The sequence below is a fragment of the Pelodiscus sinensis genome, chromosome 8, assembly GCF_049634645.1.
Source record: "Pelodiscus sinensis isolate JC-2024 chromosome 8, ASM4963464v1, whole genome shotgun sequence".
Lineage (NCBI taxonomy): Eukaryota > Metazoa > Chordata > Testudines > Trionychidae > Pelodiscus > Pelodiscus sinensis.
Window position 1 is genome coordinate 56,482,019 of NC_134718.1, and position 962,254 is coordinate 57,444,272.

The 962,254-nt window shown below is 42.0% G+C and overlaps 5 protein-coding genes and 3 long non-coding RNA genes across 35 annotated transcripts; 5 read left to right on the forward strand and 3 right to left on the reverse strand.

Moving 5' to 3' along the window:
* Positions 1-24,394: 24,394 nt before the first annotated feature.
* Positions 24,395-73,143, reverse strand: BTBD16 (BTB domain containing 16). Of its 2 annotated transcripts, none has more exons than XM_075935336.1 (17): positions 72,787-73,143; positions 72,122-72,188; positions 69,691-69,850; positions 65,658-65,778; positions 65,477-65,553; positions 65,199-65,342; positions 63,531-63,656; positions 58,696-58,810; positions 54,733-54,802; positions 53,280-53,410; positions 49,465-49,584; positions 34,597-34,688; positions 33,278-33,360; positions 31,889-31,966; positions 30,382-30,480; positions 26,760-26,943; positions 24,395-24,637 (listed from the first exon to the last, which is right to left on the reverse strand). In XM_075935336.1, the coding sequence occupies exons 1-17, from the start codon at positions 72,897-72,899 to the stop codon at positions 24,561-24,563; spliced, it is 1,857 nt and encodes a 618-aa protein (XP_075791451.1). In that variant the 5' UTR covers positions 72,900-73,143; the 3' UTR covers positions 24,395-24,560. The 2 variants fall into 2 exon arrangements, with proteins under 2 accessions (XP_075791451.1, XP_006111503.2); XM_006111441.3 differs by having other exon boundaries at positions 26,755-26,943; positions 72,787-73,106.
* A 7,757-nt stretch (positions 73,144-80,900) lies between these two features.
* On the reverse strand, positions 80,901-291,793 carry TACC2 (transforming acidic coiled-coil containing protein 2). 11 transcript variants are annotated; one of them, XM_075935331.1, is made up of 26 exons: positions 291,673-291,793; positions 265,838-265,923; positions 264,401-264,460; positions 251,976-252,151; positions 245,156-245,293; positions 238,200-244,079; positions 237,118-237,228; positions 206,844-206,969; positions 194,993-195,133; positions 143,521-143,699; positions 132,495-133,815; positions 128,140-128,175; positions 124,005-124,065; positions 122,303-122,510; positions 118,339-118,400; positions 117,023-117,138; positions 116,085-116,256; positions 112,161-112,301; positions 111,239-111,328; positions 99,790-99,933; positions 98,704-98,780; positions 94,859-94,902; positions 86,556-86,716; positions 85,873-85,979; positions 83,288-83,408; positions 80,901-81,456 (listed from the first exon to the last, which is right to left on the reverse strand). In XM_075935331.1, exons 2-26 carry the CDS (start codon positions 265,871-265,873, stop codon positions 81,391-81,393), a joined length of 9,774 nt encoding a protein of 3,257 aa, XP_075791446.1. In that variant the 5' UTR covers positions 265,874-265,923; positions 291,673-291,793; the 3' UTR covers positions 80,901-81,390. The 11 variants fall into 11 exon arrangements, with proteins under 11 accessions (XP_075791446.1, XP_075791448.1, XP_075791449.1 ...); XM_075935333.1 differs by lacking the exon at positions 264,401-264,460; XM_075935334.1 differs by lacking the exons at positions 264,401-264,460; positions 291,673-291,793 and adding an exon at positions 271,145-271,521.
* On the forward strand, positions 144,829-220,969 carry LOC112545821 (uncharacterized). Its single transcript, XR_003089360.2, has 4 exons — positions 144,829-144,960; positions 146,209-146,527; positions 149,749-149,810; positions 220,834-220,969. It is a non-coding gene; the product is annotated as an uncharacterized LOC112545821 (long non-coding RNA).
* Positions 291,794-310,895: 19,102 nt separating the features above from the next.
* On the forward strand, positions 310,896-335,377 carry NSMCE4A (NSE4A component of SMC5/6 complex). 2 transcript variants are annotated; one of them, XM_014573657.2, is made up of 11 exons: positions 310,897-311,348; positions 315,512-315,592; positions 316,233-316,363; positions 320,130-320,281; positions 323,755-323,854; positions 325,100-325,190; positions 328,259-328,353; positions 330,406-330,454; positions 333,003-333,094; positions 333,860-333,929; positions 335,137-335,377. In XM_014573657.2, exons 1-11 carry the CDS (start codon positions 311,036-311,038, stop codon positions 335,139-335,141), a joined length of 1,179 nt encoding a protein of 392 aa, XP_014429143.2. In that variant the 5' UTR covers positions 310,897-311,035; the 3' UTR covers positions 335,142-335,377. The 2 variants fall into 2 exon arrangements, with proteins under 2 accessions (XP_075791454.1, XP_014429143.2); XM_075935339.1 differs by lacking the exons at positions 330,406-330,454; positions 333,003-333,094; positions 333,860-333,929; positions 335,137-335,377 and adding an exon at positions 329,295-330,394 and having other exon boundaries at positions 310,896-311,348.
* Positions 335,378-338,074: 2,697 nt separating this feature from the next.
* Positions 338,075-508,516, forward strand: ATE1 (arginyltransferase 1). Of its 7 annotated transcripts, none has more exons than XM_006111405.4 (13): positions 338,075-338,668; positions 342,629-342,692; positions 345,129-345,191; positions 346,029-346,132; positions 348,124-348,405; positions 359,635-359,864; positions 365,845-365,973; positions 367,346-367,474; positions 387,775-387,807; positions 397,934-398,115; positions 405,018-405,117; positions 472,370-472,490; positions 507,726-508,516. In XM_006111405.4, the coding sequence occupies exons 1-13, from the start codon at positions 338,581-338,583 to the stop codon at positions 507,902-507,904; spliced, it is 1,704 nt and encodes a 567-aa protein (XP_006111467.2). In that variant the 5' UTR covers positions 338,075-338,580; the 3' UTR covers positions 507,905-508,516. The 7 variants fall into 7 exon arrangements, with proteins under 7 accessions (XP_006111467.2, XP_006111472.2, XP_006111471.2 ...); XM_006111404.4 differs by lacking the exon at positions 338,075-338,668 and adding an exon at positions 339,009-339,242; XM_006111410.4 differs by lacking the exon at positions 365,845-365,973 and having other exon boundaries at positions 338,077-338,668.
* Positions 508,517-557,523: 49,007 nt separating this feature from the next.
* LOC142830442 (uncharacterized) lies at positions 557,524-571,843 on the forward strand. Its single transcript, XR_012905680.1, has 3 exons — positions 557,524-562,857; positions 567,543-567,732; positions 569,051-571,843. It is a non-coding gene; the product is annotated as an uncharacterized LOC142830442 (long non-coding RNA).
* A 21,648-nt stretch (positions 571,844-593,491) lies between these two features.
* On the forward strand, positions 593,492-724,852 carry FGFR2 (fibroblast growth factor receptor 2). Of its 10 annotated transcripts, none has more exons than XM_075935341.1 (18): positions 593,492-593,614; positions 619,232-619,489; positions 644,443-644,709; positions 646,209-646,283; positions 652,789-652,958; positions 661,550-661,673; positions 678,704-678,894; positions 682,929-683,073; positions 685,283-685,485; positions 701,479-701,630; positions 704,873-704,994; positions 705,616-705,726; positions 707,754-707,944; positions 712,907-713,029; positions 715,272-715,342; positions 718,121-718,258; positions 718,671-718,776; positions 723,102-724,852. In XM_075935341.1, the coding sequence occupies exons 2-18, from the start codon at positions 619,315-619,317 to the stop codon at positions 723,264-723,266; spliced, it is 2,529 nt and encodes an 842-aa protein (XP_075791456.1). In that variant the 5' UTR covers positions 593,492-593,614; positions 619,232-619,314; the 3' UTR covers positions 723,267-724,852. The 10 variants fall into 10 exon arrangements, with proteins under 10 accessions (XP_075791456.1, XP_075791457.1, XP_014429085.1 ...); XM_075935342.1 differs by lacking the exons at positions 593,492-593,614; positions 682,929-683,073 and adding exons at positions 614,106-614,599; positions 679,733-679,871; XM_014573599.3 differs by lacking the exon at positions 593,492-593,614 and adding an exon at positions 614,106-614,599.
* An 8,132-nt stretch (positions 724,853-732,984) lies between these two features.
* On the reverse strand, positions 732,985-804,808 carry LOC102443611 (uncharacterized). The gene is made up of 3 exons (XR_331227.4): positions 804,526-804,808; positions 738,629-739,150; positions 732,985-734,150 (listed from the first exon to the last, which is right to left on the reverse strand). It is a non-coding gene; the product is annotated as an uncharacterized LOC102443611 (long non-coding RNA).
* Between the last annotated feature and the right edge of the window lie 157,446 nt (positions 804,809-962,254).

Below are 962,254 nucleotides of genomic sequence, written 5' to 3' on the forward strand. Positions count from 1 at the left end.
GCAGTAAATCTTATTGACCTAATTTTCTAGATGGGGAACTGAAGCAGAGAATTTTCAGGAGCCAGGGTCAGAGAAACGATCAAAGATTCACTTCAGGTCTGATCTAAAGGACATTTCAGTCAATGAAAAGATTGCCATTGACTGACCACACCAGTTGCCAGTAACAATTTCCAATAATGATATTAACTAGTTTTAATGATAATCTGCTTCCACTCTAAACACAACCATTTCTACTGAAATATTTAATGTGGTCCAAAGTAGTAATAAAGAAAAGCTTTTCCTAGCTTAGAGCAGTGTCATCTCTAAAAATGGAATGCGTTTAAACTCAATCCTTGCATGTAAATACCTCTTTGTTCCAGGCTGGCATTTAATAACTGTACTTTATAGTGAAACAAAAGCTGTAATCAGAGTTACAACAATGAAAGCTGAAGTCACTTCTCTGAACAAAGTGTTACAATTCCCATGGCAACTTTTTCCTACTAAGTCCTTGATAGGTCACAAAATTTGCAGCTGTGTGGGCCAGACGACTTTCAAAATGAACTCCATTCACAATTATTCATACATTTTAATGATTTGTAGTTACCACTGTTTTACTGAAGTTAACATAAGGCATCAGCATTAAAGTAGCAGAAAAAAACAGCCCCCAATTTGGCATTACTTGTGCACCCAAAACTGCCTGAGGAATATTGGTCCAGGATGTGGCTCACAGTTATACTGTGTGCAGAATGAGGCAGAGATCTAGTGGAAAAAACAGCATGTGACCATGTAACAAAACATTGTTTCATTATGTTTAGATGCAAAAAGACAGAATTAAAATTGCACAAAATCTAAATTCTGGCATCTCTTAACTTTCAAGTTCTTGACTTTGTGTCCTAAGTAACATTATTTCAGAATAGCTCCTTTGTATATTTTTTAAAGTAAAAAACAAATTCCGAGATGTGAAACTTTAACAATCCCCTCCTTGTGAATCACCAGTAGAGTCTAAACCAGTGGTGTCTCCAACCTTTTAAACCACAAGATCACTTTTTCAATTTAAGTGCAATGTAAGATCTACCTCAAATCTAAATACCCTTGCCCCGCTTCCTTCCTGCCCCTTCTCTGAGGCCTTGCCCTTGCTCCATCCTTTCTCTGAGGCCTCACCCTACCTGCTCCATCCCCCTTCTTTCCCCAATCTCATTCACTTTCACGAAGCTGGGATAGGGAGTTGGGGTGCAGGCTCTAGTTTTGGACCAAGTTCAGAGTGTGGGAGAGGTTCCGAGCTTAGTCCAGGGTGGGGAATTGGGGTCAAGGAGTGGGTTTAGGGTGCAAGCTCTAGGAAGGAGTTTGGGTGCAGGGGAACTCATATCTGGGGCAGGAGGGAGTTCAGGACTGGGACAGGGATTCAGGATGCATGTTCTGGCTGGGCACCACTTCACTGAGACGACTTGGCCCTGTACCCCTCCTGAAAGCAGCTGGTGTATACAGCAGTGGCGCCATGGCACTATGTGCTGCCCCTCATCTACAGGCACTGAGCCAACAGCTCCTACTGGCCACAGTTCCCTGTTATTGATCATTGGGAGCTGCAGGAGTGGTGTCTGCAGGCAAGGACAGCATGTCGAGACCCCTTGCTCTGGCTGCAGGGACATGCCAGCCACTTCCAAGAGCAGCACACGACAGGTTAGGCATTTTAGAACTCACTACTCAAAGAATTAAATTTAAGTATTAGAGAAATTAACATTATGAAATGCACAGACCAGTCAAAAACCAAAACCAACCCATTTTACAAGCAGTAAAAGTAGTTGTAACGACCCACGCATGTGTTGGGTCAGATGAGAGTGAAGGACAATTGATGTTTGTGAGAATGACAGTCACACACAGTGTGTGAGAGTGACAGAGATTTGCATTGCCTAGCACCCTCCATCCCCTTCTCTCTGTGTGGAGACAGGGTACAGTAGTGGGGGGAGGAGGGACACCCTGACATCAGCAGCCCCCTTCTTCCTTCCACACTCTGCACAGCAAGCAGAAGGCTACCAGTGGGGCAGCTCCAAGGCAGAGGGCAGGAGCAGCATGACAGTGGGCGGAGGGGCAACTGAAGTGCCAGCGTTTGATAGCTTCCTGCCAAACCAGTCAGGATCACCTGTAGGGGCTCCAAGATCTACTGGTAGATCCCAATCTACTGGTTGGTGACCACTGGTCTAAACCCTGAGCCTTCAGCACTATAGCAAATGGAGCTGATATTAACTGGCAGAAGGAAAAGGCTGTTAATCTCTGAGATGGATGAGAACAGGTTGAGATGGGAAAATGAACTAAAGTACTAGGACTCATGGAAGGAGCTCCTTCCACACATAAGGCCCTCAGAGAAGGCACCATGAAAGTGAGAGTAGGGACTGGTTTCCCCACTAACCAGCCCAAGAGTAAACAAACACACACACACATCCTCATGCTTAACCCTTATCTTCTTACATAATAAGCTTTTGGAAACAGAGGCTATTGGTCATATAATTAGCTGGTATAAAGCAGTATAGCACCAGTCAATAAAATCAGTTTACACCAGCTGAAAATCTGGTACTATACTTTAGGTATGTTTGTGTAGTGCCTAGCACAGTGGGGTCCCAATTCTGACTGAAGTTTTTGTACCTTTATGCAATATGAATAAGAACTGAGAATTCCTGGGAGCTGACACAATTCTTGTTGACATTCGGCTCACTCTTCCTTATAAGATAATGAAGTCAGAATTTTCAAAAGTGTATGTCAATTTGGGGAATCTCAATTTTTGGGTGCCCAAGTTGCAACACAGGGTCCTAGTTTTCAGAACTGCTTTATTGTCCACAATTTGGATTGATGTCACTTGAAACTTAGATGCTTTTCATCTCTGAAAATCAGGTCCAAGGTGTGTCAAGTTGGGCACATAAAAATAGAAGCCTTTTTTTTAAAATGTGGGCCTGAGTGAAACCCATGAAAATAGAATCCTTAAAGGATTGGATCAGAAATGTGAATTACTGTATAGCTAACTAGCGGGAGTTACCCGGCATTGCTCAGGAAAGTGGAGGAACAAAATTGAGAAAAACAGTAGTCCATTACTAAATGGACTACTAAATGACTTAGCCACCTGCATTCTGCTACAAAGACCTTTTACATCTGCACTTGAAAGGGAATCCTCTGAACTGTCATTCATGTTAAAATTCGACACTTATCAACAAGGACTTAACAAGTCTTTGAACTTTCTCACCCATTACCAAGACAGTTTCCCCAATTATCACCTGTAATACCATTAACTCACAAACATCCCACTCTCCCTACCTTTAATATCAGCAATTCACAGACACTTACCTTCCTTCCTCCCCCTTCCCACCCCCCCGCATCCCCCTTCTGTTCTGCAATGTGATTTGTCCTTTTCATATTTGTTCATTTTTTTTAAATTGTATCCTTTGGTATATATGGTTGTGACTACTTTCTTCCACTATTTGATCTGAGGAAGTGGGTCTGGCCCACGAAAGCTCATCATCTAATAAACCATCTTGTTAGTCTTTAAAGTGCTACGTTGTCCTGCATTTTGCTTCAACTACCCCAGACTAACACGGCTACATTTCTATCAGTAGTCCATTATTGTTTTTTGAATGCTAGAAAAGTTGCACTGAGTTCTATAGGGATTAAAATATATTTAAAAAGTATAAAACAACCAATTTTACATGCTATCAAAAACTTTATTGTAAACTATATTTTGTTTCATTATTCTTAACAAATATGTACAAATATTTTCCACTTCCAACTCTTGAACATGCAACATAGAGTTGTCCATGTGAAAAGTAAGATGTCTCCAAATCAATTCCAGCTACTTTAAGTGACTATCCTTGCGCTTTGTCAGTATACATTGTTGAGATATAAGTTGACAGTTGGTATAACTGAGGTGATGAGCCTGAGGGGAGGGAGGGGGAAGGGAGCCACATGTCTGCCACTGGCGCCCGAGCCCGCCTTCCGCTTTCTTGTCCCTCCGCCGGCCTTAGTGAGTGACTGGCCCCGCCGCTTCCCCCGGGAAGCCGCTTCTCCCCGCACTATCAAGCTCCGTGCAGCCCCAGGGAGAGGCATCGGTCTCTCATCTCTTCCCTCCCATAGTCCCTTAAAATCTTCTCCTGGATAAAACGTTATCCCATGCAAAGTTTGGGCGCGGTAGCTCTTATAGTGTCCAAGTTATTAGCACACAAACATACAAACATTCTCCTTTATATATTAGATTATTCTGATTTGGAATTTTGCCCATTGAGTGCAGAAACACGAAGTATTCCCGCAACATCTGATCCTCTGAGACTCCTAAAACACACTGAATTTAAAAGGAGTTGTGAGGTACGGAGCCTAGGCTCACAGTATTTAATAATTCCTTTTAACTTCACTCTCTTTTCTCCCCTAAAGCTTATGAGGGATAAGAAGAGATCTAGAGGAACAAAGGCAAGATTTTCTTCCCTCACACATTATACATAGTGCAAGTGGGCACAACAGGGGCTCTGCACACTGAGCCATTAATGTTATCAATCTTTGTATAGAAACATAGTCATCTCCTCTAACCCTTTATTTAATGCAAGTGTTCCTTTCAGTAACAAAATGTGTATAGAAACAGTCATCTCCTCTAACCCTTTATTTAATGCAAGTGTTCCTTTCAGTAACAAACTGTTAAGTGTTCCAGTTTTCCAGTTTTGTACTGTAGGCTACTGGTTCACAGATTATTATTACTGGCTCAGCTGAACTTGTTGAAATCTTTTTTTATTAGATTGATTAGAGGCCAACATTTTCATCATTCTTTCCTAGAAAGTGTGTAAGTTAGTTAGACAAAATATATATTAGTGTCACAGCAAACAGGTAGGGTCATTTTTTTATTTTGAAAGTTTATCTTGTACATGGATGCTTGTCCATGTTTTTGCTCCACCAAATGTACATGCCAAGATTCCTTATTTAGGAAGGTTGGAAACTTTTTTATTCTGCTAAGTATCTATCATTTTCCCACTCTCTATCTCCCAGAATTTTTCCGAGACAAATTCTGCATTGGTATATAACATTGACTTCAGTACAGAATTTAGCTCAGATCCCTGTGTTTTCCAGTGGAATAATAAATCTGGCCCTTATTTTTCTCTACTGATGTTGCTATTTATAGCTTTCAAAAACTGGTAGGTATTCCCAGACTAGCCCTTGAGTTCATAGTAAATTGATGACAGACCCCTTTTGTAGTCATTCTTTATGCAGAAATTGTTAATGAGTCTCGTCATTGCAATGCGAAAGGGAGCTTTTACACATAATCTTATCAAGGTTTCTATTTCCAAAAATAAAATTTGTACTCATTAACAATCATGCTTGCACAGTGATTGTCAAGCCAACATTCATCTGCAGATGACAGCAAGTTGCATGACTGAGATATAGCTGGATGTGATTGAAATATGAACATCATAACTGCCCTTATTTAGGTTTTTCATGTTTTGACTTCTTTGGAGATGTTCTTTGAACCCTTTTATAATTTTTCATTGATACTTTTCTATCTTTCAGATCATTAGGATGTTCTATTAGTCTTTAAGGTGCCACAATGATGGATACATAGCAATTCAATACACATGTATAATTGTGATCAGGTTAGCATAGTTGTTTGTTTGGCTTGGGTGGAGGGTTGCCATGTAATAGCAAGTAAAGGTTTGCCCATTCTATTCTTTGAAACAATTACGTGTCCCTAAGTCATTTCATCTTACATATGTCAATGTATTTGTGCTTAAAAGCATTCATTTTACATAGAACAAGTCCTCGTAGACAAAGAATGTTGTTGTTGTAATTCCGGGTTGCCAGGTGTCGAATAGTCTACCGGTTTTTGGGCCTCTGTCCAGTAAAAAAATCCAGAAAATACCGGACACGTGCAGTGTCTGGTATTTCCTGGATTTCTGGCTGGATGCCGGACGGAAGCCTGGCGGGAGCTGGGGGAGTGGCTGGGAGGTGGGGCACGATTGGCGCTGGGAGCCCTGGCTGCGTCTGACATCTTGGGGAGGAGGAGAAGCACTGTCTCTGCTCCTGAGCGCATGGTGCAGCCGCAGCCGGACTCACACATGGTTCTCCGGACTGTGCACGGGACTGACAGCACCCCAGGATCTGCTTGTGCCTGGGTGAGTCCCCCACCTGCTTCCCCCGACCCTTTCTGACCAGCCCCGCTGCCTCCGACCTCCTCCCGGCCTCCTGTGCTTCCTGCCAGTCGGTTCTCCTCCTCCCGATCTCCCCAGGCCAGCTGCACTGCCTTTGATCCCTCCCCCATCTCCCCAGGCCAAGCCATGCTGCCCCCAACCCCTCCCCCATGTCCCCGGGCCAGCCACGCTGCCCTGACCCACCCTCCCCCCATCTCCTCCGGCCAGGCGAGCTGCCCCCGAACCCTCGCCCACCAGCCCCGCCCCCCGGCCCTCCCCATCTCCCGTGGCCAGCTGTGCTGCCCCCGTTCTCCCTCCCAGCCGGTCTCCCCACCACGTGTGTCCGGTATTTTTTCTAAACCTACCTGGTAACCCTAATCCCAGCTCTGTTAACAAAGGAGATCAAAGTGCCTCAAAGGACCATATTCTGGTGGTTAGTAGTTATGGTCAAGTGCTAGACTTGGGAGATGCTGTTCAAGTCAGGTATATGTCATTTTCTTGGTATTTTAAGTAGGAAGATATGCTTACCTTTGTGCTTACCACCATTTCATGAGAAAGAAAAAGCCTGAAATTTGGGCCTGGTATACGGTCTAAGACCTGAACCAAAGTAAGCAAGAGTTATATTATATGAGTAACAAACAGGTCTTGTTAAAAGTAGATGTTTGCCTATAAGTCAGTGTTTCTCCATACTGGAATTTAGCACTGCTAAAAGCACATGAAATATGTAAATACATTCCACCAGGCCAGTACAAGAATATCCCAATTTAGCACATGATAAAATAGTTTTAATAGCAATATTTTGTCTTACACATCTAAGCCAAGTGCCAAACTCAGGTAATGATCCCTTATACAACCCAAGAAAAGACAATGAGGGGCCATTAAAGTTAATGGAAAGACAGAGAGAGAATTGGGAATTTCCCACTTTGAGTATCTTTAGTGACTGAATAAAACAAAAGAACTACAAACATTTTTTTTTAAATGGTAGGAAGAAGTGAAAGGCATCCAGAAATTGAGGGACAGCATCTAGAGGCAGGAAGCTGTCTGTAACAATGGTAGTACATTGGAGGAAATGGCAAAGACAATCGGCAACTTGTGTTAGGATAAGGGGTTTATCTAATAAATAGGTGTAAAGCCTGAGTTTGCATCTTTCTGTTTATTTTCCGTGTAACTTGTACACATTTGCTCTCTCTTACTATTTATTGCATCTTTGATTCTGTGGGGAGGGAGGACTTGTAAATAAACCTCTTGTTTATTTTTACCCTAAGCAGATCTCTGTTGTGCCAATTGTGTGGAGTGGGACTGGTTTCACATGTTTGGGAGTGATGAAATAGAGTGGGAAAATGCAAAGTGTCTGGTAGTTAAGAATCAGGAGGGAAGGATTTGGGCAGACTTGGGCCTAGAAGATCTATTGGTGTCACCTTCTGTAACCCACACACTTAGGCTACGTCTAAACTGCAGTGTTGTTCCGCAAAAGCTTATGCAAATGAAGCGCGGAGTAGAATATCGCGGCGTTTCATTTGCATAATTAATTAGCAGCCGTTTTTGCGCAAGAGGCTTTTGTGCAAAAGGGAGCTGTGTAGATGTCTCCTTTTTGTGCAGAAACCCCCTTTTGCACAAGAGCTGTTCTGCCTGAAAAAATGAGGAAGAATGGCTCTTGTACAAGAGGGTTTTTTTGTGCAAAAAGGAGCCGTCTATGCAGCTCCTTTTTGCACAAAAACTTCTTGCGCAAAAACAGCCCCTAATTAATTATGCAAATTAAGCACTGTGATATTCTACTCCGTGCTTCATTTGTATAAGCTTTTGCAGAAGAAGGGTGCTATACAGACATAGCCTAAGTGGTTACGTTATGTACTGTGCTAACTCCGGTCCTCTTTGCCCAGGAAGCCAACTGACAACAATGCATGCAGTTGGCTCACGGAATCAGGATCAGTCTCTAGATCAGTTTTCCTAGATTGTTTTCCTTACTGTTACAATTTTTCAGAACAGTCTTCACAAAAACCTGCTTGCCTTAAAAATTCCCAATCTATTTTACACAATTACTTTAAACTTTCAATTCAGATATACTGAAACCTACCTCAAAAATTGCTTGTTCCGACCCCTTCATATACTGTATATAATTACATCTCCTTGGAAATGCATCCAGCTGCAGTATTTGTAGAAAAGTGATCGTTACTAAGTTACTAATTGTTTTTATTGTGTTTAGTTTTGTATTCAATCCTGCGCCCATTGATTCTAGTAGAATTTCTAGCCAGTGATTTCAATGGGAGTAGGTAGGAACCTGAGGCATTATAAGTGCGTGTGCATTTGCTTTTGCTGTTAGAAAAAGCATAAGGATCATTCTCAAACTGATAGTTAATGGCACTCTTCCATGGGTTCAAAAGAGGAGGTGTACTTTAAAGCAATAGAACCAGCTTTCTAGTCTGTGCTTTGCAGATGTGTGTGGTTTGAGAAGAGATGGCATCTCCATATTTGCAACTAAGGTTTCATTATGAAACTCATTTTGAGCCCCTTTACAACACTCTGAAGAAAAAAATCTTCATTATTTGTACATTTTTAGCCACTGTCAGTAGAATGTTTTCACAGCGTATTTTAATTGCTGTTTCTTATGACAGCGTATTTTAATTGCTGTATTCTTAGCTTAATAGGAAAAGTGAATAATGGTAGCAATTTATAAACTTTTTGTAAGGCAGAAATCTGACTCTGTTAGGGCCTGAATACCCATTGAAGTTAACAGAACATTTCAACTGCCTTCAGAGGGCTTTGTATCAATCTTTCATTTTCTTGATATCTAGGTCATAACAGTCTCTACAGTTACAGTAGAATTGACTGTACAATTTTACTGTGGTAAGAGTCTTTTCAGATTCTCATTGTGATTCTGTGGTTGCAGTTGCTCACTGGTGTGTGTAGTCTGAATGTCTCAATAACCCACAAATGTTTTTCACAAATCCAATAACAATAACCCTTTTCGGGATCTGGCTTATTGACATAAAGTTGAAAAGAAACACATGTGAGTCTTCCACCACAGCTTCAAGTTGGCCACCTCACTGTGCCCTGTCTTCCAGGGTACATCTACACTAGCCCCCTAGTTCGAACTAGGGAGGCTAATGAGGGTGACCGAAATTGCTAATGAAGCACGGGATTTAAATATCCTGTGCTTGATTAGCATATTCCTGGCCGGTCGCCATTTTGGAATCTGACTAGCCCGAAGTAACTGCCCACGTCTACATGCAGCAGAGAAGCGGGATTCCGAGATAAACCCCTTAGTTCAAATTAACTGTTAAATCTCATTCCACGAGGAGTAACAGTAAATTCGAACTAAGAGGTTTATCTTGGAATCCCGCTTCTCTGCTGCGTGGAGACGTGGGCTGTTACTTCGGGCTAGTCAGTTTGAACTAGGGGGCTAGTGTAGACGTACCCACAGTTTCTAAGTTGGACAGAGTTTTTCAGCCCTTCCCAAATTTGGTGCAGCCTTTTTCCTTAGCCCATCCTAGGATCCTGTAGGTCATTCCTCTCTTCTGCACAGCCACTCACACACTTTCCTAGCTGGAGACTTTCACAGGCCTGTGCCTGCCTTGAGATCTCCTCTCAAACCAGCCCCCTACTGCTACTGCTGGCCTTCCTTCCTCCATTAACCAAGTTTTCCCTGGTATATCAGGATGGGGCTAATAGAACAGGGCTGACTAGCATAAGCCTCTGGGCATTAAAGTTCCATGTCATCCCATTACAATTATGCTACCTAATTCACTAGTCTGGCTTCAAAAAAGGAGTATGAAACTTAAGAATCATCCCAGACTACTAATAAGGGACTGATCATACAGTCATTCGAATAAAGGAATTTTGCTAGTTTAGGGACTGCAAGACTGAATCTGTCATAGTATATAAAATTAAATGCTGTCTTAAACAGAAAGTGTTTATTCAATAAAACTATAAACTCAGACACAATCAGACTTCCCACGCTACTTGAGTTCCGGCTTTGTCTCCCTTGTCTATAGAGGATTACATCCTCAATGCAGCATGCAGAGAGAGTGTCTGAATAACGTATCAGTAGGGTCTTATGAGAGATTCTGTGCACTTGGAGGCTGCAGCTTTAATCATGGAGGCAGGGTTTCTGGCACTTGGATAGGAGCATACTACTGGGGGAAGAGGGAGAAATGTGACAGATCCTAGAGTCCAAAGATCTTTTGGCAATGTCTACACTTGCAATTGGTCAACAAAACTTTTGTCATTCATGGGTACTTAACTCCCCTCCCCCGGAATGACAATAAGTTTTGCAGTGGCAAGTGCAAGTGCAAGCGTGAGCACTTTCCTGCCAGCAAAGCAAAAGCTGCTTATGAGAGGGTAGAAATATTTTGTTGGCAAAAGTGCAGACAAACAGCATTCACACACACTGACTTTTAGCAACAGTGCTAAAAGCTGCATAGGGTATTGTAGCTATACCGTTGGCAACTGAAACACTAGTACTTGCATCAGCCATGGAATGTATGCCTGGTTTGTTACCATGGTATGCTGAAGTCTCAATGGAACCATGAAACCAATGATATACCTGGAATATAGCAACAATATTTTCATCCTCTGATAAGACAAGATAAACTCTCTCACAGATTTCCACCAACACTTCAACCACCACTGTCGATGCATTAAGTACTCTCTAGAGCCGTGTTTCTGAACCTTTTTTTTATAAAGTAACCCTTTAAAAAATTATAAGTACCCTCAGTATCTACAGCTTTCAGACATACAACATTTTTTTCTACCATTGCAACACATTTGTTTAAACAACTTAATTGTAGCTGGGTGGGCAATGAAATTTTGGGGTGTAAAAAGTACAAATATAATAAAGCACTGTAAAACTTAAAACAAAAATTCAGTTTTCTCCAAACTTCAGTTGTGTTGATGTACTCCCCGAGACTTCTCTCAAATACCCTTGAGGGTACTCGTACCACTGGTTGAGAAACACTGTTCTAGAGCACTCTCATAGCAGCAGCAATTTCTTGGACACCATTAACCCAGTCAATAATGGAATCCTGTAGACAGCCGTATACAAAAAAACCCTGATCACTACACTTACATTTACAGATCCAGTAACCAGTCCTACATGCCAAGAACTCTATTATCTAGACCCAGGCCCTCAGACATCACAGAATATGCTCTGAAGTGACAGTCATAGAATCATAGAGCTAGAAGAGACCTCAGAAGGTCATCAAGTCCAGCCCTCTGCCCAAGGTAGAACCAATCCCAACTAAATCAACCCAGCCAGGGCTTTGTCAAGCCAAGACTTAAACACCTCTAGGGATGGAGATTCCACCACCTCCCTAGGTAACCCATTGCAGTGCTTCACCACCCTACTAGTGAAATAGTTTTTCCTAATATCCAACCTAGACCTCTCCCACTGTAACTTGAGACCATTGCTCCTTGTTCTGCCATCTGTCAATACTGAGAACAGCCTCTCTCCATCCTCTTTGGAACCTCCCTTCAGGAAGTTGAAGGCTGCTCTCAAATCCCCCCTCACTTTTCTCATCTGCAGACTAAACAAAACCAAATCCTTCAGTGTCTCCTCACAGGTCATGCGCTCCATCCCCCTAATCATTTTGATCGCCCTCTGCTGGACTCTCTCCAATGCGTCCACTCCTTTCTATAGTGGGGGGCCCAGAACTGGACACAATATTCCAGATGTGGCCTCACCAGGGCTGAATAAAGGGGAATAATCACTTCTCTGGATCTGCTGGCAATGCTCCTCCTAATGCAACCTAATATGCCATTAGCCTTTTTGGCTACAAGGGCACACTGTTGACTCATATACAGCTTCTCATCCACTGTAATCCCCAGGTCCTTTTCTGCAGAACTGTTACTTAGCCAGTCAGCCCCCAGCCTGTAACAATGCTTGGGATTCTTCCATCCTTAGTACAGGACTCTACACTTGTCTTTGTTGAACCTCATCAGATTTCTTTTTGCCCAATCCTCTAATCTATCCAGGTCACTCTGGACCCTATCCCTGCCCTCCAGCCTATCTACCTCTCTCCCTATCTTAGTGTCATCTGCAAACTTGCTGATGGTGCAATCCATCCCCTCATGTAGGTCATTAATAAAGATGTTGAACAAAACCAGTCCAAGAACAGATCCTTGGGGCACTCCGCTAGAATCCGACTGCCAACCTGATATCAAGCCATTGATCGCTACCCATTGGGCACAACAGTCTAGCCAGCTCTCTATCCATCTTACAGTCCATTTATCCAATCCATACTCCTTTAACTTGCTGGCAAGAATATTGTGGGAGACCATATCAAAAGCTTTGCTAAAGTCAAGGTATATTTCATCCACTGACTTACCCATATCCACAGAGCCAGTTACTTCATCGTATAAGCTAATCAGATTGGTCAGGCATGACTTGTCCTTCGTGAATCCATGTTGACTATTCTGGATCACTTTCCCCTCTTCCAAGTGCTTCAAAATGGATTCCTTGAGGATCCCCTCCATGATTTTTCCGGGGACTAAGGTAAGTCTGACTGGTCTGTAGTTCCCTGGATTGTCCTTCTTCCCTTTTTTAAAGATAGGCACTACATTTGCCTTTTTCCAGTCATCTGGGATCTCTCCCGATCTCCACAAGTTTTCGAGGATAATGGCCAAAGGCTCCGCAATGACATTTGCCAACTCCCTCAGTACCCTTGGATGCATTAAGTCTGGCCCCATGGATTTGTGTATGTTTAGCTTTTCTAAATAGTTCCTAACTTGTTCTTTCCCCACCAAGGGCTGTCTACCTCCTTCCCATGCTCTGTGGCCTAGTGCATTTGTCTGGGAGCTGACCTTGTCCGTGAAGGCAGAGGCAAAGAAAGCATTGAGTACTTCAGCTTTTCCCACATCATCTGTCACTAGGTTACCCCCCTCATCCAGTAAGGGCCCCACATCCTCTTATTGCTAACATGCCTGTAGAAACCTTTCCTGTTACCCTTCACATCCCTTGCCAGCTGCAATTCCAATTGCGCTTTCACCTTCCTGATAACTCCCCTGCATTCTCGAGCAATATATTTATACTCCTCCCTAGTCATCTGTCCAAGTTTCCACTTCTTGTAAGCTTCCTTTTTGTGTTTAAGCTCACCATGGATGTCCTCAGTAAGCCAATTTGGTCACCTACCATATGTGCTTTTCTTGCTGTGCATTGGGATGGTTTCTTCCTGTGCCTTTAATAAGGCCTCTTTAAAACACTGCCAGCTCTCCTGGACTCCTTTCACATTCATGTTAGCATCCCAGGGGATTCTGCCCATCAGTTCTCTGAGGGAGTCAAAGTCTGCTCTTCTGTATCAGTCCTGGATACATGCCTTAACACACTTAAACTCACCTTCACCAAACAAGGACATTCCACCACAGATTGAGTCATGGAATGGGCCACCAAAATACCCCCAAAAGAACCTTATACCAGAAAAAAAAATCCCTCTAACCACACCCCCCAAGTTGACACATCCCACACCACACTGGCACCCATCTGGGGTACCATTAAACAATTATAACCTATACTTGATGGGAACCACATCCTGAAATGGGTATTTCCTGAATCTCTCTTCTGGCCTTCAAAAAATCCTCCAACCTTGCCACACTCATTATCCAAAGCAAACTCCCCACAAACTAGGATACACCAACTCAAAGCAGCATCGGACCCTTCCAGAATAAATGTAAAATATGCAGACATATCTCCACTGTAAAGATAATCAATAGCCCCCTCCACACGGTTCTCAAGATCCAAGTGTCCCACACATGCCTATCACAACATGTGGTGTATTTCATTCAGTCCACTAAATGTAACAGTAACAGTTATTCAAGTGAAACCAGATAATTATTACACTTGAATGAACTCACACAGAAAAATTATAAGAAACCAAAAAACTGGAGGCAAAATAAAAGATCAGTGATAAAAGACAATGATAAATGACAAAAATCACCTATGGACAAACTCTTTTCACTAAGCAATCACTCCATATGTGGCCACTTTGTCCTTGTTCCTAAAGGAAACCTGCAGAACACCTTCAAAAGATGAGACTAGGAGTTTAAATTTATAATGTTGCTAACCACTAAAAATCATGGACATAATAATGACAGTAAATATACGGCTTATTACAATAATCTATCCCACTGACCACCAGTGTTCCCTGTAAGCTGAGCGCTTGGGCAGTCACCCAGGAGAGATTCAAATGCCGCCTAGCTTATTAGCAGGGGCACCCACAGTCTGCACAGAAGACAGCATGTGTTTCCCCTAGTGGTACATATCTGCACATCTCAGTGCACACAACAAATTTTATTCCATACATGAAAGGAAAAAATTGGAGGGAACGTTGCTGACCATGCTTTTTAGCTTTCTCACTGCCAGATGCTGAGACCAGATGGCAAGAGAAGGCGCACATGATAATTGCCCTGTATTGGTCATTCCCTCTGAAACATCTGACATTGGCTAATGTCAGAAGACAAGATACTGGGTTAGATGGACCTCTTGTCCGACACTTTATGCCCATTCCTATACTCTTAGATGTTAACAGGATACCTCGTCTTGAATGGTCTCTTACAATGTGTGTTAACTATTTAATTTGTTGCACCTACTACTTAAGACAGTAGTCTCTAACCTTTTAAACCACAAGATCACTTTTTCAATTTAAGTGCAATGTAAGATCTACCTCAAACCTAAATACCCTGGCCCTGCTTCCTTCCTGCCCCTTCTCTGAGGCCCCACCCCTGCTCCATCCCTTCTCTGAGGCCTCACCATGCCTGCTCCATCCCCCTTCCTCTCCCAACCTCATTCACTTTCACAAAGCTGGGATAGGGAGTTGGGGTGCAGGCTTTGGTCTTAGGCCAAGGAGTTTGGAGTGTGGGAGAGGGCGGGGAATTGGGGTCTAGAAGTGGGTTTAGGGTGCAAGCTCTAGGAAGGAGTTTGGGTGCAGGGGAACTCATGTCTGGGGTAGGAGGGAGTTCAGGACTGGGACAGGGATTCAGGATGCATGCTCTGGCTGGGCACCACTTAATTGAGACGACTTGGCCCTGTACCCCTCCTGAAAGCAGCTGGCGTATACAGCAGTGGCTCCATGGCACTATGTGCTGCCCCTCATCTACAGGCACTGAGCCAACAGCTCCTACTGGCCACAGTTCCCTGTTATTGATCATTGGGAGCTGCAGGAGTGGTGTCTGCAGGCAAGGACAGCATGTCGAGACCCCTTGCTCTGGCTGCAGGTACATGCCAGCCACTTCCAAGAGCAGCACACGACAGGTTAGGCATTTTAGAACTCACTACTCAAAGAATTAAATTTAAGTATTAGAGAAATTAACATTATGAAATGCACAGACCAGTCAAAAACCAAAACCAACCCATTTTACAAGCAGTAAAAGTAGTTGTAACGACCCACGCGTGTGTTGGGTCAGATGAGAGTGAAGGACAATTGATGTTTGTGAGAATGACAGTCACACACAGTGTGTGAGAGTGACAGAGATTTGCATTGCCTAGCACCCTCCATCCCCTTCTCTCTGTGTGGAGACAGGGTACAGTAGTAGGGGGAGGAGGGACACCCTGACATCAGCAGCCCCCTTCTTCCTTCCACACTCTGCACAGCAAGCAGGAGGCTACCAGTGGGGCAGCTCCAAGGCAGAGGGCGGGAGCAGCATGGCAGTAGGCGGAGGGGCAACTGAAGTGCCAGCGCTTGATAGCTTCCTGCCAAACCAGTCAGGATCGCCTGTCAGAGGCTCCAAGATCTACTGGCAGATCTGATCTACTGGTTGGTGACCACTGACTTAAGCTGTGACACTCAGTACTTTCCCCAGCTTTGAAGAAGAGCTCTGTGTAAGCCTGAAAGCTTGTATCTTTCACTAACAAAAGCTGATCCAAAAAAAGATATTACCTCATCCACCTGATCTCATTATGCCAGACGAGCCATGGCCTAAAATGGAACGAAGAAGTTAATGCCACACTACAAAGACTTCTTATGAATAATTTATAATTATTTCTTTCATGCCATAAAATAAAGAGAATGGTTCTTGCCATCAAAAGCTTCCAATCTGCAGGTAACTCAAATCGCAGCATGACTTAGAGTATGTCTGTACTGCAATTCAAAATCCATAGCTGGCTGTTGCCAGCTGACTTGGGGTCACAGGCAATGCTTAATTTGTAACAAAGTAGATGTCTGGGCTCAAGAAATTAGGTGCTGGGACTCAAATACTTTTAAAAAATATATTTAACGGATACAGCAAGCCTAGATGTGACAGGGCTCAGCCTTGGCAAAGCCTGGCACAAATTAAGCCCCGATCACTGGGCTTGGACTGAGGAACAGTTTATCTGTGGTATAAATGTTTGAACTTGAACTGCAGCCCAAGCTCAAGGACTCTTCCACCTCACAGGATCATAGAGCCCAGACTCCAGCTCAGGCTTGACCATCTACACCACAATTAAACAGGTTCTTAGTCTCAGCCCCTTAGCTTGAGTTAGCTGACATGGGCCAGCCACAGGTTTTTAACTGCAGTGTAGACATACCCTAATGGTGGCAGAATCAGACCCTAGGACAATAAGGCATTACTGTGTCTGGGGAATTGCTAAGGTCAATAGGAAAGGAATAACAGGAAAGATACTGAAATAAAACGTTGAACTTCGGAGTCTGGCACGCTCTGGTCCAGCATGTGGCCAAGTTTCCTGCAGTCCCATAAAGTTCGTTTACAGCCTCTCACAGTCTTCTGTGATGCCATTTATCTCCAGTTTACCCCTAGATGTCTTCCCAGAGCCCAACAAACAGTGGAAATGTTGGTAATGCTGCTAGACAATATTGACCTCCTGTGGTTTGGCAAATTTTCTCTAGTCAGGACCCAAGGGTGCTGGACTAGACAGGTTCAACCTGTAGTGACAACGGTCATGAACATCATAAATACACAAATGACTTTTGAGTGTTAGGGAGATTAAGGATGGCTGAAGGGAATAAAAAAACTGACCAGGTGAATGCGAAGCAGATGGAGGAAGAGATGGGAGTAGCTGAGCAGACAGATGTAGGAAAGATGAAAAAAGAGCAGGGTGGGTGAGAAGGAGTATCCAAAAATATAAGAAAAAAAGAAAATGAGTAGAAAACTATTTTGGAAGAACATAATGGTGCTGAAATTGTACCTTTGCAAATATATATGACAGATTTTTTTCTTTAAATGATTAATGAACACATTATGTCATCCCTGTTTCCCAGACACTCAAAAACTCTTCCCTCCAGGTCTACGAAAGTATCAAGAAAACAGAACTTATTTCTGCTGTGTGATTTAAGTTTATTTTCCTTAAATAAAGGAAACTTAAATTTAAGTTTATGACTGATATTTTTCCACTTGACTTTGCAGAGACTGGGTTTGGGTGTTCAACTGTTTGTTTACAAATACAAAAATATCTCTGACATCTGTCTGCATTCTCTCAGTAACTACATCATATTTCCTGCAGTTTCCCACAATCACATGTTGGGCCTTGCCATAAACTTAATATAGTTGGCTGAAGCATCCTTATTTTACTTTTATCACAACTAATGTAAACCAGTGTTTGGAGATTGCAAATTTTAAGGGACAAATGTTAAGGGACAAAGATGGATGGATTGTGTAAGTCAGCTGGGCTGATAGTGGGTGATGAAAGATTCTGAATGTGGAAGATGGCTGGATCCATAAATTATAGACAAATCATCAGCTAATCAGGGTGCAGCTGTGGAGACATGAGGAAGCCCTTTTGAATTGTACCTCTCCGAGTCATAGGCTACTAGGGCAAAACCAGTGGCTTATGGATTCTGTAGGGACTGCTCCACTGGCTGGGGATTGGTGAACACATTACACATTGGCTCTGCTCTATCTGGCATTTGAAATTGCCTCCTAACAACTCTCCATACTTGTCTCCTGTGCCATAAGAGGGGCTGAACCCTTGAGGTATGTCTACACTATGGTGCAAAGTTGAATTAAGATACGCAACTTCAGCTATGTTAATTGTGTAGCTGAAGTTGAAGTAGCTTAACTCAACTTTTGGCGCTGTCTACACTGCAGGAAGTCGAAGGAAGAACACGCTTCCTCCAACTTCCCTTACTCCTTGTGAGAGCAGGGTTACTGGTATTGACTGGAGTGCCCCCCTCACTTCAAATTAGCTGTTTTAAATAGCCCACTAATTCAAACCCTGGAAGATCTATAGTGGCAGCTTCGATCTTCCTTTGCAGTGTAGACGTACCCCAATTGGTGACCTATTAGGGCAACTTTCTAGTTAATTTTTGCTACTTCAGTAGCACAAAGTGAATTTGGAGGGCAGAGACTCTGGCCTTGGAAGTTTTTAAAAACTAAGAATGGATTTATTTTTGTAAAGAAATTATAGTTTTGTCAGGGGTGCTAGTTGGACTCTTTGGTATGCACATTCAACCTTAACTCATCTTTAATGGAGTATGTGGAATATGATCAGTGTGTGTGCTCCCAAATCGCTGTACTTTTGCTGCAGACCCTTTTTCCAAAAATAAATGCGTTTTGATTTTTATTTTAGCTCAGCAGGCCATTCTTTAGAATAAAGGGGAACATAAAGGAACTATAATGGATAAAATACTGGCTCACATTGGAAGAAAATACTTGAGTAACAAGATAATGCATTAAAATAAGGCAATGTTTATATTTCACTATTTGATAATGAAACAAGGATTTATTGTAGAGTTCTCAGAGAAAGTTTCGAATGAAAGACTTAGCCTTCCGAAGACTGCGTTTCCTTTTACAGAAAGGACTGCAAAAGTATGAGACAACTGAAATATGTATGTAACTTTTTTAAATTTACTGTAGAGACAAAATACACATGGAACTGCCTGGTTGTTGTATTAACCAACATAAAATGAATCTCATACTGTAGGATTGCATAGATGGTCTTAGAAAGAATGTTTTTCTGCCCCCATAATTGCAAGAAAATTGCATTTTCTGTAGTGAAAAATCAAGAGAGTAAATGTATTTACAGGAATGCAAGACTGACCGGAATTACAGATGAAGGGGCTTAATCAGAAATACAAAGTGGCCTATTCATAGCTGTTTCGAGATGCCAAGAACTTCTGCAGATGCCACTGGGTCACATTTTATAAAGAGGCAGATTATAATGGGGAGTGTGTGTGAGAATCAAACAAAACTCCTCCTTAGAAATGAATTTTCTGACAAATAAGTAACATTATTCTCCAATGGCATGATTTCATAATAGTACTCTCTTATTTTTCATACAGACATAGGCTAGTTGTCTGATCTCAAGGATGAGGCACAAGGAATTCCTGGGGTGAAATTCTGTGCTGCACTTCTGAGAGGCACAATACAGAACTTTCATTTTAGGGGGAGGGGAATAAGGTGTCTTTAAGCCATGCTTAGCACCTTCGTGATCCAGGGCATCTCAAAGTGCTGTAGAAGCCCCCAGTGTAATTTAGCTCTAGTGCCCTATATAAATGTCAGCCTTAGGGATAGCAATACCATCTGGCTTTTCCACAACCTTACAGCTTTTATAGTTTCTGTGATAGGGGACTTTTTAGCTAAAGAGACTAGAGCAGCAGCGAGGTTCTTATCCATAGTTTTGAATCCCACTTCTGCCTAACTATTTCTGTGGGGTTAAGCACATTACTTTTTTTTCCTGTGAAATGTGTACAAGAATACTGAAGCCTGTTTCTGCTACTGGTTCAGTTTCATCAGTGGGGCCCAGAGATGGGACTGCTAGTATAGAATAGCCATCCATGTTTTAAGTGCCTTGTCATCTTACCCTTCCCAGGTTTGTATAGCACTGTACTCAAATGCCAACAGATCTTGGTACCTTGTCTACACTAAAGCTCCCATTATTGTATCATCGGTGGAGCTGAACCAAAGGTTGCTACACTAGGAAAGGTAAGAAAAGCTTTGTGGTGTAAACAGTGGTTGAATGAGTAAGTGACGGAGCCAGTATGAATGCCTGAGAGTTGATAGGTTGAATATGGAACAACTCCACTGAAATCCATGAGAGCAGAATTGCCCTACGGTCTTCAAGTCCCATGCCTTGTTCATGAGACTACAGCAACTTTTATTTTACAGTACATAAATAACCTGAATATCAAGTCACTACTGCTACATAAAACATTTTGAATACAGGCAGTCCCCGGGTTACGTACAAGATAGGGACTATAGGTTTGTTCTTAAGTTGAATTTGTATGCAAGTCGGATCTGCCCCCAGCTTCCTGGAATCAGCCACTGATCAGTTTCAACAGCGGCTGAATCTTGAGCCTGGGACAGAACAGCTGGGCTGCCAGGTAGGTCCCTGCAGGACCAACCCGGCAGCACCCCAGCTGCTCTACCCCGGGGTCTACAACAAAAGCCTGGTCTGCTGGAGGGGGGGGGCACCGGGAGCAAAGCTGCGGCTTTGCTCCCGGTGCCTCTGGTCTGCTGGGGACCATCTCCAGCAGACCAGGGACACCGGGAGCAAATCCGCAGCGGCGGCGGAGTCCCGCGCCTCCTCGGCTTTGCCAGAGCAAAGCCTCAGAGGCACGGGACCCCTCCACCTCCCCGGCTTTGCTCCAGGTGTCCCTGGTCTGCTGGAGATGGTCCCCAGCAGACCAGGGGCACCCGGAGCAGCTTTTCTCGCCCCGGAGGTTGAGGTGGCGGGACCGCTGCGCTCTGGGCGGTCCCGCTGCCTGTGAGCTCCGGGGCGAGAAAGCCCCGTTCGTAAGTGCAGATCCGATGTAAGTTGGATCCGCGTAAGTCAGGGACTGCCTGTATAGATTCTCATCAAGAGATATGTTAAAGCAGAATCTTGTGGGAGAGGAGAAATATTCTCATTATAGTGGACAGTGCTGGAAACATCCTGTCAAAACATGTAGTTGAGACTCAATTTGTGGATTTAACAAGTGTAACCCTTCTAACAGGTAGAGCCAGCAGCAACTTGGGGTAGGTTCAGTATTTATGGGTTCCTCTCCATCTATCCATCCATCCAACACAGAACTGGCTCAAGCCTCCACCCAGTAACTTGGAAAATTCATACACCAACTCTGGGCAGTGCTTTTTTTGTATTAAAAAAAAAAGGTGCTGGTACTGGGGTTGCCAGATGATTAAAAAAAATGGGGAACATTTGTCAAGCCAAAAAAAAAAAAAAACAGAGAATAACCAGAGAGACCTGGGAAGTAGGGGCCGAATTTCTGAGTGTCCCAAGCAGGCTTCCATCCAGCGCAGCACGAGCGTTCCTAGGGCTGGCTGGGGGCTGTGCCAGGGGAATGTGGCGAGTGCTCCCCAAAAAAGTTGAAGGTATGCCATATTGGTGCGTACTGTCACAAAAAAAGCACTGCCTCTGGGTGCCTCTAACAGGCACTGCTTCCCCATTTGCAAAAACAGAACCTGAGTGTAGATAAAAGAAACTTTTAATAAAAGGGGAGGGAAGTAATATGGCAGTAATTTGGGAAAACACCACAAACAGAGTTCATAAACAAAAACCATGAGTAATGGTCCCACCCCAATTAGGTAGGTTAAGGTCATTTTCCTCTCAGGTTCTTAAGTCCAGCAATGAAAATGTCCCTTTCACATGCCCAACCCTTCTCTGCACCCCACTCACAGTTGCTGCCCTTCGTCAGGGCAGACTCAGAGTTCATAGGTGGGTCCACAGATTCACCTCCCATCCTGAGTGGGGGGAGGTAAAGAAACATCTTACTCACTCTGCTGGTCACTCGCCATCCACCTGCTCTCTGCTCTCCGCTGCCGCTCTGCTGTGACCACTCTGCTGGCTGCTTACCACATCTCTCTGCTACCGACCTGTTGGCTCTCAGTCACCATCCACTGCCATTCATTGGGCTGGGACTTCTGCTCATCAGTCTCAAATGTTTTTAGCTCCCAATGATTCCACTCTTAGCAAGGAGGGTAGAAAAAACCTCACAACTTCAACACAATTAACATAAGAATGATGCCTATGTAACTCTGTTCTTTTAACTGTGTGTGTATGTTGGGAGGGCAGGAGAACAGGACAAACAGGTCCAAGCTGGTGAAGCCATATAGCCTCCAGACCAGAATAACCTTCCCTCACCCCTTACCTCTATAGAGTGCTGGAAAGTCCAGCTTCTGCATTAGCAAGCTTATTTCTGCTAACTGAGCTCTTTCATTTGGAACAATGTAGCACAGTCCTATTTTTCTGTCTTCCCACAAAATTACAAACATTGGTAACAATATTTTAGCTATCCCTGCATTGTATACAAATATAGCTGGTGATGAGTCACAAATTAAGCTGATTACATTGAGCAAAATGCCATTCCATCTGCTGAATATCTAACACCTCTGTGCAAAGCAGGAGCAAACTGTATTTACGTAGACACACCCACGGTTTCTCTCCCATTCTAGCTAGCTGTAATGGAAGCATTCGTTCAGACTCTGCTTACAAGGTTAGATGAGATTAATTACGTTTGATCATAACTGACTACCAAATTTGAGATTTTGGGTTGCACCTTGAGATGCAGCATGGGATTCACTGCCAGGAGGATGGGGTTGGTAAGCTTTAAATCATCTTTGTACCCTCCTGATTCAGGCTGATTCTGGTGGCTGAAATACTCACAACAAATCTAGACCAGTGTTTCTCAACCTTTTTTTTTTTTTAAATAAAGTACCACTTTAAAAAAAATACCTCCAGTACCTACAGTTTTCAGACACACAAATTTTTTTTCTACCATTGCAACACATTTGTTTAAACAGCTTAATCGTAGCCGGGTGGGCGATGAAATTTTTGGGTGTAAAAAGTACAAAAATAATAAAGCACTGTAAAACTTAAAACAAAAATTCAGTTTTCTCCAAACTTCAGTTGTGTTGACGTACCCCCCAGACCTCTCTCGAGTACCCCCGAGGGTACTCATTCCACTGGTTGAGAAACACTGATCTAGACTACTCTGGACCTTTCTGATTCTGGAAGCAGTTCCAAGCAGCTGCTCTACGGGCCAGTCAGGGTTACCAGGAAGTTCTTGGAATGTTGCCTTCCAGCTGTCTTCCACAATACCTGTGCTGGGAGAATTCTTTCCTATGTGGATACAGGGGTTTTACTATGCTCTAGCCAACCCTTTTACAAGGCATAAGGGTGCCAGAGTGAGGGTTGGAGGATGGTAAAATCCTGGCACTATTGAAGTCACTGACAAAATTCCCATTGACTTAAATAAAACCAGATTTTCAACTGTAGTTTGTCAATTATCAATGCAGTTGGTAAAAGGATTGGGTAGCCACCAAAGAGATCTTATTTCCAGCTCACAAAAGCTAATGAAAACTGTGCACTAAAATGCAAGAACAATATTGTTGCATTCAGGGCTGTGACTAAGGATTAGGGATGATATAGAGCAGGGGTCTCCAAACTACGGCCCGCGGGCCGAATGCGGCCCGCGAGGCCCTCTCATCTGGCCCGTGGAGACCTTTTTGTCTACAAAACTTTTGCATCAAGGTACCTTTCAGTCTTTGGAACAACATACCTGTGTGAACAAACATTTTCAAGAATGAAATACATGAAGAAAAATTTGAGAACAAACTTGTCCGATGATAATCTCAGGTCACTGTTGATGTTAGGGACAACAAATCTAAAGCCAGAAATGTCTGCTATTTTGGCATCCAGGAAACAATTTCACCATTCACACTAATACAGGTGTTCATGTGCAGTGTATCAATGTGTTATTAAATAATAACATAATATTAAATAAATTGAATAAAATAATATTAAATAAATAATTAAAAACAACATCCATGTTTTGATTGTTTTTTATTTGGACCTCAAGTGTGTAGTCGGCCCCCGAACTGCTGTTTGATAGTTAATGCGGCCCTCGGGCTGAAAAGTTTGGAGACCCCTGATATAGAGCATAGAAGTGGTACACAGACATTACAGAGATTAGAGATTAATTGGTACTAGTGACCTATGGTAGTCTCATTCATAGTTTGCACAAGCAACAGCTTCTTTCAACTTTTCACAGCCAACTTGGAAAGTATTATTCAATACAGTATACTGTATTTCAGCTACATTATGGATTAAACAGGCTTTGAAATCTAACCACCATTTATAACATTGTTTCTATGGGAAAATGCATGCCAAATTCCAAACAACCAACTTAAAAATGAACTTTTGGAACACCACCCATTTGTAAGTTGGGGACTTCCTATAATGGGAAACTAGAAATAATCCATGGAGCGGTGGGAAAACCCTGATCTGAACACCCCCAAACTTTCTATTTGAAATCTAGATCCAGTTTTTGTAATTTGAGTCTATGTCTAATGAAACAAAAATTGCCAATTTGCAATTATAATTTATGGGTGACAGAAACAGGCAGAAATGAGCATGACACAAAGAAAGGTTTCAGTTTATTTTCACACTATGACAAATGTGGTTAGTTGGCTAAGAAGATTTTATCCTTAAAATATGCCATTTTACCCTGCTGATAATATCAAGTGCTGAAATCAGTTCTTCAGGTGAGAGAGAGCTCTTGTGCTTATTTTCTTTTAACAAATCAAGATGATGGAAAAAGAAGAGCATATGTCACATAGACTGGAATTGATGGTATCCGTGCTTTCAAGACCTACACCCAAAACCAAACCAAAATGAACATTAAAGTATTTATCTAACACTGAAATTAGTTAACTACAAAATGACTCATATTTAGCACTTAGTTCAGCAGAAAAATTGCAAAGCTGTTTCTTTGAACTTCTACTGAAGAGGCAGTTTCCCTTTAAATGAGTAAGGGGTAAATCTGGTCACTGTGCTTGCCTGCGAGGGGGCAAAGGATGTATTATCTGTACCTGGAATCTGGGTTTTGCAAGCAGAGTGAAGAGTCACTTTTGTCTTCTGAATAAGAAGCCAAAAGTCATCAAATAGAAGCCTGTACATGAACCACAGATGTTTCTTAAAGGACCTTTTTGCTAAAGGAAGCTCTAGAATCCAAAACATAGAACAACCTATTCCCACATTTTCACAGGAACATGATATTTTACAAGTGGAATATAATCTTTACTAATACCACTATAAATATATGTGTCCACTTTCTCTAGTGGTTAGTTCTCAGGACTAGAAGTCAGAACACTCAGGTTCTATTTCCTTCTGTCACTAACCACATCTGTTACCTCAAGCATGTCACTTAAACTGGCTATGCTTCAATCTATAAAATGGGATATTCACCTGTGAGGCTGTGGATTCATTAATGTTTTCAAAGCATGCTGAGATCCTCAAAGAAGAGGTATTATATAAACAAAAACTATTCATGTAACTTCAGATTTCTGTTACCTCCACAACCTGGTTGTTCATGTGAAACAACTAAATTAGGTCAATTTCATTTTGTGAATGGTTTTGGTTTAATGTTAACTCACACTTGCAGGAGGGACGTGAACAACTAGTTGACAGGCTAGTCGACTAGTCACTTCCCTCCCCCCTTGCTCCCTCTATCAGAAAGAGGCAGCAAGGGGGGAAGAGAGGAGGAGTGCTTTAAAGAGGCAGCGCTGTGTGGAGCCTGTGGTCACACCCCAGGCTCCACATGGTGTTCCACTTTGAAACACCAGTGGAGCCTGGGATCAGCTAGGGTCAGGCTTCCTGCAGCATTTCAAGGCGGCAGCGCCAGATGGAGCCCGGGATCAGCGGGGAGTCCCCAGCTGACTCCAGGCGGCACTGCCACTTTGAAACGCCATGTGCAGCTTGATGCCAGATTCCCTGTGGTGTTTCAAAGTGGCAGCACTGCACAGAGCTCAGAATCAAGGGGAATTCTCTAGCTGACCCTAGGAGCCACGGCACTGCTGCTTTGAAATGCCGTGCAGAGCACAGGGCCAGCGGGGAACTGTCCCCCCTGCTGGCCCCATGCTCTCTGCAGCACTTTCATCTGACGATCAATCCTCTGACGATCAATCCTCTGGGGTTTGATTTAGTGGGTCTAGTAAAGTCCCATTACATCAAACGCTGAGGCCACCCCCTCAGCACCGATACTCCTCACTGTCACAAGGAGTAAGGGAAGTCGATGGGAGCATTTCTCCCATCAACCTCCCACAGTGGGGCTGCCCCAGAAAATCAGTGAAAGGTACATCCACTCTAGCTATGCAATTCACGGAGCTGGAGCTGTGTATCTTGCATGCAGGAGCCTGCTCCACCCTTGGGGCCGCCTGTGTTGACTGTCCAGCCACTCCCAGGGTGGGCAGGACTTGAACCTACCATCCTATGCTCCCCAGGCTAGTGCTGTATTCACTCCAGAACCCACCACACCCTTCTACCTTCAGAGGGTCCCTTATCCTGCTTTCCTAATGACCTTCCTTAAGAGATACTTGAAGATAGAATCTTGCATGTTCCTATCAATGGCAAAGTGTTCCACTTTAAGCACATACACTATTACACTGGTCATCAGTATTTAGTCATGTAAAATCAGAACAGGAGGTTTTCCATTGATTGCCAATGACTTTGAATCAAGTCCAGTGCTTATAAGCATTTCATATTTTGGAATTCACACACATTTTTACTATTTTTTCCAGTCTTGTGTATCACTCTGAAAGAGTATCATATCAATATCTGAGCTTTTGGATTCTGAGGAATATTTATTTCACACAGATGTCATATCAACTTTTAAACAATGTAATACTATGCATGGTTGAGTTTATACACACACACACACACACACACACACACACACACACACACACACACACACATTTAAATACATACTTTACTTTTGCAGGATGGTTTTGTAATGCCAAACTTTTGGGTAAGTTGATCAGTACTGAATTCCCTCCACTTCCCATTGATCAGGCACTGTGCTTTTATTTCATATTTAACTTCTCGCTCTTGCCTAAGGCTTACAGGACTATGTTCAGCAGTAAAAGAAGATAAAGCTGGGTTGGTGTATTTGACTCTCTGAAAAGACATTGTATTCAGTTTAAAAATCTGTAATACACAATATTATGGTTATGACATTTGTTGTTAGAAAAACAATACCACATGGTATTTGAGATTTACATCCTCAGGATCACAGCAAGGACACATCTAAGCAGGACCTGACCAGATCATTAGCTGGATGGAAGATCTCCAAGAAAATCTGTTTCTAGGTACTGAATGGAATTGGTGAATCAATAGGTGATATTTTTTCCTGATTGTGTATTGAACAAATGGCCCACTAGAGATGCTGTCTTTTTAATTAGATGCAACAACTAAGCCTTGGCTAATAATGTTGCTAAGGCACTTTCAGTAGGAGTGTGAATATTTATCTCATGAGCCAAATTTTTGGTAATTATCCCTGCCTGCCCAAAACTGCTTTAGGAATTTCAAATGGACAAGATATTCTTCAGTTCTTGACCTGAGGGCCTCCACAGTGTCAGATCCTTATGCGCTATTAAACAATTGACATGTTTCAGTGATGAGTGAAATAATTCCTCTTTGCATAGGACACAGCACTGCAGTCTTTCCTGTGTCCAAAGTTCTTGTGAAATCAGTGGAAATTGGTCTGGAGTAAGGACTGTTGGTTTGGAGCTATAGTTTCTAAAGTGGTTTGTAATTCTGGATGAAAGGCACAATGGTCCAAGAGCTGTGTAAATGAATGAGACTTGACTGATGTCCGTGATGTTTCATTTGATGGCATAGATCACATTAGTGGATGTGCAGTTAAATGAGCCTCTGATATGGTGGCTGATGTGGTTGGGTCCAGTGATGAAACTGTTAGTGTAGATGTGTGGGCAGAGTTGGCACCGGGGCTGATTGCAGGCGTGAGTTCCAGGATGATTATGATGAAGGTGTTTTGCGTGGTTACTGGAAAAAAACTCTCACATATCCAAAAAGTGATGTTTCAGTTACTTATGCCAGGTCTGAGTTTGGTCCTATACAGGCAGTCCCTGAGTTACGCGGATCCGACTTACGTCGGATCTGCAGTTACGAACGGGGCCCTCCCTCTCCCTGGTCTGCTGGAGACCAGGGAGAGGAAGCAAAGCGGCGGAACACGCAGGCAGCGGACAGCCCAGACGCGTCTGGGCTGTCCACTGCCCGTGTGTTCCGCCGCTTTGCTCCCCGTCCCCCTGGTCTGCAGACCAGGGGGACGGGGACCAAAGCAGAGCAAAGCTACGGAGCCCGAGGGCAGCAGGACAGCCACGGCGCGTCTGGGCTGTCCCGCTACCCCCGTGCTCCGCGACTTTGCTCCGGACGCCTGTGGTACAGCAGCTGGGGCGCTGCCGGTTGGTCCTGTAGCGCCGCTCTGGGCGCTACTGGACCAACCCAGCAGCACCCCAGCTGCTCTGCCCCAGGCGTCCCCAAGTCAGCCGCTGCTGAAACTGACCAGTGGCTGACTACAGGAAGCTCCTGCCCCAGGCTTCCTGGAATCAGCCGCTGATCAGTTTCAGCAACAGCTGACTTGGGGATGCCTGGGGTTCTTAAGTTGAATCTATGTGTAAGTCAGAACTGGCGTCCAGATTCAGCCGCTGTCGAAACTGATCAGTTTCAGCAGCGGCTGAATCTGGACGCCAGTTCCGACTTACATACAGATTCAACTTAAAAACAAACCTACAGTCCCTATCTTGTACGTAACCCGGGGACTGCCTGTAAATGTAAGTCATTACATTTCCATACAAAAAGGAAAATAAATGAATTCCATACTATATTTTGGCCCCTTTGTGCTGGTTTAGTGGCAAAAAGGGACTGGACAACTACTGGATCTTCCCAGCTCAAGCAAGTCCCCACCTAGTATAAGGCAAGTGTAGCCATCGCTTATATCCACTTGTTTTAGCAGCTCCCAGTGTCTAGCTAGCTCAGGAATGAGAGAGTGTGTGACCAGACTGTTACTACGTTCATTCATCAGTGCACCCTTTTTATTTCTAATCGCAAGCCTGACCCTGAATGAAGAGAACTCCTGCTTACTTTGGTGGGAATTTAGTAGGATCATGCCCTTTATTTACTGGAAGCAATGGGAAGACTTGCAGGATTAGATCCTCTGTACTGCACCCGCACTATTTACAAACATCAAACTTAGCAATATGCTGTAGGACTTATTTGAACAGGAAATTGCTACTGGCCACATTAATTTTGCTAAATAAATGAAGTCACTGCATTGCTGATTCAAATCTGCAAGACACCACAAAACACAAAGGGAACTGAGTACTTTAAAATGGTTAAGATCGAAGTTCTCACTTTGGCATTTAACTGACATTTAAAACCAGACTCTTACAGGGAAGGAAAAATTAAAATGGTAACAGGTATGCTATGAAACACTTTCCAGTAAGCATCTCATTATGCAATTTACTACCAGTATTAGCATTTTCCAAAAGGCTATGCTGAGCTTTACCCTCCCTTTAGGAGAAAAAAAGTATTAGAATCTATATCGTGTACCTAATTATGTCCATTTTACTATGCCCATAAGAAAGAACATGTGACATGACGTTATATTAGGCAGGAGGCACTGCTGATATTTCATGTTACCTGTCAGCTACAGGTTGAACCTCCTGGTCTGGTCTGGCACTGGCACCCTCGGGACCTGCGTGGTCCCAAAACAGGTAGTTTGCCAGGCCAGGGGAGGTCAATGCTGCTGGACCACTCCCAGGCTCCTTTCTAGGCTGTGGGTCTCCCCAGGCTGTGGCTCCCCATCCTGCCACTGGCCCTGGTACCATTGGCCCAGCTGGGGCTTTCTGGAACCTGGGCTCCCTGCTCTGTTGCCATGCCCCTGGAGCCAGGGCTCTCTGGCTGCTTCCAGCCCTGCTCCGACGGCAGTTTGGTTTCCAGACTGGGCCAGGGCTGTCCTGCAGCTGCCAGGTCTCACCAGACTGCCAGCCCCATTGCCATGGGGGTTCTCGGCTGAGACTCCACAGCTCCCATGGGATTCCTGGCTGGTTCTCACTCCTGCCCTCTGGGGCAATTTGTTCCTGACAGACCATGGATGTTGTGGACCAGAGAGTCCCAGATTTGGGAGGTTCAACCTGTACTACTGTTCAAAACTGTGCTAGGAAAATCACATGAGAACGAGGTGTTCATGGATTTTCCAGTATTTCCTGATTGACACTTTAAAACACAGAGTGAATATTTTTATTTGTGGTATTTAAGTATTTTCATTTCTGATTCAAGTTAAAATGGTCATGTGCCAAGACAAGTGAATAGTCACTTTGCAGTCAGAAGGAAGGAAACTCATTAAGCTGTTTGTACTATACCACACCCTCATGATACATTTGTTTGCCTTTATTCTCAATCTCATATTATTACCTTAGACTTCGGACAGAATTTACATTATGCAAAAGAATAAATAGATAATAAATAATAAACATAATAATCAGATAAATAATAAACAGAATTTATGTAAGGCAAGTGGTGCTTTTATCTTACTTGAATGTAAAAGCTGTATGCTGAAGCTTCATGTCTGATTGCTCTTATCTCAAAGAAGAATCCATAAATGGAAATTATTTCTTCATGATATCGTGGCTCCTAAAAGATAATAAAAAAAATAACCTCTATCTAGAGTAATCTCAGAAATATGGGGGCAGAAGTCACAAATAATCCATTAGGAAAAATTTGTCTCATTTTGCTTGCCATGTAAAAGAAATACCGCAGTTACTGTGAAATTATATTTAAACTCTGCAATGAAAATCAAAGACATACATGAAAAATGATAATACTCTAGGTCCACAAAATGTTGCAAGGTGGAGTTTTAGATAGGAGGAAACTTTTAGGGTCAGGGAGATGTGTCTTGGAAGCTTGTTGTCTGTATCTTATTGTTCTTTGCTTCTATATGCTCATCAAATTCAAAGGTGTCTCCAATATGTATGTATAGTAACAGGGATGAAGGAGGATTAGGAATTTAGCCTGAAGGGAGGGCAGAGCAGAAAGGAAGGTATTCAGTTGTGTCTGATTGCATGTAGTAAGTTGTCTATTCATCCAGGGTGGCATTCCCTACCATGGAGAGGGCTAGTACAAGGCAAATACAGTACTTAAGCCTTATCTAGCCCTCAGAATGATATCTGAGGCCTAATCTACACTTAACAGCACTCCCCCACCTCTATTGATCTAACCTATGCAACTGTAGCTATGCTGTTTGCATAACTAAAGTCAAAGTACTTACCGCAGTGTCAGCCATGTGGTATGATTGACTGGGGCTGCTCTCCCATCAACTCTGGCTACTCTTCTCATCCTGGCAGAGTACAGGAGTTGACGGGAGAGCACGCATAGATCAATTTATCACATCTAAGCAGATGTGATAAATTGATCACCAGTGAATCAATTGCTGTAACATCGGTCCACTGTCTAGTGCAGACAAGCCCCAAGTCAAACATTCAGCCCTACAATACAGATTCAGGTACATGACAGGGTGTGCCAGTGCACACTTCTTCTTTCATGTGTCTCAGTCTGAAAGTGGTATTCAAGTCCATTCAGTCTCTGGCTCCATCAGAGAAAATTATGACAGTGAATTTTGTCTTGTAGATACTAGCCTATTTGGATTTAGACTGTAACAGATAACAGTCAGTTTACATAGGGCTTGAGTCAATGCCTACTGATGTCAATTCATTCCCAGCTCACTCTGAGCCCTTTTCGGGATCTACAGATACACTGAAAAATAAGACTTGGAAATAATACACATAGTCTAGCATTTCTACTTTGTCTTATTTATTTAAAATATTTGTTCTTTGTCCTTACAATGAAACTAAATGGACCAAGAAATGTAGCTCATCTTACTTGCTTTGTTTCAACATTTAAAATAGTTTACAGATCTGAGACCTTAGAAAACAGCTGCCACTTTTACAATAAAAAGTATTGATCAAAAATACTGGTATCCATTGAGAAACATACCAAAGTCTAGAAACACTCACCATGCAGCTTTGATTTCTTTGATACATACCTGTTTAAGCAGCAGCCCAAATCTCACAGCTTGCATGGAAAAATCTCCCTTCAATGTCATGTCACCACCATTCTCTAGCTGAAAGAAAAGGAAAATATGCCCCATTTTATTCACTATATTATTGAATAAATAATTCAATATATTATTTAAAAGAAGCACAAAGCTAGGTACAAGGAACGTATGACTGTTTCTGCAGCTTTCTCAGTGAGGCAATTTTCACAGAAATGAATGTTCTATATATACATTGACAATGTATGGTAGATTGCACAGTTTTTCTTCCTCCTGGTTCCCCCCTCTCTCTTCTCCCCTATTTAGTTTGGGTCTGCACATCCTAAAATCAAAACTCCAGTCATCTGAAGAAGTGAGCTGTGCTCAAGAAAGCTCATGATACCATCTACATGTTTTGTTAGTCTATAAAGTGCTACCAGGCCATTTGTTGTTTTTTAAGTTTATCCTGTACAGACTAACTCGGCTACCCCCTGAAGTGTCTAAACAATTAGTGTCATGGGATCCAATTCTTCGGTTCTGCATCTTGTGTAGTCATTTGCACTTGTGCTAAGTGACTGTAAAGTGAGTGTTAAATTGTACCAAATCGGAGTATTAGCATTTTACACCTGCCACACCATTATAAAAAAAAGCACACAAGTTGCAAGGAAATAGAGAATCAGGGCCATAATATAAAAAAGATCTTTTAAATGAAGCAGAGTATATTTATGTTGTGGAAAGATATGCTGCAATGTTCTGATTCAAGTTTCTATTTCATTATTATTTCAGTATTTTCTGTTAAAAGTAGCATTAACTCCCCTACACATTTTTCCCTCTTGAGATACGCAGCGGTTGAACTAGGCAGCCAATTGCAACAAAGCTCCCAAATGGAGAGGAAATCAGTGCAAACTAGTAGGAAGAAGCAAGTTCTGCACAGCTATGCACTGTCTTTCTCTTCCCAATTTGCAAGGTCTTTGATTTCAATGGGAAACATACCTGTTTATCCCATGTATGAATTTGTCCCCATCTGCTTATGTGACCCTCCCACCCCAATACAGAGTAATAGAAGTGTCTAAGAAGACTCTCAGAAAGTATAGCTGGGTGTTTCTGTAAAACAGCATAAAAATATCAGATTACCCATTACAATACTTAAAACTGAGACAAAAATTGCCAAATCAAAGCTATTTTGTATAGGAAAAAAAATAGACTACCAGCTTCTTTAGGCCAGAGAATAATCTGTTATTCTGTTTGTACATTACCTGACACAATGAGACACATATCCCAATCAGGGCTTTGAGGTACTACGTCACAACAAAATATAGGATAAGGTTTGTGCTCCAATGAATCTTTCTCTAGATATTCAAACTCTTAGTTTTTAAACAATGTAGAAGCAGACCAACTTACTGCATGGTAATGGTTGGACAGAATCTGCGTCAGCCATGGCAGCGGGAGAATGTTAATCTGCCGTAAATCCTTCAGATGCTTACCTTCACGGTTTGGGGGGGAAAGTTTGGTAAATAACATTGTATTATTACAAGGAATTAAAGCAGAGATATTGCAGAGAACGGTGATATTGCAGGAAAAAAATGAAATGTCCTTTAACTGCACTGTGGCCACACACACAATGAACCATCTGTGAGTACCAAATGTGGGATTCTAACACCAAAATCAGAAGCCCCAATACCACTTCAGCTGAAGAAGTAACGTGTTGCTATATTTTCAGGCCAACACTCCAGATGGAGAACCAATCCAATGTATTCTGAGTTATGGCAATAGGGGAGGATCCAAACACAGAAGTCCACTAAAAATTTATCACCCAGCCTCACTTCAGCCATGTAAGCCATGGAAGGGTTGTTGCGCACATCATCCACAAAAGGCTCTAGGGAGGGGCATTCTGAGTGGTCAGCATCATGATGCACATGTTCATGTGCAGACTGCTGCTTGCATATTAATAATTCCTGCTTGCATCCAATTGAGCAATTTTTCATATCCCTGTCCTGGAAGAATTAGTCCACATTGGGGATTTGGGAACATCTGAAGATAAGATCCAATAAAATGCTAAAGAAACAAAAATATTGGACTAGATTTGTGTAAACGATATACCTCACAGATAGGTTTTTACATTGATTTGGAAGTTACTGGGTTCTGCAGAACCCCTTAGTCACTTGTCCTTCACCTGTAGGCAGGGAAGCTTGACAGGATTGCTGGGCCTTGGGAAACATGTGTGTGTATGCGTGTGGGGGGGGGGTGCTGTTTCCTGCTCCTGGAAAGGGTGGGGTCTCAGACACAAGGAGTGGGGCTGGGCAGCCAGCCCCCTAGAGCTATCTGGACAGCATGGGCCTCTCCCCACTACTGGCTTTCAGAGCTGGTCACAGTGCATGGTGTGGGTTCTGGAGCACTGGCTGGCCTGCCTGTGGAGAGTACATTTTAAAGGCCAATATTTTTCATATATTTCAGGGAAGTCCAACTTTAAACATTGAAATATTGATAACTATTTTCCTACAAGTGAGCCAAGTTTTCACTTTTTAGTCTGCATGCATGAAAAAGAAGTATGTAACTATGTAAGTTAAGCAGACAGTTGCCTAATTAGTTGATGTGGCCATGCTCATTGGGTGCCTAAACTGAGCTTTTGCACATACTCCGTTTTTGTGAATGTAATTTCAAATGTCAGTTTGAAAGTGTGGGCTAATGTTTCTTAGGTCACAAACATAGTATAAACTTACTTGAAGAAATTCCATGTAAACGAAGGGATTGGAAAACAGTTACATATCTCTGTCCTACTTCCCTTTCCAGAAAGGAACATCTCTCGTGTAAGCTAAACACAAAACAAAGTACCAGAAAAATTAACCCAAAATTATTTAATATACAGACTCTAAATTCAGCTGTTTAGGTTTTGTTTTGTGCGTGTATCTCTCAACATACTAGCTTTCAATTGGACGGTATTTGACCCATTCATAAGAAAACTTTATAGCATAAGATTAAAACCTCCTCTCACTGGTTTTTAAAAGTAAAATTGACTTCTTGGAAGTTGTGCTTGTGCACTGATGCTAGGATTTGCATACACATGGTCACCAAATTCCACACATATAAGTAACAAAAACAAAAACAATCCACATAGTGAGTCTGCTTTTAAAAGTGCAAATGACTATTGCCTCTCAAAAGGAAATGAAAACATTATTGCACACGTTTCTCAGAATTCTTTAGGAAACAGGCTGTCGCTTACTCAAGGTAGATCAAGGCAGGGACCAGCTCAAGACACACAGATTATTTTTCCATTACTCAAAAATTGCCCTCAAAACAAAAGTTTCCCTGCCCATACCAAGCCCATATTGTTGCATTAAACTCTTTCCATCACAGTCACTGCTGCCAGTCTCCTCACTACAGAAAATTACAACAAGTGGTTTGGACAATTTTTAAAGTCTGATTCGATCTCTCTCTGTCTCTGTCTCTCTTTCCCTTCCTCTCCCTCCTTTTTTATTTCTCATTTCTGAATCCAGGTGCTCTTAATATCATGAGTTTAGCTGAACAGAGATTGGAAGGTGAGGAAAATTATAATTCCTATGTAAAACGTCTCTAAAATGATCTAAAATAGCTAACGTGAGCATGTGACCATCACAGATGTGATGAACTGGGGAAGTGGGGGCACAACTTTCTATGACTAGGTGCAACTCAGTTTTCCTGTTCAGTAGCGTACTGTTGCCTGCCTAAATACAGAGTTTAATTAAAGGAAGCCATACAGGAACTGTTGAGAGGCCAAGCAGGAAAGGTACATCAATGACACAGATAAGTCACCACCATGTGCACAGTTTCAAAGGAGATAACAATAGCAGGGCCATCAGCTGAGAGAAGTTACATAACTGGCTTTGTCCAGACTAGGATGTTTTACTCTTCCCAAGGCTTAGCCTGGGATCGAAGGAGATTCAAAAGAAACCTGGCAGGGTGGAAATGGTCAGAGACAGGCCAGCCAATGGGAACAAGGCAGGGGGCTTCCAAGAGCACAGAGGCAGCTGCCTCAAATTTTGCTCCAGGGTCTGGTGAGACTATTGGCTTCCCTGGTGAGAGATGCTGCTCAGGGTGTATTAGTGAAAAAGTTGCCAGGCTGGGAGAACTCCCTGAGGGTATGTCTACACTGCACATGAAGTCTGGGCTGCTACTCAGGTTTGAACCCAACCCCCATTCCTGTCCTCACACAGATCAGTCTGCTAGATCAGGAAGCACTTAGGACCTGAACAGAAAGTGGTGTGACATTTTGCACTAACTCAGAATCTCTCAGCTCTGGCCTTCCTTCATTTGCACATTAGATTTCAAAGGTGGCAGTGCATGCTCTTCAGCCATGACACCAGGGTGGAAAAATCACCCCTGAATACCATGCTCTCAAACTCTCCATTAACCTGACCCTACCTGCCACCAGAGAGGCATAAATTCACAGGACTGAGGGAAATTTCACTGCACAAAGTGTAGTATGACCCCATCAGCTGCAGTCACTCTGCCTGGCAGAATGGTCCTCTGCAAACTCTCCTCAGTTAACAAATGCACACATTATTTTTCAATCTTTGAATATAAGCACGAGGGACAAATATGTTGTTGTGGAAAATGTGAGTACAGAGCACACTCCGCAGGCACCGACTTTCTTCTGTCTGGGTGGGTGCTCTACCCTTGCTCTGGCCTGAGAACCCGCCCTAGCCCAGCCTCTGCTTTGCCTCCTTCCTGAGGCCCTGCCCTGATGATTCCCACCCCCATTCCACCTCTCTTCTAAGCATGCCCAACCATCACTCCATCTCTTCCTGCCCCTGCTCCATTTCTTCCCCCAGTACTTCCCGCCCATCAACAAACAGCTGATCAGCAGGGATCAGAGGTGGGTGGGTGTTGGCCAGCTGATCAGCAGGGTTTTTTTTTTCCTTTGGGTTTTCCAGCCCTGGATCACCCACGGAGTCAGCACCTATGGAACGCTCACTCTTTCTTGCATGCACTCTTTGACATCACTGCTGACAGAGAAGGATTAAAATAGGTATTTCTGGCCTTCCATATCTGACATTTTTCATGCACTTCTGTACATGGGCCTGCCACGTCAAACACTGAAACTTTTATTCTTTCAGTATTAGTAATTGGGTGGCTAGAGTTCTCTTTTCTTCAGTCAGGAACAATGCATTTAAATTAAGCTTGCATCAAAAAGATTTCCAGCTAATTTGCTATAGTGAAGTTCACTAACTCTTCCTGAATCCAGTAACATTGAAACTCTAGTGGATTCCACCAGAACCCATGTTAGGGATTATGGAGGAAGATGACATTTTACTGTGAAAATCTATGTCCTGCCTCCAGTGTTAGATTTCATTAGTACGTAGGCTCTGGAAAACCTTTTCGGCATTTAAGCTTTTCGGAAGCTTAAATAATACCTGCTGAATTGAACCCATTAACATCTTCAAAACGGAATAATGCATTTATTTAAGCATGTTGCTCTTCACATTTACCAATATTTAGTGATATCCAAAATACTAATTATAAATGTAAACAAAAATGTTAAATGCACTGGTCACAGTTATAGTTTAACCTCCAAAAATCAGTGACGCGCTTCACTTGGCTTTGCATTTGGTTTTAGTCAAAGGAATTGGGGAAAATCCTACACCATTAGTCCATTGTAGCCTCCCTGAGCTCCCTGAGGCATTATGGAGTGTAAGTCATGACAGAATGTGGTTTATGGTCATTTCCATTCATTCAGTAACTTGTTTTCTTTCTGCCTTTGACATTAACAAACAGACTTCATTACAGGCAGAATTAGAATGCGCTGCCAATGCCTAGAGGCAAATTGCATGGCAAATTATTTTTAAAAAGCAACAACAGGAGGCAAAATTTGTTAATTGTTTTACTGTGTTACTGCATGATATTTCTCATCCAAATATTCCCAATTTTGACTGCGATCTGACAGTCATGCAGAGTTTTATTATGCGAAGGGTGCCTTAAAAGTTGTTTGCTTTAATAACCTGTATATAATGGTTAGGCACTTGTGTGTTATGTATTGATTAATAAGAAATAGACTCTTCAAGATAAAATCCTTGCCACACTTGAAGGATACAGTCCCAGGCAGACTGTATCCTAAACAAAGCTGTTCACTTATCTACCCACATCACTTAGATGGTATTTGATAAGACAAAATGTCTTTCACCCTATATTTCCCAGGTAGGTATTAGCGAAGCAAATCTATCAAGGCTCTTGCTTTGTTTCTTATGTAATTCATAGGTGTTTTCATGCAGTTTTCTATAGATAGTTCACCACAGATGTATCAGATAGGAGTATAACCTTCACTACTGCAAAGAATACAACTGCAGGTCTGAAGGACACTGTTTGCAACTGCAACAACTCATAAAAGGAAGCTTTAAAAGGAAATCACAGAATCATATGAAGAGAAGAAACCTCGGGACGTCATCAAGTCCAACCTCCTGCCCAAAGCAGGACCAACCCCAACTAAATCATTCCAGCCAGGTCTTTGTCAAGCTGGGACTTAAAAACCTCTAGAGATGGAGATTCTACCTCCCCGCCAGGTAACCCATTCCAGTGCTTTACCGCCCTCTTAGTAAAATAGTTTTTCCTAATATCCAACGTGGACCTCTCTCACTGCAACTTGAGGCCATTGCTCCACATTCTGTCAGCTGGCACCACTGAGAACAGCCACTTTCCATCCTCTTTATGTAGTTAAAGGCTGCTATCAAATCCCTCCTATTCTTTTCTTTGGTAGACTAAATAAGCCCAAATCCCTCAGCCTCTCTTTGTAAGTTATGCACTCCAGACCCCTAATCATTTTCTTTGTCCTCTGGACTTTTTCCAATGCTTTCACCTACTTTCTGTAATGGGGGGAGGGAGGGCAGAATTGGATGCAATACTCCAGATGTGGCCTCACCAGTGCTGAATAAAGGGGAATAATCACTTCTCTAGATATAATGTATCCTAACATGTTGTTAGCCTTCTTGGCTACAAAGGCACACTGTTGACTCATATCCAGCGTCTAATCCCCAGGCCTTTTTCTGCTGAACTTCTGCCTAGCCAGTCAGTCTGCAACCTCTAACAGTTCTTGGGATTCTTCTATCCCAAGTCCAGGACTCTAAACATCTCCTTGTTGAACCTCATCAGATTTCTTTTGGCCCAGTCCTCCAATTTGTTTAAGTTACTCTGAACCCTATCCTCCAATGTATCTACCTCTCCCCCTAGCTTAGTTTCATCTGTGAATTTGATGAGGGTGCAAACCATCCCCTCATCTAGGTCATTAATAAAGATATTAAACAAAACCAGCCCCAGACTAATATTGGTGGTCTGATTCTCAGAGTTGCTTAGCACCCATAGCTCCCACGTATTTTCAACTGCTGAGTACTATGTTTTTTAAAGAGATCATTACAGACCAGAAATGAGTTGTAATTCTTCCCATTCATGTTTGTGGCAGTAAAAGTACCTGCCCATTATTGAAAAGGTCAGTGCTGACTAGGCCTCCATTATTACTGTTTCTCATCTCAGAAAGTGCTGAAGGAACTTAAAAGGGGTTTCCCCCACTTCTATTTGTTTTGAAGGAGAAATGACTGCATATGAGTAGAATTTACTCACGTAAGAAAGAGATTAACACACAGCAAATTCATGTAACCATTAGAAGAAATTATCTTTGTTGCAAATGCTTGTTTTTAGGGTAAGAAAGAATTGATGTTTCATAACACTGTCAGATACAGTAGGCAACAGCCGTGCCTGGTTTCTCTGTACAGTCTGCTACCCCAAACTGAATAAGGCTAATGGGGTAGGCCCTGAAAGGCTTGCCGCCTTGGAGATTCTCCGTAAAGTTCAGGATATGGTTTAATAAAAATAATAAATGGGCTAAGTCTTGAACTCAGTCAGAATGACCATTGAAATCTATTAATCTAACAAATGGGGCAACTGAAGCACAAAAATGAATGTATATGCCTAAGAGCATGCAGTGAGTCAGTGTTAAATGCCAGACTCTCACCTACGGGAAGGATTTCCCTTTCTACCTAAGCTCCTTAACTGCTGTGGCAGGGGAAAGGGACTTGAAAAAAACATGGGTTCCACTTGGGAAGAGTGACTGTAGGTTGTTTTACTAGGCCCTCTGCACACTCCTCAGAACCAAATGCTGCTACCGTGACTGGCCAGCCCTGCTGCTCTCTGGGCTGCCTAAACTACTATGGAGACTAAAGGGGTCAAGCTTAAGGAAAACAAGCAGAAACATCTGCCCATTAGAGCACACTCCTTTCCAGCACCTGGAATGGAACCCAAGAGTCCAGAGGCTCCCTCACTAACAAAGTGTCCCATTCTGCTCTAGTTCTAGTTCATATGTTGATAAATGCAAATTAATGTACATTGGAAAAAATAATCCCAACTATACATACAATATGATGGGGACTAATTTAGCTATAACCATTCATGGAAAGAGGAATAACAGTTAATTCCAACTAAGGACTTAGTTTGAATTAATGTTTCACTGCCACGTGTAGCCGCGCGGCAGTGAGTTCGGGCTAGTGAAATTTCAAAATGGCGACCAGATGGGAACACGCAAATAAAGCCCGGGATATTTAAATCCCGGGCTTCATTTGCAACTCCGGTCACCTCATTTGCCTACCTAGCTCAAATTAACGAGCTAGTGTAGACATACCCTTGGAGTCATTGTGGATAGTTCTCTGAAAACATCCACTCAATGTGCAGCAGCAGTCAAAAAAGCAAACAATGTTAGGAATCATTAAAAAAGGGATAGAGAATAAGACAGAGAATATCTTATTGCCTCTCTATAAAACCAGGGAATGCCCACATCTTGAATAGTGTCTACAGATGTGGTCGCCTCATCTCAAAAAAGATATATTGCTTTTGGAAAAGGTTCAGAAAAGGGCAACACAAATGATTAGAGATTTGGAACAGGTTCCATATGAAGAGAGATTAAAAAGACTGGGACTTTTCATCCTAGAAAAGAGGAGAGTAAGGGGGGATATGATAGAAGTATATAAAATCATGACAGTTATAGAGAAAGTGAATAAGGAAAAGTTATTTACTTGTTCCCATAACATAAGAACTAGGGGTCATCAAATGAAATTAATAGGTAGCTGGTTTAAAACAAACAAAAGAAAGTTTTTCTTCACGCAGTGCAGTCGACCTGTGGAACTCCTTGCCAGAGGATGTTCTGAAGATCAGGAATTTAACAGGGTTAAAAAAAGAACTAAATAAATTTATGGCAGTTAGGTCCATCAATGGCTATTAGCCAGGATGGGTAGGAATGATATCCCTAGCTTCTGTTTGTCAGAGGCTGGAAATGGATGACAGGAGAGGGATCATGTGATGATTACCTGTTCTGTTCACTCCCTCTGGGGCATCTGGCATTGGACACTGTTGGAAGACAGGATACTGGGCTAGATGGACCTTTGCTCTGACCCACGATGGCCCTTCTTATGTTCTTATGAGTAGCTGAGCTGGGTGAAATATCTGATGCAAAATGTAAAAGATGCAAGTTGATTTTGCTTTTGATTTAATGAAGCTGCCTTTACCAGGTAGAGCAGTTCCTCAGAGCAGCTGAGTTCTGCTCAGCAAAGCAAGGAGGGCTGGCGAGCAAACATCATTTAAAGCTACCCGTGCAATCTCCCATTTGTGGGAAAGCAATCTCAGGACTGGTTCTAACTTACGCTGGGTGGTAATCACACCTAAACATCTGGTGCTGTGCGGATCACCCCTGACATATCCTCTTTACAGGAGGGTGGGGGAATTCCTGGCTGTGATATATGGACACCAAAATACTGAAATTGGGCACAAAATATTTTGCATATCTGGTTATTAGCAAAATATATGCAATAAAATTAAAATGAAAGTATTGAACTGGAATTATACATATGGCTGAAGTCACAAGGTATTCTTTCTATTTTCTGATTAGCTGAGTCATCCATGTGCTGAGAAACCCAGTTTGATTTTTCTCGGCAGGAGGGACTACGATGTGAGCATTTTTTACATGCTAGTGAGAAAAAATGAGAACATCTTCCATAAGCCTTAACAGGGGAGGTTACAAGGTCTTGTGGAGCATTGCAATGTTCCAAAGCTTCTTCTGTTGGCTCTGGTAGTATAGGGAGAAGCTCTGTGTTGTTTTCTGTTGTAACCTTAGGTGGCAGACCACTTGTTTCCTCCCCACCAAAGATTTTTATGGAGTGAGGGGCAGCAGACCTAAGATACAAAAGAGACCCTACTATCTACTAAAATCACCAGAGATGGAAGAAGATAAGAAGGCAACATAAAGTAAGGAAACAGAAGCTGTGTTGTGAAAAGATGGGGGAAGGATGCTAAAATGTTGGCATGTGGTAACAATTAGTAAATGTTGACTTTTTAATGGTGACCAATGTGCATATGTGTAAATATTCACTGAAACAGCTTCAGGGAGGAAATGTAGGGAGAGAAAAAAAGTAAGACTATAGGTGTAAAATTTTTCTTTCTTGCCAACAATGTACATGCATTTTTAAAAAATATTTTACCTGTCTAGGTTTCAAAAATGTGAAGTGTTGGTGTATCGGGTTTTTCATATTCTCATATTTCAAAAGGAAAAAAAAAGCTACTACAAAGACTAAAAAATAAACCAAAAAGTGATGAAAATTTTCACTAAACAAACAAAAAGAAACCCCATGACTTCAGCAGTCTTATTCAGTCATAAATTCCTCTCATAGAGATAAAACTTATTCTTCACAGGTGCTCTGATACTATTGTGGTGATTACCCAAGAAATATTTTAGATAGATGAATATGATATTTGTTACTGCCTTTAATAGCATCCAAATTGTGCCCTGAATTAAGGCTTGATTCTCCACTACATTGTACCATAAATAGGCAGTTGTGTACATGCCCAGTTGGTGCAAAGTGGACATTAAAACTTTCCCCTACTGATATGAATTAGTCCTTAACCTCTAAGGAGAGTCCCATTGTTCAAAGTACACAGAGTCCTACTTGCTGAATGTCAAAGTACAAGCTCCAAAAAAGACATGGCTGACCTAAACCAGGGTATTATTAGATACAGTTCTTATACTAGTTGCACCTACTATATTGCAGACTCCAACCATCAAAAAATCATGAGTAGTCCCCCAAAATCAGGAGATTGACTTAAAAATCATGATTGTTAAAAATGATTTGGGGGTTCTTTTTATTTACCTTCTATTTTCTGAGCCTTGGGGTATACTCGGTTTCAAGTTTTCAGGCTTTCCTTGGTAATCACAAGATCTAAAAATCTTAACTTTCATTAAAAAAAAGATTCTCCGATTACTTGCTTTCTGGAGCTAGGGCTTTAAGACAATATCAGATATTGTGAGACGTACAATAAAATTGTGAGATCTACCAACAACAGATTTATATTCCTAAGTCCTGCCCTCTACCCTTCTCTTGAACACAAAGACTGAAATTACCAGCATGGCCTCGGTCTGAATCAGAAATTCCAACAGTAATAAAAAAAAATCCTTCAAACCCAGTTTGTGGTAAGAAGCATTACTGAATCTTTTGAACTTATAGGATAGCTGGAATAAAAACATTGTTCAAATTTCCCTTCCCTTAAGAGGAAACTTTTTTTCATTTTTTAATGACTATTTTAGTTCTTTCTTTCATACCCTGCATCACTGTTGCATTTAATTCTGGGAAATTGACTCTCTTCTCCCACCTCCCAAGGTGACAGCTGCCACGAGAGAGACTTTTATGGGCTCAGATGTGTCATACATCCTGCAGTAATTAATACCTGGCTTTTTGCTAAACATGTGGCAAGGAGTCACTGCACAGTTTAAGGGCTGTCTACACTCAATCTAGCTCAAAATTAATAAATCTGAAGGATTTTGAAATCTCTCCATCATTACCCAATAAAAACAAATTGGCTAAAGTGCTAAGAGCGAGTTCTAGCCAAACACAGTTGGCATCAACATCTGTTTCATAATAGAATAAAATGTCAAAATCTAATTTTAGAAAGTGGCTTTCAAGTGATTCAGGCAACACATTTAAGACTGGATTGTGAGTTCACTTTCACTGGTGTAAAGAAAAGATATATGATTCATTGATTATATGGAGTTACCAGTGATTTATATGAAAGTAAATGAGATTGATAAAGACCTTTTATCCACTATGTTGTTTCCCCTGCTGTGTCTGTTGAAGTGCTCACTGATTTCATAGGTGTAAATTGGTGTAATTGTAGCACATAAATCAATGGAGGTTTGCTGAGTTACACTGCATTAAGTGCTAGCTCTTGGAGCCAAAGATAATATATGGAGACAGGAATTTTCAATATGATGTTTAAACTTTGTTTTTATAATGGTCACAGGGTTCTTCATCAGCTGCCCTGTGATCAGCACTGCCTAGCCTGTTTTTGTGGTCTGTCACACAAACCCACCCATCTATTTCTTTGCCACTACATGCACCTTTAATCCTCTGGTTCCCAAAAGGACAGGATGTAGCATGGGAAACTAGCAGGAAGAGTCTTCTACATGTCCTCTCTCCTCCTCCCAGGCTAACCCTCCGAGTTTCTCCTTATTTCTTATTCCTCCCAAATACATCAGGCTAGAAAATCAGTTTAACAGCTCTGGTGTCTGAATGCTTTCCCCTCAACTTAATTAATCCACCTCAACAAGAGACAGAAGCAATGTCAATGGGAGAGTACCTCCCATGGACACAGTGTGGTGTAGACATCATTTTAAAACATATATAACTTAAGTAGCGTAATTTATGCTGATTTACAGCATCAGGGTAGGCAAAACCATATGCTCCCCTCTTCTGAGCTAATTGTCTCATTAGCCCAGCAGCTACCACTAAGTGTTAGTAATTCTCACTAAAAAACAATTAGGTGGCATCAATTAAGTGTGCAGCCTTCTCTGTGCTGCTGCATCTTGAGAGCCCACAATAATACACAACAAACATGGGCCGGATTTTAAAACCTCCATTTCATTTTCTACTTGTATCTAATTAATGGTAGGAATTCATGGATGCAATTAATTGCAGAAATAAATTGTCCTTGGATAAGTACCTCCTGATCCAAATACATCTCAGGGCCCATCTAAGGGACATAATCTTTTCTTGCAATCAGCTCTGTTCATGATTCTGCAATGGGCACAAATTAGGGGTAGATGGGTTAGTGTTAAATATAGGATACCACCCTAATCTGGGCTGCCCTGAAAGGAACGTGGAGAACAGGTATGGAAACTCTAACCCTGATCCCACAAAGAGATGCACATCATAACCTCACAGAGTCCCACTGACTTCAGTGGAAGTTTAGATAGGTCCCAGTTCCTCACACAGGATGTGCAGAATTGGGACTTATATAAATATATATGCAACAGTGTCTGGAATACCAGTATCTACAACTATCAATGGAAAGTACAATAAACCAGCTTCCAATTACTATCATAAATACTACCTTAAAAACACTGTTCATGTGAAGGTGTTTATATGTTGCTCTCTCTTCTGTTATTTGGGGGAGAGGGGCTGTGCATTTTTCTCACTGTCTTGTGTAAGTCTTCCCTTATTGCTTGTGAGTTTTTGGCTCCTATTGTTGCATTAGGGTTTGATTGCAAAACCTGGCTATATCTGATCTTCCTGAAATCTAGAATTCTTTAATTATATGTATTATTATTGCTACTACTACTACCTAACTGCCCTTAGTGCCCAGTACAATTGTATGTGCATTATTTGATGTTAAAGCTACAACAAATACATCATGTTCCCTCTTCAAATGTTATAAATATCAATATGTTGTATCAGATCATAGCATAAACTTACAATGCATAAAGAATAATATGAGACAGTGATTTAACTGAAAAACATACATTTAAATACACACAGCTACAACACGAGGATGAAATTAATGAAGTAAATAGGCCCAATAAAATGTAAAATCCATGTGAAAAATAATATACATATCTGCATATATTTATGCATGTGACATAACAAAGAAACCTTCTTAGCATATTAAAAACTTCATATTTCACAGTCTGAGCTATTTTTGTCATGTATTACCTACTAAACATTTTTACGCAGACATATCTCAGGCCAAAATAGTAAATAAAGAAATCGTCCACAATCTAAGCTCATTTCCTACTGCTCACTGCAAAAATGTTGATTCTAGGCATGGGAGTACAGTTCTGAGCCAAAGAGTAATTTCTTTATGGTGTTCATGACTCACAGGAAAGAATGTCTCATGAGGATCTTCTTAAAAAATCTCTAAGTACACTGGCTTTAAACAAGGGAAAAGGGTCAGGTTTTGCCCTGTGCTTGACCACTGTATACTGCCCTTGTGGCCCCCACAGAATCCTCCTTTCCTAAGGTGGGTACATCGCCCAGCACTGAATTGACATAATGGCTCTATTCCTGAATCCAGTGCAATTTCTGATGCAAGAAAGTGTAGCAAATTGGCCCAGGAGATAGTGTAGGAAGGAGCAAATGGCTGGAGCACATTGTACTTCCGCTAATGGCCCCTTGAGGGATAAAATAAGACAGTCCAACCAGGAGAAGCCCAGTTCAGAATTCAGGAGGCACAAAGGTGGCTTAAAGCTCCTCAATACTACCCATGTAGAAAAGGAACAGTGGTGAATCTGGCCTATATTTTATTCTGACAAGGAACTGGATGTGGATTATGACACATGATTCAGCATATTTCTTTCTGCTTCCTCAGCTATAAATTAAACCTGCTTGCTTTAAGCATGTGACTCACAGCCAACTTGCCCTCCCTGCAGAGACTGGGCATGACATCGCAGGCTTTCCTTTCTTCAGCTCCCCCAGATGACAGCTGTGCCTGCCCCAGGGTGATCTGCCTCTTCTTGCAACTCAGCCCTCTGGGCAGATCACATAGGCTATGTCTACACAACAACATGAAATAACATAATCTGTGTCTACACAGCCAGCAGTTATTTCGACATAATGCTGAAATACTGTCAAGCTGGAGGGCTTCTTACTCTGACTCCTTGTGACGAGTCGGAGCTGCCCCATTCAGCTGGGGCCGATCCGCCCCGCACTACTCCCACGGTGGTGCATGTACTCCTTGTGGTGAGCCAGGCAACACGGGCCCCTTGCACATGCTGCTCGGCGGCCACAGCCCAGCTGACAGGCGTGGGGCCGGACGTGGGGGGGAACCCCACGCTCCGGGCTACGTCGGAGGCGTCAGGATGTTCCCGGGGTCAGCAGGTGACATCAGGGAGAACGACTCCGGGAGACGATGAAAAGGAGGGCCAGGGAGAACCTGAGGAGACAGGAAGGAGGAGAACCTGGAGAGGCTGGGGAGTGAGAGGAGAGTTTGGAGTGGAGGAGGAGGAGGACAAGGGAAGGGGAACGCCGTCGCAGCTAGCGGGGTAGGAAGCAGCCTGGGGCAGGGCATTTGAGGAATTGCTGGTGGGCTGGTGAGTTTCAGGTATTAACCCCACCAGCCGGACAGGGATGCTACTAGAGCCTGTCCTTAGGGCCCTGGGCTGGGGCCCGTAAGAGAGGGAGGGTCCGGGCCCCCCAACCCTGCACCCCACAGTCCGGAGGCCAAGAGGGGTGGTAAGCCCGAATTTAGACACACGTGCTGGACGAGACTGGAACTTGCTTATTCGGGACATACAGCTGAAATGAAGGACGTATAAAGGGTGGGGGGGGGGGGGCGAAGGGCACTCCTGTAACCCTCACTTTATGAGGAGTATTGGAAGTCGGAGGAAGAGTGTAGACAGCACCAAAACTTGAAATAAGCTATTTTGAAATAAGCTATGCAACTGATGTAGCTCAATTTGCGTAGCTTATTTCCAGTTAAGCCCGGCTGTGTAGACGTGCCCAGAGTCCTCCCCCTTCCAGGGTAAACCAGTAGTTCAACAACTAATAGCTTTTTAACTTCACATTGGACTCTTGGTCGAAATTTGGACTTTTTGCAGTGGGGGAGCACGTGCTAGGTTTTCATTCTACTTCTTTGGGCTGCTGTGGGAACTCCAGCCCTCCCTCTCCACTGCATTCTGGTCCCAAGATCCTTGAATAAGCAATCAAGGCCTAACCACACAAACCCCTTCACTGCCTCCCCCAACCGCTCCCTACACCTTGCCCTGTCTTGAGCTCTTTGCTTTGGTCCTTTCCCCCAGTCTATCACTCTTTTCTCGCTACTCCTCTTCCATCAGCCCACCTCTGGGATTCTTTTTTACTATTCCGCTGGCTCTGCTGCAAGAGAGTTTTCTCTCACACGCTGCCTGACTCAGCAGGAATCCTCCTGCCCCTTGTAGTCCTTTCCATCACCGGCAAAGTCCTAGTCAGGCTCACCTATTCCTAGTTTTCTTCCCAACTGCCTTAAACTCCCTGTTTCAGGACTGTCTTTTTTCAGGGAGCCTCTATCTGCCAGTAGTTCACCTTAGCTCTATGACTCTGTTCAGGCTTCTCTCACTGAGTGAGAGCCAGGCACCTGCTCTCCTCCCTGGTAAAAGCCCAGATGAACCAGGCTTAGCCTTCTTAATGCCTCCCTCCAAACTTGACCCCTATGCAGATATAAGAGTGCAGGGCTGATTGCACCCTCAACCTCTTCAGGCCCAGTGTGGGGTTGGTACACACCATCAAAACCTCCTTGAGAGAACTCCCAATAGAAAGGTAAGGCAGAGAGATCTACTGGATAGGGCAATCAGGAGATAAGTACAGCTCTGTCTCTGTCCATGACTTGTGTGACCCCAGGCAGATCTCCCTCTGTGTCACTGTTTCCCCATTTCTAAAATGGGAACAATTCTACCTATCCTCTTCCAAAGTGCTTTGAGATCTCTACATGGAAAATAACAGTACATGTGCCTGCTCTTCCCTGAAAGTCAATTTTCCTTGAAGCACAGCTGTCCCAGCTAGCCCCTAACACCAGCAGTAGTCAATCTAGATCATTCTATTCATTAAAAATACCAATTCAGCAAACCACAGATGGTGAAAATAAACAGAGGTCTAAATGAACCTCTAGCAGCAGTACCACTGACATCTATCTCCTCCATTTCTTCTTCCAGCATGCCATTGGCAGATTGATTTCAACAGGCTTAATTATGAAGGTTTACAATGACCTAGTATAACATCAGGGCTTATTACAGTTGATTCTGATGACAAAGAAAATAAAAACCTGGGTATGCGGAACTAAATGTTCACATGTAGCAAGTTTATTCTTGAACAGTCACTCCAGACTATCATATTTCATTATGAGTACGATGTGTTTTAAGAACATTTAGAGCATCAATTAAATTCAAATGCATGTTCATAATTATACTGCTTGTCTTCTAACTATGAATACAGATTATTACTATTGTAGTATTTATTACCTTTATAATATCCCAAATATGATTTAAGGTACATTGGAATTAATTTTAGATCTTGAGATAAATTGCCTGTATAGTACTATGCCATGTTTGGGACACTGTGCCAAGTAAACTGCAGATATATACTAGAATTACCAAGTGAGAAACAAAGTTCTATCATTTTTTACCTCAATGTTCAAAGATTAATTCAAAGCATGCATTCTGCAATGGATTCTTATTTAAGATCTAATTCCGGGAGGCACAGGAAGTCACACTGCAAAGTAATGTTTGTGTTCCATCATACTGTTGATAGAAAGGTTTTTTATTAGCTCATTCACACTGTTACCTGCTAAAGTACTTTAGGATTGTTTCATGAGATGGTATTATCTGAACTCTTGGGTTTAGCTGTAGATAGGTCCAACAAAGTGTTGTTTTCAGGAGGTGGAATTCACTGAATGTAAACAACCTGCCAAGAAGAAATGATATATTAATCTCAGGTTGCTGTGGATTGCTTGAATTGTCATCTAGGGAAAAGAATAAATGCCAGAGATTACTTAAAATTACAATTGAAGAGCATCAGGAATGGAATTGCAGATTAGGCTTCTAAAGATATTTGGAAAATAACTAACTATACTTCACATTTAGACTGAACTCTGCAGCTTAAGAAATACTGTAGATCAGTGTAATGACCTATCTGCACCTAGTAGGCCAAAATACCTGAGTTCCAGCTCAATGAACAGCTCAGTCAGTCCTGCCTATTAAAATCAAATTTTTAATATGTATCACATTTCGCTATTTACAGCAGTATCTTTCCAGTTATTGGGAAATTGTTACTTTCCTGAATTATTAAACTACACTTTTCCTCCATGAAAGCAATTTGTTTCTATTGTATGTGTAAAGTGCCTGAGCACCAGGGAAGGGCAGGGTGTGGTCACAGGTGATTCCAGCATGAGAAAGAAAAAAGAAATAGCTGGCTTTGTGAGGAGTCATAGCATGAGATCCACCCAGAAATTTGCCTATTGGGCATAAGAATATCAGATCTGATATGGAGGACTGACAACTTGGAAGAGAGTGTAGGGAATGAGCTGTAGTTGTGCGTGTTAGCACCTGAAAAGGAGGGAAATATAGAAGAGAGGTCTGGAAGATAAAATGAGACAGCTAAGTCTGTAGGAGGAGGCTATGTATTCTGTATTCCATACACAGTACTAACACACAACTGGAATCCAAGCAGATGAAATGCATGGCTGAAAAGATATTACAGAAAGCAGAGTTTTACAGGTAAAGTAGAATCTTTCATTCATCATGCCATTTTTTAACATGAACGATAACAACTAATGCAGTGATATCTTCTCATTTTGCATACATAGAGCACCAAATGATCATTATGTAGCCTGCAGCCAGATACATCTCGAGGAATACCTCTTAAGCTCTTTATCACATACCGGTAAACCCAAGCTAGCTTCGCCCCTACGATGAGGTATTATTTGCTTATTTTTAACTAAGATACTTACATTTGATTTCTCACATCTCTTAATAGTAGCAATTACCAAGTGGGATTTTGGTCCAGAGAAACAACATTTAGCACAGGGGAAACACGCCCGTCCCATCTATACAATACAGATGAGTATTTAGCAGTAAAGAAAGTTAGCTTTGTTGATATGCTGAACTTTTTTGCAAATCCACAAATTGTTTTGAAATGAAACCAATATTAACCTCACCAGAAGTTTTCTGGCCATTAGAATTTTTCTCTGACAAACACCACAATAGGGCAAATATTCTATGCAACAACGCCGTAACTCCAAGCCTGTACAAATGTTTTGATATCTGACGGGAAAGTCTTAAGGGTATGTCTACACTACAAAGTTAATTCGAACTAACAGCCGTTAGTTCGAATTAACTTTCATAGGCGCTACACAAACAAACCGCTAGTTCAAACTTAATTCGAACTAGGTAAACCTCATTCTACGATGACTAATGCCTAGTTCGAATTAAGTAGTTCGAATTAAGGGCTGTGTGGCCACTTACTTCGAACTAGTGGGAGGCTAGCCCTCCCCAGCTTGCTCTGGTGGCCACTCTGGGCCAAACCAAGGAAACTCTTCTGCCCCCCTCTCGGACCCGGAGCCCTTAAAGGGGCACAGTCTGGCTACGGTGCTTGTGCTTGTGCCAGGTGCAAGCCTGCCAGCACCCAGCCAGCAGACCCTGCACCTGGCACGGCATGAGCCAGCTACCCACTGCCACCCAGCCCTCCGCCTCTTCCTGGGACTAGGCTGGTGGCTACCAGAAGCCTGCCCGGGGCCGCAAGAGGCGGGCGCCCGCCTGGTCTAGTGAGGAGATCGTGGACCTCATCCAGGTTTGGGGGGAGGCCTCCAACGTCCACGACCTCTGCACTAGGCACAGGAAAGTGGTCGTCTAGGGCAGGATAGCTGCCAGCCTGGCCACCAAAGGCCACGTGTGAACCCAGGAGCAGGTTTTCATGAAAATCAAGGTGGTCCAGTGAGACCCCCGACCCTGCGCCCTGAGCTTAGAACATAAGAACGGACGTACTGGGTCAGACCAAAGGTCCATCTAGCCCAGTAGCCTGTCTGCCAACAGCAGCCAACACCAGCTACCCTGGAGGGGATGGACTGAAGACAATGACCAAGCCATTTGTCTCGTGCCATCCATCTCCAGCCTTCCACAAACAGAAGCCAGGGACACCATTCCTACCCCCTGGCTAATATCACTCCATTGACCCAACCTCCATGACTTTATCTAACTTCTCTTTAAACTCTGTTATAGTTCTAGCCTTCACAACCTCCTGTGGCAAGGAGTTCCACAGGTTGACTATTTGCTTTGTGAAGAAGAACTTTATTTTATTAGTTTGAAGCCTGCTACCCATTCATTTCATTTGGTGTCCTCTAGTCCTTCTATTATGGGAACTAATGAAGAACTTTTCTTTATGCACCCTCTCCATACCACTCATGATTTTATAGACCGCTATCATATCCCCCCCTCATTCTCCTCTTTTCTAAGCTGAAAAGTCCCAGTCTTTTTAGCCTTTCTTCATATAGGACATGTTCCAAACCTCTAATCATTGTAGTTGCCCTTTTCTGAACCCTTTCCAAGGCCAAAACATCTCTTTTGAGGTGAGGAGACCACATCTGTACACAGTACTGAAGATATGGCGTACCATAGTTTTATACTTCCCCTCCTCCTTCTTCCCCTGGCTTCCCCCTTCCAGCTCCCTCCTCCCAGGTTTCTCCCTCCCCTCTCCCACCCTCTCTCTTCCCCTCCTGCACCTCCTTTTCCCAGTCTCCCCAGAGGTTAATTCTCCTCCCCCTCCCCCCCAGTTTTGTTAAATAAAGAGAGTTTCTATTTTTGAACACACATGTCCTTTATTTTTTACATCAGGAAGGGGGGCTTGGGAGGGGTAAGTGGAAGGAGGTGAGGCAGGAATGGGGCACGAGCCCCCGATGGCGAGGACTGAGGTGGCTCTGCGGGCTCCTTGGGGTAGAAGCTCTCCTGCAGGGTCTCCTAGACCCTGACAGCCCCCCGATTGACCCCCCTGGATGGCAAGTGCAGCTGGGCTGATGACCAAGTGTTATGATGTGCCCAGTGCGGGCACTCAGGGCACTCCAAGACAAGACTGCTTTGCTGTCCCTCATCGAGGTAGACAAGCAAGCGGGGAACCCTGAGAACTGTCTGTCCGGGATGGGGGTCAGATCCCTTTAAGCACAGCACTCGCCTATCCTGAGGCAGCAGTTCCACGCTAGTCTAAGTCCTAACCTGATGCCCTTCCGGCACCTGTTCCGGCCAGCCTTAACTTTGGTTCAGGGTCCACTCAATGTGGACATGCTAGTTCGAATTAGCAAAACACTAATTCGAATTAGTTTTTAGGTCTAGATGCACTAGTTCGAATTACCTTAGTTCCAATTAACTAATTTGAATTAAGTTAGTTCAAATTAGTGCTGTAGTGTAGACATGCCCTTAGTTATTATCTTGAACTGCTTGCTTAATAGGTCGTTTCCTTTAGGGGCACAAGTAATATTTATTGGAAATGTTCACTGAATACTTGATCAGGACAGTATCGGGGTGTGTGCACAGGGAGATTGGGATGGGGGTGCACAGGGAGCAAAGAATATTTGCATGTTCAGAAAGCAATGAACTGTACATCACTCTGACCTGGTAGATCTAAGTACTTTCTGCAACAGTTCTTGTGGTAGTTTCCGTAGATGGATCTGAGAGCTCAACTGAGGAACAAGGTTCACTTCTAGCCACCTTTCACAGTCTGTCACCAGGGTTTCCTGTTTGTACTGATTAAGAAACAGCAAAGTAGAGAATAATAAAGTATGTGCAGATAAATCTATAAACCCTGGGTCCCCTCTTGTGGTCAAAACTGGAAGTAGTATACCAGTTCATATACAGAACCAACCAAAGTGGGTTGAGAGAAAATGCAATTATTCATCGAAATGGTTAAAACATCAACGATATGCATGTGCTATCACCATGAATTCAATTGCTATTTTACACTTTTATTTATTGTTACCATAATGCTCACAATTATTAGGATCTGGCCTGTTCCAAATTGAAATGGAAATTGCAAAAAAAATTCCATAACCCAGATCATGTTGGTTTTTAGAATATTAAAATGTTAAGTAGTTGGTGAAATACTCAACATTTACATTTAGGTCCAACAACCTAAACTAGGTGTTATAGTTCATACTAGAAGATTTACCTGGTGCTGCTCAGGCCCTTAACTCAATTTTTGTTGTTTGGAAAATAAAATAAAAAAGCACATGCTTCATTTAAATCATTGCTCTGGGGTGGAGATGAGGGGTTCATGCAGGCTGCCCTGGGGAGAGAGGATTACCCCAGCCCCATCTCACTGCAGCAGCTTGGGGCCAGCTGAGAAGTGCCTCTCCATGGCCATTGCAGCTCCAGTGGGGAAAACTTGGCGAGGGGTGCATGTCCCCTGGCTGAGGCAGGTCCAGGTTTGTCTGCCCTCTGTGCTCCCCAGACAGAGTGAGGAATGAAGCAAACTGAGCACTATCGCCTCAATCCCTGAGGAAGGGAAACAGCCAACAATGTCCCCATATGAAATGGGGGGAGGAGAGGAAGGATTTCAGCCCCCCCACCCTCCCTAAAGGATGCCTAGGGGGTGAAAGGCTTGGGGATGGAGCAGTTCTGGATGGGGAGTGCCCCCCAGCCAACTCCTTGCACCTGCCGGGTGATTCTGTCTCTTTTCTGTTTGCGTTTATGAGAAGCAATCCCATTCCAGGAATGTCCCATTTTCCTGTCACAACCAAACACTTATCTTGCTTTAAGTTATGAAATGAGGAAGCTATATACCAAATTTGGCAAGCCTACATCTTACTGTTTAGGAGTTTTTGAACAAACAAACAGACAGACAGACAAACTCTCTCAAATATATAGTAGATTGTAATCCCCACAGAGTGTTCATAGCAGTGTAATAGAAATGCCCAGTATGATGTTACAAATAACCTGAAAGAATGTATTAATAGGACTCTAGCGCATTTAAGACAGTTTGACCTATCTATGGAGGGGTGAGATATAGCTTGAAGCAACACTACTCAAGAGATTTTTTAAAAAATCTTTGGTAACATTCCTACCTCACCTTGCAAGCAGCACAATAATAGCTACAGATATTGGATGAGCAAATTCCGCTCTTCATAATAGAAACACACCTAGCACAAAGAAATAACCAGTTTTAAAAGCAAAATATAAAATATTGCAGCATTATAAAAAACAGGAAAATGTGGTTTATTGGTTAAAGCACTGACCAGGCAAAAAAACACTCCAGTTACTCCTAAGTTGTATAAAGTACTTACGTAGCCTATCTGTGCCTCAGTTTACTCATTATCCATCAGTTTATCATACTTTCCTATCATCCTTAACAGTAATAATTTATATGGTAAATTTAAACAATCTTTACAAAACAAGTCAGAACTCCTAAGGTACGACAGACAGGAAGTTGCACACAAGACACGATATGGGCAACTGTTCAGGGAAAGGAGAGATAGCATAAGTCTCTTTGTAAAATGAAGGAAGAAAGGATTCTTTACAAAATTGGCTTAGGGAACTGCAGCGAGAGGCTGTTCCAAGCATGACAAGAAGGCATGACAAGTCCAAGAATTCACTTGCATTTTGAATAGACCGAAGTGATGAGAGGGTAGACAAGAAAGGAGAAGGTTACCCTGGTGAAGACTAGAGGTGACCAAAGCCCTGATAAAGGCTTTAATATTGGAGACAGAAAGGAGAGGAGAGTTTGGTGTAACTGAGAGAGAAGACATGATGAGACTGAGCAAGGAACTGCACGTGACAAAAGGGAAGAGTCAAAGGCTGTGCTAGAGTTGCAGAGCCTAAGCTACAGTAATGATAATAGAGTCATCAGTTGTTACAGAGAAGGACACAGAGCAGTGGGTTCAGGAGGAAAAAGGGAGAAGTTATTTTGGAATGATTGTTTTGGAGATATAGTACACGGAATATCTGTACATTGCTTTAGTAAGTATCCCTTTTACAAAGCACTTTTACAAGCATAAGTCAGAGCCAAATGAAATCACTCCGAACGCTGAAATTAGTAGACTTGAGGATGCTCAACAATTCAAAAAATTGGTCACCAACTGAATGACTTTGATGCTTCATTTTAAGTATTAGTATCCATCATCTCCTTTTTGTTTTACTTTTAGAATTCTGCTTCTAGCCCAGACACCTCAGGGCAAATGTGAGTGAGCACATAGTTGTAGAAGAGAGGTATGACTTATGTCCTTTTTGTCTGTGAGAAATAAGTTATCCTATTCATAGCTACTGAGGTCAAGTGTCCTTTGCCAAGAGCTACTCATTTGGCCAACTCAAGGGAAAAAATCATTTGTAAAAACATTTTCCAGTAAAATTACAAACCAATGGATGATTCATTTCAGGGCTTCTGGCAGATCAAGGGTGTAGTTCTGTGCTTCCGTTGGGTGACAACCATGTATGTTTCCATCCTCTCACCCTAAGGATGCACAAGCAGGGTCCAAGTGCCAAGAGACTAAAAATATACTAATTGAGAAGCAAAATAAACTGTCTGTAGAATGTGGGCTACAGGCAGCGCAAAACACCCTTATGCCAGCAGGCTCACCAGCAGCAATAAATATAGTCTACTATACAGAAATGCTAGTGAAATTCAACTAGCATTATAAGCTGAGTTTTAAGTAAAAGCCATGAGGGAAAGTAATAACAACAAATATACATGCACGATAACTAACTTTGGCCCTGTCTATTCTATGCTAGCTACAGCCATGTGTAAACGCTGAGATGAAGTAGCATGGGTAACCTCAACTCTACGAACAAGTATAAGAACATTAATTCAACTGTGCTACATTCTTAGGTAGCCTAGAAATACAATTTTACAAAGTGGCTCACACCATTTCTCGCACACGCACACGCACACGCACACATACACACAGAAGACAAACAAACATGGTTAAGTTCTTAATATAACTATTATTGGTTGCAAAAAATAGAATTGCAATGAACTGAAAATCTGAAGATTTATCTAAGTCATCGGTTACATGATTTAGGGCATGACCAGAGTTTATTGAAGTCAATAAGTCTTTCCGCTGATGTCACTGGGCTTTGGATCTGATCCTTAAAGAACATTTTCCTTTTCGTGGATAGATACAACTAGCTGGAAAGACTGAGGAGATGCAGGGGACTTTCATTTGTTATTCAAGACATATTCACACTGGTCAAGAAGTTACTAATTTTTGGATATCCCATTCCATTGTCACCCTGTCAATTGTCATAATCAGTGGAGCTCTTTATTTGGGACTATTGGTAGGGAACAGTTCCAGCACAAAGTATTTCAAGGGTTCTGAACAAGTAGTTATGAATGACTCATACAACTGTTGTAACCCACAAACCTAGTCTGGCTGGTTGATAGGTATAAATTGGTTTTTGCTGGTATAAATGGCCTGCTGTGTTGCTCTTTGTATGCTGCTTCCTCTGTTATAAACAAGATGATTTTACCTTTCTGGGAGTTTTAATTTGTTGTTTTTCATACTTCTATTTCAAAAGCAATTCATGTACAGAGCGACACAGCCCAGTGCATATCCATCAGTCTCTGCTAATCAGAATAGTTATCCTAATCTAACTAGCACATTCCTGATTCTTCTGACATGTGCCAATTCCAGATAGAGCAAGAGGATTTAGTTGCTGTATTTTATTGTTAAGCCACTATATAACTAAAGCTCTTCCTAGGAACTAGGTCATTCCAATAGAGCTGGTGTGGTGTGGTTGAAATCAGTTTTCATTTGGTCCTTTTCTGCAGCATTGATAATCATCTGTTGCAGTTGCAACCTCAACATTAAGTCATTAATTGTTATGGTTTGCAACATAGCACATTATTAATTAATTGTGATGCTTTCTTTCTGATGTACTCTGTCCTGCCGTATAAAAAAGACTATGTCCACTTCATTTTGCCCTTTAAATTGGTTAACCATGTTTGATGCATTAGAGAAATTTAGTTTTCCAAGTGATACCAACTACATTTTTACTGCCATCTTTTCATGCAGGTTACAGGGGAGACTCAGAAGTGGGCCATTAAACCTTCCATTTCCTTAACTAGGCCTTTGTCAAATAAGATAAGAGGGTACTAGCAGATCAAGTAACCCATTCAGCAAGCATTATATATAATGCTTAAGTCCTTATATAGCCAGAAGAATGTTTGGACTTGACTAGGGATGTAAAATCCCATTAAATTGATTAACCAGTTAAATGTGATGTTTAACTGGTTAACCAATTAAAGGGGGTGCAGGTGGGAGGACCCCATTTGCAGTGGGCCCCCTGTGGGGCTGCAGCAGCCCCTTACTTGCAGCTCCAGCATCCATTGGTTAACTGGTAAGCATCACCTGTTAAGGTGATAATTACTGATTAGCCAGTTAACCCTGCACATCCCTAGACTTGATTCTTTAAGGAGCAGAGAGTTATAGTATAAACAACTCACACAAGTTTTTAAATGCAAGGTATACAGGCACAAGTGAATGACTGGTTATGGGGGAACTAAAGCAATCTGGAGGAATAGGAGCACTAAACAGATTTTCTGAGTGTGATTAACTCCCTCAGTTCTGATGCTTCTTTGGATTTTAGAAGGAGGATACAGAGAATAACGTGATATCTAATGAGATGCTATGATCTACCTGCCCTGACAAAATGCTGCCCTTGTACAGAAGGGTTCTCAACAGCTTCAGAATCAGTTGTTCTACACTTACTATATCACAGCTATCTATGTACTAACTCAGTCATGTCAGAAACAAGTGACCTAAATTATCAATATGTAGGATTAACCTGGCATTCATCTTCTGCTCTCAAGATTCAGCCACTTTCTGATGTACATGTGTGTGCACTTGTATATGTTAACAGTCTGATAGAAAGGCTGCTGGGAAGAGCAGGTGATGTGTTGTAAAGAATCCTTGTACTACAGGCAGTGGATGCAGTGATTGTAACAGTCACAGTCATCTAGGGCAACTAGTCCTAGAATCCAAAAGCACAGGCCTCTATCACTTGATATAAAGAAAACACACATACAATGTATACTTACTTCTGGAAGAGAGTAGGAAACTGCAGCACTGATGCAGCTGCCAGGACTCCCACAACATCCCCCTCTTCCACTTCTGGCTCAGTATTATATAAATTCTTGAGTGCTATAGCAAAGGCTTCACAATGCAACATACAAACACAAAAACAAAAAATAAAACTGTTCAGCATTAGGTTGTGCTTTCCTTTAAAATGAGGGTGGCTGCTGCCCAAAACATATGGACTGTGTCTAGACTGGCCAGTTTTTCCAGAAAATCAGACGATTTTCCGGAAAAACTTGCCAGCTGTCTACACAGGCTGCTTGAATTTCCGCAAAAGCACTGACTTCCTACTGTAAGAAATCAGTGCTTCTTGCGGAAATACTATGTTGCTCCCATTCAGGCAAAAGTCCTTTTGCGCAAAACTTTTGTGCAAAAGGGCCAGTGTAGACAGCTGAGATTTGTTTTCCGCAAAAAAGCCCCGATCACGAAAAAGGTGATCGGGGCTTTTTTGAGGAAAGCGCGTCTAGATTGGCACGGACGCTTTTCCACAAAAAGTGCTTTTGCAGAAAAGCATCCGTGCCAATCTAGACGCTCTTTTCCGAAAATGCTTTTAACGGAAAACTTTTCCATTAAAAGCATTTCCGGAAAATCATGCCAGTGTAGACACAGCCATGGAGTGTCTCCTGTTCCGGGTTAACAGTAAATTATTAGCTGAAGTCACATGGTAGGGAAAAGTCCTAGTGCAGCCTAAGTGTTACTATTAGCTCAGTTTCAGTTCAGTTAATGCTGAGAAACTCACCTTGGAGTTACCACTACACCCCAAGAATCTGGCAGCGCCCAGAAGACACCCTCTGAAAAGCATTCCCTATAAGCTGTGCGCTTGTGCGTCCACTCAGGAGAGATTCAAATGCCACCCAGCTGATTAGCAGAGTGCCCACAGCTAGGATTTTGTTTCTACTGATGGTTCAAATTCACACATGCCTCAGTGCATGTGAAAATGTATTCCGCACATAGACGGAAAAAATCCACACACGGATGGAAAAGATTAATTGGAACATCGCTTCTGAATGGTGAGAAGTCCCCAAAACACCAGATACTGAAAATTTGAATTTTTCAGCAAATAAATGTCCTAATCCAGCTGCCTTTCATGAGAGGCTACACAATAAGCATAGGCTACACTCTATGATCAAATTTACTCTTGTACATGGAGCTAGTACAGACCTATGCACTGCTCCTGCGTAAGTGGCACTGAAGTGGTAGATTGTCCTTATACTGGCTGTGACGGGGAGGTCCGTCCCCGCACTCTCAGCCCCGAGGCGGAGGGCCCACGGGGTCGGAGGCGAGCGGAGAAGGCGGGGCACGCCGGCCTCACGGCGGCCCGGGGACAGGACGAACCCGCAGCCCAGCGGGGGAGCAGGACAGAGGACACGCCCTATAGGGCAGGCTCTAGGACTGCGGAAGCCACGGGCGGCGGCGGCGGTGTGGCCGGAAGCGGCGCGCCGGGCGCGCCAGTTCAGAAGAGTGCCGGAGAGCCAGGAGAAAGGGGAGAAGTGGGGGTGAGGGCTGACGGAGTTCTCCCTCTCCCCACAGGCAGCTCCAGGCGAGCAGCGGCCGGGGGACGTGACCCTGAACTGGGGAGGACGGCAGGCCTACTCTGACGGCGGCAGAACCAGAACGGCAGAGCGGGCCCAGCGGACAGGAGTGAGGCTGGCCGGACTGGACGCCCAAGGGCCGGGAAGGGCCGAGCTCGGGTGAGGGCATTCCGAGCCCGGCGGCCAGGATACTCAGGCGGAGCGCAGGGGGGCCCAGAGACTAAAGGACCGGAGGAGGGAGCTACCCTCCCCCGGTGGACTTTACAGGACTGAGACTGGGGCGGGCAAGAGGCGAGAGGCGGGCTGGGGGAGCCCCTCTCGCCACACTGGCCCTCTGCAGAGGGGCGGGTCTGACTGCTAGCATATAAAATGCTGCCTTCCACTCAATGACTCAACAGGAAGGATGTTTGCTCTGACGAGCCCTGGGGTCCTAAAAGGAGGGGGAGAAGGGGCCTCTCCAGTTTCCCCTCAACCACACACAGACACCAGAATGCACACAGACATTGTGCTGGAGCTAGAAATGGGGCAAGGAAGGCATAGAGATTTCTCCATCTCTCCCAGTCACATATTGGCTAGATCATGGGTTCCCAAACTGGGGGGCATGCTCCCCAGGCGGTGTGTGAAGAAATTCCAGGGAGGGCGTGAGGCAACCAAGGTCCCCCTCCCTCCCCACCGGTCAATGGCTCTCCAAAGTTTTGTTGCTATTTTTGTTTTTTGGTCAGTTCCTTTTCTTTTTTTCATGCAACAAGTTTTGCTGCTATTTTTGGGGGCGGGGGAGCGTGAGGCTCTCTCAAAAATCAACAAGGGGGCATGATGCCAAAAAGTTTGGGAACCACTGGGTTAGACGGAGGGTAGGAAAGGAAAACTGATTGTCGCTCCTCACCTATACTTCATTTGCTCTGTATGAAGTCCACAGTGCATTTAGCAGCAAGTTTGCTGTGGTTGCTGCCCCATTCTCTCTGCCCTCCCACAGAGGTGTACTTCGAACTACATTTCCAAGATGCAGTCTGACTGATCATCAGGTTAATAGAGTGTGTGATGGGGCTACTGCCCTGCACTGGCCCTTTAAGGTTAAAAACCAGCCCTGGGAGAGAGATGGAGCAGTGGAGCTGTGAGGCTAGCAGCTGTGGCAGGTCTTAGCCAATTAGGGCCCAGCTGAGAGCAATAAATAAAAGGCTCCTGGAGAGAAGGAAACAGTCAGACCCAGGCTTGCTGGGGAGCAGGAGGGACCTGACTGCTAGGGAGCAAGAGGCTTCCTGACGCAGAGCAGAGCAGGAGAAAGGCAGGAAGGGCTGGGGAAGCTCTGGCCAGGCAAGTTCCCAGGTTGCAGGGCCTAAAGCAAGGCCTGAGAGTACTAGGGCTGCAAGGGTTCAACCAGGGTAGACAAAGGCAGCAAGTTCACACCCCTGGCCAATGATGAGTGGCCATTTCAGACTGCAGTTGCCCCTGAGGCAGGGGCTAGATGAAGACTGACAGTGGGTCACTGAGGCAAGGTGGGCATAGGAGGTTGGGATTCCCTAGTGTGAGAGCACAACAGCAGGGCAGTACCCAGAGGGAGGATGCCATGGTCTGGGAGGAATGTGAGTCCTAACACAGAAGTGAGGAAAACTATGTAACGGCAGGAGTGACACCAGCCAAAAGAAGATGCTCCAGAGCAGATGAAAAGCTAATTCCCAGAGGCTGTGTCTACATTGGCATGATCTTGCGCCAAAGCGGCCGCTTTTGCGCAAAAACATGCTGCTCGTCTACACTGGCGGGGAGTTCTTGCGCAAGAACACTGACGTTCTAATGTATAAAATCAGGGCTTCTTGTGCAAGAACTATGATGCTCCCACTCAGGAATAAGCCCTCTTGCGCAACTGTTCTTGCACAAGAGGCCAGTGTAGACAGGCAACAGGAATTTCTTACGCAAGAAAACCCGATGGCTAAAATGGCCAGTAGAGATTTCTTGCGCAAGAGAGCGTCTACACTGGCACAGATGCTCTTGCACAAAAGCACATCTCTTGCACAAAGGCACATGCCAGTGTAGACGCGCTCTTGTGCAAATACCTTAACGCAAGAACTCTTGCGTTAAAGAGTATTTGCGCAAGATCATGCCAATGTAGATGTAGCCAGAGTGTCCAGCAGGAGGCACCCGTGGTAGTGAATTCTGCTGTTACAAGGAGTAAGGACTAGCATAGAATCATAAAATCATAGAATCCTAGGGCTGAAAGAGACCTCAGGAGGTCATCAAGTCCAGCTCCTTGCCTAAATCAGGACCAACCGCAATTAAATCATCCCAGCCAGGGCTTTGTCAAGTGGAGACTTAAAAATCTCTAGGGATGGAAATTTCCCCCAACCTTCCTAGGTAACCCAATTCCAGTGCTAAGAAACAGTTTTTCCTAATATCCAACCTAGACCTCCCCCACTGTAACTTGAGATCATTGTTCCTTGTTCTGCCATCTGCCACTACTGTGAACAGACTCTCTCCATCCTCTTTGGAACCTCCCTTCAGGAAGTTGAAGGCTGCTATCAATTCCCCCCTCGCTCTTCTCTTCTGCAGACTAAATAAGCCCAAAAAGCATGTAAGAGTGTGTATGTATAAGTGGAATAAGTAATTTTGTTGCAACTTGTGGCCAGTACACAGTGCAAATAAGAGGCTCAAGGGGGCCAGTTCCCAAGGAAAAGAGGCATGAGAGAGCCAGGATGTGAGTTGGTGAAGACTATGAGCCTCAAGGCAGAATGAGAGACCTTAAGTCTTGTTAGAGTGAAGTCTCTTCATGTACATCTTCATTCCCCCTCATTGGGGAGGAGGGAGGAAGAAAAGGGATTCTGAGGTGAACACAAGCCTAGCAGTTAGTTTGAAGGGAACCAACTTTGAATTTTGGTTAATTGAAATTAGGCCATTTAACCCTGTCCTGGAACCAAATAACTGCCTGGGATTTTGGAGGTGGGGAGTGGAGAGGAGTTAGCCCATTACCTTCTACTCCAAAGTTTTGAGAAAGTAGTGGCCTGCCACTTTAAATTGTGTCCCTGTGTCTGTGCTCCATTCTCAAAAGTTCCCTGGTCAATAGGCCAAATCTCAGCATCAGAAATCTCCCTAAAAACAAGTGTTATAAGAAAGTAACAAATGCTTCTGTATAGTGACATATTAGAAGCACCTTAATAAGAAATCAATCTAGGTTTTTCAGCCATACAGCACAAAGACTTAATATGATGTCGGAATGTTGTAGATGCAGTGAAATATCTGGTTTACATTTATGGTGATAGTTGCTATCTCTGCATTACCACTTCTAGTGACATCTGGGTCCTGAACATCCAATGAAATGGTGATCCTTTTCATTTTTGACTTCTCTTTGTTGAGTGCCTTTGATTTCTGAGCAGAAGAGTTGCACTGTTTATTGTGTTTGCTTTCTGTAAAGAAACAAGTTTGGATATACAATAAGAGCTGTTTACCTGGCACTTCACCAACCAGAAAGCTCTATAAATGGGCATTTCTGATCTTGGAAAGTCCAGTATATAAACCAAATTACATAGAGCCAGCAGGCTCCCTACATGGCTTTGCATGGTAGAGGAACACCACAGAGTCTCTGTGCAAAACCCCTGCACCGCATGCTGGTTGTGCAGCTCCCATTGGCTGAGAACTGCAGCCAATGAGAACTGCAGGACTGGCACCTGTGAGCAGAGGCAGCACATAGAGCAATCTAGCCACACCTATGTCTAGGTGCAGAGTAACATGCCCACCACTTGCAGGAAGCCACCCAAAGTGAGTGCAGCCCAGATCTGGCACCCTGAAAACCCTCCCATACCACTAGTTCCCTCCTGCTCACCAAACCTCTCATCCCTGGCTCCATGCCACAGCCTGCATCCCTAGCCAGAGCTCTTACTCTCTCCCACACTAATTATTGTTAACTCAGAGTTAACCGGAATATTTGACTGACACCCCATACTCCCATAGCCTGCTGGATAACAAAGCTTTTACTGTACATTAATATTTCCTATGGGACTTTTGGTATTGTAATCACAGTGGCTGCGTCTAGACTGGCAAGTTTTTCTGCAAAAGCAGCTGCTTTTGCAGAAAAACTTGCCCGCTGTCTACACTGGCCGCTTGAATTTCCGCAAGAACACTGATGATCTCATGTAAGATTGTCAGTGCTCTTGCGGAAATGCTATGCTGCTCCCGTTTGAGCAAAAGCCCTCTTGCGCAAATGCTTTTGCACAAGAGGGCCAGTGTAGACAACGCCGTATTGTTTTGCGCAAAAAAGCCCCGATCGCGAAAATGGCAATCGGGACTTTCTTGCACAAAACTGTGTCTAGATTGGCACAGACGCTTTTCTGCAAAAAGTGCTTTTGCGGAAAAGCGTCTGTGCCAATCTAGATGCTCTTTTCCGCAAATGCTTTTAACGAGAAAACTTTTCCGTTCAAAGCATTTGCGGAAAATCATGCCAGTCTAGACGTAGCCAGTATGTGTTCCAGGATATTTTGCTATGCAACTCACTTTTGGCAGCTAATAAATAATTCATGCTTAAAGAAAGGTGTAATACATGAATAAGACCTTTTACCACTAGCTGAACTGGCATCTTCTTTAGCAATCTCAACAGAGAAGCCAAAGGTCATGGAAACTGAACTTTCTTCCTGGCAGTGGGCCTTCCAAAATCAGTTGGGAAAGGGATTGGCCATAAGCTGTTAATGTTTCTATGGACTTCAGTGGGCTATGGGTTAAGTCCTGTGTTATTGTTCTGCAGAACAGACTAGGGAAAGCTTAACCCAGAATTCCAAGCCTTTCAGGAGAACCCTTAAATCAGAACAGACCCATGTGATTAGCGTTGTCTACAAAAGAACCAAAAACTTAAGCTATAGGAGATTAATACTAAGTTGATTTCTTATTAATCTTCTCCTTTCCAAGAAAATACCACAAGACTGGTGAATTTTTTCATTAGGCACTACTAAGAATACCTTTTTTGCTTTTGTGCTGGCTTTCCAAACCATTTAAGTTCATCGAATCTACTGCAGAAATTAAAAGCTGTGACAATGTCTTGGATTTAAATAAATAGATATGATGGAGCTCCCATAAGAGGCCCAGGCACTCCAAGGCAACATCTAGAGAGAGAGAAGAGTTGGGTAGTTGTAACACTTGGTTAAATCTCAGATTTTGATCTCAGTTACACCATGAAGAATGTAGAGTAATTCCCTCAGCTCATTATTTCTGCAGAGGTATTCATCTGAGAACTCACCTGGTTCCATACCTTCTGTCATCTTCTGTGTGTGTGAAAAGATTACTTCATTTGGACAGGCCTGACTGGAGTATAACCTCAAACAAGAGAAGGTGAGGCAAAACCAGTGTTAAATACATTTATTCTTATTTCTCCTCATTTTTTTAGGCTAGACTAAAAAGATGTAAGAAACCTTTGTTACCTCTCCAGTTCATTACCCTTCTGAGAATAAGATGATAAACGTGACCAACGGACTGGTGTTTCAGATTCAAGATTCGATATCTGAACTGTTGGTTCTGTATACAGGTAGACAGGTGTGTCAGCTGAAGAATTAAGAAAAACACATTTCCTTATTATTGACTGAATGTTTGTTGGTTAGGAAAATCCCAAGCACTTTTGGCATGTCTAGACTATGTGTTAATTTTGAAAGAGGATATGCAAATTCTGCATGAATTTGCATATCTTCTTCCGATGATATTTTCAAAAGAGGATCTTTCAAAAATGAAAGTAGTCTGGATGAGTTTTTTTCAGAAAAAAAACCCTTTTTTGAAAAAAACCACTCTTCCCAAAAAAAAACAAAACGGTTTATGTGGTTTTTCGAAAAAGGGGTGTTTTTCCTGAAAAAAACACATCCAGACTACTTTCACTTTTGAAAGATCCTCTTTCGAAAATGCCATCGGAAGAAGATATACAAATTCCTGTGGAATTTGCATATCCTCTTGAAATTAAAACATAGTCTAGAAGTGCCATAGCAGTTTAACAATACAATGTTTTTTCCACTCAGGAAGAATAGTTGGAATGATCATGTTGTCACCTAAGGATTCGAAGGGTTGAATTCTTGATTCACTATTACAGGCTCTTAAAAGTCTCAGAGGGTTAGCCATGTTAATCTGTAACTGGAAAAAAAACTTAAAAAACAATGAATAGTTCTGCATCTAGACGAGTCTCTAAGGTGCAGCAGAACTACAGTCTCTTTACAGTTTTCACACTGGAGATTTTCACAGAGGAAAATGCTACTTTAATCTCTTGTCAGAATTCAAAATATAGGATGATTAGCGCTCCTACATGCTGTGGTAACACAAATAAAGAGCACCTATCTGCAATAAAACAAGAAAAAGAACTCTCAGTGGGAATTCTTGGAGGGTGAGGATGGGTAAGGCACAAGTATGGGAGCTGAATTCAACTTCTGTTTCTGCTATAATGCTTCCTTGGGTCCTGATTCAGCAAAACATTTAAACCAACTTAATTTTAAGCCCAGAATAAAGCTTATTGACTTCAATGGAACATGTGTTAGAGTTAAGGATATGCAAAAGTGCATTATTAAATAGGACTTTGTGTTGCCTCAGAGCTTTGCCAATCTGAAGTGCAAATCTATTTTTGCCTCAGTTTCCTGATAATTAATTGGGGGAAAATATTCTAATTAACTGGTCATAAGGTACAGCTGTAAAACTGAAAAAAAAATCATGAAAAAGCCATCAAAAGTCTTGTGTAATTTCATGAGAAGTTCAAGCTTTTTGAAATTTTCCAATGAGCTCTAGTAAGTATACAAGTGCCTTCTATTGGATAGACTCAGAACTGCGAACAACCCTAACGCCTATCAGAGTTTCTCTTCTCAGATGCCTGGTGCTTGTGAGTAGGGGGTAGAAGAATTTGAGTTCTATTCCTGTTGCCAGTGTCACAGTGTATTTCCAGGTAGTGACAATGTGAAGGAGAGTGATAACTGTGACATTTTAGGCAACTGCAGCTTCACTACCATTCTTGCCCCATCTCAAAGGTGTATTGTGTGCCTAAGTTAATTCTTATGTAGGGTTGCCAGGTGTCCGGTATTGACCCGGACAGTCCAGTATTTTCATCTCCTGTCCGGTTAAATTCAGAAAATACCGGGCACCTAACATGTCCGGTATTTTCTTATTTTTTTTCCCCAGCCAGGAGGCAAAAATCCCGTGTGCTTAGCTGGTATTGCAAGAGAGCTGTCTGGCCCAGAGCAGGAAGAGAAGATGGCGGACAGCCGCCAACATACTGTTACGGACGAAAAACCTCAAAAGCATTTCTTAAAGGGGCCATGCTGGTTTTTTTTTTAAAAATTTTTTGCTTAATAACTTTTGGGGTCCCTTTTTTTTGGTTTCCCCTTTTTTTCCCCCCCTCAACAGAATTTTTTTTGGTTAAACCATCTGGCAACACTATTCTTATGGAAAGGACTATACATTGAGCAGTATTATTTACCACTGTATTTCTAGACAACTAAATCCTCTCTGCATTGAATGACTCATAGTTCGAAACCCATGTCTGTGATGTGAATGGTACCTGTAGTTTTAGTTTTTCAGGAATTAGGCCTTTTTGTGTTTTGAATCAATGGGTTAATAATGTCTTCCCCTAACTGCACAGATAATCTTTTAGATAAGGACCCTTAAAAGATTTGTTCAAACATATGGCAATGTGATGAGACTGCTGTAACTAAGACTGGTATAAAACAGTGGCTCAGATACCAACATGGAGCTGCAGCCTCACCAAAAAATCTTTCACCCAGATCTGGAACCTCTTTTGAGGTTCTGAGGTGCTCAACCAAGTTGATTTCCACTTAAAGCTACTTCTTCATGGTGGGAGGGAGACCACCCCCTCATTCTGCAGCAGCAACACCAGAAATGAATTGCTGGGCTTTTTTGTTGCTGCCAATTCTGTAAGTATTACAGAAGGCTGTTTGATCTGTCCACCTTGTCTTTGCTCCTAAATGCTCACAGACATTCACCTTCCTCCCTCCCCTCCCCCCCCTGCATCCCCCTTCTGTTCTGAAATGTGATTTGTCCTTTTCATATGTGTTCACTTTTTTTTAATTGTATCCTTTGGTATATATGGTTGTGACTATTTTCTTCCACTATTTGATCTGAGAAAGTGGGTCTGGCCCACGAAAGCTCATCATCTAATAAACCATCTTGTTAGTCTTTAAAGTGCTACATAGTCCTGTATTTTGTTTCAGCTACACCAGACTAACACGGCTACATTTCTATCACTCTCCTAAATAGTGTAATGTTTAAAAGGACAGCAGCAACATTTCTGGGACTTGTTGTCAATTCAATTAAAAAATCAAGTCAGTTCCAAAAATTAGACTGGCTTTTTTTTTTAAAAGAAAGATTTTTTAAAAATCTTTTTTCTTTGATTTAGGTTTTTTGAGATTTTACAGTACACCAGGTCACATTTTCAAGCTCTTCCTTGCAACCAGAAGGATTAGAAACTTATTTTACCCTTTTATCTAACAAAAGTTGAAATTCTCATGTACTTGGTTATTTGCAGAAACATGTTTTAGGTCACATGCCAAATATGAAAAACTCACAATAACATTGTGAGAACTGGCAACTCCACATTGCTGTAGAATGAGAGGATAAGCAAAGTCATTTGCCTCCAGAAGAACAGCCTGAGGCTATGTCTAGACTGCAGGCTTCTTTCGGAAGAAGCTTTTCTGGAAGAGATCTTCTGAAAAAACTTCTTCCGAAAGAAAGCATCTACACAGCAAAAGCACATTGAAAAAGCAATCTGCTTTTCTGGAAGATAGTGTCCACGCTGAATGGACGCTATCTCACATTTAAGCTGTGATTACTATGGACGGAGTGGCCATCAGGGCACCTGTGCTTTTTCCTCTTTCCTCTTCTTTAGAAAGAACTCCCTCTTCCCCATCCACACGTGCCTTTTTCTGAAAGAGCTCTTTCAGAAAAAGGCTTTTTCCTTGTAGAAAGAGGCTTACCAATGTCGGAAAACTCCTTCTGTTTTTTTTTTTTTTCCAAAAGAACACGACTGAAGTGTGGACGTAAATGAAATTTTTTTGGAACAGCTGTTTTCCCAAAAAATTCTGCAGTGTAGACATACCCAGATGATGGAAAGGGAAATGGACACCAGCTAGTATGTCAAAGACATCATGCCTATAAGCTCAGCTCTAGCAGCAAGTTTACTGGCCAGTCCTGAACCTCCAAAGAAAGAGAAGGGATTAGTGGCTGGTTCAAACATGTAGCAGCAGAAGTACCATCCCTGAAGGTGGTAGTTGGTTACAAGGATTTTTCCCAATTAGCAGGGAGCCTGGGTTTTCCCTCAGTAGCCCTGGGTTTTAGACAGGAGCAAGAAGGACTCTACGATTAAATCCAAACTTACCCAAAGTTCAGCCGTTTGGAGTGGAGATTTTCCTGTGGCCACATTTCTAGTTAAAATGCATGAGCAAAAGCAAATCATGCTTTCTTCTGTTTCCCTACCTGTCATAAGCCTCTTCAGGGTCTCGTTGAGGCAGACTCTGAAAGCCTTATTAGCTTGTGCAATTCCTAACAGATCACAGCTTTGGCTGTAAGGAAACTGCCAGCGATTGGTGAAGCCAGCCTGTATGCGGAAGTAACGTTGTCTCAAGGGCAATGGAGCCTTAAAAAAAAGACAGAGCGATACATCTTTGTAATATGTTGCAGCAAGAAGGTGTGGTCTCATGCCATGACAGATGGGGAGGGAGGTGCAACTGCCCTCTGGGGAACAGAACCAGGATATCTTTAGCCACCCCACTGGAAGCAAGAATAGGAAATGGTGCTGTAAAAGGCCATCCATCTAGCTCAACTGGGGAAGAGAGCAGGCCATCTCTTCCCTGTTACTCCTGGAGCCTGAACCTGATGGGGACTGCTCCAGTGTGCCAGACCTGGAGAGACTGGCAGAGCTGTCCGACCCCAAGGAGCCATTGGGACTGTCACGTGCCATCTCGCCGAGTGAGGATGACAACAACCCGGAGCCCAGGTACATCTGAACAAGGAGGGTAAGAAGGAGCCCAGGAATGCCAAATAGGTTTGGCTCTGTGACTGTGGGCAAGCCAGCCAGTGTGTTGCAGTTGGATTTCCCTGCTGATCCAGTGGCAGACGACTCAGCCACTGTTTGGGCCCTGGGCTGGGATGCAGTGAAGTGGGAGGGCCTGTGTCCCACCAACCACCCATCACTGTCAGTGGTGGCCACCTCCCCATCTGGTTGGTAGGAGGCCTGCAAGGGTTGAGCACCAACCTAAATTAGGTTCTGACTGTAGGCAATGCACTGGGGGTGCGAGAGATCACAAGCCCCAAACGCCATGAGCAGGAGGGGCTGGCCAGCAGACACAGACTAGCAGTGGAGAGGGATCTGGTGCCTGCAGCAGGGGTCTGTCCCTCCCTTCCTCTCTTCCCACCATAGTCACCAGCAGCGGCAGGGCAAGTGGAGCAGTGGCCCCAGCCTGCTGTGCTCCTCCAGCTGCATGGCTCAGGGGAGGGGGCTGAATAGTTTGCAGGGGAGAGGAGTTCATGTGACTGTGGTCTCCTGGAGCTCTTCACTGGTTGCCTCTGGTTCTGACTGTGGGTCAGAGCTCCTACTTGGTTGCTGCTCCACCCTGACTGAGGACTCTGGGCAAAGACTCATTTTTGCACTGACTGACTAACTCAGGGTTTCCCAACCTATGGGTCAGGACCCAACTATGGGTCGCCATTACATTTCAAAAGAGTCACCAAGTGTCTCCCCAGGTGGCTCTGTCCTCCCTTCTCCCCCCATTTTTGAATTGCTTTGGGTCACCAAGTCTTCCTGAATTGTCAAAATGGGTCCCCATCTGGAAAAGGTTGGGAACCACTGGCTAACTGGAGGCCAGAGCCTCTACATGCTCACTGCCCCACACACTGACTGAGGGCTCCAGGCAAACAGACTCACTACCCTTGCTCCGCCTGACTGCATTCTGGGTTGGTTAACACTGAGCTTGTTTCCCCTGAACCCAGGTTACCCCAGAAGTGTTGTAGCAAGGGGGCATGGTCTCCCACCATGACACATGGGGAAGGAGTCACAACCACCTTATATGGGTATTTCTCAAGGGCTGGGGTTCTACACCAAGATTTGTGTTCTTGGAGCACAGAAGCAAGTGTTCTATCAAGTCAAATCTACAGTGTGTTCGCTAGTCGTCCTCTCTTAGAATGGAGGTGGGGCAAACCCAGAATTACGTAGCAACTCCTCCTCCCTGGCCTACAGCTTTGGGAGATCTGATCAGTTAGGACCCTCATCTAACCATACTAGTCACGGTTTTTCTAAGCCAGCACCCATCTGACAAAGTTATGCAAAATACAAAGCCCACCTGACTTTGAATCTCTGATGTCTAAACTCAGTACTCAATAAGCCAGGCAAAATTCCACTAAAAGAACAGACTTTCACTGGACTTATCATGAAAAAAAAGAGCATTTAATATAGGTATTGCATGAAGCATTACATTGGCCATGGGTCACTGCCCTTAGTGCAAACATGTATATGTTCATAGGGAAATTGTGCCATCATGAACTTCACAATCCCACCTAATTACAAGAGAATTTATTATTTCTTTGTCATCTAATTACAAGGGATTTGCCCTTAAGAAATGAATTAAAATTACTACAGTTCTGAGGTGTCTTCTAGTTGTTTTCAGGAGCCTGCCTTTACAATTAGCGTGCAGTAGATACCCATGTGTAATTCCCATTAGTCTCATTTACAGTTATACTCCCATACACTATATGCGATCAATCAGATAATAGATATTAGTCTTCAGTGCTTATAGCTACTAAAATCAGTAATTGTCATATGTTTGGGAGAGGCAGTTTAGAGATACTTATGCTATTTAGAAGTTTTAGCTTTAATAAGGCATTGGTATCAATCGGAAGATATTACACCTACCTTGGGTATTTTCTTTTCACTTGGGGAAAGTCCTCCCATGGCTGCAAAAGGAGCTGAGAGCAAATAGCTGAGAGGTAAAGGAACACAGTAAAGCATGAGACCAAAACTACGTTTTACAAATTCATTAAGTTCCTCCCATTCTCTCAACTAGAGAGAGATCAAATCCTATCCTTCGGGTGCTCAGTGAAGTTAATGGGAAATGCACGGTCAGTTCTGAAGACAGAATTTGACCAGTTTGCAGATTAAATCTATAGAACTTGGGGTTTTCAGCACCTTTGAAAGTCAGATTATAGAGGTCTCAAACTGAGGCACAACAAATTAGTGAGCCCATTTAAAAATTCAGCCTGATCTTTGGCCTTGGTGTCCACACCAATACAATGGGGATATTATATTTCCCCCTCATTGGGGTTTTTTTTTAGGCTAAATTCTGCAATGGCTGCAGAGACTTTGGACAGAAGGAGAACAGCACAGTATGTGAAGCATTAGAAGGAAGTTTTCCTACAGTGTGCATGAATCAGTTTCATAGTGTTACAGGAATCATTTGAAAACAAAAGTCAGTTTTGCAAGAGAGGAAGTGGACTCCATGATTAGACAGGGGATCATCATTCAGCAGGAAATCTCACTGCGCCTTTCAAATATATATGTAAACATTAATTCATACTTACCAGTCTGCTGGTTTAATATCTGATGAAGGAACCTGGGGGACAAAAGCAGTCAGCTGTGCTAACTCTAATGATTTCCGACTGGCCACTAAATTAGTAGTGTTTATGGTCGCCATGATGAATGCTGTTAATAATGGTAAACTTTTTTATGCATTGCTGGTCTTAAACACAGCTGAGAAGTGTTGGAAACTAGCTGCCAAAAGGCTCCCAAGCTCCCTTCTCCTGTCACCCACTGCCTTGGATTTCTCCTAGACAGATTGATGCATCACGTTTCCATGGACTACAGAAGACAGTCTGTGTTGGAACACAAGGGACCATTCTGGTGGTCATCTGATTCAGACAATTTGTTATTATGACATGTACTTTCTATTATGACATCATGAAATCCTTGCAGAAGTGATGTAGAAAGCACCCTGCGGCTACCCTGTAGTAGAAACACCCCCATTTGATTATTCCCTATAGGCAAGATGTCATTTAGCCTTTCTTAATCCATTTAATGACTGTTTTTATATTATATAGACTTAACTTTTAAAATCAAAATGCCTTTATTCAAATTGTAATCTCCAGGAATGCAATCAGGTTTGATAAGACTGTTTCCCATAAAATTATGTTGAGTAACATTCATTGTATTCCTACACTTTGTTTATTAATTGAACCATTTCTCAGATTTTCCATTGTTTTGTCTGGGACAGAGGTTGGCCTGTTACATCCATGTGTAAATGCTATTACAGCTAACATAGCTCTAGCATGGTTACTGGGAAAAGTGTGGACAGAAATAAGAATAATAGTAGCCCAGCTGTGCTGCACGCTTATCCTCCCAAGGTAGTTTTACAAAGTGGCCCATACATTAGTATTATGGATTGCAACCGGGAAGCAGCATGTCTATGTAATGGGACGTCTTGCTGGGTTGTCAGCTGCAGGGACTGAATCCAGAACCCTGTGGATTGAAAAGTATAAATCTCTACTGCCTGAACAATATGACTAAGTTCTTAGCTTAAAGGCAGCGTGATGAGGTGTGCATACCCCACACGAAAGCAGGTGGAGTTAAAACTCTGTGGGCAGAAGTCCCGCCTCTCCAAATGCTGGGACAGCATAAAAGGCAAGAGCGCAGCTCAGTCTGGGCTGGCCTTGGAAGGTGAAGGATCTCCAGGGCCCCACCAGCCAGCGACCCTGACAGTGGGAACCAGAGTCCCAGAAAACTGCTGTACACAGCCCCAGAGGAGCCCTAGGGAGAAGCGGCTGCTGGGGAACCAGAGGACCCAGCGACCACATAGGATGCCAACCCACCGGCACTGGTAGGAAGTGACCCAGGGAGGGTGCAGGAGCGGCCTCTCCCGCCCAGGTAAACTTGGTGTGTTTCGGCCGGATTCCCTGCTGAGGGAGTGGTAGGCTACTCTGCAGCTCACAGAACCCTGGCTAAGGACCTGGTGGAGTAGGGTGGGCCTGGGTCCCCCTATCCTCCAAATCCAATTGACTCTAGCGGATAGTTCTTATCCCAGGGCCGTACAGCCTAACTATTGACTCTGGCTGTTGGGCTGTACTGCCCTGCAACAAAGGCTGACCACTATGGACTTCAGGTATCAAGTTGTGCTGCCCCTGAGTTAAAGGGCCTACTCTATTGACTTTGGCCCCCAGGCCGTCTCACCTGGAGTTAAAGGGCCAGCCACTACTGGCTTTGGCTACCAAGCTGTGCTGACCTGAGTTAAAGGGCTAATAACCCCTACTGACTTTGGCTACTAGGCCGGGCTGCCCTGAGTTAGTGGGCTGCTCCTCACTGACTCTAGCCATTAGGCAGTACAACCCTGGACCAAGGGTTGGTGCTCCTAGACCGAGAGATTGCCAACAATTCAACAGCTGACTAGGCCACGCCCACACTCCTGTATACTTTTCCCTAAGAGTGTGCATATGCCGCGACAGGCAGTAATACAGTCTGAAGCCTCTATGCCAGTGGTGGGCAACCTGTCTTGCAGGCCTCAAGACATTTTGCTGAATTTGGCCATCCATAGGCATCACACCCCCATGGTGTGATCACATCTCCATACGTAGGCTGTGGGGAAAGTGTCTGCAGTGGTCACAGGGGTATGCGGACGGCCACTTCCCACAGCTCCCAGAAATCCAATGCTAGAGTATGGTCTCCTTTCAGAGGGAGGTTGACATCACTTGCCCACCTACTCTTCACTAGATCATCCAATTGATCACAAAGTCTCATCATCTACAAAGAGACTGGGAGAATGAGGAATCTGTGTCTCTGTTTCTAGTGACCACACGAGATTTGGGGTATGTCCACATTGCAAAAATCAAAACCCGCAGCATCAAGACTCACATAAAACTGACTTGGGTCAATTCTAAAAATAGCTGGGTAGATATCTGGGCTCTGGCTGGAGCCCATGGTCTGAAATCTGGTGAGGAGGGTAGATCTGAGAGCCCAGGTTCCAGCTCAAAGCTGAATGTCTACACACTGGCCCATAGTATGAGCCCTGCAAGATGAAGTCTGATGACCTGAGCTGTGAAACTCACTGCTCTGGGTCTTTTTTCAGTGTAAATGTGCTCTCAGTTCCATTTTGGCCTTCTACCATAACAAATAGGGACAAATAATTGTGAGTCCACATGAACACACTTAGCTACTCCCATCTCCCAAGAAGGAGCCATAGATACTTTTCTAAGCTCATGAAGGTTAGAGGGTAGGATTAAAAACAAACCAAAGTATTGCTTATTTCCTGGAAAGGAAAAACTGATTCCTATAACCAGCCTCCATGCCATTCATCGTTATGGCCTTTCAACATTTTGGGAGGAAGAATTAGCATCCTCAACAGCCAGAAACAGGTAGTCAAACTTGATTCTAGAGGAGGAAAAAACAGAATGAAGTCCCTTATATTTTACTTTCCATAGGGCCCCAAAAATTGTCTAAAACAAGTCCTGCACATCTCCCTGACCACCCTCCCTCCCCAAATTATTTTCTCTGGGTGGCAAATACTGACATCTAGCGCCCGGAGATTAATTTTAGATGAATTTTGGGACTTTTCTCCCCACCTCAGTCAATGTCTCTATCTAAAACCTTTAAAAAATTCTCTTAAATGCTCACTCCACAGACATCATCTATCATTTATTTATTTATATAGATATACAGGTTTAACGTGTATATTTAATTTCCAGTATTACAAAATATGTTACATGTATGTAAAGGAAAATATGGCCCTTTAATGCTGAATGGCAGCATCTAAAATACAAGGATGAAGTACATCCAATTTGGCTAAAGGGACTTCACCAAATGCTAAACAATAAATATTTAGCAGAATATAACAGTTTTAAGGAGCCAGATCAAAGTAATACAAGCTAAGAATAAAATGAAAAAATGCTGATTTGTTATTAGCTTAGGTTTGTGTGAGTCTTTTTAGTAAATACTCTCAACTGAGTTCCTTTGTGTTGCCGAAATCTTATTATTATTTAACATTCTACTAGCATAGCTCTTAGGAATCGTAGCCATGGACTCAGAATCCATTGTGCTAGGCACTATGAAAACACAGAACACTGTCTCTGCCCCTACAGAGCTTACAATCTAAGTAGAAGACAACAAGCAACAGATGATAAGAGACAGAGGGAAGAGTACAAGGAAACCGTTAAATAACATGGTCGGCAATACTTTCAAAGCAGATCAGTTACATTGTACCTTGAAGGTAAAGCTGTTTCAACAATTTGATGTAAAGCAGCAATAAAATCACATGTATTTTATAGTCATCCTAAGTGAAACTAAAGTAGTTTTATGGATGCCTGCAGATTCCTAAGAAAGTTATTTTTTTGCAATGATTTTCAGTAAATTACTGCAGAAACAAAACTGAAAATTTAGTGAATCTTTAATTTTATTGTGACTGCAGTTGCATTTGTCTATACAATTCCATAAACACAGAGGCCAATTTTTAAAATGATTTTGTAAAATTAGATCTCTAAATTCATATTATAACTATGCTCTAATTTAACTATTGGATTTGAAGCAGGAGCTCAGCAAAGTTCTATGATTTGGGTTATACAGAAGGTCAGACCAGAAGATTACAATAGTCTTTTCTGGCCTATAATAGCTATGAGTATCAAGCACTTACATAAGTAGGTTGCTATTAAGAGGTGCTGTGCATCTGTTACGTGTATATAAATTAATGGCAGCTCAGTACCTTTTGAAAGTCAAGTCACTAATATTAGGATCCCACGTTTACAATTTTTGGTCCATATGTATAATTGATATGATCAGAAATACCACCAGGGCCTGATCATTTTCCACAGCAGACAATGGTAACAAGTGTGGACTGCTATTGCTCCATCTCAGCTTTGAGAGAAATGACACTGTTGTACTATGCGATGACAATATTTTAAGCATTAATAGGGAAACATGAAATATTATAAAATATTTTAATGTAAAATGTACATGCTGGATTGATTTAATTTTGAAGTTACTATGGAGCACACAATGATTGAACGGCTATCAATGCCTGCTGTTTTTATAGTGCCTTTCATTCAGATGGATCCCAAAGTGCTTTATGCTTTACTGCACAAGCAAACTAAAAAACAAATGATTATAGTCAATGAGAGGGGGATCAAGGACTATATACAGGGATCACCCCACACAATATTAAAATACAGACATTTACAATAGGAAGCAAAGAATTAGCTATTACTATATCCAGTTGAAACTGCGGAGGGTATTCAAATCAGAATGTCATTACTCTACTTATAATTTGGTTAGGACATTCCACTCCATAAGTCTACTGGTAGAGATAGAGTTAAGTTGATCTTTTGGAAGGAAGCCCACAAGTTGCAAATTATTTTGCAGATTAATGTTGTTTTGCTGTTTCGTAGGTTCTCTGATTGTAATATTGGCCTATAGAGAACATCCAGAATGTAGAATCTTTTCAAACATTGTTTTCCCCCCTCATGACCATGTTGTGAATGATTAATGTTGGGGATGATAACGAACATTATTTGAAGGATTATTAGATACATTATGGTCCATTAGATTTTTCAATTACTACTTTTGAACATTTCCGTTTGTTTTTCAATTTACATATGCCAACAATTCAAAAGCATTTTGAACATGTAAAAACTTCTTCACCACGCTACAAGGCTGCTACTTGCAGCTAAGTCTTCTTTTTTCTAGGTATAATATTACATTCATGTATACAAATTCTGTAATAATGTATATGCTCCAGTATAACATTAAATATTATCACCAGAAGCTCCTTGGGGTAAAGAGGAGGCAGAAGAGGAAGTTTGCCAACACTGTTAAGTCACAATATAATCTTTATCTGCTGTTGTAAATTTCCTCTGAGCCTCCATCTTTTCATGACAGAATTGTACCCTTTTCAAGTATCTCTAACCTGCACTAATTGTTGTATTTATATTTGAGTAACATTCTTAGGAATGGTTAGTCATTGTTTCTAAAAAGGCAGCCTTGTAGCGTTGGTTTACTGGTGTTTGATTTTGTTTTTTACTTCAAGTTAAACAGCAGATGCCACAACACTGTAGAGACCAGGAGAGATATGTAGCTGATAGAGATGGTGTTTCTTGAGCCCAGGCTTTTAGCGTTACAGTTGTTTGAATAACAACAATGAACGCTCACTCCAGGTGCTTTGGATCCATCCCTTCTTGCCCGTTCACAGAATGATTTGAATGAACAGGACTTCATAAGACCACCTACAACAGAGCCACATTTAATCCAAAACATAAGAGGTTCAGGTTTGCTTGCTTGTTTTGCTGTCTTATAAACAGGAATCTAAACATCCAGTGATCAAACATAATGAAGAGACAAGCATAATAACAATCATTCTGCTGTTATGGAATTTTTATGAGTATGAGTTTATAAACATTAATTAATTCCAAAGTTTGCTATTTTATCTCATCTCCAATAATGTACATCTACATGGTGTGCTATAGTGCATTAATAAGAAGAATTTAATATCTACCTATATTTTTATTGTCATATTTCTGCTAATCCATATATAATAAGAGTTAAGATTTGTTAACAGTACTTAAATAGAGAGAGAACATATTTTCTCATCATCTGAGTAGCTTCTTCTAGCCAACTGGTAATTTAATTCTCACAGGTATCTCATAACAGAAAGTAATAAATATGATGCTTTTTGGTCACAATTTTGTATCTACTTACTTGCTTGTCCTCTTATGACTGCACATGCATCTGAGAGCCCTGGGCATTGCTGAGTTCCTTGTCTGTTACATTCTTCATCACTAGAACCTACACAAGTATAACATTGCAGTGCTTCACCTGTCATTAAGAAAAATTACTTTAAATAGGTATTGCTCCTGAGCTTGTCAAGGTGTTTTAGAAGGTAACTGTTCAATTTCCTCATTTAACTTCTGTCTGGAGCAAACACTGAAAATAGCTAATTAGTTATGCTGGATTTTTAAGTTGCAACATGCCCAAGGATTTTTCAAAATCCAATCAAATTTTATTTCTCAGATTTGGATCTCGATTGCTTATAAAGACATACGATCTGTACACTGCTTTGGTTTTGATGGGGGGGGGGGGTTTACACATAATGAGACATCTTAAACACATTTAATTGTACTGAAATAGGCTTTACTCCTTTTTGTAGCAATGAGGAAATGAATTCCACTAAAACAAACAGGAAGTATAACATTCATTTTTGTCTTCTTCAGTTTACAGTATTGTAAACAGAATACACACCTCAGATCTGTGAACATCTATTTGTCATCGGGGCTAATTTTCCCCTGACATATCCAATTCATTTGAAATATTATGACAATGACACATTAAAAAGTACAAAATACTGTTTCCTGCAATGCTCTTAGCTAAAACTTTACAGTGACAATTTTATTCATTCTCATTCCTCCCAGTGCTGACCCACAGTATAAACTGTATAGTAGTTTTAAACATAGGCATACATTTGAATGGAATTAAAACTTGCAAAAACAAAAAGGAGCTCTTGCTGTCCACTGGAAAGCAGGCATTACAATTAACATGTTAGATAAAATTCTGCTCTGTTAGCCACAATAATAAAATAATTTCATAGCACACAAAATAATGGAAAGATAAGACAGGCAAAGATTAATAACAAAGATGCTGAACTCTCTGCATGTGTCTGAAGGCAGAGTACAAAACCTGAATTGACAGAAATTACTTACTTTTGATTACAAAAAGCAAGCTAAGAAGAACCAGGCTGAAGGTTGTCTTCATCATGGATATCCAAGAGATGTACCCATTAGACAAAGAAAGCAGTTTGACTGTCATTAAAGCCCTAATGCTTGTCTTACATACCTAATCCTCTATAGAGGATGACTTAGAGGATGAAGAGGTGTGCAGAATGCTACTTATATAGCTTATTCTGGTTATACTTCTAACCAGATGTACTTGTCCATTTCTATAGGGCAAATTGTTAAAATAAAATCAGGAAGTAAAATGCAGTCACTCCTTACCTTAAATATACTCAGTAGTATATATTGTACTATTTTATATTATACTTTTATAAAAAATTATCCTACAACGTGTTACTCATAAGAGTAGTCCCATTACACACCTGTGAGGGTGCTTTGCTGAGTCAGGATCAGAATTCTCAGTGCCATTTAGGATTAAGACCATGTAGACATGCCTACAAGGCCCAAATACAGGTTGATCCTCTCTAGTCCAGCACTCTCAGGACTTTACCAGTGCTGAACAACGGGAGGTCAATACTGTCCAACATCATTACCAACACTTCCGCTGCTTACTGGGCTCTGAGAAGACATCTGGGGTCAATTAGAGATAAATAGCTGCACTGAATACACACTTCTGAGCCAGGACTAGTGACTGTAAACACATTTCATAGGACCACATGAAACTTGGTTACATCCATGATAAGTGAACATCTGGCTAACTAAAATCATGCCGGACTATGGATATTGCTGGAGCCAGAGAGTGTTGGATTAGAGAGGTTCAAACTGTACTTAAGTACCTGAGCAAATTTACTCTTGTAAACAGTCCCATTAATGACAATGCTCATGTGAGAAAAGATACCCGTGTGTAAGTTATGTGAGCAGAATTGGCATTTCCTTTTACCATGTTTCTGGCATTACATGTAGAAAAAAAGCACCAAGTCAATGAAATAAAATCATGCTTATTTTTAAGTTTCAACGAAAAAATTTATTTACAATAGAATTTTATTTGAGAGACATGCTTTTTTTCCCACTTTTTATTTTATTTTACAAATCAACAAATGCAGATCAAGTTTACACTCCTTAAGGCAAGAGTCCCCATGCAAGTAATACATGTTTATATTAAATCCAAAAGACATCCAACATGGGAACTCATGTACAAAGGGAAGGCTAGGATCAGCAATTTGTAATTTATTAGAGAACTTGACCATCTCCCTGATACAGGAACTTTGAGATCAACTTGCTATGAAATATATGAAAATGCAAACGATAGCAAGAAATTCTGATAGTCATCTTAGTACTGCATACAATTAAATCAACTTTATTTAGAAAGAAAATACAGTAGTGCATACGAAAAAGTGAAAATATAACCTGTCCACATCAACGTATGGACATCAGTGTGCCAATGGTCATATTGCACTCAATGTTGAAGTCCACAAATTTGGTTAAAAGTTAGCTTTTCCCCATTTTGGCAATCAGTTCATCACAAATCTTTGTTAATTCTTCTATCTCTTTATTCTAAAAAAAGAATGAACAAGCAAACAAATTAATAGTGCAAAATGTCTTTTAAAAAGATACATTGAAAAGGAAACATTTGAGCATCTTTTGCTTTTATTATTATGTGATCTTAGGAGAAACATCTTTTTCATCACTAATAACAAAAAAGATAGAAATGCACTAATAAATCTCAAATACAGAAGATTGCTATATATGAAAGAGCAACACATTCAAAGTGTGTGCTTTTTTATTTTTATTTGGATTTTTTCTACTTTAATAAGTTCAATTTATCATCAAGGAATGCTGAGTCACAGTGATAACGTCTTGTACATTAAGATAAAAATATGAGCTGAAAAAGATTAAATGTTGGATTATTCTTGTCTGGATTTTTCTTTATTTCCTTTTCTAAGGAATCCTAATTACATTGAAAGTGAACTATTACTGGTTTAGAGAATAAGATAGGTTTCTTCTAAACACTGATGCCTTAAATTCCCTGTATTTGTAGCTGATTGTTCTGTGTCTGTACTAGAGATGTGAAGGACTAGTCAACTCTTTGATAAGCAAATACGTATCGGATAGTCGACAGGATAGTCGTCTAGGCACTTCCCCCCATCCCTTGCTCTCTCTATCAGATAGAGGCAGCAAGGGAGGAGAGGGAGGAAGCAGTCCGGGCACTTCAAAGTGGCGGTGCCGCTTGAAGCCTGGGGCCAGTCCTTGGGCTCCATGCGGTGCTGCCGCTTTGAAATGCCGCCTGCACCTGAGGACCAGCTGACCCCAGCAGTAACCAACTGACCCCTGGCTCCACGTGGCACTTTTGCCTTTGAAGTGTAGCAACAGCCCTCGGGCTGCCATTTTACCTGGGTGAGAGGAAGTGAGGAGGCACCTCCTGCTGTGCCTCCTCCTAGCGCCACCTCAGCCCCAGTGCTGCCACCACAGCCCAGCAACCAGTGGTTTGAGGACCAGCACCAGACCATCGACCAGTGATCGGGAACCGCTGATCTAGGTGTACTTGATCCTGCCTCAATGTAAGATCCTGTCTTACATTTCTATGGTTCTGTGATGTGTGAGTGCACTATAGAGAAGAAGGTACATGGAACCTCTCCCCATTCCACTGTCTTGCCTCATCCAGAGGGTACCAGACAGGAACTTCTACCTAAAATTAAAGGGCATACTAGTGGGAAGTCCAATTGCTACAAATGCTAATGCTACACATCTTCAAAGGGTCATGGTTAGATTGTGAATATGAGCAGGCTTAGGCCCAGAGATTAAATAGCACATATATGCTAATTTAAAAAACAACAAGGGGCACCTCCAATTATATGTTATCCCATGCCTGACTCAGTTTCCACCACCTCTCCACCCCATGTGGCCTGACAACACTGTTCACAACATGCTTCTTCTCTGAAAAGTAGCCAGGGATCCTACCAGAAACTGCTAATAATTGTGAGACTGTTAGTTATGTAAATGCGAATACATATGCATGACTTAAAAAAAAAAGAAAAGGACAAAAATTGGTGCAAGTACATGATTTTAAAACAAAGCGAACCACAAATTAACCACAAATCCTGTGTACTAAAAAAATCTTTCAGTGAAAAGAAAACAGATGTAGCTTCATAAATGTAACAAGAAAATACACAATTTCTAGCTCAGTATATAACACATAATGCATTTTATAAAGAAGCACGTATGATACACACAATTTTCTTTCTTTAGCCTGCAAATTATTGTCGGAAAGTCATTCTGTGACTCTAGATTTTTTCAGACAGATTAACTGCCCTACTTAGAGCAATTGGTGCTAGCAAACTGCACCACAGCAACTGAGTTTAGTGTTAGAATAGAAATGCTTAGTTACCTTTTGTTCCAGTGTTCTTTCCAATGCATCCACTTTCAGCTGCTCTTTACGGAGACTGGCCTGATACGCTGCTTGTTCTTGCTGAGCCTTGCCTCGGACTTGTGCAATTTCAGCATTGGCTCTATAGAAATACAGATTGCTCTGGTGAATGTTAATTCTTGCAAATTCTTACGGCTAACAGCTAAAACAGATGAAGCAGATGAATGTGGATGGGCAGTTGCTGGGCACCATTTTGAATGTGCCCTTCAAGCTTTAGCCTGACAGCCACCATCCAGTAAGATAAGAAGATATTTCTGTTGCGTTGCTTCTGGTCTCCCTTGAATAAAGACTGTGAAGCTGTGTGATTGGGCAACAAAATGGCAAATGAAATTTAATGTGGATAAGTGTAAAGTAATGCACATCGGGAAAAATAACCCCAACTATACGTACAGTATGATGGGGGCTAATTTGACTACGACAAATCAGGAAAGAGATCTTGGAGTTATCATGGACAGTTCTCTGAAAACTTCCACACAGTGTTCAGCAGTGGTCAAAAAGGCAAATAGGATGCTAGGAATTATTAAGAAAGGGATAGAAAATAAGACCCAGAATATCTTACTGTCCCTGTATAAAACTATGGTACACCCACATCTTGAATACTGTGTACAGATGTAGTCTCCTCACCTCAAAAAAGATATTTTGGCCTTGGAAAGGGTTCAGAAAAGGGCAACTAAAATGATTAGGGGTTTGGAACGGGTCCCATATGAGGAGAGGTTAAAGCGACTGGGACTTTTCAGTTTAGAAAAGAGGAGACTGAGGGGGGATATGATAGAGGTCTATAAAATCATGAGTGGTGTGGAGAGGGCCGATAAAGAAAAGTTATTTATTAGTTCCCTAAATAGCAGAACTAGAGGACACCAAATGAAATTAACGGGTAGGAGGTTTAAAACGAATAAAAGAAAGTTCTTCTTCACACAGCGTGTAGTCAACCTGTGGAACTCCTTGCCAGAGGAGGCTGTGAAGGCTAGGACTATAATAGAGTTTAAAGAGAAGCTAGATAATTTCATGGAGGTTAGGTCCATAAAAGGCTGTTAGCCAGGGGATAAAACGGTGTCCTTGGCCTCTGTTTGTCAGAGGCTGGAGAGGGATGGCAGGAGACAAATCACTTGATCATTGTCTTCGGTCCACCCTCTCTGGGGCACCTGGTGCTGGCCACTGTCGGTAGACAGGATACTGGGCTAGATGGATCTTTGGTCTGACCCAGTACGGCCATTCTTATGTTCTAATGTTAAGCTGTTTGTATCAACTGTGCTAACTGTTCTAGTGCCACAAAACTAATTTCACTTGAAGCTCTTTATAAGCCTTTGATCAGGAACCCCTCTGGTCTCCATAGACTAGACTGACACGGGGAGAGCACTGGAGAAGTGAAACCAAATGTCACTTCATTTTCGACATAGGACAATGCCTCGTGTGTGTCTTCATTCAGGCAGTGATCAGAGTGAAGTATAAGCGGGCACTAGGAACACTCACTATATCTTACCACGCAAGCAAATAAACCCTCTGAAGCGGTCTTAGAAGGAAGGATACTGCACAGAGCACCATTATAATTTACCCTGTTCTCTGTAAATGGTGAGGCTAGTACAAGTGTCTCTCTCTATTCTGGCACTCTCTGAACCTGACTAGTGCTGAAGCAGAGAATTTACTTAATCACTGGAGGACAGTATTGTCTAGCATTACCAACACCTCTGTTGCTTACTGGGCTCTTGAAAGACATTGGCTGTGTCTACACTGGGCCACTTATTCTGGAAAAGCAGCCGTTTTTCTGGAATAAGCTGCGAGCTGTCTACACTGGCCGCTTGCTTTTCCAGAAAAACAATGACGATCTACTGTAAAATTGTCAGTGTTTTTCCAGAAAAACAATGCTGCTCCCGTTCGGGCAAAAGTCCTTTTCCGGTAAAACTGTTCCGGAAAAGGGCCAGTGTAGACAGCACAGTAGTCTTTTCCGCAAAAAAGCCCCGATCGCGAAAATGACGATCGGAGCTTTTTTCCGGAAAAGCGCATCTACATTGGCCACGGACGCTTTTCCAGAAAAGCATGCTGCCAATGTAGACGCGCTTTTTCCGGAAATACTTATAACGGAAAACTGTTCCGTTTTAAGCATTTCCGGAAAAGGGTGCCAGTGTAGTCGTAGACATTTAGTGGTATATTAGAGCTAAATATTAGCATAGGACTGATGGCTGTAAACAAACTTTATGGGACCGCAGGAACTTGACCACACCCATGGTAAGTGGACATCTGGCTAACAAAAATCATGCTGGACTACGGATGTGGCTGGACTAGAGTGTGCTGGACTAGAGAGATTCAAACTGTATTTGGTAGTTAGTGCTCACTTAAGGCCATGGATATCCACCCCCGAAGAAAAAAAAATAAAGAAAGAAAAACTACTGATGATTTAGAAGCCTAAGCTCTCCCCAACACAGATGAACATGCAGTCTGTAAGGTAAAATATAGGCACACAGTGCTGCAAGTCAAAAAATATTAGGCCTATTTATTGAGCATGTTTGTGTAATCTAAACATCTGAAAAGGGAAACACTTCAGCAATTACCTGTCCAGTTTTTCTTCTGCATGAACTTTGAGTGCCTGATACCTCTGCTCCTCTTTCTTTACTCGTGATAAATACTCCTGTGCACATTTCTTTAACACTTCTTCATTCTTAAATGAGCAGATTAAAACATCAATGACATATCAATAAACAAGGTGACAGTGATGAAATTATATGACAAACTTCTGTAGCAATACAATGCTACACATACAGGTCATCTTAGGCAAATTGCGCTTTGTAGGTTGTACTGGAGTGAAGTTATTTTTTGTACAGGATTGGGTAACCCCATTCTATGCCCTGTGCAAACTTATAAGACGATATGGTTCTCCATCAGAAGAATTTACAGACTGAATTCCAACAATGCTAGTTAGGCGTGAGCCATCTCTTATCAAATGGATAATTCAAATCATCATTAACACAACATATACTAAAGTTGAAAGGAGGATATATGCCAGAAAGTTGTTCTTCTGTAACACTATACATCTTGAGCTGTTGCCTCCTAACCAAGCATACACACATACATACCCACACATCCTATACACAATTACACTCTAATTTGTAACTTGGACAAATGATCAAAATAATGAAAATACCTAAAGGTAAGCAATATTTATATATATATTACAAGAGAGTTTCTTTGGAATTTTGGAATGAGGAGAATTTAAACTGAACAATATTTTACTTACTTTCCGAAATCCCTCCAAAACCTCTTTCATTTTTTCGTATCTCCTAAATAAATCTGCCAGAGATTTCTCCACTGAGTTCAGGTCTGCCAAAGCTTGTTCCTTCTCTACTATCAGCTGCTGAACAGTATGATGGGAGACTGATTTCTCTCTCTGTTCATCCTCTGTAAAAAAAGAAATGTGTAGAATGGGTTATTTTAAGGACACCGAATGACTATCACCTGAAGTCTTTAGGATACTATGCTGTGTGGCTTGTATTGCTATTTAAGTGTCTGAACTGAAGCCAGAAAAAGCATTATAAAGAAGCATAGTCCTATGCTCAGGGTAATTTCTCTAGTTGTAGTATTTGATGTACAAAACAAATGTGATTATAACTTGAAACTTCTTATTTATATAAAACATTATTTGTAATGCTCAATCTTAATGCCTTCTGGCATAATGAATAATCCAATGCAAAATGCTGGCTTCACTTAATTCTACACAAGTACTACTGTTGAGAAATTAGACATACGATTTTACTGGGCATTGTAGGCCAAAGCAAGTCAGGAAATCTGGCACCAGATTTACATTTTCTGAATGCATGGTAAACATAGGAGTCAAATCCAACACCATCTTTTTTGATCCTCATCTCTGCAACTTCAGAACTAGGAATGAAGTCAGAGAAGAGCCTGATTCTCTATGAAATATTCTACCGTTCTTTTCTTCAAATGATGACTCAAAAGATAAACTGGGACCTCTTCATAACTATAGAAAGGAAGCTCCAATAGTCAGTTTATTAAAAGGCTTCATTTTTCATACCACAACTACAATTCCAATCTCCCATATTTCAAAGTGCATTCTGAATAGTTACACAGAGATGAGGTCATTAGTTCTTTTGCACAAATAATAGTACATTTTAAAAACTGCAACTTTCCAAACCTCTTTTTCACACAAACCATTTAGCCCGACTGTGTTCTGACATATGGCACACAGCTTGATTTTTAAGGTGAATTGAGGTTGTAGTTAAATAAACTTTTTGAAATGCAGTTGAACTCAGAAATGTGGCAACATAAAAGTGGCACTCTCATACCCAGACCATCTGTTCCTTCTGGATTTTCTACTGCATATTTTGTTAGCCTCACTGAGCCAATGCAGTTAAGAAAAAGTGAACTGGTTTTCCATCTTGTCCATCAACTGAAAATGGTTTTTAAAGGTCCAGTGAATAAGTTTGTGCAAACTCACTGACAGCACTGGCATTACGCAAGTGTGACTGAGGGCATAATTTGGCTTGCAGAATTGTTATGGGAGATGTATGATGCAAAACCAGAGAGGTTCTCATGACGAATTAGCTGGCATGAGAATTAGAATAACATTCTTTCACTTCTAAACCGTACACACTGGCAAAGGAGAAATCACTAAGAAGCATTGAACTCCACAATACCATATCAGTTTTCAGAGTTTCCCTATAATAATATTTCAGAAAACACTGTTAAGAAATTCTAAGTACGTGTTTCAACTGTGCTCTTTAAAATATATGCTGTAAATATCTACAGTCACAAGCAAATAAAGGTGTAACGGGGCAGCCCTCACCTCCTGCAAGCACCCACCTCTCCCCAGGAGAATGCATGTGCCTACACTCCCTTTTGTTTAAAAGCCTCTTCAGCAACTTAGCCCTCCAGCTGAGTCACACATCCTGTGTGTGAAGTACACAACCCCCTTTTAGAGTACACATCTACCAGGGGACCATCTCAGTGCCCTCTCTAGTGTTCCCTCAGTCTGTTCCTCACTCTGGCATAGAGAGTGGTGCCCTAAGAGCTTCTCCTCCTGGAGGCAGTACATCCCCACCCTTTCCTTAGGGCTTATCTCAGAGTCCCATCATTGTCCAGTCTTCACTAAGCTCTCCAAACAGAGCTATCTGCAGGGCTGCTGTTCTCTCAGCCAGCCAGTCACCCGGTATATACACCTTGAGGTCTCCAGAGGCACTGACTCTGGTCCTGCAGCTCCTTTTATAGGGCCTTCCTGGCCCCTGATTGGCCACTTCTCCTGCAGCTACTCTAGTCCATTTAGAGGACTTTTCTATTGCCTCTCTGAGGCAGGTATGACAGGACCACATGGCCTCCGGCAGAGGGCCTCAGAGCCTGATCCACCCCAAAAAGGAGAACCATTTTCATTTTTCATCCCTCATTTATTTTCAGTCTTCTTAGGGGTCTTCTGCTGAAGTCCTGTCATAATGTTAGTTTTCATTTCTGTTTTTTTTTTTAATGGAACATGGGCTACTTGAAGACCTGACCCTGAAATATATCTGCAGCTACAGGCTAATTCTCCTGCACAAAATCTCACCTCCTTTTGATTCCATGCCATGGAATCTTATGCAGGATCAACATAAGAAAACAAAATTTTGCCTTTTTCACTGTCAGCATTTACACTAATCCCTATGCTATTTCAGTGACTTCTTTTCGCTTCTGTCTCTAGGGCAGTTCCTTTTCCTCCATCTTCTTGAATCTTGGCAACCTTCCCTACATCAAAAAGGGTTGGACCAGCTCCCACTAAAGCAGATTACCATCATCATGCTCTTCAGATGGCTGGTGACAATTAGAAGAGAGTGATATTTGTGTTCAGTTCATCTCCCTCATGTCTTGCATGCTGTCCCTGTCATGCCTACATCTGGTCAGGTCCCAGACATAAATCCCAAAGAAGAGGAGGAATTATTTAGATGATACAAAGCAGTATTGGAGAAAATGAAAATTAAGAACATCAGGAAACTTAAGAACAGTGTTCTAAGGGAAAGGTTGAAAGCCCCACTGCTTGAGACATTTTAAACAGGGTAGGACAAAGTGTGACTATATAGTATGGAAACTAATCCAGTATTGGCTGGGATGAGGCTGGAAGACCTAATAGATATTTTTTTATGCCTTAACCTCAGTGACTCCTGTATTCAATAGTACTGTGCAGCTAATAAACTGTCAGCAAAATCCTTGTTAGAGTACTGTTTACAATTCACAAATAAGAAACTCCTCTTTCGTACTTAGTATCTCTTTCATACAAATATTTCTATCAAACAGATACTATCAAAAGTAAGATATTACCCAATATCTTTCAAACATGTTTTTCAGTCTCAGTTAATATCTGCATTATTTCATGGGGATGCAACAAATACAAAGAATAAAAGCAAATAAAAAAGCAATATGTCAAAAGTTGGTGAAAAGCGTTACTTACCAGGTTTGCCTGTTTATTTGTTTTGCAAGCAAATAGCAAGAAGCAACAAAAATGGAAGCAAAATAGAAAATCAGGGAATTTGTTAGGAAAGCAGAAATAAATTAATGCTCAACAACCTATAATGCAGAAAGCATAAAATTCTTTTGTTTTCAAGATTTTTTTAACTTTGAAATGTATAAATATTCGGAGAGAAAATTGAAAATACATTTCAATGCAAGGATGAGAAGTAAACATAAAATCGAACAGTAGGGAAAAATTATAGATGATTATGATGCTCATGAAAGTGAAGGAACATTATGAAATGCATCTTTCTACAATGGGCCAGGACAAATTCTATATATCACTTACGTACTGCAGAGTGGTAGATTTTATAAATGAGAGTTGACAAACCCAGTGCAGAAAAAACAAGGGCACTGAAAGCCCTCTCACACAGTTCAGCTGATCTACTCCATTCCTGAGCTGCAACACGATTACTAATCCATGCTATGAGCCTTTCGTGACCACAGCATGCCAAGGGGGGGAGGGTATGTATGTGTCTCTGTGTGTGTACAAACGTGTAACAAATGCTAAGGTAAACTGGAATTGATTTAATGAAAAAGGAAGCAAAGGCATACAACCTTTCCCCGAGTTATGAATGAGTTATGGACCAAACACTTGGCTGTAACTCGATCTGTTCGTAATTCGGACCCCATTGAGTTATAGTGACCGTGATGTTCGTAAGCGCAGGTCACGTTCATAACTCAGGGACCACCTTTACGACCGCTCCATGGGAGCTTTGATCGTAAATGTGAACGGTCGTAACTCGACCATTCGCAACTCGGGGACCGGCTGTATGCAAAAAAGCACTAATTGGGTATAGAGCTATGTACTGAAAGCTACAGTGTTCATGCCCACACAGTACAGATCATTGAATGGAATTACTTGGATGAGTTAAAATAGAGCAAAATTTGTCTCTATGGGTATGTCTACACAGCAAAGTTATTTCGGGATACCAGAGGTATCATGAAATAGCTACCACGTGTCTTTTGAATGCATCCACTATTTTGAAATATAGCGGATATGCTATTTCCCCATCCCTGTAAACCACATTGTACGAGGAGTAAGGGATGGCTCGAAATAGCATTGTATTTCAAAATTTGGCACTACGTAGATAGCACCAAATGACGAAATAAGCTATTTTGAAATAGACTCTTTTAGAAATAAGTTATTTTGAAATAGTGTAGCGCAAATTGCTTATTTTATTTCGAGTTTAGGGTGCTGTGTAGATGCAACCCTATACTGTAGGGCTACGTCTAAACTGGCATGATTTTCCGGAAATGCTTTTAACGGACAAGTTTTCCGTTAAAAGCATTTTCGGAAAAGAGCGTCTAGATTGGCAGGACGCTTTTCTGCAAAAGCACTTTTTGCGGAAAAGCGTCTGTGGCCAATCTAGATGCGCTTTTCCGCAAAAAAGCCCCGATCGCCATTTTCGCGATCGGGGCTTTTTTGCGGAAAACAGTACTGTGCTGTCTACACTGGCCCTTTTGCGTAAAAGTCTTTCGGAAAAAGACTTTTGCCCGAACGGGAGCAGCATGGTATTTCTGGAAAAGCACTGACAATCTTACATGAGATCGTCAGTGCTTTTCTGGAAATTCAAGCGGCCAGTGTAGACAGCTGGCAAGTTTTTCCGGAAAAGCGGTTGATTTTCCGGAAAAACTTGCCAGTCTAGACACAGCCTAGGTATAAACTCGCAAATTTAGACTCTGCCCCTGCTCACATTGAGGTCATTAAAGAGTTATATATAGAGAGAAGACATTCTAGAAAAGCTCTATTGACCTAACTGAATATTCCTTCAAAGGGATTAGTGAAATAGCTTCAGTTGTGATTAAGTCGACTTCTATTAGATGGCTTTATAAAGCGATCAGAAGGATTCAGTCATAAATAGAAACAATTCAGACGAGTGGACTCATGTTGAAGAACACAATTTTCCTTAGTTTGTTTTACCATTAAGGCTGCATTGCTTGCAAAAACAATAGATTCCTAGCTTTTCGTAAGTATAGGTAAAGTATATTGCCAACCAGCTTTTTCTACGTCATCTGACTATTCCTTATTCAGTTAAGTGAGCTCATCTTAATCCAAAATTAATGACATAATTTAGAGCTATACCTTTGCAAAACTCTGCTACAGATCCTATTTTGACACAATCTGACACAGTTCAAGCATCATCAACAACTTGTATGAATTCAAAGTATAAGGACCTTGCTGTTTGCTCAGTGATCAGAGACCAGGAATTTTAATTATTCTTCATTTGTTGGGAATATTGACGAAGAAAACAGCTGCAGTCCTGGGAATGTAATGTTTCACAGTGACACTACTTCACTGACAGCAATTTCCATTAATCAAACATTGCATGATGTAACACTTAATCCAATGTATCAGAAAAAGGAGTACAGACATCCCAGTCATAGGTGCCTTAACAGGCTAATTATAAAACAAACAGGAATAACTTTGACTGAGATATGTACTTATTAATTTATATTTTATTTATACATTTCAAACACTGACTGCTCACTGTCAGACAAAGGCTAATGGTGTTAACACCACAGTAAACTGCAATCTGAAAAACTGGGTGTGCAGTTTTAAGTAAGCCATCTATAATGGAAACTCATTTGCCACTACCTACAGTGTCCCCTTTTTCGTGTGCTGTACATTTTGTTGTACCATGATTATTTTTTAGTAGTAGTAGTGCTATGCTGTCTAGTCATGGACCAAAATCCCTTTGTATAGATCCGAGCCCTAACTCAATAAAAATGGTTACACTGAAATCACTGTGTAAATATAAATATGGTAGAAAAATAAATTGCCCTAAGTAGCTGAAAAGCAGAACTTGAAACAGTCATAACTGAAAAAGAATATTTTGGTAGCTAACTACTCAAACTGGGTTGGGAGAAAATGACAGATGTAGGATCTGACCAAAGTACAAGCCAGGTAAGACTGAAGAACTTTCAATGTTTCTGGTGTGGAAGTTCATTCCAGTGTTGATGCAGAATGTATCAAAACATGAAAAATGAACATATATCCTCAGCCTCCCTGACTATGTGCTACAAAACCCTAAAAGGAAGGCCTATCTGGAGTGCTGGATGAATCTGACACAGGAAAAGCCAGATCGCTCCCGGGATAGATGAATCTTGGACATGAAACACAAGAAGTAATATCAGATTGTATGAGATCACCAAAATCACATTTGGAAGACTGATTCTCCATAGTACTGAGCCAGTTTTATGCCGTTGCATCTCTAACAACTTCACTGGAGACATCTCAGCATAAATCTAGTGTAAAATAGTGGAGAATTCAGCCTGATGTGTATTCTGATCATGTGATTACAGCCTATGCATTACCAATGGTTGGGCACCAGCCAAAGGCAATCCAAAGTAAAGCTCTAAAATTCAAAAGGGCAGAAGAAGTTAGGTCAACATTCCTTGAAGAGGAATTTAAGGCCTTATTCTGGAGTCACTTCTGCAGTTCTTAGTTAAATTTTTCACACTGATGGCAAGAGAGAGCTCAGCGCTGCAGTGAATGATATTAGTGACCTCCCTAAGCCTCTTCAATGTAGATGAAAAGAAGCTGAGTTCTGCCAGTGCAAAAATAGACAAATTATTTTATTTTGATACTATTCTTCTTATTCTTTTGCCTTGGGAAAAACCAAACAAATCCTATTATATACACCTGTGTATATGAAACATGTTTACCTCATACTCTAAGTCTCTTACTCCTTTAACAAAATCCAGCCCATAGTACATGCAGGGAAGTGCTAACATTATGAAAATATTACCTTACTGTTAATTATATTAATGTATAGGAAATGATAAAAATAACCAAAGTATTGGGGGTCATGCAGTATGATGCACAAACAATGGAAAGTATCAGCGTAACACAATGCATTTATAAATGTCAATGATTATTATGTAAGTAGATGTAATGAAAACATTTCTCATTACCAGTCTATCTGTAAGGCAGAGGCACCTACAAATTCCATGTCACACATCATACAGCATTTTACCATGACCATTCTCTGCTATAAATGCCATATTCAAAAGAACATTAGAAATACACTGAGTATATTACAATACAACCACTTTCCTCTCTCTTTGATGAAGTCATTAGCCTGAGCTGATCTCTCTTCTGAAGCTCATATTTCAAAAGAAAGAGATATAAATTCATTTCTGATTGGACTGCTTTTCCTGGCCCAAATGAAGTGTCCCGCTGGATATAACACTAGCTACCCCCTCCACCATGTGCTGAAAATCTATAAAAAGAAAAACTTAAAAAACAACAAATAGTCTGGTAGCACTTTAAAGACTAATAAAATAAGTGCTACCAAACTATTTGTTGTTTTTTAAGTTTTTCCTGTTACAGACTAATTCAGCTATCCCTCTGAAGCTATAAAAAGAAAGCCAGAATCGGAAGATAAGGGTATTATAATAGTGCCTTTTGAGCTAGGTCTAAAGTGCCAGAATAGTCTGGAAATCTTATAATTTCTGCTTTTGAGAAACTTTGTAAGTAATCTTTTATTTGAAAGACATTTTGTGAAGAGATATTTTTCAGCTCTTCTTGGGGTAGATCTTGTCATGATTTATATTCCAAACTCCCTTATAAGTCACTCAGGATTTGGCCCCTACTGATCTCATATATAGGAATGGAGTAAATTCACGTGTTTTGGGGGATAAATGTTCCTAACAAACATGGCCTCTGTTGGTGTGAAGAACCAACTTTTGTTACTAGAAGTTAAGAAAAAAGATGTGTGTCTAGTACAAATAATTCAAATTACACAAATGTCTTTCTGCAAGAGATATTCATGAATCTCACCCAAAACAGTTGTGCATTCTGGACATATTTTCTATAAATAGGTTACTTGAGTGTAGAAGAGAGACCGGGGACAATCTTGAATGCTTCAGGTTGTAGTATCTGCATTTTTTTCCCCAGCTTAAACTAGTGGCACACAATTCCTCCCTTTAATGTATATACAGTTCTCATTTATATCAACAGTTCAACAAGTGTATCCCAGTCAATAAACATATTTCTGTATTCTCCTCAGAGTCCAGAGTAGCATGTTCCACAGTGGTAACACCTACCTATCATCTGAGCAATCGTCTTCTCATATTCTGAAACTATTTTCCTATAAGAAAAATGAAAAGAAAAGCCATATGTGCAAATGTTATAGTTGCTAATTATTTACTTGAATAACATGGCTATTAAATAACTATATTTCTATACCATAGCAAAATGCAATACAGATCCAATTCAGACACTCTTAGAAGCTGTATAAATTCTTGTACTTTTTTGTTTGCAGCTGTTAAACTATTAAATATATGAAACAAATGTAACTGAGCAATGAATTCAATGCAACCAAGCATCTGAAATGTTGATTTAATTTTTTCAATTTGTCATTTGAATATAAAAGGAAGAGAGGTATTCACAATAACCTTAAAGTACTTCATTAACTGTGAATTATATCAAGGGTTATATTTTCATTCAGGATCTAGAGCCATGGACAGTTTGGTTCATGTCTATGTGTGGGGGGGAAGGAGAGGGTAATACAATTTTCTTCCTGTTTTACTATCTTTTGATTGACATGTGTTTATTCTGACTTAAACTTTACCAGAAAGTTAGACTGGAAAGGAAAAAGATAAGAGGCCTTCATTTAAAGATAGCTCCCCAATTCTACATACATCAGATACAAAGTAAGGACATTAATTTAGTTCTTAAGACTGAAAAAAAATCACACAAAATATTCAATCATGCAGCACAATCGCCCTAATTTTATGCAATTTCTATAAAACAAGCTGCAAAATTATAATTGTGTGGTTTTGTTGGTATTTTAAATACCAGTCACATCCTGCTTTGAATTTTCTTCTTGAAAAGAGGTTAACCAAAATAAGCAGATTAAATGTGATTTGAAAAGCTGATCCGTTCCTTCCCAGAGTCAAATCAAGCTAATGACATGAGACTAGACTTAACAGATCTTTGAATGATGAGCTACATATGATTGTCTACCAAAACAAATAACTATGTGCTTAGTTCACCTGAAGTGCACATTCAAAATATTGCTTTTACATTTTTTAGCTTGCATTCTTTAAAGTTAATTTTATTTGTTGCATTTTGGAAAAGTGTATTGCAAATAGGTTGTGTTAGTGGAATGGGAGAAAAACATCAGGTCCAAAAGTCGGTAACTAATAGGGACGTGATGGGATAACTGCCCAACATACAAACGAGTTATTTATAACTTCTCCATCTAAACAAAAACAAAGTGAAACATGAATTCAAAGTGACTCTGGCAACTAATGTAAAGTTCACCCTTAATGAAAACTTTACTTAGTCTCACTGGCTTAATGCTGCCCATATTAGCCCCAGTCCTGCCAATGGGTCAGAAAAGCATGACCCCTGCTCATCTGGGAAGTCACGTTGACCTATATGAGATTCCATACTCAGGTAATGATCCATGTTTGTAGAGCTCTTTGCAGGACTGGAATCAGGAAATGCAAGGTCACATGCTGTGCCATTTGTGGAAAAGTAGGGCAGAGCTTTGGCATGAACCACACAGCTCTCTAGTCATCCACTGGGGATTTGCTCAGAGGCTGCTGTAAAAGGATTAATTTTGCTGTAAAAAAGGCAATTAAAATTAAAAAACAAGCTCAGTTGCAGGGATTTTCCCTTGAAAGGAAGGGCTCTATTAGCATCCACAGAAGAATCCAACAGCTGCAGTAGGAAGCATTAAAAATTTTAGAGATACATCATGGCTGCATCTAGACTGGCAAGTTTTTCCGCAAAAGTAGTTGCTTTTGCGGAAAAACTTGCCAGCTGTCTACACTGGCCGCTTGAATTTCCTCAAGAACACTGACGATCCATGTAAGATTGTCAGCGTTCTTGCGGAAATGCTATGTTGCTCCCATACGGGCAAAAGCTCTCTTGCACAAATGCTTTAGAGCAAGAGGGCCAGTGTAGACAATGCAGTATTGTTTTGCGCAAAAAAGCCCCAATCGCAAAAATGGCGATCGGGGCTTTCTTGCTCAAAACCGCGTCTGGATTGGAATGGACGCTTTTCCGCAAAAAGTGCTTTTGCAGAAAAGCGTCCATGCCAATCTAGACACTCTTTTCCTCAAATGCTTTTAACGGAAAAAGTTTTCTGTTAAAAGCATTGGCAGAAAATCGTGCCAGTCTAGACGTAGTCCATGTCTTTGACAGCTCTGTATACTCCAGGAAGTTACACGGTGTTAGAATAGGATCCTGCAAAGTTAGGGCATCAAATTTTTTACAAAAAACCATGTGCTAGCACAATGTAATTTCCCAGTCTAGACTAGCCCATAACCACTGGAAACAGACAGAAGACCATCCAGTCCACGTCTTTGCTACTGTTTGCTAAAGAAAATGTTCTTGTATTTTGCCTTGTCTAGAATTAGAAGTTCAAGGTGAACCTTGTAAGACTATTCAATGGCCTCAAAGATCTAAGGTAAAAAATACATTTCCTAACATGGAGCCCACATTTTCTGTTTCCTAAGTTTCATCCCAGTGTTTGTAACTATATCTCCATGTATCATACTAATCCATTTCCCCTCTTTCTTGGAGTTCGTCTTTCACATATTATCTTACTCTTCCTTTGTCATCTCTTAGCCAAAATTAGTTAGCTCTATTATTCTTTCCTTGTCAATCAGTTCCGTCAATCAATTATCATTCTGGTTGCTCTTCTCTGACTTTCCTCTGAACAATCTATCATTAGTTTTTCTAGCAGCAAAGTGCACAAAGCTGAATGCAGTCCTCCATGGATAGTCACACTAGAGCTATGTAGAAAAGTCCATGTTGTAATGCCTTTATGTATGCAACCCCAAATCATGTTCATGTTGCCTTTTTTAACACTGCAAAGACACCCCCCCCCCCCCCCCCCCCGCTTTCAGCAATTCATTTTCCAAGATTTCTTCTTGAATGAGTTGTGTGTATTTTGGATTATTTTTCTCCAGATGCTTTAGCTGGAACTTTTCAAATTAAATCTCACTATGATATTTTCTACCCAATTTTCTAACTTTTGTCTCGCTGTTTTGGGGTTTGCTTTTTTTGCAGCTCCTCCCAATTTCCTAGATTTACATTACTCTTTCTCCCACATTTATTCAAGAAAATGTTAAAGAAGACTACCCCTAACAGCAATCCATGCAGAATATCATTGGGCATCAACTCCAATACACTGTTTTGACACTATTATGTTATTACCCTTGATCCATGCATACAACCCTCCTTGATAGCAGCAGGAGTTGTACCTACAGATCAGCATTTAAAATGACCCTTAGATTTTTGTGTTTAAATGCTCATTTAAGCAATGTCTTTGCAAGAAAGATTTTGAAGACTCTTGTCCCTCCCTTCTTCTCCCTTCTCCCCACCCATAAAGCTTTAAAGCCTCAGATGTGGTTGTGACAGTTTGCTCCTTCAAAGAGTGACCAAAAAAAGGCCTGAAACAGATCTCCTATTTACAAGATAAAAAATTAAATTCTACTGGCACAAATGTTATTACATTTACCAATAAGAATATTCTTACCAAAAAGGGCAGGTGCTTTCATTCAGCTAGGGAACAAAAACAATACCATATTCTCTGATTGACCAACGAACACTAAACAACACAGCTTGACTAGAGGAAAGTTTACCACTGTGCAGAAAACCAGCCAAAGATGAATCCACCACTCCTCTTAACTCTCACAACTTTGAGAATTTTATGTGGTTAAAGTGATTATTTGGCTTTATGATGTTTATCTGAACAGTGGTGAATTTCACCAGCTGTGAATAACACAATTAGCAGAAAATTATTTAGGATCATTCCAAAGAGTGTAGTCAAAAAAGTGCTGAAGAATTTCAAATAACTAATACATTTCTGCAAACCCCAGTTTGCTTGGGAATATTCATAAGCCGAAAAATTCTACTGGACTGAAAACCTCACCTCATCTCCATCACCTCCCTTCGGCTTTCTTCATATTTGTCTTTCCATTCAGATACTTCTCTTTCTTTTGCCACAGTCTATACAGAGGAAGAGGAAACAGGTTGTATGAAAATTAGATAAATCCAAATAATTCATTAAGACAGCTAATTAACCAGATACTAGAACTAAATTGTATTTTAATGTGTTACACAATCACTTTTTCAGTTTAATATTCAAACTGTTTCTCAAACTTTTGCTAGAGAAAAGCCGGAGCTACAGATTTTGTATCTAGATTTAGATTCAAATCTATATATAAAATCCAAGGAATTGTCCATTTCCAACCAAAGGCCTGCATTCAGAAGCGTGTCTATAGAAACCAATTCAGACTTTCACCAGCTCTTTTGAAAAGTGGCCAGTCTTGCGTTAAAATTTATGCTCATCCCTAATTACCCTTAGATAATTTTCACAGTGCTATTCTATTCCTCTGTAGATGGAGTGCTCTTATATCTGATTTCACAAGGGATCAAATTTCCAAACTCTTATGTAGGTGTTGAGTGATGCCTTCAGGATCTGCCTGAAGGAAGGTTCTACTTTTCTGCATGTATGTCTGAATTGAGTAATCACAGAATCATAATATTCATAACTTATGTTTCTCCTTGTCCCTCCCTATCCTGGTATATGTTATAGCCACACAGTTTCTATTTTTCCAACATTTCATTGCATCATCTTATCAGGCAGGGGCCAGGCTTTCTTGTTTTCTCTAGAGCACCATGTAGGCACTATAAAAGAATAAAAAAGCAGAACCTCATAACATTTGTTCTAAAAATAACATTCCATTGTTCAAGTTGCACAGATTGCAGGTAAGTGCATAGTGCTATGTAAAATAAATAATACAAGTTTCCATATACTGGGTCTGATCTCATATACATCAAGCAAATAATACTCCCATTTTAAGTGCCTTTTGCACTGCCAGGGCAGTAAATGAGAATCAGGACCACAGTTTTCAGTTCAGACTATGTCAAGTTCAGGGGAATGGGTTTCGAGAAAACTAGAAAGAAGTAAGCTGCCAACAGAAGATACTTATTTCGAGAACCTAAAAATAGTTACCTCCTCTCTGGCAATTCGTAGTGCAGAATCCAAATCTTGTTGTTGGTAGAGAAGACCTGAGGTACTTTCTGCCTCAGAAGTACTGATTCGTGAATACAGAGTACTTTTCGAGATGGAAACGTCTGCTGGGATAGCAGGCTCTTTCTGTATTTTTTTAATAAAAAAAATTGAGCATCATTATTTATGGGTTTACTAATAGTTCAGCTGGCTTTTTAGTGGGACAAATGAAACAATGAGGAAATGTAACCTTAACAATGAATGGAAAACAAAGGGTCAATATGTTAACATTCATCATTTTGTTTTAATATAGAAAGCAATAAAGATAATGCTGGGAAATCTAACATTTTGAAGCCATGATCAGAACTTCTCAAAACTATTCTACACCTAGGGGCAGGGGGAAGAGAGGGGGAGAAATATCCAGCAATAAGAGCATCCGAGGAAAGAACACAAGAAAAAAACTGAAGTAGTCATCCTTGAAATTTCAGTCACACAGTATTTAAAATTACAGGAAAAGATATGCTAAAAGACACTGTACCTCACCCCAGTTCTGACCAAAGTATCATATTCTATAGATAGTAGTAGGGTACTTCAATACTGGTGATGCTATTTCTCTACCTATATTTAACATTCAAGTATTCTATGAAAGATTAATAAGTTAAATCCAGTTTTATTTCTAAAAGGCCAGTTTTACTCATCCTAGTCACATGAATAGTTCAGATCAGGTCAAAAGGACTACTTGACTGAGGAAGACAAACACAGTCCGGCTCAAAGGTACAAATAAAATGAGAAATGGGAAAAATGGGACGAGAGCTAAAAAAACTACTGTGCAAAAGTTATATGCATTATCTTACAAATAATACAGTAAACCTAACCAATGCAGGATACCTTACATTCAGGGCTAGCCACAGCAAAGTTATAAAGATTATAAGAAAGAATTAGGAGGATGCTAAAAATAAATAATCACTGTTTTAAAGAAATACATGTGAAGGGTGAAAATTGCATAAGAATTGTTTCATATATGGAAGAAGAGGGTAGTGAAAGAGATGGTCCAATATAGGAAATTTATTGTTGGAAATAACAGCATTTTTATGCAATGCTGTACAGTATTTCAAAAATTTTTGGTGTATGCTCAGAGTGCCTTAGGGAAGTAATAACATCTTGACTTTATAGATGGGGAAATGAGGCACTAGAGACTGATGAGCAGGCTTGATATTCGTGCAAAGTCAGTAGAAACAACCACTCAGATCAGAGAGCATTTCATGTCCACTATGTACTAATGTACATGACTACATAAAGTCCATGGAAATGAAAAATCAGGCCCTACATGACTTGTGCAATGTCACAAGGGAAGTCCAAAGTAATGTTTAAGACTGAACCCAAGTGTTCTCATTCCCAGTCCAATGTTTTAACTAAAATGTAATATCCTTGTTTAAGATGGTAATATCCTTGTTTAGAAAGGTCTAGGGATTAAAGACCTATACATTCTAACAAGTCTCAAATATGCATAAGAAAAATGGTTTCGCCTTGTTCAAATCTAGTTTAATGGGTTAGTCAGTTTAAATTACCATCACACACTATTAAAAATAAACAAAAGCAAACCAAAAACATCATTTCCACATGCACACTCTTTTAGTCAGTAGATGAGACTTTGCAGTAAAGGGGACTTTAGTAAGATACAAAATTCTTAAGAAAAAAGAACTGATGCTCAAGAATCTTTTTGAGCTGTGACATATAATACTAGGAAAAATGGGACAAACTTCTGTTAAAGAAAGGTCAGGTATCAGGGAGCTTTAGTTTAACTATTTATTCAGAACTGCTAATGTGTTAACTAAAATATTAAAAGGTAAAAATGGACACAACTTGCTTTATCTAATAAGTAGCCATGTAGACCAAAGTTTCATGGATAGGACTGAAGATGCTGACATAACTTGTGACATTCAATTAATAGTGTATCTACAAAAACACTGCATGTGACAGCTATGGGATCCATGCCTTGAATTTGGCTTCCTTAGGATTTGCCTTTATTGCTACTACTTTGTTTGGGGTATTCATAGTGCTTTTGGGGTTGTTAGTACAGATTGAACCTCTGTGGTCCAGGACTCTCTGGTGTGGCAATATCCATGGTCAGGCACAACCACGGCTGTTGCTAGTGGCTGGGAACTCAGCTAGTCTGGCAGCAGGCAGCCTGCAGGGACAGTGTCCTGGGAGCAGAGAGCCAACCCAGCAGGCTGGTGGCTGCGGCAGGGGTAAGCGGGGAGCCCCACCAACCAGGAGGTGAGCACCACTGGCCAGGACCATGGAGGCGCTGCTGGCCAGGACCGTGAAGCCTCAGCAGCCAGGAGTAGAGCTCTGCCCACCAGGGACAGCAACCCCTGGCAGCCAGAATGTGAACCCCTATGGCCAGAGGCGTAGAACTACCACTGCCAGCTGGGGGCAGGGAGGCCTGGCGATCGGAAGAGAAGCTCTGCCAGCCAGCGGTATGGAGCCCCTGTGACCAGGGGCAAGGAGCGGCTGCTGGGTGGGGGCAGGGAACCCCGATAGCCAGAGGGGAGATGCGGCCCAGAGTGGAGTCCCGTCTGTGGGATGGGGGCAGGGCACTGGCTGAGCCAGTGGCCAGAAGGGGAGGCCCAGGAGAACCCAAGGCCTAAACACCCCGATCTGGCAAACTCCCTCCTTCGGGACCACTCAGGTCCTGAGGATGCTAGACCAGGGAGGTCCAACCTGTACTGCGTTGTTTATATCCAAGTTGTATTTGATCCTGTATGTTCAAAGCAAAATTCAAATAAATGTACAAAGTGCAGATGAATTTAAGATTCTACTTACTTTATTCAATAAGTTAAAATGGCTCCCTAAAGTATTTGGCCTATTAACTAACCCTCAAAACATCCCTGGCAAACAGGTATTACTCTCATTTTTACCAACTCGGAAACAGAGAAAGTGAAATGACTTTCCCAAAAACACATAGTCCACAGTATAATTATGCATTCATCCATAAATCCATGGAGCTGCTTCCTTTCCTTACAAGTGTATATTGAACCATTCAAGAATAGTTTGTTCCTAAGTATACCTCACTCTGCAATATGGTTGTCTCATTTTTAATATTATAGCATATGGCTATTTTATTTCTATAATTTCTATGGTGCTTGTTACAGTTGTTTTCCATTTGTTAGGGTCAAGTGAAAAATTTATAGCAAATACAGTTCAATATTTTTCTTATATTACTGTTCCAGAATGATCCCAAAGCGGAATGCAATGTTCTCTTATAAATTATTTGCTGTTATGACCACTAATAATACCAGCTCTGTACCTCATTTGTTGCATTAGATTATATTTGACACAAGTGATATGGCATGTCCCTGTTCTGACGGAATAAGTGTACTCTTACTATTATGCTTCCACTCTGAATATATACTTTTCTGAATTTCAAGTTTGTTTTCTAGGATTATACAATATTTGCCCAGATTCATTCTCCCAGCAAACATTCCCAGCAGTTAATTTGCTTGCTAGAATATTCATAGAAAGCAAAATCAAATGTGGACACAGATACACTAACAAGATCATTGAAGAATCTGAATGAACATTTGAACAATCTTTTCCCCAGCTCTGCTATTCACAGAGGTATCATGTATTATGGTCATCAAGACTAACAGCATACACTTTATAATGAAAGCCAATGGAAATGGGGAGAATTTACAGCAAACTGATCAGTTATGTTTATGACCAGCCTACAAGTGCCATGGGGGTGGGGGAGAGTCATATTAACAAATCTAAAAGTTACTATTAAAATGGAACAAGGAGTTTCAGCACCAATTTTTTGACAATCAAACACTAATTTCTTTGTTGAAAAACAGTATTTCATATGGTTGAAAAACAGTATTTCATATGGTAGTGTCCACCTTTGCTTTACAAGTTCCTGATGCACTTGACAGCTTTGTCAAAAGAAAGAAACAATACTGAACTGCAGAAACTCAGACTTCGGATCAACATTTTCCCCAGATGCTCAGCTAGGGCACATCTACAATAAAGGGGAAGGTCGACTTAAGATATGCAACTCCAGCTATGTTAATTACGTAGCTGGAGCTGACGTTTCTTAAATCACCATCCACGCAGCAGGAGATCGACAGGAGCTAACACTCCCATCGGCTTCCCTTACTCCTCGTGCAGAGCAGAATTACTGGTGCTGATGGGGGGGGCCCTTTGAGTTTGAATTAGCGGTTCTTCACTAGACCAGCTAAATTGAACCCACAAGATTGACTGCGGCAGCATCGATCTTTAGTGTAGTGTAGACATGGCCCTACGGTCTTGGATATCTGCAAAATTCATGAAGGATTGTCCTGTTTCACAGAAACTCAATGTTATGCAATGGAATAACAAGTAGAACAGGTGCAACACTAAAGAACCAGGGCTGTACCTGATCTGCAGCAAAATAACGTATCCCAAACCACCACAATGATATCACAATTACAGAGAATGCAATGATGGGGATGTAACTTATTTCTCAAAAAGTTCATTTATGCTTGGAAACAAGCACATAGATAACAAAATAATTTTTTTCAATATTCTCTTAAACCAGAGCAATCCAGATAAAAAAAGAACTCCCTATATCATTTGTACTAACTATGGCATGATCAATGAGATTGTGCTTTACAAAAACCTTGCAGCACTCCACAGAGTTCCTCTTCACAGAGGTCATCAGCCTCATCCGTCATACACAATATTTCAAATTCTGATAAATCATCATCTGACATCAACTCATATCTGTTGCTAAAACTTATAAAACCAGTCCTTCCGTGTAAACACAAATGCCACAATGCACAAGCATTTGGGTAACAGAATACGTAGCCATTAATAATTATTCCTTTTCAATGAACCATCCGTTACTTTCCTTTCTGATCCATATTTCAAACCTCCATTTAACATTATGTACTACGTTTTCATGGCTTTCCTGCTGAATGATATTTCACAGTTCAGATCATTCCCATGACACACTCTCTCTCTTGCTCACGCCCCATATACAATAATCAACTGTGGATCCACTACAAATCCCCAAATTGCATGTACTCATGTTTTAAATCGGAACTCACTCAGACTATTGTAGATATAAATCTGTTTTCACAGCAAACTACTCTTTCCTCCTTTCAGACTAGTGCTTTCAGACTACTGCTATAGTGCAGCATCCTGCCCTGTGATTTAAAGCTCAACTTTGTATTCATGCCAGTATTACAGTAGTGGAATGTCACACATTCATTAGGACAGAAAACTAGTGTAAGGACCAGATTCTATTTCTAGTGTGATGCAAAGCAGCCAAAGCCCAAGACTAGAATCTGGTTCATGATTCTTATTTTTGGAAGTTTCACTTTAATTAATACTGATGAGATATTCATATGCACACAGAGGTTCACATGTAATTTTCCTAAAAGAGATTATTTAAAAAAAAGAGGTGGATTTTTTTTTCTAACATTACTTGTTACCTTAGGTATTGATGGAATTTTGACCCTGTCCTTCACTTCTGTCTACACTGAAATTCAGGACAAACCAGTCTGTGAAACACCTACCTTTAAAGTTCACCCATATGCTTTATATGTAAAATTTAATAATTTAGCCCTTTGGACATTAGTCTTGATTCACAATTATTGCAACAGCAGCAGTAGTTCTGTAGAGCCTTGAAACCACAAAGCAGGCTGTACTATGGATGTTAAATTTAGTTTAATCAACTAATCGACTAGCTGATAAGCGGGGGAGCGCAGCAGCTCTTAATACATTTCAAAGGCTAAAGTGCAGCAGGACGGACCCAGTGTAAGCTGGGACAGCTGATTCCTGGCTCGTGCCAGGTGCTCCCCGGTGTGTACCAGCCTTTTAACTGTATTAAGAGCTGACTCTTAAGGCTGGTGTGCAGCAGGAGGTACCTGGTGCGACCTGGGAATCATCTGTCCCAGCTTGCGTGGGGTCCCTTTACTGTGCTTCTGATTTTTAAATCAGAAGCCGGCTTTTAAACCAGGCTCCCTCCAGCACAGGCTCCTGCTCCCCACTCTTGCTTCCTCATGGGGGAGGGAGGAAGCGACTAGTCAAGGGACTGGTCGACCATCTGATAAAATTTGCTTATCGGATAGTCGACTAGTTACTTACATCCCTATGCTACACTATACCACTTGCAGCCAAAATGTGAAGGGCAAGTATGTGATGCTTAAATTCTAGTGCTTTGAGGCCAATTTTACACTCATTGTAACTTTTGGGGTCAGGGGTGTGAATCTCCTCCCCCTCGAGCGCAGCGAGGTACAGAGCTGTAAAGCACCAGTGTGAACCAGGCTCCAGTGCTGGGAGCTGCACTCCCAGCCCTGTTAACTGCTCCCCTCACAGAGGTGATTTACACAGAGCTATGGGAGCACGCTCTCCCAGCTCTTCCAGTTTAAAGGGCTGCCATGGCTGAGTAAAAAAAAAAAAAAAAAATCTCTACATGCCTTATGGTTTGAGTAAGATATGAGCTTGCTTTTGTATAGACAGACACAGACAAAGGGGATTTGCCAAATAATCATTCTATAGCATTATGATTAGTGAAGAGGTATCTTTTCGTCCTTCTCAATTCATCTTCTCGCATATCACTGTCCTATAAAAACAGAGTAGGGATGTGAAAGGTGAATCAGTTCCACTGAACCCTAAAATTGTCCGGCCTACTGGAATTATCCAATTCAATTTATATAGGCGAGACCATTACCAGTACTTGGAATATTATCTTGCAAGCCAATTTCATACAGCATCTCACGTGTTGCAAAATAGAGTAACAGATACCTTTTCAGATTTAAATTTTCCTTTTTTTAAAGGCTCAGAAAATGACAATTTGACAAATAAAACTACAGTATTCACGTTAAAATGGTTCTATCTGTACTATGAATTCAGCACCTAACAACAGTACCAGCAGCGCTAATAATGTAAACATTTAATTAAGGTAATTACAAAGTACAGGGATTTATAAATCACTGACCCTCACACAGAAGGATTACATTCTGCAGGGGAATTAATCTTACATATGGGTCACTGAAATTTTAGTGTAAGTAAATGGAAAGCATATACATTTCCTTTGTCCAGCATCTCTTCTAGAATTCAGATATTTAATTAGGAATGTGACCCAATACACCTCAATTTACCAACTACACTAATACTGTCACACAAAAGAATTAAAAGTAAACAAAGATATGCATGGGCACTGAAATGAAATGGAAGAAGTTTACTGTAATGTTCGCATAGAAGTATCCATTTATCTGGGCTGAGACCTGGCTTTGCTTTCACAACAATATTTGTGCACTCACAAATGTACTTTGGGGCAAAAAGTAGAATCATCACATCTTTTAACTACATGATGTGTGCTTCCACTCAGATTAAACTGTGCACCCAAAAATGTGGCCCTAGATTTTGCAAGCACAATTGTGCCAGAAAAAAGGAAAGTTCTTGTCCAAAAACTTACCCCTTAACATTTTGCTACCTCTGTCCAGTAAAACAATTATGTATATTTTGTCTCTTCCTGCCATCACCCTTTTGCCACTGGTTTCTTTAATTTACATTTGAGACGTGCTTATTTCAACATCATAGCTTTACATGTTATCTCAGCGCTTTGAGTGGATGACAAGGACTCTTCCTCAGACCTGTCCTGTTGACACAAAAAATGGGTATTGGATACCTATATCTGTTCAACAGTCATTGTTTTTTTTTGTCCAAGCAGCAGCCAGCCATCTTAGCACTGGCAAGCTAGAGCCATGTTTGCTAGTATTAGTTCTTTTTCTTCTAGGCTATGTTTACACTGTGCCTGTTTTGCGCAAGAAATATGCAAATGAGGTGAAGCATGGAATATCGCTGTTTCTCACTTTCATAATTAATGAGGCTCCATTTTTGCGCAAGAGGCTTTTGCGCAAAAAGGAGCTGTCTACCCGCCTCCTTTTTGAGCAGCTCCCCACCCCCATCTTATGCAAGAGCCGTTCTTCCTGAAAAAAATGCGGAAGAATGGCTCTTGTGCAACAGGGGGGTTTTGTGCAAAAACGGAGCCTCGTTAATTATGCAAATTAGGCATGGTGATATTCCATGCTTCACCTCATTTGCATATTTCTTGCGCAAAACGGGTGCAGTGTAGACATAGCCCTGCTGTTTTCACTCTTAAGTTTTAGTTGTATCTGAGAAGACTTTGTCTGCATTGTTTACATCTTTGGAAGAATAAGTCTCCTGTTGCTGAAGTCAACAACAAAACTCCCACTCATTTCAGAGGGCAAGGTTCAGACCCAATGTCTCCTGCTGTCACAAAAGCCCCTCTTCATCCAAATAAAAAGGACTAATTCCTACTGCCCCACAATGTTATGACTCAAGTGTTATCATTTTTAGATTAGCAATTAGTGCTTGAGTTTTTTATTTAGATGTAACTTAATCACTATAAAAGGCAGTTTTATTTTTATTAAAAAAGTATTGCAAGTTTTTACTCCTGTATGCACAACAGTTACAAATATATTTATACCATATTGAGAAAATAACTAGTGACTTTCAGAAAGTGTTCATGCCAGACAGTATCCTATGTCTATCCTCTGTATCTTCTGGCTTTAAGTTACTGCAGTCATCTGGTGTATCCTATTATACTTAATCCACATTGAGTCCATCAGCCACTATAAGATGAGTGTTAGTCACAAGGGTTATCATCATGGGCTAATTTGATTTTAGCAACATCCACTTAAAGACTAAAGTTAACCAAGGACAAAAGTCCTTCCCAACCTAACATGACATCTGTATCATGCAGTGTATCATTACATTACTATAGATGGATATAAGAACACAAATTGATCAGAATCGCAGAGTGCTAAGACTAATTGCAAGTATTTTACTCCAACTGAGAAAATGCCATTTTCTATTTATTCCTTCTTTTTCTAATGAGAAAGTTAGGCCCAAGCGTACTATCATGCAAGGCAACAGCAAAGTTTCCCACTGCCTTCACTCAAAACAGGAGTCTACTTACTTAGACACCATCATATTTCCAAAAGGAAGGAATTACTTCCTCTCATTTTATACCATTCATTATACTACATCAATGTGCTACCTGGGCAGTGGCAGCCAAGCCCCTGACTCCAGCCGCAAGGGGAGTGGGGCTGGTGGGCTGCCCACCCTAGACCCCCCACCATGTGGGGCCACTGCCCAGCTGCCCACCACATGGCTGCCCTGGACTCAGGCTGTGCAGCACCAGCCACTTACCCCAGACCCCAACCATATAGCAACCCCGGATACCCACACGTGGTTACCCCAGATCCCTGCCATGTGGGGCCAGGCAGGAGTCCTGGAGCTTGCCAGGCTGGGCAGCAGCTTAGGACCTAGCAACTTTGACCCCAAGGGGCTGGTCAGGAGCCTCCGGCCCACCTGAAGCTGACCAAGAACTCCAAATCCCTCACCCCACAGGACCAGCCAGGAGTACCAGCCCCAATAGCAGCCACAGAACCCAGAGTCCAGAGCTTTGCAGTAGCCCTGGATCCCCAACTCTATGGGCTAGTTGGGCATCCCGAACTTGTGGGGTGGGCTAACAGTCCCAGACCCACGACTCTGAGGGGCTGGCCAGCCATCCTGCAGCAGGGCAGCCCAGATGCCAATGTGTGGGCCAGCAAGGAACATGTACCCCATCGGACAAGGCAACCGGGGAACCAGACCCTGCTATGCAGACTGGCCTTCAGCATGCAGCTGAGATGGGCTGCAACTGTGTGTGCTAACTGGGGTGGAGGTTTAGAGCTCTGCACTAAATGAAATAGCCATTACTCTTTAAGAGTTGCATCAAAGGCCACTATTTACCAACATTCGCTAAATTACTCACACTTATTCTAAGTGGCCACCAGTTTATCCATAAAAGCACAATATACTCTCAAAAGAGACCTACCTTTATGAACCAACTAGTTTATTATGACTGGTTAAAACACAGATCAAGCCTAATCTCTGAGCCAATCAAACTGCAGTGATGGTGCTGTGCACAGCTGCCATGCACAGCTGCCACATATATTAAAGGAATTATTTGGGACTCTCCCACTGCCGTATTTATTCATCATTTAGTGTAAGAAAAGAAAAGCCACTGGAGAATGACAAGGCAGATTAACATTCTCCTGTTATGGAAATAAATGTCTCATGTTAGCAGGACACTGTTGTCGATTCAGTTGATACTATAGTTGAAGCATACCATTGAGGTACAACTCCTGCGGTTGTTGTAAGCTCTTTATTAAAAGCACCATAAAGGGCTTCCTCGACTGGCACACTATGGCTACGTCTAGACTACAGGCTTTTTGTGCAAGAAGCTTTTGTCAGAAGAGATCTTCTGCAAAAACTTCTTACGCAAGAGAGCATCCACACTGCAAAAGTGCATCGAAAAAGCGACACACTATTGCAAAAGAGAACATCCATATTGCATGGACGCTCTCTTGAAAGAAAGCACTGATTGGTATGCACAGAATGGCCAGCAGGGCACCTGTGCTTTTTCCTCTTTCTGTGCAAAAAATCCATGTTCCCCATCCACACATGCCTTTTTGCAAAAGAACTCTTTAGCAAAAAGGCGTTCTTCCTCATAGAAAGAAGAATACCAATTTCTCAAAAACCACTCTGTTCTTTCGATTGTCTTGCACAAAAATGCGCTTGAGGTGTGGACACTCGGCGAGTTTTTGCAGAAAAACAGCCATTTTTCCGCGAAAACTCTGTAGTGTAGACATAGCCTCTTTGTACTAAACATCAAAGACACTACAACAGAGCTAACACTTCAGGCTAGTTTCAAATACAAGAGAAACCACATGCATCACTGGAGCAGTGTTACTCTGATGATGCATCACACTGACATGGCACTAGCCAGCATGCTGTAGGAGTATCAATACAGAAAATCTTTAGATCTTAATGAACAAAGAGGATTTATGTTGGGGAGGCTCTTTCCCTTGAGAGCCCCTGAGGTCATTCATAACCGTTTGAATCCCATTATTCAGAAGCCTGAAGTGAGAGTAGATTGAACTTTTTAAGTTTTAGGGTCAAGTCATTAGATTTCAGACTTAAAGGAGCAATAAAAGGCAAATTGCACCATGAGCCAGAATTTGTAATTCTCTATTCACAAAAGTATCAACTTATTTATTTTGCCAACAAATACTTGAAACCAAATCTGGATCTCAAATACAAACACATGATCATCTAAAAGGCAGAATTTGGCTACCCCATGTTTTATTTAACTGCCTTTTGCCTCCAGGCCATCAGTTAACTTTGAAGGTAGAACTGTTCTGCAAATGGAGCGGGTGACAGCATTTTTGTGTAGAGTAAGGCTATCAGCATGCTCTTTGGTGTCATATGCGGAGGTGCACACAGCTTCAAACGTCACTCAGAGACGCTTAGTTACCTTGATGTTAAAGAAAAAGCAGCACTCTGGTTCTTAATCTGTGCACACACACACATATTGCAGGCATAAAACAGATACCTCGGAATCTAAGGAGGAGAAAGAAGACAGGGTAATCTGTCTGGCTAGCGTCAGAGCTTCTATCCTCATTGCAGCAAACTCTAACTCCTCCTGTCAGATGGTTTTACGTAATCCACAGGAAAAAAAATGTATTAAAGAACATGATGTAAATGTTTCACACACTCAGAGAATGAATGTTTAATGCATCATGATAATTTTTGGATAACACACATTCAGTGTTCCTTTCATGATGAAAACATCAGCAGAACACAAAGGCAAGTTTTCAGATAGTTGTGAGACAGTTATATCTAGAAACTTTTTCAGAAGAAAATAATTGTTAATTTTTTGGGTGGGATATCAGTTTTCAGATATTTGTTTGATACATTAATTGTTTTTCCATTTCATTATTGACTGTATGTTGATTTATGATTGCCATCATTTTTGATTCAGCATTACTCCACAAGGGAAGTGAGATCAAATTACAGCTTAGACACAATTAGAAAAACAGTAGGTAACTCTCATTTTCACTTGGTTTGGTACCAATGTAACTCCACCGACATTCATGGGATGACTCCAGATTTACCCTGGTGGAACTGAGAGAAGAATTGGGCCCTACATCTCTGAAACTATTTCTGTGCTTACTGGTCTACCAAAGTAAAGCATATTCAGTCAAGTTAACTCTCTATATTTAATATGTGCACATAGTTAATGAGATCATCCACATGAGACTGTTAGGCAGTATTCAAACACTAAGAAACTAACTTATTTGTTATAAGAGTTAAATTCAAATCTCACTATTTCTGAAAGGTTTCTCAAAGGCAAAAGGAACTTTGAAGAGGGCCCAATTTTTTTTAACTTTTTTTAAGAGCGGGAAATGTGTTTTCTACTGGTGTTTAGACAAACTGAAGAAAGGAACACTGGTATTTACATTTCTGCTACAAACCTGAAGTTTCTGAGCAAATACTGGGGGGTTCTTTTCTGCTAAGTCAGGTTCTAGATATTCAAGTTGACCACATATGGATGTCTGATGAGATATCCTATTGAGAAGAGCCTCAGCAGAGATAAAGGAGTCCACAGGAGTTGTCTGAAGGGTAAGGAGGATATAGAACAAATAAAAGAAGCTGCCAAAAGTGGCTCAGGCTGAAAATCATGTATCTGCTTCAAACATTTGTTTACTGCCTTCAGTAATATTTTCTTTCTGACACGCATACATACCCAATCAGAAATAAATGTAATGAGAGTCAGTTATAAATTAAAAAATTGAGAATGAAGAGTGAAATAAATGGTGTTAAAGCCCCTAAAGCAATGGTTCTCAAACTGTGGCCCAGGGTACTTTTAGGTACTTCTATGATAATTGTCAGTCAGGGTATGTCTACACTACAGAGTTTTGTCAGAAAAACGGCCATTTTTCTGACAAAACTTGAGGAATGTCCACATTGCAATTGCGTTCTTCCACAAGAAAAATGTAAGAACAGTGGGCAAAAAGGTGTGTGTAGATGGGGAAGAAGGAGTTTTTTTGGAAGAGGAGGAAAGAGGAAAAAGCACAGGTGCCCTGGTAGCCACTGCATCCATAGCAATCACAGCTTACACTCAGTCTGGACTCTCTCTTTCGAAAAAGCAGATCACTTTTTCAATGCACTTTTGCAGTGTGGATGCTCTTTCGGAAGATGTTTTTTTGGAAGATCTCTTCCGAAAAAAGCTTCTTCCGAAAGAAGTCTATAGTCTAGACATAGCCTCACTCTTCTGTCATACAGTCGCCATGTAAATTGTAGCTTTGTCCAGGATTCTCATAGAAGATTCAGAGGTTTCGTTGATCAACTAAATGAAAATGAATGCAGAACAACTTTTTGCACTGACTACAAAGTGTCTATTTGGTCCTCTGGTGTAAATTCAACTATGATCAATTTTTCAAGTGCCATCCAAATCAGTGAAGTATCAAACCCACAGGAGGTCAGAATCACAGTGTTCACCTGTTGAGATTCGCGCAACGGAAGCTCTCCTCAGTGAGCAGAGTCTTCAGGCTAATAAATGTGAATTGCTTTGCCAAGGATAGGAACTCAATGTACCGAGATGTAACTAACCAACTATGCCTGTTGAATTTGTAAAATGAGAGGATTTTAACTTTGTCTCTAACACTAGCGACGAGGAGTCCTGTGGCACCCTATAGACCAACTGAAGTGTAGGAGCATAAGCTTTCGTGGGCAAAGACCCACTTCATCAGATGCATGTACTGTCACTTTTCCTCTAGTGACCAAGTGCTGCAGAGTAGGGACGTAATAGTATAGTCCCACGTTTCTCAAACTGTGGGTTCTGACCCTCCAGGGGGTCACGAGCAACTTCGAGGGGGATCGCGGTATCAAAGTTTGAGAACTCCTGGTATAGTCGATTAACCGATAAACAAAAGCTTATAGGTTAATGCTATAGACTACTCACATTTCCCTTCCTCCCAGCCAGTACATTTTTTAGCAGGCTGGCCAGCAGCCTGGCTCACTGCTGACTTGTGATGGGGCTGGGACCTACCTCACTGCAGCTCTGCATTTAAAGTGTATTAGGCGCTGGGCAGACAGGCAGCTTGACTCAATCCTGGCTCGCACCAGGTCCGGGACCTACTCCTGGGTTAGCTCTACATTTGAAGTGTATTAGGAGTCACGTGGGCAGGCAGCCACGCTCATTTTCAGCTCATGCTGGGTCCGGGAGCTCAGACATCCCCCAGACAGGGGCTACTGCCACCCCATGCTGCTGCCTCTTTATCAGAGGCAGCAGCACTGGGTGACAGGCAGCCAGTCCACAAGGGGAGCTTGGCTCCTCAGGAGTGAGGCTGGAGCACACTGGCTGCCAGCCCCGCCCACAGGGACTATAGAATAGTTGACTAACCAATAAGAATTGAAGAGGTTACTCGACTATTCAATTAACCGATATTTAACGTCCCTGCTGCAGAGCTGTTATAAAATCAAGGTTTGCTTAGGAATGCCAGGGGTCCTTGAGAGAATCTATCCAAAATATTCAGAAGTTTGAGAACCAGTGCTCTAAAGTCTAAAAGCAGCTACAGTTTGGAAGTAAGAATAAACTCTTCACGCTAAGTCCATTGAGAACAGGATTGGGTTCAAAAGTAAAAGTTTCTAACAAAGTCCCTTCACTATATAATATCAAAACAGTTGGCAAATTATCACAGAATGAGAAATCTCTGTTCATCATCCATTAATGCTGAAGAACTTCACAATATGTATGCTACTTTCACAAAGCAATTCTTCTTTATATATTCATACAACTGCTCCCTCCCCTGAGAAAATGTGGGCACAGCCTATATATCTATGTATCTACATGTGTCAGGTTAAAACATAACAAACCACTTCATAACAAGTAAGCTAATGAGAGTGTCTGCCTGTGGAATTGATCACAAAAAAACATTTGAGCCAAGATAAGAACTAGGAACGTAACATCCTGTTTAACCAGTTAACTGGTTAAACATTATGTTTAACTAGTAGTTAACTGCTTAAATGGAGCCAGGCGGGAGGCCAGCCAGGCTGAAGCAGCCCCTCCAATGCAAGCAGGGGCTTCTCTGCCCTGGCTGGAATGTCCCCCCACCCTTCCGGCCAGTCTGGGCACAAGTTAACTGATTAACATGTCTAATAAGATGATTAACCAGTTAACCATTAACATCTCTAATAAGAACTAGGGGTGTAAAATTTAGATTAACTGGCTAATCGAACAGTCAGTGCAATTTGCATTGACTATTTGATTAGTCAATATGGGCGCCTCCACCTTTGAAGTGTATCAACAACCCTAGGGCTGTTGCTACACTTCAAAGATGAAAGCGCTGCGGGGAGCACGGGACCAGTGGGGGAATCAAGCAGTCCCCCGCTGGCCCAGTGGTTCCCGCGGCATTTCAAAGTGGCAGCACCTCATGAAGCCCAGGGTTAGCCCTGGCCTCCATGCGGCACTACCACCTTGAAATTCAGCATCAGGCTCCATGTGGCGTTTCAAAGTGGCAGTGCTGCACGGAGCCCACGGACAGTGGGAGAGTCACCAACTGATCCCAGGCTGCACACAGAACTGTCTTTTTGAAACACTGCAGGTAGCCCAGGGTATTTCAAAGTGGCAGACCCCGGGCTCCACGGCGCTCTGGGCTGCACATGGCATTTCAAAGTGGCAGCACCGTGTGGAGCCCAGGGTCTGGCCCCGGGCTCCATGCGGAGCTGCCACCTTGAAGCACTCCTTCCTCTTTCCCCCCCACTTTGCTGCCTCTTTCTGATAGTTGACTAGTGTGTAGACTATCCAATAAGCGTTTGCTTATCGGATAGTCGACTAGTCGTTCACATCCCTAATAAGAACCAGGACAAACTTTCTCAATTTTAACAGTATTCTGTTAGACCAAAATGGGGATCAATTTCCCTCATTTGTGCTCTATCAAATTCTGTTATTTCTAATGGAAATGAGGCACGTTTTTCAACAAAAGACTAAAATCCACAGAATTATTTTTGGCTCCCTGTGTTTGAGCACACATTCTGCACTGAAACCTTCCTGATTAGTTTCATGCTCTGAAAGAGCAAATGCCCATTTTGCAAGCACAACATTGGAGGCACTTCTTAAAAGTGACCTTTCATTCATACGATTAATTGAAAAAGCACAAAGCCAAACAAACTAAATTTGTCAGCAAGTGACCTTGCTTTTTAGTTTGTTCTGTTTAAGTAGTTTCCAAGAATTCAGGGTTCACTTCATTCAGGGTTTTCATATTCTCACTCCAGAAATTTTAATTTAGTTCTAAACATGGTATAATTGCATACTCTGTATCTTCTCCTCTCTCACCACAGGGGAAGATGGCTTTTTTGGGAGAATATTTCCATCACACTTCTTATACATTACTTACTATTTCAGTGGCATCTGAAACTGTTCCTAAGCTCATGGGCTCGAGTTCTTTCTGTTTTGATTTGTCTGGTGTCTGTATGCGTGTCTCTTGGCTGGCAGTTAGAATTCGGGAAGCTGGGTGCTGCGTTTTCATTCCAGAGGATAGCTGGGCTTCAGTTTCCTCAAAACTTGATCTGTGAGAAGACAGATAGCATACAGATTTTCAGGATAGGCTAGGAGCCAAGTCTCTGCTAAAACCACAGCAAATGATCTTCAGTTAAACCATCACATTCTCATCTTTACAGGAGCTTGATACATAAGGATAATTGGCATAAGGCTGAATTATAGCAATGCATCTTGTAAAATTTTGAGAAATGTTTTCAGAGTAGTATCCAAAAGAAAACTGGGTAAACCCAGTACTACTGGAGATCAGTGAGTGCATGCACAACCTCCAAATTTCTTTTCCCTCATTTCTCACTTCTACATGAATCTATCAAATGACAATTTTGTTAAATAGCAACAAATGTTACTATATCATTTAAATTGAATTAATTGTTTAGGAAACTAAGTTTAGGGTTTTCAGGACATTTTCTATGTACTGAAATGAAACTGCTCTTTCTATTTAAGAAAAAACAAGAAGTAGTCAATCATAATCTAGAGTGAAGACAGCCTACTCTTCATTGCAGATTTCAAAGTAATTGGTAAGACTGAAACAGAAATATATGTCCTGATTTTCCACTCCATTACACCATTGACTGGTGTAATAAGAGACAGCTGGACTTTACATGTTTAATTGATATAGAGCTCTGTTTCAGAAGAAAACAGACAAAAATTAAAGCACACAGCAAAATCACTGCCTAACTGGAAATAACTTTAGTGTTATCCTTTTCCTAAAAATCGTTTCATTATTAAATGGGTTTTGTTTGTTTCATTTTTGTTTTTCTTTTTGCAGTGATGTACCCTGAACATGGAGTTGTAGAATCAGATAGTCTGACTGGAGGAGATTTGACTGGACTTCCCTGCTGTGCATCAAATACAAGGTACAAAGATTGTTTCTTCGGGATGCTATCATCTTGCTGTCAAAAGAAAAGGAAATAATTATCAACCAACTTTCCATTCTCCATTATGGTTAATTCATTACCTCAAGTGACCCATTGACAGAAATTCCACTTCTTTTTTTTGGAGCTGATAACATACACTGTACATGATTTGCAGCAAAACACTTCCTATGGTGCTGAAACCTAGTGGAACTATCATCAAAAGAACAGCCTATTTTAGAAAAGCCACTGTCCACAACACCAACTGTATAACTTCCAATTTTTATTAGTTCCTCCACTATCATTTGGGATTAATTAGAATTCAGGTAAATCTAAAATCTGTACTTGCTCTTTCTGAATGGGTTATATGGCATTCACTTACAAAGTGTTGCCAAAAGTTAATTGGGACCTTCTTTATCATATCAGATAAAGATGTGATAAGAATCTCACATCAAGAATCTCCACAGTGACAAATTGTTTGGTTCTTAGAAGCATCTTAAGGAATTCAGACATTTGAAGCTTATTAATACAATCTAATTTATCAAGTGAATGCAAGTAAAGCCAAAATAAAAATGTTGAAGTTGAGTTCTCATATTTTATAGTAAGTGTGTTGAAGAGAAATGCTCCTCATTTCTTTTCACAAAAGCTTTAGGCCAAGTCTACACTAAAAGGGAAGGTCCAATCAAGATACGCAAATCCAGCTACATTAATTATATAGCTGTAGTTGACTTTTCTTGTTTTGAGTTTCACTAAACAGCAGGAGGTGTCAGCCTCTCTTACTCCTCGCAGAAACAGAAGTACCAGCTGCCAACAGGGTACCCTCTGAGTTCATTTTAGCAAATGTTACCTAGACTCGTTAAGTCGATCTCCAGAAGATCAAGTGTGGCAGTGTCAATCTTCCATTTAGTGAAGACATGGCCTTGGAGAGTTAAAGATTTCCTGCCATTGGTTGGTTACCTAAAATACAGTGCTCTGTCCTAACTGTGGCTTGAAACACTGAATACCTTTACTCTCCAGAAAATTAAACTAAATCTTAACATTAAAAAGATGAAATAATCTATGTAACGATAGGGACAATAAAGCATGTACAATTTATCTGACTACACTGACTAAAAATACCTGTGTTTACAATCTACTGTAGATGTGCAGTTAATTCATGGTGTAGCAGAAAACTGTCCATACAGCATAATTATAGCACTACATAACGACTGGTGTAAATAGATGGAAATGGAAATTTACCTGCAAGGAGGAGCCTATTTTCTCCATATATTCTATTTCATATGAGTTGCCATATTCCAGCTCTGTAAGGGAAACAGAGAAATGTCCCCATACATAGGAGGAAAATACAATTTTTGCATGTGTAAATAAAATCTTGGAAGCTTGTTGCTAAGTGACACCAGGCCCTGCAGCTTTATTATTGTTGCTTTTTCTAACAGGCCCTACAAACAAAATACATAGAGACAAATGTGCAATAATTTTCTGCTGTCAATCAACTGCAGCGTCATAGCACATCCGAGGGCAGAATATGGTGTGATTCATTATGAATTAATTTTTCTGTAAAACTCTAAGCTAATCTGTTTCCTTTGTTCAGGATTCTGTTACAGATTCCAGTAGCTTTACCAAAAACAGCAGAGTCTGGTTGACACTTCCATACATGATATCTGAAATGATGTGTCACATTACAAATCTCTGAAAATATACTAATGTAGTCTTGATAGCTATTTCCTCCGTTGAAAGAAGAAAGATTTTGTAAGATGACAAGTAATCAAATGATTATACTCATAGTAAAAAAACATGCAAATTTTAATCAGGATCTATTATCATTTTGTTATATGAGATTTTAAAAAAATGGATAACGCATCCAATATGCACATTTGGTGACAGATAGGACAGCAGCATATATACACTTATTTTCACATTTTAGTTATAAGGGACAGTTCAATGTATGAGTATCTACAGAGAAACCCTGCCCTAACCTTTAACAAAAATTTCTGTTGCCCTACAATTTCCCTTAATTATTCCATAAGAATTAACACGCGCTTCTTGCAAACCCTGGTCACTCGACATTGAACAGATATAACAAATACACAAAGAAACTGCTGACAGAATAGAAGATAAATGCAACATTTATAGGGTTTAAAGCCTGATCATGCAAATAACATGGAGTCCTTACATGAGCAGACTCATTTAAGGCAATAGGACAAAGCACTATTAAAAAAAAAAAAAAAAAAAAAAAAAAAAAAGAATGATAGGCACAACCTATGTATCTCAGATTTTGTATCTAAATCCAGTCACCTAACACAAGGGTGAATTTTTTTCCTGAAGATAAAAATTAAGGATTCCTGTTAAATAATATTCTTTTCAAAACTGTTTATTTTTATTCTGTTTTGTATTTTGCTACGTTTGTTTTATAAATCTTTCCTATAGGCCTAATTCACTGAATCACACGCTTATTTCCATTTCTGTATAAAAACAACTTGTGACTGGAATTTAAGCATGTGTTTAAATACACTTTCTGAACTGGGATGACATCCTGAATATGGGCCTATGTCAGGGAGATGTCTTAATCGTTTTGTAAAGTGAAAATCTCTGTGAAAACAACATTGGAGTATATATGTGCAGGTCTCTCTGGGTTTAAATAGCAAGTTTATGAAAATTCATGGATTTCACAGGCCGCCCGTTTAAGAAAAATGGCTGCAAAATAGCACTAGGTGAAGTTTAGGATATTGTATCCATTAATCTTATTGCTGAAGGGAATCCTGCTATAGCAATGTTAGTACATTGGGACATTTAGTATCCCATGGTTTGTTTTTAATGGTAGCAGAAAATCAAACAGAAGGAAAAGCCTTCCATATGAAATATATGCTTTTTTCTAGCTATCAAAAATCCACACAAATAATGACATTTAAAGTAAAATGAAATATATATATATATAAATAATTTAAAGATGACATTTAGGAGGAACTATTAACTACAAAGCAAAACAACATCAAATGCTTTGAAATATTTATCTCCATTTGCTAAATTTTATATATTACAGTGAAGTCTTACAAGTTAGTTCTTAAACTCTAGTAAACAATCTGTTACAAATGCTCTTTACAGCCAGGAAACACACTGTTAGCGTCCTCTGCTGCCACTGATAACAACTCTGCAGCTGCTTAATCCGCACTCTGGTAGTAATAATCCATAGAGCTTGATGTAGGGATGTAAAGGACTAGTCGACTCTCCAATAAGCAAATACTTATTGGATAGTTGACATGCTAGTCGACCAGTTGCTTCCCTCCTCCCCCTTGCTGCTTCTAACAGAAAGAGGCAGTAACGAGGGGGCGGGGAGTGAAGGGGGAGGGACAGGAGGAGAGGGGGAAAGGGGAAGTGGAGGAGGTACTTCAAAGTGGCAGCACAGCTTGAAGCTTGGGGTCAGATCCTGGGCTCCACACAGTGCTGCCACTTTGAAACACTATGTTCAGCCTGGGGCCAGGTGGAGTGTCTCCAAGCTGCATGCGGTATTTCAAAGTGGCAGCGCCGCGTGGATCCCAGGATCAGCTGGAGTTGCCAGCTGATCCTGGATTCCAGGCAGCACTTTCACCTTTGAAGTGTAGCAATAGGGCTGTTGCTACACTTCAAAGGCAGAATCGCCCTATCGACTAATCGATGCAAAAATGCATCGACTATTCGATTACTCCTTAGTTTGCTGTTTAGGTTGATGGACATTTCACCCGATTTGACATAAAAAGGCAGTTTGTGGCGTGAGGTATACCAATGAGAAAAGTAACAAATAATGTGGCTCATTAAAGATAATTCTTTTGTCTCACTGCTCTCCATGGTTTCAAACACATAATTATAGTGGATGGCAAGATAGAGGGCAACTCCAGGGTATTAACAAAGTGGTATGAATGAATTTGAATATGTATGCACAAAGATAGCTCTTGGTTACAGGAGGACAGTCACAATACTATGAAGAGAAGTAAGAAACATCTCTTGAATTACTCAGATTTCCCATAGCAGCAGGAACAGAACTGACAGTGGAAATCATGATTATTTTAAAAGGAGGAAGCACTGTTGGTTGTAATTAACATGTAATCTGAAACACTGAGCATACCACCCGGCACACTTCTGAAGCAGGAGGATTAGTTCACTTTCTGTTACCAGCCTGAGAGCTGAAATGATTGTTTTAGTTCATCCATACATTATGTTGTTAGTAAATCATTTTAGCTCACTTTTTCTTTAAAATCATACAATGCAGGCATAAATAGATGCACTTTTGTTATAATTTAACAACCACCAAAATGAGCGGATTATTCAGACTGAGCCAAACAGCCAACATAACCCATAAAAGCCCCAGTTCCTGGATATGCCTACATAGGTGCTTTTAGGTGTTCATGTGAACAGTCCCATTAAAGTCAGCAGAGTTACCCACATGCATCCAGCTAAACATATCTATAAACTGTTTGGAGGACTGAGCCTAAAAGCCCATTTGTGCAGTCTGTAATTTTACAAAACTCCTCAGATTTTGCCTTAAATTGTTTAATGATATTTTAACAGTACATTGAACAGGTGGGCAGAAATGACCAGACTATGATGATGGAAATACAAGATCAACAAGGATCATAAGATTTTGAAGTAGTAAGTCACCCAATCATAAACATGAAGTTGGAAATGGGTTAGTATTCATTTATGCATTCATTTATGAGATGTACCCTTAGGTAACAACCTGTAAACACTTATTCCTTTATATAGTCCCAGGGAAAGCAACATGACTACACATGTGAGAAATACTTAAGTGGGATATCTAGAGCCCAATTAAGTGCTATGTTAAGGAGGATCTTTATGTAACCAATAGACCGAAGGCTAGATCTGAAGCTGGGACCTTCAATACAGAAGTACAAATCTCTGTAACTTGAGTTAAAGAGCTAGAGGCCCAGCAAAATTAAAGGAAACCCTTCCACTGATTTCGGTAGATTTTGGGTTGGGTCCTAAATCCATTAGCTGGAAGGAAGAGCAGGCCACAGGCATAGCAGGGAACGTGTAACACAATTTGAACAATGGGTTATACTTACAATTAAGTGCAGCGAAAAAGAAAAAATAGTGATGTGTTGCTCTGGAGTGCTGCCCTATCCATCCTTTTGCAGTTTCCTCTTTTCTTTTTGTCTTATCTTTATAAAGAAAAAACTGACTGGAGCTGAATGGTCATTTATAAGCTTACCCTCTGTAGGGGAGTTGAACTTGGTCTCGTTTACAAATGTAGATAGATCGGATGGCTGTGGGTAATCCTGTTTATCTGAATCCAGAGCCACAGTCATGCAAGTCCATTTTTGACTGGTTACTGAAGAAGCCAGTTTTTCCTCATCTGTCGCATGAACTACAGTGGATATAACTGGGGGTGTTTCTGGAGTAGGCAGCGGAGTGGAGTCCTGCAGAAAATAAATGTTAACATATTAACTGAATCTACTACCTTTCAGCAGTAAGAAACATTTGTCTTAATTGTTTTGTTCATCTTTCTTTTGTTGTTTTAATGCCATGCTACCTACTACAGCTCCATATAAAATACTTGAGAAAACAGACCCAGCTCTTATATGTGGCATTTGGAATTACACTAGGAATAACATTTTTCTCAATAATTACATGCTCTTTATCTGTACAATGAAACCCTTTTATAATTATCATGATTATTGCAAAGCTGTGTAGAATTAAAATCCCGAGTGAAGTGTATTGAATTGTGCTAACTGCGATCCAGTTCTGTTGGCGGGTTGGGGGAGGGAAAGGGAGGGAGAGAGGGAAGACTTCTGCACTCAGGGGATCCACAGGAAACTTTCTTTGATGTCTTTATTGAATACTGTTTTCATTCTACCTTTTCCTTGACATGATTTACGGTGCATGTGTAAGTTTCTAGATTCTGTTGATGCTGGTAAAAAAAGATGAGATGTTATTTGGAGCAGATGGTCATGCAGGTGAGTTCAGAAATTTTTAGGAGTTATGGCAGAAATACTTGCAGGTAGAGATCATGGCATACATGGCACACAAAATGCAGTCTCCTAGGAATATGAGTGTGATAGTCAGGCCAACTGACTTTTAGGGCTTCTCTGCATGGCGAGTTAGTATACCGGAAGCTAGGGCAGTTTGTAGTGCAGTAGCTTCCATACTAAATATTTTGCGATGTGCTTTGAAGTACTGCTAGTTGAAACACTACACTCACAATGTAGATTAGCCCTGACCCTTCCCTTACGGTAATGATCTCACATAAAGGCCATGAATCCTTTCCCATTCACTACAAAGTCAGCCAGTTTAAAGAGAAAGTTAGGATACAGAATGTGGGAGGTGGGCTATGGTTTGAAAAGAAACACCCCATATTAAAGCAGTGAGCATAAACCCATTATCTCATATGTGGCATGGGCTTTATTATCTCTTCCCCCAAGAAAAGCCACCCACTAGTGTTTTAAGATGACAAATAAAAAATACTGTGTCTGTTCACATACTCTCTGCAGACTAAAACACTTGCATTATTTGTTCTTTTCTTTCATCATATCATTTTATCTGTGTACTTTATATTTTTCTGGGCTAATAGGTTAGCTGAATTCTTCTGAATACCAATATCCTAAATGTTCATTACTATACTTATATTTAGCTTAGAATTTCCCAAAGATTATTTTTGAACAGCCTAACTGGAATTCATAGGATAAATACAAGGGTTGATGTTATCTGAATACAATATGACCATATAGATCATTGTTGCACAAGTTACACCAGCTCTAACTGGCACTGTACAAATTAATTTTAAGATTGGAGGACAAAAATTAATAAACTTTACCAATGCTTATAGCTATTCAAATGTAACAATGTTACATCAAATATACTTTCCTTCTATAAAGAAAACTAAAAATATATGTCAAAACAACATAGTACTTTACCTGAGAGGGTGCATCTGAGAGGGGAGATCTTTTTGGTGACTTTTTCACCCTAAATGTATCACTAAAAATAAAGTTAAAACTGTAAATATGGCATGCCAAAAAGAATCGTCATCATATAACACTTAGCAATACAGAGCTACAGAAAATATGACCTCTGCAAGCCCACCTGCTTTAAGACCCCCTCCATTACAAAGCAACACCACTGAAAAACATGCAAGTATTGCTTTATCATCATGCACTTTGGTACAGGACTTGATTCCCCAAACCAGTAAGATAAACTAAATAAGGGAGTTGTACAGCAGGATTGCCATATGTCTAAATCCATTCAAAAAGTCTACTGAAGCTGAATATTGATAGGGAATGAGGATTATCCAAGGATTAGGGCACTAGGATAGGACTTGTTTCAAAAGCCTCATCCCCATGTCAGAGTTTCCTCTGTGACCTTGAGAAAGTCACCAAGCCTTTTTGTGTCTCAGTTCCCCTTCTGTAAAATGGGGATAATATAGTACTTTCCTACATCACAGGGTTCTTGTAAGGATAAAAACATGAAGACTGTGAGGCATTCAGATACTAAATAAAATAGGTAAGAGATAAATTTCCTTGCCACATGGCAACAAGTTTTTGATGAATGGTATATGAAGGTTTGTGGCAGTATATATATTTTCATGGTATGTCAAGATTAATATATTTACTGACATAGCAATTCTGCTTCAGGCTCTTCTAAATCCCAGCACACGAACTGTCAATACAACAGTTTTGACCCTTCAAAGCATGGTGTATTCCAAGCAAACACATGGAAAAGAGAATGCCCACACATTTTCATATACAGACATGTAATGTACGCTGCCTGTATGTATGCATGTATGCATTTACCATTTACAAAAAGCAAAAAGTTCCCTAAAGACAACATTCCCAACAGAAGCGTGATCTATCAGTGCTCCAGATGCAAGCTGCCAGACCTGACCTAACTGGGTTTTGATATTAGGTGAAAAAGGCAGGGATAAAGTCTGCACAGTTTCAACTGAGTTACTCAAGAAAGTCTTAGTGGTTGCGTTTTTATGCAGTGGTAAAAATTACAGCTCAGCTGTGAACAATGAGCAACAAAAGGAGATTATATCAAAGCATTTCAACTGATAGAGAAAAAGTCAAAACTACACCTATATGCAAACATGACTAAAAAATACCAAACAGCTATTTGCTGGAAAAAAATATTCTCAATAGGGTGCTAATTACTAAGTGCAATAACACATAATAATTTAGGGCTATAAAGTGATTAAAAATTAATAATGATTAATGGCATTGTTAAATAATAATAATATAATACAATGTATTTAAATATTTTGGAAGTTTTCTACATTTTCAAATATATAGATTTAGATTATAAGACAGAATACAAATTGTACAGTGCTTCCTTTATATTTATTTTGGATTACAAATATTTATACTCTAAAAATAAAACCGTGTTTTTCAATTCCCCTAATACAAGTACTGTGGTGCAATCTCTTAATCTGAATCTAAACTTACAAATGTAGAATTATGTGCATAAAAATAACTGTATTCAAAACCAAAAAACAACATAAAACTTTAGAGCCTACCAAGTCCAGTCAGTCCTACTTCCTGTTCAGCCAACTGCTCAGACAAGTAAGTTTATTTACATTTGCAGGAGATAATGCTGCCTGCTTCTCTTTACAATGTCACCTGAAAGTGAGAACAGGCATTCACATGGCACTGTTGTAGCCGATGAAACAAGTTATTTACATGACAGATTTGCTAAGGATCTGTATGTCCCTTCATGTTTCAACCACACTTCCTGAGGACATGCATCCATGCTCACAATAGGTTCTGCTCAAAAATTGTCCAAAGCAGTGCGGACCAACACATATTCGTTTTCATCATCTGAGTCAGCGCCACCAGCAGAAGGTTGATTTTCTTTTCTGGTGGTTTAAGGTTCTGTAGCTTTCACATCACAATGTTGCTCTTTTAAGGCTTCTGAAAGAATGCTCTGCAACACCTCCAATATTACGTAAGGTATGTCAGATTCTTAAAATTTGGGTCAAGTGCTGTAGCTATCTTTAGAAATCTCACCTTCTTTGTGTTTTGTCAAAGCAGCAGTGAAAATGTCCTTAAAACTGAACATGTGCTGGCTCATCATCGAAAACTACTAAACCATGAAATGTATGGCAGAATTCAGGTAAAATAGAGCAGGAGACATAAAATTTTCCCCCAGGGAGTTCAGTTGCAAATTGAATTAACAATTTTTAATAAGTATCACCAGCATTGAAGTATATTCTTTGGAATAATGGCAGAAGCATGAAAGGGCATACAAATATTTATCTTATCCGGCATATACATTTTTTATTATACCAGCTACAAAAGTGTCATGTGAACACCTGTTTCACTTTCAGGTGACATTGTAAATAAGAAACTGGCAGCATTATTGCCTGCAAATGTAAACAAACTTTGTTCCTTAAGTGATTTCCTGAACAAGAAGTAGAACTGAGTGGGCTTGTAAGCTCTAAAGATCTACATTATTTTATATTTGAGTGCAGTTATGTAACCAAAAAAATTTCTAAATTTGTACACTGCAATTTCACTATAAACAGACTGTATTACAGTACTTGTATGAGATGAATGGAAAAATACTATTTCTTGTATTTTTTTTTATAGTACAAGTGTTTGTAATAAAATATAAAGTGATCATCATATAGTTTGTATTCTGGGCTGTAATTTAAATCCATATATTTGAAAATGTAGACAAATGTCTAAAATATGTAATACATTTCAATTGATATACTATTTTAACTGTGTGATCAAACCCGCAATAAATCATAATTAAACTTAATAAAAAATTTTTAGTCAGTCACATGAGTTAACTGATGTTAGCTATCGTGTAACTGAATAGTTGTGTAACTGCATCAACATTTTAGCAGCTACATGACTATTCGATAGTCCCTGGGGGTGAAGTGGCAGCCGGTGCATTTCTGGTCACACTCTTGGGAGCTCCCTGCCACCCTGCACTGCTGACTCTCTATCAGAGGCAGCAGCACAGGGTGACAGGTGGGAGCCAATCTACAAGGGGAGCCACTTTAAAAACCAGCTTCCCGTGCAGACCAGCTCCTGCCTGCCACCTCATGCTGCTACCTCTGATACAGCGGCAGCAGTACGGGGTGGCAGCAGCCCGTGTGCGTGGGGTGCCTTAGCTCCCAACGAACAGAAGCTGCTCCATGAGATGCAGACCACCCTCCACAGAGCAGCTTCTATCTGAAGCAGGCCAAGGCTCACTGCGAACAGAGGCTACTCCGTGAGATGCCTGATAGAAGCAGCAGTTCTGGGGAGGTTGGGGGGAGGGGGGCGAGGCAGGTCCGTGGGTCCCCCCAAGCCCCGGCTCCTGACTGCCCCCCTGCCTCTGTGGGAGGCAGCAAGGGGGGGCAGGTGGGCCCGCATGTATTGGCTCCCACCTGCCTCCCTCACCCTCTGCGCTACTGCCTCTCTATCAGAGGCAGCAGTGCAGGGGTGAGGCGAAGCAGGTGAATCCAGTGCTCATGGGGAGCTGGCTTAAAAGCTGGGGCCCCACAGGACACCGTCTCCTGCCTCCCACTCCTTTGCTGCCTCTGATACAGAAGCAGCAAGCGACGGAGAGGGGAATGAATGTAGTTGACAGGATTAACCGATTAGCAGCCGAGAAGTTTAGGCTTATCAGTTATTTATGTAGTCGTCTACATGTTGACATCCCTATAATCAACAGCCCTACAATATTTTTTTTCCTTTAAAAAGCACTTACAAACATTAGATAGCATTTAAGAAAGAATGGCTGTACAGTGTTGTATAGTGCAATATTCTGTTAATCAAGATACGAAGAAAGTCTTAATGCTTTAACTGAGGGCATCATATATATAATTTAAAAAGCAGTCCTTCTACATAAGCAAACCTGATACTGACATAATAGCTCATTCACGGCCACGCAATTCACTTACAAAATAACTTTTACATAAGCCAGTAAAATAAATATGTAAAGCTTCATGCCCAGTAATTCTTGATCATGCCGCAAAATAAAAATGTTTAAAAAGCCCACAAACCATTAACAAAGTATGAGGCACTTTCACCATAATAAGCACATTAGATTAAATTTACTTACAACAGAGAACATACAGACATCACATCTTCTACCATCCTAAGACAAATAAAACAAAGAAAAGAGAGACAGACAGAAGGAACTGACAAAAAGGATAAATCTGCAGACACTCTGTTAATGTGTTAGAGCAAAATCATCATTCACTTTTGATACCCTAGAAAGTTTGCACAACCTTAAAACATTTTAATGGGAAGTGTCGGTAGGGAGGTGATAATTCCTAAATCAGTTTCTGTTTTTAAATTCAATGTAATAATTTTCAAACACGTTTTCACCTTATAAAATCCATTTTCAAAGCAGACACCTGCCAGTTTAATTGTTGTCAGTGCTTTACTCACTCTTGCCATTTCGAGGTAGCCATTTGCTTTCTTTTCAAGATAGAGCACTTGTTAATATACAGTATGTAAAAACGTTCCCAAGAAAATTAGTCATTAGCAATTAGGTTTAAAGAAACGGGAACACTGGACGCTTTTATGACTATTGATCTATCAGTAAAAGGCAACAGAGAAAGCTCCTGGTTCGGGTATTTTCAATTACTATTGATAGATTAGATAGATTAGATAGATAGATAGATAGATAGATAGATAGATAGATAGATAGATAGATAGATAGATAGATAGAATTTCTTTAAGTTCTCATATTTTTGGCTCTTAAATGAAATCACAGTATGAGTACTGGCAGTTCAAAGTGAATGCTCTGGTAACCAGGATAGTGCTATTTGAATACCCAGGGGTAAAAAAAGGTCTTAATTCACTTCCATGCTTGTCATCTTTAATGGCATATTTTAAAGCAGAATGATCTTGAAAGCTGGCACCTTCCATATCTAAACAATATCTCTTGAAACACTCTGGGTACTTCCCAACCATCGGTAGAGGGGAGAGCTGAAGTTTAACTTTAAACAGGTCACCTATTCTTTAATCATAGCTAAGCAAGCATTGAGGGAACACCTGCTTCTCTTTGTTCAGTATCATCTCAGCAAAATGATGGTCTCTGAACTGCAGTTAAATATTTAGACACATGACTGGAATGCAATCTGAGTGGAGCTGAAATCCATTCCAAAGTCTGTTCTTTTAACAGAGTGGTGAGTGAGTGTTTAGCATGTTTACTCTTTTACTCAAGGATGGCAACTCATTATTTGCAGTGCTACCTGTGTGCACTTTAAAATCAAAAGCACTGTAGTGTCAGTGATGCTTAAGCTAGTGGCTTACTCCTTGGTATTCTATAGCTCTAGCCTGGAAATAACCATGCTCCCCTCTACTCGAAAACACAACAAGAATACATTTTCAAAACGGTTTGTAGGGATTCTCCATGCAACTCTCAATGTTAACAAAGAGTCTTGGCTTTGAAAAACTATCCCTTAAAATACTAGTTTTTAAAAATAAATAAATAAAATCTTAGGATATTACAGTATCAGTTTAAACTGAAGTCAAGTGATTCCTGAAATGAAGATCTGCAAGCTAAGTCACTATTTAAGGTACTTCACTTTAAAAGCTTCTTGTCTTCTTCCAGGAACCCTGGAAACCCTGGAAGTATTTGTCATTGTGCTTCCTAAACAGTGGTTCTCCAGCAGTGGATCCCATTGAGTAAGCTCATGCTACGTATTCAATAAATTGCTGGACTGAGACCTTGGACATTAAAATCCCCTTTACAATGATATTTAAATATTATACTTAGAGATGCATCTTGGGCGTAACTTTTTAGTTTGGCTATTTTTGTTTAAACTTGATAGATAAATTGTTGGGGAATCCTTTGGGTTTTAGGAATATTGAGGTACATATCATGGCTCAGTAGACTTTCTTAAAATTTCTCTGTCCCCAACTCTGTACTCCAGGCATTTCCTAAAGTTTAAAACACATCATCAGAAAATCTGGCATCTCCCTCAAAAAACTGACGGCATTCTGCCCAACAATATAATACCCTGTAACATTGACTCAGATATTTCCTCCCTCTCACCCTAAAAAAGCAAAACACTCCCAAACATATACAAACCTAAATATGGCAAATGGTTAGAGCTAGAAACCCAACTGGTGGTCGGAAATAAAAAGCACAATTGGATATTCTCTGTTCTTCATTTCATAGCATTGTGGAGTTTTACTTGCCTGTTTTACAATGTTTGCCTTATCTTTAGCTCTTTGATCTTTTGTTAGTTTTAGTCACAAATTTAAATCCTAAAGTGTAGTATGTTATCTTTAATTAGCAGATCCACTGTTAAGCTATAAAGGGACTTGCAGAGAGATCTTATTAGATATGGTCTCTGTTTACCTGAAATCTAAAATCTTGTGACTAAAATCTGTGGTAACTAATTGAAAGATAATTATGTCTGAGGGGATGAGACAGCATAAAGTGCACATCAGCAAGTTAACCACATGGGAATCAGTACAGCCCAACATGAAGTTTTATTAAACAACCAACCAACCCAGATATCCAACATGGCAGCTAGAACCATTTCTCCCACAATTTGGCCTATGGTGTAGAAATAGGAGATAAGGCTAGGGGGTTTTGATCATCTATGAATCCTTAAACTACTTTTATAGGAAGCAATGTTTTCCAAGGTTTCAGCCTCACATTAAAAAATATTAAAAAACAGGAATTCAAATGATAGGTTGGACCTCCCTGGTAAGGATGTTAAGAGGCGGGTAACTGACTAATCGTGTAGTCAATACAATTTGTATCAACTACATAATTAGTTGATAAGGGAAGATGCTCTGTTCCAGCTCGGGTTCAGTCCAGGAGCTACCCCTGCTGCAGTTGTGCAGTTTAAATATAGTAGGAGCCAGGTGGGCAGGCAGCCCGGCTCCTACTATATTTAAACTGAAGAGCTGCAGAAGGGGGTTAGTCCCATATCTGTGCAAGCTAGGACAGAGCTGGGACCCCTGCGGCTCTGCATTTTAAATGTAGGAAGAGACGGGTTGCTCTTCCTACATTTAAAATGCAGAGCCACAGCAGTCCCAGATCAGCGCAAACCAGAACTGCTCAATCCTAGCTCCGAGCTACCCCAACTGCAGCTCTGCATTTTAAATGTATTAAAAGCCCAGCAGCTCTTACTACATTTAAAATGGAGAGGCACAGCGGCCCTGGACTGGCAAGAGCTGGGACCGCTTGGTTCCAGCTCATGCTGGGTACAGCAGCCCTTATTCGTGGCAGGCCAGGCTGGCCATGGGCAGAGGCTGCTCTGGCAGTAGCCCCTGCCTGCAGCCAGCCCGGGCTGCTGTGGACAGGGGCCCGCTTGATAGAGGCAGCAGTGGGGGCAGGTGGCACCAGGGAGATGGTGCTGGGGAGAACTGGCTTTTAAACACCAGCTCCTATGGGGGGAAGGGGAAGCGAGTAGTTGAGTACTTGCTTAAGCTTAAGCTTGACTTAAGTCAAGCTTAAGCTTATCGGGTAGTCGAGTACTTGACTACTCGCTTACGTCCCTACTCCTTAGTCTGGCTCCCCTGGGACTTGACTAGTCCCAGATGAGGGATTTTGCCACACCAGGGGAGGTTATTTTTGGCCTCCTATTGCCAGACTTACCCCCTACTCTGTCCTCTACTCTGTGGACTTCCCTGCTCCCTCCCACAGCTCAGCTGAGCCATGGGCCAGCTCCTGGACCCCCTGCATCATGATGGGCTTCCGGCCCATCCACCCACCGCACTGCAAGAAATCTGATCCTGGAACATCCATGGTCCTGCCGGACCAGAGAGTTCTGGTGTGTAGAGGTGGAAGCAGTAGTAAAACTAAGACAGTTTTTGACTTCTCAAACACATACATAAAAAAAATACATAATGAAAAAATGGCCCCGCTGAAGCCAATGGGCACTGAAGTCAATGTGAGTTTTGCCACTTATTTCAGTGGGACCCGAATTTCATTCTCTACATCCTAATTCCACAAACACTAACTCACAGGAGTACTCTTCACTTATGTGAGCAGTCCCATTAGTTTCAATAGGTTTGTATGTGTAAGGCCTACTTGTGGAAGGAAGGGTTCACAGGATCAGCCTTGTATTAGCAACAAGGCCAAAGAATTATTTTTTCCCATTGCTGAACTCACTGCACATCAATGAGTAACATAACAGAAAATCTGGCACAAATATTGGGATACAGAATCCAGTTATTAATCCAGTGACCTAGTCTGGGTTAGTTTCTATGGATTTTCACTACAAGTTATTTGGTGCTGGGTGCTTCATGACATTGATGATGAAGAGAAAAGCCTACGCTTACCAAGGTAAGCTATAAACATCAATCCACTTGGCCAGTAATACATTTATCAGCACAAAGTTTCCAACCTTACTGAAACCCATGAATCATAAAACAACAGTAATCAGAGTAGAGTGCAAGGAGGAACACTTCCCAATCCAGAAGCAACTCTACCCTTTAACTTACGTTTTCAGTGGTGTCTTCTTTTTTTTTGCAGGTTTATTTAGGTTGTCTCCTTCAGTTCCATTTGTTTCATTGCCATTGGCTGGTATCTCAAAGGAGGCTGGAGATTTGGAAGGTGAGCTGGTGATCTTTGAAGACGGCCTGAAAGAATCAATTGAATCCTCGCAGGTGTCTGGATCAAAACTGTAAGCTTCTTGTGGCAATTTGGGAGATTCTTGCATTTTTGTAGTGGAAGAGAATGGGTTAAAGTTGGGATCATCCCACTTGTCAATATCAAAAGTATAAGAACCTTTTGAAATCGGGATATCACTGGGCTCAGTGAGTGACTTGGTTGGTGTGGTAGGAGCATTATCAAGCTTTTCCACTGTCTTTTTAGTCTTTGGCCTCCTTAGTGGCATTTTGGCACCAGATTTTTTACCTGTCTTTTTGGGCGGGGCAGTGCTTTCTTGCAGGTCTTCTCTGCTGCCCCTTTCCTCAGAATAATCAAACTCTAGTCTCACAGCTAGACCTTTGACTGGAGGATCCTCTTGTCCTCCAGTGTCAGATGGAGTCACCTTCACAGCCTCTGGTGCCGTTGTAAGAGGTTGGGTTTTTTTACTGGCAGGGGGAGAATTTTGCACTTTGCTGCCTCCAGTACTAAATGTACTATTCCCTTCAAAGTTCTCTTGCTCAAAGGGATAGGAAGTTTCAGGCTCAGCGGGGACCTCCTGTTTCTCTGCAGAGATTTGGGAAGGTTCAGTACATTCAGATTTAATTGATTCAACTTTTACTTCAGACACCAGTTTTTCTTCACTCGGGACAAAAGCTTGTTGGGTAATGTCAGATGGTTCTTGTTGTGTTTCTTTCACTGGTGGAGAGTCTGCAGATTTTTTTGCAGATTGCTTCTTCTTTAAGGAAGGTGGCCTGGGTTTCTTTGTTCGCTTAAGGGTACTAGAAGCACTACTTGACCCAGTATTGAACACATCTGCCGTTGGAACTACAGTCTCATTATTGCCAAGATAAGAAACTCCATCAAAATCACTAGCTTGCAAACTAAGGGACCGAGACAAAGTAGTTCTGGAAATTGGGACCGAATCTGTGGATTTCCTTCTAACATTCACTTTAGGGTCACAATTCGTAGCTTCTGGAGTGCTAGGTTCTAAGTTACGGAAAGAATCTACCAATTCAATGTTATCAAAGTCTAAGTTGTAAGTCCCACTGCTGGCTATAGGCTTATCCTCATCAAAGACAGTAGAAAATGAATGGGAGGGAGGACGGAAAGGGCTTTCTTCAATTGATTCAACGTGCGATGCATCAATTATGGACACAGTATCGGAACAGGATCCTACGGGAACAAGGAGAAAAGTCAGTAAATGAAACACATCATTTCATGTGCCCCAGATACTTTTCTGTTTAAACTTTTAAGTATTTTTATTATATTTTATTTAGAAAATATACCAAAAATGCAACAAAACAAAATGCAAGTGATACAATTGGACTAAATCCTAAATGAAAGGACATGCGTACCTCAGGAGTATATTTAACTCATGACATAAATGCAGAAGGATGTTTGGACACTTCTTTTTTTCTTTTGTAGTCTGGTGACACTACATTATAATATACATTTGTGAAAGTTTACATGGAGTATTTTTAGTGGCTATTTCACAGCTTGCTAGACAGATGGAACCCGAGTTAGCAGAATATGCTAAAATACCCTGCATACTGGGTAATCTTACTGCCAAATACTTGCTTACCCACAATTCCCATTAGGATAATGGTTTCATACCTTTCATTTACAGAAGTGTGTCAAAACATATTCTTTTACAGTAACTGGTATTGTAGTCCTCAAATTTGACTGAAACTTCAGTGATTTGCATATTTTTCTCAGTTTAATGTCCCCACATTCTAGCTTGCCCATCCTTGTATAACAAGAAAAGCCTGGAGGTGGGTTTTTTTCCCCCTCAAGGCTTATCAATACTACTTTTGTTTTAGCCAGGTTAGGGGGGAGAAGGAGGAGAAGAGTCAAAATTCAAAATTGATAACTCCATTTTCATATGTCTATACATATGAGTTATTGATAACCTCAAATTTAAAAGAAATCAAAATAAAATCAAGAAAGTTGTTAACAAAAAAGTTGACTATACAAACTTTTCTGGAATTTCACTTTTCTGTTTGAAACTGTCTCACTTTACTAAATTTGTTATTAATAGTGGAGAAAAACCCCATTTGGGACATTTAAAACTAAGCAGTTAAAGCAGAAACAATCATATTTTAGGACACAGACAGAAAAGGAAATGGATTAACTGACCTGGTGACAGAGATGGCAGTCTCCTGCCATTAGATTTGTTACCAGGGTCGGGAGTACAGATGTTAGTAAGTAGTCGTTTATATGATTAACCAATAAGCCTGAGCTTATTGGTTAACTGTAATGATTTCATGTACCACCCCATTCCGCTGACTCTGTATCAGAGCCAGCAAGAGAGGGGCAGGCGGGAGCTGATGTTCGGGGGAGCCAGCTTGAAAGCCGGCTCGCCACAAGCACCGGCTACTGCAAAGCCACTTCTCTCCACCCCACACTGTTGCCTCCGATAGAGAGGCAGCATCATGGGGGGAGACAGGCGGGAGACAGCACACATGAGAAGCCATTTTGCCACTTGTATCAATTCCCACAAAGCTGTTTGCCCCGCCCCTCGTGCTGCTGCCTCCCACTGCCCCTCCCCCTGTGCTGCTGCCTCTAATTGAGTGACAGCAGCATTGGGGGAGGAGGGTCAGGAGGGTGCTGGTATACGCAGGAAGCAGCTTTCAAGCCAGATCCCTGTGTGTATCAGCTCCTGCAGAGCCTCTTGCCTCCTGTGCTGAAGCCTCTCTATCACCTTATACACAATATACACACCACCCTACTGGATTGTGATGTTTGGATCCGTCAAATTTTAACCATTTTTTAACCAGAAAAAGCAGATTTCAGCAGGTCGATATTTACAAATTTGTCCACGCCTATTGAGCAAATAGATGCCCATTTGCCATTTTGTTGAAAGGCATTTTATGTAAAGTTTAATTTTTGCCTAGTTATAATTTTTCTGCATCTATTCTGGTCTCAATCAATAAAAGTTAGAAAATTAAAACACCTGAATTTGTGAAGAGGATAAGAAATAGTGATGTTCTTATTTTATCTTGGTTTATAAATTGCCTACAGAGTCCAAAAATGGGTATTTTTCCAGAGCTGGATCATTAGTGGGATACGTGAGAAATTTAGTTTCAAATGAACATTTGAAATCAAGGTTGCATATCACACAGTATAGTTATGTAATAGTATTAAACATACAAAATAGTGTATTATAAGGTTTTCACTGTGTTCTTAGTAACTTTTCACATGATTTGTATTTCTGTATACTGTATACTAATTTTTAGGTCTTGGTTTGACAAAGCCCTGGATGGGATGATTTAGCAGGAGGTTGAACTTAATCTCCTGAGGTTTCTTCCAACCCTATGATTCTATGAATACATTGTAACAGTTACATGGAATAGACTGTGTACTCTTCATCAATACTGACTTAACTCTTCCACAGATACTTTAAGGTTGCATACCATTCTTTAGAATCATTAATGAGTAACAAATGCATTTCCATTTTCTCTGTATGGATAGCAGCAAATTTGTAAGGTTCTTGATACAAAATTTGTATCCACAACCACATATGTAGCTGCAAAAATGAGCTGCAGATATAAAGCAGATACCCATGGATATAAAGTGGATATCTGCAGATTTGCAAGGCTGTACTTGCTATCTTCCAACTATCCTACTCTGCTTATGTTCAGAAAAGTGCTACCCACTGGCAGTGACCACAGGGAATTCACACTTGCTTTACATACAAGAGCAAGTCATGTGGTCATCTGATTAAAACTATTGGTTTAGGGGAAAAAAACATTCCTTAAAAACCATACAGTTTATTTACAAGTGTGTTTTAAATTATGCTGCTACAAAGACTAATGGAAGGTTACAAAATAAACTCTCAAGATCTGAATAGATATTTGCTGGTTGCCATCTTCTCACTAATATCAGAATAAAATGCATTTATCAATGAACAGTAACCAATCAAATCAGATGTTTTGGGATTTCATTCAAAGAAAGCACTGCAATCTTTCAGGTTAAAAGGATTAAGGAATCATAGAATAGTACAGAATCTGGTGACAGTCATATTTCCTTTAAGATTGCTTAAGTACTCGTACATCCTCCATCACCATAAGAAATTTGAGCAGTGTGATACACAATGAATCAGATATTACGATGTCTGACTAGCTGTTCATTTGTTTCAATCATTAAAAATGACAGAATGTTAAAAACAGTTTGTTACTCATACTACACAAGTAATTTCAAAAGTATAGCTACTATATATATATATATATATATTATACTTGTCACTGTCATTTAATTGCGATAAAGACTCATTAACAGAGCTAACTGGAAAATGGTAGAACTGTTTTCTATTGGGAAAAGCTGTTGCATAAAAATCAGACCAGAACCAAAATTTTGGAAATTGCATTTCTTTTTTCCTGCACAGTTCTGTCCATTAATACTTTGTGTTAAGGTAGCATGGATGAAAGAGAAATACAATCTATAATTATTACTATTGTTTAAATCCTTACAACTATATTTTACTACTAGATCCTGTGGATAGAAAGTATTTCCTCTTTGTTCAGGGGCAGTTATGTATCTGGGTAAGGAATTTTGCAAAATAGCAGATACTAATGCTAATCAGGTGACACTATTTTAAGAATGTGTCTTTTTTTCTTCTTACTCTAAAAGGGTTGTGTTAGGATTCCTTCTTACTGACTGTTTTTTAATTAGAGTTGCTGTTGCCAGCTGAGCTGGTGTTCCCTTTGACACTGATCAGTGTATTGCTAAGGAGACACCAGAAGTGTCACAAAACTCCAGTAGTAGACTAATCTCTACACATAACAGTGGAAGATAGCTAAATGCAATTAATAATAAATTACTGAATAGCTCCAATATGCTTGCATAGTCCAAATGTAGGTCAGTGGATTACAACAAGGAGTCTTCAGAAAACTATGTTAATAATCTGCTATATATTTGAGAGCATTTGTGTATCTGTTTGTTCAAGAATTCCTCCTAAAAGGTAAGAGCAAGGACTATCAAAATCAGTATGCAGTTCCCCCTTATAACAACTTAAAAACCAAGCTAAGGGTTTGGTTGTGCCAGGAAAAATGGGATGTGCCCAGAATGAATCATTGAATCATAGGGTTGGAAGTAAGGATGTTATATAGTGACTAATTGACAAATTGAATAGTCAATGCATTTTGCATCGACTATTTCATTAGTCGATAGGGTGATTTCGCCTATGAAGTGTAGCAACAGCCCTAGGTGAACGCTCCTGTGGAGCCTGGGTCAGCTGGGGACTCCAGCTGATCCTGGACTCCATATGGCGCTGCTGCTTTGAAACTCTGCAAAGAGTCCAAGGCCGGGGTCCCTGTGGGGTTTCAAATCAGCAGCGCCACATGGAGCCTGGACTGAGTGGGAGAGTCCTCAACTGATCCTGGGTTCCACATAGTGCTGCCACTTTGAAATGCCGCAGGGAGCCTGTCGTCAGGTTCTCTGTGGCATTTCAAAGTGGCAGAGCCACATGGAGCCCAGGGCCTGGTCCCAGGCTTCAAGTGGCGCTGCCGCATTGAAGCGCTCCCTCTTCTCCTTCTCCTCCCCCCCCCACTTGCTGCCTCTTTCTGATAGGTCTGGGGTCCTCTCTCTGCAGGGTAGCCTCCCATCCCCAGCCCCATCTGAGCCTCCAAGGTGCCCTTCAGGAAAGGTAGAATAGGGGGAAGGCTGAACCTCCCCTGCCCTGATTCGTAAGGAGACATTGCTGACCAGAGCAAAACCAGGTAAATCTTTTAGGAATAAATACAACAACATAATTAACAAGTAGGGATTTCATTTTGCCAGGCATCAAAAGGACTGAGGCCTCATTGTGCTGGGTATTGTACAAACATATACGAACAGTTGATTTCTGCCCTAGAGGCTTACAATCTAAAAGACAGAAACAAATGATTGGTTGGGGATGGGGATATATAACAAAGCAAATTAAGACTGTGACTAGGGAGGAATGAGCTTTTAGTAGTTACATTTTTCCTTGTGATGGAGGTTCATTTCTTTAAGGATTAAATATTCTCCTGCAGACATGTATAGGTAACAGAGAACAACCCATTTAAGAAAGTTGCAATGCTTTCCAACAGTTTGAAATAAAATGATGTTGAAATTCCACTGACAGCTCCACATACAGGAATATCTGATTCCTTCCTCTTCCATGGCTTTCTCCCCATCCCCACCTCACCATGCCTTTACTTATCCATGTAGTCTTGTGCTCTGCAGTGCACATTTGGGATTAGCACTGTCAATTTTTGTTATTGTTAGTTTGTGAATATATCTAAAACATGGGTTTTTGGTAGCAATTAATTATTACATTGCTGTAGGACTACATTATAGCAAAATGCGCTCAGTCTCTTCCAATGACAGAACCACAGCAGATGGAGACGTGAATTGTACTTTCTGTTGTGAGACAATACCGCTTTATTACTACAGAGCATTTTAAGACTCTGATCTTTTGACATGAGCAGTGTATCAAAAGCGCAATGAATTTTGCCCTTTCACATCAAAATGATCTAAACAAAAGAGTACTACTGCTTGCAACATTTTATCACAAAGGCTGCAGTTTATTCATTGAAGAATACATTATGTAATGTACACATGATGCAGTTGTTAGAAGGCGAAATTTGTCCCTGTGCCGAGGGCCAACACAAGGTTTAATGTACTGCTTAAATCTCACTTTTGGCCCTATTTTGAGGACTTATGTGGTTAATAGATTTTGCGCTGGCCTGCTGCACAGGGGTGAAATTCACCTGCACACCAGTGGATGGACATGAGATACTAGGCTGTACTGAGTGGATAACTGATTACATGAAGCACAAAAGTGCAACTCAAGTGGGTTATGACGACTAGAGACAGAGTCCAAGAAGGCAATTCCAGTCTTTTATTCACTATGGGTACATCTACACTGCACGGCTATTTCGGGATACCAGAGGTATGCCAGAATATCTACCCTGTGTCTACATTAGCCGCAAGTTATTTCAAAATATTTTTCAAAATAACGGGTGCACTGTTTCACCATCCTGGTACACCTCATTGCACAAGGGAAATGGGATGGCTTGAAATAGCATGGTATTTCGAAATATGGTGCTGTGTCAATGCGCCAAATTTAAAAATAAGCTATTTCAAAATAGATTTGAAATAAGTTATGCAATTTGCATAGTGCAAATTGTGTATCTTATTTCGAGTTTAGGTTCCTGTGTAGACACACCCTATGGTATAGGGCCCAGCCTTCCATTCCTTATGCAAGAAAAGATCTTGGACCTGAATGAGAGTTTTGCCTGGGTAAGGCATGAACAGTCAGATCCACTATGTCAAACTCACATCTACAGACATATCAAAAGTATGAAGAATTTATGCTGATGTAAACCAAAGAAGAGCATCAAGTAATGGCTTAGAGCATCAGTTCTCAATCAAGGGTCCATAACTCATGGGGAAGGAGGGGTAGCGTGTGAGCCAGTTTCTGGAGAGGTCTATGAAGCATGGCCAGTGTTACATTGGCTGGGGCCCAGGACAGAAACTTCTGAGACCCAAGCCCTACTGCCCATCAACAGAAGCCATATACCCCACCACCTTGCAGGGCAGATGCAACAAATCCTCCTGGCTTGGTGCTGAAGGCAGGAGCCTCCCCCCACTCCCTACAGTTGAAGCCTAGTACACCCACCCAGCCACCATGCTGGGACCTAGAGTTTTTATGGGGTGGCCTCAAAAAGAAACAGTTTAGAAACCCTAGATGACAGAGACAGAAATTCTGGCTTTTTGGAAATCACGCAATGGCCCACGGGCAAGGTACTGAACCGGGCCTTCAGGAGCATTTGGTTCTAGTCTCTACTTTCCCACAGGCTTCATTTGCACTCTCAAGCAAGTCCATTTGCCTCTCCGTGCCTCAGTTTCCCCTCCCTCCTTTTGTCTGCTTAAATCATAAGCTCTTTGGAGCAACAGGGACTGTTTCTGCTACATGTCTGTCGAGCCTAGCACAATGGGGAGCTGATCTCAGTTGAAGATTCTAGGCACCTTACCATTTTTCCCTTCCACATCCCTGCTTCCTTCCTTTTTCTTTCCATTTATATGGTTTCCCCCTCCCCCCCAAAAAATATTAAACCCAGGCCCTTGAAAAAACATGGAACTAACATGACATTTGTTGTGATCACTTTGCTGTTTGTGAGTTACATGCTTTCCCTCACCTCTTTGGGGCAGGATGGCGGTACAACTGTGTTTGCACAATGCTTAGTACAATGAAGCCCTGTTCTTGGCTTGCTCTTTACGCACGGCCACATTAAACAACAATAATAAATCTCCGGTTGTTCCAAAATACTGTAAATCTCATAAAGCCAGACAGTCTCATGGGGGTTATATGCCACTGTGGGCAGAAGTCTCACAAGAACAATTAATCTTTAATCCAAACCAGGTTTCTGAGCAGAGAGGCAACACGGCTGTGGAAACGCTGGCTAAATGGTGCCTTCTACAATGCTCTCACTGCTGGAATTGCCACAAGGCTAGGGGGACATGGTGGGAAATTTTCCCCAAAGTTTAGTTCAAACAAACCCTCCGAGTGAGAGCACCCACTAGTCCGACAACCACAGCAGCTACTCTAGCAATCTCCTCTCTTGGGCATCTCCCAGCTCAACTGCATGTGAATGGGGGATATACCACATGGCTCACTCTGCTAGCTGCTATAGCAGCACATTAGGGGGTAAGGAGAATAAGAGACGAGCCAAGCTAGCTGCTGCTGGTCTGAGTCGGAGTCCAGCAGCCGGCCCAGACTCAATCCGGCATCTGAAGAGCTGGTAGTGGGAAGGATCCTGGAACCCTGTTTCCCCACCCACGAGTTAGAGGAGACCCAATCTCCCACCCAACTCACATGCATATAGGGGAGACCTCCTTCACTCACAGAACTGTGTACCTAAAGGACTGATATCTAACCTTAAGCTTTAACTCAGGGTGGACAATAATTTGTGAAGGGGGGGGCCACCTGGAAGGGGCGGAGCTTCAGGCAGAAGGGGCGGGCCAGGAGACTTCCCATGCTCCCCTGCCCACAAACCCTGATTGGCTTGGGGGTGGGAGAGCACATGAAGTCTCTGCCCCCGCCCACACCCTGAAGGGGCATATGGCGCCTAAAGAGAACCACCTTTTTAAACAGCTGGTGGTTCCCTCTAGTTCTGTGCGCCCCTTGTGGGGCGAGGCAACTTTGTGTGCTCCCCCATTCCCAGGTCTCCATTGGCCTGGGGATGGGGGAGTGGCAGGGTTAGATTAAATGACTTGACAGGCTGGATCCGCGCCACAGGGGCAGTCTTGACCACCCGTGCTTTAACTACATTTTACTTTCATAACCTTTATTAAATTTGCTCTGGAGTTCAATAAATTAAAAATTCTCACCATGGCAGAAATGCACCCAAGAGAGTCTTTTCTTGTTTCACAGATCATATAACAGAAACAAAAGACAGAACTATGTAGCACTTTAAAGACTAACAAGATGGTTTATTAGGTGATGAGCTTTCGTGGGCCAGACCCACTTCCTCAGATCAATATGTGGAAGAAAATCGGCACAACCATATATACGAAAGCGATACAATCAAAAAAAAGTGAACGCATGTGAAATTGACAAATCAAATTTTAGAACAGAGTGGGGGTGAGGGGGAAAGGTAAATTTATGTGAGGTAGTGACATAGGGGTGATAATAGGGGAAGTTTTATTACCTCACAGAAATAATGAAATTACCTCATCACCTAATAAACCATCTTGTTAGGCTTTAAAGTGCTACATAGCTCTGTCTTTTGTTTCAGCTACACCAGAGTAACACGGCTGCATCTCTATCACTATTCTAAATCATATAACAGGCCTGATCCATCACTACTTTCTTCATAACACAATGGAGAATCAGGCCATATTTTTTAAAAACAAAGATGATGGTGCCAAAACATTAGTAAAGTTTTATCAGGAGACTGATGTGTTGATACTATTTTTAAAAAGTCTATGCTGATCACAGTGTTTAATAAGTACAGGCAGTCCCCGGGTTACATGGATCCGACTTACACTGGATCCCTACTTACGAACGGGGTGAGGCAACCTCGCACTAGCTGCTTCTCCCCAGCAGACCAGGGAGACGTGAAGCTAGCGCCCCCTCCCCCCCAGCAGATCAGGGAGATGCAGAGCGTCTTCTCAGCAGACACCTCAGCTTGAGAATAAAGGACTGAGGGAAGTGAGGTGTGGGAGAATAAAACTGAGCTCTGGAGAAATGTTTGGCTAGAGTTTCCCCTACAATATGTACCACTTCCGACTTACATACAAATTCAACTTAAGAACAAACCTACAGTCCCTATCTTGTACGTAACCCGGGGACTGCCTGTAATTGTCATTACTAAACTAGGGCACGTATGCTATTTTTTTCCTTCGCGAGAGGGAGCAGCATATAACAACTAATCTTCCCGACATCCTTTTATTAGTACCCTTTCTTTATGGGAGATTAACACCGATGTCCCATTGCAGCAATGGTGACCAACCTGCGGCTCTTCAGGGTAGTAGGGGTGGCCTGAGAGAAAATTATGTTTACCGTTACCCATGGACAGAGTTGCCAGATTCTGCTGGTTTCCGTCGTCCTAGTTTTTTTCCTACTGATTTTTCTAAAGTGACACACATGTAAAGCAAGGGCATGTGATGTGAAGTGTGTGCTAACTGCGCTCCCTCTGCATACAACCAAAGCACTGCTATGGGTTCGATTGGCACCCAACCCCTCAATTCTAGGTGTGCAAGTGCTGGTAGCAAAACTACTTTACCCCAGGAGACTATTATAACACTCTTGGAGCCCATTGAGATGAAGAAGGGCCACTCATGCGGCCCACTCATTAGCCTTACAGCCACGTCTTTCTGAGTGATCCAGCCCGCTCGCTATATATTCGTTACCTGTGTCTTCCAAGGGAAGCTGTGTCCTTACTTCCTGTTCAGCTGAGTCTGCTGCTGCTGCTGCTGCTGCTGCTGCTTCTACCACCACTGCTTCCAGTGGTATCTGAGATGGTGCAGGTGGAGCCTTTACAGGAGTTGTGGATTCTGGTGTCTCGAACGCTTCTTCAGAGTCTGAACTCCTGGGGTAAATACAAAACAAGTGTTTCTTTAACAACCTGGGCCAGTGAGCACACTGAGCATTCATGTGTGGAAGGGGCAAGTTGTACTTCGCAATGCAGGGTTTTGCCTTTGCATTTCTCAAAGGCAAGCCATGATGGATTAATTTCACACATGATTTCTAGAGCAAGAATAGCCTGCCTGCAGGTTTTCTCTGAAGAAATCTTTTTTGCGACATACGGTTTCTTTGTCACAAAGTGAACATGCACTAACAATGTAAAAGCTTCCCAAGAAGCCTGCTGCATGGTGTAAAGGAAACTCCAGTATGAAAGCCCAAAACAACGGAACCTTTTTTGAATTTCTGGAAACTTTCTTGTCACAAGCACAGACAAACGAACACAGAAAGACAAAAAGTCTTTCAGGAGAGTTTCATAGCTGTTTATTAAAGGCTACGTCTCTAAAATAATCAAGCCTCATACTGCTGTGTGTGTTCTGACAAGCTAGAGGACACACACTAAGGTAAATGATGGATAAGTCTCAACAGCAAGCCTCTGGCCAGCCCAACTCCTCAGAAATGTTATATTTCATCACGGCTGTATTTTTACATAGCATTTTCGGCAATGATGAGTGACAAGGCTGAAAAATACATTGACTCCTATGTGTTTTCAGTGATATATTTCCACCACTGCATTGTCACATACACATACCAAAATAAAAAAATAAAAAATAGAAGGATCGCAATGGGTGCAAGCATATCAAGAAGACAACAATATGCACAAGGGAGACAACCAAATGCAATGCAAGCTTGAAAAGAAACAATTATACAAAAGGATGCACTGTTAGCCTAAAAATCAAATGAAGATGTTGCTCTACAGGGAATACCACTTTAGGAAACTGTCCTCCTAGATCTGAAAGCTATTCACTTGATTTACTTTGAAACAGAAAAGCAAACTATATTTTAACATTTTAAAAGCCATTTTTGTCTGCCAAGAATGAACTAACAATATTGTCTTGTTAATTACTTAGTAACTGTTTCCACTAATCAGATGCAGTTTTTTTTCTCACTGGATCTGTAATATAATGAATTGAATGGTGTGACAGTTTCCTGAAAAACAAGTCTGACTTGCCTATTTCCAGTGACTCTCTGCATGGCTAGGAGACTGTAGTCTCCACTGCTTCTCACAGCTGTCCACATCCAGCGCGCCCACTGCATTGGGGACAAAATGTGCCATGAAGTGAAAGCCATTTCATCCGTGGAAGCACTCTACAAGTCGTCCAGAAACAGTATGTAGAATTGAGGATTTCTCAGACTTCATAAAAGTTAAAAGAAAACACTGTACTGCCAAGTCATAAATTCTGTTTGGGTTCCCAAGGCTTTTAGATTATCTGAAGCAGCTCCGCGTCAGCTGAAGTACAAGTGGTGGATTTGCATTATGTGACATTTGCTTAAATCTCTCAGCATGAAGCTTGTGCGGGCTATAGCAGAAAAGATCCTGTTGTTCCTGACAGATCAAGTGATTAGACAGACCAGATTCTCTCCAGTTATCTGTGAAGAATTCCAATGAGAATTCAGTCTTCCTAGTTACATTGTTATAGCACAAGCATGTACTTGGACCCTACCATTAGCTTTGGAACTATCTGGTTACACTACATCACTGCAAAGCAGAAAGATTTCTGCTCAGAGTTACTCTGTTTGTTTTTTTTCCTGGTCAGGTCTATTGTACATAAGTGCCTGGGGAACTTCACAAAGATTAAAGTGTCTATCAGTAACGACTACTGCATCAACTTCCCCAAATGAATTCTTGGCTTCAGAGCTCAAACCATATTTATTCAGCATCCTATAGAGTTCAGCATGCTCAGGGGAAGAGGTGGATTGTAGTTTTTAAAATTATATTATTTCAATATTTTAAGATCAAGATTCATTACAAACAAGGAACTTCTGTAAATAAAAAGAAAGCCTTACTTATGAGCATCTAGCTGAACAAATACAGTCCTTTCCCTTTTCCTGACAATTTCAGGGAACCTTTAATTTCACTTATGTCTTTGAAACTATCTGGGAGAAAGCAATTTGGTTACTCTTTGATGTTTTTCTAACAGAGAAAATGTATTTTAACTAAAAAAATAAATAAATAAATAAAATAATTACCATGTATATGAAAAGGACTGAAAACTAACACAAATCCATCATCATTTTACATAATTCCATCATGTTTTCTGCATAAAAGAAAGAATACATCTCCTTTCCTCCTTTTAAATATATAAATGTAGCGTGATATCATATTGATGCAAATATAGTGTAGTCCTAAAACTGTAATAGCTTAATATATGTGTAAAAAAGTGTTATAAATATATACAATATGCAGCATGAGTATTAATTGGGTATATACATATACTGTATGACTTATTTTATGAGAAAATATTTACTTTCACACCTATTCATAACTGTAATTTACATATAAAAACTGACTTAATGACACTTTCCAACTTCCATCGTGATCCTACCATGAGACAGCTGTTTGTTTTTCTTTGCAGATTAATTTATTCTGTTTCTTCCTTGGTGACGGGCACAACCTGAAAGGGCCAGCTGCTGGAAGTAGTCAGAGGAAACTCCCTGAGTTCAAATCAAGTCTACTGGATAAGAAAGAAGGGGGCCTTATAGCCTTCACTACTGGCTGGATTGATGGAGAAGTGACAGATCCAGCAGGACTCGATTTATTGTGTCTATTATAGATGCACTAAATCGACAGCTGATCACCCTCCTGCTGACTCCAGTACTCCACCAGAATGAGAAAAATAGGAGGAGTCGCTAGGAGAGTTTTTTCTGCCAACACAGCGTGATGTGAACCCCAAGGTAAGTAGATTTGAATTATGGCACTAATGTAACTCAAATTGAGTAGCTTAGATCCACCCGTCTCTGTAGTGTTGATCTGTCCTGTTTCTACTTTTTCTGTCAACAAAGATATCCTTACGTATATGAATTAGTGTTCTGCTGCCATCCTGAATCTGCAGACAGGAGGTGCTAGTGCCCATGCTGCAGCTCATAACTTTCCTAAGCAGTGGCAAACTAAAAATGAGAAAACAGATGCTGGGCTCTTAAATAGCTACTTCCTTCCAATAGCCAAAAGATCAAGGGGTCTTTATATTCTGATATAACTGATGGAGTCCAAGATAAGGTCCCCCAAATGACCCTTTGATAGAAATCCCAGCCCCCTTCCCAGGAATGGATTTCGAAGAAAGGATGCCATTAGGGGGTGCGCTCCTGGAATCGACAGGTTGGGTCCCCCTAATTTTTTCCTAATGACCTCTAGGTAATAAATGTAGTCCTCTGGCCTCTAGTTGCCTGGTAATTTTTCCAACTAGCATTTCTTCCTCCAACACCTTTATGCTTTTGAATAAGTAACAGTTCAGTACAGGCCGTCCCCGAGTTACGCGGATCTGACTTACGGCGGATCCGCAGTTACGAACGGGGTTTGCTGCCCGTCTCCCTGGTCTCCTGGAGACCAGCAGACCAGGGAGACGGGGAGCAAAGCCTCTGAGGACGCCGGCAGCGGGACAGCCGCGGCGCATCTGGGCTGTCCGCTGCCCGCGTGCTCCGCAGCTTTGCTCCACGTCTCCCCAGAGCAGGGAGACGGGGAGCAAAGCCGGGGAGCACGCGGGCAGCGGACAGCCCAGACGCGCCGCAGCTGTCCTGCTGCCGGCATGTTCCACGGCTTTGCTCCCTGTCTCACTGGTCTGCTGGTCTCCAGCAGACCAGCAAGATGCGGAGCAAAGCCGTGGAGGACCCGGGCGGCGGGACCGCGGTGCATCTCGGTCCCCCGCCCACGTCTCCCTGGTCTGCTGCGGGGGGGGGGGGGGGGGGGGAGGCGCAGCTAGTACGCCCCCCCAGCAGTCCAGGCTTTTCTCCGGAAGCCTGTGGTAGAGCAGCTGGGGCACTGCCGGTTGGTCCCGCAGCGCCGCTCTGGGCGCTACTGGACCAACCCGGCAGCACCCCAGCTGCTCTGCCCCAGGCGTCCTGATTCAGCCGCTGCTGGTCAGTTTCAGCAGCGGCTGAATCAGGACGCCTGGGGCAGAGCAGCTGGGGTGTTGGTGGATTGGTCCAGTAGCGCCGAGGAACGGCGCTACTGGAGCAACCCAGCAGCACCCCAGCTGCTCTGCCCCAGGCGTCCCCAAGTCAGCCGCTGCTGAAACTGACCAGCGCTGACTACAGGAAGCCCGAGGCAGAGTTGCTCTGCCCCGGGCTTCCTGGAATCAGCCGCTGATCAGTTTCAGCAGCAGCTGACTTGGGGATACCTGGGGTTCTTATGCTGAATCTGTATGTAAGTTGGAACTGGCATCCAGATTCAGCCTGCTGAAACTGATCAGTGGCTGATTCCAGGAAGCCTGGGGCAGAGCAACTCTGCCTCGGGCTTCCTGTAGTCAGCCGCTGGTCAGTTTCAGCAGCGGCTGAATCTGGATGCCAGTTCCGACTTACATACAGATTCAACTTAAGAACAAACCTACAGTCCCTATCTTGTACGTAACCCGGGGACCGCCTGTATTCATGAATGTCTTTGTTGTCCTAAAAACAGGAAAAACATAGAGAAGCACTGATCTCGTGATTTGCTAACGGTGGGTCAGGAACCCAAAATAGGTCAGGATCACCAGGGCTGGCCTAGACTTGCTGGGGCCCAGGGCTGAAACCTGAGCCTCACTGCCCTAGGCTGAAGCTGTCTGGGCTCAGTTTATAGGGCCCCTGCTGAGGTTGAAGCCACTGGACTTCAGCTTTGGCCTCCCCACTCGCAGCAGTGGGGCTTGCAGGCTCAAGCTTCAGACCCCACTCATGAGGTCATGTTGTAATTCTTGTCATCAGAAGAGGTCACAGTGCAGTGAAGTCTGAGATCCCTTGAACTTCATAAGGCTGCTGCTGTATTTGAGATTTAAATGATGGGACTGGGAAGTTTTTAAGGCTCATCAGTGTCACGCAGCTATGTCAGCAGTTCCTAGTCCCTAGTCCTTTGGAAGTATTAATCCAGAAATGCTAACTGCTTTTCTCCTGATACGGCAAACAGCCAACATTTGAAGAGATCATAGAATCATAGAATCATAGGACTGGAAGGGACCTCGAGAGGTCATCGAGTCCAGCCCCCCGCCCTCAAGGCAGGATCAAGCTCCGTCTACACCATCCCTGACAGATGTCTATCTAACCTGTTCTTAAATATCTCCAGAGAGGGAAATTCCACCACCTCCCTTGGCAATTTATTCCAATATTTGACCACCCTGACAGTTAGGAATTTTTTCCTAATGTCCAATCTAAACCTCCCCTGCTGCACTTTAAGCCCATTACTCCTTGTCCTGTCCTCAGAAACCAAGAGGAACAAAGATATGATACAAAGGCAGTTTCCTCTTGAAACTCAGGGTAAATAACACCACTTTGTCGATATTATCTGTTGTAAATGGAATTAGGATGCTTGGAATATAATAATATCACACTGGAATCCCTTATGAGTCATGAAACTTAAGTCTTTCACACATGAACAGGCACCTGTACATTAAACTTCTGTTTTTTAAGCCAGGAGCAGGTTCTTACACAACCAAAATCCTCTGTTTAAAAAATATGAGCATATGTATAGTAGAGATTACATAATCACTTTCTTTTCTTTGGGTATGTCTACACTGCAATGCTGTTTCGGGATACCAGAGTATTCAGAAATAGCTATCCTGCGTTTTCACAGCAAGCCCATTATTTCAGGCTCACTAGTCCAATGTCCCTGTGAACCTCATTCTACAAAGAGTAAGGGACGTTTCAGAATAGCACTTTAGCTCAAAATCTGGCACTGTGTAAACAGCGCCAAATGACGAAATAAGCTATTTCAAAATAGCATTGAAATAAGATACGCAATTTGCATAGCTCAAATTGTATATCCTATTTCGAGTTATGGTGCTGTGTAGACGTGCCCTTTGTGAGCAGTTTGGTTTATAAAGAGTATAAGGAAAAACTAGTCAAGTTTTTGTATATAGGATTACAGAGAATAATCTATGCGTCAACCATTTCCTCTACAATTTGTATGCCAAACATATGGTTACCATTTTCAGAGAAAAGAAGAAAATGCATTCCTCCCCCATGCTCCTTTGAAGCTGACACTATGAAATATGAGGTAGGATTATAAAGAATAATGCATTTAAACTTGTTCTTTTGATTGATTTACTGAATGTTTCCTAGATGTGGCAAGCAGGGACTCACTGTCACTGTGGACCCCAGGACAAGGTGTGTGTGTGGGGGGGGGGGGGAGAAGGGTCGGTTCCAGGTCAGGGGCGGGGTTAAGGGCAGAAGGGGCAGGATGAAGTGCAGTCAGCCCTTAGCACTGCCCAGATTGTGCCAAGTTCGGGGGCAATTATCTCCTTTCTTCTTTCCCCGTTCCCCTCCCCTTCCCATCCGTTGGCAGGCCTGGTACAAGGAAGGTAACAAGTGTTTATCAAAGGTTTCCGGAAATCTTCCGGAACAGAACCACACCATTATGAACAGCATCGGAGTATGTTTGTAACTCGCAATACAGGCAGTCCCCGGGTTAAGTACAAGATAGGGACTGTAGGTTTCTTTTTAAGTTGAATTTGTATGTAAGTCGGAACTGGTACATATTGTAGGGGAAACTCTAGCCAAACATTTCTCCAGAGCTCAGTTTTATTCTCCCACACCTCACTTCCCTCAGTCCTTTATTCTCAAGCTGAGGTGTCTACTGAGAAAAGCCGCTCCGCGTCTCCCTGGTCTGCTGGGGGGGACGCTAGCTTCGCATCTCCCTGGTCTGCTGGGGGGAAGCAGCTAGTGCGGGGTTGCCTCACCCCGTTTGTAAGTAGGGATCCAATGTAAGTCGGATCCATGTAACCCGGGGACTGCCTGTATTAGTAAACTCCGAACAAAACATTATGGTTGTTCTTTCAACAGTGTACCACTGGAGCTTAACTTAATACAGCTTTGAAACGTCACTATGAATAAGAAAAATGCTGCCATCTTAATTTAAGCAAAACAAGCACAGGGACAGTTTTCTTACCTTGTCCAAATATTTTTTTAAACTCCCCCCCCCCTTTTTTTGTGGTTTATATTTAACAGAGTACCATACTATATTTGCTTTGGGGGGAGGGGGTGGTGGCAGGGCCTCTCCTGCTGCTGGATTGTGTACTTCCAGGTCCAAATAAAGTGTGTGGCTGACCAGTAAGTTTGTCACTCAGCGGTTCTATTGTACTTTATGTACACTGATCCCTGGTTGAAGGGAGTTTAAAAAAATGCCCTGTGACCAACACTTGTAAACTAGTCTGTAGATACAATTGTTCACCTTCTTTGATTAATATGCTTAACATGAAAGGGGGGAAATTATTTCTGAAAAGTAATCAAATTAAGAAAACAATTAAAAGATACAAAAGTAGATCTTTCCCTCTCTAGTTTCTGTGATTGTGTATTCCTGCACATATCCTGACAACCAACAGAAGATAAAAATCAACTGAGTTAGGAAGCGAATACAGGAAAAAAAGAAAATACAGATGGCAGACGCTTGAATTGGACTAGAGAATGATTAGCTGTGTACAGATTACTCCAGAATTCAGAGAGGGTCTTATTGGCAGCAGGGTGTAATGAATGTGATTAGAAAGGAGGAGATGAAAGAATCTTTGTCCAAAGTTACTGTATAAACAGTAAAAGCAGTATACATATAACATTTTTGGACTACAGGGATAGGCAGGAAATGCAAGAATAATGCTGGATCAACACAATACTGGAACATTTGTGAGAATTCAATGTTCCCACTCCAACTGGGAAACCTTGGGATTTTGCCCAGCTGTTAAAATCTCAGGAGGAAATAATAAAGGAAATGAGTTGGGATGACTTTTCTTCCTCAGCTTTGTCCTTACAGAACCTTATTGGATACCTTTTCTCCATTCACTACTGCAACTGAAGGGTACACATTAAAACAAGTTCTTGTTTACTGTACTTCAATCTGGAGAATAAATTCCCTGACACCACAGCTGAACAGAATTCATTAAGTGTGAATAGGGACTAGAGGTCCCATAACACAAGAACTAGGGATCACCACATGAAATTAATAGGTAGCAGGTTTAAACAAACAAAAGGAAGTTCTTCAAACAACACACAATCAACCTGTGGAACTCCTTGCCAGAGGATGTTGTGAAGTCCAACATTATAACAGAGTTCAAAAAAGTGCAAGATAAATTCGTGGAGGATAGGTCTATCAATGGCTATTAGCCAGGAAGGGCAGGAATGGTATCCCACCCCCTGTCAAAAGTGGGGAATAGGTGATGGGAGGGATCACCTGTTCTGTTCATTCCCTCTGAGGCACCTGGCATTGGCCACTGTCGGCAGACAGGATACTGGGCTCGTTGGATCTTTGGTCTAACCCAGTATGGCCGCTCTCATATTCTAACTCTCTGTTTTGATCTCTTCCCCCTTCCTCACTCTTCCCCTCCCCCTTAAAAGTGCTGCAATCACTAAAGTGATATGATCCCAGTCATCTCAATATAAAACCTGAAAGAAGGCTGACAGGATTTCCTCATCTTTACTGAGAGACCTATATTTATTTCATGCTCCTGTTGTATTTGTTACCAGGCAATACAAAAATGGTGCAACTGTGCATGCAGGTTTCATCTAACAAGAAAAAAAAAGGATGCCTTTTACTGAACCTAGGCAAAAGACCAGGGAGTTCAAGCACAAGCTTGTAACACATGGTTTTAAAAAAGTACATCATCCCAATGTCGAACACAATGGTCCAGATTTGGAAGCAACGTGAATACAGCTTTATTAACCTGTGGAGGCTTCCTCCAATTTCATCAACTTTATATTTGTTTCATTTTTTAGCATACAAAAGTAAACTCCTCCCCAGCTACTCCAACTCCATGTAGCATTCTGATGTGCTAGCTACTGTGGCACATAATCATGATGTTTTTGAGAGAGAGTTCTGAAACCATACCAGCAGCCAGGGATCACTGGAGAGAAGTGCCCTAGCCATGCCCTTTCCTTTGGGAATGCTCCCTGCCCTGGGGTCTGGGAGTGGAGCTACAGGGAACCCCCAAGTAGCCAGGTAAACCTACTTTTTAGGCTGCTTTTGCAGCTAGAACTATAGAGAGCTTCTGGAACAAGAATCAGCATCTGTCCCTCTATATTTAAGTTTGAATGTTTACTCCCTGACTTCATAGTTCACTGTTAAGGCAAGATTAGGCACATTTGCTAAAGATTGAAAGCTGTCGCAAACTAATGGAATCTTTGTTTTCTAAAGGATATCCAGAATTTGTGAATCTAACTTGAAGTATTACGTTATGTCAACACCCCTCAGAAAACACATAAAAGATCCTTTTTTTAGAATTCAAGCAAACTGTTTTCTATTTTTTTTCTTTATTTGTTAGAACTCAAGCAACATTTATTTTATCTTTATGTAGCAGCCTTGTTTTAGTGATACCAGGACGAAGAGACCTGTATTTGATAGATTAATATCCTGCAAGAAAAAAAACCTTGTACACCTCACTGGGACCTACTGGCATTTCTTTCTTCATCCTCCTGTACCCTCAGGTGCATAGGGCATCTACCATTTTCTTCCATTTTACTCTTGTGCTCATCTGTTCAGGCTTCTGAGTGTCATATTTATGGATCAGGCTTTTTTCGTTATTGTTCTGTATAATATTTTGTTTGCCCTTTCATTGCCTTCTTCCCAGGTGGTATCTATGGCTACGTCTACACTGCAGTTCTTTTTCGGAAAAAGATACGCAAATTGCAAACTGCAATTTACGTACCTCTTTTAGATTTTTTCAGAAGAGGCTTTTCCAACATTTGGCCCATCTACATCGGATCAAATGTGGGAAAAACCTCCTCTTTTGCAAGAGTCCTTATTCTTCATAAAATGAGGAATACAGGGCTTCTAAAAGAATGCACCTGCTTTTTCGGAAACTGATCCAAAAAAGCGGACGTGTTCCCTGGATGCAGCAGAGTTTTTCTGGGATACTGGAGGTATCCTGGAAATATTCTGTAGTGTAGTCATAACCCATGTTATCACTTGACATGAAATCATATTGATGACTATCCTTAAAGTAGGTCTTAAGTATATCTATCATCTTCTTGCCATGTTTGATGCTTTGGATTGGCTAACTCTGCTTAGAATGTCTGAAGTTGCAAAAAGCTCTTTCCAATAGACTCTGAAGATCTGCTACAGGCATTTACTTTGGAATAAATTGCACTTAAAGATAATGCAAAGTATTAAAGTTAGGAAGGAAAAATAAAATGCACACTTAAAATATGGGAAATAGCTGGATTGGTGATAGAATTGCTGAAAAGGAACTGGTGGTTATAGTTAATCATAGGAATGTAAAATCCTGTTTAATTAGATAGCTAACTGGTTAACCAATTAAAGGAGGGCAGGCAAGGTGGGGGGAGCCCCAGCCCCCTCATGGTCAGGGAGGAGTTCTTCTCTACCTGTGGTGGGTGAGGGGCTGCATTAGCCCCCACGGATTAACTGTAACCAGTAAGCATTACCCCATTAAGGGTGATGCTTACCAGCTAACCAGTTAACATCTTTAGCTTATCACAAATTACGTTTGTGTGAACATTGTGATGCTGTTGCCAAAATGGATAATATTCTGGCATTCATTAAAGAGAGGCATATGTAAAATGCTGGAGGCAAGTGCCCCACTCTATTTGGCACTGATGAGGCCTCATCTGGAGTACTGTGTCCAGTTCTGGCTGCCACACAATAGGAAAGAAGGGAGAAACTGGAGAGAGCCCAGAGGAGAGCAACAAAAATGATAACAATTTAGAAAACGTGATCAATCGGGAAAGATTTTTTAAAAATGGACATGTTTAGTCTTGAGAAAAGCTGACTGAAAGTGGAATCTGATAACCGTCTCCAAGTATGTTAAAAACTGTAATAAAGAGAACAATGACCAATTGTTCTCTGTGTCCACTTAAAAAGTACTGGTCTTAATGTGCAGCAAGGGAGATTTAAAAAGTTTTCCTAATATCCAGCCTAACTATAAAACTAGTTAAGTTCTGGAATAGCTTCAAAGGGGGATTATGAAATCCTCATCATTGGAGGTTTTTAAGAAGAGGCTTGACAAACACCTGTCTGGAATAGATTAGGTTTACTGGGTTGTGCCTCAAAGCAGGGGGTGAACTTGATGACCTTTCAAGGTCCCGTCCCAACATTTCTCTGATTTTACAATTCTTATATGCATTAGTTAAAGATTTCTATGACTCTGTTCCACAAAGGCACAACTGAAACACAAATAATGAACTGTGATGAAAAACATAAATAGTGGCTATGAGATTTTTCCGTGTTACAATTTATAATCTACATCCAGTAAATTCTTTTATAGTGTTATTCTACATTTAGTATGTACAATATTGCAGTTCCAGAACTGTAATCTGCATAAGGGCAGTGTATTTATTTATAATCTAGCCATATGAACTCAGTCCTCAGTTTCATGTTTCAGAATTACCAAAGATGACCTAAACTAATATTGATTGGAGCATTAAGTTAACTGTTTTGGGTAGCTGTTATTTTCTGACCATCATGTATGTTCCATAAAATGTTCCATACTGAATGAGGGTTATTTCATAATTATGGCTGAAGATGATTTATTATTTCTCGCATCACACCTTGGAAACATTTTTCAATATAAAATAATTGCTAAATCACATTCAGTTTTCTTATTGTATAATATTTGACTACTTAGTGAATTCCAATTAAACAAGCTATTGTGGGACTGGCTACAAATTAAATTTGCCACTTTAATACTGTGAATGTTAGAAGTATTGGTGTAATTTTATATAATTTGTAATATCCGTCATCATGTTTAAAATATATTGTAATATATTTCTAGAGACACACATAGGAAACAGTGCCCACCTTTTGGTAAACCAATCTCATTATCTAAGGCCAATGATACACCTTTAGATGTTATGGTGATGAGTAGCATAGAAATCTACATAAGTATGGCTGTTGTATGATTCATTATCTGCGATTGTTTCCCCTACCTTTACCCCATGTATTCTGCATGCAAACAAAATGGCAAAATCTTTTCACACAGTGAAGCAGTCCAACCAACATAGTGAACCTTTTCCCATTGATGGTGAAGAACAGGAACAGTGACCTTAGTCTGACCTATCAAAGCTGGGTCAGCAACTTATCAGGTGTCATTTAAAACCATCTGCCCTGCTCATTTCTGTTTCTTCCCATGAGGGAGCATTTTCAGTACAGGACTTTGCAGTTATCCTCAGTCAGAAGGTGGGGGAGGTGCATACATGTCACTTATGTGTCACTGGAATCCATTTACAAGATTGCTCCTTAGAGGCACATTTTTGACTATTAACTATTAATGGACTGCTATCACACAGTTGTAAGGATTTTCAGTGACAAGATCGTGTATTGTATGATTTAATAAACCCATGTTGAATCTATACTAGGAGGAGGCAAACTGCAAAGTCCGTCACAATATCTAGACAATGGTTGTAACAAAGGAGCTCTGAAGAGGGAATAGCTGAACTGAAGGCAAAATTACAGACCTGGTTCCAATCTCACTGACACTGCTGTAACTCCTTTGTCTTGAGTAGAACAGGTTTGGCTGTTTTTATACAAAAAGTCACCATTTTTAATACTAACTAGATTGCCAGAAGACCGTGTGTGTGCATATGGGGGTGGGGTGGAGTTGGATTTAGCAATATATCATTCTGTGAAGAATTCTGGAGAGTCTACGAGATACAGAATGCCTTCAGTTTCTACTGAAGCCAATGCAGAAATAAAGTCCTCAGTGTCTTCAGGATTTGGCCCTTGGTAATTTTCAGAGAAAATAATGTAGTCTGTTTAGGGATACCAACCATGAGAGAAGTATTTAAAAGCCAAAGCATGCCTGACATCTCTCTGAACAATGGGGTATATAAGGTTTCTTTCTTACCCAATTTAATACCAAAAAGCAACAGAGGTTTATCTTGTCACAGAACAATTTCATTGTAAATTATCTGCTTAGTGGGTTTCCTTGAATCCTCACTGTGTAACACTCATTTAATAGCCCCCTATAGAGCATTTCATGCTGGAACCACCTGAGAATGGGACTACATTCTGTTCATCTAAAAGGCAGCCTATTTCAGTGGATTGCAATTATACAAGCACCAGTATTGGCATTAATGTGTTCAGCAAGAAGGGTAGGAACTGGTCTCTAGAGAAGGATTTCAAGATTATTTCAGCAAAACATACCTCTAGGATTCAGGAAAAATATGGCTTCCCAGATAATGATCAATATTATATTGGAACTGATGCTTTCCAGCCCATAAATGATGGCTCATGACAAGCACAAGGTTTAACTCAAGGACATAAAGGAGAAAGATAATTCTGCATAATGTGCACTAGAAGCAGGGATTGTTTTCCTATTTTGGACAACTATCCACTTCCCCTCACCATCACTACCACCAAAAAAAACCCACTCTCTGAACTTGATTCTGCCCTAAGCTATACCAGTGTAAATCAGATATAATTCTATTGGAATATTAATGGGAATTATACGAGTATAGATTCTCTGTAGTGGGTAAATCTGCCCAGTGACACACTTGTACCAATGCAACACTAATTAGGTAGTTTACATGCTATTGGAAGACCCCTGAATTTTCAGTTTGCAATTTCTGGACAGTAAAGCAACTAGTACATGATAGCAGATTTTTTAACTGATAACTGATTCTCAGATGCTGAGAACTATATTTATAAAATAGCATTTGAGCTTTTAGATGTAGATGGTCCTTAATGGGAGTTATATCTAAAACATTATGCACATCACTTCGAAAATGTCTTTTTAAACTGATTAGAAAGGGAAACTCAAAAACCCCCATGCACTCATGAAAAAAAGTCTGATTTTTTTCATGGGCTGACGATTTTGAGAGTCTAGTTGCTAATTTGGTAATGCAACTGGGTAGAATAAAGGGGTAACAAATTTTTCAAAAACAATCATTTCTGATTTCCCCCTCTTTTTACCTTGTGTTGTTAAAAGAAAACTCATTACTCCAATTAAATAAGATTAGATAAAAGTGAAATTATTTTTCTACTTGACTTTGTGAATTTGACTGAGAGTTGTGTTTAAGTCTGATTCACTCTTTCCTCAATAAAGGTCAATTCCCACCTATGTGCAGCTTTTACATGCACAGCAACAAAGAAGAAATAATGTAATTAATACAGAAAACTGTATGTGAAAAATCACAAAGCTCTGGCAAGGAGATGCAGGTGCAGAAGTACCCCAAACTACTTTTGACTCAGTTTTGAAACTGACTAGAGCTCAAGTTCCCTGTACTGTTTCAATTCAAAAGACTCCAAACACTCCTTAAAAACCTCCTTTTAAATTTTATCTATTTCCCGAGAGTTAACAGCTCTAACAGGGTTTGCTTTTCAGCACTAGCAATATAAATGAATGATGAAATTAATCCCATCTCTCTCTTTCTGTCATAAGCCTGTTTGTCCTCTTTCTTTATCCAAGGTTTATGCTGAATGATTATACATTTGCTACAGAGACAAGACTTAAATAACAGACCGTGTCTGTACAACTTTCCATTCTTAGGCCCAATTTTTTCAATGGAAATCACTTCATCAACAGACAATCATCTTGACAGCATCATAACAAGAACTTCATCTGTGTACCACTAACTAACCAGGTCACTGTTCTAAATATGTCTCTGTTGTTTCCTCCCATCTCTTAAGACAGGGATGGGGAACGTAAAGCCCGGAGCCCAGATGCGGCCCCCAGCTTGTCTGGATCTGGCCCCCTAAAGCTCGGGACTCCCCCCAAGTATTGGGGAGTCCTTTGCCCACCCACCGTCTCACCGTTGAGTGGGAGCACACAAAATCTACTAGCCTTGGTCCTCCTAGGCCAGGGGTCTGCAACCTTTCCGAAGTGTTGTGCCAAGATTTAATCCTCCTGTCCATGGCTGTGCCACTCTCCTGGGACGGGGCAGTCTCCACCATTCCACCTTAGACCACCTGGGTCAATGCAAACCTTTCTGAAGACTACCAGTTGCTAAAGGAAACTCACCATTAATTACATAATCAGGGCTCGACAAACCGCAGTGAAATCCACTCGCCAGCCCCACACCATGCATGCGTCAGACCTGCACTGCGCATGTGCGTGCCGCCAGTGAACGGGGCAATTGGCTGAAATCTACTTGCCACGGGTGAGTAGATACACGGATTTGTCAAGCCCTGTACATAATTACGCCCAAGCCATTTTGATAGTGCTGCACCTGGAGAGAAAAGTTTAATTTAAATTATTAAACAGATTAAGCATTTAAACTTTCTCTTCTTAGTTTATCAAGTTCCTAGCATTTCTTCCCCAAGCCAGATTCTTTCTGGCTTTTCTTCTGCAACTGCTCTTAAGGCCAGGTTGACACTAAAAAGAAAGGTGAAATCAAGATACGCGTATCCAGCTAACTAATCATGTACCTGAAGTCAACATATCTGATTTCAAATTTCCCAGTCATTCCCACAGCAGGAGGTTAATGGGAGCAAATGCTTCCATCAGCTTCCCTTACTCCTTGCGGAAACAAGGAGTACCAGCTGCGGATGGGGGTACTCTCAGAACTTGATTTAGCAAGTCTTAACTAGAACTCTGGAAGATTGATCGTGGCAGCGTTGATCTTCCATTTAGTGAAGACATGGTCTTAGACACTGAATGCACAGGAATTAGAGCAGAGCAGAGCATAGCTCTTCCCTGAAGAGATTTCCACTAATCTTTATTCCTCCACGTGTAGAAGACTGAACAAAAGAGAACACAGCCAGTGAGCACAGGGGAGCAAAGAAGAGACACAGCCTCATCATCTAAAAAGAGAGCCACTATACCTGCTAATTATGTCAGAGAATAGTTGCTCCCTTAGTTATTTTCCTTCTTGAAACAGAGGCTAGACTGAATATGTCAGGTGAAATCCTGGCTGACTGCAATCAATGGAATTAGGCTTTCACTCTTCATATTACAGACCATATGCTACTCCAATTCTTTCAGTACAATGAAACAGCATCTCAATAAGCTCTGAGAGAAAGCCCTGCCACATTAGGTGCCTTATCAGCACAATGGTGTGCTGGTAATAGCAGTAGTTGATTTAGGATGACACTTAATTGACTTGCATCATATCTCTATCTCCGAAGAACATGGAGAGGTAAGATATACATTTTCTGCTTCTTCTCTAGTCCCATCAGTATTCTGAAGTGATGGTCCTAACTCTGGAAGTTAAAATATGAGGTTCTCAGATTCCTTCCCTGAAAGATTAAAAAAAGATCTTTTTCTAACACACCACTGAAGTTTCTTCAATTAAAGCAAGAAACAGAGAGCAGGGTCAATAAATGTAACTTTATACACTTCAGCTGATCAAACTCAGAAGCAGAGGTTTCCTTTGAACCTGATTATTTCTGCATTTCAAATAAAAGCTGATCTATATTTAACACAAGGAATAATGTCACAATGTGCAGGGGAAAAAAATCCCACAATCAGAGAAGTCTGCAAGACTGAATATTTATTTTAATTTCAGAATCCTTCTGCTTTTGAGACACATGAACATTAAATGAAAAAAGGCCCTGGATTTTTTTCAAATTTGATTTTTCATACCAAGGATACTAAAGCCCTGAGTCTGCAGCTTGCAAAGCTCAGAGGGGTGACCAACCTCCCCTCCTCTTGTTTGCTAGTTAGAGTAGCTGTGCGACACACTTGAGATTTATAAAACTGTAGTGCTAAAATCATCTATAAAAAGGGTGATGCTGAGTTATTTTGCCAATAAAAGCAAGTTCTCTCACTCTAAACACACATACATCCATTAAGTGGGACATAATACCTTCCCCTCCCCCACACTCATTTTTCACACTAGATTTGCACTTAATGCTTCTTCAGGCACGTAAAAGACCCCAAGAATGCCCAAGAGAAAATATAAATACAGCCCGTAGAGGCATTCTGACACTGATAGTGGCAGTTTGCATAAGATTTAGTGATATCGTTTCCATGTTTTTATTAAACCAAATTGTGGCGTCAATTAAGCCCAGTACAACCCCAGTTGAAGAATTTGCCCCATTGACTTTGTTGAAAGATACATTAGATAGCTAATTCTTTGGCATTCTTTTGCAACAAAATAAATTAAACTAGGTTCGACGGGGACAGGTAATCAAAGCCCACAGGTAAGTGGAGAATATGGAGACCTGGAAGATGGGAGCGTGGGCTATAATGGCAGAGAGAACAGAGGGTTAGGGCAAAACCGGGAGGCAAGGTCAAATCAGTATCTTAGATGCCTATATACAAATGCGAGAACTATGGGAAATAAGCAGGAAGAACTGGAAGTGCTAATAAATAAGTACAATTATGACATTGTTGGCATCACAGAAACATAGTGGCATAATACACGATTGGAATGTTTGTATGGAAGGGTACAGCTTGCTCAGGAAGGATAAACAGGGAAAAAAGGGAGGAGGTGTTGCCTTGTATATTAAAAATGAACATACTTGGAGTGAGGTGGAGATGGACATAGGAGATGAAAGTGTTGAGAGTCTCTGGGTTAGGCTAAAAGGGGTTAAAAACAAGGGTGATGTCATGCTAGGAGTCTACTACAGGCCACCTACCCAGGTGGAAGAAGTGGATGAGGCTTTTTTTAAAACAACTAACAAAATCATCCAAAGTTGGTGATGATGGGGGACTTCAACTATTCAGATATATGTTGGGAAAATAACACTGCAGGGCACAGACTATTCAATAAGTCCTTGGACTGCATTGGAGATGGCTTTTTATTTCAGAAGGTTGAAAAAGCTACTGGGGGGAAGCTGTCCTAGATTTGATCTAACAAATAGGGAGGAACTGGTTGAGAATTTGAAAGTGGAAGGCAGCTTGGGTGAAAGTGATGATGAAATCACAGAGTTCACAATTCTAAGGAAGGGTAGAAGGGAGAACAGCAAAATAGAGACAATGGATTTCGGGAAGATGGATTTTGGTAAGCTCAGAGAGCTGATAGGTAAGGTCCCATGGGAATCAAGACTGAGGGGAAAAACAACTGAGGAGAGTTGGCAGTTTTTCAAAGGGACATTGTTAAGGGCCCAAAAGCAACCTATTCCGCTGCATCGGAAAGATAGAAAATATGGTAAAAGACCGCCTTGGCTTGACCATGAGATCTTGCATGATCTAAAAATAAAAAAGGAGTCATATAAGAAATGGGAAGTAGGACAAATTACAAAGAATGAATATAGGCAAACAACACAAGAATGCAGGGGCAAGATTAGAAAGGCAAAGGCACAAAATGAGCTCAGACTAACTACAGGAAAAAAGGGAAACAAGAAGACTTTTTATAAATACATTAGAAGCAAAAGGAAGACAAAGGACAGGGTAGGCCCAGGAGGGAGAAGCAGTAACAGGAAATTTGGAAATGGCAGAGATACTTAATGACTTCTTTGTTTCGGTCTTCACCAAGAAGTCTGAAGGAATGTCTAACATAGTGAATGCTAGTCGGAAGGTTTAGAAGATAAAATAATAAAAAAAAAAACAAGTTAAAAATCACCTAGAAAAGTTAGATGGCTGCAAGTCGCCAGAGCCTGATGAAATGCATCCTAGAATACTCAAGGAGCTGATAGAGGAGGTATCTGAGCCTCTAGCTATCATCTCTGGAAAATCATGGGAGACAGGAGAGATTCCAGAAGACTGGAAAAGGGCAAATATAGTGCCCATTTATAAAAAGGGAAATAAGAACAACCCAGGAAACTACAGACCAGTTAGTTTAACTTCTATGCCAGGGAAAACAATAGAGCAAGTAATTAAGGAAATCATCTGTAAACACTTGGAAGGTAGCAAGGTGATAGGGAACAGCCAGCATGGATTTGTAAAGAACAATTCATGTCAAAACAATCTGATAGGTTTCTTTGTTAGGATAACGAGTTTTTAGGATAAGGGAAAAGCGGTGGATGTGGTATACCTAGACTTTAGTAAGGGATTTGATACGGTCTCGCATGATATTCTTATCAGTAAACTAAGCAAATACAATTTAGATGGGGCTACTATAAGGTGGGTGCATAACTGGCTGGATAACCATACTCAGAGAGTAGTTATTAATAGTTCACAATCCTGATGGAAAGGTATAACAAGTGGAGTTCCGCAGGGGTCTGTTTTGGGACCGGCTCTGTTCAATATCTTCATCAATGATTTAGATATTGGTATAGAAAGTACGCTTATTAAGTTTGCAGATGATACCAAGCTGGGAGGAGTTGCGACTAATCTGGAGGATAGGGTCATAATTCAAAATGATCTGGACAAATTGGAGAAATGGTCCGAGGTAAACCAGATGAAGTTTAATAAAGACAAATGTAAAGTGCTCCACTAAGGAAGGAACAATCAGTTTCACACATACAGACTAGGAAGCGACTGTCTAGGAAGGAGTACGGCAGAAAGAGATCTAGGGGTTATAGTGGACCACCAGCTGAATATGAGTCAGCAGTGTGATGCTGTGGCAAAAAAAGCAAACATGATGCTGGGATACATTAACAGGTGTATTGTGAGAAATACACGAGAAGTCATTCTTCTGCTCTACTCTTCACTGGTTAGGCCTCAGTTGGAGTATTGTGTCCAGTTCTGGGCACCGCATTTCAAGAAAGATGTGAAGAAATTGGAGAGGGTCCAGAGAAGAGCAACAAGAATGATTAAAGGTCTAGAGAACATGACCTATGAAGGAAGGCTGAAAAAATTGGGTTTGTTTAGTTTAGAAAAGAGAAGACTGAGGGGGGACTTGATAGCCGTTTTCAGGTATCTAAAATGGTGTCATAAGGAGGAGGGAGAAAACTTGTTCATCTTGGCCTCTGGAGATAGAACAAGAAGCAATGGGCTTAAACTGCAGCAAGGGAGATTTAGGTTGGACATTAGGAAAAAGTTCCTAACTGTCAGCATAGTCAAACACTGGAATAAATTGCCCAGGGAGGCTGTGGAATCTCCGCCTCTGGAGATATTTAAGAGTAGGTTAGATAAATGTCTATCAGGGATGGTCTAGACAGTAGTTAGCCCGGCCGTGAGGGCAGGGGACTGGACTCGATGACCTCTCGAGGTCCCTTCCAGTCCTGGTATTCTATGGTCTTTGCCCAGGGAGGTTGTGGAATCCCCATTTCTGGAGATATTTAAGAGTAGGTTAGATAAATGTCTGTCAGGGATGGTCTAGACAGTATATGGTCCTGCCATGGGAGGCAGGGGACTGGATTCGATGACCTATTGAGGTTCTTTCCAGTCCTAGTATTCTATGAAATAAATAAGGGAATGCTATATAGTTAATTAGTAAGTGCAAAAACTCTATACTGAGATAATTTGCATGCATCATGCAAGTATTGTAAAAATAAAAGTATTCTTAGGCATTCATATTTTAAGACATCGCTTGAAAACATGATATACATTTGACAAGCAAATTAGTTTGATAAATTTAAAAACAACAACACTTTTAAATGGATGAACTATTTAACTTTAAATAGTGATTACACTGTATGCACAGAAATGCCTTTTTATACAGATATTTATTGCCAATACCAGTACAGGCAGTCCCCGACTTACGTCGGATCCGCACTTACGAACGGGGCTCTCTCGCCCCAGAGGTCGAGGTAGCGGATTGCTACCTGCGAGCTCTGGGGCGAGAAAGCCCCGTTCGTAAGCTGCTCTGGTGCCCCCTGGTCTGCTGGAGAGCAAAGCCTCAGAAGCGCGGGGAACCGCCGCTGCTGCCGCTTCAGTCCCTGTGCCTGTGGTGTGCTGGGGACCGTCCCCAGCAGACCACAGGCACCGGGACTGAAGCCGCAGCTGCGGGGGGTCCCGCGCCTCTGAGACTTTGCCAGAGCAAAGCCTCAGAGGCGCGGCACCCCGCTGCCGCTGCGGCTCTGCTCCCGGTGTCCCTGGTCTGCTGGGGGGGTGGGGGGAGCGCGGCTAGTGTGCCCCCCCCCCCAGCAGACCAGGCTTTTGTTTTGGACCCTGGAGCAGAGCAGCTGGGGCGCTGCCGATTGGTCCTGCAGCGCCGCTCTGGGCACTACTGGACCAACCCGGCAGCACCCCAGCTGCTCTGCCCCAGACGTCCTGATTCAGCCGCTGCTGGTCAGTTTCAGCAGTGGCTGAATCAGGACGCCTGGGGCAGAGCAGCTGGGGTGCTGCTGGGTTGGTCCAGTAGCGCCGAGCAGCGGTGCTACTGGAGCAACCCAGCAGCACCCCAGCTGCTCTGCCCCAGGCGTCCCCAAGTCAGCCGCTGCTGAAACTGACCAGCGCTGACTACAGGAAGCCCCAGGCAGAGTTGCTCTGCCCCAGGCTTCCTGGAATCAGCGCTGATCAGTTTCAGCAGCAGCTGACTTGGGGAAGCTTGGGGTTCTTAAGTTGAATCTGTATGTAAGTCAGAACTGGCGGTCAGTTTCAGCAGCGGCTGAATCTGGACGCCAGTTCCGACTTACATACAGATTCAACTTAAGAACAAACCTACAGTCCCTATCTTGTACGTAACCCGGGGACTGCCTGTATACATTTTACAGATTGACTATATGAAGAGTTACAAAACAGGCATGATGGTTCCAAAACAGTGCTTAAAATTGTTCCTAACCCTGAACACCCCTAAAAATTATTTTGCTAGCTTCTTTTTTGTTTTGAGTCTCTGCACATTTGACCAGACTGCTATTAGTGATGTATAGGGGCTTGATACAATGCCCTCTTAAATCAATAACACTTCCACTGGACATCAAAGGACACTGGATCAGGTCATAAAGAGTTCAGATCAGGGTTGCTATGATAGAAGATGGGAAGGTTGATGGCAGAAGTCACATGACATTTCTCCTCTTTCCTTGACAAGATAAACCAGTCTCATTAATGCATGCAGGAAACCCCAATTGAGTAGAGTGACCTCTTGGACTGAATATATTACCCTGCAGAATAGACAGAATGGTCAACCAATGCTGCAGGAGACCTTACTACAACCGTGCAGTATGGACAACCTATCAATGAGATTCCCTAGCAATTCTGGTTAAATAATAGAAAAAAAAGCCCTTTAACACCATTAGCATAAACAAGTTTTATATAAAAATTCTTGCACTTTTGCCAGAATCAGTTCATATTACAATTAGTTTCCTAGAATAAATCAATTAGCTAGAGTAATTCCTTTTCTTTAAACCTGAGAGAAAGCAAAGCTACATTTAAATTGAATATCTTTAATGAATAAAATAAGGAAATGAAATGATCAATGATTCCTGTATATATATATATATATATATATATATATATATATATATATATATATATATATATACACACACACACACACATACACATACACATACACATACAAACATAAAACTCCCCAATTAGCCACCCACAGCTCTTACCACAAATCTGACAGGTACTTAGGTTTGAGCCTTTCTAGTAAACCAAGACAAAAGACAAAAAACACTACTCTGAACACAATAGAACTGGAATACTGAATAACAATCTGCAGGAGCACCAACACTGACCTACCACCAACAAACTAGCATAATTCCTTTTATTGGGTTTGTGATCCAGCTGCCACTGAAGTCAACTGGAGTTTCCTTACTGATTTCAGTCATTTCTATCTTGATCATTTTATCCTTGGATTTGGCAGGGAGTGAAAATATCATAGAGGCAGCATGTAGAACTCTTGATGTTATTTCCTGCCATCATCAGCTCTTTGGCTAACCAAGGAATGGGCTGATGGGCTCTGAATTAAGCTTAAACAGTCTCCTCTGGCTACAAGGATGGTGTCTATAATTTGCCTCAAAGCAGGATGTGCAGGGGAAAATTTTGTAATTTGATAAGAAGCTGAGGATCAATCGGATGAAAAAATGGAAAATATTCACTACCAGATCTACTCCTCTAATATTATGATAGAAATGTAGCTGTGTTAGTCTGGGGTAGCTAAAACAAAATACAGGACTATGTAGCACTTTAAAGACTAACAAGATGGTTTATTAGATGATGAGCTTTCGTGGGCCAGACCCACTTCCTCAGATCAAATAGTGGAAGAAAATAGTCACAACCATATATACCAAAGGACACAATTTTAAAAAAATGAACACATATGAAAAGGACAAATCACATTTCAGAACAGGAGGGGGATGCGGGGGGGAGGGGGGGGGAGGAAGGAAGGTAATGGCCATTACCAAGATAGCTTCCCCAATTATCACCTCTAATACCATTAACTCACAAACATCCCACTCTCCCCACCTCTAATATCATCAATTCACAGACACTTACCTTCCTTCCTCCCCCCCCCCCCCCCGCATCCCCCTCCTGTTCTGAAATGTGATTTGTCTTTTTCATATGTGTTCATTTTTTTTAATTGTATCCTTTGGTATATATGGTTGTGACTATTTTCTTCCACTATTTGATCTGAGGAAGTGGGTCTGGCCCACGAAAGCTCATCATCTAATAAACCATCTTGTTAGTCTTTAAAGTGCTACATTGTCCTGCATTTTGCTTCTAATATTATGAAGAGTATAAAAACACTGAAGTATTATTAAGAAAGGTTAGACTGGAAAAATAATTTGCCAGTGTGTGTGTACAAGTATTTACACACCCAAATATGGCATAGAAATATTAACCACTCATTTCCTCTTACATCAATCAAGTCCATACCTACTATCATGACTGAAACAAGCACTTGATTTGCTATCCATGTGACCACCAGGGTGCATACTACAGCTTGTACAGCACATGGCAGAGTTTATAATGTCAATAACCAGGTCTCAATTACAAACTTTTAATTGAAGTTAGTTTTTACTATTATGCACTTCCCTTGGACTCTTTCCCTTTATCTTATTCAGAACTATGACTTTTTTATTAAAAGGAAACTGTTTACTGCTAATGACTGTTACTAATAATCCCTGGCTAAAGCAAATAAATCTGATCAAAATTAAGGGCAGAAGTATTATTTTTTTAATTAAAGATTAATTTTATTAAACCTTCAGGAGCCAAATTAACAGAGGTTCACATAAACCAGTGAGTAAAATATGTAGGAAGACAATTTTTAAAAAATCCTAATATCCCTTCTTACGAGTGAAAGTTGTGCCTTCAATTAATTGTACATGCATGTAATGCATTAAAACCTGTCCAAAACATATCCTTGTTAAGCAATTAGCCCTTAAGAGATTTTTCCAAAGTATCCCAGAACCTATTTCTCCTCTTACACTTATTTTTTTAAATCAGTGTAGCACCCCTGACTTCAGTAGTGACTCCTGGCTTACACTGTTGTACTCCAAAGGAGAATCAAATGCAGAAAGTATACTTCTCTACCTTTAATAAAAGGTCAACTCCATTAAGAAACAATCCTTTTGGATCACAGAAGGGTTGCTTAAGGTGCTTTCCACCTGATTTACCCATATCAGATATCTAGCTATCCAAACAGCTAGTACTGGTACCCACAATTTGTTTGTAGGTGCAGTTATATGGGTGCAATTTTGCGGGAGCAAAATGCACCCACAAAAAGGGAGCCTTATCACAAGTCTAGGTGAAAAAGCAATTCAGGCACAGATATGCTCAACTTCATGCCAGAGCAAGACAAAACAAATAGATGCTTTTGTTAGTGCAGGCCCACACATATTAATAGAGAAAGAGAGGAGTCTTTATGCTTTTATAGCTTATTTTTCACAACATGCAGTTTTGGTTTTGTAATAAATACAGTATTTTCTTAATTCAATATTCTTTATTATTCATGTGCTACAAGACGGTCATTATTTTTCACTAACCATTCCCAAATACACAATTGGTGATGTACTGGCTTATGAATGGAAGGTTCCCATAATACATTGGTCATACTAGGCCCAAAAAGGTTACAATGAAACTCCATAGCAATTCTAATAAAGGTAAAAGATCTAGAATATTATTTCTGTATAGAAACATTATTGAAAGATGTGACAGTGCATTTGACTTTCACTGTTCATAAGACTAGAGCGAGTACTGTGTGCAATGAATTCCTGAAAGACTGTGAAAATTATAGATGAAACAATGCTCCATCTAAAGCTTTCTTATTGTGTGATAATGTGAGTGAATGTTAAAAAGTAGGTATAGTGCTATGTGTATGAAATCATAAATTTAAACAGGTTTTAAAGGTAATGAAACAACAGTTCGTTCCAATTTTGCATTAAAACAGATGCTAATGGGAAATATTAGAATTACATAAAATAGGACTATATGGAAAACATCTTCACTGCTGTAGTGATGCTAAGAACAAAGGCTGCAGAAATCCATTTAGGCCAGTATCTTATGAATATAATAATACGATACCAAGCAGACCTTTCTGCAGGGTACCCTGGAATCTTACAATAGGAGCTGTATGGCTTTATTATCAGGGCAAAAGCCAGGTACTGTATTTTCACTCTCCATTGATTCTGAAGACATTCTTATAAGAAACATGCACAAAATGTCTAAGCATTCTGAGAATGTGAGATTTATATTAGGAAAAGACTATTACATTTAAAAAATAAGTCAATAAAAATGAACTAAATTAGGTCAGGTTTAGACACCTGCCTTTGTAATGAAATCCATTAAAGTAACAAAACATATGTATCTTCTTGATGCTAAGTTCATTTCTGAACACGTCAATTAAATAAGGTCAAAAGACATGGCACATTTAATAAAAATCCATTGGAGGGTATACTTCCTAATACATTAGCTTAATGGTTTACAGAAAAAAACAAAAAAACACACACACAGATTGCTGGCTAAGTGAACTGAAAAATCCACAAACAATAGATGAGAAATTCCAGTTTACAAATGGTAAATGAGTTTGTTATTAGTGTATTTGATATACTCTTCCAAAAACAAAATGGAACAGTATTCTAAATGAGCAGTAATTGTTCACTTTTCTCTTCTGCAAACAATTCTACCATTCATGATTGCCCTTCAATCAGAAGAGATCTAAGGACACCTTGTTCTTATGATTCATCACAGGAAATAACATTAAGAAGATATAGACTGGTATGGATAAAAGGGTGATGTGAACTGAAAAAAAACCCCCTAAAAACAAAAAAAGCTGTACAGAAAGGAAAGAACAGTGAAATGTAGGTACACGCTGTGCATTTAAAACAGAAACACAGAGGTGGTTTTCACTGGAAATTGTCATTGTGTTTGATTGATTACACATCCACACCATATAAAGAACAAACATATGGTATACAGCAGCTGCCTGACATAAATGAATGGAGATAGTGATCAACACAGAATGCCTCTGTGATATAAACGTATTAAAGAAATAGCAATTGTCAAAACATAGCAAAGATCAATTAGCACTAACAAAGGCCTCCTGTACCATGTATGTAAAGTGCAGAAAGGTGGAAGGCCTGACAATACAGAAAAGAAGGGAGTAAAGGTATTCTACACTTACATTGCCTCTGAAGGTTCCCGATTCAGGCTACTTATCTGTGCCTGCTGCAGAGACTGCGACCCTCCCATCCTCAGCGTGCCTTGAACTGAAGCTAGCTACAAGCAAGGCCAGCTTCCTTGTTAATTCCCGCAGCAAAAAGCTCTGAGAGGTCTGACTGTAGTGGCTGCAACACTGCAGTGCAGATGGAAACAGCTGCTTGCATCAGTGGCAGCAATAGCAGAGACACTTCAGCAGCAGCTTCTCTTCTCTGAACTGTTGCCAGGTTGTTTTTATTATTATTTTTTTCTGTTCAGATGAATATTATTTAAAAAAAAAAAATCCCGGCCACTGTGGCAGGCACTGATGTTACCAAACATAAATGGTTCTATCAGCTACACTGAAGCACCTCTATAAACAGAACCATTGGCTATTGAGCCGGACTTAAAAAAAAAAAAAAAAAAGAAGACCCTCCCCTTAAGCACACATTGTCAGCTACTGTGGCTCCCCAGGGACCTACCGACAGGACCATTATATTGTGTTGACTCAGCTGATTTGAAATGCAAATTGATTTTGTCCGAGTCCAGTGCATGCATTTCCTTTTAATAGAAAGCACATTGTATATTTCACAGTGATTACAACAGAGAGAATTAATGTATATTTTCATTATTATTCTTTCAACAAAAGAGCACATCCCTCTGGCAAAAAAAAAATGGAATCTTCCATCAGGGAACTAGGGAGAATGCCATGAAAAGCCAAGGTAAACAGGGCAATGCGTGAGCATACCGGGGAGCAGTTTCATCCAAAGATATTTGTTACAGTTAACCATTTTGCTTCTGTGTGTGTATCCTCTTGCCAAATGGCAAGCTGGGGAACTTTAAGAAGGGATGCTGCACATAGGTTGTGGGAACCAGTGACATTTAAAATAAAAATAGCATTTTGAAATCAACAGAGAAGTTTGTCTTTGTGTTACTGCAAAGATTCAGCAATATCCAGTGTTTCAGCAATATCTTGTTTTGTAGCTGCTGGAAGGCCTAGGCACCACTACTCTCTCCACACTACCATATTTGGCAAACACATGGAGAGTCCATAAACAAATTGCACTTCATATATCTCAGAGAGCAAAATGTCAGCAGCAGTACTGTCTACATTCAGAATCACTCTACTACCTCCTGTGATTCTCATGCTTCAAAACAACATTGTTAACTCCAGTTTATTGGGGGGCAAATCCAGAGATCAGACATTAAATAAAAATATTAAAGCATTCTAGCTAACGTGTGTAGCAGGGTATTTCCTTCAGATTTCAATAAAGACACCCCGATCACTCCATGTACACATAGTTTCAACAGCAATTGTGTTATTTTTTCTGCTTTCAAAAAGTAGACTCCTTTAGGGCTTGCCTACCCTACAAAAATAACCCCGGACAGACAAGTGCTGAATGTAGTTTTGGCACAAGCATAACCAAGGATAAAGCATATTCCAAACCATTTCATTAACTGTGGTTAAAACTAATCCTGACTGGAGACCTTAGACACTACCACAGTAAGAATAATTAATAACATTTGGCAAGTATGTATTATAGCACTTTTCATCTTCACAACTCTGGCAGCAAAACATATGTGTGATTCACCTCATTTTTCAGAAGGGAAAAAAAATGGGACCCTAAAGTATGTCTCCAAATGGTCAAAGTGACCTCTAATTTGCCTCTATTTTTGGGTGGAAGAAGACCCCAGAAATTAAAAAGCCACTTTTCAAAATCTGACCCTAATAACTGTCCCAAAGTTTTTTAGGGATCCCAGGTTTCCTGTCCAATGCCCAGACCACTGTACCATTTACGATGCCATAAACCACAAGTAGTCAAACTTATGGTCCCACTGAACTGCATACAATAATTTTCAGAAGTTCGAAAGCCACAAGATATGCACAACTTGTCCCACATGGGGTACAAGGCTCCTGTCCCAGTGCCCATTTCTAGGGCAAAGCCTAAGGGCCCATCTCTCTAGAGTCTAAAAAACCCTAGTCCCACCACCCTGCTGCAGAGCAGATTCCTGGAGCTCCTCCCTGCTCAGTCTGTCGGCAGAGAATGGGACTATGTGGCGGCTGCTGGAGTCACACATCACAGTCTGGCAACACCTGCCATAAACACAATTCGGTAAACCAGACAAGAAAACTGGAAATTGTTACTATTTTGTTGTTTTACACTTTTGCATGCTCAGCATATTAGACACAAAAATTGAGTTATTCATGCCTGGTATAACTGCACTAGCCTCAATGGATGTATAACAGGATAAGTGCAGACTATAGTGTTTATATAAGCTGAAAGAGTGTATGAAAATCCTTGTGAAAGTCAATGCAGTCTAATAAAAACATAACTTAACTGTACTAATATTTAATAGCAATGTCTAATATACAGCTATCAAATCAGGAATGTTACCAACAATATAAAATGTGGAGTTTCAAAAGAGCACTGAAAATTACTTTAGCAATAAATGTGAAAATATTTAATGGCTCCAGTGTTTATCTAACACAGGAAACAGCAACAGTCAGGAAATGAGAATTGTGTTGCTGTTTGGGGAAAATTCCTTTATGTTAATGCTGCCATTTAATGTCAGTTTTATGTGCTATTTTAATACTGAATTTCAGGTTCACGCTTATTTCAATGTCATACAAACTTCCCACAGTGTTTATTTTTTTATAGACAAGAGGAAGGCAGACAAGAGTTTATCGTATTTACTTTTAGAAAAATCCATCTGGGGAAAAAAGCAACAGGGATATCAGTTATGCTCTGTGAAGCAGAAAGGATAATAAGAAGTATGTGTTCTATTAATAGTAATACTAACAGCGCTTGCTAATGAACAACAGAAAATGAGTGAAATAGGCATTTAAAGTGTGTTTTCTGGTTGTATCAAGTTTCAGGTGCATTATGATATAGTTAGTATTTTTCCACTTTTTTTTTTTCCAAATGTTACAAAACCACTACAAAAAATACTAAATGTGTAGGGTCAAATACTACATCATGCAACCCAGGACAAGAAAAGATTGCAGGGTCAACAAAACAGAAAATTTATCCCACCCCAAACGTTCTTATATAACAGCAGGACAGAATTCCCTATTAGCACTTAAGAGAGCTGACTAACATATCACAGAGGCCCAGGAGCTGCAAACTTTGAAGTACAGGCAGTCCCCGAGTTAGGCGGATCCGACTTATGTCGGATCCGTACTTACGAACAGGGCTTTTCTCGCCCCAGAGGATGCGGGCGGTGGGACCGCCCAGATGCGCTGCGGTCCCACTGCCTGCGTCCTCCGGGGCAAAAAAAGCGTCTCCGCGTCTCCCTGGTCTGCTGGGGAAACATGGAGCAGGGAAACATGGAGCAAAGCCGTGGAGGACGCAGGCAGCAGGACCGCGGCGCGTCTGGCCAGTCCCGCCGCCCGTGTCTCCCTGGTCTGCTGGGGGGAGGGGCGCAGCTAGTGCGCCCCCTCTCCCCCCGCCAGCAGACCAGGCTTTTCTCGCGGACGCCTGTGGTAGAGCAGCTGGGGCGCTGCCGGGTTGGTCCCGCAGCGCCGCTCCTCGGTGCTACTGGACCAACCCGGCAGCACCCCAGCTGCTCTGCCCCAGACGTCCTGATTCAGCCACTGCTGGTCAGTTTCAGCAGCAGCTGAATCAGGACGCCTGGGGCAGAGCAGCTAGGGTGCTGCCGGGTTGGTCCAGTAGCACTGCTCCTCGGCGCTACTGGACCAACCCGGCAGCACCCCAGCTGCTCTGCCCCAGGCGTCCCCAAGTCAGCCGCTGCTGAAACTGACCAGCGGCTGACTACAGGAAGCCGGAGGCAGAGTTGCTCTGCCCCGGGCTTCCTGGAATCAGCCACTGATCAGTTTCAGCAGCAGCTGACTTGGGGACACTCGGGGTAGAGCAGCTAGGGTGCTGCCGGGTTGGTCCCCACAGTGCCGAGGTGCGACACTGCGGGGACCTACCCGGCAGCGCCCCAGCTGCTCTGTTCCAGGAGTCCAGATTCAGCAGCTGTTGAAACTGATCAGCGGCTGATTCCAGGAAGCCCAGGGCAGAGAAACTCTGCCTTGGGCTTCCTGTAGTCAGCCGCTGGTCAGTTTCAGCAGCGGCTGAATCTGGACACCAGTTCCGACTTACGAACAAATTCAACTTAAGAACAAACCTACAGTCCCTATCTTGTACGTAACCCGGGGACTGCCTGTACTGTCAGACTTTGTACATATGCTAAGGTTAGCACAAAACTCTAGAGGGTTTGCAATCTGCTTCCTTCAAGAACAGCTGTAAGGCGCATTGCAGAACACAACCCACCCCAGGCCTCTGTCTTTGCACCAACAGCATGGCTGTGAGACCCACCATAAAGACAGTTCCTGACCACGGTTCCTACTTATAGTCATTTCATGATTTTTCCCTTAACACACAGAAATATTTTTTCTAAGCAATTTGAACACCTTTGTAAAAATGGGAATACACCATTGAAGTAGGGAAGAGATATTACCTCTGTATATGACACTGGTGAGTGCACTACTTGAATGCTATGGCCAGTTTGTATGTCCACACTTTAAAAAGGAAGTTGAAAAAAAACTGTGAGTCTTTAGAGAATAGATACAAGAATGATTTCAAGTCCAGAAAACAAGCTTTACAATGTGAGTTAAACAGCACAAGCTATGCACTTGTTAAAGGTTAAAATGTGATTTGATCATGGTCTTTTAGGCACTTAAGCAAGGGGAATTGATCTAATAAATGAAATCATGACAAGATTCAGTGGTGGTAAATAAAAATCAGAAATAAATACAAGCTCTTCTTCTTTGGGTGGTGAACACTATGCTCATGAAAGATTGATAAACCTGGAAATCTAAGTCCTGTGTGCACAAATTAGATACACTACAAGCAGCAACAATGCAAAGTTTGTTCTTACAGCCTCCTCACTGATCTACCTGGAACATATCCACGTGACAATTTGGAGCTCAGTCTCCCTGCCTGTTTCTTCCCTAACCTCATCCCATGTGAACCTCATCCTCATGCCAATAGAAGTGTTGGGTTTTTATGATCCAAGGACTAGACTGAGACCTTGGATTGTAGACAGGACTGTAAGCTAAGATATACAAACATGCCTCATGATGCCCTTTATAAAACATGATCATATGGAAGTGATGGCTTCCAGGCTCGTAGCGGCACCAATCTTTGCCCGCCTACTTCAAAGTCATTCAAAGACTCTAAGGTCACAAGGGACCATCATGACCATCTAGTCTGACCTCCTGCAGGTCACAGAACCTGCCCTACCTTCTCCGATAATAGACCCATAATCTCTGGCTGAGTTACTGAAGTCATCAAATCATGGTTTAAAGACTTCAATTTACACAGAATCAACCATTTACGCTAGTTTAAACCTGAAGTAGCCAGGCCCCACGCCGCAGAGGAAGATGAAAAAAAAATCAGGGTCTTTGCCCATCTGCCTAGTTAGAAAATTCCTTCCTGATCCCAAATATAGCAATCAGTTGGACCCTGAGCATGTGGGCAAGACCCACTGAACAGACATTTGTGAAATAATTATTTGTAGTAACTCAAAGCCCTCCCCACCTGGTGTTCTATCACTGGCCATTGGAGGTATTTGCTACTAGCAGTCACGGATCAGCTATATGTCATTGGAGGCAGTCCCAGGGTATCATCCGTTCCATAAACTAATTAAGTTCAGTCTTGAAGCCAGTTAAGATTTTTTTGCCCCCCACTACTCCCTTGGTAAGCTGTTCCAAAACTTCATTTCTCTGGTGGTTAGAACCCTTCATCTAAATTCAATCCTAATCTTGAAAGGCCATTTAATATTCATTTGTTATTGTGACCACAATGGCTTTTAATTTACATAACTCCTCTCTTCCTGGTATTTATCCCTCTGATGTTTTTATAAGGAGCAATCACATCTCCCCTTAGCCTTCTTTTGGCTACACTTGCTAAACAAGCCAAGTTCTTTAAGTCTTCTCTCATAAAACAGGTTTTTCATTCTTCTGATCATCCTAGTAGCCCTTCTGTGCACCTGTTTCAGTTTCAATCAGTTTCATCTTTCTTAAATATGAGACCTGAACTGCCACAATATTCCAGAAGAGGTCAAAGCAGCGTCTTGTGAAAGGGTGCTAAAATTTCTCTGTCTCCTGGAAATACCTCACCTGATGCATCCTCGGACTGCATTACCCTTTTTGCACAGCCACCTCGTGTTGGCAGCTCACAGTCATCCTGTGATCAACCAATATACCCAGGTCTTTTTCTCCTCCATCTCTTCCACCTGATAAATTCCCAGCTTATAGCTAAAATTCTTGTGATTAGTCCCTTAACGCATGACCCTGCACTTTGCATTATTAAATTTCATCCCATTTATATTACTCTAGTTTTCAAGGTTGTCCAGATCTTGTATAATCATAGAATCATAGAATAATAGGACTGGAAGGGACCTCAATAGGTCATCGAGTCCAGCCCCCCGCCCTCAAGGCAGGACCAAGCTCCACCTACACCATCCCTGACAGATGTCTATCTAACCTGTTCTTAAATATCTCCAGAGAGGGAGATTCCACCACCTCCCTTGGCAATTTATTCCAATATTTGACCACCCTGACAGTTAGGAATTTTTTCCTAATGTCCAATCTAAACCTCCCCTGCTGCACTTTAAGCCCATTACTCCTTGTCCTGTCCTCAGAAACCAAGAGGAACAAATTTTCTCCTTCCTCCTTGTGACACCCTTTTAGATATTTGAAAACCGCTATCATGTCCCCCCTTAATCTTCTTTTTTCCAAACTAAACAAGCCCAGTTCATGAAGCCTGGCTTCATAGGTCATGTTCTCTAGACCTTTAATCATTCTTGTCGCTCTTCTCTGTACCCTTTCCAATTTCTCCACATCTTTCTTGAAATGTGGCGCCCAGAACTGGACACAGTACTCCAGCTGAGGCCTAACTAGTGCAGAGTAGAGCGGCAGAATGACTTCACGAGTTTTGCTTACAACACACCTGTTGATACAACCTAGAATCATATTTGCTTTTTTGGCAACAGCATCACACTGTTGACTCATATTCAACTTGTGGTCCACTATGACCCCTAGATCCCTTTCTGCCATGCTCCTTCCTAGACAGTCGCTTCCCATCTTGTTATGTATGGAACTGATTGTTCCTTCCTAAGTGGAGCACTTTGCATTTCTCTTTATTAAACCTCATCCTGTTTACCTCTGACCATTTCTCTAACTTGCTAAGGTCATTTTGAATTATGTCCCTATCCTCCAAAGAAGTCGCAACCCCACCCAGTTTGGTATCATCCGCAAACTTAATAAGCGTACTCTCTATCCCAATATCTACATCATTGATGAAGATATTGAACAGTACAGGTCCCAAAACAGACCCTTGAGGAACTCCACTTGTTATCCCTTTCCAGCAGGATTTAGAACCGTTAACAACAACTCTCTGACTACGGTTATCCAGCCAATTATGCACCCACCTTATCGTGGCCCTATCTAAATTATATTTGCCTGGTTTATCAATAAGAATATCATGCGAGACCGTATCAAATGCCTTACTAAAGTCTAGGTATATGACATCCACCGCTTCTCCCTTATCCACAAGGCTCGTTATCTTATCAAAGAAAGCTATCGGATTAGTTTGGCATGACTTGTTCTTCACAAACCCATGCTGGCTATTCCCTATCACTTTATTACCTTCCAAGTGTTTGCATAGGATTTCCTTAATTACCTGCTCCATTATCTTCCCTGGGACGGTCTGTAGTTTCCTGGGTTGTTCTTATTCCCCTTTTTATAGATGGGCACAATATTTGCCCTTTTCCAGTCTTCTGGAATCTCCCCTGTCTGCCATGATTTTTCAAAGATCATAGCTAAAGGCTCAGATACCTCCTCTATCAGCTCCTTGAGTATCCTGGGATGCATTTCATCAGGACCTGGTGACTTGCTGACATCTAACTTTCCTAAGTGACTTTTAACTTGTTCTTTGTGAATCCTATCTTCTAAACCTACCCTCTCTCTGCTTGTATTCACTACGTTTGGCACACCTCCAGACTTCTCGGTGAAGACCGAAACAAAGAAGTCATTGAGCATCTCCGCCATTTCCAAGTTTCCTGTTACTACTTCTCCCTCCTCACTAAGCAGTGGGCCTACCCTGTCCTTGGTCTTCCTCTTGCTTTTAATGTATTTATAAAAAGTCTTCTTGTTTCCCTTTATGCCTGTAGCTAGTTTGATCTCATTTTGTGCCTTTGCCTTTCTAATCTTGCCCCTGCATTCCCGTTTGTGGTCCTTATCTATTTTGGCAATTCTTCCCAATTTTGTGTCATCCACATATTTTATTAGCAATCCCCCTCCCACTTTTTGTGCCAACATCATAAAAAATGTCAAATAAATCTGGCCCCAGGACTAATCCCTGAGAAACGCCATTAGTAACCTCACTCCAGCCCAACCGACTCTAGTCCCTTCTTTAACCTGTTCCTCATCCACGTTTCAATTCTCTCACTATCCTCATCTTCTCCGATCTAATTAATAATGCCCCATGTGGAACTGTAACAAATGTCTTACTAAAATCCACGTAAATTAGACCTACTGACTTTCCTTTTGTCTAAAAAAATCAATTATCTTCTCAAAGATAACTGATTGGTCTGGCATGATCCACCTTTCTACAAAACCATGTTGTATTTTATTGCAATTACCATTAACCTCTATGCCCTTAACTACTCTTTTTTTTAAAGTGTGATCCAAGTCCTTGCATGCAGTTGAGGACAAAAGCAACAGGCCTGTATATTCTTGGAACACATTTTTATCTTTTTGTAAAAAGAGGAAATATATTAGCAATTTTCCCATCAAAGGGTCCAATGCCTGAATTTAGAGATTCATCAAAAATCCTTGCTATTGGGTTTGCAATTTCATGTGCCTGTTCCTCTAACACTCTTGGGGTATATCTACACTACCCCGCTGGTTCGAACTAGCGGTGTAATGTAGGCATACCGCACTTGCAAATGAAGCCCGGGATTTGAATTTCCCGGGCTTCATTTGCATAAGCTGGGCGCCGCCATTTTTAAATCCTGGCTAGTTCGAACCCCGTGGCGCGCGGCTACACGCGGCACCGAGTAGCTAGTTCGGATTGGGCTTCCTAATCCGAACTACCTGTACTCCTCATTCCATGAGGAGTACAACTAGTTCGGATTAGGAAGCCTAATCCGAACTAGCTACTCTGTGCCGCATGTAGCCGCGCGGCACGGGGTTCGAACTAGCCGGGATTTAAAAATGGCGGCGCCCGGTTTATGCAAATGAAGCCCGGGAAATTCAAATCCCGGGCTTCATTTGCAAGTGCGGTATGCCTACATTACCCTCCTAGTTCAAATTAGGAGGGTAGTGTAGACATACCCTTGGATAGGGATGTGGAGGTTTAACATGTTAACTGATGGGGTAAGAGCAGTTCCCCACCTGCGGCAGGCGTGGGTTGCTCCAGTCCCGCGGGGGAGGGGGCAGCGCCACAGGCAGGGGCTGCTCCAGTGGCCCAGCTGCTGCAGACCCTGCCTTCGATGAAAACTATTGGGATACCCCAGTGTAGTCCCACTAAGTACTTTGACTTTGATTTCCACCTCAGAGGTCATAATATCTCAAGCCATAGCTTCATTCCCATTAGCCACCCTGCCACTACTCCAGTAGCTCTTCATAGTTTTTGTTTTATAAACTGAGGCAAAGTATTTATTCTCCCTGAGTAAATGCATTTTAACATCCCTAGTGAAAACTATGGGACCCTGTATAAGCAGGAGCAACCCCAGACGAAGCCAGTGCAGCGGCACCTGTCATGCAAGTGGTGAATTTGATCTGATTATGTGGCAATGAATAGAAAGTAAAGTGTCTGTGGCTCAATGGACCAGGCCAGATTATTTGATTATTAAACAAAGCTTGGTTGCTTGAAAGCACTTGAGGACAAACTATTTCCTATTTACAGCCAAGCTACAGAATTGGAAAGGGTCCACCAACACAGCAAAATTGCAGGGTTGGAACCTTAGATTGTGAACTCTTTATGTGGGGTTGTACAATAGGGCTCTAATCCTATTTGGAACGTGTATGCATGACTAATACAAATGACAAATACTACCATCCAATGACACAGGATTGTCCTGCGAATGGTCAAAATTACCAGCTTTTATTACATGATTATGCTATGTATCATTCTTTTAGAATAATGCAATACGCGTAGTCTGATCATTTGTATTGGTGCTCACTTAATTCATTAAAAACAGAATATATCAGGATTTTTAATTGAATAGGCTTAACATGTTCAACATATTTTCTCCAGGTCATTTCAAAGAAAAAAGATTTAAGTGCATAAAAAGGATACAAGGAGAATGGCCATTGCAACTCACCAGGAAGTCTGACTCATTAAAATACATCTTTGAAAATGCAGCTATTGATCACTATTTGCCAAGCTCAGCCAGGCTCTGCTGAATCTTAAATTGAATGCTGAATCTTAAATTGAATCAACAACATTAAAAATTATGAAAGAATGAGTATACCAATAGAGTCTTTGAAACTTCCTGTGTCTGGAACCCACTGTAAAGCTAACAAAAAGGCATGCAAATGAGGTATTCTGGGACTTTTGCTCTAGCTGGTGTATTTTAGATGAGTTGGCAGTTAATTATGACTGATAAAATGCCAGATGAACATGTTAAAGGATTTGATGCAAAGCAATATGTTAGGGAAGAAATAAAGTAAATCTGTAAGGTGGTAAAACAACAGAGGCCAGATCACCCTCCTACAGGGAGCTCCTCAGGATGGGAACTTTCCAATTCCCTGTTCAGAATCCTGCAGTGTGGGAAGGCTGATGATTCCTTCCATCAAAGGCACAAGGGATATGACTCTCCAGGCATGTGGCTATATGGGGGAACTCTAAGGATTCATGCTATCATTGGTTCCCCACCTGCTTCTTTGTCTTCTTCCCTGATGGGAGAAAAGGTGCTGAGTACAAGCTAGTGTTGCAATGATCATGCAGTGCAGCTGGAATTTCTTTTAAATCATGTAGGTCACCAACTTTGAGCAGAGGTGCTGGAAGAATGTGTCTAGTAAATCAAATTGTAAACCCTTTGTATGATGGAAACCACTTACAGCCAGAAGGGTGCAGCAGCAGCCCCCAATCACACTGTGATTTTAATCCGACAATGCATCTAATACATAATTCAAAATATACATTTTAATTTTGTTCCTCTTTATATAATCAAATGTCTTTAAGGTCCAGAAAAAGGTTCACAAAAATCAGGCAAAGTTTTCCTTACAAAGACTGAGAATCTAAAACTGCATTAATACTGGCGAAACAGATCCCTTTTAAAAGGGTTCAAATCTAAAATGCAGAAAAGCCTTGGATATTTGATAGCTAACCCTGCATTAAACCAAGCTAGATGAAATGGTGGCCAAAGCTTGAGTTTTACTTTCACTAGATCTTCCATTGTTGCAGGTGGAGCTGCACCAGTAGTAAATTGCACAGTGCAAATAAAGACTGAAATTCTGTTTATAAAGACACTGATTTCAGTGGCAGAGCCTGTGGGTAGGGCAGAATGACAGATACATGGGGAGAATTTTGCACTGAGGTTCAAGCATCCTTCAATAATTCTATCACTCTAGAGCAGGTCTGGGCAAAATAGGGCTGGCAGGCTGGATCTGGCCCACCAAGCAACCAGATTCAGCCGGCAGATGAAGCAGGAGGCTTCAGAAAAATTCCCTGCTGGCCCTGGCTCCCGCATGCCACCCAGAAAAGTAGCTGCCAGGCTTATGTATTTCTCAGCTGTGAGGAGCAGGTAAAGGCTGCCTGCGCCCCCAGCACCAGTGGAGGATATAGGGAAGGGCGGCCGCCCTGGGCCCCGTGCTTCAAGAAGCCTGGCGCATGCGCCGTGTCAAAGGGCGGGAAGGACCCTGCGAAACTGTGCTGCCCTGGGCCCCGCAAAATCTTCATCTGCCCCTGCCCAGCACAATCCCATTGGTTGCTCTTTGGCCAATGGGAGCCGCCTGTTGGAAGAAGAGGAAGCATGGGAAGCACCCCTCTCCCCTACCTCACAGAGGCACATGGACCCTGCAGCCTGTGCAGGGGTAGGGCAGGCAGGGAAGCAGCCTGATAAACATGCTGTTCTGCTGCCCAGGAATCACCCAGGTAAGTCTCCCAGCCAAAGTCTTCCTCTGGCACCCCAGCCCCTCTCTCCCCACAACCATCTCTCTCCACACTCCCAGCCGCCTACCCCACATAAATCAAACCCTCTGCCCCACTCCTGAGCCCATACCTCCTCCCAGATCCGGCACCCCAATCCCCTGCCTCAGATCACAATCCTCTCCTGCCCTATATCTCAACTCAAACCCCTACACTGCAACCCCCTGCCGTAGGTCACAACCCAAATCCCTACATACCAGTCCTCTGCCCCAGGTCACAACTGCCTTCTTCACCCAAACTCTCTCCCAGACCCTCCTGCACCCCAATCCTTTACCCCAAGTTCCCTTCTGCACTCGGCCTCCATCCCAGACCCTGCACCTCCTCCATTAAGATCATGGAAGAGTGAAACCCTTGACCACTTTCCAAAATCTTGTGCATTCCCCATCAAAAATTATTGCCCATCCCTGCTCTGGAGTAACCGATCTAGCACATCTAGTGACTACCTAGCACATCACAGGCCAAATCTGTAACTGAGCAAAATCCACATCACAAATAACATATCCCAGGTGAAAGTTTACCTCCATAAAGGCTGCGCAAAAACTCAGGATTTCAGACAGTGGAAGTTTTACATATGCAAAACCAAAGCAGGGATGTGGGAATTTGGCCACCCAGATTTTTGCTATAATACACAGCATGGTCTCTTACAAATTCACAGTCCTACTGGGGATATAACAAATCCTTTTGCTCCAAAATCACAAGTGTGTCTTGCTAAAGGAGAATATGGATCGGTTATTTCTGATTCCATCTGACTGAGGACACTGGGGGGGGGGGGTGTCTAGACTATAAACTTTTGTCAACAAAACTATACCTGAGTCTACATTATTGCTGTGTTCTGTCGACAGTAAGTTGACAGAACACGGCAGTTTTGTCGACAGCAGTAAACCTCATTTTATGAGGAATAACGCCTTTTTTCAAAAGTACTCTTGAAAAAAGGCGCTATTGTATGCAAACTCTGCTTTTTCAAAAGAGAGGGTCTAGACTCTCTTTCGAAAAAGCGGCTTCCTTTGTCAACAATACTGATCGTAGTTTAGATGCTCTTTTTCGACAGAGGCTTTGTCGACAGTATCTGTCCGTACGCTCATGGACAGTGAGGAGAACAGCCCTAGTCACTAAAAAGCTTTCACGCTATGGTATTGATTTCGCTGCCTTGACTGAAACCAGGCTTGCTGAAGAAGGATTTCTGGAAAGGGAAAGCGCAGAATGAGGATAGAATCCATGGAGTCGGCCTAGCTGTCAAGACTAGTCTGATGAAAAAACTTTCGGAACTGCCTGTCAATATTAACGAGAAGCTCATAAAGCTACGCCTACCCCTTAGTCACAAGTGGTATGCAACAGTCATCAGTGCATACACTCCCACCATGAAGAGCACAGAGGAGACAACTCATCAGTTCTACATTGACCTCAGTTCCGTTCTGTGCTCAGAGCTGACCAACAACAAGTTGATATTGTTGGGAGACTTCAATGCCCGAGTCAGCTGCAACCACAGTCGATGGGAGGGAGTGTTAGGCAAACATGGCATTAGCAAGATGAACAGCAACAACCTATTGCTTCTGAGCAAATGTGCAGAACATGACCTCCTCATCACAAACACAGTGTTCAGGATGGCAAACAAATACAAGACTACCTGGATACACCCTAGATCGAAACAATGGCACATGATAGATTATGTCATTGTTTGTCAGCGTGATACTCAGGATCTTCTTATCACCAGAGCATGCGAGGAGCAGAGTGCTGGACTGACCATAGGCTTGTCTGCACCATTTTCAAAATACGCATCGCTCAGCATCACCCAAAGCACCCAAAACGCATCCGAACAGCCTTTAACATCGCCAGACTCCAGCAGCCTTCTCATCTGCGCAAGTTCCAGTCAAGCCTTGATGAAAAGCTGACTGCCAACTGACCACTGATTGGAGGTCCAACTCAGAAGTGGAGCCAGTTTAGAGAAATGGTGATGGAGACAGCAAAGTCAGTGATTGGCCCCAAGAAATGCAATCATCAAGACTGGTTTGATGAAAACAACAGTGTTATTGAGGACCTGCTTGCCAAGAAGAACAAGGCATTTATGGAGTGGCAGAATGACCCAGGCTCTGTCTCTAAAAAAAGACAGGTCTAAGTTCCTCCAGGCTCAGGCTCAGAGAGAAATCCACAAAAACCATGACCAATGGTGGGAGAAGAAAGCTGAAGAGGTGCAACACTATGGTGAGTTAAACAATCAAAGGGAGTTCTTCAGCTCCATCAAGTCAGTCGTTGGTCTTTCCAAGTCTGGCTCTGCCCCTCTTGCTGTCTGCAGACAGAGCCATGTTGATCAGGGATAAGGCTGGCATCAATAACCGACGGAAAGAGTATTTCAGTCAGCTTCTGAATCGTCCATCATCAGTCGATCAGTCAGCACTGGAACAGATCCTTCAGAAGCCAACCCTTGAAGACTTGGGAAATCCTCGATTTATTGACGAAGTTAGAAAGGCTATCAGGCAGATGAGTTGCGGCCAGGCATCCGGCAAAGATGGAATTCCCACAGAACGGTACAAGGCATTTAATGAGGAGTCACTTAACGTTTTTCATAATGTCCTGATCAGTATTTGGGAAGAGCAAGAAATGCCATCTGACCTCCGTGATGCTGTGATAATTGCTTTGTATAAGAATAAGGGTGCAAGAGCCGACTGCAGGAACTACAGAGGAATCTCGCTGCTTTCCGTTGCCGGGAAAATCTTCGCCCGCATCATCTTGAACAGGCTGATTTCGACAGTTTCAGAAGTGAGTCTCCGAGTCACAATGTGGTTTCCGCCCTAATCGCAATACTGTCGATATGATCTTCATAATGAGACAGGTGCAAGAAAAGTGCCTTGAACAGAATATGAACCTCCACTCTGTCTTCATTGATCTGATGAAGGCATTTGACACAGTCAACAGAGATGCATTATGGATCATCCTCAGGAAGCTGGGTTGCCCACCGAACTCCATTTCACTCATCAAGCTGTTTCACGATGACATGACAGGAGAGGTACCCTCAGATGGCGTGCCATCTGAGAAATTTAAAATCTCCAATGGCGTGAAGCAGGGCTGCATACTCGTCCTGGTGCTTTTTAACTTGTTCCTCACTCAAGTCCTCATGCATGCTGTCAAAGACCTAGTTCTTGGTATTTACATCAGATACCGTTTGGATGGTTCACTGTTTGATTTGAGATGCCTTACTGCAAAGACCAAGACACTGGAAAGGCTTATCACCAAAGCGCTGTTTGCCAATGACTGCGCCCTTATGGTACACCAAGAGAATCACCTGCAGACCACCACTGACAGGTTCTCTGAAGCATCCAAACTGTTCAGTCTCGCAATTAGCCTCAGAAAGACAGACGTCCTCCTCCAGCCCGCACCAAACAGTGCTCCTCCATAGCAATACATCACTATTAATGGCACACAACTGAAGGTAGTGGACAGCTTTAAGTACCTGGGCAGCACAATATCAAGTGATGGATCCCTTGACAAAGAGATTACAGCGAGGATCCAGAAAGCCAGTCAGGCACTTGGGACATTGTGTATTAAAGTTCTCCAGCACAAAGATATTCGCCTTTCAAATAAACTTAAGGTATAGAATGCTGTGGTCCTCACCTCTCTCCTGTATGGCAGTGAAACATGGACCTTGTACCGTAGGTGGATGGAACAGTTTCACATGCACTCCCTATGATCAATCATGCGAGTATGCTGGCAGGACCAAATTACTCTGCTTGGTAGAGCTAGTTTCACAAGCATTGAAGCTAAGATCCTCCAGATTCAGCTTCAATGGTCTGGCCACGTTCTCCGCATGGACAAAAGCAGGATCCCGAGGTAGCTGTTCTACAGGGAGCCGGTATGTGGTAGTCAAAAAGAGGGATGCCAGAGGAAGAGGTATAAGGACAACCTGAAGACCAACTTGCAGTGGACAAGCCTTCAACCTCGACAACTTGAATTAGCTGCTGCAGAGAGAACTAACTGGCGTTCCCTTACGAGGAAAGCAGTGACAAAGTTTGAGGACGACCGCAGCCAATGCCTCACAGCTGCACGTGAAAGACAACATTGAACTCCGTTCCCTCCTGTCCTGACAACCAGCGTCCCAAGACCTATCTGTAATCACATGTGTGCTTCGACCTTTGGGCTCCAGAGCCACATGCGTTTCCACAAATGAAATACACATGTTTTCCTCGACTCCCGAGAGATAACAACAACAACAACAACAATCTGTTTTGTAATTTCCAGCTTATTTGCTCTGTGCAGTTCTCAATCTGAAAAGAATGATCCATCTCTTCTAAAATGGTCAAACTCATTCATGGGGAGGGTCTTTATTTTGATTTCTTTAAGACATTGCAGTCCGACTCAGAGAAGAATGAAAAGTAATCTTTGATTCTAGAATTATTTTTGCTGGTGATTCTAAAATGGGAAACGCATTCAATGTAAAAAGGACACAAACCATTCTTCTGAAAAGTGTCATCCAACAAGGCCAGAGAAATGCAGGAAACTGGCTTTTACTGTAGCACCACCTAAACATAACCTGCTTCTGCAATTTCCATGTCAAGTCCTGCATGTAGCTCCAATGAAGTATCCTTACCACCTCACAAGAAAGCTTTATGAAAATTGCTTTTCAAAGCCAATAGTGAGTGAGGACATATATATTGTAAAAGTAACCATGTTCTCTCACCTGAGGTTCATGGCTACCATCAACATATGTTTGGTAAATACCCAAGGAGCCATGGCTATGCCAAATGAGAGAATTGCAAACTGGAAGTGGTTTGTCTCCACCATACACCGCAGGAAGCATCTGTGCCTCTCATATATCGTAATATGATAACAGGGAAAAACAGAGTCCAACTTGGAAACGCACAGCGGCTCACACTGAGATGAACAGATTCCAAGTACCATAACTGGCGACAAGAAGGAACTGAGGGTGGAGTGGGCCGGAAGTGCCCTATATAGCATGACATGTGCGCACTACTCCAGGAGGCAGCTGAGTCAGCTCCTCTATTGGTACCGCTAAGGGAAAATCTTTCAGCAAGCAACATATCTATATTGAATGGAAATGAGCAATCACTTGAAGAACTAGACGGTTTGGAAAGAGAGACCATTCCAGTTATATACTCAATATATTCCTGACCATGTAGCCAAATCCTGAGTTTACTAAAATCAGTGACAACTCTCTACTGTCTTCAGCAGGCATAGCATTGGGTTTCACAGTGGGACTACTTTCCTCCACTGCTCACTGGCCCCTCCCTACTGGTTTCCCCTTCTGTCATCTTTAAGGGGAAAAAGTCATTCAAAGTAACAAACTAAGATCAATAACATGTGCGTCCTGGATGAGTGTATTTTGCATATGGAACCATCATCACAGTTCTCAGGATCTACATTTGGTTAGTGTACCCAAAGATAATATTGCATTGTGCATGCAAATCTCTCTCTGATTTTAACAGGAGATTTGCCTCCACAGGAAGAATGGAATCAGGCAATCACAGGGTCAGATTAGGAAAGGGGCTTTAGGGACTGCAGCCTATGGTCCCTAAAGCCCCTGTATGCTACATTCCTGGCCAGCTCTGCCTGGTGGGAGTGGGCCGTCTCTGTGCACTGCCATTCCCCCCAGAAGTCCCCTCCGCACACTAAACCCCTAATTTTTGGCACTACCCCGCAGCCTAGAGGGGCCCCACAAAATCTGCTATCCACATGCTTCAAGAAGAGTTAATCTGTCCCAGTGCATAACATTATGCTGATGGTGTGATTCATGGGACTAAAATTAAGCACATGCTTGAACATTTGTTTTCTATACTAAAAATCAATTTGGTTGTAGTAGAAAAAGTAGGCTTTACTTTACCCACTTTGCTCTGGTGGGAGGACAGGGATAGGCTGACTTAATGCCTAGAATAGGAAGACACTTACATTCCAGTCATTGTGGACCAGCAGAACAATGCCAGGTTACTCATGGGAAAAGTCAAAGCAGATATGAAACTGCTCTAAATTGGATAAGACACCAAACATCCCCAGCTGCTTCCAATACAACATGGTGGGTAGAAGACAACCAGGAACAGAAACCGTCCTATATTCCTGCCCTATTCAGATACACTGCAGACAACTCTGGCCCACCTGAGAATCTGATCCTATTGCTGATGTGATTTAAAACATTTTGGAACTGAGATGACTGCATGGGTTGGTTAGGGTTTCCTGTAACGCACAAGATATGAAGTGACTCTTGTATAAGCAGGAGAGCCAACAGTCTCACGGGCCCCTGGGCAAGGTGGGCGGAGGAGCCAGCTTTGCACTTGTATAAGGGATGGGGACTTGGGCAGAAGGGGTGGGGCAGCCAGCCCTCGCCGTCCAGACCACAGGGCTCCCTCCCCAAACTCTCAGAGCTGCCTGGAGCTGCTGCGGGTTGCTCCAATGGCGAGTTAAAGAGCCCAGGGCTCCAGGCGCCACTGTTGCAGCAGCAGTGATGGCTGTAGCTGGGAGCCCCAGGCCCTTCTGAATTGCTGGGCCCTAGAGCAGTTGCCCCCGTTGTCCCCCTTTTCCCCTCTGTTGGCAGACCTGTGGACATGTTATTGATGCTATACATTCAGCTGCTGCCTGAACGTTGACAGAATGTTCTGAATGACAAATTACTCTTGATAGCGTTGTCCCAGCTCTTGGATTAAGTTAGGAGGTATGTGTGACACAGCAAATAATATTACTATCGTAACCGACGAGGCTGAAATGCCATAAGGATCCATCTTGCAGAATTTATTGGAATGGCAGAGGCTTACAGGTTATCACCTGGGTCCAGCCACCAGCCAGAAATGTGTCAAAATGAAAGATGACCTAATTTTTATATACTTTACATGGTTGATTTGACAGACCTTAACACACATGCATTACCTTACCTTTTTCTGTGAATCATGGAATATTTACATCAGGGGCTTGATTACAATGGCAAATAGTAATTAGACAGTAAGATATTTGCTTTGCATGAGGTTGTAAGAATTTCATTTTATTTCTTTCTGGAGAACAGCCACATGGCAAAACTTCCATTAACATTAGTGGAAATTCCACTCTCGTACTCCAGTGAGAATACATACCTACCTTTGTTTTAAATCAGAGATGTTAAGATTATTTTCTTAGGGTCAAATGTAATATTTGGCAGGAAATATTTATGAGATGCCACTCTGCTGGCTAGACCTACATTCTGTTATACACAATTCTACTAATATAAAGTAGTAAGCTGATTTTATGTAATGGAATATAAATGCATACAATGGTTATCAAAATGCATATTTTATATTATGAATGGGATAGTTATTTGAGGGGCTATCAGCATGGAAGGAAAGATAATTTGCTCTATTTTTAGAATTCTTGTTTTGTGCAACACTCACTTTGCCTTGTGTCCTGAGTATCCCTTTAAGTTGAGAGCTGTGATGAACTAAAAAATGTACAGTGAAGCTTCAGTATTTTGCCTGATATAATGTGACTTGGGCAGTGTCGGAGTCATGCAGAGTGAATAGCAGACTGATATGGTTGTTGAAGAATATCAACAATAATGCGGAGGCAGTGGTGAGAATGTGCAGAGAGTTGGGAAGTTGTTTTAGAATGAGTAAAGGTACGAGACGAGGAGATCCGATATCGACGAGTATCTTCATCGCACACCTAGAGAAAGCGATGGACAAGATCAAGGAAGAGGCAGAAGGGATATCGGTGCATGGGATGAGAATTAACAACTTGAGGTTCACGGATGTTATAGTTATCATTGAGGAAGATGAAGAGAAGCTAGTGAGAACAGTGCAGGTGCTAAATGAGGAAGGGAAGCAGTATGGACTGATTATGAATATTGATAAAACAAAGACAATGGTATTAGGAGATAAGGAAATAGGAAGGAAGATCAGTGTAGATGGGAGCGAACTAGAAATGTAGAGAAGTTCATGTATTTGGGGAGCATCACGATGTATGATCTAGACTATAAGAAGGAAATAGTGACTAGAATAGCAAAAGCAAGAGTTAGTTTGAAGGCCATGGATTAGATCTGGAAAAGTAAAGCAATTAGCTTAGGAACAAAGCTGAGCGTCTTGAAAACGTGTGTATTTAGCAGCATGTTGTATGGATGTGAGACATGGGTGATAACAAAAGATTCGAAGAGAAGGATATTGGCATTAGAGAGGAGCTGTTATAGAAAGATCCTGAGAATAGGATGGATGCAGAAGGTCACCAATGAGAAAATATATAGGAAGATACAGCCAAAAGAGAACCTACTGCAGAAAGTTATACAACGAAAGTTACAGATATTCAGACATATCTGCAGAATGAATGACGAATGAAAAGTTAAGACCCTGATATTCGACATAATGGGTGGCCCAAATAGGAGAGACAGACCCCACAGAGAATGGGTAGATGATCTAGTAGACTGGTACGGAGCTAGTCTACAGAAACTAAGCCACTCCGCGCTGGACAGAGAAAGATGGAAGGAAATAGTGAGGGAGGCATTGGACACCAACCGGCTTAAGTCCACGGTTGTTGATGATGATGATCTGATTTGTGCGTGGCAAGTTACTATGCTCCAAACCAGGGGTGTAGAACCTTTATTCTATCAGGGGCCATTGATCCATAAATAAAGATCAATTTGGGGGGCACATACATCCCTGTGGGGGGGAGGAGTTGAGGCTCTGGCTTCTACTAGGTTCTGAGGTTGCACCAAAAATGACTAGTTTAGGGTTCAGGATGGGATTCTGGGCTGGGGCAGAGGCTTGAAGTACAACAGGAGGTGAGGGCTATAGGTTCTGGAGTGGGGCTTGGGATGAGGGATTTGGATTTCACAAAGGGGGTTCAGATGTGGGAGGGAGTGTGGGCTCTGAGGAAGGGCTGGGGATGGGACTGAGGTTTGGGGTGAAGGAAGAAGTTCAGAGTACAGGCTCCAGGAGGGTGTTTGGATGTGGGAGAGGTTTCAGGGTTGCAGTGTGGGTGGGATTGCAGGGGCTGGGAGGGAGCGAAGAGAGCAGGAAAAGGTGCTAAGCTGGGACAGGTGGTTTGGGTGCAGGCTCAGGCTGGGCAGCACTTACCTCAGATAGCTCCTAGTAAGCCGTGCAGTGGGGCTAAGACAGACTCCCTGCCTACCCTGGCTCAATGCAACTCCCAGAAGCAGCTGCCATGTCCGGCCACTATACAGAGGGGCCAGGAGGCTCTGGAAAAAACAGCCCACGTGTCGGATTTGTAATTAAACCCCAAGCTAGGTGAGTTTTGCTCAATTTAACGCTCCACTGAAAATGTCATTCAGTTCCTCATGATCTTTCTGGAATCTAGGGCTGCACAAAAAATAGTTTAAACTATTCTGTTATGCTGGCTCCCTGAGACAGCACAAAATACAGGTATTTTTCTCCTGTGGAAAGTCAAATAGGCTGCGTCTAAACTAACATGATTTTGCCGAAATACTTTTTAACAGAAAAGTTTTTCCGTTAAAAGTATTTCTGCAAAAGAGCATCTAGATTGGCAAGGATCCTTTTGCGCAAAAAGTGCTTTTGCGCAAAAGCATCTGGGCCAATCTAGACGCACTTTTGCGCAAGAAAGCTCCGATGGCCATTTTAGCCATCGGGCTTTCTTGCGCAAAAAATTAAGGTGCCTGTCTACACTGGCCCCCTTGCGCAAGTATTCTTGCGCAAGAGGGCTTATCTCTGAGCAGGAGCATGAAAGTATTTGCGCAAGAAGCACTGATTTTGTACATTACAAAGTCAGTGCTCTTGCGCAAATTCAAGCGGCCAGTGTAGACAGCTGGAAAGTTTTTGCCAGTCTAGACGCACCCATACAGTACAAAGTTATTATTAACTCCAGGTAAAGCCATGTTTTTCTCTCTCTAAAGGAATAATGGATCTTACTACTCCTCAGATTGCTCCAGGAGAGGGCTTGAGAATTCAGGGGAAATTGTTTTAAGGAAATGCAGCTCTAGGGTGGAGGGTCACTTGATCTGTAGTAACCCAAGGCTGGTGAAGACCTGAGTGTGAGTTTGGTGTAACTAGCAGGCTGAGTTGAAGTCGGGGTTGCTGAATACGAAGTCACTCAGTGGATGCTTGTATCCTTCATGGGAATATCCAGATAGAGAGCATTTTAGCTGCAGAGCATTTTAAGGCTTTCTAAGTTACAGGAAAAGCAGTGACATAACTCACTGAACTGCACCCCAGACCCTGACAGGGATTTCTTACTCGTTCATGCCGGATGATGCTGAGCACAACCATTATCCTGTCCTGGACCTGAACATACACAGTTCATCTGAAAAACAATTCTTGAGCCCAGCTTCGAAAATGCAAACTCTCTGACTTAGTCCCACAATTCACTTACACTAGATATAAAAGCATATGGAACATCAGAACCACCACCACGGATGCAATCCAAGCTCCCTCTCCTGGCTTCTGTGAATAGTGCACATCAGCAACGGAAAATTAGACACCACTCTCTACAGAAAACCCACTGACTCATACAGTTACCTACATGCTTCCAGCTCCCATCCAGAACACACCATACGATCCATCATCTATAGCCAAGCCCTTCGATACAACTGCATCTGCTCTAATCCCACTGACAGAGACCAGAAACTTCAGGATCTCTACCAAGCATTTATAAACCTCAACTACCCACTCGGAGAAATAAAAAAGCAAATGGAAAGAGCCAGACGAATACCTACAAATCATCTACTTCAAGACAGACCCAAGAAAACCAACAGAACACCACTTGTCACCACCTACAACCCCCAACTTAAACCTGTCCAACACATTATCAATAAACTACAGCCTATACTGGAACAGGACACTAAACTCCAAGAAGCTCTGGGAGACAGACCCAGAGTCTCCTAGACAACCACCTAACCTCAAAATGATTCTTACCAACAACCACAGGACATACCACACTAATACCAACCCTGGTACCTTCCCTTGCAACAAACCCCGTTGCCAGCTTTGTCCACATATTCACTCTGCTGATACCATTATTGGACCTAACCAAGTGAGTTATAAGATCATGAACACATATTCCTGCGCCTCCAGAAATATAATCTATGCTATCATGTGCCGAAAGTGTCCGTCTGCTATGGACAAACGTCATTGGACAAACGTCTCAGACACTTCGCCAAAGGATCAATGCCCACAAAACAGATATCAGACAGGATCACAAAGAAAAGCCAGTTTCTTGCCATTTCAACCAGAAAGGACACTGTCTCGATGACCTACTCACCTGCATCCTACTACAAAGACCTTTTAAATCTACACTTGAAAGGGAATCCTCTGAACTGTCATTCATGCTAAAATTCGACACTTCCCCTCCCCATCCCCCTTCAGTACTGAAATTTGATTTGTCCTTTTCATATGTGTTCATTTTTTTTTAATTGTATCCTTTGGTATATATGGTTGTGACTATTTTCTTCCACTATTTGATCTGAGGAAGTGGGTCTGGCCCACGAAAGCTCATCATCTAATAAACCATCTTGTTAGTCTTTAAAGTGCTACATAGTCCTGTATTTTATCTGTGCTTTTGTGACTAGTGCATCTCTACGCCAAGCGAGGTAGTCTAATACCTCTTTCCAAAGCAGGCCCATACGCAGGAGAGGTGAAAAGAGTGCACCATGGTCTGTCAAGTAATTGTGAGGGACCAGATTCCCCTTCCCACCCCCAGTCTCTAGCTGAACCATCTCCCAGCCTGCAACCTCCCAAGCCCAATGCACCCCAGCAGGGAAGGGCTGCCTGCCGTATTGGAGCCCGGGATTCAGAGTTCGAACTCCTGGACTGAATAAGTGGGCCGTGGGGTTTGGGCACTGCCTTTGCAGGGAGGGGAGGTGGGGAAGGAGGCTGGGTTGGGCTTTCTAGGAAGCACTTACACTTTCCCTGGCGCAGGTAGTGCAACATTCGCTGCCCCCGCCTGTGCTCCCCCAGCAGCTGCCTCTGCAGCACCTGCAGCTTGAGCCCAGGGGTCTGCATAGGATATGCTGGGACAGCAGCCCCTGCTGAGGCTCCCCACTCTGGTTCTCCATCCCTCAGCTCTGAGCGTGGGACTTCACCATGGTGGTGCGGCCACTGCTGTGGGCTGTGATCATGGGCTCCGGCAAGGGTACGGTCTACTCCCGCATTATCAAGAACTTTGCGCTGAAGCACCTGTCCAGCTGTACTCTGTCTCCATAACCTAGACCTGAACTTGAATCCCTTCAGGGACCATATAGGCCCCTTGCCCCTCTGAGATGGGTAAATCAAATTAGCCTGTGGTTTTGGGACACTGTCCTTCTATAGCCCTTCTCATTCATTATCACATAACATTCCCATGGCAACTACAGTCACACTTCACAGGGAAAAGTAACAGTATTATTATTAGCAGCATTTGTAGCTGTCCTTCAATTCCGTTTCCTACCTGGCATCATGTAATCAGTTAGTTATCCACAGGACACCTTCCTGCCTTCCCTGTACTCCATGGACCACAGTTAAATGACATGTGGTTTAATCACTTGATTGCAATTTGGTAGGTAACAAAGTACAGTCCTTACACAAATATTAGTAGCTATAAAGAAGAAGGCTTTCATCAGGAATCAGTAGAAAAGGGGTTAATATTAGTTATGCAGGCCTGTATGCAGGAGTGGGTGTCTGTGCATGTAAAGGGTGCAGCTCACATTTACAAAAAAAAGCACACACCCCCCCGAAAATTCCTGTGGATGAGCCAGCAAAAGCTACCAACCAGACACTCATCCCTGGACAAACATATCAAAATGATTTCATATATTCTAAAGCAGGGGACCCCCTCAAGACAGAAGTTGGATAAAAGGCATTATTACACAATACCTCTTTACTTCCTTTGTCAATCTAGTACCATCTTGAGCAAGCGATTCTACATCATTAGCTGGTGTAGGAGCCAAAGATGCATCCTCAGGAACAGATGTAAAAGGGTTCTCCACTTCTTTGTAGCTACCAGGCTGAGAAGTGCTGCAAATCAATTCAATTGTTATAAATAACCTCTGCAAAATGTAATCAATGCCAAGAAGTTTTCAACAACATTTGCAAATTACCCTTGAGACACTGGCTTACTGTCAGACTGATTTGTTACAAGTCTGCCATTTTCTGTTTTCCCCCATATATCCCAGAATAAATAAATAGCTAATATCTAGTAACTAGCAACTTGGCAGCTTTGCTGCGTAGTGTGCAAGGATCTCAAAGCACTTTGCAAATTATAATTAAGCCCCTCAACATACCCAAGAGGTTGAGAGCTTAGCAATTTGTTATTTCCACTGCTAAAAAACAATAGTAAAGTTGTCTTACTTAAAACTTTTAATACGCTGCTAAACTAAATCAATTATCACTATAAAAACATTGAAGTTAGAAATCTGGAGTATTGTTTCAATACCAAGCAACTGTCACCACATTGCTAAGTCTCACAGAGACAGTTGAAATTACATATGAAATTTCAGTTCACAAATTTCAGAACTGGTAAATACATTTTTTTTTAAAGGCAACAGGGGTGTTCCAAGGATGATGATGTTGACAAGAAAGTCAATTTGGTACGAGAGTGCCCTCTCGTGGCTGGATCAGGAAAAATACTGGTCAGAAGTTACTGGTGGGGGTGGGTGAGTGTGTGTGTGTGTGTGTACACACTTCAAATTGTGAGCAGGATAACATACAGTGAAAATGACAAAGAACATGCAAAAACAGCAGAGACTGGCATAACTCCAGAGACAAAACATCACTGTTGTTTTCATTTCAAGCAATCAGAAGAGGAATGTGGTGTTAAAATTTGAGTGAACAACTTTGAATATAAGCACTGTGATAATGGAGCTCAACTTTGTCCAGCTGTATATTTTTCACTAGTTCCCAAACAATAGGGTGACCATTCGAGGTGACGCAGCAGGGCCCGGCGAGTTCCCTTGAGAAGCCAGGAGGGAGCACCACAGAGTCCCATCCCTGAACCTGCCCCCTCCCTCAGCTGAAGTTCTGGCCCAACCTCAGCACTCCCCTAGCTGTGGCCCCAGCCTCAGTTCCCTTACCCATGTCTGCATCCCCCACCCATGCAGAATCACAGCCTCACTCCCAGCCCTGGTTCCCACGGGGGTTTGGAGTGCAGAAGAAGTGACACTTTCCATGGGACCTTTTCAAATACTCGGATCAATATGCTGTGGCTACTAAAACAGATTTTCACATCCTCCCCCCCCCCCGCCCCGTCCCGCACACAATCAACACATGCATTTGCATCCACAAAAACATGCATCGGTAACTGGGACACTAATAATTGGAGCCCTGCATGGATACAAAATTTGTATCTGCATCTGACCCACAGACACAGGGATTCACAGATATAAAGATGTTCTCAGATTTGCAGGGCTCTACTGACTGATGGACGCTGCTCCACCTAACTCCACCTGCCAACAGATGTCTCAATTTTGCAACTTACAAAACTCAGGGAAGAACAAGCAGAGGCACAGCATTCCATTAGCAAGTGAGAAGATCAGGATTTCACATACAAAGGAGTCTGCAGCTTCATAAAAAGAAAACCATTAACAAGACACTAACATGAAAAAGAAAGCTGGCAGCCTTTATAACATGAACAGCAACACAACCTGCCAGAACATGCCGCTGTACCATAAATAAAAATCCTCTGCCCTCTTTGCTCATAGGCTTCCTCTCTGTGCTACCCTAATCCATCCTGTGTCTCCAGAAATTTCCATTCCCTTTCATCTGTTAATAATATTAGCCCTTTAGTAATGACGCTCTTTCTGCCTTTGTCTGCACAGGATTATTTGAATGATGGAAAAACTAAACTCCAAAAGACTTTTTTAGAATAATTATTGTTCCTGTCAGAAAATACTCACTGTAAGAGAACCAATACTGATACAGATCAGACCAGACCAGGTTATGGTTAAGTGACAGAAAAAAGATAAAAAGTCGCAGTCAATGACACAGATCATTTCACACTTGTCTCTTTAGTTAAGCAGAGCATGCTTTTGTGGCTTAAAGGGCTCTCTAGTCTCCTGATAGGAGCGCATGTGTGTGCATGTATTAAAGTGGGAAAACTAAGTAAATAAGTGAGCTTTGTATTTGATCTGAGGAATGGTGAGATCCGTGTCATTTTATTCTCTACCGGGAGTAAGTTTCACCATCTTGGGCAACTGGTGTCTGCAGGGGAGGAGGTGCAGGGAGGGCCACCAAGAAGCATAGGAAGGGAGTATGAGGGGGCACCTCTTTTAGCAATTAAGATTTTACAGGAGCAGAGAGAGATGGTGCACCTCCCCATTGTGCTACCATGTTGGGAAAGCCAGGTCTCCTGCACTAAGGAGTCTCCATCTCCCAGGGGACAGATTCAGTGTAAAGCAGGCATGTCAAACAGGCCTCTGGTGGGCCCGCCACTGCATTTTTATAAAAGAATAAAGTGCAGCCCGCTGGCCGCTCGGAGCACGTGTCCGAGTGCAGATCACTGCCGGCTGGCTGGCCACTCTGCACGTGGTACCGCAACGACTACTCACGGCTGTCGGGGCCACTCTGCGCTGGGTGCTCCAGCACGTTCTCATGGCCGACCGGGCTGCTCAGCACTCTAGTGACTGTTCACGGCTGGCCGGGCCACTCTGCGCTCCAGCACATGCTTACAGCTGGCCGGCCGTTCTGCACAGGCATCAAGCGCCTGCTCACTGTTCGCCACTGTGATCATGCCGCCCCAGCGCTTGAGGAAGAAATGTGTAGCAGCGGCAGCAGCTCTGGGACCCAGGCATTAGGTTAGGGGGGCTGGGAGTGCCTGGTTCTGGGGGAGAGGGAAGGCATTAGGTTAGGAGGATCTGGGGGGGTGCCTGGCTCTGGGGGAGGGAAGAGGCATTAGGTTGGGGGGCCTGGCTCTGGGAGAGGAGAGAGCCATTGGATTACAGGGGTGTGTACCTGGCTCTGGGGGACAGATGAGGCATTGGATTAGAGAGGGCGGGTTCTGGGGAGCGGATGGGGATTGGGTTAGAAACAGGGGTATGGGAGTGCCTGGCTCTGGGGGACAGGAGGAGGATATTTTGTTAACATTTTGTTTTTTATTTATTTATTCCCAAATAAAATTACAAAATGTACATTAATTGTATATCAATAAATATGTCAATTTTTTGCAGTTGCATGAATATTATACATTTATGTAAAATCTCAAACTTACAAAGTATCTGAAATTTTCACAGAAGCCCGTTCTATTTGATTAACCATGGTCTATACCTGTTTTTATTTCAACAAAACAAGTTATGTCTCATCTAAAAAATGTAAAAAGTACCTTAAATTTATATTTAAATTAAAAAATATTTTATATGGACAAATAATTTTACATATAAAATTATTGTATTACATTAAAACAAGCTCTGAAAATTATCAAATATACCTAAACCATAATCTATAATAATAAATAATTATGACTTTCTGATAGAAGTACATTTTCTTTGGTGGCCTGAAAGCTATCAATTTTCATTTGTGCAGCCCTCAGTAGTCTTCGAGTTTGACATGCCTGGTGTAAAGGAACACTGCTGCTGTGGGGAGGAGGGGGGTTCACAATTGTACAAAGGGACTACCTCACAAATCACAGTGATTGGCTTTGGTTTCAATTCTTTAACAATAGAGTTGGTATCAGTGAAGATTTATGGGAGGTATCCTAAGCATTCCATCAGATCAGAGTTAAAGTTTCTTTTGGGTTTCCAGCAGCCACCACAGATAGGAGTTTAGCTATTCCCCTTAAATGGTTCTTTTTTCTCAGCTACTGAGGAACACTGGAATTATTCTGACTGGGTTCAGGAACAAATGCTTCTTTTCCTTCTGGCTAGATATGGAAATCCAGGGCTTTGAAAACTAACTTCACATCACCAAGTTTAGCTACAGTGCGTGGGAGCATAAGAGCTCTTATTCCCTGAAGTATTCTCCCCTTTCCTTGCTAAAACTTTGAGAGTTATTTCTAAAATAAGTCTGGTTTAATTACCTAATGTTACTATATAAATAACTTTAGTTACAGACTAACACAACTACCCCTCTGTAACTTTTAATGTAACTACAGTTCTCTGACCATACACAAAGTGCAAACATTATGTTAATCATCTTCTATGAAATTCTCTGTGCTTCTGAAATGACCTACAGAACAGTAGGCATCCCAAAATTTTCAGACCCGTCACATTTTGAAATGAACAAGCCATTTCCTTTTTCATATACTATTTTTCCTTAGCTAAAAATCGCCTTTGTCCTTATATAGTAGTAATGTAAAATATATACAGCATTCAGTATGACTATATAGGGTCACACTAAAACTAGAGGAAAATGCTAAAAGCCAAGAGTAAACTGCCAAAAATAAGTGGCCCTCAAACATGGTAGGAGTGTAAACAGAGCATCACAAAAGGAAACAAATGTACAAGAAGGCAAGTGAAGACAGGAATACATCAAATACACATAGGATTTATGAAGTGTTTTTAATAATCCTCCAAAATACTGCAAGGATATTCTGACATAAAGACACACCAGTGAGCTATTTACAGTGTTACCCTCCCTCTCTCACACACACACTTTTTGATTCACTCCCACCAACACTCCTTCAAGTCTGCACATAAAACGGAAACATTTGTAATGGAAACATATTTTGTCCGCTATCATTTCTAATGTATGTAGCAAAATGAAACTAGCCACCAAAACTGATTTTATCATAGGGATGATTTACTTTGTATAGACTATGACATGGTCAATAGTGATTAAAAACCCTTCACATTTTGAAAAACGTGAAGTGCTCCCTAAATGTGATGTCAAACAGGACTAAATTCCCATAATGACCCTGTGGGGCTGGTAATTATATTGGGCTCAGTTCAATGGCTGTGTAAATGGTGCCAGAGTGATTTAGATGCAGACCAAATAATCAGTAAGGGCATGGAAGTGGGATGAAGGGCTACTGGCATGGGCAGGCAATTAATTGTTGACCCTCCGATAGTTGGATTCGGGCCAGAGGAAATGTGGTCTGTGCAAAGTGAGACATGTCTGATATTCCCAGCAGTTGCACTTATGAACCTGTAACGTCAGGGTATCCGAACTCAGGATATGTCTACATTGCATCTGGGAGTGAGTCTCCCAGCTGGGGTATATAGACCTGTGCTACCTCTACTCAAACTACCAACCTAAACACAACAGGTTGGACATTGTGGCATGGGTGGACTTAGGACTCTCTGGTTAGACTTGGGAGTTTGGATCCAGGAAGTCGAGAAGCCTTTGATCCTCATATGGCTGGCCTGAGCTGGAATAGCCACACTGCTGTATTTAGCAAGCTAACCAGAGTGCAGCTAGTATGAGGCCTTGTCTTCACTCTGCAGAAGATCAATGCTGCTGCAATCAATCTTTCAGAGTTCCATTTAGCAAGTCTACTTAAGACTTGCTAAATTGAACTCATAGGGCGCCTCCACCAGCATCCAGTAATCCTGCTCTTGGGAGGAGTAAAGGAAGCCAACAGGCATGGTTGCTCCCATCTGCCTCCCACTGTGAGGATGCTGCCAAGATCAGCTTAAGGTAACCTGACTCCAGCTATATATTCTACATATCTAGAGCTGCATACCTTGAGCTTAGCTCCCGGGTCTAGTGTAGACCTGGGATTTAAGCAACTAATTGACTAGTTGACTATCTGATAAACATAAGCTTATTGGATAGTTGACTAGTTCCTCAACTAGTCACCCCCCCCCCCGCCCCCATCTGAGGCAGCAAGGGGGGGAGCAGGAGCTGGGGGGAGATGGCTTAAAAGCCAGTTTCCTGCAGCAGCATCTCCGTGGGGGGCAGTGGAGGGTAGTGGGGACTGGGCACGAGCTGGGAATCAGTGGATTCCCAGCTCGTGCCCAGTCCCAGGACACTGCACTTCTGCTTTGTAAATGTATTAAGAGCTAACCCCGCTGTGGCTCCCCCACTTATCGACTGGTTGATGGAAATGCCATTGACTAGTCGATTAGTTGATATTACATGATTAAACTAAATTTAATATCCCTATGTAGATCTGGCCTGAATCTGGCTCACTCCTAGGGTACGTCTAGACTACATGCTTCTGTCGCCAGGAGGCATGCCTCATTCCAGGAGGCATACCTGGGTGGTCGACAAATGCCTTTGATGTCGACCACTCACCCAGACTACCGCGCTGAGCCGACAAACAGCTGATCGGCTCAGCGCGGCAGCCATGTAAATTTAAATGAAGCGGCGATTATTCATTTTCCTATGCCTGGTAGCCTAATCTACATGCCTCTGGTGACAGAGGCATGTAGTCTAGACGTACCCCTAGTTGCGGTACAGACATACTTTCAGCATCTAAAGCCAAGCAGGTTTCCCCGAACCTGCCATTTTGACCATGGTGCATCTCTGACTTTCAGGCAGCTTCTGCACCAGTTCACATCCCCAAATTTGTGCTGCCTACATTAGAACTCGACAGTCATAACTCAAACATGATTTAGTATAAAACGCTCTTACTCTCAAAGCACATTGGCAGCATGCCCAGTAGGCCTAGCTAAGACACCACTAGAGACATCAGCTGTCTAGTGGAACTCCCAGAGCTTTTATAAACTTCTTCCTGCACCGTTGTTAACACAGTGACCTGAGCTTGTCAACAAACAAACCTTTTCCAAACTCTTTGAGGTTCCTGTTTTTTTAAATTTTTAAAACATTCATTTTGAACAAAACTTCCTGACCACCTGGATGGCTAGATTCCCCTGTTCCCGCCTGGCCTGCAGTGAGCTACAATCCCCAAGAGGCCTATGCTATGTGGGCATATTATGCAGTTAGGCCACATCCACTGCCTATATAACAATGATGCCCTTAGTACATTTTTACTATCCCCATGACAGAGGATCATCACTTACATTTCATGCTCTCGCGGTTCCCTGATTCCCATGCAGAGTCACACCAGGAGCTACATCCCTGACTAACATCCCTGTTTTGCAGATGAGAAAACTAAAAGAGAGAGATTAATTATTTTTTTCTGAGGCCTCTCAGCGAGTCACAGTCTGGCCTAGAGCAACTGATGTCCTACATCCCTGAGCTGAGCTCCATCCACTCTCTCTCATATTTTTGAATACTTACCGTGGATTTTGTGATCATTCTTCTTCCCTTGCTTGGCTTAAGCAATTGGGCAGGGTGCTGGAATACACCTAATGGAAAACAACTATTTTCCTCAGGCAGAGGAGCAATATTATGGTGCAGGTCTGCAGCTGCTACACCAGTTTAATGCCTTGGGCAGAATCTCTCTTTAGTCAGAAAAGACAAGAGGATCTTCATAGCATCAAATCACTTGCCCAGTCTCTCTTGGCTCTGTACCATATAGGGAGTGTCCACAGCTTCTCCAAATTCTTTCCTTCCCTATGCACAGTGGCACTGCTGCTGCAAAGACCTTTGCTCCTTCACAGTGCGGGAAGATTCGCCTGTGGATTAGTAAAATACAGCCCCAACATATTTTCTAGTGGACTGGGAGGTGGGGGGGAAAGGGCTGTTTTATGTCCAAAAGGAAAATGGCTTGGCAGAACAATTAGTGAACTCATTACCTATTTAGAGTGAAGACACTACTCTATGGATCTGGTAAATAAAACCCACTTACATAGACCAGACCATGTGGTGCTCCTCTGAACAGTATGTTATCACTGGAGGGGAGGGGGAGAAAGAAAGCTGCCTTCAAGGACCACAACAAAGATACAGTTTCTTGACTGGACAGATGGAGGGACAGCATCTGATCTCATATTACACACTGCCATCTGGAAGACATTAAGCACAAACTGACCCCTACCTTATACGCTTCATTATTTTTCCTGTCAAAGTGCACTCTATCTGAATTACAAGACATCCCGTAGGGATAAACATTCACATGGAGGCAAAAGCAACTATACATAAGTAACTAAATATGTTCCAAAAAGGTGCTTTGTCATTTGATTTTATTGCTGCTCAAGTGGAATAGCACTGAGCCATCTGTCTTGCAGTGCACTAAATTCTAAACAGAATAACCAGGGACAGGAAGCAGAGACACCGTGCATATGTGCACTGAAAAAACTTTTCAAAGTAATATCAAAAAGCAACTGTGGAATAATTCTTCACCAACTGCTGTAAAAGGAGTAGCAGTAACGTGGTTGTATGAGGCTAAATAAACAAGCATTACCGAGGGCATTAAACACTTTGCGTAACTGATTTAAACATCCTCCTTGGATCAGGAGCACCCAATTCTGATCTTATTTACACCAATTTTAAATCCAGCATAGGGGTGTAAGCGACTAGCTGACTACCCAATAAGCTTAGGCTTACCAGGTAGTCGACTCACTACTCGACTAGTCGCTTCCCCATCCCTCGCTGTATCAGAGGCACCAAGGGCTGGAGGAGGGGAAGCAGAAGCCAGTGCTGGGGGGAGGCGGGAGCTATCTTAAAAGCCAGTTCCCCCCAGCACTGTCCCCACAGAAGAGCAGGGGAGGCAGAGGCACAGTGCGGGAAACGACACAAGCAGGTACTGAAGCAGTCCCCACTTGCACAGGTTCCCTGCTCCACTTCTTCCTTTGAAATGTACAAGGGAGAGGGGCAGCAGTTGGGATCCCATGCAAGCGAGTGCCCCCGTTATCAACTAATTAAGTACTGATTAGCTGATTAATCGAAATGTAACATCCCTATCCACGTTATACCATTAAATTTAGCGGGATTGTTTGTTTTATACTAGTATGAGATTTTTACTCCTGGTAGATCTGCCTTGCTATTGTCTGTTTGGAATGGGAGCTTCAACAGGGGGATCTAATAATACTGAGCTTGGGCGCTCTTCTTCCAGTAGGAGCATGGGTGACATTCACAGAAGTTATAGCCGATTATCACCATGACACTGCCATGTGCCCAAGCAAGGCAAATATACGGTTAGCAAATAGCAGGAATTTGCCAGTAACAGGCAATCCAGTTCAAAGAAGATGAATCGGCTTTGATCCAACAGTGAAAGTAACCTAAAATTTCTTACAGATACTGTCCTATTGCAACCCAGATCCTTGCCAGCTCTTTAAATAGCTCCCCACTGGCTTTTGCAGCAGCTCAGCCAGTTCTTGCCAGAGCGGCACATCAGGGTGCACCCACTTACTTTCACCTCTGCATAGATCTCTAAACTCACCATTGGTCTTATTTTCTCTTCTTACCAATCATTCTCCACAAGAGCCCACTTGTGCAGTGATGTTTTTAAGAACTAAAAATAGTGAGTTTATTTAAGTTCCCTGGTTTACTCTAACACTGATTGTTCAGTGTATTACTCACCTGCCTTTTAATTCACTTTGACAAGTGAATCGGATTTTTAGTTTCACGCTAAATACCTCTATCCCAAATTGCCTTTTCATTGCCTCCTGCAACAACATGGAGTCAGTCACTGGTATCGGTCACTGCACTTACCACAGTGACAGTCAAATCTAGTCCTGACCCTTGCACACTGTACTCCTCAGCAAAAAAACCTTACACAGCTACCGACCACAGATTGGGATAATCACAAATAGTTATAGTACTAAACAATAATGCTTGTATTAAGTTACGTTAAACAATTCTGGCAGTAAGCTCTGGGAAGAAATGAGAAAATCAATATAACACCAAAAAATGGTAACCTCTCCATGTCAAAATCTTTTAAAACCAATACTCCTATTTGATACAGCTAACCTTAAATTTAGCATCCATGGCAGGGAGGACAGACATACCTCTGACTTGGGGGAGTTCATGAGGTTTTCAGAAAGCTAATAATGAAGATAACAAAGGAGATCGCCTTTCCTGAACGCTTTCTAAAATAGCAGCTAGCTGGCACTGTAGAGCTGTATGATTGTATCTATAGGAGCACAGGTAAACCTCGACCCAAAGGAAGCAGCACAGTCTTTTGTGTTATTTTGTAATTTAGTTTGTGTTTAAAAGACTAGCTGTAGAGGCTACTGAAACTGTTGATTTAATCCTTTGTTATTCCCCTGGGGCCAGAAAGAAGCTTATAGCTTCAACTCATTAACAGTTCATTGTCTTTCTCACATGTGCATCATGAGTAGAGATTCAGAATCATAACCAAGTTTGGATCAGCATAAACAGCAAGCAAGTACATTTATAAAGGAGCCATCAATGAAATCTGCATATTAATTAAAACCTTCCCGTGACAACAGGAAGCAATCACTCACTTCTTGTCCTTATCACCCTAAAAATGGTCTGCTCATCACCCTAGGAAGGGTTTTGTTCAACTTTGTTTCTTTTCAACCTCAGTTCTCCCTACAGTGAATTAAATATAGTATCGGAAATAGAAGGGAGGACGGGGCACAGTTGAATTTTCAAAAGTGTTTAAGTGATTTAGAAGTCCAAGACCTGCTCTGGACTGAAGGCAAGGCAGCTTATGTCAACTAAACTAGGTAAGGCCAGCTCTACACTAGACCTGGAAGGTCAGCTTAAGGTCCACAATTCCAGCTACATAGAATATATAGCTGGAGTCGGCTTACCTTGGCCAAGATTGGCGCCGTCCCTACCGCGGGAAACCAAGGAGAGCAAATGCTCCCATCGGCTTCCCTTACTCCTCATGACTGCAAGGAGTACAGACACTGGTGGGAGCTGTCCTCAGCATCTGATTTAGGGGTCTTTACTAGACCCACTAAATCCAATGCCAGAACATCGATCTCCAGCGCAGTGAGTGAAGACGTGCCCTAAGCATCTACACTAAAATTTCACTTCTGCCGATGTAACTCACCCTTAACTCCACCTCCACAAAGTGTAAATCAATGTAGTTAGATAAATGCAGTGTCAGTGCCAACACTGCACTGCTTACATCAACTATTGCTGGCTTTCAGAAGCTGTCTCACAATGCCCCACTCTGGCATTCCCATCAGTCAAGCAGTCCTGGTGACGATGTGCACCGTTGACACAAGAAGCAAAGGGAGGACATGCACAAGTGTTGTAATTATTGCAGTGACTGTGTGGTGACATGAGTCAGATTGACTTCAGTTTTAAGTGCAGGCATGCCCTTAATACAATTTTTAAAATGATTAGGCTGGTTAGGGCCTAAAATGCATTGTCTCTAGGGGTACATCTATACTCCAGTATCTCAGAATAGCTATTCCATGTCTTGACAGTGCACCCGTTGTTTTGAAATGTCATTCAAAATAATGGGTGTGCTATTCCAATGTCCCTGTAAACCTCGTTCCACAAGGATTAAAGGACAATTCAGATTAGTGGTTTATTTTGAAATTTGGCGCTATGTTGACAGCACCAAATTATGAAATAAGCTATTTCAAAATCCACTTGAAATAGGATACAATCCAATCCTCTCTAGATAACTAATTTTGCTGATATCAGAATCATTCCAGCAAAGACGCTGACAAATATAAATATTAGGAGAAACGGTCTAAACATGAAGGACCCACTCCCCTTGCATTGATAAAAAGGTTTAAGTCAATAAACTGGCACCTGCCTGTGCCCTAGAAGAATTCACTCTTTCCCCACCCCAGTAACTTTTCCTTGCAGATTCTGAGTGCAGCTTTAAATTCTGCCATAGATTCTACAGGAGGTTCAGGGACAGCTGCCCAACAAAGACCCTGAATCGGTATTTTTGGCTGCAATAGACAAACCCCTATCTCAAAACCAGTGCCACTCACTTCCTAGCTAATACACTCTATGACACAAGGTAGTTTGCAGTTGCTTTCTATCACTACGACTGTAAGTGAGTTCCTTACTATACCTTGCTGCAGTCAGCTCAGCTTCAACCAGAGCAGCAACATTTTCACAAGGCAGAGAACCCGCTAACGGTTGCTGGGAAGAATCAGTGGAAGAAGCCAATTTTATGACATCACCTGGCACAGGAGAACTGTATAAAAGAAAAGATATGGAAAAAACAGTACAGTTAAAGGTCTTTGTAGAATTACAATTGCTTTTAATCCCTACATCTGTACACATTGTTTCGCATAGGTAGTCTATAGCAACCTTACGTATATGTTTCCATGTGTATTACCTAATGCACGGGAAAGGCTTTTTAAAATCACCTAGGTACATGGCCCAACTATCTAGCCTGTGTGTGCACGTGACTCTTCGAAGTCAACAGGATTTCGGTTTGCATTAAAAAAAATCAGCCTTACAAGAGAGAGACAATGTCAGTTTTGCTTGCAGTGTTAAGAATGGGAAAATAAACTAGTGTTTGAAATGACAAGATTTCCTTTAGTTGAAAGTCATAAGAATGTATTTTCAAACTAGCAAGGCAGAGATGCAAAGCAAGGGTGGGTAGGGGCTGGCTGGAGTGGGAATTGGAGGGGAAACTGAGTCAGCCAACATTCCTCCTGGACCTCCCAGGGAGTGAACACTGTAGCAGTAGTTCCAGACATCCTTGCAATAGGAGCAAAATCCCCTGTCTCCCCACACTGCTATCAGCACCATTAACTGCTGGAGAGAGAGCAGCTCTGGTTAGGGATGTTAACTATTGAGTAATTAACTAATCGAATAGCTGATGCATTTTGCATCAACTATTTAATTAGTTGATAGGGCACCTCCGTCTCTGAAGTGTAGCAACAGCTCTTCAAAGGCAAAAGTGCTGCGTGGAGCCTGGAGTCAGCTGGGAACTCCCCCACTGACTCCGGGCAGCGCTGCTGCACTGAAATGCTGCGAGGAGCCCAGCATCAAGCTCCTCGTGACGTTTCAAAGTGTTGGAGCCCAGGACTCCCCAGCTCACTCCTGGGCTCCACATGGTACTGCTGCTTTGCAACGCCACAGCTGACCCCAAGCTCCATGTGGCATTTCAAAGCAGCAGCGCAGCATGGAGTCCGGGGTCTGGCCCCAGGCTCCATTCGGTCCTGCTGCTTTCAAATACCTTCTCCTTCTCCATTCCCCTTGTTGCCTCTTTCTGATAGAGGCAACAAGGGGAGAGGCAGGAGCGACTAGTCGATTAGCCTGTCAACTATCCGATAAGCATTTGCTTATTGGATAGTCAACTAGTCGTTCACAGACAGAACTGGATGCTGAAAAGATGACCACGTGGACAGATATAATTCCAAATATTAATTCTTCACACCAAAAACAAACTTGAAAAATGTTTTCACACTATGTTCCTTTCTTAGATATGGTGCTAAATGTGATACTGTACAGAAGTACAGATTAGCTTAAAAGGACACAACAAGGAGTTAATCTGCACTATAAAGAGGCAATATTTTATTGGAAATGTCCAAACGTTACTATATGAACACATAACTATTTTCATATATTTTAACCAAAATGTAAAGTAACATGTTCTTAAAAGAAAAATAATTTGTAAAACTTTTTTAAAATGCATGATGTCCTTACACTTACTGAGCTAATGTTTTCTTCTGCTTGTCATTTCCTATTGCACTTATGGCCACATTCTGAACCCATTCACGTGGAAATAAACTTCAGTGGCGTCTTCCTTAATTTAACCAGCTCCAGTGAGAGCAGACCTGACCCATTGTGCTGAACTAAATTTCAAAATGTCAACCTACCACATTTAGTTGTTTCTGAAAGATGCAAAAACTATTATATACAACTATTGGTAGGAAGCTAGATGAACAAACGTCCTCATTATCCCATTTTAACATCATCTCGGGAATCAGGTCTTGGAAGAAAATATTTTGCCAAGATGTGTGTTGGTTCCAAATTTTTCTTGTTTGCTTGGTAGAAAGGAATCTCTTTGCCTTTATTGAAAAAGGGGGCATATCTTTTGATCAATAAAATGGATATTGAACTTGAGTGTTATCTCTGCTGTTGGTCATTGACCATGCTTTAAATATGCATTTTTACAATTTTTTTAAAACTGAGCCCTACCCAGAAAAGTGAAACCAACTGCATCTCTGCTACAAGCCTGCTAAGTACTGGGCTATTAAAGGACTAACCATCTTAATTTATCTCTATGGTCCCTAGTTAATTCTATGGGTTCCACACTTACAGGTACTTTGGAAAATGCTAGTGCAGATTTTCTTAATATGATGATACTTCCTCTCCTCTCTTATATGCTTTGATATGCAGTAGTATACTTAACATCATTGACATTTAAAGCATCATCAGAATCCATGTTAGGACATACATGAAATACATGTCATCAGACCCCAGAACTACTATTTTAGGCTCTTGTCCCCCTTCATTCATTATACTTGACTTACACTGTAAAAGTTTGCTTCTGTGACTGTAACTGGTTTTTTTTTTAAATGAAAGTTGAACCTTTAGAGAACAGCTAAGATGTCTGTATGTGGTCCCCATCCAACCCCACCACTTTATCCTTCGCATCATCCCAACATGGAGTATCTGCCCTTTTGGTGGATTTTTAAATATTCACAGGATGTGCAAGTTTGACTAATTAGCTCAGCACTGTACACTGCTTTGTGATATAAAGACCTATACAAGCACTGAGTATTTTAATTATTGACAACACAATCACTGACAGTCTTCTGTAGACACACACAGCATAGGTCGTAGCTTGGAAAGCTTCCTAACATTGCCATAATCATGTACATAATATGAAGATTAACTCTTGGTCCTGCCGTGAGGGGAGGGGACTGGACTTGATGATCTCCCTTCTAGTTCTAGTATTCTATGATTCTGTGAAGGAACCAACTAAGGGGTAAAAAGCAGATTACATTTCCATTCTCATTCAGTCTTTGCAGCTCTTTGAATCTGCCAACTAGGTATGTGAACAGGTAACGGTTAACCGGTCACCCAGGGAGTAGCCCCCTACGACTGGGGGAGCAGAGCCAGCCTCAGTGCAGGGGCTGAGAGCCAAAAGATCCTGCCCTGCGGGTTGGGGGGGCTGAAGCAGTGAGATCCTACTAGTTGGTTAACATAACATTTAACTGATTAACTGATTAACCAGGATTTTACCTCCTTACTGCCAACAACAGATATCAGTTTCCAAAAGAACAGGAGACAAACTCTTTTCACACAGGTCACAAACTGTACAACCTGAACCCCATTTTGAAACAGAAAAGATGGTAGTGAAGCTTCACTCTACACACCAATCTAATAATAAAGAGAATCCCAAAAAACTGTTCATCTAGTTCCACAAATTCTTTTCAGCCTGATATTAGCCTAATAAACCCCTTTCAGACTTCCACCACAAATCCCCCACAGTACTTAGAGATTTTTCAGAACAACTTTATTTCAGCATAAACTCTGTATAGGCTGATAAGGCCTCTTTCGCTTCCACTGACTTGGGCTCTGGATTGACTGGAAGAGCTACTAAAAATTACTTCCAAATTCTCCTTATAGCTAGCATGACTGAAATATTTTTCAAAGGAAAAATACTTCACAGTTTAACAACCAGCTGCTTTATAACAGCTGCAGCTAGCACACTATAAATTCAGACAAAAGACCAAAGGGCTCAGTTTGCTATTAGTATGTCATCTGGTTAAGACTTATATCAACAAATGTCCTTGGTCTCTAGTGTTTCATGGTTTTTTGATCTTAAGGTATCTGCTTGGCTTTGAGGAGAGGCATTTTCAAACCACTGAAAGCACATAAAGTCACTAATTAGTCTCTCAGATGAAGTTTGCCTCAAATTCTTGATGTGCATTAAATATAATTGAATAGTGAATAATGGCATGTTCCTGCGATATTTCTTCTATTTGTGAGATTACAGTCCTAAAGCAGCTGATTTTGACACAAGTAAAATTTTATTTTTTTAAATAGTTAAAAGCCAGGTTTAAGCAGTTTGTGAACACATGACAAGTGCTAGCAGGGTTGAGCTGACATTAAATATAGCTTTACTTACAAAATTAGAGCTAAACATTGTCTTGGATCCATGTACAGCCTCCATTTGTTATTCACTATATCTGTACCCTACACTGGGTACACAACTTATAGCCTGTGGACCACCAGATTTGGTAAGGTCTGTGGTCCATTTCAACAAAATATACTAATGGCCAATTCATTAGCATTTTGTCATCATGTTCACGTTTTAGCTTACCTGAGTGTGTAAACAGACAATACTGAACACAGAAACAACCTGCCTACATACATATGAAACAAGCTGAACTTAAAATATATGTCAGTATAGGTGACTTTAAATCCTATTAATATACGTAGACTTTGTTTGGCGTATAAGGTTGTGCTCTGGTTTTATGTGGCCTTCCTATGTCATAATATTGAGCATCACTGCCCTAACCAATCATTTTACACTGAAGTTTTTCAAAGTCTTGAAGCTGCGAAGTCATAGGAAAGAGAGGAAACAATCTTTCAGGCTGATCAATATTTTCTCCTTTGTTCCTTTCCCTTTATGTTCTCTCCGTTGGCAAAGCCTGTCTTTGCAGCATATCAATAACAGGCTCAGGTTTGCGCTGACAAAGCCAATAAGCAAGCCTGTTATCCTCCAGTTAATTATTTCCTAATTAACTAAAATGAAGCATAACCCCTTCCTGCCCTTAATATCATGCACCCTTAGTAGCTGCCTGTTTTTTCCACATATGGTAGATCCACCTTTGTTTGAAGTGATTGAGGACAATGCTGGAGAGTAATGCTAAATACAGGCAGTCCCCGGGTTACATGGATCCGACTTACATCGGATCCCTACTTACAAACAGGGAGAGGCAACCCCGCACTAGCTGCTTCCCCCCAGCAGACCAGGGAGACGCGAAGCTAGCGTCGTCGTCCCCCCCCCACCCGCCCCCAGCAGACCAGGGAGATGCGGAGCGGCTTTTCTCAGCAGACACCTCAGCTTGAGAATAAAGGACTGAGGGAAGTGAGGTGTGAGAGAATAAAACTGAGCTCTGGAGAAATGTTTGGCTAGAGTTTCCCCTACAATATGTACCAGTTCCAACTTACATACAAATTCAACTTAAGAACAAACCTACAGTCCCTATCTTGTACGTAACCCGGGGACTGCCTGTACAAAGGGAAGACTGATCAGTGTTTGTGTTGTTGGCCCAGTATATTTTTAAGAGAAGAAGTACAGGAAGGAAATGTTGTCTCATGGTTAGAACAGGAGCTGGACTACAAGATTTCCTGAGCTAACAGTAATACTATATATATAAAACCAGCCTTGCATGTAGAATAGTGATAGAAATGTAGCCGTGTTAGTCGGGTGTAGCTGAAACAAAATACAGGACTATGTAGCACTTTAAAGACTAACAAGATGGTTTATTAGATGATGAGCTTTCGTGGGCCAGACCCACTTCCACTATTTGATCTGAGGAAGTGGGTCTGGCCCACGAAAGCTCATCATCTAATAAACCATCTTGTTAGTCTTTAAAGTGCTACATAGTCCTGTATTTTGTTTCATATATAAAACCAGGAATTATATTATGCCAGTCAAACTCTCTGAGCCTCATCTTACCAGTGTATAAAATATGTGCCACCGCATTCACCAATGCACAAGGCTGTTGTGAAAATCTCTAAGGCTACGTCTATACTGCAGGCTTCTTGCACAAGAAATGTTTTGCTCAAGAGTTCTTGTGCAAAAGGTCTTCCACAAGAGTACGTCCACACTGACATATGTTTTTGCGCAAGAGATGTGCTTTTGCGCAAGAGTGTCCATGGCAGTGTGGACGCTCTCTTGCGCAAGAAAGCTCTGATGGCCATTTTAGCTATAGTAGTTTCTTGCGCAAGAAAATCATGTTGCCTGCCTACACTGCCTTCTTGTGGAAGAGCTCTTGCACAAAAGGGCTTATTCCTCATGAGGAGATGAATAACTCTTCTGGAAGAAGCCCTGTTTTCCTACGCTTTATTGTAAATGTACTTGCACAAGAACGTGCATGCAATGTGGACACCCGGCAAGTTTTTGCTCAAGAACAATTGACATTTAGGAGAGGTCTTTTAAGTGTTAGAGCAGAAGGATAGCAGTTACTGAAGTTTGTTCTCCTTATTCCAAGTCTGGTTTTGGTAACAAAGGTCAAAATTTAGAGCACAGCTTATACTTCCTAAATAACTAAAAATGAAGCCTCAGTAACAAATACATAGCCATTTAGAATATCTAATAAATATTTACTAGTTCTTCAACTATAACAGAAAAATCTCCCATCAGATCCTGCATTTATCTCCCTTCAGATAGTGCCAGATAGTGCCTAAAACTCTCAACCACTTTGGGTCCCATTTTACTAGGTCCTGTAAAAACAGGTAAGACATGACAGATGAATGGGACAAATAAGAGAGCCAGGGAGGGACATGCAGATGGGGTACTGGAATTATTAATATTTGAAAATATTAATATTAATGTAGAAAATTGCAAAACACCAATTTAGCCATATTTTTATTACATTCAAAGGCCAAATGCTATGTTATGCATTGCTTTAAACAAGTCTAAATTGCTTACTATTTAGACTTTTTATTACACTCAAACAGTAACAAAACATTTATAAGCATCTTTTAAAGATAGTTACAAACAGTCTAAAACCCAAGGGTGCTTAGACTCATATTGGTTGGCTCCAACGTGGTCAGGCAGATATTTGCGATGAATATCTAGGGAATATTTAGGGATGCAAATACCCATTAAAAAAGTTAAACGTTTTGTTTAACTGATTAACCAGGGAGGGCTGGGATCCTGAGGGTGGCTTCTTAGACAGGGCCTAGCCCTCTGGTTAACCTGTAAGCATGCTGGTAACATCACTTGTTTGTTAAAGGATAATAAACCTAGTAACTGGTTAACTACTTATCCTTTTATATCTCTAATCCCTTTTAAGAATTTACTTTTTGTATATCCTTTATCAAACAAAGTGATGTCATTGCCAATTATTGACTTCAACTAAAACCAATTTGAGACAATTCATCCTTACTTCTTGTCTTAATTCAGACAGGATTTCCAACCTCTTATCTTTCAAAGCCTTTCCTCTCCTCGCCTCCCTTCCCCTCCCCACTCCCCCACCCCCTGATCTTTCTTGCTGTCCAATCATTTTCCCATTGCACTTCGGTTCACACAGGCTTTAACGCTAGTTAAAGTGTGGGTTGGTGGAGGGCTGTGAGGCTTATTTTAAGACAATTTTCTTTGATTGATTTAACCATCTATGGTCTCCTCCATCTATCAAAGGCCTTCTTTTAGAAACTTTTCCTTATCTCACTAGTTATTCTTTGAACCAAACATTCTCCATACTTTACTCCTTTTGGCCCTTTAACATTATTTTTAAGGCCTTCCCTGTACAGTGCTTACTAGTCAAAGCCTTCCTTTACAGCACATATATATTTCCATAAACAAACTTAAGCTAGTTTTAATTCTTTAATTTTATATTTATCATACCTAGATAAATATAATATGCTGCTCGAGCAATTTTAATAATTTTCTGGACACTCCTTGCAGAAGTTCAGATATATTAGTTCAAACTGAATTCTCCAGGCACTAACAAACAAACAAAGGGTTTTTGGTTAAATAGCCTAGTTTTAAACAGGCTCAGGGCTTTTGTTCTGATCCAGAAAACTGACTCCTTAGGCCGGGAAAGGTTTGAAGGATAGACTTTGGCCAGAGTTTGTGTGGAGATGGGTGTGTGAGAAAAACCTCTGGTAGACTTAGTAGACTGCACATAAGTTCTTTCATGTTTTTTAATGTTATTTTCTGTAGTGTTTTTACCTTATGAATACAATACACTTGCTTAGAAGAACAGTGTGATAACACAGCTCTAGCAACTACACCATGTCAGATCTCTGAGGAGAGAAGTGAAGCGGGCCTGCTTAGTTTTTTGCTGGGAGTAATACAGTGAAAGCAGGGAACAATGCAGCCTGGAAATATCTCAGTCCAAAAGGTCTCCACCAATGAAAGGCAACAGCTCTAGGTGTAGGTGTTGAACCTTTAAGTAGTAGTTATGTGCAGTTTCCCTAAATTGTGCTAGCTGTCCATAACATTCCTTCTATAACTATTGTTATCACTGCCATTTACCAGAAGCATAATTCTTGCCAGGATCTAATACTGGCTCCTGTGGAAAAAAAAAATGTGAATGGCACAAAGTTATGAAGCCTTCATATGAGGAATAAGTAGGCAGAGCAGAGGAATTCTTCACAAAGATCCTCAACCCGAATGTGCCTTAAGAACCCCATATGAAGATGCAGAAGATGGCTGCATAGGTAGAAAGGGCCCTCTAGCAAGCCCTTACCACTCTGGGCAGTGGCAGGGCACAATTGCCATCTGCGCAAGAGCACAATTAGTATTGCCTGCAACACTAGCTATCCCAAAAAGAAGTCAGGCAGGAGGGATAAGCAGCGAAGGTGGCCTGGCTCAAAAGGCTGCACAAGCTGCAACTTCCAAAAGGTTACATAGTAGCTGGACTCATCAGAAGCTCTTTAAGAAAGCCTGCCGGAAGCACCATGCTTCCTGAGATCCCTCCTGGAAGGCAGCTCCACAGTGCTCCCACCATAGGGCTGTGGCTTCAAGGCACAAGGGAATCCTCTTTGTGTGCAAAAAAAATGGAAGGACATAAATGCAGCAGTTGTATTGAATAGAAGCTGAATTGTTTCTAAAAAAAAAATCTTTTCAAATGATTTCCTCAAGGGAGATACCCATCTTCTGAGAGACAACCCCAATTCAACTGATGTTACATTTTGCGGTCCCTGCCAGTAATCACAAAATACCACATACTAACTGGAAAACAATAGCATCACAGTCTTGGCCAGAGTATCCAATAGCAAAGAGTAATTTTCTGAAGTGTTACTTTTCTGGCAGTATTTGTGGAAATCTTGACATGATAACAAAGTTCCCGCAGCAGGTGGTGATGTTAAGTCATAAATTACTTTAGGGCTTGGAATCCCTCTTAACTTTTCCTTCCATACATATATCATTTTGGCGATCCCTTAAATTTTCCCTACCTGCATAATCAGTTTTCCCTATCAGTGTGAAAAAACTACAAACAGTCATTAAGACAGAAGAGAAAGTCTAAGTGTATGGAATGATTATAATACTGTATGATTAAAGTTAAGGTGGCATACTATAGTCAGTATGTACTTATTGTTTTAAAAAGTCTATAAAGTAAATGTTCTGAAATAGCATTATAGATTAAAATAGTTTTTGCTATGCAATCTTTAACAGTAAGAAGCTGTATGAAATGTTACAAATAATTGCACAAGATTAAAAAGCATAATTCATTTGCTACATTACAGACAGAATATCCATGATTACAAAGTCATATGTATTTCAGCTTTTTTTAGGCATAAGAATACTTTTGGTCATGTTGTGATGTAATTTTTATAGACTTGAAATTTCCAATTTATGGCTAGTAATCTTGAGCCAGAAATTTTAATGTGCAAATATAACTTACCCGTCGTCTCTACTGAACTGCTAAACACACACTGATACTAGAGCCTAAAAGAAATTCAGCCACATTCTATGGTAATATTCACAAAACCCCAGTCTTTTCAGCTACTTCATGATAGTTAATCCCAATCTAATTAAAGATTCTTTAAAAACTCAGTATAAAGTTATATGAAAAGACAACATTCCATTCAATATGAATGCCGTAGATATGTAACTCTTCAAAGATAACTGAAGAACAACGTGGAAGCAGCAAAAAAGAAAAATATGACATCTTTTATAAAAAGCAATAAAGAGTTTACATGGCAGGACAGAAACAAACTACTTTTCATTTTTAGTCCCCGATGTTTTTTTAACGTTACTTTATAAACCAACCCATAAATAAATTTAGTTGCATAATCCTCTCTCAAACAATTCACACTTACCAGTGTCAAGAAATAATAACCAGCTCTGCCATTCCAAATCATCCTCAGCTAAAATACAAAACAAAGTAAAACCACGCCCACCAATTTAGCACAGATTCCTTTATGAGAGTAACTTCTAAACTTCCATCTTTTCAGTCCAAACTTCAAAGTCAGACAGCAACGGGACAATTAACTATATCCATTGCTGAATCCACTGAAAGTAAAAACTTATCCCAGTCAGCCAAAGAAATATTCCAGAAATCTGAGTTTGGTGCTGCATTTCCAAAGTGCTTCTCTTCTGAATGAAAGACTGTTTGAAAGTTGAAACACACAAAAGGCCAATGACTATAAAACTGGAGCCGTCTGTCAGAGGCTCCTCCCATGAGGCTCCCCAAGGAAAGGCCAGTATCTAACAAACATGCAATTGCTCCAAAGGCATCTGATCCTGCCTGGGGTCAGAAGAATGTAGAGCTGCGTTATTGTGGCACGCCTCTGCATTTCTGAACATTTACACCATGTTTGTAAAAGAAAGCCCCTAATCGATCATTAAGCAAACTGCTCCTGAATTTGTAGGTATTTTGAGCTCTCTCTCTGTCTCTCTCATACACACACACACACACCCAGTAAAAGCCAGTGAGTCTGACACGTGGTTTTCATTCTTTTCTCTCTGTTACAAAGTTTCTTCCAGGACTTTTTGAGTCATGACAAGCTGATAGCTGTTTTGAGTTTTCACAACGCTTTCCACTATGTATGACAGTAAAGACTTGTACAAATTAAATGATTACAAACTAAACAACAATCCGTGCAGCCAAGCCACACGACTTGATATTTAATTTTTAAAGACACTTCGCGGAACTCTGATTGTTGATGTTGGCAGAGTGCTTGGCCCAACTTGAAAGGCGACCTTTCCAAACTTCCAAGATGCAGGCAAAGTTCTGCCTAGTTTTATTAGCTATTATTGAAGCCTTACTTGTTTAGAGTTGTAAACTTAAATCAGGTCCCTTTAAGCCTGGTGTTAAATTCCAACTCCTAGAAACATATGCTATCACCCTGTAGCACAATGGAGCTGAAAAAGTTAAATACATCCTTAATTAACCCCTTCCATTCTCTATGGTTGTATGCCACTGACTACAGAATAAACGTGGCTCTGTGGTTATGGAATTTTAACCTTATTTTCTATTGCTGTTTACTACTCTGTGATTCTGGGTGTATTTACAATTTCCAACCAACCAGCCAAGGGATTAATCACCACACTATTTTATACTTAAGTCAGTTTCATGTATAGAAGTCACTTATATACTTAAGTCAGTTTCATGAAATAGAAGATTTAATGCATTCACTTCTCACCAAAGGTCGAGTCCAGGCATTTGATACAAATGTTTGCTTAACTATAGAGGCTCAATTCAGCAGAAGTTTAGAGTCTGCATGGTTCTGACTGTAGAAGCCTGCCGACTCCCACAGCTCAATTCTGATGCATGCTTGCTAATCCTCCTTCACATGACAAAACTGGCTTATTTCCTTAGCTTCAAAACTTGATCTCTCAGAACTTTGTCCAGCTCTTGGTTTTACACAGAACGTAACAGTACTGTTTGCCTCCTGCTTATGCTCGTATGTATCTAGTATGGCTTACAGTAATGATGTGAGCTGGACCTCTCTGACATGAAGTAAGCAGAGCTGAGCACTTACAAAAGTCACTAATATTTTCATGAATTCTGAATTGCTTTATGGACCAGCCATGATCATATCTCCCCTTGTTCCACTCTCCCCTAAAGGATTTGTTAATTAGCAGTTAATTAAGAAAAAGCAAAATAGTGACTAAAAAAGGGTTAAACTTGATAGCTATGAATAGCTTCCTCAGCTCCAGTAAGGAGAATCAGCATCCATGCTGACAAAAACTGAGACTGGAGGTAATAAAGCAGCTGCCAGAAAGGATGATTCTTTCTCCCCAGCCCCAAACCTGAGCCACATGAAAGCAGGAATGGAAAAAGAAGAGTTAATGGGATTTCTTGGTGCAGGTCTGGGCATCCAGCTATCCTCTCATGCATAAGGAGAGAGGGAGGAGGGTCCAGGAAGAAAACAACTCCACTTTCACCTGGAATCCATTTTTAAAACAGTGGTTGCAGCAGGTACAAAAGGACAAAAGGGAAAAAAGTGGAGACTGAGGCTATGTCTACACACACACACCCCTCCCAGCACAGCAAGTTACAGTACTATAAAGAGCCAGTATAAATCAGGCTACAGTGGTCGGAGCCATGCTATCAGTACAGTTAGCTACTCCCCTGTGGAAGTGGTTTACCTGGAGCAGAGTTTCGCAACTTTTTTTTTTATGAAGTACTCCTTTTTCAAAAAAAAATTATAAGTACCTCCAGTACCTACAGTTTTCAGACACACACTTTTTTTCTACCATTGTGTCACATTTGTTTAAACAACTTCATTGTAGCCAGGCGGGTGATGAAATTTGTGGGTGTAAAAAGTACAAAAATTATAAAGCACTGTAAAACTTAAAACAAAAATTCCGTTTTCTCCAAATTTCAGTTGTGTTGATGTACCTCCCCTCCCCCCCCCGACTCCTCTCGAGTATCCCTGCGGACACTTGTACCACTGGTTGAAAGACACTGACATAGAACCCTGGGAGATCTCTCTCCCAGCGCTCCTGCCATCACCACAATGCTGCGTTAAAGTACTACTGCAGCAGTGCTACCACAGCTGCACCTAGAAGTTTCCAGAGTAGACAACTAACTCCTCCTCTCTCCCAATGACCCTTGAGATTGGCAAACATCCACAGCCAAAGTTTAGCTGAGTTCTTGCTGGTAGGGCCAGTTTTAGCATTTTTACCTGGACAGAAACTTATGTTGCCATCAACTCCCTGTCACTGAAAATATTTACTGACTCAAGCCCTATCTTTCCACCACTCAAAAGACTAAATAAGGGTATGTCTACACTACAGAGTTTTGTCAGAAAAATGGCCGTTTTTCTGACAAAACCTAAGTTACATCCACACTGCAGTCACAGTCTTCCAAAAGTAAAAAGAAAGAACAGGGGGGTTTTTCCGTCATTGGTAATCCTCTTTCTATGAAGAATAAGCTTTTTTCCAAAAGAGCTCTTTCAGAAAAAGGCATCTGTGGATGTGGAAGAGGGAGTTCTTTCAAAAGAAGAAGAAAGAGGAAAAAGCACAGGTGCCCTGGTGGCCATTCCATCCATAGCAATCACAGTTTAAATGCGAGATAGCGTCCATTCAGTGTAGATGCTATCTTTGGAAAAAGCAGATCGTTTTTTCAATGAGCTTGTGTGTGTGGAAGCTCTCTTTTGGAAGAAGTTTTTTTGGAAGAGCTCTTCCAAAAAAAGGTTCTTCTGAAAGAAGCCTGCAATCTAGACATAGCCTAACTGACTGACTCTTGAACAGAATGCTCACACAAAAGTCTGCACTGAATGAACAACTGGGTAACTGTGCAGAGGAGGGGTCATGAGATGACTCTCTGGCTCAATTACCAGTGTTTACTCACTCATCTCTAATCCCAACTCCTTCATTCATCCAGTGCCATTAAACTGATCAACCAGTTCTCCAGAAATTCATTCAGTTTCTTCCCTCAATGCTCCTTCTGGTAGACATGGAGCGGCTACATAAAACTGATAATGTTATGGCTAATGTATGTGACCTGGACAGTAAAATGAAGTTATTGTTCGCTGTGTTATTGGGCATCTCTGCAAGAACATATAATCTATCTTAATAGGGGACTAATGGAAAATAACCAGGGAATGATATGCAACATTGCGAGGCAAATACAAGACAGCAGCCTGCTCCTGAGCTCAAACCAGAATTTACACAGCTGTTATGGTAGAAGTCTAGAGATCAGAGGGAGAAAAAACAGTTAAAAGGGATCTCTGGAGAGGGAGCATGCTGAGCGCGTTCTTCCTGGTTAGAGGAACTGATCTGGAGGACAGAAACACAGGTCCTACCAGCATATCTGAAAGCAGTTGGAGCCTTCCCCGGGCTTCCAGAGAATGGTACGACTTGGGGCGGGCCAGCAAGCATATAGTGTGTTTATTGTTTTAAAATAGTTTTTCTCTTAAAATGCTTTGGTTCTGAATAATGTAATACTTTGTTTTAACAGTATGTCACTATGATCCTCTGGGCAAAGCTCCTGGAGAGAAGAGAACTACAGACAGAGCTGAATTTAAGGGAGGCTTGCTGAGGTGATCACAGTTAGTACCCTTGGAGGTGCAGCCAAACGCCCAGTCTGAGAATGGGAAAATCATGTGATTCCATCCCAACAGAAGTGATGGCTCCAGGTCCAGGACTTGAGTGAGAGTGCTCTTCAAGAGTCAGAGCTGGAGTCAGCCCTTAGGCACAAGAGGCATCCTCCACTGCACATCACTTCTCACCAAAAAAGGTGAGAACTCCGACAAGAAATTAGTGAAGTGCAAGTTCATTGATACGTACTGGGGGAAACCCCAAAAAGAGATTGTATGTTTTGATCCCATCTCTGCAGCCTTCATTTATTAAATGGCTTTGATTTGGCTTTCTTCTGGCTAGAGACCGTGTCTTACATTTGGACAGCACGTACTATTTTGTGTGTACTACTATAATAAATTACCATTATTGTCACAATAGTTCACATATGTGTGTGTGTGTTGGGAGGGTGGAGTGTAGCCTTAAAGCGCGCCTTAGCTCCCAGCTGCAAAAACAGACCCCAGCTGCTGGAGAATTGGGAGGAAGATTGTTTTATGTGGATTCTGATAAGATTTAGCACTTCTGTCCCTATCCTGCAATCAACAGTCTGCATTTGGGCTCCATGGAGGCACAGCACATGTGGTACATTACAGGCCTGGGGCCTAATTAAACCCATTATAAACTTTCTCCTTTGGAAGTCAGGTAAGTTTATCATTAGTCCTTATTAAAAGATGAGACTCCTTGTAGCCTGGGTGACACACTGAACTCAGGAACTCCCCCACCCTCACCCACTAGACTTTGGTTGCTTCAGAAACCCACACCCCCATTCTGGGTCTGAGTTATTCACTTTTCAAGGGGGGGGGGTGACTTACTTTGTTAGTTTGCCCTGGGTCACACATCTCTGGGTCCCTCTAAAAGCCCAGCTCAGCTCTTCATCCCAGTTCAGGAGACATGTCTCTCTTCCTAGAGTTGGAATTCTGCTTCAGAATCTCTCTCTCTCAAAACAGGAGATTCACAGCTCTCCTCCCTAGAGCCAGGTCCTGAGTTAACCAGTCCCCCGTGTCTCTTTGAATCAGAATCCCTCATTCTACTCCAGGAACATTCACTCTCTCTCTTTTTAGCCAGTAGCCCCAACCATCCTTCCGGAGCTGGGTAACTCCAGCAATTCTCTCTCCACAGACAAAAGTCCTCAGCTTTCCTCCATGGAGCTGGGCTATAATGTAGGGCCTAAGCCAGTTTCACCCTTAACTGGCCCATTTTCTCTTAATTAATCCTTCAGCTAGGAAGATCCATCAGGCAGCATTTTGTTGTGGGTTGTGTCTACGCTGTGGGAGGAGGCCATTGGGTCCTGTACTCCCAGCTCATCCTCAGCTTGGCTTACTGGTTAACGTTCATGGCTAAACACAGGTTCCCACCCCACACACTGAGGAGGCAGCAGTGAGGAGCCGGCTGAGGGTGTGTGCAACCGTGTAACAGCTGAGTTGTTCAGGGGCTACATGTTTACACAATTATCCACAATTTAACCTCCCTACTTCCTTCCTCCCTCGCAAAATATTGGACCTTTCAAATCTTAAAGGACCAAATCAGGTGAAGTGTGGCCTGAGTATTAGCCAGTGTTCCCTCTACTTCTCTGTAAGCTGAGTGCTTAGGTGGCCACCCACGGGAGATTCAAATATTGCCCAGCTGTTATCAGAGTGCCAAGAGCTCCCACAGCTAGCAGCATTTATTTTTACTGGTAGTGCACATCCAAATCTGCTTGGTGCACATAAGCATTATTCCACACATGAATGGAAAAATTAGAGGGAACACTGTTTGCCACCAGTACCCTTAAGAAGCCAGACTACCTCATCATAGTCCTCTTTCACAAATATGGAAACTGAGGCACAAAGAACTTAAAGCCAACAGTTTCATCTTGGATGTATGAAGTCTTTAATTCTGGATTAAAATACCAAATTTTAGGTGCCCAAATCTGAAAATGCTGTGTTATGTGACATGACAAAATCCACAGAGGGACTGAGTATCATAGCAGTTTAAGCTGTGAGACTCCACTACTGAAGCTGCCCCTCCATGTGACTAGAGGAGCTGCCTCAATGTCAGCACACATCTGACTGGGAGCTAAGGATGGCCCTAGCACCATTAGGGGTAGCCAGGCCAGCACTGCCCTCTTTAGCTGTGAACTTGCTCTGAAGTTATTCAACATACTATGGCAGTATTACCAGCTTCCTGTTTTCAAAAAACCTCATGAGTCAGACCTCAAAATGTTGCCCTCCGAGAAATAAAAAAAGTTGTCTATGCCTCTCTGTACTGGATATATAATACAAAAACCCACAAACCTTTTCTGCATTATTAAACTTTATATAACACTGTTTCCCGTATATGAATATGTCCTCATGAGAACTGTGTGTGGTGGCTAAGCATCAGAGCTGTGCAAATCTCAGCAGTTTTGTTTCTTAAGGCTTTGAGAGAAACTCTCTTTGAAGTTACATTTTGCACGGGGGTTTGAACCCCCAGCATTATCACTGAGTTTCAGGTTTGAACAAACCAAATTCAGCGGGAACTACCACATTTTTCATGGTCTAGGAACAAAATGATGGGAAACCATAGACTTTCGCATAGTTTCCAGTTGAAAACAAACATTGGCCCAAGCTGTCTTGAAAATCAGTCCAAGTTTGCTGAAAGTTTTCTAAAGTTCAGTGATCACTCTTTGGCAACTTCAGCTGTTATTTGTGAAAACAAGCAAACAAGACAGCAAACAAACAACTAGAGGGACTTTGTGGAGAGGAACCCTCCCACAGAAATTTCACGCATTACTGTAGCATTTTAAAAAAATATAACCAAATAGTTACACAATTATTGCAGAGTGCCACAATGTCCATCATTGCTGAGTTTAATTTTTTGTATGAATGAGGGGAGGAATGAAGCTATCAACGGGTACATCTACACAGCCGTGTTATTTCAGAATAACTAACATTACATTAGTGCACATCTACACTACAAGTTTTTATTTCAAAATAATCTGAGCTGGAGGACTTCTTACTCTGACTCCCGTAACCCTCAGGGTACGTCTACACTAGCCCCCTACGCGATTCCAAATTAAACCCCTTAGTTCGAATTAACAGTTAAACCTCATGGAATGACTGTTGGAATGAGGTTTAACTGTTAATTCGAACTAAAGGGTTTATCTCGGAATTGCGCTTCTCTGCCGTGTGTAGACGCAGGCAGTTACTTCAGGCTAGTCAGTTTCCAAAATGGCGACTGGCCAGGAATATGCTAATCAAGCTCAAGATATTTAAATCCCGTGCTTCATTAGCAATTTCGGTCACCCTCATTAGCCTCCTCGTTCAAACTAGGAGGATAGTGTAGACGTACCCTCATTTCATAAGGAGTAATGCAAGCTGGAGGAAGAGTGTTCTTCCTTCAACTTTGTGCTCTGTAGACAGCGAATTAAGCTATTTCTATTTAAGCTACATAATCGGAAGCGGCCCAAGGCTGGCTGCGGCAGCTGGTGCCCCAGGCGGAAGGCTTGATCGGTGCCCCCGCCTGCACGGCTGTCAACGGCCATGACGTCATCATCGGGCGCTCCGGGCCGGCGGCACCCTAGGCGACCGCTGAGTCTGCCTATGCTCATGGGCCGTCCCTGTACACAACTGACATAGCTGAAGTTGTGTAGCTTAATTTGACTTTAGCCCTACTGTGTAGACATACCCAACATGAGTTAACACCAATCTATTTTGAAAAAGACAAATTAGATTGTCTTTTAACCTAATTATGCCCTAATTATTAGAAAACAACCAGGTGTATGCACACTTAGGAAGACAGGGCTAGAGGTGATTGAGTCCTGCCTCCTGCTATGGCAGGTGACCCTGTATATAATCAGTTTTGCCCTCCCTTTGAAAAACAAATCCAGTTTTCACTGAGTGCTGGAGGTAGTCTTAACTCTGATGCTTCTATCAGCAAGAAGTGCATAACAATGTTATCAAAATAACAAATTCCAAAGACTTCACATAAGCTCATGAGTGCCATAAAATCAAAAAGTTTTACTGATTACATTGTTTTATCTTTCATAAGCCAAGTTAGCAGTGAAAAACAATGGGGCTTAAAGGAATAAAAGCACTTCGGTGAAAATTTCAATGCCTACAAAAAGGAGCACAAAAGTAAGTGTGTTAGCCTTCCCTGAGCTTTGCATGAGCTCAGTAAGTATAGAGAACATCATCTTCAAAACAGGAGCCTATCCTTTCTAGGAACACTGGTCACAGATTTATCTCCCCATAGCATCAGCAGAAACGAGTACATGCGTGGATAAAAAACAGTGGCTAGTTATAGGACCGGAGTGACAACTAGCTTAGGTCCTGTCCAGTTTACAGATGTCCTATCTTTTTTGCTTGCTAAGGTGGTAGCCAGGCCTACACTACTCGAGACATTTGATTTAAGATACGCAACTCCAGCTACAAGAATAGCATAGCTGGAGTTGACCTACCTTAAACTGAATTTCTCTGGTGGCCCCACAGCAGGGAGTTGACGGAAGGCCTGCCTTAGGTTTGCTGTGCCGCCATCCATTTCCCAACCTTCTGTCCCAGCCCGAGTCCCCCCAAACCAGGATCCCCCATTCTCACCCCAAATTCCTCATCTCGGCCCCATTCCAGAGTCTGCACCCCCACTTGGAGCCCTCATCCTCTTGCACCCCAACTCTCTGACCCAACCCAGTGTCCCATCCTATACCCTGAACCACTCATCCCTAGCTTCATTCCAGAGCCTGAACCCCAGTTGGAGCCCTCAGACCCCCATTTAAAAAGTGATCTTGGGTTTAAAAAGGTTGGAGACCACTGGCTTAAGGGGAAGGAGCTGAACTAGGATGATTGGTTTTGTGCCGTGACCATGCCCCAGGTCTTTTATTGCAGAATAAGCATGCCTTTAGAAGTCAAGTGCCACATTTTCTGTTGGTATCACTGACTTGGAGCAGAGAACCTGGCCTAATGTTTGTTGACTGTCAGGCTATGCTGAAGAACTGTCTGTTTTTCCAGGTTCTCTCCACTAGGGCTTCTCAGGTGGAGGTGAAAGGAAATGAAAGAATTTAAAGTGGAACCATTCTAGAGACCAGAGTCTCATTGAACCCTATGGTTCTTTATTAAAAGAAGATCAGGACTGAAGGGGATCTGATGGGAAGAATCTTATGAGTGGCCTTCAAAGAAAGGGAGGAGGTAAGATCAAGCTTCTGAAAGAAAATAATCTCTGATATGGTTGAAACAGTCAGCGATTAGCCCTTCACTAAATTAGCTCCTGATCTTGGAGGGCACTCAGTGTCTTCCTGGATTGTACTCTTAAGTTCACAGCAAAGACACCTGCAACTGTAGTGGCTAAAGTCTCCGCTATATACTCAGCTCCCTAAGTACTGTGGGGGGTTTTCAACGCTGAACTACAAAAATAATCCTGTATGTTACTGGTCAAAGCAACTGTAAATATACTGACTGAAAACAAATGTGTACAATGGAGGATGGTCCAGTGGTTAAACCTAAATGAGCCTGTTTAGAAAGAGTTGTGTGGTAATGTGTAACCGCTGGCAATAGCCTGCTCACAGCAACACACTGGCCTCATGGGGATAACAGTGTAAGGCAGAGAGCTGTGCAGCTTCAACACCCGTGGTCAGGAGGGACAGGCAGAAGGACATTTGCCTAGAGACATCTGCTGGAGATCTAAGACCTGACTAGCCATTCCTGGAGTGGGCGATGGAGGGGCAATACTAGTGCAGAAACCGTGACAATAAATATGTATTACACACTGATCGAGATTTTTTTATGCAGGTATACAGGACCAGCAGCAAGCTCTATATGAATGCTAACCTTAGCTAATTCTGCTAAGTCCCAGATGCTATTAATTAGGTATAACCACCAACAGGCAGATTTGAACCTGGGACCTCTGAAGCAGAGCATAGCAGCCTTTACCCTCCGAGTTAAAAGCCAGCTGGCTACCAGCCCATGCTGTAGAAGTCTCTTGATCTTAACTGTTGCTGTGGTCTATGTACCACTTCCATTGCTCAGTAACCACACTACGGGTGTGTCTAGACTACAGAGTTTTGTCGACAAAATTGGACTTTTGTCGACAAAACTATACCTGCATCTACACTACCACTGAGTTCTGTCGACATAACATCGACAGAACTCAGCAGTTTTGTCGATGCTGATAAACCTCATTTTACGAGGCATAACGCCTTCTATCGACAGAGTTTCTGTCGACAGAAGGTGTTATTGCATGTAAACTGTCCTTTGCGTCTACACTACCATGTCGACAAAGCAGCTTGCTTTGTCGATAGAACTGAATGTAGTGTAGACGCTTTTTGTCGACAGAAGTTTTGTCGACAGTATCTGTCGACAAAACTTCTGTCGACAAAAGCCTGTAGTCTAGACGTACCCTAGGTGTGTGGGTTACATATGCACACTTTGGCTTCCACATACCTAGGATAGGGAGCCCAGGAGCTTGCCGTGCTGCTTGCAATGTTGGTGGGGGGTGATTCCACACTCCCGAAAGGGGCATGGTTTCAGGCGGAACGGGGGGAGAACTGGGAGAGCCAGCCCCAGCACCACCCAGAAGGCATGCTCCCTCCCCCCCATCCCTCCAAGCCAACCAGAGTGCACGGCCCAGGGCTCCCACAGCAATTCTGAGTCAGTCAGCAATTCCGCCACTGCTGCCGTTAGAATCACCTGGCCCCAGGACATTGCCCTCTTCTCCCCTCCCGCACTGGCGGGCCTGACCTCGGCAGGACAATACATCATTTGTAAACAGAAAGCCTATCATTATATCAGTATGCAGGTTACATGTCATGCTAACCGAAAATACTCTGATGTCACATTCAAATTACCATGATTATGGTGCTCAGATCAAAGCACCAGGTGAGAATGATTACGTACTGCTTGCACAGGATTTGCTACTCCAAGTACCATACAGCCTGTGGAGCATAGCTGCATGCATGATAAGGTAGGCTGACACAGAAAGGGAAACATAGATTTGAATCAACTCTAAATCTTCCCTTGCCCTTGAAATTACAAATGTTCAGCCAATTGTAGTCACTGATATTTAAATATGGGCATTGAGCCATTTGCCTGGCCAAATCGATACGTCCGACTCAATTGAATCTCACTCTGAACAAAACAATACACATGCTTGACCTTCTTCATACAAAACAGTCCCCCGCCCACAGTAATTGTCAAGAAAAATAGAACATATGACTTTGGTTCAGAGTCAGAAACAGAGAAAGGAAAGCAGGAGGGGGTAGTTGCACAGTACAGTTACAGTGAAAATGGGAAGCAAAGGAAAAGGTAACCACTGGGAATTCTGGATTTTAGAACATCTCTGAATAGGAGCTCCTGTTGGGAGGCATTAGCAAGATGCAAGTGGGCCAAGATGCAGAAAAACTGTAAGGAAGCCACAACCCAAAGTCACAGAGAAAATGATTGTGGCTATAACTGTTGTTTTTTGAATTGCCCACCACAGGCTTCAGGGCTGGGACTTTACATATTTCATTAGTAACAGGGAAAAATAGACCTAATTGCAATGTGTCTAAATTTGCAAAGAGAGGAGTAAGAGCTAACGCGAGGAGAATACAAGGTTGATTGAAACATGGATCTAGAAAGACGTAACAAGAATATAAAATACTAAGAAGTGTTTTAGATAAATGAGAGAGAAAGAAAAGAAGAAGGAAATTAAGAAGTCACGGTGAATTGACTACTCATATGCTGCAAATATCACAAAGCAATCACTGGATTTCATAAAAAGAATCCTTATATTTAATCAGAAATAAATTTTCTCTAGAGGCATTAAGGGGCCTTTCAACTCAAAAGGCATATGCAATATCCAGGTCAGCTTCAGTGCCTATGTTATAAGCATGTTCCTCACAAATACAGTTGAGTGCAACTGCAAAATAACAAGATCCACCTGCAGCTGGCAGGAGATGGATTAGTAAATGAGTATTAAATGCTTTGCTTTCATGCACTTATCTTTTTCAGTTCAAAAACAGATTAACTGATCTAAAATGTTTAACCATAATGATGATGATGGATCTGGTTCTCCATTACTTTGCACATTAGGTAGCCAATGAAGTGATATAATATTTTAGTAAGGACAACAGGACCAGCTCCTTTGTGATTAGAAAGGTAACATTTTACTAATGGCTATTACTATGAAGGAAAACAAGACTGATGGACTGTAAAATAGAGAAAGAATATGGATGCTAGAGTGTCAGGAAGAAAGGCAAATAGACACACAAAGAAACCCACACAAAAAAAGCCTGATGAAATCAGGTACCCTTCATATTATGTGAGAACCAGCCTCAGCTATTTTGTGTTCTCTGTGTTGTAAACCTGAGATATGTGCAATATCTGAAGAACGTAAAAAAGTGAATTCTGAAGTGTGGAATGGTGGAAAGGTACAAGACGAAGCTACCTAATCACTATTTAGATTCAAAATTAATTTTAACTTAATTATTTTGTTTTCAAACACCACAGGACTCAAATGGACGTAAAGTATCAGCAATCAGAACTTCCTTGAGTGCACAATCAGAGAGGCTATGTCTACACAGCAGTGTTATTTTGGAATAACATCAGTTATTTTGGAATAACATCAGTGCGCGTCTACACAGCAAGCTCGTTATTTCAAAATAAATTCAAAATAACGGGCTTCTTACTCTGACTTCTGTAATCCTCATTGTATGAGGAGTAAGGGAAGTCGGGGGAAAGAGTGCTCTATTTCAAAATAACTGCTGTGTAGACAGTGCCAAAAGTCGAAATAAGCTATTTCGACTTAAGCTACGCAATTAGCAAAGCTCAAGTTGTGTAGCTTATTTCGAGTTTAGCCCTGCTGTGTAGACATACCCAGGAAAAGCTATGCCTTACATACCTTAGAAAAATGGTTAGAATATTTAATACTGTATTTACAATGCAGAGAAAAAAAAGAGAATGAGTATTTACTAAGGAGTCAACATTCTTTTCAGACAGCTTACTAATCTTGCCAATTTCCAGCTGCAAGAATAGTGCATGGAAGATAATTAAAAAAACATGTCTAGGTCAATTTTACTTATAGGATTACTGTCTGACCCATGTAAATAGAATAAAGAGGGTTTTTCAACTTACCCTTCTCTCACATGTAGTGTTATGATTTATTTGGCATGTAATAATATTGTTTAATACAGGTATAAAAGAGAGTGGAAACCAATGTATATATTGGAGGGAACAGGGATTCTGCACCATTATGACATGAACTTCAATAGACATCAGATATCATTTTCAGAAGCACCTACGAGATTTAGAGTAGGGCCAGCCAGAACACGAGGATTTTATTTTGCAAAAAATTTTGAGATTTTAATGTGTCTTTTCATTCTAATGTAGAACAAAAACAAGAATGAAGAAAGAGACACACACTCCAGAATAACCAACAGCCCTGGTATGTCGGAGTCCCTTGCTCTGGTTCTTTCTAGGGATGTGAATGGTTAATGGGTGAGGCTAACCAGGAGTGCTGTGGACAGGGGCATTCCAGCCCAGCCACCCCCGTTTAATCAGTATGGAAACTTAACGTTTAAATGGGTAGCTAATTAAATGGGATTTTATATCCCTATATCCTTCCTTCCCTCTCTCCCCGCACAAGAAATTCCTTCTTGTACCAGAGAAATTTTCCTGACAAAAGTTTCAATTTGAACAAAGCAGTGTGTTCAGTCAAAAAGTTAATGAAATATTTTGTCAAAAAATTCCCAACCAGCTCTATTTAGGAGTACAAATACCATTGCATAATGCCTTCCAGAACTCCCAAGGTACTCAAAGGCCACAATCCTGTTGCTAATACCAATTAAAGAAATGCAACACATTCTATCACTCACCACGTCAGCTGGGCTGCCTGATTCAGAGGGGGGACCACACATTCACCTTTGGGGTAACTGGACTCAGAAGTGATTGTGCAATCATAGCTGCAGTTCTAGCCAGCTTTGTGTCTCTCTAAACAGCAGTGGGCAAAAGAGCTTCCAAGGGCTGGATCTAACCCGCCGAGGGGGCTGATGCGGCCTGTGGAGGCCTGCTGCTCCCCCGCCCGCAGGCCCTGATTAGCCAGGGGTGGGGGAGCATGCGAAGCTTCCTCCCGCCCTGCCAAGAGCGCGCAGCAATTCTAAGCGCCACGCGTGCTTTGCAGGCCGGGAGTAGGGTAGAGGAAACTTCACACACTCCTCCCACCCCCAAGCCAGTTAAGGCCTGGGAGTGGAGGAAGTGCACTAAGTGTCCTCCTCCGCCCTGCCAGCAGCACACAGTGCTCAAAGCGCCATGCACTCGTGCCGGGCAGGAGGAGGCTTCGCTTGCTCCCCCATCCCCAGGCTCTGATTGGCTTGGGGGTGGGGGAGCATGGGAAGTCTCCATCCACCGCCAGGGGCATGGGTGCTTAGAGGGAAGGAGAGCAAAGGGGCTGCCCCACTCCCAAACCAAACATGGTCTGTGGGTGGGGAAGCCAGGAAGCATTTTGGCCCCGCCCCTTCCAGTGCAGCCCAGGGCCACTTCAAAAAATTATTGCCCAGCCCTGCTCTAAATCCTTCCCCCCCTTGCATACCTACACAATCTAACCCTAGTTTACTAAACTGAACATCTCCAAACCTCTGAGTTGACTGAAAGTCCACTAATAGATTGGATATTTGCCAAATCAACTAATCTATTCCTAGCACCTAAACGTGGAACATCTGGGAATGACATCACCACATTTAATCATCCAAGCTCCAGGGTACTTTTCCAAGATTAGATATTTGTTCTGGTGTTCCAGCCAAATTTTAGCATAGTTACAGAAATGTACATTAAAAAGTCCCCATGCCACTTTTGGGTGGATACAGAATTCTTCTTTACATCTTGTTCTAAATGGTTGTGGGACACTGCTCAATAACCGCCATACTATTCTGCAGAGGTGAAGGTACTTCAGCGGTGGGTGCAATGATTCCTAACTATGTATATAGGACCTGTGTGAGTTAGTTGTCCTTCTGCAGTAAGTTCCTCAGTTTAAGGAACTTCTTCCCTCAGCATATCTATGCAGCAACAAGAGCTCAGGCTGTCATTCTGATACTCTCTTGAGCAAAAAGAGCCCCATTTAATGAAAGTGCCATCTCTGCACAGCTCTGAGTATTTGTTGGGGCACATTCAGGCCTATTCTACACATACCTCCTTTTCTCTCCCTAATATTAAACACATGGGCTGTGTCTACACTGGGCCACTTATTCCGGAAAAGCAGCCGCTTTTCCAGAATAACTTGCCAGCTGTCTACACTGGCCGCTTGCTTTTCTGGAAAAGCAATGACAATCTATTGTAAAATTGTCAGTGTTTTTCCGGAAAAACTATGCTGCTCCCGTTCAGGCAAAAGTCCTTTTCTGGAAAAACTGTTCCAGAAAGGGCCAGTGTAGACAGCACAGTAGTCTTTTCCGCAAAAAAGCCCCAATCGTGAAAATGATGATTGGGGCTTTTTTTCCGGAAAAGCGCGTCTACATTGGCCACAGACGCTTTTCCGGAAAAAGTGCTTTTCCAGAAAAGCATCCTGCCAATGTAGACGCACTTTTTCCGGAAATACTGATAACGGAAAACTGTTCCGTTTTAAGCATTTCCGGAAAAGGGTGCCAATGTGTACACGTAGCCCTGCAGGATGAAAGGAGTAGGTAATGGAGTAGCTAGCTGCAAAGTACCACATGACTTGCACAGTACTATCAAGCCCATGCTTTCCAGACTCAGGATCCAGACCCTTCAAAATCATGGTATTAGCTTGGGATTTTGAAAATAATAAAATTTGGGTTATTTTTGTTTGGCTCCCGGTTTTGGTAGCCTTTGGAGACATACTAATGACCTCTGCAGCTATATGGGCAGGAATTTTGTCCCATTTAATCATAATGAGACTCCAGGAGTTGGGGTTTTAAAATTGCTCCCTTAGTCACCAACAGTTTGGCCTGCACCAGAGAACTGCCATCACAACCTTCCTGTTTCTACTAGTAACACTTTGCTTCAATTTCCCCCAGATGCACAAGAATTTCTGGCAGAACTCACTCTCCCCAAAATAATCCCCACCCTATGCAGGACATTAGAGAGGAAGGCACTGGTGCTGGAAAATCCCCTTTACTGAAGTCTTCCTGGTTGTTGAAAAGGCACTGTTTGGCTCTCTTGCCCACTGTTTGGATGTGTTTGTCCACCACAGAAACACCTTTCTAGCCCCTATGCCAACCGGAAAGTAAAGAAAAGGCCTGGAAAGTAAGAGATCCATTTTCTAAGAAGGTAAGCCAGGGATCAGCAACCTTTTCGAACCAAAGAGCCAAACTACGTCAAAATTCAGAACAAGTGGTCAACAAAGAGCTGTATAAAAATGCCCATGTGCATGACTGAAAATATACAACTTAATATTATTGATAACTGACATGATTAATAAAAGCATAAATGAAATAGTGTACTCACAGACTTTATTTAATGGAACTTCTGCTGCTGCATCTTTTCACACATTTCTTTGAAGTTTACATCATAACTGAGCAAATCCAGCTTCATGCACGCATTCAGGATATCTTCTGTCAATCTTATAGTGGGGCTGGGGATGTGGAGGTGCAGGAGTTTGGGTTGGGGTGTGTCAGGGGCTTTGGGCAGGGGAGTTGGATGTACGACAGACTCAGGACACAAGGCTGGGTGTGTGGTATAGGAATGTTATGGCAGGGGACTAGAGATGTGGGGGTACAGTAGCTTGGGGATGTGGAGATGTTCAGGGCAGGGGGTTCAGGTGTATGATGGGCTGAGGGTGGGGTGGGAGGAGAATGCAGGTTTCCACATTGCCTTTATTTATGGCAGGGGTGAGGAACCTTTTTTGGGACAGGGGCCACTGACCTACAGAAAAATCAGTTGGAGGCCACACAGGCGAGAAGCAAAAAAAACACAATTCCCCCCCCAAAAAAACCCTCCAACCCTCACTGATGTTCCCCCAACTGAGACACCTCACTCCCCTGGCACTCCAGCCCCAAGGGGCAGGGAGGGTAGGTAGGACTGAACTTCAAGGCCTCAGGCCAGATTAACTCTTTTGGGATTCCAGGGTTAGTGGATTTTTGCCCCCCCCCCCCCGGCTCTGGGGTGAGGCTAAAAATGAGGGGTCCAGTGGGCAGTGAGTGGATTAGGGATGGGGGGTTCAGAATCTGAGTGGGAGGTAGGGTGCAGTAGCAAGCTGGGGGTAGGTGTCTGGCCAGGAGACAGAAGAAGGATGCTGGTGGATATTGGGGCAGGAACAGGGTGCTGGTGGGTCTTGGGACAGAAGCAGCTTGGCCAGAATGTGTTGTTCCTTTAGAAAATCCAGCCACTCTTCATCCCCAAAGTCTGGTTCCTCTGCCACCATTTTAGCTGCCTCCCACATCACCAGCACATCTGGCACAGCTGCATGAGCTCTCTTTGGTGACCACCAAGCAGGCGGAGGCCATGCAGCCCCCGCTTCCTTCCTCCCCGGAGCACGGGGGAAAGCAGGGTGAATAAAGGAAGCATGCACATCGCTGTGGGGAGGAAAGAAATAGTGCACTTGCGCTTCCCCTCAAGCCAGATCCTGCGCAGAGCCTCGGGGCTTCCCTGCACCTCATGGGAAGACAGCGCTGGCTCCAATAAGGGATGCAAGACTGGATTGCCAGCATGGGCTCCCCGTTGCGGAGGGGAGGGACAGTGAGGTGAGACTGAGCTCAAGCTGCAAGCCACATTTGGCTCCTAAGTTAGCCAAATATTGCTCGTGAGGCATGGATTGCCAACCCCTGATTTAGGCTGTGGGTGGTTTGTGACCTTTTGGCTCAAGGAGGCTAGCCTCCCTTCCATGGCTTTTCTGCCTGAGGCCCTGCCCCTTCCAAGCACTAGGAACCCAGAGCTCCCCCACCTCAGCTGCCAGTGTAATGCCAACAGATTAAACCAAACTTCGGACGTCTGGGGCTTCATGCATGAGCGTGTACCACTGTAGAGGAAACTCAATCTTTCTCTCTGTAAGGGTGCATCTACACTACACCCGTAGCTTGAAATAAGCTACGTAATTTGAGCTACGCAAATTGCATAACTTAATTTGAGTGCATTTTGAAATTTGAAATTTGGCGCTGTCTACACAGTGCCAAATTTCGAAATAGAGCGCTATTCCAAAACGTCCCTTAATACTCATGGAACAAGGTTTACAGGGATATCGGAATAGCGAGCCCATTATATTTCGAAATGACGCACTTGTTCAAAAGATGCGGCATAACTATTCTGGGATACCGGAAGTATCCTGAAAATGCGCTGCAGTGTAGATGTACCCCAAGTGGTCTAAGGTGCCGCTACACGGGACAGTGACATACCCAGCAGGTATATGGGTTACACAATTCCCCTACCTGAGGAAGGGTGTCCAAGCTTCAGGGACCCAGCTGAAAACCCTGATAAGCCTCCACTTATAATGCCATCAGATTGAAATGAACTTGGGACCTCTGGAGCTTCATGCAGGAGTCTCTACTGCTTGAGCTAGCCACCCAGCTGGCACTCAGCTAAGGCTGTAGACAAAACTCATTCTCTCTCTGTAAGTGGTCTCAGTGCCACTACATGGGGCAGTATACCGCACCCAGTAACTATGTGGATTACACCAGTCCCCACCCCAGACTGGCTAATGCCTGCAGCCAGCTTCCAGCTCCAGAGTGCCAGGAGGGAGAGCACACAGCAGTGCAACTGTAGCCCCCAGACTCAGGAAAGCGGGAAGTGTCGTCCCAGCCTCAAAAACCCAGCAGTGCTGCTGAAGCAGAGCCCTGGGGGCAGAATATGGGCGAGGCCAAGCCTGACTGGGGGGGCTCAGCCTCTCCCTGTCTCCCCCATCCACGATTTAGGCCCCATCTACCTGACACAAGTGGAGTTACACTATAAGTTATCTTGCTATGTCTGGAACAAATGGGGATTGAAACTACCCCTTATGTAATACAAGCCTCACCAATTTCCATTTCCTAATAAAACACCTATTTGCACTCAAATACTCTGGCTTATGATTTCCTCTGACCCTACTGCAGATAAACATTCATATGCCTTTTTCTCATGTCTGAAAATTTTATCCCTGGACATTTACTGTTGCAAAGGGACACATGGATACCATTTTTTAAGACACAAGACCCTGGGACCAGTTTGTGTAGGACAGAACAAAAACACTTTAGGCTGCATATCAGGAAATATTTGGTAATAATGAAACCCACTGCCAAGAAATGTGGAGGAATCCCATTCCTGAGTTATGTAAAAATGGATGGGTCAACAGACTGAAACAATAGGGAATAAACTAGCTGGCTCAATAGATGTGTTCTAGCTCTTATATATATATATATATATATATATATACACACATTTATATTTTTACAAGAAACAAGACTAAACAAAGGCATAGTCTCCTCTCTTTACCTTTGGAAGTCCTTGTTGCCTGAAATCTACACACAGAGAATTCAAATTGCTCTGTACACAGCATAGCATATGCACACTTACAGATATAAAAGTTACAGTTGAGCTTATAGAAGAAGTAGCAGCTGCTTGTTGGTACAAAATGCTCAGACTGGAAAAACAGGTGACAATGAATTCAAGCATATGCAAGTATTAAGCAAATAACTTATGAATTGCCAACAGCTGTTCCAAAGACCTCACCCTGTTTGCCACAGGTATTAATTTAAAGAATGATACCCACCCTAATTTAAACATGTACACACACTCACTCTAGGCTCTCAGTTATTTTAAATCAGGCAGACAATTGGTATGGTAAATCTGAAAACAATTACACCGTAAATCCTCCATCCTTTTCAAAAACAGACATGCATATAAAGGAAAACAAGCTCAAGAGACAGGTTGTGAAACTTGGGATCTAATTTCATCCTATACCTTTATAAAAGGAGTTCTAATGAGACATGAAAAAATAGAAAGTTTGTCATTAACCTTTATCACAGTTTGATGGCTTTTTAATGTATATTTTGTTCAGAAAACTATGCTGTACTGAGCCTTTATCTCAGAATTACATAGAAAGGAAGTAAAACTCTTATTGTTTCCCATAGTGGGTAATATTAAAGGGTAGAGGACAGAGATCTTAATTTTCCCCTCATATCACTGTTTTATCATCCCAACTTTAAAGAAGGTGGCATTGAAAAACATTATTTTTCCTTTTTTTTTCATATCTATAATACCAAGAAAGAATGCATCTAAATAGAACATTATTGTCTCTAAAATATTTAAGCTTTTCACGGTACCTTTCTACTCTGATGTCATCTCTTGCCTCATCTGATGTGGCCTTAGTTGTTACAGTTATAGCATCCTTTTCAGGTACAGGAAGGACAGAATGACAGGGTTCAGGGAAGTTGCTGAGGTTATGGGAAAAACAGTGATATGATTAGTTAGTGGTAAAGTGGTTCTTGGTTTTGATAGTCTTTTGAAATATCATATATGCTCATACTAGAAATTATAAATAGTGATGCAAAAATGCACAGAAAAGAACAATTTCACTTACTGTTTTTAAAATAAAAACTATGTTTGAGACAGTCTTGAGCTCCTAACAAAATGTATTGAACATACACAAACCCTGATTAAGAAAGCTACACATATGAACTCCTAGCTTAGTACACGTAGTATACAAATGCAACTTTAGTCAACTGAATATTTTTGGGAACACTGAATATTATCAAACAATCAAGGGCATTGTTAACATAATTAGCATGTGCATGTCCTCTCTCTCTGTATTCATCTTTTGTATGTCTTATAATTAGATTATAAACTCTTTGGGGGCAGGAACCATCTTTTTGTCCTGGATTTGTACAGTGCCTTACATACAGAGGCACTGTCCCATGATGAAATATATCAGCTGATGGGACTGTTTTGAATATCAGTGGATCTTGGCTAACTGAAGTTAAGAGTTTACAAGGTTGTAAGGGAGCTGAGTTTTTTATTTAACATTCAGTTTACAGTCTACAATGAAAATACCGTAGGCCCAATTTTTCAACTAAAAATAAATACCAACACACCTATTTAAGGCTTCTAAGTGTAATTTACTCCCCTAACTTTAGGCAATGCATTGTGAAAATTGGGGTCATCACAGAATCACTGCAGAGGAGCTTAAGAACTAGAAAGGTCTATGGAGCTGTTGAAGGTCAAGCTTTCTACAAGCCCCAAAATGTCTTCCATTTAGACTAAATTTTGGTTAAAAGGCAATAGGAGCCATGCCCAACTCAAAACAACAAATTATTCTGTGTAAAATGTAAACCTCTGCAACCCTAGTACAATGACAGCTCCATCTAAACAAATTAATTAGTAAGTAAGTAAAGTAAAAAGTAAGTACCTTTTTGTAGGAAATCCTTCAGTAGGCATGTCCAGAAATTCATTCGTGTGATGTTTCTTAGACTCAGCGAATAAAGAGATTGGTGCCTTTCCTTCCGAATCCAGTGGTGAGCTGTCATGTTCTGAATGCATCTTGCTCCATTGATTTGCAGAAGCAACATTAAAATCTGTACTTATAAAAACCTCTTCTGGTTCCAGCCTGGTAATAGTTTCTGAGTAATGCTTTTTTTTATTTGTCCTTTGATCTTGAATGCTTGCTTGCAAAGCTGTGTCACCTTCACCAATTAACACTGTCTTTGTAATACCTGTTTTAGGGGTGTCGCCAAGTTGTTCATTGCCACATACAGATGCCTCTGCTTCTGCTGTGCCGAACATGGTGTCACTTTCTTTCTTTACCTCTCCCTTAGTGACACAGCTGACTTTAAACATGAAGTCAGCTTGGGAATGATCATCATGGCTTAGGTCATTTTTTAAGTCAACTAATAACCCACATATTGTTGCTTCTTTTCCCTGCTGTGGGTCTTGAACGTTTCCTAATATTTCCACATTTTTTCTGCTTCCCAAAGCATCCAGCGTCATACACGTGTCATCCCAAGACTTAATTTCATGCACCAGATTATTGAGAGAGGATTTCTCTTGGTTTTCAACAGGCAACATATGAAGATCATCTCTTTTTACTTCAGCTTTGAAGTTATCTCCTTGGACAATTGCTGATGCTGACATGTTGCAGGTGCTATTGACAGGGCTTGGGTTACAGTCTTTGCTTTTCTTCTGCTCATTTGGCATAATGTCCTGGCATTGCTTTCCATAAGATATTAGATCTTCTGATTCTGCATGACATTGTAACATTACATTACATTCTTCTGCCTCTGGGATGGCAGCACTTTGTAAATCACCCTTCAGAACAATGCCTGTATTTTCTAAAGTGGGTTGGTCCTTCTTATCATAAGATGCAGTTAAGTTCACAGTTTCAACCCCATCGGATGAAGCAGATTCCAGCTTTCCTATCTCTTGGTCAACAGGAGCTTTAGCATTCACCCTGCTAGTATGTGTATCTGCCTCTCCTTCCAGCTGACTGCTTTTTGGGCTCTCAGTTTTGCTGTCCTGCTTTCTTAAATTCACAAGAGACAGTTCAACAGATTTAGAACCATCCAATAAGGACACTTTCTCTTCTGAAAAGGTACCTGGCTGTTTATGTTCCGCATTTTCTGGAAGCTTTAGTTCTCTGATCATGTCTTCTAGCTGAGCTGTCTTCTCTTTCAGCACTTCACTAAAAATCTCAGAATCCAAAGGCAGCTCTTGTCTCTCTATTTTCAAGTCACTTTCTTCTCCTACATTACTCATGCTTGCATCAATTCCTTCAGCTACTGTGTTAGGCTCTGAAAAGTTCTTAGAGCTTTGCAGAAATGGTGTACTTTTATCTACTAGACTCTGCCCCCTTCCAGCATGTATTTCAGATGAAAGTTGGGGTAATTCAGCATTTAAAGTATTGCGCACAGTTTTCTCAAATATTTTGCTTATATGGTCCCTGAAATCAGGAAAACTGGAACCAGTACCAAAGGTCCTGGAAATTGAAATATCATTTGCCCTTTCACTGTTTTCTGCAGACTGTTTGGAAATATTTATTTTTGTCTTGGTTATGATAGTATCCTCTTTCAAAACATTTTCACTTCCAGAGTTTTCTGAGATCTTCCTGAACTTGTCATCTTTGCAGATATTTGTTGCAATTTCCTCGTTACCTCTTTCTTGTTTACCAGCAGATGAAAGAATCAGCAGTCTCTCTTCTAGGCTAGGAAGACTGAACAGAGGCTCAGTTGAACTGTCACTTTTCTGTGCTTTGAAGTTTAGATCACTTTTTGTTCCTTTAGTTTTAATTGTAGAAATCTCCTTCAGCTTCTCAAAATTAAATTGTGATAAATTTCCTGCAAATTGCCCTGCATCAGCATGATCCGATATGGATGAAATTCTCTCTCCTTCACACAGGAAAGTCTGGCCAGGAATACTCGTTTCTTTCACTGAAGTATTTTCTAAATTTTCCACTTCCGTGATGTTTTCATCAGCTGTGTTTATTATCCCAGGTGAAATGTCTTTTAAATGCACAGGTACGGTAGCATCAGCTGTACTCTGCAATTCAGAAGTAGCTTCTAAGACATTTAGGCATGTTTTAACTACCAGCTTATTATTTAGTAACTCATCCACAATGCTGTCATTTTTACAGGTTTCAGGTTGCTGGCTAGCTTCACTATGATAATCCAATGCAAAGGTCGACGTCAAAAGATTTGGGAGTTCTTCTGTTGCAGACCTAGCAGGCAGATACTCATTCTTGGCTTTTTTAATGCAGTTTAATGTATATGAAGCATTGCTGGGAGCCACTTCCCTGTGTTCCTGTAATGCAGAAGGATATTCCTTTGCATCAGCATTCTGATTGCTCGTCTCTGTGACAGATGAGTCCCTTTCAAAATTTATTTTTATATTTTCAATTTCTGGGATGATTTCGCTGTCTGAAGGCAGATCCTTTTTTGTCTCTAGAACTGAGCCTTCTGCCAACGATTGTGTTTTTTCCTGGTTTTCTGAACTAGGTATTTGAGCAGCGTTCTTGTTTTTTTCATATATATTTTCCTCGAAGTCATCATTAGAACATATTATTTCAATATCAGTTAGTGAAGTCTGTGGTGCATCAGTGACATTTATTGAATTCTGTGCCCCTGGAATACAGTCAATAGCACCAGCACTGCTTACATTAATATTGTCTACTGCCTTACATATGCTGTTTGGCTGTTCATTTATGTCAGATTCTTTTGAAAGTGCATCATCTTGACATGCTTCTTCACAATTACTGACTGAGATCAAAGAATAGCTCTCCTGCTTGGGCTTGCTAGAGATCTGCCTACTGAAGCTATTTTCTTCTGCCTCAAGGTCGGTTTTATTTTGCTGAGTGCAGTCTTGCAAAGTAGATACCTGGAGTTCAGAACTATTCTGCAGATGCTCAGTGTCACACATATTCCCTTCCATAGAAGCAATACTTTTATCTGAGTCCTCCTCTGGTACTGCATCAGGATTATATTTGAATGTTTCTGGCTCTAACAAAGGAGGTGATGTTTGAGGGCTGCTTGTAATGTCTAGAGACAAATCTGATTTACTTCCGCATATATCCTGACAGTCACTGTGATAACTTAACTCCAATAAATCCTTATTTTTTGGAGCCATGTCTTTATGTTCCTTTTCATCGGTGCTGGTGACTGTTTTCAGATTGCTTGAGTCTCTGTGTTTTTCAGATCCTACATTTGAAACATGCTGTTGACTACTTTTGGCAGCAGTGTGTGGAAGGATTATTGAAACATCTTCCATTTCTTGCTTTTCTATAATATAGCTTTTTAGGTTCTCTGGAGAGCCATCTTTGTCACTCTCAGATAGCTCTTTATTTTCAGCTATGCTGCTATCATGTGATTCTTCTAAATTTCCCTGCTTTTGCTGGGGGCCTAACTCCAGAGTATTTGCTGATGCTTGAGAGATTGCAGAATGAGCCACTTGCATTCTTTTGTCACTTTTCGCTGCCATTTGTTCCTGCTGAATTTGCTTCGGTATGTCAGATGTGCATTCCGTTTTCAGTGCCAAATCTTTATCGTTGACATAGCTTTTCACTTCGGCTCTGCATGCCTCCTGCTTAATTCCATTATTTTCTGTAACGTCTACCGCACTGTTTTGTTCAACAACCACAGTTACAGGTACACACTCTGGATTGCTATTAGGCACTTCCATGATTTCTCTGTTCTGTTCTTTGCTTTCACAAATATGTGAGGCCTCCTGAATGTTTGCTCTATGTAGTACACCACAGTCAGTAGTTCCTACCCATTCACTTAAGCCCTGATCTTCACGTTCTGATTTGAGAGTTTGTATATTTTCTTCAGACCCTTCATTTCTCTGAAACAATTCTTGATGCTTAGTTTTGCACTCTGACTCCAATGTAGCTTTTCTAGCAAAAGAGTGTACCCAGGATTCATCTTGCTTAGTCTGCATAATATCACTGTTTGGAGACTGCAGAAGTGGTGAACCATGTGCATTAACTGAAGAAACCTTTTCAGTCACTTTATAGCCTAGCATGGCTAAAGTTTTGTCTTCACTGTCAGTATTAAAATGATCAAAACTCAAAGGGCCTTCTTCTCTGGCTAACTGTGGAATTTCTACAAGAGGAAAGCTGCACTCTGGGGACAAGTCCTGAGCGGCAATTGTTTTCCCTTTGCTCACTTGTTGTTCAGATTCACACTGGAAATAGAGTGAATTAACTTCCGCTGGTTTCAAATTATGTTCTGAATTCAAATGCTCTTCCACAGATTTTTCACTTGTATCACTTTTTAAAGTCTTGTCTGAAAAACTAATTTCTCTGAAACCATCCCCCCAGTGGGCATCCTTCCTGTCGTGCTTGTTGCTATGATCCAAGTTAAATAGCATCCCTTCTGCCTCATTTAACCCTTCAGGTGATGCACTGGTTGCTATATCTTGTGCTTTCTCTTTTCTGTCCTTTCCCGGAGAATCTTCAGGTTTTTCTGCAGGCACTTTGCTGTCATTTTCTTTTATATTCAGCTCTGTGGGTTTACTCCCACAAGTTAAATCTAACACACATTTTTCCAATGCCAATCTTTCATGTACGATAGAATCTTCCTTGGTAGAATTCATAGCATTTTGTACATCAGAAAGAAGGGTGTTTTCTACAGACACTATATGAGACACTATTATTGATTCATTAATGCTGTCTTGATCTTTTGTGTTTTCGGTTGTGAGATCTGTTTTCTGCTTTCCCTCAAGCCACAGAGGTACACTGAAAGGTCCAGTGCTAGCAAACAAATTCACCTTCTGAGGCTCTCTTTCAAAACCAGGATCTGATGCTTCAGAAGTTGGAGTTTGTGCTTTACGTCTAACTGAATCATGATGTTCATTTGCAGACTCAGATTCCCCTGAAGGCTCATCGGCCTTTGGTACCAAGAACAGATCGGAAGGGTTAAAAGCCAAACTTGGTTTTAAAGTGCAAGCTGCTGATTGCTTTCCATTATTTTCAGAGAGATCCAGGCTTGGATTGTTCACTTTAGTTGCGGGCACATCTCTTCTGCATAAACTGGTGTCATCACTGAACACGAGGTTATCCACCAAACACTGACTATTCACAACTGCTCCATGTTTTTCACTGTCTGAGCCTCCTGTTGTGGGATAATTTAGGATTAAAGTTTCCTTTTTCATTAACAGACACTCTGTGCCATCTGTTTTCTGTCCACCTCGCTGTACAACAGTCTGCTCCTTATGATCCACTTCCAAAAATCCTGGCCCCTGCGTGGCCTCTAGAGGGGTAAAATAATCTCCTGCTTCTTTACCCTGGGGCAATGAGGCAACATGCGAGTCCCCCTTGCCATCCAGCTGTTCACTTTGCCATAATGGTTCTAAGTCACATGAATCTGTTTGTGTAACGCCTTGTGTCAGAGTAGCTTCTGCAGAAGGGTTGGCTTCTAAGCTTGTATTTTCTGGATCATTCTCACTCCTTTTGATAGAAAACGCAGTAATACTGTCTCTTTCTGGGCCAGCATCCACAGATATAGCATCTGCTGTTCCTATTTCTTTGTCAGTCACGGTGCGAGGGTTTGGGGTTGGTAAATCATCCCTGCTGTCCGTGAGACTGGCTGTGACATATTCTTTGGCACATTCTGCTAAAGGCATTGAGATAGGTAGGCTTCTCTCCTTTGCTTCTGCAGCCTGTATTAATAAGTCAGACCCAGTTTGTCTTCCATGTTCTTGCCGAGTATTACGTGGTGCTGTCACGTCTGCAGACACTGCACATGAATTTGGATCAGATAAACCTTCAGCAGTGTGGCTATCGATGCCTTCATTACTGATGCTGCCAACAATTGAAATGTTTATTCATTTTGTATCAGCAAAGAAAGTGGAGCAAAACATAAAACAGTTCATGCTACTGAGGTTTCAAAGGCATGCAGTACATGCATTGAAAAGTTACTTTCCAGAGGCAAGAGATCAGAGGCACACTTTATAGTGATTCAAACTCCCTGTTACACTGAAATAGTCTTCCTTAGCCTTGTCTACTATCCATCACATTTGTTTTATGCATTTTTTTTCACTTCTCCACAGATTTGGTATTAATTATTTAATTTCCATACTAGCATGTTTTCCCTACAAAATGCTGACAGAAAACCATGAAAAAGAAATTATAAAATAGATAACTGGACAAAAACAAAACAAAAAACCTTAGTTCCTTCTAGCATAGGCCTACCAGCAGAGCTAAAAATGTTTGTTTGGAGTTCAAGGGCCTGATGTTCCTGCTCATCATCATTATTTTGCTGAGCTTTTCTTGATCTTATTGAATTAAGCAATAAGGGCCCCATCTGTTAAATGCTTACTTCTGCTGAGTGTGGTACTTACTTATGTGAGTACAACAGTCCCATTAATTTAACTGAGATTAGTGCTAGTAATAAGCGCTTGCATCTGGTAAGGTTTTGTAAAATCTGGCCCCAAGACATCACTGTATTACTGCATGCAACTACATTTAAGTACAGTTCAGGCTAGTCATAAGGCCAAAAGTTTCCACACACAAAGCTGTACAATAATACACCCTTTCTCTGGCCTTTTTGATATATTGCTTGTTTTAAATACATTTAAGAGATAACTGCTTGCACTAGCTATTTCCCCACTCAGAGAAAGCTTGAGAAAGAAGAAATGAAGAGAAAGATTGAGAGTGTATGAATAGGGAGAACAGGATATTTTCTATGATTCATCTCCATATTCATTACACTTTTAAAACACTAGCAATGTGTTTGTAATCCTTAGCTTCTTCAATGAACTTAATGTTTGAAAGCCCACACACAAGAACAGCTGATATTAATGTAAGGTATCTCACACATGCACAGACACACGTCAGCTAGCAAAGTTCTGTTAATTTTACACAAAGCATTTCTATACCTGCTTATATCTGGGATCTGAGAACTTGCATCTTCACTAATATCCAGACCAGCAAAAAGAAGATTACTGGGCCCAACTCCTTGCTGGGGTTCCCCTTCCTTGAAATCAGACACTAATGACCAGCTCTCTCTGCCAGAACTGGAGCAGGAAAAAAGAGAAACACTCACTACATGGGTTTTAAGAAATATATTTCCTGTTATTTATCTCAAGATAACAAGAGTCTACCAACTTTTTAAAGAAGATTTTCAAAATGTGATCACATTCCTTCTGATAATTTTTAAAATGTAGCACAAATTCAGGTTGTACCTCCTGCTCCCTGAACCAGCACCCTCAGGACCTGAATCAGGGAATCTGCCGGACCAGGAGAGATCAGTGCTGGCCCCTCTGCTGCTGCCGGTTGTGGGCCTCCGCTCTGGTAGCAGCAGAGGGGCCAGTATTGACCAAGGAAGGACTGGGAGGCAGGGAAGAGGCAAGGGGACTGTGGAGTCCTGTGGAAGTGCACCAAGCCCTGCAGACGCAGGGCTCCACAGCCATCCTGCCTCTTCCCCCGAAACATTCTCCCAGCCCCACTTCTCTCTCTCCCTCCCTCCCTCCCTGAGTTTGAGCACCACAAATGAGCTATTTGAGGGGCTCCAAAAACTCTGGGAGGGCAAGGAAGGAGCTGTTAAGCATGGGACCTGGCTTCTCCTGTGAGTGCTCCAGTCTGGGAGCACCCATGGGGATGCTCAGTCACAGATGTTGCCGGACTATAGAAGTCCGGACTATAGAAGACCTGTACATCGACAGGGTCAAATTCTTTTCTCGTTATCAGCCAAGCAACTCCTTCTAAAATCAATGCAATAAACCAAGACAGCATTTGACTCATATACTTTATACCAAGTGAATGGGATTTCTGGATATTCATGAGAAACCTCACCAAAATGATGGTAGGCAAGACCATTTGCTAACCCATAAAAAGCCACAGGAAGGTCACAGTCAAGCAAAAAATGTCATAGCCTTGTTTCCTACATATTGTCTCCTCCTGTGAATAGGGTCTGGCCAGCAACAAAAGGACAAAACGCCACCCCTAAGATGTCCTGAGATCTGGGAGTCTCTAAAAAACCCCATAAGGGACAGACTAGATGCTGGGAGAAACTTCTAGGTCTTCTCTGTCTCAGTGTAGTGGCCAAGACCTATCTGAAGACTGGCAGCCATGGCTTAATGCTCTGGGGAAGTTTGAGTGGAAACTTGCAAGGATGGCATTCCTCTCCAGGTTTGCTCTGGGGTGTGTGGGCCGGGGCATGGGGTGGAGATAGTCTCACAATATTTCTGCACACCAGCTTAGTCTGCATGGACCAATTAATGCACAACACAAAAGCGAACTTTAGAAATCACACACATGCACTCCATCCTAGAGTACATTGACAAGCCTTGAGCAGAGACTAGAACACAGATTTCTCTGTTCCATGATTCAATTACAATACCATCTTTCCACTAACCTTATAATATTGTTATGTATTTGGGTTGAAAGGTCCCACACATAGGAACTGTATTGGGGTTTTGTATGTGCTTTTCTTAACAGTTTATAAATGCTGAAGCTAAACATAAAAGATTCTTTTTGATAACTGGAAAGAGAAAATACATTTCAAAATAATTCTTTGGAGCTAGGCATGAAGCAGCTGAGGCTATGTCTAGATTGCAGGCTTATTTTGAAAGAAGCTTTTCCCACAGAGATCTTCAGAAAAACATTATTCCGAAAGAGAGCATCCACACTACCAAAGCGCATCGAAAAAGCATTCTGCTTTTTCGAAATATAGCATCCACATTGATTGGACGCTATCTTGCATTTAAGCTGTGATTACTATGGACAGAGTAGCCACTAAGGCACCTGTGCTTTTTCCTCTTTCCTCTTCTTTTGAAAGAACTCTCTCTTCCCCGTCCACACACGCCTTTTTCCGAAAGAGTTCTTTCAAAAAAACGCTTCTTCCTCTTAGAAAGAGGTTTACCAATGTCAGAAAAACTCCTCTGTCCTTTCGATTTTTTTCGAAAGAATGCCATTACAGTGTGGACGTAACTGGAGTTTTTTCGGAAAAATGGCCGGTTTTCCAAAAAAACTCTGTAGTGTAGACATAGCCCAAGAGAGCAAGATGGAACTGCCGCATGCAAAAGATCTTGGAAGTTATGATGTTATAGATATGAGTACAAACTGTTCTCCTCAACTCTAATGAGCACCACTAATAAAAAGGCTGTAAGATGTAAGTTTCAAATATATACCTCTCACTTCACCAGTTTATAATGTCAGTAGGCTGTAAAAATGTGCTATTTACCAGGCCAGTAACTACTAATCCCCATCTCACACAATTTCTTTCCCTCTCTTGCTTCATTTATCCTAAAATACACTGAGCTTTAGCAACAGGAAATTAAAGACTCAAGGCTGGGCTTGCCCATATTAATGTATCAATAGTAACATGTTTCTAGTAACTTAAAAGAAATTGAAATTTTCATTAGTAATCTCAATCAAGTGAACTCTATAATGATTAAACAATCATGAACTGACTAAGATGCTGTATTTTTCCCTAGCGGGAGAGAAACTGCATAACTGCATGTGGTATGTGTGAACCACAATAATAAACAGAGAGGAAAAACGTGTCTTTGAAATTCTCCTCCTCCTAAAGTTTTCATCAGCAACTTAAGTTAATGTTGTCAAACTTGAGTACATGACATATCTGAGGCCTCCCTGATTTTGGAGATACATATAGACATTTTGTGTGATATTAGGAACTCATCCAAGAAATAACATGTTTTCATGTACAGACCTGGTCAACGATATTAAAGTGTTTCCACATGGGACAGACACATTCACGCATCATTATAAAGTGCAACACTTCATCAACTGAATTTTGTTTCCAAGAACAAAACTGGGAATTTGTCCACAGTAACTATGTCTATTTATTTATTCAACTAATTTTCGATGGAAACTTTCTTATTAAAACCAGTTTTGACTGTTGATGCCTTTTCATGCTGCTTGCCAGTTTTGCTATTTCAATGATACTCTAGGGGCAGATATAGAATATGTTGAAGAGTTTTGTCACAGACGCTTTCAGACTTAACTCTCTTACATGTTTCGAATAACTTGTATAGATATGGTTATCAAAAATAAGAGATATTATTCTTTGTCTTTATAATGTTGTGTGCACTGAATCATGATAATCAATGGAATTTTAAGCCTGTCCAAGAAAACAGCAAGCACAAAGACAGACGCCAAACAAATTTAAAAACCGGTCTCCCCTGTGTAAACCTTTTTCCTATAAAGTTAGTTCCCTTGGCTACCGTCTTTGGAAGTTGTCAGTGATGTCCTTAATGCCTGTGCTTGTGGGAGTTTAAATCCAGACAGCTGTATGACAATAGTGGTTTGTTTTGTGCTCACTCTCAATTTACATCATCACTTAAAGAAGAAGAAAGATGACCTAAATATCTTGGATAGTTTGGGACAGTATTGTTATTACAGTGCTTTACAGTGCTATTTTATTTGGCTCTTGCTGAGTCAGGAATCAGTTTTGAGAAATTTGTGTTTCTAAGGGGTTTCCTGTTGAAACATATTTGCTACCACCTGACTTTTGTATTCTAAATGTAATTCACAGTCAACTTACTAATGTAATTAGTTATACAGTTATGAGATATACTGATTACATTAAGAGTAATTTTTGCTAGTTTTTTTTATTGCTGTCTGACTTTTAAAATTAAATCGAATCATTTGCCTTGGTATTATAATAAATAACACAAAGGGCCAAGTTCTGAGAGGCTCTGAAAACAGACATAATGCCTCCCAGAATGTGTATAGTTAAACACTAAAAAAGCACCATATTCTGGATAATATAAACTGATGTGCAGTTCCCTCACATACACTGATTCTGCTATGGTTTGTCTGCGTTCACCTGTTCTCTCTTAGCTTGTAAGCTCTTTTTTGGTCTGTGTTTGTATGGTATTTAGTACAATGGAGTCTTGGTCCATGACTGGAGGGGCTCCTAGGGCCTACAAGAATACAAATAAATAGTAATAATAAAAAAAATTATAATAATTGTAATAGCCAGGGAGCTGTGAGCAGGGCATGAGGGCTCCATAGGACTATGGGCATAGCCACAGAAATAAACTGACAGGTTTCAGAGAGATAGCCATGTTAATCTGTTTCAGCAAAAACAATGAGTCCGGTGGCATTTTAAAGACTAACACATTTATTAAGATATTAGAGCATAAGTTTTTGTGAGCTACAACTCACTTCCGCAGATGAGCAAGGAAGGAAAGAAGGAAGACCATCCACAATGTATGTTGCAGAGGATCTGCAGAGCTGCCTCTCTCCAAGGCTGTGTCTATACTGCACTCTTCTTGCGCAAAAGCCTATGCAAGAAGGCTCTTGCGCAAGAGCTATTCTTTCTGAAAAAAAGAACAACTCTTGCACAAGAGGGGCTTTTTGCACAAAAAGGAGCAGTCTACACAGCTCCTTTTTGTGCAAAAGCCTCTTGAGCAAAAACGTCCCCTAATTAATCATGCAAATGAAGCATGACAATGTGCTAATCTGTGCTTCATTTGCATAGGCTTTTGCGCAAGAAAAGTGCAGTATAGACGTAGCTTAAATCTTTCACAATTCAGGCCAACTTTTGTTCTGTCAAAAAACAGGATGCATGCTGGTAGAGGCTGGAATTGGGTACAGGCAGTCCCTGGGTTACGTACAAGATAGGGACTGTAGGTTTGTACTTAAGTTGAATCTGTATGTAAGTCGGAACTGGCGTCAGCCACTGCTGAAACTGATCAGTTTCAACCGCGGCTGAATCTGGACGCCAGTTCTGACTTACATACAGATTCAACTTAAGAAACCCAGGCGTCCCCAAGTCAGCTGCTGCTGAAACTGATCAGCGGCTGATTCCAGGAAGCCTGGGACAGAGCAACTCTGCCTCAGGCTTCCTGTAGTCAGCCGCTGGTCAGTTTCAGCAGCGGCTGACTTGGGGACGCCTGGGGCAGAGCAGCTGGGGTACTGCTGGGTTGCTCCAGTAGCGTGGCTCCTCGGCGCTACTGGAGCAACCCAGCACCACCCCAGCTGCTCTGCCCCAGGCGTCCTGATTCAGCCACTGCTGAAACTGACCAGCAGCGGCTGAATCAGGACGCCTGGGGCAGAGAAGCTGGGGTGCTGCCGAGTTGGTCCGGAGCGGCGCTGCGGGACCAACCCGGCAGCCCCCAGCTGCTCTACCCCAGGGGTAGGCAAGAAAACCCTGGTTTGTTGGGGGGGGGGCACTAACTGCACCCCCCCCCCCAGCAGACCAGGGAGACGGGGGTGGCGGGACCGCCCAAGTCCTCCACGGCTTTGCTCCGTCTCCCTGGTCTGCTGACCTGGGAGACGCGGAGCAAAGCCACAGAGCACACAGGCAGCGGGACAGTCCAGGCGCGCCGCGGCTGTCCCACTGCTGGCATGCTCCGAGGCTTTGCTCCCCATCTCCCTTGTCTGCTGGTCGGGAGACGGGGAGCAAAGCCGCGGAGCACGCCCGCAGGGGGACAGCTCAAGCGCGCCCGGACTGTCCCGCTGCGGGCGTGCTCCAAGGCTTTGCTCCCCGTCTCCCTGCAGACCAGAGAGACGGGGAGCAGCTTTTCTCACCCCGGAGGATGGGGGTGGCGGACCGCGGCGCATCTGGGCGTCCCGCCGCTCCCGTCCTCCGGGGTGAGAAAAGCCCCGTTCGTAACTGCGGATCCGACATAAGTCGGATCCGCTTAACTCAGGGACTGCCTGTACATTTATAAGACTATATAACTGCAAAAAGAATGTACCAAAGTATGAAAATAATTACTTTTATCTCTAATTTTTAATCATAATAATTGTTTCCAGTGTTTTGCCTATCTCACCTGCTGTCTTTTTAAACCTAGTTTTGGTTAAAACATTAAAAATGTAAAAAGCTGCTGAGACACAGAGAAGGAAGCGATTTGGGGTGGAGAAAGAAGAACATTTATGTGCATACTGCAGGATTTAAATAATCCCTGCTCAAAAAGAATGCACCCAAATGGTGACTACTTTATCTAATTGTAAATACATTGTAAAAATCCTACCCACACACCACTAAATCCCTGCCACCCGTGTGAACAATAGATATCATTTGCACCCTGAGTCATGCTTATTTTTTGGAAAGAATACAACCTTGCTGATATCATGGAAGTATTAAGCAGTCTCTGCATTGTAACAGCTGAACACATTACTAACGTCAGAAAGTAGAATTATTAATATCAATATCTCAGGGGAAAGCACTCTTCCTGTGTTATTTAATGAAGTCCAGAATCTCTTACCCTCTGTCATCCTTAATCACACCACATAGTACTTAATTCCTTGAGTAGTCCACTGTGATTATTTAGAAAGTAAGGTACTACTCAGTGTGAGTAAGAGTGGCAGAATCTAGCCTGAAATTATTAAACACAGAAAATTATGGCCTTTCTAAAATCTTTATATAAATATATTAGCAACTGCATATAGCCATATTTTATCCCCTAAACAAAACTTCTCAGTATTTTTGTGCCCCCGGGGAAGGTTTATTAGCATAAGCATAGGAGATGAACAGTTATTATGGAAGCTAGAGAGTACTAATTTAAAATTATATATTTCATAAATAAAGATAATTTTATTTAATATTAATATCCTTTGCTTTTTTTTCTTAAGTGCTATTTTGCACAGCATCTCATTGCCCATGAGTAAAACAGATTTTAAAAACTGATAGTCCACTAAGAAAGTCAGGCAAAAACATACACACAATCTCTCAAATAACATTCTCAATATTGACCATATAAAGAAAGAAAGTCCATTTCCTACCTGGTAGCCTTTGTAATTAAGACATTATCGGGTGAAGCAGTAGTTGTAGATAAAAGATTCAAGACGTCTTGACCACCAGATCCTTCTCCACTCTTCTTTTGCTGCTTTTTCTTTTTTATATCTTGCCCATTACCAGGAGGTTGGCCTGGTTCTGGAGCCGGGGCTGAGGAAACATTCTGCAACAGTAAGGAAAAAAGCTCCAATAAATAGCTCATAATATATATAGTTTAGAGTTAGCGTGCAGATGATTTTGTAGACTATTATTGTGTTCAATACACTCACAAACTTTCAAGCAGGTACCTATGATGGAATTCAGAGATTCCATCTTTAAGCCATTTTCTTTTCCTAGCTATACATTAAACAGAGGGAAATAGTTGAGTCAAAAATAAACATAAGAAACAGAACAGGGATGGAAGAATGTAACAACTGTTCTCAAGCCTGAAGCTGCTCAGAGCATTTACTGGCCCAAAGAGAGTATCGTCTTCTCTTTCTCAAGCCCAGCAATGCTTTCTCTTGCTAAGTACATTTACAAGGACCAGAAGGATGGATGAAAACAAGCTATACATTATTTATTCATAAAAGTGACAAACAATTTGCAAAATAATAAAATAAATCAGAATTAATCAGCATAATAACCAAGGCAAAATATTCAGAGCCAGATTTCAAATTCTTCTCCATATTACAAGTGTGCTCAAATCCAATAAGTCACACCTGCACAAAAGGGGTCTGAAATGTTGTCATTCTGACTTTGTCAAGGCTGTTCCCCACTCTGGCACTTTGAGTGCAAAAGGTGGGGGCTCATAAAAGACCTTTAAAATACTTTGCCTCTGTGGGCTTCTGCTTAACCCTAAGGTTACAGATTCCCTGACCTTTGAAGGTATGCTGCCACCACCCAAGTGAAAAAAACCAACCCTTTCTTCTTGAACCTCAGAAGAAATCGTTTGGGAACTTCTTGCAGGGGGTTCCCCGAGCTCTTTTACCACAAGAGTTCTTGAAAAAAGAAAACAAACTAATATCTGATAACTGACCTCTTGGTCTTAGGCATGCGTACACAGACCTCCTATTACCTTCCAGGGCACAAGAATCAGATCATTAGGGTTGCCAGGTGTCGGGTTTTGAACCTGACAGTCCAGTATTTGAGCTTTCTGTTTGAGAAACAAATTGAGAAAATATAAATAAGAAAATATAAATGTCCGGTATTTTCTAAATTAGATGTAATGTAGATTGTGATGTAATGTCAAGTGTGTCCGGTATTTTTGTTGAAACCATCTGGCAACCCTACAGATCATAGACTTAAAAATTGAGATATTATTAACAAAACAAAATATATACTTGGTAAAGCACACTTGGTAAAGCACACCAGGCCAATCAGGGACGGGGGAGCCGCACGAAACTTCCGTCGCCCTGCCCCCGGCCCTGTGAGGCACACTCAGCACTTCAAAGTGCTACATGCTCCTCGCAGGCCGGGAAGAGGCTTCGCGCGCTCCCCTGGCCCCAGGCCCTGATTGGCCTGAGGGAGCGTGCAAAGCCTCTTCCCGCCCTGCCAGGGGCATAGGTGCCTAGTGGGAAGGGGGAGCAAAGAGGCTCCCCGCACTTCCAGACCAAGCATGGTCTGTGGGTGTGGAAGCCCAAAAGCATCCTGGACCCGCCCCTTCTGGGGCAGCCCGGGGCCATTCAAAAAAAGTTTGAAGAGGCCTCCGGACAAAAATTATTGCTCACCTCTGTCCTAAGTGTTACTTTGGCATGGCAGCTGCTACTTTCCCAGTCACACTACTGATGTTCTAAGAGTACGTCTACATAGCGTTGCCAGATGGTTTAAGCAAAAATAGTAGAAACACCAGACATTATATCACAATCTACATTACCTCTTATTTAGAGAATACCAGACATTGTATTTTCTAATTTATATTTTCTCAATTTGTTTCCTGAACAGAAAGCTCAAGTACTGGACTGTCTGGTTCAAAACCGGACACCTATATCTACACTGCATCTAGGAGCAAGTCTCCCAGCTCAGGTAGATGGACTTGTGGTAGCAGGGCTTGGGCGAACATGCTACAAACAGCCTTGTAAACACTGCAACTCAGGCAGAAGCTCAAGCTCTCAAGCTTGGGATTAACAACGAGTTGCATCCTCAAAAGTCATGCAGAGGCAAGTGCACATCCTTTAAGCACCAGGATGCTCTGGGATGAACTCTGCCTTGAACTCTTGATGACAAAATGCTTCTTGTTGCTCCCCCTGGAGTGGTACAGTCCAAAGGACCCAATCCTGAATTACTAACTGAATTATAAATATGAAGCCCTGCGTTTGCATAAGCATCAGGGGTAAGACCAGACTGATTTCTAGTTCTGGGGTTTTGTATTTGTATTTTCTTCATTTACAAATGAAATTGTTAAAATTGTAATTACAGAAAGACTTTGCATAAGAAGCAGCATTCCTTTCCTCATTAACACGCCGTGCTGTCACACAAACATAGAAATTTCATAGTCACAGCTGAAAGCCAGAGACACCCAGTGGACAAAAAAACAAAACAAAACATTATGCATGTAAGAAGCAACTGAAAAGATGTGAGCATTCAGGACATACTAAAAACATAACAAAAGAAAGAAGAGTCAACATCCTTCAGGCTCAGTGCAAAAAACCAATAAGCTCTAACATCATCTTCCTATCTCTGGACAGAAAGTACACGGTTGGGATGAGCTGATAGCTCTGGAGCTGTTTATCATCTGTGTGGACATCCAGCTTGTGTGGGCTTTTCAGTCTGTCTGAGTATGTTTATGGCTCCTGTCACTACAATATCTAAGTAGCTCCCAACAGTTAAAAAGAAAATCTCCTTCTACCAACAGAGATAATGTATGAGGTTTGTGTACAAAACAGATAAACGCTGTGGTGTATGTATATCCACGTCTGCATGTAGAATTCAGTGAGAGAAAGGAATATGGAAGATACAATGTTTTGAATTTAATTCTGGAAGCTGTAACCTCTAACTTCATCACATCTCTGGCAGGAGCAAGCCTGCGTCAAGGGCAGGCAAAATACAGCCAGCAGACTATATCTGGCTTGCCAAACCACCAGATTCAGCCCACTGCCACCATCCTGTGGCGCAGCAAGAGCCTCAGGCAGGCTCCCACCCAAAGTGGCCAGCTGTTGGAGGTATGTACTCTACATGCTGCAAGCCCCTGGCAAGCTTGCAACTCTCCTTGGACAGAATTGGACAATGGGAGCTGTCTGGGCCATGCTTGCAGCGTAGACAGTACACGATGCCTCTCCACCCAGGAACTCACAGCACTCAAGAAGCACATGGCCCCTGGAGCTGGCCACTTTCAGTGGCATGCAGGTGTGTGAGTCAGGGAGTCTCCCTAAGGGTCCTGCTGGGCTGCTGGCTAGGTGATATGGCTTCATTTCTACATATGATGAGTTGCAATAATCAAAGCCTAACCACAAATATGAGTATCACAGTAGACAGCTCTCTGTCCAATAGGATGGAGCGTAATCTGGCTGTCAGTATTTTCTGCCACCACAACAATTAGTGCTCCCAGTAACAGAGAAAAACACAAAAGAACCCCAAGGGAACAGACTAGTTTAACAGTTCTGTGCAGATGCTTTTCAGCAGTTTAGGGATGTTACATAGGAAGTTAGTTCTTTAAGTACTTTCCCCTACTTATGACATCACCTTAATTTTTCTTGGGTTCAATTTTAGACAGCTGCTTTATCAAGGTGCTAATGTCAGCTAAGAAAGCTAGGAGACGGAATGCTCTATTAAGTAAACAGAAGTGGCTATTGTCTGCCGGCACTATTGTCCGCTGGACTGTGTAATCTCCCCAGGCTCCCTATGCCTTATATAAATGTTGAGCAGGACGGGAGAGAGGAGTGAGATTATTGCTATTCCACAATAGTGGGTACTGGATGTGGAGAAAGCTGCTCACAGTGACAGTCCAGGTTATATTGAAGATCTGAGGGAGTTGTATCTCACAAAAATGTATCCCCTAATAAACTTGTTAGTCTTTAAATTGCCACCGGACTCCTTGCTGTTTTTGCTGAAACAGACTAATATGCCAACCCCTTTGAAACAGGAAACTGTTTTTAGATTGTACTAGCTCTTTGGGCAGGGACACAGTGTCCCTGTGGATTGTATAGCACCTTACACAATGGGGCCCTGTTTCTGACTGAGTGTTTTGGCTCACTTGACAAACGATGAATAGCAACAGTCTGTGCCGGTGAACCACCTGTAGCTTTCAGCACCACATTTTCTGTTAGGATGTCCCACTTTCAGAGTCAGGCAGGTTGAGAGGAATGCAATGATGAAATAAAGCATAGACTCACTATTGTCCTGTTATCGATACTAGGGATATTAACGTGTGTTTCTTTAGGTAAATGTGTAACTGCTGAAATTTTTCAGTGGTTGCACATTTACACGCAGGGGGGCAGGTGGCTCCTCAAGAGCAGCCTGTTTCCCACCACCACCACCATGCTGCTGCCTCTGTACCAGAGGCAGTGGGGGTGGGAAACAGGCGGGAGCTAGTGGTTGTGGGGAGCCAGTTTTTAAGCGGCTCCCCAAGCCACCTGCACCCCCCCCCCCCACCACGCTGATGACTGTATCAGAGGGAGCAGTGCAGGGGAGTAGGGGAGGCAACTCCTTGGGAACTGGTGCTTGTGGTGAGCCAGCTTAAAAGCTAGTTTTCTGTGAGCACTGGCTCCCACCTACCCCTCCCCCACACACTGCTGCCTCTGTATCAGAGAGGCAGCAGCACGGAGGGGGGCAGGTGGCTCCCTGCAAGCACCAGCTCCCGCCTGTCCCACCCCTGCCTCCCTGAGATACTCCCTCTGATACAGGGGCAGCAGTGCAGGGTGGTGGTGCATGTAATCGTGAGGTTTAACCGATGAGCTCAGCCTCATCGGTTATCCATGTTCACGTTTACACTTTTACATCCCTAATCGATACCTGATCCTAATTAATCTCTCTTTAGATCAGACCTTTAACTAAAAAATCTCTTTCAGGTTAAAAATTTTCTTGTCCTACTGACCTGCAGCCATCTCACTTTCAGTCCCACAGAGTAATGGGGAATGTCTCCTACACACAAAGCCATTTATCAAAACTGTTTCCTATAGAGACAACGTATGTTCTTTAAATTTACACCCAAAGCTAAGGAATCCTGACAGCAGCATGATTAATGTGACGTTAATAATACAGGTGGATCTGATTATGTTATTGAAAAAAATCCTTGCTCATCAGCATATGAGATAGCAAAATTAGCAGCTTTTCCCTTGGGTGCGGGGGGGGAGGGGCTTCAGCCCAGGAAAAGGGGCATGGCTTTGACTCAGGGCTGGCCAGGGTGAGGGCCGCGCTGCCAGCCAGTGGCTGCTCCCTGGGGCTGAGACGCTTGCAATCCCTCCTGTGGTATAACTGTCCCACATCTTGCCCTTTCAATTTGATGGGGGGGGAGGGGGAATCACATTCCACACACATCCCATTGTCCTGGCACAACCAAATCCTGACTTTGCTTTAAGTTACGATAAGAGGAAGCTGCAAACCAAATTGTGTGGTTCTAGCTCCTACCGTTTAGGAGGAACTCTTGAACAAACACACTGACTGACGGATGGATACACAGACACACAAACTTTGTAAAATATATAGCAGAAATTATCCCCCCTCCTGTAAATAAGTAGGAGCAAATCTTCTGAGACCAATTCAATTCAGAATAGAATACTTATTTTTTCTAAATATCTTTCTGCTGTCAGTGATTTAGCATTTAAGACATTATGGCCCATAATCAGCCTTCAGCTATACCTGTACAACTCTAATCGGCTGAGGGTAGAACTTGGCCATGTTATGTATTTTCTGAATATAGCTGTTCTACAAGCATACTGTACTTAGAGATGTATTTATTGGTTCAATGGTACTGAATTGTTTGAATGCTAAACTCATTCTTGCCCTCAAATTCTAAGCCTATGCTACAACAGAGAAACAATATTCAACTGTTTTGTCAATCTGTTCAGAATTCAATCACAAAGATATGCAAACGAATTGCTGTACTAGATTTTCCCCAAAATACATTCTCGTCGAAGTAGAAAGTTACAGGCTTGGATTCCACCACAATTTTTGTCATGTGGTGAAAAAACAATGAACAGAATTCATTACAGAAAACGTAGTTAGAGAGCTGACATTAAAAGAAAGCATGCATATGAAATTAAAAGATTACAACTTGTTTGACCCTCTTACAGTCTCTGAAGTGATTTGCATGACATTTCCTTTGTTTTTATTCAGTGATCATTGATGAGGAAATTTTAAAAAGTTTTTACCCATTAAAATAGGAAAAAGTTACTAAATTGAGAGAGAATTTAAAAATAGAAATTGCTGAAAATCTTGTATATTAGAAATCAGATTTTTTTTAAATTAAGATTGATTTAAAAAATAAAAGTGTGCATTAAAATAATGCAAGAGTGACTGACATTGAGGACAGACAAATATGTCAGAAGAAACAGCAAATAGTTCAACGCTGCATTTTTCTTTAAGCCCATATTTTACCTAAGGGAATAAAATTATTTCTTCTGGAAAAGGAATATAACAGGGTTTTATTGCCAATCCTTGCAAAAGGACAGATACCTTATGAAAACACGAAGGCAAATCCACAAAGATTAGCTTTCAGTATCCCAAACATTGTTTTCTTCTGGTGCAATCTGTTTGATCAGGGACTATAGAGACCAATGACTTACAAGAATAGTCTGTTATTAAATGATTTTAGAATATGAGAGTTTTAAATGATCCAGTAAAATCCACTGTTATAATATGGCAAACATTATTGAATCAGAAAGTTGCTTTAATACATTCTATTCACCGTACAGTTCCATGAGCACTCATTGAATCTCCCAGTCTGATTTAAAGCCCTAGCAACAGCATTAGCTGCTGCCATGGTATTGTATTACAAAATTCCAAGAGGTCTGACAATTTCCCCAACAGATCAGTAGGCTCTTGATAAGGCACCACAGAAATGATTGTTTTAAAAGTAGAAATTTGTACTTGAACACAAGGAATGAGTGGACTTCTTTTTCCCCTGAATGAACAAAGTTGCCTCCTTTTAAATCTTCCTCTATGGCACATTCCTACATTAAACACACATCCTATTACGGCAGTTGTTGGAACATGCCATAGTTCTGACTAGTTTCTGTAGTTGAAAGTAATCTTTGAAGAGTTACACTACGTTTCCATTCCTAGTAACTCCTTGTGATTATTGGGAAGGGAAGAACAGATGGAACAAAGGTTTGTCAGTTTTAATCAATAAACCAGATCTTACCTTTTATTTTCTCCACATCTTCCATTGCTCTTTTCTAATGTGAACTACAAATTATTTTTTAAATTCATTTAAATTTTGTCTGCTAGAATCATCAGTTCATTCACTCCCAAGTCAACAGCCTCCTCTGTAAGAAGCTTATGGTGAACAATCTGACTGCAGGTGAATGCTGGGAAGTGGACCAAAGGTCATCCCCATGGTGTCAGGAATCAGATTTCAGAAACAACTGCCAAGCTGACCAAGTAGGGAGGGTAACACATGTTAACTGTTAAAGACAGCAGGCCACACATCTTTTCAGCCAAATGGTTTGCACATGTGTGACTTACAGGCTATTATCAAGTGAAAAAAAATGTGTACATGATACCCTGGAAAAAGATTCATCTCTAATATTTTGCGGCCAGGACAATGCTCATTTTACTTCCTTGAAATGATTGCAGGAAAGAGTAGTGGAAAGTTTGTCCATCCAAAACTTGGAACAGTCGAGCATTCCTCATGAATCTTATTATACTTACAAATTAAACCAATTTCTTAAAACTGCAGCTGAACCTTTGTGAGAAGAGCTGCCTGCTATTCACAGTTTGTCCAGATGCACGAAGTGGGATACTGACACTTGCCTGAAACTCCAATCTACTCCTCTGATGGCAGTTACACAGGGGCTCTGTGTGTGTGTGTATGTGTGTGCTATTACACAGGACTGCTTGTGTGTGTGTGTCTGCACACTAATACACAGGGGTGTGTGTGAGTGTGCATGTGTTCCGTCCACACTATAGAACTATCCAGAAAAAAAGTTTACAAGAAGGAGTCTTGAAAAAGATATATGGTAACATAATTGTGTCGATCGTGTAGATGGGAAATCACTTTGTGAAAATGGTTGCACAGAACTGTTTGAGCAGAACACCTTGCAAGGTCAAGTCCATCATTTGCACTTTTGTCCCACTCTCGATGGTGAGGTCATTTTGTTTTGCTGCAGTCTCCTCTGTCAGATAAATTATATTTTTAGTACTGAGGTCGTTGATGTTCTCAGTGGCTCAGAAGAGATTTTATTGTGCAATGCAATATTGCAAAACCAGTGACTCCTGTTTTGATGGGTGGATTCCTCTTCTGCTGCTGCTGCAGCCACCTCCTCCCTCTGCAGCAGCATCCTTCACCACAGCACCATAACCTTAATCCTGGCCCTGCATGCAGACAGAGGAAAGTCCAGGAATGCACCTTGCATGGGCAGCTCCTGTCCCATCACATACGTTCCAGATCCCTTCTCAGGGCACTGCTGTCCTGAGACCAAATCAAACCTGAGAAGCACTGCAACTCCATGCCTCAGTTTGCAAAATCCAGAGCAGTGAGTCAAGCCTAAGGTTCCCTCTCAGCTGCAAGACAGCAAAGCCCTGCAGCTGCTTAATCAGCCCTGCCCAGCCAGGCAGCTCTGTGCCTGAGTCCTGAGCCCCTGATTGGGTGGGGCTGATTAAGCAGCTGCAGCACAGGTCAGAGGAAATCTAGGTCAGGCCCATCCCACATATGGGATGATTGCAGGATGGGCAACACACATGTAAGCCTCCCACCTACACAGAGGAGCTAATAGGGTTGCTGGGCCACTGAGCAATGGGGGTGGGGGGTAAGCTCTGTGTTCTGGGTAGGGGCAGGGCCACAGGCCAAAGGGACAAGGCTGGGACAGCCTTCTCCCAGCACCACCCAGACGGCCTGGCATTCCTCCCTTGTCCCGGGGCTCAGAGCTGGCTAGAGAGCACATAGTGCTCCCACAGCAATTCTAAAAGGCCTCGGGCTTCAGCCAGTGTCACAGTAGTGGTAGTGGCAGCGCCGAACCCCAGACCCTTTAGAATTGCCAGGACCCTTCCCATCAGCAGGCCTGCTTCCACCCCTGTCCAAGTGTAGGATTGCGGGGCGGAGGTGGAGAGTGCTGCTGCAAGTCAGTGCCTGCAGGTCATGACTCCTGGAGCAAGGAAAGCACGCTGAGAAACTTAGTGCACCTCAGCAGGGTCCCCACAACCAGTTAGTGCCCACTAGAAAACCACCTCCCACTGATGTGCACTAATGCATCATGTAAACAAGCCTCTGTCAAATACAGAAGTTGCTGCTTGACAGATTTCTAACAAAAAGAGTCCTCTACCAATGCTGCAAACGTAGTGGCAGCTTTCTGGGGACGGGGACCATCTCTTTGTTCTGTTTGAACCCCAAGCACAATGGCCTTGGTCCTTGACTAATGTTCATAGTCACTAAAGTCATACAAATACAACAACAACAACTAACTTAAGCTTCACATCATTGTGTCTTAAGAGTAACCTTTCAGGAACTACTTCTGTGGAAAAAATAATTCAGCTTTCATGACATCTGGGCTCGGTATTTAGCCTCTCTGCTAAAGGTGCAGGTGTCGTTTAGGTTTTCCCATGAAGTCATGTTATTATTGACACTAGCAGGACAAAGTTTAGGCAACTGTGATAACAAGAAAGCAAAAGCCATTTCAAAATTCTGCTCACAGACTTTTATTTTATGACCCTACAGCAGCATGTTATTATCCTCCTTTTCAGTAATAATTATAGAGCATGTAAAATATTTTTTAAATGTTGTGCTCCCCACTTAGCCACTGTCTTACTCTCACTGTCACACACCATATTTCTTTGTCCTTTCAGAAAAGGTAATGGCTGTCTGAACCCAGAGGCCAGTGCATGCCTTGCGCTGGTGGTGTTTATGACCTTTCTGTACTATTAAGCAGCCTGAACTGTTTATCCTCAGAACAGGTGCAGCACACTCAACGTAGGCGTCTTCACAACAACCCACCCATGTGCTTCAGCTCTGACCTTCTTGAATGTATATCATAGACACTTAAGAGTACTTTGGGACAAATGTGTTACAGCTATAGAACTGCTTTCGCATTTCTTGTAATTACTTTGTGTTTTTCACCTGCCCCTGTGACCTCCATCACTTGTCTTTTACCCCTTGGAAATTCTGGAAACTGCTGAGCTTCCTTTTGTTAAATAAGACAAAAGAAAAAAGTGAGTTTAGTTTCAAGCAGAAACCATAGGAAGACCACCTCCATTTTTAATGGAAAATACACTGACAGACACAGAAAATAATTAAGTTCATTCGCAGAAACAGCTTGTAAATATTGAGGATGTGGAGAGAGAACAGAACAGATACAGACATCTCTTTACCTGGTATGGGAGAAGAGAAGGTAAGAAGTTTATGTTACTTCCTTTTTTATGAGGAAGGTAAGTGTCAGGGCTGCCAGGATGTAGTTTTTGACCGGAATGCCCAGTTGAAAAGGGACCTTAGTAGCTCTGGTCACACTGCTCACTGAGGGTATGTCTACGCTACAGCGTTATTTCGAAATAAGCTATTTCGAAATAACACGTCTACACACAAAATGCATTTCAAAATAGCGTTTTTCTATTTTGAAATAGCACGTCCATACTGAATGGATGTTGAATCTCATTTTAGGCTGGTTGGAATCAGTTCCGGCATGGCATCAGGTCAGAAGTTGCCTTGTGGCCAGAGCGGCCAGCAGGGCACCCTGTGAAGGGCTGGAGGCTCCCTATTTCGAAATAAGTGTCTACACTGCGCTTATTTCGAACTAGAAATTTCAAAATTGGCACTATTCCTCGTGGAATGACATTTACCAACTTCGAAATAAGCCCTCCGCTATTTCGAATTAATTTTGAAATAACGCAATGGCTGTGTAGATGCTAGGAAAGTTATTTCAAAATAACTGCTGTTATTCTTAAATAACTTTGCTATGTAGACATACCCTGAGCCACTAAAAATCTGATTGGTGGCATAATGGGGCTAAGGCAGGCTGTCTGCCCTGGATTCATGCCACTACCAGAATTGTTGCCCCTAAGTGCAGGTGCAGGCTATGATGCTAGGTATATTTTGCACCTGAGGCAAAATATTAATGATGCGCCCCCTCTCCTTAGGTAAACACATGTCACACTTTACTTTTGCAGCCTACTATTTTTACTTATTGCGTTTTTGCGCCCCTGATTGTGATGCACTCGCAGTGAGCGCCCCGCTTGCTTCGCCCATGTTACCTCACTGCTCCAAACCCCTCTGGGCTCCAGCCTCAAGTTGCACTCTAACCCCCACGTCCCCAGCCCCAAACCAGAGCCAGTACCCACAGCTGGAGTCCTCACCCCGTCCCACACCTGGAGTCCCCTGCTGCAGCTTAGAGTCCTATTCTGCACTCCACACCCCTAGGCCCCAGCATGGAGCACGCTCCTGCACTCCAAAACCCCTATCTCTGACCCCACACCACAGTCCCCAGATGGAGCCCACATCCCCCCATAGTGAGCTCCTCAGCCCCAGCACTGAGCCCACTCCTGCACCCCAAACTCTTCAGTTCCAGCCTATCCCAGAGACTGCACTCCCACCATAGCCGTCACCCTCTCCTAATCTCCTGCCCCAACTTGTAGCCCCATCCTGCACTCCGAACCCGTGGGCCACAGGCTGGAGCCCTTGCCTACATCCTAAACCCCTCATTCCCAACCCCACCCCATAGCCCTCACCCCCCCTCCCACACTCTAGCCTTCTTTTCTAGCCTGAAGTCCTCTTCCAAATCCTGAACCCCTCATTTCTGGCCCCGCTCTGGAGCCTGTGAAGTTCAATTTTTGAGCTCCTTTGCATAGTCTTGAGTGCTCAAAATTACAAAACAGACCCTTTTAACTTTTAAGTCAGTGCTAAATTTAGCATATAGTTGCCCATCTCTGATTCCATGCTTGTACATTTTGTTCATGAAACAGCTCAGTGCTGGAATTTTGGGATCTTGCTACCTGATAAATATATAAAAACCACATGTGAATTGCTATTGGCTTCATCAACAAAATTCATTTCTCCATCTTAATTCATAATGAACAGGAAGGAAAGCTGGCATGCAATAACATATTAGTATTGAACATTTCTCTAATAGCGCAGAATGTTACTGAAAAACTAAACACATTTAAAAGAAAACAGATTTTGATTTTTTTTTTTTTTTTGGACAACTTGCTGAAAACATATACATGGCTGCTGATTACATTTGCAGTCAGCCTCAAGAAAAGAAAAGCCAAGAGCTGATGCATGTCAAACAACAGCCAAGACTTATGCTAAAATGTTGAAACACAAAGCATGCAAATAATTTTCATTGTCTAATACCTGCTGTGTTCCTTCATTGGGTGGTATTAGGATGACTTTATTTGTGCCAGCAACTTCTGACTAGAAACAAATATAGTTAAACATTTGTTAACTGAAACATGGCAGTTTGGATCACTTCTTAAGCAAAATGTAACAAATCTTTTCAATGGATGCTTTGCAGATTTTGGTGATTCCTTTAATTCTAATTACTTGACATTTTCTCTTGTTATTTTTGTTATTTTTTCTGCTAACAGTAACCCAGAAAATAATTTGGGCTTGTGTCCTTTCCCCCCCTCCCTCCACATTTCTTTTTAGTGTGTAATGAAGACCTGGGTGTATTTTGTTTGTTTTTGGTTTGTACGTGAAGGTTGTTTTAAATTAGAAATTCAGGTATTGTCTGCTCTTGAAGATGCAATAGTGACTTGGAAACTAGTTTAAATTACATTACAAAAGTTAGAAAAATTGAATCATTAAGAAAAGAAGGTGGTTTATTACCCCAATCACAATGTTTTGAATTCTTCGGGCCAAATCTGGCATTTGTCCTGCCTGCTCAGGACCACTCTAAGCTGCACAGGTGGAAGCTCATTTCACCAGTCAGTGGATGATACCCCAGAGATGTCCAGCAATAAAAGACCTGTGGTACAGATGTGGCTGACCTGGATCATGTAAAGGCATGCGGGGCTTGGGCTGCAGGGCTATAAAACTGCAGTAAAGGGCTGGAGCTGCGAACTGGACTTTGTGACCTCCCAGATTGCAGGGTCTCAGAGCCCAGGCTCCCGCTCAAACTTAAATGTTTTATAGCCTGAGACCTGCGAGCCTAAGTCAGCTATCCCAGATAGCTGCCAGTCTTTTATTGATCAAACCTATGCAATTCAACTCCCAACCCCAGTACAAAGGAGAAATGTGGCTTGGCCAGAGAGCTGTTGTGTTCCTGTGATCACTAGCTCCTGGAACAAAGAGCCAATCACAATTTTTACTCGTATGTAATCAATAGGCCAAGTCCTGAGAAGTGTTGAAGCATCTGCAACTCAATATTAGGAGCCCTTGGAGTTAGATCTAGTGTAACTAGCCATATATCTAGCAAAGGGAAAGCTTGCGGGCACTTTTCACTGTCTTGATTTTAAAACATTAAATGTTTGAAGGATAAACACATTTGTAAATAATCCAAGATTACCTTCCACCAAATTATAAACTGGAGGATCCTTGTGCTGAGCAAGGTATAAATGCCTGGATTAACACAGGCATACTAGATAGCTATCATGAAAGAAGTGAAAACATAACCTTATACTGATAAAAAGCCAGATTCTGCCCTCAGTTGTATTTATTAACCCCCTTTGATTTGTGTGGCTGTTACAGAGCAGAATATAACATGCCATGAAAATGAGCACTTTGTATGAAAACACTTGCTGAACAATAGGCAGTAAGGACAAGGAGGAAGGAAAATTTCATCACACTCACCTGATTTTCTCTGCTGCTGCTGTTTTCATTCCCCATTGTGATGCAAGAGCTCCAGTATCACACAATGATTAGGGTAAGCCAGATAGCTGGAAGAAAGGAAAATCTGTAAACTGCCCTTGTATAACCAAGTGCTCTGAAACATTGCACTGCCTCCTCATTCTTTTTTCTCCTAAAGTTAAGGCTCATAAAAATCTTCATCTTAAACACATCATGGAAAAATAGCTTTCTATGGGTTGCTTCTGTGAAGTTCCTCTCTGACCTCTTCTCCAACACTGTTTTTACTGAAGCTGGCAAACTCTCCTCTAAATACAATTTTGTTGCTATGTTCCTCAGTTACCACAAGCACTGTGCATACCATCTAAGGGGCAATGGATTTTCTTTGCCAAAATTAGTTCTGATGGAACTCACAGCTCATTTGAAACTTTTTGGTTTTAAATGTATTCAAATCATTTAAAAAATTATTATACTAGCCTGAATTCATCCAGAGTTTGGAATTGTAATGTTAAATCTGTCCACCTACTACATTAGAAAAACTTTGTATTTTTCTTTCAAATAAAAGCATATACAGGCAGTCCCCGGGTTACGTACAAGATAGGGACTGTAGGTTTGTTCTTAAGTTGAATCTGTATGCTCTGCCCCGGGCTTCCTGGAATCAGCCTCTGATCAGTTTCAACAGGCTGAATCTGGATGCCAGTTCCCACTTACATACAGATTCAACTTAAGAACCCCAGGCGTCCCCAAGTAAGCTGCTGCTGAAACTGATCAGCAGCTGATTCCAGGAAGCCCAGGGCAGAGTAACTCTGCCTTGGGCTTCCTGTAGCCAGCGCTGGTCAGTTTCAGCAACAGCTGACTTGGGAACGCCTGGGTCAGAGCAGCTGGGGTGCTGCTGGGTTGCTCCAGTAGCGCTGCTCCTCGGCGCTACTGGACCAATCCACCAGCACCCCAGCTGCTCTGCCCCAGGTGTCCTGATTCAGCCACTGCTGAACTGACCAGCAGCGGCTGAATCAGGACGCCTGGGGCAGAGCAGCTGGGGTGCTGCCAGGTTGGTCCAGAGCGGTGCTACCACAGGCACACCAGCACCCCAGCTGCTCTACCACAGGCGTCCGGAGAAAAGCCTGGACTGCTGGGGGGGGGCATACTAGCTGCGCCCCCTCCCCAGCAGACCAGGGAGACGCGGGCAGGGGACCGAGACGCACCGTGGTCCTGCCGCCTGGGTCCTCCGCGCCTTTGCTCCGCATCTCCCTGGTCTGCTGGTTTCCAGCAGACCAGGGAGACAGGGAGCAAAGCCTCTGAGGACACCGGCAACAGGACAGCCGCGGCGCATCTGGGCTGTCCGCTGCCTACGTGCTCCGCAGCTTTGCTCCCCGTCTCCCTGGTCTGCTGGAGACCAGCAGACCAGGGAGACGGGGAGCAAAGCCTCTGAGGACGCCGGCAGCGGGACAGCCGCGGCGCGTCTGGGCTGTCCACTGCCCGGGTGCTCCCCGGCTTTGCTCCCCATCTCCCTGGTCTGGGGAGACATGGAGCAAAGCCGCGGAGCACACGGGCAGCGGACAGCCCAGATGCGCCAAGGCTGTCCCACTGCCGGCGTCCTCAGAGGCTTTGCTTCCCATCTCCCTGGTCTGCTGGTCTCCAGCAGATCAGGGAGACGGGCAGCAAACCCCGTTCGTAACTGCGGATCCGACATAAGTCGGATCCGCGTAACTCGGGGACTGCCTGTACTTTTTTCACCCTTAACACTAAACGGAGTCTTCTTCTGCTGTTCTCACTTAGGCAAAACTCCACGTACAGGCAGTGGGCCTGTCTCTGATTTCATACAAACAGGGCCTGATCTTCATTTCCACCCATTTTGTACCATTGTAATACCATTGATTTTAATGGAATTAATCCTGATTTCCAGAATTTAAGCCCAATGGGTTATTTCCCTGCATAATCAGTGCAGAACTAGGTCTTTGTTCATCCAATCTATACAGGGAGATAAAACAAAATAAATAAAAAGGGTGGAATTGTTCTTAATTTAGGGGTTACTACCCACTCATTTTCCTAATTTATCATCTCGCTATCATGATTGACTGATGATACTCAGAACTAATGGTCAGGCTATGTTCAGACTTTGTTTCCAGGAGTTTAAAATGCAAGTGTTAATATTCTCTAAGAAATTCTACACCAGAATATTACAAATACGCATTACTTTCGCTTTATGATGAAATTCCAGATTGTTGGCCTAATTCTGTTCTCATGCTCTGGAAGAAAGCAAAAATAGCTAACTAACGTCGATGACACTAAATGGGTGGAAGAAAATAATTGGTTCTACTAGTCCATAAAATGACATTAGGTTCTAGGGGATTTTATTATCATGAAAGAGTATTGTTTTTTTAAATGGGAGGGGTTTTTAAAGTTATTTGGTTCTATGTTTATGAATAATGCCTGAACCTACTCCCATGGGCACAAGGATTAATGCCTTAGGGCGGGAGTGGGCAATAACCAGCCCATGGGCCAGACATGGTTTGCCAGGATTAGCTCCTGGCGGGCCACCAGATGCTTCATTTACCTGTGCATCCACAAGTATGGCCGCTCACAGCTCCCATAGGCCATGGTTCCCGATTCCTAGCCAATGGGAGCTGCAGGGAGCAGTGGTCCAGCCCACAGCGCTTCCCACAGCTCCCCCTTGGCCAAAAACACCATCGTGGGTCAGCCATATTTTTTTTCCTTGGTGTATAGTGTAGACACATTCTTACAGAGTCCTAGCTTCTTTCCTGTGGAAGCTACAGTCAAAACTCACATTGGTTTCAAATTTCAGGATGGGTTCTTCCGAGAAATTGTCTCATCGTAGAGTGTGAAATACTCTCAACTCCTATTAAAATCAACATGAGTTAAGGATGTCCGATCTCATAATTTTGCCATTAGAAATGGAAACCCTACAACATGACCAAAAATATCTGTGGATTAACCCTTTTCACATGCAGTCACTCTATATCTGACCTTATCCTCCAAGAAAACCTGCACAGCTTCAAAAGACGAGCCTGGGATTTTAAATTCATAATTTAGGTAGACTGTAAATATCATTAACTGCCTAGAGACATTGGATTTATGGTTTATTACAATAATTTATAACCAACTATTCAACTCTCCTCTCTCCTGCCCACAGGATAGATAGGTGTTAATGGGCTCCCTCACCTTTAATGATCCCTTGAAATGTATGTTAATTTATGCTAAATAAAGTGTTCCCTCTTTATTTAGTTGTGGCATGCTGAGTATATTTCCTATATCTGAAGAGCGCTGTATAAACTTGAAAGCTCATCCATCTCACCAACAGAAATTGGTCCAATAGAAGACACTACCTCACCCACCTTGCCCCTCCAGTCTCTCAGGATGCATCTCTGAAATAAGGTCTTACTGAGCCTTTTCAGGCTAACAGGGAAATATTATAATATATTCTGAAATGTATATGTAACCTGCCACTAGGTGGATTTGAACCTGAGACTTCTGAAGAGGAATAGAGGAGCTTCTACGCTCTGAGCTAAAAGCCAGCCGTTTCCCAGCCCATGCTGTGGAGGTCTGTTGATCTTAGCTGTTGCTGTGGTCTAAGTGCTACTTGAATTGCTCAGTAACCACACTAGGGCTGTGTCTACATTGGCAAGATTTTGCACAAAAGCGGTTGCTTTTGCGCAAAATCTTGCTGCCTGTCTACACTGGCCACGAGTATTTGTGCAAGAACACTGACTTTGTAATGTACAAAATCAGTGGTTCTTGTGCAAATACTCTGACGCTCCCACTCAGGGATAAGCCCTCTTGCACAAATATTCTTGCGCAAGAGGGCCAGTGTAGACAGCAAGGTTAATTTCTTGTGCAAGAAAGCCAGATGGCTAAAATGGCCATCGGAGCTTTCTTGAGCAAGAGAGCATCTACACTGGCACAGATGCTTTGCGCAAAAAAAAATCTTTTGCGCAAAGGCACATGCCAGTATAGACACTTCTCTTGCGCAAATACTTTTAGCTGAAAAACTTTTCAGTTAAAAGTATTTGCACCAAATCATGCCAGTGTAGATGCAGCCTAGGTGTGTGGGTTACATATACATGTAGCAGTTTCTTTAAAACAACTAGCCCAATACACTATGGACATCTTCATTCTTTCCCCAAGGGGAGACTTTTGTTGACTTTTCCATGCTGGTGAGGTGACCAAATACTTTTTTCAGTTCCCACAGTTAGTTTTTTGTCAGGAAAACAGCTGCCCCAATCTTCAGATAATTGTGACACTAAATAACAATCCCAGGAAGATGGAAATCAAGGCTCAAATTCTGCCTTCTGATGGATTTGCACAACAATAGCATCTCTAGGAGAACTGCACACCTGAGACCAGATTTAATCCATTGGTCTTAACTGAGACAGTCATTTCTCCCCTCCCCCCTTCAGCATTGTGAATCATTATCAAAGAAAGGGTTTTGGGCTCAGTTCTTCCCTTGCTTTAGTCCTCTTGTGTCACGTTAGCATTGTTTAAAATTTCTTTTCAGTGAAATTCATTCTGTTTCCAAATACTTTACAAGGCTTGTTACACCACTTCAGTACTGCTAAGCAGAGCAACTACTAAAAGAGAGTAAAACTGTCAGGTACCAATACAACCAAAAAACACAGTATTGCTTACTGAGTCCTATTAGAATTTACAGCAGTTAAAGCACATAAAATACTGCAGACATAGAAATACTAAAAACTCTTGCCACTAATCCCCAATAAAATATATTTTTTCTTTCCTTGCAATAAGAAGCTGTCTGCGCTCCTCTGCTCAGATACCATCCCTCATCGAGTAGTTAAAATAAATCTGCCAGAAATTAGGAGTAAAAGTAAAGTCTCCACAGGCTGTACATTAATAAAATAAATGTATATTGCTGAGTTAAGACATTTTTGCAAATTAAAATATAATTCCAGTGAGTTTAGTTTATCCAAGTCCACACACAGTTCTAAAATATTTCCACAAAGCAAGTCAAACTCTGGTCTTACCCTGTGTGTTCTTTATAAACATTGTCGTATTTATTTTATTTCAAGTGAATATTAAAAACTTGCTAATAAAACAAATCTCAGTTCATAAATTAAATATTAGTTCAGTTAAAATATAGTGTATCCTTTCTATACTCCTTAATACTATGGAGCAACTGTAAATACATAATGATACTAATGAAATGCAATTTAACACTTCACATTTCAAAAAGTAGCTGCTAATACAAAGCTGGCCTGGTAAATCTTTTGAGCCCTTTTCTGGAATACAATAAAACCATTTATCCCCTTAAATAAAGAGAATACTTTGTTTTGCACTTACATTCCAAGATTAAGTCTGGCTGCTCTGGAACTATTGACATTTCAGACTGTCTTTAAACCATTCTTTTCAACTGCACCTCATAAACCTCCACCTCTTTTTCTGCCTCCTCCTCTCAAAGTCACATGAAGTGTAGGCTTTATGTCAGTAACACACCCACCTTAATTTACACATAACCAGTTGAACAAACAACTCTGCCTCTGCCACAGGCACAAAAGAGAACCAGTGAGTTTCTCTGCTCTCTCTGTCTCTCTCTGTACTGTTCAAGTGAGAGAGCATTAAGGATTTGCAATTTCATAAAAAAGCTACCGTATTACACAAAAACCATTTCAGACAATTTTTTATCTTCAAGCACAACCTGTAGTGTTTCTCCATCTATAATATTAACATCGCTCCTTATATTGAAGATTTACTCAAGGTGAAACTGTATCAACGTTAGTTATGTGGGGATTTATTTTCACAGACAAAAAATCAGCATTATCACCTTTTTTGCTTATTTATATTTTGTAAGTTTCTTTCATTCTCTGCCACTGCAGTAAAAAATCTCCTAGAAGTGTTTACTGCTGAAAGTAGGTGTTCCGGCACTAACTATATAGTGAAGTAATTTTCCAATGAATCACCTTTAAAGGTGGAGGCCTATAATAAAAACTCTGAAATATGATGGTACAAGAAAGACCAGTTTATAGTGTGAGCTGATTTGCTGTTTGCTGTTATTACTGCTTGCTGTCAGCTCCAGGAAGTGTCACAAAAAGGGTGTCCACAAAGGCAGATGACAGCAACGGCCAATGAATTTCTCATGCGATAGAACTGCAAGTGATTTAAATGCTTCCACTCTGAGCATTGGTTCTTCTGGTGCCACATGGCATCTGACACACTATCATTTATCACATGTTGAGGGACTGCACTACTAATTCTTGCACTATTAAATGCATGGTATCTAAAAGAGAATATGTGGCAGGACTTTCATTGGCTAGCTGTCAGAAAATACAGGCAGTCCCCGGGTTACGTACAAGACAGGGACTATAGGTTTGTTCTTAAGTTGAATTTGTATGTAAGTTGGAACTGGCTCCAGATTCAGCCGCTGCTGCTGAAACTGACCAGGGGCTGACTACAGGAAGCTGGAGGCAGAATTGCTCTGCCCCCAGCTTCCTAGAATCAACCACTGATCAGTTTCAACAGCGGCTGAATCTCGAGCCTGGGACAGAACAGCTGGGCTGGCAGGTAGGTCCCTGCAGAACCAACCCAGCAGCACCCCAGCTGCTCTACCCCAGGGTCCACAACAAAAGCCTGGTCTGCTGGGGGGGGGGCGCACTAGTTGCACTCCCCCCCCCAGCAGACCAGGAACACGGGGAGCAAAGCCGCAGCGGCGGCGGGGTCCTGCGCCTCTGAGGCTTTGCTCTGGCAAAGCCTCAGAGGTGCGGGACCCTGCCGCCGCTGCGGCTTTGCTCCCGGTGCCTCTGGTCTGCTGGGGACCGTCTCCAGCAGACCAGGGACACCGGGAGCAAAGCCGCAGCAGCGGCGGAGTCCTGCGCCTCTGAGGCTTTGCCAGAGCAAAGCCTCAGAGGCGCGGGACCCCTCCGCATTCCCGGCTTTGCTCCAGGTGTCCCTGGTCTGCTGGAGACGGTCCCCAGCAGACCAGGGGCACCCGGAGCAGCTTTTCTCGCCCCGGAGGTGGCGGGACTGCTGCGCTCTGGGTGGTCCCGCTGCCTGCGAGCTCCGGGGCGAGAAAGCCCCGTTCGTAAGTGCGGATCCGACGTAAGTAGGATCCGCGTAACTCGGGGACTGCCTGTATAGCCAATAGCCACTAACAACTGAATTCATCTGGGAGGATTTTGTGAAAGCCTCAGGTTATTGACATATACAATTTAACAACTTTATGCAGTAATCTGACTTGAACAAAATATTTTCAGGCTCAAGACCTAAATGAATTCCATTGCTTCTGACCCATTTTTGTGAGCTATATACTGGAGTGATTCTGCCTCCAACTCTAACCCCTATATGCTGTGCACAGCAACTGATTGGAGAATTCCCTGGTGCAGGCAGAAGTGACTATGTTCCCTACTCTCTTTTGCAACCTCTGGCATAGGGACATGCTCAGGGTGGAGTTAGTGATGGTTCTGTTCTGTAGCAATTAGTGCCATGGGAACTCCAGCTCACAGGGAGCTCAGAATAGGCTGTCATAAATGAGAACAATAAACAGCTGGTCTGACTCTGCACAGGTGCCTACAAACTGGAGGGAAGAAAATTGCTTAAAACCTTCCTTTTCCCTGGACTCTACCTCCTGGCTTAGGTTCTGCAAAACTTATTCAAGGTGAACATTGGGTTTTTCACTATATCTGACAATGACAATACTGCTTTTATTTATTTATTTTTAGTTGGGCCATCATAATGTTCCTTGTTGGTACATAGTAAAATTATCTAAAATGTATGTGTGAGCACTTTCTTTTGACCTGTAAAACCAAAGGCCTCTTCCTAGAGTACAGAAAAACACCTTTAGTTAGCACTAGTAGTAGACAGGTGCCATATCCTCTCTCTTTGCCAGTCACAAAAAGGAAGCTTCATTCATAGATCCATGCACACACACTCCAAGCTAGCACATAGTACTGTTCCACCTACCATATCCATGTGGGAAAACCCAACTAAATGAAATGGAAGATAACTTGAGGAAGATAACTTGTTCAGCACAAATTGTGAGGGAGAGGGGGATAGGAAATCAACCGTGTGTGGTTGTTCATGATTCAGACCCTCTGTCTATTTGCTGTCAGTATCTGAACATATGCAAAGGAGCATTCCTTTGGCTGGCCAAACTGCAAATATTTTCACAGCCTGTACGCAGTAGTTTACTATGCCAGAAGCATGAGTAATTGGAAAGGAGAAGGGAGTGGTATGTGGCTCAGGTGACTCTGTGCTAAAACACATCAACCACATCCCATAATCCTTGGAGGGACTCCAAAACAGCCCTCAATATACTTGAGGACATCGAGAAAGTAAACCACATAGTTTTGGGGACCAAACAGGCACAAAAGCTACATATCATTTAGCTGATTCCGCATATTTATAAGAGGTGACCTGGAATTTGATCCTAGTACATACATTCTTTGTAGACGTAAAGGTTCATAAGCTAAACATGTCTTGTGAGTTTTAGAAGAGCAGAATATTCCCTGGCTAAAGTCAATATGAGAAAGGATTAGTTTAGGATAAATTTTCTTTAGAATCCAAATACCATCAAAGGAAGACAGGATATATTTTCCCTTAATGTTACACTGACTGGTCCGGTGAGATAAGTGGATTACATTGTAGAGGTCTAAGGAAATACTGAGTATACTGCTACACTCAGAGGTACGATCAGAAGAGATGTAATTCCAGCATTGTATAATCTTAATGTAACCACTGCAGAATCAGTGTGTTTGCTTTCTGTATCGTAATCTCTTGAAGGCCTACAAAGAGCATCACCCTAAAGTTGTTTTCAATCCTAATTTCCTGTCACTCAACAACTAGTAACAACCTGGCTAAGACGGAGGAGAAATCCCAAACAGCACTCTTCCTAATAATAGATAATACTGGGTTATTCCAAAAGCGCACACATGGATGACAATTGATATTGCTTAGCAACTTTGCCAGTTGGATTTACTATGAAAACTGCAGACTTATATTGTTGCTTAGCAACCACAACCAGACTTGGCCTTTAAAGGGAAGCCTATGAAAACATTTCTTGCTACCCTCCCCCAAATGGATTTGTTAACAAGTATTTCTCCAGAATAACTGCACCACAGGGATTGAAGATTTGGGGCAGTATTTGTGAGATGATAACTTTGGGATACCTCCCACATTTCATAGAATCATAGACTACTGGAACTGGGGCCAGGTCTACACTAGCCCCGAAAGGTGGGCTTAAGGTACGCAACTCCAGCTACACAGAATCCATAGCTGGAGTCAGTTTACCTTAAGCCAAGTTTGGCACTATCCCTACTGGGGGAGGCCGATGGGAGCAAATACTCCTGTCAACTTCCCCTACTCCTCGCAACTGCAAGGAGTACAGATGCTGGTGAGAGCTGCCTTCAGTATTTGATTTACGGGTTTATACACAAAATCGAATGCCAGAATGTCGATCTCCAGAATGGTGAGTGAAGATGTGCCCTGGAAGTCATCAAGTCCAGTTCCCTGAAGTCAGGGAATGTCCAACCTAATGTCCAACCTAAACCTCCCTTTCTGCAACTTGTCTGGTGCATTCTACTTCAAAAGTTATTTTGCAGACCTGCTGCTATAGGACTAATGACATCATCATTGCTTTTACTTTTAAAAGAAGAAACCTAAAATTCTCCTTTATATTTCCAGGTCCTCAAAACCTAGGTCCCCATTTCTGTCAACTTCAGGGGACCCATTGTCTGGCTTTGACCACAGAGACAGAAAACCTATTATATGGTCATGCCATCCAGGGAAGGGCAATACCTTATTAAGAATTATATTGTACTTTAATTATATAAATAATACCACATCCAGCAGTGTGGATTGAATTATTATTGTAAGATACTCTAGTGTATAAAGCTATTGTTGTCCTTCAGGTATTCTCAGATAATAACTCTGTTGATATGAATCAATCATGTCATCTTCCTTCAGGACCAATCAGGGCCACGTCAGTGATGCCATGTCAGTGAGCTTTTTTTGTTTGTTTGTTTTGTTTTTTGCTGCTTCTCATTTGTGTGCAGCCTGCAACTGATTTTTCTGAGAGTCTGCAGTCCCTGACCCAAAAAAGGTTCCCCACCTCTGCACTAAAAGGAATATAGGTATAGCTCTTCTAATCTGTAACATAAGCGAACATATTCTTCAAGTACTGTGCTGTAGCTAAGAGATCCAGTGAAAGTCTGGGATGCATAACTACAGGGAAGGGATAGCTCAGTGGTTTGAGCATTTACCTGCTAAACCCAGGGTTGTAAATTCAATCCTTGAGGGGGGCCAGGGCCGGATGGAGGCATGGGCGAGCCGGGCAGCTGCCCAGGGTGCCAACTGATGGGGGGCAGCTGTAAGGGGATACAGCATCCTTTACAGTTGCCATCAGGAGCTACCCACCTGGCTCCCGTGGTGTGGGTGTGCCCGCAGCACTGGCCAACAGCACCCTTCTCCCCTTCCCCCCCCCCCCCCAGCTGCAGGGCCCTGCACGGCCTGGTGTGCATGTCAGCAGCACTGGCTAGGCTGGGCAGTGCATGTGCTGAGTGCCCTGGGGGTGGGCCTGCAGTCCTGGGGGGTGGGCCTGTGCCCCATGGGTGGGCCTGTGCATGGGGCTCTGGCTGGCCCTGAGGAGGCCATTTGGGCTACATCTAGACTACTTTTTCAAAAAAGAGCATCTAGACTACAATTGGTGCTTTTTCGAAAAAGAGCGCCCAGGCAGTCTGGATGCGCTCTTTTGAAAAAGCACAGTTTGCATTACATAGCACCTTTTTTCAAAAGAGTACTTTTGAAAAAAGGCGTTATTCCTTGTAAAACGAGGTTTTCCACAGTTGAAAAAACTGCCACATTCTTTCAATTTACTTTTGAAAGACCGCTGCAGCAGTCCAGACGCAAGGGATGTTTTTTCTAAAAATGGCCACTTTTTTAAAAAACCCTGTAGTCTGGACACACCCCTAGGGATCTGGGGCAAATCTGTCAGGGATGGTACTCGGTCCTGTTTTGAGGGCAGGGAACTGGATTTGATGACCTCTCAAGGTCCTTTCCAGCTCTATGAGATATATTCTCCATATATTCTATGAGAAGGAGCAAAATTGGATAAAAAAGGTGTTGTTACCTCTGTATATGGTATTAGATTATTGCTGGAATACATTATCTGGTCACAACTCAAAATGGGTGTTGAAAAAAATTGAAAGAATTCAGGAAAGAGCTGCAAAAATTATTCTAGGTCTGGCAAACATGCTTTATAGCAACAGACTTAAGAAGCTCAATCTGTTTAGTTTCTCCAAGAGAAGGTTACAAATTAAGGAGGTGTTTTGATGACAGTCTACAAATACCTACATGGGGAAGAGATTTCTGGTAGGCTTTGTTCTATCAGAAAAGAGCAAAATGAGATGCTGGAAATGGAAGCTGGACAAATTCTGACTCACAATAAAATATGCATTTTTAAATAATAATGGTAATTAATCACTGGAGCAGCTTTCTGCTGGGTTCTCCATTGTCTGAAGTCTTTAAAGCGACTAGATCTCTTTTTAATGATATGCCATATCCCAAATAGAATAGAAGTTATAATCAGAAACTTCTGTGTGATGTTCTTTGGCATGTTTTATAGGATAAGACTACATGGCATACTATTATTTGATGTTAAAATCTATGGATGACATTTCACTGATGCACGTATACACGTTTATACATTTGCCTTCTTTGCTGTGAAGTTATTTTTTTTTCCCAAGAATATTGTGACTCCATAACTTAAGTTTGATTCCAGCTTGTTTGCTGAATGTCCAGAGTGCTTGCTAAGCTTAAGGAACCCTCTAATTATGATTGTGCTCCTGGGTGTTTTGATTTCAAAATGTGGACTGTGAATATGCTATTGTGATTTACCAAGATCACGTCTGCCAACTGGGCCCGAAGTTCCAAGGTTGGGTCCCAGCATCTGCTGACGGGCCATACTGAAGGGGCATTTTTCTCCCCCAAACTACAGCAATAGGGAAAGTGGGACAAAATCCACAGACAGCTGAAGATGGTCTCAGTTATCTGCTGGCAGAAGGAGAAGGATGAGCTGCTGCTATTTGGCTCACCACATCTCAAATGCCACATACAGCGTGAGGAGACCACCCTTAGTCAAAGCCACACATGGAGTAGTGCCAGGAATCTTTCACCTCCTGCCTAGTTTCAGCTTCTTCCACCTCCTTACAAGTCCCCTACAGGCCCGCATGCAGGGCAGGTGTGAATGGTGCGAACAACCCCTCCCATGGTTCCCCAAGCCAGTGTGAGGGGGCTCCGCATCTGCCTTCCAGGTGATACATGGCTGGAGCTCAGCTCTCCTCCTTCTCCCCGCAGCAAGGAGCCCACACTGCCATGCGGCTCATCCTCCTCCTTTCCCCAGTGCTCTGGGGCTGGATATGCTGGGCCAGGCCAGGCAGCACACCATCCTCTGGGGCTGGAAATGCTGGGCTGTGCCGTATGGTGTGCCCTCCTCCCTCCCTCCAGCTCTGGGGCTGGAGAGGCCAGTGGCATGCCCTCCTCCCCTCCCCATTGTTGGAAAGGGGGATCATGCACTTGGCACACCACCCTGCCTCCCCATGAGTGGGGGTGGGGGTGGGAAAGGGGCAGGGTCTCAGCAGAAGGGGCAGGGCTGAAGGTGGGGCTGGAGGCTTGCCTCCCCCAGCCCTGCCTTCACCAACTGCCCATGCAGGAGGCAGTACCTGGGACCGGCAGGGGGCACAAAGACAAATACGTGCTCTCACCCCCCAGACTCCTCCCCCACACGCCAAGACCCCACAACCCCAATCTGCTCCTGCCCTCTTCTCCCTGGCCAGACAGCTACCCCCACCCTGCACCTGCCTCCTCCCCCCTGGCCAGACATTTACCCACATCCTGCTCCTGCCCCCTCTCCCCTGGCCAGACACCTGCCCCCAGCCTGTTCCTGACCTCCTCCCTCCTGACTACACACTCCCTGCTGTTGCATCCTCCTCCCTGGACAGACACCCAACCCTGAGACCTACACCTCTGCACCCACCCTTTCTCCTGCTTCTTCCTACCTGGCCACACACTGCACCTTCTCTTGCTCTTGCTTCCTCCCTCCTGGCCAGACACCCTACTCCCAATTGAACCCCTTCCCCCTATCTTTGTCCAAACCCCAGAGCCTAGAGAATCCACAAAATCCACTAACCCTGGAAATGCATAAGAGTATGGGCCTATGGGAAATCCTGAACCTCAGTCCTCCCTGTTGCCCCAGAGGAGTAAAGTGTCTCATTAGGGGCCACATCAGTGAGGGTTTTTTGGAGGGCTGGTTTTTTGTTGTTGTTTTGTTTTCCTCAAAAAAAAAATCAACTGAATCAAAGAAAACATGGGAACCTTTTGTGTTGGACATAAATTAATATTTTACTTTATTTAAAATGAAGTTTGAAAACTAAGAGAAAGTTAAAGTGCTTAGTCTGTTTAATAAGTTACCTTTATACTTCCTTTCTTATTGGTTAAATTAAACCATTCTCCCTAGCTGCAGCACTAGCAAAATGGCTCAGGCATAATTATGTAATTAATGGCAAGCTTCCATTAACAACTGGTGGGCCATGGAAAGGTTTATATTGAGCTAGGTGGGCCACAGGCCAAAAAGTTTGAAAGCCACTGTTAGGCAATGGGGGAACACTGTGTTCTGGGGGAACAGGTGGGTGGGGCTGGTGGCAGCATGGCAGGACTGGGGCAATAGTGCCCCCACCTCCGAGGTGCAGCCTGGGCCCAATCCTGCTGGCTGGAAGACCTGCCTGCACTCACCCGGTGTTGGCCTAGCTTAGCAGGTAAAGCAGCAGCAGGCAGAGGTGGCCATGGGGGCGGGAGAAGGGGGCGGGGCCATGGCACTCATGCTGCCCACCATGATCCTAGAAAGTAATTTCTTTATTACTGTATAAATTTTTAGTACGTCATAACAAAATCATTTTACCAATCACTGTTTCCACTCAAATTTTTCCTTACCTCTCTTATTATGCACATGCATTGCATGACTATTTTGAACTCCTTTATATTTAAAAAAAATTGTGGACCACACTTACAAAAAAAGCACCTCCCTCCACACACAGAAATTCCTGCGTATGGGCCTGCCTGGCAGTAGCAGCTGGAAAATTCACCTCCTCCCTCTGCCCAGTGGTACTGCCGTTCCCTTTCTGCTTCCTCCTTCTTCTCAGAGGTATAAACAGACAGGAGAGAAAAGCAAAGCTCCAGAGGCTGCCAGGAAGTTGAATCGGGTGATATTGTGACAGCTGTGGAGAAGGTCAGACAGGAGAAAGGCAACAAGTATACTTGGATAATAAATTATTCCTTCCGTCTCCCCCTGAAGCTGTGGCTTTCTGGGCCGCAAGACTGCTCCCAGTCTCTCCTTTGCCCTTTCCTATCACTCCCATGCCAGAGCCACAGAATCAGAGGAGATAGTTTATTGGCCCCTACAGAAGGCCCCTTGCACATTATGGTTCTTTTGTGTTGGTCACAAATCCAATGAAGGTAGAAATTCCCTTGACACTCCACATCCCATTCAGCAGCCTCAAAAGAAGACAAATTAACCTGAACCTTCCTTGCAATGGGAAGGGAGGAACTCAAATCAGCCACCAAAGGAACAACACTTGTACTAACTGTTGAAAGCCACCTTGTGAGATCAGAGTTATGGAAGAGAATGACAAGGGAGTGACTCAATCAATGGACGAACAAAAACATTTTGAAAAAACACCACAACCTACCGACCATTCAACAGAGTAACAATATTCTCCCTCCTGAAAGTGCACTGGTTCTCTTACTACCGGAGGGCTTAGGGCAGAGCACCAAAACAGATCTCTCTCTCCCCAACAGGATAGGTGCTTCAAACTCAGATGGTAACATTCAGACGAGGATTTTGGTGCAGTGTCTGATCCAAGTGCAAACAACAGCTCAACAGAATGACCACCTGTCATAAATCAGGAGTGCTGATCAGCACCCGCTGGCCTATTTGAAATCATGGGATGATCAGCACCCGCTGGCTAAGGGGTTAACTAATGTCTCCTGTACCTAGCCAGGTATCAGGTGGTCAGCCAATAACAATGCAGGTAGGAATTTCAAACTGGAAAAGAGGGGTTTTCTCTCTGTTTTTTTGTTTGAGAGGCAGAGCAATTTCTTCCAAGTACTGAGGGAGATGGGAGACACTTCTCTCTCCAAGAAAGGACTTCTTACAAGGTGTAAGTAGGGAAAAGTTTAGCTAGTCCATTAGGATTTATTGTTTTCCTTGTTTGGGGATGTGGAAATAATGTCTGAACTTGTTAAGTGGTTTCCCCCCCTGTTTTGTAACTAAGTTTTAGCTCAGGGACTTTCTCTGAGTATCTATCAATTGGTGGCTCTTCCCATCTAGCCACTTTACTATGCTTGCAACTGTAGTTTTGTTTTGATAGGAGAGGATTGTTTCTTTTCTAACTAACTGGATTGGTTCATTGTTGTGTCCTTAGGACTCAGAGCCTAGTTACAAAGGCAGAGTCCATTGTTGTCTGTGAATCCCCTCTGCTTTTCCCAATTCCAAGCAAAATGGAGGTTGGGTCAGGGGGAGAGTTTTACTTTAGGGAGGAGATTTTCCAAGTGATCTCTTCCCTGGTTTTCTCGGAATTACTTGGGTGATGGCAGAGGATTCCCCAAAATCTGTGAATTAGGATTGGGGAACGGGGGTAGTTTTGTACCAGAGCTTGTAGAGTCAAGGTTTTGGAGTGCTCTTGTGGGCCCCCAGTTCTGCATTGGTCGCGCCAGAGTGAGGAACAGCCTTGACACCACCTGCTCTGTCAGTTGAACCAGTGGGATAGTCATGCTGATGTTCATTCTAAGCTGATTCTAAAGAATCATCTTTCATGATGATGCTAAAGTCATCTATTCTAGGAACTGAAGTTTGGCAGTTATCCGCAACAGAATTTTTTTAACTTCCCCATTATCAAAAAGGGTATTTTTGCAAAAAAATATGCTTAGCACTAATAATAACACCTATCACGCAAGGTTCTTCAGTGAATTATGAAGATAGATAATAAAGCTGACCAATAGAAGGGGAAACTGATTCACAGAGAGAGGAAGTGAGTTGTCCAAGGTTACACAGCACATGAGGGTAAGTCAGGAAACCAGGGCTAACTCCCTGTCCCCTGAGTGTAATTGCTGACTGAAAACTGCTACTGACTCCATCCAAGGTCGAGAGAGCCGACCACGTGCTGCAGGGAACAAGAAGTCCTGCAGCAGTTCTCTTCCTAAAGTGGCCATATTGTATCAGTTCTGCACAGAGAGTCCTCTTCACAATTTTAAGGCGGCAGGAGCTAACTAGCTGCTTGGGATGTCTCTTAAAACAAGCCAAGAAAAGCCTGACCGCAACAACATCACACAGAGGCCTTTAGGCAGTACAGAGAAAGAAGGAGAGAGAGAAGCAGCTGGCATAAAGCCACTTTTAATTATTTTATTCCAAATGGAAAACAATTGACTAATTTTGCTGGAGTCTCCTCAGTATAAATATTGTTACATAACATTAGTGTGTTAGACTACAGTATTGTGTAAATGAAGCACTTGGATTTTGTCTTGATTGTTAGGGTAAAACTAAACAAAAGCAAGCAGGTATTAAGCCAATTCAAAATATCAAGAAAATGAAAGTCACTTATATAGAGAACCTAAAGTAATTGTTATGACCTAGTGAACAAGACTGGTTGCTAAATACATTATCACTTCCTAAAATGAAGCACTGCCTCATGTTTGGTCATGCAGTGCTAGCTTTTTTAAAAAGGTGACCTAACCACATGGTAATAGATAGTGGCCCCAGATCCCACAGTAGTTGTTGAAGATAAAGTAACTAAGCCAGGCACTGTTGTCACAGATGGCACAAGTCTTCATCCTTTAGACAGGCATAAGACCTAATCAGCTTCTCCGGATGACAGATTTAAACTCATAACACATTACCTTGCTCCCTGGGTCTGGCACTATTTATATTTATGTTATCATTTTCCGGTAATATAAACAAACTGCTGGGCAGTGAGAAAGTATCCAGTGTTTGAAGCTCACCCTTCTTTAAAGTTGTATTTTTCCACAAAGATTTCACTATGGTTAGGGCATACACTGAGCCTGAGTTTAGCCATGCTGTAACTCAAACTTGTGTTTGTTTCGGGGAGAATGTCCCAGAGTCTGGAAACATTATTCAGCAAAAGTTTGGGGGCAAAGTTTAGTGGTATATAGTGGAATTAATTTTTTAAGACGGAACAGTAAAGCTGAGTGAAAGGTTGGAAAGAAAATCTTCAACATGTGAAGAATAAACAGCTGTAATATTTTTCTTGCATCTGCAAACAGATTGAAACAATTGCTTTAGAGGGGTGGACTTCCCCACCACCATTAATCTCAATAGGACATTGACTCTAAAATCTAATGAAGTTGCTTTAAAATTAAGGGTGAAAGTAAAATTAATTTCTTCCTGGGATGGGGAAGGGATGGCAGGAGAAGTACATGTGATTTAAGGGGGGGCCATGTGACCTCCCCACATGTCCTGCTATGTGACTCCATTCCCTCCCTAGCCTGGGCACCCACCCATGCTTTTCCTCTCCTCTCTACTCCCCCATCCCATGATACCTGGAGGGAGGAACCGTCCAGCCGTTCTGATGCTTTCCGCACTTTGCCCCTGCCAGTGGGGAAAAGGAGAAGAACCCTCTGTCCCTCCATATAGGTGCTTTGCCTCTGATTCTGTGTGTACAGCAGCAGCCCTACTTATGCTATGGTATCTTTCCAATACATGTTACCAGCTATAAATATAAATAGATGGTACAGTGTGCCAGACCTTGCTGGCCCCTTTCTTGCTGGCACAGTGTACCAGGCTGTACTGTCTTATCACAGGAGGTCATCCAGTCTAACCACCTGCTGAAAAAGCTGGGATCAACCGCAACTAAATCATCCCAGCCAGGGCTTTGCCAAGATTTGCCTTACAAACTTCTAAAGATGGGGACTCCACAACCTTTCTGGGTCACCTATTCCAGTGCTTCACTACCCTCCTAGTGAAATAGGTTTTTTTTCTTCTAATATCCAACGTAGATCTATCCCACTGCAACTTGAGACCAATGCTCCTTGTTCTGTCATCTGCCACCATTGAGAATAGCCAGGCTCCATCCTCTTTGGAACAACCCTTCAGGTAACAGAAGGCTGCTATCAAATCCCCCCTCATTCTTCTCTTCTGCAGAGTAAATAAGCCCAAATCCCTTAGCCTTTCCTCATAAGTCATGTGCCCCAGTCCCATAATAATTTTTGTTACCCTCTGCTGACTTACTTGCACCTCTGTTTAAAATGCTATATTAACTATTTAATTGCTGGCTACTTTAGCAGACAAAATGGGAAAGGGGATCACAGAAGCCTGTGGGAGGTGGAATTAGTGCCGGAAAGACAAAGAAAGGAAAAAAAAGATGGGAGGGGCAAAAAGAAAAAGGAGAGAAACCTAGAAGGAAGATGGCATAGGAACAGAAACAGAGGGCAAATATAAAATTAGTGTTAAGTGAGAGGTGAATTAGTACTACCGGGCATCCCCACTATAGGTTGCCCCAGTATATATGCATTCTGCACTAAAGTCATTGACACTTGTCGGTACTGATTCATTTTAAGTACTCCCACTCCCCGCTCTTAAGTTGTGTGGAAAAAAAACCCCAACAGTTTGCGCTAATGGAAGTCAGCTGTGGGAAAAAAATTCCCTGCTTTAAGTTTGTTTCGCTATAAGTCCAAATTTTTTTTTTTTTTTTTTTTTTTTTTTTTTAATATATCTTGGACTTACAGAGATGGCAGCCTGTAACTCTATCAGGACTGATTATTTTCTGCATGAGTAAACTCTAAAGTTTCATTAGTGAAATCTAATAAATATAAAAAGGAATAATATTGCTCTGGGAAATATCTAGGTGCTCTATGGATGGGATGAAATCTTTTAATCTAAAATATGAGACTATAATATGCCAAATATAGAGGGACTGACGGGTACATTGAAGAAATCTCATGCTATGCTTTATTGCAAGGCTTAGAACCACTTTCTGAAACTACTGCCCTCTTTTCTTTATTAATAAAAATGTCTAATGTCACTGTGGTTTGAATATTGGCTTTGGACTGGTAATTCTACTTGTGAAGGGTATATTACAGACTACAATTAAATGTATTTTGAAGCTAGTTTGACTAGAATGTAAAGTTTTGTCACTCACTAGTGAAAATGTCCTGATGCCTACCTTCCTTGACTCTGACAGTGTTGCCTTGTAAATGGCAGCATGGATCAAGCTCCTGCAAAAGCAACTAAAATAAAATGTTTTAGGCCAACTATGAATTTAAAAAACCACAACATGGTGAGTTTTTCTTCTGGATCCAGTAAAACCGTGTAATACTCCAGACTTGTGGTTAACAGCAGCTCTTTTTCATAAAGAAGGTGGTTATGTGCAAACTTCAGTTTTCAGCTAGGGATCTCATGGAAACTATGAGTAATAGACAGTCTGGATGTTTCACAGACAACTTATTTCAATAGCAAATAAAGAAAACTGCTATCATTTATAGTTTCTCAAATATTTTATATAATGGAAACACAAGCTATTTCACTCTAAGATATATTAACCAGATGCCACTTTAAAAAAATGATGACAAGAGTGGGCTAACATGCCAATTATGTTTTCCCCACTCTCCCTTCTTTTTCTGTTATAAATTCTGAGGGTCCCCCTTTTTCTCTCCACTTTGTTCATCTGAGGAAGTGGGTTTTGCCCATGAAAGTTCATGAAACTATGTAATAAATATAAACATAATCAGGGCTTGCCGAGCGGCGAGTAGATTACACTATTGGTCGAGCCCTGAATATAATAATACTTATGATATATACATATATTTGTTAGTCTCTAAGGTGCTACGGAACTACTCATTGTTATTAATTTGGGGTAATGCTGCAGAAAATGTTGTGCAACAGATAAATACTCCTAAAATTATGCAGATTCCACAGTATACCAAACTATCCTGAAAGTAAAATTACATGAATTTATTAAAAGATAGATAAAATGCACTGTGATAGCTATGGCAATTTTCTACAATTATCTTTGGGAGATCTTACTGTATTAAATATTTTTGTCACTATGCCGGCGACAACAATTGTATGTCATTCCATGGCAGAGGCTGACCTCAATCCTCTAGGAACTAAAACAGTTGGGGATGATTAGGAAAAATTCACTCACATTGTAGAAACTGCAGAGAGGTACCACCACTTGGAGAGACTCACATATACTGGTTCAAACTGGATTCTCCAGAGACCAAATAAAGGAATGCTTTCTGGATAAATAGCCTGAATATATATAGACCCTACACCTTCTTTCGGATCCAGCTTACTACCAAGAATTTCTGTCTAAGGCTATGTCTACATTACGAATTTTCTCAGCAAAAAATATGCTAATGAGACTCATTTGCATGAGTCAATCTCATTTGCATATTTTCTGCCGATCTGTTTTTGTGCTAGGGGATTTTGTTCAAAAATAAGCAGTGTAGACATTTTCTTTTTCTGCAAGCTAGGTATACCACCATTTCTGGGGCATAAGGAACTTGTGGGAAAAGGGGGTTTTGCGCAAAAAGGAAACATCCACACTGTTTCCTAGCACAAAAACAGATCGGCAGAAAATATGTAAATGAGATCACAACTAATGCAAATGAGTCCCTCATTAGCATATTTTCTGCAGCAAAGACTGGCAGTGTAGACGTAACCTAAGAGGGGCCCCAGGCCTTCTTGAGGATTGGAATGACTTTGACCTACTGAGGCCCCAAAAGACTGATGGAGTGACCTTTGGTAAGCTCTTAGCATGCAGAGAGGAACTTCCATTGCTTTCACCTTAAGAATAAATGTGCTTGTTTAGAAAATGCTGTGTGGCATCTTATAACTGTGGGCAATTACTGTTTATACCCTCTAGAGAGAGAGCAAAGCACAGATGCTGCTCTTTGGTTTTGTCCGGCTTGGTGGATATAACAGTACAGATAAGAAATTGTGAAACTTGATTAGGCGATACCTGGGGGGGGAGGGGGGGGGGAATGAAGGATCACATGCCCCCAAACACCATGAGGGCCAGGCGGCCAGCAGCCAGAGACTAGTGGGGAGCTGGTGTCAACAATAGGGGTCGGGCCCATCCCTGAACTCACCAGCAGCAGCAGGAAGTGGAGATCTGTCATGTCTTTCTTGACAGAAATCTGTGGATGGAAACTAAGATCCCAGTCTACAATGCAATAGTCATTCCTGCTCTTCTTTATAGGTGCAAGACATTGGAGACATATTGAAACTAATGATAGCAGCAGGCATAGTACCACCAGTGCTACCCTAGGAAGATTCCCTGTACCATGGGAAGATTGTTGCACTATTGCCAATATTCTCTCTGTAGCGAACACCACAAGAGTTGAGGTGAAGATTATGAAACATCAATTTTGTTGGGCTGGTCATTGTGTGTGAATGGCTGATCCATGGCATCTAAGGCAAATCCTATTTTCCCTAGTTAATGATGGTAAGAGGAGGCCTGGGGGAAAAGTGGAAATGCTACAAGCATACCCAGCATTGACTCCATGAATTGGGAAGAGTTAGCTGGCAATAGACTGCAATATCATCACATCATACATCATGTCTCAGTCATTTCTATCACTATTCCATTTGGAAGAGAATTGTCTTGCTCAAGAGACTGAGAAACAGCAGAGGAGGAAGAAAATGGGACAGCGTAGCAGACAGTGGTTGTGCTTTCTCCAAGCAACTGCCTGTCACATATGTGGAAAAGCCTGTAGAGAGCATGAATTGGACTCCTCAACCATCTTACGACCCATCAGTGATCTTTCCCTTTGGCAGATATCATCCTAGAGAAATAGCTGACAACATCTCATGGTGCTGCGCTTCTACTTGCTATTACACTGACCACATGCCCTTCCACAAAATCTCTGTGGCAACAACAACTGCTTACCTGGAAAAGTAAAAACAAGAAATAATTTAATGCATTTTAGCTATCTTGTAATGTGATTTATCAGCTAGAATTAAGACAGAGGGCACCATGTATCCAGAGAGCCCTCCATACCTTGCAGAGCACAGTTTGAGATGTTATTCCTGATTTAGAAATATTCAGAGCAGGAAGACTTCAGAGAGAGTGAAATCATCCTTTCCAGATTCCTTTCCATTAATTAGGCAGAGTATTTCTTTACATAATTGGTCAAATGTGTTGAACAATGACTTCTGGAAATGTTTTGTGATCTTCAACCATTTTCTTAATACTGTCTTTCGAGCATTTCTAATAATATATAGTATATGAGTTTTTTTTAAAAGCCTATGTTCTGTCATGCAATACTTAGAAACTGATACTTAAAACTAATGTCAAAATAACACAAAAATCATCTGTGGGACAGATTCATTCTGATCTCACAATTGCTTTACGCCAGTGTAAATCAGCAGTAAATCTGATAAGCAGAAAAAGTGAGAGCAGAACCAGTCCCTATTATTAAATTCTGAAATTTATAGCACTTGGTCAAGGTGAAATCAGTACATCAAAGGGTAACTTTCATAAGATTAACCACTTGTTTGTGAGCACAACTATGCAGAGCTGGGGAGCTTATGTAAATACAATCTTACCTGCAATAATAACTGCAGAACAAAAACTGACCTGTACGCCTGCCAGAATAATATAGACACTACCAAAGACAGAAAATAAAGCACTTTTCCAGAAAATAGGCAGCACAGCTTAGGAAAGGTCTTTTTGCATAGACCAAAAGTCAAACACTTTTCCCCATAGGCAGAGGAAGTAAATGTTGACAAAGCATCTTTAGGATTTATGGGGCCCTACACAGTACTATTAAAGTATGCACCAAGCACAATGGCAGCAGGGGGGATGCGAAGGGGCAGGAGAACAATTTTTTAGACATGCAATTTGATAATCTTTGGTGACACACTAATGAAATATTTTTAAAGCAAATTTTAAACTAAGGTCCTGTAGACTAACACAATAAAGGGTTGGCAAATGCCTGTTAAATGGCTTAATTACCACTTGAATGGCTCTTTCACATGTTCAGTGTTCTGCTAATAGGTATGGCAGACTTTTTTCACTGTTAAGTTAACTAGCTCCTCTCTAGAGGAGGAAGAGCCACAGAACAGGGACAGGAAGAGTAGGGTGGACATTAAGACCCATTGGTGCCCCAAACTGTCAGGTGTCCTACGCCAGTGTTTCTCAATCTTTTTTTTACATTACCCTTTTAAAAAAAAATTATAAGTACCGCTTTAAAAAAAAAAAAAAAGGGACCCCCAGTTTTCAGACACATTTTTTCTACCATTGGAACACATTTGTTTAAACAACTTAATTGTAACTGGGCGGGCGATGAAATTTTTGGGTGTAAAAAGTACAAAAATAATAAAGTACTGTAAACCTTAAAACAAAAATTCAGTTTTCTCCAAATTTCATTTGTGGTGACGTACCCCTCAGACTTTTCTCAAATACCCCTAACAGTACTCGTACCACTGGTTGAGAAACACTGTCCTACACAGCTGCATACTTCACCCCTGGGAAAGGTGCTCAGGAGAGATTCAAATCTTGTCCAGCTGATTAGCTGAGCGCCCACAGCTAGCTATTGTATCTTTTGGTGCATATTCACACGTGCCTTGGTGCGTATCAAAAAATTATTCTGCACATTGATGAAAAATCTGCAAATGGAGGGAAAAGTGAACATTGCTAAGGACAACCCGAATGCTGAGCTGAAGCTATTCTGAAGCTGTAGAGAGTCAGTTCTCTGCAGTCTCCAGTTTTTGTTATTGACTCAAAGCATCTGAAACTCTGTGTAGTGCATAAGGACTTTGGAAAAGACCCAGCTCATAGGCACTTCTCCATTCTACACTCCTCAGAAGCTTCTGCATCTCTCCTCTTGCCAAGGTGAATAAAACTTGAAGTGGATTTAGATAACTTCCTGTTATAGTTTAGAATAGGTTCCACTGCCTTACTTTTCACAGGGAAATTCATATCCTGTTTGTTCCTAAGAGATCTCCAAACTATTGCTGCTTTGTACACAGTCTTCTCTTGTGTTCTCTGTCTCCTACTCACCAGTGTAACAGGCTCCACAATCTGCTAACACAGAGTCTGTGATGGAAGTTAGCTTTTTGCATAAGTGAGACCCATTGAGTGAGAGAGTTTGAGGGGAAGAGACTGAATTCTGAGCATTTAGGTTATTTATTTTATCTGCAATAGAGTTGTTTACTAGCTGTGGTTGCCCTTTCCAACCTGCTCTACAAGACAGTGCTCACACTACAGTCCAAGCTCATCCATTCCCTGGGGGCTGCCTTTGGTCTATTTTTTTTCTCAGATTAAGCCATCAAAAATGGCTTTTTAGATTATTTTTTCCAGAAAATGTTAATCAATATTATGGAAGTTTTGCATTGTGCTTCATTTTTTATCAAAATAGCCACTGAAATTTTTCATTTACTGAAAAATGGGGTTTTAGTAAACAAAATATTAATAATAATTTCCTAAGTCATTGAAAGTCACTAAATAAACAATGGGCACTGGCATGTGCTTTGGCGCAAGAGCATCCATCGCAGTTTGGATGCTCTCTTGTGCAAGAAAGCTCTGATGGCTATTTTAACCATAGGGGCTTCTTATGCAAGAAATTCATGTTGCCTGTCTACACTGCCCTCTTGTGGAAGAGCTCTTGCACAAGAGGACTTATTCCTCATGGGGAGAGGAATAACTCTTCCGGAAGAAGCCCTGTTTTACAACACTATACAGTAAATTTACTTGCACAAGAACACGCGTGCAGTGTAGACAGCAGGCAAGTTTTTGCGCAAGAACAACTGTTCTTGCACAAGAAGCTGCCAATGTAGACATAGTCATACCATATAGTCATACCATCAACATAATCCTGATAGACTCTGTCTATAGAAGGATCAGAAACATTGTCAATTTATGTCTGTCAATGCTATGCTTCATTCCTCTGTCTAAGACAAATCATGAGACTACCAATTTTAGGATAGATTTACTGTAAATCAATTCCGTGGCAGTTTAAAGTTTATTCTAAAATGCCATATTTGTAACCCTCAATGATTTACATCTGGAAATTATACCACTGTTCAAAACAGCAATACATTAGAATTAAATTTTGTATCTCAGATTAGTGCAAGACTGTATTACAATGATCAGTGCTCTAAAATTAAACGCCAGAATCCAACTGATTAGGGATATATTAAAAGATTTATCTCATCAAGAGTCACAGTTTCACATTGATTTGTCTGGAGTTTATGTCTGAAAGTCGATGGGAGTCTCATTTATGCATGAAAGGGAACCATTTTATAACTTTATCATTAAGAATATGGATTGACAATTTGCATAATATCCATTTTAAATGAATAGGCCGCTAATGTAATCACTGAAATACTTCACAGGAAACATATTTTTATCATTAGAGCATTGCAATTTTAAGTCAACAAGCAGCACTTTCTTAAATAAATCCTAGAGCTACTTCTGGCGTCTGAAAGAAATAAGAGCACTGGTGGAAGACAGACACAATAAAACTCCAATATTTGTAAGTTGCTATTTCTGTCAAATGTTTTCAAGGACCTGGTTTTGGACACAGCTTGTGACTACGTCTTCTAATAGTAGAAAAACTGCATCAAGAAGCTTTCTGCCTCCATTGTGCACATGTGTGTGCATGCACACCACTTCGTAGGTTGTATGGATTGTAAAACAAGTTAGGCAAGGTTATGAAATCATGTAACCTTTAAATGAGCCTTTAGTTTTGCTTGTAAGCAAAAAACTTTCCTGCAGGACTTATTGTAATGCCTAAAATTCCAATTAGCAGTTTCTAATCTGTACAATATTAAAATGAATGAAAAATATGATTTGTGATTTACTTACCCAGCTTCCTCCAAGAAGAATAAAAAGAAAGTAAAACCAACAATGACCCACTCTGTCCCTGATTTTATAACCCTCTGTACTGCTTTCCTTCCTGTTGGTGTATGGATCCCCTTTCCCTTGGGATCACATGAAAGTGTTCTATTAATGTGAATTGGCTTGTGTTTGAGAACACTATGTTGGATGGCAACAAAGTGTAAGGAATCTGATCCTAGGAGCTCTCTGGCTATGACATATCAGTTCTCAGTTGATGGATGAACAACTTGAGAGGCAAGCAGCCCCCAACTACTGCAAACTGAGTGCAGTCTGTTTTCTCTTTACCTATTTAAAAGAGCGGTCAAGTTCTCATACAAGTTTAATTCCATACGAGTTTCACCCACTACCTTTCTGGCCTATGGCTTTACTTGGTGGCTTTAAAATATTTTCCTCACTTAATGAACATATTTTGGTGAAACATGATATAAGCAACAGGAGTTCTCTGGGTTAGGACTTCAGGATTGGGTCCTAATAAAAGAGCACACATCATACCACTATTTTTAGGACTGGACTGCAAATCCAAGTGTGTGGGGGTTGTGGGGAGATTGAGATTCATACCAAGGTTGTAGAGATTGTGTCTCCACTGGAATTAGAGACCATTCCCTAATATCACAAATAACTTTTAAAGGTGTGTTGTAGTGGCTTTGTTTAAGCACCTTCTGAAATGGTTTATTGCTGAAATGAAATAAAACATTTACCAAGACAGAGGCATTTAACTGCCTCATCAGATACACAGACAAAAGTCAGCACAAAACATTAAAACATTATCTATTTCACAGGAGTGTTAAGGCTTAACCAATTGGTTGATGATACCATAAATGAGTCACAATAAAGACAAATACATGAATACAAACTATCTTACCATAAACTTATTGTTAGCATGTCAAAGTTCAACGCATAGGTATCAGAATAATTGCCATACTATTTACCAAAAATTGCAACTCAGGAAAAGCACTAGCTGGATCCTAAAATAACATCCTGGCATTGCTGCTGCTTCTTAATTCTCTTTAAAACATGAGTACAGAGTGTGGAATATCTAGCCAGTTATTAGGTGGTTATTCTCTGCACCTTTATGAATTATTCATGTACTGTATCTACATGAGAGAAGGAAGAAGAAAAGTGGGTTTGTACCTTTCTAAGATGTGGATTCCAGGGAAATAGATGAAGGCTTTGAGTATTCCGGTCTCTGCCAGGATGATCACTTTATGTTATCTTAACAACCTTGTTGTTAACAACCTTTATTCAGTTCATTATTTTTTTCCTTTTGAAAAAGAAATTCCTGGGGCCCATTTGAAGGGTTTATCCTTCAAGGTGCTGAGTGCTCTTCCCTGAATTTCCAGCGCCTCACAAGATTGGGCCCTAAGTTTGCTTGAGTTCCATCAATAACTGGTGATCCTCATCCTCAAAAAATACCTATTGAGATTGACTATGTATATGATGATTTGATGGGCTATAACCTAACCCACTACATGGAAACAATATCTGGAGGCAGAGTTTCACCCTTCACTGATGTGAACTGCAAATGAGGAAAGGGAAGAATCAAGTTATATGACTCTATACTGGAACAAAGCTAGAAGTGTTTTTAAAAAAGATTTCGGTGCCAGTTAAACAGCCTCATTCCATTCTCACTTGCAAAGCTGTTCTTTGAGGGGCAATCCTTGAACTTGGCCTAAACACCCAATAAAGGACAGGAGTAATCTGTAAATCAGAAAAATGTTTTAATAGACTTCTCCAGTTTATAGTACTTAAAGAGAAGTGTGACATTTATTCAGTACCAGGTACATTTCTTATTTTCTCTTCTTTCTGAATATGCATTTTTGGGGGCACACACAAGAGAAATGTGAAAAAAAGCTTTAAAACCCTACGTAACTTCTGACTAGGCAATGAGGTAAGAGAGTCTGTTGTTTAAAATCTGTTTTTAAAAACTCCCTGGCTATGTCTACACTCGTGACTTCCTGCGCAAGTACAGCCGTTCTTGCGCAAGAACCCGCAGAGCGTCCACATTGCCCGCCCGCTCTTGCGCAGGGAAATTTACAGTACGGCATGGTAAGGGAGGGGTTCTTGCGCAAGAACTACACTCTTTTCTTAACAGGTGTAAGCTCTCTTGTGCAGGATCTCTTTCACAAGAGGGCAGTGTGGACGCTCAGCAGGGATTTATTGCACAAGAAAGCCCTATGGCTAAAATGCCCATCAGAGCTTTCTTGCACAAGAGAGCGTCCACACTGCCATGGGCGCTCTTGATCAAAAGCACAGCTCCCACGTGGCATTGTGGATGTTTTCTTGTGCAAGACCTCTGTGGGAACAGGGTTTATAAAGACAGGAATTTAGACCAGAGAGAAATGGCTGCAGTTACCTGTGGGAGAAGGAATATGTCTTTGGTGGCTACAGTATGTGGGAAGCATCCAGTTATTGCTTTTACCATGAGCTTTTTCTTTACCTTTTAACTCCTTTTCCCCTTCTCTGGTTAGACAGCCTCACAACTCCCCCAATGGAATGAGGAAGGAGCCAGAAAGTAAGGAAAGGCCTCAGGGAAAAGGTGTTAAGGAACAAACCTTAGTTATTGAATTGATAGTCCTTGAGTTGGAACTCAGGCCCCGTCTACACGGGGCTTTTTACCGACAAAACCTCTTCTGCAAAAAAAATTGGAAGAAGATATGCAAGAGAGTGTGATTTTCATATCCTCTTCTGCAAAAAAAAGGCAGTGTAGCTGTAGCCCCAGAGCAGATGTCAGGCCAGGGTTCTTCTTCCAGCCACTCAGGAAGAAGTACTATGGGACTAGTATGACAACTCTCAAACTGGGGTCTGGTACTCCAGAGCATCTGTAGGCTATGTCCAGACTACAGAGTTTTTCTGGGATACCTCCGGTATCCCAGAAAAGCTCTGCCACATCCAGGGAATATGTCCACTTTCTCGGAACAATTTCTGAAAAAGCAGGTATGTTCTTTTGGCATCCCTGTATTCCTCTCAGTGAGAGGAATAAGGGATGTTTTGAAAGATTTTTTTTTCCACAATTTGCCCCTTTGTAGATGGGACAAATCTCAGAAAAGCCTCTTCAGAGAAAAAAAGCAGAAAAAAAATACGTAAATTCATAGAATCATAGAATAATCGGACTGGAAGGGACCTCGAGAGGTCATCGAGTCCAGCCCCCCGCCCTCAAGGCAGGACCAAGCTCCGTCTGCACCATCCCTGACAGATGTCTATCTAACCTGTTCTTAAATATCTCTAGAGAGGGAGATTCCACCACCTCCCTTGGCAATTTATTCCAATATTTGACCACCCTGACAGTTAGAAATTTTTTCCTAATGTCCAATCTAAACCTCCCCTGCTGCACTTTAAGCCCATTACTCCTTGTCCTGTCCTCAGAAACCAAAAGGAACAAATTTTCTCCTTCCTCCTTGTGACACCCTTTTAGATATTTGAAAACCGCTATCATGTCCCCCCTTAATCTTCTTTTTTCCAAACTAAACAAGCCCAGTTCATGAAGCCTGGCTTCATAGGTTATGTTCTCTAAACCTTTAATCATTCTTGTCGCTCTTCTCTGTACCCTTTCCAATTTCTCCACATCTTTCTTGAAATGTGGTGCCCAGAACTGGACACAGTACTCCAGCTGAGGCCTAACTAGTGCAGAGTAGAGTGGCAGAATGACTTCACGAGTTTTGCTTACAACACACCTGTTGATACAACCTAGAATCATATTTGCTTTTTTTGCAACAGCGTCACACTGTTGACTCATATTCAACTTGTGGTCCACTATGACCCCTAGATCCCTTTCCGCCATGCTCCTTCCTAGACAGTCGCTTCCCATCTTGTATGTATGGAACTGATTGTTCCTTCCTAAGTGGAGCACTTTGCATTTCTCTTTATTAAACCTCATCCTGTTTACCTCTGACCATTTCTCTAACTTGCTAAGGTCATTTTGAATTATGTCTCTATACTCCAAAGAAGTCGCAACCCCACCCAGTTTGTTATCATCTGCAAACTTAATAAGCGTACTTTCTATCCCAATATCTACATCATTGATGAAGATATTGAACAGTACGGGTCCCAAAACAGACCCTTGAGGAACTCCACTTTTTATCCCTTTCCAGCAGGATTTAGAACCGTTAACAACAACTCTCTGACTACGGTTATCCAGCCAATTATGCACCCACCTTATCGTGGCCCTATCTAAGTTATATTTGCCTAGTTTATCAATAAGAATATCATGCGAGATCGTATCAAATGCCTTACTAAAGTCTAGGTATATGACATCCACCGCTTCTCCCTTATCCACAAGGCTCGTTATCTTATCAAAGAAAGCTATCAGATTAGTTTGGCATGACTTGTTCTTCACAAACCCATGCTGGCTATTCCCTATCACTTTATTACCTTCCAAGTGTTTGCATATGATTTCCTTAATTACCTGCTCCATTATCTTCCCTGGGACAGACGTTAAACTGACCGGTCTGTAGTTTCCTGGGTTGTTCTTATTCCCCTTTTTATAGATAGGCACAATATTTGCCCTTTTCCAGTCTTCTGGAATCTCCCCTGTCTGCCATGATTTTTCAAAGATCATAGCTAAAGGCTCAGATACCTCCTCTATCAGCTCCTTGAGTATCCTGGGATGCATTTCATCAGGACCTGGTGACTTGCTGACATCTATCTAACTTTCCTAAGTGATTTTTAACTTGTTCTTTGTGTATCCTATCTTCTAAACTTACCCTCTCTCTGCTTGTATTCACTACGTTAGGCACACCTCCAGACTTCTCGGTGAAGACCGAAACAAAGAAGTCATTGAGCATCTCCGCCATTTCCAAGTTTCCTGTTACTGCTTCTCCCTCCTCACTAAGCAGTGGGCCTACCCTGTCCTTGGTCTTCCTCTTGCTTTTAATGTATTTATAAAAGGTCTTCTTGTTTCCCTTTATGCCTGTAGCTAGTTGGATCTCAGTTTGTGCCTTTGCCTTTCTAATCTTGCCCCTGCATTCCCGTGTTGCTTGCCTATATTCATCCTTTGTTATTTGTCCTAGTTTCCATTTTTTATATGACTCCTTTTTTATTTTGAGATCATGCAAGATCTCCTTGTTAAGCCAAGCTGGTCTTTTGCCATATTTTCTGTCTTTCCTACACAGCGGAATTGTTTGCTTTTGGGCCCTTAACAACGTCCCTTTGAAATACTTACAACTCTCCCTAACCCTAGGGAACTGCAATTTGCATATCTTTTCCCAGTAAAACTCTGCAGTCTAGATGTAGCCTAATTCTGATGATCAATTCCTTACCCTTCCTCCAAATGTCTCCTGCACATAGCAGCAGAACAGCTGTTAAGTGGTATGTATGCAGGAAATGCTGGGAGAGGGAGGGAGAAGGAAGAGTGGAGATGGGAAAGAAAGAGGAGAGACAGGAGTGGAGTTGGGGTTGAGTTCTGCCAGCACAAATTAGAAGCTGGCTTGGGGGTCTGTGATATTGGTTAGTGGATTTCTATACCAGTAAGTCTCTCATGGTGTGAGAGGTGGTTTGTGTCTTACTGGTGTATTTAGATGGCCTAAGCATGTGCCAGCAAATGAAGATAAAGTTGGGACTGATTTCAGGTCATCCAAATAGCAGCATCACTATTAGCACTAGGAACAAGTCACGTGGCTGTCCTGTAAAACAAATCTGTTTCTTTGTATGACATATCAATGGAGACTGCCGGATCCTGCACTTCAACCAAGAACAATGTAATTACTTACTGTTCCATTATATTGTTGTATGAAACAATCTGAACTTAAATACAGATTGAGGTATTGTGCCAGTGGCTAGAAACATGGTGTATGTATTACATGTCTACCAATTTGCCTGATGACAGAAGTTAGACTTACTGGCCTTTAATTACCAGGAGCCATTTTTTATATATATATATATATACACACACACACACACACCAGTGTTACATTAACTACCCTCCACATCTGGTACAGAGGATTTAAGTGATAGGTTACATAGCACAATTAGTAGTTATGTAATTTCATATTTGAATTCCTTCAGTACTCTTGGGCAAATACCATCTTGGTTTGGTGACTTATTACTGTTTAATCAATTTGTTCCAAAATGACCTCTATTGACTCTCGGTCTGGGACTTGACAACCTAAAAGAATGGCTTGGGTTTGGGGATCTCCCCCCACATCCTTTGTGGTGAAGACCAAAGCAAAGAATTAATTTAGCTTTCCTACAATAGCCTTATCTTCCTTGGTTGCTCCTCAACTGAGCTCCAGAATCACCCAGTGGCTCCATTATCTGTTTCGCAGGTTTCCTGCTTTTGATGTATTTAATTGTCATGCTATTTGTGTATGTGAGGCATGCAATGCATGCCCAAGGACCAGCTATGTCCATAAGACAATTCCATCCAGCATGAACGTGCATGGAGAATACCATTTTGCATGCAAATACAGAACTGCATGCCTGCCTAAATATCATTGCACGCCACTGTTATTATTGTTAGTTTGTGTCGTCAGTTAGGGTACGTCTACACTACAACGTTAATTCGAACTAACTTAGTTCGAATTAGTTAATTCGAACTAAGATAATTCAAACTAAAGGATCCAGACTAAAAAACTAGTTTGAATTAGCGTTTTGCTAATTCGAACTAGCATGTCCACATTAAGTGGACCCTGAACCAGGCTTAAGGATGGCCGGAAGCAGTGCCGGCAGGGCATCAGAGGAGGACTTAGAGCATGAAGATGCTGTCTCAGGCTAGCCGAGGGCTGTGCTTAAAGGGTCCCCACCCCCACCCCGGACAGACAGTTCTCAGGGGTGCCCCGCTTGCAAAGCAGTCCTGGCTTGGATTGCCCGGACTACCCACATTGGGCACATCACAGCACTTGGCCATCAGACCGGCTGCACTTGCCGAAGGCTGCCATCTGGGGAGAGGGAGCAATTGGGGGGCTGCAGGAGAGCTTCCACCCCCAGAAGCCCGCAGAGCCAGCCCAGTCCTCCCTATCGGGGGGCGCGTACCCCATTCCTCCCTCGCCTCCTTCCACTTACTCTTCCCTAGCGCCTTTTCTTGATGTACAAAATAAAGGACAATTGTGTTCAAAAATGGAATCTGTCTTTATTGAACAAAACTGGGGGAGACTGGGAAAAGGAGGTGGGAGAGGGGAAGAGAGAGGGTGGGAGAGGGGAGGGCAACTACAATGATGAGGGGTTGGGAACAGGTCCCATATGAAGAGATGCTAAAGAGACTGGGACTTTTCAGATTAGAAAGGAGGAGATGGAGGGGGGACAGGATAGAGGTCTCTAAAAGCAGGAGTTGGGTGGAGAGGGTGCATACAGAAAAGTTCTTCATTAGTTCCCATAAAGAAGGACTAGAGGACACCAAAGGAAAGGAATGGGTAGCAGGCTTCAAACTAGTAACAGAAAGTTGTTCTTCACAAAGCAAAGAGTCAACCTGTGGAACTCCTTGCTGCAGGAAGCTGTGAAGGCTAGAAGTAGAACAGAGTTTAAAGGGACGTGAGATCAAGTGATGGAGGTTGGGTCCATGGAGTGCTATTAGCCAGGGGGTAGGAGTGGTGTCCCTGCCCAAGGTTTGTGGAAGGCTGGAGAGGGATGGCACGAGACAAATGGCTTGGTCACTGTCTTCGGTCCATCCCCTCCAGGGTCCCTAGGGTTGGCCGCTGTCAGCAGACAGGCTACTGGGCTAGATGGACCTTTGGTCTGACCCAGTACGGCCATTGTAAGCTCAGGGCTCAGGGTCGGGGGTCTCAGTGGACCACCTGGATTTTCATGCACACCTGCTCCTAGGTGGCTAGGCTGGCAGCTCTCCTGCCCTAGCCGGCCACTTTCCTGTGCCTAGTGCGGAGGTCGTGGACGAGGTCCACGATGTCCGCACTAGCCCAGGCGGGTGCCCGCCTCTTGCGGTCCCGGGCAAGCTCCCGGGAGCCGCCAGCCTAGTCCCGGGAAGAGGTGGAGGGCTGGGAAGCATCGGGTGGGTGGCTCGAGCCGTGCCAGGTGCAGGGTCTGCTGGCTGGGTGCTGGCAGGCTTGCACCTGGCATGGGCACCGTAGCCAGCCTGAGCCCCTTTAAGGGGTCCGGGGCCGGGAGGGGGGCAATAGAGTTTCCCTGGTGTTGGTCAGAGTGGCCACCAGGGAAACCTGGGGAGGGCTAGCCTCCCACTAGTTTGAATTAAGCGGCTACACAGCCCTTAATTCAAACTAGTAAGTTCGAACTAGGCTTAATCCTCGTGGAATGAGGATTACCTAGTTCGAACTAAGCACTCCGTTAGTTCGAATTAAATTCGAACTAACGGAGCGCTAGTGTAGCGCCTATGAAAGTTAGTTCGAACTAACTTTGTAGTGTAGACATACCCTTAGTTACTCTTCAAGTTCTTTCTTGCCTTCAGTAAACCTGTTTGTGAATAATCTTTTTAAAAAGATGGTAGGAATTCTTGTGAATCAAACTGTACCTTTGCATTTTAGGAACTACATCAACTATTTATTTTAGTAAATTTTTGATAGTGATATTGGAATTCTGAAATGAAATTATGCAAACTTGTCAAAAAGACATTGGATTAAATGTTTGTTTTGCCTTATAACAATGTACCAAGCCAAATTCATTCCTGTTGTAATTCAACTCAAGTCATACATGATTTTTTTTAATTATTATTTTTGCCGCTGTTGCTCTGTGAGGTAAAAATACTACTCAAACTTAAGATTTTTAATGGAATTTACTAACCTGCATTTCTGCTGGCATTCATTGGGTATTTAGATCTTGATTCAGTCTTCACAAGCTTGTTTCTTTTCCAGCTGAACTTGAAATGGAGCACTCCTCTTCTCTGATGTTACAGGACTAGATAATAAATCAACAAATGTAGAAGAAAATGCTGTCTGAGTAATACATGGAGTAAAAATAAGTTTATAATTTGGGACTTTCCGATTGCATGTTGCTTCTTTTCTATCCTATGTATTCAGAAAGTGCTATCTGTAAATAAATATCTATGAAAGAATTAACTTGTTGTACTATAAAATAGCTACTATTTGAATCACAGAATACTCCAGCTTGAATTAATATAAATCATAAATGTCTTCTCGGCAACAAGTATAAATGATTTGTTATTGTTCTCAATGCTTGGAAAGGCTCCCAAATATGATAACCTCTATTGTAATTCTTTTAGCTGCAAATCATTCTTCTGCTTCTATTAAATTATATAAATAGGCATTAATGTTAAAAGATAGATCAGAGATCCCAGTCCTACAGATGCAAGTTCTATCTGAAAAAATTGGTTCAAAACTAGTACAAAAAGTAAACAGGTTTTAAATAACAAAGTTTTTAATTTTTAGTTCTCCGTGTTGATTGAGGATGAGATTACAGTACTTAGCACAACGTAATCCTGACCTAGTTAAATCCTCAAGAAACTATTGCTACTTCTATGTAAAATAGAGTAAGCAATGTTTTAAATTGTATTCTTTCTTGTACTCCCTTTTTTGGGATGGTTATTGACTCCTGTACACTAGTGATGGATAGGCTATTGAGTCAGAAGGCACAGCAAGTTGTAATTTTAGCTGTAACTTTACACTGTCACAATTTAAAGATCTATTTTGAAAAAAGATAGTTATTTTTCACTTTAAAATGGGTTCTTTACCTATAAGCCCATTCTGAGCAATAGAAGAGGATATTAAAGCTTTGAGATTTCATTATTCAGACTGTAAGCTTATTTAGGGAGGGTGGGGAGGACTGTCTTTGTGTTGTACCGTGGCTAGCACTACTGAAGATGTAGGCACTAGTTACGGAGGCACAAATCATTATTCCATAATTAAGACCAACTCTATTTCATTCTTTAATAAAGCAGGAATTAAACTTGATTCTTATTAATGTTTTGAAAATGTAAAGCAGTTATTCAGGTTACAGAATAAATTTGCTGAGAAATCACAACTAAAATTTGCTGTTACATTTAAAAGTGGTTTCCTTAAGAAATTCAGCTTCTGGGACAGTCTTTTCTTTGTCCAAAACTATAGTAAAGTATGCCTAGAACACAGACTCTTCCAACTTTCAAAACATTTGCATTAATCAGAATCTTGTGCACTGGCTGTATTTGGGGAAGTTATGTTATAGCTATGTTACTAAATATTCACTTATATAGTTATTATATATACTACACACAAGCTCAAGTCACTCTTAAGTAGGGGCATCTTAACAGATGTGACTTTCTTCCTCTCAATTAATTTGCATCCAACAGTTCTATTGGTTGTAATGAGGCCATGGAATGGGGCATACTGGACAATGACAAGCATTCTTATTAGAATGTTAGTTGGGGGGTAATTTTAACACTCAATTAATTCCAAGACCTTGTGTCAGGCCTGTGATTTCAGTTATCCTTATGCCTTCTTCTGAAGGTTTCCAATGAGGCTTATTCCCTTAGGTCAGAGGGGATTCATGCTATATTCCTTGGCTGTGTCTAGACTGGCTTTTGCGGAAAAACTTGACAGCTGTCTACACTGGCCACTTGAATTTCCGCAAGAACACTTACGATCTCATGTAAGAAATCAGTGCTTTTTGCGGAAATACTATGTTGCTCCTGTTCGAGCAAAAGTCCTTTTGTGCAAAAGCTTTTGCGCAAAAGGGCCAGTGTAGACAGCTCAGATTTGTTTTGCGCAAAAAAGCCCCGATGGCGAAAATGGCTTTTTTTGTGCAAAAGCGCGTCTAGGTTGGCACAAAGTGCTTTTGTGGAAAAGTGTCCGTGCCAATCTAGACGCTCTTTTCCACAAATGCCTTTAATGGAAAACTTTTCCGTTAAAAGCATTTGTGGAAAATCATGCCAGTCTCGACGTAGCCCTTGTGTCTGGTAAGGAACCCAGGAACAGGGGTTTCCAAACCAGGAACCTTAAGATAAGTAGTTTCCATTGGCCACTTTCCCACTACCTCCCTGGACTCCTTCCTACCATTAGCTTTTTCCCTCAGACTTTTCCTTAGTCCTTTTGTAATGAGCAATAGCTCCAAGGACTTCTCAGAGGTTTAGCTCTTGTCCCTATGTTAGCCACAGGCAGGGGCAGATATAGGGCACTGCGAGCGGGGCGGCCGTCCCGGGCCCCACGCTTCCAAAAGCCCTGCGCATGCGCCGTGGCAAAGGGGGGCCCTGCAAGATTATGCTGCTCTGGGCCCCGCAAAATGGTCATCTGCCCCTGGCCACAGGAGTTTATACCCAGTATTCTCAGACTTCCTCCTTCTAGTGGTCTCTCTGTTCTAGTCTTTCAACTGCTGTGTTGTACCAATAAAAGCAAGCAGGATCTTATGAGGGGGATAAGGCAAAAAGCCACATTTATTGTAAAGATAATAATAAAAAAGAAGAAAAGATAGAAGCAAACAACATTGTTTAACTACTTAACCCTTATACATATAAACATTCATTCATCCATTCATTCAGGTTCTGTGTATTTGTTATAGTTACCAGCCTGGAAGTTGCTTGTGACAGAATACTGGCCAGGTACTCTGTACACAAGTGATGGTAGTGGGGAGCAAAGTCCTGATCAGATGCGCATCTGAAGCTCCTGGTAGGCTAGCAGCAGAACCTTGGACTCTGATTCCATAGTTTTTTAGTCCAGTTCTTATAGGAATTTCTTCCTATGCCAGTCTATGGAAATTGCTGCATCATGCTGATGTCTCCAGGGTGCTGCCAGATGCTCGTCAGTGATCTCATCGGGTGGACCTCCAGTACTTGGTTTTCTCCACTTGACACCTTTTGGTTGCACTGGCACCTGATGCCTTCTTCAGCCCTTTGTTGCTGTATTCTCAGGCTGGCACCTCTCAGAACCATTCATTCATGTCCAAGCACTCTCTCTCTCTTACATACATTCCCTAATTAATGTTTCCCATACAGTATTTTGTATAATAATAAAAGTTGTAGTTACAAAAGTTTCTGGGTGGTATTGCTTAAAACATTCTCTGAGTGCTGAGTAAAGTTACAATGTTTTAAAGAGAACTGCCTCAATTATGTAACAATGCCCTTAGTCAATTACAGGGCTTGGCTCCCATAGCAGAGTTAGTGGCTTGACAATGCATTGTTACAATGTATCTCTGCAATGTCAATTTCAAGCAGCCCCTTGCACAAGCTTGAGCATGCCCTGGGACACAAAGGGGGGGCTGTTTCTGGCTACATAGGATTATATTCTTAACAGTTCTAAGTCACATGACCTAATACATTATATTCTAAAGGGGCAATAATAATAGTAAATCTAAACATTTAACTATCTTAACAAATAATAATAATAATAATAATAATAAATCTAAACACTTTAAGTTGTGGGGAACAAATTATGGGGAGTCACTTCCATTTGGGGGAATCACATTTTTAATACATTTATATGTTATCCCTACAACTGAACACTTGTTAATCTCCCAACTACTTCTTTCTGTGGCAGACATCCTTTCTCTAACACCACCTAATGTTATCTTTATTCATGCCTGACCCCTCTTTCAGGTGCAACCAGGTAGGGAGAATTGGCTTTTCATGTATATATTAACCCTGTCACAGGCTCCTTGGTGATACTGCAATTAAATAATTTCCTATAGCCAGATGTAGATTGTGGATATACATTGTAATAGATAACTTAACAAACAATAGTCTGGAGGAGTTTAGCCAGACAGCTACAGCATTATAAATGTCATTAGTGTGAGAACTTCAATGGGTGCATGAGAACCACTTAATGTTTGGGAATGCCTTTTGAATCATCAACATTGTGAATAGCGTAACACCCAGAATCACAAACATCATAGCACAGCAAACAAGATACAGCCAGTACAAAATGCCCAGCACTTGCATGAGTCATACTGTCCCTTGCAGGGAAATCCCAACTATCCTCCTTATCACCATCCTGTTGTTTCCTACAGAACACAGGCTGGACAATTTTTATTGTAAGCTGTTACACTGATGCCCCCTATCTCCAATACATATTTATGAGCATTCCAGTCCCTTTTTCCCTAATTGAACTTCTACACATCACTTGTGCTGAGATCCCCTACTTCATGTAAGTTAATTAACCATTTATATCAAATTAATTAGCATTTATGTAAATTGGTTGCCATAGTAGTACAACAGTTAAACCTTGTGAATTTCATTCATATATATATTGCCTAAATGTATTCTAAACTTCAGTACTCTGTGTTTTTCTTAATTCAATTGCTTGCCTGTCATCTAGTCACATCAAGCCTGGGCCTTAGTTATGGTAAGTCATCGTTACCTTATAGACCTTAGGCCTGTTGGTTCTCTACTTGCATTATAACATTAATCAGTACATTTTTTAAATTATAGACAAGAATAGATTCCACATTTTATTATCTGAATTTCTTATAACAATATTATTGAATTTGAATTTCCTGAGTTTCTAATGCTTGATTTAGGGATAAATACAATGTTTCTGTAACATTCTCTTTCCCAGTCTTAGCTCCATTCAAGTATTTTGTCTTTAACTAAATAACACAATTGTAGTCTGCGGTCAGCTGATGAGTTGGTGTCCTTGTGTATCTCTGTACCAAGTACATGCTTGTTAATTTACTTATTTTGACATACAGCTTATTTAGAGATTAATGTGGATATTTACATAACTGAAATGTTTATGTTAATTTTCACATCATCTAAAAATAAAGATTCAATTACACTATTGAACTGTACCTCCAATGTTACATAACTCTGTACTCTTACAATAATAGCCAATAGCCCATCATAAGACAGGATTTCTGGGTCTCTCCTCCATGTCCTATTCCCTTTCTATCTCGCTTTTCTCTCCTGAGCCTCCAGTCTCTTGCTCTGTCTTTCTCTCTCTCTCTCTCTCACCCTCCTACTGCCTCCCCACCCTCAACTCTCCTCTGCCTCCTGCCTCTCTCTCCATCTCTCTCTCTCTTCTCCCCGTCCTGCCTCTCACTTTCTCTCCACTCTCCTCTGCCTCCTCTCTGTCTCCTCCACTCTCCTCTGTCTCTGTCAGGGATGCATGCTCATCCAGGCCCTGCCCCCTGGCCATGTACATCACCGCCCCGTCCCCCATGCCCTCCCGCCATGGCACTCGGCTGACTTCTTCACCGCTCAGCTGGGCTGCCGTGGGGGACCAAGTGGTGCATGTGGCCGTTTGGGCCCCGCACTCTCCATGCAGCACGGGCCGCTCAGAGGGAACAGCCAGCATTTCAGCAACAGCGTCGCCCAGAGGGAACAGCCAGAATTTCAGCGTTACAGACTCTCAGACGTTGGGCTACTATATACATGACTAGCCAATTAGCCCCACGCGTGGGGAGCGCGGACCCCAAAGGGCTGCTTGCCGCTGCTTGCTCCCCAGCTGGGAGCACCGCAGCGCACCAGGCAGGGAGGAGAAGGGGGCGGGGCTGTCCGGAAGGGGGGTGGAAAGCAGAGCTGTGGGGCTGGAGGGAAGGATGGGGGGGCAGAGGAAGGGGGGAGGTAAGTAGCACTGGTAGGGGGGATGTCCAGGGGGGCCGGCCAAACTGCCAAGGATGGAGGGGAAGGGGGGCGGGAAGCAGAGCTGGGGGGGGGATCGGGGGCTGTAGGGAAGGATGGGGGGCCCGGAGGAAGGGGGGAGGGAAGCAGCGCTGGCGGGGGGTGTCTGGGGGACCATGGGGCTGGCCAGCAGGAAGAGGGGGGTGGAAAGCAGAGCTGGGGGGGGGGGATCAGGGGCCGTAGGGCTGGACGGGAGGAGCGGGGGATCAGGGGCCGTAAGGCTGGACGGGAGGAGGGGGGCGGGAAGCAGACCTGGTGGGGGGTGATGGTGCAGCCACTGGCCGCAGCCGGACCCCAAAGGGCCACTTGCTGCCACTTGCTACCCCGATGGGGCCCAGCGGGAGCGCTGCTCAACTGGGAGTGCCGCAGTGCACCAGGCAGGGAGGGGAAGGGGGCGGAGCTGGCCGGAAGTGGGGTGGAAAGCAGAGCTGGGGAGGATTGGGGGCTGTGGGGCTGGAGGGAGGATGGGGTGCTCGGAGGAAGGGGGGAGGGAAGCAGCGCTGGTGGAGGGGCATGTCCAGGAGGCCGTGGGGCTGGCCGAATTGCCACGGAGGAAGGGGAAGGGGGGCAGGGCACTGACATACACTGCCAGGGGGCATGGCCATGTATGTCAGCGTTACAGATGCACAGACAATGGGCTACGATTAATATAATTAACAGCAATTAATTAATAGTGATAATTAAGCTTAATCACAGTGGCAGAATCTCTTGAAATCATGTTTAGTATGATATTAATTTCTGTTCCTTAATAGGGTGAAAGTCTTTTGTTATCTTTGAGTGGTTTTGCTTCATTTGGCCTTTTTGTTAATAGCAAAACAAAACACTAACTATACATTTTATGTTTCTAAGCCAAGATGTAAAGAACCACTGCTATCTCTTCCCTGCAGAGACAATTTTGCCCTTCCAGTTCTATTTATTTTATTCCATTTTTAATTACTGGAAATATTTTAATTGAACCAGGATCTTTGTTTTAAAAGTTGTAGTGCATATGAGTATTTCTACATCTCTGCCCTCTACAGATAGATCAGATCCTATTTCATCCGTGCCAAAGGAAGGATTTCTGGTATCTAGTTTTCATGTTTTGGAATCTATTTTAGGGAAATTCTGGTTACCTTTTATGAGGTGAAATGATTCAAAAAGTAAAAATGTGAGGAAAAAATTCCTGTGAATCCCCAGTCTTACAGAAATGAGACAACCATACCTAAAAGATTGTTAGGACCGACTTATTTCTTTTGTGATCACTTTTCAGTGTAAAAAAAAGAATTAATTAAAAGCTTCATTTAAAAAAAAAGCTTTTTACAAACATTTACTTGATGTTTTAGTAATCTTAACCAGAAACCAGATACTAAAGTCATAAGCCCTCCATTGGTTTAATGTTAACAGGTAGAACTGAACCTGGGACCTTTGCAGCATAGTACATGAGCTAAAAAGAAGTTGGCTCTCCACTAAGGCTATTTCAAATTAACTTAATTTGAAATAGTTAATTTGAACTAAGCTAATTTGAAATAATGCATCTATACACAAAAGCTATTTCGAAATAGCGCGTCCACACTGTGTGGACCCTGAACCAAAGTTAAGGCTGGCTGGAACCAGTGCCGGCAAGGCATCAGGTTAGGACGTAGTGTGTGGGGCTGCTGCCTGAGGCTAACTGAGCTCTGTACTTAAAGGGACCCTACCCGTACCCTAGACAGACAGTTCTCAGGGTTCCCTGCTTGCTTGTCTGCCTCGATGAGGGACAGTAAAGCCGTCCTGTCCTGGAGTGCCCTGAGTGCCTGTACTCGGGACACAACAGCACTCGGCCACATGGAGCCAGAGCTGCCCCTGGGTATGCCGATGTGTCTTGTGGGGTTGTTGCCATCAGCCTGGCTGCACTTGCTGCAGGGTGCCATCCAGGGGGTCCATCGGGGGGCTGTCAGCATCCGGGAGGCCCTGCGGGAGAGCGTCCACCCCTCAGAGCCCTCAGAGCCACCCTGGTCCTCCCCACCGGGGGCTCGTGCCCAATTTCTCCCTCATGTCCTTCCACTTACCTCTCCCTAGCCCCCCTTCCTAATGTCAAACAAAAGGCATGTATGTTCAAAAATAGAAACTGGGTTTATTGAACAAACCTGGGGTGGGGGATGAAACTCTGGGGAGACTGGGAAAAGGAGGTGGGAGAGGGGAAAAGAGAGGGTGGGAGAAACCTGGGAGGAGAGAGCTAGAAAGGGGAAGAAGGGGGAGGGGAAGTTCAGGGCCCAGGGTTGGGGGGGTCTCACCTGACCAACTTGATTTTCATGCAAACCTGCTCCTGGGTTCGCATGTGGCCTTTGGTGGCCAGGCTGGCAGCTATCCTGCCATAGACGGCCGCATTCCTCTGTCTAGTGCAGAGATCATGGACATTAGGGGCATTCCCCCCAAACCTGAATAAGGTCCATGATCTCCACCCAGGACCAGGAAGGCACCCACCTTCTCCAGCCCCTGTCAGGCTCCTGGGAGATGGCAGACTGCTCCTGGGCAGTGGTGGAGGGCTGGCTGCCAGTGGCTTGCTAGCTCATGTGTTGCTGGCAACTGCTGGCTCTGGACTGGTAGGCTTGGAGCTGGCACAGACACTGTGGCCAGGGTCTACCCCTTTAATGGCTCCGGGGCTGGGGGAGAGGAGAGTAAGTGTTCCTGGTTGTGCTCAGAGTGGCCACCAGGTCTCCCTGGGAAGGGCTAGAGGCCCCCTATTTCGAATTAAGTTTCTACACAGCACTTAATTCTAAATAGCTATTTCAAATTTGGCGTTACTCCTCATAGAATGAGGTTTATCAAATTCAAATTAAGCGCTCCGCTATTTCAAATTAATTTTGAAATGGTGGTTTGCACGTATAGACGCTATTAAAGTTAATTTGAAATAGTGGCTGTTATTTCGAATTAACTTTGCAGTGTAGACATATCCTCTGGGTGAGTCTACACTGCAGGGCTTAACTCGAAATAAGCTACGCACATTGAGCTACGTCAATTGTGTACCTTATTTCAAAATAGCTTATTTCGAAATAGGGAGCATCTACACAGCACATATTTCAAAATAAAGCACTCTTCCTCCAACTTCCCTTATTCCTTGTACAATGAGGGTTACAGGAGCCAGAGTAAGAAGTCCTCCAGCTTGATAGTATTTTGACACTATTTCAAAATAACTGTCTGCTGTGTAGATGCGGACTAAGTTATTTTGGAATAGCGCTAGTTATTTCAAAATAGTGTTGCAGTGTAAACGTATCGTCTGTGAATGGTCTAAGTGCCACTATGTTGGACAGTGAACCACACCCAGTAGGTGTGCAGGTTACACTGGCACAGATAATAAGGATTTTCTTTATGTAGAATAGCTGATTATTAAGGAACCAGTGATAATTGTGCAGGTTTTGCTGGTCATACATTCATTATATTTGTCATCAGCATATTGGATTTGAATTCTTGTGGTTGCCTGGAGATGAATTTTGTGGAAGGGGGATGTGGAAATAGAGTATATGCAGTTAATCATATAGTTGAATAATTATACACATGGCTTCAAAACTGAGTTATGGACATTTATTTTCACTTCATTAACGGCTACTTCTCTGTGAGGGAGAGTGCTCAGTAACTTGTGAAAAACATATTCAAAATAATTAAGATATGAGTAAATCATATGTAGGTTAGTTTTCATATATAATACAGGTTGAACCTCTGTAAACCCAGACTCTGGTCTGGCAACATCCAGACCACAGATGTGCCAAGACCAGACAGTCCTGGTGGAGGGCTGGCTGCTGGGTTGCCCAGTTCCCTGCAGTTGGGCTGCCTGGTGGGACTGGGAGCCCGGTGTGTGGCAGTGGGCATGCCAGGAGCTGGGCTGCCCTGCTTATCGGGGGCACCAACAAGCCAGCCGAGAGCCGGGGAGCCAGTAGCAGAGGGGTCAAATATGACCTCCCCATGTCAAAATCCCTCATCCAGAACCAATCAGGCCCCAAGATGCTGGACCAGGAAGGTCCAATCTGTAGGAAAAGATCCTTCTAATTTTAGGGTTCACAGATGTCTGCTGTGTTACATCACAGTGTGTTGCTGGTGCGCTATAGATAGTTGGATTGCTATTTTTTGAGCAGCTGATGGAGTGCTGCTGTTTAAAGACCAGTTCTATACCACAGTGTCCAATTCTGAAATAAGAATGTCCTCTTAAAAAACCCGATAAGGCTCTGTCTGATGGGGCGCCGAAACCGCAGCCGAATAGGCTTTCTCGCTGTTGACTACTACTCCACAATCCATCCGTGGGCTCTTTACAGCTGGAGAGTAAGCTCCCGCAGGCGGAGACCATCTCTCTGTAGAGGTCCTAGCGGTACAGGCTATGGGTCCAGGAGAGCTGTGCCATGAACACACGCCGGGTGTGCGCGCCGCACAGCGCTCTGACTTCGGCCGACGAGTGCACGCACCAGCTGTGCGCGGAACGCGTGAGCAGAGTTGGGAGTCCGCCCCGTTGAGCAGAAACACGCTCTACCGCTCCCGGCTGAGTGCTTAGTGCCTCCTCTACGCCAGGGGGCGCTGCGGATACTGAGCGGCAGTAGGGGACGCCGCCGGCTCTACGCACACACACAACGGCTTCCTCTTTGCTCTCACTTCCTTCCCCCCCCCTCGGTTTTGCTCTTTGGCCCCTAACGGCTGCCGTCGTGACAACGCAGGAGGGTCACGGCGCCAGGGGTCAGCCGAGGCGAAGGCGGGGTTTCCCGGGCCCGGCGGAGGGGGAGGGGCTGAGGTGTTTGTCCCTGAAGGTGGAGGGGGCAAGGCCCGAACCCGAAGGAGGTCGGGGGAGCGGGGAACGGCTCCGTGGTCGGGGGCGCCAGCGGGCACCGGGCTCTGGGCAGGGCCGCCCGCGCCTCACGCTCTCCAAGGGGCGGCCCCGAGGCGGCGATGTCGGAAGCGGCTGGGGGCGGCGACTCCCCGCACGACGGGGGCCTGGACTCGGGGCGCCGCCAGCCTTTCCCGTCCACCTCTCGCAACGGGGCCGTGCCCGAGCACCAGCAGCGGAGGCTGGCGGGTGGCCGCGGCCGTCAGCGCGCCGCGGGGGCTGCCAATGAAGGGGTGGATGGGGAGGAAGAGGAGTCGGACGAGGAGCCCTCGCAGGACAGCGAGAGATCGGCGGGGGGCTCCGAGCCCGACGGGGAGAACACGGACAGGAGGATGCTCCGGCACCAGTATCGGCAGCTCATCAACCGAGTGCAGCGTAAGCCCGGGGACAGGGAAGTTGAGCTGTGTTTGTGCAGTGACTGGTGCACCTAGGCGCTGGGGTAATACAAAGAGTATCCACAGCCGTAGCCTTGGGGTCTTCCTGCAGCAGCCAGAGATCCAGCCCTGCCAGAGGTGGAAGTATCTCTCATGCTTGCTGAAGGAGAGTGCCCCGCTCCCAGCCAGAGGCACATACAGATAAGTTGTGGTGTTTTAGATGCTGCTTGTAAGTATTAGAACTGGGAGCACTGGCTGTTGGGAATCTGGAAGCACAGGAAACAGGAAGGAGGGGGGAGGAGATGGGCCAGGGCTGAGTGAGAGCTACAGAGGGGAGCAGCAGCAGCTTTGTAAAGAGGTTTATTTGTTAAATAAACACCCGTTGAAGTTTGTTAGAACCTTGCTTGCATGATACAACATAAGTCTGAAGCTGCTGGGGAGCTTGGGATGATGGAGTCTCAACTACACAGCAGAAGTTTCCCTCTGCAGATCGAAAACATTTTACACATCCTTTAAAGGATTGGGTCTCCTCCTGAACTGAAAGAGAGAATTGCTAGTTGGGCATTAGGGGGACAGGATTGAAAAAAAAAAGTGGCATTAAATAAATGGCTTGACTTTCATAGATGCTGGATAGCCACTAGTCCGTTGAGGGTGTTGGACCAGTCTGATACTTAGACATCTAATTTAGGTACCTAAATCTTTATTTAATCATTTCACTTTAGGCTTTCACATCTGAAAATGTAACTTTAGATTTATTGCATCTTTATTCTGCCAAGACCCAAGTGAGAGATGTAGTATAAATTTAACAGTTTAAGGCGATGTGCTGTTTAATGGGCTCTTGTCTTTGAATTATTTCTTTTTATTATTTTTAATGTTTAAAATATAGACTAGTTGGTCTATGAAATGAAACACATTTAGTAATCACTATGAATGGTCACTGTAATTCCATATACAATTGTGTTAAGGCAATGTCAAAGATTGTGATTTATGGTGGCTGGGATGAGATATGAAAACTGGTTAGCAGAGTACAGGAGCATAGCGCACAGCTGTAGATACTGTATTTTTACCTGAAATTACAGAAGACTCATAGCCAGAATACACCTATATTTGAACATTATCCTACAACTTGCAAAAGAAGTCCAGGGGGTTTTCAGTGAACACCAGGGGTTTTACATCTCTCCCACGTGTACAGTCAGCAGTGCTGTCCCATTGTTGCTATTCTTCTGAGTGCAAGAATGCTCACTTTTCAAGGCATCAATAACAATTCAAGCAGCAACTTGAGTTTGTATATTTTTGTTTCTGCCTCCAGAAATCTTTTATCTTAGTCTAGTTCTTGGTTAATTTGCATGATTTTTGAAGATACTATTACAACACAGTTTTAGAATAACTTAACCTGTGTGTGTGTGTGTGTGTAATAAAACACTATTAAAGAAAAGTGTATCAAGAGGTAGATGCTTCTGCTCAAACCATTTGAACACTATGATGTAGTGAGCAGTCATATGGAATTAAGCTGTCAGATACTCCCATTGTCACTGTTTATTCACCTAAGTAACTGTAAATGTTTGTTTTTAACCTAGTGATGGCCAGTAATGAAACTACCATTATTATTATTTATTATTTGTATTACCATATAGTGTTTAGGAGCCTTAGTCATAGAGCCATAGCCATTGTGTAATACAGCCTTGCATGTTTTTGTAGAGAACCTTAATTTGTGATGTTTAAATGGGTAAGACAAATAACTCTCATGAGCTCTTGTAACTATTTTGATATAAAACAGGACATTGGAATTATTAGCAAAATGTATAGAAGATATACTACTTAACTTTAGAGCTTTTTAAAATGTCCACTCTCAGAAATATTCTGTAGTTGGTTTGTAATCACTTTAGAGCTTGCAGGGGAATCCTAGCCTTTGCATTTCTCTAAAACTCATTCTATGAACAGGAACTCTTCTTTGAAACATTCATTGTACAGGCAGTCCCCAAGTTACGCGGATCCGACTTATGTCGGATCCACAGTTACAAAGGGGGCTTTTCTCGCCCCGGAGGACAGGAGCGGCGGGACGCCCAGATGCGCTGTGGTCCACCGCCCCCGTCCTCCGCGGCGAGAAAAGCTGCTCCCCATCTCCCTGGTCTGCAGGGAGGCGGGGAGCAAAGCCTTGGAGCACGCCCGCAGCGGGACAGCCCAGGCGCGCTTGAGTTGTCCCCCTGCAGGCGTGCTCCGCGGCTTTGCTCCCCGTCTCCCGACCAGCAGACCAGGGAGATGGGGAGCAAAGCCTCGGAGCACGCCCGCAGTGGGACAGCTGCGGCGCGCTTGGGCTGTTCCGCTGCGGGCATGCTCCACGGCTTTGCTCCCTGTCTCCCTGGTCTGACCAGCAGACCAGGGAGACGGGGAGCAAAGCCTCGGAGCACGCCAGCAGTGGGACAGCCGCGGCGCGCCTGGACTGTCCCGCTGCCCGCATGCTCTGCGGCTTTGCTCCGCGTCTTCTAGGTCAGCAGACCAGGGAGACGGAGCAAAGCCATGGAGGACTTGGGCGGTCCCGCCACCCCCGTCTCCCTGGTCTGCTGGGGGGGGGGGGGGGTGCAGCTAGTGCCCCCTCCCCCAGCAGACCAGGCTTTTCTTGCCTACCCCTGGGGTAGAGCAGCTGGGGGCTGCCAGGTTGGTCCTGCAGCGCCTCTCCGGACCAACCCAGCAGCACCCCAGCTGCTCTGCCCCAGGCGTCCTGATTCAGCCGCTGCTGGTCAGTTTCAGCAGCGGCTGAATCAGAACGCCTGGGGCAGAGCAGCTGGGGTGCTGCTGGGTTGCTCCAGTAGCGCCGAGGAGCCGCGCTACTGGAGCAACCCAGCAGCACCCCAGCTGCTCTGCCCCAGGCGTCCCCAAGTCAGCCGCTGCTGAAACTGACCAGCGGCTGACTACAGGAAGCCCGAGGCAGAGTTGCTCTCCCCCAGGCTTCCTGGAATCAGCCACTGATCAGTTTCAGCAGCAGCTGACTTGGGGACGCCTGGGTTTCTTAAGTTGAATCTGTATGTAAGTCAGAACTGGCGTCCAGATTCAGCCGCGGTTGAAACTGATCAGTTTCAGCAGCGGCTGACGCCAGTTCCGACTTACATACAGATTCAACTGAAGAACAAACCTACAGTCCCTATCTTGTACATAACCCGGGGACTGCCTGTACTGTACTGAAATATTACTGCATACAGCTGAACGAAGTGCTACTTTTTTATCTGCAAATACGTATATGCTTTCAATGGGATTACCCACATGTTTAAAGTTAAGTATGTGCATAAATGTTTCTAGCATTGGGGCCTGTTATCATATTTGCCTGTAATTCCGGGGTATACTCCTTTATTACGGTTACTCTCCTTTCTGCCAGCTCTCTCCTGAGAGTTCATCCCACCCTAAAATCAGATGAACATGCCTGTTACCAGAGGGTGGGGGTGTGCATAGGCAAGGACTGCGCCAGCTGGGCAAGACCAGCCCCTGTTGCTGATGGTGGGCTGTTCCAGCCTGCCTAGGAGGGCTGTTCCAGCCCATCTAGGTTGGAGCGACCTCTTCTTCCCCCCCCCCCCATGAGTTAACCAATTAAATGGGATTTTACATCCCTAATACCATAGAAGATTTATTACTAAAATTGATCTGATAATTACTGATTGGGGTATGGGCAGGTTTGGGTTTATTAGCATCTGGAACAGAGATTTTCCACCAGGCAGTGCTTTCCTTCTTTGTGTCCCAGAGCTCAGTGCCATTCTTGCTTTGGAATCTCTCTGCTGCATTCTTTATGTTAATGGAGATGTCTTTCTGTCCCATCTTTGAAGCAGATCAGGCTAGGATAGTTTCCTTAATCATATCACCCTTGTCAAAAGGGGGTTAGGTGTGTTTTTCCCTGCTTTGATTGCTTTTTGTAATGGCTTTGGTTCAAGCAGAGGTGGGGTGGGTGGTCTCATCTTCCATAAGTACTATGACCTTATTCCCCAAGAACACAGAGTTGGTAGGTAATAGGCCTATGCAAATGCTGACTGTAAAAAGCTACTGCAAACAGATTTGGAGTATTTTGAATTTGGTGATGTTTACTGCCAAGCACTGTTAGCTACTTATGATTAAGTTGTTTATTTTTCAATGCATGCATTTTAAATTTAAGATTTCACTTATGTTTTCTCTTTTCCCCAGAGAATCGAGAGGATATGCTCAGTTCAAAAAGCAATAGTTTGACAGAGGCACTACAAGAAGCCAATAAATTGTTCAGTGGAGGTAAGGGTAATCTTACAGACTATTTCAGAAATTTTTGCTTTGAACCTCAAAGCTATTGAGGTGATGCCCAGAATTTTAAAAAAATATGTATTATGGAAACAAACTGAGGTCCAACTGCTCTGTGAAAACACTAAAACATGGCAGTACAGTTATTTAATAAATTAGAATGAAGATGGAACTGCTCGAAGAAGATGTATTGAAAATTTCATCTAGTTATTTTGGTCCCTTACTACACTTAAGGCGACAAACAAATACATTAAGTTTTGTAGTTAAAATGTAATACTTTATTTTTGCTTCTGTATCTCGGCTCTTGCAGTGCAACAGAAGTGAAACAATGTAAAAGCTAATGTTATAAAAGTAAGTAGATTCAGTAACTATATTTGGAGAGGGCAAGTGTATTGAGAAAGACAATGTAACTTTATTTTTAAGGATGGCTTAACAGTGTTTCATGCTTTCTATTGGCAATGATTGCTATTTGCAGAACTAGAAAACATGTTTTTAGCACAGTCAGCTATCTCAGAGAAAAAAAGGAATTGGCTTACAAAGTACACTAGTTATGATTTTACAGTTAATACAGTGTATACTTTGTCAAATTTAGACAACTGTTTATTGCTAACATACAATTCTTCTTCCATAACAGTTTCCCAGGCAAGAGAGGCTGCTCTGGATGCCCAGTTCCTTGTTTTGGCATCAAATCTAGGAAAGGAGAAAGCAAATGAGTTGCACTCTGAAATGACAGTATTTGACTCGCCAGCTTTTGCTGAAGATTTAGTAAGTGAAAAACTGTTAACTCGTCAATGTTGAGATTCCTGTTTCTTTTCCACCTCTGTTACATCTAGAGTAGTTTGAAGATTTCAGACAAAATGTGGCTGTTGCATTAAAACTTAAGCATAATTTATATGAAGTTCTTTAACTTTGCAAACAGTATAGAAGTTTATCTGAACTTTCTGATGAATCGACAGTACAGTAATTGTTTTAAAACCTACATTTAGAACCTCCATTTTAATAAAAGAGATGTAGCTATATAAATTTAAGCTCCAGGCTGGCAAAATCATCTGCTTTTGCAGAAATACTTGCTAGCTGTCTACACTGGCTGCTTGAATTTCTGGAAAAGCACTGATGCTGTCATGTAAGATCATCAGTGCTTTTCCAGAAATACTATGCTGCTCCCGTTAGGGCAAAAGTCTTTTTCCGAAAGACTTTTGTGCAAAAGGGCCAGTGTAGACAGCACAGTAGTGTTTTCCGCAAAAAAAAAAGCCCCGATCGCGAAAATGGTGATCAGGCCTTTTTTTGTGGAAAACCGCGTCTAGATTGGCCACGGACGCTTTTCCGCAAAAAGTGCTTTTACGGAAAAGCATCCTGCCAATCTAGACGTGCTTTTCCGAAAATGCTTTTAACGGAAAAGTTTTCCGTTAAAAGCATTTTTGGAAAATCATGCCAGTCTAGACATAGCCCAGATGTTACAGGATCAGGGTCTTCCTGCACCAAATGATATTTCACAGCAGTTAATTAAATGAGGTTTTTTTTACAATAGTATATTTAGACAAGAAAATAAATCTGCTGTGTTGGATTTGAAAAGCTATACCTCTAATTTCACATCAACCATGTTTGCTGTTCTTTTTTTCTATTACATGCACCTATTTTCTGTTTTAATCAAAGCTATGCTTTTCAAAAAGTTTGAGATATTGAAGTCTCTTTGATATTTTTGAAGATCTCATGGTTTATTTCTTGATCCTCTGGCTGAAAAATGCTAGTTCACATCAACATAAGAGCAAAAAGCCAATTTTATTTTATTATAAGCTGTTACATTAGTCTAATGTGGAGTTGTAACTTTTTTGTCAAAGGTGTAGCTGTGTTGTACAAGAAAATTAGGTTTCATTGCTTATTATTAGGACTGAATCAACTTTATGGTCCATTTTTGATCAATGTTACTGTCCATAAGATTTTAAAAATAGTACATTTCATGATTTCATCAATGTATTTCAATCTGAAATTTCAGAGTTGTAATTTTAGGAGTTGTGACCCAAAAAGGAGTTGTGGGAAGGGATTGCTACCCTTACTTTTGTGCTGTTGCTAGTGGGGGAACTGCCTTCAGTGCTTAGCAGCTGGAGAGTGGTAGCTGCTGTCCACGAGCCCTGCTCCGAAGGCAGAACCACTGCCAGCAACAGTGCAGCAGTAAGGAATGTCATGGTATGATATTGCCACTGTAGCTTCTGTGCTGCTCTCTGCAATTTTGGCCCTCTGTCAGAAGCCACCACTCTGATGGCCCTACTCTGAAGGGAGTAGTGCAGAAGTGAGGGTGGCATGGTATGATATTGCCACCCTTACTTCTGCCTTCAGAACTGGGTGCCCAGCTCACATCTGCCACTGTCCAGCTATCCTGATCTGAAGGCAATGTAGAAATAGGGGTGGCAACATTGTGGTGGCCTTCTGTACTATGTGCCCACCTCATTACCTTTTGAGTCAGGACCACCAATTTGAGAAATACTAACTCCCCCCCCATCCACCAAAATCTGGATAGTATAGGAAAAAGTACACATTAGACCAAATTTCATGGTTGGCAACACAATTTTTCATGGCCATGAATTTGTAAGGGTCATACTTACTTTGTCAAATGGGGGAAGACATGTGATGGTGATGCAGTGCCTGAAATATGTTAGATTGACATTCAGAAACTGTGTGTTGAAGAAGTCCTTCTAAATATTAAGAGCCGGGACCTCTCAATTTGATATGCATCTTCCCCTTATCATAACTCAGAACACGGTCAGGGTTTGTCTGTTCCAGGAAAATGGGACGTTCCTGGAATGGGATTGTTTTCCATAACATGGAAAGGGAGGGGGCTGCTAGGAGGGACAGTTATACTGCAGAGTGACCAGAGAGGGGTGGCCGCACCAGGAAGAAAGTGGCCAGCTGGGGCCAGGGCTCTCCATGTGGCTGCAGATAAATGGTCCCCCCTGCTCCAAATCACTGCGTCTCAGCCACAGCACCAGATTTTTTTGCGGGGAGGGGAAAATCTCTGCTGTCCAGCAGCTGTGCAGTCCCTCTCCCCACGGAACACCAGCCTCCCTTCCCTTCCTCCCCCTCTTTCCCCCCGGAACAGCTTCAATCACAGGATACTGTAACCTCAGGTCTTCGGTTACTCCCCCAGAGGCGCCTCCCTCAAGAGGAGTGAGGAGGGGTTGTAGTTGCAGTGTTGTCCTCTCTGCCATGGGTGGACACAGTGAGCCTCCCATCTTCTGTCCTGATTCCTGCATCTCCAGCCCATGCCCTGAGTCCTAATACCTCCCACCCCCAGTCGTCACTCCTGTCCTGAGCCCTCTTCACACCCAATCATCTGCCCAACTCCTGTACTCCCAGCTACTTACCCTGAGCCCCCCAATTGCTGCCATTACTCCTGTACCCCTATACTATCAGCCTCCTGCCCATAAGGCCCTGAGCAGTGCTGAGTAAGTCTTCTAGTTGCATTATATAATTAAAAAACAGTGTTGCCAGCAAGTGATGAAGTTATGGAGGTATGGATTTATAGGAAGGTAGAGGCTAAACCAGAGACAGGCAAAATACAGCCCACAGGCCAGATCTAGTCCATCAACGCTTCCAATCCAGCCTGCCACGATCCTCTGGGATGCCAATGTTCTGCAGCCCAGCGGGAGCCTTGGGCATGTTTCCTGCTTGCCGCACACCATTCAAAGTGTCCAGACACTGGGGTCACGTGTGTCTCTGCAGCACAGGCCCTTGGGTGGGGATGGGGGAGGAGGCTCCACACACTGTCTCTGCCTGAAGTACAATCTCACCGTGCTTTCATTCTTAGCTATAGCTACAAAAAGACAAGTTTAACACTTACTGTGAAAGATGGCTTGCAAATGAATAGAGGACTTGTGTTTCCATTCTAGTACCATTCATAAGCATTCATTTCCATAGATATTTACTTTACGAGTAAACATGTAGGAGTCTGAAGTTATAACTGGCAACTGAACTGCTAGAGGGCATATGATAAATAAGAGCACAGCATCCCTCTTTGTTGCCAAGCAGAGGACACTTCTGTACCTGTCCTCTGAAATGCAGGAAAGCTGTCATGTTGAAGACATGGGCAGTGTCTCTTTACATAGCCTCTTGTTGGCAAGTCTAAAAGAGAGAATTGCTAACTGCCTTTGATCCCCAATTTCAGAGGAAATACTCACAAACTGGTGTATAACTTTATGCTTAAATCTTAGCAGAATCATGACCAAGCATGTCCCTGTTCTTCAATAAGCTCTTGAGGCAGATCTTTCCACCCATGTATATGTCTGACTTCAGTGGGGCTCACATAGGGCTATCTCTGTAGAACTTATTGTAGGATTGAGGCCTAAAATTATACAGTAGACAAATGATGAATTGTAGTTAAGGGAAACCATGTAACTCTTTTAGTTGAATTGGAAGTAAGAGATTCTTGCGGTATTCAAATAGGTATACATTATAGTACAGTATCTTAAAAATAAGCATTCATTGACTTTGCTGTAAGTGAAATTTAGGTGCATTGTCTTTTTTCTCCCTTCAATAGCTAACATTTATGGGCCTCAATCGTCTAGAAGAAGAAGAAAATAATAGTGATGATGAGGGCATTACTGGTGGATTTTTACCTACTAATGCCTGGCATAAATTGGGAGCAGAAGCAGAAAGATATTTTAGAAGATCCCCTTCTTTTCACTACATGTAAGTATATTAAAGGAAAATGATCGTGTATGCTGAAGCACAACATGGCCTAATTTAAATTCGTTTACGAAAGGACTGACCCTTAGACTATCAGTTGTTAGGTAGTGCACTGTATTTGAGAGAGGAGATAAACATGGTAATCCAGCTGCAGTCTATAGCAGATCTCTCTCCTGGCATGGCACCTACACTTGTGCTCTTTTCCCACATATATGAACTCGTGTACCTAGGCATTTCAAAGAACATTCTCCTTTTTGGGGTCTGGTTCACGAAGCAGTAACTTACATAAATAGTTTTTTCAGTCTTCTGAGGCACAAAGAGTTCTTCCACTAGAGAGTAAGAGCTCATAATTTCCTTTACCTAGTCTTTTCTGCCTCATAGTGCTATCCTCTGCAAACATTACTTCTGCTTCTGTTGTAATATTTTCCATTTTCCTCATCTGGGAGGGATAGGCATACGAGAGCTCTCCTTTCCTCCTTAGGCCTTCCCCAGGCATTGTGAAGGACTTTGTGGGCTTTGCGCCCAGACCGCCCACCTGATTGTGTCTGAATCCTGATCTGTGTCCCTGAACACCACGTAATCATCTCCAGGATTCTGTAGCATGAGAATATCCCAGTGCTTCCTGCTTTCCCTGTTTCCCAGGAAGGGAGCTATCTGACTCCGGGCAGTTACTCTCGCACTCCTATCCTGGCTGTATTGCAGGAGAGTCTTCCAGTTCCCTGCAAGTACTCTTCTGTGTAAATAGGCACAGTTACGAGGTGCTGCATTATCAAATGAACCTTGAAAAATGAGTAGTCTTGTGGCACCTTACAGACTAACAAAACGTATATAGAGAATCATGAACTTTTGTGGGTAAAACCTACTTCATCTGATGAGTTGGAGTCGAAATTATAGAACCCAAAATATATATATAACAAAAAGCATTTAGTTGTCAGTTTTAGGATCTGTGTTAATGGAACAAATTGGGCTGGATGTGTCTCATTCATAGCTTTGGATGTGGAAATATGAATGTTAAAGGCTGGTGTAGTGTAGTAACCAGTTAATATCTGTATTCAAGCCCAGGGTAACAGTGTCAAATTTGCAAATGAATTCCAGCTCTGCAGTCTCTCTCGGTAATTGAGTAGTGAAATTCCTTTGTTGCAGAATGGCTACTTTTAAATCCATGATTGAGTTACGTTCTCCTACAGTTTATGTATTTTACCATTTCTGATGTCTCATTTGTGTCCATTTATCCTTTGTCGCACAGACTGTCCGGTTTGGCCCATATACGTGGCAGAGGGGGACTGCTGTCACTTGATGGCATAGATCGCATTAAAGGATATGCAGTTGTATGAGGTCCTGATGCTGTGGTTTACATGGTTAGGTCCTGTGATGGTGTCGCTTGTATAGATATATGGACAGAGTTGGCAATGGGGTTTGTTTCAGGGGTAGGTTCCTAGGTGAGTGTATTTGATGTGTGGCTGCTGGAAAGTATTTGCTTCAGGTTGGGAGGGATTGTTTGTATGCAAGGATTGGCCTGTCTCGCAAGGTCTGAGAGAGAGTTTCATTTTCCAAGATAGGTTGTAGATTGTCAATTATGTGTTTGAGCGGTTTAAGCTGGGTGCTAGGGATGTTAGATAGTATGTAATTGAACAGTTGTGTAACCACATCAGATTTTAGTGGTTACACGACTCTTCGATAGTCCCAGGCAAGATCGCCTTTAAGTTGCATAGCAGTACAGCCCTGCAGCTGCTTAATGAATCCTGCCCAGTCAAGAGCTCAAGGCTCCACACAAGGAACTGGCTGATTGGCCCCACAGTTGCTTAATCAGCCCCACTCATACGACTGCGTAGTTTAGAGGAACCTTGGTCCCTGTGGGGAGGGCTGGCATATTATCATAACTTAAAGCAAGGTAAGGGTTTGGTTGTGCCAGGAAAATGGTATATGCCTGGAATGGGATTGCTTCTCATAAAACCATACAGGCAGGTGCAAGGGGCTGGTTTGGGGCGCGCCTCCTCCCGCACTCAGGGACTGCCCCAGCCCAAGCCTACCTCCCCCCAGGCACCCTTTAGGGAGGATTAGAGGGGAATGAAGGCCCCCTGCTTCACCCATTCATATGCGAATATTGCTGGCTCTTCTCCATCAGGACGTGAGCGGAAAGTGCACAGTTTGCTGCATTCCTTACTCTGGCTGAGGAGCACGGGGGCAGATGAACCTGGATCTGCCCCATTTGGGGGGACATCCTGTTATGCTTAAATGAAGCACACAAGATCTTGTATAGGAGAAAAGGCAGTATGCCACATTTATTGAGAATACAACAGTTGCATATGCTTTTCAATCGTTCACACACAAACACGATACGCTCACGCAGTCTCGCCAGATGATGTTATAGTTACCAGTCCAGAGTCTGGATCAATCTAGTGGCCAGCCAGATTAATCACAGAGGGGGAGCAGGGTCTTTGTCGGTTGATCGATCCGATGCTCCTCTGGAGTTGGTGGCAAGACGAACCCAAAGTTTCATAGCAAAGCACCCTGCTTTTATAATCCTTCGTTGAAATCAATAGATTCCGCTTTGTCAGCCTGTGACTGGAATATTATCTTGTTGATGTCAGTCATTCCCAAACATCTCTTGAAGGCTCAATCATCTTTTGGGGTTGCCAGCTTCAATTCAAGGATAGTCAATCAGCCAGTAGTCCAATCACTCCTTGTTATGGGTATGCATCTTTGATGCCGAGTAGTCTGGTCTACGCCCACACTCAACCTCCTTCTTCGGCCATCTGGTTCTGAATAATAACTTTTGCACCTTATCTCGACACATTCATACCCTTTTCTCTCACACAAGCAATGTTACAAGGGCTGTCAAGATTATGTGGCACAACATCAACATCTGCATTGGCAAAGCAAAGAGGCATTGTAAATCAAGCAATTAAGGCCTCAGCCTTCAACATCCCTTTAGTCTCATTAACACAGACACAATACCAAAACTATCTTTTTACTTGGGCCCATTTACTAAACTCACTACACTTTAGGACAAAGAAAGACATTTAACTAAAAGGGCTTAATTTAATATTACATTATTAAACTACATTACTATATTACTAAATCTAAAATACAAATATAATAATAAGAAAACTTTCATTTCCAACAATCCCTTCCCTGACTGTGTCCGCTAGAGCTGCAGCAGCCATGGAGAGGCATGTTTCACCTGGCCATAAGCTGCTGTGGTAAGAGAGGACTGGGGTAGTCCTCTCTCCCTGGAGCAGCCTGCATACTGAACCCCTCATCACCACCCCCACCACAAAGCAATGATTTAAAAAAAGAAAAACCCAAGTAATGCCAGGTAAATCTTCTGGTAGTATATTTTAGAAGCTTTGTACTCAATTTTTTAGAATTATTTTTCATTTTCTCCCAGCAAACTAACTTCAATGTATTCTCTAGTCTTATGCATACTGTAAAGTAGTTTTCATACATTAATGCCACTTATCTATTTGGATTAGGTTGGGCTCTTTCAAGTCCGATCCTCCTGTACCAAGACAACGGATTGAGAGACAGAAAAAGAAAGGAGGGACAGAAGAAAAAAGGGCAATGCCTGCCCAGGTTTGTAAAGTAATATTTTTAATCCTTTTTGATAGCATATGTCTTAAATCACATACAGGCAGTCCCCGACTTACGCGGATCCGACTTACGTCAGATCCGCTCTTAAAAACGGGGCTTTTCTCGCCCCGGAGCTCACGGGCGGCGGGTCGCCACCCGTGTCCTCCGGGGCGAGAAAAGCTTCTCCCGGTCTCCCTGGTCTGCTGGGGGGGTCCAGCAAAGCCGCTGGACCCCCCCAGAAGACCAGGGACACCCGAGCAAAGCCGCTGCCTGGGCGGCTTTACTCGTTTGCCCGGGAGCAAGCCGCCCAGGCAGCGGGACCCCCGCCACCTGGGCGGCTTTGCTCCTGTCCCCCTGGTCTGCTGGGGGGGGACGGGGCGCAGCTAGTGCGCCCCCCCCCCTTCCCCAGCAGACCAGGCTTCTGTTGCGGGACGCCTCGGGCAGAGCAGCTGGCGTGCTGCCGGGTTGGTCCTGTGGGAACCTACCCGGCAGTGCCCCAGCTGTTCTGTCCCAGGCTCCAGATTCAGCAGCTGTTGAAACTGATCAGGCTGATTCCAGGAAGCTGGGGGCAGAGCAACTCTGCCTCCTGCTTCCTGTAGTCAACCCCTGGTCAGTTTCAGTGGCAGCAGCTGAATCTGGAGCCAGTTCCGACTTGCATACAAATTCAACTTAAGAACAAACTTATAGTCCCTATCTTGTACGTAACCTGGGGACTGCCTGTATTAGTTTGTGAATTATCTGTTTTCTCTGCAGCTATGGCTTCACTGAAAGCACTGCAGTGGTACAGCTGCAGTGGTGAAGGGTTTGCCCATTGCTGTAGTTAATCTATCTTCCAGAAGGGTGGTAGGTAGGTTCATGAAAGAATCTTTCTGATCTTGTGCTGCCTACAATATTGGTTAGGTCATCTTAACTTTGTTTCTAAAGGTGTGGATTTTTCACAACCATGGGAGATTTATGTATGCTGGTGGACCAATCCTAAATTTCAGTGCAGAATACAAGAATTATCTCTCAGAACTGGTATACACTGAAAACTTACATTAGTGGAGCTTCATCTCTCAGGTGTGAAAATTCTCCCTCTCATCCCTAGGAAAACATAGGTATGTCAACCTAATCCCCAGTGTAGACCGCATGACCTCTTGTGAAGGTTGATTACTTACAGCAACGGGAGAATCCTTCCAATTACTGTTGTGTAGTCTACATATGGCTGGAAAAAAATAGAGGGAACATTGGTTGTAATATTTTTTTCAGTTGAAGAAAATGGAGGAATCTCACCAGGAAGCTACAGAAAAAGAAGTTGAGAGGATCTTGGGATTGTTGCAGACTTATTTTACAGACGATCGTAAGTATGCCTCCCAATTTAGCTAAGGGAATGCTACATTTAAGCAGGGAATGCAAAATGTATTGCACTTCTGAAGCTAGAGAATGATACTCTGCAGCTACATTAGTAACTAATCAGGTCTATCATCCAAGGTCCTAGTGTGTCCTGCTTTGCCAGGGAGGAGTTAAGAACTGTAGACTTGAATTCTGGCCACATTTTAAGTTCTGTCTCTGAGCAGCCTCTGCAGTGATTGCACTGTATTTATTAGGGATGTGAGCGAGTAGTCGATTAGTCAACAACCAGATAAGCTTAGGATCATTGGATAGTCAACTTCTCAAATTCTCTTCTCCCCATCCCCTTCCCCCACCGTTGCTGCCTCTATAGAGAGGTAGCAAGGGGACGGGGAAGCAGGAGCCAGTATTGCGGGGAGCCGTCTTAAAATCTGGTTTTCCCCCCAGCACTGTCTCTGTGGTGCTGCTTGCCACCTCCTCCCTGCTGTGCTGCTGCCTCTATTAGATCTCAATTAGGATCTCCTCTATTGGGATCTGCTTTTCTTGTCTGGGGGGGAACTCCTGCTGGGACCCCCCACAGACAAGGGCTGCTGCTGGAGCAGCCTCCCCTAGCCCCCTTGCACTGCTGCTTTGGATAGAAGCAGCGGTGTGAGGGAAGGGAATGGACAAGAGCACTGGGTCCAGGAGAAACCCCTACTGCGGTTCTGCAGTTTAAATTTAGTAGGAACTGGGCTGACTGTGCGACCAGCTCTTTCTATGGTATCGAGTACATGATTACCCGGTTACTGTCAGCCGACGGTCAGGGCAGTGTGTGTGTGTATGTTTCCGAGAAAAGGTTTAACGTCCGTGCCTTTACTGCTAGGACCGGGGTCCCATCGCAGAGGGTGGCCAGCAGGCCAACAGACGCCCCGTTATATAGGAAGAGCTTATTACACCTTAGATTTTAGCTGCTAGAACACAGGGGGTTCCTTCGCAGAGGGCAGCCTTGGGGAAAGGCTGAAAGGTGCCCCAGTGGATTGTGCCACCTGGGTGTGACACAAATCCAAACGCCCAAGCTCTCCCTATATCTGTCCCTTTATGACCGGCTGAAGTTCTTTTAAATTGTGCTTGGTTCTGTTACAGCAACTGAAGGAGTCAGGTTAAAGCTTAAACAGTTACAGGTTTATTGAGGAAGCTTATAAATCATATGGTTGCAATGGCTATTCTATTTCTTAACTATTAGCAAAATATAGGTCTTAAAAATGGTTACAAAGAAGATAAAGATAGAAAAATAGAAATAATGGTACCAAGTAACAGCTTACTCTTTCTATGTGTACACTTAAGACAGAGGACCACATCCAGGTACCATTTTTACCCCCTTCTGTGCCTCTCGACTCCAGCATGTCAGGCCAGGGCCGGTCCCTCAATTCCTAGGAAAGACGAAAATACGAGGTGGGCGTCCCCATAGAACCTCGGGAGGTCAAACACCTAACCTGACCAGCAGGTAGAGGGTAGAATGACACTCAAAGTGAGTGTGTGCTGGGCCCATCTTATATACCCATTGGGTCACGTATTTTCTCTTTCTTATCTGTAATGCCAATTGATGCTGGTCTGTCTGCTGTAAGACCAGTTCTTACAAGGAAGTTGTGAACTTAATTTACACTTGTAAGAGAGAATTGAGATGATTAAATTTTGAAGTACTGGACATTGTTTTCTCAGTGGGAAATTCCTCTTCCTGGGACTGTGTGTGTTCGAATCAACATAGGTGCCAGCCGCAGCCTCGAGGCCAGCTTATTGACTTAGCTGCTCTCTATCCACATATCTGTGTTTCAGCTTCTCAGGATCAGATGAGCCAGCATAGACTATGCTGATATTATTGCTCCTTCTCTGCCCTGTGCTTCAGAGAGGCAAATAAGATGGATGATATGGGATTAGTCTGTCTGGCCACAGTTACCCACCCCTTAACATCCTTAGTATTTATAGCTTTCTATATATTTGCCACATTAAGCCTGTGGAGCTATTGTTTCTTTTTGCAAACTCAGACAGAAACGGTTTCTTTCCTAAACTGAATACAGGTTGAACCTTTTTGGTCCAGCACCCATGGGACCTGACTGGTCCCAAACCAAGGAATTTGCCAGACCAGGGGAGATGAGTGCCATTCACTTGCTCTCTTGGCCCACGAGGCCTCTGCTCCCCCAGTCCATACCAGGCCTTTACTGCTGGCCCGAAGGGCACTTAGGTGCTACTCTTCTGGTCTGAGTCTGCTTGTTTTTCCCTGTGAATGCTTTAGCCCTTGAGCCCCTACATCAGCATTTCTTAAAGTGTGTTCTGTGGCACACTGGTGTGCTGCGAGGCGGTTGGAGGTGTGACACAGAGAACAGAGTTCAAAAATGGCCACCCTTAAAAGGGCAATGCCTGCTCTCCTGATAAAAGGGCAAACTGGTTTTTTTGCTTAACAATTTTTTCCACATCCTTTTTTGTTTTTGCTCAACTTTTCCCTGGGGACTCTTGTCAACTTTAAAAAAAAAAAAAAAAAAAAAAAACTTTCCCCTTGGGAATGGCTGCCCTTAAAGGGGCAAGCCTCCTTTTTTCCCCCTCAACAACAAAAAATCCTTGGTGTTCCCCATTTAAAAAAAAAAAATGTGTTCCTCAGTCTTAAGAAACACTGCCCTACATTCACCGACAATGCCAGACTTGGGAAATCAAGATTACAGAGGTTTCATAGTGAAAGAATACAAAGCATTCCCTCTTCTTAGAAGAATCCTATACTCTCTTCAGCTGAAAGGATGATCAGTGTTGAACTGTGATCTCCAAAAACAGCAACAAAAAATAATTAATGAGACAATGACAATTTTAATTCCAGTGAATGTGGGGAGGTGGGAGGGTAGCAGGCGGAAAGGAGTAATATGGTGTTTAAAAAAGTACACTTTTAAGAAAATTGAAAATCTGATAAAATGGCTTCACACAAGGATAGTTAAATATGTAACAATTTGCTTAAGACCTACACATACAGTGCATCTCCTAAATTAGCATATTTACATCTCTGCTAACTTTAATATAAATTACATACATATAACTACTGTTTTCTTATGTCTATAGCCAATACACCTATCTCCTTCTTTGATTTTGTGATTGATCCAAATTCTTTTGCACGCACCGTGGAAAACATCTTTCATGTGTCTTTCATTATAAGGGTAAGGAGTAATTTAGTTTTAAAATCTTACTTGTAAACTGGGATAATACAAGAAAACCAGACCATCTGCTTGTTTATTGAAATTGCAGCTGCTGTTTCCACAGTTTTAGTTAAGAGGTATATTTTTGTTTCTGGGACTGAATGGTATAGAAGTACAGGCTAAAATTTCATACCCTGATTTGCCTTTGTAAAAATGTTATTGGCAAAAAGTTTGAGATTCCATTATTTTCATTAGTCTGAGAAGTTTTAGTATCTTTCTGATAAGACAACACTGTCATCAGAATTGTAAAATAAAAGTTTAGGTGGATTGATTTGAATAAAGCTATTTAAATCATCAATTAGGAAACCTTGATTTAAATCAAGAATTTTAATCTTGCTTGCATTTGTTCTTTAGTTATTATCTTGATGGTTGATTCTCATTGGCAGGGCTCGCCAAACCGCGGCAAGCCCCGCTTGTCAGCCACGCTGTCCAGCGATCTGCGTATGCGCAGATAGCCCAAACCCGACTCTTCCAGGTTGTAATCTACTCGCCATGTGCGAGTAGATTGCATTATTTGTCGAGCCCTGCTCATTGGTCAGTACTTGTTTCTAACAGTAGCACGTTATAACAAATATACACAATTACTTAATTTAAAGATAGTTTAACAAACATTTAACATTAATTTTTATATTTGTATTAAGTAATGCTAAACAACACAATTTTTACTTACTAGATTTTCATGCAATATTTTGATGGAAATCTGTTTAGCTGCCTTTTTAAAAATAAATAATATATTTAGCACTTAGGAATACAAAAAACTAAAGAAAAATCAATCTTGCATTTGTAAGTATAGTTTAATGCATTGATGCTGGAACTTGTACCCAGAAACTCCTGAGATCTAATCCTTGCTCTGACATGGACAAGTCCATCCAATGAGTCAGTGTTGTTTCTTGTCTTCATAGATGGAGCCGAACGTAAAATCTGCTATCTACCACCTGCAGAGGTGTTCCAAGGGTTATTTTTTAGTGTGTTTTTTTTGTAAAGCATTTTAAAGAACTAAAACTAATGTATAAATAACATCTTACACAATTCGGGTTTTTTTTTGTAAATTAATCCTCAATCAATTTGTGATAGTTCTTTGCTCCTTTTGCCTGATTTCAGACATGAAGTACAGAGCGCCAAACTTTATTCTTTACCCAAGTGACATGATCCAGTAAAAATAGAAATAAAGCAAATGTGGTGGTCGTTTTTCTTTTGAAGCTGCTGTGCTGTGGTAAATATATCAAGATACCACAGTCACAGAACTGAGAAATATATTGAAACAGTACTTGATTTTTAAAAAACTTAGTTTTAAGTGCAAAAACCTGTAATTGCTTAACCAAGCCATGTTTTCCTGCCCATATGTTTTAATGGATTTAATTCTGTAGTTTAAAGTTCACACATTTTTAATATAAAAATGGGGGATTTTAAATGCTTATAACTTCACTTGAAAATTTTTTGCTTTGGATTAGAATATCATAAGTTTATTCTCTTGCAAAGTTATAATTATATGCTAAAGTTTTCAGTTGTTGAAAAGTAACCAATCTAGTTCTCAAATCTTTTCACAGACGACTATATGCTTAGATAACTTACTCTACACACATGCCAAATGAAGTTATAATCCGTTAAATGTTTTCTTCTCTGTACTTGAAAGGAAATTTGAAATTAAATGAAAATATATTAGTAGTTTGATTACAATGAATATGGTGTAATGAACATGCAAGTGTGCCCATATTGTATTAATGATATGATTGAGATTTTACAGATATATCTTAGGAAGTTCATTGTTTCCCTTAGCAACTGTAAATTTGCACTTGTGAATATGCAGAAAGTATGAACTGTATTTGTAAGAGGGTTAGTTATTGTTGCTCTGGGAACATAACTGAGATTTTTGATATAAGACTGTACATTTCCATTGATATATCATTGAAAGTGAATCCTATAAATAAATGAAAAAAATTGTCATTGTCTGTTTTATATCATCTGGACAGTTGTAGTTTCTGTAATTATAAATCAAGTCATATTGCATTCTAGGATGGCTTTGCAAGAATAAAACTGGATCAGGACAAGCTGCCAGTAATAGGTAAAATACATTAAACTTTTTTAAAAGAAAAATAAATTATTCAAGCACCAAGAGAGTTTTTATATGTAGAAGGTGGCTAGCCAATAGATGTAGGACTTATACCTCAAGACCTGACAATGACCCATTTCATTTCATGGGCATTGCTTCTGTCCCTAAGTAGTGTCTGCTGTTTAGGCTAGAGATGTAAAATCCTGTGTAACTGGTTAATCAGTTAAACGTGAAGTTTAACCCCTTAACCACTTCAGGGACCCCACTGGCCAGCAGGTGGGGATCTATCTGCTCCAGTCCTCACCAGTTAACTGGAACCAGTAAGCATCACCTATTAATTTTTCATATCCCTAGTTTAGGCCTGATCATATAACTCGCTTATTTGAGTAACTATGATTGGGCCATGCATGTTTTAAAGTATTGAAAACAAACAGAAGCACTCTGTAGCTTGCATTTACAAAATGTAGAATTCTTTAAAGATTGTTAGTTTAAAGCCAGTACTATTAAAATGCTTGACCTCTTCCACTCTACTCTTTCCCTTTTCCCTTCTCTCCCTCCTGTACTCCTCTTCTTCCCCCCCCCCCCCCGCCCACTCAAAAAAAAAAAAGGCAAGCCCCAGGAGTTCATGGGCTCCAGCGTACAGGCCACTTAAGTTGCTAAAAAAGATTGCTTTTTACTTCATTAGGCTTCTGATCAGGCCCAGGAGTTAAAGAAGTATCTGTCCAAAAAAAAAAAAAATGGAAGTACATTCCCTTGGATTGTAATAGAAAAGTATAAATTATGGCAGGTAAAAACTAAGATAAACATTAGGAGAGCAAAGAGAATTTGAAGATAAAATTGTCTGCACATAACATTCTTAAACATAATATCCAAAGCTGCAAAAGATTTGGTGTGAAAATGGAATGTCAGGGAAAAGAGGGCAATTAAGTAGGATGACTAAAAATAGAATAGTTTAGATTTTCACCATAGAGGGCATTGGGGTATATCTGCCTCAGCCCATGTGTGCACTAGGAAACTATTTCAAAACAACTAAATTTGACTTAGCTCCTAATTTTACAAAATTGAAATAGCGTGTCCCCCACATGGGGATTCTCAAAATTAGTTCAGGGCAGGCTCCGTTAGTGTGGATGCATTACCTTGACTTAGAGCCCCGGGAAGCACTGGGGAGTAATTACTCTGAATTTCTCTGGGAAATAGTTATTTTGAAATAGTGGCACCAGAGCGTTCACACGAATGCTAATTTAGAAATTAGTGTTATACCCCAAGAAAAGCAGATTTCAAAATAAGCTGCCCATTATTTTGAAATAATGGTCTTGGTAGTCTGGACATTCAACTTATAAATTCAACCTAAGGGGGATTATTGCGAAATAAAGCCCTAGTAAACCAGGGCTCAAACCTGATAAAGTATTAGTCCTGAAACAAATTGCTAAAGAGCAATATGTCACCTAGACCAGATAGTACTCATCCAAGAGTACTAAAAGAATAAGGTTGACAGTGGCAATGAAAAAATGCAATGTCATTAGTCAGCTGCAATACTAGAGAAGTACTGGAGAGCAGATGTCCTACAAAAAACAGTGGGAGCCATCTTGGGAATTACTTTAATACCAGGAAAATTGTTTAAAACTAGAATTAAAAACAGAATTATGAACACCTAGATTGTAATATGGTAGGGACAAACAAGCATATCACTTAAAAAAAGATAATTTTGTCTAACCTAGAATTTCCTGAGCATGGCATCAGTTATGAATGCAGAATAACTGGTTGACATTATTTGTCAAAATTCTTGGTAAGAAGATATGAGGAAAACATGAAGTATGAGGTTAAATACTGTAATGGATTAAAAATTGAAATGTGGTAATAAAAGATACATTTTGACTGAACAATTGGCAGATTTAACACAAATTGACTACCAACTACTGAAGTTAGGAGAGTACTGTATCTACAATAGGTTTTTTGTAGCTTCTGGTACTGGCCCATAAGAAGCATAATACTGGACTAGGGATGTGACCAGGTAAGGGTAATGCTTACCAGTAACTGGCTAAAGCAGTGTTTCTCAACTTTTTTTTAAATTAAATAAAATACCCCCCTTTAAATAAATAAATAAATAAAAGTACCCCAGTACCTACAGTTTCCAGAGAATTTTTTTTCTACTATTGCAACACATTTGTTTAAACAACTTAATTGTAGCCATGCAGGCAATGAAATTCTTTGGTGTAAAAAGTAGAAAAATAATAAAGCACTGTAAAACTTAAAACAAAAATTCATTTTTCTCCAAATTTCTGTTGTATTGAAGTACCCTCCCAGATTTCTCTTGAGTACCCCAAGGGTACTCATACCACTGGTTGAGAAACACAGGGCTAGAGCAGCCCCCTGCCTGCCGTGGGTGAGGGGCTGCTCCAGCCTGCTAAGGGACTGGTTAAGCAGTTAACTGGGACTTTACGTCCCTATCAGTAGTACATCTAGTTCAGTATAAGACAATTCTGATGTTCCTGAAAAGTATTGTAACACTTCATGTGCCTTTCTAACTGTGTGGATCCTGAAAATGTGCTATTTTAAACAGAACCTTCAGGTGAAGAGGAAGGTAGAGAAAATGACCAGAGTGCCCAAGTACGGAACCAAGTAGTCATTTCTTTGAGCCATCAAGACTGGAAGGTATAATAGATTACACTTCCTTTGCATCAGTTTAAGTTTAGAGTCTCAAAGAGTTGTGCTATTTTATGGCGTGAAGACACAGAATAGTGCCTCATATGACAAGTTGTGTACACATCTTGGTAGCAATACATATTGATCATTATGGACCCTGGAAAACTAGTAGGTATAATAAAATAGTTTTCTATAGTGAGAGATGGGATGGATACTTCATCCAACTCCACAGGTGCTTTGTTAAATTTATACTGCTTACAATCTAAGGTTGTGCTACTACAAAAAACTTGCTGTATTATATAAAAGCCAAGTAGATATTAGAATTCAGCCCAAATTGCTATCCGTTTTTCCCTTGCCACAAAGCATTAGTCATGGGGCAAATGTGATGTGTCTGCTGTCCATCAGATTCATGATGATATTTAAAAGAATGTGCTAAAGTGCTCAAGACTAGGCTTATCTAAATTCCTGAAAGTAGTGAGAAATAGTGTTAGTGCTCCATATGGTGAAGTGCTAATTGTAAAAGAAAGCTATCACTTTTCACAGGGTGGGTTTGTAGAACTTGGTAAACAGAAGTTTTATTTGACTAATAGACCTCAATGTGATTTGATTTTTGGCACAAGGAACTCCCATCCCTCCTTCTCCCCTGGTTGGCCTAATCATTCTAGCAAGTGTTATAATGTGAGAGTCCTGTATTTCTAATGCAACTAATTTTTTTTGTTTCAGTTGTTACATTACTGTAATAAACTTTTTAAAAATATTACTTTCTTTGACCAGGACATTGTAGAAACTTTTGAAATCACAGAACCTATGATTCCCCCTCCTGGTATCAGCCAAGAAAATGAAAGTAAGTGTTTATTTAAGTTGGTTTTTCAGAAAACTTCATAGTTCAATTCATACGTTTTGTATGTATTTGAGAACATTAGAGAAAATACCTGTAATGCTTATGTAACACTTAAGATTTAATACGTTTAATTTAAATATTTGAAATTGCATATTTGTTTAGGGTTTTCCCTATTAATTATACTTAAACAAAATTAATTATGGTGAACTATTCTAGATTAGGAATGTAAGTGAGTAGACGACTAACGGATAAGCCTAGGAGTATTGGTTAATCTAGTCAGCTACTTGCATTTCCCCACCCTCTTGCTGCCTCTGTATCAGAGGCAGCAAGGGAGGCAGGAGCTGGTGCTGGGGGGAGCTGGCTTAAAAGCACTCTCTCTGTGGTGCCACCTGACCTCTCCTTCCCTCCCCCCCCCCCCCCCCCCCCCGGCTCTGCTGCCTCTATCAGGGCAGGGGAGAGGGGAGGCAGGACTGTGAAGCAGCCTCTGCCTGCAATGAATCCCTGTGTGGGGGGCGAGGAGGAAGGGTCCCAGCTTCCCTCTGGGGCAACCCCCCCCCCCCCCCCCCCCCGTGGACAGGGGCTGCTGGACCTGGCATGAGCTGGGACTGGGCAAGCCTGGCTCAGTCCTGGCTTGTACTGGGTCCAGGAGCTATTCACACTGTACATTTAAACTGCAGAGCCACGGCATGGGAAGCTCCCGGACGTGGCACGAGCCAGAACTGAGCACCTTCCCTTATCAACTAATTGTGTAGTCAATAAAAACTCAATTGAGTACATGATTAGTGAATTATCGGGTTCTTAACATCCCTATTCTGGACATTACAAAGCATTTAATTACAATGATGATTGCTGTAGAACTCTCTAAGTGTGTCTGTAGTCTTTGGACCAAAAGTCTTTACATATTAATCTTCTAAACAAAGAACTGAAATATGTATACTTGAAACCTTAATGGTTAGCTAATTGTTTGATTTTCAGAATTTCACACTGATTTTTTAAATGTACTGCTGTGAATGATCACGGTTTAGTTTTTATAATTTTTTTAAAAATGACAGTTGATAAGTGATTAAAATATTCTAAGGACATCTTGAAGGACATATACAGAAATTGTTTAGGAATAGAATACACAAGCAAGAATAAATGCAATGTAATAAGATTTTAGGTGATCTTGAGTTCTCTTTTTTTAAAGTGTTTTTTTTATTTCTTTTTCTAGGTTAGGTGCCATGAAGGGAAAAAGTTTTAAAATAATTTACTTCAAAGAAGTTTTATATGTATATACTGTATGATACAAATTATTTTTGATGAGAATACTAGTTTAAATTTGACTTTTTATATAAGAAGCTTATTGTATCTTTTTATTTATACATGCTATTTACAATAGTAAAGGTTGTCATGATACACAGGGCATTTTCATCATAACATAATTTTCTTTATTAAAATATTTTTGTAATGTTGTAATGCTTTCCCAATTTTTATACAATAAATATAGACCAAACAGGGGCATAGCAATAAGTGGGTCTGTTAGCATTAGCATTCAGACCCAGTCCTGGCTCTTTTGCATCCCCAGGACTTGCCCCACTCTGCCTGCTAGTGAATGGGATCAGGGCAAGTCTCCGCTCCCCAGGTGGAACACTGGGTGGCTGGGAGTGGGGCAAGCTGCTGTGCCTGGACCCCACCTGGAAGGATTTGAGACTAGGATCAGGTTTGGTTAACTGTGACAGAACTGAGAAAAATTGCTCTCTATGATCATGATGCCTATTAGCCTACTTTCCCTTTTTTGAAGTACAAGACATTTTTTTGGCAGGTTTAGTGAAGACCAATTTATGTTTAAGGCTTTAAGAGGAAGGGGTCTCATCAAAATTGGCTTTTGCTTTAGAAGGGAGTGTCAGGGAGAGACATGCGGAAGTGCCAGGTGTGAAAATCAATGTGGTGCTTTACATTTGTATATGGCAGTTGTGAATCTTCTATAAAGACAGGAAAATCCCTTTCTTTTCCCATTATAGGAATTTTCCTTAGATTGCCAGGGCCCAGAGAACAGACAGGAGGAGTGAGACAGGGCTGAGAATGGTAAAAGGTGATGTCACAAGCATTCCATGTTAGAGGGAGTGAACTGAAAATGGTCAAGCTCAGTGCTGGCCCTTGAGGAGGATGAGGAAAGCTAATAGCGGGGCCTCTGCTTGCAGCAGGCCCATGGCTCTCTGTGGGGAGAAGACTACTTCCACAGTTAAAGGGTGAAAAAATGGAGAAATTCATTTCACACAAACTTGAATGTGGAATTAGTTGTCTTTCACGATATGTGTTTTAATTCCCAAAACTTCAGATAGAAAAGGTGGGATATGTAAATTACAGTCCTTTCCACAGGAGAGCATTACAAGTTAAAACCCAACCAACATGTTTGAAACATGCAGAGTTTGGAGTGGGAGGATGTCACCTTAACTCTTAGTCATCTTTAAGAACAGCAAAGGACATTTTAGGCCAGGATTGGCAATAATTTCTAAAAGGGGGCCACATCACCAATTTCTGAAGTGGCTGTGGACCACCCAAAAAGGGTTAGGGCCTCAGGTGGGGCTGAGGGGAGTGCATGAAGTCTTTTCCCACCCCCTGAACCTAGAGAGAATTGCCAGCTGTTTTAAAGGAGCTGGTGGTTCTCTGTAGGCACTGCAGTGGGAGGAGACCTTGTGTGCTTTCCCTACCCCCAGGCCAATCAGGACCTGGGGGCAGGAGGAGGGAGCACACAATCACTTTTTTCCTCCTCCCTGCCTTGCTAGGGGCACATGGTGACTAAAGAGAATCACGAAGTGTAAAACAGTGGCCAGTTGTCTCTGATGCAGCACACTTCTGGCAGGGGGAGGAGATTTGGCATGCTCCCCTGCCCCCAGGTCTCAATTGGCCTGGGAGTGGAAGGACAGCCAAGGACTGGATTCAACCTGTGCAGGCCCCTTTTCCCACCTGTTTTAGGTATATACTGATTGGCTGTGTCTACACTGCACCCCTTTTCCGGAAAAGAGATGCAGATGAGACAAGTCGGAATTGCAAATACAGTGGGGATTTGCATTTTCCCCGCTGCATTTGCATGATGAACATGGCTGCCGCTTTTTTCCGGCTCGGGGCTTTGCCGGAAAAAAGCGCCAGCCTAGATAGGGATCTTTCGGAAAATAAAGCCTTTTCCGAAAGGTCCCTTATTCCTGATTTTAAGAGGAATAAGGGACCTTTCGGAAAAGGCTTTATTTTCCAAAAGATCCCTATCTAGGCTGGCGCTTTTTTCCGGCAAAGCCCCGAGCCGGAAAAAAGCGGCAGCCATGTTCATCATGCAAATGCAGCGGGGAAAATGCAAATCCCCACTGTATTTGCAATTCCGACTTGTCTCATCTGCATCTCTTTTCCGGAAAAGGGGTGCAGTGTAGACACAGCCATTATGTTTCTGTCCCTTTACAGACCATGACTTGCTCAAAAATAGCTTTAGTAACTGAGAAAAGCCTTTCATAATCATGGCAGAGTTCATGCCTTTAACTTTCCATGACATTTTTTCTGGTTTTTGTTACAAAAGCATTTAGTCTTAAAACTATATCTGATGTTCTTAAAAGTGTATGTCTCAATAAATATTTGTCAAACATTATTGATTGTTTTGGTCTTCTTGCCTTAACTCCTGCATTTATTTTACTATTTATTTTACTATTCATTTTATTTAGTCACCAAGTCATAGTCTCAGTATTAAGGAGTTGATGGGTGTGGTAATTAAGGATGTTAAATTGCAGTTACCCAGCTAACTGTATATTCATTACAATTTGCATGGACAATATGATTAGTCAATAGGACTGCTCTGCAGAGCTGTAGCTGGGTAGCCCTGGAAGCCGCCTGGGCTGTGGCTTTGCATTTTAAATGTAGTAAGAGCTAGTGCTGAGTCCAGCAGCTCCTGTTCACAGGACTCTTGCTGCATTTCAAAGGCTGAAGTGCCAGTGGGAACGAGTGTGAGTGGGGACTGCTTCAGTCCCCACTGTGCCTCTGCTCCCCTACAGAGAAGGTGCTGGGGGAACCAGTTTTCACCAAACACTAGCTCCTGAGCTCCTGCTCCCCTCCCCCCGACTTGCTGCCTCGGATGGGCGGGAGGGGGGCGGGCAGGAAGCGTGACTAGTCAAGTTACTGCTCCATGTCACTTATATCCCTACTGGTAATGGGTTTTATGAAAAATACCGGGTGGTTTGGTTAATGCCACTGGAGGTGCAAATGTACAATACCTTTTTGGGGGGCGTTATTTGGTTAAAAAAACTGAACTAATAGTTGGCCAGAGTCCCAGCTGCTCCCATTTTATAGCTTTCTAAACCCCCTACACCTGTCACCTTTCCGACCCTCTCTGAGGCTTCCCGTCGCTGGATGAATTCAGTCCTCGGAACAAGTTGCTGAGGCCGAGCAAGTGCCTGTGAATTGACCACAAGTGAAGGAGCCCCGCGAACTGCTCTACTCTCCCCCCAGCTACTGAGCTGTAATGTCATAGGATCCGGCGTGACACTTGCTAACTTCCTAATCGCGCCATGAGGGTAAACCGGCCGCGTCCTGGTTCAAAGCTGGCAAAGCGGGGCCGCTGGTAGAGCAGCTGCGATCTTGTTCCCGGTCAGGTGACGCTTCAGGGCGCAGCCAGGAGCGAAGCAGGCTGGGCACGATGCCCTGCAGCATAGTGGAGTACAGCGGCTGCAAGGAGGGCTACCCGTGTGGCTACTGCGCCTCTGCCCAGGGGAAAGCCTCCACTGGTAAGTCAGGAAAGGGCTGGGCTAGAAAAAAGCCTTGCAACACCGGCGCTCGGAAACGCCGACCAAGCCGTCCCGGTCTTCCCGTGTCATCTGTCCGGTAGCGAGGCGCCGCCCTATCTCCGCCAGCGCAAGGGCAGTGCTACCGCTTGTCTTGTCCGACGGGCCGAACACCGGTGGGGACTCGTAGCAGATTTTGCCCTTGATAAAGATGGCGGATATTGCGTCCGCCTTAGGGACGCTCCCATGCCCTCAGGAAAGATGATGGACCTGCCCGCCTCCCACAGTGTTTCCGCTGGAAACCGCCGTTAGTAAAGATGGCGGAGTTCATAACCGAGTCCCCCCGTAGTGACGCAAACCTAGACAGGCTTGCCCACAACCAAAATGGCGGCAAGAGCTGCTTCCGGTCGGCCTGGTGTTGCTGGTAAGGTTCCAGGCCCGGCGCTGCCCTGAGCTAGTAGGTCGGTGCGGAAGATGGCGGCGGCCGAACGCTCCTCGAGCATCGTTGAGTACTTCGGAGGAGAGGCTGGCTACCGCTGCGGCTACTGCAAGAACGTGACTGGCAACCTCTCCCATGGTGCGGGCCGGGCGGGTAGGGCAGGGGGCGGGGGCTGAGGGGCACTTGGGAGGGAGGGCGGACGGGCGGAGCAAGAGGGGGCAGTTAGGCAGGGTGGGAGCGGCTGGCTGGGGCAGCCAGTGATGGGGAAGTGGAGCTGAGGAGAGGGAATTGGTTTGATCCAGGCGCTCGGGTGCCAGTGTGAAGGGTGCTGGTGGGAGAATAGGAGACGCGGGGGCTCTCGGAGCGTGAGCGTGGAGCTTCTGGTTTATTTTGGGCTGAGGCAGCTGCTGTTCCTTTTCCACTTAAGCCTTTCTCTGAGCCTTGGGTTTTTTCCCTCCCCCATGTCCGTCAAGCCTGTACACCTGTAGAGTCATTTAAAAAGTCTTCCTTAAATTAGACTTTGGCACTTCTGGGTGTGAGAGTGCACCTTCCTGGGCTGAGGGAAGTCAACGTTCAGACAGGCAACCAGGAGAGGCCTGGGGTCTCTGACCTTGCTGCTGACTTGCGACACCACATTGGCAAGTCATTTAAAGCCAGATTTTCAAAACTGGTCTCTAATGTGGGTGCTTCTGTTTTGGGGTTCCTGGCTTCAAAGAATCTAGGTCCCCACTTTCGTAGGTGCTTGGAACCACAGCTCTTAATCAAACTCGGTGGGAACTGCAGTCACTCAGCACCACCAAAATGTTAGATTCATAGGTTTGGAGGTGACTTTTTTGAAAATGTCTCCTAACCTGTGTGGGCCTACAATTTCCTTATTCTCAATACAGGAATAATACCTATTTCATAAACATGTATTAATATCTGTAAAGACTTTCAGCTCTAAAAGGAAGCATTTTAATACTATTTTTACACTATTAAAAATGGATATTTCACTGTGATAATGTTAATGATTTGTGCAGGCATGCTTTTTGCAAGTTTAAGTAGCTAGTGCTGTGCAGTGTGAAACTGACAGGCATGCTGTCAGTTTCACTCAGCTTCTGCCAGGTCTTCTAAAGTTTGACATGGGGTGTGGAGGGCCTGTCCCAACATGTGGGCCTGAGACTCTGACCTGGAACGTCCACATAGCTATTTCACCATGATGGTTTGAGGGTGAAGTACCCTGAGAGTCCTGGCTTGAGCTCGTTCTTAGCTCTGGGTTCCCTGCAGTCCACACAGTGGGGCTTTTGCAGAACCACTGATACTAAAAGCCTTACACTCTCTGAGCTTGAGGCAGCTCACACAGTAGGGCTGCCCTGGCACAGTAAGCCCTAGAAGCTTAGGCGCCTCAGTAGCACAACAGGAAAATAGATAGGCCTCTGTTGAAGTTTGTCAAACTGGAGATGTGTTCAACCTGAAATATTTCATGGAAACATTTACATTTTCCTTTGAAACTGTTTGGAAAGTTACTGACCACCTGTAATGCTTCAGAACAAGAATTCCAATGCTCAGTCCGTTCTCAAGAACACAGCATTACACATATCCTAGTTCTAGTGTTTTCAGCTAGACTGCTCTTGTGAATAAGGGCTTGTCTACACAGGACAGTTAGAGTAAGCTAAGATGTGAAATTAAACTGATATGCATGTGTGGACATTCTTATTCTGGAATAAGTAACTTTTTGGTTTACTTCATACTGCTTTGGAGTAGACATGTTAAGAAGCGATTTGCGTTACCATGTAGCTGCTGAAAATCTTACCGTTATACACTGTAGGCTCTTCAGTATAAAGCTTATACTGCAGAGATCACAGTGCAGCCAGTTACCTGGGAGTGGGGCTAGCAGCCAGTGTGCACCAGGAGCCGGCTACTGGCCCCACTTAATACTGCACAGCCCTCAGCACGGGGAGGCAGCACGTTCCCAGTGTACTCTGACTCCAGTCTGCTCCAGAGCTGACTGCTGCCCTAAATGCTGCTTCTGACAGAAAGGCAGCAGTGCCAGATGACAGCTCACTGGGAGTCAGTGAAAACTAGGTAGCTGGCTACCACCTTGCACTGTGGGCTCTGATATAAAGCCAGCATAGCAGCCGGTTCCCTGGGAGCTGGTGTAGAACTGTTTAACGCTAACTAATAAGCTCATGCTTATCAGTTAACTATTTAAATTATTTTATTGTACTCCCTACTTTTGAGGGGCTTTTATGCTTTAAAAAAAAAAAGGAAAGAAACTCTTATTCTAGAATCATAGTAGTATAATTGGAAACACTTTCCTGTGTAGACATACTTTAAGGATCTGCAAGGTTAGGCCCTATACTGACTTACAACATGACATTGGCAATTTTAATGTTTTATACTGGTAGCTGTCGTCACCTTTGACCTATTCGGGTTTGTCTTGTTTCTCTTTTGAGGAGTGCTCTGTTTCTTGTGTTTAGAATCCCATTGTCAGGTTATATGGTATTCATTCTAATCTATTGTTTTTATATTGGAAGCTGGGAATCTTGTATTAAAGTCTTTATCGGAACCACCAAGTAAATACTGCAGTAATTGATAGTATAATAGGCCCAGGAAATGGCATGAAAAATTTGCATTAGGGGCTAATATCCTCTAATGTGTGATATATGCCGTCAAGTCCCAGCAATGCCCCTCTGCCATGTATATTGGCCCAATCAGACAGTCTCTGCAACAGAGGATAAATAGACACAAATCATCCGGAATGGTAACATACACTATAAGGGAACATTTTAATCTCCCTGGACATTAAATTATGGATTTAAAAGTAGCCATTCTTCTACAAAGGAATTTTATCACCCAATTACAAAGGGAGACGGTTGAACTGCTTTTGCTGTTTTATGTACTCTGGATTCTGTAATTTCCACTCCAGCTCATCTGATGAAGTGAGATTTACCCATGAAAGTTCATGATCTATACATTTCTTAGTCTCCAAGGTGCCAAAGGGCTGCTCATTGTTTTTGAAGTTAGAGAGTAGCATGTCCACCCCTCTCATTACTGTGTGCCCTTCCTTCTGTGTTTTGTCTTGCCATTTATTCTGACAAAGCTTAAGCTCCTAGTTTAAGTTTGTATCTCATGGCCTTCCAAGTATATCCTGAACTACATGTATTTAAAAATTGAAGTATTTTCTTCTAACCTTGAATGGCATCTCCTTTACATTGGGGAATTATTTATGATGGGTCAGTGGGGAAAAACGCAGTAACTTTTTTACTATAAATTACTTGGATGATTGATTTTTTAAAGTTGTACTTTGAATTCTGTTTTGCATTGCCTTCTTTAATGGGAAATTGGCTAAGAGACTGTTTTTTGTCTTTACTGACTGAAGTGCTTAATATGAAGTTTATAAATACAAGTAATTGTTTCCCCTCCAAAATTTGTAAGAGAAATCCCAAATTAATGTTTTAAATGTACAGTAAGCTTTCAGTAGAAATTGCTTACATTTTAATGTTTTAAAGTGAACTGGGACAGTCATCTGTTGTTTGTTACAGGCATGTGGGCGCATTCAATGACTGTTCAAGATTACCAGGATCTTATAGACAGAGGATGGAGAAGGTAAATTAAGAAAAACAATCTTCAAAGAGATGCTGACATCTTAAACCTGGTCTAAAATGTTGTTTTAAGAAAGAAAAGCATTCATAATATCTAAGACCAACAGAATATGTCACTAATTATATAGAAAAGTAAAAACAGTGTCACACACACACACACACACATATATATTGCAGGACTGAGGAACTGAAAATGAAAATAATTTTCCATCTCCTAGCTGATTGATAGAGAGGCAGTGTGCAAAAAAAAGTATAAATAATGGCAGGTGAACTGGATTTTTGAAACTTTCACCAGTACTAGTGAATATGTATTTGTTTATAACATTGTTTTTAAACTGTGTACTTTTGAATTATCCTTTAATTGGAAATACTTTAAATATTTAACACAAGATCTACCTTTTTCTTTAGAAATTCATGACACTAGGTGACTTCCCTCTTTTGGCTAAAGTCAAGCTCCTAATTCTGTATTTTGTCATTCAGATCAATGACTGGGTTTTTATATGTTCTGAGTACACAGCAGCAGCTGTTGACTTCACTGGGAGCTGGTACACACTCAGTACTTCTGAACAAACTATGGGATTAGATGACCAAATATGGGTTTAGGAGCCTAATGTTAGGCAATTTTTAAATTATGTTGTGGCATTTATGTTCTGGAACAATACTGAAATACTATATACTGTACATCTTGAATGTGTTACTGTAGTCCAGAGAACCCAACTCTTGCATTTACAGATTAACTTGGACAAAGTTCTTTACACAATTTTTTCTCTTCACCCTCAAAGTTGGAAGATACAGATGTGGTAACTAACTCTAGCATCCCCCTCCAGTGGAGAAATTAATGCCTACTTTGGGGCAGGAATGTACAGTAGTTGAAGGTTGTCATAGCCTTTAAAAAAGGAAATATTTTAAAATGTATCTAACATTCTTGTTTTGAATACAATGTAGTAACTTTGTACAGAGAATGGGGGGGGGGGGGAGGGGGGAAAGAACTTTCCTTTCCTTTGAAGAAAATGCAAGTTTTCAAGAACTTCTTGTTAGTAAATAAGAGAAGTGCCATATGAATGTTTCTTATTCAATGTGTAAGCTCTCAAAACTTTTACCGGATAACTACTAGCCAGAGGCTGATACGCAAAATAAGCTATGGGAAGTGAACTGCAATTCTCAAGATGTCAGAAGAGTGATGTGTTCTAGGATTCTTAGCTAGGTACTGTCCTGGGTATTTTTGTAGATGCTATCTTTTGTATCAAACTCTGACTAGTGTGGGCAAGGTAATAAATTAGAAGCTGAATTTCTGTATTTGAGTAAGACATTGTTCTTTCACATCCATCTGTCCCCTAACCCAGAATCTCATGGTTGCTGCAAAGAAGATTGCTACTTTACATTTTCCCTAGCTTTATTTATTTATTTATTTATTGGTTTTCCTACTCTGTAGATACAAATACTTGTCTCCATACTTGCTCATAGTTTTCCCAAGGAGTACAGAATTATGGAATTGACGTGATCCTGAATCTTGTCAGTTTCATTGTTGTTCAGATCTGTACAACATTTGTGAAATTTATCAGAGTCTAACTTTACTAAGTTGTGGTCTGCAAAAGCTTGTGAGCAAGCAGATGATACTTGGAGGTATATGTCTGGAGGCTAAGAAACAGTTCTGTCAAGAAGAATATTTTTGCAATTATAAGGGCTGCACAGTAACTTTAAAAAACATGGAATTTCACATTAAGGCCTAGGCTAACAATTTCCACCCAAACTGTCTAGGATAAACTTCCCTGGTAATAGACAAGTAGATTTTTAAGCTCTATTCTGCTTCTAATTATGAAGAATTGGAGATCACTATAAAAAGTATCTTAGGTATAATATAAATTAACAATCAGATGGAAAGTTGAAAAGTTTGATAGGAGAAGGAGCTGCATAACCACAGAAGACCCAATAGTTGTGTTTCCATTCTTATGTTGGTAGTACTTGATAACATTTGAATGTGGAAGTGCACCATTGTAGCAGATTGGCAAAAGTGCTAAAGAATTTGCTATTTTGGCTTTGTTACTCTGTTTCAAGGAATTCTCAAATTTCATTGTGCCACAGCCCCTTCTCACAACCAAAGTTACTATAGGATGCTATGAGGGGGGGCAAAGCCTGAGCCTGCCCAAAGCCCCCATGCCCAGGCTGAAACCTTTTGGCTTAGGCCTTGGACGACGAGGCTTGGGCTTTGGCCATAGGTCTCAGCAAGTCTAAGCTAGTCCTGGTGACCCCATTAAAATGGGATGACAACCTACTTTGGGGTCCTGACCCACCATTTGAGAACCACTGATCTATTCAGGTCATATATTATTCAACATGTTTTTTCATGTTTTTAGAGCAATTTAAAATTTTCTATGAATTAATTTTGTATTGTAATTCTATAACAAACATTGAGCTTAATAAACTATTTTATTATTTTTAGAAGTGGGAAGTATGTCTACAAACCCATTATGAATCAAACATGTTGTCCTCAGTATACAATAAGGTAAGAACAAATGCATGTGACTAGTGCCTTTAAAGCTGTGTTGCAGAGAAGAGGAATGATTTAAAACTTAGTGAGAAAAGTCATACTATCCAAGGCCACACATTTAAAAGTAACTTGGCTTGTTCATTTCCAATTGAGGCCTTGGTTATCCAGGGTGTGTTAAAATAATCAGTTGGATGGTAAGTCTACTTTTTAATGGTATTGTGTTCTTTGAATGCTATAAGTAAAGCATAAGTGGGTTCATGCAGATTATGACAAGTTTCATAATCTATTTCTATATTTCTGCACCATCTATTTTCCTGCATTAGTCAGGAATGTATTCTGGCTTATCACATCTAGATTGCATACGTAAAATGAGTTGGTTGTTGCAGGCTGGATCTTAATGGATGTCTGCATCCTACACATACTCTTTTTAGTATCCTGAACGGGAAGGCTATGGATTGAATAGTCATGGAGAATTAACTGGTTTTTTTTTTTTTTCATATAATGGTGGCAGGTAGTATTAAAGAAGCTTGCATTGCCACCACTAGTGGTATAGCTGAATGACTCGTATTAAGTTCTTTTCGCAAGCAATAAAACTTGCTGTATATTTTTAGTGAGATTGTACTCCTTCATCCATATACATTTGTAAGGGTAGATAAAGGTGCATGTTATATAGTACAAAGGCACACATGTAACACAAGGTTAGAAACTTGAACTAATGATTACAAGGGAATTTAAATAGACAAGAAATTAAAGAAGAATAGTTGCATCAGATATTTTTTATATTTTCCAGTTTAGATCAAAGAACACAAAACTGGTTTTAATTTTTTTTTTTTTTTACATTTCCTCTTTTAGATGTCGACCTTTACATTTCCAACTTTCCAAATCTCACAAGAAAGTTCTGAAGAAAATGTCAAAATTTCTTACTAACGGGGATACTTCCAAGGTGGCTGGTGATGGTAAGAAATTCTTCATAATTGAAAAAGTGTGAGGATTATTCCCACAGAAGAGCTACTGTACCCTAATATGGTTTTAGGAATAGTTCAGGGCCTGAAGAGGCTTTTATAGTTTTTAATGGAGGGTGAGAGGGTGGGTAAGTACTCTAATTTGAAAAACAAAACAAAACAAAAAAAACCCTAAGATTAAAATACCCAAGATGGAATCTAACCTCAGTGTGGGTTGGTTGGATTCTAAATACTGTATCTTTACAACTTGCCCTGAAAAGAGGCCACCATGTGGCTATAGTGCCCCAGGAGTAAACTAGGAATAAGTTATGACATTCCTCATGGGCTTCTTCCTTTTCTGTGGAGGAGTAAATGTAACTTTTTTCACCTCATAAAGCAGCTTGTTTCTCTCCACTGTGCAACTGGCCACTTAGTAGCAAGAGGAAGAAGGGAGTACCAGGCAAGCAGCCTTGTCTCACCCATGCAATTGAAGCCACAACTTGAACAGGATTAAGGGAGAGCTGTTTGAGGGGCCCTTATTCCTCTATGCCATTACAACGCCCCCTATTCAATACAGTTTTGAGAAATTTAAAGAAAAACAAAACTGGTTAGTTTTTTGTGAGCCTGGAAGTTATTTTGTGCTGCTTCTGTTGGTTCTGCCACAGCAGGTTATTAGATCATAACTTGAGTATTTTTTTTTGTTTGAAGTGAGAATAGTTAAAATTGTTACCATGGCTGCGTGGCACAAAAGACATTTTCAGGCTTCTAAGAGGGTATTATAAACAAACAATAACAGCATATCCTTTTTATGATGGAAATACACTTGTAAAATTGGAAAAGTGCAACACTGTTTTAGATGTTACTATGAGCAAAGTGTGAGCTGTAATTTATATAATTCACTCACACAAAGTTGTCCATGCCACGTAAGCCTGTTGTGGGCTGGATAGATGGAAATTGTAGTGATGATGTGGTCATGCAGTGCTGTGCATGTTGAAGTCTTTATGACAGCACTGCACCAGGTATTGTAATGGGGGTAGTGCTGATGTTTGCCAATGTACAGGAAGCACAAGTACATGAATCCAGTTATTACAACACACCTTTCATGAGTTAGTGCAGCCTTTATTCCCATTCATAATATAGAATAGTATCCAGAATTAAGTGGTCTCAGGCCTAAATTTGCTCCTGATTCTGTTTCTCTTGATGCTATATGCATAAGCTCCTGCCCCTTTGGAAGCTGACTGATTGTATTGTATGGGGAGGAGAAAAAGGACTGTAAAACTGATCTTAAAAAGTAGAAAAATAGACTTTTTTTGAATGTATCATAATTTTACTTGTTACTCCTAGCTAAGAGCCTACTTAATTTGTGATATTGAGGAAATGGTGAAGTTTCATTATTAGGCTTCAACTGCAATTTGATAGCAGGAGCCCTGTCATGTGTGAGACTGGCAGTGGGAGCCCAGGTGGCCCCGAGCTGAGAGCAGGAGACTCCTCTTTTAACCTTGGGCCACCACCATCAGCTCTAAGCAGATGACTGTAGAAAAATCACACAGTAATAATGGACTCTCTCACTGCAAATGAGGTCCATTCATTACCTTTCTGCAATTTTTCATGGCTTGTCTGTAAATCACATGAAATTGTTTCTTTCTTTCTTTTTGACAGTCATCCCACAATTCAAATAGGGCCTTATTTGCAGCATTAACATGTGAAAAAAACATTTGTAAGTGATTTTTAAGTTGACTATTTGTTTAAAGGTTGATTAAACATGTCCAGTGATATGTTTATACAATCCAAGGACTACTGCACCCACCTCTCGCATCCTGCAGTCCCCTATTTACATGTCACTATTTCCTATCTTGATACTCTAAAATTGATTGTGGCAAGGCCAAAACTGTCTGTGGTCTTGCTAGCTGTTGTAGTTTGTAAATTTGGTTCACATGGATGTTAATATAATCTTGGTGTGAATGTGCATTATCTGTCTTATATTGACAGTTTGTCACTTGTCTTAGTTACAGAAGAACCTATGGATTCCCACAGAGAGGATGCTATTGTTTGCAGTTTTGTGTTAAAAAATGAATCTGACATCAATCTATCTGAACTGAAACCCCTGAGTGTGGACGAGATGCAGAGGGTGGAGACTGAAGATAATAATGAAGAGGAGGAAATGAAAAAAGAAGTAAATGTGAAAAAAGTAGCATCAGAATCTTTCCAGACATGTGCAGATCAAGACAATGCAAGTTCTAGTACACCATCACATTCAGCTAAACTTATTCATACAACACCGAAACCAGGTAGCCAAACTTACTTTAGAAATATCAGTTCAATAATTTGGAAGGCCATATTAACTCCTCACCCCTCCTTTTTCCCTTCAGATTAGTTTAGTTAGAGCTCTTATACTTTGGCTGTTAAATCTAGAGCTGTTCCTCTTTATTTCTTATGCCCTCAAACAGGGGACTACAGTCTGTAAATCAAGATATAGTGCAAATTTCTTGATTGATTAATTCTTCTAATATTTTGCCCAGTTCTTTGGAGCCATCCAGCAAGTATCTGTCCGTGACTGCCAGGTCATGGAAGCTTTGAGAATCATCTAAGCTCTCTAGCCAAGTGGGCTATTGATAAGTCTTACCTCATGAGCAATAATTGAAAACCAAATTGGTGTTTAAAAAGGTGGACTTAGCTAACTAGTTTGCATCAAGGGAAATAACTAAGGCCACGTATAAACTAAAGAGACGACTGAGGCTGTGGCAGTTGATTTTCTGGCTTTTAATGTACCAGGTCTTTAGGTCTTGAACAATGGGGGAACCCCCATCAATGCCAGAATTCCTACTCTTCATGAGAACTAAGGGAAGTCAATGGGATTATTTCTCCCATTGACCTCCCACTGCAAGGACAGAGCTGAAGCTCGGCTTATGGTACATAGACTCCAGCTACATTTAAGCCGACTTTCAGCTGTAATGTAGACTTGGCATAAAGATTGTCTTGCTTTAGTTAGTACATCTAGTTATTCTGTAAATTATTTTTCCTGTTACAGTTGCTTGTCTTATTTATGTTCTCAAATTATTTTCTTCTTCTTAGGGACTATGTTTCTTACGCACACAAAAACATCATTTGTTTATGTCCAGTGGATTAGGATGGCACCTGTCATTTTTTGCTCCAGGACTAGTTGGATGATTCTTTGCTGTAGAAGCAGAATGGTAGTGTTTTTGCACCTCAGGGGTACTTAAAGGTTTTAAAAAAATCCACCCTACTTGATAGCAAAATATGAGATCACGAAACTTGTATTTTTTATTGCATGTGAAGTATTGGCATTCCTATTGTTTTATACAGAAAAAATAGACTAGATATTGTGTAGTTCATTTCGTGTTCAGAGATTCATGCATTTGTAAAATGCTGGGGGTATTGTGTATCAAATACTACACTGGAATTTTGCTAACAGAGTTCTGCTTAATTCTAAAGAAAAATAGTGGAGAAATCTATTAATATTTTTTGTAATTTAGTGATTATTTTACATTATTACAGAATTTACAGTTCAGCTGCCTTCAAATCTGTTATTTTCCAAAATATTCATTATTCAAAGCAGAGACTGAGAGGTTTCTTCCTTAACAAAACAAAAAGGAAATGGAGCATTCTAAGGGAAAAACGTGAACAAAGTTCTTCCATTCTAAACTCTTCTGTTTATGGGAGCTGTGATATTGCTTACTGTGGGAGAGGAGCCAGGCAATTTATAGTTCATGGGCTAGGTTTTCAGAAATGATCAATCCCCACAAAGGATTGTCTTCATTAGAAAAGAGAGCATATTCTTACCTTGTGTAAGTGAGCACATGCTAACTGTAATGGGTGAAATCCCAGTGAAGAAAGACACGACAGTTTGTAGTTTTCACACATGTTGTCAGGTCAGCGTACAGCCTTGGGAGCAGCATAGAGGTTAGGTTTACCTGCCAACATGTGAAAATTACAAACTGCCTTATCTTCATGAGTTATTTCTCATGTTAGTTAGTGTCTGGCTGAAGTGAGGTAAATTAAGAATACCCCTTTTTCTTAGCAAAACTCACCTAGGAGTGCCAGATTTTCAACACAACTCCTCCCGTGTAAGCAACTTACTTTCTGTAAAAGTAAGTGCTCAGCAAGAGCATTAGGAAAGGGCCTTGTTGAGCACTGATATAAATCTGGTTCCAGATTTTTAAGGCTTCTTAAAATATGGTGATTACGTTTTTAAAAAAGTGAAATACTTTTCTACCCCCTGATGTGGACACTTTACAACAAACAAAACAGAATAAAGTATTAAGAAGACAAAGCTTTGCTGTTAACTAAGTAAAATGGTTTTACTAGACTTCTAATGCATACTAAATGGAAATTGACAGCAGATGGCAGCCATGAGTAAAGATTAGTATAAATTGCCCTTTCTTAAAGTTGAGATAGTCTTCAATTTGTGTGAAGAATAACTGACACAATTTCAACTATATAGATGCAGATAAAGGAAGTTTGAAATGTAATGTTTATAGTAATTATTTTCAAAATTTAGTGCATATTTTGGAAAAAAAAATCCAGTGCTGTCCTTTTCCTTTTTGGCAGGATTTAAACGAAATGTATAAGTGAGTTACAAATGCACCAAAATCTTAGTCAATGTACCCATAATTTTTTAAATATAGTTAGTGTTAAAGGTTACCTCTAGTTTAAAACTTTCCAGATTGAGAGATGTTTAGCTTTTGCCTTGGAAAACTTGACATTTTCCATGATAAAATGTGTTTATGTAGAAATAAATGCCTCATTAAATAAACAGGTCATTGTCCTACGGAACAAGTGGTCTGTTTCTGCACATATTTGTAAGGGAAAAAAATGTGTATTATATAAAAAAGTTAAACCAATGAATTTGTTCCTTTGCTAATATATTGTTTGTGTAATTTATGGCAGATATGTGAAATTAAACAGATGCTGAGTACAGGTTGGGTGATCAGAAAATGCTCCAAGAAAATCCTGAATATTTTAAACTCTTCTGCTGCCAAATGGGGATGATGATGCTTGCTTATCTTTGTTGAGTGCTTTGAGATATTTAGATGGAAAAATATTATTCTCCTAAACAAAAATGTTAGGGCTTGTCTAGACTACATCCCTCTTTTGAAAGAGGGATGTAATTAAGCCCCCTATCGAAAGTGCAAATGAAGCGCGGATTTAAATATCCTGTGCTTCATTTGCATATTCGCGTCTGAGCGCTGTTTCAAAAAAGGGTATTTCGAAAGTGAAAACACAGTTTAGATGTGGTTCTTTCAGGGGAAAAAAACCCTTTTTCAAAAGAGCCTGTACTCCCAGTATGGGAACTTTCAAAAAAGGGTTTGGTTTTTTTTCCCGAAAGAACCGCTTCTAGACTGTGGTTTCATTTTCGAAATATTCTTTTTTGAAACAGCGCTCAGATGCAAATATGCAAATGAAGCGCGGGATATTTAAATCCGTGTTTCATTTGCACTTTAAATCGGGCTCATTTACATCCCTCTTTTAAAAGAGGGATGTAGTCTAGAGGAGCCCTTAGCTAGCTGAACAATAAGGATGATCACTTAATTTATTTTCTTTGTTAGCAGGAATTGCAGGGGACAAGAGCAAAAGTGGTGTTAAGGTGTGGCAGTTACAACCTATCAATTATTCACTTGCCATGCCTTCTTCCCAAGGTCCTTGGGGGGAGGACAGTTTCCCCCTTCCCCCAACTGTAATGTATATTGCTGAAGACTTCTCACTAGAGTCCTGGTGAATTATGACAGGCTTGCCAGCAGAAGATGGAACCTCAGGAATGCAATATCATACCTCAGTTCCTGAGGCATTTCCCCCTCTGCCAAGCTTTTCATGATTCACCAGAGGATAGTCCAGGTTTGATGGTGAAAAGATTAAACTTAGGTGTTGGGGAAAACATGGATGGATCTTCACCTGTTTCTCTCTAGTTTGCCACCTATCTCTTCCCTTTTCTCCATCTGGCATATGTTCTCCTTCTGGGCCTTCTCTCTTTTCCTCAAGTGCTTCCTTGTATGCTAGTAGAGCTGAAGCAGCGTCAGCACAGATGTATTAGTATCAACCAGAGCTGAGGCAGTGTCAGCACAGATTTATTAGTATATTTAAAAGTCAGAAGGGACTATTAGATCATCTAGTCCAGTGGGTCCCAAACTTTTTGGCATCATGCCCCCTTTTCGATTTTTGAGAAACCCTCATGCCCTCCTTCCCAATAGCAGCAAAACTTGTTGAGGGGGGGAAAAAAAAAAAAAAAGGAACCGACTGGGGCCAAAAAACAAAAATGGCAAAACCTATGAGGGGGAATTGACTGGGGGAGGGAGGGTGGGTGGGTATATGACTGGGTCACCTCACCCCCCCCCCCCCGGAATTTCTTCACGTCCCCCCCCCAGTTTGAGAACCCATGATCTAGTCTTTGCTCTTGAATAGCACAGTCAATACATTTTTACCCAGTTAGCCCTGTATTTGAGCTCCCCCTGGAGAGCCCTCATTGTGCTGGAGCCTCTGCACCAGCTATCACAGTTTGAAAAGCAAAGCCTGTGTGTGCCAACACATTAGCACGCCCATATCTGGCTCCCCACAGTGTTGGGCATGGGATACCCGATGTTGGACACATGTAATTTGATTACAGGTTATACTTCCCAGAACTGGAAGTTCTGGTCCAGCAATATCCTCCTTGATCAGAGAACTCTGGTAGCCTAATGGCAGGAGGGCAATCCAGGAGGGGCTGGGTTGAAGAGGCTGAATGGGGCAGGAACTGGCAGCAGCCCCCAACAGTCAGTGGCTCCGGGACTGGCCCGGGGAAGCCACCAGCAGTGCAGGATCAGGCCAGAGAGACAGCCCATGGCAGTGCTGGGCCAGAGCCCTGGGCAGCCCATGAATGCTGGACCAATGCTGGGGCTGATGGTGGCTCCCAGCAGCGTGGGGTTGGAGCCCTGGGCAGCCCATTGGAAGCAGGGACAGAGCCTGTGGGCTACCACGGGGCAAGAGCCACCCAGGCTTGTGACAGAGGGACCAGTCCAGGGCTGGAAAAAGCACCAGCAGCCCATGGTAGCATGGGGCCAGAACCTCGACAGCCTGCGGAAACAGGGCCAGAGCCCGCAGGGTTGGTGCCGAGCTGACCCCCTGGCAACCCAGCCAGAGACAGATCCCGGCAGCTGAGGTAGTGTGTGGCTGTAGCGTATGGCAGTGCGGGCTGCTGGAGCCCAGCATGTAGTTAGGCTGGAGCAGCAGCAGTGGGGTCAGTGATCCAGCAGGCAGCCCAGCAGGGATTGGAGGGAGTCCCTCTCTCCACCCCCACCCAGCTGGCAGAGTCAGCAGCTGAGGGCTGTGGCAGGGAACCATCTCTAAATCCGGCTAATTCTCTGGTTCAGGAGCAGTGGTCCCAAGGGTGCTGGATCAGAGATGTCCAACTTGTACTTTAAGTAACATTAGACTAGTGTGCTTATTTCCTTAAAGGTAATGAAAGTGGCTGAAGAAGACTATCTGGGTTCTTTATTTTTTGTCTGTGTGGTTCCATATTGAAAGTGCTTATTTTACATACAGACTTTTTTTCCCCCCCCCTGACAGCAGTTTTTCCATGCCAATGTGTGGTATTTATGGCTTGCATGTTTTCACTTGTAGTAGTCTGCATGTGCAATTAGCTAACAAAAACATGTTAATGTGCATTCTAGGAAAGACTCTAGTTTATTCTGCCATAGCACTAAACCATCAAGAAAGCTAACAGGAATACAAAATTATTTTGTCATTAAGGAAAGCAGGTTCTATTTCTAGTGTTACATTTTTGATTGATAATCACAATTTATGAAATCTACTTGCCAGTGACAAATGGGACACTTTCTGGGTGAGCCAAGCCATCAGTTTTTTGCACAATATATTTTTAAAAGATAGTTTCCAACTGTGAGGGTACCTCTCCCACTGAGCCAGTGCAGTGTCTTGCAGACATCTAGCTTGAGTGTTTTTAGTGCAGCTCAAATTTTCCCAAGCAGTGGCACTGGTATGAGGAACCCACCCCTATTCATAAGGGAAGAGAACCTAAAAATCCAACAGGCTCCAGAGGCAAGGAGGTTATAGTTCAGTGGAATCGATTTGCATCATTTAGAAAACAGGGAAGACCTCTCGTCTGTTTAATAATTGGTTAAAAAAATTAAGCTCTCATTACACATGAACAAAAAAGCCTTTGGTTGTCTTTCACTGTGAATAAAGAGGTGAGTTACCCACAGCTAGATTATCCTCTTGGTTAGATTATCCTTTCTTAGTTGTTTTTTTTAATGCTTCTTTATGTGACCATAGTTGAAATATATAATAACTTTGACATTTCTCATGAAGGCACTTGATTGTCCAGGATACTTTAAAAATGAAAGATAAATCTCTTTCAGAATTAGTCGTGCGTATGTTGTAAATGTACTGGTTCCAGGACAAGGCTACTGGCATGCAAATGTTTCTTCAGCATTTTGTCATAAAGTATTTACTCGGGCTATCTTTTTCTAAACTGCAAAAAATAAATGTCCCTCACCATTTTTCCCCATGTGGGAATAGTCAGTCTGTGCAGTGCCCCCTTGGTCCCTGACAACCCTTTAGCACTAATGATTTTTATAGCCACTAATCCTCCTAGTCCAAGTAGTTTTAAAGCATGGAAATGGAACATGAACCAAGTAATGCTGACTCTGTCATTAGCTACAGTAATTTGCCATGAGCTATGGAAGAATACAATGTAGCACACTACAACCTGTTCCTTTCTGATCTTGGCCTGTGCATAGTGCCTGCAGAAGGACAGTACTGTACTGTTGCAGAACTGGCAGTCTTTCTACTTTTCTCTGTCCTACAGTCTCTTAAAAACAGAGGGGACTGTGGGATTCAGTAGTTTGTGGTACTTAATAGGTAACACTGGCTCATTGGAAAGAGACACAAAACAATGAAAAACAATGAGAAAAGGTCTCTAAACGGCACTACCTGACACATTGGGGAAAAATCCCTTCACACTGTCTTCAGTGACATATAAGCATTGTAATTTATAGATTTACATTTGGCATAAACAGTTAAAATTAGTGTTTCATCACAGGCAAGCTGCTGCTGGTAATTAATATTTAATTTATTTAAGGATTTTTTTAAGCCTTTTGTTTGTGTTCTTGTGAGGAAAGCACAGGAAAGAGCTATCTTGTTGGATATAGTTGGATATTAATTTTCACCTATTGATATCACCTGTATCTTGTGTTCTGACATGAATAGCTTTTGCCTCATTGTCAAGGTCATATTTAAAAAGTGAATGATAAAATGGAAGATTAAAGTTCTCTAAATTCTGAGTTCACTTTGTTGTGTAAAAGAGAAGGGAAATCAGACTGTGATCGAGAATTTCCCCACTAAAATAGTCTGGATTTTACTGCATTTAACTCTTGGACAGAGGCCAAAATATTATTGCTGACGTGAGGGATAGGTCACTTTTGAAATGTTCAGTATCTTAGCCGGTGAAGCTAAGTAAAGAAAATCACTAATTTAGAAAAGGGGAATATTTCTCCAATTATCTTTTTTCTACGTTTGATATTTTCTCCAGTAAACATAAATGGACATAATCAAAACACCACAACTACTACCACCATTCACAGGCCCCTCCTTTCCCCCCAAAAAAACCCCAAAACAATTTAATGGAAAATTTTGGCAGCCCTTTCAGAGGTATGTTCTTAACCCTTGTTTATCATTGTACCATATTGATTCGCCCTTGGGTAGAGACTAGTGAGTTAATTCTTAAACTACTAGGTTATGGAAGTATCCAGAACCCATTTTTTAATAAAAGTGAAAATTATAATTTATATTGCGTTCATTTATGTACATTCAACATGTGTTAGTGCAGGACTGTTTACTTGTCAACAGCAAAATTCTAATAAAGGGTCAGGACTCAATTTTTCTGCCCCCCCCCCCTTCTGCTCCCCCTTCTTTCCAGCAGGACCATTTCTCCAAAAGGAGACTTCCTCTTCATTTTTTTCTGCATTATTCCATAGAAATGTTTTTACCTAATGTATTGGTAGAATGCCTCTTTATACCTCTGTATCAGAGGGGAATACATAAATTTAAATGATTGTTTCATATTAGAAATGGAAATATGTCAGTTATAGTTTATTTTAACTCAGACATATGGTTCATTTTCATGAGAGATAGAAAAGTAACATGAATTTTTAGAAAAGGTCATTGGGGAAAAAGAGGCTGAATTTGAAGGTGAACAGGAATTCAGTGAGTCTGTATGGGAAAGTGTCTGAGTCTATATCAAATTTGCTTTAAACAGTGATTAATATTGTAGATATTAATTTTGAAGTGTAATGAAATATGTTGACACATTCAGGGTCTGTCTAAACTACATCCCTTTTTCGAGAAAGGTATGTAAATTAGGCATGTTGATATTGCAAATGAAGCCGGGATTCGAATTTCCCGCGCTTCATTTGCATAATGGCGGCCGCTGCTTTTTTCGAAACCGGGCTTTTTGGGGGAAAAAAAGGCAGTCCTGTACTCAGTTTACAGAATCTTTTGGTTTACAGGATCTTTCGAAAAAGGGTTTTATTTTCAGAAGATTCCCAGCTAAACTGCTGTTTTTTCTGATAAAGCTCCGTTTTCAAAAAAAGCGGCGGCCACTATTATGCAAATGAAGCATGGGAAATTCAAATCCTGGCTTCATTTGCAATATCGACGTGCCTAATTTACCTCCCTTTCTTGAAAAAGGGATGTAGTCTAGACAGCCACAGTGAAAAGCAGGAGAAGAATTGAATTACCACTACTCTATAAGTATCAGGAAAGCTTTAATTACTGTACGCAAGGAGTTGGTGTGTTTCATGCAGTATAACAACTCGAGTGAAATGTAAGTGTACATACACCCTTTAAATTAATAACTAATTTGTGTGAATGTGTACTGTTCTGCACTCGGTCAAAGGTCTAAAAATGAGTATGCTTTCTTAAAGCCATAAATAGATGTAGGATCTTTCCATGTTAAGAATTTGACGTTGCTACTCCAATACGAATCTTACTTCAAGGGTTTTTACAGGTACAAAGTTTATGTATAGTTGGAAAGAGCTTTAAAAAACTTTTTAAAAAGAAAAGCTCACTGCTTCTAAAGCATATAGTATTACATGTTTCTTGTGTAGGTAAAAAAAATCTGAGTTTATTTTTATATATCCTATTTAAACTGAGTGAGATTTTTACCAAAAAGCTAAGAAAATTGTAACTTTTTTTGTAGCAGTATAAAATATGTTACAGCTGATGTACAATTTTCCTTTGCCAAAGAAGAAAATAAGTTTAATAAAATACAAGGAAGAGTGGTTAGGTTTTTTTTTCCAGACCTTGTAAAATACGTATGTTCTACAATACCAAAATGCTGTATTTTCCAGAGAGACCAGTTGTAAAATCTTGTACCGGTTGTCGTCTGTATATTATATTGTTTCCATGAGACTCAACTAAAATAATATTTTGAAAATTAATTTGCATATAAAACAAATGGAATGCTACAAATGGAGATATTAGAAAATAGTCACACTATTGTCAAGTTTTTGTTTGTAGTTTAGAGTTGTAGGAATATATTCAGAGTAAAATAAAAAAAAATTGAAGTCTAATTTTTAAAACTAATGAGGGTGCTTAATAGAATTTTAAGTCTTATTAAAAGTCATTTTTAAAAAGTCAGTTACTTCGCAAAATGAGAATTGAACTTTGAAGTAGTTATGCACTTCTGAAAATTCTATCCAGGTTTAGTGCTCAGTTGATAGTAGTAAAGCACAGTATGATCTTTTCATTCACATTATATGTCTGGCCTGATAGTCTTTAAGCTTTTATTAATGACTTTCCCATATAGATTTCCTCTTATGCATTTTCCTTCTTTTTTTTTAAATGTAGTATTTTGCAACCAGATTCAAGAAATAATCAATAAGAGCTGACATAGCAATATGCATATTCAGAATACTGATGATTGAGTGGCAATATAGTTATTGAACCTTTTTTTAAAAGTGGGCAAATTACACACTTAGCTGGTCTTTAATTCTTCTGTGCTCTGCATATTAAAGGTATTGGTGATGATTGTATGTTGCAAAGGGTTTCCAGGTGGTGTGAAATATATCCGTTCTACTTTGTCTTCTGTGCATGATTTTGTCAGGATGCCCTCTGCTTTGCTGATTCAATATATTCACAGTTGGTGACAGGTCTTTCCTGTGCCTCAAGGCGATACTTTTAGTTGCTTGGAGAATATACTGTTGCTTTACATAATGCATCTAAGTACGAACTAGCCTTTGTGAATGAGTGGTAGTGACTGAAGCACAGATTGTCTCAGGAATTGGGAAGTCTTGATTTGTATCCTTAAAAAGCTAAGGGGTCAAGACCTTTAACCATATACTTTTAATTGGGAATGATATTTGCATCACTGTATTGTCATGGCCTTGTTACTTTTGTACTTCTGCTACCAGAGAATCTATCATTCACAGTATAACTTCGCTATAGAATTTAAGTTTTCATTTAAAATAAATTGGGTACAGTTTGGATCTCCCTGGTACTCTGGGGACCTAGCTGCTTCTAGATGAGGGGTTTTGTCAGACCAGAGGAGGTCATTTCTGGTTTCCCTGCTACCAGTCCCCTCCAACAATGGCCTGGCTACCGGCGAGAGCTTGATGCCAGCCCTGCTGGCCACACTGGGCTCCCAGACCCACAGGCAGCTCGCTGCTGGCAGCCTGCTGCCCTGCCGGCCCATAGAACTCCCAGCCACTAGCCCTCCACCTGGACACACTGGTCCTGGAACAGCCATGATCCTGCTGGACCACTGATGTTGCCGGACCAAGGAGTCCCCGTTTAGAGAAGTTCAACCTGTATTTTAGTTGTTTTGGTTGTGAATATAAGTATGAAAATGTGAATGAGTATTATTCTTTCCTCCTGAATAAGCAGAAAGCATGAAACAGTAGCTCAGCCCATTTGTCTCAGTGTAGCATTATTTTTTGAAACTAGCCATTTTATCTGCTGAGAATTTTAGCTGAAATACCCACCTACTGTGTTTATCTCTGATTTCAAACTGATTTTCATGCCAACAAATGCCAAAAAAATCACATTACCTATATAGCAGCTAAAATCTATATGCTGCAGCTATGCATTTAAACAAATATATTGAAAATGAATATTAGGGTACAGTGTAAAATGGAATGGAATATCCAAATGAACAAAGGCTACTGTAGTCATTGTATTTTTGTTTAATTAATTGAAAATCCTCAAATTTTAAATTTAAATGAAGCTACCATAGGATTTCTGGTTTGCCATCTGAGGCCATGAAAGGAATGATCTTGCAGCAATTTAGGTCTGACTTGCCTTAACGGATGTGGGACTACAGCTAATGGCTGCAAAATATTTTGAACATGGAAAAGAATGCTGTATAAATAATACCATGCTATTAAAAAATTACATCTTTTATACAAGTATAGTTTGTAATCAGCTCTGTCCTACCTTTCATATAATAGCTGTTTTTCTTGTTCTATAATGTTGTTGTTTAATTCTTTTCCTTTGGTTTTTTGTCCTTGTAGGAAAAGGGGCTGATTTGAGCAAGCCACCCTGTCGGAAAGCTAAGGACATTCGAAAGGAAAGAAAATTGCAGAAGCTTCTTCAGAACCAAACTCACACACTTGAAGGTCCTCCAAAGCAAGTGGAGCCTCAAGTTTTACTCTCTCAAATCTCTAAATCTAAAGGGAATCAACCTAAGTCCCTTGAAGACTTAATTTTTGTCTCCTTACCTGATGCCAGACATCAGTTAGAGGTACTGGCAATTACATTATTATTGATTTTTTTTCCTGTGTGCGCAATAACATAAGATAATTTCTATCATTAGAAGCAGCTTTCAAAGAAAGATTAGTGAAAATATTTGAAATGGAAAAAGCTCACTTTTAAAGTGAAAGCATTGGAGCCTTGATAAATACTATCTACATTTCTAGCACATAATTTGTTAGCTTTTGAAAATATATTTTGCTATAAAATATACACTATTACAGAGATGTTCAAAAGCACCTATATTATCTAAGAACTGTTTGCTCATACACTGCCTACCCAGTTTTCTTTTAAAATTTCCCCTTGAAATCTTCTGAATGAGAAAACAAAGGTGAGTCTTGCTGAGCCTCTAGAGGGTGCTCTCACTCTTAGAATCAAGGGCTATTATTAGATGAACATTTAACAGAATTCTTCACAAATGAAAGACTTTAAAATTAGATGAGTGTGAGAGAAAAATACAATGTAAAGTTCTAAAGCTGATAAATATTTAACTATCTATGATGATCAGCTCAATAGGAAAATAGTAGCTGTTCTTATAACTGAATTGAAAAGACATAGTACAAAATTCTTTTCTATAAATGTATGCCTGATCTGCTTAGAGGTCTTCAGCAGGTCATCAAAGTTGGCATCTATATTTTTTTCCTTAATGGCTATCATACATTTAGTTATCTGTCAAAAGAGTTACAAAAATAATTAGTAATATACTGTTTGCCATTTGGCAAATCTTAGTTTGGAGAACTTTCTAAGCATTTTATTTGGTTTTAAATTGAACAAACATTATTCCTAGACTATGAGAGAGAAAATAGCTTATAGAAAAGGCTAGTCTTCTATAAACTAGAGCCTGATGGTTGTTGATGACCACCATGAGGAGTAGAATTCATTATAGTGACTAAAGTTGAGAAATATAGTTGTTTGTGCTAAGAGTTTGAAGAGATCACCAGTGGTGGAAAATTAATGGCTTGATTTTCCTCAATTGAAAAAAACAAAATGCACATGTGTGGCTTATTCTTCCAGGTTTTCTGATACAGTTAAGTTATTGAAGAGTAGGAGAGAATGGATGTATTAAGAAGGAAGGAGGGATCACTGAAAGGCATAAATCAGGCCTGTAGAAGAGGGACCAAGAGTTCAGGAGGGAACCAACACAACTCTAGAATAGGGATGTCAATGTGTAGATGACTACACAATTAACCGATAAACTTAGGTTTATCGGTTAATCTTGTCAACTATATGCATTTTCCCCCTCCTTGCTGTCTCTGTATCAGAGGCAGCAAGTCGGGGGCGGGGCGGGGGCGGGAACTGGTGCTAAACTCCCCACAAGCACCAGCTCTGCCTGCCACTTCCACCCCTTTGCTGCCTCTGATGGAGGATGAGAGGAGCAGGCAGAGCCAATAGGCACAGTGAGTAGCAGTGCGGGGTGGGGCAGGGGCAGTGTGAAACAGCTTCTGACTGTGGTGGGCCTGGGCTTGCTGCGCACAGACCCTTGGCAGCAGCCTCTGTCTATGGGGAGCTCGGACTCTCCACCCCTGGATGGGGCTGCTACCACCCCATGCTGCTGCCTCTGTATCAGTGGAGAGTGGCAGATGCGATCCAGTCTGCGTGGGGAGCTTGTTTTTAAACCAGCTCCTTTCACAGTTCAGCTTCCACCTGCCACCCTACACTTTTGCCTCTGATACAGAGGCAGTAGTGTGGGGTGGCAGGTGGCTATCTGGGAGTGGGGCTGGGAGTGCACTGGCTGCCAGCTGCGCCCTTAGGGACTATCACATAGTCATGTAACCACTTAAGTTTTAATGTGGTTACATGACTATTCAATTACGCACTAACTAACATCCCTATTGTAGAATGGTAATTTTCAAGAGTTTTTTTGGGTCCTGGTGGATCTTATGGTCAACACCAGATCCTACTCAGAACTAGAAATGATATTTTTGTCCATGCTGTTCTGGTAATTGAACACAGCCTTAAACATGTTTGAAGATACAGGATGAAGATGAGTGTGTATATTTCCCCTCACTTCTTTAGTATAGGAAACAACCGTTTTCACTATAAACTAGTTTCCAATTATTACAGTGGTCATGTGGACATACTCCACAGATTAAAAAGAGAACAGAGACCTATTGTAACTAACTAACAGTTGCCTTAGGAATTGTAAATTAACAAGTAGGAAATGGGAGTAGAACATGAGAAATGATTACCTAGGAAAGAGTATTGGGGTATGTCTACATTACAGTGTTATTTCAAAATAGTTATTTTGAAATAACGCGTCTACACACACCATGCATTTTGAAATAGCATTTTGCTAGTTCGAAATAGCACGTCCACACTGAGTGGCTCTGAATTGCATTTAAGGCTGGCTGGAACCAGTTCTAGCAGGGCACCAAGTCAGGACTTACTGTGTGGGGCTGCTGCCTAAGGCTGAGGTCTGTGCTTAAAAGGACCCCCCTGGACAGCCAGTTCTCAGGTTTCCCTGCTTGCTTGCCTACCTTGATGAGGGACAGCAAAGCATTTTGTCTCTGTGTGCTCTGATTGCCCTCACTCGGGACACCAAAAGCATTCAGCAACATGGAGCCGGAGCTGCCCCGGACACTCTGATGCTTCTCTTGGATGTGTTGCTGCGAGCCTGGCTGCACTTCCTGCAGGCTGCCATCTGGGATGTCCATTGGGGGGTTGTCAGTATCCAGGAGGCTCTGTAGGAGAGCTTCCACCCTGAGGAGCACTAAGAGCCTCCCAGGTCTGCCCCATTGGGGGCTTGTGCCTCATTGCTTCCTCACGTCCTTCCACTTACCCTTCCCTAGCCCCCTTTTCTGATGTAAAATAAAATACATGTATTTTCATGAATACAAACTCTTTATTTAACAAAACTGGGGGGGGAGGGAATGAAACTCTGGGGAGACTGGGGAAAGGAGGTGGGAGAGGGGGAGACCTGGGAGAGGAGAGCTGGAAGGGGAAGCAAGGGGAAGAAGGGGGAGGGAAAGCTCAGGGTTGGGGGGTCTTGCCAGACCAACTTGATTGTTATGCAAACCTGCTCCTGGTTCGCATGTGGCCTTTGGTGGCCAGGCTGGCAGCTATCCTGCCATAGATGGCTGCATTCCTCTGTCTAGTGCGGAGATCATGGACGTTGGGGGCATCCCCCCCAAACCTGAATAAGATCCATGATCTCCACCCTGGACCAGGAAGGCGCCTGCCTTCTCTGGGCCCTGGCAGGCTCCTGCGAGCTGGCAGATTGCTCCTGGGGAGCGGTGGTGGGCTGGCTGCCAGTGGCTTGCTGGCTTATATTTTGGGGCCACTGGGTCAGGGGCAATGACTGCTGGCTCTGGGCTGGTAAGCTTGGAGCGGGCACAGGCACTGTGGCCAGAGTCTACCCCTCTAAGGGCTCCCGGGAGTCGGGGAGAAGAGGAGTGTTCTTGGTTGAGGCCAGAGTGGCCACCAGGGCACCCTGGGAAGGCTGGAAGCCCCTTATTTCAAAATAAGTGTCTACACAGCACTTATTTCGAAATAGCTTTCAAATTTGGCGTTTTTCCTCATAGAATGAGGTTTACCAAATTCAAAAATAAGTGCTCCGCTATTTCAAATTTATTTCGAAATAGCAGTTTGGCTGTGTAGACGCTAGGAAAGTTATTTCAAAATAAGGGCTGTTATTTCAAAATAACTTTGCTGTGTAGACATACCCTTGCAGAAAAGGATCTAGGGTTATAGTTGGGACCACAAACTAAATGAGTCAACAACGTAATACTGTTGCTGAAAAAGTGAACATCATTCTGGAATGTACTTGCAGGCATGTTTGTAAATAAGGCTCAAGTAGTAATTCTTCCATTTGGCAGTAATAAGGCCTCAGCTAGAGTACTATGTCCAGTTCTGGGCATCACAATTTGGGAAAGATGTGGACAAATTGGAGCAAGTCAGAGAAGAGCAACAAAATAAGGACACAAGAAGTAATGGGTTTAAATTGCAGATTTAGGTTAGACCTTATGAAAACTTGGTAACTTTCAGGATTGTTAGGTACAGGAACAAATTACTTATGGAAGCTGTGGAATTTCCATCATTGGAGGCTTTTAAGAAAAGGTTAGACTAATACTGTCAGGTGGTCTAGATCAGCAGTTGTCAACCAGGTGTCTGCGGGCCTCTGGAGAACTGCTGGTAGGCTTCCTGAGCGCTGCCAAGTAGGCCTCTAGTGTCAGATTAATTAGGGCGCACAGTAGAAAGCTGAAGCTCAGGACCCTGAGTCCTGCCACCCAGGCTGAAGCCAGAGCCTAAGCAGTTGCTCTGCTTCCTTCTCTGTAACATCAGCCCTGACTTTTATGTGCAGAAAAACAATTGTTATGGCACAGCTAGGCTGTGAAGTTTTTATAGTATGTTGCAGAGAGGATTGGGGGATAAGAGGGCGGGAGGAGCTCAAAAAAGAGAGAGGCTAAGAATCTGTGGTCTAAATAATATTTAGTCCTGTATCAGTGTAGAAGACAAGAATGGATGACCTATTCAGGAGAGATCTCTTTCAGTCCTACATTTCTATGATGGTATGATTAGTTTCTTCTTTTCCTTTTAAGTAGGAGATCTAACTGTTTTACTCTCATCACCATAGTAGTAGAATGGTCTCCCTCCAAAACTCTAGCGTCCATATTTCCAAGGCTTGTGTACATCTCGCATTTTTCATATGATGTGAGATTATAGTAAAAGCACTTTTTTTTTTTATATTGTGGAGATCAGTTAGCATCTTTCAAAAGACTTAACTGGCTTATTAGCTGTTGACCAATTGTGGCAGTATATGCACATCCCATCACAGGAGTTGAGGGTGTTCAGGGGTGCGTATGCCGCCTGGTTGGCTGCAGGGTTGTTGGCGGTTGCTATAGTCCATAAAGACCCACCTGCAGTCTAGGGTAGTGGAGCTTAGTGGCTCAAGTCAATAATGCTGTCCCTTCTCTCAGGGCAGTACAGTCTACTGGTCAGAGTCCATGGGTAGCCCTTACTCCAGGGCAGTATGGCCTAAGGGCAAAATTCAGTAGGTACTCCTTGTCTCAGAGCAATATAGCCTAACAGCCAGAGTCAGCAGGTAGCCCCTTGTCCTAGGGCAGTATAGAATAAGTAGCCCTTACTCCAGGGTAGTATGGCCTAATGGTCAGTCCTTGTCTAAGAGCCTTTGTCTCAGGGCAGCATAGCCTAGTGGGAAGCCCTTGTCTCAGGGCAGTATGGTCTAGTGGCCAGAGTCAGTAGGCGTGGGGGCCAGTCCTGACCCAGGGCCCTGTGAGTGGCAGATCAGTCTACCACTACCTCAGCTGGAAATCCAGCCAAAACACACTGAGTGTACCTGGGCAGGCAAGGCTGCTCCTGTACCCTCCCTGTGTCACTTCCTGCCGGTGCTGGTGGGACGGGATCCCACATAGCAGCTAGGTCTCCCAGTTCCCTAGCAGTGCCTTCTCATTAGGTCTCTGCTGGGACTGTGTAGCGGCAGTCTCCTGGTCCTTCGGTTCTTGCTGCCTGGGTCACTGGCTGCTGCAGCTCAGAAGCTCGGGGAGGCCCTTCTCCTTTGCTGGCCAGCCCAGTCTGAGCTGCTTCTCCTTTTATGCTGCCCCAGCACTTGGAGCATACCTGGTCTGGTTGAAGCGGCAGGACTTCTCTGCCCACAGGGTTTTTACTCCTGCTCTAGTGCAGGGTATGCACACCCCATCACACCAATATTTGCATATTTCTGATATTAAGGCTTAATTACCTTTAAAATTAATTATTTAAAAAAACTCAAGTTTCATGCACTGAGAATAAAAGAAAATCTTTATTTATCTGATACATGATGGAATTTTTTTAGTTAGTTAATACCTGAAAAAAATTGAAAGGTTGACACCTCATTTATTTATTGGACTTTTAACTGGGATCTGTTTTGCAGAAAGTCAGAAATACTCTGCTTGTGATATCTTTCACCAACTTTTATGTATAGATGTAATTATGTGATATTGGAATAATGAATCTGTCTTTAACTTTTTCTGAAGGTGAGGGTAGTGAGATCATCTCCACCAAGTTGCCAGTTCAAAGCCACATTTCAGGAGTCTTACCAGGTTTATAAACGTTACCAGATGGCTATTCACAAGGACCCACCTGATAAACCAACCATAAGTCAGGTCAGAAGGCCAAGTATAATTTTATGTAAAACCTCAGCTTCCCCTCCATTTCATGTGTCTTGGATGGATTCTGTGAGAAACAAGTGTGGGCTTTATGTCTATTATATACATATAACTGAAATGGAAGCAAGTAAAATCAAGGGAATGGTGAATTAAACCAACCAACATCCTGGAAGTGCAAGTTGTTTTTCATATCTTACTGTAGGTGCCACAAATATGTTAACTTTATTGCAGACAGAAAAATAAGGAAATCATGGGCATGGTTCAGAAATTTGGAAGAACTATACAATAAAGCCACAGGGGAGCAGGAGAGGCGACCACTGGAAACACTCAGGGTATGTCTAGACTACATGGCTCCGTCGACGGAGTCATGTAGATGAGTTTACTAGACATAGGAAAATGAAGTGGCGATTTAAATAATTCACGAGGTTTACCGGAGCAGTCGACAAAGGCTTCCCTTGTGGACTGCAGCACGTTCAGATTGCCCCGCTGTGCCGCCAAATAGCTGATCGGCACAGCATGGCGGCCATTTTGATGTAAATGAAGCAGTGATTATTTAAATCGCCACTTTATTTTCCTATGTCTAGTAAACTCATCTACATGGCTCCGTTGACGGAGCCATTTAGTCTAGACATGCCTTCAGATACTTACATGATGACCAAATACATAGTCATCTCTTCACCAGGATAAATCGGGAACAGGATTGACTTAAATGATTGACTTAAATGTGAGTCTTTACATGAGGAAGGCAAGCATGATATGGACCAAAACGTGTGTGCAATAATTATCACATGCAAAAAATTGCCTGTTCAGAGTTTACTGGAGTTTGTATAAAGCTCTTTGCTACTTACAATTTGAAACAGTTTGAAATAAAACAATACATTCTAGCTAAATTACATGTTGCCACTATTTCACATAATGAACAGACTTAATGCAATAGTTAAACTTGCCAGATACATTATCTCTGTGAAGTTAAACAAAAATGGGGAAGGAGGGGAATGGGATGGTGGGAGAAGCTTAAGTAGCAAGTATTAGGGATATGCTTCTAAAAAGAAGCCTTTCAATCACTCTGTGAACTTTTCAGTTAAAATAAAATGGCTTATTTTGTACTACTGAAGGATAAGAGGGCAGAATAAATTAGTGCCTGGAGTATGACATGCTATAAATTCTAATTTAAAATATCTATCATAATTTAATATCATAATCCTTTAATTTTATGGGGTATACTTGCTTTACCCCATGTAAGATATGGTGTCAATGGCTGAGGCTTTGAAATGGTTATGAGGAGATCTTCCACTAGCCTTACCTTCAGGAGCATATAATCTGATTAGATGCAGTTACATATTTTGCTTGTATTTTCCTTGCTATGAAGGTGAGGTTAGTACCTGTCTCCTCTGAAGACCCACAGTTCAAATCATCCTTCAGCCAGTCAGCTACTTTATTTGCCAAGTATCAGATGGCTATACACAAGGATACACCCTCTGAATGTGGCGAGTATGAGGTACAGTTCACTGCATGCACCTTTACCACTGTTTTTTTTATATATATTGTTCAAAAATACCTTTGAACACTGAAGACTACACCGCTGTTACAATTTGGGAAGGTAAAATAAAGTATTGTTGCATTAAGTATCTGTGCCAGGTTTTACCTCAGAGGAAAATTTCTCAGCAGGAGAGAAACTGAATGTGTTACTGCAATCATAACAAAAAAAAAATACTGACACCCGCAAGTAAATAGACCAGTTGTACTTGGTTTTATTAAGGAAATTTGAGACTGACATTTACAGTGGGGGGAAAAAATGAGTAAGAAATATGACGACTGACTAAATAGTCTTTATATGTGATAGAAAATATGTTAGCTTCAGGACACAGTTCGGTAGCTGTGACAATGTTATGTTTTGGATGCCATCCTTCACTGTACTTTGATGTTACTTCTTTTTACAGCTATTTTTTTAAACATCTCCATTTGTTTTGTTTTCAGTACATTGCTTATGACAGCATGTATAGTCTGTTTTTTCCACTGAGACAGCCACATTAGTATTAAGAATATTCTACAAAACTGGTGTTTGCACACTTATCAAGAATACACAGACTGGGAAGAAGTTCGCTTTTTAAGCCGGAAAAAGAAGTTTATAGAATTTTTTTAAATAGAACGTATGTGATTTTCTGAGAGGTAACCCTGAACTTTAGCTAGAAAACTTTACAGAATTCATATTTTGTAATCTAATTCTTCCCCCAAGTTAATGTGTATCCTTTATCTAGTCAGAAACTTTTTCCAAAGTTATACTTAGCTAGACCATTATATTCTTAGAAATAAAATTTATACCAGCAGAAGTGGTATCAGGTAACATATGGTTGCTTTCCACTATGCATAATATATACAATAACTGTTGTTTGTTTGCATTACAAAAGTTTCAATGAGATTTAGGGGAAGTCAGAGTGGAGTTACTGAAGGGTATCTAAAATGATTATTTCCATCTTCAATGTCTTGAGTTTTAGTCTGACACAACATTCCCTATCTTTTTTTGGTCCAAAAGTTTTGTAGATGCGCAAAGAGGCAGAGATGAAGATCTGCTACTTTTGATTTCTCCTTGTTCTTCACATTAAAAAAAAAAGAAGCCAGAAAGTACAAAATCAAAATAGCTCTTTAATTAACACTTCATCTTTGAATTAGGGATCAGGACTTAGGAGTGAGATGAGATTTGGCAGCTCTTTGGAGCAATGTGAGAGGTTTGGTGTAGACTTTGATGTCTGTGGACTCCATAGGTTTGTTTTAAGACTTGAAAAATGACTTGTAAAGATAGGTTGGTAGGAATCCTAGCTTTCCCTATCTCAAGGTACAAAATGTGCCATTTATTTGAATTTCAGAGGTGAATTTCCAAGAGCTTCGTAGCATTTCTTCTTCCTCTTTATCCTTTTGTAGAAATGCAGTTAACATGCTTCATTTGAATGATTTTACTACTCTTTATTGACAGCTTGAGTATCTAGGGTAGTGTATTTTCCTGCTGCGAAGAAAGACCTAGTGCCACTGAAGTGAGTGGAAATATTCCTCCTGATTGCAAATAGCTTGGGTCAGGTCCCTTGAAAGCACTGATACGTTTCTTTTGGTAGAAGTTATTTTGGGAATTGTTTGGGCACTTTGCATTTTAGTGGTGGATCAAAAAATCCTGAGAGGCTGCGCAGGGTGACCACAACCTCTTATGTCTGCCCTGACTTAGAAGGAAGTTGCTCCTACTATATAATGACTAAGCTGTGTGGCAGCACAGCTTCACAGGTGATTAATCAACCCTGCTCAGTCAGTAAGCTCTGTGCATGGAGCCCTGAGCCTCTGACTGGGTGGGGCTGATTAACCACCTGTGAAGCTGTGCTCCTGCACAGCTTAGAGGGAACACTGGGTAGGAGCCAACAAATGATGACTGGAACCAGTGCTTGAACACTGGGCAGAGGAGGGGTTAGTTTTGGTTCCTCAAGGAAATAGTCCTCTGAGTTGATTCTGCATACTGTTTAATATATATTAGAAGCCTCTAATCTTTCAGACTGTGGAATAAGGAAGTTGTCCTCAAGCTCTTGATCTGAGTCACTTGTAGGAAAGATGGAAATGACTGCATACGAGATTTTAGGAGCTCTTAAAAACACATTTCCTCTTCGTTTCAGTCTATTTGTTTAATACTTTGTTTAATTCTTTTCAGTCTATTTTGTTTCAGACATTTAAAAAACCACTTTCTAGAGCTACGGTTGTCCTTCAGTGAACATAGAATTAATTCTTCTCTGCGCAAGGCCTTTTATCAAGATAGCTGCAAGAATGGGTTGAGTTTAAACTAATAAGATAGGGTTAATGCTGAATGAAGACCCCCTACTTCAAACAGTTATGTCTTATCAAGGCAATGTAGCATATGTGGGTGTGGTGGATAATGTTTCTGTTATGAAGAGAATACAGGTTGTACCTCTTTGTCCTGGAACACTCTGGTCTGGCAACATCCATGGTCTTGCTGGACCCACAGATATTGCCAGACCAGAGAGCCCCAGCAGGAGCAGCCCTAGACGAGCTGTCGGCAACTGGCGCCCTAGGCGAAGTGCACGATCGGCACCCCTGCCTCTAAACCCCTCAACGTCCGTTTAACTTGGCACCCTAGGCGACCGCCTTAGTTCATGCCTATGGATGGGCCGCCACTGAGCCCCAGCCACAGAGGTTGGGAGTGGGAGTTGGTTTACAGCCACCAGACATGGCTGTCAGTGTTCTGTGCTGTTCTTTACCTCTAACTTACACCTTTGTGTCTTCTAAGAGCCCAGTGAGCAGTGGACATGTTGGTAATGCTGCTAGACATTATTGACTAACTGTCGTCCAGCAAAGTCTGTGGTTTGTCATTGGTCAGGTCCAGAGGATGCCAGATTAGAGAGGTTCGACCTATATTACTTATGCTGGTGAAATTTATGTTACATAAAAGGATGTTTTTCCCCCTCATGTCTGAGCAATAAAAGTTTTTCTGACATAAGTGCTAGTGTAGACATAGCCTTAGTCAACTCTTCTGGACAACTTCAAGTATCTGGTCCAGTATATATAGTTGTAATAATTTGAAATAATAAATCATATCTGTCTCTGGTAGACATTGAATGGAGCTTGTTCCCAATGCTTGACTTGGGGACAGTAGGTGAGTGGAACTTGCATTGTGGCCAATAGAATATAATCCTTATTTTTCTGCTTCTTTGATAAGATTGCAAAAATGACAAAAGCCAGATATTAAAAATCTCTTATATACCATGAGTTCCTTTTATCATGAAATATAAAGGCTTCTTTCCAGGCTTCTTCTAGGCTTTTTTTTTTAAAAAAAAAAAATTCTAACTGGATTAAAAAAAAGCATCAGGAGCTAGTTGGGATGGTGGTGGTGATGTTTTTTAACCTTGGTTAATTTGTGATGTCTTTCCAAAGCTACAGATGTTTGGTGTGATACGTTTGCTTTTGTCAGTGTTCACAACTCTGCCTGTGCATGTGCATAAGAGAGAATAAATGACAATATTCTGAACAGGAAGTTAGTGTGGTTTATTAAATCTTCTCTTTTCTTTTAAATTTAAAAAGGCAAAGATTTGCCTTCCTAGTAAACAATTTCTTTAGTGGCCCATAAACAGCTGCTCTACTTTCTTGCTCTATGCAACAATAATGGAACCACAAGACTAACACAATTCCTTTAATTAGAATACCAGTTTGTTCAGTTGAGTTCAATGACTAGTTACTGTTCAAAACTGAAAAAATGAACAAAAAAGAGCTGAGAGTTGCTGTTGTCTGCTTCATCTGGCAGTCATGTTTTTTCCCATTATAAATTGTTTACATTCTACAGGTACAAAACAGTCTCTTTTTGGACCATGCTTCTTTTGGACCAAAATGGACAGAAAAATCTTTGCTGACTCACTTGCCAGTTGGGTTCTCAGCTGGCTCTGTCCCCTCCTCCCCCAGCTATGTATCTTTCATACCAAATACATTCTTTTGTTCTCTTAAACCCCAATCCTGCAAACACTTACAGACATTTAACTATACTTCTTTCAGCAATCTCATTGAAATCAAAGCAACAACTCTCAATAGTAGAGTTAATGCACAAGTGTTTGCAAGATCTGGGCCTTAGAATTTAACCGTGTTTGGACAGGGGCTCTTTTACTTTTCTAAGATCCTGTATTAATGACCCTGAAGGGCATTGAGCGTGTTTCAATCTCAACTTTCCCTCCGCCCTCTCGCAGTATCTTTTAATTCTTTCCCATGCAAAAATCTTGCTTCTTTGCCACTTTGGAATTTTGGTTTCCATTTACTTGCATTTTGTGTACCCTTATTCATATTCTTTCCTTGCCTTCCTTCCTTCCTTCCTTCCAGTAGTATATTGAATACACTAAAAATTTGTAATGTTTTTTTCTTCAGCCTCTTATTCATATATACTCCCAATAGAGTGCTCACTCATGAAAATGTTTTCACTATATAATTGAAATTTTAGAATAGTTAATGTACAGATATTGAAATAGCAATATACTGGAGGTTAGAGTCCCTAGGGGAAGTAAACCCTCTATAGAACCCCGCGTGGCTATAAAAATGTGGTTCCACATTCAATCCACATGCGCAGGAAACAACGCACATCTGATCCACAGTCCTCTCTCTGCCTTTTATTTTTATCTGCATCCACATCTCAGCAGCAACAAGCAGTCTAATAATGCCTTCTTCTAAGGAGGAGTGTCTGTGTTTCCTAAGGATGCATGTCACTCTCTGCTCCACCAGATGCATGAGTGCTTGTTTTGCTTCCTGCTAGAGACACCTGGTGGAGTGAAGTGGGACAAGCACCCTGCTCTGACAATGCTCTTCTGCAGAGCACCCTGACCCTGTTTCATAGTAAGTGCCGGGCAGGCCGGAATGGGACAAGCACCCATGTACAAAGGCATTCTTATAATGCATACAGGTTAGACCTCCTGGAACCCTTGGGACCTGACCCATCCTGGATCAGGACTGCTAGATCAGGGAAGGTCTGGGACGCAGAGGCACTACCCTCTCCACTGGACTCCTCGTCTAAGCTTTCAGGCACCACTGTCCTGTGGCTTTGGCATCCCCACAGGCTCCTGCAACTCCCACAGCTCTGCAGGCTCTGCTACCCCATGAGCCCTGCTGCTTCACTGGTCCCGACAGCCATTTCTGCTCCCAGCCACTGGCAACTTCTGTACTGGGGCTCTCTAATCCAGCAACATCCATGGTCTGGTGGGACTACCAGACCAGAGAGTCCCAGACCACAGAGGTTCAACTTGTATGCACAATATCTGCAAAAATGAATTATGGGTATCCACATCCGTGAATATGGAATGGATATCTGTGGATTTTTCAAGGCTTTATTAATCTAGTTCCAAGCACCACAGATTGTGTCAACATATTTTAAAAGTTATGTTGTGATGGGTTCTGTAATTGAAGATGTTCCCTTCTCTATGATATCATCTTCAAAATCTTCAGAACTGTTCTGAATGGTGACAGAATTGTTGCTTTGGAGTGTGCTTGCCCTTTGCAAGCATTGCTATATAGTAATACTTTTAAGATCCAGTTGCTTCTAGAATCCCAGGTAGCTTTAATTGCCAATCACAATATTTTTTTCATTGCACTCTTATCTTGACTTGAAAACTATACATATTTTGCATGTAGCTCTTGCATTTACAGGTTGAACCTCCCTGGTCAGAACTCTGGTCTGGTAGGACCACGGATGTCACAGGACCAGAGAGTGCCAGCCTCGGAGGTTGCCCACAACTGGCAGCCTGCAGGGCCAGTGGCCTAGGGGCAGAGCTGGGGGCTGGGAGCTGTGCCGGCTCAGGCATGGCCCAGAGAAAAGCTCTCCCAGTCAGCGTGAGGCTGTTCTGCAGAGGAGCTCTGTTTGCCATGGGCGTGGAGGCCTGCTGCAGCTGGTCTGAGGCCAGCCGGGGAGAGTGCTACCCGCAATACAGAGCCCCGCTGGCCAGAGCTGGGCCATGGGCTGAAGAGGAGCCTGGCCAGGGGCAAAGAGAGTCCTGCTGGCCAGAGTGGGGCTGCCGGCCCATAGAGAAGCCCCACCAGGAGCAGCAGATCCCAGCAGTCATGCTGGTGGTAGTGCAGTGGCCGGAGCTGCAGTCGGGAGAACACTAGGAGAGCCTGAGGCCTGACTTCCCCAGTCTGGCAAGTTCCCTAGTTTGGGACCACTCAGGTCCCAAGGGTGGTGGACCAGGGAGGTCCAACCTGTATTAACTATTCCCTTTGTCTAGATTTTTTTGTATAAATTATGCTATCCTTGAAAGACCAATTTAAAGCTACAGAAAACAGTGACTACTTGCTTAGAGATGTTAGCCATGTGTAGAACATGCCATTCCATTGCTTCAACAATTGACTTCTGATGCAGTTTTGAGTGCTGATGTTACTGTGTGAAGTCCTAACTAGACAGGGCCAACCCTCCCTCTGGCTCATTCTAATTGAGTAAACGAAGGCCAGCTCCTTTTTTTTTTGGGGGGGGGGGGGGGGGGGGAAGAAGACAGAGATTATGTGACTGAGAACTGTCAGTGAAAACATAAGTAAAGATCTGTGTGAACTGAGATTTTTTTTTTTTTTTTTGGCGCTTTGGCTGTTGATCACAAATTTGAATTTTCTTCTGGAAAAAAATGAAATTTTTGAAACATTCTAGAAGTTAAATGCATCTCAGGTTGATGAAGACATTTTGTTTTGACAAGAATCTGGAAATTATTAATCTTACAAAATGCTTTTCTTTCATTTTTAGTTTCTAAATGAATTTTTGTTAAAAGGCAATGCACTGCTTCAAGATACCATACTTTAGATGAATTAATGTTTTTCAATGGAAAAATGTTCTTTAGGAAAATTTCTGACCAGCTCTATACACAGAGAGGAAAAATTAATATTTCTGGGTGTCTTAAGTCTTATTCCTGACTTTTGGGTGCTTGAATCTTTTTTTCTCTTAATGTTTTTGTTTGTTTATAATTTCCTGGGTTATTTTCAAAAGAAGAAAATAAATTGTATTATGTGAATGCTCAGGAACAAACAAGCTTCACAGAGCAGAATACAGATAGAAAATGGTGATGTTTGACAGTTCATAACACAATTAAATCTAAAAGATTTTAAGGGGGATACAAAAGTCTTCTTTCTGACTCCAGGACCTTCATCACACCACATTTTGAGTTCTTGCTGCAAACTATGGTGGTGATAGAGCTCTTAAAAATAGTGAAAAAATGTTAGGCAACATGAATATAGCATTTGCCTCCGCTCATGTTAAAAATTTGCTACTGCATCAGGCTTGAACTTGGCTTTTTCTTGCTTAAGCAGCAGAAAATTATATTTGTACCTTGCAGAAAGATGCTAATGAAATCAGTGCTGCATGGGTTTATTTACAGACTTAACAAAATTATTTGCTTATTTGTACTTTACTTGGGTGGTGGTTATGTGGGTTTGGTAAGCCAAAGGAAATGATTCAAACCATACAGTGAGAGAAGTAATTTCTAAGGGTAGGAAAAAGTAAGTATAGATGTGACTTCTGTAATGAATAGCAATTTAACATGATGATCTGATCACCGACCAAAAGTATATTGCAATGTATATTTTGGAGAACTTTGGCATGAATAGTGAACTGTAATGGATTTAGTGCAACATTCTGTTAAATAAGTTTTAGAAAAGTTTTGATATTTTTGATCAGATGAATACAATATCATATAAAACAGGAAATTCTACAAGTTATCAGTTGATCAAGGATAGTATTCAGCTGTTCAGATAAACTAGTAAATGGTATTTTGTTAGCTGTGCGTTGAAATGTTTTTAGATTTACACGTTGGTATTTGTCTTCGATGCTGAATGATTAGGAAGAAGTGATTTATGAATCTGTGCTATTAGGAGATGTAATATTAATATTGGAAAAGTCATGTGTTGTACCTAACATGAAAAATTGGAATTGATTTTTTTTTTAGGGGTATTACTCTTAATTTTCTGCAGTAAACTACTATAAAACTTGCATACACAGAGATTAATATAAAAATATCAGCTTTTTTTTAACCATAAAAAATTGTATACAGGCAGTCCCTGAGTTACGCGGATCTGACTAGTCTGCAGGGAGACGGGGAGCAAAGCCGCGGAGCACGCCTGCAGCGGGACAGCCCGGGTGCGCCTGGGCTGTCCCGCTGCAGGCGTGCTCCGCGGCTTTGCTTCCCGTCTCCCTGGTCAGCAGACCAAGGAGACGGAGCAAAGCCATGGAGGACGCGGGTCGCCACCCGCGTCTCCCTGGTCTGCTGGGGGGGTGCAGTTAATGCCCCCCCCCCCAGCAGACCAGGCTTTTCATGCCTACGCCTGGGGTAGAGCAGCTGGTGCGCTGCCGGGTTGGTCCCGCAGCGCCGCTCGTCGGCGCTACTGTACTAACCGGGCAGCACCCCAGCTGCTCTGCCCCAGGCGTCCTGATTCAGCCGCTGCTGGTCAGTTTCAGCAGCGGCTGACTTGGGGACGCCTGGGGCAGAGCAGCTGGGGTGCTGCTGGGTTGCTCCAGTAGCGCTGAGGAGCGGCGCTACTGGAGCAACCCAGCAGCACCCCAGCTGCTCTGCCCCAGGCGTCCCCAAGTCAGCCACTGCTGAAACTGACCAGGGGCTGACTACAGGAAGCCCGAGGCAGAGTTGCTCTGCCCCGGGCTTCCTGGAATCAGCCGCTGATCAGTTCCAGCAGCAGCTGACTTGGGGACGCCTGGGTTTCTTAAGTTGAATCTGTATGTAAGTCAGAACTGGCGTCCAGATTCAGCCTGTTGAAACTGATCAGAGGCTGATTCCAGGAAGCCCGGGGCAGAGCAACTCTGCCTCGGGCTTCCTGTAGTCAGCCGCTGGTCAGTTTCAGCAGCGGCTGAATCTGGACGCCAGTTCCGACTTACATACAGATTCAACTTAAGAACAAACCTACAGTTCCTATCTTGTACGTAACCCGGGGACTGCCTGTATTTAGAAATCAACTTGAGGTCAAACTCAGATGAACCATTCACTGAAAAGTACATTTAAACTATGATATTGTCACCTCATTATTATTCATTTCAGAAGGACATTCTGTGGCTGAGTAATGAATTTAAGATCCTAGATTCAATTTTTGAAAGTGTTGTGCAGGATTCCTTTGAGGATTAGGACTGATAAATCACACATAGATGCATCGCTTTGTGAAAGTGTTCACCCACAATATGATGTGGTATTTTTGTTTATCACTTTCCTACAAGTTCATTCAAGTGCATGGTGGTTGGGTTATGGGATAATCTGGTGGATATTCATAAGTTTTTTGAAATGTAATTTGTTACACCAAATGGGTTACTACATTATGATTGTAGTGTAGGCAGAAGAGCAAATGATATATAATCTAGTATTAAATGATTGAATTGCTTTGAGTAAAAGACTTACTGTAGATGTAAACCTTTCATTTTATGCCACACAATAGGTTAGCAGCTAGTGTTAAAAGTAAATAATTGAAAAGATTGTAAGTTTGAGTGAATAAACAGTCCTTTGTGTGTTGGCTGCAGATCCATTGATTACAATGGATTTTCCCTATTTACATCATCAGAGAATTTGACCCTTTATATTTGAGCATGTTGATAATCGAATTATGACATCTGTTGCTACAGGAGCTGTGCCATTTTTGTCACTATATTCTTTGGGCAGTATCTCAAACTTCTAAGTTTATGCTCAAACTATCAGGTGGCATGAGATATTAAATACTATATCAGCAATTTGAGTGATTAATAAAAACACTGAGGAATCTGTCCCTGTCAATCCTTCAATATCATTCCCAACGTGAATGTGGGGAGTGTAAACATTTGTAAACCACCATATACCAAAGTGAATACCAAAGTGAATTCTGAGTAACACTCAAATGATAGCTTTGTTAAAGAATATTCAACACCCAGAGTGGACTATGATTAGTATTCTTATAACTAGGATTGGTATGCTACCATTGACAATTTATAAGGTTTTTTTGATGTAACAGAAAGTACTGTGCACTGGCTAGAGATGTGAACATTTTCAAAAGAATCTTTATAAGTGCTCCAAACTTTATATGGCCAATAACTAATGTCTTTCCAGTTTTTTTTCTTCTTCTGCATTGACTGAAAAGTTAGGGTTAGAAGCACTCTTTAACAAAGAGAGAGACAATGAATTCAATTGTCTATTTTACACAAGAAACAGCAGTATGAGGACAACTAAATTGAGTGCCTGGAAGCAAAATAATCTTTTAAATCTTACTTATGTTACCTTAAACATATTCTCTATCCATTGTTTTGCTTGAACTGAATTAGAATACTAGGGTGACCATGTCTTAATCATCAAGTACTCTCTATATATTAACAGTGCACAATTCTGAAAAACAATATAGGAATGCTGACTCTTCTCCAGGGTATGGGAAAATTTCATGCAAGGGAAGGTTGGAAGGAGAAGGAACTGCTCCATTTTCTCTCTTTCAGAGACCATTGATATTTCTGTATATTACCTTTTCCTCTTGTTTGCCAGCAAAAGAATAACCTGTGAATTCTTGCGGATAAGGATTCAGGAACGATTCACAGAGCTTAAGTTACCTACAGGTTGAATCTCTCTTAACCAGGACTCTCTAGTCCAGCAACATCCTTGATCTGGCATCCAGATGACCCTGGACCAGAGAGTCCTGGTGGAGGCGTAGCGGCTGAGTGCCCTGCAATGGAATTAGAGCCTAGAAGCAGGGCTGCCCTGTGGCAGTGAAGTGGGACTGCTGCCCGGTGGCGACACTGCAGGGGGTCGGAATGAGAGGGTGGGAGGCAGCACTAATTTGAAGGCAGGTCTGGAATCTGCTTGCCAGTCACCTACATTAGAATGAACATGTCCAGTCACTCGAGGAGGAGGAAATACCAACCTTTCCATAAGTGTAGTTCTTTCAGATGTTCTCTGTGTCCATTCCTTGATCCATCTCCCTTCCTCTCTGTCAGAGTCTATCTGATAAGAAAGAACTGAGGAGAGTTGAAGTGACTCTGCTCTTTATTTCTGCATGCAGTGGTATGACACACAAGAAGGCACTAGAATGGCCCAAATGAGTACCTCTGAGGAGAAATAGTTCTCCAATAGCTGTGCATGAGGTGCATGCATACCAGCAATGGAATGGACATGTGCAACATATCTTTAAGAACAAAACTTAAAATGACTTACAATGCCCCCCCCCCCCAAAAAAAAACAGTATAGGAATCTTTCAGGCAAATTAGGGGTATAGGCTTATTCTTTTGACTTTACCTATCACCTTTGAAGGTGCACATCCACATAAACACAATAAGGAGATACCAAGAGCACAGGTGATACCCAATAAGAGAAGTTACATAATAAAAGATTCTACAACAACATGGCCATTCCAATTGATGTCTGATGAGGTACACAATTCTCTCCTCGAGGAAAAGATTTGTACTTCCTCTAATTCAAATGGAAGTTATCAGGAGCAAAGTTAATAGAATGACAGTATCAGAGAACTGCATTTATCACAGTAGAGTTGAGGATCGAGATTATTGAGAGTCTCTTTGCTAAATCTTCCTGAAATGTTATCAGTCTTACACAAAACCAGGCCAGAGATAGTTAACAGTATACAGGATAGGAACTATAGACTAGGATGCAAGAGACAGCGATTGAATATTTCCCATTTTAGACACAGATTGCCTGGGTGATCTTGATCAAGTTACTTAATATATTCTGTGCTTGGGTCCCTTATTATAAAACAGAAATTGCATTTCCCTCCCTTAGAGGGACATTAATAAAACTCATTAATGACTGTGAGGCAGTCACTTTACTACATGGAAATGGGCCATGTAAATAACTAGTGAATAGTTGGTACACCAACAAAGGAAATACTTTTCAATAAAGTTAATTGAAAAACTAACGTGGAAATATATAGGCAATAGGAATCTTCTAAGGAAACAATCAAACACAAAGTAGCATGGAAGAGCAGTTGTTGATAGCTATCACCAAATGCAGTAATACACAAACTACAGGCAGTCCCCGGGTTACGTACAAGATAGGGACTGTAGGTTTGTTCTTAAGTTGAATCTGTATGTAAGTCGGAACTGGCCTCCAGATTCAGACGCTGCTGAAACTGATCAGCGGCTGATTCCAGGAAGCCCCAGGGCAGGGGCTTCCTGTAGTCAGCCACTGGTCAGTTTCAGCAGCGGCTGACTTGGGGACGCCTGGGGCAGAGCAGCTGGGGTGCTGCTGGGTTGGTCCAGTAGGGCCAAGGAGCGGTGCTGCGGGACCAACCGGCAGCGCCCCACCTGCTCTACCACAGGCCCGGGGCTTTGCTCCACGTCTCCCCGGTCTGCTGGGGGGGGGTGGGGGCACTAGCTGCCCCCCCCCCAGAAGACCAGAGACACGGGGAGGCAAAGCGCAGCGGCGGCAGAGTCCCGCGCCTCTGCCTCTCCGGCTTTGCTCCGGGTGTCCCTGGTCTGCTGGAGACGGTCCCCAGCAGACCAGAGGCACCGGGAGCAAAGCGGCAGCCACGGCGGGGTGCCGTGCCTCCCCGGCTTTGCTCCAGGTGTCCCTGGTCTGCTGGAGACGGTCCCCAGCAGACTAGGGGCACCCGGAGCAGCTTTTCTCACCCCGGAGGTCGAGGTGGCGGGACCGCTGCGCTCTGGGCGGTCCTGCTGCCTGCGAGCTCCGGGTCGAGAGAGCCCCGTTCGTAAGTGCGGATCCGACATAAGTCGGATCCGTGTAACTCGGGGAATGCCTGTACATGAAGAATAGTGTGAGGTACAAGTATAGATGTATGAGATGCATCCCTCAATAGCCTTGATTTTTTTTTTAACGCTTAAAAATTATAGGCTTTTAGGCTACACTCTCAGTGGACACTCAAGACACCAAAGCAGAGAACCAGTGCATTGGGTATGTTTGAAAGACTAAGTATATCAACTTCCAAATTGTTTTCTTAAACAGATATATTGTTTCTAAAGATCTGAATTAGTAGTCCTTCAATTGTACAGTGGGTTTATGACTTCATTTTCTTAATTGGTTCAACTGTCTTGTGGGGAGGTAATGAAAAATAAGGAAAAAAACTATTTGACCACTTTTAAATATTTTTGCACTTTTTCAGACAGTGAATCTTTTGTATGCTATTAAATTATTTTCTTGTAAGACAGGTATTTAACGACACCCAGCATAAGGATACAGACCAGCTACCTAGCAGTGGAAACTGAGGGGCATACTATTTTTCCTCTCTGAACTTTTCATTATAAAACATCCTAAATAAGTTAAATAAGAATTCTTGCTACTGTGGGTCTAAAAGGCAATAAAATTGATCATTCTGGCATTTTCTGAAAATTGCTTCAGAAATTTCATGATCATGCATGGAATAGTTTTTAAACTTGTATAAACGCCACTTTTTTGTTTTTGTTGTTCCGCCACATAACATTTTTCTTAGTTTTAAAATTTAGATGTCCCATTAACAGACTGTCCTTATAGAAATAGCAACTAATTAAACCCTAGCCAGAAATTTATTTACCTGGTTTTGAGATGGTACAAATGATAAATAATGGTGCCTAAATAACAAAACCTAAATGTCAATGTTTTATAACATAAAGTATTTGTTGATCTTTTCATTTACATTAAAAGATAAATTAATAGAACAATGGACTCGTACCCTGAAATTATACTCATTTTGGGGGGGGGGGGGGAGTTGCTTTATAAGTTTAATGACCTGTACTACTATCAAATGCAATCTGTTGGTCTTCTCCTATTTGCATTATTGCAGTAACAATACAGTGTTACTGCAATACTTCTGTTGAAATTTCTAGTGTCTAAGAGGAGAAAATACTCCATAAATAGTGAAATATTTCAGCTTGAGGTCTACACTAATCTATATATGAGTACCATGCAAATGATACTGAGGCTTTATTTTACATTCCTTTTAATTTTTACGTTTATTAGCAATACAGCCAAAGTTAGCCATGTCAGCATTGTTAGAGAGCATAATTTTGTTTTAATACATCGCCAAAAGCACCAAGAAAAGCTACCTGTTTCTTACAGATTTTAACATTATAACAGCAATCATTCAGTATCTATTCAACAGATAAATCTACTGTATATATGGATGTGTACTTAAGACACACGTATACGTAGTGTTTATAGCTGTAGTAATTAAAAATTAACATCATTCTGGAACAAGGATCATTATCTTTAATCAAATAAGCAGTTGCTCAAAAAGATAGCTGGTAAAATCAATTTCTACAACAAACAATTCACATTCATGCTAAGTTATCAGAATTTAACAGTGTTCATTTGTCAACTGTCATAAAATGGATTCATCCTTAGGCTTCCTGGAAAAAAATAAATAGGCATGTAATACAAGTGTTAAAGACATCTGATCTGTTCATAGAAAAATTACTTTTTTAGTAAAATACCGTTTCACACTTGTTAATGTTGATTTAACTTACTGAAGGTTAAGTTTTTAGCTTATCGCACCAGAAATTAAACACAAGTCCCATCCTATTATTGTGAAGGGACTGTATGAAGCATTTTTGATAATTTGTATTCATTTTTAATCACATTATATATATCATCTTCAAAACTCGTTTACCCTTACTTATTTTGTTCCTTTCCTTTTGACAGTCACAATAAATACAGTTTGCACTTCCTTTCAAATATGAATTATTTCATTTTAACCACCATGTAAAATGGGAAAGTATTATTTACCAGAGGACATAGACCCACAAAGATTTATCAGATGCTGAGGACTCAAAACTTCAACAGATTTCACTGGGGACTGAGGGTGCTGAGCACCTCAAGAGTCAGATTCTAAGTGATCATACATGTGACACTGGCTAGCTTTGTTGCTTCTCTCTAAAACTTCTCAATTCATCCGTGTCTAATAGCCAGGTGTATATACACACAGCAAGGCCATGAGAAGGAACCTTGACTGCTGCAGTTCGTATGCTGATAGCTTGCCCAAGGCCGTTTGTGTGAACTGCAGATCAAATCAATGTCACTTCAGCCAAAGAGTATGGTGACTGGTACAAATTACTCTAAGTGACTGCTGGTGGCCATAAGGAAGAGGAAAAAAAGCCAACTCAGCAAGCTACTACTGAATCTTCCCCTGATGGAGGTATAGGGGGAAAAAGAAGCCATAGTCCTAGGGTGGCTGGATCACACAGGTCAAAGATAAGGGGACAGAGCAGAATGAGATGGTAAGTGGGGCGGGAAAAAGCCCTCAACTAACCTAAAAGTAGATAATGGTACACAAAGTGGAAAGCTTGGCTGCTGAAGGCAAGAAAACTAGAATATCTGTGGATTTCTTTAAAGACAGGAGAAAAGTGTAAATAAGATTTAATAAAAAGTTTAAATAAGTTTACTTCAAGAACTGGATGGAACAACCCACTATTCTGTCCACAGCAGTGAAAGTCCACATCAACTCTCACCTATGTTTCTGTATCTGTTGTTGTCTCACCTGGCACACTGTGGAATTGGAAGCTAGTGAAATGATATTGTGTCACAAGCTCAGAGAGCAAATTCTGATCAACAGATGAGGGAAGCAATTTTTAGGTTTTTATAAAATATATGGGGCGAAAGTTGGGTTTTTTCCTTAAAATCTAGTTAATTATGGTAAAAATGTTTTGGAGAAGGGATGTCTTCATTCAGTATTCACTGTTCTGCTACTTCAAATAAAATTAGGGCTCATGTTAAACATCTAAGATGAGTTCTGATGAATCTCCCAGGAAAAACAGGGAAGACCCTCCAAACATCTTTTAGGCCTTTTGAACACTATAGATAAAATAAGAGATGTCAGCTGTTCTTAAAACTCTGCTCTAGTCACTTCTAAGGAGAGATTTTTAGTGGTTTTTTTTTCTAGACTCTGAGGGGGTTTTTTCAGTCTGTTCCTGAACTATTTCTCTTCATGGACTCAGGCTGCTCGCTTTCTATAGCTGAAGTGTACTTAACAGTTTTTCCTTCTATAGTGTTCCTGTACCACGAATTTGTTTTCTTTAAAGGCCTGACCAGTTTATATCAGCACATTTGAAGTCTTTACTGTCTGTGGGATGTTAGTCTGTTTCTTACTTGCAGCTGGTAACATTTTAAATTGGGGGAATACCCAGTTCTAAAGTCCAGCCCCGTAATTCTCATCCTGCAACAACTACACCAGATCTGGAGGGAGATAGATAAATAAAAGAATAAAAAGTTCTGCTTGGAAAGACCAACTCACAAAGAGAATCCCAAGGAACCTCTTCTTGACTTGTATGGAGTCACCTTCTTTCTCCCTGTATGTTTGTAGTGCCTGAAGAATGTCATCTGCAGGGACTGGCAAATAGTTTGAAGGAAGGAAAGAGGATGGATCTTCTGTTTGTAAAATTCAAGGAACTCTGCAGAAAAGCTGTTCCTTCCAGAAGCCCAATGCACCAATTCCTGAAAAAACCTGTAGTTCAATGTGCAACCTCAGCAGCCCCCCACCTCAGGGAGGATTATAATATAGACAATGGATAACATAGGAGAAGAGGGGAATGGGCTTGCTCCAGAACTCTTGAAAATTGTCTGGAGCTGCCAGATAAGTGGATACTACTTCTCTCGTGGGTGAAGATAGATCACTTTACTTTCCAGGTTCAGTGAATTTGGTATTTCTGTATAAAATATTAAAACTCTGTTCAAAGATTATGTTCACAGATAACCCCTTTTCTCTCAAGGGTAAATGGCAGATACTAATTTGCCTTTCTTTGAAAATTAATTGCAAAGATAAGCAAATAACTAGCGCGCACAGAATATATTTTGCCTTTGTTGTGACTTCCATCTGAAGAACTCAAATCATTATACAATCCTGATGAAGCAGCTCTTAGAGCTAATTGTTTCCCTCGTACATGCTATATACATTGGGTTTTACTGTTTTGCTTTTAAAGACCATATTCTTAGATGTAGATCCTATTTCCCCGTAACATCTGATGCAGGTCATCATTTCCCACTAAAAAGTCAGAAATCTGTCCCCCCCGCCCAAAAAAAATGATGTATTTGTTTTCTCTATTGGGGTCTTTTGGGTAAAAAACAAAACAATCTTTTTTTGCATTCTTTCCATACTTTTTATAGTGTTCCTTTCTTGCTGTGTCTTTTTGGTAGTATATTAATCTGTTCTTGTATTTTCAATTGCATTTTGTTTTAAATTAATTCTCCAAAAGTTTTTTGGTGGTGGTGGCAATGTATTATAACAATAATTATTATTATTGTTGTTATTAACAGCATAGTACTGATTTTATAATTGTGTGTTTACTGTATAAAAGATTTAAAGCTATTGGTTAAGATTTAAAAATTGCATTTGTGCAAGTATGTCCTGTAATATTTGCAAATAAATGTTTTTTGCGGAATAAGGGCAGATGGTGTGGTGGCTCTCCACCTGCATTTAGGAACCTCCTTTTAGAAATGTAAAAATGAACTTGAACTATGCATTTATGGCTAACTTTAGGCTTTCTTTTCAAACTGGGTGATTCTGGCCCTCTTCTCTCTCCCCCCCCCCCCCAACCAAAAAAAAAACCCCTTTGGTTTGCTGATTAGATTGCATTTTCTATCAACACGAATAGCAGATGTTGATTTATGTCGAAATCAAACTAACTTTCACCGGTTCTGCTGCTGTGCAAAAGCACTTCATTGTTGAATCATTTATTTATAGTTAACATTAGAAAACATGGCATTGCTAATTTTAAGAGTATTCTTATGTAAAATATGTTGGAGAATGTATTGATTGTTTGAATTATTTGTTAATACTGGTCCGTATCTTCATTATCAGTCTTTTTAGATTAATTTTGAAATCCTGATCTGGTGAAATCTACTTCTTAACTGCAATTATTGTATAGTTTGCTGTTAATTGAAAATTATGTGGAACTGAAAGGTAAACAGAAGTCATCTGAAATGTTTCTTAAATTTACTTAGTCGATTATGCTCCTGGAATATATTGCACAGTTTGTGTTGGTGGTCTGACTGGATAAATATGGAGTACATTACATTTTAGTACTGCAGGTACCTATGGAACAATCACTTAATTTCTTCTTTAAAAGATTTCACTTTTTTAGGTAAAGTGTCAGGAAAGTGAAATCAGTGGATTTAATTTAATATGAATAATTGTAATATGAAAGCTTTAGCAGATATGAATTGATAAATAATGTTCAATAATTAGATAAGAGATCAAGTGGATGACTTTGAGTAGTTTAATTCCCAGAAGACTGTGAAGTAATTTTTGTTTTATAATATTTTCTTGGAACCAGACTATCTGTAATGATATGAGGTAGCAGTGGTAGTAAGAGTGCATTTCTGAGAAAAAGTATATAGATAACTGTAGCAACATATATTGTCTGGCAAATGGCAGTTTTGGCTGTGGAAACTAAGTCTTAGATGAAGATAAAAAAAAGTTTCTAAAATCAAATGAATTGCACTGCAAGGCCGTAATTGATAAAACTGTTTGAAAAGTGTCTTTGGTTCAACATACTGACCCATTGGGTATAACTTGCACCATAAAGCTAGAGTTACAGATTAAGAGCTATTGGGGGTCTTCTGACATCAAAATTAATAACATATGGTTTATTTTTGTCTGCTGCCAGAACCTTCTAAAATTATTGGCTATAATGATTGATATCAAGGTCATGGAAAACAGACAAGCAATGTAAGAATTTATAAATCTCTGCTTTCTTTTTAGCCAGTGTGATTCAAATTTGAATGGTTCTTTGGAAAACACAAAACGTGCTTTTTTTCAGAATCCAGAAGTAGAATTAGAATATTACAACCATACATTTCCCCATGTCTCTGCAGTAAAATTCAGAATTACTCAGTGTTGAATCCTTTCCTTGTGAGCATATTTGAAAGGGCTAATTATAGACGGCACGCAGTTCTCTTGTCCTTAGCAGCTGTTTATAGACATTCCTGTTTCGTCCTTAAAGCACATGTCTAAATATTAACCTACAAATGAATGGTAAACTTGATATTATTATGTGTTTGGGAGAAAATGTAAACAACATTAGTGCCTTAGGAAAAAATCTTAAATTTTTTTTCTGTTGAGCTCTTGATTAATTTACTGTAGAAAGTCTTTTATCATATACCATAATATACATTAGTTATGACTGACTACTTAGTTTGTACTTCATTGATTCTCCAATTAATGTATTGCAGATTTATGCAGCTTCAGGGGACTGGAGTCAATTTTAAGTGATATATTTACAGTAGTTTGGCTCTACAAACACTCACTTTCATAAGTAAGAGTTTATTTTGGATATGTATAGTACTTACGCTTAAGGGCAACATTGCCAGTGTCATTTACATGTTGACAGCATTGGCAGTTTTTTGCTGACTCCCTTATTCTGTTGTTTGTTTTGGAAAGTCTGTTTATCAAAGGTACCATACATATACTACTATCGAGAGAGAATTCATCTTTTGCCTATATAGAACAAAGTAAGATCATTAGGGGAAAAGTGAATCAAACTGGGCAACATAACACTAGCTGTTAAATAAACTGGTTATATTTTAAAAATCATTGTGGGATAAACTGATACTAGTATTTTTAAAATATTGAGAAATACACAAAATAAGTAAAAAAGATGTGGCTTTATTTAGTAGAGTCTTTTTAAAAAATATTGAACATGATCAAAATCTTTGAGTTTCTACTGTTCATGTAAAACTGTTTGTGGCACCTCATTACACGTTCAAGATAAACTCTAGTTTTAATAACACTTGCACTTTCAGGAAGTTGTCTTTCATAGAACTGTGCAGGCACTATGATTTTCTGCCTGTAAATGTTAAGATTTAATCAATTTCTACCACCAGACAGGAAGGCCAAACAAAGGTATTTTAGTGATAAGGATGGTAGGAAAAGCCACTGTACTGGTGAGGAGGATGAAGAGGTATGGGGGTAGGAAGAGGAATTCTGAGCTTGTGTAGGGAATGGATTTAGAATAAAATAAAACAAAGCAAAATTTGTATATGTAACTATATTTTATGTACTTTCCTCAGTGCCTTCTGCAAGTTTGTGTTTTCCTCTGAGTTGTGTATTTGACAGAAGATGTCAAATGTAAATGTAAAGCTAGTTTAAGTTTTATCTTTAAGTACTGGTAGATAAGAGATACAGTGACATGTTTTTGGAAGGTTCATTTTAGTTTCTGGAATCTGTGACTTTTACTTAACGATTTGTTTTGGAAAACAAAGTATTCTTACAGATTGCATAGACGTCACTTTTTTAAAATTAATAATGATAATTTAATTTCAGTGCTAACGTTCTCTTTTTTCTGTGTTGTGTATTCTGTTTCTTCTGCCCATGCTCTGGGGACCATGCTTCTGGTAAATCCCTCCAATGCAGTTCACAAGATTCCTGTGCGATTCTCCACTTGAGGTATGAATTTAATCTTAATTCTAAAATCTGAAATTGTTTAATGCCAGTGTATCTTTGTTTCTTCTGCGTTTTATAATCTGTACTTCTTCCAGATCATTATATAGGTCAGTGTTTCCCAAATGGTTTTCTATGGAACCCCGGGGTTATGTGAAGTAAAAATAAGGTTCAGCAAGAAAATTCTGTTACAATAACATTTTATGATATAAAAAATAGTAATTAACGTTTAAGCATGTAAACAATTTTCATTTGTGTTTGCTATGATAAGTGTCCCTGTGTAATGCCAGTTTAGCCAAAGAGTGGGGATGATGTTGTCACTACTCAGTGCTGCACACGCAGTCAGTCAATGGTAAGATTGCCTGTTATATACCATATATAAGACTGTCATTAGGGGTTTAGCAAAATTCTTTTGTGTTTAAAAGGGTTCCATGACCAAATAAAATTGGGAAACATGGATCTAGGTATTACACTATTAGGACTATCTATGAACCGCATAGAGTGAAATTTTCAAAGGAGTCTATGGGAGATGGGCACATTCTTCCTTTGAATTTCTGTGGGAGTTGATTGCCATAGATCTCTTGTTAAAACCAGCCATTGATCTTAATGCATACACCACCTATATTTTAGTATTGGGGATTGCATAAATTGAGGCAAAAATCCCGTAGCCCTTAGTCAAGCAAAGCTCTTCAGGATTGTAGAATCAGGTCATGATGGGATAATAAGATTTATAATTATCTGATTAATTTAAGTTAATATTAAGCAAAAATCCAACCAAGATTTTTGCTTTTTTAAATAATGGCCAAGCAAAGACTTGAATGTTATAGCTATCTTAGGATACCATGCTATCTTTTCCCTCTTCTCTTTCGTAGTAGCCAGTAATGCAGAGAATTAGCTATGTTACTTTGTTTCAGCGAAAACCTCAAGCAGTCCAGTGGCCTCTTTAAAGACCAACACATTTATTAGGGCGTAAGCTTTTGTGAATTGCTGCTCTCTCTATTAAATGCACGAAGTGAAAGAATCAGATGGCAAGGATATATACCATTACAAGTGTTAATAATTGCGGAACATGCTTGTTGATTTCTGTTCTTCAATTAACTTTCTCAGCCATAAACAAAATCTTTTTTCTGCCTTTCTTAAGAGTCCATCTACAATGCATAGTCCTAAGCCACTTTTGAGGACCTACCAGGGTAGTAAGGTTGCTGTTGCTCACTATGTCTGTGAAAGAGATCATTTGTAAAAATTAAGATATTCATGTTTTTACTTAAAAAGGGGTGCAAATGGTAAGTTGGTTATTGCATCAGTTGGCATTGTAGAAGTTGGGCTAGCAAACCTTTTTTGGTTATCTCTATCCCTTGTTAACACACCATGCAATAGCATTTAACCTTTTGAAGATACCCTCTTTTAATAATGAGGTCTGCTTGCCAAACCAAGATGCCTGTTAGCAGGAAAAAATCTATGTGTAAGTGAAAATTTTCACAAGATGTTGAAAGCACAATAGTTTACAGGGCTTAAAGAGCTCTAAGATCTTTACTGTGCTCATATGTTTATGATTATATGTGATCACCAATTTTTCTTTGCTAGCATAAGTTTTCTGGAATAAGGTGTTTTTTTTTAGCTCAGCATAAAGTTAGTCCCCTAGCTGGGTACCTAAAAGCATGCTTGTCATTGGTTTAAAATAAATTGACTAACAGGTTTTTGGAAAACGACTAAACTGTCAGTCTTAGTTTATGTTTTGTATCCTTTTTTCATATAAGAAAAAATATATGGAAGACTACTTACATCGAAAGAAAGCTAGAATTGATCAAAAAGCAAGTTGAATATTTTAAAAAAACATTTTCAGAAACATTGTCCACATCTTTGGCAGTTTGTAAAAACTAGTTGTTGTGAAGTAAAAGAAAATTGAGTGAACACATCCTTTTTTAATGTTTGCTTTTGTTTTAAAGACAATTCTAGAACTAGTGACTAAAGAGAGAGGAGTTCAGTTTGGAATGATATTTGAGATAACTTCCTTTACAGCGCAAATACTAAGAGAAAAATGTGGCACTATCTTTGCTGTATGTCTTGAAGAGTTAACAACCGCATGATGGTAATGAAATTGTCAGGTTATAGTAATTACACCAGTAATTTGATATGTTGCAGTTTGAATGAAGCCATGTGTGGAGTGTTTGTTACTTTTCTCTGCTGAGTCGACCCCCTTTACATTCCTGCAAACTGAAGACTAATAGAGCTCATTAGACTTTATAGGAAAATGGCTTTTATCACCTCGTCAAGTCAGGCAGCAGATTTCCATTATATTTCTAATTTTGTACGGCTACATAAATGCTGATGTACACTTCCCTGCTAGTTTTATACTAGTATTTCTTTCTTACAGACATTTTTTATTGACATTTTGAAGCTTGAATTAAATTTTGTGTGGCACCACTTACAGATGTCTTCAATTAGGTGAAGTTAAATAAAAGGGGTTGTATATCTGAGGCCAAAGGATTCTTGAAATTCTCTATTCTGAAATGATTTCCACAAGCCAATCCAGTGGGTCCAGCTTCTTCCATTTTGGGGTTAAAAAATACAAACCTTATGTGAATTTGAATTTGTTTTGAATTTTTAATCTGCATTAGCTGCAGCAAGTACCTATATTCAAAGAGCTTTCCCACTTATTTTATACTTCCTTTATTCTTAATTCATTGTTGAGGTACTGCCATCAATTCCTCAACATGAATAAAAAACATTATTTCCTTTAAGATTGGTATGTGGCAGGGAGAGAATAGACAACTCTATAGCAAAAAATACAACTCTGTTAAGAGAGCCGTTCTATTTTTCACACTAAGACTATATAAAAGCATTCAGCTCTTTATTACAGGCAGTTCCCGGGCTACGTGCAAGTTAGGGACTGTAGGTTTGTTCTTAAATTGAATCTGTATGTAAGTTGGAACTGGCATCCAGATTCAGCAGCTGCTGAAACTGACCGCCAGTTCTGACTTACATACAGAATCAACTTAAGAACCCTAGGCGTCCCCAAGTCAGCTGCTGCTGAATCTGATCAGCAGCTGATTCCAGGAAGCCCGGGGCAGAGTAACTCTGCCTCGGGCTTCCTGTAGTCAGCGCCGGTCAGTTTCAGCAGAAGCTGACTTGGGGACGCCTGGGGCAGAGCAGCTGGGGTGCTGCTAGGTTGCTCCAGTAGCGCGGCTCCTCGGTGCTACTGGACCAACCCAGCAGCACCCCAACTGCTCTGTCCCAGGCGTCCTGATTCAGCCGCTGCAACCCGCTTCTCTGGCAACCCACCGTGGCTGTGGCTTTGCTCGCGGTGTCCCTGGTCTGCTGGAAACGGTCCCCAGCAGACCAGGGGCACCGCGAGCAAAGCCGCAACCGGGGCGGGGTCCCACGCTTCTGAGGCTTTGCCAGAGCAAAGCCTCAGAAGCGCAGGAATCCGCCGCGGCTGCAGCTTTGTTGCCCGTGCCCCTGGTCTGCTGGGGACCATCTCCAGCAGACCCGGGACACCGTGAGCAAAGCCACAGCAGCGGCGGGTCCTGCGCCAGAGCAAAGCCTCAGAGGCGCGGCATCCCGCCACTGCGGCTTTGCTCCCCGTGTCTCTGGTCTGCTGGGGGGGCACTACTGGACCAACCCGGCAGCACCCCAGCTGCTCTGCCCCAGGCATCCTGATTCAGCCGCTGCTGGTCAGTTTCAGCAGCGGCTGAATCAGGACGCCTGGGGCAGAGCAGATGGGGTGTTGCTGGGTTGGGCCAGTAGTGCTGAGGAGCGTCCCCAGGTCAGCCGCTGCTGAAACTGACCAGCGCTGACTACAGGAAGCCCGAGGCACAGTTGCTCTGCCCCGGGTTTCCTGGAATCAGCCGCTGATCAGTTTCAGCAGCGGCTGAATCTGGACGCCAGTTCCGACTTACATACAGATTCAACTTAAGAACAAACCTACAGTCCCTATCTTGTACGTAACCCGGGGACTGCCTGTATATGAATCTTCAGTTATAACTTGTACTGCTTTCTGTGAGTCAGTGTCTGTTACTAAGGTCACAGTGCTCTGTGGGAGGGGGTGTGCATCCACAAGGTTTGGGGTAGTACAAAATACCAGCAGCAGAGCTAGGAGTCCCAACAATTTGTACTGTGTTCTACTAATCTATGGTTGAATCAAGCCCACTGCTTTTAAGATACCATAATAAAAATAACACGTTTGTTAGAATAAAAGATAGCATCAAGGTCATTTGCCTCAGACATGAGAGGGCCTGATGTTTTAATAATATTCTATAGCCCTTAGTTACAGCATACCTAGTTGTGTTGTGATTCTCACAGCTTGAGGTTTAGCTTTTTATTCTGTAGTGTTTTTCCTTTTAATGTAATTTATTAAATGAGAACAAAACACTATTAACTTTTAACTTTCCCATTTTTAAAATGTAGACCATGCTGTCTTTAGACATCCTTCTTTTAAAACCCTGAAGGCATACATTTATAAATTACATTTATTATTTTTAATGTTATTCTGTTTCCAAAGTGGTTTTGACATTTGATTTCTTGGCTTCTTAACCCTAGAAACTGTGGCACTTTTTCTATTAATTGGAATAACTCAAGTTTTGTAGAACAAGAGTTAGAATGCAGTGTTTCTGATAGATGAACCCTTACCTGTATATCTTAAGCACCTGATGTCAATTACGGTTTTGCAAAGAGGAACCCTGTGGCACTTTAAAGACTAACAGATTTATTTTGGCATAAGCTTTGGTGGGCAAAGACAAACTGAGTGCGTTGTGCCAAAATAAAAGTGTTAGTCTTTAAGGTGTCACAGGACTTCTTTCTGTTTTTGTGAATACAGACTAACACTGGTACCCCTCTGATAATGATGGTGTAATTAACACAGCCAGTGCCTAATATTATTCCAGAAGGACAATTTAATAGTACAAAGTGCTATGAGCCCGTTTGAGGAACAAATCAATATTTCACATTGACTTGGTATTCTGTCTGTTCCATCTAGTGGGTTTTGATATAGAACTTAATTCAGTAAGACCTCAAATTCAATGGAGTTGAGCATTCACTAAGATATTGAGAGAATTTATCTGTATGTATTATAAAAGATAACTTTGTATGAAATGAAGAAATGTGTATAATAAAGTTTTGTTGATGTTTTGTTTAATACAGCATAGATTCCAGAACTCTTTGCCTGGAATCTGTAATACGTTCATTGTAAAATATAATTTGTTCATAATATTTTATTGTAATTGAATTGGCGTAATAGTGGGAATCCTTGAGGTATAAACAGTAAATATTGTACCTGACACTTGTACTTCATTAGCAGAGTTTCATTGACTCACTTTGTTAGAAATGACATTATAGATCTCTTCTCATTCTACTTCCCACAGTTTGCATACACCCAGGCATTCTTTTACTTCACAGAATAACTGCATGTCAGCTGAAACTTCTTGTTGTTCTGTATACTATTTAAGTTGAGACTTTCTTTGCATGTGGATAAAAGCTTACTCTTCCAACTAAACTGATTCACAGAGATTGTCTTTTTAACATTTGAAGAAGTTAGAAGCAGGTAAATTTACAAGAAACAAGTACTTCTTTCTGAAACCATGTCATGCAAAAACATAGTACAGGTTGGATCTCCCTGGTCCAGCACCCTCAGCACTTGAGAGGTCCTGAACAAGGGAGTTTACTGGACCAAGGGAGGTCTATGTTGCCCTCCTGGCTGTCAGCCCTGCTCCTGGGCTTCCCTCCTGGCTGTTGACTCTGCTTCTGGCCCTTGCTGGTACTCCTGGCTGCCAGCCCCACTGCCACTGGCCTGGACTGACTCTGCTCATGATCCTGGCAGGCCCCCCACTCCCAGCTGCCAGGAACTCTGGTCCAGAAAGTCCCAGATTTCAGAGATTCAGCCTGTACAGCATTTTTGCTAAATTTAAGGTCCTGGTGTGTGATTTGTTAAATAGACACAACCTTGTCTTTCCACATCTCTTGGGTGAATGAGACAAAGATAGGAAAAACTTCTGACTTTGTTTCAGTGTGTCTCGCTGAGGGCCTGATGAGCATCTCTTGCCCAGGTGATGTGCATTCTAAATGTGTGAAGGGGCCAAGAGCAATGCTGGACTAGTGCAACACAGTAGCAAGCACAAATTAGAGCAGTTTGTGATGTTCTAATTTGCAATAATTGCTAAACTGACACCTGACTGCTTGCAGAAAATGCCACGAGCTCTGTTGCACCTCAGGATCCAATCCTTAAAGTAGTGTGGCTTTCGCTTGAAACATAATTTTAAAAATAATGGGTTAGTGTAGAAGAAATGTGCAATTCTGTATCCTTTGGTAGGTGTGGAGTGCTTGTGGAATCATGAGCACTGAATGTTTTACGTATGTTGTTGCCTTTCTGATATTTAAGTATGTCTTTATACTCTTGCCCTGTCCTTCATTGTGGCTCTTCAAAACAATGCAAAAAAGACTAGCTTCCATAATTTATAGTGGTACTATTGTAGAATCTACACCCACTCAAGTACTATTTCAAGGTATTTCAATGATCACTGGTTTAAAGGATAGTGATTTTAAATGTAGCATATTTACATTACAACGTGGACTGCTTACCCTCTTCAGAAGATAAATAATTATTTTGTTATGAGCATGGAACAGGTTTGATCTATACTGTGTTGTTTCTATCTCCTCACACCTATCTTACAATAACCATATTCTGAAAGTAATATATTAAATGAGGTGGCATGGATAAAATCTTGTCCTGGGTTGCTGTTAGTCATGGGTCTGTACTTAAAACATGCTTACCCTAAACTATATCCTCAGAAATCCTGACCATTTAAAGCAACAAGTGTTACTAGAATTTAAGTATTATACTGTGGTATTACAAATGAGAGCTAATTTCCCAAATTGTCTTCCTGTTTGTTTTGAACCCTATATAATAGAATACAGGCAGTCCCCGACTTCCGCGGATCTGTACTCGCGGCTGTCCCGCTGCCGGCATCCTAAGAGGCTTTGCTCCCCGTCTCCCTGGTCTGCTGGTCTCCAGCAGACCAGGGAAACGGGGAGCAAAGCCGCGGAGGACCCAGGCGGCGGGACCGCGGTGCGTCTCGGTCTGCTGCCTGTGTCTTCCTGGTCTGCTGGGGTGGGGGTCGGGGGTGCAGCTAGTATGCCCCCCCCTCCAGCAGACTAGGCTTTTCTCCGGATGCCTGTGGCAGAGCAGCTGGGGTGCTGCCGGTTGGTCCCACAGCGCCGCTCTGGGCGCTACTGGTCCAACCCAGCAGCACCCCAGCTGCTCTGGTCCTGATTCAGCCGCTGCTGGTCAGTTTCAGCAGCGGCTGAATCAGGACGCCTGGGGCAGAGCAGATGGGGTGTTGCTGGGTTGGTCCAGTAGTGCCGAGGAGCGGCGCTACTGGAGCAACCCAGCAGCACCCCAGCTGCTCTGCCCCAGGCATCCTGATTTAGCCGCTGCTGAAACTGACCAGCGCTGACTACAGGAAGCCCGAGGCAGAGTTGCTGTGCCCCGGGCTTCCTGGAATCAGCTGCTGATCAGTTTCAGCAGCAGCTGACTTGGGGACGCTTGGGGTTCTTAAGTTGATTCTGTATGTAAGTCAGAACTGGCGGTCAGTTTCAGCAGCGGCTGAATCTGGACGCCAGTTCCGACTTACATACAGATTCAACTTAAGATCAAACCTACAGTCCCTATCTTGTACGTAACCCGGGGACTGCCTGTATTTATCTTCAAAATCTTTGCTTCATTGATAGGAACTTGCCACTTTTCTTTTAAAACAATTTTAAAATTGAAGCCCAGGGTAGTGTACAGTGAGCATAGCTTTTTAAAATGCAAATACATTTCTGATCAGTGTAGCATTCTTATTAGCACTATAGTATACACAGCTGTTAGTAGCATATATATATATAGTGTAACACCAAAGTTATATAATAAACAAAAAAGGCAGAGAGCACAAGTTAATAATTAAGGTTCTCATAGTGGGAGTAATCCACATTGCATAATATATTCATGTATTCATTTAACAACCTAGCTAGCAACACTTTGGTAGATGCATCAGTCAGTGATGGACTTTCATCTAACCTTACTCTACAAGAAAGATGTACGTTTTTGCCAAGATGTGGGAATGTGAGGTTATGTCTACACTGCCCTGCTCTTCTTACACAATTGCATTAACACAAACAAGGTACGTTTTAGTTCTGCCCACAGAGTCCACATGAGGGAGATACAGAGCAGCCCTTTGGGGTACACTGCTATTTATTTCCCTGTAGTCTGAACAATGGGGCACTTATAAACAAACCCAGAGAGGAGCTCTTCAGAGTCTTACTTCTGAACATTTTTGACGTGTCCAAAATGAGAGAAGCAAAAAAATAAGTCCTCAAATTAGTTTTAATAATAATAACCCCCAAAAAACTCCCAAACAGACAGCATTATATGAATAATACTATCTGTGCCATGCTACATGATTACACTAGTGAAGCAAGTGGGTATCACTGAAATTGGTAATCAAGACTAGCAACTGATCAGAAGAAATCTGTTTTTTAAATATTTGAACGAGACTACAGATGAGGTTCTTATAACAATGGGTTTGGCCCAATAATCATAAAGTAGGCATGGAGGAGTAAATCTAATAATTAAGTCTAGATCTGTTACATTTAATTATTCTTGTGTAACATATATTCAGATTATTCATAGCTATTTGTTTTATTTAACAATGCGAGGTGTTAGGATTGCACTTTCTTTAAAGAGAAGAGAGTCAAAACAGATTTTTCCTGCTTTATTTCTTGCTCACCATTGCTAATAAACTAAGAACATTGCTTGCAGTTCTAAGTGCTTAGTTCAATAAGAATTAGCTGCTGTTTTCTGTTACAGTATACTAGACTACAACGCTTAAATTTGGTACTTTAAGGATAGCAATCTTACATACAAATTTAAAAAAATAAATTAACAAATCACCAAGAGGATATTAATGACAGAAGAAAAAATATAAAACATTTTATAAACTCCATTTAAATGTTTAATACATATATTAAATGACATATATCTTTGGTGGCATGACCCTTCTAAAGGTAGAAGTAGGAAAAGACTTCTTCCTGCTTATCAGGAAAAAGCACTGTTTGAATTACATATATAACAATCTGGGGGGAAAAAGAATTTTGAATTCTCATAATTTGATCAGAATCACTTCTCTGATGTAATTGGTTCACAAAGTTTAGACAAATCATCATGCCTATGTCTACACTGTAGGCTACTTGTGCAAGAATGTCCTTTCTTATGAAAAAACTTGTGGAGCATCCACACTACAAGCCCGTTCTTGCGCAAGAATGTTTACAATAGGTCGTCAGAAGAGGTCTTTTTGCGCAAGAGTTATTTCTCTTCCCACGAGGAATAAGCCTTTTTGCGCAAGAGCTCTTGTGCAAAAAGGTTAATGTGGACGGGAACTGGGGTTTCTTGCACAAAAAAAAACCCTATGGCTAAAATGGCCATCAGAGCTTTCTTGCACAAAAGTGTGTACACTCTGCCATGGATGCTCTTACGCAAAAGCACATGGCAATGTGGACGCACTTTTGCACAAGAACTCTTGCGCAAAAAGTTCTTGCGCAAGAAGCCTGCAGAGTAGACAGCCCAAGACTATAGAGAGTTGCATGCATTTACACCATTCTGCAAGCTGTAAAGCTAACTCTGTGAAATGTATGTTGCTTTTTCAAAACAAGAATTGATTGTCCATCTTGCTTTACATCAATGTTTCAAGGTTTTAGGAAAAGTTGAGGAGTTCTGTGATAACTTAAAGCCTAGCAGATTTATTTGAGCAAAAGTTTTTGTGGGTAAAAAACACTTTGCATGGAGTCTGAAGTAGTTTTTACCCATGAAAGCTTATGCCCAAATAAGTCTGTTAGTCTTTAAACTGCCACAGGACTCCTCGTTTTTGCAGATACAGACAGATTAACACAGCTACTCATCAAGGTTTTAGGTATTTCCATTGCATTATTCTTTAATAGTGATAAAGTATGTAATATGGAAGTGGATGTTCTTCAAATTGTTTCTCCATCCTTTGAATGTGGAATAAGATCTCAATGTCTGTATTGTTCTCTGTTATCCTTTTTCAGTATTGCTTATACAGAAAACTTGTTTATTCACTAATTATCCCCTTTTTGCTTCCCTTAGGCAGAGAATCCTCCCAATGGTCCTGATTGTGGTTATGGTTCTTTTCACCAGCAATACTGGCTAGATGGGAAGATAATTGCAGTGGGTGTAATTGACATTCTTCCATACTGTGTGTCTTCTGTGTATCTGTACTATGATCCTGACTATACTTTCCTATCATTGGGAGTCTACTCTGCATTAAGGTAAGAAGAGAACATTTTTGTCTTCAGTTAGTAGTCATTGAGATGAGCTCTTAGATTTGAACTTGGGACCTGTCTGGTCCCGAACAAGGGGATTTGCCGGACCAGGGGAGCTCCCTCCTCTCCTGACCCAGGTTGCCACTGGGTTAAGGTGTCAGCCTGTCCCTGCTGAGGCACCAGGCCCCTTCCCCGGGGATCTCTAGATGCCACCGGCTGCGCTGCTGCTGGGGTCAGAGCACCATAGCCAGAGCTCTGCAGCCGAAACAGAGCTCCATAGCTGCCTTGCTTTGTGGCTGTGGCCAAGCTCTGCAGCTGGGGCAGAACTCCACGGCCACCTGGCTCTGTGGCTGGGGGCAAGAGCTCCGCAGTCTCAACTGAGCTCTGCAGCTGCCTGGCTTTGTAGCTTGGGCTGGAGCTCCCTGGCCACCCATTTCTCCCGACACAAACATACACTGTGGCTCCCAGCTGAGTCGCCGGTGCCACCTACAGTGCTCCTGCCCTGCTGCCAGATCTCCCTGTTCTTGGGCTCTGTAGTCCAGGAATAACTGTGGTACCGGACCATGGATGTGTTGCTGGAGCAGGGAGCCCCGGTTATGGGAGTACAACCTGTAAATATTTCATTGAGGCATTCCATTAAGATGAGGAGACAAGACAAGATGTTTATTTAAATGAGCAGTGAAACTTTTATTGATTACCTCCATTTATATAATGTAGTTAATTGTGGTACTAACACCAAGGCCCCTATCTTGTAGTTCTAAACATGAGCATTTCAACATGAGTCATTTAGTTGAGTTCCCTTATGAATTTCAGCATTAGTCTTATACTTAACTTTAAGAAAATGTGTACATCTAGTAGGAACAGGGTGAAAATCTCTTAGCAGAAGATTTAAAATGTTAGTTAAAATGTTTAATTGGACACTATCAACATGAATGGTGTCTGCTCAACTTTGAGTGCCCACTCCTAACCAGATGTAGCATTATAGCTCCTTGCTGAGTTAGCAGTCCCCTGTCAACCATCACTCCAGTGCTGTGGCAGCTTCTCAGCCAGAGGGTCGAGTCATTGGAGCAATCACTAGGCAATGGCACAATCTTTGGTCCACCCCTTTTGGGATCATAGTTATCCAAACTAAAAATCCACAAAACATCTTAATACAAAGCTGAACATTCAGCATTTTCCCTGTTAGATCAGAGTTTCTTCCAGACCTACCTGCCTGGAAAGCTTTTTCCCAGCTGACTCAGAAGTGTCCTGCAAAAGCCTTCTTGCTCTTTGAATGCTTTACAGCTGCTGTTGCATTTTCCTGGGCTTTGTTCTTTTCACTGCTATGTCCTGCTTTGCCTTTGTAGGAACCTCCCTCCCACTTTTTATCACTTTTTAAGCCTGGCTCCTTTTATATAGGAATCCCCTGATTCCTCTAAGGTGGGGCTTATCCTGGTGTTAGAGTTGGCTTAGTCCCAGGCTCTCCCGCCCTTGGAATAAGCCTCTGTCTTACAAATTCCCACTCCAACTATCATTGGAGGCCAGACAGGCCATCTCCTTTCTGTCTCTACACTGTAACTCTAAGGCTACGTCTACGCTGGCGGCTTCTTGCGCAAAAACTTGCTGGGAGTCTACACTGCATGTCCATTCTTGAGCAAGTAAATTTACAGTACAGCGTCGGAAAACAGGGCTTCTTCCGGAAGAGTTATTCCTCTCCCCATGAGGAATAAGCCGTCTTGCGCAAGAGGGCAGTGTAGACAGGCAATGTGAATGTCTTGCACAAGAAATCCCTCTGGCTAAAATGACCATCAGAGCTTTCTCGTGCAAGAGAGTGTCCACATTGCTTTAGACATTCTTGTGCAAAAGCACATATCTTGCGCAAAAGCACATGCCAATGTAGACATGCTCTGTGGAAGACTTTGCTCAAGAACTCTTCCGCAAAACAGTTCTTGCGCAAGAAGCTGGCAGTGTAGACGTGGCTAAGGATACATCTACACTGCAACACTATTTCGAAATAACTAACATTATTCCAAAATAACTTAGTCTGTGTCTACACAGCAGGCAGTTATTTTGAAATAGTATCAAAATACTGTTAAGTTGGAGTACTTTTTACTCTGGCTCCTGTAACCCTCATTATACAAGGAGTGAGGGAAGTCAGAGGAAGAGTGCTCTGTTTCAAAATAAGTGCTGTGTAGACGCTCCCTATTTTGAAATGACCTATTTCGAAATAAGGTATGCAATTCATGTAGCTCAATTTCTGTAGCTTATTTTGAGGTAAGCCCTTCAATGTAGACACGCTGTAAGTGATCAAATTCAAAATATGGTTTTAACTATTATCTATTTGTTGCCTCTATCTATTCAAACTAAAATCTATTTTTTCGGATATCTGCTTGCAAATGTGCAGCTCAACCAGGAAAATCCTTCAGCAACTGTAAAGAGAATCCTTCAGTGTTACAGCTTGGTGCACCAAGTTTGGTGCGCTATCTCAAATGAGTTAGGGAGAAATGCCCCTTTGCCTGAAGCCCCACCCCATCAGTGGCACAAACTGTAACATACATATGACATTTGGCATCACTATCCAAAATGCCCCAGTTACTCTAGCACACCTTCCTCTCGGGTACTCTGGTTTATAGTTTAACACTTCATTGGTATGTGACTTTTCAGAGGATTTTCTAAACCAATCACACTTCACTCATAATGAAAGCACAAGAGATGCACAGATCTAGGTACAGATGGAGCTGTACACAGTTCCCTTCTACTGATTCTTCGTAACGCTTGACCATTTGGGGGGCTTTGGTAAGCACCTTAGGGGGTTCTAGATTCTCTCTCCTGTGCTGCTCAGTGAACGTGATTTTTAACAGCAGTTTCTAATGCCTTTTTCTCTGTTTTCCCCCCTCCCGCCGCTGGGAATTTTCCTTTGTTCAAGCTCACCTCCCCAAGCCCTGCAGACAGCATGGTGAGAACTGATTCCCCCTAGATTGCAGCCATCTCATTCTGTTAGGGTGCCTCCATCTCAATAGAAGACCAATCAGGTTGACAACATATAATTGTTTCTGTTGCACCTCCTTTGACATAGTCTGGGCGGTCCATGACACAGACCCAGTTAACAAATGGCTGCTACAGAATACACTGATGCATTCAGTGATCCACCAGTTTTGTAAACTTCAACCGGAAATTGTAAGTTTTACATAAAGAATTTTCCCAAACTGTCACAACATAATTTAAGCAGAAACCATTACTAGAATCACTGACTATTTCATCATCCCGAGGTATATTGCATAATGTTAAACACCTAAATAAAAGGTGCCTGATTTTTTCAAAGGAGCTGAACACATGAAAGCAGTATTTTAAGAATGTTTTTTATATCTTGTGGTATGTATTGCATTGCATGGATAACAATAGATTGACATAGACCTTGCATGTGAATATTTGGAATTATGTACATTTCCTATATAATAAATTCTAAACCTTATGTAGGCACAACATGCTTTCATGGTGCAATAAGTTAAGAGGCCAGCTTGTAAATCGTTCTGCATTTAAGGCAGTAAAGCTGAAATCCCAGTAATATTAGAAGGGGCCAATCTAATGTTACTCTTCTTACACACACACACATCCCATTAGAAAGAATTTAGGAAACAGCAAAGGAACACGATTTTATAAAATCTTTTATCAATTTTACTCTGAGGAGACGAACTACATTAGTTTTGTCACTTTCACTGTATGCTATTGAGAACTTATGTTGCTGATTATGTAGAAAGGAAGAGATTTTAGGTTGATTAAGAGGTGTGGAAACACGAGTAAAGAGCAAGGGGAGGAGTAAAAAGCTTCTAGTAAGTTATCAGCATGAATGATTTTCACAATATGATATAAACTGACAAAAAATACACTGAGGGGGGTTTTGGCCACGAAAGCTCTTGATACTATATATATTTTTGTTAGTCCTGTGGCACCTCAGAGACTACTTATTTTTGAGAATTATACTGTTGTTATTCCCAGAATGAAATTCAGCCTCTTTTGAATACTACTTGATGTCATGAAAATTAACACTTCATAGTACTTCAAATTTTTTGACAGGAAAAAAAATGTATTTCAGGTCTAGTTGAGCTATTTTATGTAGCATCGAACCCCTGACTTATGTTCTTGGCCCACATTTACAATGGTGCACAGTGTCTATTATAAATGTGGGTTCGAGTTATGATGCTCCCAACTTGCGACGCTTCCCCAGGAACTGATCGCTTTGCAAGTCAGGGGCTGCCTGTATAGTGTTCCCTCTAAGCTGTGTGGCAGCACTGCTTCACAGGTGATTAATCAGCCACACTCAGTCAGAGGCTCAGGTCTCCCTGAATGGAGGTAATTGACTGGGCAGGGCCAATTAATCACCTGTGAAGCTGTGTTGCTGAGCAGCTTAGAGGAAATACTAGTTGTGTATGAGATGCAAATTAAAGACAGAGTGGCAGCCTTAACTAAGAATGTTCTTGCTTTCATGTTATTGAATCAATGTTCTACGCAGTTCCCCGTGAAAATAAGAAAATTCTAATTTAAAATATTTTAAAATATAAAGAGCATTTAAAATGAAAACCACTAATTTTTGTTTGGTTGGGACCAAATTAATCTGAATGGAAATATGAACATTGTCACATTGTAATTCATTTAAAAAGATTTTATTTTGCCTATAGTCGTAGAATCATAGAACGCTAGACCCTCGAGAAGGGACTTCGAGAGGTCATCAAGCCCAGTCCCTTGCCCTCACGGCAGGACCTAGTACCATCTAGACCATCCCTGATAGCTGTCTATCTACCCTGCTCTTAAATATCTCCAGAGATGGAGATTCCACAACCTCCCTAGGCAATTTATTCCAGTGTTTAACCACCCTGACAGTTAGGAAGTTTTTCTTAATGTCCAACCTAAACCTCCCTTGCTGCAGTTTAAGCCCATTGCTTCTTGATCTATTCTCAGAGGCCAAGGAGAAGAATTTTTCTCCCCCCCTCCTTGTGACACCCTTTTAGATGACCTGAAAACCCCCATCATGTCCCCTCTCAGCCTTCTCCTTTCCAAACTACACAAGCCCAGTTCTTTCAGTCTTCCTTCATAGGTCATGTTCTCTAGACCTTTAAGCATTCTTTATTGCTCTTCTCTGGACCTTCTCCAATTTCTCCATATCTTTCTTGAAATGTGGTGCCCACAGCTGGTGGCAGTACTCCAATTGAGGCCTAATCAGCACAGAATAGAGTGGAAGAATAACTAGTATTCTCTTTTTAATATAATTTTATTTGGCTGCATTTTAAACACATGGGCTACGTCTAGACTGGCCCCTTCTTTGGAAGAGGCATGCTAATTTCTAACTTTGGAATAGGGAAATCCGCGGGGGATTTAAATATCCCCCGCGGGATTTAAATAAACATGGCCGCCCCTTTTTTTCCGGCTTGAGGAAAAGCCGGAAAAGAGCATTCAGACTGGCGCGATCATCCAGAATAAAGCCCTTTTCCGGAGGATCTCTTATTCCTACTTCAGGAATCAGAATTCCTACTTCCCAGTATCACCTACTGTTGGCCTTGTGTTTCATTGTAGCCACCCCCTAACTTAATATCTTACTTCAAGATGGGTAGTCTTAGCTCTCTTCTCTCTAGTTAGTATCTTAACCCTCCAACCAGGTTACAAAACAAGAAACTAAAGAATCCCAGCAAACAAAAAGGTTCTTCTGCTCTTCCCTTTTTCCAGCGCCTCTGGACTGCTCTTGTATCCTTCTCTGTTCTGGGCTATAGAGCTTGCCCCAGAGCCATTTCCCCTGGAGTTAGGCTTTCCATTCAAGGTTTTGCCTCCAGAGCTTACATGAGAATCTACTCTCTACCTGTGGTTCGAAGTGCCTACTTAAACATTTTATAAAGTCCAAGTGTCTTAAGCTAATTAGCTGCTATCTAACCACTTAAATAATTAACTACTTGTGGGTGGGGATGGGTTAGCTTGTTCTCCTCCACGGAGTCTATCATCGCTATATGGCGCTCAGACTCATCTGAAAGGACCAGTCCTCTGCAACAGTTTCCAACAGATTCCTATTTGAATTGAATATATGTGTAGGTTTAGAGTACATTTAACAAACCCTTGAAACATGTAGTTTCCTATATATGTGAGCATCATGTAATTTTTTTAAACATTAAATATATTAGGATCTCCATATCTTGCAGTATCTTCATTAGTACCCAAAGCAATAAAAACAATAAGCAATTAAAAACAAATGTTGCTTATCCTCTTTGCTCTTCAAACACATCCAGGTTTCAGACAGATTCAAATGTAAGCTGCCAAGTTATAAATGCCTTAAAAATAAGCATTATAGCGGAAACACTGACAAAACACTTACTATAGCAGCAGTGTCGAGTGTCAGTATAATAAAGAAAAATATTTACTGTGCAATACTGTGGCACTTTTCTCTCTCAAATTAGATGAGGCAGTCATGCAAACAAGCAATATGTATGTGAAAAATAGTGTTTGCTGCATGAAGATGGAGAGTTTTGCATATAAATCCCTAGAATGCACACAGTAGAATAAACAAAACTTCTTGAAACTTGTTGATTTAAAAATGCTCTCATGTTTGCCCATACTGTGTATAGACTTTCTCTATACAATGAGAGAGCCAGATTTCTATACAACTCCAATAAGTATGAATATTAATAAGAAACCTGTTATATGGGTGCCTTTAATCTTTTGCCATTTGAATTGGCAGGACAGAAATGAGGCTCTTCTACTTGAATTGGTGTTTTGAATTTGTGGTTTTGAAATAATACTGCTTTTGAGTTTACAGTTTTTGTTTTATCTTGACTAGAGTTTTATCTTAATCCAAGATTTAGGTGACTAATGCATTTATTTTATAAAAATGATACATGTATCTATGAAGGCTAGAATTCAAAATTATTCCATTTTCTTCACTTTCACAGAGAAATTGCTTTCACTAGGCAACTCCATGAAAAAGCTGATGAACTGTGCTATTACTATATGGGTTTCTACATTCATTCATGTCCTAAAATGAGATACAAGGTAAAAGTGTATTTTATTACTCTGTTAGCATATTTGATGCTGTTTGAAATGTCTGACAGTGTTATTTTATAATTGTCATACTGGATTTTAACATGGATTGTTAGGGGTTATAGTTGAATGTTGGCTACTGCTAACTTGGCTTAAGAGTTAATTTTTTTGTGCATTTATTTGTATACAGTATTTATTAAAGTTGGCTTAAAATCTTTCACTAGAAGTTTCAAAGATGTCAGCAGTATGTCATACCCTGGAAGCCAATGATATCTCAGATTTGCCATATTTCATACTCTTGACTTTTTTAAAAATCATATTTGACTGTGGAAATGTTCTGCAACAACATGTCGTCTTGGGTGTACTTGTGACTCTCCCATTTAATGCTTTTTTAATAGGAACACAGGAAGTAGTGAACTGGAACAAATCACTGGGCACTCAGTTGAGTATTGTGTCTCAGACAGTTGGCAGTAGTCAGACATGTCGACGGGGGTGGGTAAGAGGGTGGAAGTACCGTAGGGCCTGGGTGATTAAAAGGGGCTTGGGGCTTCTGACTGCTGCTACTGTGGCAACGAGAGTGTTCAGAGCCCCAACCCCTTGAAATTGCCGTCAGAGTTCTGCATGACATACTATAGAGCTCCAAGCAATGCACTCCAGATAACGAGGGGTTAGATGGGGTTGCAGTCTGGGTGGTGCAGATGGCTGGCTCCCCTGACCCCGCCCTTTCTGCCTGAGGTCCTGCTCCCTTCCAAGAGTGCAGAGTGCCCCCCCAGCCTTGCCTGGCGGCCCAGCGAGTCTGTCAGGTTGCATAACCACAGCAGAATCCTCAGAAGAAGGTATAAGAATCCCATAGTGGAGAGTTTGGAATAACTGTCACATAAGAAATTTCTTCTTATCCCATGTGAATTTAGATTTGCTTGTGTCCTGAATCATGAAGGTTTACGTCCCTTCTGGTTTTTAAAAAAGCTAATGTGAATCTGGGTACGCTCATGATCCCTATGAATGTAAACTCTTTTTTGAATCCTACAAAACTCTTGATCTCAATTTTTTTCCCAAAAAATCAACAGAACAATGAAACATAGCAAAATAAATGTCATATTAATACAGTTCTTTTGTTAGCTGAAACATCTTTTTTCTAGAAACAGAAAGAAATACGGCTGAAGGTAAAAGGTTCGTGGTCACTTTTTAATGGATATCTGTTAAAAACAATGAATGAAAAGTTCGTTTGCAGAGTTGCATTTATTTTGAGCACTAATTGGTAGAAAGGATGCTAATAGATCTGATGAGGTTACAGTTGCTGAAACCAGGGCTGTTTAATATCTAATGTTTCTAAGCTGTCTAATGGAAAGTGAGGCAAGAGCCATCTCAATTTTGTTGTAACCTATGTTCAGCATATGCTCATGATTACTCATTCCTCCCTAGCTGACAAAACAAGCCTGATTTTCTATAAATAAAATCATCCCCTGTTCCTTTGCCAGAGACAGTTTATCATCTGTATACGCCAGCCAAACCAAAGGAACAGTTAAATTGGATGTAGACAAGTCAGTGAATAGCAAAATACCACCTACAACTTCTTGTCTCCTTATAAAGTATCACATCAGTAGCTGAAGCTATGTGTTTTAATTACTTGCCATGATTTTTGGCGTACATTAGAAGTTTGGGATGACTCATGACCATTAAGGCATCAGAGTTTAACATCATTATTCTATCATGCAATGTAAATTTGTTGAAAAATGTATTCAACTTAATAAAGTGTTCAAATAATAGGAGAGACTTATTTATAACTGATAAGACAAACACTGTCTCAGCTCTTTATGATATCATTATTAAACATCACTTCTCTTAGCCATCAGCAGTAACTTCAGTGAACAAGATGAACTTTGCATCCCAGGTTGGAAGAAAGCTCATGCACAAGCCAATGTACTAAAATAGCCAAAAGCTATCAAGCTGTACAGACTAAATGCTGCAAACGTATGCTGTACCCCCACAACCTTTTTGCAGTTATATGATTAACCACAATGGAGCCTGACCTCTAGAGAGGCGAATTGTGCTGCTTTATGTTGTGAATTTAAATGGAGTCCAGTGAAAATTTCACCTTTTATAGGTGCTTCCTGTTTGCATACTTATTAAATTCTTACCATGGAAGTAGGGCTGATGATACTCTATCCCCTCTTTAGTTACTTGGAACCCCCAAATTCTGACCTCAGTTACACCTGAGCGATTTTGTTGACATCAGTGAGGACATAGTCTCTTATTAAACCTATTCAGTGTTCTTAAACAACTGTAAATGTCCCAATTTGAAAGTCTACATTTACAGTACCAGAAAGACTCCAGAAACGGGGACAGCCATATATACGCAGAACATGTGCAATAGCAGGAGAGGATGAAGAGTGAAGGTTTATGGAAAAGCTTTCAGGTTTTTCTGTTTAACAGTCACCACATATGATGTCATTGGAAACCAAGTTGACATTAATTCTATAATGCTCTTCTTATTACTCTTCTGAATAACACTATGGAAACCAATCTTAAAGCATTTAAATGTCTCCTATGAAGTGAGGAGTAGTTTTATATATGAATACTGGTAGTTTTATGGATTAAATAATTACACAAAAGTTAAGTTTGACACATTGGTGTTAAATTGAATACCCTGCTTAGTCCCAGTTTTAACAATTCCCTTCTTCCAATGATGCGCCACTGAAAAATATGAAGAGAAGCTATACATTGATATCATGGTGAGCACAGTCAAATGATGGAGGAGAGAAGATGGGGTGTTGGAGATGGTGGTGTACTGAGAGAACAAATCATTTTATAATCTGCTCTGCAGTGTTAAATACTGAGAGCATTTAGAAACTGAAAATAGTGCACCATATGCCTGTTCACTGTTAAATAGTGACTTTAGAAGGAAATATACATGTTACAAATTGGAATGTAATGATTAACCAATTAACTGGTTAGCCAACAGCTTGACCTGGCCAGAGCAGCCCCCACCCATGGGAGGAGGCTGGGTCCGCTGTGCCATGCCAGGGGTGGGGAGCGGGCCAGCCTGGCCAAGCTGTTGGATAACTGGTTAACCACACCATCTCTCATTGAAGCGGTTAACTGGTTAAACATTATGTTCACTGAGGAAACAGGATTTTACATTTCTCATTACAACTGACTGCCAATTTGATACCATCTGGAGTTGAAGATGTTATTGTTCTTAACCAATAAAATAAGGAAAGGTTGGGATAGATTTTAATGGGTAACCTCCCTTCTTTCCATGCTATGCTGTTGATATTTGGAAACTTCTGAGTAGGGATTACCCTCCCCACCCCTTGGATTAAAAGAAAGTTGCTGCTAGTATACCATTTGGGATTCAGACTTTCCCTGAATCATCTACTAGTTTTTCAAATCTTTTAATATCATAAATGGTTTGCTAAGACTATGTTTTTCTGTTGGTTGTCAGGAAAGGGGGTGGATGATTGATCTAGGATGTATCAGAGTGGTGATTTTAGGATTAATTGTTGAACTTGTGGTAGTATTGCACTTCAGGTGAATATAATATTGAAGTCCTTTATTCTGTGTTATGAATCATGAAGGCAGACTGCTGTTGAAATAACTGGGGCACTGCATGCATGCAGCAATTTCATGATTCAGGATCGGGGCTTTAATTGGTTGCATTTAATATAAGATCTTTTTAATCTGTGCCTCCAGTGAGCATTTTAAAATCTTTAATAAAAATGTGGCTGAAAGCTGAGAGTGTCAATTCATAAGCAACAGAATTCTATTCTAACTGGACATTTTTATGAATGCTGATCGCTGACTGTATTCCTTTTGGACACTGTTTCTATTGCTGAGACTGTGTAATATTCCAATTTAAAATTTTGGAACAGAATAGTAGTGTAGTCAATATATAATGGCTTCCTTTTTCCTTTGTAAATAAAATGCTGGATAGCATTCTGTGCTATATGAAGAGCAGATGGGTGATTGTCACATCTGTAGTTTTTATACTTATCACCTTAGATCTAGGCATCTGAAGTGAATTTTGCTGAAGAAAAAAAGAGGCCTATGTATTTTATATCTTATAGTTAATGTAAATCCTCATACAAGCATATCTTTGGGCAACCTTCTTCAAGTATGGCCTGGGCTTAACACCAATTACTCAGTGCAATTGCAGATGTTTTAGCAATGTTGAGCAAGTCAATACTGCACTGACAAATTACACTTTCATGGTAAAAGTGGGCCCTTCTCATTCAAAAGATGCTGTTTCTATAAATGCTCGTATGACTCTTGGCACACAGCGATAAATAGTGCGTAATGCTGGTTGACGATTAGAGGCTAGAACATAGGGAAATAGAATCCTCTGAACCTAAGTCCCATGGCACTATAACAACACTTAACCATTCTCACTTTCCAGGCAAAGGGTTGTATGACTAAGGATCATTTTTCAGCCCCAGGAATCACACATGTAGTTGATTGTGTGTAGCTACAATAGTTTTGAAAAGGAGTTACATTTGACACCGCCATCTTTCACATTTCTCGTTTGACTTGAAATGTGTCTTAAAACAGCAGTTATAGCACCTATTAAATTATTGCTAAACTGGAAATGACGAACAGGAAAATTTAAAAATCCCATGATATGAGCTTTTTATGTTTCCTCACCCTCCAGATTTGCTTCCATAATGGGTTAATATTAATTAATTAGTTAAATAACCCCCCCCCCCCAATAAAACAGATGTCAGGATTTCTGTAGTCCAATTAACCAATATATTAGTGTGTGGAAAAAATATAGGCAATAAACATTAAGCAGTGGTGATATTGCATTTATTTTAGGGCAGTATTAAAACTTGTTTTATACAACTTCTCTGTTAAAGACTTACTCTGTTAAATATGATGGGTTTTATGTTGGAAAAAGTGGTCCACTAGAAAGTTCAAGTATTTCCACATTCAAAAAAAGCTCTCCAAGATTCATAATGCATGGTGCCTTTTTTTCTTAGGCCTTTAAGGATTTGTAACGGGTTCCATCTGAGGAGAGATTAAAGAGACTAGAAATTTTCAGTTTGGAAAAGGAGATTAAGGGGGGATATGATAGAGGTCTATAAAATCACGAGTGGTGTGGAGAAAGTGAATAAGAAAAAGTTATTTACTTGTTCCCATAATATCAGAGCTAGAGGCCACCAATGAAATTAATGAGCAGGAGGTTTAAAACAAATAAAAGGAAGTTTTCTTCACACAGCACATAGTCATCCGGTGGAACTCCTTGCCTGAGGAGGTTGTGAAGGCTACGACTATAACAGGGTTTAAAAGAGAATTAGATAAATTAATGGAGGCAAGTCCATTAATGGCTATTAGCCTGGATGGGTAAGGAATGGTGTCCCTAGCCTCTGTATGTCAGAGGGTGGAGATGGATGGCAGGAGAGAGATCACTTGATCATTACCTGTTCGATTCACTCCCTTTGGGGCACTTGGCATTGGCCACTGTCGGCAGGCAGGGTACTGGGCTGGTTGGACCTTTGGTCTGACACAGTATGGCCATTCTTATGTTCTTACGAGTTGGTGACAAAACTTCAAGCACAAGAGAGCATTTTATTTTCTAGTGATGTTGATTTCTGACTCTTTCTATGCATTTTAATAGCTAACGTTTTTCAATCAAAGGTCTGTGCTTACCAATACAATGATTAAATCAAATAACCAAATTCAGCTAATAGTAACTCCAGAGAGATCCCAGGGAAAGATCGTTTTCCTGTTGAGCCTCCATCTGCTGCTTCATTCTTCCTAATCAGATTGGGGAACTTTGACTGATCAGTGTCTACACATACTTAACCAACCCCATTCTCCCAGTCTTCTCTAAGTCTACAAAGACCCCCAACCATGCATTTTGTTTCCCTTACACATTCTGTGACTGTTACAACCCTCGTGGTTGGCATCAAACTGCTTTTGTTTCTGCTGTTCTGATTTCAAGAATGAGTATGTAGTCTGCTGCGTTGTTTTTTTAGCATATATTCTCCATTGACCATAAATCACATTTCCTTGTAAGCAGTCATGTCTGGCAAAGAGTTTTGCTTTGTTTAGTGTTGTTTGAGCCTGAGCTTGCATGGCTTCTGAGTTTTCCCAGGCTCCTTCAACTTTAATATTTGCATGCAAATTAATTTTCAGTTTTAGTTCACATTGTTGATTACTTTGGCCAGGGATCTGGCTTTAGGATAAATTGTGTGCTTAAGTGTTTGTAAATAAAAACTGAAGTACTTTAAAGTGTGAAACAGAGCTAATAGCTTCTTGCTATACTATCTCTGTGTACTCTTTTAAGGACATTCTGTGATATGAAGAGGTGTTTTGACTAAACTCTTTATCCAGACTTGTATTCAGGCCAAAGTAAATGGAATAATTTCAAACAGTCTACTTCAGTATCATGACGTGGCCAGACATCAGATAGATGGAACACTAGAAAGGGCTCTGAAATGTCAGAAAAGAAACAAAAGGCCAATTCATCTGTGATTAATCATTTTTAAACTAAATACCTCAGATGGACTGTGGTCATAAGCAGTGCCCATGGAATTTGACTGAACTTTAGAGTCAGTTTCCGTGGCTGATTTTTAGGGGATTCAGCATCACTGCTGCAGCAGAGAAAATATGTACAGTAGTAGGCTGCAGTTACACATCCGCAAAATCCAGAGTTGGCTGTCTAATTCCCTGGAGTTCTGGCTTTTTCACAGTTCCCTGACCACGGAATTTAGTTAACCTTTTAGTAATTTGGATTTGCTGCATAGGCAGAAATAAAATAACCACGACAGGGTATGATCTAACAGAATGTTGCCTACAGCTCTATGCTGTTGTGACTCTGGCACTGAAGCACTGAAAAGATTGCCAAGTCCTTGACCAGCTCCCCACAAAATACAGCTGACGTTTGTACCCTAGTGATGGATTCTTTATTCAAAATGTAATCAGATATCAATCAGCCATTTTTTGTCATGTTGAAATGTAGACTGACAATGGGAAAAAAATCAATATGAGAGACTGTTTGAGGGGAAATAGTAGGATTGAGAGTAACCTTGCTTAAATTAATTAAATTATTAGTAAATTTTCATGGTTGAAAGTTTTGTTGGGTTATTTGTACCAGTAAATGTATATCAAAACATATACAAATTTACATGTTGTGATACCAGAAACATGTTGCAAAAGATATTTACATTATATTATAGAATAATGAGCTCAAATCACAGGCATCTCTTATTTTTTCTTAATTGAGGATCATCGTTTATAGAGTGAAAAACTGGTTTCTTCGCATATAGTAATGGTCTCTCTCTCAGTGGAAAAAGAAGCAAACTCCAGCCTACAATTTAATTCTCAGGGGATTAGTAGAAGACAAACTAAAATTGATAGGTGCTGTAGCAGCAGAATAAACATACTCCTGGTTTGTCCTTCAATGGCAAATTATCTCTTCCAGACTGACTGACTGTCTTCTATTAGTAGCTTCCATTATAATGAATGCAGACAATGTGTAGCTGCTCTGATCTAAACCTTTGTTAAAGCTGCCACCCCACTAGAAATCTGTAATATCAAGTTGAGAGCAAATAAATGTCAGCCTCAACTTGTGGAATAATTAACTAGAACTTTACACCATAAAATCACTCTCTAAACTTTAGCTAATTCCTCCAGTGTGGTGAAGTATATCAAGTTTACAGATGAAGTATTGAGCACAGAGATTGTGTTTTGCAGTCATGCAGTGAGTCAGTGGCAGAGCTGGGATTAGACTCCAGAAGGCTTGACTCCTGGTCACCTGACTAAAGACTAGACCACTCTCCCTCTGGTATCTGACAACAACAAAAACAATGTATCTCTGAATAACAATATAAGAAGAGGCAAGCCAAAGAGGGCTGTTCTTTGGGGCAGCACTGCAGGACAGACCAAAGGTTGAGGGGCCGGTATTATATTGTGGTGGTGGTCGCTCTGTGTGTGGTATAGTGTTGCTTTTTGTGTGTGTGCGCTGGTGAGAACAGCATATTTGCTATTTGTGTGGTGGCATATTCAGTGCCTGATGAGATTTGGGAGGGCAGGGAAGGGCTCTTGGTGAGAGGAGGTTCTCCCTACCTGCCTGTACTAAAGGTCAAGGAAGGGCTGTGAGAGTTGTGGTTTTTTTATCCCTCCCTGTTAAGTGTTGCAACATGGGCGAGGTGGTCAAGGGGGAGGGTACCGATGGTACAGTGGGAGTTGTGATGGGCAGGGGTAGATATGGCAGGAAGATAAGAATGGGCCAGCTGAGGGGAACAAAGTTTGGACAGTTATGGGTTATCCCTCGTTCTGGTCCTGTTCCCAGCCTCAGTGACCTTGGGAACTTTAACAACTGGCTATCAGGCTTGACAGTTCTGGTGCTAAATGCCAGGTTGGTATCTCACAAGACAGCTATGATCCAGGATTTAATCCTGGAAGAAGGGGCCTACCTGGTTTCTATGTTTGAGATCTGGCTGGGATTGGAAGGAGGTATTGACCTCTCCCAAATGTACCTGACTGGGTTCTCGGTTCAGCACCAGTCTTGACTTGATGGTTGGAGATAGTATTGGCACGCAATTGCCAATCCCTATCTCACTGGCTAGGGTCCTGGTCCAACAAAGTGCTAGATTTGAGTGTTTGTATCTGGGTAGCCAGAGTAGGCTGGGTGTTCTGCTTGTGTATCTCCTGCCTTGTTGCATGGCAGACACTTTGATTGAGCTGGCCGAGGTGGTTTAGGATGTGGTGTTTAGGACCTTGAGGTTTTGGGTCTTGGAGGACTTTAATGTTCATGACGAAGCTGTCCTGTCTGGTCCAGCTTGAGACTTTCTAGCTACCAGACAACCTTAGGACTATCCCAAGAAATAAATGCCCACACATGTGTGGCAGATTGGTTTGGTCTTTTGGACTAAGGGTGATTGAGATTTCAGGGTACAGAATATGGTTACATTTCCTTTTTCATGGACCAATAACTATCTGATCAAGTTTAGACTATTTGCTGACCTTCCCCTTCACAGAGGCGGGGGGGAAGGGGGTCTAATTAAGATGGTCTACCCTTGGAGGTTAATGGATCTGGAGGGTTTCCTTAGGTCCCTGAAGGATTGTTCTGCTGTTATGGCTAGTGGTCCTGTCAATGCCCTGGTCAATATATGGAACATCGAGGTAGCCTGGGTGGTTGACGTGATTGCTCCTAAGTGCCCTCTTTGGGCTAGTTTGCTCCCAGGTTTTCTGGGGAGTTGCAGGAAGTGAAACAGTTTGTGTGACGGCTAGAGCGCCACTGGAGGAGAACGCAATTCGAGTCCAATTGATTGTGGCTTAGAGCCGAATTCTGAGTCTGTTCTGTGGTGGTGCTGGTGATGAAGAAAAGTTACTTCACAGAGCTGTCCAGTGGATTAAGATAAAACCGAGGTCCTGTGGAGCAAGAGGCCATCTATCCGGGAATGTTGTGTGTTATCTCTTCTGGATGGGGTCATACTTCCCCTGGAAGAATAGGTATGCAGCTTGGGGAGTCCTCCTGGACTCATTTCTAACATTAGAGAACTCCTCAGTGACCAGGAGTGCTTTTGGGCAGCTTCAGCTGATCCGCCATCTGTGACCTTTCCTGGCTATAGTGATTCATGCTCTTGACACATCCCATTTGGACCACTGCAATGCGCTCTACATGGGGCTGCCTTTGAAGAGTCTTCAGAGGTGTAGTCCAGAATGCAACTGCTCAAGTTCTAACTAACGCTTGTTATACGGAGCACATTATGCCAGCGCTCTGGCAGCTTCCAGTATGTTTCAGGGCCCAATTTTAGCTCTTGATTATGACTTACAAAGCTCTAAATGGATTGGGACTGTGGTATTTGAAGGACTGTCTCCTCCAATATGCACTTCCCTGGGGATTAAGGTCAGCTGGAGAGAGACTGCTCCATGTTCCTCCAATTATAGAGATAAGGTTGACATCTATGCAGAGCAGGGCCTTCTTGGCCTTTGCCCCCAAGCTATGGAATTCTCTCCCCTGGGACATTCACCTGGTGCCAACATTGGTACTGTTTTATGCCAGGCGAAAGCCACCCTTTTTATCCATGCTTTTATGGGCGTTTGAGTTTGTATATGTGTGTGTCCCTCCTCCTGGAGTGTCTTAGCATGTTTTATGGCCCCTATTTGGGGTCTTGTATTTTTGTCTATTATTATTATTTTATATATATATATTTATTGTGTGTTTAAAAATTTGTAAGCCTCCTCGAATATTTTAAATAGAAAGGCGGGGTAAAAATATTTTAAATAAACAAATAAGATTCAAGTAGCATGATAAGGAAGAAAGTGGGAACAGATTTTTCCTCGCTAGACTTCTCCAGTGATCGGGATACTGTTCTACAGTAATATCAGCTAAATATCAAGATTCATTTCTGTTTAGATCCCCATAGTTTGAAAGCTATGAATTACCCCATTTGTTCTATCTAGTGTTTTTGATTAAGGACTTGTATTCAAGACTGCTTCTGAGTTGCATTACCAGTTTTGGCATTGAAACACTATGCGGTTTTTGGAAAAATCATTCTGTTTGTCTGGCCAAGATTTTCAAAAGTGAGATTGGATGCCTCAATATTTGGTTGCCCAAACTGTGATACTTAAAAATTGGGCTCTGTTAAGAAAGTGTTGCTTAGCACTTTTTGAAAATCAGGCACTTTTTAAAATTGCAGGTTGGGCATTGAGAACCATTAGTCACTTATGAATATTTTGGCTCCCATATACTGCAAAATGAGGATACAGTAACTGGTCACTTAACATTGTAATTATGTTCTTGTAAATCACTACTTTAAATGAAATGATGTTAAGCAAATCCAGTTTTCCGATAAGAATTAATGTAAATAGGGGAGGCAGAATTGTCAGCAGACAAAAGGCAGTATATACATATGGGCTGTGTTTAGACTGGCCAGTTTTTCTGGAAAATCAGCCGCTTTTCCGGAAAAACTTGCCAGCTGTCTACACTGGCCGCTTGAATTTCCACAAAAGCACTGATGATCTTATGTAAGATTGTCAGTGTTCTTGCGGAAATACTGTGCTGCTCCCGTTCGGGCAAAAGTCCTTTTGCGCAAAAGGGCCAGTGTAGACAGCTCAGCTTTGTTTTCCGCAAAAAAGCCCCGATCGCGGAAATGGCGATTGCGTTTTTTTGCGGAAAAGCGCTTCTAGATTGGCACGGATGCTTTTCCGCATAAAGTGCTTTTGCGGAAAAGCGTCCGTGCCAATCTAGATGCTCTGTTCCGAAAATGCTTTTAACGGAAAACTTTTCTGTTAAAAGCATTTCCGGAAAATCATGCCCGTCTAGACGTAGCCATACTGTGTAAGTTACAATATTAAAACAATTTAATACCGTATACAGTAATAGTGATTGCGAAGTTTGGTTGAGGTGACTGAATAATCCCATGGAATGTTTTGCTACTAAATGATGAACTAGCACTTGGCTGAGCCTTCAGGGGTCAACAAGTTGCTCTTAATGTAGCCTCACACTCTACAAGGCAGCATGGACTGAGGCAGGAGGAAGAAAACACAATAGATGCAAAGCAGTGCACCACTCTCTCCTCTGGATGGTTCATACATGGCTGCACAGTGCCAGAGGATGTGTATGTGTGAGAGAGAGAGAGAGACACACACACACACACACACACACACACACACACACACACACACACACACACACACACACAGTGTTTGAGACACACGCTTTGTGTGTGTGTGTGTGTGTGTGTTTGTGAAAGATGTTTGATGGCCCCAAGAAATGGGTTTTGTCCGCAAAAGCTCATGATACTATATATATATATATGTTAGTCTCTAAGGTCCTACAGTACTACTTGTTTTTTTTAAAGTTACAGACTAACATGGCTACCCCCCCGCCCCCCAAGACACTTCAAGTACACTGCCCTTGTAAGTAAAGGAGGCCCAGACACAAGACTCTGTAGCTGTCATAACTTGCTTTGTGGAGAAGGGGTATGGGAGGAGTGGGTTGATGGAGGGGGAACATCCTGATATGAGCACCCTTCCCACCTAACCTCTCCCCTGCACAGCAAGTGGGAGAAGCAGTTGGAAGCCGGAGGACAAAAGCAGCTTGGCGGCGGGAAGTGGGGAAGGAGTAGCTGAACTGAAGCCACGTGCCTTTCTGGGATCTTAGGGGAACTGAGGGGAGCTGCCATCACACCCTGGTTCCAAACCCTCACAAAGACAGGCTGCTTTTCCAGAAAATCTTGCAAGTGGTAGACAAAGCAGGCAGCCAATTGTTACAAGGGAACATTGCACAACTTTGAGCATGTGCTTTAATAGAGAAGCAATGTAACAACAGAATAATGTTAACTGGGACAACATTAAGTGAAAAGTTACTGTGCCTGTTTCTTAAGCCATGTTTGCATTATAGACCTGTATCTTCAGGGAAATCCACAGCCTGAGTGAGGAAGTTATATAGACCCTACTTCTCTGCTTAGACAGTGCTATGTCAATGGGAGAAGCTCTCCCATCATTGGCATAGGCCATGTCTATACTAAACGGAGTATCAGTACTGTGGAGGTTGAACTTCTGGCATTTGATTTAGCAGGTCTAGTAAGGACCGACTAAATTACCCTCAACAACTCTGGTACTCCTTGCAGTACAGTTGCGAGAAGTAAGGGAATTGGACTGGAGAGTTTCTCCCTTCAACCTCCTACTGTGAGGATGGTGGAGAAATGTGGCTTAAGGTAAGTTGACTCCAGCTACATTATTTATATAGCTGGAGTTAAATATCTTCAGCTGACCTTCATGTTCAGTACAGGCCTGGCCATAGTTACCACCTCTCTTTGAGAAGGATTAACTATGTGATGTGAAAGAAGCTCTCTTGACAGTATAAGAGCATCTTCATTTAAGCACTGCAGTGATGCAGCTGCCCTTAGATAGTTTACGTATTAAAGCTTGTACAGTGCTTTGAAGTTCCTCTATTAGGGCTACTTTTGAAAGTAGATTGGAGAAAGAATTACTTCCTTTTAAATGGAAATGACACAAGATGGTTTCCTAAGTCTACACCAAAAGCTGATTTTTGCCTGTACATAGGCATCTATCTTCCAATTACCCACAAATCAAATTCAATGTGGGCTTATGAACTTTGCATCCTCCACATAGATTCAGTAGGTTTTCTATTTAAGGTGAGAAATATGGGTCAGATTGGGTGACAGCAATTGAGCTCCTAAAGTCCACACACAACCTCCTAGTTTTATCCCTTTTAGGTACCATCACAATAGGAGATGCCCAGGCCTTTTTGATTGTAGTGAATACTCCATATCTAGCATACTTTGAACTACCTACTGAATTTTCTTCTTTTCACACCTATGCTTTGCTAGAAGCAGGGCAGAGTCCTGTATTTGAGTGGAATATACAGTCTTTGTCACTTAAACCTGGCTGCTGGAAAATACTTCCGGTATTGCAAAAGGTCTACACTGGTATGAGCAAACTTTCTGCTTGAGTGCCACATCAGGGTTCAGAAATTGTATGGAGAGCCAGAGGGGCTGTGCCTCCTCAAACAGCCAGGAGTGGCCCAGCCCCTGGCCTCATGGACTCTCTACCTTCTATCTAATCTTCCCTGCTTCCCACCGTCTGATCACCTCCCTGAGACTCCCTATCCAACCCCTCCCCCCCACTCCCTGTCTGACTGCTAACCTGCAACCCCCTGCCTCCTATCCATCCCTTCTGCTCCCCACCCCCTGGGAACTCCCACCTTCTATCCAGTCCTTTCTGCTCCCTGATCCCAGCTGCCCTCCTGGGACATCCCTGCTGCCTTGAGCAATGCGGCAGGTGATACTGCAGCCACACTGCCTGAGCAGAGCTCACTGCCATGCTGCCTGGAGCACTGGGGCTGGCAGCATGGTGAGGGCACCACCCAGCCCCTGGAGGAGCTGGGCTGCAGGGGAGGGTTAACAGAAAGAGAGTGGCTGGTTGCTAGTCTTCCAGGGTGGGAGCTCGGTGGCCAGACAGAATAGTCCATCTGACCAGATGTGGCCCAGGAGGCCATAGTTTGCCCTGCTCTGGTTTTGCTCTGCTTTTGAGTGAGGTTCAAACCCTTCCAAATCTCAGTGCTCCTCTAGGTGAACTTCCTTACTCTCCCTGACAAACTCAATTAAGGGATAATAAACATTTCCTCATCAGCACAAGAAATCATTTATTGCCATCTCTCTTTCACGGTAAGCTTGTCTTTGAAGTCTCCCTCAACCATGTATCGTGCGAACACCAATAGCCGAGAGCACAACACAACGTCGGCCGATTCATCCAATTGTATGGCAAACAATGGAGACTTCTTTATTTCATCCACAACTTGTTCACTGATGTTCTGTGACATCTCATTTATCTGTCTCAATACTGTGTCGTTAGAGGCAGATATATCATTCAGCTTCCTTGCTGCTTCCTCGCCAAGAACAAGCTGGACCATCTCTTTTGCACAGGGGAGCACAAACTATACCACACCTGTAAAACAGCACATATAGCACAGGACGAATGACACAGCAACCGTTCATCACGATAGCGGCAGCTACACTGACGCTGAGAGCCTCAGATGGAAGTTGCTGGCAACACAACGCGGTTGCGTCCTAGGTGACACTATGGATGACGCACCGTGTGCTTGTGAACATGGTGTAAAACAGCCTAATGGCAGCCCTTGCTCACGCCGTGTGACTTTGGACAATGTTCCTGTGAACCCCTGAAAAAGTCACGATGGACCACCAGGGTCCATGGACCACCAGTTGAGAACCACAACCTTACAGGGTATCCAAGTTTAATGGACAGGTTGAGTGGTATAATTCCTGGCAGTCATCCATCTCAAAGGTTGTTTTTTTGTTTTTGTTTTTGTTTTTAAAGTTACTGCTTTCTCCCATATAGGATATTTTAGGTTTCTACCTTGACTCTACCTCAACTGGAATCCTCTTTTAATTGTACCCAACTGAGGAAGGATTGAGTTAATGGTTCTAAAACATCCTGGAATAAACACCTGTTGGAACAGTAGAGCAGGATGAAAGATGTGAGAGAGAGGAATAAAATGAATAGTTCTCTGTGGAACGCCTATGACTGGTAGATGGTTTCACATATTTCTCATTGCCCTGGGATCGTACTCTTGCAAGCTGCTTCAGATCACTCTCAGCTGTTTTTTAATTATAGGGTTTTTGTTTGTGTGTACGTAAAGGACAGAATTGTATAGATGTCTGAATATCAGCAGCCAATTTTGACCACTAAGTGCTGTCACACTGCAAATGAAATCAGTGAAGAATAAAGCCATCCATTTCCACATTGCTTTCACTGTACTGAATTGCTCTGGAGATAGTTTGTTGATGTCTTTAAAAAAAAAAAAATCTCCACCCCCCAAGACCTGCTTTATTGTATGTTGAGTCTTATTGGTGCTTCATTAAATATTTCTCGTGGATCTTTTTTTTTTCCTTCAGACTTAACAATTAATAGCACTGTTCACCAGACACCGTATACCATACTCTGTTATGTGCACACAGTCCAACCAAAGCCTCGATCCTGCTGTGAGCTCTGTAGAAATGCAGGAGTCTTTATGAATCTCGATGATGGTTTGGAACCTACTGGAACTGCATGCAATGGATTTGCTGGGTGTAGGGGGAAAATAATGTAAATCATTAACTTGTCTTTAGCCTACAATGAAGACTTTTATCACTTCCTCCTTTGTTGGAAGCACTATTATAGGCCTGACAGGGTGTGTTTTGTTTTGTTTTTTACCACTCTCTCTAAGCAGAGTTAGGTAATACAGATAAAGATGAAAATTACAGGTGAAAAGTTATTGTGAGGGAAACTTCTAAAGTAGCACAGTGATAATTTTCCTAATGAGGACACACACTGATACAGATTCTTTTAAACATAATTAAATACAATCTTGGAATTGGTTGAACATGGATACTGCTTCTTGTAGTGTGTGGGCAAATTAACATCATTTGCACTGGGGAAACCAGGTGGAATACTGTTCTGCTCCTAATGGAAAAATATTTCTAGGGCTGTTTATAGATACAGATATAGATGTATATTTATCTTTTAAAAACAGCTGATCGATGCTACCGTTTTAGGGTCCACTTTTATGGTAACTCCTTTAGGAAGAAAAAAAAATATTCTATCTGTGATCTTCTGAATATATATATAATGTCTGTTCCTTATACCAAACTGAACATATAACTGAAGTATGAAACTGCTGATGTAGAAGAAAATGAATACATTTGTGGCTATTTGTACACCACTAATGAATCAGCAATGAATTAAATGTTTGTTACACAGGTTTTTGTGAACCTCTCTCATGTGATCAAGTCTCCTATTCATTACATCTTTTTTCCTCCTGAGGAAATAACTAAATAAGTGGTCATGCGTCTGAAAACAGAGACCTTGCACCATAAGGGAATATGCTTATTTAAGCAGTAGAGAGTTCAACCTTAAATGCTATACATTTGTATGGTATGGACTTGCTACTATACTAGGTGTCTAATTGTCACCATTTACTAGGGTAATGCTTTAGTCACAGGACAAACTTCTTTTGAAATTCTCAATTAAACTTTGTTGGTTTAGTATTATTGGAGTGTGTATTACATCTGAACTATAGTAATGAGTATTTTCTTGATAGAAGAGCAATAGCCGCTCTTAAAACTTCCCATTGCTTGTCTTTTCATAGAACAGAAGTTAGGGCTAGAAGAGACCTCAGGAGGTCGTTTAGTCCAACCCTGCTCAAACAGGACCAACTCCAAATTTATTATCCAGCTAGGGCTTTGTGAAGCTTGGCCTTAAGCACTTTTGAGCATGAAGATTCCACCACCTCCCTAGCTAACCCATTCCAGTGCATCACCGTTTAGGAATTGTTTTTCCTAATATCCTATTTAGACCTCCCCCACTGCAGCTTGAGACCTTGCTCTGTCATCTGCCACCACTGAATATAGCCTAGCTCCATTCTCTTTGGAATCCCATTTCCAGTAGTTGAGGGCTGCTGTCAAATACTCTCGCCTTCTCTTCTGTAGACCAAATAAGTCCAGTTCCTTTAGCTTCTCTTGTGTCCCAACCCCCAATCATTTTTGTTGCCCTCCACTGGAGACGCTCCAGTTTGTCCACATCCTTTTGTGTAAGTCTGATATTCTGTTTATAAATACACATTGAAGACGACAATTCCCATATAGTTTTTCAGAATTTTTTATCTCTTAGGTAATTTCAAATAAGATGATAAAATATCTGGAAAATATAAATGCTCCCTCTGTCTTTTGAGAGTGACATATGCTTATAAATAATATAAACTACTAGGGGGGCTCTGGGCTGGGTGGGAGCGGAGCATGCGCTGCTCTGGCCCACGTGACCAGCAACTGGCCATGTGATGCCTCCCCTACAAACTGCGAGTAGAGGCGGCCGGGCCGGGCAGCAGGAGCAGACACTTTAAAAGTAAGATTGTTCCTCTATGCCTGGCTCTGTGGGGAGGAGGAGATTTGATTGGAGCAGGGCTCCTGACGCTGAGGATGCCTGTCTCAGGGAGGGGGGAGTGCACTGGGATGGGTGAGCGCATGGGGGGTCTGGGTCTGAGGTAGGGGGGAGTGCACTGGGATGGGGAGACTGGGGGGGGGGCGTAGCTCGGGGATGGGTGGATGAATTGGTGGTTAGTGTGCAGTCCCAAACTGGACAAAGTGGTGCAACTTTTGCTTAACTTTGCCCCCCCCCCCCCTTTTTTTAGTTAACAACTTTGGAGCAGTGAGGGTGGGGGGGTCACACAAATTCATTTAGCATTTTAGGGGGTCGCGGTATCACAAAGTTTGATTTAAATATTACGTTTAACCAGTTAACTGGGATCCTGTAGGTGGTGGGCTTGGCTGGGTTGCCGTGCCCCCTGCCCATGGCACAGCAGGGTTCTATGGGCTACCAGTTAACTAGTTACCAGTAAGCATGCCAGTAAGGCTGATGCTTACCAGGTAACCACTTAACAGGTTAACACTTCTTAATGTCCATTTAGGAGTAAGAGTGCAAATTTTACCTTGCTTACATTAAATTTTATTGGCTTATGACTACCCTCCTATGGAACTTTTACTGTAATTATGTAATCTTATTAATTTGTGTTTGTCTCAAAAGTGTAAACTGTAGTAAGACAATGAATTACCTTTCCACTTTGTACTTTTTTTTTTTTTTTTGGTTAAGATTGCTGAACTGTAGGAGAAATCTGCAGGGGTTAATGGCTCAGAGTTACTAGAGTACTTTGACTGCCGCTATCAAAAAGAACTGCCAAAAAGATTAATTCAAGATTGCCGTAGTAAGCCTGAGAGAAACTGTCCTGTGAATGATACACTGGAGAGAAGTTCATCATGTCTAATGCATGACCCTGAAAAGTCATAAACTCACTGATTATAACTGAACTCCTTTAAATCTTCTTTGCAGGCTTATTCATGAACTCCATGGCAACTATAAAGCAATTCATATGAGCACAATGAGAACCATACTCTGTGATTTATATAGCCAAAGCTTTTTTTTTTTTTAGTAACATGAGCAAGAGTTTACATTTCATAAGTCATTGAGTCCTCCCACACCTGATGTGATGGGATACAGCTCAATTTTCCAGTATTTCTAAAAAATTTTCAAGTTCTAAGTGCAAGAAATCTTGCAGAAATCTGAGCAATATATTCAGTACACAATAAGCAAACTGATTATATCATAGCTCAGATTCATTTTCCATTATCTTGGGTCATTTTTTGTATGTTCCCAAAAAGACACGATTAGTGTGTGTCTTTCTCTATGCATCTTCTTAGACGTTAATATTTAGTTTTATCTAAGTGAGGGGAAAGTTGGGAAGAATTGCCATAATTGATAAAATTGGTTGTCATGCTAACAAAGATATTGATACCTTTGCCCTTTGAGACAATGATTTCTCAATCTCCTGCTCTTCGGCCAGGTGACTGTTGTTTCACAATAATGGGTGAGACATTTTCGCATCAGAGGTCTGGTGTTCTAGAAAGAAAATGGCAATTAACTGCAGTCACTCATACAGACATTGGTGGTAGGCTGATCTATACAACCAGATTTACTAAGTCTAGTGACACTCAGAATCCTGTATCACTCATTTAGGGCTTGTCTACACAGCAGCATTATTTCAAAATAACTAGCATTATTAAAGTGCATCTATGCAGCCAGCCTGTTATTTCAAAACAATATCAAAATAATGGGCGTCTTATTCTGGAATCTGTAACCCTCATTTTACGAGACTATTAACTATTTTGGAATAGGGTGTTTAGATGGGGCAGATGGAGTTATTTTGAAATAAGAGGCCTCCAGGAGCTCTCACAGCTGCCCTGGTAGCCACTCTGTCCACACTCGTCAGAGCGCTATAGTTCTTCTTCGAGTGGTCCCTGTGGGTGCTCCACTCTAGGTGTCGGACTCGTCCCGGCGCCGCTGATCGGAGGCTTTTCATAGCTGTAGTCAGCCAGACCACGCATGCACAACAGCTGCCGTGCGCTGTTCGCGCCGTTTCTCCTGTTGCGCGGTCTGGCCCCTCCGCCAATTCCTCTCAACCGTTCTAGGTTGCTGACAGAGCTCCATTGCCTCTCCTCAGAGGCAACTCCTTTCAATTGTAAAGTTCAAAATTTCGTTAGTTTTTCTTCAGGTTATTGTTAGTTATTCGTTAGTTAAAACACAAAAAAAGTTAAAGTTAAACTTAGTTAGTGTTACTGTTATTGTTGCTCGTTCTAGTTTATTATTACTATTATTACTATTTTAATCCGGTTGAATCAAAATGTCTGGTTCACCGGGGTTTAAGAAGTGTTCCCAGTGTAAGGACCCCATGCCAGCGTCCGATGGCCATGACGCATGCATACGCTGTTTGGGGGAGTCCCATATACCGAGCAAGTGTGCCCACTGTTCGAAATTAACGGCCAGGGCACGTAGGGACAGAGACATGAGGCTCAAGCTCATCCTCTTTGACAAGGTTCTGCAGCCTTCTGAAGCAGCCCAAGGGGACTTCTCTGTGGAGCGCAAGTGGAGGGCATCACCACCGAGGGAGTCGACAGTGAAGAAAGGGAAGAAAGCCTCCCCGGCGCAATCCCTGGTCGCGGCCCCTCTGTCTAAAATCAGTGAGGGTGACCAACCGGGCACCTGTGGAACGGGCTGTCAGTCCACCAAAGAAAAATCTGAAAGGCATAAGCCTTTGGTGCGGTCCTCTTCGGTGCTTGTGCCTTCAAGCGCTATTAAGGCTGCGGGAAAGAAAGCAGCTCCACTGATTCACAAGCAACCCTCTACACAGGTGCCGGATCCGAGGACCTCGGCACTGATGGTGCAACGGCACAGGATGCATGATACAGCACCGAGGCCGGCACCGCTTCAATCGACGGCACCAACAGCCCAGTCGGCACTGGAGCACCGAACGCCCATGGGGCCAGATACGGTGCCGAGTGACAGACATGCTGCAGTGCCGGGGGTGGCACTGCAAGTTCTTAAGAAACTGAGTGTGGCACCGATGGATCACCGCAGTTTGGTTCTGCATAAGACACCGGCAGGAGAGTTAGCCTCCCCAGCTTCATCGGTACAGCACTCACCAATACTGGTTTTGGATGATGCCTTCAGTCATTCCTACAAAGGCTCAAAGGAAATCAGTTCCGAGAAGGGTGTCCCTGTCGCCCTCACTGATGTTTTCCCCGGCACCATCTCCATCCCCTCCACGGTACCACTCTCCTCGAGAGCCTCGTTATCAGCGCAGCCCGCGTTCTCCACACCGGCATTCAAGGCCTCACTATAGTTGTGTACAGGCACCCCCTGCCGCATTATGGGATGCCTACTAGTGGATCTCATTCACCGACTTGTTCGCCTTCAAGGTCTTAACACAGTAGATACAGCAGTGCCCATTCATCCAGGAGGCTGTCTCCCGACTACTCCTATCTCCATGGGGGGGGGGGGGGGGGGGCGGAGATTCCTTTTCTCATGACTACACAAAATCTCGCTCTCCTTCCCATTCTTGCTGTTGCCATGCGTCTCTGGATAGACGCTAGTCCCCGGTGGGCTCACTCCAACAGACAGCCCCATTGCCCAAGGTTCCGGTAGCCACCCCTCCTCCTCTTCAGATGTCCAAACCAGAGGAGGGTCAGATTTCAGACGATAATGCCGCTCTGCACACCGTGTCTCCAGCTGACATTTAGTCATCCTCCCTGGATGAGGCCATCTTTCAAGGGGACACTTCACCCTTGGATGACGGTCGAGAGTTCCAAGATCTCTCTAAATGGGTAGCGCAGACACAGAATGTCCAGCTGGCAGACATGCAGACCAAGCAATACAGGCTGCTGAAAAATTTATACCCAAGGCAACAGTTGAGAGTAACACTTCCGATTGATGAGGCCATTCTTGAGCCAGCCTTGGAAATCTGGCACACCCCAGCTTCCGCCCCACCTACATGGAAGTGGGTGGAAAAGAGATATTTTGTCCCTTCCAAGGGTTTGGAGTTTCTTTTTACCCACCCCCAGCCAAACTCTCTTGTAGTGGGTGCAGCCCTTAACCGTGCTAAGAATCCACAGGTGAAAAATCCAGCAGTAGAGAAAGAGGCCAAAAAATTAGACATCTTCAGTCGAAAAGTTTATTCTTCGTCCACCCTCCTTCTTCGCATTGCCAATTACGCGGCGCTTCTGTCCAACCATGGGTTCGATAACATCGCCAAGTTGGCAGGGCTCGCCCAGAACTCCGTGCTAGAGCTAGTCTAGAGCTAGTCTACAGATAGCCGTGGATATTGCGGATACCGCCGCAAGATCAATAGCTACTGCAATATCCACGTGCAGAGCATCATGGTTGGCTGCTGCGGGTGCCCCTAGGGATTTGCCAGCAAAAGTCAAAAACCTTCCTTTTGACAAATTGAAGCTATTTGCGGACAAAACCGATGAGGTGTTACACACTGGAAAGGACTCGCGTACAACCCTACGTACGCTCGGCATGTACGTACCACCGTTCCGTCGCCGAAGGTACTTCCCGTATCAGAGGCGATATGACTTTCAATTCCAAAGATAACAATCTCGTCCTTTTGATCAGACTCGATCTAAACAAAGACTGCAGCGTAGGCGTCCGCCACCATCTAGGGCGAGCGACGTACCGCACATAAAACAACAGGTTTGACTCGCCTGTTGAGGGCACAACCTCACCAGTCGTCGTTGCCATCGCTGCCGATACCATACCCATCTTTCATCATCACCTTCGGCCTTATTAAAATCGTTGGGCCGAAGTAACCACTGACAAATGGGTATTGGAAATAATATCAGTATCTCACGACACTCTTTTGCGACAGGAAGCTCTACACCTACTTACCATCTGAGCTATAGAGAGAGACCCAAATGAGTTCAAAGGGAAAGGGTTTTATTCGTGCTACTTCCTGATGCAAAAGAAGACAGGAGGATGGAGACGGATCCTCTATCTGCGTCAGCTCAATCGTTATCTGCAGAAAAGACGTTTCAAGATGGTGACTCTTGCCGCAATAATCCCATCTCTCAATCACGATGACTGGTTTGCAGCCCTCGACTTGCAGGATGCATATTTTTACATTATGATTCATCCGGTGCACTAGCGCTTCCTGCGCTTCGTGATAAACAAGGAACATTTCCAATACAGGGTCCTCCTCTTCTGCCTGGCATCGGCTCCCAGAGTTTTCTCAAAGACTCTAGTGGTCGTTGCTTCATATCTCCGTCGCCAACATATTCTCATATTCCCTTATTTAGATGATGGCGCCTTTGAGACAAACGCATCAGGAAACCATGCGAATGATCTCGTTGACCAGAAACAGGTTCGATTCTCTGGGCCTCATAATAAACGAACAGAAGTTGACCATTGTCCCCACACAATATAAAGTTCATAGGGGCAGTCCTAGATTCTATCACGGCAAGGGCATACTTACCTCTAGACAGGTTTCACTCGATACAAGAACTAGTGAAGGTCCTCGACACCACTCAGACTCTATCCGTCCATACCTGCCTTCGCCTTCTGCGCCACATGGCATCCACCACCTTTGTCATCCCTCATGCCAGACTTCACTTCAGGGATCTTCGACACTGGTTAGCAAGGGTATACATACCGCAAAAACACAGCATTCACAAGATGGTCACTGTGCAGCCACATGTCCGCGATTCACTGCGTTGGTGGAAGCATACAGAAACCTCCTCTCAGGAGTCCCATTCCGTCGTCCTCAGCCCTCCGCATCCATAACAACAGATGCCCCTCTCATCGGCTGGGGTGCACATATGGACAATGACCGCGTTCTGGGTAGGTGGTCCTCCACAGAGAAGACTTATCACATCAATCTCTTGGAGTTACATGCCATTTTTCTGGCATGCAAGCATTTTCTTCCACGCATATGGCACATCACAGTCAGGATATTCACAAACAACGTGGCGGCGATGTACTACGTGAACAGACAGGGAGGCGCCAGATACCTGCATACGGAAAGACGTAACCATCACAGTGTCTTACTTATCTGGCCTCAGCAATGTCATTGTAGATCATTGAGCAGACGATTCCCTGTGGATCACGAGTGGGAGATAAGATCAGATGTGCTACATTACATCTTTTGCAGGTGGGTACACCGACGGTAGACCTCTTTGCCACGACACACAATGCCAAGTGTCCTCAGTTCTGTTACAGAGCGGGAATGGGACGGGGTTCTCTGGGCAATGCCCTTCTGACCACTTGGCACAGATCTCTCCTTTATGCATTTCCCCCAACAGTCCTAGTCCCAAGGACTCTCAAGAAAATAATGTTTGAGGAGGCGACAGTCATACTGATAGCGCCGGCATGTCCGAGACAGCCATGGTACCCACTATTGCACAGGATGTCAGTATACCCACCATGGACACTCCATCTTCACCCAGATCTGTTATCACAGGAGGAAGGGGCTCTCCTGCATCCCAGACTCGCTTCACTCCACCTCACAGCATGGCTGATAACTGGCTCAAAAACGATGAGTACCTTTGCTCACAACGAGTCAAGACAATTTTGGTGAGCAACAGGTAAGCTTCCACTTGAAAAACTTATCTGGCGAAGTGGCGCAGATTTGCTCAATGGTGTCGAACTCAAAACGCGCAACCCCTTGTTTCTCCTTTGCGTCAGGTCCTGGATTACGTCCTCCAGCTTCATGACTCTGGCCTCTCCATGTCAACCCTGAAGGTTCACTTAACAGCTATCAGTGCTTTCCATGAACCAGTGCAAGGTTCCTCAATTTTTTTTTCTCATCGAACCACAAAAAGATTTTTGAAGGGATTGACAAACATGCACCCACCTCACAGATCGCCTCCAGCAGTCTGGAGCCTCGATTTGGTCCTGTGCACAATCCTTTTGAGCCTATGGCGTCGATATCACTGCAAATGTTAACAATGAAAGTCAGATTCCTATTAGCGATTACCTTGGCATGCGGAGTCAGCGAGCTGGGGGCGTGAATGGCAAATCCTCCCTACACATGTTTTTCAAAGGACACAGTGACATTGCGCCTACATCCGGCATTAATCCCCAAAGTTAATATGTCTTTTCATATCAATAAGCCTATAGTTTTAACCTCCTTTTATCCTAATCCACATGCTTCTCCCTCAGAGACCTTGTTACACATGCTCGACGTGCGACAAGCTCTCTCTTTTTACATAGAGAGAACCCGCTCATGGAGACGTGCGGACAGGCTGCTCGTGTCGCTAGTGCAGCATTCCAAAGGCAACTCTCTTTTGAGTCAACGTATAGCTAGACTTATCACTACTTGCATCGCGACATGTCATTCACTCAGAGGAAGGCCACTCACTTCTCAGCCTATTGCTCATTCCACTAGAGCGGTTGCCACCTCCACTGCTTTTGCCCGAGGCGTCCCTCTCAGCGACATTTGCCGGGCAGCCACCTGGTCCTCTAGCACCTCTTGTGTGCACCATTACGCTATAGTGTGGCGTTGTGCCTCAGACCCGGCAGTAGCGTCTGCGGTTCTAGCCTCTGCAGAAAATCATTGACCCGGTGCGCATCTTGACTACTTGGGTTTGTTTAGTCTGCAGCAGAGAAGAGTGAGGGGGGATTTGATGAAACAAAAAACAGGGCTCTGTAGCACTTTAAAGACTAACAAGATGGTTTATTAGGTGATGAGCTTTTGTGGGCCAGATCCACTTCCTCAGATCAGATAGCAGTCTTGCTGAAGGGAGGTTCCAAAGAGGATGGAGAAAGGTTGTTCACAGTAGTGATGGATGGCAGAGCAAGGAGCAATGATCTCAAGTGGGGGAGGTCTAGCTTGGATATGAGGAAAAACTAATTCACTAGGAGGGTGGTGAAGTTCTGGAATGGGTTACCTCAGAAGGTGGTGGAATCTCCATCCCTAGAGGTGTTTAAGTCTGGGCTTGACAAAGCCCTGGCTGGGTTGATTTAGTTGGGATTGGTCCTGCCTTGGGCAGGGGGCTGGACTTGATGACCTCCTGAGGTCTCTTCCAGCTCTATGGTTCTATGATCTGTGCAAGACTCTACAAATCAATCTGCCTTTCACACTATTATTTACAGTTTAACATTGCACTTAAATCAAGGTATATGAAAGTTTACTCATGTTCAGCAAGATCTATGTTTGCAGTCAGTATTTGTGAATATTTTACTTATTATAGGGAAGCCTCTTTATGAGACTCTAAAAGCTGTAGGATGTCCTGAACTGAAATACAGTCTGAATTATTTGTGGTTTATATTTGTGGTTAACTTAATCTGAAAGTGAACTTTGCATAGGGGCTTGAATATTCTCTCTATTCCTTGAGCTGTAGTTAAGTATCTGTTCACACAGTATTTTTCAGGAGGAGAGTATTGCAGAAAATGAAGTGCCAAAATGGTACAGAGGGTTCTCTTCCTGTTATGTACAGCTGATGCAGAAGATTGGTGAATGAAAGTTTTGTTTATTTTGCTTGACATATTAATTAGAGGAAATGGTGCTTATAGAAAGAACTAGGTTAAAGGGATTAGAAGGAAATTCAGAGAAACTTTGCCTCAGTACTGGAATCACAGAAGATCACAATTAGTTGTTTTTAGCAGTGAACCATTGTAGATTTTATTCCATAGTATCCTATAATAGCTTATAAATGTATTCAGACACATGCAATTTAAAAACAAATAGGCATCCCAGTGCCCTTAGTTAATATTAGAGGCACTGCATTCCAGTCCAAGAGTGTGGAGTCAGACAAGCTCTTGGCTTGTGCTTTGTTTTCTATAATAGCATCATGAGGGCAATAGAGCTTTGACATATTGTACAAAACAGGCCCCCCGACAGAAGAATCAGTGGAGACATTAAGTATTTTTGTTAGAATTTTTTTTAAGTTTTGATTAATTCCAATAAAACAGTTCCCAGGAGCTTTTAGAAATTACTTTATTGGGGCAGATCTGGTAAGATGTAGAGCTTGGCAAGCTGTTGTCTTTGCTTTCAAAACATGAAGTGAAGTCTACTACAGAAACACGGCAGTTTCCAGACAGTGCCTAAGGCTTTCAGATTACCATAAATGAAGTTTTAAAATGTAGTTAATTTTCTATTTATCCAGTTATTTAAATTTTCATTTCTAGTACAGTTTAATTGTGCAGCTGAAAAACATTAAAGTGTTTCAGTGCTGAACACAATTAGTGATATCCATTTGCATTGTATGATGTGTATGGTATTTCTGAGATTTTATAATATGTTTTTAAGAAACATTAGATGCCTCTTTTTCTTTTCTTGGCTAGTGTACGAGATACGTTTTCTTCTTTTTCCCCCTCCAATTAAAAATTGTCCAGAGATGGGACATGTGTACAAGTAAGAATGGGAAGAAAAGATTTTAAAATGACCCTATTGTTAGCTAGCTGAACAAGGTTGCTTGGAACAAAAGTATAATGGTACTGATTTGTTTGTTCATCCCAGCACAAACATAATGTTGTTTCATGGGTAGGCAATGAAGAGAGGAAAGGAAGAACTTTTTATTCTGATGACCTACTGATTTTGTGGGTTTAAATTAAAACGCCTGCTTTAAAAGGCCACTTACTACTAAGACGTACAATGAAAAGGCGATCCCCCCAATTACATAGTTTTGTTTTGTACATGATACCCTGATGTACCCTGTGACTTACTTATCACATGGTTGAATGAATTGTTAACCGTAAGATAATTGAATTAGAGATGGGATTCTGCTCATGGTATACTTCTAGGTACACATCATGTTTTACTTTGTGATCTGTGCCGTGGAAAGATATTGTGTGTCATTGCCCACCCCTGAAAACCTGCATTAACCCTTTTACATGTTTGTTCTAAGCAATATGCTTTGGAAGGGAGAAAATCAAGGATTGCCACAAAAGTTTGGATGTCTATGGTACAATAAGAATTAAATGCTCTATAAGATGTGCTTTCTTTACTGAGCCTTGTATGTACTCATTGCTTGTATTTAAAGGAGCAATGAAAAGAAATAATGGATGAGAAATTCTCCTGGGACATTTAAAATTTTGAACATTGTCCTTTTTAAGATGTATAATTTTTTTTTCTAGGTTTAGGATCAAATCTTTGGTACCTGCCTTTTGGCTGTCTTTGGGCTGTTTGCATAACACACACACAGCTGAGGGTTGAACTCACAGAGTCTACTCAAACAATGATTCCATTTTAGTACAATAAAATTCCTTAATTCCAGACAGTGTGCGTGTGCGCATGCGCATGCACGTGGCGTGGTGTGGCAGCTTGAGATCAGGGAACTACTGAGGCCTCATGGAAGGCGGATACATGGGGAGTTGGGTATGTGGTTTTATGTTCCCTGAGTAGGCTGTTAAACACTGTGGCTCAGCCAGCCACACCTGAAGCCTATCTGCCATCAGCCTGAAGTGAAGGCTAATTGGAACACCTGCAGCCACTTAAAGTGTATGTGCGCACTATAAAAACACTCCCCCAGGCAATGCTAAGGGGGAAGGAGAAAAGGGATGCTAAGCGGGAAGGGTTGGGGAAGTGTCCCAGGAAGGGGCTGTTGCTCAGGGAGCAAGGGCCAAGCTACATGGCCAGCTTGGAGCTGACCCCACCCATAGGGCCCTGGTCCAGAACCCGTAGCAAGTGGGTGGGACTGGGTTCTCCCCAGCTCTTCCCTAGGGTTGCCAGATGGTTGAAACAAAAATACGCCCTCCCCCCCCCCAAAAAAAACCACTGGGAAAAAATTCTGTTGAAGGGGGAAAAAAGGGGGGGGAGACCAAAGTTGTTGGGGGGGGGGGGGGAAGGACTCCAAGGACTTGTCAAAACAATAAAATAAAATAAAATAAAACAGCATGTCCCCTTTAAGAGTGAGTGCAGGGATAGGAACAGGGGAGCGATTGAGCACTAAGACCCAGGGGAAGCATTGCTTCCCCTAGGTCTTTTGACTGGCAGCCATTTTGTGCCGGCTGCCTTGGGGAGCCAGGTAAACATGGGGCCTGGGGTTGGGGGGCTGGGAGTGGTGGGGGCCAGGAGGGAACTCGGGGAGGAGGGAGGCCAGGTGCTGAGTGTTTGTAGGATTGCCAGGTGCCCGGCATTTTCGCCTCCTGACTGGGGAAAAATTCAGAAAATACTGGACATCTCATATGTCTGGTACTCTCTGAATTTTTTTTTACCGGACAGGAGGCGAAAATACCGGACTGTCGGCATGAATACCGGACAACTGGCAACCCTATCCTCCCCTCTGGCTGGAAGGGCCAGTAGGGAGTGGAAAAAGGAGGACACTGGACTGGCCAGTGATGAAAAAAGGCTCTGGTAGCAGGATACCCTCACCTTCGTGGCAGTATTAGGGACACCGCAAGGCTCTGAGGCACACAAAAAAACCACCAGGAAGTGCAGGACCCAGAGGGCTTAGCCCAGACTTTGCCACAATATGTATGGAGCTACAAACCAGTGCATAATGAGTATTCATTCAAATATTTTATTACATTATGATTAGCCCTGTTCACTTTATTAAATTACAGAGAACTTATGCTTAGAGATGCACATGTGCTTAAGTGTTTTGGTGGGTTTAAGTTCCTTTTAGGATAAATAGGGGAAGGTACAACTTTTGTTTTGTTTGATTTTTTTGTGATGCTATATATTTGTGTTGTACATACGTTTTCCAATATATTCTTGAATTACCATAAGCTACTTTAGTGTCATGGGATCTAAGTATCGTGTTTGTATCATATGTGGGAAAACTTTTTTTATTCTGTTATGGCAATTTAAGAAGAGACACACAAAAACAAAAGAGAACACAAAGTAGTAACATCTTGGCTTACTCTCTATTGGGATACATAATGATTAATTAATATACATTTTCTAAAAATGTAAGTGGAAATATTTTTGTACATTTTAATAGCAAGTGTGTTTCTGAGCTAACAGTAGCTAGTGGAAAACATAATACATGTTGGACCTCCCTGTTCCAGCATCCTCAGGACCAAGACCGTGCTGAACAAGGGAGTTTGCAGGACCGGGGGAGATTACTTCTGGTCCCCCTGCCTGGCTCTGCTCCTGGCCCCAGGTGTGGCCGTACTTCCCCAACCTGACTGCAGTTCTCCTCCCTCCCGTCCCCCGCCGCCGCCACGGGACTAGCTCTGCTTCCAGCTTCAGCCAGGTTCCCGGCCCCTCTGCCACTGGCCACAGTCCCTCCTGCCGCCCAACTCCCGTTTACCAGGGCTCTTTGATCCAGAAAAATCTATGGTCCTACAGGACCATGTGTGTTGTCGTGTCAGAGAATCCCAGTTTAGAGAGGTTCCACAGGAAGTAAATTATTCTAGCCCAGTGGTCTCCAACCTTTTTAACCACAAGATCACTTTTTCAATTTAAGTGCAATGTAAGTTCTACCTCAAACCCAAATACCCGTGCTTCACTTCCTTCTTGCTCATTCTTTGAGGTCCTGCCCCTGCTCCACACCTTCTCCGAAGCCTCACCCTAGTCACTCCATCTCCCCTCGTCCCCCATCCTCACTTACTTTCACCAGGCTGGGGTAGAGGGCTGGGGTGCAGGCTCTGGTCTTGGGCCAAGGAGTTTGGAGGGAGGGGCTCTGGACTTAGTCCAAGGCAGGGGAATGGGGTCCAGGATGGGTTTACAGGTGCAAGCTCTGGGAAGGAATTTTGGTATAGGGGTACTCATGTCTGGGGAATCAGGTTGGATATAGGAGAAGGTTCAGGGCTGGGATGGGTTCGGAAAACAGGCTTTGGCTGGGCACCATTTAACTGAGATGGCTTCTGGGTGGTGGAGCAGTGGAGTTAGGCCCTGCACTCCTCCTGAAAGCAGCTGGCATGTACAGCAGTGGCTCAATGGCACCACATGCTGCCCCTCATCTACTGGCACTGAAGCCAAAGCTTCTACTGGGCACAGTTCCTCATTACTGATCAATGGGAGTTGCAGGAGTGGTGTCTGCAGGCAAGGACAGCATATGGACACCCCTGCTCTGCCTTTCTCAGTGGCTGTAGGGGCATGCCAGCCACTTCCAGGAGCAGCAATTACCACAAGGATAATTACTCCAGCCATGACAGGTTAGGCATTTTAGAACTCACTACTCAAAGAATTACATATAAGCAGGGCTCGACAAACTATAGAATCTGCTCACCCATAACGAGGAGATTTCAGCCATGTGCCCCGTTTACCGGCAGCGCGCGCATGCGCAGTGCGGCTCTTGCTCATGCGCAATGCAGGCTGGTAAGCAGCTTTTGCCACCATTTGTCAAGCCCTGCATATAAGTATGAGACACAAATGAAAATTATGAAATGTACAGACGAGTCAAAAACCAAAAAGAAGACAGTTTGCAAGCAGTAAAAAGTAACAACAACCCCCACGTATGTGTTATCAGGGGATGAATGAAGGACAGTGTGTGTGTGTGAGAATCACACACACACACAGTGTGTAAGTAACAGATTTCCATTGCTAAGCTCCCTCCATCTCCCTCTCTCTTTGTGGCGATAGGGTACAGAAGTGGTGGGGGGCCCCCTGACATAAGCGCCACTCCTCTTCTCCCTCCCATATCCTGCATAGCAAACAGAGGGCTGCCAGGGAGTCAGCTCCAAGGCAAAGGGCAGGAGCAGCATGACAATGAGTAGAGGGACAACTGAAGTGCCAGTGCTTGATAGCTTCCTGGCCAAACCAGTCAGGATCACCTGTCGGAGGCTACTGGTAGATCCTGATCTACTGGTTGGTGACCACTGTTCTTAGCCATTCAGGAGAGTACTGTTGAACTCAGGCAGTTTTGTATTTATATAGTCACTTGGCAGAAAAACAGCAAATATTTTCTTAGTTAAAAAAATTTTGTTTGACAGTAGGAGTAAAATCTGCATACAGTATTTTTGAACTTACACAAATCTTTTCATTTGTCATTTTACTATTATCAAAGTTAAAAATAAATCCAACTTGATAGATGTTGAAAAATCTCAGCATTAAACACTTTGTTTTTTGTTCAGGAGGCAGAATTGATTAGCATGAGTAGAAGTTTGGAAAACAAGTCAGTTAAAAACTATATAATGCCAAGGACCTTTAATATATTTAAGACATTATGTCCTTAAGTAGTCAGCGTTCTCTCCAAAAAAGCTTGGCATAAATTGCAATAAATGTATCTTCTTGGTTATTTCAGGCCATATTTTTTGCATATCATTCTTACACTTGCTAAATATTATAGTATTAGGAATCCTTTCCCCATTGCACATTTAACATAGTTTGAAAGAGATTTATATGATCACAAGATCAGCGTCCCTGGGGCTCGACTTTCCTAACATTTCGTGTAGCAACAAATGCTGTTGTATTCTTGCTTTTCAATGTCCAGTGTTGTTAAAATTAAGAAAACGAATGAAAATCTGCCTTGTGCTGTTTTAGTTCTTTCAGGCAGTTGTTGTAGGTTCAATTTTGAGTCACAGGAAGGCTACAAGGTTAGCTATTTTGGTATTTTAAGTTTCTTAGATATAAAAATCTAATAAAACATCTGTCAGGACATTTATTCTTGGCCGAGGTTTTGTCAGACTGATTACAGTTTTTTACCCTGATCAATAATCTGTTACCTTTGACTCAGGGATTTGTAAATGTTTGTTCTCAGTCTATGGTTTTTAGGAGGGAAAAGAATGGTTAACCGGTGTGGGCTAACATTTAACTGGTTAACTAATTAAACAGGATTTTACATCGCTAGTTAGAATGTTTAGCTAAATAAACATTCATTTCTACTGTACATGCATTTCTATTAAAATACACATCACTGATGATCTAAAATTTAAGTTCTGTTTCATACCAGTACTTACTTTTATCCTTTTAACCTGTTGTTTTAAAAGATCAGATTCAAACACATGGTTGGAGTATGCCTCCAAGTACACTGAGCCTTTTTTCATACGCTCATGTAGGAAAGCCAGACTGACTGGTTGGAACAATGATGTGCATTAATCTTTCTTTCATAAGCCCTGATAACACACATGATGGACTTTTTCAAATAAGCATGAACTGTAGCTATGCTGTATACACTTCTTTTACATTTTCCTCTGATTTTTTTGTATGCAATTGCTTAAATTTTTGACAATCACGCTTACTTGAAATTGGTAATCTATATATTTAAGAAATATGCATGTTTGTCTGTCCAAGAACTCCTCTTAAATGGAAAGAGCTAGGACCACCAAATTTTGTATGCAGCTGCCTCTTATTCCAACTTAAAGCAAAGTCAAGGTTTGGTTGTGCTGGCATGGAAAGGGACGGGGGGGGGGGAGGGGAGAAAGGGAGGGGCACAGAGAGGAGGGACATATTGTGAGTAGCCAGTGGGGCAGCAAGGGTACCTGGGAGAGTTATATGCAGAGTGGCCACTTGTTTTACTATTGAACAGAATGCTGTGATTGTGAAATAGTAGTTAAATTAGTGAGTTGCAGTGTATTTTCTCTTTAAATTATATATTTGAGATAAATTATAAATAAATCATAATTTGTTTGAAATTTGCAATATTTTTAATATTTTAATATTTTTAATTTCTGGTTTCTTCAAAATCATATATTTGATTATGCAAATTTATTTTTAAAATTGCTTTTCAATGTACTATATTTTTGAGAGTGTGTGTCTGTCTGTCTCTGTTCAAGAACTCCTCCTAAACAGTAAGAGCCAAGACCACCAAATTCGATATACAGCTTCCTCTTCTTATAACTGAAAACTAATAATGGTTTGGTTGTGCCAGGAAAATGGCATGCGCCTGGAATGGGATTGATTCTCATAAAAGCACACAGAAAAGAAACAGAATCACCAGGCAGGTGAAAGAAGCTGGGTAGGGTGCATCTCCAATCCCTGTCCGGGATTGCCCCATCCCTGAGTCCCTGTTCCTCCAGGCACCCTTGAAAACTATTGGGGGGGCTGATGTTCCCCTCTTTCCCCAATATGTATTGGAACATTGCTGGCGGTTCTCCTTCATCAGGGAGTGAGGGGAAAGTGCACAGTTGGCTGCATTCTTCACTCTGGCTGGTGAGTGCAGCCTTGGACTTGCCCCAGCAAGGTCACACATAGAATCATAGAATAAAACTATGATTGGAGGGGACCTTGAGAGGTCATGGAGTCTAGTCCCCTGCCCTCATGGCAGGACCGAATACTGTCTAGACCCATGGTCACCAACAGGTCAATCGCGAGGCCTCGACGGGTCAATCGCGAGGCCTCGACGGGTCAATCGTGAGGAGTCCTGTCCGCCCTTCCCCCATTTCCCTCCCACCCCCGAAAAGCCCCACTACCTGCCTCAAGTGAAAATGGAGGTAGTGTAGACTTTCCGGGGATGGACAGAAGTCCTGCACCTTAGCGCCACTTCCGGCAATTCTGGAAGTAGCGCTAGCTGCTCTGCTGGGTGTACTGTGGGAGGGAGCATTGGCTCCCTGCACCACACAGGAGGGGTGAGTCAGCCCCGGGGGAGGCGCGCGCGGGGGGATTCCCTGCGCGGGGTCGGCCCCAGGGCAGGAGTGCGTGCACGGGGCTTCCCTGTGCTGTGGAGGGGTCGGCCCCGGGGCAGGCACGTGCTGGTTTCCCTCGGGGGGGGGGGGAGAATCCTGGGAGGAGGCAGATACAGGGGACTCCCTGCCTCCACTGGCAGCCCACTCCCCAGCCTCCAGTCCTGAGCCACAGAACTCTGTCCCCCCACTCCCTGAACTCTGTCCCTACTCCCCTGTCCCCAGCTACAGAACTCTGTCCCTACTCCCCGAACTCTGTCCCCACTCCCCTGTCCCCAGCTACAGAACTCTGTTTCTACTCCCCGAACTCTGTCCCCACTCCCCTGTCTCTACTCCCCGAACTCTGTCCCCACTTTCCTGTTCCCAGCCACAGAATTCTGTTCCCACTCCCCTGTTCCCAGCTACAGAACTCTGTCCCTATTTCTGTCCCCACTGGCACCCTGTCCCCAGCTGCAGAACCCTGTCCTCTGCTCTCCCAGCACCCTCTTCCCTGCCCCTCGCTGCAGAACTCTGTGCCCACAAAATGTATAATTATAAATGCTTCATTTTAGATTTAAATAGCATGAATAAAATACAGACCATTTATTTCATAACTATAAACACGTGATTTTAATTTTATACACTGCATAAGTTAAAAATAAACTGTTTATCAGTGTGTGTAAGTAAGGGCTGGACAGGAGGAGAATAGAGAGGGCGGGTCTTCAAGGAAAGGGGCGGGGCGTAGATCTTCGCCTGTTTGGAGATTTAAAAAGTGATCTTGGGTATAAAAAGGTTGGAGACCACTGATCTAGACTATCTCTGCTAGACATTTATCTAACCTACTCTTAAATATCTCCACAGATGGGGATTCCACAACCTCCCTGGGCAATTTATTCCAGTGTTTGACTACCCTGATCGTTAGGAACCTTTTCCTAATGTCCAATCTAAACCTCCCTTGCTGCAGTTTAAGCCCATTGCTTCTTGTTCTATCCTCAGAGGCCAAGATGAACAAGTTTTCTCCCTCCTCCTTATGACACCCTTTTAGATACCTGAAAATACCTTTTAGATACATACACCCATCTCCTAACTATGCCTGCTGGTGCTGCAGCAACAGCAGCCATGGAGAGCTGCTTCTCACCTGTCCCCAAGCTGCTTCTGTAAGAGAGTGGTGGTATAGTCCTCTGTCCTCAGGGAAGCCTGCAGGCTCATGATATAAAAAGTAGACGTGACTCAAACAAAGTTATAGGAAAAGGTGGAGTTGTGTAGGTTTTTAAAGGTGATTTTAAGCTACTTAAATGCAGATTTACTTTCAAAAATCTCGGTAACTAATAAGCTATTAAACCTGAATGAGCTTCTAAACCCACTATGATTATAGTCTGACTGTTTTGGATGTATGTGGGTGCCACTTGTATTTATATATTGTGTATGCGCAACATAAAATAGCCAATGATTATCTTCATTTTTGCTGGGTACAAGAAAAGAACCTGTAATTTTCATCCATTTCTCACACACACACACACACACACACACACACACACACACACACACACACACACACACACACACACACACACACACACACACACACACACACACACACACACACACACACACACACACACACACACACACACACACACACACAGTATTGTCTCGTCAGCTTTTGCCAGCTCTGCAAAGGAAAGATAGGGGATCAATGTGATTGATGCTTTCATTTATTTATTTTTCACAGCTGCCAAAATAAACTTCTTTTGAGATGCACATCAGTCGACGTTGCTGTCATATATCTCTACTGCAGCATTCTATTTGAGAGCTTCAGTTGGGTTTTATCCTTTTTTTTGTCACAGTTCTATAAATTTTTCAATACTTGATTCTCAATGTAATGCTCAAGCCTCAAGATCTTCTGCACTAAAAAATTTAAGGTGGTCAGATTTCATTCCAGTAATCACATGGCTTTACTATTCAATATTCACCAGGGCATTTGTTTTAAACTTTTGTTTTAAAAGAGAAAAGCTGCATAGTACCCCTTACTATTAGCGGACTCCTTGCAGATTTCTGCGAGTCAAATATAATATAGCTTCACTTTTTTTTTGTAGCCCCTTTTCCCCTACTGTACTTGATTTTTATTGATAAAATACACAGCTATGAAATCTGGACAATTTAATATCATTCAGCAAACCTACAACTGGTACCTATTTCTCTGTTTTCCCTTCAGATTTCTTCATCATCTTCTAGCATTCATCTTTCTAAGGTTGTTCTGTAGTCTCCTATTTGTTCTTTTGCACAGCTAGTGGCTTTTCCCTCTCATGATTAGGAACAATATGGCCAAAAGGGTCATATGAACCCTAGCTGTCTGCCTCAGAAGACTGTCTATGCTATGCAAGCTTTAGTGTGGATTTTTTTGCTATTCCCAGTTGGTGTTGGGCGTGGTGGGTTTTTTTACTGCCGAAAAGGTCTTTTCCAAATGATTTGAAACCATTTTATTATTGTTTTTTGCCATAAACCATTTTGTATTTGCTGCTATATCAAATTCTCATTAAGTCTAGCAGGTTGAAACACTGGACAGCAACACTTGTGCTACCTACAGTTGAATTTTGCCTGCAGGGTCCTCCAAGCTAGTTATAAATGCCACCCTCTCAACTACCCTAATATTTGGCTCTGTAAAACTATCCGCAGTTTTCTGTACAATTTAGAGTTATTTACTGCTTGTTACCTTGATCCTTGTATTTTGAAAGGGGTGAAAATTACACACCATGTTTTCCCATGGACCAAAATCAAAACTTGTGAAATCACAAGTTCCCTGCTCAGAAATCAAAACTTGTGAAATCATCCCACTTTCTTCCTTGGTATGGTCAAATAATACTTACATGTTTGAGGTAATTATTTCAGACATCTGAAGCAAAGCTTTAACTCTGATAGTAAGAGCTGGCAATCTCTGGTAAGATGATATTGAGATCTGGCAGAATGCTAAAATGAGAGAGTTTTTTTCCACATTCACTCTGTTTACACAATCGATTGTATTCATGTGGAGTCGTTCTGGAAAAATGGCAGTTTATTCTTTCTGCATAGTTTGAAATGTTTACAGATACAAATTGACTGTCAGAACAGAGTGCTGTGAATTTTATTCTAGCTCTTGGCTCTCCTACCTCCCCTTCCCATTTCAGCCTTGTTTTCCTGGTTATCTGCACCATATTGTTGACACAAGGCATAGTGTCAGAGAGTTCTTGCAGTTGGCTGTTCAACTTTGGCTGCTGTAGTTGGTCCGTTGACTACTAGAGCTTCCTGTAAAGTACCAGCAACGAGGAGTCCTGTGGCACCTTATAGACTAACTGAAGTGTAGGAGCATAAGCTTTTGTGGGCAAAGACCCACCTCTTCAGATGCATGTAGTGGAAATTTCCAGAGGCAGGTATAAATATGGAAGCCAGGATCAGGCTGGAGATGACAAGGTGGATCCAATCAAGGAGGATGAGGCCCGCTTCTAGTAGCTGATCTGGAGGTATGAATTCCAAGAGAGCAGAAGCTGCTTTTGTAGTTAGCAAACCATTCACAGTCTTTGTTTAATCCAGAGTTGATTGTGTCAAACTTAAAGATGAACTGTAGCTCAGCAGTTTCTCTTTGAAGTCTGGTCCTGAATTTTTTTTGCTGCAGGATGGCTACTTTTAGATCTGCAATTGTGTGTCCAGGAAGATTGAAGTGTTCCCCTACAGGTTTTTGTATGTTGCCATTCCTAATATCAGATTTGTGTCCATTGATTCTTTTACGTAGGGACTGTCCAGTTTGGCCGATGTATATAGCAGTGGGGCATTGTTGGCACATGATGGCATATATTACGTTGGTAGATGTGCAGGAGAATGTACCAGTGACAGTATGGCTGATCTGGTTAGGTCCTGTGATGGTGTTGCTGGTGTATATATGTGGGTAGAGTTGGCACGGAGGTTTGTTGCAAGGATTGGTTCCTGAGTTAGAGTTATTATGGTGCGGTGTGTAGTTGCTGGTGAGAATATGCTTCAGGTTGGCGGGTTGTCTGTGGGCAAGGACCGGCCTACCTCCCAAGGCCTGTGAAAGCGAGGGATCATTGTCCAGGATGATCCCTGGACAATGATGCGTTGGAGAGGTTTTAGCTGGGGACTGTAGGTGATGGCCAGTGGTGTTCTGTTGGTTTCTTTCTTGGGCTTGTCCTGTAGCAGGAGGCTTCTGGGTACACGTCTGGCTCTGTCGATCTGTCTCCTCACTTCCTCGTGTGGGTATCGCAGTTTACAGAATACTTGTTGAAGATCTGGTAGGTGTAGGTCTCTGTCTGAGGGGTTGGAGCATATGCGGTTGTACCTCATTGCTTGGCTGTAAACAATGGATCGTGTGGTGTTTCTGGGATGGAAACTGGAGGTATGCAGGTAAGTATAGCGGTCGGTAGGTTTTCGGTATAGGGTGGTATTGATATGACCATCACTTATTTGTATCGTGGTGTCCAGGAAATGGACCTCCCGTGTAGATTAGTCCATGCTGAGGTTGATGGTGGGGTGGAAGCTGTTGAAATCATGGTGAAATTCTTCCAGAGTCTCCTTCTCATGGGTCCAGATGATGAAGATGTCATCGATATAGCGTAGGTAGAGAAGGGGTGTAAGTGGACGAGAGCGGAGGAAGCGTTGTTCCAGGTCAGCCATAAAAATGTTGGCGTATTGTGGGGCCATGCGGGTGCCCATAGCAGTGCCACTGGTCTGGAGGTATATGTTGTCACCAAATCTGAAATAGTTGTGTGTGAGGATAAATTCACAGAGTTCAGCCACCAGTTGTGGCATCATCAGGAATACTGTTCCTGACAGTTTGTACTCCATCTGCATGTGGGATGTTTGTGTAGAGAGCCTCTACATCCATGGTGGCTAGGATGGTGTTTTCTGGAAGATCACCTATGCATTGTAGTTTTCTCAGGAAATCCGTAGTGTCACGAAGGTAACTGGGAGTACTGGTGGCATAGGGTCTGAGCAGAGAGTCCACATAGCCAGACAGTCCTTCAGTGAGAGTGCCAATGCCTAAGATGATGGGGCGTCCGGGATTTCCAGGTTTGTGGATCTTGGGTAATAGATAGAACAACCCTGGTCAGGGCTCTAAGGGTGTGTCGATTTGTTCCTGTGTTTGTTTGTTTGGTACTGTAAAGTACCAAAGATTGAAGTAGTGCAGATGCATCTTAACCCCTTCTTCCCTTGACCACTAGTTTCCTTACATAACTTAAATGGATATTGCTTGTCTACTGAGGACTAGAAAGCTCTATGCCAGATTTTGGTAATATATAATGTTTAGACGTTCCTGGGGGGCAATCCATATAGTTTTAAACTATTTCCATGGTTATATGTTCAGTCCAACCATGTTATGAAAAAACAGAAAGTATTTAGAAACAATGTTTACATGATTATCGCGTTTTATGTAAACTCCTTTGATGCTGTGCACACTTGTAATACTTGCTTTTGTTTCTCAGTTTGAACAACTATCTTTCTCATATATGTCTGTCATTTGGATGTTATTTCAATGTTGGGTAAACATTCAACCAATTTAACACTATTCAGAGTCTATAAACTTGCTGTTTGTGTCATCAGCCGATGGAAACCATGATACAGTAGCGACTGTAGAATAAATAATGTTATTCATTAGCTTTTAGAGGCCATTTGTTAATCTTTCTATTGTTTTAGGATAGCATGAAACACTAAATATGTTCCTTTGAGAGGTCTTATAGCTCACATTTATTACTTTATGATTTATAAGGTAGATCATGACAGTTACCAGAATGAAAGTGTACTGATTTTTTTTTTTAAAGTCTCCCTATTCATACGTCCCAGAGAAACATTATAGCATAGCTTCTAAATATTTTTGTGGTGCAAAAAGAGAACACCAAGGGAATCTAAAATGGCATAATCAATGGAGAGGAGGGGGATAATGTTAGAGGTCAGTTGTATGAAAGGAAGGTGTTGAGGCCTACCCAAAATATGTCAAATGAGCACCATTTAATTGTAAATGTAAAGGAAAGGCAGCATTGTGAGATACAGGAGATGTAAAATAAAAACAAAATGTAATTGGATGACCAACAATAACCCTGCTCTTAGGGAAGTAAGTAACTCAGACAGCAATATGCAACAAAGTGCTGATTACCCCAAATGGAGCAGACGAAAGTTTTTGTATGGGCAGAATGAGACAACAAAATTTTAACGTCCGCAATTATCAGGCGAGTGGAGGAATACCGAAATAGGGTATATAAGGTTGGATGGAACAGACCAAGAGCGGATGGGTCGCGAATCCAAAAAGCTAGGTCTAATCAACCAGAGTTTCCTCCCAGGCGCTGAATCTCGCTGCTGCACATAAGCTCCAAAAGGGGAACAAATAAGCTCCAAAAGGGGAATAACACCAGTCGTAAGTTGTAATGAAAAATCCAAAAAAAAGGAAAAACATAAAGAAAAAAAATCTCCTGAATCTAAGCAATGCTCCTATCTTTCTTAACGTGAGTATTATATATTTAACTTCATAAATTGTTTAAAGATAAATCGGGAGGGTATATCTGTAGGAAAAGTTATTATTTTTTGGTTTTTTTAACTGTACTGTTTTTCAATTTTTTATTTGTATATTACACTGTCTTAAAAGAATCAAAAATAGTGAATTGATTTAAATGAAAAATTAATTATAAAGTAAATAAAAAAATAAAAATCTTTGTTTGACCCTAAAAAGAAGTATTCCTCTGTCTGTGGTTTCAAATCCTTTAAAGAACCAAACCTGGTTACCAAAAAGTTGAAGAGCAACTCATTAAAGGTAGAGTCAGCACTTTAAAAGTTAGAATGTCTTTCCCCACCTTTCTTCTTTCCTTCCCATTAAAATGCTGGAGGATATTGTTGAGCATTATCTTCAGTCATGTAAACTGGAGAAATATGTGCACATGTCCAGCATAGCAGCAGTCATGTTTTAGGAATACAGATATAAAAAAGTAAGCATGTAAATGCAAATATATATACCTGGAGATTGTTATCTAATGCACTGAATTCAGTGAGAGGGAGGATATGAAAAAAGCTGTAATAAGAGGGAACAAGTGAGTTCTGAGATTAGACAGAAAAAATAAAAGATATTTTAGCTTCTTGTATATTGTAGAGGGAGAGTATGGTAGTGTTAATCTATGACTATTCAGCACTGGGGAGATGGTACTTTAATATGGATAATTCTGAGTACAGTAAGACTCCATTGGTCCAGCATCCAATGCTCCGGCACTCCTGGTGGTCCGGCACAATCGGGAACCCGGAAGTGCTTCGGCAGCTGGACAGTTGGACCTGCTCTGCACCCAGCTTCCCTGATTCAGCCGCTGCTGAAACTGGCCAGCAGCTGAATCGGGGAAGCTGAGGGCAGAGCAGCTGGGGTGCTGCCGGGTTGGTCCCGTAGCACTGCCCCTTGGGGCTGCGGGACCAACCCGGCAGCACCCCAGCTGCTCTTGGGGATGCCTGGGGCAGAGCAGCTGGAGTGCTGCCGGGTTGGTCCTGCAGCCCCGAGAGGCAGCGCTACGGGACCAACCCAGCAGCACCCCAGCTGCTCTGCCCCCAGCTTCCCCGATTCAGCTGCTCTGCCCCAGGCGTCCCGGATTCAGCCGCTGCTGAAACTGACCAGGGGACGCCTGGGGCAGAGCCGGACTATCGGAAGGGGGGGCTATGAGGGATCTGGGGTGGCATCCACCCACCCCACTCCAGACCCCTCATAGCCCCCTCTTCCGATAGTCCGGCATATCTGATAATCCAGCACCCCCTGGGTCCTAAAGGTGCCCGATTATCGGAAGTTTATTGTAATTCAAAACCAACAAGGATTTTGTAAAAGGAGGGAACTCAGACTATTGAGAGTGACTGACAGAGAGAGACTCTAGAAGCCAAATATATGTGTTGACAAAACTGTAACTAAGGGCCATATAAAATAAGTTAATATTTGTAGCTACCAGGAAAATGAGATGGTTTGTCCTACTTGGGAATATGCTAAACAATGCTTAATAGGTTTACTGAGCAAAGAAAAACTTAAGCTTTCATGAAAAACCTTCTAATTTATATCTTAGACTGTGCAATACCATACCAGTGCAATTGGTGGAATCCCTATGGCTTGAACAGTTCAGAACATATTAGAGAGAACTTTCTGTTTTGGCAGAACAAAATTAACTGACTTGTCTTTTCCCTCTCATTTCTGTGTTTCTCCTAAACTATTTAGTAAAAAATCCACAGTAAATCCATACCTATAGAACCTAGAATAATTGTTCTTTACTTAGGTAATGATACATTTTAAACCATTTTTCAGAATCCTCTTGTTTCAGTCTCTTGCGGGCCATTCAGATTTTTCAGTCTAAAGTGCTTTATATGTAAAGGTTATTTTGCTTCCCCCCCTTCCTCCGAGGCACAGCTTGCTAAGACTCCAGAGGACTAGAGAGAAAATTGAGTGATGTCAACTCCTCTGTAATAAAGGAAATGAGTTCTACCATGTTTGATCCCTCTCAAGAGAGAATTTTGACAGAGAAACAGGATTGATAGCACTTACCTCAAAACAAAAGGGAAGCAGATTGTACCTTGCCTCCTCCACCCCCTTATTTCTGATTCCTTCTGCCTTTTACCTAACCCCATTTAACTATTTTCTTTTAAAGTTGCATACCGGCCCTTTGGAACATGCTGTTGTTGCAAATTATTTGGGAAAGCATTTTCTTCCTGACTTCCAGTAACCTTGATCTTCATTGTTTTTCCACATCAATATTGTGTTAATGTAGTGCTCTGAGGTGAGGTGTGTGCATATTTACATTGTAACACTGCAGTTTTAGAGCACCTCAACTCGTACAAAACACAGGGAATCTCGGATCCTCTTTTCAATAGTACTAGTAGTAAGAAATATTTTGCAATGTTAAGGGAGGGTAGTGTTCGGGTTTTTGTTTTTTTTGTTTTTGTTTTGTTTTTGGTTGGTTTGTTTCTGAGACAGTGATGAAAGTTCAAAGAACAGTTGATTTAGATCAGATTTGGAGTATGCTATATGCTCAGCCCCTCTTTCCAAATACTGCTAGCTGGAGATAAGTTCAAATCTACATCTCTCAGAATCTGTGGGATTTTTAGGGTGTATGGAGTTCTTCTGGGGATGAGGACAGTGAGGGCAATTTGTGTTTGATTATTATAATACATATTTTATGTATATTGTAGACAGGGATAACAGCAGTGCTTATTATGTACGTTGCCTGATACTTTCCATATAAGACCTATATATAAGGCTACAGTTATATAAATAGATGATTGCTTCAGCCTGTGCACTTCGTTGGGGGAGAAGAGTGGTGGAACGGAGGAGAAAAGGGGTTGGTGTCAGAGCAGACTTTTAAGTCAAAACAATTAATCTATTTCTGAGAAGGAGGCTAGGCAAAAATATGTTTGTCCATGTTGAAAAAATATATTTTCTTTGAAAGCTTTAGGCTATGTCTACACTGAAGAGCTTTTCCGGGATACTGGAGGTGTCCCGGAAAAGCTATGCTGTATTCAAGGAATGCGTCCACTTTTCTGGAACACTTTCTGAAAAAGCAGGCTCATTCTTTTGCCATCCCTGTAGTCCTCACTGTGTGAGGAAGAAGGGATGTTTTCAAAGAGGAGGTTTTCTGAAATTTGGCCCCGTGAAGACTGGCCAAATTTCGGAAAAGCCTCCTCCCCTCCCCCCGGCGCAAAAAAAAAGCGGAAAAAGGTACGCAAATTGCAGTTTGCAATTTGTTTATCGCTTTCCAGCTTTTCTTTGCAGTCTAGACATAACCTTAGTTGTCCTGTGCTTCTGAGCAAGGATTTAAAATTTGTCAAGGTGTGGCCTTTGTGTCTGGGATGTCCCTTACCATCTGTAGGAAAACTCACCCATGTTTAGATAAGTTGCAAGGCTTTTACAGGTCGCAGTTCACTCCTGCTCAGTAGAAACTTAAGAGTTTACCAGATAAATTCCCTGAAGATTCTACTCTGGCTGAGCAGGATGTTCCTTGAAGTTGCACCTCTAGGCTGTGGAACATTCTGTGAGTCAGGGTGGAGGTGTTTGAACTGAGTACAGGGAGCCTGTCTCCCCTTTGCCCTTGTTACTCCTCACCCTCACACAAAGCCAGCATGACGGAGAAAGCTGCCTAGCTTGAATGCATGGGGAACAACCACTAGGTCTATGGGACAACAGCCTACAGCAAGTTGGGGCATGGTAAAGCGAAAGGAAGAAGGAATCTAGGGATGAAGGTGGTGGAAGCGTGGACTGTAATTTGGTATGGAGAGGTAGGGGATGGAGAGAAAAGGGAAAATGTGAGAGTTAGGGTGGTGGGGAGACTGGGTTAGTAGATCAGGAGAGACTGTAATCAGATAAAGACTCATGCTGGGAACCAATAGGGCAAGGGGAAGAAGAGAAGAAAGATCTGATGAGGCACTGGGATATAGGTGGCAACCGGCACTAGGTATCCAAAAAAATTGGATAAGAATCCTGACAGAGGAAATAAGTATTTTAAGTAAAGATCCATATGAGGGCAATGAGTACTGGGAATCAGTGGAGGGGAGAGCTGATGTAGGCTCTTATTGGGAAGAGAGCGAAATCAGTTGAAAAGCTATGAGGCAGGGGAAGTGGGAGTGTCTGGACAACAAAACTAAGATGTTGGGGTGAGACCAGAGCATACACGGCACAGGCCCACATGACACACAGAGCAGTGAGATGGGAGTTGGGCCACGTGCTGCTTCCCTGTACACACTGCGTGCTGAGGCAGCCGGGCCAGTGGCAGGAACAGCCACTTTAAAGGTAGGGTTGGTTACCTTACCCGTCGCATCCCTCTGGTGCCTGACTCTGCAGGAGGGGGAATTGGGTTGGGGAGGAGCACTGGGGGTACCTGGCTTTGGGGAAGGGTGGGGCATTGGGTTGGGGGGCTGGGATGCTGGGCTCTGAGGAAGGGGTGGTTGCATCGGAATGTGTGGGGGGGTGAGGATGCCTGGCTTAGAGAGAGGGATTGGTTTTGGTCTTGGCAGTGCTTTTTTTTGTGCCGGTACACCCCTATTTTCCCAGCATGCTGTAAATGAATGGCATTCCCCTTGGGCATATCGGCGCCTATCGGCATTTATTTTCGTGGGGCAGCTTGGCTCCTGATGGAAGCTTGCTTGGGATATGTGGGTAGTAAAGGGGCTGCAACAGCATTTTGGTCCCTAGTGCGGCTTTTTTTTTCCTCGACCACTTTCTCCTTTCTTACAAAAAAAAGCACTGGAAACAGCCATTATGATGGAATTCTTCTGAAGAGCCAGGTAGCTCTTTGTGATATTATGCTTATTTCAATTCAGTGTTTCCAGCAAATTGAAACCCCGAAAAATGTAGGCATTTAAACTTGCAGATTCTAATGATAGAAGTAGCCACTTCAGTGTTTTTATTTATACACCAGTGTCTGTCTACATTATAGATTTTTGTATTAAGTAGGTTTTGCTATCTTTCTCTTGGTAAAATCATTGTTACATCCAATGTTCAATAGTAATCCTGGAATAATTGAGAGAAAATAGTATTTCAAATCATATTTGTATTCATTTTGGGGATATCATAAATACAGTTTTAAAGTTATAGCAAGAGTCTAGTTTATTATTTTCATTTATAATGTTATGGCAAAATTGATGGATATGCAATCAATATCTTTATTGAAATAAATGTTAAATGAAATGTTACTGCAAAAGATTTGGCAGAGGCTGTTGCAGAAGACAGTCATTGTGTCTGATTTTGGCTTAATTAGTTAAAGCAGTATTGAATACTCTTGATTAGAAAGTGCAGATACTTGCTGCTACTACCCTTCAAAAGTAAACTTTTTTCAATGATCATTTAACGTGTCTCCTTGTTAGTTAGTTCAGGTAATGATCATGGCTTGGTATGTGAGACTGTCAATTAATGTGTTTCTATGAAGAGATTTTAATTGATTCCCATAATTAGACATGCACATGTAAATGGCTAGTTAGATATTTAAATACTTACACATAAGGATGCCTCTCTGGTATACTTAATCTTGTAACCACTGAAATTTAGGCAACTTTTGTACACACAAGTATTGAAAGTTGGGTGGGATGCAGGCTTTGCATTTGCTCTGTTCCCAGTAAGGTCAATGAGAGCTTTATTACTGACTTCATTCGGAGCTGAGTTAGGCCATAGTTGAGTACAGGCAGTCCCCGGGTTATGTACAAGATAAGGACTGTAGGTTTGTTCTTAAGTTGAATCTGTATGTAAGTCGGAACTGGCGTCCAGATTCAGCCGCTGCTGAAACTGATCAGTTTCAACAGCGGCTGAATCTGGACGCCAGTTCTGACTTACATACAGATTCAACTTAAGAACCCCAGGCATCCCCAAGTCAGCTGCTGGGTTGGTCTGCAGACCGGGGGGGGGGGGGGGGGGTGGGCAAAGCAGAACCAAGCCTCGGAGCGCGTGGGCAACGGACAGCCCTGTCCGCTGCCCACGTGTTCCGCCGCTTTGCTTCCTCTCCCTGGTCTGCTGGAGACCAGGGAGAGGGCCCCGTTCGTAACTGCGGATCCGACATAAGTCGGATCCGCGTAACTCGGGGACTGCCTGTACTTCTGAAAATCTCACCCTATAGTACAGGTGTTTCCTAGAAAAGTAACACTGTTGACAAACTTCTGTTTCATTTTGTATGCCAAGATTTTTTTTAAAGTAAAATCCATTTTGCTTTTAATAAAATCGTTCCATTTTTTCAAAGTCAAATGACTGTGAAAAATTTGGAGAAAGACTTGATATGCATCCATACTTAGGTTAACTAGGAGTCTCATGACACCCTAAGGTACATCTTCACTGCCCACTTATTTCAAGATAAGATATTCCAGAATAGTTATTCTGAAATAGCACATCTACACTGCAGGGAAGCCTCAAATTAGTCTAAGGCGGGATTCCCTAATGTAGACATGCTATCTCAATTTAGAGCCTCAGGAGGAACTGGGGAGGAATAATTTAAAATGGCCCTGGTGAGGGGTTATTTTGAAATAGCAGAAGTGGAGCGTCTACACATGCCTTATTTGGAAATAGTTATTTTGGAATAGGCATTATTTTTAGAAGAATGAAGCTTACAGATTTTGGAATAAGCCGCCCATTATTTAGAAATTATTTTGAAAAAATGGAATGGCTGTGTAGACTGTTATTCTGAAATAACTTTGCTGTGTAGATGTACCCTTAGAGATTTATTAGGACTTAAGCTTTTATTGAGTAAAACCTGCTTAATCAGATAAATTGGAGTGGAGCTTTGCAAAGGCGTGGCGTGGTGTGTGTGTGTGTGTGTGTGTGTGTATAAAAAGACAACAAATAAAGAGGATAGTTGTGTGTAGGTGTGTATGAAATGTGGATATAAAAAGAGGGAAAATTGCCTTTGTATTGTGCTAACCAGTTAAGATCCTTATTCAATCCTAAATTGATAGTATTGAATTTGCAAATGAATTTCAGTTAAGCTGAACCTGAATTTTGTCTTTGGATTTTGAAATTCTTTTGTAGAAGGATGGCTGCTTTCAAATCCATTACTGAATATCTAGGCAGGTTAAAATGTTCCCCTATACAAATTTGTATGTTACCATTCCTGATGTCTGATTCGTGTCCATTTATCCTTTGGCATAGCGACTGTCCAGTTTGGCCAGTAGACATTTCTGGCACTTGATGGCATATATCACATTAGTGCAGGGGTCAGCACGGGAAGCTCATTTGGCTTGCTTAGGAGCCAAATATGGCTTGCAGCTCGAACTCAGCCCCACCTCACTTCTCCTCACCCACAATGGGGAGCTTGTGCTGGTGCTCTAGCATTGCGCCCCTTTCAAGATGGTAGCCAGCACCAAGGCTCCCTGCTGGAGTCGGCTTGTGTGGAAGCACACACACGCTATTCCTCCCCTGCGCACAGCAACATATGTGCTTCCTTATCCACCCTACCTTCCCCTGTGCTCCAGAGAGGTGGGACATGGGAGCTGCGCAGTGATCATCAGCAACCAGCTGTGCCAGATGTGGTGGTGATGCTTACGAAGTGTTCCAGGGCGGGGTGCAAGCGTAGATAAAATGATGGCAGAAGATCCAGGTTTTCAGAACGAGGAGCGGCTGGATTTCCTGAAGGAGCAGCATGTGCGCTGCTTCCCGTGCTGCCTGCAGATCCTGCCCTAGAGTTACTTGCCCCTGGAGACCAGCAGGTACTGGCTGAGCTGCTCCTTCACCTTGCCCCCTGGCCAGACACCCATCCACATCCTGTTCCTGTCCCCAACTCCCACCCAAAGTCTGTATTACTTTCCACTCACTGGCAACTCTGTCGCAAGCACTGGACCCCTCATTGCCTCATCCCAGAGCTAAGGGGAGAGGAGAGTACAAAAGCCACTAACCCTGGAACTCTAGAAGAGTTAATATGGCCTGAGGCTTTGAACCACAGCGCTCTCCCCATGGGGCTAGAATACCAGGGGAGTGAGATGTTTGAGTTGGCGGTGCAGCGTGGTGGTGGTTAGGTAGGGGCTGTAGGTTATAACGAGTGGTGTTACGTTCTTTTCCTTTTTGGGCTGTCCTGAAGTAAGTGACTTCTGGGTACTCATCTGGCTCTAACAATGTGTTTCTTTACTTCCCCAGGTGAGTATTTAAATTTTAAGAATGCTTGATAAAGGTCCTGTAGGTGTTTGTCTCTGTCTGAGGGATTTGAGCAGATACAATTGTATGTTAGGGCTTGGCTGTTGACAATGGATCATGGAGTGTATTCTGGGTGGAAGCTAGAGGCATGTAGGTTAGAACAGTGGTCAGTGTGTTTCTGGTATAGGGTGGTGTTTGTGACCATCATTTATTTGTGCAGTAGTGTCCAGAAGTGGATCTCTTGTGTGGATTATTCCAGGCTCAGGTTGATTATTGGGTGGAAATTGGTGAAATCCCTGTGAAAATCTTCAAAGGCCTCCTTCCCATGAGTCCACATGACGAAGATGTCATCAGTGTAGCGTAAATATATGAGTGGTGCAAAGGGACAGGAGCTGAGGAAATACACTAAGGTCAGCCGTAAAAGTGTTGGCTTATTGTCGAGCCAGGCAGATACCCATAGCAATGCTGCTGACTTAAAGGTATGAATTGTCCTCAACATGGAAATAGTTGTGGGTGAGGACAAAGTTACATAGCTCATCCACAAGGTAATGGCATCATCAAGAATACTATCCTTGACAGCTTGTAGTCCAACCTTGTGGGGAATATTGGTGTAGAGAGCATCTACATTTAAGGTGGCCAGGAAGATATTGATGCACTATTATACTACCAGCACTCACAGCTATCTGAGACACCACTGACTTCCTGAGAAAACTACAGTTTAAATTTTCACATATTTTCCAGTCTTTGTGAATGAAAGGGAATAAGCTATTGGCAATGTGCCTTGGAGAAGAAAGGGACCCTGGAAAATACTTAGCAGAATATGTGTAGTGTGTTAAATTGTATTTCAGAGCTATGGCACCAGAAGCTGATAAAACAGCAGACAGAAATGCAGGCTTTGTAAATGCTTGTGGTATGAGTGCTATTTATAATAATGAAGCAACAATCTCTTGAACATACTAATTGCTCTTAACTTGAGCTTAAATCCAGAAATATCTTACTGACTAATGAGGTGGTGTTAGTAAGAATAATGGTATCTGTTTAATATTACAAAAAAGGCCATAGACACAGATTATCAAAAGCAGTATTTATTGGCTAGCTGGGTCTTTGTGATATCACCATCTCAGCAGTTCACAGCTGGAACATCATCTCATAAACACACATAACATTTGTTAATACCACGTTCTTTGGGGATGGGGATGAATGGAAGAAGAATAAATGTAGCTAAAGGGGAGAAATAACTTCAATATTGCCCCTTCTCCAGCATGCCTTTGTGGATCTTTCAGACACATTTATCTAATTTTCCTATGTAAAAACTAAACTGAGAACTGTTTATTTCAGATAATTTTTTATGAAAGTAGCTATTAGGCTATTAACTATTTTAGTTTCTGATTAAAAGAGTGCCCAAATAACTCAGAGAACCTTCTGAAAATGAGATCAAACTAAAAGAAAAATTGAGAAACAAAAAAAAATATTGAAGATAGTTTGGGAAATGAAGGCACACATCAACAGCTTTCTATGTTAGCTCTCTTGTAGGAACTGCTTTTCCTAGTGGAAGGTAATGCCCCACAGAAGTAGGTATCAAACAATAAACTGAATGAGCTGTACAGTACTGTAATAGCAATAAGCCAAAACAAGGTGCACATTAGTAGGCTCTTAGTGAACTTCTCTGGGGTTTCATGGCACTAGTTGGATTTTATAGTCATTAAACCAGGTACATGTTGTTAGTTCCAAACCCAGTACAGTGAATGAGATGCCTTGAGCATGTTGCCACAGAGCAAGTGGTGCCCCGGGCAAGGAGTATCTTCACCACCCTTGTCCGTTCCCTTTGTTAAACTTTGAATACTTAATTTTTATTGCATTTGAAATCCATTTCACAACTTTGCATGTTTTATCCCAGTCATATGGACAATAAATTTGCATACTAGGATCTGTACATATATATTCATGTCAAATATAAGCAAATAAAAATTAGTTTCCTCTAAGTTTTTATAGAACTTTTAATATTAAGAATAACTGAAATGTACTAAAATCAAGAAATTGAACTGTGGACCCATATAAGGTGAACCAGTAATAAATAGTGTTTCTGTAGTTGGTAGCCTTAGAATGTTAACCATAATCCTTCAGTTCAGAAGATTGCTTTTCTCTCTTCGCAAACTGAAGCACACTGTCAGAAAGATCCAAAAGTAGGCAATGAAAATTTTAAGTGATAAAATAGCAAGAGATGTCAGTCTCAGGCTATGTCTACACTACGAGTTTTGCCGGAAGAGGCAATGCAAATGAAGCATGGATTAGCATTTTCTTTTCCATACTCTCTTCCGATCCATTTTTGCGCAAAAACAAGTAGTGTGGACATTGCCTTTTTGCACAAAATATTCTTTGCAAGGAAGAGGGTGATTGTTATCAAATGCTCGAGCAAATTGCTATAGTTCTAGAAATCCAGTATTGGATTTCTAGATTAACAGCACTCTGGTTTTCTTGAACCTGGACTTGGCCTTTGTCCATTTGAACCATGCTGTAAAATGGATGGGTTACTTTTCATGTTGTTTCAGAGCGTTAAGCTAAGTTATGAAATAATTATACCTGGAAAAAACACATAACAATGTGGCATCCTTGTCAAAAACATTTTGCAACAAAAACAATACTCTGTCATCTGATTTTGAATAAACTAGTCAGTGATAATCACTATACTTGAGCATGCTTTTGCAGTGTGACTTTGAGAAGGATTGCTTCTGCTCACTTACTGGAAATTTCAATTTTGAACAGGCCTGGGCTGTTCAAAATTGTAGGATCAATATCAGCACAGTTAGGCCATAAAGCAGGATATGATGTATTGATTTGCAGTATACAGTTTTTTCACTGCTGTTTCTATCATCATAAGAATGGCCATACTGAGTCAGAGCAAAGGTCCATCTATCCCAGTATCCTGTCTGCCAACAGTGGCCGATATCAGATGCCCCAGAAGGAGGGAACATATCAGGTAATTATCACGTAATCCCTCTCCTGGCATCCATTTCCAGACAAACAGAGGTTAGGGACACCATTCCTACCCATCCTGGCTAATAGCCATGAATGAACCTAACCTACATTAATTTATCTAGCTCTTTTTTGAACCATCTTAAAGTCCTAGTCTTCACCACATCCTCTGGCAAGAAGTTCCATGGTTGACTGTGCACTGAGTGAAGAAAAACTTCCTTTTGTTTGTTTTAAACCTGATGCCTATTAATTTCATTTGGTGACCCCTAGTTCTTGTGTTATGGCAACAAGTAAATAAGTTTTCCTTATTCACTTTTTCCATAACAGTCATGATTTTATAGACCTCTAACATAGTCTGATTTTGGTCTTAACTATCTTGAGCTTTTGGTCTTAACTATCTGTTTAACCCCTTTCTTCAGATCATTTATAAATAAATTCAATAGGATTGGTCTAAGGACATACCCTTAGGGATTACCACTAGTTTCCTCTCTCCACTTGGAAAACTTACCATTTATTCCTACCCCCTGTGTCCTGCCTTTTAACCAGTTATCAGTCCATGAAAGGACCCTCTTATCCCATGACAACTTGGTGAAGGACCTTGTCAAAGGCTTTTTTGGAAATCGAAGTACACTATATCCAGTGGATCCCACATGTCCACATGTTTGTTGACCCACTCAAAGAACTCTAGTAGATTATTAATGCATGATTTCCCTTTATAGAAACTGTGTTGACTTTTCCCCAACAAATTATGTTCATCTATGTGTCTGAAAAATTTATTCTTTACTATAGTTTCAACTAATTTGCCTGGGACTGACATTAGACTTACCGGTAATTGCTAGGATCACCATTGGAGCCCTTTATAAATATTGGTGTCACATTAGTTATCTTTTAGTCATTAGATACAGAAACTGATTTAAAGGATAGGTTCTTCTTCGAGTGACCCCGTGGGTGCTCCACTCCAGGTGTCGGGTCCGTCCCGGCGCCACTGATCGGAAGATTTCATAGCCATACCGGGCCGGGCCGCGCATGCTCCCTGCGCCGCTGGTCGTTCGCGCCCTTTCTAACATGCGCGGCTTGGCCCCCCCAGTAGTTCCTCTCAACCGTCCTCGGTTGCTGACGGAAACTGCGATCTCTCTTCGGTCGCTTGTCTTTCTCTGGAAAAAAAAAAAAGCTAGTTGTGTAAATAGTTGACCTTTACTGTTAGTTAGTTATTAGCCTTTGTTTAGTTAGTTTAAAAAAAAAAAGACTAAAGAAGATCATTTTAGTCAGTTACGCGCGGAAGTGCTTTCCTTGTCAGTTTCACCGCCATGTCTGGATCACCCGGCTTTAAGCAGTGCGGGCAATGTAAAGATGCAATGCCTGCTTCTGATGGGCATGCTCTCTGTATTCGTTGCCTAGGGGAGTCTCATGTCACAAGCAAATGTGCCCACTGCTCTAAACTGACTCCGAGGGCAAGAAGAGACAGAGACCTCCACCTCAAACTCCTGCTTTGTGCTAAGGCTCTTCAGCCATCAAACCATCTGCAGCAGGAGTCCCCTCAAACCCTGAAAAGAAGAGCATTATCCCCTGCAGCAGCCGGAGCTAAAAAGAAAAAAGCCTCCCCTGCCCGCTCTCTGCCAGCGGTCCCTCTCCCTCCGATGAATCAGGGAGACCGGGGATCGGACAACAGCCGCTCTGCAGCTAAGTCAATTTCACAGCCACGATCCTCGAAACCGGGCAAGCAACGCACTGCTTCTGCCCCACCGCCAGCCTCCCCTCTTCATAGGGAGCACAAGCGGGCTCTGACCCCTTCGGGGAGCAAGCGGCCCCGGCTAACGGCGCCGCTGGAGAAATCATTGTCCCCAGAACGGCGGGACATGCAGGGGTCGGCACCGGAGTCGGCTGTCCAGGCGGTCACGGAAGCGGTGCCGCTTACGGCTCCGCGAGACCGAGTGCCTTCGGCACCAGACAGACGGCACCGGGAGAGCCCGGCACCACAAAGCGAGGACCCAACACCGTCAATGCAGCCGGCACCGGCAGCTATCAGCAGTTCCGCAGCACACCCAGTGCCGCGGGAATTACCCACATAGGCACCGAGAAAGTCCTCGCACTCTGCTTAGCAGCCTACGTCCAGACTGCAAACAGGCTCTCCCTCCTCCCATGAATCAGGCTTCCCATCTGTCAAAGAGATTTATCGCAGCACAGCAGGGGACTCTTCAAGTGTTAAAGGGCACTCATTATCAGCCCATACAAAGGCATCTGGGAAGTCAATCCCTAGGGATCATTCACTGTCTCCCTCTCCTGTGCTTTCAACATACCCTTCCCCACCCCATTATTCGGTATCGGGAAAGGAACCTTACTATCCAAGGCATAGGTCTTCACGTTCCCCGCAACAAAGATCTCGCCATTATTGCAGACACACATCTCGCTCTCCGAGTTACTCTCCTCCGAGATCTCACCATACTAGACATGGCAGTAGATGTGCATCCAGAAGACCATCTCCTGATTCTGACTACCGTTACCACAGGAGTTATTACACGGGGAGGCAGGGCAGATCACCGTCCCATTTGTATTTGTGTTGTTGCCGTCAGTCATCTTACAGATGCCACTTGCCAGCTGTCTCTGATCACCGACTGTTGCAATCACCCAGACCACCTTCTAGTGCCCCCTCAATTTCGGTCCTGTCGGAGCCTGAAGAGGGCCAAATATCGGACACAGATGAGCGGGCGCCACAAGCTTCCCCACAGGACGCTCAGTCATCTTCCCCCGATGATGCAGTTTTTGCAATGGACTTCTCACCACCAGATGACACCCAAGAATTTCAAGACCTCTTTAAGAGGGTAGCACAATCACAGGAGGTTCAGTTAGCGGAGGTGAAAGCGAAGCAATATAAGTTACTGAAGAATTTGCACCCTAGACAGCAATCTAAGGTGGCTCTACCGCTGGATGAGGCGATCCTGGAGCCAGCCAGAGAAATTTGGAATACGCCGGCTTCCACTACTCCATCATGCAAGCGAGCAGAGAAAAGATACTTTATATCTTCAAAGGGTGCTGAGTTCCTTTTTACTCACCCTTAGCCAAACTCGTTGGTTGTAGATGCAGCTCTGCAAAGAGCAAAGAATCCGCAAGTAAGAAACTCGGCAGCAGACAAGGACGCAAAGAGAATGGACATATTCAGGAGGAAAGTGTACTCCTCTTCAACACTTCTCCTCTGTATCGCAAATTACTTAGCGTTGCTTTCCAATCATAGTTTTGACAACATTGCAAAATTATCGGAAATTGCTCAGAGAATTTCTGAAACCGACAAAGTACTTCTCCGATCTATACTGCAGGAGGGCTATGCATGTGCCAGAGCAAGTTTGCAAATCGCCATGGATGTGGCAGACACAGCGGCTCGAACAATTGCAACAGCAGTTTCCATGAGAAGAGCTTCATGGCTTGCGACTGCTGCCGTACCGAAAGAGTTGTAATCTAAGGTCGAGGATCTTCCATTCGACAGAATCAAGTTGTTTGCGGAGAAGATGGACGAGGTGCTCCACACGGGTAAAGATTCCCGGACTACCTTACATACCCTCGGGATGTATGTTCCACCTTTCTGTCGTAAGTGTTATTTCCCATTCCAAAGATGTTACGATTACCGGTTTCACAGACAACAAAACCGTCCATATGATCAGAACCAGTCCAAGCAGAGGACACAGCGCAGACGCCCTCAGACATCTAGGGCAAATAACGCAGTAGCACCCAAGCAGCAAGTTTGACTTTCAGGTCGAGGGCACGCCGGGCATTCCGGTATCAGTCAGAGACACCACTCCCATTTTCAAACGTCGGTTGCGACCCTACTACCATCTGTGGGTGGCCATATCATCGGACAGATGGGTGTTGGAAGTGATAAAATCCGGACTCACCATTCCATTCACAACCTTTCCTCCCCCTACCCCTCCCACCCCGTCCCTTTTCAGGGACCCTTCTCACGAGACCCTCCTAAAACAGGAGGCCTATCGCCTGTTGGAAATCGGAGCAATAGAAAGGGTCCCAGACTGCTTCAGGGGAAAAGGATTTTATTCAAGGTACTTCCTGACTCAAAAGAAAACGGGGTTGGAGACCCATTCTCGATATAAGGGAGTTAAACCGTTATCTGCGAAAGCAGCAGTTCAAGATGGTGACTCTGACTACGATAGTCCCTTCTCTCGACACTGACGACTGGTTCGCGGCCCTCGACCTCCAAGATGCCTACTTTCATGTGGCTATACATCCGGCGCACAGACATTTCCTGCGATTTGTTATAAACAATGAGCACTTTCAATATTGCGTCCTTCCGTTCGGGCTGGCTTCAGCTCCAAGAGTTTTTTCAAAGACCTTTGCCGTTGTCACCGCCCACCTTCGTCATCTCGGAGTCATCATATTCCCTTATCTAGACGACTGTCTCATAAAGGGAAGGACGGGACAGGAGACGACTCGGATACTTTCAACAGTCAGAGAGACTTTCAACTCACTCGGGCTGATAGTAAACGAACAAAAGTCCACGTTAATTCCAACACAAAACATAAAGTTCATAGGAGCGGTTCTCGACTCCTGTAAGGTGAGAGCATATCTGCCCACAGACAGATTCCAGGCAATAAAAGACCTGGTCAATTTTCTCCAAAAAAACCACAACAATCTCAGCACATACTTGCCTGCGATTGCTCGGCCACATGGCGGCGGCCACCTTTGTTGTCCCGCACGCACGTCTCCATTTAAGAAATTTACAGCACTGGCTGTCAACGGTGTATGTCCCCATAAGACACGACATATGCAAGTTGGTTACTCCTCCATCCCACGTGTACAGGTCCCTCCGATGGTGGACGAACCCATTAAACATTCTCACGGGAGTACTGTTTCACCAACCTCAGCCATCGGTTCAATTAACATCAGACGCTTCACTCATCGGATGGGGTGCTCACATGGGTGGGGAGCGCATCCAGGGCCGATGGTCTCACACCGAGAGACGCCTTCACATCAACCACCTAGAGTTGCGAGCGATCTTTCTAGCATGCAAACACTTCCTCCCCAGTCTGAGAGGCAAAACAGTCAAGGTGTTGACAGACAACGTAGCGGCGATGTATTATATAAACAGGCAGGGAGGAGCAAGATCACGCTCCCTATGCGCCGAAGTGGTACGGTACTGGAATTGGTGCATACAGAACAACATAATCATAACAGCATCGTACTTACTGGCATAGCCAATGTCATTGCCGATTCCCTCAGCAGACGCTTCCCCACGGACCACGAGTGGGAGGTGAGGCTGGATGTACTTCAGAGGAACTTCCGCAGATGGGGAACGCCCCTGGTAGACCTCTTTGCGACGTCCGTCAACAAAAAGTGCCGCCTTTTTTGCTCCAGAGCAGGGATCGGCAAAGGATCTCTCGGCGATGCACTCCTGACCAACTGGAAAAAGTCGCTACTGTATGCTTTTCCACCAACAGTCCTCATTCCCAGAGTAATAGAGAAAATCAGGACGGAGAGAGCGACAGTAATTTTAATAGCACCAGCTTGGCCGAGGCAAGCATGGTACCCGTTCTTACACAAGATGTCACTTCGACCACCATGGCCTCTGCCGTTGTATCGAGATCTCCTCTCTCAGGACCGGGGGTCTCTCCTTCACCCCAAACTAGAAGCATTGCACTTGACAGCGTGGTTCCTGACTGGCTTACGCTAGATGAAAAGCTTTGTTCACGTCAGGTCAGGTCCATATTGATACATAGTAGAAAGACGTCTACGTGAAATACTTACCTGGCTAAATGGCGCAGATACTCCTGCTGGTGCCTCCAGAATAACGTTCAATCGTTGACTTCCACTTCACACCAAATTCTCGATTACATTCTTCATCTGCGAAATGTGAAGCTTTCTCTGGCATCCCTCGGAGTTCACCTGGCAGCCATCAGTGCCTTCCATTACCCAATACAGGGTTATTCGGTGTTCTCTCACCCGATGTTGAAACAATTCCTGAAAGGCCTGACCAATATGAGCCCACCTCGAAGGCCGCCGCCTCCGTCGTGGAACCTCGACCTGGGACTCGATACAATTATGCATCCTCCATTCGAGCCTCTAGCATCTGTACCTTTACAGATGTTAACCATGAAGACCGTCTTCTTGCTCGCAGTTACATCAGCACGTAGAGTTAGCGAGTTAGGGGCGATAATGTCAAACCCTCCCTTTACTTCTTTCTCGAAGGACTTGGTAACGTTACGATTACACCCAGCGTTCATACTCAAAGTATCTTCATCATTTCATATCAATGAACCGATCATCCTTCCTTCCTTTTACCCTAAGCCACACGCCTCAACAAGGGAGGCCCAGCTACATACACTGGACATTAGGCGTGCTCTTTCCTTTTACATAGACAGAACCCGCCAGTGGAGATGAACAGATAGACTTCTGATATCGACAGCGAACTGATCTAAGGGTGCTGCACTCTCCACTCAGCGCATTGCCAAGCTTATCACCTTATGCATTACCACATGCCATTCCATTCGGGATAGACTCTTGTCTTCTCAGCTGTGAGCGCACTCGACTAGAGCAGTGGCGACATCTACCGCCTTTGCCTGAGGAGTTCCTTTAGCTGATATTTGCAGGGCAGCCACTTGGGCTTCCAGCTCTACATTTATGAAGCATTACGCTATAGTGCAGAAGTGGGAGGCGGACCATTCAGTGGCTTCTGCAGTCCTTTCGACAGTAAAACCTAAGTAACCCGGAGCGCTCTTCGTTCCGACTACTGCTATATAGTCACCTGGAGTGAAGCACCCACAGGGCCACTCGAAGAAGAAGGGGAAGTTACTCACCTTGTGTAGTAACGATGGTTCTTCGAGATGTGCCCCGTGGGTGCTCCATGTCCCACCCTCCTCCCCACTCCGGGTTGTTTTCTTTCTTTCTCTTCCAGAGACCGAGCGGTGAGAGGAACTGGCAGGGGGGGCACGTTAGAAAGGGCGCGAACGACCAGCGGCGCAGGGAGCATGCGCGGCCCAGCCCAGTATGGCTATGAAATCTTCTGATCAGTGGTGCCGGGACGGACCCGACACCTGGAGTGGAGCACCCACGGGGCACATCTCGAAGAACCATCGTTACTATACAAGGTGAGTAACTTCCCCTTACAAACCACAGTTAATAGTTCTGCAATTTCACATTTGAGTTTTCAGAACCCTTGGGTGAATGCCATCTGGTCTCAGTGACCTGTTACTATTAAGTTTATTAATTTGTTCCAAAATGTCCTCTGACATCTCAATCTGGGACAATTGCTCAGATTTGTCACCTAAAAAGAATGGCTCAGGTTTGGGGTCTTCCTAATATCCTCAGTCGTGAAGCCTTTTAAAAAATAGCCAAAAATAAACCAAGATGATGGGGAAGTTTGGTTCAGGCTTCTTTTTACTACATAAGTTGAACAAGACAATTTCTGTGAAGATAAGTTTTGGTCAGTAACTATGTGAGCGCATGCACACATTATGATAAGGAATTAGGGTTAAGACTGAGCCTGTTTTCATTTTTAGAACTGATATTTAATCTGTAACCTTTTAGAGTTAATTTAAAAAACTTAGATACATGTAACCAACCTGATGTATGTTCAACAAGTAGCCCTGTGGCACCATAGAGACTAACAAATATATAGTATCATGAGCTTTCATGCTTGTAGTTTACCTTAAATGTCTCGAGGAACCGTATCACAAACTTTTTGACAAACCAAGCAAATTATACACACCAAGGTAAGAGTTCAACTTCTGATACATATTAAGAACTTCTATGTGATCAGAAACAGCTGTCATTATTAGTTGCCGTGTAAAAAGGATGAAAGCCAAGATAAATTATCTAATCTTTTATTAATATCTTAAGCACTTACAGCAATAACTGAATAGAAAATGGGTGAAAATTTGGTTACTCAATGTGAAAGATTGTTGAAATTCTTGACATTTAAATAAAATAGGGTAGCAAATAGAAAAAAGTTAGTTTGTCTAAAGAATAAACATAAGTTGGTATAATGAGTTATTGAAAGTGTCAAATGTAAAGTATTCATAGATCATTAGCAATATCTGTAATACTGATACTATAGCCATTTTGCATAGAAGTAATTGGTGCACCGTCTTTCTGTTGTTTTTAAAGTTTACATAAGGATTTTATTGAGGAAATAAAAAAGTAAGAGAAAAATTGCTGTGTACAAGAAATATGACTACATCACCCTTTAAAATTTCTTTGGAGGCTGATTAATCTTTGATTGTCAAGACTAGACATCAATAATACCACAGTTAATAAAATGTACACAGAGGACCTAATTCTGGTTGGAAAGGGATATTGCCTTGAATTTTGATTTTAAACTTCTTGATGTCAGAATATCATCTAGAAGAAAAAGAGGTGTAGTTATCACAAGAAATGTACCTTAGACATAAAAAGGAGGTGCTGCCAAGTGTCTCTACTGACTTAGAAGTGCATCTTCATAACAGAAGTACAGTTAAACTTTCAAGAATGTGTTGGCGTTCTGCAAAATCTCAAACACATAGTAATCAATTTTGAAGATGACATAAGAAGTACTCATTTACAGTGCGTTCTAGAGAACAAAATGTGCTAAAGTTCTTTAAGAACACTTTTTAACTATTTGCATCCAGATTATAATGTGTGCTCTACAAGTTAGCAGTTTGCAAAGTGACTCTTTTTTATTCTGTAGTTTACACAAAGGAGGTAAATGAATGAATATGTGGTTTTATTATGTACAGGACTATATGTGTTTAAAAAAAAAAGTTTAAAAAGGCTTCTTTACTATTAGAGCTGTGTGGGATAGGTAGAGTTTCATGATTCTGAAATTCCTTCTGTTCCAGACCAAAACAATTACAAAAAATATTTCCAATGAACTGAAATCCCATGAGGGGGAAAAAATGTGGGCTTCGTTTAATCAAATGAAACATTTTTCTATTTATACTTTACATTTCATATTATTTAAAAATAAATAGAAATATAAATGTTACATTCCAAAAAGATCAAAAGTGCTTTATTTCAAAGTTAGTTGCACATTTTTTTATCACAAGTGGAATGTTTTTTGAAAAATGTAAGTGTTGACAAATCAACATTTTCTGTCAGAAAAAATGTTCTGTCTACTTAGAATTGAAGTTTGATTTTATATTCTCTGTATATTAACATTACTTGATATTTTTAAAAAATGTTTGAGCAATATATTTGGTGATGGAGTTCTGTATTTTTAACTCCATTCACCTATTGATACATGGAATACAATACATACAAGTGATTTCTGAATGTTAGAAGTACAAATGGATTCAGATGTTTAGCTCTTTGTCTCTGCTAGTTCTGGCTCATCTCTTTGACTCCGTGTAGCACAGATCAAGCACAGTTTGTGAAAACAGAGTAGCTAGAGTTACTTGCAAAGCACTCTCTTGGGGGCCAATAAAGTCTATCTCTGTTTGTGTAATGAAATCAGGGAGCAAGGGTCTGCTGTAGTTTTTTGCTGATGGGATTCCATTGGTATTGTCTTTCAATGAAAAGCCTGAAATTAATAAGCCTTTAAGGCTGACTTACTCTTTCTCATGATGTGCTGGCTAGCCCTAATGGATTGCTGTTGATTATTTTTGGTTGTTTTGTTTATGTAGTGTTAGAGCTTCTCTTGAAGCATCTGGCTGGAAACTGAGATGAAGGCTGGTTTAATTCACTTTTAATAAAAGATCAATGGGTTTATTGTGGAAAAATAGGATACAGATGTAAACTTTACCTGATAAAAGAATTAAATGTGTGTTTAACCTTTCTTTCTTGTTTGTTCAGTGCTACTGGTACTTAACCTTCTTTGTTTTTAAGACTATTACTCTTTCTCTTGTGCTTTTATATTTTAAATTTCACTTAAACTGTAAAAACAATCTATGCTGATGATTTTCATCTCAAATGCTCACCAAATCCCTCAGATTTTTCAAAATATTTAAAAAGTAATCTCTAGACTAAAGTCTCATTAAAACCTTTGCCCTTGCTCTGGGACAAAAGTTCAGAGAAGCTTCTGAAGATTTTGATTTGGAAACTGTAAAACAAAAATGGTATGGTGTGAATTGTTAATTTAAGTTTTATTGTAAGTCTGCCAAGCTTGTCTCCAGCAGTTTCCAATTAATATCCAAGAGTACTTAATAATATCCTGGATGAATGTCATATTTAAGATTTTCCTCCTTTTATAATAAGTACAATAAGGATAAAAGTCCACTAGTGAAAACAAAATGAAAAAAGAGCATGTCTTATACTTGTAAAAGAAATAGTTCCATGTCTCTAGAAAGAAACATCAATCTCAGAGAAATCTTTCAGTGATGATTGGTTTTGGTATACTTAAAAAAAATTGTCAAGATGTGTGCAGTGATTTTTATGATGATATGAATTTTTTTTTTTGGACGTGGCATATACAAGACTTAGGAAATGGTTATTGAAGTGCTTTTTATCCTGTCTGTAGTAGAAATTAAAACAAAACGTAAGGAGGGTAATCCCAACCCAAAATGCACCGACATTTTGTCATCTCAACAAAACTAGTTTTGCAAATCCCTGGAAAAGAAAATCTAGCATTAGCAGATAAATAATTTGAGCATTGGATTTAAGATCTACAAAAAATCAGTTGTCTTAGGCTCTGTTTTCCAAATTTATTAAACCCACTATGTACCCTTGATACCTTTTAAAAGTGCACATCCTATTGCCTGCAAAATAATTTTCCACTAGGCACACTTTCTAGAAGGACAAATTCATCAACAGGTGGCACTGGAACCAAGCTGTAAGAATTAGAGGTGGTCTGTGAGGTGATTTTTTTTTTCTCTCCCACACTAGAAGTTGCCTTGTATTTAAGGAGCCTCAGGATGGTCACTACTGTAACTATAGTGCCATAAGAGCAAAGGATTTTAGGTTATTAGGTGAAATGAGACAAATTTTATTTGTGATAGGTGGAATTACTACTGATTTTTTTTTAATTTTTTAATGTGAATCCAAAGATGAATCTTTCTGGGGAATTTTGAAAATCTTCAGCTGCGCTATTATGATAAACCTAAAAGAGACTAGCTATGCAAAGATAGTTTCTCTGGAGACAGCATGCTCTTTTTTTTTTTTAAAGACTTTTTGGGTGTGTGTTTAAAATTTCCAGAACTACTAGGATTGTACCCTTGGAGATTTTTTTAGAAAGGAAAAATGAAATCTTTTTGCCCGTGATCGTTTATAGGAAAAAGTGCTAAAAAATGCAAATAAAACTCTGTCTAGATACAGTGAGATTTGCACATTATTTCTGCTGGGAAGGTGGAAGTTCCTGACAAAATGTTAATGGCTAGAGGTTCAGGACAAGCAATGTTTAGTCATGGGAGAAGAGCTGGCATAAACTCCAGTATCTTGTGAATCACCAAACCACCGCTCAACAGCATATGCTCTTTCCCTTTTCTATCTTTCTAATATTAGAGTGCACTTATGTCTAGCTAATAGTATGCCATGTTGTATATTAAGTCTTAATCCAAAAAAGATGAATATTGTAACTAATTCATAAAAGTCAAACATCATAGAAGGGAGTTGGGATGATTTCACTCCTTTATGTATGCACATATCTTTTGTCTTTGGTATTTATAATTTAGGTTTTTTTCTTTCAAAAATTGTGATGAAAACTTGCAGGTGGCAAATCAGAAGAAAGCATAAAGGATACAACTGAATGATTCCAAGGACTGCAATAGATTTTCCTCCTTTTTGATACTATCCTTCTGTGACAATATATTAAGATTTTCTAAGAGTTAATATAAAGGGGAAAAATGTATATTTGGTAAATTTTAACCATGGTATATCAGAATGTAGATCTTTTACATCCATTAGTATGACTCATGCATATAGCTTTCTTTATATTGCAGTGAATTTTAATGGCACTATATAAATAGAAAGCCAATATGAATTTAGCAACACAACTTCTATTTTAAAAATTAGAGTTTTAATAACAGTTGTAAAACTATTCAAGTCAACTTTGAAATTTCTACTCCACTTATTTTGTAAGAATTGGCTTTGGGCATATATAACTCAAATTATTAATTCCTATGGGATGGGAGGTTTAGTAGAACTCTAAACTTCAGAAGCTGTGATAGTCTAAATTAGACTGCATTTTAATAGTAAATCTTATGGCAAATATGTTCCAGATGTGATTACCGATGTGCATGTTTAACCGGTTAACCTGTGGGGTCTAGAGTAGCTCCCCGACTGCCATGGGCAGGGGCTGTTCCAGCCCCATGGAGTGGAGGGGCATGCTATGGATGGAGCAGGTTCTCTCTGTGATGGGCCCAGAAAAGCCTCTGTCCGCAGCCCCTGCCTGAGGATAACTGATGAACCAATTTAATGGGATTTTGCATCCCCACGTATAACCAAGTTTTGAGGATTTGCCAGGAATAGTTGGTTTTAATTTCGGACTCCACTTTGTGCTTTGAATGTGGTGTTTTTTCAAAGTTAGTAATTGCTATCTAATTTTTAAAGTATCTTGGACTTCTGCTTTAGTACTTGCTACTGACACTGTTTGATGTAGCCATTTCTATCCCAACCTGTGTTTCAAAGTTTTGAAAAGCTTTCTCTGTTCTGTTGTATAATGCACTATTCAAGATGTTGATCCTCTTTTCCTTTCCTTTAGAATCTGCCACTCAATACTTAAATCTAGTTAAATTTATATCTAATAATCCATGTAATTTTTCAGAGGGGTGCACATTTACTTAATTTTCAAAACTCAGAACCTTCAACTCAATATATTTTCAAACCCAGTGCAAATGCATGTTAGGGAAAATTGAGTCCAGATGAATGTCTAAGCTGTCCTTGCTTATTTAGAAGAAAATATATTATCGAAGAGGTTGAGCAAGAGTTAAATTGGCTTATCCCATTATTTAGATTAGAAAACAATTCTCAGAGATGGTTACTTAAATATTTTTTTCCTTTCTTGACCATTTGAAAAAATGTGCTTGAATCTATAAATAATTGCACTTTTAAGACAAATGGGTTTTACCCAATCTAGCTAAGAAGGCAAGCTGGTTTCCAAATCCCCTGATTGTTTCATTTGGGTAATGGTGACTTAAATTGTGCTGTAAGCATTATACTAACATTTCATCCAACCTGTTCTGTTTAGAAAGCATAACATATCAAAGTGGTTTATTTAATAAAGTCATTTCCAGTCTTTGGCTTAGATGAGAATGTTCTAAAGCCATGAGGTTTAAGCTTATGCTTGGAATTGAGGAATATTGTTTTAACTTAATGTAGAAATTTGCTTTTTCTGAAAAGCAGTAGTTGCAAGCTGACTCTGAATGTTTTTCAAATGAGAAAATGAAGGTCAGATTGAGTGAGTTTTTGAAGTATGTTTTATTTCCTGTTTTAAGCAAATACTATATACAGTAGTCTAACCTAAATGAAAACTTCCTGGTTGTCTGTAAATGCAAAGTAATCAGTTTATTTCAACAAAAAGTACTGATCTTAAAGAAGCCTTAAAAAAACCCTACAAATCAGAGTCATTGATTAAAAAGAGGGATTTTGCTAGCGAGCAGAATGAAGTGGTAGGATGGAGTGAGCGGAGCTGGGAACCATTAGAAGGGCTTGGCTTGCTAGAAGCTTCAGGAATGTAGGTTGGACATATGATATGGTTCTGCAGAAGGCTGATTAGCTCATCTTATTTTTTGGTGATCAGTTTTAAGATTGCAATTTGTTTTCGCTACGAGGTTGTTTCTTATTCCAACTGTGTTAAGTATGAAAGCTACTGATCAGTACTATAAATGGGTGATTGATATTTTAATCATACAGTGACAGTGTATAAATTTCTGATTTAACATATCTAAAGTTGAAGTAATTGGTAGGAAGCAATTAACAGAAAGTAATAAAAGTAGATGATCCAAATACTGTCAGTAGTTTAGTAGCAGAAGAGAGGATTTGTACTCTTCTCAGAAAACTCAGAAAATACATTTCTTCCAGCTCTTCAAGATCAAATGTGCCATTGCATAAATTTTGCATATTCAAGTAGAGGAGCAGAACACTGATTGAATTAGATGTTTTCAAGAACATTGTTGTGTCTGAAGTATAGCTGCAATAATTTGTCTGTTTTTGGTTCTTCTGTCAGCTCTTTAGTGACAACTGTATTCAAGAGAAATCTCTGCCATTTTTTGATTCTAGACCAGGGCTGGGCAATAATTTTTTTTAAAGGGGGGCACTTCGAAAATTATTGAAGTGGTCACGGGCTGCCCCAGAAGGGGTGGGACCTCTGGCAGAAGGGGGGGGGCCTCAGGTGGAAGGGGCCTTTAAATTGAAACTAGTGAATGGGCTCTCACCTCCCCTGTGGTTCCCAGGCAATGTTCTAGCTAAAGGGGCCAGGAGCTGTGAGCCCCTTCAATTGCTTCTATTTAAAGGGCTCATGCCTTCCCCGCGGCTGCTAATGCATTTCCTGTCAGCCATGGAGAATGTGTGAGCCCTTTAAATAGAAGCAGTTGAAAGGGCACATGCATTTCCAGCTCCCAGGCAACGCCTTAGGGGGCAGAGCTGGGAACTGCCGCATGGGCTGGATGTGGCCCGCTGACAGGCTCTCGCCCAGCACTATTCTAAATGATGAACATCAACTGATTGACTTTATTATTTTGCAAAATGAAGTGTTTGAGATGCAGGTTTCTGATTCTGCTACATTTAGTGGGATTTGTCATAGTTCTTCTCCTGAGCAGTGGATTTAAGATCCTATAGCCTTGTCTACACTTACTGAAAAATCAGTGCTACAGGGATCGATCTTCCCGGGGGTCAATTTAGCAGGTCTAGTAAAGACCTACTAAATTGACTGCTGATTGTGCTCCTGTTGATTCTTGTATTCCATCAGATCAGGACAACTAAGAGGAGTCAACAAGAGAGTTTCTCCTGTCAATCCCCCACAGTTGGAGATGCCAGGGTAACTCAATTTAAGGTATGTTGACTTCAGCTATCCTTTCACACAGCTGGAGTTGCATACCTTCATTTGACGTTGCCCCCTAGTATAGACCTAGCTTATGTCTCTAGAATTTGTTCTTTAATTTATTGCTTTTTAAACCAATGTCCTTGTTTTTGCAACACAATACATGTTTTCTGTTTGAAAACTAGCCATGCTTGATAGTGTCACCACATTTCTCGAACTATGTATGGAGATTCAGTGTGGGAGAGTAACTAAAATAATAATAGGTCAAAGGCGGGGTTTCAAAGTAAGTAATAGCTTAGAGATCAAGCTTGTTTTATATGGGTGAATTAACTGATTAGAGTGACAAATTATTGCTCAGGTGATGATTTTCTTCAACTGCTAGGATAAGGAATATTTTTGTTGTTTGTCATTTCTAGAAACACGTTGTAAACTTAAGATTTTCCTTCAATAAAAATTCTGCCTCTGAGGCTTTCCTAATGCGGCTTACAACATTCTTGGAATGACAAATATATTAAATTAACAAAAATGTTCCATTTCTTATTTTGTATTTTAATATTTCATTAAAGGCTTAGAGCAAAATAGTTCGTCACTAGCACAATAAAAAAAGGCAACATGATGCCTTAATGTTGGGTCATACTGTTCTTTTGGTTTTTAGAATAAGCAACAGTTCAAATAAGCTGCTTCTGAAGTGCTGAGTTTTTTTTATTGTCAGAATCAACTCAGCAAGACTAGGCGATAACTGAGTTTAGAGTTCAATAAGCAAAATCAAACTATGAGTAATCATCTTGAACATCATAAAATAGATTAATATCTTAGTTTTGGAAACTTTTTTTAAAAGATACCAAAGTCAACCTTGTGTTTCTGAGATGATGCAGTAACAGGGTCATTTAATGTTTATGATGAAGCTGATTCTGGATCCTTTTGTTCAGACTTGATTAAAACCATTCCTTGCACATAGTGAACTTCTCAGTCTTGTAGTTGGGATTTTATGTAACTGATATGTCTACTAATTTCTTCATTCTTCTTCATAGGGTCAATATAGGCCATCTGACTTATTGTGTCCAGAGACATATGTCTGGGTACCCATTGAGCAATGTCTACCTACACTTGAGCACTCTAAATATTGTCGTTTCAACCAGGACTTAAAAGCAGGTAGGTTTATAACAAAAGGTGGGCTTGCAAATCGTCTAATTTATTTTTTACAGTCAATCATTGTCATCATCTGCTGCTAATATATCTATAAATTCTTATATCAATTTTTTATAAACACCAAAAAGACTTCAGTAATTATAGCAAATAGCATGTCTTCTGCTATCTATTAACAGTACGCAAGTGATGAAAATCAAAGGTTTCAGTGTGTAAGACATTCTATAGAATATATAGAATATTTCATGATGGCTTTATTGAAGATATACATTATTTATTCAATCATTTTGGTGATGAGCTAAATGACCAGTCTTCTATTTCTTTAAACTTGAGCTGAAAGGATAACCAAAATTAAGTTAAAAGGGACCACCAAATGCCTTCATGAACAACAACAACAACAACAACAACCAACAACAAAAAAGGAACAAAAGGATTCAGTACCAATAGCAGATTATGTGATGAATATCTCAAATAGTGACAGTAAGAGGAGCATTTTGCATATGACTAATCTTGACTTTACCTCATTTCACCTCTTAGTGCTTGGATTGCTGCTTCCAAACAGTGGTTCACCAGTAGATGATGTTCTGATCAAGACCATCACAGTTTAGAATATAAAATAATAAAAAAGATTAAAAACAATGTAATAAAAATGTACTTACTCCCACCTCTCTTGTAGACTAACACCATGCTCTGGAAATACTCTGTGGGAGTATTATAGTACTGAATAGTGCATGTGTGTGGCACTAAGGCAAGAAGCCAGCACTGCATGTGTTTGTGAGACCTTATTTAAGAATAGTTTAAAATGAGGTGCTGAATACTTTTTTTTTTTAAACCATAACCCCTGCTCTATGAAGTCACAGATCATCATACCACTCAAAGACATAAAAACATTAGCGTCCACATGGCTGAAACGCAGATCTTGATATTTGAACCTGTGGTTCCTTAATGACATCCAGGGTTTTTTTCCCCTGTGAGCATATGAACAGTAACAGAATTTGGAAGTAACTATTTGCTCTATTTTTTCCTTAGTTCTTATTTAAAATAAGAATATGTCCATGTATTTTAGCATTGGGATTTTTGTAGTGTATAATTGATATCTGAATAGAGAATTAGTGTTCCAAGGGTAATGTATGCGTAGTGATGGGAAGGAAGGTAGATGTATTGTCCTTTCTCCTAAGCTATCTGGTTGATTGAAAGGATTGCTTTGGACCTTAGAAGGTGCTACATTGAACCCTATACATCAGTAGGAAGATTATGGCCACACAGGGAACTTTAAGAATGAGTTGTCTCTCCTTTTCTTCCACAGCCCATGATAAGATGTGCCTTTTTTTGCTCCAGAAATATGTAATGACATATCTCAAAATAAAATATCAATATCTAACTAATTAAATGCGTTTGAAAGGAAACAAAAATATTGTATTTTGTGCAATTCCTGGGCTGAATGTTAACTTGAGGCATTATTCAATGTTAACTATCTAAAAACCCCTGAAAAGCTCATAATGGAAAGCTGGGTATGATTGTTTGTGTATGTGTAAATAATACTCCCTTCTATTCAAATTGCTAGCAGTTACATCTTCCTGTTTCATTAGCCTTTGTCTGTTTTAAGGAATATCACAAAGAGCAGTAGTGGCACTAAGTGATACTATGTTACTGTTTTGCTCTCCACAAATAAACCGTTGCAGGGAATAAAATAAAAGCGTACAGTACTTGTTAGAAAAATGTTGTATTGGTGCAATACATATACCAATGGTACGTCTAGACTACATGGCTCCGTCGATGGAGCTATGTAGATGAGTGTACTCCAAAAAGGGAAATGAAGTGTCGATTTAAATAATTGCTGCTTCATTTACATAAAAATGGCTGCCACGCTGTGCCGATCAGCTGTTTGGCGGTACAGCGTAGTAGTCTAGACGCTCCTCATTCCATGAGGCATAATGGGGTGGTCAACAAGGGCTTCCCTTGTCGACCGCAGAGTGTCCAGACTACCACGCTGTGCTGCCAAACAGCTTATCAGCACAGCGTGGCAGCCATTTTGATGTAAATGAAGCTGCGATTAATTAATCACCGCTTCATTTCCCTATGTCTAGAAACCTAATCTACATGACTCCGTCGATGGAGCCATGTAGTCTAGACATACCTCTAGAGTGCACAGAGAGCCTGTTAAATTCAGATGTCATGGAACTGCGAACATTTATGAAACCCCACATCATTCCAGTAAGGTGTGTAATGTGCTTTGTCACCAAGCAATTAGATTAGTGTAGCATGCTTAGTATAACAGTGTGATGGACTTTGTGACCACTGAAAATGAAATGCAGAATCCAGCAGCAGATATATTAAATGGGGTTTCTTACTGGAAACACATTATACCAGTGCTCAGTGATCTGCGTTGCCTGCCAATACAATTTTTGGTGGATTTCATGGTATTGACATTAATCTATGAAGTTCTAAATGACCTGGTAAATGAAAGACCTCCATTCTCCCTCTCCTGCTGATCACAACTGTGGCCATACTGAAGAATGCAAAGCGTGCCTTTCTTGATGTTAAAAATCAACAGCATTTTCCATGTAGGATTTTCTGCTTTGAAATTCTGTCTTCTCTCCACCAGGTGCCTAGATCTATTTAATTGTTTAGCAGTCTGCAGAACATTTTCTTCCAGATATTTAGATGTCTGTAAACTCCTGTGACTCTGTTTGCACTTATTTTTCTCAGTTCTTGAATCTGAAGCACAGTGAGATAATGGAATAATGAATAAATCTACAGCTCTGGGGATGGTTTTCTTATAGTACTTGGTGAATAGAGTGACAAATTCGAGTGTTTCTCCTGCCTCAGCATATTCTGATTGCTCTAAAGATGGATAGCAAGCATGCTTTTTGAGAGATCCAAGCCTACTTCTTACAATGGACTGCCCACATTATGAAAGCTTATATCATTGCATAATATAACTGCTGCATTGAAATATCAAAATTGACCAAAGCACCATACCTTCATTTTTGTTAGGATGCTATTGTTTGGTAGTTATTATTGGCATATGTTGAAAGGAAAGATTTCCCACTGAGTCCACTAACCTAGGACTCTGAAGAGCCAGCTTTGCCACAGACATACTATATGTCTTGGGGCAAACAATTTAGAGTCTTTGTGACTCAGTTCCCCATCTGTAAAAATTTTTACATTTTTATATATATTTGTATTGTGTTTAAAATTTTGTAAGCTGCCTCGAATATTTTAAATAGAGAGGTAGGGTAAAAATATTTAAATACATAAATAAAATGGGGCATTTCCCTATATTATAGGAGTGTTGATAAATACATTAAAGAATGTGAGTCACTTAGATACCATAATAATGAGGGCTATATAAGTACCTAGATGGAAATGTTATATTTTAATTATTTAACAGAGACGTTATGTTGGATATTATACAAAACAAAAATAAAGACCGTTCCTTCTCCAAAGTTCTTATTATAGAGCTACAACAGTATTGAGGGGGAAAAGAGGAGAGGACTTATTTGGAGTTTTGTTTTTAAGTGCTTGTAAGTATCAAGAAAAAGAAGTTTTTTAAAGAGGCATTTAAATGAGAAGAATGGGGGCTTGACAAAGCAGAATTAAGAAGTCATTGCATTCTGAAGGAAAAGCATGGAAAAATGTGCAAAGATACAAATGGAATAAGGAAATAAATTGATTTGGAGGCTGGCTTTGTTCCTGTCCCCAAGTTAAAGGAAAATATTGTTCTGCTTACTAAATAACCAAATCAAAATAGGTTGGTGATTGTGTGGCAGTGAATAAACTAGAGGCTTAGGAGATAGCCCAGTAGGGATAAGGGAGTATCAGCATTTATAAGCTAGGGAATCCTTATCATAGAAGAAACATTTGGAAATGTTAAGCTGTACAATTTTGTATCTTTATCAGTACTGAATATCTCAGTCCAGACACTATTTGAAATCAGACTTATGTCCTGTGGTTTAAGGAAATGAAAACATAGTTACTTGCTGAAATATATGAGGCCTGCTGTGAGCTACAGTCATTTGAGGTTTAAGTAGCTGCTGGCTCTGAGGAAACTGCTCTCTACTGCAGGGCAAGTTTCCTGCAATACACCCCAGTTCAGTCAGTTATGTGAAAGCTTTTAATTAAGGGCAGATTAGACAATGTGGTAGTCTATTTAAGATGAGTGGACTTTCCATAATACAAGAACCCTAGCTGTAATTCTTCTATCAAGAACTCCCAATTTGTCAGCTATAGGCCTCCCTACTATTAAATTAGTAACTAGTCTCAATAAACAGCTAAAAAAAGCAATGCAACATTTTTCAGTATCACCTTTTGGCAATAAAAAGCCACTGGAAATTCTGTTCTTCCTGTCTTCTTTAGCATATATTTTTCAAGGTTAGGAATTCCGCAGACATTGATCAAGATAGGAAAAGAACCAACACATTTTGCCTCTTTCTAAAATCCTGAACAATTCCAGTTGAATTTAGTAGTTGCAGAGTAATGTGGGAAGGGGACGGGTCAACTGTATTTACTGCATTTGTTAAAATCTCCTGAGCAAAATATAGAACTTTTTTAGGCTATTCCCTTTCCAACCTCTGCAATACTGTTAGGATTTCTGAAGGTTCATCTACAATGTTGTAAAAAAGTCTCTCTCCTTAAATCAGCTAGAAGAAAGCCCCCCTAGTTTTGATCAAATGGTAAAGCATATTTGAAGAACAGAAATGACATATTTGCATTTTTTATTTGAGGATTATGCCTTTTTCACATTTTTATTAGATTTGATGTTTGATGCATTCTACAATGTATTTTTGTAGTGTCTTTAAACAGCGCCATTCTTTCTCTTTCCTCAGTCTGCTGCTGTAGCATCAAATATCATCTTCTACAGCAGCAGACTGAAAAAAGAGCAGTTTATCCAATTGGTACCTCCTTCTTCAGTTATTACTCAACAAAGTGATGAAACTAAAGGAGAGTTTAACATAGTTAATATAAGCAAAATAGAGGTGGTGTCCAAATATTTGTTAAGCCTAAAAGAATTTTGAAGGCTCTACTTATTTGGAGCTGTGATTTAGGCTAGTTTTAGGAATGGAAATCAGTTGGTGCCTGAGCTCAATCAGATTGGACTCATGATTCTGGCCAGTCACATAGGGCATGTCTAGACTACATCCTTCTTTCAAAAGAGGGACGTAAGTTAGATCGAAATTGCAAATGAAACCAGGATTTGAATTTCCCATGCTTCATTTGCATAATGGCGGCCGCATGTTCTTTCGAAAATGGGTGTTTCAAAAGTGAAACTGCTGTCTAGTTGCGGTTCTTTCGAGAAAAAAATCCTTTCGAAAGATCCTGTACTCCTCAAAAAATGAGTTTTACAGGATCTTTCGAAAATGGGTTTTTTTTTCCGAAAGAACAGCATCTAGACAGTTTGCAATTATGCAAATGAAGCATGGGAAATTCAAATCCCAGCTTCATTTGCAATTTCGATCTGTCTAATTTATGTCCCTCTTTTGAAAGAGGGATGTAGTCCAGACATAGCCTTAGGGTCTAATGCACTTTATTTTTATTTTTTTTAAAAGCTTTTATTCTTACAGAAGTAATGAAATCCTGTGCCAGCAAACCCTCAAAACTGATTTTATAGAACATGAACATGTAAAAAACCTCTAGCTATGTAGTTTCTAATGTATGGTATGGATGAGTTAAAAATAACAAGGTTCGTGAAAATTATTTTAGTATTTTTATAATTACTAGTTAATCCTTAGATTTCAGTAGTGCATGCAAGCTGTGCTTTGCTAAATATTCTTTCTTTCTTATAATGATAGAAATGTAGCCGTGTTAGTCTGGTGTAGCTAAAACAAAATACAGGACTATGTAGCACTTTAAAGACTAACAAGATGGTTTATTAGATGGTGAGCTTTCGTGGGCCAGATCCACTTCCTCAGATCAAATAGTGGAAGAAAATAGTCACAGCCATATATACCAAAGGATACAATTAAAAAAAAGTGAACACATATGAAAAGGACAAATCACATTTCAGAACAGAAGGGGGATGTGGGGGGAGGGGGGAAAGGAAGGTGAATGCCTGTGAGTTAATGATATTAGAGGTGGGGAAGAGTAGATATCTGTGAGTTAATAGTGTTAGAGGTGATTATTAGGGAAGCTATCTTTGTAATGGGTAAGATAGCTGGAGTCTTTGTTCAGGCTTCCGCGGAGAGTGTCGAATTTTAGCATGAATGCCAGTTCCGAGGATTCTTTCAAGTGCAGATTTGAATGCCTTCTGAAGTAGGATGCAGGTGAGTAGGTCATTGAGACAGTGTCCTTTCTGGTTGAAATGGCAAGCAACTGTTTTTTCTTTGTGATCCTGTCTAATGTCTGTTTTGTGGGCATTGATTCTTTGGTGAAGTGTCTGAGACGTTTGTCCAGTGTACATAGCAGACGGACACTTTCGGCACATAATAGTGTAAGCGGGGGAATGGTCCCGCTCTTGTGGGGAACTTTCCTGGCTTCTATACACCCCGGTGAAATGAACCAGCGAAAGGATCTGAGTCCCCGCTCCCACTTCCTTTACCCCACGGCTCCCTGATCCTGAGGGCTCCCCCTCCACTCTCCTGAGTAGCAGAGCCCTTGAAACCCCAACAAGGCTGGGCCCAGGTTTCCTGGGGCTTAATCCCTGACCTTGTAGTCACTAGGGGCTGGAGTTAGGGTGTCCCCACTCCGAGGTGCTCTCTTTACACTGCAGGCCTTCTTGGCCCAGTGACCACTTCATAAGGTTCAAAGCAAATACAATTTATTAAACATCAACTGATTAAAGAGAATAGAATAAGAAACAATGAGAATGGTTAAATGGGAACACACAGCCCTGCTTTGTAGCACAGGAACATCAACACAGCAGTCTGCAGAGTGTAAATCTCTAAGTGGCCAGACCCCTCTCCCAGTCCAGAGCCTTTCCCCACACTTTGCAGGTCCCAGTAGCTCACCACATCCAGCTGCAGGCTGTGCTGCTTGGCCAGTTCCAGCTCCTTGTGTTGTTTCTCTGTTCCTTTTGGCTTTCTGAGCACTGCCAGTCTGCTGCTCAACACAGGGTCTGCACTGCTTGGCCTGTCTGTGTCTGGTTCTGTCGCTGCAGGACTTCTTCTTGTACTCCTCTTTCAGCTCTCTGTCTTTGCAGGACCTCTCCTGCACACAGCTTGTTTGTTCAGAGACAGAGCCAGAACAATCCCCACTTACAACCTGTCAGTCAGGCTGACCTGGAGTGTTGACTGCTTTCCATTGTCTCTGGGGTCTGTCAGTCTCATGAACCCTTCCCCTTCTGGAGCTGGTAAACCAAAAAACTCCCACAGAGTTTTAGTAAGGGGTAACAGTCCCCTTACAATAGCATAGATTATATTTCTGGAGGCGCAGGAATATGTATTCTTGATCTTATAACTCACTTGGTTAGGCCCAATAATGGTGTCAGCAGAGTGAATATGGACAAAGCTGACAACGGGGTTTGTTGCAAGGGAAAGTACCAGGGTTGGTATTAGTGTGGAATGTCCTGTGGTTGTTGGTAAGAATCATCTTGGTTAGGTGGTTGTCTATAGGAGACTATGGGTCTGTCTCCCAGAGCTTCTTGGAGTTTAGTGTCCTGTTCCAGTATAGGCTGTAATTTATTGATAATGTGTTGAACAGGTTTAAGTTGGGAGCTGTAGGTGATGACAAGTGGTGTTCTATTGTTGGTTTTCTTGGGTCTGTCTTGTAGTAGATGGTTTCTAGGTATTCGTTTGGCTCTTTCAGTTTGCTTTTGTATTTCTCCGGGTGGGTAGTTGAGGTTTATAAATGCTTGGTAGAAATCCTGAAGTTTCTGGTCTCTGTCAGTGGGATTAGAGCAGATGCGGTTGTATCGAAGGGCTTGGCTATAGATGATGGATCGTATGGTGTGTGCTGGATGGGAGCTGGAAGCATGTAGGTAACTGTATAAGTCAGTGGGTTTTCTGTAGAGGGTGGTGTCTAATTTTCCATTGTTGATTTGTACTGTGGTGTCCAAGAAATGGATCTCTTGTGTGGAATGGTCCAGGCTGAGGTTAATGGTGGGGTGTAGGTTGTTGAAATCTCTGTGGAATGTCTCCAGTGTTTCTTGGCCATGCGTCCAGATCATAAAGATGTCATTGATGTAGCATAAGTAGAGAAGTGGTAAAAGGGGACGGGAGTTGAGGAAACATTGTTCTAGGTCAGCCATAAAGATATTGGCATACTGTGGGGTCATGCGTGTACCCATGGCTGTGCCGCTGATCTGGAGGTATAAGTTGTTCTCAAACTGGAAATAATTGTGGGTGAGAACAAAGTTACATAGGTCTGCTATCAGGTTGGCAGTGGTGTCCTCTGGGATAGTGTTTCTAATAGCTTGTAATCCATCTTCATGTGGGATGTTGGTGTATAGTGCTTCTACATCCATGGTGGCAAGGATGGTGTTATTGGGGAGGTTATCGATGTTTTGTATTTCCTTAGGAAGTCAGTAGTGTCTCGGAGATAGCTGGGGGTGTTGGTTGCGTAGGGTTTGAGGAGAGAGTCTACATATCTGGATAGACCAGTAGTGAGTGTGTCAATACCAGAGATGATGGGGCGTCCGGGGTGTCCAGGTTTATGGATCTTGGGAAGCAGATAGAAAAATCCTGGTCGGGGGTCAGAAGGTGTTTCTGTGTGGATTTGTTCCTGAGTAGCTGTAGGGAGGCTTTTAAGGAGGCAGAGTAATTTATTTTGGTATTCCAAGATAGGATCAGAGGAGAGAGGTTTGTAAAATGTGGTGTTGGAGAGTTGTCTGGTTGCCTCTTGGTTATAGTCGGCCTTATTCATAATGACCTCAGCATCACCTTTGTCAGCTGGTTTGATTATAATGTCCAGGTTGTTTTTGAGATTCTGGACCGCATGTTGTTCAGTGTGGCTGAGATTGTGTGTCGCTTGTTGTTGTTTGCAAATGTCAGTCTGTGCGTTGTTGCGGAAGCTTTGTATATAGAAATCTAGATTGTAATTCCGACCGTCAGGGGGAGTCCATATAGAATTATTCTTCCTTTTGTGTTGATAGGGGGGAATATGGTAGATCAGATTGGTGTTCATTGGTGGTTTGGAAATATTCGCGGAGGCGGTGAAAAAAAGCTTCAAGGTCATCACAAAATTGTATCCAGTTTGTGGGGGACGTGGGGCAGAAAGAGAGACCCCTGGACAAGACAGACTCTTCTGCTGGATTGAATTGTATCCTTTGGTATATATGGCTGTGACTATTTTCTTCCACTATTTGATCTGAGGAAGTGGGTCTGGCCCACGAAAGCTCATCATCTAATAAACCATCTTGTTAGTCTTTAAAGTGCTACATAGTCCTGTATTTTGTTTCTTTTTATAAGTTTCAGTGAATTCAGTGATACGAGTTGAACCATACACAAATAAAATTTCAATTTGCTGTCTCTGCATAGATTTTCAGGAAATCAGGAATTGTGGTAGGTTTTGTCCATCTTCGTCATCAATTCCTCATACATCTTAAGGATGTCAATGTGTAGTTGACCTCACAATAAACTGATGAACCTGAGCTTATTGGTTAATCCTGTCGACTACATGCACTCCACCCCTCTTGCTGCTTCTGTATTAGAGGCATCAAGGGAGGGAGCTGGTGCCCAGGGAGAGCCAGCTTTTAAGCCAGCTCCCCACAAGCACTGGATCCTGCAGAAACACCTACGCCCCTCTCCTGCCCCACACTGTTGTCTCTGATAGGCAGCAGCAAAGAGGCTGAGGGGGGCAGGCGAGAGTGAGTACATGTAGAAAGCCAGCTTTCGAGCCAACTCCTCATGCTTCTTGGCTCACTTAGAGCTGCCTCCCGCCTCCACCTTGCTGCCTCCCACAAAAGCTTGCTGCAGACAGAGGCTGCTTCATAGGATTCCAGCCAGCCTCTGTCCCCAGGGAGCCCTGCCTCTCCCCCGTGGACAGGGAATGCTGCCACCCTGCATTGCTGCCTCTGATAGAGAGACAGGAACGTAGGGTGGCAGGCGGCTCCCCAGGGAGTGGGGCCCGAGTGCACTGGTTGCTGGCCCCACCCCTGGGGACTGTTGAATAATTGTGTAACCAAATTTTGTTGTGGTTACATGATTATTCAATTAATTTATATCTAACATCCTTAATACATCTAGGCAAAGGCGTGTTAGGATCCTGGTATATATAACACATAAACAGGATTTGATGAATTACAAGTAAATAGATAAGACGCTAATAGAGCAATGAAATGCACTGATAGCTCTTTTTATAAAGGAAGGCTTAGAGAATAAAAGTCTTCTGAACTGTCATCTCTGTGGTTTGCAGATCATGAATCCTGATCCCCAGAAATGCTCTGCCTTAACCGAGTATTCAATTGCAGACCAAGGACCTAAACTCTCAGTAGCAATACAGAATGCCTCAAAAGATGTACTTTGTCATCTATTGTCATTAAAATTAGTCAACTTCCTCTTCACTAAAACTGTGCCCTGCAGCTTTAATAGATAATGTGGTGAATATTCTACAAAAGACAAAAATAAGGACAGATCCCTCTCCAAAGTTGTGAGGGTAAATACATTAAGAAACACATACATACATATAAGTACAACAATGAGGATAAAACAATATTGAATAGCTACTCATTAAGTAAGCACCAAAAATGTCAGTAATATTCCAAGTAATTCTTGACCTGTTGAATCCCCTTATTCACCTCAAGAATTCATTTCCTGAACATTAAGATTTTCTAAAGTAAATATCCCAATACAACAAAATCCACTGCCAAATTTCTGCAGACTTGGACATGACGTGAGTTGTAAAATGAAGAGGCCTGTTTACAACAAGTGGGTTCATTTGCATAGTGCTATCAGTATTTCATTAGACAAGACAGTCTAATCTGTAGTAACTATCTTTGTAACTTTGTGTTTCTTTGAAATACACTTTAATACAATTTAGGTAACAATCATCAGTTTATACTTCTCTAAACAAGGGATAAATTTCAAGTTTCCTATAAAAGTGGTGATAGTGGTAATATATCATTTAAAGTCATTTTGTAGTTATCATAGTGTAAAATGTGCATGTTTGCTTATTGTTCATACTTAGTACAATAATTGTAATCAAAACTGGCACTGTGTTTTAGAGGACTAAATTTGGCCTCCCTTAATGCAAGAGCAAATTATGCTTGCATTTTTGGACTAGTAAAATGAACTATCAGTGCAAATTTAGCATTCTTCTGAAAACTTATGTCTTAGCACAGATAGTTGTTAGATTCAGAAACAACAGCTCTGTATTTATCTAAATGGATTTATGTAAAATATAAACAACAAAAATCAGTATTTTAAACATTTTTTCTGCATGATCTGTAGTGTCTACCAAATCATAATTTAGGTGTTTTAAACAGTATCCACGTGCACCTTATTGTAAAGTAAAAAAAAAAAAAATCTATTCAAAATAGAATAGTTGCCTTTTTAAAAACTCATCTAAAAGTTACCATGTAATAGTATCAGAAATTAGTGCATATTCATCCTTAGGAAGTATCTGTGGTAGTTGTAAAGGAGGTTCGCAAATACTAACTTTTAAATAATCTCTTATGCATACATCAGCATGGACAAATGTAAAATAAGTACATTTTTCCTATAAATGAAAAAACTGACCATTGTTTTTGTAATGCTAGTGATCGTGACAATCAAAGATCAATTCCTTGCTCTGCCAGAGACTTCTGTAATTTTGGGAAGTCACTTAGCCTTCTCTGTGTGTGCTTGTAAAATAGGAATAATAGTACTCCCTGCCTCTCAGAGGATATGAGAATATATATATATATTATATATTGTACATTGTGAGAGGCTCAAAAGTTGGTGATTGGAGCCATATAATAGAAAGCTTTACAAAAAATGTTTTATTCATGAGGAGATGTGTTCTATTGTAATACATCAAGTATTTGCACTGCATTACTTTTAAAATAAAGTGACTTCTGGTTCTTTTGGATACCTCAGAGAGCTGCAAGGGGGAAAGGGCATTATTACATTTATGGGGCATGTCTACACAGCAGGGCTAAAGCTGAAATAAGCTATGCAACTTGAGCTATGTCAACTGCGTAGCTTAAGTCAAAATTGCTTATTTCAGCTTTTGGTGCTGCCTACACAGCAGGAAGTCCGAGATAGAGCTTTTTCCTCCGATTTTCCTTACTCATAAAATGAGGGTTACAGAAGTTGGAGTAAGAAGTCCTCCAGCTCACCATTATTTCAACATTATATGGAAATAACTGCTTGCTGTGTAGACGTGGACTTTGTTATTTCAGAATAACATTAGTTATTCTGAAATAATGCTGCTGTGTAGACATAGCCTAATAGATTGTTAAATATACCTTTGTTTTTCTTAATAAAATCTTCAAAAGGACTAAACTTTTTTTCTCTAAACATAGGCAAATGTGTTAGGCTCCAGTTGTAGAACCAGCAAGGAAAGATGCAAATCAATTACTCCTAGCAACTCGTTTAGAATTTTTTGTATCAGTAGTTCATCTGTTTCCAATTAAGTTTATAAACACTAGACACCGATTTAGAAGTGAGTATTTCTAAATCCAGCCTGATACTTGATCACAAAAGTTATTTATACAGTGAAAAGAGTGCTAATGAACTGTAGCCAAGTAAATTTGTCAACTTTCTTCCTACTATGTGAGGAAGGAGGGGGAGGGACTAATATCTAAATGAGATGGAAATGATTACTTTTGGATTTTCCATCACACTAGTTGTGTTTTTAAAGTTAGAAGAAGGGGAGAGATCTACTCCATAAGATCTTCTTCTTGGAACTTAAATGTTCTAGTGTTTCTTAAAGGAAAGAAAGATAATTTAAGCAATTTTAGTTAAAATGCATTGAGCTACATTTTCAAACATCAATGAAAAGCTTAATTTGTACAGATTTTGCATGTTAATTAGTATATATTATGCATTTTGAAGCAAAGTGTTCACCTATAGAAAAGTTGGCAAAACTTTCATTTCTTAAAATACCATCACATATTTCTCCAGATAATTTGTCTAGGAACTTTCCCATAAAAATTGGAAAGGTTAGGAATGAGTTCACATATCAATTAGATTTTCATTCAGATTTATATAGTATAGATACATTTTCTAGGCTATTATTTGTTTTGCCTATATTCCTTCTATTACTAGTGTTTCAAAATTTGTGTTCAGTTTATTGACTTAAGTATAGCTGACTGTTAGTGAATATAGACAATGCATAGAATACCATAGGATCCCACAGCTGTTTGTATTCTTTAATGTATAAAATAATTGGGAATCTTCATTTAAGTTATCTTCAAAGGGATTCAGAAGAAGGCTTCAGGAAGAAGCCTACTGAATGTAATAAGTTTTGGAGCTCCTTGATAAAAACAACTTTGTGAAATGTGATGGCTAAAACCATTACTTTTCCAAAAGTGTAAAAATTGACATTTTTTTAAGTTGTATAGGTTTTGTTCAAACTTTGCTTGAGAGAGAAAAATCTTCTGGCAAAATATTTTTGCAAAATATTGAATGGAAGGATAATTTTTTAGCTCTACATGTCAAAATCTACTTTGCCATTACAATAGGTAAATATCCTATTTGTAGTTTCTTCTTCAAATCTAATTTCTATGTAATAGTTAGTATTGAGGCAAGTGTACCACATGTGTAAGTTCATTTGTGTGACTAAAAGTTTACCTCAATATAAAAAAATTAGAAAAGGATTGTTAAAATTTGTGAATTCATTTTCATATTTCCAAATTGCTCAGAAAAAAAGATGCAACATTCTAAAAGTAGTTGATGGGATAAGTGGACAATTCATGCAGAATTGTTTCATGCAGAGAATAACCAACATATGGAATTAGTTACCAAACATGATAAAAGTGAAAGGTATAACTGAGCCTAGATATATCAGCTGCTTTAAGTGGCTGGGCCTGCCTCTTCTTCCCACTAAACCAAAAAGAAGCCACTGGGTTCCAGCCATGCACCATAAGCTACCACTTTAAGGGAAGAGCCTTTTAAAAAGCTTTCGCAGATTCAGAACTGTTAGCTCTTCCTCTGCTGCCATGACATCATCCACTCTACTCACATGGACTTTTTTGACCATAATTGATTCCATGTCTGTCTTACTTTTTCCAGTAGTTGATTGATCTAATGTGATTTATGTCACTGATTTGCTACTGCCAACCCAATCAAACTTTGTCTCTTTCACAATGACCTCTGCATTCATCTTTGCGGTTTCCAAATTTAGCCTTTTGTCCTCGCTCATTCACATCTTTTCATTCTTTACCAAATATACTTTCCTTTCCCCAGCCTCTTTGCAAATCCTCTTAGCTTCAATTAACCCATTTATTTCCTTTGCCATTTCAACCCCCTACCGTAATTCAAAGGTATCAGAGCTTACAACCACACCCGCACCCCCAGCAATCATTGCTATGTTCATAATTTATCAAAGCAAATGCAACAATCTGAAACTCTTGTCCTCCATGCTTTCTTCCATTCCATCAAAATGTAGGGCTAAGTATTACAAATTACAGTGTGTCTCCAAGTACCTGTACTATGGAAACCTACAGCTGTAGGGGGCTCTTCTAAGGGCAGGGACCCTCAGCCAGATTGGTTCACTTTAGATACTGTATAAATATAATTCATATACAGTATATTATTTCTGGAAAAAGAGGAATTTGGAAGGATATGGGAAAAAAGCAAGATGAGAAAAAAACAGGTGTACTGTATTAGATTATCTTTGTTTTAGGACCTCAGTTCCTTAAAACTCAGGATAATCATCTACAATTTTAGGGATATCCTTTCAGATATCCATAGTACATTTCTTCAATTGGTTTTTAATTTGAAAATATTCAGAAATATGTCACAAAACTTTGAGTATCAAATACCTAACATTTACATTAAAAAATAAAAGCTTTTACCTGTCGTAAGTATAAATTAGCTTTGAAATCCTGAAAATGGAAGGATCTCAACCAGCTGCAGGGACATTTAAGTCTGACTTTCTGGAGGCAGGCACGACATTATATTTGTGCACTGTTTAAAGCAAAATGAATTAAACTGGCAGATTAGCGTTATTTTGCAGTATAGAAAATTACATGTACAGCAGAAAGAGGGTTTTGGATCGTTACTTGGTTTTTGTTACCTTAGTCTTCCAGTTTCTTTCCAGAGTGTCTTCTGTACAGCAATCATTCTAAAATAATTCCTTAAGTAAATTTGTTCAGAAAAGTAAAGTGAGCATTCTGTATTTATCACAGATGTTGTGTTCTAGCTGGTTTTAAAACTGTTATGTCTTCAAACTCACATAGTTTTCTGCATTTGTTTATTTGAGCAAAGTGTTCTGAGCAGCGAATAATAACATGTTCTGTTTTTGTTCTCCCTAATGAAATCCTCAATCCGTGAGTTCCCTGCCATCCCTCATGACTCCTACACATAATCTAACTGTTTAGCTGTTTCATATTCACACAGAGCTAATGATCTAACTGCATTTACAAAAAGTCTCACCTTTATACTTGAGGTTTATTATCTTTCTATAACCTCAAGGAATCTTGGATATATTCTGTCCTTATTTAATGCAGTTAGTATATTTGGCCAAACTTTGTGTTGCTATTTGTTGAGGTATACTTACATATAATTATTTTAAATTAATTTCTTCTTGGTCTAGGATTTGGTCAAGGTGAAACTTCTGGGGAGGTATTCAAGTTCCAAGAAATGTACTTCATGCAACAAGAGGGCCCCATGCAGTGTTCCCTATAAGCTGTGCTCATGTGCAACCACTCAGGAGAGATACAGATGCCTTGGGGCACATAATAAATTATTCCCACATATGGATGGAAAAAATCCACACATAGGTAGAAAAGATTAGAAGGAATATCGGCACCATGGCCTTCAGATAAGTATGTCAGTTGCTAAAACTCTCCAGGGAAGGATGCTAAGCATCCTGGTGTTTTTCACAGCTATAAGCAAGTGGGAGAGATGTCTTCAATTGGAGGAGGTCTTTTCCACTCACTCTTTGAAGAAAAAGAGATGATCTTTGTCTCTAGTACCCTCTCAGAATAGTATAGATTTCTCTGTAGCATTGTTGCCTTCTTCCAGGAAGGCCTTCCCTATATCGAGAGACTCCAAAGAAGACTCCTCAAAGTGCTCTAAGTCTAAGTGCATTTTCTTTCTCCTTTTATTGGTTACAATGGTTTCCAGGAGATTGTAGTATACTTAATATGAGCTTTATCATTCTAATTAATGAAGTCCAAGGATGGATGCAGAAGGTCACCAACAAGGAATTATATAGTAAGATACAGCCGAAAGAGAACCTGCTCAAGTTACAGCTAATTGGGCATATCTGCAGAATGAATGGCGAGTGAAAAGTTAAGACTTTGGTACTTGGCATAATGGATGGTCCAAATAGGAGAAGCAGACCCCACAGAGAATGGGTAGATGATAGAGTAGATTGGTTCAGAGCTAGTCTACAGAAACTAAGCCACTCTGCACGGGACAGGGAAAGATGAAAGGAAATAGTGAGGGAGGCATTGGACACCAACGGGCTTTGAGCCCATCGTTGTTGATTATGAAGGAAAAGGCACTGCAGATATTTTGAAGACTCCATTCACAATTCAATGTTTTTTGGAGAAAAGTCTAAAGTTGAAAAAGTGTGCATTGAGGCCTACTATTCACTGATCGGATTTTCAGCCCCCAGAGAGATTAGAGCAGGGGTGGCAAATCTGTGGCTGAAGAGCCACACGTGGCTTTTCAGAAGTTAATATGCGGCTCCTTGCATAAGTACCAAATCCAGGGCTGGAGCTACAGGTGCCAACCTTCCACTGGGTCGGAGGGTGCTCACTGTTAAACCCCCAGCTCTGCCCTAGGTGTCATCCCCCTCCATCCTTTCCCCTGCCACTTCCCACCCTCTCCACTAAGCCTGTCACACCCTTGTTCTCCCTCCCTCCCTCCCCCCTCCTCCAGTGTCACCCTCTGAGAGAGAGAGAGCCGATCACAGTGGGCAGAAGGAAAGGGAGAAGGCGATACTGATGGGGCTGCCCATGGACGGGATGTGCTGAAAGTGGTGATGGGGAGATGATCAGGGCTGGTGGCATATAACTATTGCTCTTTGGCAATGTGCATTGGTAAATTCCGGCTCCTTCTCAGGTTGGCCACCCCTGGATTCAAGTGTGACATAACCACTTGGAGCTCAAGTCAAACTTTTATTTAGCCTTAGTCTCTTCACTTTGGAGCTAAGTCAGATGTTCATTTCAATTGGCAGTACCTCAGTCTTTGAGGCGCAAACCATTAGCAATATCCTCATCACTACCTATGGGTTTTGCTATTTGTTTGCAGTGGAGCCCTTCAGAAGAAATTTAATATAGAAGAAAGGAAGATTACTTTTGGTAACGGGTGTCATTGAAATACTTTTACGCCTCTTCCCTATTTCTCCTTCCCCACTCTTATAGCTAGATTAAATGATTAGTATGATTGTAGTGACAGTTATAAATGTAGCTTCAGCTTCATATCCCTGCATTGGTTTATGTTCACCTTAATGGTTAAATGGCTTTAGAATGATTCAGGACTCGTGGGCCATGGCATTCAGCTGCTTGTAGTGTAAATCTGTGTAGGCAGCATATTCCAAGAAGTCCATTTACAGGTACATAAGTCTTTTTCAGATTGCTGCAACTATATTCTGAAAGGTGAAAGGATCCTTATGAATTTGCTTTGTTATTATATAGAAAATATCTTTGATAGGCTCTCATTCATCTTTAGTACTAAAGAATTAATAGGCAGAATATAATTGTTTCAAGTTTCTGTTAAGGCAAGTCTGGATTTATCAATTTTTGACTATTTGTCAAGTGTTTAGTCTGGTTACTAAAGTTTTAATTCTAAATAAAAAAAAATCAGAGAGATGATTTCACTCTTGAAGCCAAGCAATTTTATAACGTGTATAATATTTATTATGTTTTCCTTTCTCTACCCATCCATTTTAAGATTTAATATGTTGTGCTTGCAGTACTGAAGTTCTTTTGTCTTAATTTTTTAAACAATCACAGATAAAGTTGAGATAAGATGCATTTTTACTTTTAGGATAGAAAGTTTGCCTTTTGAATAGTGATTTCAGAGATTACTAGCTTCTTTTCTGCTAGAGTAAGTGAACTGCAAAGACTTGGCTGAGCCAGACCATCCTGAATGTTTTACTGTACTTCCTTTGTGACTCATTCTTGCTGGTTTTAATTAAAACTTTTTTCCCCTGGTGAGGTGTTTGTTAGCTAATGCTTCCTTTTAGATGTGCTTTTAGTTTGGTCTGAAGTTGTAGCTCTGTATCATGAGGGATATTAGATATTAATTTTTCTCAATAAATGAATTTGAGACAGTTGGAGACAAATAATTTATTTTGCATAAATATTAATATTGTATGCAGCTTATCTGCATTATGTACTGTATATTTCTAATAGTAGCTTATACTATTCCATTTTTCAAAATACTTCCTGCATCTCGCAGCTGACACACAAGAAAACATGCTTTACAATCAGTAAAAAGCAAATCAAAATAAACTTCAGGGTCAGATATGTCATACTTTAAATTAGCTAGCTAACAAATTAGAAGTCCATTAACACTGATTTGTATGTCTTGAATTTAGTTTATCATTACAGATCTGAGTTGTCAAATTTGAAAAGGTGATATTGTACAATTAGTTTCATCTTGCTCTGCTCTCTGAAAGATCACCTAATATGAAGCACTTACAACCATATAGAAACCTCATTTGTTTCTGTATTGAAATTTTTTATATTTTAGCTTCCTGCAAATGGCCACTCCTTTTTTCTTTTCTTTTTTTGTGAGGCATCATTTTTATATTGGCATTATAAGGCAATTATAATTTTGACACATTGTACTTTGTGCTTTTTTATAGTTAACGCACTAGAAATTCTTCGAATTAAATATGAAATTAGCATTTATGACTGAGTTTCAAAGCAAAGTGGAAACTGGTTTATAGTTTCTTTTCTATGCTAATTTCTTTAAAAGCAGCCTCAAAAACTGCCAGTCACAAAGATCCAACTTTTATTGTTAATGGCACATTTTTGTGCCTCCCACACTGATTTTAGATTGTGAATTGATACACTGCATTATATCACCATTAATTTTTCAGTTATATTCTGTAAGTTAGAAAATATGGATCTAGATTTTCTAGTATGGTAAAGTTGTTTTGCACAGGATAAGTAGTACAAAGAAGCTCTAAAAACAGTATAATGGGCAGCTTGAGGATACCCTCTGGCTACAGGAAGCCTCGAGTGGCGTAGAGCAGTGTTTCTCAACCAGTGGTATGAGTACCATTAGGGGTACTCGAGAGAAGTCTGGGGGGTACATCAACACAACTGAAATTTGTAGAGAACTGACTTTTTGTTTTACATTTTACAGCGCTTTATTATTTTTGTACTTTTTACACCCCAAAATTTCATTTCCTGCCCGGCTACGATTAAGTTATTTCAACAAATGTGTTGCAATAGTAGAAAAAAAAATGTTGGATGTCTGAAAACTGTAGGCACTGGAGGTGCTTATAATTTTTTTAAGGGGGTACTTTTTTTAAAAAAATGGTTGAGAAACACTGGTGTGGAGCCCACCCAGTGCCTCCAGCAGAGGTCAAAAACCACCTCGAGTCCTGGGGCAAGGTGTGACTCTGTGCCCCTCAGAAGGGGTGGGGTATCGAGCAGAAGGGGCAGGGCCCAGAGCAGTCAGCACTCAGTGTCACCTGGACCATGATGGTTCCTCTCCCCCCAAGCCTTCAGAATTGCAGTGAGCAGCGTTCTGGTGGCAAGTCAAAGGGACTCGGAGCACTGGATGCTGCTACTGCAGCAGGGCCCTAGGCTCCTTTGAATTGCCCTCTTTGCCCCCTATTGACAGGTCTGAGTGATTCCAACAACATTTCTCCATTCTCACCCCCAATAGCTTGCAAATGAAACATGGAAACTAGTATTTGATAGAATGTTGTTATGCCTCAGTGTTGGGCAGCCAGCAGAGATTAGTCAAAACCTGAGGACAGAGTTAAGGTTGTGCATGCAATTACAATGTTTCCTTTTTGTTCAGTAATCAAGATTTTTCCCACAAAATGGATTTAGTGTTAAATCCAATAAGTATTTACTTACTTTGTGAAGTAAGTTTCATTTCAATTTTTTTATAATTTGGGAAATTTTTTAAGCTTAGGTTTTTGAGTTGTAGCAAAGGCCATAATTTTAAACTGCAGTTACTGATATATGGAATGAGAGTTCTTGGATTGAAATTAGAGAATGAACTATATTTTTAGATAACAGCACTTCCAAATGGACTTAATCTTGTCAATTCAAGCACCTAGCTCAGCTTTACACAGGTATTTCTACACACAGAAAATAATGCACATCTGATCTTTGGCAGTTGAAGGAAGACAAATTCAGGCTAGAAATGAGGCATACATTTTTGACAGTGAGGGTAATTAACCATTAGAACTGTTTACCAACTTGCATGGTGGATTCTCCATCACTGACTATTTTAAAATCAAGATTGGATGTTTTTTTAAAATATATATATTTTGTAGGAATTATTTGGGGGAAGTTTCTATAACCTGTCTAAAACAGGAAATCAAATGTAATTATTAAAGTGGTATCTGCAGGCCTCGCAATTTATGAATCTGTGAATTTACCTACCCTCAGAAATGCAGTTTTTACCTTTTGGAGCACATCAGTGCATCCTGTTGTTTTCATCTGTGCTACAAAATAGTTAGTGGACCTGTGTGTATGATGTCCTCTTGTTATCTTAAACATATGTGTCTAACAACATTGATAGTAGTTAGAGAAATATTAGCAATATTTTACATGCTACGGGGATTTTATTTTGAGGTTTAAAGAAAATCAGAATTATAATCAAAGATAATCTCATATTAGAGTTTAGCTGGGCTTTAATGTTTCTTCATTAGAAATAACATAATGGAATATGAGGAACATTTTCCTAATTAGTGACTTAAAAAAATGGCAATTTTCCAATTTCTTTTCTGTTTTCAAAAATAATAAATTACAGTTAAACTGACACTAATTTTTTAAAAGTATGTTTACATTTTGTTTTCCTGCCTTTCAAACTTTTACTGAAAAGATGAGCTCTTAGTGTCTTCTTTATTTCTTCCATAATTTGAGAATTCGTGTTCATCAGCAGTTCATTAAGTGTATGTCTACACTGCACATTTATTTTAGAATAAGATACTCTGGAAGAAATACTTTGAAATAGCTTATTTCAAAATAGCTCGTGTACAGGGAAACCTCGAAATTAGTCTGAGGCAGGCTCCCCTAATGTGGACGCGCTTTAGAGCCCCAGGAAACACGAGGGAATAATTACTTTGAATGGCCTTCGTGAGGAGCTATTTTGAAATAGCAGCAGTTGAGCATCCGCACTGCTATGTCAGAATAGCTATTTCAAAATAGGGGCTATTCCTTGTGGAATGAAGTTTACAGAGGTTGGAATAAACCCTCCGTTATTTCAAATTTATTTCAAAATAACGGAATTGCTGTGTACATGCTCGCATTGTTATTTTCGGATAATGGCCGTTATTCTGAAATAATACTGCTGTGTAGACACACTAAAAGAGGAGGAAGAAATTGGTAATACTGGCTCGAGTCAGACAAAAATGTACCCTCAAATGATTGCTTCTTAAGGTATTATCAGTACCCTTCAGTTCTGTGTTTAGTCCTGTACTGGTTCTTCATAACTGGGCACGCTTCTGAAACACATCTTCCAATACATCTCTTCTTTCTGGTCATTTCTGCCACACATTGAAACAAATGACTTTCAGGGACTGTATTGTGAATGACTGTCTTCATCAGTCTTTTTTCATCAAACTTGTTTGAACCCAGAAACCCAAACTTTAAAAGCTGACTAAAAAAATGTTTAAATTGCTGCAAAGACGTTTTGAACCATTAAGCTTTTCTTGCTGTGGTGCTGCTCTAAAGTGTTTATAGTTGCAGCAGTGCATTTGTACAACTGTGTCTACATTCTCTTAATCTTTCAGTTGACTTCCAAAGCCCCTGTCCCCACATTACTGCCACAAACACGTAGACACAGAATCTAATATGAAATTCTCTAACTGCCTTGAAGAAACTAGATAAATCTGCTTGCTCAGTTGGTATCAAGTCATAGTAAGGGGAAAAAAAACTTGGATTAGATTCAAGAAAAATGTCAGCGAAAGAAAGAGAGACTCTCGCTACACAAAATCTTTATATGAATGATAAACACATTTCCACAAAAAGATTTTAAAAGGAAAACCAAAGCTTAATCTCTGAGAACCTGCAGTGATCCAATCTCAATGTCTACCTGCTGCTTATGTGAATAAAATTGCAAAATATTTTGGTTTATTAAAACACCGTCCTTCACCATTTTATTGATAAAAGTGAGATTATTTCCATAGGTAGAAAAATATCAGTGTTCATGGCCATTAAGATTTCAAGGCCTAATTTGCAAATTTTGCTCTCTAGTTTTCATTTATGAAGGAGAGTGTTTTTCAGTTACCTTGGGGGGAAAAAAACAAAGCTGAAGAAACACTGCTTCAAACTGCAGTATTCAAATAAAGGCTACTTTCCATGGAACGCAACCCTCTCTAAAATCCCTAACAGTTGCCATACTGCAGAAATCTTCCCTATAGCAAGGCCTGATTTAGATTACTGTCTGTGGGTTCAGGCTCAGGGGTGGGACCAGGGATGAGGAGTCTGAGGTTCAGGCAGGCTTCCCCAGGTCAAGGGACTCCCCGCCATCCCTTTGCCAGCAGTAGCAAGTTCTGGAGAAAGAGCGTTTTTCTGTCTGCTAGCAGGCAGCACTGAGCTCTAGGAAAAGGGGGTCCCCTCTCTATCCAACAGGCTTCATGGTGCTCCAGGGGAAGGGTTCCTCTCTCTACTTGTGTGGGTATTATTCATATATGAGATTTCAATATCTTTTTAAAAACAAGGGAATGCCTAGATAAAAACTGTATGCCAGGATTAAGGTTGAAAGCGCATAGCAGTAATTTAAGGATATAAACCATGACATGGTTTATGATTATTTCAGAAACAAGTACTCCCAAGAAATTCAGTGTTAAATTTTAACTTAAAGAAATTCAGACTAATACAAAAATGAATGGATAAGGCATCCAAAACCTTCACTCTGCACTGGTTGGGGCAGGGGACAATCCCAGTATTTATAAAATTAGTTTAATATAACTTGGAATGGTCATAAATACTAACATGAATTGATGATAGTTTTGTAGGACTTGCAAAACTTCAACTGGTTTACAGTGAAATGTGTAGAAATCTCTTTTGTAATCTTGTGGTTTTAGCATGATCCAAATGTAATGATGATGGTAGTTTTTTGGATGGCAGTAACTTCTGTGTGGTGAATAGAAGACATAAATAAAGTTTAATTCAGCTGTGGCAAGCAGTTTTGATTTAAAAAATAAAACATAGCAGATGACTAGTGCGTAAATGACTTTGAGTCTTTGAAAAAAAGTGGAGAGGGCAAATATGTTTAAATTAACTTCATCCTATAACATTTCCCTTAAGAATTTTTAGCTTGGAGATTGTCGTGATTGACAGCATATTTCTTAGAAGCCTAAACATAGCAATTTTCCCAAATTTTGCTGAACCTTCCGGAATATTTCCATTCCTGCTCTGTAAATTGTTCTGGATAATGACTTGGGGAAAAAAAAGAAAACTTAAGATCAATGTGTCCTATTAAAAGTTAGTTGATACGTACTTTGCTATAAAATTACCCATTTTTATTCAAAGTGTTTCAAAGTCTGTTACCCATTTGGAGAAGTTTTAAATTGATTTATTCTATGCTCAGGCATAAGCCTCCAGGATATTGTTGCAAACCAATATGAAAACACGTGAAAGACTAAATCATTGGATATTTCTGATAGGGTTTGCCAATCTGAAGTAGAAACATAAACCAGTTTGGGTTTCTTTAAATCAGAACAATAAAATGAGTAGCCATAGTTTCATATTGTATTGTATTGTGGCTTTTAAAGCTATGTGCATTTTTATAGCTACCCTATCACTGGTAAACATTTAGGATCCTTAACTCTGCACTGACAACTTCAGTTGGCTTTAGGTTCTTAACATCAAAAGCACCCTCAACCTCATTTTTAGGGGAGCACTGTGGTGGTATACTTTAGAAAGGAGATTTAAAAAAAGGTAATAAATCTAGACAATAAGGGTAAGACTCTACACGGCAGCATTATTTTGGAATAACTGCTGCTATTCCAAAATAACATAGTGCGCATCTACACTACAAGCCTTTATTTTGAAATAACGTAGAGCTGGAGGATTTCTTACTGTGACTCATGGTAACCCTCATTTCACGAGGAGTAAGGGTCATCTAAGGAAGCGCCAAAAGTTAATTAAGCTATTTCAACTTCAGCTACGCAATCGACATAGCTGAAGTTGCATAGTTTAATTCAACTTTAGTCCTACTGTGTAGATGAACCCTAAGAGCCTAAAGTCAAAAGTGAGAAAATAAAAATTCTTAGAGTATCCTTTAAAAAAAGAGAGAGAGCCATCTAGACCAACTGACAACAATAGAAAGGAACATCAACTACCACAAAACTAATGTAAGATGAAAATTAGAAGATCCAAGAGAGATTTTAAAGAAGAATTAACTGAAGGGAAAAAAAAAACCCAGAAGCAAGAAGTGTGCAGGAGATTCAGTGATTTGTGCACAGCCAGGTAGTAGAAGGAGAAATGGAAAGGAATAAAGACATTGTACAGGAGCTGACTAGTTATTGAATGCTTATAGTGATCTTCATGCAGAAAGAATTATCCTAAATCTCCTCTCTTTAGATAATAAAAATGAACCACTTGCCAGAGACTGAGTTATCGATAGAGGAGATAATTTAAGACAATAGAAATGAACCCTCAGGGTCAGGTGGCATTAATTCAGAAAGAGATGGAATTAAGAGAGAAAGCAGTTAGCATGAATTTCAGAAAAGTTCTTGACAGTGAGATGTATGATATAGTCTTACCCAGGATATACGTAGAAACTCTCTTCTACAGGATATTAAAAACTGGACTAAGGGAGAGGGGCTAGGAAATATACTGTAAATAACCTTGAATGGTCCTGAGGGGTGACTATTTGATCAACTATTTTCGGCCTCCAACATCTATAATTTTATGAGCCTTTTGAGACTGAAGAATAAAGTGTGCAAAATTGATGGGAGAAACAGAGGTCATTGGGTGGTTCATGAGAATATACTGTGAGAAAATGTGGTGAGAAAAATAATCTTCCTTTTTTTTTTAATTACAAGTTTCTCCAATGAGTGAGGTTGCTGAGCTGCCTTTTCTACTGTAGCTGTGTCTGACAGATGGTGACCCATGAGAAAATTGGGGAGGGAAACTAGGAAAACACAAGTTAAAACTATTTTAATAAGACACAGAAGCAAGATTAGTTGTTGGGCTTTTTTCCTGCTTTAAAAAAACAGTTTCATTTACAATAATCTACTGTGAATTTCATTCCAAGCTGAAATAAGCAACATCCTGTTTTGTGCCTACGTCACAATACTACAGTTATATAGAGAGAGGGGACACTGGCACTCATGCTTGCAGTAATTATAAAAGTATAATTAATTGTCTTTAATATGTTCTTAATATTCAGAGTTAGCAGCAACAGATTTCCCATTTTTATGTTTGTCAGGTCACTTCTTCTTTAAACAATACCAGAGCCCAATCTGTTTTTATTTTCCATTAAATTTGCTGGAAGCCATCCTACTTAAGGTAGGAAAGCTTCCAGAGGATTTAAATGAATAAAGTGAATACTTTCCTACACTCATATGATTTTGGCACTAGAACAGTAGCAACTGGAAGCTGACTGAATTGTTACTTATGGATTTGGTATTGTGGTGACAGAACTTCTTATTTGTCCTTTATAAAAGCTTGACTGTGTACCTGAGATTAGTTTAGTGATGATTTAAAGTTCAAATAAAAGTGTTTCTTTTTCAGATGCAATTTGAATCATATTTATTTAGCTATTTAAGTACTTTCACAGCAGGTTCTTTTTATCACATCACTTTATTCTTTTATGTGGTTAATAAATTATATTCACAAGAGACAGATAATCTCTGGTGTTTTTTTTTAAACCTATTGGAAGGATTGTATCATTCTGGTCTTTGTGCAACATCTGTAAGAATCATAAATGGACATTGAATAAAATTGTAGCACATTAATAGGATCATTGAAAACATATCTAGGTTAACATATTACCCTGCAAAAGTTTTTTCTTGCACATGCACCCGGTTTCTAAAGCAGTGTCATTGCTGAGCTTGGGATGATTCTTGCATCAGCAATGTTCAGGATACTTGCAAGTTCCTTCTCGGAAGATTTATAAAATGGTCCAACTATGGATTAGTATACTGCATGGCTTGAGAAGCATCGTTCTCTCCCATAAAATAATACAACAGTGATTACCAAAGCTGTGTGGTAACCCTGGTAGCAGTAAGTAAGTTGCATGGTCTGATTCCAAACAGGACAATGTATGAAGGCCTGATGAAGTGAGTAAAAGTGGACTAAGCTTATAAAACCACACATTCCACATCCGCATGTTCAAGTGAGCCAGTGGAGACTGTAGAGAAGTTGAAGGTTCAATAGCTTTAGTTACTGGGGCCAGGAACACTACAAGCCAAAACATTAATTTGCTCACGGTATCTGGTTTTAGTTTTAAATAGAAGGAATAAATATCAACATGTAAGTAAGTTATAGCCCTGAAAGTGCTCTTCAGACAATTTGTTATGGAGACTAGTCTTGGCACCTGTCCACTTCAGGTTGCAATACTTGATTTAAAGATGTAGTAAGTAGAAACTTTGTCTGCCATTTAAGAAGTTAAAATAACTATGATTGTGTTACCTCTGAGGCTGAACTTGCAAATTTTGTTCTCTGTGAACTTTCAAAAAAAATGAGAATGGTACATAGGAGTGGGAAGAACTGGTAGAAAAACAAACCCATTAGGATACCAGAAAGGTATTGGCTACACATCAAAAAGCCTAATGGATTTCAAAGAGGGAGAAAAAGCCAAAACTAAGTGTTTTTTACTTCACTGTTTATCCAAAGCAAGTGTCAGCAATAATTAGTGGAGAAGCAAATCTTAATTATTTACTATTGATTTTTTTCTTTCAAATCACTTTCATACTGAGAATGTACATTATACCTTTATGTGAGGAATTAAAACAATTAAAAGTAATGAAGTCATTCTGAACTTGATGAAATTTAAAGAAGCTCTATTTTGCGTATTAATATCCCAGTTCAAGCAATCAGCAAAAAATGTTTAGCCGATAACTTTTATTAATGGAATTTTGCAAGGATTAATGGTGAGTAACCTCTTATGTTTCTTTGTAATGCATAAGGAATGCCTGAAAGGAATTTTAAAAAGTTTTTTCTTCGAGTGATTGCTCATGTGCATTCAACTTGGGGGGGAGGGTGCTAACTACATGCACCAGTGCCCAAAGATTTTTCCCTCAGCAGTATCCATAGGGGACCATCCTTCAGCGCTCCCTGGAGCGGTGTTCACATGCTGCACCACTGGGCTCCTCCCTCTCCAGTTCCTTCTTACCACCAGTGACAGTGCATGGAACTGTGTTCCAGCTGTAGTTGAAGCATTTATTGTGTATTCCTCCTATTATAGTGCAAATAAATATAAGCATTATCAGTTGTTAGTTGTAGATAGGCTCCTGCTGGGACTCTGCCCGGGAGTATAGGGCATACCCAGTCCCCCAGGTTTAAACCATGTACTGTCACAGTCCTGTTCTGGTTAGTGACCTTCACTGCAACTGCTTTCACTGTCTGGGTAAGGGCCATATCAATGAAAAGTATCTGTAGGTCCTTCCATTCCAGGATCTTAAAGGACAGAGACATAAAACTTAAGGCATTTCTGATAGAGTTGTGTCTAGCTCCCCAAGACCAACAGTCTTACTCGGCACCAAGTACGAGTGCCTCAGTGGGTAGGCTCTCCTTTGACAAGTTGGTACTGGGCGTTGTAGGTGGTCCCAACAAAAGAGGCCGGTCCCAACAAAAGAGGCCAAGAAGGTGAGCAAGGAAAAGTTCCCCCTTGCCTGTGTAAAGGAAAGTCCAGATAGACATTGGACAAGGATAGAGTGCCGGACAAGGTCCCTGAGATGGAGTGGGCCGACCCTCCAGTCCTTCAATTCTGGAAGGCTGTATTTTTAATTAAAATTGTTTACCCATAAAGTAACTATTAGAACTATTTGGATTTCCACATTGGCTGGTCTGATTGAATTAGCAGAAGACATTATTCCAGTTTGTTTATAATTCATAATATAAAGTGGAGATAGTGTAGAATGGACTTAACTAGATTCATTTGACGGGTCTTAAATCACAGTTATTTAGACACAAGTAAACTTAAAATATTAAAGAGGTTTGAATATTTAGATATAGATATAGATAGATATGAGAATAATGAAATGGCTTCATACTTAGAATATTTGTTGCTCTTCACATAGCTTAAGTCCTTTATGTTGGTATCGTAATGTGGAAGAAAACATTGTCTTCACTCTGAGTTTGTAAGCAACAAGTAGCCAGAGGCAGTTTTATTACGAGCTGCAGCAAGGGAAAAACTGGTTCGGACAGGGGGGAAGCCCCCCCTCCCCCCGAGGCAGATCTTCGAATACAAGCAATTATGAAGCAGTTTATATACTGTCTATTAGATATAATAACAATAACAATTAGTCTCCTTCTCATTACAAACACTAATGGCTAACAGTTATTTAGTTCTACCTAGATGCTCTTTATCTCAAGGTCCCTACCAGAGTCAGCATTCTATCCTTATCTCCGTATGGAGGCGAGAGGCGAAGGCAGCGTCTAATTACAGATCTCGCGTTGTCAGGCCACATACTTAGCCTGACTCTTGCTCTCTTGTTAACAAGACTAAGATGGCTGCACACAAATTCTTTTATTCCCTTTTCCTGCCTCTACAATCCCCCCTTTTGTGCTTACAGCACAACTACCTTTCTAAACTTTTATTTTCATTAAACATTACATAATTAGTACAAACATTAAAGCTATTTCTATTACTACATCTTTTACAACAACAATCAAATATGAAACTTTTAATAAGCAAAAGGAATATAATCATTAATATCTTTAATATAATTCTATGATGGGACTGTTCTATAATTTTAGTAACATCATACAAGATATCATAATTAGTAACTAAATTAGGGAGGGCAGGTACATGCTGATGGTACTTGTCTATAAGCACAGAGTCGAGATCAAAGGGAGAAACCTAAACTACTCTTACAAGTTTCTCCTTGGCAATATACAATACTTCGCTTCTTTCACTAAGGTCAGTTCTTAATGTCCTTTTGTAGTCAGAAATTTTTGGGATTTGGCGGTGTCAGAGGAGCGGACTTTTCTTCTTTTTTTTTCTTGAAACAGTCGTGATTCAGCATCATGCAGGGGAGAGGTTACTAGCACATCACTGTAATATTTTGGTTCTTCTGGTGTCTAGCAGGTAGGAAAGCAGGACTAGAAGAGAGAGGCTTATCGGCAATCGGGGTAGGATTATTTCGAGATGGAGGGATTTTTTTGCAGTGAGAAGCATTGGCTAACAGTCAGTTCTTGGCACATCACAGCAGTGTTGGTGGTTAGCAAAACTTGGTAAAGGTCTTTCTAGAGCAGTCTTTTGCTGATGGACATACGAGTCTCTATTCTCTGAGCTAAAAGCTAGTTAGCTCCTTTGGAACCAAGGTTATTTCTTAGGAATAAAAAAAACCCATAAAACAATCCCGCGTGGTTGTTTGGTACTAGCCTTATCAAAGTGAGGCTCTATTTTGGAATGTGGTTGCTAGGGGAACTAGGGTCACAGTAACTGTTGAACTGTTTTACTTCTCAAGCTGGCTTAATACTTTGAGTTTGTCAGTTCTCAGCAAGATACTATGGATTGCCTCAGTTTACTCCTATAGTTCCTTTCTCTTGACTTTGGGGTTCTTTTTAACCCACAAGGTTAAATACAATTTAAGGGGTTTTAATTTACTCTGGAAGTACGAGTACAGCACTAGCATTATTATAAATGTTAAAATCAAAACTTCTTACATAATTTGGCAAACACTGTTCAACTCTATCTTTAAGATATTTTATCGCTTTACTGGCGCTGCCCATGATTATAGGTTTGACCTCTACTGCCTGGTTGAGTGCTGCAGAGGTAGGTGTTTGGCATGGTCTACGGTGTTTCCTTATCTGTGTGTACCTCAGACGGCTAGCTTTGATGTATCTTTGGGCATTGGCTACCAACTCTTCGATCTTTGCTTGCAGGGCTAGTAAACCCTCCTCTAGGTACTTACTTCTGCTATGCTACTCAGAATCTCATGCTAGGTTACTCATCACTGCTGAAGTGCGATAGAGCTGCATTCTATCAACGGTCAGGATCATCCAGTGAGGAGCTGTTATACACACAGACGGATATGTAGAGGGGCAGGATGGAGTGATCTGTCTGGGTAGTCAAACACCAGTAGGTACCGTTTATTTGGACCAGCTCGATGTTTTTGTTTCTCTGAGACAACCACATCAAACTTAGGCAGATTCGTCATGATGTTAAATGGGCAGGTACATAAAATTTCTTTATCAAAGTGGGTGCAACAATCTTTGGCTATAGGAAGGCTCTCACACTTTCAGAATAAGCGATGCTCTCGATCTATCTATATACTCTTGCTTTGGTACAGGCAGGGAGGTTACTATTCTGATCTGATCTGAGTGAGGAATCTCCAGAGGGGCTAAAAACAAACTGTTATACTATGCCCTGTCCAGGTGGGCCTTTGGGTCCTCATGGATTCTCTACTTCCCCACTCCCATGGGTAGGACGGGGAAGATGGGGACTCACTACCATAAGGGCTGGGTGGTCAAAGCTATCTTATTCTTTAATACTGGCTTTCTAATACCTTTAATTTAGTTCCATTAATTAACAATCTAATTAATCTCTGGTCCAAATATCTGGTTAGATTTAGTGAAATGGACACAGAGCTGGACAGATCTTTCAAACTATTCAGGATCAATCGGTTGGCTTGGCTGGTGTCTAGGCTTTTACGGGCACTGGATATTACTGCATCTACTAGCCTGGACTCTATATAATTTCTGGGCTATGACATAAGTGTTGCTGACAGAGTTTCCAGGCTCAAACCAATCTGCAATGGTATCTGCTAAGCTTCTTCGTTGCCTAATCAGGCACTTGCTAATTTGATTAGTCTAGCACACAGCTGGTCTATACCAGTGTGGAACATCACCAAAGTAAGGACCAGTGACAGTTGTCCTGGTTCTGGGACAGGTCTGTTCAGGACATGATGCAAAATTGGGAGGCTCTATTTTGTCCTTAAGGACCTGGTTAATAATATCCAAATAGAGGATATGAGGGCAAGTTAGCAATGGCTATTGTTTAACAAATGACAGCCATGCCTCAGGGGTTACCTTTGTCTGGGCTTTAAGTGGTAAGCCCCAGTGGGAGTCAGTAGGTACAACTTCAGTGGCTTAATGTTAGTGTTTAGCTTCTTTCCCACAATATTCCATACAAACTTTAACTCAGAGGACTGTGTATTCTTTGTCTTCGTAGTGTTCATGTTGTTACAATAAACAAAATAAATGTGTGAATGAGGGGTGGCCTAAGGCCATGTATTCTTCATTGCTATTAGCGTGTATTTGTTCTATGTATGTGACTTGAAGGAGGTTGTTGACCAGAGTCACTGTTTCTCTTATAGGACCAAGCATGGTTCACAGATGTTTAATTGTTAATAGGAACTTATGCAATTCTATAATTCTTGAGGCCTTTTAAGGCATCAGGCACCAATGAGTAGCAGGGCAAGTAGCTGTTATTGCAATGGTGAGGTTACTAGTTTCCTCATTGTTGTGGGCATCTTTGCTTAAATATGCTGATGTCCTACTTGCCCGTGTTGTTACTTATAGATTTATTTTTATCTCTGGCCAAACCACTTTTATGGTTGGTGTGCAAATTTACAGAAGCTAAATATTTCATTTGTGTAGCTATTAAAGCAAAACTAATCCTGTGGGGGAGGGGCTGGTACTCTACTCTTAGTCCTTCTGTTCACATGCTGCACTCTTTGCTTCTTTCTAGTTCCTTTTTTGTTCACCTGTGGAGACATTGTTAACATTCTCCTAGCTTAAACAATTTCTAAACTATTATCTTTTCACTGAATTTTAAAGTTGCCAATTGATTGGGCTCAATTATTAATTTTGATGGTTTAAATTAATGCTTCTGCTTTACTCAAATTATCTTTTCATTAAAACAATATCTTACACACAACAATATTTGCAATACGTATTACAATTAAGACACACAAGACAAACTTGGACAGAACACAAACTTATTGTGTCACGACACAGAACCATGGTTTTTTGTTGTTGTTGTTGTTTGTTGTTTTTCTTCAGCTGGCACCAGCGCTTTCTGATGATCTGAAAGACAAGAAAACATTTCTACCCCCGTCGGGGTGGCCCATTATAATTTAAAATACTGCTTAAGATCTGTTAGGGGAACCGGTTACAGCTAGTTCCTTACCACTTCCATGGGCGAATGAGCTATAACTTCACGAGTACCGATGAAGCGCTCTTGTTCTCGTAACCTTCTACTCCTTCGAATTACTTCTAGAGTTGCTAGCCCTCCCTAACAGTGGCATGCCTCAGTTTCCTTCTTGTACCACAGATCAGGCTTAATGTGTGAAGCTATAATGCTTTTCCTTAGCACAAGGTGTTGGTCAGTTATTGTTCTAGCAAGCAAAAAGCTTTTCTTTTCCTGAAAAGAATCATATACAGTGTTACTTATTAAGACTATAGTAATAATAATATTGACATTAAATTTTGTTAAATGGGCGCTTATAAATATTTTGTTTGTATTTGGACAATTTACTTGAGGGGACAGGTGTTTTATATTCCTTTGAAATAGCTAGGCAGCCTGTATTCACATACAATGTTGGATTTGAAAGCAAGTCAAAAGTGTTATCAACTCAGCTTTGAACAGAGACACAGTGAAGTTTCAGGGCTTGGATTCTTAAAACAAAGATTTGTTTTCTTAAAGAGTAAATTTAACCTTAAGGATTGAATGTATAGATTTCATTCTTTTATACAGTTAACCAGTTAAATGTCAATAGAATTCCTTATTTTCCTTTTGCAGATTTAACAAAAGAGTCTGTAGCCAAATAGTTAAATTTGATTGTTTCTTTGCCTGGATTATTGAAAAAGGCTGCAAGAAACAAGGAGTCACTTTTTAAAGCAGGTTTCTCTTCATATATTACAACAATCGCTTAATTCCTTCTTATGATCTGTCCTGATTCCTGCTAAATGACCCTTCCTAATGATACGTTTGTCCAGTATTAATGTGGTAAGGAGGATGGGCTTTCTTATTAGCCCCTTCACCTCTTAATTCTTTTCAATAGGTAAATCTAAATGTGTATTATTGCAGTCAGCTATTACTAATTTTAAACTTCTCAGTATAGGGTTTTCATAACATCTGTGCTGCAGCAGTTGATCTATGCTGCTGACTCTGGGGTGGATCACTCGATCATGCTCTGTAAGGAGATTTATGTTGCAGAATGTGTCTCCTTGTTAGGGCAGATTTAGCTTCTAGTGATTACATCTGTTACAGTCTGTTCAGTGGCTTATAGGAAACTAAATCTACACACTCCAAAGAAGGGGTCTGCTGGGTCTAGAGTGTCAGACCTTATCAGCAGCTCATGAAATAAGGGGAGTCGTCACTCCTTCACATATCTGCTGGGTCTCGAGGTTCGGCTGACTCCCATTGCGTTCAGAGCTCCCTTGTGGGAGAGCACTGGTGTGGCTGGAATCAGCTTACTTTTCCGAGACAGGGCAGCAAACAACATGTCTCTTTGCTGTATTTTCACTTAGCATAATCAAATAGTTCTACTTCCCAAACATACGTTTTACTTTTTAAGTTGATTTTTGTATTAATGGTCATGTAAACCTTGTGTTCAGCAAACCAATGTTTTCTTTAAACACTTTGTAAAAACCTTATTAATGTACTCTGAAACTGCTTCAGGCATATGAGTAGTTATTCTCTTAAGTAAAAAATTTGGATTCCCAGTTACTCTAGAATCATTTTGCCTGAGATATAAATAGTAACACAAATTAAATTAACATTCAGCAATAGCAGCAATAACTAGATGCCAACAAGGGAAGTTTTAACATATTCAATACAATGTTCTTCCAGGTTGTTTGTTTGAATAAATCAGAGTGATATTGTCCATTAGGTTAGTAAAATATAACTATGGATAAACCTTGCAACCTGTCTGTGTCCTGAAAGTCTAGGGAGTCAGACGAGTACTGTTGACCCTGTTTATTTGGATCCTCAGGACTATGGTATGAGACTGAAAATGGTTAAGTAATACAGGACACATGCTTGATCCAGCAGATTGGTATTAATGGAGGAGTGCAAGAGAGGCTAGCAGCAGGTGTGATAAAGCTGTCTTCAGTTTGGGAAGAAATTTTGTTGCCGCATTTACACCCCAGAAATGTTTGAGAGTCCTTTTTCTGCCAAGGAAAGAGATCTCATGCTATAGCAAAATCCTTTGTAATGATGACCTCTTGAGGTCCCTTCCAGTCCTAGTATGCTATGATTCTATGATGTAGTTGTCAAAAATAACGTTGCTCTATGGCAAGTGTAGGAAGACCATTTTGGTCTCTTACATTGGAAAATAGTTTCCAATACTGTACAGCTTCTGGCCTGGATCTCTACTGAACACAAAATTGAGTAAAGCTTTTATGTGTGTTAGAAACATCAGACCTAAGCATTTCAGGTGGGTAGATACATGATTTATTTTCACTCATCACAGATGCATGTTTTTCAACTTGTGATTAAGGTCATACATGTCAAACCTCTCTAGTCTGGCATGATTGCTGGATGTTCACTTACCATAGGTGTAGCCAAGTTTCTGGCAGCTCCATAAAGTTTGTGTATAGCAACCAGTCCTGGCTCTCAGTGTTCTGTGCTGTTATTTACCTCTAATTTACACCTAAATGTCTTATAAGAGCCCAATAAGCATTGGAAGTGCTAGACAACTTAGACCTCCTGTGGTTGGGTAAATTCTCTGGTTTGGCCTCCAGTCAGGTCCCAAGGGTGCCATACTAGAGAGGTTCAACCTGTACGACAATCCATGCATATAGATCAGTGCAAAATAAAGTTATTTTATTCTTTAGTACTAAAGAGAGCCCATAGGTGCATTACCTTTTGTTTATTAAAAAAGTGAGGAAATGCATACTAACAAGGACATTGTTTATTAATTTGTATCGATTATTTCTTTTTGCAGTTGATGAAGGTTGTATTAAAGAACTGGGCCGAGTTCGGGTTCTTCACAAGAGAATTGTAATGCCTTACAGCGTGTATAAGAAAAGATGCAAGGGGCCAAGTGATGAAGCCAGTGTTCAGCAGTATGCAAGTTTGGTGGGACGGACGTGTTCAGAAAGAATGTTGTTGTTTAGAAGTTGAAGAGATACTACCTGGCACCTTCACAGCACTATGCTTTATTGCACTGCAGTTGGATGATATGTTATACAATTCTGTAGACTTATTAAAATAAAGTAGTATAAAATATAGGTATCTGCAATAGGTTATTGTGAATACATGGCAGAATACATGGCAAAATCCATTAAAACTTTGAAAGATTTACAGCAAAGCTTCAGCAATACGTAGAGATGCTTAGCTAAATTTATTCACGGGAATTTTTAAAAATTCTGGCCTTTCTTTGCATTCTGAATACCTTAATGTACACAAATAAACAAAATAACAAATTGTTGTTTTTTCCTGTAGAGGCAACGGTTAACCATAACTCTTACCCAAATAAAAAATACATCTATTAGAAAATCTCTGGAAATCTGTAATAAAAATTGTGAAAGTTGTGGCGAAATGTGTGTAATTCTTAGGTTTCTACATTAACTATTGCAAGAAACTTTGTGTGCAGTTACTAGTTAATATAGAATGCTGCACAGTTATTCAGTTTATTACTATGTAATGTAAACTATATACAGTTGAGCTCATTTCACTTGAACCATTTCGTTGTTTTTAAAGAATGTGTATTAAAGTGTCAAAGACCATTCTGAACTTGGAAATTAGATTCATTTGGTAATGAAAGGGACAGCAACATTTTAGAAAACTTTTCCCTTTAGAGATAAAAACTGAAAGTAATTTCATTATAAAATTACCAAAGAGATACAGCAAAACCGTGAAGTGGGTAAATATGCTCTTCTGCATTAATGTTCATTCAAAGAATCATGTGGGGGAAGCCTGAACAGTATCTCCTATTCTGTACGCCTTATAACTAGTAGTGTTAGCATCCCTGGCTTTCTCTTCTTCTGCAGCCACTAATAGGATGACACATTTAATAGTTTTTGAAAATAAATATTTGTACTAGTTAGAAATTCAAGAGGTTATGTAGTTTTGTTATAAGCACTATATTATTTAATATTTTAATATTAGGCCTTCTCTTTTCCCACCTTTGTCTCAGTATCTGCTGACAGAACCCAATTCTTATATATTTCATCAATAGGTTGCAGTATCATGAAACTCCACATATTTGGAGTTCAATGTTTTTGCTGAACGAAATCAGTACTTACACTGAATCAGTTTGAACGTACATATTATCTTTTGAAGAAAGTGATTCATGTTGGAAAAGAATCTTTAGGTGCTTCTACTCTAATGTATATTACCTGTGGAATTAAAAAGCATCTTCAATCTTCAAAGTTTAAATCTTCTATCTTTCAGGAACCTTTGATTTAATTTTAAATAAAAACTATGTACAAATATTGGCGCTAATGATAATTAATTGGAAATGGAACAAGAATAACTAATTGAGGTCCAAGAAATGCAGTTCAAGCAGACTTTTTTCTTCACTTCTACTCCCCAATTTATGGTAATCATAATACTAGTTTCAAATACAAGTCCAGGAACAATTTTGAAAACTCTCCTGTATTCTACTCAACGTGGTTATTGCATTGGTCTAGTCAAAGTAAAGAAGCAACTAGCTGTTCAATAAATAAATTATTATAGGTGCTAGGCCAACTAGTTAGAACTCAGAGATTGTTTCCGCATGCTGTAACTCACATAGTTTGTCATTGATTCAACTGGTGGTATTTTCACAGAAGACATCCCACAGTCTTGTTTTTCAGTGTAGCCTAAACAGTTGATTTCTTTCTAAAGAGAAAATATTCTTCCTAAACTCTCTTAACACCACAAATCACATACAACCTTTATAATTTTCTGTCTACAAAATATATTGAAATGTAATAATATCCAAGAATAATTTTTAATGTAATATACATGCCTAAATTTGATCAGAAGGATTTTGTTGTTAAAATGTAATACTATGAATGGTAGGCTTTAGACTTACCAGGTTTATTTTGGTTTGTGGAAACTTAATGCATTTCATCCTATGCCACTTAATTGTCTGGGATTATTCATTTGAAGAGCAGAACTCTTTCTGTGCACTCAGTTAATGGAGGTACAGAAGAGTGGAGAGATGATGCTCAGAAACTTAGGATAGCTTTCTGAAAGCACATAGTGTTGGCCTAGCTCCACCCCCTTTGAAGTCATTAGTTAAAACTTGCATTGATTTCATAGGGAGCAGAGCTAGGGTATGCTGATTTTTTTGGAATTCCCATCTTTAATAATGCCCCAAAGAGGCATAGTGAGTTTTTTTTCTTTTAATGTTATAATTCTTGGAAAGATGCTTGCACCAGATGTACAAAGAAAAATGGGATATTCAAACAATTGAAATTTGAGGGCTGTCAGGCTTGTTATTGTGCTGCTTAATTTGACAAGAGAATGTACTTGTCCATTTCCTGGATAAACATTGAATAGGTGTCTCCACTCTCTGAATTTTATTTAAATAGCTAGGCTGCAGCTAAAAGGACTTCTGTATTCCTTATGTTAAACTTGATGACTTAGTTCATTCAATCAAAAAGGATGATATCTGGCCTGCCTGTTATTTCAAAGGAAATTATTAATATAGTAATTGTTAGCACTGATCACTCTATTCTTGTTTTGGAAATGGTACAAAACACCTATGATGAAATCTTGGCTCCATTTAAGTCAATGATAGTGTTGTTGTGGACTTCAGTGGGGTTGGGATTTGACCACTAGTCATTTTGAATTTAATGTAATGTCATGTTGTTGAGAGTGTCTATAGCTAGCACTTGTGAATTTAGGGAAAATATTTTATATATTTTACTTTTTTTTTCGTGACAGTAAAAGTTGGAAAGAATAATTCCCTAAAAGTTAGGTTGACTTTTAAAAAAATCTCTGTGGTTGCTAAATGGACAGAAAAAGTCAAGAAAATGTAAAATTATAGCAGATACTAATAGAATACTTATTTTTAATTTTCATTAGAATTCATTGGGAAGCATATTGATTTCCAACATCAAAAGACTTGAGCAGATGGAAAGAAAAAGCTTGCCTGTGTGTTGAGTTTATTGTATTTGTAATGGCTTTTCAACCATCTGTTGACATTTTTATACAAAAAGTAAAGTGATTTCCTGTATGCTGTGAATTATTGTAAATAATTAGTAGCTATATGACTGTGGTCTTCAGTGTTTCTCTTACTGAACAGCCAAGACAATTGTTTCCTAATGTGTACAGTGTACAGCAAGGACACAGAAGTCAAAGGAAAACACTGATTAGATGGCATGTGTGTATCAACTCACAACTATGTGGCTTTTCTTTAAAACTATTAATTTTTGTCTTAGCTAGTAAAGTTAAAACAGTTGCTTACTTAATATTTTGGTACAAACTACTACCTATTCTGCTATTAATAGAACAAATCTAGAGGTACTACTTCAAATATAGGAGAATGGCACAACTAGTCACTTTAATTGGTCTTTACTATTGCCAAAAGAAAGTTTTAAGAGTGAATTAATTGACTTAGGCAACCAAACATTCTATAGCTTACAAATGAACACACAAGAATAATACCAGTGACACTGCGGTATGTAACTGTTATATTATCAGACACTGAAGAGAATACCACACAACTGAGAACTATATGTTGCTCTGAATGTAGATACTTTGAGACCTCAAGTATATAGCGCACTTTACTTGGCAATGATGGTGATTTGTGCAATCAGATCTTCTCTCCAAACAGCACAGCATGGTCTAGGCTTTTCGTCACAATCCTTATAACATTAATACAGTGTATGAGGAGGGGAGTGTTAATAACTCATCTGAAAATTGTCACTTTACCTGAAACTTGAAATTCCAGGTTTCAGCCCAAAACCTAATATTTTTGTAATGTTCATCAAATCTGAGACAACAAATCTGGATTTTTAAAAGACTGTGACTGCAGACTTGGTATGAGGACCTGCTGATGCCATCCCAAGAGAAAAGCCTTTCTGCCAGGACCATCTTCTGCAGGTCTCAGAATATTCTGATTCAGATGCCCAAAATTTTCTCTTTGGCTTGCTCTTGAAGGACTTGGGTATCTTTGAAAAGGAGGACCCAGCTGTGCCACAGACATGAGAAGAGTTTCTTTTCCACTTTTTATTGGAAATAGGCTCTTCCCCTTTTCCCCCATGAAAGCTAAGCGAGGTGGGTCTTTTCCCTCTGAACTAATTGGGTCAGAATTCCAGCTTGCTTAGATTTCTGACCAAAGCTTCTATCAAAAGCCTAGTCATTCCATCAGATCAAACCTCTGCTCTAAGCACCTTAGAGGTTCCAAAAGATGGGATGTTAGTGTGTTTGTCTTCCCTGGTTCCATATTTTCTGAAGCTTGTGGCATTTTTCCACCCTCCAGTCCTGCCCAGTGCCTTCAGTGAGTTCTGAACCTACCTTTCTCAACTTATGCAGACCACTTTTCAATGTTTTCCAGTACATTTGAAAATGTTTACCTTGAGAATAGTTCCTTGATCAAGTGGTGAGCTAGCAAGGGAGTGAAAGAGCTTTCCATGTCTACCCATTTTCTTCCATCTTTGGTCTTCTGAGAGAGTTCTTCATACCTTTCTCTGTTTTCATCTGAAGTCTACTTTCAGAGTCTGTCCAATCCTAATATGGAAGGGGTACACACTAGTTTTCAGAACAGATTTAATTCTGTTAGGTTAGAAACCTTCACTCTCTTCTAGCATTCAAGGAACTGTCTCAGGGACTCTAGATATGTCATTGCAAAGTGGATCTTGACCATATTCAGGAGGTTGAAAAGAGCAGAATTTCCTTCTTGGTTCACACTCTGCTAGAGTCAGAGCCATCTTCTGCAGCTGAAGGAAGACAGTGTCAATACAAAAGCCTCACAAAGCTGAAACCTAGTAATTTCTGCACTGTTTCATTGCAAACTATGTGACTGAATTTTCAGGCATGTATGGGTGCATCCTGTGACTATGGTGAATCTCTGAAAAGTACTTTTAGAAGGATAGAGTGAAGGTGTCAAACCCCATTCACCCATCTCTCTTCCTCTTTCAGTTTATCCTCAAGTCTCTAATTTTTCCTTTTTAAATAGGATTCTCCTAATAAAACCCACGTCAGTGCTGATAGTGAGCCGTAGAAAGGTATATTTCCATTTATCACTGGGCTTGTCTTCTGTAGCTTGGTTGAGACAGTGCAAACTCCCACCTTACTGGACTTTCAAAGCCAGATATGGACAACATTCTTGGTTACAGATGTAGAACTGTAGAGACCTCTAACAGTTTTTAGGCATTAAACTGGGGAAGCAAAGGAGAAGGATGACCTATGGGCAATTATTAGTGGTCATTGTGCCTATTGGAGCAAGAGAGGAGGAAAGACGGCAGAGCATCTCTGAACCAAGAAAACAAATTATCGAGTAAGTGAAAACCTATTTTCCTTTACAAAGTGGGAGATATTCCAGTCTACTATGTAAATAAAATGCATTCATGTAATTCAGCATATGCTAACCAGATGCCTGCATAAACCCAAATCAGGTTCAAATATAATAAGTCAATAACTTTATATGAAGCGTCTTGAAAAATGAAGGAAACTAAGATCATATCTATACAGCACAGAAAATCCCACAGTTGGCTAGTGTCAGCTAACTTGGGCTGCAGGGTAATTTCATTGCTGGGAAGACTGAATGCCCAGTCGGGAGCTCAAGCTCCAGGACTCTAGGATGGGAGTGTCCTAGCACTTGGGTTCCAACCAGACCTCAAAGTCTAAACAGCAGCTAAACCATCCCAAGCCCCATGAGCCTGGGCTGGGCTCATGGGTCAGGCAAAGAGTTGTTTTTACTGCATAGACATACCCTAAGTTCCCAAGTATGCAAATGGCTATTGAATTCAAGGCATCATGAGACTATTTGGGTAAGTAAATGTATATGCATAAGTGTTAGACTAGGTCTTTAGATGTCTTAAATTATTTATAAATTGGATGTAGAAATAGCACCATGTTATCAATTCAATGCACTAGTTCAGGGGTGGACAAGATATGCCCGCAGACCAGATCCATCCTGTCAAGTCATTTGATATGGCCCATGGCCCATCCTGCTGCTCCCCCCACCGCCAGGCCAATTGAGACCTCGGGGCAAGGGAGTGCATGTAGTCATTCACTGCTCAAAGTAGCTGGCAACTCCTTCCATCTGCCATGGGTGTGCAGCACCTAGAGGGAGCCGCCAGCCATTTTGAACAGCAGATGATTTTGCACACTCCCCTGATTGGCTTGGGATGGGGGAGCGCACAAAGTCTAGGGGTAATGGCACCTAGAGGGAACTGCCAGCTGTTCAAAATGGCTGACAGTTCCCTTTAGACACCGTGTACGGATGTGGGGGATGAGAGACTTCATCCGTTCCTCTGCCCCCAGAGTGCGCAAAGTCTCCTCTGCCCCACCATGGGCATGTGGCACCTAGAAGGAACCTCCTCTTCTGGCTTCCAGGGAGCCAGAGCCAGCCCACAATCACAAACTCTGAAAATTATTGCCCTGCTCTAGCTCATCTCATCATTTGAGTGCATTCAGGTGATGGTTCTGATTTGTAAATCACATTCCTAAATATAGCTCTCTCAGTATTCTATGCAAAATGTGTTTTGTAACATAGGATACAATGCATTTATTGTAATGGGAAATTAATGTCCCCTTTAACATTAAGATTCTGGGACAAATTAATGAAGGCGTTCAAACTGATGCTTTTTTTAAGGTCCCAAAATACTGTGCTTTTCCCTTATCATTGTGGGTTTTTTAGCCTGCTCCTCCTCCCCCCAGTTTGCAGGCTTTGAGCAGTTTGTACTAGGATAACCCTAAAACTTATTCCATTTCATTTTATTTTAAAATATAGTTACTAATACATGAGGTTAGATGGGGTTGAGTTTGTCGGCGTTGATAATTCTAAGTTCCGAGACTATGGAGAAAAAGTGTTTCATTGTTGTTGGGGCATTTTGATGAAATATTTAAACAGTTTTGTTATTACAAGTTTGAGATTAAGGATGTAAGGCTCTCAATTAAGTCTGATGTGAAAACTCAACAGCCTATTTGATATACCAACTAAAATTGGGGGCAGGACAGGCTATTACTGAGTGTGACTGGAACAGATGCAAAGTATCCCATCTAATGAACTATCTAGCATAGTAAATACTGGGTGTTATAAATTATTAGTACCATGATGGATAAACTCTGTATTTGAAGCCGACATGAATAATCCCTGTGAATTTGTCTGGTTTATGTCTAGTTAAGTTTTGAGAGTACAACAAATGACACTAAATGGAAAAGGAGACTTACCATTGTAAAGCTGGCTCCCTTCATAAAGAAATGCTTCTGCAATAGAATAGACACCTCGCAGAGAAATGGAGAGTTAGAATAAACAAACTACTAATCTGACCCATAGTTGCAGTATAGTCTCTTCCCAGACCCCATCTGATTTTTTTTATGTTGTGTGATTAATTGTAAAGAAGATATTGAGCAGTTTTATTTTAGTTCTCCAGCCTTTTCATTATGTAATTTGATAGATTTTGTACAGCACATTTTTCAATTAGCTATACCTGATTTTAAATGTATATGCATGCATATGGCATGTGTTTATATACAGAGTTTCATCTGAATTGAATATAGTTTCTATTTATTACTTGTCGGTACAAGGGATTATTGCAAGATTTGCTGTGTGTTTTGATGTTACTGTTGGTTAAAATTGGAGGTTATGGCTTGCAGTCCCTCTGAGCAATTTTAGGGCTATAATCTTTTCAGCAGTTTAAATTTTCCAAAAAGATACATTTAATAATGGAATGTACTTCCAGGAAAATATATTTTGTAAAAAAAGAAATGGAAGATATAGCATGTAGGTATTGTGTATGCAACAGGTTCCTTAATTTGATGAGGCAGACATTTCAGTGTAAATGATAAACTAATGAAAAATGTGGACAGTAAATTTTTAAAGTATAAGATTTTGACCTATCTTCCTTTCCAAAGTGATGCTAAGCGTAACAAAACTATGGTTACATTTTGATTACACTGTATAGATTCATAGGTCACTTCACAATTGTGAGATATCTAGATGAATAATCTATAGATACAGGAGTCTGCTTAAAGGATTTTGTACTTACTATAATACAATTAGAAAGTAACACACAATTAGGTTCTGATCCTGAAAAGACTTGCATGTGAGCTTAAGTTACACTGTGTTGTCCCATTAAAGTTGGTCATCTATATATTAGAAAAAGTGTGTGTGTCTGTGTGAGAGTCTGTCTGTGCATCCGTCTGTTTCTTCAAGAACTCTTCCCAAATGTTAAGAGCTAGGATCAGCAAATTTAGTATAAAGCTTTCTCTTATCATAACTTAAACCAAGGTAAAAGTTTGGTTGTGCCAGGGAAATGGTATGTGTCCAGAATGGGATTGCTTCTCATATCGCTCTTCTCTCTCAGAAAAGAGAGAATCAACAGGCAGGTGAAAGGGATTGGCTGATTCTCCTCCCCAAACACACATCTGGAACTGTCCCAGCCCCGAGCCACCAGTGGGACCTCTTTAGGGAGGGTGTAGACGTACTGCAGCTTCCCGCTCTTCCCCTCCCCCCCCCCCCCCGCCGCATTCGTAGCAGGACACACACAACCATACAGAAAACAGACAATCACCAGGCAGGTGAAAGGGAGGGGGCACCCCATCCAGCCCCTATCTCACAGTGCCGGGGCCCTAAGCCTCCCACCCCCCTAGGCACCCTTTAGGAAAGGCAGCGGGGCTGAAATCCCCCCTCCCAGTTCATACAGGGGCATTTCTGTCTGCTCCCCTTCATCAGGAAGCCAGGGGAAAGTGCCAGTTTACTGTATTCCTCACTCTGGCTAGGGAGCGCAGCGGGTAGATCAATCTGGACCTGCCCCAATCGGGGGACATGCACTTCTCCCTCAGCAGTGCCTGCTGGTGCAGCCATGGAAAGGCACTTTTCACCTGGCCCCAAACTGCTCCGGGGTGAGAGGGCTGGGGAGAGAGGGCAGCCTGCATTATAAACCCCCACCCCCATTCCAGAGCAATGACTTAAATGAAGGAAAACAAAAAATAATTGAATTAAGGACCTGAGCAATACCAGGTAAATCTAGTAATTTATAAATGTAATATGCCTGTTTAGAGCATGTGGACATCTTTGTTTAATGTTTGGTGTGGCATGAGAAAGGGTTACAGGAATATTTTGTATGAGTTAAAAATAGCATAATTGTACTATTCTGAATTTTTGTAGTTTGACTTTTTTCCCAGCATGCTTTCTGCAGCTGGATAATAATCCTCATACAAGCTGTGCTTTATTCTCTGTCATTCTTACTATGATGTTAAACTATTCCATGTAAGTGTAAAAGTAATTTTCTTTTCGGTTTCTTAAAAATGTAGAAATGCGTCAAATTATATGCTCATTTTACTGGGTTCTCAGACCCCCCAGCATCCTTCTTGTTCCTCCTCAGCCTAAGAGATGTGTTGTTCACACTTAATATTTGATAGCAAAATTCCCCGATTGCTTTTTTTCTAGGTGTCACACACCAAGCACTTTTGAATAAAGCTCACGAGAAGTTGCTGTCATAATTTTCTGATATACTGTTTTGTTTGTTTATAAAACTGTGCTATTGTAAATCACTGAACTGTGGTACAACAATTCTGTACTGTCATACATAGACACTTCTGATGAGAGCTATCTCTCCACCACAGTGGATATGACAACAGCCTTTCAAAAATTTGTTGTGGTCGTAGATGTGACCAGATTAGCAGAGTGGCAGAAAGCAGATTGTTGTTTTCAGTACAGATTTTCTTCATGCAGATTAGTTGGAAAGCAAGACCATGAGCTGAGTTCTCCTTCTGGTGCAAAGTACAGGGAACTCTCCAGTAGCTGGGAATGGGCGATGGGCTGGATCACTTAATGACTGTGTTCTGTTCATTCCCTCTGAATTACCTGGTATTGTTCACTGTCAGAAGACAGGATACAAGGCTAGTTGGCCCTTTGGGCTGACCTAGTATGGCTGTTCTGATGTTCCACCAGCATGAAGCTGATTTGAGTGGCTTTGCTGCATCTTGAACTAGGCACCATCCATCACACCTTGTTAGGGGAAGGTGTGTTTGTGGGTGTGGATGTAATGCTGACAGGCGCAATCAAACCTGGGACCTCTGGAGTTCAGTGCATGAGCCTCTACTTCATGAACTAAAAGCCAGCTGGCTATTAGCTAACGCTGTCACGAAGACTCATTTTTCTCTCTGTAAGTGATCTCAATGCACTACATGGGACAGTACTTCCACCCAAAAGGAAGGAGAATGTGGCATAGCAGAGCTATATCAGATCCTCCACTGGCACTAATTAGGCCTTTTCATGGAGTCATAACTTCAGCTGTGGCCCAGTGGCCCTGAATCAGGAAGTTGCAAATGTCTCCCTGCAGCTGCCCCTTTCTGCTATGTCCAAGCATACATCAGGTCTTACATTTTTGTCTTCCAGACAAGCAAGAATCACAACCTGATAATTGTGAGCTACTCTGTTAGTGGGAGGGGAGCACAGAGAAGTCCCATCTCATTCTGAGTCCTTACTACCTCGCTCGTGTCAAACAGAAACAGGATGGAGTGCCTAGCACCTGGTACTATGCTATATGGAAGCCAGCAGATGATATGTCTAAATAGCCCTGTATGCCTAAGTAATGCCATCAGTAAGGGGTCTGAATTAACCATGTTAAGGACTAGTTGACTAGTCAACTGTCTGATAAGCAAATGCATGAGCAAATGCTTATCGGATAGTCAAGTCGACTAGTTGCGCTCTCCCTCGTGCTGCCTCTTATCAGATAGAGGCACAAAGGAGAGGGGGGGAAGGGATACTTAAAAGCGGCAGCACCACGGTGGCATTTCCAAGTGGCAGCGCCTCATGGAGCTGACCCTGGGCTCTGTGCGGCGCTGCCCCTTTGAAAATCTCAGGTGGTTTTCAAAGGGGCAGTGCCACATAGATCCCGCAAACAGCTTTCAAGTACTGCTCTTTGAAATGCTGCCACAGTGTTTCGAAGGGTCAGAGCCGCAACAGATACTGGGGTCAGTTGGGGACTGCCTACATGACCGCGGACTCCGTGCGGCATTTCTGCAAAACCTGGAGTCATTTGGGAAGTCCCTGGCTGATCCCGGGCTCCCTGTGGCGCTGCTGCTTTGAAATGCCTGATCATGGTATGAAAGAGTAACACAAACTGATATCTGCATGAGCAAGGTCCTATTCTCATATAGGAATAGCAGGGTCAAAGGGGTACAAACAGGCATGAGAGAGTACTGATCTATAGAGACACATAAGAGCCTATAAATGCTTCAGAGTGATTTACTTCCTAGGATGTACCCTGGATATCTCTTCCCTAAGCTTAACACCCTTATCTTGGTAGCTGAACCTTGCCAGCCAGGGTATCCAACTCAAACCCTGAGTAATTTATCCAGGTGACAGATATGGGGAAAGGAGCACTCAGTTTTTGGAAAGAGTGAAGCCATATCTAATATTGTTTCATGACTCGTTAACAAAAATTGTCTAATAATCTGGTGTCATGAACCACATTCCGTTCTTAGAAAAGCGTGATCTTTCAAAAGCAGCACACCAGACTGAATAGTTAATAGGTATGGCCTTGCTATTCATTGCCTGTATACATTCTTAAGCTTCAGAATAAGGAGCTGGGTGAAGCCATCCTGAAAACCCTCTCCCAAACAGGGAGATTCCGAAGCAACACTCAAGACTACTAGCAAAGGGGCCACGTGGATCAACCCTGGTACTCAATGGAGTGACAGGAGAGCAAGCTGAGTGCACAGAGAGGAATGAGGGCACATTTCCCTGTGAGTACTGTCTAAAAGGCAGGTCTCTGGTGTCAGGTAGGGAAGTTTGGTCTTGTGGGCAAGACACTGGACTTAGATATCCATGTTCAGTTCCCAGCTCTGCAACAAACTGCTTGTGTGACCTTGGGCATAGTTCCTTTGTAAAATAAGGAACATGGGACTGTTGTGAGGATAAATGTCATTGTGCAGTGCTCAGATGCAAAGGTAATGGTGGAAGAGAGTGGCCTAGACCAGTGTTTCCCAATTTTATTTGGCCACAGAATCCTTTAAAAAACTAAAAACAAACAAAAAACCAGAGGAAACTGGTTGAACAAAAAAAAATGGAAAAACTGTCAAGCAAAACAAAAAATACCTGCTGGCCTGCCTCTAAGACCATGGCGGCCCCTTGAAAACGGCGGCCCCAGGTGACTACCGGCTCGCCCGCTGCCAAGACCAGTTCTGGGAGGGGGGGAGTGATCGGGTTCTCGTAGAACCCTTACTTTCATTTCGCAGAACCCCGGGGTTCTGTGCAGAACTATTTAGGAAACACTGAACTAGACAATTAACCTTTCTAAAGATGCCAACATAATATCTGCAAATGCAATGGCAAGGTGTCCCATATTAACATAAAACAATGTATATGAATAGTTCGTAGAGGTAACTCTGAACATTGTCAAACCTTTCGGTTCTTGAATTTCACGTTACATTTTTTTAAAAACCAATACAGTGTCTATCAGTGTACACTTTATAAAAACATGAATCATGAACATTAATCTGTAACATAGCCTCAAAAACTTTTCTATCTTATCTGCTCCATGGCTGTCTGTAACCGGGTTGAAACCTATTACCTGTTTATTTGATTTCTTTTGTCAGATGTTTGTGCTTCACCAGTTACTTCCAATTTTCTTTTGACATTCAATACTCCTGTGTAATGTCTGCCTAAAGTCCATTGTTGAGGTGGTTATCAGAGCAGAAGACAAGTGTTAGAAAGTCTATTAAGTAGTGAGAAGAGAGAGAGAGAGTCAATAGGGACTAGATCAGCTGGGATTTGTATGTTGCAGAAAAAGGATTCATTTTTTTGTTTACAAGAATCTTTACATGAGCTCCACAAATGTTCTGGGTGCATATAGCTTTAGAGCAGCGAAGCTTATTACTACCAGCCCTGCATTAATCTGTTTTTTGTATATTGTTTTTCTTGGTCTGTGACACTTTAGTCAGTATAAATTGACAAAATATGTGCACTAGGGAGCATCTGTACAGTATAAAAAAAAGCCTTGGGTCAATGCATGAGTTTAATTCAGAGAGTATTTGATTTAAATAATGAAATGAAATTGCATTAATTTATTACAGTGGGGATTCTCAGCCTGCAGCTGTCTGTCTGGTTGTTTACTCAATGCCAAAGAATTGCAATAACTGGTAAAATGAAAGCATACAGGCTGTGTATAAGCACACTGAGGCCTGTTGGTTCCCACAAGACCAGCTGCAGAGGGGGCTGGTGCATATAGCCTTTGAGCATCAATGTACAGATTACTTTCAGTGTAAGAAGGAAATTTGTGGGCACTCACACATTAGTGTTCGGAGTTTGGAATGAAAATTATTTCATATAGACTTCCCAAAATGGAGATTCAGGCTCTCTGCTTTCTCAGTACTGTCCCATTGTCTTGTTACATGTTTTCATTAAGCATGTATTTATGCCTCTGTTTCCCTGCTTTCCACAGCTCTATCTTCAGCACAAAATCATATTATGAAACCCAGGCTTCTAGACTCCCTGTCCAATCCTCTAACTATAGCAGACCATCCTGCCTTTTGCAGTTTTGAAAAAATATTATGCAACTATTACATTAGCTACAATTAAGTGTCTTCTAAATGCATGCTTACTGCATGTCTGCTCCAAATGGGAGTTACTGTAATAGATTACCTCTCATACAACTAATTGTTGCTACTCTTTCTTTTGCCAAAAGAAAAATGTTCACAGTTCTAATGAGGTACAGTCCAAATATACATCTAGAATCACTGTTAACCCATCATATTCATATCACTTTGATTAATTCTGATCAGGTTATTCATGTGCAGTCACCAGGGGGCATGTTTCAACAAGAAAGTTACATGGTAGCTTTCTACAGTGTTAGCAGGTGTCTGAATAACTGAACTAATCATGCCAGGAAAAAAATCTTACTCAGTGGATCACAAATTTGTATGGCCATTTGTTCAATTGGGTAATGGAGTGAGTTATTTCAGTGCAAGTGATCATGAGATTTTGATTGATTGAGTCACAATGAGAGATACAGTTAAGCACTAAGGACCAGTTCCAGGAAGCAAGCACCTGAGAATATTGCCCACTTGAAAGTATTATCACCTTGGTGCTTTCTGGGATCTGGCACTGACATAGTGCCTTATGCACAAGGCTGTGTGTTTTAGAAGTCCGAGAGGACTTAATCTTTGGCAGGTCTTCCAGATTGTTAGTCTGTTTCATGGTCACTAGGCTTTTATACTTTCCTGCTATTTTAAACTCCTTAAAAGCTTGCAAGTGGAACACTGACAGGCAAAGCCAAGCCTGGGACTTCTGAGCTTACTGCATGAGCCTACAGACTGAGCTAAAAGCTGGCTGGGTGCCAGTTAAGGCTGTAGAGCAAACTCATTCTCTCTCTAAGTGGTCCTAGTGCCTCTACATGGGACAAGTATCAGAGGGGTAGCCGTGTTAGTCTGAATCTGCAAAAGTTGTGAGGAGTCCTGTAGCACCTTATAGACTAACTGAAGTGTTGGAGCATAAGCTTTTGTGGGCAAAGACTTTTACATGGGACAGTGAACCACACCCAGCAGGCACAGTATATTTGACCTTACCTTTATACCTGTATGTTCTTCTGCCCTCCAGTATATCTTGGATGGAAAGGGCACGGTTATTAGAGTGTGGGGAAAAACGATCAGTTTAATCATTTTGAGAGAGTACTATTTTTTTCTGAAACTTGTTTTGTCTGAGCATTTCAAAGCATTTCAACAATTAGTACATCAGCACAATCCACCTATGATGTCAGTAAGGGATATATTGTGCCAACTGAAATGAACATGGCAGCTGATAGTTTAGGGAAGAAAATAAAAAATAATGTTGTATCCAGCTGCAGGACAGCCAGAGGGCTTAGGTGAGCAGAATATAGCTCTCGCACATGGAAGTTAGCTGAGACACCCCTCCACCACAAGTCTTTAGTGACCTTAGTTTTACACCTCATCCAAACCGCAGCATGAAGTTGGCTCCATATTGTCTGGGGAAAAAAGCACGATTACTACCACTTCCTGCAGATAGGCTTTCTGTTAAAGTCTTCCATTCAAATACTAGCCTGAGAATCACAAAGTTGCTGGCCCCTTGAAGGGAAGTCTGCACGTAAGATACCTCAGAAGAACTCATTTTGAAAAAGAGACCATCTAGGCAGTTGATTGAATAAAGAGTTGTATTGACAAGGATGATTTAAAAATGATCAGGTCTTGGTTGCAGGGAGGTGCTCCTAGAGACAGAAGCTCCCAGAGACCCTTGCTGGAGATGGAATGTGGCCTGTGAACATCTCCAAGGTGAAAGGAGTGAGTGCAAGAGAGTTGTTGGGGAAACGCTGACTGAGAATTACAGCTTGCCTGGAATATAACACTTTCCAGGTGGAGAGAAAGGGAGCTTCTGGGTTAAGGAGAATTAAACTCTTTTATTATAAATCAGAGCTAGGGACTTGCTGAACTTGGCTGGATGCTTGTTGATACTAGCCCACAGTCAGAAGGGTTGGACTTGAGACGCTGAGGAGAGGTTTTCTTTGTATTCTGGAGGAGGGAGGGGGAATCAGAGGTTTTCAGTTCCTGGGTCTGAGTAAATCGTTGCAACACCACAATGGGAAGAGAGGGGAAAGAAGGTAGCCAGTATGTAAAGCCACATCATGCCACAAGGGATTATTTGCAAGGGTGTTGCCCTAAACTACCATGCTTTGCTCAGGATATGGTCTGGGGTTCCCTACAGAACAGTGAAGCTGTAATTGATACATCTTTATTCTGCTTCTAATACATGAAACCTGCATTGTTATTGTATATTCCAATTTATTATACAACAGATTTTTTCTTTATTAAGGAAACAAACCAAACACTGAAATATAATAAAGTGACCTACTTAAAAAACAAAGCCAAACATATCTAATATAAGGAAAAAAAATACCCAAAGAATTAAACCTGTCAAAGGAATACACTTTCTCGACACAGCAATCAGGTGTTCTTCCCTTTCCATCTCATTATATTTCCACACTGTGTCCACAGTCCTTGATTTTTGTTTCACACCTATTAGCTCCTTTTCATTCTTGTACAGACTTAATAAGAACTGGGTGCATTTATGTGCAGCTAATAATTCAGTGACGCATTTAACCATATTCTTCATTATTACCTTGTAGAGTGACCTACTTAACAGCAAACAAAGAACACATTGACATTTTCAGTTGTTAATCTATTGATTCATGCTGGAATAAATGTATGCAGTCAACAGGAGAGCATAATTGTTTGTCAATCCCATGAACAGCACCCCTGTACGTTGATCTAAAATGTCCTGAAGTTGCAGATTTACACTGCCATGAGTTTCCCTCCTGGTATCTCATTTTTCAACTTACAAGCACTTTTTGAAAGTGTTTTAATGGTCCTGTAGCATGGAGTCAGTATCTTATTGTTTTGAAATATCTTTCCTTAATGTGACCGTGTTGCAGATAATCTACCAACACAAATGTCTACAAAACTCAGCTATCTGAGGTGTGAGTGATTTCACACCTTTATGTAGGTGTTAATGCCTTTGGGATTGGCTCTGGATGTCACAGAAGCAGGTTCAGATGAAATCAGACAATTGTGAAAGAGTGCAGTGAGTACTACACAACCTCATACTGTACCTCATCTTTCAAACGATCTTCTCAAAGTTATGTTTTTGAAATACAGCGTGGCAGATTTGTCTTGTGGTTAACCCAATGGAGTAGAACTCCAAGAGCATGGTTAAATTACCAGTTCTGCTGTGGACTTCCTGTGTGACCTTGTATAAATAAGTTAATCTCCTTGTACCTCAGTTCTCCAACTAAAAAACAGGGATGATTGTTTTCTTACTCTTTGTTTGCCTTGTATGTTTAAATGGCACCCTTTTCAGACAGAGACTTTCTATAGTGCCTACTTCAGTCAGTGCCTCTAGGTGCTTCTGTTATCTAGAGACTTCAACATGAGCTTTTAAGAGACAGGCTATCAGAGGCAGAAAGATGGCACAAGCAGGCTGCTTTGGTAGGGCAGCACGATGTACTCCAGGTGATACAAAGAACTGGTCACTCTAGCCCCACCCCCTCCGACTGAGGCCCTGCCCTCTGACCTGAGGCTCCACCCCTTCTCAGAGCACAGAGCCACACCCCCACGCACACTTTTCCCAGGGGCCCAGCAATTCTATTGCCCCCTTTCCTGAGTTCAACAGACCATCCAAGATTTGCCCTTTGACACCTCGGAACTTTTTGCCAAAGAAACTGTTTCTAGGCTCCATAGCCTGAAGAATGCCAGGGCAATCTTGAAATCTCTGGGCCTCTGTACGTGAGCTCCACAAAGCAAGCCCTTTAAGCTAGTGGTTCCTATCCAACTCTTTTCCCTCACACCCATTCTCTCTGTCGCTTTTCAGGGACCCTTCACATAAGCAACTCCTTATACTGGAATTGCAGTCACTCCTGCAGCTCAGAGCCATGGAGGAGGTCTCTGGAGTTCAGGGGCAGGGGGATTCTACTATTGTTATTGCTAATTCTCAAAACTGTGTGGGGGCTCTGGCTTATTCTACATCTGTGCAACCTCAACAGGTCTTTTACACACAAATAAAAAGTGATTTACTCTTTCATGATAGCCATTATTTTTCTAATAGCCTTACAAATCAGATGGAAGAGAGGAGCGAGCAGCATCCCTGGAAACCTTAATGAAGGACTAGACTTTGATGCTCTAACTCATGCAGTGCCGGATTCCACAAGTTATACTTTTGTTTTCAGTGAAACTCCTCACAGAGTAAAACATTTCTCAATATACCTTATTATTTATGCCTCCTGAACTATGAGACCTTCTTTCCCTCTGAAGGTGAGGGCACTAAATCGACTGTTGTCCTGAGCAATCGTATGTGCCTGTGAATGTGAGGTGAAATCTGGCACCTCTGTTGAAATAGCCCAGCAAGATGCCAGTTCTGGCTGGTGTCTCTATTGAATGTATATTGAGAGATTTTATCCACACAAGTCTGTGATTTTAATAGGGGACATGCAGCCAAAATCATGCACAGTTCTTCGAAAATTTATGGGCTGAACTATGTATCCTCTCTGGGGAGAGCTCCCTGGGTCAGTCAAAGTGAATTAAAACCAAATGTGTCAGTTTTCCTTGTTTACTTTAAAAAAATATATAGCACATAGGCCAAATGCAGTTGCTATTATGAAGACATTTTCCCTTTTATTTGGAGGTACGAGGGGATCTGTATTTTAAGTGCAGACTCTATTGACAGTGAAAAGAACAGTTAATGTGAAATCACTTTTCATTTATCCAAGTGGAAGAATTTTAAGAAAGGTGAAAGAATAATAAAGTTGGAGTAAAGAATGGCAGCTTGTATCCAGAAAATGAAAGCAAACTAAAGCAGTGTTGATCTCCCCTTCTATCAAAGATCCACAAGAAATAGAGATTAAAAGATTTGGGGTATTTGTTTTGTGGTTAGATTACTGTTGTTTTCTTCGTTTGGTGGATGCTTCCTGATAACTGACCAGTGACCGAGAACACTCTTGGATGTTTTCTTACTTCTCGATCACTCTTTTCTGTGCATTTCCTACACATTTATGTTAAGGTAACTTGGCGGAATCAGTAACACTGAGTTAGTATTGGAACTGTTTCTGTTCAAGTCCTATACACAATAAGCAGTTGTAAACAATGACTGGAGCATGATGGTGAGCAAGACACTAAGTCATTCTTCCACTCTATTCTGTGTGATTAGGCCTCAGTTGGAGTATTGTGTCCAGTTCTGGGCACCACATTTCAAGAAAGATGTGGAGAAATTGGAGAAGGTCCAGAGAAGAGCAACAAAAATGATTAAAGATCTATAAAACATGACCTAGGAGGGAAGACTTGGGTTTGTTTAGTTTAGAAGAGAGAAGACTGAGAGGGAACAGGATAGCAATTTTCAAGTATCTAAAAGGGTGTTAGGAGGAGGGTGAAAAATTGTTCTTCTTGACCTCTGATAATAGGACAAGAAGCAGTGCGATTAAATTGCAGCAGAGAAGGTTTAGTTTCTATATTAGGAAAAACTTCCTAACTGTCAGGGTGGTTAAACACTGGAGTAAATTGCCTAGGGAAGTTGTAGAATCTCCATCTTTGGAGATATTTAAGAGCAGGTTAGGTAGGCATCTATCAGGAATGATGTAGATGGTTCTTGGTCCTGCCATGCAAGCAGGGGACTGGACTTGATAACTTCTTAAGGTCCCTTCCAGTTCTGGTGTTCTATGATACTATGATAAATGAGATGGATTTGGCAAGTCACTTAATCTGTCTGTAAAATGGGGATGATGGTATTTAACTACTTCTGTTAAGTGCTTCAGATGAAAAATGCTATTTAAGCACAAAGTGTTATTGTTAGTGATCTGGATTAGAGGGCAAGTCAGACAGTGGGATCCCACCAAGATGGGAGTATAAGATCATGTTTTGGGAGGAAAGATGGAAAAAGCAACTTCTATCCTCATTAGAAGGAGCAAAGGAGACATGGAACTGGTGTGGAACTAAGGATCTGAACCGACACCTGTTGAAGTCCATGGAAAGACTCTCACTGGTTTCAGTGTCTTTGAATCAGGCCCCTCTGGAAAGGTATGTGATAAGTGATTTTAAAACATAATGGGCTCATGCAAGAGTTTTAGATGATCATCTGTTCTTATGGCAAAGTGAGGTTCTGACATAGTTTTGATCTGAAATTGAAGGGGGGAAAATACTGAACTGAATAACAGAAGAATTCTCAAAGAATTATCCATTTGTGAAAACATTTGGGGTAGCCAGTGTGAAAGAATATAAAGTTGTAAGAGAACGCAATAATGTGACTCAACTACTGAAAAGCAGAGTGGAACTTTCCTGAGGCAGGAGTTAAAAGTGCAGGGACTTGTGTTTTGATCAATGACTGTTCTTACCCTTTTTTCATCTGGTACATGATGCTCTCTAAGCTGTATGACTATTAAACCAGGCATCTCAGCCCTTAGCTCATGCACTTGCCGGAGCAGAAGTAGTAACATCTTACTTTCACAAGGCAGTAACTCAAAACCAGTCACTGCTTCTGAACAATGTAGGCCAGTCTATTTTATTATATAAAATAATGATGAAACTTTGCAGATTATAAATGTATTTCTCCAGTCATTTCCAATTGCTGAAGCCCTGTGAATCATGCAAGAATTATTCAACACACATACCAAGAGAAGAGATTGAGGATACTGAATATTTATAATAGAGCTAGGAAAATCTGATTAGGTCATAGACAAAGTTTGAGAAAGAGACTGATTACTTTTCGTGGTGCACTGTGTACCCATATATTAATTGGTGCTTTGCTAGAACTCAGCCCACACTTTGCAGAATCAGAAAGAGTAGATGAAAGATAAATATTGGCAAACATGTATCTTTGTTAGAATCAAAAAACAAATTTCAGTGGACTTCTCAGCATAGCAAGTATCTAGCTGCATGATTTTGTTCTAGATTTTTCTTTGTTAGAGGTTCTAACCCAATATTTCATACTAGTGGAAATAATAGACAAAAATGTAGGCACTGTAGTGAATGTGAATGTAACCACCTTTTTCGCATCTAAATAAGAATCTAAGACAATTGTTGAGAGAAGTGAATGACCTTAGTCAAGCTAATGATTTTGTCAACTTTGTTAAAGAAGATTTAGTCACAGCTAGAACTTACATATTTAAAATAAGAGGCAAAATCGTCATGTCACATTTTTATCTTTAAAATGTATTCTCTAAAGAAATCAATCACCCTGATATATTATAGTTACTAATAGGTTTTTCTTCGAAACCTAGGATAAAACACACTGTGAACTTCTGGAGTCTTTGAAATACACTTCCCAGTACCCAGACACTTGGATGATGGGGGTCACAAAGGTACCTATATGGAAAGACCGTCCTAATCCATTCTCTGGAGAGGGTGAGAATGAGGGAAATGGAAAAAAGGTTAAAGATACAATAGATTCACAAATATTAATTAGGGAATGTTCCATTGTTAAATCAAGTTTCTCTGCTATATTGTTTACTTCACATTACTAATGGACCCTGCAGCCTGCCTCTGTAGCGCAAGGCAATACTTTTCTTATAAAAAATGCACGTGTTTGGGAAGTTTGAGGCTGGATAGGTTATTAGTATTTAAATCTAGGGACCATAAAATGTGAAGAATAAAATATGTAAAAAGAGTGACTTGACCTCCCTATGTAATTTAATCAGCTTTGTTAAAGAAGTTCATTAGAGTAGTGCAGGAATATTTTAGAAACATTGGCATGCAAGTAACAAACGTATATTACCAGAGCTTCCAACTATAGGTGTGGCATGTGAGCGGGAACACGATGTGCACAAAAACATTCTTTTCTAATTGAGCGGCCCTTTATCACCTCAGGATGCTTGTTTTCCACATCTGAACCATGCAAGAGGAGTGTATGTGAATCCTTTTGTCCATTTTGAGCCAGGTGGGCCCTGAGGTCCACTACCCACAGACATTGAGTTTGATTTGAAATTGAATCTCACATACAACTACTAATTTTTATCTGCTTTCATATCTATGCCAAAGGGTATCATAATTCTCTTGATTCTGATGCAGAACCACCAATGGAAGTCTCATTTGTCCCAGAGGATAGGGTAGTCAATTACTTTTTGTCAAGGGATAGTCAAGGTCCAGACTCCAGAGAAAATAATAAAAAATAGTAACAATGATAATAAGATTTCAGGGTCAAAAGCAACTGGGGGGGGGGGTCCAGATTTGGCCCATCCTCTTCCAATTGACTACCCTTTTCTAAGAGGTTTGGGAAACTGTCAATGAGCTTACTCTGACTTCTGTGTTCCTGGAGAATACTGTGTAGCTTGGGTCTGTTGCAAATCTCTAATTTCTGTAGCTCTGCTTCTCCTAATTCTTTGACCGAGCTTGATGGTCTCACCTGGAACCAAGGGTATGCCTGTTCCCAGTAATGCAATTGCAGGATACTGAGGTTTCAGAGCATGAATGGAGCTGAGAGTGTGTGGTTGAATCCATCCCACTGCTGCCCAGCTGGGGACAAGAAGGATTCTGGTCGTGTTTCTATCCGTAGCCCACCTATGAAAGTGAATCTCACCTGCTTCTGCTAAGAAATGAAACTGCACTGTTTGGGAGATGTTTAATTTGATGGCAACTATTTGAGATCATGAGTTCCATTTCCCTGGGCTGTCTCCCAACAGCCTCTGCACTGGCATTGCAGGGCTCAGAGCTGAAACAGCCAGCTAGGCTAGCAGGCAGGACAAAACGCGGCCCCAGATGACAGTCAGCTCCAACCCTCTACAGGTAACTCCCACTAGGCCCTATGTTTTCCTTCTGAGCTACAGTTAGTTCCTATTTTCACTCTCACAATCAACTAGCCTTCACCCTTTTCCCTCCCATGTGGGAAGCCACCATTTTCCTCCTACTCCATAGGGAGCATTGCACTAGCCCTCTTCCTTTAACACCTGCAGGGAACAGCCATTTTACCCTCCTCACAGGCAGTGACCCTTTATTTCTCTTTCTTGTTTTGCCCTGTCTCCTTCCTTCTAGGTGAGCAGCAGGTTCTGTACTTTCCTTTCACCTTTTTCCTGCTGTCTTTCCATGTAGCAATTGTTGAGGTCCCTCCTTCCAAGCACAGCTGGAATGGTCTCCAGTCATAAATTCTCCCTTTCCTTGGGCCTGACAGACGGGACTCCCTCTTCCCCTATACTGACTCTATGAAGGAAAATTGGATGACTGGATTGCTATGTGTGACCTGAACAATCAGCTTCGGAGAAATGTATACAATCAACTCCTTTCTGGGCTGAACAGCAAAGTGTCAGTCAATTTTTCATCCATCAGATATGACTAAGGGAGTCTCTCTGTGTTCTTTTGCCCCTCTTCCTATGGTGAAAGATGCAATTTTGCTCAGTTCTTTTCTCCAGTGAAGAAATCCTATTGTTCAGTTGTGCCATACTCATGATATAGTTGTGATGAATTTTAGATACTGGCTTTATGCAATATTACAATCCAGGAACTCAAGCATTACTTATCTGGTTCCATTGTTCATGATTTAGAACCATAGAATACTAGGACTGCAAGGGACCTGGAGAGGTCATAGAGTCCAATCCCCTGCCCTCACGGCAGGACTTAGAATGAGATGTGGTTTAATTTAATTAGAATGAGATGTGGTTTCTGCATTGCTTTTAGGTAGAACTGTCTGAGAACAGACAAAAAAAAGCACACTGTTATAGGTAATGTTCAGACTTGCACCTGTGCTTAGTTTAAAGGGCCAAAATCACCCATGGTGTAACTTCAGAATGATTTTGGCCCTCTCGCTCTGCTTTGGTTTTCAGTTACAGGAATGTCTAGAATCTACTTAGGATACCATATTGCTTGGAATCCCCTTTAGGTGGCTAAATTAAGGTTGGTGCTTTGTACTCCACAATGAACTTCCAAAGCTTTCGTTTTGGACCCTGTTCCAGTTGATAATGAGAGAGCACTATGTATAGAATTGTGATGAGCAAACCATCAGTGTGCTGTGGGCTTCGCCACTTGACTTGCCAAGCAATAGATGAACAAATACCGAGATAGTTGCTTTTGAACCATAGCAATTGTTTTTTTGCTTTGGCAAAAATACTGCTAGGGTGTCTCCTATCAGAAAACTGACCATAAAACCCTAATGCTTGGAATGCTTTAAAAGTTGACTATATAAAGCTGAGGAAAAAGCTGGAAAGAAAGCTGCATGTAGTCTTGGGGATAAGATTTAAGTTTTATTGGTCTTTTTGTGTTTAGTTTATGATGAAGACTGCGTTCACATTGTTTTTATTGTCCTAAAGGCCTTGAGCACTAAGAGGATAGAAATAGCAATACTAAACACTTCCTGGCTAAGGATGATGGTTTTAGCTTTTAGACAATTTTGCCGTATCTATCAGAGGTTTAGTCTGATTAGAGAAACTATTGCAAAAGTAAAATACACTTACTGAAATAAAGCTCCAGTAAAAATATAAAGTAATAAAGCTGAAGACATACAAGACATTTATCACTCCACATAATCACTGAGCCATTGGCTCTGGACAGCATGATTTAAACCCAAATGATTTAGGTGGGTTTTTTTTCTAAGCTCATCAGCACACAGCTGCTTTAAATGGGAACTTCCTCCTTTCTTCTGATAAACATGTGGCCAGTCAAAAGTGTTTAAGTGAGGGTGCCCAGTGTTGCCCTTCAGTGGGGCGGTCACCATGGCAACAGGCAGCTGGTCTCTAGAAAGCCCCTGTGTGCTGCCAGGGGGCAGTCAGCAGGGGCACAGGCACTATTGGCTGTGTTTAGGATTCCCTCATTGTTTTCTAGGCATAAATATTCTCAATAGGATTAGAATGTTTAAGAGGCTAAAGGCTGTGGGAAAACTTTTGTGTGCCATATTTCTCTCCTCTGCTGCTATAGCTGAACATTTCCACTCGATGAACAATAGAGTTAAAACGTAAGAGCAAATGTTTTGGTAGTTTGATTTGGAATTATATATTCATGAATCTACATAATAGCCTTTCAGGCTGTAGCTTTGTTGATTACTGCACAATCTAGGCATCGTGAAAGGTGGGGGGCAGGGAAGAAACAGGGGAAGCGAATGGTGAAAACAGAGAAAATTGAGACTTAATGAAAGGAACTTGAGAAATGGTATGAAATTCTGTTTTCCCTAGCTAGCACAGGGTGCCAAGCCAACTAGTTTGCACTTGAACCCCTTTCATGGCACTAATAATATGTCTCTCTTCTCTGGCTGCTGGCTTAGATTCTTGGGAAGGAAGGGAATAAAACTATAAACTCAGGTTCCTGCTCTTCATATAGTTTTCTTTGTTTGATGTGATTAAGGTGAGTGCTGTGGACTCATTGGGTTAGCCTAGAATGTTTTTGCCTGACCTACAGTCTGTGGCAATTACATATAATGAAGGGGGAGGTAACTCACTTAGAAAAGGGGCAAACAGCCAAAAGAATCAATTTAGATCATGGGCAGTTTACAGGAGAGACTGCCCTCCTCCCCATCCCCAGCCAAAAAAAAAAGAAAGAAAAAGAAAGAAAAAGTCCTACTCTGGGCAGCTCTAGCTAATATAATTCTCTTCACTTGGGCTATCTAGGCAGGTTTCAATGTTTCTGAACATTTTAAAGCTCTCTCTTGACTTCACTTAAGGCAGTTATTAACACTTCTGCACACATCCTTGAATTCTTTTTATAACTGTTGAATTAAAAAAATATAAAGCAAAGACACAGCTGCATCTCCCTCTCATATAATCTTCATATTTATTTATATGACAGGAGAAGCTGAAGATGCCAAACAAGTCCAGGGCTACATTGTGCTAGGGGTTGTACAAATGTATAGTCCCTGCCCCACAAGAATTCAGTCTCATGCTATGGCTACACTTTCAATGCTCGTGTCACTGTTGCACTTTGATGCAAACACTCACTACAGTGGTAGGAGGGGTTCTTCTTTCTCTGTAATTAATCTGCTCCCTAAGAGGCAGTAGCTAAGTCGACTGGAGAATTCTTCCATCAACCTAGTGCTGCCTAAACTGAGGATTAATTTGGTGTGGAGAGGGCAGATAAAGAAAAGTTTTCTATTAGTTCCCATAATAGAAGAACTAGAGGACCCCAAATGACATAAAAGGGCAGCAGGTTTAGAACTAATAAAAGAAAGTTCTTTTTCACACAGCGTGTAGTCAACCTGTGGAACTCCTTGCCAGAGGAGGCTGTGAAGGCTAGGACTATAACAGAGTTTAAAGAGAAGCTAGATAATTTCATGGAGGTTAGGTCCATAAAAGGCTATTAGCCAGGGGATAGAAGTGATGTCCCTGGCCTCTGTTTGTCAAAGGCTGGAGAAGGATGGCAGGAGACAAATTGCTGCTCATTGTCTTTGGTCCACCCTCTCTGGGCCACTGTCGGCAGACAGGCTACTGGGCTAGATGGACCTTTGGTCTGACCCAGTAAGGCCGTTCTTATTATATTGCCATAGCTACATTTCTCAGGAGTGTGGGAAGGGAAGTAGAAGCACAGAGAGGTGAAGTGACTTTCCCAAAGTCAAGGCAGTGGTGGAGTCAGGAATAGAAAGTCTCCTGACTCTGTCAATGACGCAGTCTACTAGACCAGTTTGTCTCCTCGTTACGTAAGGGGTGGGGAAACTCTGGCCCATGGGCTGTACAGACTGGCCACTTAACTTTATCTAGCCTATGGAAAATCTCCGTGCTATGGGCCAGAAGCCCTGGTATGTCCTTGCAGCCCATAGGTGTATGGGAGACTGGGGAAGCTCAGCTCTGCATGCCACTGCCACTACCCCACGGGCAAGCTCTGCAGTTGCCTTTGGCTGGGAACAGTGACCAATGGGAGCTGTGGGGGGTGGCACCTGCAGGTGCAAATGGTGCTCATAGCACAGAACTGCCTGGCCCCTCCACTTAGGAGCCAAACATGGCAGCCGTTTCTGGGAGGAGTGTGGAACCATGGAGGCAGGGAGCCACCTCAGGTAAGTGGCATTTGACTGGAGCCCATACCCAGAACCCTTTTGCCCCAGGTTAACTGCTTTTTAGACTCTGCCCCATCACCCTAGCCCCTTCCACACCCAACTCCTGTCCCAGCCCCCAAAGCCACACCCCAAGCCCAGCCCCAGCCCTGAGCCCACTCCACAGCCCAAACTCCTTATCCTAAGCCCGTACCCAGCCCATTGTCCCAGCATAGAGTCCCCTCCTATATGCTGAATCCCTCATTTCTGGCTCCACCGTGAGCCTCCGTGGGACTGGAGCTATGAACACCAGCTCACTCTGCTGTGGGGGGAAGTCCTGAGCTTCTGCAACACCCTGCAGGTGCGGTATACAATTTCTTTTCCCCTGTGGATCAGTGGTCTCTGATGGAAAAAAGATTCCCCAGCCCTGGCTTAATAGATACAATGCTTTAAATGGGTGTGTGCAGGGATGAAATGCACTGTTAGTTTAATTTACTTTTCTTCACAGAGGGTTTATTTTATTTTGAAGATCCATAATCAAGCTGCAAAAAAATCATTTTAGAGCATTAGCAGTCTTGTTAAAAATACTAAGGCTGTGTCCAGACTCCATGCCTCCGTCGACGGAGGCATGTAGATTAGCCAGCTCGGAAGAGGGAAATGAAGCCGCGATTAAAATAATCGCGGCTTCATTTAAATTTAAATGGCTGCCCCGATCTGCCGATCAGCTGTTTGTCGGCAGATCGGGAGAGTCTGGACGCGATGCCCCGACAAAGAAGCCTTTCTTCATCGACACAGGTAAGCCTCGTGAAACCAGGTTTACCTGTGTCGATGAAGAAAGGCTTCTTTGTCGGGGCATCGCGTCCAGACTCTCCCGATCTGCCGACAAACAGCTGATCGGCAGATCGGGGCAGCCATTTAAATTTAAATGAAGCCGCGATTATTTTAATCGCGGCTTCATTTCCCTCTTCCTAGCTGGCTAATCTACATGCCTCCGTCGACGGAGGCATGGAGTCTGGACACAGCCTAACTGTGATACACTAGTAGTAACTCCAAAGAATGTGTCTTCCTAATTCAGTATTATTGGAAAGTGGAAGAACTTGTATTGCTGTCAGAAATACCCAAGGCATTCCTTGATCTGCACTGCCCTAGCTAATCTGAAATGATTAATATACAATGAATTATAAAACATATGTTATAGTCCTGAATTACCAAATTACAAGTGTACATGTTGCCAGTAGTCTCAGACTCGAAGTTGCATGGGGTTATTTCACATAAGGATTTTTCATAGATCGTATTTTAGATTGTGGCCTCCCACTACTGAAATATCTGAACACTCACTCTCTCTAATGTATTTATCCTCACAACACCCTTGTGTGATAGGGAAATACAGTTATCCCCCTTTTACAGATGAGGAATGGAAGCCCAGAGAGACTAAGATCCAGATATTTAGTTATATAAGTGCCTAAATAAGGCACTTAGTAGGATTTTCAAAACTGCCTCGGTGCCTAACTCCCAGTGGTTGAACGGAGACAAAATGATTTTTTTCACCATTAACATATTTTCCGGTGGTTTTGCTTAAGATTTTGGCCACACTGATTATTCAAGTTCCACTAGTCAACTCAGTGCTGCCCAAGCACCAAGGGGAGGCATACACCCATGTGCCTTTCCATGTGTCCATGGGGAGTTTGCAATCTAAGGGATAGATTCTTCACAGCCTTGATGCAACTGCTTTGGGGAGTAAGCAGGAGTAAAGCATCTCCTTACTCTGCTGCTTGACAGTACCAGCATGTGGCTCAGAGTGTGGGAGAGAACAGGAATTACTCATCTGCTGCTGTTCACTACTAGTGAGCTGATGAGACGGTGGAACCCTGGCTCCCTCCTTTCTATATTCCCGCCTGGATGGGTACACAAGAGAAAGTGGGTTGCTCCTCAGTAGGGATGCGGTAATGACTTCTCACCCAGAGAAGCAGGGCAGATGGTCAGGAATGGTGACTCTTGGGCCCATTTCATCCTTTCATTTGAATATACACATCCCTCTTGCAGGGAAGGCAGGTCAAAGAAATGCACCAGCACTTGGAGCTGAGGTTTTTGATGGTTCTTAGCTCCTGCAGGGAGTTCATGCCACAGTCTGGGACCAGCCATAGAGAAAGCCCTGTGTCCTGCACAGGTGAGCCTCACCCTTATTGTTGAGAATTTGGTTGTGTCAGAGGAGTGACGTATTTGAGTGCAGTCTTCATCCTGGACAGGGCTGTATGCGGGGGCGGGGGTAGGAGGGTATTCTGAGAAGGCTGCAAAAGCACCTCCCCATAATCCCCCAAGTAAGCATGCTCCAGCCAGCCAGGGGAAGGCAGGAGTGGTACTCTGACCAGCTGGGGGAAGGCTGGAGCTCATTGCCCTGCTTACTTGGGGGACAATGGGGTGCATTCACACCCTTGTGGTCCACATTTACCAACCCCTTCCCCCCACACACACACACACAAATTCCTATGTACGGGCCTGCTGGAGCATTAGGCAATTATTTAGATATCATGGTATGGGTCATTGAACACATTATGAAGATGAGAATTGAGCCCTTGAACTTGATTCAAAAGTCTCTGGGGCAAAGACAGGTGTGATATGTTTGTAGTAGTTCAGGGGATCTGGAGATATGATGCAGTGTTCTGTTACTTGCTGGCATTCCTGACTGAGGCCTCGTGCCCAGGTTTATCGCATTGCTATAGCAGAGTTTAAAAAGTGGTGACAATGTGAATAAGTGAGACCAGGTCATCATCTGCCATGATGGGACAATGAGAAGTCCTGTGGCACCGTACAGACTAACAGATTTATCAGAGCATGAGCATAAGATTTTGTGGGCAAAGACCCACTTCGTCAGATGCATGTAGTGGAAATTCCAGAGGCAGGTATAAATATACAGGCACATGAAAAGAAAGGAATACCCCAATGAAGAGGAAGTCCAGAGATAACCAGGTCAATTCAGTTGAAAGCTTATGCTCCAATAAATCTGTTAGTCTATAAGATGCCACAGGACTTCTTGTTGTTTATGCAGATTCAGACTAACATGGCTACCACTCTGGCTACCATGGACAGAGTCTCATAGCCAGATAGAAATGATCGACTGTATTTCTTGTGAATGTAGTTGTGCGAGAGCTTAGCTTGGATTTCTTAACCAGGAATCTAAGAGTACTCCTAAGCTATGAACTGCCCTGGCCAATTTTGGGTTTAAATCTTCAGTCAAAGGGAGACTACCCCATAGCAATGAACTCTTAAATGATTTCTTATGCCCATAGGCTTAAGCCAGTTGCTTTTCATTGAGGAGCTGATTTTATCCCAGTGCTGGGCCATTCTGGTGGTCAAGAATATAGAGATGTGTTGCATATTGTGGGCAATTGACTTGATGGTGCTGCCCAGCTCACCCAATTGCATGTAGATATCAAAAAAGATTTGGAGGAGAAACGATTGTTTTGGATCACCACAAATGATCAATCTAAGGATTGCAGCCTGCTCAACAATCCAGCTGGAATTGAATTGGCCATTGATTCAATAGTGCAGTTGCAGACATGGCAGTTGAATAGCCGACAACCCCACGCTTCAATAACCATATGTTGAGACCCTTTGGATCTGAAATAGCCATACTGCAGAGATCCTTTCTACTGGAAGTCTCTGCATCCTCAGTTGCTACATGTAGGGCTTTTTACTTTCTGGGACATGAAGGGTTCTATTTCTCATGTGAACTGACCCCATAGACGGGGCCTTTTCTGCCTGTCATCTTTTTTCCTACAGTATATACACTGGACCATGATGCCTACATTCTTGGTGGAGTGTCTCTGTCTTTCTTCCTAAATGCCTTATGCTTGAGCCTGTGTACTTGTTTTGCAGGAATGGCTGCCATTGTTTTGATACTTTCCCAGACCAGTTCAGCCATTTCAACAGTCTTTCCTGTTAACAGGAACAGTGTGTTCAACAAGTGGTCCAGGCTCTAATTAGAGAGTCTTTTGTGCCTCCAAAGTTGCTTGTAGAGGCCAAAGTTCTCAGCTCTGCAATGTAAGTATTAATTCCCCCTTCTTGATTTTTGGAAAAAAGCAAACACCATGCCAGCACCACAACACCCTCTCTCTCAAAATCTCATTGTGTCTGGGATCCAGGACTCTTCAAATACATTTATCAACTGTTCTCTTTTTCCAGTGTTTGTTCTGGCAATAGTCTCTCACTTGCTTATCCTTTCAATAGTCAGGCTGATTATAACTTTATGCCCTAGGAATGTGATTTTTTTCCTCACACCCATCCTTATTTCACTCTAAGTAGTACCTGCTTTAATGGAGTAAAGTATTAAGCTCTCTGGGGGGGAGAGAGGCCTGAATTGTCATCATTTATGTCTGCACAGTACCGAGTACAGTGGGGTCCATTAGGTTGTGGGCTTTAGGTGCTCCTTGAACAGAAATGCTTAATAATGATCTAATCCTGAGTAAGAGCAGAAGGATCTAGCCCTTGATAAACATTTGCCATTGATTTAGTTATTAATGTGGATTAGTGCTTATGTTACATTGGGAAAAAATGTGGTTTTAAAGAGCCACTTTGCTTCCTCCTAGACAGATAGCAAGCATGAAAAATTGGGACAATTGTTTTTTCCTGAGGTTGGGGTGTGCATGTGATAATTATCCATATAAGAAAAATAGTGGGATGGTCCTGATAATGTTGGAATGTCTGGTCACTCTACTTTTCACCCTTCCTTTTTCATGCAGCGGAATGGCTGATTCCATTCAAAATCCCTTGGGATGTTCACTGAGTAAGGTGATGCTCAGTGTGATTAAAGGGTATCAGAATCTGGTCACTAGGCTGTATGAATGTGCATACGATTCTATGAATTCTTTGACAACGCACGGCAAGAACTGCAATAATTTTATTTACAGGATGCAATAGTAATTATGGAAACCACAGCACTAAACTTGTATTTGCTATAATGGAATGTCATTTCTGTCTGTGATGTGTGTGATGCCTTTCAGGCTGAATTTTTCTTCTTTTTACTTAACCTAGTGTATGGAACACCTTGTAACTAGAAGTCCAAGATGTGCTTTTTCGGAAGACCATGAATACCTCCTTGTCAATACTTTAGAGAACAAATGTAGGCAGATTTTAAGGCATAGGCCAACAAGCTTGTCACTTTGGATTTAAAAAATGAGGCCATTATGAATTTTTCTCCTTACATTTTTTTTAAATTGATAATTTTATGGAGAGTAGTATTTTGCTCACATAATCACTGGACATTGGCTCACTTCACCTAATGAGAGAGAAAAATAAAGAAAGAAATGTAAAGGAAAAGAGAATAGTTACATTGTTGTTGTGATTTTTTTTTTTTTTTTGCTGTTGCTATTGCTTATGTCACCTTAACACTGCAATGAATAATGTAAAATTTGTGAAGCAGGTGTTTTCATTGTGCTATAAGATGTAAGAAATACATGTGGCAAATATATCTAGCCAAATGTGATTGCTTTTACTTACATAACTTCAGTTTTTCTTCTGAATGGTAAACCTTGAAGCTGCTTTCACTGTGTCTCCTTATATAGGATAGCACTTGATGGCTTGTCATCTTTGACACTTGGATTGCTTTTGAAATGTAATTTTTTAAAAAAGATCCTTCTTCCCTAGAAAATTGTTTATTAAAGAAACATTATGATTTGAAGAAACACATATGAACTGTCTTATTCAAAGATTTTCTTTTATTAAGGGATGAAACTGTCTTTTGCTATAGTGTTTTCCACTTGAACGAAAGTAAGCACATTGTTCATACCAGTGTAAACATGAAAATATGAACAGAAATATGTCTGTGGGTTTTGTGCACAAGTAACAAAACGAAAAACAGATTTGGAAGCACCTGAGCCTCTATTTTCAGTATTGCCATGTGCCTTATGGAAATGTTTGCATGCCCCCCATTCAGATAACTTGGAAAAGAATGTTCAAAAATTATAATAGAGTTTCATCTTAGCTGATGGCTTTGATCGATTTAAGGGGAGAAGCTTTGTAGAATGAAGATCTATAGTACTTTCATGCTCCAGGATTTCCCACTTAAACATGCGACATGGTGAAGTGCCAAATAACTGTGAGAACAGCAGTATCTGGAGTGTCCCAGCCCATGTCTGAATCTTGTGTTGAAATACAGACACATTAATGTGTTAATGGCACAGGCGAGGATTTTAAAGAACACCCCAAGTGTAGTCAATGGGTTGTGTGCTTCTTAATCATGTAGGTACTTTCAAAAATCCCACTCTGAGATTTAAAAAAACCATGGTTCTAGAAATCCAAATTTCATGGCTCCTGCAACCACCCTCTCTTTACCTCTTTGTGCATATGTTGAGTCCGACAGAGCTGCCTCTGCTTACTCTAGGCCTTTGACCCCTTGTATTTGCATGTTGTGTGATGTTACCTTGTGTCTTGTAACAGGACTAGGACTTGATCATGAAATGGGTTCTGTGTGGATGCATGAGTCTGACCATTTGGAGCCCAATATAAGAGCATGTCCCTAAACTGGTTTTGAAGTGGGGTCATTTATTGCTACTTAGATTAGTATCAGTGTGATATTTGCATCTGTTACGATAAACACCAGTCTCTGAGAAATACACATTTGGAAAATGTGATCGAAAATCATCATAAGAGAGTAGTTATAATCTACCAAAAATCCTGTGTAATTTTTTTAAATGTCTTAGGGTAAGTCTACACAGCAGCGTTATTTTGGAATAACCGACGTTATTTTAAAATAACAAAGTGTGTGTTCACACAGCAAGCCGCTATTTTGAAATCATTTCAAGATGGCAGACTTCTTACTCTGGCTTCTGTAAACCAAATTTCATGAGGCGTATAAGGGAAGTCGAAGGAAAAGTGTTCTTCCTTCAACTTCCTGCTGAGTAGAAAGCGCCAAAAGCTGAATTAAGCTATTTCAACTTCAGCTATGCACTTGACATAACTGAAGTGGCATATCTTAATATGACTTTTGCCCTGCAGTGTAGACGTGCCCTCAGGGCTAATTCATGGAGTGACTATTCTTGCATAGTCCTTAAATTTTAGTTCTTGAATCAATGAGATGCATGTATTAAAATACAGCAATGTTAAGGTAAACATATATTAATAGGGCACTTCGTAATACTAAGCAGATTAAATACTATTTGGATTTTTATTTCCTTCAGACAATATTGATGAGATCTGGAGGAATAATGGTAGGAAAATATTTTTTTTAATTCTCCAATTCATTGACTAAATAACAGAAAAATATTAGCTAGGCAATACAAATAAAGTCTCAAGTTGAAATATCTGTTAATATAAATTTAATTAGACCTGATATTGACACAGACATGTAATTTTCCTTAACTCTGTGTAAAAACTTTCTTCTGGTTCAGTTATATCCCCAAATCTCTTCAGATACAGTATTTGCAAACTTGATCAGGAGTAGCAGGTTTTTCTCATGACCTGTTGTATAGTTTCCCTCTTGAATGGGCTGTTGTGCTAGAACATCTGCAAATAACTCTGGCTTCAACATAAAGGGCTCTGTTTTGCCCTTATGCCCTTGTGCATTTCACACCGGTACATAATTTCAGTTAAGAAATGGTGCTACACGTCTCTCCTTTTCAAGTTACACCGAATGGTTCATTTTCTTCTTTATTCACTGAGGATTTAATTGCCCTGCACATCAAAAGGAGAATATACCCCCAAATTACCATTCTGTCTCCTAGAATTTAGTTACTGTGTGTCTCAGGGAACTTGCCAAGATACGCTGGGAGGGGAGAGGGCAGTGTGTGTGTTGGGGCGAGGAGGGAAATTGGATGGGGGGAGGGCAGAAGCTTATATCCAAATAAGGACTGTGAGAGGAGGGAAAAGATGCAGTTTGGTACAAACAAGAGTATGTTAAGTGATCTTCTTTTCCCTTTAGCTTCTGTTCACTGGAGACATAATTATTCCTCTCCCCATCTTATTTTGGTGATTTTTAGCTGTAGAAAAAGGCAGAGCAAGCCATCCTTGGGGTAACTTTGATTGTTTGAAAGTTCTTCCCTTGCAAACTATGTGAATGAAGACTCTGATCTGTTCTTTAATAGTACTGTAGTATTTTTGAAAGCTGTTTGATACCCGTGCTGGTTTTTTTTTTTTTTAAAGAAACAAAAATAATCCCCCCCTCCTTTTCCTGAATTACTAACTTTTACCAAAAGAATTACAGTGTTTTGCCAGTTAGCAGAAATCATTTGAAGAAAATAATCAGGACAGCTCTAAATCTCTTTGACAACCAAGGCAATAGAAAGACTGGATTTCAGTTTGATATAGACTCCAGGTATAGAGTCTTAGAAGTGTAACCCTGGAAGAAACCTAAGTAGTACATGTAATAGAGTCCCCTGCACCCAAGGCAGGTCTAAGTAATAACCAGATCATCCCTGATAGGTATTTGTCTAACCCAGGCTTGGGTAAAACAGAGCCAGTGGGCTGGATTCAGCCCTCCTAGCCATCAGATCCCACCGGCAGATACATCAGGGAACCTCAGGTGGACTCCTTCCTTGCTTTGCCCCCTCCTGCATGCCATTCAAAAAAACGGCTGCTGGTCTGTTTGTGTTTCACAGCTGGCAGAGAGGGTGTGGGGAAGAGGCTTCACGCACTGTCCCTGCCCTTACTACAATCCCATTGGCCAGTTTCTGTTTCTTGAACCTGCCTGTTTCTTGAAAAAAATCTATGGTGAGTGTTACTTATCAACTTCTTATCTCCTAGGGGGTTGCAAAAAGACTATTATCTTTCCAAGTACTGAATTTAAGATGGCTGCTTTCTAATTCTCCATTTTTGTCTTTATTCCCCCTTATTTACACAGATTGGCACCATATTTGTCCCCTTCCAGTCCTCTGGAATCTCTTGCATTAGTTTTTTAAAGTAATCACTAATGGCTCAGAGAGCTCCTTAGCCAGCTCCCTTCAGATCATGAAATCAGATTTCTTCTTTCTCCAAATGCTAGGGGCTCCCTAAAATTTCAGTGAGGTTAGAAATTGACTCTTTACAGAGACTTTTTCTTTTCCAGAGGACACCTGTACATTGTCCACTTCTCTTTGGAAGATGCTAAACACTTCAAGGTGATGTGTTTTCCATGCTGCAGATAGTAGGAAATTTACATGATACCAAGAACACCTATCTTCAGTCTTTCCAAAAGCCAGGTGCATCTGGAATTGTAAGACTGGGAAGCTCACCTTAGCAAATTACTCAACACAATGCATTATTTGCCATTGAGAGAAAGGAAAGGAACATTCCATAGTAGAAGCCACTGTATCAGAGACAAAGCAAAAGATCTGCCCCATGAGAAATATGTATCTCTTGTAGAAATAAAAACTAGGGCCCCTTGAGTATTTGTTTTGCCTGTCTATATATAAAATTGCTGGAAGCAACAAGATATGCCTTCCACCAACTTGTTTCATATCCTCAAACACTTACATATGTGCACATCTTTAAGTATGTGCATGTTTTTACTGACAACATGAAACTATCATGTGCTTAAGTAGTTTGTTGAACCTGGCCCTTGTCATAGTCATTCTCTGCCTTTCCTGCCCACTTTTTTTAGCTCTTGTATCCCCTTCCCCAGTTTCTCATTTGTTTGTCACGTTAGATTGCCAGCTTTTTGGGGCACTGATCCCAGTGGAAGCCTATAAACATTGCTGTGGTTTTAGTAATAAAAGAATAAATAAAGGCTGCTTAGAGTTTATCAAGTTCCTTCCTTCCTCCTCTGCTATTCCTTTTTTGTTTTGGGCCAGAAACAGTGATGCAAAATGCAAACTAGTTCCTGCAATGGTTGGCAAGCTCGCCCTATATCCACTTCAGTAGCATGCCCTTCAGAGGAAACCAGGAAGTTGGAGAAGACTTCAATAGAGTTGGAGATCACAGCAATAGATGGAAATTGTTTTTGGGGGGAAGAGGGGAAGAAGAAGCATATTTATATTTGTGACAAGTGGTTCACATCTTAGTCTCCTCAATTCAGGATAAGTTTTTTAAAAATAAGAGTCACGTGATCTTTTTCTGAGTTTAACCCATCTTTGTTTTGATCTTACAAATAGTTCTCCGTATGTGTAAAAATAAAGGTGATGGTTTTAAAATAGTTTATTTCAAATTAAAATATTTTACAGGGGAAGAGATACATTTATATTTTGCTATGTCAAGGTATAGCAAGCTACCACCCCGCCACAGCGCCACCTGCCGACGGTTCGGGGAATTAGCTCTGCCGGCAGGTGGCGGGATCCTTTTCAGGACACTGCCCTCCGCAAGTGCCCCCAAGAGCCTGAGCTCCTCCCCCTTCCGGGGTTGGTTTGTGATAGGCCAGTAGGCCTTCAGGAAGCGGTACCCCCGTCTCCGGCACAGGGTGATACGCCTGTCCCAGCGCGCTACCGTGCCTTACAATCGTCCAGGGCAGCGAGTTTATTCCCGACCTTGCCTCAGGTCTGGACAAGAGGTAATTGTTCGCGCGCCCGCCCTTACTTCAGGTCTGGGCCACAGAGGACTAAGTTCACCACTTGCAAGTCTATTATCACCCAGTTCTGGATAGGGCAACCGTTCGAGTCCTGTCCTTTTAAAAGTTCCCGCCTGACACACGGCCGGTCCCCAACGTACCATAGGTAAGCCGAGCCCTCGAGCAGGGTGGGCAACCAATCCAGTCTATAAGGCCCAGTCCTCGAGCAGGGTGGGCAACAAACACCTTACGCCAAACCCCCGCCCTAACTCCGGGCGGGGCAGCAAATGGCGGCCAAGCCCTGAGGCCAGGCGTGGCCGCAAACAAACACAAGTTTGTTGAAGCTCCTCATTCAGGAGCAGGGCCGGTAGGGCACCTGCAGCAGCACTGAGGGGGAGACTGCCACCCCGTTAGTGAGTGGCAGGGGGGCGCAGGCCCACCCACCTCACTGCGCCCTGGCCCAGGGGCCCTGAATGCAGCAGTGCCACTGCGACTGGCTCAGCAGGGCTCCAGCCCGTAACTTGCTGGCCTAGGTCTGCTCTCAGCCCGTGCTACCCCCTGGGCCACTTCTCATCTCCCCCTTTCCAGCTACCTGTTTCTTCAGCAGGCTAGGGAGCCGAGGTCAGTGTCATCCCAGCAGGGTCCGGGGGGCCCAATGCAGGCTTCCGTGGGTGGGAACCCTGCAACATCCAGCAGGTTGGCAAGGCCCCAGGGTCCCAGCAGGCAACGGGGTTCAAGCCGATCCGCCAACTCTGGCAAGCCCGCGGCGTCTCCGTCAGTCTGTAGGTCCTCTACCTCTGGCAGGACCTTAGGGTCTCTGGTTGTCCACAGGCCTCGGGCTTACGCAGGACCTCCGTCCTAGGCAGGTCCTCCAGTTCACCAGGCACCAGCAGAGCCCTGGGGTCCTCTGAGTCAGAGGGTAGCTCTGCTGGCTGGCTTGGCCAGGCCTCAGCAGCTCTGGCCGGGCCGTCTTCCCTGGCTGCGTGGAAGGCAGCTGTGGCGGCCTCAGCTTCCAGGTCAGGGAGCTCAGGACCAGCCTCTGTCTCCCTCAGAGACTGGGCCCTGACTAAGCTCTCAGCAAGGCTTTTTATAGTCCTAGCCCTGCCCCTTGCCTTCCGGTCAGGTGACTGGGCAGGGCTATACTGCACCCAAGATGGCTTCCGGAGGGGTATTTCCTCCCGGTAGTGGGGGAGGTCTCTACTCCACTACACAAGGGCACATGCAACATAAGGATATAGTCCTTCAATTAGGACAGTTTAAGCAGCTGGAAGAAATGCCATTTTTCAAAGAATTATGATAGTCTAGTTTAGACAAGTGCAGTGCCTAAACCAGAGTTTCCAAATCCTGACAAGTTAACGTGTTGAAATTTGGAAATATTTGTTAAATTTTAAATAGGAATTTCTATTATTAAATTCATCATGGAGAAGTTGTTGTTCAGATTACCACTGAGATTTGTAACAGAGTTGTCTTGTTACTGGGATCCCAGACTCAACGGGATAGGTGAGATGTACCCAAATCAGACAAATTCAAAACCATTATTTTCTCCCCAGCATTTAGGTGCAAAAAAATTAGCAGTCATTCAGACTTGGATCTGAGACAAGGAGCTGGTAAACAGAGACATCACTTCACTATACTCTACATGAACAGTCAAGAAGAGCGGGACATCCTATCCATAAATAAGATTAATCAAATTAAGTTATAAATCGCCATTTAGGTTTTATTACACATTTTTTTTCTTCTGATATTTAAAAAAAAAATTAGGCCACTCTTCTCCCTCTCCCCATCCTCCCACAACACGCAGAATGGAATGGTCTCTGGGTGTAGGGCATTTTATCATACAAGGTCCTGCTGTGCTATGGTAGAGCTCTAATTAGCCAAGCATTTTCACAAAATGTACTTTATGATTTAGCATCTCAGTAGCATGTAATGCTTATGAAGTAGTCTGTGCCAATTGGTTTCTGAAATCTATACATCATCTGCTCATTATCTTTAAAATACATAAGTAAATAAAAAAACTCAGAGATGCAAAAATTAAAAAAAAAACCACCTACACAGTTTTTATGGCTGTAATTAAATAGTCTTTTAGGAGTTATGGCACTTACTTTTTTAAGCAATAAATTGCAAAGTTTTGTGCTGAGAAGACTTAATGAAGCTCATCATGGTATTCCCTATTGTTGTCAGCTTCTTTTAAAGTACTGTGCCCGGTTTCATTAACTGCTGTTCTCCCTCCACACTTCCCCTCCCGTTGCGTTGAATGTCAGACTTCCACTGCTAGCATTGGTTTTCATGATTAGGCTTTACACTTCTAGCATCTGGGAGCAGCATATATAGCATATGTGCACATAATTTATTTATATTTAGTGAAAGTGTGGTGTAGGTTGTACAATGTTAAATTCCCTTTAGGATGGCTGTTTCCTTAATGTGTTAGCACAATGTTTTCAAGAGTATTAGTATTTCCTGCAGTAAAGACTTGATTCACAGTTGTGTCATAACATGAATTCTCTTGATACCAGTGCAGTGGGATATTTTTAGTTTAAAATGAGCTTTCTGATGCTTTGCAAAATGTTGTGGTCAAGGACCTCTTCTTTTTAAAACACCTTTTTTGGTTACATATTTTCTGAATCTTGAATGCAATTTTCAGTGAGGCAACTTTAGAAGACCCAGAACAATGAATTAGGTAGAGTAAGTATTGTCCCAGATCAGTTGCTGCCTATTAGAACATTTCTAGTTTAAGTCCAGTTGAATTCGTAGAGCATTTCTGACTAATAGTTGCAGAGAGGTGAGAGAGAGAGAGAGAGAGAGGCACTTTTTAAATTAACCTAGTCTTTCAGAATGTTTTGGAAACATTTGCTTAAATCAGATCAAAGTATCCAGGAATGGTAGCCCTCTTCCTTACCTGAAAGCAGGGCTTATTAATAGTCGTATTCATCTGAGTTAAAATTAAGTTTCTGTGGTGTTGACTTACAGCCAGTCTTTCCCACAGGACTATTTATTTAAAAAATCTAAAATAGTAATGTGCATATGGCATATGCCGTAAACTTGAGACAGTCAGGATCTCCATTTGAACTAAAGCTTTCTTTGTATTTTTTTGGTACTTGATGCCCTAAAGGAAAAGCGTGGCAGTAACTTGACTTCCCTTCTAACTCATGGAATATGTAGAAATGTTAACTGGTTTGAGAGTGAAGCAGGCCCTTGTACTTGGAGGAAAATAATGTAAATTCTGACTTGAATTGCTAGTATTACAGTCTAGCAGAGATGAGGGATAAGTTAACTTGTAGGTTTAATTCAATGTTGGTACAAAAACCTGGGGGCCCTCACCAGTCTTCCTGTTGTGAGCCTAGTTTTGAAAAGCATAGGACTGAGATGGAAGCTACTTTTGTAAGAAAACAGAGTAAGGTTTTTTATGTGACCTTGACTTAGAGTTGTACAAGGCAACAGTACAGCAAATAGACTGGCACCTATATGTTGTGTGCTCACTTATTTTAGTTAGTTAAATACTCATGCCAGGTACCTTGTGTGCTGATGCTCTCTTCCTGGCCACAGCAATGCTACAACATTGCAGAAGGGTGGCAACAGCTATTGGAATTTGTCCCCAAACACCCATTGCCTGCCTTCCCTTATCACCCCTGTAGAATGTGTCTCTCTGTCTTCATTCTCTGTCTCCACTGAAGACCTGAGGTTCCCAGAGTTTGGGAATATGGGGGCTATCCTTAGGACACAAAGTATATAGGATGCAATATTTGTTCCTACAACTGAGTAAAATGTGTTTTGTGTATACATGACTCTCATGGACGCTGCTTGGTGTATATTTGAAACTTGGAGACAATGTGGGTTCCTGGGGTTCAGGAAACCTAGATTCTATTTCCAGCTCTACCACCAGTATGTACATGATCTAGAATGAGTCACTTTGTAATGAGGATAATGACACTCACTTTCTTTGTAAAGGGTATTGATCTGTAGATTGTAAATCTGACCTACAGATCAAAAGTGCTCTGTGAGAGCTAGGTGATGGCATTTATTATTATAATTGGTATATATGAGTATTTCAAAGGATGATTTTTTTTAAAAAATTCAGAAATACAGTAAAACTCCGGTGGTCTGGCATCCAGTGGTCCGGTACGCCTGATGGTCCAGCACCAACTGCAACCTGGAAGTGATCCGGCAGCTGCTTCAAGTTGTTAGAGTAATTGATTAACTGCGGCTGGATCCACAGCCGACACGCAGTTAATGTAACTTTCCTCTCTACTGCCGGGGGGGGGGGGAGGGCAGGGGAAGGTAGGGGTCAGTGGGAGAGGGGGAGGGGGAAGAAGAGGGGGCGAGGGTGTGCCAAAGCAGCCGCATTCAGGATGTTCTGGTCAGTTACAGTCACTCCGCCTGGATCCACAGCCGCCACGCAGTTAATGTAATTTTCCTCTCTACTGCTGGGAGCGGGGGGGGCCAGGGGAAGGTAGGGGTCGGTGGGAGAGGGAGAGGGGGTGAAGGTGTGCCAAAGCAGCCACATTCAGGACGTTCTGGTAAGTTACAGTCACTCCGGCTGGATCCACAGCCGACACGCAGTTAATGTAACTTTCCTCTCTACTGCGGGGGGGGGGGGAGGGGGCGGTGGGAACAGGTAGATCCGCAAGTGACAGGCTGCTGCTGAAACGCACAAGAGATCATCTCCCCTCCCTGTCCCTGCTGCTTTTACCAGTAGACCAATAGTCCAGGATCAAAAGATCAAGTGAGTGAGCTTGCGCAAAAAACCAGAGGCAGCAATTGAACCCAGTGAACCGGAAGGCATTGAGTCAGTCTGCCATTAGCATTGTGACCCACTGGAGAGTGCTGTTTTGACTTTTGAATATTTTTGCCCATCAGAGTGTACATAGTGATGGAGTCAAAAGTGAATGAAGGTGCTAGTAGTAGTGGTAAGAAAACTTTAAAAAGGAAGCATATAACCCTGACACTGAACCAGAAATTAGAAATTATAAATATGCTAGAAAGAGGCATAAATCGGAACGTGATCATGAGTAAATTTAACGTTGGATCTTCGACAATCTATGACATAAAGAAACAGAAGGATAAATTGCGAGCATTTGTTGCTGAAAGCGAAGCACCTACTAAACGTACTGAGCTACGGCAAACTCTGAAAATGCCTAAGATGGCACAGTTGGATGTAGCTTTGTTTAAGTGGTTTAGTGCAAGGCGTTCTGAAGGTAAGCCCATTACTGGGCCAGTGCTCATAGAAAAAGCAAAACAGTTTCACAGTCAAATGAATATTAGCGAATCATGTGTGTTTTCAGAAGGTTGGTTGCGTAATTTTAAGGATCGGCATGGGATCCGTAAATTAGATATCAGTGGTGAGCAAAAGTCTGCCAATTATGTAGCCGCTGAGGAGTATAGTGCTATTTTTGAGCAGTTGGTGGAGGAACACAGGTTGTCACCTTGTCAAATGTACAATGCTGATGAAACTGGGCTCTTATGGCGTTGTTTGCCAAACTCTACTCTAGTTGGCGGTGGTGAAAAGGCTGCTCATGGCTTCAAAATGAACAAAGACCGCATTACAGTTCTGGTATGCGCAAATGCGTCTGGCACGCATAAACCTAAGCTTCTTGTCATAGGGAAGTACAAAAAACCAAGGGCATTTAAAACTCTTATGAGTTTGCCAGTGATTTATGAGGCACAGGGGAATGCTTGGATGACGTCAGAAATCTTTAAGGACTGTTTTTTTAATCATTTTGTGCTTGCAGTTAAGGAGAATTTTAGAAAGGAGGGTCTACCGCAGGATAGTAAAGCTGTTCTTTTGCTCGATAACTGTCGAGCACATCCGCCCGCTTCAGAGCTTGTAAGTGGAAATATCTTCGCTACATATTTGCCACCAAACGTGACGTAAACTTTGATCCAACCGATGGGTCAAAGTGTGATACAGAACTTTAAGTGTTTCTACAGGGGGACTTTTGTCCAAAAGTTGGTAAACTCAGTGTTTCTGAATTTCAATCTGATTTCAACCTTAAGGACGCTGTGTATGCGGCTGCATTGGCTTGGAAAGACGTAAAGAAGGTTACTGTATGAAAATGTTGGAGGAAACTTTGGCCTAGCGTCATGTTTGTGATGATTCTTCTGATGAAGAGGAATTTTGTGGATTTAATGTTAGGCCTAAGCACATTAGTAACATACAAGAAATAATTGAAAATGTCTCTGAGAAGAATGCTGTTGCAAAGCTCTCAGAAAATGACATTGAACAATGGCTTGCCATGGACAAAGATGAACCAGTTGTAGAAATTTTGAGTGATGCTACGATCATTGAAAGTGTTTTGAATCCACAAAAACCTCAAGAAGAAGAAGAGGAAGTGATGGAGAGAGCAAAATATACCTGGCAAGAGGCAACTGAATTTATTTCCAAATTTGTAGAATTTGCAGAGTATTGCAGCCAATATAATGCAGCTGAAGTGATGAACCTTCATATTATTCTGAATAACTTTTATGCTAAGAAGTCACAGTCCTCTAAGCAAGCTGATCTCAGGGATATGTTTGCAAGGGCACAGAAGACAGTTCAACTTTTTCTTCACCACCACCACCAGAGCCTACTGTTGTTGACACTCCCATAGAAGCAGAGGAGGATATTGAAGAGGGGGATGATAACAAGGATGAAGCAGCACTGGTTTCATCGGATGATGAGTAATTGTGCAGCATGGCAAAATAAAGTTACAGATTTAAGTTTCAGGGGTTTGTTAAAATTTGCATTTTTTAGTGTTTAAGTGAATAATTAACAGACTGTATATATATCAGCAGTGTATATATCCGCACACCCCCACCCCACCGGACCCCTACCTTCCACTGCCCCCCCTCCTCCCGGCAGTAGAGAGGAAAGTTACATTAACTGTGGATCCAGCCGGAGTGACTGTAACTGACCAGAACGTCCTGAATGCGGCTGCTTTGGCACACCCTCATCCCCTCCTCCTCCCTCTCCCCCTCTCCCACCGATCCCTACCTTCCCCTGCCCCCCCCCTCCTCCCAGCAGTAGAGAGGAAAATTACATTAACTGCATGTCGGCTGTGGATCCAGCCGGAGTGACTGTAACTGACCAGAACGTCCTGAATGCGGCTGCCTGCTTGTCACCGCCTCTCCTCTTCCACTGCTCACAGGCTCTGCCTCCCTGCAGCAGGAGGGAGCGTTTGGCACACCCCCGCCCCCTCCCCCGCTTCCCCTCCGACGGGACCCGCCCCTGCCAGAGTACCTCCTGATAGTCCAGCATTTCTGATAATCCGGCACCACCTGGGTCCCAAGGGTGCCGGATTATTGGAAGTCTACTGTACCTCTCATTTTCCATCTGTTTAGGATATCTAACTCTTAATAGTTTTTTTCTTATTAATAATCCTAGGAAACATTGCTGAATCAATAAACCAGCTAATAAGAAAAACAGTCACATTTATATTCTGAACCCTTATTCACTTTATCCCACAAAAAAGACCTTAAAATCTAGCACTTGGGTACATGTACACAGCAGCATTATTTCAGAATAACCAATGTTATTCCGAAATAACATACTACGCGTCTACACTATAAGCCTTTATTTCGAAATTATGTCGAGCTGGAAGACTTCTTACTGTTACTCATGGTAACCCTTATTTCACAAGGAGTAAGGGGAGTTGAAGGAAGAGTGCTCGTCCTTCAACTTCCTTCTGTGTAGACAGCACCTAGAGTTAAGCTATTTTGACTTAAGCTACACCATTGACGTAGGTGAAGTTGCATAGCTTAATTCGACTTTAGCCCTGCTGTGTAGACATACCCTTAGTTCTGGTTAATATTTTTGTCTCCTCCCTTGCTATAGTTGAAAGTTCTAGGTTTCCTTGTGCAATATCCAACGGAACTACAGTTGCACTGTTTTTGACAACTCCTAAATATCCCTGATTAATTTGAACAGATTATAGCTTAATAACCAAAATTTATATACTCGAGTACCATTGTAGAGTAATTTATAAAGATCAATCACATTGTATCAAAGAAAAAACTTCAAATGGCAGCTATGCCACTGCCACATACTAAATGAATGCTTGATACTTTAATATCAAGAGAAATTTACAAATTATATTATGGCTTGGCAAAACAGTAAAATGAAATAGAGTATCTAAAAACTCTTTTAGTAAGCATTCTACATCATTGGTTATAATTGTGTTTCCAGACTTTTGTTATCCACTGGGTCAGTAGCACTGAAGAAATAACTTTTCCTTTCCTTTCTCTTCTCTTTATTTTTCCAGTATATGCTGACATACGTCTAAATAAGAGGAAAGCCTAGAATAAGTGAGAAATACAGTTTTTATGTTTCTGTACTGGATAATTAATTTTTTTCAAGCTAGGAGAAGAATGTTTTATGGATTTCTTTACTCCGCCAAAGCCAGTCTTTTGTTTATTTAAAAGTTTGAGATTTTCAGGGAAAAACAGCTTAATAAATTTAGGTCAATTCTATAAAAACCTACAGAAATGGGCATAATAATAGTAATTAAATGTTAAGGTGAAAAAAGCAGAGAGAAGAAAGAGTATGCAAAGTCCCCAGAGGGTTATGTAATTTGAGGAAGAATTTTCTACCTTGTTTGACAGATTCAGTGAGCCTTAGTGTGAGACATGATGGACATATCTACCACTCTCTTATTGACTTTAACTGAAGCCATACGTATGCAGCCCCCCTGAGCATCCAGCAAATATACTTCTTTGCTTGAATATTTCCCTCTTTTTTTAAACTAGAGAATTAACCAGTATTGGGTGCGTTAAAATCTGCCTTCAATTCTTGAGAGGCAGAAAATGAGAGCATTTTCTATTTTGATGTATTTATTTTTGCATGGTACATTCCTGCCCACTGACTTCCTTTTGAGTGCCCGACTGGATCAAGAGCAGGAAAGAATAGTATCAAGTTTGGAAAACAAATTTATTTGGCATTTTAGGTGTGCAGAAGGACCTGTTTCTGTTTGTGTTATGCACATACCTTTTAATGAGTACTTTGAAAATTCCAGCCCAGACTATTTGCATTGGCTTGCACCACTCTAGGCAACTGAGTATGGGCCCTGAGGTTTGTATTCCTTACACAACTTGAGGGTTGGGGAAGAGGATGAAGAGGTTATAAAGTTTTGTTAATAAAGTTGGGTTTCATATCCAGTAGTTCAGATCTTTTAGACTTTTTTTGCTTGCTTTATAAGCAAAAGCCTAGAGAAAGCTGTATCTGTCAGTTTATTGGGCGGATGTTAAAATTTTAATATTGTGTATTATAAACAGAGAGCCTTAGCTGTGCTTATTTTGTGGCAGGTATCCTTTTCCTGTCTGTTGCTGAAGTCCTTCAGAATGCTGGCGTTGTTAGCAGAGGCAAAAAAGTCTCTCTTCCCTGCACTGATTTTTGCCTCTGCAATGCCAGTAAAAATAAGAGAACGAAATGGCTTAAATTGCAGACCTCCCTCAAAATAACTTTGTGGTTATGAATTGAGGGTTGAAGTTGTTCATACTCTTTAGCATGTATGAGATAAAAATGTTTCACATGATTGTTCCTTTCCTGTCTTACTTTTGAAAGAGGAGTTCAGGTTTTTGAGTAATTTCCTATGAGCATGATTTTCCTTTGAGATATTGTAAGAAAGCTAATAAATACTTATTTTCATTGGAAATTTCACTTGCAATTTCTTTTTCCTGCACTGGAAAAATGCTATGTTTTTTAAGAGACCAAATTAGAATATTTTGAGGTCTTATTTTATTCTACTTTATCAATTCTTTATTGTTTGCTTTTTGTTAAAGTTTCTCCCAAGGAGCAAATATATTTTGCCAACACAGACTACTCAATTTTGGAGAATTTCCCTGCTTTGTTCCTCAATATTGTCCTAGGATGTTGTGGAATGAGGAATGCTTTGGAATGCTGATGCACTTTTCAACAAACCCACTTACTAGGATTGTGAGATTAAAGTTCTTCTTTTCATCAAGATAAAACTCTGACCCCTTCACTTTCTTAAAACTCAGCATCCCCTGGATGGCCCATAGGCATAGCTCACTGCCTGTGGTGGGGATGGCTTAATAATAGAATTTCCTGCAGTGAAGTTCTTATGAATTCTGTGAAACCCTAGAGAGAGTCAAGGAAATCTGCATTATAATACATTGTTTGGTACAGATTTGTGCACTGAGGGGGCATACAAAAGGTAACGGAAACTAAATGTGTCAGGCATCATCTCTCTAATCCAATGTGGAGTCTGCTTAATCTCTTTCAAAAAATGTCTTAAGGACTCCCACTGTCTTCATTGACTGGGTCTTTACTACCGATCATTCAGGGGAATGGGAGTATTGCGTAGCAAGGCTGTACTAGCTGCATTGATCTCTCCATTATAGAAGTTGTTCAATCTATGTACGTGGAAATTAGATTTGATTAACTCATAGAAGTGCATCCTTTGCTAGAGTGTCCCTGCCAAATGCTTCACAGACTCTGAAGGGACAAAAATGCAAAAGACTGTGGAAGAAGGAGACTGGCAATTTGGAGGAGATATTTATGATGCTCTAGGGTGCGAGAAGAAAGAATGCCTGTCTTTGCAGAAATGTTTGGCCCAATTAGGAAATTCAGAAAGACTTAAGCATGGAATGGAAGGTGGCAGCACGTTCACAACTGGACAATATACATGATTGGGGACAACGTTTTGGACTCATTCCCAGATATCTGGGACCCTCTACAAAGTCATTTCACTGAGATTGACATGAGTTAGGCCCAAACTTAAGGAGAAAGGCATCCAGAGTTGGGATTGGTGGATGGGTGGGTGGAGTAAAGTAATATATTTTTATCATGAGTTTAGTCATTGGTGATAATTGATGTTGTCAGAGTGGGCCAAACAATGTGGGCAAACCTACAGCTACTGGAAATCTCTGGAGAATAGATACCTTCTAATACTGCTGTGCTGTTTATTGTTTATGCTCCAATGCTGCTTGGTGTAAAATGTGAGTTTTTTCCTGTTGTCTGAGAACTACCTGAGGATAACATCTTGAGGGCTTGGGGACTCAAACAGAAGGAGTGTCAGATGTCTTGGCAACAAAACCTACAATAATATGATATTTATATAACATAAACAGACAGTTTATATCCAAACAAATTAGAAGGGAACAAGAAATTATACTGGGAGGTCAAACTTTCAGTATTGATCATCTGTTTGCTAATATAACCTCGCTATCAGCTCTTGGATAACTTGTCCTTCCTAAAGGCGACAAAAGAGAAAAGAAATGACCAAAGACAAAGAGAACACGAATCAAACCTCTCTTGTCAGAAGTGACAGGTTATCTTCACTGTCAAAATCACTGTAAAATATTTAAAACGGCAACAGTTTTCAAAAGGCAAAATATAAAAAAACAGCTCTCAATGTGTCATAAATCAAGAGCTGACTGAAATTTCAAGTGCAGACTATACAGTGCTGTGTTGTATCTGTACAGTCAAAGCTATAATCTTTGCAAGTATCCACTCTGAGCTGGAAGGTGGCAGGAAGAAAAGATAGAATCCCTTTAAAACTTGTTCCAGTTCCTAGCTTGACTGTAATTTAAGAACACCATGTACTTATTAACCAAATACTAGAACTTATATTTAAATGCCTATACAAAGATAAAAACTGCAAGATGCTTATAAAACATTCACATGATTTGTGTGTTGGCATCAGAATTATCAGCTCCATCCAATTTTTGTCTAGCAGGTTTTCAGCAATGTTACAATAACAGAAAAGATAAATCTTTCCAATATAATGATCATGGCAAACCTGCCTTTGGTTAAATAAAACAAAATCTGTCTGTTGCTTTTGTCTAAAGAGCGTGTCTGAAAATCTTGCTGTCCAGATACACAGCGGTGGCCGGGTCTGCCCACCCCATCACATGACTATGGCTATTCCGACGTGCGGTCACCACGCACCGGACTCCCAGCCTTTTCTAGTCCATAACTCCCTTGCCCCGTGCAGGACTCTCAGTACACTGGTAGTCTGATCCATAGGGCTAACAGTCTCCTAGTCACAATCAATACATGTCCTTGACCCCAGAGTGCTAAGGCCTAATGGCTACAGTCAATATGTGCCCTTGGTTGTAGGGAAGTAAGGCCTAATGGCCAGTCAATGAGTCCGGGTTTTGCCCCTGGTAGAAGGACCCGGGCCCACCCTGCTCCACCAGCTCCTGACCCAGGGCCCTATGAGCGTAGGGGTTGCCTACAGCTCCCTCTCGGCGGGGACTCCTGCTGAAATGCGCTGAGGATACCTGGGTGGGAGGTGCGGTTCCTGCACCATTCCTTGGGCTGCTTCCTACCGGCCTTGTCGAGGCATCATTCCATGTAGCCGTTGGGTGTCTATATATATTTATATATTCTAGAGAGTTGTGTGTCTGTCTGTGAGTATGTCTGTCTGTCTATGTATAAGTCTCTGTTCAAGTACTCCTCCAATGTGGTAAGAGCTAGGATCACCAAATTTGATATTCAGCTTCCTCTTATCCTAATGTAAAGCAAGGTCAGGGTTTGGTTGTGCTAGGAAAATGGGATGTGCCTGGCATTCAGTTGTTTTGCATAATATGGAAAGAGAAAGGAGGGATGCTATTCTCAGGGCATGTCTAAACTACATTCCTCTTTTGAAAGAGAAATGTAAATGAGGCAAATCGAAAGTGCAAATGAAGCACAGATTTAAATATCCCAGGCTTCATTTGCATATTTGCGTCTGAGCGCTTTTTTGAAAAAGGGTTTTTCGAAAGTGAAAGCGCAGTCTAGACGGGGTTTTTCGGGAGGAGGGGAACAATACAAAACACCACACAACATCCTTTTTGAGAGAACCCATACTCATTTTTTCAGGAGTATGGGTTCTTTTGGGGAAAAAGAGGAGTTTTTTAAACAACCCAGTGTAGACTGTGCTTTCACTTTCGAAAAAACCTTTTTCGAAACAGCGCTTGGATGCAAATATGCAAATGAAGCATGGATATTTAAATCAGCGCTTCATTTGTACTTTTGATTTGCCTAATTTACATTCCTCTTTCGACAGGAATGTAGTCTAGACATAGCCTTAGTCACCAGGAGAACCAGAAGCCCTGGGAAAAGGACAGTTTTCCATAACATGCAAAGCGAGAGGCAACTGTTTCCAGGGACGGAATACTGAGAGTGGCCACTGGGGCAGCCGCACCATCAAGGGAGTGGTCAGCAGAGCTGGGGCTCTGCCATCTTGCCTGCCAGCACACAAGTAAGTAGCCCACTACCCCAAACCCTTTCCCCCCTCCTGGCCTTTGGCTGCAGCACTGGGAGGGGGTGGGGGAGAATTGCTCCTACATGCAAGGAAAGTTGGGGGGAGAGAAAATACTCCAGGTGATCAGGAGAGATGTCTGAGGAGAGAGAAAAGGTCCGGGCCAGATGGGACCCTCCTCCTGAGCTCCTCTTCATCCCCCAACCCTCTCTCTCACACCCCACTTTGCTCCCAGCCTAGTGCACTGCCCTCCCACATCCCCAAGGCCTTACCCTGGCTTCTGCACCCCCCCAAAACCACCAGCCCCCTGCTCTGAAGGACCTGGGCAATGCCAAGTAAAATCTACTAGTGTTTTTACATGTCACTATGGAACAGATTATGACCTTTATCTAGATGCTCTGTCAATGAAGCTATGTCGATTTGCATCAATTAAACCTTTGGACCACAAGCTTTCTTACCAGAGTGTTTAATTGCCCAATTCTCTTTCATAAAGTGACATTAGAAGTTGAAAGCATCAGATCTGCCTTATAGCGTCTCATAATGTGCATCATGCACCTCTATAAGGGTATGTCTACACTACAGAGTTAATTCAAAATAAGAGCTCTTGTTTTGAATTAACTGTAATAGCTGTCTACAAATACAAACCGCTATTTTGAAATTAATTTGAAATAGCGGCATGCTTATTTCGAATTAGGTAAACCTCATTCTTGGAGGAATTACGCCTAATTCGAAATAGCTAATTCGAAATAAGTGCTGTGTAGACACTTATTTCGAATTAGCTGGCCTCCAGCCATTTCCAGGGAGCTCTGGTGGCCACTCTGGGCACAACCAGGAATACTCATCTGCTCCCGCTGAGACCCGGAGCCCTTAAAGGGGCAGACTCTGGCCACAGTGCCTGTGCCAGTTGCCAGCACCCAGCCAGCAGACCGTGCACCTGGCACAGGATGAGCCAGCCACTTGCTGCCATCCATCCCTCCACCGTTCTCCAGGACCAGGCTGGCGTCTCCCAGGGGCTGCAAAAGGCAAGTGCCTTCCTGGTCAAGTGCGGAGATCGTGGGCCTCATTGAGATTTGGGAGAAGGACTCCAATGCCCATGATCTCCACACTAGATGCAGGAATGTGTCCGTCTACAGCCGCATGGCTGCCAGCCTGGCCACCAGAGGCCATATATGGACCCAAGAGCAGGTGCGCAACAAAAGTAAAGAGCTACGGCAGGCCTAGACCAGGGCCTCCCAATCAGGGGCTGACCCGGAGGCCTGCCCTCACTTTGAGGCCCTGGACCGCATCTTGGGGGGTCAGACAGTCCATGCCCCCTTGGTCATCGTTGACCCCGGGGAAGAGGAGGAGGAGGAGGACAGCAGCCAGGAGACTGCAGGGAGCCTGCCCTGCATCCAGGAACCCCGAGCCATCCCTGAGAGCCTGTCAGCAGCCTCATCCGAGGCTGGGGAGGCCTCCATATATGAGCGACATCATGGTCTCCTTATGCGGGGGGGGGGGAGGGGGAGCCCAGGGACCTTGCCCCGGGGAGAGAGACTGCCCTCCCTACAGATGCCCCCTCTACACAGAGGCAGGGCACAGCTTCCCTCCCCTTCTCCCCTCCTCCCCACCACACTATAGGCAGCACAGGGGCTGGGGTGCAGTCCTGGGCCAGCTCACACTCCCGGGGATAGTGGGACGTGATGGTGCGGACACCTGCTGTCCTCGCCTTGCAGAGGGGAGCTGGGTTTCACCCACTGTGCCCCTAAGGAGAACTGACCACTTCTCGTTTCACCGCAGCCGCAGCACCAGAGAGTGCAGGACGCACCACCCCGCCTGGACCCTCCACCCGCACCCAGGCCAGCAGGCGCACCCGCAACCAAGAGGAGTTCCAGAGGCAGCAGCTGCAGTTGCAGGGACGGCAGGTCCACAGCCAGGAGCAGTGGGTGCAAGAGGACCTGCAGCTGTGGTGGGAGAGCCTGAGGGTGCTCTGGGAGCAGGGCTGTGCCCTCCGTGAGCACCTGAAGGCCCTGGCGAACTGATCATTGCCTCCTGCTGCTCCAGCCCCTGCGGCCGCCCCAGCTATTGCTCCTCCTCCCACCCCTGCTCCTCCTCCCGCTTCTTCCACATACCCCTGTCCTTCCTGCCCCAACCTCCACACCCACTGCCCCCCGATGCCCCTGAGCTTCGCCTCCCCCTTCCAGCTCCCTCTTCCCAAGTTTCCCCAAAACCCTCTCCCGCCCTCATTCTTACCCTCCCCCCACCTCGGTTATGTGAAATAAAGACATTGTTGTGTGGCAACACAGGTGTTTTTATTGTAGGTTAGGGAGGGGGAAGGAGGTGGGGGTAGAATGTAAGGCACAAGGCCCCAGTGGGGCACACCAGGGGGATTTCAGTCTTCGTCTGCCTGGAAGCTCTCCCACAGGGCTTCCCGGATGCAGCCAGCCCCTCAAACGGCCTCCCGGCTGGCAGCCATGCGGGCCTGTGAATACTGGCCAGCCATGCGGTCAGCCTCTGCCATCCAGGCTGGCAGGAAAGCCTCCCCCTTCCTCTCACACAAATTGTGGAGCACACAGCACGCTACCACCACGTGCAGAATATTGTGCTGGGAGAGGTCGAGGTGGGTGAGAAGACATCTAAACCGTGCTTTCAGTCGGCCGAAGGCCCCGTCGACCACAGTGCGGGCCCTGATGAGCCTGGCATTGAAGGCCTGCCGGGAGAGGCTGAGGTGTCCCATGTAGGGCTTCATCAGCCAGGGCGGTAGGAGGTAGGCCACATCCCCCTGCAGGCACACTGGCATGTCCATGTCCCCAACTCTGATGTGGCGGTCAGGGAAGAAAGTCCCGGCATGCAGCCTCTGGCACACGGAGGAGTTCCAGTACACCCATGCATCGTGTGTCTTGCCGGATCAGCCCACATTGATGTCCGTGAACTGGCCGCGGTGGTCAGACACGGCCTGCAGGATCACTGAGAAGTACCCCTTGCAGTTGATGAAAAGGGAGGCCTGGTGGTCCGGGGCATGGATGGGAATGTGTGTCCCATCGATTGCCCCCCTGCAGGTGGGGAAGGCGAGGGCGCCGAACCCCTGGATGACCGCATCCAAGTTGGTGAGGTGGACGACTCTATGGAGCAGCACCCTGTGATGGCCTTCACTACCTGCAGAGAGAGAAACAAAACCGAGGGTCACTGGGGTGCCCAGGTGGCTGGGAGTGTTCGTTCCCCGCCACTGCCCTGCACCCCAATCCCAGGAGCAACCCCTGCTGCAATCCTGGCCACCATGGGCGGTCTGTAGCATGTCTGGGATGGATCGACCCCTCCCGGGGAGGGCACTTACACCACCTCCCCCCGGTTTTCCCTGGGGCAGCTCACGTCCTTCTTGCAGCTCCCTGTCCTGGCCCAGTGGCCGGTGGGTGCCATACCTTAATGAGCACCATTCCGACAGTGGATCTCTCCACGCCGAACTGGTTCCCGATGGATTGGTAGCTATCCAGCGTAGAGAGCTTCCAGAGGGTGATGGCCACCTGCTTATGGAGGGGAATGGCGGGCCTCATGAGTGTGTCCCGTCGCTGCAGAGCAGGGGCGAGCTACTTGCAGAGCTCCAGGAAAGTGTCCTCCATCCTGAAGTTCTGGGACCACTGTTGGTCTCCCCAGCGCTCCAGGATGATGTGGTCCCACCAGTTGCTGCTGGTGTCCAGATGCCAGATGCAGTGGGACACCCTGGCGTCCGGGCACTGCTCCTCCAGGGCCCCTGGGGAGGCAGGGGGAGGGCCAGGGGGCTGACCTGCAGCAGAAGGTGCCAGGCAGCCTCCAGCAATTGCTGCCAGGCTCGCAGCAACATGTTCAGCATGAGCACCAGAGTGCCCAGGGGCGGATCTGGCTCCATGGTGCTGACTGCAGCAGTGTCCCAAAGGAGAGCGACCGAAGGAAGCGGAGAGGAAAACGCTTTGCTGTCCCTCGGCGAGGTAGGTAAGCAAGCGGGAAAACCGAGAACTGGCTGTCCGGGGGGTCCCTTTAAGCACAAGCCTCAGATAGCCTCAGACAGAAGCCACACAAAGCAACTATTGACCTGATGCCCTGCTGGAACCGGTTTCAGCTGCCCTTAAATGCGATCCAGCATCCAATCAGTGTGGACGCGCTATTTTGAAATAGCAAAACGCTATTTCGAATTAGTTTTTGGGTCTAGATGTGTTATTTCAAATTAGCTTATTTTGAATTAATTAATTTGAAATAAGTTAATTTGAAATAGCGCTGTAATGTAGACATACCCTAACTGGCATGATCATTTATATTCTATGCCTTGTAGAGCTTGTGAAAATATTTCTAATGAAACTCTTAAATGAAAAATGAAAATGGTTCATAGAAAAATTCACTTTTTTGATGGAAAACAATGAAAACCAAAACCCCTTTCCCTTTTGAAACTGAGAACTACGTTTTTTGTTTAGGCTTTTTTTTCATGATAACCTCTCTCTTTTCCAGTGCCATAATAAGAGAGGGATATGCATGGATGGGGGAAAGAAGGGAAAACACCCAAAACTGAACAATTCAGAAAATTTTCAAACTGTTTTGCAAAACATATGTATTATTTTTCAACCAGCTGTAGTACTTGGAAGAAAGGATTGGTGGTGATTTAAAAGCAGTGTGGCTTGTTTTCTTTTTCTGGCTGGAACAGCTTCTAGGAATATTTTAATTTGTCTAGCGGCATTTTGTTATGACAAGAGTTTTTCACAAAAATGTATTAAAACAGTAGCTGTGAATGAAAGAACAAGGATTATATTGGGAAAAGTTTCATGCTTTCATTTTAAATTAGGGGTGGCGGGTTACAATGTCTTTCATCTCTGGATTCTGCCTCTTTCAAGGGTTCTTCACCTTGTTCAAATATCCTTTGTGAAAACCATTTGAGATCGAGAGGTTGTACAAACATTACCTGGCTACGGTAAGAGTTCAGCAAGAAACTCTTAAAATATTTCTGCAACATGGGGCTTTTATAGACATTGCTCTGGTACACAGAATGTTTTTTCCCCCTCCCACAATGGTTTTATTTTGTGGGAGGCAGGTTCTTTAGAAGTATAATCTTAATTTTGATAGGATAGATTTATGACAGTAATCCATTATATTTTAGCAGTATGTTTCACTGGAGAGGATTTGTTACATCATTAGCACCATACAGAGTCAGACTTTGCTGGATTGAACCAAAACCCAGGTTCCAATTCCAAATAGGCTTATGGCTGAAATGGGTCAATTTCCCACATCAGTTTCCTGGGTAAGCTGCCTGTCAGGGCTAGTTAGCAGAGGCATATGTATATAAATGACTGTGGTGAATATTCCTGTATCCTTGCCAAGCATAGGGGAAAAAAACCCCAGAGGAGAACTGGGTTAATCAGGTTTACCAAAGATGAAAACTATTCAGTTTTCTTTCTTTTAAATGTAATTATTATATGAGAATATCACTGTATACTAAGGTATTGGGGAAAGGAGGGCTAATTTAAGCCTTGATTCTGCAAAGACTTGAAGTTAAGCACATACATAAGTCATTGAAGGACTGGGAATTTAGATGGTTGATTATTCAGAGAGGGTATTAACAGAACCGCATTTTGCAGGAAGTAAATTATTTGGGACATAGAAATATACTGCTTATTGCTCCTCCGTTAAGTTTGCCAACTGGTTTTCTTGAAGTATCAGGATGGAAAACTATACTTTTACAAATCTTTTTAAGTACACTGTTATTTGTTCTACCGTAGTTTCTGTGTTTTGAATTGAGAACTTTTCCAGTGAGGTGATTCATTTAAATAGAAGTTCACCTGCATTGTCTTTGCCTAAGTAAAAAATCCCACACTGTGCATGAGAAGAGAACTTGATCACATGCCTCCCCTAACACACTAATTAGGAACATGTTGAATGCTTTTCTACTCCACCCACATTGCATAATTGTTTAGAGCATGAAATGAAATTAATTTTATGTAATATGTAGATGTGTAATTTCAGCCAGGTCATGGAGGGACTGCTGTCCAATCTAGAAACATAAACAGTTCCTCAAGTAAATAAACATAATGGATGGTTTTTAACATTTAGTTTCATTTGATTTTTCAGATGACAGACCATGTTCCTTCTCATGCCCTTTGGTCTTTTAGTCTAGGAACACTTTTGAAGCCTGATTTAATTAATTCCTCCCTTAAACCAATTAAAGAGGAAGAGGAGGTAGCTTTCATCTTTTCCCTTTGGCAAGCAAGGTGACATTCAAGTCTCTCTGTGGATTACTTGTACACTTTACCTGTCTTTGATGGAGCAAATGGGGAATGTACAGTGCCATTCTCTGCAAATTAGAAATTACTTTGGGAATGGCAATGGGTAATTTTCCTGTTGGAAAAATAAATAAGGGGCTTTGAGTTCTAGTGGGATATTTTCAGTAGATGGCAAACTCAAATGTATCAATGTTGTAAATCCTTTGGCTTCCGCAGTTATTCTTGGGATGAATTTGGTCCATATGTCTTAAATCTAAGTTTACTGCAACTCCTGAGCTGTCTAGTATTCTGAGGGTTCATAAACACACAATCGCTTTTCCAATTTATCTACAAAATGAGACTACAGGCAGTCCCCAAGTTACGCGGATCCGACTTATGTCGGATCCGCACTTACGAACGGGGCTTTCTCGCCCCGGAGCTCGCAGGCAGCGGGACCGCCCAGAGCGCAGCGGTCCTGCCACCTCGACCTCCGGGGCGAGAAAAGCTGCTCTGGGTGCCCCTGGTCTGCTGGGGACCGTCTCCAGCAGACCAGGGACACCTGGAGCAAAGCCGGGGAGGCGGATGTCCCTGCTCCGGGTGTCCCTGGTCTGCTGGAGGGGTGCGCCTGCCCCCCCCCAGCAGACCAGGCTTTTGTTGTGGACCCTGGGGTAGAGCAGCTGGGGTGCTGCTGGGTTGGTCCTGCAGGGACCTACCTGGCAGCCCAGCTGTTCTGTCCCAGGCTCGAGATTCAGCAGCTGTTGAAACTGATCAGTGGCTGATTCCAGGAAGCTGGGGGCAGAGCAATTCTGCCTCCAGCTTCCTGTAGTCAGCCCCTGGTCAGTTTCAGCAGCAGCGGCTGAATCTGGAGCCAGTTCCGACTTACATACAAATTCAACTTAAGAACAAACCTATAGTCCCTATCTTGTACGTAACCCGGGGACTGCCTGTACAAAATAAGAACCTGATACATATTTCTATTCTCAAAGTTATTAAGAAAGAACTGTTACTTCTCTGGAAAGAGGATCTTAATTTGATTAATGTTCATTCCGGTCTTTCCCATGGATTCTATGGACAAAGAAAATAGAGCACCCTATGAAGAAATGATAAATTAGATGCAGTGGAAATGAAATTTCCGTTCGGTGGACATATTACTCAGTAGTTAAAATGGGCAGCAGAGTTTGTGTTGAAGAACCGCAGGAGATCATTTAGACATGGAAAAATGCATCAGGCATCAAAAAGATGTTTTTGTTTGCCAAGTACCATCAATGCTGTCATTATACTGGCACTTCCTGGATATAGTGTTGTACGTCTTCATCTTGCTGCATAAAGATCAACTAGTTAAGAGCTAGATCAAGCCTTTAAGCCAGGGGTGGGGAACTTTAGGCCCAAGGGTTGGATGCAGCTTGCCTGGATCTTGCCGCCCAAGGCTCGGGGCTCCCCCATTGGGGAGCCCATGCTGGCACTACAGGCCCATGCCCCTCCCCCACAGCTTCCCCCGTGGTTCTGAGCCAGTGCCAGCTCCCCAATGGAGAGAGCTCCAAGCCTCATGGTCTGGAGTCAGGCAAGGCAGAGCCTGATCCCCCACCAGGCAGAGCCTGTCAGTTGGGAGGAATCAAGTCCGCAGGCTGCTGCCCTCTCCCTCCCCTTCCCCAACCCAGCTAACACTGTAAAGTGCTGCCTAGAGGCTTTCCCCCACAAAATCTACTAGCCCTGGCGAGGGGAATGGGGGGTGGGTCTTTCTCCTCCTCAATTGGGGGCCTTGTCAGTGAGGGTTTTTTTTGTTTGTTTGTTTCTCACTTGTGGCCTTTGACTGATTTTTTCTGTGGGTCAGTGGCCCCAACCCAAAGCAGGTTCCCCACCCTCGTTTTAAACAGTGCCCTGAGTATGTGGTGACCCTTGCTCTTCGCAATATTCATTTGCTACAGTCCTAGAGCTGGTGCAAGCTTCTTTCCCTGTCACCATGGCTCCGTTCTGTTGGCCAGTGCCTCAAAGGTGAAAGAAGATAACGTTCTTATATATTTCTATTTACAAATATGCAGGCACAGATCACTGTTCTAACTGCATTAGTAAAACATTTTGTCATGGCTGTTTGAATTGTCAAGCCAATTTAGCCACCAATTTAACAGTGGGAGTTTCCAGAGGGTTGAAGTTATTTTAGACAGATTTAATATTTTCCCTGAAAAATACCAAGTCAACCAAAGAGAGGTACACTATTCTAGAAATGATCGGTTTATTTCTGGCAGGAGTTCAGTAAGATGGGAATTTAAGGGAGTCTCTGAGGCTCATGATTCTGAAATTACAAGCGATCTTTTTCACCCCACACTATATTGAAAAAGGAGATACTGCTTTGGTTATGGTACTGTAATGATTGCAGTAAGATGTCCCATGCAGTCAGTGCTTCCGTTTTCCATGTTTTACCCAAATGCAAGGAAGAGAGCTCTGTGTACTCTCCAAAAGTTAACATTTCTGGAAAATGTTGTATAAATCTTCTAATCTTTTTAGTGCATTTGTTAAAGCAAAATAAATATCTGTAAACATTTGAATTTGTCTATTATGTGGATAAAGGTGTGACACATGAAAGTGCTATTAAGACAGAGATGAGCTATAATTTTTTCAGGGGGCCACTTAATGAATTTTGGTACATGATCACGGGTTGGCTTCCCCCTCCGCCCAGAAGGGGCCTGAGGTTGAAGGGAAGGGGCTGGGGACTAGCCTCTTTTCTCTCCCCCCCCCCCCCCATTCCGCCTGCCGAGTTGTTTGGGGCTGGAGGCATTGAATTAAAAACACAGCAAAGGGCTCCTGGTCCTGCAGCTAGCACATTGCCTGGCAGCCTCCCGGGATTGCTATGGCTGTTTAAAGGACTCACAGCTCTGGCCCCTGCTAGGGTAGTGCCGCAACTGGGAGTTGGGACCATTTAAATAGGATCCTGCTGCCTGAGCCACCACTTGGAAATTTGGTGGCACTGGAAGCAGGATATAAATAGATGCTACAGGCCAGATCAAAGCATTAGGCAGACTGGCTCCACCCCCTGGGCCTCATCAAGCCTAGCTCCATGTTAAGAAAATCTTTTTTCCCTGATTTCAGTCAGTTGACATGGACCAGAACTTTAAAAAAAGTTCTGCCTCATCACATAACAGCAATCAACATGAACTGACCCCCATGCTAATATAGGTGTAGCTGTTCATGACTGAAGCCACTTCAGTTGCATATGTGACATGGGAATACACGTAGCCATGAAGTGTTTGAAAGAACTTCAAAATATAAAATGAATATGATGGGCATAAATGTATGTATCTATCTATGATGCTTCAGTGGCCCTTGCTACTGCAGCATCTGAATGCCTGACAATCTAACATATTTTTCCTTACAACACCCTTGTGCTATTATCTTTGTTTTACAGATTAGAAATTGAGGCATTAAAGAGACTAAGTGAATTGCCCAAGGTCACACAGGAGGTCTGTGGCAAAGGCAGGATTTGAACTCACATCTTCCAAGTCCGAAATGAGGACCCTAACCACTGGGCTATCCTTTGTTGAAGGCTATGATTGCAGCTAAATATTTGAAAAGGTTATTCTACAGTACGCTTCAAGGTCCAAGTCTTTTTACATGTCAAATAACTGAAATGGAATGTAGCCACTTTTACCTAGATCAGCAAACCTGACTGATTGAAATTGGCTTCTTTGATTTTCCAAATGTTTTGTCTTCCTGTGGTGCGTGAACTGCTTTACACCTGACATACTCAATGGCTACGTCTACACTGGCCCCATAAAACGGAATAGTCATGCAAAGCAGGTAAGTCAGAATAGGGAAATCCGCGGGGGATTTAAATATCCCCCGCGGATTTAAATAAACATGTCCGCCGCTTTTTTTCCAGCTTGGGGAATAAGTATTCAAATAGGAATAAGAGATCCTCCAGAAAAGGGCTTTATTCCGGAGGATCGCGCCAGTCTAGACGCTTTTTTCCGGCTTTTCCCCAAGCCGGAAAAAAAGCGGCTGACATGTTTATTTAAATCCGCGGGGGATATTTAAATCCCCCGTGGATTTCCCTATTCTGATTTACCTGCTTTGCATGACTATTCCGTTTTATGGGGCCAGTGTAGACGTAGCCATTACGTCACAAAATAATATGGTAGTTGAAGACTGCAGAATAAGTAGACTCATTTGAGCTGGAAGGGGTTTCTAACAGGTTGCATTTTCCACGCCCTGCATTGTTTCAGGATTAAATTAATTATTCATAAAACATGCGTAATGGATGGGTGTAAAATCTGGCCTTGATATTTCTCCAATTTTAGTAATTTCGCAATTACATTGGCACAAAGTCTGTTTAATCTATTTCATGGGCATACAGCAGCTCCTTACATATTTGTGGACCATAATCTTCTCTCCCTAACCCTTCATTTCTTAAGGATAATGGAATTACAGCAGGGATATATTTGTGTATTGTTTTTTTAGAAGTCTGGTTGAATATAGTCCTTTCTGTGTTTAATGCTGATTGTATACTGCATGAACAATTTTGCCCATTCTGTTGAATCCTATTTTATCAATTATCAGTTTATTTAGCTCTGAAATGTTCCTTATAAAATTCTTAAGGTTGAATGTAATGGTGTGCCCTTAGGGCTCATTATTTAAATAATTGCATGTGTTTAAATGTTGTGTAAATACTGTCTTATATTTCCATATAATAAGGGGAAATGATCTGATTAAGTATCTGTTGCAAAAAGTAAAATCATGGTTTCAGGGATAGCAATATTAAAAAAAAATAATTAAGATTTCAACCTAAGTTCCCTGAACATGATGAAATTGATTGAAGGTTCTGGCTTTGTCCATAGTTTACCTTTTCATGCTGTCTCTATGGAGCCTGAGGGAAGTGCATATTAATATACTTTTATCTTCTTCCTAATTAAATAGCCTTAATAATCAGCCTGCCTAGAAGGAAACTTAACACAGAGAAATGTGGTTGGCTGCTTCATCTGTGCTATGAGAGATTCTGCTGACACCTAAAATCAATGGAGGCCACATCCAAAAAAGGGAAGTAGCTGATAGAAGTTGTCTGTTTTGTGTGCTACTTTTGGTGCAGCTAGCACAAGCTGTGCTGAAGGATAGAAAAAACTTAAAAGTTATTAGGTAGTATGTGGCACTGTCTAAAGAGGCATAACTGGGTTATCAGAACATGTGTGTGGAGTATCTGGTGACACTGGTTATTTTGCTACAGGGAGCTGAAAAGGTGACGGCCAAATTTCAGAAGGGGGCCGTTTCTATTAAGTGCCATAGGCAGACATAATGTGTAAACCTTTGATACTAAAATGCATGAGAGCAGATCCTCAACTGGTGTAAATGTCAGTGGAGTAGTTACGGTGATTTACATGAGCTGAGAAACTGGCACAAGAATTATAGCCTTGCTTTGTGTGCAAATCTTAGCTTTTGAATTGCTCTCAGCCTCTCCACAATGAATACATGTGAACTGGCTGCAGATTGTAGATTCTGATATTAGATTTAATCCTGTTAGTCTGGGTATTGCAGCACACATGATTTTACTGTTTGAGAGAAAGGAGTAGTGACAACTTGGTTTTTTGTCACAAACCTAGTTTTTTTTTCTCAGTATTGATTGACTTTTACAATACTTCCTTGCCATGCTTATTTTGACAAAGCCAAAGGCGTTTTTCAATGGTTTCTCCCTGTGAGATGGGTTCTCCAGGGTCTAGTGCCAGATTAGTTGAGAAGAGGTCACAGGGAAGGGTAGAGACTCAATGCATACAGGATATTGCAAGACCCCATGTCCAACTGCTCCCTGTACACCCTGCAACACTATGGGCTTTATGGACCACTAATTCCATCTCCCCTTTTGAATTCAGACTGTTACGACCTGTTATGGACTTCTGCTTTTGAGCAGCAACCCGGCCACTTGCTGGCCTTCATGATAGCCTAGGAGAGAACTTTATAAAGTAGATTGGCCTAAGGAGGGGGTGGAGCATGGTTCGGCACGCCTCCGACTCTACCCCATGCCATATCCTACTTCCAGGGAAGCAAACAGGAAAGAGGCAGAGTGTCATGGAGGTGGAGCGGGTTTGTAGGCATAAGAGGGACTGAGAGCTGCTGGAATTCTATGCAGCACCATGCGTACTATAATAGAGAGGAATGGATCTGAGAACAGAGGCCAGCAGGTCAGCTTGGAGGTGGGCGATGGGACGCCTGAGGACCCTAGCACCATCTCTATTCTCATGAGAACAGCAGGAATGGAGGGACAGCACTGGAACAGAGAATCAGAATCAGTAAAGTGAGGCAGGGTCATGCAGCATTTTTAAGACGTCTAGTGTGGGTGGGTGGGTGGGTGGACTTTTCTCCTCCAGATATTAACCGCAATTTTAAACCAAAGCAGGACAGAGAGAGAGAATCCTTTCTTCCCACATCCAACTCCATCTGTAAGGCTGGGTCGGTGTCTGAGCCAGGAAGTCTGTAGGGAAATCAGTACCCCTGGCACAGCCTTCTTCCATGGGTACCAAGCCTGTGACTCTGTATGTTGAGACAGGGTTTGACGATAGCTGCCAGACTTGGATCTCTGAATGGAAAGACTGAGCGCGCTGTGTCCCCCTCCCCCAACCAGGCAAACCTCCCTGCCTCTTGCTGTCCAGAAACTGCTCCCCCTCATGCCAACTGTCAGCTTTGCCTTGTTTTCACAGAATTTCCTGCACAGCTGAAATAGTCGCGTTTCTTACTTGGAGAAGCACTTGGAGGGTGAAATCTTTGTTGAATCCTGTCTCAGTCTAGCCTTGGAAAATGATGCTGAGACACTGCAGAGGGGACACCTCTACAAGGATCCACTTGAATTTTTAAGGTGAAAGCACAGAGGAGCTGCCGATGCAGTAGGAACAGTTTTGGCATGTGGCTGCCAGACAAGAGAGGAAAAGGAGAATGTAAGAAGCTTCAGCCACCTTAATTTGACTTTTGTAGCCACCCTGCTATTTGCAGCATCATTCTTCGTTCTCTCCTGGATGAACCTGGAATGCAGTCCTGCTGCTTAATCACTTGACTTTACTGCTCACTTGTGGCTAATAGTTGCTCCTCCATACTGTGAGTGGAATGCAGTAGTGCTATTTCACTTTACCATCACACAGTTGAAAAGCAAGCAGGCCTCATCCAAATTCAGATGCAAATTCAAAAATGCACTTGGCATGGGGAAATACCTCCACTTGATGCCCCCTACCAAATACCAAACTGAAGGGCTCTTTTATTCACAAAAAACACTGACGCAAATTGACAGCCCAGATACATGATAGATAGATTGATGGGGAATGGAGGGCAGCTCTTATTCCACCCACTAATGACCACCTTTTTCTAGGGTCTGGAACTCAGTCTTGACATCTGAACCTGCAATTTTGGACCCACAACCAACTGTGGACTCAAAATTGCAGATGTCATTCACTGGGGCAAAAATGGGACAATTCCATAATCTTAACTACCTATTCCAAAGGAACAATGAAACAATTAGCTGCCTAAATGCCATTTGTACCCACAATTAATTATGGGCAGAGAATTAGAGGATATTGAAAAACCTCTGCTGTAAGTAAGCATATTTATCTTCTCCTAGTCAGTAATTATACTTCAATAAGTGGTCTCAACAAGATTCTCCAGTTAGGTAAGACTGCTGTCAGGAGAGAAAACTTGCTGATATTCCAGTACGAAAAGAATTTTCTGTTTGTTTAATGATGTTAAAAAAATACCCCAAACAAACAACCCATAATACAACCCACCTGGAAATTTTAAAACTATTTTAATTACTTTTTCAAATCCAAACTTAGGCCATTTCCATGTAGTTTAAAATGCAGTGTACATAACATCTGCTTTTCAGGGTTGTGCACCATTGAGGCCACAGACTTTAAAAAGAATCTGTGGAGATGTATAATGGCACCGTATAAGAGAAACCTATTTATTTGGAAGTCTGACTTCCATAGTGTTTGTGTGGTTTTTTGTTGTAGCTGCTAATATTGGTAATTGAGTAAACAAAAACTTAAAACTCCATCCCTGACAGAATGGCCTTTAAAGGTGTTCCTTTGCAACAAGATGCCCCCTTTTAAAAGGCAGTGTTAGAATGATCAGCCAGAAAAGTGTGCTGTTTAGGTTTTCCTGCACATGAGTGTGTTTTAGACTTTGTAATATTATTTTCAAAGGAGGAATAAAATGAATAGTTTCAAGTTGCAGAATGATTTCTCTTGTTCTGAAACATGAATAAATAATGTAAGAAAAAAAATTCTATACAAAAAGTCTTATGCTGAGGCAATGTGTAGGGTATGATGTGATATGTAAGAGGCCCATGCAACTTGCCTGTATTTTTAATACACAGAATCTGATAGATTTTTCAAATGGAGAAGAGTATCGTTTGTTTGTAATCATGGCTGTATTAAGAAAAGGCTGCGTTCTGGGCCAGGCCTTCTTGGGGGGAGGGACAGGGAGGAGACTGCGCTCTGCCATTCCTACACCTCCTCCCCACCTGGAGCTGTGGACACCAGGAAGCTCTATCTCCATGCTTTCCTTGCCTTGAGGCTCCACCCCTGCAGTTCCCATTGGTCGAGAATTGTAGCCAATTGGACTGCAGGGGGCAGTACCTTCAGGTGAGTGCAGCCTGTTCTCCTTCCACACCAAGTGGGAATGGCCCCAGGTAAGTGCTCCGGACCCAAGTTCCCTCCCACATCCTAACTCCCTCACAGACTCAGCAGCTGAGCCCAGAGACTCAGCCCTGAGCCCCTCCTGCATCCCAACTCCCACCCAGACCCTGCACTCCCAGGCCCACACTCCAAACTCTTTGGCCCCAGCCTGGAGCCTCCTTTCTGCAGCCAAATGCCTCATCCTCAATCCTACTCCAGAGCCTGCATCCCCAGTTGGAGCCCTCTCCCTCTCCCATACCGAGCCTTCTGCCTCAATCTGCAGTCTCCTCCTGAACGCCAAACAGGACCCCACCCCAAGGAACATAGGGGACCTACAAAAATCAAATTGCCTGGGGCCCCCAGAAGAGTTAAGATGGCCCTGCTTGCAATTATGATTCACAACCCATGTAAGTGTAAATGATCACTGCTTCTGTAAACTTTCCTCACTTCTCTTTCATATAAAGGCAAATAAGCCAGCTGTAATTCCATGAACAATGAAAAAGTTTTCAAAGTGCCCACAGACCTAAGCATTTGTTCTGAAAGACAAACATAAATGGCCCATCTGCACTACAATTACAATGAATTCCAGGAATAGGTTACACCACAGTTGTGCCTCACATGGTTACAACACATTTCTAATTTAGATGAGTAGGTGGGACCTTAACTGTTTCTCAACCTGATACAATCGCTTCCAAGGCGTTAGCTCATTCATGGAATATGATTAATATCTTGTCTACACTACACATCTAGAACTCTCTGGTACCTGGGAGAGGCAAAGTATGTTCTACTTGTTGTCCTGCTTCAACTGAAACTACATTGTGCAAACTCACTCCCATCCTTCGAAGTTCTCAGATCTCACATCACTCATTCCTTTTTGGTTAGCATTCCAATTCTAATCTTTGTCCTGACCATTGTTCTCGACGCTGTTCTAAGTATAGTAGGTGCTTGCAGGATAGGAATCTTGTAATAAGCCTATTTAATCCCTGTTTTAACTTTTTGGGACTGTTTTTAACTCTTTGGTGTCTCTCTACCACCCTTTTATTCCCTTTCATTCTGTCCTTTTTCTAATTTACATAGGAATATGTAATTAGACAATTTACAATAGAGGAGGAATATGTAATTTTTGCATGTCTGAATGCTGTGCACACCTACAGTAGCATGTAAATGCTAATTCATACATTACATTGTTTATTTTCTTCTACCACCAATATGCTTTTAGGAGAAAAAACTTTCAAGAGGGAGACAAACAGAATGGAAATACTTTTGAATAGAGCGGGGGGAGGGAGGCATTTACTCCTTCATAATTTAACTGTACAGCTCTCCTCTAGGCATACCATTTTATGCTATGTTTGTGTTTGAGGCTTTGGAGTGGCAACAGCTAATTTGAGCTCTCTCCATATGAAGTGCCTAAACTGAGAACACATCAGTTCTCATAAGAGCATAAGGATGTTCATCTAGCCCAGTATCCTATTTTCTGACAGTAACCAATGCCAGGTGCCCCAGAGGAAATGAACAAAACAGGTACTTAAGTGAGCCATCCCCTGTCACCCCTTCCCAGCTTCTGACAAACAGAGGCTAGGTATGCCATTCCTGACTATCCTGGCTAATAGCCATTGATGAACCTATCCACCATGAATGTATATATCTCTTTTTTGAACCCTGTTAAAGCCCTGCCCTTCACAACATCCTATGGCAAGGAGTTCCACAGATTTACTGTGTTGTGTGAAGAAATACTTTAGTTTGTTTTATACTTGCTACCTATTATTTTCATTTGGTGGCCCCTAGTTCTTATGGGAACAAATTAATAATTTTTCCTCACTTTTTCCACGCCAGTCATAATTTTATAGACCTCTCTCATATGCCCTCTTAGTCTTTTCTTTTCTAAGCTGAAAAGTCCCAGTCTTATGAATCTCTCCTCATTCCATACCCCTAATAATTTTTGTTGCCCTTTTCTAATGCCAAGATAATTTTTTTGAGATGAGGCAACCACATCTGTAGGCAGTATTCAAGTTGGGGTATACCATGGATTTATATAGAGACAAAAAGACACTGGCTTATTCTGTCCCTTTTTAATGATTCCTTACGTTCTGCTTGATTTTTTTGACTGCTGCTGCACATTGAGTGGATGTTTTCAGAGCACTATCCACAATGGCTCCAAGTTCTCTCTCTTCAGTGGCAACAGCTAATTTAGTCCCCATCATTGTTTACATGTTGGTGGGCTTATGTTTTCTAATGGGCATTACTTTGCATTTATCAACATGAACATTCATCTGCCATTTTGCTGCCCAGTCACCTAGTTTTGTGAGATTCTTTTACAGTTCTTCTCAACCTGCTTTGGACTTAACTATCTCGAGCAGTTTAGTATCATCTGCAAATTTTGCTACCTCACTGTTTACCCCTTTCTCCAGATCATTTATGAATATGGTGAACAGTATTGGTCCCAGTATGGACCCCTGCGGGATACCACTAGTTATCTCTCTCCATTCTGAAAACTAATATGCAGAGAGAGTCATAATGGTACACTCATCCTTCTTAGTTTTGAAACCAAGTTAATCATTTTGTTAGAAAGCAAGTAGCTGGTTTAGGTGCCATTTGTCAGATCAGACCATAGCAATGAGGCCTCAGCACTCATAATCATTAAAATCCCCATAGAGGAAGTAAATGCCATTCACCTGGCCAAATTCCCAATCAGGATAATTGACAAGCAAGAGAAATGTAGGAAAGTAAAATGCAAACTGGATACCATGTTTGTTCATAGTGCACTCACCTGAACTCCTGAGCTGCAGTGCTGTGCACTATTAAACAGCCCATTTCAGTGGGTAAATGGCAGGCCTGTGTAAAGGTAAAGTTATTTATTCAAAGGACACTTTTGTGACATTGCAATTCCTAGCCCAGCATGGTAAGGCTGAAATGATAGTGAGTCTCTTAATGAAAAGCATTGGTTTATTTGGCACATTTTGGAGAACATCAGTACAAAGGAAGAAAATAAAGTTATGTTTATGGCACCTGCTTCAATGACCATTGGTAACTACTTGCCACAAATAACTGCTTGTTGGTGCTCACACATGGTATTTTAAGAGATGAGTAGATGAAAATGATAGCATATTGGCAAAATTTAGTGCTATATACTATGCTGGCTATCACAGAATGAATGTAGCCGTGGCAAGTATTTATTGAAAATGAAACCTATTATTTTCTGGTCTTTGTTTTAAAGATTTCCATGATTGTATCTCATTCTATGCCTCCACATTTTTTCCCCTTTGTCTCCCCATTTTGCCTTGGCATTCCTTTTGTTGCCTTTTTCCCTGCTGACACCTCCTCATGAAAACACCCTTTCCAAATTTGTTTGCCAGCCCACCTCCCCTGCACCTGAATCAAAGTCACTCCGACTGTGCTGTCCAGGAGAAGTGAGATGGCTAAATATAATCAAGTGGATCAGCAAGATATGTTTGTGCATTACTGGGTAACTAGGAAAACGTAGTAACCCTTCTCCTCCCTCTCATCTTCCCTCTTCCTCTGTCTGTTTATCATGATGTTCAATATCTGCCCACCTGAATTTCAGCTGTGCGCTTTTCAGGAAAGGGACTAGGTCTTTGTTTTTGTGAGGTGACCTAGTGGTCTTCTGGGTACTTGAGAATAATCAGAGTAAATAGATATATCCCATGATGCCTCATAAAATGTGGCACTGTGTAGCCATTTAGTTTCCATCTCTGGTAACTGACATCAAGTGCCACAAAATCCCTTCTTTTAAAAGTGTGCGCTCTGGTAGAAAAACTGAGGTGGGATTTGCAAGAGTGAGGAGGGTTGGCTTAATTGTGCTCTTATGGAAATTAATGACATAACTTCCATGGGAGAAGTTCAGCTTTTGAAAAATCTTTACCTGGGTCTACTGGCAAAATTCAGAGCCATGGCTGGAGTTCAGATTTTTAATGCCCTTAAAAATGTCCATCTCTTCTAATACTACATACGAATATCAATCTTGGAAGAAAAATCCACAGATACACAATAGGGGTTTGGACTTGATGACCTCCTGAGGTCTCTTCCAACCCTATGATTCTGTGATAATACATTATTCTCAAATGCCTTGACATCTTACCTTCAGAGGAACTTAGATTGTGTTTGTCAGTCAGCTAATTTTTTTGTACTGGAATCTGTTTTCTTTAATATCCAAGACTACAATATAATAAAGAAAATGAGAGAAAAACTGGCCATTGCTTCAGAAACCTCATCTGTCTTGTCCATTCTACCACTTTCTGTTCAGAATGTTCCCGTACAAAGAGGCACTGATGAGCTCTTTGTTTCAATCCCCTACTGAAGAAGGCAAGCATTTCAGTCATGCTTCGTATCACCAGATGTCATGATGCTGCAGAATTCTAATACACCCCTGGTAAACAAACAGTGGCAGTGACAATTCTGAGATGGAGTGCTTTTGTACCAGGGATAGAAGCTGTACCTGAAATAACAAAGGCCTAATTGAACTCATTGCAATGACATTCTGCAACACAGTGGCAAAAGGATGGAAGAGGAAAGATTAACAGGACTTGGCTTGTGCAGGATGGCACATGATAACATTATTGGTTGTCATTTGATACTGGATGGACCGTGCAGAAAGAAAGCTAATTTAATGGTCTAAGCATATGATATTGGTAAGGTAATTTTCTCTTATTTTCTGTTCCATTATTTCTTGCCCTACACATGTTCATTGCTCTTCTCTCTTTTTTTTTTTTTTGCTCTTTTGCTATTGAGCAGATGGTACAGTCCCTGTTTGCAGGCAGCAACATGACTGCAAGATTCCTTATGTAACCCTTCTGCCGGGTAAGCCTGGCAGTAACCAGGGCTGGGTTCAATATCTTCGGGTCTATCTCACACAGAACTGGCTCGAGCCCCCACCCCGTGATCTGGGAAATTCACACACCCTTGGGTGCCTCTGAGAGGCAATGCATCCCCACTCACAAGCACTGAGTCTGAGTGTAGGAAAGAAACATTTAATGAAACACAGAGAGAAGTCATACGGCATTAACTTGGGGGAAACACCACAAACAGAGTTCATAACCCAAACATGAGCTAAGCTCTCCCCAGCCAAGATTCACCTGAAGTCCAAAGAGTCCGACACCCCAAAAGTCTCTGTCCCTGGTCCGTGCCACCCAGAGTCCCAAAGTTTACCTTCCAACCTGGGTAGAAGTGGGGGTGGTGGGATAGATAAGGGGAACCTTACGACAGTCCGCCATGCTCCACCAGCTGTCTTGTCCCACGCCACCAGACGCTCTGCTGGTCGCCTGCCACCGCTCCTCTTCTGTTGCCGCCGCTGGTCGCCGCTCCTCGTCTGCTGCCGCCGCTGGTCGCCGCTCTGCTGCTGCTGCTGCTCTGCACCACGCCGCTGGTCACCGCTCCTCGCCTGCCACTCTCCACACCACACCACTGGTCGCTGTGCCACACCTCTGGTCACCGCTCCACGCCACTGGTCATCGCTCCTCGCATGCCACCGCTCCACGCCATGTTATGCCGCCAGCCAGTGATTCCCACCAGCCACTCTGCTGGTTGCCACCACTCCACTGGCTGCAATGGGTCTGGCTCTCAGCCAAACCAGTGATTTCAGCTCTCCATGATTTCAACTCTTTAGCCACCAGCTGGACTGGCAAAGGAATGCAGCTTCCACTGGACTAGCAAAAGAAAAGACTCCTCAGGGAGTCTGCTTTAGGTCTGTCCTTAAAACAAAGGGGGAAAGGGGCAGGTTGGACCAGTCTTATAGCTCACACCTGGCAGGTGTAAAACAGGCTGACTCAAGCCCTTTAACCCTTCCCCCAAGCTCAGTTCACTCAACTCTGGAAGGGGGGAGGCTTGTTCCTCCGAGACCTGTTACCATGATGGTGGTGTGTCTCCTGCAAGCACTGGTGGCATGTTTTACAGTTCCCACATTTATGGGTAGCATGATTAGTGACCCCCACAACAGTCTCTAATTATTTACAATTCCCCACATTCCATTCCTCCTTTGACAGAGCATTGCAACTGTAAGGTATCGATGCTTCCGGCTTTGTGGAGTCCCCGGGGCCCACAACGGAGCACCCAATGTCTCTTAAGAAGATGAAGAAAAGACCATCTCCTTCCCTGTCTTTACCCCCTTCGCTAGTCAGTGTCGGGGACAAGCAAGGCACTTTGGACACGTCCACTATACGTGGCCCCGACAAACCTAAACAGGGTCGAAGCAAGTCGGCACCGAACCTGTCATTGTCGGGCTCCACCATGCTGACTGCACCGCTGGTGCCATGTTCAGCGCCGAGACGCTCGCCGGTGCGGAGATGCTCACCGGCACCACTGGCTGCATTGGCACCGACCACCGTCTTTGCACCCACTGTACCACTGGCACCGCCTATCATTGCAGCACTGACACACCATCCCTCATCAGCGCCGGGTACGCACACAGCGCCCCAGGGCATGCCAACAGTGGAACCAACCATACATGACAGACAGCAACCTGTCACTACAGGAATCTCCACTCTGGCCTCATCCTCACCAGAATAGTTCCCGACTCACACCATCAGCCTTCAAAAGGCATGTAAACTGCCAACTCCTTCCCCCAGCCCGGACTACAGGTGCTTCTCCTTGGAGCTGCACTCACCTTCTCCACCCCGTTCAAGGCATTCATCGAGGCACTCATGACGAATTTATCGTTCCCCACAACTTTCATCATCCAGCCCACAGAAAATTCCTCTGTTTCGATAGGTGCAGACCATTTCCAATACAAGGTCCTGCCCTTCAGTCTCTTGTCAGCTCCCAGGGTTTTCTCCAAGACTCTGGTGGTCGTTACAGCGTATCTACGTCGTCTGGGTATAATGATATTCCCTTACCTGTATGACTGCCTAATCAGAGCACCTTCATCAACAGAAGTGCTTCATGTTACAAACACCACAAGTGCAGTTTTCGAGGTGTTAGGTCTGCTTCTCAATATTGCAAAGTCAGCCATGATGCCGCAACAATCAATAGAATTCATCTGCGCCCACCTCGACTCGATCAAGACACGAGACTTTTTACCAATGACTAGGTTTCAAACAATCCAAGACCTGATACAGATATTTTCTACTAGTCCCAAAACATCTATACTCCACTGTCTACAGCTAATGGGACATATGGCATCAATGACATATGTTGTTGAACATGCGAGATTACACTTTCGCTACCTTCAACACTAGATAGCCACAATATACACTTCGAATACCCGCAATGTTTACAGGGAGGTTACAATTCCCCTCTGTCAAACAATCACTAGCTTGGTGGACTGTCCCCAAAAATCTGATGTCCGGCATACCTTTCCATCATCCCCAGCCGACAATGCATCTGACTACTGACACATCACTCGGTAGATGGGGGGCCCACTTGAAACACAAACAGGTACAAGACCTATGGTCTCCCACAGAATTGTTGATGCACATCAATTTCCTAGAACTATGGGTGGTACACAACGCCTGCCAGCACTTTCTCCCCGTTATCCAGGGCCAAGTCATACGAGTCCTCACCAACAATATGACTACTGTATATTACATAAACAGGCAAGGAGAAGCTCGATCCCAATCACTTTGTACGATAACAATACGTTTGTGGAATTGGTGCAATCATCACTAAATCTCCCTTCCCGCAGAATACCTGCCTGGGCAGCAGAATTCCACAGCTGATGCATTGAGAAGACACTTCTGCATGAACCATGAGTGGAAACTACATTCAGAAGTACTCTCCATCATATTCCACCGCTGGGGCTTTCCAGCAGTAGACCTGATCGCCACATGCCTCAATGCGAAATGCCCCCATACTGCTCGAGGGCTAAGATTGGGCGGAACTCCAAAGGGGATGCCTTCTTGTGCAGTTGGAGCCACTGTCTCCCATACGCCTTCCCTCCCATGCCCCTAATCCCCAGAGTCCTGGAGAAGATAGCTATAGAAAGAGCTACTGTGATTCTGATAGCCCCTTCTGGCCACGACAAACATGGTTCTCTTACCTCCATTGCATGTTGGCTCGCTCTCTATATCCTCTTCCCAGATGCTGCGACCTGCTCACGCAGAACCGCGGATGCTCGCTTCACCCGCAGATCGACCACCTTGCGTTGTCAGCCTGGTACCTGATTGGTTCCGACAAACAGAGATGATATGTTCCCAACCTGTCAAGTGCATTCTATTACATAGTAGAAAATCTACCAAATGTACCACTTACCTTCACAAATGGACATGGTTTCTTCATGGTGTTCTGAGATGCACTTAGATCCTTACTCTGTACCTATCCACCAGATTCTGGACCTTGTACATCTTAAAGACTCTGGCCTTACCTGCGTGTCTATTAAAGTACACTTAGCTGCTATCACTGCTTTCCACCACTGAGTAGACAAATACTCCGTCTTCTCATATCCCATGACTAAGAGATTTATGAATGGGATGGCTAATCTCTTTCCATATCATAGACAACCAGCAGACCCATGGGACTTAGAGCTAGTCCTCAACGCTCTAACACATAATCCCTTTGAACCCTTAGCGACATGTGACCTACACATTCTCACAATGAAGGTTATTTTTCTACTCACAATTACCTCAGCTTCATGACCCTATACAGTATTCACCCCTCAAGAAGCCATATTACACCCCCAGCCTAGCTTTCTCCCTAAAGTGAACTCAGTTTCACATAAATGAACCAATAGTCTTTCCCACATTCCACCCAAAACCTCATTCCTCGATGGAACAAGCATGTCTCCACATCCTAGATGTCAGGCAAGTGTTGGCCTTTTACATAGAAAGAACTAGGCCCTTTCGAAAGTCGAACACGCTCCTAGTGTCTACTGCTGAGTGCTCTATGGGCCATCTGTTGTCGGCACAACACATTTTGTCAATCATCATCGACTGCATAAAGAAATGTTATTCCTTGCAAAATAGACCGCTACCATGGGTGCTGAGAGCTCACTCAACGCGAGCAATAGCCACGTCAACTGCTTTCTTCAAAGGAGTGTCATTGAGAGACATATGCAGGGCTGCTACATGGTCTTGGGACTTCATTAGCCAAACACTATGCCATCTCTAATCTTCTCCTACCGGATGCGGCAGTGGCATCAGCAGTCCTCTCCACAGTTACAGCATGATAGCGCCAAATCCCTCCTCCGTTACAGGGGCTATTGCTGTAAATTCACCTACAGTGGAGCACGCTTGGGACACTGCTCAAAGAAGAAGTTACTCACCTTGTGCAGTAACGATGGTTCTTCGAGATTCATGTTCCATGGGTGCTCCACAACCCGCTCTCCTCCCCTCTTCAGAGTATCTGTTTTCTTATGTCTTTCAGACCAAGAGCATCAGGAGTGAAGTCGGCAACAGTAAGTCTCAGGTGCAACACTGGGTTCCCAAAGTACAAAGGATGCCACACAGGTATCTGTCAAACACAAGTAGTTTATTTATTGGCAGCTAACAGCCGTGCCCCATAAATGGAAGAACAATATAACAAAAGCGGCATATCTTACATCCCTTCCTGCAAGCCTGGGAACCCGGGTACGCTGCGGATGAAGTGGGAGGTTGTCTCAGTTTCCGAGGCATGGGTACCCAAAGCCCATCGGCGAAGTCCGATTTGCTAGGCTCTGAGGCAGCCTTAAATACAGTTTTCCTGCCCTGTTTGGCAGTTTGGAAATTTCCAGGGCTTACTCCTTAGTGCTGATGTAGAACTTAGCTGTTAGTTATTGATCTGGTTCTGATCTGGTTCTTCTTGTTCTTTGTCCCTGTTTACATGATCAGTACTTTAGGGTGAACAGAATTGTTTATGCGTTCTTGTCCTTTAACCTTATCTTATACTTGTTTTTGCTATGCTGGCAATAATACTTATCTTAAGTGGCGTATGTTCCCAAAGACTTGCTTCTGGCTCATCAGATATAGGGAAAAGGGAAAGGGGGGAAAGAATGCAGGCCTCATCACCCCTAAACTAGCATGTACAAAGTTCTTCCACAATTGACCACTATGAGGAGGAACTGGCGAGAACCAGACTGTGTGCACATAAACGGCGCGAAAAGGCACGAGATGCACAGTTTGGCAGACTATGGTTGAAAAGATCTCCGATCTGCGGCACTGGGACAAGCCCGACACCTACAGTGGAGCACCCACGGGACACGCATTGCAAAGAATCATTGTTACTGCACAAGGTGAGTAACTTCTTTTTTTGGAAAAACAGTCGTTTTTCCAGAAATCTCTAATGTGTAGACATACCCATGGTGTGGAACAGAAGTGGGAGATGGGAAAGTGGAAGAGAAGTCAGAGATGACTCCAAGGTTAATGGCTTAAGCGACAAGGAAGATGGTAAGATGGTGGTATTATCAGTGACAGGCATTGGGCAATTTAGGGGGGATAGTCCGTCTCAGCTTGAAGTTAACAGGGGATGTTGGAGAGACCTCTGATATGTGGGGTGGGGTGATGGGAGATAGCTCAGAGTAGAGATATGGGATTTGGTGGAAAAATAAGTTATTTGCATGCAAATAGGAGCTGATACTCTATGGCCAAATGAGATTACCAAGAGAGAGGGTGCAAAGGGAAAAGGGAGAGGGGATGAGGTTGGGTCCCTCCGTGTAAAGGAAGTAGTGGGATTCACAGAGGCTATATTTAGACTGCAGAGTTTTTCTGGGTTACTAGAGGTATCCCGTAAAAACTCTGCTGCATCCAGGGAACATACCCATTTTTTTTGGAAGAGTTTCCAAAAAAGTAGGCACATTCTTTCGGCATCCCTGTGTTCCTCATTTTATGAGGAATAAGGGATCTTCTGAAATAAGAGGTTTCCCCACATTTGGCCCTGTGTAGATGGGCCAAATGTCAGAAAAGCCTCTTCTGAAAAAACATGCAGAAAAAGGTATGCAAATCGCAGTTTGCAATTTGTGTATCTTTTTCTGACCCCGCCCCCCCCAACAAACACAGTGAAGACATAGCCTGAAAAAGATGCGAAGGAACTACCAGAGTAGAAGGGAGAATAAAGAACAGAATAATTGATGTTGGCTGCCTATGCAAGTCCCCCCTTATGCAGTGAGGAGAAGACAGTTTGCAATCCTGCCCTTAGTGAATTATGCCTGTTCTGCAGTTGGGTACTCTGAAATGGACTATATGTGCTGCACAATAAAAAGAATAATGAAAATGTCTTCAGATCATGAGGTTATGACATGCACCATGCACTTTAATGCCATCTTGTTGAGGTTAGCGCAGAGACGGATTAGTCATCACAACATCTTAATTTCTCAGTTGGATGACACTGCATATGAGTTGAAGATACTAATCTACCAGAAAGAGTGAGGTATGTGGTTCTCAGTAAATATGGCTGCTCTTTTGTCATAGAAACTCAGGATACTATTCCCCTTTGTGTCAACTAACTCTCAAGTCTATAGTAAAAGGTTTTTTTTCTATGCCTTTTTCTAAAAATGGCCATAAAGTCACAGCCCTCCTTTCATTGTGTATACCCCTATTAGGAATTGCACATGTTGTTGCTGGAAATTACCATTTCTGAGTCTCCAGTCATGGAAGTCTCATAGCTACATCATTCCTGGTACTAGGCTAAGTCAGTTTATAGTGGAACACAGACATTTTCTTTTGGGATCGTTTGCCTCTCTCTCATCTTGCCTATGGAACTGTAAAGACATCTGATGCCAAAAGGAGATGAGGTGCAGGGTTCATATAAAGGGGAAACCACCATGAAGAAGGAGCAGCAATAGCAGACCTCAGAGTGTGTTTGCACTTTTTAGACTCTTAAACAAAACTGCTAAAATTAAATGTTAAATATTAATTTTCCTATGCAAAACAAACTATGCAAACAGCCTTTTGTTCTTTACTTTGGCACTGAGCTTCAAATAGAGCATCCCATGCTGCCTTCATAAACTAACCCAAAATAATTAGTTCTAATTGAATTTTAGGTTTTTGTAACATTGGATTCTGTGCAAATCCCCAGCTTCCAGTAATAAGAAAGGCTTAGTTATATGAAGTGTAATTTATGAGAGGAAAACCAGAATATGAAGACGCGCTTACTGAAGGTCCTACGTGGTTCTCACTTGGTAAAATAAGTAACCTTAAGCCAGTAATTAAAAGAGAGGGAAAATAGTATTTGTTGATTTCATAATATGATTTTTTTGGATCTTTCATGTTATGGTGTATAAAATAAGACATAACGAGGAACCATTTTAGAATGAAAAAATATTATTAGAGGTTTAGCCTAGTTTTTTTATTTGAATGACAAGGGGGTGGGTGCATACTTTACATTTCTACTGCGGTAAAATGTTTAACACAGTGCAATTCAGGCTCCGTTATGGAAGTAAAATCCACACACTGTGCTTATGAAGAATAGAAACTTTTAATAAACTAACAAAGCATGTAACCACATTGGGCACATTCACTCCATTTATTTTAATAACTCCTGGTGTTAAAATTAATATTTAAGTTTTCATAGGTATGAGAAAATACTAACAAATTGCACATTCACCTCTCCCAGCAGTGTCAATTTGTATTCTTTCTTATAAGGATTATCTGTCCACACAAATGAGTGAATCCCATCTTCACTTGACCGAGAACCATGCCTGAATACATAATGAAGGAAAATGGAAGAGAGTGTCAGTCCCCGTAATATACGAGGTTCGAAGGGATGCCGGAAAGGATGAGACCACAACTGGGGGTTTCAAAAAGCACAAACTGATTTTATTTTGATGATGCCAGACAATCATCAGAACAAAAATTAAACAGATTGCCAGACAACACAAAACAATTCCCTGAGGCTTTTCTAAATCACAATAATTCCCAATAACTGCCCAGGGGTTAGGAACAGTTGAATTAACACTGGTATTGTCCATAGGGCTGATTATTTACACAACTTTATACAAGGAAACAGTAAAAAAAACCTAAACCACAACTATTTATAAACTAACTTAGTAACTTTTTAACCACTGTCACTTGACAAGCAATAAGGACAACTAAAAAATCAATTAGGATAGGGATGATGGCGGGGGGGGGGGGGGAGATTATACCAGTTCTGGAGACAGCAGGAACACAAGTACCGGTCGCATGCTCATAAACTGTCTCCACTCGGGTCGACCAACTTGGAGTACGCTCAGTAAGACTCAAGAGCGGGGGGTGCAAGGCGTCTGGGTGATCAGGCCAGGCGTTCACTCGATGCGAATCCCCAGTGAGAGAGGGGCTGCCTGCCTGTTTTATTGCCTGTGAACTTATCACCCCATAGGTTGGTTTTTGCTGCAGTGGGTGGAGTAGCAGGCCCGAGCACAAGTCAGCCCATTGGCTGATCTTTTACTGCAATGGGTGGAGCGAGCAGGGGAAGATTATTAATTTACATGCCCTTATATGGAAAACACTCCCCCTCACAGACAGAGCCCCCTATACCAGCCTTAGAGGTATTACAGGCTATGGCTCCCTGCGACGGGCAGCCATTTCTGATGTTCTGTCTCGGACAGAGAGGACCAGAATGAATGATTTTGCCCTGTGTGATCTTGGTCAAGTCACTTAGTCCTGATTCAGCCCAGTATTTGTACACATGCATATGTCTATCCCTATTTAGTGAAGCAATGACTTCAACTGGACTTAAGCATGCACTTAATAATCAGTGCTTTGTTGAACTGGGAACTTAATTTCTCATGCTTTAATTTCCTCATTTGTGGAATGTGGACAATGATCATTGTTCACATTTTGTGAAGTGCTTTGATGTCTACAATAGGGATGTTAAATTTCAATTAAACAGCTAAATGAGTAGTTGATGGAATTTCCATTGACTACTTGATTAGTTGATGGGGGATGCTTGTTATTCCCACTGCACCTCTGCCTTTGAAATGTAGTAAGAGAGGCCCACAGCCTCTGCCTCCCCTGTCCCATTCTCCGCTCCCCTCCCCCCCACACTGTGGAGACAGTGCTGGGGAAACTGGCTTTTAAGCTGGCTCCCCCCAGCACTGGCTCTTGCTCCCACCCCTGCTGCCTCTGATATAGAGGTAGCAAGGGTGTGTGGGGGGAAACATGACTATTCAACTACCATTTTACATCCCTAGTCTAAAAGATATAAACTGTCTTCAGGTATAAAGTATTATTAATTATAGTCAGCAAACAATCTGTATTTTTCCACCTGGATTTCCCAGACAGCTGTCTTCTATGAATGAGATTCTGCTATCCTGGCCCATGCTGAATAGCACCTTTCTTGTAGTTCCAGTGAAGTTAGTAGGACTAGCCATGGAGTAACGTAAACTCAGTGTTTCTGAATAAATCCTCAATGTCCCTTTTTTTTGTCAGCTCTTTGAGGCAGGACTGTTTCCAAATTTTACGGTATGGACACTTGTGCACTAGGAACTGGCATTTCACATAGAAGCTACCAAATGGCAAGAAGTAATGGGCTTAATCTGCCACAAGGGAGGTTTAGGTTAGATAAGTGGAAAATTTTTAACTTAATACTGGAATAAGCTTCCAAAAGAGGTGGTGCAATCCCCATCACTGGAGTTTTTTGATAAAAGGTTGGCCAAACTCCTGCCAGGAATGGTCTAGATTTACTTGGTCCTGCCTCAGCGCAGGGGCCTCGACTGAATGACCTCTCAAAATCCCTTCCAAGCCTACATTTCTATGATTGCGATTCCCTTGAGGCAGCTTAGTGGCCATGATTTACTGGTGGGACAAAGCAGCTGCCCTCTGCCCGAGGATCTGGCCCAATGCGTCTATATGTTCAATAACAAGGAGTGGAAACACATTTTCCCTTACTAGCAGCAAGAGATGAGAACTTTTATAAAAGTGGCCACAGTATTGTATTAAAGTCTGAATTTTGAATAAGAAATTGAAGCAAACATGTCTGACTTCAGGATACAAATAGTGAGATTTATCTGAATCACTGTAGCACACTCAGTAAATTACGGTTCTTAAATCGCTGGCAATTATTTCCCTATTGTTTAGCAACCATCATCTTCAGTTTCCTCACTGACTGGAGAACCCCACATGTATTCACTGCCTTCTATTGTCACACAGTTTTGATGGGAAAAGGTTCGAATCCTCCCATGCACAAAACCAGATTTTAATTACTGTAAATTCCTACTTGCATTCCTTCACTTAAGTACAGGCAGTTGAGTCTGTTTGGTGTTTTTAAGGTGCCTGTCACTGTTATCTCAGTGCCAAGGGTGGCTGAAAGCATTTTGGTGTTTGTAAAATACCTCATTGTTAGTGCATGCTTCAAGCTGTACTTTTTCTTGGTTCTGAACTTCAAATAGGGTGTCCAATATTTAGCTATTTATTGGTTTTCTGGTCTGGAGGGAAATCAGACCATCCAGAATATGCAGCCCAGGTAACTTGGGGACACAGTCTTCTCTAGACAGAATTGTGTTTAGAGTTGCTACTTCATGAGTATCCCTGGCTTTGTTTTACCTTTGCTTTTCTTTCTTTTCCTGGTTTTCTAAATGACAGAATCCTTCACCTAAGAGCTTCATGAATTTCAACTTGGATGTCACTTTCCGTCTCCTTTTCAGAACTATCTACACATTTCCAGTTTGCAAGTTTGTCTGTGTTCAGTTTTCTTCAAGTGCCGTAAGCTTTGCAGAGCCCATCTGTTTCTCTCAAGATATTATTTATGATTTGTAACCTTGTAGTACCTAGTAGTCTTGGTCATGGACCAGTAATGCATTGTGCTAGGAGCTGTACAAATAGAGAACAAAAAAAGGTCTCTGCTCCAGAACTTACAATCTAACTGTAAGATATTGTGGTTCATCTGTAGCCATTCCTTAAGAATGGTCTGTCTGTCTAGTTTTGAGTCAGAATTTTCCAAATAACTGAAGATAAATGCTTGCAGGAGGTGTCAAATTGACCTTCACTGTAGCATTGACTTCCTGCCAGAGCTCTCTTTAATGTGTACAATGAGTGAAGACATGGGGTGAAATCTTGGTCCTACTGAAGTAGATTGCAAAACTCCTACTGATTTCATCAGAGCCAGGATTTCATCCACAGTATTTCAACAGTACAGAAATGGGTGGAGGGATAGTTTTTAATAAAGAGCAGAAGTGATGGGTCCTTGCCTTTCAAATGTGTTCAGTTCTAAGCATTTTCCCCAGTTTCTTTAGGTCATTTGGGGGGATGACGTAGAATCCCTTTTTATGTCTGGAAAATGCCTTGCCTATTGTGAGCATTACGAGAAATAAAAAATCCTCTTTCTTCCGTTGCTGTTTGGGAAAAACCAACACAATGGGAATGAGTTCTGATGCACAGTGAAGTTAGTGGCAAAACCTCCCTTTGGCTTCACGGGGGGCTGGACCGTGTCCTGTATCATCCTGGGAGACATTTGTCTTCTGTAAAAAATGAATGACAAGAATGATGAATAGCAAGAGGTTTAAAAATGCTTTGTGGTTCAAATGGGGCCTGCTCAAAAAAGCCACTAAAGCCAATGGAAAGCACATGTTCAGCTTTTCCTTGGTTTGTCTAAAATTATGTATGTTTCTTTTTTTTAAGCAATTTTTATACGAGTTCATTAATGAGTTGCCTGAGAATGCTGACAGCCTAAGGCAATACAGGTTCTATAATTTAAACACTATCGCTCACATATTCTGCTTTTTTTAATACTAATATAGTGGAAGCACATAGCAACTTGAAAAAATTTATTCTTGTCCCATTAATGTCTCTGTATTTCCTTCCACAACACCTTCCCTGAACAAATTCATAAGGCTACTACCCCTATTGGCTTTCAGTCCTACATCCAGGGGACACTGCTGTTATGTTGTCCACAAAAAATAGCCAAGAAAGGATGAAAGCCCTACAGGGCAAGGACTGTCCTATGGCTTGTAGAGAATCAGGTATAATAGAGCCCTGAGCCAGAAGGGGATACTGGTGTTACAGCTCCACAAAGAAAATAGCAATGATGATGTTTAACTTCACTGGTTCTTAGATCTGAGTTTCTGAAAGAATCAGTGCTTCACAGCAAGTAGCAGAGTGAGAGACAAGTATGTAACACACAATATATTGCAGATACATAATGTAATTTAGGAAAAGGTTAATATAAAGCTTTTGCCCCAAATGAAAGAGAATAGAGAGATTGAGCATTAGGTGTTGAAGCTCTTTAAATGAACAGTTCAAATTCAGCTCAAGGTCAGAAGTGATTTTGAGTTATTAGTCACCATTTGATAACTTATGTGAACTGACTTTGATGATCTCCCTCCAGTTCCCCAGTGGGCAAGTATCTACTGCACACGAATGGGCCGCTGAGAGGCTACCCTTTGACAAGGAGAGGTGTTTTGGTCTGTATCGAGAGGTAGATATGGCAGTGTGGAGTGATTTGCTCTGCTGCTGTCCAAATTGTATCAGATCTTTGGTTAACAAGAAAGAAAAAAGAACAAGTGTCTAGGGTTTTATAAAGCAGCTTTCACAACCACTAAATTCACATGAAATTAGAAAGAAACCTCTTCTGATTCCCCAGAAATATTCTAAGTAGGTCTGAAAAAGAAAAGGGATAATGAATACACCCTTCATAATGTAAGAGGCATAAAGAATACAGCCTCCTGAGAAACAGATTGCTTATAATTTTCAAAAGAACTTGCTAGAAGCCACAATGTGTTTTGGAAGGAATAAGGATCATATTTCAGCCTTGGATTTTAGACACACATTGTGACACCCTGTGGCAGACATGCCAGGAACTTCATTCCATAAATCACATTTCTTGAAAAGGAGGCCTCTGTACTCAGTAGTAGTAGCAGCAGCAGCAGCATTTGTTTCTTCTTTTTCTTGGCTGCTTCACTTGGAAGTGGTATAAAGACTTAACCCTCGTCAGGAGAACCTTCAGAGACATAATGTAGTATGTGAAAGCTCCAACTTTTGCCTTGTTAAATGAATCTTAGTCCATATAAACACCCCCTGGAAAAAAATCCTGATAATGCTGCAAAATGGGTGTGCTGTTTTCATTTAGGTTTTTTGGCAGCATTTTTAACAAGAATATTTCTGTGACTCTCAAACCAGATGCATCATCTTGGATGGACTATGATGGCAATAAAAACATCACCAATATCTTTATTCTGAAAACAGGTTTTGTTAGAAACATCTTACCAGATAAGGAGAGAGAATGGGTAAGAATATTTATTCATTTGCTTAGACATGAGTGAGTCCTTATCAGGATTTTGTGTTCAACTGGACCCTTGTTTAAGTTCTTGGGTCCCTGGGTTTATTTTTTTTATTTTTCACTGTTTTACTTTTACTTTCCTTAAAGTGGTGCTTTTCCTTTTCTTTAATTGTTATATAACTCTAGGGAACTAGAAACATTTCTTACCTTGCCTTTTCATCCTGAAATGTCACAAGTAGATTTTTTTTTTGCATTTTTTGTGTTTATATTTAAACCATGTGAGTTGTGGCAACCAATGAGATACTCCCATATTTAAAGTTAAGCATGTGCCTAATTAAGTACTGTGTTGGGACAAAGGATAGACACTCAGTTCACCTAATGAGCACTGCCACATTACTGGTGGTGAAAGACAGTGATGATCTCACCGTAGCCTCTTGGATAGCCGCAGTACTGTCCTGTCTGCAGAGGAAAGTGCTTCCTGTCAGCCACTGAGAGTTAAAAAATAGTTCTTTCCCACCATAAAGGAATATACATTTTGGATCAAATTTTGTTTTGACTCTCGCTGTCCTAGTTTTTTTTAAAGAAATCAAGCACAACTAACTGTTAAAGATATTGCTTATTAAATAAAGTGGAATCCTTTAGATGTATCATTAAAATTTATAGTAGAGAGATCATGTAAAGTGCTGGACTGGCAGTCTGACAACTAAAAACCTCTGTTTATTTGTGGAACAGGTACAGCACATGCAGCTGCATGTTAAACTGCCTGTGTGTCTGCAGAAATGTGTTTCACCTGGGACTGAAGAACCATCCTATAGCACAGTGTAGCAGTTCAGTTTCCATACCTATTCATTCCCTCCTTGCATTCCACAGAAAGGACCATTAGAGGTGTCAATTTGTCCTAATTTTGCCATCCTACGATCTTGATATCTGTCCACTAGAAACTGCAATGAGACCACAATCTTGTTTAATGGTGTAATGACTTGGAATGTAACGTTGTTTGATAGTTGACCTGGACTGCGTTGAAGTGGCATGTCTATGCAGCAGCTGGGAGGTGTCATTCCCTGGGTAGACATACATGTGCTAATGCTGCTTGAGAGAGCCCCTAAAAATAGTGGTACACAATGCTGTTGAGATTTTGGTAGTTCTACAGCCCACAGCACAGACCTGGAGGGCTGCTAAAGTACTTGAGAGGCCTCTTTCCCCTGGAGCAGCCCAGGAACAGGAGGGTCCACGATGGCTTAAAGCCATTTGCACTCCTTTCCCCAGAAGCAGTGAGTTCTGTGCTGCACCACTTACACGTAATCTCACCTGGTATCTCTACCAGTCCCACAGCCATTTGGTTTCATGAATTCAGTCTCATTTTCCCCACAAATGTCTGTCTTCACTCTCTGTGATACCAGGCCAAGAAATACAGCTTTTTAAAATTGAAAATAACATGGACCAGAAGATGTGGAAATCTTGAGGTTGTAGCTGCCTCAGACAAAACCAAAACATATTTACTTATTATACTGTTTGCTAACAAAGACCAGAGCATGGAAACGAAAGGCAGCTTCCAGGCAACAGGTGTGCTTACTACCTTGTCCCCCTTTCCTTTGTTTAAAACACAAGGATGACAGCACTAATGTGCTGGTCATGCTGGGGCTAATTCCCAGTTCCAGCAATCAGTAGTTTGTGATCTCTAGCACGGTGGGTTTCAGACTTTTTTCTCATGATCCAGCTGATGAAAATTGATGCCTGTGACCCAACATAATTTGACTAAAGTGTGGGCTGATGATGAGAGCTTCAGTTTTGGGAGTGCAGCAGGGCTAGGCCAGGAAGAGCTTATCTCGAGTGGCCCCCAGTCAGTGCTGCAGCGGTACAAGTAGGTTTCCTGCCTGTCCTGGCACCACAGACTATGTTGCACCCCAGAAGCAGCCAGTAGCAGGTTCTAACCATTGGGATCATGGAGCTAGTGCTCAGGGCAGAAGCAATGCACAAAGCCCTGTGCACTCTTTTGCCCCCCATTCTCACCTAGGAGCCAGGCCTGCTGTTGGCCACTTCTGGGGGGCAGTGCAGTCTGCAGAGCCAGGACAGGTGGGAAGGGTGCGTTAGTACCCTCACTGACCACACTGCATCAACGAGATCCAGTGCCAGACATTCTGCTACTCAATCCTGAGCTGCAACCTGTAGTTTAAAACCACTGCCTCAGTACACACAAGGAAAGGTGCAATTTGTGCTTATTAGGGCTTCAACATGAAATGAGCTCTTTGGGTATGAATCTTATCTCCCCTTGCCTGAATGAAGATTTTGAACTAGTACATCTACATGGATGGCTGGAAATGAAGCAAATGCCTTGTTTTAATCTAGACTTAGCCCTCAAAATTCACTATCTCTTTCTTCTCAGAAACCCGGAGGTCTGACCCTTCCAAAACCATCCCAATAATATTTTTCACTTCTCCCCATGCACCCGAGAATGAGGGCTTTTCACAGGTTAATGGCTAAATGAACTTTGTTGTAAATTTGATGCTATGACTTCCAAAGGAAAGAAATGACAAGCATTGTTTTGCTGAGTATTACTTGGTGCTGTGCAGCCCTAAGGCATGCCATGAGTTAACTTTGCATTGTGATATCATTTCTGAGTTTCATGTCTGTCTTTTTATGTGAACACCACCCACACAAAAAGGGAGACCTGTCAAGCAGCAACATGTTCAAGACACCTAGACACACCTATTGAAGCAAAGCTTTCCCTGACGGAGTGTTTGGCATTCTTTTAGCCTTTGCCTATTCAATGGAAGAAAGCAAACAGGTATCGTAGAGTTTATTTTCACGTTGTATTTGTCCAACACCATAAACCTTCTGTGAATTGTAGTTCATGGACAGTCATGGAAAAGGATCTTCATAGCACATTTTCCTGCAGATTCCTAACTGCATATAATACATAATTCTATACCCTAAGCTTCTGGTGAAAACAGCAGTTTTGCATGTACATGCTGTGCTGAGTCTATTGTGGCATTTGTGTTTTGACTGGATGTTTTGATTTAATATTTATTTATTTATATTGTATTTTGTTTTATTTGCTGAACAGTGGGGGACGCAGGGAATATATAGGTTTGTTAGTTCCGTGAAAGTGGTTTTCAGGGTAAATTCCAGGGGGAAGGATCTTAGAACAAAGGCTAGTTTGAACACAGTACTGGGAGCAAGGAACTACCATGTTCTAGTCCTGACACTGTCACCAGTTTGCTGGATGGCCTCAGAAAAGTTACCACTCTGGTGTCTGTTTCCTGGTCTGTCAAATGGGAATAAGGGCTGATCAATACTTGAATCATTCATTGACATAGCTATAACAAAATACAGGACTATGTAGCACTTTAAAGACTGACAAGATGGTTTATTAGATGATTATCATCTAATAAACCATCTTGTTAGTCTTTAAAGTGCTACATAGTCCTGTATTTTGTTTCAGCTACACCAGACTAACACGGCTACATCTCTATCACTATTGACATAGCTATGTCTCTCAGGAGGATGAAAAAATACAACCTAACCTCCTGTGTAGACAGTGCTAGATAAATGGAAGAATTCTTCTGTTGACTTAGCTACTGCCTCTCAGGAGAAGTTCTCCCATTGCTGTAGTGAGTCCACCTCTCCATTGCTGTAGTGAGTGTCTAGAATAGTCCTGTTGTGAGTGCGGGGACTGGACTTAGTTGACCTGTCAAAAGACCTGGGGCCAGTCTTATGAACCTAAGAAAATCTATGAAATAATGTTTTATATGTTATACTGAATTATCCTCTGCCATAGTGCTTCGTCGCTCATAACCAAGGCCCAAAGGCCAATGTTTGAGGGTTTCAGTTCTGTGTATTGGGACTCAGATTGCAGGGCCCCGCACCCCAGGGCACTGGTACTCAGGAAGACTCAGACTTTGGTCTCTCCTCCTGGGTCATGTAGAAATTTTTATTGTCAGAAGAGGGGGTGTGTCTAATGAAGTTTGAGACCCTCTGGTTTAATGAATCCCCCTTCGTATAGTAAATGTAAAAATATTAGTATTTGAGATGAAAAATAAAATAAGTGTTCCTGTCATGGCTCCTTCCCCACTCTGGCATGATAAATGCAGAAGTGGGGGCCTGCAAGTGTACCCCAAAACCTTATCTACCAGGCTTTGGTACAAAACTTCCCCCCAAAATCTTAAAACCCTAAATTTTGGGAATAAAACTTCCGCTGCCACCACCCAAATATAAATAAAGCAATCAAGGGAAAGATCATTTGGGAAATCTCACCCCTAAAGTAAAAATCAGGGCACACGATTAACCAATTCCAGGTTAATAATTCAGCTTGGACCACAAGTTGCATATGAGTCAGCAGTGTGATGCTGTTGCAAAAAAAGGAAACATGATTCTGGGATGCATTAACAGGTGTGTTGTGAGCAAGGCACGAGAAGTCATTCTTCTGCTCTACTCTGCACTAGTTAGGCCTTGAAGTATTGTGTCCAGTTCTGGGCACCGCATTTCAAGAAAGATATGGAGAAATTGGAGAGGGTCCAGAGAAGAGCAACAAGAATGATTAAAGGTCTAGAGAACATGACCTATGAAGGAAGGCTGAAAAAATTGGGTTTGTTTATTTTAGAAAAGAGAAGATTGAGGGGGACATGATAGCCGTTTTCAGGTATCTAAAAGGGTGTCATAAGGAGGAGGAAGAAAACGTGTTCATCTTAGCCTCTGAGGATAGAACAAGAAGCAATGGGCTTAAACTGCAGCAAGGGAGGTTCAGGTTGGACATTAGAAAAATGTTCCTAACTATCAGGGTAGTCAAACACTGGAATAAATTGCCCAGGGAGGTTGTGGAATCTCCATCTCTGGAGATATTTAAGAGTAGGTTAGATAAATGTCTATCAGGGATGGTCTAGACAGTACTGGGTCCTGCCATGAGGGCAGGGGACTGGACTTGATGACCCCTAGAGGTCCCTATCAGTCCTAGTATTCTATGATTCTATAAAAAGAGAACATTTATCATCACAACAATATTCCTGTTGAAAGCTTAATGCCTAGATGGAAAAGTAACATGATATACTCATGGAGAAACTCCATGGGCTTAGAACTTAGTTACAGAGAAAAACCAACCATTTCTTGAAGTGTGCACAGACATCAGACCTCATCCCTAAAGAGAAAACAATAAAACCTAATGGATTTATCTAAACTTTACCCTACTAACAGAAAGTGAAGAAAGGGTCTTTTCTTGGAGGGAGAGAGAGACAATCTTGTCTCTCTCAGTAGCTGCAGAGCAAACCCCCCAGAGGCAAAGGAGGAAAAAACAAAATTCCTTTGTCCCAGTTGAAAGTCCTACCTACTTTTCTATTGGCCACTCCACCTGGCTAAGTGTGGTTAACCCATTAGTCCCCCGGCTGCTAGCCCTCTCTCATAATCATGACACTTCCAAATTGTCATCTATGACGATCTTCGTTCCCTACCTATTTCCCCCAAGAAACTTGCTATGAAATTAAATTTCCTTAGCTTAGAAGACATTCAATACAAGCTTTTCCAGAGGGTTTTTGCAATGCTTTGGTTCCATCTTTTGCATGTAAAGTTGGGTGCCTTTATGGTATCTTGCCAGGTGGTAGTTTGCCAAGGAATACCATAGATGAAATTGCATAGTGTAATATACTCCAGAACTTCATTCTGCTCACTTTCCACTCACTTAAAATAGTATTTGCAATCCTGGAAGGTAAAAGTTTTTATTGTGAAAATGTCACAAATTGTCCATGTGATTTAGGTATTTGAAGAAAGCAACATTATTTAATGATTGCTACTGCAGGTTCTTTAGGTCTGTGTAATCCCACATTAACTACAACCTTTTAAAGGCCAGAGCTTGACATCTGCCATGACTCCTATAATGTATGCTTTGCTGATGGGGCCAGGTTTCTCTTAGCACCGGGGAATTCCCCATCCCATTCTCTAGCAATCAGCCTTCTGGAGTTGTAAACAGCATAGGAGTTGATTAGGGTAGCTCCATACAGGATAGAAACTGTCTAAAGACATCATTCTGTAGACTGTAGATGGAAAACCATTGTCGTACATTGGTGTTCTGTATCTCGGTACCTTCGGTGGTCTGAACTGTAAGTGTCAGCGTCGTCTAGTCAGGGTCATCCTAGCGTGCTCCTGACAGGACCTCTACTCCGTCGGTGATGATAAACTTTCGGCTGCGTGCGTAACAATAGGTACTCCCTTTATCTAGAGTGTTAGACCCTGTGCACTTGGGTCAACACAGGAGATCTCTGAGAGACCCCGGAAACGACAGATGCAGGCAAGGTTAGAAATCAGTCGAGCAGGTTTATGGTCAAATGTGAAGCTCTACCAGTTGATAACAGAGATCAGTTCAATGTTACACCACTGGGCACTATGGCCTGCATTGACAAGGTACCAACACGGGGCAGGCCTATTGCCATATATCAGATATTAACAGCAGTTAGTCAAAGTTAAGCTACTATGCATTCTGTAAGTTTAGGCAATGACACCTGCCGTTCAGGTACCTAGTGCACCCCCCCCCCCCCCAAGGTCGGCCAGAGAGCACCCTTTGCAGGTATCCTTTTACAGACAGGTAAAAACAACTTACATCACTTATTTACGTACCATGTTGCCACCCTCTGTTGCCTCGTTACCACCCCTCACCTTACAGAAGGGGGGCTTACTTCCTATCGTTCATGCTGTCAATCTCGACCCGGTCCTGAACCTAGATCGGTATGTGCATTAGTTTTTAGGGAGTCTTTGTACCAAGACGTTTCTTATTAAGATGTTCCATTACTCCCCTCTGGCTTACAGTTTGTACTTGGTGCTTCCCTGTGCCCTTCCATGCTTCACCTAACTTACACAATTACACAGTTATCAGTAGGGCCTCTTTCTTGGCTCCTGTTACTGAACCAAAGTCTTGCTCACTAGATTGCAGGTCTGTTGCTGTTTTCATGTTACAGGCCTCTATTTAGGCCTGCTGACTCCATGTTACTGACCCTCAACTTACTACAACTATGACTTACTCTTTGTGCATTATGTAAACCTAGCTATTATATTTAAATATAGTCACTCTTACTTCTGTTGGTTGTCCTCTTCTAGTGGCGATTATCACCGTGATAAAGCCCAGTCTGCATTTCTGGTTTTCCTATAGGAAAAATATCAAAAAAGAAAATGCTATTTATAATGGGTTCCTTTTCTCTTTTATTAATGACAGCAGTGAGTGACTGTGTACATGAGCTGTGAATTGTCACACTTAATTGGCTTGTAAATTAAATGATCCATGTTTTAATATTGGAAATAGTTGGCAGATAAACTGATTTCTGGAAATCTATATAGTAGTTCTTGCATTTCCCATGATGCAGACTCAACTTGATTTCTTCCTCCAACTGGGACTGATTAATCCTTAAACTCTTTTCCCCTCTAACTAGACTAGTCAGATTTACTCATGCTCTGCTTAAAACCTATTATTGAACATATAATAGGGGTGCATTACTATTTTGTTAACTGTGAATGTCAAAAGTATTTTGTCTTAAAGCATAAACTTGGGGAAAGGGAGAAAGAGGGGATCAATTTGTTCAAGTCAAAAGCAAGTTCTCAAAGATGATGAACTAATACTCTGGGGCTGTGTCTACACTGGCATCACTTCTGGAAAAGGGATGCTAATGTAGCACTTTGGAATAGGCAAATCCATGAGGGATTTAAATATCCCCCGTGGTATTTGCATTAACATGGCTGCCGCTTTTTTTCCTGCTTGGAGATAAGCCGGAGAAAAGCGCCAGTCTAGACGTGATTCTCCGGAAAATAAAGCCTTTTCCGGAGGATCTCTTATTCCTACTTTTCCGGAGAATCACGTCTAGACTGGCGCTTTTCTCCGGCTTATCTCCAAGCCGGAAAAAATCGGCAGCCATGTTAATGCAAATACCGCGGGGGATATTTAAATCCTCCGCGGATTTGCCTATTCCAAAGTGCTACATTAGCATCCCTTTTCCGGAAGGGATGCCAGTGTAGACACAGCCTGGTAGTAGATATATGAAAATGATTCTCTGAGTTAAAGCCAGGGTCTTAGAAGACCATCTAGTTTGTCACCTTGTCAATGCTGGATTGTTCCTTACAAAAATTCACCCAGGCTACATCTACACATGCAGAATAACTGATGTTATTCTGAAATAACAAAGAGCTTGTCTACACAGCAAGCAATTATTTTGAAATAATGTCGAGCTGGAAGATTTCACAAGAAGTAAGGGAAGTCAAAGGAAGAGTGTTCGTCCTTCGACTTCCTGCTGTGTAGACAGCACCAAAAGCTGAATTAAGCTATTTCGACTTCAGCTGCACAATTGACTTAGCTCAAGTTGTCACATAATTCAACTTTTGCCCTGCTGTGTAGACATGACCCCACTGAAGAAGTTAGTAGAAAGGCTTTCCAAAACTGACAAAATTTAAAATAAACGAAAAGTTTCCACACACACAAATCATTTTGGGAAAGGAAGGCCATTTTCAGATAAAAAATGTTTGAGAGGGATTTTTTGCGGGGGGTGGGGTGGGGAGGAAGGGAGAAGGGTTCAGTTCTACCTTTACCTCATAAAGGAATGAGTTACACATGTGTGAGAGAAGAATTTACCTTGAAGAATCTTTCATGAAGATGTGTAGGGCCAGAAGGACCTGACTTTGATCACAGGCTGATGCTCAGAGTTGGCAGCTGGAACATGGCATCTTTTTACTTTGTAAGCAAAGCAAATTTGTTCTGGAATCTCAGGATGGCATTGCTGATTCAGGTCTCAGAATATGCATTCAGCAGGGAATACTCCTGAGGGAGGATAGCTATTATAGCTAATGGACATTGAGGTAAACATGAAGAATCTCAAAATGTACATTCAGAAATGTACAACAATTTTTTGCTAGAGCAGATATTATATTGTTCTTATATAAGCTGAGACCATTTTCAGAATCACTCTTTGCTAAAGTGCTTCACTGAATTTAGCCACAAATTATTTAAAACACCAAGCTTTTATTTTGTTGTTCTTAAACCCACTATTCCACCTCCATTTCTCAAACTTGTACTCACAGCAAAATGAGTTTGCAAAGCGAGTAGTCGCTTCCATTTCAGCTAACAAATTATTGAGCACTGCAGTTTCTTCATTAATTACTTTTTTTTGGTAGGCCAGCACTGTAACATTTTACATATGAAAAATTACACTCCAGTATAATTTACTGATAGCCTGCTTTGTCTTACAAATGTAAACCTTCCCTTACAGGGACAATACTAATTTGAATGTTTTGAAATTGACTAATTAAAAACAAAACAAACAAACAAATCTTCACAGAAATGCTCTACACGCTGATTTTTTTTTAAATGGGGAATTCCTTTTAATATTTTTCCTGCTCCTTTCTTAGTGTCTGAGGATGTGCACCTTCACCAAAGGAAGAACTAACTGAAATCTGGATCTTGCAAAGAAACATACACGCTTAAATATTAGTAGGTTTAGACCCTTAGCTCACTGGAGAATCAGTGCAGGCGTAGGTACACTACATAAGTAACCCTCACGTAGTACAACCTTGTGGGGTCCCAGAGCTCAACCTCCAGCCTGAGCCTGAACTATGCTCAGCAGTTTTTCAGCCTGAACCTGAGTCAGCTGATCTGGGTCATCCACAGATCTTTTATCCCAGTGTAGGCATACCCCTAGGCTGTGTCTAGACTGGCCAGTTTTTCCGGAAAATCAACTGCTTTTCCGGAAAAACTTTCCAGCTATCTACACTGGCCGCTTGAATTTCCGCAAAAGCACTGACGATCTCATGTAAGATTGTCAGTGTTCTTGCGGAAATACTATGCTGCTCCCGTTCGGGCAAAAGTCTTTTTGCGCAAAACTTTTGCGCAAAAGGGCCAGTGTAGACAGCTCAGCTTTGTTTTTCGCAAAAAAGCCCCGATCGCGAAAATGGTGATCGGGGCTTTTTTGCAGAAAACTGTGTCTAGATTGGCATGGACGCTTTTCCACAAGAAGTGCTTTTGTGGAAAAGCATCCGTGCCAATCTAGATGCTCTATTCTGAAAATGCTTTTAATGGAAAACTTTTCTGTTAAGCATTTCCGGAAAATCATGCCACTCTAGACATGCCCTAGTGCCTTAATTTACCTACCTGTTGAGTGAGATAACAGAGAGAGCTATGAAAGATTATGGTTGCTCTGATACTACAGTGATAGGACTAGGCCCACCAACAGGGGTGGGTGGCTGGGTGTGTGTGTGTGTGTGTGGGTGTGTGTGTGTGTGTGTGTGTGTGTGTGTGTGTGTGTGTAAAGGGGGCAGTTGCCCAGAGCCCAGTGATTCAAAGGGGCCCAGGGCTCCAGGCTGTCGCCACTGTTGCAGTAGTCAGGGCTGGAGCCTCAAGTCCTTTAAATCACCGTGGTAGTGCCAGGTGGTGTGTTCCACGTGGCTCTGAGGGCTGGGGAGGGTCCAGTGCTGTGCTCTGGGCGGTGCGGAGGACTGGCTGTCCTAGGCCTTGCCCTTTTGAGTGAGGGCTCTCCCCTTCTGGGAGAATGGAGCCACCCTCCCCCTCCCCCCCCCCCACACACACTTTGTCCAGGGGCCTGCAGACCCTGTCGACTCCCCTGGCTGGGACAATAGAAATACCATATCTAGAGTCAGTCAGAATTCAGTGATCTATGTTTTTAGTACAGCCAGACTCGTTTTTTCTCATGCGTGTCTACTGTGACCCCCGCCCCTCTTCAAACACATAAATGACTGCCATTATTTACTACATAAGTAGGCCCTTCAGATCTGTGGGTAAGCCAAGGTCAAATGTTCCAGTCTGAACAGCAGTTAATTATATTTGACTACCTAGGACTGTCTTGGGCCCCCCAAAAGGCAAGTACGTCTAATATAATCTAAACCACCAGCATCTCTCTTCCTCCACCCTGCCACTGCCCATGCCCAAACATGTTGCACATTACTCTTCAGGAGAAATTCATTTCAGACTGTTTTAGCAATCCCTTTGAAGTCCCCGCAAGGTTACCTGTGTTCACTCCAGCAAGCAGTGTCCCCCCTCAGGAAACGGAATGTGACAGCACAGCACAGCATAGACAGGTAGGAATTTATTGGTGAGGGGCCACAACGGCCTCACTGTTTTGTCTGAATGCCAAGAAATCTTACAGCTAGAGAGATTTCCAGAACATCATTGCAAAAGGCTGGAAGACGAAGGGCCAGAGTCTGGAGCCTTCTCTTGTATTTTATTTTATTTTATTTTATTTTATTTTATTTTATTTTATTTTTTGGTATCCTGGAGGATTAAGGCAGTACTCAGCATCAACAACAGTGGCATTATCTGGAAACAAATCTTTAACATAGGGGTTCTCGTGGTTTTTCATCACTTGGACCGCATCTTGCTATAGTGTGGCTTGTGGAACATTCTCCTTCATGAGCATCAGAGGGGAGAGCAGGTTTTCTTGTCTCACTGACTTTGGGGTACTTCATGCAGTGCATTCAGGAGAGGAGCATGGGAATCTAGATCATCTAGCTGTAGAGAGAAGGTAAGATTCTTGTTTGCCAGCACAACCCTGTGGCATTCTGGAGTGTTTGGATCTTGGGTTATCTCTGAAAATTTCTGGTCTTCCAGTGGTTCTCTTTTGGAACCTCAGCACCAGTAATTCCACAGCACTGCAGCGACAGCTATAGCATTGGCTTATCTGGAGAAGGGGCACAAGGAAATTCGTGACTAGATCTGTAGCTGTCCTCACATGCAATTTAGCAGCTGTAAACAAGAAGGGCCAGCACCATAGGGCCAGTCAGCATCAGCAAGCACTTTGCAGACCAGTCCACAAGCCAGTCTCAGAATGCATGACTAAGAGCAGGGGTGGGGAGGAGAAGCTTTCCAGACATCCTCACCATATATAGCTGCCCTCCATCTCTCCATTCCTACTGAAGAGGTAGGATGGCATGTCTATACTGGAATCATAAGTTGACCTACATTGGGTTGACATACAATCACTGCAGTGGTTCATGTCCATGCTAGCCTCCTTCTGTCAGTGGTGCACGTCCTCACCAGGAACACTTCCACTGACGTAAGAGGAACAGTGTGGAGTGCTGAGAGCCTGGGCAGTCAGCTCTGCACTCTCTGCTCCCCGCCTGCGACTCGGCTGACTCTGGGCTCTCAGCTCCCTGCTTTGGGGAGCCAAGCTGTCCCCTCTTGGCTCTTCACCTGGCAATGGGGAGCCTGGGCAGCAGTTGGGCTGGAAAGTGGGAGGCAACTGGGCTCGGAGTGGGGAGCAAGGAGACTAGGGACACCCAGATTCTAGCTGGAGCCTCCCACCTGCCCCAATGGCTGAGGTAAGAAACAGTATCTACACAGATGCTGCACCAACCTAACCACACTGACATAAATCCTACATCTCTTGTGGAGGTGGAGTTATCAAATTGGTGTAGAAGGGCAGTTACATGGGCGGGAACAAGGCTGTGGTGTGTACACTGGCATAATTAGGTCGAGAGAAGCTGCATTATGTCGACCTAAATCTGTAGCATAGACCAAGCCAGAGTGTTTTTCCTTCTTGCTTCCCTCCTCCTATCCGCAAGGCCCCATGATCTAAATTACACAACTTCAGCTACATGAATAGTAGACTTAGATCTACTTACTGCAGTGTATTTACTGTGGTGTGTCGACAGGAGATGCTGTCCCGTCCACACCCCTTGCACTTCATGTTCTGGTGGAGTACCAGACGCAATGCACAAGTGATTCTCAGTCATTTGGGCTCATAAACTGACCCCTGTTGGATTAATTGCTGTCCATAGTATACTGGAAATCAGAGGTGCATTTTAATAAACTGGGAGGGGATCTGTCATGGTTTAGAAAAATGAGAGACCTCAATTCTTTTGAAAGGGGGACTTTGTAGAGATTTAAAAACTACTCTTGTTCCATTATATTTAAGTTACCATGTGTCCAAGTTGGAACTTGCTGGATGCATCTTAAGCTAATTTTAAGATTTGCTTCACTTAACACTTCTACCCTGATTAAATTTGTAAAAATTAGTGTCAGTGTTAGAAACCTTAATTTTCTTTTTCTCTAGACATCTCTTAATCCAAAAATGAGACAATTAGTCACAATTGTTCTTCAGGAACTGAAATGTCAGGGAATAGGGGCAACAAGAATAGCTACTCTGCTGAAATGCTAGTGGCTTATGACAGCGAAGTTTACTTGTGGAAGGATTCAGTCAAGCAGCATTCTTTGTGTTTGTTTGTAAAATGTTTGGATGCATGTCTCTGGATTGGCAGCACTGGAAAATTAAGTTTATTTCTTCACAAGATATGCATCATACAAACGGCTGTAAATGTGTTTGACCATTCTGCTAATGTGCTTGACCCTGAGCTCATCTTATCTGTGGCTGAAAGGTAGAGCAGTCTTTTTGCAACCTTGTTAATTGGTTCGCATTGAGAAGACAGTACCAGTTATAATGGCGTTTGGTACTGACTGCTCTCTAGTAAGAATAATGCCTATTAATTCTGTAAAGCAACAGGAAAAGTAAGTGCTTGTAGCGATGCAGTAGTGATATGCTTCCTAAGAATGACTGAGACCAGATGGTGTGAACTGGTGAACAAATCAACGAAGCTATGTTGAATTACACCAGCTGAGGATCTGGTCCTCAGGCTTTTCTACAGCTTTTGTGCCAGTAATAGCTAAGCAATAATAGAAAATCTGGTCTGATGTTATGCTATATAAACACTGAATGGTGACTACCATCGCTGTGTTCTGAAAAGATTCCTAGATGAATGAATTAGTAGTAGTAGCACTTATGACTGAACCTCTGAGTTTTGAAAGAGCTCTACAAATGTTTTCTTCTTGCAGTTTTGTTCCCAGGATCTATCAGCTTGCAAAAAATCATGGGGATTTTTCTCTGGAATTATCTCTGTTCCTCTTAGTACCTGAGAAATGGAGATGTTTTTAAACCAAATTCTAGGTATAAAATATCATTGGGCCCCATTGTCTTGCCCTGCAGGAAAACCTGCCAGAGAGCTAAAAAAAATGGAAATCACTGTAAGAGTTTCCTTTGGGAATTTTCTCTAATTGCTCCACTGGTTCCTCTAGGAGATCTGAACTACTGTTGCAGAGGTCCTGTGTTTCAGTGCAAGATGCTGGCTTGATTGCAGCTTTGGTGCAAACACCTCCAGATGTGTTCTTTGATTATTCTTTACCATTCACCCCAGTCCGTTGCTCCTTCCCAGACTGCCCACTTTTTCTCTGTCCTATGTGGCTGCTAGGAACAGCACATAACCTCTGCTTGGGAAGATGAGACTCCTGTCTGGGAGGAAGAGTTCCATGTGTCGAGGGTCCTAGCTGTGTGTGTGAATTATGGACCCTGTGTCACTATTTTTCCTGCTTTAGAATAATAAAGAATAATGGAGCTGTCCTGTCCTGGAACTGAAGGAAGCATTTCTCCATTTTCCAATGACTCCTCTCGCGGACATTCTATCTGATCTTTGATAAAAGGACAAAATACTTCTAGGTCATGGACTCTCTTGTGGCCTCTAAATAAGAGGATCCAAACCTGTTGTTCCTCCCTGCCTACTCTTCCTTCTCTCCTACCCTGAGAATCTCACTTCTAAGATCTCAAGGCAATTTGTACACACTGATAACTAAATTGCAAAGCAAAAGTACACCACCAGACAAGTGACTGACATCAGGGTTTCATATCTAAGTGCAAATAAATGGGTGTTCCTGACTGCTGCTTGCAGTTACTATTCTCTAGTTGATTTGGGGCATAGGCAATGATCTGTATTTTTTTCTGCCACTTTTTTCCCAGTTTTCTCTTCCACTGTCCCTTGGTAGACAGAAGCACTTTTTATTGAAGAGGTGTCATTTCCCCTCTTCAGAATTTAAACAGTGACCTGTTTCTGCATGCTGAGTGGGTGGATGACTGATTTTCAGGGAATAGACTGCTGAATGTAAGGATCCAGGGAATATAATTTTCTTCAGTTCTGATTATGTATAAATGCTTAATTGGACCATTTCATTTTTACCCTCTTTGCCCTGTGCAGAACTCTTATTATTTGAAATATTCTCTGCAGTCCAACATTTGTTATTTTTCTCTGCTTCTCTGCCTCTTGACTTAACATCTGTTTATTTTTATGGCTCTCTAGCCCTTCACTTTCCTGGATATCTAAAACACAAAATAACCATTCTATTTTTTGTTTCCTTTATTTAGATTTAATTGGGATGAATAGCCCATAAAATATTAGCAGGATAATTAAAAATACTTATTTTCTTCGGTAGATTTATTATCTGCTGTTGGCTAGCAATTGTCTGGATCCTACTGGAGCATAACTTATTTTGGGAACCATGGAGTGCAGGGACTGGGATTTTGGGAGGGGAGCTAGTTCATGAGATGATTTCCCTCTTATGAAGTGGTCCAATGACTGAAACAACTGAAGAACTCCTGACACACAATACTGCTGGGACTCACCACTCCCATAATCACAAGTTACCTAGAATCTGTGGATTTTCCTTGTGTCTAATCTGAGAAGCACTCTGTGTTGAACAAAAACAACGAGGAGTCTTATGGTTGGGCTAAATGGTAAATCTTGATTAATCAGTTAATCAAGTAGTTGATGGAAATTCTATTGACTACTCAATTAGTCAAGTGTATTTGTGGGGGGGAGAGAGGAGGGCACTTGCTATCCCTTCTGTGCTGCTGCTTTTTAAATATAGTAAGAACTGCCTGCAGCTCTTACTACATTTAAAAGGCAGAGATGCAGCAGGGAACTTGGGGTGAGCGGGGACTCAAGCAATCCCCACTCGTTCTTGTTCTAGATTGCTGCGCCTCTACCTTTTAAATATAGTAAGAGACCCCACCGTCTTTTCTTGAGTCCCCAGTTGCACCATTTCCCTCTGCCTCCTTCCCTCCCCACCAGCAGAGATGGTGGTCTGGCTCCTCCTCCCCTGCAGATACAGAGGCAGCAAAGGGGAGGGAAGCGATTAGTTGAGTAGTGACTCGACTACCCGATAAGCCTAAGCTTATCATTTACATCCCTAACCTATCAAGATGGTTTAATAAGTGATGAGCTTTTGTGGGTGATAAGTCCACGAAAGCTCATCACCTATTAAACCATCTTGTTAGTCTTTAAAGTGCTGCATAGTTTTTCCTTTTGTTTTAGCAAGATCAGACTAACACAGCTGCTCTCTATCCCTATCCTATGGCACCTTAAAGACTAACAGATTTATGCGGACATAAGCCTTTGTAGGTAAAACCCAGTTTTTCAGATGCATCAATATGTGCCAAGTGTCTTTAACACATGTAGGCCCACCTTACAAGTCTTAATATCTGTTTCTTTCTTCATCTTAATCACACTGATTTTTTTTTTCTATTGACAACTATTGGGGAGAGCATTTTGCCTTCAGCAGACAATGGGAAGGAGACCAGCTCAAGTTGAGAGGAGCCATTCCTATGTTCCATGACCTCTTGCTACGGTTGGCTGTATTTTATACTTTTTAAACATCTTTCTCACACTTTCGTGTTAGAGGACTCCAATCAGAATTCTGTACAGTTTCCACATATTCTTCATAGCTTTCTCAAAGTCAACAGCTTGTGTGCTACTTACTCTTGCTTTGAGCATTCATGAATATTCATGATCATCAGGTCTAAAGTGTGCTATCCCACACCTAGGATAGGAGGCAAGGGCACACACAAGCCTCTGCCATCCCTGCCTTTCATGCTTTTTGCTTGGTCTGTTTCTGTCCCTTTATTTTTTATGAGGATAGATGTGGATGGCTGATCACTGCCCACTCCCTCCCCTAACCTGGAGTACCAGTTGACCACTTGTCTCAGGAAGACCTGCTCTTGTTAATCGATTGTTTCATATTGTTGCATTATTGCATACTTACAATGCTGGATGTAGAATCTTTGGCTCCAAAAAGCAATAGCTCCGTCTCAGAGGAATGTCTGTATATGTCAGCAGGTCTGTTATATTCCTTCCACTAGAGGGGAGTGTTACACACCTACAGACAGGCATACCTTTTACAGGCCATGGTAAAACAATCTTGCCCTTTCTGTAGGAACACACAGACCTCTAATAATTTTTTTTGCATAACTGTCATTCCAATGAATATCTAATTACACTCTCCTGAAATCAAGCTTCTAGCCTGCTGACTTGTATCTACTAGGTGAAACATTTCCTAGTCTATTTACTTTGCAGTCATGGAAGCTGTTGAACTGTCTATCTGGCCCTCCTGACCCTAGAGTTCTGTTACTTCCAGGGCTGGCTTTACCATGAAGCGAACTGAGGTGACCGCCTCAGGTGCCAGACTGTGTGTGGGGGGGGGGGGGGGGAGGGAGGAGCGTGCGGGGCGCCCCTAGGACCCAGAATGTAAAAAATTGTGTCTGATGCTGGTGCATATGTATTCTCTGTGCTCTAGATGCACAGAGACGGCAGAGCAGTATCACAAGGAGCAGAACAGGAAGAAGGCAGAATTGAGACTTTTCAAAGTTTTGGCCCAAGCGAGGTGGCATGGGGGCGTCATTTGAGCTCCCTGCCTCAGGTACCAAAATTTTGTGGGCCGGCCCTGGTCACTTCCTAATTTATTCATTAAAAGATTGAGAAGATGGATGGGTAGGACCTAAAGTTACATGCTGTAAGTGGGCTCCTAAGGGCATTTCATCAGTAACATACTATTTTTTGTTATTTACACTGAGCTTTGGTGCAACTTTAAACTATAAGCCTCAATTACCTGTAGCCATTACTGAAGTAAATCAGTGCATGCGCCCTATGAGAGGAGACTGTGTATATTTGTTACAACACATTGCATAATAAAGTGGAGATTTTTCTTTTTCTTTCACTAAATATGTGTACTATGGGTAGCTCTTAGAAGCTCCAATTGAGACTGAGGCCCTGTTGTGCTAGGTAGAAGATAAACACATGGTAAAACCTGAAACGTTTACTATCTAAACAGACTAGACAGTTAAAGGTTGGGAGAAAAGAAGTCTTTGTCCTCTCTTATCCCTATGTTGAAGATGGGGAGCTGTGTCATGGAGAGATTCCTGCCATATTTAAAGCAGCACTACTACTGCACTGCAGCATTGCTGCTGTAGCACTGCAGTGTAGATGCTTCCTATGTTGACGAAAGGGGGGTTTCTGCTGATGTAGGTAATCCACCTATTCAAGAGTCAGTAGCTAGGTTGATGGAAGAATTCTTCCACTGACCTAGCTGTGTTTCTGCTCAAGGCATAACATTTTTCACAGCCTTGAGCAATGTAGGTAGGTCAAGCTAATTTTTAATTGTAGACCAGGCCTAAGTCCAAGATCACACAGGATACCTGAGATCTGTAGCTCCTTAATGTAGGTGTAGACTATAGCAACGGAAGGGCTTTTTCCATCAGTGTAGGTAACCCATGTTCCCAAATTATAGTAGCTGGACTGATGGAACCATTCTTTCATCAGCCTACCTTCAGCCACACCAGGGGGTTAGGTCCGCGTAGCTACAGCTCTTAGGCTGTGTCCAGACTCAAGGGTTTTTTCAGAAAAAGTAACCTTTTTTCGAAAAAACTTCACTTGTGTCTAGACTACAGCCGCGTTCTTTCGACGGCGGTAAACCAAATTTCACGAGGAAGAAAGCCTTTTTTCGAAAGTGCTCTTTTGAAAAAAGGTGTTCTTGAATGCAAACAGGGCGTTTTCGAAAGAGAGCATCCAGACTGCCTGGGTGCTCTCTTTCGAAAAAGCGGCTTGCTTTTTCGAAAGTACTGGTTGCAGTCTAGATGCTCTTTTTCGAAAGAGGCTTTTTCGAAAGAGGCTTGCAGTCTAGACGTAGCCTTAGAGGCTTGCATTTTTCACACCTCGGAGTGTGAAACTGGACTCCTATAGGTAAAATGTACAATATTCAACAGTTGTCAAGGAAAATCACATGATTTACAAGCTAGCAATATGGCTGGATAGTACCTAGCATAATGGAGCTCTGATCCTTACCTTGACTGGGTTGATTGGCACTATAGTGAAGGCAGATAAGAAATGATACTATGTCTTAATACATTAGCTGAAACCATTGTATTTCTCTTAGTAGATTCTGCTGTGGCATAATGAAAATGGCGTAGACCAAAAATTGAATGGTATAAGCAATTACATTGCCACAAACTGGAGTTTTAAAGAAAAAGGGTCTTTCAGATGCTGGATACTCAGTATAGCTTTTTTGTCTTGTGAATGGTGAGTAGGAAAAGTTTGACTCTGCTCTTGGAAAATGTATTGCACATAAATTTGACAACCAGTCCATTCCATGTTTTGATCGGTGATGACTGACTGGTTCCACTGGCATTAAAATAAAGAAATTCTTACCACGATTTTCCATCTGTGCAGCATCTTTATAGATGTTGCCATTTAATAATTTAAGCCCTATGATGGGCACTCTTATTTAAAGAACAGCTTTAATAATTATTATTTATATATCATGAAGTGATTTCTATCTCAAAGTATCTTAGAAAATGTATATATAGCAGTCACTTCACTTATCATCGAAAGAAGAGGAGTAAAAAATGATGAGGCCAAGATTTTCAAAAATGAGTTTCTGTGGTTTAGTTCTTAAATCAATACTTAGGCATCCAAAGAAGTTGGTATGTTTGCAAAGGTGCTGAGCACACAAAATGTCCATTGATGTCAGCAGAAGATGCAGCTCCTACTGAAGTCTATGGAAGCTGCAGTTGCTTTGAAAAACAGGCATATTATTTAGGTGCTTCAATATGGATTTAGAATCCTTAATTTTAGGTTTTGTTTAAAACAAATCTTGGCTCAAATGTCTAATAGTGCACAGTAATGTTAAACAACTTTTTAAGACAAGAAGTGAACAACTTACCCAAAAAGGGAAAAATGGTACACGGGCAGATTGTAATAGCTGGAATTGACCCAGAATACTGATGGGACTAACATTCCTACTAATCTGAAAAATGCCATGGAAACTTTTAGCATTATAATGATCAAGTCCTATCTGAAGGACTGTAGTTAGACCACATTTAGTGATGGTTTATGGAGTGTAACTACTTTACATTTAAAAGTTAGGCTGAGAGTTTCAAAGGACCTAGGTAAGTTAGGTGCCCAACTCAAATTCCCCTTCAATGGAAGCTGGGCACCTAATTGCCTTAATCTTTCCTTCCATCATTAACCTCTGTTTATTTGTGGTAATTCCAGTGCCAGGGATAGACTTCAGTGCCAAGTTTAAACCCTGATCCAAACTCCCATACAATGTGAAGGTGAATGGAACCTGAGTTTTGGCTCATTCTGTTATGAAGGGAGAAGCCAGGACCCGGTACAAATTTGAATTTAGATCTTCATTTCCCCAAAGTCTGAGTGTTGTTCCTCTTTAGGGATTGGACCGAACTCATCTCTAATTATAGTTATACTTTCATCTCCAATTTGAGTCTTATAGTTTGTGCCATAGCTGATGCTGAATGTTAATTACATCAATGTCTATTTATGGAATGGAGAAATTAGGGAGACCAGGTGACAGAAGTGACAAAAATTTCAGAACACTGAATGATTCAACTTTCTTCCCATCCCCCCTTCCTTTCTCTTCCCTATCCTGCAACTTCCCCCAGTCCATATGCTAGGAGACAGTACAGTTCATGCAAAAGAGTATTGATGTCCTCATTTTCCTCCTTTCCTATTGAGATATCATTACGGGAGTGAAAAAGGACGTGAGAGCTTTTGAAAAAAAACGGGTGAATACTCAAGACATTTTATAAAGGGGAAAGAAAATAGGACTCTACAGGGGGTAGAAAGATTCTGAATGTGTGCCTCTTCCGACTTTTCTTTTGCTGGAAACCTGAAGCTGTTGTTCCTATTTCAGCTCTCTCTGTCTTTTAGTACTTGACGGCTTTACTGCCCTTGCTCCTGAACCTCAACAGATTGGGGCTTATTTACCTATTCACACTCCTACTGAGGAACCTCATTAATATGCTTATTAGCCACATCATTCTCCTGCTGCAGGGTTAACAAAAAAGATTCCAGCCACTTTGAGAGGGTGGGGGCAGAAGGAGAGGGGGAGATTGTAAGGAGATTATACATCCATTCAGAAGTCTAACTGGTGTGAAAGACTCCCTGGGCCCACTGAGATCACTTGAAGCCTAAATATGATGACAGAATTACTTTAAAAAAATTAAACATGCTTTTGATTTTCTCAGGTTGAGAAGTTTTCCTGTTGTGGACCAGCTTGTAGATTGACTCATTTAGGAGAATAGGGTGCTGTGGGTTCATAGCTGCTTTCTTTACATCTCTCCAAAAAATTCTGAGGTCTGTTTCCAGATATAAAAATAGATGTCCTCTGTCATTTCTAGAGAGATTCTTCCTTTTCATTCTTTCAGGGTATGCAGAGATATTGATGAATGGTGAAACTGCCATTTTCCTTTGTTGGCCAATAATTTATGTGAGAATGTGTTGTTTTCAATGGGCAATGGATATGGTTGGAGCTGGGGAAATTGGATCTTGACTGAGACATCTTGGCTTATCAATTAGATCATTCCAATATCAATCTCCCCTCCCCATGCCCCCAAGTAATGAAGACTTCCCATCAATTACAAACTTGTCCCCTTCCCTTCCATACCTTGTCTTAATGATAGTGACAAGACGAAAGTACTTTCTGGAAGACATGTACTTATGAACATTTGAAAACAAGTTTCAGCTGCTCCAAAATATGTAAAATGAGAACAGAGAGATAATGTGCTGTGGGTTCATGGTCTTCAAAGGTCCCATTTACCAGCCTGGACATAGATTAGAAAATGTGCAATAGCGCTGTGTTTAAATAAAGTAATATTTAAATTGATCAGCACTCTAATTTAATTTGAGGCAACACTACATATTGATCTTGTTGTCAAGCTGATCCCACAGAACAAGCACTACAGAGAATCCAGATGAATAACCTTTTTGTTAACAGTATATTAAATTAATCAAGTAGCAATTTCAGATGCTTGAATTATGCACTGTTTAAAATCTGAGAGACCAGGCCAATCACTTCTGCTGATCAAACTCTTTGATCAAACTCTTCTTTTTAGAAATCACGAGTACATTTCTTAAAGGAGCACTGTCAGTGAAAATCACATGCTAATGTTATGTTTTGCACAAGGCTTTGCAAAACCTGAGATGATTATTTATTTATTTTTGTTGTGGTAGCGCACAAAGGTTCCAGTCAGGATTAGGGGCCCATTTTGCCAGAGGCTAGACAAATAGACAGGTAGAGGCAGTTCTTGCCCCCAGAAACTTAATATCCAGTTTTCCATTAATTTTCCTAATTTGTTTTTTGTTTGAATTTAAACATTCCCTGGCCTATTAGCAACCCAAACATTTCACTTTGAGAACCAGAATGTGAAAGGGACAAAAAGTAGGAATGAGATGGGTGTTTTTGTATTACCTTGTTCAAACTCAGTGAATTAAATTCACAACCAACAAAAAGAGTGGGAAAACAGATTTTTTTTGCAATTTTCAGTTTTGTCTGAAATATTCTTAAAAATATAAGTAATGATTTTATTAGTGTTTTTAACGGGTGGTGCTTTAAAGTGTTGAACTTGCACGAGTTGACCGTCATATGCTATATATTTTGCTCCTTTTTGATAATATACCTCAATGCTCAAATCCTTGACATTTAATTTGGCAGTGTTGTCCGAGATTGTTTTTCTCACAAAAAATTAGGGTCCCAGTTCTGCAAAACCCTTCTGCCCATGCTTAGCTTTAAACATATGACGCTTCGAGTAAAGAAGCTGGGCACATGATAAAGTGCGTTGCTGAATCGGGACTTAGCTGGTTAGGTCTGATTTTTATTTCAGCTTTTACCTGTCTTTTTCACACTCCCTTTCCAAGATGGTACATAATCCCAGCCACTGTATAAATTCCGAAGGGTAGCGCCAGTAGAACTCACTACTATTGATCATGCTTCCACTGGAATCTATTGCCACCTTTTCTGTTGGCTTAAGTGGGTCAGGATCAGTCCCCTTAGGAAACAATTAGAATAGGTGAGAGAGTTTTAAAAATACCCTACTGCTATTTTAAGTGCGATCAGTTTCCAGACGTGAAGGGGAGGGGGGCTGCTCCTAAAGTTCCTTTCGGTGCAGAGTTTAAAAAGGGATTTTCTTCCTGCTCATTTATTTGTGCCACTTGGAGGCGTTTTCACGTGAACTGCTCTGAAAGAGAAGCGGGAGGCAGAGAAATCCCCGCTCCGAGTCCCTGTGCATCTGAAGGGGACGCGTCTGCAGTCAAACATTGCCTTGCGCGGCTGTGATTGGCAGAGGGAAGGGGAACTGTCCAGGAAATGGCTCGAGTTTCAGCGAGGGGGGAGTGACCGGGGGTGGGAGGAAGGGGAGCCGGAGGAGTGCGGAGGGGGAGAAAAAAGGTTTGTGTGGACTTGACAAAGCTTTAGAGATTACCACGGCAAATGCTGCATGGAGGGGAGCCGGACCTAGGACTGCCAAGGAAGCCCGGCGCTGCCGCTTTGGTGGATGGAAGTGACTCCCCCTTTGCCCCACGCCTGGATCTCCGCTCCCCCTGCCGCAGTGGAGGGAAGAAAAGGGTTTAAAGCCAGGCGGGTCGCTGTGCAGCCTTGGTGCTGCTTTTTAAACTCTCTCTTCCCCCGGCCACTGGGGTGAGCCTTTGGGGGCTGCTGCGCGCCCGCTCCGCAGCTTGGCGCGGCCCCGAGGTGGCGAGCGCCTGGATGTGGAATAACCGAGGGACGCTTGTTTTTCTTGGGAGAAGTTTCCCCCCCGAGGGAGCCGCGCTCCGGCACTTTGATTCGTCCCGCGCACACGCCTGCTGCCGGGGGGACGCCGGCCGCTCACTCGCAGCCTTTGCAGTCAAGGTAATTGGTCCAGGCTTGGCCGGGCGGTGGAGGAGTGGCAGGGACCCGAGAGGCTCCGGGTGTGTCTCGCATCTCCAGCGTGGGCCTCCCCCCCCCAGCGCTCGGTGGGCCCCGTCCAGCCTGGCCTGGCACCGGGTGCAGTCGCGTCCCCCCAGGGCTAAAGGCTGCAGTGCCCGCGAAGCGCAGAACCTGCCCAGGCGCTCCGAGCTGGGCGCTCCGTGGGTTCCCAGCCCTGCCTCCGACAGCCCCGTTCCCACCCCCGGCAGTGAACGCGGGTGCCTTTTGGTTTGAGGGACCCGAAGCCAAGCGTCTTAACAACAAATCTAGTGGGACGCCCCTTCCCCTCAAGAAGAGGCTTGATCTTGCTCGGCGTGAGCGGTTTTGTGCGGCGGCCTTTGGGTTTGGGAGTCCGAGGGAGCGTCCCTCCTGTGTCACTTCTGCTACTACACCTAAAATAAAGGAGATCACCTCACCCCCTGCGCGGCTGCACTTTTGGCCTTTCTTGCATGTGGACTTGCTCACCTTTGCTGTTAATTGCGGTGAAGCCTGACCTACATTAACACTTCTTGGATTTTTTCCCCCCCTTACACAGGGTTCGTTCCTAGCAATTGACTGTCATCTTTCTTACCTAATTCACAGCAATCCACTTATTCCTATTCAGTGGTTACAACAGGATCTAAATGGGCAGGCCTATCAGTAAACAGTGATTATGCTGTTAATTAACCCGGAGCTAAACTTTTGGGGGCAAAAATAAATTGAGAGTCCTCACTTGCAGTACAAATAGGGCTCAGTCGTTCAAACACCTAATAAGGTGTTAAGGCTTCTGTGGCATTTTTTAAAACCTATCTGGCCATAGAGGGCCACAGTATAAAATCAACACATGGAATCTTTTAGCAATAGTTGCAACATTCTGTCAGTGGAGAGAAGAATTTTACATGGAGCATACTGAAAACTAAAAATACAGGAGGTTCCTCTGCTAACCATGCATTATTTGGATACTTTTGGGTTTTTTTAAGCTATACATAATTTCCCCCTTTTAATGAAACATATATTTAAATGTAAAACTACCCTTTCAAACAGTGACCTATTATGAGTTTGGTGTGAAACGCTATCAACATTTAGAACCTCATTGTCTCCTTTGTACCAAATCCCTGTAAATCTTCCACTAGCCTTTACTCATTTTAATCTGAAAAGCCTGTTTGAGTTGAATAGACAGCAATCAGGAGCCTCTGTACCTCTCTCCCTCTCTGGAATGTCAATTAAAATGCAGATTTTTTTTTCTGATCTCTTGGTGGCAAAAGACTGGAGGAAAAACAGGATAGTCCAGCAAAGTAAATGAAAGAAGTTCAAACAATGAAGTTCCACCGAAACTGTTAGCCAGTTCCCATTAGTTCTCCAAACTAATAGTTGAAATACTCAGCTTTACTTAGATATTGAATTGAGATGTCTTATTATTATACAATATATATGGTTAGCTCAATTATACGGTCATTTTAATTGCACTTAACTGCAACTGAGTTTTAGAAACTTGATTCAGATTTTGGCATCCCTTGATACCCAAGTGTTATGCAGTGTGCAATGTATTGATTTGGAGAACATGCTCTCTGCAATTTGCAATCTCTCTGGGGAGTGATAAACATCATATAAACAACGATGGGACTACAGTAAAAAGAGCTCCGAGAATTGAATTTAATCAAAGGCGCTGTTTGAACAAATAGTGAGAGAGTGTGTTTAAAGTTGAACTACAGTTTGGAGGAATTTGGTTGCGCTCCCAACCCAGGTTGTTTTCCCATGCTTGTCAGTTTGGCAAAGAAATTTGGGCAGGTATGTGACGAGGTGAAAATTGACTTGATGAGCGGGTGGCAAGGAGAGCGATCAATCATTGGAGGCTGACAACTCCTCCCCAAAGTGTAGGCTGAGAAGAGAGACAGAGTTCCCTTTCAAGGGGAAAAATAAACACTACGTGTGGCTTTCACTGAGCCTGAGTCTCCAGGAGGGATTATGGTATTGTAGTCAGGAAGCCAGAATTGTGGAGGCCAAAAGCATGCTGGGGCTGTGTTCCAAACATTGAGATAGAGGTACATAATTATCCAGTGTAGGAGGTCTCTCCAAATTCCAAAGAATTGTCCCCCAGCAACAGTGGCAATTAAAATATGAAAAGAATTGGGTTTCGTTTGGGGAGAAAAGGGGAAAGAACAGCTTTGAGATGGGAGATTATTGAACAGCTTTAACATTTTTGGGTACCTTGACTCTGATTTCAGTTTTGCTACTAAATTGTAAGAAAGAGATCGGCTGCATTTTAAACCTGCTTTTGCATCATGGATTAAGAGTGCCTGTTCTCTCCTGGCAAATGTTCAGATGCAGAAACCCTGGTAATACTCAGGTGTGAAGGAGTTTTTACAGAAGCCTACTGTTACTGGACTGAAGAATGTTTATGATGAGAGCAGGAATCGTTTATATACTTTTAAACCTTTTCAGAGATTTAACATAGCCTAAAATTCTTTAATGAGTAAAATGTGACCAGAGTTAAATTATATTCTGGACTTGTTTTAAATACATTTACTATTTTAATGCATAATTTTTTCTTTACTGTATACTGCAGTGATAGTTTCATCGGCTGTTATTATAGTCTGTTTATATGTCCACTTTAATCAAGTTCAAAGAAGGCTTTATAGGGATTTGTTAAATTACCTTCACAATCATCCCGTTAAGTCATTAAGTATTGCACCCATTTTACACCTGGGTAAACTCACAAAGTATTGGATCAAGTGGCAGAGTTAGGAAAAGAACCCAGATATTTGGGTTCCTCTCTTCTAATTGCTAGACAGTAAGAGACAAAAGTTACTTAAACTGGTTTGCTAAGTCACTCCTGCTTAGTCCTTTTTAAAATATTTGTTCAGACTGTTTTTAAAATGATTCCTTGTAATGTTCTAGTGTTTGTTTCATTGAAGGTTTAATGATGGCTGTTACAATGTTAATAAAAGCTCATGCAATGCTTAAATTTAATGTTACAAAGCTAGATGTGCCTGAGAGAAAGAGAAAAAAAGCCATGACTCAAAACATCCTGTATTAATTAGCAAAAAGTATTTTGCAATTACGTTTTAAAATGTCTAATACATTTAATACATTTCTGTGTCTGGAACCTGAGTTATTCTGTAAAGGAGCAGAAAATATCACATCTTTAAGGTAGCACAGGTTGGTTTTAGGCATTGTATAGCTTCAGCAGAAGACTGGCAAGACTGAATGAGCTCAATAATATTTAATAAAGGATGAATCCTTATGTCAGATTGTTCAAATGGTTCTGAGCCTTTTGTGGATAAATGCTCATCTATGGAGGATGGGAATGGGGAGAAGAGCGTGAGGGAAACATAATGAAAAATTGAATTTTAGGGTTTTTTTTTTTCTTTCACAACTAACACCTCTGAAATTTCAGTTTGGGCACAGATTAGACTAAGATTAGTCATTAGACAGGTCAGACAGATCAGAATTAATGATGAAGTTACTGGATTTATTCATTGCCAGAGGAGTAGTCTTTTTTGTTTTTGTGTGTGTTTGGAGGCGGGAAATGGAGGGAGAAGAGAGAAATTTGTGTCTGACCCAGTTGTTAAGCCACTCTGTTGGTGCTGATATTTTGATTCATGCCTGACACGTCATTGTGGTGGTGGTTACCAGGTTTACTGTGGGAGCTGCAAGTTTCTTTGGCACTACATTTTTTCCAGTACGTTGCTGTTTCATAAAGGGTGCTCTTCATCCTTTTAAGTGGCTAGTTTTAAAAAGATTGAAATAAGGGTTTTTTTTAGGCCTGTGTAACGTCTATTGATACAAATCTATATTCTGTGACAAGGCTGTCTCCCTAGATTTGTCTACATATACGTGTGTTTATATCTTGTGTGTAAGCAAATAGAAATGGCAGATCTTGTGTGATCTCTAGCAGATATGCAATTTTGTGGCAAACATAATTCCGATTTTGATTTTCCAAAACAGTGTCGTTAGTAAGTGCTATTACAAAAAATGGACCATTTTAATTGTTCCAGATCTGCAATTGTCCAAGATTTGCACTGACAGTGAAGTTAGTGCAGAAGAGTGTAAGTATACAGGAGAGTTGGAATCTCAAATATAAAATAAAATATCAAGGAATATCTAAGTAGAAATATAGTATTATTCAATGGAATAATATTGTCATATGAAATATTATTGGTTTGTTTTAAAACGTAGCTTACTCCATTTACTATTTAGATGAGGGACCAAAAAAGCCATGCAAACTCAAACATATGTTTAAACAATAGCTAGAATGGAATTGTATAATTGTTGTAATTTTGTAGCATTAAGGGTTATGCATCTGCACATGTGTGCCTTTAGTATTTCTTAACAAGCTGTATATTTTTCTGTGATTAAAATAGTTCTTTAAATATGTGCTGAGAAACAATTTTGTGAAATCAAGAAGGGCTTGGTTATGCCTGAGTTGGTGATGGAAACTGTTAACAGAAAATGAAAAATCACTCACTTTTCACATGCTTTCAAAGCTGTAAAACTATTTCATTCTCCCCTTCACCCCTTGGGTTTTTGGGAGGATTTTCAAGTGTCATTCAAGATGCTTTCACTGACACTACTAAATTTCTGTCTTCTTCACAGCAGCTGCAACAGTTACAAGTGAGAAGCTTTTTATCAAGGCTGAAGGCACTGCTTCCAGTCCATGCTTGTGTAGAAGTGTGCAGATGGGATTAAATTCCAGATGGATATATGGAAAAGGACCAGGAACTGGCACTAAAAAAATGGTCAGCTGCAGTTCAGTTTGCCTTATATGCCTGGTGGTGGTCACCATGGCTGGACTTTCCTTGGCTCGGCCATCATACAATTTAGTTGTTCAAGACACCACTTTGGAACCTGAAGGTGAGTCACTTTAGAAAAGTTCAGCTTCAAAATACATTCACGAGAAAGGGGACCTGAAATATAACTACCTTAGTTTATTTATAAACATAGAGAAAGTGTCAGGTTAGTCCAGAAATAGTTTTGTGTATTCTTATTCTCTTTCTTCCAAATATGGGCTCTGATTCAGCAACCATGTATGGTCTTAACTTTATGCAGGTCAGTTGAGTCAGTGACTTCCGTAGGACTTTAGCTTGTCTGTAGTGTAAAGCACGTGAGTATATGGTCCCAGGAATGAGTCTGTGGTTTCCCTTAAGAAAATTGGTCTCCTAGCTGAAGGAACTACTGTGTTTGTACACGAGTTGCATGTTCTGGCCAAATATATATATTGTAGGAGCATAAATAGCTGTCTATTAATTAAGATAATTAAAATAGAATTTAAAAAGTCCCATTTATTTTTCATCATTTGTGCTGATTATGTAATTTTGCAGTTCACTCTGCTTGTAGAATGAAAACTCGTTACTCAGTTTTATTTTTGTTTATCATCAGTTTCCATTTATTGTTTCTAGTGTCCCAGCATAAACTCTGGAGTGTGTGGTTTGCAAATCTCATAGAAGAATGCTTAAATGCAAGATATATACACACAAGTGTTTATTAATTCCTGTGAAAACAAAGACTAATGGGAACATTTCTATTGATAGAATATTTTTATGAAGTTCTTATAAAATCTAATATTTTGGGCTGGTATGTCAAACACTTTAGGGACATTCTTGCACCATATTGCTTTATTTGTTGAATTTTAGGATTTTTTAAAATTAAAACATATTTATTGTATTAAGAATATTTTTGTTAAGCTGTACATAGCATCCTCACTGGCCCCCTAAACAACTTAGTAGGGATGGTTCTTTCTTAATATGATTAATTTGGAATACAGTGTCCTGATACATTTTTAATAACTGAACTGTCAAAACAGTCTTCTCAGAATAATTGTGTATGGACATATCCTATCCCTCAAACATTGTTTATGGAATGTGGCCTCTCTCTGTTATGTTGTTTACATTCAGCAATACAGCTTTGTTTGTCTTTAGTGTATTTTAATGCTGAACTTACTTTTTTCAACCCATCCTATCTAAAATTAGGTTTCACTAGTTAGTGAATTTTTTTTAAAATTCCTAGTACGTTCTTATTGATGACTGAGGTTGAATTATTCAGGTATGATGAGAGCTCTCCCCTACCGAGTATTCATAAAAGTATTGTAATATTGAAGTCTGTCATCAATAGAGATTATTGGTAGCAAAGTACTTTTCCTCATGGTAATATGGGAATTAAAAAAAAAAAAAAGCAATCCAGACTCTCATCACTGTTTAATGAACCTGTTTGTTTATTAGCCCACAAAGTGTTTGCTTGATTCTTGGGAGCATGACAAAATCATCAATGATTCTGGTTTTAAGTCAGCTATTTATGGCAAGCCTTGTGGTTTTAGGGTTAACTCATCAAGAATGTGATTTCATTGCAGGGTAGTACAGGAAGAAGATAAATGTTTTAAGCTTATGTCATCATCATTTTTCAGTTGCATAGGGAAGAAATAACCATTTTTAAAAAAATTTACAATTTAAAATATGCTGCCTCCAAAATGAGTATATACTGGAAGAAATCTGGATCTTATCAGAGTGCAAATTATTGAAAAGAAGTTAACTTTTTTCTCTGGGCACAATGTTACTTCTATAAAACAATTTCAGATGTGAGAACACTGAATTATTACCAGCAAAGAGAAAATGGGCTTTTGAATTAATGGCATAATAACTTTCATGTTAGACTAGAGGGAACCACGTGGGATTATATTGGAGATTTGGGAAATAAAAGCTCCATTTTGCTGATTTCCAGTGTATCTTGACACTTTGATTCAGAGCTCATCTTAGTCTGTTTAGGGAGCAGTCGGCTCTGTGGAGCCCTGATTTTGACTGTGGCCTCTAGTTAGTACTGTAATAATAATTACACAGTAGACTACATCTATCAAAAGTGAGCCATTTTTTCTTGTAGTTCATGCATATTCACTAAGGGCCTGATCCTGCCAACTCAGGCGCTGGAACAATTTCAATAGTGAGAGGTGCAGAGAGCTATTGAACTAAATTATAAACCCTGTATATGATGGAAACCACTTCAAGCTGGGGTGTGGCAGCATTCCCAGCACCCCTCATTCCAGTACCTATGTCTCCCAATGCTTATTGCTGATTGGAGTGTATCCTCCTGTGAGTAGTCCCAGCAAGAACTAAGAGCATTAGTGTTTGCAGCAGCAGAATGTTAAGGACTTATGTTTTAAACCAGCTTGCATTTGTAGAATTGTACCTAGCGCCAGTTGTTATATTGTTGTCTGGGAGGAGTAGTTCTGAGTGGGGGAAGTAATATAATCTCCACTTTCAAATTATTATGATATTTGCAATAAGTATATTTGACAGCATATAATGGAGTTCTGTCATTGTACGTTCACACTATTCAGTCCTCTGATTGCAGCCAGCACTGAAAATGCTGGGGGTGAGGGGCAGCTGACCGCACACATAAGGTTACTTTGTGAACTGAATAATTAGTTTAGACACACATTTGATAAAGGACAAACTAACCCTTGACCTTCCCTCACCCTAGTTGTCTGTTATGAAGACTGCTGGCTAACTAATTTAGTCCCCTCTGTGTAGGACTTTGACTCTGTGCTCTGTATACCCAGACTCCTTTCCTTTTCCCCACAAATTCAAGAACAATTGTTTTTAATTTAGCTGTGCTTTTAAAGCCCTACTTTCAACTCCATATAAGGCATGGCCTAATTCCAAGCCCGGTGAAAAACACAATAGTTTAAAATTAGTCTTAAATGTGTACTCAAGAGAGTCAAACGAGTAGCAGAGTATGCAATGTCTTCAGATATCTCTCACCCTGGGAGAGATGTATGCTTCTGTTTGACACACAAGGGGCTAATAATTTGTCATTTGATACTTAACTTAGTAACAGGTATTTATTGATAGTAAATGAATGTAAACACTAGCTGGTGCAAGTAAATATCCAAAGCAGTTCATTAATGTCTGTTTTTTATAATCCACCAGCAAAGAACTGTGTTTAATATTAATGTCACTTGATTAATACAATCCAGTCACAATTAAATCAAGAAACACAATCCAATCTAACTCAGAATTCAAAAATAAAAAGTGAATTGAAGTCCCTGTTATGCCGATTGTGAGGGGCATCCAGCAGAACAACATATTTTAATGTAGCTTTTGTTTTTTTCCCTTTGTGGAATCCTCTTACTCTGCTCAGATTTGCAGGAGGTGTTCCAGAATGCCTGAATTTGTGACAGTTCAAATACTGTACTATTAAGGGGTAGCCGTGTTAGTCTGTAATTTTAAAAGCAATGATTAGTTCTGTGTCATCTTAAAAATAACTCGTAGTCCTGTGGCACCTTAGAGACTAGCACAAATATATAGGATCATGAGCTTGAGGTTTTGCCCACGAAAACTCATGATACTAATGTATATATTTGTTAGTCACTAAGGTGCCACAGGACTACTCATTGTTTTTACAAATATAGGGTGGACCTCCCTGGTCCGGTTCCCTTGGGACCTGAGTGGTCCTGAAGAAGGGATTTTGCTGGACTGGGAAGGTCATTTCTGCCCCACTGACACCGGTCCCCAAACCCTGCACTGCTCCTGGCTTGTCCTTCTGGTTGGCTCCCCACGTGTGACCAGCCCTGCTGACCTGCCATGGCAGCCACGGTCCTGCTGCTGGGGCGCTCAGCTTCTCCGCAGCAAACCACTGCCCTGCTGCCAGTGCTTCCAGTCCCTCCAGCCCTGTCGCGGCAGCACCGGCCCCACTGCCATCCCACAGTGGGATTCTCTCCTCTCTCCCAGCAGGAGACAGCTGCTCAGCTACTGGGGTTCTTGACTCTGTCAGCCCTACTGTGGCAGCAGTGGCCCCAGTGCCGGAGCTTCTGGCTCCGCGAGCCCTGCTGCAGCCGTCCTGTGGTCCCACTGCCAGGGCTCCTGGCCCCATCGCAGCAGACTGCTGCCTGCACTGGTGGAGCCTTTTGGCATTCTGGCCGCCCTGCCACGGGCTTAGCTGGACGCCTGCGGCCGGGCTCCCAGCTGCTCGCCTCCCTGCAGCCAGCCTGGCTGGGTTCCTGGCCCCCGCAGGGCTCCTGCCTCTGACCCTCTGCCGGGTCTCTTTGGTCTGGCAACATCCATGGTTCTGACAGATGCTGCAAAGATTCTCTTGGTGTGAGTCAAGTCACAGAATGATGCAGTTTGGGATGCTTTTTTACCCAGGGAGATAATGAGGGTTTCAGAGGGAAGACAATAAATTCCAATTTGCCTTTTAAAACTACATGCCCTTCCCCTTGCCTGACAGGGGCACACAAATCTCTGTTTTAAACTCAGTTTTCATTTGAGTTGTGCAAGATGTAACTGTACCATGTTAGAGGAAAAACTGCAGCTATTTCACTCAGCCCCTTGGTGTGAAAGCTCACCAGGTAAGAAGCACTCTGTAAATAAGAGACAAACAACAATTGGGATTTCTGAGACTAGTGTGGAAATGTCCATGTTGTGTTTATTTGACTTCTTTTAAAACGCTCACAGCCATGAAAAAGAGCTCCAATATCTGCAGAACAGGTTTAATTTTTAAATATATGCCATTAACTCTGACTTCTGTTCACACAATCCTAACAAATGGTATCATGGCCATTTACACTGGGCTCCTGTACTAGAGTTGCATGAAAGTCTCACACTTCTCTAATCACTGTGGGTTATGTTGTTCTGGAGAGACAGGCACCCTGGAATCTAGTAAGCCATTCTTCAGTCTCTCTGTGTGTGTGCAGCAGGTTGGCATTTCTCAAGCATCTCATTTTTTGGTTGATTATGATTATGTGGTTCCTGCTCCCAATCTAACGGCATTTTGGAATAAGGCATGAAACATCTGAATCTTCCTTCCTATTCCCCTCCCATCTGCAAACAGAGAAAGGGGACACGCTACAGATGCACAGATGTGTGCCCTATTTGTGGAGTTGATATGTAATAGTGGAAGAGAGGGGGAGTCCTTTATGTCCTTGTGCTAGGGATTATGGGCCAGCCTGGCATCTTCACTAAAGGTTATCTTGTTTCATTTCAACCTTTTGGACCATTAAAAAAGACAGATTTAGTTTGTTTTAATCTATGACTTTGTTTACACTTGCAGTTGATCTACAAAACTTTTGTTATTCCTAGGTGCTTAATCCCGCTCCCCCAACGATAAAAAGTTTTGCTGTGGCAAGTGCAAGTGTGAACACTGCTTTGTTGGCAGGAGAGTGATCCAGACAACAAAGCAAAAGCTGCTCGTAGGGGCTGAAAGTATTTTGTCTTGTCCGCAAGCATACTAACAAACAGTGTTCTCCTGCTTCCACTTCTAGGAACAGGACTGTATTGACACAGATTTACGACTGAAAGCTGCATAGTGTAGACATAGCTTTGAATCTCTGAGCTCCAAGAAAAGAAGCATAGTTAAAATTACATTTCAGATGGCTACACAGATTTTATCCTCTGCCAGCAAATTAAAATTGGTGTCACTAAATGATAGGATTAAACATGATACTTCAATTTGGTCTGTATGCCTTTTAAAAGGCAAGACACTATAGATATATAAATGAAAATAATTTTGACTTGATACAACTTTGAGCCATTTATAGTGAAAAACATGGAAACCTTGTCTTGTTAAAGGATGAACTTGTTGTTCTTTTTACTATGGCTCCTAGAAGATCAAACTGAGCTCAGAAAAATTCAAACTGAAATTAAGATGAAAATGCTAGCTATGTTAATTAACCACTGGAAACATTTATCAAAGGATCTCTATCAGAAGGATTTTTTACATCAATCTGCTCCAGTTCAACAGCAAATTTGGAAGCAAGAATTACTGAGTAAAGACCTGTGGCCTGCACTGTGCAAGAGATCACACTAAGGCTGCATCTAGACTGGCATGATTTTCCGCAAATGCTTTTAACGGAAAAGTTTTTCCGTTAAAAGCATTTGCGAAAAAGAGCGTCTAGATTGGCACGGATGCTTTTGCGCAAAAAGTGTTTTTGCGCAAAAGCATCCGTGCCAATCTAGACGCGGTTTTGCGCAAGAAAGCTCCAGTGGCCATTTTCGCCATCGGGGCTTTTTGCGCAAAACAGTTTTTACCTGTCTACACTGGCCCTCTTGTGCAAAAGCATTTGCGCAAGAGGGCTTTTTCCCAAGCGGGAGCGTCAGTGTATTTGCGCAAGAACACTGACAATCATACATTAGATCGTCAGTGTTCTTGCGCAAATTCAAGCGGCCAGTGTAGACAGCTGGCAAGCTTTTGCGCAAAAGCAATTGCTTTTGTGCAAAATCTTGCCAGTGTAGACGCAGCCTAGATGATCATAAACATCCATTCTGGACTTAAATGTATGCACCTTTAAAATGCACAAAGCCTAAAGCTAAAGGCTTGTGTTTAATAAACAACTGTAGTGATCATACACTGGCATGTATTAAAAGTTCAGCACATCAGTTACCCCCACCTCCCCCAAAGTATCAGAAACAATTTCACACTGCAGGCTAATTTGCTACATTTTAAATCCCTCTTTTTTTATAATCTTGGGCTATGTCCACACTGCAGGCTTTTTGCGCGAGAACTGTTTTGCGCAAGAGTTTTTGTGCAAAAGTGTGTCCACACTGCCATGTGCTTTTGCGCAAGAGCATCCATGGCAGTCTGGATGCTCTCTTGTGCAAGAAAGCGCTGATGGCCATTATAGCCATAGGGGTTTCTTGCGCAAGAAACCCCTGTTGCCTGTCCACACTGCCACCTTACGCAAGAGGGCTTTTTCCTTGTGGGGAAAGGAATAACTCTTGTGCAAGAAGCCATCTGTTCAAATGCCTTACTATAAATTTACTTCACAAGAACGCACTTGCAGTGTAGATACTCCACAAGTTTTTGCGCAAGAGCAGTTGTTCTTGCGCAGAAAGCCTGTGGTGTAGATGTAGTCCTGGGATTTTTTTGGGCCAAACATTTTAGACAGGTTCAGTTTTATTAACGTATGACTAAACCCTCAAAACAATGCAATAGATGTGTATTTTTAAAATTTTAAAATAGTTGCTCCTGAACAGAGAACTTATAACTTATTTTTATCCCATAGTGAATTTTTACAGGCAAGATACAAACTCATTATAACAGAGTTTGCAATAAAAATGAAACTATGTGAGGCTGTAATATACACGAGACAATGGACTGTTATAGCACTGCAATAATAAGTATGACTTAACTCGTGATGAATATTTTCTATGCTAAGCTTTCCAACTTCAGTAGAAATAGTTGAATTGCGTTCCTTTTATACAAATACATGAAGATTAATATTTGCTTAAAATGAATGTTTAGTTTGGAAACAGATGGAAATATATAAAAAAAGACTTAGTTGTACTTTTTCTTTATTGTCACTTGAGAAAAATCCCATATGAGAAATTGCTGATTTAAAGTGCTAAGTTTTTGAAAGGCCTCATGTTTTAAGTTTTAAATTGACAATGGAGATTTTCTTTCTTGGAAGCAGCAAATCTCCTAAGCATTGTGAGACCAGGTTTCCAAAAGAGCTGGTCACTGGCATCTACTTGGGCAATGAAGGTCTTACCTATATTCAGAACTACAACTGGTTTTAACTAAAAGGTTGATGTTAAACCAGCAGAAAACCTGTATGTGGATACTCTTAATTCAGTTTAACGTGTGACACGCACACACCTCCACACACAAATAAAATCTCTTATGTTTTAGTTGAAAATTAGTCCTTATTGTGTTTGGGCCTGATCCAGAGCTAATTTAAGTCAGCAGAAAGACTCCGATTGAAATCAGTGTGCTTTTGATCATGCCCTAGTTTGAAATCAAAGTAAAGGAATTCTGTACCAGTATAACTGAACAGGTTTTCAAATGGATGTAAATTGAATGGGTGCAATTTTGAATATGGACGAAGCCTAAATAAAGTCCAGATTTTCAAGTATGTAGCAGCTCCCATTACAACATCTATGGTCCCCTAATGGTCTGAGTTCTTATCAAAACATGCCCCTTAATGTTTCAGTCAGAATATGTACAACTTATATGCATTCATATCACATGCATAAATGCTTGCAGGATGGGGCATTGTCTCGAAAAGTGAATTACGAAATTAAATACTACTGAACAGCATGACTTGTAAGCGCTTTCAGTTTTTCATTTCCAAAAAGCAGACAAAAATATTGATCATGGTTTGATGTAAAGAGAAATAACCCTAAACTTTATGCCTTGATCTTTGCTGAGAATGAGTAGTCTCATTCACTCAGTTTTTGCAAAATCAGGCCTTTAATTGGCATAGCATTTGCTATGACATATGCATGAAAGACTATTAGAAAGGGGCAGAGTGAGAGGCAGACACAGTTCAGTGTCTATTTAACTGAACTTCGTCCTTTGGCTGTCAAGCAAATTTTCTTTTGATAATTTTTAAAAATTATTATTGTTAAGTATGTAGTAAAGAAAGGACGGTCAGGGCAAAACTGGAAGGCAAGGTCAAATCAGTATCTTAGATGCCTATATACAAATGCGAGAAGTATGGGTAATAAGCAGGAAGAACTGGAAGTGCTAATAAATAAGTACAATTATGACATTGTTGGCATCACAGAAACTTGGTGGGATAATACATATGATTGGAATGTTTGTATAGAAGGGTACAGCTTGCTCAGGAAGGATAGACAGGGAAAAAAGGGAGGAGGTGTTGCCTTGTATATTAAAAATGAACACACTTGGAGTGAGGTGGAGAAGGACATAGGAGACAGAAGTATTGAGAGTCTCTGGGTTAGGCTAAAAGGAGTTAAAAACAAGGGTGATGTCATGCTAGGAGTCTACTACAGGCCACCTACCCAGGTGGAAGAAGTGGATGAGGCTTTTTTTAAACAACTAACAATATCAGCCAAAGCCCAAGATTTGGTGGTGATGGGGGACTTCAGCTATCCAGATATATGTTGGGAAAATAACACTGCAGGGCACAGACTATCCAATAAGTTCTTGGACTGCATTGGAGACAACTTTTTATTTCAGAAGGTTGAAAAAGCTACTAGGGGAGAAGCTATTCTAGATTTGATCCTAACAAATAGGGAGGAACTGGTTGAGAATTTGAAAGTGGAAGGCAGCTTGGGTGAAAGTGATCATGAAATCATAAGCTACGTCTACACTGGCCCCTTTTCCGAAAGGGGCATGCTAATTTCACAGGTCGTAATAGGGAAATCCGCGGGGGATTTAAATATCCCCCGCGGCATTTAAATAAAAATGTCCGCCGCTTTTTTCTGGCTTTTAGAAAAGCCGGAAAAGAGCGTCTACACTGGCCCCGATCCTCCGGAAAAAAGCCCTTTTCCGGAGGATCTCTTATTCCTACTTTGAAGTAGGAATTCCTTCAAAGTAGGAATAAGAGATCCTCCGGAAAAGGGCTTTTTTCCGGAGGATCGGGGCCAGTGTAGACGCTCTTTTCCGGCTTTTCTAAAAGCCGTAAAAAAGCGGCGGACATTTTTATTTAAATGCCGCGGGGGATATTTAAATCCCCCGCGGATTTCCCTATTACGACCTGTGAAATTAGCATGCCCCTTTCGGAAAAGGGGCCAGTGTAGACGTAGCTATAGAGTTCACAATTCTAAGGAAGGGTAGAAGGGAGAACAGCAAAATAGAGACAATGGATTTCAGGAAGGCGGATTTTGATAAGCTCAGAGAGCTGATAGGTAAGGTCCCATGGGAATCAAAATTGAGAGGAAAAACAACTGAGAAGAGTTGGTAGCTTTTCAAAGGGACATTATTAAAGGCCCAAAAGCAAGCTATTCTGCTGTGTCAGAAAGATAGAAAATATGGCAAAAGACTGCCGTGGCTTAACCATGAGATCTTGCATGATCTAAAAATAAAAAAGGAGTAATATAAAAAATGGAAAGTAGGACAAATTACAAAGGATGAATATAGGCAAACAACAGGAATGCAGGGGCAAGGTTAGAAAAGGCAAAGGCAAAGGCACAAAATGAGCTCAAATTAGCTACGGGAATAAAGGGAAACAAGAAGACTTTCTATAAATACATTAGAAGCAAGAAGACGACCAAGGACATGGTAGGCCCACTAGTCAGCGAGGAGGGAGAAACAGTAACAGGAAACTTGGAAATGGCAGAGATGCTCAATGACTTCTTTGTTTCGGTCTTCACCGAGAAGTTTGAAGGAACGCCTAACATAGTGAATGCTAGTGGGAAGAGGTTAGGTTTAGAAGATAAAATAAAAAAAAGAACATGTTAAAAATCACCTAGAAAAGTTAGATGCCTGCAAGTCACCAGGGCCTGATGAAATGCATCCTAGAATACTCAAGGAGCTGATAGAGGAGGTATCTGAGCCTCTAGCTATCATCTTTGGAAAATCATGGGAGACAGGAAAGATTCCAGAATACTGGAAAAGGGCAAATATAGTGCCCATTTATAAAAAGGGAAATAAGAACAACCCAGGAAACTACAGACCAGTTAATTTAACTTCTGTGCCAGGGAAGATAATGGAGCAAGTAATTAAGGAAATCATCTGTAAACACTTGGAAGGTGGCAAGGTGATAGGGAACAGCCAGCATGGATTTGTAAAGAACAAATCATGTCAAACCAATCTGATAACTTTCTTTGATAGGATAACAAGTCTTGGGGATAAGGGAGAAGCGGTGGATGTGGTATACCTAGACTTTAGTAAGGTGTTTGATACAGTCTCGCATGATATTCTTAGCAATAAACTAGGCAAATACAACTTAGATGGGGCTACTATAAGGTGGGTGCATAACTGGCTGGATAACCATACTCAGAGAGTAGTTATTAATGGTTCACAATCCTTCTGGAAAGGTATAGCAAGTGGGGGTTTCACAGGGGTCTGTTTTGGGACTGGCTCTCTTCAATATCTTCATCAACGATTTAGATATTGGTATAGAAAGTACGCTTATTAAGTTTGCAGATGATACCAAGCTGGGAGGGATTGCGACTGCTCTGGAGGATAGGGTCATAATTCAAAATGATCTGGACAAATTGGAGAAATGGTCTGAGGTAAACAGGATGAAGTTTAATAATGACAAATGCAGAGTGCTCCACTTAGGAAGGAACAGTCAGTTTCACGCATACAGAATGGGAAGAGACTGTTTAGGAAGGAGTATGGCAGAAAGGGATCTAGGAGTTATAGTGGACCAAACGCTGAATATGAGTCAGCAGTGTGATGCTGTTGCAAAAAAAGCAAACATGATTCTGGGATGCATTAACAGGTGTGTTGTGAGCAAGACATGAGAAGTCATTCTTCTGTTCTACTTTGTACTAGTTAGGCCTTATTTGGAGTATTGTGTCCAGTTCTGGGCACCGCATTTCAAGAAAGATGTGTAGAAATTGGAGAGGGTGCAGAGAAGAGCAACAAGAATGATTAAAGGTCTAGAGAACATGACCTATGAAGGAAGGCTGAAATAATTGGGTTTGTTTAGTTTAGAAAAGAGAAGATTGAGGGGGACATGATAGCCGTTTTCAGGTATCTAAAAGGGTGGCATAAGGAGGAGGAAGAAAACGTATTCATCTTAGCCTCTGAGGATAGAACAAGAAGCAATGGGTGTAAACTGCAGCAAGGGAGGTTCAGGTTGGACATTAGAAAAACGTTCCTAACTGTCAGGGTAGTCAAACACTGGAATAAATTGCCCAGGGAGGTTGTGGAATCTCTATCTCTGGAGACATTTAAGAGTAGGTTAGATAAATGTCTATCAGGGATGGTCTAGACAGTACTTGGTTCTGCCATGAGGGCAGGGGACTGGACTCGATGACCTCTTGAGGTCCCTTCCAGTCCTAGTATTCTGTAATTCTATGATTCTAAATCTGTGAGAAGCTCTGAAGCCTGGAGAAGTTCTGAAACTTGACCAAGGTTAATTGCCCTCATCTTGTGTGTGCAAATCTCTTGTAATTATTAATGTTTTGCTATCTTCCTCCAAAACAAATGGTTCATTGCAGTTTCTTCTATTAGGACATTTCTAGCAGCCCATCTTAGCATCCAGAAGCATAACCCTACCAGGGTTGCCAGGTGTCCGGTTTTGAGCTTTCTGTTCGGGAAACAAATTGAGAAAATATAAATGTCTGGTATTTTCTAATAAGATGTAATGTAGATTGTGATATAATGTCAAGCATGTCCGGTATTTTTTTTGAAACCATATGGCAACCCTAAACCCTACAATAATAAACCAGTCTGGGCATATAATATAGACAAAAATACATTTTGGCAGAGAAACAGATTTTGATTTGAAGAGTGTATTAAGAAGGGCAGTGGAATATTCTGTGCATGTAATTGTGGGGAGGTGGAATGTGGCTGGGAGAATTACAAAACGGATGGGGATTTTTTGATTTTGGAGTATGTTTGTTACTTTGTGGGTGCATCTACACTGCACCGTTATTTTGGAATAACTAGCGTTATTCCGAAATAACAATGTTAGCAACTACACAGCAATTCCATTATTTCAATATAATATCGAAATAACGGGCGGCTTATTCCGACGTCCATAAACCTCATTCCTCGAGGAATAACTCCTTTTTTAAAATTGCTATTTCGAAATAGCTGCAGTGTGAACGCTCCACTGCTGTTATTTTGAAATAGCTCCTCACCAGGGCCATTTTAACCAGAGCCATTTTAAGTAATTTCTCCCCAGTGCTTCGTGGAGCTCTAAACTGAGATGGTGCGTCCACATTAGAGGAGTCTGCCTCGGACTAATTTTGAGGCTTCCCTATAGTGTGGACATTCTATTTTGAAATAGGCTATGCCGGAAGATATATTCCAAAATAGCTATTCTGACATAAGCATGCAGTCTAGATGTACCCTATGATGATCACCACATGCCTGGTCCCAATAGGCTTCTCTGCATTACAAAATGTCTCTGAATAAGATTGTGAGCTATCTAGGTAGATGACATGCTGCTTAGGCCTGCTGACAGGCAGCAAAAGGAGCAATTGCCCAATTAAAAGGAACCCAGAGCTTCCATTTGCCACCACTGTTACTGTGGCAGCAGTGGCAGCCAAAACCCTGGGTCCCTTTGAATTGTCTTCCAGCACAGAGCTCGGATGCTCTGTGTGGCTTTGAGAGGTGGGACGGATGTGACACACAGTCTGGGCGGTGCTAAAGGCTGACTGCTCTCAACTCCACCGCCCCTTCCACACAAGGCCCCGCCCCTTCTGGGGGCTCAGATGCCCTCCCCATACCTTGTCTTGGGGGCCTGTGGTGGCAGTCAGCTGGTGATGCTGGCCATTTGTGTTGCCCTCCACGTAACCTTAGATGTTTAATTATGGTTAGCTGATAAAAAGCTTACCATGGTTTGTCCTGGTTCACACTGTAGATTGAACCTCTTAAATCCGGGATACTCTGGTCCAGCAACATCTGTGATCCAGCAGAATTACAGATGTTGGGGGGGGGAGCCCCACCATCAGACAGGTGAGCCCTGTGCCCAGGGAGCCCCGGCCAGGCAGTGCAGCCCCGACCCTGTGGAGCCCCATCCTGGAGTGGCAGCAGCGGGGCAACCGCAGCGTCCCATACCTGGGGAGCCCCAGCTGGGTCAGGCAGCAATGGGACCGGTGAGCCCCATCTTTGTGGAGCCCTGTCCTCGTGTGGCAGCAGCAGGGCAACTGTGCAGCCCCGTCCCAGGGGAGCCCAGACAGGGCAGCAGCGAGGCTGCCAGCAGCCAGTGACCCCCATCCCTGAAAAGCTCAGGTGGGGTGTGGCGGCAGCAGGGCAGCCGTGGAGTCTAGTCCCCAGGAAGCCCTGGGTGGCACAGAAGCGGGGCAGCTGCGGAGCCGTGTCCCTGAGAAGCCTCAGCCGAGCAAGGCAGAATCAGGGCCATGGTGTCTGGGGTGCTCTGTTCCCGGAGAACCCCAGCTAGCTGGTGGCAGCATGCCAAGCCCAAGCCTGTAGCAGCAGGGCTGGAGCCCAGTGGCAGTGGGACTAGAGCAGAGCCAGCCAGAGGAAGGCGCAGTATCCTGGGAGGCTGGTGGCAGGAGTCCTCCCGTGATGCAGCAAATTCCCTCATTCAGGACCGGTAGGTCCAAGAGTGCTGGACCAGGGGGGTCCAACCTGTACATGGTCTACGCTGCTGGGACATGGTCAATAATGCACCATGTAACTCAGTTGTTCATGTGATAAAAGTTAGCAACACAGAGAAGCCCAGAGATGCAAGTTAGTGTTAGAGTCTCTTTAAATTGGCCATTTAGATGCATAGAGGTACTTGCATGCAGTAGAGGGGCTGGTAGCGGAGCATTGAAAATGAGAGCTTTACTTATACGGGACTTGTTTTGCAAGTCTGTGAAACCCCCTTCAGTGTGCACATTGCAGGGTTTTGATTTGAGGAAATTAATGTGATTTATAGAACCGAGTGTTTCTTGAGGCCAGAACACTTTAAAAATCATTTTACAACTGATTTTAAACATCTCATGTGGTCTAGGGCATCAGTGCCTCCTTCTGGCTCAGTCTGAATCTTGCATTGTGTTGGCTCAGCCCAGCTGGGCAGTCAGTCAGCCCTTCTATAGTAGCATATTCTGGGGGTAAGGATGTTAATGTCTATACTCTGAATGGGTATCCCTTTATATATAGTGGGATGCATGCTGGGTAGCACTTGTCTTCAAAGGTCTTGGATGCCATCTTTGATTTACAGGACCATGTTTGATCCACAGGGAACCCAGGCCAATCCCTGTTTTGAGTTCCAGCTCACAACCCCTTAAAGCAAGCAGGAAGAATCAATCCTCAGCAATTCTCCTGCCGCCCTCCCTTACTTCTCTAGGCTTCTTCCGCTTGTGACTAGTTATCCCTTCTCTGGTGTGCTGTCACTATGGGTGGCTTCTTACCAGCTTGCTGGCAGGACCTTCTCTCTTTAGCCTGCTTGCTCTGCTGGCAGTCACCCCAGCTCTCTGTTTCTCAGTCATTCAATGTCTATTCTTTCAGCCAATCAGCATTGACTGGTAGTTCTTGCACTAACCCTTTGATTGCCATCTTTCTTAACTTACTCAGTGTTGAAGAACTCAGAAGTAGTGTATGAGTATATCTGCACGTCTTCCCTCACCACGGAAATGCATAATACATTCAGGCATAATCTTCCACTAATACTGCCAACTTCCAAGGAGGGAACATGGGGATAGGGAATCCCTTGGATATTTATTCATATTAAAAATAGCCATTCCCTTTTAAATGACTCTGGGACAATCAAGCTGTTCAGATATCTAGTCTGAATAACTACCGCATCCTGTTACCTTGTCTTCTCCACCCCCAGGTGCTACTGTTTGTTATTTTCACTGGTTGCTTATTGTTTTGAATTAGGTCTTAACTGTGCTTTGAGAGCTGTAAAGACTGAGGTCTGTGCTCAGAGCCCTATGGAAGCCAGTGGGGCTTTGCACAGATACAGGTGTCTGATCATATGCAAAAAGAACACTGCAGGATCGGAATGGTGGACTATCAATTCTCTGGTCAGGGCCCATATCTTCCTGTGTGCTAATATGGTTCTCAGCATTTTGGGACCCTAATCCTGGGACCTTTGGGTAGCATAGCAATATATGATACCAAACAAGGTTCTTCCAGACTTCAGTGCTGATTAACCAGTGTAGGTTATATGTAGGAGAAAGACCTGTGTGGACAGCCTTAGGTATCATGTTAGGAAAGAGAATGCTCTGAAAAATACAGTCCATCTGAGAGGAAAGTGGGAGACAAAAAAGACTCCCATTGGCACAGTGTACAGACTCCGCAGTTAATACTTAAAACGTGTGTCTGGAGAAACTCGATTTGAGTTGACTGATTACATAAAGGTCAGAATTTGGTCCTAAAAGTTTTTAAAAGTGCCTTAGCTTCCGTCTTTTAGGTGATGCACGGTAAAAAAGTATGGAGCCAATTAGGTTTTGAACCTCGATGATCCATTCACGGTAGTTGGGAGAGAACAAAATCAGAGGATACACCATGGTTCTAAGCTAAGAATAATATATGTAATAAGAATAAGAATTTCAAGAATGCCCAAGGGAATTACAGGCACGCAATTTCCACTTATGTCTGAAAGTCTCAGGTATGTTTATAGTTGCACATAGCTCAAAATAAGCCACACAATTTGAGCTACGCAAATTGCGTAGCTTATTTTGAAATAGAGTGCTACTCCAGTGTCTTCTTTACTCCTCATGCTACAAGGTTTACAGGAAGCTGGAATAAGACACCCGTTATTTCAAATTTATTTTGAAATAATGGGCATGCTGTTAAGATGCACACAACTCTATTTCAGGGTAACGGACATTATCCTGATATAGTGCTGCTGTGCAGACATGCTCTAACAGTTGAAGGAATTTTACTTTACATAGAAAATGATGAATTGCAGAATAGACTTTGAGATGAGGGAAAACCCTTTTCCTGCCATGCAAAAAATTAGTTCTCAAGTTTTAAGCCCCTGCAAATCCCATATCACATAGGAGTGCACTAATTCCTGAGCCATGGAGTTAGTCTCTCTGACCCAGTGAATGTGGAATTATTTCTATAAAGAGGAACAGTTCCAGCTGGAGAGATGTGGAGAGACCCAGCACTCAGTAGCCTGAAGAGGTTATCACATTCATCTGGGATATAGGAACACTCCCTGATTTGGAGCAGGGACTTTAATATTCCCAGCCTCTAGGTAAGTGTCCTCCTCACATGGGAATTGGCTACTCTGGGTGGCATGGTGTCCCTGTCTCTGACCAGAAATTCCCGCCTGGACCTGAGAAACTGACGTTTGTGATAAACTGGCATTTTCTGTCAAAAACAAATAAAAGCCTGTTATTTTGAGCATCTCTAAATAGCCATTTGTGGTCTAGTTTTTACTTCAGAAGCAACCTCTAATTTTCCTCACAGAGAACACGAGTAGGCTTCCCTCTGTCAAGAATTTGTGCAACTTTTAATTTTAAGGTTATACCATGCTCCCATGGTATGTTTATAGTGATAACACCAACCAGAGGACTGTCGAAGCTTAGTTCAGTTTGTATGTGATAGGAAGGGAAAAGCACCTCCCTCCTCATCACTCTTACAAGTGGCAATAGGGGACTGTTAATAAAACCCTATAGTTTGGGATGTAGGTTTGATAGTAGGTTTAAGATGCTTTATAGTTTCCTCTGGATGCTTAATCAAATAGATCTACCTCTTTTCCCACAATCATGTCTCTGTACATAGCATTTCCCAGTCAAGCCTTTAGCAACAGGTAGCAAAATGAAACTAACTCAGTCCTTTGCTGCTGGGTCATGAAGTAAGAGCTCGGTAGTGTTTTGTGTAAGCTGAGCTCTAGGGAGGCCACCCAAGAGAAATTGATCTGCTGCCCAGCTGATTAGCAGAGCACCCACCGCACCCAAAGCAGGTAGCATGTGTTTCTATTGGTAGTGAACATCTGCACATGCCTCAGTGCACATAACAAAATTTATTCTGCACATGGATGGAAAAAATAGAGGGAACATTGATGCTCTGTGCAGTACCAACAAAGATCTTATGATGTGCTGAATTTTGGAGGACGAAGCAATAAGGAGACACTTAATATGTGTCTCTGTCTGCCCATCCCTCAGTGTGCCTTGTAGCTGTTTTGCTGATCTTTTCATTGTATTGTTTTACGTGTGGTATGAAAGACACCACTGTAATTAGCTTCAATTTTTATTTTAGTTTTTATGAGATTGAATAATGGTGTGAAATACATGTCATGTTCTGCAATAACATCTAGTTTACATGGAGGGTAACAGTCTGCTACTGAATCCAATTCATGGAGTTACTTCAGCTCTAGTGATAGGGATGTGTACTTTGGAGCTGAGTGATAGAAATGTAGCCGTGTTAGTCTGGTGTAGCTGAAACAAAATACAGGACTATGTAGCACTTTAAAGACTAACAAGATGATTTATTAGGTGATGAGCTTTCGCGGGCCAGACCCACTTCCTCAGATCAAATAGTGGAAGAAAATTGTCACAACCATATATACCAAAGGATACAATTAAAAAAAATGAACACACATGAAAGGGACAAATCAAATTTCAAGCCCTACTGGTGACATGTGGTAGGTCACAGGAACTGCAGTTATGATTAAAGGATAATGTAACTGGTGTGGCTGCTTAGATGAGGTGAGGTTTCTTCCTTTCTATGGAAATTGAACTCCTTATGGGGCAGACACGTCAGTCTCTGATTTGTGCCTAGTTTTGGAGACTCTCTTCTATAAAGGAGCTGGATTTCTCTTTGGAACAGGGAATAAACTGGGAGTGACACAGAAGCCGCACTGCTCCTCTTTTTCCCCTACAAAGCTGTGACGATACAGAGGGAGAAACCCCAGGACAGCCCCAGAAGCAGATGGTGGGCTAGCTGGGCTGACTGCTGTTTGTTTTGAGTTTGGCATGCTCTGAGGCTTCCCTGGCAGTGACTCCCAAGAGCACGCAGCGCACACCTACACCCACGAGCATGTAAGACGGGCTATCCATGTGTACTCTCGCAGCCATAACTCCAGGTTCATTACTGTGGCTCTGTGGTAGAGGAGGAGTCGAGTGGACTGTGGATGCTGGGTAAAATTCTCACTCTCTGTGCAAAGCTGGAACAAGTAAGCTTTGTCACAGGGAGCAAACACAGAAGCTCTGTGAAATGCAGCCCTCACACTCCCACCTGAAGGCAGATCGTGGGACACTGAGGGAGCCCCTTTGCAGTGCCTGAAATAGATTGTGTCGCACTATGCATCCCAGAATCCCAGAGGGTCTGTGTAATTTGAGGATCTGCTGGCCCCACTCCATTTCTTCCTTGCCTCCCCAAGAGCCTGCTGGCGGACCCTGTGCAATGGGCCGCCCAGGACCATAATACAGAGAGCAGTGGAGTCCATGTGCCATACACTTCATGTTGCAGTGGAATGGTGTCATTTCTACTATATTCTGTCCCCTCCTTAGTCACATCAGAGAGAAATGTGACTTTCATGCCTGGTTAATAAAAATCTTTGGTAATCAGGTATTCTTCAAAAAACTGCAGTTATTTATTTAAAATGCTCTGTTCTGCCTTGCATGATCTGCATCCGGATGTTTACTGCCAAGACTAAATAGAGCTGAAAAAGTTCCCTGCAGCAGTACAGAGCATTCCCTCTCTTCTATTGATAACCAGCTGGTTTCCAATCACACAGAAATACATTTTAGGTATTTTTCTGAGCCTTTCCACTTATTCTTTGCTATTTCCTTAGCATTATTTATTTATTTAATTTTTTTAAAAAAGACGACAGTGCTGAGGAAAACAAGCCAGCACCTGGTAATATTTTCCCCTTCCCATGATGATGCTGGGAAATATTTCTATTGGAGGAGATTCATTTCTTTTTCTCCTTCTATTTAGTGTATTGAGAAAAGCCATGGTCCTTTATGTTCATACTGTTGCTGTAAAACATACACTCTTTGGAGTACGAGACATATAGAACGTGACATCATAACTTGTTTTGCAAGTTTCCAGTTCTAGGGCCGGGTAACTCTCCCTTTTGAAATGGCTGTCTAATGTATATTTTTTTATCTCATCGTATTGGTGATAGAGCCCTGCACACCTCAGGTGATTAGTTGTGAAGCCCACTTTGTAGAATAAAGATCACATGGATAAAGGATGCCAGAAAAAAATCTGTCAGTGTATTTAACATTTTGTAAATGAGGGTGTGATTTGAAATACACTAGTGTAAGTAATTCTGTTTAGAAGTTTCTTTGAAAGATGAAATGAGAACTAGAATTTGTGACAATTTTCTGTAACTATCAGAATAAAGTTCAGTTCCTATTCTTTGGTGCTGTTTATTTTACAGAGACTGACATTTTTATTTCTTTTTTGGGGGGGAGAGGTGGTGAATTAGTTTTTGCTCTTTGTAGGGCTGTTCTTGACAGCAGAAGTGTGTGTTGTGAGACTGTTTTTAATGGACTGTAGTGTATTTGGAAGACAAACTAGTGCAAAAGAACAGCTGGAGAAGTCATATTATGTCTGGCCTAGAGTTTTAAAGAATACTGGGACATGGATGAGAACTAGCTAGCTGAAGCTCAATCTAGATAAGACCGAAGGGATTCTGTTAGCTTGGGGAGGGCAAGGGGAAGATATGACAAAGATGACTCCCACACTATTAAATAACTCCCACCCTTTGTGAACTGTACGCCTTGATTTTTTTTTTTAACTTGCTGCCTGTTGGTTTCTGGATTGTGCTAATGGTTTTGACCTGCAAAGCCTAAATGGCTCCTGAATTTTAGAAATCTCCATAGTAATCTTGACTGACCTCCATAGAGCCGAGATAATTTCTAGAGCATATCTTAAAAAAAACCCAAAAAAACAGACTTGATTTTAAAATTGCCAGCGATGGAGAATCTACCATGTCCCTTGGCAAGTTGTTCTGATGGTTACTTACACTCACTGTTAAAAATGTGCACATTATTTCCAGTCTGAACTTGCCTAGCTTCTACTTCCAGCCTTTGGCTCATGTTATACATTTCTCTATTAGATTAGGTTTAGGAGCCTAATCTTTCTTTCTCCATCCCATACTGATACAGTCCCCTTCAGTTTGAAGAAGAGGGGGCTGGCAGCAGAGTATTTTTTGTGAAGGGCTGTCAACTTTACAACCAATTTTTCTGATTAAATACAGGCTGTATCTTTGTGCTGCAAAGTGTGTTTGGTTATTGACAAATGCTTTTGAAGTAGAAGAGACTTGATTGGGAGAAGGGGGCATAAGGCTTTTGTGAAGGTGAAAAACCTTCTGGGGCTCTTTGTTGGGACTTTTTTTGGGGGGGTTATATTGTTTGGCTTTAACTACAGTATCCACATTTTGCTAATATTTTAATAAAAGTAGAGAACATAGTAAAATACATATATAAATCTCATGTTTATATTGATCATTTACTAAATGGAAACTCTGGAATATAATTGAATTCATAGTAATATGAAAATGATCCTTAGGAATTTCCAGTCTTCTCTTCTGACCACTTGGCTCTTAAGCAAACAGCATTGACCCCATTTGTTCAGGATGGTTGGCTGGCATAAACCATGCTGAGAGACTGGCTGTATGGGGCGGGAAAAAGTTACCCAAGCCTGTTTGTCAAATGTTTATCCCAGAGATGCTCAGTTTTTCAAGGGACTATTGTGCAAAAACTCCACACACGCTGTCATGGAAGTGTTCACACTCAGCCACTTCTTTTCACGTCTGTCATTAAAATAATGATGTAACGGTCAGCAGCTGTTTGACACAAATATAAAAGAAAACAAGTCTTCTTTCAAGAACTAAGGAATCTCTGCAGTGCTGCCTGCCATCCCCCGTGCTGCTGCCTTTATTGCCTCTTCCCATGGCGGGCCCAGGCTTGCCGCAGGCAGAAGCTGCTCCGGCAGCAGCCCCTGTCCACAGTGGCCCGGGATGGTCATAGAGGTGCTGGACCCCAGCTCAAGCTGGGACTGAGCAATCCCAGATCGTGCGGGATCTGGAGCTACCCCCACTGCGGCTCTGCATTTTAAATATCATAAGAGCTTGGTTGGCTGGCAGCCTGGCTCCTACGACATTTAAACTGCAGAGCTGCAGTGGGGGCAGCTCCTGGACTCGGCGCGAGCTGGGATCGAGCGACTCTTCCCTTATTGACTAATTGTGTAGTCGATAAAAATTCTATTGACTTCACAATTAGTGAAATACCCGCTTCTTAACATCCCTAGCCGGAGGAAGGAGCCACCCTCTGCAACTGTGAAACTCTGATTGATGGTGTGGAGTCATGGCCTTGTCTTCTCATCACCCCTTTTGGGAGCCCAAATGGCTGAGATCCCATAATGGGTGGCTCTTGTGCTTGAGTGACACACCAAGGCTGCATCTGAGGCAAACCCCAGGACACAAGCAGAAGAAATGCCCAATATCATTGAGCCCATAGCTACCTTATGCACCCACGTAAGTTTGGATTGCAGGAACACGTGTGGGCCTAACAGCATTAAATTGGTTACCCAATGTGTGAGCGCAGAAACTGGCTCTCTATTCCTTGCCTTAAATCTCATTTGAGTGTAAAAATATTTATAAACTGGGGCAGAGTACTTAGAGAGGAAGGTAATTTTGTAGAGTGCTGTAGTTGGCGGGAACAGTTAACAGTTGGAACCTTGTTGACCTTTCACTGTTGGACAGGATAGTGATTCAGTGTCCCACCTGTTCCCTGTTTGCATTTGGGCACCAATTCAACACCCATACCGGAAAAGTTTTATAGGCAAACATTATAAAAAGTGGTGGTCTTAGTGCTGCTATAAACACAAAGACTTACCTGAAATAGCTCACTCCTTCCAAACACTGCTTAGTTATTTCACGACAACTCTTGGTGCTGTACCATCCCTGCAGATATTAAGAGAGAATAATGCACTGACTAGGTCAAGGAATACTACCTTGTACAGTCCATTCTTTGTTGGCTTCCTACTAATTTTTCTTTCAGGGAGGTGATAAAATATGACTGTTCACTTGTGCTGAAAGATTAAGTAGGATAGCCATTTAAAAAAGAATGCATTTAGGATTGGGGTTTGAATATGGTTTATCTTTCACAGCATGTAATCAAAGTTGGAGTAGTCTGTATGCAGGGCCAGCCCACAACATTTTGGCACCTGAGGCGGGGAGCTCAAATGACGCCCCCATATGCACATATGCTCCAGCAGCAGACACAATTTTCTACACTCTGGGTCCTAGTGCTGCCCCCCCCCCCCCCACACACACACACAGTCTGGCACCTGAGGTGGCCGCCTCAGTTTGCCTCATGGTAAGGCCAGCCCTGTCTCTATGCGGAGACATTGCAATGGGAACCAGAAATGCTCGGTCTATTTGCGTTCTTGGACTGTTCAGAAAAAAGCCCCCAATAACCATGAAAGGAATACTGAATAATGTTATCAACACCTATATTGATATTTAAAGAAAGTCATTTTTAAAGTTGGCTGCAAATTATTGTTCTAGAATAATTCTGTAAAAGACACTGACTGTGAAGGTGAAGCTACAGAGAAGTATGTCAGTTCTTGTACTGCAAAAGCAAACTTGTCATCTTGTTTGTTTTTGCAGTTTCAGGTAACTTTTTTTTGTGTGTGCCGGGATGTGATTTTTTTTTTTTTAAGTTTTCTTGGGTTTAATGTTTACTGAAATGAAATAGATGGAGAATCTAGATATGCCAGTATATTAACTGTGTAAATAATTAACCAATAAGCCTGGTGCAGCCAGCTTCCCAGGAGTGGGGCTGCAGGAGCTGGTGCATGCTGGGAGCCAGTTTAAAAGCCGCCTCCCAGCATATGCCGGTTCCTGCTGCCATGACTCCTGGGAAGCTGCCTGCTGCCCTACACGCTGCCTTTGATACAAAGGCAGCAGCACGGAGTAGCAGCAGGCTCCCAGGGAGCGGGGTGCACTTGGTTTCGAGGGAGCTGGCAGCGAGTGTGTGTAACCGTGTAATCACTGAGTTTTTCAGCATTACCCATTTTCACAGTTACCCACATTTTAACATCCCTATTAGAAACCACTTATCCTCCATCTGAAGATGAATTTGTAATAGCACTATTTGGTGCACTATGTCTCACCTGTGTTATGGATCAATGGAATTCTTAATATCATAAGAATCATAAAAGATTAGGGTGGGAAGAGCCCTCAGGAGGTTATCCAAACTCCTGCTCAAAGCAGAACCAGCCCTTACTAAATATTTCGGCATGTGTGTGAGGTAAAATGAGTTTGTAACAAGTGTAAAGCTGTATTGTAGCTCTTTGAATACTTCTGCTAAAAAATATTGTTCCCAAACGTGAGAGTTGACATCACCTATGTTAAAATGTTGCTTGGATATGTATATTTTATTTATAAATGTGCACACAGGCATACTTAGTGTCTGCATGTTGTAGGATATTTATTGGGGTTTTTATGGCATACACTCCTTAGTACTCAGGATGCTCTCCTTCCTTGCTGTTGGGTTTCTAACGCTTATCTTCCATGTTGCACAAGGTCCTGTCCTACTTGAGGGGAAAATACTGGTGTAGCTGTTGAGTGAATTTTCAGTGTTCTTTTGGGGTTTTACCTTGGGAGAGGGCGATTTGGCTCCACAAATATAGGAAAACTTAATTTGCATAGCAAATTTCTTTGAGAAAACAGCTGCTGAAATGTTTGTGACTATCCTGGTACAGTAAAGGAACAAGTGGGTGAACTGTCTCATCTTGGGTCTGAAAGTGTGACTCTCGTGTCACTAGGTTGTTCCCATTCTACTCAGAAGAGACCATGAACTAAGAAATGGAGAGAACCAATTCAATGGAAAAAATGACTGCGAGTTGGAGCAGAGGGTGGGCAGTATGGAAAACAAATATAGAAAGTCTGAAAAAGGAGCAGAGAGGTGCCAAAGTGAGGGAATAAATTAGTCATATATACTGTGTATTAGTAATGGATTTATGCCATTTTAGATTTTGTGCTGGCATCCTTTTATCCCTACTCAGAACCTCTCAGGTAGACATTATTTTTGTTTGTTTTCTAAAATGAATTTCTCTTGAGGGGGGAAATATCCATTCATTTAAGTACAGAGATAAAGTAAATGGTCTCAATTTTGAATTAGTGTTGTGAGTCACTCCTTTTTACCCCCCAATCCCAAATTGCCTTGAGATCCTCAGAATCTCAGACTCAATGACATTCCCCAGTCCGTAATTAGAATATTTTATGGGCAGCTTATGGTGAAGAAGCAGTTGTGTGATGTGTCCCTACTAATTATATGGAAAGCTATCCCAGTGAAGAAGGACCAGTGCTGCTTTGCCGGGGACTTTTGTGGTTTGCTTTTCACAAGTAAAATCTGCTTTGTACCTGCATGCGTTTCAGTTTTATGAAACAGGTTGCTGGGAGAATCTGAAAATGAAACTTTTTTTAAAACATAATTGCTGTGGATGAAAGGAGCCTTCACTGACTTTTGTTGGCAATTCTCTCCTTTCCCTTTTTCTTTTTCCTTCCTTCCTTCCTTCCACTTTTGCAGAGCCACCAACCAAATACCAAATCTCTCAGCCGGATGTGTACTCAGCACTTCCAGGAGATCCAGTTGAGTTGCGTTGTCTGCTGAAAGATGCCATCATGATCAGTTGGACTAAAGATGGGGTCCAACTGGGGCCCAATAATAGAACAGTGATTATTGGGGAATACTTGCAAATTAAAGATGCTACACCCAGAGATTCAGGCCTCTATGCTTGCACTGCTGTTAGGACAACAGAAAGTGATACATTATACTTCATTGTAAATGTTACAGGTAAGTGAGCTGATCACAGATCTTGCATGTAGTAGCAATTTTCAGTATTAAAGGTTCCATAGAAAACTACTTCTGTTCATTTTTGAAGAAGTCCAATCTGACATAAAGAATACACAGAATAGCCTTTCATCTAGCCAGGTTTCTAATATTTTCTCCTCCAGCCAGATTCTGACCAGGGGCAAACTGGCATAACACTTCATTTACCTCAGTTGACCTATGCTGATTAACACCAGGTGAAGATGTATGAATTACTAAATTACAGGATTAGACTATACAGAGGGATCACAATGATAAAACAGCCTGTGTAATTTAGGTAAATAATAAAATTATCATATGAGAAGTCTAAGCCAGGGATGCTAAATATTGGTTAATTGAATAGTCGATTAACCTCATGAATTCTTATTAGTTACTCGACTATTCTGTAGTCCCTGGGGGTGGGGCCAGCATGATACTCCCGAGGAGCTCCCTGCCACTGCTGCTTCTGTATCAGAAACAGCAGCGTGGGGTGCCAGGCAGCAGGTGGGCCACGAGGGGAGCCAATTTAAAAACCAGCTCCCCTCGCAGATCCATTTTTGGTCACCCTTCACTACTGCCTCTGATACAGAGGCTGCACTGCATGGTGGCAGCAGCCCCTGTCCAGTTGGCAAGGGCGGGAGGGGAGGGCTGAGTTTCCAGATTTGGCAAGAGCCAGGACTGAGCCTGGCTGCTGGCCAGTCTGCTGAAAAAATTAACTAGCAGGGGAGACGGAGGAAATGCATTAACCTGTAAGCTTTTGCTTATCGATTAATCATTTAATCGACTACACTATTACATCCCTAGTGTAAGCATATCCCGAGAACCTGCCATACGGTTCTGCATGTTGCTGTGTTACTTGCATCCTACAGTCTGTCAAATGACAAATAATTCCTGAGACAATAAGAGATTTTTAAAGAAAAAAAATCATAAAAGAAATTGATTTTTTTTGTAATTAGCAGCATTGCTTTTAAATCTTTGCAGTAATTCCATGATTATTATCCAGTTTTAGTTGAGTTTGTAAGAATAATTTTATGATTGGGTGTGCTACTTATGAACTTTAGCACATTTAAAGAAAATCTAATTCAGACATACTTTGTTTAGGTGTTCTAAAGCACTGTTTCTCAATCAGTGGTATGAATACCCTTAGGGGTATGAGAGAGAAGTCTGGGAGGTACATCAACACAAATGAAATTTGGAGAAAACTGAATTTTTGTTTTAAGTTTTACAGCGCTTTATTATTTTTGTACTTTTTACACCCAAAAATTTCATCACTTGCCCAGCTACGGTTAAGTTGTTTAAACAAATGCATTGCAATGGTAGAAAAAAAAATTTGTGTATCTGAAAACTATAGGTACTAGGGGTACTTATAATTTTTTTTTAAAGGGGCACTTTATAAAAATGATTGAGAAACACTGTTCTAAAGTGCAGGAAATTGCATGTGCTACACAATGCTTTGTATAAAATATATAAAAATCTTTATGCAGATGCTCTTTCGTCTGGAGATGATGAAGAGGACAATGATGGCTCAGAGGATTTTGTGAATGACAACAACCACATGAGTAAGTAACAACCAACTTCTGGAGGTGACTGGTGGTATCCATGTGGAAAGTAGTTGCTTTTTAACCTTTTGCAATGTCAGCCACTTGGTTTCTTGTCTGTTAAATGCATGTGATATCAATCGCAATAACTTTTCCAACTGTTTTCTCTGTGTAACTTATTTCAAGACTTTGGAACATGAAAATAAACTAACATTGTTTCATACCCAGTTTGTTTTACTGGTGTGTTCTTTCTCTCTTAGTTTATCATTAACTCTTTAGTAGTTTTCCTTTACTTTCTGCTTTTGTGTCTGATTTGAAATGTAATGAAAGAAAAATAATCTATTTTGAGAATGAGTTAATTGAAAGGTGGTTTGAAACTATTTTTAACTGAACCTTAATGGACCAAATGCTGAAGTCTTTACTCATCCAGAAATTCTACTGGAGACAATTAATGGATTTAGAGACCATGAGATTTATTCCTGGAGTGAAGACTGCAGGATTTGATCCCAGGAAAAGCGCTTCCTCTGATTAATAGTCCAACTAAACTCCAATAGCTATGATACTCAGTTAATGTGAAAGTGGGTTCTATGTGAATATTAAAATTCCTTTTGGTTATTTAGAGCATTATTAATATAGCTTAAATGGAGCAATCACTAGGAAGAAAAATGTATTCACATTGATTTCTTATGTGGCACCATGGAATTTATTATTCAACCCTGTGGATTACTGGTAGTGAGCTATTGTGCACACTGTGTAGTGTCACTGACTTAAAGAATATAGACTGCTACATTTCATATTAACTTACTTAAAGAACATTCATTAGAGATGTCATATCCTTACAGTATGTAGCACTCGAGTAGGATGTTCATTCTTTAGGCTGCTTTGTAAGTAGCCCTTGGGTGGCATATAATATGTAGCCAAAAATACATTCAAATAATTAAGTATCAGTGTTGATCAGTTGTACTGGATATACTACTTATATATTTGCCTTTGTTCTGATGATGTGAAATATTAGATGCTATTAAAATTATATAAGTTCTTAGCTGACTGTTTGGCCCCTGCCATATGTTAGGTCATTTAACCACTTACTGGAGGATCGATGCTCTGGCCATTGATCTTCCAGGGTTCGATTTAGCAGGTCTACTACAGACCTGCTAAATTGAATGCTGAAGTCATTGGTTCTGAATGCTGATTCAGGGCTCAATTTTGCAAAGCACAGAATGCCTCACAAGGTGTTGACTGTTAGCTTCTCTTGGCCTCCATGGAAGAGTGCATTGCCATTTCCAGCATTGTTACGTCATAATTAATACACCAGGTACATCAATGGGAGTTGAATGGCGGTCACTAACTTGAAGGCTTGTCTTAGCTCTTCATCCTCATTGCTGAGAATGCTGACATGAGTATCAATTGTGGTGATTTGTGTGATGATGCTTGTCCATAAAGACATGGACTGAGGCCATCAGATGTCATTCCACATGGGCCTCTCACTGTCTGACAAGTCCCTTCTAACTTGGACTAAATTCTAATATATGAAAGGTAGCATATCCCATCTCAGTCCTGTGAACATCCAATTCCTGTTTCCATCTCCTTTTAAATTGTTTCCTTTCAGTTAAATAGCAGCATATTGGTGCTATGAATAGTCGGTTTAAAACAATCCGTATTTAAACCTTGTGTTCTCCATTTGAAGCTTGTGGAATAAGAATAAGCTATATATTTATAAGCTACCATAAGATTTACCTGGTGTTGCTCTGGTCCTTGACTCAGCTTTTGGTTTAATGGAAAATAAAATGAAAATGTTCATACTTTGTTTAAGTTATTGCTTCGGGCCAGAGCTGGGAATGAGGAGTTCACTATGCAGGCTGCCTTAGGGAGAGAGGACTACACCAGCTCCCTCTCACCACAGCAGCTTGCGGCCAGGTGAGGAGCACCTTTCCATGGCTGCTCCAGCTCCAGCAGGCACAGGGGGAAGAGGGGTGCTTGTCCCCTAGTAGGGTAGGTCCAGGTTCCTCTGTCTCCTGTGCTCCCCTGTCAGAGTGAGGAATGTAGCAAACTGCACTTTCCCCTCAGTCCCTGACGAAAGGGAATGGCCAGCAATGTTCCTGTACAAACATTCAGCTCCCCCTTCCCTCCTCCCTATAGGGTCCCTGGGTGGTAGGAGGATCAGGGCTGGGGCAGTCTTGAATGCGGGGTGGAGGTGGGGGTGCCCCCAGCCAGCCCCTTTTACCTGCCTAGTGATTCTATCTCTTTTCTGTATGGTTTTATGAGAAACAGTCCCATTCCAGGCACGTTCCATTTTCCTGGCACAACCAAACCCTTCCGTTGCTTTAAGTTTGTGATAAGAGTAAGTTGTATACCAAATTTGGTGGTCTTAGCTCTTACTGTTTAGGGCAGTGGTCCCCAACCTTTTGGGGCTGCCCAGGACCAGGGCCGCTCATGTGGGAGGGGCTGCTCACACGCCGCGCATCTGGAGGCGGGGCTGAGCATGCGCTGCGTGCCCAGGGTTAGGGTCAGCCCAGATCATTCGGCGGGCGCACATAAATGCCCCAGCGGGCACCATGGCACCCATGGACACCGCGTTGGGGACCACTGGTTTAGGGGGAGTTCTTGAACAGGCAGACAGACAAACTCTCTCAAATATGTAGTAGGTAGATGATGTCGGTCTATAGAGTGATAAAAAGGTGCTAATGAATCAAACTTGAGAGCAGAAATCTTCTGAGGGGAGCAGAAAAAATTGGTTGTCTAGCAGAAGTGGTCTTTAATTAAAGGTCAAATTCAATTGTACTGGAAATTCCAGGGATACTTTAATGTGGTCAATTAAAATACCGTGTTGTTTGCTGCAGGTGATCCTTAGTCAAGCTTCAGTGTAGTTGACATCTTTTATATTTGTCTTTATTGGATACTTTTTGTAGGTTTTCATAAATCCTTAAGCAAAATGGTCCTGTAAGCTTGTCTAATTTCAGGTTTCCATGTACAAGATTTGCCTGATTAGTTTTAACCTGTTGCTAATTACATCAGCAGAATATTTTCTTAGCTAACGACAATTCTAAAAGTAATCAGTAATTCTTACCAGTTCAGTATGTTTACTGTTATTGTACTGTGAACTTTAAACTGATGTACTGTAATTATCAGTATACATTTAAGAGTCTCGTCGTGAAGCAAAGACGTGAACAATATTGCTCATAAAAAGATCCTGCAGATGTATTGTGTACTGATCCTTGGTTTTAGTAGATCTGGTAAAAGTTTTTTCCTAAGCCAATTAAAAGCACTGTTAGTCAGAAGTAAATCTAGAAAGAAAGAAAAGTTACTTTTCTTTGATGATTTCTTCTTAAGAAACCAAAACAAAGTGTAGATGTATGTTACAGGTCTGTAAATGCTGGTGACTCTTTGTTTTATTTCTTTTTTTTTTAAAAAATGGTACATTGCTAAATATCTCTCAATGATTGTCTGAGGAAATACCACAAAGCACTTTGAAGAATTGATTATTAACATGAAATGATCTGTTTTATTGTAGTAGAAATATACTAATTAACTAGTATTCTACTTGCTCAAAGAGGCATTGTTTTGGGGACCATCCTTCCAACTAAGGTCTGGATCCTGATTGCCTTGGTTCTGTTGTGCTGGGAAGAATATTCTGGAAACAAGCCTCCAAGAAGTACCGAGTCCAGGCCTGTAAATTGTGGAGCAGCACTCCATTGCCTTTGCTTCATGATGGTGTGGAAGAGGGGAGGAGGTTCTGCAATTATGGGGTTCCACTGGGTAGCTGCAAACCTTGTGAATGCACATACAATGTAGGAGAGTGTATGCTCGAGTCAGTGTGTGCAGTGGACATGGCTACTGTGTGTTATTATTGGGCCTGGCAGAATTTGATTTTTGATATTTTCGCTGGACCATATCTGTTTGTTTTGAAAATTTTTCCTTTTTTATAGATTTTAAAATTATCACATTTGTAGAAAATTATGGAGGGTCAGATGATAATTATTTAATGACAATAGTTGCTGAGGTTCAAACATTCAAAGCTTTATATTTGTTAAAACGCAGATTGTGAACATCATATGTAAAAAAAATGCAAAGTAAATAAATAGCCTTAAAAAATGCTAATTAACTTTCAAGTTATGTTTTTTAAAACCTTGCTTATTTTAAAAAGTTGGTTGTTTTCAATGGAAATCTTTTTGCATTGGTTTTGTGTGTATGAAATCCATGTTTCTGACATTTACAAACCCTCTCTCCCCCTAAAAAAACCACTCCTGAATCGTTCCAAGTCTAGTTAGTGTTGGCTATTAAGCTGCTGGGTTGGTGCTACAAGCATGGTTGGAAGGATTGTGTGCACTCAACTCTCTGTAGGTTCAGATTATCACAGTGAGGAGCCCAGAATAAATAAATGGCCAGGTAGGTAGGGAGGTTGCCTGTGCAAATGAAGTTTAATCAGACTTCAAGAATCTTGGATTTAGCCCAGTGAGCATATCTGTTTGATCACATTGTATTACCTTGTTGAAAATGCTTAATGGTGCAGAGAAAATATTCTTTTTATGTATTAGAACTTTAAAGCAATTCTTCCGCTGCTTGATGCAGTTTTAATTTAATTCACTTTTTGCTAAATGAGGTAAATTCCTTTGGTCTTACTACTTCAATTTGTTGAAGGAGTCTTTGGTGTGTTAAGGTAATACTGCTTTTAGCTGATAATGTTAATGCTTTCCTCTGCATCCTTATTCGCTTTGGATCATTTAGCAATTTCTTGGTCCTACAGTTTCATTCCAAGTACTTACAAGTTACTTAATTTTATATTTCAACTGCATGTGCAAATTTGCTTTTCTTTCCTTGTTCATTAATTTTAACACTAATTGCTTCTTCAGGCTAAAAAAACCCACTTATTATATCTAGCATCATTTTAAGACTTGCTTTTGGAATGTTTGTCTTGATGGAGGAGAGGTTGTTAAAGAATTTATTCCTGTATTTCTGTCCAGCTGTATTTTTCTTTTGTGGGGGTGACAAGATTTCTGAGATTTTACTGATTCTAAGAAGTGCTATAAATATTTGAAGAACGGAAGAGTTTGTTTATAGTGGAGTACTAGACTGCTAATGAAGGAAATGAAACAGAGCTGAGAGAAATGCGGTTATTTTTCTAGACCCCTTTTGTCTTAAAAATTCCATGCTAATCTGATTGATTTCAGGAAGAATCCATTGTAAAATATACTGTTAAACAAATCTTGATGATTTCTTTAAAATAGGTAACGTGGCGTAATTAAAAATGTGTCCTCAAACCACCAGCAGTTTAGGCTGAGTAGCATACACTTCACTTGAGAGGACCAGATCTAGTATTGTAGGGATGATAGGATAGTGCAAAACTGAGCTGAACTGGCAAATTCTGTGGGGAAACTGGTACTATGCATGGCTTATATAACCAGTGCTAATTGATGCTCATGAGTCATGGACATCAGCTATTTATTTATCTGTGTGTGTGTGTATGCAATTATTTTTTCCAAACTCCATATTCACCCGGTAAAAACAAACTGATTGTCTCTGATTTTTTTGTTGATCACATTTGTAATTTTGGTACATGGCATACTAAGGGCCCAATTTTTAGATACTAGAATCCTTACACACATACACACACATCACATTCATTTACGAACACCAACCATAACTGCAGCTGGAAATGAGTATCTGGAAGTCTAAATATCTTTTTGAGTGCGGTAATGGTAATCATTTGGGTAAATGTAGCATAATGATAATCATTTATATAAACGTAGGCTCATAAAAACAACCACTGGGTTATTCTGGCCAATGAACTGTTGGCTTGAAAGATCTTGACAAGCTCAGTGAAGAAATCTAAAGGTTGCTACATTGTCCTTGTATCATCAGGATTTTTTTAAATCAGGTAGTCTTTAACACACATGCTGTGAAATTCTGGTTGAATCCTGCTCACGCACACATGCATACACACACACACACACACACAAAAGCTATGTCCTGATGAAAGAGCATGAAATACAATTTTGCCAACTTGAGTCTGGCTTTCCTTCAAATTTATGTTGAGACCACCACTCTGCAAACCTTTTGTAGCAGGGATTGTGCAAAAGTGTTCTTGGGAAGCGTTTGCCTCTTCCTGTTGGTATACTTGACTCTTTTGGCTGTCCTCATCTTCTCAGATAATTCATATTCCCAACATAGGAGGTACTGTTAATTGAGCTGTGGCCATTCAATACATAGGCAAAAATGAATTGAGTCCAAATTTGCCCTTGGCATGTAATGTTTCTCACTTTTTAGATCCTTGTAACTTTTGAGTTCCTTGAAAGTTTTGAGACTCAGTCAAGTAAATTAAAGGTATAGTTCTCTTAACTCTAGTGACGCATCAGCAGAACTGTGATTGGAACTCAGAAGCATGTGACCCCCTGTTATGTGCTAACCAACCACATTGTCTCCCACAGACAATTCACATAAAACCAAACATGAAGCCTCCTGGCAGTGGAAAGAGAGCTCAGAACAGTTTTCAGATACTTATTTTTGAATATTTATCTTTTGGAAACAGGAGCACCCTACTGGACACACACTGACAAAATGGAGAAAAGATTGCATGCAGTCCCAGCAGCTAACACCGTCAAATTTCGTTGCCCGGCTATGGGAAACCCAACGCCAACCATGCGATGGTTAAAGAATGGAAAAGAATTTAAACAAGAACATCGCATTGGTGGATACAAAGTAAGATTGTGTTTTATTATAGTGCCGTTTCTCATTTGCAATAAGGGTCTCATCTAAAGCCTCTTAAAGTCAATAGAAAGGTTCTCAAAGGACTTTGGATGAGACTTAGAACCCCAAAAATCCTCTGAAGAAAATTGGTTCATTTTGCCTTTCTTCTATTTGGCAGTTACTGAGTTTGTAAGCTGAGTTTTATATATAAATATTATTTCCTCCGAGACTGAAACATATTTGAAGGTACATTTGAGGAAAACTAAGGCGGAAATATCTTTACAAAACATGGGGATTTTTTTACAGAAGAGGTTTTAGCCGCATGAGCTTTCAGTGCTATTGTCCTGGAATATTCAGCTGCATTGTTAAATACAGCAATCTACACTACTGATTACAGAGCGTTTAATGAATGAAGGGTCGGAAGTCAAAAGTTGTTATTTTCTCTGGAGTTTATGGTCTGTGAAACTGAAGTGGGAAGCAGAGTTTGAGGGAAAGTAACAGCAATTACTTACTTACTTACAGGGCTTTGTTTGAATTTTAAACAGTTTAAGATTAGAAGTTTTAGTCCCAACCAGTAGTTACTGATTAAAAGGGAGATTTAGGGGGGCCAGTTAGTGCACTGGGTTAGAGCACTAATCTTTAACCTCTGGAGCAGGTCAGATCAGAGGTCAGAATTTGGCCATTGTGTCCTAGCTTTTGTTGAACATGACTTTGTCCATATGCTGGATCAAATGTGTTTGAGGGGAAGTATCCTGACAAGAATCATAATTTCCACCTTGCCCCACATTTTATGCCAGTTTTAATCAAGCATGGCTTCTGCCACAGCCATGCTGCCACTGACTGCATCCAGCACTCCTAGAAATCCCACCAAGGGAGGAGAGATTCCAAACAAGTTCAGGGGGCAGCAGTGTAACTGACAGACTCTGTCTCCTCCCGTTCCCACCAAATGGAATGGGGGGAGATGCTGGAATATGTCTTCTCTTCTCTCCTCTCCAAAAGCTGTGATCTGCACACACAAGTAGCTGGGAGCATAGAGAGAGCCTTCATTAGGGGTGTATTTACAAGTAGACTTGTCTAAAGAATTCACTCATTCTTGCCACAGTCTGCATCCACTTCATGCTAGTTATCTCCAGAAAGCTCCTGAAAATTGCTTTGTTAAGGAAATGTCTTCCTGAATGCAAAGACTTTCTTGAGCATCTAATTAGATTGTCACATTTCTCACCCGGGAAAGTGAATTTATTGGTTTTGGGTCATAAAATGTCTTATTTCTGTATGATTTATGAAATTTAGTGTAAGTTACTGTAAGTATAATAATGCCAAAGAATGTGGCAAATACTTGTTTCACCTCCTCAGGCTTTATTCTCTCCCCCGCCCCTCTGGATTCAACATTTAAGGGATCTTTTTCTAATAGTTGAGAGAGATTAGATGAGCCTCTTGTCCTGGCATTTCATCCTTCTCCCTGAAACTGTGGCACTCACTTTCACCACATAGGGGTACAGGCTCTAGTCTTGGGCCGAGGGGTTGGTGCATGGGAGGGGCTCTAGGCTCCAGCTGCACCCTGCTTACCTCAGGAGGTTCCTGAGCAGTGGTGCAGTGAGGTTAAGGCAGGTTCACTTCCACCCTTGTTCTGTGCCACTCCCAGGCAGGTGGGTCCATGCACTGTCCCCCGTGTGCAGGCACCACCTTCACGCCTCCAACTGGCCCTAATTCCACATTCCTAGTGAATGGGAGCTGTGGGGATGGTACTGACAGACAAGGGCAGCATGGGAAGACCACGTGCCCTGCCTCCCTCATGGACTGCAAGAATGTGCCAACCGCTTTCTGAAGAATGACAGAGATTCACATTCCCCTTTAAGTATGCTGAGCATGTCCAGACATAAGAGCAGCATCCAGCAAGCTTCCTCCATTTAGAGCCCTATTGTGTCCTCCATCTCTGTGGAGATGGGATACAGGAGTGGGGGGTTGGGGACACCCTGACACCAGAGACCCTCTTCTCTACCTCCCGCACCCTGCATAGTAAGATGGAGGCTCCCAGGGCTGGGGGAGCAGTTCCAAAGCAGAGGGCAGGAGAAACATGGCTGTGAGGTGCAGGGGGGAGAAGTAGGGTGGGGAGAGAAGGGGCAGCTGAAGTGCCGACACTCGATAGCCTCCCAGCCAAACCAGTCAGGATCACCTATCAGAAGCATAGGTGCTGGAACTAGTGTTGCAGGGGGTTGCTGCAGCACCCTGTGGCTTGAAGTGATTTCCATTGCATACTGGCTTCCAAGTTTGGTTCAACAGCTCTCAGCACCCCACTATAAAAATTGTTCTTGCACCCTTGGTCAGAAGCTCCAAGATGTACCAGTAAATCGCCGGTGACTGCTAGGACAGTGGTCCTAGTAATCTGAGTAAGTTGTGCTCAGAGATAGTGTTCTAGAATGACACCCCAGAAGATTTTTTGGGGGGTGTGACACATTCATTCAAAATAATTCCTGGATTCAGAAAAACTTCACATCCTACCAACAAATCAGCCTGTCTTAGCCTCACTGCACCACTGTCAGCAGCCACCTGAGGTAAGGGGTGCCCGTATCTTGAACCCCTGCCCCAGCCCTGAGCGCATCCAAACTCCCTCCCAGAGCCTGCACCCCAAATCCCTGCCCCAGACTCAGTCCAGAGCCCCTCCCATACTTCAAGCCCTCAGTTCAGGACGAGAGTCTTCACCCCCACCACTTGGTGAAAGTGAGGTATAAATTTTGCAGCTTCAGAATAAATTTCTTGATATTGCTCCATATTCTACCAGGCACAGCAGCATCTTCTGCTGACTTTTTAAACCGCATTGTATGTAAAGTCTTCCTGGGGCTAAATTATGTAAAATCTGCCTGCTGTAGAATTTCAAACTCATGGTATCCAGAAAGACTTAACTAATCTAGAATGGTTAGAAGACAGCGTCTGCGTCCACCATTACTACCTGACATGACCACAATCTGTGCTTTTGGCAGAGTCAGCGATCTATGCAGATAGAAAGAGCAAACGAGAAGAAGGAAAATGTAAAATTGTTTATTGATCCTGCATTCTCTTTCCCCCTCCATCTTTCCTTTCCCCTCTTGAACTAAGAAATCTCTTCTTTTTTTCTTTTCATTATCACAATCAGATCTCAGTGCCAAGTGCTTTGTTCATTTGAGGGGTAGTGAGTCAGTTTTCACTTAAGCATGGTAGCGGAAGGGAGGTAGGCTCTAGGAGAGAATTCCTCCACAGTGAGTAACTCTGCTTTTTATCACCTGGAAAGGTATCCTTTTATGGTTTTCATGATATACTCAGAGTTCATATATCAGTAAAAATGGCCCCCTTCTTGCATTTCTAAGCCTTTTCTTGAGTCCCTTTTGAAGTGACTATGGCATTTGCTAGGTTATTTGAAGAGATTGTGTAATTTCTCAGTGTGTACTTTGAGAAGAAATTATACTCTGTGAAACTACAAGACCCTTTACTTTTTTGTTCACCACCCAGAAAGCAAATTTGCTTCTGTCAGTTGTTACTGTTTAACAGGTGTTTGTTTCCACATCCCCATTTTGATAAACTATATCACCACAGCTCTTTTCACACATTTAAATTCAATTTAGGTAAATATTGGATAAACAAATGGGTTTGAATTTATAAGAACTGTAAGAGTAAATGGCTTTTGTGTGTGCATTTTGCATTAGTTTTGAGGAACTGAGTATCTACAACAGGGAAACTGTAAAGTACTATCATTCTGCATCACTTGATGCATGACTACTTGAGCTATTTTTTATAGAGAGCCATATTAGGGTCTCAGGGTTTTGGTTCAGACTCTTCTTTAATATTTAATCCGTGTATCTGAAACCCCATAATTTTTGGAAGTATTTAGAATCCCTGTCCAAGATTTAATTTGCTGACTGGATGCTATGTTTATAATGGGGGAGTGGGACCAAATCTGCAGATCTGTACACTTAGGGAAGGTAAAGTTTTTTCTGAATTTTGGGGAGTTGCTACTAGTCTGAATTCACGTCCTGTATGTGGAAGTAAAGAAGCACAATTTGTTTCAGCAATGTAACTGATACCTTGAATTCATGGAGGCGGCTAAACAAAGCATGTTGCATGCATTTGATGAAGTGTTGTTTACCCACGAAAGCGTATGCCCAAATATATCTGTTAAGACTTTAAGGTGTCATAGGACTTCTCGGTTTTGCAGATACAGACTAATGTGGCCACCAGTCTGAGACTTATGTTAATGAGTCATCTCAGTTATGTGTCAGTTCTAGCCATGGAAGGGGTTGTTGTAAGAACTTGGCAACATCTATATATAAGGACCAAATTTCCTCTTAAAAAAATTAAAACAGAACATTTACCTGTTTTAAATCTATCTGGAAGGGGAATGCAAGTATAATGTCACTGAAGAATATAGGGCTTGTCTTTGTAAGCAATTTAATTGTGTCATCACCACTGTTGGCTTTTTTTTGCTCTTCTATTTATTTTTTTCTCCTAGGGGCTGGTAAGCAGGAAGGGTTGCTGTCATTGCTTTATGGCACAGTACTTGTTTTTCTACTCCTCTGTTTCATTTTGACACACAGCAGTCTGCTGTCATTGTCATCATGTTACATCACACATCTTCTTAAGGCTAGGACTGGTCAAACATTTTCTCTCAATTCTGTTTTTCATTAGAAAGTTGCATGTTTGACTACACTTTTTTGGGGGGAGGGAGCGGGTAGAACATGACGGCTTTCTACAAAAGATTGTGACTTTTGTTCAAAAAACGATACACCTCCAAATGAAAAAGATTTTGATTTAGAAATGCTGCCATAGTGCCTCATGGGAGTTGTAGTTCAGCTGGCTCATGCCTCCTATTCAGTTTTAAAGGCTGGGTTTTACCAGTCAGACTACATCTCTTATAATGCACTACGACTAGGACCTCCCAGGAAGCACATGGACAGCATTGCTGAATAGAAATTTTTGATTTTCAGCCAAAAGTTTTTATTTTAATGTTTATTACTGAAAAGCCAATATTTTCTCTGGGAGCGGGGGAGGGGGCAAATGAAGGGAAGGAGGCAAAGGAATCCCATTTTCTGACCATCTTTACTAAATATTACTTTTTGGTTCTATCGGCACTGAAGCAATTTAGATTTCCTATTAGCATAAAGATGAACTTGTATGGTATTGATATGGTGCCCTGTGAGATTTTATTTTAAAGAATTGAATTAGCTGTAATAGTGTTACTTGGTTATGAGTCAAAACCTGGCTGACAGACTAAGCAAAAATAGCACTTCATTGATTTAGTAAAAGTGTCTATTGGGGATCATGCAAGGGTCAGTCTTAAATCCTGTTTTCATTAACGGTATTGCAGAGACAGTAGGAAAAATAGCTGCTGATGTTAAGGTAAGGGTAGCTGTAAAGATTTGAGCATAGAAAGAAAAATAAATGCAACTGGAAAAATGCAAGGTGGTATTTTGGAGCGAAGAATACTGCAAAGCATGGCTATACAATTAATAGATGATGCTTGGAAAGCAAAAATACCAAGATAAAACTAAGATGAGTGGTGAATTATAAATTATAGACATCAGCACACAATGAGATATGGCTGTAAAACATTACAGACCAGGATGTGATAATGCTTCTGTATACAGCTGCCGTTCAAATGTGTTTGGAATATTGCATGCCCTTTGGGGGGTACCCCAACTGAAGAAAAGGCCATGATAAAGCTGAGTGAAATGAAGGACACTGAAGCTAGTCAGTCTTGGTGTGGTGTGTGTATGCAAAATAATTTGAAGGGACTCAACCTTAAAGAGAGCTTAAGGGAGGTATCACTAGAAATAGTAGGGTGATAATGGACAAGGAAATATTGAAGATGGATAGTGTGAAAACTTTCCTAACTAAAGGTTAATAAAGGAATGAAATGTTCTTCCAAAGAGAGTTACTTGTCACTGGAGTTGCTCATAATCAATGGTACAGTTCGTCCCTGTGATGGCTAGCACAAGACTTACATAAGACCCACATAGGCCCAATTTTACATTTTAAATGGAAATTAAGTGCTGTTTAGATCTTGACCTGGCCTTCTCCACAGGGGTCAATTTCATTTGCAAGTCCCCGTAGCTCTCAGGGTTACCTTAGAGTGTGTTTAAAAAAAATCACCGTTTAGTTCAACAGTGTCTAGCACTGTTTCAAATGGCACCACTTAAGGATCTTGGCTGAGGTTCTAGAATAGGAATGATTATAGTTAACCAGACAGTAATTTTTATCAGGAGAAACTTCCATCAGTGCAGGAAAACAGCTTTCACCATTCTATTTACAACATGGAGGCAGCGAGCCAACAAGGTAAATCAAGTTAGCAGCCAAAAATCCAATTCTGTGACAAGATGTCATAAATGCTTTGGGCATCGACAGCAAATGATTAATTTAAAGAGGCTTAAATTGTGTGTCTAATCTGAGGATACAATATCACGCACCTCTGGGATATGAGAGGGTATTTCCACTGTTGCTTTTTTTTTTTTTTTTTACTGTGACATCTGTTACATTCACATTTTAGCTATAAGCCATATTGTCCTATCAAAAGTTACACAAGTGATTGTATTTTCTTCCCAAATTAATTACTTGAATAGCTTTTTGTTTTGTGGATCCACAGCCTGTTTGGAGATTGTGGGCTAAAAGTTCTTGGTCCGTTCTGAGAAATAATCTGACTGTATAACCTAAAAAGGCAAAAAGCACAAAAACCTTTGTATGTAGTGGGCAAGGCTGGGAGTCTGCTGGGGCAGCCTGCCAGCGGCAACCATCCCAGTTCTGGCAAACTCTCTGGCTTGGGACTGGCTAGGTCCTGATGGTGGCGGACCAGGGAAGTCCAACCTGTAATGAAGGGCAAATCTGAGGTATAATTTTCATGATAAATGTATAGTTTATGGAATTTAACAGAAATTTTATCACTGCCACTACGTCTAGACTGCATCCCTCTGTTGACAGAGGGATGCAAATCAAGCACATTGAAATTGCTAATGAAGCAGGGATTTAAATATCCTGTGTTTCATTAGCATAACATGGCTGCCACTTTTTTCCTAAACGGAGTTTTTTCGAACCCCCTCCCCTCTCCCTCGCCCAGCAGTCTAGACACGGATCTGTTGAAAATAAACCCTTTTTTGACAGATCCTGTATTCCTCAAAACCTCCATTTTGGGGGGAAAAAGTGGTGGCCATGTTTATGCTAATGAAGCACAGGATATTTAAATCCCTGCTTCATTAGCAATTTCGATGTGCCTAATCTACATCTCTCTGTCGACAGAGAGGTGTAGTCTAGACACACCCTGCATCTAAAAGAAAGTTTGTTTTTTATTTTATTAACAGTACAGGCAGTCCCTGGGTTACGTACAAGATAGGGACTGTAGGTTTGTTCTTAAGTTGAATTTGTATGTAAGTCAGAACTGGTACATATTGTAGGTGAAACTCTAGCCAAACATTTCTCCAGAGCTCAGTTTTATTCTCTCACACCTCACTTCCCTCAGTCCTTTATTCTCAAGCTGAGGTGTCTGCTGAGAAAAGCCGCTCCGCATCTCCCTGGTCTGCTGGGGGGGGGGGGGGGGGGGGGGGGGGGGGGAGTGCTAGCTTCACATCTCCCTGGTCTGCTGGGGGGAAGCAGCTAGTGCGGGGTTGCCTCACCCCATTTGTAAGTAGGGATCCGATGTAAGTCGGATCTATGTAACCCGGGGACTGCCTGTATGTTAATTTCACAATACCACTTTGAGTTTTTTTAATCCCAGTGTAATTTTCTTTTTAGCCTTCTAAAGATGGTCATTACAACATTCAGGTGGCCTTATATTTTGTTATACAGCAATTTTTAGAAACAAGTAGTGGGTTTTACCCAAGAAAGCTCACGATATAGTATCTTTGTTAGTCTCTAAAGTGCCACAGCAGTGCTCGTTGTTTTTAAAGTTACAGACTAACACGGCTACCTCCTCTGAGGAATTTTTAGGAAAGATTTTCTCTTGGTACAAATTAGAATCCTAGACTAATAGATCTGCTTAATACACAAATTAGACTCCTAGATTAATAGAAGAATTGCTTGAATATTCATGTTTCTCTTTTTTATTTGTTTGCTCCATAACAACTATGTATATGTAATGGGATTGTAAATGAGATACAGAGCCTTTGATGTCATGGGAAAAATCTAGCCAAGCTGTTAGAAGGATATAGCCAATATCATCAGATAAATGTTGGAGGCAGATGTGAAATGTCTTGATATTCTAAATTCAGTTTCTAAGTGGAGTGCTGTCTACATTATAAACTCATCATCACAACTGGGACTAATTGGGGCACCCTTGTTGTCAGCTGAAACAGAATGGCTGAAACTGAATGTGCACTAAGGATTATTTTTCCAGTTTAAGGATGAAGTGCCTTGGTAGAGGAGGATGTGGCAGCACTCACTGCTACTACCTATGCTGTCGCAGCTCTATGCATAAATAAAAGGATTTTGGAACTGGATAAAAGGAGCCAGAACTGTCAATCCAGCACTGCAGTGGCTTTTAAAACATTTGTGTAATGGGGAAAAAAAACCCTTCCTTTTATGTAGGAAAGATAAGTACAAAATTATGCTATCAACTTTTTAAAATACTCTTATTGAAATCCTATCAGGTACGAAACCAGCACTGGAGTCTCATTATGGAGAGTGTAGTCCCATCTGACAAAGGAAATTATACTTGTATAGTGGAAAATGAATATGGATCCATCAATCACACATACCATCTAGACGTTGTCGGTGAGTAAACTTCTATCAGCTACAAGATTTTTTTTTTAAATTAATGGCTGAGTTTTATTTCTTTCTCTTTAAAACAGATTCTCTTTCTCAGTTTAACAGATTTTTAAAATTTAATTTTGAAGCATGGTTTCAAGTAGGATATAAGAATAACTTCTGTTCTTTGAGGCTACTTCTACTCTCTTGCCCAACCCCATTGATTTCCATCTCTTATGCAGGTTGAAAAGCTCTTTACCGGGACTCTCTGGCAGGACCACAGATGTTCCAGGACCAGAGAGTCCTGATGGAGAGCTAGTGCCTGGGAGCCTTGCAGGCTAGCAGGGCAGTGGGAGCTTGACATGTGGCAGTGGGGCTTCCTGCCAGAGCAGTAGGAGCCCCACACGTGGTAGTGGAAGTGCCTAGTGGGGCAGCTGGAGCCTGGTGTATGGTGGCAGCAGGTCTGCATGGTGTGGCAGCGAGAGCCTGGTGCGCGGAGGTGGTGGGGCTGCTGGACATGCAACAGCAGGAGTCTGGTATGTGCACAGGCGACAGGGCTGCCTGGCCTGGCAGTGGGAGCCTGGTGAGCAGAGATCATTGGGGCTGCCCGGCACGGCAGCAGGCGCTGGGTAGGGTAGTAGGAGCCCAGTGTACAGAGGCAACAGGGATGCCTAGCAGTGCAGAGGGGGTTGACAGGGCAGTGGGGCCAGTAAGGGAGGAGGGAGCCAGCTAGGAGGGGAGCAGTTGGGCCAGAGCTAGAAGGGGCTCATTGCCCAGAGGGGCCAGAAATTACCTCCTTTGGTCTGGCAAAATCCTTCATCTGGGACTGGTCAGGTCCCCAGGGTGCCGGACCAGGGAGGTCCAACCTGTATCTACATTTGCGCTCTTTTGCCCTTTCTCACACACACCAATTTCCTTGCATCTCAGCAAAGATGATACCCAAGTGTGTGAGATCTCATAGTATGAATTATACTACAGGATGCTGATTAGTGCATTTAGAAGGGTAAATAATTCAAATCTCATTGCAGCTGTTAGAATTGTTGCATGATACGTTGAACTTCTGTCATTACAGCTGAAAAAAATCTTCCTATAAAAGGGTCAGATCCTAACTGTGCAACTCTGGAATGTTAGCCCTGAAATCAGTACAGTTAATCTAGCTTTACAGTGATGTAACTAATCAGAATTTGGCCTTTGATGTACTGATTTCATTTATTGTAACATAAAAGGATAGCAATTGTGAAATCATTTAGCTCACGGAGAATCTTCTCTGAAAATTCTCATTGGTACCAAGGCCTTGGTTTGGCAGAGCACTTATCATATATATAACTTCAACCATGTGCTTAGGGCCCACCGACTTCAATAGGATTCAAGCACATGCTTAAGTGCTTTTCTACATAAGGACCTAGGATTTCAGGACCTGATTCTACCACACATACCCATTCCAAGCACTACACGCTTAAGAGAGGAGTGGTACTCAGCATGACCATGGTGATGGAACTGGGCCCTTAGTTTTTAGCTTATGTAAGTAAAGCACTTGCTCACACCAGAGAATTAAAATATGGGCATCTGAAGCTTAGTGAATAAAACCACTGACCATTCAGCACTGAAAAGTAACTGAGCCAGCTCCAGCTAGAGACATGCGGCCCATTCCATCTCCTATTAAGTCAATAGGAGCCTTAGCGTTGACTTTGATTGGACAGGGATGAGACTATCAGTGTGACCCATTTTTGTCACTTCTGTATTCGTTCATTATATTTATACAAACAATAATGCACCTGTCACATTGTCTCTGGATACCTGTAAGAGAATTAATAGTAAACAATGCTGTCCAATGTGCAAAAGATTCAACCTGTATTCAGCTGTGAAGACGAATGCTTCACAAAAAAACTTTGAGGTTGAAATTTTTCTAAAGCAGTCATGGGGTTTAGGAGCTCATCCTAATGACTTAGGGACTTTTGAAAATCACACCCTATGAGAACAGAGGAGCTTCTCAACTCTACAACAAACTTAGCTCTATCTGACCAGCAGAGAAAGATAATGCCCTCCAGAAGCCGTCCTTAAATGAAGATAGCTTTCACAAACATTTCCATTTCATCTGAACTGTTTAGCGGATTACTGCTGTAGCTTTGGCTCATGAAGAGAAATGCAGATTCTGACAGAGCTAAGACCCAAACAAATGTAGAGACTTTAGAGTACTAGCACACTTGATAGTCTGCATAGAGAGCATATTCATACAGTTTTGAGGTGAGCTAACTTAGAGACAAAGCCATTTTTGTTTGAACACTTGTTTAAACAAAGTTTATTGAGGGTGCAGCACCAACGGCTGCCAGGAATTGTAGTAAATAGTATTACACATGGCTCCATCCTATGCAGACCAGCTGGCGGACGGGTGCAACCGAACCACATTAGCTCACCAGGGAATTCTAGCACTGTAAGAACAGAGTGGTACTGAGTTCCGTAGTGATTTTCTTTTTCCTTCAAGTTCTGGCTTTGTTCCACTTTGCTAAAGGTTACAAAGGGTTTGTAGCAGGGTAAAGGGTGGGGAGCGGGAGGAAGATCCTTTAAAAATGCGTGGAGTTTTTTTTAGATGAAATGAAACTGATTAAAAGCACCAAAAATGGCCAGTTTCACTTTGTGAACCCTTTCACCCAGTTCTCTAGCAAATATGTTCACCATGGATAATGCTGTCACTTGAGTAAATATTTGCCAGAAACCCCTTACCTCCTCTCCCACTTTCAGCCCTTTCTGAATGTCATGCATTCAGGAATATTATGCAGAAGTTTATTTTTCCTGGCAGTAAATTACAGTGGACTGCATGAATGAATGGAATGGTAATAAGGATTATGTCATTTATATAAATGTCTATTCCTTTCCTATAGAGAAGCAGAAAAGTAAATAATGAAGCCAAGGTTTCAAAAAGTGATTAGTGATTTTTTTTGGTGCCTCAGTGGTTAAGTATTCACTTGAGACACTTCATTTCAGAAAGGGGATGCTCTGCACTTTCTGAACATCAGGCCCTTTCATGCGACTCAAATTGGGCACCCAAAATCATGATTCAGTATTGAAAGTTCCAGTTAATGTTTTTGGGGAGCTAGACATTTTACAATAACGTGTGCATAATCATGTTAGTCCCTAATAACCCTGTGTGTGTTTAGCTTTGTTTGTAGCTGTGACACTTCTAGTTTGACTTGAAGTCTTATATGTGCTTATATAGCTGGCATTTGATTCACTGTCTGCTGAAGTCACTGTCATTCTTTGTATTGATTAGATTAGGCCCCTAAATTGAATGCATGTAGATGGGATTGTTGGAAAGGGGTCAGGCAGATTGCTGTGGCTACAGAGGTAATGAAAACCACAACTGAGCATGAAACGGGAGTGGAGGACTGAAGTAAGCCAGTCACAAAAGAGACCTCTGTCAGCCATTTTCTAGATGGTGTATTCTACGGATTTCAGCTCTATTCCGCTGTATAGATTTTCAGCCCACATAGGGTTAAGCAGGGTTGTGGATGTGTGTTGAGAATCAGTTTCATGTTTAGCCACTGGAGATCATCTCTCACCAACTACAGGCCATAATTGGAGGCCAAGTTGTACACTGAGAGTATTTGAAAACTGTCAGCTGAAACTCTTTGAAATTGGTTTTCCTAAATGGTTTCACTGGTTCCAGAGTTGATGTCGTGTAAGTCATACGGGACAGTATTAAACATGGCAATCTATTATAATAACACGAGCAGCTGACTATGTGCTGTAATGTAGAGAAACCTCTGATTATGTCACAGTTTTGGGAATGATCCCAGCAAAGTTCATGCCAAATAATGACACAATGCTAATTGGGAATATCCATTATTACTCGACTCAAATAACTTTCCAAACGCTGAACTTTTTGACATGTAAAAAAGCCCAGAGTCAGCAGAGCATGAGAGGTTTTCAGTCAAAATGTAGGTGCGAAGTATAGTCATTTTTACCTTGTAGGAAGGACCCTATAAAATAAGGACTCAGTTGGATCAGCCAGTCTCATTCAAATTTACAGACCTGGCACACAGTCGTATTGAATTTCTTTCAGCAAGTGGGAATAGAAATAAAAGTAGCAAGTTGTTAGCCATCCTTACGTATATCACAAAAGCTGTGGCCATATTTGCAATGATAACTTCTAGCTGTACAGTAGAACTGGTCAAGCAACTTGATGGCTAGTGTGATTCTTGAAATGTTTTGTGATGCACCCTGTCCAAATTTTTGACCAGCTCTAATTAAATTGAGTTGTGAAATTCACATCACAGCAGAGGGTTGAGCAAATGGGACTTTCACAAAGGGTGGTGGTGAAAATGGCTTTGGGGTGGTCACCTGCTCAGCGGTAAATTTCACTCTGAGACCATTTGTTTGCAGTAGCAGCAGATGATCAGAATTTATTACAGTGCTGATACATTTAAAAAAATCCTAGTATAGCTCAGATGTTTTATACACACACATTTTTCAACCCTCCAGCTCACCATGTGAACCACGAAGTGTGTTTTCTGCCTGCCTAGAAATCAGAAATATTTCATCTCACCATCTCTCATTGTGTCCTCTTCACCAGAATGCAGGGAAAACATTAGTGAAAGAGTGAATTGAACTACATCATCTTTTATGGTCTTCAGGCATTAAATAACTCCTCCCTCAGTACTTACTCTTATGTAGAAGGTGGTAGAAGATATTAACATCATATAATAAGTGATTGTGTTTAGTTTTGTGGATGACAACAAAAAGATGAGTCCTGAGGTTCAATAGAGGTTACCCAGTTGTCTGTTTGGGACTCCAAGGCAAGTGGGGAGGATTCCATGCCCCTAGAGCTCTTGCAAAACTCCCTGAATAAATCACTTTGTTTGAGCGTTGTCCAGAGGACTGCTGCTGCTGCTATTATTATTATTAGTCATAGTAATAGTAGCACCTAGAGCCCCAAACAAGATCAAAGACTCAATGTGCTAGGCATTGTACATACAAATAGTAAGAATTGACAATTGAAATATGAAAAGGGAAGAAAAGAAATCTTGTTTTATTCTTCTTTTATAAATGAAGAATTGAGGCACACAAAAATTGTAACTTACTCTAGGTCTCGCATGAAGCCTGTGGAGAGCCAGGAATTGAAGTCTCGTACTCTAGTGCCTTCAGTTATAAAATCATTCCTCTTGTGAAATTTTAGCTCTAGCTGTGACTAGAACAAAAGCTGTGACTTTTTATTCTGCTGTATTTAAATGCAGGTAAAAACTTTTATTTATAGGAAGCTCAGAAAACAGATGCCTTCCATGTACAAAGTCATTCATTTCTAAGCGAAAATGATTGGAAATTATAGTTATCGCAAACCTGTTGTCTGTAGCAAGTTCAGACTATAGAAAGCAACAAGGGAACCCAGCTGCTGGGGCTTTTATATAATTAGCTTGCCATTATCACCAGGGTGCAGCTTGGATAGCCGTTTCTCTCTTTAAGCATGGAAATAGTTCTCCGACTAATTGAATTTGTATTTGAACAGCAAAAAAGAGTTATTCACTGAACATTCTGGCTATAGGTTGCAATTTATCCTATTTAATGTAATCATCTGGGGAAACAAAGATCGGTTAGGTTTCAGTTTCAGTGCTTCAGATTACCTCATCTACAGGGTGTTACAAGCAGCTAACAAGTACTCAACATCCTCAAAGAATGTGTAGAAAGACTATGCCATTTATTATATTAATAGAATTTATCAGAAACACCTTTGCTTTTTTTAAAAGTACTATTGCAACCTGTTTAACTGGTTATTAATCAGTTTCTAAACTGTCCAGTTTCCTTCTATTTGTGGTTTGTTTTTTGATGAATAAAATATAAATGTGGCTGCATACCTTTAGCTCTATTACCATAATTGCTATTTTCAGATGAAAATGGTGGCAGAATAACTTCTTAATGAGGAGCCATTTTAAAGGGTTCTGTTAAACACTGTTCTGTTTAAAACCCTTTGCCTTGATCCTGCAAAAACTTATGCATGTGAGTAGACCCATTGACTGATGTGTGTAAAGTTATATACTGAAGTCTGTGCACGATAAGATCTCTTACTTTTAAAGGACATTTTCTTAATAATGTTACATTATACACCATCAAATATTCTCAACAGCTCAACTGGGGGTGATTGTGTTCTTTTTTTGTATTTCTCTTTGGAAATGTATACATTTATAGTTTGAACTCTGGATCATCCGTATCTGGCAGGAGTTAGATGCAGGTATTAAAACCAAGCCCAAACTTGCATTTCTGGCAGATATGAATGGAAGTTGTTGACTGGATCTTTGCATGAGCATGCTTTAGCTCGATTTATTCACCTGAGTGCCTTCAGCCTGGGACATGCTGGGACAGAGACTGAAAGCGTAAAGGAATACAGGCTGCCCTCCGGTATTTGGTTAAACTGAGAAAGTAAGGTTTTATTCAAAGTACTAATAAACCTGGCTGGATTTTACACCCATCATTGGACTTTTGGCAACACATGCACAATTCGAAGAAGAAATTACACGGGTTGTTTAGTGCTTGAGGCTGTGTCCTTCAGTGTTGAGAATAAAGACAGTGGTATGATGTTCAGCAGAGGGAAAGTGAATTGATTTCCCTCCCTCCCTCCTCAGCTGTTAATAATGTCAAAATATTCCAACCAAAAGTGTGTCTCATTGAAGCTTCTGATTTTCATTGTGCAGTCTGGCTAAATTGTATTTTGTGAACATATAGTAATGGCATTACTTCATCTGGTGGACGAATTGAATTTGTCATGTTTGGAATGCTTCCTGCTGAATGCTTTGTGAGAGGACTGGCCTCCCTGTCCTACTTTGTTTTACAACCTCCAGGCAGGTAGGCCTTGTTTTGTTCCAGAAATGCTGAAATGGTGATCATTGGAGCTGCTGTGCAGATTATTACTTTTAATTGCCTAATTCGTCCAGTTTCACACTCCTGGAACTTCAAGCAGGAGTTTGCAAGAGTTGTCAGGAAATACCAATGAGGGCGTTGGATCTTTTAATGTGTGGTTGGCCCTTGCTGAAGTATTTGTGTATGGTCAGTGTCTCCATGCCACAGACCATAGAAGAGGTTCATAAGTTTGCTTGCTACTGTGTTCAGCATTAAGTCTGTTATTAGTGTTTCAATTCAAATCACAGGGTGCTCACTCTTTTAGCTTTGACCATCCCAGGAATCAAAACCTGCTTTTGGCCCATGCGCATTTGTTTGCTTAAGAACATTGTTATATTGCAGTTGCCTCATACCTTAATAATTAAAGCTATCCGGAAAAGAGTTGGTGTTTCATCTTTCTAATGATTAGGTGCCATGCAGTTTACTGGGTAAGGTGTCTCAGACGAGACTGTAAAATGTGGAATTCTGTGGGTAATGCAAAGAGATTAAAGGATATAGAAAAGAGGTTTTCCCTGGCAGCCATCATGCAAATAGCCCCTCTCCTCTCTGTGTATACAATGCTATGTGCCCTTTACTCCAGAAGAGGCTGCATTTCACAGGTGTTGAGGATTTTGTCATTAGGCCACCACTGGATTGCTACCATTCCCAAAGTACTTAAGTAGAAGTTGCTGCATTTTAAGTGAATTAAACTTTAAAAGCCCTAATATAATAGACCTATAAAATACCCGAATAATTTGGGGATATTTTAGGAGAAATGCTCTGTAAATAAAAACGGATTATTTTTTCAGATTACTTCTGAAAAATATTTTTGAAATATTTTTGAAATATTTGAGCCAATTGGGTCAACTAAAGAAACAGCATATTCATAGTGTTAAGAAGTGGAGCTGAATGGAAAACTCAAATGACTAACTACTTTTTATCTTTTTCCAAAATGTTGGCAAGCAGATTCTAACATTCTCAAATGGATTAGTTATTAAAAATTATTTATCACCTTCACAAATTATTCAGTCATAACAATAGCTCATGAATAGTTTGCTATAAATAATCTCACTTAAATTTTAAAAGTCACATTGTTGATTAGTGCTGTGAGCTAGCTGGTGGTGTTTCTTTTTTCTGGATGGGTGAGATACCTTAGTAACCAACATAGCTTGTACTTCAAATGTTGGTTTCAAGTACAGATTTGTTTTCAGTGACGATTGGAGCATTTGATATTAAGGGGGTTTTTTTTGGGGGGAGAGGGCGAAGGTGTTAATTATGCTAATACAGATACAGTACTAGGTTTAAATATTTTCAGAAAGCTCCAATGTCCAAGTTAGCGTTCACTTTCAAATTCATACAAACAACTTTTTTCCGCTCTTCACTCAGCTCTGCTGAGATGGCATTTCTCTCAGATACACTTGGCCAGAAGGATGGTGGTGATCCTTCTGAACCTCAAAAGAGGAATGTATAAATGTCAATTTATGTGCACCTCTAGCATGAGGAATGTAGTTTGTTGAACTTTTTAGTATAACATATAAACAATTGATAGATGTTCAGATGATTGGAAGTTGATTGGTTGTTTTTTCGTTCATCTGGTTACATGTGAAAGTTATGCTGCCTGTTAGAATGTTTATTTTAAAAGTCAGACCAATCTAGATATAGAAGGGAGACTTAATAGCTGAAAAAACTATGAGAGAGAAAAGTCTTGCTTTGTCTTTGGCACATCTGTATTTTTGTGACCAGGTGTGGCCAGCTTAAATGTGTTCTGTTAAAGCTGTTTCAGCTTTGTTTATTGAAGCCATAAAGTCAAGTTAAAGGTGATGAGCAAATACATGTCTGCATTTGGCCCATCCAGGACTGCTGTGCCCTCTCTGACGAGCTACTAGGCACCGGAAAATTTATCACTTTCCTGAAATTGTATGATGTTTTCCAATATTTGGAACAGACTATAGATTTCATGCTGCAGCACAGTAAGAAAATGAAGAAATGGAATTTCCTTGTCTACTTTGAAGGCAGAGACACTTCGGGAAGGGAGAGGGTGGAGATAGAAAATATGAAGTGGAGCCACAACAATAATAATTAATGCTTTGCATGTCATAGTATTTATCTAACTAATTAAATCTCACAGCACCTGTGGGAGCTAGGAAAATATACAGCCACTTCCCGACTTACGACCATCCGTACTTATGACCAACCTCCCATTAACCCCATTGTAATATTTTCGAGTTGAGAACCATGTATGTCAAGTTTTTGGAATAGCGCGGGCAGCACGTTTAAGGGTATTTCCGACTTATGACCAAATCGAGTTATGACCAGGTGTTCAGAACGTAACCCATTCGTAAGTCGGGGACTGCCTGTATCAATCACCATTTTATCGATGGGGAAATTGAGACACGGGTTGTGATTTGTCAGACCCCTACAGCAAATCTTTGGCAGAGCCAGGTATATAATCCAGCCCTGTCTTTTTTCCACAAGACACTCTCTTTATTGCCACCATCGTTGTCATTATTAAGTGATTGTCTGCTGTCCAGACGCTCGCTGCTGCACACAACACACAATTCCTTCCCTCAAATTTCTTTCTGGAAATGGCCTAGGCAGTAACATTTTCTCCACTTCCCAGCCTTGTTCCTGAGACGTTACACGCTGCTTTTCACATTTTCTTGAAGTTTTAGAAGAAGCAAATCAGAGGTAATTTGAATGAAAAGCTTTACATTGGGCTGCTTCCCGTGTTTTTTCAGACCAAAAATGAGGCATTTCTTCTTTGCTCAGATGTGCCTAAAGATATAGTATGTCAGGGAAACCACATGAGAACTCCTAGGTTTAGTAGGGAAGACAGTTTTTTTTCTAAGACACTCTAGTTTTTTTTATTCTTGTGAAGCTGATGAAGTGCATACTATGGCAGACTCACAATAGGTGTTGCACTAAGGATAGTCTAATATTACACATTTTACCTTGTGTTGACAACTTAGCATTTTAAAACAAGAACATACATGTTACATGCTTCAATTCTTCACTCTGTCTTTGACCTGTTTTTTTTAAACCCTCTGATACACTCATGATTTTAAATAACAGATTTTATTTCAATTTGATACAATTTTTATAAGGCCCTGATCCAAAGCCTGTTAAAATCAGTGAGAATCTTTCCACTGACTTCACTGAGCCTTAGATCTACCCTTAAAAGCAGCGGTTTTCCTTGTAATGTCACGTTCCACTTTTACTTTGCTACAGCTGTCTTATCCCCACTCTGCAGGGTACGAGTGAAGTTTTAGTCCTTAATCCTGAAAAAGTTTATGCACACAGTTCATTTTATGTACCTGAGCAGTCCTTTAGGAGTCAAGTCATATTCACACAGCTAAGCATGTCCATAAGGGTTTGCAGGACTAAGGCCTGACTGTTAATTCCGCGTCATGTCATTACATGTCAGGGCTCCCACCTGGAATAAATCTTGAAGAGTTGCAAGCATTGACCAGATTCTTATGTTTAAAAAAAATGCTTTACTGACTGCTTAAAAACCCCAGCAATGTGCTGGAAAGTTTGTGGTAGCTATGCCTATTCATACTGAGCCACCATATATATATATATATATATATATATATATATATATATATATATATATACACACACACACACACACACACACACACACACACACACACACACACACACACACACACACACACACACACACACACACACACACACACACACACACACACACACACACACACACACACACACACACACACACAGAATTTGCCCATTAGGGAGTGCTGAAGAGAGATCAATTGTTCAAATGTGAGGTGAAAAATAAAGGGAAGAACAAAAGTATGTGACATTAATTAGTAAAGATACTTGCCTATAGCTGTTAGTCTCCTGAAGTAGCAGCTCTACCTCAGCTTTACTTCTGCATCTCATTGAGCAAGTGCAGTGGAATTAATAGTGCTTTCCTTCTAGCATTTCAGTGACTCCCCCACCCCCATAAGGCTTAGTTCTGGAGTAAGGAAATTTAGGTAAGACTTGCCACTATAGGAGCATACACTGAGAGAGGAAATTTCTGTGGACACTGGAGTTTCCCCTAATCATCCTGTCAGTTTGATCCCTCTTATATCTCTCTACCTAGGAATGTACACCCCATATCAACTTGACTGCAGCTGTGGATACCAGGCCATCTGAATTCTCCACTCCAAGTAGCAATCCCATGTCCATAAAGTGCCCTCAAACTTTCCTTGAAAGAAGGTTCCCACTGCAGAGAAGGCTACAGCAACAGTCAATGCAGCCTGAGGCTCCATTAATTTTTGGACAGATTTACCAGCTAAGGTGTTTGGTTGTGGACAATGGGTGTCAACTTTCCTCCCCCACCCCATCCTTTTTCTTCTTCTGTACTGGTCCCTGGAGCCTTCTGCAGCATGAAGAGTGAGGGGCATAGAGGAGTGGAAATGGGGAAGACGACAGCACCTTTTACATGCATCAACTAGGAAATCTGTTGCTGCTGAGCCCGCAGTCTTCCTCCTGGCCTTTAGGAACTTTACTGAAAATTCACCAGACTGAGTGACTTGTAGTCCTGTATCTTAGGGACGCTCTTAAATGAAGCTTTTTAATGTCATTTTTGAATTCAGAAGACAGGCAACTAGCTTCTGAAAAGAATTCTTAATCAGAATGAATGTTATAACCTGTAGCAATAGAGAATTAAAATGATCAGAGGAAATAAGTGTTGTGAAAAATAAGAAGTGTTATGAAAAAATGTTGAATTGAAATTTGGGAGAACTAAGACTCAAGGTGGGTGCAGAGTATTTTCTCCTTATTTCACTGGTGCAGATTTGGCCCGGACTGGTAAGGACCAAAAGCAGTTTTTCTTTTGATAAATTCTGGGAAATGTGTTGGTGATCTCAGATTTCCATATCTCAAAACCTTCATCAAAGTTGGCAATAAAGAACATGTTTGTTTACGGTTCAGTGGAGATGCCAAAAGCTCAAAGAACATAGAGACTACACTACTTTCTGAGTCATAGTGGTAATCTCTTAGGATTTTGATTGAGGCTCCGTTGGTGGTGTTGCACCGCTAATCTTGGTCCACTTCTGTTTATAACTACATATTTCAGATGCTAGTACAGTCAATTCAGAACCTGTCATCACACCTCTGAATCATATCTTATTGGACTTAATGGAAAAGCTCCCATTGATTTGAGAGTTTTTTTTGCTTAAGGCTCTATAGTCATGGATTTTAAAAAAAAATTCTTGTATCTTCCTCTTGCAAATGTGTGGTTGAGGTACGAGGCTGGAAAATGGGGGCGGGGGGAAGAAAGACTAATGAATGAGTTTAGGAAGATCTTTGAAAAGACACTGACCTAATTCTCTTCTGCAACTTGTAATTAATAAGACATGTTTAGCAGGTGACTGACCTTACTGAAAATAAAGGTGCTTACATAATAGCTGCATAGGCACTCAGTTGATTGCAAGTCCAGCGAAGAAAGAGAATCCGTGGCAGCTCAGTCTCTATTCCTCTGTGGAAGGAAGAATTCCTGAATCCTCACCACTCTCTTGCCCAGAGCCTTAGGTTCTACAGGGCCTGGGAGGTCTCATTTCCCAGCCAACTGCCTTCTAAAGTGATTCTCTGCAGGAAACTCCACAAGGTTAATCTTGTGGAATTTTCTGACCTTCCTGGCTCCCTTCTGCAGATTTCTCTGCTGGAGGAAGGCAATCTGGCCTGATGCTTTAATGTTAATCAGTTCAGTAATACATCTGTTAAATTATGACCACTTCTTAAAAATTGATGGGGATTTTTGTTTGCCAATTTTGTTTACAACCACCATCCTTTCAAATGTCGATTTTATTATACACTTTGATTTAAACAATCCAAAAACTGGTCAGGGGAAAATAAACCCTGAACATATTTATATATTGGTACTGTATATAATTTAGATATCTTAGTTTGAAATCTGACATTACCTACACTGACAATCATTGTGCCTCTGTCTCTTGTAAAGGAAGCAATTGAATTCTAGTGATTGACTGAGTCTTTAGATATTGACCAGAAACCTACTTCTTTGGAAGGGGAAATAGGTTGTTTGTTTGTTTGTTTTAGAATTTATTTTAAACTTGGAGCTATTTATCTGTCTCTACATGCTCCATGTCTACCAAAAGTGAACCATGCTTTCTATTTGTAAAATAATAGAGTGTTTGAATTCAAGAGGAATTAGAAGGAAAGTAAAATTTAGCATGTTTTTTTCTCAAATTTATATTTTATAGCATTTGACTTAACTAGTTCTAGGTCATTTTAGAGAAAATATATTTTATTATTTCGAAGCCATGTAATGTGAGTTGCTAAAAAAAAGTTAAAGAAGAATTGATCTTTGAAATACCTTGTAAATAAGAATTTTTTTTAGTAATTAAATATCGGAGGGTTTGAGTAAAATGTGTTGGAATAAAACAAGTGCCTAATTACTTTTATGGTGCTAGAAATGCTTGGAAGTGTTTAGTATGCCTGAAAACATTAGGACATCTTTTTACTCGTTAGAACTTCCCCCCCATAATATGGCAGACGATGTTGGCCTGTTTTTCGCAAACATGTTATGTTAGCAGTGGGAATGGAGCACTATAAAATTTAACTAGCCAATTAGCAAAGATTTATTTCCCAAAGGCCCGATTCACCTCTCTCTCACACTGGTGTAAATGGAGGAGGTATACCGAAATGAGTGGAATGATAGCAGTGTGAAGCTAGAATAACTGAAAGGACAATTGGGACCAAGTTAATTTTATCAAAATATTTTGAGTAAAATTATTTAAAAAGGTATGCAATTCTCCATAATTTAGTTTCTCTACAATTGTTAGATTATACAAGATAAATCTACAGTTTTAAGCATCCATCAGATAAGCACTTTATTTCAGTATTAGTGCCTGTTAACTTGAGGAATATTTTTAAAGAGAGACCTTCAACTCGTTTGTCTGTCTTTATTAAGCAAATTTAGTAGCCTCAAGTTATTAGAAAAGCAACTGTCAACATGGGGATAGTAATATACTAATGTAAGGCCTATAGTTTAAATACACATGTTGACCTGGAAGTCACACACAAGATCTGAGAGGACATATAAAGATGCACAGTCTCTTCAAATAATTTTGAATAATTATTCTCTTTGAATAATTTTTGCACAGCATATGAAATTTTAGCAGTCTGCGGGAGACTGTTCCCAAAAATATTTTACACAGAAGTATAATCAGCAACATAGTCGCAATTTTCTGATTATACTAATTTTCCATGTTTTTTTTCTTTTTCCGAGTTAATAAATGTTGCGTTTCATGAGAAGTAATTATCTAAGGCCCCAATCTTGTACCTTATTTAATGCACATAGACTCCAGGATTTACACAGAGCCTCAGGGACCTCAGCTCAGCTTCAGTGAGGAAACATGCATTGTGTGAAACAAGTGGCATGAGCAGGGTTTAAACTGTGAAAAGTCTGAGATGAGTTCTAAATCTGTATAGTTCTGTATTGTCCGGTGTAAATAGATGAATAGGAGTTGATCAGCAGTTTGGTTTCGAGTGTGCCAACTTTAATTTGTTTTTAATTCATTTAACCTAAATACATTTAATGACATAGCAAGAGGAAATTTCATAAATGCTTTCCCCCCATTTGACCTGACTCTTAGGAATTTGGGAGCAGAAGTGTAAACATTGCTTTTACGTCTTTACTTGGCTGGTTTTAGGGGGGGGGAAGGTTGGCAGTGATCAATAAAAAAATTAAATTATTGATGGCTATTGAGATAAATGAAACATGTTTTGTGTGTTGATGCTGGTGTGGTAGGAACTTTTCCAAGATGTTTCAGGCCTTATTCTCTGGTTTGTTTAAGGGCAGAAAGTGAGGTCGCAAAGGAAATCAAATCCTGATGTGGAGAAATGAAACATGAGGCCTACTGACTTTTAAAAAACATTTTAAATAACATTCTCTAAGGTTTCATTTTATACCGAAGGCAGCTGTAATAAGTTTTGGAAGATGGTGTAAGGTTTCTATTAAAGGCAGATCATGCTTGTTGTTTCTGTATATAGAAGAAGGAGCAGGGGAACATGGAATTAGACCCTACTTAGTATAAGGTGAGAAACTTTATAAGTTCTCGCCAGGACTATAAAATAGTAATTTATACATTCTACTGTAATTTACCAATTAAAAATATTAAACTGTTCCTAGGCTTTAGAAAATAAAATAATTTAGTAACTGCAATGCAAATGCACTTTTTCCAAAAGGAAAAGAAGACGGCCCCTTTGTAGTACACTGCCAGTGTTGCGTCAGTGAATAAATTCCTAGTAGATGCTTGCAGCATGCCAAATATATTGGACTGTATGAAAGATCCCATTGTTTAGTGGACATCGTTATTTGCTATTACACTAACAATGTTTGCTTGTGAAACAATTTATTGGAAATTAGTATGTTTAAGAACGAACACTTGATTTGAAATTCAGTTGATTTGGCTTATAACTTTTAAGTTCTTATAACACGGTGCCTCTGTAAATATTTAGGTCCATTATTCTTTTCTTGTTTTTTAATAAAATGTTTTGAAGGAGCTTTGGATGGCTATAGAGATTTGTCAGTATGACTCTCACTTCTAATTCATGGGTTCAAATTTGATGTAGGGATGTTAAGGACTAGTTGACTATCCGATAAGGCATGCAGCACAGAAGTGGGGTCAGCTGCGGAGTCCCCAGCTGCATGGAATTGATGTCATCTGTGGAGTCCCCCTCTGACCCCAGGCTCCATGGCTTTGAAATGCACATGAGCCCCCACTGGGGACTCTTGTACATTTCAAAGCAGGCACCAGCGAACAGCCCAGAGTCAGCAGGACTTCCCGCTGGCCCCGGGCTGTGCGGAGTTCCACATTCCTCTTGTTGGGGCTCTTGTACATTTCGAAGGAGGAATGTAGAAGTGCCTATTGAGTAGTCGATGGAAATTATTTAGTTACTTACAGGAAGTGAGTGGCTGGTCTTAGTTTGATTTGCAGTAGGTATCCAGATTACAATAAGTTCTCTCAAGGTTAGTTCCCTTGGAACTACTGTTCATCTCAGAAGAAAGGGCAAAGGAGGGATGGAGATGGAGATTGTACTAAATTCAGTTGTAGTCTGCTCAAAATTGAGGAAGTTTAATGATGTAGTGTGAGGAAGTTTTCATTGCTCCTACCAATTCTTATGTGTGGTTAATCAGGAGACTTCAATTTGCAGGGCTGTTGTTATGGAAACTTTCACTTACATTATAGTTAGGTGGAATGATTTTAAGCTTTCCCAGAGTTCCTTGTCCACCCAAAACAAGAATAGCCAATGAAAGCTTTGAGAGGCTGATCCTGTACCATTGACTCCAGTGGGTGCAAAATTAGGGTCTGTGCCCATGAAGAATTCAGAAGCAGGCTCCAAGAATGAAATCCTACCTTTGTGGCACAGAATGGCAAAACACCCACTGACATAAATGGAACCAGTATTTCATCCCAAATCTTCACCTATTCGACAACAAATATCTGCTAGTCACAGTAGCATATGGACTCCTTTTGTAGGTTCACAGACTATTGAAGTAACAGTTAACTGATAGTATATCCATCATGGTATTGAAGATAATTCCTTACCCCCCTAAGCCATACTGAGAATAGGAACCAACTTTGGTATTTCTGATGCTGTGGTTGATAAAAGATTACTTTTGTTCACTGTATTTCAAAAGTCAACTTAATTTTTGTTCATGTAATGCCAAAAGTTTGATACCTAGGCAGCTGTTTTAATAATGCCTGTAATAACTTCATTGATTTTAGGGCAATGAGTATTTAATTTTATAAAGTGATAAAACTTTTTTTCTGGTTTTATGTTAAGTAAAATAAATAAACTCAAAAGCTCTTGTTATGCTGAACTGTAAAGTTAAATTTATTTTCCTTTTTCCTTTTTATAGGTGGCCCAACCTTGGAAATAAATGTAAATTTTGTTAAGCGACCTCTTTTTCCCCCCCTTCTAAATGGGTATTCTTTGTACTACAAGTGTACTACTCAAGTGATTTCCTTTGAAGTGTAGTTTTTGTTATACGTTTTGGCTGCGGAGTTATTTCAGAGTAGTCAGCCAACAGGCTTACAGGGCTTTCTGGCTTGAGTTCACTAACAGTGTTTTTGGCAGCACTGCTTATTTATTTATGCATCTTTATTTTTTTCTCTCTCTCTCTCACTCCCTCTCTCCAACAGAACGATCACCACACAGGCCTATTCTCCAAGCTGGCCTACCAGCAAATGCCTCCGCAGTAGTTGGGGGTGATGTGGAGTTTGTCTGTAAAGTGTACAGTGATGCTCAGCCTCATATTCAGTGGATTAAACATGTAGAGAAGAACGGCAGTAAATATGGGCCAGATGGATTACCATATCTTCAAGTTTTAAAGGTGAGTCTTTCCAGCATTCAAGTGGTTATTTGGAGCATGGAATATATGTTCTGTGAATCCAAGAATTTTGAGATTGGGTCTTCTGTTTTCAAACAGATTAACTTAAAAAAAAAGTGCATTATCTTACAAATGCAATACTGTGTTGAAATTTGCTAGTTTAAATGCTAATTGCGCTAGCTTATGGATAGTCTGTTGTTTTTTCACGATTTCTTAAATCCATTTATCTCTCAAATAATGTATGCATGTTTTATACAAAGAAGTGAAAAGCCACTAAAAGAACATCAAGGATATTTATTTGTAGAGATCATCCAAAGCAAACCAAAGACAATCTACTCTCTCTCACATTTCTCGAGCCTCTTCATTTCAAAGGCCCCATAGTAATGATGAGATCTGCTGCCAATGTCTGTTGGCACTGCTGGGTTCTCAGCACGAAGAGCCTTCAGAGATGTCCATTTTTCATCAACTTGATGTGACATATCAATGGCACAAGGTTATTCTTCTTGGCAGGAATTCTAAGGAAGTTCGTTTAAGGATATTCTCCGTTACGAAGTTTTCCAAACTGGTTGGCAATGCCAAGAATCCAACCAGCTGTATACCATGTTATTCCATGTAATTAATATGCCAGCTCTGTGCTCACTTCCCCCCCATTCTATTAATAACTCCTCTTAATTACTTCTACTTAAAAGAAAAACACCCCCCAAACCAATATTTTGACACTGGTATTGACACTAAATGGAAGAGATGTTCTCGTGGAGTATTGGTGGTGGGACCATAAACAGAATAATGTCCATATTGGGCAGCAGTTACATTGTTCTCCTATGTTATTGGTCTATTCTAGCATTCGGGGATAAATAGTTCCAATGCTGAAGTGCTGACGCTGTACAATGTGACAGAGGCGGACGCTGGAGAATATATTTGTAAGGTCTCCAATTATATAGGGGAGGCCAACCAGTCTGCCTGGCTCACTGTTACAAAAGGTAACAATGTTTTTTAAAGAAAGCTGGATGTAGAAGCTGGAAAAAATGGTGCTTTGGGAGACTGCAGGCAGCTTGTAGGATAACTCTTTGGCCTTGGTATATTTATAATCCTCCTTTGGTGATGCAACTGGTATTATACCAGCAGCCATGGAAAAATTCTCACAATAGTCTTTGTCTGTGCTCTGTGTTTCCTGAAGCTGATCTTTCTTAACAGTTTTATTCTCTCTTCATTTGATGTCTGTCTCTGCGTTCAGGTTTGTCGTTAATGCTGCATATTTCATTATAAAAAACAGGGTTGTATTACATGTTAATGTTTAATTTTTGCTACAGCAAATTATATATATATATATACACACACACACACACACATACATACATACATTTATATCAAGACAATAGTACAATACTTACATTAAGTATATTAAGTAAAATAAATAAAAACTCAGAAGAATTTATGTTGACAATTAGTACAATATATATTTTTTATTCATTGATGACCTTCTACATTACATGTACATAAATTCCATGTGATTTATTTCCCCCCCCCCCATTACTTTGTTTTAAAATAACTATAAAGATTTTGCTCATTCTTTCATTTAATTCAATTTAGTTGTTCTCTATGTTCTGACCTAGTTCCTCCTACAAATCAATGCAGTGCTATGCCCCTGTTGAACATTTGGTAAAATCAAGGGCTAAACGTCTTTCTGGATTAATTCGGTTTGTACAAGTTTGGATAATAGATTACACAAAAGATGACTTGAGACGTGATAGGTATCATCAATATGAAACTTTCCAAAATTGTAATTCAGTCAAAAATCATGAGGAGTTAATGTGTTCTGAGATTTTTATACAGAGGCAGTCCCCGACTTACGTGGATCCGACTTATGTCGGATCCGCACTTATGAACGGGGCTTTTCTCGCCCCAGAGCTCACGGGTGGCGGGTTGCCACCTGTGTCCTCCGGGGCGAGAAAAGCTTCTCCCGGTCTCCCTGGTCTGCGGGGGGGGGGGGGTCCAGAAAAGCTGCTGGACCCCCCCCAGCAGACCAGAGACACCTGAGCAAAGCCGCCGCCTGGGCAGCTTTGCTCGTTTGCCCGGGAGCAAAGCCACCCAGGCGGTGGGACCCCCGCCGCCTGGGCGGCTTTGCTCCTGTCCCCCTGGTCTGCTGGGGGGGGGGGGTCCAGAAAAGCCTCTGGACCCCCCCCAACAGACCAGGGGGACAGGAGCAAAGCCTTGGCTGTCCCGCTGCGGGCGTGCTCCAAGGCTTTGCTCCCCGTCTCCCTGCAGACCAGGGAGATGGGGAGCAAAGCAGCGGAGGACGCCCGCAGGGGGACAGCTCAAGCACGCCCGGGCTGTCCCGCTGCGGGCGTGCTCTGCGGCTTTGCTCTCCGTCTCCCTGGTCTGCAGGGAGACGGGGAGCAAAGCCGCGGAGCACGCCCACAGCAGGACAACCCAGGCGTGCTTGGGCTGTCCCGCTCTGGGTGTGCTCCACGGCTTGGCTCCCCGTCTCCCTGGTCTGACCAGCAGACCAGAGAGATGGGGAGCAAAGCCTCGGAGCACGCCAGCAGTGGGACAGCCGCGGCGCGCCTGGACTGTCCCGCTGCCCACGTGCTCTGCGGCTTTGCTCCGCGTCTCCCAGGTCAGCAGACCAGGGAGAGGGAGCAAAGCCATGGAGGACTTGGGCGGTCCCGCCACCCCCGTCTCCCTGGTCTGCTGGGGGGGGGGGGGGGGGTACAGCTAGTGCCCCCCCCCCCCCAGCAGACCAGGCTTTTCTTGCCTACCCCTGGGGTAGAGCAGCTGGGGGCTGCCGGGTTGGTCCCGCAGCGCCGCACCAGACCAACCCAGCAGCACCCCAGCTGCTCTGCCCCAGGCGTCCTGATTCAGCTGCTGCTGGTCAGTTTCAGCAGCGGCTGAATCAGAACGCCTGGGGCAGAGCAGCTGGGGTGGTGCTGGGTTGCTCCAGTAGCGCCGAGGAACCGCGCTACTGGAGCAACCCAGCAGCACCCCAGCTGCTCTGCCCCAGGCGTCCCCAAGTCAGCCGCTGCTGAAATTGACCAGCGGCTGACTACAGGAAGCCTGAGGCAGAGTTGCTCTGCCCCAGGCTTCCTGGAATCAGCCGCTGATCAGTTTCAGCAGCAGCTGACTTGGGGACGCCTGGGTTTCTTAAGTTGAATCTGTATGTAAGTCGGAACTGGCATCCAGATTCAGCCGCGGTTGAAACTGATCAGTTTCAGCAGCAGCTGACGCCAGTTCCGACTTACATACAGATGAACAAACCTACAGTAGGTTTGTTCCGACTTACATAACTTAAGAACAAACCTACAGTCCCTATCTTGTGCGTAACCCGGGGACTGCCTGTATACAGTTGGGTTCTTTTGATTTCCCTCCTGATTTTTAAAAAACTTTTAGGACTTTCTAACTACTCCTTCACAATCACCGGCTTGTAACATATCATGAGGGAAAAAATAAAAAGCAGCACAAGCATCTGAGATTGTCTCAGAATTGCATGATTCTAGAAGATGGAGTTTTAGGAAAAGCACATCATGAGGCAAGATAATTGAAAATTGTGAGACTTGGCAGCACTGCACAATCTATCATGTTTAAATATAATGTGATGGAAAAGGAACTCTTAAGGTCATATTCTGCTCAAGGTAGCGAGCAAGTTGTTTGTGTATGGCATTACTCTCTCTGGTAGCTGAGTGGTACCAGAAACTGTCCTACTTCATTTTCTGTGTTTTTCTTTCAATGTACTTTTATTCTTAAAAAAAAAAAAAAAAGGAAAGAAAACTAAGTGTTGTGGGTTAATTTTTCCATGTCATTTGATTGCATGCATGTTTAGGTGGTGTGTTTAAGTCTGGTGAAGGGTGTTGATTACTCTCTGAGGTGAGCTGGGACCTGTTGGCAAACACCTTTTGGATGAGGAATTTGTGGATGGGGAAGGAACTTTGGATCTGCACACCTCTGACTTCACAAAGTGCAAAGCCCTGTGGTTCCACAGCCCTGTCCACAAGAATTCCCACAATGTCTAGCTTTTCTCTTGCTTCCCTTTTTTTTTCTAGGCCGCCGGTGTTAACACCACGGACAAAGAGATTGAGGTTCTCTATATTCGGAATGTAACTTTTGAGGATGCTGGGGAGTATACATGCTTGGCGGGTAATTCTATTGGGATATCCTTTCACACTGCATGGTTGACAGTTCTGCCAGGTATACACTGCTCTCTTTCAGTGGTTTTTCCTCTTTATTTTCTTTGTTGGTTGCTTCGGAGTTAGCACAGCTTCTGTCTCAGAAATGGGGCTGTTATTATCTTCAAAATTTTTAATTATTATTTTTAAGGGAAGTAGCCTTGATGAATCTTACAAAACAGCTCTTAGTCTGCAGCTATGAAAAATGTAAAGGACAAATTGAGCCACTCTCAGGCTTAATTTAAACATCTTTACATTCATCAAACAAGGAAATGTATCTCTTTAGCACTTATAAGATGCTGAGAATCAACACATTAATCCTCAAAGATTTTTCCTATAAGAGGAAATTCAAGATTACCTTGGTAATTTTGAAAGTAATTTGGCCATTATAAAGGACATTTCCATCAAAATCTCTAAGCCATTTAATATGATAATGTTCAACTTTTACCTATAGCCAGTGTCTTGTGAGAATCATTGGGTCGAATTTTAAAGCCAAAGAATGTATACAGAAGCAGTGTATTATATACCTTGGGAATCGGCTCTGTGCATCTTTCAACATTGCATGTTTTAAGAGAACGAATAGCAAAGCAAAGCATGTCCTGGAATGCTGGGATTGATGTTTTTCTTGGGAGAAACAAACATCAATGTGCTCTATTGCCTGAAAATTGTTAGCTGTCAGAAAATGTAACCTTTTAGTTTATTTCTGTGCTAGTGAAATTTTCTTATGTGTAACATCTACAATGCTACTGCCTTGATATTACCTTTGAGATAACTTGAATGATATGTGATTTGCTGGGCCATTACGTACTTCAGCATTAATTAGTTCTTAATCCTAAGAAAAAGGTGCAGTTACCTGCATGTGTCTTGCATAATTTTATAGTGGAAATTTGTGCTATGTGAGTGAAATGTTCTTAATAACTGTAGACATTTTGTCTTTATTATTCAAATGCATTGGACAAAACAGTTCCATTATATTTCACTGTCCTCTTGCCCAGTGAACTGATGTCTGCATGGTTCATTCATCACTAAGCAGTCAGACAGTGCTTATGCTGAGCTTGCTTCTGCTAGCAGTGTTTGCATTTTGCAAGTGACTGATTAGCATCTTTTAACCAATTTGCTTGAATGAAATATGATGTTAACCGAAGACGAGGTGCAAGAAAATGAAACCTTGGATGTGCACTGCTTGCAGAGTGGCACTTGATTATTATGGTACGCTGCCTTTTTGGAGGCATATTCCAGATGAAGGCTTAGGTAAAGATGAACTTAGAGTATTTGCATATGTAACCATCTTGAGGATAACTTCAAAATCCCACACATACATACACAAATCTTATTGACTTGTAATCACAGATGAAGTTAATAAAAAAGCTGTGTTAGTAACTATAATGTAAGTCGGACTGAAGGAGAACTGTTAAAATGTGTTGAAAACAATTCCCTCATCATGCTTGTTAGTTTATTCTCTTTTAGTCTGCAGATGGGCTCTTCAAAAAAGTCTAAGGAAATTAGGCACCCAACTAACAATGAATTGACTAAGAGTTAAGCAGATAACTCCCATCAACTCATTTAAGAATCCCAGCCTGAGTTAGGAAGCACACTTATCATAAGGGGCTTGATTGGTCCTTCATTCCTTGTGCACTTATTTCCCAGTGGAAATCTTGGATATGCAAGCAATGCAGGCTCATTCCCATAGAATGTTCTGTTTAGTAGTCTATAAGCCTTTCTTTTAGCCCAATTAAATGAATACATGTTTTGTCCGTAAATGTGCATACGGCTGGATAGCAACGCTAAATAAAGTGCTCTTGTGAATTATTTTGATTTTAGTCTGTTATTTGTTGCTATCAAAAATTGGTTTAACTATTTATTCATCTGAAGTGAATTATGTGCTGATTTTCTCCTTCTTGAGAGGTTGGCTTATTAGTCAGAATTGGAAAACAAACCTGGGCATAGTTTTATTTTTTAGCACTGAATTCATAATGAAAGAAAATGCATTATCCCCTCTCCACACACACACACAAATTTCGTGACACAGCAATCTGGAAAAGGAGACCAATTGTACCGGTCGAGATGTTCTAAACAAGTTCTTTGGAGATTTACAGTATTCTGTATTCCATGAAATCAATGCATGAAGTCCACATGTAAATTAATGTCATTTCAATCACTGTACTGATACATGTTTCTGCTGTGTGCTAACTCTGTGGCATGATTCTTTCTCCCTCAAAATTGCAACCTAGCTCCTGAGGAAAAAAAAGAGTATCCAGCATCCCCAGACTACCTGGAGATAGCCATTTACTGCATAGGGGTCTTCTTAATTGCCTGCATGGTGCTGACAGTTATCATATGTCGCATGAAGAACACTACCAAGAAGCCGGACTTCAGCAGTCAGCCTGCTGTGCACAAGCTGACTAAGCGCATTCCCCTGCGCAGACAGGTAACAGAAAGTAGATAAAGAGTTTACAAAACTTTTACCCCTGCACCCCACCTCCAACCCCTTCAAAAAGAAATTATATATATGAGAGAGTGAAAGAGCCATGAAATTGATTTGATAACATCAGAGTTTTGATATAGATTCAAATCAGTTGTGAACAAAATTGCCATTCTAGAGATGGTTTCAGTGCCTAAAATAATAGGAAGCCAGAATATGGAGCGCCTCAATGTAATGTAGAGAATGTGCCTCAAGTGAAGAAGAGAGTAGGGGATATGGCAGGAGTAGGGACATTAAAAATGAAGCATGTTTTATATTGGAAGTCTAAGGGAGAAATGTGCTTGATGCAATTATTGCCTGATCCACAGTGTTCATTGAAGTCAGTGAAAAATTTCCAGCTGGTTTAAAAAAAAATGGGTGTCATAACAGACCCTTAGTTAATTTTACTTATAATTTTGTTTGTAAGGTACTTATCAGTGTATTAACTAGATTCCAGGCAGAAAGGAAATTTTAAGGAAGCATTTCCAGTAGGAAGGAAGGAATTTCAGTCAATCATAACCCTAACCAAACACCCAGTACCAGCTTCAGAAATACATAGGACCATAATCAAATAGAAGTGGGGGAGAGATTAAGCAAATTCCCAAAGGTAATCTGATTAAGCTGCGGATGCATTTGGAACTCGCCCGTAGGGAAAAACTAATAACAAATTTGAAACATACATCACAAAAAAAAAGTTACATGAAACATTCATTGCATCTATTAAACCAAACCTTGATTCATCATTGGCAATAAAAATCTCTGGAGAGGGAAGTACCAGGAACTACAAACCAGTCAAGCAAGTAATAAGCATTTTGGCCTTGTTATAGGTCCTGTGTGTGCCAAACCAGCAAGATTCCCACGTACTGTCCTCTTTTAAAAGACTTGTTTCTTTTGTGGTTGTAGTTTAATATGTTTTGAATTTCTTGTTTTTAAGTCTTCAGAAGAAATGGGCCAAATCCACAGAAAAGTCACACTCAGATTTCTAGTGACTGGGGATTCAGAGGGTCCGGATTTGGGGGTTTGCTTAATTATCAAAAGTGTAGGGGCCATCAGCAAAGTTTAGATTCGAGTTCTGGTTTCTAATGTTCAGAAGTGTTTGGCCCTGGCTCGTCTTTGGTTCAGGCCCATTTACAAGATGACTACAGGTTGGACCTCCCTGGTCCAGCACCCTTGGAACCTGAGTGGTCCCGAACCAAGGAGTTTGCAGGACCAGGAAAGGTCAGACTCCTCTCTGGGCTGTGCGCGACCCCAGAGCCTGGCCTCCCCACCCTGCTGCTGGCCCCATGCTGGGTTTCCAGGGGTCAGCCTCTTCGGACCGGAACTCTCGAGCCTCCACTGGCCCCACTTCTGCCAGGGTTCCCTGACGGCTTGGGATTCCAGCCTGCTGCACCGGGGCTCCCTGGGCTGGGGCTCCCTGGAGCTTGACTCCCCACCCACCACAGGACCAGCCTTTGCTTGCCCAGCTGGGCTCCCCAGCACCCTCAGGATTCCCAGCTGGCTCATGCTCCTCACTTCCGAGGCTCTCTGGTCCAACAACATCCGTCATCCTTCTGGTCCACAAATGTTGCTGGACCAGAGAGTCCCAGATTTGGGAGGTTCAACCTGTAGTTTGTACAAAACTCCTGTTGTTTTTGCAGGCTGACCCAAATAGTATATCATTTGTAATAATGAGTGTCCCTCATTATGTGCGCACACTGTTTTTTAGTGTATTTTAAATGTATTTTTTTAGTCGATTTTTAGATGCTTAATTTGAGAGTGTCTGAATTTCTTAAGTTATGCTTTTTTGTTTGCTTTATTTTGCTGGAGTTCTAGTTTTTCTGGGTTAGTAACACTGTGAGAGGAGCCTTATGTTGCAATATTTTAGTCCTCTAATCCTGAATACAGGAAGTGCAGAGGTTCATAAAATTTGAATAGGGAGAGAAAATGCCCAAATTTTGTTCAAACCTTAAATATGTTTGGTTTGTGATATGGTCAAAGATTTTTATCAGTTCTTATTTTATTTGAATGTCTTTGTTTATTATTAATCATTGTAATTCTTTTTCTAAACTGTCTTGCATTTGCATTTGATTGCAAGTTAGGAGAGAGAAAGTTTGATGTGACTCCGAGAGCCCCGCCAATTAAGCCAGTGGAATTCGATCGGTTTATCTGAAATAGCCATGACATGTCTCTGCTCATCACATAGATACATATTAAAATTTCTATGTCAGTTTTTCTTCACAAAGAAGGCCTTTTAAATGTAGCCCCTTATCCAGAAAAGGAGATGTGTATCAGCTCCTACGATAAAAGACATTTATTGGACTGTGGCCTGACTGACAAGAATTGTACTGAAATGAAGAAAGGTTGATGACAGAGAAAAATACCATAGAACTCCTTTGTATGCCTTCAGTGTCACCAACCATGCTTAAAGCTCATTGTCAACTCAGCTTTTTCCGATGGCAAATACCTTTAGATTGGAGTTGGTTTGGTAGGTGTCCATTCTGTATGTGTCTGATATCCTATGCCCATCATTAGTCGTAAAGTTATGCCATGTGGAATGCCTCCAAAACCCTTGTGGTTTTCTAAAGTATGTTTTATAATGAGCTTTTCACGTTAATTTTTGTGGGTCCATTTCTGTGTGCTAAATTTACTGAGCAGAGTAGTTCACTTTTAGAAATGGGAGTACTTATTTTTAAAACAAAATATGTATGAAAGGGATGACTCAGTTGTAACCCAGTAATGTCAGTTCTGATACACTCAGATTTTGAGTATTTGTTTAACAATACTCTTATTCCAGTGCTTTGTGCCCTTGTTGTTTTTTGATGCACCGTGAGGCTTTGTCTACAGTATGAGCTAGGGGTGTGATTCCACCTTGTACATGCAGTTGTGCTAACTCATCAAGCTCACACGAGCATAAATAGGAATGTAACTACAGTAGCATGGGAAGCAAGTTACAGTAACATGGCTTTACCATGCTGAACACTCACCGCTGATTTCAGTCAGCCTGCTGTTTATGTATGTGTGCTAGCTCAGTGAGAGCTAACCTGAACACGTGTATAACATTAGAGGGGAATCATACCCTGAAGTCATAATGTAGCCATAATCTTGGCATTTTTATGCAATCTGTATTCATAGGTGACTCGGGACAGCAATCAGGATGTGCACCCACCCCTTGTTCCCTGCCAAAATTTTAATTGCTAAATGGGATGCACCCTCCCACCTCCTCTGGGTGGCCCTCCTTGCACCTCTTCCCCTGCAGCACCAGTCGCCCCTGTCTGTATTCATGTTTTGAAGGTGTCAGTAATTGTTTATATTAAATTACAGTCTTAGAAGACTCATTTGCCAGCATCCATGACTGCTAAGTTTACATTTCATGCTATTGTTGATTTCTAAGCTTTAGGTAACTGTTTATTTTCTGTATATTGAAAAAGTGGTTAGATTTCAGAATAGATGCTACAAATCAAGAGGGGAAAAAATAGAGGATATTTTGTTTAATAGGCTTGTGTTTCTGGATTAATCAAACAGGTCTTTTTTGTTGGGACACTATGTTTAAGCAGCTTGTTTGTGTTTCAGATAGTCTTTTTAAAAAGTTTTGCAAGGATTTGATAGTAAACCCGTATTTATCTGTTCAGTTAAATAAAAGATGATGAATGGTCTGTCTGTCTGTCTAATCTATCTATCTAATCTATCTTGTCTAATCTATCTATCTATGTTATGTAAGAAAAATACTAAAACAAGGGATAATTAACAAAGTGCATGACCCTGAAAACCACCCAGCATGGGTCTCCCTCTTAGTCGTCTTTTCTCAAGACTAAACATGCCCATTTTTAACTTTTCCTTTTAGGTAAAGTTTTCTAAATCCCTTTTTTTCTTTTATTTACTCTTCTCTGGACTCTCTCACTATTTTGTTCTAAAGCGTGGAGCTCAAAATTGGACACATTACTTCAGCTCTGATTTCAGCTGGTAGACTCTAGATAGTTCAGTAATATAGTGCAAATAATAACTAATAAACCACCTCTGCATATTCTAATTTTTCAGTCTGTAAAATGGTCAAAATTACTTAGCATCCGCCTCTTAGGGTCTTTTTATTATATAAAGTGGCATTTATTAATTCCCCCAATGTAGTTAATTGTGACCATTTTGCAAGGAGGGGTCCTTTTGTTGTATTTAAGCCTTTACTTGGTCATTCCTACATGTATTATATTATAATGAAAAAGGCCATAAAACCACTACCCCAAGTCCTAAATCTTCAGAGACATGATGGCTTTTGCAATTTCTGTGGAGATACTAAACATACTTACTGGAAGGTAAAAGTTAAATACTGTACATAGACCGAAGCTAATGACTTTTTAAGATTTCATGTCCCATTTGAAAAGAAATACTGCTATTAGAAACCACAGAAAACAATTAACGGCACTCACAATGTTAAAAAAAATGTCAGCAGTTCTGTTGGGTGACTATAATGGAAACTGGTCATTCTTTGGAGATTAATATGCAATTTTCTATGTTCAGGCAGCATACGCTCTGATAGAAAACAAACAAAAAAGTGCCATTCTCAAAGAATTATTTTTAACCACGCATTGTTTTGTGCATATTTAAGAGGAAACTTGTGGCATCGCCACCATCACAGCAAATGTAGCCACTTAGTCTGATCCCATCAAGTCTGGAGGATGATCAGGCCAATGTTGAAGGGGATGCACAAGAGTTCAGAGCCACTTTGTTAGAATAGTTCTCTCTCATCTAACGTGCCGCCACCATGCTCCCCACACGGCGGCTTGTACCTGGGCCCCGGCCGCCAGAGCTGATGCCACCACCACTCACCACGTGGCCAGCCTTCGCTGCAGCTCCAGCCCTAAGGAAGGGCTGAAGCTAGGGCCAGGGCAGCATGGTGGCTGCTCTTGGGGTAGGGTAGCAGCCACTGCATAGCCCTGCTGAGGAAGCGAGCAGCAGGCAAACCACACTGTGCGAGGAGCCAGCAGCCCTCCCTTCCCCGCTGCCGCTTCTGGCCCTCCTTCTTGCATGAGGCTGCCAACTCCCATTACCTGGTATGCGTCACCCATGATGGCTGATGCTTACCAGGTAACCGGTTCCCCATTCACATCTCTAGTGCCAGTGGCATTCTTTTTGGGAGTAACTGTTCATAAGGCTGGCAGGTGAATTGCTTCTGGAATTGGGTTACATGACTTCAATCAGAGCGTAGGTCTCCAATTGTCACTTTGTTGTATAGCCTACACACCTAGCGTGGTTCACTGTCCCATGTAGTGGCACTTAGACCACTTACAGTGAGAGGTAAGAACAAGGAAGGGGGCTCTACAGCCTAAGCTGAGAGCAAGCTGACTTTATAGCTCAAGTTGTAGAGGTCCCATGTTCAAATCCACCTGGTGGTGGTTACTGTTGCACAGGGGAACCAAATTAGAGGGTTGAAAATCAGTAAGAACTTTTATTTCTTTTGCGGAACAATTTTATGCCTTTTAGTAAAGGAGATTGCACTGCACTTTACTGTTCTGGAGATTAGGGTTTCCATAGCTCGTGAGTTTCACCAAGGTTAATGGATGAGTATGAATACTTTCATTACTAGCAAATTTTCAGTACTGATCACAGTAATGGATCATAAGGAAATACTTTCAATCCTGCCTCCTTTTTGTGTTGAGAAGAGAGGGCATTTTACTGAGACACATTTTAAATATATGTAAATTAATTTGATGAGAATATCTAGCCTAGAAGTAACAAAAGACAGGACTATGCAGCACGTTAAAGACTAATAAGATGGTTTATTAGGTGATGAGCTTTTGTGGGCCAGCTCCATTGCCTGGAAGTAGGCAGTTTGATTCTAAAACTATGGAGATAGTAATTGAAAAGTGTAAGAAAGAGAACCTGAAGAATTATAGACCAGTCTGCCTAACTGCAATGCGTGGCAAGACACTGGCGTGCGCTTTTTATAGGATAGAATTAGAATCCAAAACAAACTTGACAAATTGGAGAATTTGGTCTGAAATCAACAAGAATGAAATTCAGGAAAGACACGTGCAAAGTTCTGCACTTAGGGAGGAACGATCAAAGGCGCGGCCACAAAATGGAGAATAGTTGGTTAGGTCCTACTGAAAAGGATCTGGGAGACATGGTGGATCATAGATTGAATGAGAGTCAGCAATGTGATGCAACTGCAAAAAAGTTTTGTGTCATTCTGGGGTGTATTAGCAGGAGTATCATGTGTAAGGCACAGAGATAAGTGTCCCACTCTGGTTGACACTGGTGAAGCCTCAGCTGGGATACCATGTCCAGATCTGGGTCTGCCCTTTGGGAAAGATCAGGATAAATGAGAGCTAGTTCAGAAACAAGCAGTACAAAATGATAGAAGGATTAGAAAACCTGACCTGTGAGGAAAGGTTAAAAAAACTGAGCATGTTTAGTCCTGAAAAAAAGAAGACTTTGAGGCAACCTCACACCAGTAGTAAAAAAGTGAAAGGCTGTTGTGAAAAGGGTGGTGGTTAGTTCTTTTCCATGTCCGCTGAAGGTAGGGCAAGAAGTAAATGGCCTAATTTGCAGCAAGGAAGATTTAGGTTGATTATAAGGAAAAACTTTCAAAATATAAGGTTAGTTAAACTCTGGAATAGGCTTCCAGGCAAGATTGTGGAATCTCCATCCCTGTAGATTTTTAATAGCAAATGGGGCAAAAGTCTGTCAGAAATAGTGTAGGTTGATTTGGTCTGGCCTTAGTATAGGGGCTGGACTTGACCTCTCAAAGTCTCTCCCAGACCTACATTTCACTGAATCTGTAATATTTCATGTACAGGTTGAACTTCCCTAGTCTTTCACGCTTGGGTCCAGCAACATCTGTGGTCTGGCGTGATTTTAGTTAGCTGGATGTGTGTATACAGCCACCAGTTCTGGCTCTCAATGTTCTGTGCTGTTATTTACTCTAATTTACCCCTAAATGTTTTCTAAGAGCCCAGTAAACAGTTGAAGTGTTGGTAATGCTGCTAGACAATATTGACCTCCCATGGCTTGGCAAACTCTCTGGTTTGGTAGTAATCAGGTGCTGGAGTAGAGGGATTCAGCCTGTAGTATTGATCTATGAATTGGGCCCTGATCCCACAAATTCTCACAAACAGATCTGTATAGAAGATATTGCCCAAAATGTTTTTCTTAATATATACTTTTATTTCAGAAATATATATATTATTTTTGTTTTCTTTCTTTTATATAATTGGCACTCAACAAGGAATGCTGCCTTGCCTGGTAGTGCTATTTAGGTTCTTTGTTATGTTACTGAGCAGAAACTCTTTCTGAAGTTTCAGTGTTTGTCAACGTGTTAAGTCCTCATTTAATGAATTTGCTTTGTATTTGCTTAGGTGCAAGCTTTCAGAAGTACTATCAGGATTTCTGTCAATAACTGATTGCATTGCTTGCTTACTAATTATGCATGTGACTTCGGATTAGCTTTTAGAATGAAGCCTTCAAAGAAACAGAAAATAGGCATTCACTGCTAGAACTTCAGAGCCTGAGTTGCAGAACTGACAGGTCTAGGTTTTAGGACATTGCATATCATAAATGCAGGCAAACATCCTTTCTTAATTAATGACAGATAGTGATACGCTCTCTTCCACAGCTGATTGCATCACATTACACTTGAATAACGATCCAAGATTTATTTATATTTTGATGCCCAATACCGTATGTGAAGTGTTTTCTTCCTGAACTGGGTAAATTCAGCGCATTCAACCCAAGGACAATTACTTCATTATAGAAGTTCACTCTGGTACATGCAGAGGGAGGGGAGTGCATGGCAGACTCTTTGCTTCCCATTTTAAGCCTGTACAAGGGGCTAGCCAGAGTCTAGGGCATTGGTGTAGCTAGGACAAGAAAAGTGGGTGGGCCCAGCTTTCAGGTAGGTGGGCAATGATGGGGGGCAGGGTAGTGGGGTGGAGATCCTTGAAGGGAGTAGGAAGGATCATATGTGCAGGAGGGATCCAGTGCCATGGGCAGGGGATGGGAGGGATCTGGTGTTTGGGAGGGTGGGGGCAGGAAGGGGGGAAGGGAGGCAGGAAAGATCTGGAGCTCTGGAGAGTGGGGCAGGAAGCGAAGGGAGGCAGGAGAGATCCATTGCCCTGGAGAGAGGGAAGCAGGAGAGATTTGGTGCCCTGTGGAGAGAAAGCAGGAGGAATGGGAGACCAGTCTCTCCATACCCCCTGCTTATTTCTCAGCAGGCAGCCCTGCTACGTTACTCTCCTTCCGGTGTTATGCATGGAGGTCCCAGTTTCCAGACCCAGCACTAGCCCCACCCACACCTTCCTCAATAAGGTATGCCCTCTGTGGGCTAGAGCTAGGGCTAGAGACCAGGGCAGCAAGATGTGGCACTGGCAGGAGAGCAGTGTGGCTAGGCCATGGATTTGGGGGGCTCCGGGCCCTGATTTGGGTAACCGGGATGCTAACTGGCTGGGCCACGGGCCACTCAGGCCCACCCATAGCTATGCCCCTTGTCTAGGAAGTTCAAAGATTGTAGAAATTTGGTTGGTTCTAGACTGATCCTCCAAAGAGAACTGAAGTAAGAGCAGGATCATAACTACACTCCCCTGAGTAGTAGTCAGTGAACCTTCTCAAGAATGAGTGGAGAGAACGTACACCACACTAGTCCAGTTAAAGGCTAGCAGAGGATCTGTTGCGTGCATGCTACAGAAGGAATTGTGATTGAGTATGGCAAAATTTTGCCTTGGATTTTCACTGTAGGGCTGTTTCTCTACATCTCCTTAACACTGGGCTTTGACTTAAAGGCACAATGTAGCACTCAATATTTACACCATAAATCTCTCAGATCATTCTGTAATTAAAACCAGAAGATGCTGTCTCTCATTGCTGAAAGGAATTCTCCATTCTAAACTTTGGGGCACAACTCAGCAAAGAGACAAGCTCTAGGATGAGGTTGTCCATGTCCCCAGAAACATGAGGCAGGAGTGATCTACTTCAAAAGGAAATGTAATAGGCAAGAAAATTTGAGTTTTCGACATAATGCTATTTAATATATTCAGATAGGTTAAACCTGCTGTTTTGTATCATTAACCTTAACCTAGGTGGAATATTCTGCATTGTTACATAGTTGATTGTTCTCTGATTTAGGTATGTAAAAGGTTAAATGGTTACCCAATAAGCATTAGTCTTACTGGCATCCTTATTGGGTAATGGGTCAACTGGAGGGCCTGGTTGGCAGGAGCAGCCCCCTGCCCAGTGGTTAACCAATTAAACAAATCATTTAACCAGATAACTAATTAAGATAGTTTTTATATCCCTAGTCTGATGCCTGATAAACGAAGATGTTTGATGTAGATTTAAAAGGCTTATTTTTGCTACTATAGAATGGGAAAAGTGCTGTTTTAAAATCACTGTCTAGCTTCAGAGCACCTGCCTTTCTCTTTTCTGAGGCAGGATTTTTATAGCCCTTCAGCTCCTATAATTCCTTGCACTGCTCCAATTAATCTATCAAAATTATATTCCCTGTGAGCATGGTCTATTCCTTTCATTGTGACTAATACTGGGGAATCCCTCCGGATTTCTCTCATCAGTCGTGCCCAGGTTAATGCAGTTCTACTGCCTATAGGGGTTAGTCAATTATACAGTTACTATGTGATGTAAACAGGTTCAGTTACATCGAAATGAAAATTGGCAAGAAATTTCAGCCATTTTTCTGCAACATTATTGCAATCCTACACTTACAGGTTTACAGTTTCTTCCAAGTTTAAATCTGAACATGTTTTTAACTCAGTAAACCCCACTGATCCTCTTCTAAGCTAAGGAAAAGAAAACATCCTATCAATGAAAAAAGTCCTGAAAACCCATTCAAATCCTTCCTTGTTGTGCATGAGGTATTAGTAAGGTATGCTAAGTAATGCATCTTTTTATTCACACATTCATGGTACAGTGCCCATTGAAAACAACAGTGGCCATCATGGTGAAGTAAAATATCTGTTGGATCACTACAACCTTTACTCAGAGTTCTGTAAATTGATGGTTTTTCATGTGAACTGTTTTAGATTGTTACGTTGCTGCTAAAGGTGAGTACGATCATCATCAATGAATAATTCTACCTGCCAAGCATCAAGAGAGCTTCTCTTCCGGCATTTGCCAGAACTCTGGGATGTTAATGATGCCCAAGCAAATTTGGGTGGAATATTCCAAATTCCTTATGCTTTTAAACTATTTCTCTCAGGAAATGCTTGCCACCTTGAGTCTACCTATTTGTAGTTGTAGAAAACAAACTGTCTTTTGTACTGCCCTGGGTATGTGTCTGATTTTCTGATGTATACTATTTATTTACATGCCATTTCATTGTTTTGTATTAGTTCAGAGCCTCTCAATTAATACAGAAGAACAGACAAGCATTTGTAAATAGTAAATGATATAGGTAGGCTATAGACATAAAGGGTGAAATCCTGATACTGTTAAAATCAATGTGCAAATTGCCAGAGACTTCAGTGGGGCATCTACTCCTTGATGTGGAAATATAGATGAAAGGTAATTTTTGTTGTACTGATAGTGCTAGATTCTTGACTGACAAGTATAAAGACAGAATAATTGCTTAGAAGATCTTTCAGTTTAAAATAAGGTATAAACAAAGGCAAGGGGAAAAGTAACAAAGAACAGTGTGACTGAATGATGAAGTAGGATTAGCATTTTGTGAGTTTTGCTGTTTGTTTAATGTTTATCATTAATTATGATGATGATTTGGCATTTTGGTCATGACCGGGGATTGAACTGGAGACCTCTATATCTAAAAGCATTGGCCTCTCTGCAACTTGAACTAAAGGTTTAGTTCTCAAATCTACGAGTTGTATACAGAATTTCATTCTCTGTGAATCAGACAAATTAATACTTCAGCTGAAAGCACTAGGGTTTATAGGCCGTAGGAAGAAGTGTGCTTTAAAGAGGAAAGGGCATAGAGGATCACAGATTGGGTCAGGGAGGAATGTTTAGGCTTAAAAGACAGCATGGAAGGAGGTCTAGCCCCCAGAATAAAGAAAATTAAAGGGCTAGGCTAGGGAAGAATGAAAGAAGATGAAAACAGAAAGGTAGGAGCTAGATTTTTCAGGTCGTTGAAGTTGAGCAGAAGGAGTGTATGTTTCATGTGGAAAGCCTGTAAAAGCAAATTGAAGAAGAATGTGATGTGGTCAGAGTGGCAGGCAAGGTAGCATATTTGGGCAGATTGAAAAAGCCTGAGCTGAATGTATAGAAGGCACAATAGGGAGGAATGAAGTGAAAAATAATAATAGCCTGGGAAAGGTATGAATGGAAAGAAGTGGGTGAATTCTGGAAACAATGACAGCATTAGTGTGGGAAGGGAAGAGAGGAGAGGAGAGGATAAAATTGAGGTTTTGAGCTTCAAGAGTATATGGGATAGTGGAGTTCCTCCATTTTGCTCAAATTGGTCTGCATATTTCTAGTTGTGCTCTCAGTTCATTTTATGAAGTATTATTTTAAAGGGCATTTGTGAAAGGAAATACTGTAGCTAAGTGAAAATGGAACTCAAATTCTAATCCTGGGCCTTATACTCGCTCACTGTGTGGCTCTGGGCAATTATTTGTATCTCACTGTCGTGTTGTGGGGATTCTGTTTGGTTAAAGTGCATTCACCGCTTTGTAGAGTTGGTGGTAATGGCCTATTTATGTCCCTAATGGACAAGGTATTTAGTGCACAGAATCATTTGTGCCATGTATTTGTCTTCTATAAATGGATGATCTTTAATGATGATTCATTTGTGTTTTGAAAGAAGACTTTAGTTTGATTTGTCATAGTCATTTGTACCCGAACACATACATCACAGGTGTAGAAGTTGGAGCTGATCAGTGGCAACCCAGATTTCTTTTGAAGGCTAGGTGGCCGATCAGCTGTAAAAGCTATTCTGTTTACTGCTATGTCAATTTGCTAAAGGCAGCCCAGAACATCTTTCTCCCCATCAGAGTTTTTTCTAGATGGACAGCCTCTGGGGAGCTATATCAAGAGGTGAATTCCACTTGATGCGACATCACAGTCCTGAGGATCTTACTTTGAAAAATACATTAAAGCAAAACAAAAGACGTTGTCCCCCCACACGAGCTCCAAAGTCATGATTACTAATGTATTTCTGAGATCTTAGGGCACGTCTATATTTACCGCACTATCGATGCTCCAGAGGTCAGTCTTCTAGTGTTTGATTTAGTGGGTCTAGTATAGACACGCAAATTGAATGCTGGGGGCAGCCCCACCGGTGTCTAGTACTCCTTCTTGTGCACGGAGTAAGGGAAGCCAACAGAGCGTTTGCTTCCATTGGCCTCCTGCTGAGTGGATGCCACCAGGGCTCGGTTTAGGGTAAGCCAACTCTAGATTTTTTGCATAGCTGGATTTACGTACCTTAAGCCAACCTTCCTGGTCTAGTATAGACTAGACTCTAGTCTTATCAAAATATACCATGGGAGGGCATCATTACCCACCATATCCTCCACCCTCCTTAGAGCTGCATTCCTGGACATTAAGCAATTTGATGAGCAATGACATTGTAACAATACTGGGGTTTAAAGTAGTTGGGAACCAAAGTGCAGTAGCCTGACATGAGAGGCAACAAGGATGTGCAGGATGAGTTTCAGTGGCATTCACAGGAGAATGTCTTTCTCTCGCTGGGTGAATCCTGATGGTGTTGGGAGCTGATTTATTTATCATTTTTTCCATTTCATTGTATTGCTGAATATCTGGAACAAATGTGAACCATGTGGCCTGCTAATACTGTACACCAACCACGTGTCATTCAGCTGTGTGTGAGCTGTGAGCTCAGGATTGACCTCAGGATTGACTCCTGCTCCCTGCTATGATTAAGATCAGGTGTTTTACTCATACTGATGTATTCAAGCTCTGGTTTGGGATGGGAGCAAGCCAGGCTACTCTTCAAAGATCTCCTGCCAGCTGATTGAGGCTTGGTGTTGATGGCAGCATTGCAAGAGAACCTCCATCCTACGCTTACCAACAAGATAATGGATTTCCAGGAAGATTGCAAATATCTGGGGGAGGAAGGGAAAGATGGACTCAAAACTAAAGGCAGAGACAGGGTGGCAATAAGAGGGTCTAGGGAATGGGGAGGGGGGGAAGCTATTTTGTTTTTAAGTGATCTTGCAACAGTGAGATTAAATAGCAGTTGGATGCAGGCAAGAGAACTGCCATAAGTAAGGTGACATCTTCTCTTTATTTGTGCAAAAATTCTTATAATCCTGCACACATACCCTGTTACATTGCTGGGTGCCAGTTTTGCTTTGCAGTTAGCATTAAAGGCCTCTAACATTACAGGCAGTCCCCAAGTTACGCGGATCTGACTTACGTCGGATCCGCAGTTACGAACAGGGCTTTTCTCGCCCTGGAGGACGCGAGCGGCGGGACGCCCAGATGCGTCGCGGTCCCGTCACCGGCATCCTCCGGGGCAAGAAAAGCTGCTCCACGTCTCCCTGGTCTGCTGGGGGGAGCTCCCCCCCCCCCAGCAGACCAGGGAGACGCGGAGCAAAGCCGCGGAGGATGCGGGCGGGACCGCGGCGCATCTCGGCGGTCCTGCTACCCGCATCTCCCTGGTCTGCTGGGGGGGGGGCGCAGCTAGTGCGTTCCCCCCCACGCCCCCCAGCGGACCAGGCTTTTCTCGCCGACGACGCCTGGGGTAGAGCAGCTGGGGCGCTGCTGGGTTGGTCCCGCAGCGCCGCTCCTCGGCGCTACTGGACCAACCCGGCAGCACCCCAGCTGCTCTGTCAGGCGTCCAAATTCAGCCACTGTTGAAACTGATCAGCAGCTGATTCCAGGAAGCCCAGGGCAGAGCAACTCTGCCTTGGGCTTCCTGTAGTCAGCCGCTGGTCAGTTTCAGCAGCGGCTGAATCTGGACGCCAGTTCCGACTTACATACAAATCCAACTTAAGAACAGACCTACAGTCCCTATCTTGTACGTAACCCGGGGACTGCCTGTATACCGTGAATTCCTGAATGTCTGTCTGGGATGTCTGTATGCATCGACTGAGGAGCTGTGACGCTATCCATAGAGCTGGGGAGGAGGAAGTGGAATTAAAACTTCTTTCCATTATAAAAACTAAAAGTGCAAAAGTTCTTTTAATTTTTCAATGTTTAAAATGGAGTCAATTTTTCATTCCCCCCTCCCCAAATCTTAAAGAATGTTTTTCAATATTTTTAAAAAATTCTATTAATATGGTTATTGAAAATGTTCTTTATCCAAAAACTTGTTTGATTTTTTTTTTAGTGAGCTGAAAAGATCAATATCCTTTTTATGTTTTCAGTAATAATTTAGGAGAAGGGGGGGGGGACAAAAAAAAAGCCCTAACAAAAAATAACATTACATTCCCCTCGTCTCCCCAAATAAAATATTTAATCAACACTGATAAGTTGTTTTTTATAAAAAGTCCCACTGAACTCAGTGGTAGTAGTTCCATTAGTTCTATTGACTTCAGGGAGGTCAGAAATTTACCTCTTTGAGGTTTTGTTTGGAAGGGGGATTGTGTTGTAAATATAATTATTTCTGTGATTAGTTGGGATATGACTCTGAACCTGTCCTTAGAACAGGACTTTTCTGTATTTTGTTGAGCTCTCAAACTATTCTAGCCAAGTTGAATACCAAGTAAATAGTTTCAGAGGAGTAGCCATGTTAGTCTGTAACTTTAAAAACAAGTAGTCCTGTGGCACCTGAGAGACTAACAACATATATATATCATGAGCATGAGGAAGTGGGTTTTGCCCACAAAAGCTCATGTTCCAAAATATATAGCCCTCCTTTTCTCTCCACTCTGCTCATCTAAGGAAGTGGGTTTTGCCCATAAAAGCTCCTGATACTATATATATAAAACCCTCCTTTTCTCTCCACTGTGCTCATCTGAGGAAGTGGGTTTTGCCCATGAAAGCTCATGATACCAAGTAAATAGAAATTCTTAGAAAATAAGTGTATTAATTTGTTTGTAGGGTAAAACTAATAAAAAGGACAAGTGTGAATGTTTCATCCTGGCTACGTCTACATTGGCCCCTTTTCCGAAAGGGGCATGCTAATTTTACAGGTCGTAATAGGGAAATCCGCGGGGGATTTAAATATCCCCTGCGGCATTTAAATAAAAATGTCCGCCGCTTTTTTCCGGCTTTTAGAAAAGCCGGAAAAGAGCGTCTACACTGGCCCCGATCCTCCGGAATAAAGCCCTTTTCCGGAGGATCTCTTATTCTTACTTCAAAGTAGGAATAAGAGATCCTCCGGAAAAGGGCTTTTTTCCGGAGGATCGGGGCCAGTGTAGGTTTTGTTTGGAAGGGGGATTGTGTTGTAAATATAATTATTTCTTTGATTAGTTGGGATATGACTCTGAACCTGTCCTTAGAACAGGACTTTTTTCTAAAAGCCGGAAAAAAGCGGCGGACATTTTTATTTAAATGCTGCGGGGGATATTTAAATCCCCCGCGGATTTCCCTATTACGACCTGTAAAATTAGCATGCCCCTTTCGGAAAAGGGACCAGTGTAGACGTAGCCCCTGTGTAGAATGGAAGAGGAAAACTGATGCCAACTTAATTAATAATGAATATGTTTAAACATATAGCACTCTGGCTACGCTACTCTGCGGCTACGTCTACACTGGCATGATTTTCCGGAAATGCTTTTAACATGATCTTATATGAGATCGTCAGTGCTTTTGCAGAAATTCAAGCAGCCAGTGTAGACAGCTGGCAAGTTTTTCCGCAAAAGCAGATGATTTTGCAGAAAAACTTGCCAGTCTAGACACAGCCTGCTAGTGCAACTGACTCCTCCTCATTGACTTTTGGAGTCAGTGCTTTACTTGGAAAGGAAGATAAACATGTCCAAATGTACACTAGTATTTTCAAGTGAAGCTTGTGGTTTCATCCACTCTTCATTTTCTTGAATATCAGCTGGTTTGGTTACAATGTATTGCCATTGTTGAGTAGCTGGGCCAATATTACATCTCCTTTTGCATCTTGCATTCCAATAATAGGTGTCTGCAGATTCTAGTTCCTCCATGAACTCCAACACACCTCTGGTGAGGATAACAACTCGTCTCTCATCAAATGCTGATGCCCCAATGCTAGCAGGTGTCTCAGAGTATGAACTACCAGAGGATCCAAAATGGGAATTCCCTAGAGATAAGTAAGTTAGACGATTTTCATTAACACCGCGTGTAGACATCTGAAAATCACAACTTGATACTTTGAAAAGGTTTTCTTTCCAAAATTCTTCAAGGATTACTTTAATTGTATGTATTTTCCTTAATACAATTAAATGAAAATCCCAAATATGGGAACTCTTTCTAAAAATGTCAGATTCAGTTCTGTTTTATGAGTCCAATATTTATAATTCTGATTTATTTTAAAATTTTCCGATGTCCCTCAGAGACATTTAGATAACCATATTCCACCTGTAGAAAACTTTAGTAAATCTATATAACTGACCTGTTAGTAGTAAAGGAATAGGGCCAAGTCTACATTGGCACTTTACAGTGCTGTAACTTTCTGACTTAGGCGTGTGAAAATACAGCATTGGGAACTGTACTCCCCTCACAGAGGTGGTTTACATAGAGCGCTAGGAGAGCAGTCTCACAGGGCTAGTGCTGTGGCCACATCGGCTGCACTTTAAACTATTAACTGTAGACAAAGTCTTACTCTTAACTGTGGTTTAGCAATGAGCCAAGAGATTATACAGTCTGGATCAACACTCGGTCATATCTCATTTGCAGTAAAGTTAATGGACAATCACACCCATGGGATTCCTTTCCATTAAACCATGTCTCTTAATCGATTTGGGTAATTAATAAATAGAAAGTGTAGTACAATGCTAACGGAGATAATCAGTTTTGGCCCCTGAGGAACTTTTTCTTTTCTGAATTAAACTATTCTGAAAAATCTATTCTTAGGCATGTAATAAGACTGAGTATCTGCAAGATGGGCTGGAGCATAATCTTGACCATAAATATCATCCAGGGTTTTAATCTGAATGCATAAGTACTATGAAATATTAACTGGGATAAAACCACAAACCTAGAGTAAAGTTAATATTAATTAAAAAAAAATCCCATTAGGTTGGTTAGAGAAAACGACTTGTTTTTACCATGAATGTTGCCTTTGTAAGATCAGTCTGTTGCATAGAGGAGTTGTAATCATGTATATTTTGAGAACGGTTATGGAAATTATTTGAATTATGTAGCCAAAAACTGGTGCAATGTACTGTAATTGCCACCTGCAATGTTCTGGTCAACAGTGGGGGTCTGTGTGCCTAATTTCATCAGCTTTTACCTTGCGGGGATTCACTAAATGTGGAACATTTTAGAGTGCTAAACGTTTAAAAACAGTCTTTAGCACAAAAGTAGGTGGAGCTGCTTTGCAATGAAAGGAGGCTATTTAGAGGCATTTTATTAGGTTTGGGGGGCAGCAAGCACATAACGACAGGATTGTTACGCTGGTGCTAGCAGTGCAATAACACATAAATTAACCATTTTCCAATGCAAATGTTTGTTCTCTGCCAAGACCTTAAATTCAATTTTAGCTCTGGATAAAACGCCAAATGACCTCAGCATAGCATACACTGCCCTTCAGTCTTTGCACCTTTTCAAGCTAGGTGTGCACACTAAAAACAACCCCAAAGCATGTTGATTAATTTTCACTAGTATTATGGTTCAATTAAAAAAACAATATTTAAAGAAAGTCCCTCCAGTTGCCCCAGCAGGAAATATCTTTCTGTTGTTTTTTCCGTTATAACCAAGAACATCAGCACATAAGAACGTCCATACTGGATCAGACCAAAGGTCCATCTAGCCCAGTATCCTGTCTGCCAGCAGTGGCCAATGCCAGGTGTCCCAGAGGCAATGAACAGAAAAAGTAATCACCAAGTGATCTCCTGTTGTCCATTCCCAGCTTCTGACACTGGAGGCTAGGCAAGGAAATGAATGTGTTTTTTAAAATAATTTAGCACTGGTCGAATGTATTCCTGCTGGCCAAAGCCTCCTTTTACTACAGTGGTAACAGATATAATCCAGGGCGCAGCACTTTTTTCTGAACTTTACTTTCCTGCAGACAGGAGCTGGGAAACTCAGGAGGGAGTTTGGGGAGCATACAGCATGGAAATTGTCCCCATAGGGATCATACTGAGACACAGTTCTAGGTAAACAGAACACACTGATTTCCTCCCTGGTGAGAGGAATGGAAGGATTGGGAAAGGGGCATCCTGCCTCTGACTGGGAAGGGCGGAGAAGGTGCACTATAAGGGAGCACTTTGGGGAGAGGTGTTGCTCCAGAGAGCACTTACACCAATAACTGGCCCACCAGGACAGAGGCTGCCTCTGTTTAAGTGGTGCCAGGGCTCGCAAGGGAAGAACAGAGCCAGGGAGAGCCATCAGCATCAGTGGCAGTTCCTGGCAGTGGTTCAAGCCTGGGAGGCATTTAGAGAGAAGCTTTCTTATGCTTTCACAGCTGCTTTAGAGAAACAGCTCTTCCCAGCCCCCCACCCCTCTGGACTAGCTGCTTGGTTGTCACTGGCTTTTCCGCCTTTCCATACCTTCTCACCTATTCCTTCCTTCCTTCTCTTCCCCTCTCCCACAAGCAGAACGTTCCCTGGCCACCTCTGTGTCACAGCTCTGGACTCTTCAGTGGGAGAAAGAGGGGTTGTTACCCAGTATGGCACTTGCTGGGGCACTGTTTTTGTGCTACCTACTCCCTTCAGTTCAAGACCTTGTTAGCGAGAGACTTGCTGCCCCTGCCTTGAAGCAGGAAATGGAAAGAGAAATTTGATTTAAAATTAAACTGTTCAGAAGCCATTTTAATGCCTTAATTGCCTCCAGACTCTGGGTGTATGCCAGATGAGCCACAGATATTTAAAAGGTCCCTAAGGTGTTGATACCACCCTAGAACACAAAAATTGTGCCAACTCCAACTTAAACAAGCAGAGTTGGAATCAAACACAGAGCCACACACACAAATAAATTCTTTCTCGTCACCCTGCAGCCTGGCTGGAAAAGAAGAAAAAGACAACCGTACAGTCATGTGAAAAGTGCAGCTGCTGTTGGTTGATCTGAAACATTGCATTTTGGTTGCATCAATTTTTCAGGACTACATATCGTGAGCCCTGCAAATCTGACCAGCTAGCCATCAAGTAGGGTGTCTGGTCTTCTAAGTAAAGGGAGAGTTCAAAAACTGGTGGTGTTAACTGTTCTGGCAGTAGTGAATACTCACTGTAGTGTCACTAAAAACCAGTATGCATGAAAACTGCTATGCAACAGGAGTTTCAATTGTTCTTTGATAAATGCTTCATGCTGTAGCAAGTTGTTGAAAGTTTTTTTTTTTTATGTTTTGCTCTGGAGCTTTGCTGGCTGTGTGCTAATTCTCTGTTTACACCTCTAGGTTGACCCTGGGTAAACCGCTTGGAGAAGGTTGCTTTGGGCAAGTAGTCATGGCAGAAGCAGTGGGAATCGACAAAGACAGACCAAAAGAGGCAGTTACTGTGGCAGTGAAAATGCTGAAAGGTAAAAGGAAAAGGGGAGGTGAAGTGGTCATTTTTATCAAGAAAGTTTCTTTTGGGGCATCTGATCTCTCTTGTTATGGGGAGGTCAGAGTGCACATAGTTGACCTCAGCCTTCAGCAGTTTTCAGTATAAATCAGTGCCTTTGACAGCCTATTTATCTCCAGCAATAGGTATTTACAGCAACTGAAGTCTTGTTAGAACTGTTCCGTTTTCTTGTCTGTTGATTTCATTCACAGGAGACACTGTAGATAGGTAGCTATACCCATAATTTTCCATTTTCAGGTGGACAGGTATGTTTGTTATAAAGATTAGGTCTCAGAAAAGATGTAACTGTTACTTATTTGAGAGTTCAGTGCAGGTTTTGCAGACTGGCAATCTCCCCATATTGTTTGCTTTTTTTTTGCCAAACGTTGAATGAGTGGGGGTAGGACGGAGGTTGACCAGTCTGTTTCAGGAGACTAAAACCTGTTTATTAGGTCACATGCTATGAATCCTGGATGCTCATATTTATTCCTAAACCCAAGTCCTTCAGATGTTATCACATGAGCTGATAAATGGCTGACAACCCAAGTGAAGCTGGCTCTCCAGAAAATGTGAGATGAACTTGTTTTCTCTTGTGCAGATGATGCTACAGAAAAAGACCTATCCGACCTGGTGTCAGAGATGGAGATGATGAAAATGATTGGGAAGCACAAAAATATCATCAATCTTCTTGGAGCCTGTACACAGGATGGTGAGTAAAAAGCAGAAAGCTAGCCAGTGCTTTCATTCAAACAGGTCTGGAAGTGTCTCATTTATCATCATTTTTCAGGAGTTTTTAAGGAAACAGTCATGCTGTGATGGGATTTGCAGATATTTCTTTAGCTTAGCAGCAATATTTTAACTTCCATATCTGATTATAAACAGCCTTTGCAGCTGTAATGTTAGGAGGAATACGGCATAGTGTCAAACCTCTCTAAGTTATCTCTGGAAAAGTGTTTTTAACAGCAGTTTTACACACTTTATTCCTACACTGTCAGTCCTGTTGTAGTGAAACTTTTAATAATGTAATTTGGAAGGGATGGCTTTAACGCTGTAAATGTTTGACCATTTTGTTATTACAAGCTTATTATGAGGTATAAGGGAATCCAGTACCGAGTAAAGGTGACAGGAAAACTTTTTTTTTTTTAAATCTCAGAGGGGTAGCCAATAGTCTGTAACTTTAAAATCCGTGAGTAGTCCTGTGGCACCTTTGGGTACATTTAAACTGCAGAGAGGTATTTTGGAGGTATCCCAAAAAAGCTACCCTTCGTCTACACTAGCTGCCCGTTATTTTCAAATATTTTTCAAAATAATGGGCACGCTCTTTTGCCCTCCCAGTGAACCTCACTGCACTAGCGTTAAGGGATGGCTCGAAATAGCACATTATTTCAAAATTTGGTGCTGTGCCAAATTTCAAAATAAGCTATTTTGAAATAGATTTGAGATAAGTTATTTCGAGTTCAGGGTGATGTGTAGACTAACAAAAGTATATAGTATAAGTTTGAGACTAATAAAAATATATAGTACAGGTTGCATCTCCCAAAATGGGCAATCTCTGGTCCGGCAACATCTGTGGTCCAGCACGATCCTGGGTGTTCCTGGATCAGAGAGCCCAGTAGCTTAGTAGCAGGAGGGCTATCCAAAAGTGGGGCCGGGATGAAGCAGCAGTATGGGGCAGGGTTTGGAGCTGGCTACAACCCTGAGGAGCCCACAGCAGTGGGGCTGGAGCCAGCAGCAGTTCCTGCCACCTTTTGGCACTGAGACCGGGTCCAGGGCAGCACCCTCAGCGCAGGACTGGGCAGTCGACAGCCAGTGGTAGTGTAGGGCTGGGGACAGAACCCCAGGTATCCCGCAGAAGCGACACCAGAGCCTGCGAGCTGTCTCAGGCCCAGAGCTCAAGCCGTCAGCAGGACTGGGCTAGGGCTGACGGTGGTTCCAGCTGTCTGTGGTAGTGCGGGGCCAGAGGGCCAGAGCCTTGGGCAGCTCGTGGGAGCATGGAACCATAGCCTGCGGGCTGCCACGGAGCTGGAGTCTGGGCCCTTGACAGTACCCAGGAGCCCTTGGCAGCGGGACTGGGACTAGAGTTAGCCCCCACCAGCCCACGGTAGTGGGACCAGGATTGAAGCCAGCAGTAGCCCTTGGCAGCCTGCGGTAGTGGGGCCAGGTCCGAATCTGTGGCAGCCCACAGGCAGCCTCTAACCAGGGCAGAAGGATCAGGGCCATCCGGGGCTGGGAGCAGTCAGGGGCCCCTGGAGCTGGTAGTGCTAAGTGCTGAGGTGCTGTGGCAGGGGACCTTTCCCGGTCCAGCAAATCCCCTGATTCAGAACCGGTCAGGTCCGGAGGATGCTGGACCAGGGAGCTTTCGTGGGTTAAGGAGGCAATGCCATCTTTTGGGAGTTTCATGTATTTTTTGTTTTGCAAATGATCGAAGTGCAGGAAACAGCATGGTCTGAAAGGAATAAACTCAAGGCTGGGATTTAGGAACTCTCGAGTACCTGATTCTGCCACTGATTTGTGGGGTGGCCTTACACAAGTCACATAACTATGATTCTCTTTCCTTTTTCCCTATCTTTAAAATGGTACTTGCTAATTTCCCAGGGCTGCTGTGTAGCTAAGTTAGTGAATGTATGTGTGTACAGTGCAATGAAGATGCAAAGCACTATATAAGATTCTGTTTAAAATTATTTTACCTTTTGTCCCTTTTTCAACTCTCCTGTTATCTGTTCTGTTTATCTGAAGGTCCATTGTATGTGATAGTGGAATATGCTTCTAAAGGGAATCTACGGGAATACCTACGAGCACGGCGACCCCCTGGAATGGAATATTCATTTGATATCAACAGGGTACCAGAGGAGCAGATGACATTCAAAGACTTAGTATCATGCACATACCAACTGGCAAGGGGCATGGACTACTTGGCTTCACAGAAAGTAGGTAGAGATAGGCAAATGGTGCACAAAACTTTCTGGGAATCTTTGTTTGAGGCTTTAAATTAATTCACTTGAATTTTGTCTGTCCCATTTTGTGTTAATTGAAGAACGTATTTACCGGTAGAAATGTTAGTGAAAGCCCCATTCATGTCAATGGGACTCTACTTGTGCTTAAAGTTATGCTCATGCTTAAGAACTTGGCTAAATCAGGGTTGAAAAACTTTCCATAAATATCGGAAAATTCATAATTGCAGGAACATAATTGTTCATACTGAACAAATCTTAAACTGCTCATGGGTATTTGTGAACAGAAGATGAGGCAAAAACAAAATAAACAAACCTCTGAATAAATTATTCACTGCAAATTATGCCTCAACTTTGCTCTAAGCCAATAGTTGTCAATAGAGCACACTTATAAAAGAGTACATTTCTCGGTCCTTAGAAACCTACTTATGGTAAAAATCTTCTCAACCTGTTTCTTGGATTAAATTATAATTAGGAAAGTCTTAAATAATATTGTATAACCAATACCAACAAACATACTACATTGCTGTGCTAATACAGGGAATTAAGAATAAAACCTGTATAAGAATAAGGGTCCTGTTTGAGACCTAGTGCCAGATTCTCTAAGGCTGAGAAGATGATGTTGTTAGTAGGCATTATACCAGGTTCCTTGCTTGTCCACCCACAAGGTTGTGGCTGTTAGCGGCAAAAGACAGCTAGAATATGAGCCTCCAGTCTTGCTGTCCAAGAAAGAGGTTGACTTTCTTGCATCTCATGTGCAGATCTGGTTGCTGGATCATGGTCTAAATTTGTTTTATCCCTACGTTATGGGACACTAAATGTCAGAGTACAACCTGGGTGACTCAGAAGCCGCTCAAGTGTGAAATTTACTAATGGAATACATCTGAACCCAGGACAAGAAAAGCACCCTAGGTGCTGAGGCTGGTGTAAATTACTAGTGAAGCACTTGACTGGCTATAACCCATAGCCTTTTGGTATAGGGTGTCCACTAAAGAAAGTAGGCAACCAATGTGAAAGGAAAAAATGAACCTTTTGATTGACACATCTTCATTAGCATAAAAATGGCTGCCACTTTTTTTTGGCATGGAGCTTTGCTGCAAAAAAGCGCCAGTCTAGACGCGGATCTTTCGGAAAATAAAGCCTTTTCCGAAAGATCCCTTATCCCTTATTTTAAGAGATCCCTTAAAAGAGATCCCTTAAAATAAGGGATAAGGGATCTTTCAGAAAAGGCTTTATTTTCCAAAAGATCCGCGTCTAGACTGGCGCTTTTTTCTAACAAAGCTTCGTGCCAAAAAAAAAGCGGCAGCCATTTTTATGCTAATGAAGCGGGGGAGATTTAAATCCCCGCTTCATTAGCAATTGCGATACGTCTAATTTGCATCCCTTTTACGAAAAAGGGATGCAATCTAGACGTATCCCTGTAGTATATAGTATTTTTGGGTAAAATTTTCATAGGCACCCTTGAGATTAGGACCTCAAGTTGGGTTTTAAGTGTCTGCATCCCACTAATCTATACTGAGACTAAGGTTCCTAAAAAATGGGATTTAGGAGGCATTTCTTAAAATTTTACAATAGATCTCTTGACATCTCTTCTCCCAACCTTATAGCCAGTGTATGGCTCTCAAAACGAGCCATTCCATGGACCACAGTTTGAGAATTGTTGGGTGCCTAATTATGGCTTGGACCTGATCAAAAGGGACAGGGAGCAAATTATCACAACAAGGAAGTCAGTAATCTAATATGGCTTTTTGAAATGGCACTGTTTTAGTGGTAGGAGGCAGGCCAAAAGCAACGAGGGGGCGGTGTTTAGAAAATGAATGGCAAAAGGGGCCAGAATTTGTATGGGTAGAAGGTGTTGAGGTGCCTGACACCTTTTGTCCCTAATCAAGTTTCCCTAGGCTGTGGAGGCATGTGCAGAAAAAGAGCATCCCATCTTATTTCTTCCTCTGAGGCCTCCTTGGAAGTGGAAGTGTCCTGATAAAATTTGCGGATGACACAAAGTTGGGAGCTATTGCCAGTTCAGAAAAGGATTGGGATAACATACAGGAAGATCTGGATGATCTTGTAAATTGGAGTGATAGCAATAGGATGAAATTTAATAGTGAGAAGTGTAAGGTTATGCATTTAGGGATTAATAACAAGACTTTTAGTTATAAGCTGGGGACACATCAGTTGGAAGTAATGGAGGAGGAGAAGGACCTCGGAGTCCTGGTTGATTATAGGATGACTATGAGCCGCCATTGTGACATGGCTGTGAAAAAGGCTAATACGATCTTGGGATGTATTAGGCGAGGTATTTCCAGTAGAGATAAGGAGGTGTTAGTGCCATTATACAAGGCATTGGTGAGACCCCATTTGGAATACTGTGTGCAGTTCTGGTCTCCCATATTTAAGAAGGATGAATTCAAACTGGAACAGGTACAAAGAAGGCCACTAGGATGATCCGAGGAATGGAAAGGAGACTCAAGGCGGTTGGCTTGTTTACTTTAACCAAAAGAAGGCTGAGGGGGGACATGATTGCACTTTTTAAATATATTAGAGGGATAAATACCAGGGAGGGAGAGGAATTATTTAAGCTTAATACCAATGTGGACACAAGAACAAATGGATATAAGCTGGCTAGTAGGAAGTTTAGACTTGAGATTAGAGGAAGGTTTCTAACCATTAGAGGAGTGAAGTTCTGGAACGGCATTCCAAGGGAAGTAGTGGGGGCAAAAGATCTATCTGGTTTCAAGATTAAACTAGATGGGTTTATGAAGGGGATGGTTTGATGAGATAACATGATCTTGATAACTAATTGACCATTCATTATCAGTGGGAAATAGGTCAATAGAGGGATGATAGGAGTTACTATAGAGAACTTTCTGGGTGTCTGGCTGGTGAGTCTTGCCCACATGCTCAGGGTTTAGCTGATCGCCATATATGGGGTCGGGAAGGAATTTTCCTCCAGGGTAGATTGGCAGAGACCCTGGCGGTTTTTCGCCTTCCTCTGTAGCATGGGGTACAGATCACAGCTGGAGGATTCTGTGCATCTTGGGGTCTTCAAAGTATTTGAAGGCTTCAATATCTGAGATACAGGTGAGAGGATTATTCTAGGAGGGGTGGGTGAGATTCTGTGGCCTGCACTGTGCAGGGGGTCAGACTAGATGATCATAATGGTCCCTTCTGACCTTAAAGTCTATGAGTCTATGATTTGAAGCTCTTCCTCTGGTAACTCTGTTTTGATGGCTTATCATGTGTATGGGTGGGCACAGTGAGGGCCTGTTGTCCCCTGACAAGCTTGCTTGGGAAAGAGCAGAAGGTGGGCAGGTCAGGCAGAGAGAGAGAGAATTACTAGGGTAAACTACAGAGCATGCGAGCCACCTAATAGAGATGTATACACACCCACCCATCTCAAAAACCACGATCTGCTATACGGTAAAACTTAACTAATGGTTTGCCTGGCGATACCCATGCAAGGAGTGATTCCCAAAGCTAAAATAAAGAGATCATCTAAAAATAAGCTAAAATAAAAAGAGAAAGAGGAGGGATTGAACTCCAAAAGAAACAGGATATCCTGGAGAGAAATCCAAATGGAAAGTTTCTCAATATGTCTCCTGTTACTACCTTCTATTACCCATGACAGAGCTGCTTAAACATAGCAGTGGTATCCATTTGCAGTTAAGATTTCCTTTCAGTGCTGGGAAAGGTCATTTGTAAATTTTAAGGAAGGAGCTTCCATGAAGACAAAAATATATGAGGTGGTAACTTTTCATCTTTAACATATGGGCCTTCACAAAAGCATAACATGCTCCAAACATGCTCCCCGAGTTGTATTTTACAAAATTAACTAGTTTTAATCCAGTGGATAAACTAAATGCACACATCCCAGACACGTAAACACACAGAGCACTTGACAGGTTTTTTTACATTGCACGGTATGTTTTTGTTATAATTTTAACAACTGTTACATTAAAAATAGTTGCATTTATTTGGTATTTAGCCAATTTTTTGACTGCACTTGTGGACCTGTTTAAAAAATGTTCAAGGGGATCAAATAACTGAACTTAGCCAAATCTAGTCCATCCAGGAAGCAATTCTTAACTCTCGTAATGTTCAACCTCACACAGAAGGTGTGCTTTAAAGGTACATTTTCCAGCCAGCACTGTTCATAGTATGATTTTACAAAATTCTGTACACATTATAATCCAACCTTATAACTATGGTTTGTAACAGTCCTTTAACTTGTTTTCTGATGTACTTTTCTTTCTTTTGGATAGTACATTCCAAACCAATTGGGCATAAAGGTACATCCCAACCTGTACTAGGTGACACCTTTTATGTGTCTTAGCTTTGACAGGCTTCCTATTTTCTAATGCCAAAACTGACTTCAGCCTTGCAAAGTGTTGTGGGATAGCTGACATGGTGTGAATGGCGTTATAGGGAAAGCATAATATATTCAGTTAATGTACCTTCACAACACTTATATGTAACATATATCCTATTAATATCCATTAATATGGTATACACTATGCCTGACTATATGCATAGGCGCACACACTGATCCAGTGTGTCAGACTGAAGCTTTGTCAAAATGATTAATTGCTCATTAACAGAATTCATAATTAAAAAGCTGGAAGACCTGTACTGTAACTGGAGCTCATATAATATAATAGTGTCTCAGAGAAGGCTTGGTTCTGTTAGGATAAGCACCTAAGCCTTTGGATACTGAAAAATTAAGCCCAGAGTCTTTTCCAAAAGACTTCTGGAGCAGTTCTTCAAACTGGAGACACTGAAAAATTGGACTTGAAAATTATACTCCATGTTCTTTTTGATTATAGTATAGCAATTATCATATGCTGAATACACCTTCTGCTTCAAGAAAATCTTAAGGGAAAATGAAGTCATGTATTAGAAGTCATTTTAATATCTCACACATTTTTCGTCTTTCTTTTTCAGTGCATTCATCGAGATTTAGCTGCAAGAAATGTTTTGGTAACTGAAAATAATGTGATGAAAATAGCAGACTTTGGTTTGGCCAGAGACATCAACAATATAGATTATTATAAAAAAACTACTAATGTAAGTGGCTTTTGCAGTCTTATCTCTGGAACCAGTATTTCTTTCAGTAGGTCATTAAAGTATTGTGATTATAATCCTAATGGATTTCTTGTACACCGGCCTAACTTTTTATCATAGAAGATAAAATAGTAATCGGGGCATAAGCATCTCCAACCACTTTTACTAAGTGATGAATGTTATCTGTTTACACAACCTGAGAGAATATTTATTACATGATTAATTATGAATGATAAAATTCAGTAATTCTTTTCATAGGACCTGATCCAAAGGATCAGTCCATGGAATCAATGGAAAGATTCCCTTTGTCCTCAATGGGTTTTAGATTAGGTCCCATGGTCTTTGAAAACAGTAAAATGTTTGCTTTTATGGTACCTGAGTAATGTACATTACTGAAAGTGTACATTACTCAGGTATCTATTGCATTGTATTCCGGTTTGTAAACACAATACTATGGTGGTAATGAGTAGGGCTGGAATCAGGAGAATGGGTTTCATTGCCCACTCTGCTATAGATCTGTGTGACCTTGAGCAAGGCAGTTTGGCCAAAAATGTTGTAAGTGGTCACTGATTTGGGGATAACTGAGATACCTTGTGCCAGAGGCTCTGAGCAACCAAATGTCCATTTGAAGTCATTGGGAGCTTTGCAAAGTGCTTTGAGAGCCTCTGATTCAAGTTTCTGTGTCAGTGCAAAATTTTAAAATGATTTAGTACGTTAAGTTGTCAATTCTTAAAAATAAGTTTCTAAGCTACAGGTTGGACCTCCCTGGTCTGGCATTCTCAGGGAATTTGCCGGATCATGGGAGGTTCCTTCCCACTGGCCTCCCAAGACACTGCCCCTCTGGCTGGCTCTTCTCAGGCCCCACTGCCAATGGGCTCCAGCCTGGCTACTAGAGGGCTTGGGGTCTCACCTGCTGCTGCCAGCTGTCTGAGGCTCTCCAGCAAAGAAGCTCCCCAACTACCAAGGCCCTGCTTCTGCCCAACCTGGCCGGGGCTCCCTGGCTGCTCCGCTGCTGCTGCACCCAGATGGGGCTCTCATTGGTCCTGATGCTGCCCTACCTGGCTGGGGGGCTCCCTGCTGCTGGGCTCCTAACTGGCTCGCACTCCCGGGACCGGAGCTCTCTGGTTCAGCAACATCTGTGGTCCTACCGGACTACAGATGTTGCCGGACCAGAGAGTGTCGGATTTAGGAGGGTCAACCTGTAGCATCCATTGCACTTTTAAGGGGGAAACTGGGCTTTGTGTGGGCAGCCCCATACTCTTTGTCATGGAGGGAACAGAATCTACCATCAACCTCGAAGCAAGACATTACCCCTCTGCAGACTCATCACTAGAAATGCCAAGCCTCTAGTCCATTGCATCTCCACTGGGCCCACCATGCCTGGGTTGGGCCATTGGGGCAGGATGGATGTGAATCTAACCCTAATCTCACCTGTGAATTGGTCCCTCTGTGCTAGTCTACTAGTTAAAAATTGCTGAAGTTCATATTTGCAGAGGGCCCCTGGGTAAGGCTCACCCATATCAGGCTACTCACTCTTTATAAGAACATAAGATTGGCCATACTGAGTGAGACCAAAGGTCCATGTAGCCCAGTAGCCTGTCTGCCGACAGTGGCCAGTGCCAAGTCACCCAGAGGGGGTGGACCGAAGACAATGATCAAGCGATTTGTCTTGTGCCATCTGTCTCCAGCCTCTGACAAACAGAGGCCAGGGACACCATTCCTACCCCCTGGCTAATAGCCTTTTATTGACCTAACCTCTATGAATTTATCTAGCTTCTCTTTAAACTCTGTTATAGTTCTAGCCTTCACAGCCTCCTCTGGCAAGGAGTTCCACAGGTTGACTATGCGCTGTGTGAAGAAGAATTTTTCGCTTATTAGCTTTAAACCTGCTACCCATTAATTTCATTTGGTGTCCTATAGTCCTTATAAGTCTTTCCTCCTCTTCCTCCTACTGAAAGGCAATGTGGGAGATAACTGGCATGAAGAGTCCTTTCTATGAAACCTCTGTGCCTTAGCTCATTTTGTCTGAAAAATTTACATATGTTTATTTGCGTCTGGGGGCTGGAGGATATAAGTCTGTTTTCTCTAAGAACACTGAGGTAAACACTGCTTTCATTGTCCTGTGCTTTTTGATATTACAGAATTAAATATTTTAGAATTCTCATTGCTGACATTGCCTTGTGAATAACTACAATTTTAATTCAATGTATCTCATTTCCCATCCCCCTCCCGCTTATGTTACTAGGGCCGGCTCCCGGTAAAGTGGATGGCTCCAGAAGCCCTGTTTGACAGAGTTTACACACATCAAAGTGATGTGTAAGTAACTTTATTTTGTTTAGCTTTTCTATTTTAGTTACAGTTTAGTGAATCTTTATATATTTTTTCCTGCTTTCTTCAAACCTTAACTGTTTGCTTTCTCTGTTTCACATATTAATAGAAGGAGCAAACATTGCTCTTAGAAAGTAAGGATTTTATGCTAGACTGCTAACCAATGCTCTGTTACTAATCTGCCTGGCTTCAAAGGACATGAAAGGTGGAGAATGCTAACCTCCTTCTATCAGTGCGGAAGTTTTTCCCCCTTGAACTTATTTACGGATGTGCAGTTACAAAGCATCTATCTAATTTGCCTGGCTTTGGGAATATTCTGAACTTTGTTCTATTTCTTTTTAAAGGAAATAATCCTGAAATATTCAGTTAATGAAATTTGTGCTAAAAATGTCTTTGATTTAGGTAAATCAGACAGTGGGCTACCTTGAAAACTTCATTTTAATTTTACAGATATTACTGCTTCCAGAAATTTTCTCTGTTTTGAAGTGCAGGAAATAACTGGAATAAATTATATCTCTAAAATTGGAAGAAACTTTTTTGAAGTGTCCCCACTCTATCTAGCTGACATAACTTTGTTTTACTATCTATGAAAGTTTTCTAGACAGTAGAACAAACTTCTATACTTGTCTTGATTTAAGCAGAAGAGCCCATTTTTTCTGTCATTTTGGGTCTCTGAATCACTGTGCTAATTGACACTGTTCATATTTAAGCATTGTTTTTACAAAGTGCTGATGGAAAATTCACATTTTATTTTTATATGAGAAGATATTAACCCACAAGGGCTTCTTGCTACACAGGCCTGAGGAATTGTAAGATTAAAATTAGGGATGTAAGAGAGTAGTTGGTTAGTTGACTACCCGATAAGTTTAAGCTTATTGAGTAGTCGAGTTGACTACTTGCAAACACCCCTCCCTCCCCCACTGTCTCTGGGGAGCCAGCTTACAGATACTGATAATCTATCAGAGGAGCAGGGGAGGCTTCTCTGGCAGGGACAAAACCCAGCTGTGGCCCTGCCAGAGCAGCCAGTCAGTAGGGGCCGGGCAGCCTGCCCCCCTGGCTCCTCTTGTGATTTAAATTGCAGAGATGCAGTAGAGTTTGGTCCCCGGCACAGCACGAGCAGGGAATGAGTGGGGCCACCTGACTCCTCCTAAATGTCCCTTCTTGTGCCAGGTTGGAGACCAAACTCCGCTGTGGCTCTGCAATGTAAAACACAATAGGAGCGGGGGAGCAGGCTGCCCAGCTTCTGCTGCCTTTTAAAGTGCAGAGCTGCAGCAGGGTTTGGTCGTGGTGCACACCAGGACTGAGCTGGCTGCCTTCCCCTATCGAGTAATCGAATAGTCAATACAAATTCTACTTGATTACTAAAGTCACCTAAATTTCACATCCCTAGTTAAAATTAAAAGGGGACAGGACAGGAAGGTGTCTAATCCCGCACTAATCAGACTACTTGCATCTCTATATAACTGGGGTGGAGAAGCTCAGGCCCAAGGGCCAGATACAGCCCTTGGCTTGCCTGGATCTGGCCCCTGAGGCTTGGGGCTCCCCCCCTCCTAGCACTGGGGAGCCCACGCTAGCACTCCAAACCCCCCCCCCCTTTCCCTCCACCATACACACTTTCACCCCATAGGGCTGGAGCACACAAAATCTACTAAGCTGGGCCCCTGTAGGCTGTGGTGTGGCAGGGGAATGTGGGGAGTGTCTTTCTCCTTCTCAGTCAAGGGCCACATCAGTGAGGATTTGTTTGTTTTTTTGTTTGCTTCTCCATTGTGTGTGGCCCCTGACCTAAATGGTTCCCCACCCTGATATGTAACCTCCTCTTGCACTTAAATAGGAGTGCAACAACCATGTACACCATATGAGGAATTGAAGGGTTAAAGCCAAGAGCTATTGTTTATTCTATAAACAAGAGCTGAGATTTTCAATCATAGCTAGAGATTTGGTAATCAGCACCACGAGCCCCATTTTATATTTAAAACAGAGTTTAATTTTAGCAACTTTTGAGCAAACTTGCAATGGAAGTTCTCCCTATGTCTGCATATAGTTCTTACATTGACAAATACATTTTATCGTCTATATTTTATAATCTTCCCATTCGCCAAGGTTCTTCTAGGTGCTGAGCTCCAAAACTCCTTAAGGTTTCCTGCCTGGTTTCCTACAAAATAATGGCCAAAAATGACACATGACTGGAACATTTCGTTTTTAATGAATTGGCATTTTTGAAAGAGAAATGTTCTGTCATAACATTTCCAACCTCTCTTCCATATATGTATTCTATAAACAATTATACTGTAAGATACAATTTCAGTTCTATTTACAATAGCCCTGAAAACTGACAACTTGGACATTTGGAGAACATCAAACAGAGGCGCCTCAGTTCAAGAAAACATTTAAGAATGTGCTTAAGACTGTCCCTATTCAGCAAAGCACTTATGCACACAATCAAATGTAAACATTTCCTTACATCCCATTGAAATCAGCAGATGCATAACGTTGCAAATGCATAACGTTAATTTTATACATAGCTGTTTTTCTGAATAAGATGGACTGTTGCATTCTGGCCCAACTTCGGACCAAATTTCTGCCACTGTTTTTCACATCGAGTAGTTCTTATTTTATGAATCATCTGAGTGAAATCCATGGATGTATTTGAGGGGTCAGGTTCTACTCAGTAAGTCTGGTAGAATCTGGTCCTTAAACACAGAACTGCTGCAGAAAGTAACAAGGAATAACAGTTCTGCCTCTTTTGTGTTACCTTTTATTCCATAGCTGGTCATTTGGTGTGTTGATGTGGGAGATCTTCACTTTGGGAGGTTCGCCTTATCCAGGAATTCCAGTGGAGGAACTTTTTAAGCTGCTTAAAGAAGGGCACAGAATGGATAAGCCTGCCAACTGCACCAATGAACTGTAAGGACCATTATTTGTTGAAGTAATAAAACACTAGCATAGGGTATGTCTACACTACCCCCCTAGTTCAAACTAGGGGGGGTAATGTAGTCATACGGAGTTGCAAATGAAGCCCGGGATTTGAATTTCCCGGGCTTCATTTGCATAAAGCCGGCCGGCGCCATTTTTAAATGCCAGCTGGGTCGGACCCCGGTCCGTGCGGCTACACGTGGCACGGACTAGCTAGTTCGGATTAGGCTTCCTAATCCGAACTAGCTGTACACCTCGCTCCACAGGTGTACACCTCGAACCACAGGCGTTCCCAAATCAGGGACATCTGGAATACAGAGGTTCAGGTGTAATTGTGAATTGAGTGGACAAGCAACAGGAATATATAAGGCTAATTAACCCAATGAAATGCATATTTATACAGCTATATGATGATGAGAGATTGCTGGCATGCCGTGCCTTCGCAGAGACCAACTTTTAAACAGTTGGTAGAAGACTTGGATCGCATTCTCACTCTCACAACTAATGAGGTAAGTAAATTATTCACTTCTTAGTCAGCAGATCAGAACAAGGAGTTCATTAGATGAATGGATTGTATTAAAATATGAAACTCTGCTGTATTTCTATTATTATTCTATTTCTCAGTTTTCTTCTGGGGGTCATCTACAGTTAAAGTAGGTGGCTTAATTAAGTCATGGTTTCCTTCTAGAGGTTTTGATTTATGTAACAAGACATTCTCTCTCTCTCTCTCTCTCTCTCTCTCTCTCTCTCTCTCTCTCTCTCTCTCTCTCTCTCACACACACACACCTACACCTACACCTACACACCTACCTACCTACCTACCTACCTACACACACACACACACACACACACACACACACCTCTTTGCATATCTCATAATGCTTTCAGCATATCAACATCCAGGAAAAATGTGGGGGGGGGGGGGGGGGGGAGGAGAGTGATATTTCAACATTACTTTTTGTGTGTGTGTGGGGGGGGGGGGGGAGTTTTATCATATTCTGGATTCACCAACTTAATTTGATTCTCAGTCAATTAGGTCAGAAAAAGCAGCCAAAGTAATGATCTAATTTCAGATGGTCTGTCTAGGAGTTAATTTGGGCCACTGAAATAGTTCTTTTGAGAGAACAAAAACCCAGAGGGGAGTATGGAGAAACTATCCAATTCTACAAGGGCAACTTCTAGCACCATTCCAGTTAAAAAATATACATGATTCTAGTTTATTCTAAAACCTAATTTTTAGAAGTCTGAGAATCTTTTAGTTGCGGCAAGCAATGCATTAAAACATGGAGATAGGGATGATTTCAGTTCTCTTACTACTAAATCACAGCTATTAACAAGTTTGGTGGTTTGGGTAAACGCTGCATTCCCAAGAAGAAGAGAAGGGGCTTAAAGCCATCTTGTACCCTCCTGATACTGGGCTGCTCTAGAGACTATGGCGTCTACAGAAGCCGATTTGTTACTGCAGACTACCTAGCTAATTTATGGACAGCCCATAATCTCCCCAGTGCTTTTGCCATGTCCCCCTACCACCCATCCCCATACCTGCGCTGGGGCTTGCAAGGGGTCTTTGGAGGAACCTTATCACTGTATTCTACCAGGCCAGCTCCAGTTATTCTCCTCAAGCTTGATATGAGGCTTTTAGGCCCTTTTACACCATTTTGGCTCTTCTATGTGCTGTAAAGGGGCTGGAGTAGGAGAGGTGAAGATCTCCACCCAGATTATTAACTGAACTATGTGAAACTCTTGGATCTGGGAAACTGAGCTAGAAATGAAATGAGAATTCTCTCATACACATGTATGTTCCAGTACTTCCTGCTTCCCTTTGTGTCAGAAATTTCCAGACCATTCCGGTGCTCTAGAGCTGTGTCTTTAACATACATGTATATACTGTCTTCAGACCGTCAGAAAATTGCTTGTGAAATAAGAAGTTATGTTGGATCAAAACTGCAGGAACTGTTTTGTTGCCTCCTAGGTGCATGTGTTTGTTTTAAAGCCTCCAATGTTGCCCTCGTTTTAAAACTACAACTCCAAAGATCTGACACTGTAAGATATGATTTTGCAAAATAATTTTAATCAAATAATTAAATGAAAGTATCCGCTGCAGTATAAATTGAAGAGAGATAAGATTTGTCTCGTCAGCCTGATCATAACTTGTGGTTTAGCAAATGACAAGAGAGCATTACATGAATACAGCTGCCCTCCAGGAGTTGAAAGAGAAAAAGTTCAAGGGAAAAAATAACTTTATCCTCTTGCCAAAATTGCTGTTTCTAGCAAAAGTTTTGTGATGGGGTGCGGTCACAGAAGACCCCTGGGGGCTCCTTCCCAGTGTGCTGATAAAGCCACTGACACTTGCTTCCTAGCTCTTTGGGGCTTCTCACCACCCTGTCCTGCTGGGCCAGATCTCCTAATCTCCCCCACAGGACAGAGCTGAGATCACTGCCCTCTCCTCCCCCCTCCCCCCCCCACCCCAAGAGCAATGCAGACACTGAATCACTTCAGATCTGAGGGGAATGCAGTTTCAGGCATAGCATCCAGGGAAGCAACCCCCAACTGGGATCAGAACCTCAATCGAACCATTCAGACAAGCCCCTTTTAACAACGAAAGGAGGATGTACACATTGATTGCTTCCCCAGGTAGGGTTGCCAGGTGTCCGGTATTCACCCGGAAAGTTCAGTATTTGCGGGCTCCGTCCGGTAAAAAAAACAGGAAATACCAGATATATCAAATGTCCGGTGTTTCCTTTGGACGGAAGCCCGGCGGGGGACAATCTCTCCCTACCGCATCTGGTGGGGGTGGGGGAGTGAGAAGCACGGCAGAGATGTTAGTGTAGGGGGGAAGGAGGGGGCACTTGCTGGGCGCCACGCGAGGGGGGCATCGGTCTGGGATAGGAGCGGAGTGCACACTGCTCTGGCCCATATGACCATCAGAGACCCGGGAGCTGGCCATATGATGCCTTCCTCTACACCAGCCATGGTCAACCCACGTCTTGCAAACTGCATGTGGCTCTTGCCCCCCCAAAAATGCGGCTCACAAAGCCGCTCCTGTTTTTAGGATTGAAACTGTTGTATTCTCAATAAATTAGGCGTATTGCCTCTTCCCCATAAAAGATCTCGTGTGTTTAGTTTAAGCAAATAACACTGTGCCCCAATGGCCTCCGCCCTCCGCTGGCAGGAATTCTTTATTTCTATATTCCACCCTTACATGGAAAATTACCTGATTAGACCCTACCAGTTAGTTTGTTCACGTCTTGCTAAGACCAACCACTGCTTAGATTTAAAGGACAAAGGAGGCTGTTTTTTCAGGTGATCACCCAGGCATTGAGGTGTCCGAGCATTGGAAACACCCTTGATGGCTTCCATTTGCACATTTAAAACCCTAAACCATCCCCTACCACAAATCTCTAACTTTATATACAAGCATGATACATGCACCAAAATCAGATCCACAGATCCATTCAAATGGACAGGTTACGTGAGGTATTTTATCCCAAGTGTCTTTGAGTTATGCATGTTTGTATCCAGAAGACAATTTCATAAAGCGCCGGGGGGGAGGCCTACCGCAAGTTTCTGAACCTGAATCTTGGATTAAACTGGATTATTTCCTTTTTGTTGCAATGGTTTGATCACTGATGGCTACTTTAGGACAGTAGTTCTCAACCATACTTGGCCGCTTTACCCCTTTCAGGAGTTTGAGTTGCTTTACATACCCCGCATGTCTACTCCAGGGGAGCAATCAGGATTTCCAAACCCCTGGGCATAGGGGAGGGGGCTGGCTCCGTACATCTGAAAGAAGTGGGGCCTCGGGCGCCAGCACCCCAGCACTCCCTGGATGATGTAGCGTGACTCACCCCACCCAACCCCCTGCTGGCCCCGCCAGAGCATGTGGCATGGGCTCTGCAGCGCACAATGTAGCAATTCTAAAGGGCCTGGTGTTCCAGCCGCTGCTGCCACAGTAGTGGCAACAACAGCGGCCGGAAGCCCTGGACCCTTTTGAATCTCTGAGCCCCAGAGCAACTGCCCCTTCTGCGTACCCTGTAACCCCCATCAGCAGGCCTGGTCGCCTCATTTAAAAACTACTGGCTTACAGAATTAGACATCAAAATACGAAAGTGTCCCAGCAGGCTGTTACAGAGAGCTTGCTTACGCTGTCATTTTTTCTATATGACATTTTAGTTTGTACTGACTTCACTCATACTTTTTATGTAGCCTGTTGTAAAATTAGGTAAATATCTAGATGAGTTAATGTACTCCCTGGAAGACCTCTGCAAATGCCCCAGTGGTGCTGGAGGAGACAAAAGAAAGAACAGAAAAAAACATGTTAGAATATTTAGTGTAGAGTAGCAAAATCCAATGAATGTGGATAACTTCTTTTTCATTTCAGTTCTCATAAGTGTGTCCATGCAGTACTTGTTTAAATCTGAATTTAAAACCAGATAGTCAAACTGACCAAAGGAATATGAGACTGGAAGTATCTTTTTCTCCAAATCATTGCCATATGCTAGAGAAAAATGGTTCTATTTAGGACGAAAATTTCATTTTTATCATTATAAGTGAAAAGTCCTCTTTTGATGTGGTGAGCGTGTTTATTTCCACTGGTGCGGTTAATGCTCACGTTATAAATGACTTGTCTGCCTTAGCCTGACTGACTCTTTCTTTCTCTCTTTCTTTCAGATGTATAAGCAGTAGTTAGATGAGTTACATTCAAAACTTTCTTAGCATAGAATTGTTTGATCATTTTTTTTGACTGTGAATATACGTGTTTCATGACAAAGCCAAGTCAGGTGGCATAGTGCTATTGTCATTTATATAAATAACATTGTCTCTTCCCTTACAGGAATATCTGGACCTCAGTGGACCCCTTGAACAGTATTCACCCAGTTATCCCGACACTAGGAGTTCGTGTTCTTCAGGTGATGACTCTGTTTTTTCTCCTGATCCAATGCCTTATGAACCCTGTCTTCCAAAGTACCAACACATAAATGGTAGTGTTAAAACATGAAAGGAAAGCATTCTTATTCCTCAGAGGAATAAAGAAACAAGAATGACAACCTACCTACCATAAGTAAAGAACTCTTTTCTCCAGGACCCTGATGTTTCTGTTTGTACATATGAAATATAATAAGAAAAAATATCTTGGAGGAAGATGGTCAGAACATGTGTAAAGAGTTATATCGTTTGGATCTCTTAAGCAATTCCAAAAGGAGAATGTTGATGGGTATGGACGTACCTCACCGTGTCAATTTTCTAGCTGGCTTCAAGATGCAGTGGACTTTGTACAATTGACCAGTTGGACTTAAGGCAAACTCTGAGTCTGTCTTTCTTGTTTATTTTGTAATATTGAAGAAAATATATGTTGGCACACACTTACAGAGCACAAATGCCGTATATAGGTGCTGGATGTATGTAAATATATTCAAAATATGTATAAATATATATTATATATTTACAGTGAATTATTTTTTGTATTGATTTTAAATGGATGTTCGAATCCACCTAGCAAATTAGTCCTTTTTTAAACAGTTATTTGCTAAATGCTGTTCTTACACAGAATTTCTTAATTTTCACCATTCAAAGGTGGAAAATACTTTTTGCTTTCAGGGAAAATGGTATATCATTAATTTATTAAATAATTGGTAATGTACAAAACAATTAATCGTTTATAGGGTTGTTTTTTGTAATTTAAATGGCATTTCTAAGCAGGCAGCACAGAGATCTAGTAGTTATATTGCTCAGACTTTAGTAGTTGTCAGATCTTTAAAAAAAGAAATATTTACACTATATTACTAATTTGGGGAGAATTATGGTTTTGATTTATTTGTGTTTGAAACTTCAATGTCAGATTATTGTTATTATCAATATCAAAATTTCCATATTTAAAAAAATCCTTTAATAAGAAGGTATTCTGTTTTCTGTATCTCGGGTTTTGTAGCTATCACTAAAGCATTTTCTAAGGCCAAAATAGCAAACTCATTCTAAGGCGGGTGGGGGGAAGGGGAAAGAGTCTTTAATGAGTTCCTGAAGTAAGGAAAGACATTATCTTGCCTATAACCATAGCAGAATGTACTGCTCTAAAAAGAGTAGAGCTTCCATTCTGTATTGCTCATGCATCAAATTAACTAGTATTGTCTTCATTGACTTGATAATGGGTTCCAGATCTTCTGGCCTGATAGTAGCCTTTCAGGCTGTTCCTATATTGTATCATAAGTTAAAGAGAGAGAGAGAGAGAGAGAGGTTATAATGATTTGCCATAGGAATACTACCATCCTTTTAAGGGATTATTTCATGCTGGCTCCAGTATATTTTTCCAAATTGTTCCTTAATATCAGGCATATTGCTGGTGTCAGACAAAATATTACTGCATTTCTTTTGTTTGTGTTTGTTTTAAAGTATTGCGTTTTTACTTTCAAAACACCCACTCACACTGACATAGCCATGTAATACAAATGCAAATTACACCGATTTACTTATCAAAAATTTTGGGAAAAAGTATTAACATCTGTTAACTTTTGTACCCACAATAAAACGTTTCTATGTTTTCTAATGTTAACATTACAAAATAAATGTCATGCAGCTTATTTTTTTTAATCCTGTGTCTTATAAAATGGTTTCCTGTACTTAAAATGAAGGGGCATATCAAGCAATTCTTTTTATTGGCTTTATAGTAGATCTCATACCAGCAAACCATTCTCTTAGTACAGGGGCTAGTAAACAAACTTTCACACATATAAGCATGAATCATTTTACAGACTTGAGTGTGTGTGTGTGTGTGTGTGTGTGTGTCTGTGTGTGTTTTGGTGATTGCAGAATATTAGTTTGAGCTGAAAATGTTTTGTGTGATTTGCTAACAAAAAAATTATTTCTGAAAAGTTTTCTCTGTTAATTCCAGCCAGCCAGTAAGCATTTATATTAATATCTGAAGAGTACTATCCTTTGTGTCAAAGGGTGTTCAGAAAGGAAGGGAAATTGCGATAAATCTTTTATTTTTGCCTTACATTCCTGCTTTGATACCTTATGCAAAATTTTAGGAATAATTGGAGCATCTTTCTAACATGTAGCATATGAAAAGAAGGTCTGCCTAAATGACAGGTTTCAATTAGTTCCATGGGAAGTAATTTGTTAGATTATTAGTTAGATTTTAAATGCTACCTAGATTCAAACACGAAACATAAGAGCTAAATCAATTCTGATGCTTCAGTTCAATGTGTGTGTATGTATGTATATATACATGTATATTTATTTGGTGTGGTAAGGTGCAGAGTTTGTCAGAGTCCTCCAACACATGCCTTTTAAACATTAACGCGCTTTGTCAGGGGTGTGTGTGTGTGTGTGTGTATTTCCAGTTCCTTACATTTGTTTTGTATTCCACTCACATCTAGCTACTCAGTCATATTGTGCTAGGTCAGACCTACTGATGGGGTGGAAGAAAGGGGAGACAAAGGGAGCAATTGCCCCAGGGCGCAGTGATTCAAAGGGGTCCAGGGCAATAACAGCATTAGCAACTCCCAGAGCCCCAAGTCATTTAAATTGTTGCCCGAGTGCCAGGTGGCTCTGAGGGCTGAATGGGGGCCAACCTGATGCGCTCTGAGCAGTGCAGAGAGCTGATTGCCCTGGCCCTGCCTCTTCCACCCAAGGCCCCGCCCCCTTTTGCCCAAAGCCCCGCCCCTTCCAAGAGCATGAAGCCAGCTCCTCCCCACTTGGCCCAGGGACACGCGGAGGCTGTCAGCACCCCTGCGCTAGGTACTCCACACATGTATAGCAAATAGACATTTAGTGCCCTAAAGAGCTATTAAGATCCACGAAGCATTCATTACCAGCCAGAGCTATGCTTGGTCCAGACCCAAAGAATTCATAAAATGTCCAGTAAATATCCACTTGTGGCACCTCGGTTCTGTTTTGGAGAGGAAGTTTTTCCTCACTTTCAGGGTATCTCTGAAATTAAACCATTCATAGACTCATAGAAATTGAATGGAAAAGATCTATTAGGTCATCTAAACGAGTGCCTGTCAGTTCAGGATTGTTCCCTATGGTATATTTGCTGCTGCTTTGTTCATTCTTGCATTAAATTTCCCAAGGATATAGGCTTCTACCACTTACCGTGGGAAATTTTCTACAGTTTCATAAATCTCACTATCAGGACTTTTTCTGATGATTTTCTTTCTCTTTTTCCTTTTCCTGTATTTCACACTATAACTTCTATTTATATTCTGTTGTGCTACCCTATTTCTTTTCCGTACTTTGGAGGCCAATGCTACCCTTAGAGGGAGGCATTTCTGAAGCAGAATGTAGCAGTACATTAAGAATGCGGAACACCTTCACAAGAGGTGAAGAATAGCATATCTAATTGGCTGCCATATGACGAGAGATTAATAAGTCTGAGATTTTTTCAGCTTGGAAAAGAGACAACTAAAGGGGGATATGTTAGAGATTATCTATAAAGTCATGACTAAAATGGAGAAAGAGTATAAAGAAGAGTTATTTACTCCTTTCCATAACACAAGAAATAGGGGCCACCCAAATGAAATTAAATAGGTAACAGGTTTAAAAAAAATCAAAGGAAGTACTACTTTACACAATGCAGAGCCAACCTGTGGAACTCCTTGCCAGAGGATGTTGTGAAGGCCAGAGCTTAATCAGGGTTCAAGAAAGAACTAGATTAAACTTGTGGAAGAAGAGCTCATCAATGACTATTAGCCAGGATGTGTATCATAGAATCATAGAATAATAGGACTGGAAGGGACCTCGAGAGGTCATAGAGTCCAGCCCCCCCACCCTCAAGGCAGGACCAAGCTCCGTCTACACCATCCCTGACAGATGTCTATCTAACCTGTTCTTAAATATCTCCAGAGAGGGAGATTCCACCACCTCCCTTGGCAATTTATTCCAATATTTGACCACCCTGACAGTTAGGTATTTTTTCCTAATGTCCAATCTAAACCTCCCCTGCTGCACTTTAAGCCCATTACTCCTTGTCCTGTCCTCAGTAACCAAGAGGAACAAATTTTCTCCTTCCTCCTTGTGACACCCTTTTAGATAGTTGAAAACCGCTATCATGTCCCCCCTTAATCTTCTTTTTTCCAGACTAAACAAGCCCAGTTCATGAAGCCTGGCTTCATAGGTCATGTTCTCTAAACCTTTAATCATTCTTGTTGCTCTTCTCTGTACCCTTTCCAATTTCTCCACATCTTTCTTGAAATGTGGCGCCCAGAACTGGACACAGTACTCTAGCTGAGGCCTAACTAGTGCAGAGTAGAGCGGCAGAATGACTTCACGAGTTTTGCTTACAACACACCTGTTGATACAACCTAGAATCATATTTGCTTTTTTTGCAACAGCATCACACTGTTGACTCATATTCAACTTGTGGTCCACTATGACCCCTAGATCCCTTTCCGCCATGCTCCTTCCTAGACAGTCGCTTCCCATCTTGTATGTATGGAACTGATTGTTCCTTCCTAAGTGGAGCACTTTGCATTTCTCTCTATTAAACCTCATCCTGTTTACCTCTGACCATTTCTCTAACTTGCTAAGGTCATTTTGAATTATGTCCCTATCCTCCTAAGAAGTTGCAACCCCACCCAGTTTGGTATCATCTGCAAACTTAATAAGCGTACTCTCTATCCCAATATCTACATCATTGATGAAGATATTGAACAGTACGGGTCCCAAAACAGACCCTTGCGGAACTCCACTTGTTATCCCTTTCCAGCAGGATTTAGCACCGTTAACAACAACTCTCTGAGTGTAGGGATAGTGTCCCTAGCCTCTGCTTGCCAGAAGCTGGAAGTGGGTGATGGGATGGATCACTTGATTACTTGTTCTGTTCATTCCCTCTGGGCACCTGGCATTGGCCACTGTCAGAAGACAGTATACTGGGATAAATGGACCTTTGATTCTACCCACTTAATTTCCATGTTTAATTTCAGGGGCAGTTTAGTCAGGCAGAATATAAGCACTCAAGATAGAATTTGACCAGGGCACAAGGCCAAGCATCTTCTGTTCTTGAAAAAATTGTCATGGGCTTTCATGAGCAGGTCAGGATTTTTTTTTTCACATTTCATCTGAAACATGAGGCCACTACCGCTACCATGTCCCCTTAGTAGACTAGAGTATGACTAAAGGAATGACTTGGATGGGAAAGTTTTATGTACTGAATCCAGCACTGTTTCCTGAAGCACCTAATTGTTCCTAGGCGGTCTCCCATCCAAATACTGATATAGCCCAACCCTGCTTAGAATTTGAGAAGGTAGAATTATGGCACAATATAATATAGTCGCAGGCTATAAGGAGGTTTCCTTCATTAGTTTTCATTTTTGCCTCTTGTCTTGTTTTTACCTCACATCCTTTGTTAGGATGTTATATTTCATAGCAGTCAAACCCTAATTGGTGACGTTGAACATGCAAAATTATGAATGAAGGTCAAAGATGGGGGTAAAATTGGTTTCTTTAAAATAATGAGCTTTTATTCTGGAGATCTTGTGGTTTCTACCATCCATACTTCAGAAAGAAAATTGAAAAAAATAGGAAATGATTCAGAAAAAAAGTCACAGGAGTGATTAAAAATGACGAGTAGTCCTTGACACCTTAGAGACTAACAATATATATATAGTATAGTATCACAAGCTTTCATGAGCAAAACCTACTTCTCTCATCTAAAAGAGGCGCCACTGGACTACTCATTTTTAAAGTTACAGACAAACACAGCTATCCCTGTGAGACTTTAGGAATGATTAAGTTCTGGAGAATATGCTCTATAGTGAAAGAGGCTTAAAAAGCTCAATATAGTCAGTTTATACAAGAGAAGGTTAAGATGATGATTTGATTGTGGTCTACCATTAACTACACATGGAAGAAATTTCTGAGAGTAAAGGACACTTTACCCTAACAAAAAGGACATAAGATCAAATGCTTGGAACCTGAAGCTAGACAAATTCAGATGAGGCACAATTCACAATTTTTTTTAACAGTGAGAGTCATTCATCTTCGGAACAATTTTCTTTGGGATGCATGTGGTTCATGTGCCATCTCTTGAAGTCTGGATAGACTGTTAAAGAATATGCTATAGCTGAAACAGAAGTTAATGGACTTCATGCATAAACTAGTGAGCAAGATTCTGAGCAATTATCACAATTGCTCTTTCTAGTCTCTCAATCTAGGAAAGGAAAAATTACTGCCATGAAGAACTGAATTGCAAAGCTGGATGTCTTTCAGTTGCTCAAGTAATTGTAAATGAATATAAAGTATCTCCTGAAATGGGACACCTTTATTGAAAAATTTTGTACATTACTGATTGAAACTGTTGAATAAACTTGCTGAGACACAAATCTCTGGGGGGAAATTTCCAGAGATTTTCTTGGTGATGTTTTTTGTTTGTTTTTGCTTTGGTTTATGAAGTGTTTATGGCAACTTAAAAAAATCTAGATACAAATGTAAAACTGATTCAGTTGCTAGTCTTAGAAGAAAAAATAGTAACCAACATTTTTAATTACTATAAGAAGCTTTTTATAAAATTGAAGGTATGTAAGTCTAATGATCTGATTGCTATGAATAATTATTTTTACATGAAAAATGGAATTCTCCTTGAGATAAATTTGTTCTGCTAAAAATATCACATTCAGTTATAGCTAATAGTTCATGTTTAGAAAGGTTGTTAACCCTACCTTCCTTATAAATATGGATACAAAGCATTGGTTATGAGTTTTCATATTAGTCATATATGGAAGTGACATGTGAGTTAAGATGTCAATTGGTTTTGTTTGTGGAGAAAGTGAGCTTTCTTCTTCTCTTTTTACAGCTGCCAAATCCTTGATTAACTGTGTTTTCCACAGAACTTCTAGCATGGTTCTTACATAATATGATCTCAGTTTGGAGAGGAAGTCTGGAAAGCTACTCTTTTCCTTGTATTCATGTAGGATGCAATATACATTACAGTTTAAGCACTAAGCATAAGAAAAATGTCTGATCACAGAAATGAATAACTGAAAATTAATTCCTGATTAGTGCTACTATAGGTTGTACCTCCTTAAACTGGGACTCTAGTTTGGCAACATCTGTGGTCCAGAAGAACCATGAATGTTTCTGGAGCAGAGAGCCCCAAAGCCAGGAGTTCAGTGGCAGAGGGGCATCGGTTAGGACCTCTGCAGGGGCCCGTGGTCACAGGGCCAGCAATGGGGGAGGTGGATGGCCAGTGTATGGCAAGCTTGGCCAGGGCTGGCAGCCCAGCCAGGCTAGAGGTAGGGCGAATGATTGGATCAGAAGTGGAGTCAGTGGTGTGGAGAGGTGGCAGGCCTGGGGGGACTGGTGGCCGGGGACCTCCCCTGGTCCAGCAAATTCCCTCATTCCACACCAGTCAGGTCCCAAGAGTGCCAGACCAGGGAGGCCCAACTTATAGTAAGGAAACAGGGAAGGTAAACACTGAATGGGCAAACAAATTAAATATTGAAATCACCCAGAACATATTTTTATTGCAGTTGGCAAAATAGGTAGTTGATAGATCCAAATGAGACTTAATTAACTGTACAAGGCAGGAGTTCAGATTGAATCAGATTTTGAATATGATGATATCAGAATGTTGTGAGCTGCTCTCAAGGTATTTTGGATGCATATGAACCAGAGCCAGGAAATACATCACTAAACTGGGCCCAAAACATTGGGGACATGATTGAACATGGAAGCATTTTAACCTGATTCTCTCCCACTGCCTCTTATTCCCAGTCCACTAAATAGCTAATGTGGCTGGACATTTTCTGACAGCACTTTCTGTTAGAAAAACAAATCAGTCAAAACAGAAACAGACACTGTTGATTTAAATTAAATTTTCTTTATCATAATGGAATGTTTTTAATTCTAGTTTCAAAGCAGTTTCTAATTTTAAAATTTACTAGGGGGCTGCATACGCTACACCCTCTTTTCACTACGCTCCCTTCCCCCTCTCTGGCTGCTTTCTCTTCACTGAGAGAGCCTGTTGACTTCTTGACGTCATCCTGTCGCCCAGCAGGAGCATTCTGTCGTCTGGCAGGAAAAATGTTTTTATATAGAGAAAGAGATTTTATAACATTATGATATGCAACATTTTTTAAAAATTAGAACAAAAGCCCTTTGACTGTATTGAAACTGAATGCTTTCACCCTATAAGTATGGGTTTTTTTTTTAACTTTTGTGTGAGAAATTTTAAAAAATATGTTTTTTCAGTTGGGAATTAAAACAAATTTCAAACAGTTGAAAATTCCTGCAGAATAGAAATTCCAAGTTTTGATCAGCTTTACTAATTGTTATGCCATCAAGCTCCTAAAAGAAAAAAACATTTCTGATGTACGACTTCTGTGGTAATGCACCAGTTGTAAAGAGCACAGGATAGACACTGTTTGAAGGTGTGTGTGTGAAAAGGAGTAACTGCAATTCCTTCATGCATTTCCTATGGCAGACCCCTCAGATGTGGGTCACTAGGGAAGAGGCAGAGCCCTGTCCCCTTTCCATTAACCAGCAGAGTGTGCTGGAAGAGTATGCTGTACCTCTTGAAAGGTTTATTATTGAACAGCTCTCATATTTTCTAAGGAAGTCTGGGGAAAGGTCTAGTGCTTTCTTTGGAGCAGAAACTCTGTGCTGCTTTTAAAGCGGTGCAGTGTTTTAAAGCTGTCCTGAAGCAATAGAGATAGAATGGATGAAGAAATAGAAAGGGAAACCAACGTCTCCTTCCAATGCCCCTGCCATTTGGAGACCTCCATGGCATGTTGAATCTGAGCAAGAGAATGAGCATTTATGGAAAAAACTGAAGTGCCAAAGACTGCATCTAAAGGACATTTGAAAGAAGAAGATAGCCAAGGTGCACTGTTTTGTCTAGACATGTTTCCCTGCCATGGCTATATTTGTTAAGGTCTATTCAGCAGCATGTAGTCCTCTCTCTTCCAAAATTATGTTGCCACAGAGCGCTAGAAACAAAACTACATAATGCTAAAGGCAGATTTGAAGACATTGAGGGATCTGAGATCTTAATTATCGTTTGGCAGTTTACAATATTGGGCTATATCCAATTCAGGAATAAGCGGGAGCAGCGCCATTGAAAAGAACAGAATTGTACCTTCTTGCACCGCAGCTGAATTTGGCACATTGTCTTATAAACCATAAGACATCCATAATATTTGAGGACACTCTTGCCACTGGAAAAATGAGTTAGTGCCAATGGTTCTGAAGAAATCTCTAGCCATTCATGCTTGAGGTTTGCATGTGATGATTTTGTTGGGAGAAAATCAAATTGCAATGGAAGAAGGATTCTGTTATTTGCTGTTCTATCCAGCAGGATGATAAATTGCATCTCTTCACTTTCTGTTATATTAGGTGGGTCTTGGCACCACAGAAGTCAATAAGAATCTAGCAATTGACTCCAACAAAGCTAAGATTTTTACCCATTACTTTAATCATGAACTTGTACTTTTGTGTTTCTGGTGGTAGTAATGCTGAAGGGAAAAGGAAATGTGACATGAATTAATTGAGTATCCTCTCCAACCATCCTTTCCTCTATCCATTCTATTTACAAGATGACACTTGTATTATACCACAAACGTTACACAGTGGTATGTGTATTTCCTATAGAGCTGGGTTGTTTGAATTTTAATAGTACTCATCCCTTGTGATGAGTAACAACTCCCTGGGGTAACTTAATCTAGGAACAAAATACAGGACTATGTAGCACTTTAAAGACTAACAAGATGGTTTATTAGATGAAGAGCTTTCGTGGGCCAGACCCACTTCCTCAGATCAAATAGTGGAAGAAAATAGTCACAGCCATATATACCAAAGGATACAATTAAAAAAAATGAACACATATGAAAAGGACAAATCACATTTCAGAACAGAAGGAGGATGCGGGGAGAGGGGGGAAGAAAGGTGAATGCCTGTGAGTTAATGATATTAGAGGTGGGGAAGGGTAGATGTCTGTGAGTTAATAGTATTAGAGGTGATAATTAGGGAAGCTATCTTTGTAATGGGTAAGATAGCTGGAGTCTTTGTTCAGCCCCCCGCAGAGAGTGTCGAATTTTAGCATGAATGCCAGTTCAGAGGATTCCCTTTCAAGTGCAGATTTGAATGTCTTCTGAAGTAGGATGCAGGTGAGTAGGTCATTGAGACAGTGTCCTTTCTGGTTGAAATGGCAAGCAACTGTTTTTTCTTTGTGATCCTGTCTAATGTCTGTTTTGTGGGCATTGATTCTTTGGTGAAGTGTCTGAGACGTTTGTCCAATGTACATAACGGACACTTTCGGCACATGATAGCATAGATTATATTTCTGGAGGCGCAGGAATATGTGTTCATGATCTTATAACTCACTTGGTTAGGCCCAATAATGGTGTCAGCAGAGTGAATATGTGGACAAAGCTGGCAATGGGGTTTGTTGCAAGGGAAAGTACCAGGGTTGGTATTAGTGTGGTATGTCCTGTGGTTGTTGGTAAGAATCATCTTGAGGTTAGGTAGTTGTCTATAGGAGACTATGGGTCTGTCTCCCAGAGCTTCTTGGAGTTTAGTGTCCTGTTCCAGTATAGGCTGTAATTTATTGATAATGTGTTGGACAGGTTTAAGTTGGGAGCTGTAGGTGATGACAAGTGGTGTTCTATTGTTAAGTTCCTTTTCAACAGAGATGAATTTGGTACAATACGTATTGAACATTTTACACTGGTTCCATCCACAAAGAACAGAATATAGCCTGCTCCTTCTCCCACCAAACTTAAAAGGAGTTTTGCCCTTTAGTTCAATGGCAATAGGGCCAAGTTCATATCACGTTGCTATTGGCTCCATAAATACTCAAGATGGAAAACATCCCCCGGGCAATCTTCTCTGGTTGACATAGCCTCAATGATCACATACTGTCTGTGTTGCTCTTGATGTGCTCTGGAACCTGGGAAGAAGAAGAGAATAGTTTTAGAGAACAAATGAGAGAGCCCTACATAGAAGATCAGTCATCCCTGCTATTAGCTTTGTCACTTGAATCTATAAGAAGAAACTGAGGATGGAATATGAAAGTGTGGAAGAAGATCCATTTTCCCTGGTTATTCTTCAAACATAGGGACTCAAAGACACCATCTTAAAGAATAAGTTTTGACCACAAAATGGATATCTTCAGAAGAAAACCTACACAACTTGTGTTAGTTCTTAATGGGAGGTTTGTTCTGTTCATAGAATCATAGAACTGGAAGAGACCTCAGAACGTCATCAAGTCCAGCCCCCTGCTCTAGGCAGGACCAATTCCAACTAAATCAACCCAGCCATGGCTTTGTCAAGCCGAGACTTAAACACCTCTAGGGATGGAGACTCCACTACTTCCCTAGGTAACCCATTCCAGTGCTTCACTACCCTCCTAGTGAAATAGTTTTTTCTAATATCCAACCTGGACCTCTCCCACCACAACTTGAGACCATTGCTCCTTGTTCTGCCATCTGTCACTACTGAGAACAGCCTCTCTCCATCCTCTTTGGAACCCCCCTTCAGGAAGTTGAAGGCTGCTATCAAATCCCCCCTCACTCTTTGCTTCTGCAGACTAAACAGACCCAAGTCCCTCAGCCTCTCCTCATAAGCCATATGCTGCAGCCCCCTAATCATTTTGGTTGCCCTCCGCTGGACCCTCTCCAATGCGTCCACATCCTTTTTGTAGTGGGGGGCCCAGAACTGGACACACTACTCCAGATGTGGCCTCACCAAAGCCGAATAAAGGGGAATAATGACATCTCTGGATCTGCTGGCAATGCTCCTCTTAATGCACCCTAATATGCCATTAGCCTTCTTGGCTACAAGGGCACACTGTTGACTCGTATCCAGCTTCTCATCCACTGTAGCCCCCAGGTCCTTTTCTGCAGAACTACTACTTAACTGGTTGGTCACCAGCTTGTAACTATGCTTGGGATTCTTCCGTCCCAAGTGCAGGACTCTGTACTTGTCCTTGTTGAACCTCATCAGATTTCTTGTGGCCCAATCTGCCAATTTGTCTAAGTCACTCTGGACCCTATCTCTGCCCTTAAGCATATCTACCTCTCATTCTCCCCTCACCAGGCCTGTGAAGATGCCAGTATGAATGTCTGGAAAGTGCCACTAAATATGAAAATCATCTATAAGCAACTTTTTCCAAGAGCTCTTCTTTATTGGTCAAGGCAGGTTTTTAAATCTATCTTTACTTTTTAAATATTGGAATTAATTAATGAATGTATTTCCATTTTGAAAATATAGGGGGGGAAACAAATGTATGTTTGCTAATTAGCAAAATCTGCTTGACTATTTATAAAAATTGATTTTACTTCTAGTGAAAAATTTCAGGGGCTTATTTATGGCATTTTTTAAACACATAGGTCTAGCCTCCCAGCTGGTGTAAATCAGCATAATTTCATTGATCTGAATGGAGCTATACTGCTTTACTCTAGTTCTGGATCCTTCCCATAAAGTTGGTTCTAATTTTTTAAGCCTATAACTCATAAGTTCTGAGTAGCTTTCAGAAGAAAAGCAAATACTAGCTCCTTTCTCTTCTGCTGATTGCTAACCATGAAGCTAAATACTCGGTAGACATAAAATAGACATAAAGCACAGTGTAACTACTCAATAGACATAATGCTTTTTTTTGAAGTCTCCAAATATATTTAACTGGCTGGGGGGGAAAAAGAAGTAGAAATGTTTACATATGCAAATTAAAAGGCTTTTTGTTAACATTTGGCAACATTTTGTTTGTTGTTCTTGTCTGACTCTGTGCCCCAGTGTTCATGGATATTGTGTTTATCCTTGGCTGATTTAATGATCAAGAAACAGCATTTATAGCCCAGGCTATTTCTAATAAGTCTTAAATTGTACCAAAATTTCATACCCAACCTCCTTGCTTTAAATGTGAAGGCTGTCAAAACCAAGCCTTACTGAAGTCATCCTTCTGAAGGCCAATAAACTTTATTTGCCATACACTGCACATGTGTATAGTGAAATAGTGACTATGTACTGAGCTGTCTTAATTTTAAATATTTCAGTATGCAAAAAGGCAAAATCTGCTGTGGTTTTCCTCATTCTCTATCTGACTTGTTGCAGATAGATAAAGAGTGAAGAGGCAATGTGGTTAGTTGCTTTTGATTGTACTGTATATGCTGTCTTTCTGTCTGGGTTCCTTCTTCTCCTCCCCAAATTCCCTCAGGCCCCTCCCTGATCTGCCATCAGAGCGCAGAACACATCAGCAGTTCAGAAACATGCACCCTTAAAGACCTTCATATTTCTGAAATCTCTTTGTAAGACTAATGACAGACAGCTGTTACTCCATTAATCACCTTGTTCTGTTTGACAATTGGTAGATTTACGATACTGTGTTTATGAAACACAGAATGCAATTAAACACAATCAATCAACTCAACTGAAGTTTCCAGATACTTCTCCTTACCAAATCTGTTTCAAACGTCACTGTGGTTTAGTGAGAGTGTGGCTTTGGGATACAGCAAGGGAAACAAAGAAAAGACTTTAAATGCTCTTTTCAATGACTCAGAAAGAGATCTTTTAAAACTACATCAAGCAAAGGGCAATAATGTCTTTGTTGCTTCACGTCTATGACTTTGTTTCAACTCATGGCGAGGTGAGGAGGTCTGGAAATTAACACAGAAATAAATCTCCAGGGCTTTAGGGATTCGTATGGGCATAATGGCTGCCCCTTCTCTTTTGAATGGGACTGCAATCACAAGTAGCAGGTTCCTTTGAGGAAAAGAGACTTGTTTTTGTTAATACGTACTAGAGAAATGGTCTCGTAAACCCTGTAAAATCACTTGCTAAATTTGTAAACAATTTTGTCTCTTTTGAACACCTTTAGTTCTTTTGGTGTACATAATTTCTCCTCTCCATCCCATACTGAAGTATCTCTGTGTGTGTATGTATACACATACACACACACACACATAAAAAAATGAGAATTTGTTCATCTCTGTTTCTGTCCATGAGTCCGCCTATCCATCTGTAAGTCCGTTTGTTCAAAAACTCCTCCTAAACAGTAAGAGCTGAGACCACCAAATTTGGTGTGCAGCTTCCTCTTATCCTAACTTAAAGCAAGGTCAGGGGATGGTTGTGCCAGGAAAACTGGATGTACCTGGAATCTGATTGTCTTCTATTGCATGGAAAGGGTTAGAGCAGGGGCAGTTCTGCTCTGCAATGACCAATGGGGGCAGTGAGTGCAGGAGACAGTTATACTGCAATGTGACCACAGAGGAAGAGACTGGTCAGCTGGGGCCAGAGCTCTCCATATTGCTGGCTACCGGCCACAGGTACGGTGGTTGGAAGACAAAAGACTAAGTGATTTCCTGCCTCATTGTCTTCAAAGGAAAATCCCTCATGGGTAGAGACTCTATCACCTTGTTTTCTTTGTTGAGAAACTATAAATATGGATTCAAAGCAATATCCTTTGTTTGGACTCTTACAGGGTGAGTAACAGATGCAAAGCAGAGATCCCTGAGACAATGTGAGTATCCTGAAAGGCATTTTGGAAACTGGCAGCTTATTACATCACTGCCATCATTTGGAATTACACACTGAGACTCAATTGGGCATATATTTTTACCTGATTTAACGTTTGTTTAACTCTCATTTCCTTTTCTTAGTGAATAAACCTATAATTAGAATTTCCTACCTGCATTATCTGGAGTAGGATCTGGACTACCAATTGCTCTGGGGTAAGTGGCTGGCACTTTGGGAATGTGAATAATCTGATGTGGTGTGATTTTTCTCTTAAATAACCTTTTATCATAAAGTTTGGTTTGTCTAGGTGGTAAGACAGACTGGAGGAGCTAGGGGGACTGTCTGTAACTTCATGGTAAAGCTCACATTTGTTACTGGTTTGGTGAAATCAACTTACAGTACACACCACCAGTTAGCAAATCAGGCACTCTCAGTTGTGAGCTACACCAGATGGCATGACAGACAGTACTATAAAACCATGGTAAAGGTATACATTTAGTATAGTAAAGTCCATTTTAATAACTATCACTATGTTTTCTATTGTTTTTTCCTTTGAAAGGCAGACATTTTCAATATGGAATTTCATGGTTTTCTCAAATAAACTTTAAAATGTGTATAATGTACACCAGTAATGTTACATCTCACCTTTCTGAGAATGTGTAACACTTAAAATTTCTACACTGTGTACATAGCACACAAAATTAGCTCAAAAAAATCAGAATGCCGGCTTTCTTCCTGAACATATTTAGAAAACACAAGAACCCTCTTCAGATGCCAAAATCATTAATCTGCAGTGACTTAATTATCACAATTAGACCATGTGAATATGTAAACTAGTTTTGGCTGAATTCCAGATAAAAGCCATGTGTTAAACCTTAATTATTCACCCACTCATACATACAATGATAAAGCAGCTACCTGGCTGATTGCTGATTGATAGGTAGACATTTTACACCTGTGCCTAGTACACAATGTGGGTCATGCTGAGCTTGGCATTGAAGCATCCCCTGCTGTGGTCCAGGTGTCCTGTGTAGGGCTTCATTAGCCAGGGGAGCAGAGGGTAGACTGTGTTCCCCACAATACAGATCAGCATGGCCATGTCCCTGCTCCTGATGGTGTGGTTGGGGAAAAAACTGCCAGCGTGCAGCTTCTGGAAGAGGCTGGAGTTGCGGAAGACGCGGGCATCGGGGGCCTTCCCCGACCACCTGACGCAGATGTTCATCATGGTCTGTGACAGTCTGCAGGACCATCGAAAAGTGCCCCTAGCATTTGATATGTTTGGCTGCCTGGTGGGCAGAGGCCCAGATGGGGATGTGGGTGCTGTCAATAGTGCCCGCCTCAAGTGGGAGAGCCCATGTTGGCAAAGCTGGTGATGATGGGGTCCACATTGCCCAGGTTGATGATCCCGTGCAGCAGGACAGTGTGGATGGCCCACACCACCTATGGAAGGAGACAAAGAAACAAACAGAATCACAGGGGTGCCAGGGCCCTTGAGAGGTCCACAAGCTCACCACCGTTTCCTCTCCACACACCAGGAGCAACCCCCTGCTGGCCCCATCTCCCCTCAGGACTTTGTGAAGGCAGGACTGAAAAATTTCCCAGGGAGCGGGCTTCCACCACTACTCCTCCCCTTCCTAGGGAACTCCATTCCAGCAGTCTCCCCCGCTCCTCCCCAGGACAAAAGCCAGAGAGCATGATACCTGCATGAGCACAGCCCAAAGGTCCATCTCCCCATGCCAAACTGGTTCCTAACAGATCAGTAGCTGTCCGCAGTGGTGAGCTTCCAGATGGCAATGGCTACCTGCTTCAGGAGAGGGGTGGTGGGTTGCTTGTGGGTGTCCCATCTCCTGAGGGCAGGGGCGAGCCACCCGTATAGCTCCAGGAAGGTGTCTTTCCACATGTGGCAATTCTGGAGCCACAGCTGATTGCTCCACCCTTCCACGATGATCTGCTCCCATGAGTCAAAACTGGTGTTTAAATGCCATAAGTGGTGGTGCACCCTGTGCAGGGGAGGGCATGGGGGGTTGTACTGCATGAGAAGTGCCCGCAGAGAGGAGGAAGATCCCCGCAATGAGCTAGGGGTTGTGTTGCTGCAGGATCTGGAAGGTATCCCACAGAAAGAGCTGCGGAAGGCTCAGCACAACCTGTAAGAGCTGTTGACTGCTGGGACACAGCTCTGGCTCCATTGCTAGAGAGCTGAGGTGTCCGCAAGGGCAACTGCAGCAGGCAGAGAAAAGGCTTTGCTGTCCTTCAATGAGGTAAGCAAAGGTAAGGAACCTGAGACATGACTGTACAGGGGTGTCCCCTTAAGCTCGAGCCTCAGATAACGTCAGGCAGCAGCTCCAGAAAGTTACTGCTCTCCACATGCCCTGCCTAAAGTTCTTCCCAGTGGCCTTAAATGCAATTCAGTGCTATTTTGATTGGCATTAGCTGAGTAGACGCACTATTTTGAAATAAACAACAAATGATCTGGTGGCACTTTATAGACAAACAAAACATGTAGATGGTATCATGAGCTTTCGTGGGCATAGTCCGCTTCTTAGTACTACCAGACCATTTGTTGTTTTTTTCTGTAACAGACTAACTCGGTTATCCTCTGTATTTCGAAATAAGCTATTTTGGAGTTTTTCTTCTGGAATAGCTCATTCCATAATAAGCATGCAGTGTAGACATGCCCTGAGTGTTAGAGAAGAAGGAAACATATTAAGAAATGCCATCAATCTGGTCATTGGTTCGTCAGTTCTTGTCATTGTCTTGTTTCTAGCAGTGGTGGAAGAAGAAGGCCTTAGTGTACCTAACCAAGTATGCACTGCCCACCTCTCCTTGGATGGTGGGGAGAGTTTCTTCTTGAGCAGTGGCAGTCATTTTACCCCAAACATGAGATTTTAATAATTTTATCTCAGAAAGTACAGCTACAAAAGCTATTATAACCATGAAACTATTCAGCTTTTTCCTAATTCCAGCTACAGTATTTGACTTTCTGACCTCTTATAGAAGTGAATTCCACCTGCTGGGTAAAAGTATCATTTTCTTTGATTTGTTCCCACTTACTAACCATTAATTTTGTTAAGTGACCCTTAGGTTCCTTATTAATGGACAGCATACAAAGGAGGAATGGATTAGTGCCCATAATAGCTTTCATTACTTTGAAATATCTGAGTCAAGTTCACACTAAAACGTTTGCTTTCCAGGTCAAATAATACTAATTTTTTGTAATCTTTATGCATACACATCTCTATAACTTTTTTAAACAGTAGCATTAATCCAGGAAGCATTTTTGGATCACACCAAATCATGATGTAATCACTTAATAGTTACTTTATGAAAATCACATTGTTTTCTAAAACATATTTGAGACAAAGAAATATCAAGCTGTGGATTGTGGTTTGACTGACTAATGGAGGGTGAATAAACTACACCAACATAGGTGTAGTGTCAGGAGACCTTATGACTGAGACCCACAAGTCTCATTGCTTCCTCTGCTTCATCCTTGCTTATGGAGGTAATTTACTGCTGTCCTATACCACTGTCTCACCTACTCTGTCCATCAGGAGGTGGGTGGAACCAACACTCAACCCATTCCAGTGCCCATTCCTGCAACTCCTCTTTATAAAAAAGAAGAGGGTGGATAGTTTCTCTTCTGTGCACCTGGACCCAAAATCCATGTAATCCATTAAGGGAACTAAGGAATTTGGTCCCTTGGCCAAATGCAAATCATAATCTAGTATTAAAATGATTACTGTTATTGATAATGCAGGGAGGATTCCAGACTTCTGTATTTTAGCAGACCAAGTAGGCATGGGAAGGACCCATTAGACTTTAGCTTTGTCTGGTTTATTCCCATGTTTATGCTATATTTCTCAGATCTGCAGACCTCCAAAGTTTGTGTGAAAACTTCTGTTAAGTCTTAGCAGTTCTGATGGAACATAATGTACTGCATAAATTGTTCCATTCATTTCTTCTCCGAACAAAGAGCCCACTTCAAAAGAGAATCTACATTCACTTTCGTTTTTGTCATGGTCTTTAGAGGCCCGTCTGAAGGAACAAAATGTGTTGTGTTGCTCCACTGATCACAAGGAGTTGCACCTGCTCATCCTTCTCTAGGGATGAATTTGACCCCTAATCTGTATTTAAACCAGGGATCAAAATAATAATAATAATAATAATGAGCCATGGAAGGTTTATTTTTATTTAGATTTGGTTAGAGATATTAAAGAGGTTTGGATGTTTTGAGAGAGTGGTCAGGTCTGGAGGTGTATGGAGACTTTTACTTCCATGTCCTTAGTACTGAACAAACTGTTATGTGAGAGAGTTCTTAGTCAAATTCCTTCTAGAGGAACGCCATCGACACCATATCCTTCTGCAAAAAAGAAACTGATCGGGTATCCGCGCTGGCAGTCTCAACAGCGAGAGCAGAGATGGAGCTTGACTGGAGAAGACATTATCCTCTCATTCTAAAAATAGTCACTCAGTTTCAGGGTAGCTGGGAGACCTGAAATTCTTCCAACTGCTGAAAAAAGAAAAATGCAGTTTGGGCCAACGCAAAAGTGTTAGTGAATTTGACAAGAATGTTTTCAGCCATTCACAAAAATCATGGCCAACCAAGCACTGTTTGCTTCAAATAAAAGGAAAGGCTTTTCTTTTAATAAAACATTAATTTCAAGAGGAGGGCAGGTGTGTCTATAACACAGGAGATTAACAGAATTCAAAGGTGTTAAATCAGGAGATAAGTGTGGTTCTTGGACTATCAGATTGAATTACTGTATGGATATAGTCAACATGGTATGAGGAAGTCTGGGTTATTTTAGTATCAAAACTGGAATCAAGATGCAATGGAAACATCACCAACAATGTTAACTCCCTTTGTGGGTCTAAGAAGTATGAGCATGTTGTTATGTTGGTCCAAAATAAAGTGTCATGTAACATCTTGGTCTATCTATATCAGTGCTCTTGGTAATTGTATCAATTAAAGTTACAGCAGCTTTGGGTAACTACAACATGTTCATGGCATTAACAAGACTTCTTTTCTGTGAGAAGAATATTACTAATCATGTTGGCAAGTGTGCAATAACTCTAGCTTTGAAATTAAAAAGGCATGCAAAGAGATTTAGTTATGAGTTCAGTCCATTAAAACTTTGGCCCCCTTTTTTAAATGCTTCAAGGAAGGAAATTAAAATCTGAGAGCATTAACAATTAAAATAAATGAGAGACTCATTTCAGCTGACTAACGTAGCATAAACTGAAGTTTTAAGGGTATAATTCAAGTTCAACTGGCTTTCAGTTTAAAGAAGTTTAATTGTTTTAATGACTAAAGTACAACTAGCTGTTTATCACCAGGTAACCTCTTTTATGGGGATAAGGAAATAGAAGGCAGACACAATTTTAATGCACAAAGGAGAAGATTATCTAATGGTAATTCATCACACACCATCCATATCTATAAAGTGTCAATGTGTGAAGCATGCACCACATGTGCTTTTAGTTTGGTCTTTATTAGCCAGTGATGCTTTCACAGGTTGCAAGCAATATTTTCAGTGATTCTGAATATGTAAGCTGATTTTTAAGGCAAATCTCAGCCATTTGCTCTTTAGACTCTTCATAGTGCATAGACCAGGGCAGGGCAGGCAAATACCAGCCTGCAGGGTCAGATCTAGTCTGGTGGGCACCCACACTGCCCTATTGACCTGTGCCTCTGAATGTATGGGAATTACAGCTCCTCTTGGCCATGGATTGCTGTTCCCAGCCAGTGGCAACTGTGATCACCCATACCTGTAAAAGTGCAGGAAACTATAGTGGCAGCGGCCCACCAGAGGCCCACCCTGCTGACCTACTGCCATTTTATTGCCCACCCCAGCATAGACATTATGAATATGCCTATGGCCATGACTTCTGGACCAGGGATGTTAGATAGCAGGTAACAGTACAGTCAACTAATCGCATGAATTCTTAGTGATTAGTCAACTATTCTATAGTCCCTGGGGGTGGGGCCATCTGCCAGTGCAATCTGGCTCCACTCCCAGGGAGCCCCATGCCATCTCATGCTGCTGTCTCTGAATCAGATTAAAAACCAGCTCCCCTCATGGACTGGCTATCTGCTGCCCCCCTGCTGCTGCCTCTGATACAGAGCAGCATTGCAAGAATGCAGGGGGCTCCGGGGACTGGCCAGATTGCACTGGCTGCTGGCCCTGACCCCGGGAACTATAGAATAGTTGACTAACTGCATTGTGGGAAGGCTGCAGCCTCTGTTCATGAGGGGTCTGAATTCCCTGCGGACAAAGGCTGCTGTTGGGAGGAAAGGCTGGAGGAAAGCGGGGGGGGGGGGGGAGGGATGCCATGAAGCAGCCTCTGTCCACGGCAGCCCGGGCTGGCTGTGGAAAGAGGCTTCTTTGGCAGCAGGCCCTGCCTGCAGGAAGCTTGGACCCCCAAGGACAGGGGTTACTCAAAGCCAGGGCTTTGAGGCAGACTCTCCTGGCTGATAGAGACACCAGCATGGGGAGGGAGGACCGATGGCACTGCAGAGCCAGTGCTGGGGGGAACCAGCTTTTAAGTCAGCTCTCCCCAGCACTAGCTCCTGCTTCCCTCCACTTGCTGCCTCTGATACAGAGGCAGCAATTAGGGTGGGAGGATGCGAGATGTCAACTAGACTAACCAATAAGCCTTTCATCATAAAAAACAATATTTCTGAGCCTCACCGTTGCAAAGAAAGCTTCAGAAATGTGAATCAAGTAATGTCTGAGTCTGCATGCAACTGGGAATAATGGCTTTGTGAGGTGTGAACTGTCCCCTTCATCTTAATGGATTAACTCTGAAATTCAGTCTCTCAGGACACTACTGATACCAGCTCTCCTGAGGACTCTGGCCCCGATTCAGGAAAGCACTTGAATACATGCTTTAAACACACATATTCTAACGACTATTTTCAAGTCCCATTGAATTTAAAGCATGTATTCAAGCATGTATCCATTGGAGAGCATGGACATGGACCACCGTGCAGGGGTCGGTACACGGGAATTCCATGAATGGGGTGTGCCAGAAATCCCCGATTGCTTTAATCTGACCCTGCCCACATGTTGACAAAATGCTGCTGACACTGATTTTCTCCGGATGGAGACCATGTCAGGCAAACAAATCACATTAGTTTAGTTCCAAGGAATAGCCGTATGGAACATTTTCACCTAGGGCGCTATCTAACTTAGAAGAGCTTTCAATTATATATTGCACCATATTCCAAGTTATGTATCATATACAAGACTTACACAGCAGGAATGTCTACCAGTTTTTCAAGGTGAGATGGTAACAAATGTACTATAGACTCAATCTGGTTGAATAATCCACAGACGATTTGGTTGGTTTTTATTTGAATTTTTAACATAAATTGGCCATATGCCTATAGGTTGCACCTCCCAAATCCAGGATTCTCTGGTCCAGCAACATATGTGGTCCAGCATGACCACGGATGTTCCTGGAGGAGAGCGCCCCGGAGTAGGAGGGTCAGCAGCTGGGAGCCCAGTACAGCCCTGAGTCTGCTAACAGCAGGGACCGCAGCAGCCTGGGTGGAGCACAATTGGGGCTGTCTGCCACCCAGCAGCAGGGCCAGAACCACAGCAGCCCAAGAGGGGAAGCCTGGCTGGGCCGCATCAGCCTGGGTGGCAGCAGGGCCGCAGCACCCCGGGCAGTGGCAGCGGATTGAGGCTGCCTGCCGCTGTGCAGCAAGGCTGTGGCTGCAGCATCCTGAGAAGGGAAGCCAGTTGGGGCAGAGCAACCTGACAGAATCAGTGCAGCTGGGTTCACATGCTGCCCGGCAGGGGGACTGCTGCTGCGGCAGACCAATCAGGCAGCGTGCCCTTCGGCAGTGGGGCTAGAGCCACATGCTTCCCGGGTGGCAGCAGAGCTGGGGCTGGGACTGGCCAGCAGACAGCCCAGCTGGGCAGAAGGAGTCAGCAGCAGGCTGAGGGGCTGGTGTTAGGGGATCTCCTATTATCCAGCAAATTCCCTCATCTGGGACTGGTCAGGTCCCGAGGGTGCTGGACAAGGGAGGACCAGCCTGTAGCATGAACATGTCAGTGACCAAGTTTCACTGGCACATATGGATGAGGAAAACAAATCTGAAGGCTCATGCCGCAATATTTGCAGAAAACACTCTATTACTATTTGCAAGTGTTCACCTCTGAAGTTCTTCTGTGCCTTTATAGGAAGGGAACAGAAACAAAACCACGTGACAGAGCTGACTGATCACGACTACAACTCACACAGCAACAAATAAATACTTGTGAAGGTGTAAACAAATCAATGTCACAAGTGAAATAAAATCATAGAATGCTTTCTAATAAAGATAGAAATGTAGCCGTGTTAGTCTGGGGTAGCTGAAGCAAAATGCAGGACAATGTAGCACTTTAAAGACTAACAAGATGGTTTATTAGATGATGAGCTTTCGTGGGCCAGACCCACTTCCTCAGATCAAATAGTGGAAGAAAAATTTTTCTTCCACTATTTGATCTGAGGAAGTGGGTCTGGCCCACGAAAGCTCATCATCTTATAAACCATCTTGTTAGTCTTTAAAGTGCTACATTGTCCTGCATTTTGCTTCTAATAAAGAGTATGTTTAAGCAGATTGCAATCTGTTTATTGATGTTTTAAGACCAGTAAACAGGATAATTTAATGTATTAATCACTCAACTCAATTACAGAATGAGTTTAAGAAAGAAGGTAGTTTATTACCTTTCTAATTAAACATATGAACCAATAGGTAAATCATTATTTTGGAGAAATTGTTGTCTGGCTGAAAGCTGACACCACAATCACTGTCTTTTGAATCTTTTTTCCCCCTGTGCTCTTTTAGAGAAGCTAGCTTCCTAAACCACAACTTTGACACTAATGTCCCCCACCAGTCTGAGTTCTTTTTTAAATTTTAGCTTATGTGTTTAATTGGTAATGTTGTAACCCTTACTTGTAATCATTTACAATGCTGAGATAAAAATAGAACTTCTTTAGGTATTGATTTTTAACGAGACAAATGTGGCAGTTTACAATCATTTTGGGAGTCTGTCAGCTTGGTGCAGATTGCTCTCTAAAACTGTGCATGGGACATTTTTTAAATTAAATTTGTGAATAATAAAAATGGACCAAATTCTCTGCTGGTATAAATCAGTGTAGCTCCAGGGAAATTTTACACCAGCAGAGGATGTGTAAGTGCTGTGAAGGAAGACCAAGAATATGCTGCGATTATTGCCATTATTTTGGCTACTTAATTAAAATTAATTTCATTCTGGAAAGGTTGTTTCCTATTGCAAAATGGGATACTCAGTTCAGAACTTACATGCTGGAGAATATAATAATAATAATTAATAAATAATACATAATTAATTAATTTATAATATTATCCAGGGATAGGCAAATATTTTTGGGGTAATAGTTAACCAGTTGAGCATTGTGGGTTTTCAAAATTTGATGTATTATGTTCATATTCTGCTAAAAACACATTTCCTGTCTGGGAGGTCTATCACTGTCACCACGGAGAAGTAGTGAGTTCACCATTGCTTGAATCATTTTATAATGATCAGGAAGAAAGCTTTGAAAAGAACAGACTTTGGGGAACAATCCTTCCTCAGTATGACTACCTCAGGCTACCTAATAAGTCTCTTTGCATATAAGATTCTGTGAACAGCATAATGTCCTGAGACACCCTTGTTGGAATTGGCTCATTGGAAGAAACTGTCAGCATATTGATGTCTTTCAGGTGATGGATTGCGCGCCCTCTAGACCAAATGTCAATATGGGTCAGATGACCTCAGAAAAAAACTATAGATGCAGGAGCTGAAGTTGCCATGTTGTGATGTTTAATAATGTTCCCCATGTGAGTATTACAACACTATTACAAGTAACTTTGTGAACTCCTTGCCACACCCTTTTATTTTCCCTCATTATTAGATTTTTTCCCATTTGAACATCTTTCCCTTCCAAAAGCTATTGTTACCTTAATTACTCCTGTAGCAAATGAGAAACACCTGCACTGTATGCTGCTCCATAAAAAAATTCAAATCCCAAAAGCATTTGCTGAAAGTAGGGCACTGTGGCTTCAGATTTCAGTGGGAGAGGAAGAGGGCAGGGAGTTAAGGGAGGCGGCTATTAGCACTTCTTGTTGGGCTGGGGAGGAAATTGACCTTTCACATTGTTTGTCTTGGGATCAGGGACAACTGGATTTGGGAAGGAAATGGAAGGAATAGCTTTTTATTTTATCCTTACCTAGTGGCTCCATGCCATGGGATCCTGCTGAAATAAGAATCATTCTGGCCAGAAAGTAGTAGTACAGCAATATTAGTGATGCCTCAATGGTTTTTTTTTTGTTTTGTTTTGTTTTGTTTTTTTTGGTATGTGACTTTATCCTTTCAGTCTCTCTAAAAACAAAAGGAGCCACCTAAACTGGGCCAGATTCACCACTACATATGGCCTCTTCATGCCATTCTAGTGGCTTGGGCCCCCCAAGGACAGATCTGGCCAATGAGGAATACCTAGGGTGAGGAATATTTCTTGAATGCCATAGAGCAGGTGTAGATGCTCTACCCCATTTCCCAACAGCTTCTGGGATAGGGCCCATGTAGGGACATGGCTTAAGAGAAGCAAGTATAGCCAGAACGCTGTTGCATACAAGCTATTCTAAGCTTAGGGAACAACCTCCCGTTAAGAATAATTTTGTGTGGTCTCTTTATGTTCCATGGTTTATTTCTTACCATGTGCCCCACATTTTGATGATATCAACTCCAAATACAATGACAGGGACTTGGATCAAACTTTTAGGAGTGCTGTTGAGTTGAGGGCATTTTCACTTTCAGTCCTTATCAATGGCACATTCAAATCTAATTCATTTCCCAGGTTTCTTCTACAGTAGGCCCACCAACAGTAATTCTGGGCCCAGAGCAGAAATCAATGCACCCCTTGCTCTCCTCTCTCAGTTGTGGCCATAAGGGCCTTATTCCCAGCCTCATCCCCTCCCTCCCTTCCTCTTCCCAGATGCAGCCTGCCTGCTCTGGGGAAAGTCACAGCAGTGTCTCTTGATTGAAAGATGCTTTTGATATGCCACATGCAGGTTCTGGGGCTGAATTTCTTGGCCCTGGAACCTGCATGGAGCATATTAAAAGTGTCTTTCAATCAAGAGACCCTTTTTGGGTCAAGAGCTATTGGCAGCAGCAACTGGGGCTGTTGAGCCCTTATAAATTGTTGCCCCCCTCTCTTGTCAGCAGGCCAGTTAAAAACTTTCTCATATATATTTTTAAATTCATATAGTGGACAATCAAATACATGTTCTTCCATTTTATATTACAAATAGACGACAGGACTGGTAATTTAGTGACTAATAAGTTTTCTAACTAAGTATGGTAAAATGAGGATAATCAGCGCTCATGTTCCTGAATGTAATCTGATGGCAACAGGTATTAAGCAAGAATTTGTCTCGCCAAATAGGCTTTTATGTTTAGCATAACAAACATGATTAGGTGCATTAGGAGGGAGTTCATCTCCTATAATGCATGAGATCTGGTCACTTTCAAGAGATCGGATATTGGAAAATGAATACCTTGGGGAGTGCTTATGTATTACAATCTTTCTGAAAAGATCTGCTAGTTGTATCCATTTGTGTCTAATGAATTAAGTACGAAAAAGAAAAGGGCAGAACCAGTATATCTTCGGAAGCTTCTTCTTTTGCATCAACAAATTTGTTTACTAAATTTGTCAGCTTAAACCTACACAAACCCACTGAGGGCAAATGAAAATAATTATTTAGTTGTTGTAACTCTGGTAAACAACTGCAATCACTCGCTGAGGCGTCTGTAGTTCTGTACATGCAATATAAAACCTCCAGCAAACATAGCTGCAGTTTGGCTCTAGAATAGGTAACATCAACAAAGAATACATGGGCAACAACTGGTATTTCAGACTAGTTTATTTGTTCCATTTGCAAAGAACAAGGCTGCAAATGTTAAGAGTTTTCCAAGTATGGATTTAATTTAGATTTCATTAAAAGAGCTATTAAATGTTGAATAAACACCAATTCATTATTAAACAGAATTCACTTGGATTCCCTGGCTTGTTGTCTCAAATGTAAACCATCTTTTCTTTTCATTATGGCTGGAGGTTTTTATAGTTTATGCCTGACACCATGCCCGGCTTTCTGGGCAAAAAAGGTAATTGTTCATTTTGGGTGGCTCAAAATGGCTAAAGATATAAATCAGATTGTAAAACCCACCTAAAGCTATGGGGACTAGGCTGGCTGGGGGATACATTGACTCAGTGCATGTCTGCTTCCCCCACCCTTGGCCAAGTTTTATGGAGGGCCCAGTGAGGTTGCTGGGTTCAATAGTCCTTGTGGCTCAGAGTGGTGCTAACTGAGCCAGAGGATAAATCTGGATAGATAAGCAATTTAACTTTTTCCCCAACTAACAAAAGAATCAAAATGAAATAATGCAATGGCGAATGGAAAGTAAGGCAAATGGAGAGAGATGAGCTTTATGAGAAAATATAGTAACTAAAAGAAAAGTAGCCAAACAGGCAATTCTTGGCACGAGACTCATGTCCTGAACTGCTGCTCCAAGGACAATTTGGAATAGTCTATTTATAGTCACTGCCCATAAGGAAGGGCAGGCCCGTATTACCCGCTGCCCATGTGTTCCAGTGCTCCCTAAAGGCAAAAGGTGGGTCACTTTCACCCCAGTCCTGGCAGAGACTCTGTACTGGGGATGAGGGACTGGGATATCCTAGCTCTCATTTTTCTTGATCCCAGCCTTCCCTATATGCTCTGTCCCTCCTACTCAGAGTGATTTGGTAGTAGAGTTTTTGCATGAATAGCCAACTTTAATCATACCTCTCCCACCTACTTGAGATGTCTGCAGCCTTCTATCTAAAAGGGCAATAGAATTAGCCAAAGTGTGTGAGTATTTCCTGAGCTGAGGGAATTCAAATGAACGCTTATTCCTTCCATCCCACTTGCAGGGCTGTACTCTGCTGCCGCAGAAGAGTGTCTTCATAATCATTAAAATTAAGGCTTTTCACAAATCTACCCATGGCTCCATATTAGACGACAATAGACACTCACTGCCCATGTGTTCCAGTGCTCATAATGGGTGTGTGTGTGTGGGAGGGGGGGGAATACTAGCTGATGGATAAGAGGCCCAAATGAACTCCTGCTTGTTGTGAGTTGTATCCTTCATTTAATGTTGCTGTAAGAGGATAGGAGCCACACCCCAAAGTAGGTCTAACAATGTTTCTTTAGGAACTAATACCAGATAGGCAGCAGGTTTCACTAGATATTATTCTGCACAGGAGAGAGACAGAGACAAAGACAGAGTGCGCACACACAAGAAAAAGACAAGCTTGTGGGTGGTGGGGTTTGAGAAGGAGGACAAAAACTGGAAGAGATTCAGAGGCAGCAAGAAAGCCAAACAGCAGCCTTGTAACCATACTATAACCTTGAAAGAAGCCCAGAGAAAGATTCTGGGTTGGCAGTGGTGGCTCACAGCAGTGTGGGCCTGTAAATTAAGAAACGACTCCTTTATTTTTGGTTCCTCCTGTATTTGGAGAAGCATGCTTTGCACACAATGCAAGAATATAGCAGACTCCATTAGCAATTTCTAGTGCCAAATGGAACATTCCCAGGACCCCAGACATTGACTAGATACTTAACTCAAAAAGCAGTAATGATATTTTCAAAACCCATCAAATAGAGATGAAAGCACAGATTTAGCAAACAGGTTGCTCTTTGTGATGATGGGAGCAATACAGGAATCTAACCAGACTAGACAAGAAGAGAAAGTGCAGCCAACAGAGTTTGACAATTTTGAGAGCTTTGCTGAGATTGGCTCCCTCCATTCAGAACATCAGAGGGGAATCCTGCCAACAGAAAGCTCATGTGTGTCATTAAAGACTTTTCCCCACCTAGCCTTGTATATATATGTGATATATAATTAGGACTGAGTATCACTAAACCCGTTGAAATGCCGATTAAGGGTAAGCAAAGCCTAAGAAGTCTGACTGTGATCTTCAAGATTCCAACTGAAGTGAAGCCAAAATGTGTCTTTAATATTATAACCCATTATGCAAAAAGCTTTTTGAGTATCCCAGCTATCGTCTCCAAATGTTCCATTCAGCCCCAGCTGACTACAAGGGCTCTCCTCATTACAAACGCACATTTAGCTCCATCCCAAATCTGGTTTTCATCCTGCATTTTGTTACTCGCATCTGATGTGCAGCATTATGAAATACAGACTAGTAACATTAAAGCAGTTCGTAACTTACAACATCTTATTTTTTTTAGTGAGTCTTTGTCACTACTTGTATTTACTTTGACATATTTAACTGAATGTAGCTATTGTGAATTTTGTCCAATGACACTGACTTGCTGTAGCCAGTCTTCTAATTCAGGCTTCTAGCTGTGCTGATTGGAGTACTGGGTACTCATTGCTGTGACAAAGAGGGAATCAAAATGGGAATGACAAACTTATTTTCACTTGAGATTTAAGCAAAAATATTGGCTGTGGGCTGCAGTGGGAAAGGCAGATATATGGACTCACTATGCAATCTAGATTCCATTCCATGTTTCGACAACATGTGTTCTAAACACCGGCTCTAGACACAGGTTCTAAACCCAGGCTGTGCCAAGTCTCCCAGAGTCCCAAGTTCTATCTTGAGCAACCCTACCAACTTTAGTGAAATGTGCAATTGACCATTACAAACCAAACTTAGGGGTAAGTTCTTTTCACTGTGTAATTGGCTAACTACACTACTGTAAATAACTAGGGATGTGGTAAAGAGCATGTGTGTGACCTTCTGACCTCACATCTGCATTCAGAAAATTGTATCTGTCAGTGATTTCTTTTAGACAAATCTGCATTCACTTATTTTTTTGTTTTTAGTCTGGGTGTTTGCAGAATGAGATTAATTACACTGAATGTTCAGAATGAAGGCTAGCTCTCAAGGAGCAGTTCATGGAGGAATGAATACACCTTATCTCAGATAAATTATTTTTTTATTAAAACATGAATATTGTTTATGGAAACCCTGTGACCTGAAGCCCTAGAGAGTAAAGAACTCCCAATGATCACCCGTTCATGAAATGGAGAAGAGCCACTCCACTGGCTTCATTGGCAGGTGACAATTTGGGACATTTTGGTCAAAACACAGTTAAATTTTGTAATCGGTGGCAATAAAATGCTATTGACATTGTTGGAAAATGCCAGGACACAACACCAGCATCAAATGTGCTTGGTGTCCTGGTTGAGCTTGTAGTCTGGCACAGCTGGGAAAAGGGAGGGAAAGAAGGAAGAGAGAGGGAAAAGAGGCTTCTACCATTTTCTGTGAGCATGTTACTGCTGATAGAGACACTTGCTTTCACTTTTTCGAAAGACGTTATTTCTAAAAGAAAGTAGTCTAGACGTGGTTCTTTCGACAAAAAACCTTTTTCAAAAGAACCGTTCTTCCCAAAACAATGAGGTTTAAACCGTTATTTCAATCTGAATTTGCATATCTTCTTTCAGAAGTGAAAGCAAGTGTAGATGTGCCCTAAGTGTTCAAAATGCTACCGATCCCTTCCTAAAAGCTGAGCTGAGACTGCTGGAGAGCAGAGGATGAGACAGAGTAGCAGGAGCCCCAAGGTCACAGGTGACTCGTGGTAGCACTCATGGGTGCACTGCCCCTCGATGCCCTCACCAAAAAGTGAATGACTAAATTGGGTACCTCCATATGCCTTCCCTGCCCCTCTGTAAGACCCTCCTTGCATCCCTTCCATCCTCAGGCACCTGTCACTCCTACTCAAGTTGAAGGGTGACTCAGAGCAGTAGTGACCAAACAGAGCTGAAACGGCTTGCGTTGAAGCCACAGAGAAAGCAGCAGCCTGCCTAAGAGACTCTGATGCAGACTTCTTGGCCAGGCCATTAAATCGTTCCAGTTGGATAAGGCATTAGAGCACTCCAGGAGGCAGTACTGGCCTGTCACTGTGTTAGGATTTCTTCCAACCCAGGATGGCTAACTAAATGAATGCAGGGGAGGAGGGGAACTAGAATGTACTAGCCCCTCACAATTGCCAGGAGGACTGAGTTGGGTCTATGGTTAAAGAAAACTAGGAATGGGAGATTTACCTCATAGAATTTGTTTGTTTATTAATTGCTTTTCTTCTCAGTTTAATGTGGGGTTGAGGCCCCCTCACCTCCCAAAAAAGTTCTCATTGGTTTAAATCCATGGATCCATTGCTTGCCCCCTTACCTAGCTGGAACATAAACTGTTTCAACTGTTAAGTCATTCCTAGGGGTGCAAAAGTAATCTCTCTTTAACCTCAGGATTGTCAAATACTTGACTTGTTGCTTCATTACACTGTCTCGTAAAATGAGACACTTCAAATTGTGTGGGGGCAAAAATTGACATTACGAAGTCGACAAATCATGCAAGGAATTCAGCGATCTGTGTATTTAATCTAAATGTGTTAACACTGGCAAGATAAAGGTCATTTTGACTCCATGCCTACTCCTGAAACTGGGACGCTGTTCAGAAATTCTGAGTTTCTGCATCCAGCTGTGTACATGTGCTCTGTTATCTAATACTTTAATTGCTAACAAAACAGTATGTGGCAGCATATACACTGTTCTGTGTCAATATTTAAGCATGAGTTTTACTTCGTGGCTCAAATTTATTCACCTTAAGAGAGAATTTTTGCCTCAGTTGGAACCAGGGATAAGGTAAAAAGCTAAGTTTCAGCATGTTCTTGTGGTCTGTGGCACATTGCAGCCAAATGGGTAGACAACACATGTGAGCACTAATTTTCTTGGAGATGGAGTTTACATGCAGATTAAATTTTGGTTGGGAGAGTGAGTTTCTTTGCAGAATTAAAGTTAGGACAATCACGTCAAATATCTAAGGTCTCCAAGACTCTTAGTTCCCATCAAACTAAGTTTCTTACAAATTCTTCCTACTACTTTGTGGGGTCTTACAAAGGCATTGCAAGCTTGAGCTTCCATAGATTAAGACAAGAACAACAACAAACATGACCCACAGCATGTGTAGGGTGAAATAATGTAGAAGGCTAGACCTGTTCTACAAATACAAGGCTTTAAAATATAGCCATTGTAGAAAGTTTTTTGTGCCTTTTTTATAGCTTTTGTGGTTTTTAAACAAATGTTTTTTCCATCTGGTGTTTGTATGTGTGCAGCATAGATACTATGGTGAACTATGAAGACAAAGAGACACTGAAGTTTGATCATCTTGCTTGGACACAATGTTTGAATTAAGAATCTTTTTACATGAAGGGTGGTCTCTTGTCCCATTATTTAAGGAACAATTTTAATTTTCATTCCTAATGTTCATTGGGCCATGAAAATAATAACAAACAAGATAATTAATAAGTTGCATACTTTGATCATTGATTCCTTCAACTCCCAAACTATTTCCTGGCTTCCCAAATGGTAACGTCTGATGTCAATGCCCTACAAATTCATTCTTTATAGTGAAATTCATTCTTCATAGACCATACCTCTTCTGGGCTGCAGAAAGTTTCCTAGAATAGACTGATAAAGTCCACAAATGTGTACCTTAGGTACACTCTGTGCCCTGCACTGAAATAAGACAAAGTTGTCAAGTATGTAGCATATCGTATGGACCTGTTGAGCAACACAAGGTTGTAGACATTAAATATTTTATCTCCTGGATAAATATGACCTAGGATTTGTGTGTGGTTATGTGTGTGTATACACTGTGTGTGTGTTATTCCTCAAAATGCTTGTTGTCCAGCGTTGTAACTTCATTTCTCATGTGGAGCAGAAATTGAATAGATAATTACATTGTAGTGTTAACTAAGTATATGGGTTGTCAAAACTTCTGCCTTTAATACTGCTTTCATTATTAGTTTAAAATCTGACTTTTGCATGTATGCCCAAAAAAGTTGTTTGAAGCACAGATGATATGCAAAAAGCACCCAGAATAATATAAGGAAATTGAAAGATTATGTGAAGAGATTAAGAAAGAGCTGCACCTTCTGAACAAAGGGCTTTACTTTCCCATAATGTATATGCTCATGCCATCCATCACTTCAAATGCTACCAAGAGATACAGAGCAGTGTATCTCTATGCGTCTCATTGTGTGGGAAGAATAGATCCTTAAAATCATTAGAGGGGAAAATTTAGTAAACATATTCTCCAAAGCAATGGGTTTTGGGGTCAGACTGAGGCTGAGGCATGCAAATATGAGGTGGGGGTAGGGAGAGAGTGTTCAAGGAGTCTGCAGAGAACCCACTCGGGGTCCAGGTGTATATACACAGTGGATGTAGAAGGAAGGCACTCAGGCTTTGTCTATACTTATGCAGAAATTGACACTCTAGAGATTGATCTTCTGGGGTTCGATTCAGTGGGACTAGTAAGGACCTGCTAAATCAAATGAAGGTGCCTCCATCAACCCCAGCACTCCACAGGGTCATGAGGAGTAAGGGAAGTTGATGGAAGAATTTCTCCTGTCAACCTCCTGCAGTGGGGCCACCCTAGATATTCGGTTTAAGGTACGTCGACTCTAGCTATGTAATTTCCGTAACTGTAGTTGTATATCTTCAATTACTTTTCTACCCAGTGTAGACCTGGCCTCAGTCTACAAGCCAGATTTGCTACTTCGCTAGCCTCTCCAAAGGCAGTGGGATGGCTCCACTTTTTTATCTATCCACTGGCCATTAGATCAAAGTCAGCTGGGGAAGTGGGAATGCTTTCAAAGGGTGGTGGAGTTGCTGTTCCAGAGTGTGCTACCCCAGAACTTAAATCAACCAGAATTTCTAGGTTTTCCCCTGCAACTTTCCATTTCCCTTCTCTTTCTCTTCATATAGCCTCTGATTCAAAGACCCCCCCCCCTTCCCCTCTGGTCTCAATATCCTTTAGATCAGGCCTCCTCGTTGCTTCCTCTTCTTGTCAAGAGCTGTACTCAGTTCACTTCCTTCATTTCTTATTCACATATTCTTGTCCCCTCTTGAAACTTATCTGAAAGTTTATCACCAAAGTTCACTCTAAATTTGTCTCTTGAAACTGACAGTCCCCAGCATGTGCTTATCAACACTTGGAGCTCATCAGAAAAATTCATATAAAACTTTTTTTTGGTCAGAATTTGCTAGCTTGTCAAACCCTGGAGAGAGAGTTGACTTTCAATGCAGATCAGATGGAAGTTTGCCTGGTTTCCAGGGAACATGCACACCCACCTCTAGGCAGCCTTGTCTCCCAGAATTTCTCTTGTTTTGGGGCAGCCTGACAGGCTTCCCTTCCCATTTGCGGAGCATTTTGAAATGTCATTCTGGATCAAAATGATCCCAAATTTTGAGGCATCAAAGTCCTTCACAGAACAATTATCAGTTTCCACCTCACTCTAATCAATTTGTTCCACAACCTAGCAATATTCTTTACGGATGATCTCCACAGCATCTCTCTCATTGCTGCTGGAAAAGCCTTTATGAATTCCAGTAGCCTGGCGAAGCATGACTCTTTCATTTATGAAATTATGATGGTTTTCTCTAATCTAGTTTTTGTCTTCTCATTTCATCCAGCTTTGCCTCATAAAACCAGCTAGATTTAATTTCCTACATGTCTCTCAGGAATCTCCTCTTTACCGAATGGGCTTTTGTTACTGAATGAAATGTTTACCCATGCTACTCCAAGTATTTTCCAAACTTTCATTATTGTTTCATGGGCTCAAAGTCTGAACTCTTATTTAAATGATTTAATTATTTTATAGTTACTTCAGAATCTAATCTAATCTAATCTTTCTATTTGTTCAGGAGAGTAATTTATTGGTAAATGAAAAATTTTGAAATGTCATCACAAAATAACCATGAAAGTCTAAAATATATATTGACACTGTAAAACCACTAAATCTGATCTAATCTGGTACAGGTTGAACCTCTCTAGTTCAGCACCCTCGGGACTTAACTGGTACCAAACCAGAGAATACACCAGTCTACAGGAGATCAATATTGTCTAGCAGCATTGGCAATACTTCCGTTGTTTACTCGGATATTAGAAGACATTTAGGGTAATTTAGAGCTAAATAACAGCACAGAACACTGAGAGCCAAGACTGGTGGCTGTAAACATACTTTGATGGGACCACTTAAAACTTGGCCACATTCATCATAAGTGGACATCCAGCTTACCAAAATCATGCCAGACCACACATGTTGCTGGACCAGAGCGCCAGATTAGAGAGGTTCAGCCTGTAGTGAAAATGAAGGAATCATAGAATACTAGAACTGGAAGGCACCTCGAGAGATCAAGTGCAGTCCCCTGTCCTCATGGAAGGAAGGATGAACTTGGACTGCCCCACTAAAATAATGAGATTTGCTTAAAAGTTATGTGAATTTTTTTTAAAACTTTTTATTTACCTTTTGGATTTTCAGCCTTGAAGGTTGAAGATTTTCTCTGTAACCTCAAAGGCTAAACCCCTACTTTTCTTTTTAGTGAAAGCTGAGATACTCACATATCAGCTGATTTTAGAAGTTAAAGCTTTAGGGATAACGCACATGCTCATGCAAAGGAATGAAACTGCATGTAGGTTCTCACACCTGCAAGAACCCATGCATGCTGGGGAACATAGAATTAGAAAAAGCAGTCACATCCTATTATAATCAATGCATAAAGTGACAGATATGGATGAAGAGTCTGCATTACATTAATAATAATGACTACTTTATGAGGAACTATAATATGGTGTTTTTCCTGCATGAGAAAATGATTTGTTTTGCCTGCATGAATAATATTTGTTTAGGAAAGATGTCAAAGTGGAGAATACAAACCTGTTTTCCAACAGTTAAGGGGGAAAACCTGTTTGCGTCTAATCCTAGCACTTAACTCCCATCATTATCAGGGACATTGCTCCTTTTAAAGCCATATTGTCTTTATCTCTCACACACATTTATTTTATTTTCCTATTAATTGCAAATTATGGACAATCAGAAGTGCAGAATCATAGGTCATGGCCAATGTTTCTACTAATGAAGTTAAATTCATATTAGTTTACATTTCCTGTGTAGTTAATTTCAAGATTTTTGGTCTTTCTCATATTTGCATCTTCATAGGCTGAAAAGTACAATCTGTTACACTGCACTCATTGTTCAAGCTACTGTGGCCAAAGCAGATGCAGGGATTATTTATTGCTTAATTGTCAATATTACATAATTTAAATATATATTGGGCACCTTTAAGATGGACACCCAAGTTCAAACATTTTTAAGAAGGCTGTCATTCATGCTTTGTTGCTATTATTGAATTCTATCCCATTTCCTCATGCTCTACTGTGTGAAATGTACCAGCTGCTAAAAATGAAACCAGGATCTCATGCTTCATACTTGTGGGCTACCATTCACCTGTGGGCTACCACTGCTACCAACCAGCCTGATTCTGTGGGCTTTCTTATGTCTTATTCTTGCTTGCATGCCAGAAGTTATCTGTGAAGTGGACCTGTAGGCATGTCTACACAGCATTTTGGACCAAAGCTACCAATCTGAGTTGACAGCCTTGGGTAAAGACAACTCACACTAGTATTATAAAAAATAGTGGTGTAGACAGCACTTTCATGTTGCAGCTAAGGTTCCCTTCCTCCAGAGGCTTCAGAGCCCGAGCTTCAGTGTACTTTCAAAGTGTGTGCAAACAGCTATTTTTTAGAGTGCCAGTGCAAGCCCTCACCACCTCGAATCTGTCAACCCAAGGTGGGAGGCTCACTTCAAAATACTGTGTAGCTATTTCATTAGTGTCTTCAGGCTTCTATTTAATCAGTTACTCCTGGTTCATCACATAGCAACAGAGATGTACTCAATGTAAACACTCCTGTATTTTGGAGATGTTTGGACCCCAATTAAGCAGTTAGTGCTTATCGCCATAGTGAGACAAACTCAAACACGGGACTCGTACCTGGTGCATGCCAAATCCAAATGTGGATTCCTACTTTGAAGAGTGGGTCCTTTTCCAATCCAGCCTTATTTCAGAAATGGCTTGATCTTGTTCGCTAGGCCTGTTGTACAAGGAAATTACTCTGGTAATTCTAGAATCCCCCCTCTCTCCCCCCCCCCACACAGTTGTTCTTGCTTACCCGGCCATTGTTGTTACTCCAGTTCAGTTAAGTAAATTTCACATGATATCCTACCCAGTAACTGATGCAATAAATGTAACCTCTGTGGCATTGGGAGAGATCTCTGCCAGATTCGCTAGTGGTCTCCAATCTTTTTAACCACAAGATCACTTTTTCAATTTAAGTGCAATGTAAGATCTACGTCCAAATCCAAATACCCTTGCCCCACTTCTACTGGCCACAGTTTCTCATTGCTGATCAATGAGAGCTGCAGGAGTGGTGTCTGCAGGCAAGGACACATGTGAAGACCCCTTCCTGTGCCTTTCTCAGGGGCTGCAGAGACATGCCAGCCACATCCGGGAGCAGCAATTAGCACAGGGATAATTTCCCCAGACAGGACAGGTTAAGCATTTTAGAACTCACTAGTCAAAGAATTAAATTTAAGTGTAAGAGAGAAATGAAAATTATGAAATGCACAGACCAGTCAAAAAACAAACATAACACGCTTTGCAAGCAGTAACAGAAGAAACAATAACCCCCATGTGTGCTGGGTCTGAAGAAGAGAGGGAAGGACAGTGTGGCTATATCTACACTGCAGATTCTTGCACAAGAACGGCCATACTTGTGCAAGAAGCTGCGAGTGTAGACATAGCCTGTGTGTTTGTGAGAATGACAGACACACACACTGTTTGAGTGACTGAGATTTGCATTGCCAAGCTCCCTCCTGTACCCTATCTTCACACAGAGAGAAGGGCATGAAGTGGGGGAGAGGAGGGTCATCCTGACATCAGCACACCCTTTACTTCCTCCTACACCCTGCACAGTAAGCAGGAGGCTCCAGGGGGAAAGGGGACAGCTCCAAGGCAGGGGACAGGCGCAGCATGACAGTGGATGCAGGAGCAACTGAAGTGCCAGCACTTGATAACTTCCTGGCCAAACCAGTCAGGATCACCTGTCAGAGGCTCCAAGATCTACTGGCAGATCCCAATATACTGGTTGGTGACCACTGCCCTACACTGATCCAGGGAATGGATCATATAAAAAATAAGATTCTTGTTATAACAGTGGCTGCAACCTATCATCTCCCAATCCGATCTCAAATTTTTTCTGTAGCTGGGATAGCCATGGCAACTACCTTTTCAAAAAGAATCTGTGCAAGGTCACCAAAGGCCTTTTGAATCAACCAACTGTTAGCTACTTTCTCCTGGAGGGATGGGGGAGGGAAAGACATCTTCCTTGAGTTGGAAGCCACTTTGGAAAACACACACTGATACTGGGACAATTTGTATAGAGGGAGTGCGGTGCCTTGCCCTCTTAGGCCTTTCCCACCACAACCCCTTCCTTCCCCCCTTCCCTGCACTGTCAATAAAGACACCAGTTTGGATTGGAACAACCAAAAGTTTGGTTTTTTTATAGTAACTGGGGAGGAAGGGGGCTTGGAACCTGGAGGGGGGAGGGAGAAGGGGGATGAGGGCTGGGAGTGGTGTGTGGGGTGGCTGGTAGTGCCATCTTGGGTCTGGGGACCTCGGCAAACTTGGGGGCGGGTGGGGCATGGGACAACAATGGGGTGGGCAGCATAAGGGTCTGGAGCAGGGTCAGAGATGGCAGGGGGAGGACCGAGGGAGTGGGCATATGCGTGGCAGGCGGAGCTGGAGTGGGGAGGGCTGGAGTGGGGACAGAACCTGGGTATGCCATCACTTCCTGGATGGTGGCACACATTTTGCTCTGTGGCACAAGCTGGTCCCACATTCCAGGAGGAATAACAGCTAATTCGAGTTAGGGCTTTGCTTCAAACTCCCGTTTCATTGCCGCATGTAGACGTGGGCAGTTATTCCAGGCTAGTCAATTTCCAAAATGGTGACCGCCCGGATACATGCTAATGAAGCACGGGATATTTAAATCCCGCGCTTCATTTGCAATTTCAGTCGCCCTCATTAGCCTCCCTAGTTCAAACTAGGGGGCTAGTGTAGACATACCCTTAGGCTTCTTTGAAAACCCTTCTCTATGTATGCCTTACATGAAAGATTTCATTTTCTGATGCATAATCATCCTAGCAATTCTTTAGCCTTTGTTTGTTTGTTCTTGAATGTAACATTCAATGAAGGTGCAAACAGTTCTTTAAGTAGATTTTTGTGTTAGTATCCCCTCTATCTATTGACTTTGATCCTTATCTGCTTTGTTTTAACTATCCAAACTTCAGGTACTTACTGATTGCCTATTCTGCCTTCCTGTTTTTCCCTTTGATTTTTTCATAACCTCTGCTTCTTGTTTCCTGCCCCCCTTCCTTTTTTTCTCCCCCCCCCTTCTCCCTTTTTATTTTGGGTCTGCACATCCTAAACTCAAAAGTCCAGTCATCTAAAGAAGTGGGCTGTGCCCAAGAAAGCTCATGATACCAGCTACATGTTTTGTTACTCTATAAAGTGCTACCAGACCTGTTTTTGTTTTTTAAGTTTAATAGAAATATTGGTTTTTGTTTGAAAGAAAGGATGGGAACAGTAATTGAATTCACTAAAGAAAATAATCTTGCTTATTACCTTTTTGGCATTAACTACTTTCTTCTGCCATTTTTTTAATAACTCTTTGATATCTGCTCTCCACTGAATACTTGCTGGCCTCTTTTCTTCTTTATGTACCTTATTATCCCAATCAGAGAAATATGATTTATTGATATAACTACTTCTATTCAGCTATAGTTTTTCTGTCCATCCTTAAATAATTCCATCTTCTCACAGTTTTCTTACCTTTTAGCTTTGTCTGAATGAAGTTTCATCAGTCTACATAGCATCTTGCTCTTACACATCCCCTGTACCAAACTACATTTGAGGAACTCAGGTAAACCTAAGAAGTCCTATGTTGGCCCTTTATGTCTTTCTTTTTTGTTGCTGTCCAGAGAAAACATCTGAATGTTGTCTTTCTAAGTGCAGAATCCTCTTCTTAATGCTATTGATATATGTGCCCCCTTTATATATATATTGCTACCCCCTTGGAAGCATTGCAAGAATGTTCTTTACACTGTAGAACTAAGTATTTGAAAGTTACAAAATGACAAATTTATAATTGCCCATTTGCAGTTAGCTTCTATTTTGGCAAACTATGACAATTTTCCTGAGAAATGCAAGGAAAGAAGGTAATTGATTATTTTTAACAGCATATGTCTTATTATAAGCAAAACAGAATTTGATGGCACAAAGAAGATGCACTTATTTAACTTAAGGGTGTTTCTACTGCCAAGTGTCAAAGGCATCTGTAAAATGGTAGAAGTGGGAAAGCTTTTCAAAGGAAAGCAAATAAAAATCCTTTGTAATGTAACAGGTAACCTAAATATTGGGGGTAATCTGTGTTAAAATATTTCCCTATAACATTTCTTGCTTTCATTTCACATTGGTGTTCTCATATCTCATAGCTTTTTGCCTGGTCAATCACTATTCGTTTAGCTCTGTCCTCTAACCAAATTTGTCTATTGTAGAGCATGGCAAAAATATTAATCAAGAGAGTTTGGTTGTCACTAATATCCGACCTATTTTAAACTTACACTTAAAAATGGGAAAGCTCAGAGCCTGCTATGCAAGTTTGTTACAAAGTTCTCTTTGTTTTCTATTTCCCTTATCTTTAAGCACAATACCATCTTAAATATTTTTATTGGGAGCCAGAAACATGTGCTGTAGAGTATTTACAAATTTCCATGGAAAAGCTGGGTGCGTATTATGAAAGCTGGGGGCGTGGGGATGGTCAGGGTGGTGGCAAAGGAAATTATATTTATACTGAACTTTATTGGAGGTAGGAGCCACCTTGCAAGCCAAATGATAACTTTGTTATTCCACAATGAAAAGAACTAGTCACATGTCACACCTCACTAATGGGAAAGTTGTGAGTTCCTATTATTTGATGAATTTCTTTTTAAGACCATTGCACCTTGTATTGCAAATAAATGGATCACTTTAGAACTTCAGCAGCTAAACTGTTTACTACTCAAATCATTAAGTAATAAGTACATCATGTTTGCTTTTTTGTTATAACAGACATGTTCCTTTTTTTCTTGGTTTGCTATCAATTTCCCCCTTATGTATACAAGCTGTAATACTGATATTTTCTCTGCTTGCTTAAATATTTAATCAAAATATTTAATCTTGTTTTTCCCTGATTGCTGATTTGTCAAGAACTAAGGTCTCTAGAAAACACCAGAGCTTATTCTAACAAACCCCATTTGATTAGAAGGGTTGGTCCTGAACTGTTGCAGGTAAGTTATGTTTCATACATATATGCAAGGTACTAAGGAATGAGCAGTCTATTTAGGAAAACCTGATCTTTCACTAATGAGAAATCTGTTGCATATTCACCGAGTTATTCCTGTGTAGGAGCAGAAGTGATAATAAAAAGGGGACCACAGATAAGGGACTGACTTGGACATACGACCCACATTAGGATAGATGTGTATCATGTCCATGAGAAGAGAATAGCTTGCAAATGCTGCAAGTTAACATAGCTACTCTTTAGCTCAGGAGGTGGAATTCTATGCTTCAAGTTTGCCACTCCCAGGTTCACACCCTTATGGGATTAACTTTACATACATGCTTGGCCTCCTCTTTCACTTGTGTTGGAGCACGACTTTGCACTTCTTGCTCCACCTTACATAATGACTTGCAGGACTAAGGCCAAAATAATAAAACACAATTTTACTTAAACCTGCCCTGCTCCAGTTGTTTCAGTTCATATTGTTCTTTATGTAAAAATGACATATAGGCCAAATCTGGAACTTCATACTGGAATCCATTCAAATGTTACGAAGGTTAAGGGTTGAATCCTCCAGTCCAAGCCTGCCCATATTATTTCGGTCACAGCTCATGATCAAACAGGCCTTGAGTTCAGTTCAGGTGCAGCTGCAGGCTCAGATGGCTGATATTCTGAGATTTCTGCTTTTTTAGGGTAGATAGCATGTGAAAATAGCTTGAGAGATTTTGGCATAATGTGAGCAGAAAAACCTAATTCTGATTTTATTTTAACTCAAGATTTTACAATAGTTTAACTTTCAGGTTAACAGGGGGGCGGGTCCTCTCTCTCTACTTTCACAGTCTCATTGTTTTCCATTTGGAAAACAGTAAATATGTCTAAAAATTGGGTTTTTCCCCACTCTTCCAGCTTCCCATTACTTCATCTCCTTTAGTGAAAAAACTGTACGTGGGGAGGGGGAGACAATTGGGAACCAAAAAAAAAGTCACTTTCCATTTTCGGTTTCTAAAAGCTAAAAGAAAACATTTTTACTCAAAATGAATTAGCATTTTTAATTTTGAATATTCCAGTAAAAAACTGAAAAAAAAGCAATTGAAACTTGCAAAATATTTTGATTCTGATAAAAAAAAATTTCAGTCAAATATTTGGACCTACATTGAATGATGATGAATTCTGTAAGAAGTTAAAAACCTCTTTTCAATAAGATGTCAAGCTACTTAAAATATGTATCATCTTATGTTTCAATCCATTTGTCAAAGGACTTGAAAGTTTCACTGAAAGGCAGGAGAAACTCTCTTAGCAAAGAAAGGGGCTAAAGTATGATGGGGGCTAATTTGGCTACGACAAATCAGGAAAGAGATCTTGGAGTTATCGTGGACAGTTCTCTGAAAACTTCCACGAAGTGTGCAGCGGCGGTCAAAAAGGCAAATCGGATGCTAGGAATTATTAGGAAAGGGATAGAAAATAAGACACAGAATATCTTACTGCCCCGTATAAAACTATGGTACGCCCACATCTGGAATACTGTGTTCAGATGTGGTCTCCTCACCTCAAAAAAGATATTTTGGCCTTGGAAAGGGTTCAGAAAAGGGCAACTAAAATGATTAGGGGTTTGGAACGGGTCCCATATGAGGAGAGGTTAAAGCGACTGGGACTTTTCAGTTTAGAAAAGAGGAGACTGAGGGGGGATATGATAGAGGTCTATAAAATCATGAGTGGTGTGGAGAGGGTAAATAAAGAAAAGTTATTTATTAGTTCCCTAAATAGAAGAACTAGAGGACACCAAATGAAATTAATGGGTAGCAGGTTTAAAACGAATAAAAGAAAGTTCTTCTTCACACAGCGTGTAGTCAACCTGTGGAACTCCTTGCCAGAGGAGGCTGTGAAGGCTAGGACTATAATAGAGTTTAAAGAGAAGCTAGATAATTTCATGGAGGTTAGGTCCATAAAAGGCTATTAGCCAGGGGATAAAACGGTGTCCTTAGCCTCTGTTTGTCAGAGGCTGTAGAGAGATGGCAGGAGACAAATCGCTTGATCATTGTCTTCGGTCCACCCTCTCTGGGGCACCTGGTGCTGGCCACTGTTGGCAGACAGGATACTGGGCTAGAAGGACCTTTGGTCTGACCCAGTACGGCCGTTCTTCTGTTCTTATGTAAAGCTAAACTTTTAAAAAGTGTTTTATTAAATACAAAATAAAGGAACAGATGAAGGTGGATATTCATGTTCTTGGCAACTCTTTCCTTTTGCAGAAGCTTTTCTGCTTTTGGTCATTTTCTTTTTTTTTCTTTGTTTTGTTTTTGTTTCATAGATTTTCCTCTCTTTCTGTCTGAGAAGTTGTTCAGTTCTCTTTTGATAGAGCCTGTTCTTTCAGGAGTTTTATCAGAAGAATTTTCACTCCTTATGCAAAATCAATGCAGGAAAAAAAATCACTTTCCTGCATAAAATATATGATTTAGAGATTCATTACAACTTATTTCTCTTAGATATGAGGGGAGCCTTCATAGATGTCCTCTGAGTTGTACAATTTGAAAAGAGAGTTTTAATTAGAGGGAAAAAGAGTATTTTAAAAAATTAGTAATAAAATATGCATATTTAATTAAAATGGAAATATTATAAGGAGGTAAAGGAGGAGTGCAACACTTAATGGCTCCTGCTCAAAAAAAAAAAAAAAAAAAAAAAAAATGAGGCTGATTACAAGTTATTCACTGTGCAAGAGAGCAATTCTTTGCTCTCTTACACTGGTTCTATTCTAGTCCTGGTTACCTGTGAGATTCCAAAGCACCGTGTCATGCTCCACTGACTGCATCAGAGGTTGCATGTGCTTTCTGAGAGGAAATGCAGCACTGATTTTAAAGAAACACACCCAAACATGTCTTTAATATACATTTTTATATATATTTTACAAGCAACAGAAAAGTAATCCAGCATATGTTTCAAGGAAAACTAATGTCAAACATATGCTGTTCTTTTTGCTCTCCTTAATGGGTGTTTTAAAAAATGTTTTAATTAACCAAATGATGTCAGTCTGTATGTGATGTTTTCCTACACAGTGTTCTGACTGGTAGGTACATAGAATGGTGACTATCACTGTTGCCTTAATTAGGGGCTCATGTAGATTCCAGGTGCTGACAGTGTGGTTATTCTTATTTATAAAACTACAAACAATTTCTGCTCTTGTGAGGTTTTCTGGTCTTCATCTAATTTCTCTGTATCAGTGCCTGGAAAATCTTCACTAAGTCTCATAGGAAAATGATAGTATTTAGCAACTGCCATTTTGATTTTGGAAAGGAAATCGGACACCAGGGCATTTTAGATAGTGAGATAAATGCTTCCATTTTGGCCCCAGTCAGATCTATGAGGGCAAACTCCTGTGTCTGATGCAAACCTTGGCAAGCCCAGCACATGGATTTGCCTGTACAAATTTTATTACAGGATCAAGACCTGAATTTGAATCTTTGCTACAGTCTCATCCTCGGTGACTCCCTTTAAAATGGAGAAACATGCCAATAAGAGCGGTTCAAAAAATTGGAATTTTGAAATGCAAATGTATTTCACATGTATGTTCATGAAAGCTGCTCCCATTTTTGACAAAACTTACTTTATCCATAAGAATAGTGAGTCTTAATTCCATGGGTGGGGAGTGAAGGCACAGCTAGGAAAGGCAAGTCCCAACCCCACCGCTTCTGCCTGAGGCCCACCACTAAAGGCAAGCCCCGCTCATCCCCAGCCTGATCTTTCGTGGTCGAGTGGAGGGCTGGGATGTCGTGCTGCAGCCCTGGTCTGGCCCTCCCCAGTGGCCAGGGAGCAGGGCTGATGTACCACAGCCCATTCCCTCCTTGGAGGTTGGGGAAGCCGGGCTGCCACGCTGCAGACCAGCCTTCCTGGGCACCCGGGGCATGTAGGCAATTTGGGAAGGCTATGCCTCCCTTGCCTACATTACTGGCCACCCATGATTAATTGATATATCCACAAATTGCTTTGAGATGCTCAGATAAAAAGACAGTAAAAAACATCTCTCTCTCTCTCTCTCTCTCTCTCTCTCTCTCAGGATTTTATACTTCTGCTCATCATGAGAGTATTTGAGCGCATTCCACATAAAATCACTAGCAATAGTGAAGCCCCTAGTAAACTTAATGGAATCTCTGGCATGTCTCCCTTCTTGTGGTTCGAATTCTGCTCAGTCGGAGTTTGGGAACAGAAGGATTTGAATAATGAGCATTACTGATGGGGTGGATGGCTTTTAAACAGTGCCCATAATGTAATTATTTTAATTGTATTATCTTTATAGAGTTAATGAATGCTTAAGTGAATGAGATTCTGCTACAGTTTCAATGATTAAAGCCTGAATCCAGTAAAATATGCTACTCAGGTGTGTAGTTTACAACATGTATCTTGATGGATGTTTCAGGGTGAGAATATACCGTATATAAACATTTCTGAGAATTAGCAAAATGCTTCAGAGCACCAGCTATCATGCCAGTCAGAGGATGAAAATGGGTGGTTCATCTTAGCTTTATTTTCTGAGCAGTTACGTGTTCTCATAGCTAGATTAGTGGTTCTCAACTGAAGATACACAGCGGTCTTTCTGAGGTGTGGGTCTTCAACTCATGTATTTGCCTTGTTTTAAAACAGGCTACATAAAAAACACTAGCGAAGTCAGTACAAACTAAAATTTCATACAGACAATGACTTGTTTATACTGATCTATATACTAACCATTGACATGCAAAGTATTTATATTCCAATTAAACTATTTTATAATTATATGGTAAAAATGAGAGAGTGCACAATTTTCAGTAATATGTGCTGTAACATGTTTGCATTGGCTGATTTTATGAGTAAGCCATTATTAAGTGAGTTAAACTTGAGTACACAGGCAAATTAGATTCCTGAAAGGGGTACAGTAGTTTGGAAAGGCTGAGAGGCACTGACCTAGATCACTGGTTCATAAAAACTAATGCAAATACTAAGGAAAAAATAATGTGAGGGTTTTTTAAAATTTGGATTTATAGCTCCTTGTTGTAATCAGACGTCACAAATTCTTCCATGGGAACAATCAAACAAGTTTTCTCATGAGAAAAGAATACAGAACAATAACCTCCATGAAACAATGGTGAATTTCTAGCCCAGTGCTAGGTTATGGGAGTGGAGAAGAAGGAAAAGTACCCAGCAATAAATCCTCTGCACAGCTTGAAAAGCCAAAGCTGCTAGGACTTGCTTGGGTGACTTGTTCCCAAACAATGGCAATGCAAGAGAGTTTATATAACAGCTGCAAAGTTTCACCATCTCTAAAGTATAGTCATTGTCTTTGTGAAACATCTTGATATACACATTTTTTAAAAAAATAAATTGTTTGTCATTATCTTCATGATCCTTGATATTCAACTCTGCAGTTCCAGCTGACTTCAGTCACCCTTGCTGTATTTTCCTTCTCAGGAATAGGGATGACTTTATTCCTTCTCCACTGAATATTGCACTAGAGTGGCAGAATCCCCAGGTTCCCCTCAAACTGCATAGATGTCTTTTTTGACTGTTCTTCCCAGAGCAGAAGAAAAAACAAAGTTCCATAGTGCACCAGAAAAACTTCAAAGGCAATATTTCCTTCTCCCACCCTAGTTGGCATCTGATGAGCCAACCCTGGTAACAGAGAGGTACCTTGTAATTGGTTTAGTGTGTGTGGGGGAAAGTTAATTCTTTTAAGAAACCAGATATTGGATGTAGTCGTGATATCAGCGCTGCTGTGGTGAACTTGGGGTCTGATCTGATGCCCATCAGTCAAGAGGAAAGTGGGCTTTGGATCAAGTCCTTTGTACATATTCATAACACTAGTAGAATGGCCAGTTAGCTAGATAGAAGGACAGGTTGCCACTTCGTATTAAGATTAACCTTAGGCTGTGTCTACATTGGTACCCTTTTCTGGAAAAGGGATGCTAATGAGACCAGTCGGAACTGCAAATGCCCCGGGGATTTAAATTTTCCCCGCGGCATTTGCATGAACATGGCTACCGCTTTTTTCTGGCTTTCCCGGAGAAAAGCGCCAGTCTAGACAGGTATCTTTCGGAAAATAAACCCTTTTCCGGAAGATCCCTTATTCCTACTTAAAATCAGGAATAAGGGATCTTCCGGAAAAGGGTTTATTTGCAAAGCCCTGAGCTGGAAAAAAGTGGTAGCCATGTTCATGCAATGCAAATGCCGTGGGGAAAATTTAAATCCCCGGGGCATTTGCAATTCTGACTGGTCTCATTAGCATCCCTTTTCTGGAAAAGGGTGCCAATATAGACACAGCCTTAGAGTATAATCACTGTGCCAATAGGCTTGAATGGTTGATGGTTATTAAAAGGCACTGGAAAGCTCAGCAACATTTTCTATCTAATGTATCTAGAGTGTGACTGTGTGTCTGTCTGAGTGTCTGTTTATTCAGGAACTCTTTCTAACCAGTAAGAGCTAAGGCAGTGGTCTCCCACCTTTTTAAGCACAAGATCACTTTTCCAATTTAAATCAATCCAGGATCCACCTCAAACCCAAATATCCATTTCCCACCTCCTTCCCTACTCCTTTTCTGAGGCCGCACCTTGCTCATTCTGTGGAGATGGGGGTACAGAGGTTGGGAGAAGGGAAGACCCTGACATCAGTGGCCCCTCTCTTCTGCCTCCCCCACCTGAATAGCAAACAGAAGCCCCCCGGGAGGCAGCTCCAAGGCAGAGGGCAGGAGCAGCACAGCAGTATGCGGAAGGGCAGTTGAAGTACTCTAGATCCAAGCCAAACCAGTCAGGATCACCTGTCTCAGGCTCCAAGATCTACCAGTAGATCCCAATCTACTGGCTGGTGACCACTGAGCTAGGGCCACCAATTTTAGTATGCAGCTCTCTCATTTCCTAGCTTAAATCAATACCAGGACAGCCCCAGGGAAAGGACTGGTTTCCATAACATGTAAAGGGAGGGGCTGCTGTTTGGAGGGGCAGGATATGAGAGCGGACACGGGGGCCAGCAAACCTGCAAGGGAAAGCCATCCTGCAGTGTCCACTGGGGGCAGAAGTGGCCAGCAGGGCTGGGGCTCTGCCATCTTGCCTGTCAGCTCACTGGTAAGAAGCCCCCTATCTCAAACCCTTTGCCCCTTTCCTGGCCCTTGGTTGCAGACTCCCCCAGGCAGGCTGCAGGCCATAGGTGGGTAGGAGGGGGGCTTCTGGAGATCTGGACAGACACCACCCCCCAGGTTCTGCCTCCCCCACAAAGAGAGCCTGCAGGCTGTGGTGGGGGGGCAGCTGGAGGTCAGGGCTGGCTCTTGGAGCTTCAATGCCCCCCTCGAGTCAAATTGTAGGCCCGGGTGAGCCCATGCAGCCCTAGCCTCCTGGAAGGAGCTGCCAATCAGGGATTGCAGCTCTGGGCCCGCAGGAGGAGCTGCTGGCTGAAGAACACAACCCCAGTCCCATGGGATGATCTGCCACCGCAGCAGTGCCACCCTTTCTGCCTGGGCACCCCTGGTAAGCTCACCCTTCTTCTCCCAGCAACCTGCCCTGGGTCCCTGCCTTGAGTTCTGCACCTCCCACTCTCTGCCCTGACTCCTGTATTCCCACCCAACCTGCTGCTCTGAGGCCCCTCTCCCAGCCCTATAAAATCATGTAAAAAGAAAGCATGTACATTTTCCTTTTAATGTACAAAAACAAGCCCAAAACATTACTACAGTTAAGGAACAGCGCAACACCGGGTATATCCGCTAGTATATACATAAACTTCAATGTAGGTTTTCTCAGTAATGCTTCCGACACATCTTGATTCCTTATTCTAAGAAACTTTTTTGTCAATGTACAATATTTGAAATTTTCACAGGGGTAGCTGTGTTAGTCTGTAACTTTAAAAACAATGAAAAGTCCTGTGGCACCTTTGAGACCACAAAAGCTCATAACACTATATATTTTTGTTAGTCTCGACGGTGCCACAGGACTACTCGCTGTTTTTAACATTTGAAATTGTTATGACTTTATGCTATTCAATTTCCCTTCACCAAAAGCAGTTGTGCATTTGGTGACTAAGTCATGATTCGTGCATATGATCATAGTAATTGTTCATACTACCATAATGGAGCCATTTCATACACTGTTCTATTCAATGGGTCTTGATTGGCATGACAAGCTACACAACTGTTTTCAAAGTATAAGAAAAAGACCAACCTCCTTGGCATGTTCAGCGACAGGTACATTCCACCCAGGATAGGGTTCCACATTGTGCTTGGGGGTTGTTTCTGGATGGTATACTGATTTGGGAAAGACCTATAGGCCTTGGTTCTGAAATAACAAACAACCCTTTCAAATTCTGTATTTTACTGTTTTCACAGAAGGACAACCCAGAACACGGATGTAAAACTGCCCAGCTGCTCTTCTGGTCATGAAGAGGTGAGGTGTACACATAAACACAGAAGTTTATCCCCTCGCTCACTGGCAAGGTCAATGAATTGTTAAATATATTTGGTTTGACTGGCTCCTTGCAAACATTCATGAGGTGCTTTCATGAAGTTGAGCTATGGCTTTTCAGTTTTCCAGGAGACTATTGTGGCAGAGTTTTTTTTTTTTTTTTTAATTGGTGGCCTTTTCAGGAACAGGCGGAAGCTGGTGCTTCACAGGATTATATTGCTTTTCTGCTTTTGGTTTATTTCCTTTCCTACTCTTTTCCTTGTGTGCTTTGTTATAAGAAAGACATACAGTATTCTACCAACCCTCGAACAAATGCATAAGAGATGAGTATCTTTTAAATTAAATAAAACTTGAGCTGACCTGTCTCTGACTTGGATTTCTTAACAGTATAAAACACAGCCTTTCCAACAGTCTGAAACCTGTGGTTCTTCAATCTTAATCTAGGTATGATTAGTGGTTAATGGACCTTGAAAAGTGCTTTTATTTTTAACTGCCACAGGTTGCTGTTGTCTATATACCAATCTTCAGTGTTCTGTTTTGTCTTGAAATAATATCTATAGTAATGGGACACATAATTATGTACTTATATACTATATTTTCTTTCAGAAACCATCTTCTTTGGAGAATGATGTTGTATATTTCTTGGATACTGGAAACAATGCACTTCTTTATTCGAGTTACTATTGATAACACCATGTCTGTTACATAGAAAAGAGACCAGAATTAAGAACATCTGAATATGGAACAGTTGTTCTAGATCCAGGGAGGTGAAATCACAACAAGTAGTAGCAAACACGAGACTGTTCTGCAGCTAGATATTCTTAAAACACACAGGGAATTCTGTGCCACTGCTAGGTGAAAGGGACTCTTGCCATTTATGGCTGGTGAAAGCCAGTGAGCATAGCCTCTAGGACTGGTCAAATTCTTTCTAAGACTGTCTTAGGGCTAGTCTACACTAGAACCGCTACTGCTGTGCCACTGTAGCTATATCGTGGTAGACCTGCTAGTACAGACATGCTCTGCCAATAGGAGACATAATTATTCCATATCCCTACGTGGCAGTAGCTATGTTGGCAGGAGACAGTCTCCTGTTGACATTGCACTGTCCATACCAGCTCTTAGGTTGGTGTAACTTACGTTGTTGAGGGAGGTGGTTTTTCCACATCCCTGAGCAATGCAAGTTATTCTGAAGTAAGTGCTAGTTTCACTTAAGAGGCTTGATCCAAAATTCCTGTAAGGCAGCTGCAGTCTTTCCATTGAAGCCAGTTGGTATGGATCAGACCTTATGCAGAAATGATCTCATCAGATACAACTTTGTTTCTAGTGGTTGGGGTCAGAGAACTGAAACTGATTGCGACATTTCATGGTCTCTGCCAATATTTTGACCCTTCCCAGCCAGGGTTCCTTGCAGAATATGATACAGAGATGAAGTGTGTGGAACTGGCAAGTGACCATAAGGCTATGGCCTGAAGACAAGCATCTCTGCTAATACTATTGAATCCATACTTCTCAGATGAGCCAACAGACTCACCAGGTTCCAGGAAAGGTGTGTCTGGGGGGCTCTGCACTCCCGGAAGGGGCAGGGCTTCTGATGGGGGCAGTTGAGGAGGCCTGGGACAACTGGGACAGTAGCAGAGGCGGCAGCTGGGAGCCCCAGGCCTCTTTGAATCCCCAGGCAACTGCCCTGCTGCTCCCCCCATCAGCGGGCCTGATAGTTATCTTTTGACATACTAAATCACGAGTGCTTCTGCTTCCTTATGTGATCCGGCAGGGGTGAGCTGAGCTGCCATACATATTCCTCAGCAATAGATTCCAGAAGGTAGCCACTTCTCTCCACCTCAGAAACAATATGAATATAACATTCCCCAAAGTTTGGGGCTATCCAGACTTCTTGTTGTCACTTGGGCCCAGTTTTCTTTTACAATATTTATTATTAGTGATATTATAAAGGTAATATCTAGAGGTTCCACCTGTGCTTGGATCTCTGTTGTGCTAGGCACTTTACAAACATACAGTAAGAGACAGTTGATGCTCCAAAGAATTTACAGTGAAAAGATCAGGTAAAGGAAAGGAAGTGCCATCTCCTTGTTACAGATGGGGAACTGAGGCACAGGGAGATTAAGAAACTGGCCCAAAGTCACAGAGTCTGTGGCAGAGTTGGGAAATTATTCTGGCTCTCCTACTCCAGATCAGTGTCTTAACCACAAGATCATACTTTCTTCATATACTATGTTTTATATCAAACAATTCCATCCTTGGATTTTAATTTACAAAAACTGCATGTGTGATCATTTGTATATATAATAGTTATCCAGAGATAGACTGGAAATTATTTTTCCTACCCTGAACTGGGACAAAAAGTAGATATTTCAGAGAAAAAAAGTGTGAATGTAAATTGGAGGAAAAATAATGTTTTGTTTTGCATTTGAGCCTATTTTAACCTTTTTTTAAGAACAGTAATTTTAAATTTCTGGACAAAAAGTTGTTTGAGTAAAAAAATTACTTTGACAATGTTAAAATGGATCATTTTGGCAATTTCAAAACTCTTCAATTTTTTTTGAAAAGGGCATTTTATCAAAACCAATCCTTTCCTATGAAAAATTTCAGCGCTGACAAATCCATTTTCAATGAAAAAATTCCCGCAGTTGTAATTAGACCTTCCAGGGCTGAATGAATTCGCTTCTGTCTGTTTTCTGTAGTGCCCGTCATTATAATTTCTAAGTGCTTCTCTTACTATTAACATTTTTAAAGTACTTGCTTAGAGTTTTAAACCACTTTAGTTTGAAATGTCTTTTCATCAGATTTCTTTCTCCCTTTAAAACTGTAAGCAGAATGTTATTGTTATCTGACAGACTGCATCTCTATCCTGAAAGATGACTTAATCTTCTAGGATATTAATTCTACATCAGTATGTTCTAGTCTTGAACCCATAACTCAACAGATGAATATTCAAAATCAAAATCATTCCTCAGAGTTCTTTTCACATAAGGAAATTAAGCATAGTGATGGGTCAAGTACTGTTTTGGTGCCAAAAAAGATGGAAATGGTAGGTAGCTAGCGCATACAAATATAAAGATTTTGGTTGAAAAAAAAAAGCATTAAAATAGAATTATGTGACTTTCTTCTTTAACATATTTTTGTAATGGGTCAGTTTCTTAGAAGAAATGCAAATTAGCATAGATGAGATTGATTGTCATATATTATTTTAATATATTCTCATTTCATTATCTATAAATTTATTAACTTTGCAGTCAAAAAAGGCATTGAACAGTGAGAAGCACCTGCACAATTTAATACATAGAGTTTGAAAGGGATGACTTGATTAATAGTAAATATGCTTTCCTACATAGAAGACGACTTTTGCAAGGAGTTTTCTGTTTAATGCAGATAAGACAAAACACAGGATAGGAATGCAAGCAAGAGAGAGCCTTGAGGAGTCTGCAGTAGGAAGAATTTATGAAAGAAATGGGTAACTGATAGAGGAGAGGTTCATTGTGCAAGGCATGAAGAATCAGGCCCAACAGAATAAATATTTCTCCTTCTTCCAGTCTGGGTTTCTTGTTTCCATTCCTTGATACCCCTGTGTTTGACATTATCTCATCAATTGTCTGCCAGAGCATTACAAAGGTAATTTTCCCTCTTTGAATATTCACATCTCCAGACCAAATGCTATAGGACATGACCCACTTCTACCCTGACCTGATTAGCTTCATTAACACAGCTACTTCTCCCTTCTTCCTCCCGCTTCTGTAACTTCCATTCTAGTTCATCTGATGAAGTGGGTTTTACCCACGAAAGCTTATGACTTTTTATGTGACAGGCATATGTGGGTCCTGCAGCTTAGCAGGCCTGCAATGGAAGTTTCCATCCTTGAAATACTTAGTCTGGGACCCTGCAAGTGCACACAGCAACTGGCCCTTATCAGCTTCAATCCATGCACTTAAGCTGGGAAACTATTAAGCTGTAAACAAGTTTGACCTCGGTCTCAGCTCATAAGAATGGCATTGAGCCAGTACATTTACACCTAGTAAAACTACTGTAGTATAACTACTGTAGGGAGTCCCATGCCCAGTGAGTTTCACCAGGGACCTAGACCTCAGAGGGTACCCTGGATTCCCCCAGCTGGAACCATGTCCACTGTAGCCTGGTGCGAGGTGACAGGAACAGGACTCCCCACAGACTGAAGGGGCATAAGCATTTCTAAGGGCCTGTAACTCTTTTTTTATGCATTGCTCTGCCTGTGCTTATTGATGTGTCACTTTACAGTAGCTGTGTAACCATTTGGCAGTATTAACTCTGTAATAGCAGTGACATGGTAAGATGAATAAAAGCAACTATCCCTAATTGACTGCTGTGAAGTGAATCCATAATCCTGTTCGGCCATGCTCCTGTAAGTTGACAATGCCCTAAGGGACTCCTCATTGTTTTTGCAGATACAGACTAACATGGCTACTCCTCTGACCCTCTTCCATAAGCACTTCTCATACTGATCTATTATTCTACTCTAATCAGGCTCAGATGACACCTTATTGGTTATTCTGGTGCTAAAGATACGGGCACACTAAATTATTAAAAACAATACCCACCTTGCACCCCGCTGACAGTTTTGAGTTGGGTGTGTGTAGCCACAGCAAAAAGCAGGCTGCATCACACTGTGGTATGTAACCTTTACATTTGGCAGTGAAAGGCCCTGGCAGGACAGAGGCTGTGGGGAAAGGTTCTGGCAGCGGGAAGCTGCTGTAGCCTTTCCTCACGGAAGTGCCCTTCTAGAACCTTTCCTCAATGGGCTCCAGTAGCTCCATGCTGCTGGAATATTTCTCTGGTACAGAGAACTGCCAGAGCCTTTCCTCATTGCTGGAGGCTTTCATTGGGGGTAGGAAGGACTCCAGGAGCAGGGAGGGGCTGGGACACTGCATTGCTAAATATATCCCTGTGGACAGAAGAGGCAGTGCTTGGGCATATGGAGAGCCATACGGGGTGCATTCCTTATAGGTTCTGTCATGTCTTAAGTAAATAAAGAAGTGCCACATCACTAAGGGTGTGTCTATACTGCAGTGTTTTTCCAGAAAAACGGCTGTTTTTCCAGAAAAACTACACTTACATACACATTGCTATTGCGTTCTTTCAACAGAAGGTTGAAAGAACGGAGGGCTTTTTCCAATAGTGGTAAACCTCTTTCTATAAGGAAGAAGCCTTTTTCTGAAAAAGCTTTATCTGAAAAATGCGTGTGTGGACGCAGGAGAGGGAATTATTTCGAAAGAAGAGGCCTTCAGGAAATAACAGGTGCCCTGGTGGCCACTCTGTCCATACTAATCACAACTTAAATGTGAGATAGCATCCACGCTGATTGTATGCTATCTTTCAAAAAAGCACATCGCTTTTTCATTGTGCTTTTGCTGTGGATCTCTTCCGGAAAAGCTTCTTCTGAAAGAAGTTTGCAATCTAGACATAGCCTAAGGGGTGTGCAGTGTCCTTACTCTACCCACCACAGTAAGGAGTGTATATCATGGATTGACTCAAAATGTGACTTAGTTATGAAAGGCAGATGAACCTAGGGCAGGAGAAGGCAAGCCCCCCACCTTGCCCTATCTGCCTGAGGCCTCACCCCTGCCACAAGAGAATGGGAGGGGGAGAGGCATGCATTTCAAGCCTGAGCATGGGATGACTGGTCAGAGAATTTGACACAGGGGAGGGTAGATGGCACCCAGCCTCAGCTTCCCTAGCCCCTGGAGAACGGGTGGAATGGCTAAATCCCAGACAGCCCTGAAGAAGACATACTTCAGGGAAGGCAGGAGCTAGGACTGATGTGGGTGGAGCTGGGCTGGCAGTTTGGGAAGGCACTGCCTTCCCCTCCCTCTTACATCTGCCATCCATGGCTCAATACATGTTTTGGTGAAGATTCACATTATGAAGGGAGGGCTTGGGCGATGTAGTAACCCACATGGCATATTTCAGAAAGGCAAATAAGTTCCCTGTGGCCTCTTTCATCCAGTCTTCTTTGGCTGAAAGTTGGAAGTTTCAATGCTGCCTGGTAAAGGATGAGGATAATGTGAAAGGACAATTCAAATGCAGGAAGGAAGGGTTCCTAAAAAGATAAGGGCTCAGATTTCTTATAGTTTTTGTTGCAGAAAACCATTACAGTAGCTAAGAGTCTTCACTTAATGGAATATGCATTGTACTGCAACATGAGCCAAAGATATAGTTATAGACTTTTAATAGCAGAAAAAAGGAATCAAATACAATACTGCATATACTGGACACTTTATATGGTTCAGTATTTTTTCAACTGTTGGTGTATAAAGTATATGATTCCTTTTGTTGATCTTTTCTGACATTTAAGGAATTTGAAATATGTTTTGCCGCCAGAACTTTAAACTATATTTACTCAAATATTTACATGATCTACACATACATTACCAATAAGGCTAAGGATTTTTCACAAATTCAATCAAATATTTGAATAATTTGATCTTTAATCTGTTTAAATCTCTTAAATTATCTGGTAGGAGGTCACTCTCCTTCCCTCTAAGGCTACGTCTAGATTTACGAAAAAGGGATGCAAATTAGACGTATTGCAATTGCTAATGAAGCGGGGATTTAAATCTCCCCCACTTCATTAGCATAAAAATGGCTGCTGCTTTTTCTCGGCACGGAGCTTTGCTGGAAAAAAGCACCAGTCTAGACGCAGATCTTTCGGAAAATAAAGCCTTTTCTGAAAGATCCCTTTTCCCTTATTTTAAGAGGGATAAGAGATCTTTCGGAAAAGGCTTTATTTTCCAAAAGATCCACGTCTAGACTGGCGCTTTTTTCCGGCAAAGCTCCGTGCCGAGAAAAAGCGGCAGCCATTTTTATGCTAAGGAAGCGGGGGAGATTTAAATCCCCGCTTCATTAGCAATTGCAATACGTCTAATTTGCATCCCTTTTACGAAAAAAGGATGCAATCTAGATGTGGCCTAAATGTATATCTCCTTCAGGACAGGGGGCTGGTGGTGTATGGGATGCAGGAGTCAGGGCAGGGCCTTGAACGTGGGGAGGGAGTGCAGGGAGCTGGAAGTGGGGTGTATGTGAGAATGAGAAGTGGTGGAGAGCTCAGGGTTGGGGGGTCCCACCCAGCACAGGTCTTTTTCAACCCTCTAACCTTCCCAGACTCCTTTATTACCTCCCCAGCCACTAGGGTTGCCAGATGGTTGAATAAAAAATACCAAACACCCCCCACAAAAAAGGGGGGGGAGGAGACAAGAAAAAAAAAAGAGAACTCTGAGAAACATATCCCCTTTAAGAGTGAGTGCAGGGATAGGAACAGGGGAGCCGTTGAGCACTAAGACCCAGGGAAAGCATTGCTTCCCCTTGGTTGGCAGCCATTTTGTGCCGGTAGCCTTGCAGAACCAGGTAAGCATGGGATCGGGGGGGCTGGGCATGTTGGAGCCAGGGAGGGCCTCGGGGGAGGGCGGGGGGAGACAGAGCCTGGGTGCTGAATGTTTGTAGGGTTGCCAGGTGCCCAGCATTTTAATCTTTTGGGCGGGGCAGGGAATAAGTCAGAAAATACCGGACATTTTAGGTGTCTGGTATTCTCTGAATTTTTTTTTTTTACTGGACTGTCCAGGTGAATACTGGACACCTGGCAACCCCACCAGCCACCCTCAGCTGCCCCAGCTACCATGGGTCCTTTTTACCCTCCAGCAAGCTCCCAGTCGCCGGGGCATATTTTACCCTCCCCCGAGCCACTAAGAGCCTTTTTAATCTCCATTCCCCAGACCTTGTCCGACCATCAGGGGCCTTATCCCCCTCTTCCAGCACCATGCCCAAGGGCCGGGGGATGGGAAAAAGTTGGGGTCGGGGGGCTACTTACCGGTGTTCTGGTGGGTAAGATGGTGGAGCCACAACCCTGCTGGCCATACCCTTGGGGATACAGCTGCCCCCTGTAGACACTCTGCATATAGCTCTCCAGTGGCCACACTCATTTCATAGTCCTTGAAACAGCAGCCCATTCCTTTGCATGTTATGGAAAACTGTCCTTTTCCCAGGTCTTCTGGTTGTCCTGGCACAACCAAACCCTGACATTGCTTTAAGTTAGGAGAAGAAGAAAAAGCTGAATACCAAATTGGTAGTCCTAGCTCTTTCAGTTTAGCAGGAATTTCTGAACAAACAGACTTGCAGACAGACAGTCACACTAATATATATATATATGAGAGAGAGAGAGAGAGAGAGAGTGTGTGTGTGTGTGTGTGTGTGTGTGTAGTGGGTCGGACTCACTTTCACAGCTTCTTCCCTCAGGGTGGCTTTTGGGGAAGTTGCCGGCTGCTCTGACACTGACATGCCCCCTTTGGGTGAGGTGTTCTCTTCAGGGCACTACCCTCTGGCAGTGACCACTCTGGTCTTGGTCTGTCCCCCCTTCCAGGAGGAGTCATTGTTCTTCCTCTGCTCCTCCTCCAGAGTCCTCCCTACTCCCTAGGACCCCCAGTTCTTCTCCCACTCTGCCTGCCTTGTTGCCTCCTGCAACACTGCCTTGTGGACTTATGGCCTGGGGCTTCCCTGGCTCAAATTCCCTCAGCCTACTGCAGCTGCCTCCTTGCAGCCTGGCCTTTTAGGGCTGCCTCCATGTGAGCCCCGCTCTCCATGACCGTCTCCTTGTAGCCCCTGGGCCTCAGGCAGGGTAGCCTGGGTTTGCTAGGCCACAGCCTCTCTCATGGCAGGCAGGTCTTCTCCTCATCCCAGGAGCTGCTCTTATATGGCCTCCAGCTGGGCTCTCCTTAGCTGTCTCAGCTGGGCTTCCTCCTGACTCCAGGTCTCAGCCCTTAAAGGGTCAGTACAGGGCAACACCCTGCCACAACAGATAGATGGGAGACACAGGAAGTGCTCTCCAGTATATTTTGCCATTCTAGTTGTTTTCCATAATGCAGATTTATGAGTGGACAACATATTACTGGAATCATAAAGCCAGATTCTTTAGATGGTGCAACTCACTACTGCTCCATTAAGCATTTTACACCAATGGTGTGCAATTTTAGAACTGCCTTACATAGTTGGGGCTGGTTCAGGTATAAAGGTCAGAGCTATAAACCTCTCTTTTCCTTCTGCATCTCAGAGTGGTTCCCTTCTTCAGGAAAAAGTCATGTCAGTAAATAACTCTTTCCAGGGTTGGTCCTTTGTTACACTCACATGTGTTTTAACTCCAGTTAGATTGTGAGATCCTTGGATCTCTCGTTCACCTTGGCTGCATCTAGATTGGCAAGTTTCTGCTTTTGCGCAAAAACTTGCCAGCTGTCTACACTGGCCACTTGATTTTGCACAAAAGCACTGACGTTCTACTGTCCAAAATCAGTGCTTCTTGCTTTGACGTTCCCGTTCGGGCAAAAGCCCTTTTCTGGAAATGTTTTTGTGCAAGAGGGCCAGTATATACAGCTAAAAACTGTTTTGCGCAAAAAAGCGAAAATGGCGATCGGGGCTTTCTTGCGCAAAACCGCGTCTAGATTGGCACGGATGCTTTTCTGCAAAAAATTGCTTTTGCGGAAAAGCGTCTGTGCCAATCTAGATGCTCTTTTCTGCAAATGCTTTTATCTGAAAAAACTTTTCCGTTAAAAGCATTTGCGGAAAATCATGCCAGTCTAGACGTAGCCCTTGTGTCTGAGAAGCAGCTAGTACAATATGACCCTGATTCTCACTGGGTTCCTAAGTGCCATGTAATACAAATAATAATAGTGTTTCCTGAACACACATGGAACAAATGATTCAATCAAACCGGGGCACTCATTTTAAAAATATTAATTTGAAATCTCCAGGAAAATTCGAGCGTATTCCAATGGCCCATAATGGAATCTAGGAGTAGTAGTATAGAGTTACATTTGAATAAGGCAATTCATGCCCATACTTCTTGGCATCTCTAGACAGCCCCTCGCATTTGAACGTAAATTTGTTCCAAAAAGCTGTTAACAATGGAAAAGACAAATTTTGTGGTTTATTTGAATAAATTGTAAGGTTTTTAGATAAACAAATGATAAAAATGAAACTTCCAATTTTACTAGCTAGAAATGTGTGGGTCACTTCTATTGCACCAACAAACGCAGTCACGTTGTGCATTTATGAGGGAAAAGTCACAGCAGATACTCCATTTGAAGGAACAACAGGGAATCTCTATGGGCTGCTAAATAATTATCATGATTCCTATTTATTTATTACTGTTTTCATGATACATTTTGAAGTCTAAAGACCTCCATTACTCATGTTCCTTGTTCCTCAGTAGTCTCATTGATTTCAAGGAACTAATCAGTATAGGTAAAGGTGACATAATCTGGCCCTTAGAGTTGAGGTTCAACCTCTAGAATTTTCCTCGGTTAGGCTGCGAGGTGTCAACAGTCACCTCGACACTGGCTCTGTAAAACAAATGAACACAGACTTGATGTGTGTTCACTCTGTTAATGATGAATAATCAGGGCCCACACAGGTTTGAAGCATCCTGCCCCTCTCTATCAGATGGATATTCATAACTTGCCTGCAGTCCGATCATTGTGGCTGAAAGGAGCAATGCATCTTCTTAATTTTTATATTGTTCAGTGGTGGTTTTTTTCAGGACAGTTTCTTAAATGGCCTTGCTGCTTTTTGCGATAAAAATACAAAGTGCGTGTTGTAGCCTGCTTGGAACTGTTAGCAGTTCCTTCTAATACACTCATAGAATGGAGGCTGTAGAACAGAACCTGTCTCTCCAGTGCCAAAAGGAAAGCTCTCATCAGTTTCAGGTTGAAGTGCAGAAGCAGGGCAGTGAGAGAGCAGTGTTAATAAAAACACTGAAAATGAAACGTTAGCATGGGGTGGTGAAAGAGCTCAATTTTATTTTGTTTTCGCACATTAGGTTTTGCTTAAAGCAGACAAGCATCAGGGAGAGCGTTCTGAAAAGGGGCTTTGTATAGGAGCTGGAGTTCTATCCATCAGATTTGTCATTTCAGGAATGTAGCCAGATGTATTGACTTGCTAGCAATTGCACTGGTGCCATCTGGCCTGCTGGAGGCTGTATTAAAGATGGAAAAAAACTGAACAGGAGAACTGAAATTTGTTCATCGTGCCATTACCCTTGCTGCTTATTTAAAGAGGGGAAAAATGTAACTTCTTGGCAGGGGTTTTACTATTTGAAAATCCAAATATATGGTTTTAAGGAACACGAATTCCAAAACTCAAACCCAAGCAATGGTGTTTATATGTAGACTTGAAAACTGGCCGCCACTGTTGTCATTTTGTATATTTTTCAATATAAAAGCGCTTTCAAATCCTACTGTTTTGGGTGGAATGAAAAAAAATGACCCGTAGCCCACTGCAATATCCTAAATGAGTCACTCTTGATTCTCTTTAATACTAGATGGGGTTATTTTCCCTTTTGTAGTCCTCTTGTCTTTTCTGAGTAATGTACTCTATGCACAGTATTTGCTACTTTAGACAGGAGAGTAGCTTTCTATTCTATTCTAAGTTCAAATAATTCATTTTCTGATTAATACAAACTTGTCTCCTGCCTAAAACTACCATTCATAGAAAAACCTAGAACTTTATTTACATGTATTGTTTTTATACCAACACTCTCCCCGATATTCCCATTTTAAATACTAAAATCCAATAAATGTCAAACCTTAAATATTTCCATAATTTTTCCCTATCAAGATAGATTTTTAAAATTAATATTAGATGAACCAGGAGAAAGATCACCATGAACTTTTTATGTAGGTACATAGGACCCAGCATAATACTTATTAACTCAATATAACACTTATTAAAATCAGTGGACAGGTTCCTTTCACAACAATGAATGTTGGATCAGCTCCTGGAATGCTCCCATAACAGAAATAAATAAGCTCCTTAAATGAATTGATCAGTTGTTCATTGTCATAGAGAAGCACCATAGGGAGACTAAATGATTTGCCCGAGATCACACAGGTAGCCTGTGTCAAAATCAGGAACCGAAGCTGGGTAGTACAGGATGAGGTTGCTTATAGCACTCTTGCCTTTGGGAGTGCTGGGGGACCACAGACAAAGAAGCAGCTTCACCCCTTGTACTGTGATGTGCACTTCCCCTGTCACCCATTCCCAGATTCTGACAAACAGAGGGTAGGGACACCATTCCTATCCATCCTGGCTAATAGCCATTGATGGACCTATCCCTCATGAATTTATCTAGTTCTTTTTTGAACCCTGTTAAAGTCTTAGTCTTCATAACATCATCTGGCAAGGAGTTCCACAAGCTGACTTTGCATTGTATGAAGAAATACTTATCTTTGTTTGTTTTAAATCTGCTACCTATTAATTTCATTTAGTGACCCCTAATACTTGTATAATGAAAGCAAGTAAATATTTTTTCCTTATCTACTTTCTCCACTCTGGTCATGGTTTTATAGATGTCTGTCATATCCACCCTTAGTCTTCTCTTTTCTAAGATGAAAAGTCCAACTTTTATTAATCTCCCCTCATATTGCAGCCATTGCAAATCCTTCATCATTTTTGCTGCATTTCATCTAAAATAGTTCTTGTTGTTATAGCTAATTGGGAATTTTCCAGATAAATGGGTTTTCACTGGAAAATTCTGATTTATGAAAACTGAAATGCTTGGTGGGAAAGGATCAGATCTGACAGATTTCCAAGTGAAAAAAAAAATCTTTTTTTTCCTGTTTCAACATTTTCACAAAGAAGCATGTTTTTTAAACAACTCTTTGTTTGGAAATGTTAATTAATTCCTATTAAATATTAAAACAAATTTAAAAGATCAATACTGAAATGAAGTGTTTTGTAATTATGATAACTTTAAATATGTTTCTTAAACCAATCTGAGATTATCAATTTGCAAAAGTTTTTGAGATTTTGATTTTTCATCCTGATTTAAGAGGGAAAGATTTTTGAAATTTCAGAAATTCTCATGCAATTGAAAACTCTTTCCTCCCTGTTCTAGTTGTTTATTCTCTATTTTTGTTTTTATTACATTGTCAGCAGCCAAAGTTAAGGAACTGACAAAAGGTGAAATTCATTGGTTTGCACAGTTTTTTCAGTAGTAATTATGGCTCATCCTTTGTGCAGGCTTCCTGTGCACCAGTGAATTTCATTCAAAGACATTTCCTTTCAATCCAAAAAGTGCTAGCTGAATGTATGTGAAAATCTGTTTAAAAGGTTGCCTAAATCATTTACGCTGTTGGTGGTTAAACAGTTTCATGTGAAGCATTAACAACAATAATATAATAGCACAGTTTATGTGTTACAGTACATTCAATAGTCATAGTTTGGGCCAAATTCTGCTGATATAATACCACATTTCATTTGTTACAGTACATTCAATAGTGATAGTTTGGGTGTAGGCACGAGCAACTTCCACTTAAATCAATGATTTTTTTGCTTAACCTCTTATGTTTTAAAATAAATTCATATGAATAGCAAGTTTTGGTGTCACAAACCTAGTTCACTACAGAGGAAATAGTGGCTAACGTGGCTATGTAATAGAGGACTGGCTGCAGAGATTAACATCTATGCAGTTTTTACATTGATAGATTATAAAGCCAGAAGTGACCAATGTGATAATCTAGTCTTATCTATATAGAGAAGGCCAGAGAACTTCCCTGAACTAGTACAAACCCTTTAGGAAAGCTTTCAGTTATTGATTTTAAAATGGTCAGCAATAGCGAATTTATGTGATCTTTTTCTAGTGTATTGTACTTCCTTATTAAATAGGTTGGCCACTAACTCTGTCTGTGTTAGGTAGGAAGGCAGGACTAGATGGCTTTACCCTTGCAGGTCTTCCACACGATGTTCATTGAAGGGGTAGTGATCAGATGTAGTCATCTACTTCTAGACCACTCATCACGTCAAATCTGACACAGTGTGGTAGTTGCTTTTGGGCATCCACCAACAAATAGCCCAACTGATTGAGTATATGGTCTCATTCCCTTTGGAGCTGACAAGATTCTAGATAATAAACAGGGTGCCAAAGGACTAAATGGCAGGGGATTGACTTACCTTTTCAAACCAATGAATGGTCATCCAGAGTGGTGAGTCGAGGCTTTTGATAAGGAATTTGAAGAAGCTTGCCCTTTTGTTGCTTGCGATGTATCTCCCAGGCTGAATCTCCCTGGTCTGTACCTGGGGACCTGACTGGAGAGGTCAGTGCCAGTCCCTCTTTTGCTGGTTGTGCAGAGGGGTCAGCATTTACAGAGTGGAGCTAGGGAGCACGCAGGGGAGGATGCAATGTAGCTGTGGAGTCCCATAGCCGGGGGCCAGAAATGTAGCCTCGTAGCCACGTGGCTGGTGGTCATGGAGCCCTATGGCTATCAGGCTGCACTCCTGACCCCCGGCCAAGGGCCTGCACTCCTGGCCCACAGCTTCAGGGCTCTACCGATGCCCTGCCTCTTCTCCCAAGTGACCCTCAGTCCCCACTCCTCCCTCTCCTTCCCTGAGCTTGAATGCTGCAAATGAGTCTCTGTAGTGCTCTGGAAACTCTGGGAGGGCAGGGGAGGAGTTACTGAGCGGGAGGCCTGACTTCTCCCCATGAGTGCCCCAGTCCTGGATTCTGGACCAGCAATGTTGCCAGACAAGGGTAGTCCGTTTTATAGAGGTCCAACCTGTACCTGTTTCCTGGATAAATGGAGTATTGTAAACGTAAAGGTTCCACATCATTCTTGAGCGCCATGGTCAGTCAAAAAAATTAAAACAGTGTAATGCATAGCCAAGATCCTGGCCATTTGGTTCTTAAGTTCACTTACACATGCCCCAGGATTTACTTTCAGTGGGGTCAGGATTTCACTGCCAGTATTTAGAAGACTGCAAATTGGTGTTTTGCTCTAGACGAGGCCTGCTATGAATGAAGCCTCATTTCTTAGGAAATATGTTTTTTTATTCCCATTTTTTCAATATGGAACGTCAGCTCAATGTATTAGGGTTAAAAATAAGGAATGTACTATCCAATGAGAAACAGCTGTGAGATATGGCTCCTTTGGCATTCCATGTCACTTCTGTTCTGTTGAAACAGTTCTTGATAGCTGAAATGACTGGAGTCTTGCTGTTCCCTTCTACAGTGTCAGCTTTGTCTGAATTTGATTCAGAAGAGGAGCTAGTTATTGCACACTACTTTGCTAGGGCTGACAGCACTGCTCTTTCCACTGTTGAGTGCACTTAAAAGTCAGCTGACTAAAAGAAGACAAACTTTTGAACTGTTGTTGCTCTGAAGATTTTGCCGAGGTTAAGCCCCATTCTGTTGGTCATTCCCAAACCTCCATATTAAATGCAGAAAGACCTAATTTTGCAATTAAAATAGTCCGTATGCACTCACGGTGTGATGAATCCCATGTGCTTTCTCTCACTAAACACCTACACGCGTCTATGCGCACACACAAACACAAGCTATTGCATGGAAGTCCTTAGTTAAATCAGTGTCCCATCAATAACTCTTAATCAGAAACTCTACTGTATATCTCCATTTGCTTTTAGCAAGTGATAATAACTGTATTTTAGTAAATACAATATCTGAAATCAATTGTCAAGCTACTTCCTGGTACGTAAAATTTAATCCTGTACCGTTGAATTATTTTTTGGGGGTCCACTCTCCAGCCTGTGCCTTTTTTTAAACCTTTTGGATATCCCATTATCCATCTGTTTGGGTGCTGCTGTGCCCTCATTCAGCATAAGGTTAAAGGGTAACCAATATAAACAATATTATGTAGATAGGTTTAATTATCTGGCTATAGTTTGTGTGCATGCTGTGAGAGTGCATATTGCCCTGAAAATATGGGGAAGAACTCCAGACACAAAACCAGGGTGGGATCCCTGGAACATGGAGAGGCTACATGGGATGGGCCTTCCCTGGGAATAGTTCCCCACCAGCATTATGTATTGATAAAATTGGAAGGAGAGCTCATGGTCCTCCATCTTGTTGTGGGTTGTGGAATCTCCATCACTGGAGATATTTAAGAGCAGGTTAGACAGACACCGTCAGGGAGGATATAGACAGTGCTTGGTCCTGCCATGAGGGCAGGGGCCTGGACTCAATGACCCCTCGAGGTCCCTTCCAGTTCTATAATTCTATTTTCTCACCCTTCCCGGCCCCTTTTGGATGCTTTTACCTACACTGGGAGTGATTGTTCCTAACTTTTGTGCATGGCAGGGAGCACTGTTTGCGCCCTCCCTTCCCCTGAAACACCCATAAGGATAAGTTGGTATTTTATTGTTGCAGTTACTGTATCAGAGATTCAGTAACAGAGCAGTATCAATACCTTTCAAAAAGACACATTTGTACTAGCCTGACATAAAGCCTTTAGACTATCAAACCCCTTCTTCAACCAAGCCAAAAAAATAATTGAAAACATATTTAACTATATGAACATAGAAACCTAGAGGAATTCCACTGGTATTGTGGTTAGTTAAAGACAAATACTGAGAGACATTTAGACTATGGTTTGTATGAGCCACATATTCATATCCCTGAAATATGAGAGAATATCTTTCACAATGATATCCATTTTAAAAACAGGGTTCAGGGTTCTTTGGAATTGTTTTTATATGATTTTGGCTGCACCAATAATCCTTACTGGGGGAGGGCTCCAGACATGAATCTGGCCTTATTCATTGGAAGCAATTTGAACTTTCTTTAGGCTATTGTGCTTCTATTTTGACCACACTGGAACGCTCTTCAGCTAATTTTCCAGCTTGGTGGATAATTTTTTTTCCCCAAAGGCAACCTCTCTCCAAGATTGCAGTCAATGCAAACTTTCCATTCAGATGAGAGTTTATAGGCTGGCTCCGTGTTATCACCTGACAAGGGTATCATAGCTGTCAACTCAGATATGAAGGTATTATTTACCCAAGCTTCAGTGAAATATTGAGAAGAGGAGTCTATCACCCATAAAAGTCTTTCAATTTTATAAGTCTTTTTCTAGTTCTAATAGCTTCAATCTGTCCTTAAGCTGGATTTCCCGCTTGTTTTAAATCATACTCAAGACACCTCCTAATAAATTAGCTACATGATTTGTATCCTTTCAACCATTTACATACAGATTATTTTATTTCCTTACATTTATTAAAGCCAATATAGGTGTCTACCCTATGTTCTGGGAGTGTAATCTCCTTTTGTTCTTGTTACTTTGTCTCTACATTCATGAATAATACTTCTTTGTGTTGTGTTAACACGCACAAATTCTTTAACTTCCAATGATGGTGCTTGACTGAAAGTGAGTTAATGTGAAGTGAGACAGGATTAGGACGGGGGAGTTTGCCAATGTTAATGCTCAACTCGCAGGATTAAGGTAAGGCTATAATTGAGCAATTGAGCTAACCCGGGATGCTTTTCAGAAGTACAATATCCTGGCATGTCAATGAAGGGAACTTTTGATTGTCAAGCAAATGTCATATTGAAAGGCTTTAATTGCATGGTAACAGGGTTAAGCACTTATCTCGTTCTGCATGTATAAATGTAAGATTCTCTGCTGTTTTTGGCAAAAGGTTTGCATGAAAATCAGTGTTTCTGAATGTTTAAAGATAATGGGATGACGAGAAATGAAAAAGTGTTTTGTCTGAGGAAGTCAAAAATGGTGGGCAGATGATAGTATTTATGAAATCCCATTAAAGACAAAATATCTGGCAGAATTTAAAGGGACTCTGAAGTGATAACTAACCCCAAGGGACTTTTAAAAAGGCATTTTAACAGAATCCCTAGCTCCAGCAATTTACTGGATGAAGACAGATGAAATTTCATATAATTCTATAATCCCTCTAGTTCATGGGTTGAAGTGGGTAAACTTGTATGGCTTTAACAAATACATCAGGGATGCAATTCACCCCTGTGCAGATGGTGCTTAAAATAGGAGTGATGTGAGAGTTAAAAAGGTATTCCTTATGCTGGTCTCCTGCAGAGGGGTGGATTTCACCCTCAACACATACGGTTATGACTTTCAGATGAGTAATATAATAATTTAAAAATTGGTGGACTGAACCTTGATAACTGATCCCAGTTACACCGCATTAGAGGGTCCAGAAACATGGATAACTCTTTAAATTGTTTTACTTTCCTATATACCTGTACTGCCAGTCATCACGCAATCATATTGCTTAAAAATCTGTGCAATTTGTCTTGTGTGTGCTTATAGTTGAATGAGTAACGAAATATAGCCTTGTTCTGATGACATCACAGATATGAGTTAAGACTAAGCCATTCTGTCTCTGGCCAATGGTGGGATTTTTGCTCTTTCTCTATAAACACACTACACTGGCAATATGCCTGTTTGTATGATTGTTTTATTGGGTGTCCACTGTTATTAAGCCTTCCTGCTTCCCTCCCATGCTTTCACTTTATACTTGTGAAGTGTTTCTGTAACCAATTTGAATTACTCTATATTAAGTTTCACATGCCATGTGTCAGCTAAGTTACATAGCAGATCTAAAGCTTTGAATTCTTTTTGGTGGCAATGCCATATTTTCTACTAACCCAATTATGTGTTGTGAACCTCAAGTTCACAAGTTTTGAGATGTTTTCTGTGTCTGAGGCCCTTTATATTCTGGATAGATTAAACATTAGTAAAGATTCAAATAATGACCCTGATGGGACGCCTCACAATGCAGTTTCCACAAAGCTCTATGAGGATCCTCTGATTTTTGTGCTCCTGCAGCTATTGAACTCTTCTGTTGATGCATGCAAAGATTGACCGTGCCACCGTGTTTGTACAGTGCCTAGCATGGTTATGCCCTAGTCTTGACTTGGGAACCTTTGAGGGCTAATGCACTACACAAATGATAGCCTGATTGGCCTCTTTGATATCCTACAGCTTGTAAAATATGTATTTTTATTTATAATATTTATGAATATTTATGTACTTCAGAAATTGCAGAGGTGCAATTCATTTGCAAATTTAACACACTCAAATTGGGACAGAATAAGGATTTAGGATGGTTATCTCAATATAAAGGCAATTTTCTCTCTCTTGATATTCACACATCTCTATCAGCTGACCTGGTCTCATCAACACTGGTTCTACACTTGATAAGTAATTCCCTTCTTTTGCGATATTAGTATGTGTGAGTGTATCTATCTATCTATCTATCTATCTATCTATCTATCTATCTATCTATCTATCTATCTATCTATCTATCTATCTATCTATCTATCTATCTATCTATCTATCTATCTATCCCTGCCATTGTAATTTCCACTCTAATGAATTTGATGAAATGAGTTTTACCCATGAATTTTTATGCCCAAATAAATAATAAATCTTTAAGATGCCACAGAACTCCAAGTTGTTTTTCAGAAATTAATTTGTTAGCTGCAGTTAGGTATTTCTAAAAATTAATTACAGCACTATAGGTTGAACCTTTCAAGTCTGGCACCCTTGGAACCTGACCGATGCCAAAGTAGGGAATTTGCTAAACCACAGGAGATCAATAATGTCTAGCAGCATTACCAACACTTCTATTGCTTACTGGGCTCTTAGAAAACAGTTAGGGGTAAACTAGAACTCAATAACAGCAGAGAATACTGAGAACCAGGACTGGTGGCTGTAAACAAGCTTTATAGGACCGTGGGAAACTTGGTCACACCCATACTAACATCTAGCTGACTAAAATCATCCCAGACTGCAAATCTTGCCAGACCAAGGAGTGCTAGACTAGAGAGATTCAACCTGTATAACCTTTGGACTACCTAATACTATGCTGTATCACATTCCCCAATAAGAATTAGAGCCTGAAGATTCAACAATGGCAGTCTACCCAGCATCTTTTTTTGAGCAGTTCTCTTGGTTCCTGTTTAGGCCACATATGCAGATGTCTGAATATTGTGCTAAGTCAGGGGTGGGCAATAATTTTTGAAGGGGGGCTAGTTCACAAATTTTGGAAGGGGTGGGGTCAGGAGACTTCATGTGCTCCCCCGCACACAGACCCTAACTGGCCTGGGGGTGGTGGAGAGTGCAAGGTCTTTACCCTCTACCACTACTCTGCCAGGGGCATGCAGTGCCTATATTGAACTGATAGCCATTTTGAACAGCTGTCAGTTTCCTCTGGAGTGGTGTGCCCCTGTCAGGGCGAGGAGACTTTGCACGCAGCCCCATCCCCAGGCCTCAATTGGTCTGGGGGAGGGGAAGTAGCAGGGCGGCCGCAGGCCAGATCAACCGGCTTGGTAGGCCGGATCCAGCCTGCAGACACTGTCTTGCTCACCCCTGTGCTAGGTTTTTCCTGCTATTTGCTTTAAATGTTTCACTCTGCTGTGAGTGGAATGGACACAATGACTTTTATTCTGTTCTCATGTACACCGTTGCAATCACTGAGAGGAGAAACAGGCCCAAATGACTTAATTCTGATCTTGCACAGATGCAAAACAGGAGTAGTTCAAATGAAGTCAGCAGAGCTAGTCCAGTGTAAAGCTGATGTAAGAAGATCAGAAACAGGCCCATTCAGGCTTTCTGTCAAGGATAAATTCACTCATGCTAGTGGCAGTATGTTCACAAAGCTTTGAAGTGCTGGTCTGTCAGAGTTCACAACAGTTCACTTCAGCTCCAAATAAAATATTATCTGACTTGGCTTTCTAGCACCAGTAGATGTAACAGTAGAACTGTTCTAATTTATTTTATGAATCCACTTTTCTTACACTAGTTTCTTTATTGGAATTCATGCAGAGCGTTCTTTAAACAGCCTTTCACTGAGGAATAACAACAGTGTGTTTGTATAGGACAATAGAGCAGACATCGTTTACTTGAAGTGGGTTGGATTTTAGCTTATGCAACTAAAACAAAGGGAAATGAACACCCCCATGTGGTATAACCTCTGTACAAGTTTAGATTTGTTATGTTAAGCTCTGAAAATCCACACTATTTTAAGTTTGAATGTTTGAGCTATATACTGTATAGCTGTGTGTGTTCTATAGGATCCAGGAACACAATCGCCGCCTTATGGTTTTAAATGTAGACCGTATAAAGCAGGACAACTGCCACCTTCACTGAAACTCTGTGTGCAATGAAACTCAGGCACTTTCAATAACATTTAACAACGTTTCCTTGTTGCACCCCATTTAGCCTTCTAGCTCTTAATAGTCTGTATTACAAAGCCACCTCACATTTAACAAGTCGTTTCTCCAGTGCTAGCTCAGCAAGGAGTCTACAACGATTTCTGTGGATTCTGTATACATTATATATGAGTTGGTTGATCTATGTGGAAGTTAATTGAATCTTTTCTGCCACTGAGCTCATATGGCTTATAAAAGATATCAGCCAGAAGCGTCAGTAATGGAAGCGCCAAAATCAGCACTTCATGTCTGAACCACATCCAGTTTTGGAAATGGAAATCAGATTTCTGCATCCAAACCCTCGACTATGGTTTGGATCTGTGAGGGATCCTAAACTCTCAAGGGCCAAAATATCTCAAAAAAGCCATTCTCATCAAATTTCAGCCCAAGGCACTAGAAATCTTGTGGCAATAGTTGTCTTACTAAGATTTCCTGTGTGTGTGTGTGTGTGTGTGTGTGTGTGTGTGTGTATGAATTTCTTTGCAAGGAGATTATGGCACCATCAATCTGAACCTGAACCTTAAGCCTGAAATGGGAGCCTGTTGAATGAGTTTCAGAGCTGACCTGCAAACCTGGAGGTTTCTAGGGATCCCCAAGAGAGCCTAAATCATCCATATTGAAGCTCTGTCCCAGTACCACTTGCCCCCAGTATTGACTGCATCATCTTCCTCCACTCATCCTCTTCCCAGCAGGCTAGCTACAATAGAGTTGTACTACCTCAGAGTCAGTTGTTTGTGAAAGCCACTGCTGCCTATCCCCTGAAGGTAAGCACCTCCATGGAAAACAGTCAGCAGAACAGAACATACAATTTCCCAGATTCAATTACCTAGACATCTCCAGGAGGCTGGAGGAAGAGGAAATATGCCTTTCCCTGCACATCTCCCAATTCCCAATAGAGGCTACCAAGAGAAGACTGTCAGAGAACAGGCTGATCCTCCTTTCTGTATGGGAAAAGTGGGGTGAGATCCATGTCTGAAGGGAATTCTCTACATGTGGATTGATGGTTCACGATATAGCTGTAAGCGAGGACACCACTATTTCACCTACAATCAGTCCTTGTAGCAAATGGGGCTTAATTGCTGAGGTAGACCCTTAATCTCCTGTTGGGTATCTCTAAGAACAGAGTAAAATTGCAACAGAACAGAGTAAAATTAAGGATGAAATTTTCTCAGGTGCACATGCTCAGCTTTCACTGTAGAGGCAGCTGAGAGAGCACATTCTAGGGCAGTATTTCAGTTCCAGTTAGAAAGGGATCCGATTTAATAAGGAAATTCAATATTTGTGTGTGACACACACACACACAGAGGTCTATTTCTGTCTTCTTCAGTAACGAATATACAAAGGGGAGTTTTAAAGCAATATGGAGGCTTCCTTAGCAAATCTTTGATTTGCTAACAATCCAAGCATGAAGCTTACAGAATCAGCAGCAAGTATTTGTATGAAGGAAATGTACTCTGATTTATAATCTGGCTAATCATATGATGTCAGTGATATACTATAGTCAAATGCATAGCTGAGAATGCATGAGTTGGATTCTAGTGACTCAAAACATTAACCTCATATTTAAAAATCTTTAAAAACAACGAATAGTCTAGCAGCACCTTAAAGACTAACAAAAAATGCAGATGATATCATGTGCTTTCATGGGTACAACCCACTTCTTCATTATTTGCATAAAACTGGGCTTATGAGTTTACAATGGATATGTATTAGTAGCATTAATTTATATTTCTGTAGTGTCTAGACTACTGTACATACCCAATTTTAAATTCAGTGTTTAAAAAATGAAGATTATGTCTACTAATTATAAGATTTAATATGTTGTAGCAGTAGATGACTGTTGACTCTTATCTCTTAATAGCAAGTTTTAACAGTTTACATTTGGGTAGGAAAGTAGCACCAAGGATACTTTTTGGACCCAACATTTATTCTGGAACTTTTGCCAATATCTTGATATCTCAGAACTATGTATGCTGAGCGCTAGAGCTGGTTGGGAATTTTCTGATGCAACAGGGCTTTTGTCAGAATATGCCAATTTTCCAGATCCAAAATGTTTTGCAGAAATGTATCTGGTTCAACAAACTTTCAGTGAACCACAGACAGGGTTCCATGGAAGCCTGCCTGGTTTCCTGCTAGTTCGCTTGGTGGGCTGCTGGGGAATTTGAGCTTTCAACATTTTGGGTCCAGGACAGCTTTGCCAAGTATACTGCCTTGAGGTTGGGGACCCAGGCTCCCTACCACAGAGCCAACAGCTGATTGCTTCATTTTGAAAAAATCCAACCAAAGTAGAACAGTTTTTCCAGAATGAAAATTATCTGAATTTCTTTTCCACAGGAAATGTTGCCATTTCGAATCAAACCTCATAAGAACATAACATAAGAACGGCCGTACTGGGTCAGACCAAAGGTCCATCTAGCCCAGTAGCCTGTCTGCTGACAGTGGGCAGCACCAGGTGCCCCAGAGAGGGTGGACCGAATACAATGATCAAGCGATTTGTCTCCTGCCATCCTTCTCCAGCCTCTGACAAACAGAGGCCAGGGACACCATTTCTATCCCCTGGCTAATAGCCTTTTATGGACCTAACCTCCATGAAATTATCTAGCTTCTCTTTAAAATCTATTATAGTCCTAGCCTTCACAGCCTTCTCTGGCAAGGAGTTCCACAGGTTGGCTACACGCTGTGTGAAGAAGAACTTTCTTTTATTAGTTTTAAACCTGCTACCTATTAACTTCATTTGGTGTCCTCTAGTTCTTCTATTATGGGAACTAATAAATAATTTTTCTTTATTCGTCCTCTCCACACCACTCATGATTTTATATATCTCTATCATATCCCCCCTCAGTCTCCTCTTTTCTAAACTGAAAAGTCCCAGTCGTTTTAAACTCTCCACATATAGGACCCATTCCAAACCCCTAATCATTTTAGTTGCCTTCAAACTCTTTCAAAATATCAAAATGTTGGGGGTAGCAAAAACTGTGAGTTTCAGACAGGGTCCAATGTGCTGAGAGTTTTTGAATCTGGCCATAAGTCTCACAGTGCACCGACGTCATCTTTGCCTATATGAATGCAAATTCTCTTTGTAATGGTCTTGCCTTGTGTACAGTTGGAATGATTAGCAGTTGCTCCACAAGAGAAACTGAGATCTGGAAGAGGAGAAGTTGTAGTGGGTGAAGACTGAGTTACAGTGCTACAAAAGGTATGCGCAACATCTTTCATATTGTTTCCTTGTACTGGGCTAGCTGGAAAACAGTGCCATTCGTTCAATTAAAATAAATCTAGCTTCTATAAAAAGACCCAAAACATTGGGACTTTACACTTGAACTCTTATAGTTTCTTAGTAGGGGTACTGATCTTTTGATTTTTCCCAGGATAAGATATCATCAGGGACAATGACTCTTGAATCCTGGTCCACAGAGGTTTTAGGAGCTAGGCCATCCCAACCTGCCACCCACTGACCTGCTAAGAGCTGCTAGAATAGCAGCTGAACTCTGACAAGAGGGCTTTATTCCTGGCATCTGATTGGTAGAACCTTGACGGGGGGAAGGGGAGGGGAGGTAGGGTCTTGATTAGTCCCTGGCTTCTATTTAACCCAAGCCCAAGAACAGGAAGTTGTCCATGCAACTGTGTTCTCCCTGGTCAGGATGGCTTCCCCTGCAATATCTGCTCCTATTCCCTGGTGCTGATCTCCTGCTTACCTGACTCTGCCCATCTCCTGACTCACTCTCAGTTTGTCCTCTGGCCTGTCTTGGACTCTGACCTTCTGGTACCTGACCTAGCCTTACTCCTGACTCCTGCTCTGACCACTGGGTCAGGCCATCCACATTTTGGTCATGAGAGATTGTGTGGACCACTTAGGCTCACAGGAGTGGGCCTGATGCCAGAAAAATGAACCCTTTGGGATCACCAGCCACTCTCCAGTGGGCCATCCACCTATCGGCAGACAAACAAGCCCTGCAAGCCCCAGTTGAATTGCTGACCATAGAGAACTAGCTCTTGCAGAAGCACGTCACGCAGCTGTGTGTGGAAAACACGGCACACAAGACATACCTCATGCAAACCTGCTTCCCAATCCATCAAACCATTCAGGCAGGTGCTGACTGCCACTGATTCCAGAGTTTTATAAACCAGTACTGCCTCCTGTTCAAGATGCACCTGCAGTCCTATAATACTGGTCTTGCAAAACGCGAGCCTGGTCATCAGCCTGCTAATCAGTGAATTAATAGACATGGCTTCCTCCTCATAATGGCAGAGCCCACTACTGTTGAACTGAGAGGTATTCCTACAAGCCAGATCAACTTGAATGGCAGCAGCTGCTCTAAGGAAGCTCCTGTGTGGTAGAACACCATCGAGTACTGTGCAATACAATTCCACTGCCCCATGCCCAATACAGACTGGAATGAGGTGGCACACATATTTCAAAATCAATGTTGCCAGTGGGGCCTGCAAAAAGAATTAAAGGTGAATTAACCTGAGTAGAGATGCCAGAGAATTCAGATGCCCTTGTGAATCTTACAATCCATGCTGACAACCACTTCTGGTGGATTACTCACACAATTAGGGGATTTCAGGTTTGGATCCTTGATATTATGGAAACTGTCCCTTATTCCTCTAAGGAGGTATGGAGAAGTTCCTAAACTGCTGTTCTTCATAACCACTCAATGTTTAAACTCTGCCCATGTCAACTGCTTTCTACCTGGGTAAAGTGAAGGCAATTTTTTTTGTAGCAAATGATAGACTGAAAATTTTTAGAACTTCAAACAGACTATAAATCAAGTTAGTCTAGTGATAAAAAAGCCTGGTTGGGAACTATATTGGTTTTTCAATATAAAATCCGACATAAGTTTATTGTATTTTTTATAGGCACGAGTGTTATTTCTCCCTGGCTGACAGAAGAGGCCTATTACAACTTCTTAGACCACTCACCATTGAGATAAGTTACCGAATTAATGCTTTGTATCCATTAGGCTGAATAAACATTCAGATTTGTTCATCTTTAAATCCATTATATAGGATTTCCCAGTTGAGGTAAGCTTTGTGTATACTCATGTAGCAATTTTTTAAAATATGCCATTTGGAGTCATGTTTTCCCCTCTCTCCGATCAAAAGTACACAATTCAAGAAGTGACTATACATATCTCCAATATTCATATTTTACATTTACCTGCACAGCCTCTTCAACAAGTGTCCGATGGCTTTCTCATACAAATTCTCATGAGCAAATGACAGTCTTAGGTCTGACCAACCAACCAACCAACCAAAAAAACCCAACCCAACCAAAGGAAAAACTAAACACTATCCTACTGTAAATACTGCTACGGTGCCTCATGAGCATTTTGTTTGGGAGCATCATGCTCAGTGATCAGGCTATATTTCCTAGGAATCATCAGAGTCTTCCTTAATTGTATGTGTGTGCAGGGAGTCAGTTGCACATGGGAGGTGTATCTCTAATATTTTGAAATATAAAGAGAGGAAGGAGGTATAGTAAAAGAAATAGGACAGGACAGTATCTATCCACATTAAGCCTGTCTTCTATCATTTTTTCACATTCTAAAACCTTATCACATTCACCCCAGCTTCCCAAGACATTCATATTTGGACTGTTCAGCCTGTGCACTGAAAAAGAGCCCTGTGTAGGAAGCCAAAAGCAGGATCTTACCCACTTGATTTTCAGTCCATGTAATTTGCTGAGATTATGGAACTTCAATGATGGCTGAATTTAAATTAACAACCAATGAGCTAAGTCCATTTCTCTTCTGACTACTGAGGCTGGCAGACTTGTATTGCATCCATTATTGAAAATGGATGTCAGTGCCTATCTAGGAAGGGCAAGGAATAAGCAATTAGTAATCATTTGCTCAAGAAACTAGATACTGAGGAGAACAAACTCTCCTAGTAGTGCAGTAGAGTGTCGTGTAGTTTATTCCTTGTAGTGAATCTCCCTTATTCAGGGAGGATTAAGGCTGTAGTGAAGCAATCTGGCAGTGTTTGGAATCCATGGGTCTCCTTGACCCCAGACAATTTATTTTAAAGGGATGTGTATGTCATGGAGCTTGCAATAGTTTTGTTAGTGGAATATTCATTATGATGAAGACCAGGTGTTTTTGCCGGTTCTTGTAGATCTGTCTTTGATACCAGGGAGCATGAAGGTTTGTTGACACAACGGTGAGCCCTTGCTAGGGAAAATGGAATGGCTTTTTAGTGTGTCTGCTCATTTCTTTATGAGATTTGGATTATGCCTCACTGGCTGGGACTCATTTTGGATAAGACTGTTTGGATGTTGGGGAACCCCACCAAGTTTGGTGATGGTTTTAGTTTTGTGAGTGGGAGAGTTTGCCTGCCATTTGTTACAGAGGTTCATATTCCATGGCAGGCAGTTCTCAACATATTTATCATTGTGGGCAACATATGCAGCCCACAATATGTAACTTGGGCCACAGAGGCCCGATGGCAGCTCTGCGGCTGTCCAGACCCTGACCCTGGACCCTTCCTCCCCCTAAGTTGACCCTGGAGCTTGTGGGCCTAGCCAGCAATTCCAGACCTGCACATCCTGTGGGGCTGGGCAGCAGCCCTTGAATTTTCGGGGCCAGATTCATGCCATGGTGGGGCTGCCACGGAGCCCAATCAAACAGGGCTGGTCAGCTGCCCCAGACCCTGACCAAGCAGGGATGTCTGGCTTCCCCGTTAATCTCATATCTCTGAGGGTATGTCTACACTACAAAGTTAATTCGAACAATTAACTTTCATAGGCGCTACACTAGTGCTTTGCTAGTTCAAACTTAATTCGAACTAGCGGAGCGCTTAGTTCGAACTAGGTAAACCTCATTGTACGAGGATTAAGCCTAGTTCGAACTTACTAGTTCGAATTAAGGGGTGTGTAGCCCCTCGTATGCCCCCCTCCCGGCCCCGGACCCCTTAAAGGGGCACGGGCTGGCTACAATGCCCATGCCAGGTGCAAGCCTGCCAGCACCCAGCTAGCAGACCCTGCACCTGGCACGGCTTGAGCCAGCCACCCGATGCCCCCCCAGCCCTCCCCCTCTTCCCGGGACCAGGCTGGTGGCTCCCGGGAGCTTGCCCGGGACCACAAGAGGCGGGCACCCACCTGGTCTAGTGCGGACGTTGTGGACCTCGTCCACAACCTCCGCACTAGGCACAGGAAAGCGGCCGTCTAGGGCAGGAGAGCTGCCAGGCAGGCCACCCAGGAGCAGGTGTGCATGAAAATCAAGGGGGTCCACTGAGACCCCCGACCCTGAGCCCTGAGCATACAATGGCCATCCTGGGTCAGACCAAAGGTCCATCTAGCACAGTAGCCTGTCTACCGACTGCGGCCAACCCTTGGGACCCTGGAGGGGATGGACCGAAGACAGTGACCAAGCCATTTGTCTCGTGCCATCCCTCTCCAGCCTTCCACAAACCTTGGGCAGGGACACCACTCCTACCCCCTGGCTAATAGCACTCCATGGACCCAAACTCCATGACTTTATCTCACTTCCCTTTAAACTCTGTTCTAGTTCTAGCCTTCACAGCCTCCTGCAGCAAGGAGCTCCACAGGTTGACTCTTTGCTTTGTGAAGAACAACTTTCTGTTACTAGTTTGAAGCCTGCTACCCATTCCTTTCCTTTGGTGTCCTCTAGTCCTTCTATTATGGGAACTAATAAAGAACTTTTCTTGATGCACTCTCTCCATCCCACTCGTGCTTTTATAGACCTCTATCCTATCCCCCCTCAGTCTCCTCTTTTCTAAGCTGAAAAGTCCCAGTCTCTTTAGCCTCTCTTCATATGGGACCTGTTCCAAACCCCTCATCATTGTAGTTGCCCTCCCCTCTCCCAGCCTCTCTCTTCCCCTCTCCCACCTCCTTTTCCCAGTCTCCCCCAGTTTTGTTCAATAAAGAGAGATTCTATTTTTGAACACAATTGTCCTTTATTTTGTACTTCAGGAAGGGGGGCTAGGGAAGGGTAAGTGGAAGGAGGTGAGGGAGGAATGGGGTACGTGCCCCCGATGGGGAGGACTGGGCTGGCTCTGCGGGCTTCTGGGGGTGGAAGCTCTCCTGCAGCCCCCCAATTGTCCCCTCTCCCCAGATGGCAGCCTGCGGCAAGTGCAGCCGGTCTGATGGCCAAGTGCTGCGATGTGCACAGTGTGGGCACTCAGGGCACTCCAAGCCAGGACTGCTTTGCAAGCGGGGCACCCCTGAGAACTGTCTGTCCGGGGTGGAGGTCGGTTCCCTTTAAGCACAGCCCTCGGCTAGCCTGAGGCAGCAGCTCCACGCTCTAAGTCCTCATCTGATGCCCTGCCGGCACTGCTTCCGGCCATCCTTAACCCCGGTTCAGGGTCCACTTAATGTGGACATGCTAGTTTGAATTAGCAAAACGCTAATTTGAACTAGTTTTTTAGTCTGGATCCGTTAGTTCGAATTAGCTTAGTTCGAATTAACTAATTCGAACTAAGTTAGTTCGAATTAGCGCTGTAGTGTAGACATACCCTGGCTGTGAGGGGCCAGCTAGCTGCCCTGCTTCCTTTCTGACACTGGCCCGCCATCCCATGGGGCTGGTCAGTTGCCATGGAGCTCATGTGACAAAGCTGCAGCCATGGACTTCCCTCCCCTTCCCCTGCAGGCCTACCTGGGAGTCTCAGACTCCTGGCCCCTGCCACATGGCTTCCCTGGACCCGGGAGCTTGCAGGGCCAGACCTGGGATCTGCAGGGCTGGGTGGCAGCACTGGATCCCCCATTATGTGGGAAGAGGTGACAGCCTTGGAGCTTGTGGGGCAATGTAGCAACCTGAGATCCCTACCCTGTGGGGTTAGCTGGGAGTCCTGGGCTCCCAATCCCAATGGCATGGCTGCCCCAGAGTTTGCTGGACCCAGGTAACATCCACAGATCCTGGAAAACATGGAGCTGAGTGCAGCACCTGGAGTCCACAGAGTAGATGGCTTTAGCACACAGCTGCCACATGTGGTGAATTGAGAAATGCTGAATGTGAGTTCTGCCTAATTTTCTGAAACAGAGTTCACTACAGTATATCTATTTCTTTAGCACCTCTTGTTTGTCCTGAAATGAATTTTTAAAATAACTTTTTGCTTTGCCATCTTTTGGGGGGAAAAGTTCATTTCAGATTGACTTCCTCTCTCTCCCTCACCCAGAGCTGTCACAGAACCAAAAATTCAGTTATTTTATAGTTCTAGATCTCAAGTTGACTTCCTACTGTGAAGACCGTGCAGAAACTCAAATTAAAATATGTCAGCTGGACATAATTATGTAGCTGGAATTGTGAGTCTTAATTTGATTTTCCTGCATAGTGAAGACATAGCCTAAAGGTACAGATGTGACCTTGGCAGGTTTTAAAGTACCACCTAAATGAGTCAGGCACCTGAATACCTTTGTATTGCTGGTACTTGGAGTCTAAATACTATCTTCAAAGGGCCAAAGTGGGTTAGGGACTTTTCTGGGACTTAAAAGGTTACACTGGGGCTGTGTCCAGACTCAGGGTTTTTTTCGGGAAAAGTAGCCTTTTCCCGAAAAAACTTCCCCTGCGTCCAGACTCAAACCACGTTCTTTCGAAATTATTTCGAAAGAATGCGGCTTTTCTTTCGATGGCGGTAAACCTCGTTTCACGAGGAAGAACGCCTTCTTTCGAAAGTTCCTCTTTCGAAAGAAGGCGTTCTTCAATGTAAATAGGGTTTCTTCAAAAGAGAGCATCCAGACTCGCTGGGTGCTCTCTTTCGAAAAAGCGGATTGCTCTTTCGAAAGATCCGCCTGCAGTCTAGACGCGATCTTTTGAAAGAGGCTCTTTCGAAAGATGCTTTCGAAAGAGCCTCTTTCGAAAGAAGCCTGCAGTCTAGACATAGCCTAGGAGACTACAGCTTATCATTTTACTCTTTGCCTGCTCTTCACTGGTCTATAGCTGTTAAAAGTGGGCATATTCGAGCTTCTAAAATAAGAAGCTAAAATCAGAATAAAATGTGGGGGTATATGCAGTATACCTGCCTTCAATACCTTGGTCACACACTTGCCATTGGTTAAGTTTGTGAACATTCCATTCAATTTTTACACTTTAAAGTTTTAGAGTTAAAGTTAAGGCATCTGTGGAATGTGAACCAGCAAATTTGTTAAATGCAAAAATATATGACAAATTTAAAAAATGACATAATTACATCTAGTTGAATTTATTTCTAATTCAAACATTATTCATATTTAACCTTGTCCTCCTGCCTCCCCTCTTAAGTTAGAATCTCATTGTTCTCACTGGTATGTGTTTTTCTAAATAATTATCTAGACTACCTGAATTGGTGCTTGGCTATCAAACTTGCTGAGTTAGGAACACTGAGGTGAGCTTAATGCCTTCTCCTGCTGCTGATTATGTCTGAATGGGCGAAGTCTGTGAACTAAAAATAACCAGCATGCCAAGGCAAATATTCTGATTCCCCAGAACTCATTAATAGAAGTTTGTTTTAAATTTGAGAGCATTCAGGTTATTATACCAGAAAGACATGGCAGTACAAATACATTAAACAAGTCAATAATTATCGGAACCTTAATTCCTTTTTAAAAAAGTAAAAAGCTGTTTCTTTTCGGAAAACATTATAGACTTACAAATATTTTATTCAAATTTCACCACCTATGAGGAGAAACTTTTCTTCTCAATGAAGTATTTTCCAGGTTTGGAGTTTCAGGCTGATACTTTGTATGTAAATAAGGTAAATCCATTAGCTAGCTCATATTTCATGCTAAAGAGGAGTGAAGGTAATAATTCAGCATACAGAGCATGTAGGGGCATGCACACCATGTAGAAACTCATGTAACTTATATTGAGTTTCAGGTAAAATCATGAGTGGTGCATAAGACTCCAAACAAACACATGCATTTTTTCTCTTTCCATACCGTAGGTCTGGTTTCACATTTTTTTGTATGGAGCTAGCTGCCATTCAGACTCAGTTAAACTGCCAGAGTCTTAAAATAATAAAAGCAGGAAATTCTTGAAAGATAAATTCAATATGGTAGCTACAACTAGGTTTCACTGGACTGATTAAAATTATATCATATTTTGAAGCATATTTGCAATGAGACTAAAACATATTTGACATTTATATTAAAATAAGAAACAGAAGAATATATCTTATCTCACCTCACAGCCATGCTGTGGCCAATATATTCATCCTCAAATTCTGTTTATAGCCTGCTCAGGAAAAGGTTTATTTGAACTGGTTCTGTTTTGTTCTGTCATGTGGGTTTCTTCCGTGAACTGCAGATGTTTTCCACAAGTTCTGTGTCACTCCGCCTGGCTATTCTTTTTGTTGTCGTGCCAGGGTTTATCACCACTCGCTTCTGGATAGTGTTAATGATGCAGTCACTTCCTGTCTGCCAAACAAGTGTAACATTCACCAGACTTCCCTGTACACTACAGAGCAAGTCAGGCATCATTACCTGAAATGGTAAAAAAAAAAAAAAAAAAAAAACCCCAAAAAGAAGAAGAAAAATACTTACACTACAGACGCCAAACCTTAAAGGGATGTTAATACTATTTATAGACAAATTTTGATATATGCTAAACACATTCATGTGAAATGTGAGGAAAAAAGTAATCATTTCTGTATAAATCTCTGCAGCCTTCCAGATGAATGACACTTATTTCACAGCATTGTACTTTTAAAAATTTGTTGTGGAAGTGAGCTTTTTCATCATTTTCATCCATTTATGGCGATGTATTGTATATATTAATGGGAAATGGAAACCAAAGAGGAAGTTTAGAAATGACGAAGGGGATGAAATCACTTTCCCCTGTCCAGCACTGTGTTAGATCATGAAGTGGAATAGTTGAGAGTGACAAATAATTGTTCAGTTGACCACAGTTCCCAGACAGCTTTTTTCCCCCAGTACAACAAAAAAAAGATCTATTTCATTAAGAGGCCAAGGTGAAAGAAGATGAGTCTCAGAACTTTACACTGAATGCCAAGGCAGGTAGAGGGAGCATATTTGGATACAAGTATTTCAAACTATCAAAAAAGTATTTCAGTTTTGTTTTGTCTGTAGGAGAGAGGTAGCTGCTGTGCAGCGGGGCTAAGATGAGAAGGAGGTAGGATTTCTGCCACTTGACTGGGCTGACTTCATGGTTTGCATGAATGTAATAAAAAGGTAAAACATGTCCTAGACATTGAGTGTTTCCAGAACTGATTTCTTAGCAAATGTTTTAGAGCCAATCATATTTGTCCTCAGAAATGAATGTGTCTGTGCTTCAAACTATGCCAGCTACAGTTTGCCCATTGCAAACATTTAGTCATTTTAACATCCTTACCTAGGAAACATAAGCTATTATCCTTTGATGTAGGGTATTCTTCCTCCTATTGTTGGTAAAGAAAGAAAACAGCTACCTGAGGAGACCAAGATAAATCAGAACCTTTCAATCTTCCCTTCCCTGGAATGAATCCAATCCAGTGCACTGGACCTATCCTGTCCTCCACACAGAAAAACAGCAGCATTCAAGAAGCACCAGAAAAGGAGCTAACTGTGGAAAGACCCAAATTGTTGGTGCTTCTTTCTCCAAGTATCTAGCATATGCTATAGACAATGGCATGGATGAGAGCAAAAAATGGAAATCAGGACCTCAGCTCCCTTCTCCTCAAGACCACTTCACCAGACCTAGACAGACCCATCTGGGAAACTGAGCCTAATAATTTTCCCTAGTCCTCATGCAAAATAATAGCATGTGTTGCCAGGAAGAGATTACAGAGTTAAAAATATATATGTTCTGTGGCTTTAAAAGTGTATCAGAAAGCCAAGCAGATGCTGCTGGAGAAGGTTCTAGGTAGAGACAGTGAGGAATTTTTCCCCTGGAATGATTTTCAGCCAGAAAATTCTGATTTTGCTGAATTATTTTGTTTTTTCCATTAAAAAATTTGAAAGGAATTATTTCATTATGGCTCAGTTCAACCCAAATTGGACATTTAATTTTGAACTGGCCCCAAACATTTTTAATCTGTTTAGCAAAACACTAAACAGCATTCACTTTGTGGTGCATTACTTTGTGGGAGTTTTAGTTAAGACCATCATTGTTCCCACTCAACCAGGCTACTTAAAGGACTTTCATTTCCCGTGATGCAATACAGGTTTGAGCACGGTGATGCCACATGCATTTTATTGAAAATTACAAAGAAAGAACATGTGAGCTGTATGTCAGTGAAATGAAAACACAGTCACACATCTGGGCATTTGCTTAATGACATTGTTATCTTAATAGCTACTATGTCACAGCCAAAAAAATCACAGAATCATAGAATACTAGAACTGGAAGGGACCTTGAGAGGTCATTGAGTCCAGTCCCCTGCCCTCATGGCAGGACCAAGCACCATCTAGACCTTTCCTGATAGATGTTCATCAATCCTGCTCTTAAATATCTCTAGTAATGGAGATTTCATAACCTCCCCATGCAATTTATTCCAGTGTTTAACCACCCTGACAGTTAGGAAGTTTTTCCTAATGTCCAACTGTCACATGGCCAAGGTGAAGACCCCATCCAGGGTGGGGTAAGGGTGTCTGCTTTGCACCTGTCACACTTGTATTCGCCCTATTCTCCCCTGCTGGTGTCTCTAATCTCACACACCAAAGTCTGTCTACTCCTTCTCTCTAGTCCCCTGGTCAGAATCTATATCTAGCCCCTATTGGCAGGGCAGTAAAGTTCAATAATCCCCATGCGACCCAACAGTCAAAGTTTATAACTTGCCCCTATTGGCTGGGCAGCACAGTTCAATAGTCCCCATGCGACCCAATGGTCAGAGTCTATTTAAGGGGCAGTAGACAGGGGAAAGGGACATCCCCTGGTAGGGAGGTCCAGGCCCTCCCACTCCACTGGACCCCAGTTCAGTGCCCTGTTAGTAGCTTACTCTAGTCACTGAGTCAGCGGGGAAATTCCATCCACAAGCGCCGACTCTCCGATGGTGGCTCACTCACCCTGTAGTCGTGGCCATCCCTGGGCTGCTTCCTGCTTCAAATGTCTCCATTTGCTGGTGGCTATCCAGTTCCCCTCCTTCCTCTGGGATCTGACTACTTCCACTTGTTTCTGGAACTTGTGCAGTCTCTAGATGTGTTGGGCCTCCAGCCTGTATGATAGCATCTCGGCATTTGAGCAGTTGCTAGGGTTTGCAGGGAGCTGGCCAGGCATATCTTCTCCCTCCAGCTGCCAGACCCCGCTGAGCTGAGCTGCTCTCTTTTATAGCAGTGCAACCTGAGCATGCCCAGTAAGGTAAAGAGAGCGTGGTCTTCTCAGAGCTGAGTTAACCCCCTCCTGCTCAATGCGGGGAGAGTATGCCCCGTCACACCACCTAAACCTCCTTTTCTGCAATTTAATCTACGATTGCTTCTTGTCCTATCATCAGAGGCCAAGGAGAACAATTTTTCTTCCTTCTCCTTGTAACACCCTTTTAGATACTTGAAAACTGCTATCATGTCTCTTCTGACTCTTCTCTTTTCTAAACTAAACAAGCCCAGTTCTTTCAGTCTTCCCTCATTGGTCATGTGTTCTAGAACTTTTATCATTTTTGTTGCTCTTCTCTGGACCTCTTCCAATCTCTCCACATATTTCTTGAAATATGGTGCCCAGAACTGGACACAATACTTGAACTGAGGCCTAATCAGCACAAAGTAGAGCTGAAGAATCACTTCCTATGTTTTGATCACAACACTCCTGTTAATACATTCCAGAATCATGTTTGCTTTTTTTTGCAACAGTCTCACACTGTTGACTCATATTTAGCTTGTGGTGCATGACCCCTAGATCCCTTTCTGAACTACTCCTTCCTTGACAGTTGCTTCCCATTCTGTATGTGTGAAACGGATTGTTCCTGCCAAAGTGGAGTTCTTTGCATTTGTCCTTATTAAACTTCATCTTATATATCTCAGACCATTTCTCCAGTTTTTTTCAGATCATTTTGAATTATGATCCTATCCTCCAATGCACTTGTAACCCTTCCCAGCTTGGTATCATCTGCAGATTTAATAAGCATACTCTCTACGCCAATATCTAAATTGTTGATGAAGATATTGAACAGAACTGATTCCAAAACAGATCCCTTAAGAGCCCTTATTTTTATGCCCTTCCAGAATGACTGTGAACCATTGATAACCACTCTGTTAGAATGGTTATTCAGCCAGTTATGCACCCATCTTATAGTCACTTCATCTAGGTTGTATTTCCTTAGTTTATTAATAAGAAGGTCATGCAAGACCACATCAAATACTTTATTAAAGTCTCGGTATACCATGTTCACTGCTTCCCCCTTATCCATAAGACATGGTATCCAATCAAAAAGAAAGCTATCAGATTGGTTTGACATGATTTGTCCTTTATAAGTTGATGCTGGCTGTTACCTATCGTCTTATTGTCTTCACAGATTCATCTTTGCAGATGAATTCCTTAATTATTTGCTCCATTATCTTCACTGGCACAGAAGTTAAACTGACTGGTCTGTAGTTTCCTGGGTTGTTCTTATTTCCCTTTTTATAGATGGGCACTATATGTGCCCTTTTCCAGTCTTCTGGAATATCTCCCCACTTCCATGACTTTTCAAAGAGGATAGCTAAAGGCTCATATACTTCCTTTATCAGTTCCTTGAGTATTTGATGCATTTTATCAGGTCCTAGTGACTAAAAGACATCTAACTTTTCTAAGTAATTTTAACTTGTTATTTTTTTTATTTTAACGTCTAATCAGAAAAAGGCGAATGTAGTTCCCATCTTTAAAAAAGGCAAGGAAAATCCAGAGAACTACAGACCCATTCAGCTTCACCTCAGTCCCTGGAAAAATCATGGAGCAGGTCTTCCAGGAATTGATTTTGAAACAATTGGATGAGAAGAAAGTGATTAAGAACAGTCAAACATGGTTTCTCCAAGGGCAAGTCATGCCTGGCCAACCTATTGTCTTCTATAATGTGATAACTTTCTCTGTGGATATGGGGAAGGTGGTGGATATAATATACCTTGACTTTAGCAGTATTCTTGCCAGTAAGCTAAAGAAGTATGGCTTGGATGAATGGACTGTAAGGTGGATATAAAGCTGGCTAGATCATCAGACTCAGTGGGTAGTGATCAGCAGCTCAGTGTCTAATTGGCAGGTGGTATCAAGAGGCGTGCCCCAGAGGTTGGTGGTGGGGCCAGTTATAACATCTACACTAAAGATCTGTATGAGGGGATGGATTCTGCACCCTCAGCAAGTTTGCAGATGACACTAAACTGTGGGGAAAGGTAGATATATAGGTGGGTAGGGATAGAATCTAAAGTGATTTAGACAAGTTGGAAGATTGGGCCAAAAGAGGTTCAGCAAGGACAGTTGCAAAATCTTGCATTTAGGATGGAAAAATCCCATGCACTGCTACAGGCTGGGGACCAACTGCAGAAAAGGACCTTGGGATTATAGGTGATGAGAAGCTGAATATGAGACAATAGTGTGCCCTTGTTGCAAATAAGGCTAACGACTTATTGGGCTGCATTAGTAGGAGCATTGCCAGAAGATTGAGGGTATGTCTACACTACCCCGCTAGTTCGAACTAGCGGGGTAATGTAGGCATACCGCAATTGCAAATGAAGCCCGGGATTTGAATTTCCCGGGCTTCATTTGCATAAGCGGGGCGCTGCCATTTTTAAATCCCTGCTCGTTCGAACCCCGTGCCATGCGGCTACACGCGGCACGAACTAGGTAGTTCGAACTAGGCTTCCTAGTGGAATGAGGAGTAACGGTAGTTCGAACTAGGAAGCATAGTTCGAACTACCTAGTTCGTGCCGCGTGTAGCCGCGCGGCACGGGGTTCGAACGAGCGGGGATTTAAAAATGGCGGCGCCCCGCTTATGCAAATGAAGCCCGGAAAATTCAAATCCCTGGCTTCATTTGCAATTGCGGTATGCCTACATTACCCCGCTAGTTCGAACTAGCTGGGTAGTGTAGACATACCCAGAGGGAAATGATTATTCTTCTCTATTTGGCACTGGTGAGATTACATCTAGAATATTGTGTCCAGTTTTCCCTCCCCCCACTACAGAAAAGATGTGGACAAATTGGAGAGAGTCCTGCAGAGGGCAAGAACAGACAGAACAAGAAGCAATGGTCTCAAGTTCCAGTGCGGGAGGTGTAAAGGGGTCCATACACCACTGCAGTGCCTCCTGCTGGTCATGCCAGGAAGTAGTGTGGTTCATGGAATGCATTGCTTTCTGGCCAGTGTCTTGCCCATTGTCACTCTGCTTCACTGTCTCCACTATCTCTCTGTGGACCTTCATTGCTCCCTGGACTGTGGCATCCTCCTCAGGACACTGACACTGATTGGCAGTGCTCTATTCTTGCCCTAGGGGATCAGTAGTCCTCAGTCCATACACCAGCCACCAGCCCTTTGCCTCAGGGGCAAGCTGTGGTTTGTAAAGGCCTTGCTCCTTGGTGGCAAGGTGGGGTGCAAGAAGAAATGAGGGCGGGGTAAAGGGGGACTGAGGCCCATTCACTGCTCTGGTTCCTGGCCCAGGGACACTCTAGTAGCAGCCTTGTCCTGCCCTCTGTCATATCCCCCAAACTTCCCTTAATGCTCCTGGGCCACTTTCCTGTGGTGTTGGCCATTGTGTCAAGGCTGCAGCCTGGCCAGTACCAAACTGGAGCTTTTCTTTCTCTCTGATCCCCTAAGCCTGCCCAGCACTGCTCTGCCCAAGGTGCTTTTTCCCTAGGAACCAATCATGGAACCTTGCTGGTAAGAAACCAACTGACCTCTGCTCTACTGAGCAGCTCTTTTTATCATCGTCACCTTTTGATTGACTGTCTATAAGCCTCTCTCTCATTGGAAGATTTTGTGCTGGCTTCTGGAGCCTTCTTTTAACCTTCCCTTGTGAGAGTGGGGCAGCCACCCCACTAAAGAGGTTGAGGTTGGATATTAGGGGAAACTATTTCACTAGCAGGGTGGTGAAGCACTGGCATGGGCTACTTAGGGAGGCGTTGGAATCTCCAGCCTTAGAAGTTTTTAAAGACAAACTTGGCAAAGTCCTGGCTGGAATGAGTTAATTGAGGTTGCTCCTGCTTTGACCTGGGGGTTGGATCAGATGACCTCCTCAGGTCTCTTCCACCTCTAATCTTCTATGATTCTACGATTCAACATTTTTAGAAATATGTGATTATGGGGATCTACTCCATTTGGAATGTTACAGCTGATCCCCAATCTAGGAAGGCGATTCTTCTGTTGTAACAACTCTGAAAACGTGTTTTTTACAGGAAAGCACAAAGTCCAGTTCTGAACTCCTATTGGAATGTCCAACTTGCATTAAAATTCAACACTTAGGTTCCTTTGATAATTTCAGCTTTAAAAAATAAATAAATCTCCACATCTCTACAGTGGAGATCTGACAGTAGCATCTGGCCCTGCATAATTAACTACAATTTGTGGTTTTATTTGGTTATGTTTCACTTTATTTTATAATTCAAATGTGCATTTAACTTATTAAACAGTTATTATTCAGTGGATCCATTTTAAAATACATCTATTGACTTCCCTACCATGTTCAAGGATCTAAAGCCATGTAAAATGGCACAGTCCCCTTGCAAGTACAAACTTTTATTTTTGTATCTTTGTCATAAGATTGAACAGCAAGACAATCAAGGCTTCTCAGTTACAACCTCAACCTACAGTGATATGATAGTGGTTAATCCCTGCTTGTGGTAAATTTCAATTTTCCATTTGAGATTTGGAAGGCAATGCAAGCTTTTACCCTCCCGCCCCTGCCCCCCCCCCCAAAAAAAACAACCAACCAACCAACCAAAAAAAAGAACACCAAAAAACCCCAGACAAAAACCCCCCACAAAAACAACAACAAACAAACAAACAAGCCATCTTTGCAGAATACAGAACAACTTAAACAACATCACCCAGATCCCATCTCTTTTGTCTCCCTAGCAGAGCAGTTGCAGTGACTGAGTCCCACTAAGGAATCTCCCACCTATGAACATCCTTGTATTACTACTTCCTTGCCTCTTCCACCATTTCATTGCTGGGTTGGTGGGGGGGGGATGGTATACATCTTCCATACACACCCCACATCATCCCATACCCCATGAAAGATCTCAGTGAGGCCCAAAGGAAGAGGAGTGGTATCCCAGGAGATTTCTGATCGCTCTATTTCCACAAGTGTACGAGAAGAACCGTGCACAAAGAGTCTCATTTGTGTACTAATGAAGGAGACATCATTCAGCTCTTAATTTTTTTAGTATTACATGATATAAAGGTGACTGCATACATATAACATTTATATATAAATATATATGTATATATAATATAATATATAAAATATCAAATATATATTGGGGTACGTCTACACTTGCCCCCTACTTCGAAATAGGGAGACAAATGAAGCATACCGAAGTTGCAAATCAAGTGTGGGATTTATGCAATGAGGAGTACCAGTTAATTCGAGGGAAGGGATTTAAATCGGACTACCGCATCTACACGCGGCAAGTTACATCGGGCGACCGGAATTTTAAAATGGTGACCAGCTGCGAATATGCTAATTAAGCGTGGGATATTTAAATCTCTGTCTTGATTTGCAACTTCGGTATGCTTCATCTGCCTTCCTACTTCGAAGTAGAGGGCAAGTTAGATGTACCCTTATACTAGAAGATCTACCTGGTGTTGTTTTTGTTTTTCTTCTTTTAACTCATTGTTCTGTGGTGGGACGGGGGATGTGGGCTTCAATATGCAGGCTGCCCTGGGGACAACTGCAGCCGTCTCCCACCATAGCAGCTTCAGGCCAGGTGAGAAGTGCTTGTTCATGGCTGCTGTAGTAGATAGCTGTCCTTTTCTGTCTTTTGTCTATACGGACCCCACTAGATGAAGTTATTCAGCTGCTTCAATATCTCTGAAGCTAAATGTTGAAGGATATACCCTAACGGATGCACAGGTGCAGTTTAAGATGAATGCATTGTAAACACAGTATCATCCACTCACATTCTTCAATAACACATTTGTTTCAGTATTTACTGCAGGAAGAATAGACATTTATTGAAAGCCCTGCAGCACAGCTTAGCTGGGGATGTGATCTGGGACTTCTCCAGAGTCCACTGAAATCAAAGAAAACCCTCTCATTGAGTCCAATAGAGTCAGGCTCATTTTACTATGAGGCTCAGAAACATGAGAGAATTGAGAACCTTCACTGGTTTTTCTTTCAAAATTAGTTTGAAGGGGATCAGAATAAGGCTGTAGACTTAGGCTGGGTTTGAAGCGCATTGCTTACCTGATGAGTCCTTTTCTCAATTCCAAAGTCTGAGAAACACCAAGCCTAAATAACCCTAGCAATAGGATTGGGTGACCAAGCGAGATTTGCAAAATTGTGAAAATTAACCAGTGTGGATACAAAATTTGCTTATTTGTCCTCTCCTAGAATGGCTGATGAGGAAGAAAACAGTGAACTAAAAACTAGGTAAAATTGACTCTGAAATAAAATTATTCAGCATTTTTTAAGAGCGTTCAATAAAAGAACAGGGAATGTCAACCTGTTTTCTCTTGCCCATTCTAGATTTAGATTGTAAACTTCTTGGGTCAGGAACTGTTGTTTTTTTCATTGTGTTTCTGTATCACCTAGTATGATAGGAACCCAACTGGTTGCCTAGGGCTACTGCAATTCAAATAATTAAAAATAAAGAGTGAGTATGCACAGGGGTAAGAAAGGGTCAGGGTATGACCTTATATGGGATTGGAATTTGGCAGTTGTATGCGGTGTCATTTCTGATTACTGATCTAAAGATCTTTTCCATTGTCATAATTTTGGTAAACCTTTGAATCTTTATGATGTATGTGTTTTAAAGACACTATAATATGTCTAGTATTCAATCTTTTGGCTTAAATACATTAGTGCAGTCCTTGTGGCAGCAACAAAGCAACCAAACAGCCACTCGGAAAGAGTGTTAATTTTTGTTGGACTTTTGTACAACTACTCAGGAGAGAAAATGCCTAGCACTGATTAGAGTGAAACATGTTGACAAAATTATTATAATCAATTAGCTGCAACCCACGCAGTAGTTCAAAATGTTCTTTGAATGAATCACCTGCGAGGGGTACGCTTCCTGGTAGTGATAGGTGCATTTTTCTGGGTTCTTTTATGTGTTAGCATGCTATGGAGGAAGCAGAGATGTCAAGTTGGCATGCTATGGAGGAAGCTGGCATGGTATGTGGAAAGCGCATACAAATGAAAACCTGAAAATGTTAAATTGTGATTATGCCAGCGCTCAGGTATGTGATTGTGCAGTAACTGTCATATTGATTATTATTTTGATCTTTACCCTTATTGTAAGAACAGTTCACCAAATGAATTTTTAAAAACAAGTTGTTGCAAGTTGATGCTTGGATGAGGTGTATGTCACCTAAAAAGAAAAAAAAACCACATAATTTATTTCATTTTGTGTAGATCCTGGCAGCATGGTCAGTGATCTCACCGGCATGACTCAGGACTCAAACATCTGGATTAGACCTCAAGAAAAGCTTGTACTTTTACTAAGGAAATATTTGTTCATCTGTCTTGCACAACTGGTGTCTCCTTTCTTTAATTTTTAAAATAGAAAAAACAAAACCAGCGTTTCAGAAGGTGGCTGACACTAAGCTAAATAAAAGAGATTGTATTATATTTGTTTTGATATCCACAAGAAGAGCTGTCCTTACCCATATGCAGAATTCACAATTATATAGAGCACCTGAAAATCTGGAGCACCTCTGGGTCTTAATATTCACTGACCTGTCTCTTTCTATACCTATTCTATGGCTCTGCTTCCTCACGAGAGGATTTAGTTAACTTAAAAGTGAAAAAGTCTGTCAGACCTAGGAGCAGAACCTGTCAAAGAGCTATTTGAGTGGTAAAGAAGCCATTTAACAGTCATTTGCCACCTCCTGTCAGTTACTGAATTTCAGAATCTATGGGACCTTAGTTTAAAATTTGTTTTAGAAATATTTCATTAGTGTGTTGCTGAAAATTCTAAAATCATGTCTTTAAAAAATCATTTTGCCTCCCCCTCCTGACTGCCATTGGCACTAGGGGCATCAGTTTAATAGTGCTGCATAGACCCCCATAAATTCTAAGAACTGCGATGTCCACAAGCCCATATTTTAATTAATCATTGGTATAAATTCTTTCCATAATAACAGAATCGGTCAGTTGAACAATATGTAACACACATGTAGCTTCTTTTGTATCAGAAATCGTTTAGAAACCACCTTGGTTTCTTTTGATCTGTAAATATTTACTGAATTGTTTCAATTAATTTCTGGCCTGGGGATTGTTTTCAAGAGTGGATGGCTTTCCAGAAGATATGCTTTAGTCAAACAAGTTATTGGGCTCAGTACAAGAGAAACTGGATGACATTTTATAGTATGTGATATATTAGAGGTTGATCAGATGATTTAATGGCCTTTCCTAGCCCTAAAATCTATTCCCTGCATGAAAGTTCAGTCTCTCTTATTGATGTGGGTCACTTGCATTACATTACTATCTCTGTTTCAGATAGTAGGGGCTCGTCTACACTGGCCCCCTTTCCGAAAGGGGCATGCTAATTTCACAGGTCGTAATAGGGAAATCCGTGGGGGATTTAAATATCCCCCGCGGCATTTAAATAAAAATGTCCGCCGCTTTTTCCGGCTTTTAGAAAAGCCAGAAAAGAACGTCTACACTGGCCCTGATCCTCCGGAAAAAAGCCCTTTTCCGGAGGATCTCTTATTCCTACTTCAAAGTAGGAATTCAAAGTAATGGGAAAGGGGCCAGTGTAGACGTAGCCAACGTGTGTTGCATGAAGGCAAAGCTTTTAAATAACAGAATAACTATAAACTTTGACTTATGGGTGGGGCCAGTGGTGGCATTGCCAGAGTGTGTTTATGACTAATTGTACTTCTCGGGATCCCAGAGCTTGGAGTATATGCTCTTTGTTTCCTGTATCTTAAATCAAAAGAAATAAATATCGGTCTAGTGCAGGGGTGGGCAATAATTTTTGCCCGGGGGCCACTTCAAATTTTTTTGAAGTAGCCTCGGGCCACTCCAGAAGGGGCAGGACCTAAACAGGAAGGGTCAGGGCTACCCCACCCCCAGACTATGATTGATCTGGGGGTGGGGAAGCCACTTTGCCCTCTTTCCCACTAGGCACCTAGAAGAGGCTTGGCACGCTCCTCCACTCCCAGGCCAATCAGAGCCTGGGGGCAGGGGAGCACGGGAAGCCTCCTCCTCACAGGGCTGGGGCAGGGCAAAGGAAGCTTCACGCAGCTCCCATGCCCACAGGCTCTGATTGACCTGGAAGCAGGGGAGCGCATGAAGCCTCCTCCACTTTCCTCCCATCCCCCGCCCTGCAAGCAGCGCACAGCGCTGCTCCTAGCAGAGTGGGAGGAGGCTTCGCGTGCTCCACCACCCCCAGAACCTAATTGGCCTGGGGGCGGGGGAGCAGCAGGGCCTCCACCTGCCAGATCCTCCCGCTTGGTGGGCCGGATCCAGTCCGCGGAGGCCCTTTTGCCCACTCTGGTCTAGTGTCATAGGCGCAGCGCATCTCCATCACCAGGAAAACACTGAGCAGTGCTTTTATAATATGAAAAGTCATATACAAAGTCAAAATAAATGTTCTACTGTTATAAATACTAAGGTATTGAAATATTTGGTGTCTTCCTTAAGGCCAGATGGTGAATAAATGGCTGAGAAACATAGAGAACCCAGGAAACCCATCTCCCTGTTCATTCTTTACCTGCTTTAATTTTTGTTGTTGTTGTTGTTCATTTACTTGAATAAGCTCCCGATCTTGGCAAATTCAGTCTTTTCTTATCCATTGGCTGGGGTTTTCCATGGACCTGGATCTGCTCATTGTTAAAGACCAGAGGCCAAAGCAAGGGACTAAAAATGTGTGTGTAAACTTCCATAAAGCAAGAGAAATGAATGATACCCTTCCTTGCCTCTGCCATAGGATCTGCTATATAATTCATGGTCTAGTTAGGATTTCTTATTAAAACAGGATACAGCAAAAGCCTTTTAGATATACAAAACTGCTACTTCTGATACTGAAAATATGACGGAAATAAAATTATATACTCCATGGTGAATGCCATAGCTGGAAAAAAATAGGACTGTCAAATGCCTTGAGTCCCATTTGGGAGAATATGACAGACTCAAGACAAATGCAGGAGAATAAATCTTCTTTTAATGAACTACACTTAGCTCTGCTGGGCTGTATCAAAAGTATTGCCATGGTGTCTGTGCAGCCTCAGCAACAGGAAGCTGAATGGCTAAAGAGGTAATATCCTGAGTCGGATCATTGTATCATCAACAAGAAGACTTTCGTGTCTTTTGAGTCATATTGGATTAAGCAAGCTTGCTAAATAGCTTTAATATTTATGGGATCAAAGAGGAGATGTAAAGGGACAACAAGAAGGAGAATCATAGAATATTATATTGCAAGTTATTGTCATCATCCATCTGTGTATTGTCCTTATTTTAATATTGCCATGCTGGATGTATCACTGTAGTAAAGATTCCACTATAAAACTTCTATTCCCGGGGTCTATAATTTATCCAGAATAATTTGCTGAATGTTGAAACTTGGCAGGCAGGGCTGAAGACCGGAAAGTAATTTTGTTAACACTTTATAATAAATGCTTTTTAATTAATGTTAAATGAAAATAGAGTTCCTGAAGAATTACACATAACAGCCATGCAACGTGCCAAGTGCATTTATCATCGTTAATGTTAATAGAATGAATATCAAAAGTAATAATCAAGATTTGCCATTATTCAAAGGTGTTTCCAGAATCCTTTTACCATTGACATGAGATTGCTCTTAAAAGGACATTGTTCAGATTAAAAGTCACATTGAAAGAGAACAATTTAAAAACAACAACAAGCTCTTACACTCTTATAATTCTATCCACATAAGGAATTTTTATTAATTCATGGACTTCTGTTGGAATTTAGTGGAATAAGAATTATTCAGTTGAGTAATATGAATACTTACACCCTGATCAGGGAAACACATATATGTACAGGGACTACTCATATACATAAAGTTACACATAAGTAAGTATAAGTATGTATTTTCAGGATTGGGATCTGTCTTCTAACATGTTTTATTCCCTGTATCTCAAAGCACTTAAAATAATGCAATTATCATTACCTTCATATCTGAAATAGGAAAACTACAGAAAAAATTAAGTGGTAAAGTTACCAGCTGAACATCATATTCATTGGCAGAATTGGGAACAGAAGCAATGATTCCTGACTCCTAGTGCCTGATCCACAGGCTTTGGTACTTCCATTAGTATTTACACTGATGGCCCTTCTGTTCAATGTCACATACAACACTGGAAATGATTAAATCAGAACAATTTAAAAAAAACTGATTTTAAGTTTGATTACTTTTTACTGGTTGTACTTTGTGTATGTGCATGTTCATATTTTACCCAATTTGGACAATATATCCTGTGTAGTCAATTTCACTGTTGTTTCTAGCTATTTTTAGTAAGTTTGGTCAAACAGTATTGTCCAAATGCAAATCTTGGTGAATTGTGGCTTTTTTGAGGGTGTAAGGGGGTGGACGGGTGGTAAAATCACAAGCAAACCAGGGGTATATTATAGATTATTCAGGAAGTATCCATTTTGGAGGTTCAGAAGTCAAGCTTCCGAATTGTTTACTTCATTATTTAAGCAGGAAAAATACACAAAGCTTCTAATATGTACAAATTCAAGATGTAGTCCAGCCAAGAAGCCTCCCCCACGGGAGACAATGGGGGCATGAAGCACCTAAACTTTAGCTCCCATTGGGGGTTGGTTGCACAATGTAGTTAAATGCTTGAACTGATTCAAAACAAAATATTTCAGTTAATTTAAACAAATGTAACGATTTTGATTAGGGTCAGACCTATCCAAAACAGAAAAAAAAGGCACAATTAAAATCTTCCTTTGGGAAATTTTCAATTTTGCAAAAATGGCGTTTTTTGTCAAAAGATAGTTTAGACAGAAAATTTCTGACTAACTGTAGTTCCCAATCTAGAGACAGAAATTTATCTTTCTCACACCTCTGTTCTTATAGTACACACATAGAAACAAGTGGAACACCAAGCTGAGGAGAGCAACAGTGCTGCATACACAGCCTTCTTAATTGGCTGACATTTATAGTAAGCAGTAATGGAAAGGCTTTACAACCAGAATATGTATTTTGTCTAGGTCATCACAGTAGTTTCTCAGCTGCTTAAGAGTTATTCCTTTACTGTAATTTTCTTCCTCATTTCAACAGGAGTTTATTTTTTTGCATGTTACAAAAATGTGATAATTACTCTTGCTAAGGCACTATGCTCTATCTCCCATCCTGTTGAAGTTATCACCGAAGCTTCCCAAATCTGGGAAGAAGACACAAAATTAAACACAGACACACTGGTGCCAAAACAAACTAACAAGATGTGAGAATGACTGAAGTCATCTTTCTCTGAATTTATGGAATATTTTATATTTATGGTGAGGAATAGGGAAGGCTAGTTTTATTTCAATTAAGGGTTGGAAGAGCCTGGAGAATTTTTCCTTTCTGATTTAGCATCTGATCTTAAGCCAGAGGATTTGAAATTACGGGAACCAAATCAGATCGCTAGCAGTACAATGGTAAATAAAAAATATATCAGAGAGAGAATAAAAATAAACTTTCATACCACACTGCCCTTGACACATGACGTTACTAGATGAACAAAACAATATGGGTTTCCAAAAATCTTTGTCTGCTTTATGAATTAAATAGAGCAGATATCTTCACTAGAAATCTGTCCATATTACACCTGGCTTTGGGGAAAGGAAATTCTGACTCTTTCTTTTCAATGTACATTAAGTATAATTGCCTCAAAGTATATGTTACTATGGTCCCCCTCCTTTCTCCTTTCCTCTTCTTCTGTACTGAGGATCAATGATTTGTGATTTCACTATTTTTTTGTGCTTGATTGAGGCACTTCAGTACAATGATATGCTAGTGACTTTTTTTCCCTTTCCCCTTCCCTTTTGGCCACATTGGACACTCTTTTCACACTGGTGAGCTGTTAATCACATGAGTAGGTTCCCTGAAGTTACAACATGGCCACCTGGTTGCCTATACACAATCTGACCCTGATCTGTTCTGGGACAGAATGGCTGAAATAAATTGACATCCTTGGATTTTTTTGTCTTGCATTTTGAAATGATTCTGAGCAATCTGAGATATTATTACTTAAGTTTGAAGTGTTCCCTCATACCACACCATTAATTGCTTTTGTAAATGTCAATTTCTGTAGCTGCTGTTTCCATATAGTGTGTTCCACTGACATTCTTTATTCTCCCACACTCATGTCATTTAGGAGAAAAGTTTCTCACAATGGAAGCTTATAAGATGGCTGTTGTTGCTGTGGAAGGAATCAAATAGTATGTGAGTTGTACACATCCATTATTTTTCTTATTTATTATTGGGGTTTCAGTGCTATAACAAGAGATAGCAAAAGTGTCACGCCATGGACAATTCCAAATAGATAACTTTAAATATAGAGGCAATTTCAAAATCTCAAGCATCCCTAATGAAAGCACTGAGACTCGAGATTCTGAAACTATGTAAATATTAGATAGCAGTATAATGCTTAAATGTGTTCACATACAATATATTTATCCTAAGTCAGTCTTTAAGACAATATATACAGTAAGGTACGCTAGCAAGAGGAAAAAGCAATTTGCTAAAGTAGCAACTCTGAAAATACTAATGCTACAGTATAGCTTAGTATATATTTAAAGAATTGATCCATATGATCTCCAACATAGTGTTTTAAATGTACCTCTATAAAGACAAAAAGCAAAACAGAATATACTTGCTGTAATGATCTGTAAAGTAATTCTAGTTAGAAAATGTAAAAAACAGAATTAAAATATATGACCATTCTCTGAGTCTGTCCCACTCTGAATCATTTGGAGAATCATTTTGTCCCCTGCATTTGTCTTAGTTGTAACATAGTAGAATCTTCTTGCAATTTAAGAAAAATAAGTATGACTTTAAGATGAGCACATTATAGCATAGATCTCCTTAGAGGGTCAGTCCAATGACTATAAAAAACTCAAAAATATTTCTTTCTTAAAAACAAAACAAAACAAGACCCAGAAGTAAAATTCATGCAAAATTCCTGGTCGATTGTCGTGTTAGTCAAGATTCTGTTTAGTCTTCTGAGTGCAAAGCTTTCGTTAGGTATTAATGGCTTATTATTTCACTCAAAAAACTCTCCCCAGATGGGCTGAGAATGTTTATTTTAGTAGTAACCTTTTGGCCAGGAGTAAAGTAAAAAAATCTAAAACTTCAAAGGGTTCCAATTTAACTTTCAGGCGTTCCAATCTAGCAAATATTTAACTTTGGTGTTACTTTTCTACTTTTTTCTTGGATTTATTTTCTTGATGCTCTGAAGAGTTGTCTCACTTGTGTATGTATGGTTTAATCCTTCTCTACATTTGCACCATGAAGCCCTTTGCTCTGCATTGTACTTGAATTGCCTTTTTGAAAGAAAACATTTTTTGTTGTCTGACATGCTTGGACAGACTTGTGGTACAGAGGCTCATTGGTGCAGACTCTCTTAGCAGCCAGGAGTGTCATACTGTCTAGTCTGTTTTTGCCACCTCATGGCATAAAGATGCCAGGCTGTTTTCCTTACACTGTATATTTTTATTCCTCTGCAGTTTTGCACAAGAACATAACACAGACATCTTGTAGCAGGAGCATTTCATACAGCCTGCCTCTTCAGAAGAGCTCCCTTTGCTTTCTGTTCTTTCCACTTATATCCTTCCAGTTACACCATTAGCTCAGTCCTTACTCCCAAGTTCTCATAATCCCCCAGTAGAAATTGTGTAATTGCTCACAGCTGAGCCTGCAGTTTTCTTCACTCTCTAGCAGGGGTGGGGAACCGTTTTTGAGTAGGGACCGCTGACCCACAGAAAAATCAGTTAGGGGCAGCACACAAGTGAAAAGCAAAAAAAGAAAAAAAACCTACTCTCACTGATGTGGCCCCCTGACTGCAAAGCAGAAGGACACTTGTATTATGATGAGGAATCTCTGGAAAGGGAGCTATTAAGGCACTCAAGATTACAGGACAAGCAGCGACACAACCTCTCACCAGTCTGGATTGCAATAGACAATACAACATCACAAGAATATATTCACATGTACTAGCAATGGCTTGCAGCTTCCAGTGGCTGCATTGCTCTACCACCATTTTCCCAATGACTGTTAGGTTGATTTCCCTCCCAGGGTCCAGATCCCCCAATTTCCCAGAGAAATGCAAGGCTGGGCCCAGAGAAGCAGAACGTTTGGAATTTCCTTTCCATGTCTATTTAAGGTCAGACTGTGTCATCTTAGGAGGAAGGACCTCCCCATCTAGTGAAGCCTCATCTAGCAGAGGCTCAGGATCCATTGGGAAGGAACATCCTACTTCCACAGAAGCAGGAAAATTCCACATGTCCCTGCCATTCTCAGTATGGCATCACTTGTCTCTTTCTGACCTAGTTATTTACCTCCTGGAGTTCTTCTCATACAGGTTCGATCCTCTGCAATTGCCCAGCAGTAACTACTGGAAGATCCCTGAGTAGGGTTGCCAACCCCCCCGGATTGGTTTGGAGTCTTCTGGAAACAGCATCATTCCCCTGGTGACTATGAAAAATCATCTAGGAGATTTTAATAAGAAATTTTAAGAAAGTGACATTACATCATGTTGCGGGGGAAAGGGAGAGGAGAACTTTCTAGAATAGGTTCAACCAAATGTATCTCAGAGGGAGCTAATACCGTTCTGAGCAGAAGTTCAAAGGGTGTGAAGGAGAATGTACCACAAAGTTTCACCAATACTTTGTCTTATCTTTTTCTAAATCTGTAGCACATCATCTGATATCTTGAATACCTGTGAATTCACAGTCCTGAAGGTAAATTTCTCTATAAAAGAAAAGATCTCTGAGTTTACCAGCTGTCCTTTAGCTGAATACCTCTAATCAACAATTCATGTGTTTCTTGTTCTGGTTTATCTTTGCAATATTCGATTATCTGAACACAGATAGTATTGATATTTGCACTATAGCATAGATGCCATATTGTGCGGGATGAAGGAAAGGAGAAGAGATTAATAGAATGTGCAGATCCCAATTAACAAGGACTAAGAAGCAAATGCTCCCCTCAAATTTACGAATCTCAAATTTATAATACACTGGAGAAATTGCTTTAAGCAAAGCACTTTGGAGGTTATTATTCAAGAAGCATCCAAAATGCTTTACCAGCAAGTAGAAATAAAACCTCATAAAATAAATAGTGCTGAGATGCCAAAGATGTTGATATTCCTTCGCTACCCCACAGATTTTAGCAATAACCATGGCATGGTAAGGAGGAAAAGAGCTACACGTATATATACTGAGCTACATTTTGCCTTTCCTGTAGTTCAGTTGCTAGTGTCAGTTGCCATCATAATTTCTTTCGGGGAAAGCCAACCACACATAATTTGAAACTTTTCCCACCATAATACCACATTTTTGCATCTAAGGCTCTATAAGATCTGTATGGTCTGGAAGTGGAAGTGGAATGGCATATGCAATGAATGAAGGAAGGCAAAAAAATAAATACAGGAACAAAAATAACTTTGTTCCAGACCATGTCTGATTTCCGTCTCTCAGTATGTTTGGCAGAATTCTGCATGTCTAGAAAAGTGACATGTAATAAAATAGTCATAATAGTCTATGTTCTTGGGTGCACTCTTTTTAAAAAGTTTGTTAAAACTAGATAATCAATGACCCTGATGCTTCAAATCCTTATACCTGAATATTCTGCATTGAAATGAATGGGATTATAGGCCTGCTCCTGAGCCACTGAAATTAATGCCCCCCCGCCCCCCTATTGGCTTTAAGAAGCAAAGAGGCAAATTCCACATGGAGCAATTCATCTCAGGAGCAGGCCCTAAGAAAGCAATGAGTGCTTTGCAGTACACAAGAAGCTGTATTTGTTACACAACGAAAATATCTTCCATTCAAATAAGGTAGCTTGGGGCTATAATTCCTGTTGAAGGTGGAGTTAGCAAGAGGCAAGACTGGAAAAGACTGGCCTAGCCAGTTACCTTCAGGGGTGGGGGAGACCATCTGTCACAAATGAATAAGGAGAAGAGGAGAATGTAGTTTGAAGCTGAACATGGCTGGAAAAGATCCAGAAATTCAGAGTCATCAGTGTGGAAAATAACAACATACTGACAAGTCTCCAGGACAGAAGAAAAAAAAAGCTTAATTTAACCCTTTATTATTTCAACTGCTTAAGTCTTAATGAAGCTGATTGATGTCTGGAAAGCACTTTTGAAACAGCAAAGCATTATGTATAATAAATTATGCACCTTTATGTTTTATTTAATGAGGTATAGAATATAGAGCTGGATAGTGGGTGGCAAAGGAAACAGAAAATGGTGCTTTAGGAAAATCAAAGGTTGTATAGTACAGTCACAAACTTGAGCACATCTTTAGTGTATTAACCAACTCTCATCCAATGACTTGAATACCTGTATCAAGCCAAAAGGAAGAAATAAGGACGTGAACCAATTTACATTGCAGCATGTTCCAAAAACCATGAAGACCAGTCACCTCGCTCCCTACTTACCTAGAGAAGGAAGGCCAATTCCTTTCCAAATACTAGACACCCGGGGGACGTGGTAAAAGCCTCCTCACTTGAGTCAATTAGAAGTGAAGGGAGTGGTACAGAATATAGGGTTGAGGTAATGCATTTGTTATCAAGGAATAAACCACCTACTGGGTCTTTGGTTTCCATCATTATCAGTTGTCTGGATCATTGATTTTTTTTTTTAATACTGGAAAGAATTTTATGCAGCCCCACTCATATAATGGAAAATGAAGCATGCTTCACTTAATGTAATTTTAGTCCTGGTGCCAAGAGCTGCACATTCCACAAGCAGCATTCTGAGACTTATCTGATTGTCCCCTTCAGCATATGATGTGTTGCAACTCACAGTGGGCAATTAAAGATAATCCTATCAGTAGACTGAAATTATACTCCTTTTCCACTGGGGCCTATAGGCAATAATCCTGTTTATTATCCATTTTTTTTTCTGTTTCCCTCTGTGAAGTTTTCAAATTAACGAGCAAGAATAAATTTGAAGAGTCTGTCATCATTTCAGGAATCATGGTGCCAGAGGGCTTCTAACACCTATGATATTTTTAGGTCTCCTGCCAAACATTCCCACCCCCCTTCATTCATTTGCAATTTTGGTTACTATTTGTATTTGATACTGGGTGAGGGGGGAGGAGGAAGAAAAACAAACATTATTTAGTCCATATCCCAGTGCAAATTGGAAAAAAACTCCCAACCCAACAACACTTATTCTTAATGCTGATTTTATACAATTTTGAATGACATCACATCACGGCTTTCAATTCATTCTTCCCTTACAAGGGCAATATTGTACATTCAGCAAACTGTCAGAGATACTAAAAATGGCTTGGGAGCAACAATAATTGTGAATAGAGCGAGTAGGTTCACTGTTCTGACTTGTTTCAGGGGCTCAACGCTTGGAAAGCAGCCTAAAAAAATACCAATTTAAAGAGGAAAAAAAAAGGACCTAAGGCATTTGGTAAGGCCAGACATTAGTTCCATTTAGGGCTTAAACCATCCCACACTTAATTGTAGGTCTGCTGCATTAGCTTGTAGGAGTAGTAAAAGCATGTAATTCGAGCTAATCAGATCGGCAGAGGAACTGGGTATTTAGTGCCAAGTGAGACCACAAAACAAAAGGACAAATGTGATTCCAGAAAAAGTAGCTTTATTGCAGAACACATAAAATTCGTGCAAGCCACTCATTCTGAAAATGCACAGAAAAGAATAATAAGACTTAAAGTACCCAAGATACTGCAGGGTACAAACCTTTTCTGAACTGTTAAACATTTGGTCCAGCCTTTAGGCAATCCTCTCACAGGCAGAACACCTGTTAAATTCAAAGGGTGTGCAAGCTCTCTAGGGGTAAGCTCTAAATCAAAAGGCTTAAGTTGGTGCCCAGCCCCAATAGATACATTGGATAGAAGGTGGATATGCTGAGTGGCAGGGAAAAAGAATCCTTCTCCCAGGCTGTAGAGCAGCTGCAGTCACACTGTAGAGGCCACTTCAACCTGCTGGACAAGTAGCTCTCCATATCCCTTGCCTGCTCTCACTTTGGGGTGCAGGGAGAGAAGATTTCACAGTGATGGAACTTTTACCTCCCTGTTAGTTCACCCCACATGAGAATACTTAGTTCCACTGAAGATATGATGAGGGCTGAGATGCAGAGAGAAAATGTCCCTCTGTCCATCTTTAGAGTTGAATGTTGTCCTTGGACATGAATATCTACCTCCCGGGAACCTCACTAGAGATGCGCTTATATATTGTGGGGTGGAATTTGATCCTAATTATTTTAACCCTTTCCTGAAAAATACCTTGCAGGGGAACTATCTTGGCCCCTGTGGCCTGAAAAGTGTCTCTAACATCTTCAGGCCCACTGATGGGCCAGACAGGGGCAAAGGGGCTTGGTAATTTAAAAGGGCCCAAGGCTCCTGACCACTGGAGCCCTGCATGGTATGCTCCAGGTGGCTCTCAGGCCTGGCAGGGGGGCAGCGCAGTGAGTTCCTGGTGATGCTGAGGGCAGGCACCCTCCTGCCCCGCCTCTTTTGCCTAAGGTCCCACCTGTTCCAGGAGTACAGAGCTGGCCTTCCCCTGCCTTACCCAGAGGCCCAACAAGTTGGTTGGCCCCACTGAGCCTCTATAATGAAATGCAGTTTGTGATGTGAACATTTGTTGAACCAAATAATAAATATCTGCCTGAGATGCTGAGAAGATAGTGTGCTTAATAATTGTGCCACGGTTGAAAGACTTCTGCTCTGCCTGTTTTAAATCAGGATTCTACTCCTCCCCCCCCCACACTGAAATATGATACGACATGATATGATTTCAATAAAGACTAATGTGCAAGGATTATCATGATTATTTGTTTTCAAATCACAGTTGCTTTTGGAGTGGTACATAAAAAACTGTAAATCAGTAACCAAATGTCAGTCAATTGCTGTTTGTTTATATACGTTTTGGTAATGTCTGAACTTATTAAAACATGGCTGATGTCACCTGAAAATGAGGGAAAAATGAGCAAGGTTTTTATTTCAGTTAATTCCAGTCATACACTGGATATCGGCATAGAGTTTGAACCAATGTTACAAAGACAGAGTTGGACAGAAAATATTTTTTGTTTCCCCATTGAAAATGTGGACAAAATGAAAAATTCAATTGAAACCAAGTTTGATTATTTTTTTATTTTTGGTGAGCCCTATTCATAGATCCAGAGATCTGAAGGCCAGAAGGGGCCACTAGAAGACAGATTTCTTCTGGAAAAGATAACTCACATTTAAGCTTCTGCTTAGTGCACTGGAATAGAACCAAATTGCCTGGGTGAGAGCACTGTGGGATGGCCTCAGTTCTCCCACTAAGAAGCTATCAAGTGTTCAGTTCAGCTCAGCTCCAGTAATTATCCTTAGCAATGCACTCTGGGCATGGGAGCATTAGAACTATTTGCACAATCTTTCTTTCTCTCTCTCAGCACTTCTAAGTCATCATTCATTTATAGCATCACAAAGACTAACACAAGAATAAGGTCTGATTGTGTCAGAAATGTGAAGTAGAAGCATTAAATAAAGCAATAAAAAAGAGAAGAGTTGTATTTGTCAGAAAACACTTATGAGTCCTATACTTAAAGGAACAATGGATGCATTATACATGCACAATGAATTTGTTTGAGTCTGCATGGTTCATATAAACATTTGCAAATCTTTTCTCGGGTGGTTTAAAAATGGAACTTCTTATTTTATCAGCAGATCATTTTTTATTTCAAAATCATAAGAAAAGTCATCAAATAGAGAAGAAAATACAAGGAAGTCTGGTTTCAATTGCTATATGGAAAATTACAGAGAAAAATTCCATCCGTAAAAAGAGTGAGTACAGAATAGATAAATGTTGTTGGTTTACTCAAATTTTCTTGCTACCTAAAATTTATATAATATTAAATGTTGAAGTGGGCAGGTTTTCAAAATGCTGAGCATCCAACTTGTCTCATTTAAGGTGGAGGTGAAAGTTAAATGTTGGAATATCAGAATTGCCCATTATATTTTTAAGTCTCAAATTTGGGTGAAAAGTCAAAGTGGAAAATTTTTGGAGCAAGAAGTTCTGAAAAAATTCAATTAAGAAATAGCAAAGTTTGTTTTTTCAGCATTTTTTTTATACCAAATCCAAGTGTTTTGCCTTCCCTGAATCAAACTGCTACACTTCCATTTGTCCATCTGAAATGAAAACTTTAGTTTGGAGTCAGTGAATGCAAATCTTTGCATCCCTCTAAGCCTCCTGGGTTTTCCATGCCCCATTCTTTCCTAGTGGACTTCCTCCCCAAACAAACTACATTCCTCATAGTACACTGCATAGTCCTTCCTGACTGAGCTGCCACAATGCCTTGTGGGAATTTTATTTTGTGAAAAACCCTTTTTTCTGATGGCAAAATGTTTTTTGGAAATTTTTCAACCAGCTTTATGTTGATGTCAATGAATTTAGGACTATTTTCCTGCTGGGAAATGCTGCGCTTGAAAATATTTGACACTGTCCTGTTTTCAGTTGCTCTTTCAAAGCTATTAAGTTATTACCTTCTCTCAGTCCAAATATCTGGAAAGCTGGAAGTAAATCCTTTAGTTTTTATGGAAGTGAAGCAATAACCACTCATGCCTAACTTGATCAGGATGTTTGCATGTATAAATTCATGTGCAGTTGTGGACATCTAATTATGGAAGTCTGTCCAAATATGACTGATAACACTTCCCCTGAAGTCAACAGAAAAACTCCCATTGACTTCAATGGAAAAGCAAAAAGAAGCTGCTAGGCATACTGTGCCTTTAAGATACAGCCCTGGTGTGAGGAAGGAGCCATGTTGCAGCAGAAACTCCCTGGAGAAATGCCAGCTGATTTAGCCAGAATTCCTTTAGGGGCCATAGGTGCATGCTGATATTTTACCTCTGCCAGCCTTCGAAAAAGTGCAGCTTCTGTTCTCACTGTGTTCAGCCAGCTGCTGCAGATGGAAGGATAGAGTCACTCTGTCCTTCTCCTCTGCCTTAGGGACGCTGCACAAGGTCTATTTCCACACCATTAAAGTCAATAACAAGACTCACAATGATTTTAATGGGTGCAGAATTGAGCTCACAAGGCCTGTGCTGACACATCAACATATGGCCAGTGTGGGTGTGGGAATAAAGGGGGTCTCAGCACTGGATCTGGCCTACAGGGAGCTGAAGGCAGGATCGAGGCATAAGAGCCTGCCTCTGCAGAAACCCAGCTTGGATGCAAGACGACCCTCAGCTGCATGGGGCCCCCCTGTGTAACAGGAAAGAGGGCAATACAAGGATCGCCTCAGGAGTAGTGCTTTCTCGTAAATTAAGCCACAAAGTTCTCTAATTTGAGGCCTTACTGTAAGTTAGGCCATCCAGTTACTCAAGCCACTGCCAGTAAAATAAGGCTTCAAAATGCACCATATAAGGAATCAATAGGTAGGGTCCGGGAAAAGGTAGCCTTTCCATATTAGGAAGCAAAGAATTTGGGTCCAGGAAGGGGCAATCTTCACCTTATTAGGAAACAAAAGGATGATTTGGAAGAATGGGATAGGGCAAGTACTAAGGGAAGGGCAGGGATAAAAGATGCTGTAACCATAACTCAGGGCTCACTTCGTTGGTCACGAGGCGGAGGGGAACAAGTGGTCTGGATGATGTAACCGAATAAATCTCTTACCACTCCACCCGGCTTCGTCCATCAACAGCAACAGCCAGGAGGTCATGAGCAGCACAATTTGGCCCTTAGTTTCCTCTGAGTTGGATTATAGCAGTTCAGCTTGATGGTTGTTCTGGTAAAGAGTAGTGTCACTCCATAAGGTTTCTGCCTGCTGGCTGGAGAATTCCTAGATACCTTGTGCACATCAATTCTGAGTTTGTTGAAATAGAATGGCCAACCAAATTTTTAAAATGCATGATCTCTATTTGTATATTGGGAAGGAGAACTTATTGCAGACATGTAATCATAGCTTTTAATGATGTTTTCTATTCTCTCCCCTATGCTTCCCCTTCCACCTCTGCTCCCCCCAAAAAATATCATGGTTAAAAAACACATACTTTCTTAATCTGTATTCTTGTTGAAGGATAAGAAGAGGAGCCCTCCTCATATCGACAGGTTTTAGACAGAAGCATATTTATAATGTCTACTAGACACAATCAAAGCTGAGCCCTAGGGAAAACAAACTCTCCCTTTTTGCTGGCGATACATGAAGAAGTTCTGATATTAGGTGTTGTAACTGACAAGATTTGACATGCTCACTGAGTTTTGAATAATTGCTTCTTGCTGAAATCATATATTTTCTTTTTACTATGTGGCTGATGTACTGCACTTGTCATTTTTAAGAGAGACATGAGGTAACACTTGCGTTGTGGGTTGCAAATAAAAGACCTCATGTTCATTGAAAGTCTCAGGCATAATTATAACCCGGAACCACACTGTGGGCTGGCTATTTTATCTGCAGCATGGAATTCTGAGCACGAGAGCTAAGAGTCCATATTAGCATTCAGATTCAGACTTGGTTTTCTGGGCTGAAAGGGGTAAAGGTTCAGCTGTGGATTAGCTCTAACCAAAATCTCACAAGTTGTTTTCATGCATTAGAAATTTGAGCAAAAGTCTCATAAAAATGGCTGTTCTCATACATGTTTGGGTAGATGAGACACTAGGGCTATGTCTAGACTGGCAAGTTTTTCCGGAAAATCATCTGCTTTTCCAGAAAAACTTGCCAGCTGTCTACACTGGCTACTTGAATTTCCGGAAAAGCACTGACGATCTCATGTAAAATCATCAGTGCTTTTACGGAAAAACTATGCTGCTCCCGTTCAGGCAAAAGTCTTTTTCCAAAAGACTTTTGCCCAAAAGGGCCAGTGTAGACAGCATAGTACTGTTTTCCACAAAAAAGCCCCGATCGCGAAAATGGCGATCGGGGCTTTTTTGCAGAAAACGGCGTCTAGATTGGCCACGGACGCTTTTCCGCAAAAAGTGCTTTTGCGGAAAATCATCCTGACAATCTAGAGGTGCTTTTCTGAAAATGCTTTTAACGGAAAATGGAAAAGCTGGACATCAGGTACTTTTTGATTGTGGATCTAGTGCAAATCCTCACAATAGTAGTAAACTGCTATTAAGGCCTCCAGGGTATTTTCCCCAGGTCTGGTCCTTATTCCAAAATAACCTCCTCCCCAAGTTTGAATTTGTAAGTGCTGCGTCCACACTACCAAGCCTGTTATTCCAAAATAAGGGGCCGTGGAATTTGAACTCTGTAGTCCTGCTTTTCATGAGGAATAATACTATTCCTGAACTTGTAAGTCTGAAATAACATTAGTGTGGATGCTCCACTGCTGCCAGTTCAGAATAATTGGCCCCCAGGAGGCCTCACGCAGCTCTCCAGAGTGCTTCTGGGGCTCTGAGTCTGAGGTAGCGTGTCCACATTAACAGAGCCTGTCTCGGACTACATTCAATTCTTCCTCAATGGAACATGGAACTTCAAATTTTTAAAATCAGGTACCCAGAAGTCGAATTTAGTAAATCTAACATATAAAGGAGAATGTTTGTAAGTTTGTGCGTGAATAACTTGGACACTTACCACAACCAAACTTTGCATGGGATAACCTTTCATCCAGGAGAAGGTTTTAAGGTACTTTAGGACCGGATCGGGCCCAAGCTCAAGATGTAAAAATCAAAAAGTAACCCACCGCACTGTGCTGCAGGGGCCGACCCGCCCACCCTAGGTCCCGTGCCTGCCATCTGAGGCCCCCAGCACCATCCGGGACTCGCCCCCTCCTGCCCACGAGGTTACATAAATGACCCTCTTTCTTCCTCCCTGTCCCCGCGCCAGCACGCAGTGACCTGACCCCCACACGCACAATGTCTCGGGCACCCGCCCTGCCCCCAGCGGCGCCTGCAGCCTGGGGCACCAGCTGGGGTGTCCCTCCCGCATGTAACCTCTTCTCCACCTGGGGTCGCACTCCCCCCCCAAGGGATGAAGCAGACCTATATTTTAATCCCTATAGAAATCAGTGCAACTTTTCTACCATTCAAAAAAAGAGAATGGACTACTGTTTTTCTACATTTTGTTACTCCGGTTTCCCAAACACCAGGTAACTCCAGCTAGTTCAATATAATCTCCTAGTGTAGACATGGCCCCAGAGACTATGCTAAAGCCAGTTAGTGCAAGATGCACTGTGCAAAATTAAAAGCCTCAAATGCTATGTGGAAGTATAAACTTGCAGACAGTAAGACTCTAAGGCTGTGATTAGACTGGTATGATTTTCCTCAAAAGCAGCCGCTTTTGCGGAAAAACTTGCCAGCTGTCTACACTGGCCACTTTGAATTTGCGCAAGAACACTGACGATCTAATGTAAGGTTGTCAGTGTTCTTCCGCAAATACAATGAGTCTCCCATTCAGGAAAAAGCCCTCTTGCGCAAATGCTTTTGTGCAAGAGGGCCAGTGTAGACAACTAAGAACTGTTTTGCGCAAAAAAGCCCTGATGGCGAAAATGGCGATCGGGGTTTTCTTGCGCAAAACCGTGTCTAAATTGGCACGGATTCTTTTCCGCAAAAAGTGCTTTTGCGCAAAAGCATCCGTGCGAGTCTAGATGCTCTTTTCCACAAATGCTTTTAATGGAAAAACTTTTCCGTTAAAAGCATTTGCGGAAAATCATGCCAGTCTAGACACAACCTATATATATTGAAAACTTTTTGTGATTTATTACAATCCACTGAATATTACATACCTATGATATCAGTTCACTGTGGAAGCATCAACTTCCCTGTCACTTTGTATTTTGTCTCTTATTATGACAGGGAAATGGGTCCTCTAAAAAAACCAAATGGCATACATATCACATAATACATCATAAATGGCTAAATCTTGTATTACATATCAGTAAAAGGGCACTAGGAATCAATCCATGTTACAAAAGTTCAGAGAATGTCTTCATATTAGTCTATAGTTGCCAAATTGAACCTCTTACTCAAATGAAGTGAGTCTTTATTTTTAGAGAATTATAATTCATTTACAATCCAGCAACTGGAAGTATAGTGAAAATTTACAGCACCATTGTGGGGTACAGAAAAATTAATCAGGAGGGTCATTAATTTCCCAAACACATTTCATTTTGGACTTAAACTTTTTTTGGAAGTTGGAGTATTAGGCTTTCTATTTCCAATATATGTCTTTGGGTAAATTTGTTGCAAATTTATAGAGATTTTGTAGAAAACCACAAAGCTTTTTTGCTCCTTGAAAATTTGAGGAGATCGTCTACAGAATTCTATCAAGAATCCCCTTTTCATACAATGTATATTATCTTTGTGATGCATGGCTGTTATATGATACATATACTTCTGTGCTTTTTGTATGCTGTTAGCATTCCTATCGAGGATTACAGTTTATACTTTGAACTAACAAGCACAGTTGGAAATTTCAGACTGTGGTGTTTATATTTAAATTCACAATTCAAAATTCATTCTGCTGTTTGTTTGTTGTATAAATCATTCAACAGGGAACAGAAACAATATGCCATGTGATTAAATAGTCACCATTTTGATTTAATTTTCACATCATGCGGATTTCATGAATACTTGCAATGAATAGGTTTCAAATGACCTGTAAACCAAGAAAAAAAACTGCTAACATTTTGAATAAATTGGAGAATTTCTCAGATGATTTGCAGCAGCACAATCATCAAATAAATTATTCATTGCAATGTGGATTTTGCAAGGGAATTAGGCACTCATCTCTCAATGCAGCCTGAAATGGGATTTGGGTGTAAAACTGTATTAGGCTTTTTTGAAAATTCTACCATACGTATTGTTCACTTTGCTCTTGCTCTAATAAGGCTAGACGACTGTGCCTTTCTTTAGCACACCTGAGAATAGCAGGACTAGGCAGCATGGTCCAACATAGATAATGCTAGAGTGGGAGGCTAGAGTGCTGGGTTCTATTCCTACCTTTGTCATGACTTTCTGGGTGACCACAGAGTAGTGACTTAACTTTCCCTTGTGGATCACTTTTCCCAGCTGTAAAATGGGATAATGATTAAACATAAGAAAATTGTTCCAAACCTATTCTTTCAGTTCCAATAATGATGCTCATCCTCCATTTTAAAGTGCTTTAAAATGTTGAAATGGAAAGTGATGTTTATTTTTTATTTGTACTGTCTTGGTGCCAGGGGCGACAGCCTCTTTGTGCTAAGTAGGGTACATCTAGACTACAAGCCTTTGTCGACAGATACTGTCGACAAAGAGCGTCTAGACTACATCCAGTTCTGTTGACAAAGCAAGCTGCTTTGTCGACATGAGAGTGTAGATGCAAAGGACAGTGTAGATGCAATAATGCCTTCTGTCGACAGAACTCTGTCGACAAAAGGCGTTATTTCTCGTAGAATGAGGTTTACTGCCATTGACAAAACTGCCGAGTTCTGTCGACGTTATGTCGACAGAACTCAGCCGTAGTGTAGACGCAGGTATAGTTTTGTCGACAAAAGTCCACCCTATTATGTACAAATATATAATTAAAAATTGGCCCTGTCTAAGTGCTTACAATCTATGTACTTAAGTAGTATCATTACTTCTCCTAGTTAGAGAAGCCAGCCATTACCACAACGAAGCAGTCCTGAACACAAGGCTTAGCTTCCATTGTACTCAGAGCTCTTAAAAATAATTAGCACACAATGATACAGCAGTTAAACTTTTCACCATCATGTTATGTTTATAACTAAAACTATGTCAAAACTTCTGTCAGCAGAAAAAGTAATGCAACATTATATACTATTTCAAAAAATGTAATAGCTATCGAAGGAGAGATGGGTCTGGGACAACTTGATGACGTTTGTAACTTGGTGATGTGTCATGCTACATATGTATAGTCTGAACTCTTACAGAAAAATCCTATTAAATACATCATAGATTAAAACAACAGAGTCTTACTACAATTTAATAGGGTGTTATGTAAATGACTCTTAAAAATCTACAGAATTTAGCCATCGATATCCTTTCAATAAGTTTTTGAGACATACTTTAGAATTGTGTAACATGGCTATTTTGTCTATTAATTACATCGGATTGTCCAGTAAATCTACAGAAAAGTTATATACTTTTAGATTAAATTCTATCAGATATTTTTTCAAGAAAGAAAGAAAGAAAGAAAGACCCCCACAAACATCTGCTAAAATCTGACCGGAAGCAACAAACTTTCACAAGGGCTTGTATCTATTCTTTAGGAAAGAATTTACCCCTGGCCTGCATGTCTCATTAAACAAATTCTTTGCCAGGCTGTTTACAAAGAAGGATATAGTGACAGATGCTGTAAACAGACCTACATTTTCCAGGGCAGGAAGAAGAAATACTGAAGGAAATCAAGATCACAACAGAACACTGTAAGTAATTTTAAAAAGTACAATGTCTGCAGGCTGACATGCTTTAGGTCTTTATTCAGCAAAGCACATAAGCACAGTCTTGATTATGAGCATATGCATAGAATTCACTTCATAATAATTATACATAGTACTGATATAGTGCCTTTAATTAGTAGATTTCAAAGCACTTTACAAAGCAGTATCATTATTTCCATTTTACAGATAGAAAAATGGAGGCCTCAAGTGGTGTAGTGATTTGCCCAAGGTCACTCAGCTGACCAATGACAATGCTGGGAATAGAACCAGAGTCTTTAGAATGCTAGTCTTATTAAGTCTGTACTTTGCTGAATCAGGAACTTACTGCAAAAGTTTATTTTTCCTTGAAAATTCTCAAGGAACAAGGACTACCACAAAAGCAATTTAAATGAAATTTCATTGCATGGTGATGGAAAGGATTCAACTATCAGGGAAAATTGATTTAAACTATATATAAAAAGAGGAGGTTATGCACATACTATAATTTACCTGGACTATAGGAATTAGATTGAAAACTGAACACCATAAAAAGTCTAATCAATAAGAAGATCAATTAGCGGCTGATCTACTTAACTAGATTAAAGTTCAAGAGAAGTGCACAGTAGTAGTTCCCATAACAGATTGGTTGCAAAATCAATATTCAAATGTATTTTTATTTCATTTTGTTTGCTCTATGTGTCAGTGATATGAAAGGAGGTATGTACCTGAACCTGAAAACTCGAGTAATAGTGCATAAGACAAGGCAATGTGATTTGAAAGAGCTTAAAACTGATGGGTGTTTTTTTTTAATTCTGATTGTTGAAATGAATGTAAGGGACAAAAATATTCACCATAAAACAGGAACAAAAATTAATAGCCAAAAACTGCACAAAATTAGGAGAAAATTGAAAAGGAATTAGATAAAAAAATAGTTTGAGGGATTGAAAGTCGCTAGTAGGACTTCACAAAAAATTGGATTTACCCTACTGTGTTTAGTGAACTATTGACACATCTGATCTGCTGTCTTGCTTCTGGCTCTGACCAACATTTCATCCTTGGAAGAAAGGAGAAATAAATCACAGAACCATAGAAATATAGGAATGGGATGGAGCCCAGTAGGTCAAGTAGTCCAGTTCTTACACTCAGGGCAGGACTAAGTAATACCTAGGCTATTCCTGACCTGTGTTTGTCTAGTCCAGCGGTAGGCAGCCTGTGGCTTGCATATCTGTATGGATGCTGACCTTGCAGGTGCTTCTTCCCACAGCTCCCATTGGCCAGGAACAGAGAAACACGGCCACTGGGAGCTGTGGGGAGTGCTGCCTGCATACGGTCAACATCAGCGAAGGGTATGTCTAAACTACATGGCTCCGTTGATGGAGCCATGTAGATGAGTTTACTAGACATAAGGAAATGAATAGGCGATTTAAATAATTGCCGCTTCATTTACATCAAAATGGCCGCTGCACTGTGCCGATCAGCTGTTTGGCGGCACTGTGGGGCAGTCTGCATGCACTGTGGTCGACAAGGGAAGCCTTTGTCGACCGCTCCGGTAAACCTCATTTCACAAGGCATAACGGAGCAGTCGACAAAGGCTTCCCTTGTTGACCGTGGTGCATCCAGATTGCCCCACACATACAGCGCAGTGGCCATTTTGATGTAAATGAAGCAACGATTATTTAAATCACCGCTTTATTTTCCTATGTCTAATAAACTCATCTACATGGCTCCGTCGATGGAGCTATGTGGTCTAGACATACCCTAAATGTCTCATGGCCCACAATCAGATTACCTGGATGGGTTGCAGTCCATAGGTTGCAGGTAACACAACCACTGGTGTAACCTGTTCCTGAAAACTGACGATAATGGAGATTGCATGACCTCCCTAGGCAATAATACTAACAATCATCAAAAAAGCCAAGGCTATGTCTAGACTAACAGCCTCTTTCGAAAGAGGCATTTTTGAAGGTATCTTTCGAAAAAGCCTCTTTTGAAAAAGCACGTCTAGACTACAATACGCGGATCGGAAAATCGATCCGCTTTTTCGAAAAAGAGCGTCCTGACTGCTGGACGCTCTTTTGAAATTAAAAGCCACCCAGAACCGCTTCTGCCAGAGCATGGGGGCAGCATTTCCTTCCGGGTGCTGCTGCCTGCCCTTTGCAGAGACGCGTGGTTAAAGGGACGCCCCTGAACACCCGTTGCTCTGCTTCTGCAGCTGCTTTTGCTGTCCCTCTAGGAGGTAAGCAAGTCATTGCAGTGCTGGTTTGGAGTGCTCAGCTTCCTGGGACACCCCAGGTTTTGTGTTTGGAGGTTTTTTTGTTTTAGACCCGTTTTTTTGGCATGGAGCCAGAGCTGCCTCTGGGCAGGCGATGGCCCCACGCCATCATACTGCAAGTGTTGCTGCATCTGCATGACACAGTCATGAGGCTACTTCCCCATCTGGACCCAGACCAGAGGTACAAAGGGATCGTCCGTCATGCAGCCCCACTGCCCTTGCCTCCAAACTTCTTTGTGGACAGGCGTGTTTGGAGGCTTGACACCAGCTCTGACTGGTGGGACCGGCTCGTTATGGAGCTCTGGGATGACCAAGAGTGGCTACGCAACTTCCGGATGTGAAAGACCACTTTCCAGGAGCTGTGTACCTGGCTCGCCCCTGCTCTGCAACGGCAAGACACCCACCTGCGGCCCGCTATCACCGTGGAAAAGAGGGTCGCCATTGCCCTCTGGAAGCTGGCAACCCCCAACAGCTACCGCTCCGTGGGATACCAATTTGGAGTGGGCAGGTTTACTGTTGGATCCATCCTGATGGAGGTAAGTCATTGTCTGGGGACAGTCACAGTTTGGGGTGGGGGGAAGGGAGACTGTCAGGAAGGGCAAAGTGGAGTGTGAGATGGAGGGAGCTCCTCCACTCACCCTGAATTGTTGGGGGGGAGTTCTGAGGAGGGGATTCCCAGTGTGTTTGAGAGGGAAGGTGGGTGGTGGGTTCTCCTCCTAAGAGATAAGGCACCCCTTCTAACATTTTGTTGTCTGTCTCTTTCTGCAGGTGGTGAGGGCCATCAATTCGGAGCTGCTGAACAGGCTCGTCTGCCTAGCAGATCTGGACAGCATCATGGCCGGCTTTGCTGCCCTTGGCTTCCCGAATTGTGGAGGAGCACTTGATGGGACACACATTACAATCCGTGCACCGCCCCATCGAGCAGCCCAATTCATTAACAGAAAGGGCTACTTTTCTATGGTCCTCCAGGCCCTGGTCCACCATTGTGGCCAGTTTTCTGACATTTGTGTTGGGTGGTCAGGGCGGGTGATGCCCGCATCTTCAGGAACTCATACCTCTACCGGAGGCTTCAGGCAGGAATATTTTTCCCGCATCACGACTTTGCGGTTGGGGACGTGCACATGCCGGTGTGCATAGTGGCTGATGCTGCCTACCCCCTGATGCCGTGGCTGATGAAGCCCTACACCGGCCACCTGGATGCGAGCAAGGAGCAGTTTAATGCTCACCTTAACCGGGCTCGCAACCAGGTGGAATGTGCGTTCGGATGTTTAAAAGGGAGATTCCAGGGCTTGCTCACACGGCTAGACATGGTGGAGCGCAACATCCCTGAGGTGGTGGCCGCGTGTTGCGTTCTCCATAACCTGGTGGAGAGGAAAGGGGAGGCCTTCCTACCAGGGTGGGGTACAGGTGCTGATGGTCAGGAGAGGCACTTTGCCAAGCCCCGGACAGCTGCCATCCGCCAGGCTCACTGGCCTGCTGTTTGCATATGGGAGGCCCTACGGGAGCAATTCTCAATTGGAGGCCACTGACTCTACTAAGGGGCTTCTGCCTGGGGACTGGGCCCTGGCCCAATAGAAGTTTCCCTCCACAACCCATCTCCTGACTCTGTTTGGAGAAATAATAAACACCAGGGTTTGTCTCAAAAGAATAAGTTCTGTTTTATTTTTTTAAATATCACTCACTGGAAAATAGTATAACTGTTGCAAACATAAAAAAGCTTTTGTTCATTTTTGATGTAGAAAATATACTTTCATGCCAAACTATGTACAATAAACATTTTGTTTAACACATTCCTTGTCATTTAACTGGGGTGATGGGGTGCTTGAAACCTGGAGGGGGGAAGGGTATCAGGTTGCACGGTGCTTGCCTGATCTCAGTCTCCTGCTTGGCCCTCGTGTTCGGGGGCCACCATGGCCACGGGATCGGGTGGTGTGCCTGTCGGTTGGCTGGATAACAGCGGGTAGGTGCTCTTGTGACTGAGAGGCCTGGGGGAGAGGAGGGCTGGGGGAGAGAGGGGCTGGGGAACTGGGGGGGGCTGGGGGAGAGGGAGGTCCAAGGGGGGAAAGGGATGCTGCTGTGGAAGGGGGGTTTGGTGGGGCGGGGTCATGGGGTGCTGGAGGAGCAAGACCAGGCACAGGAGCAGGCAAGCCACAGACCTCCATGAGACTGGCACACAGGGACGTGTGCTGCTGGACCAGCTCCTCCATTAGCCGGTCATGCCACCGATCCTCTGCCTCCGCCCTCTCTCGCAGGAAGGTGTTGAGCTCCTGCACGGCCTCCACATGCTGCCTCAGGATGTCCACATACACACGCCTGTGTCTGTGGCTCCCATGTCCGCGAGATGGAGGTGGTGCTGGGGTGCTGCGGCCCTCTTGCACAGCTGGTCCGGCTGTGGAGGAAAAGAGGAAGACACAATCAGTCATAAAAAACTGGACTATGTAGCACTTAAAATACTAACAAGATGGTTTATTAGGGGAAGAGCTTTCGTGGCCCAGACCCACTTCCTCAGATCAGAGTACCACGGCTACATTTCTATCACAATCAGTCATGTGTGCAACAGCTGTCCAAAAGGGCATGCCCTCTCCTTGAGACAGGGGAATCAGACATTCTGAAGGTAACACCGTGTGTGACCTGGGCATCAGCCTGAGCATTACAGGTTTCCCTTGTGCATCACCCACTGTGCACCCACCTACCCCCACCCCCCAGGTGTTACACAACCTCACTGCACTCACTTGCTGCTTCATCTCCGGCGTCAGATGACACCTGGGAGGCCTTTGGGGTCTGTGTGACTGGCTCCAGGGTGAGGGTCGCCGTCTCCTCACTGTCCTCCTCTGGCACCATGTCCCCGTCTCCAGACTGCTTTGGGTCCTGCTCTGGCGCGTCCACCACAGGGTCCGCCAAGCCTGACTGCACGAGACGCCATGGTGTGTGTGCTTCACCACTACCCAGGATCTGGTCCAGCTCAGTATAATAGGGGCAGGAGTGGGGGGCTGCCCCAGAACGGGAGCTCTCCTCCCTGGCCTTCACATATCCTTGGTGCAGCTCCTTAACTTTGGAGCGCACCTGGTCCTGGGTGCGGGGGTAGTGTCCTTTCTGGGCCAGGGCCTCTGCCATGCGGCCATAAATGTCCGCATTTCGCCGCCTGCTTTTTAGAGCTTGTAAGGCCTCCTCCTCTCCCCAGAGCTCGAGAAGGGTCTTGATCTCTGGCCCAGACCATGACGGTGCCCGGCGTTTGGAGCCCCTGGTTGGGTCCCCAGAAGGGTCTCTAGAAGGGCCAGGAGGGTCTTGGGGCTGGGACATGCTGCACTTACCCAGCCGTGTGCTCTGGCTGCTTTGCTGCCACAAGTGGCTGTGAGGGTGCCTGTCCCTTTAAGAAATGGCTGCAGACAGGAACCAGAGACATGCAAGGCATGCTCCAGATTGTCCACCAGGGCTTCTTCCTGGAGGCCATTATTTTCGAAAAAATGGCCTCCCCGCGTCCACACTCACTTATTTTCGATGGATCTCTGTCGAAAAAGGCATTCTTCCTTGTGAAATGAGGTTTACCGCCGTTGAAAGAAAAGCCACGTTCTTTTGATTTAATTTCGAAAGAACGCGACTGCAGTCTAGACGCAGGTGAAGTTTTTTCAAAAAAAGTCTACTTTTTTTGAAAAAAACCCTTGAGTCTGGACACAGCCCAAATGAGTGCCATGATGTGTCTGTATAAATTCAGGAATGAAAGAAAGGCTCTGCCTACCATTTGCACCTTTAATATGGAATCTATGTGGTATGTAGGTCCAGTTGCAGGTTCTCTGCATTGAGGTGAATTTTATCATTCAACGATCTTGTCATTGCAAATCTGACATAAGAAACACATTTTACAGTAAGGTACGTTTGTAGAGGAGTGTTAAAAATTCCAGTGTTCATAGGATTTGGTTTTTGAACAAATGAGAATAGTGACCATCTGCCTGTACAGAAAGCATGATTTTGCAAGGCATTGAGTATGTTGGCCTCAGTCCAGCAAAGCACTAAAATATATCCTTAATTTTAAGCAAATTAGTAAATCTATTAACTCTTTTAAGCATGTTCTTATGCTTTTCTAGTTTCAAACCACCTTGCTAGTTTAAATCATCAGTGCATGGAGGACAAAGTATTTTTACCATTTTTAGCACAAGAGTCATGTGCCCACTGCATTGTACAATCTGGGTTGTCTGACCCAGTGATCTTTTAGGGTCTGCTAACATATTGCTTAGTTTCCGGAAAAGCACCTAGAAAGGAAAGCTCTGACTTGTTTCAAAGGGAATGTGTATCATGATGAAAATCACATTTCCTTTGTTGTTTATAATCACATTGGTTTTTGCTCAGATACTTTCTCTTGTCTGAAGTCTACAGAGAAACACAATCAGTGTAAATATATTACACTAGTTTATGCACTAATATTTATTATAACTGTGTTTTAGTGGGACACGCCTATAGAACCAAATCTTGAGTCTACTGCTAAGTAAAATAGTCAGTAAGAATGGCAGGAATACAGTTCCTCTAAAGATTTGGTCTGCCTTAAATCAAATTACTTCACCATGCGATGTCAACTAATAGGAACAGAAATTTGCGCACTGCAGCGTGTTGAAACAATATTGGACTTTATTCTCCTTCCAATATAAATGAGTTCACTATAAGAAGGTTCTGTTCTAGCATATAAATACATTTTATTTTTTTTAAAATGGCCTTGGTGTCATTTTTTCCCCTAGCGTTTAACAGCTTTTCATTGAATCCGTTTTATAACTTACTTGCAGCAGATTCAACACACTGCAGCCTCCCTAAGTGTCAGATTGTGGGTGGTCCCTTTCATTTTTAGCCAAATGTGAATAGAAAGCAGCTTTTGGTTCTGCAGTTTTGGACTTTAATCTTTAATACTTACTAGAACGCAATCATCCACACATTACTGAGTGCCAGTAAATAACTTATTCTATTATCCAGTGCTCCAGTATAGGAATATTTTTCTTTAGCATTTGGGAGCAAGATAGTGTATCATCATTTTTTTCTTCACATATTTTACTGGGAAGGGAGAGTTACAGATGTGTTTCCTATAGTAAGACTAATATGGTAGAATTTATTTCCTATTAGACAGGACACTCAATTTTGCTCTGTTACGCACTAGTGTAAATGGCAGCAGAATTTGACCTCCTGTCTTTCACATGAGTTAGGCTGGATACTGGGTAGATGCCTTCTCCCTGAACAGCAGGGCTGGGCAAAATACGGCCCAGGGTCCAGCCCACCATGCCACCAGATCCGGCCTGTGGACCACCCTGCCAGGACCCTCAGGCACATGCAGCTGCCGCTGTTTAAAACACAGTCCCTGTGTCTCCCTGTTCTGCAGGAAGGGGAACGGGGGAAGCCTTGGGGCGATCTCTCCACCCCCAGCCCAATCTTTAGCTCCTATTGGCCAGAAACAACCAGCCAATATGAACTGATCTCAGCCAATCTCTCAGCTCCTATTGTCTGGAAACAGCCAGCCAATCGGAGCTGAGAGATTGGCCTGAGAGACTGGGGCAGCACAAGCCTCTTCCCCCATGCGGAGTTGAGAGCCACATGGAGGGAGCAGCCTGTATTTTCAAGCAGCCTGCGGATGCAGCAGGCAGGGAGCCCAGCCTGCCTTGGGGGTGCTGAAGCCTGCTGGCCAGGAAACACTTACGTAAACTCCTCCCAGCCAGCGCCTGCCTCTGACACCCCAACTCCCTCCTCCAGATCACCATCCAAACCCTTTGCACCTCCTGCCCCAGGTGACAACTCCCTCCAAGACCCTGTAGCCCCCTGCTACCTCCCTCCCCCAGGCCAGAACCCTCTCCTGCACCCAAACACACTCCTTCCCTGACCCTACACTCCAATCCCTGACCCAGGTCACAACCCCCTCCTCCACTCAAAACCCTTCTTAGACCCCACAGCATCTCCTGCACCCCAGTTCCTTACCCCATGCACCCTTCTGCACCTAACCTCCAACCTAGACCCTGCACCTCCTCCACAGAAAAGTGTGGCCCTTGACCACTTTCCAAAATCTTGGAATGGCCCCCTACCAAAAATTATTGCCCACCCTTGCTGTACAGTCATGGCTGATCTGGCCCCCTTTTGACTTTGCTTGTAGTGTGTTAGCATGGCTATGTCTCTTCAAGCTGAGAATTACACCCCCCAGCAAAGGGTAGACATGCCCCAAGTCTGTGCTGAATTGTACTGTTATTTTACGGTATTGTCTTAGAACCTAATAAAGAATGAGAGCTTTGTTGTGTTAGGCATTGTACAGAGATGTAAAAAAAAGACAGTCTCTGCCTCTGCGATCTCTCAGTCTAGGTGTGGTACAGAGTGAAACAGGTAGATGAATTATACAAATGATGGGGAGAGAACTGGAAGATGAGCTAATAATATAATAGAGGTTAGCAGAAAAGTGTGTCTTAGCTTACCACTTCCCTAATCAAAACCAAACAGGGGCAATATGTAACATCGCAGAGGTGGGTGTAAAGCAAGGGTTTAAAAGAGGATGAAGCTGAATTTGATCTTCAAAATCACCCCTCCGCCCACACACAAATAATTAGCTGAACAGAATGTGGGTTTTTTTGCTCTCTTCGGAAATTGCCATAAGGATATTGGCACTGCGGTATGCAGTAGTTCGGCTGGTGTGCTGCAAGAGCTTCTGATCAGAAAGATGCTTTATTGATTCCATCAGACATTTTTGCTCCCAGACGACTTTTCTACCATGTCTTTAATACATCGCAGTTACACTGTGCGGCTGCTGCTCCCTTTCTCATGATCATACAGCTCCAATTTGTGGCTCCTCAGAGAATCATTAGAATGTGGCGGAAGGGCGCTGGGTTAAATCTAGTTTTACAAAGCAACCTGGTTTGTGTCATATTTTCCTTATGAACCAAGAGTGAATTTTGGTACTTTGCACACAAAGAACTGCTGCTCTGGGTGGGAGACTATCCAGTGATTGAAGCAAAGGCTTGGGAGTCAGTACAGGACAGTGTGCACAGACCTCCAGGGTTCTATTCTAGCCTCAGCTATGGACTCACTATATGATCTTGGACAAGAAAGTTTATGTCTGGCGTCAATTCTCACGTCTGTAAAATGGGAATAATAATACCACACACAAGTGCTATGAGATGTGGTAATTCTGAGTGACCTCCTGATCTGGCTCCCTTTTGATGGTTGAAATAGTTGGAGCAGTGTACAGTGGTCTTAAAAACCCTGTATCAAGCTTGGGGAAGAGTCCCTGGTACTATAGAAAGTAGCAATAAGTTTGCACTCCAAACATTGGCACCAGCTTCCTCATTTTCCGGGGGGTACTTGACTCCCTGCTCTGTCCCAGGCCCTGCCCCCACTTCACCCTGTGCCTCAAGACCCTTCCCCATAATGCCTCTTCCCACCCCATTTTGCCCTCTCCTCTGAGCACACCCCACTTTGCCCTCTTCCCCAGCACCTTCTGCATGCTGTCAAACAGCTGATCTACAGTGGCTGGGAGTGAGCTACTGGAGGGAGTGGCAGGAGCTGATCCATGGGGCTGTTGGTGAGTGCTCCAAACCCAGAGCACCGACGGAGTCAGCGCCAATATCAAGAATCCCCTTGCAAGCCCGAGTTTGGTGGGAGGCAGGAGACAGAACTGCATAGATTTGGGGTAGTTCTGTGGCTCATGGGTCTGCTCAGGGAGACAGTCATTGTCTAGACAGGCTCTCGGGTCTGAGGACAGCCCAGGATTGGGAACTCATTTAGTTCTTTCTTTCCTCATGGGTAGCAAATTCTGTGCTGTGTGAGAGACAGCACAGAATTTCACCCAGAGTAAATATTAAAGAGCTTTGAGATTCTCTGTTGAAAACAGCTTCTCTTTGTAAATGCAAAGCATTTTTTCTATGATTTCCTTTTTGCCCAGGCGTGTGAGTCGTTCTTTTGTCATTCTAAATTTAGCTATGTGCACAAGGTGGTGCAGGAATCAATCGAACTGTGCTCCATTTTAAGAAAGCCTCAGCACTGAACTATTTATCATATGCCACATTAGCTATTATCCCCATCTGAAGACAATTGCTTTCATTTCTCTAATCCCTAACACAGCAAGTCTGGTCTCTCTCGGCTGCAGAGTCTCTATAGGCATTTCCGGGAGTGTGAAAATTGTGTAAATTAGAATTTTGCTGGCTTTTGTGGTAACGGAAGATATGAAATGATTTGTTCTGCAATGAAAGTCTATAATGGTGTATGACAAACAGTTCAATGGTGGGGTTTTCAGTAGATGGAGCAATGCAGGGAATGAGGAGGTTGGTTTGGCAGGCACATACATATCTGCACTTTTCCTTTGTTTTAGTTAGATAATTCCTAACATAGAGCAATATGTTAGGCTTTCTTCCAGGTACATATGTTATAGTGACATGACTGAACATATCCACAGAGAGCCATATTGTGACTTGGGAAGGACTCTTGTCTACATAGGGTAAAAGCTTGCCTTAGGTAGTGTGCACTAACTACTCCACATTAACTCCCTATGTGGACACTCTTCCTGCCACAGAATGCCTGTGTAACTGTAGCTTAATTTACGCTTGAAGAGCATTAAGTTAAGCCACCCAGGAGCATTCTTAATGTACGGTAAGACTCTACTGGGGGGAATTAGTGAGGTGTAGCCTATACACTGTAAACTCACACCTTAAAACACTGCACACTAACCTCTCCATATATACAAGCCCCCTGAAAAAGGAAGACCTAGTTTTTAGGGTCCTTTTTCAAGGGAAAACACACAGGCTGATGCCTTTGGACTGTAACAGGAAATCTCTGGATCAACTAACTATTGCACACGGGGAAACCAGGCCTCACAGAAAAAGGGTTTCTCTTGTACTCTAAGGTTAAGTATGTTCATCACAATCAAAGTATGTCAGTGGGCCAAATTCAGTTGCATCTGCTTATATTAGATCTGCATTTGACCTGACCCAGGAAAGCTCTTTTCCTAATTTGAAAGGGTACTATACACCCATTCATCACTGGACCTGTTGATTCTTCCAACTTATTGCCCACTTTTTGGGACACGTATGGTGTTGGGCTTCATGAAATTCATTACTATGTGGCTGTCATGAGCTCACCATCACAAAATGGCTGCTACGTTTTTCCAAAGAAGGTATGTTAAAGGGAGGTGCAGTACCAATGCTTAGCTCAGCGATGGGCAACCATGAATCAGTAGTTGGCCTCATGAGTGGCCCTCCTTCATCTCAGTGGGCCATAGCAGCCCGTGGCCCACTGGGGCTCCACCTGCAGCCCCAAACCCCCCCCTTGTTGCCTCCCACCCTCATATGCCTCTCGCACACAGGGGCACCAGAGTGCACAGGGGCACCACGATTCCCATGCCTTCCTCCTTTTCTCTTAAATTTAGAAGCATGCAAATCACCTGATTTTCACACCATCCCTGCCCTCCTAGAACTGGAACAGCCACGTACAGCTCCGGGAGGCAGGGGATGAAGTGTGAATCAGGCAATTTGTGAGCTCCAAAAGTGCTGGGAGGGAGGGGAAGAGTAGAAAGTGTGGGGCTCTGGTGCCCAAGTGTGTGAGCAGTATGTAAGGGTATGTCTACACTACAACGTTAATTCGAACTAACTTAGTTCGAATTAGTTAATTCGAACTAAGCTAATTCGAACTAACGGATCCAGACTAAAAAACTAGTTCGAATTAGCATTTTGCTAATTCGAACTACTATGTCCACATTAAGTAGACCCTGAACCGGGCTTAAGGATGGCCGGAAGCAGTGCCGGCAGGGCATCAGAGGAGAACTTAGAGCGTGGAGATGCTGTCTCAGGCTAGCCGAGGGCTGTGCTTAAAGGGTCCCGACCCCCACCCCGGACAGACAGTTCTCAGGGGTGCCCCGCTTGCAAAGCAGTCCTGGCTTGGATTGCCCGGAGTACCCACACTGGGCACATCACACCACTCAGCCATCAGCCCAGCTGCACTTGCCGCAGGCTGCCATCTGGGGAGAGGGGGCAATTGGGGGGTTGCAGGAGAGCTTCCACCCCCAGAAGCCCGCAGAGCCAGCCCAGTCCTCCTTATCGGGGGCTCGTGCCCCATTCCTCCCTCATCTCCTTCCACTTACCCTTCCCTAGCCCCTCTTCTTGATGTACAAAATAAAGATAACGTGTCTTCCAAAATGGAATCTGTCTTTATTGAACAAAACTGGGGGAGACTGGGAAAAGGAGGTGGGAGAGGGGAAGAGAGAGGCTGGGAGAGGGGAGGGCAACTAAAATGATTAGGGGTTGGGAACAGGTCCCATATGAAGAGAGGCTAAAGAGACTGGGACTTTTCAGCTTAGAAAAGAGGAGACGGAGGGGGGACAGGATAGAGGTCTCTAAAAGCAGGAGTTGGGTGGAGAGGGTGCATACAGAAACGTTCTTCATTAGTTCCCATAAAGAAGGACTAGAGGACACCAAAGGAAAGGAATGGGTAGCAGGCTTCAAACTAGTAACAGAAAGTTGTTCTTCACAAAGCAAAGAGTCAACCTGTGGAGCTCCTTGCTGCAGGAGGCTGTGAAGGCTAGAACTAGAACAGAGTTGAAAGGGAAGTGAGATCAAGTCATGGAGGCTGGGTGCATGGAGTGGTATTAGCCAGGGGGTAGGAGTGGTGTCCCTGCCCAAGGTTTGTGGAAGGCTGGAGAGGGATGGCATGAGACAAATGGCTTGGTCACTGTCTTCGGTCCATCCCCTCCAGGGTCCCTAGGGTTGGCCGCTGTCGGCAGACAGGCTACTGGGCTAGATGGACCTTTGGTCTGACCCAGGACGGCCATTGTAAGCTCAGGGCTCAGGGTCAGGGGTCTCAGTGGACCCCCTTGATTCTCTTGCACACCTGCTCCTGGGTGGCCAGGCTGGCAGCTCTCCTGCCCAAGCCGGCCACTTTCCTGTGCCTAGTGCGGAGATCGTGGACGAGGTCCATGATGTCTGCACTAGCCCAGGCGGGTGCCCGCCTCTTGCAGTCCCGGGCAAGCTCCCGGGAGCTGCCAGCCTGGTCCCGGGAAGAGGGGGAGGGCTGGGGGACATCGGGTGGGTGGCTCGATCCGTGCCAGGTGCAGGGTCTGCTGGCTGGGTGCTGGCAGGATCGCACCTGGCACGGGCACCGTAGCCAGCCCATGCCTCTTTAAGAGGTCCGGGGCCGGGAGGGGGGCATACGAGTTTCCCTGGTGCTGGCCAGAGTGGCCACCAGGGAAAGCTGAGGAGGGCTAGCCTCCCACTAGTTCGAATTAAGGGGCTTCACACCCCTTAATTCGAATTAGCTAGTTCGAACTAGGCTTAATCCTCGTAAAATGAGGTTTTCCTAGTTCGAACTAAGCGCTCCGTTAGTTCGAATTAAATTAGAACTAACGGAGCGCTAGTGTAGTGCCTATGAAAGTTAGTTCGAACTAACGTCTGTTAGTTCGAACTAACTTTGTAGTGTAGACATACCCTAAGAGAGGGGGGCAGCTAAAGGGTTTGCAGGCCTCGGGTGGAGCCCCAGTGGGCCACATGCAGCCTGCCGGCCACAGGTTGCCCACCACTGGCTTAGCTAGTGTACTGTGTAAATCTCCACTGCCTTGTCATATTTGTAGTCCTTTGCATGCTATTTGCATAGGTGTAAATTACCATAATACAAAAGTGTCTATGGACACAATCTGACACATTTTGTAGACAGAATCCCTACTTTTTTGTTTCTTGTCTATTTGTAAGTGCTTTGGCGCAGGGACTGTCTACAATTATGTTTTTACAGTCCCTAATGCCACAGAAATGATTGGTCCACAGAAATGACCACAACAAAAATGATTATTATTAACAACAACAAAAGCAGCAGCAGCATCAAAACAATTTTTTTCTTCATTTATAGCCTCCTCTTTCCAACCCACTGATTTCAGTGCATCAAAATCTTCTCTCATTTACATAGGTTCAGCTCGCTGTAACTTTGAGCTAGATTGAGCCCTTTTGCTCTAATGGGTCATAAGAAAGTGTAACCAAGAACAGAATTTAGCCCCTTATCTGTGAGGAAAATTGAATAATATTTCAGAAGGCACTGAATCTATGTATAGATGCCAGTTCAGCAAAATGCTCAAGCAAATGGTTAACTTTTACACAGGCTTAAAGTGATAAGTCCTATTGACTTTAATGAGGCTGAAACTTATGCTTAAAGAAAGTACTTTAATGAGGCTTAAGGTGGTTTGTGAATCAGAATGGTTTACTGAATTGGGGCTATACAGTATGTAGGGATCTGAAGTCTTTTCAGAAGTCAGTAAATAAATATATTAGTAAGTGGTATAATCTTATTCCAGGCTGAGTGTAACTAGTATGTGCATTTTATTCACTAAAATTTTCTTTAAAAAAAGTCTTTAATGTAACCCGAACCCCCTAATTTAGCACTTCATTGTATCACCATAACCACCTATGTTCAGCAGGTAAGGAAAACTATGGTGGAAGAATTGTAAATCTTCAGACTCCCCAGCAAATCCAAGAATTCTTAATGTTGGCTTGGATGTGATAGTATGATGCAGCTGCTTCTGTTATCTTGAAGTTGTTTTTTCAAGTGCTCAGACTAGAAGAGCAAGTGTGAACATTAACTTCCTGACATGTAGTCACCAATTTGTAGCTTTTACTCTAAACAGATTATTTTAAAAATGATAACACTGAATTGAATGACGAAAATTTCCTTTGATTTATGGGCAGTAAGTGCCATAGCATTCCCTAGAAAACAAACAGTTTTCTTAGCTAGATTGGGAGACCAGTTATCCCAGGATGATTTATATAGCTGTGAATGACATTTTCCAGTATTGCTGTGCCCAGACAATGGGACAGCTCAAAAGAGCTAAGGCTGGCTACATAAAATAGAGTCCCAGGGTCTCTGCTCAAGAAATTGCATCCTAATCTCAAGATTGCAGGTTTCTGTTAAGGCGGCACTGGTGACTATTTGTTCTTGCCATTTTAACAGCATTCAGATACAAGAGTTACACGGAAAATATATTTTGTGGATTTGAATGATGCAGAGCCTTGAAAAATGAAGACTTAATTTGAAAATGTAGGGTTCTCGTCTATATGGCAACATGCACTTTGACTATATCAGTTTCTAGTGCTATGTAACCACTTTAATTTTTGCATGTGGTTGAGCACATGTTTTAGAGCTTGATTCCCCAGTTCTTTTTTGCTGGTCCAAAGTGTGTGATTTGTCCAGTATGACAGCTGTGGGCAGCTCTGGCCTTCTGGAGGAAGTTACTAACATAAGATAATTTGGTCATTGTGTCCTGGGCCTGAGAATTGTATCTCTCCTTATATTCTTGCCCTTTATGCCATGCCTTGGCTTGTTTGTTATGGTGACTGCCATTTTCTGGGACTTGGTATAAGACCTGGTCTGCAGTAGTGCTGCTCTGGCTCCCTTGCTAAGTTTCCAGAGGGTTATTTGTGCTTTTTTGCCTTGGAGGGTCACACTCAGTAAGTTTCTGCCATGACTTCTCTTTTTCCCCTTAGTACTGAGATCAGTCCTTTTCTGGTTGGGATGGTATCCTCAGCAAATGGGTCTGCGTCAGACTTTTGCTTGTATTTAGTGTAATAATCTAATCACTTAGATGTTAGGCCTGCAACATAATTTGTTCTGCAGCCTTCTGAAATATTCTTATTTTAGTTAGTGGACTCCACATTGACAAACCGGTCATAATCTTCTGATATTATCCTCTTTTTTTTTTAACTGCATTACTTGGTTAACTCTCGTTCAATGTGTGATCCAAACTTTCCACTGTGATCTACCTGAACGCTTTTCAGTAGCGTTGGCACTTTGCCAGTTATTCTTCATTTTGTAGTTGTGTAGTTGTTTTCCTCCCTAAGTGAAGGATTTTGCGTTTGTCTTTATTGAATTTTATCTTATTCACTTTAAACCAATTCTCTAAGGCTACATCTATACTGCAAGTTTCTTTTGGAATACGCTTTTCCAGAAGAAATCTTCCGGAAAAGCTTATTTCAAAAGAGTGTGTCCACACGCAAAAAACACAACAAAATAGCTATCTTCTTTTTCGAAAGATAGCGTCCACAGTGATTGTACGCTATCTCGCTTTTAAGGCCACCTGGAACCAGTTCAGGCAGAGCATTAGGTGAGCAGTTGCTTCCAGGCTGCTGCCTGAGGCTATCTGACACGTGCTTAAAGGGACCTTCCTGGACAGCTGTTTCTTAGGTTATTCTGCTTGCTTGCCTACCTTTCGGTGGGACAGCAAAGCATTTGCACTGCGTGCTCTGATTCAGGACACCACAGCACTCCTTGCCTTGGTGCCGGAGATGCCTCCGGGCAAGCAATGGCCCCTCAGTGCCATGCTGCAGTTTCTGCAGCAGTTTCTGTAGGCTGCCTTCATGGTCCTGCATGAGCTTGACTCCAGGCTCATCATTGAGAACCTCTGACTGTGTGCAGGAGCAGTGCCCTTTCAACTGCACCCCACAGTGGAGAGACAGGTCTGGCGGCTGGACACCGGTTGCAATTGGTGGTACCGGCTGGTGAGGGAGTGGTGGGATGACCAGCTGTGTCTCCACAACATCGTTATGAGGAAGGAGACATTCATAGAGCTGTGTACCTGGCTCGCCTCTGCTTTCCAATGAAGGGACACCCACATGCAACCCGCCACCCCCGTGGAGAAGTGGGTCACCATCGCTGTCTGGAAGTTCGCAACACCTGACAGTTACTGGATTGTGGGCAACTAGTTCAGCGTGGGAAAGTCCACCATCAGGGCCCTCCTCTGGAGGTTGGGGTGAGTACTGGAAAAGGAGACCCTGGGGAAAGGTGGGCGGGGGATGGAGAGGAGCCCCAATCCTGCTCCCATAGCCCTGCGGTGGGGGGAGGAGAGCTCGGGGACCTCCCAAGGGCTCAGGTACCCCTCTCGAGTCTCTGTTTTGTGTCTTTGTTCATCTTCTTCTGCAGGTGGTGAGGGCCATTTACACCATCTTGGTGCTCAGGGTCATCTGCCTGGGAGATCTTGACCCCATCGTGGCCGGATTTGCCACCTTGGGCTTCCCCAACTGCGAGGGTGGGGGAGACTATAGATGGAACCCACATCCCCATCCATGTCCAAGACCATTGTGCTGCCCAGTATATAAATTGTAAAGATATTTTTCTATGGTCCTGCAGGCTATGGTCAACCACCGCGGACAGTTTTCAGACATTTTCGTCTGGTGATTGGGGAGGGACACGAGGCCCACATGTTCCACAACTCCAGCCTCTACCAGAAGCAGGAGGCTGGTGCATTCTTCCCCGAGTGCAACTTCAGGGTCGGTGATGTTGAAATGCCACTGTGCATTATGGGGGATGCGGCCTACCCCCTCATGCCATGGCTGATGAAGCCATACACCCACCAGTCACGTGGACTCAAGCAGGGACCATTTCAATAGCCATCTGGGAAGGGCCCACATCCAGGCAGAATGCACCTTTGGGCACTTGAAGGCGTGATTCAGGTGCTGCAGGGTGGCAGGCAGCCCCAGTCTGTTGCTGCTGGCTGAGCTGATGTGGCCCCATTGTTAGAAGACTTTCAGGGCTGTACCAAGCTCCCAGCTGCTGGCCCTCCTGCTCCAGGGCTCTCTTATTCAGGAACATGTTGGACATGGGCGTTGCTGGACCAGAGAATCCCAGATTTTGGATATGCAACCTGTATATTATGTTTACTGCTTTCCTTCTATCCACTAGGCTAGTAACCCTACCAAAGAAAGGAAATAGGTTGTTTTGGCATGATTTGTTCTTGGCTCTTCCGATTATCCTTTTCTAATGGATTCCGATTATATGTTTTCTAATGGATTACTAACTTGTTCCAGTATCTTGCCAGGTATCAAAGTTAAGGTGACTGGTGTACAATTGTTCTTTGCTCCCCATTTAAAGAGAAGGAATACATTTGTCCTTCTCCAGTCCTCCAGACTTTCCCCATCTTCTGTAAGTTCTCAAAGAAAATTGCTAACAGTTCCATGATCACCTCAGGGATAGTTAGCTTTGGTAGTATTTTAGTATGAATTTCATGGAGCCCTGCAAACTTATCTAAATATTGTTCAGCCTATTCTTTCTCTATTTTGACTTGTGTTTTATTTAATCTTGTTGTTAATATTGTGTTGAGTATGTGATCACCATTAATCTTTTTTTTTTTTAGTGGAGAATGATGCAAAATAGGCATTACATATCTGTGCATTCTTGATGCCATAAATTATTAGCCCTCTTTTTCCATTAATTAAAGAACTTTCCTTCATTTTTCCCTTGCTCCAATGTACCTTTTCTCATTTCGTATAGCTGCTATATATTTCAGAGAATTTGTCTGTCTGTCTGCTGTCAGTTTGTCCAAGAACTCCTAAATGGTAAGAGCTAGGACCACCAAATTTGGTATACAACTTCCTCTTATCATAACGTAACGCAAAGTAAAGGTTTGGTGGTGCCAGGGAAACGGGCTGTTCCTGGAATGGGAATGCATCTCAGAAAATCACACAGAAAAGAGACAGAATCATTAGGCAGATGAAAAGGGCTGGCTAAGGGCATCCCTTGCCCCCATCCAGGATTGCCTCAATCCCAAGCCTCTCACCCCAGGTGCCCTTTAAGGAGGGTGGAGAGGACTGAAATTCCCCCTTCCTGATTCATACGGGGACCTTGCTGGTTGTTCTCCTTCACCAGGGAGTGAGGAGAAAGTGCACAATTTGCTGCATTCTTCCCTCTGGTTGGGGAACCCACAGGACAGACAAACCAGGACCTGCTCCAGCCAGGGGACATTCACCCCTGCCTCAGCTGTGCTCGCTGGAGTTGCAGCACCATGGAAAGGCTCTTCTCACCTGGCCCCAAGTGGCTGTGGTAAGAGAAGGATGGGTCGTCCTCTCTCCCCAGGACAGTCTGCATACTGAACCTCTCATCCCCAGCCCACTTCAGAGCAATGATTTGAGGGAAGAGTGTACGTTTTCATTTTATTTTCCAAAAAAAACCCCCAAATTTAATTGAGCTATGAACCTGAGCAACACCAGGTAAATCTTCTAATGCTACATATTTCATTCCTGGGTCAAATATGATGCTTTTGTTAGGGAGGCTCCTGGGAGAAAGGATGGTATATATTTGGTTTCTGAAACTATCATTTTGAAATTGTTCTTTGTTCACTGAATTAACTGACCAGTACTTTATAACTTTAAGAATCCCATACTCTTACTGCACTGGAGGGAAGATTCTTAACTGAGGGTGCAGCTACATAGCACCCTAAATGCAAAATAAGATACACATTTTGCTCTATGAAAATTGCGTATCTTATTTTGATTGTATTTCAAAATAGCTTATTTTGAAATTTGGTGCACCTACACAGCGCTGGATTTCGAAATAATGTGCTATTTTGAGACATCCCTTAACCTTTGTGGTTACAGGGATGCAGGAATAGAGGGCCCATTATTTTGAAAAATATTTCAAAACAACTGGCATGTTTAAAAGATGCAGGGTAGCTATTTCAGGATAACTCTGGTATCCCAAATAGCCCCGCTGTCTAGACATGCCCTGAGAGAAAGGAATAAAGATGGATCCAAAACTCAAAGTCTAACACTCATCCAACCAAACACAGCATATTGATCATTAATTTTAAAAACTTCAAATCAATAACATTTTGAAAGCTATACCAAGTATTTTTTCCTGTCCAAACAGGAGAGATTTATAGGAAAGCTGACAAGCTTATGCTGCCCTATTCAAAGCAATGGATTCTGTGCATGTCAGATATGTGAGTTTGTTTTTCAGTGTATCTTACTGAGTTCTTCAGAACAAGTAAGTGACCCCCCCCAAAAAAAGTTTTTGTCCAAACACGCTTACAATAAAAAGGAAATATTGCTCCACAAATCTTTCAACAACTCTGCACTCTGAATAAAATATGTATCAGCATGGAGCAAATCATTAGCACAAAGCTAATAAACAAGCTGTTGCTAAAAATTTTAATATCACAAGAATGTACTTAAATGGGTGTAATGGATCAGAAAAAAATCTCAAACCTGCCTGAGTGGTGGTTCTGGAAGCTGTCCAGATTGATTCATACAATTTGAAAGGTTCATATAAGTACAAAATAACATAGGTGGGGTTTGGAGTTTTGTAGGTTGCACCTGGTATCGATATCTGGTATCCCGTTCATGATTTTGTCTAAGGATCCTGTAAATAGCTCTGACAAGGGTCCAGACAGCACTCTGAAAAGAAATTTAAATGAAACACAAAGTGATGTAAAACTCATCTACTGTGTGTGTGTGTGTGGGGGGGGGATCTTGTTAAGAATCTGAATCTCAGCAGAAATTCATAGTAAATTCCACTGATCATACAACAGATTTAATTATGACTGGGCCCAGTTTTGAGTAGGATTGGACCAAGAGACAATATTAATATTTACAGTTGGGTCAGATTTATATTAGGGCTTGGAGGGACAGAGAAATGCAATGACAGAGAAATATTGTAAACTGTATTTATTACAAGATTTTCAGCAGAAATCTCATGAGAGTGGCTGATTTTTGGAATGTCCTTGTAGTTAAGGTGCATGCAGAGAACATGGGAGTCTGTCTCTGATTCTATGTAATGTTGAGTAGATCACTTATTTTTTCTGTGCCTCTGCTTCCTGATCTGTAAAATGGGAACAAAAAAACTACTTCACGGGGATGTTATGATATTAATTTCGTTAATACCGAAGACGTGACTGGGGATCTTCAAATAAAAGGCACCATGAAAGTTCACATTACTGCTGCTTATTTTCTATATTTTTTAGCTGAAATCTTGAATCACGTTGAAAGGCACAGGGCATAAGTCGGGGGTGGAGGGGAGGAAACCTAAGGCCCAGGAGCCAGATGTTTCCAATCCCTGGCACAAGTAGTGAGATATAGAACCTTTCCCTGCTGGGTGGCCAATTCAAGTCTTCTGTAGATTGTTTCCATCTGATGCTTATTTGACAGTATTCCCATTGGTTTCTTCTGGTCTTTATAGAATCACAAAACCCACCACAATTGGCATCATTGTTGGTAGTCTCAGAAGAGAGGCAAAGAAATTGAACTATCTTCTCACCTGGAGAGGTGTTTCCTGCAGGCAGACACATTTGAGGTAAGAGAGTGTCAATAACTTTGCTGCTGACATTTACTTATGGCTAATTATGCGACTTAATTTTCAATGATATCAGTTCAATATCTTTATGGAAGTTCCTGGGACTGATGCATCATAATCAGATTAAATAAGTAACTAAGATTCATTCAGATTTTCTTGTAATTCCCTCAAGGTTACAGTTGAATCTGCCAAGGTTTCTGCACTGGAAATTCAACTTTTTCCTGCTGAACTAACTAATTTTAGCTCACATTTAGTATAAACCTTTTATGCTAGTCTCACATATATACTTTAGATGTCACAGTACATTCTCTACTACTGATGTGCACATCCATTTTATTAGCCCCCTTCTGTTCCAGGCCATTAAACACAGCTGCTGCCAGCAGAAAATAAACTGAATGGAAAGAGGCATGAAGTGTGATTCTGGATAGTGCACCAGTCATGGTGGGACAATTCATTATGGTGCTAAAAGAAGCCCACGTGTAATGTAATATTAGAAAACCTCAAGCATTCAAAAAATCAGCAGCCAGAATACCAAAAATCATGAGACTGGCTCAAAAATCATGAGGCTTTTAATGCATATTAAGTTATTTTACTTTGACTTCTTATTTCTGAGCTGGTGTTAATGTCAAAGCATGGAAATAATAATTCCTCTGGATAGAGCATAATTGAATTTCATTTAGAAGGGAATGGCAATTTAGAAAGGACCCAGAGAAGCCAACAGACTGTTTAAAGATGACTCTTCCATCTTGGATGTGCAAGGTGCCTCGTTTCTCCCTTTTGCCAACTATCCATACGACAGGTAACTGCATGAAGTAGAATAGCAGCTGCTATGCACCCTCCCACTCCATTGGTAGGTGAGTCATTGTGTGGATGGGAAAAGGCAGGAAGTGGGTGGAGATTTGGGTCCGTTCCCTTCCTGATGTAACAGAATGATTCTGGAGGGGACAGCAATCTCCTCTATGTCAAGGGTAGAGACAGGTTTCTATTCCCTGGAGCAAAAGGTGAACTGGAAGCATGATTCTCTCCCTCCTATAAACATGAAAATATTAACACTACTTTCCATAACTCCTCACATATAGGGCTGTCACTAAACACTGAAACAAAAAATATCCATAGGGCAACATTAACACATTAATTTAATCATAGAAACAATAAAATACTGAAACTGGAAGGGACCTCGAGAGGTCATTAAGTCTAGTCCCCTGCCCTCACTTCAGGACCAAGCACCATCTAAGTCATCCTTGATAGATGTCTATCCAACCTGCTCTTAAATATCTCCAATGATGGAGATTGTACAACCTCTCTAGGCAATTTATTCCAGTGTTCAACCACCCTGACAGGAAGTTTTTTCTAATGTCCAACCTAAATATGCCCTGATGCAATTTAAGCCTATTGCTTCTTGTGCTATCCTCAGAGGTCAAGGAGAACAATTTTTCTCCCTCTTCCTTGTAACACCCGTTAGGTACTGAAAATCATGTACCCTCTTAGTCTTCTCTTTTCCAAACTAAACAAATCCAATTGTTTCTTTTTCTTTGATTTGTAATACCTACATACGCATCTCACCAGTGTAATAAAACCTATAGCTAAAAAGGTAACAATGAACTCTTTGTTTTGATATATAACATGCAATAATACCTTGAGAAATGAGCAAGAGCGATCAGCAGCGCTAAATCGATATGCTCTTTGTATAAAAATGCTCATCGGAAGCGGTGTTGTGTGAGAACTGCATGAACTCAAAAGAGTTTAAAACATAATCCCTGAGAAATTGATCATTTCCAGTAGTTAATGACCTGCTAGTCTGCTAACCATCAGGAGGGGAAGCTGAAGGTAGTTAACACCTTAAGAAACACAGTTGTGGCTAACAAATAGTAATGAGCAAAATTTTGAGTTTGTTGTTATAGACTATATAAAGCAGTATAATGTGGGCTTTAAAATGGCAGTGAATAATTAAAAAGAATTAAGACACAATGCTGAAGAGTGGCTGTGGAAATGACTCAGTAAGAGAAGTTGCATGTTATAAATATATCACACAAGCAAAATGGCTCTGGTGCATACCTGTCATTTAGTTTAAAACTCAGGGCTAAATGCTTGCCTCCACAGAAAGGAAAAGTGCTCAGAATTCTCTACCAGGATTCACGTTGTGGGTCACTGGTGTCTTCTCCCTGGAGAGAGATGCAGGTGGTTCTGTGCAGCCTTGAAACCCCAGTGACCTCCAAGGCCTTTGTGAAGATCTGCTCGCAGGGCATCCTCCATCTTGTGCCACGGAAAATCTATTCCTCTGTATTGCAGCCGGGACTTCCTCATGGCCTTGGCAACAGAGCTCATTTAGGAGTCAGGCTGCCATTGGTTCCTTTCTTCACAGCTCTATATGGTCCTTCCCAAAGATGGAATGACGGGGTGAGATGGAAGCTGCAGGTGAAAGACGTAACATAAAATCCCACACAGATTGCTATCAGACAGCCTGGAGCATTCTGAGGGAAGCAGGTCACTGGCATAAGCAACATTGCAACAGCCATCCAAATCCACTTTTTGACTTAGTGTTGAAGGTAGGAAGGAGAAGGGGAGACAAGTTTGGGATAGAAGTGTGAGGGCAGCTGTTACACTGGGTTAGACGGGGGGCTTCTTCAGTCCCAGATCGGGGTAAAAATTGGAGAGAAGTGTAAAGGCAGCTTTACCTTCCCCCCCAAGCTGCAACAAGTGTGACCTCGGTACCATTTAGGACTTAGCCCTGTGTATTCTGAAAGGAAGGACAAATGAGGCTTTAGGCAGGGAAAAACTGGTTAGTAAGTAGGAAATGGAGAGTAGGAGCTGGAGGGAAATGTGTTAGGATTTTTGCCATAGAGGCTATGTCTATACTGCAGGCTTTTGCCGGCAGAGAGTATGCTAATGAAGCATTCATTAGCATTTGTCACACTGTCATTTGCATGTTGTCTGCCGATGCTTTTTGCGCAAAAGGTTTTTGCACAGAAACAAGCCGTGTAGATGGCTGTTTTGCACAATCCCCCCCCTTTTTTGAGGCATAAGGATCTTGCACAAAAGGTTTTTTTGCACAAAATGGACCTGTTTACACTGCTTATTTCTGCGCAAAAACCTCTTGCAGAAAAAGCATAGGCAGAGAATATGCAAATGACAGCACAACAAATGCTAATGAGCGCTTCATTAGCATACTCTCTGCCCGCAAAAGCCTGCAGTGCAGACATAGCCAGAGGGTATAAGATACTTGAGTAAGTAGAAGAGTGTGGGCAAAGAGAGGAGGAAATGCATGAAGAATATTCAGGGAGAACTTGCTGACATAAGTTGATCACAGAGGAGAAATTAATAATGATCAGATCAAGGGCATAAGGTATAATTTCAAATGTAGGGAAGGTCAAGTTGCTGAGAGGGAAATGAACATTTAGGTCATAGAAAATAATTTACTAATATGCCTCTGAAAGTCTACAGGGTCAGAGAAACCTGCTTGTGTGTGTATGTATATACAGTGCTCTATTTTTTCCCCTAAAAAAAGCAGAAATATGTTACTGATTCGGAAGCCAGCATAGCTTCTGCTTTTATCATTGATCAGGCTTCATTCCTTTAAATTGAAAGCCACCCAAAATAGGTCTACAGCTATTTTCATAGAAAGCAAAGGTGATTTTTATATAGGGTGGAAAATGAAGTTAGTGAAAACAAAACCACAGATCTTTAGGGAATGTAAAAGGAGGCAGGGGAGGTTTTTGTGGGAGGGGTTGGGAGGAAAAAGGGCAGATATAATTTTACCCAATTACATTTTTGTCCAACTGCAACACTGAGCAGAAAAAGTGATTATTTAAAACCCTGTACTGTAAAGATTTAATAGAAACTCATTCAGTTTCTCCTGGCCGTGCATCTTTTAGGTTAGACAAACACCTGTCAGGGATGGTCTAGATCAGAAGTGGGCAATAATTTTTGACCAGGACCACTTCAGAAATTTTTGAAGTGGCCCCGGCCTGCCCCTTAAGGGGTGGGGCCTCCGGCAGAAGAAGCAGAGCCAGGACACTTTTGTGCTTCTTCACCCACAGACTCTGATTGGTCTAGGGGTGGGAAAGCGTACAAAATATTTTTCCCGCACGAGAAAACCACCAGCTGTTCTGAACAACTCGTGGTTCCCTCTAGGTACTTGTGCCCCTCGCAGTGGGAAGACTTTGCGTGCTCCCTCTTGCTGCCCTAGGTCAATCAGGGCCTGGGGAGGGGGAGCATATGAAGTCTCTTGCTCCCTGCCCTCACTCTGCAAGGAGTCAACCACCAGCTGAGCCCCTTGCAGGGTAAGAGGAGACTTTGCACACTTCTCCCCCCTCCAGGCCAATCAGGGCTTGGGGGCAGAGGGAGTATGCAAAGTCTCCTCTCGCCCTGCCCCCATTCTGCAAGGAGCATGTGGTGCTCAGAAGCACCACACCCCTCACAGGGCTGGAGAAGACTTTGCATGCTCCTTCCCCGCCCTAGGCCAATCAGGGCTTGGGGGTGGGGGAAGCACGTGAAGTCTCCTCCTGTCCTGCCAGGAGCGCACACTCCTTGCAGGGTGAAGACAGAGTGAAGGAGACTTTATGTGCTACCCCCTACCCCAGGGCCGGATGGAGGCATGGGTGAGCCAGGCAGCTGCCCAGGACACCAACCAATGGGGGGCGCCTGATGGCAGCTGTAAGGGGCGCGTGGCATCCCTTACAGCTGCCATCAGGCGCCGCATGTCCGGCTCCCGCAGCACTGGCCAGCCCACATCCCCGCAGCTCTGGCCAGCAACGCCCTTTCCCCCACGGCCGTGGGGCCTTACACAGCCCAGCAATGGCTGGGCCGGACTGGGCCAGGAGCAACGGCCGGGCCGGACTGGGCTACACTTGCGCCGTGCGCCCTGGGGGTGGGCCTGCGTACCCTAGGGGGGCGGGCCTGCTCCCCATGGGCGGGCCCGCTCATGCACCGTGCACTCAGGGGTGGCGCTGCACGCCCCTGACCGAGGCGCCAGAATGTCTCAGGCCGGCCCTGCCCTACCCCCAGGCCCAGATCAACTTGCTTGGTGGGATGGATTCAGCCCATGGAGGCCCTTTTGGCCACCCCTGGTCTAGATAATACTTGGTACTGCCCTGAGTTCAGAGGACTGAACTAGAAGACTTTGAAAGGTCCCTTCTACTCTTATATGATTCTATAAGGCTATAGAATCTACATAGCATCATTATTTCAGAATAACCGACGTTATTCTGAAATAACAAAGAGTGTGTCTACTCTGCAAATCATTATTTCAAAATAATGGAGAGCTGGAGGACTTCTTACTCCAACTCCTGTAACCCTTATTTTATGAGATGTAAGTGAAGTTGAAGGAAGAGTGTTCTTCCTTTGACATCTTGCTGTGTAGACAGCGCCAAAAACCGAATAAAGCTATTTTGACTTTAGCAACACAATTGATGTAGCTGAAGTTGCATAGCTTAATTTGGCTTTTTCCCTGCTGTTTAGATATGCCTAAATTTCCAGCTTCCATTTAAGTGAACAAGGGACAATTGAGGGCATAAATGGCCCATAGATTATCATCTATAATGTATTTTCACAAAATTTACTAACTTCAGAATTTGGATACATCACTAACATTTCTAAAATTATATATTGTAAAATGATATATTTATAAAATTATATATTATATATTAATAATAATCCTGCAGGGCTTAAATGTATGGCCATTTAATCTGCCCCATTCCACTGTCTGGCAAATATATCAATTGCACTTATTAGATGTTTTCAGAGATGGTCCAAATTTTTTGAATGAAAAGGGTTTTTTTCATTAAAAATGGGTGCTTTTCAAAATAGAATTTTTTCAACAAAATTATTTTAAAAAATTTACATATATTATGATTTTTTCAGTATGCTTTAACTTTTTAAAAAATGACTAGCAAAAAAAAAAAAAAAAAAAAAAAAGAGAAGGGTGAGTGAACCCTTCCCAGAATGAGAAACAAAAAGTATGTATATATTTTTTAAAACATCACAAATTCTGCCCACCCATCAGTCCTTTTAAAGTCTGTGAAATGAAAATAACTTTTAAAATGTTTCAACTATTTTCCATTTGTTTTGATTCACCCACATAAGGTAGCCAGCTATGCTTTCCTTTCTTTTTTCTTGGTTTGAAGATATGCTGACATTCAAAACTTAGCAACATGTTCTTTTCCTACAAAAATGATCTAAAACATATTGACAGATTTCACTGGCCTCTCTTCAAGGGATTTTTTGTGCATACCTTCTTTCTCTTGTGATGCATGGACAATGGCAGTAAGGGTGATGTTAGAAACAGGCAAAGCAAAAGTTTTACTGCCTAGAGCAGATTTTGATTAATTAACAGTTGTGAGTTACTTTGTCTCCTTTTCCTCCCAATAAGCTATTGAGGTGCCTGATAAGAGACAGGATACTACTGATATGCCAACTGGCTTAATTTAACTCCCTATCCTATTTTTAAGCTGCAAGGAGTGGAGACCGTATTTCTCCAGTAGGCCAAACAGTTGGAGTGCATTAGCATGGATGAGCCAACCTCTGTGTTGAAATATGAAATAATCAGCCATTTCTCCTGCCTCAGCAGGCCTTAATTAAGGTACAGTAGCCCAGGCTTCATCTGCTTGCTGGCAAACAGTCTTCTTGGGAGAAAAAAACACATGCACCTAAAAAAAAAGTCTCTGGATACAAGATAGATAAATACCTTGAACTCTCTGAACAGAGCATCAGCTGGATTTATAAGATGAATGAAGACTAGCAAGACTGACCTTTTGTGAATTATGATGATCCTAATTGAGAGAGCGAGAGAGAGAGAGATAAGTGAAAACTGATGGAAGGAAAACATGAATCCCATTAACTGATAGAGAGTGAGTCTGGCCGTTTGAAGAACCATGTGTATAACCTGAAAATATCAGTGGATATCCACAAATAATCACGCTGGAAGAACTTAGTTTAGAATGCAGCCTTTGATTTGACAGCCCTTGTGTGTAGTGCCAGAGTATATGTGTAAGTAGTATCCAGGCCTCATTGCCACCATATTTTTTGTATAAAAAGCTTGCTGTCTGTCATTCTTAATAACAGGGCTTAGTATATCTTCATGAAACAAACAAAATAAAACCATTTTGAAAACTTGGAACCAGAAATCCTCCTTTCTCATCTATTTGTGTTACTTTGGTCTTTATAATGTGAAGTAGAATTTACTTTTATATACAACTTCCCACAATTCTTTTCTTTTCTTTTCTTTTCTTTTCTTTTCTTTTCTTTTCTTTTCTTTTCTTTTCTTTTCTTAGGAAAAGAAATAGTGCCTAGGAACTCCAGTCGCTGACCAGAGCCCTATTCTTTCAATATTAGCATGCAAAGAAAAATAAAATAAAAACATCATCAGCAACAATCACTCTGGAGAACTCAATAATGATTCCAAAAGTAACCCACACAATGAAAGTCCAAAAATGTGTAAAAGATAACAGAACTGGAACTTACTTTACATTTTCACTCTTGTTTCACATCATCAACAGTAGGAATATAGATTAAATTGAAAGCCACTTAGTATATTTTAGCTGAGTATTAATGCTCTCAGGTTTTCATTAATATGACTCCAAATGTTGCATAAAGTCATATTCTGAACATGTGAAATATGTTGCTTCATTGGATTTCATTGATTCTGTATTTTTATGCATAGAGTGAACTATTCTAGTGCTAAGCTAAACAGACTTATGTTTAAGTTGTACAAAATTCCAGCATTAGTTCCACTGCATGACATATGTTTTAAGAAATGGAAAAACACAGCATGCAGCATCGTGCATGTGTTTTCTAGGAAACTCTGAAAAGACCGGAGCAAATTTGGGCTACAAATACACTGATAAATTCTTCTTGTTTCTGCTGAGGAAAAAGGTTTAGTGAGTAAAATTTTATGTCCTGTCTGTCAATTTTTTGTACATCTAAATTAAGCCATAAAACTCTAGGAGGTAGTCTCTGAACATTAGCTTAGCCATTAGAGCAATCACAATATTATGCTGAAGGTCAGTTTTTCATATTGTAACATGAGACTTGATTTGTCAGGCTATGTCATGGAAGCTAGGGCCTCAAGTCCAGACTTCTCTGACTGTGAACTTCAACTTAGTTATAATTTATTACTAGCCTGGAACAGCTATTGCAGGACTTGAATATTTTGACTCAAGACTGATATTTAACTAAAGAGCAAAGCTTCTGCCCACCCCACCCCTGTACTTAGCAATATTAAATTCCTTATCCTTGCAAGCATTCAAGGCGTTTTATAGGGAAAAGCCAAATGTCAACAGTTTAAAGTTACTTTAATAAAACTGACCAAGATCAAGTTTCCTTGTTGGCTGCCTGCCACCAGGAATCCCTTTGTTAGCTTTGTAAAATTTCCTGTGACAAATAGGAGCCTTTTCATTTCTCTCTATCAGACTGAACACAGTTTAATTAAAAGGTGAATAGTTTGATTGCAAGATGTCATAACATGGAAACCTCAGAAGCATAGGCATTTTGAACCTAGCTAACTCTATTTCCAGGAGTTCATGATAAAACATTATGAAAAAGAAAACTAGAGTTGATAGACAGAAATATATATATGTATACTCAGAATCTTGTGGACTGTTAGCTGTAATGAGTACTCACTGGTTCCCTAGCTGACGTGCTTGGTGGTACTGATATCAACAAACATATTAAGCATATCTAAGAACATATTAAGCATATCTAAGAACAAGGCCTCAGCAAAGGCTGTGTCAGCTAGTTCACTGAATTATAACAATAGTTACGGATTCAGACGTCTACCATTTAAAATTGAATTGGGCTACTGACACATGTTGCAGTATATGTTATGGATGAAATTAATATGTACAAATATTTTTTACCCCAAGAGTTTGAATCTATTGATATGTCTTTAGTATACCCTGTGTGTTTTTAATTCTCATAGAAGCAACCATGGACAGGGGTTATTTGACACTGGTGAGGCCACATCTAGAGTATTGCGTCCAATTCTGGGCCCCTCACAACAGAAAGGATGTGGATGCATTGGAGAGGGTCCAGAGGAGGGCAACTAAAATGATTAGGGGGCTGGAGCACATGACCTATGAGGAAAGGCTGAGGGATTTGGACTTATTAAGTCTGCAGAAGAGAAGAGCGAGGGGGAATTTGATAGCAGCCTTCAACTTCCTGAAAGGAGGTTCCAAAGAGGATGGAGAAAGGCTGTTCTCAGTAGTGACAGATGGCAGAACAAGGAGCAATGATCTCAAGTTACAGTGGGAGAGGTCTAGGTTGGATATTAGGAAAAACTATTTCACTAGGGGGGTAGTGAAGTACTGGAATGGGTTACCCAGGGAGGTGGTAGAATCTCCATACCTAGAGGTTTTAAAGTTTCGGCTTGACACAGCTCTAGCTGGGATGATTTAGTTGGGATTGGTCCTGCTTTGGGCAGGGGGCTGGACTTAATGACCTTCTGAAGTCTCTTCCAGCCCTATGATTCTAGGGGACTAAATACAGTTGTAAATAAATAAATATACATTCTGGAAGCAGATGAATGTATGGAGATTGTTAAATATAACTGGCAAAAAACCTTGCTTGTATAAATAAGTCCTGTCGGTATTTTTGGCTTTACCAGATAATGTGGCTCATAACAAGTGCAGTTTATAGAATGACTAAAAGGTCTGATCTCTGTCTTTTCTGTCCCCGTCATCCACATTTCTATACAAGTGCTACGTGGTGCACAGGTATATTTCAGAAGGGAGTGAAACAGTCTCTTTTCACATTCTTGTGTTCTTGATAATAGTCAGCATGATCAGGTAGTCCCATTCAGGAGTTGTTAAAAACCTTCTCAGTTGCTGCATGTGAATGAAAAGCATATCTCAGCATAGAAAGCCATGGTGAGTCTCTTCTGGTCATGTCTATACTGATCTTCTGGCATTCGATTTAGTGGGTCTAGTTAAGATCTGTTAAATTGAACTCTGAGAGTGACTCCGGCTGGTGCTGGTACTCCTGGCAGTAGAGAGGAATAAGGGAAACCAAAGGGAGCATTTGCTCCCATCAGCCTCCCACTGTGAAAACAACACCAAGCTTGGCTTAAGGTATGCCGACTCCAGCTATGTATTTTATGTAGCTGGAGTTGCGTACCTTAACCCAACCTTCTGGTTTAGTGTAACCCTGGCCAGTTTGTGATGTCATCTCACTATGGGTATTTCTACACTACCACCCTAGTTCGAACTAGGGTGGTTAATGTAGGCAACCGAAGTTGCAAATGAAGCCCGGGATTTAAATATCCCGGGCTTCATGTGCATCTTGCCGGGCGCCACCATTTTAAAGCCCCGGTAGTCCGGACTCCGTGCCTGCGGGCTCTAGAGAGCCTAATCCGAACTACCTACTCCGTGCCGCGTGTAGCCGCGGGCACAGAGTCCGAACTACCGGGGCTTTAAAAATGGCGGCGCCCGGCAAGATGCAAATGAAGCCCGGGATATTTAAATCCCGGGCTTCATTTGCAACTTCGGTTGCCTACATTAACCACCCTAATTCGAACTAGGGTGGTAGTGTAGACATACCCCATGAAGATACCAGGAGAAAAAGCACTGTATAACTACACAGAGAAGCAGATAGATAAAGAATCAGCCATACTGAAGCAAGGAAGGGCTCACTTCCACCCTCACATCCTGTCACCTTCTAATCATTATTAATTGATTCTGCTCTGTTCTGCTTCTCCCTATAGGGAAGAAAAGTCACCCCATGACAGTTAGGTATGGCAAATTCAAAACCAAGAAAAAAAATCAGAGTTCAGTAGAACATTCTGCCTTAGGGACTGAAAACAATAAACAGAAGTGGTAGGAGCTGTGTTTAAAGCCAAATCTGACTTTTTCTAAACTGCAAATACTTGTGCCACTTTATAAGAAGCATTAGTATAGCCTAGCATTGGGCCAAATCTGTGCATTTGACCACATATGGATTTAGTAAAAAGAGAGTAAAGACCTGAGGGTTTTACACATAGCCATTTGAGCTTAGGACAGAAGACTTAATTAAAAGACCTTCCCCTGAATCTGTTGGAAAGAAATTAACAGTGAGATAAAAATATAGTACAAGTACTCATGGGTAAATATGGGTTACCGATTAATTGAATGTGCCAGATACTTGAGCGTATTGCTCTGCCTCTGCCCCCTAACTGGAGGAAACCAACCTTTGCCCCTTTCAGAATGCCTGCTATTCAAATGCCAGATAACAAAGCTTTTTACTGTGGCAATAAAACACATCATCTAAAGAATGCCATACCAAGGGTAGCAGGAGCCAGTGGTGTTTGGATATTGTTTTTCATATTATTCAATATTGCTGTCCTGCAAAGACACAGGAAAAAGATGTGATTCAAATATTCTGATGGTGATCATTCCAAAGAGTGACAGGGAGAGGTCTTAGGTTAGGGAAAACGTTAATGTCCCAACTCCATAAGGACATCTTCGGACATGGCCCTTGAAGAAGGCCTTTTCTGCAAATCATACTGTCATAGGGTTGGAAGAGATCTCAGGATGTCATCGAGTCCAATCTCTTGCCCAAATCAGTGGCCAGAAGCTCATTTTAACTTGTTTTTTTATCCGGCATTTTAGTAAGGTAAGGGATGCAGTATCTGTAGATATTGGGGGCTGGGAGGAGAACTGAAATGAAGGAGCTGTAAAGAATGAGGAGAGGAGAGCAAGGTGGCCTGAGAAGAGTTCTACTTACAGAAAGAAAGAGTGGCAATAGCATTTGACCAAGGACGGAGATTGTAATTTGATTTTAGTTTTGGTTTCTGCAATAGATCAGCTTTTGCAAATCTAAGCACTGAGCTGCTTTGAATGTGATGCCATTTTTTCTCTATCTCCCATGTCCATGAGTGGTGATGGGGGAGGTGGGACTTGGATTAAATATTTGTTTTGTCTCACCTCTAATTTTGACAGACCTTTCATGTTACCTTCTAAGTAAAAAACAAATAAACAGGTGTATCTCTTATATGAAAGCAATAGACCTGCACACGGAATCACTCAGAAATGGGAAACAGACTAAAAAAATGCTTTGGTTTGGCAGCTCTCCTGGGTAGCATTATATACAGCAGAATGAAGAGAAGTATTCATGTGAATCAGACCCGCTGTGAACACATCAGTATTTCTAAAGTGGGTGCCTAAAATAAGAATGTTCAAAGCAGGCTGGATGTTTCACTATTTTGTTTAATTCTACCCACCCACACTGAAGACCTGCCAGGTAAATATAGCTTTCTGTATATTTATTTATTCTGGCTAATTTGGTGTACATATGTTTCATGTTTATTTTGGCTTGATTGATGCTAACCTTCCCATCCCACCCCCTCACTACTATTGGATTTTTTTTTTTTTTTTGGTAGAGAAATTGAGTTCAATTATTTGCAATTTGCATGTCTCACAGAGCCAGTTCCAAGTAGGTAGATGATTTTACTTCTTGCTGTGATCTGGTTAGAAAACAATTAAAAATAGTTGCTGGAAGCTCGCAGTACAGAAGGAAGCCTAAAAACTTTAAAGTAGTCGGTCTCCTGCCTTTTCACAGGCATATTAGCAAATGCATAATACATGGTCAGTGAGTGAATAGAAAGCTATAATTCTGTGGAAGAGCTGTTATGTTGATGTTCTGAACAGTAGGGAGGCAGCCCAAGGGCAAGATGAATAATATAAATCATTCATCTTATTCCTATGCCTTTCCAATGCCAGAGGCAGTATGAGCATAGGCACCATCAGTTACACGGGTTCAATGTAATTTACACAGATGTTCAATGAAAGTAAATGTTGTTGGTTCATAGCACCATTTGGAGGTCTGTTGGGGATTTCTAGCAGGTCATCTACTTCATCCCTCTGCATCTTGTCAAGGTAGATTTAATTAATCTCAAACAATCCCTAATAGATCAGTTTCCACTCTGTCTTGAATACTCCCAGTGTATGTGATTCAACTATTAGCTATGGTAGCTAGAGCTATTCCTGCTCTGTTTTTAGAGCTACAAAGGGCCTGATTTTGAGCCCAAACACACAAAAACGGCCGTGTCATCTTTGGACTTCCCCATTTTCAGGGACTACTGGGGCCAGTTCATATAGATCAGTCTCAGAGATTCAGCCAAATGATCCTGGCTTCTAAGGGACTATTTTATGAGCTGAGGCAGTAGCAGCCTCTGGCCATGCCTCTGGCATGCATGCTATGGAGAAAGCCCAGGAGGGCAAGGCGTAAGGATGATTCTGCTCAGTTTCATATCACCGAGGGATATTTCTGTGCCAGAGATTGGTCTGGAAAGTTTTAGGCCCTTTGCCCATAGTTTTCCTTAATATTGAGCCCGAACAGTGTCTGCCACTTATTTAACTGATTGAATCTTATGTTCTTATAGATTAACAGAATATTTCAACCTATTCTTTTATAGCATCACTTTTCACATTATATGTGGGGTTGAAATGGAGATTGGGCCAAATCATGACACTTCCAATCCTATCCTGAACTTTGGAAATGGATATAAATGTGGATGCAAAATTCATGGCTCAAGCCTGTCCCAAACTAGATCACAACATTCGAACACTCCTGAACTTGGGGGAAGTCAGAGCTGATTCAAAATCTGGATCTGAATTCAGTAGCTCAGGACCCACATCTAATTTAAAGGCCACCATTTCACATCCTCCCTTGATCTTCTATAACTACGTCACAGAACATGCATTCTTTAGTGCACCAATGACTTAGATTGCAATCTGAAGTCAATGGGAGTCTTTTCATGAGCTACACTAGACATTGAATCAGATCCATAGAGAATACAGTACATTGTTTGAAACATATTAACATTGAAACAGACATTCCAGTACAGACACATTTCTCTAGGATGGATACTGCACTTTTATTTACAAGCATTTCTTAATTCAGTGCAATTTCTATTTTTAACCTTTCTGTAATGTGTAACAAAAATCATAAAAAGAAAGAGTGTGGGGAGTATTTTTTCTGTTGTGTTCAGCTACGGTTATCATATAATTAATACTTTCTGTGTATTTAATTTTCAATAGGTGTGGTTCACTTTTACCTATCTTATTTAGTGTTTAATAATAGCTTGCTTGTTTCTATCCATGGCCTTTCACTTTCAAGGATCTTAAAGTGCTTTAAATACACTGAAATAATTCACCTATCAATACAATTTAGTTGTCTAAGGTACAATGAGCCAGCTGTGTAGTGGCATACAGGAATGCTATATACCAATTTTGGGCAGGAAGTGAGAATGTATACATTATATACAGTTATAACTTTTTGGAGTATTTAAGCAGGCTGAATATAGTTACCCAAACTGGAATCTGGCCAGAAAACAAAGATTAACAACCCTACTCTTGTGAAAAATTGAATAAAATCTTTAATTTTTCCATTCCTTTTCCATTAATGACCATAAGTGGTCATGAAGTTTTCCATCTCAGCCAAAGGACGGCATTTCCAAAAGCGTACTTGCTTCTTACAAGATATGCTAAGACACTGGTGAAAAACTGTTTGGGCTCATCTAGACTACGGGGAACAGTTGAAAGAAGATCTGCAAATTCCATGGGAAATTGCAGATCTTCTTTCGATCGCACTTTCGAAAGCAGAGCTTTCGAAAGTGAAAGTAATTAAGACACGGCTTTTTCAGCGAACCTCTCCCTTTGTCAAAAAGCTGCGTAAACCTCCTTTTTTGAGGAAGAGCGGCTTTTCGACGAATGGGGGTGGGAGGGGGGTTTGTGAAAAAGCTGCATCTTAACTACTTTCACTTTGCGATCGGAAGGAAATATGAAAATTCCCGCAGAATTTGCATATCTTCTTGACCATTCCCCATAGTCTAGATGAGCCCTTTGAGTTAAGAGTGCCACCTACTGAATTATTAATTCAAATTCCTTCAGCAGTTAGATGTTCCAGGTCTGTCAATCATTTTCTGACTATCACTGAGCATCCAAGTACTGAACTCTGAAGTCATGCAGCTGCTTATGTAGTCTTTAAGATGTCTATGTGAAAAGTAAGGAATAATCCTGTTGCACCTTAGAGTACGTCTACACTACAGAGAAGATCGAAGCTGCTGCTGTCGATGTTTCAGGGTTCAAATGAGCGGGTCTAGTTAAGACAGCTAATTCGAACTGAGAGGGGCACTCCAGTTGATGCCAGTAGTCCTACTTCCACAAGGAGTAAAGGAAATCGAAGAGAGAATGTTCTCCCTTTGACTTCCTGCAGTGTGGATGGCACCAAAAGTCGAGTTATGGTACTTTGACTTCAGCTACACAGTTAATGTAGCTGAAGTTGCATATCTTAATTCGACCTTGTAGTGCAGACATACCCTTAGAGAATAACAAAAATATTCTCATGAGTTTTAGTGTGTAAGACCCACTTCATCAGATGAGTCAGAATGTAAAGTGTTGATGGGATTTGCATCTCTCTGATGATTTGGGCCTAATGTGAAATAGCAGCTTAGATATTGCTCTGTATTGTTGTATTAAAACCCTTAGGGATTGAATATTAGGAATCCAAAGATGGACTCAAGATACAAAGTCTGGACACAGATCCAAATGTCTCTAAGTTCTAGGAGGGATGGGTTGAATCTAACTAGAGTCTGTCTCTACTGTTAAGAAAAAAGTTATGCAAAACGATAAAATCTTCTCCTGTACAATGAACATTGAAATTCCATGACAAAGAGTAACCAAGGGTATATGATGTGATAGAGAAAGGTTGCTTTGCATTCAAAGCAGGGCACAAAGATTTATAGTAAATATGATAAAAATAAGGATGAATATTTTTTTTGTGAATATCTTGTTTCACAATACATTTAATCAGGGCGGCTTGCACAGCAAGATCTTTCATTTTTCCAATTAAAGGACAGTGGTTCTGATCTATCCAGAGGGATCAATATTCTATAGCATTCAAAATAATTACTGGTGCTTAATTTAAAGAGTGCCACAAATTGATCAGCCCTATGCACAGGGTTTCAGATTATCAATTGGTGTCATGTGTCTGCTTCAGTTATAGAATATTGAGGTCAGACTGAATTCAGATACTGCTGACTGTCATTTCAATGTCATTTCACACATCTATGAGGGTTGATTTACTATTTATAACCTTTCATATTTAAAATAGCATATTTATGAGTAAACAGTTGGCATTTGTAGTAAGATCAGGTATGTCTACACTACCACCCTAGTTCGAACTAGGGTGGTTAATGTAGGCAACCGGAGTTGCAAATGAAGCCCGGGATTTGAATTTCCCGGGCTTCATTTGCATATTGCCGGGCGCCGCCATTTTTAAATGTCCGCTAGTTTGGACTCCGTGCCCGCGGCTACACGCGGCTCGAACTAGGTAGTTCGGATTAGGCTTCCTATTCCAAACTACCGGTACATCTCGTCGCACAAAGAGTACTGGTAGTTCAGAATAGGAAGCCTAATCCGAACTACCTAGTTCGAGCCGCGTGTAGCCGCGGGCACGGAGTCCGAACTAGCGGACATTTAAATATGGCGGCGCCCGGCACTATGCAAATGAAGCCCGGGAAATTCAAATCCCGGGCTTCATTTGCAACTCCGGTTGCCTACATTAACCACCCTAGTTTGAACTAGGGTGGTAGTGTAGACATACCCATAGTAATTATGAACCACTATAAGGCTATGTCTATACTACCAGGTTATTTCAAAATAATTACTCCTGAAATAACCATTTTGAAATAAGCTTATTCCTCTGCACAAGCAGGAATTATTATTTCATAACTAGCCAATGAAATAGTAGCCCGTCATAAGATGGGATTTTCAGGTCTCTCCTCCACGTCAGTCTTCTCTCCTGAGCCTCCAGTCTCTTGCTCCGTCTCTCTCTCTCCTCCTCCTCCTGCCTCTCGCTCTCTCTCTCGTAGCTCTCCTCTGCCTCCTGCCTCTCTCTCTGTCTCTCTCTTTCTCTTTTCCTCCCCCTCCTGCCTCTCATTCAGGGGACCGTGGAGCCCAAATGGCCATTTGGGCGCTGCACTCCCCGTGCTGCATGAGGGATGTGGAGCCCAAACGGTCGCTTGTGCCACTTGCTCTCACGGGGCGGCCGCGCAGAAATCAGCCGAGCGCCATCGTGGGAGGTGAATGGGGTTGGAGCAGTGACGTTCAAAGCCAGGGGGGCGGGGCCTGGAGCCACTATCACGCCGCACGTCACTGCCCTGCCCTGCCCCCCTTCGCCTCCTGCCATGGCACCCGGCTGACCTCTGCGCTGCTCAGCTGGGCCGCCACGGGCGAGCAAGCGGCGCAAGCAGCCATTTAGGCCCCGCACTCCCAATGCAGGAGTGGCCGCCCAGAGGGAACAGCCAACATTTCAGGCAACAGCGCCCCCCCAGAGGGAATAGCCAGCATTTCAGCGTTACAGACTCACAGACACTGGGCTACTATATATATGACTAGCCCATTAGCCCGTCATAAGATGGGATTTTCAGGTCTCTCCTCCATGTCGGTCTTTTCTCCTGAGCCTCCAGTCTCTCTCTCCATCTCTTTTTCTCTCTCTCTCCTCCTCTTACTGCCTCCCCCTCTCTCTCTCAGCTCTCCTCCACCTTCTGCCTATCTCTCCATCTCTCTCTTTCTCTTCTCCCCGTCCTGCCTCTCACTCTCTCTCTGCTCTCCTCTGTCTCCGTCGGGGATGCACGCTTTTCCAGGCCCCGTCCCTTGGCCATGTATGTCACTGCCCTGTCCCCTTTCACCTCCCACTGTGGCGCTCGGCTGACTTCGTGCCGCTCAGCCAGGCTTTTGCAGGGGAGCAAGCGGCCATTTGGCTCCCCTGCGGTGGCCCGGCTGGGTGGCGCAGAAGTCAGCTGAGCACCATGGCAGGAGTCGAAGGGGGATGTGAGTGGGTGGGGCAGTGACATACATGGCCAGGCCCTGCCCCCTGGCCATGTACGTCACCGCCCTGCTCCCTTCATGGATGCTGCATGGGGACCGCGGCGCCCAAACAGCCACTTGCGCTGCTTGCTCCCCCCCGGTGGCCCGGCTGAGCGGCGCAGACATCAGCCGAGCGCCAAGGTGGGAGGCGAAGAACGTGACTTAGGCAACAGCGCCACCCAGAAGGAACAGCCAGGGAGGCAACAGTGCTGCCCAGAGGGAGCAGTCAGCATTTCAGGCAACAGCACCACTCAGAGGGAACAGCCAACATTTCAGCAACAGCGCCACCCAGAGGGAACAGCCAGGGAGGCAACAGCGCTGCCCAGAGGGAACAGTTAGCATTTCAGGCAACAGAGCCACCCAGAGGGAACAGCCAGCATTTCAGCAACAGTGCCACCCAGAGGGAACAGCCAACATTTCAGGCAACAGCGCCCCCCAGAGGGAACAGCCAGCATTTCGACGTTACAGACTCTCAGACATTGGGCTACTATATATTTGATAACAAGCCCATTATTTTGAAATAACCAGCTTGGTAGTGTGGACACTCGCTCTGTTATTTCAAAATAAGGGGAGCGAATTTGAAATAACTCTCCAGTGTAGACATGCCCTAATAAAGTATCTTACTAACTTATGGAAATTTAGTAACATAGAAACTAAAAGATAAATATAACATTTTCCAGAGAAAAACTAATAAGCAGATCGTAAACATAGGCCACCTTTGAAAATAATTTTTTTTTACTTAAATGATTCCAGGTTTACCAGTTGTTTTTATGTCATTTGGAAAGATGAGGGAAAGAGTGTAACCTCCCATTTTTGGAATAAATTCTCATTCACACCTCCCACTCCATCATTATTATTTTTATTTGTACAGGCTGAACCTTTCTAATCTGGAACCCTTGGGACCTGATTGGTGCTGAACCAGAGAATTTGCCGGACCATGAGAGGTCAGTATTGTCAAGCAGCATTACCAACACTTCCACTGCTTATTGGGCTCTTAGAAGAGAGTTAGGGGTAAATTAGAGCTAAATAGGAGCATGGAACACTGACAGACAAGACTGGTGGCTGTAAACAAATTTTATGGGACAATGGAAAACTTGGCCGCACCCATGGAAAGGGAACATCCGGCTAACTAAAATCATGCCAGACTATAGATGTTGCCAGACCAGAGAGGGCCGGACTAGAGAGGTTCAACCTGTGTTAGCTAAAGGTATAATCTAAGAACAAGTCCCGTTGTATAAACTCATACTGAAAATCTGTACCTTGAAGAGTTTACAGTTTCATTGGACAAGATAGACAAGAGGCAGAGTTAGAAACAGGTGAAGTGACTTGACAAAGGTTTCATAATATTGCACCAGCAGAGCCAGAAATCAGTGGAATTATTTACTAGGTGCCCAGTCCTTGAGGTCTGCCTCAGTTGTGTGCTTCCTTTATGGCCCTCCCTTCTCCTGGGTCTGCTCAAAATTATAGCTAACTAATCACAGCCACGAGGAACTATTTTAGTAACAGTAGTTTCTTTCCATACCCTCTGTACATGTCCCTTAGGCCACCTTTTGCTTCTGTAGCCAGTCCTAGGTCACTGGGGAATTTATTGATACCAAAGAAACGCTTCAGTGGCTAATTAGTCCTTTTTGTGTCACTAGAGTTTCAAAGGAGGAGGAACTTAATGAAAGAACAGGTCTGTCCCTATGAGTCAAACGTTGTTCTTAGATGTATACGTGAAATTGCTATGACTTCAGTGGAATCTCCCCTAGATATCCCAGAATGGTATTTGACATAAAACAGGACAACTCCAAGACAAACATTACAAGTGACAGGCATTCAACCTTTCCTCCGGTTCTTTAGTACTGAAATAAAATGCATTGGTAAACAATGCTAGTAATACAGTTTTCTGACGCAAAATCCATGGGTTTTTTCATCCAGTTAAAAGAAAGCTTTACAGCTTAAATGATACAAAACACCATTAATGTCACTTTCTCTGGACATTTGTTAAAAGAAATGGAAAAGATGGATTTGCTGAGGACAGATAAAAATGACACATTTTAACCATGCGAGAAAATGACCATTCACTTTTCTGTTATATGGTCTCTTTATGGAGCTTGGCTAATTATAGTGCAAGTGAATGGTTTGGGCACATGCTCTTGCTGGTAAATGCTAATGTGTATATTATTAAGGTGAATATTTTTTAACACTGGAGCTTGCACGGACCTCAATGGGAAGTGTGGGAGGTCAGTGCCTCTGAAGTTCAGGAAGCTTTTATACTAGGTCCCTCCTTGTGCATTATGAATAATTGTAGTTGAAATTTGTGGGCATGAACTTTTGTTTTTCTAATACCTACTTAACTTCAGGCCTAGGTACACTTAATGCCTGAGCCATACCCATTGAGGTCAATGCAATGGTTCTTACTTCAGTGGGCCCTTACTATAAAATCATTTAAAAATCCTTATGCCTATTGTTTGGCTCAATGTTGCTTTTAAATACTTTCCAGTCCATTAACAATAATTTGTAATCTGCCCCTTTCCTATTATGCCTCCGTTTATGTGGCTGACTGAGCTCTCCTCCCCATAGCTTGGATTTTCCCATAGCAGTAACGTGGTACCTCTTGTGCCAAGGGGAAACTAGCAGGGACAGAATATGGCCTTGAATAAACATGCTGTGTGGCTGCTTTCCTCAGGGATAACACAGAAGTCCATTTAAATAGAAGTTTTTGAAAATGTTTCTGTTCTTATTTAGCATGGGTGTTTAGATAAGTCCCACTGTGTGCCAAGGAAAAGTCAGGCAAGTTTTGCCCAACTCAGCACTGAGGATTGGGCCAGTATTATTCTTAGATGAGCTTGAACCTGTTTGTCAATTTTGCAGTGAGTAAGTAAGGGTCAGAGGGGGAAATGCAGGATGGAGACTAATCTTTTTATTTTACTTTACATGGAGTGGGAAGGAAGATGGGGGCCATCAGAAAGGGTTAATCCATCACCAACTCTTTTGTGTAGGCCTTTCACTCCATGGGGAAAAGATTCTCAGTGATATGAAAGGAAGGCACATGGCTGAGGGCTCAGATAAGGCCGTTGCTGAAAACTTGTTCATGCTGTTGCTAGCAGAAGTGAACTTACATTCACACCTAGAGTCTCCAAAGACAACACGTTCCTCAGATAAGATCATGTACCTTCTGCCATGCACGTTAATATTCATTCATTTTTCTCTGTTTCAAAGCCACCATTGTGATAGTGGGCGGAAATCAGATCCCCAAAAGAAATATACATTTCTTGGGTCATTGACAGCTTGCCGAGGTTACAATCTCTCTTCTGTCGTGTTTGGCACAGAGATGCTGCTGGAGCCTATACAAGGACTGACATGTTTTGTAAAATGAGAAAGAAGTGGTGCAATTGTTCCTCTCCCACGTGATCTTGGAGCAAACTGCTTCCCAAGAGTAACCAGTTTGCATGTATTGTTTCATAGTCCAGGATGCAGCATCACTCTTGAATCCATGGCATCTACGCTGAGAAGTGGCTTCCAATTAGGTCATTGTTTTGACAGTTTGACCAGAAAAGGAAACACAAACAGTCAGAAGTAAACAGTCATCTATATCTGATGACTGGGGACAGTTCTAAGAGGAAGATTAATCTTATCCAAAACTTATTTTAAAACAGTGGAACAATACTGAATATTCAGCTTTTATTAAAAGGCAAAGATTCATAAAACTGGCATTGTTAGCTGATGATTCAAATTCCAGTGGGGCTTTTCACTGTGGTTGTTCTTAACCCCTCTCCCATCAGGGTATTTGAAACTCTTGTGTTACATTAATTATACAATTATAAATAATTTCAAACTGCAATAATTGTTAGTTCTATTTAGGATACTCCAGGTGAAGCGTAAGTTGTTTTTCTTTGAACACTGGTTTTTTTAAAACTTGTTCCAAGATGTTGCCTGTATTGGTCATTTGTATAGTTGTGTGACACATTCACAGTGGACCTCAAATTCACTGAAACTTAGCTTGGGTTCCATGCTCACTGCAAATGTGAACTTCAGCCTACTTTGGCAAAACTTCATGAAGGTTGTGTTCATGGGCAGATGACCGTTTTGCGGGGCCCAGGGCAGCATAATCTTGCGGGGCCCCCCTTTGCCACGGCGAATGTGCGGTGACGCAACGCGCATGCGCGGTGGTGCCACGGCGCATGCGCGGTGGTGCCACGGCGCATGCCCGGGGCTTTTTGGAGCCCGGGGGCTGGGTGGCCGCCCTGCTCGCCCTGCCGTATATCCGCCCCTGGTTGTGTTCTTCCTAACCCACCTGTCCCCTTCATCATACATTCATCAAAGCTCCTTTACTTCCTTTAACAAACCTTTCTGCCCCCAACATTTTTATATCTTGACGGGCATGACACCTTCATCCCTTCTTGTACCTGGTGGCCTGTTGCTCTCTCCCTAAACTTTAGAAAGTGCTGGGTGGCCACTCTTTCCCAACAAGCTTTTTACATTCCTGATGTGTATTAATATGGGACACTCTTTGGTCTCTTTCATGTGGTTGCTTCTCATCAGTGGATTGGAATCTCCTGGCAATTCTCTGTTGACCACATGCTGGAGATGGATTATGGTTTGCAATTCATCTACTGCACTCACTACAAAGAGGTTGGCTGCATTCTGCACAGCAGAAGTCTATATTAGCTGTAAGAGTCAGGGTCTGAGTTGCACTTACATGATGCATAGGTCTGGTGCTGGCCCACTGCACAGGGGTGAATTTCACCCTTCCTCCTGGTCTGCACTAGGGTGTTATTTCAAAATAACTTCCCTTATTTCACAATAACAAGGAGAGTGTCCACACTACCAAATCCATTAGTTTGAAACAAGGGGCTGGTAATTTCAAAATAATAACTCCTGCTTTCCTTGGGGAAGAAGCTTATTTCAAAATAATTATTTCTGGGGGTTATTATTTCGAAATAAGTTATTTTGAAATTGTTTCCCAGCATAGACATACCCTTTTTCATAGAATCATAGAATCATAGAATAATAGGACTGGAAGGGACCTCGAGAGGTCATCGAGTCCAGCCCCCCGCCCTCAAGGCAGGATCAAGCTCCGTCTACACCATCCCTGACAGATGTCTATCTAACCTGTTCTTAAATATCTCCAGAGAGGGAGATTCCACCACCTCCCTTGGCAATTTATTCCAATATTTGACCACCCTGACAGTTAGGAATTTTTTCCTAATGTCCAATCTAAACCTCCCCTGCTGCACTTTAAGCCCATTACTCCTTGTCCTGTCCTGTCCTGTCCTCCTTTTGAGCTAATAAAGTCTTATGCTATCAATATGTGTTATGATGTCATCTTAATATGGCATTTTACCATAGTTTTGGATTTCAGTGAAAAGTTCTACTTGGTATGTGCAGAACTTAGATTTCAAATGCAAAAAGCAAATATTTTAAAAGATATCTCTCTAGTGGGAATCTCCTGCCTACAAAGTCCTACATTCAAAAGTCAAGCACTTTATAACACAAAAATGATTGAATGGCATTTTCTCAAATTTTCTAGCAATGCTCACCTGAAACTGAGACCAAGTGTTTCAATTCAAAATGCTTAATCAGACTCAGAAGCAGCGAAGCTAAAGAGCATATAGCAGAAGTAGAAGGCAGTGGGCAAAATTTAAAAGCAACAAAACAAACTTCCTAAAAGATTAAATAGTATTGGCTCATTGTGTTAGATTATAGTAGTATCAAGTAAACCTAACAGCTGTTGGCATTGATGGTCACATGCAATCCTTTTTTTCCGCTGTGGTCTTGATCTATAAAATGATAAATACTTTCTACAAGGTTCCTACCACTCTCAACTGTCACTGATTTTTCTGAGGGAGCTGATATACTTTGCACCTTGAAGGATCATCCACTTTAAATGCAACTATATTTGGGTATGTCTACACTACCCCGCTAGTTCGAACTAGCGGGGGTAATGTAGTCATCCGCAGTTGCAAATGAAGCCCGGGATTTGAATTTCCCGGGCTTCATTTGCATGAAGCTGGCCGGCGCCATTTTTAAATGCCGGCTAGTTCGGACCCCGTGCCGTGCGGCTACACGCGGCACGGACTAGCTAGTTCGGATTAGGTTTCTAATCCGAACTAGCTGTACTCCTCGTTCTACACGCGGCACGGGGTCCGAACTAGCCGGCATTTAAAAATGGCGCCGGCCGACTTCATGCAAATGAAGCCGGGAAATTCAAATCCCGGGCTTCATTTGCAACTGCGGATGACTACATTACCCCCGCTAGTTCGAACTAGCGGGGTAGTGTAGACATACCCTTTCATACTAGAATAACACTGCTAAAATGGAGACTAAAGCCCAAAAGGAAAGAAGAGGATTTCCACCTCTTTTTCACTGCTAACCTAGTGTGAATAGGTAACATAACCTGCTTAATGTCAGGAACATAGTACAAGGGTCTAGAATATTTATTTGTTTTCATTTAAAATATTGGGTGACTATAATGGTTGACTATAATGGTCTCTAGAGTTATGTATATCAATTCCGTAAGGGCTCTAGGAAAAGGGGGAGTCACAGATGCAATAGTCAGAGTCTTACTGGGATTAAGACATAAAGCTGAATTCCGAATTTGGCTACCTCAACTTCCATCTAATTATGATCAATTTGTCCTGTGCAATTCCATTGAATTCATGAAGGGGAAGAAATCAAAGGACAAATGGTCTCTGGAGTCCAAATTACCTGGAGTCCAGTAGTTTTTCCCATGTAAAAAGTAAAACTCAAAGTATAGAGTTGAGGGAGATGTATTTTGCAGACTTGCTATCTAAGGCTATATCTAGACTGCAGGCTTCTTTCGGAAGAACCTTTTTTCGGAAGAGATCTTCTGAAAAAACTTCTTCTAAAAGTGTCCACATACAAAAGCTCAGCAAAAAAGCAATCTGAAGGGATTTACAGAATAGATGAGGACCTGTGAAAATCTAAATCAGTGTCTGGTTATACTAACCATTCTGCATGTTCTGGAGAATAGTGTGTGGCCTCTTTGACCAGTTCCTTCCTCCCCATTAAGACAAAAGTATTGGGCAGCTGGAGATTTTATGTAGACTATATAATGACCCTATTTGCATATTTTATGAATATGCCTCACCTTATTTACACATATGACAGCAAATAGCCTGAGTACCAGAACTTGAGACTGATGAGGTGGTAGCATGGCATGAACATTGGAACCATAGGAATTGCCATGTTCCTGGTTGGCTCGGATGAGAACATAAGAACAGCCATACTGGGTCAGACAAAAGATCCATCTAGCCAAGTATCCTGTCTTCTGACAGTGGCCAATGACAGGTGCCCCAATACTTCCATGGGCTGGTAACCAAGTAACTGTCACCTCTCTGAGGCTCTGTGCTTGCACACTTTTTTTTGGACTGGGTTGAGGGGAAGGGTAGAGTTGCTTGCTTCTTGTGCTGGCTGCTTTTTTGCCTGGGCTGGTGGATCAGACTGATTCCTGCTATCAGCTGTGGCCCAGAGAGCCAGTTTAGAGTATTAATTGATAACCAAGATGGTGACTAAGCATTAAAGAAGTAGTCTACACAGCTGGTTCTGTTTTGGCTAGGCTGCTGGCCTGCGTTGGATTCTTATACCTGGATGCTCTTTGCTCCTTGGCTAGTGGTGTGGTGTGGTTCTTCCAGGCTCAGACAAGCAAAGATTTGGCTAAAAAAGGCCTGTGCTGGCAGCAATGGGAGAGACCCACCTCTGTGGTGCTGCAAAATAGTGCCACTTGCTGCCAAGCTCAATTATATTTTTTGTACATCTTAGTGGTTCATTTTGGAAAACTGTTTTGCAAAAAAATGTGCTGAGTTTAAAGTCTTGTTGCAAATTATGCCAGCTGGCAGGGCCCTTTTCCTGCAAACAAAACTGACTTGAAAAGGGCTGGGTTTTAGTGGGTGCTCTCTGTCTGAGCCACAAGTTTGGAACAAAAATGATCAAGAGTGGAGGAAAGAAATGGAATCAACCAAAACTAGGTCAACTTATGTGCAGGCATATGACTCACCTAGACATACCACTTCTCCCACTTTAATCACCATCAAGTCTGGAAGACCTCCTCTAACTCTGCCTCTTTTGTTTGATTAATGGTACCTAGCCATTTTAATTGGTACTAATTTGCACTTTTGTTGGCAGCCTCAACAAAGATGTTATGATGACTGAACTGCTCAAAATGTTCCCGTATGACTAAGGGTTAAAGTGCTATTGCTCTCTTATAACTCATGTTCTCTCTTTGGGTACATCTACACACCAACATTAATTCAAAATAACTAGTATTATTTTGAAATAACTGAGGGTATGTCTACACACCAAAGTTATTTTGAAATAACATTCCTAGAGTCTACACAAGCCAACACTATTTCAAAATTAAATAGAAATAGCAGAGGGCTTATTTCAAAATTGGCAAACCTCATTCCACGAGGAATAACACCAATTTTGAAATTGCTATTTCGAAATAAGTGCTGTGTAGACACTTATTTAGAAATCGGGGGCTTCCAGCCCTTCCCAGGGTGCCTCGATGGCTACTCTGGCCTCAATTAAGAACACTCCTCTCTCCTCCTGCCCCCTGGATCCCTTAAAGGGGTAGATTCTGGCCATAGTGCCGGCTCCAAACCTGCCAGCCCAGAGCCAGCAGTCACTGCCCCTGACCAGAGTTTCATCCCCCCCCCTCCTAGTTTTGTTAAAGAGAGTTTGTGTTCATGAAATACATGTATTTTATTTGACATCAGGAAGGGGGCTTAGAGAGGGGTAAGTGGAAGGATACAAGGGAGGAATGAGGCACAAGCCCCTAGTGGGGCAGACCAACGAGGCTCTTAGTGCTCCTCAGGGTGGAAGCTCTCCCGCAGGGCCTCCTGGATACTGACAGCCCCAATGGACCTCCCGAATGGCAGCCTGCAGAAAGTGCAGCCCGGCTTACAGTAACACATCCAAGAGAAGCACCAGAGTGCCCAGGGGCAACTCCGGCGCCATGTTGCAGAGTGTTGTGGTGCCCCTAGTGAGGGCAACCACAATATACAGGGACAAAATGCTTTGCTGTCCTTCATCGAGGTAGGCAAGCAAGCAGGGAAAGCTGAGAACCAGCTGTCCGGGCTGGGGGTGGGGGTCCCTTTAAGCACAGGCCTCAGATAGCCTCAGACAGCAGCCACACATAGTAACTCCTGACCTGATGCCCTGCCGGACCTGGTTCTGGCCGGCCTTAAATATGATTCAGCGTCCACTCAGTGTGGACACGCTATTTCAAAATAGCCAAATGCTATTTCAAAATGGATTTTGTGTGTAGATACATTATTTCGAAATAACTTATTTCGAAATATCTATTTCAAAATTAGATACTTCGAAATAACACTGTAGTGTAGATATACCCTTAGTCTGTGTCTACACAGCTGGAGCGAAGTTGCTTCAGTTAATAACTGCTGTGCTAGCATCCCATGAATACACGCGTAACAGTACTGAATGAGTAGGTCTTGTTATTTTTCTATCCCTTGACATTTGAAAACTGAAAATAAACAAACACCAACCCAACAGCAACAAAAATGTGCAATTTCTTCTCTTTGCTTAGCCCATTTAATGTAGTGTGCTTAACTTTAGAAATCTGTAAAACACCAGGTTTTGCAAAACCTGGCATGGTTGATTTTCAGCCTGCATGTTTCAGACCTATTCACTGCTGTGTATGTAAAATGAGAAATATTATAATAAACAGTCTGATTCACTTTACCTGCTTTAAAATAGATAGAGTTTTCTGCATTTATAACTACAGTAGCAATAATTTGTTCTTTTTGTCATGACAAGTAAAATTATCACGGTGTTTGAAATTGACAGCCCCAGAGAAAGAGTCTTAGAAACATTTGGGTCAGTCATAGTCAGGGCTCGATGATCGTGGTGAAAGCGCACTGTGCATGCACGAGACCCGCACTACGCATCCGCAGACAGCCAGTGAACAGGGCGACCGTCTGAAATCTGAGTAGATAAGAGTATTTTTTGAACCCTGGTCATAGTCATTAGCGATTGCTCATTTGATGGCAATTTGCCACTAGGTTGATATAGTCCAAGATGTCTAAACTTGGAATCCTGTTTTATAGTGAGATTTTTAAATGGTCCTCAGCGTGTTAAAGGCATGAGTGCCAGGGTTTTCAATTAGACTTGGGCTAATTTTCAAAAGTGCAAAGTACCAAGTAGCTTCCACTGACCTCAACATTCCACATGATTCAGAGTCAACCCATTTATGTGGAAGCCTAAATCAGAATTTAGGAGCATCAGTTTGTTTATTTTTCAAAATCTGGATGCTAACTCTCCTGACGAAGTGCCACTGTCATAATCATTACTGGCCTCATGGAGGAAAGGAGAGAGCAATTCTCATCTTGCATTGGTGTAACTTCATACTAAGTTTCATACTCTGCTTTGCAAGCTTTAATATATTGTGCTTGGATTTGGTAATGCTTCTTCGTAGAAAAAGACACAGGGAGTGTTTTAGCCTGAATATTGGTGGTTTTAATACCAAATGTATCTTTTCTTTAAATTGGTTGTAAATATACTTTTAAATATTTTAGTTCATGTTTGTGTGGCTGCCTGCCACTGTGTGTGTATTTATTTCTTGGAGGTTTTCCAGTGAATGGTACTTTCCAATCCCCTAAATGCAGTTAGTTCCCCCTTTTAAATAGCCCTTTACTATAACTGTTATCACAACATCCTGTAGGAAAGAATGCAAGTTAATTCTATCAGCAATCACCCGTAGGTGAAAGGTGAGCTCCCTTGTTTGAAGGGGTGCAGATGGCCATTACCTCAGCCTCAGTTTCTGGAGACAGACTGGCCCTAGGAGTGTGTGCCTGGTGGCCATGTCACTGTTTGAAAAGCCCTTCTTCTGCCTGCTACAATGCAGGGCAAACAATGGTGGGCAAGAGAGGTCCACGCCATCATTATTTGAGAAGACTGTAGCATTCCTGAGAAGTTATCCCCATAGAGAAGATGACGAGAGAAGCAACAACAACCTGCACAGGGTTGCGATTGAAGAGGGGAGACGATAATCTTGATGGGCTCCTGGGCAAGGTGTCGGGGGGGGGGGGGGGGGCTCTGCACTTTAGAACAGGCGGGGCTCAGGCAGAAAGGACTGATTTGAAAGGCTTGTGGCTCCAGTCACTGCCACTACCACAGTAGCAGAGTCTGGGAGCCATTCAAGATAACTGGCCTCTTTGTCTCCCCCCTGGCTGTCAGATCTGGATCTGGGAATCTTACAACACTTTAATACATATGCTCTTACAATGCCCCTGTGAATAAATTGTTATTACAGGCATTTATTTCCTTCAAATTATTGATGGGTTACTTTAGACACAACAGTTAAGTGAGATACTCAAGGTCACTCAGAAAACTCAGTGGCAGAAACAAGACTGTGACGAGAGACTCAAACCACAACATCACAACTTCTTAGTCTGGGTCCTGCAGCAGCTAAGCTGTGTTTTATTGTTTTTCAAGTTACTTGAATTTATGACAAAAGTGGCATATTTTGACATTGCTATAGTTTTCTGCAGTGTCTGCTTTCTCTTGGTTAACTAACGATGTTTGAAGACCATTCTCACTGAAATATTGAGCGAGAACTCTGATACACTGAAAGCTGAAAACAGCTAAACTCTGATTTCCATCATCAGTTAAATTAATGTCACGAACATGAAAAATCAGGCCTTTAATAATACATGAATAATTTCTCCTTGTAGTTGCTATGTGGTTTTCCCCTCAAGGGTATCTTTCAACTTCTTACAGTATTATCAACTTATGATTTAGAAGCTGCCAAAGAGGTATGCTTTCAGAAGTGTTCTTCAGCAAAACTTAATTAGACTACATCATAATTATCTACTTAATTATGTTTTTGGCATCCTTTGCAGCTTGAAGTGAGACACACTTGGATTATATAAAACCAGCTGGCTGTCCTAAACATCAGCTTAATTATCATTTTATCAGATTCAGGCAAAATAAAATTCTGAACATACTTTCCTAAACACTCCTATTCTTAGTCTTGAAAAGGAGAACATATGCTTCAGGGTTGGCTAATATCATTTCCATAATGTGTTTTTTAAAAAGTAATTGATTGTGTCATATGCCAGCTTTTCCTTAAAAACTTGGTACAAGCATGTTGATGAGACAGGCATTCTAAAACAGATAATTAGACAAAAATATTTTCTTATGACTTCATTGCTAGGCTTGAACACTATGCCACTGTGTAAGTAGACTAAAGGAAAACAGTCTTTCTATCTGACTTCTGTAACCATGTGTAAACCCATTCAGCAGCTGCTACAATTGTCCAGAAGTGTAATAGTTGTCAACACAGGTCTTTCTGCACGGAGCCTAGGAATTTCACACAAACCTCCTCTTATGAAATAGCAGAGGTATGTCAAGTTTGACTTGCTTTTTCACCTTCCATAAAAAGCTGCAGAGCTCGTATAGGAATGAAGTGGCATAAGACCTAACAAGCACTAGGAGAGGCCATATGAACCTGCATGTGCCAGCGTATAGACCTCTTTGAAAATATGTTATTAGAATTTTTCAAAGAAAAAAAATGAAACATGATTATAGATAATTCAAAGCAAAATATCAGTTTAGGAACCCAAAAGGCTAGAATAGGTACAACATTGATCTAGGCATGCTCTGCATCGGCTTTGTGTGTTTGGCTGCATGACAATAGGATCTGGTTACTTTTATTGATCCTCCTAGATACTGGACAAAAGCGTATATTTTACTGTTTTTCTGAGCCTCCCCTAGTTTTAGAACAAAATAGTGGAGCAGAATGGCCATGATTAGTCTGGGATGACATCTATCTGTCTAAACAATAACTACTGGCCCTGACCATTCCCTAGGGAATGCAGAGCCTGGGGCAATTCCCCCCCTCCCCAGGTTCTGCCCCTTCCTCTTTAGCTCTGCCACTTCCCCACGCCCTGCTCCTGCTGACTTCTCTGCCACTGTGGGGAAGCAGTGTGCAACGGGCCAGGAGAGTGGAGTAGGGTGGAGCAGAACAGCATGCCACCCATGTGGTGAATGGGGGGAAGTGACCCCTGCTGCTGCCCCACCAAGCCCCATAATCTCCTGGGTCCCCCATCCATAGGATGGTTGGGGTGGACCCCAAAAAGCATGGGGCCAGGGGTAGCCATCCCGATTTTACCTATGGATGGGTCAGCTCTGCTATCGACTTCTGTCCAGTCTCTGAGAGAGAATAGGAGTGAAATATTCTACCACTGACCATATGATAATTAAATCACATTATCTGGAATAGCTAATGCACAAGGGAGCCTCTTTAAGACATCTGAATCCTACCATCTTTCTGAACCATTTCTTCAGCTGTTTTACAGCCTTCTCTTTCTCTCTGTGCTGTCTTGAAAAGACAATTCCAGGTGTACATGCACTTACACACCTACAGATTTCATCTTGTTTGAATAACAAATTAACAGTGTTGGGGTTCTCTGGATACTGTAGTATCTTACAGGGACAACACATTACATTCAGTCCCTCTGTTTTCCAACTTTTCCAAACATGGCTTCCATTTAACAAGCATGAGGCTAACTTTGAACATGTGATACGATGGGACATCTCAGGTGCTTAACCCAGGCATGTGCTTGAGAACTTTGCTGAACTGGAGGTCATTAATATACATGGTACAGGTTAAACCCCTCTAGTCTGGACCTTTGGGACCTGACTGGTGCTGAACCAGAGAATTTGCTGGGGTGGTCAACATTGCCTAGCAGTGTTACCAACACTTTCACTGCTTATAGGGCTCTTAGAAGACATTTAGGGATAAATTTGAGTTAAATAACAGCACAGAATACTGAGAGCCAGGTCTGGTAGCTGCAAACAAATTTTATAGGACCTCGGGAAACTTGGCCAAACCTATGCTAAGTGGACATCTGGCTAACTAAAATCATGCTTGACCACAGATGTTGTCAGACCAGAGTGTGCCAGATTAGAGAGGTTCAACCTGTACTGAATCATGAAGAAGCGGAATTAAGTAAGCAGACAGGGGGAAACTGACAGTTAAACTTATTTTCTTGAGCAAAAGTAATGTGGTATCACAAACTGTAATACATTTTCAATCCAGTAGCTTCTGATGATGACTTTATTATTGTACTTCAAGTTGACACACAGGGAATCCTGGAATGTGTGTCTTTAAGTTAGACATTGGCTTACTGTGTCTTAAAAACATTTAATTGTTCATCATAATTTAGTGAGGTTTTATTGTTTGTTTTGCGTATAGATGGTCCATTGGATTAACTTTAATTGAAGCTAAAATGATCTCAATGGGAGCTCAATATGGTATAATTGCTTAGAAAGCTTGATATAGTATAATATAGCTATTCTGCTGGGAACTTGTCTTAGTTGGAAGTTTGAGTAAGCCTGTTGTGGTACTATGTTGAGATCTAATTCCATAGTATAACAATGAAACTCTAAGACCTACGTTCAGAGGAAGCAGGAAATTGAATATTATGGTGCAATATTAATCTTATCTGAAGGTGTTCTCTCTTCGCATAGCTTTGCGGAAAAATGTGATGCAAGATCTGGTCCTTCAACTGAGATCAAATAGTCACTACGGACAATTCTTGGAGAAACTTTGAACTTACCTGTTCTTAAAGTGAGATCAGTGGAGTAGTGCTTTCACTTCACTGAAATGTGGAAAGCTATAGTAGTTCCTTTCACATTCACCTTAGATACTGACATCTTGAATATTTGTAATTGGATTCTTTTTGCTTTCTTAAATGTGTATACAGGTATGAGTCCAGATTAAAAATGAAAAGGCCTACCATAAATATTGGTGCATAACTTTTATTAACACCAGCAATAGAAGCAAGTGTATCACCAATAACCGTTTAGTGCCTACACCTGTTGGTCTGTTTTCCCTTCGTTATGTTTATGCAAGCACCAGTAGTGCTTGTGAAAATTGCACACACATGCTGTGGAATTTTCAGTAATTTTTTAAAAGAAAAGAAAAACAATCTAATTCCAGGACAAAATCTATATTGATCTTAAATAGGAATGCACTGTTTAGCTAATCATATGTAATCTAATCAAATGCAAATTACAATATACCCATCACAGCAAAAATCAGGGGCCTATATAAATGAACACATTTTTTATAATTCATATTACAATTAATTAAGGATTTCTCAAGAGAAATAATACTTGTTTCAGTAATACTGTAATTAGTGACTAATTCTTCATCTGGTCACCAAATTAGCTTCAGCAATACCTGCTTGTAAAAATAAGTGTTCAGTTATTCAGATTGTTTCCTGCCCATGCAAATGCACTGGAAATATTTTCCTGCTGTCACTTCAGGTCCTAAGTAATAATGTAAAGTTTCAGAAAAAGGAATTGCTAAATCACATTTGTTAGACAAGCCACAGTTCAAAAGAGCATTACATTGGTTGTGAAATATAATTGCTGAGTCCATAATACGATGTTCCAATACTGGGAGTATATAAATAAGCAGCCAAAACTATTTATCATAGTACAGTAATTTGGTTCTGTCCTGTATAATTCATTCTTTTTACACAATACATCTCCCAAAAAGCAGAGAAAATCTTTACATATGCTGTCTAGATATATTTTAAACAATTAAAGCTTCTAGATTGAATAATGGGCAACTTTTAAAAATACACAGGCAGGAAAGAATAATAGATGAAATGTTTAACTTTTGAACATTGTGGAACCGGATTTTCAGCACAGAACTATAGGAAGTAGTTCATAGTAAGTCATAATAATGTTAATCTGAATAGAAAAACCTGTGCATTCTTTCTAATGAAAGCATCATTTATTATGAACAAAATGTAGTTTGTTTCATTTGTTATCTTTTGCTCTGGTCTGGTCTCTTGTCATGTATACTGTACAAACTGTCTACATGAACTAGGATATGCCCTGTAAATGCTCCTAATGCAATCAATCTGCCGGATGGTTAATACAAAGAACAATACTCTGCTCGATCACATCAATTTATGCACATAAATTGTTGCTTTTTATTCCTCTTCATGAACAATGGAGATTCCTGATGCAAAAGACACCACCCAATAATTGCTGTGACCCTGGCATTCCCTCTCCCACATTAAAAGGTGCCAAAGGAAAAACTTTCCTACAAAAGTCTACAGCCTTTTTTAAACCTGCAGTTTGCAACATGGCCTCCCTTGCAGCAATACTTACAGATGGGCAAAAAGGATTTTGCCTAAATTTGAACATCAAAAAAATTAGGAATTTGACATAAAATAGCAGCTTAGAACTTCTGAGGCTCACTTTCCTTTTAAAACCAACCAAGCACCATCTCTGGGCTGAGCTAATCCATGTACCAGCTGACCTCAACTGCAGCCCTAAACTGGATGTCCATTCTTTTGAAAAGAAGGGTCTTCTGAGACAAAGGACCGAGAAACACTCTCCCCAGACCTGGTCCATTGTCCCTTGAGCACTGTTGACCAGAGTATGAAAGGGAAAGTCTGCTAGAACCTAGGGATAACTCCTGATAATCCTGCCCAGGTGATGTTTAAACAAGTTGTTGATCATCACATAGAATATTAAGAAGAACTGAAAGGTGGTAGGATCCCTAGATTGTAAAAAGCAAACATAGACTGCTTCTAGTAGGCCTACTTTTAGTTATGTTACATAATGGGCCTGATTCTTTCTTACACTAAGAACTTTTAAGTTGTTTGGGACATATAAAAGGCCTTATGAATATTCATTTTACAAGGCCTACCCTAGCTGGGGTTGAACTGCCGTAAGACCTCTATACTCATCTGCTCCCAGCTCTTGATATAAGAAGAAGGCTGGAACAGAGTATAGGAACCAGGGAGCAAATCTTATCTTTACTGCTCTAGAGCTATTCTGTGCTTCCCAAGGCCTTAAGGAAAATGGGAACCAAAGCCTTAAGGCTGTGTAGCCCTGAGGCTGCTGTAACTTGCATTCAAAGGTCAAGGAGCTGAAAACAGATGCAGGAAAGGTAGGTCAAAGCTACTCTAAGGCACTTCTATTCTGACCCAACCATTTATATGGCATAACTGAAAACTGAGGCCACATTTTTTAAAAAAAGTATTTTATTAAGATCACACCACACACATTGAGGTTAGTTGTATTTCAGCTAATCAGTGCACTACACACCAGGCAAAGGTGTCGTGTTACCACATACAGAGTACGTTGTATATTCCCCAGTGCTTTGGCACTCAATACACTTTGCTGTACAATGGAGCACATCTCTTGTTAGTCATAGGCATGCTTTTCCCCTGACAATGTTCTGTGCCAAATGTTGGTCTAATTATTTCACTTACAAATACACACAAAAAAACTTTACAAAAATACATGATTACTGAGGTTTCCTAGTAGAAATCTGAGAACACTTACATAATTGCTTCCAGCAAAGCAGCTGGCATTGGAAAGCCACATTCACAACTTAGAACTAATTATAGGGGCTAGCATATTGCTTAAATTTTGTCTTTGGTGCAAGCATTGTTAGCATTAACATTTGTATAGGACCCGGCTGGAAGACTACAATAAATAGATTACGTCTACACTGTAGCCTTCTTGTGGAAAAGCTTATGCAAATGAAGCACAACGTGGACTATCACCATGCTTCATTTGCATAATTAATTAGCACCCATTTTGTGCAAGAGGCTTTTGTGCAAAAGGAGCTGTGTAGATGGCTTCTTTTTGCACAAGACCCCCCTCTTGTGCAAGAGCCGTTTTTCCTGAAAAAATGAGGAAGAACGTCTCTTGTGCAAGAGGGGGTTTTTGCATAAAAAGGAGCTGTCTACACAAAAACCTCTTGCACAAAAGCAGCTGCTAATTAATTATGCAAATGAAGCATAGCGATATTCCATGTCACGCTTCATTTGCATAAACTTTTCTGCAAGAAGGCTACAGTATAGATGTAGCCATAGAAAGAAAGGCAGCTTTAAGGCAGCAACAGCCCTGGTTAATCAGGAGCAAAGGAGATAGGGCTGCTGTAAATTAATCAGGGCCAGCTGATCTTACCTGAGGCTGCCATGGAGCCTTTTAAAAGGTAGCCTTCCTTGCAGGAACAGACCTTTGGTGGCCAGGCTGGCAGTTATCCTGCCCTAGATGGCCTCATTGAGGTTTGGGGGGAGGCCTCCAATGTCCATGACCTCCGCACTAGGCACAAAAATGCGGCTGTCTAGGGCAGGATAGCTGCCAGCCTGGCCACCAAAGGCCACATGCGAACCCAGGAGCAGGTCTGCATGAAAATCAAGTTGGTCCAGTGAGACCCCCGACCTTGAGCCCTGAGCTTAGAACATAAGAATGGCCATACTGGGTCAGACCAAAGGTCCATCTAGCCCAGTAGCCTGTCTGCCAACAGCGGCAAGCACCAGGTACTCCAGAGGGGATGGACCGAAGACAATGACCAAGTGATTTGTCTTGTGCCATCCATCTCCAGCCTTCCACAAACAGAGGCCAGGGACACCATTCCTACCCCCTAGCTAATAGCACTCCATGGACCCAACCTCCATGAATGTATCTAACTTCTATTTAAACTCTGTTATAGTTCTAGCCTTCACAGCCTCCTGTGGCAAGGAGTTCCACAGGTTGACTATGTGCTGTGTGAAGAATTTTCACTTATTAGTTTTAAACCTGCTGTCCATTCATTTCATTTGGTGTCCTCTAGTCCTTCTATTATGGGAACTAATGCAGAACTTTTCTTTATTCACCCTCTCCACACCACTCATGCTTTTATAGACCTCTATCATATCCCCCCTCAATATCCTCTTTCCTAAGCTGAAAAGTCCCAGTCTATTTAGCCTCTCTTCATATGGGACCTGTTCCAAACCCCTAATCATTGTAGTTGCCCTTTTCTGAACTTTTTCCAAGGCCAAAATATCTTTTTTGAGGTGAGACCACATCTGTACACAATACTGAAGATATGGCGTACCATAGTTTTATACTTCCCCTCCTCCTTCTTCCCCTGGCTTCCCCCTTCCAGCTCCCTCCTCCCAGGTTTCCCCCTCCCCTCTTCCACCCTCTCTCTTCCCCTCTCTCACCTCCTTTTCCCAGTCTCCCCAGAGGTTAATTCCCCCCCCCCCCCAGTTTTGTTAAATAAAGGGAGTTTCTATTTTTGAACACACGTGTCCTTTATTTTTTACATCAGGAAGAGAGGCTAGGGAGGGGTAAGTAGAAGGAGGTGAGGCAGGAATGGGGCATGAGCCCCCAATGGGGAGGACTGGGGTGGCTCTGCGGGCTCCTCGGGGTGGAAGCTCTCCTGCAGGGTCTCCTGGATCCTGAAAGCACCCCAAATTACCCCCCTGGATGGCGACCTGCGGCAAGTGCAGTCAGGCTGATGGCCGAGTGAGGGCACGCAGGGCATTCCAAGACAGGACTGCTTTGCTGTCCCTCATCAAGGTAGACAGGCAAGCGGGGAACCCTGAGAACTGTCTGTCCGGGGTGGGGGTTGGGTCCCTTTAAACACAGCCCTTGGCTAGCCTGAGGCAGCAGCTCCACACTCTAAGTCCTAACCTGATGCCCTGCCAGCACTGGTTCCGGCCAGCCTTAACTTCGGTTCAGGGTCCACTCAATGTGGACATGCTATTTCAAATTAGCAAAATGCTAATTTGAATTAGTTTTTAGGTCTAGATGCACTAGTTCGAATTAGCTTAGTTCGAATTAACTAATTTGAATTAAGTTAGTTCGAATTAGTGCTGTAGTGTAGACATTCCCAAAGGTACTTAAAATGTAAACCGGTTGCGCGTTGGTCATATGCATAGGATTTGGATTCACAGGTCCATCTCCAGGAGGTGTGGCTGTCTTTGGGGATCATCAGTGAAAGACTGATTGAAGCAATGTGTTTATGGAATGTGGAAAAGACATGCTCTAACACACAAATCCTTGACTCAACTTGTGCTATTAAATAATTCAAGGTTCTCCTGCGAGTGGTATGCCTGTGTGTGCTCCACTCAGGCGTCAGTGAGTCCTCACGCCGGCGATCAGAGATTTTTGCCTAGCAGTGCCTTCCTGCATCGCGCATGCACAGTCACCGTCTTGCACTGTTTTCATCTAATGACTGCATGCATGACACGGGTCCCCCTCAGTCCCTTACCTCCATCCTCAGCAGAAGAGGGAGTCTGCAGTGCTTTCTTTCTGACCAAAAACAAAAAAATAGAGTAGTTAGTTTATAGTATTGTAGTAGTTTAGTCAATTTATAGTTAGTGTCAACCAGTTCTAGATAGTTAAAAAAAATCTCCCCCTTTTTTTTTCTCTTTTCTTTCGACACGTTCAGGACCCCTTAAAGGTTTTTCTTCTAAATATGCTTGGCTCTCCTACCTGTTTCTGATGGGCACGCATCCTGTTTCTGATGGGCATGCCTCCTGCATAAAATGGCTTAGCAAAAGCCATGTGGCACAGAAATGTCCATACTGCCAGAACATGACTACCAAAGCCAGACAGGACTGGGAGATGAGGCTCAAAAACCTCCTATGGAAGAAAGCCCTTCAACCACCGGAGGTAAGTCCAGCAAACCATTGGAACCTCTAACCTTCTGCAAGAGGGCTAATTCATTGCCTGCAAGGGACTTCTGTAAGTCCCAGGCCTCTCCCACATGGTCTTTTCCGTCCACATCCCAAGCCATGCATTCACTGCTGCCGTCCACCTCCAACACCACAGAAAAGTGAACAGCACGTACAAAGAGAGCAGAGTTGGAGCTGAAGAGGAAGTCCAGCTCCTCCACACCAGCTGGTTCCACTTCTCGATCAGCACTGACAATGGCTGACATGCCACCACCTGCAGTACCGATGGATGCCCCGGCACCAACCCAACATTCTAGTTCCTGTCAGTTGGAACCTAAGCACACTCCAACTCTGGGACCAGGAAGGCTTCCCACAAGACCAATGACACGCAGCACCGAATGCCTCAGCCGCCAGTACCAGCACCATCAGTACTGTGTGCAGCAGCACCTCCACATTCTCCAATAATTCGGCAATCCAGCCCTCAACAATGCTCTTTGGAAAACATTTACTACTCACCTACACCATCATCACCAGGTACCAGGCATGGCACCAGTCAAGAGAGCAGGTTCTCCTCCCAACATTTCTCACCAAAAGTTTCAGTAGCATCATGGCATTCTACTAGATACTGGGCAACACAACCACCCTCCACAGTATTCAAGGTTTAACCACCCTTCGCCATGTCCACCGCTGCTGTCCCAACCCCAATGGCCTCCTTAGGAATCCTGTAACCAATATAGCACCCGCTCCTTGCACTGTCATCGTTCATGTGAGGCGACAGTGCCGACACCAGCACGTACAGCAACAAGATTTCCTGCCACCAACACACAATCTTCTTTGTTCCACCCTCTGTGCTTACTTTCTGTCACCAACCAAGCTGAGCTGGTGGACGACAGTTATGACCTGTCTCATTCAGACTTGGATTACACTTCTCCAGCTCCCCAGTCCTCCTTATCTCCAGATGAGGCTGTCTTCCCCTCATCATCTTCTCCACCTGCAGATGACCTGAAGCAATTTCAGGACCTATTCAAACAGGTTGCTTAGTCCCAGGATATTGCGTTGCTGGAGGTATAAGAGAAACAGCACAAGTTGCTCAAAATCTTCTAACTGGCAATGTCCTCTAAAATACCCCTCCTGATTGAGGCTATCATGGAGTCATCAGAAGCATTATGGCAAATGCCAGCCTCCATTCCTCCCACCAATCATAGAGCAGACAAGAAATATTTTGTCCCAGCCAAGGGCATGGATTTTCTTATTTTTCATCTCCAGCCCAACCCATTGGTTATGGATTTGGTCCACCACAGATCAAGACAGTCACAAGTAAAATCCATGCCTCGAGATAAGGCGCACAAGCAGTTAGACATTTTTGGCAGGAAAGTCTACTCCCCTGCCACTTTTCAGTTTTGCATATCGAACTACACAGCTCTCCTCGTGAATTACGACCATGTGAATTCTACTAGACTACAGGAACTTCTACAAAATCTTCCTGAGCAAAAGAGGCCCAAGCTACAATCTGTAATGCTGAGCCAGCCAATAGCATGGATGATGCTTCAAGCATCCATGGATGTGGCCAACATGGTAACCAGGGCTACGACGACAGCAATAGTCATGCACTGTGCATCATGGTTACAATCATCTGGCATCCCGCGGGAGTTACAGATGAAGGAGGAAGATATCCCGTTTGACAGAAATCAACTTTTTGCATCTAAAACAGATGAAGTCCTTCATTCATTGAAGGACTCCCATACGATGCTCTGCGCCTTCAGCATATACACACTTCCCACACCACCTAACAAGAGATGCAGGTACACCTATCAGAGACTGAGGGATACCTCCTACCAGAGACAACAGCAGAGACCATACAACAACAGACCTAAACAATGGTCCAACAGAAGAAGGGTGCAACACAGCCAATCATCCACCAATCAATCTATGACCACTAAGTAGCAAATTTGAAGGGAGCCATTCCCAGGTGCCTTCACCACGGGGCTGAAGCCCTGTTCCTGGATGGCTCTTGCCCAGGGGTCGAAGCCCTTTCTCTCTCGTACCCACTGCTGGTTGCAGCCCCGTTACCATGAGGCCCAGGCGGCCTCTGCTTCTGCATTGAGCCTCCATCCTATCCTGCTTCCTTCCCCCACTTCAGCCCCACAGTTGGGGAAGGGGAAGCATCCAGGGCTTCAGTGCTCAGGGCTTCAACCCTGCAGTTGTGGGGTGAGAGCTGCTGGTGGTCTGTGCCCCTTTTGCTGCCACGGGGCTCAGCCCCATTCCCAGGCAGCCCTCATCGCAGGGCTGAAGCCCTGTTCCTGTGCAGTCCTGGCTGTGGAACTCAGGCTGTGGAACTCAGCCTGACACTGGGCTCAGCCCTGACCCTATCCTGTTTTATCCCTCCTTCCACTGTGAGGTTGGAGTGCTGACCGTTCTCCCTACCCCCACTTCAGGGCTGAAGTCCTAAGCACTGGAGGTTCCCCTTCCCCCCACTGTGGGGATGAAGTTCTAAGTGCTGGCAGCATCCCCCTTTGGGCTAAATCCCTGAGGGTATGTCTACACTACCCCGCTAGTTCGAACTAGGTAGTTCGAACTAGGCTTCCTGGAATGAGGAGTAACGGTAGTTCGAACTAGGAAGCCTAGTTCGAACTACCTAGTTCGTGCCCCGTGTAGCCGCGCTGCACGGGGTTTGAACGAGCGGGGTTTTAAAAATGGCGGCACCCCGCTTATGCAAATGAAGCCTGGGAAATTCAAATCCCATGCTTCATTTGCAAGTGCGGTATGCCTACATTACCCTCCTAGTTCGAACTAGGAGGGTAGTATAGACATACCCTGAGAGCCCGCAGCCCCCCACTTTGGTGTACCATATTGGGCATAGGGAAATACAGTCATCCTACTCTCCACACAGCCTCCTATTGGCATACTTTTCCATCACCCAGACCCATCAAGGGTGATCACAACTGATGCATCATTAATAGGCTGAGGTGCCCTCTGCAGACAGTCCATTCTGGCACTCAGGGCCATCCTCAATGTGTACGTATGTTTCCTTCCCCTCATTCGGGCAGAACCATATGTGTCCGCATGGACAACACACCCTGTAAAAACCTATATGTTTTACATCAACTTACTTGCAACAGCATCCAACCACAAGTGCCACCAGTTCTGTTCCTGAGTGGGCCAAAGCAAGTGATCGGAGGGGGATGCCTTCACCATACTCTGGACTGCTCCTCTCCTGTATGTTTTCCACTGACTCCCCTGCACTCCAGAGTGATCAATAAGATTTGCACAGACTGAGAAACAGTTATCCTGATAGTACCCTATTGGCCAAGACAAACACGGTTTCCCTATCTGCACCATCTATTGATTGTTCAACCAATCCCTCTCCCCGTCTAATTCCAGTTGCTGACCCAAAATTGAGGGAACATTCACCATCCAAGCCTGCAGGCTTTCAGGCTCACTGGATGGCTTCTTCATGGTTCTGACCTGCTCCCAGAAAGTGAGGCACATTCTCTTTAATAGCCGATGCTTTTCCACGAGATGCACCTACCAAAATAAATGGAGGCTTTTTCAGGACTGGTGCTACAAATGCCAATTGTAACTAAATAATACTCTAACCCTCACCATGCTTGAATACCTGAAGGAACTCAGTGATACAGGTCTCTTCATTAGTTCCATTTGAATCCACCTTTTGGCTGTCACCATCTTCCACGACCCAGTGGATGACTTATTGCTGTGTGCACCTCCCATCACTAAGTGCTTTCTTTTGTGGATGACACAACACCCAAACTTATGTCCTCCCATACCACCTTGGGATTTAAACTATGTGCTTAGCACATTGACAAGACCACCTTTCTGACCTCTGTTTACTGTTTCTCCCCAATATCTAGTCATGAAAGTAGCCTTTATAGTAAGTGATAACCTCCACCAGGAGAGCGGGTGAAATCGCAGCCTTGGTGGTGGACCTGTCTTACAATGTTTTTACTAAGAACAAAATCATCCTCAGACTTCATCCAAAATTCCTCCTGAAGGTCATATCTGATTTCCATATTAATGAGCCCATTTATTTACCTACTTATTATCCTAAACCTCACAGTTCCTCCAGGGAGATGATGTTACACACCCTGGATGCTAGACGGGCCCTTGCATTCTACATTGATAGAACCAAGGAATTCAGAAAATCAAATTGACTTTTTATCTCTATGTCCGGTTCCCACAAGGGAATAGATGTCTCCACAAAGCATTTATTTATGTGGATTTCCAATTGCATATACACCTCCTCCTGTCTTCAGGGGAAGAAACCACTGCAGAGGGTTTTTCACTTCACTTGTGAGATGGCTACATCAACTGCCTTCCTACATAATGTACCCCTCATTGATATTTGTAGAGCAGCGACATGCTCTTCACATCATACGTTGGCACAACACTATGTTCTGCAGCAAGGACCCATTCCTACCACTTCTTTAGCCGATGCTGTCCTTACCTCTTCTCAAAATTGACTTCAAAACCCACCATAGCAAATGGCAATTACGGTTAGTGAATCACCTGAATGGAGTACCCACCGAGGCACCACTGGAAGGAGAAGAAGTTACTCATCCTGTGCAGTAACAATAGTTCTTCGAGATGTGTGTCCCTGTGGGTGCTCCACTACCCTTCCTTCCTCCCCACAACTTATAGGATTTCCGGTAAAAAATGAATGGAAGGGAACCTGTGTTGCACGTGCAACCAATGGACGAAAACAGTGAGAGGCGATGACTGTGCATGCACGACAAAGAAAAGCAAAGCTAGGCAAAAATCTAAGATAGGTGTCGGTGTGTCCTCGCACCAACAGAATGGAGCACCTACAAGGACACACATCTTGAAAAACCACCGTTAGTGCACAGCGTGAGCAACTTCTTCTTACTTGGTCTTCTTTTCCTTGTCCTCAGTTGGGCTCCTTCTTTCTAATCAGATTTTTTTCTCTCACTAAGGCGCCAAACTCCCTCTCATTCTCATTATTTATGCTCTAAGTGCTGGAACTGGGGGTCTGGTAAAATCCTCTGGCCAGTGGTTTCTAGCATATATAGGGTTTGCAGTTTGGTGTAATGGCTCTCAGCACCATACAAATTGCTCATGTATCTCTACTTCCTCCTAAACCTGTTGAATCATGTAGAGTACAAGTTGGACCTCCCTGGTCCGGCATCCTCAGGACCTGGCTAGTCCCAGATCAGGGAGTTTTCTGGTCAATGCCAGCTCCTCTGCTGCTGGCCTCTGCATTTTCCCAGGGGACTGCCAGCCTCCTGGCCACTGCCTCCCTTTCCCAGGTTCCCCTTACAATTGTCGACTCCCCCCCCCCCCTTGCTAGCCTAAATCAGTGAACTCTGCTTCTGGTCCCAGCTGGGCTCCTTGCCTTCAGGCTGCTGAACCAGCTCCTTTCCTGGCTCTGGCGAGGCTCCTGGCTGCTGGCCCCCTGCCATCAGCCCAGCTTCACTCCTGGCCACTGCCCTGGCTCCCGACCACCAGCCTCCAGCCCCGTTGCTGCCAGCCCGCCAGCCCAGCTCTGCTGCTGGCTGCTAGCCCAGCTCTGCTCCCAGCCACCAGCCTCTCTTCTGCCTGACTCCCAGCTGGCCCCGAGTCCCAGAGAGTCCCAGACCTAAGAGACTGACCTGTTTACATTTCCACTCTGTCATATTATCTTAGAATGATGTGCTCAATGATTTAATATTGGAGGACTTGCTACTTTTCAGTTACTTTTCATCTTGGGCAAAACTTTCAGAGGCATGCAGGGAAAAATAATAATTCTTGCTGTGACTTCATTCACTTTGGAGTTACACCTGGGATAGTTTTGGCCCATCATGACTAGGGTCCACCAACTTAAATCTATAAGATCAGATCCTCAATTGGTGTAAATCAGTATAGTTTTATAGAAGTCAACAGTGCTATGCCAAATTTACATCACCTGAAAATCTGACCCATACTATTTCCAAATTGGTGTGTTCCACGGATACTCCCTAGTGCAGAGATCAAGCACTGGTGACCCCAGATTGTACCTCCAAATGCTCACATACAGGATATATGAATTCTAAACACATCTGAGGGCAGACTTTGGCTCCTATGTGTATTATCACAATACATTCACTTTTAGCATAACCCAAATTCATATTGCTTGCACATGTCCCTTATTACCTCCATTGAGTTACCACATGCCCTTTATTTCTTTCTTCCTTCCTCAAACCTTAGGCTATATAACTCAAGATGAATCATCGATACAAAGACATTTAAAAAAAAAAGGATACCAGAAGCTAATTCAATAAATTTGCTGGATAAAGCTAACAGGTTCTTCTTTCTGACAGGAGAAATATGGAACTGGTTTCTTTTGAACAGGTAATCTAATAAGTAATGTCACAAAATATTTGGTAACGCATCAGAATGCACTTATTGAAAAGAAAGCACGTTATTTAAATGGAGCAGGTCGCATGCCTACAGTAGGGATACGTTTGCTATTTCTTAAAAATGTTCAGTAATGTGGAAAGCATCATTTAATTAACTGGTGATAGCACATTTATACACAGATATATCTGATAAACTCACACTCCCAGAGAACCAAAAAACAGGCACAGTAACACTCCTTGCCAACATTTTTTTCTCATTTCAAATATAAGAAGAAAGAGAGAACTTTGCAGGGAATGTGTGCTCTATCTTATGCTAGTAACTTAAGGCTTCCGCACTCCTGCAATACAGAAGTTATTTCGTTCACCAGCACACTGCATACATTGTACAAGCCCCATGTCCATTCCACACAACTGTCTTTCTTTTAAGGGATTTATTTTCATATTTTAAGATTTGCTTTAATTTTCTTACTTGTAAAATAGGTTGTCGCCTGGTAAAGTACAGCAAGGGAAGTTATGCATTTATATGCTGTCTGAACAGGGGGGGAAAGTGTGATTGTGAGCAAACAATATATCCCATTGTTGGCTCTTTATTTTTTATCATTAATAGTAATAAAAAGATAACAATGGTAAAGGGAAATGTGCACTGATAAGCAAAGGATGCCAGAGTTTTAATGGTTAAATCTAATACTCTATGTCACTGCAAAGTGACCGTAAAGTTACCCTAAAGGGAGAAGCTGAAGATTCCCCTGACAGATTCATATGTTTATAGGGACCAGTGTGATCATCTAATCTGACCTGACATGATCATTCTTGGGTGATATATGCTGCTCTGTGTCACCCACCTTCCCCCATTTCCCTGCCAGAGTGGAAGGGAAGGGACTAGTCTGAGTGCATAGCACTTCACCCGCCCATCAGTCAGAACAGTGAACCCTTTAGGTAATGTCTACACAGCCACTAAACACCCACAGCTGGCCTGGGTCAGCTGCCTCAGGCTTGTGAGGCTCGAACTATGGGGCTGTTTAATTGTGGTCTCAGGCTCAGAGTAGAACTGGGTTCTAGGATGCACCCCCCCGGTGAGATCCCAGGCTCCAGCTAGAGTCCAAATGTCTGCACAGCGCCTTACAGGCTTGCAAGGCCTTATCCCTGCAAGCCCAAGTCAGCTAACTAGAGCTAACCATGGCTGTGTGATAGGTCTCTTACTCCAGCATACACGTTTCCTATGACATTGCTGCAGTCAGAGAACCTTACAGCTGCTCTGAGTTACACTGGGGAAGGGGAGACATTTAGCCACCAACTTGATCTGGATCTGGGTAGTGGCTTACAGTCTTTCCTCAGCTTCACTGAACATAAACTCAACACATAAACACTGATCTTTCATGCAGCAAAGTCAATCCCAGTATCATCACAAGAAAATTGACTGATAGGAATAGATGGACAGCAGGTATTGCTTTAAAATGTGCATTTTATTGGACACTTGGGTAGGATTTCTAACACTATGTGAGGACAAATAACATGCTTGCAATTGTAGAGTTCATTTGCAGGAGCAGTTACCTTAGTTGGTGCAATTTCTTATGTAAATCACCAATTAAATTTTAATAAAGGAATAAAGGCTAATCTCTCTCTCATCAACCAACCAACCAGTCAACCAACCAACCAAGGAAATAAACTCTGACAGGCCCTAGAGACTCCAACAAACTCTTTAAACAGTCTGAACTCTCTTTTCTTCTGTTTAAAATAAGTAGTGAGTTGTAACTCTTGTTAAATTGAGCAACATCTCAAGAGAATTTCAGGCTCTCCATCCAAACTACAATGATTCAAGTATGGTTATTATCTGATCTTAATTCAAATCATATGAGCCTTCACAGTTTTTGCCATACTTATGATTTTCATTTCAATCTGGCAATACATTCATCAAGTTATGGGCAGATCCCACTTGCGTAAAAGAACAGTTTTTTGAACTGTGTAGTTTACAAGGGTATCAAAGTCTAAAACACATTTAAAATCCTTTTTTAATTGGAATGCTCAAAACTTACTGTATCAATAATAAAAAGTCAACAAGCTATTAACTCTCTTTGGACACTACAAAATAAGGTTGAATCTAATATGGTTGATTTCTTACCACCCAATTTTGCGAAGTCGAAGGTTCGTGTCCTCATTGTGGGAAAGACTCAAATACAGTCCAAAGTAGCATTAAGTAGTTCCCATTAGGTAGTGAGGCACTATGGGCAGCTTTGCATTCTGAGCTATGCTCATGGTGCCTGTTAGGTCCAAAATTGTCTTTGTGACTCATAAATGAGTATAATAAGTGAAGACAGAGTTAGAAAAATTATCCTAAAATGTCAACCATGGAGACAGAAAAAGCTATAAATTTCTATGGTATGAACACCTAGAATACTTGCATGGCTATATATGTACCAGTAGGCGTGCAGTGGTATCAGACAGAGAAATGCCATCTTTGCAATGATGTCTGTTTTAAAATTAAATTATGTCACTCATGACTTTTAAGAGTTCGTCTGAAGGAATGAGCATAGGTGGTTCCTGGAGGTCCTGACTTCTAATGCTAGCTCTGGCAGGGATTCATTTTATGTGTATAATCTTTTGTCCCAATGTCTCTGTATTTCAAGTGGAGGATAATAAGTTACCTGCCTTTGTCCAAAGGGTGTTGTACAGGTTAATTAGTGAGCCCACTAGTTTGGACATTGAAAGTGCTATATAAAAATGCTTTGTAATATTAGTTCCTGACTTGATAATAACATTCATAGAAATACCAATGTGAGGGCATAGATAATTGCATAGGGCACTTCAAACACCAGGAGCTGAGAAAGGGAGTTGTAAGAGAAACCTCTGCCCTATCCAGAGCTCTCCAAAGACTTCTGTGTTTATGGGCACATGTAAAAAATCCTCAGCATTTTTCTAGACCTGCTTATGCCATCTCTACAGATATGTACAGTATTTTCAATAAATCTCCCTCATGTGGTAAATATGTATAAAGAACATTTTCAGTGTATTGTATAGTCACAATCTATTCCATAGGTTTTCCTATTATTCCTGTTTAGCGCTTTTCTTTCCGTGTCTCTTGGTCTTTTGAGTCTTTGGCATCCTTCGTATTTTGTGTTCTTCTTGTGGTTTGTTCTGCCCAGTGCCCTTTTCAATACTCCCATGAGTCCTGTTACTTTTGATTGTTGTTATATGAATTGGTTTGTATTCCTACACTCTCATTTGTTCCCATTTTAGGATGCTTATACTGCTGTTCCAATGGAATCAGGGTAATAGAGTTTTATTATTTATCGTTTTGGATGTGCCTATTAGTGACTTATTTTAAGAAGAGCCTAATCCATCTATGTTGTATTCCTTTGTGCCGATGCTTTAATAACATTATTTAAAAATGTATTATGATAACTGCTATACGACGCATATTTAGCATGTATATACCGTACTTACAAAACTCACACAAGATGCAGTATATTTAGACTCGGTAGTATATAAACATTTAAACACACAAAAAAGTTACTTTAAACTAGAGATGGCACCAAGCCAAACATCTGGAACTGAACACCAACAGACTTTGGAGGAGATCTAATATGACCATTGCAGCTTGGACTAATGTTCTAAACTTAGCCTTTGCTCTCTGGAACTTGAAATTTTTAGAGTCAAGTAAACGCTAAAAGTAATAGAAGTAGTGTGTATAAAAATTAATAGAAGTTGCATGTATAAATCCCCTTGTCATCTGTAAAAATCTCAAGCTAGAAGTTTTGTAGAGATATGACTGAATCCCAGGGAGAGAGAAAAAAATTGAAGGAGGTCCTTACATTACACAACAGTGACGTTTAGACTCCTATTCTCTTTTTTTCAGTCAGAAGATGATGACTGCAAAGAAAGACCTTGAGACCAGTATGAGGAAGAAGACTTCAAAAAGTATACTCTACAAAGGGTTAATGCCCAATAAGAATAAAGTGCTGAAGAAGTACTTTAAAAGTTAGTCTGATGACAAAAATCATGCTGAATCACAAAGCCACTCACAGATGTTCAAAAGGATTTTAATTAAATTTGGCTAAAATAGTTTTTCTCAAGCTAAAAATTGGCTTCAGAGTTATGTTATAAAACCTGTCAGTTGAAAACTGGAAAGTCATGCCTTAACCATGGCTAAATTTAAAAGATGCTGTAGGCTATTAATGTCGGGAACTATCTCAGAACTGACAGGCAATACTTATTTTCATTTTGTGTGTAAATGGGGCTGGGGAGAAGGATGAGTTATGCAGAGAGCCTGAGTCTGCTCCTTTTATTTCTTTGAAGTCAGTGGGAATTAAGAGTACAAGATATGACCAACAAAACCACTGTCTCCTGCTGTGCTGGGTCATTATTTATTTATTACTTATTTATTATTATGGACTTGATGGCCCCTCAAGGTCCCTTCCATTTCTAGTATTCTATGATTCTATTATTTTTATCATCAGAGCACCTAAAAGCCGCAGTCATGGGCATGCAGGCAGAGTGACTAGGCACGGGCTTATCAAAGTAAAAACATCATTAACACTGAGTTAAGGTTGCCCAGTTATGTGTCAGGCCTTCTGGAGAGAGAGGCCAACCCTGAACCTCTAACGATCAAGAAATGAAAAACGAAGTTAACAAAAATGTAAACCTCAGAAAAGCAGGAAAAATGTTACCCGTGCAATGCAATCATATTGGAAGCCATAGAAGTGTACAAATCTGCTGGAAAAACCAGGTCATATTTTTGAAAAACTGATTTGGACTACTAATGCTAACCATCTCCACCAAAAGGCAAAACAAATGTCAAAGCAATCTGCATTAACATGTGGATTGTAAAACAGTTGTGTTTTTAAAAAGTGACTCTCAGCCTTAAGGATACAGAGCTGCTATTCCACTGTAACAGTCTCTATAGTGGCTTTTGCTCATTCCATGTTCCCTCCAGGGAGCAAACTATTTGAAAGTGGGCGGGGAGGAAACAGATATATTTCCCCCCTCCCTTCTTAGCATGAACCAGCCTATTGACCAATGCTGGCACACTGAGAGGAGCGATCTGCACCATCCAAATGGGGAGAGTGCAGTGTGCTTTCCCCATCTATGTCTAAGCAGCTCCTAGATTCCTCCTGGGACATGTGACCAAGCACCATCATCTTCCCTGGGAGCATGGGGGAAACATGAACATTAATTTGCCATTGTACTCTTACAGAAACAATTCTGGATGGAGAACTGGCTGCAGGATTTCCCACCTGCAAACACAAACACTGCATATGCTGTAGAAGACAGTCTTCATGAAAATGCCCAACGTGACTGTCACCATGCAGAGTTGTTTCTGTATAATCTTTTGTCCCAATGTCTCTGTATTTCAAGTGGAGGATAATAAGTTACCTGCCTTTGTCCAAAGGGTGTTGTACAGGTTAATTAGTGAGCCCACTAGTTTGGACATTGAAAGTGCTGTATAAAAATGCTTTGTAATATTAGTTCCTGACTTGATAATAACATTCATAGAAATACCAATGTGAGGGCATAGATAATTGCATAGGGCACTTCAAACACCAGGACAGAGGTTTGGGGGTAGTGCAGGAGGGTAGGGACTGGGGGGGAAGGGTCTTCTCTGCCCCCCCAGTACCTTCCTCGCCTGCCTGGTATCTGTTCTCCTCCCCCCGCAAGCCACGCTCCTGTCCACCTGGGGCCATGTCTCTCCCCCTCAGGCCATCCCTCCAGCCTGCCTGGACCCTGTTCTCTTGCCCCCCCCCCCAGCATCCCTCCCAATTCATCCAGGGCCTGTCCTTTCCCCCCAGTCTCCCTCCCCTGCCACCAGATGCTTGTTCTCCTCCCATTTGGGTGCTTTGGCCAAGGGCTGGGAGAGGGAGGGAAGGATTTGGCGTATGGGGGACTACTTGCTGGTGTGCTGGCAGGCAAGTAGCCCCCAACCTTGCTGGCCACTCCCTTGGTAGTACAGCTGTCCCCAGTGCACACTCTGCAGGATAGCTTTTCCCTGTGGGCTTCCCCCAGTGGCTACTCTCCTATCATGTCCCACCAAACAGCAGCCCCTCCATTTGTGTCATGTGGAAAACTGTCCTTTTCCTGGGATTTCTGGTTGTCCTGGCACAACCAAACCCTGACCTTGGTTTAAGGTAGGAGAAAAGGAAGCTACATACCAAATTTGGTTGCCTTAGGAGGAGTTCTTGAACAAACAGAGAGACAGGCAGACACACACTTCCATGTATATAGAGAGATAATGATCATATACTACTGATTGGGACTGGGGAGAAGACAGACTGGCAAATTCTAAACTGTTAGCTGAACACTGGCATAAGTACATTTTGGATGGTAACTCATTCATGGCTCAGAGATCTCATATTAACAACACTTGTTACATGCACGAGTGAAAAGGTCAGAGTAATTTCCTACCAGTTATAGTCAAGGAAAATTGATTCATGCTAGTAAAATCCAGTGATTATTTTTATGTATATACATTTATTTTGAAATCTACTGTTTTAATTGTGAATTTTCATTATAGAGAATATTGTCTAAATATTTCTAGAAGTCGAGTGGCAGAGAAAGCTATCATATTCTCTCTGTGCCTTGAAAGTATTTTTGCCCCTTATTTTGAATACCTGATCTTCCTTTCCATGGGAAGAACCCACACAGAATATCCTCTGTGAAAAATCAACATGCTGATTCAGTCTATGTGCGGAGTAGTAGGTTATAGTTTAGCCAGCTAAAGTAATATACTACAGGCTACTCAACTTTGGAAGCCCTGGAGGCCACAATGACACTCATAGCACTTTCTGAGGGCCACAACTTAAGTGTGGTTACATATACATGTAAATATATATGCAAGTATATGCAAATAGTTTCTTTCACACTGACGGGCATGATTACAAAGTTTAAGACAAGACTGCACAACGCACAGGCCCCATTTAAGACAGTTCTGCTGATATTAATAAAATGCAATATTCACCCAATTTCCACCCATATGACAGCACTTTTAATGAGCAATGACAGTCCAGGAATTTAACTACTAAAACGCATATCGACAGAAAGATTATTGTATTGACTACTTTTTTGTTTTGGCTTCCACCCCCAGGCTGTGTTGAGCCCCGCGTAAATCCAAACCGCACCGCAGGCTGCAAACAAACGGACTGCGGGCTGCATGCAGCTCATGGGCTGTGTGTTGAGTAGCCCTTATATACTCTGTATAAGAGAACAAAAAAGAAAGAGAAAAACAGGAAAAAAGTGTTGGCTTAGTGACATATTTTCTTTTCTCTACATTCCGGTTTTTGAAATAATTTATTACAATAATCAGCTGTACTTTTTAGTGTTATTTTAATACACTCAGTACTTGAAAAGGTACGTCTACGCTGCATGCTTATTTCGAAATAAGCTATTCTGGAAGACTTATTCCAAAATCAGAGGCGTAGCGAGGGGGAGCGGAAGAAGGGCAGTTGCCCCCGGGAGCAGAGCGCACAGCCCCATGCATTGCAGCAAGCCAGAAGAGCCTGGCAGGCCATGTGCTCCCTGTGCAAACTGCAATCAAATCTCTGAGGCAGCCAGGGCAGGTAGCAGGAGCAGCCACTTTAAAGCTAGGATTGCCCGTCCCGTACCTCCGGTACCTGGCTCTGTGGGAGGGGAATTTGGTTGGGGGGAGTCTGGGGGTGCCTGGCTTTGAGGGAGGGGTGGGTGCATTGGGATGGGGGATAATGGGGGTGCCTGGCTCTGGGCAAGGGGTGGGTGCATTGGGATGGGGGATAATGGGGGTGCCTGGCTCTGGGCGAGGGGTGGGTTCATTGGGACGGGGGATAATGAGGGTGCCTGATTCTGGGGGAGGGCTGGGTGCATTGGGATGGGGAGGGCTGGGGGTGCCTGACGCTGGGGGAGGGGTCGGTGCATTCGGATAGAGTGGTGAGCTGGGGTGTGCCTGGCTCTGGGGGAGGGGTGGTGCATTGGGTTAGAGTGATGGGCAGGGGGTGCCTGGCTCTGGGGGAGGGGTGGGTTCATTGGGGGTACTTATAATTTTTTTAAATGGTACTTTATTAAAAAAAACTTAAAAAACTATAAATAGTCTAGTAGCACTTTAAAGACTAACAAAACATGTGGATGGTAACATGAACTTTTGTGGGCAAAACCCACTTCCGCCCATGAAAGCTCATGATGCCATCTACATGTTCTGTTAGTCTTTAAAGTGACACTAGACTATTTGTTGTTTTTTAAGTTTTTCCTGTTACAGACTAACTCGGCTACCCCTCTGAAGCTTATAAAAAAGGGTTGAGAAACACGGCTCTGTACCATTCCTTTTGGCCTCTGTGTTTCCTTTCTCCTTTGGTGAGTTGAGCAGGCAGGAGTTTTGGTAAAAATATATCAGACGTGCACACAGTGCTCACTCTACCTCAGCTGGTGCTGGATAATCAGAGCCTCAATTCTAAAGGTGTTGGCATTACTGAAGTGATAGACACCCCCCCTTCCCCACGTTTTGGTGTGGATTTTCCAGAGAAAATGCTGGTGTTTTCTATAGGTCACCCACATCTCCCAGTCATAGCAGAGACTTGGGATTAACGTGGCTTTCTCAACCAGAAGTCTTATACATGTTCAGATTTTGTGATTTGTGAACACCTAGAGAGGCAGTCTGCTGTGAATCTTGATATCTATGGCTTCAGTTGAATGGCTTGTGTGAAATTGTGGAAGAGCAGCTCAGAGAGACCTCTCTCCTTTACTTAAGGATAGAATCTCATGGGAGCCTGAAGGAAAAAGTCCTTGTGACCGACAAAAAGCCACACTTGCAGTGTAACCTCAGCCTTAGGCTACTTATTGCTTCAAGTGCCTTCAAGAAAATGAAGGTGATTCTCGTGTTGTGTGTTAGTTTTATTTAAAAGTTTTTCTGAGTGTTATTTTAACAGGTAAATTAATCTCTTACATTCATAACTATGATGTAGTTTATCGCTGTGCAATAGAATGAAAAGCAAGTAGGTTAACTAGGTAAGTAACTAGGCAGTTAGGAAGCATTACAGATTGCTTACAATAACTCTGATAAGCTCAAAATCTTTTTACATTTAATTAATGAAAGCAACGAGTTATTCATGTGCTGTAACAGTGGTTTTAAATGCTTGATTGAAATATAATGATGAAATTCATATTTAGGTTGTATAACATTTATTTCTCTCGTGTTTTATAAAACTTACATATTTTAAGCGTTTGACTTTTTTTATGTAAAAAACGTGAACCTAATGAGAACAGGATACAAATAAATTAAAGAGAAAAAATTATTTAATAGAATGTAAACCACAAAAACAATATTTTTTATTTCTCTGTACTTAGTAAAATAAGTAATTCATTAAACAATACCTATCCTAAGTGGTGGATTATTTACAGTGGCATAGTGAGGGTGGGGGGGGGGCAATTTAGACCCTCTCCATTCCCCCTGTCATACCGTCTCACCTGCTCCTTCTCCACACTGGCTGGAGCTGCCTCCTCCTGGCCCCCAGCCCGACCCTCCTCCATCTCTGCAGGTAGATTAGTGCATGTGGGGGCCCAGCCTGAAACTGGAGGGGGCGGGGGAAGACACAGTACAAGCTCCTCCCCTTCCTCCCTGGTTCGGGCTCAGCTGTGTGCCAGGTTTGGGGCTGCCGTGGGTGGCAGCGGTGGGGGAAGAGGGTGTGCAAAGTTTGCCTTTGCCCCCGAGTGCATAACACCCTCGCTACGCCTCTGTCCAAAGCAGCTTATTTTGAAATAACATGTCTACACTGCAGGGAAGCCTCAAAATTAGGCTGAGGCAGGCTTCCCTAATGTAGACATGCTATCTCGATTTAGAGCCCCAAAAGGCACTGGGGAAGAATATATTAGAATGGCCCTGGTGAGGGGCTATTTCAAAATAGCAGCAGTGGAGAATCTATACACGTCTTACTTCGAAATAGCTATTTCAGAAGAGGAGTTATTCCTCGTGGAATGATGTTTACAGAAATCAGAATAAGCCACCCGTTATTTTGTTGTTATTCCAATATAATGGAATTGTTGTGCAGATGCTTGCATTGTTATTTTGGAATAATGCTAGTTATTCTGAAATATCAGTGCAGTGTAGACACATCCATACAATTACTGAAAAGGTTAAAATAATGGGCTCAGTTATGATCAGTCCAACACCAAGAAAAAATCTGGAATAAATCCTCTATATTCCATCAAAACTTGCAATGATTTCAATGAAGACAGGATTTCTCACATTAACTTCAAATCAACTGAGTTTTTCTGAATTTTACACAGGTATAATTGAAATTAGAATCTGTCCAAGAAAATGTGCAATGCATTGTCATATAAAGTCCACAGTACTGGAGTATATATATACATTGCACATAAATTGCAATGTGTGTGTGCTTTAGAACAGACAATGGATAAATAGCAGCAGAGGAAACCGTGTCTAGGTAAATGTCAAAATGTTTAAATACCACTACTGGAAAGGTAACAAAGGTTCAGTTGTGCATTCTTGCAGTCGGGCCAGTCAGGATACAAGCAGGAAAGCAGACACCTTGATAACTCTATATATTTATCTGTAGTATTACATTATATGCTACCTTTGAATATCTGTTTATAGACACACAGAGAAAATGTTAGGGCCTTGCACAATAGCATCCAAATGGCTTCCTTCCTTTATGTGCTAGGTTATATCAATAATAATGATTACAAATAGTGGTATTATGTATAATGATGTCATTTGAATTTGAATAGTCTTTGGGGTATTAATCTGTATTAATCTGAGCTCTGTGAGTTAAAGTCTGAACATTATGTCAATTACTTTAATGGCATAATTCGCGTAATATTGTGCCTTTAGGCACAGCCCTGAGCAAAGGTTTTATGTAGCCTACACTATCCCCAGGAACAGCCCTTGCAGGCATTAAACTTCAGAAATACCCCCTGAGGTTCAGTTCCCTCCCATCTTCCCCCTTGTGAATTGAGCAAACAATTATGACACTTTTTGTGCTAGCTCAGCTGACTGAGTAGTGAACTAGGGATAGAATGGAGGATCCCACACACTCTGCTCACCAATTCTTACAGAGTACAGTAGCTTACCCTGAATCATGGGGCTGGTAGTCCGAATAAGGAGTGGTGGTAGAGATTCTTACCCCCAGGCACTAGGGAGTAATTCAAGTCACAATGAGCCCATAAACCACAAATGATCATTTCACAATAACTTTGAAATTAGCTTTCACAATTAAGTTTTATCCACTAAATTAATGGTTGAGGGTTAAAGCTTGTTCTGAGGAGTGCAGTCTGGATCTAGACCCAAACTTTCCCCAAATTCAGACTGTGTATTTTGTAGGGCTGGATTGGGGTTCTGATTCGGGCTTATCTAATGTAGATGTCTTCAAGTCAACGGGTCCCACAACATTAAAGTGGAGGTATGCATTGTGAGAGATAATTTGGCAGCATTGTATGTAAAATAATAAAATTCTATTGTGTATCATGGCTGACACACATTCTAATCTTAGGAAAGCAGGCACCAACCAGTTCCTAAGACAAAAAGCAAACAGACATCTCAAGCAGGTGTCAGTAAAATCAAATGGACTATCACTTGTTTAAGTGGGGGAAAATGGTGAGAAATTTACATTTTTGTAAAGGACTATCTAGAGGTTCCCATCCCTACAGACTGGCTATCTCCTGAATCCCAATGGGAGAAGATTCTTAAAGGAGAAGAAAAGCTAAAAAATAGGGAACAGATGCCCAAATAATCTCTCCCAGAATGTCTACTCATGGCATCAGCAATAATTGAAGGACAAAGGGATCATCATTAGTCTGGGGAGAGATGCCATCTGAAAGGAATTCAGACTACTATTCTGCGCTTTGAATTCACTTAACTTGTTAAGTTAGGCGTTTGTTGTGTTTTATCTTTTATTTCTTTGTAAGCAATTCTGACTTTTATGCCTCTTTACTTGTAGTCACTGAGGCAATGTCTACACTGCCATTTTTTTGGGCAGAAGATATGCAAATTGTGCTCTCATTTGCATATCTTCTGCTGATCCTTTTTGTGGAAGAGGTTTGACGCTAAAAAGCCCCATGTAGACAGAGCCATTTGTTGGAAAAAAAATCCCTTTTTCACAAGATCCTGTAAACCTCATTTTAGTGGCAAAACATCTTTCACAAAAAGGATCACCAGAAGATATGCAAATGAAAGCACGATTTGCATATCTTCTGCCGAAAAAACCCCGGCAGTGTAGACATCGCCTTAAACTCAATCTTTCTGTAGTTAATAGATTTGTTTTATTGTTCTCTCCAAACCTGTGTGGATTGAAGTTGTTGGGAAACTTCATTTGGGATAACAAGACTTGTGTATTTTGTTTTCTATTAATGAAATGATGGATCTTATAGAAGCTCCTATTGTCCAAGAGAGTGCTGGTCAGTGCAAGATGCATATTTCTGGGGGAAAGTCTGTGACCGGGAGTTTGGTGGAGTTGCTCTGCAGTGTAGTCATGGGTGACTGGCTATAGCACTCTTACAGTATGGCTGGGAGTGAATTGCATGCTGGAGGTATTCTGCCCAGGTTGCTTTCAGAGCAAAGCAAAGTAAAAGGCACCCAGAATGGAGAACTGAGGGGACATAGCTGTCTAGCTGTAGGAGAAATATCTTTATTGAGACTTGTGGTTACCATGCCTTAGTTTGTGTTCCTGATCTTTTCATGTAACACCTTACTATGTTCTTCCTGAAACCTGACCTTTTTTCTCCAGTCCTACTCATTATATTACATTGAGATGGACCCTTCCTTAAAGGGGCAGCATATGGTGTGACATGCTGCTTCAAAACAGACACTCATAAACTCTTCCCAGTTGTATTCCAGTCCTGATGGACATGCATGTAATGATACATTTATTTTAATTGACAACATTGCATGTATTTAACTTTGTATATTCAAGACCAAGACTGGCTGTCAGATTTCTAATTACTCTTAAGTTGCCTGGCCAGGCTCATTTCTATGCAAAGCAAAGGCAGCTTAACTTAACACTGTTATGGAAAGAAGAAGAATTTGCAAAATATTACTTTGTTACTAATGTTACTAATACAAACTAAGTGTCCATGTGGATATTCAGCCTCTGTAAAATAATATTAGTCTTCTGTGTCATCATGGTACTAAGATCCAGATGCACAAAGATATTTAGACTCCTATCTTTCATTGATTTAAATGGAAGGTAGGAGCTGAAATACCTCTGTAGATCTGGGCCTTAATGCTTAGGGAGATATTTTCAATTAAACAACAGTTCCTGCAATATTTATGTGAACCTAGACTGGATATTTGCTATAGATGGTCCAGAACATAAGTCCTGTGTCTGAATGTCCTCTGTAAATTTTGGGGGTGGGGAAGGTAGGATGTAGAACTCAGATTGTAATCTCAGATTTACTCATATCTCTGTTCTCACTGAAGTCGATGGCAAAGTTCTGATTAGCTTCAGTAGCAACAGAATGTGAGATTATTGTGTGGAAAGAATGTTAAAAAAAATCTGGCCAGTAATCTGATTTTGAGAATTACTCTACCCTTTTTCTTCTGCTGATGCTCAGACCATTGTCATTTATCTCCCCACTCCAGCATTTCTCATTGTACAGTTACTGTTTTGTATAGTTAGCCTAGAATTATATTGTGCCATCACTTTGAGGGCCTCCTGCATAAATAATAGTAATATGATATGGCCTCTAGTTTCCATTGTTTTTCCTCCATATCTCTGGGCAACATAAATGCTGGTGGATAGCTAAGATAGGTAAATCTTCCCAATATACTTTGTCATCCTCAAGGTATGTTTGTTGCTAGTGATCTAGTATTTTTAGACCTTTAGTGACTATAAGAATCAATACCAATAAGATAGGATTAAATAATTTTTGAAATCATATATCAAGTGTCAAACCAGTGAATTTAACATAAAGTTCTTTTGTTTTATTTGATCGGCTTCCTTGGCTACATTTATCACTGTCAATTACATGTATTATTTAATAATGAACAATGCAGGACCTAAACAGAGCCAGCCTTTGCTTTAATGGATCATTAACTCGTCAAATTCCCCCCCCCCCATCTTCCTCCTGAATTTTCCTTATATTGCCAGAATTCTCATTATCCTAGCTATTAATCCTATTATTAACTTTTGACACATTTTTTTTCATTAAAGTACATTTTAAAATTAATGACCACCCAAATTAAAAGTAGAGGAATGCAATGCAATGCAGTACCTGTAGGACATGACTTTTATTTACAGTCCAAATGGATGATTCGGTGTTGCAAGTTATAACTGTTGACAAAGCATAGGCAGTCAAAAGTTGATTCATGTTGTTTAAAGAGTTTTCTCCTGACCTCATTAGTAAGTTTACCCAGAGTTCATTCTTGTAGAATATTGCAAAAGTTTCTCTTTTTCCATAATGGAGTTTTAGGGCTATTGTAAATCAAATGTAAAAGAACTTCTTAAAGAATATGTCAATTATCCTTTTTATACTATAGCCTTCAGTAAATCAGATTCTGATTTTAATTTATGCCAGTGTAAATCTAGAGTAGCTCCATTCAAGTCAGTGGCCCCGTGCAACTCTCTCTGGGTACGTCTACACAGATGCATTATTTCAGAATAACTGACGTTATCTCAAAATAACAAAGAGCACGATTACACTGCAAGCCATTATTTCAAAATAATAGTGAACTGGAAAACCTCTTACTCTGACTTCTGTAACCCTCATTTTATGAGGAGTAAGGGAAGTCGAAGGAAGAGTGTTCTTCCTTCAACTTCCTGCTGTGTAGACAGCACCAAAAGCCAAATTAAGCTATTTTGACTTTTGCCCTGCTTTGTAGATGTGCCCTCCCACTCCTGTCTCTATAAATACAGAAAAAGTAAAGAGACATACAGGGACAAATTCTGCTTTCAGTTTGGAGTAACTGCACTACCTTTGAAATTACTTCTGATTAACTCCAGTGTAATTCTGAGAAAAAAAAATCCTTAAGTCAACAACCACAATTTGGAAAAAGTTACTCAAGTATAATATAGTCTACAAAATATGGTGATATTGCAATAACTTAGCTTTCTTAATATTTATAAAATATCATATCTCTAATAAATGTAATGGGGAATTCCATTCTTACATTAATTATTGTAAGAATTCTTACATTCTTACATTAATAGTCTATAAAGGGCTTATGAAAGACAACTAAATCAATGCACTAAATCACCATTTATTTAGTAGTGAAATATCCACATTGCTATCTGTGACCAACTGATGTCATCTAAAATCGGGCGTAACTCCATTGCAATAAATGGAGTCAAACTGGCATAAACCAAGATAAAAGTGAGAAGGGAATTAAACATAGTTTCTCTGAATCTTACCGCTGTGATATACGTTAACACCCCTTAATATATGCATTAGCATTATAACTCTTTATTTTTCACTTATGTTAATGCTAATAGAAATGTACAGCATACGTTGTAACAACTCCTATTCACACAATGTTAGTGTTGTAAATGATATTAGGAATAGCTAAAATGAATGGATTACATATTTGGTAATATATTCAAAGCAGACGTAATAACATCTGTGTTACAGTGTGAATTACTAAGAAGTGGGTCAATGTTGTGCATACAATAGCTGATAGATCTTTGAAAGGAGCTGTGCAAACCTTTCAGGTTTCAGGTTTCATGGAGTTCATAAACAAAATTCGACAGGCACATTTGCAAAGGTGGCAGTGACCCAATGTGTACATGTTTGGTGGAGAGTCAAGTATAACAAACTCCATCTTACCCTCTTCCCCCAATACCTGCCCTTAGAGCAGTGGAAACAAGGAAAGCACTATTTCCCCACTGCCAGCTGATTTGCCATAACCCCTTTAGTGTACAGTTGCAAATTGCCGGTCAAATAATCCATATGAGTCCATGCTTCAGCTTTGAGGTGTCCCAGAATGACTCCAGTGTAGCGTAGCAACCTAACTCTAATTTTTCTTCATTTCTGAGGATTGCCCATTATTTCAAAGCATATTCTGTAATCTAATAAAAAGATTTTATTGTAAAGGAAAATAACATTGTGTACCCAGTCTTACGGGCCCACTTTCAGATCAGTGGGTAGACTTCCAAACAGACATTTTCTATTAAATGTAACAGGAGTCACGTGTCTACAAGTCTTATGTATCCAACAGAAAATGAATAGCAATAAGAAGAATTATAAGAACAGTAAATTATTGGGTTCTCATGGTGGGTGTGTTCCCTACATTCGCCACTGAAGGAGTTCACATTAGCCAAGGAGGCAGGGTTTTGTGTTGAGAGGAGAGCCCTAATGAAGGGTAACTAACCTGTTCAGGGCATCTATAAAACCAAGATATTGGTAGCAGAAAAAGGCTGCAAGAAAAAGGGCTGCAATCAGTCTCATGGGAAAGGGGAGGGATAGAGATTTAGACCCCAAAAGAAGGATTAATTTAGCAGACCCAGGAGACGGTGTTTGACTAGAAGGGTGGAGAATGCAAGCCTGGGATAGGCAAAGTAGAAAGTAGTCCAGAGGCTTGGCAGGAAGTACTAGGATAGACGTTGGCTGCTGGAAAAAAGGCCACTGAATTGGAACCCACAGGAGAGGGTTACTTTAGGTTTCCCAACCAGTAATTGAATGAGTAGCACAATTTGGGCAGCGAACTGAAAGATTGTTTTTGTCAGTTTGTTGTAATCACTGCGGCAGTGGCTCAGATGGAGCAGTAAATTTAAGGACTACCAGGCACAATGGGGAAGACTGTGGTAGAACCCCCAACAGGATTCTTTGAAGAATCCTCCTTCGCCAAATCTAGATAATTAATTAAACAGGGGGAATATTCTAGCTGCATATGTCTACATTGCTATCCATTGTTTACCAGTGTCTATGAGGTCTGGTTCAAAATTACCATTCTATAAATCCAAAGTGACCTTTCTTACTCTGGTGTCCAGAGAATCCCTGGGTGATTCTAAGCCAGGTAGTAACACATCATACTTCCTAGACAATAGGACTACGGTCTTATGACAGACCACACTCCTTGAATGTCAACAGTGTCAGTGCATGCAATGTTATGATGCCTGACCATCTGGCAATTGACGTAAAACATAGTGCAATATATCTTCTAATTGATTCTTTAGCTGTCTGGATTGGATCTTAAAATATACAGTCATTTTTTTACACCTTGCTTTTTGCCAATAGATATTTGATACATTAATTATAGCTATTTATAGATCCTTGCCTCAGAGGAACTGAAATGGGAAAGGATATTTGATGCTGTTCCTTAAAGAGTTAGCATTCTCCAAAAAGATTTCCTCTACATAACTGAGAATAGTTAAAGACCTTTCAAGGAAAGGTAAACATGAATTGCGACAGTTTTGTATTTCCTCTTATAAACCTGAAAAGGCATTTGCTATTATGTAGTAAACCATTGGCATTGTGTTTTTATAATCCATCCAATCCATCCTATAAATCAGTCTTTTATTCACCCTAGTTCTGTCTATGATTCTGTATGTTATAACTCCATTGCTTTACATTATATATTTTCATAAAGTACCATAATCCTAGAGGGATTTTAGTTAGTCTGAAACCAAATAGAAAAGATATAGGAGAGAAAAAAATAAACGAGCTGCCCTTTTCCAGTTGACTAAAGTGAGCTATAAAACACTTTACAATGCAAAGGAGACTTAACGTCTGGTCAAGTTTACTCATCATAAACACACCTGAATGAAAAGCACTTCTTGTTCTGTGGAGCACAGCCAAATGAGTGATACATTGAGACTTTGCATGTAGTTATATGCAAGAGTTCCCTTCCTGCATTTCAGTGGCTAAATTAGAGGTAACTTGATAGTAAAATATGCAGGCAGCCTAAGGACACATCATATATTCTTTCATTCTGAAGCCTTTCCATAACTAAAAATGAAACATAATTGCTAACTCCCCACCCCTTCACTAAAATGGCATAGAAATGGTTTCAGCACAGAAGCAGAAATGAAAAGTTTATTTTCTGTGCAAAATGTACATACAGACATTTTCTTTGAAACAAAAAACAAACCTTCCAGCAGCATGTTAAGTGTCACCCCCTATGACATTTGAGCTATGCTGTGCTAATGAATTTCTCTTTGCCTTTGTCACGTTTTCAGTTTGCCATAACAAGAAAAGATCCAGAGCTAGATCTGTAACTTTATCATTTAAAAAAATCTTTTCCCACTTGATTTGTATCTGGATAGTTCATCAATGCTGCCCTCTATAGCCAGCTATATAGAAAAACAACCTAATTTAAAAAAAAATAGAGTGAAATGAAATGTGGGGAGGGAAAGCAAAAACTAAAATAATTAATATGAAAAAAAACCTCTGAGTGGAAAAGACTGAACAATATAATGCCTTCTCTCCAAGGATAATGAAGTGCTTTCAAAACATTACTGAGAAAAAGTTTGTTTTAAGTTCATGCCACCTCTTTTGAAGTTAGAGAAACTGAGGCACAGAGTGGTTATGTGATTTGCTGTTTTACAGCTTTCATCAGCCAGGGCTATGAGTCCCATTTAGTCTGCCTAACTGTCACTCTGCATTCAGAAACTCATTGCCATCTCAGATGTCTCTCCAAACCTCATCCCTTAGCCAAGAATGTAATGCATGAGTTATGGATGAATTCACAGATTCCCCTCTTAGGGAAAGGAGTAGTCTGGTAGCTGCATACGCACTGCACAATCATTCCAGAGGAGGACCCTGAGGTTCCATGTTTTTCTGTGAAATGGTCAGGTATGGAAAAGCTGCAAAGATCCTGAATCAAGTTCCGTATTTTGCCTTTATTGTTAATTTTTCCTCATCTGGTTGCCTGTGTGGGGGCAGGCATTCCCTTTAACCCTAATTTTTTTCTCCCATCTGTGCTACTATGCACAGATCATGTAGCATCATCTGACAAAGCTGGGGCAAGGAGGGAGAAACCTGTATGTGAGATTCAAGCAGTAGCAGAGCTTTGCACAGAAGGTATAAAGAGAGTCTATATCAATTCCCTTCCACCAACGCTTTGTAATTTTGGGATCTGTAATCTCCGGTTTTCTTGCTTTCCCTTCATTGTTAGTGTAACTTAACAGTGCCACCTGACAGGTCTGTATTTGGAACAGTTACTCCTTTTCCTACATCTGCAACTCACCCCCACCCCCCACCCCAGCATTTCACAGTGATCTTAGGTTGTGCTATAATGAGGATTTTCTGAATATGAAAAGTCTGGAGACATCCTAGAGCTCTGTTATTTTATTTGACTCATGTTTCAGTAGTCATTGGGGAAGAGTGTGTGTGAAATATATTTAATTTTACTTCAGCAAACAGTTTCTTTTTTCATTAGTTAACATTATCTGCACTGGATAAGACAATCCAAAGGGATGCTTATTCCTTCTGGGCACTAAATTAATTAGAGAGTGAACCTGCAAGTTCTTGTTAGATCCATGTGATTTCTTGCCATGTAATCACCTTTATTCATGTTGGACAATAGCTCGGTCCACACATCACTCTATTGAGTTAATTGAAGTTTACTTATAGAGTAAAGCACTATTTAACATGAGTAAATGTGTGAGAGTCTTTAAGTAAAAATCATAATGGAGATTGGAAAGGAAATACATGAAAAATTCATATTTCTTTCCATATGTTCAGGAGGTAGGCGAGAGACTTTAGTTAACAGAGTTTATTAGAGTTAATTGATTTTAGCGTATAGAGCTTAATTCATAGAGGTTACATAACAAAGCTAATTTTCCCAAAGGAGGCTGTATCACAGCAGCTGTTATATCCCTTCATGACATATTTGTAGCAGGAGAGCAGGTGAAGGCACATCATCCCAGTGGAGTCTACTAGAGGCACAGTGCAATTCTGCCTTCTCAATTCACATTCTGCTGCCCCATATGGGTGACTGGAAGTAAGCCTCTTAGTTTTGAATATTGTTATAGTAAGAAAAGAAGGAAATCCATATTCTGGACTCAAGACCCAACGGAAGGTCTACACGTCAGACCCTGAATGAACAAGAACCCGCTAAGTTAAGAGTTGAACAATGTCCTAACCTTTCTTGGTTATACCTAGCAGAATCCCAATAACTATGTAGATTAGAGCAAACTGAAAACATATTGTCTGTAATTCATAAAAATGAATACATCTGAGATTCGGCATCCTCTTGGTGGTGTCATGGTCCATAACAACTAAGGCAGCAGTTTTCGAACTCTGTGTCCTGATCCCAAAGTGGGTCATGACCACATTTGAATGGGGTTGTTAGGGCTGTCTGAGACTTTCTGGGGCCTACAGCCAAAGCCTGAACCCCACCACTCCAAGAGAGAGCTGAAGGCTGAGGCTTTAGCCCTAGGTGGTAGGATGATTGTTATTGGCCCCCACTTGGGGTTGAAGACTTTGGGCTTTGGTTTTGGTTTCCCTACCTAGAGCAGCAGAGCTTGGGAAGACTCAGGCTTTGGTCCCCTCTCTTGGGGTCATGTAGTAATTTTTTATTTCAGAAAGGGGTCACAGAGAAATGAAGTTTGAGAATCTATGGATCTATTCTAGCGTTATGCATAATGAGCAATAGGACAAAGCCTTATTCAACTCCATAGAAACTTCCCTTTTCATCTTCTGAAATCATTCTGAGATGAAAGAACAAAGACACCAGTACTGCAAACTTAACAGCATTGGATGTTGCTGATAGGTCCAATAGTAGGCAGATGGTAATTCAACCGCTATCTGAGGGCATCAATTCTCAAAATCTGATGCAGGGGGCACTTCTTGGATCTTGCAAGTCAAGTGACCTGGCCCAGCTCATTTTCATCTGATTCTACTAGTCTATTTATTGCAATAATGATGTGACAGGGCTGTTGTGTGATAATGAATGGAAGAAGAAGAGATCTATACAATTGTAATAGCCAGGGAAGATGATTCAGGAAACAATGGTTCTTTAAAAATATGATCCATGCTATTAAAAATGTGAGAGCCTCCTGCCTAGGAGATTGTCCATTAATATCAGAAGTGCCTTTTCCTTGCTATTGCACTAAGTATATTGATGGAGGAAAAGCTCATATTAGTCTGTGTCATTTTGGAAGATTCACGGAACTTATTCACATGTTGCTTTTCACTTGGCTTGGGTAATTGAAGACATTTTCATTTCAGTGGCAAGTCAGTTTTACTTCAGAATTTTCATACACTGTCGTGGTGATACCATGCTCCAATTACTGTGTTACTCTTCTTCAGACCCCCTTACAACTCTCCCTTTTTTGTGATGCCTACAAAGACTCAACAATGTTTAGACTATGGTTACACTGACACACTGACTATCATGTTGATCAGTAGTGTTTACTTGTACTTTCCTATGTGTCTGAAGCCTTCTGTTGTCTCGTCTTTTACTTGTTTTGTAAACAATTTGGTACAGTAACTGAATTTTGTTCTATGTTTGTGCAGTGCCAAGATCAGAAATGTTTAAATCTACACTTTTCTCTCTTTTTCTTAGCTCTGAAATCCTCCCCTCAAATGAAACCATTTTAACTTATGCATATTTTAAAATTCTTTTAATTCCACCCCACCTATATTTTAGCTCTTAGTTACTTTGAAATGTGTCCTTTAAAAAAGGAAAGTGGCACTACATCAAGCGTGGAATTTTAGCTGCAACTTTGAATTTCTTGGCTTTTGATGGTTTTGTATCTCTCCTTGTTATTTTAGTGTTGTATTTTTCTTTTCTCTGACTGCTGTTTAGAAACAGCTCCATCTTATACTTGGATGCCTACTGTTTGATTCACTGCTCTTTAACTTTACATTCTGAATTTATACAGCAGTCATTTTTCTTCCTGATCGTCTTCCTCTGACTCCTCCCGACCTCATATTTTACGCTTTGACTTACCATACTAACAATGAGATGTTACTGTAAAATTCACACTGGCACATGATTCAGCAGTGAGAGCTGTGCCTTTCTAGTGATGTGATTTAGGAAGACAGGCGATCATTTTGCTGGCCAAAGAGGGACTGTGTCAATGAGGGGAAGCAGAGTGGAGACAGGAAAGAGTAACTCAGACATAACAATGAGTGCCAGGCAGATTGGGAGCACTGAGTTACTGTGATAGTGCTGGTAGAATCCAATAACTGAGAGGTACTCACATCAGATGGGTAAAAATGTCATTTTAGAGCCATGTTAAAATATTAGTTGAAAGGTTTTTAACATTTACAAATGATAGTTTCATGGGTGTAGCAGTGTAGTGCACAATAGGATTGCACAAGTGTAGCCCAGAGCAAGATTTGGCCCATCATGTATTGGGGGCAGGTGGTGGTGGTGGGGTCACACATAAACAATTGCCAGTATTGGAAAAATAGCAATCTCACAGCTGTGTGGTGATCCTGGACCACTTTATGGTCTCCAGAGATCCTTGTGATTGAGCATGGAGCTATATTAACCCACAGTTTGAGTTTTATGAATGTTGGGTAATATTTATAGCATTGTAACACTAGTTGACAGAAGTCATATAGCATACCAATGGGAAGACTGGCTTTCTGGTGTACATTATGAAGCCAGCAAAAAGTAATGCAGACAGAATTTCCTTGCATTCCATGATGCAGTTTTTCCCATAGCAAAGTGGAGATGAGCTTTAGGGGAATTGCTAGGAAAGAAATCAATGGGATCATGAGCGACCACCATTGTTCATTTCTTCCCATGGAATGCCAGGGTCTATGCCTGCTCTTGTCTAAGCTTGCATTAGTGGTAGTGAAGCTGGTAATCTGTGTACTGGGTGATAATGAGAAAGCTGAGCCAACCCTATATATTCAGAAATGGTGCAGGGGTCAAGGATTTGGACTTTGTCAGTTAAGGGCTTAACTACAGTTGTTAGAAGGAAAATTTGAAAAGTATTATACCAGGGACTAATTTGGCCTCATAAACTAACATCCATTAAAGAGGCATCGTTTACAAATAACAATGTGAAGAAATCAAAGAGAAATGACAGGAACTAGAGAAAAGCTACCAGATGTTTAATATGCAGCCTCCTACTGACCCCTTGAATTGCATAAACAATGGGACTGGATCTGAGAGGTAGATGTTTTGAAGCTCTTCAAAGCATCTCTGCAAATGTGAAGCTGTCCAGTACTTACAGTGTATATCTGTGGAATAAAAGCTTTGTTAATGCATATTTCTCATGCTGTCTTTTGAAAAGGTGGTTCTTCCTTTGGATAGTGAATATATCATTAGTTTGGATAGTGAATCGTTCAGTAATGCTAATCAGGAACCTATGAAACAAAACAATGGTAGAAATCAAGCTTATAACAAATGAATCAAATCATTTAGATGAGGCATTAGACTCTCTCTTGTTGGATCCCACAAGAGAAAACTGGCCGTGATAATCCAATAGCCACGTTAAGTCTGAAAATCAGTGCCAAAAACTCAGCCTCTGATTGGCATTAGAGCAATGCATTGCTTACAGAACACATCCTGTTTTCTGGTATAGAAGGATAAATTTTCTAAGCAACTCCTGCAAAGTCATCAGCTCTTTTTATGAGTGATGGTTTTTTTCTTTTTGCATTGATTTGAAATGGTATTCTTTGAACCAAAATTACACAGACAACTATTTTTACTGAGATGCATTTATAGAATATGTTCCAGATTTTCAAGGTCTCACTGATTTCTGTTTTGAACCTAAGACCTTTTCCTGTCATTGCCCAATCTGACGTTCTTGTGATCTTCTTATGTCTAAAACCATGTGCTACTGAAAGAACCTAACATTCAGTGGCCCTTCATTGTTTACAATGTTTTTGAAAGTGGTATTAAGTGGATTTTTGTAATTGTACAAGGCTGTGAGTGTTCAATTTTAAACTAAGTTTTAGTTTTCATCAATGTAATTTCTTCTTAACACTAACAACAGATGGTAGCAATATATCCATGTTCAAGAACACATTTTATATGTGACTGAACTCAATGTAATTGCCACATCATTTGGTAAATTGGTATTACAAACAAGTCTCAGGGGCAGTAATATGATGCCTCATGTATGTCACCACTTCTGAAATGTCCATTGCAGAGTTAGGAAACAGAATACTGAGCTCTTAATTATACGAGAACTATATAAAACTCCTATATGTTGGACTTGCTAATTCTTAGGAGCCCAATATAAACAGCACAACCACTCCTATATTATATTTACACATCCATATCAAGATTGTGGTGGTAAGAAAAGGAGTTTTACTGATAAGCTTCAATATCAAACATCTTAAGAATAAAATGTTAATTATTATTTATTAATTAGTATGCATAGCTGATAGATGTGTTTGGCATAAAAGCAGTAGAAAGCTAAGCCATTATACTGCATGACTGTGAGTTTGATTGCCACAAATCAAGTTGTTCCAAGGTAGTTATTATCTCTATTATGACCTCTGTCCATTCCACTTTAGACAAGATGCAACGTGCCTGGACAGTGTTCTCAATTTCATTAACTAGCATGGCATAGCAAAAATTTATACCTGCTGCAAACATTATTCAAGCTTTGTTTTAAGATATATACTTGTGTTCAGGCTGAGAAATGGCCGGGAACATTTTGTCAGCACAATGAAAAGTAAAAGAACAGGACAGTGGAAGCAGACTGATGTTACTCTCCAAACTGTAACAAGACCCCTGGGAGAAATGAAGTCGAATTATAATAAGATTCCAGATAGACTTAAAAGTTATTAGAACAAATGAAAATTGACTCAAACTTCCTTCTTTCTTTAAACTGTCAACACTCCCTATGCTTTTTGGCTCTAAAATACCTGTCTTCAGCTCAGCTAAGGGTTTTTTTTTTTTTTACTTCCTCACAAAGTTTTAAAAAGCTTAAAATGCTTCTTTTAGTGTCACTTTGTATGTATTAGCAAATCCAACTAAAATGTATGCACTAATGAATTTGTCAGATTATATATACAGCACAGAGGTGGTGAAAAGTTCACTCCATAATGTGAGCATCTCTAAATATGGAAATATTTACCCATCCCTTTAGCTAATACCTAACTAACTCCCCCCCTTAGGCTATGTCTAGACTGCAAGCCTTTTTCGAAAGAGGCTTTTTCGAAAGATACTTTCGAAAAAGCCTCTTTCAAAAAAGAGCGTCTAGACTGCAAGCGGAACTTTCGAAAAAGCAAGCCGCTTTTTCGAAAGAGAGCACCGAGGCAGTCTGAATGCTTTCTTTCGAAAACCCCCTGTTTGTATTCAAGAACACCTTTTCTCGAAAGAGCACTTTCGAAAAAAGGCGTTCTTCCTCGTGAAATTAGGTTTACCACCATCAAAAGAAAAGCTGCGTTCTTTCGATTTAATTTTGAAAGAATGCAGCTGCAGTCTAGACGCAGGTGAAGTTTTTTCGAAAAAAGGCTACTTTTTTCGAAAACCCCCCCTGAGTCTGGACACAGCCTTATAGAAAATACTCAGACCACTAACATTAGAAATGAATTCTCTGTATTAGGCAGGGAATGGTGTATTGAATAGCATTGGGGGAAATGGCTCACCTACATCATTATATGGTTTTGCTCCCTGAAGAATGTGGGAAGTGCTCATTTGCAGGAGATACGTGATATTTTCTGTGAAATAAGAGATTTTTCATTTTGCACATTTGTGTGAAATTGTGCAGTTTGTTCCAAGGTACAATCCACTGTATGATTAAAACTGATTTAACAGAGAAAATGGCAGACTTATGACATGTTCCTGAATAAATCGCTCAGATTCAATTTGTTGCTATTTGGGGGATTGTGCTATTTGTTGTTCAGGAGTGGGAAACTGCTGGGTACTTGTGAAACTGATAGTACATTCCTAAAGAGTCACCATTTTAAATGGGAAGTGATCTCAGACTCAGGATCTCTCCCCTACATGGAATAATGATGGAGAGCAAGTCAAATGCATCCGTTGCTTTAGATCAGAGCCAGGCAAAATATGGTCTGGAGCCTGGATGTGGCCTGCCAAGCCACCAGATTCAGCCTTTCCCTGCCCCACCTTTGCACCCCACTCAGAGCAGCCAGCTGCAGGGGCCTGTGCATCTTAGATGCATCTGACAAATTGAATTCCACCCTATGAAAGCTTATTCTCAAAAACATTTGTTGGGTTTTAAGGTGACGCAGGATTCCTTGTTGCTTTGCTGAAACAGACTAACTTGGCTACCCCTCTGAAAAGGGAGAAGTCCTGTCCTGACATCAAGGTGACCTAGATGATTAATAAATCCCTCCCCTTTCTAATGAATGTGGGAGTCAGTAGTGATGTCTACTACCTATCCAAATGAAAATCACACTACAGTTTGCTAAGCTATATTGCTAGTTTTCTTTCCAGTATGATTGACCTATACAAATGTCACTATATATTATAACCATAGAGGGTAGGAAAGCTTGCAGAATTATTGGAATGTACCTTGTTTTTATTAGAGCTGTTTGGACCTACCTGAAGGCTGACAGAAAGATCCCAGTGGGATTGTTTGGAAAAGTTTGCAAACTCCCTGCCATTTGTCTGTCAAACACAAGCAGAGAAAGAAGCCAGGTCCTGTCAATATTTATATATTTAGACTGGGAGATGCATTTTTTTTGTTTTTTATTAGGAGAGATCAGCCCAGGAGAGGGGAAAATTTGTGGAGCTTAGGACAAAAGTAGCACATGTCTCTTCGTATATTTTTCCTCCTTTCAAAATTTCCTCCATTGACTTGGGTTCTGCTCTCATTGGCCCACAAGGCTCCAAGAATGTGCATAAAAATACAACATAAGTGAGCGTGTGTTCCAGGTGGGATATTTTTTCCCAAGTGTTCACAGGTCTAATTTTCACCACATGTTAACAAGTGTTTGCCATTTTAAAGATGTGTTGAGTAATTGCACATGCAAGACATCTTCTCTTTAATAGTCCCAGTGTGTTCAAAGGTCTTTTATGACAAAACCCCTGTTGACAATGGAGTTGTGGCCTTGAGTGGGTGCTGGTTTGAGTTGAAATATAATTGGTATCACTTGCATATTCTTGTTTCCTTGCTTTAGCTACTGAAAGACACTGTTTTAATCTTTTCCTCTGGAGTGGGGATGAAGTTTTGACCATTACAATTCTCATTTCCAAAGGATGATAGTAAACTACTTGCAAATACCATTAATAGGGTTACCAGTCAGGTTCTATTGCATATAATCAGTGCTGGTCAATAATTATTTTTTTTATAAAACAATGTCCATTTTCCCAAACTAACATGTTCATGAAATAGGGCTGGCTTTAAGGAATTTCCTGACTCAAAAGAAAGCCGAGGAAAAGTTTTGAAGCTGACAGTGTTTCATTTTGACATTTTCAAAATTAAAAATTCCAGTTTTCCAATACAAAAGCCTTTCCATTCAAAATTTTAAGTAGTAAAACTGAAAAAAAATCAAAATTGAAACAAAACATTATCCAAATAATGTTTGTTTCCAAATTATCTATATGAAACAAACAAACAACATACAGGGTTTTTTTTTTTCAATTCATGAATATCTTTCAAATTTTGACATTTCATCCTGATTTGAGATGGGAAAAATTCCAAACTCCAATATTTTTGGTATGCAATAGCACTTCCTGTCTGGCTCTAATAATTACAAAACTAGCAAATCACACCTATAGCTTCATTACTGTAATTTCAGATGATGCATTGTGCTTTGCAAAGACGACAGTACAAAAGACTTTTACAATCTAAATTAGACCTTTGTGGTACATAATGTCGGAGAACAGTTCAACCCTGAGACAGGAGAGACAATGGGAGAGCCATATCTAAAGTGTGTCCAATGCTGCTGATGATCAGGTAGGTCCCAGGTCCTGGTGCAAATCAAGATGGCAAATAACAGCCAAACTGTGGATAGCTAAAGTGTAATAATGCCTTAGGAATACACCTTCCTCTTTCCATAGCCACACCCTCCCTACACCAGTGACCAGGATGGGGAGCTTAGGAACTGACTTAGGAGCTTCTCCATCCAAATGGACAAATCCTTCATACATGGGAGGACCTGGCACTACATCTAAAGAAGATCCATGTTAGAAAGGAATAGGTTTGGAAGGAGAGGGGGGGTGTTTGATGTAGTTTAACTTTGGGGGTCATCCAATTAAAAAAGGGATGGCTTGAGAGAAGATTTGAGGGCAAGAGTGGGAAATGGGATCAAAGATAGATATTGGGAGAAAACACTGTGCTGTCAGTTGTATGTTTTTAGAAACAACACAGCACTGGAACCTTGATACTGTAATGCCAGCACATGATGATGGTCTGCAGGTAAAACTGAACCTGTGACTCTTGGGCTACGTCTACACTGGCCCCTTTTCCGGAAGGGGCATGTAAATTTCACCAGTCGTCGTAGGGAAATCCGCGGGGGATTTAAATATCCCCCGCGGCATTTAAATAAAAATGTCCGCCGCTTTTTTCCGGCTTTTAAAAAAGCCGGAAAAGAGCGTCTAGACTGGCCCCGATCCTCCGGAAAAAGCACCCTTTTCCGGAGGCTCTTATTCCTACTTCAAAGTACATATAGTGGATTAAATGCTTTCTTAATGTTACTCACCAACATAAACAATTGATATAATTGCCACCGAGGCAGGAGAGGTGGTCTGTCTGACTGAAAATGTGAGAGGAGAGGGGTTGCCCATGGAACAACATGTGTAATAAAATGACATCCACTCTATGAAAAGGTTGGGGCCTCTGGTTTATGCAGATCATGCTTATTGCAGAAAAATCTCCTGTCTAAGCTCCAATAGCCCCCCCCTCAAAAAAATCCAACTGATTAAATCTTAGGGAAATCTAGTCTGTCTAATTCAAAATAAGATACAATAAAACAAAACACTGTGAAGAGATTCTGTTTTCCTCTAAACCACTTTCAAAATAACTGGGTCATGTTGTGTAACCCATTAGATGTTTTTTGGAGGGGGGCGTATTTCTCGGAGCCTTTCTGGAAACCATGTAGCAGCGTTACTTTGATACAGACAGCCTTGGGAGAGTTTGCATTTCTTTATGGTAGTTCTGTAAATAAAAGCCCAAGAGTCTAAAACGTGGGTTAGGCAGTTTGGCGGCAACATCAAACTAGTGCCCTGGTTTATGTCTAACAGACAAGGAGTGAGTGGCCTTTCAGCCGCTCCCTGCCCTGCCGATCTCCAACAGTTGCTTTCTTTTTGAACTGGTTAGGCATCCAATTGTGTTAAAGGATATGGAAATTATCATTCAGAGAGAAGCACTGTAGACAGCTACTCCTTATTTTACCAGTTCTAGATCTCCGTATGTTCATTTGAGCAATGTTTAGATACATTTAATCACATATAGTCAGACCCTACTTTAAAATCCACAGTTGAAACCAGGGCTAGGCAGAGTAACATCTGTCCTCAGCTTTCATACACAGTGGCCTATATGAGCTGGATGTTCTAATACAACTTGTTTTGTCTTTATCTGAGCAAGCAGACTGATAGAACGAAGCAGGGGCATAGCATGTTAGAGCGAGGGGTCCCCTCAGCCTGCATTTCATGATGAAAGATCAAGGTGATTGTAATCTTTTGCATGTTGCGCAAATTAGCATTAGCCCTCCAGCTCCTGTCCAGAATATAGTTGTGGTCTTTGAATGGGAAAACTCAAGTCATCTCTGGCCCAGACTCTTTACCTTGCAGAACATTAGAGCAAAGTGTTCACTTTTGGGTGTTCAAATTTATACACCTGATTGTTAGGGCATATACAGTCTGATTTCCATACGTACTCAACATCGACTAGAGTTTCCATTGGTTTCCATAGCAGCTGTGGATTTAGATGACTAGTCACCCACCTTTGAATATTTTGGCCTTACATTTTAATGAAGATGTGGTATATTATAAGTACTTGAGCATTTGTTCTCTTGATGGACTGGATTCCCTTTGAGGTTTGTCTGATGCTTCTTTTGTGTGAATTGGGACCGTTGCTCTTGAGCAGCATTCCACACTCTCTTCCCCCAGGAACTAAAGAATTCTCACTGAGAGGCTAGAACAGATTCAAACTCCAGTTTCCAACATGAAAATAGATGGCTCAGTTCATGGTTTAGCCTTACAGTGATTTGTACTTCCCTTCCATTATTATAACAAGATCTGTACATATTGGGATTATCTTCAACACAAATAAAGAAGAAGTTAAATCAGAAGTGAAACTCAAGGGATTCCAGAGCTTGGGCTCCAAACCCGCCCCAGTTATCTACACCACAATTTTACAGCCTGAGTCAGCTGGTAAGACCCTGCTGAGGCTGTTTAATTGCAGTGTAGACACACCTTAAAGTACTTAGGCACCTAAATCACATTTATTTCCCATTGATCTGAGCCAGAGCTACTGTATGATGTTTTAAATTAACGTTCCTTTGCCTTCAAAGAATGGTGGATCTCTTTCCGCGGTTTTCCAAAGGTGGACCTATAGCTAGGACTCTTTAATGAATATAAATGAATGTTGTTCATTGGAATGGATAGCATATAAACCATCATCTGTTTGGGGGGACTTTTCTCCGCATCACTCTGGAAATCATGCAGCAGTATCACGCTTGCACAGCCAGCGTTAGGACAGTTTGTAACTCTTTATGATAGTTCTGTAAGTTAAAGGCTGATAGTGTAAAACACATGAGTTACGCAACCCAGTGGCAACCTTAATCTAGATGCCCTGGTTTATGTCAAACATTCTCAGAGTTAGTGGCCTCTCTCTCTTTCTCTCTCTCCTTTGTGGCTATCCCATGATTCCTTTCTGTTTGAATTGCTTGTACATTCCTTTGCATGAGATGATATGGAAATTCTCAATAGGGGAGAAGAACTTTTTCTCCCTTTAAAAAAAAACTCTTTTACCATTGTTTCATCTTCAGACCCATTTTGGGGACAGGAGGTTATGAAAAAACTTCCCCTATACATTTTCAATAGATCTTCAAAACAAGTTTTCTACATGTTCATCAGAAACGAATCCATAATCCAAAACTACAAGAGGGCAAAATGCATCGTTACTAGACACTAGTTGATGAGTCCACCTTTCATGCAGAGGTTAAGTCCCTAAGAATGCAGGTGACAGCAAAGTAATGTGAATTTGTTCCGTTGAGGTTGAATATAAACAGATATAAAGATCTAATTCTCCACTTTGTTCAGCCATTTACATCCATCAGGCCCAAGTATAAATGCTTTGTACTTTTTTTGCATTGCTGTAAACAATGAGCCAAGCTTCAAGGCTCTTGAGAATCAATTGTCAACATTTAGGACTCACAGGTATAAATGCAAGTTGAACCTGCTGATTTATTGCAGAATGTGGGCCACTAGTGGCAAAATCATTTAGCATTAGGCAGCATCAGGAAATCACCCTTATCTAAATCAGGCTCCCCAAAACACCCATATCCATGGTATACAATACTGCCTCCCTTTCAGTCACTGCTGTTGACCTAGCATGACTATGCTTCATATTAAAAAACAATGAGTGGTCCTGTGGCACTGTAGGTTATGTCTACACTGGGAAATTATTTCAAAATACGTTATAATAACTGCTGAACTAACGATTTTCAAATAGCGCGTCCACACAACAAGATACCATTGGAATAGAGCAGAAGTATATTGAAATAGCACGTCCACACTCATTGGAGCCTGAATTACATTTAAAGCCCCCCTGAAATACTCCAGGATGTGCACCAGGAGAGCAGTCACTTCCTGTAGCTGCTTCCTGAGGTTAGCTGAAACTCGTGTGGAAAGGGGCTCTTCTCTACAGCTGCATCTCACACGCCTCTTCTGCACTGCCTTGCCCCTCAAGGGACAACAAACTCACACCATGTGCTCTGGTTGCCCTTGTGGATGCCACAGCACACTCATCATGGAGCTAGAGCTGATGCAAAGCGGTCACCAGCTCTTGGGCTTCCTGCTGCGCCTCATAGTGAGGTGCAAGCAGATTGCCCACGTGGTGCTGCAGGAGGACGACGACCAGCCCAGACTGGAGGACCTCTTGAGTTCCCTGGCTCTCCTCATTCACCACATTCCCTTCCAGCCTCCTCTGCACACCATGCAACACAACTTCTGGCAGTGGCAGACCAGTTCTGACCCATGGGATTGGATCGTCATGGAGCAATAAGACAACCAGCAGGGGCTCCAGAATTTATGCATGTGGATTATCACCTTCTGGGAGCTCCGCAAGTGGCTTGCCCCTGCCTTCTGGCGATGAGACCCACCATCCTCCTCCATAAGCGTGTCGTCATTACACTTTGGAAGCCCACCACACCAGATACAGCTCCATCAGGAACCAGTTTGGTATGGGGAGATCAACAGCTGGGGCCATACTCATGCAGGTTTGACTATTTTACTATTTTAGTAGGAGGGTGGTGAAGTATTGGAATGGGTTACCTAAAGCTGATGGAATCGCCATCCCTAGAGGTTTTTCAGTCCCAACTTGACAAAGCCCTGGCTGGAATGGTTTAGTTGGGGTTGGTCCTGTTTTGGGAAGGGGGTTGGACTTGGCAGCCCCCCAAGGGCTTTTGCAACCCTATGTTTCTATGATTCTATAGGTGGTCAAGGACATCCTGCTGTAGGGGGTTATCACCCTGGGCAAAGTCAACCCCATCATCACTGGCTTTGCTACCATGGGATGGGATTCCCCAACTGCAGGAGTAGGGGGCATTGATGGCACCCACATCCCCATCCTGGTCCCTGACCACCATGCCGCCGAAAATATAAATAGGAAGGGGTACATTTGCATCACGGAGCAGGCCCTTGTGGACCTCAAGGGCTGGTTCACAAATATTTACATTGGGTGGCTGGGAAAGGTTCATGATGCTCACGTCTTCTGGAACTCAAGCCTCTTCCACAGGACACACGCTGGCACTTTTTTAACCCAACCTCACCATCAGGGTCAAGAAGGTGGACATGTCCATGTGAATCCTGGGCGATGTAGTTTACTCCTTGCCCCCCGGCTTATGAAGCTCTATGCGGGCAACCTGGATCCCACTAAAGAGACCTTCAACACCAGGCTGAGTAGGTTCCACATGATTGTGGAAGGTGCCTTCATCTGCCTCAAGGTGAGGTTCCAGAGTCTCTTACCCACCTGGAACTCAGCAACTGGAACATTTCCCAGGTGGTGGCAGCCTGCTGTGTGTGGCTCCACAACCTTTGTGAGAACAAGGGGGAGACTTTCCTGCCAGGGTGAGGGACAGAGGCAGAGCAGCTGGCCAGGGCTTTTGAGCAGCTGTGCTCATCCGGGGGGCCATGAATGAGAGTTTCAGCCAAGCCACATGTGAAATTTTCCCCCAGGCCTCCCAACAAAGGGCCTCTGCATTGCCCCTGTGTGCCTTTCCTCCCTCACCCCTCCCTTCTCCTGTCTGTCTTTCCCACCTTCACCCCCCCCCCCCAACCGACCAAATAATGAAGCCTTTTTTATTTGGCAAAACAACTCTGATATTTTTGTTTAGGGAATATACAACAGGGGCAGGACTCGTGAAAGAACCTGGGAGAGGGGGGAGGGGAGAGAGGAGATCAGGGATGGGACTGGCACTGACACCTGTCTCAGGCACTTCGTGAGACTTCAGCTGCCTGGGAGGTCACATTGCCACATGTTTGCAGGCCTTGATGGTCCCTGGAGAGGGGGGGCAGGTAGGCTACGAGGAGAAGCCAGAAGGGTGGGGGTGGGGATGGGGAGTTGGTCAGGGAGTTGGCTGGGGGACCGCTCCATAACTGCAACCATGCACTCCACGACTGATGTTAAGGAGGAGCACATGGCCTTGTGCTGGTGTGACAGCTGCTCTTTCATGGTCCTCCTCAGCTCATGGTCAGTTCAGTGCTCCTGGAGGTCCTCACTGAAGTTCCAGCTGAGGAATGTTCCAGTTAAGATGTTCCTGCAACAGGTCCTTGTGGTTTTGCATCCGCCTCTGGATTTCCCGGAGTCAGGAAGATGGCATGGGAGGTGGTGGAGGCTCTGTGCTTGCAGCTGGCCCAACTGTGAAGAAAAGTGACAAGGGCAGCCATCCCAGGAGGCATTGTGCATGAAGCCTAGCCCTAATCCCTGAGCTGACACCAGTGGTCTCGGTTCAGATGACAGAGATGTGCTTCAAGCAAGGCCATCTGTGGCCTAGACAGTGGGCACTGTCTTGCAGGGGCACAGGTGTTCCAGAGGAGCCTCATTACCCCCACGTGCCAGGGACAAGCAGACGTGGTAAGGTGTCAGCCAGGCCAGGAGCCTATGGGTGGGAGGAGGAAATGGGGAAGTTCGCTTTCCCTCTGTGCTGTGCACATGCCGGGTCTGGCAGTGGTGACATCCCACAGAGAGAGGACTTGTATCCTTGCCCTCTGGAGGAGAAGGGGGAGGGTGATGGCGGAGGTGTGTGTCTGCGGCAGACACCACTTGCCACGGAGGGTGCTGCTAGGGTCCCCTCCACTTCCTTTTCCCTGGCAGGTTTCCATGCAGGGGCTCAGTGTCCTCTGTCTCACCATACTTGATCAGGAGTGGATGCTGCTCTGGGAGTGCAGGCATGACTGTTTGCATGTGTGGAATTGCTTGTTTCCAAGCCCCCATCCTCCTTAGTGGTATCTTGTCATGAGAAGGTGTCCATCATGGAGGCTGGAGTAAGGCAGGCCTGTGCAGGAACCTTGTGAGAAGGATCAAGGGTTCCTCTGTGAAAGCATCGTGGAGCTGAATGTGCCAGACTTGTGCTCCATATGCCCCCATGTACACAGACTGTTGTGCGACCTCCCAGGCTGAGAAAGCTGAGCAAGGAGCACACAGCACCTTGCAGCCCATTGCCTGCCCCCGTGTGTGTATAGGGAAAGTGATAGAACTCACGTGAACTGCCTTCTCTGGGTTCATTCGAACCCTGAGAGACATGCTAGGGGGTGGGGAGTGGACTGGCTCTCGGCTAATGACAGCCTCCTGGTTGCAGGCATGGTGTCCAGGCTGGCCAGCCCCTCCTACTCCTCCTGCTCCACAACCCTGCCTTTGTGGAGGCTGATGCTGGGTGTTTCCTGGCCAATGACAAGGGGGGATCACTGGGCCCCCTCCCAGGATGGCATCCATCTGCTCATAGTAGCAGCAGGTCTGTGGTGCCACCCCAGAATGGGAACTTTGCTCCCTGACCTTCATGCAGGACTGCTGCAGTTCTTTAATTTTCATCTGCACCTGATCCAAGGTGTGACTGTGCCCCCTCTGGGCCAGGCTGGTGGCAATCGGCCATACACATTGTGGTGTGGAGATGTGTGGAGATTTGTCTCCTCACCCCAGATCTTGATGCGATCCAGGATCTCTGCACCAGTCCAGGCTGCTATCTTCTTTTGCCCCTGGCCAGGGCCTTCTGGGGTGGTTGCAGGAGTGCTGGCATCCGTCGGGAGCTCAGAAGGAGTGGTGGGGTTGGAGGTGGCTTAAAGATAGGCTGTTATGTGGCACGAGACTAGCAGGGCTCATGTTGTGCCACAAGCCCTTTCCCTTCTGCCTATAGCTTTAAAGTCTGCAGGAGAATGGGAGCATTGGACTTGGCAGGGGTGTGGCCAGAGTGGCCACAAGGGAAGCTGTGGGAGGCATCTGGAGGCCAATTATTTTGACATAACAGCAGCTGAGCATCCATACTAATGCTATTTCAAAATAACAATTTTGAAATAAGAGTTATTCCTTATGACAAGTGGGAGCCTGTAATTTCAAAATAGTGGGCTTGCTGTGTGGATGCTCACCTTGTTATTTTGAAATAAAGAGAGTTATTTCAAAATAACTTCCCAGTGTAGACATGCCCTTAGAGACCTATCAAAATATATAGAATCGTGAGCTTTCATGGACAAAACCCACTCTTTGTTCAGAGTGCAAATCTATTGACATTCTGTTTAATCCAAGATAATAAAATCAGGTATTATTTACATTTTCATAGTAATTTGTCTGGGCTATGTGTATTATTATTTTCCATATAACAAACAAGTATGTTTAAAACAGAAATATTCAATTATCGTTAATTTCTTTCTCCCTCAAAATAAAAAAAATCAACTTTGTATATGTACATACAATTTGTTGTTATACTTACTTTTATAAACAAACCTGCTAGCATTGGAAATCCTGTGGTAGGTAGACCACCCATATGAACATGTTTTAGAGACATGTTTGAAAAGCTCTTTAGGAAAGCCAGAATTGTGGCCGAGGTTCATAGAAACTTGGCGTTTCGTTTTGATGTAGAAAACAGTGTATCTCTTTGTATGGCGTGTGCTGAAGAAAAAATGCACAGATGTGCTTTTTTTTCCTAAAGGGCTTTCGCCACTCTCACTGCTGATTTTTAAGTACTAAATTATAACTTTTTGCGCTTCCACAGTGATGTTTGTCCAGAGAGCTCAGGGCACTCATGAAGAAACTCCCTTGGAAGGAGCTGTGCATACAGCATGAAAGGACAGAGTCCTTGCTAGAGTAAGTATAACTCCAGTACCTATGATTCTGCCATGATACGCTGATTTACATGAGCTGAGAATCTGACCCAGTAACTCAGGCCTAGTCTACACTAAAGAGGAAAGTTAACTTAAGATACTCAACTCCAGCTATGTTAATGACATAGCAGGAGTCAAAGTATCTTAAATTGTGTTTTGGCGCTGTCCACACAGCAGGAGGTTGACTTCCCTTGCTCCTCATGAGGAGCAACACTACTGGCACCGATGGGAGCACCTCTCAGTTTGAATTAGCAGATCTTCACTAGACCTGATCATTCAAACCCCAGAAGATCGACTGTGGCAACTTTGATCTTCTCCGTAGTATAGACAAGCCCAATGAACAGTACCATGGCTACTTGCCACATGCAGGAAGAACCATGAGGAACAGGTGTGACAGGAACCAGTAACATACCTGGTGGAAATAAAAAGGAAGATATAAGATGATAAACAAGTATTTGCTATGACATAATAAAAGTACAGAAAGGAACAGGACTGAAATTTAAGATGATGATGATATAATTCCTAGCTAAGAAAATAACTATATTTGTCATTGCTGCAGAGGATTATAAATGAAAAGATTAATCTCCAGATATGAATGAGGAATTATACTCTTTGAGATAGGACTAGCACTTACTATATATTAGTATGGGATTTAGAATGTGGTCCTAGTTGAGGCTTCTGTGTCCGACCACCATAACAATAATCAGCAAGGAAAATGGCAGATGCCTGTCAGACAGGTGTCCCAGACAAAAAACAAATGGAAATCTCCCACAAGATCTATTTGAAGGCTAGAAGGGACCATTATAGTTATCTGAGGGGGCAGTTGGAGGGGAAGGAAGGGGCAACTGTCTCAGGTCCCAGTGATTCGAAAGGGCCCAGAACGCCCAGCTACCGCTACTGCTATTGCAGCTGTGGTGACAGCTGCAGTTCTGGGCCCTTTAAATCAGAGCCAGTGCCCCTGGTAGTGAGGTACAGGTGGTGGAGAAGGTTCCTTCTACTATGGCCTTTCCAGGCACATGGAGCCGCCCCTCCCACCTTGCCCAGGAGATTGACAGGTCTGGCTATATAAGACTAACATAGGCTATCCATGGGTATGTCTACACTATAGTGTTATTTCGAAATATCTTATTTTGAAATAGTTATTTTGAAATAGCTTATTTGGAAATAACGCATCTACACACAAAATGCATTTCGAAATAGCTTTTTGCTATTTTGAAATAGCACGTCCACACTGAGTGGACACTGAATCGCATTTAAGGCTGGCTGGAACCAGGTCCAGCAGGGCATCAGATCAGGAGTTACTTTGTGTGGCTGCTGCCCAAGGCTATCTGAGGCCTGTGCTTAAAGTGACCACCCCCGCGGACAGCCGGTTCTCAGCTTTCCCTGCTTGCTTGCCTACCTTGATGAGGGACAGCAAAGCATTTTGTCTGTGCATGCTCTGGTTGCCCTCATTGGGGACACCACAGCATTCTGCAACTTGGAGCTGCAGCTGCCCCTGAGCACTCTGGTGTATCTCGTGGACGCATTGCTGCGAGCCTGGCTGCACTTTCTGCAGGCTGCTATCCGGGAGGTCCATTGGGGGGCTGTCAGTATCCAGGAGGCCCTCCGGGAGAGCTTCCACCCTGAGGAGCACTAAGAGCCTCCCTGGTGTGCCCCACTGGGGGCTTGTGCCTCATTCCTCCCTCACATCCTTCCACTCACCCCCTCCCTAACCCCCCTTCCTGATGACAAATAAAATACATGTATTTTCATGAACACAAACTCTCTTTATTTAACAAAACTGGGGCAGTGGGGGGGGGGGGGTAATGAAACACTGGTGAGACTGGGGAAAGGTGGCAGGAGAGGGGAGAAGAGAGGGTGGGAGAGGGGATGTGGAAGGTGGAAGCAAGGGGAAGAAGGGGGAGGGGAAGCTCAGGGCTCAGGGTTGGGGGTCTTGCCAGACCAACTTGATTTTCATGCAAACCAGCTCCTGGGTTTGCATGTGGCCTTTGGTGGCCAGGCTGGCAGATATCCTGCCATAGACGGCCACATTCCTCTGTCTAGAGCAGAGATCATGGACATTGGGAGCATCACCCCCCCCTCCCCAACCTGAATAAGGTCCATGATCTCCACCCTAGACCAGAAAGACGCCTGCCTCCTCCGGGCCCTGGCAGGCTCCTGGGAGTTGGCAGACTGCTCCTGGGGAGTGGTGGAGGGCTGGCTGCCAGTGGCTTGCTGGCTCATGTTTTGGGACCACGGGGTCAGGGGCAGTGACTGCTGGCTCTGGGCTGGCATGCTTGGAGCTGGCACAGGCACTGTGGCCAGAGTCAACCCCTTTAAGGGCTCCGGGAAGGGTGGGAGGGAGAGGTGTGTTCTTGGTTGAGGCTAGAGTAGCCACCAGGCCACCCTGGGAAGGCTAGAAGCCCCCCATTTCGAAATAAGTGTCTACACAGCACTTATTTCGAAATAGCTATTTCGAATTTGGCGTTATTCCTCGTGAAATGAGGTTTACTAAATTCAAAATAAGTGCTTCGCTATTTCAAATTAATTTCAAAATAGCGGTTTGGCTGTGTAGATGCTAGGAAAGTTATTTTGAAATAACTTTTATGTGTAGACATACTCTAAGACAACATAAGGCACAAGTCGACAGGTGTTCTTTTTAAATGACAGTACAGGAGAGTAGAGTATGTTTCTTAGCAGAGATTTACAGAGATGAAAATGAGAGTCCAGCTTCCAGCCTCTGTTGGCTTTCATTGTGGGCTGGGGCCTAACTGCCTTCCATTCGAAAATTTCCTCCCACAACTGCAGCTGTCTATGTTGTGTATCCTGGGCCATTGATTGTAGAAGTGTCCCCTACTTACTGTAAGGAGATTACCTATTTTATGTTTAGCCATTACTTATTCCAGAGAAGACACCATTTATGAAGACTATATTTTTGCCTTTCTCATTTTAATGGCAATATAAAATAAAGGCAGTATTCTAACTGGAAGTGCCATCTATGATTGCTCTTTGTGAATGGAAAAGCTTAACAGTTGGGAAAGTTACTCAGTCAGAGTGGAGCGGGGGAGAGGGACAGGGGAGGCTGCCATGAAGCTGCCTTTGCCCATGGTAGGCCCAAGCTCACCACAGACAGAGGCTGCTCTGGTAGCAGCTTGGGCTGCTGTGGACAGGTGATGCTCTGGCTGGGCAGGCAGTCCAGCTCAGTGCCACCTACCCACTCTGCGGCTCTGCAATTTAAATGTAGTAGGAGCCAGGTTGTCTGCATACCGGGCTCCTACTGCATTTAAACTGCAGAGCCACGGTGAGGGTAGTTCCTGGCCCTGGCGTGAGCTGGGACTGAGCGCCTTCCCTTATCAACTAATCGTGTAGTCTATAAAAATTCTATCAACTACACAATTAGCCAATTGACCCCCTCTTGACATGCATAGTTCCTAACTTTTTTCATTATCTTTCCACAAACATTCATGTGGCTGATTTGTGTTCAAACAAGTGTTTGGGGAGGAGCTTTGATTTGCAGGAAGTTGGGTAATTGGCCAGATGACCCAGTTCTGAAAGCTTTTTCCTCAGTTGCAATGGTACAGTACAGTTCTAGCTCACGTTCTCAAGACTCCGTAACGCCATGAGATTTCTGCTTCAGGAAAGCACACGAGAAAGTATTAAGCACATTCCTATTAAGTATGTGATTAAGTGCCTTGCTAAAAGTTAAGTGTACTTCCCAAACAAAAAGACTCAGAGGAGTAGCTGTGTTAGTGTGTAACTTTAAAAACGAGTAACCCTGTGGCACCTTAGAGACTAACAAAAATCTATAAGATCATGAGCTTCCATGGGTAAAACCCATTTCATAGGTGAGTTAGCGTGGAAATAACAAAATCCAAGATATATATAACAGCAAAAGCAAAACCTGTCAATTGTGGGACCCATGTTAATGAAGCTGATTAAGTGGACTGGATGTGTCCCATTCATAGCTTTTGATGTGAAAATGTGACTGTCAAAGGCAGGGGAAATTGACTTTGTAGTGCATTAATCAGTTAAGGCACATCTACCCAGCAGCATTATTTCAGCATAACGTATGTTATTCTGAAATAACAAAATAAGCATCTACACAGTAAGCCCATTATTTTGAAATAAAATTGAAATAATGGGCATCTTATTCTGGATCCTGGATCCTGCATTTTACAAGGAATAATGCCTATTCTGAAATCGCTATTGTGAAATAGGATGTATGTAGACAGGGCAGATGGAGTTATTTTGAAATAAGAGGCCTTCAGGAAACACACAGCTACCCTGGCTAGCCACTTCCTCCACATTCATCAGAAATCTGTAGTTCCCCTTCCCCTGCAGCCCTTAAATCTGCAGGCAGAAGGGAAAGAAGGATTATGCCATGAAGCAGGCCCTGATTGCATTGTGCCACATAGTAGGACCCTGCACAACCGCCCACCTCTCCAGCCAAGCCTCCCACGGCTGCCAGCACTGCCTCAGTCAGCTCCTAAGCCCCTGCCTGGGACTGAAAGAGGATGGTACCATCCTTGTCTGGTGTGGAGACCCAGGATCTCCTTGAAATCTGGGTTGAGGAGGAAAACCAGCGGGATCTCCGCACCAGACCCAGGAATGAGGACATATATGGACATACGGGTGAAAGCCTGGGCCACAGGGGCCACATGAGCACACAGGAGCAGGTGCACATGAAGGTCAAAGAATTGTGCCAAGCCTATAAGAAGACCATGAGCACAGCTCCCACTCAGGGGCGGCAGCCCAGACCTGCCCCTACTACGAGCAGCTCCATCACATCCTGGGAATGGGGCAGTCCCATCCCCCCCTTGTGGACTCAGGGCTGGAGATGCCCATTCAGGGGTGGCCTGTGAGCCTAGGCGGACTAGGCAGTCGCCTAGGGCACCACCGGCCTGGGCGCCCAATGATGACATCACGGCCATTGATGGCTGTGCAGGTGGGGGTGCCGATCGCGCCTTCCACTGGGGGCACCAGATGCCGCAGCCATCCTCGGGCCGTTCCTGTGCCCATTATAAGCCACTCGGAGGCCATGGACATGGAGGAGAAGGTACAGGAGGAGGAAGAGAATGAGGCCACTGTGGACATGATGCTCGCCAGCCAGGAGGCCATCTTGACCCTGGAGCTGGCACCCCCCTATCAGGATGCCGGCCAGGGATCGGATGATGGCGGGGCAGGACCATTAGGTGAGTTCCATTACTTTCCCTACACACAGGGGAGGGGGGAAGGCAGTGGGCAGTGATGAGCTAAGTGCTCCTAGCTCGGCCTTCTTGGCTTGTTGATTGCACAGCAGCCCCTGCATGTGGGTCCACATGGAGCACCAGTCCACAGCACACAGCCGCAGGAGCCTGACAGAAAGGAAACTTGTGTTCTTGCTCACAGAGTTTCTGGAAAGACCTGCCTTACTCCTGACTCTGTGGTGGGACACCCTCCCACCACAAGCCCCCACTAAGGAGGATGAAGTCATGGACACACTCAGCAGTGCTTCACACACCACACAGTCCTGCCTGCACTCCCCGGTAACATCCACTCCCAGGCAAGTGCAGCGAGGTAGAGGACACCGAGCCCCTACATGGGAACCTGCTGGGGGAAGGAAGTGGAGGGGACCCCAGCAACACCCTTCCTGGCAAGTGGCATATGCTGCTAACACACCCCTCCTCGCCTCTCCTCCAGCAGGCAGGGATAGAAGTCCTCTGCCTGTGGAATGCTGCCACCACAAGACCTGAAGTGTGTGTAGCATGAAGGGAAGCCCAGCCACCCTGTGGCTCCCTTCTCGCCCATGCCTGCTTGTCCCCCGGGACATGGGGGTAGTGAAGCTTCCCCCTCACTACATCTGTGTCCCTGCAGGAAAGGGCCCACTGTCTAGGCCACAGATGGCCTTGTGTGAAGCTCTTTGCCTTCATCTGACCCGAGACATATTGGTCTCATCTCAGAGATGAGGGTTGGCTTCAGACGCAGTGTCTCCAGGGATGACTGCCAATCTCTTTGTTTTACACAGCTGGATCAGTTGTGAGAGGAGAGCACTGAACATCTTCCGTGCCATCTTCCCAACCCACAGGTGCAGGCAAGCCCAGGATGATGTGCAGCAGGAGTACATCGCCTGCTTGCGTGCCCTGCAGCACTCCCTGAACCAGCAGGACTACAGAGTGGAGGCGGACCTGGAGCTGTGCTGAAACACCAGGCAGGAGCTGCCAGACCATCCGCACGGCTTTCACCACCGACCTCAACTGCCTGGCGGCTGCTCCTGCTGCTGCTCCTGCTACTTCTTCTGTCTCAGCCCTCAACCCATCTCCCATCCCAACTTTCGCACCAGCTTCTGCTCCTCCTCATTTACCCCATAGCCCTCCCCCCGTGGCCACCGAGGGCCCTGCACCCGAGGTGGTGGGACCTCCCAAGGCAGGCACCACTCCCAGCCCCACCCCGAGCCTTTTTTCCCTCTTTCAGATCCCCGCTCCCTCCTCCCAGGTTCTTTCCCTAGTCCCACCCGAGTTACATTTACCCCAATAAAAACCCAGCGTTTATTGTTCCAAAACAAAAAGTGTGGTTTATTTTATGTGCAGGGGAGGGGAAGGGGGATAGTAGGGCAGAGGAAGGTTGGGATATGGGATGAAAGGCAAAGAGGGGCAATGCACAGACCCCTTGAGGGGAGGCCCAGGGGAGAGCATCACTGGAGTCTGTGATGGACCGGGCTGGGTCTGGGCACAGCTGAGGGCGTCCACTCAGGGCAAATTGCTCAGACTCAAGGCTCCTTACAGCCCCTGACTGGAGGCCCTTCCCAAAGGGGTCACAAACCAGTCACACAGAGCACTTCAGCTGCCAATCTGGCCAGCCAGAAACCTCACAAGCAAAACCCCTCAGACACCCCAGCTCTGCCTGTGCCCCAATCAGCCCTGGGCCTAACACACAGGTGAGGGGTTATTAGAACCCAATCTTACCTACCCCGAACAGATTCTTCCAGTCCCAAGAAACCAGCCACAGATCCCAGGTCAATTTATACTCTGGATCTTACCCACAAGACTACGCTGAGCCAATCCTTTAGAATCTAAAATACAGGCAGTCCCCGACTTACGCGGATCCGACTTACGTTGGATCCGCAGTTACGAACGGGGCTCGCCCCAGAGGACACGGACTGCGGGACCTCGCGGTCCTGCTGCCCGTGTACTCCGGGGCTTTCTTCGCGTCTCCCTGGTCTGTCTCCCTGGTCTGTCTCCCTGGGCTGTCCCGCTGCTGGCGTCCTCAGAGGCTTTGCTCCCCATCTCCCTGGTCTGCTGGTCTCCAGTAGACCAGGGAGACGGGGAGCAAAGCCACGGAGGACCCAGGCGGGACTTCCTGGTCTGCTGGGGTGGGGTGGGGGCGCAGCTAGTACGCCCTCCTCCCCAGCAGACTAGGCTTTTCTCCGGACGCCTGTGGCAGAGCAGCTGGGGCGCTGCCGGTTGGTCCCGCAGCGCCGCTCTGGGCACTACTGGACCAACCCGGCAGCACCCCAGCTGCTCTGTCCCAGGCGTCCTGATTCAGCCACTGCTGGTCAGTTTCAGCAGCGGCTGAATCAGGACGCCTGGGGCAGAGCAGATGGGGTGCTGCTGGGTTGGTCCAGTAGTGCCGAGGAGCGGCGCTACTGGAGCAACCCAGCAGCACCCCAGCTGCTCTGCCCCAGGCGTCCCCAAGTCAGCTGCTGCTAAAACTGACCAGCGCTGACTACAGGAAGCCCAAGGCAGAGTTGCTCTGCCCCGGGCTTCCTGGAATCAGCCGCTGATCAGTTTCAGCAGCAGCTGACTTGGGGATGCTTGGGGTTCTTAAGTTGATTCTGTATGTAAGTTGGAACTGGTGGACAGTTTCATGCGGCTGAATCTGGACGCCAGTTCTGACTTACATACAGATTCAACTTAAGAACAAACCTACAGTCCCTATCTTGTACGTAACCCGGGGACTGCCTGTATAAGGCTGCGTCTAGACTGGCAAGTTTTTCCGCAAAAGCAAGTGCTTTTGCAGAAAAACTTGCCAGCTGTCTACACCGGCCGCTTGAATTTGCGCAAGAACACTGACGATCTCATGTAAGATTGTCAGTGTTCTTGCAGAAATACTATGCTGCTCCTGTTCGGGCAAAAGCCCTCTTGCACAAATGCTTTTGTGCAAGAGGGCCAGTGTAGACAACGCGGTATTGTTTTGCGCAAAAAAGCCCCGATTGCGAAAATGGTGATCAGGGCTTTCTTGCACAAAACCACGTCTAGATTGGCATGAACACTTTTCCGTAAAAAGTGCTTTTGTGGAAAAGTGTCCGTGCCAATCTAGACGCTCTTTTCCACAAAGGTTTTTTCATGGAAAAACTTTTCCGTGAAAAGCATTTGCGGAAAATCATGCCAGTCTAGACGTAGAGTATAGGTTTATTACTAAAAGAAAGAAAAGAATGAGAGTAAGGTTGTTAAAGGATAATACGTGACATGCATCGAATCACCCAGTTCTCAATGCAGGCTCTTAGTAGAGATGTTATAAACTGCGATCTTAAAGGTCTCTGGTGTACATCCTATGTCAGGATGGGTCTACAGTTCTTTCCGGCTTGTTGTTCCCTGCAAGGCTGCATCTGGGATCAGGAGCAAAACTGAAGACAAGATGGAGGGTGCCACATGGCACTTATATACCTCTCCTGGCATCCTCCTGTCCAGAGAAGGTCACATGGTCCAATGACCTACCTTGTGTCCCAGGCTGGTAGCCCTTAGCCCTGGCTGGTTTGCAGGTATCAGTCACATTCCTGAGGTGTGTATTGGCACTAAAGATTCATTGTCCCTGGAGCTGTGCTAATTAGCACAGTCACTGGCTGAATGTTCTTTGCCCATTGCTCTGCCTCAGAGAATTTTCCAGCATCAACACAGAGCACATATTTATTACTCCACACACATATATCATACAAGTACATGAATAGCATATACAGAATCAGTGGAACATAAGCTTTCATGTGACACCTCACATGGCCCCCTTCGTACCAACTTTGGGGCAACTACCCCCCCCCCATGGGTGCAGCAGTGATCTGGCTGCTCTCCTTAAAATCCAGTAACGTGACAGGGTCCTTGTGTGAAACTCTTGCACAGACCCCCGATGGGCCTGCCAATAGCAGCCATGCGTGGCTGCTCAAAGGCTCTGCCGAACCAGTCAGCCACTGTCCCCCACCCTAGCAGGAACATCTCCCCTTTGTTTTCATAAATATTGTGGAGGACACAACAGGCTGCCACCACTTGGGGGATGTTCCACTCGCTAACATCCAGATGGGTGAAGAGACAAACGAACCTTCCCTTCAGATAGCTGAAGGCGCCCTCCAAAACCCTGTGGGACCAGCTAAGCCTGGAGTTAAAACATTCCTGTATAGGGTTCAGGTGTCCAGTGTAGGGCTTCATTAGCCAGGGGAGCAGAGCATAGGCTGTGTCCCCTACAATGCACATCAGTGGGTCCACAGCCCTGACCTGATGGTGCAGTCAGAGAAAAAAGTGCTGACATGCAGCTTCTGGAAAAGGCTGAAGTTTCAAAAGATGCACATGCCTTACCCGACCTCCCGTAGATGTCAGTGAAGTGACCTCAGTGGTCCACAAGGGCCTGTAGTACCACAGAGAAGAACCCCTTCTGGTTGATGTATTCAGATGCCTGGTGATCGGGGGTTCAGATGGGGATGTGGGTGCTGTCAATGACCCCCCCACAGTAGGGGAAGTCCATGATGGCAAAGCCAGTGATGATGGGGTCGCCCTCACCCAGGATGATGAGCCTCTCAGTAGGATGTTGTTGATGGTCCTCACCACCTGTAGAAGGAGACACACAGAGAATCACAGGGTTGCCAGGGCACTCAGGAGTTCTCTGAGCCCAACTCTACCTCCTTCCCCTCTCCCCCCCGACACACACACCAGGAGCATTCTTAGTTTACCCCATCCCCTTGCAGGGCTTTGTGAAGGCAAGATTGAAAAAACTTCCAGGGAGGGAAATTCCACCACCATCCCCGCTCCCCTTCCCTAGGGAACCCCATTCCTGTAGTTCACCATCCTCCTGACAATAGCCAAAGAGCACCAGACCTGCATGATCATGTCCCCTATAGTTGATCTCCCCAAGCAATACTGGTTCCCAATGGATCAGTAGCTGTCCAGTGTGTCTAGTTTCCATATGACAATAGCGCCTCACTTCTGGGTGTCCTGTCACCTGAGGGCAGGGGCGAGGCACTCTCAGCTCCAGGAAGGTGTCCTTGTGCCTACGGAAATTCTGGAGCTACTCCTGGTCGTCTCACTGCTCCATGATGATCTGGTCCCACCAATCAGAACTGGTGTCCCGACAGCAGAAGAGGCGATGCAAGGTGTGCAGAGGATGGTGGAAATGCCCCGCAATGAGTTGGGGTCCTCCTTTTGTAGAGCCATGAAGGCAACCAGCAGAAACTGCATCAGGAGGTGCAGCGCGAGATGTAAGAGCCATCAACTGCTGGGACGCAGGTCTGGCTCCATGGCAGGAGTGCTATGGTGTCTGCAAGGGCAAACAGAGCAGGCAGAGAAAAGGCTTTGCTGTCTCTCAAGGAGGTAGGCAAAGAAGAAGAGCCTGAGACACGACTGTACAGGGGAGTCACTTTAAGCATGAGCCTCCAATCGCCTCAGGCAGCAGCTATGGGAAGAGAAGTGATTGCGTCCTGATGACCTGCCTGAAGTGCTTCTAGGTAGCCTTAAATATGATTCAGTGTCCAATGAGTATGGATGGTCTATTTTGAAATAGATCAGCATATTTTGATGGGCATTTGCTATGTAGACGTGATCTTTCAAAATAAATTTCAAAATGGCTTATTTTGGAGTAAGCATGCAGTGTAGACATAGCCTTAAGGTCTTTTTTCAAGCCTAGGGTAATAATGTCAAATTTATAAATGAATTCCAGTTCAGCAGTCTCTCTCAGTAATTGAGTAGTAAAATTCCTTTGTAGAAGAATGGGTACTTTTAAATCTATAATTGAGTATCTAGGTAAGGATGTTTTCCTGACTCAAGGCCTGAGTGTAATTTTAATATTCAATAGCTACATACTGTTTGCAGTTACATTTATTCCTCTTCTGCATTCCTTGATCTGCATAGACTTGTTCATAAAGATTTTGCCTACTGAGAACATTTCAGTAGTTAATGTACAGTAAAGAAAACAGATAGACTCGTACAAAATCAAGTAATCTTGATCACATTAGACTTTCTTACAGCATAAATAAAATAATACAGGCAAAAGTTGTGACCTAAGAGCTTGCATTATTTAGAAGGTCCCTTTAGGTTTTAAAAGTGCTACAATAGAATTGTAAGGTTATGTTTTACAATATTAAAATGGGCATAATTTTCTAACCTAAGAAAAGTCAAGTAACTTTTTATAGTTTTATTTAATTATTTTTAATCCTTGTTTTGAAGTTTAACATATTTTCACCAGATGGCAAGCATTTCATTTTCCCTGTTTTTTCTAAAGGAGATTAAATTAACATGGTTGTTTTGTTTAACAAAAACTGTATTCTATATATGAAGCCAGCCAATATTTTTAACACATTTGTGCTCTGTCATCATCCCTGATTTGAATTAAGGGCTGGATTCATTGCCCAGTGAAGTTCATAGATTCCCATTTACTTCATGCCCCCAAGCAAATAGTTCTCAGTTTCTGTTGCAAAGCTAGTAAAGGAAGAATGGCATTATCATAGTTACCACAAAAATAGCAGCCACATATCACCAGGTGGGAAATTGTGCTACAGTGGGCAGCAAGTGAGTGAGCAGATGTATCTCCACAACAGAGAGATAACAAGGGTGTTCTAGCATATTTTGTGCATAGATTTTCAGGTCAAAAGGGATCATTAGATCATTTATTCTTACCTCCTGTATAACACAGGCCACAGAATTATGCATTTACCTATAATTATGCTGAATTACCCTCGCTGTTGAAAAAAAGTGTGCTTATTTTTCATTTGAGTTTGTCTGGCTTTAACTTTAGCCACTGGCTTTTGTTATACTTTCCCCCCTCACAGTACAAAAAGCCCTAATGCCTGTTTCTTTGCTTGCTGTAACTCTCAGTAGATCTGCAGAGACATTAAAATATAATTTTGCACAGTGATGTCTACTGACCAGTCAGAATAATTTGGTATGTAGTATAGGCTGAATTTTGAGACTTACCGTATGTGCTTTGGAAACAGGAAAAATAATGTTGTAATATGTTAGTCACAATGGCATTAGCAGTGGTTCTCTGTCTCCATTAACTGTGCTAAAATGGGTTTGAGTAAGTGTCACGGTTCATAAATTCAGGCTCCATGTGAAAGGAATAAGAAAGCAGGTAGTTTTGGGAGTACCTGTTCATGAAACATTCAAAGATTCAGAAAATAGTATTAGGATTCTTTACATTCTACTGCACATTCATTTCAAAGAGCTTTCATAAAATTGGTTTTATCTAAGTAAATGTAAAGATTCTTTTGAACAGGTTACCCATTATTTATCTGCATGTTAGGCCAAAATTCCACTATAAAGAGATTAGACCAGTACCACCAGTGCTATATTCCATAGCTTGCTATTAGATGAAATATTCTTGCTCTTTGGCCCAGTGGATAATTCCCATATGAAACAAATAGGCACATTATCTAAAGGAAAGGATCAAGCTACCTGGAAAAGAGTCTTTTCCCACTGACAAGACAAATGAAGCCCCCTGGCTACAGGAAAGAACACCTGGCAACAAGTTACAAACATTAGATGTTCTCAATTCCCCTATGGCTATTTACATAGGTGTAGACCTTGCAGTTATTTGTATTTAGCAAATTACTGTGTTAATCTCTAGATTGCTTAATTTAGACATATTTGTCTCTGGAGAAAAAAAAGCATTCATGTTGTTAAATAGAATGGCCCCACTGGCAAATCCCTAAATATAAGGATATGAGCAGACCTGTTGAAGTTAATGGGACTGCCCAGGTGCCTCCCTTTAGGCATGTGCTTAAGTGTGTTGCTAAATCTGGGTTTAAGAGAGCAGGATTATGTGGAACTGAAGTGTAGCAAACTCTATCTAATCTGGCAGGTTTGAAGTGGTATTATTTAACTTTTAGCACATTGTTGATTCTGAACTCAGAGTGGTTCCGTACCAGTGATTTTCAGAGATGTGCATCCTCGTGTCTCATTGACAAGAATCTCGACTATTTAGCGATTCTTTTAGGAGGTGCTTATTATTTTGCAGGATTGGGCATAAAGCTTCCATTCAGACCAGAATTTTGCATGAAGACTAAAACTGAGACGGGCTATTTTAAATATATGGGATTATCCTGAAATTATAGAACTCTGGTGAAATACTATGGATTGCATTCATGACACGTGGAGCAGTGCATACCACCAACACATATTCAGAAAAACATATTGTTCAGACGGAAAGAACTAAGTTCCTGGAGCAGAATACTCTAGGACAGTTAGGAGATTTGGATCTCTAGTGGATTTAGTCAAAATCCTGGATCCAAATCCCTCTTAGGTCTCAGAAAGCTTGGATCTGCTCTCTGCAATTTCAGTCCATCTATGTGATTCATAAAAGAAAATAAATAGTTCCTGATGCAGTAAGTTTCTAACTAAAAACAGGCACCTTTTGAATGTGGAGCTATCTACTGAAACCATCTACACATGTATACCAGGCTTCTCTCAGTCACTGGTAATTTTTGCCCTCCTCTACTGGAGGAAAGCAGAAAAAAAGTTGTGGTCCTTTTCTGACTTCATAATTCTACTCTTCCCTCTTTTATCAGAAATATCTGTGATTGAATTTACTACTCATGATAGCACAGCTTGAAGGGCACTAGCTAGGGCAGGTGCTTGACCAATTTTTTCTACAGAGATCTGCCAATGGACTTCCATCATGATTTGCACTGCAAATTTAAGCCAATCTGCTTTTGAGTAGAGGTTACCAGACATTTCAAATTGTGTGCGTTACAAGGCAGGCAAGTGTCCTCGAAGAGTAGTTTCTCTGATCTACACTGACACTGAACACTGAGAGACTGGTTGATGGAGAGACTACAATTGTGACTGCCATTTTCCTGACCTTTTCTCTGATTTGTAAATTTCATTATCTTTATTTAACAGTGCTATAGATGCTATAGATGCTATATCAAGTGCTATAGATGCTTGATAGCAGTGTCACAAAATGTCAGTTTGCTGCCTTTTGTGTTTTTCAAACTATGGGTCACAACCCAGTACTGGGTGGTGGAATGTCAGACACTAGGTCTCCTTGCTGCAGGGGGATCAGGTGACCAGTGGGGCTGCTAAGGCAGTCTACATGCCTGTCCTGACACCACAGACTGTGCTGTGTCCTAGAAGCAGACGGCAGCAAGCCCAGCTCCCAGGTGGGGGGGAGAGAGCACACAGGCTCCATGCACTGCCCCCCACCCCAAGCACTAGCTCCACACTCCCATAGGGAACCTGCTGCTGGCTGCTTTTGGGGGCAGCGTGGTCTGTGGTGCCAGGAGAGGAAGGAGGTCTGCCTCAGCACCCTGCTGAGCCACTCAAGGGAAGCCCCTCCTGCCAGAGCCCTGATATTCCTAAAGCTGGAGCCCCCTTCTATAGACCAAAGCTTTCATCTGGAGCCCACTCTCTAGTAGTCAAATTATGTTGGGCCACTGCCTACGGGCATCAACAATTTTCTTTAACTGGATCACAAGAAAAAAAAGTTTGCAAACCACTGTACTATAGTACTTGGTGCAATGGGCTTGAATTTTCCATATTTGCTCTCTGATGCTCTTTTATTGAGGTTTGTCAGTCAACCATAAACAAAGATCTAGGAAACTTTTCCTGATTTCAGGAATGAATCTCGGACCCACTTCTCCAGTGCCTTTGCTTCCTATTTCGATTGTTTTATTATTGCCCCCCCACCCAAATTATAAAGCACATTAAAGTTCTTACTGTGGGTGAAACCCTCGCTACACTTAAATAAATGAAAGCTTTGCCATTGGCTACTGTAGAGCCAGGATTTCACCCTGTATCTTTTCCCTAAATAGAATGAAATTAAAAATTTAGTTTTCAGGATTCTTTTCACCTGTTGCTTTGGTTGGTCTCTGCTATCAGACAGGGGAAGGCAGGAATGAGGCTGCTGGTACTGTATCTGTCATCTGTCCTGAAGCAGTTGTCAGTATTTCCATAAATTGAATATTCTTTGGCTTTTCTACAAAAATGCAAGAATGCTCTGATACAGTTGTAACTGATGCTACATCCGTTCCTAGGAAGAAAAGATTTAATGTAAAGATTAGTTAAATGAACAATAGCCCTTTCTTTAGCTTCATTTTTATGTTACATGTTCATCCTTAAAAAAATATATTTTTAAATCACTCCTTCAGCATAAAACAACCCAGTCCTGTAAGAATGCTCTCTTCCGTCCATCTTATTACAATAATGCACAACAGTGGGACTCTGACCATCTGTGTGAGAACTAATCCACACTAACATGCAAAATGATGCAATTAGACTTCATTTCTTTAATCACACTATTTTGCATTTTAACATCCGAGGAATACAACTTGCTTTTTCTCCTGTAAATTATAGATATTTCATTTGTTAACAGGCCATAGATTCTTTTATTTAAAGCAGGGCTTCCCCTCCACCCTTCTGCCTCAATGATAAATGACTCTCATCATAGCGTAAATTTCATTCTTCCTTAGGCTACTAGATGTTACTGATTTCATCACAAGAATCTTTGCATAAGTCATTATACATTCAGTCATTCCTTGTTCGATTGAAAACTGGAGATGTAATCATGGGGGCATGAAGCCCAATCCTGCGAGATGCTGGTTGTCTTCAAACCCCATTAATGTTAACTAGGTCTGGAGGCACTGAGCAGCATCAAGTTCTAAGTCAAGCTCTTGGTAATATATTACTGTGAGTTAATGAAATGGCATAAATACTCCTCCCTTTTAATCCCCAAGGGTGCATTTATACTGCACCTGTAGCTCAAAATAAGTGACGCAATTTGAGCTACGCAGCACTTATTTAGAAAAAAATCACTATTCTGAAAAATCCCTTACTCCTCGTGGAATGAAATTTACATGGATGTCAGACTAGTGAGTTATCTTTTGACATAACGGGAGCGCTCAAAAGACATGGAATAGCTAGCACTGCAGTGCAGACCTACCCCAAGGGAATGATTCTGAGAAAGAAAGAAAGAAAGAAAGAAAGAAAGAAAGAAAGAAAGAAAGAAAGAAAGAAAGAAAGAAAGAAAGAAAGAACTAACTTTCTAACTAACTAACTAACTAACTTGGGGAGCATCAGAAATCAGTGTGCAGCATAAGGACAGTGCACATTGCAATGTATTCTGCTGTGCTTATCAAGGCAGATGTGTAAGTGTTTGCAGATCTTGCTGCTGGGGACGGCTTTTGATATACAGATGCTTTGGACCAACATGATCACTGTTTAACCCACATATATATATATATACAAAAAGTGGTTTGCATGGGGAACCCAGCACAACAGTGTTCTTAAACAATATACACATATGGGACCTTATCTTAAGCCTTCTGAAGGACTGCCAATGATTTCAATAGGCTTTGGATAAGGCCTGTAATGAGCAAACAAAATTCAGCATAGCTCATTTCCACAGTCTCAGACTAAGTTCTCTTTCTCCCCACTCCCACCACACATCATCATCATGGCTTGGCTTCGCGAACGAAGATCTAGGAAGGAAATCCACATCTTCTGCAGGCACGCTGGTGGCTGACGAGGCCTATGCGGGACAGGCAGGTTCTGCCACAACGGCTGCAAATACAGGTCTGATCCGGGATAGGTGCTGAGGGGTCACGGTTCTTCTTCCTTCCCCTTTTGTCCTCCATACAGGCCCTGCGGGTATCTTTGAAGAAGGAGGTGGCCTGGTGGACTGTGTGCCGCCAGGAGTTGCGATCAGCTGCTTGTGTTGCCCACTGACGGTGATCGATACAACAAGCAACGAGGGACTTCTTCAGGGAGTCTTTGTACCACTTTTGTGGTGCCCCTACGTCGCGGAAGCCAGAGGACAGTTCCCCATACAGCATGATCTTGGGTAGGCGGTGGTTCTCCATCCTGGCGATGTGCCCTGCCCAGCGAAGCTGTATCTTGAGGACCATGGCCTCGATGCTGGTGACCTCCGCTAACTCGAGGACTTCAGTGTTGGTGACAAAGTCACTCCAATGAATATTGAGGATTGTGCGGAGGCAGCGCTGATGGAAACGCTCGAGGAGACTCAGGTGACGACGGTATGTGACCCAGGACTCAGCGCCATACAAGAGCGTGGTCAGCACAACAGCTTTGTAGACGCTGAGCTTCGTGTCTCTTTTGAGGTTGCTGTTGTTCCAGACACGTTTGTATAGTCTGCCGAATGCACTGTTTGCCTTGGCCAGACTGTTATCAACTTCTTTGTCGATCTTGGCATCAGACGAGATCACGCACCCCAAGTAGCTGAACTGGTGGACAACTTTCAGTTCTGTTTGTTCAATGAAGATGCTTGGTGGATGGTGCTCCTCGTGGGGTGCGGGCTGATGAAGAACTTCAGTCTTCTTCAGGCTGACTTCAAGACCGAAGATCTGAGCAGTTTTTGCGAAACAAGACGTAATTCACTGCATAGCTGCCTCTGTGTGAGCAAGACGGGCGGCATCGTCAGCAAACAGCAGCTCCCTGATCAGTTTCTCCATGGTCTTTGTGTGGGCCTGCAAACGCCTCAGGTTGAACACGCTCCCGTCGAGACAAAAACAGATGTATACGTCATCAGCGTCGTCGAGGTCCTCTGTGACCTGCTGGAGCATCATGCTGAACAAAATGGTGAACAGTGTGGGAGAAAGAACACAGCCCTGTTTCACGCCATTTGCAATAGGGAAAGGCTGCGAGAGGTTGCTGCTATGTCTGACTTGTCCAAGCTGGTCTTCATGAAGCTGGATGATCATGGTGAGGAACTTCAATGGGCAGCCTAGTTTTTCCAGGATTTTCCAAAGTCCCTGCCTGCTCACGGTGTCAAACGCTTTTGTCAGGTCCACAAAGGTGACATACAACGCTTTGTTTTGCTCCTGGCACTTCTCCTGAATCTGCCTCAGGACAAACACATGTGGTTCCCCGGTTGGCTCTGAAGCCACACTGTGTCTCTGGGAGGTGATCTTCTGCTATCGCAGGTACCAGTCTATTCAGCAGAACTCTTGCGAGGATTTTGCTGGCGATTGACAGAAGTGTTATGCCGCGATAATTGGAACAGTCTGACTTCTCCCCTTTGTTCTTGTACAGGGTGATGATGACTGCATCCTTGAGGTCATGAGGGAGTTTACCCTGCTCCCAGCAGCAGACGAAGAATTCATGGAGTTTGGTGTACAGTGCTGGGCCTCCGTTCTTCCATACCTCAGGAGGGATGCCATCAACTCCTGCAGCTTTACCACTCTTCAGCTGTTCAATGGCTTCCTCAGTCTCTTGTAATGTTGGTGCCGCATCCAGTTCAGTTTTCACTGGTTGTTGTGGGATGTGGTCAATCACTGGTTCTTGGACTGAGCGGTTAGCATTGAAGAGGGTGTAGAAGAGCTCAGACCAGCAGTTCAAGATAGAGTCCTTTTCGGTGAGCAGTTCTTTCTCGTCTGCACTCCGTAAGGGGCTCAGGATTTGGTACAAGGGGCCATATACCGCTTTTAGAGCTTCGTAGAATCCCCTGTAGTCGCCAGTATCAGCGCAAAGCTGAGTTCCTACTGCAAGGTTGGTCCACCACTCGTTCTGAATCTCTCGAAGCTTGCGCTGGAAAGTGCTGCATTCCAGGTGGAAGGCTGCTTTTTTGTGCAGGCAGGATGGTTGCACCAGGTGGCCTGATGTGCTGACCTCTTCTTTGACAGCAGCTCTTGGACTTCTAAGTTGTTCTCATCGAACCAATCCCTGTTCTTCTTTGTGGAGAATCCTAGGATATCTTCAGATGTTTGCAGAACAACGGTTTTGATACGATCCCACAGCACTTCTGGAGCCAGAGGTGAGTCTGCTAGGCAGCTCAGTTCCTCTAGTCCTGGATCGTAGGCTCTCCTGGAAAGCCGCCTTGACCACGGCAGACTGAAGGCTGCAGACTTTGAGCTTCTTCCTCGGGGCACCACTTTTCCTTGGTTTGGGCTCAAAGTGAAAGCTGAGTTTGCAGCGGACAAGGCGGTGGTCTGTGTGACACTTGGCGCTGGGCATTACCCTGGTGTGAAAGACATCTTTTAGATCACACTGGCGCACTAGGATGTAGTCTATGAGATGCCAGTGTTTTGACCGAGGATGCATCCAGGTTGTCTTCAGACTGTCTTTCTGTTGGAAGATAGTGTTGGTAATGGAAAGCTGCTGTTTCGCGCAGAGTTCAAGTAACAAGCGTCCATTATCATTGCAGCTGCCCACACCATGCCTTCCAAGTACGCCTTTCCAGGTTTCCGAGTCTCTGCCCACTCTGGCGTTGAAGTTGCCCAGGATGACAATCTTGTCATCAGCTGGAACAGCCTGCAGAAGGCTGCGTAGGTCAGAATAAAACTTGTCTTTGTCAGCGGGGTCTGCCTGGAGAGTTGGAGCATACACACTAAACAGTGTGGCGTGTTGCTGGTCACGAAGTGGTAGACGTATTGAGATGATGCGGTCAGAGTGGCCGGTTGGCAGGCTTGCAAGCTTGATAGCAATGGACTCCCTGATCATGAAGCCGACACCTGAAAGGCGTCTCTCTGTTGCTGGTTTGCCTGACCAGTAGAGGGTGTAACCTGCACCATGCTGTCTTAGACTGCCTTCCTCTGAAAAGCAGATTTCGCTGAGTGCAACGATGTCAACATCCAGCCTAGTGAGTTCGTGTGCAATTAAAGTGGATCGTCGCTCAGGTCGAGTGCTGTCGGCTGAGTCTAACATGGTTCTGATGTTCCAGCATGAGAGTTTAAGTCCTTTCCCACCTTTTAAGGCGAGTGGGATGCGCCATTGATTCTTTTATATAGTTCGACCGCATATGGAGATGCCTGTTGACCGTGGTAAGCCAACTGGGGGAGAAGGAGACGAGCTTTGTTTAGGCTACCTTTTCTAGGCCCCTCTCCATGTGGAGCAAGCAGTGCTGTCCCTAAAAAAGGCTGCTTGGTCGCTCAGGGTGCTGCCGAGTGATGATGTCATCTCCAGGTCATCATCAGAAGACCACTAGCGCCTGAGCCGCCTGCATGCAGGATTGAGACTGCGGCTGCCAGTGTCATCTTACACCTGCCGAGTTCGCCCCTTTCCCATCGCTACAGGACTTAGTGAGACTGGGGAGAGTAGACGTGAGTATTTCCTTCTTGCCTGTGCAAAGGAGCTTTCAAGTTGAGTGCAGTGTGCGCAGAACTGGCTCCACCCTTTAAACCCGGGGTTCAGCTGCCATGGCCTAGCAAGCTGGGACGGTGACAGCAAAGTCCTCGGGCCGAGGTTTTACATCAGAGTTCCTTCTCCTAGGCAGACGGCCTTCCAGGGCTGAAGAGATCCACCTTCCCTGAGATCCACCACACAACTACTGAAGAAAACAGTGTAAAGCAGTGGTCTCCAACCTTTTCAACAGCAAGATCACTTTTTCAATTGAAGTCAGAGCCAGCCCCATTGTAGGGACGCTGTGTGGTGCTGCCAGACCAGGCGATGGCGGGGCTGCTCATGCACCACACTCCTAAGGGTGGCGCCGCACTCCCGGGGCCTGGGGCACACGAATGGCTCAGGCTGGCCCTGATCGAAGTGCTACATAAGATCTACTTCAGACCCAAATACCCTTGCCCCATTTCCTTCCCGCTCCTCCTTTGAGGCCCTACCCCTGCTCCACCCCTTCTCCGAGGCCTCAACCTGCTCACTCCATCCCTCTTCCTCCCCATCCTCACTCACTTTCACCAGGCTGGAATAGGGGGTTGAGTTGCAGGCTTTGGTCTTGGGCCAAGGGTGATGGAGTGTGGGTAGGGCTCTGGTCTTAGCCGAGGGTTGGGGTTTGGGGTCCAGGAGGGGTTTCAGGGACTCACATCTAGGGCAGGAGGTTGGATGCAGGAGGAGATTCCGAGCTGGGACAGGGGATCAGGATGCAGGCTCTGGCTGAGCACTGTTTGATTGAGACGGCTTCCAAGTGGTGGAGCAGTGTAGTTAAGGCAGGCTTACTCTTGCCCTGGCCTTGTATCACTCCTGAGAGCAGCTGGCAATAGCTCCATGGCACCACATGCTGCCCCTTATTGACAGGCACTGAGCCCACAGCTTCTACTGGCAATGGTTCCCCATTACTAATCACTGGGAGCTGCAGGACTGGTGTCTGCAGGCAAGGACATCATGTGGAGACCCCCTGCTCTGCCTTTCTCAGGGCTGGAGGGACATGCCAGGCATTTCCAGGAGCACAATTACCACAGGGATATTTACTCCAGCCATGGCAAGTTAGGCATTTTAGAACTCACTACTCACTCACTACTCACTACTTAATTTTAAGCATAAGTGAGAAATTAAAATTATGAAATGCACAGACCAGTCTAAAACAAAAAATAAAATACTTTGCAAGCAGTAAAAGAAGTAACAACAACCCTCCAAGTATGTGTTGGGTCAAGGGCCGGCCTGAGTCCAGGAGCACGGAGGGACCGATAGGCCTATCTTATACCTTAGCTGCAAACTATTGCCAAGAGAGCAACGCTACTCCACAAAAGAGAAGGAAGCCTTGGCCATTAGGTGGGCGGTAGAATCACTGAGATACTACCTATTAGGAAACCCGTTCCTGCTAGTGACAGACCATGCACCGCTAACATGGATGCATAATATGAAAGAGGCTAATCCTTGTATAATGAGATGGTATTTATTTTTACAGCAGTATTCGTTTAAAATAGTACATCGGGCAGGACGAGAACATACAAATGTGGACTTTTTATCGAGGTCTGCCGAGAGGGAGGAGGCAAGGAGGAGGCGAAAGAGACCCCGGGGGAGGGGTGTGACAGGGGGACTCACCCCCACACTGGCGGATGCGGGATCCTCAGCCCCGCGCCCCGCGAGGAGTGTCAGCTGGCGCCAGGAGGCCGGCACCACGCGGCAGGGCAGGCAGCAGGGTCGGAGGAAGCCGGCACGGCTGGCGTGCACGCGCACTTCAGCCCGGAGGCTAATGGGCGGGTTTTAGGACCCGGGAAGCCGGGGGCGGTCCCAGGAAGGGCGGGGGCCGGAGGAACGCCGGGCGGAGAGTTTAAAAGAGGGGAGAGAGAGGCAGGAAGGCAGGAGGCGAGCAGAGAGCAGGGGAGATTCTGTTCTCAGCCTCCTCCACAGGACCGACCGAGGGACCAGCTGGGGACACTGCCAGGAGAGGACACGGAGGGAAGGCGACTGACGAGGGCAGCCGGTGCGGCAAGGAGGGAGCCAACGGGGAGCACCACGGTAGCGGCGTCGACGGACCAGCCAGTGATCCGGAGCAGCGGCGCAGCGGACTGGTCGCAAAAGGAAGCCTCTGGTGGGATCGGCGGGGACACAAGGGAAGGATTGTCGGGAGTGGACTGTGGGAACGGCGAAATAGAAGCCGGGGGGCAGGGAAGGGTCGGGGTAGTGAACCACGAACCAGAGAGTACCCCAGGACCCCTAACAGGCCACCCGGTTACACCTGTCATCAATACCCCTCTTCTCCCTCCGACACCTTGCAGAGCAAACAGGAGGCTCCTGGGGGGAGCAGCTCCAAGACAGAGGGCAGGAGCAGCATGATAGTAGATAGAGAGGCAGTTGAAGTGCCAGTGCTTGATATTTTCCCAGACAAACCAGTCAGGATCACCTGTCAGATGGTCCAAGATCTACAGGTAGATCCCAGTCGGTGACAACTGGTATACAGCATTTTTATTCTGAGAAGCAAAGTTAATTATGTACACAATCTCTCAATAACACCACATTAAATTTAGTCCTGGAACCTTCACCTATATTGTAGCTCCTGTTAGGGTCTTCAGTTAGTTACTGGTATAATGTTGATCAAAGCACAATAAAAATGATGTTATATGCATATAAGCATACATGATTAGAGGCCAACACAAATGAACATCCATAAAATAGTACAAGAGATGCTAAAAGCTTCTGATTGAAGAAGACTAGGATATTTTTATAGTGAATATAATATAATATAATATAATATAATATAATATAATATAATATAATATAATTAATTAATTATTAATAGTAATCTCACACAATGGCAACCAAATATTTTTTATATGTGTTTATTTATAATTTCCTACATACTACCCTACATATATCTTTCCTTTATTTTTGTTTCTAATAAGGAACCATATGCAATGGATGAATATTAGACATATTTATTGTGTGATTTTCCACTTAAAGTAGTATTTTCATTTATTCCGGGTATTGTTGGCTGAGGGCCTATATATGGTACGTCCAGTTTGCTTTTCCACCAGTCACCAGTCTTGTGGGAGCTCTGTTAGTAATTTAGGAGTCAAACCTCTGTGAGGCCTACCTCAGAAGTCAGCAAGTATGATCACACAAGCTTAAGCAATATTTACAGTACTTTGATCAGTAACGTTAAAGCCAACTTTGGACAGATTTTTTCCATATTTTGTCAGCCATTTCTTTGTATTGCTCAGTCAAAACAGGTTAATTTTAGTTAAACTAAATGTTTTGGTTTGGGGAAAGAAAGCAAAGAAACACTTTGTGAAGTCGAACCAGTCTGGGCTCAACCACAGAGGTGTTCTGGCTTGTGTTGTCTAATAAATCCTGAATGTTTAAGGAAGGCATATTCAGAATTTAGAGAAATCTGTTTTATAAGCAGAGGTACACATCACTGAATAGATTACTTTTAAGTAGAAATCTGTGTTTGTTGGAGGACCTTAGGGTATGTCTACACTACCCTCCTAATTCGAAATAGGAGGGTAATGTAGTCATACCGCAATTGCATGAAGCCGGCCGGCGCCATTTTTAAATGCCGGCAGTTCGAACCCCGTGCCGCGCGGGTAACCGAACTAGCTAATCCGAACTAGCTACTCCGTGCCGCGTGTAGCCGCGCGGCACGGGGTTCGAACTGCCGGCATTTAAAAATGGCGCCGGCCGGCTTCATGCAAAGGAAGCCCGGGAAATTTAAATCCCGGGCTTCATTTGCAATTGCGGTATGTCTACATTACCCTCCTATTTCGAATTAGGAGGGTAGTGTAGACATACCCTTAGAGAGTCAGGTAGATGAACGTCTTTTGAAAACTTGTTTCTTTCATCAACAGAAGTTGGTCCAGTAAAAG

What these genes read in the sequence shown, in the direction of transcription:
- BTBD16 (XM_075935336.1), bottom strand. Translation starts at nt 72,899, where the DNA reads ATGGCGACCATAAACACTACTAATTTAGTGGCCAGTCGGAAATCATTA. An exon ending in ATCCTAAAGTACTTTAGCAG is followed by an intron (nt 34,689 to 49,464) that starts GTAACAGTGTGA and finishes TTTTGTGTTTAG; the next exon opens with CTTACACGAGAGATGTTCCT. An exon ending in TGTCCAACCATTACCATGCA is followed by an intron (nt 31,967 to 33,277) that starts GTAAGTTGGTCT and finishes CTTTTCTTTCAG; the next exon opens with CTAGAGAATGGTGGTGACAT.
- TACC2 (XM_075935331.1), bottom strand. Translation starts at nt 265,873, where the DNA reads ATGGGGAATGAAAACAGCAGCAGCAGAGAAAATCAG. An exon ending in CAGATCCCAGATATAAGCAG is followed by an intron (nt 244,080 to 245,155) that starts GTATAGAAATGC and finishes AATTGTTGGCAG; the next exon opens with CATCAGTAATGAAGGCATCG. An exon ending in TATTTGCTCAGAAACTTCAG is followed by an intron (nt 111,329 to 112,160) that starts GTTTGTAGCAGA and finishes ACCATCTGACAG; the next exon opens with GAGGAGTTAGAGTTTGCTGC.
- NSMCE4A (XM_014573657.2), top strand. Translation starts at nt 311,036, where the DNA reads ATGTCGGAAGCGGCTGGGGGCGGCGACTCCCCGCACGACGGGGGCCTG. An exon ending in GCTCATCAACCGAGTGCAGC is followed by an intron (nt 311,349 to 315,511) that starts GTAAGCCCGGGG and finishes TCTTTTCCCCAG; the next exon opens with AGAATCGAGAGGATATGCTC. An exon ending in TCCCCTTCTTTTCACTACAT is followed by an intron (nt 320,282 to 323,754) that starts GTAAGTATATTA and finishes TATTTGGATTAG; the next exon opens with GTTGGGCTCTTTCAAGTCCG.
- ATE1 (XM_006111404.4), top strand. Translation starts at nt 339,140, where the DNA reads ATGGCGGCGGCCGAACGCTCCTCGAGCATCGTTGAGTACTTCGGAGGA. An exon ending in GGAGTCTACTCTGCATTAAG is followed by an intron (nt 398,116 to 405,017) that starts GTAAGAAGAGAA and finishes TCACTTTCACAG; the next exon opens with AGAAATTGCTTTCACTAGGC. An exon ending in GTCCTAAAATGAGATACAAG is followed by an intron (nt 405,118 to 472,369) that starts GTAAAAGTGTAT and finishes TCTTCTTCATAG; the next exon opens with GGTCAATATAGGCCATCTGA.
- FGFR2 (XM_075935341.1), top strand. Translation starts at nt 619,315, where the DNA reads ATGGGATTAAATTCCAGATGGATATATGGAAAAGGACCAGGAACTGGC. An exon ending in CACCACTTTGGAACCTGAAG is followed by an intron (nt 619,490 to 644,442) that starts GTGAGTCACTTT and finishes CCACTTTTGCAG; the next exon opens with AGCCACCAACCAAATACCAA. An exon ending in TCACTCTCACAACTAATGAG is followed by an intron (nt 718,777 to 723,101) that starts GTAAGTAAATTA and finishes CTTCCCTTACAG; the next exon opens with GAATATCTGGACCTCAGTGG.